Source organism: Ranitomeya imitator, chromosome 4 (assembly GCF_032444005.1).
Source record: "Ranitomeya imitator isolate aRanImi1 chromosome 4, aRanImi1.pri, whole genome shotgun sequence".
NCBI classification, from domain to species: domain Eukaryota; kingdom Metazoa; phylum Chordata; class Amphibia; order Anura; family Dendrobatidae; genus Ranitomeya; species Ranitomeya imitator.
This window is the reverse complement of record NC_091285.1, coordinates 338,419,495-339,572,927: the sequence shown is the minus strand read 5'-3', so window position 1 is coordinate 339,572,927 and position 1,153,433 is coordinate 338,419,495. Positions and strand designations below refer to the sequence as shown.

Here is a 1,153,433-nt window from a genome sequence, read left to right as displayed (position 1 = left end):
AAATAAACGCAAGTTATATCGAATAAATTTTACCACTACCATGAAGTACAATATGTCCAGAGAAAACAGTGTCAGAATCGCCAAGATCCGTTAAAGCGTTCCAGAGTTATAACCTCATAAAGGGACAGTGGTCAGAATTGTAAAAATTGGCCCGGTCATTAACGTGCAAACCACCCTCGGGGCTTAAGGGGTTAAGCTGTTAGAGAACAGTAACCACTCCAAAGATGTTACAATTCAGTGACCGGTTAAGAAAGTATGCGACAGTGATGAATTTACATTGAGGGTTGTGCAACCTGGAAGTTTGGGCTCTACTTTGCTAGAAAGTCAAGCCCCTTTGGAGGGCATTAAATCTACTACTGGAAAGTTTTGTCGCTGGATAATATTTGGAAAATCACAAATCTGTGGCATCCGGTTGTTTTATTAAAGAGACAGGCACTTGAAAATATATTTCAATACTTAAAGGGGTTTCATGTTTTTGTAAAACCTTTGACCAGTGTCAGTTTATGTGGTAACAACTCTGGAATGCTTCAACGGATCCCACTGATTCTGAGAATTATTTGTGACACATTTTACTTCATGAGAGTGGTAAAATTTGTTCAATATGACTTGCGTTTATTTCTGAAAAAAAATCAGAAATTTGGCAAAAAGTTAGAAAATGTTGCAATTTTTAACCAATTTTAATACTCTTAAACCAGAAAGTTATGTCACACAAAATACCGTATATACTCGAGTATAAGCCGACTCGAGTATAAGCCGACCCCCTAATTTTGCCACAAAAAACTGGCAAAACTTAATGACTCCTATAAGCCTAGGGTGGGAAATGCAACAGCTATCGGTAAATGTAAAAAGTAAAAATAGATACCAATAAAAGTAAAATTAATTGAGACATCAGTAGGTTAAGTGTTTTTGAATATCCATTTTGAATCAGGAGCCCCATATAATGCTCCATAAAGTTTGTGATGGCCCCATAAGATGCTCCATATTAAAATATGCCCCATATAATCCTGCATAAAGGTTAATAATGGCCCCATAAGATGCTCCATAGACACATTTGCATAATATAATGCTGCACATATGTTGATTATGGTCCCATAAGATGCTGATGTTGATTTGCAAGAAAGTGCTCCTCAACCCAGCACAAGCAGTGAATTGACAACTGGAACATTGGCCCACATGGCTGAGTATGCTTTGCGTATCCTAAAAAGGGACCCCCACATTATCAAAATGATGACCGATGACGATTACTGGTTGGCCTGCCTCCTGGATCCATGATATAAAGGAAAATTACAAAATATCATGCCATATGAGAACCTTGAGCAAATATTGGCTATCAAACAAGCAACTCTTGTAGAACGTTTGGCTCACGCATTCACAGCACACAGTGGCGGTGATGGTTCTCACACGAGCCGTAGGGGGCAACATGGCAGAGGTGTTAGAGGTGCACAAATCCAAAGTGGCGTTGGACAGAGAGGTTTTATGACCAGTTTGTGGAGTGATTTCGCAATGACCACTGACACGACAGGTACTGCTGCATCGATTCAAAGTGACAGGAGACAGCATTTGTCCAGTATGGTTACAAACTACTTTTCCTCCCTTATCGATGTTCTCCCTCACAGGTCATTCCCCTTTGAATACTGGGCATCTAAAATAGACACCTGGCCAGAATTGGCAGAATATGCATTACAAGAGCTCGCTTGCCCTGCTGTTAGTGTGCTATCAGAAAGAGTGTTCAGTGCTGCTGGTTCAATACTGACCGAAAAAAGGAGTCGTCTGGCTACCAAAAATGTTGATGATCTAACCTCCCTAAATGGGCTGACTCCCCCACAGGGCCGTGGTCACCACCTGGCGCAAGCACCCGTGCAAGCGCCATTTGCCTGGACAGGTGGGTGTGCTCACTCTTGGGCGACGGCACTAGCACAGGGTCCCTCATAGTACAATGAAGTGTCTCTGACGGTGGTGGTGCACAACCAACGTCAGACACACCGTCGTAATATGAGGGGCCCTGTGCCAGTACCGCCGCCCACAAGAGAGTGTTCCCCCCAACTCGAACAGTGCTCTACCACTTGCAATACTTACCTCTCCCTTCTCCAGCACTGTGTAGTCTGTGCTGTTGAAATCCTTCAGTGGCACTGCCAATACAAATTTGTTGAAATGATAGATGATAGTTAAAATATACAGGGGCCCTGGCCTACATTTAGACCAGTTAATACTTTGCGCCTACTACCACTGTCTGCTACTCAGCAGAGGAGCCCACCCCTGTACCTAGCTATGCCACCTGTTTAGTTCTGTTACAAATTTTGAACTGCATTTAGCCTACTTTAGTGTTTGGGCCTACTAACTGTGTCTGCCACTCATTACAATTGTCCTCTGCTGAACAAAGCAATGCCGCACGTTTAGTCCTGTTACCAATTTTGAACTGCATTTAGCCTACTTTGGTATTTGGGCCTACTAACTGTGTCTGTCACTCATTACAATTGTCCTCCGCTGAACAAAGCAATGCCGCACGTTTAGTCCTGTTGCCAATTTTGAACTGCAGTTAGCCTACTTTAGTATTTGGGCCTACTAACTGTGTCTGCCACTCATTACAGTTGTCCTTCACTGAACAAAGCAATGCCGCCTGTTTAGTCCTGTTACCAATTTTGAACTACATTTAGCCTACTTTAGTATTTGGGCCTACTAACTGTGTCTGCCACTCATTACAGTTGTCCTCCAATGAACAAAGCAATGCCGCCCGTTTAGTCCTGTTACCAATTTTGAACTGCATTTAGCCTACTTTATTATTTTGGCCTGCCAGTGGGAGGCGCCAACCACCATCAAATACACCGCCGTACTATTAGGGGCTCTGTACCAGTGCCAACGAGTGGGCCCCCCAGCTTGCTCTGGATCACAGCACTTGCAAAGTTGAAAAACTTACCTCTCCCTGCTCCACCGCCGTGACGTATTCCGCGTTTCCTGGGCCCACGAAAATCTTGAGCCAGCCCTACCCCCCCACAACTTTAGTCAAATGACCCCCAGTTTTCAATGCCTAACTATTATTATAAAGTAAATTAAGATTGACAAGCTTAAGTAATAAGAATTAATGTTTTTGGCATTAAAATGGGCACTGTAGGTGTTTTCCTGTCCTCCACTCACTGCCAACTTTGATTCCCCATTAACTTGCATTGGGTTTCGTGTTTCATTCGGCCCCCGACTTTTCGCAATAATCGGCCGATTTCACCCGACCCGACTTTTGAAAAAGTCGGGTTTCGCGAAAACCGACTCGATCCGAAAAAGTAAAAGTCGCTCAACTCTAGTGATCACAGTGTAAGCAGGGGACAGTGATGTGAGCTGTCCTCATTTCAGCATCCGGCTCCGGGAACAGCACGACCAGTACCGCTGATTCCCAGTCGCCGGTACGTGTCACACTGATGACATAGGGATGTCATCCGTGTGTCATCGGTGTGCACATGTGTTGGACATTTTGCTGCATGTGGTGCTACCGGAAACACTGATGTCTGAAAGAGCCATTAGTGAACTCGGTCTTTACCAATCTTTGGTTGACTTTTTCCTATTTGTTTTGGAAAAAAGCTCAGGAATCCAAACATGAATCCAAATGTGCAATCTTCGTACCGAACTTGAGATTGGCAAACGTTTTCCGAACAACTTGGCTCATCTCTAATTATCAGTTTATTCATAAATTTCCAGGGTGAATATCAAATGATTGGACTGAAGCAGAATTCTAAACAGCAGATTCTCTAGAATTAATGTTGAACACAAGAATGCAATAAAACTATCATGTCGTGAGAGCTAAATGGTCAACTTTACATATTATAACTTATTCTGTTATAAACTTTGCAGTAAAGCAGTAATTTCCAGCAGTGGGACAAAGACATACAAATGTTTTGGTACTGGAGGTCCTGAGTATAAAATAAGAATCCGTGTTGGTATCATTTTATGTGTTCTCTCAAGATACTTTTTTTTTATTAGGGCATAATAAACTGTGGATACAAAACTCCAGTGGCATTTACCCCTTTAACCCCAATGGTGGTTTGCACGTTAATGACCGGGCCAATTTTTACAATGCTGACCCTGACCCTTTATGAGGTTATAACTCTGGAACGCTTCAACTGATCCTGATGATTCTGACAATGTTTTCTCCTGACATATTGTACTTCATGATAGTGGTAAAATTTCTTTGATATTACCCGCGTTTTTTTTTTGTGAAAAAAAACGGAAATTTGGTGAAAATTTTGAAAATTTCGCAATTTTCCAACTTTGATTTTTTTTATGTCCTTATATCACAGAGATATGACACAAAAATACTTAATAAGTAACATTTTCCACATGTCTACTTTACATCAGCACAATTTTGGAACCAAAATGTTTTTGTTAGGGAGTTATAAGGGTTAAAAGTTGACCAGCAAATTTCTCATTTTTACAACACCATTTTTTTAAGGGACCACATCACATTTGAAGTCACTTTGAGGGGTCTATATGATAGAAAATACCCAAGTATTACACCAGTCTAAAAACTGCACATCTCAAGGTACTCAAAACCACATTCACGAAGATTATTAACCCTTCAGGTGTTTCACAGGAATTTTTGAAATGTTTAACAAAAAATGAACATTTAACTTTTTTTTACAAAACATTTAGTTGAGCTCCAATTTGTTTTATTTTTCTAAGGGTAACAGGAGAAACTCGATCAAAAAAGTTGTTGTACAATTTGTCCTGAGCACGCTGATACCCCATATGTGGGGGTAAACTACTGTTTGGGTGCATGGCAGAGCTCGGAAGGGAAGGAGCGCCATTTGACTTTTCAATGCAAGATTGACTGGAATTGAGATGGGACACCATGTTGCATTTGGAGAGCCCCTGATGTGCCTAAACATTGTAACCCGCCACAAGTGACACAATTTTGGAAAGTAGACCTCCTAAGGAACTTATCTGGATGTCTGGTGAGCACTTTGAAACACCAAGTGCTTCACAGAAGTTTATAATGTAGAACCGTGAAAATAAAAAATCACATTTTTTTAACAAAAGTCATCTTTTCGCCACCAATTTTTTATTTTCCAAAAAGTAACAGAAGAAATTGGACCCAAAAGTTGTTGTAAAATTTCTCCTGAGTACGCTGATACTCCATATGTGGGGGTAAACCACTGTTTGTGCGCAAGGCAGAGCTCAGAAGGGAAGGAGCACCGTTTGACTTTTCAATGCAAAATTGACTGGAGTAGAGATGGGGCGCAATGTCGCGTTGGGAGAGCCCCTGATGTGCCTAATCCCCTCCACAAGTAACACCATTTTGGAAAGAAGACTCCCTAAGGAACTTATCTGGATGTGCTGTGAAAACTTTGAACCTCTAAGTGTTTCACTACAGTTTATAATGCAGAGGCGTGAAAATAAAAATGATTTTTTTTCCACAAAAATTGTATTTCAGCCCCAGTTTTGTATTTTTCCAAGGGTAACAGGAGAAATTGGACCCCAAAAGTTGTTGTCCAATTTGTCCCGAGTACGCTGATACCTCATATGTGGGAGGAACCACCGTTTGGGCGCATGGCAGAGCTCAGAAGGGAAGGAGCGCCATTTGGAATGCAGACTTAGAGGGATTGGTCAGCAGGCGTCACGTTGCATTTGCAAAACCCATGATGTACCTAAACAGTATAAACCCCCACAAGTGACCCCATATTGGAAACTAGACCCCCAAGGAACTTATCTAGATGTGTTGTGAGAACTTTGAACGCCCAAGTGTTTCACTATAGTTTATAACGCAGATCCGTGAAAACAAAAAAAATATTTTTTCCACAAAAATTATTTGTTAGCCCCCGGTTTTGTATTTTCCCCAGGGTAACAGGAGAAATTAGACCGCAAAAGTTGTTGTCCAATTTGTCCTGAGTACACTGATATCCCATATGTTGGGGTAAACCCCTGTTTGGGCGCACGGGAGAGCTCGGAAAGGGAAGGAGCACTGTTTTACTTTTTCAAAACAGAATTGGCTGGAGTTGAGATTGGATGCCATGTCGCGTTTGGAGAGCCCCTGATGTGCCTAAACGGTGGAAACCCCCCAATTCTAACTGAAACCCTAACCCAAACACAACCCTAACTCTAATCTCAACCATAACCCTAACCACTTCCCTAACCCTAATCCCAACCCTAATCGAACCGTAAATGTAATCCAAACCCTAACTTTAGCCCCAACCCTAACCCTAAATTTAGTCCCAACCCTAAACCTAACTTTATCCCCAACTCTAACCCTAACCCCAACCCTAACCCCAACATTAACTTTAGCTCCAACCCTAACCCTAACTTTAGCCCCAACCCTAACCCTAATTTTAACCCCAACCCTAATCCTAACCTTAACCCCAGCCCTAACCCTAACCCCAACCCTAACCCAAACCTGAACTTTAGCCCCAACCCTAACCCTAAGTTTAGCCCCAACCCTAACCCTAACCCTAATTATAATGGGAAAATGGAAATAAATACATTTTTTAAAATTGTATTATTTTCCCCTAATTAAGGGGGCAATGAAGGGGGGTTTGATTTATTTTTATATCGGGTTTTTTAGCAGATTTTTTATGATTGGCAGCACTAAAAGACACTTTTTATTGCAAAACATAGTTTTTGCATCTCCACATTTTGAGAGCTATAATTTTTCCATATTTTGGTCCACAGAGTCATGTGAGCTTTTCTTTTTTGCGGGACGAGTTGACATTTTTATTTGTAACACGTGACATTTTATGATCGCCTTTTATTCCGATTTTTGTGAGGCAGAATGACCAAACCCAGCTATTCATGAATTTCTTTTTTGAGGGGGTGCTTATACCATTCCACGTTTGGTAAAATTGATAAAGCAGCTATATTCTTTGGGTCAGAACGATTACAGCAATACCTCATTTATATTTGTTTTATGTTTTGGCGCTTTTATACAATAAAAACTATTTTATATAAAAAATAATTATTTTTGCATCGTTTTATTCTGAGGACTATAACTTTTTTATCTTTTCGTTGATGATGCTGCATGGTGGCTTGTTTTTTGTGGGACAAGATGAAATTTTCAGCGATTTGATGGTTATTTATATCCGTCTTTTTGATCGCATGTTATTCCACTTTTTGTTTGGCGGTATAATAATAAAGCGTCGTATTTTGCCTCGTTTTTTTCACAGTGTTCATAGGTCGGGCTGTTATGGATGCGGCGATACTAAATATGTGTACTTTTATTGTTTTTTTATTTAGGTAAATAAATGTATTTATTGGAGAAATATATATATATATATATATATTTTTTTTTTTTTTTCCTTTATTTAGGAATTTTTTTTTGTTTGCACATGTAAATATATTTTTTTTACTTTTTTACATTGCCCCGGAGGGACATCACAGTAAAGTGACAGATCACTGCTCTAACACTTTGCAGTGCACTGTGTCAGATCAGCGATCACACAGGCACTGAAGGAGACTTGCCAGTGCCTGCTCTGTGCAGGTGCTTGAAAGCCACCTCTCTGCAGGACCAGGAAGGCCCCTGGCAGCCATTTTGGATCTGGGCCTGCAGAGAGGAGGAGGTAGGAGACCCTCGGAGCAAAGCAATCACATTGCATTGCTCCGAGGGTCTCAAAGAAGCACGCAGGGAGCCCCATCCCTGCGCAATGCTTCCCTGTGCCGCCGGAGTGCTGCAATCATCTTTGATCGTGGTGTGTCGCGGTGTTAATGTGCCAGGAGCGGTCCTTGACCCAATCAGCTGCGCTCCCCCCGTGAGCGTGGCTGATCGGTGATGATGTACTATCCCATTGGTGGTTGGTGGTCATACGGGCCCATACCACCTCGACGGGATAGTACGTCAGATGTCAGAAAGGGGTTAAGGGAAAATTCAATTCCTGAGCTGAGATAAAATAAATAAACAAATAAATAAAAAGACAATACAAGAGTAAGCTGTATTTAAAATAAAAATGTCATAGGGTGAAAAAAGCACAAAATATGTCACAAACATAGTGATTGGGTCATATCATTAGTACAGTATTTGGACACATAAATTTAAACAAAAATACAATTTTTAGAAGGTCCAAAGAATTTTTCTGAAAAAGTGGGTTGAAAGTTTTTTTTTAATTTTTTGTAATTTGAAAGTTGGTGTAAATCAAAGTTGGGGGAAACCTGACATTTTCATTTTTGATCTATAACTCATTTCAATAGCATTCTCACTGTGAATAAACCTAGTGCCCTTTGATACTAATGTATTGTTCTCATAGTGCTTCAAATCTGATACCCATAGTTTGTTGACAACTTTAAAGAACTTAACATTTCCTAATCGCAAGTATTAGGCTATTCAAAAATAGCCCAAAATAAATCAGTAATAATGTCATAAAAGCCTAATCTAAATGTTGTGTGTTAATCTAGTTTTTGTTGCATTTACATTTTTAAACTCTTTTTTTGTTAGTGTGGGCAGATGTTATTTTGAAGTCTATACTGAAATATGAAATGTAATATGTAGCTAATGTATTTTGGTTTGTAGTATATTAAGAACATGTTTGGGGTCATTTGTTTTGCTTTTTTTCCAAACTCAGCATACAATTAAAAATGTGCAATTGTGGCAATTCCTTTATATTCCTTGCTGATCAGGTTAATTTATTTTATATGTTGTTACATCAGTATTTTAAGGAGGCAGCAAAACTATTTTTCTAAATTTTGTATTTTTTTTATTTTTATGGGAAAAATATGGTGGTGATTCAAATTTTTATGTTTCAAATTTTATTTTATTTATTAATTACATTTTTTACTTACTTTTTAGTCTCTTTAGTGACCTTTATTTTATGCTCTTTTGATCACTTCTAATATGTACTGCAATACAATAGTCGGCTTTCAGGGGATTACCATCGTAGCAAGCACAGGAGCCTTCAGCAGGGCCCTAACTGAGAAAGTATCTCACAATCATGTCGTGGAAATTTGTTTGGGTACGTAAAACAGCACATCACCTGGACCACATGCATTTAAGTAGCACTCCCTTGTATTTTTTCTATTAAATGTGTGTATACGTGCATGTAATGCAGTGTGAATATATTAACATACTCACGTACAGGTCCCCTCTTTCTAGTGTCCAGCACTGTTCTTCTCCTCTTCTGAGTGACATCACCCCTTTGCAGACTCTCCAGGTCTCTCTGCGCTCTACCTGACGCAGAAGTGACTTTTACAATGTAAGTCTATGAGGTATCAGAACAAGGCTCAATAATATTACATTTTAAAAGAAACTTCCAGCTCATGCAGTTAGCATGGAGTGAGCTGGACAGCATTAAGTGCAGTGACGTCACTCAGAAGCAGAGCAAAATGCAGAATGGCGCTGGATACTGGAGAGCAGAGCATTAGGTGAGTATATTAACACACTCACACTACATTACATACCCATATACACACATCTTCCCCTCATGCGTCAAACATGCCTCGACCACATCCATCCTCAAAAAGCCCTCACTTGACCCATCCTCTCTGTCTTGCTATCACCCCATATCACTTGTCCACTACGCATAAAAACTACAGGAACAATGTGTCCATTTTGAACTGTCCTCCAACCTCTCCTCCAACTCCCTCTTTGACCGCTTATAATCTGGCTTCCGACTGCATCATTCCACAGAAACTCCCCTAACTAAAGTCACCAATGACCTACTAATCACCAAATCCATGCGACGTTAGTTTGTCCTCCTCCTCCTGGACCTGTCCTCTGCCTTCGACACAGTGGACCGTTCCCTCTTACTACAGATTTTCTCATGTCTTGGCATCACAGACTTGGCATTATCTTTCATCTTCTCATACATAAAAGACGGGAAGTGCAGACACGGGGATCAGTGAGTGCTCTTGTCCGCTGGCCTGGCTGTCTTTAGAAAGACTGCATGTACCAGAGCTCATACCACTAAACACCTGCTCTCTCTCCCTGTGGGCAGAACACTACTCAGACAACACAGAGTGAGGGTAAAATCGTGTGGTAATACTTTATTGAACCACCAATATACAATAGCATACAGGACATTCCCAGCAAATACCCAACATGGTGCAAATTACAAAGTCTCACCTTTCTGCAGACTCATCAGTATTACAGTTTCTTCCAGTGCCGAATACCCACACCAGTAGCTCCCCGCTTTTGGTGGGCCCCCACAGCGAGGAGGTTACGAAAAGTTTAGGAAGCTAACTAAGAGCAGTTTGTTCTCTGCTAGATTTTAAATTTTAACATGGCTTTAATAGAATTCATCATCTTTTGCGCATCTCAGTCAAGCCAAGCAGCAGACCTCTCCATCAAAGTCAATGGCTGCTCACTCTCCCCAGTCCCACAAGCTTGCTGCTCGGGGTTTACTCTGATCTCTCTTTCAAACTACATACACATGCCCTTTCCACTTCCAAAAACACTGATGCATGCCCTCATCAGCTACTGCCTTGACTATTGCAACCTCTGGCTTTGTGGCCTCCCTTCTAACACTCTCACACCACTCCAATCTATCCTAAACTCTACTGCCTGGCTAATCCACCTATTCCACAGCTTCCCCTCTCAGTTACTACCTTCGCTGGCTCTCCTTTACCCAAAAAGTCCAGTTCAAAACCCTAACCATGGCATACATAGCCATCCATAACCTGTCTCCTCTATACATCTGTGACCTAGTCTCCTGGTACTTACCTGCATGCAACCTCTGATGCTCACAAGATTTCCTTCTCTACACCCCTCTTATCTCCTCTTCCCATAATTGCATACAATATTTATCCCATGCATCCGCCATACTCTGCAACACTCTACTCCAACATATCAAACTCTCGCCTACCGTGGAAACCTTCATAAGGAACCTGAAGACCTACCTGTTTCGACAAGCAAACAACCTGCAGTAACCCTTGTTCCACCTTACTACTGCACGACCAGCTTTACCCTCACCTGCTGTATCCTCACTCATCCCTTGTAGACTGAGATCTTGTGGGCAGGTTACTCTCTCCTCTTGTATCAGTTGGTGACTGCTTTTGTTCAAGATTATTGTAATTGTTTTTTTATTTCCTATACCCCTTTTGACAGGTAAAGCACCATGGAATAAATGGCGCTATTATTTTAAATTATATTAATAATTTAATACAACACATATACATGGAAGTCCTTCTTTAAGTGCTGCTGTCAGTGATTGAGCATTTAAGGGATTACCAACAACAGGCTGAGCTCGTTAGAGGTACATGGTGGCTATGTAACACAACCATCATCACCTGGATATGATGCAGGCTTAGATCCTGAGCTAGCATCCTACACAGGCACCTAATAGAGAATGTACCCGTAAGTCCAATCTCCAGAAGTGGTAAAGAGATATTGAGACGCAATAACCTGCAACTGAAAAGTGACACTACATTATTGATTTATAGTGATCCTACCTAAAGTCATTTGTTTTTCCTCCTTTTGCCTTCTCCACTAAGGTTGCCACTACTTCCCTACTTCTTCGTAGACAGCCACTGCATACCATCTCTCAACTGTCCGACAGCACAAGAAAGGCACAGTTTAGATTTATCGCTGCACTCCCCATGCAACAGTGGCAGCACTCTTGAATGTAAGAGTAACTTAACACAGAACTGAGGAGTGGAGGCAGAGGGAGGTAAACAGGAGATTGGTGATTTTACATAAGAAATGTATACTTCCTTTCCATTCCCAGGGTGTAGTGTTGATTTAAACTAAAAGGATAGCCAATTAGGGGTTCCCTCTATAAAGGCAACAAAAAAAAAGAAATTAGTGGTAGAGAACCGTCATACATTACAGAGAATTCAAGATGAGTACCATTTTTAACCCAATTACACCAGCTAACTGGAATAGTTCCATTTACATATGACCCTCTCCGGTGTTGCTATAGAAGCTGCACTAATCAGCTAGCATGTTCAATATGTTCACCTATTTAAAAGTACTTGGATGATCAATGTGCTTTTGAGGTGAGATGACAGGTGCATAAATGGTGGATAATGACCACTCTCGACCAAATATTTGTAGCATCGGTGACTGTGAGCCTAATATACCATCTAATTGCTGTAAAACTGGAAGAAGTGTCCATATTGTTAATTACAATTAGTAGGACTCCATTAACATTAGTAATGACATATTGTATATTTTATGAGAGCTGCCATTCTGGGATAACTCACAACAATAGGTTTTACAGAGATTGTTAATATCAGATTTCACATTTTGCTCCAGTGATCCTCTACATCGCTGCTAGAATATTGCAACACTGGTAAAGAACAGTCAATTTGAAGTTACATGATGCAATAATGAACTTGAAAAAAGAATAGGATTTCTTTACTTGCCTCTGGCTGTGGAAGTTAATAGTAAAAACAGAAAAGCTACTTGCTGTGCACAATACATATGTAACTTTGTGAAACAAGGAATAAAACATACTGTAAAAAGCATTGCTGAAGCTCTCTGCATGAAATAATAGCTTTTGTGTGCAGGTGGAATCTGAGGCATAGGTGGATAATTGCGATTAACATGAGGCCATGCCTGAAATGTATTCATTCAGGGATGTAAAGATTCAGTTACAAGACTGCAGGCTCAAAGACCATAGCCAGATCCTTGAAGTTTGCTCATCTTTTAAAAACAATTGATTCTCTAACCACTGGAAAATGGAATCAAATCGGCTCTTTTGCATTATTATTACTTTTCAGTCTACATACGGTAGGAAAATCCTCAAATATTCTTTGTAATGACCTAAATCTCAACTGCCATGCATAAAACTTCAGGGAACTTCTCTGTATTTACATACATATATGTAATTATTAGTGATGAGAGCATACATTCGGCACTATTCGTTACTCGCACGAATAGTACGGTATTCGGGCTATTCAATACTCAGCAAGTAATTTAGTATTTGCCTCCATATATTGCAGTAACCTCCCCAGCATGTTAAGCTTGCCAATCACATTAATTCCGATGCCATATTTGGTGTGGCATTACTGTGATTGGCTAGCTTTACAGCGTCATAGGGGATATTTAACCCCTTTCTAACATTATGTACAACTAATCCCACACATATATCGGTGGGAAGAAAGAAGAGATCCCAAAATATTGTGTAAAAGCGTCAAAACATGAAAAAAATATAAATGAGGTATCATTGTAATCGTATTGACGAAAAGAATAAAACTGCCTTATCAATGTTACCACACACGGTACGGCATAAACACCAAACCCCCCAAAAATACCTGAATTGCTGTTTTTTTGTTCATTCTGCCTTACAAAAATTAGAATAGAAAGGGATCAAACAAGTCATGTGCCCAAAAATTGTACCAATAAAAACGTCAACTCATCCCACAAAAAACAAGCCATGACCTGACTCTGTGGACCAAAACATGGAAAAATTATAGCTCTCAAAGTGTGGTGATGCAAAAACATTTTTTTGCAATAAAAATTGTCTTTTAGTATATGACAACAGCCGAACATAAAAACCCGATATAAATCTGGTATGTCTGTAATCGTACCTACCCGAAGAATAAAGTCGCCTAATCACTTATACCACACAAGGAGCGGCGTAAAAAATAAATAAATAAAACCAATTCTTCACCTGCTGTTGATTTTTTTCATTCTGCCTCCCAAAGATCGCAGTAAGGCTCGGTGCTCATTTATCCTGCGCTCTACGCTGAACGCTTACATCAGGGTAATACGTGATTCAGACGGAACTTCGGGTGGAAGATTCTGCCACAGTTTTTTGCACTTCTGAAAAGAAGGACACCACTGAACAGAGTCCAGACGGAGTCCAGAGTAACTCTGCTGCCTCATTATAGTGAATGGATCCATCAGGGGTTTCATCTATCACATCACTCAGAGATTTAGATGGTCAGCGTAGAGCGCCAGATAAATGTGATCCCAAACATTATGTAAAATGTTTCCAATAAAGCTCCAACTTAATAAAAAAAAATGTCCCCACTCAGGTCTGTCATCTGTTAACGGAAATATAGGGTGCTTCCACGTTACTGGTAGCACAAAGTTTCTGGAAAAGCCAAATTCAGTAAATTCTCATCTCCCAAATCCAAATGCCCGTTCCCTTCAGAGCCCCACAGTGTACCCAAACCATATACAGCGTCCACGTTTGGAATTTCTGAAGCTTAGAGAGCTCGCCTAACTTACGGGTGCATGCTTTCAGATTCACAAGCTGGGCATAACATACTGATGACTACAATTTACTGGTGACTGCAATGTACTGTTGACTACCGTGTACTGGTTACTACAACAGCAGTTTGCAATTTTCACTCGGCAACATTCATTGCTGCTTGTTTGTGGAAAATACTCATGGAGTCAAAATCATCGCTACACCTGTAGATAAAGTCTCCAAGAGGTTTAGTTTCTAAAATGGGGTCACTTGAACGAGGTTTCTGCTCTTCTAACAATTATGGGCTTTGTATATGATGTTCGCAAACGATTCTAGTAAAATCTAATCTCCAGGAGGCAAATAGCGCAAAGGTTCCTCCCGAGTCTCTCCGTATGGCTAAGTAGTACTATACAGCAATATATGAGGTATTGCCATGTTCAGTTGAAATTGTGTGACAAATTGTGGTGCCATTTTTACCCATTTCTTGTGTGAAAATGTAAAATCTGGGGCTAAAACAAAATTTTGGTGGTAAAAATGTAGTTGTTTTTCCTTCACTGCCAAATAGTATCAAATGCTTTGGAAAAATCAAGATATACCACGTCCAATGACTCATCTTGGTCCAGTCTATAGTTTACCTCTTCATAAAAACTGATCAGATTGGTTTTACAGGAGCGATTCTTCATAAACCCATGCTGATATGGAGTTAAACAGTTTTTCTCATTGAGATAATCCAGAATAACATCCCTCTCAGAAACCCTTCAAATATTTCTCCAACAATAGAGGTTAGACTTACTGGCCTATAATTTCCAGGTTCACTTTTAGAGCCCTTTTTGAATATTGGCACCACATTTGCTATGCGCCAGTCCTGTGGAACAGACCCCATCGCTATAGAGTCCGTAAATATAAGAAATAATGGTTTCTCTATTACATTACTTAAAGTACCGTCACACTAAGCGACGCTACAGCGATACCGACAACGATCCGGATCGCTGCAGCGTCGCTGTTTGGTCGCTGGAGAGCTGTCACAAAGACCGCTCTCCAGCGACCAACGATGCCGGTAACCAGGGTAAACATCGGGTTACTAAGCGCAGGGCCGCGCTTAGTAACCCGATGTTTACCCTGGTTACCATTGTTAAAGTAAAAAAAACAACCACTACATACTTACCTACCGCTGTCTGTCCCCGGCGCTGTGCTTCTCTGCTCTGGCTGTGAGCGCCGGGCAGCCGGAAAGCAGAGCGGTGACGTCACCGCTCTGCTTTCCGGCCGCTGTGCTCACAGTCAGTGCAGGAAAGCACAGCGCCGGGGACAGACAGCGGTAGGTAAGTATGTAGTGGTTGTTTTTTATACTTTAACGATGGTAACCAGGGTAAACATCGGGTTACTAAGCGCGGCCCTGCGCTTAGTAACCCGATGTTTACCCTGGTTACCAGCGAAGACATCACTGAATCGGCGTCACACACGCCAATTCAGCGATGTCAGCGGGAGATCCAGCGACGAAACAAAGTTCTGGACTTTCTTCCCCGACCAGCGATATCACAGCACGGAGGCACAAGGTCCAATTCATTATAGAACCAATATATAACTTAAATAACTAAAATAAAAGACACAGACAAATTCATTGGATAAAATAGGCCGCGATATTTAGTAAGGGTTACCAATAACAACTACTTTAATAACCAATTAAAATCAAATGCTTAAATCCATTAAGAATTCATAAATAAATAAATAATAATCAAATAATTTATATGACCTTTAAAAAGAACCAAGTCCACCCAGCATTAGCTGGGCGACTATTCCTTCTAACAAATATCGCGACGGGAATTTTTACATTTATTAGGGAGGGAGGGAGGGGCCCTTTTCTTTCTTGCTGCGCACTGACTGACTGGATTGCGCAGAAGAAGGGCCTTATATACCTCTGATTTTCCCGCTCTTTTCAGTCCTGAGCCAATCAAATCAGCTCAAACCAACTGCCCCTTCTTCTCGCATTTTCTCCTGGCAGTTGCTGGTGACCTGTAAAGGACTTCAAAGCTCGGTAAGTACTATTCACATCATAGCCCTAATAAAGAAGAGGGGGGAGTGGGAGAGACCAATAAGGAGGAACAAACGGGGGGGGGGGGGGAAACGGAGTACCAGAAATAGACAGTAATGAATGGGCCTGTGCCCCCGTGTATCCCCCTAGCTAAGCGCTTTGGGGAGCCTTTTCAGGGGCCTGATCGCTGCTGCGTGTCACACTGGACGATATCGCTAGCCAGGACGCTGCAACGTCATGGATCGCTAGCGATATCGTCTAGTGTGACGGTACCTTATGTTCTCTTAGTACTCGTGGGTGTATGCCATCCGGACCCAGAGACTTATCTCTTTTAATCTTATTTAGCCAGTTTCACACCTGTTCTTGGGTTAGATTGGTGACCCTTAATATAGGGTTTTCTTTGTCATTCGGCATTTCACCTAGCATTTCATTTTCCACCATGAATAACATGGAGAAGAAGGTGATTAATATATTAGCTTTTTCCTCGTCATCTGCAGCAATTCTTTCCTCACATTTTTTTTATAGTGTCTATTTAGGATATTCTTACAAATTTCCCATTCATTATCTGTTTTCTTATTTCTTATTTTCCCAGTCAGCCAGATTAAGGACATCTCTAAGGTGTCCAAACTTTGCCTTCCTAAAGTTCAGTGTTTTTGTGACTCCCTGACAAGTCCCCCTAGTGAAAGACAGGTGAAACTGTACAATACTGTGGTCGCTATTTCCTAGATGCCCGACCACCTGCAGATTTGTTATTCTGTCAGGTCTATTAGATAGTATTAGGTCTAAAAGTGCTGCTCCTCTGGTTGGATTCTGCACCAATTGTGAAAGAATTTTGCTCGGTTATTAGCAGAAACCAGTTACCTTTATGGGTTTCGCAGGTCTCTGTTTCTCAGTTAATATCTGAGTAGCTAAAGTCCTCCATAACAAGGACCTCATTATAATAATAATAATAATATTCTTTATCTTTATATAGCGCTAACATATTCTGCAGCGCTTTACAGTTTGCACACATCATTGCTGTCCCCAATGGGGCTCACAATCTAAATTCCCTATCAGTATGTCTTTGGAATGTGGGAGGAAACCGGAGTGCCCGGAGGAAACCTCTGCAAACACGGTGAGAACATACAAACTCATTGCATATGTTGTCCTTGGTGGGACTTAAACCCAGGACTCCAGCGCTGCAAGGCTGCAGTGTTAACCACTGAGCCACCGCTGGAGCTTTGAATATCTGCCTTATTGGTAGACTTTACATGATTTCTGCTAGATGTGGGAGTTTGTACCAGACCCCAATGAGAATTTTATTATTTTTCCCTCCAAGTATTTTGACCCAAATGGACTAAACATCCTCATTCCCTTCACTAATATCCTCCCTAAAAGTGGACTTTAGACAAGACTTTACATAGAGACAAACCCCTCCTCCTCTCCAATTTTTATGATCCTTTCTAAACAGACTGTAACCCTGTAAGTTAACTGCCCAGTGATAGATTTCATCTAACCATGTCTCGGTTATTCCCAATATGTCATAATTACCTATAGATATTTTTGTTTCTAGTTCTTCCATCTTATTTGTCAGGCTTCTGGCGTTTGCAAGCATGCAGTTTAGAGGATTTTGTTTTGTTCCAATCTCCTCGCTGTGGATTGTTTTAGAAATTTTCTTACCTCCCTTCCGAGTATGTTTTCCTGGGTAAGCACCTCATATCCTTCAGCAGTATATTTTCTGGCTTCATTTTCATGTCTAACATTTTTCTTCCCATCCCCTCTTCTTGTAGTTTAACGCCCTCCTGATGAGTGTAGCGAATGTGTGTTTCCTAAGCAGCACTGCTAGTCCGGTTCACTATGTATTGATTTAGGCCTTCGCCGGATTTTTTTGGAGAGTCTGAAAACTATACATTTTTGGAAAGGTTATAGTATAAGCAATACGAAAAACAATGTTTCCATTTGCCCCGAGTCCCACGTGACCGCCATATTGGATTTGACAAAATGGCTGACGTAAAACCAATTTTCGTTAATATCTCAGCTTATAAATAACATAAAAATAAAATTTGACAGCTAAACATACATTTTAGGGCTAAGAAATGCAATATTACTAGTTGCAGATGTGTTTTAGATATTTACTACAGCAGTTTTTTATAATTAATTAGTATTGACATAATAATACATAATGACAGGAATCACATGTTTTTTTTTTTCTTTTATTACAGGAGTTGAACATGACAGACAAACCACAAGCTACTGAAGTCACTTGTGAAGGTGAGGCACCTATCAACTGGAAGCTATGTATGCTCTGTCAGTCTTCCAATGGCAATGAGAAGTTGGTGCAAAATCCTCGGATACAGTCTTACCAGCGCGTTTTGGACATAGTAGCAGAGAGGGCAAGTTTACAAGATGGCAACTATGTTGATATCCATCGACGGATTAGCAACAGGAAAGACACAATCGCTACTAGTGTTGAGCATTCCGATACCGCAAGTATCGGGTATCGGCCGATATTTGCGGTATCGGAATTCCGATACTGAATTCCGATACTTCCCGCGTATCGGATACCGGAATCGGAAGTTCCCAGAATTCAAATTGAACGCAGCAGCCAATGAGGAATGAATGAAAGTGTGGGCACATCCTGTTTAGCATGGTGGGCATGTAAGTACTGGCAAGGCTTGGATTGGCTGCTGAAATGATGTCACTCTGCACTATAAAAAAGCGCTGCCGCCATTTTGCGCTCACTCTGCTGTGATTTCAGTTAGGGACAGGACGCTGTGTTCTAACTGAGGGCCAGTTGAGCTAGCTAATTGCTTTATTTTCCTTTCCAAAGGCTAATTTAGCAAAACGCTGTGTGTTCTTCACTGTTCACCTTGCTCTTGCCTTGCAGCGCTGTTTTAACAGCGTTCTGCAAGGTCTCTGTGTGTGTGTGTGTGTGTGTGCAGCTCACTCTGTAGTCTGTGTGCAGCCATATACCCGGTTGTATTCAGCTCAGGGGGGGTTCACACTGCCTCACACAGTTGTTCTTTTTTGCTCTTAGTGCAGCCTGCTGCACATTTTTTCTCAAATTTCCTATTAGTGTTTTTCCACCAGTCTCCAGCTCTATTGTGGAAAAACACTACATAGGATAACCTAGAGGGGGGTTTTTGGGCCTTGCAGCGCCGTTTACGGCTGTCTGCACGGTCTCCGTGTGAGCCCAGCTCGCCCTGTAGTCTGTGTGCAGCCATAGCCGGTTGGATTCAGCTCAGGGTTCGTTACTGGCTCATACCTTGAGAAAAATTTTCCTTTTTTTCAAATAGTGCAGCCTGTTTAAAATTTGAAAAAAAAAATTCCTATTAGTGTCTTTCCACTCGTATCCAGCTAAATAGTGGAAAAACACTATATAGGATAACCTAGAGGAGGGTTTTTTGGCCTTGCAGCGCCGTTTACGGCTGTCTGCACGGTCTCCGTGTGAGCCCAGCTCGCCCTGTAGTCTGTGTGCAGCCATAGCCGGTTGGATTCAGCTCAGGGTTCGTTACTGGCTCATACCTTGAGAAAAATTTTCCTTTTTTTCAAATAGTGCAGCCTGTTTAAAATTTGAAAAAAAAAAAAATTCCTATTAGTGTCTTTCCACCAGTCTCCAGCTCAATTGTGGAAAAACACTACATAGGATAACCTAGAGGTTTTTTTGGGGGCCTTGCAGCGCCGTTTACGGCTGTCTGCACGGTCTCTGTGTGAGCGCAGCTCGCCCTGTAGTCTGTGTGCAGCCATAGCCGGTTGGATTCAGCTCAGGGTGCGTTACTGCCTCATACCTTGAAAAACAATTTCCTTTTTTTCAAATAGTGCAGCCAGTTTAAAATTTGAAAAAAAAAATTCCTATTAGTGTCTTTCCACTTGTATCCAGCTAAATAGTGGAAAAACACTATATAGGATAACCTAGAGGAGGGTTTCTTGGCCTTGCAGCGCCGTTTACGGCTGTCTGCACGGTCTCCGTGTGATTTAAACTAGCTCTGTAGCCCGATCTGCACCAAAAAAAAGGTTAAGTTCACCAAACACAACTTACACTTGTGTAGGCCACATTTGAAAAATAATAAAGTTTAGTCCACAATTTACAACATTAGTGTTTCTTACACCTGTTAGGAGGAGCATTACAGGAATAAGCACACTAAGGCCTTAGTACTTTTCTGCTTATCTTTATCTGTCAACCAAGATGAAGAGGGCAGGGAGTAAGGCACGTGGGCGTGGGCGCGGAGCAGGGAGAGGAGCAGGGAGAGGACGTGGTGATTCTGTGCCTGCTGCGGGCGCCGGTGACTCGTCGTCACTCAGTTTCAGCAGGGAACAGTCCTTCATGCGCAGCTTTGTCGGAGAGCGCCGTGCACCGCTGCTGCGTGAAGACCAAATTGAAGCCGTTGTCGGGTGGATGGCAGCTAACGCCTCGGCATCGACTTCAGTTAGTGCCACATCCTCTCAGGCACAGAGCACTGGAGAGCAGCCATCTGTCTCTTCACCACCTGCCAAATTGGCCAGGCAGTCAGAGAGCCCAGGACAGGAGCCGTCTCTACTTCTGTTCTCTGAATCTCTTGGCTTGGAAACAGGGGGCCAGCCAAGCAGCATTGGAGAAATGGAAGAAGAGGCAGTGTGCAGTGATGCCCAACACCTTTTTCTCTCTGACTCTGAAGAGGCAGGTGGGCCAGTGCCTCCGGTGACCACAGCGCAGTACGCATCTGATGATGAAACTCAGGTGCCGCTTTCTCGTGCGTACTGTGCTGCTGAGACTACCCAGGAGGAGCAGTTGGTGGCAGAGGGTAGTGGAGATGATGAGGTCCTTGACCCATCGTGGCGTGAGGAACAGGAAGGTGGTGGGAGCAGCTCAGAGGAAGAGCTTCCTCTTACGGGCCAAAGAGGGAGAGGGAGGGGGAAGACTGCGGAGCCTGTAGCCTCCACTTTGGCACCCGTTAGGAGCCTGTCTCTTTCCAAAGCCAAAAAGGGCGCTCCCAAGACTTGCAGTGCCTGGTCCTTTTTTGACACAGTTGCAGATGACATTTGTTTTGTCAAATGCAAGCTGTGTCATCATAAAGTAAAAAGAGGGAAAAATGTCAGCAACCTCAATACCACAAATATGTGGAAACATGTGCGGACCAGGCACGCGGTGGAGTTACAGAAACACACTGAAGATGTAGGCCAACCAACAGCGGCAGCTACCACCTCTTCAGCTCGTGTTGCCTCTTCCTCCAGCTCACGCACAGCTGGTTTGGCTTCCTCCCAGAGACCTAGTGTAATTCCACCCACAGCACCACCTTCCCAGTCATCCTCACACTCCGAGTCTACTCTACAGCCATCGGTAGTCCAGGCATGGGAGAAAAGGCGGGCATTCTCGGCCAACCACCCCCGAGCACAGGCTCTGAATGCAGGCATTGCCAAACTGTTGTCCCTGGAAATGCTCTCGTTCAGGCTGGTGGAGACTGACAGCTTCCGTGACTTGATGGCATTGGCAGTCCCACAGTACAAGGTGCCCAGCCGCTTTTACTTCAGCAGGCAGGCTGTCCCTGCCCTGCACAGGCATGTTGAGGCAAACATAAAACATGCGCTACTGAACGCCGTCAGTAGCAAGGTCCACCTCACCACCGATGCGTGGACCAGTCAGCATGGACAGGGGCGATATGTTTCCCTCACTGCCCATTGGGTTAATGTTGTTGAGCCAGGTACAGATCGTGCGAGTGGCGCAGGACGTGTCCTGCCCACTCCAAGGATTGCAGGAATCCAGTCTGTACGCATCGACTCCTCCTCTTACACCAGTTCCTCTGATTCCTCTCTGCAAGATCCGTCACAGTCCACCCCCACATGGACCCGTGAACGTTTACCTATGACCGACATGAGCACAGTCGTGGCCAAACGTCAGCAGGCCGTCTTGAAACTAGTTTCATTGGGGCATCAAAGCCACACAGCGCAGGAGCTCTGGAATGCCATAAAGCAGGAGAGCGATGTGTGGTTACTGCCAGCGAATCTCCAGCCAGGCATGGTAGTGTGTGACAATGGCCGAAATCTGGTGGCAGCTTTGGCCCTTGGCAACCTCACTCACATCCCATGTCTGGCACATGTGCTCAATTTGGTTGTGCAGAGTTTTCTGAGGGACTATCCGGATCTTGATGCCCTGCTGCACAAGGTCCGCCTAGAGTGTGCTCACTTGCGGCGTTCCAGCTTGGCCAGATCCCGCATTGCTGCTCTGCAGCGCCGATTCCGCCTTCCGGAACACCGCATCATATGTGACCTACCTACCCGGTGGAATTCCACGTTACATATGTTGGAGCGGTTGTGTGAGCAGCAGCAAGCAGTTATGGAGTACCAGCTGCATCAGGCGCAAAGAAGTCGCAGTCAGCGCCGATCAGACTTCACAACCACAGAGTGGGCCACTATGAAGGACGTCTGCCAGGTTTTGCGTCCTTTTGATTATTCCACGCGGATGGCAAGTGCAGATGATGCACTAGTCAGCATGACTGTCCCCCTTATCTGCCTGCTTCAGCAAACTTTGCAAGGGTTAAGGGATGATGTGGTGGAAGAGGTGGAGGATGAGGAGTCACCTTTTCCATCAGCTTCTGGAGAGTCAGCGCCACGTGGTTCCTCACAAAGGGGTACGCAGGGGCCAATTTGTGAGGAGGATGAGGAGGAGTCAATGGAGGAGGAAGAGCTCCGTCCAGAGGAGGGAGCGACACAATTGTCCAGTGGTCAGTGTGTACAGCGAGGGTGGGGTGATGACGAGCGGGCAGAGATCATGTCTCAAGCAGGGGACAGCGTTTCTGGGCCGGTTGGCACTCTGCAGCACATGGTGGATTTCATGCTGCAGTGCCTGAGAAACGACCGCCGCATCGACCACATTCTCAACATGCCTGATTATTGGGTGTTCACCCTCCTCGATCCTCGCTACCGGGACAACGTCCAAAACCTCATCCCTGCGTTGACCCGGGAGCGTAAATTGCGGGAGTACCACGACACACTGGTGAATTCCATCATCTTCTCCTGTCCAACTGAGAGGAGTGCTGCTAGTGCTTTACAAAGCAGCTCAGTGCGTCGAGGCAGTGGGGGAGGCTCTGCCCAAAGAGGGAGCAGAAGCAGTGCCTCTGCCCAAGGCAAGCCCAGTATGGCACAACTCTGGCACACTTTTGTGTGCCCGCCCCAAATGTCTACACCATCACCGGCGGCTCCAGTCAGCAGGAGGCAACGGTTCCGTCAGATGGTGACAGACTACATGGCTTGCCCTCTTACTGTACTCCCAGACGGCTCTTCCCCGTTCAAGTTTTGGGTCTCTAAGCTGGATACATGGCCAGAGCTAAGCCAGTATGCATTGGAGGTGCTGGCTTGCCCTGCGGCTAGTGTCTTATCGGAACGTGTCTTTAGTGCCGCAGGTGGTGTACTAACAGACCGTCGCATGCGACTATCCTCCGATAACGTTGACCGGCTTACTTTCCTGAAAATGAACCAGGCCTGGATCTCGCAGGAATTTGCCACTCCTCTGCCTGATTAAGTAATTGGGTGTCATCCAGGTCTCCTGCTGTGTTCATCTTTCTACCACCTGAACTGCTATTCCTGGGCTCCAACACCGCCAGTTGCGGCTCAGAAGTGCAGGCTGCACAGTAAAAACATACGACCCAGTGTTATTGGGTTTCAGTAACGTCAGCTGATCCCCAGCTGTGTAGCCGGCAATGTGTCCTGCGACCGCCACGCTGGCACAACAACCTAAATGTAAGGGAACCTCTCCCCCCCCCCCCCCGTCGTTTGTTACTGAAAGAGCCATCTTGTGCAGCAGTAATGCTGCGCAAGGAAAAGGTAGCTCTTTTTTTTTAGCTCTTTGCACACGCAGAACTTAACACTTATAAAATGTGTTCACTGATACCGTTATACCGTCCCGGAGCTGGGACTTTCCTTCGTAATGTGACGCAGCACAGCCGTCATTCCTACCCCCTTGGTGCCATGCGCTGCCTCCTCAGCGTTGTTTTAAGCTGTCACGGAGCCTGCGCTGTTCTGTTATCCCTTGGGCATGCCCTATTTGCGCTGCCTGTCTTCTGACATAATTTGGTGTCAGGCTGGCTGCGCCTGTGCGGCCGCGGTGCCCGAGATCCCGCCTCGCAGTGTCTTCTGATTGAGTCACACTGCGGGCCTGGGATCCATGGGCATGCGCAGTGCATATCTTCCCCTCGGGCTCTCGCTCATTTCCCTCCGCCTTCTTTAGACTGTGCGCCGTCAGCTGATCCCTAGCATGCCACGGCCGTGACACCGCACAGTCTGAAGAAGAGGGAAGGAGGGGAGTGAGAGTCGAGGTTATGCACTGTGCATGCCCATGGTTCCAAGGCCCGCAGTGGGATTACGTTAGATGAGACTGCGAGGTGGGATCTGGAGCAGCGTGGACGCACAGGCACTGACAGCCTGACACCAAATTATGTCAGAAGACAGGCAGCGCTAATTGGGCATGGCCAAGGGCTAACAGAACAGCGCAGGCTCCGTGGCAGCTTAAAACAACGCTGAGGAGGCAGCGCACGGCATCAAGGGGATAGGAATGACAGCTGTGCTGTGTCCCATTACGAAGGAAATTCGCACCTCCGGAACGGTTTAACGGTATAAAGGGACACATTTTTAGTGTTTACTTCGGTGTTTGCAAGGAGCATAATTAAAAGAGCAACCTTTTCCTTTTGCATCCTTAGTGCTGCACAACATGGCTCTTTCAGCTACAAACGTCTTGGGGGGGGGGGTTAAAGGTTTCCTTTCAACTTGCTCCAATCAGGCTTCGGCCTACACTCTGTTCCTCTGCTCCTCCTGCTGTCCCTGGGCTCTAACACCGCCAGTTGGTGCCTGGAAGTGCTGTGTGCACAGTCAACAGTCGCTCCTCTGTTATTGGGGTTCAGTAACGTCAGCTGATCCCCAGCTGTGTGTGCGGCAATACCTCCAATCTGCTCCTCCTGCTGTCCCTGGGCTCTAACACCGCCAGTTGGTGCCTGGAAGTGCTGTGTGCACAGTCAACAGTCGCTCCTCTGTTATTGGGGTTCAGTAACGTCAGCTGATCCCCAGCTGTGTGTGCGGCAATACCTCCAATCTGCTCCTCCTGCTGTCCCTGGGCTCTAACACCGCCAGTTGGTGCCTGGAAGTGCTGTGTGCACAGTCAACAGTCGCTCCTCTGTTATTGGGGTTCAGTAACGTCAGCTGATCCCCAGCTGTGTATCCGGCAACGTGTCATGCGACCGCCACGCTGGCACAACTAAAATGTAAGGGGACCTGTCCCCGCCCCCCCTAGGCGTTTGTTACTGAAAGAGCCACCATGTGCAGCACTAATACTGCACAAGGGAAAGGTCGCTCTTGAAATTATGCTCCTTGCAAACGCTGAACTACACACTCATGTAATGTGTCCCCTCACACCGTCCAACCGTCCCGGAGGTGGGACTTTCCTTTGTAATGTGACGCAGCACAGCCGTCATTGCTACCCCCTTGGCACCGTGCGCTGCCTCCTTAGCGTTGTTTGATTCCGTCATGGACCCTGCGCTGTTATGTTATCCCTTGGCCATGCACAGTTTGCGCTGCCCGTCCTCTGACATCATTTGTTGTCGTCCTGGCTGCGCCTGTGCGTCCACGCTGCCCGAAATCACACCTCGCAGTGTCGTCTAATGTGATCCCACAGTGGGCCTGGTATCCATGGCCATGCGCAGTGCATATACTAGCCTCTCACTCCCCTTCTTCACGCTTCTTCAGACTAGGCGGCGTCAGCTGATCCCTAATAGCATGCCACGGCCGTGACGCCGCACAGTCTGAAGAAGCAGGAAGGAGGTGAGTGAGAGGCGATGATATGCACTGCGCATGCCCATGGATCCCTGGCCCGCAGTGGGACTACATTAGATGACACTGCAAGGTTGGATCTCGGGCAGCTTGGACGCACAGGCACTGCCAGCCTGACACCTACATGATGTCAGAAGACGGGCACCGCTAACTGTGCATGGCCAAGGGATAACATTACAGTGCGGGCTCCGTGACAGAACCAAACAACGTTGAGGAGGTGGTGCCCGGCACCAAGGGGGTTGGAATGACGGCTGTGCTGTGTCACATTACAAAGGAAAGTCCCACTTCCGGGATGGTTTGACGGTGTGAGGGGACACATTATATGAGTGTGTACTTCAGCGTTTGCAAGGAGCATAATTTTCGGAGCCACCATTTTCCATGTGCAGTATTACTGCTGTACAAGATGGCTCTTTCAGCAACAAATGCCTGGGGGGGGGGGGTTAAAGGTTCCCTTTCAACTTGCTCCACTGCAGGCTTCGGCCTACACTCTGCTCCTCTTTGATTCCCTGGGTTTCAACACTGTCAGTTGCCACCTGGAAGTGTTGTCTACACAGAAAAAAACACTAGGTGATGTGTCAGTGGGGTTCAGCACCGCCAGCTGTTCCCCTGCTGTGTAGTCGGCAACGTGTCCAGCACAAGCCACGCTGGCACAACAGAACAAAAGCTGCCACCAGTGCAGGCTTCGGCCTACACTCTGCTCCTCTCCTCCTCCTGCTGACCCTGGGCTCAAACACCGCTAGTTTTTGCCCGGAAGTGCTAGCTGCACAGAGAAAAACACCAGCCAATGTGTTAGTGGGGTTCAGCAACGCCAGCTGTTCCCCTGCTGTGTAGCCGGCAACGTGACCTGCAAACGCCATGCAGGCACAGGAACTGAAATTAAAAGGGAACCTGGCCCCACCCCCCCAGGTGTTTCTATGTATAACAGCCACCTAGTACAGCAGTACTGCTGCATTTGTACAAGGTGGCTGACTTTTTCTCCTTGCCCACGTGGAACTCAACACGTACAAAATGTGTCTCATTGAGACCATTCCACTGTCCCTGAGGTGTGACTTTCCTTTGTAATGATACGCAGCACCCCCCTTGGTAGCGTTTCCCGTCTTTTGTCATCATGGTTAGCTGGCTGCGCCTGTGCATCCGCCCTGCTAGAAACAACGCCCCTCGTTGTCATATTTATTTTGTCAGCGAGGGTGTGGTTTATGGGCACGAGCAGTGCATATGTTCGCCTGTCTTAACTCATCTCCTTCCGCCTTCTTCAGACTGTGCGGCCTCCTGGCCGTGGTAGGCGATAAGGGATCAGCTGAGGCCGCCCAGTCTGGAGCAGGTATAAGGACATGTGTAAGCGGCAAACCTATTTACTGCACAAGGCCACGAATCCCAGCCACGCAGTGTGATTTTTTGAAAACACACTGTGGGTCTGGGATTCATGTCCATCGCTAACCGCAACGGCCGACATGAAATGAGGTCAGAAGACAGGAAGCGCTCACAGCGCATGGCCAAGGGATCACAATAGCGCAGACTCCTGTACAGCAAATAACAACGCTCAGGAATCTGCGCCCAGTACCTAGGTGCAAATTTTGACACCTGTGCTGCGTCTCGTTAAAAAGACAAGTCACGCCTCCACAACTGTTTGACAGTATAATGGGCTAAATAGTGTACGTGTTTTAGTCAGCGTGTGCAAGGAGCAAAACAAATAGAGCAACCTTTTACTTGTGCAGCATTAATGCTGCACAAGGTGTGGCTCTTGTACCTTGCAACACCTGAGGGGGGGGTTAAAGGTAACCTTTGAAATTGGTTCAACTAGGCTTCGGCCTACACTCTGCTCCTCTACTCCTCCTGCTGACCCTGGGCTCAAACACCGCTAGTTTTTGCCCGGAAATGCTAGCTGCACAGAGAAAAACACCAGCCAATGTGTTAGTGGGGTTCAGCACCGCCAGCTGTTCCCCTGCTGTGTAGTCGGCAACGTGTCCAGCACAAGCCACGCTGGCACAACAGAACAAAAGCTGCCACCAGTGCAGGCTTCGGCCTACACTTTGCTCCTCTCCTCCTCCTGCTGACCCTGGGCTCAAACAACGCCAGTTTCTGCCCGGACATGCTAGCTGCACAGAGAAAAACACCAGCCAATGTGTTAGTGGGGTTCAGCACCGCCTGCTGTTCCCCCGCTGTGTAGCCGGCATCGTGTCCAGCACAAGCCACGCTGGCACAACCGACCAAAAGCTGCCACCAGTGCAGGCTTCGGCCTACACTTTGCTCCTCTCCTCCTCCTCCTGCTGACCCTGGGCTCTAACACCGCTAGTTTTTGCCCGGACATGCAATCTGCACAGAGAAAAACACCAGTCAATGTGTCAGTGGGGTTCAGCAACGCCAGCTGTTCCCCTGCTGTGTAGCTTGCAACGTGACCTGCAAACGCCACGCAGGCACATGAACTGAAATTGAAGGGAGCCTGCCCCCCACCCACAGGTGTTTCTATGTATATCAGCCACCTTGTACAGCAGTACTGCTGCATTTGTACAAGGTGGCTGACTTTTTCTCCTTGCCCACGTGGAACTCAACACGTACAAAATGTGTCTCATTAGAGACCATTACAATGTCCCTGAGGTGTGACTTTCCTTTGTAATGACACGCAGCACCACCCTTGTTAGCGCTGCCCGTCTTTTGACATCATTGGTTAGCTGGCTGCGCCTGTGCATCTCCCCTGCTCGAAACAACGGCCCTCGGTGTCTTATTTTTTTGGACAGCGAGGGTGTGATTGATGGGCATGTGCAGTGCATATGTTTGCCTGTGTTCACTCATCTCCTTCCGCCTTCTTCAGACTGGGTGTCCTCATGGCCGCGGCAGGCGATAAGGGATCAGATGAGGCCGCCCAGTCTGAAGCAGGTGTAAGGACATGTGTGAGCGGCAAACATATTTAGTGCACCAGGGCACGAATCCCAGCACCGCAGTGTGATTTTTTAAAAACACACTGTGGGTCTGGGATTCATGTCCATCGCTAACCGCAACGGCCGACATGAAATGAGGTCAGAAGACAGGAAGCGCTCACAGCGCATGGCCAAGGGATCACAATAGCGCAGACTCCTGTACAGCAAATAACAACGCTCAGGAATCTGCGCCCAGTACCTAGGTGCAAATTTTGACACCTGTGCTGCGTCTCGTTAAAAAGACAAGTCACGCCTCCACAACTGTTTGACAGTATAATGGGCTAAATAGTGTACGTGTTTTAGTCAGCGTGTGCAAGGAGCAAAACAAATAGAGCAACCTTTTACTTGTGCAGCATTAATGATGCACAAGGTGTGGCTCTTGTACCTTGCAACACCTGAGGGGGGGATTAAAGGTAACCTTTGAAATTGGTTCAACTAGGCTTCGGCCTACACTCTGCTCCTCTACTCCTCCTGCTGACCCTGGGCTCAAACACCGCTAGTTTTTGCCCGGAAATGCTAGCTGCACAGAGAAAAACACCAGCCAATGTGTTAGTGGGGTTCAGCACCGCCAGCTGTTCCCCTGCTGTGTAGTCGGCAACGTGTCCAGCACAAGCCACGCTGGCACAACAGAACAAAAGCTGCCACCAGTGCAGGCTTCGGCCTACACTTTGCTCCTCTCCTCCTCCTGCTGACCCTGGGCTCAAACAACGCCAGTTTCTGCCCGGACATGCTAGCTGCACAGAGAAAAACACCAGCCAATGTGTTAGTGGGGTTCAGCACCGCCAGCTGTTCCCCCGCTGTGTAGCCGGCATCGTGTCCAGCACAAGCCACGCTGGCACAACCGACCAAAAGCTGCCACCAGTGCAGGCTTCGTCCTACACTTTGCTCCTCTCCTCCTCCTCCTGCTGACCCTGGGCTCTAACACCGCTAGTTTTTGCCCGGACATGCAATCTGCACAGAGAAAAACACCAGTCAATGTGTCAGTGGGGTTCAGCAACGCCAGCTGTTCCCCTGCTGTGTAGCTTGCAACGTGACCTGCAAACGCCACGCAGGCACATGAACTGAAATTGAAGGGAGCCTGCCCCCCACCCCCCCGGGTGTTTCTATGTATAACAGCCACCTTGTACAGCAGTACTGCTGCATTTGTACAAGGTGGCTGACTTTTTCTCCTTGCACACGTGGAACTCAACAAGTACAAAATGTGTCTCATTACAGACCATTACAATGTCCCTGAGGTGTGACTTTCCTTTTTAATGACACGCAGCACCCCCATTGTTAGCGCTGCCCGTCTCCTGACATCATTGGTTGGCTGGCTGTGCCTGTGCGTCCCCCCTGCCCGACACAACGCCCCCCGTTGTCTCATATATTTTGACTGCGAGGGTGTGATTGATGGGCACGAGCAGTGCATATGTTCCCCTGTTTTCACTCCCCTCCTTCCGCCTTCTTCTGACTGTGCGGCCTCATGGCCGCGGCATGCGATAAGGGATCAGCTGAGGCCGCCCAGTCTGAAGCAGGTGTAAGGACATGTGTGAGCGGCGAACATATTTACTGCACAAGGCCACGAATCCCAGCACCGCAGTGTGACTTTAGGAAAAGCCACTGTGGGTCTGGGATTTATGGCCATCGTTAACCGCACTGGCCAACATGAAATGAGGTCATGAGACGGCCTGCACTAACAGGGTATTGCCAAGGGATAACACAAGAGCGCAGTTTCCTGTACTGCAAATAACAACGGTAAGGAATCTGCGCACAGCACCTAGGTGTAAATTTGTACACCTGTGCTGCGTCTCCTTAAAAAGACTAGTAGTCACGCCTCCACTACTGTTTGACAGTATAATGGGCTAAATAGTGTACGTGTTTAATTCAGCGTGTGCAAGGAGCAAAATTAAATAGAGCAACCTTTGACTTGTGCATCATTAATGCTGTTCAAGGTGTGGCTCTTGTACCTTGCAACACCTGAGGGGGGGGTTAAAGGTAACCTTTGAAATTGGTTCAACTAGGCTTCGGCCTACACTCTGCTCCTCTACTCCTCCTGCTGACCCTGGGCTCAAACACCGCTAGTTTTTGCCCGGAAATGCTAGCTGCACAGAGAAAAACACCAGCCAATGTGTTAGTGGGGTTCAGCACCGCCAGCTGTTCCCCTGCTGTGTAGTCGGCAACGTGTCCAGCACAAGCCACGCTGGCACAACAGAACAAAAGCTGCCACCAGTGCAGGCTTCGGCCTACACTTTGCTCCTCTCCTCCTCCTGCTGACCCTGGGCTCAAACAACGCCAGTTTCTGCCCGGACATGCTAGCTGCACAGAGAAAAACACCAGCCAATGTGTTAGTGGGGTTCAGCACCGCCAGCTGTTCCCCTGCTGTGCAGCTTGCAACGTGACCTGCAAACGCCACGCAGGCACATGAACTGAAATTGAAGGGAGCCTGGCCCCCACCCCCAGGTGTTTCTATGTATAACAGCCACCTTGTACAGCAGTACTGCTGCATTTGTACAAGGTGGCTGATGTTTTCTCCTTGCCCACGTGGAACTCAACACGTACAAAATGTGTCTCTTTGAGACCATTCCACTGTCCCTGAGGTGTGACTTTCCTTTCTAATGATACGCAGCACCCCCCTTGGTAGCGCTTCCCGTCTTCTGACATCATTGGTTGGCTACTTGCGCCTGTTCGTCCGCCCTGCCTGAATAAAATGCTCCTCGTTGTCTTAATTATTTTGACTGCGAGGGTGTGATTGATGGGCACGAGCAGTGCATATCTTCGCCTGTCTTAACTCATCTCCTTCCGCCTTCTTCAGACTGTGCAGCCTCATGGCCGCGGCATGCGAGAAGGGATCAGCAGAGGCCGCCCAGTCTGAAGCAGGTGTAAGGACGTGTGTGAGCGGCCAATATATTTACTGCTCAAGGCCACGAATCCCAGCACCGCAGTGTGGCTTTATGAAAAGACACTGTGGGTCTGGGATTTATGGCCATCGTTAACCGCACCGGCCAACATGAAATGAGGTCATAAGATGGGCAGCGCTAACAGGGCATTGCCAAGGGATAACACAAGAGCGCAGACTCCTGTACAGCAAATAACAACGCTCAGGAAGCTGCGCCAAGCACCAAGGCGTTATTTTGGACACCTGTGCTGCGTCTCATCAAAAAACCAAGTCACGCATCCACTACAGTTTGACTGTAGAATGGGGTAAATTGTGTATGTCTTTCATTCAGCGTGTGCAAGTAGACAAATTAATAGAGCAACCTTTCACTTGTGCAGCATTATTACTGCACAAGGTGTGTCTCTTGTACTTTGTAACACCTGAGGGGGGGGTTAAAGGTTTCCTTTGAAATTGGTTCAACTAGGCTTCGGCCTACACTCTGCTCCTCTCCTCCTCCTCCTGCTTCAACACGGGCTCTAACATCGCTAGTTTTTGCCCGCAAGTGCTAGCTGCACAGATAAAAACACACGCCATTGTGTTAGTGGGGTTCAGCAACGCCAGCTGTTCCCCCAGTGTGTAGCCGGCAAAGTGTCCTGCAAACGCAACGCAGACACAAAGCTGCCTCCAGTGCAGGCTTCGGCCTACACTCATCTCCCCCTGCTTACCCTTTGCTCCAACACCGCTAGTTGGGGCTCTAGGAAGACAATCTTTAATAGGCAAGGCAACGCATCCGGGTTCCAGCACCGCCAGCTGGTTCTCGGCAGTGTTCTTGTCACAGGTACTCCCTCGTGCCAAGCCTGGTTTCAGCACCGTCAGCTGTTTCCGGGTTGTGTCAACTTCACTGAGACGCCTATGCTTGCCCCGTCGTGGGGCGGTCGAGTTAGCCAACTCCAGGGTGCCTCCAGTTTAGGAGCTTCCTATGTGGGCTGCGTGAACTGGTAGTCAAGGCTGGTTCTGTAGTGCCAGTAGGCCCAGCTCCCCCTGTAGGACTGTTGGGGTTCGGTAACTGCGGCTGCCTCGCGGCCTAGCTGTTCTCTCCTCTCCTGTGGGCCTTGGGGTCCACCACCTGGTTCCAGCACCGTCAGCTGGTTCCGGGCCGAGCCTTTGGCTTAGGTGCCTCCTCCTGGGTATCCGAGTTCCGCCAACGCCAGGCGGTCCTTGGTAGTGCTTTTAAGCGCGGGCACCTACAGCTTAGCAACCGGGTTCCAGCACCGTCAGCTGGTCCTCGGTCGTGCCATTGGCTCTTGCACACTGGGGCAACGCATCCGGGTTCCAGCACCGCCAGCTGGTTCTCGGCAGTGTTCTTGTCACAGGTACTCCCTCGTGCCAAGCCTGGTTTCAGCACCGTCAGCTGTTTCCGGGTTGTGTCAACTTCACTGAGACGCCTATGCTTGCCCCGTCGTGGGGCGGTCGAGTTAGCCAACTCCAGGGTGCCTCCAGTTTAGGAGCTTCCTATGTGGGCTGCGTGAACTGGTAGTCAAGGCTGGTTCTGTAGTGCCAGTAGGCCCAGCTCCCCCTGTAGGACTGTTGGGGTTCGGTAACTGCGGCTGCCTCGCGGCCTAGCTGTTCTCTCCTCTCCTGTGGGCCTTCGGGTCCACCACCTGGTTCCAGCACCGTCAGCTGGTTCCGGGCCGAGCCTTTGGCTTAGGTGCCTCCTCCTGGGTATCCGAGTTCCGCCAACGCCAGGCGGTCCTTGGTAGTGCTTTTGAGCGCGGGCACCTACAGCTTAGTAACCGGGTTCCAGCACCGTCAGCTGGTCCTCGGTCGTGCCATTGGCTCTTGCACACTGGGGCAACGCATCCGGGTTCCAGCACCGCCAGCTGGTTCTCGGCAGTGTTCTTGTCACAGGTACTCCCTCGTGCCAAGCCTGGTTTCAGCACCGTCAGCTGTTTCCGGGTTGTGTCAACTTCACTGAGACGCCTATGCTTGCCCCGTCGTGGGGCGGTCGAGTTAGCCAACTCCAGGGTGCCTCCAGTTTAGGAGCTTCCTATGTGGGCTGCGTGAACTGGTAGTCAAGGCTGGTTCTGTAGTGCCAGTAGGCCCAGCTCCCCCTGTAGGACTGTTGGGGTTCGGTAACTGCGGCTGCCTCGCGGCCTAGCTGTTCTCTCCTCTCCTGTGGGCCTTCGGGTCCACCACCTGGTTCCAGCACCGTCAGCTGGTTCTCGGCAGTGTCTTTTGCTCTTGTACCTTCTGCTCCCCATCCTGGTTCCAGTACCGTCAGCTGGTTCCGGGCAGAGCCTTTGGCTTAGGTGCCTCCTTCTGGGTATCCAAGTTCCACCAATGTCAGGTGGTCCTTGGTAGTGCTTTCAGGCACGGGTACCTCCTGCTTAGTAACCGGGTTCCAGTAACGTCAGCTGGTCCTTGGTAGTTCCATTGGCTCTTGGACATTCGGCTACCCATCCGGGTTCCAGTACCGTCAGCTGGTTCTCGGCAGTGTCTTTTGCTCTTGTACCTTCTGCTCCCCATCCTGGTTCCAGTAACGTCATCTGGTTCCGGGCAGAGCCTTTGGCTTAGGTGCCTCCTTCTGGGTATCCGAGTTCCGCCAACGTCAGGCGGTCCTTGGTAGTGCTTTTTAGCACGGGTACCTCCTGCTTAGTAACCGGGTTCCAGTAACGTCAGCTGGTCCTCGGTAGTTCCATAGGCTCTTGAACCTTCGGGTAGCCATCCGAGTTCCAGTTCCATCAGCTGGTTCTTGGCATTTTCTCAGCCTTCTTGTACCTTCTGCTACATTTCCAAGTTGAAGACCCTAACGTCGACAACCCGGAAGACCACCCCGATGACGACGACCCGGAAGACCACCCCGATGACGACGACGACGACGACGGCGGAGACGACGACGGCTGAGACGACGACGGCGGAGATGACGACACTGGAGACGAAGACCCTGGAGACGACAACATGGAAGACCGAGAAGCAGAAGAACAAGAGGCTGCAGAACAAAGAGCAGAAGAACATTAAGCATAAGACTTAATATCAGAGCAAAAGATATTATCTAAATTATATGCAGAAGAAGACTAAGCAGTGTATGGGGGTGAGTCCGTTCCTCCTCGTGGTGCCCCTGGATAAAGCCTGATGCTGCAGGCCAAACTGAACGCGGACAAATGTAACTTTTGTGACTGGCAGAACGGAAGGTGTAATCTTCCAACTTTTATAGATAACAACTACGGGAATGCCTGTCACAAATGAGAATATGATGAAGAAGTAGAATAGGAAGAATAATAACAGTGGAATAAAAAGAATATGTAGAATAGGAAGAATAATAATAGTTGAAGAAAATGAATATGAAGAATGTAATAAAAAAAAAAAATAGGTAGAAGATGAAGAAGAAGATGAATAAGGTGAAGAAGTTGATGTCAAGGATGCTGATGATGATGAAGATGAAAGTGTGGGAAAAGAAAAAAAAAAAAAGAAAAAAAAGAAGGGGAAGGGCGTGGAATAGTGAAACATCAATATCTGACAAAATAAAAAAAATTTACATACTCAATATCTTTTTCAATCCGAACGTCTTTAAAAAAAAAAAAAAACATGCTATTCTATTTGATTGGACTAATCCTCATTGCCTTTAATGTCTCCGCCACCTCCCCCATACATCCTACATTATTCTTAGTTGTTTTCCTTCAGGTAGAATGAACCTACAAGGAAAGAAAGGGTTTATTTTAATTCCGATATTTTGGTCCCATTGACTTGCATTGGGATCGGGTATCGGTATCGGCGATATCCGATATTTTTTGAATATCGGCCGATCCAAACCGATACCGATACTTTCCGATATCGGAAGGTATCGCTCAACACTAATCGCTACACATCAGGCAGTCTACCATCGAAGTTGTTACACAAATGCAATTAACAACGACCAAATACAACGAGCCCGGGACCGTTATGCACATGCATTAGCTACTGGTAGCCACATTACCAAGAAACGAGGATTAAAAAGAGGACGTGCTGAAATGGACGAATCAGGTTCATTAACATCTGACTCTTCATCACCATTCACGAGGTCACATACATGGCCACTGGATAAGGAAAAATGTTTCTTTTGTCAGAACGATGAGAATGAGAAGCTTTATAATGTGAGGACAGTCAACGCAGGGAAATCGTTGAAACAAGCTATTGAAACATCAGATAATTTAACACTGAAAACAAGACTGAACACATGCATTGCACCAGGGGATGCACATTCTATTGACGTCCGGTACCACAAAAGCTGTTGGACAAAGCATGTTTTTCATGGACAACGAGAACGTAGTACCAACAGAACAGACCACAAAGAACCCTTATTACAACGTGCAAGTCTGCTAGAGTTGATAAACCTAGTGGATATTCAAACACAGAACCAATCATATCTATCTATACAAGATATCGAAACCACTTATTTGAATATGCTTGGTATAGAAGGCGTGGAAAATCACAAACCTACATTCACTAGAAAGTGGCTCAAAGAAATTATCCTGAATGCAGATGAGACAGGTCAAAAGTTGTATGAAGACTATGTGTTGGCGCGAATCAATGGGGATGTTAGCCTATGGGCACCAGTAAAGAAGGAGAACAACAGGATGTTCATGTCGGCAAACAAGAAAACCACAGTAAAACTCCGAGACAAGACTGTTGATCTTAAGGAGACCAAGGACTTGTATGGAAGAATGATGGTTTTGGCAAGGTCCAACAGAGACATAAACCAGAAAGTGGCCATTGGGAACTACGAATTCACTCTGACCCCAAGAGCCTTTTTTGCTCCAGATGGTACAATGTTACCATGCCATGACAAATCGAAACTGATCAGTCTCCTTAACAAGTTGGTTATAGTAGAAACTCCACAGAAAGATCTGCAGCCAGAAGATAGGATGGACACAAGATCAGATGATCCAAGTCGCAAGATAGCCCTGGTAGATGGAATGGTTCTTCTGCAAAAGATGGCCAAGAAACCGGCAACACTAGTGACAGTCAAAGATCTCAGTTACTGCTTCAATGACAGGCTTATGTCTCTCACAGAAAATTACGATGAAATAATCCTTGTGTTTGATACGTATAGGGAAAATTCTCTCAAGGATGCTACCAGGGATAAAAGAAGAAAAGGAAAGGCACCAATTCAGTACCAGGTCAGAGATGAAACAAACATTAATCATATTCCAATGAACAGGTTCCTTTCACATGACAAGACAAAGGCTGACCTGACCAACTATCTTGCTGCAAAAACTGGTCATCACTTGTTCTTCAGGGTGTACCAGGAGCAACAAAAACTTAGTTTTCGACGACAACAATCACGAAGAAGCAGACACACTGTTGATCTACCAAGCTGTCTTGGCAACACAACGAAACCCACCGGATGCAAGGATGGTTTTCTTCTCCCCTGATACCGATGTACTGGTGTTGGTCATAGCTAACTATGACCTCATGCTGAAGAATACATCGATTTCAATGGTCTCTGGGATGATCGAGATAGAGCCAATAAGGAGAGTCATAGGGGCAGACAGAGCAAAGGCTTTGACAGCCTTCCATGCATTCACTGGTGCTGACACAACTGGAAGGTTCTCTCGAATTGGCAAAGCAATCTGGCTGCAAGCTTACATGAACGCAACACCAGATGTAATCAGTTCTCTGCAGATGCTTTCGACTGAAAAAGAAGTGAGCAAAACTATGTTGTCAACTCTTGCTACCTTCGTATGTTTTGCTTACTCTCCAAAAGGCATTTTTATTAAGAATATTCCTGAACTGCGATGGCATCTATTTTGCAAGCATATGGCAGAAAGTGACAGGTTACATCCTACACTCGGAGCTCTAAAACAACATGTCCTCAGAGTCCATATCCAAGCCAGAGTGTGGGGACAAGCTAACATTGCTTTGCAGGATTCTCAGCTGGATCCCGAGAAGAATGGCTATCACAAAGGGTTGGATGGACAGTTGAAACCAACCATGACAGATGTTCTTCCAGCTCCAAAAGCAATAATCGAGATGATTAGTTGTCAATGCAAACATGACTGTTCTTCTTCAAGGTGTTCGTGCCGAAAAAATAACTTATCCTGTACCGATCTTTGTCAGTGTGACAGCGAGTGTATGAATGACGAGGACACTCAGACCAAATATGAAACTGATGATGACAGTGATGGTGGCGATATGTAAAGACACTCTGGTTGTTCAAAAGTTAAAAACATTAACTCTCTGCTTTTCGAGTTCGAAAATTTGTTCAAATATAAACCGATACAATTTGTAGTCGTATATAGAGTATTTATTTGGATACCACTGCATTTCTTAGTACTCAAAATGTATGTTTAGCTGTCAAAATTTAAGTTTTACATTACTTACAAGCTGAGATATTAACAAAAATCGATGTAAATCAGCCATTTTGTAAAATCCAAGATGGCGGCCACTTAGGACTCGGGGCAAATGGAAACATTGTTTTTCTTATTGCTTATACCATAGCCTTTCCAAAAATGTACATATTTGAAACTCTCCAGAAAATTCCGGCGAAATTACATAGTGAACTGGGCTATGCATCCTGTTAGTGCATTTGACTGGAGGCCTGGGCAATTAAACATCTCTGCTCTGCTTATACTTCTCTCAATGTTTTGTAGGATTTTTAAGTCTTTTTTTCTGCTGGACTTGTAAGCATGAGGACCTGTGACGTGGGTTACGAGCTTACATATTTTGGCCAAAGTATCAACTAATACCTCACATATTTTTGTATGTGTTTTTTGCACTTTATTTTTCAGGATGCAGTTGGGCCCATTTGGCTCTGTGAACTGTGGTGTCTGTTCACATGGGATGCATTCTGGATAGCACTGGACAGCCCGCCTAATCTAATAGTAGGGGCATGACCAATAGGCTGTAAGTCGGATCCTCTGCATCGCCTTTGTGTGAACAGCACCACAGACAGCCAAACCCTTTTTTTTGTGCATTAATATGCCAAGTGTTAGTGCTAGCGGAACGCACCAAATAATAAAGAGGTAGATATGAGGTGCGTTCGCAGCCCGGGTTCCACCGTGCAGAGATGGTACCTGCTGCCGAGTAATGGCGGATAGACACTTGTTAACACGTGGGTTAGACTTTACCCCGTGTGAATAGTAGCAAACTCTGTTGCTTCACAGAGCCGCCAAAATACGCTGTGCCCTGGTAACAGACACAGGGTGCAGCTGCAAACACTAGTGGGATCCCTATGAATCACCCCCACTAATCTGGTGATTGGACTCGCTCTGACCCTCGGTGGCTTTTGAGCCCGTGTCTGATGATGCCCCGAGTCAGCTGCAGAGTCCAAGCGGGAATTCCCACCCTACACTGACAGGCTGTCAGGAAAGAGCACTGATTGTGCACAGTGCCGTATAAGCGGGCACTGCAAAAGGCACTGTAACGTGTGCTAGGTGTGCAGGTAGCACTGTCAGGCGCTAGATAGCTTCCTCCATTTGCGAGCAGTCACCAACACTAAGAATGGGAATGATTAAAGAGCTTTCATCCATCGACAGTCATTTATCTACACACACACGTTATCAAGTTTATACTAGTGCATGGCCATGCGGCCATGCAAACTTTTATAGAGGGACCTTCCTAGTTGTCCAGTAGGAGCTGCTACAGGACCTGAGCATGTGACCCCTGACCTCCAATGACAGGTCTTCCCTTGGGCATGCTCAGTAGAGGAAAAGCAAGACAGGAGCATCTGCTCACCACTGAACAGTGCTGGTTACAATGGCTGAGCCTGGAAAGGCATCAGTAACCAAGCGCAAAGTATCTGATTGAGCCAGACGCTGGGACCGACATCTCTGCTGAGCAGGCTCCACTGCGGCTGGAGAAGAATGGGAGACCGCAGCGGAGGTGGTTCGATATTCCCCCTATGCAGCAGTGCGAACTCGACAACTAACACCAAGCAACCACCCCCTCCATGGATTGGCATGTTGTGAATGGTTGTCTCATCAGCTTTTTTTGCACCTGTGCTAGGTGGGTCCACTGCATGCTGTTAGTGCATTTGTCTGGTGGCCTGGGCAGGTAAACATCTCTGCTTTGCTTTTACCTTTCTCAATGTTTTGTAAGATTTTTAAGTCCTTTTTTGCTGCTTAGGATTAGAGTCAGGACTCATAAGCGTGAGGACCCATGACGTGGGTTACGAGATTACATATTTTGGCCAAAGTATCAACTAATACCTCACATATTTTTGTATGTTTTTTGCACTTTATTTTTCAGGATGCAGTTGGGCCCACTTGGCTCTGTGAACTGTGGTGTCTGCTCACATGGGATGCATTGTGGATAGCACTGGACAGCCCGCCTAATCTACTAGTAAGGGTGTGACCAATAGGTTGTAAGCCGGATGTTCTGCATTGCCTTTGTGCGAACAGCGCCACAGACAGACAACCCCTTTTTTTGCATTAATATGCCAAGCAAGCACCTCCTCCATGGATTGGCAGGTAGTGAGTGGTTGTCTCATCGGCTTTTTTTGCACCTGTGCTAGGTGGATCCACTGCATCCTGTTAGTGCATTTGTCCGGAGGCCTGGGCAGGTAAACCTCTCTGCTCTGCTTATACTTTTCTGAATGTCTGTTTCCCAGGTTTGTTGAGGTGTAGTCCGTCTCTGGCGAGGAGTCCGTCGTACAGGTAATTCACACCGTGGTCCAGGAATCTGAATCCTTATTGTCTTCACCATCGTCTTAGCCAGTTGTTCGCATCAAGGATCATGTTCCATCTCCTGGTGACATGCCCATCTACTGGAAGGATAGAAGAAAAAAACTGCCTGTGCATCCAGTTACTTTACTTTCTTCCCCAACTCTTCAAAGTCCATGCAGATTGTCGGTAGGTCCTTCCTTGCCATGTCATTGGTGCCAACATGTATCAGAAGAAATGGGTGGATTTCCTTGGAACCTTGTGAGCTTTGGTATTCTATCAGTCACATCTGACTGGGTGGTGTGAGTGAGGGGATTGTGACCCCACTGTGCCACAAACCAGACTACCCTGTAAGGGGCGTGACTAAGCAGTTACCTTGGTGTTCGCTGAAGCCTCTGATGGTGAGGTCAGACTTGTGTGGCAGATAGCTGCCAGGTACCACTCCAGGGTGGTGTCTGGTTGTGGCAACTGATCCTACTGAGGGACTGAACACTATTGACAGGTGGGAGCAGGTATGGACGAGCATGTCTGGTACTCTGGTGGGCATGGCTGGTACTCTGGCAGGCAGGCGGGCATGGTTGGCCCTCTGGCAGGCAGGTGGGCACTCTGGCATGCAAGTGGGCATGGCTGGCACTCTGGCAGGCAGGTGGACACAGCTGACACTCTTGGCAGGCAGGCAGGCATTGCTAGCTGGACTGGAACTGGTTCAGGTAGGATGGGAACATAGGCAGGTATGTGTGGGATAAGGGAACAGGTAGGGAACAAATCAGACTAGAGGCATAAAGGAACAGGGAAGAACTAGACAGGAGAGACAAGGACACACAGGGTGCAGAATGGGAGCAGAGTAAAGCTGCACGATGCGGAAAATAGGACAAAGCCATAGGAGGCAAGATGGGAATGGAGCAGAACCACAGGAGGCTGAGCAGAGCAGAACCGCAGGAGGTGAAGCAAAGAGCAGAGCTAAAAGAGGAAAACCAAAGAGCAGAACTGCAGGAGGCGGAGCAAAGAGCAGAATTGCAGGAGGTGGAGCAAAGAGCAGAAGCGCAGGAGGCGGAGCAAAGAGCAGAATTGCAGGCGGTAGAGCAAAGAGCAGAAGCACAGGAGGTGGAGCAAAGAGCAGAGCTGAAGGAGGTGGAGCAAAGACCAGAACCACAGGAGGCAGAGCAAAGAGCAGAGCCGAAGGAGGGAGGGCAAAGAGTAGAATGGCAGGAGGTGGAGCAAAGAGCAGGGCAACATGAGGCGGAGCAAAGAGGAGAAGGAGTGAACACGAGGAAACACACAGCGGAATAGAAAAGGCTACAGACAGGGATGCAAACGGACACAGGTATAGGACTAGGTTCAGACAGGGTCAGGAACGGGACAAGGCATAGAAACAAGGACTCAGACCAGGGTATGAAGCCCCCCTGGGTGGCTGAAACAAAACACACAGGACAAAAGTACAGGCCAGGGTACGAATCCCCTCTGGGTGGCTGACACAAGAGAAAAAGCAAGACAGGACCTGGCACCTCAGGAGCAAGACACTAACTGAGGAAGTAAGTTGCTCAGGCATCCCCCAGGGGTGTTAATGCCTTAAGTACCTGATGCCTCTTGGCAATTGGCAGGGGACACCTTAGGAAAGTGCACACAGTAGATATAAGAAACAGGAAGTTCCAGGGCCGCCGCCCTAAGCATACAGCCAGGAAGTATGCAGCAAGGAAGGACATGAGGCCCAGAGCATGGAGGCAGCAGATGACAGAACTCACAGCATGGCTTGGAGTGATGAGTAAGAGGGGAGATGGGAAGCCATGCAGCGATGCCAGCAGGGATGTTAAAACACCCTTGATCTTTGCACCTGGGAGGCAGCATACTTCTCTTGCAGTTATGCCAAGTCTGCAGATGTCTGCTCCTGTGCCTCTCAGTAGTGAGTCTTCCACCACTACCACTTGTCTTTGCTTCTTGGCTGTACTTTTTGTTTTCACTGCTGGGAGTTGCTGTGTGCCTTTTTCTTCTTTGCTGGTAGTGCCTCATCCTTAGGTGTTCCATCTTTGCACTCCACAAGTCCTTGGTATCGATTTCTCAGTTATGTGGTTCGTGATGTCTCTATGGTCTTCTTGCTTCTTTTGGTGACATGCATCCACTTTTCTGCTTTTGGAGGTTCTCTGACACTTTCTTTCCCTTCTGTGACCAGTAGAGATGCTTCTGTTCTGTCTAGAAAGTCTTCATTTTCTATGATGAGTTTCAAAGTTGCAATTCTTTTTTCCAGACCCCACACATTTTCTTCTAAAAGGGTCAGTAGTCTACACTTCTGGCAGGTGAGGTTGGATTCTTCTTCAGGTCAATCTGTGAACATGTAGCACATGTTGCAGCTCACCATGTAGGTTGTCACATCTGCCATGTTGCTCCTAGATCCTGCTGACTTGCTGTATGTCTTCCTTCTTGTGTAATCTACTGTGTGTAACCTTCTTATGTAATCTGCTGTGTTTTTTCCTTCTTGGGTAATCTACTCCATCAGCCAAGATTTCTTGCAATAATATCCTAGAGCCAAAAATCCATGCGACGTAAGGCTTTTCCCTGAAGGCACCTGGAATATGCAAATTGTCCTCCTCAAGATTCAATCCCTGGTTTGGCAATGTTTTCCAAGCAGCTGGTCCCGGCTGTAACCAACGATTTTCTTGCTGAGGGAGACTGTGCGCTTTTCCGAGAAGGCACCTGGAAAATGCAAATTGTCCTCCTCAAGCTTCAATCCCTGGTAATTTATTCTTTCTTCACCGCTCAGTGGTATAAAATTCTGTGAGGCATATGTGGTGTCACTGCACCCCTATATGAAATCATTGAACAGAGTGGTTTGTAAAATACAGTCATGGCCAAAAGTATTAACACCCCTGCAATTCTGTCAGATAATACTCAGTTTCTTCCTGAAAATGATTGCAATCACAAATTCTTTGGCATTATTATCTTCATTTAATTTGTCTTAAATGAAAAAAACACAAAAAGAATTTTCCTAAAGCCAAATTGGATATAATTCCACACCAAACATAAAAAGGGGGTAGACAAAAGTATTGGCACCGTTCGAAAAATCATGTGATGCTTCCCTAATTTGTGTAATTAACAGCACCTGTAACTTACCTGTGGCACCAACAGGTGTTGGCAATAACTAAATCACACTTGCAGCCAGTTGACATGGATTAAAGTTGACTCAACCGCTGTCCTGTGTCCTTGTGTGTACCACATTGAGCATGGAGAAAAGAAAGAAGACCAAAGAACTGTCTGAGGACTTGAGAAACCAAATTGTGAGGAAGCATGAGCAATCTCAAGGCTACAAGTCCATCTCCAAAGACCTGAATGTTCCTGTGTCTACCGTGCGCAGTGTCATCATGAAGTTTAAAGCCCATGGCACTGTGGCTAACCTCCCTAGATGTGGATGGAAAAGAAAAATTGACAAGAGATTTCAATGCAAGATTGTGCGGATGTTGGATAAAGAACCTAGACTAACATCCAAACAAGTTCAAGCTGCCCTGCAGTCCGAGGATACAACAGTGTCAACCCGTACTATCCGTCGGCGTCTGAATGAAAAGGGACTGTATGGTAGAAGACCCAGGAAGACCCCACTTCTTACCCCGAGACATAAAAAAGCCTAACCTGAAAAAGCCTAAAACGTTTGGAAGAATGTTCTCTGGTCAGATGAGATAAAAGTAGAGCTTTTTGGGCAAAGGCATCAACATTGAGTTTACAGGAGAAAAAAAGAGGCATTCAAAGAAAAGAACATGGTCCCTACATTCAAACATGGCAGAAGTTCCCTGATGTTTTGGGGTTGCTTTGCTGCCTCTGGCACTGGACTGCTTGACCATGTGCATGGCATTATGAAGTCTGAAGACTACCAACAAATTTTGCAGCATAATGTAGGGCCCATTGTGAGAAAGCTGGGTCTCTCTCAGAGGTCATGGGTCTTCCAGGAGGACAATGACCCAAAACACACTTCAAAAAGCACTAGAAAATGGTTTGAGAGAAAGCACTGGAGACTTCTAAGGTGGCCAGCAATGAGTTCAGACCTGAATCCCATAAAACACTTGTGGAGAGATGTAAAAATGGCAGTTTGGAGAAGGTACCCTTCAAATATCAGGGACCTGGAGCAGTTTGCCAAAGAAGAATGGTCTAAAATTCCAGCAGAGCATTGTAAGAAACTCATCGATGGTTACCGGAAGCGGTTGGTTGCAGTTATTTTGGCTAAAGGTTGTGCAACCAAGTATTAGGCTGAGGGTGCCAATACTTTTGTCTGGCCCATTTTTGGAGTTTTGTGTGAAATGATCAATGTTTTGCTTTTTGCTTCATTCTCTTTTGTGTTTTTTTCATTTAAGACAAATTAAATGAAGATAATAATACCAAAGAATTTGTGATTGCAATCATTTTCAGGAAGAAAATGAGTATTATCTGACAGAATTGCAGGGGTGTTAATACTTTTGGCCATGACTGTAAGTTCACACCACATCTCAAGGGCTCTGCCAATGTGTATTGGCACCCTCAATCCATTCCAGCAAAATCTGAACTACATTATGGCACCTCTTCCCTTCTGAGCTTTGCATTGTGCTTCAAAAGTAGTATTCCCCCACATATGAGGTATCAACTTACTCAGGAAAAATTGCACAACAAATTGTATGGTGCAATTTTTTCTGTTATCCTTATGAAAATGCAATAATTGGGGCCAAAATAACATTTTGTGGAGAAAATTAGTAACATACATAGTTAGTAAGGCCGAAAAAAGACATTTGTCCATCCAGTTCAGCCTATATTCCGTCATAATAAATCCCCAGATCTACGTCCTTAAAATTAGATTTTTTTTATTTTCATGGATCAACATTATAAACTTCTGTGAAGCACCTGTGGGTTCAAGGTGCTCATCACAAATCAAAACACATTCCATGTGGGGACTAGTTTAAAAAATGGGGCCACTTGTAGGAGGTTTTCACTGTTTAGGCACATCAGGGGCTCTCCTGTTGTGAATTCTGTTGTCAAGCTCCCTCCTGTGGTCATGAATGGTACTTCGGCTGGTTCTGTCCATGGGCTTCCTCTGGTGGTTGTGAGTGGAGCTGCGGCTTCTGAGTTTCCTTCTACAGGTGACGAGGTTAATTCGTTAGCTGGCTGCTCTATTTAACTCCACATAGATCATTGCTCCATGCCACCTGTCAATGTTCCAGTATTGGTCTAGCTCTCTCCTGGATCGTTCTTGTGACCTGTCTTCCCAGCTGAAGCTAAGTTGCTGCTTGTTTTTCTCTGGTTTGCTGTTTTTCTGTCCAGCTTGCTATTTTGATTTTTGTCTTGCTTGCTGGAAGCTCTGGGACGCAGATGGAGCGCCTCCGCACCGTGAGTCGGTGCGAAGGGTCTTTTTGCGCCCTCTGCGTGGTGTTTTTGTAGGGTTTTGTGCTGACCGCAAAGTTACCTTTCCTATCCTCTGTCTGTTCAGTAAGTCGGGCCTCACTGTGCTAAATCTATTTCATCTCTGTGTTTGTAATTTTCATCTTTACTCACAGTCATTATATGTGGGGGGCTGCCTTTTCCTTTGGGGAATTTCTCTGAGGCAAGGTAGGCTTTATTTTTCTATCTCTAGGGCTAGCTAGTTTCTTAGGCTGTGTCGAGTTGCAAAGGGAGCGTTAGGAGCAATCCACGGCTATTTCTAGCGTGTGTGATAGGATTAGGGATTGCGGTCAGCAGAGTTCCCACGTCTCAGAGCTCATCCTATATTATTAGTAACTATTTGGTCATTCCGTGTGCTCTTACCCACTAGGTCCATTATTGTCCTTACCACCAGGTCATAACAGTACAGGTGGCCAAAAGTATTAATGCATCTCAATAGAGGGATAAGAGAACTTCTGAGACCATTTTTTTTTCTTTGCACTGTGTTTTGTTTCTCTTTTCCCCTAGACCTTTGGGTGATTCAGGACACAGGTGTAGGTATGGACATTCAAGGTCTGTCCTCTTGTGTGGATCATCTCACTGCAAGGGTACAAAACATTCAAGATTTTGTGGTTCAGAATCCTATGTTAGAGCCTAGAATTCCTATTCCTGACTTATTTTCTGGGGATAGATCTAGGTTCTTGAATTTCAAAAATAATTGTAAACTGTTTCTAGCTTTGAAACCCCGCTCCTCTGGTGACCCCGCTCAACAAGTAAAAATCATTATTTCTTTGTTGCGTGGTGACCCTCAAGACTGGGCATTTTCCCTTGCACCAGGAGATCCTGCATTGCGTGATGTTGATGCGTTTTTTCTGGCGCTTGGATTGCTTTATGATGAACCAAATTCAGTGGATCAGGCAGAAAAAATCTTGCTGGCTTTGTGTCAGGGTCAGGATGAAGCAGAGGTGTACTGTCAGAAGTTTAGAAAGTGGTCTGTGCTTACTCAGTGGAATGAATGTGCCCTGGCAGCAATTTTCAGAAAGGGTCTTTCTGAAGCCCTTAAGGATGTCATGGTGGGATTTCCCACGCCTGCTGGTCTGAATGAGTCTATGTCTTTGGCCATTCAGATCGATCGGCGCATGCGTGAGCGCAAAGCTGTGCACCATCTGGCGGTGTTCTCTGAGCATAGGCCTGAGCCTATGCAGTGTGATAGAACTTTGACCAGAGCTGAAAGGCAAGAACACAGACGTCGGAATGGGCTGTGTTTTTACTGTGGTGAATCCACTCATGCTATCTCCGATTGTCCTAAGCGCACTAAGCGGTTTGCTAGGTCTGCTACCATTGGTACGGTACAGTCGAAATTTCTTTTGTCCATTACTCTGATTTGCTCTTTGTCATCCTATTCTGTTATGGCATTTGTGGATTCAGGCGCTGCCCTGAATTTGATGGACTTGGAGTATGCTAGGCGCTGTGGTTTTTTCTTGGAGCCCTTGCAGTATCTTATTCCATTGAGAGGAATTGATGCTACACCTTTGGCCAAGAATAAGCCTCAGTACTGGACCCAATTGACCATGTGCATGGCTCCTGCACATCAGGAGGATATTCGCTTTTTGGTGTTGCATAATCTGCATGATGTGGTCGTTTTGAGGTTGCCATGGCTACAGGTCCATAATCCAGTATTGGATTGGAAATCTATGTCTGTGTCCAGCTGGGGTTGTCAGGGGGTACATGGTGATGTTCCATTTTTGTCTATTTCGTCATCCACCCCTTCTGAAGTCCCGGAGTTTTTGTCGGATTACCGGGATGTATTTGATGAGCCCAAATCCAGTGCCCTACCTCCTCATAGGGATTGCGATTGTGCTATCAATTTGATTCCTGGTAGTAAGTTTCCTAAGGGCCGACTGTTCAATTTATCTGTGCCAGAGCATGCCGCTATGCGGAGTTATGTAAAGGAATCCTTGGAGAAGGGTCATATTCGCCCGTCGTCGTCACCATTGGGAGCAGGATTCTTTTTTGTGGCCAAGAAGGATGGTTCTTTGAGACCTTGTATTGATTACCGCCTTCTTAATAAGATCACAGTCAAATTTCAGTACCCTTTGCCGCTGCTGTCGGATTTATTTGCTCGGATTAAGGGGGCTAGTTGGTTCACCAAGATAGATCTTCGTGGTGCGTATAATCTTGTGCGTATTAAACAAGGCGATGAATGGAAAACAGCATTTAATACGCCCGAGGGCCATTTTGAGTACCTGGTTATGCCATTCGGGCTTTCAAATGCTCCATCAGTATTTCAGTCCTTTATGCATGACATCTTCCGAGAGTACCTGGATAAATTCCTGATTGTATATTTGGATGATATTTTGGTCTTCTCGGATGATTGGGAGTCTCACGTGAAGCAGGTCAGAATGGTGTTCCAGGTCCTTCGTGCGAATTCTTTGTTTGTGAAGGGGTCAAAGTGTCTCTTTGGAGTTCAGAAGGTTTCATTTTTGGGTTTCATTTTTTCCCCTTCTACTATCGAGATGGACCCTGTTAAAGTCCAGGCCATTTATGATTGGACTCAGCCGACATCTGTGAAGAGTCTGCAAAAGTTCCTGGGCTTTGCTAATTTTTATCGTCGCTTCATCAGTAATTTTTCTAGTGTTGCTAAACCGTTGACTGATTTGACCAAGAAGGGTGCTGATGTGGTCAATTGGTCTTCTGCGGCTGTGGAAGCTTTTCAGGAGTTAAAGCGTCGTTTTTCTTCTGCCCCTGTGTTGTGCCAGCCAGATGTTACGCTTCCGTTTCAGGTCGAGGTTGATGCTTCTGAGAATGGAGCAGGGGCTGTTTTGTCGCAAAATAGTTCTGATGGCTCGGTGATGAAACCATGTGCCTTCTTTTCTAGAAAGTTTTCGCCTGCTGAGCGCAATTATGATGTTGGCAATCGAGAGTTGTTGGCCATGAAGTGGGCATTCGAGGAGTGGCGTCATTGGCTTGAAGGAGCCAAGCATCGCGTGGTGGTCTTGACGGATCACAAGAATTTGACTTATCTCGAGTCTGCCAAACAGTTGAATCCTAGACAGGCTCGTTGGTCGCTATTTTTCTCCCGTTTTGATTTTGTGGTTTCGTACCTTCCAGGCTCTATAAATGTGAAGGCTGATGCCCTGTCAAGGAGTTTTGTGCCCGACTCTCCGGGTGTTCCTGAGCCGGCGGGTATTCTCAAAGAGGGGGTAATTTTGTCTGCCATCTCCCCTGATTTGCGGCGGGTGCTGCAAAAATTTCAGGCTGATAGACCTGACCGTTGCCCAGCGGAGAAACTGTTTGTCCCTGATAAATGGACTAGTAGAGTTATCTCTGAGGTTCATTGTTCGGTGTTGGCTGGTCATCCTGGAATCTTTGGTACCAGAGATTTGGTGGCTAGATCCTTTTGGTGGCCGTCTTTGTCACGGGATGTGCGTTCTTTTGTGCAGTCCTGTGGGACTTGTGCTCGGGCTAAGCCCTGCTGTTCTCGTGCCAGTGGGTTGCTTTTGCCCTTGCCAGTCCCGAAGAGACCCTGGACGCATATCTCTATGGATTTTATTTCGGATCTCCCTGTCTCTCAAAAGATGTCGGTCATTTGGGTGGTTTGTGATTGCTTCTCTAAGATGGTCCATTTGGTACCCTTGTCTAAATTGCCTTCCTCCTCTGATGTGGTGCCATTGTTTTTCCAGCATGTAGTTCGTTTACATGGCATTCCGGAGAACATCGTTTCGGACAGAGGTTCCCAGTAGGTTTCGAGGTTTTGGCGAGCCTTTTGTGCTAGGATGGGCATTGATTTGTCTTTTTCCTCGGCTTTCCATCCTTAGACAAATGGCCAAACCGAACGATCTAATCAGACTTTGGAAACATATCTGAGATGCTTTGTTTCTGCTGATCAGGATGATTGGGTGTCCTTTTTGCCTTTGGCTGAGTTTGCCCTTAAAAATCGGGCCAGCTCGGCTACTTTGGTTTCGCCGTTTTTCTGCAATTCTGGTTTCCATCCTCGTTTCTCTTCAGGGCAGGTTGAGTCTTCGGACTGTTCTGGTGTAGATACTGTGGTGGATAGGTTGCAGCAGATTTGGACTCATGTGGTGGACAATTTGACATTGTCCCAGGAGAAGGCTCAACGTTTCGCTAACCGCCGGCGCTGTGTGGGGCCCCGACTTCGTGTTGGGGATTTGGTTTGGTTGTCGTCTCGTTATGTTCCTATGAAGGTTTCCTCTCCTAAGTTTAAGCCTCGTTTCATTGGTCCGTATAAGATTTCTGAGGTTCTCAATCCTGTGTCGTTTCGTTTGACCCTTCCAGCGTCTTTTGCCATCCATAATGTATTCCATAGGTCATTGTTGCGGAGATACGTGGCGCCTGTGGTTCCATCCGTTGATCCTCCTGCCCCGGTGTTGGTTGAGGGGCAGTTGGAGTATGTGGTGGAGAAGATTTTGGATTCTCGTATTTCGAGACGGAAACTCCAGTACCTGGTCAAGTGGAAGGGTTATGGTCAGGAAGATAATTCCTGGGTCTTTGCCTCCGATGTTCATGCTGCCGATCTGGTTCGTGCCTTTCATTTGGCTCGTCCTGGTCGGCCTGGGGGCTCTGGTGAGGGTTCGGTGACCCCTCCTCAAGGGGGGGGTACTGTTGTGAATTCTGTTGTCAAGCTCCCTCCTGTGGTCATGAATGGTACTTCGGCTGGTTCTGTCCATGGGCTTCCTCTGGTGGTTGTGAGTGGAGCTGCGGCTTCTGAGTTTCCTTCTACAGGTGACGAGGTTAATTCGTTAGCTGGCTGCTCTATTTAACTCCACTTAGATCATTGCTCCATGCCACCTGTCAATGTTCCAGTATTGGTCTAGCTCTCTCCTGGATCGTTCTTGTGACCTGTCTTCCCAGCTGAAGCTAAGTTGCTGCTTGTTTTTCTCTGGTTTGCGGTTTTTCTGTCCAGCTTGCTATTTTGATTTTTGTCTTGCTTGCTGGAAGCTCTGGAACGCAGAGGGAGCGCCTCTGCACCGTGAGTCGGTGCGGAGGGTCTTTTTGCGCCCTCTGCGTGGTGTTTTTGTAGGGTTTTGTGCTGACCGCAAAGTTACCTTTCCTATCCTCTGTCTGTTCAGTAAGTTGGGCCTCACTGTGCTAAATCTATTTCATCTCTGTGTTTGTAATTTTCATCTTTACTCACAGTCATTATATGTGGGGGGCTGCCTTTTCCTTTGGGGAATTTCTCTGAGGCAAGGTAGGATTTATTTTTCTATCTCTAGGGCTAGCTAGTTTCTTAGGCTGTGTCGAGTTGCATAGGGAGCGTTAGGAGCAATCCACGGCTATTTCTAGTGTGTGTGATAGGATTAGGGATTGCGGTCAGCAGAGTTCCCACGTCTCAGAGCTCGTCCTATATTATTAGTAACTATTTGGTCATTCCGTGTGCTCTTACCCACTAGGTCCATTACTGTCCTTACCACCAGGTCATAACACTCTCCAAATTGGACATGATGTCCGCTAATGATTCCAGGAAATTTTACATTCAAAAAGTCACATGACGCTCCATCCCTTCTGAGCCATGCCGTGCACCGAAACAGTAGTTTTCTCCCTCATATGGGGTATTGGTGTACTCAGGAGAAATTTCATTACAAATTGTATGGAGCAATTTCTCCTGTTACCCTTACGAAAATGCAAAATTTGTTGCTAAAATAACATTTTTGTAAGGAAAATGTAATTTTGTTATTTTCACAGCTCAACGTTATAAACTTCTGTGAAGCACCTAGGGGTTCCAGGTGCTCACCATGCATCTATCTTCTAGTCTAGTTTTCCAAATGGAGTCAGTTCTGGATGGTTTCCACTGTTTAGGTACATCAGGGGCTCTCCAAATGGGACATGATGTCCGCTAATGATTCCATAAAATTTTTCATTCTAAAAGTCAAATGATGCTCCTTTCCTTCCAAGCCCTGCCGTGCACCCAAACAGTAATTTTCTCCCTCATATTGGGTATCAATATACTCAAGAGAAGTTGCACAACAAATTGTATGGTGCAATTTCTCCTGCAACCCTTATGAAAATGCAATATTTTGTGCTAAAAACATATTTGAGGGAAAAAACATTTTTTTCCATTTTTACAGCTCCACGTTATAAACTTCTGTGAAGCACCTGAGGGTTCAATGTGCTCAAAACACATCTAGATCTGTTTCCTGAGGGATCTAGTTTCCAAAATGGCGTCAACTGTGGGGGATTTTCACTGTTTAGACACATCAGGGGCTCTCCAAATGAGACATAGCGTCCGCCAATTGTTCTAGCCAATTTTGCATTCAAAAAGTAAAATTGCGCTACTCCCCTTCCGAGCTCTGCCGTGCACCCACACAGTGGTTTTCTCCCTCATATGGGATATTGGTATGCTCAGGAGAAATTACACAATACAACAAATTTTGGTGTACATTTTTTCCTGTTACCAATGTCAAAATAAAAAAATTTGGATCTGAAGTAATTTTTTGGGGTAAAAAAGCTAAGTGTTTAATTTTTTATTCACATTCCAAAAAATTCCTTTGAAGCACCTGAAAGGTTAACAAACTTGATGAGTGTGGTGTTGAGCACCTTGAGGGGTGCAGTTTTTAGAATGGTGTCAATTTTAATTATTTTTTGTTATATAGACCCCTCAAAGTGACTTCAAATGTGAGGTGCTCCCTAAAAATATAGTGTTGTAAATTTTATTGTAAAAATGAGAAATCACTGGTCAACTTTTAACCCTTATAATTTCCTAACAAAAAAATTTTGATTCCAAATTTGTGCTGATGTAAAGTGAACATGTGTGAAATGTTACTTATTAAGCATTTTTTGTGACATATGTGTCACAGAGTTACCGCGACAGAGCAGTTCCAGAAGACTGCAGCATCTGATGGCTCCTGCAGGACAGGGGTTAATTGGACATGTGGAAATCCCTGCATTCAGCTGTGCTCAGGTATCCACTCAGGCCTTCTGGCCAGATCCTTGTGTGAGATAGCACTTGGTAGATAGACCTGGAGAGGAGCTGGTGTTTGGAGAGCTGGATGAGTTTTTTGTGCGACAGTTGCTTGGTTTGTATGCTTGGAAATTTCTCATCCTTACCTGCCTTACTTTCTTTCCCCGTCCTTCACACCCTGGTGAATACCTCTGTTATTTGTGAGAGTATATTTTGTGTGAGTGGAATTTTCTTTTACCCTTGTCTTTATTCCTCTGTCTGTCGGGTTGGTGTACTACGGTACACAGTAGCACCTCTCTTCTCCGGGTTGGGGAGGGGGACAGATGTAGGGTTGCAGCTAGGAGATAGGGAAAGGACCGAGGCCCCGACATCATCACCATCTGAGGTATCCCAGGGAACATGGTGTGTTAGGGCACCCCCTAGTGCTAGGGCAAGAAAAGGTGCCCCTGGTCCCAGTTTACTCGTCAGTCCAATCGTAACAATATGCATGTCTGTGATTTAATGGCATGAAAATTCAAAGTTGGAAAATTGTGAAATTTAATACATTTTTGCCAAATTTCCATTTTTACACAAATAATTTGCAAGTCATATCAAATAAATGTTACCACTATCATGAAGTACAACATGTCTCCAAAAACATTCTGAGAATCACCGAGATCCATTGGAGCTTTCCAGAATTATTACCACACAAATTTACAGTGGTCAGAATTGTAAAAATTGGCCTGGTCATTAATGTGCAATCCTCTTTCGCGGATAAAAAGGTTAATCTCTACCGGCGCAATCTTGCGCACATTACAGCTGGAAACAGCATAGTGTGAGTGTAGTGTGAGCATAGGGAGAGTGAAAGCAGCATATAGGGAGAGTTTGTGAATACAAAAATCTCTTTTAAGAGCTACTAATACTGAAGATTAGTCCTCAGGTGGAGATAGCGTAGGGAGAGATTTAATAAGAGAGAGAGGGAAATGCAGGCACCTGGGTGTTACTATTGCAAGTACCTACTGCAGATCTCTGCTAATTTGCATTGTGTTGTATAGTGTAGGATGAGACTGTGGGATTATGGAGAGATAGCCAGGGTTTCATCTGTTAGCAAAATATACAAAGCAGCTCTTTTTAGAGCCAAATATTATTACTCAGTACCAGCACATCCTAACAAATGTTTTTGGAGCTATACAATATTCCCATTTACCAGCATATACTAAACCGATTTTTTCTTGCTACATTTGTGGCCAAAAGTATTGGCACCCCTGCAATTCTGTCAGATAATACTCAGTTTCTTCCTGAAAATGATTGCAAACACAAATTCTATGGTACTATTATCTTCATTTAATTTGTCTTAAATGAAAAAACACAAAAATAATTGTCCTAAAGCCAAATTGGATATAATTCCACACCAAACATAAAAAAGGGGTGGACAAAAGTATTGGCACTGTTTGAAAATTCATGTTATGGTTCTCTAATTTGTGTAATTAACAGCACCTGTAACTTACCTGTGGCACCTAACAGGTGTTGGCAATAACTAAATCACACTTGCAGCCAGTTGACATGGATTAAAGTTGACTCAACCTCTGTCCTGTGTCCTTGTGTGTACCACATTGAGCATGGAGAAAAGAAAGATGACCAAAGAACTGTCTGAGGACTTGAGAGACCAAATTGTGAGGAAGCATGAGCAATCTCAAGGCTACAAGTCCATCTCCAAAGACCTGAATGTTCCTGTGTCTACCGTGCACAGTGTCATCAAGAAGTTTAAAGCCCATGGCACTGTGGCTAACCTCCCTAGATGTGGATGGAAAAAAAATTGACAAGTGATTTCAACGCAAGATTGTGCGGATGTTGGATAAAGAACCTCAACTAGCATCCAAACAAGTTCAAGCTGCCCTGCAGTCCGAGGGTACAGCAGTGTCAACCCATACTATCTGTCGGCGTCTGAATGAAAAGGGACTGTATGGTAGAAGACCCAGGAAGACCCCACTTCTTACCCCGAGACATAAAAAAGCCAGGCTGGAGTTTGCGAAAACTTACCTGAAAAAGCCTAAAATGTTTTGGAAGAATGTTCTCTGGTCAGATGAAACAAAAGAAGAGCTTTTTGGGCAAAGGCATCAACATAGAGTTTATAGGAGAAAAAAAGAGGCATTCAAAGAAAAGAACACGGTCCCTACAGTCAAACATGGCAGAGGTTCCCTGATGTTTTGGTGTTGCTTTGCTGCCTCTGGCACTGGACTGCTTGACCATGTGCATGGCATTATGAAGTCTGAAGACTACCAACAAATTTTGCAGCATAATGTAGGGCCCAGTGTGAGAAAGCTGGGTCTCCCTCAGAGGTCATTAGTCTTCCAGCAGGACAATGACCCAAAACACACTTCAAAAAACACTAGAAAATGGTTTGAGAGAAAGCACTGGAGACTTCTAAGGTGGCCAGCAATGAGTCCAGACCTGAATTCCATAGAACACCTGTGGAGAGGTCTAAAAATGGCAGTTTGGAGAAGGTACCCTTCAAATATCAGGGACCTGGAGCAGTTTGCCAAAGAAGAATGGTCTAAAATTCCAGCAGAGCATTGTAAGAAACTCATTGATGGTTACCGGAAGCAGTTGGTTGCAGTTATTTTGGCTAAAGGTTGTGCAACCAAGTATTAGGGCTCTTTTCCATTTGCAAGAAATACGTTGGTGTCTCGCATGTGAAAACCAAGCTCTGGCGCACTTGGGAACGGAGCGTGCAGCTCCATGTGTTGCTATGCGGCCGCACGCTCTGCTCTGGAGTGCTGGTGCCAGAGGTTGGTTTTCACATGCGAGACAGGGACGTGTTTCTCGCAAATGGAAAAGAGCCCTTAGGCTGAGGGTGCAAATACTTTTGTCTGGCCCATTTTATGAGTTTTGTGTGAAATGATTAATGCTTTGCTTTTTGCTTCATTCTCTTTTGTGTTTTTTTCATTTAAGACAAATTAAATGAAGATAATAATACCAAAGAATTTGTGTTTGCAATCATTTTCAGAAAGAAACTGAGTATTATCTGACAGAATTGCAGGGGGTGTCAATACTTTTGGCCAAAACTGTAAATCTTATGCCTCAGTGCCAGCATATACTGAACATCTTTTTAAAAGCTAATTGCTACATAACATTAATTGCCTATAACTGAAATAGCTAATATTTATCTAGCAATTGTGCGACTGGCGCAAAACCTGTCACTATTTACCAGTAATTTCCCTGAGTCTGATGTTGGCGTGTGTCATAATGGCAATATAGAAAAATAAAAATTTTCTATTGGATAAATACACCGTATTCCAAATTATTATGCAAATTGGATTTAAGTGTCAAAAAGATTTTAAAATTTTGTTTTTCAAATAAACTCATAAATGGTATTGTGTCTCAGGGCTCAATGGATCACTAAAATCAATCTTAAACACATGTGATAATTAGTTTTCCAGGTGATTCTATTTAAAGGAAAACTACTTAAAAATTATGTTCCACATTATTAAGCAGGCCACAGTTTTCAAGTGACATGGGAAAGAAAAAGGGTCTCTCTGCTGCCGAAAAGCATCAAATAGTGTAATGCCTTGGTCAAGGGATGAAAACATTAGATATTTCCCAAAAAGTTAAGTGTGATCATCGATGATTTGTGGCTGATTCTGAGCACAGACATGTTCGTGCTGATAAAGGCAGAATGAGGAAGGTTTCTGCCAGGCAAGTTCAACAGATTAAGAGAGCAGCTGCTAAAAAGCCATTACAAACCAGCAAACAAATATTTGATGCTGCTGGTGCCTCTGGAGTCCCTCGAACTTCAAGGTGTGGTGCATAAACCTACTATTTGGCCACCCCTAAACAGTGTTCACAAGCAGAAATGGTTGCAGTGGGCCCAGACATACATGAAAACCAATTTTCAAACAGTCTTGTTTACTGATGAGTGTCGAGCAACCCTGGATAGTCCAGATGGATGGGGTAGTTGATGGTGTTAGGAGTCGAGTTCCCGCCGCTGCACAGGGGGAATCTCCAACCATGTCAGCTGCAGTCTCTCATTCTGCATGAGCCGCAGTGGAGCCAGCTCAGCGGAGACGTCAATCCCAGCGTCTCGCTCAGTCTGATTCTGTGCAAAGGGTTACTGCTGCCTTTCCTGGCTCAGCCATTGTAGCCTGTACTGATCAGCGGCGAGCAGACGTGTCTGGGACAAAGTCCTGCTTTTCCCCTTCTGAGCATGCCCAAAGGATGACCTCTCAGTGGAGGTCTGGGGTCACATGCTCAGGTACTGCAGTAGCTCCTATTGGTCTTCTAAGAAGGTCCTGAAGTTGTTCAGTTACTGTGGCAGTTCTCATTGGTTCTCTAGGAAGGTCCTGAACTTGCTGCAGCTATAAAAGGTTTGCATGGCTGCACGGCCATGTGCTAGAATACACTTTTCTATGTGTGTGTGTTGTGAGTGAAAGAAGCTCTTTAATCATCCCATCCCTTGTATTTGAATGCTCGCGTAAGGAGGATGATTGTAATCTAGCACCCGACTTGTTACCAACACTGGTACACAAACTGCGTCTATTACTGTGACCGCCAGTGCGGCACCGTGCGCTATCACTGCGCTTTCCAAACCCAGGTCTGAGTGGTTAGTGGCGTCCGCCAGTGCGGCACCGCATGCACTCTCATGCTACTTAATTATTATTTCTGTTACGTGCAGTACTGTGGCCCTGTGACGCAACAGAATTCGCTTCTATAACACAGGGTGAAGCTAACCCATGTGTGTATCCTCATTGTACCACCATATAGTCCATCATTGCTTAGCAGCAGGTTTAATCTCTGCATTGTGAACCCCGGGCTGCGAGTGCACCTTATTCCTTTTCTCTAATTATTTGGTGCGTTCCGCTAGCCCTAACATTATACAAGCACCAGTGTTAGGGGTCGAGTTCCCGCCTCTGCACAGGGGGAATCTCGGGCCATCTCCACTGCGGTCTCCCATTCTTCTCCTGTCACAGTGGAGCCTGCTCAGTGGAGACGTCAGTCCCAGCGTCTTGCTCAGTCTGACTCTGTACAAAGAGTTACTGCTGCTTTTCCTGCTTCTGCCATTGAAGCCAGTGCTGGGCAGCGGCGAGCAGACGCTTCTAAGACTAAGTCCTGCTTTTCTCGTTCTGAGCATGCCCAGTGGAGATCGAGGGTCACATGTTCAGATACTGCAGCTAAATCCATTGGTCCTTCAGGAAGGTCCTGTAGGTGCTTAGGCTCTGTGGCAGCCTCTCATTGGTCCTTCTAGGAAGGTCATGTACTTGCTGCAACTATTTAAAGCTCGCATGGCCACACGGCCATGCGCTAGTATCTTTCTAAGTTATGTGCTTTGCGCCAGTGTGGTCATGTAAGATTGTGTTCAGGAACCCGGCTGAAATAAGCCCCTAGAATGCTGGCACCTCCGGCGAAGAGATTGTGTTTGTGTGTATTCAGGGACCTGGCTGAAATAAGCCCCTAGAATGCTGGCACCTCCGGCGAGGAGTTTTGTGCGCATGCATGACCATTGGCTGCTCTTACAGTAGTTGGGTAGTTAGCCTGTGCCTCTGTGAAGTCTAACAGGGCGCAGGGCTTTGCTTTCATGGCTACTCTGTGAAATAACAGAGCTAGTTCATACCGCCATATAGTGTCACCGTTTGCTAGCAGCAGGTTCTCCTGCACAGTGGACCCCAGGCTGCAAACGCATCTATAACAATAAAACATCTATATTTACTCGATGCGTTCCGCTAGCCCTAACAGAATACTAGCGCCTGAGTCTGGCGTACATTCAGCAATCCTTGTGGTATATCCAGCAGCTGGAGGGTAGTTTGGTGGCTCTCGAGAGCACAACCTCAGCTGTGGATGTTACCGCAGTTGCTGTACAGGCTGCTAGCGTGGCTGCAGCAACCTTGTCCACTGCCACCCTTGTTCCAACATTATCTTGCCTCCCGCTGCCAGAAAAATGTTCTGGAGATAGTAAATCTTGTAGGGGATTCATGAGTCAGTGCACTATTTACCTGGAGCTCCTGGCTGCACGTTTTCCCACAGAGCGGGCAAAGGTGGGATTTATTGTATCTCTCTTGTCGGACAGGGCGCTGGAATGGGCTACACCGCTGTGAGAGCGTGGCGATCATGTGGTGCAGAGTGCTCTGTTGTTCCTGAGCACTCTGAAACAGGTCTTTTTAGGACCTCAAGTCACCCATGACATGGCGCTCCAACTGTTGGCATTGACACAGGGTTTGTCCTTGGTCAGCCATTTTGCCGTCCACTTCTGTACCCTAGCATCTGAGCTGGAGTGGTCGGATAAAGCCCTTATCCCCATATTTTGGAGGGGGCTGGTTGACCACGTGAAGGATGCTTTGGCCACTAGGTTGATTCCTGCCACACTGGAGGAGTTAAAAGCTGTCTCCACTCGTATTGACCTCCATTTTAACGAGCGGTGGTTACAGCGAGCCCAGTGTAGGCAGAGGTTTCGGCTGGCTCCCACCTTCGCCAAACCTCTGGAATCCCCGGTCCTGGTCCCTGAATCACATGAGGCCATGGAAGTGTCACAAGTGGGATCTAAGTCCTGGACCTCTTGTGCACTCAAGGTCTGTCATGTTTGCCAGCAGTCAGGGCATCTTGCCACCAGATATCCCCAGCGGTCGAGGAAACGTCAGCGTCAAGTGGTAGTAGGTGGAGGTACACTAGACCTAGACGTCAACTTTTGCCTCCAAATTGTCCTTTAAGGGGACAATTACTATAGGCACATCCTCCCACTCGGTAGAGCTCTGCGTGGATTCTGGAGCAGAGGGCAATTTTATGTCTTATGCCTTCGCCCAACGTCACGCAATACCCCTGGTAATGCTAGCTCAGCCAGTAACAGTACGAGTGGTGAATGGGTCAACACTGCCCTCACAGATAACACACCAGACCATCCCTTTTACTCTGTCCATGTCGCCATCTCATCAGGAGATTATATCTCTGCTCGTCATTCCTGAGGGCATTGATGAGGTCCTGTTGGGGATACCTTGGCTAGGGTACCACTCATATCGAGTGGTCCTCAGGCAGAATTCTGGGATGGGGTGAATCTTGTGGGGGTAGGTGTCAGAGGGAGTGCGTTCAGGTTGCTACTACAGAGGTACCCGCAGATCTATCCTCTCTCCCCAAGCAATATTTTTTTTTTTTTAAATTCGTTTATTGACAATAAAATAAATTGTTACAAACATATTTGCATCCAAGGTTATCAAGCATAGTATGCAATACATATAAACTGCGTATGATTAAACATGTAATAAAATGCAATCTTCGTTTATAGCCAATGTTATCTTGTGATTATTATTATGCTTGTTTTCCAATAGTAACATATGGGTCATTTAGGTAAATAGAACATAAAGAAAACCATAACTCTTGAGTTACAACTGTATCTATTCTAACCTCTAATACGCCGCATTACCTCGTGCCTGTCCCCCTGTGTGACATCTCCCGTCCCCAACAAGTCTATAGAGTAAGATGGGAAGCATTCCATCTACCCCAAATTTTTTCAAATTTGCCCGGGCAGCCTCTATTTTGATATAGCGTGCGTTCATATGGAATTATCGAGTTAATCAGGTCAATCCAAGTTCTTATAGATGGTTCTGAACTCCCCATCCACCGCAGTGCCAGTACCTTCCGCGCCATAAAGAGCGTCTCACGTAAGAAAATGCCAGTATAATGATCCCAAGTCTCCTCCTCCCATATTCCCAATAAACAAACTAGTGGTTCATGGGGGACTGGAATTAACAACAAAGTTGTCAATAGCGATGTCACCCCCTTCCAGAATTGAAAAATGACGGGACAACTCCATATCATGTGAATAAAATCTGCATCAGGTGAATAGCAACGCATACATTCTGACGTTTGAAGCCGACCCATTTTAAAAAGCCGTTTCGGGGTTAGATACGACTGGTGTATTATATAAAGCTGAGTCATCCTGTTGTTAACCGAGGGGGATACTTTAATTGAGGATTCCAGGACGTTGTCCCATTCCTCTTCTTGTATATCAGCAAGAAGTCCCCCCCCACTTCCCTTTAACAGATTCAATGGTAAGTGTTGCTCCCGCGGATAACTTGTAGGTGTATAGAGAGGAGATGAGACCCTGTAGACCCTGTGACTTAAGAATTCCTATCAAGGGTAGAGAGGATATAACTCGAACTGCGCCTGCCTGTCTCATATATGACTGAATGGCTGACCTGAGCTGTAAATATCGAAAAAATTGGGATCTCGGTATATCGTACTTGGTTTGCAATTGCTCAAATGACACAAAAGTTCCCCCATCATATAGATCACCTATTGATGAGACACCATGCCCAATCCAAAAACCAGCGGATGGGTGGTCCAATAAAGTTGGGAAATAGCCATTGCCCCACAGGGGCATCTCCGCAATAATATCTATGAATCCAACCGTTTTTTTAACTTGCCTCCAGACCGATCGCGCTAGGCGTAGTAATGGTATCATACGAGGGATACCAACTTTCTCCAATTCTAAAAAATTCAATGGACATTCAATTTGTGCCGCATGAAGCAAATGACTTTCAGAGTTAGGAAGGCAATTATTGGGCATCCATTTATTAAGGGTTCCAGTCTGACCTGCCAAATAATATAGATAGAAGTCTGGTAGCGCCGCCCCAGCTCCCTGTTTTGGTCTCTGCAGCGTAGCTAGCTTAAGTTTGGGCCTAGATTTCCCCCATATAAAAACTGTAATTTGAGAGTTCAAACTTGCAAAGAAGGATTTAGGGATTATCACAGCACTGTGTTGGAGACAGTAGCTAAGTTTGGGAAGCAATATCATTTTAATTAAATTGATCCGGCCGGCCACAGACAACGGAAGTTTACTCCACGCTGCAAATTTACATTTAACTATTTCTAGCAATGGGAATATATTAAGTTGTAGGTCAGACCTACTATTCTGAGAAATATGTATACCCAAATATTTAAAGCTATGTACAATGGAGAGGGAAGAATGAGTCCCAAGGCCGGGCATCGAGGTGTGAGAAAGAGGCATCAACGCGGATTTATCCCAGTTTATGTATAGGCCTGAGTGTCTACTAAATTTATCTATAGTAGCTATTACCCGTGGTAACGTTTCCTCTGCCCTATCCATAAATATCACCATATCATCAGCGTAGAGTCCGACGGTATCCACCCGGTCAGCTATATTTATACCCTTAATGTCAGTGGAGGACCTTATACGTATCGCCAAAGCCTCTATTGCTAGGGCAAAGAGGGCCGGGGAGAGAGGGCACCCCTGGCGGGTCCCTCTATGTAGTGAAAAAGATTTAGAGACAGAGCCATTAACAATGATGCAGGCCCTGGGTTTCATATATAAAAGACCCACCCATTTCAAAAAGCCGTCACCAAAACCATATTTTTTTAAACATGCTGACAGAAAGGGCCATTCCAGAGAGTCAAAAGCTTTAGCCGCATCTAGCGATGCCAGTGCCCAGGTGTTATCTGGTACCAATGAGCTATATTGGACTACTGACTGGACCCGCCTGATATTGATGGAGGTATTTTTTCCTGGCATAAAACCCGTTTGGTCTGGGTGTATTAGGTCTAATATGATCGAGTTCAGTCTTGTAGCTAGGATTTTAGTAAAAACTTTATAATCTACATTTACCAATGATATGGGCCTACAAGATCCACATTCCAATGGGTCCTTCCCCTCCTTTCTGAGCACAATAATGTTTGCCTCATAAAATGTGTCAGGCATAGAACCCCTCTCCCGCATCCCCTGGAACACTCTCAACAAGATTGGCGCCAGTGTGTCACGATATTTCCTATACAATTCAGTGGGAAACCCATTTGGGCCAAGGGCTTTCCCAGAGGCCATATCCATCAAAGCTTGTTCAACTTCCTCCAATGTAATCTCCGCATCCATAAAGGCTCGTTGAACTGAGGTCAGTACAGGAAACATTATGTCGGATAAATAATCTAGGTTTTCCCGAGTATCAAAGTCGCACTCAGATGTATATAATGATTTATAGTAATCATGGAAACAGCGAAGTATCTCCTCAGTTGAGGACACTAATGATCCGTCTGATGTTCGAATTTGCAGTATAGTGTTGGATATATTATGTTGGTGTACCAAAAAGGCCAGAAATTTGCTAGCCTGATTTCCCAGTTCAAAATAGGATTGACGGGTAAAAAATAATTTACGTTTAGATTTAGTATCTACGTGTTGAGCATATAGCCTCTGGGAAGTTAGCCACTCTAGTCTATTACCATTAGTCGGGTCAGCTATATAAGCAGACTCTGAATCTTTTAATCGTTGCTCCATCTCGTCATCCTCCCTCGATGTCACCCTCTTTATATAAGATATCGTAGAAGATAGGCATCCCCTTAGATATGCCTTAAGAGTATCCCAGAATAGGTTAATGTATTGGGGTTCTGGGTGGGACGAAATAAAGCATTTCAGCTGGTCGACAGTCCTGTCACTGGAGTCTATCAACTTAAGCCAAAATGGATTTAATTTCCAAGCTATACCTCTATTCGATTGGCTAAATTTAAGTGTAAGAATGACCGGACTATGATCAGATATTCCCCTATTACCATGTTCAATACTGTCTACCCATGCTGCCAACCGAATATATAGTCTAGACGTGAAAGAGATCGTCTGGTAGATGAGTGACAGGTATAGCTTTTTACTCCGGGATGGCGCATCCTCCACAAGTCTAACCAGCCACTACCCTCCATGAATAAAGCTAGTTGGGACGGGACATGAGACAAGGTCTCCCCCGTCACATTATCGCCCAATCTCAATCTATCGAGGCGGGTGTCCATAACCAGATTAAAGTCGCCCATACAGATGACGCTTGCGTCTGGAAAGCTCAAGGCAAAGTTCATTGCCATCCGAAGTATTGATAGATTAGCCGGGGGAGGGTTATATATACATAGTAAGACGTATTAACGAGAGTTAATAAATGCGTGTACAAAGACAAACCGGCCCTCAGCTCCCATCTGACCTCTCTGTGAATTAACAATGAGACTCCTCTCGCGTAACTGGTGTGAAATGCATGTATGGACCATTGCACCCATGGCTTCTGCACACATCGGGCCGTGTCTCTAGTTAGGTGTGTCTCCACCAACGCTACAATATGTGGATGATAGCGCTTGATTTGTGAGAACACCTTAATTTTCTTCCGGGGAGATTTAATACCTCGCACATTCCAAGTCATGTATATTATTTCAGAGCCCATACTCACTCATCAAAATATGATACATAACGTTATCCGAGCAAATCTTAGGGATAGTACACAAAGGTTGAGAGGTCCATTGGCGGCGATTTCTATCTACGGAACAAATAAAATGAACATAGAGAAAAAAACATAACAAGAACCAAACATTATAGGAGCGTAGTCCCATTTTCCTATTATCCGGTGGAGAAAAAACGGGGATACCCTCGCTAAATTAAATTAAGCGTTCGGTATTGTTGGTAGGTTAAGTACCCACATACAGAGCTCCATTCATGGTTATCCACCCAAGTATTCTAGGAGTTCTTTGCATTGGACGTCTTGTGGACCCGTAGCCATTCAACCGCTTCTTCCGGATCAGTGAAGAAGACAGACGAACCTTCGTGAACAATTCGCAGGCGAGCGGGATATATCATGGAGTATATAACATGACGATCTCTGAGTTGCTTTTTAATTTCCAGAAACCGCGCTCGTTGTTTCTGAAGTTCCATGGAGAAATCCGGAAAAATTGAAATCGTGGCATTGTGGAACTTGATAGGACTCTTTTGTCGTGCCAAACGTAAAATGGCGTCTCTATCTTTACAATTGAGGATGCGGGCCAAGAAAGGTCTTGGAGGGGCTCCAGGTGGGAGAGGCTTCGTGGGGACCCGATGGGCCCTTTCCACTGAGAAAGTTGATGAGAATTCACCTTCCAGAGTAGTCTTAAGCCAGTCCTCAAGGAATTCCTCGGGTCGTTGACCCTCCGAGCGCTCTGGTAGACCAATAATACGGATATTATTTCGACGCAGTCTGTTCTCCAGATCATCCGCTTTTTGTTTCCAGTCGTTTATGGAACCAGCCACTCTTGTTAATTTAGCCTCCATGGGCGTGATGGTATCTTCAATTTGCGATACTCTCGTTTCCACCTCCGCGATATGTCCTCCCATATTCTGCATATCCAGTCTCAGGCGGCCCACCTCAGTGTGCACGTCTTCTATCTTTTCGGTAAGAGAGGATCTAGTTAAGGAGATAGCTTGCATTAGCTGCTCAGAGGCCTGTTTGAGAGTTAATTACTCTTGTTCCCCCTCTTCATTACTATCAGAAGGACGACCTTTACGTTGACTTTGCGAGGGGTTATTTCTGAGATTTCGCCCACCATCCGAGGGCTCCTCTCTAGCATATTTTCTAAGTTTATCGGCCGTTCCCGATACTTTTGCGTGCTGCATGACTGTCAGGAGTGAGAGACAGCAAAGTGATTGGAGATATAGACTGCCAAATTCCAGCCACAGGAAAATAGCAGAGCCGACAAAGATTATATGTATAGACTTATGAGGCTACTTGCGGTATATGGGCTGCTTGTAATAATGGAGGCAACAGCATCCAGATCCCAGGAGAGTTTTATGCCCCAGGAGGGGAATGGGGGAAGAGTCCGTAGCAGAGGCACAGGCAGCGAGGGGGGAGGGGAGCCAAACCCTCCAAATCACAAACGCTGGTGGGGTAGGTGCCTTTTAAATAGGGGAATGCGGGGCCCAATTTCTCAGGGCACTCACCGCTTATCCCCTTAATGTTTTACAGGGTATATGTTCACCCCCTGACAGCGCAGCAAATGTAACTCCTAGCGCCACGGCCCTTAATGGCTGACCGGGCGCTTATAGAAAGAAAGCCGCTCACGCCGGCACCACCAGCCACAGTCCCCCGGCTCCTGGTGTATCAGCGCAAGTACCTCCAACTCCTGGGAACAGTCCGGGAATCCAGGGAGGGAAGCCCCGACCCCAATGCAAGCCGGCGCTGCTCCACGTCCCGCCGGAGCACACGCTGGTAAGATGGCCACCGCTTCTCTCTGTTCTCACCACCTCCGCAGGCCCCGTCGGCTTTTGGCTCTCTTCCAAGTCTCGGTATCCCTCACATCTCAGTCCCGCGCCTTCCAGAGTCCAAGAAGGGCCACAGGTCGCACTCAGCCCACTCTTTAAAAGGGTTTAGGTGTCAGGATAATAGCAGGATAGTGGGAGCTCTCCGGGAGTACGTCTGCTTTCTTCAGCTACATAGCCACGCCCCCCTCCCCAAGCAATATTGGTCCTATGCGGACGTGTTCTCCAAAAAGGCGGCGGAGAGCCTTCCGCCCCATCGCCCGTATGACTGTCCTATTGATCTCTTGCCTGGTGCTGAGCTTCACCGGGGTTGAGTCTATCCATTATCTCTCCCGGAGACAGAGGCAATGTTTCAGTACATTCAAGAGAATCTGGCAGGAGGGTTCTTCAGGAAGTCAGTGTCACCTGCTTGGGCAGGGTTCTTTTTCGTGCAGAAGAAGAATGGGGAATTACGTCCATGCATAGATTATAGGGGTCTTAACGCCATCACCATTAAGAATAAGTATCCTTTGCCCCTGATATCTGAGCTTTTTGATAGGCTTTGGGGAGCAAGGGTATTTACTAAATTAGATCTGCAGGGTGCTTACAACCTGATTCGCATCCGTGAGGGGGACAAATGGAAGACAGCTTTTAACACCAGGGATGGGCACTATGAATATCTGGTGATGCCCTTCGGGCTCTGTAATGCCCCAGCCGTTTTCCAAGACTTTGTGAATGACATCTTCTGGGATATGCTCTTCACCTCGGTCATAGTCTATCTGGATGATATTCTCATCTACTCTCCAGATATTGACTCTCACTGGAGAGATGTTTGAAAAGTCTTCGACCTCCTATGGGCAAACTCCCTCTATGCCAAGTTGGAGAAGTGTGTGTTCGAGCAGGAGTCCTTACCTTTCCTGGGCTATATCATCTCCGCCCAGGGATTGGCTATGAATCCTGCCAAACTACAGGCTGTGATGGACTGGCAGGAACCCCATTCTCTTAAAGCGGTGCAGCGCTTTATGGGGTTCATTAACTACTATCGCCAGTTCATTCCACACTTCTCAACTTTGGTAGCTCCCTTGGTTGCCAAGAAGGGAGCAAATCCCAAATTGTGGTCTGAGGAGGTCTCCAAGGCCTTTATCTCCATTAAGTCACACTTCGTCAGCGCTCCAATCCTACATCGCCCTGATGTAGATAAGCCATTTATAATGGAGGTGGATGCCTCATCTGTTGCTGCTGGAGCAGTCCTTTTCCAAAAGGATGCTCAAGTTCAGAAGCATCCTTGCTTCTTCTTCTCTTAGACCTTCTCACCAGCAGAGAGGAATTATTCCATCGGGGATAGGGAGTTACTAGCCATGAAGTTGGCTTTCTTGGAGTGGAGACATCTCTTGGAGGGAGCTCGTTTTCCCTTCCGAGTCTTCACAGATCACAAGAATATTTGTCGTCTGCTCAGTATTGAGTTGAATCTCTCCTCGGCTTATCATCTCGAGACGAATGGGTTGGTTGAGAGGGCCAATCAGACTCTAGTCACATATTTACGACATTTTGTTTCTGCCAGGCAGGATGACTTGGCATCCTTCTTACCGTGGGCAGAGTTTGCCCTTAACAACGCTGTAGCTGACTCCACCGGTCAGACTCCTTTCCTCCTTAATTACGGCCAGCATCCATGGGTTCCTGTGCCTATGCCTGTGTCTTCTGCTGACTCCAGGGTGGCAGACTGGGCAGTGGAGGCACGGGATATTTGGGACTGCACTCAGGATGCCATCCGGGCCTCTAAGGAGAGAATGAGGTCCTCTGCCGATGCACATCGGCGCCCTGCCCTGACCTTTGCTCCTGGCGACTTAGTGTGGCTCTCCGCTCGTAACATCAGGCTGTGTGTTGAGTCCACTAAGTTTGCACCTCGCTACTTGGGTCCCTTCAAGGTCCTCGAACAGGTTCATCCTGTGGTCTACCGTCTAGCCCTTCCTCCACGCCTTGGTATCACCGACACCTTTCATGTGTCCCTCCTTAAACCCGTATACATGTCCTGGTTTTCTGAGTCATCTGCCGGGACATCGGGTTCATCTACGGACGATTAGGAGGTGAACGCTATTTTGGGGTGCAAGGTGGTACGTGGCAAAAAATTTTATTTGGTGGACTGGAAGGGTTACGGTCCTGAGGATAGGTCCTGGGACCCTGATGAGCACATTCAGGCTCCGCAGCTCATTGCCACCTTCGAGCGTAGCGAGGCAGAAGGGGGGCCCTAGGAGGGGGGTAATGTTAGGGGTCGAGTTCCCGCCTCTGCACAGGGGGAATCTCAGGCCATCTCTGCTGCAGTCTCCCATTCTTCTCCTGCCGCAGTGGAGCCTGCTCAGCGGAGACGTCAGTCCCAGTGTCTTGCTCAGTCTGACTCTGTACAAAGAGTTACTGCTGCTTTTCCTGCTTCTGCCATTGAAGCCAGTGCTGGGCAGCGGCAAGCAGACTCTTCTAGGACCAAATCCTGCTTTTCTCATTCTGAGCATGCCCAGAGTAAGATCTCTCAGTGGAGATCGAGGGTCACATGTTCAGATACTGCAGCGAAATCCATTGGTCCTTCAGGAAGGTCCTGTAGGTGCTCAGGCTCTGTGGCACCCTCTCATTGGTCCTTCTAGGAAGGTCATGTACTTGCTGCAACTATTTAAAGCTCGCATGGCCACACGGCATGCGCTAGTATCTTTCTAAGTTATGTGCTTTGCGCCAGTGTGGTCATGTAAGATTGTGTTCAGGAACCCGGCTGAAATAAGCCCCTAGAATGCTGGCACCTTCGGCGAGGAGATTGTGTTTGTGTGTATTCAGGGACCAAGCCCCTAGAATGCTGGCACCTCCGGCGAGGAGTTTTGTGTGCATGCATGACCACTGACTGCTCTTAGTTGGGTAGTTAGCCTGTGCCTCTGAGAACAGGACGCAGGGCTTTGCTTTCACGGCTACTCTGTGAAATAACAGAACTAGTTCATACCGCCATATAGTGCCGCTGTTTGCTAGCAGCAGGTTCTCCTGCACGGTGGACCCCGGGCTGCGAATGCATCTATATCAATAAAACATCTATATTTACTTGATGCGTTCCGCTAGCCCTAACAGCCAGGGTCTGGCTAAGTAATGGCGGACGAACAGCGATTGTAAGGGTACATCCAGCTGCAGGAGGGCAGGTTGGCGGCTCTCGAACGTGCAACCTCAGTGGTGGATGTTACCACAATAGCTGTTCAGGCTGCTAGCTGTTCAGGCCTCCAGCGTGGCTGCGGCAGCTTTACCCACTGCCATTCTCTGTATCTCACCTCCCGCTGCCAGAGAAATACTCTGGTGACAGTAAATCCTGTAGTGGTTTCGTGAACCAGTGCGATATACACCTTGAGCTCCTGGATGCACGTTTTCCCACAGAGCGGGCAAAGGTGGGATTCATAATTTCTCTGCTGTCGGACAAGCATTGGAGTGGGCTATGCCCCGGTGGGAGCGCGGAGATCATGTGGTGCAGAGTGCTCCTTGGTTTTTAAGCACTCTGAAACAGGTCTTTTTAGGACCCCAAATCACCCATGATACGGCTCTCCAACTGCTGGCATTGACTCGGGGTTCATCCATGGTCAGCCATTTTGCCGTCCACTTCCGGACTCCTCTGATATGAATATACCGTGTCCGTGACATTTGTTGGAGCAGCTTAGTATACATATTTTGCGAAAAACGTATCAACCAAATACCCTGTTTTTTACATCTTTTTACTAGCACTTGCGGATTACTGTGATTTTCTTGAAACTGAGGGTTTTTGGTTCTACTATGCTCTTTTGTGTCTTCAAGTTTCTTAGTGGTGTGTGAGCATGTTCCTACAGACTTGTTCACTGTGCGAGTAGCCCATGTGTTCCTGTCTCCATAATTGTTCTCTTGTGTCTACAAGACTGGGGAGTTACCCACCACTCCTCTTGGGCTATCTGCACAAAAGCTGTTCCACTCAGCATGTCCACATGGACTTTACCTCTCTGAACCCTGTTCACACAGGTAATATACAGATGATCAGGTTTTTAAATACATCAAATAGGGATTGCATACATCAGTTAGGACTGCTCTGATATGGGTATACCGTGACGTTTGATGGAGCAGCTTAGTATACATTTTTTGCAAAGAATGTATCAACCAAATACCCTGTTTTTTACATCTTTTTACTAGCATTTGCGGATTACTGTGATTTTTTGAAACTGAGTGTTTTTGGTTCTACTATGCTCTTTTCTTCTCACATATCACACATTAACATTTCCCATCCCCAGATCACATACATAGCTGGCAGCTTTTGTTTTGGCCAAAAGATTTTTTAAGCCGCCACCATAACACGGTAGACACTTTTTGGCCGGGCCCTACTCTACTGTAACCTATTGAATATTTGTTAAAATATGCAATACAATTTAGGTATATTTTTATTTATTTTTCAATTTTTAAAATGACCAATAATATCACATACAAGGAACAAATACCACAACACCATGACCAGATGACATATTACCACCACAGTGATCGAATAATATCACATACAAGGAACAAATACTGCAACACAATGTCCAGACCACATATTACCACCACATAGTGACTGAATACTACAATTCTGATAAGTAATTAAAAAAAAAGCACCATACTATCTCCATAAGTGCCATTATACACAGAGATCTGTACTTGGTATGCAGTGTCTGTGTACAGATAATATAGTGATCACTAGTGAAATTATACACAGGAGCTCTGTATATAGTATACAGTGTATAGTGTTAGTGTATAGGTAACACACTGACTCACCAGTGACGTCTCTAGGTGAAGTCCTTCATCTTTCATCCAGCACAGACAGCCATCATTTCATCCAGCCAGGGCTCGTCTCTGCAGGAAATAACACAGTTATCTCGAGCTCCGCTTGTAGAATACATTACTTAATTTTTCACAACTTCTACATTACACCACATGAAGAAAAAGAGGCAACATAGTATCACTCTATACAGTAACAGGACCGCCCCCTCATTTAAAACAGTATACTCAAAAAATAAAATAAATACATCACTGCAGTAATAATATCCCTAATTTAGCCCCTATGGTAATAATATTCCCCATCCTGGCCACCGTGTGTCTCATTCCTGGCGTCAGCCATATGTTCTCCCATCCTGCCCTCATGAGTATCCATTCTGCCCCATATGCTCTCCCCATCCTGCCCCATATGATCACCCCATGTGATCTCTCCATCCAGCCCCATCTGTCTCCATCATATCCATCCTGCCCCATGATCCTGCACGATCTGTCTCCAATTCTGCCCCCAGTGTCTCCAATCATGCCCATGTCTCCATTCTGCCCCCTATGTCTCCAACCATGTCCAACCCCCGTGTCTGCAATCCTGCTACTTGTCTCCAATTATGCCCCCTGTGTCTCCATTCTGCCCCATCTGTCTTCAATCCTCCCCATCTGTCTCCAGTCATGCCCCCATGTCTTTCATCCTGCCCCGTGTCTCCAATCATGCCCTGTATCTCCATTCTGCCCCTTGTCTCGCATTCTGCCCCAATGTCCAGCATTCTGCCCCAATGTCCAGCATTCTGCCCCAATGTCCAGCATTCTGCCCCTGTCACTGTGTCCAGCATTCTGCCCCTGTCACTGTGTCCAGCATTCTGCCCCTGTCACTGTGTCCAGCATTCTGCCCCTGTCACTGTGTCCAGCATTCTTCCACTGTCACTGTGTCCAGCATTCTGCCCCTGTCACTGTGTCCAGCATTCTGCCCCTGTCACTGTGTCCAGCATTCTGCCCCTGTCACTGTGTCCAGCATTCTGCCCCTGTCACTGTGTCCAGCATTCTTCCACTGTCACTGTGTCCAGCATTCTGCCCCTGTCACTGTGTCCAGCATTCTGCCCCTGTCACTGTGTCCAGCATTCTGCCCCTGTCACTGTGTCCAGCATTCTGCCCCACTGTGTCCAGCATTCTGCCCCAATGTCCAGCATTCTGCCCCCGGGTCTCACAGTCTGCCCCTGTGTCCAGCATACTGCCCCTGTCACTGTGTCCAGCATTCTGCCCCTGTCACTGTGTACAGCATTCTGCCCCACTGTGTGTCCAGCATTCTGCCCCACTGTGTGTCCAGCATTCTGCCCCTCTGTGTGTCCAGCATTCTGCCCCACTCTGTGTCCAGCATTCTGCCCCACTCTGTGTCCAGCATTCTGCCCCACTGTGTGTCCAGCATTCTGCCCCACTGTGTGTCCAGCATTCTTCCCCACTGTGTGTCCAGCATTCTGCCCCACTGTGTGTCCAGCATTCTTCCCCACTGTGTGCCCAGCATTCTGCCCCACTGTGTGCCCAGCATTCTGCCCCACTGTGTGTCCAGCATTCTGCCCCACTGTGTGCCCAGCATTCTGCCCCACTGTGTGTCCAGCATTCTGCCCCACTGTGTGTCCAGCATTCTGCCCCACTGTGTGTCCAGCATTCTGCCCCACTGTGTGCCCAGCATTCTGCCCCACTGTGTGCCCAGCATTCTGCCCCACTGTGTGTCCAGCATTCTGCCCCACTGTGTGCCCAGCATTCTGCCCCTCTGTGTGTCCAGCATTCTGCCCCTCTGTGTGCCCAGCATTCTGCCCCTCTGTGTGCCCAGCATTCTGCCCCACTGTGTGTCCAGCATTCTGCCCCTCTGTGTGTCCAGCATTCTGCCCCACTGTGTGCCCAGCATTCTGCCCCTCTGTGTGTCCAGCATTCTGCCCCTCTGTGTGCCCAGCATTCTGCCCCTCTGTGTGCCCAGCATTCTGCCCCACTGTGTATCCAGCATTCTGCCCCTCTGTGTGTCCAGCATTCTGCCCGTGTGTCCAGCATTCTGCCCCTGTCACTGTGTCCAGCATTCCGCCCCTGTCACTGTGTCCAGCATTCTGCCACTGTCACTGTGTCCAGCATTCTGCCACTGTCACTGTGTCCAGCATTCTGCCCCTGTCACTGTGTCCAGCATTCTGCCCCTGTCACTGTGTCCAGCATTCTGCCCCACTGTGTCCAGCATTCTGCCCCAATGTCCAGCATTCTGCCCCCGGGTCTCACAGTCTGCCCCTGTGTTCAGCATACTGCCCCTGTCACTGTGTCCAGCATTCTGCCCCTGTCACTGTGTCCAGCATTCTGCCCCACTGTGTGTCCAGCATTCTGCCCCACTGTGTGTCCAGCATTCTGCCCCACTGTGTGTCCAGCATTCTGCCCCACTGTGTGCCCAGCATTCTGCCCCACTGTGTGCCCAGCATTCTGCCCCACTGTGTGTCCAGCATTCTGCCCCACTGTGTGCCCAGCATTCTGCCCCTCTGTGTGTCCAGCATTCTGCCCCTCTGTGTGCCCAGCATTCTGCCCCTCTGTGTGCCCAGCATTCTGCCCCACTGTGTGTCCAGCATTCTGCCCCTCTGTGTGTCCAGCATTCTGCCCCACTGTGTGTCCAGCATTCTGCCCCTCTGTGTGTCCAGCATTCTGCCCCTCTGTTTGCCCAGCATTCTGCCCCACTGTGTCGAGCATTCTGCCCCTCTGTGTGTCCAACATTCTGCCCCACTGTGTGTCCAGCATTCTGCCCCACTGTGTCTCCAGAATTCTGCCCCACTGTGTGTCCAGCATTCTGCCCCTCTGTGTGTCCAGCATTCTGCCCCACTGTGTGTCCAGCATTCTGCCCCACTGTGTGCCCAGCATTCTGCCCCACTGTGTCCAGAATTCTGCCCCTCTGTGTGTCCAGCATTCTGCCCCACTGTGTGTCCAGCATTCTGCCGCACTGTGTGCCCAGCATTCTGCCCCACTGTGTGTCCAGCATTCTGCCCCACTGTGTGTCCAGCATTCTGCCCCACTGTGTGTCCAGCATTCTGCCCCACTGTGTGTCCAGCATTCTGCCCCACTGTGTGTCCAGCATTCTGCCCCTCTGTGTGTCCAGCATTCTGCCCCCCTATGTGCCCAGCATTCTGCCCCTCTGTGTGTCCAGTATTCTGCCCCACTCTGTGTCCAGCATTCTGCCCCACTCTGTGTTCAGCATTCTGCCCCACTGTGTGTCCAGCATTCTGCCCCACTCTGTGTCCAGCAATCTGCCCCTCTGTGTGTCCAGCATTCTGCCCCACTCTGTGTCCAGCATTCTGCCCCACTCTGTGTCCAGCATTCTGCCCCACTGTGTGTCCAGCATTCTGCCCCACTCTGTGTCCAGCATTCTGCCCCTCTGTGTGTCCAGCATTCTGCAACACTCTGTGTCCAACATTCTGCCCCACTGTGTGTCCAGCATTCTGCCCCACTGTGTCTCCAGCATTCTGCCCCACTGTGTGTCCAGCATTCTGCCCCTCTGTGTGTCCAGCATTCTGCCCCACTGTGTGTCCAGCATTCTGCCCCACTGTGTGCCCAGCATTCTGCCCCACTGTGTCCAGCATTCTGCCCCTCTGTGTGTCCAGCATTCTGCCGCACTGTGTGCCCAGCATTCTGCCCCACTGTGTGTCCAGCATTCTGCCCCACTGTGTGTCCAGCATTCTGCCCCACTGTGTGTCCAGCATTCTGCCCCACTGTGTGTCCAGCATTCTGCCCCACTGTGTGTCCAGCATTCTGCCCCACTCTGTGTCCAGCATTCTGCCCCCCTCTGTGTCCAGCATTCTGCCCCACTCTGTGTCCAGCATTCTGCCCCACTGTGTGTCCAGCATTCTGCCCCACTGTGTGTCCAGCATTCTGCCCCTCTGTGTGTCCAGCATTCTGCCCCCCCTATGTGCCCAGCATTCTGCCCCTCTGTGTGTCCAGCATTCTGCCCCACTCTGTGTCCAGCATTCTGCCCCCCTCTGTGTCCAGCATTCTGCCCCACTCTGTGTCCAGCATTCTGCCCCACTGTGTGTCCAGCATTCTGCCCCACTCTGTGTCCAGCATTCTGCCCCTCTGTGTGTCCAGCATTCTGCCCCACTCTGTGTCCAGCATTCTGCCCCACTCTGTGTCCAGCATTCTGCCCCACTGTGTGTCCAGCATTCTGCCCCACTCTGTGTCCAGCATTCTGCCCCTCTGTGTGTCCAGCATTCTGCCCCACTCTGTGTCCAGCATTCTGCCCCACTGTGTGCCCAGCATTCTGCCCCACTGTGTGTCCAGCATTCTGCCCCTCTGTGTGTCCAGCATTCTGCCCCTCTGTGTGTCCAGCATTCTGCCCCTCTGTGTGTCCAGCATTCTGCCCCTCTGTTTGCCCAGCATTCTGCCCCACTGTGTCGAGCATTCTGCCCCTCTGTGTGTCCAACATTCTGCCCCACTGTGTGTCCAGCATTCTGCCCCTCTGCGTGTCCAGCATTCTGCCCCCCCTATGTGCCCAGCATTCTGCCCCTCTGTGTGTCCAGCATTCTGCCCCACTCTGTGTCCAGCATTCTGCCCCCCTCTGTGTCCAGCATTCTGCCCCACTCTGTGTCCAGCATTCTGCCCCACTGTGTGTCCAGCATTCTGCCCCACTCTGTGTCCAGCATTCTGCCCCTCTGTGTGTCCAGCATTCTGCCCCACTCTGTGTCCAGCATTCTGCCCCACTCTGTGTCCAGCATTCTGCCCCACTGTGTGTCCAGCATTCTGCCCCACTGTGTGCCCAGCATTCTGCCCCTCTGTGTGTCCAGCATTCTGCCCCTCTGTGTGCCCAGCATTCTGCCCCTCTGTGTGCCCAGCATTCTGCCCCACTGTGTGTCCAGCATTCTGCCCCTCTGTGTGTCCAGCATTCTGCCCCTCTGTGTGTCCAGCATTCTGCCCCTCTGTGTGTCCAGCATTCTGCCCCTCTGTTTGCCCAGCATTCTGCCCCACTGTGTCGAGCATTCTGCCCCTCTGTGTGTCCAACATTCTGCCCCACTGTGTGTCCAGCATTCTGCCCCACTGTGTCTCCAGAATTCTGCCCCACTGTGTGTCCAGCATTCTGCCCCTCTGTGTGTCCAGCATTCTGCCCCACTGTGTGTCCAGCATTCTGCCCCACTGTGTGCCCAGCATTCTGCCCCACTGTGTCCAGAATTCTGCCCCTCTGTGTGTCCAGCATTCTGCCCCACTGTGTGTCCAGCATTCTGCCGCACTGTGTGCCCAGCATTCTGCCCCACTGTGTGTCCAGCATTTTGCCCCACTGTGTGTCCAGCATTCTGCCCCTCTGTGTGTCCAGCATTCTGCCCCTCTGTGTGTCCAGCATTCTGCCCCTCTGTGTGTCCAGCATTCTGCCCCTCTGTTTGCCCAGCATTCTGCCCCACTGTGTCGAGCATTCTGCCCCTCTGTGTGTCCAACATTCTGCCCCACTGTGTGTCCAGCATTCTGCCCCTCTGTGTGTCCAGCATTCTGCCCCCCCTATGTGCCCAGCATTCTGCCCCTCTGTGTGTCCAGCATTCTGCCCCACTCTGTGTCCAGCATTCTGCCCCCCTCTGTGTCCAGCATTCTGCCCCACTCTGTGTCCAGCATTCTGCCCCACTGTGTGTCCAGCATTCTGCCCCACTCTGTGTCCAGCATTCTGCCCCTCTGTGTGTCCAGCATTCTGCCCCACTCTGTGTCCAGCATTCTGCCCCACTCTGTGTCCAGCATTCTGCCCCACTGTGTGTCCAGCATTCTGCCCCACTGTGTGCCCAGCATTCTGCCCCTCTGTGTGTCCAGCATTCTGCCCCTCTGTGTGCCCAGCATTCTGCCCCTCTGTGTGCCCAGCATTCTGCCCCACTGTGTGTCCAGCATTCTGCCCCTCTGTGTGTCCAGCATTCTGCCCCTCTGTGTGTCCAGCATTCTGCCCCTCTGTGTGTCCAGCATTCTGCCCCTCTGTTTGCCCAGCATTCTGCCCCACTGTGTCGAGCATTCTGCCCCTCTGTGTGTCCAACATTCTGCCCCACTGTGTGTCCAGCATTCTGCCCCACTGTGTCTCCAGAATTCTGCCCCACTGTGTGTCCAGCATTCTGCCCCTCTGTGTGTCCAGCATTCTGCCCCACTGTGTGTCCAGCATTCTGCCCCACTGTGTGCCCAGCATTCTGCCCCACTGTGTCCAGAATTCTGCCCCTCTGTGTGTCCAGCATTCTGCCCCACTGTGTGTCCAGCATTCTGCCGCACTGTGTGCCCAGCATTCTGCCCCACTGTGTGTCCAGCATTCTGCCCCACTGTGTGTCCAGCATTCTGCCCCACTGTGTGTCCAGCATTCTGCCCCACTGTGTGTCCAGCATTCTGCCCCACTGTGTGTCCAGCATTCTGCCCCTCTGTGTGTCCAGCATTCTGCCCCCTATGTGCCCAGCATTCTGCCCCTCTGTGTGTCCAGTATTCTGCCCCACTCTGTGTCCAGCATTCTGCCCCACTCTGTGTTCAGCATTCTGCCCCACTGTGTGTCCAGCATTCTGCCCCACTCTGTGTCCAGCAATCTGCCCCTCTGTGTGTCCAGCATTCTGCCCCACTCTGTGTCCAGCATTCTGCCCCACTCTGTGTCCAGCATTCTGCCCCACTGTGTGTCCAGCATTCTGCCCCACTCTGTGTCCAGCATTCTGCCCCTCTGTGTGTCCAGCATTCTGCAACACTCTGTGTCCAACATTCTGCCCCACTGTGTGTCCAGCATTCTGCCCCACTGTGTCTCCAGCATTCTGCCCCACTGTGTGTCCAGCATTCTGCCCCTCTGTGTGTCCAGCATTCTGCCCCACTGTGTGTCCAGCATTCTGCCCCACTGTGTGCCCAGCATTCTGCCCCACTGTGTCCAGCATTCTGCCCCTCTGTGTGTCCAGCATTCTGCCGCACTGTGTGCCCAGCATTCTGCCCCACTGTGTGTCCAGCATTCTGCCCCACTGTGTGTCCAGCATTCTGCCCCACTGTGTGTCCAGCATTCTGCCCCACTGTGTGTCCAGCATTCTGCCCCACTGTGTGTCCAGCATTCTGCCCCACTGTGTGTCCAGCATTCTGCCCCACTCTGTGTCCAGCATTCTGCCCCCCTCTGTGTCCAGCATTCTGCCCCACTCTGTGTCCAGCATTCTGCCCCACTGTGTGTCCAGCATTCTGCCCCACTGTGTGTCCAGCATTCTGCCCCTCTGTGTGTCCAGCATTCTGCCCCCCCTATGTGCCCAGCATTCTGCCCCTCTGTGTGTCCAGCATTCTGCCCCACTCTGTGTCCAGCATTCTGCCCCCCTCTGTGTCCAGCATTCTGCCCCACTCTGTGTCCAGCATTCTGCCCCACTGTGTGTCCAGCATTCTGCCCCACTCTGTGTCCAGCATTCTGCCCCTCTGTGTGTCCAGCATTCTGCCCCACTCTGTGTCCAGCATTCTGCCCCACTCTGTGTCCAGCATTCTGCCCCACTGTGTGTCCAGCATTCTGCCCCACTCTGTGTCCAGCATTCTGCCCCTCTGTGTGTCCAGCATTCTGCCCCACTCTGTGTCCAGCATTCTGCCCCACTCTGTGTCCAGCATTCTGCCCCACTGTGTGTCCAGCATTCTGCCCCTCTGTGTGTCCAGCATTCTGCCCCCTATGTGCCCAGGATTCTGCCCCTCTGTGTGTCCAGCATTCTGCCCCACTCTGTGTCCAGCATTCTGCCCCACTGTGTGTCCAGCATTATGCCCCTCTGTGTGTCCAGCATTCTGCCCCACTGTGTGCCCAGCATTCTGCCCCTCTGTGTGCCCAGCATTCTGCCCCACTGTGTGTCCAGCATTCTGCCCCACTGTGTGTCCAGCATTCTGCCCCACTGTGTCCAGCATTCTGTCCCTGTGTGTCCAGCGTCCTGCCCCCCCCGGGCCCCCTAGATCGCCGCTCTCAAAGAAAAAAAACAAACACGAGTTCTTACCTGGCCATGCTCCTGTGCCAGGTGAAGATCCCTGCAGGCTCCACAGAGACGCACTAGCCGAGCCCGGCGGCTGACAATGACGTCAGACGCCGGCGACGCCGGCGAGTGCGCACTGCGGCCCTATTCAGCTGCCAGCCTCAGACTGGCTGGCGGCTGTTAACTATTGACGTGCGGGCGCGGGCCCGCACGTCAATAGTGTGCCGCAGCGCCTGCAGGGGGGGCCCGGTGAGCAGATGAGACGGGGCTCGATGCGGGCCCCCTCTGCTCACTGGGGCCCATACGCCAGTCACGGCTGTAATGCCCTAATGGCGGCCCTGCAGCCACCATCTTTACCTGACCTCAACTCTATAGAGAACATTTGGTGTATCATCAAGCAAAGGGTGGGAGTCAGTTCACATCAAAACAGCAGCTCTGGGAGGCTATTCTGACTTCATGCAAAGAAATACAAGCAGAAACTCTCCAAAAACTCACACGTTCAATGGAGGCAAGAATTGTGAAGGTGATATCAAAGAAGGGTTCCTATGTTAACATGTAACTAGGCCTGTTAGGAGGTTTTGGAGTTAAATAGCTTTTTTGTTCACTGAATGTGACCTCCTCATGCAGCAAATTCCACAAATGATCATTTTCAGTTCTTTAAAACATATCAAATGTGTAGAAATTCTACTGTGCCTAATAATTTTGATCAGTGCATTTTGCGTTTTTATTCATTTTGGAGATTATACCGTTATCATTGGGAGGTTTCTTCAATAAAATTCGATGTATACTCTAATGGGTGATGACTTTTATTAGACTGACTGTCATTTGCACTGACAATTTAGGAAAATCCGAGAAAAATATAATTTGCATAATAATTTGGAACATGGTGTAAATAGCTTACATTATCTAGCAGTTGTGCAAGTGGCTCATAGCCTGCAGAGTTACGCAAATGTCACTATTTACCAGTATTTTTTCTTTGTCTGCTGTTGGCGTATGTCAAAAAGGTGATATAGAAAAATAATTTTCTATTGGTTAAACAAATAGTGTCTATTTATCTAGAAGTTGTGCATCCTGCGCAAAACCTGCAGTGATACGCAAATGTCACTATTCACCAATTTCAATATTTTTCCTAACTCTGCTATTGGCGTGTGTCGATATAAAAAAATGTTGGTTAAATAAATAGGGTATATTTATCAAGCAGTTGTATGACTGGCGCAAAGCCTGCAGAGAAAAACAAACATCACTATTTACCAGTAATTTCCCTGAGTCTGCTGTTGCTGTGTGTCATAAATGCAATATAAAAAATAATAGTTTTCTATTGGTTAAATACATATCATATATTTACAGTTAGGTCCATATATATTTGGACAGAGACAACATTTTTTCTAATTTTGGTTATAGACATTACCTCAATTAATTTTAAACAAAACAATTCTGATGCAGTTGAAGTTCAGACATTCAGCTTTCATTTGAGGGTATCCACATTAAAATCGGATGAAGGGTTTAGGAGTTTCAGCTCCTTAACATGTGCCACCCTGTTTTTAAAGGGTCCAAAAGTAATTGGACATTTGACTTCAAGGCTATTTAATGGACAGGTGTGGGCAATCCCTTCGTTATGCCATTCTCAATAAAGCAGATAAAAGGCCTGGAGTTGATTTGAGGTGTGGTGCTTGCATTTGGAAGGTTTTGCTGTGAAGTAAACATGCGGTCAAAGGAGCTCTCCATGCAGGTGAAACAAGCCATCCCTAAGCTGCGAAAACAGAAAAAACAGAAAAAACCCATCCGAGAAATTGCTACAATATTAGGAGTGGCAAAAACTACAGTTTGGTACATCCTGAGAAAGAAAGAAGCGCTGGTGAACTAATCAATGCAAAAAGACCTGGGCGCCCACGGAAGTCAACAGTGGTGGATGATCGCAGAATAATCTCCATGGTGAAGAGAAACCCCTTCACAACAGCCAACCAAGTGAACAACACTCTCCAGGAGGTCGGCGTATCAATATCCAAATCTACCATAAAGAGAAGACTGCATGAAAGTAAATACAGAGGGTTCACTGCACGGTGCAAGCCACTCATAAGCATCAAGAATAAAAAGGCTAGACTGGACTTTGCTAAAAAACATCTAAAAAAGCCAGCACAGTTCTGGAATAACATTCTTTGGACAGATGAAACCAAGATCAACCTCTACCAGAATGATGGAAAGAGAAAAGTATGGCGAAGGCGTGGTACAGCTCATCTGTAAAATACGGCGGAGGCAGTGTGATGGCTTGGGCATGCATGGCTGCCAGTGGCACTAGGTAACTAGTGTTTATAGATGATGTGACACAGGACAGAAGCAGCCGAATGAATTTTGAGGTATTCAGAGACATACTGTGTGCTCAGATCCAGCCAAATGCAGCCAAACTGATTGGTCGTCGTTCCATACTACAGATGGACAATGACCCAAAACATAAAGCCAAAGCAACCCAGGAGTTTATTAAAGCAAAGAAGAGGAATATTCCTGAATGGCCAAGTCAGTCACCTGATTTCAACCCAATTTAGCATGCATTTCACTTGTTAAAGACTAAACTTCAGACAGAAAGGCCCACAAACAAACAGCAACTGAAAACCACAGCAGTGAAGGCCTGGCAGAGCATCAAAAATGAGGAAACACAGCGTCTGGTGATGTCCATGAGTTCAAGACTTCAGGCAGTCATTGCCAACAAAGGGTTTTCAACCAAGTACTAAAAATGAACATTTTATTTAAAATATTGAATATGTCCAATTACTTTTGGTCCCTTTAAAAACAGGGTGACACATGTTAAGGAGCTGAAACTCCTAAACCCTTCATCCAATTTTAATGTGGATACCCTCAAATGAAAGCTGAAAGTCTGAACTTCAACTGCATCTGAATTGTTTTGTTTAAAATTCATTGTGGTAATGTCTGTAACCAAAATTAGAAAAATGTTGTCTCTGTCCAAATATATATGGACCTATCTGTATCTAGTAGTTGTGTGACTTGTGCAAAGCCTGCAGAGATACATAAGCGTCACTATTTACCAGTGCTAATAATTTTTCTTACTCTTGTGTTGGCGTGTGTCATAAAAGCGATATAAAGAAATAATAATTTTCTATTGGTTAAATAAATAGTGTATATTTGTCTAGCAGTTGTGCGACTGGCACAAAGCCTACAGAGATACACAAATGTCACCATTTACCAGTAATTTCTCTGAGTCTGCTGCTGGCGTGTGTCATAAAGGCAATATTAAAACAAATTCTATTGGTTAAATAAATAATGTATATTTATCTAGCAGTTGTGTCACTGGCACAAAGCCTGCAAAGATGCGCAAATGTCAGTATTTACCAATAATTTTCATGAGTCTGCTGTTGCCGTGTGTAATAAAGCTGATAGCTTAAAAAAATTACCCACACATTGCTAGATACAGGGAATATGTACATGACACCTCTGTGAGGGTAATTGTAAAAAATAAAGCTAGGAATTTTTTTTTTCATAATGCATTCAATATGAGAAAGGATGATGAAAGGATGACGTTAAGGAATGGATATGTGGATGTGGTGGTGCCCCCAAGGCCGGGTGACATATCAGAAGGTGACGTTATCTCATTTTAGCATCCTGTCAAAATTCAGTCTGTGCACTACACCAATGTCGTACCCTGAAAGAGTGCGAGGATCTTGTGGGTTGGATGGCAGACAAAGGCTACAGTGTGTTGACAAGCAACACCACCAAGTCTTCCACACAGTCCAGTCACAGTAGCCAAGAGGCTGGGCCTCACAGTCCTCAACCTGGTTCTCATTCCTCCCACCATCAAGAGGCCCAGAAGACAACTCTTGCCAATCCGAAGAACTGTTTACATTCCCTTGTAATTATTCTGCACTGTCACAGTGCACCATTAAATAGGGTCATGAAGAGGTGGAGTGAAGGAGTGCACAAACATTTGAGCACCTACGGCCAGAAGAAAGTCACGTTCGGGAAGGTCAATTCAGGTCTGAAGAGGTGGAGGATAAACAGATGCCACCAGGTCAGCCTAAAATTGCAACTCAGGATGAGGATTAGATTGATGAATTGGAAGACAATGTGGTTGAAGATGAGGCCACTGATCCAATTTGGCACGATGGCACGCATAACGAGCACAGCATAGCAGTGCAGAGAGGGATGGATCCATAGCACAAAAACAGGCAAGAAGAGGTAATGGTTTGACCAGAGGGAAAAGACGTCAACTGTTCCACTGAGCCCCATCACTCAGCTAGATAACAGACCAAGGGTGTGTAGTTCACTTGTATGTCAGTTTTTTTCTGAAAGTCCTTCAGACAAAACAACTATGATTTACCTCAACTGCCATACCAAGCTGAGAAAAGGCAAGAACACTACCAAACTGAGCACCACAAGCATGCAGAAGCACATATCAGCCAAGCACCTCAGTAGGGGTGTGCAACGCCTGGATACAAAATCTGTGTCTGAGGGTGAAACCACTTCCTCTTCCCCTGAGTTATGGCCCTCCCAATCTACAGTCCATGAAGCAGGTGATGATGCCTTCTGTCCACAAGGTGTAGTTACACAGACAAAACAGTCAGCAACCATTTCCAGTTCATTGCCCCAGCGCAGCGTTCAGGTGTCTCTGCCCCAGACTTTTCACATGAAGCAGATGTATCCACCCACCCACAGGCCCAAACGCTAAATACCCACATTGTCAGATTGCTAGCCCTGGAAATGTTGCCATTTCAGCTTGTGGGAACTGAGTCTTTACGCAACCTCTTGGCCATGGCAGCCCCACAGTACTCGATTCCCAGGCGCCACTGTTTTTCCCGGTGTGCTGTCCCTGTGTTACATAAGCATGTGTTACACAATATTAGCTGTGCTCTGGCCAAAGCAGTCACAGGGAAGGTCCACCTAACCACAGACACGTGGACAAGTTCTTGTGGGCAGGGAAGATACATTTCACTGATGGGACACTGGATGAATTTGGTGGAGTCTGGGACAGGGCCAGAGGCTGGGACATCACCCATCTTACCCACATCAAGAATGGCGGGCCCAACTTCCATCAGGGTTTCAGTCTCTTCATATTCCTGTTCTTACCTCTCCTCCTCATCCTCACCTGATGTAGCCTCTCCATCATGCCCCAGCTGGGAGCTCTTTAGCGCTGCCTTGGCAAAGCACAGCACACTTGTCTGAAGCTCATCATTTTTGATGATAAAGCTCACAATGCACCAGAACTGTTGAAAGGGAAAAAATACAGACCAATCAATGGCTCTCCGCTGAAACTCCAACCAGGTCTGGTTGTGTGCGATAATCGGCCTAACTTGGTAATGGCTTTAAAGCTCGGCAAGCTGGTATATGTTCTAAGCATGGCCCACATGCTGAACTTAGTTGTGCAGCAGTTTTTAAAAACATACCCTGACTTGCTGGACCTACTTGTCAAAGTAAGCCTTGTCAGTGCTCATTTCCAAAAGTCATCTCAGTCTTTCACGGGTCTGACTGTGCTGCAGCAGTGCTTTAAAATACATCTTCACCGACTGATTTGTGGCCTGCCCACACACTAGAATTCGGCCTTTGATATGTTGGCAAGGTTTATTGAGCAGCAGAGGGCAGTGTCTAAAATCCATCTATTCAATGCCCATCAGAGTAACATTCAGCCCCCACAAGTAACAACTGTTGAGTGGGTGTGAATTGCTGACATATGTGAGTTTCTTCAAAACTTTGAGTACCAAGATGTGGTTCGGATAATGACGCTATTATCAGCGTAACCATCCCGCTGCTCTGTCTATTAAAACATTCTCTGCAGAATCTCAAAGAGGATTCTTTGAATGCTGAGAAGTTGGCTATGGAGCAAGATTTTACAGTAGCTGATACCACACAGCCCAGGCTCGCACAATTTTCTCAGGCAACATTGGCTGATGACGAGAAACAGAAGGAGGATGAGGAGGAACAGGAGTTTTTGGTCTGTGCTACAGAGAGAATTCTCAATTCCAGCTTCATGCCTGTCCAGCATGGATGGCCTGAAGAGGAGAAGGAGCTTTGTTAGGAGAGGATGGTTAGTGTTCAACCTGGTGGGGGACACTGAACGTTTGACTCTTTGTACTCTTCCACGCATGTCACAATTCATGTCCAGATGGCTTTCCCAAGACCCTCGCGTGAAAGACATTTTGTCCACCATGAAATGCTAGCAGTGCACTTTCTTCACCCACAGTACAAGGAGAAGTTTTGGCTCATGTCGGGGACAGATGTTTCATTTTCACTGCATGCATGCCATTGTGCATGAGGGCCATTGTTGAAGACTTGCTGAAAAGATTACCCTCAGACAATGCTGCTGGCAGAGGTACCGGCTAGGGTTGAGCGACTTTTCTTTTTATAGGATCGGGTCGGATTTCACGAAACCCGACTTTTTCAAAAGTCGGGTCGAGTGAAATTGGCCGATCCTATAGAAAAGTCGGGGTCGGGGTCGGCCGAAACACGAAACCCAATGCAGTGCATTGGGTTTCTAATGGTTCCCGGGGTCTGAAGGAGAGGAAACTCTCACGCCCATGTGACCGCTCACGCGACCAATCACAAGCCGCGACGTCATCGAAGGCCCTTCAGGCGCTCATTCTTAGGAAGGAAGGCTGCCGGTGAGAACCAGGGCGCGTCCGAGGGTGAGTATAGCAATATTTTTTTTTATTCTTTATTTTACACTTAAATATGAATTCCGATACCGATTCCCGATATCTTAAACATATCGGGAATCGGTATCGGAATTCCGATTCCAGATCAGAAGATCGCCGACCTCATGGCCGACCCCACACAGGGGTCGGGTCGGGTTTCATGAAACCCGACTTTGCCAAAAGTCGGCGACTTCTGAATCTGGCTGACCCGTTTCACTCAACCCTAGTACCGGCTCTTTTCACCCACCCACAAGGATTAAAGGGGGGGACACGCACCCCAGGTGCAACTCAGGGGGGTAATGTCCACCAACTATACCATTTTCATGAAACCGTCACATCAGCAAGGGCTATGTGCAGATGTAACTATGACGAAGAGGGAGAAGTTGACCAAGATGGTGAAGGAGTACTTAAGTGATTTCTGATTCGTCAGTACCCTTTAACTATTGGTTGTCCAAGCTGCACACTTGGCCCATTGGAGGTGCTGTCATGCCCTGCCACAAGTGTGTTGTCTGAGCAGGTTTTTAGCTCTGCCGATGCAATCATAAAGGAGAGACGGACATGCCTGCCAATGGAAAATGCAGACAAGCTGACTCTTCCAAAATTGAACAAGTGCAGGATTTCCTTCGACTTTGTAAGCCCTACGGATGACAGCTACCCAACTTAAATGCAGCCCAAATTTTTTTTGGAAGTTGTCTTAACGTCCATCCATCACCATTCAAACCCATTTTGTTCTGGAAATCACATCCTACATCTCCTGCTTTTGCAAAAAGCATTTAATGGTCAAATATATACATTACCCACGTGGGTAATGTTTTTACATTTTTGGAAACCTTTGTACATTATGCAATGATGAAACTTGTACTCCCTATCTCTAGCTATTCTAATAACTGCAAAATGTATTGTGATGTCCTTATCACAGGATCTTTCAGCATGTACAGTGGGGCAAAAAAGTATTTAGTCAGTCAGCAATAGTGCAAGTTCCACCACTTAAAAAGATGAGAGGCGTCTGTAATTTACATCATAGGTAGACCTCAACTATGGGAGACAAACTGAGAAAAAAAAATCCAGAAAATCACATTGTCTGTTTTTTTAACATTTTATTTGCATATTATGGTGGAAAATAAGTATTTGGTCAGAATCAAACAATAAAAATTTCTGGCTCTCACAGACCTGTAACTTCTTCTTTAAGAGTCTCCTCTTTCCTCCACTCATTACCTGTAGTAATGGCACCTGTTTAAACTTGTTATCAGTATAAAAAGACACCTGTGCACACCCTCAAACAGTCTGACTCCAAACTCCACTATGGTGAAGACCAAAGAGCTGTCAAAGGACACCAGAAACAAAATTGTAGCCCTGCACCAGGCTGGGAAGACTGAATCTGCAATAGCCAACCAGCTTGGAGTGAAGAAATCAACAGTGGGAGCAATAATTAGAAAATAGAAGACATACAAGACCACTTATAATCTCCCTCAATCTGGGGCTCCACGCAAAATCCCACCCCATGGGGTCAGAATGATCACAAGAACGGTGAGCAAAAATCCCAGAACCACGCGGGGGGACCTAGTGAATGAACTGCAGAGAGCTGGGACCAATGTAACAAGGCCTACCATAAGTTTCACACTACGCCACCATGGACTCAGATCCTGCAGTGCCAGACGTGTCCCAATGCTTAAGCCAGTACATGTCCGGGCCCATCTGAAGTTTGCTAGAGAGCATTTGGATGATCCAGAGGAGTTTTGGGAGAATGTCCTATGGTCTGATGAAACCAAACTGGAACTGTTTGGTAGAAACACAACTTGTCCTGTTTGGAGGAAAAAGAATACTGAGTTGCATCCATCAAACACCATACCTACTGTAAAGCATGGTGGTGGAAACATCATGCTTTGGGGCTGTTTCTCTGCAAAGGGGCCAGGACGACTGATCCGGGTACATGAAAGAATGAATGAGGCCATGTATCGTGAGATTTTGAGTGCAAACCTCCTTCCATCAGCAAGGGCATTGAAGATGAGACGTGGCTGGGTCTTCCAACATGACAATGATCCAAAGCACACCGCCAGGGCAACGAAGGAGTGGCTTCGTAAGAAGCATTTCAAGGTCCTGGAGTGGCCTAGCCAGTCTCCAGATCTCAACCCTATAGAAAACCTTTGGAGGGAGTTGAAAGTCCGTGTTGCCAAGCGAAAAGCCAAAAACATCACTGCTCTAGAGGAGATCTGCATGGAGGAATGGGCCAACATACCAACAACAGTGTGTGGCAACCTTGTGAAGACTTACAGAAAACGTTTGACCTCTGTCATTGCCAACAAAGGATATATTACAAAGTATTGAGATTAAATTTTGTTTCTGACCAAATACTTATTTTCCACCATAATATGCAAATAAAATGATAAAAAAAACACAATGTGATTTTCTGGATTTTTTTTCTCAGTTTGTCTCCCATAGTTGAGGTCTACCTATGATGTAAATTACAGACGCCTCTCATCTTTTTAAGTGGTGGAACTTGCACTATTGCTGACTGACTAAATACTTTTTTGCCCCACTGTATGATACAGACCCCTTGGGTAATTTTTGGAAACTTTTGTACATTGTACAATGGTGAAACTTGTACTACCAATCTCTAACTATTCTAATAACCACTTGGGTCATTTTTGGAAACCTTTGTACATTGTGCAATAGTCAAATTTTTACTCTCAATCTCTATGTATTCTATTATTATAATTTTTTTTTATTTCGTTGACCTTTTCACAGTCTCTTTGTGCATGTATGTGGAAGCCTGATGTTGAATTTTGGGTCTTCACTTGGATATTGTGGAACATCAATTTATCATATGCTCCATATACTTTGGTTGTTTTCAGTCTTACACAGAATAATAATATGAGTAATGAATGTATATATATATACTTCTAGTTTGAAAATATTAACCACACATCAATTTATAAAGGGAAATTTGACATAATTTCTCTGTTAGCATACACCATATATTGCTGACATACAGTACTCAGCACCTAGTAGGTGGGGGGAACACCTGGGTTTAAAATCTGTGTCTGAGGGTGAAACCACTGGTCTTTCCCCTGTGTTACATCTTTTCCAATCTGCTGTCCAAGAAGAGGCGCTGATGACTCATGCCCACAACCTGCAGTTGCACAGACACAGCATTTAGCAACCACGTACAGTTTGTTGTCCCAGTGGAGCATTCAGTTGTCCTTTGTCAGCATATATGTCTCTTCCCAAATTGTTACTTAGATAGGGCATACATATTTGTTAGCTCTTTACATTGTCTGGTGCTGGACAAATACTATTCCTTTCTTTTCCAGGCTCCTAAATGAGACTTGTGTCTCTTTATTAAACTGTCGCTTCCCATACATTTTCTAAATTTTGGTTGAAAAAAATGGTGGTGGGGTATTCACCAGTTTTTGTACATGTTAAGCAGGTTGGAGAGACTGGGTTAATACGCTTCACAGACCTATTCAGTCTTACACATATTGGTACATGGTCATTGCCACCCTAGGCCTTTACCTGAGCTCCATAGCACTGCCTGTCACCTGAGTAATACACTCCACAGACCTGATAACTCTCTGGGACATATCCTGTAATTACTCCATTGTTGTTCAAAACCATGCAAAATATAAATTCTGCCTGGTTGGGTAGTTTCCAGAAGAAGTGTTTAAGCTTCTGCAGATTGGTCAATGGCACTCCTGTCTTTTGCTCTTGTCGAGGATGCTTCAAAGTAAAATGTGGCTTGCACATGTTCCTGACCTGGGTTTCAGGCCTGACAGACTGACCACAATACAGGTCCTCATTTGCATACAGTGTATACAGAATTTAATTCCAATGCTTATGATGTCTGGTAGAATCCAATTTACTGACATTGAGCATACAGCTCTCCCAACTCCTGTATTATATTCACATTACAGCGGCTTCACCCACTATGACAGTGGCTCCATTAGGATCCGGTGGCTAAAATGAACTGTGGAGCTCACAAAACTCTAGTTTCATGGCACCTGCTGGCCCTTTGAATATGTTGAGCGAGGGCCGCATAATGACATGGTGGTGGCCATGGTGGTGGTCACGGGCATGTTTTAGCTTACATTGAAACGTGATGTGGAATATGTATCCCACTATCTAGTTAATATTTTTGAATGAATAAGGGACCTCCCAAATGTAGGAGTGAGAGACCTCTCTAATGTATGATGCAGGGCTTCCTGAGAGCCCTTCACAAACTCAGGTTTCAAGGCATCTGCTGGCCCTCTGAAAATGTCAAGTGAGGGCCACATAATGACATGGCAGTGGACGTGGTGGTGACGGACAAAGCCCAAAATTCAAATGGGTATGATATAGCTGGCATTGTAAAGTGCTGGGGAATACGTATTCCACAATCTAGCTAACAATTTGGAATGAGGGAGGGATCTCTCAAATGTAGGAGTGAGAGTCCTCACAAATGTAAAAGGAAAAACTAAAGCCAAAACGCTTTGTGTGAACATATGATAAAGGGGAGATATACATTTTTTTATTTGACATTATTTACATTTAATTATGAAGGAAAACATGTATCTTAGCATTTTTCCCTTTAAAAAAAATTATGCTTTTTTTTAGGCCTTCTTATAAATCTGTAAAACCGGCACAATAGTCTGATAACTAGTGTTGACCGATACCGGCAAAAACGTGACCGCTCACCGCTCACGTGACTGCGACGTCATCGAAGGTCCTTCACTCTCTGCAATTCTCAGGAACGGAGGCAGACTCTCACAGCGGTGACAGCCAGGGTTCGTCGGAAGGGTGAGTATATCCATATTTATTATTTTTATTCTTTATTTTTTACATTAATATGGATCCCAGGGCCTGAAGGAGAGTTTCCTCTCCTCCAGACCCTGGGAACCATACGCACCGCACATGCCGATTCCGATTTCCGATATCACAAAAATATCGGAACTCGGTATCGGAATTCCGATACAGCAAATATCGTCCGATACCCGATACTTGCAGTATCGGAATGCTCAACACTACTGATAACATTATTCACAAATTCCATATGTGAGTCAAAAATGCATGCAGGCATCTTCTCCATGCTGTTCCTTTTTAGTTTAAGCACTTTCCCATCCATTTCAGCATTTTTCTCAGGCCCCCAGACCTGTTTGTTGGGTCCAGCAGAAAAATATTCGGCTTTCCTCTTGACTTGCAATGGATTCAGTATTCGGTATGAATACACAGATATTAGAAATTATTCCTGCCGATTTTCCCAAATCAGAATATTTCACTATTCACTCATCACTAGTATTTACTTATATATATCTGAAAGGCCTCACTTGAATTTGCAAGTTAAATTAATATTGTGAATTCATTTTTAAAGCTGAATCCAAAAGTAGATCTTATAACCAGAAAATACTTGGATATAGTAGAAACTTGTAAGCATCCCTTTTATTTTGAATCCATTTTTGAAACACAAAAGCAAAATACAGATCTCATATACATATGCGATTGAACCAATACAATTGAGGGCAGGAAATTCATGAATTTATATTTGTACTAGATAGTGGCCCGATTCTAACGCATCGGGCATTCTAGAATATGTATGTATGTATGTACGTCGTGCTTAGCACAGCCACATAGTATATAACACAGCCACGTAGTATATAACACAGACAGCCATGTAGTATATAGCACAGCCACGTACTATATAACACAGCCCACACAGTATATAACACTGCCCATGTAGTATATAGCAGCCAGGCAGTATATAACACAGCCCACGTAATACATAGCACAGCCCACATAGTATATAGCACAGCCCATGTAGTATATTACACAGGCCATGCAGTATATAACACAGCCCACGCAGTAGATAACACAGCCCACATAGTATATAGCAATGTGGGCCAATAACCCTGTTAGAAAAAAAAATTAAAATAAAAAATAGTTATATACTCACCCTCCAAGACCGCTAAGTCATCTGGGTAATTTTGCAATGCATCACTGGGAATGGAAGCTGGCGGCAGGATTGCGTGCATCGATGGACGGCGGAAGGTGAAAATAGCACAATTTTTAAATTATTTTTAACATGGGTGCAAGAAAATCGCATCATCGCATTGCAAACGCATTACACATGCAATAACCATACAGAGAACACTTGTGTGACTCTTGGCAGGGAGACTCAGACCGATTTTCCATACATTTAGTGTGACTCCAGCCTTAGTGTTTTTATTTTAATGGAGGCAAATCTGGATGTCGGACCTATATCTACGTGCAATACTCTGTATTTTTTCAGGAATTGGAGGTAAATGTGAGAAGACTTTGACTGTTTTCTTTTAGTCTGCTATAAAGATCAAATGTACTTTCCATTAACTGGTGTTATACAAGGACAAACAGGAAAAAGTTTGAAAAAAAACAAAAATTCACTTCCTTGTGATTTTGCTCCGAGCCACTTTTGCATCACTCATTCTTGTGGAGGAGTTTGAATCAATGCATATTGTTTAGCTAGCTATACTGAGTCATCCTTCAACAGCTGGCTCCCTACAAACTCATTCATCACAAACCCATTCACAACCCATGGCATTTACAAGCTGATGCAACGATGGCATCCGCCTGTCCACAATGTCTATATCTTGGTTGCTTCATTAAAATTATTAGCAGAAAAATGTGTTTATACAGCAAAATAATCTATAGTTCTCTTTCTTTCGTATTCTGCTATTATTTTCAATCTACAAACTTGTTAAATTATACAGAAATAAAGCACTGTGCTGTGAAAAAGGCTATATATATATATATATACATACATATATATTATAGGGATTGTACTCGCTCGGATGCATAGGAGGAAACAGGAGGCACATTCTCTTCAGCGTTCATGTAGGTTTATTCACTCCATAAACCATTTAAGTCAGCAACAGTCTTACATCAGATGGAAAAGTCCTCAGTGTCCATAGTAGAGTTCCGCTCTCTCTCAGACCTGTAGGCACACAGGCTGTGCTATGTCCAGCACGTAGGCTCTCCAGCCTGAAGATGGTCTCTGTGTGCTGTTCAGGACATCTGTCCCCACATGGAACCGTCCAACACACAGGCCACTCTGCAGTGTCCAGCCAGGACACATGGAAGTCTGTCCACCCTGACAGACTCCCAAACACACTCTCACCATGTGCTACACACACACACCTCTTTACATAGGTGTAACCACACCCAGGAACCCATCACATGATTAGACATGTGGTTCTGACATCACCACAGGTCCTGAAACTATCATAGATAGGCACGGTTATGCCCCTTACTCAGGGGTGAGGTATATGGGTAGCCAGACCCTCCCATCTCTCATAGCTACCCGTAACCCGGACCCAAATATATTAAACAATTCCTTATTGCTTTATGTGTATTAAAGAAAACACTCCGGGTTACATCACAGCGACAAGCGTTCTCTGTGATACATACCTCCCGTCGACTATACAACCTTTAGCCATGCTACATACCTCCCCCCTCTGCCTAAAGCCGTGGGGCTTGGCACTTGTCCTGAACCAACTAGAGACCCCTCTCAGTCATCCTTGACAGTCAAACCGTCTCTCCAAGTCAGAGCCTGTTATTGAACCCTTTCGTCGGCATTCGTCATTCCTTTCCGTCACATCCATTGATAATGATGACCCCTTGTCATCTCGTCTGCTACAGGATCTCCCGCTTAGGTCACTGAGCCCTGAACTAACTGAGGAGTCACTACTTCTAGCTCTTCACTTTACCTCTATATCCTCTGTTAACTTCTGCTTGAGGACTTCCAGTCTTTGAGAACCTCTTTGCCTCTCTAGACCACGAGTTGAAGGTGGTGGCAACCTGTTTGTCAATCCTTGCAGCTCTATATTGATCTGCTCCCTCTCACGTCTTAGCTGCTCTATCTGTTTCAGGTATGCCACACGATACGCCAGGAGCATTTGGATATTCCCAAGGCTCTCCATGGATCCGACGACAAGGAATGGAACCATCCCATCTTCACCCACGACCTGGGCTTCATCATCAGCCGGAATGCTCACTCTCATAACACCGGACCTATTCACCATCTCTTGCATCACCTTGCCAAATCTTCCAATGACTTTCCCCACCAGACCTCTGGGCACTTGCACGACATCTTCTACAATACCCAACCGACTTTGAGCTTCTCTTGCTAGCTCCAGACGTCAAGCGGCTTCCTTATTCTTCAACATGATCATTTGTTTTGTGCGGAGGCATTGTAGATGCATCTCTCTCAGGAGAGCCACCCGCTTCACTGTGACTTCCTTAGTTGACAGTATGACCAGTTGATGGGTCTCAGGTGCCCAGTGCACCCTACATGCGTCGACCACCTTTTTAAATACTTCATGCACCTCCTCACTGGCACACGCTTCTTGCATGTCTTTGGGTACGTCTATTACGCACTTGAAGATCGAAGTCTCACCTTCTTGGTCATATCGTTGGACCTCCTCGTCCTCAGCGTCTGTGCAGTTTTTCAAGACCTCGATGTCCTTTGTTCGGCCATCTGCGGGGCACTTCCCTTGCTGGATTTCTTCCTCCGTGGAGGCCCCTTCTTTGGTCAGCCTCTCCAGCTTATTCTCATTCACCACGATCAAATCGGGAGAGCGCAACAGTCCGATTTCCCGGTCATCTGTGGATTTCTGGAGAACTTTATCTTGCTCTTCTACCAAGCAGCGATGCTCATCCTCTCTCTGGAGAAGCTCCTGCTGATTCTTCTCTTGGGCCTCTCTGAGCACCTCCATATCTTTTAATATGGCCCTATTCATGGCCTGATACGCTGATAGGTGACCTCTGAGTTCAACGACCTCCTTCTCTAGGTCACCCACTTTGTGCTCAATTGCTTGCCTCAGGACCTTTTCTTGTTCAATAGTTTCTTTAAGCAGCTCTATGTTATGGTCCTGCTCTCTTTTGGCCAGCACATGTCGTACCACCAGTTCTTTAATTAAATTTTCAAACGGGGGCTCTTGTCCACCTGCACTCTGCCTCTTCAGAGTTCCACCTGTTTCCGCAACCACCTCTATGGTCTCTCCTGGGCTTTCTGTCTGTTTACTGTTCGGTACATCTGGACTCTTGGTAACTTCAGAGTTCTCCATCTCTTCAGCATCAAGTACTTCATCATACTGAGCCAGTTCAGTCTTTCCGGGCATTGCAGACGTGGGTCTACTACAGATCTGTTCTAACCCCAGCCCGACACTAACTACCTCAGTGCTAGGGTTTGTCAGAGATAAAGTGACCTCCTCATCAAGGACAATAATGTTATCTGCACCTGACCCTGTCTCTTCCTCATCATCTTTCTTCTCAGAGAGTGTAACTTGTCCCGCCTTTTTGCGTCCCCCGCGATGTGATGAAGATCTGTGGTTTTTACTCGGCTCCTCCTTACTGCACTCCTTTCCATTTGTGCTCGAGTCACAGTCTGAATAGGAGTCACCCCCTCTCACTCTGTCATCCTGGAACAGCAATTCCACATTTAAACACGTGTCAGACCCACACTTTCTTCCAGTCACCCGGAACTCTGGACTGTTGACCTTAGGTGTCGCTATCTCCTTTTCACACATCACACAATCCGGAATCACTACAGCCGCCTGTTGTGGTGGTGCGACATGTGCTCCTTGGATTGTTGCCCGCATTCTCCACCAATTGTAGGGATTGTACTCGCTCGGATGCATAGGAGGAAACAGGAGGCACATTCTCTTCAGCGTTCATGTAGGTTTATTCACTCCATAAACCATTTAAGTCAGCAACACAAGGGTAAACAGTCTTACATCAGACGGAAAAGTCCTCAGTGTCCATAGTAGAGCTCCACTCTCTCTCAGACCTGTAGGCACACAGGCTGTGCTATGTCCAGCATGTAGGCTCTCCAGCCTGAAGATGGTCTCTGTGTGCTGTTCAGGACGTCTGTCCCCACGTCGACAGTCCAACACACAGGCCACTCTGCAGTGTCCAGCCAGGACACATGGAAGTCTGTCCACCCTGAAAGACTCCCAAACACACTCTCACCATGTGCTACACACACACCTCTTTACATAGGTGTAACCACACCCAGGAACCCATCACATGATTAGACATGTGGTTCTGACATCACCACAGGTCCTGAAACTAACATAGATAGGCACGGTTATGCCCCTTACTCAGGGGTGAGGTATGTGGGTAGCCAGACCCTCCCATCTCTCATAGCTACCCGTAACCCGGACCCAAATATATTAAACAATTCCTTATTGCTTTATGTGTATTAAAGAAAACACTCCGGGTTACATCACAGCGACAAGCGTTCTCTGTGATACATACCTCCCATCGACTATACAACCTTTAGCCATGCTACATAGTAACATAGTTAGTAAGGCCGAAAAAAGACATTTGTCCATCCAGTTCAGCCTATATTCCATCATAATAAATCCCCAGATCTACGTCCTTCTACAGAAACTAATTGTATGATACAATATTGTTCTGCTCCAGGAAGACATCCAGGCCTCTCTTGAACCCCTCGACTGAGTTCGCCATCACCACCTCCTCAGGCAAGCAATTCCAGATTCTCACTGCCCTAACAGTACAATATATATATATATATATATATATATATAAAGGTTCTCAACACCACACTGTGATGAAACATTGCATTTTTTGCCATAGTTTTGGAAAGTCTTGGCACAAACAGTAGAACTTTTGAGACATTGATACATTTTGCCATGGCCTATATACTATAAAAAAAATGCAACATGACTGCACCATGTGAATGCAGCCTAATAGCCCATGCACAACAATTCTATGGCTGAGATTTGTCTAGAGCTGAAATATTGTTCCAAGAGAGGGATATTTGCAGCTACTATATGTCTGTATGCCTGTTGGTTATATGGAGGCATATGGTCTTTTTGTCAGACACTGGAGAAATATGACAGAAAGATCTGGTGGCATACTCCATGTGATACCAAACATATACTGTGTAAGAAATCTGTACAGGTTTGTGCTTTAGTATAAAATCCATGCACATAGCTTCGCTCATTTTGCACTACAACTGGTTGCAGCTTTGTCTGCTAAATGTGTTAGATAACTTTATTCCTTAGATACATACATCAATTATTAAAAACCTCTATGTCTGTTAGATTCTCTCTCAGGGAAAGGGTATTATTGTCTCAGTTAAACATGCTTACACAGCATGAACTCCTGGGTTTGCAGAATTATTTATTTTATTTATTTTTACACTATTCATTGCACTGTAATAAGCCTATGTACTGTATACGGTGCCTCAACTGTACCAAACACTTTCAAACAAAATGCATGGGCAGCTCGCATCATGCGTAATTTTCTCGGCCGTATTATAAGTGCGTAGGAAATCGCAGCATTCTGCGTTTGTCACCGTATTACGTCCGAAAAACGCCAATGCAAGTCTATGGGTGCGAGAAAAATACGGATTACACACGGACCATACATGTGACTTGCAAAAAATACGCAAGATTTCTCCAGGTGACAGGAATCCTCCATTATCAGGAAGCTTTGACATGCTAATTAGCTTTGAAAGCGATTCACACATCCCGGAAGAACGCCTCCACGGAGTCCAGTATGTCAACATACATAAATGTACAGTTGCTGCTAGTTCTGGTCCAAGAGAGGCCAGAACTGTGGGATCAGAGGGATGCCCATTATGCTGATCGGGCCCGAAAAGAGGTGGCTTGGAGGAGGATATGTGTCCAGATGTTCCATGGCTTTGAGGACAAACCATGTGAGGGCCAGCAACTAGAGTTAAGCGACTTTTACTTTTTCAGATCAAAAGTCGGGTCGGGTGAAATCGGCCGATTATTGCGAAAAGTCGGGGGCCGACTGAAACACGAAACCCAATGCAAGTCAATGGGGAATCAAAGTCGGCAGTGAGTGGAGGACAGGAAAACACCTACACTGCCCCTTTTAAAGCCAAAAACATCAATTCTTATTACTTAAGCTTGTCAATGTTAATTTACTTTATAATAATAGTTAGACATTGAAAACTGGGGGTCATTTGGCTAAAGTTGTGGGGGGGTAGGGCTGGCTCAAGATTTTCGTGGGCCCAGGAAACGCAGAATACGGCGGTGGAGCAGGGAGAGCTACTGGTAGCGGCACCCTCTTCCCCCAATGGCTGCCAATCTGGCTCAACAACTGGGTCATCTATCACCTCCTCTTCAATGTCATGTGCACCTTCCTCTGTGTCACCGTATAAGGTGCTATAGCGTTTGGGACGGGGCACCATAGTCTCAGCAGGGTCAGATTCTGGCTCAGTACACTGTGAGGGCAATGTAGTGATCTGAGTCAATGGAACAGCATAATAATCTAGCTGTGGCTGTGCATCAGTGCACTCCATGTCCAAATCATCTTGTAATGGGCAGTTAACAATTTCCCTTTCAAACCCAGGCACGGTATGTGTAAAGAGCTCCATGGAGTAACCTGTAGTGTCGCCTGACACATCCTTCACTTTTTTGTTTGGGTGAAGGACACAAGGAAACGTCTTGTTCCTGACCGGGAGCATCCACTGACGACTCGCTGCTTTTATATTTGGAACTTTCTGAAGAGGAGGTGAAAGAGCTAGAGGCTGAGTCAGCAAGGAAAGCCAAAACTTTTTCCTGCTGCTCGGCTTTAAAAGCTGTTTTCCTACTCCCAGATAAGGGAGCCTTTGAGACCTTGTGTAGCCAGACGATAACGATGGCTCAAAACCTCCAGCCTTAGGTACTACTGTGCTTTTGTCACTACCACCAGATGCATCACCACCACCATCAGTACCAGCTGGCAACCACCGCTCACGGGCTCTTCCACCAGACTTCCTCATTTTTTGGAATATCTAACCAAAATAACTGTTATATGGTACTGTTAAACAAGGTGGAAGGTGTATATTATCTTGTTGTGAATTTAAATCTCTCTTTTTTTTGGGAGACTGAACCAAAACTCAAGCCCAGTGTATAAAACAACACAATGTAGGTGGCAGAAAGTGGCTGGCTGACATACGACAAACTAACAGGACTGCAGTATATCCACTTTGTGAGAATTTGAATCTCACTTTTTTTGGGAGACTGCACCAAAACTCAGGCCCCGTGTATATAGTAACGCAATCTAAGTGGCAGAAAGTGGCTGGCTGACATACAACAAACTAACAGGACTGCAGTATATCCACTTTGTGAGAATTTGAATCTCACTTTTTTGGGGGGAGACTGAACCAAAATTCAGGCCCAGTATATATAACAATGCTATCTAAGTGGCAGAAAGTGGCTGGCTGACATACGACAAACTAACAGGACTGCAGTATATCCACTTTGTGAGAATTTGAATCTCCCTTTTTTGGGGGGAGACTGAACCACATCTCAGGCCCAGTGCACAAAACAACACAATGTAAGTGGCAGAAAGTGGCTGGAAGATATATGAAAAAATACAAGGACTTTTAGTACAATTTCAATCTCCCTATAATGATCTCAGGACAAGTATGGCAGCAAAAAAAAGGACTGCTGCACACAAAAGTGTGGACAAATAAACGAGAGAACTGTGCAGAAAAGACTAACAGGATTTTTGCTTTTAGAAAAGCAGTTGGTTTGCACAGCGGCGTGCAAACAGCAATGCAGCTATCAGGGGGCCTTATAAGGCAGCCTAATAAGCTACAGAGCTGATGCATAAAAATATAGCCTGCACTGTCCATGCAAAAAAATGGTGGTGTTTGACAATGGAAATCGCTACAGCACAAGCGGTTTGGGGGTTAATCTTCCCTCCCTAACTATATTCCTTCTTCTGATGAAGCTGCAGCAACCTCTCCCTATGCTAAGATTGGCAGAAGTAAGATGGTGGCCGGCGTGCACGCCCCTTTATAGCCCCTGTGACACCTCAGAAAGCAAGCCAATCACTGTCAAGCCCTTCTCTAAGATGTTGGGGACCGAGACCTTTGTCATCACGCTGCCCACACTCTGCGTCCTCCTTCATTGGCTGAAAAATGGCGCTGAAAGCATCATACGAAACGTGACTTTTGTGCGCAGATCGCTGACCTCATGGCCGATCCCACACTAGGATCGGGTCGGGTTTCATGAAACCCAACTTTGCCGAAAGTCGGCGATTTTTGAATTTGTCCGATCCGTTTCGCTCAACCCTACCAGCAACAAATTAGTAAGTACTATCCTAGTATTAATATTATTGAGCAAACTAACACGTGTTACCATTAGACCATACAATCATAATATGTGAAGGATTTTTAAGAATGTGTAGAATATTTCTGATGTTAAAATTTAACATTATCTGGCCACATGACAGTGAAAAATATATGTTAAATCTTTTAAATCAAAATTTCAATGTCATAATTAATAATTGTGTTACGTTGGAGTGGATGATGTCATGAGACGCTGGCGCAGCATCAGTGATCAGTACTGGCGGGAATGTCAGCAGCGGGACAGGAGTGGTGATGCAGCACCAACTAAACGGAAATATATTTATTATGGTCGCCTGTCTTTTCTGGCACCCATTCTGGATCTCAGACCGTAAGTACATGCATCACACCACATTTTACATATGCTGTTAGGGTCATATATACAGTACAATTTTTTTTTACCCAATAAAAAACAGCACTTAGTCCAACCTCACTGAGAGGGAAACATGCACTGATTCCAAGGCCCCTAACAACCCAGTCGGGGGAGGTGAAGAGGCGACTGGCCCAGCTTCTGCGCCTTCCAGCTGCATCCCACCACCACCACCATCACCACCAGCACCAGCAGTTGCATCAGGAAGACAGGAGGAACAGCAACAGGAGTACCAGGCAACAGCTCTACCGTGCCTCTGAAGACCTCACCACAGCCTGCCGTCATACCCTGCCGTGGCCGGCACAATCAGTATCTGAGCCACCTCCTCCCCAAGTGCCTATACCACAGACAAATCCCCCACCAACCCAACATTGGCCTACACAGGCCCAAATGCCAACCTACAATACACCATCCCAATATGGCCACTTGATCAGACCCTCTGTTGGAGGCTGGTCCCACCATGGGTATGGTCGATATTGCCATATTGGGGGTTATGAAACACGTGGGCACCCAAATACCCAGGTGCATCCACAACACTATCCCTCATATCACTTCTTTCCTCACCAACAGGATCCTGGCCACATCACCCATCCTGCTGCTGAATATGTCCACACACAGGGTGAGGTCCACATTGAGCCTCAAACACAGCAACAACCTCAAGCTGGCCTCCCGCCATCCCCACCACCAACCTACCATAATTTATAATTTTTTGTTTATCATTTTGTTTGTTCATGCAAAGTTATTTATATTTTTGTCATTTTGTTTTTAAAAAATGGGTAAAATTTTTCTTGCCTATATTTGATTGGGCACAAAAGCCATATGCAACTAATATGGCTTATTGTTTTCAAAAGTTATTTTTTGACATTATAAACAATTGAAACAATATGAATAGTGTCTGCTTTTTAATGCTGCTATTGATCAGCTTAAGAATTAAAGGGAACCTGTCACCCCCAAAATCGAAGGTGATCTAAGCCCATCGGCATCAGGGGCTTATCTACAGCTTTCTGTAATGCTGTAGATAAGCCCCCAATGTATCCTGAAAGATGAGAAAAAGAGGTTAGATTATACTCACCTGGGCGGGCGGTCCGGTCCAGGGCCTCCAATCTTCATAGGATGATGTCCTCTTGTCTTCACGTTGCGGCTCCGGCTCTGGCGTACTTTGTCTGCCCTGTTGAGGGCAGAGCAAAGTACTGCAGTGCACAGGCGCCGGGCCTCTCTGACCTTTCCCGGCACCTGCGCACTGCAGTGCACATCCTGCACTTTGAGTCCAGAGGGCGGACGATGGGGAGGTATTATATGTGGAATAGGCATCACAACATTTCCCAACACAACATCAGCATCATTAGATAATGAGCAATCATGCACATTTACATTTACATTCTGGAGAAGTTATGTTGGATCACACATGTTTTTATTACCTCATTTACATTAGCTTCACTCAGCTGAATGGCTGACTGGATGACACGCCATTTGGCACAAAGAATGCCAAAGGCCCACTCCACCAGTCGGCGTGCGCAGGATAGGTGCAAGTTACAGATTCGGCGCCGGTGGTCCAGGTAATTGAAAATCCTAATCTGAAACAAAGACATAAGGCACAGGTTCCATATTGGAGCCTAGAAGCTGAAGTGGTGGTGGTAGGTCCAACTGATTATTGCTCAGCCGCCGACCCATAATGGATGAATTGAATACTCTGGAGTAGGGTTGAGCGACTCTTAGTTTTTCAGGGTCGAGTCGGGTTTCACGAAACCCGACTTTCTCAAAAGTCGGGTCGAGTGAAATCGGCCAATCCTATTGAAAAGTCGGGGTCGGGGATCAGCCGAAACTTGAAACCCAATGTAAGTCTATGGGTTTTTTTTTTTTTTTTTTAACATTTCCTTCAGGGCGATATAGCAGAAAATCTGGTAATTCAATTACCGGCTTTTCATTTCTCCTGCCAAAACCCAACATGATATGAGACATGATAAATCCTACAAACCTCAGAGTATAAGAACACCCATAAGTAAAAATTGTAACACCTTTATTTAATCTCATACTTATACAAGGTTACATAAAATGACAAACTCAACATACAGCGTACACATATAGTTCATGTACGGCGGACAGGATTCGCTGTATATAACACCCTAGGTCCAGACAATGCATAAACCGAAAGCAATCAGGAACGTATCAGTCTTAAAGTTTCCTCTCTTGTCTCTCATTAAAGTGCATGGTGCATGCTGCACGTGCCCGGTAACGCTACATAAGATTATATTAGTAACTTCCAACTCACTGTAAATATGTAAACGGTGTTCTGCCTGTCTTACCCTCACTGCTTGGTGCCAGCGTCCGTCCGGCGGCCCCGACGCGCGTTTCGCGTTGGCTTCCTCGGGGGGTCGTGATCGGGGTCGGGGATAAGCCGAAACTTGAAACCCAATGTAAGTCTATGGGTTTTTTTTTTTTTTTTTAACATTTCCTTCAGGGCGATATAGCAGAAAATCCGGTAATTCAATTACCGGCTTTTCATTTCTCCTGCCAAAACCCAACATGATATGAGACATGGTTTACATACAGTAAGCCATGTCATATCCCCCTTTTTTTTGCTTATTCCACACTACTAATGTTAGTAGTGTGTATATGCAAAATTTTGGCGCTCTAGCTCTTAAATTTAAGGGTTAAATCGCGAAAAAAATTGGCGTGGGCTCCCACACAATTTTCTCCGCCAGAGTAGTAAAGCCAGTGACTGAGGGCAGATATTAATAGCCTGTAGAGGTTCCACGGTTTTTGCCCCCCCCCCCCCCCCTGGCTAAAAACATCTGCCCCCAGCCACCCCAGAAAAGGCACATCTGTAAGATGCGCCTATTCTGGCACTTGGCCACTCTCTTCCTATTCCCGTGTAGTGGTGGGATATGGGGTAATGAAGGGTTAATGCCACCTTGCTATTGTAAGGTGACATTAAGCCAGATTAATAATGGAGAGGCGTCAATTCTGACACCTATCCATTATTAATCCAATTGTATGAAAGAGTTAAAAATAAACACACACACAATATTAAAAAGTATTTTAATGAAATAAACACACCGTTTGCTTTAATATTTTATTGTACGCTCAATCCACTCGCTGAAGACCCTCGCTCTGTAACAAATAAAAAATAATAAACCAACAATATGCATACCTTCCGTAGATCTGTAACGTCCCACGTTGTAAATCCATCTGAAGGGGTTAAAATATTTTACAGCCAGGAGCTCTGCTAATGCAGTGCTGCTCATGGCTGTAAACGCCAGCGAATGAAGGTAATGTAGGTCAATGACCTGTAGTTACCTTCATTCGCGGTGATGCGCCCCCTGCTGGATGTCCCTGGAGCATGGGAAAAGTTCCCAGGCTCGAGTCATATAAGTACATCCAGCAGGGGGCGCATCACCGCGAATGAAGGTAACTATAGGTCATTGACCTACATTACCTTCATTCGCTGGGGTTTACAGCCACAAGCAGCGCTGCATTAGCAGAGCTCCTGGCTGTAAAATATTTTAACCCCTTCAGATGGATTTACAACGTGGGACGTTACAGATCCTCGGAAGGTATGTATATTGTTGGTTTATTATTTTTTATTTGTTACAGAGCGAGGGTCTTCAGCGAGTGGATTGAGCGTACAATAAAATATTACAACAAACGGTGTGTTTATTTCATTAAAATACTTTTTAATATTGTGTGTGTGCTTTTTTTAACTCTTTCATACAATTGGATTAATAATGGATAGGTGTCAGAATTGACGCCTCTCCATTATTAATCTGGCTTAATGTCACCTTACAATAGCAAGGTGGCCTTAACCCTTCATTACCCCATATCCCACCGCTACACGGGAATGGGAAGAGAGTGGCCAAGTGCCAGAATAGGCGCATCTTACAGATGTGCCTTTTCTGGGGTGGCTGGGGGCAGGTGTTTTTAACCAGGGGGGGCCCAATAACTGTGGACCCTCTCCAGGCTATTAATATCTGCCCTCAGTCACTGGCTTTACTACTCTGGCGGAGAAAATTGCACGGGAGCCCACGCCAATTTTTTCCACGATTTAACCCTTAAATTTAAGAGCTAGAGCGCTGAAATTTTGCACATACACACTACTAACATTAGTAGTGTGGAATATGCAAAAAAAGGGGGATATGACATGGTTTACTGTATGTAAACCATGTCTCAAATCATGTCAGGTTTTGGCAGGAGAAATGAAAAGCCGGTAATTGAATTACCGACTTTCCTGCTATATCGCGCTAAAGTTAATATATATATATATATATATATATATATATATATGTGTCTGAATGACATATATATATATATAGATATATATATATATCTATATATATATAAATGTGGCACCCCTAGGGGTATTTGGGGTATTCCCACAATCAGTGGGAAGCCGTACCCTACACAGTTTTACCAACAAGAATGGATAATCCTAAAATGTGTCTCATTAGCAAAAACGGAGGCTTAACATCTGTACTAGTGTCAAGAGACAATCTTAAATTGTGTCCGGAAGCAATGAAAGAGCCAGAAGTTGTCCAGCCAGAACCAGAAGTTATTCAACCCATACTGGTCCAACCAGTAAAGGAAAAAGAAGAGAAAATGTATCACACCTGTATAGGAGACTTTCCCAAAACCCTACTAACATACCATGGTGCAGTAGTGGTTCCCATGGTGGCCTTTTACCCAACACCGAACCCAATACCAGAAGTCCCAAGACAGGAAGAGGCTGACCCTGTACTACAGGAGGTTCCAGGCCAGGAAGAACAGATTCCTGATCAGAGTAATCTCATTCACGGTGGACTTGCCAACTCCATAGTCATGGAATTATCTTTAGCAGAGCGGGCAGATACTACATCCGCAGTAGACAGTAGTACACCACATGAAGAGATACCGCTATTACGTAGATCACAGCGTAGTACCCAGGGCCAACTACCGGCCAGGTATGCAGATTACCAACTATAAAGCTCATAATGTGAATTGTATATATGTTATGCCATATATAGTTAAACAGAAAATGTAGTATAGTCATTGTTATCAGTCTGCAACGTTTAAGCCCAGTACCTACAGAGACTTGTCTGTATGAACTTCTTGCATATTCTTGAACTTGTTATCAGCCCGGAGGCACTAAATCAAAGCTCCGGAAAGACTGCTTTTTGAACTTTGCTTTTTGCTCTTTTTGAACTTTCTTTAGACTTTCTATTGAGTACCTTCAAGGGTAGAACTGTATTAATGGACGCTATTTGAAGTGACTTTTTACAGAACTCTATTTTTGTTTCCTTGAGTGGTTTTTGTAACTTTTCATTTTTAAGACTCTGTACATATTAATTGTTATTTCAAAATGTTATCGTCCCACAGTCCCGGAGTACTGTTCTTAACTAAGGGGGAATGTGGCACCCCTAGGGGTATTTGCCACAAAAATAGTTACTGACACTAAACACAAATATTAAGATAGCAAAACTGCACTACCACCTCCGGCCAGAAGGGGGAGCTCCAGAGACTCCCCTTCTGGCCGGAGGTGGTAGTGCAGTTTTCTCTTCTTTTTCCTTTACTGGTTGGACCAGTATGGGTTGAATAACTTCTGGTTCTGGCTGGACAACTTCTGGCTCTTTCAATGCTTCCGGACACAATTTAAGATTGTCTCTTGACACTAGTACAGATGTTAAGCCTCCGTTTTTGCTAATGAGACACATTTTAGGATTATCCATTCTTGTTGGTAAAACTGTGTAGGGTACGGCTTCCCACTGATTGTCTAGTTTATTGGTTCGACGATTTCTCTTGAGCACTTGGTCACCCGGTCTTAATGGGGTCGCTAGAGCATTCTGGTTGAAAGTTCGCTCTTGTCTTTCTCTAGTTTGCTGAAGGCTTCTTTCCACACTCTCTTGCACTTGGCGATACTGCTTTTGCCGTATGATATCCCAATTGGAGTCTTGAACTTCTGCGTCTGGTTTCAGAATTCCCATTTCTAGATCGATTGGTAATTGGTCGGGTCTTGCACGCATAAGGTAAGCTGGGGTGCAGTTGGTGGAGCTTACCGGGACATGATTATATAGATCTACCAAGTCAGGCAATTTCTCTGGCCATTGATTCCTTTCTGTCTCAGGTAAAGTCTTTAGTAGGTCTATTATAATATGGTTCATCTTCTCGCATAAGCCGTTTGTTTGCGGATGATAGGCCGTCGTCCGGATCTTTTTGCAACCATACATATTACAGAATTCTCTGAACATCTCTGATTCAAAGGCTGTACCTTGGTCGGTGAGAACCTGTTCCGGATATCCATGGGGTCTACAAAAGTACGTTTGGAACGCTTTGGCTGCTGTTTTTGCTGTCAGATCTTTTACGGGTACTACTACCAAGACGCGTGAATAATGGTCCACGATGGTCAAGGCATAGACATAGCCGGACCGGCTTGGTGTCAACTTCACGTGGTCCATGGCTACAAGTTCAAGTGGTTGTTTGGTGATTATGGGCTGCAGTGGTGCTCTTTGGTTCTTTTGATCGTTTCTTCTGAGGTTGCACGGGCCACAATTTCTGCACCACTGTTCGATTGATTTTCTCATCCCGACCCAATAAAATCTTTCTCTTAGAAGTACTTCTAACTTTTTCCAACCGAAGTGACCAGCACCATTATGGTAAGCTTCGAGGACCATCTTGACATCTTGTTTAGGCACGATAATCTGCCAAACCAATTCATGTGTTTTCGGATTGGTGTACCTTCTACAGAGCTTCCCTTGATACAGGAACATTTTGCCTCTCTCTTTCCAGAGTTGATGCGTCTCTTCTGGGGCATCCTCATCGGGATATGCACTTTGCTCAGTCAGCAGTTCCTTCACCAACTTCACAGCCGGATTGCTGTCTTGTGTGTCAGCCCATCTATGGTGTGCTAACGGATTAAAATTCACCTCTTGTTGTTTCTGATAGGTACTTGACTGATGATGTTTTGCCTTGGGATGATGGAAGGCTGGTAGTTCAATTTCTTCAAGCTCCCCCGTTTCTTCTTCTACATCTCTCAAGTGTGGCATCCGGGATAGGGCATCGGCATTTCCATTCTTGCGACCTGCTCGATACTTGATCTTGAAGTTGTAATTAGATAACCGGGCTATCCATCGCTGTTCTAACGCACCTAATTTGGCTGTGTCCAGGTGGGTCAACGGATTGTTGTCAGTATAGACAATAAATTCTGCAGCAGCCAGATAGTGTTTGAAACGTTCAGTCACAGCCCAAACTACTGCCAGTAGTTCCAATTTGAAGGAGCTATAATTTTCTGGATTTCTTTCAGTAGGCCGGAGCTTTATACTTGCAAAGGCGATGACTTTCTCCCGACCTTCTTGCTTTTGTGACAGCACCGCTCCTAGTCCCACATTACTGGCATCGATGTAGAGGATGAAAGGTTGATGGTAATCTGGGTATGCCAGAACCTCTTCTCCGATTAGTGCCTTCTTTAGTTGTTCAAAGGAGTCTTCCCTTTCATCGTTCCACTGAAAAGGAGGGTTTCGGTTTGAAGGTTTCTTCGTCTGCCCTACCAAGGCGTCTTGCAAGGGTGCTGCCAATTTGGTAAATCCTTTTATAAATCTGCGATAGTAACCCACCAATCCCAGGAATTGCCTCACTTCTTTTGCGCTGGTAGGTCTTGGCCAATCCCTTATGGCGCTTATTTTCTCGGGATCCGGTGCTACTCCCTCCGAACTCACGATGTGTCCCAGGTACTGTACCTTTGGCTTGAGAAGGTGACATTTGGATGGCTTGATTTTCATGCCATACCTGGATAAGGCTTCGAACACTTCTGCCAGGTCTATTAAGTGTTGTTCGTAAGTCTTTGAGTAGACGATCACATCATCTAGGTACAGGAGGACGGTCTCGAAGTTCTTGTGTCCGAGGCAGCATTCCATCAGCCGCTGGAAGGTACCGGATGCGTTGCAGAGTCCGAATGGCATGCGATTAAATTCACTTAGACCCATTGGTGTGGTGAATGCTGTCTTTTCCTTATCTCTCTCAGCCACAGGGACTTGCCAATACCCGCTTGTTAAGTCTAAGGTGGAAAAATAATTAGCAGATTTCAAAGCAGTCAAGGACTCTTCTATCCTAGGCAAGGGGTAGGCGTCTTTATGGGTGATGTTATTAATCCGCCGGTAGTCTACGCACATTCTCATGGTTCCGTCCTTTTTTTTGACAAGCACTAGAGGGGCCGCCCAGGGGCTACAGCTGTCTCTTATTACCCCGGCCTGTTTCATTTCCCTCAGCATATCTTTTGCACATTGATAGTGAGCGGGCGGTATGGGTCTATATCTTTCTTTTATTGGGGGATGGTCACCTGTGGGGATTGTGTGTTCTACCCCTTCTATCCGTCCGAAGTCCAATGGGTGTTTACTGAAGACTTGTTCATATTCCGTCACTAGCCTATACACCCCTTGTTTTTGATGGGTAGGTGTTGAATTTATGCCCACGTGTAGCTGTTGGCACCAATCCTCCATTTCTCCATCTGAGCCATTGCCTTCCACCTGACAGGTTGGTTCTAAGGGCTCAATGGTTGTGATGGCATTGTTGTCAACAGTATATAGCTTTGCCATTGTAGCATACCTTGGCAAAGTGACCTCTTCCTCTCCACAGTTCAAAAGTCGTACCGGCACTCGTCCCCGGTGTACCTCGACTATCCCTCGTGCTGTGAGTATAGTGGGCCTGCTGTCGGTGTACACTGGTTCTATTAAGGCTTGATAATCTCGTCCCTTAGTACCAATGGCTGCTCTACACCATACCAGCATTTCTGTTTTTGGTGGGATTACAATAGACGTTGGATCACTTACCCTCACACTGCCGATTTCTCCACCTGCAACTTCTACCTGTTGCCTTAACATCAATACTTTTATTTCCCTTTGGAGAACTCTCTGCTGGCAGGATTGGGCAGTTTCAGCAATTTGCTGTAAGACAGAAATGACTTCGGAAAAGCAGTTCTCTAACACATTCATTCCTATCAATACAGTTGGTTCACAGTTCCGCCGGTCAACATCAACAACAATTATACCCTGTTTCTTCAATTCTACTTTACCAATCTTTATGGTCATCTCCCTGAATCCTAGTTTCGGTACCAACTTACCATTACTGGCCCATATATCTAGTTCAACATCAGAGGGCCCTTTATCAATATCTGCATCAGCCCAGTACCTCTTATAAAGGATATACGGTATAGATGAAATCTGGGAACCTGTGTCCAGCAAAGCGTAGAGGGGCATTCCGTCCAGCACGATAGGGATAATGGGTCGTCCTCCGATGTACCTGTCGTGCCAGGGTGTTGGGCCTTGAAAGTTCATTCCTGCGAAGCGGCCCGCATTCCCAGGGGATTCCCGTTTAAATCACAATCTCGTGCAAAGTGGCCTGGCTGCTGGCAACGGCGGCAAATGGGCTGTCCATCCGGTTGGTAGCGGTCGCGGGGTCGTCCTCTCCATGTCGGGTATTTCCGGGGTCTCATCCATGGAACATCCTCTCTACGGTTTGCCAACTCCATCTTGGGTCCTCTCATCTCCTGCATGGTTTTAGCCATTGAAGCAACAACATCAGTTAAAGAGTCAAGCTTTTGTTGAAAAGCCTCATTAGTACTGGGCCCCAGGGGCTTAGCAATGGCCCCGGACATAGCTGATGTCACTGGTACTCCATGTTGTTGAGGAGCCTCTGCCATGAGTTGCGCAGGCTCCTGATCCAGAGGTGCCTCTGCCAGCTGGAGACGTATAACGCTCTCCTTTAATTGAGCAAATGTCAATTCAGGGTTCTTAAAAACAAGCATGCTCACATGCCCCCGGTGAGAAGGGGTGTAGAGTCCCTCAATAAATTGATCTCTTAGCAGTTTATCCGCTCCGGTATTAAAAATGGGTTCAGCCAGTGTAAGTGATTTAAGGGCTTCCTGCAGGTTTAAGGCAAAGTCTCTCACGCCCTCATTAACTTTTTGTTTGCAATTAAAGAATCGTACTTTAGCTTTGCTGCTGGCAGTGGTTTCAAATGTAGCTTTTAATCCAGCAAATATGCGTTCAACAGTGCCTTTTAGATCAGCTGCCCATGCTGTGACTTCTCGCTTAGCATGGCCACTTAACTGCATCATCAGGAGACTAACACGCTGAACTTCACCCACGGGGAACATGTCAAAATGAGCCAGCATCTTTTCTCTGAAATCGTCAAGGGTATTAGGCTCACCTTCATACATTGGAAGCCATGGGCCACCCGGGGTATATGGCATCAGCACCGGTATGATGGGCGCCACTCCTTGCACCGCTGCGCTACCGGACTTTCTATCGACACTCTGTCTTTCAGCTGCATTAGCGTCGCCGGATGCTGCGGCGTCTCCGTGCTGCGACATACTGTGCCCCCTTAGTTAATCCGGACCCTTCCGGTCCTCCGCTTCCGTCGGGATAGTGTAGATTCGTTCCGCTGTGCAGCAGGATCGATTTTCCCCTTGCTCTGATGTCAGAGCGCTCAGCTTGGTGCCGCCCACAATGACACGCCCCCTGCTGCTCCTGCCGGCCGCGCGCTCTGTAATGGCGGATTCTGAAGTTTTTCAGTTAGACTGGGGCTCAGGTGATGGCGTAGCTCAATTAACAGTCTCGTGCCTAACGGTTATGAGGTCTAGCCAGCCCGTATACCGGGTATTGTGTGCCGTGATTGGAGCCCAAAACTGTGAAAACTTGGATGAAAAATCTTGAAAATTGACTTTATTAAAGAAAAATCCTTTCCCCATTGAAAACTATTGAAAGTGACTTTTCCCCATTGGTTATAATGGAGTAAAGATGGCCGCCATCCCCTGAGGTAATCACTTCATAACCGTTAGGCACGAGACTGTTAATTGAGCTACGCCATCACCTGAGCCCCAGTCTAACTGAAAAACTTCAGAATCCGCCATTACAGAGCGCGGTGGGTGGGAGCAGCAGGGGGCGTGTCATTGTGGGCGGCACCAAGCTGAGCGCTCTGACATCAGAGCAAGGGGAAAATCGATCCTGCTGCACAGCGGAACGAATCTACACTATCCCGACGGAAGCGGAGGACCGGAAGGGTCCGGATTAACTAAGGGGGCACAGTATGTCGCAGCACGGAGACGCCGCAGCACCCGGCGACGCTAATGCAGCTGAAAGACAGAGTGTCGATAGAGAGTCCGGTAGCGCAGCGGTGCAAGGAGTGGCGCCCATCATGCCGGTGCTGATGCCATATACCCCGGGTGGCCCATGGCTTCCAATGTATGAAGGTGAGCCTAATACCCTTGACGATTTCAGAGAAAAGATGCTGGCCCATTTTGACATGTTCCCCGTGGGTGAAGTTCAGCGTGTTAGTCTCCTGATGATGCAGTTAAGTGGCCATGCTAAGCGAGAAGTCACAGCATGGGCAGCTGATCTAAAAGGCACTGTTGAATGCATATTTGCTGGATTAAAAGCTACATTTGAAACCACTGCCAGCAGCAAAGCTAAAGTATGATTCTTTAATTACAAACAAAAAGTTAATAAGGGCGTGAGAGACTTTGCCTTAAACCTGCAGGAAGCCCTTAAATCACTTACACTGGCTGAACCCATTTTTAACACCGGAGCGGATAAACTGCTAAGAGATCAATTTATTGAGGGACTCTACACCCCTTCTCACCGGGGGCATGTGAGCATGCTTGTTTTTAAGAACCCTGAATTGACATTTGCCCAATTAAAGGAGAGCGTTATACATCTCCAGCTGGCAGAGGCACCTCGGGATCAGGAGCCTGCGCAACTCATGGCAGAGGCTCCTCAACAACATGGAGTACCAGTGACATCAGCTAGGTCCGGGGCCATTGCTAAGCCCCTGGGGCCCAGTACTAATGAGGCTCTTCAACAAAAGCTTGACTCTTTAACTGATGTTGTTGCTTCAATGGCTAAAACCATGCAGGAGATGAGAGGACCCAAGATGGAGTTGTCAAACCGTAGAGAAGGTGTTCCATGGATGAGACCCCGGAGATACCCGACATGGAGAGGACGACCCCGCGACCGCTACCAACCGGATGGACAGCCCATTTGCCGCCGTTGCCAGCAGCCAGGCCAGTTTGCACGAGTTTGTGATTTAAACGGGAATCCCCTGGGAATGCGGGCCGCTTCGCAGGAATGAACTTTCAAGGCCCAACACCCTGGCACGACAGGTACATCGGACGACGACCCATTATCCCTATCGTGCTGGACGGAATGCCCCTCAACGCTTTGCTGGACACAGGTTCCCAGATTTCATCTATACCGTATATCCTTTATAAGAGGTACTGGGCTGATGAAGATATTGATAAAGGGCCCTCTGATGTTGAACTAGATATATGGGCCAGTAATGGTAAGTTGGTACCGAAACTAGGATTCAGGGAGATGACCATAAAGATTGGTAAAGTAGAATTGAAGAAACAGGGTATAATTGTTGTTGATGTTGACCGGCGGAACTGTGAACCAACTGTATTGATAGGAATGAATGTGTTAGAGAACTGCTTTTCCGAAGTCATTTCTGTCTTACAGCAAATTGCTGAAACTGCCCAATCCTGCCAGCAGAGAGTTCTCCAGAGGGAAATAAAAGTATTGATGTTAAGGCAACAGGTAGAAGTTGCAGGTGGAGAAATCGGCAGTGTGAGGGTAAGTGATTCAACGTCTATTGTAATCCCACCAAAAACAGAAATGCTGGTATGGTGTAGAGCAGCCATTGGTACTAAGGGACGAGAATATCAAGCCTTAAAAGAACCAGTGTACACCGACAGCAGGCCCACTATACTCACAGCATGAGGGATAGTCGAGGTACACCGGGGACGAGTGCCGGTACGACTTTTGAACTGTGGAGAGGAAGAGGTCACTTTGCCAAGGTATGCTACAATGGCAAAGCTATATACTGTTGACAACAATGCCATCACAGCCATTGAGCCCTTAGAACCAACCTGTCAGGTGGAAGGCAATGGCTCAGATGGAGAAATGGAGGATTGGTGCCAACAGCTACACGTGGGCATAAATTCAACACCTACCCATCAGAAACAAGGGGTGTATAGGCTAGTGACGGAATATGAACAAGTCTTCAGTAAACACCCATTGGACTTCGGACAGATAGAAGGGGTAGAACACACAATCCCCACAGGTGACCATCCCCCAATAAAAGAAAGATATAGACCCATACCGCCCGCTCACTATCAATGTGCAAAAGATATGCTGAGGGAAATGAAACAGGCCGGGGTAATAAGAGACAGCTGTAGCCCCTGGGCGGCCCCTCTAGTGATTGTCAAAAAAAAAGATGGAACTATGAGAATGTGCGTAGACTACCGGCAGATTAATAACATCACCCATAAAGATGCCTACCCTTTGCCTAGGATAGAAGAGTCCTTGACTGCTTTGAAATCTGCTAATTATTTTTCCACCTTAGACTTAACAAGCGGGTATTGGCAAGTCCCTGTGGCTGAGAGAGATAAGGAAAAGACGGCATTCACCACACCAATGGGTCTAAGTGAATTTAATCGCATGCCGTTTGGACTCTGCAATGCATCCGGTACCTTCCAGCGGCTGATGGAATGCTGCCTCGGACACAAGAACTTCGAGACCGTCCTCCTGTACCTAGATGATGTGATCGTCTACTCAAAGACTTACGAACAACACTTAAAAGACTTGGCAGAAGTGTTCGAAGCCTTATCCAGGTATGGCATGAAAATCAAGCCATCCAAATGTCACCTTCTCAAGCCAAAGGTACAGTACCTGGGACACATCGTGAGTTCGGAGGGAGTAGCACCGGATCCTGAGAAAATAACCGCCATAAGGGATTGGCCGAGACCTACCAGCGCAAAAGAAGTGAGGCAATTCCTGGGATTGGTGGGTTACTATCGCAGATTTATAAAAGGATTTACCAAGTTGGCAGCACCCTTGCAAGACGCCTTGGTAGGGCAGACGAAGAAACCTTCAAACCGAAACCCTCCTTTTCAGTGGAACGACGAAAGGGAAGACTCCTTTGAACAACTAAAGAAGGCACTAACCGGAGAAGAGGTTCTGGCATACCCAGATTACCATCAACCTTTCATCCTCTACACCGATGCCAGTAATGTGGGACTAGGAGCGGTGCTGTCACAAAAGCAAGAAGGTCGGGAGAAAGTCATCGCCTTTGCAAGTAGAAAGCTCCGGCCTACTGAAAGAAATCCAGAAAATTATAGCTCCTTCAAATTGGAACTACTGGCAGTAGTTTGGGCTGTGACGGAACGTTTCAAACACTATCTGGCCGCTGCAGAATTTATTGTCTATACTGACAACAATCCATTGACCCACCTGGACACAGCCAAACTAGGTGCGTTAGAACAGCGATGGATAGCCCGGTTATCTAATTACAACTTCAAGATCAAGTATCGAGCAGGTCGCAAGAATGGAAATGCCGATGCCCTATCCCGGATGCCACACTTGAGAGATGTAGAAGAAGAAAAGGGGGAGCTCGAAGAAATTGAACTACCAGCCTTCTATCATCCCAAGGCAAAACATCATCAGTCAAGTACCTATCAGAAACAACAAGAGGTGAATTTTAATCCGTTAGCACACCATAGATGGGCTGACACCCAAGACAGCAATCCGGCTGTGAAGTTGGTGAAGGAACTGTTAACTGAGCAAAGTGTATATCCCGATGAGGATGCCCCAGAAGAGACGCATCAACTCTGGAAAGAGAGAGGCAAAATGTTCCTGTATCAAGGGAAGCTCTGTAGAAGGTACACCAATCCGAAAACACATGAATTGGTTTGGCAGATTATCGTGCCTAAACAAGATGTCAAGATGGTCCTCGAAGCTTACCATAATGGTGCTGGTCACTTTGGTTGGAAAAAGTTAGAAGTACTTCTAAGAGAAAGATTTTATTGGGTCGGGATGAGAAAATCAATCGAACAGTGGTGCAGAAATTGTGGCCCGTGCAACCTCAGAAGAAACGATCAAAAGAACCAAAGAGCACCACTGCAGCCGATAATCACCAAACAACCACTTGAACTTGTAGCCATAGACCACGTGAAGTTAATACCAAGCCGGTCCGGCTATGTCTATGCCTTGACCATCGTGGACCATTATTCACGCTTCTTGGTAGTAGTACCCGTAAAAGATCTGACAGCAAAAACAGCAGCCAAAGCGTTCCAAACGTACTTTTGTAGACCCCATGGATATCCGGAACAGGTTCTCACCGACCAAGGTACAGCCTTTGAATCAGAGATCTTCAGAGAATTCTGTAATATGTATGGTTGCAAAAAGATCAGGACGACGGCCTATCATCCACAAACAAACGGCTTATGCGAGAAGATGAACCATATTGTAATAGACCTACTAAAGACTTTACCTGAGACAGAAAGGAATCAATGGCCAGAGAAATTGCCTGACTTGGTGGATCTGTATAATCATGTCCCGGTGAGCTCCACCAACTGCACCCCAGCTTATCTTATGCGTGCAAGACCCGGCCAATTACCAATCGATCTAGAAATGGGAATTCTGAAACCAGACGCAGAAGTTCAAGACTCCAATTGGGATATCATACGGCAAAAGCAGTATCGCCAAGTGCAAGAGAGTGTGGAAAGAAGCCTTCAGCAAACTAGAGAAAGACAAGAGCGAACTTTCAACCAGAATGCTCTAGCGACCCCATTAAGACCGGGTGACCAAGTGCTCAAGAGAAATCGTCGAACCAATAAACTGGACAATCAGTGGGAAGCCGTACCCTACACAGTTTTACCAACAAGAGTGGATAATCCTAAAATGTGTCTCATTAGCAAAAACGGAGGCTTAACATCTGTACTAGTGTCAAGAGACAATCTTAAATTATGTCCGGAAGCATTGAAAGAGCCAGACGTTGTCCAGCCAGAACCAGAAGTTATTCAACCCATACAGGTTCAACCAGTAAAGGAAAAAGAAGAGGAAGTGTATCACACCTGTATAGGAGACTTTCCCAAAATCCTACTAACATACCATGGTGCAGTAGTGGTTCCCATGGTGGCCTTTTATCCAACACCGAACCCAATACCAGAAGTCCCAAGACAGGAAGAGGCTTACCCCGTACTACAGGAGGTTCCAGGCCAGGAAGAACAGATTCCTGAAAAGAGTAATCCCATTCATGGTGGACTTGCCAACTCCATAGTTATGGAATTATCTTTAGCAGAGCGGGCAGATACTACATCCGCAGTAGACAGTAGTACTCCACATGAAGAGATACCGCTATTACGTAGATCACAGCGTAGTACCCAGGGTCAATTACCGGCCAGGTATGCAGATTACCAACTATAAAGCTCATAATGTGAATTGTATATATGTTATGCCGTATATAGTTAAACAGAAAATGTAGTATAGTCATTGTTATCAGTCTGCAACGTTTAAGCCCAGTACCTACAGAGACTTGTCTGTATGAACTTCTTGCATATTCTTGAACTTTTTATCAGCCCGGAGGCACTAAATCAAAGCTCCGGAAAGACTGCTTTTTGAACTTTGCTTTTTGCTCTTTTTGAACTTTCTTTAGACTTTATATTGACAACTCTGTTGGAAAAATGGAACTAAATTCTTGGACACAAAGTGCAGTGCCTTTCCTAGTACCTTCAAGGATAGAACTGTATTAATGGACGCTATTTGGAGTGACTTTTTACAGAACTCTATTTTTGTTTCCTTGAGTGGTTTTTGTAACTTTTCATTTTTAAGACTCTGTACATATTAATTGTTATTTCAAAATGTTATCGTCCCACAGTCCCGGAGTACTGTTCTTAACTAAGGGGGAATGTGGCACCCCTAGGGGTATTTGCCACAAAAATAGTTACTGACAGTAAATACAAATACTAAAATAGCAAGACTGCACTACCACCTCCGGCCAGAAGGGGGAGCTCCAGAGACTCCCCTTAATCCATTCTGGTCTGAGAGAAGAAATGGCAGTTGGGCTAAGGAGCTGATAGTGAGAGGTCATACAGCTGAATTTCTAACAGCCCTATGACGGTTTCCAGGCCCAAATCACCGGCCTGAGGAGAAGAGGGACAGAGAAAAGGGACATTGTGAGAACCGGGTAGCATTAATCACTACCCAGAACAGGCGCAAAGACGGATACCGGATCCGTGGCTGTATTCATTATATATAATACAGCAACCGGAAAAACGTGAGGTGATATCAGCTTCACTAGGGCCGGACGCAGCAACAGACACAGAGTTCAGCGGTACTCCCGGAGGGGGTAAGCCGATAAAAGGACTCGGGTTGCCCGTCGAACCAGGACCCAGAGGGGACAGATTGGGCCGGCAGCCAGTTCACATACAGCAGCAGGGCCACACAGAAATTGCGCACAATAAGAGGCGAAGACCCCGCGGCAGGGTCAAAGTAACTCAGAGTTCCCATACAGACTCCGGTGACAGGACTGGTTGTAAATCCTTTTATGTTAAAGTAAACTGGTTAAACGTTTCAGTGCCTCAGTCTTTCATTTGGACAATAGCCATCTATCCAGGATCGGGATCATCGCCACTGGGAGAACCTGCTGCTGATCAAGTAAGTGCCTGTCCCCTCACGATACCCCTTACACTGTGCATTGCCTGAGGCCACAGCACCGGGTCAAGCCACCCGTGACATCCCCCTCAAGAGACAGACCCCATTGGTCCGGTGCTGGGTATCCCAGTCTCTTGGGCATCACATATATAACGAAACCCGACTTTTAATTAGAGATCGCCGACCGCCGACCCGATCCCAGAGTGGGATCGGGTCGGGTTTCACAAACCCCGACTTTGCTAAAAGTCGGCGACTTTTGAAAAGTGCCGATCTGTTTCGCTCAACCCTACTCTGGAGTCTCCAGTTCATCCATAGGTCCCAATATCTACAATTATAAACCTGTAGTGACTGTCGACCAGGGTCAACAACACTACAGAAAAATATTACTTTTAATTATAGAATTGGGATCCTGAGTTTGGCGGCTTAAGCACACGGATGTGCTTCCTATACAGGGATTCAATACAATTTGGAAACTGGCAGGTCTCCTCAAAACCATGTGCTATCTGCACCCAGTCTTCCATTTTTGACTCAGGCATGACCATTTGATGAAGTCGTGACCAGATTTTGGAACAGGTAGAGCAGACTATGCCTGATATTGTTGATTTTCTGATTAAAAATTCATAATGCAGTGCCGCATATGAAAGACCAGTTGTGAGGAAGCTAAAAGTAAAATGAAAAATAAAACAATTAGATACCATTTTACATCTAAAAAGAATTTAACATTAATCTAAGTTTGAGTCTATTCATAACAAGCCATTCCATAACATTTCAAAAACCTGACCTGCACATCCAAAGGTCAAGCGTAGGACCTCGTATAAGAGAGATGCCGTAAAGTGGCTACGAGGTACACATAAATATGGCCATTTTTATGCGCTAAAAGCTCTCATTTTTCATATTTCTAGTGCAGTAATGCAGTTCAAATTTCGTGTTTTCAAGTTTGCATGTTTTGGCGCTGCAGTGTGCTGCCCTTTTTACTTAACTATATACGAGTTGGCGACTCTGGGTTCAGCACCTGTTCACACTCAGTCTGTGTTTGGATGTGCAGGTCAGGTTTTTGAAATGTATTCTTTAGCCTTCTGATCGTGCACTCCCCGCCTCCTAGCCACAGGTGTTTTAATTATAGTAGGTCCAATACCCCTCCACAGAAAGAGAGAATTTGAGTCCAAGAAGAGGTTTCACATGTACCCATTCAGATGGAGACGTTTATTCTCGGTGAGGTAGGTCAAGCGTAGGACCTCGTATAAGAGAGATGCCGTAAAGTGGCTACGAGGTACACATAAAAATGGCCATTTTTATGCGCTAAAAGCTCTCATTTTTCATATTTCTAGTGCAGTAATGCAGTTCAAATTTCGTGTTTTCAAGTTTGCATGTTTTGGCGCTGCAGTGTGCTGCCCTTTTTACTTAACTGTATACGAGTTGGCGACTCTGGGTTCAGCACCTGTTCACACTCAGTCTGTGTTTGGATGTGCAGGTCAGGTTTTTGAAATGTATTCTTTAGCCTTCTGATCGTGCACTCCCCGCCTCCTAGCCACAGGTGTTTTAATTATAGTAGGGTCAATACCCCTCCACAGAAAGAGAGAATTTGAGTCCAAGAAGAGGTTTCACATGTACCCATTCAGATGGAGACGTTTATTCTCGGTGAGGTAGGTCAAGCGTAGGACCTCGTATAAGAGAGATGCCGTAAAGTGGCTACGAGGTACACATAAATATGGCCATTTTTATGCGCTAAAAGCTCTCATTTTTCATATTTCTAGTGCAGTAATGCAGTTCAAATTTCGTGTTTTCAAGTTTGCATGTTTTGGCGCTGCAGTGTGCTGCCCTTTTTACTTAACTATATACGAGTTGGCAACTCTGGGTTCAGCACCTGTTCACACTCAGTCTGTGTTTGGATGTGCAGGTCAGGTTTTTGAAATGTATTCTTTAGCCTTCTGATCGTGCACTCCCCGCCTCCTAGCCACAGGTGTTTTAATTATAGTAGGTCCAATACCCCTCCACAGAAAGAGAGAATTTGAGTCCAAGAAGAGGTTTCACATGTACCCATTCAGATGGAGACGTTTATTCTCGGTGAGGTAGGTCAAGCGTAGGACCTCGTATAAGAGAGATGCCGTAAAGTGGCTCCAAGGTACACATAAATATGGCCATTTTTATGCGCTAAAAGCTCTCATTTTTCATATTTCTAGTGCAGTAATGCAGTTCAAATTTCGTGTTTTCAAGTTTGCATGTTTTGGCGCTGCAGTGTGCTGCCCTTTTTACTTAACTATATACGAGTTGGCGACTCTGGGTTCAGCACCTGATCACACTCAGTCTGTGTTTGGATGTGCAGGTCAGGTTTTTGAAATGCATTCTTTAGCCTTCTGATCGTGCACTCCCCGCCTCCTAGCCACAGGTGTTTTAATTATAGTAGGTCCAATACCCCTCCACAGAAAGAGAGAATTTGAGTCCAAGAAGAGGTTTCACATGTACCCATTCAGATGGAGACGTTTATTCTCGGTGAGGTAGGTCAAGCGTAGGACCTCGTATAAGAGAGATGCCGTAAAGTGGCTACGAGGTACACATAAATATGGCCATTTTTATGCGCTAAAAGCTCTTATTTTCATATTTCTAGTGCAGTAATGCAGTTCAAATTTCGTGTTTTCAAGTTTGCATGTTTTGGCGCTGCAGTGTGCTGCCCTTTTTACTTAACTATATACGAGTTGGCGACTCTGGGTTCAGCACCTGTTCACACTCAGTCTGTGTTTGGATGTGCAGGTCAGGTTTTTGAAATGCATTCTTTAGCCTTCTGATCGTGCACTCCCCGCCTCCTAGCCACAGGTGTTTTAATTATAGTAGGTCCAATACCCCTCCACAGAAAGAGAGAATTTGAGTCCAAGAAGAGGTTTCACATGTACCCATTCAGATGGAGACGTTTATTCTCGGTGAGGTAGGTCAAGCGTAGGACCTCGTATAAGAGAGATGCCGTAAAGTGGCTACGAGGTACACATAAATATGGCCATTTTTATGCGCTAAAAGCTCTCATTTTTCATATTTCTAGTGCAGTAATGCAGTTCAAATTTCGTGTTTTCAAGTTTGCATGTTTTGGCGCTGCAGTGTGCTGCCCTTTTTACTTAACTATATACGAGTTGGCGACTCTGGGTTCAGCACCTGTTCACACTCAGTCTGTGTTTGGATGTGCAGGTCAGGTTTTTGAAATGTATTCTTTAGCCTTCTGATCGTGCACTCCCCGCCTCCTAGCCACAGGTGTTTTAATTATAGTAGGTCCAATACCCCTCCACAGAAAGAGAGAATTTGAGTCCAAGAAGAGGTTTCACATGTACCCATTCAGATGGAGACGTTTATTCTCGGTGAGGTAGGTCAAGCGTAGGACCTCGTATAAGAGAGATGCCGTAAAGTGGCTACGAGGTACACATAAATATGGCCATTTTTATGCGCTAAAAGCTCTCATTTTTCATATTTCTAGTGCAGTAATGCAGTTCAAATTTCGTGTTTTCAAGTTTGCATGTTTTGGCGCTGCAGTGTGCTGCCCTTTTTGCTTAAGCCATTCCATAACAACATTAAAATAATAACATTGGCTATGTGATTTTTAAAAGAGCAAAACATTATGATTAATGACAGGTTGTATTTTTATTTTTTGAAAAACTATAAAAAGGTATTATGTAAGTAAACCAATAATAAATGTCTAAACATCATCAACATAGAGGAGGAGGAACACATACTGTAACGTAAGGGTAAGGCGCTCCTCTGCAGAAATACACTTGCGCATCCTGGTGTCCTTAAAGGTGATCCCAGGGCGCATTTTATCCAACAAATCCTCAAAGGTGGCAAAGCTCATGCGACAATATTGGTAAAACTTGTCAGGATGTGTCTGCAAAGATGCATAGAGATGGTGGAAATGGCCTTTAGTGAGGCGTTGCCTCAAAAGCGGATGGACCCACATTCGTCTCCTCCTCCTCGGATCCACAATCACTGGGTATGGCTGCTCAAAGCGTCATGACAAAAACCCAGTTGTAAAGCACCCGCTGAGTTCGGGTAAAATGAAGTCTGTCTGATATGTTTCCCACTAATAAGAAATAAACCAACAAAAGCTTGACCAGAAACTGCCCAGATTGGAGTGTAACATCTGTTGCTGATCACCAGAACACCGCAGAAGAAATGCTAGCAAGGGCTTCCAGTATCCATTGTTTCAGATGCTGGGGTCATCTGAAGGCAATTGTCTATGCCGTGAAGATACGAGATGTGCAGCATCTGAAGCAATGGATACTGGAAGTCTGTGCTAGCATTTCTTCTACGGTGTTGCTATCAGTGTGTGAAGAGTGGGAGAAGAGGGTTGGATTGACAATCCAACATAATGGGCAGCACTTTGAACACATTTTATAAGTGGTCATAAACTTGTAAATAACTCATGAAAGAATAAAGTTATGTTAAAACCAAGCACACCATTGTTTGTCTTGTGAAATTCTCAATAAGTTTCATGTGTCCCATGACCCTCTTCCCAATGGAAAAAATAAAGTTGGATCCAAAATGGCTGATTTCAAAATGGCCGCCATGATCACCACCCATCTTGCAAAGTTTCCCCCCTCCCATATACTAATGTGCCACAAACAAGAAGTTGATATCACCAACCATTCCCATTTTATTTAGGTGTATCCATATAAATGACCCACCACGTATTATATTTTTTCTGTGAATGTTCCACTCTTGATTTTGGTTTATAAATGCTGAGGTAAAAAAATCACAAAATACTCAATGTGTGCACATGACCTTAATGTTGGATTTCCTCAGAATCCAGTCCTATTTACCTTCTTTTTTTCTCTCCACACAGCCATGACATCTATCTACAGATGACATGCAATTATGCACATCTTCTCTTGATATCACCACAGCACTACTAAAAAATACTACAGCACTCATGTTGCCTGCACCTCAAAACATTGCCAAAATCAGACCTTTTCTTATCTTTGAAACTACAAAACTATTGTTGTCATTCTCATCTTGACTACTGCAACTCACTAATTTATATTCCTCTCACTAAAGTTTATGATTAAACTATCCCCTCTCCAGTCCTCCTAAATGCAGCAGTCAGTTGGATATCTGTCCAACTGCTTCACTGATGCCACTACTCTGTGCCAGCCATTGCACTTGTTGCCCATCCATGATAGAATACAAAATACACTTGCTACATGTTCCCACCAAGTTTTCCACAGTGCTTTATTGTACTACATCTCCTCCCTCATCTCTGCTTACTAATTAATTCTAATTATCTAAGGAGATAATATCATCTATCTCTAAAGGTACCGTCACACTAAGCAACGCTGCAGCGATACCGACAACGATGTCGATCGCTGCAGCGTCGCTGTTTGGTCGCTGGAGAGCTGTCACACAGACAGCTCTCCAGCGACCAACGATCCCGAGGTCCCCGGGTAACCAGGGTAAATATCGGGTTACTAAGCGCAGGGTTGCGCTTGGTAACCCGATGTTTACCCTGGTTACCATTGTAAATGTAAAAAAACAAACACTAAATACTTACATTCCCGGTGTCTGGTCATGTCCCTCGCCGTCAGCTTCCCGCACTGACTGAGCGCCGGCCGTAAAGTACAGCAGTGACGTCACCGCTGTGCTGTACTTTACGGCTGTCCGGCGCTCACCAGTCAGTGCGGGAAGCTGAAGGCGAGGGACATGACCAGACACCGGGAATGTAAGTATGTAGTGTTTTTTTTTTTTTACGTTTACAACGGTAACCAGGGTAAACATCGGGTTACTAAGCGCGGCCCTGCGCTTAGTAACCCGATATTTACCCTGGTTACCAGTGAAGACATCGCTGAATCGGCGTCATACACGCCGATTCAGCGATGTCAGCGGGTGATCCAGCGACAAAATAAAGTGCTGGACTTTCCCCAGCGACCAACGATCTCCCAGCAGGGGCCTGATCGTTGGTCGCTGTCACACATAACGATTTTGTTAACGATATCGTTGCTACGTCACAAAAAGCAACGATATCGTTAACGATATCATTATGTGTGACGGTACCTTAAGACTTTTCTTGTGCAGGACAAATTCTCTGTTATGCAATACACAAGAGAATCTAATTAACTCCCAGTGTCCACAGTTTTAAGCTTTCCTGTAAAATGTCTCTCTTTAGGTTGGCCTACCACATCAACTCATTAATCTAACTGTTCTCTGTCCTCTCTTTCTTAAGGCCATGTTCACACAGTGCGTTTTTTACTGCGGAACCGCAGCGGTATTGCCGCTGCGGTTCCGCAGCTGTTTTCCATGCAGGGTACATAACAATGTAACCCTATGGAAAACAGTCACTGATGTGCACATGATCCGGAATTTCGTGTAAAAAGCCGCGCAGAATAGCTGCGGGAAAAAAGAAGGAGCATGTCAATTCTTTTTCCTGAACCGCAGCGGTTCTGCACCCATAGACCTCCATTGTGAGGTCAAAATCGCAGTAAAACCCGCAGATCAAAAATATATCTGCGGGTTTTATTGCGATTTGATGTGCAGAACCGCTGCAGCAGGAAGTGCGGGGGAGCGGGCGGAAGTGCGTGGGCGGAGTGTGGCTGCCCCCCCGTGCTCCGATCCCGCCCCCCGTGCTCCGATGCCCCCCCCCCGTGCTCCGATGCCCCCCCCCAGTGCTCCGATGCCCCCCCCGTGCCCTAATCTCCCCCCCTTATACTTACCCGGCGTCCCGGTGTCCGTCCGGCCGTCTTCTCCCTGGGCGCCGCCATCTTGCAAAATGGCGGGCGCATGCGCAGTGCGCCCGCCGAATCTGCCGGCCGGCAGATTCGCTCCAAAGTGCATTTTGATCACTGAGATATAACCTATCTCAGTGATCAAAATAAAAAAAATAGTAAATGACACCCCCCCCCACTTTGTCACCCCCATTGGTAGGGACAATAAAAAAATTAAGAATTTTTTTTTTTTTTTTTCACTAAGGTTAGAACAGGGGTAGGGGTAGGGTTAGGGTTAGGGGTAGGGTTAGGGTTAGGGGTAGGGTTAGGGGTAGGGTTAGGGGTAGGGTTAGGGGTAGGGTTAGGGGTAGGGTTAGGGTTAGGGTTAGGGGTAGGGTTAGGGTTAGGGGTAGGGTTAGGGGTAGGGTTAGGGGTAGGGTTAGGGTTAGGGTTAGGGGTAGGGTTAGGGTTAGGGGTAGGGTTAGGGGTAGGGTTAGGGTTAGGGGTAGGGTTAGGGGTAGGGTTAGGGGTAGGGTTAGGGTTAGGGTTAGGGGTAGGGTTAGGGGTAGGGTTAGGGGTAGGGTTAGGGGTAGGGTTAGGGTTAGGGTTAGGGGTAGGGTTAGGGTTAGGGGTAGGGTTAGGGGTAGGGTTAGGGTTAGGGGTAGGGTTAGGGGTAGGGTTAGGGGTAGGGTTAGGGTTAGGGGTAGGGTTAGGGTTAGGGGTAGGGTTAGGGTTAGGGTTAGGGGTAGGGTTAGGGGTAGGGTTAGGGTATTTTCAGCCATTTTAGCCCTAAAAAGCTTCCCAAGAAACACACAGTCTCTGCATAGAAAACTGCATAAAAAAGGATCAAAAAATGCCTCAAAAAACGCATCAAAAAACGCATCAAAAACGCATCAAAAACGGACCAAAAAAAGGACCTGCGTTTTCTGCCAAGAGCTGCAGTTTTTAAAAAAACTGTCCTGAAAAAAAAAGGATGGAAATCCTGAACGTGTGAACATACCCTAACTTTTCTTAGTCCTTTCTATCATCTTTACCCACATACTCTTTGCACTCAATTATATTTTTTTTAAAATAGACAGACTGGCCGTTAACCAGTTCACAGAGTTACCAACTGTCCAGAAATTACAGAACAGTGTGTAAAAATAGTGCACTTTTTCCTCTGTCCGCAATAAAAATTGATGCGAACTGTAAAATTAAGTAAGCTGTAATTATCATAATTTTACAGTTCGCAGTGAACGCAGATAGTGTCTTAATATTATGGACTGTAGACATGTCTGAAAATCATAATGATTTAATATAGTTTTGCAATGTGTCTGTAAATATGGTTGTCTGTCTTCTATTTCTTATAAGCTGTCTAGAAAAAAATCAAAATGAAGATGTCAATTTTTTTGTAGCTTTAAAGGGAACCTGTCACCCCCAAAATCGAAGGTGAGGTAAGCCCACCGGCATCAGTGGCTTATCTACAGCATACTGTAATGCTGTAGATAAGCCCCCAATATAACCTGAAAGATGAGAAAAAGAGCTTAGATTATACTCACCCAGGGGCGGTCCCGCTGTGTTCCGGTCTGATGGGCATCGTGGTCCGGTCCGGGGCCTCCCATCTTCATACGATGACGTCCTCTTCTTGTCTTCACGCTGCGGCTCCGGCGCAGGCGTACTACTGAGGGCAGAGCAAAGTACTGCAGTGTGCAGGCGCAAGGTCAGAGAGGTCCAGCGCCTGTGCACCGCAGTACTTTGCTCTGCCCTCAACAGGGCAGACAAAGTACACTTGTGCTGGAGCCACAGCGTGAAGACAAGAAGAGGACATCATCCTATGAATATGGGAGGTCCCGGACCGGACCGCGATGCCCATCGGATCGGATCGCCCGCCCAGGTGAGTATAATCTATCTTCTTTTTCTCATCTTTCAGGATACATTGGGGGCTTATCTACAGCATTACAGAATGCTATAGATAAGCCCCTGATGCCGGTGGGTTAGCTCACCTTCGATTTTGGGGGTGACAGATTCCCTTCAAATGAATATGATTATGAATTGCAAAGTTGGCTAAACAATAAAATACGAGCACTTTTTTAGCTTTTGTGTCACCCCTATTTACTTATACAGTAGATTGTAGGCCCACATTTCTCTTGTCTGAATTGTGAAAGCATGCGTTTTATCTGTAATGTCTGATTGCTTGTACACATAATACCGGAATAGTAAAGTGTTGCGGAATATGTTGGCATTATATAAAGATAATAATAATAGCAACAATAATAAAAGCAATGCTAATAATAAAATCAAAAATAATAATATTATTGTTATTATTTTAAATGCCATGAAAGAGTTAAAAAATGTGGTGTTTCTAAAAAAGACAACCTTATATATTTATTGTTGTGGCAAAATAAAGTAAATAATAAGTCATACTATTACTGGCATGTCTGTTATTACTAATAGAAGTAATACATATTTTAATAATAAAATGAAGAAATATGTTGTAAATGCTCCTTTAAGTTTAGCAAGCTATTAGTGAAATCCTTTACTTACACCGATAAAGGCATACTATTGATAAACACCTTTGTTTGTCGTGGCTTCTCTACAGGATTGATGCCAGCCTTACATGCTAGCATCAGCAGAACAGGTTGTCCCTGACTAATTTCATCACTAACCTTAACTGTCAGGCAATATCTATAATAGCTAATTAATCATGACATGTCAATGTGGCCTGATGCTCCAGATTACAGCCTAACTGGTCTGTGAATACAAAATATGTGTTTCGGGTTTCTTCTTCAGTATATTAAGGACACTTAAAATAAATGCATAATTAATTTCCAGCAAAGCAAACCTTAACAAATTAGCTGAACAGGAAAATAAATAAAGGTATAGGTTATGCGCATCTTCCAAACGCATTTAATGTTGCAGAGGACAAACTTTGGAAAGTTGAAATGTAGTTAAAAGTCAGTAAAGTGTTCATTCCCTCCGGTTATCTACTGACACATTTCAGTTAAACAGATTCCTTGTGTCATTTTCTTTATATTTTTACAAGTGACTTCCATCTCCGTTTTTACCCAGAGCATATCAGCGAGCTGTTCATGAAGCCAACCTTTGGTGGCACTAGAGATTTAGAATTTGCTGAGCAGAAGTGGTTGTTACTGGAAAGGCAAACAGTCAAATGTGCAATGATTTAGTGTTTTTTTTTCCAGAAACTAAATAATCTTGTATGTGTTTTGATATACAAGGACATAGAATGAAAGCACAAGAGAAACCAAACAGCAATGGCATGCATGTTTGCTCTTCAGCCATGAAATGACAAGTTCTCATATTCTGCCTGCAATAACGAAACACACACTTTGCCATAAGTGAACAAATACTCTACTCTCCCATCTTGTGTTCAGCTCATGTCAATGTTAATAGATCTGTTAATAATGCCTTTATTATTGACATAAGATTAAATCCTTTCTCTTGACTCCTAACAATGATTAAGATAGCATAACTCAAAACACGTGTTTGTTCTACTTTTACTTATGTTTTATGATGCCATCATGAATATAATTTTTAAACTTTTGAAATAAACATAGACTTTTAAAGGGAGTCTGTCACCTCCTGGGACACCTTTCACCTATTACTATGGGCATACAGGTAATAGAAATGTTAATCTAGCCTTACCTGTATGCCTCATAGTTGCTGTCTAGATGTGGAGAAATAAACTTTTATTTCATTATGTTATTGATTTCCTCCAGGCTCTGGGGTGTGTGCAGTGACTGGAAGAAATCCCTGCCTCAGCTCTTTATACTATCACCCCCTCCCATGCACATCACACTGATCTGTCATGTGCAGTTGTGGCTCCGGAATCCCGCCCATGCGCCCTGCACTCACTCGACAATCTGCACCTTTTCCTTCTTTCTGTGGTCAGTGTATTCAGCGTTCTTGTGCTCAGGCTCGCGAGCCTGGAAGAAATCATAAACACAATGAAGTAAAAGTCTATTTCTCCACATCTAGACAGCAACTATGAGACATACAGGTAAGACTAGATTAATATTTCTGTTAACTGTATGCCCAAAGTAACAACTGAAATGACAGATTCCCTTTATAGGAGTTTTTTTAATGCTGGACTTGAATCATCTTCCAACATATACTCTATGATCTTGTGTGTTGTGAATTCTGTTGTCGGGCTCCCTCCTGTGGTCATGAATGGTACTTCGGCTGGTTCTGTCCATGGACTTCCTCTGGTGGGTGTTTCTGAGTTTCCTTCCACAGGTGACGAGGTTAATTCGTTAGCTGGCTGCTCTATTTAACTCCACTTAGATCTTTGCTCCATGCCACCTGTCAAAGTTCCAGTATTGGTCTAGTTCACTCCTGGATCGTTCTTGTGACCTGTCCTCCCAGCCGAAGCTAAGTTCCTGTTTGTTTTTCTTTAGTTTGCTATTTTTCTGTCCAGCTTGCTATTTTTATTGCTGTCTTGCTTGCTGGAAGCTCTGGGACGCAGAGGGAGCGCCTCTGCACCGTGAGTCGGTGCGGAGGGTCTTTTTGCGCCCTCTGCGTGGTCTTTTTGTAGGTTTTTGTGCTGACCGCAAAGCAACCTTTCCTATCCTCGGTCTGTTCAGTAAGTCGGGCCTCACTTTGCTAAATCTATTTAATCTCTGTGTTTGTATTTTCAGCTTTACTCACAGTCATTATATGTGGGGGGCTGCCTATTCCTTTGGGGAATTTTTCTGAGGCAAGGTAGGCTTTATTTTTCTATCTTTAGGGCTAGCTAGTTCCTTAGGCTGTGCCGAGTTGCATAGGGAGCGTTAGGAGCAATCCACGGCTATTTCTAGTGTGTGTGATAGGATTAGGGATTGCGGTCAGCAGAGTTCCCACGTCCCAGAGCTCGTCCTTATTATCAGTAACTATCAGGTCATTCTGTGTGCTCTTAACCACCAGGTCCATTATTGTCCTGACCACCAGGTCATAACACTTGTGATCAGCTCATGTCAAAGTTAATAAGTCTGGTAATAATACATTTATTTTGGACAATGAAAGATGACATTTCTCAAAACATTAGTTATACATAAAAAAGAATGGAAATCTTTTTTTCCATTATGTCTCTGAATATAATGCAGTTATGTTATTATTACTATTACCTTTGATGCCTTTAGCGGTATACCTTTTGTAGTCCAAAGGCCACACTGTCAATCTTCAGGGCTGCAAATAAATTTGAATGGCTATTACCTCTTGAGACAGTTAAGGCATATTAAAAGCATATGCCCTAAATAAATCATAGGTGTCGGTTCCATTTCAATAACTTGCAAGTTTTGAGAGGATAGAGAAATATGTATTTCTCTGTTGCCGTAACTGTGAGCCATTACAGACATGTATTTCCGTGGTTCTGTGGTTAGGGGCAACATAGAGGCCCTCAGAGGGCTGTCTACTCACAGTTGTGCACCTATGCTTAAGTTAGATTAGACGGATATCTAAATGTTAAATTATCTAGATGTCAGTTCCACATTTACCCTATACCTGCTAACCCATGTGGAATGTTCAGGGGTCTCCTGAATTTATGGGAGGCTTCCCTGAATCTTGGAGAAGGCAAGTCCCACACACAACTGTTAAGGTACCGTCACACTCACCAACTTTGCAACAAGAACGACAACGATCTGTGACGTTGCAGCGTCCTGGATAGCGATCTCGTTGTGTTTGACACGCAGCAGCGATCTGGATCCCGCTGTTATATCGCTGGTCGCAGCTAGAAGTCCAGAACTTTATTTGGTGGCTAGATCGGCATGTATCGTCATGTTTGACATCAAAAGCAACGACGCCAGCAACGATTTTACATGGAGCGAGAACGATAAGTGAGTCACCGTTACGTCACTGGATCGCTCCTGCATCGTTCTGGAGTTGCTGTGTTTGACGTCTCTACAGCGACCTAAACAGCGATGTTGCAGCGATCTAGTTTAGGTCGGATCTATAGCACTGCAGCAACGCTGAGTGTGATGGTACCTTTAGTCTAAAGCTTCATCCAGTTATTTTACACACAAGGAAAACATTTTCATCAGTTTGCCAGATCTGATTTTCATTCATTTCTAGTCCAGGCATCAGTTTTTACCATCAGTGCAGCATCCGTTTTTTCTTTTAAGCAAGAAAAAAAAGTCTCTAAGTGTCTTGTACCTAATAAACAGTAAAAAAAACCTGACAGCACTCGGCTGACAAAACCTAACATAGAAGCAAAGTGAACACATACCCAGCAATGAGTAAGTAAAAAGCAATAGTGCATGTTAATAATGCACGGTACTTAGTAAACGCCATTGTGTGCACTTAGTGCAAGAACTTCAAGCAAAACTCGAAAGAAATAAACTGAAGTATAAGTTGGTATACATGCATGTTTTTGCACTCAGTGAATGCAGGAGCATGGCCTTCCTTTCTTTGAGCTGGGCGTTACGTTTATATGGCTTCCCATGTTTTGGTGTCCACAGGCGCCTATCCTGCTTGGCGCTTAATACACTAAGGTCACTTTTGACACATAGTAAGGTTTTAATACTAGAGGTTAGGGTCGTCCTCACTGGGTGCACCTTTGCGCTGGTGGGATGGCTTTTACACTTTTTTGATAAAAGCAATGTTTACTAAGTACCCTGTCTTATTTATATGCATGATTGGCTTTACTTATTTACAGCAGGGTATGTGTTCATTTTGTTTACATACAGGTCCTTCTCAAAAAATTAGCATATAGTGTTAAATTTCATTATTTACCATAATGTAATGATTACAATTAAACTTTCATATATTATAGATTCATTATCCACCAACTGAAATTTGTCAGGTCTTTTATTGTTTTAATACTGATGATTTTGGCATACAACTCCTGATAACCCAAAAAACCTGTCTCAATAAATTAGCATATTTCACCCATCCAATCAAATAAAAGTGTTTTTTAATAACAAACAAAAAAACCAACAAATAATAATGTTCAGTTATGCACTCAATACTTGGTCGGGAATCCTTTGGCAGAAATGACTGCTTCAATGCGGCGTGGCATGGAGGCAATCAGCCTGTGACACTGCTGAGATGTTATGGAGGCCCAGGATGCTTCAATAGCAGCCTTAAGCTCATCCAGAGTGTTGGGTCTTGCGTCTCTCAACTTTCTCTTCACAATATCCCACAGGTTCTCTATGGGGTTCAGGTCAGGAGAGTTGGCAGGCCAATTGAGCACAGTAATACCATGGTCAGTAAACAATTTACCAGTGGTTTTGGCACTGTGAGCAGGTGCCAGGTCGTGCTGAAAAATGAAATCTTCATCTCCATAAAGCATTTCAGCCGATGGAAGCATGAAGTGCTCCAAAATCTCCTGATAGCTAGCTGCATTGACCCTGCCCTTGATGAAACACAGTGGACCAACACCAGCAGCTGACATGGCACCCCACACCATCACTGACTGTGGGTACTTGACACTGGACTTCAGGCATTTTGGCATTTCCTTCTCCCCAGTCTTCCTCCAGACTCTGGCACCTTGATTTCCGAATGACATGCAAAATTTGCTTTCATCAGAAAAAAGTACTTGGGACCACTTAGCAACAGTCCAGTGCTGCTTCTCTGTAGCTCAAAAGTGGCTTTACCTGGGGAATGCGGCACCTGTAGCCCATTTCCTGCACACGCCTGTGCACGGTGGCTCTGGATGTTTCCACACCAGACTCAGTCCACTGCTTCCTCAGGTTCCCCAAGGTCTGGAATCGGTCCTTCTCCACAATCTTCCTCAGGGTCCGGTCTCCTCTTCTCGTTGTACAGCGTTTTCTGCCACATTGTTTCCTTCCAACAGACTTACCATTGAGGTGCCTTGATACAGCACTCTGGGAACAGCCTATTTGTTGAGAAATTTCTTTCTGGGTCTTACCCTCTTGCTTGAGGGTGTCAATGATGGCCTTCTTGACATCTGTCAGGTCGCTAGTCTTACCCATGATGGGGGTTTTGAGTAATGAACCAGGCAGGGAGTTTATAAAAGCCTCAGGTATCTTTTGCATGTGTTTAGAGTTAATTAGTTGATTCAGAAGATTAGGGTAATAGGTCGTTTAGAGAACCTTTTCTTGATATGCTAATTTATTGAGACAGGTTTTTTGGGTTATCAGGAGTTGTATGCCAAAATCATCAGTATTAAAACAATAAAAGACCTGTCAAATTTCAGTTGGTGGATAATGAATCTATAATATATGAAAGTTTAATTGTAATCATTACATTATGGTAAATAATGAAATTTAACACTATATGCTAATTTTTTGAGAAGGACCTGTATTAGGTTTTGTCTGCTTAATGGCCAGTGTGAACATGCCCCTACATATTGCATGTATACCAACTTATACTCCAGTTAATTTATTTCAGTTTTAATACTCCATGTACTATTTTTGCAAGTACTCATTGAGTTTGATCTCAGACTTTGATGTAAAATGATCATGTCTCCATTTTGTTCATAATGTATTTTTTATGAACATGTTCTGTCCATGAAAAACACGGATAGAACATGTGTGTTAAACACAGACAGCTGAATAAGGCCTAAAGCTGCATTCATACAAATAAGATGGCTGTCAGGCAAATTCACTCTTGGCTGGGACCGCTCTCATGAGATACCCCATAAATATGCGCTCTCTGTGAAGCAAATACTGTATGCCAAGCTGAGAGCAGATCACATACAAAACGCGCGTCGGGTGTGGTGGACCCCTGGTCTTTGGTCTCTTCATGACTGATTCTATCATATATATACGAGTATTATACTTTCTTTTGTTGTTCATTGCCTACTACACATGTAATCCCCTATAGATGGCTTATTTGCAGTAGTTCACTGCTATGGTCATACAATTTATTAAGTATATACAGGTCCTTCTCAAAAAATTAGCATATAGTGTTAAATTTCATTATTTACCATAATGTAATGATTACAATTAAACTTTCATATATTATAGATTCATTATCCACCAACTGAAATTTGTCAGGTCTTTTATTGTTTTAATACTGATGATTTTGGCATACAACTCCTGATAACCCAAAAAAACTGTCTCAATAAATTAGCATATTTCACCCATCCAATCAAATAAAAGTGTTTTTTAATAACAAACAAAAAAACCAACAAATAATAATGTTCAGTTATGCACTCAATACTTGGTCGGGAATCCTTTGGCAGAAATGACTGCTTCAATGCGGCGTGGCATGGAGGCAATCAGCCTGTGACACTGCTGAGATGTTATGGAGGCCCAGGATGCTTCAATAGCGGCCTTAAGCTCATCCAGAGTGTTGGGTCTTGCGTCTCTCAACTTTTTCTTCACAATATCCCACAGATTCTCTATGGGGTTCAGGTCAGGAGAGTTGGCAGGCCAATTGAGCACAGTAATACCATGGTCAGTAAACCATTTACCAGTGGTTTTGGCACTGTGAGCAGGTGCCAGGTTGTGCTGAAAAATGAAATCTTCATCTCCATAAAGCATTTCAGCCGATGGAAGCATGAAGTGCTCCAAAATCTCCTGATAGCTAGCTGCATTGACCCTGCCCTTGATGAAACACAGTGGGCCAACACCAGCAGCTGACATGGCACCCCACACCATCACTGACTGTGGGTACTTGACACTGGACTTCAGGCATTTTGGCATTTCCTTCTCCCCAGTCTTCCTCCAGACTCTGGCACCTTGATTTCCGAATGACATGCAAAATTTGCTTTCATCAGAAAAAAGTACTTGGGACCACTTAGCAACAGTCCAGTGCTGCTTCTCTGTAGCTCAAAAGTGGCTTTACCTGGGGAATGCGGCACCTGTAGCCCATTTCCTGCACACGCCTGTGCACGGTGGCTCTGGATGTTTCCACACCAGACTCAGTCCACTGCTTCCTCAGGTTCCCCAAGGTCTGGAATCGGTCCTTCTCCACAATCTTCCTCAGGGTCCGGTCTCCTCTTCTCGTTGTACAGCGTTTTCTGCCACATTGTTTCCTTCCAACAGACTTACCATTGAGGTGCCTTGATACAGCACTCTGGGAACAGCCTATTTGTTGAGAAATTTCTTTCTGGGTCTTACCCTCTTGCTTGAGGGTGTCAATGATGGCCTTCTTGACATCTGTCAGGTCGCTAGTCTTACCCATGATGGGGGTTTTGAGTAATGAACCAGGCAGGGAGTTTATAAAAGCCTCAGGTATCTTTTGCATGTGTTTAGAGTTAATTAGTTGATTCAGAAGATTAAGGTAATAGGTCGTTTAGAGAACCTTTTCTTGATATGCTAATTTATTGAGACAGGTTTTTTGGGTTATCAGGAGTTGTATGCCAAAATCATCAGTATTAAAACAATAAAAGACCTGACAAATTTCAGTTGGTGGATAATGAATCTATAACATATGAAAGTTTAATTGTAATCATTACATTATGGTAAATAATGAAATTTAACACTATATGCTAATTTTTTGAGAAGGACCTGTATATGAATTGTGTATGTACAACTATATACAGTTTTATTTAATTATATTCCCAGGTTTTATTGATTTATCAGTTTCTATAACAAATTTTGTCTTTCTATCTATTTTCACATTTTTATACCAGGTGTCCCCCTTTTTTGTTACCTCTGTTGTGTCATTATTATCATATCTCATATTTTGTTTTATTTTTATATATTCCAAATAAATGGGATGCTTTTAATATATTTTTTCAAAATTTGGGTTATTGTTGATATGATGCATATAATCCTTACTCTAAGGATTGTGTTAAATGTCATTCTCACACATATTAAAAATCAGCAGCGTAATTCAAAATGTACCTGTCATTATGTAACTTTTTTATATATTATAGGTTCTGCAAAGTGTTGTTGATCGTTGGGGGATCCGGGTCTTCAGACCCCCACTGCTCAGTCCAAACACTGCTCTAAAGTACAAAGCTCCTACATGAGCTGCGAATACAAAGCATTGGACTGGCTCAATAGTAAGTCCATAGGTCCATATACAGCTTGCGATATTGAATGTAGGGACCCATATACTTATGATTGACCCCATCCACTGCTTTGTGAGCAAACTTCATGCAGGAGGTGCACATTTCAGAGTAATCGGTAGGACGCTCAGGACCTGGATCCCAACCGATCAGCAAAACTATGCAGCACTTGCTATAAACACTTACAAAATGGTAGCTAAACTTTAACGAGCATTTGACTATTTTAAATTGGTTTGTTTACATTTTTTACTTTTAAATTTTTAGGCTGAAACATAAAAAAATTTGATAAGAACAAACCTGCATTAATGTTAATTTATGTTGTGAATTTTTATACTGGACTTCACTGACACATAAGTAGAGTAGGTAGATGGGGGGATGGGGTATATATTCAAGATGAGGGGACGATTAGTTACGTCACACAGATGACATTATGCCAACCTTGACAAATGCAGCGCCGGGGACGCTGGAAGGTGAAAGATTCGCTGGCCTCCCAACTAGCTGCCAGGTACCACTTATCTGGATGCTCCATCTCTGGTATACCTCTTTGTGACAGTTCAGGATTAATCACTAATAATGGTGTCTGGAAAGCTGGCTGATCTCCACTATGATCACTAACTGATGTAAATAAAAATAAAAATTACTGCAACATGGCGCTCGCAAAACATAAATCCTATCATTCATTTTTGTCATTTATTTTGCATGTATGTGTGTGGGGATAACTGTCAATCAAAATCATTGCACAAGAGAGATTGAAACTTGGCTGACTTCAAGGTGGGGGCAGTTAGGAGACACAAGAAGAAAGTCAGCTAATGAGACCTACTGACAACTCTCTTATATAAACACAATTTCATTTATACAAACCATGGAATACAACAGCACTGTACATGCCAAGATATATGCAAACACTCAATAGTCTTGTTTGGAATGTTTGATTAAAATTAGGTTTAGGCTCCCATCAGATCAGACAAAGGTACGCCTTGTTGTGGGCATACATGAATTGGCCAATTTATGTATTAAGTACCCTTATTTTATGAGCATATTCTATATTGTAGTAAAGCAGTGTAATTCTTATGTATTTAAAGGGAACCTGTCACCCCCAAAATCGATGGTGAGGTAAGCTCACCGTCATCAGGGGCTTAACTACAGCATTCTGTAAGGCTGTAGATAAGCCACCGATGTAACCTGAAAGAGGAGAAAAAGAGGTTAGATTATACTCACCCAGCAGAGACAAAGAAGCTGATCAGCGTTGATGGGAAGATGGATGAAGCTAAATACAGAGCAATCCTGGAGGAAAACCTGTTAGAGGCTGCAAAAGTCTTGAGACTGGGGTACCTGTTTATCTTCAAGTCGGACAACAACCCTATTCATACAGCAATAGCTACAATGGAATGGTTCAGATCATAGAATTTTCAGGTGTTTCAATGGCCCAGTCATAGTCCTGACCTAAATCCCATTGATAAACTGTTAAAAGACATATTCTAAGGAAGGTATTTATCTTTATGGTCACATTTGTCTTCCTGCCATGTAGTTCTGTATCCAACAATTTGCAAACCTTTCAAAGTGCTTCATTAAAGAAGTCACTTTTGCAATTCATTAGTATCACATGGACAGGATAGCACTTTGCCACTTATTTGTATATGTGTTGTGTATTCCCTTGCTGTGTGATTTCTATACATTTTAAATGAATCCTGTATTATGTGCAAATGTTCACAGTGACAAGGAATGTGTTACAGGGCTTTCACTTTACAGTAATCCATCTATGTGTTGTCATAAGGGATTGTGCCATTAAAGCATTATCATCACATTTCCAACAAATGCATCAATAAAAAATGGTTCCTGATCACAAAGTAATCTATGAGGATGTTGTACAGTGATTTTTTGCACAAAGTCTAAAAGTGCCCAGCCGCATGTAATAATTAATGACAAGCCTCTTTAAGTATCCGACTGGCCTGAACAAATTTCACCATTTAACCCAATGCATGGAAACCATGGCCAGCAGGTGTAATTAACGGTGGCTGACAAATGAATTTGATCAAGTGTCATTCCAACTTTGGCCATTTTCCCATGCGTTGTGGTGTAAGAGGGGGGATATATGCTAACTAGATAACAAGGCTTCAGTAAATAGTCTAGTGAGTGTATATATGTCTGTGTAAATATAGGTGTGCATAATGCCCGCTCTGTCTGCAACAAGCTCCACGTGATCCACGATCTCTTTACTTCCTGCAACCTTTCCTTCCTGGCCCTCACTGAGACCTGGCTGATGCCCCCTGACATGGCCTCCCCTGCTGTACTGAGTTACGGTGGCCTCCACTTTACCCACACTCCTTGCTCTGGCAACAGACATGGTGGGGAAGTGGGTTTCCTTCTTTCCAAAAACTGTTACTTCAACCCTATCCAACCCCTACCCTCCCTTATCCTCCCTTCTTTCGAGGTTCACTTTGTCCGCATCTACTCTCCCTGTAATCTCCAAATGGCTGTCATATACCGACCACCGGGCTCAGCCACTGCTTTTATTGACCAATTCTCCACCTGGCTTCTTCACTTTCTCTCTGCTGACATCCCCACCATCATAATGCGTGACTTTAATATCCCTACTGACACCCACCAGCCAGCAGCCTCCAAGCTCCTGGCCCTTACTTCATCCTTTGGACTTACTCAGTGGTCCTCCACAGCCTCCAACACAGATGGACAAACACTAGACCTCATCTTCACCAGCCTCTGTTCCTTATCTATTCTCACAACCTCTCCCTTCCCCCTATCTGACCACCATCTATTCACCTTCTCATCCTTGTCCTCCTCACCCACCCCCTATGTCCAGCCACTACCACATCCTCACAGAAACCTTGCACACCTAGACATTCACAGACTCTCTCATACCCCTGTCCTCCATATCTTCACTCCACGACATGGACAGCGCCACCGCTTTCTATAACTCCACCCTCACATCAGCCATAGACTCAGTAGCCCCTCTCATGCATGGCAAAGTGCGACAAATCAATAGGCAACCTTAGCATAACAACCTCACCAAAAAACTCCGACAAGCATCCAGGGTCGCGGAGCAGTGTTGGAAAAAAATATGCCTGACAGACGACTTCACTGCTTTCAAACAAGCTACACTTGTCATCAAACTAGCGCTCACTTCAGCTAAACAGACCTATTTCACTAACCTTGTATTTTCACTATCCTACAACCCAAAACAACTGTTCAGCACATTTAACTCTCTCCTCTGCCCACCACTGCCACCTCCAACTCCCTTCATCTCTTTTGAGGACTTTGCCACCTGCTTCAAAATATTGACCAAACAAAGCAAACCTTTAGTGTTCCACCACCCAACCACTCCATATGCCAGACCTCTGCCCTTCCCTAATAACTTCTCTCTCCAACATCACTGAAGGAGAACTTACTCGCCTGCTTTCACCACCTGTGCGCTTGACCCCATCCCTTCCCACCTGCTCCCCAACCTCACTAACATACTCATTCCAGCCCTAACCCATCTGTTCAGCCTATCGCTATCTTCTGATACCTTCCCCTCTGCCTTCAAACATGCCACCATCACACCCATCCTCAAAAAAGCTAACCTTGACTCAACTGCTATGCCCAGCTATCGCCCCATATCACTGCTCCTGTTTGCTTTCAAACTCCTTGAGCAGCATGTCCATGCTCAACTTTCCTTCCACCTCTCATCTAACTCTCTCCTTGACAACCTCCAATCTGGCTTTCGCCCCCTCCAATCCACCGAAACTGCCCTGACAAAAATTACTAATGACTTACTCATGGCCAAAGCTAACAGACAGTTCTCCATCCTCCTCCTTCTCGACCTGTCCTCTGCTTTCGACACAGTCGACCACTGCCTACTACTACAGATTCTTTCTTCCCTTGGCATCAAAGGCCTTGCCCTGTCCTGGATTGCCTCATACCTTTATGACCGCACATTTAGCCTTTCCCACTCCCACACTACCTCCTCACCTCGCCCTCTCTTTGCTGGAGTCCCTCAAGGCTCTGTCCTGGGGCCCCTACTTTTTTCCAACTATACCCTTGGCCTAGGACAACTCATAATGTCCCATGACTTCCAGTACCACCTATATGCGGATGACACTCAGATTTACCTCTCTGGCTCAGATGTCGCCTCTCTGCTGTCCAGAATCCCGGAGTGTCTGTCAGCCATATCCTCCTTCTTCAACTCTCACAAAACCAAACTCATCATCTTTCCCCCACCTTGCGTATCCCCCCTACCTGATCTATCTATTATGGTGAACAGCATCACGCTCTCTCCCGCACCTGAAATGCGCTGACCTGTCCTTCAAACCGCGACTCTGCCCTGTCCTTCAAACCGCACGTCCAAACTCTTGCCTCCAACTCAAAAATATTGCCACAATCCATCCCTTCCTCAGCCCACAATCTACTAAAACTCTTGTGCATGCCCTCATCATCTCCTGCCTCGATTACTGCAACACCCTCCTCTGTGGCCTCCCTGGTATGACCTGGTGGTCAGGACAATAATGGACCTGGTGGTTAAGAGCACACGGAATGACCTGATAGTTACTGATAATATAGGACGAGCTCTGGGACGTGGGAACTCTGCTGACCGCAATCCCTAATCCTATCAACCACACTAGAAATAGCCGTGGATTGCTCCTAACGCTCCCTATGCAACTCGGCGCAGCCTAAGGAACTAGCTAGCCCTGAAGATAGAAAAATAAAGCCTACCTTGCCTCAGAGAAAGTCCCCAAAGGAAAAGGCAGCCCCCCACATATAATGACTGTGAGTAAAGATGAAAATACAAACACAGAGATGAAATAGATTAAGCAAAGTGAGGCCCGACTTACTGAATAGACTGAGGATAGGAAAGGTAGCTTTGCGGTCAGCACAAAAACCTACAAAAAGACCACGCAGAGGGTGCAAAAAGACCCTCCGCACCGACTCATGGTGTGGAGCGCTCCCTCTGCGTCCCAGAGCTTCCAGCAAGCAAGACAACAATCAAAATAGCAAGCTGGACAGAAAAATAGCAAACCAGAGAAAAACAAGCAGTCACTTAGCTTCTGCTGGGAAGACAGGTCACAAGAACGATCCAGGAGTGAACTAGACCAATACTGGAACATTGACAGGTGGCATGGAGCAAAGATCTAAGTGGAGTTAAATAGAGCAGCCAGCTAACGAATTAACCTCGTCACCTGAGGAAGGAAACCCAGACACACCCACAGCCACCAGAGAATATCCATGGACAGAACCAGCCGAAGTACCATTCATGACCACAGGAGGGAGCCCGACAACAGAATTCACAACAGTACCCCCCCTTGAGGAGGGGTCACCGAACCCTCACCAGAGCCCCCAGGCCGACCAGGACGAGCCAAATAAAAGGCACGAACCAGATCGGCAGCATGAACATCAGAAGCAAAAACCCAGGAATTATCTTCCTGACCATAACCCTTCCACTTGACTAGGTACTGGAGTTTCCGTCTCGAAATACAAGAATCCAAAATCTTCTCCACCACATACTCCAACTCTCCCTCAACCAACAACGGGGCAGGAGGATCAACGGATGGAACCACAGGCGCCACGTATCTCCGCAACAACGACCTATGGAACACATTATGGATGGCTAAAAAAGCAGGAAGGGCCAAACGAAATGACACAGGATTGATTACCTCACAAATCTTATACGGACCAATGAAACGAGGCTTAAACTTAGGAGAGGAAACCTTCATAGGAACATAACGAGACGACAACCAAACCAAATCCCCAACACGAAGTCGGGGACCCACACAACGCCGGTGGTTAGCGAAACGTTGAGCCTTCTCCTAGGACAATGTCAAATTGTCCACCACATGAGTCCAAATCTGCTGCAACCTATCCACCACAGTATCTACACCGGGACAGTCCGAAGACTCAACCTGCCCTGCAGAGAAACGCGGATGGAAACCAGAATTGCAGAAAACGGCGAAACCAAAGTAGCCGAGCTGGCCCAATTACAAAGGGCGAACTCAGCCAACGGCAAAAAGGACACCCAATCATCCTGGTCAGCAGAAACAAAGCATCTCAGATATGTTTCCAAAGTTTGATTAGTTCGTTCGGTTTGGCCATTTGTCTGAGGATGGAAAGCCGAGGAAAAAGACAAATCAATGCCCATCCTAGCACAAAAAGATTGCCAAAACCTTGAAACAAACTGGGAACCTCTGTCAGAAACGATGTTCTCCGGGATACCATGTAAACGAACCACATGCTGGAAAAATAATGGCACCAAATCAGAGGAGGAAGGTAATTTAGACAAAGGTACCAAATGGACCATCTTAGAAAAGCGATCACAAACCACCCAAATGACCGACATCTTTTGAGAGACGGGGAGATCCGAAATAAAATCCATAGAAATATGCGTCCAGGGCTTCTTCGGGACCGGCAAGGGCAAAAGCAACCCACTGGCACGAGAACAGCAGGGCTTAGCCCGAGCACAAGTCCCACAGGACTGCACAACAGAACGCACATCCCGTGACAAAGACGGCCACCAAAAGGATCTAGCCACCAAATCTCTGGTACCAAAGATTCCAGGATGCCCAGCCAACACTGAACAATGAATCTCAGAGATAACTCTACTAGTCCATCTATCAGGGACAAACAGTTTCTCTGCTGGGCAACGGTCAGGTCTATCAGCCTGAAATTTTTGCAGCACCCGCCACAAATCAGGGGAGATGGCAGACAAAATTACCCCCTCTTTGAGAATACCCGCCGGCTCAGGAACACCCGGAGAGTCAGGCACAAAACTCCTTGACAGGGCATCAGCCTTCACATTCTTAGAGCCCGGAAGGTACGAAACCACAAAATCAAAACGGGAGAAAAATAACGACCATTGAGCCTGTCTCGGATTCAACCGTTTGGCAGACTCAAGATAAGTCAGATTCTTGTGATCTGTCAAGACCACCACGCGATGCTTGGCTCCTTCAAGCCAATGACGCCACTCCTCGAATGCCCACTTCATGGCCAACAACTCTCGATTACCAACATCATAATTGCGCTCAGCAGGCGAAAACTTTCTAGAAAAGAAAGCACATGGCATCATCACCGAGCCATCAGAACTTCTTTGCGACAAAACAGCCCCTGCTCCAATCTCAGAAGCATCAACCTCAACCTGAAATGGGAGCGAAACATCTGGCTGGCACAACACAGGGGCAGAAGAAAAACGACGCTTCAACTCCTGAAAAGCCTCTACAGCTGCAGAAGACCAATTGACCACATCAGCACCCTTCTTGGTCAAATCAGTCAACGGTTTAGCAACACTAGAAAAATTAGCGATGAAGCGCCGATAAAAATTAGCAAAGCCCAGGAACTTTTGCAGGCTCTTCACAGATGTCGGCTGAGTCCAATCGTAAATGGCTTGGACTTTAACAGGGTCCATCTCGATAGTAGAAGGGGAAAAAATGAAACCTTCTGAACTCCAAAGAGACACTTTGACCCCTTCACAAACAAGGAATTCGCACGAATGACCTGGAACACCATTCTGACCTGCTTCACATGAGACTCCCAATCATCCGAAAAGACCAAAATATCATCCAAATACACAATCAGGAATTTATCCAGGTACTCTCGGAAGATGTCATGCATAAAGGACTGAAATACTGATGGAGCATTGGAAAGCCCGAATGGCATAACCAGGTACTCAAAATGGCCCTCGGGCGTATTAAATGCTGTTTTCCATTCATCGCCTTGTTTAATACGCACAAGATTATACGCCCCTCAAAGATCTATCTTGGTGAACCAACTAGCCCCTTTAATACGAGCAAACAAATCAGACAGCAACGGCAAAGGATACTGAAATTTGACTGTAATTTTATTGAGAAGGCGGTAATCAATACAAGGTCTCAAAGAACCATCCTTCTTGGCCACAAAAAAGAACCCTGCTCCTAACGGTGATGACGACGGGCGAATATGGCCTTTCTCCAAGGATTCCTTTATATAACTCCACATAGCGGCGTGTTCTGGCACAGATAAATTGAACAATCGGCCCTTAGGAAACTTACTACCAGGAATCAAATTAATTGCACAATCGCAATCCCTATGAGGAGGTAGGGCACTGGCTTTGGGCTCATCAAATACATCCCGATAATCCGACAAAAACTCTGGAACTTCAGAAGGAGTGGAAGACGAAATAGACAAAAATGGAACATCACCATGTACCCCCTGGCAACCCCAGCTGGACACAGACATAGATTTCCAGTCCAATACTGGATTATGAACCTGTAGCCATGGCAACCCCAAAACGACCACATCATGCAGATTATGCAACACCAGAAAGCGGATATCCTCCTGATGTGCAGGAGCCATGCACATGGTCAATTGGGTCCAGTACTGAGGCTTATTCTTGGCCAAAGGCGTAGCATCAATTCCTCTCAATGGAATAGGATACTGCAAGGGCTCCAAGGAAAAACCACAGCGCCTAGCATACTCCAAGTCCATCAAATTCAGGGCAGCGCCTGAATCCACAAATGCCATAACAGAATAGGATGACAAAGAACAAACCAGAGTAACGGACAATAGAAATTTAGACTGTACCGTAGCAATGGTGTCAGACCAAGCGAACCGCTTAGTGCGCTTAGGACAATCGGAGATAGCATTAGTGGAATCACCACAGTAAAAACATAGCCCATTCTGACGTCTGTGTTCTTGCCGTTCAGCTCTGGTCAAAGTCCTATCACATTGCATAGGCTCAGGCCCATGCTCAGATAGTACCGCCAAATGGTGCACAGCTTTACGCTCACGCAAGCGTCGATCGATCTGAATGGCCAAAGACATAGACTCATTCAGACCAGCAGGCATGGGAAATCCCACCATGACATCCTTAAGGGCTTCAGAGAGACCCTTTCTGAAGATTGCTGCCAGGGCACATTCATTCCACTGAGTGAGCACAGACCACTTTCTAAACTTCTGACAATATATCTCCGCTTCATCCTGACCCTGACACAGAGCTAGCAAGATTTTCTCTGCCTGATCCACTGAATTAGGTTCGTCATAAAGCAATCCAAGCGCCAGGAAAAACGCATCAACATCACGCAATGCCGGATCTCCTGGCGCAAGGGAAAATGCCCAGTCTTGAGGGTCACCACGTAACAAAGAAATAATGATCTTTACTTGTTGAACAGGGTCACCTGAGGAGCGAGGTTTCAAGGCAAGAAACAATTTACAATTATTTTTGAAATTCAAGAACTTAGATCTATCACCAAAAAACAAATCAGGAATTGGAATCCTAGGCTCTGACATCGGATTCTGAACCACAAAATCTTGAATGTTTTGTACACTTATAGTGAGATTATCCATCAAAGAGGACAGACCTTGAATGTCCATGTTGTTCTGAACCACCCAGATGTAAAGGGGAAAAGAGAGACAAAATACACTGCAAAGAAAAAAAAATGGCCTCAGAACTTCTCTTATCCCTCTATTGAGATGCATTAGTACTTTGGGCCACCTGTACTGTTATGACCTGGTGGTCAGGACAATAATGGACCTGGTGGTTAAGAGCACACAGAATGACCTGATAGTTACTGATAATATAGGACGAGCTCTGGGACGTGGGAACTCTGCTGACCGCAATCCCTAATCCTATCAACCACACTAGAAATAGCCGTGGATTGCTCCTAACGCTCCCTATGCAACTCGGCACAGCCTAAGGAACTAGCTAGCCCTGAAGATAGAAAAATAAAGCCTACCTTGCCTCAGAGAAATTCCCCAAAGGAAAAGGCAGCCCCCCACATATAATGACTGTGAGTAAAGATGAAAATACAAACACAGAGATGAAATAGATTAAGCAAAGTGAGGCCCGACTTACTGAACAGACTGAGGATAGGAAAGGTAGCTTTGCGGTCAGCACAAAAACCAACAAAAAGACCACGCAGAGGGCGCAAAAAAACCCTCCGCACCGACTCACGGTGCAGAGGCGCTCCCTCTGCGTCCCAGAGCTTCCAGCAAGCAAGACAACAATCAAAATAGCAAGCTGGACAGAAAAATAGCAAACCAGAGAATAACAAGCAGTCACTTAGCTTCTGCTGGGAAGACAGGTCACAAGAACGATCCAGGAGTGAACTAGACCAATACTGGAACATTGACAGGTGGCATGGAGCAAAGATCTAAGTAGAGTTAAATAGAGCAGCCAGCTAACGAATTAACCTCGTCACCTGAGGAAGGAAACCCAGACACACCCACAGCCACCAGAGAAAGTCCATGGACAGAACCAGCCGAAGTACCATTCATGACCACAGGAGGGAGCCCGACAACAGAATTCACAACACTTCCCCGCTAACTCCCTTCCACCACTCCAGTCTGTCCTCAACTCTGCTGCTCAGGTAATCCACCTCTCTCCTTGCTACTCTCCTGCTTCTCCCCTCTGCAAATCCCTCCACTGGCTCCCAATTCCCCAAAGAATCCAGTTCAAACTTCTAACACTGATCTACAAAGCCATCCACAACCTATCCCCTCCTTATATCTCTGAACTAATCTCCCACTATCTTCCCTCACGTAATCTTTGATCCTCCCAAGACTTCCTACTCTTCTCCACACTTATTTGTTCCTGACACAACCGCCTCCAAGATTTCTCTCGAATATCCCCCATCCTCTGGAATTTCACGCCTCAACACATCCGATTATTCTCCACCCTTGGATCCTTCAGATGGAACCTGAAAACCCATCTCTTCAGAAAAGCCTACAGCCTGCAATAACCATTCTGCTGCCTCACTAACCATTTGAGCTGCCGCCTCACCAAACACTCGAGCTGCCGCCTCACCAAACAGTCAAGCTGCCACCTCACCAACCACCTGAGCTGACACCTCACCACCACCAGAGCTGCCGTCTCACCACCACCAGTGCTGCAGCACCCCCGACCTCCTGTTTCTTCCCCATTATCCCGTAGAATGTAAGTCCGCAATGACAGGGTCCTCTCCCCTCTGTACGAGTCTGTCATTGTAAATTTGTTTACTGTTAACGATATCTATAACCCTGTATGCACCCTTTTTTTTCATGTACAACACCATGGAATTAGTGGTGCTATATAAATAATAATAATAGTAATAATAATGTGCATGTAGTGTATATGTGTGTGTAGTGTATGTGTGCATCTCTGTATAACTGTGTCCATGTGTGTCTCTAGCTTGTATTTGTGTGTACCCATGTGTGTTTATTATGTATGTATGTGTATGTGGGGTGTGTGTGTGCAGGTAATTACTTTACACATATTTGAATTTTTTTTTTACCAAAATTGCATTGGTCATTTTTCAGCTACTAAAATAAGATTGCAGTATTCTTGTGTACCATTTTTAGGTTGTTTCATCTTATGCTTACTGCAATTAATAAGAAATTTGCAACAGGGGATTTTAGCATCATACAATTTCCTTGGCTAAAAGACCTCCTGATTTCATCAAAGGTCAGAGTACATTAGATATTTCAATCCATTCAGAAGACAGTATTGTTGGGCTTTATGCAATAATTTACCCCCTTAGTGATGGAACCAATTTTGACCTTAATGACCAGGCCAAATTTTTGTAATCTGACCATTGCCACTTTATGTGGTAATACCTCTGGAATGCTTCACTGTATACCAGTGATACAGAGATTGTTTTTCATGACATATTGTACTTTATGTTAGTAGTAAATTTAGGTTAATATTTATTATGCTTACTTATGAAAATATTAGAATTTTCAACTTACAATTTTAATATCCTTAAACCAGTTAGTTATGCTGTGGGAAATAATTAAGCCCTTCGCCCCAAAGCCTGTTCTCATCTTCCTGACAGGCCAATTTTTACAATTCTGAACACTGTCACTTTATGAGATCACTAGATGGCAGCCCGATTCTAAAGAATCGGGAGTCTAGAATCCATATATACTTTATTTATTCAAATGTAAGAATAATACAATTAATAAATAATAGTAAGAAAGAACAAAAAATGGCTGCACTTACCAGCTCTTGACAATTCTTGTTATTTAAGAAATTGCTGGGCAATAATGGACAATGTCCTTATGTGGCAAATAATAGAGCAATATACCCAATGTGGCAAAGAAGAGGTTAATAAACGGCAGTCTCTCAGTATAACAGTCAGTGAATAATAGGCAGTATATGGAGAAAACACCAAACAAAAGTTCAAAATTGGTGTGAAAATGTCACTGAACCACTTCACAACTAAATATATATAGTTTTGGTAAATGGTATTATCATTTTTTTGACGAAATTCGGCAGGAGCTTGAAGAGCAACGTCACTGGGCCCGCCTCCACGCAGTAGAAACTTGCTGTGAGGTAAAAATTCAAAAATCACACCAAAATGGCGGGTGGAGTGTGTCACAGTACGGCACGTTTCTGATTGGTCGCTCGCAGCAGGCGGCAACCAATCAGACACTGGACACTGATGACGTCACTCATCTCCGGACATTAGCTCCGGACATTAGCTCCGGACATTAGCTCCGGACAGGAAGTTGGCACAAATTGCAGAAAGTAGTATTCTAGGCAATTATATATTAGATAACTCTAGAATGCTTCAATGGATCTTACGAATTCTGGGGCCTTTTTCTTATGACACATTGTACTTCATGACAGTAGTAAAATTTATTTGATATTACTTGCGTCTATTTGTGAAAACAAAAACAGAATTTTGGCAAAATTCTAAAAACTGCACCCCTCAAGGTCCTCAAAACCACATTCAAGAAGTGTATTAACCTTTCAGGTGCTTCCCAGAATTTTTTGGAATGTGGAAGCAAAAAACAAACATTTACTTTTCTTTCACAAAAAAAATTACTTTAGACCTTACGTTCGCAAGGGTAACAGTAAAAAATGATCCATAAAATTTGTTGAGCAATTTCTCCAGAGCATGCCGATACCCCACATTTGGTGAAAATCTACTGTTTGGGCACACGGCAAAACCTGGAAGGAAAGGAGCGCCATTTACTTTTTGAATGTAAAATATGCTGGAATAATTAGCGGATGCCATGTTGCGTTTGGAGAGCCCCTGATGTGCCTAAACAGTGGAAACCCCCACAAGTGACACCATTTTGGAAACTAGACCACTTAGGGAATTTATCTAGATGTGTATTGAGCACCTTGAACCCACAGGTGCTTCACAGAAGGTTATAACGTTAAGCCGTGAAAATAAAAAAATCACATTTCCCGAAAAAATATTTTTTAGCTCCAAATTTTGTATTTTCACAAGGGTAACAGGAGAAAATAGACAACCAAAATTGGTTGTGCAGTTTCTCCTGACTTGACTGATAGCCCATATGTCATCAAAAACTACTTTTGAGGAACAGTTCCAAGCTCAGAAGGGAAGAAATGCCATATTACAGTGCAGATTTTGCTGCACTTTTTTGAGGGTGCCATGTCACATTGGCAAAGCCCTTGAGGTGCCAACACAGCAGCAGCCACCATATGTGACCCCGTTTTACAAACTAAATCTCTCAATTAATTAATCTAGGTGTACAGTGAATATATTGACACCGCAGGTGTGCCATAGACTTTTATAACATTGAGCAGTGAAGATAAAATAATTTAAATTTTTACCACCAAGACTGTGTGTTAGCCCTAAGTTTTACATTTTCATACTGGGAAATGGGTAAAATGGCACCAAAATGTGTCTCTCAATTTCTACTAAACGTGGCAATACCCCATATGTGGCTTTATATGGAATCCGCAAACTATTCTAGGAAAATCTGTGTTCCAGAATGCAAATAGCATTCGTCCCTCCCGAGTCTCTCCGCATGGCTAAGAAGTACTGTACAGCCCCACTTTTCAGTTTTGGAATTTCCACAAAAATTTAAAATAGCCAATACGTTTCGTTCAACTTCACAATTGTGTTCCACTTGTTGATTCTTCACCAAAAATTTACATTTGGTATCTTTATGTTTGAACCATGATATGTGGGAAAAGGTTGAAAAGTGCCAGGGGGCCGAATACTTTCGCAAGGCACTGTACTTAATGGGTTAATTGGCTTCGATTGGTTCCAAAATCATTCGGGGCTAATGCCGCAGGGTGTCAGCTGTCACATACAGCTGTCACCCATGGGGTTTAAACTTACTGGAGGAGTGCTATTCACTTATTCCTCACCGCCATTAAGAAGCGGCGCTGAGGAATAAGGCCCCTTAATCACTGCTGCTAAAAGGCGTATTGGCAATTAGTAAGGGGTTAATGAGCCAGTTACAGATGTACTGTCTATGTGTACTTACATGTACATGGCTTAATCTGTGAGATAAGCATATGAAACTGGCTGGATCATCTAGGGATCCCCAAAGATGGGACACGTCTAGGTTGGAATAAAAGATTAAGAGAAATGGTATGCACTTTCATTTTTTGACTGAATTGCTTTGTCTTGTGTCTCCATCTCTGTGATATTTGCAGGTCTTTATTATGACTACTAATACAAGAGATATATTCAGTGAACAATTCCTGGAATAAAAGTATTGCTGAGCATATGATCTTATTAGTGGAGGTAAATGGTGCCAAGGTAGTATTTTCTCATCACTTATGCCCTATTGTAAGGAATTCATTTAATGTAGATGCTTTTCTCATCATGCACTATGGTTTCAATAATGTTTGAATATTAAGCAGTTGAAATTTAATGACTGTAATTTCAATGTGAATCGTGCTTAGTATGCAACAAAGATTTAAATACCTTATGTCTGTCAGACACATGTAAGTAGACAGCTATAATCTTCCCCTAGACAAAATGCTATACCACTGCTTAGTATTTAGTATTATTACTTTGGCGCACAGAGGCTTTTTATTTTAAGAATGAAAAGAGTTCTTATGGTCAGAATGGCAGAGGTACATGTGCACCATCACTTGCTTGCTTCAAAGATGAATATGAGCAATTGGCTCCATCTTTGTAACTTGCTTTCCTGATGAACCCTGCTTATCCTTGGAGGGAAAACACCTTGAGATTTCAAGTACTTGGGGGTATGATACATAGCAAAAGAACACGATTGAGTGCAAACATTTGCGTATATTGTACATGTAAGTAGCTGTTTTTGGGTATGCACCAGTTCAGACTAGCTTTTGATGTGGCAGTCAGTTTTCTGTTATTTGGATGCTAGCTTTCTGACTGAGCACTCCACCCTTCACCATGTGGTGATTTTAATTACAGCTGGTTCCTGCCAACCCATAAATGTAGGCTTTACTAAGAGAGGTGTCTACATTCACCCATGCATTCAGACATTAGCCTTAGAGAGGTGTTCACACTGGTCAGGGAACCATGAGACTCATGAGGCCACTTTGACGTTGGTTGATGGGCAGAAATTATTTGGCCAAATTTTGTGCAAAGCGGTCTCATGTATTTTTCATGTATTTTCCTAATATTCAAAAGCAATTTTTGCTGATCACATTTCATATATTTCACATTGACATACTTTAACACGATTGAGTGCAACCATTTTTGTATATTGTACATAAGAAAAGTAAGTTCATGAATCCCCTTTTATTTTGATGGTATACTTTATGCATTAGCTAGTAGAGCATAGTTAGGGACTACTTAAGGGACAGTCATCACTGAGTGGTTGCCAACCCCCAAGGTTGTAATATCTATATTGCCCCTATTAACATCAATTGTTGTTTTGTTTTTTTCCCTGTATTCTAGGCCCAATATATTACCTTCTGATCATTTTTTGTATGCCTTACTTTTGAGTTATGTTCTGCCTCACAGGATATGAAAAAGCAGAACTTATCAATTCGTAACAGTAATTCTTTATTTAAGTTTAAACAGACATCAGAGTCAAGCTGGATTTATCAAGGAACATGGAGGACAACAGCAGTCTTCCAAGGCGTTTATGTGTCCTAGTCACTAGTCCTACTTACTTTTGAGTATGTTTTTGCATAATTAAATAAAATTCACAACTTTTCATAAAAGAGGCTATTTACATCTAAAATAAAACAATAATAACCCTATAATATAATTATAATTTTTCTTTGTCTATCTGTAAGATATCCAACTACATGATAATAAGAAAGATTTTCCCTGTGGATATAGGAGATCCAGAATAGTAAATTAGATATAGGGATCAATAAATGAACCCAGATTCAGCAAAAAAAAAATAAGAATGTGAATAATCCTCCTAGTCCAATCTTACTTTATTGAATGAGTACTCTGTGGGGGAATGTGGGCATGTACTAGCAAATAGAGATGAGCGAATATTTCAATATTCGGTTAGGATTATTGTCACCGTGTTTGCAATTTTTGATGAACGTAGCCAATTGCCATTGGAGTCAATGGGAGTAGAGATGAGCGAATATGTTTAGAAACGGTTGTCAAACATAAATTCGGCACAAATATGGGAAATTCGGATTTGGCGATTGTTTTCCAAGCATATTCTCATCATCTCTACTATCGAACCAAGGGGGACCAAGAAAGTGAATAAATCACCTGATAGAAAGTCCTGAGGTCATTCTCACCATAATGTGATCATATTCGATGGAATACAGAACGCTGATTTAATCTTGGTAGATTTTAGTCCATATACATTGAAGGGTCATTAATTTAGTCATAAATCAAGTATTCTTTTATCATTTATACACAATGTCTTGTTCTTTTTCTTATAACAAGGTAGCTAGGAAGCGATAATACTTATTGCACACCTAAATAACAGCAACTCAAAAAGGACATCGGCACCCTTTCTAAGCAAACAGCCTATTGTGTTTAGAGATCTGAAATTCAAACGTGAACAAAACAGGATATGACTAGATTTTTAAATTACAGCAGTACACAACAAAAGTGGACTAAAAACCTTTCTTTTAGTAACTTTACAAAGGTACACCAAAAATAATTCTAGCACTAAAAGAGAAAATAACAGCCAACCGAAACAGATAGAACAAAGACTTTCACAAAAATGCCAGACAGGTTTGTAGAAGCAGAAGATATTTTGTAGTACTCTAAAACCACAGAAAAATAAGATAACAATTCAAAAATGTATTCCAATCCATAAAAACTTTATTGTGTGCACCTCAAGCCTGCAGGAAGGCCTTAATTGTAGCATAACAAACAACCTTTGAGAAGACACAAATAACTGACTCAATAAGAGGGGCCTGTGTCACCTGCCCATGTAGAAATCACACAGCTGTTATTGGCTACATTACAGGTATTGCATTAAAGCAAACACGATAGTTAACATATAGATAGTTATATTACTATATAAACATGAAATCTGTACAGCAATATAATCATCCTCTTCCATTTATATCCATATGTAGTCCCTTAGTAATCACAAATATGACTTAAAACTAATCTGAGATATACGTGAATAGCAGGCAGAGCCTGCTGGCTATAGGGACATGTTCAGAAGTTAGCAACATTTAGGTGATAAAAAATAACATTTTTCTTCTTTGTCATGCCATTTTGCATTAATTCCTGAGATGTACCTGAAGGGTTAATAAACTACTTGACACCAGTTTTGAATATGTCGAGAGATGCTGTTTTCAAAATGTTATCGCTTTGTTTTTTTTTCTCCAATATATAGGTCCCCAAAATTCACTTCAAAGCTGAATATGTCCCTAAAATAGTATTTTAAATTTCCTTGAAAAAAATGAAAAATTACTGCTACAATTTTAAATCTTTTAATATCCTAACAAAATAAAAGAACAATCTACAAATGATGCTGATGTAAAGTAAGCATTTATTAAACATTGTTTGTTAACTATTCCGTGTGGTATGACTGGATTAAAAGGATAGTCATTCAAACTTTTAAAATTGTTACATTTTAGAAATTTTTGTCAAATGTATGATATTTTTATAAATAAATACCAAAAACATTGACCTAAATGTACCATCATCATAAAATCATAAAATCATAAAATATAATGTGTTACAAAAGAAACACAGAGATATGTTGACACATTCTAGAGTTTTTGCCACATAACATGAAGCGTCAGATTTGAAAAATTTGGCCTGGTCACTCAGGGTTAATTGAAAAAAAAAGAATTCGACTATAAGTTGGCATGCATACAAAATATAGGGACATGTTTCCACTGGTCATTAAGCAGACAAAACCCAACACAGAAACAAAATGAACATATACAGGTACTCTTATGTCCTAAAGCTCCGGACTCTATCCTTCAGGGCTCATCGAGGCTCATCAGCAGGCTTGATACAAAAACAAGGTGTCAGGCCAATATGTTCAGCATACTGTACTTTCATAACCATTTTTAATAGCATAGTGTAGGCAGTATCAGACCGTGTAGGTACACCTTTAGGGTATTATAGTACCTGTGTTATTCATTCAGAATTATCATAATATTATATCAACTTTCCGTCCACAACAAGATACATTGCTGTGTGGTGTTTTAAGAAAGTGTTGTTGTTTTTTGCCTTTATATGTTGTTAGTTCATGGTTTTAATGCATACATAATAATTTGCAATATTTTTTAGGATATTTCATATGTTAGCATTAAAATTCCAGCAAGGACTTTGTATTATATGTTCCCCCTGTGTTTGTGTAGGTTTCCTCTGGGTGCCCCGGTTTCATCCCACACGCCAAAGACATACTGATAGTGAGTGTAATCCCTATCTGTACGTATTTTTGTGCCATGAGATAACAATTTTACTGACAACATATTGGGGTAAATACAATGTTTTTTTCATCACCTCTTATTGCATTTACTGATAAGTTGCGGCAACCCAAAAAACATAATACTTGTGTTTCTATTTTTTCCTGAATACACCAATTACTGATCAGATAAATTAATTTCATATATTGATAAATCAGACTTTTTTTTATGAAAGGAGCAATACCAAATATTTATTTTTTTCAGTTGTTTTATTTTTAATGGAGCAAAATAGGGGTTTGAACTTTGACGTTTTTTTATTTTAGTCATATTTTTAAAAGCTTTTTTTTGTCTAATTACTTGTGCTAAATGCGGGCTTTTACAAGAGAATCATAACACACAAATGGTTCATCAGCAGACTTTGACTGTCTTGGCATCTAATCGACGCCTGACGATCATGTCATGTGAGGGTGGAATTACATGCCCCGTGCATTGAAATTGATTGGGTTTCCTTTCACCAAATGTTTCATGTTTAATTGAACACACAATGTGATAGTGGCTGCAGAGCAGAATAAAATATTTCTTTCTCTTAAATTTTATCTTTCGGTCGAGGAGATATTAACAACTAAAGTATTTGCCAACTAATTTGTTGACTTTTTTAAGTCCAAGGTGGGGGTTATCAGACAGTTTTCACTGAGAGTGTGTACTTCTTCTCAGTGTATGACACTGTCCAACCATAAACAGGTAGCAACACTTGAATAAAAGAACAACATACCCCCACCATAGCAGACACCCTGATCTCACGGTTTATCCTGCATGATTAGAAAGCACTTTAACTAATATCTTTCAGGTAAGGTCCATGGGGGGCAGCACAGCTGAGTTTAGCTGTGTCACATTACAATTCCTGCTATCAGCTCACCTAATTACTGAGTGTGAAAGCAATCACACTTATGTCTGCTGTGCTCACATATCTTGTAATTCTTATGACTGCCAAAGTACATTAATACAGGTAACATGCAAACCAGTAAGACAAATACCTGAACCTGACATGTACCTGTTCAGACTAGGAAAAGCCCTTCTCTGACCCTGGTCTGTCCCTGTTTGACCACGGAGGTTGGCACCCTAAGATAATGCAATGGTGCTCAACTCAGCGACGGCTTACCCTGAATGTCCTTAGCAGCTCCTAGGATCAATAGAATAGTAGTGAATTAATCCAACAAAGTCTATCACCAGCACGAAACACCATTAGGGAAAGGTATTTACATCTGCACCCAAAAGGCGATTGGACAGACAAAGAAAATGAAAAATACCTGTTACTCCAAACCAACAAAAATATACATAACAGAACTAAGACACTCCAGAAAATGTGAACCTGCTGTGGCTCAGCAAAAAGAGAACTGACCACGGAACTCAGACTCAAGGGTTTGAATCCAGAGGTATGACAATACTCACTCTGCAGTAATATCAGAGCATGGTGTCATCATAACTCAGGAACAGCCCATAACAAGCTGCTCAGTCTTGTATTGGATTTAAAGACAGCCATAACCTCAATGCTGAGTGAATACAAGTTGTGACACAGAAGTGTCATAACTGACACAATCAGGAGACCTAGTAGAAGGGTTTGTAATGTGACTAAATTAAGCTTTGCTGCCCCTCCCCACATTAACACATGCAGGAGGTTAGACCAGGAAAACATAGTCTCACACACTGAGAAATGTGTTCCAAACTATGATAGGGGCCTGTTCTTCTTTCCTTTGATTGATTTTGCTGGCTTATGATTGGTCAGCATCATACAGAGAGATAAGGCTGGTTTCACATTTGTGTTTTTTGCCGCTGCGTTTTAGCCCAAAAAAACGCATGCGTTTTTTTTCCTATACTTAACATTAAAAACGCATGCGTTTTTTAGCATGTGTTTTTCCGCATTTTGCCGCCGCATGCGTCTTTTCTATGCATGCGTTGTGTTGCAGAAATGCCACATGTAGTAATTTCTAGCAGCGTTTTTTTGCCGCAAAAAAAACGCATGCTTTTTTGCTGCAAAAAAACCTATTGCTGTCTATGTAAACGCATGTGTTTTTAAGAATACACTGATAAGCCAACCCCAAACTCTAACCCTAACCCTCACCCTAAGGGATCCTAACCCTAACCCTAAGAGTTAGGGTTAGGATCCCTTAGGGTTAGAGTGAGGGTTAGGGATAGGGTTAGGGTTAGGATCCCTTAGGGTTAGGGTTAGGATCCCTTAGGGTTAGGGTTAGGATCCCATAGGGTTAGGGTTAGGGATAGGGTTAGGGTTAGGGATAGGGTTAGGGTTAGGATCCCTAGGGTTACTAGGGATCCTAACCCTAACCCTAACCTTAACCCTAGCTATTTCTGTTTAAAGTGGGTTTTCTTGTTGATTTTGATGATTGGCAGCTGTCACACACTTCTCATCATGTGTTTTAAAAACGCAAATGCAGGAAAAACGCATTTAAACGCGTCAAAACGCCGCATTTGTATTAAAACATGCAAAAACGCATGCGTCTAAAAAACGCGGCGTTTTAACGCGTTTACATGCGTTTTTTTCACCACATGCGTTTGCGTTTAAAACATAGTAACATAGTAACATAGTTAGTAAGGCCGAAAAAAGACATTTGTCCATCCAGTTCAGCCTATATTCCATTATAATAAATACCCAGATCTACGTCCTTCTACAAAAACGCTGCGTTTTTGAACGCAAATGTGAAACCAGCCTAAAATACACACACCTCAGTGAAAACGCCAACCCACTTGGACTTAAAAAAGTGAAGTCATTAGGTGCTAAATTGCTAATTAACATTGAGTGCTAATATCTCCGCAACGTAGAGACAAATACAAAAAAAATGTTTTATTTCAGTTTGCAGCCACTATTACATCCTGAGGCTCTCTGAGGTGTTCCAGTGTCTGGCAGCAGTTACTATCATAGACGAGATTTGTCATCATCTTAAGTTCACAACAAAATTCTTAACCAATTTTCTTTCTTCTTTCGGTGCCCAGACGCCTCTTATTATAGCTTTGATCTGACATTATACATTATCCGTTAATGCATTTAATATAACCTAACTCTTTCCTTCCCGAGGTTTAACTGATGAGAATTACTAATACTTCTTCCTGTCTAGCCCCATGCCTACACGTGTAGCAAAGCATGTCAATTTGATAATAGTAAATCAATGTACGGGTATGTATAAAGCAAACACAAAGGACGCAACGTTTAAACCTGCGTTATGTGTAATTATTTCCCGTGAAATGAGGTAGAACATGTAACACAATCAATACGATTATCACCTTTTCACAATAATCTCTTTTCTATTGTAATGTTACCTTATTTAAGTAGAAAACAGAATCTAGCCCAAGATTTGGTTATTTTACATATAAATGTGCTGATGTGTAAGACAAAGAGAGGCGATGAAGGGAAAGCAATTCCTTGTTGAATATACCCACAGCAGGGTATTTCACAGCTACAGTACACTCTATTTAAATTGTTCTTCTTCCTGCTGCTTAATTTAAACCTCCAGTTTTCTTGATGCAATGTGTTTGTTTCTGCTATTAGTGTTGCTTTTAACATCTTCACAGTTATTGTACTTAGGGGTGTAAATGATTGCATACATATGTAGTTGCTGCTTCCTTAGCTCTCCTCCTAGAGTTCTTTTGTCAGTTCCTGGGTGATAATGACAGCTGTGACACATCAGCCTGTGGTGACATTTGTTTCTTGTTACATGTATGAAATATGATATTGGACAATATCTGACTCAGGGGATCATGTAATGAACGAAGAACAATAAATGTCTGACATTCCTTTTTACAATAAATGAGACCTGGAAACAATTGCTTTAATCTTACTTTTTTATGTACCGCTAGAAAATTGCTCAAGTCATTACCGTCATGACAACTTTTCTTTTTATTTGCAATCCGTCTATCCTCAAAGAAAAATATCTAAGATCTGTCATTGAGATCTGTCATGTACATGCTATCATATAAGACAACCGTGTGACCCCCTACATTAAAAGACCCATCAATTTTTCAGTGATAGCTATTGTTAGACTGTGGACACGAAAGAGAACTCAAAACAACAGCATGTTCCAAGTGGAGAGTGACATATGGGTGGACATCACATGAGTCATATAGTTCCAACACCTCAAGTGTATGCATTTAACTTTGGCCAAGAATAGCTGACTTTATAGAGTGAGTAATTTATCTTCTGGAAGATGTGTTATATTTGACAAAAAGGTTTTCACTGCAGGCAGGGCTCAGAAATAAAGAGCATGCTTCACAATCGCCAATGGAAGATTAAAGTCATTTCAATGTAACACAATGCACAGCGGAATTTTTTAAAGGGGTCATCTGTCAACTCAAGCCTGCATACATAAGGTAATTTATACTAAATACCCTAAATGGTGCACTAAAATTCAGCATGTAGGTTGTGAAGAAATGTGTATTTTAAGTAATGTAGCAGAACTACCAATCATTTAACCTATTTGTAGCAGCCTTGGAAATTGAAAGAGCTCATGATGCACAGAATAGCTAAAAGATGAAATATGTACACTATACCAATCAGCTTAAACTATAAAAGGGATATGCTAATGTTGTGTAGGTGGCACTCATCTTGCCAAGTCTGTAGTGACCAATTGATCAATTGATGCCAAAAGACATCCAAAGATGTCCTGTGTTATCTGATACCTATACTTTAGCAGGACTTACCTAGCTGCCTTCACCAGCTTGTCTTCTCCTCACAGTGAAGAAGACAAGTTCCACTTGTGAATTGTGCAATGATTGGTGTTAGGGCTAGCGGAACGCACCAAATAATTAGATAGATACAATAAGGTGCGTTCGCAGCCCGGGGTCCACCGTGCAGAGATGGAACCTGCTGCTGAGTAATGACGGACAATATGGTGGTACAAAATGGATTCACACACGGGTTAACTTCACCCTGTATGAAGAAAGCAAACCCTGTTGCATCACAGGGCCGCGGTACCGCACAAAAGAGCGCAAGCAAGGAGTCACAGAACTGAATCCCAAGACTCTGGATTAGAGTTTAACTAGACCTCTTGTGCTTGACACCGCAACTGGAGTGTCAGAGAGAATAAAATAACTATTTAGATGCACGAGAGAGCGTGCGGTGCCGCTCTGGTGGACACCACTAACCACCCAGGCTTGGGTAGGGAAAGTGCTGTGAAAGCGCACGACGCCGCACTGGTAGTCACAGCAATTTGACGCTGTTTTGTGTGTCACGTGCTGATAGCTAAGTTCGGCGCTAGATAGCAATCATCCACCTTAGGCGAGCAGTCATACACAAGGGAGGGAATAATTAATGAACGACTTTCACACGTCAACACACATGTTTACAAGTGTACACTAGCGCATGACCAAGCGGCCATGCAAACCTTTTATAGTGGCAGTGCTACAAGGCCTTCCAGATGGACCAATAGGAGCCGCAACAGGACCTGAGCATGTGACAATGGGAGGTCATCTCATGGGCATGCTCAGTATGTGAAAAGCAGGACTTAGTCCCAGAAAGACCTGTTCGCTGCTGGCCACAAGGACAGAGCCTGAAAGGGCAGTAGTAATCAGTCGTCCAATATCAGCTTGAGCTAGACACTGTGACCGATGTTTCTGCTGAGCAGAATCCACTGCGGCTGGAGAAGAATGGGAGACCACAAAGGAGATGGTTCGAGAGTACCCCTGTGCAGAGGCGGGAACTCGACACCTAACATATTGGTACACAGTAGAGTCTAATAAGTGAGAGTGGACGTGAATTCCACACACAATTCACCAATATGTGGATTTTTTATAAAATGCTTACCGGTGGAATCAACAACATGGGAGATGTTGGCCGCCATTTTTCTGGACCATAAATGGGTATTAAAAGGTTAAATGCCATTACCTGAATGCCAACTGAATCCTTGGGCATCCTTAAGCTAGATTGGAACTTCCAGCTCTGATGAGAACTGGGATGGCTCTGCGAATGTAAGGTTATGGTGCACGTTGTGATGTCATGACTAGTGATGAGCAAATGTGCTCCGCTAACATGTTGTGTGGGCATGCTCGGGTGTTATCCAAGTATCTTGGCAATTCCCGCATGTGTTTCAGCTGTCTACAGTCACAAAACATGCAGTCGTAGGAATTCCAATATATTATCCGAGCATGCTCAGATACTCTTAACTCCCAAGCATGCTCAGATAACATGATATCTGAGCATGTTCGCTCATCACTAGTCATGACATTTTGTGCGAAGATACAGAACTCTCCCAGACCTGATCAGAGCTGGAAGTACCAGCTGGGGATTTTAGTGCGTATGACATTGATAAGGTACAAGAATCGGGTAAGTGTCTGTGAAAGGCGGTATGGTGAGTATAAGGAATTTTTAATTTTTTATTATGTTCTTGGGCCTTTACAAAGCATAACATTCATTTATTGTTTATTGACAGTTCTCTCCCTATGGGTGTGCATATAGGTGATCAGCCTAATCTTTGTCATCTAGGACATATAGTCATTTGCTGGCCTTTTAAAGTAAGTTTTCTACATAACTCTGCAGCTCCTCAAGTGAAGAGTGGAAGGGCAATGCATACTGAAGAAAACATCATTAGATGAGTATATTAATATACTGACAATACAGTACATACACATATAAACAGGTATAGTGAAAATGTTAATGGAAGGACTTCTTTAAGTGGCAGCTCTAAGTCTATTCCGAAGACCACTACAGTTGTCACTCAGAGTTTAGATATTTTATGCCATTCATTCTACATCTTCATAAAGGAAATATGTCCGTACGATCAACCCTCCTAAGCTGTTTATATGGCCATACAGATCAGAGACAGTTCAATATAATTATACCTTGATATCTGATATCCGATGTCTTATTTCAGAGATTTCATGTTTTTCTTACATGCAACTGAGCTGTTCAGGACTGTGGTCAGTATACTGATTTACATGAGAATCTGCCCCCAGAATATATTTTTTTTAATAAAATGGAGCATTATCAATGTAAAACATGTAACTAAAACAATAAATTAAAACTGAACTTTGTCTTCTTACAAACACATTAGGTTCTGCAGCTCTCACAGCTCTGCTGTATTGCAACACTGACTGGCTGTGAGATGAAACTGAAGGACTGAGAGGACACCTGAAAATGTGTAAGTTATAATCACATCTAGCTCTGCAGTGAGATTAGGAAATCAGAGAGCAGCCATTACTACGGATGAGCGGACCCATGGATGTTCGGGTTCGTCGGGTTACACCGACCTATAGTCCAAAGTCATGCAGGGAAAATAGACTTCCTATTTCTACATATGGCTTAGAAGGATTCAACTAGTATGTTTTTAATCATGTGATGTCACAGACCTAATGGAAAAGAGAAAACTTAACTGGGCATGAGGGCAAAATGAGCAATTGTAAGCTCATAGTGCTATATAATTGGATGATTGCAATATATTATGAGGACACACATTTTGATGTGAGTGTGTCTCATGACTATTTCCTCACAATAAACAGCCCAAGAAAGGTCAGTGCCGCTCCTTCATCCTCCATCCTGTAAAAGGAGAAAGGATAGACTTGATTGGGTGATGAGATGCTCGAATTGTTTATGTAGTAATCATTTATCCATTTAATATCTTATTCTTCACTGAAGTACTTAGTAGGTATGGTAGATTAACATTAAATAGAAACTTAGTTACGTTCTTCACGCTGCAACCAAGCGATTGTCTTCCACTGTGCAGAAATACAAAGAAGGAATCTAAATTCACTCAAGTATTAAACATTTTGGCTGAACTTTATTCAATTATGGACACAACCGATGAACATGTGTGGAGCAGCAGAATATTGTACAGTCAGTGATTCTGAGCTCTGCTGTAATTTTTCCGTGAGCACAGGAGGTGGGAATGTATAGGTAGAAGATAGATCAATATGTTCAATAGCAGGAAACAAATGTACTTGCACCCTGCGTGATACAGTATGTAGGTTTAACAAGTGCTCCCTGCCATCTGGCAAGGACAGGCTAATGCTGTAGATGCAGTTATTCTGCCTCACATAGCTTTCAGTGTTCCTCATTACTACAGCACCGGCTTCAGTGGACAGCTCCGTCAGTAAGGGAATTACTACACCCTGTTACACCTCCAATCCACTACACATCAGGCCTGGCGCAGTCATGCGTGTAGGAACTGCTAGAGCTCCGCATTTTCCCAACTGAATGTCTCACACCAACACAATACAAGTGACAGCCTGCTCCTATAATTGCAAAATGAATTTGTTGTGCCCCTGAAGGCTCAATAAAACAGGAAGTCTCTGGCTTTTTATTTAAAGTGTGCTATGGTTTAGTAAGCTGCAAGGAGATTTTCTGACACATACCTGTAGCAAGGACTATTCGCATAGAGGTGAATTTCCATCATGCACTGCGTGTTATATCAGAGTTAAACTCCGATTCCAGATCCAATTCACCTAGCTAATAATGTGACAGGTCACAAGGTGGGCTGATATATTGCATTGAGGAGAAGCAATGGACAAATTAGTTGTAAGATTTGCTCAAATCTATATAATGTGCAATAAGAAGTGGAATCAAAATGGCATTCCAGCTTAGTTTCTAATTACTGTATATGCTATAGCACCTTGCTTCACATTCCAAGCTACTTTTAATGTTATGTCTTTACATGTAAAAAAGTTGTCCATTTTATAAAACAGAAAAAAAGTTCTCTTATATAAAAAACACTTGCTTAGTTTGACATTACGTGAGAACCTCCGCTTCAAATAAACCTTTGATGTGGAGGTAACAGAGAACATTATCTAATGATCCTTAACACTAATTTATGGGCTGAATGTGGTTGAGTATCTGGTATTCTATATTAGGAGAAGAGTCTATTCTATAATTAGGCTAAGCTCACCGACTATGGATGAAGTCAGCAGCTATGACCATAAAAGTCTGCAATAATATTCTAATACATCTGTAGGTGATGTTCAAATCATGACTTTGTATGCACATTTCTGGTCACTCAAAGTGTTATTCTCTGCAGTACAAGATATCCTGAAGATGAGTGATTAGTGATGATCAAGCACTGAAATGCTGGAGTGCTCGGTACTTGAATTAAGCACATCAGATGCTCAGACGTGCTCTACTCGAGTGGTGAGAATAATGGACATGAATGTGAAACTCAAACATTTATCTGGAGGAAGTTCTCCCTGTCTTTCTCTCTCCAGAGTTCTACAGCTCACAAACAGTCCAGTTGACATAGGAGTCCCTGCGATCCCAGCAAGGAGAATACCCCACTTCAGTACGATGCCCAGTTCAGATGATTGAACTGAGCTTCTTACAGGGATCTAAGCACTCGAGCACCACATGATACTTGGCACTGCTCGATACTCCATCGAGCATCCCAGTGCTCAATACAGCAGATCTGAGCACGCTAACCCATCACTACAAGTGATGTCTGGCTGATTGATGGGATACTTGACAAGCAGAATGGAGTTGGGCACTGTTTATAGACCTGCTGCAGAAGGCCAAGTACAACACTACATTAAAGGGAATCTGTCACCAGGCTTGTCCCATATGAGATAAGCTTCACAAAAAGGGAACCGCCAAATGTATATAAAAAGTACAAACTTTATTGAATATATAAAAGGAATAAAACAGGGCAGTAGTCACCAGTGCAGCAGCAAAGGTGGGACTCACTCGGGGGCAACTATAATGTTAGCGGCATACATGATAATATACAAACAAGGGATAAACACAAAAATAATAGTGATACTAACAATAGGTATACACCAAATAACTGTGCATATAACACATGTATAAATATGTGCAAAATAGATAAAATGCTGATAAGCAATCTTAATTCATATAGGCACAAGTGAAGTGCACTAAACCATTAGGATGTGCACCATAAATGCATAATAATAAATAGAGGTATAGTTACCATGTACGAGCACCCGAGGACCCACCACACCCGATGCGCGTTTTGTCCACCGCTGGACAAAGCATTTAATTGCGAAACGCGCATCGGGTGTGGTGGGTCCTCGGGTGCTCGTACATGGTAACTATACCTCTATTTATTATTATGCATTTATGGTGCACATCCTAATGGTTTAGTGCACTTCACTTGTGCCTATATGAATTAAGATTGCTTATCAGCATTTTATCTATTTTGCACATATTTATACATGTGTTATATGCACAGTTATTTGGTGTATACCTATTGTTAGTATCACTATTATTTTTGTGTTTATCCCTTGTTTGTATATTATCATGTATGCTGCTAACATTGTAGTTGCCCCCGAGTGAGTCCCACCTTTGCTGCTGCACTGGTGACTACTGCCCTGTTTTATTCCTTTTATATATATTCAATAAAGTTTGTACTTTTTATATACATTTGGCGGTTCCCTTTTTGTGAAGGTTTTTTTGCTTTGGTTTTCTCTTATTGGTTCCTTCATGGTCCAGTCTGGGATATTATTTGGTGTCTCCCATATGAGATAAGACCAATACCTTTCAGCCCTCATATACATCATTCTAATATGTTGCATATTTGCCCTTGATTCAGAATGCTAAAAAAAACCCATCTTTTATTACACTCACCTATGGGGCGATTGGGTCCGATGGGCATCACTGGTCTTGATCCAGTGCCTCCCTTCTCCTTGTGATACCATCCTCCTTCTGTGCTTCATGTGGATGACATGTCCTACGTCATCTACATGAAGCACAGGATCATAATGTTTTCCTTCATTTCCATTGTTCCACTCAATCTGATAATAGGTAGGCATGATGAGACGCCAGTGCATGACTGGAAATACTGTTACAAGCGATTTGAAAAAGAGACACTTCACTATTTGACACTAGGATAGCATTTAAATAATATATTACAAAGAGTCATATACAGTACTTGCCTTATTTTCACCGAGCAAATCCTTGCCCAAATATTTATAGATCTGACACAATGCAGAAAACTAAAAAAAAATGCTCCAGAATGATTTTATAGTTTTGAGCAGATAAAATGATTGTTTAAATGTATAACATGTATTAATAGAACAGAAGATCATGATACTTCTCTTCCTCCTGCGCCAGTACATGACTAGTGAAATGTCAGACTCAGTTCAATAGCTAAACCATTCCCATTCCTTATCAATGCTTAACCATATTGTAGAAGGAAGCTGTCTTAGATGCTCCAATGAGTGAACCAGCCTGACCCCCTCAAGAACGTTGCTGATCCGACGCAGGGGAGGAAACTGCCAATCCGAGTCACAACAAACCATATACAGTAGTTCAGACCGGTAACAAAACACTTTTATTTAACCCCTTTAGTACGCCAAATTCACTTTGGCATTTATGCTTTTTTTGTTGCTTTTTGATAGTGTTTTGTACTTTTTTTTACTGTTTACGCCATATTCATCTTTTCATTTGCATTTTCTTTAAAGTCTCCATTTCTTTGTTTGTTTGCGTTTTAGTTCACCATTGTGCGCAGGCTTTAGAATTTCCAGATATTTTTGCCTGATTTGTAGCTTGTGATTTTTTTTGAAAAGTTACAAATTTTGTTGCAAATGCACTTTAAACACCCCGTGTAGTAATTTTATGTATGCCTGAAATTTTGGCAGAAACTTATTAGAGGTACATATGACTTTCTGAGCTATAAGTCGCAAAATGAGTTATAAACTAAACATAAATATTTTATACAACATTAATATTTTGAGTGCACCATTATGATGAATTTGGCACCAAAAACATCAGTAACTACCACAAGACAAAAGATGAAAAAAAAGAAAAGATTTGTGTTACCTAAAACAGACAAACAGATATGTAAGGAGAACTATTGGGTCTTTACAAGATACGAAAGTGCAGTAAGAAATAGTAACAAATCGCATACTAGGTTAGATTAGTCATCTACAATATTGTGATGGATGATGAATTCCAATTAATTTTTAAAGAGGTTTTTGACTAAAACACTTTTATGACACAAGTACTAGTAAAACAAGCACCATTGATTTGATGTCAGTCATGTCATAAATGGTGTTCTGGGGTTTCTGCAACTCGGATTCATTTCAAGAGGAAGTGACTACACATGCACAGCCACCTCTCCCCTTACTGCCAGGATTGATGAGCGTTGTAACAGCGAGACCACCACTAATCACATTGTATGACATGTCTAATTGGCAAGTCCCAAAAGTGTTTTTTTACTCCTATTGATGTAGAGGGTAAAATCTACAGAAAAATCTCCACCTTACACATGTGGATGGATATTGCCATGGATTTGCATTGGATGTACAGTAAAATCCACAGTCAGATGTTAAGTGGATTTTTCTGTCACTTCTGAAAATACACTAAATTTGAGAAAAACTATACAGAACTATTTCTCATGTTAGTCTTTGCGCTGTGTCTTCTACATATATTGATATATGATAAAGCCGTAGACTTATCTGATTTGTATATGTGTGTTTGTGTATTCACATATGTGTTTGTATATATGTGTATGTAGGCATTTTTGTGTGTTTGCATGTGTGTTTATATGCATGCGTTTTATGTTTGTTTGTGAATTTATGTATGTGAATTTATATATAACTATGTGTTTGTATATCTGTGTGTGTTTGCGTGTACAGTATATATATTTATAAGTGTGTATTTGTGTTTGTATGCATGTATGTGCTTGAACGTAAGGGTGCAAAAGTTTTAAGCAGGTGTCTAAAAAATACTGCAGAGCAAGAATGCTTCAAAAAAGTGATTTCATTTTAATTTCTAAAAAAAATTTACTAAGTAAATAAACAAAATAGAAATTTAAACCAATGTGGTGTGAACTCCCTTTTCCTTCAGAACAGTATTATTTTTTCTGGGTACACTTACACAGAGTCAATGAATTTGTAGGATTATAGTCAACTAGATTGTGGCCCGATTCTAATGCATCGGGTATTCTAGAATATGCATGTCCCCATAGTATATGGACAATGATGATTCCAGAATTCGCGGCAGACTGTGCCCGTCGCTGATTGGTCGAGGCAACCTTTATGACATCATCGTCGCCATGGCAACCATTATGATATCATCGTCGCTGTGCCCATCGCTGATTGGTCGAGGCAACCTTTATGACATCATTGTCGCCATGGCAACCATTATCACATCACTGTCGCTATGCCCGTTGCTGATTGGTCGAGGCCTGGCGGCCTCGACCAATCAGAGACACGGGATGTCTACGTCCTTTATGACATCATCGTCGCTGTGCCGGTCACTGATTGGTTGAGGCCGCCAGGCCTCAATCAGAGAGGCCGGATTTCCAGGACAGACAGACAGACAGAAAGACAGACAGACGGAAAAACCCTTAGACATATTATATACTAGATTGTGGCCCGATTCTAACGCATCGGGTATTCTAAAATATGCATGTCCCCGTAGTATATGGACAATGATGATTCCAGAATTCGCGGCATGTGCCCATCGCTGATTGGTCGAGGCAACCTTTATGACATCATCGTCGCCATGGCAACCATTATGACTAGAGTTGAGCGACCTTGACCTTTTTAGAGTCGAGCCGGGTTTTGCGAAACCCGACTATGTCCAAAGTCAGGTCGAGTGAAATCGGCCGATTATGACGTAAAGTCGGGATCGACCGAAACACGAAACCCAATGCAAGTCAATGGGGCAGCATAGTCGGCAGTGAGTGGGGGCCAGGAAAACACCTAGAGTGGCCATTTTAATGTCAAAACCATCCATTCTTCTTAATGAAGCTTGTCAAGCGTAATTTACCTTATAATAATTGGAAGGCATTTGAAATTGGGGGTCATTTGGCTAAAGTTGTGGGGGGTAGGGCTGGTTCAAGTAATTAGTGGGCCCAGGAAATCTGGACCACGTCACGGCAGTGGAGCAGGGAGAGGTAAGTATTTCAACTTTGCAAGTGCTGTGAACCTGAGCAAGCAGGGGGGGCCCACTCGTTGGCATTGGCACTGGCACAGGGCCCCTCAAAGTACAGCGGTGTGTTTGCACGGCGGGGGCGCCTCCCACCGGCAGCAACACTTTTGCGTACTATGAGAGGCCCTGTGCCAGTGACGTCGCCAACTAGTATTCCTCCCCCCACCTGATGAAGGAACCTGCACTTTCATCTGCACCTTCCTCTTTGTCCCCGTGTAAGGTGGTATGGTATGCGGGAAGAGCAACCTGACTTTCAGCAGGGTCACAATGTTGTTGTGTAGCGTGCACGGGGAATGTTGCGTTATGGGTCAATGTACCAGCAGACTCATCTATCACTGGCTGGGCAATGGGCACGATGAAGTGGAAACACAGATATAGGCCCAAAGAAGAAAGTGGGCTAAATGCAGTTCAAAATTGGTAACACAGGAATAACCAGGGGGCATTGCAGTGGAGGACAACTGGAATGAGAGGCTGACACAGAGAGTAGGGCCAAATCAGTAAGTAGTCGAAATGCAGTTCAAAATTGGCAACCGTAGTAAACAGGCGGCACAGCTTTGTTCAGTGGAGGAGAACAGCAAGGAGTGGCAGACACCGATAGTAGGCCCCAAACCAACTAGTACGCCAAATGCAGTTGTTCCATTTAACCACAATTTAATGAGAGCCTGAAGATAGAAGCTCAGGAAAGGCAACCTGGGGAACACCTTGGAGTGTAACACACCATCTCTCTCCACCCCATACCCATTTTGTATGGCCTAATGCAGTGTACTTTTCTACAACTACTAAACGAGAGTCGGAAGACCGAAGCAATGGCAAGGAAACCTGGGGAACACCTTAGAGTGTAACACACCCTCTCTCTACACCCCATACCCAATTTGAAGGCCTAATGCAGTGTAGTTTCCAAGAACTACTAAACGAGAGCCGGAAGATCGAAGCTCAGGAAAGGCAACCTGGGGAACACCTTGGAGTGTAACACACCCTCTCGCTACACCCCATACCCAATTTGAAGGCCTAATGCAGCGTAGTTTCCAACAACTACTAAACGAGAGCCGGAAGATCGAAGCTCAGGAAAGGCAACCTGGGGAACACCTTGGAGTGTAACAAACCCTCTCTCTACACCCCATACCCAATTTGTAGGCCTAATGCAGCGTAGTTTCCGACAACTACTAAACGAGAGCATGAAGATCGAAGCTCAGGAAAGGCAACCTGGGGAACACCTTGGAGTGTAACACACCCTCTCTCTACACCCCATACCCAATTTGTAGGCCTAATGCAGCGTAGTTTCCGACAACTACTAAACGAGAGCCGGAATATCGAAGCTCAGGAAAGGCAACCTGGGGAACACCTTGGAGTGTAACACACCCTCTCTCTACGCCCCATACCCAATTTGTAGGCCTAATGCAGCGTAGTTTCCGACAACTACTAAACGAGAGCCGGAATATCGAAGCTCAGGAAAGGCAACCTGGGGAACACCTTGGAGTGTAACACACCCTCTCTCTACACCCCATACCCAATTTGAAGGCCTAATGCAGTGTAGTTTCCAAGAACTACTAAACGAGAGCCGGAAGATCGAAGCTCAGGAAAGGCAACCTGGGGAACACCTTGGAGTGTAACACACCCTCTCGCTACACCCCATACCCAATTTGAAGGCCTAATGCAGCGTAGTTTCCAACAACTACTAAACGAGAGCCGGAAGATCGAAGCTCAGGAAAGGCAACCTGGGGAACACCTTGGAGTGGAACACACCATCTCTCTACACCCCATACCCAATTTGAAGGCCTAATGCAGAGTAGTTTCCAAGAACTACTAAACGAGAGCCGGAAGATCGAAGCTCAGGAAAGGCAACCTGGGGAACACCTTGGAGTGTAACACAACGTCTCTCTACACGACGGAAGGGCTGATTCTTAGGAAGGAAGGCTGTTGGAAATAAGCATTGCGCGTCCGAGGGTGATTATATTCTTATTAGGTATATACTCACCCTCGGACGCGCCCTGCTTCTTTATTTGGAATGAATGTTTATTTGCAATGTGGTGTTGACTTTCTCTATTATTTTGGTAATTAATGATTTTATTATTTTCATTATTTTGCATCTTCTCGGCAATAATATAAAGAAGACGCGACAGGACAACACTCGGTGGATGCCATATGTGTGTTTTCAATTTAAAAAAACTTTCAGTTAACTACTTGCAGGAGAAAGTAATTGTAGCTGGTGGCCATTTTTAGTACTGTACCAGATTAGAGTTGTGTGTTTGTTTTTAATGTTAAAATGTCTGCATTTGATATCTCACCAGTATTTTCTTTTTTATAAGCAAAATACTTATTTTTATATTTTCTGATGTTGGTTCCAGGGGTACACGGCCAGCAGTGCCCTGGTCAGTGTAGTAGTAGTTGAAAGAATGGACCGCAGACAGGCATCGAAGGCCTAAAATAATAACACATGGCTGTAGGCAATTTTAAATTGGTTCCAGGGGTACACGGACAGCAGTGGTGTGGTCAGTGGAGGCCTAGTGGAAGGAGTGACCGCAGACAGGCATCGAAGGCCTAAAATAATAACACATGGCTGTAGGCAATTTTAAATTGGTTCCAGGGGTACACGGGCAGCAGTGACCTGGTCAGTGTAGTAGTAGTTGAAAGAATGGACCGCAGACAGGCATCGAAGGCCTAAAATAAAAAAATTGGGCTGGCTGTAGGCAATTTTAAATTGGTTCCAGGGGTACACGGGCAGCAGTGGTGTGGTCAGTGGAGGCCTAGTGGAAGGAGTGACCGCAGACAGGCATCGAAGGCCTAAAATAATAACACATGGCTGTAGGCAATTTTAAATTGGTTCCAGGGGTACACGGGCAGCAGTGACCTGGTCAGTGTAGTAGTAGTTGAAAAAATGGACCGCAGACAGGCATCGAATGCCTAAAATAATAACACATGGCTGTAGGCAATTTTAAATTGGTTACAGGGGTACACGGACAGCAGTGACCTGGTCAGTGTAGTAGTAGTTGAAAGAATGGACCGCAGACAGGCATCGAAGGCCTAAAATAAAAAAATTGGGCTGGCTGTAGGCAATTTTAAATTGGTTCCAGGGGTACACGGACAGCAGTGGTGTGGTCAGTGGAGGCCTAGTGGAAGGAGTGACCGCAGACAGGCATCGAAGGCCTAAAATAATAACACATGGCTGTAGGCAATTTTAAATTGGTTCCAGGGGTACACGGACAGCAGTGGTGTGGTCAGTGGAGGCCTAGTGGAAGGAGTGACCGCAGACAGGCATCGAAGGCCTAAAATAATAACACATGGCTGTAGGCAATTTTAAATTGGTTCCAGGGGTACACGGACAGCAGTGACCTGGTCAGTGTAGTAGTAGTTGAAAGAATGGACCGCAGACAGGCATCGAAGGCCTAAAATAAAAAAATTGGGCTGGCTGTAGGCAATTTTAAATTGGTTCCAGGGGTACACGGGCAGCAGTGGTGTGGTCAGTGGAGGCCTAGTGGAAGGAGTGACCGCAGACAGGCATCGAAGGCCTAAAATAATAACACATGGCTGTAGGCAATTTTAAATTGGTTCCAGGGGTACACGGACAGCAGTGGTGTGGTCAGTGGAGGCCTAGTGGAAGGAGTGACCGCAGACAGGCATCGAAGGCCTAAAATAATAACACATGGCTGTAGGCAATTTTAAATTGGTTCCAGGGGTACACGGACAGCAGTGACCTGGTCAGTGTAGTAGTAGTTGAAAGAATGGACCGCAGACAGGCATCGAAGGCCTAAAATAAAAAAATTGGGCTGGCTGTAGGCAATTTTAAATTGGTTCCAGGGGTACACGGACAGCAGTGGTGTGGTCAGTGGAGGCCTAGTGGAAGGAGTGACCGCAGACAGGCATCGAAGGCCTAAAATAATAACACATGGCTGTAGGCAATTTTAAATTGGTTCCAGGGGTACACGGACAGCAGTGGTGTGGTCAGTGGAGGCCTAGTGGAAGGAGTGACCGCAGACAGGCATCGAAGGCCTAAAATAATAACACATGGCTGTAGGCAATTTTAAATTGGTTCCAGGGGTACACGGACAGCAGTGACCTGGTCAGTGTAGTAGTAGTTGAAAGAATGGACCGCAGACAGGCATCGAAGGCCTAAAATAAAAAAATTGGGCTGGCTGTAGGCAATTTTAAATTGGTTCCAGGGGTACACGGGCAGCAGTGGTGTGGTCAGTGGAGGCCTAGTGGAAGGAGTGACCGCAGACAGGCATCGAAGGCCTAAAATAATAACACATGGCTGTAGGCAATTTTAAATTGGTTCCAGGGGTACACGGGCAGCAGTGACCTGGTCAGTGTAGTAGTAGTTGAAAAAATGGACCGCAGACAGGCATCGAATGCCTAAAATAATAACACATGGCTGTAGGCAATTTTAAATTGGTTACAGGGGTACACGGACAGCAGTGACCTGGTCAGTGTAGTAGTAGTTGAAAGAATGGACCGCAGACAGGCATCGAAGGCCTAAAATAAAAAAATTGGGCTGGCTGTAGGCAATTTTAAATTGGTTCCAGGGGTACACGGACAGCAGTGGTGTGGTCAGTGGAGGCCTAGTGGAAGGAGTGACCGCAGACAGGCATCGAAGGCCTAAAATAATAACACATGGCTGTAGGCAATTTTAAATTGGTTCCAGGGGTACACGGACAGCAGTGACCTGGTCAGTGTAGTAGTAGTTGAAAGAATGGACCGCAGACAGGCATCGAAGGCCTAAAATAAAAAAATTGGGCTGGCTGTAGGCAATTTTAAATTGGTTCCAGGGGTACACGGGCAGCAGTGACCTGGTCAGTGTAGTAGTAGTTGAAAGAATGGACCGCAGACAGGCTTAGAAGGCCTAACATAACAAACTTGGGCTGGCTGTAGGCACTTTTAAATTGGTTCCAGGGGTACACGGGCAGCAGTGGTCTGGTCAGTGGAAGTCTAGTGGAAGGAGTGACCGCAGACAGGCTTCCAAGGCCTAACATAACAAACTTGGGCTGGCTGTAGGCACTTTTAAATTGGTTCCAGGGGTACACGGGCAGCAGTGGTCTGGTCAGTGGAAGTCTAGTGGAAGGAGTGACCGCAGACAGGCTTCCAAGGCCTAACATAACAAACTTGGGCTGGCTGTAGGCACTTTTAAATTGGTTCCAGGGGTACACGGGCAGCAGTGGTCTGGTCAGTGGAAGTCTAGTGGAAGGAGTGACCGCAGACAGGCTTCGAAGGCCTAACATAACAAAATTGGGCTGGCTGTAGGCACTTTAAATTGGTTCCAGGGGTACATGGGCAGCAGTGTATGGTCAGTGGAAGTCTAGTGGAAGGAGTGACGGCAGACAGTCTTCGAAGGCCTAACATAACAAAATTGGGCTGACTGTAGGCACTTTTAAATTGGTTCCAGGGTAACACGGCCAGCAGTGGCCTGGTCAGTGTAGTAGTTGTAGAAAGAAGGGACCGCAGACAGGCTTCGAAGGCCTAACATAACAAAAATGTCAAAACAATGGTATTGTCAGTGCCAGGCATTGAAGGATGTCAGCGGCTAGACTACACATTGGTGAAGCTGTGAGAGATAATTTTGCTAGTGGTAGAGCACTGTTTGAGCTGGGGGGGGGAACTGTCTTGTGGCCAGCGGTACAGGCACAGGGCCCCTCATATTACAACAGTGTGTCTGACGTTGGGTGCGCACCACCACCGCCAGAGACACTTTATTGTACTATGAGGGACCCAGTGGCAGTGCCGTCGACCAAAAGCGGCCACACCCACCTCTTCAGACAAACAGCACTCTCAAGGGTCCAAGCGCAAAGTGGCGATAGCACGGCCCCGTGTGGGGAGTTTGGCCATTTCGTGAGGTGGAAACATGTCGTATGCTGGACAATCAGGTGAAGAAAATTACGAGATTGGAAAAGTCATTCAGAATAGTCCACAGGCAAGACCTTTTCATAGGAAAGCTAGGTGTCAGCCGGGCAGGGTGGGGCAAAAGATTTTGAAATCCAGTTGTGGTTAATTTTAATGAAGGTTAGATCATCTACATTTTGGGTAGCCAGACGAGTCCTTTTTTCTGTTAGTATTGAACCTGCAGCACTGAATACTCTTTCTGATAGGACACTAGCTGCCGGGCAAGCAAGCTCCTGCAATGCATATTCTGCCAATTCTGGCCAGGTGTCTAATTTGGATGCCCAGTAATCAAATGGGAATGACGGTTGAGGGAGAACGTCGATAAGGGATGAAAAATAGTTTGTAACCATACTGGACAAATGTTGTCTCCTGTCACTTTGAATTGATGCTGCAGTACCTGTCCTGTCTGCGGTCATAGAAAAATCACTCCACAACCTGGTCAGAAAACCCCTCTGTCCAACGCCACTTCTGATTTCTGCCCCTCTAACACCTCTGGTCTGCTGGCCCCTGGAGCTCGTGTGAGAACGATCACGGGCGCTGTGTGCAGGGAATGCCAGAAGCAAACGGTCAACAAGAGTTGATTGTTTTGTTGCTAATATTAGTTCCAAGTTCTCATGTGGCATAATATTTTGCAATTTGCCTTTATAGCGAGGATCAAGGAGGCAGGCCAACCAGTAATCGTCATCGTTCATCATTTTTGTAATGCGTGTGTCCCTTTTGAGGATACGCAAGGCATAATCCGCCATGTGGGCCAAAGTTCCCGTTGTCAAATCTGCGGTTGTGCTTGGTTGAGGGGCAGTTGCAGGCAAATCTACGTCACTTGTGTCCCTCAAAAAACCAGAACCCGGCCTTGCCACGCCACCAATTTCCCGTGCCCCCGGGAAAGCTTCCTCATTAAAAATATACTCATCCCCATCATCCTCCTCATCCTCCACCTCCTCTTCGCCCGGTACCTCGTCATGTACACTGCCCTGACCAGACAATCGCTGACTGTCATCAAGGCTTTCCTCTTCCTCTGGTGCAGACGCCTGATCCTTTATGTGCGTCAAACTTTGCATCAGCAGACGCATTAGGGGGATGCTCATGCTTATTATGGCGTTGTCTGCACTAACCAGCCGTGTGCATTCCTCAAAACACTGAAGGACTTGACACATGTCTTGAATCTTCGACCACTGCACACCTGACAACTCCATGTCTGCCATCCTACTGCCTGCCCGTGTATGTGTATCCTCCCACAAAAACATAACAGCCCGCCTCTGTTCGCACAGTCTCTGAAGCATGTGCAGTGTTGAGTTCCACCTTGTTGCAACGTCTATGATTAGGCGATGCTGGGGAAGGTTCAAAGAACGCTGATAGGTCTGCATACGGCTGGAGTGTACAGGCGAACGGCGGATATGTGCGCAAAGTCCACGCACTTTGAGGAGCAGGTCGGATAACCCCGGATAACTTTTCAGGAAGCACTGCACCACCAGGTTTAAGGTGTGAGCCAGGCAAGGAATGTGTTTCAGTTGGGAAAGGGAGATGGCAGCCATGAAATTCCTTCCGTTATCACTCACTACCTTGCCTGCCTCAAGATCTACAGTGCCCAGCCACGACTGCGTTTCTTGCTGCAAGAACTCGGACAGAACTTCCGCGGTGTGTCTATTGTCGCCCAAACACTTCATAACCAATACAGCCTGCTGACGTATGCCAGTAGCTGCCCCATAATGGGAGACCTGGTGTGCAACAGTGGCAGGTGCGGATGGAGTGTTTGTGCGACTGCGGTCTGTGGACGAGCTCTTGCTTCTGCAGGAGGACGAGGAGGAGGAGGAGGAGGGGGTGCGAACGGCTACAGACAACTGTTTACTAGACCGTGGGCTAGGCAGAACTGTCCCAAACTTGCTGTCCCCTGTGGACCCTGAATCCACCACATTTACCCAGTGTGCCGTGATGGACACGTAACGTCCCTGGCCATGCCTACTGGTCCATGCATCTGTTGTCAGGTGCACCTTTGTGCTCACAGATTGCCTGAGTGCATGGACGATGCGCTCTTTAACATGCTGGTGGAGGGCTGGGATGGCTTTTCTGGAAAAAAAGTGTCGACTGGGTAGCTCGTAGCGTGGTACAGCGTAGTCCATCAGGTCTTTGAAAGCTTCGCTTTCAACTAACCGGTAGGGCATCATCTCTAACGAGATTAGTCTAGCTATGTGGGCGTTCAAACCCTGTGTACGCGGATGCGAGGCTAAGTATTTCCTTTTTCTAACCATAGTCTCATGTAGGGTGAGCTGGACTGGAGAGCTGGAGATCGTGGAACTAGCGGGGGTGCCGGTGGACATGGCAGACTGAGAGACGGTGGGAGATGGTATTGTTGCCGCCGGTGCCCTAGATGCAGTGTTTCCTACTACGAAACTGGTGATTCCCTGACCCTGACTGCTTTGGCCTGGCAAAGATACCTGCACAGATACAGCAGGTGGTGCGCTAAATGGTGGTCCTACACTGCCGGAAGGGATGTTGCGTTGATGACTAGCTTCATTGGCCGAGGGTGCAACAACCTTAAGGGACGTTTGGTAGTTAGTCCAAGCTTTCAAATGCATGGTGGTTAAATGTCTATGCATGCAACTAGTATTGAGACTTTTCAGATTCTGACCTCTGCTTAAGGAAGTAGAACATTTTTGACAGATGACTTTGCGCTGATCAATTGGATGTTGTTTAAAAAAATGCCAGACTGCACTCTTTCTAGCATCGGATACCTTTTCAGGCATTGCAGACTGAGCTTTAACCGGATGGCCACGCTGTCCTCCACCAGGTTTTGGCTTTGCCACGCGTTTTGGGCAAGATACGGGCCCGGCAGATGGAACCTGTGGCGATGTTGATGCCTGCTGCGGCCCCTCCTCCTCCTCTGCTTCAGAACTGCTGCCGCCTGCACCCTGTTCCCCCAATGGCTGCCAATCGGGGTCAAGAACTGGGTCATCTAATAACTCTTCTTGTACCTCCTGCGCAACTTCGTCTGTGTCACCGTGTCGTTCGGTGGTATAGCGTTCGTGATGGGGCAACATAGTCTCATCAGGGTCTGATTCTTGATCAGCACCCTGCGAGGGCAATGTTGTGGTCTGAGTCAAAGGACCAGCATAGTAGTCTGGCTGTGGCTGTGCGTCAGTGCACTCCATGTCAGATTCAATTTGTAATGGGCATGGACTGTTAACTGCTTCACTTTCTAAGCCAGGGACGGTATGTGTAAAGAGCTCCATGGAGTAACCCGTTGTGTCGCCTGCTGCATTCTTCTCTGTTGTTGTTTTTGCTGAAGAGGACAAGGAAGTGACTTGTCCCTGACCGTGAACATCCACTAACGACGCGCTGCTTTTACTTTTACCAGTTTCACGAGATGAGGCAAAAGAGCTAGAGGCTGAGTCAGCAAGATAAGCCAAAACTTGCTCTTGCTGCTCCGGCTTTAAAAGCGGTTTTCCTAATCCCAGAAAAGGGAGCGTTCGAGGCCTTGTGTAGCCGGACGACGAACCTGGCTCCACAGCTCCAGACTTAGGTGCAATATTTTTTCCCCCACGACCACCTGATGCTCCACCACTACCACTACCCTCATTACCAGCTGACAATGAACGCCCCCGGCCACGACCTCTTCCACTAGACTTCCTCATTGTTTTAAAAACGTAACCAAACTAACGTTATTTGTTGCAGTCACACAACTTACACGGTGAGCTATAACTTCAGTATGATTTAGCTACCCCTTTACAGGTTGGTGAGACCACAGCGAAAATCAGGCCCAATGTTACACACTCTTTTTTTGGTGGCTGCAAATTAGAGAGATGCCCCACACGCAGGACTGTCACTGAAGCACAAATGTTAATATTAATGTCACACTATTATTTTTTTTTTATTTTTATTTTTTTCAGGAACACTTTAGAATCAGGAGTGGCACACAAGCCCAGAGGCCAATATTTTTCTACCAATGATTGATGGAGTTATTTTCTCTGGTAGATTTTGGAACCCAAATCAAGGAAAAAAAATGTAGGCTTTCTATGGACCACAATTGGAGAGAGAGAGAGAGAGAGATGGCACACCCAGGAGTCAAGACTGGCACACAAGCAGAAAGGCCAATATTAATCTCCCACTGTTTTTTTTTTTTTTTTTCAGGGAGACTTTAGAAAAAAAAATAATAAAAAAAATATGATTTTATCAGGAAGAATTTAGAAACCAAATAAAATAAAATGATTTTTTCAGGGAGAATTTATAAAACAAATAAAAACAAAAATAGGCGTTCTATGGCCCACTGACTGAGAGATGACGCACACAGGAGTCAGGAGTGGCACACAAACCCAGAGGCCAATATTTTTCTACCAATGATTGATGTAGTTATTTTCTCTGGTAGATTTTAGAACCCAAATCAAGGAAAAAAAATATAGGCTTTCTATGGACCACAATTGGAGAGAGAGAGAGAGAGAGAGAGAGAGAGAGAGAGATGGCACACCCAGGAGTCAAGACTGGCACACAAGCAGAAAGGCCAATATTAATCTCCCACTGTTTTTTTTGGTTGTTTTTTTTTTTTTTTTTTTCAGGGAGACTTTAGAAAAAAAAATAATAAAAAAAATATGATTTTATCAGGAAGAATTTAGAAACCAAATAAAATAAAATGATTTTTTCAGGGAGAATTTATAAAACAAATAAAACAAAAAATAGGCGTTCTATGGCCCACTGACTGAGAGATGACGCACCCAGGAGTCAAGACTGGCACACAAGCAGAAAGGCCAATATTAATCTCCCACTGTTTTTTTTGGTTGTTTTTTTTTTTTTTTTTTCAGGGAGACTTTAGAAAAAAAAATAATAAAAAAAATATGATTTTATCAGGAAGAATTTAGAAACCAAATAAAATAAAATGATTTTTTCAGGGAGAATTTATAAAACAAATAAAACCAAAAATAGGCGTTCTATGGCCCACTGACTGAGAGATGACGCACCCAGGAGTCAAGACTGGCACCCAAGCAGAAAGGCCAATATTAATCTCCCACTGTTTTTTTTTTTTTTTTTCAGGGAGACTTTAGAAAAAAAAATAATAAAAAAAATATGATTTTATCAGGAAGAATTTAGAAACCAAATAAAATAAAATGATTTTTTCAGGGAGAATTTAGAAAACAAATAAAACCAAAAATAGGCGTTCTATGGCCCACTGACTGAGAGATGACGCACACAGGAGTCAGGAGTGGCACACAAACCCAGAGGCCAATATTTTTCTACCAATGATTGATGTAGTTATTTTCTCTGGTAGATTTTAGAACCCAAATCAAGGAAAAAAAATATAGGCTTTCTATGGACCACAATTGGAGAGAGAGAGAGAGAGAGAGAGAGAGAGAGAGATGGCACACCCAGGAGTCAAGACTGGCACACAAGCAGAAAGGCCAATATTAATCTCCCACTGTTTTTTTGGTTGTTTTTTTTTTTTTTTTTTCAGGGAGACTTTAGAAATAAAAATAATAAAAAAAATATGATTTTATCAGGAAGAATTTAGAAACCAAATAAAATAAAATGATTTTTTCAGGGAGAATTTAGAAAACAAATAAAACCAAAAATATGCGTTCTATGGCCCACTGACTGAGAGAGAGAGAGAGATGGAACGCTTAGTACTGGCACACAAGCCCAAAGGGCAATATTAATCTCCCTTTTTTTTTCCAGGGAGAATTTCTGAAACCCAAAAAAAAAATAAAATAGGCTTTCTATGGCCCACTATTTGTGAGAGAGATGGGACGCTCAGGACTGGCACAGATGGCACGCTCAGGACTGGCACAGAAGCCCAGAGGCCAATATTAATCTCCCTTTTTTTCTGGGAGAATTTATAAAACCAAAAAAATATTTAAATAGGCTTTCTATGGCCCACTATTTGTGAGAGAGATGGCACGCTCAGGACTGGCACAGATGGCACGCTCACAACTGGCACACAAGCCCAGAGGCCAATATTAATCTCCCTTTTTTCAGGGAGAATTTCTAAAACCCAAAAAAAAAATAAAATAGGCTTTCTATGGCCCACTATTTGTGAGAGAGATGGGACGCTCAGGACTGGCACAGATGGCACGCTCAGGACTGGCACAGAAGCCCAGAGGCCAATATTAATCTCCCTTTTTTTCTGGGAGAATTTATAAAACCAAAAAAATATTTAAATAGGCTTTCTATGGCCCACTATTTGTGAGAGAGATGGCACGCTCAGGACTGGCACAGATGGCACGCTCACAACTGGCACACAAGCCCAGAGGCCAATATTAATCTCCCTTTTTTCAGGGAAAATTGATAAAACAAAAAAAAAAATTAAATAGGCTTTCTATGGCCCACTATTTGTGAGAGAGATGGCACGCTCAGGGCTGGCTGGCACAGATGGCACGCTCAGGACTGGCACACAAGCCCAGAGGCCAATATTAATCTCCCTTTTTTTCTGGGAGAATTTATAAAACCAAAAAAATATTTAAATAGGCTTTCTATGGCCCACTATTTGTGAGAGAGATGGCACGCTCAGGACTGGCACAGATGGCACGCTCACAACTGGCACACAAGCCCAGAGGCCAATATTAATCTCCCTTTTTTCAGGGAAAATTTATAAAACAAAAAAAAAAATTAAATAGGCTTTCTATGGCCCACTATTTGTGAGAGAGATGGCACGCTCAGGGCTGGCACAGATGGCATGCTCAGGACTGGCACACAAGCCCAGAGGCCAATATTAATCTCCCTTTTTTTCAGGGAGAATTTATAAAACCAAAAAAAAAAATAAATAGGCTTTCTATGGCCCACTATTTGTGAGAGAGATGGCACACTCAGGACTGGCACACAAGCCCAAAGGCCAATATTAATCTCCCACTGTATTTTTATCAGGGAGAATTTATACACCCCACAAAAAAAAATACAGAAAAATGAAAAGGCTTTCTATGGCCCACTATGTGAGAGAGATGGCACACACAGGGATGGCACTCTAGCAGAAATGCCAAATTGCCAATCTTAATCTCCCACCAAAAAAAAAAAAAAAAAAAAACAGGGAATGTCCTACAATTACTATCTCCCTGCCTGCAGTAATCTCAGCCAGGTATGGCAGGCAGCTACTATCTCCCTGCCTGCAGTAATCTCAGCCAGGTATGGCAGGCAGCAATAAGGAGTGGACTGATGCACAAATGAAATAAAAAGTGTGGACAAACAAAAAAGATAGCTGTGCAGAAAGGAAGGAACAAGAGGATTTGTGCTTTGAAAAAAGCAGTTGGTTTGCACAGCGGCGTACACACAGCAATGCAGCTATCAGGGAGCCTTCTAGGGCAGCCCAATGAGCTACAGCGATGAGGGGAAAAAAAAAAAAAAAAAAACTTCCACTGTCCCTGCACACCGAGGGTGGTGTTGGACAGTGCAAATCGCTGCAGCACAAGCGGTTTTGTGGTTAATGGACCCTGCCTAACGCTATCCCTGCTTCTGACAAAGCGGCAGCAACCTCTCCCTAAGCTCAGATCAGCAGCAGTAAGATGGCGGTCGGCGGGAACGCCTCTTTATAGCCCCTGTGACGTCGCAGACAGCAAGCCAATCACTGCAATGCCCTTCTCTAAGATGGTGGGGACCAGGACCTATGTCATCACGCTGCCCACACTCTGCGTTTACCTTCATTGGCTGAGAAATGGCGCTTTTCGCGTCATTGAAACGCGACTTTGGCGCGAAAGTCGCGTACCGCATGGCCGACCCCGCACAGGGGTCGGATCGGGTTTCATGAAACCCCGACTTAGCCAAAAGTCGGTGACTTTTGAAAATGTTCGACCCGTTTCGCTCAACCCTAATTATGACATCATCGTCGCTGTGCCCGTTGCTGATTGGTCGAGGCCTGGCGGCCTCGACCAGACGCGGGATGTCTACGTCCTTTATGATATCATCGTCGCTGTGCCCGTCGCTGATTGGGATCAGAGACGCGGGATTTCCAGGACAGACAGACAGACAAAAAGACAGACGGAAAAACCCTTAGACAATTATATATATAGATGAGTGAACAAATGTATTGATCATTTTCATACCTGTGATAAAAATACATTACTTGAAGCAGAAAGAGCTGTGTAAAAGGCTTAAAACTGTTTGAGGATCAGCGGTTGAGGTGGTGAAGGATAGTTTCATGTCACAGGTCATACACCATGGCAAGAATGAGCACCACAGCAAGACACAAGTTAGTTATACTGCATCATCAAGCTTTCTCCCATGCAAAGTTTTCAAGGCAAATAAGGATATCAAGATGTGGTGTTCAAGATTTTTTGAAAAAGTTCAATAAGCAAAGCCGTTTACAGGATCCAACAAGAAATAGATAATTTAAGCAATGGATGCTTCTCATACATTAAAACTTAACCTTTACTAAGTTTATAGTTAAAAGATGACTAAATGTAATCATATTTACAGAACATAGTGTCAAAGTGCAACGTGCAAAGTGAAAAAAAGCAACCAAAAAACCTTACTTAAACGAAACATGCAGGGTACTAAAGAACCCGCCACTACCACTGAGTACAAATCCGGAAGAAAACTATATGGGGTTGATATTGATAATAATAGTACTAGCTATTACAACCCTTAATCTTGAATTCTTCCTGAGATAGAGGACCCTATCGTATCAGGGTATATGCGGGCACTATAATGTAACCCTATCTTCTTTATGACAGACACTTTATGTATTTCAAGTCCGAATTTATCATGGAGCTGTAACCATATAGACAATAGTACATCAGTGGTGTGTATATACCATACGCTAGTACTATTATTATCAATATCAACCCCATATAGTTTTCTTCCGGATTTGTACTCAGTGGTAGTGGCGGGTTCTTTGGTACCCTGCATGTTTCGTTTAAGTAAGGTTTTTTGGTTGTTTTTTTTCACTTTGCACGTAGCACTTTGACACTATGTTCTGTAAATATGATTACATTTAGTCATCTTTTAACTATAAACTTAGTAGTAAAGGTTAAGATTTAATGTATGAGAGGCATCCATTGCTTAATTATTTTTTGAAAAAGCACAAAAAAATGGGCAATGTTTTGGACTATATGTTTGACCAAGGACATTTTGTACAGCAGATAATGTTTATTTTAACCCCTTTACCCCCAAGGGTGGTTTGCACGTTTATGACCGGGCCAATTTTTACAATTCTGACCACTGTCCCTTTATGAGGTTATAACTCTGGAACGCTTCAACGGATCCCAGTGATTCTGACAATATTTTCTTGAGACATATTGTACTTCATGATAGTCGTAAAATTTCTTTGATATTACCTGCATTTATTTGTGAAAAAAATGGAAATTTGGCGAAAATTTGGAAAATTTCGCAATTTTCCAAATTTGAATTTTTATGCAATTAAATCACAGAGATATGTCACACAAAATATTTAATAAGTAACATTTTCCCCATGTCTACTTTACATCAGCACAATTTTGGAACCCAAATCTTTTTTTGTTAGGGAGTTATAAGGGTTAAAAGTTGACCAGCAATTTCTCATTTTTACAACACCATTTTTTTTAGGGACCACATCTCATTTGAAGTCATTTTGAGGGGTCTATATGATAGAAAATACCCAAGTGTGACACCATTCTAAAAACTGCACCCCTCAAGGTGCTCAAAACCATATTCAAGAAGTTTATTAACCCTTCTGGTGCTTCACAGGAATTTTTGGAATGTTTAAATAAAAATAAACATTTAACTTTTTTTCACAAAAAATTTACTTCAGCTCCATTTTGTTTTATTTTACCAAGGGTAACAGGAGAAAATGGACTTCAAAAGTTGTTTTACAATTTGTCCTGAGTACACTGATACCCCATATGTGGGGGTAAACCACGGTTTGGGCGCATGACAGAGCTCGGAAGCGAACAAGCGCCATTTGACTTTTCAATGCAAAATTGACTGGAATCGAGATGGGACGCCATGTTGAGTTTGGAGAGCCCCTGATGTGCCTAAACATTGAAACCCCCCACAAGTGACACCATTTTGGAAAGTAGACCCCCTAAGGAACTTATCTAGAGGTGTGGTGAGCACTTTGACCCACCAAGTGCTTCACAGAAGTTTATAATGCAGAACCGTAAAAATAAAAAATCAGATTTTTTCACAAAAATTATATTTTCACCCCAATTTTTTTATTTTCCCAAGGGTAAGAGAAGAAATTGGACCCCAAAAGTTATTGAACAATTTGTCCTGAGTACGCTGATACCCCATATGTGGGGGTAAACCACTGTTTGGGCGCATGGGAGAGCTCGGAAGGGAAGGAGCGCCAATTGACTTTTCAATGCAAAATTGACAGGAATTGAGATGGGACGCCATGTTGCGTTTGGAGAGCTGTTATGAAAGACAATTCAGTACTACAATGGACATAGCGGTCAGAGCACATACAGTGATCTGACAATAACCCAAAATCATAGAACGAGCTCTGAGACGTGGGAACTCTGCAGACCGCAATCCCTAATCCTAACCAAACAACACTAGAGGCAGCCGTGGATTGCGCCTAACTCTGCCTATGCAACTCGGCACAGCCTGAGAAACTAACTAGCCTGAAGATAGAAAATAAGCCTACCTTGCCTCAGAGAAATACCCCAAAGGAAAAGGCAGCCCCCCCACATATAATGACTGTGAGTAAAGATGAAAAGACAAACGCAGAGATGAAAAAGATTCAGCAAAGTGAGGCCCGACTTTCTTAACAGATCGAGGATAGAAAAGGTAACTTTGCGGTCTACACAAAACCCTAAAGAAAACCACGCAAAGGGGGCAAAAAGACCCTCCGTACCGAACTAACGGCACGGAGGTACACCCTTTGCGTCCCAGAGCTTCCAGCAACAAATTAGACAAGCTGGACAGAAAAAATAGCAAACAAATAGCAAGAAGAACTTAGCTATGCAGAGCAGCAGGCCACAGGAATGATCCAGGGAAAAGCAAGTCCAACACTGGAACATTGACAGGAAGCCAGGATCAAAGCATTAGGTGGTGTTAAGTAGAGAAGCACCTAACGACCTCACCAGATCACCTGAGGGAGGAAACTCAGAAGCCGCAGTACCATTTCCCTCCACCAACAGAAGCTCACAGAGAGAATCAGCCGAAGTACCACTTGTGACCACAGGAGGGAGCTCTGCCACAGAATTCACAACAGTACCCCCCCCTTGAGGAGGGGTCGCCGAACCCTCACCAAAGCCCCCAGGCCGACCAGGATGAGCCACATGAAAGGCACGAACAAGATCGGGAGCATGGACATCAGAGGCAAAAACCCAGGAATTATCTTCCTGAGCATAACCCTTCCATTTAACCAGATACTGGAGTTTCCGTCTAGAAACACGAGAATCCAAAATCTTCTCCACAATATACTCCAATTCCCCCTCCACCAAAACCGGGGCAGGAGGATCAACAGATGGAACCATAGGTGCCACGTATCTCCGCAACAATGACCTATGGAATACGTTATGTATGGAAAAAGAATCTGGAAGGGTCAGACGAAAAGACACAGGATTAAGAACCTCAGAAATCCTATACGGACCAATGAAACGAGGTTTAAACTTAGGAGAGGAAACCTTCATAGGAATATGACGAGAAGATAACCAAACCAGATCCCCAACACGAAGTCGGGGACCCACACGGCGTCTGCGATTAGCGAAACGTTGAGCCTTCTCCTGGGACAAGGTCAAATTGTCCACTACATGAGTCCAAATCTGCTGCAACCTGTCCACCACAGCATCCACACCAGGACAGTCCGAAGACTCAACCTGTCCTGAAGAGAAACAAGGATGGAACCCAGAATTGCAGAAAAATGGCGAAACCAAGGCAGCCGAGCTGGCCCGATTATTAAGGGCGAACTCAGCCAAAGGCAAAAAGGACACCCAGTCATCCTGATCGGCAGAAACAAAGCATCTCAGATATGTTTCCAAGGTCTGATTGGTTCGTTCGGTCTGGCCATTAGTCTGAGGATGGAAAGCCGAGGAAAAAGACAAGTCAATGCCCATCCTACCACAAAAGGCTCGCCAAAACCTTGAAACAAACTGGGAACCTCTGTCAGAAACGATATTCTCTGGAATGCCATGTAAACGAACCACATGCTGGAAGAACAATGGCACCAAATCAGAGTAGGAAGGTAATTTAGACAAGGGTACCAGATGGACCATCTTAGAAAAGCGATCACAGACCACCCAAATGACTGACATCTTTTGAGAAACGGGAAGATCAGAAATAAAATCCATAGAGATATGTGTCCAAGGCCTCTTCGGGACCGGCAAGGGCAAAAGCAACCCACTGGCACGAGAACAGCAGGGCTTAGCCCGAGCACAAATCCCACAGGACTGCACAAAAACACGCACATCCCGCGACAGAGACAGCCACCAAAAGGATCTAGCCACCAACTCTCTGGTACCAAAGATTCCAGGATGACCAGCCAACACCGAACAATGAACCTCAGAGATAACTTTATTGGTCCACCTATCAGGGACAAACAGTCTCTCCGCTGGACAACGATCAGGTTTATTAGCCTGAAATTTTTGCAGCACCCGCCGCAAATCAGGGGAGATGGCAGACACAATTACTCCTTCCTTGAGGATACCCGCCGGCTCAGACAAACCCGGAGAGTCGGGCACAAAACTCCTAGACAGAGCATCCGCCTTCACATTTTTAGAGCCCGGAAGGTACGAAATCACAAAGTCAAAACGGGCAAAAAACAGCGACCAACGAGCCTGTCTAGGATTCAACTGCTTAGCAGACTCAAGATAAGTCAAGTTCTTATGATCAGTCAATACCACCACGCGATGATTAGCTCCTTCAAGCCAATGACGCCACTCCTCAAATGCCCACTTCATGGCCAGCAACTCTCGGTTGCCCACATCATAATTTCGCTCAGCAGGCGAAAACTTTCTGGAAAAAAAAGCGCATGGTTTCATCACTGAGCAATCAGAACCTCTCTGCGACAAAACAGCCCCTGCTCCAATCTCAGAAGCATCAACCTCGACCTGGAACGGAAGAGAAACATCTGGTTGACACAACACAGGGGCAGAAGAAAAACGACGCTTCAAGTCTTGAAAAGCTTCCACAGCAGCAGAAGACCAATTGACCAAATCAGCACCCTTCTTGGTCAAATCGGTCAATGGTTTGGCAATACTAGAAAAATTGCAGATGAAGCGACGATAAAAATTAGCAAAGCTCAGGAACTTTTGCAGACTTTTCAGAGATGTCGGCTGAGTCCAATCATGGATGGCTTGGACCTTAACAGGATCCATCTCGATAGTAGAAGGGGAAAAGATGAACCCCAAAAATGAAACCTTCTGCACACCAAAGAGACACTTTGATCCCTTCACAAACAAAGAATTAGCACGCAGGACCTGAAAAACTGTTCTGACCTGCTTCACATGAGACTCCCAATCCTCCGAGAAGATCAAAATGTCATCCAAGTACACAATCAGGAATTTATCCAGGTACTCTCGGAAGATGTCATGCATAAAGGACTGAAACACTGATGGAGCATTGGCAAGTCCGAATGGCATCACTAGATACTCAAAATGACCCTCGGGCGTATTAAATGCAGTTTTCCATTCATCTCCTCGCCTGATTCACACCAGATTATACGCACCACGAAGATCTATCTTGGTGAACCAACTAGCCCCCTTAATCCGAGCAAACAAATCAGATAACAATGGCAAGGGGTACTGAAATTTAACCGTGATCTTATTTAGAAGGTGGTAATCTATACAAGGTCTCAGCGAACCATCCTTCTTGGCTACAAAAAAGAACCCTGCTCCTAATGGTGACGATGACGGGCGAATATGCCCCTTCTCCAGGGATTCCTTCACATAACTGCGCATAGCGGCGTGATCAGGCACGGATAAATTAAACAGTCGAACTTTTGGGAATTTACTACCAGGAATCAAATTGATAGCACAATCACAATCCCTATGCGGAGGTAGGGCATCGGACTTGGGCTCATCAAATACATCCCGGTAATCAGACAAGAACTCTGGAACCTCAGAAGGGGTGGATGACGAAATTGACAGAAATGGAACATCACCATGTACCCCCTGACAACCCCAGCTGGACACCGACATGGATTTCCAATCTAATACTGGATTATGGGCTTGTAGCCATGGCAACCCCAACACGACCACATCATGCAGATTATGCAACACCAGAAAGCGAATAACCTCCTGATGTGCAGGAGCCATGCACATGGTTAGCTGGATCCAGTATTGAGGCTTATTCTTGGCCAAAGGTGTGGCATCAATTCCTCTCAATGGAATAGGACACTGCAAGGGCTCTAAGAGAAACCCACAACGCTTAGCATACTCCAAGTCCATCAAATTCAGGGCAGCGCCTGAATCCACAAATGCCATGACAGAATACGATGACAAAGAGCAGATCAAGGTAACGGACAGAAGAAATTTTGACTGTACCGTACCAATGGTGGCAGACCTAGCGAACCGCTTAGTGCGCTTAGGACAATCAGAGATAGCATGAGTGGAATCACCACAGTAGAAACACAGCCCATTCAGACGTCTGTGTTCTTGCCGTTTAACTCTTGTCAAAGTCCTATCGCACTGCATAGGCTCAGGTTTAAGCTCAGGTAATACCGCCAAATGGTGCACAGATTTACGCTCACGCAAGCGTCGACCGATCTGAATGGCCAAAGACATAGACTCATTCAAACCAGCAGGCATAGGAAATCCCACCATGACATCCTTAAGGGCTTCAGAGAGACCCTTTCTGAACATAGCTGCCAGCGCAGATTCATTCCTTTGAGTGAGCACGGACCACTTTCTAAATTTCTGACAATATACCTCTATCTCATCCTGACCCTGACAAAGAGCCAGCAAATTTTTCTCTGCCTGATCCACTGAATTAGGTTCATCGTACAGCAATCCGAGCGCCAGGAAAAACGCATCGATATTACTCAATGCAGGATTTCCTGGCGCAAGAGAAAATGCCCAGTCCTGAGGGTCGCCGCACAAAAAAGAAATAACAATCAAAACCTGTTGAACTGGATCACCAGAGGAGCGAGGTTTCAAGGCCAGAAATAATTTACAATTATTTTTGAAACTCAGAAACTTAGTTCTATCTCCAAAAAACAAATCAGGAATAGGAATTCTTGGTTCCAACATAGCTTTCTGATCAATAGTGTCTTGAATCTTTTGTACTCTTGCCGAGAGCTGATCCACAAATGAAGACAGACTTCTAATGTCCATCGCTACACCTGTGTACTGAACCACCCAAATGTCTAGGGAAAAAAAAAGGCAAAACACAGTGCAAAGAAAAAAAAAATGGTCTCAGAACTTCTTTTTTCCCTCTATTGAGAATCATTAGTACTTTGGGCTTCCTGTACTGTTATGAAAGACAATTCAGTACTACAATGGACATAACGGTCAGAGCACATACAGTGATCTGACAATAACCCAAAATCATAGAACGAGCTCTGAGACGTGGGAACTCTGCAGACCGCAATCCCTAATCCTAACCAAACAACACTAGAGGCAGCCGTGGATTGCGCCTAACTCTGCCTATGCAACTCGGCACAGCCTGAGAAACTAACTAGCCTGAAGATAGAAAATAAGCCTACCTTGCCTCAGAGAAATACCCCAAAGGAAAAGGCAGCCCCCCACATATAATGACTGTGAGTAAAGATGAAAAGACAAACGCAGAGATGAAATAGATTCAGCAAAGTGAGGCCCGACTTTCTTAACAGATCGAGGATAGAAAAGGTAACTTTGTGGTCTACACAAAACCCTAAAGAAAACCACGCAAAGGGGGCAAAAAGACCCTCCGTACCGAACTAACGGCACGGAGGTACACCCTTTGCATCCCAGAGCTTCCAGCAACAAATTAGACAAGCTGGACAGAAAAAATAGCAAACAAATAGCAAGAAGAACTTAGCTATGCAGAGCAGCAGGCCACAGGAATGATCCAGGGAAAAGCAAGTCCAACACTGGAACATTGACAGGAAGCCAGGATCAAAGCATTAGGTGGAGTTAAGTAGAGAAGCACCTAACGACCTCACCAGATCACCTGAGGGAGGAAACTCAGAAGCCGCAGTACCATTTTCCTCCACCAACAGAAGCTCACAGAGAGAATCAGCCGTAGTACCACTTGTGACCACAGGAGGGAGCTCTGCCACAGAATTCACAACAGAGAGCCACTGATGTACCTAAACATTGAAACCCCCCACAACTGACACCATTTTGGAAAGTAGACCGCCTATGCAACTTATTTAGAGGTGTGGTGAGTACTTTGACCCACCAAGTGCTTCACAGAAGTTTATAATGCAGAACCGTAAAAATAAAAATCATATTTTTTCACAAAAATTATCTTTTGCCCCCAATTTGTTCTTTTCCCAAGGGTAAGAGAAGAAATTGGACACCAAAAGTTGTTGTACAATTTGTCCTGAGTATGCTGATACCCCATATGTGGGGGTAGACCACTGTTTGGGCGCACGGGAGAGCGCAGAAGGGAAGGAGTGCCGTTTGACTTTTCAATGCAAAATTAACAGGAATTGAGGTGGGACACCATGTTGCGTTTGGAGAGCCACTGATGTGCCTAAACATTGAAACCCCCCACAAGTGACACCATTTTGGAAACTAGACCCCCTAAGGAACTTATCTAGATGTGTGGTGAGCGCTTTGACCCACCAAGGGCTTCAGAGAAGTTTATAATGCAGAGCCGTAAAAATAAAACAACATTTTTTTCCCACAAAAATTATTTGTTAGCCCCCAGTTTTGTATTTTTCTGAGGGTAACAGGAGAAATTGGACCCCAAAAGTTGTTGTCCAATTTGTCCTGAATGCGTTGATAGGGGGGGGACCACCGTTTGGACGCATGGGAGGGCTCAGAAGGGAAGGAGCTCCATTTGGAATGCAGACCTAGATGGAATGGTCTGCAGGAATCACATTGCGTTTGCAGAGCCCCTAATGTACCTAAACAGTAGAAACTCCCACAAGTGACCCCATATTGGAATCTAGACCCCCAAGGAACTTATCTAGATGTGTTGTGAGAGCTTTGAACCCCCAAGTGTTTCACTACAGTTTGTAACGCAGAGCCATGAAAAAAAAAAAACTTTCCCCAAAAAAATATTTTTTAGCTCCCAGTTTTGTATTTTCCCGAGGGTAAGAGGAGAAATTCGACCCCAAATGTTGTTGTCCAATTTGTCCTGAGTACGCTGATACCCCATATGTGGGGGGATCCACCGTATGGGTGCATGGGAGGGTTCGGAAGGAAAGTAGTGCCATTTGGAATGCAGACTTAGATGGAATGGTCTGCAGGCGTCACATTGCGTTTACAGAGCCCCTAATGTACCTAAACAGTAGAAACCCCCACAAGTGACCCCATATTGGAAACTAGACCCCCCAAGGAGCTTATCTAGATGTGTTGCGAGAACTTTGAGCCCCCAAGTGTTTCACTACAGTTTATAACGCAGAGCCGTGAAATTAAAAAATCTTTTTTTTCCCACAAAAATTAATTTTTAGCCCCCAGTTTTGTATTTTCCCAAGGGTAACAGGAGAAATTGGACCCCAAAAGTTGTTGTCCAATTTGTCCTGAGCATGCTGATACCCCATATGTTGGGGTAAACCCCTGTTTGGGCACACGGGAGAGCTCGGAAGGGAAGGAGCACTGTTTTACTTTTTCAATGCAGAATTGGCTGGAATTAAGATCAGACGCCATGTCGCATTTGGAGAGCCCCTGATGTGCCTAAACATTGGAAACCCCCCAATTATAACTGAAACCCTAATCTAAACACACCCCTAACCCTAATCCCAACAGTAACCCTAACCACACCTCTAACCCTGACACACCCCTAACCCTAATCCCAACCCTATTCCCAACCATAAATGTAATCTAAACCCTAACCGTAACTTTAGCCCCAACCCTAACCCTAACTTTAGCCCCAGCCCTAACTGTAGCCTTAACCGTAGCCCCAACCCTAACCCTAGCTCTAACCCTAGCCCTAACCCTAACTGTAGCCCTAACCCTAGCCCTAGCCCTAACCCTAACCCTAGCCCTAGCCCTAACCCTAGCCCTAACCCTAACCCTAGCCCTAACCCTAGCCCTAATGGGAAAATGGAAATAAATATTTTTTTTAATTTTTCCCTAACTAAGGGGGTGATCAAGGGGGGTTTGATTTACTTTTATAGCGGGTTTTTCAGCGGATTTTTATGATTGGCAGCCGTCACACACTGAAAGACGCTTTTTATTGCAAAAAATATTTTTTGCGTTACCACATTTTGAGAGCTATAATTTTTCCATATTTTGGTCAACAGAGTCATGTGAGGTCTTGTTTTTTGCAGGACGAGTTGACGTTTTTATTGGTAACATTTTCGGGCATGTGATATTTTTTTATCGCTTTTTATTCCGATTTTTGTGAGGCAGAATGACCAAAAACCAGCTATTCATGAATTTCTTTTGGGGGAGGTGTTTATACCGTTCCGCGTTTGGTAAAATGGATAAAGCAGTTTTATTCTTCGGGTCAGTTCGATTACAGCGATACCTCATTTATATCTTTTTTTATGTTTTGGCGCTTTTTTACAATAAAAACTATTTTATAGAAAAAATAATTATTTTTGCATCGCTTTATTCTCAGAACTATAACTTTTTTATTTTTTTGCTGATGATGCAGTATTGCGGCTCATTTTTTGCGGGACAAGATGACGTTTTCAGCAGTACCATGGTTATTTATATCTGTCTTTTTGATCACGTGTTATTCCACTTTTTGTTCAGCGGTATGATAATAAAGCGTTGTTTTTTGCCTCGTTTTTTTTTTTTTTCTTATGGTGTTTACTGAAGGGGTTAACTAGTGGGCCAGTTTTGTAGGTCGGGCCGTTACGGATGTGGCGATACTAAATATGTGTACTTTTATTGTTTATTTTTTATTTAGATAAAGAAATGTATTTATGGGAATAATACTTTTTTTTCTTTAGGATTTTTTTTTGTTTTTTACACATTTGGAAATTTTTTTCTGACTTTTTTACTTTGTCCCGGGGAGGACATCACAGATCACTGATCTGACAGATTGCCCAGCACTCTGTCAGATCAGCGATCTGCCTTACAGAACTGCAGGCTTACCAAGCGCCTGCTCTGAGCAGGCACTTGGTAAGCCACCTCCCTCCCTGCAGGACCCGGATGCCGTGGCCATCTTGGATCCAGGCCTGCTACAGGGAGGGAGATAAGGAGACCCTTGCAGCAACGCGATCACATTGTGTTGCTGCGGGGGTCTCAGGGAAGCCTGCAGGGAGCCCCCTCCCTGCACAATGCTTCCCTGTACCGCCAGCACACCGCGATCATGTTTGATCGTGGTGTCGGGGGTTATTGTCCCGGGGGCGGTCCGTGACCGCTCATGGCACATAATGCCGGATGTCAGCTGCGATAGGCAGCTGACAGCCGGCTGCGATTGGCCGTGCTCCCCCTGTGAGCGCGGCCGATAGCGTATGACATACTATCCTGTCGGTGGTAATACGGGCCCACCCCACCTCGACGGGATAGTACATCTAATGTCAGAAAGGGGTTAATTCAATGTCCAATAGTGCCATCAGCTCAGAACTGCCAGCAACCAGTGGAACATAGTTTTTGCCATCTACTGTTCTGAGAAGTCTGGAAGTAGTCTTCATGGAAGGATTACTGCCAAAATGTCATACCTTCAAAATGGAAATCAAGTCAAGCAATTCTACTATGCATAAAATTAAAACAACTGGGGTGCAGAAATATGGCAGCAGGTGCTCTGGGTTAATGGGTCAAAACTTGATGCACTTGGCTGCAGTTTGATGGTTGATGGGCTGAAGAGCGGTACAATAATGAGTGCTCCTCAAGAACAGTAAAGTATGATGGAGGTTCAATGCTAGTTCCTAGCTACATTTCTATAAATGGAGTTGAGGATTTGGTCAAGATTGTCTTCAATGCTGAGAAATACATTCAGACACTACTTATCCATCATGCATCAGGGATGCATGTGATTGGCTCCAAATTTATTCTGCAGCAGGACAACAACCCCAAACATACAGCCAAATTCATTAGTTTTTCAAAATTTCACATGTACATAATATAGCATTTAACCAATGTTCTATGGCAATAATGCAGTGTCAATTTTCTAGATATACCATTTTAAACAATTCAGAGTGCAGCTTTATATTTTCTTATCACCCAAAGAACACTGTCCCCAGTGTCAAGCATGGAGGTGGAAACATTATGTTTTGGGGGTGTTTCTCTGCTAAAGGCACAGGACTACTTCACTGCATCAATGGGAGAATGGATGGCGCTATGTACTGTAAAATCCTGAGCGATAACCTCCTTCTGTCACGGCTGGGTCTTCCAGCAAGGCAATGACCCAAAACATACAGCCAAGGCAACAAAGGAGTGACTCAAAAAGAAGCACATTAAGGTCATGAAGTGGCCTAGCCAGTCTCCAGACTTTAATCCCATAGAAAACTTATGGAGGGAGTTGCAGCTCTGAGTTGCCAAACAACAGCCTCAAAATCTTAATGATTTAGAGATAATCTGAAAAGAGGAGTGGATGAAATTTCCTCCTGACAATTGGGCAAACCTCATTATCAACTACTAAAAATGTCTGCCTGCTGTGCTTGCCAACAATGGTTTTGCTTTGTTTGCCAGAGGGATCAAACACTTATTTCTCACTGCAAAATGCAAATAAATTGATATAATTTATACAATGTGATTTTCTGGATTTTATTTTTGATATTCTATCTCTCAATGTTATAATTAACCTACCCTTAAAATTATAGACTGTTCATGTCTTTGTCAGTGGGCAAACTTACAAAATCAGCGAGGGTTCAAATACTTGCTTCCCCCACGGTATCTCCCCTCACATACAGCGCCAGTGACCATGTCACAATAAGGCATGTCGGTGTGTTTAATGGTATGTATATACAGTATGTGTGTGTTACAGTTGGTAAAATTAGTATTTGATATACTGCCGATTTTGCAAGTTTTCCCACCTACAAAGAATGGAGAGGTCTGTAATTTTTATTGTAGGTACTCTTTAACTGTGTGAAAAAAAAATCTTAAAGAAAATCCAGAAAATCACATTGTATCATTTGTTCATAATTTATTTGCATTTTATTGCTTGAAATAAGTGTTTGATACAATAGAAAATAGAACTTAATATTGACACAGAAACCTTTTGCAATTACCAAGGTCAAACATTTCCTGCAGCTCTTGACCAAGTTTACACACACTGCAGCAGAGATTTTGTCCCTCTCCTCCATACAGATCTTCTCCAGATCTTTCAGGTTTCTAGACTGTCACTGGGCAACATAAAGTTTCAGCTCCATCCAAAGATTTTATATTGGGTTCAGGTACGGAGACGGGCTAGGCCACTCCAGGACCTTGAAATGCTTCAGACAAAGCCAATTCTTAGCTACGCTGGCTATGTGTTTGAGTCATTCTCATGCTGGAAGACCCAGCCACGACCCATCTTCAATGCTCTTTCTGAGGTTAGGAGGTTATTGGCCAAAATCATGCAATACATGACACCGTTCATCCTCCCTTCAATACGGTGCAGTCATCCTTTTCACTTTACAGCAATACACCACCAAAGTAAGATATTTCCCCCACCATGCTTCACGATTGGAACGGTGTTCTAAGAGTTGCATTCATCCTTCTTCCTCCTCCAAACTCGGTGAGTGAAGTTGATACCAAAAAAAATGTTGTAGTCTCATCTGACCACATGACCTTCTCCTGTGCCTCCCCTGGATCATGCAGATGATCATTGGTGAGCTTCAAACAGGCCTGGACATGTGCTGAGGAAGTGCGTTACTAACAGTAATGTTTGAGACTGTAGTCTCAGTTTTCTACATGTCAATGACCAGATCGTTCCATGTAGTTCTGAGCTGATTTCTGACTATTCTCAGAATCATCCTTGCCCTACGAAGCGAGATCTTGCATGGTGTCCCATACTGAGGAAAATTGACAGTCGTCTTGTGTTTCTTCCATTTTCTAAAAATTGTGCCAACAATTTTTGCCTTATCACTCACCAAGCTACTTGCCTATTGTCCCGTAGGGCAGGTCTACAATTTTGTCCCTGGTGTCCTTAGACAGCTCTTTGGTCTTGGCCATGATGGAGAGGTTGAGTGTGATTCATTGAGTGTGTAGACAGTTGTCTTTTATACAGTTAATGCATTCAAACAGGTGCAATTAATACAGGTAATGAGTGCAGAATAGGAGAGCTTCTTAAAGAAAAACTAACAGGTTTGTGAGAGCCAGAATTATTGCTGATTGGTATATGATCAAATACTTATTTCATGCAATAAAATGCAATTATTTAAAAATCACACAATGTGATTTTCTGTTGTTTTTTTTTATTTTTAGATTCTGTCTCTCATAGTTGATGTGTACCAATAATAACAATACAGAGCTCTCCATTCTTTGTACGTGGGAAAACTTGCAAAATTGGCAGTGTATCAAATATTTATTTTCCCCTCTGTATGTATATGTGTGTATGTACTGTATATGTGTGCATATAGGTATGTACAGTGGGTGTGGAAAGTATTCAGACCCCTTTAAATGTTTCACTCTTTGCTTCATTGCAGCCATTTGGTTAATTCAAAAGAGTTAATGTTTTTTTCATTAATGTACACTCTGCACCCTATCTTGACTGAAAAAAAACAGAAATGCAGCAATTTTTGCAAATTTGTGAAAAAAGAAAAACTGAAATATCAGTCATAAATATTAAGACCCTTTGCTCAGTATTGAGTAAAACACCCTTTTGAGCTAGTACAGCCATGAGTCTCCTTGGGAATGATGCAACAAGTTTTTCACACCTGGATTTGGCGATACTCTGCCATTCATCCTTGCAGATTCTCTCCAGTTCCATCAGGTTGGATGGTGAACGTTGGTGGACAGTCATTTTCAGGTCCCTCCAAAGATACTCAATTGGGTTTAGGTCAGGGCCTGGCTGAGAAAGTCAAGAATGGTCACAAAGTTGTTCTGAAGCCACTCCTTTGTTATTTTAGCTGTGTGCTTAGGGTCATTGTCTTATTGGAAGGTGAACCTTTGGTCAAGTCTGAGGTTCAGAGCACTCTGGAAGAGGTTTTCATCCAGGATATCTCTGTACTTGGCTTCATTCATATTTCCTTCAATGACAAACAGTTGTCCTGTCTCTGCAGCTGAAAAACACCCCCACAGCATGATGCTGCCACCACGTTTCCTTGTTGGGATTGTATTGGGCAGGTGATGAGCAGTGCCTGGTCTTCTCCACACATACCTCTTAGAATTATTACCAGAAAGGTATATCTTTGTCTCATCAGACCAGATAATCTTATTTATCATAGTCTTTGAGTCCTTCATGTGTTTTTTAGCATACTCTATGTGGTCTTTGATATGTCTTGCACTGAGGAGAGGCTTCCGTCTGACCACTCTGCCATAAAGGTCCGACTGGTGGAGGACTGCAGTGATAGCTGAACTTTCTCCCATCTCCCTACTGCATCTCTGGAGCTCAGCTACAGTGATCTTTGGGTTTTTCTTTACCTCTCTCACAAGGCAGTTCTCCCAAGATTGCTCAGTTTGGCTGGATGGCCAGGTCTAGGAAGACTTCTGGTGGTCCCAAACTTCTTATACAGGTATTTAAGGATTATGGAGGCCACTGTGCTCTCAGGAACCTTGAGTACTGCAGAAATTCTGTTGTAACCTTGGCCAGATCTGTGCCTTGCCACAATTCTGTCTCTGAGCTCCTTGGCCAGTTTATGTGACCTCATGATTCTCATTTGGCCTGACATGCACTGTGAGCTGTGAGGTCTTATATAGACAGGTCTGTGCCTTTCCAAATAAAGTTCTAGCAGTTCAGTTAAACACAGCTGGACTCCAATGAAGTAGAACCATCTCAAGGAGGATCAGTAGGAAATGGACAGCATGTGACTTAAATATGAGTGTCTGAGCAAAGGATCTGAATACTTATGACCATGTGATATTTCAGCTTTTCTTTTTTAATAAATATGCAAAAATGTCTACATTTCTGTTTTTTCATTCAAGATGGGGTGCAGAGTATACATTAATGAGAAAAAAATTACCTTTTTTGAATTTACCAAATGGCTGCAATGAAACAAAGAGTGAAAAATGTAAAGTGGTCTGAATACTTTCCGTACCCACTGTGTGTATATACTGTAAGTATATGTGTGATATATAATGTACCATATTTTTTGGACTATAAGACACACCGGACTATAAGACACACCTAAGTTTTAGAGGTGGAAAATATGGAAAAAATATTTGATGCAAAAAAATGTGGTAAAATATTTAATAACATAAATAACATACTATTATATGTGGTGGTGTTATGTATATAATAGTACGTTATTATGTTGGAAGCTACGGGTAGAAGATGGTGCTGCGGGACCAGTGTGGTGTGAGTGGAGGGTAAGTATAAGAATGGGGGCACAGGGTCTATATTTAACCCCTTTCTACCATTGGACGTACTATTCTGTCCATGTGAGTGGGCCCTACTTCCCAAGGACGGAATAGTACGTCCAGCGATCTATCACTTTACTGTGGTGTCCCCCCCAGGGCAAAGTAAAAAAGTAAAAAAAAAAAAAAAAATTACATGTGGAAAAAAAAAAAATTCCTAAATAAGTACGGTAATAATAAAATAAAAATATTGTTCCAATAAATACATTCCTTAATATCCGTAATGACCCGGCCTATAAAACTGTCCCACTAGTTAACCCCTTCAGTGAATACCGTAAAAAAAAAATGAGGCAAAAAAGAACGCTTTATTATCATACCGCCGAACAAAAAGTGGAATAACATGTGTGATGCTGTGACCCCTGTGACTGCTAGGGGGCGCTGTGAGTGCTCCTTGGGATGTGAATGGAGGCATATCTATTGTGATAATCATGGTGAAACAGTGACTGGCTGTGTTGTGAATGGCAGATATGTGTCGCAGTGAGAGTCTGCGTGGTATGTTTGATGCAATGTTGTTCTGGGACCTGTAGTCCCTCAAGAGTGTGTATATATATGGTGTAGTTGTAAGGGAGACTTACTAGGCTAGTTGTGTGAGATGGGTGGGACAAACTAGCCACACATCCACACTCCCATCCAGGGGATTGGTTAAGGGTATATAATCTGACCAGGGTGTGGGTCACATGTTCCTGTGTGGTTCCAGTGGAAGGTCCTGGAGAGCCTGTGTGTTGGGAGGACCTGGGAGTAGGACCAGATCCCTGAATAGCACACTGAACCACCTGTGTTGGATTTCCTGGAAGTAGGAGTCCTGAAGAGCACGTGGTAGGGCTTTGGACCTGGTGGCTTGGGGTGTTGGACAGAGGTCCTGAATAGCACCTGGACAGGTCACATGCTGGTGTGTTGGATTTCCTGGGAGTAGGAGTCCTGAAGAGCACATGGTGGGACTTTTGACTTCCTAGTGGCCTGGGGTGTTGGTCTGACATCCTGATTAGCATCTGGACAGGTCATATGCCTGGGGTATTGGACTGACGCCCTGAATAGCACCTGGACAGGTTATATGCCTGGGATGCTGGACGAGGTCCTGAATAGTACCTGGACAGGTCATATGCCTGGGGTGTTGGACGAGGTCCTGAATAGCACCTGGACAGGTCACATGTGCGGTTCATGTGAGGAGGAGATGCCAGTGTGTTGGATTTCCTGGGAGAAGGAATCCTGAATAGCACACTGGGCAACCTGTGTTGAAAGACCTGGGAGGAGGCTTCCTGAAGAGCACATGCTGGGGTGTTGGGAGGTTCTGGGAGTAGGACCGGATCCCTGAATAACGCACAGTGACTGTGGTTCTGGATGGTCTACGTTGGAGAAGCTACCGTCCTTCGGTGGCTCTGGACTGACTGATGTGTGCCGGCCAGGCAAGTTGGTGAACCCTGTAAGGCAGCTTTCCCAGAGGAGTCGACTGACAAGGAGTCAGCAGGTGGAGCAGGAGCTCCCATAAGGTACCATTGACTGTTGGTGCTTGTGATGTTCCATAAACTGTGTGGTCTCCCACGGTGACTGAACGGAGTGAGGTTCGGCATGTTTAGAGACCGCGACTTAGTGTCATATGCGCTGTATGTGAATTGGGACATTGGTGAAGTGTACGGCGTACAGACACCCATGGTAACTGGGCGAAGTGAGAGGTCCAGCATGTTTAGTGTCTGGGAAACAAAGCCGTAAATGAAGTGTTGAAGATAAAGCTGCAAGTTAATATCACCAGTTGGTGCCTGTTGTGTTATGAAATGTAAATGTGCACTGTGCATAACCCGGTTTATGACCCTTTAATAAACCGAATGGACTGTTTTTGTGTTCAAAAATCGTGCCTGACTACGTCAATCTCGTGCCAAGTGAGTGTTCCCCAATACACTTAGTAAGAGCAATCTTACACATGCGATCAAATAGACAGATATAAATAACCATGGTACCGCTGAAAACGTCATCTTGTCCCGCAAAAAACAAGCCACCATACAGCATCATCAGTGAAAAAATAAGAAAGTTATAGTCCTCAGAATAAAGCGATGCAAAAATAATTATTTTTTCTATAAAATAGTTTTTATCGCATAAAAGCGCCAAAACATAAAAAAAAACAAATGAAGTATCGCTGTAATCATACTGACCCAAAGAATAAAACTGCTTCATTCATTTTACCAAAGGCGGAACGGTATAAACGCCCCCCTGAAAAGAAATTCATGAATAGCTGGTTTTTGGTCATTCTGCCTCACAAAAATCGAAATAAAAAGCAATCAAAAAATGTCACGTTCCTGAAAATGTTACCAATAAAAACGTCAACTCGTCCCGCAAAAAACCTGACCTCATATGCCTCTGTGCACCAAAATATGGAAAAATTATAGCTCTCAAAATGTGGTAACGCAAAAAATGTTTTTTTGCAATAATAAGCGTCTTTTAATGTGTGACGACTGCCAATCATAAAAATCCGCTAGAAATAGTAAATCAAACCCCCCCTTCATCACCCCCTTAGTTAGGGAAAAATTAAAAAATTAAAAAATGTATTTATTTCCTTTTTCCCATTAGGGTTAGGGCTAGAGTTAGGGCTAGGATTAGGGCTAGGGTTAGGGTTGGGGTTAGGGCTAGGTTTAGGGCTAGGGTTAGGGCAAGGGTTAGGGCTAGGGTAAGGGCTAGGATTAGGGCTAGGGTTAGGGCAGGGGTTAGGGTTGGGGCTACAGTTAGGGTTGGGGCTAAAGTTAGGGTTAGGGTTGGGGCTAAAGTTAGGGTTAGGGTTGGGGCTAAAGTTAGAGTTAGGGAATAGGGTTGGGATTAGGGTTAGGGGTGTGTCAGGGTTAGGGGTGTGGTTAGGGTTACAGTTGAGATTAGGGTTAGGGGTGTGTTTAGATTAGGGTTTCAGTTATAATTTGGGGGTTTCCACTGTTTAGGCACATCAGGGGCTCTCCAAACGCGACATGGCGTTCAATCTCAATTCCAGCCAATTCTGCGTTGAAAAAGTAAAACAGTGCTCCTTCCATTCCGAGCTCTCCCGTGCGCCCAAACAGGGGTTTACCCCAACATATGGGGCATCAGCGTACTCAGGACACATTGGACAACAACTTTTGGGGTCCAATGTCTCCTGTTACCCTTGGGAAAACACAAAACTGGGGGCTAGAAAATAATTTTTGTGGAAAAAAAAGGATTTTTTATTTTCACGGCTCTGCGTTATAAACTGTAGTGAAACACTTGGGGGATCAATGTTCTCACAACACATCTAGATAAGTTCCTTGGGGGTCTAGTTTCCAATAAGGGGTCACTTGTGGGGGGTTTCTACTGTTTAGTTACATGAGGGGCTCTGCAATTGCAACGTGACACCTGCAGACCAATCCATCTATGTCTGCATTCCAAATGGCACTCCCTCCCTTCCAAGCTCTGCCATGCACCCAAACGGTGGTTCCCCCCCACATATTGGGTTTTAGCCAACTCCAACACACCCCTAACCCTAATCCCAACCGTAACCCTAAGCACACCCCTAACCCTTACACACCCCTAACCCAAATCCCAACCGTAAAAGTAATCCAAACCCTATCCCTAACTTTAGCGCACCCCTAACTTTAGCCCCTTTAATAAAATTATGCTAACGTTCTATGGAGACCAATGACGTGGGTCAGAATAACCACAAACACGGTATATCATAGTTCAGTGTGTACATATATATATATATATATATATATATTAGAAAGGTGAACTTCAGATGACTGATGGAAACTGTGGCTCTACATATAAGCAAGTATTAAACAGTTTCAAGAATATGTAGTTGTTAGTAGTACAAGCCAAGGATGCGAGTACTAGTCCAGCAATGCAGAATCCAGAGGTCAGAGCCTGAGCTGGCTCATAGCAGGGGACAGACCGTAGCAGAGGTGGGTGCAGGGCAGGTGTACAGCAACAGAGTCTTTCCGGTGGTACGTAGAACCAGAAGCAAGCAGGGTATCCCAAGCAATAGAAGAAACAAGCAGGTTGCAAGTCCTTGAGCTTGGCAGCAAGTGAGGTACAAGATACACAAGCAAGGTATAGTGTGCAGAGTTCCTTTATATATCCAGCAGACAGGAAACAAGGAGTATCAGACAGGAAACAAGATGGCCCCATGAACCAGCCACTCCATTTTGGGTAAGGGCAGAATCCAACAGAACTAAGGGCAAGAACAGACAAAAACAGGTACACAGTCCCAGTCCTTATAGCCCCAACCCTAACCCTAACTTTAGCCCTAACCTTAACTTTAGCCCCAACCCTAACTTTAGCCCCAATCCTAACCCTAATGGGAAAATGGAAATAAATACATTTTTTTTTAATTTTATTATTTTTCCCTAACTAAGGGGGTGATGAATGGGGTTTTTATTTACAATTTATAGTGGGGTTTTTTTTAGCGGATTTTTATGATTGGCAGCTGTCACACACTAAAAGATGCTTTTTATTGCAAAAAAATTGGTTTTGAGTCTCCACATTTTAAGAGCTATAATTTTTTCCATATTTTGGTCCACAGAGTCATGTGAGGTCTTGTTTTTTTGCGGGACAAATTGATGTTTTTATTTGTACCATTTTCGGGCATGTGACATTTTTTGATCGCTTTTATTCCGATTTTTGTGGGGCAGAATGACCAAAATCCAGCAATTCATGAATTTCTTTTTTTGGGGGGGGGGGTTTATACCGTTCCATGTTTGGTAAAATTGATAAAGCAGTCATGTGACTGTCATGTGACCGCGACGTCATCACACCCTGGGCCTGGAAGCTGGCGAACAGGCGACAGAACTACAAGGGGCCTTCGGATCCGAAGGTGAGTATGTTTATTTTTTATTTTTTAGCCTGTGACATACGTGGCTGGGCAATATACTACGTAGCTGAGCAATATACTACGTGGCTCTGTGCTGTATACTACGTCGCTGTGCAATATACTACTTGGCTCTGTGCTGTATACTATGTCACTGGGCAATATACTACGTGGCTGGGCAATATACTACGTCACTGGGCAATATACTACGTAACTGGACAATATACTACGCGACTGGGCAATATGCTCTGTGCTGTATACTACGTCGCTGGGCAATATACTAGGTGGCTGGACAATATACTACATGGCTCTGTGCTGTATACTACGTCACTGGGCAATATACTACGTGGCTCTGTGCTGTACATCACTGGGCAATATACTATGTAACTGGGCAATATACTACGTGGCTGGGCAATATGCTCTGTGCTGTATACTACGTGGCTGGGCAATATACTACGTGGCTGGGCAATATACTACGTGGGCTGTGCAATATACTACGTGACTGGGCAATATACTACGCGGGCTGTGCAATATACTACGTGGCTGGGCAATATACTACGTAGCTGGGCAATATAGTACATGACTGGGCAATATACTACGTGGCTCTGTGCTGTATACTACGTCGCTGGGCAATATACTACATGGCTGGGCAATATACTACGTGGACATGCATATTCTAGAATACCCGATGCGTTAGAATCGGGCCACCATCTAGTACTTACATATTCTAGAATACCCGATGCATTATAATTGGGCCACCATCTAGTGTATGTATAAATACGTATATATATATATATATATATATGTGTATATTTGTGCATGTGTATGTACCGTATATACTCGAGTATAAGCCGAGATTTTCAGCCCAAATTTTTGGGCTGAAAGTGCCCCTCTCGGCTTATATTCGAGTCACGGTAGCGGTGGGGTCGGCGGGTGAGGGGGTGAGGGCGCTGAGGTATACTTACCTAGTCCCAGCGATCCTCGCGCTGTCCCTGCCTTCCTCCCCGTCTTCTGTGCTGCAGCTTCTTCCCCTCTTCAGCGGTCACGTGGGACCGCTCATTACAGAAATGAATAGGCGGCTCCACCTCCCATAGGGGTGGAGCCGCCTATTCATTTCTCTAATCAGCGGTGCCGGTGACCGCTGACAGGAAGAGGCTGCAGCACAGAAGACGGGGAGGAAGGCAGGGACAGCGCGAGGATCGTTGGGACTAGGTGAGTATGTTATATTCACCTGTCCACGTTCCAGCCGCCGGGCGCCGCTCCATCTTCCCGGCGCCTCCATCTTCCCGGCGTCTGCGCTCTGACCGTTCAGGTCAGAGGGCGTGATGACGCATATAGTGTGCGCGGCGCCCTCTGCCTGATCAGTCAGAGCGGGGAGACGCCGGAACGAGACGCTGGGAGCTGCAATCAAGAGAGGTGAGTATGTGTTTTTTTTTTTTATTGCAGCAGCAGCGGCCATGGCACAGATTTATGTGCAGCATCTATGGGGCACAATGAACGCTGCAGAGCACTATATGGGGCATCTGTGCAGCATCTATGGGGCACAATGAACGCTGCAGAGCACTATATGGGGCATCTGTGCAGCATCTATGGGGCACAATGAACGCTGCAGAGCACTGTATGGGGCATCTGTGCAGCATCTATGGGGCACAATGAACGCTGCAGAGCACTGTATGGGGCATCTGTGCAGCATCTATGGGGCACAATGAACGCTGCAGAGCACTGTATGGGGCATCTGTGCAGCATCTATGGGGCACAATGAACACTGTAGAGCACTATATGGGGCATCTGTGCAGCATCTATGGGGCACAATGAACGCAGCAGAGCACTATATGGGGCATCTGTGCAGCATCTATGGGGCACAATGAACGCTGCAGAGCACTATATGGGGCATCTGTGCAGCATCTATGGGGCACAATGAACGCTGCAGAGCACTATATGGGGCATCTGTGCAGCATCTATGGGGCACAATGAACGCTGCAGAGTACTGTATGGGGCATCTGTGCAGCATCTATGGGGCACAATGAACGCTGCAGAGCACTATATGGGGCATCTGTGCAGCATCTATGGGGCACAATGAACGCTGCAGAGCACTATATGGGGCATCTGTGCAGCATCTATGGGGCAATATGAACGGTGCAGAGCACTATGGGGCATCTGTGCAGCATCTATGGGGCAATATGAACGGTGCAGAGCACTGTATGGGGCACGGATATTGGGCAAAAATGAACAGTGCAGAGCATATATGGGGCACAGATATGGGGCAATATGAACGGTGCAGAGCACTATATGGCACAGCTATGGGGAAATAATGATCTATTTTTATTTTTGAAATTCACCGGTAAATGCTGCATTTCCAGCCTAGGCTTATACTCGAGTCAATAAGTTTTCCCAGTTTTTTGTGGCAAATTTAGGGGGGTCGGCTTATACTCGGGTCGGCTTATACTCGAGTATATACGGTATATATGTGTATATCTACTATATAATTGTCTAAGGGTCACTTCCGTCTGTCTGTCTGTCACGGATATTCATTGGTCGCGGCCTCTGCCTGTCATGGAAATCCAAGTTGCTGATTGGTCGTTGCAGAACGCCCACAACCATTGCCACGAACAATCAACGACGGGCACAGTCCGGCGGCAAAATGGACGCTCCTCCCTCCCCGCAGTCTGTGCCCACTCCATACTTCCCTCCAGACAGCTCTCACACAGGGTTAATGGCAGCGTTAATGGACCGCGCTCTGCCGCGGTGTAACTCACTCCATTATCGCAGCTATTAACCCTGTGTGACCAACTTTTTACTATTGATGCTGCTGTCCTCGGCAGTGCAAGCGGCAGGTTCCGGTGCTAAGGATGCTATGCGAGAAGGACGTTCCATGACGTCACGGTAATGTGACCGCGACGTCATCACAGGTCCTGCACTCATACCAACCCTGGGACCGTAAGCTGCCGCGTGCACCGCACACAGGTGCCAGGACTTCAAGGGGCCTTCAGAAGGTGAGTATATGTTTCTTTTTTATTTTATGTCTATTTTAACCACACATATAGTGCCCACATTGCTATATACTACGTGGGCTGTGATATATACTGCGTGGGCTGCGTTATATACTACATGGCTGCTATGTACTACGTGGGCAGTGTTATATACTATGTGGGCAATGTTATATATTGCGTGGGCTGCGTTATATACCGTATATACTCGAGTATAAGCCGAGATTTTCAGCCCAAATCTTTGGGCTGAAAGTGCCCCTCTTGGCTTATACTCGAGTCACGGTCGGCGGTGGGGTCGGCGGGTGAGGGGGAGAAAGGTCTGAGGCATACTTATCTGCTCCCGGTGCTCCTGGCGCTCCCCCTGCCCGTCCCACAGTCTACAGTGCTGCAGCTCTTCCCCTGTTCAGCGGTCACGTGGGACCGCTCAATAAACTTATGAATATGGACTCCACTCCCATAGGGGTGGAGCCGCATATTCATTTCTCTAATGAGCGGTAACGGTGACCGCTGATAGAGGAAGAGGCTGCAGCACTGGGAGACCAGCTGTCCAGGAGAAGGAGCGGGACGCCGGGAGCAGGTAAGTATTACATATTCACCTGTCCACGTTCCACATGCCGGGCGCCGCTCCATCTTCCCATCCTCTGGCTCAGACTGTGCAGGTCAGAGGGTGCGATGACGCATAGTGTGCGCGCTGCCTGCTCCCTGAACAGTCAGTGCGGAGAGACGCCGGGACGGGACGCTGAGGAGCTGCAAGCAAGAGAGGTGAGTATGGCAATTTTTTTTTTTATTGCAGCAGCTGCAGCATTATATATACTGGTAGCAAAGTTTTATATGGCACATCTATGGGGCAATAATGAACGGTGCAGAGCACTATATGGCAGAGCTTTCTATGGCACATCTATGGGGCAATAATGAACGGTACAGAGCACTATATGGAAGAGCTTTCTATGGCACATCTATGGGTGTTGTGAATTCTGTTGTCGGGCTCCCTCCTGTGGTCATGAATGGTACTTCGACTGGTTCTGTCCATGGACTTCCTCTGGTGGGTGTTTCTGAGTTTCACAGGTGACGAGGTTAATTCGTTAGCTGCTGCTCTATTTAACTCCACTTAGATCTTTGCTCCATGCCACCTGTCAATGTTCCAGTATTGGTCTGTTCACTCCTGGATCATTCTTGTGACCTGTCTTCCCATCAGAAGCTAAGTTCCAGCTTGTATTTCTTTGGTTTGCTATTTTTCTGTCCAGCTTGCTATTTAATTTGTTGTCTTGCTTGCTGGAAGCTCTGGGACGCAGAGGGAGCGCCTCCGCACCGTGAGTCGGTGCGGAGGGTCTTTTTGCGCCCTCTGCGTGGTCTTTTTTTAGGTTTTTGTGCTGACCGCAAAGTAACCTTTCCTATCCTCGGTCTGTTCAGTAAGTCGGGCCTCACTTTGCTAAATCTATTTCATCTCTGTTTGTATTTTCATCTTTACTCACAGTCATTATATGTGGGTGGCTGCCTTTTCCTTTGGGGAATTTCTCTGAGGCAAGGTAGGCTTTATTTTTCTATCTTCAGGGCTAGCTAGTTTCTTAGGCTGTGCCGAGTTGCATAGGGAGCGTTAGGCGCAATCCACGGCTATTTCTAGTGTGTTTGATAAGATTAGGGATTGCGGTCAGCAGAGTTCCCAAAGATTTTTTTTTTTTTTTTTTGATGAGACAAATGAAAGGCACGAACCAGATCGGCAGCATGAACATGAGAGGCAAAAACCCAGGAATTATCTTCCTGACCATAACCCCTCCACTTGACCAGGTACTGGAGTTTCCGTCTCGAAACACGAGAATCCAAAATCTTCTCCACCACATACTCCAACTCCCCCTCAACTAACACTGGGGCAGGAGGATCAACGGATGGAACCACAGGCGCCACGTATCTCCGCAATAACGACCTATGGAACACATTATGGATGGCAAAAGAAGCAGGAAGGGCCAAACGAAATGACACAGGATTGATAACCTCAGAAATCTTATACGGACCAATGAAACGAGGCTTAAACTTAGGAGAGGAAACCTTCATAGGAACATAATAAGACGACAACCAAACCAAATCACCAACACGAAGTCGGGGACCCACACAGCGCCGGCGGTTAGCGAAACGTTGAGCCTTCTCCTGGGACAATGTCAAATTGTCCACCACATGAGTCCAAATCTGCTGCAACCTATCCACCACAGTATCTACACCAGGACAGTCTGAAGACTCAACCTGCCCTGAAGAGAAACGAGGATGGAAACCAGAATTGCAGAAAAACGGCGAAACCAAAGTAGCTGAGCTGGCCCGATTATTAAGGGCGAACTCAGCCAACGGCAAAAAGGACACCCAATCATCCTGATCAGCAGAAACAAAGCATCTCAGATATGTTTCCAAAGTTTGATTAGTTCGTTCGGTTTGGCCATTTGTCTGAGGATGGAGAGCCAAGGAAAAAGACAAATCAATGCCCATCCTAGCACAAAAGGATCGCCAAAACCTTGAAACAAACTGGGAACCTCTGTCAGAAACGATGTTCTCCGGGATACCATGTAAACGAACCACATGCTGGAAAAATAATGGCACCAAATCAGAGGAGGAAGGCAATTTAGACAAAGGTACCAAATGGACCATCTTAGAAAAGCGATCACAAACCACCCAAATGACCGACGTCTTTTGAGAGACGGGGAGATCCGAAATAAAATCCATAGAAATATGCGTCCAGGGCCTCTTCGGGGCCGGCAAGGGCAAAAGCAACCCACTGGCACGAGAATAGCAGGGCTTAGCCCGAGCACAAGTCCCACAGGACTGCACAAAAGAACGCACATCCCGCGACAAAGACGGCCACCAGAAGGATCTAGCCACCAAATCTCTGGTACCAAAGATTCCAGGATGCCCAGCCAACACTCAACAATGAATCTCAGAGATAACTCTACTAGTCCATCTATCAGGGACAAACAGTTTCTCCGCTGGGCAACGGTCAGGTGTATCAGCCTGAAATTTTTGCAGCACCCGCCGCAAATCAGGGGAGATGGCAGACAAAATTACCCCCTCTTTGAGAATACCCGCCGGCTCAGGAACACCCGGAGAGTCAGGCACAAAACTCCTTGACAGGGCATCAGCCTTCACCTTCTTAGAGCCCGGAAGGTACGAAACCACAAAATCAAAACGGGAGAAAAATAATGACCATCGAGCCTGTCTCGGATTCAACCGTTTGGCAGACTCAAGATAAGTCAAATTCTTGTGATCTGTCAAGACCACCACGCGATGCTTGGCTCCTTCCAGCCAATGACGCCACTCCTCGAATGCCCACTTCTTGGCCAACAATTCACGATTACCAACATCATAGTTACGCTCAGCAGGCGAAAACTTTCTAGAAAAGAAAGCACATGGCTTCATCACCGAGCCCTCAGAACTTCTTTGCGACAAAACAGCCCCTGCTCCAATCTCAGAAGCATAAACCTCAACCTGAAACGGAAGCAAAACATCTGGCTGGCACAACACAGGGGCAGAAGAAAAACGACGCTTCAACTCCTGAAAAGCGTCTACAGCCGCAGAAGACCAATTGACCACATCAGCACCCTTCTTGGTCAAATCAGTCAACGGTTTAGCAACAGTAGAAAAATTAGCGATGAAGCACAGATAAAATTTAGCAAAGCCCAGGAACTTTTGCAGGCTCTTCACAGATGTCGGCTGAGTCCAATCGTAAATGGCCTGGACTTTAACAGGATCCATCTCGATAGTAGAAGGGAAAAAAATGAACCCCAAAAATGAAACCTTCTGAACTCCAAAGAGACACTTTGACCCCTTCACAAACAAGGAATTCTTGTTGACCTGCTTCACATGAGACTCCCAATCATCCGAAAAGACCAAAATATCATCCAAATACACAATCAGGAATTTATCCAGGTACTCTCGGAAGATGTCATGCATAAAGGACTGAAATACTGATGGAGCATTGGAAAGCCCGAATGGCATAACCAGGTACTCAAAACGGCCCTCGGGCGTATTAAATGCTGTTTTCCATTCATCGCCTTGTTTAATACGCACAAGATTATACGCCCCTCGAAGATCTATCTTGGTGAACCAACTAGCCCCTTTAATACGAGCAAACAAATCAGACAGCAACGGCAAAGGATACTGAAATTTGACTGTAATTTTATTAAGAAGGCGGTAATCAATACAAGGTCTCAAAGAACCATCCTTCTTGGCCACAAAAAAGAACCCTGCTCCTAACGGTGATGACGACGGGCGAATATGGCCTTTCTCCAAGGATTCCTTTATATAACTCCGCATAGCGGCGTGTTCTGGCACAGATAAATTTAACAATCGGCCCTTAGGAAACTTACTTCCAGGAATCAAATTAATTGCACAATCGCAATCCCTATGAGGAGGTAGAGCACTGGCTTTGGGCTCATCAAATACATCCCGATAATCCGACAAAAACTCTGGAACTTCAGAAGGAGTGGAAGACGAAATAGACAAAAATGGAACATCACCATGTACCCCCTGGCAACCCCAGCTGGACACAGACATAGATTTCCAGTCCAATACTGGATTATGAACCTGTAGCCATGGCAACCCCAAAACGACCACATCATGCAGATTATGCAACACCAGAAAGCGGATATCCTCCTGATGTGCAGGAGCTATGCACATGGTCAATTGGGTCCAATACTGAGGCTTATTCTTGGCCAAAGGCGTAGCATCAATTCCTCTCAATGGAATAGGATACTGCAAGGGCTCCAAGAAAAAACCACAGCACCTAGCATACTCCAAGTCCATCAAATTTAGGGCAGCGCCTGAATCCACAAATGCCATAACAGAATAGGATGACAAAGAGCAAATCAGAGTAACGGACAAAAGAAATTTAGACTGTACCGTGCCAATGGTGGCAGACCTAGCGAACCGCTTAGTGCGCGTAGGACAATCAGAGATAGCATGAGTGGAATCACCACAGTAAAAACATAGCCCATTCCGACGTCTGTGTTCTTGCCGTTCAGCTCTGGTCAAAGTCCTATCACATTGCATAGGCTCAGGCCCATGCTCAGATAGTACCGCCAAATGGTGCACAGCTTTACGCTCACGCAAGCGTCGATCGATCTGAATGGCCAAGGACATAGACTCATTCAGACCAGCAGGCATGGGAAACCCCACCATGACATACTTAAGGGCTTCAGAGAGACCCTTTCTGAAGATTGCTGCCAGGGCACATTCATTCCACTGAGTGAGCACAGACCACTTTCTAAACTTCTGACAATATATCTCCGCTTCATCCTGACCCAGACACAAAGCCAGCAAGATTTTCTCTGCCTGATCCACTGAATTAGGTTCGTCATAAAGCAATCCAAGCGCCAGGAAAAACGCATCAACATCACGCAATGCCGGATCTCCTGGCACAAGGGAAAATGCCCAGTCTTGAGGGTCACCGCGTAACAAAGAAATAATGATCTTTACTTGTTGAACAGGGTCACCTGAGGAGCGAGGTTTCAAGGCAAGAAACAATTTACAATTATTTTTGAAATTCAAGAACTTAGATCTATCACCAAAAAACAAATCAGGAATTGGAATCCTAGGCTCTGACATCGGATTCTGAACCACAAAATCTTGAATGTTTTGTATCCTTGTAGTGAGATTATCCATCCAAGAGGACAGACCTTGAATGTCCATGTTTACACCAGTGTCCTGAACCACCCAGAGGTAAAGGGGAAAATAGAGACAAAACACACTGCAAAGAAAAAAAAATGGTCTCAGAACTTCTCTTATCCCTCTATTGAGATGCATTAGTACTTTGGGCCACCTGTACTGCTATGACCTGGTGGTCAGGACAATAATGGACCTGGTGGTTAAGAGCACACGGAATGACCTGATAGTTACTGATAATAAGAACGAGCTCTGGGACGTGGGAACTCTGCTGACCGCAATCCCTAAACCTATCAAACACACTAGAAATAGCCGTGGATTGCGCCTAACGCTCCCTATGCAACTTGGCACAGCTTAAGAAACTAGCTAGCCCTGAAGATAGAAAAATAAAGCCTACCTTGCCTCAGAGAAATTCCCCAAAGGAAAAGGCAGCCCCCCACATATAATGACTGTGAGTAAAGATGAAAATACAAACAAAGAGATGAAATAGATTTAGCAAAGTGAGGCCCGACTTACTGAACAGACCGAGGATAGGAAAGGTTACTTTGCGGTCAGCACAAAAACCTACAAAAAGACCACGCAGAGGGCGCAAAAAGACCCTCCGCACCGACTCACGGTGCGGAGGCGCTCCCTCTGCGTCCCAGGGCTTCCAGCAAGCAAGACAACAAATTAAATAGCAAGCTGGACAGAAAAATAGCAAACCAAAGAAATACAAGCTGGAACTTAGCTTCTGATGGGAAGACAGGTCACAAGAACGATTCAGGAGTGAACAGACCAATACTGGAACATTGACAGGTGGCATGGAGCAAAGATCTAAGTGGAGTTAAATAGAGCAGCAGCTAACGAATTGACCTTGTCACCTGTGAAACTCAGAAACACCCACCAGAGGAAGTCCATGGACAGAACCAGCCGAAGTACCATTCATGACCACAGGAGGGAGCCCGACAACAGAATTCACAACATATGGGGCAATAATGAATGGTGCAGAGCACTATATGGCACAGGTTTATATAGAGCATCTATGGGGCAATAATGAACAATATGGAGCATTATATGTGGCACAGCTTTATATGGAGCATCTATGGGGCAATAATGAACAGTATGGAGCATTATATATGGCACAGCTTTATATGGAGCATCTATGGGGCAATAATGAACAGTATGGAGCATTATATGTGGCACAGCTTTATACAGAGGATCTATGGGGCAATAATGAACGGTATGCAGCATTATATGTAGCACAGCTTTATATGGAGCATCTTATGGGGCAATAATGAACGGTATGGAGCATCTATTTTTATTTTTGAAATTCACCGGTAGCTGCTGCATTTCCTACCCTAGGCTTATACTCGAGTCAATAAGTTTTCCCTGTTTTTTGTGGCAAAATTAGGGGGTTGGCTTATACTCAAGTATATACGGTACTACATGGCTGCTATATACTGAGTGGCCAGTGTTATATACTATGTGGGCAATGTTATATACTGTGTGGGCTGCATTATATACTACATGGCTGCTATATACTACGTGGGCAGTGTTATATACTGTGTGGGCTGCATTATATACTACATGGCTGCTATATACTACATGTGAAGTTACATTCTATGTGGGCAGTGTTATATACTGTGTGGGCTGCGTTATATACTGCATGGCTGCTATATACTATGTGGGCAGTGTTATATACTTTGTGGGCTGCGTTATATACTACATGGCTGCTATATACTACGTGGGCAGTGTTATAAACTATGTGGGCAGTGTTATATACTGTGTGGGCTGCGTTATATACTACATGGCTGCTATATACTACATGGCCAGTGTTATATACTATGTGGGCAATGTTATATACTGCGTGGGCTGTTATATACTGTTTGGGCTGTGTTATATACTGTGTGGCCACTGTTATATACTGTGTGGCCTGTATTAACGCATTAGGTATTCAAGAATATGTCGTGGCCTGTGCTATATACTATGTGGCTGCTATATCTACTATATAATTGTCTAAAAGTCACTTCCGTCTTTCTGTCTGTCTGTCACGGATATTCACTGGTCACGGTCTCTGTCTGTCATGGAAATCCAAGTCGCTGATTGGTCGTGGTAAAACAGCCACGACCAATCAGCGACGGGCACAGTCCGGCGGCAACATGACCGCTCCTTCCTCCCCGCAGTCAGTGCCCGCTCCGTACTCCCCTCCAGTCAGCGCTCACACAGGGTGAATGGCAGCGTTGACCACGGTGTAACACACTCGGTTAATGCTGCTATTAACCCTGTGTGACCAGCTTTTTACTATTCATGCTGCCTATGCAGCATCAATAGTAAAAAGATCTAGTGTTAAAAATAATAAAAAAAATAAAAAAATTGTTACATACTCACCGTCCGTCGGCCCCCCGGATCAGGAACCGCGGCCTTTCCCGCTCCTCGCGACACCCCGGTGACAGCTCCATGATTTGCGGTGTCGCGAGATGATGACGCAGCGGTCTCGCGAGACCGCTACGTCATCTCGTGAGACCGCAATGCACTCTTCAGACCGGAGCGCATGAGGAGCGTCGGTAACCGCTTTGATCCGGGGGCCAACGGAGGGTGAGTATATAACTATTTTAATTCTTTTTTTTTAACAGGGTTATGGTGCCCACATTGCTATATACTGCGTGGGCTGTGCAATATATTACGTGGGCTGGGCAATATACTACGTGGGCTTGGCAATATACTACATGGGCTGTGCTATATACTGCGTGGGCTGTGCTATATACTACGTGTGCTGTGCTATATACTACGTGGGCTGTGCTATATACTACGTGGCTGGGCTATATACTACATGGCTGTGCTATATACTACGTGGGCTGTGTTACATACTACGTGGGCTGTGCAATATACGCTGTGCAATGTACTGCGTGGGCTGTGCAATGTACTTCGTGGGCTGTGCAATATAGTACACAGGCTGTGCAATGTAGTATGTGGGCTGTGCAATATACTACGCGGGCTTTGCAATGTACTAAGTGGGCTGTGCAATATACTGCGTGGGCTGTGCTATACACTATGTGGCCTGTGTTATACACTACGTGGCCTGTGTTATATACTGCGTGCGTGGTACTGCGCGGGCTGTGCAATATACTACGCGGGCTGTGCAATATACTCCGTGGGCTGTGCAATATACTCCGTGGGCTGTGCTATATACTCCGTGGGCTGTTATGTACTCTGTGGGCTGTGTTATATACTGTGTGGGCTGCGTTATATACTACATGGCTGCTATATACTACATGGCCAGTGTTATATACTATGTGGGCAATGTTATATACTGCGTGGGCTGTTATATACTGTTTGGGCTGTGTTATATACTGTGTGGCCACTGTTATATACTGTGTGGCCTGTATTAACGCATTAGGTATTCAAGAATATGTCGTGGCCTGTGCTATATACTATGTGGCTGCTATATCTACTATATAATTGTCTAAAAGTCACTTCCGTCTTTCTGTCTGTCTGTCACGGATATTCACTGGTCACGGTCTCTGTCTGTCATGGAAATCCAAGTCGCTGATTGGTCGTGGTAAAACAGCCACGACCAATCAGCGACGGGCACAGTCCGGCGGCAACATGACCGCTCCTTCCTCCCCGCAGTCAGTGCCCGCTCCGTACTCCCCTCCAGTCAGCGCTCACACAGGGTGAATGGCAGCGTTGACCACGGTGTAACACACTCGGTTAATGCTGCTATTAACCCTGTGTGACCAGCTTTTTACTATTCATGCTGCCTATGCAGCATCAATAGTAAAAAGATCTAGTGTTAAAAATAATAAAAAAAATAAAAAAATTGTTACATACTCACCGTCCGTCGGCCCCCCGGATCAGGAACCGCGGCCTTTCCCGCTCCTCGCGACACCCCGGTGACAGCTCCATGATTTGCGGTGTCGCGAGATGATGACGCAGCGGTCTCGCGAGACCGCTACGTCATCTCGTGAGACCGCAATGCACTCTTCAGACCGGAGCGCATGAGGAGCGTCGGTAACCGCTTTGATCCGGGGGCCAACGGAGGGTGAGTATATAACTATTTTAATTCTTTTTTTTTAACAGGGTTATGGTGCCCACATTGCTATATACTGCGTGGGCTGTGCAATATATTACGTGGGCTGGGCAATATACTACGTGGGCTTGGCAATATACTACATGGGCTGTGCTATATACTGCGTGGGCTGTGCTATATACTACGTGAGCTGTGCTATATACTACGTGGGCTGTGCTATATACTACGTGGCTGGGCTATATACTACATGGCTGTGCTATATACTACGTGGGCTGTGCTATATACTACGTGGGCTGTGCAATATACGCTGTGCAATGTACTGCGTGGGCTGTGCAATGTACTTCGTGGGCTGTGCAATATAGTACACAGGCTGTGCAATGTAGTATGTGGGCTGTGCAATATACTACGCGGGCTTTGCAATGTACTAAGTGGGCTGTGCAATATACTGCGTGGGCTGTGCTATACACTATGTGGCCTGTGTTATACACTACGTGGCCTGTGTTATATACTGCGTGCGTGGTACTGCGCGGGCTGTGCAATATACTACGCGGGCTGTGCAATATACTCCGTGGGCTGTGCAATATACTCTGTGGGCTGTGCTATATACTCCGTGGGCTGTTATGTACTCTGTGGGCTGTGTTATATACTGTGTGCGTGGTACTGCGCCGGCTGTGCAATATACTCCGTGGGTTGTGCTATATACTCCGTGGGCTGTGTTATATACTCCGTGGGCTTTGCTATATACTCTGTGGGCTTTGCTATATACTCTGTGGGCTGTGCTATATACTACGTGGCTGTGCGCAGTCCGGCCGCGAATTGGCGCGTGATTTGAACCACGCTTCGCTAATTGGTTGCGGCTGGCCGAATCCTGTGTATCCAATGTATTATTCTAAAATCTTCATAAATAAACTACATACATATTCTAGAATACCCGATGCGTTAGAATCGGGCCACCATCTAGTTATTTATAAATGTATATATATGTGTGTATATACAGTATGTGTGTGTATATATAGGTGTGTGTACGTGTCCCACTTCCCAGCTCAGGCAGTGAGGGGCAGGGGCAGCAGTGTCACGCAGCCATAGGAAACTTCGCCTGAGTCTGTGGCACAAGGAGCCATGAAAGCCTCCGCTTCTCCTCGCGTGTCCACGACAACCCGAGAGTATGTGAGCTAATAAGGCGCCAGACACACAGCCCACCTCAGCAGCCCACACTGTGGGAGCCGGGACCGTCCATTGCTCAGGCCGCATCATTAGCCGCCGGCAGCCATGCAGCAGTGCGCGGTCTGCAGCGTGCAGGGGTGCTAGTGGGTGCCAGGCTGTGGGCACTGCCGCTGTGGGCACAGGTGGTGGAATCCCCCTCGTCCCCTTCTGTGGGAGGGGGTGACAGGTCACAGCTCGGGGGGCAGGGGGGCCCACCGTGACGTCACGGTCTCGGCACAGGGAAAGTTGCGCTGAGCTCTGCCACTGGGTAAATAGCGGGCACTGGCACAATAAATAATCCACCTCTCTTACCATCCAGCCCAGTACCCGCCGGGGGAGGGAGAGAGGGAGGAAGGGAGGGCAGCGGCATCATCACACATTCCTCCCAGAGAACAGGAGGGAGAAGCAGCGCAGCCTCCGCAATCAGCAGCTGCAGCGCGGACCGTGCCCGTCTCCGGCTCTGCCCGTCTCCGGCTCTGCCCTTCCCTCACCACTGGATCCTTGCATCGGAATGAGCCGCCGCCAGGAGTAGCAGCAGTGCCCGGTGCCAGGGCGGACGCAGCCTCTGCAGAGCAACAGCTACTACGGGACAAGTTGGCGCACACTGCCCGCCGGGCAGCCGACCCGAGCGGCGGGAGATGGGCAGGAATTGAGGGGCTGATTGATGGCTCCCACCTATTGCGCAACCGTGCCCAGTCTCCTGGCCAACTCCGAGGAACAGAAAGCTGATTCATGGATGCTGGGGGGCTCCGTGCTGCCCGCCCTGGGGCACAGCCTGGTGCCTGAGCCCTGCCTGCTGTGAGCTGGGGAGTCACTGTGTCACTTTGTGGGGGTCCTCCTGTGACTTGGGCAGCGACATGCAGCTCCTGAAGGCTCTATGGGCACTAGCAGGGGCGGCCATCTGCTGTTTGCTTCTCTTCCTCATCCACTCGCAGTTCCTGAAAGAAGGTAAATGCGCTTCCTTGCTCCACGGTGGGCACTGTCTGCGCCGGTGGAAGGAAAGGCACCAAGAATCCTGTTGAGTAATTGGCTTGTTTGGAATCTAGATCAATAGGTGCCCGATCCCCTTTTATTCAGCAAGTTCTCAATAGATGGCACCAAAGTTCTATGGAAAGGGCAGCAGAGTGCACGGGGGAGGCAGCGGAGGCTGCGGCTCAGGCCCGGATCTCACTGCTCCACTGCCCCCACACGCAGATTGGGTGGTCACTAGAGGTCAATGGAGCTCACTCATCTGCCCCTTCCACATGTATTAGTCCTGATTGTGTAGGCTGGCATGGGAGTAGAGTGTGCCCTAACCTGCACCTTACACCCTCGGGCACCTGCAGAACTTATCTGTCCTCGCTGCCCCTTCTTGTCTATGCAGATGCTGGTTTCTGATGTCGCATTCTGTCTGAATAAAGCCTGAATTCATTGTCCTCACCCCCTGACCTGTGGGCTTCGCGATGCCCTTCTGTCTGTGGTGCCAGCCCGGTTCACTTGTGGTGCAACATGGCTTTTCTGTAAAGATTGTTGTCACTGAGGGTTGACAAAGCTCACATCTGTTGCTATAGCAGTATTTATTAGCTGGAGGATTGATGGAAGTGTGGATCTTCTGGTATGTTCTCAGGAAATGACTATTGTCTGTGAGGAGAGCCACTGACCTGCCCATGGCATGGGCACCATCTGCTGACAATGAGAGCCAGTGACTGTGTGTGGCTTCTCCAGGCTGCTCATATGTCGCCTATATCCATCCTAGTAATGTATTATACAAGGTATCAGATCTCTATTGCTCTTGTGTTTTGCATCTCTGTGTCTTAATGAAGCACCGTTTTTTTTATAAATGTCAAGGAGAACTTGCCAGGGGGATGTTTCCTGTGGTGCAGAAATTTTGATCCTTGAATAACAAGAATATGGAAAGTTCATGAGAAGAGTCCTCCTAATTGATCACACATCATTCTTATTCTTGCTTGCGTCTCTGTTTTTTGAAAGCGCGGTTTAGAGGACGTTTTTTCCCTTTCCCTCGCAGCTTTAATGAGAAATGTACAGTGGACTTTATGATGTGTTTAATGATTGCAGTCGTGGCTTCGCACATCGTGCATATGAAATGATTTCCCCTTCACACTAGCTCTGTAGCCAAACTCTTCCTATGAGCCTCGATCAGGACTCACTGAATTATTGGCCACCAAATGGACCATCTTGCGGAATCTGCATGGGCTTGATTTACGCAATGTGGTCCCCATGCAGCCATAGATGCCTTAAACAACCATCGTGAGGATAGTGCTTGGTTAGACAGCATATTGTCGGGGTAAAACCATACGCACTTGAACAATTCATTGGTTTTGTCCTTGTTAAAGATGGTCGTACGTCTAACACTCCGACCATTACGACACTGATTGCACTTACAGAAGGATAATATCAACGTTAATAAACTGTATGAATATCGCAGATTCCGATGAATAAAGATATCGTCTTCCTGCACTTTACTCCGACTATTCATGCCTCTCTGAATTGGATTAATGGTTTATATAAAGATAATGAGTTCTTTTTAACGAGCACTTCTTATGTAACCATTTCCTGTCCTTGAGTTGACTCGAAGAGAGGCCTGTATCGGTATTGGCGATCTTAGCTTTGATATGTGCGGGGGAGACAATCGGCACTTGTTCTGCCATGAGTGGGAAAGAGCTCTTTAAATGGCTAGATCCATGAATATGGTTTTTTTTTTTTTTCAGGAAGTAAAGAATGGGTGACACATGGTGCCATTTTTCCACACTTAGGCTTTTGTTTAAAAATACAGGTCGTCCTGTGGCTAATCCGTTCCCTGATGTCCAATCCGTCTCTCAATGTTTCGGAAAGATGAATAGAACTGTGAACCGAGGGAAAGGGCATTGTAATTTATAATTGCAGTCCCATGCCTGTCTGGGCATTAACCAAGGCTCTATTACATATTTAGTCTTCGCGTGAAGGTTAAGTAAACAAATAAATGGGTAATATAGCAATCATATTTACATAGAATTCTCATCTGTTTGCTAAGTATGAATATACTAACACTGAGTCCATTAGTGCATTGTTTTACGCTCCTCCTAGGAAATAATGGAAGTGACATGATTCTGTAATAATGCAGCTTTTGTTGGCGAGGATGATAGATACCTACAGCAGCTCCGTTTCCTGGCATTTATGTATCTCTCCACAATAGAATGCTACTGAAGATGTGCACCCAGCAACAACAGAAAAAATCTGTGCAGCCTAACATTAAAAAAAAAAAGTACCGTAGTCGTCTTTTTTTTCAGCACCGCGTTATATCCCTAAAACTAAGGCTGTCCCGGAAAAAAAAAACGAGGGCGATTGCTGCTATATGGAGACGTATTTTAGCAATGCAGCATAAAATTAGAGTAATTACACATGCTACCTGATAGAGAGTTGCTAATACTGTCACCAAAATGGATGTCAATTGCCTAGATAGTGCTGGCATCAAAATGAATGTGGATAGCCTGGATACTATCGACATCGAAATGGATGTGAGGAGCCTGGATTTTAGAATGCTTTCACATTTTCAGGGAATTGACTGTTTGGACAGCTCACCTCAAGGATGGGCAAACTGATTAAGGCTTTTGGATCCGTTTTCAGTAGATAAGAACTTTCATAGACAAAGAAGAAAAATTAGTGGAGGCGAATTTTAGGAGCATTGTTAACTTGACTCCTGGGATTTGTCCAGCCCTGATCTATTCATTCTTATAGTCCATGGGAAATAACTGTGATTTCAAAGTCTCATTAACACTAGAAACAATATCATTATTGTTAGACATGATACATACAACTCACTGGCATATTATCACTGATGTATAATGTTAATTGTCCATTCCTACGTCTACTATCAATGTGTGGATATCCTGGCATCACTGGTTGCTCTATTAATTGTAGTGACTGTTTGGTGTTATTGCGTCACCTCCTCTTTTTATTATTTTACTGTCATTTTCCTGCAGAAAATGCATAAATATAAAAAGGACAAACTTTTTTTTTAACACTTTTTTTGGTCACAATATAAGGAACTGCTTACAAGTGCCTTGGAGGCTCGTTTAGATTTGATGGATACCGGAATGGAAAACCTACAGGTTTAGTGGAAACCATCAGGTGCTGTTGGTGAGACAGGTCCGCATCTGCTTCCATTCAGTAATTCTGCTCTTATGACAGAACAGGAAAACAATTCAGATCACAGACGAAAGCAAAACCTACCCCAGGGTCTCAGGGCTCCAAAAGGAACAGTACCACCATGATGAGCCATACATAAAGTAGTACACAGCCTACAAATCTAGTGCTGTTAGTCAACGTTGCTACGTCAATAATACACATACAGCTCTGGCAAAAATTAAGAGACCACTGCAAAATGATCGGTTTGTCTGGTTTTTCTCTTTATAGGTATATTTTTGAGTAAAATGTAAATTGTTCTTTAAGTCCATAAACTTCTGACAACAGGTCTCCAAAGTTCCAAGCAACAATTTATTTTATTTTTTTCTGAAAAGGAGAAATGGTCAAAATTTTAAAAAAGCCAGTTCAGACCTCAAATAATGCAAATAAATCAAGTTTATAATCATTTAGAAGCACCAATACTAATGTTTAACCCAGGAAGAGTTCAGAAATCAATATTTTGTGGAATAACCATCATTTTTAATCACAGCTTTCATGCGTCTTGGCATACTTTCCTCCAGTCTTTCACACTGCTGGTGCAAAAACGTAAGCAGTTCTTCTTTGTTTGATGGCTTGTGACTTTCCATCATCCTCTTGATTACATTCCAGAGGTTTTCACTGGGGTTCAGGTCTGGAGATTGGGCTGTCCATAACAGGGTCTTGATGTGGTGGTCTCTTAATTTTTCCCAGAGCTGTATATACCTATACTCCAAAAACTAGCATGTAAGGACGGTTCTTTTGCTAGGATTTCCACATTCTGTGTGTCCATTCAACCATTTAATGTATGTAAGATAAGTAATATCTTGTGCTGTAAGCAGATTTTCAAAACATATTTTTATATTCTATTCTTTTGCCAGCAGAGTTCTGAAAATTCTTACTAGCTGTGTTGTTGTGGTAAAGATATTTGCTTATGGATAAACCTTCTCGTGTTTGATGGTATCATTGATCTGGCTTTATTTAGGAAGATATGTTCTTGCGCTTGTTCTTTTGTGATTTGTTCATTTATCCTCCTCCTGCAATCACAACCTCATTAGTTAGTTTGTTGCTGTTGACTAGGGTCTAATGAGAGGGCATAGCCCTTGTTTAGTATCTGATGAGATTACATGACAGGTGTTTGATGTTCACATGCTACAAGGAAACAATTCTGTATTTACTCCAACCACCATTACCATAATTGGCCATATGAATGGCTTTCTCCAGACTCTTACAATTCTTCAAGATTTTAAATCACATCTCAGATTGTACCATAAAGGATCAGAAAAGGTATGAGTGCTGAGATGCAGATAATGATACTACTGTCATCTAGGTTTAATGCCATTTTGCACAGTCAAACAACATCTTTTGCGATGGTTTCTATTCACAGAAGTGCACATTAAAACTCTATTCACGATTTGTGCTCATTGTGTTACATTAGTATGAGAAGACATACTGTATGCACCTCAATGTCCAATGACTTTGTAAACTAGCTGAAAAAAGAGAGCAAAAGTGGATTTATTCTCTGAAACTAAAAGTTCTTCCACTAATCAGAAATAATAGACAAACTAATGGTAAAAGAAAGAACAAACTATTGCCAATGGCTAAAGAAAGATATACAGTAACGTGCAAACGTATACATTGCAAGAAACCAACTCCTTTTAGAAAAGCAGATGAATGTTCTATAAATCCAGTCTTATCCATCACTGTAAGATTAGTGCCTGTAGCTAGTTTAGAAGAGGAACAACAAGTTGCAGATTATTAAACACAAAACTTTAAGATTGAGGTCCCAGTGAAAAAACTCCTTTGAGCCTCCATCTTTTAACCTGTGATGATATCACCTTTTATAAAAGAAATATCCATATAATATGATATGTCTGTATAGCGTAGTTATAGGACGACACTTCTATATTCTCCAGAATAAACATGGCCACACACTATAGACAGATTTTTCCCGAAAGCTTGTTTTCCCAATAGTGGTTAGGTTTTGTCATGAGGAAGAGGTCCTGTGTGACTTCGAAACGCGTTGACTTTGAAAATCTATTTAAATAAAAAAGTGTTGTAAGGAAAATCTCCATATCGGCAGTCTTCATCAGTAGTGTAGGTACAGACTCATTATACCTTCTGGATCTACTATAATTACATGATGACATTTATGGATTCTCCAGAATACGGATGGCCACACACTTTAGACAGATGTTGCCCGAACGCTTGTTTTCCCAATAGTGGCTAGGTTTTGTCATGAGGAAGAGGTCCTGTGTGACTTCGAAACGCGTTAACTTTGAGAATCTATTTAAATAAAAAAAGTGTTGTAAGGAAAATCTCCATATCGGCAGTCTTCATCAGTAGTGTAGGTACAGACTCATTATACCTTCTGGATCTACTATAATTACATGATGACATTTATGGATTCTCCAGAATATGGATGGCCACACACTTTAGACAGATGTTGCCCGAACGCTTGTTTTCCCAATAGTGGTTCCTTTGACCCACAGTTATACACAAAGGAACCTCTGGAGGCTTCTTATGTCTTGTGAGAACAAAAAGGTCTGGCATGTTGAAATCCAACATGCCTTACCCTTCTTTCACCTAACAAGTTCAGATGACTTTCGATTAATATGTCTTAAAGATCACTTATCACTGGATTTTTTAAGCCACCTCCAATTTCTGCTGTTCCACTGAATCTGGAACATTTTTTCTTTCTGTTGACCCCTACTATCAGCACATTGTGACTACATGATTAAGCATAAAAAGTTCTAACTGGATTATAATACCTCAACTGTGATAAGTATTTCTTTTTTGGTATAATGGGGTCATACATTAGAATATTTAGTAATTCTTGAAGAAGTTTGTATGTTCTCCCCGTGTTTTTGTGGGTTTCCTCCGGATACTCCAGTTTCCTCCCCAACTCCAAACACCTACTGATATGGAATGTAGATTGTGAGCCCCAATGGGAAGGTGCTGATAATATCTGTAAAGCGCTGTGGAATTAATGGCACTATGTAGGTGAGTAAAATAAACGATTGCCCTTGTTTTGGAGCTTTACGTTCCAGAATAGCGTTAGATCTTGTATGATAATATAACTTTGCTTTATACTGCACATGGGTATTTATCAGCTATATATATATTTAATGAAAGTGCACATTTCCGGAAGCATCAGTAAGTAACCTACAACTCGCTATAGGCTATGTAGAGGTCGAATTAGGTCACTCCATTGTTTTCACAATGGTTGCTAATTAAATTTTGCTTTGTGAAGAAGTTATTCAAGGTCTTCTAAGAATAGATCAAGATTCTAGTAGTTAGTATTGATCAAAGACCTAGCAAGACCAATAAGTAAGCTGACCTGACTTTTTCCAGTAATGCTTTTAGATTGGGAGCAGGGGTCTGATTTATAAAACGATGGCGCCTATATAGAGATGACGTCTAACGGGACATTAGGTCATAGCTTCAATGCTTCTAAGCCAGTTTGGAAATTATTACCAATAAACTGATTCCTTGTTATTGGCTGTTTTTCTGCTTACCCTATCTTTAGTAAAGCATCCAATTACTTTTTCGAGTACTTTATGCATATTTTACCAATATAGCAATTACAGGGCATTCCAAAGTTTATATTTCAATTAATACAAGAGTATTTTAAATTTATTATGCAAAAATATGTAAGTGTAATGGACAGTTACCACCATGAAAATTGTCCTTCTACAGCCTAAAAGAAGCAAAACCACATATCTAAATTGGAAAACAAGTCTACAGTTTGGAAGCAATTTCTTCTATGCACAGTGATATTGGGGATGTAGATAGAATCTGCAGATTATGCCTGGAACTACGAAAGGTTAAACTGGTCATCAGATGGGTGAAAAGTAGTGATGGACGAGTGTACTCGTTGCTTGGGTTTTCCCGAGCACGCTAGGGTGACCTCCGAGTATTTAGGATTGCGCGGAGATTTGGTTTTCATCCCGACAGCTGAATGATTTACAGCTACTAGCCAGGCTGAGTACATGTGGGGATTCCCTAACAACCAGGCAACCCCCACATGTACTCAGGCTGGCTAGTAGCTGTAAATCACTCAGCTGCCATGATGAAAACTAAATCTCTGAGCAGTCATAAATACTCGGAGGTCACCCAAGCATGCTCGGGAAAACCTGAGCAACGAGTACACTCGCTCATCACTAGTGAAAAGCCTATTCATAGTATTTGCAATGTAAAAATACTGAGCTTATTAATATACTTAATCATATCTACTCCAAACATCATAACTCAGATAGTCTGTCCTGGTGCAAGAGACGTCACTTCTGCTTTCTCCCTCCTTGTACTTCGCTATACAGGGACACAAAAGAGACACAAATATCTGTGCATTACATGACCATCTTTCATCTGTTTGATTGTTTGATCACTGAAGTTTAGTTTTTCATAGAGGCATTTTCAAAGTTAAAGGGGTACTGCCATCTCCAAGATCCTATCCCAATATGTAGTAGGTGTAATAATAAAATTAGCAAATATCTCCAACTAGAAATGTAGTATAGTTCTTCTTATTTTCTTTGTCTCTTTCCTCATGTGCAGGCATTGCAGGACCTTAGCTATCCATGGTTACTACCACTCCCATAGTGACAGTTAGCTAGTTGCTAGTGGTCGTATACTTGGAGGTATTTGCTAGTATTATTATTATACCTACTACTTATTGGGATAGTATCTTGGAGGTGGGAATACCCCTTTAGAGCGAATGACAGACTGATGATATTGAACAAACTGTTAGTGGGAAAATTTCTTAAAAGGATAGTCCATTAGTTGGGAGGGACATAGTGATTAAGAAGGGGTTGTCCCAGTTGTGGATTATCTTTTTGTAATAATGGATGCCAATGACAGACCTATCCAAATGTATTACTTTATGACTGGATATGCTTACGCCGAACACCCCACTGATCTGCAGATAATTAAATGAATAAAATGTATAAAAAGAAAGTTTATGCACTCTTTAAATGGATGCAAACTTTATGCAACTGCAAACCAACGGTATATTTTTGTTTAAATGTGAAAGAAGGATCCAAACAGCTAAAGGGTACGAGCACACGTTGCGGATTTGCCCGCGGATCCAGAGCGGATTGGCCCTGCGGATTCACAGCAGTTTTCCATCAGGTTTACAGTTCCATGTAAACCTATGGAAAACCAAATCCGCTGTGCCCATGCTCTGGAAAAAACAAAGCGGAAACGCTGCGTTGTATTTTCCGCAGCATGGCAATTGTTTGTGCCGATTCCGCAGCGTTTTACACATGCTCCTCAACAGGAATCTGCAGGTGTAAACCTGCAGGTGAAATCCCCACAAAAAACGCACAAAATCCACAGTGCCTATTGCCTGCGGATTTTACAAAAACGGTGCGGAAAAATCCGCACACGAATCTGCAACGTGTGCAAATAGCCAAAGAGTTCCTCTCCTTTTCAGCATTTTTGTTTTTAAGGTATGCATCTAAATTTGAGCACAAATGTGGTGAGAAATTAGCTGTTGTTAACTTTTCATTCATTGTGCTACTTACAAATTGCCCTAGTGATTCTGTAGTAAAAGTAGCACAAGCAAGGCAATCTCCATCTGCTTGATACTGCATAATGAAGTGAAGCTCATGATCATCTCTTAAAAAGAAGACTCTATCCTCTATTAGCCTGGGAAATGAGGTATAGAAATTATTTTGGCACTTTTAACTTTGCAAATGTTCCATTATACACATCCAAATGATGTAAATTCATCTTATAGAACACACTGTATTGCTCACAATATTCTGTCCATTTCAAACTGCATCTAATTTCCTAATGAATGTGAAAACGTAGATGTGTTATATAAGGAATGAAGAGAAGGATGTGCTGTATACCTGGACTGTATATATGACGTTAGTTAACATTGTTAAAAAATGCCATATTTTGCATGTATATACAGTGGGGGAAATAAGTATTTGATCCCTTGGTGATTTTGTAAGTTTGTCCAATGACAAAGACATGAACAGTCTAACATTTTAAGGGTAGGTTAATTTTAACATTGAGAGATAGAATATCAAAAATAAAATCCAGAAACTCAAATAGTATAAATTATATGCATTTATTTGCATTTTGCAGTGAAAAATAAGTATTTGATCCTTCTGGCAAACAAGACTTAATATTTGGTGGCAAAACCATTGTTGGCAAGCACCGCAGTCAGCTTCATCTCCCTACATACGTTTTCTATGAAATTAAGGTCTGGAGACTGGCTAGGCCACGCCATGACATTAATGTGCTTCTTTTTGATCCACTCCTTTGTCGCCTTGGCTGTATGTTTTGGGTCATTGTCTTGTTGGAAGACTAGCCACGATCCATTTTGAATGTCTTGGCGGAGGGAAGGAGGTTATCATTCAGGGTTTCACCGGACATTGCTTCATCCTTTCTCCAATTGATGCGATGAAGTAGTCCTGTGCCCATAGCAGAGAAACACACCCACAACATAATGTTTCCACTTCCATGCTTGACAGAGGGGACGATGTTCTTTGGGTCATAGGCATCATTTCTCTGCCTCCAAACACGGAAAGTTGAGTTAATGCCAAAGACCTCAATTTTTGTCTCATCTGACCACAGCACATTCTAATCACTCACAGAATCATCCAGATGTTGATTGGCAAACTTTAGATGGGCCTGCACATGTGCCTTCTTGAGCAGGGGGACCTTGTGGGCACTGCAGGATTTTAAACCTTTACGGTGTAATGTGATACCAATGGTTTTCTTGGTGACTGTGGTCGCAGCTGCCTTGAGATTATTAACAAGTTTCCCTCGTGTAGTTTTAGGCTGATCTCTCACCTTCCTCATGATCAAGGATACCCCACGAGGTGAGATTTTGCATGGTGCCCTAGGTTGATGTCGATTGACAGTCATTTTGTATTTCTTCCATTTTCTTACTATTGCACCAACAGTTGTCTCCTTCTCACCCAACGTCTGACTTATGGTTTTGCAGCCCATTCCACCTTTGTGCAGGTCTATGATCTTGTCTCTGACATCCTTATAAAGCTCTTTGGCCTTGCCCATGTGATAGAGGTTAGAGTCTGACTGATTGAGTCTGTGGACAGGAGTGGGCAGCACGGTGGCTCAGTGGTTAGCACTGCAGACTTACAGTGTTGGGGTCCTGGGTTCAAATCCCACCAAGCGACAACATCTGCAAAGAGTTTCTATGTTCCCCTCATGTTTGTGTGAGTTCCTCCAGTTGCCTCCCATGATCCAAAAACATACTGATAGGGAACTTAGATTGTGAGCCCCTTTTGGGACCGCACCAATAATGTCTGTAAAGAGCTGTGGAATTAATAGCGCTATATAAATGAGTAAAATAAAGGTGACTAAGTAAGACAGCTGTCTTTAATGCAGGTAACGAGTTGATTAGGAGCCTCTAACTGGTCTGTAGGAGCCAGAACTCTTAATGGTTGGTAGGGGATCAAACACTTATTTCACACTGCAAAATGCAAATAAATTTATATAATTTATACAACGTGAGTTTCTGGATTTTATTTTTGATATTCTATCTCTCAATTTTAAAATTAACTTACCCTGAAAATTATAAACTGCTCATGTCTTTGTCAGCAGGCAAACTTACAAAATCAGCAAGGGACCAAATATTTATTTCCCCTACTGTATATATATGTATATCTTTGACATGACCACCCAAATTGAATTTGGTCTGGGGTATGATCTTTTAAAGAAGATGGCCAGTATACATAATATACAATGAGGATAAAAATGTGTCACAGGAAATTGAGGACGGTTTTCTTCTCAAACAAGTCCTCTTTTAGTAAAGTCTTACACATGTATGTGTAGAAGAAGAAGAACGCAGTCAGAAAGCCATATAAATCAGACTGAGATCGGACCTGAGCATGACAGCTTCATATATTTATGTGTAGCTGTCATGCTCAGATCGGGAAAGCCACAGCCAGTCCGAGCATTGCATTCCGATCTCTGTCAGAATTTTTACGTCGGTTTGACTACGTTTTCATATAGCACCATTAATTCTACAACACTTTATAGATATAATCATCACTATCTAAATTCCCTATCAGTATGTCTTTGTCAGTGCAGGAGGAAACCAGAAAACCATGAAAAACACAAGGCGAACATACAACCTACTTGCAGATGTTGTCCTTGGAATTTGGATATCAGCACTTCGGCACTGCAAGGTTACAAAGCTATCCATGATATATATATATATATATATATATGTATATATATATATATATATATTTATATATATACTGTATATATTTAGTGGGCAGTTCAGATGCTGTGCAGCGCTGGGATTCTTGGTTTAAGACCCACCGAGGACCATATCTGCAAGTTGTTTGTATCTTCTCCCTGTGTTTTTTGTGTGTTATATATATTTACAGTGTATTACATGCGCTTCTATGTAATGATCAGAATATCTATCTATCTATCTATCTATCTATCTATCTATCTATCTATATATATATATATATATACTAGATGGTGGCCCGATTCTAATGCATCGGGTATTCTAGAATATGCATGTCCACGTAGTATATTGCACAGCCCACGTATATTGGTCAGCCACGTAGTATATTGCCCAACCATGTAGTATATTGCCCAGCCACGTAGTATATTGCCCAGCCATGTAGTATATTGCACAGCCACGTAGTATATTGCCCAACCATGTAGTATATTGCCCAGCCACGTAGTATATTGCCCAGCCACGTAGTATATTGCACAGCCACGTAGTATATTGCCCAGCTACGTAGTATATTGCTCAGCGACGCCAGCCACATAGTATATTGCCCAGTGATGTAGTATATTGCCCAGCCATGTAGTATATTGCCCAGTCACGTAGTAGTATATTGCCCAGCCACGTAGTATATTGCCCAGTGACGTAGTATATTGCCCAGCCATGTAGTATATTGCCCAGTCATGTAGTAGTATATTGCCCAGCCACGTAGTATATTGCCCTGTGACGTATTATATTGCCCAGCCGCGTAGTATATTGCCCAGTGACGTAGTATATTGCCCAGCCATGTAGTATATTGCCCAGTCATGTAGTAGTATATTGCCCAGCCACGTAGTATATTGCCCTGTGACGTATTATATTGCCCAGCCACGTAGTATATTGCCCAGTGACGTAGTATATTGCCCAGCCATGTAGTATATTGCCCAGTCATGTAGTAGTATATTGCCCAGCCACGTAGTATATTGCCCTGTGACGTATTATATTGCCCAGCCGCGTAGTATATTGCCCAGCCACGTAATATATTGCCCAGTCACGTAGTATATTGCCCAGTGACGTAGTATATTGCCCAGCCACATAGTATATTACCCAGCCACATAGTATATTGGCCAGCCATGTAGTATATTGCCCAGCCACATAGTACACAGCACAGAGCCACGTAGTATAAAGCACAGACACGTAGTATACTGCCCAGTCATGTAGTATATTGGCCAGTCACGTAGTATATTGCCCAGCCACGTATGTAACAGGTTAAAAAATAAAAAAATAAACATATACTCACCCTCCAAAGGCCCCTTGTAGTCATGTCGCCTGTGTGCGGTGCACGCGGCAGCTTCCGGTCCCAGGGCTGGTATGAGCGCAGGATCTGTGATGACGTCGCAGTGGTAGTTGCTCATAGCAAGTGAGCATCTGCTACACACAGGCGATCTGATCATCACCTGTGTGTAGCAAAAGCGATCAAAGTACTGCAGCTTCTAGTCTCCCACAGAGACTATTAAAGCATACAAAAAGTAAAAAAAGTATATATATAAATAAAATGTATATACAAGTTCAAATCACCCCCTTCCCCCCATTCAAAATAATAAAAAAAAAAATTCACATACACATATCTGGTATCGCAACGTTCAGAATTGCCCGATCTATCAATATAAAAATTGAATTAACCCGATCGCTCAACGGCGTAATAAGAAAAAAGATCAAAACGCCAGAATTATGTTTTTTTTAGTCGGTGCTACGTTGCAATCAACTGCAATAATGGAAGATCAAAAGATCATATCTACACCAAAATGGTATAATCAAAATCGTCAGCTTGGCACGCAAAAATTAAGCCTTCACCCAGCCTAAGATCAGGAAAAATATAAAATGGCGCCTTTTTTTGTTTTTTTAACCAAATTATGGATTTTATTTTACCACTTAAATAAAAAAAGAACCTAGACATGTTTGGTGTCCATCTGCTTCTAATGACCTAGAGAATCATAATGGCAGGTCAGTTTTAGCATTGAGTGAACATGGTAAAAAAAACATAAACAAAAACAACTGTGGAATTGCACTTTTGTTTGCAATTTCACCGCACTTGGAATGTGTTTTTCGTTTTCCAGAATAGGATATGTTAAAAACCAATGGTGTCATTCAAAAGTACAACTCGTGCCACATAAAACAAGCCCTCACATGGCCATATTGACCGTAAAGTAAAAGTTCTGGCTCTGGGAAGAAGGGGAGCTAAAAACGGAAATTTAAAAACGGAAATACCCCTGGTCGTTAAGGGGTTAATATCTCTACGTGTCCCACCAGTCCCTGTTATATCCACTTACAGTGAGCTATAATACAGTCCACAGGGACATAATGCAGGTTCCCATTGCTACACAGTACGTAGAAGCTGTCACTCTTGACCATGGCGCCTGCGTTAGAACCTGCTTGTTATATACTTATTAGATGTTACGCTATAGAGTAAGACCCACGAATCAACAATTCAAAGGTTTTCCTTTTGTATAAATATTTGAATCCCATTGCAGAGAAATGATCTGGATGCATTCCAAATTGTCACATGTAAGAGATGGGTTTCTGGTACCTTTGAGAAATAAATGCACATATTTGAGCCAGATTTGCATCTCGTATGTTGGGCACTGAAAAGTCTTGAGGGTATTTTGAAATGCTTTGCTTGTTCACCACTGTATTTCACATCAAGAGGAGACAGAGGCAGACAGCTCTTAATGATGAAGGACGTCCCTCAAAGTAGAAATCGCTTTCCTCTCCACTTTTCTTAGGTTAATTTAGGTTAGCCTTGATGACCTGAAGATGAGGGTTGCAGTTTTTTTTTCTTGGAGAAAAATAGAATGTAAATGTATAAACTCATTTAAGATTGTGGAGCTGTATTTCATTTCATTGTTCACTGGAGCTGATCCAAATCTCTCTGTATGGAAGGCTGCCATTTACCACTGTTACTGCTCATACGGATATATTTATATAGAAGAGCCTTCACGCCAAAGATATCACAAGGAAAAGTCAATGTTGGTTTGGACTTAAATAGGCATTACTCATAGGAAGACATACTTCCATTGTTACAAGCACATAAGATTTATTCATATTTTTGTGATAGAAAGTTACACAGTCATTTTGAAATATGTTCGTGTATCACATGTTTATACTCTAAATCTATATTTGCAAATACATCTCACACTACATCTCTGTGTATATATACATTTTGTGGTCTACATGAGGATTTCAGGGGTGAGATCAAGACTTTTCAAAGTTTAGGATGAATTCAATAATTTCTTTCAAGCTTAGTAAGCATTACTCTTTTAGGAGTGTCTGATTTGCCCAAAAGAGGGGAGAGTGAAGCGGCCGCTGATTGGCTGCAGGGGTCATGTGACATAACAAAGGAGAGCCACTGTTGACAAACCTGGAACGGCACTCACATTGGAGATGTCTATAGCTGTTATCTACTATATAATTGTCTAAGGGGTACTTCCGTCTTTCTGTCAGCAACTTCCATCACGGAAATCCCGCGTCGCTGATTGGTCTCGCCAGCTGCCTGTCCTGGCTGCTGCGACCAATCTGCGACGGGCACAGTCCGGCCGAGAATTAGTCCCTCCCTACTCCCCGGCAGTCAGTGCCCGGCGCCCGCATACTCCCCTCCAGTCAGCGCTCACACAGGGTTAATGACAGCATTAACAGACCGTGTTATGCCACGGGTAACGCACTCCGTTAACGCTACTATTAACCCTGTGTGTCCCCATCTTTTTACTATTGATACTGCCTATGCAGCATTAATAGTAAAAAAGATCTAATGTTAAAAATAAAATAAAAAAATAAAAAAACCTGCTATTCTCACCTTCCATAGTCCGCCCAGGCGCACGAGGCTACCGCCAGCTTCTGTTCCCAGAGATGCATTGCGAAATTACCCAGAAGACTTAGCGGTCTCACAAGACCGCTAAGTCATCTAGGTAATTTCGCAATGCATCCTGGGAACGGAAGATGGTGGCAGCCGCTCGCGCATTGGCACAGCTTCGCTGGATCCCGGCGGGTGAGTATATAACTTTATTATTTTAATCATTTTTTTTAACAGGGTTATGGTGCCTACACTGCTATATACTATGTGGGCTGTGTTATATACCGCGTGGCTGCTATATACTACATGGCCAGAGTTAGATACTATGTGGGCTGTGTTATATACTGCATGGGCTGTGCTATATATTACGTGGCCAGTGTTATATACTGCATGGGCTGTGTTATATAATATGTGGCCACTGTTATATACTGCGTGGCCTGTATTAACGCATTGGGTATTCTACAATATGTATGTATGTATATAGCAGCCACATAGTATATAGCACATGCCACGTAGTATTTGTCTGCTATATACTACATGGCTCCTATATAGTACGTGGTCCGTGCTATATACTATGTGGCTGCTATATACATACTGTAGCATGGCTAAAGGGTGTGTAGTGGACGGGAGGTATGTGTCACATAAGTGCCTTGTTGCTGTAATGTAGCCCGGAGTATTTCTTTGTTGTACATAACCATGTATATATATGTGTTTCAGGACCTGTGGTGATGTCAGACCACATGGCTAATCATGTGATGGGTTACTGGGTGTGGTTAGCTCTATATAAGACAGGCTAATGCTTAACACAGCAGATATGTGAGGAGGTGAAACCCTCCTGAGTGTGTTAAGGCTTCAGGACTGAGCCTGATGGACTGGACACTTTGTTTTCTTTTCCTGAGCTAAAGGCTATTTGTTTGCTGTTATTTTGCCATGTGGTTTATGAAGTAATAAACCCTGTGAACTTTTAAAGGAACGTGCCTCCTGAGTGTCAGCCGTCGCACCTGAGTGAGTGAAATCCCTACAACACATACATATTCTAGAATACCCGATGCGTTAGACTCGGGCCACCATCTAGTTATTTTATAAGAGGGAGCATAAAGATTGAGAAGGGGTTAGAATAGTGGGCAACGCCTTTAATACAATTTTAAACAGTAGCTGTCACTTTTATTTAAAGGACATTACCTTTGCAAAAATACTTTAACTTGTTGAGGTCCCATCAATCACGCAAAACACAATTTAGATAATAATAATAATCTTTATTTATATAGCGCCAACATATTCCGCAGCGCTTTACAGTTTAACAGTTTCAAACACAAAAGTCATAAGTAACAACGTTAACAATACAATAATTAAAGCAAAATAAGACGACCCTGCTCGTGAGAGCTTACCTGCTCGTGAGAGCTTACATTCTATGTCTTCTGTAGTACATGCCTGCGCAAGATTGCCTTGCGCAGGCGTGTACTACTGAGGACATAGAATGAACTTCAATCCAATATTGCGGCCAGCATGCAGCCAGCGGGTAAGGAAAGAGTGAATCAAACACCCGAACACTCCGCCCATATGACCGAAAACCGGTCCCGCCAAATTCAGGTGACAGAGTCCCTTTAAATAGTATAAAAGTCATAATGTAAAAATGATATGTTATCAGGAAATGTAACTCTTGTATTATGTGCAGTGAAATAAATATATCTGTGTTGAGTAGTATACAACAACGATCATATAAATTAGGCTTAGTAACGGAGTCTGCACTGAGATGCATTTTCAAATGACTATTTTAAAACTAACATGCAGGGCTACTTACAATGGGTAGAAAGAGTTTACATACAATAAGTAGGTCGCTGTGATTGCTGGTCTTTGTACTCATTTATTTGCTTTAAATAGTACTGAGTTCATATATAACGTGTAATATCTCCCTTCTTCCCTGAGTATATGATTTATAAATTGAGTAATCACTCTATTATTCCGTGGTTAACAACTTAAGAGAGTCTATTATAGACTACTGAGTATAAGGGATTATTATCTTCATGGATTAATTCATTTCTTAAGGATCAAAGTATTTATATCTTGCCTCTCTATTGGATATTTCAAGGATATCCTTTGTTCTCATGTATGTAAGCCTCTTTATTATTTTTGTATTCTTTATTTGCTCTCACTAGAGAACGAGTCATTTTTTTTTAGTGCTTAGTTAATGTGATTTGTTTGGGTGATTTCCATGTATGAAAAATTGTATGTAACCTGTCAGGGTATATTCACACAAGACAAAAAATTGTGATGCTGTTTTTTTTGTTTGCATATAAAAATAAAATATCAATGATTGGAAGTATATAATTTAGGTGGTTGGTTTTTAGTGCGGATATTTCACGTACGAGAGATTTCCATAGGATGTGTGGTCATTTATATTATTGTTCGATTCAATCTTTTAGGCATATCAGTTGTTGCCAGCGTTTTCGCAGGCGGCTTATCTGCTGCCAAATAGGTTTTCATAATGATATACTGATGGATTGCAGCCATAGTGTACATCTGATAAAATGCTAATGTTTATTGATTTTAAAAGTTTCATTTTCTTCTTTTAGTCTCCCGTGCTGGTGACTTTTGCTTTAGATACGGCACCTAAGTACTAGTATCACTGACTGTGGCTCACTTATAATTTAAGAAAAGACCACGAGAAGTGTTAGCTTCAATCATTCAAGTGACATAGCTGCCTTAGAATGTCCAGTAGAATAAATAATTGTACCAAAAACCTGTTGCAAAACATGGATCCATTAAGTGATTATAATGATTCAACATTTTCTATTACATGCAAAATAGATGCAGATAAACATTGGAAATGAACATTCATAACGCAGCAGCAGTTCATGTAATATTTATATCCCGTTAACAAATGTATTTAAAAATATCTCCAATACTTTGAAAAAGTGAATCTCCAGCTTAATAAAACCTTAACAAATCATAAGGGCAGTTCAAAAAAGAATTTGTCATCAGACAATGCAAATCATTTTTTTTTTTACATATCATTAGAGATGAGCGGAACCAAACTTTAAAGGTGCTGAACTCAAACTTCTCCCACCTTAATGTTCTGAGTTTGGGGGGAGAAAGAGAATTTTCAGATCCAAAGTTTGGGTCTCCATTGACACGGGGATACCTCAACAGAGAAAGGCCAGAAGATTGCAGCGTCTAGTTTCACAAATTCCTGCACTGATTAGAACTGCTTCACCATTTTATCAAGCAGTGCAGGTTTTTCCTTGCTGGTAGTGCAAGGCTTATTCAGTTCACTTGATCATCTGTTCAGTGTTGGCTACTCACCTCTGTTATATAGGTTCACCACTTGCCCTTGGGAATTGCCAGTGATAGTTCTTACTGCCTGGTTAGGAGTTGGAGGTGAAGTTGGTGTTTGGAGTAGGCATTTGGAGAGTTATTCAGGAGATTGTTGAGTGAAGTTTGTGCATACATCCTCATCCTCCTATTTGGTTTCACTTTCCTATACCTCCCCTGTTTTCCACTCTGATGATAATTTTTTTGTATGATTGTAGTTTTCATTTATCCCTATTCATCTTCCATTGTTTATCTAGTTAATGTTATCCTATACACTTCAGTCTCACATCTCCCTGGGTGGGGGAGGGAACAGATAAGGGTTAATATAGGAGAATAGCAAGGCACGTGACCCAGCCATCTCAACCTTCAGGAGTAATCCGGAGGACAGGGATAGACTAGACCTCCCCTAACTAGAGGGATTGGGTATAGGCCCACAGTCCCTAGTCACTACGTCATACTCATATATTTCAGTGGGGTTCTGGTTCATGTTCAAGTTTGAGTATAGTTCTGGTACCCAGGCATAAAGTTCGGTCGAGTACCAGAACCGAACATCCACAAGTCCGCTCATCCCAACATATCATGATTTAAATAAAAAAAAAAAAAAAATATATATATATATATATATATATATATATTACAATTGTTACACTAGCCACTGAGGCTGTTATAGTTTCCTGTAAACTTCCAAATACTGTAAATGTCTCCTATATACTTCCTGCCCTTTCAGGAAGAGTCTTCAGCAGGCTTCCTACCAGCAGAGGCAGGATTAAAATGACAGTTAACGCCTCAATATACAGCTGATAACACAGAATCCTCCAATCACAGTAGGTGATGTCACAGTCTAATTACCTGCTTCAGGGTGTGACTAATGTGGCTAATACACATGTGCATTTCCTTAAAAAGCAGAAATTTAGAGTCTAAAAATGCCTCAGTGTAAAAATTACAAGATGACTAATTTTTATGTTTACTAAAGATTGCGATATGAAAAAAGCATTGTCAAAATGTTTTAAAAAATGCATTCAACCCAAAAAAAAACAATTGGTCATTTTCTAACCTTTCCTTTAAAGCTGTGGAACCTTGTGCAAGAATGTTTCATACAGAACATAAGTAAAAGCTAGGAGCAAAAAAATAAAATGAAGGTAGATAGATAAGAACATAGATATGAACAAGTGAATATAGCAGCACTGTAAGTGCCAAGATGTGAACAAACATCGAATATATGAAATTTTGACTGCACCGCTGCTATATAGAATACATTTATAAACATGTAGGTACCTTCTACATATATTCAATATTTGCATATTATAGTCAGAGTGCAGCTGTAGTTTCTTGGTTATATTGCATAGTCGTAACTAGTCGGGTTTTTGCTTTTATTGTCCAAAGGGCGACTTTTAATAAGCTGCCATTTGATTGGTTGGTTGTAGGAAACTCCTCTGTGTCCTTTCACTGGTTTTGATAAATAGTACATTTTTTTCAGCAGTCTTTCTTTACTGCACACAATATTTTTTTTTTACTGTTTTCCTCAATCTGGTTCATTAGCTTGAAGTATTCATCTGTAACTTCAAAGGTTTTAATCCTGATCCATGTGACAAAAAGTGTACCGTCGGACAAAGGGAGCAAAAAAAGAAGCGCAAACTGGGCCATTTTCTGCTGCTGCTTGATGGTAACGTAGAATAAACTCCTTGCCAACTAGGTCAGCCAAATGTCGGATTCCTCTGGCAGAAATGATTGCAAGTTTCTATTCTGTGACATTTTACAAAGAAGACAAAATACATGTTTCCTATAAAGAACACATTTTACCCAGCACAACATTTTTGATTGAGATGAATTATCAGATGCCCAAAAAAATCTATAAATAATTTCGATGGCAGACATTAAAAAACTCAAGTGAAAAATGAATAAAAATAGACATATTTTGAAACTCTATTGTCAGGTCCCTTACCTAACCCAATAGCTGTACTCGAGATATAAGGTGCATTTAGCATCCCTTGTTATTTCATGCTAATAATGTGCCGGAGGAGGTGTTTCACACTCAAACAATGTCATCTTTAGAAGAAGCCTCTTACTTTGGAATTGCAGCTAAATACTTTCTGTAGATGCCATAATGATTTGCGTTTTCTAGCTCTCTGATTAACTTTGATTGCTGCTATTAAGAATTGTGATTATCTGCGGTATTTAGCATATATTGGCACCTGCTCCTTCACATGTAAATGGATTTGTTTCATCGATGCTGGAAATCTCATGATTAGTGTTTATTAACACAGCAATACTAGGTGAGTAGTTCAGGCAAATTTCACATATTGGACGGCATGCTAGTTTGTTTGAAGGTAGAAAAGTAATTAAAGGAACGAACAGTTGTTATGAAAAGGTTACTGTGGCAGAAGTATTCAGTTTACGTAGTATTGCGATTGTACATTACTGATACATGACTTACAGGGCTGTTATAAAAGAACAACTTCCATTCCAAATATTTCTATACCGCTGTATAGTAAATTATAGACTACCGTATATTTACCATACTGTGCTTCCATTGGTCCATTTTTTCTTAACCCTGCTGTTGTCTTCGGTCAAAAACGACCGACCTTGAACTTCAATATTCTTTAAAAAATATTCAAGATGCGGCTCTGAAACCAAGCCGACCGACCCATCCTGTTAAGGACTGGCGGAACGCACCAAGTATAGATGATATGAAACTAGGTGCGTTCGCAGTCCGAGGTCCACCGTGCAGGTAAAAACCCTGCTGCTAGTAAGACGGACTATATGGCGGTACTAAAAGTATACACGCACGGGTTAACTTCACCCTGCGTGAAGGAAGCGATCCTGTTGAGTCACAGGACCGCGGTACCGCACATAGAGCGCGAGCAAGAAGTCAGCGAACACAACCCCAACACAGGATTGAAGTCCGATTAGACCACTTGCTGGCACAACACCGCAACTGGGTGTGTAAGGAAACTATTAAAATAGTATATAAAGGCATGAGAGTGCATGCAGTGCCGCACTGACGGACGCCACTAACCACCCAGGCTTGGGTAAGGAAAGCGCAGAGGAAGCGCACGGCGCCGTACGGGCGTCACAGCAACTAGACGCTGTTATGTGTGTAACGTGCTGTTGGATAAGTCGGGCGCTAGATTGCAAACATACACCTTCCGCGAACAGCCATCCAATAGGGAGGGTATTTTAAAGAGCGACTTTCACACACAACACACACACACACACATATTATCAAGACAATACTAGCGCATGGCCGTGCGGTCATGCGCAGTTTATATAGTTGCAGCACAGGAAGCAGCTCCAAAAGTTTTGCCCTTTCAGGACCTGCCAAGAGGACCAATGGGATGTGCTGCAGTACCTGAGCATGTGACCCACGATCTCCAACGGGAGATCTTGCCCTGGGCATGCTCAGTGTGTGCAAATAAGGACTTAGTCCCAGAGAAGCCCGCTCGCCGCAGATCAGTGCAGGGAACAACAGGAGAGCCAGAAAAGGCAGTAGTAACCCTCTGCACAGAATCAGTCCCAGCGAGACGCTGGGAGCGACGCCTCCGCTGAGCAGACCCCACTGCGGCTGATGCAGAATGGGAGACCGCAGCAGACACGGATCGAGATTCCCCCTGTGCAGCAGAGGAAACTCGACTCCTAACACATCCTCATTTAAGTCAATCAACCACAAGTTTCAGAACCGCATCTAAAACACCCCCAAAAATACCAAAGTTCAAAATAGGTCTCCCCAGACCGAAGACAACAGCAGGGTTAAGACTGCAAACTGCCCACCCAAAAAGTGGTGAGGTTTATTATAGAATTGCAAACAATGCATTTCTATGAAGTTTTGGGGTGACCATGGCTACTTTCACACTTCCGTCTTTTAGAATCAGTCACAATCCGTCAAAGTGTGGAAAAGACGGATCCTGTGCAGATTGTAAAAAACGGATGCACTGGATCCTGTTTTTTGACAGATCCGTCGATGCAGCAGCTGCAGGAAAAATGGGTTACATTAAAGGAATAGAAATCATTCCAGGCATGCTCAGTGTAAAAAAACGGAATCTGTTGCTGGATTCCGTCATTTGATGAACAGCAACGGATCCTGCACCCATAGGCTTCCATTCTAGCCAACGACGGACGCCGCAGGATCCATCGCTGTACTTTTTTTGACGCAGACAAAAAACGTTACGTTGAATGTTTTTTTCCAGATGACGGTCCGCCAAAACACGATGGATCTGTCGCACGACGTGTGACCATCCGTCGCGATCCATCGCTGATACAAGCCTATGGGAAAAAAATGGATCTTGTGGGCACATTTGCAGGCTCGTTTTTTTTCCCAAAACGATGCATTGCAACGGATCTGAAAAGAAGGAAGTGTGAACGTAACCTTAGCATGTCAATACCTGTATGTTACTTTATTTTGCTATTAGTAGTTTTATAATACATAATTCCCTTTTTTTCGTTTGTAGGGTATAACCAGTAGAAAAGGGAGTAATTAATCCTGTTTCATGAAGCACTAATGGGATCACATTGGGAGCACTGCATTTGTTAGAGTGGATCTGTCATCATATTTTATATTAAAACCTACACAGATTAGTAAATAGTTCATTTAGTCCTGATAAAGATGTTGTAATTACTTTTAAAATCCAGCTAAGAGTGGCTGTGTAATTTTTTTTATCAAAGTTTACTTCAATTTCCATCCAATTAGTCTGATTGACAAATCCTCGGTGTCTCTCCAGCTGCTGAATTCTCACACTGCTCAGAACAAGCTACAAACGTCAGCCATGCTAGGTGAGCAGACACTATATACTGGGACTAATAAACCAGTGCATTTTTGTTTCTGGATTTATAGAAATCTAATATCAAGATTATTAAGGCATTCTGACACATTGTCAAAGTAAAGTAAAAGTATCATCAGGTCTAAGAGATCTATGTAATAATGGATACAGTTTATATTGTCAATTCTGGTGACAAAACCACTCTTTAGGTTCAGGTGATTTTGCACAAAAAAAAAATCAACAAAAAAAGAAAAGGTACAAAGATGGGTTACACAAATGGTGGAAGTTCAAAGTATAAAACTTACTGTAGGTGAGAGTTGAAGAACTGTATTTGTATAGCTTAGAAATATAGTGGGAAAATACAGACATGATTAAAATATGTGAATGGTTTAAAGGGAATCTGTCAACAGATTTTTGCTCTGTAAACTGAGAGCAACTGAGAGCACCATGATGTAGGGTCTGAGAACCTGAGTCCAGCATTGTGTTACTTACTAGGCTGTGATTTGCAGTTTCAACACAATCATAGTTTTATCATTAGATTATCATTACAGGACTAGGTGACTCATGCCTCCTAGTCCAACCACGTCCATCACACTGATTGGTAGCTTTCTGTCAATATACAGTGTACACAGAAAGCTGACAATCTTTTGTGTGGGTGGGATTACGCAGCTCAGCATTCTAAGCTCTGTTATATATACAAAAACAATATAATAAAAATGTGAAATTTTGTTAGCAATATTAAAATATTTAAATTATTTAAAAAAAGCCATTACCAGGTGAAACGTGCGTTGGAGGAAACAGGAAATTATTGGGTATGGACTTTATAATGTTATATTTCTTTTACCCTATCATCGCCTATGCCTTCTTGATTTTTGAATGCATGTTTGCCAGTATATATTGGCTATATGTAATGTTTTTTTTTGATAAATATATCAGTCCATGATTGTGTCCATGTACCCACTCCAATTACTGCACTGGGGTTTTTCATATTCTGTTGTTTGGTTGTCCCCTTTTATATGCTATATATGTATTTTAATATTATTAATAACATTTCACATTTTTATGATATTGTTTTTGTATTGTTGTTTTTTCACCCTATATTTGGAGAAGGTCACAATAGTATTATAGGGTGATATCCCATGTATTAATCAGTTGTGAGTCAAGTTTGATTTGGTGTTGTATCTGTTATATATACATCAGAGAGCACAGTCATTGCACTAAAACTGCTGCACCCTGTAAACTAAGTGATACATCACTGCAGTCAGGGTCTTTGTCCCTGCAATATGCTGCTGTCCGATCACTTAGCAAAAAACGACTGACAGATTTGTTTTGAATAAAGTTCAGAGGAACATGTTTTCATAGTGCAAGGAACTAAACACAAGAAATTGGGGCAACCTGAAATGAGTTCCGGACAAGATCAGAAGTAACGACAGAAAATATAAATAGATGCTTCGGAAAAACATGAAGCAAATTTTGTTGGAAATTCAACAGTAAGTGAAGTTGCACAACTGAGGGACAGAACAGATAAACCTTGTGGTCTCTTTTTGCCATGAGAATTCTTTTATTAACCCATCGTGAAAAAAGGACTTTTTATTACACATTGTGGCCTAGGGAATGAAAATTTGGTGCCTCAAAGGCAACGTGTGCTTGCATAGGTATTGCCTTCGACTCAGTAATAAGGATCAGAGGGGGCTTCATGTGCTTACAGTGTATTACATGATGAAAGTGAAGCAGGAAGGCTGAGAAGTAACTCTCCAGAGTGCCCACGTGTGTGTGAAGCAATGCGAAATCTGCGCCACGGCTTAGGAACAATTGGAAGAGTCTTTAATCTTGTCCATGGCATGAACCCATCATTATAAGATCTAAATGTTTATCTCCTCCGTAAATCATTTCAATCAAGTTGAATAAATTGTGTTGTACGTCTTACAAATTGTAAGTTATTCTAATTATATTATAACCGAACAACATTATCGTTATACTGTTACAAAGCAATGTTAACAAAACTTCAGGATTCTTATAAAAAAAATATTAATTAGAAACAAATGGTTCTTCTTTTCCTTTCCTCTTCTTCTTTTCTTTTCTTCTTCTTTAGTCCTTATTCTCACAAATGTTCAAAAAGTAGGCAAATAAAAAATACATACATTTTAATATAATTCCAGAGGTAGAGCCTTTACTTCCATAGCAGCTGTAACACCTCCATTTTCTTGTTGAAAGTGAAGCTAAAAGACATATCATTCAATTAACAAAAGAAAATGTGGCTGTCAAATTATTCACTGTAAATAGAGTGAAAACATATTTTACACTGTATTTGATATCAATGCAAATGCATTAAACCTGTGAATACTGGTAGAGGCAATAGAATTGTTCCTGCCTTACTAATGTTAAGATCACCACCAGAATTTATATATATTTGTACACACATACGTACAGTGGCATGTAAAAGATTGGGCACCCCTTGTCAAATTTACTGTTATCGTGAAGTGTGAAACAAGTTACAGATGAAATGATTTCTAAAAGGCCTAAAGTTAGAGACTCATTTCCTTTGTATTTTAGGCAAAAAAAAATATTTTCATATTTTGCATTTTGAAAATTACAAAAATGGGCCAATGCATGCATTTTACATGCCACTGAGTTGGAAATTTTGAACCACTCTTCTTTTTTTTTTTGTACAAAGCATCTTCTTTTGCAAAATGCTCCAGATCTCTCATCTTAGAAGGATGCCTTCTCCCAAGAGCAATTTTAAGATTTCTCCACAGTTATTCTATCAGATTTAGATCTGGACGCTTTGCTGGCCACTTCCGAACTCTTAATGCTTTGTTTCCTTCCATTTCTAAGTGCTTCTTGAAGAATTTTTGGAGTCTTGGCTTTGTTGGAAGACCCATGACCAAAGACACAAACTCAGCTTTCTGGCCACTAAATTGAAACCCAAAATCTTTTGGCAATCTTCAGATTCCATGATGCCTTGTACACAGTCAAGGCACACAGTGCTAGAAGCAGTAGTATATCCCTAAAAAATATTTGAACCTCCACCATATTTGACTGTAGTTATTGTGTTATTTTCTGTGTAGGCCTCTTTCCATTTTTGTAAAACACTAGAATGATGTGCTTTACTAAGAAACTCTATCTCTGTCTTATTTGTCTACAAGATGCTTTCCCATAATTATTTTGGCCTACATACTTTTTTGCAAACTGCAGTCTAGCTTTTTTTTATGTCTCTGGTTCAGCAGTGGGGTCCTCTTGGGTCGCCTGCTGTAGTTTTTCATTTCATTCAAATGTAGACGGATAGTTTGCTCTGACACTGATGCCCCCTGAGCCTGCAGGAGATCTTGAATTTCTTTGGAACTTAATTGGGGCTGCTTATCCACCATCCAGATTATCTTGCGCTGCAATCTTTCATCAATTTTTTGCTGCTGTCCAGGGAGATTAGCTATAGTGCCTTGAGTTGTAAAGTTCTTGATTATGTGGACTAAAGGACATCAATATCTCTGGAGATGGACTTTTAACCTTGAGATTGTTGATATTTTTTTTAAAAAATGTGGTTCTTAAGTCTTAAGACAGTTCTCTTCTCCTCTTTCTATTTTTTATGCTTAGTGTTGCACACCTAGCCACACAATGCAAAGATTGAGTCAATGTATCCCTTTTTATGTTATCAGGGGTGATTTTTATATTGCCCACACCTGTTACTTGCCACACGTGAGTTTGATCGAGCATCACATGCTTGAAACAAAGTTGTTTACCTGCAATTTTGGAAATGTGCCAACAATTTTGTCCATCCCAGGAAATTATGTCCAATTTGCCTTTTTTCATGTTACTTTTGTGTTCTTGCAAAGCACATGAAGAAAATAAACATAAATAAACAATAAAACGTGTAATTGCAATAATTTTCTGTTTGAAATACTTTATTTTCTGGTACATACATGCTAGCCACCTTAGGGAGAGACCCAAGTTGGGCTAAATGTAGCGGGACGCTACATTTCCCGCCCGTCCCGCTACATTTAGCCCAACTTGGGTCTCTCCCTAAGGTGGCTAGCATGTATGTATCGCTTGCTCACCGAGCCCCACTCCATACAGCCAACCAATTCCAGCCCTGTGCTGATGAGGGCCTAAAGCCCGAAACACGTGTCCACAGGTAGGAATTGGTTGGCTGTGTAAATTTAGAAACTAATCCGCAGCATTGCACGCTTGGCGATTCCAAGCGCTGTGGATTAGACAGGGGTGGAAAGAGATGATTTGCATAGCTCCGCCTACTGCAAAGGATTCTGGGTAAACCTGCTATTCTTTGTATTATGCTGCTTGCAAGTACTTTCCGTTTCAGGAAAGCATCCACTATTTATTTTCTGGAACACTTTTAAGGGTGCCAGCACTTTTGGCCATTACTTTATATCTATTAGTTATTTGACTTGAATAAATTGTAAGCTGAGCCATTGCTTCTGTTGTTGGACTTGTTAAAGCTGTAGAACCACAAGTACATATCACATTCACAGTATAGATCAGAAAAAAGAACCATTTTTGTCATTTCTGTGCTGCTAAATAAAGGATCCTGTGAGCAGTTATGGCATTTTCCAGTGAAGATGGCATTTCATCACACAGTATAGAGTCAACTTGTTTTCAAAATGTAGCAATATGCAGGTATATCTATCGGAGTCACTTCAGGGTCTTTTGTATTAATCTGTCTCCCAAGAAGGTCAGGTTTATTGTACTTACAGATGTTAACCCGACCACCAGTGCCCTACTCTAGTAACATAGTGCACCATGTTGTTCTACAATATTTGCTGTTGTAAGATGTACTCAAGTGGCAATGTGTATCATTAAGGACATAGCTTGATTCGGCTGTTATTTTTACACTTTCTACAGTGGTCCTATTTTTTACTGTTTCTTTCAGGTGTATATTTAATATAATTATCCAGCACTGTGGAAGCTAGTAATGCTACAATATTGATAAAAATAATAATGCCTTTCTGCATTTATGCAAGCTGCAAAAACTTTATTCAAAGAGTTTATTCAAAGAGTAGTGTAAATGTATCTGTAGGTTTGAAGAAAGGAAGCATAATGCTTTTCTTGGCATTTTTAATCACAGAGTTACAGTTACTCTTCTAGAAAAATAGGAATATGCTTCTGAATTACATATAATGTTATCCGGAATTGAAACAAATTCCATGTCAAGTACAATATTCGACTTCTTGAGATTCCTAAAAGTGACAGTTGACCCAGTGCTTCTAAAGGCCCCGTCACACTTAGCGACGCTAAAGCGATCCCGACAACGATACGACCTGTCAGGGATCGTTGCTGCGTCGCTATGTGGTCGCTGGTGAGATGTCAAACAGTGAGATCTCCCCAACGACGCAGCAGCGATGCGGCGACCTGTAGCGACCTGTACAACGATGTCACATGGCAGCTATTTCATGATGATTAACAGACCTCAATGAGGGACGTCCTGTCATGAGGTCGTTGGTAAGGTGTCAAACACAGCGATGTATGCTACCCAGCGGGACCTCAACGATCAAAAAATGGCCCAGGCCATTCCGACACGACCAGCGATCTCACAGCAGGGGCCTGGTCGCTGCTACGTGTCACACATAGCGAGATCGCTACAGAGATCGCTGTTGCGTCACAAAACTTGTGACTCAGCAGCGATCTCGCTAGCGATCTCGCTTTGTGTGACGGGGGCTTAATGTTCTTTCATTTGTTCAACAATAGATGATAAAAACATCATGCAGACAATTCATAGCGAGGGTAAAATAGAATCTTTCACTCGGATGCATTGAAGTTGACTTAATGCATATATGGAAATCCATATCACAAATTATTGATGAAGACCTGGGATGGACTGAAACATCTGTGATTTGGACTTCCATATGTGCACTAAAAGAAGTGAGTGCCAGGATTCTATTTTATATACTGCCATTTCTCTACGAGCACCACTATGGAAATCATCGTGCCGACCCACTTTTTCTTTCTACTGAAATACATACAGAGTGAGATTTATACATACTGTACACCATTCTCTTCCCCGGAGCATAGTGCATATCATTTAACAAAGCATCCAATCTACTGAAGAATATTAGCTATAAATTAGCGGATCAGTCAAAATTCAAATTTGTCTGTTTTCAGGATTTTTCCTAGGAAATTTTGTACAGTCCTTGCAGCATCTTATGATCCCAACCGCAAGTGCTGAAATCCCTGGGCCTCTCACACTGAGCTGAGACTTTAGATGTTGATGAGGCGAGGAGTGTTCTACGCAAGAGCGTGAAATGTCACCATGCCACAACTTCACAATATACACAGTGACGTGTGCACATGCAAAGCATCACTGTGATCGTTGAGGATTAGAAGATGCAATGAGGACTGGATGGGTGACGATGAGGAGTGGAGGGGCCATAGATGTGAGCAGTAAGGTGATTCACAGAAAAATGACACAAATAAAGCCTTACCAACACCATGTTACAATACCAATGCACTACAGGCTGCAACAAACCCCGTAATAAAGGCAGGGTGCAAAATACTGATGAAACAGCCACCCACAAGTCTCTCATGGGGGTCTGCTGCATTCCACTCTAGTACATTTCTATTGTAACCTTTTGTTGGTAAGTAAGGCTGCTTTTTTTCTTTGAGGAGCAGTAAGGTGAGTATAATTATTTTTTTCCAATCTTTTTATGGCCCCCTATAGTTTAAAAAATGCTGGCTAGCAGTCACCGATTTTCTGAGTCCTCACTGGATCAATTTTTGGTGAATCTACATTTTCTGTAGAATTTAATTCTACTCAATTTTTTTTGGACATCTCTGGTATTGGCTGTAAAGGATATCAACACCTTAAGGTGGAGTTTTTGTTTTTCCATTTAGATGCCTGTATTCTTGGGTAAAAAGTATTTTTTTCTGTATGTTTTATGAAAAGATTTGAACCATTTGGCTTCCTGTATGTGTACAGCAAAGACATAACACTCTAAAAACATATTCTTTATCAATATAATTTTTTTTAAAAAAAGGACTCAATCACCTGGATGTAAGAAAATACTAAGTAATACAAATATAATAAACAGTGATGTAGCAGAATGGGGAATTTAGGGACTAATTATCCCTTTACGGTTCCCCTCCTGTCATCGGAGGTTGGCACCATATAAATACGATATGGCACCCCCACTCAATGAAGACTATCCCTCTTTGACCCGGTCAAGTAATCCTATACATAATATCCCTCTTTTACCCTGTCAAGTAACCCTATACAGTACATAATATACAAAGAGCGTATGTTCCTGATGATGAACAGCACACAAAGTGATATATCATCTAAATGAGCTCTAATAGAGCCAATATGGCCTGAATAGAAAAGTACTTTGCTTGAGGAGCTGCCAGGTTATAGATGCAGAGTCCCCATATTTCTGGTGTGTATCCCCCTCTTCTGGTAATCAAGGGGTTTATCAGGGGAATCCCACAGTGGGGGGAGAAAAAAGAGTGAGGGATTGGTGCTTATGGTCCCCAGACCATAAGTAGAATGAGGGTGTCTTCAGAAATGTATTGAAGGGAAAGAACTACATAGTGATGAGCACACCTAGATATTCATAAAACATATAAAGTTTATTGGGAAAAATAAACAACATCTAAAAACATTTAAAGCCACATAGTAATAGAATAAAAAACCCTTGAGGTATACAATAACCAAGTATAAGCTCCAAAGTAACAGCAATAACATACAATAGGTGAAATATGTCTCAATATTAGATCCATAGCAACTCGGAGATGCTGTGGCTATAATATGCGTCCTCCGTCCAGATGCGTCCTCCCTTCCCACTGTCTCCCGGCCAGTCTACTTCCAGGGCCGCTCATTAACTGCTGGCAGTATTCACTGCACTTGGCAGTCTTCAGCTTTTTCTGGCAGTGTTCGTCTGGTGAGGTCTGTTGTTTTTTTTTACAGCCCAAACTGGACCCGAACTGTAACACGGGTTTCCCATGGAAACCTGTGTTTGGGACCGTGTGACCAAACACTGTGTTCAGTACGGTCCCGAACTTTACAGTTCAGGTTCGCCCATCCGTAACAGTGGTGGCTCTGCCTGTGTGTGATGGGTTTCTTCTTTCCTCCTTCCTGCCATGACAGCAGCTGGTGCACAGATCCAATGCAGGGTCCGGAGAGTTTCTGGGCTTTATGTCCTAATCAGCACATTGGCGGCGGTGAGCACCGCAAACAGAGTGAAACTCAGGAGAGAGGCCATCACTGCTGCCAGAGAGGATGGTGCCGCTTGCTGCTGCAGCTTTTTTCTCCTCTTCCCTGCCTGAACTGTCGGTAGATGCAAGATCCTGGGCAGCTAAAGGACCTGTGATGATGTCATGACCATGTGACCAGTCACATGCTTGGGAGGAGGAGTCAGAGGCAGGGTTGTTCTGGTGCTGGAGTAGATGTGTCAGTTCGTGTCACAGAACAGGGTCTTATATCACATCACTGGGGAAGTATAGTAACCCTGTATATATGGTATCAGAGGGTCCGACTGTTGTCGAGTGTCCCTAGACCACAGGATCTTTCCCTGTGGCTATGCGAGTGGGAGTGGCTCTGTTAGTGGGCATGGCTTGATATATACACACACACACATACATACACTCAGCTTTATATATATAGACTAGATGGTGGCCCGATTCTAACGTATTGGGTATTCTAGAATATGTATGTATGTATATAGCCGCCACATAGTATATAGCACAGGCCACGTAGTATGTAGGAGCCATGTAGTATGTAGCAGACAAATACGATGTGGCCTGTGCTATATACTATGTGGCTGCTATATACAAACATACATATCCCTGTTAAAAAAAATAATTAAAATAAAAAATAGTTATATACTCACCTGCCGGGATTCAATCCAGCGAGGCTCTGGCGCAGGCGATGAGCGCGCGGCTGCTGCCATCTTCCGTTCCCAGGATGCATTGCAAAATTACCCACTTGACTTAGCAGTCTCACGAGACCGCTAAGTCTTTTGGGTAATTTTGCAATGCATCTCTGGGAACGGAAGATGGCGGCAGCCTTGTGCGGCTCTGCGATCTACGGAGGGTGAGAATAGCAGGTTTTTTGTTTTTTTATTATTTTTAACATTACATTTTTTTTACTATTGAAACTGCATAGGCAGCATCAATAGTAAAAAGTTGGGGACACACAGGGTTAATAGCAGCGATAACAGAGTGCGGTACCCGCGGCATAACGCGGTCCGTTACCACTGGAATTAACCCTGTGTTAGCGGTGACCGGAGGGGAGTATGCGGGCGCCGAGCACTGACTGGGGAGTACTGAGGGACTAATCGGACTGTGCCCGTCGCTGATTGGTCGCGGCAGCCATGACAGGCAGCCATGACAGGCAGCTGGTGAGACCAATCAGCGACGCCGGATTTCCATTACGGAAGTTGAGGACAGAAAGACGGAAGTACCCCTTAGACAATTATATATATAGATGATTGCAGAGACAGTACATTTTTTCCCTGGAGTATCCTTTTAATTTTATAGAGATTGTCCAATACCCTAAAATCATATTTTGCATTTATCCTTTAAAGTTAATTATTTTTCTCAATTATAGTGATGAAAAATTCCCATAAGTTCTGTAGATATGGCAAATCTATTGCAGATAATAATAACCAAGAATTTGTGTTTGCAATCATTTTCAGGAAGAAACTGAGTATTATCTGACAGAATTGCAGGGGTTTCAATACTTTTGGCCACAACTGTATGTACAGATATTTAAGTGATGTTTTTAAAACTAGTTTAATGTCGGAAAACACCTTTAATATATATATGTAAACCTTAAGCTTGCAAATTGAGACAGTTTATTGAATTGGAACTAACAGATCAGCCTTTTGTACATTTACCCTTGTGTGGTACTATAGTTTAGCTGTGAGTTTGAAATTAATTAAACACAGATGAATAGAACCTGATTAATGAATCAAATTGTTATGTAGTGCAGATGGATTCTTTTTAGCTATCAAGAAACCCACAATAGAATTTCTTTCTCCTTCGAATCTATTTATAAGTCATTCCTGGTTGCATCCATCTCATATTTACCTGCTAACACCTGATAATTATACATAGCTCGCTGCAAGCCTCACAATTAATCACATTCTGCGGAGCATGGGACCGTTAATCATCTAGCAGATTAAGTCAGTCAACACTATTGAGATCATTGACTCTTGTAACAAAAAATGCATGTTTTTTTTTCCTGGTAAGGAATAAGTAATATGTCCTTCACCATCTCAAGTACCTCAATAACAAACGCCATTGTGACTTTCAAAATTCAAATTTGGAAGTGTACATAGATAATTTGTTATTAAACTCTAGCTTTCAGCATAATCTTCAAGAACTGACTTAATTTGTTGCCTAATATTTCTTACCCATGAGAGTTAACATTATCACAAGATTATCATTTTACCTGTCAGTTGTATGGCTAACCAGTATATCTTTAACACATTTACCCTTTCCATTCAATTTTTTTTTCATTTCTGCTATACAACCACCCTGGGGGGGGGGGGGCATACACATTAGACTAATGTCTAACATCATCTGATGTGTATGGGGGGCTACAGACTGTTTTTCTGACAAATTATGTCATCTGAGATAAGGAACGAGCATGTTTAATTTCCGACTGCCAATTCATTTGTTATTGGCAAGATAAACCACTGCCAGAGGAGTCTGGCAACTGCTTTTTGCTCTTTAATACAGGACACAGGACAGTTAAGGAGAGCAAAGAAGTAAAGAGAGATGGCTGCCAATCGAAGGATTGTTTTAGCCATCATGTATATGGATAGCTTTTTGAAGTCAATACCATGAGAGGATCATAAAGGGTGAGAAAGTTTATTTAAAAGACTAGATGGTGGCCCGAATCTAATGCATCGGGTATTCTAGAATATGTATGTATGAATGTACGTCGCGCTTAGCACAGTCACGTAGTATATAGCACAGCCACAAAGTATATAACATGACCACGTAGTATATAACACAGCCACATAGTATATAACAGACAGCCACGTAGTATATAGCACAGCCACATAGTTTATAACACAGCCACGTAATATATCACACAGACAGCCACATAGTATATAGCACAGCCACGTAGTGTAGACAGCCACGTAGTATATAGCACAGCCATGTAGTATATAGCAGCCACGTAGTATATAACACAGCCCTCGTACTATATAGCACAGCCCACGTAATATATAGCACAGCCCACGCAGTATATAACACAGGCCATGTAGTATATAACACTGCCCACGTAGTATATAGCAGCCAGGCAGTATATAACACAGCCCACATAATATATAGCACAGCTCACGAAGTATATAACACAGGCCATGCAGTATATAACAGCCCACGTAGTATATAACAGGCCACCTAGTATATAACACAGGCCATGCAGTATATAACACCCGACGCAGTATATAACAGCCCACGCAGTATATAACACAGCCCACATAGTATATAGCAGTGTGGGCACCATATCCCTATTAAAAAAAATAAATAAAAAATTGTTATATACTCACCGTCTGGCATCCACCAAAGCTGTTCCGATGCGCACAATGCTGCCGCAAGCTTCCGTTCGCGACCAACCAGCAACGCAGGATTTCCATTACGGAAGTTAGTGACAGACAGACAGACAAACAGACGGAAGTACCCCTTAGACAATTATATAGATACTACTCCACCTTTTTTATCCTTTTCTGATTAGCTTCAAATACTGTTAACATGACAAGGGATAAACCACTCTCATAGATATTGCCTTTAAAGGGAACCTGTCACCCCGTTTTTGAAAGATGAGATATAAATAGTGTGAAATAGGGGCAGAGCTGGGCTTTACATTAGTGTCCTTTTGGTGCCTTTATTCCCCCGGGATGCTGCTGAAATACCTTTGTGAAGTGTCCGTTTTGTCCTGTCAGTCAAGTTGGTCAGGTCGAATGGGCGTTGTAAAATAGCGGTTCCTCCCCCACCTCATGCAATTCCCTGCGAAGTTTAGTTCCGCCGTTGGCGTTATGTTTAGCGCTTGCGCAGTGAATTTGCCTCCGGCAATCTGTGGGCAAAGCATAATTGACATCATTGCGCATGCGCGGGCCTTCACTTTAGCCGGGGTGCCCCGGAAGTTGTCATATCGGCAAAGTGTTATTCTGGATGCCGTATCTCATCCCACACTGCGAGCGTAAGTTTTGTGCCAAGATCGCTCGCCTGCCTTACGCTCGCAGTGTGGGATGAGATACGGCATCCAGAATAACACTTTGCCGATATGACAACTTCCGGGGCACCCCGGCTAAAGTGAAGGCCCGCGCATGCGCAATGATGTCAATTATGCTTTGCCCACAGATGGGCAAAACATAATGCGCAGGCGCCGGAGGCAAATTCACTGCGCAGGCGCTAAGAAAAAGCGCGATCTGTGCTATTCACAGATCGCGTTTACGAAAGACAAGCCGAGAATCAGGGGGAGGAACCGCTATTTTACAACGCCCATTCGACCTGACCAACTTGACTGACAGGACAAAACGGACACTTCACAAAGGTATTTCAGCAGCATCCCGGGGGAATAAAGGCACCAAAAGGACACTAATGTAAAGCCCAGCTCTGCCCCTATTTCACACTATTTATATCTCATCTTTCAAAAACGGGGTGACAGGTTCCCTTTAAGCTGGGAAGAAGTTATAAGTAATGTGTTATTGGAAATGACATATTGTTTAAAGCAGATTTTGTGTTAATGTATTTTTTTTAAAGGAAAAATTTTAATCTTGCAATTTTCAGATTGGCCACTGTGGCTTTTTTAACCCCTTCATGACATACAGCTTTAGCAAAAATTAAGAGACCACCACATCAAAACCCTGTTTACATGTTATATTCTGCTGTTAGTCTTTGACAGTGGCATTTAATTCGGCACATCAGCGCACCTGTCATATTATCTGTGGGCTCGGATGGGTTGGCATGACAGCCGAGGGTCTGCAGGAGACCCCGTTGTTGTCATTGTCAGTCTGCTATGAGCGTCGCACCATGGCCAGTGTTCAAAGTAGATGAGCATTTCTGTTACACATAGCAGGGCTGGAGCCCTACTATGTGTGGCACAAGCAATCAGAAGATCACAGCTTCCCGTCTCCTAAGGAAACTATTGAAGCAAATAAAAAAGTAGAAACATATTTAAAAAAAAATATTTAACTTTCATATTTATAAAAATGGAAAGTTCAAATCATCCCTTTTTTCCCCATTCAAAATAAAACAAATAAAATGATCAAAAATACACATATTTGGTATCACTGAGTTCTTAAACGCCCGATCTTTCAAAATATAAAAATAATTAATCAGATCAGTAAACGTCGTAACGAGAAAAATACATAGAATCGCCAAAAGCCATCAAAATATCATATCTACCCTAAAATTGTATGTATGAAAATGTCAGATTGCAAAAAAATAATCACCTAGCCTCAGATCCCAAAAAATGGAGATGCTACGGGTCTTGGAAAAATGGCACAATTTTTTTTAACAAACTTTGGATTTTTTTTCACCACTTAAGTATAAAAAAGACCCTTTGTTTGGTGTCTGCGTACTCGTATTGACCTGGGGAATCATAACGAGAGCTCAGTTTTACAATTTAGTGAACATGGCAAAAAAAAAACCTGTGGATTTTTTTTTATAATTTTACCGCACTTAGAATGTTTCTTGTTTTCCAGTAGACTCTATTGTGAAATCAATGGTTCCATTCAAAAGTTCAACTAGTCCCACAAACAAACAAGCCCTCACATGGCCTTATTGATGGAAAATTAAAAAAAAGTTATGGCTTTGTAAAAAAATGGGAGCAAAAAACAAAACCCCAAAAATGGAAAATAGCCTGGGGTGGAGGGGTTAAGACGCTAAGTTACTATTGAGTCATGAAGTTTACATGCACATTAGCTGCACTGAACATACCAAATTACTATATTTGTTTATGGGAAAGATCGTGATATAGAAAAAACCATTGCCATAATAGTAGAAAATTCATATGGCACAAAAATGTCATTTACGGAATAAGCTATTTTTTTACAACACTATCACTTTAAAGGGGATTGTCTGTTAATCTGAGTATATTGCTGACATCTACCTGGTTCGAGTGGAACCTTGGAGTGGATCAAACATACAGTATATGATAGACATAAAAATATTTGTAATGACACTGCATCTTGTATAGACCCGGAGATTCAGTCTGCAATACATTAGAAAATAGAAATAGCAAGACTTTGTTCGCCCTTGCTTCATTCTAAGGCTGGGTTCCCATTGCGTTATGGGACCGCGTTAAACGGACAGAGTTGCACGGCGAAATTAACAACGTGCAACGCGGCCGTTAACGCGCCCATTCACGCTAATGGGAACGCGCTTCACTAGCGCGTGCCATGTTCGGCACGTGCTAGCGACGCGCCGGTGATTCCTAGCGCGCCGCGGACGCTGCTTGCAGCGTCCGAGGCGCGCCCGCGGTCCGTTCCCCGCTCTCGCAGATCGGGGATCTGCGAGATCGGGGACGTTACCGCGACCCCGACCGCAGCCCCATAGAAAACATTGCGTTAGCGCAATCCGCTAGCGCTAGCGCTAAACGGATTGCACTAACGCAATGTGACCCTAGCCTTATAGGTTTTTCATGTTGCCTAACAGGCAGAATGGGGCATTGGGATTTATAATTCTGCTTGACAGAAATTATGGCAACCTGACAGAATCAAGTTGATGGCATCCATCAAGATCACGGACTCGATAAAAACAGCACACATGTTGGCAGTGGAAACATAGCATTAAAAAAAGCTTGGGATTTTAACTAGACAGAAGAGAATAACTAAAACAATACACAATAAATTCATAACGTGGCCATATGAATTATAAGGGTATGTTCACAAGTGGCATTTTTCAGTTTGTTTTCTACAAACAAATTCTTTGCTCTTGGCGGTAAACATGCTGCAAATACAATGCAGGACATAGCTGTTTTTTTGCTCCATTTTTCAGGTGGGCAACATATGTGATTTGTCTACTGTACATGGTAATAAAGTAAATTTTATTCAGCAAAAATTACAAAAATGTAGCGCAAATTTTATACTGCTTTTTTTCAGTCTTTCAACTGGTAAACGCTGTAAAAACGCTGCAAAATAGCTTAACAATTTGACATGTTGCAGATTTTTAAAACCCTGAAATGCTCAAATACTGTCATAAAAAACATGTACATGAGATTTCTGAAATCTAATTGTTTTTCCTGATACTGTAAAATGCAACTTCTTTGCCGCTCGAAAAACGCACAGAAAATAAAACACTGCAAAATTGCCACTCGTGAACATACCCTAAAGCTTGAAAATGTGTCCATATGTATTTATTGGGCATTTTAGAATAATGTAGGAATAACACCTTGGAAAACATGCAAGTGGGTATTTTTAATTCCTATCCTTAAAGAGTAAAATGGGGTCTTGTTGACTCTCATCCAATTTTTAAATGTCATCTACTTTGTGCTTTGAATCTTACAAAATATGTTACATAAAACCAAAGTGAATAAAAAAAATTAAATAATTTCTTTTACTATCAAATTCCAAAGATTTTAGAAGAAAAACAGCCTCCAACTACCGTTAAATTACATTTTGTGCAAATTAAAATGCATGGAGCTTGATATCTTTGATAAAACATAATAAGTGTCAAGATGATGGAGAGAATATCTAAGTTTGCTAATAGATTTTTTTCTTCAATTTGTTATAGGACAGCAGTTATCCGACAGTGTTCTTTGAGACAAGCCACGCTTTCACTTAGTGGCATTCCTGAAGAAATCCATTTTTACCTATCTTTTTTTTTTCCATTCGTAACAGGGTATTCATTAGCTTGCAAAATGTATCTTCAAAGCTTATTTGATGTTAAAGCAGCCCAACGAGAAAAAAATAATAATAGTATGGGAACTGATTCTGAGTACCTATATCATAATGCTGCTGAATAAAGCAGAATGCTGATTATATGACAGTCACATCTAGGGCTCAGAAATTCTGCTGCGATGAGTTACCTTTTATTTCATTTTCTGTTTAAATACACATGATCAGATGTATAATAATCTTCTTGCATTATTGATTTGTTTTAGTATCTGCAATTCGGAGCTTTCTCCCATACAATATTGATTTTCACTGCTTATTCCCAGGGGCAAACCTCTCAAGGATACTAATAAAGATCTCTTAAAGCAAAGATTTCACGTGTTTCAAAGTAAATGCACGCAGTGCTTCTTGTAAGAAAGTGTCCTAAGTGCTCTAATGACGCAGGATGTACTTTCAGCGTCAATGATTTTTGTCAAACATTTTTGGTGGATGATGACCCTTGTAAGAGAAATGAAGTGTATGGCAATGGTAGAGCTTATAAAAAAGTCAGATGTAATCAGCTGAATGACTCCTGTTCAAGTATGACATATTCTTCCAGATTTTCATGGCGCCTAAGCTAACTGTTGCACTGAAAAATACAGTACAAGAGCACCCAAATGAGACATTTAGTAAGTAAAGGGATCCTGTCAGCAGGATTGTGCACAGTAACCTACAGACAGTGTCAGGTCGGCGCCGTTATACTGATCACAATGATACCTTGGTTGATGGAATCCATCATGTAGTTGTTTCTTAATCTTTATTTTCCGTTTTGAGGTCGTGCCCTAAGGCAGGGTTGGTCTATGTGGTGCTGTGATTAGGTATTCATAATGCAGAATGCTGATTGGTCACTGATCCCTTACCTGGTTACTGAGCACAATCCTGCTGACAGGTTCCCTTTAAGGATCATTTTTGAAACTCAAACGTAAGAGATCCTCTCAACAAAGTCTAGTCATTGAACAAATTCGAAAGTGTTCTATACTCTAATTATACCTGACACAGGAATATTTAACTCCTTACTCTCTGGCCACAGGACTTTAGAAAGCTGAGCAAGCTACATTATTTCCATATCTCCTGTAGGAGTGCAAGAGAGTTAAAGGGCTTTATTCTCATTATATTTAAAGAGTGAAAGTGCAAAGTCCTTGTATGAACAAGCAACTTTGCTATTTTCTTGCTCTAAAAAATCCTTGACATTCTCAAGAGCAGAGCTATTCTTGATTTTATGGTTTACTGCTCATTGTCTATATTACTGACCACCACTGCAATCTTATAGTAGTGGCTAGTCTCCTAGCACAATACTTACAAGCTCTCTCCTATTGAGGTGGTAATACTACTTTGCCAGATCACTGGATTATCTGATGCTGCGGAGGGAATGCTTCCGGCACTCGCAGCACGAGAGAACGCATGGTGCTGGACAGTGGCACAGCAATACCAATAGTCTGAATTGTCCGTCAATTAGGCGAACACCACCCACCTACAACAAGCAAGAAGCCGAGAGTCAGGGAGCAGTGCACGCCTAAACTGTAGTCAAATAGATTTTGGAGCACATTTAGATACAATGTCTATGGAATTCCACTTTCTTGTGACTAATGCAGAGTGTTAGATATTATATTGTAAAAAAAAAGTGTACAGTTAGCTACATTTTTAAAAATACTGTTTATTATGTAATTTTCCTAGGTCATATGTTAGATTGTAAAAAATAATCGGAAAGTATTGCAATTTTCACTCTGGCCACTGGGTCTCGCAATAGAATGTTCTGTTCTATAGAGATCACGTCATAGCGGTCATCTTATTATCACTATAGGCAAGATTTCACAGTTTGGTAATACCTTTTTATAACTCTGCAGGCAGATAACAGAGGTTTGACTACTGAAAACATTTCATAGAAAGAACTTCCCTCCTTTCCCTTTGACATTAGTCACTGCACACATCACGGAGAATGGCTAGGGAACATTCTCATTCACAAAAGCAAACATCTCATATAGTCCTCCTGACAAACCAAACCTGAATGTGGTGAACAGCAGCTCGGGTAAGATGCCTGCCCCTATGATCAGCTACAGAAATAAAATAAGAGAAATCTATCATCAGAAAATACAACTCATAATTAGCTACGTCAATATAGGTGATCCATTACAATACAAATACAAATATCAAATACACTACAAATACAAATATAATACAAATATCTCGCTGAGGATCTGTTTATACCAAGGAAGGTGACGGGCACAAGGGGGCATTCTTTGCGTCTGGAGGAGAGAAGGTTTTTCCACCAACATAGAAGAGGATTCTTTACTGTTAGGGCAGTGAGAATCTGGAATTGCTTGCCTGAGGAGGTGGTGATGGCGAACTCAGTCGAGGGGTTCAAGAGAGGCCTGGATGTCTTCCTGGAGCAGAACAATATTGTATCATACAATTATTAGGTTCTGTAGAAGGACGTAGATCTGGGTATTTATTATGATGGAACATAGGCTGAACTGGATGGACAAATGTCTTTTTTCGGCCTTACTAACTATGTTACTATGTTACTATGTTACTTTATCGGGGCTATGCTCATTTTTTAACCAGAAGTGTACATGGTTGTGCACAACTGGAGTTATATGAAAAGGAAAAGTGCTGCTTTGCTATTTCCATAACTCCCACAAAACATAATGGTGAGATTACCTCTCCAATATATTCACCAGGGAATGTAGAAACAATAAATCGGCTAACAAGGAGCACGGACTCTGATCCCTCAATGAATGACGATCCCAGTGATGATATTATCCCCACCCCACCTAAAATATATACCGCCAGAATTTTATAGTTTGTTTTTCATGATCTGAAGTTTGATTTTCCGAGTGATTTCTGCTATTCTCTGTAGTTTTGTATGTAGGATGTTTAGTGATGTAACTTCTTGTGCATTTAAGAATCAATTAAGATATTTTTTCATAGTTCATTTCTAAGGCCAGAAATCTAATATATTCAGCTGAATGTGTGTGTATGTGTGTATGTCCAGGATTGGCATCTGCACCGTCGCAGCTAGAGCCACAAAATTTTGCACACTCACATGTCTGGACCCCGAGAGCGTCATAGGCTATGTTGTGAGGCGAAATTTTAACCCTGCGCGTTCCAATTCACCAATTTTGCCCCTATCTACATAATGGGAAAAAAGTGAAAGGAAAAGTGTTGGAGGCAAATTGACAGCTACCAGATGTGAACAAGGGAGACTTAAAGAATGAGAGCGATGGCGCCAAAGAGTATATACCGTACAGTTGCTAAGGTGGGGCCCCGACATGGGATACTCACCACACACAGGGATATGAACACACACACAAAATGCGCCACACACTACCACGTGCTTGAACACATATCACCCTCAGCACACATTTCACCACAAATACACCAGTCTCGCCACATAAAAGTCAAAACACAAAAGTCACCACTCAAAACTCGCCACGCACAAAATTCGCCACATTCAAAACTATGCTCATGCAAAACTCGCCACACGTGCAAAATTCACCTCATGGAAAACTCGCCACAGGCAATACTTGCACACTCGGAAAAATTGCCACATGCTCAAAAGTTGGAACACATGCAAAAGTTGCCTCACACAAAACTTGCACATACTCAAATCATACCACAAATGCACCATATAGGAAATACAGCAGCTGTCAGCCACATGACCTGTCTGTTATGTGTATGCGTGAGCTAATATATACTTCCAGGGGGAGGGCTTCCTGTTGGCTGGGGATTTACCAGGCTGCCAATTTAGTTTACAAATACTGAAGTAAAAATACTGACCAAGTAACGTGTGAACGAGGTCTAATACAGGAGGACATGACACACAGGTATATACTATATACAGGAGGAGATGACATACAGGTATATACTATATACAGGAGGAGATGACACACACATATATACTATATACAGGGGAGATGACAGGTATATACTATATACAGGAGGAGATGACATACAGGTACATACTATATATACAGGGGAGATTACACACAGCTATATACTATATACAGGGGAGATGACATACAGGTATATAATATATACAATAGATGACACACATGTATATACTATATACAGGGGAGTTGACATACAGGTATATAATATATACAGGAGGAGATGACATACAGGTACATACTATATATACAGGGGAGATTACACACAGCTATATACTATATACAGGGGAGATGACATACAGGTATATAATATATACAATAGATGACACACATGTATATACTATATACAGGAGGAGATGACTTGCAGGTATATACTATATACAGGAGGAAATGACATACAGGCATATACTATATACAGGAGATGACATACAGGTATATACTATATATAGGAGGAGATGATATACAGGTATATACTATATACATAAGAGATGACATACAGGTATATACTATATACAGGAGGAGATGACACATAGGTACAGTATTTTCCGGCATATAAGATGACTTTTTAACCCCTAAAAATTGTCCCAATAGTCGCAGGTCATCTTATACGCCGGGTACGGGTGCACGGAGCGATCCTGGATGGTTCCCAGGGTCTGAAGGAGAGGCGACTCTCCTTTAGGCCCTGGAATCCGTATTCATGTAAAAAATAAAGAATAAAAATAAAAAATATGGATATACTCACCCCTCCGATGGACCCTGGCTCTCAGCGCTGCAAACGTCTGCCTCCGTTCCTAAGAATGCAGTGAGTGAAGGACCTTTGATGACGTCATGGTCACGTGAGCGGTCTCATGAGCTGTTGCGTGACCGCGACGTCATCGAAAGTCCTTCACGCCGTATAAGATAACTGGGCGTATAAGATGACCCGGTCTTATACGGCGGGTATATCCCAAATTCCATATTTTATATGGAAAAGTTGGGGGTCATCTTATATGCCCAGTCATCTTATACACCAGAAAATACGGTACATACAATATACAGGAGGAGATGACATACAGCAGTTACATACTATATACAGGGAGATGACATACAGGTATACACTATATACAGTGGAGATGACATACAGGTATATAATATATACAGGAGGAGATGACATACAGGTACATACTATATACAGGGGAGATGAAACCCAGGTATATACTATATACAGGAGGAGATGACATACAGGTACATACTATATACAGGGGAGATGACACAGGTATATACTATATACAGGAGCAGATCACACACAGGTATATACTATATACAGGAGGAGATGACTTACAGGTATATACTATACTAGATTGTGGCCCAATTCTAACGCATCGGGTATTCTAGAATATGCATGTCCCCGTAGTATATGGACAGTGATGATTCCAGAATTTGCGGCAGACTGCCCATCGCTGATTGGTCGAGGCAACCTTTCTGACATCATCGTCGCCATGGCAACCATTATGACATCTACATCGATACTGTGCCCGTCGCTGATTATTCGATGCGAATTCGCAGCAGACTGTGCCCATCGCTGATTGGTCGAGGCAACCTTTATGACATCATCGTCACCATGCTGTGCCCGTCGCTGACTGGTCGAGGCCTGGTGGCCTCGACCAATCAGAGACGCGGGATTTCCAGGACAGACAGACAGACAGACAGACAGAAAAACCCTTAGACAATTATATATATAGATACAGGAGGAGATGACATACACGTATATACTCCATACAGGAGGAGATGACACAGGTATATACTATATACAGGAGGAGATGACATACAGGTATATACTATATAAAAGAGGAGATGACATAAGTATATACAGAAGAGATGACATACAGGTATATACTATATTCAGGAGGAGATTACACATAGGTATATACAATATACAAGAGGAGATGACATACAGGTATATACTATATTCAGGGGAGATGACATCAAGGTGTATACTATATATAAGGGAGATGACAAACATGCATATACTGAGGGGAAATGAGACGTGTGAGGTGAACATGAGAGGTGGGCGGTGAAAATGAAAACGTGTGAGTGCAAAATGAGAGGAGTGAGGGAAAATAGCGGAGTGATCAGAATATGACAGATGTGAGGTCGAAATGACAAGTGTTAAGGGGAATGAGTGGAGTGAGGGGGAAAGAGAGGTGTGAGGGAGAAAATGAGAGATGTGAGGGAAAATGAAAGATGTGAGGGGAAAAATGAAAGATGTGAGGGGGAAAATGAGAGGCGTGATGTGAAAATGAGAGAAGTGAGGTGCTAAATGAGAGGCCTGATGGGAAAATAAGAGAAGTGAGGTGCTGTAACTAACCACAGATATTTACTATGCCCAGGCAATGCCGGGCTCTTCAGCTAGTATGTAATATATAATGAACACCAAAGCCCTAGGCGCACTACTACAATAACAGAGAATACAAATATATGGGGTGCAAGTGAGTGATAAACCAAAATGAACAAAAGGGAAGAAAAAAGCATTACTCCAAATATCCACACCTCATACATAAGACAAAATACTAGAACATGTTAGAAAAAACAAGATTTTTATTGGCACACCACACAAATGAAAACATAATTAAAAACCGCAAAAAGGCACCCTGTCCATACACAATATTGCAGAAATTCCAGATATTGTATACACAATAAATGCAATCTAATGTGACCAAATGAATTCCAGCCCATGCATCTGTGAATAATTGGACCTATACAGAGCAAGCCAAAAGGATCGTCATCAGGCTAGAAAAAAGTCCCAGACAATCACAGTTGTAAAACATAGGATAATATAACCAGGCAAAGCCTAGGTCCATATAATAACCCCTATTTGGCTCATGGGATAAATGTGCTCCCAAGCTCGCTAACTAATCAAAAGAATCCCAAGCAAACCATAAATATGGTACACAAATGCGGAAATATGTAAGGAAAAGCCCCAGAAAATGCTGAGGCTAAATTACCCAGTACAGGATAGTCACCAAGCTGAGGAACACAGGCCGGCAAGAGGAAGCACAGGGGCCAATGCAGCCCCACGCGTATCGCCCTCACTGATAGGGCTTCATCAGGGGAGATCAGGATAACCATGCGCCTAGTTCTAGATTCATGAAACTCGGCCGTACATGTGTTTTTTGAACACTGCTACATTTATGAATAATAATTGCTTATGATTATGTTAGTCAAGCATATATGCTGTACACACTCAGAGCTGAAACATACAGTAGCAACGCTACAATAAACAGTAAATACAAGAAATGGGATCATCTCATAGTCCCTTGGGTTGTTGCACCCATTTGACAGTAAGGTGACTACAGTCTCATTGGATAAGTTTCAGTGTAATGTTTGAATAGCTTTTTTAGTTGGTGCAAAGCATTGTTCTGCCAGAAAGTTAAAACTGTTTCCTTGCTGGTAACTTTTTTGACTCCTACAGCAGTCAATGCTATTCACTGTGCCACTAAGTTATGAAAGGAAAGACTTGCTGCTAAATAAAAAAGAGAAAATAACTAGGCAGCTCAGTTCAGAAATTAAAAGACAGCCCGTTAGGTAAAATCGGAGTATTATTGACTGCCCTGCTCTTAAGCCGCAGCAAGGAGGCTGATATTCTGGGTTGCTCCTTGGGCTTTCAACTGTAGAATCAATAGTATTATGAATTGTAATTTCATACCTGCTTCAAAAGTAAATTTCAGGAAGGCCAAATCGTCCAGCCACTCTCATTATGCTTTGTCTGTCGCATATCTAAATGTGTGATTACATGCTGGTCACCTTTCATAAATTTATCAGTCAAAAACATGAATCTTGCGATAAACCACTTGTTCAAGATCTTTGCCACGAGATACTGAGATATTTAATTCTCTCAGGAGATAATGAAATGGATACTAAGTATCAAAGATCACAAAGGTAATGGAGCTGTGGAAAGTCGTTGTACATGGAAAGTCATTTGGAATTATTTAGCAATAACACCAGTTACATTGTATGTTGGCCTTCACTGTAATTTTCTAGGATCAAATAGTGTCATTAAAAATAAGGTAAACTATTTAAAGGACACATTAAGTCAAATACGTCTGTATTCTGCCCATATTATTGTTTATATGCCTATACAGTCTTATGGGAGCATTGCTAATACCATTTGTGTATCCAAACTTTACATAAGCTGTAAAGGTATTAACTTTCTGTCTAAATATAAATGGATCCATAATATTAAGATAATTTCTAAAATATCTATTTTCCAGTTGAAAGAGTCTCTATACATCCATCGGAAGTGGGTTTTAATTTCAATAAATTGTAAATATTTTATTTACGATTTTATCAAACACCCCATAAAAAGCACCTATACATGTTGTCTCAGATTTCTGTCACTGACAAGATGTTCCACGTTTGTTAACACTTTCTCAATTACGCCATCAAGAAAAATCTGAAAATGTGTCAAACTCGAAACACCTTTCAGTAGAGTCACAGTGCTGAGAAGGAAAGGTATATGGGATAATGACAAGATTTGTAAAAATAGATCCCGAATGTAGTAGTGATAACATTAGCGAAGAAATTAGGTGCAAAAATGTCAGAATGTAAAAATAAGAAACAGTTTGGGAATTGGAGTGATTTAGCTTTTCTGATAACTAAGGGAGAGTGTGAAATTGCACCCATGTCACTTTAAATCATTTACTCTAAGCAAAAGACTATATAAAGAAGATTTTATGTTGTGGCACTCATGAAAAAAGAGGTCCCAACTCTATATATTCCTTCTTTGCTATTAGGTGTTATCTAGAGGAAGGTTCCCAAGGTTTGTGAAGTTAGTAAAGAAAGAAATACCATGTCCTTTTTACTGGTTGGAAAATCCTTGCAACATATCCAGGGCATCATGATATTCGTCATGGGATGTGTTATGGACCTGGTGGTTAGGAGCACCCGGAACGACCTGATGGTTCAACTCACACAGGACAAGCTCTGGGAAGTGGGAACTCTGCTGACCGCAACCCCTAATCCTATCACACAACTAGAAATAGCCGTGGAGCGTACCTAACACTGCCTAGACGCCTCTTTACAGCCTAAGAGCTAACTAGCCCTAAAGATAGAAAATAAAGCCTACCTTGCCTCAGAGAAATTCCCCAAAGGAAAAGGCAGCCCCCACATATATTGACTGTGAGTTAAGATGAAAGTCACAAACACAGAAATGAAACAGGTTTCAGCAAAGGGAGGCCAGACTTACTAAACAGACTGAGGATAGGAAAGGTATCTTTGCGGTCAGCACAAAAACTACAAAAAGACCACGCAGAGTGTGCAAAAAGACCTCCGCACCGACTCACGGTGCGGAGGTGCAACTCTGCATCCCAGAGCTTCCAGCTAGCAAGGCAAAGTCATGATAGCAAGCTGGACAAGGAAACAATGAACAAATAAATAACTAGCAGGGACTTAGCTTCTGCTGGAGTAGACAGGTCACAGAAGGATCCAAGAGCAACTGAACCAATACAAGAACATTGACAGCTGGCATGGAGTAACGATCTTAGTGGAGTTAAATAGAGCAGCCAGCCAAAGAATGAACTACGTCACCTGTGGAAAGAACCTCAGAAGCAGCAGCTCCACTAACAGCCACCAGAGGGAGTCCATGGACAGAACTCGCCGAAGTACCATTCATGACCACAGGAGGGAGTTCGATCACAGAATTCACAACAGGGATGCCCTCTTTTTTGTCTAACTTTCTAAGTTCCTCACTGTAACCTGACCCTGCTCCATCTTCATTTACCTCTGCCACCAGACGCCACGTCACTCTTTAGGAGGCACTTGTGATGAAGGCATTAGTGGCCAGCAAGTAATAAAAATGCCTTCTAAATTGTTGGGTGGCTTGTGTGCCACCCAATCACCTTAACTTTTCCTGCTGGGTGACTCAAAGGTTTGTCCCGATGTTTCTAGTATACTATATTGAATTCTGATACTGACCCTTCCAGTTACCTCAACTTTGATTCTAAATATTCCCCTGGTTTTAGCTTGTTTAATTTTGCTTGGCTTGATGTCTTGGTACCTGATCCTGGCTATATGGCTGGGGTCACACTTACGATGAATGCAGATGAGTGCTATGCGATTAAACATCACATAGCACTCGGACCAGTATTCGTATATGGGGAAGCTCACATCAATGTTTTTTTCTCAGCCATTTTCAACTTGCAAGTGAAATCGCAGCATGCTTCGATAGTCACCGACACTCGGCCGTATCTCGGCTCACTCGCATCCATATAAGCCTATGGGTGTGAGTGAGACAACGCACATAACTTGAATATCATCCGAGTGCTGTGTGATATACTCTGACCCCGGCAATGGAGGAGATGGAGAAATTCATTTCTCCTTCGCAGCTGTGCTCCGATCCTCTCTGTGCCAGAGGCTCAGAGCACAGACGCATGACACTCGGATCCCACTCACAGCAGAGCAGGAGCTGAGGGTCATTAGCATATTGCATCTGATTCTCTTGCATTGGATACCATAAGCTAGTTTGACCCAGGCCATTCTGTGACTTCACTACATCTTCTGATTTTATCCCTGTTCCTGTCACTCCATTTATTTCCCCAACTAGTATGAATACTCATGTCCTCCATGGTAGCAAACCTGTGGCCCTGTTGTAAGTCTAAATATCTGTATAGATGTTAGCGGGTAAAAGCTTGCTAGACAGTAATGTTGTTGAGACTGTGGTGCGATTTGTCAAATTGTGTATACCAGGTGTAAAATACTTTTTAAAAATCACAAATTTTTTATACAATGTGAGTTTATGCATATATTCTGTAACTTCTAGCATTTATGCAATAGTTTTGCACAGCTTTGCAAATATTTTTGGAGCTGGGGTTGAACAGGTAACTGGTGTAAGACTTGTGGTGAAGCACATAGAGGCGCTAGCCACATTTCATTAAAGGTTAAAGGGAACCTGTCATCAAGGTTGTGCACAGTAACCTACAGACATTGTCAGGTCAGTGCCGTTATACTGACTAAAATGATACCTTGGTTGATGAAATCCGTCTTGTGGTTATTGATTAATCTTTATTTTTAGTTTTTAGTTAATGATATGCTCCGGGGCAGCCTATGGTGGGCTTCATGTGGTGCTCTGATTATGTATTCACCACTATGGCTTCTGATAGGTCAGTGATCCCTCAGTGACCTGCCCCCTATATTACATATCGAATATTGTATGGAGAAAAAAATCACCTTCAGCATAGCATCTATCGGCGATCTGATAGATGCTACTTCGCATTTTGCTAGAGCAAGAAAACATTGTTCACTCACAGATGGCACCACTGGCTCCTTCGCAGTAGCATCTATCATAATAATCAGTATGTAAAATAGGGGGCAGGTCACTGAGGGATCAGTAACTTGTCATAAGCCATCAAAACTGAAAATAAAGATTAAAGAATAACTACAAGACAGATTTCACCAACCAAGGTATCATTTTAATCAGTGTAACGGGGCCAACCTGACAGGTTCCCTTTAAGAGTTGTTTGCTAATGAATCAGGTAATTGTCACGCCATTACACCCCCTCATCAAGACTGGAATGAACAATGTCGATTTTGGTGAATCAATTCTATGTGATTGCAAAAACTAACACTATAACTATACACTAAAATCCTCTCCATTCTTAACATCAGGGATTTTTACCACCTCAGAGTGACTGGTTTTCTAGGAAAGGAGACTGTGCTTGCAAGCTGTTTGCTATGCTATCACTTGATCTGGTCAGTCTTAGTGTTCCTGGAGAAAGCACAGTTCAGATGCAGGCAGGAAGCCCGAAGCCAGAGAAGTGGTCTGCTCCATAAAAGAGAAGATCACACCCATTTAATGAAAAAGTAATGGTTACTTACATAGAAGAAAATAAGTCTAAATGATCCCTTGCTGATTTTGTACGTTTGCCCACTTACAAAGACATGAACAGTCTATAACTTTAAGGGTAGGTTAATTTTAACATTGAAAGATAGAATATCAAAACTAAAATCCAGAAAATCACATTGTATAAATAATATAAATGTATTTGCATTTTGCAGTGAGAAATAAGTTTTATCCCTCTGGCAAACAAGACTTAATACTTGGTGGCAAAACCCTTGTTGGCAAGTACAGTAGTCAGACTTTTTTTTGTAGTTGATAATGAGGTTTGTGCACATATCAGGAGGAACTTTGGTTCACTCTTTGCAGATCATCTCTAAATCATTAAGATATTGAGGCTGTCGCTTGGCAACTCAGAGCTTCAACTCCCTCCATAAGTTTTCTATGGAAATATGGTCTGAAGTCTAGCTAGGTCACTCCATGACCTTAATGTGCTTTTATTTGAGCCACTCCTTTGTTTCCTTGGATGTATGTTTTGGGTCATTGTCTTGCTGGAAGACCCAGCCACGACCCATTTTTAATGTCCTATATGTGTGACTGCATATTTTTTTAGATAGGTACCTACGCAATTATGTGACTGTTTTCAATTTATCCCAAAGGGATTACGCACATGGGTAGTTTGGAGATAGTGGATGATCTGCTCTGCTAGTGTGTATCCAATCAAGGAGTCAGAACCAGGCAAACGTATAGGTAGTGCAGTTTATTCTCTACGCGGTTTCAAGTTTTCCAACTAATTTAGAAGAACCACAAACATCACCAGCTAGCTCCAAACTACCCTCAATACTTTGTTGGCTATGCCAACCAAAGGAGCTCTAGGAGCTGGAGCTCTGTCCGATACTGTCCAAGTCTTACGTCTTAGGCCTCTTTCACACTTCAGTCTTTCGGCGTCAGTCAAAAAACGCCATTTTCGTGAAATGGCGGATCCGCCATTTTTTTTTGGCGGATCCGCTATTTTCCCATTGACTTGCATTAGAGACGGATTGTGGCGGATGGCCGTCCGTTCCATCCGCCATGCGACGGATCCGTCGATATTTGGCGGACGTTGTCTAGACATTGACGGACTTTGTAACGTTTTTTGGCGCCGCCGAAAAGGCGGACCGCGGCGGATCCGTCGTGTCCGCCTTTTTTTAGAATGGGCGCCTATGGGCGTCGGATCCGTCGCGATCCGCTTTTTGGCGGATCCGTCGCCTCAATCCGCTTTTTTTGATTGAGCATGCTCCAAAAAGTGGATACTTTGCCCAGACAACCCAAAAACTATATAAGGACAGGTCATTCCCAAATGTACCAGCCAGCAAGACAGACCCTTCAATGCAAGAGAGACCCAGCCAGACCCTGCCAGCAAGACCTTGCCAGCCAGCCAGAGAGGCCCTGCCAGCCAGAGAGGCCCTGCCAGCCAGAGACACACTGCCAGACCCTGCAAGCAAGACCTTGCCAGCCAGGCCCTGCCAGCCAGCCAGAGAGGCCCTGCCAGCCAGCCAGAGAGGCCGTGCCAGCCAGACCCTGCCTGAGACAGCCATGTGAGTACTGACATCCAGCGTGCATGTGTGTGTGTGTGTGTGTGTGTGTGTGTGTGCATTTGTGTATGACGTACTGAGTACAGCAAGAGCTTTTAAAACCTGAATCCAACCTGAGGCCTGCCGTCGTCCTGCAACAGCCAGTGCCCTGCTACAGTCCAGATCCACCCCGAGGCCTGCCACTGTGAATATATCAAGCTCCAGCTGGAGGACTGATGGCCGTGTGTGTGTGTATTTTTGTACTGCTGTGTGCTTTTGTATGTATGTGTTCATGTGCCTGCACCTTATTATGCCTTCTTCAATATTACGCCTGTTCATGTGTTATGCTTGCATTATGACTCTGCTTGCAGGTATGTTTGTGTGCATCTTGTTGGTTGCATGTGCATTTGTCAATGCCATATTGGTTAATGTTGATTTTTGATGTATTTACTAAAGGTACCGTCACACGCTGCAGCGATACCGACAACGATCTGGATCGCTGCAGCGTCGCTGTTTGGTTGCTGGAGAGCTGTCACACAGACCGCTCTCCAGCGACCAACGATGCCGGTAACCAGAGTAAACATCGGGTTACTAACTGCAGAGCCGCGCTTAGTAACCCGATGTTTACCCTGGTTACCAGTGTAAAAGTAAAAAAAAAAAGGTAAATTCCGCTGTCTGTCCCCGTGCTGTGCTTCTCTGCATTGTGAGCGCCAGCCAGCCGTAAAGCAGAGCACAGCGGTGACGTCACCACTCTGCTTTCCGGCCGCTGTGCTTACACAGGGCAGAGAAGCAGAGTGCCGAGGGACAGACAGAAGGTGGCTGTGTGTGCGTGCGTGTGCCTGCCTGCCCTGTTTATATGTTTTTCATACTATGCTGGTATTTTGAATAGCTGTGGTGTAAAATTTGTTTTGTGTGTGTGTATAAATGATGTGTGATGTGTTCTGCATCTTTGTTGTTTTCCATAATGTACTTGTATTTCAAATAAAGAGCAGTGTAGCTCCTACTGTACCCTAAAAAAAAGAAAATTTTAAAAAATATAGTAATAAAAATTTCACAAAACTGTCAGTAGTCTCATTTCAAGATAAATGTAATATTGGGTAAACATGCAGTAAAGGTTATATATACAAATGTGTAATGCAAATCTTTGCTATAGAATATGTTATCTGGTTTTAGAAAATACAAACTGTAGGGTAATCATAATTAACAATTTTGGGGATTGGTATTTTAATTTCGAATGAGGAACATTTTTTATAAGGTTAAACTTTGTTTAGGTGGGTTTTACCAGCATGCGCATTGCGCATATCAAGTTCTAAGTAGTTTTGGTGTTGTTTTAAAGGGATTTTTTGGGGTTTTTTTTTGTGGGGAAACAGGAGGTAGAGGGTTTGGCAGCTTGTGCATCAAGTTTGACGGTAGAATTTTTTTTTCTTTTGTGGTGGGGGAAATCAAAAATAAGTTGGCACTGTAGGTACTGTAGTAGGTACTGACCCAAGACGTACACAAGCAGGCTCCCCATTTTTTTTTAAAAGTTGTAAGTGTAAAGTCCTGAAAGCTGCATCTATCCTTTTGTATAGTAGCTTAGAACTCTCTTTATGCTTGCAGATTCTAGGGACCAAGAGGACCCAAGCAAGGGACCGACCGACCCAAGCTATAGGCAAGCCCCAAGTTTTGGAAACAGATGTAAGTGTAAAGTCCTGAAAGCTGCATCTATCTATCTATCCTTTTGTTTAGTAGCTTAGAACTCCCTTTATGCTTACAGATTCTAGGGACCAAGAGGACCCAAGCAAGGGACCGACCAACCCAAGATAGACGCAAGATCATAATGTCTTCTTCTGAGAGCCCCCCAGCACATCATCAGCAAACTGAGGTGTTAATTTTTTTTCTTCATAAATTTTTTATTTTGGTGCAAGAATGGCAATTGTATTTTAAGCCTTTATGTGTTTATTCTGTATTCACAGGAATATGAAGCAGAGGGGCTAACAGAAGGAGACGGACAGGGTGGAGAAATACAAGGAGCGGGAGCGCATAGTGTAAGTTTTGAACAGACCGATCCTCACATACAATGCACTACACCCAACACAAACATTCAGCACAGCACACACAATACATATGCCTCGATCAAAGAACATTATTAATTTTATTTTTTTTTTTAAATTAGTCTTCACAATCCGGGGCTCGACGTAGAGTTCCTCAAAGCACCTCCCATAGTCGTCGGAATGATAATCGCGGCGGTCGCCGAAGAGTAAGTTCCTTTTTGGTTTGGTGTTTAGTAAAATGTAAAATTCATGTGTTGTAATCTTTCCCTTTTTATTCTTATCTTTTTGTTAGGCTTCACAGCGTGCTCCCGAACAAGATGATGAAGAGGAGGGCATCGATGTGAACACCCTCATCGAAGCAGTACAAAGTCGGGAGCCGCTGTGGAACATGTCGGACCGCCGCCATGCTGACCAGTTAATCACCCGACGGCTATGGGAGGAAGTGTGCAGTGCTGTTATGGATAACTGGGAGGAACTCGATGCTGGGGCCCAGGATCTAGCGCGTAAGTATTCACACTTCATAACCTTATGTTAGGCATGATTTAATGTGGTGTATAGTAACCAATTTTTGCTTTCTCTTTCCAGGTAACAGGATTATCGTGCGGTGGCGGTCACTCAGGGATCGCTTCAAGAGGGAGTTTAATAAGGAGATGCAGGCCCCGAGTGGATCTAGAGGACGCAGGAGCAGATACAAACATGCCAGAGCCCTGTCGTTCCTCCGGTCGACGCTGCTGAGCAGAAGGTAAATATTCAACACCACATATTTTCAGTCAAACTGTAAAAATGTGTAACCTTCAATTTTTTTTGCAGCAAGGGCAATTGTAATATCCAGATACTAATTTTTTTTTTCTTCTTTAACAGCACTTTCTGCAGCACTCGGGAGCCTGCATCAGAGTTGCACCCCTCTGGAGCGATCCCTCAAGAGTCCGCCACCGGGGACCACGTCGACCCCTCTGTTTCTGCACCTTCCCTTTCGTTTGATCCCTCAGCCTCATCCACCAGCGCTGGAGCAGCAGGGCGGACTTCGTCACTTGAAGCTGCAGGTGATGAGTTAGAGTTCCCTTTACCCCACCCCTCTGCCACTGCCGCAACATCTAGACCAACTTTGTGGTCAGGACGGCAGCGCCAGAGAGGTCAGGAAAGGAGCTATGCGCCTGACTTTTTGCAGCTGAATGCATCCTTTCACAGTGCCATCAAGCTTTTGAGTGAGCAAACGTCTGCTGGGTACAATATGCTTAACAAAAGCATACTTGAACTCAGCAGTCGTCTTGATAGGATGCAATCAGATGCAAATCAGTCACCAAGGCACTGTTTTTTTCAGTCAGTCCTCAGGCACATGGAAAATCTAACTCCTGACCTGCAGATGCATGTGATGCAAGGCTGCCACACTGCTCTAGCGCAGGCGATGTCCCATGCCCCTCCACCTACCCTTCATGTGTCAACACCTTTCCCCTCTCAATCCACCGTCTATCCTCCCGTCCGTCCTCCTCCTGTCCGTCCTCCTCCCGTCCATTCTACTCCTTCGTCATTTGTTCCTTCCCCCCTTAGTCTTTCCCAGTTTTTACCGTCCCCCTTCCATTCTTCCCCTTTAACTTCTCCGTTCCCAATCCCACCAACACCTTCATACCTCCCACACACCACATCTGCACCTCAACTCTCTACACAACCTCATGTTTTCACCACCCATTCTACTTCTGTTCCTCCCCGTGATGTCCTGTCCCCCACTCTCGACGTGGTCCGCCCTGTCAGCCCCTCCGCTACTATCTCCACCCCAAACTATGAGAATCTGTAAATAAATAAACAGTTTTTTGGTTTAAAAACAATTTTATTGTCTTTCTCTTTTTTTTTTTGTAAAGTTTTTAAATCACCAAGGTTATGGCAATAGTAACAATAACAGTGTTTAAAGGGTACCGTTGCAAAACATACAATGCTGCATTAAAGTACAAAGATTTTGTAAGCAAACAAAAAATGGTATTTTTACAAGTGTAAAAAGAAAAAATTTTTTACACCATTTCATACTGCCAGTCAACTGATCCTGCAGGAGACATGAAGTAGTCTGCAAAACTGTCCCGCATTCTGGAGACTGCTACTGGACTGCGAAAAGTGGTGTTTTGGTAATCCCGAAAGGTGCTTACAGAAAAATTATCCTCCAGGGAAACTTGTTCTTTTGATAAAACAAAATTGTGCAGGACAACGCACGCTTTGACCACATCATCGACAGTTTCAGTCTGCAGTTTAATTGCAGTTAGCAGGACTCTCCATTTGGCAGTTAAGATGCCAAAAGCACATTCCACAACTCTTCGTGCTCTGGTTAAGCGGTAATTGTAAATTTTTTTCCTCTGGGTCAGTCCACTACTTCCAAAGGGTTTCAGCAAGTGTGGGGAAAGCTGGAAGGCATCATCTCCAACACAAACAAATGGTAATGGTGGACTAGTGGTTCCAGGGAGAGGTCTAGGGGGCGGAAAATCAAATGTCTCTCCATATAAACGGCGCCCCATTGGTGAATTTTTAAAGATTTGTGAATCATTTGCGCGTCCATACGCACCGATATCAACAGCGATGAACTTGCATTGTGCGTCGGCTATGGCCATCAACACAATAGAGAAGTACTTCTTATAGTTATAAAACTGTGATCCAGAGCCTGAAGGTTTGACGATCCGTATGTGCTTTCCATCAACTGCTCCAACACAATTTGGAAACTGGCAAATTTGCTGAAAATTTTGGGCGATCTCCAGCCACCTCTCCTGTGATGGCTCTGGGATGTATTCCGCTTGTAGGCACTCCCACAATGCCCGGCAGGTATCTCTGATGATCCCCGAGATGGTGGATATCCCAAGTCGATACTGAAAATGGAGGGATGAGAACGACTCTCCAGTTGCAAGGAATCTGTTAACAAAACGAAAAGACAATAATTATTAAAAAAATTCAAAAAACAACATTACAGTTATAAGTCTGATGAATGAGAATCATTTAAAAAAAAAAAATTACTTACCGAATAGTCACCATGAGACGCTCTGCTGGTGATATTGAGAATCGCATCTGGGTGTCTCGTCTACGTATACAGTCTTCCACATAGCCCAATAAAAACTCGAAATTTTCAGCTCTCATCCTCACATAATTGAAGAACTTTTGAGGGTTTTCCCTTAGTTCCATGTAAAGCGTGGAATAAACACCACGGGTCATACGTTGTGCTGTGATGGGATGGATCCACAGCCTTCTCTTCCGCCGCTGCCGTAGGATGCGCAGTCTTTGTTCCTCCCTCTCTCGAACGCTGACTGCCAACTGATTTGCCTCAAAAGTAAAATCCGCATAGATCTTTGCAATGTTCGCCAGGACTCCTTCCATTTCTGCCACTTTCTCTACAACCTTTCAAAGATGTGGTGTAAATACACGCTATATATAGTTTTGCAGTAGTATCCAGTAGCCAATCACATTGAAATCCTCCCCTTTTAAAAAACGGATCCGTCAAAAAACGGTTACAACGGATGTAAAAACGGTCGCAACGGTTCTAACGGATCCGTTTTTTAAACGGATCGGGGCAGCTGATCCGTCAAAAAAACGGATCCGTTAGAACCGTTTTTCAACCAAATTTGACGGATCCGTCGATCCGCCACGATGTCGGACCTAACTGACGCCACACAACTGAAGTGTGAAAGAAGCCTTACACAACCCCACCAGGTGAGCAGTCTAGTCTAGCAGTTGTCTTGTCATGCCCTTAAGACCTGACAGTGTTCCTGATGATTTTTATACAGAATGCATAATAAATAATAGTGATATTATGTTATTAGTCATCTGAATATTAAATTGCCTCTACTGTCCAATCTTTCTGGGTGAGTGAGAATTGCAGTCACTATTAAATCAAAAATAATGATTTACTCAGTTTTTCAGTATTAACTGATGTGATAAACTGGATTTTTAGCAATTATATGATTAAAAAAATGCTGTCATATGACTCCAATCCTTACAAGTCACACAGGAGTTAATTTGAAACGAGTCCATATCTGAACAAATATGGTGAAGGTGTGAATGTTTTATTATCACAATACTTGTAGTAGGCTTAGAGACATGGAGCAATTATCATTACAGGTTTGAAGATTCTGCCTTTCACTGTAAGATTAAACAGTGGGAGAGCATCATAACTACTTTGATATAATATGCCTTTCCTTTAAGAAGTGATAAATAGAGAAAGAATAAGAAGAATTACACATATGCTGAGGTTCCTTCACTTGCCTGACTTTTTTATTAGGTGGCTTAGTTTAAAGAGACGAATATTTTCATGGCTTTAAAAACAGTTAATAATATTATTGGACTTGGATATTCAGACATGTTACATTTTTTATAACCATGTAATTACAGCATATGCTGGAATTGATGACCATTAACTTCAAGGCATTTTTATACTCTAACAATAACTGGAAGTGAAATCCCATGTAATTTGTCTCAGTTTGTTTCATTCATTTCAGCAATAATATGGATTCTGCTTTCACATTTTGTTTAATAGATATCAAAATAAAGGATCTGTTCTAGTAATTTCACAGATAAAGCAGAAATATAAATATGCAAAGCATTTCAAATCACAATTGCTCCAAGGAAGTAAGATATTTGTGAAAACAGAACAAATGCATACTTATTAAAGGGATTTTCTGCTATGGAAAATCATCATTTTTAAGGATCACAGAGTGTCCGTTGTTGAAACACCCATTAATCAGCTGTAATCTGAGGAACTAGAAGCTAATGTTTTATTTTCCTAAAGCGCCACCATAGGGTAAATGAAGTATTGTCCTTTTTTCTTTATACTTAAAAGGTTGCCTTTATATTTCACAGACAGCAATGTCCTCCTTAGATATTGATGATCTTTCTAGCTGCTCTGCCTTTGGAAAAATAGATGATCCAGGATGGGTTTTGTCAATATTATCTCAGAATACTCTAATAGGATGTTTACATGGGGATTATCTAACCCAGTCATTCAAATTGTATTGCAAATATTAAATATCTTCTATTAAAAGTTTTTTAACAGGACTTGTCACTTGCCAAATATATACATACCGTATATACTCGAGTATAAGCCAAGATTTTCAGCCCATTTTATTGGGCTGAAAGTCCCCCTCTCGGCTTATACTCGAGTCATACCCGGGGGTCAGCAGGTGAGGGGGAGCGGGGGCTGTCTAGTTATACTCACCTGCTCTGGCGCGGTTTCTGCAGTCCCGGCTTCTCCTGGCGCTGTATATTCTTCCTGTACTGAGCGGTCACATGGTACCGCTCATTACAGCAATGAATATGCGGCTCCACCTCCCATACAGGTGGAGCCGCATATTCATTGCTCTAATGAGCGGTAACTGTGACCGCTCCATACAGGAAGAATATGCAGTGGCGGGAGAAGCAGGGACCGCGCCAGGAGCAGGTAAGTATACGGGGAGGGGTTCGCTGCGCAATATTTACCACTCCTCTTTCCCTTGCGGCTCCGGCTCCAGCGTCCTCTGGCTGTGACGCTCAGGTCAGAGGGCGTGGTGATGTAGTCAGTGCGCACCCTCTGCTGAGCATCAGTGCTGGAGACGGAGACGCACGAGGAGCAGGTAAATATTGAAAGCGCCGGCGTCCTGAGCGAAGAGAGGTGAGCATGTGACTTTTTTTTATTGCAGCAGCATTATATATGGCAAAGCTTTATATGGAGCATCTATGGGGCCATAATTAACGGTGCAGAGCATTATAAATGGGCCACAGCTTTATATGGAGCATCTATGGGGCCATAATGAACGGTGCAGAGCAATATATATGAGGCACAGCTTTATATGGAGCATCTATGGGGCCATAATGAACGGTGCAGAGCATTATATATGGGGCACAGCTTTATATGGAGCATCTATGGGGCCATAATGAACGGTGCAGAGCATTATATATGGCACAGCTTTATAAGGAGCATCTATGGGGCCATAATGAATGGTGCAGAGCATTATATATGTGGCACAGCTTTATATGGAGCATCTATGGGGCCATAATAAACTGTGCAGAGCAATATATATGGCACAGCTTTATATGGAGCATCTATGAGGCCATAATGAACTGTGCAGAGCAATATATATGGCACAGCTTTATGTGGAGCATCTCTGGGGCCATAATGAATGGTGCAGAGCAATATATATGGCACAGCTTTATATGGAGCATCTATGGGGCCATAATGAATGGTGCAGAGCAATATATATGGCACAGCTTTATATGGAGCATCTATGAGGCCATAATGAACTGTGCAGAGCAATATATATGGCACAGCTTTATGTGGAGCATCTATGGGGCCATAATGAATGGTGCAGAGCAATATATATGGCACAGCTTTATATGGAGCATCTATGAGGCCATAATGAACTGTGCAGAGCAATATATATGGCACAGCTTTATAAGGAGCATCTATGGGGCCATAATGAACTGTGCAGAGCATTATATGTGGCACTGCTTTATATGGAGCATCTATGGGGCCATAATGAACTGTGCAGAGCAATATATATGGCACAGCTTTATAAGGAGCATGTATGGGGCCATAATGAACTGTGCAGAGCATTATATGTGGCACAGCTTTATATGGAGCATCTATGGGGCCATAATGAATGGTGCAGAGCAATATATATGGCACAGCTTTATATGGAGCATCTATGAGGCCATAATGAACTGTGCAGAGCAATATATATGGCACAGCTTTATAAGGAGCATCTATGAGGCCATAATGAACTGTGCAGAGCAATATATATGGCACAGCTTTATAAGGAGCATCTATGGGGCCATAATGAACTGTGCAGAGCATTATATGTGGCACTGCTTTATATGGAGCATCTATGGGGCCATAATGAACTGTGCAGAGCAATATATATGGCACAGCTTTATATGGAGCATCTATGGGGCCAAAATGAACGGTGCAGAACATTATATATGGGGCACAGCTTTATACGGAGCATCTATGGGGCCATAATGAACGGTGCAGAGCATTATATGTGGCACAGCTTTATGTGGAGCATCTATGGGGCCATAATGAACGGTGCAGAGCATTATATATGTGGCACAGCTTTATATGGAGCATCTATGGGGCCATAATGAACGGTATGGAGCATTATATATGGCACAGCTTTATATGGAGCATCTATGGGGCCATAATGAATGGTGCAGAGCATTATATGTGGCACAGCTTTATACAAAGCATCTATGGGGCCATAATGAACAGTGCAGAGCATTATATATGGCACAGCTTTATATGGAACATCTATGGGGCCATAATGAACGGTGCAGAGCATTATATATGGCACAGCTTTATATGGAGCATCTATGGGGCCATAATGAACGGTGCAGAGCATTATATATGGCACAGCTTTTTATGGAGCATCTATGGGGCCATGATGAATGGTGCAGAGCATTATATATGGCACAGCTTTATATGGATCATCTATGGGGCCATAATGAACGGTGCAGAGCATTATATGTGGCGCAGCTTTATAAGGAGCATCTATGGGGCCATAATGAACGGAGCAGAACATTATATATGACACAGCTTTATATGGAGCATCTATGGGGCCATAATGAACGGTGCAGAGTATTATATGGGGCACAGCTTTATATGGAGCGTCTATGGGGCCATAATGAACGGTGCAGAGCATTATATGTGGCGCAGCTTTATAAGGAGCATCTATGGGGCCATAATGAATGGAGCAGAACATTATATATGACACAGCTTTATATGGAGCATCTATGGGGCCATAATGAACGGTGCAGAGTATTATATGGGGCACAGCTTTATAAGGAGCATCTATGCGGCCATACTGAACGGTGCAGGGCATTATATATGGCACAGCTTTATATTGAGCATCTATGGGGCCATAATGAACGATATGGAGCATCTATTTTTATTTTTGAAATTCACCAGTAGCTGCTGCATTTACTACCCTAGGCTTATACTCGAGTCAATAAGTTTTCCCAGTTTTTTGTAGCAAAATTAGGGGGTCGGCTTATACTCGAGTATATACGGTATATATATATACACATATATATACACATATATATACACACACACACATATATATATATATGTATATATATATATATATATACATACAGTACAGACCAAAAGTTTGAACACAGCTTCTCATTTACATTTTTTTCTGTATTTTCATGACTATGAAAATTGTAAATTCACACTGAAGGCATCAAAACTATGAATTGACACATGTGTCAAGTGTATGTCCTCTTTAATGTCAGAAATATACAGTAAACGAGTATAACTATTTCAATATCATTTTTAGTTATGGTATGCTCATTATTTGCACATAACACTTCTTCCGCTTCACCATATTCAAGCTTCTAAATGTTTTGACTTCCTATTGACTTCCTATTGACATCTCTTTTTTTCAAAGGTAAATGAAAACAAACAGTACAGACCAAAAGTTTAGACACACCTTCTCATTTAAAGATTTTTCTGTATTTCCAATTTACAATTTTCATAGTCATGAAAATACAGAAAAATCTTTAAATGAGAAGGTGTGTCTGAACTTTTGGTCTGCACTGTAGGTATATTGTCAATATACTTATATTTTTATTACGGATTCATTTTTGGGTAATCAGTTTCCTATGTTCTTGATAGAAACTGCTGGTGTCCAGCTGAAGCACATGGCTGCAATGCATAGATGATGACTAATTCCCTGTTGTAAATATTACTACAATCATAACCTAAATTAACAAGCACAATAACTAAATTAACTAGCTATTCCTCTTTCCAAAGATTTGCTTACAAAATTCTAATATTTTTTAAAGCTTTTGGAAGGCATCCAAACTGTAATAGCACAGATTTGGAGACTGTCAACTGGAAAAAGAGTCTGTGAATCTAAAGGCGTTCATAAGGCTTCAGTTCTATTGGCTGCCTCATTTTAACAGCTCTTTAAACTTTATAGAGTGATTATTTACATTTATGCCTTTGTAGTCCTGGGACACATGCGTACGTTTATAGGACATTTCACTGAAATGAAATAGGATTGGTTGTATTCTTGTGACACAGCAAGAATAACGTAGGAATACGTAAGGAAATAGTACAGACAGGGATGTTTTTAGGTCACATATTTTTATTGCTTTTTTTCCTGTTTGTGATGCACCATATTAAATGATATATTTAGAGTATGCATGATTGATAATTTAACAGCAAGATGGCTTGTCATTTGTCATCAGTAACATGAGTGATACAAATCACTTACAAAGATTAAGTTATCCCATCAATGATGTGGATTAAAATTGATATTTGGCTATTTTTAGCAAACTTGTAGATGAAACAATCAAAGTTAATCCAAAAGTAATTGTCATAAAAAATTAGTTATTTTTAATAGTGCAGAAAATATTAGGATGTATGATTATTAATGGGCAGTATATTCAGTATACCTAACAATTAAATATATTCATCGGTCCAAATTAATACAATTATAAATCACAAGTGGTGAGTGAGAGACAGGATCTGTGAAAACTTTAATTTTGGCAATTCAGCTGTTTGAAGAGATATTCTGGTAATATGTTATATATCCACAGGATAGGTGTTAACTCCAAGATCGTTACTCAATTGTTGATACCACCATCAATCCCAAAGCGGAACATGCCCATTTCTGCTCTGTTCTCTACTGATGGAGACAGCCAATTACTCATCACTGTGATAATAAAAAAAGAATATACTTTCTGATGTAATTTTAGAACCCTACCTCCATGACCACTAAGATCTTAAAGGGAACATTTCATGTAAAAATGCTATGAACCTGTTGGCATAGGTTAATAGTGTTCTAAAGCCCTGCAGCTCAAAGGAAGTGAACTTTATTCCTTCCCATTGCCAAAGGGTTTTCAGTCATAGTTGTGAGCTGGCGCAGCTTTAGTCACAGGTCAGTGCATTGATAGGCGGCTGTAATGCTGTCAGTCAGTGCCGGGGTGTGGTTAAAGCTTCCTTTCACTTTATTGAGCGGTAAGAGAAGCCGCTTTGACCAACCCCTTCATAATGCTATCAACCTGCAGGCATGGGTTAATTTGCAGGTTGATCTTCAATGTTGTGTTTTAAAGCCCGGCTGCTCAGAGGAAATTAACTTTATTCCAGTTGCCGAAGGGCTTTCAGTCATAGGGGTGGGCTGGCACAGCTATAGTCAGAGTTCAGTGCATTGAGAGGCAGCTGTTTCCACAGCCCGACTCTGGCTCTAATGCTGTCAGTCAGTGCCTCGGTGTGGTTAAAGCTGCCTTTCACTGTATATTTCGGCTCAACCCTATGACCAAATGTCTAACGCTATCGGGCAGATTGATCCCATATCTCTTGGTTAACAGCATTTTTTTTCCATGACAGGTTTCTTTGAAGGTTAGTGTCCTAGGAAATACAGGTGTATAATTTTACACTAGATAATAAACTGACATATATACATATGTCTGTGCATTATAGTTAAAAAGTGTAAAAGTACAAATCTTCAAACAATTTTACAGTCATTTTATTTTTTTACAGCCTTTAGTGAACTACTTAAAAAAAACTGTATAGTATCCCATGCAATATGGCTCCTTAAATGCCAAATTCAGAACAAGTGGTAATAGACATTTTTTTCCTTCTGTAACAGCGCTACTTTGCATACTTTTTTCCAGGGAATATTACCTGTACAAATTATCCTAAATTGATCTTTGCAAGATCCAATTCCCCTCAACATCTAAGGCTACTTTCACACTAGCGTTTTCTGCAATCCGTCACAATGCATCGTTTTGCAGAAAAAAGTGCTTGCAGGATGCGTTTTTTCCCATAGACTTGCATTGACGACGCATTTGCGACGGATTGCCACACGTTGCATCCGTCGAGCGACGGATGCGTCGTGCTTTTACGGACCATCGGGAGAAAAAAACGCTACATGTAACGTTTTTTTCTCCTGTCGGACCGCTTTTTCCGACCGCGCATGCGCGGCCGGAACTCCGCCCCCACCTCCCCGCACCTTACAATGGGGCAGCGGATGCGCCGGAGAAATGCATCCGCTGCACCCGTTGTGCAATGCAGCAAACGCTAGCGTCGGAATCTCTCCTTGACGCATTGCGACGGGGAGATTCCGACGCTAGTGTGAAAGAAGCCTAAGTGCTTCGTTGAAGATATATGTTTGAAAATAAATGTAGAAATGGGCCCACCTATTGTAAAAATAAATCTCTTTTTAGAAAGGACATTGTCAATGAAAAGCAGGGCAACAAGGAGGCAATGGTAGAAACACATTCTGTATTCTTTGTATATTTATCTGTTTCTATACCATCTAAGAGGAAAATATAAAATAATACATTACTGACTCTTATTCTTTAAATGGCAACTGATTACTACGAGGACAAAATAAAATCAGAAAAGATAATTCTAAAGAGTATTTTCAATATTTTACAAATAATATTGGGAATATCAGTCACTGACCAACAAATGATGCGGACATGTTTTTGCTGGGTTTAAAAAACTTTTAAATTATTTACATCAAGTCTTGTACCATTGCTTCTCTGAGGGCTGAAAGAGAATAAGATGTTGGCTAAAGACCTCCATCTGAAGCTCTCCCTTAGAGTATACCGCTTTTAGCTTGCCATTGGATGAATCAGGAAGATTACATTGAACCTGAGCTAGAAATAGTATAGCAATTTTGAAGAAATTAAATGAGTTCAAAGCCAAAACACATCCTGCCGCTGGCTACGAGGAAAGAGGAAAATGTATCTAGCGTTGTGCAAAGATTGGCACACAGAAGAAGACAATGGGCTGTCATCAGAACAGCAATACAGTTTTCCCATGCATTGTATACCCACAGACTACACATGAAATAACTAAACTGATGTGTGTCTCTTTTGTTCAGTACATTCCCTTTATGAAATTTGGTGATCAGTGTAATGTTCAGATAACTTCCACTCGTAAAATATGAAGATATGCTGACAGATAATGGTTAAGAATACACTATTGTCTGTCAATTAATCTTAAGTTAACGATTTTGAATTGCTAAAAAGATTTAATTGAAATGGAGACATAAAAAGCACATACTTTTGACAGCATTATAGATCCTCTTCACCGTAATAGAAAAAAATGTTTTCCATTGTAACATGAGTTGGTGGTAAAATGCAATTTCTTTCTATAAAGGGAGCTGGACACACAATTTGTAGCATAAATATGAAGGGTAGGTACAGTAAACTTGTAACCAGCAGTCATGACTCATGAGTCCCGATGGAAAGCTAGATGTATAATTTTGGTGCAAAAGAGTCTTTACATTGTTTTGGAAATGAGCCTAATGAAAAGATGCCAGAAGACCAACTACAGGTAGGGTCTAGTAATGTGATGGGGGCAGCACAAGGTAATGATGATGCTTGGTGGGTATTTGTGGAGGCTTAACCATTAAAGGTTGAACACCATTGCATCTTGTGAAATTGCTTGATATTTGGTGTGAGATCTTGTTATTTATGTTATGAGATTACATTGACTCGTCTCCATTCTTGGTATTTGTTTTAGGTCACAATTTAAGTGCTGCTTTATTGCCTATGTCTGGCATTTTTACTGGGAATTTTTAGACATTACTGACCTTTGCTGTGTTCGTGTATGTATTTTGATTTTTGAATTAAGTCATTTTATACTAATTCAGTTGTACATTATTATTATTATCATGGAGTTTTAAACCTGTTTCTAGGCTCTAGCGTTTAATTATGAATTTGCTTTCAGCTGTTCATACATAGTCACTATTTTACCACATACAGAAGTGGAAAGCACCCACAATACCACAGGAGCATTGATGCTGAAATACCTTGAATTGACTGAGCTGTGATGCATAACTTGTGGACACAAACATGGAGTGCTCAATGTATGTCCATGATACAATCACAGGTTTATACATCTGTATTGAATTCTTCTAAGCACATATTGTGTTTCTTATGTTGGTTTAGTTTGTGATTACTAATCTGGTTATAATGCGTTATGCACTTTAATTATCCATTAAAAATGTGCAATATGACACATTTATTCTAGTGATGATTAACAAGGTCAGAATTGATACTACATCAACATAAATTCAGTAATTCGATGACCCCTCCAAGAGATGTGCCGACCCTTACCTTGAATTTAGTTATAGATTTTTCATGAAAAAAATTTTGTTGCAGTATTGTGGAATATTAGCATAACAATTATTTTCAAAACCATGAGCTGCAATTCACTCATTAGCCACGCAGAGACATCTCTTAACACAGTGCCACAAAATCAAGTTTATCTTTCAAAGCTAGTAATCTCTCACCAAGGTCAAGAGCAGAGGTAAGGAATGATACTTCTTACTACTTCATTATTACTATGTTATTTGTTAGACCAGTTGAAAAAATACACATGCCTGCAAGTTCAACGAGAAATCTGAAAACCTTAATTAACCCTGGTTGACCTTGAGAAAGCATGATCCAATTTACCTTAACACAGGAAAAATTCTTTACTCACCCTCGAGACAATCTTCGTAGATCGATATTTAGCTAGGTTTTTTAATATAAATTTAATAACCCTTTATATTACATTGTAAATAACCATTTTCACAATTGGAAGGTGATCAATTTAGATGGACTTTAGATTTGTTTTTTGCAGGTAATTGTAAATTGAACAGCTGTCCACTATGATTACTATATGGGCTATTTAGTGTAAAAAGTTGTAGGTTTGATCAGGAATTATATTGCCCAGATTACTCTCTAAAAATATTTATTTGTAGTTTTGACTTTTCCAATTTATGTTATGTATGACGTTTAAGAAAATTGCAGCACCACAGCGAAGAGTATTGCCTGTTAATTGGACATTATAGAAATACAGGAGGTCCCAGTTACAGAACCCTCCACAATGTGTCAGAATTGCATATATCTGGGAACAATCAGCAGATGAAAAATCAAGTCCCTGAATGCTTTACCCCCCAAAAATTGAGAGAAATGAGCTACTGAAAGCTCAGTATTTCAAAACTGTGTCGATAGCAACAAGTAGATGGTGAATCTATCCTATCCATAGTTTACATAATTTGCATGGCCGTTTAATTCTATATTTTCCCTGCCTGGCTATACATTGCTTCCACTTGTGACTATACAGTAGTTCTTATAGAGTAGGAGAAGCTGAGAAGAATGATATTTAAATGTGTTGGAAAACATTCAATATAACTTGTATTTTATTCATTAAAGTCTTTTGTGTTTGTATACATATGAGTAGGGATGAGCGGACCCATGGAAGTATGGGTTCAGGTACGCGACTCAAACGTTATTTCAAAGTTTGGTTCCTGTACCAGAACTGTGCCCGAACTTGAACCAGAACCCGGACTCCATTGAAAACAATGTGGACCCAAACTTTTGAGCTGGAAACAAATGTTCTCTCTCACTTTGAACTCTGAACATTACAACAAACTTTCGGGAGAAGTCCGTGTTCATCATTTAGCACCATACACTAACTGTCTGGTGCGAACCCCGAACTTAAAGGCTCGGGTTCCCTCATCTCTAAATATGAGTCCATTGGGCAATCTTTCTAGTGATTGTCAGATGCACAATCATACAGGGAAGACCGTCCCCTGGGCTCGAACAATAGAAAGGAACAGCATCAAGTCCAGGTGATGAAAACGAAAAAAGCCTTTATTCCGCCATGATACAACCTTTCAACCACAATTGGTCTTTATCGAAATTTGCTTAATGACCCAATTTGACATAAAGTGTCCAATTGGGTCATTGGACTTGGAACGTGCATCTTGGGACTGACATGCTGTTGGCTGATTTTTCTTTGTCCGTCCTCTGGATTCAGTCATGTTAACACCAGGGATTTCAATGAATAAAATGCACGTTTTGCAGAAACTTTTCCCACCTTCTGATAAGCTCCTCCTGTTCTATAACATCCTGCCTGCACGTCAGATACTATTTTCAACATGACAGGCTCTCTTTCAGATAAGTTTTCTTCATGATGCAACTCCTTCAATATATTACGGTATATATTCTTTAATACTTTACACTATCTTATGTCTTTATGTATTGTCAGTTTGTTTAATTGTTATCATTTCATTTAGAAAAAAGTTGAATTGAATTAGATTTACCTGTAGGGAATATGATTATTGGAAAAGTTGACACACTACATAAACGTTTCTTGTGTTATGCATAGTTTTAACCCCTTAGCGACCGCCGATACGCCTTTTAACGGCGGCCGCTAAGGGTACTTAAACCACAGCGCCGTTAATTAACGGCGCTGTGGAAAAAGTGAATAGCGCCCCCCAGAGTTGGATTTTCTCTGGGGTCTCGGCTGCCGAGGGTAGCCGAGACCCCAGAGAACATGATTCGGGGGTTTTTTTACCCACCCCGCATTTGCGATCGCCGGTAATTAACCATTTACCGGCGATCGCAAAAAAAAAAAAAGTGATCTCTTTTTAATTTCTCTGTCCTCCGATGTGATCGCACATCGGAGGGCAGAGAAAAGGGATCCCAGGTGGCCCCCCCAATACTCACCTATCTCCCCCGATGCTCCTCGTGTCTCCCGGTGGGCGCCGCCATCTTCAAAATGGCGGGCGCATGCGCAGTGCGCCCGTCGGCCAGCCTCGCGAGAATCTTTGGGGTCTCGGCTGCCGGGGGTAGCCGAGACCCCAAAGAGCATGATCGGGGTCGGTTTTACCAACCCCTGTTTTGCGATCGCCGGTAATTAACTGTTTACCGGCAACCGCAAAAAAAAAAAAAAAAAATTAAAGTGTAATTCTCTGCCCTCTGATGTGATTGCACATCAGAGGACAGAGAAATAGGGGGATTTGGAGACCCTAGCATACTCACCTGTGTCCCTGGATCCTCTTGCTGCTCCTCCTGGCCGCTGGCAGAAGAGAATGGCGGGCGCATGCGCAGTGCGCCCGCCATCTGTCTCCATCTGCCGGCCGGCAGGAGAACAGCAGTTGGGACTAAAATTAGGGTTAGGATTAGGGGTAGGGTTAGGGCTAGGGTTAGGGGTAGGGTTAGGGGTTGGGTTAGGGGTAGGGGTAGGGTTAGGGGTAGGGTTAGGGGTAGGGTTAGGGGTAGGGTTAGGGCTAGGGTTAGGGGTAGGGTTAGGGGTAGGGTTAGGGGTAGGGTTAGCGGTAGGGTTAGGGTTAGGGGTAGGGTTAGGGGTAGGGTTAGGGGTAGGGCTAGGGTTAGGGCTAGGGTTAGGGTTAGGGCTAGGGTTGGGGCTAAATTTAGGGTTAGGGCTAAATTTAGGGTTAGGGTTGGGGCTAAATTTAGGGTTAGGCTTTTTTCACACTTACGTCGGTACGAGGCCGTCGCAATGCGTCGGCCCAACATACCGACGCACGTTGTGAATATTGTGCACAACGTGGGCAGCAGCTGTAGTTTTTCAACGCATCCGCTGCCCAATCTATGTCCTGGGGAGGAGAGGGTGGAGTTACGGCCACGCATGCGCGGTCAGAAATGGCGGATGCGACGTACAAAAAAACGTTTTATTGAACGTTTTTTTGTGCCGATGGTCCTCCAAAACACAACTGATCCAGTGCACGACGGACGCGACGTGTGGCCATCCGTCACGATCCGTCAGCAATGCAAGTCTATGGGCAAAAAACGCATCCTGTGGAAAAATATATATATATTTTTTTTTATGACTCTGCATTATAAACTTCTGTGAAGCACTTGGGCATTCAAAGTTCTCACCACACATCTATATAAGTTCCTTGGGGGGTCTAGTTTCCAAAACGAGGTCACTTGGGGGTTACTACTGTTTAGGTACATCAGGGGCTCTGCAAACGCAACATAACGCCCACAGACCATTCTATCTAAGTCTGCATTCCAAAATGGCGCTCCTTCCCTTCCGAGCTCTGCCGTGCGCCCAAACAGTGGTTTACCACCACATATGGGGCATCAGCATACTCAGGATAAATTGGACAACAACTTTAGTGGTCCAATTTCTCCTGTTACCCTTGTGAAAATAAGAACTTGGGGGCTACAATATCTTTTTTGTGAAAATTTTTTTTTTTTTTTATTTTCACGACTCTGCATTCTAAACTTCTGTGAAGCACTTGGGCATTCAAAGTTCTCACCACACATCTAGATAAGTTCCTTGGGGGGTCTAGTTTCCAAAATGGGGTCACTTGTGGGGGGTTACTACAGTTTAGGTACATCAGGGGCTCTGCAATCGCAACATAATGCCCACAGACCATTCTATCAAAGTCTGCATTCCAAAAAGGCGCTCCTTCCCTTCCGAGCTCTGCCGTGCGCCCAGTGGTTTACCCCCACATATGGCGCATCAGCGTACTCGGGATAAATTGGACAACAACTATTGCAGTCCAATTTCTCCTGTTACCCTTGTGAAAATAAAAACTTGGGGGCTACAATATCTTTTTTGTGGAAAAAAAAAATATTTTTTATTTTCACGACTTTGCATTCTAAACTTCTGTGAAGCACTTGGGCATTCAAAGTTCTCACCACACATCTACATAAGTTCCTTGGGGGGTCTAGTTTCCAAAATGGGGTCACTTGTGAAGGGTTTCTACTGGTTAAGTACATCAGGGGCTCTGCAAACGCAACATAATACCCGCAGACCATTCTATCAAAGTCTGCATTCCAAAACGGCGCTCCTTCCTTCCGAGCTCTGCCGTGCGCCCAAACAGTGGTTTACCCCCACATATGGGGTACCAGCATACTCAGGACAAATTGGACAACAACTTTTGGGGTCCAATTTCTCTTGTTACCCTTGTGAAAATAAAAACTTGGGGGCTAAAAAATCTTTTTTGTGGAAAAAAAAATATTTTTTATTTTCACGACTCTGCATTATAAACGTCTGTGAAGCACTTGGGCATTCAAGGTTCTCACCACACATCTAGAAAAGTTCCATGGGGGGTCTAGTTTCCAAAATGGGGTCACTTGTGGGGGATTTCTACTGTTTAGGCACATCAGGGGCTCTCCAAACGCGACATGGCGTCCAATCTCAATTCCAGCCAATTCTACATTGAAAAAGTAAAACGGCACTCCTTCTCTTCCAAGCTCTGCGGTGCGCCCTAACAGTGGTTTACCCCCACATATTGGGTATCAGCGTACTCAGGAGAAATTGCACAACAACTTTTGTGGTCTAATTTCTCCTGTTACCCTTGTGAAAATAAAAATTTGTGGGCAAAAAGATCATTTTTGTAGAAAAAAATGCGATTTTTTTTTTTCACGGCTCTACATTATAAACTTCTGTGAAGCACATGGGGGTTCAAAGTGCTCACCACACATCTAGATATGTTCCTTAAGGGGTCTAGTTTCCAAAATGGGGTCACTTGTGGGGGGTTTCCACTGTTTAGGCACATCAGAGGCTCTCCAAACGCGACATGGCGTCCAATCTCAATTCCAGCCAATTCTACATTGAAAAAGTAAAACGGCGCTCCTTCACTTCCAAGCTCTGCGGTGCGCCCAAACAGTGGTTTACCCCCACATATGGGGTATCGACGTATTCAGGAGAAATCGCACAACAACTTTTGTGGTCTAATTTCTCCTGTTACCCTTGTGAAAATAAGAATTTGTGGGCGAAAAGATCATTTTTGTGTAAACAAAAGCGATTTTTTATTTTCATGGCTCTACGTTATAAACTTCTGTGAAGCACTTGGGGGTTCAAAGTGCTCACCACACATCTAGATAAGTTCCTTAAGGGGTCTAGTTTCCAAAATGGTGTCACTTGTGGGGAGTTTCCACTGTTTAGGCACATCAGGGGCTCTCTAAACGTGACATGGCGTCCGATCTCAATTCCAGCCAATTCTGCATTGAAAAAGTCAAACGGCGCTCCTTCACTTCTAAGTTCTGCGGTGCGCCCAAAAAGTGGTTTACCCCCACATATGGGGTATTGGCGTATTCAGGAGAAATTGCATAACAAAATTTATGGTTACATTTCTGTTTTTACACTTGTGAAAATAAAAAAAATGGTTCTGAATTAAGATGTTTGCAAAAAAAAATTAAATGTTAATTTTTTCCTTCCACATTGTTTCAGTTCCTGTGAAGCACGTAAAGGGTTAATAAACTTCTTGAATGTGGTTTTGAGAACCTTGAGGGGTGTAGTTTTTAGAATGGTGTCACACTTCATTATTTTCTATCATATAGACCCCTCAAAATGACTTCAAATGTGATGTGGTCCCTAAAAAAAAATGGTGTTGTAAAAATGAGAAATTGCTGGTCAACTTTTAACCCTTATAACTCCCTAACAAAAAAAAATTTTGTTTCCAAAATTGTGCTGATGTAAAGTAGACATGTGGGAAATGTTATTTATTAACTATTTTTCGTGACATATCTCTCTGATTTAAGGGCATAAAAATACAAAGTTTGAAAATTGCAAAATTTTAAAATTTTTTGCCATATTTCCGTTTTTTTCATAAATAATCGCAAGTAATATCGAAGAAACGTTACCACTAACATGAAGTACAATATGTCACGAAAAAAAACAATCTCAGAATCAGCGGGATCTGTTGAAGCGTTCCAGAGTTATAACCTCATAAAGTGACAGTGGTCAGAATTGCAAAAATTGGCCTGGTCATTAAGTACCAAATTGGCTCTGTCACTAAGGGGTTAATCAAGTTATCAAGGTAAATATATCAGGGTTCATTTTCAATATATTTTAAGTACATTTCCATATCATACTCTTTTCATTATCTGATGTATGAAAAGTCAGTAATCAATGTCTGCCACATGGTAAATGAATGATCTAAGTAAGTATCATGGGCCGATATGTTTGCATAACTCTTAGAACAACTGCAACATATCCCGTAACAAAACACAAGGTCATATTAACATTGCCACTTGCTATCCACACAGTTTTGAAATATTGAGCTTTCAGGAGCTCATTTCTCATAATTTTCTTTGTAAAGCATTCAGGGACTTGATTTTTCATCTGCTGATAATGCATTACTGAAAGAAAAACCCAAATATTAAATCCTGCAGAGACTAAACATATTTTATGACTCTATAGCTATTGCAATCAATGTGTGCTTTATTATGATATATTTCTATATATTATACAAATGTTAAAGGGTACACATTTTATATAAGCTTTAAAAGTGTTGCTGCTTAAAAAAATTATAGCTCTCAATTTAAGAATATTACTTTCACATTAGCTTTCAGCTCTGCATAGTTGAAGGAACTTAATGAGGGTGAATTCAGCAGGCACCTCCATTGATATTTATTTAAAATGACTTACTTTATTAATCTGAAGTTAAAAATCAGTCCACATTGTTGAAACTGGACATTCTGAAATAAATGTCACCCACACATGCTTACAGTATATATCAGGTATTAATGTGATAGGATATGGGATAACCTGTTGATTGTTGGGTGTCCTACCATCAGGTCACTAGGGATTCAGAGAACTTGTCTCTCCCAAGCTCCAACTGAATCATCTGCAGAGCTCATCCAAGTGCATCTCCACTCCATTCAGTCTCTATGGAAATGCTGGAGATAACTAAAATATCCTACTTTCTTGGTATTCACATTTATTACCCAGAATTTGCTTGTATTTTATCTATATCCTCCTTATCTTTATACTTTCTAAAAGTCAACATAGAAAGAACTGAGTACATCTGCCTCTTTTTAACCTTTGAATTTGCCCTATGCTCCAAACATAATATCTAAGCCTCAATGTTAGGTATTGGGATTCTCTTGCTCTGCGGGATAGATCCCAAGCATTGCCTGGTGCCATGGTCTCCCATTCAGCTCCGGCCGACGCAGGTGCTGCACAGCACAGACGTCGGTCCCAGCATCTTGCTCAGGCTTGTGGTATTCACTTGGTTACTGCTGGCTCTCCAGCCAAGTCTATAGGAACCAGTGATGTTCTGGTGCAGTCCTGCACTCCGGACTCTAAGTCCAGAGATCACCATACTCAGCATGTCCGTGATGTGGTGTCTTCTCATTGGTGGTCAGATGGTTGTTGCATTGGTGAGGTGGCAGCGATTGGATTGGCCCGCGAGCGACGCCTTGGCCGACTGGATATGAGTGCTTGGGGTGGAGACTTATGTATAAAATACCCCCAGTCATGCATGTGGGCGTGCTAGTATCACATTTGTGTGTTTGTGAGTGGATAGTATACCACTCTGTTTTCTTGTGTTGCTTTTTACCTTGAGAATTCTTATGTTGGCAGGTAGAGTTGAGACTTGGTAGCTTCCCCTTGGCTTAGCAGCTGTTTCCTATATGTGTGCAGTTAGCACAGTTGAGTTACAAAGCAAGTCCAACCCTCAGGCTACACCTCTCAGGGAAAGAGTCAGTTCTTGCACCTAGCATCACATGAGCTCTTCCTTTGCAGAAAGAGCGCAATCCACGTGCTTCCATCCTTGTGACGTTTTATAGGGTTTATGTTGTGAATTCTGTGGCTGAATTCACTCCTGTGGTCACAAGTGGTACTGCAGCTTCTGAGCTTCCTCCCTCAGGTGTTCTGGTGAGCTCGTTAACTGCTTCATTACTTAACTCCGCCTGATGCTGCTATCCTTGCTCCTTGTCAATGTTTCAGTGTTGGATCTGAGCTTCTCCTGATTGTTCCTGTGACCTGCTGCTCTGTATAGCTAAGTGCTTTTGCTTTTTTGTTGCTTTTTTTTCTGTCCAGCTTGTCTTTTGTTTTGCTGGAAGCTCTGAGACGCAAAGGGTGTACCGCCGTGCCGTTAGTTCGGCACGGTGGGTTTTTTTTGCCCCCTTTGCGTGGTTTTGCTTTAGGGTTTTTTGTAGACTGCAAAGTTCGCTTTACTGTCCTCGCTCTGTCTTAGAATATCGGGCCCCACTTTGCTGAATCTATTTCATCCCTACGTTTTGTCTTTTCATCTTACTCACAGTCATTATATGTGGGGGGCTGCCTTTTCCTTTGGGGAATTTCTCTGGGGCAAGTCAGGCCTATTTTTCTATCTTCAGGCTAGCTAGTTTCTTAGGCTGTGCCGAGTTGCCTAGGTAGTTGTTAGGCGCAATCCACAGCCGCGTTTAGTTGTGTTTAGGATAGGATCAGGTGTGCAGTCTACAGAGTTTCCACGTCTCAGAGCTCGTTCTTGTATTTTTGGGTATTTGTCAGATCACTGTGTGCGCTCTGATCGCTAAGCACACTGTGTTTCTGGATTGCCTTCATAACACCTGTCATTAGCAAACATAACAGGTTTAGCACTTTGCGCTCTATATGTAGTACCTCACGGTGAAGTAACTGAGCTTGGTACTTAGTGTTCTTAATACACTGTGTGGCGTAAACTCAATGTGTCTAGGGTTAATGCTCGCTGCCATGTTCTGTCATTGTTCACTAGCAGCAGTTTTCCATCTCTGCACGATGGACCCCGGGTTGCGATTGCACTTTATTATTTATTTTTATTTAGCACAATCCGCCAACCCTAACACTCAGTCTCTGAAAGATTTCATAAATCTGCCTTGAGTCAGCAAAAATGTAAATGCCAGTACCCGCTCTCAACATCTCCCACACTACTCTAACATCTCTCTCTGCAGCCTTTAGTCCAGCAGTCCTACATTACTTCAATCTGCCTTCATCCTCTTCATCCCTTGATCCTCTTTTGCGTCTTCCCTCTTCCAATCCATTCACTGACTATCCATTGCCCACAATATCCAGTTCAAAATGTGAACCATGACAGGCAAGGCTACCCAGAACCTCCTCCCAATACATTTCTGCATTAATCTTCAATTAACTCCCCACACACCTCAGTGGTTAGCAATGTTGTTTTGCAGTTCTGGAGTCCTGGATTCAATTCCACCAAGGAAAAGATCTCCAAGGAGTTTATATGTTCTCTCCGTGTTTGCGTTGGTTTCCTCTTACACTCAAAAGACATACAGATAGGGAATTTAGACTGTGAGCCTCAATGGGGACGAGATGCTGATGTTTGTAAAGTGCTGTTTAATTAAAGGGAACCTGTCACCCCGTTTTTTGAGATTGAGATATAAATACTGTTAAATAGGGCCTGCGCTGTGCGTTACTATAGTGTATGTAGTGTACCCTGATTCCCCACCTATGCTGAGAAATACATTACCAAAGTCGCCGTTTTCGCCTGTCAATCAGGCTGGTCAGGTCGGGTGGGCGTGTTCACAGCGCTGTTTCTTCCTCAGCTTTACGTTGGTGGCGTAGTGGTGTGCGCATGTTGAAGTGACTAATCCACTGTGGGCACGTGAACAAGCAGCGCGCGATCTGCGCTGTCATCCCTTTCATCGGTGGGGGCGGCCATCTTCCTGGGACAAGAGATCGCGGCGGCCATTTTCCCAAAGCCGAGTTTGCATCTCGGCTTTGGGAAAATGGCCGCCGCGATCTCTTCTGCGCACGCGCGGCATCCCGCGGCCATTTTCCTGAAGCCCCGTGCAGCAGAGCACGCTATCTGCGAACGCGCGGCCCCAGGAAGATAGCCGCCCCCACCGATGAAAGGGATGACAGCGCAGATCGCGCGCTGTGTCTTCACGTGCGCGCAGGGAATTCAGAACTTGGACATGCGCACACCACTACGCCACCAACGTAAAGCTGAGGAAGAAACAGCGCTGTGAACACGCCCACCCGACCTGACCAGCCTGATTGACAGGCGAAAACGGCGACTTTGGTAATGTATTTCTCAGCATAGGTGGGGAATCAGGGTACACTACATACACTATAGTAACGCACAGCACAGGCCCTATTTAACAGTATTTATATCTCAATCTCAAAAAACGGGGTGACAGGTTCCCTTTAATGGTGCTATATAAAGGAAGAAAATAAATGAAGATATATTTTTCCACCTCAATAGATCACTTTTTTTGCTTCTCTTTGCTGTTCATACAACCATATTCAAGATTGGAATCCTTCACACACTGGAACTCTTAACCACAACTGGTCAGACTTCCCCGCCATCATAATAGCTTAGAAATAGAAAAGCTTACAACCAATACTGATGCTGGTGCTACTTCAGTATGATGTGAGCATACCATGCTCGCCAGCTATGTCCTTTGTAAATTATAAGATGCTGTGGGCATGTTCCCTTTTCCCTCCAGCAGTCTGTCACTCATTTAGTTCATGTTTATTGTTCTTGTTATTGATCTACCAGTTCTTTGAATGTTAAAACCTTGCCCACATGACTGATTGACAGCTGTCTATGTATGTGTACACTGCATAGACAGAAAGCTGCTAAACACTGATGGGATTGGGGTTATATGGATCTCACGATTATGGAAGTCTACATGGCAGCAGGTTAAATAAGTCCTCTAATGATAAACTCCTAATGATAAAACAATGATTTTCTTAAAACTACAGCAAGCAGCTTAGTAAACAACAGATTGATGGAATCAGAGTTTTTGACCCTAGATCATGCTGCTCTCAGATTAAATGGCAAAAATCCATTTATTCTAGTTCAAATGGACATTTATGCAAATTTTTGTTAAGCGTTTAGAATTTAATTCTAATTTATGTTCCCGTTAAATGGCATATAAAGGTTACTATACATATGTACAATATCTAAATCCATCAATATGATATAGTTTAACATTTTTTGCAGAATACATTTCTTTTGATAGTTATGAAGACATTCCAGTATGTATTTTGTATAGCTACCTAATGTTAGTTTTATATTCCATTCTTTGTAACAGTTTTCCGCAGCTACGCCTGATTACCACTAATGTTGACTCTTTGCTCTAATGCCTCCTACATAAGACACTTTACTTCACCTGCAGGATATCGTGAGAACATTTTCAAGAGCAGGATTGTTGGTAAATCACTAGAGGTTTTCATTTTTTTGTACATTTAGGGATCGACGCTATTAAATTTCATACCAGAACGCTGCAGAGACGCTCCGCTTATCCCGTGGGTTGTTCATTATTCAGAAGAAGCTACGGTAATTTCTAAACATTAAAAAATGTTATCTCAACTCCTGTCCAACCTGACTTCAGGTGTGCTCTGTATACGTGAGTCATTTTCTGAAACCATTAGTGTTTCTCTGTACCGAATGGGTTTGTGCGAGGAGAGCAATTAAACATGGTAAAAATACCATTCTGAGCTCACGACATGCATCATTTATCGGTTCAGTCAATTTAAATCAGTAGGCAACAGTTTATTTTAATGTATCAGCGTATATGTATAATTGAAAATAAAAACCCTGATTATTATAGACTCTTGTTTCTTGATCTGCTTGGATTTTTTCATTTTGCTTACAGTCTTGATTGTATTAACCCCAAAGGACAGTATATTATTCCATGTGTGTACTATAACTTCAGTTTCTAGCAGATTTCAACACACAACTCGGTTTGTCATGCGGAGATGAGGCACAGTATCTTTTGTTCTTGTTAGACCAATTGCATCTTTCTAGAATTGATGCCCGGGAATTCTTAGAATCTTTGGCTTACACATTATTATGTGCTTCCCTCACAATCAATCTCATAATACACATACACGAAACAATTCTCTGATGTAGGGCACTACGGCTAGTATCCCTCAAGCACCCTTAAATCCAATTACCGTATACTTTTACTATTCTATTCAATTATCTCTGTGTAAACATCTCTGGTGACCCTGTCCACCAAACCAGACACAAAATAACCACAAAATAATATTTCCATTTTTATCCTTTAATGATCACATTTACAGTACTGACCAAAACATTAATATTTTCCAGCATTATGTGTAAAACATGATCTATCAGCTTGGTAATTCATAGAAGCATTTCATGTTTTGTGTTTCTGATATAATAATGCATTTTGTATTTATTCTTGTACTCACTTCTTTTGTAGATACTATATTATGACACTGTGTACACTACACTCACCTGACCATCATGTCATTTCATACTTGTGAGTAAGCATATAGACGAAACTGCTTTAGCTGTGTACTGAATAGATTCCTATTGCTTATATGGCACCAACAAAATCAGTGTCAATGTACAGAAGTTTCAATAATGCATATCAGTCTATGTCCCAAATAGGACTCATAATCAAATTTTCCTCATCCCAAACACACATTAGGGCCAAATTCATAGCAAGCCAATGGAGGTTGGATTTTAGAGAGTAGTAGAAACCAGAAGAGCTGGAGAAGACTCATGCAAACTCCTTTGGTTGGATTTGAACTCGGGACTTCAGTGATAAAAACTGAGCCATCATGGTGAGCAAAGAAAGTAGTTGCCCCACAATAAATATTTTTCATCTCTCTACGAGATCAGTGAAAAGTGTTAGGTCACTTAAAGCCAAACTGCTAATATCCCCCATAATCATCACTGTAGGTCACTGCTACAGGAGTCACAAGTCCCTGTTTTTACTGAAGGACAAGTTGTAAGTATAAAGAAACACAGTAAATTTCATGTTTCACAAAGAATAAAAGTAGCTATGCCTCAAAGGGTATAATTCATGCTTATTCCACTTGACCGGCACGACCCGTAAGGCATGCAAATGAGCGATAAACATTTTGTGGTAAATACACTAAAGCAAAAGAACAAAAATTATTTGCTCCAGTTCCAGTTATTAAACAAACCTAAGCGACCAGACAACTACATAATTGAGAATTCTCTCACGGGCTCACCTCATCTGATACCAGTTCCGAGCAGTCTGGTAGTGATGAGCGATCGGGCTCAGTTAAGGTGTTATCCAAGCACGCTTGTGTCCTAATGATTGTGTCACCGCGGCTGCTGTTTGACAGCCGTGGCACTTGCAGGGAATGCTTATGAAACAGGCAATTCTTGGATGGGATGCAGCTGTCGAATATCTGTGAGACATGCAGCCGCGGGGACTCGAGCATTTTTTTGAACACACTGAAAATACTCGATTAGGACATGAGCGTGCTCCGATAACACTTTATCCAAGAACGCTCACTCATCACGAGTCTGTGGCCATCGAGCTGACTATGATGTATGCTACTGTATACAAATAGTAGCGATGTGAGGGGGAATGAGCAGGAATCTCGCCGCTGCCAGGTCACTAAATGTTTTAAAGTTATCTGGTTTTGCGTATATAGTAGGACATTGCTGTAAGCAAAATATTACATCATTATTTGCAGTTAGAGTTGATGGAAACCTTAAAAAGCCAAATTGCAGTTCTGCATTTTTTCTACTTGTATACCCATTTATTGCGTCATGAAATGGCTTTGTGCCTTTAGGTTAAATGACTTTTCAAGCAAGAGTATCTGCAATATCTTCATCCATGTGTAAATATAGAATAAATGGTGTGTTTTTTTTCCCCTAAACCACCACTAAATTTATTTTCACAGTTTCAGAATGTGTTTTCATCATGATGTTCCACTCCAGCTAGAATTCCATTCCCCGTCACTGCCTTGTGTGTGAAAGGAAGTGACAATTCACGCTCACAGTAGCAGTTCCTTTTTCAGCCCCCAAGCAGTATATAAATTATTCCTCTTTCCCCATTCTCACATGGGTAGATCATATGTCATACCATAATAACATGACATTTGTACAAAATAATGGTTTTAGATAAATTTGTGAGTATCTCTCTGATCCTCTAATGATCCTACTATTTTAGATGGTATTTCTATATACGCTTCAGTTCTATATGTTTGTATTTAAGGAATTAATTAGAAAATTCCTGTGCGAATGAAGCAGATCATTCTTTGTAATATGTCAAGAAGTGGCATACCTATTCAAGAACATATGGCTCATGTAATATCGCCACATGGGAAAAGCAAATGTCACTGATTTCCTATCAGAATACCAGAAGTTTACTGACATGTTGCGTTGAGTCTTTTTATTTCATGATGAGATTTCTGACATATTAAAGTGATTGCTTGTCAGGTATTTAGCAGCAGACAGTGGTTAATAAGTGATATCATGAATATTTTCACACTATTTTAGAAAATCATGTGCACCACATAAAAAATGGTCAAAAGAAACATGTTAATGATGGGTTGGTTCTTCTTAAAATATCGCAATAGCAGACCAATCACTGTTATTCTGGATCTTCCACATTTAATTGTTATCCTTTTAAATAACAGCTAACTTTCAAAGTTGAGTTAAGCATGGAAACATTGCCATCCAATAGAACAGTGAAATATCTATTTTATTTCACAATTGAAAAATGTAATTGGAAAAATATAGGGAACAATTTCTCTAAAAATTAGATATATCCTTTCAATGGGAAAAAATGTGATTTTTACATAGTGACCTTGATTGCTGATCAAAGATGTTGTAAATAATCATCTGAAGTAGACAGCAGAGTCGGAGTATCTTATGCTCCAAAGACCATGCCAGGTATTACATAGACAGCTCATTAAATTTTAGTGGGAAATGTGCAATACTTCTCTTCCCCTGTAATCACGCTGCAGAGAATTAAATATTTACTTCTAAGTTCCCCCACAGATTAGAAAATGACTGACAATGGGATAGTCAAAATGAAAAGAAGAGACAATGTGAAGGCGATAATCTCTCGACTGTACCACTACTCAAAAAATTGCTCTCTCTGCAACAGATTTTATTAAAGTTCTAAGCTAATTAGGCGTATATGATGCATAAAAGATGGAAGACAATAAGATCCTACTACAGATGCTGAAGGAAAATAAAAGTGAGAAGGAGCCCTAAGGCTTCAAGATACCAGAAAGGTGAGCAGTAAAAGGAGTATATATATTTTTTTATTTTTTAACCTTTTCATGGCTGTTTATGGATCTGCAAAATGTAAGCCAGCGGCCTCCATTTTGCCGAACCTGCATTGAAGCAAATTGCAAAAAATGATGTAATGTTCAATTAGAATATATCCGCCCATTTCTAGTCTATGTGAACAAAGTGCACGATGCTCGATGTTATGATGTAACGATCAGTATTCATCCATTTCATTCACTATTCTCATTCTGTATAAATACTTGTCTGACATTGTTTTCTAGTCATGCGTTACAATCGCACCCTTCATTGCTTAAACGATTATCAGCTCATGTAAACCTTTTGATCTCTGGACTTTGGTTATTGTTTTCTTAAGGCTATATTGGCGTCTTTTGAATCATATATTAGAAGATTGTCATGCACTTGGTCGTGTTTTGAGGTACGGATGGAATGAGGTTCGTGACTCCTTGACCAAGGTAAGAGAGATTCCCGCACACTCTTTATTTCAGTGATGCAAGGTTTTTATTCATTCATGGAAGCAAATACTGTATAGACAATGTTGCTGTGAAATGTGCAGCGAAGTTAAGGCGTTTCAACCCAGCCAGGGCCTGTATCATAGTGTCATTTGGTTGTTGTGACAAGAGGAATATTTCTCAAGCAGGAAAGGCTTTAAATGGTATCGGCAATAAGGTGCCATGCTGTCGTGGCTTCACGTGGTACTTCCGCACCTATGTGGCTGTTTGGCGCAGGAGTGCCACTTGAAGCCATTACAAGCCAAATGACATTGTGATAAAGACCCTGGCGGGGTCAAAATGTCTTAGCATTGTCGCACATTCCACAGCAACATTCTGATATATATCTGCTTTCATAAATGAATAGAAACATTGCAACGCTGAAATGAACAGGGCGGTGAGTCTCTCTTGCCTCTTTTGGATCATAATCATGATACCTATTTTCCTTGTTTACTTCTGATGATCGGCAGCATTAAAAGGGTTTTTAATTAATAGATCTTGGAATAAGAATGAGTTCCATAATTGATTATGTTAAAAAATGTTCCTGTGCTGAGATAATCTTATAGATGTGCCCCTGCTGTGTACTGTGTAATGGCTGTGTCTGACTGTGCAGGGACATGGTCTGATCATACCACAGCTCTTGGGCAGAGGAGAATGCCAAAGAGAATATGCAGACATTATTGCATTAAAGCTGATTCTTTTTGTGAGTCAAGATAATTCACTGCCTGATTTTTAACAATGTTTTGCCTCAAAGAATCATCTGCGATCCCATGCTGTCCTGTCTGTATACTCTTTAGCTTCCTCCCCCGGCCAGGAGCTGTGGTATGATCAGACCATGTTCCTTCCTGCACAGTCAGACACGGCCATTACATAGCACACAGCAGGGGCACAGTTATAAGATCTCAGCACAGGAACATTTTATTTAAACACATCCAAACTTATTTTTATTCAAAGATCTATTGATTAAAATGTCAATTAAAATTAACTGTGTTCATGGGAAAACAAAACTTTAAATTATCATAGTCGTTTAATACCCTGTTTACACATGCAGGCTGCTCTTCACATGTGCACTGAACAATGCATAATAGATCAATGGGTGCCACTGTTTACACAGGATGATGTGCCTCCTAGAACGATGGTCTTTTGTGCAGTCCAAAAGATAATTTCACTCAATGAATATTATTGCTTATTTGTCAAGTGATTAGCTACCTGATCGATAATCGTGAAAAGAGTGTTTCTAGGAACTCACATTCATGATAACTTGATAATTGTGCAGTGTTAATGAAACTCAAAGGGATCATGTCAGATGATATATGCTGCCCAAACCATGGGGAGCATGTATCAGCCACTAGCTGTATTATTGCAGCCACGTATGTTTGTCTCTGAAACACTGCGGCGTTTCGGTCAAAAACATACATTTAATATCTGCCAGGGACCGTGCTGTGCTATTGACTACATGTACAAACGGGTTCCTAGCGGTTCTCCCCTTCCGCTGACAGTGACTGACAAGTCACTGCCTATGTGCACACAAACTTCCAAGGCTGTGATCATACATGTTTTGGCAGCATGAATTGGCTGATAGGTGATTGACTCTACAATCTGAGATATTCGCCCTTAGAAATTACTTTTTTTAGGGCATTAGAAAGAAGAACTGCTATTGGTGCAGGCAGTTTTTAATCTTCAGTACCTTATATCCTTTGTGATTAAAAGATCCATAAAGGCAACTATGTTATAATTAATTTTATATGCAAATGTAAGACGAGATTGTCAGGTCACCCTCTTGTAAACTAGTTAAACTCTTCTTTCGAGCCAGACAGTAGTATATCAATAACAATATTACATTTTCATGAGGCCTGCATGTTTATTTTACTGGTTCATTTTTCCATCGTGTCCGAAAAATACAACATGATCCTTCCTGCCAAGGCAGAGATTAGCATATGTTGGAGCACATGGCCACCCCACTGGACTAGAGCTGTATTACATTTTCACATCAAGGCTAGCAAGTGACATCTTTAGTTCTACCATTATTTGCTCCAAATTAAGTATCTCTGAATGATCCCTCATAAAAGGGAGGAAGACTGGTGACAGAGCCACGAGAACTGCAGTATGCCCACAGATAAGGATATGTTCTCATAACCAGCTCGTTCCTTTCGATAGGAACTGTTTCATGCTTCATTTTCCCTGTGGTGTCTCTGCTTGAGATTGAACACTTGCTTCTTGGGTCCCTCACAGATTATCGCTGAATAGCAGGACACAATATGTCATCTTATTGGTTTTCAAAATATGCAATCCTTTGTACCTGCAGGAGTTAAACTTATGCCACAAGTTTCCGCCTATGACTTTTTCCAATCTCCGCATTGAAATATACAGTACATGAAATAACGTTTCTAGAGCTTTGGAAAAATTGAAATATCGATGCAGCAAAATGCTCCACTGTGCAAACTATGAGTGTGCTAAGCCTAGTTCTAGTTTTGACATGATATGCATTTTTCTTCTAAACATTTTGTTGTTTGCATGCTTATAATAAATTAATTTAACCTTTAGCAAAAGTCGGTGAGATCTGTTTGAAGCCTACATTAAGATTAGATAATGTTTAATTATTCTGGGACAAGGTTTATTTTCAGCAGCTCATGCTGTGTTCAGTAACTTATGGTTGTAAATCATACTGGAGCTTAAAATATGTAATGATATTGCAGAGCAAAGGCAATGATTTATGGATTATGGTATAGCACTCTATCAGGATCGCATAGAGTACGGCAAGGAGTACATGGAAATAAGCAGACAAATAGATGTTCTGTAATTCACAGCCATTTTCTTTCATTTATCCTTTCGCTAATGCTTTGAAAATAAGAAGACTTAAAATTATTTTAACTAAATCTTGGCATTTTCTTGGCACTTATCATAAAGGAAAGCAAAGGTTAAAAGGCAACTTTTAATTATATAAATAAACCTCATTTCCCACAGTAGTTCTTTTAAATGGGGCATTTAATTGCATAACTTGTCTACGGAGCTGGTTATAAATGTCTCATCACCTGTTGTACTGTTCCCCACAATGGATAAATGTCATTTATGGGAACAAACTATTTGATGCCCAACCTGCTATTGGAAAAACATTCTTTTATGATATCACTACTAAATAAAAAAAATATAGATATGTAGATTTTAGCCACGAAGATGTTTACGATTTACAGAAACACGTTCCCCACAGCTTTATTTCTTCAAGGTCATATTTAGACTGCTGAAAAAGCATCGAGCATATTTGGTTGTGTTACTGCAGCGGGATCCTGGTTTGATGCACAATAGTAATTTTACATTTTATATTCTGATCACTGGGTCAGGGAGCTGGGCTGTGCTTAAGGTTTTCCAAACAGTCTTGTTTGGCGACCTCAGACAAACCATTGAAACCCCATTAATATGCCCAAAATGTTCATTTTGATTGTTTAATACCATGGATTAGACCTACATTCAATAATTGATTTCTTCACTGTAATTACTTGCTTCATTTAACACAAATTTTATTGCAAATACTTCTATGTCCAAAAATGACAAAAGTATTCTAGGAGTGACCCCTTTATTGACTAACCAGAAAAATGATGTTTGCAAGCTTTCAGAGCACAGAGAAGCCAGACTAGCCAATAAAGGTATAACTCCTAGAATACTTTAGTCATTTTTGGGCATAAAAGCATTTACATGGGTTTTTCTGGCTAACACGGTGTCACAATATGATTATTTTTGTACATCATCCAAATTTTATTAAGTGACCCTGGAAAGTACTGTGGATTCTACTTTTATTCTTATTTGACTCTATTAAAATCTTCACCAGCACGCCTATATTTGTGATGGATATAGATGTCCCCTCTTCGCTAGGCGCTGTCATGTCCTGATCCACCATGCTGTTGATTTTGTTGTACTGCTCCTATCGAGAATATGAGAACTCATTAATGTACAAGTAATCAAAGTTTTAGTGGTTTATGGGGTTTCTGTACAATTTAAGAGAGACAACAGTCATGTTAGAGGAACTGCAGGCCACTAAATAAGGAAGAATTTGCCGCTTCCCCCTCATAAAATAAATTCCAAAGTTTTATGTATGCACATGTGCAACTAAAAATATTAAAACTATAATGACAGGTATGTTTTAAGTCCTAGAGCACATTTACATTGGCCAACCTGTGACCCTTAAGCATCAGCCAGCCAACTGCTTAGAAGCCGGTCTACGGTCATTTTTAACCAGGATGACCACACTTTTATGCACACAGATTGATCTTGCCGCTGTTTTTTTGTGCACAGGTTATCATTTGCACTGGATAGTGTGCTACTTAAGAATGATACTTTTCAAGTAAGCATAAAAATTTTTCACCTGATGATCAAGCATTTTGCTCACCCTGCTCACCCTGCGGGTGAATGGCAGCCTGTGTATACTGGCCAGTTACCAGAAATAAGTATTTCCAATTATCGGCCAGTGTAAAAGCTTCTCTACCTGTACTTGCCCTAACAGCACCTCTACTCCTGCACTTTAACAGGCATACTAGATCTAGTTAGCAGAGCAGTCTTCCTCCTGATGTTCAGTAAGGTAAGAAAGGAAAAAAAATCTCAAGCTCAGTAGAGTCATAAAAAGGCTCTGTTACAGGAACGTGGGACTCAAAGGCCTTACTAATAACCTCTATGTCCAGTGACAATAGGGCCAGTAGGGAATCTGAATGTGCTCTCTCTGCCGATATATACCTAGTTTAATGGAAAAGATCAATCACTTGACTTTTTTTCCTTATTACCTCTTTCTTCAGATACTGGATAATAATATACGATATATTTGCTAGTAAGCAATAGTAGCACAGTTATCATATTGCTAGTTTCTATAAAAATTATTAGGACCCGTCACCTTTTGAATACTTTTTATGCAAAATCTTTTATACAAAGACATACAGTGAATTCAGTGATTTTAGTATTGTGTGAGTGTGCTGCACAGCATATGCTTTCCTGCTTATTTCTTCTCATTTCTGAATGTCATTCTGATTCACCACTTTTAACAACATGATACATAACAATCAGGATAACTGTGGCCTGCATCTAGCAAATTCATTTCTAGCTCTTTATTATTGTTGAACATTGCTATCGAAGCTCGATGGAATGAATTTGCTATTAATATTCATCATTTATCCACCATACATTAGTATTCCTGTAAGGACATACAGCTGAAACATACATGCAGAGCAAAAAAATAACTTGGATTTTGCCACTTTTTTAACATGGCAGCATTTTGAAATAAAATATCCCTTCATAATCATTTACAATTTATTGCGTGACATAAGGGCACATCGGTGCATCATTTGCCCCCACATGGGTTGAGGCAAGCAATGTAGCTACTGACGTAAGCTGTTTTGTTTTTTAGTAACTCAACACAACTTTTCAATTTGCAGAAATGCTCTAACTCTCTAATTAATATTTGTCATGTGCCCTTATTGTAATAGAAAATTTGTAAGCACCAGAAAGTGTGTTAAGGGAGTAGATAAATATGGAGTTCAGCCAAAGCAGCATTCTTTTCAATGGAATTTTGCCACCAAATTCACCTTTTAGCCTCTAAATGTTGATCATTCTGTCAGCAGCATATTATAAGGCAGAAGAAGCTGTAGTTTTGTAGTAAATAATTCAGTATATTTTGTAATTTATTGATATAAATCTGAGATAATTCTAGGCTTAGGAGTGACAAGGTAGTCTACAAGCAAAATTACCCCCCATGATGTCCTTTGGGTGGCTCATCTGGGACGTCAAAAGGGTGAGACCATACCATTTTACTAATACGCCCTGGTTTTATTGAGCACCTTTTTGTATTTTGTTCATATAGCACTTGTGGCTAGTGAGCAATTCTCATTTTTTGCATGATACATATTAAAAGTCAGGTTTTTTTCTAATTACCGTATTTTTCGGATTATAAAATGCTCCAGATTATAAGACGCACCCCAAATTTTGAGGAAAAAAAAAGAATGTTTTTAACAAAATAATGGCGCTTCTTATAATCCATTGCTTACTGGGGGTGGTGGCTGCGGTCAAGCGGGGTCCGAGGGTCGCGGCTAGAGGCGTAGGATGGGATGAGGGGTGTTCCATTCTGTGGCGCGCCGCAGCGGCTTCCCAGTAACAAACACTGTTACGTTACAGCTTTTTTCAACACCTGCCTAAAATTTCTTTACAGTGATACATATGCCCAGAGGCTGCTCCCTGTTGTCAGCTGCAATCTGTGATGGAATCCAGGCAACTGTTTATTACTCTAAAGAGTCACCACAGTTCTCACTGAAATTGGTAATCTGTCCATGTCAAATAGTAAAAAAAAAACACGTGCTGGGTCCTCCAAGTAGAAAGATGCACTTTGATCCAGGTACCTGCTGTGGCATTAGCTGCGGGTGTTTCCAGTGCTAGGGGGGTGTCTGACACTGCTGGCGGTGCCCGGCAGTTCCACGGGGTTTCTGGTGCTGGGGGGTGTCGGGTGCTTGGTGGTGCTCATGCTGGTCTCTGGTGTAGCCCCCTGGCAGTTCCATGGGTTTCCACATGGTGGACTCCGGGAAAATGGCCACCGGGGGCTGTGCATGCGCAGATGGAGATCTCTTCACCAAGATCTCTGGGGATGAGATCTCAGCACTGAAATCTCATCTCCTGAGATCTCGGTGGCCATTTTTCCCAGAGTCGACTGCACAGGAGGAAACCCATGGAACTGCCTGGGCTGGAACAGAGACCAACATGAGCATCACCGGGCAGCACTGCCCGACACCCCCGCAGCGCCGAACACCACCCGCAGCGCCGGACACCACCCGCAGTGCTGGACACCCCCGTGGCACCACCAGCTGCGCCAGACACTCCCTCATCCAGCATGCAGCAACGCTACTGGGTAAGTTATATCCCCATTTCCCCCCCAAGTTTGGGGGAAAAGATGTGCATCTTATAATCCGAAAAATAAGGTAATATCCATTCTGGCTCCAAATATTATTGTACATTACCACCATCATTTATTATATAGGTAGAGTTGTAGCTGAGTTTTATATATTGCAGACCTGTATGATGTATTTACTAATATATATCTATATCAATCTATATATATATATCTATATATATCTATATATATACATACAAATATATGTATATATATATATATATATATATATATATATACATATAAACCGTTAAAAATTGGAACAGCACAATGCTCACCGGTGGGTGCCTGGCCTCCTGGGCAGAATGGTCCACTCATCCGCCCACATAAATACAAAAATCAGCAAATGAAGGCAGCACTCCAAATCCTCATGCAGGTAAAAATGTGACTTTTATTGAACCCACATCTCTGTGCAACGTTTCGGCTCACACTGAGCCTTTTTCAAGCAGTGTCATTAACAATGGTGCTTTTATAGGCATAATCTACATACATTTGCATATTTCATTGGTCATTAGGCATAAATACATGTATACATACATAGATCAACAATTGTGTAAAAAAATCTCATATGTGCAATCCATATCTCATAAAGTGCATAGTGCCAAAGTGCTAATAGATTCCAACATCTTCACTATTATTTTGATCATTTCATACATATTTCTTTTCAATAGGCATCTCTCTCATAGTATATCTTATGTTTGTTTATATTCCTTACCCCACCATACATCGGTCAAAACCACATGGAGGACACTACATCTACCATTCTCGGCGTCCTCTCTCCTCTACTGCGCATGTCACTGCGTCATTTCTCTGTGTCATGGGCTGCCGGCCAATCCCAGCCCTTCCCCAGTCAGTTTCTCTTGACTATATATAGAATAGAATATATAGTTGGAGATACATCTCACAACTGAAATAGATGTACCGCAGCATAGGGAGTAAAAAACTGATAGTGGCTGGGCGCCTGGCGTTGAGAGACGCATCTTGCCACATTCAAGATGGCGTCCCGGTGCTGACGAGCGGCGAGTGCGCATGCGTCAAGAGAAACTGACTGGGGAATGGCTGGGATTGGCCGGCAGCCCATGACACAGAGAAATGATGCAGTGACATGCGCAGTAGAGGAGAGAGAACGCCGAGAATGGTAGATGTAGCGTCCTCCATGTGGTTTTGACCGATGTATGGTGGGGTAAGGAATATAAACAAACATAAGATATACTATGAGAGAGATGCCTATTGAAAAGAAATATGTATGAAATGATCAAAATAATAGTGAAGATGTTGGAATCTATTAGCACTTTGGCACTATGCACTTTATGAGATATGGATTGCACATATGAGATTTTTTTACACAATTGTTGATCTATGTATGTATACATGTATTTATGCCTAATGACCAATGAAATATGCAAATGTATGTAGATTATGCCTATAAAAGCACCATTGTTAATGACACTCACTGCTTGAAAAAGGCTCAGTGTGAGCCGAAACGTCGCACAGAGATGTGGGTTCAATAAAAGTCACATTTTTACCTGCATGAGGATTTGGAGTGCTGCCTTCATTTGCTGATTTATATATATATATATATATATATATATATATATATATATATATATATATATATATATATATATATATATATATATATATATATATATATATATATACAGCTCTGGCAAAAATTAAGAGACCACTGCAAAATTTCCAGTTTTTCAGATTTTTCTCTTTATATGTATATATTTGAGTAAAATGTAAATTGTTCTTTTATTCTATAAACTTCTGACAACATGTCTCTGAAGTTCCATGCAATAAATTTTGTATATATTTTCTGAAAATGAGAAATGGTCAAAATAACAAAAAAAATGAAATGCTTGCAGACCTCAAATAATGCAAAAAACAAAACAAAAAACAAGTACATAATCATTAAGAATCAACAATACTCATGTTTTAACTCAGGGAGCGTTCAGAAATCAATATTTTGTGAAATAACCATGATTTTTAATCACAGCTTCCATGCGTCTTGGCATGCTTTCCACCAGTCTTTCACACTGATTTTGGGTGACTTTATGCCACTCCTGGTACAAATATTTAAGCAGTTCTTTGTTTGATGGCTTGTGACTATCCATCATCCTCTTGATTACATTCCAGAGGTTTTCAATGGGGTTCAGGTCTGGAGATTGGGCTGCCCATGACAGTAATTTGATGTGACGGTCCTTCATCCACACCTTGATTGAGCTACCTGTGTGGCATAGCACATTGTCCTGCTGGAACAAGCAGTCCTCAAAGTTGGGGAACAATGACTGAGCAGAAGGAAACAAATGTTTTTCCAGAATAACCTTGTATTCTGCTTGATTCATACGTCCTTCGCAAAGATTAACCTGCCCAATTCCAGGATGGCTGAAGAATCACTAGATCAATACCTGGTCATCTAATGGTTAGACAAAGACATGGAGAGACATATAAGCCACAGTGTCTTGCACCCACTCTGAAATTTGGTGGAAGATTGGTGATGATCTGGGGATCGCACATTACATACTATCCTGTCCATGGGCACACGGGCCCCAGGGCACATGGACAGAATGGTATGTCTAATGTCAGAAAGGGGTTAATACAGTCACACCACGCTACATGCATATATACACATATTTAATTTAAAAAAATATTCGGTGGGAGTGCTGCTTTAATTGGAAGTACCAGTAATTTAGTTCATATAGTACATATACAGTTTTTAGTACATATAGTTCTTTATTAATAAGATTTTATATGTAAGGATTGCTGTATTATAGCTCAGTGTGCATGAGGTATACTTAGCACCAAACAGTATATTGGGTCCTGTCAGGGCATGCAAAAATACCTGTTCAAACTAAAATACCAGGAAAAGGTATTCCTGAATTGTCTTGTGGGTTCCAATCCAATTTTGACACTAAAAACAGCCAGTCCCTGTGTTACAAACTAGATAGGTTCTGTAGGTTTTTTCTTAACTTGAATATCTGTGTAAGTTGTAATAGGGCTGGAATAAAAAAAAAATATATACTCACCTCACTGCTGATGGTTCTCACCTCCATGCTACTTGTCACCTGCAGCCTGGTCCTTTTCATTCAACTGTCGAGCTCCACATTGCCGGCCTCCTAACTATAGGACTTCCTGTGGCCTCCATGTCTCGGAAGTTACTGTGCTTTATAAGGTCATGAGGTCAGCTTCACGCACTTATAGCCAAAAGTCTTGAAGATGCAGCATTCGACAATGGAAAGAAGAGGACCAGATGGCGAGTAGCAGAGTGGCTGGAGAGTTATTAGTTTTTGTTTTAAACAATACTCACCTCTCTGACTACCCTGCTGCTCGCAGTCCCTTCCTCTCCTTCCAGTCATCGAGCACACCGCATCTCATGTCGCTTAACTCTAGGCCAGGACCTCCGGCTCATCCAGACCATAGCTCACTAAAGTTGTGATGATGACTTGGCCTTATATGCACAGTGAGACCTGAGCTGCAGCACACAATGGCGGAAAAAAGAGGATTAGTTGGTGTATGTAGAGGTCTGCAGTGAGGTGAGTATTAGGCCTTTTTTTTAAATTATCTGGCGATTGTAACTAGAGGTCATATGTAAGTCGACTGTTCATATGTTGGGACTGCCTGCATTTCTAAATTACAATACTTATAAAGAATAGAGCTGTAACATTATGGTTTAGATAGTCTTTATACATTGTTAATACCGCCTGGAATGCAGCATGAAATATATTTTGTATTGCTTAATAACATTGGGAATATACTGATAAAATAGCTTTTTCTAAAACTAAAAAAATCAAGACTTTACTAGGACCGAAATCCTGTAGTAAATGCAAATGTTATTAAACTCTGATGAATAAGCCAGGGATAAACTGCATCTGGCTTGTTGCAGTCAGATTCTTCTAATATCGTTGTGCTGAAATATGCTACTTAGAAGATTAACATTTGAAAAATAGAACATTATTTGTATTGATCATACAAACGAAACAATGCCTTTTATAATATTAAAAACTCACATTTGACAATGGAAATCAGACATAGAGCTGGTAGCTGGGAAAGGCAAATCTGTGCAAATGCAAGTGCAGACTCAACGTGGCACAGCAAATCCCGCAATAATGAGCCTTTCAAACTGTAGACGTGACAGCATAAGCCATTTTCTTATGATTGCAGTACAAAGGAGCTTTGAAGGAAGCTATTTAAAGAAGCTGCTCATGCTATTAAAACTGAAAATTCCACTTTTTAAGGTTCTTCTTTATTGAATAGCTTTGTCTTTTGAAAAAAAAAATGTATGCCTGCCATGCATAATTTCAATTGTTGGAAAGGTAAACCCTGATTTTTAATATTCCTTTCATAAAGCCCCCTGGTGGACACATTGTGTACAACGTGAATACATTAATAAATATATAGATTTAGGCTCGTAGATTTTAATCAATCAGCTCCTCCTCTTTGTAGGTCTTCTGGTTTTCAAGCAGTTCATAGACGTATATTGATTTCAATGTGATGTTTCATATCATCTGCAGACAGGAAGAAGCCCCCTTAGCAGAAACCTATTTTGGGAGGATCTTTTTTAATTTAACTAAAAAGAGCAAAGCTACTTCGATAGAAGAACTGTAAAAAGTAGCACTACTCTTTATGATGACACCGATGAACATTTGATTTCTCTTAGCACCGAGATCTTTGGAACTTGTTACAGAGGTTTTGGCTTTATGAGGTTAACAAGTAATCCTTGTTTATTTTTTTTTCATAAATCAATAGTTCAATTAAAAATAAAGAAACTTTATATTGTATCTCCCGAGACAGGTAAATTTATTACTCACAATAAAATCTTCACGGCTGGGGGTGCTCAAATACTGAGTGTGGCAAGCCTGACGATGGCCGTTTCGCGCCTGACAGGTGCTTCTATGGGTCAGGGGGTGCTGAAATACTGAGTGTGGCAAGCCTGATGATGGCCGTTTTGTGCCCGACAGGTGCTTCTACGGGTCAGACTGACCCATAGAAGCACCTGTCAGGCGCGAAATGGCCGTCATCAGGCTTGCCACACTCAGTATTTGAGCACCCCCGGCCGTTAAGGTTTTATTGTGAGTAATAAATTTACCTGTCTCGGAAGATCGGTGAGTGCTGCCTCTTTTCTCTTCTGTTTTGGATTACTTCATTTGTCTATTCGGCTATAGCACCCGGAATCTGAGGACTACACCTCCACTGCAGGTGAGCAGTGCCAGCTAATTGACAGAGGCATTGGTGCAGTCTAAAAGCTTTGTTGTTTCATTCCATTTTATATTGTATCTTATCAGAGAAATCTGCTTCTTTATCCTCAGGGTCTGATCTTATACTCTCAAAATTCTCAATTCACAGTTAAAATCTGTTTTCAAAGAATACACATTTACCCCATTACTGAGAGAGGAGATGACAGATGGTGTGCATAAATTCCTATGGAGAACTGTAATAGGACAATGGGCAGTCGCATGACTGTGTCGGCCTCCAGCTCCTCCCTCCATAGAATTTTAATAGCACCAACTGTGTTCTCCTATCTCTGTAATATGTAAATCTGTCTCACTAAATCCAGATTTTACCCATTAATTAAGACCTAAAGGTCAGCCCAGAGGGAAAGAAGTAGATTTCACTAATAAGACAAGTATCTTACTTTCATGTGTATTATTGATTTTAGAAATGCAGATTAAAATTACAATTACTTTTTAAGAATATATTCAGGCTTCCTTATTATACTATTCTATTATTCGTTTGTCATATTTCAGTACAGATTTCAGCATCTATTATATAAAGCTCACAGTAGCACTCTATAAATAAGTCACATAATTAACAGATCCAAGCTGCTTCCTTGGCTTTAAAACACTTCATTTTTGGTCAAAACAGCATATAACATATGTTATTTAAATATCGCAGTCATGACTTAAGTGAAAATGATTGAATATTTATGGGTTGGAATTTTTTATGCTATTTTTTAGCCATTCGTTGTATTTTTCAGTTTTAATTGTATTTAAAGAAGTTATCCATGCATCTGATATTGATGCAGGTAATTGGTATTTAATTGGTGGGCGACAAACACCATATACGCCCACGAATCAGCTTTTATTAACCCTTGAGGCTGTATGTAAACATTAAATAGGACCCTTATTCCAGAGAAAATTAGCTATTCTGGAGTACTCTGCAGTACACTACACATCGAGTTGAATTGTGCTGTACGGTTCTATTAAATGTTCACATCCCAGAGAGTTATTAACAACTAATGGGTAGGGTTGTCGAGTGTCGGAATCTCAGCTGATCTGATACTGATGACCTATCCTTAAGATAGATCATCAGTGTCATATGGCTGGAGAACCCCTTTAAGTTCAGCTTAGTTTACTTGTGTTCTCTTGTTGCATTTTGTAAAAAAAAAAAAGGTATTTCGATACTATAAAGTGATGCCATTCTGCTAACATATACTGGTTTCTGGGACCTCCACCAATTCTGAGAATAAAGAAAGTCAGAGTCCTTGTGTAGTTATGTATTATTGTTTTTTGCTCAACGATAAGAAAGTGCAGTGAGCTGAAATGGCTAGATTCAATGAACAGGGCCTCCTACAGTTCACTACACAGTCAAGTGGCTGAGAGTGCAACTGTGCAGGGACTACTTAAAATAGAAACTAAACCATAATTCCATCCTCTTTGTTATGAAGAGTAGTAGTGATTGCACATCCTAGGAGTACTATACGTAAACCAAAATTGAGTAGTGCTTCTTCTGTGTTGTGACCAAAGGTCTTTGTCCAGCCGTAGGTCTTGTTGTCTGGTGACATTATAAGGATCTGTGGTGCTGTTGTTTTGGGTTGTTGATCTTTATGACATATTTTGGCCTAGTGACATCCCAAAAATCTTTATGATGTCTTTTGGTCTAGTGACAGCTCAAAGATCTCTGGTGCTATTGGTTTGGGTTCTTGAACCTTATGATGTATTTTGGTCTAGTGTTATCTCAAGGATATGTGGTTTTGTTGGTTTAGGTTGTTTATCCTTATGTCCTTTGGTCTAATCACATCGTAAGGAATTGTGGTGCTGTTGATTTGGATTGTTGATCCTTTTCATGTATTTTAGTCTAGTGACATCATAAAGATTTGTTGTTCTGTTGGATTTGGTTGTTGATCCTGATCATGTCCTTTGGTCTAGTGACGTCTCGAGGATCTGTGATACTGTTGGTTTGGGTTATTTATCCTTATGATGTTTTTAAGCCTACTGACATCTCAAGAGTCTGTGGTGCTGTTTGTTTGGACTGTTGATTATTATTATTATGTCTTTTGATCTAATGACATTTCAAGGATCTGTGGTGCTGTTAGTTTGGGTTGTTGATTCTCATGTCTTTTCGTCTACTGACATTATAAGGATCTCTTTTGCTGTTGGTTTGGGTTCTTGATGTTTATGATGTGTTTTGGTCTAGTGGCATCAATAAGAATCTTTGATGCTGTTGGGTTGTTGGGTTATGTGATCAATGTGCGTTCTAGGAGCCTAATGTTTATGTTTGAAAAATGATGTTTAGCAGTAATAGTTTAGCAAATATTGTTGTGTTTAATTCCATGTATTCTTTCTATTTTTAGAGAGTAGTATATCCTATAATTATGCCATCACTTTAAATGATAACAACATGCCTTTAACCCCTTTACCCCCAAGGGTGGTTTGCACGTCAATGACCAGGCCAATTTTTACAATTCTGACCACTGTCCCTTTATGAGGTTATAACTCCGAAACGCTTCAACGGATCCTGGTGATTCTGACATAGTTTTCTCGTGACATATTGTACTTCATGATATTGGTAAAATTTCTTTGATAGTACCTGCGTTTATTTGTGAAAAAAACGGAAATTTGGCAAAAATTTTGAAAATTTCGCAATTTTCAAACTTTGAATTTTTATGCAATTAAATCACAGAGATATGTCACACAAAATACTTAATAAGTAACATTTCCCACATGTCTCCTTTACATCAGCATAATTTTGGAACCAATTTTTTTTTTTGTTAGGGAGTTATAAGGGTTAAAAGTTGACCAGCAATTTCTCATTTTCACAACACCATTTTTTTTTAGGGACCACGTCTCATTTGAAGTCATTTTGAGGGGTCTATATGATAGAAAATGCCCAAGTGTGACACCATTCTAAAAACTGCACCCCTCAAGGTGCTCAAAACCACATTCAAGAAGTTTATTAACCCTTCAGGTGTTTAATAGGAATTTTTGGAATGTTTAAATAAAAATGAACATTTAACTTTTTTACACAAAAAATTTACTTCAGCTCCAATTTGTTTTATTTTACCAAGGGTAACAGGAGAAATTGGACCGAAAAAGTTGTTGTCCAATTTGTCCTAAGTACGCTGATACCCGATATGTGGCAGTAAACCACTGTTTGGGCGCATGGGAGAGCTCGGAAGGGAAGGAGCGCTATTTGACTTTTCAATGCAAAATTGACAGGAATTGAGATGGGACGCCATGTTGCGTTTGGAGAGCCACTGATGTGCCTAAACATTGAAACCCCCCACAAGTGACACCATTTTGGAAAGTAGACCCCCTAAGTAACTTATCTAGAGGTGTGGTGAGCACTTTGACCCACCAAGTGCTTCACAGAAGTTTATAATGCAGAACCGTAAAAATAAAAAATCATATTTTTTCACAAAAATTATATTTTTGCCCCCAATTTTTTATTTTTCCAAGGGTAAGAGAAGAAATTGGACCTCAAAAGTTGTTGTCCAATTTGTCCCGAGTACGCTGATACCCCATATGTGGCAGTAAACCACTGTTTGGGCGCATGGGAGAGCTCGGAAGGGAAGGAGCGCCTTTTGACTTTTCAATGCAAAAATGACAGGAATTGAGATGGGACGCCATGTTGCGTTTGGAGAGCCACTGATGTGCCTAAACATTGAAACCCCCCACAAGTGACACCATTTTGGAAAGTAGACCCCCTAAGGAACTTATCTGGATGTGTGGTGAGCACTTTGACCCACCAAGGGCTTCACAGAAGTTTATAATGCAGAGCCATAAAAATAAAACAAAATTTTTTTCCCACAAACATTATTTTTTAGCCCCCAGTTTTGTATTTTCCCTAGGGTAACAGGAGAAATTGGACCCCAAAAGTTGTTGTCCAATTTGTCCTGAGTACGCTGATACCCCATATGTGGGGGGGAACCACCGTTTGGGCGCATGGGAGGGCTCGGAAGGGAAGGAGCGCCATTTGGAATGCAGACTTAGATGGAATGGTCTGCAGGCGTCACATTGCGTTTGCAGAGCCCCTAATGTACCTAAACAGTAGAAACCCCCCACAAGTGACACCATTTTGGAAAGTAGACCCCCTAAGGAACTCATCTTGATGTGTTGTGAGAGCTTTGAACCCCCAAGTATTTCACTACAGTTTATAACGCAGAGCCATGCAAATAAAAAATATTTTTTTTTCCACAAAAATTATATTTTAGCCCCCAGTTTTGTATTTTTCCAAGGTTAGCAGGAGAAATTGGACCCTAAATGTTGTTGTCCAATTTGTCCTGAGTACGCTGATACCCGATATGTGGGGGGGAACCACCGTTTGGGCGCATGGGAGGGCTCGGAAGGGAAGGAGCATCATTTGGAATGCAGACTTAGATGGATTGGTCTGCAGGCGTCACATTGCGTTTGCAGAGCCCCTAATGTACCTAAACAGTAGAAACCCCCCACAAGTGACCCCATATTGGAAACTAGACCCCTCAATGAACTTATCTAGATGTGTTGTGAGAACTTTGAACCACCAAGTGTTTCACTACAGTTAATAACGCAGAGCCGTGAAAATAAAAAATCTTTTTGTTTTCCCACAAAAATTATTTTTAGCCCCCAGTTTTGTATTTTCCCAAGGGTAACAGGAGAAATTGGTCCACAAAAGTTGTTGTCCAATTTGTCCTGAGTACGCTGATACCCCATATGTTGGGGTAAACCCCTGTTTGGGCACACAGGAGAGCTCGGAAGGGAAGGAGCACTGTTTTACTTTTTCAACGCAGAATTGGCTGGAATTGAGATCGGACGCCATGTCGTGTTTGGAGAGCCCCTGATGTGCCGAAACAGTGGAAACCCCCCAATTATAACTGAAACCCTAATCTAAACACACCCCTAACCCTAATTCCAACGGTAACCCTAACCACACCTCTAACCCTGACACACCCCTAACCCTAATCCCAACCCTATTCCCAACTGTAAATGTAATCTAAACCCTAACCCTAACTTTAGCCCCAACCCTAACTGTAGCCCCAACCCTAACCCTAACCCTAGCCCTAACCCTAGCCCTAACCCTAGCCCTAACCCTAACCCTAACCCTAGCCCTAACCCTAGCCCTAACCCTAGCCCTAACCCTAACCCTAGCCCTAACCCTAGCCCTAACCCTAGCCCTAGCCCTAACCCTAGCCCTAACCCTAGCCCTAACCCTAGCCCTAACCCTAGCCCTAACCCTAGCCCTAATGGGAAAATGGAAATAAATACATTTTTTTTTATTTTTCCCTAACTAAGGGGGTGATGAAGGGGGGTTTGATTTACTTTTATAGCGAGTTTTTTAGCGGATTTTTATGATTGGCAGCCGTCACACACTGAAAGACCCTTTTTATTGCAAAAAATATTTTTTGCAATACCACATTTTGAGAGCTATAATTTTTCCATATTTTGGTCCACAGAGTCATGTGAGGTCTTGTTTTTTGCGGGACGAGTTGACGTTTTTATTGAAAACATTTTTGGGCACGTGACATTTTTGATCGCTTTTTATTCCGATTTTTGTGAGGAAGAATGACCAAAAGCCAGCTATTCATGAATTTCTATTGGGGGAGGCGTTTATACCGTTCCGCGTTTGGTAAAATTGATAAATCAGTTTTATTCTTCGGGTCAGTACGATTACAGCGATACCTCATTTATATCATTTTTTTATGGTTTGGCGCTTTTATACGATAAAAACTATTTTACAGAAAAAATAATTATTTTTGCATCGCTTTATTCTCAGGACTATAACTTTTTTATTTTTTTGCTGATGATGCTGTATGGTGGCTCTTTTTTTGCGGGACAATATGACGCTTTCAGCGGTACCATGGTTATTTATATCTGTCCTTTTGATCGCGTGTTATTCCACTTTTTGTTCGGCGGTATGATAATAAAGCGTTGTTTTTTGCCTCGTTTTTTTTTTTTTCTTACGGTGTTTACTGAAGGGGTTAACTAGTGGGACAGTTTTATAGGTCGGGTTGTTACGGACGCGGCGATACTAAATATGTGTACTTTTATTGTTTTTTTTTTTATTTAGATGAAGAAATGTATTTATGGGAATAATATATATTTTTTTTTTCATTATTTTGGAATATTTTTTTTATTTTTTTTACACATTTGGAAAAATTTTTTTTTACTTTTTTACTTTGTCCCAGGGGGGGACATCACAGATCAGTGATCTGACAGTTTGCACAGCACTCTGTCAGATCACTGATCTGACATGCAGCGCTGCAGGCTTCACAGTGCCTGCTCTGAGCAGGCTCTGTGAAGCCACCTCCCTCCCTGCAGGACCCGGATCCGCGGCCATCTTGGATCCGGGGCTGGAGGGAGCAGGGAGGGAGGTGAGACCCTCGCAGCAACGCGATCACATCGCGTTGCTCCGGGGGTCTCAGGGAAGCCCGCAGGGAGCCCCCTCCCTGCGCGGTGCTTCCCTGCACCGCCGGCACATCGCGATCATCTTTGATCGCGGTGTGCCAGGGGTTAATGTGCCGGGGGCGGTCCGTGACCGCTCCTGGCACATAGTGCCGGATGTCAGCTGCGATAAGCAGCTGACACCCGGCCGCGATCGGCCGCGCTCCCCCCGTGAGCGCGGCCGATCGGCTATGACGTACTATCCCGTCCAGGGTCAGATAAGCCCAGGGCACCTCGACGGGATAGTACGTCTAAGGTCACAGAGGGGTTAAAACAAATTTCCTTTACAATACCATGAAATCACAGAGATGTTTATGTGTGTTGTGAGTGATAGGGTTGGCGGACTGCACTAAATATAATTAGTAATAAAGTGCAATCGCAACCCGGGGTCCACCTTGCAGAGATGAATAGCTGCTGCTATAGGACAATGACGGAACACACGGCGAGCGAATACTTATACACACAGAGATAACGCCACTCAGTGTGAACAGAAGGTTGAGTTCCAAGCTCTGCTATGCTACAGAGGGGAACAGCAAAACGAGTACTGAGTGCTGTGTCCAGTTAAACGTCATTGAGCAAGCACAAGGACTGACCTCGCACTGCAACAGAACCGTGTCACACAAAAACAAAAAAGCAGATCTGCATCTGAACTGTGTCACTTGCACACAGAAATGAATGAGGTGCTCTGCAACTGAACTGTGTCACTCGCACACAGAAACAAAACAGATGCTCTGAGTTTAATACCCTGACTAGGGTTTTGCTTGCTCTGGAACTCTACTGTTCTAACTGCAGCTATGTAGGAACCAGAAGCCAATCCAATGGCTAATTGCCACCACTGATGCTAGCTGCCTGCCTACGTGTACAGTCCCAAAGTAAGACAGACACACAACACATGCATACAGAGTGGTAGAGTATCCACAGGCAATAATCACACATAAATGATACTGGCACAACGGTGTGCGCCCCAGAGAGCCTTTTATATGCTAGGCTCATGTCCAGTCGGACAGGACCTTGCCTTGGGCCAATCCGGAGCTGCCACATTACCAGAGCAGCTGACGTCCATCCACAAATAGGAAGACTCCACATCACAGACATGCCATGCTCAGTAAGGTGATTTCTGAACATAGACTCCAGAACATCAGGTCGCTGCTGCTTATGGCTGGTTACTATAGACTTTGCTGGAGATCTAGCAGTAACCAAGCGAACACTATAAGCCTGAGCAAGATGCTGAGACCGACGTCTATGCTTAGCAGCGGCCGAATCTCAATGGGAGACTGCTGAGGCAGATAAGGCTTGGGATCTATCCCATACAACAGGAGAATCCCGAAGCCTAACAATGAGTGCTTACAGAAACACAAATGTCATTTTAGCTTAGGTACAAATGTACCACATTTTCTTCCTGTTCATTCCATCTTCTTTTCACAGAGCCAGAAAATATTGATTAATTTATTTTCTTTAGAATTGGCCATTATTAGTGTGTATGTGTTTCTGTGTTTAATGTTTAATCACAATCAAGGGACACTTTAAATTACAATAGTCAATATCCATGGAAAACAATGGGTAGAGGAGCCGAATATCAAAAAGTATAATCATCATATTACATGAATATTATTTTAATGGCTTGTCTCAAGTTGTTAAATAGGTAAAATTGCAAAGTGCTTGTAAAAACAAGCATAATTTTATAGTATACAGCTTGTTGCCTATCTGAAGTCTTAGAAAGAATAGATGCTTAGGTAGGGAGCTTGTGCCTCTTTCAGGCTTTATGCTCTAGAGCAGAGGTCCCCAACTCCAGTCCTCAAGGCCCACCAACAGGTCATGTTTTCAGGATTTCCTTTGCATTGCACAGGTGATGCAATTATTACCTGGGCAAAACTAAGGAAATCCTGAAAACATGACATGTTGGTGGGCCTTGAGGACTGGAGTTGGGGACCTCTGCTCTAGAGCCTTCATACGCCACTGTAAAGCTGGCTGAATCGCTCTGAAGCTGGATGCATCCGACCAACCTCATTGCTCCTGCACTATGCCCATACAGCAGAGGCAAAACTCTCTCCACTAATAGCCTGTGAAAAGCACTCAATTCAGGCCAGTGGTGCAACCGTGCCACTAGTCCAAACTGTCATTTTTGAGGAGTGCACCGCCCGTTGTAAAACTGTTTAAAACTGGGGGCCAGGAGCCATGTCCTCCTGAAAATAGAATAGTACAACAACCTTATATGATGGCAGTTTTATATTTAAATTTCATATCCTAGTCTGTTTAAAGGGTTGTTTCCATAATATTAACCCTTTTCTGCCATTGGACGGAATAGTACGTCCGATGGCAGATCCCCTGCTTTGATGCAGGCTCAGGCGGTGAGCCCACATCAAAGCGGGGACATGTCAGCTGTTTTGTACAGCTGACATGTGCCCACAACATTGGTGGGTGGAATCATGATCTATCCTCCACTATTAACTAGTTAAATGCTGCTGTCAAACGCTGACAGCGGCATTTAACAAGTGCTTCCAGCCATCCGTCCGGAAATGTGCACACCGGTGACCCGTCACGTGATCGGAGGTCATCGGTGCATTGGCATAACAACCATGCCAGATTGCTGTGAGTGCCACTCTGTGGTCGGCGCTCATAGCAATGCAGTAATTCTCCTACATAGGAGCGATCTTAGCATCGCTCCTATGTAGCAGAGCCGATCAGGCTATGACAGCTTCTAGCCTCCCGTCAAGGCTATTGAGGCATGGCAAAAGTGGAAAAAAAAAAAGTTATAAAAAATGAGACTCCTATTAAACCATCAGGAAGGTGCTGGAGTGCTACTGCTATAAAAGGTTCGCATGGCCGCTCAACCATGCGCTAGTGTAAACTGATTTACTTGTGTGTGTGTAGATGAATGCCTGTTGATGGATGAAAGCTCCAGATCATTCCCATCCCTAGTGTTGTTGCCTTCTCGCGAATGATTGAAGCTACCTAGTGCCAGACAGTGCTACTCTGCACATCCAGCACACAATTCAGGATTTCTCAGCAGCAACCGCCAGTGCGGCGCCGTGCACTTAGTGCGCTTTCTGGGCCCTGGTTAGGGTGGTAAGTGGCGTCCGCCAGAGCGGCGTTGTACGCTCTCTTGTGCGATAAATTATTATTATTAGTTCAGTTCTACCCCTGACACCACAGTAACGGTGTCAAGTGTAAGAGGTCTAAGAGAAACTCTTTCCCCGTGTCTTGGGACAGAGTTCTGTGACCCTTTACTTGCGCTCTCTGTGCAGTATCGCAGCCCTGTGACGCAACAGGGTTTGCTTCCTTCATACAGGGTGAAGCTAACCCGTGTGTATATTCACATTATACCATCTAGTCCGCCATTACCGAGCAGCTGGTGTCGTTTCTGCACGGTGGACCCTGGACTGCGAATGCACCCCATATCCTCTCTAAATATTAATTGGTGCATTCCGCCAGTCCTAACACGTGTAGTTTAAAAAGATATTTACCTGAAGATTACCTCTAAGGCTGCAGGTTTTATTTGCTGACTGGTTCCCTCTAAGTTATCCCCTATTTGTTAGAAAAGGAATCATTTACTGGTTGTTGGGGGTCCGACAATGGAACCATGAGCAATCCTGAGATTGAGCATAAGGGAACCTGGGAACCTGGTTCTGCAGAGCCCTGAGTTGAATGGAGCAGAGGTGTGTATGTTTATGAGACTGGCAGTAAAAGCCAGTAGGGGATAGCGTAATATTTTTGGAATAACCCATTACTGACCAGCTGTGTAGTTTTTCATTACGTTCAGTGGTTCAAGCCAAAGTTCTTAAGAATTGCTACTGTCAATGTACAATACTTGTACATATTATTTTCCTTGGAAGGAATGATTTGCATAGTTAAGAAGGTCACTTTCACTGTATTTCTTCTAGCTGAATGGATTGGATGCAATTTATAGCTGTTGCAATGTAAACTTTATATACGGTGTTTTCTCTCTTCCTATCTTGCATCTCGTGGTTGTCGTTCCATACCTGAGCAGTGATGTTATGATGCATTTTTGTTCTACCGAATGATGCAATTGTGTGCCTTCAGCTAATACTCTTCCTGGCAAGACATCATCTGCAGAACTGTGATATGCCAGATAGCCATTCACATCATGTCAAACGATGTCAGAATGCGAGCTACATCTATATCTGAAGACGGTGAAAGGAAAGTGTTGTTAGTCATATTTTACGTGCTATCAAGTGCTGTTTCTTTATTCAGTAGAAAATGACGTGTATTTTTTCTATTATTTTTATCTGACTTAAAAGACTGCCATTTGTGTCCCCGTTTTCATCAGTTTTCTCATGCAGGATAAATACATTAATTTGTGTATTTTTAGAACAGTGACTAACTGGGGAATTATTTTTTCTTTAAGAAGCAAGCAAGGTACATTTTTAGAAATCAATAGCTAGTGTTGGATAAAGTACTTGGCTGTTTGTTCTATTTGTGTTTATTCGATGCTAAGGGCTTACCGCTTACAGTCATGTCAATGATGTGTAGTAAATGAGCCTGCCTCTTCGAAGAGCAGCATTGTAGTTTTGCCAGCTCTTTTCCCAAACTTAATGTTTAGACATTCCCGATAAGAAGTATGTATCATTAGTTGGGCATAGATGGATGTATTGCGTGTTGTAATCTTGAAGAAGGGACTGTTATTAGTCAACGATTCTGATATCAGAAATCAGTGCTCTGTGCCTAGATATGCATAGCAAATTATAGCCAGAAGGAAAATGGATACAGCAGAAGCGCGGCCGAGCTAATTTTAGTTGTGCTTCTTACAAAAATTCAGCTGAAGAAAACAAGTGGCATTTAGTCATCTCGACTAATAGTTAGAAATGTTTAACAAAATTGTAGCGTGGTTGTTCTTATTCTGTCAGATGGAATTTTTTTCCAGTTATATTTAAACTGGTTTCTAAAAGATAATGTTCTCTTGCTGTTCTTTCTCTTACATTTCCTAAAAAAATTGCAGAAATCATGATTGTTCTATATTGGCACTCCCTTCTTTGAGATGAGCAAGAAGAGGGAAAAGAATTCTGTAGTTATAAGTACAGAGATAAGACTAAAAGGTTATCCTGCCAAATTGATAGAGGAAACATATCTTTGTACCATGTTAGCCCGTAGATAGAAAAATATTAAGATTTGAGAGTCCTCAGTGGTTGATACCTTTTAATTGGCTAATTGAACAGATGGCAATAAATAGCAAGCATTCGAGACTACTCAGGTCTTTTCTTCAAGAATAGATACTATGCCTGATGAAGGGACCTGAGGAGTCTCAAAAGCTTGCTTCTTGTTACAATTTTTTCAGTTAGCCATTAACCTCTTTCTGCCATTGGATGAACTATCCCGTCCATTTGACCTGGGACTTAATTCCCATGGACGAGATAGTACATCATAGGCGATCAGCCGCGCTCACCGGGGGAGCGCGGCCGATTGCGACCGGGTGTCAGTTGATTATCACAGCTAACATCCGGCACTATGTGCCAGGAATGGTCACAGACCTCTCCCGGCACATTAACCCCCGGAACACTACGATCAAACATGAGTGCAGCGTTCTGGTGGCATATGGAAGCATCACGCAAGGAGGGGGCTCCCTGAGTGCTAACCTGAGACCCTCGGAACAACGCAATGTGATTGCGTTGCTCCGAGGGTCTCCTCCGTTCTCCCTGCAGGCCCCGCATTTAAGATGGTGGGTCCTTCCGGGTCCTGCAGGGAGGTGGCTTTTGAGCGCCTGCTGAGAGCAGGATCCAGCAAGCATCCTGCACTGCCTGTCAGATCGCTGATCTGACACAGTGCACTGAAAAGTGTCAGATCAGTAATCTGACACTACACAGTGATGTCCCATGCTGGGAAAATGTAAAATGTTTAAAAAAATATTACAGTGTGTAAAAATAAAGAAAAAAATATTCCTAAATATAGAAAAAAAAATATTGTTCCAATAAATACATTTCTTTATGTAAATAACAATACAATAAAAGTACACATATTTAGTATTGCCACGTCCGTAACGAGCCAACCTATAAAACTGTCCCTTTAGTTAACCCCTTCAGTGAACATAAAAAAACAAGGCAAAAAACAATGCTTTATCATCATACTGCTGAACAAAAAGTGGAATAACACGCGATCAAAAAACTTATATAATTAAACATGGCACCGCTGAAAACTTCATCTTGTCCTACAAAAAATGAGCCACGATACAGCATCATCAGCGAAAAAAAAAAATGTATGGCCATCAGAATAAAGCGATGCAAAAATAATTATTTTTTATTTAAAATAGTTTGTATTGCATAAAAGCGCCAAAAGATTAAAAAAAATATAAATGAGATATCGCTGTAATCGTACTGACCAGAAGAATAAAACTGCTTTATCAATTTTACTAAGCGCGGAACGGTATAAACGCCCCCCAAAAGGAATTCATGAATTGCTGGGTTTTGTTCATTCTGCCTCACAAAAATCAGAACAAAAAGCGATCAAAAAATGTAACATACCCAAAAATGGTACCAATGGAAACGTCAACTCGTCCTGCAAAAAAGAAGACCTCACATGACTCTGTGGACCAAAATATGGAAAAATTATAGCTCTCAAAATGTGGTGACGCAAAAACTGTTTATTGCAATAAAAAGCATCTTTTAGTGTGTGACAGCTGCCAAATATAAAAACCCGCTATAAAACCCTCTATAAATAGTAAATCAAACCCCCCTTATCACTGCCTTAGTTAGGGAAAAACTATAAAATAAAAAAAATGTATTTCTATTTTCCCATTAGGGTTAGGGCTAAAGTTAGGGTTGGGGCTACAGTTATGGTTAGGGCTGGAGCTGAAGTTAGGGTTAGCTTTGGGTCTAGGGTTATGGTTGGGATTGGGGTTAGGTGTGTGTTGGAGTTAGGGGTGTGGTTAGGGTTATGATTAAAGTTAGGGGTGTGTTGGGGTTAAGGGTGTGGTTAAGGTTGGGATTAGGGTTAGGGGCATGTTCAGGCTAGGGGTGTGGTTAGGGTTATGCTTAGAGTTTGTATTAGGGTTAGGGGTGTGTTCGGGTTAGGGTTGGAGTTAGAATTGGGGTATTTCCACTGTTTAGGCACATCAGGGGCTCTCCAAACGAGACATGGCGTCCGATCTCAATTCCAGCCAATTGTGTGTTGAAAAAGTAAAACAGTGCTCCCTCCCTTCTGAGCCATCCCGTACGCCCAAACGGGTTTACCCCAACAAAATGGGTATCAGCTTACTCAGAACAAATTGGACAACAACTTTTGGTATCCAATTTATCCTGTTACCCTTGGGAAAATACAAAACTAGGGGCTAAAATATCATTTTTGTGGAAAATAAGATTTTTTATTTTCATGGCTCTGCGTTATAAACTGTAGTGAAACACTTTGGGGTTCAAAGTTCTCTCAACAGATCTAGATAAGTTCCTTGGGGGTCTAGTTTCAAATATGGGGTCAATTGTGGGGGATTTTTACTGTTTGGGTACATCAGGGGCTCTGCAAATGCAGCGTGATGCCTGCAGACCATTCCATCTAAGTCTGCATTCCAAACGGAGCTCCTTCCCTTCCGAGCTCTGCCATACGCCCAGTGGTTCCCACCCACATATTGGGTATCAACGTACTCAGGACAAATTGGAAAGCAACTTTTGTGGTTACCTGTTACCCTTGGAAAAATACAAAACTGGGGGCTAAAATATCATTTTTGTGGAAATAAAAAGATTTTTTATTTTCATGGATCTGCGTTATAATCTGTAGTGAAACACTTGGGGGTTAAAAGTTCTCACAACACATCTAAATAAGTTCCTTAGGGGTCTAATTTGCAAAATGGTGTCACTTGTGGGGGGTTTCTACTATTAAGGCTCATCAGGGGCTCTCCAAACGCGACATGGCGTCCTATCTCAATTCGAGTCAATTTTGCATTGAAAAGTCAAACGGCGCTCCTTCACTTCTGAGCTCTGCCATGCGCCCAAACAGTGGTTCCCCCACATATTGGGTATCTGCGTACTCAGAACAAATTGTGCAACAACTTTTGGGGTCCAATTTCTCCCGTTATCCTTGGTAAAATAAAACAAATTGGATCTGAATTTAATTTTTTGTGAAAAAAAGTTAAATGTTCATTTTTTTAAACATTCCAAAAATTCCTGTGAAACACCTTAACTTATTCAACTTATTGAATGTGGTTTTGAGCACCTTGAGGGGTGCAGTTTTTAGAATGGTGTCACACTTGGGTATTTTCTATCATATAGACCCCTCAAAGTGACTTCAAATATGATGTGGTCCCATATAAAAATGGTGTTGTAAAAATGAGAAATTGCTGGTCAAATTTTAACCCTTATAACTCCCTAACCAAAAAATATTTTGGTTCCAAAATTGTGCTGATGTAGAGTAGACATGTGGGAAATGTTACTTTTTCAGTATTTTGCGTGACATATCTTTAAGGGCATGAAAATTCAAAGTTGGAAAATTGCAAATTTTTCTAAATTTTCGCCAAATTTCCACTATTTTCAAAAATAAACGCAAGTAATATCGAGGAAATTTTACCACTAACATGAAGTAAATTATTTCTCGAGAAAACATTTTCAGAATCACTGGGATCCATGCAAACATTCTAGAGTTATAACCTCATAAAGGGATAGTGGTCAGAATTGTAAAAATTGGCCGGGTCATTAACATGCAAACCACCCTAGGGGGTTAAGGGGTTAAAAAGTATAAACCACTGAGGATATTTTTCTATTTTGCTAAAAACATTTGTCAGCTATTCAGGATAGGTGATAAATCTATGATCGTTGAGATTTCTGGAGTCGCAAGGGTTCTGCTGTACTCAATGTCACCCATATAAATGGAATAGTAGTGCCAACGCAAGGATTGTTAAAGTGTTGATATTGGCTTTTAGGATTGCTACATCCAATAGGTTCCAGTCCTCTTCCTCTAAAAAGAGGCTGTTTGCATACTTCTATTGCTATTTGTTATGGTCATGCATATGCACTACATCTCAACAGGAGTCATTGTGATCCTCATTCTTAGAATTTGTAGATATTCCAACAGAATTCCACCAATACTACATTTCTTGCCATTCTTATCTAATATATAATTGCCTAGAATAATACTTCCTGCAATTTGTGCCAACTTCCTGTCCGGAGCTAATGTCCGGAGCTAATGTCCGGAGCTAATGTCCGGAGATAAGTGACGTCAACAGTGTCCAGTGTCTGATTGGTTGCCGCCTGCTGCGAGCGACCAATCAGAAACGTGCCGTACTGTGACACACTCCGCCCACCATTTTGGTGTGATTTTTGAATTTTTACCTCACAGCAAGTTTCTACTGCGTGGAGGCGGGCCCAGTGACGTTGCTCTTCAAGCTCCTGCCGAATTTCGTCAAAAAAATGATAATACCATTTACCAAAACTATATATATTTAGTTGTGAAGTGGTTCAGTGACATTTTCACACCAATTTTGAACTTTTGTTTGGTGTTTTCTCCATATACTGCCTATTATTCACTGACTGTTATACTGAGAGACTGCCGTTTATTAACCTCTTCTTTGCCACATTGGGTATATTGCTCTATTATTTGCCACATAAGGACATTGTCCATTATTGCCCAGCAATTTCTTAAATAACAAGAATTGTCAAGAGCTGGTAAGTGCAGCCATTTTTTGTTCTTTCTTACTATTATTTATTAATTGTATTATTCTTACATTTGAATAAAGTATATATGGATTCTAGACTCCCGATTCTTTAGAATCGGGCTGCCATCTAGTAAATAATAAAATGGTGAAATCTAGTCAGTACTACACTGTTAGTTTCAACTAATATTATTACTATTGTAATTAGTTATTTATTATTAGTATGGTTATTGTTTCTTTTTCACATTTTCTACTACACTTATGAGCATTGCAAACAAGTATGACTCATCGTTGCACTGACTTTTCGTAGATGCCTGTACAGTTTGTGTACGTGTACACCAGATCAATGTTTGTGATTTCAAAGCTAAACTTATGAAAAAAGCCCTTAAACAGGTGAGCTGTGGTGTGTTCCATTCAATATATTTGGTTAATGGAAGCAGTGGATGCAAAGCATAGACATTTTAGAGGACATATGTGAAGGGCTGTGCATGAGCACTCAATAGAATACCTATAACTCCCTGAGGAAGCATATGTGAAACTCGAGATAGTGGGACTAAAGTCGTCTAACTAAAATCATTTGGGTTATTAATCATTCCATTTTTAAATATATTCCCCTTACTTTTGTACCACGATTATGCAATTATATTACACTAAGTTGGATTTCTATATACGATTTAGGATTCAGTCTATTTTTTTTATTGAATGGCTTCTTGTTTATTATATGCACCACTATTTTTATCCACTTTGTTCCTATTTATATATACTGCCATCGTATTACCGTACTGGAAGGAACACATTTTTTTTATTATAGTATAAATTATATCATGGTATCTTACATGGTATTTATATAATTACCTGAACAATTTGATTCCTATTCAATTGTTTTTCCTCTGTTGGATCAAAATAGTACTTATGTGAATTCCTTATTAGAAGGAGTCGGTTCCATCTTATTCTATATTGGATGCAAACAGTTTTTTCTCTAATTCATTATTGGAAGGAGTTGGTGCTATTAATAACTTCAGTAAGAAGTAAGACATACATTCATATTTGTAGGGAGTTGGTTTAAATTATATTTTTCAATGGTTATAGATTTTCATTTCTCATTGGAAGTAGGTGATTATAACATTTTTTACCATTGAGTATATATAGTTATTCTCCTTATCTCTTACGTGAAGGAGAAGGCTTTACATAATTTTTCCATCAACGACTTGTGATGTGCCACAATATCTATATGTCTCATACAGTTTATAGTCTTCTGCTAATAGTACATCATTTGCATATTTGCCTTCATGACATGTCCATAATTTCTGTGCTCCTCTCCCATTTTTTTCAAGTGTTTTTAATGAATTTTGTGTATTTTGCTTCTAAACATGTCAGTGTTGTTTCTTGTGTATTTATTAATAATTATATCCCTTATTCAATTATGAGGATGATCATTTTTAATGAGGATTTATACATGGATTTAATTAGTTTGAGTTCCTATGCTGAGTTATAGTACTACATTTTTTTCTTTTTTTATATATATTTAATAGGTTATTTCTCTCATTTGTAGATTATGTATGTTTTTGCACAAGCCATAATAGCACAAAACTTTGTGGACTTTTAACCATTTTTCGATTTCCTCGTCACTTTCGTATATACAACCCCTGGCAAAAATTATGGAATCACTGGCCTTGGAGGATGTTCATTCAGTTGTTTAATTTTGTAGAGAAAAAAAACAATCACAGACATGGCACAAAACTAAAGTAATTTCAAATGGCAACTTTCTGGCTTTAAGAAGCACTAAAAGAAATCAAGAACAAAAAATGTGGTAGTCAGTAATGGTTACTTTTTTAAACAAGCATAAGGGAAAAAATTATGGAATCACTCAATTCTGAGGAAAAAATTATGGAATCATGAAAAACATACAAACAAAAAAAAAACTCCAAAACATCACTAGTATTTTGTTGCACCACCTCTGGCTTTTATAACAGCTTGCAGTCTCTGAGGCATGGACTTAATGAGTGTCAAACAGTACTCTTCATCAATCTGGCTCCAACTTTCTCTGATTGCTGTTGACAGATCAGCTGTTAGGGCTAGCGGAACGCACCAAATAATTAGAGAGAAGGTATGTAGTGCGATCACAGCCCGGGGTCCACCGTGCAGAGATGGAACCTGCTGCTGAGTAATGACGGACTATATGGCAGTACAATGTGGATACACACATGGGTTAACTTCACCCTGTATGAAGCGAACCCTGTTGCGTCACAGGGCCGTGGTACCGCACAAAGAGCGCAAGTAAGGATTCACAGAACTGTATCCCAGGACACAGGATTAGAGTTCATGTAGATCTCTAGCGCTCGACACCACAACTGGGGTATCAGAGTAACTGAAAAGGTAACTTATATGCACAAGAGTGCGTGCTGTGCTACTCTGGCGGACGCCACTAACCACCCAGACTCGGGTCAGGAAAGCGCTCTAATAGCGCACGGCACCGCATTGGCGGTCACAGCAATTAGACTCTGTTTCGTGTGTTTTTGTGCTGATAACTCATCTGGGCGCTAGATAGCAGACATCCACCTTACGTGAGCAGTCATACACAAGGGAAGGGATGATTAAAGAATAACTTACACTCATCAACACACACACGTTCTCGAATCTACACTAGCGCATGGCCGAGCAGCCATGCAAACCTTTTATAGCGGCAGTGCTACAAGAACTTCCAGATGGACCAATAGTAGCCGCAACAGGACCTGAGCATGTGACCCCCGACCTCCTATGGGAGGTCGTCCCGTGGGCATGCTCAGTATGGGAAAAGCAGAACTTAGTCCCAGAAAGACCTGCTCGCTGCTGATCAGTGCTGACTACAAAGGGAGAGCCTGTAAGATCAGTAGTAACCAGTCGCCCAGTATCAGCCTGTGATAGACGCTGGGACCGACGTCTCCGCTGAGCAGGTTTCACTGCAGCTGGAGAAGAATGGGAGACCACAGCGGAGATGGTTCGAGATTCCTCTTGTGCAGAGGTGGGAACTCGACACCTAACATCAGCTTTGCTGGTCGGAGCCTTGTCATAGACCATTTTCTTCAACTTCCACCAAAGATTTTCAATTGGATTGAGATCTGGACTATTTGCAGGCCAAGATATTGACCTTTTGTGTCTTTTTTGAAGGAATGTTTTCACAATTTTTTCTCTATGGCAGGATGCATTATCTTGAAAAATGATTTCATCATCCCCAAAATCCTCTCATTTGATCGGATAAGAAGTGTGTCAAAAATATCAACATAAACTTGTTCATTAATTGAAGATGTAATGAGAGCCATCTCCCAAGTGCCTTTATGCGACATGCAGCCCCATATCATCAATGACTGTGGAAATTTGCATGTTCTCTTCAGGCAGTCATCTTTATAAATCTCATTGGATCGGCACCAAACAAAAGTTCCAGCATCATCACCTTGCCCAATGCAGATTTGTGATTCATCACCGAATATGACTTTCATCTAGTCAACCACAGTCCACGATTGTTTTTCCTTAGCCCATTGTAATGTTATTTTTTTTCTGTTTAGGTGTTAATGATGGCTTTGATTTAGCTTTTCTGTTTGTAAATCCCATTTCCTTCAGGTGGTTTCTTACAGTTCGGTCACTGACGTTGACTCCAGTTTCCACCCTTTCGTTCCTCATTTGTTTTGTTGTGCATTTCCTGTTTTGGAGACATATTGCTTGAAGTTTCCAGACTTGATGCTTTAATGTCTCCGTTGGTCTACCAGTATGTTTGCCTTTAGCAACCTTCCCATGTTTTTTGTATTTGGTCCAGATTTTCGACACAGCTAACTGTGAACAACTAACATCTTTTGCAACATTGAGTGATGATTTACATTATTTTAAGAGTTCGATAATCTTCAATTGACATCTCTCATGTTGGAGCCATGATTCATGTCAGTCCACTTGGTGCAACAGCTCTCCAAGGTGTGATTACTCCTTTATAGATGCAGACTAAGGAGCAGATCTAATTTGATGCAGGTGTTATTTTTGGGTGTGAAAATTTGCAGGGTGATTCCATAATTTTTTCCTCAGAATTGAGTGATTCCATAATTTTCCCCCTATGCTTGGTTAAAAAAGTAACCATTACTGACTACCAAATTTTTTTGATCTTGATTTCTTTTAGTGTTTCTTAAAGCCGGAAAGTTGCCATTTGATATTACTTTAGTTTTGTGCCATCTGCTTTTTTCTACAAAATTAAACAACTGAAAGAACATCCTCCAAGGCCGGTGATTCCATAATTTTTGCCAGGGGTTGTAGTTGACTCCGAAACCTGACAAATTAATTATTTGGAGTACATTTCCTTTGTGGTAAGATTTTTATGTGAAATACCTCATTATATATTTTTTTCACTTCTCTTATTGTGATCTATAAAGAGCAAAGCAAATTTAGCAATTTTCACACGGGTCTAAGTTTAGACTCATACTTACTACTTTGTATAGGATGGCACATGGATATAATCAGAAACAGACTGGCTCTGATCTTATTGACTTGAATATAACTTTTGTTCTGCTCATGCTTTGATCTGGTCAAAGGTCATTGTGAAGGGAGGGTGAGAAGGTGACCTGTGACCACCTCTTACTGTGAATGGTGGCTCTTGTGTTATCTAGTATACATAGAGGTGATAACTTTCATTGTAATCCTGTTATTGATAACAATGAGACTGCTGTAAAAGTTTCCTGTAGAGAACATGGAGTATGAGTCTAATATTATGCCTGGTGAACAGTATCATTGCTGGATTTATGATTTTTTTTTAATATAGGGATTTGAAAAATGAAAAAAAAATAAAACACTATCAACAATTTATAAAAAAATACATTTCACATAAAGCCAGATTTATACAAGTTATTTTCTGTTGACACATTCCCTTTAAGTAAATGTACCTTTTCCAGATACATATTACAATTTATTTTAAAATATAAAAAGATAATTACAATATCTGCAAATGTTTCTTTTATTTTCTATCATTAGAAACTGTGTTCTTTTTCCCAAACAAGCAAGCAAGCAAGCCAGCCAACAAAACATGACTAATTAGCTGGCTGCCGGTATAAATAAGTCATTTGTAAGAATTGTGGGCAAAACACACAAAATTCAATCCACTGTTTTTCCACAATTCATCTCCAATATGCAATTAAAATTAGTTACGAATGAGAAGGATTTGATCTTATTATTTATCATTTTACTAAATATAACACAGATACTTAGAATTTATGATTTTCAATTTAAAGGACATATCTCGTAGTTACTCCTTCTTGCTTTTAGGATTAAAGTGATCATAATGTTTGCATGATAGATATATTTGTATCCTTTATATTTCTCTTTGCTGCACTCCAGAGGCGTGCTAGCATGATTTTGTGATTCTCACAAAATTAGAATATCATAAAAAACTTAATTTATTTCAATTCTTCACTACAAAAAGTGAAACTTATATGTTATATAAGAGTCATTACACACAGAGTGATCTATTTAAAGTGTTTATTTCTGTTGATGTTGATGATTATGGCTTACAGCCAAAGAAAACCCAAAGTCTTTATCTCAGTAAATTAGAACATTTTATAACACCAGCTTGAAAATGATTTTAAAATATAAAATGTTGGCCTACTGAAGTGTATATTTCAGTAAATGCAGTCAATACTTGGTCAGGGTTCCTTTTACACCAATTACTTTATCAATGTGGTGTGGCATGAAGGCGATCAGCCTGTGGCACTGCTGAGGTGTTATGGAAACCCAGGTTGCTTTGATAGCAGCCTTCAGCTATCTGCATTGTTGGGTCTGGTGTCTCTCATTTTCCTCTTGATTTTCTATGGAGCTAAGGTCAGGCGAGTTTGCTGGCCAATCAAGCACAGTGATACTGTTGTTTTTAAACCAGGTATTAGTACAATTGGCAGTGTGGACAAGTGTCAAGTCCTGCTGGAGAATGAAATTTCCATCTCCAAAAAGCATGTCAGCAGAGGGAAGCATGAAGTGCTCTAAAATTTCCTGCTAGATGTCTGCGGTAACTTTGGTCTTGATAAATCACAGTGGACCTATTGGTCATGAGTGGCTTGACACAAGGAATGTGACACTTGTAGCCCATGTCCTGGATACATCTGTGTGTGGTGGCTCTTGAAGCAATGACCCCAGCAGCAGTCCCCTCCTTTTGAATCTCCCCCAAATTTGTGAATGGCCTTTTCTTAACAATCCTTTCATGGCTGCAGTTATCATGGTTGCTTGTGCACCTTTTTCTACCACACTTTTTTCTTCCACTCAGCTTTCCATTGCTATGCTTGAATATAGCACTCTGTGAACAGTCAGCTACTTCAGCAATGACATTTTGTGGCTTATCCTCCTTGTGGAGTGTGTCAATGACTGCCTTCTGGACATCTATCAAGTCAGCAGTCTTCCCATGATTGTGGAGCCAGCTGAAACAGACTGAGGGACCTTTTTAAATGCTTAGGAAGCCTTTGCAGGTGTTTTTGTTAATTATTCTAATTTACTGAGATAATGACTTTTGGGTTTTCATTGGCTGTAAGCCATAATCATCAACATTGACAAAAATAAACACTTGAAATAGATCACTCTGCTCGTATTGTCTCTATATAATATATGAGTTTCACTTTTTTGTGTTGAAGAACTGAAATGAATTAATTTTTTGATGATATTCTATTTTAGTGAGAACTACCTGTATGCTGCATGCGTATATTCGGGGTCTCCCAGTGGTCAGGATGTGAACTGCAGGATTTTTATAACATTTCACAATATTGTATTAGATTGTTTTGAGAAAAATTGGAGTACTTAACCAAATTCTAAAAAGGTAGGAGTGAACATAGGTAGCTGTATATGAACAGAACGGTGATCCAATTTAACCTCTGTTCATGAGTATGCTTAAAGGGAATATGGCATCGGAAAATGACCTCTTGATTAAATTAGGATTCAGTATTAAATGTTTTTTTTTTGTTAATTAAATATATATATATATATATATATATATATATATATATATGTTCAAATAACCCCCACCACACCATTCAAATAAAACAATAAAAACTCGCACTTGGAATTTGTTTCCCGTTTTCCAGTACACAATCTTTTAAAACCATTGGTGTTTTTCAAAATTACAACACTTCCCACACAAAACAAGCCCTCACATTGCCATATAGACAGAAAAATAAAAAAGTTATGGCTCTGGGAAGAAGGGGAGCAAAAAACGAAAATGCAAAAATGAAAATACCTCCGGTCATGAAGGGATTAATACAGGATTGTTTAGGTCTTAATGGTGGTATCCCAACCTTTACGGAAAAACCACAGAGCATGCCATAAAAGCACAATGTCTCTAAAATGGGGCTCCTTTGGGCATAAATGTAAGAAGAGAGGTGTTGGTAGCACTTTCTCTTTTTTATGGAAGTAATAAATATAACCGAGCGTATTTGCGTGATTGTTTTCATTACCCTAATAAATGTGAATGGAGAGAGATGTGCATGTGCCACCTCTTTATTTATGGAGGTGCTAACAACACCGTTATCAATATTTTATTAGGTTATAACTTAAATGTGGCAATTATCATTAAAGAGCCAAGCCTTTTTTTGTTTTATTTTTGCATTCCAAGATCCATAACCTTCCTCTTTTTGCATTTTTCGTGAGACTAGTTGTACTATTTAGTGGCAACACATTGGTGTATTTTTTATTTATTTTTCTCACTTATATTGAGCCGTTAATTCCACAGCGCTTTACAGACATTAGCAGCACTGTCCCTGATGGGGCTCACAATCTAAATTCCCTATCATTATGGAGTGTGTGAGGCAACTGGAGGAAACTCACACAAACATGAGGAGAACATAGAAACTCCTTGCAGATGTTGGCACTTGGTTTGATTTGAACCCAGGACCCTAGCGCTGCAAGGCTACAGTGCTAACCACTGAGCCACCATGTGCATGCCTTCTTGCACACAGTAGATTAAAAAAATCGAAACAGAGAAATAGCGAATGACTAACACCAGTAAGTTAATGTCATGTTCCTCAAAGTGAAGTAATGGCTAATCAGTTATAGTGTACATTAATACTGTGAGGAGTGTAATGTTCTTGACATTTTCTTATTTTTCCACTCTCGCTCTATGTAATAAATGTGGACTAGCATCTTTTATCTGCGTCTATACTTCTGCTTCAGCTTCTGTGTTTCTAACCAAATGCATTTTCATTTTATCTGTGCACTCGCTCATTTTCTTACAGTTTAGGGAGCTAACAAGTTATTCTGCATTAGACATTTTATTTTTTTGAAGTTAAATCAGACGACAGCAATTTTAAGAAAGATGAATGAGAATTTGGTACAGAATGAGTTCCTTTTGATGAAATTAGTTATTGCAAACGTCCGTGTTATAATTTCTTGCACTAGAATGCTGAATATGAACTTTTAATAAAATTTCTTTAAGCATACGGTAAATTTAGCCTTGTGATGTGTTTAGGAATACATTAACATCGACATGGCATGCAAATGAAGAAATCGTTCGGATTAATTTTGATATATATACAGATAAAATGCAAAAATGAATGCAATGCCCAGAGGTTATGACCAAAATCTTTTGTATGCACACCCGAAAAAAATGGAGGTAGAGATATTTATATACTATATGGACTAAAGTATTGAAACATCCATTCATTACACCTATAGGAGCTTTTATGTCATCCCATTATATTCGACAGGCATTATTGTCATTTTTGCAAATTCAACTTTATGAAATCAGACACTACTATTAGAGTTGGAGACCTGGCTTGCAATCATTGGCTTTAATGTGGATCAATAGACGTGGTTCCAAGATGCTTCCAATTTTTTTAATATCAATCATGGCTGACCATGGAATATTTTAGAGGCGGTAAATTTTACCAACTGACTTGATACAATGGTGTCATCTATTACAGTACCATGCTCAAATTCAGTTAGCTCTTTAGAACGAGCCATTCTTTCACAAATGTTTGTAAAGATAGACTGAATGGCTTGGGACTCAAATTTATCTACCTGTGGCAATGGGACTGAGCGAATAACCTAATTTAAATGATAAAGATGCTGTTAGGGTTGGCAGATTGCACTATATAAATATAATAATTTAGCTTTAGCGCAATCGCATCTCAGGTCCACTGTGCAGAGATGTTAAACTGCTGCTAATGTGAACAATGATGGAACACACAGTGAGTGATTGCTTGTACACACTGAGTTAAATGCCACTCAGTGTAAACAGCACATAAACAACTCGCAGACAGAAACAAAACAGATGCTCTGCAATTGAGCTGTGTCAATTGCGCACAAAAAAGGGAACAGATGCTCTGCAACTGAGCTGTGTCACTCACAGAAACAAAAGAGATGCTCTGCAACTGAGCTTTGTCACACACACAGGAAAAAAAGATGCTCTGCAACTGAGCTGTGTCAATCGCACACAAAAAGGAACAGATGCTCTGCAACTGAGCTGTATCACTCACACACAGGAACAAAAGAGCAGTGTCACTCGCATACAGAAACAAAAGAGATGCTCTGCAACTGAGCTGTGTCACTTGCACACAGAAGTGAAAGATGTTCTGCAACTGAGCTGTGTCACTTGCATACAGGAGCAGAACAGATGCTTTGCAACTGAGCTGTGTAACACACACAGGAATGGAACAGATGCTTTGCAACTGAACTGTGTCACTCGCACACAGAAATGGAACAGATGCTCTGTAAAATACCCTAACTAGGGTTGTGCTTGCTCTGGAACTCTACTGTGCTAACTGCACACATGTAGGAGTCAGATTCTAATCCAATATCTAATTCCCCACACTGACACTAGCTGCCTGCATGTACAGTCCCAAGGCTAGACAGACACACAACACATGCAGACAGAGTGGTAGAGTATCCACTGGCAACAGCCACTCATAAATTATACTAGCCAATTAGAGTGCGCCTCTGAGAGCCTTTTATACAAAATACTCATGTCCAGACGGACAGGACCTTGTCCGTGGACCAATCCGGGGCTGCCACATAACCAGAGCAGCTGACATCCATCTACCAATGAGAAGATGCCATCTCACGGTCATGCTCAGTAAGGTGATTTCTGGACTTAGGCTCCAGAGCAAAAGACTGAACCTGTGCAACACTGGTTACTATAGGTTTATGCTGTGCAGCAATCTGAGCGTCCGGACCTGAATGGGAAACCACAGAGGCAGATAAGGCTTGGGATTTATCCCATAGAGTGGGAGAATCCTGACACCTAACAGATGCTTGTCTCAATATTTAATTTCAGATATGCATTGTGTAAATTGTATGTATATATATTCTGGATTTTTTGCATAACTCCCTATGTGTTTCTTTAAAAGTTTGTTAGTCTAATTAAAGATTTCTCCAGGCAGATTTTTCGACATGGTAACACTATCTGTATGCTATCTAAAATGTGTTCAATGTGAAAAGATGTAAACATTTTATTCCTCACATTTTATTTTGCACTTTGGACAAGATTTCCTGTCAATTATCACGTAACATAACACTTACGATGTACTTTTCTTGTTTTGCTGTTACTAACAAAATCTAGAACTTGATGTATTTACATTTCCAGTATTTAGTAATTATATATCGAACAGCCAAAAATTAAATCCACCTGCTTAGTCTTGTATAGGTCTCCCTTATGTTATATCCATTGTGACCTCTGAAGGCATGGACTCAAAAAAAACCTGAACGTGTATGTGTTAGCTAAGATGTTAGATATTGATCCTCTAAGGATGATGGCTCTAATTTATTAAGGTGTGTTCGCCAGAATTCTGGCATAAACACCTTACAAAGTTGCAACTCGGGAGTTGCTCAAAAATGTTGTGACTTTTGGTATTTACACACCATTTAGCTGCTGTACACCTATATCATCAGAGCATGGGCGGAATATGGCTGTGTCGGGCATTGCTACATCTGACCATCAAATTCATGAATAATTATACCATTTAGTAGCATATCTGTTAGGAGTCGAGTTTCCTCTGCTGCACAGGGGGAATCTCGATCCGTCTCCGCTGCGGTCTCCCATTCTCCTCCAGCCGCAGTGGAGTCTGCTCAGCAGGGACGTCGATCCCAGCGTCTCGCTCAGTCTGACTCTGTGCGAAGAGTTGCTGCTGCTTCTCCAGTCTCTGCCATTAAAGTCAGTGCTGGTCAGCAGCGAGCGGACTTCTCTGGGACTAAGTCCTTGTCTGCACGTACTGAGCATGCCAGGGTAAGATCTCCCGTTGGAGATCGAGGGTCATGTGCTCAGGCTCTGCAGCACATTCCATTGGTCCTCTTGGCAGGTCTTGGAAGGGCAAAAGTGCTGTAGCCACTTCCTGTGCTGCAACTATATAAACTGCGCATGACCGCACGGCCATGCGCTAGTACTCTCTCATAACGTTATATGTGTGTGTGTAGATGAATGTATGTCGATGGATGAAAGCTCCTAAATATCCCTCCCTAGAGTTGTTGTCTGCTCGCGGATGTTGGTAGCTATCTAGCGCCCGACTAATCATCTGCACGATACACACATTACAGCGTCCTCTTGCTGTGTCTGCCCGTACGGCGCCGTGCGCTTGCCTTGCGCTTTCCATACCCAAGCCAGTGTGGTTGGTGGCGTCCGTCTGTGCGGCATTGCTCGCACTCCTGTGCATTTATATATTTAAACTTAGTTTCCTTACACACCCAGTTGTGGTGTAGTGCCAGCGAGGGTCTAATCGGACTTCAATCCCAGTTGGGGTTAAGTACGCTGACTACTCGCTCGCGCTTTAGGTGCGGTACCGCGATCCTGTGACGCAACAGGATTGCTCCCTTCACGCTGGGTGAGGTTGAACCCACGTGTATATACTTTAGTGTACCGCCATATAGTCTGTATTTACTAGCAGTAGGTTTTCACCTGCACGGTGGACCCCGGACTGCGAACGCATCTATTTCACCTTTCTTGGTGCGTTCCGCCAGTCCTAACAATATCTTACTCTGGAAATGTACTCCAGTTTTTGACAACAGTACATGTCCGACATCTTCCTAATGAATTAGGAGTATCACACTCCAGGAAGCTTGTTCATTAAGACTCGCGTGTGCAATGCAAGTCTTAATGAATCAGCATTTATCAATTTTTATTTTATAAGTCACTCCCCAATACATACTGCATTCCTTATAGTACCAGAAGTATAAACATTTTATACTTACCTAAAGCAGCATATTGTGCATATCATGGTCCACAAGGACTGAAATGCTGAAATTTCTTACTGATAAAATCCACAGATTACAGTAGTGAAACAAATCTCATCATGCTACAGAAATTGATCTGTCATGTGAATTCAGGATAGCAGAGGTGAAATTTATGGTGAATATGCATCAATATCCAAAATGGCTTCCATGCAGAATTTCTTTGAATTCACTGCATTAGCAGTGGTTATTGGCTAAATAAAAATTTAGTTTAATAAATGGCAATGTTATATAGATAGCACGATTGTCATATAATATAAATAGTTGAGGTTATGTTCATTTTTGAAAATTGCCCAGTTTTCAATGTTAAAAGGGGACTTAACCCAGGTAATAAGTGGACAGTTTTTGCTCCCATTTTATTCCCGCTGTTCCCCTGAATATTCCTTTTCGTTTTTGCTTACTTTTTTTTTATCTGCCATACAATTACCTTGGTCTTGGCCTTTTTATTTAGTGTTTATTAGTGTTGAGCGATACCTTCCGATATTTGAAAGTATCGGTATCGGATTGTATCGGCCGATATCTGAAAAATATCGGATATCGCCGATACCGATACCCGATACCAATACAAGTCAATGGGACACAAATATCGGAATGTATCCTGGAATGGTTCCCAGGGTCTGAAGGAGAGGAAACTCTCCTTCAGGCCCTGGGATCCATATTCATGTAAAAAATAAAGAATAAAAATAAAAAATATGGATATACTCACCCCTCCGAAGAACCCTGGACCTTAGCGGTGTAACCGGCAGCCTCCGTTCCTAAGAATGAGCGGGTGAAGGACCTTCGATGACGTCGCGGCTTGTGATTGGTCATGTGACCGCTCATGTGACCGCTCACGCGACCAATCACAAGCCACGACGTCATCGCAGGTCCTTCACTCGCTCATTCTTAGGAACGGAGACTGCCGGTTGCAGCGGTTACAACCAAGGCGCGTCCAAGGGTGAGTATATTCATATTTTTTATTTTTATTCTTTATTTTACACATAAATATTCATCCCGATCACGATTCCCGATATCGTAAAAATATCGGCCGATACCCGATACTTGTGGTATCGGAATGCTCAACACTAGTGTTTATTTTATGGTCTTTACAAGGGGGCATTGCTCATAGAGTAATAGCGCAAAGCAGCCTAAAGACATGCCCCCGAGATTCCTGTGAGCTGTGCCTCTTTGATAAAGATTAAAAAACTATCCTTGGAACTGTGTAGGAGATTTAAAAAAAAAAGAAGATGGCAAAAATGGCAATGATGTAATCACTTTTTCAGTAAACTAATTACTTTCAATATTGTGAACTAATTTGTTTTTTCTGGTCTCTCTCATTTTTAAGCTTTGCTTAGGTCAGTAAGGTTATTCAGACCTTCCCTGTAATGTCTTCCGGCCTGTTCCTGAGGAAAAGGTTCCATAGCTCATGGCTATTACTATTGTTATACTGCCTTTTAAATACCTGAGCGGTGTATTTATAGATGAGCTAATAAAAGAAATGCTAGCAGGAAAGGTCAGGTACTAATGCGTAAATGATTTAACACAGGCGAGTATTTCTTTCCTCGTACATAAAATATAGATGAGCATTGCAGTGCTCAGTGATACTTTTTTGTTTAGACTACAGTATTTTAGAAGAAATCGCTTTCTTCATCAGATCTAAAGAAACACAGATCCCGCAATTCCGAGTGACAGCTTGCTGACATTTACGTTGGCTTTTCTACCAGGAAGTAAGTGTGGTTTTACAGGATTTGAATATATATTGGTATTAGAACAACTCACACTTTGTGCACTATAAATCCACATTTATGTTGTAGGAAATCTTTTATCAAATGTGAACCTTGTAGTACAACTATTCACTAAGTATAAACACATGTCAGAAGAATATGTTATTGGGGTCATATGATAAAAAAAACCTATTGCTTTTTGATAGAGATTCCTAAAACTGTATAAACCTGCCATACACAGACCAGACATTATGCATTGCTTACAACTACTACAAAATGTTAGATTTTTTTTAACACGGGCTTGAATGTCATTTGTAAGTTTTAAAAAGCTGTACTCTTTTTAGATAGACAGGTTGCAGTATATTAGCTGTGATATTATTTCCACGAGCTTCTTTGACAGACGTCACACTGAATAATATGTAGGCCAACCGAAGAAGTCATCCTCGTTCATCCAATGATAATGAATTTGGCTAGTAGTAAATCAAGTAGTAGATTAATTATGCTTTCTTCATCTTTAATTCTCACACATGGGTATAAGAATTCCCGGGTTATTACCACTGGAGTTTTGTCAAATGGCAACAGATGGTCCATTCTTATTTTGAGATCAGATGTGAGTTGATCCTTGAAGGAGAAGGAGTGGGGATTCTTAGCTGAGGCAAGACCCCACGCCCATCTAGGACTGTGGAAGCGAACGGGGCGAGACTTGAGCTGAGGACATATCTCGTCGTTCGTGAGATTGTTTTGGGATCCCTTGGACTAATTGTGGACTATTGCTTTGTTACCTGGCACAAGGATTATCGGGAGGTGCCCCCGAATATGTTCCGTTGAACTAATTGTGGACTCTGTAGATCTACCTGCATGTGTTGTTCCAGCGTTCTTGATAATAAATCTGTTGAATCATCCCTCGGCCTGTTGTCCCTTCTTGCTCTGCCGTACACCCCGTCACAATGGTACATTGGAGGACTGAAGACACCTAGTGACGGTACCTAGCCAATTGACAAGAATTATAGTAGTTTGAAGACTGGAGAACAAAAAACCTCTAAAAACAAAATCTTTTATTTGTTATATTAAATATATTAAAAACACAAACAATTGTATATACAATAAATGAAAACCATCAAAGGCAGAAAAATATGTGGTCAGAGAGTGGGGGAATTGAGACAGTAGGCACTGCGGGAGAGCTAGCCCTATACGGTGTCCCTTTCTGACCGTGAAGCTTGGCACGCTATAAATACAATATGGTGCCCCCACGCTACATGGAGTGTTCCTAAAAGACCTTCAGTTTTGACTGGTAATGCTGTTTGACCCTATAAAGATACCCCATATCAGTGCTAGGAGATGGTTAAAATTATAATTACACACAGGTGGCCAAGATCCAAAAGGGGTCTTCATATGTATGTGTACAGACTTTGCAGTGTATTCGAGGTGCAAAAATCAATAGTAACTTTCATGATAGTACATGGAAATACTGCAGGAGGCCGCAAATTATTCTAATGTATAAATGAAGTCTGCAGAAGAAACACCAAGGGCAAAATAATACCAATAGATGATGTAACATGCAAAGTCCATGTATAATGTAAACGCACATCCTTGTGGTACAGAAATAACATAGACTGAAATGTACATAACTTAATAGTTGCTGCATTGTGATTCCATTGTGATTGTGATGCTCTATCTGTGCTAGCAGTGACGGACCCAGAAATGTTGCAGCCCGTGTCCGAGGGTCCATCACAGAATGACAGCACATCGCTGCGATGCACCCGATAATAGGGGTTAATGGCAGCGTTAACGGACTGCGTTGCACCGCGTTATGCCGCGGTGTAACGCAGTCCATCTAACAGACTTCCATAACGCAATGTGAACCTAGCCTTAGAGTCTAAGAAGATGAGATACACCAGTCGGTCAATTACTGAGCTCAACTACATCAATATCTGTGGATGAATGTGATCCAGACTGGGGTTTTGTCAGTATTGAATTTACTCAGACGCTGTCGTATTTCTCCTTGTGTTAAATTAGTTTCATTGGGTGGTAAACTTTGATTTCTACCTTACTGAAATAAATCTGGCACAGGCAGTTCATAGATGAAGACAGATGAAAAGTACATGTTTAATATCTCAGCCCACATTGCTATGATCATCTTTTTTTCTATTTGGCATTAATAATATTTCTAACTTTTTGGTCGACTTATTTAATGTTGTTGGTGATTTTTTTTCTGTAGATAACTTTGATAGCTTGATTTTTTTTTTATTTCCTTTTGAGATTCAAATCTTTTTTGGTTGTGATTAGTGAGGAGCGTTATCCGAGTATATTGGGCGTGCTCAGATAATGTGGTCAAGTCCCTGCAGTTGCATGTTTTGCTTCTTTTAAACAACTGCAAAACATGTAGCTACAGGGACTCAAACATATCATATGAGCAAGCCTGAGATACTTGGATAACAACCGAGCATGCTCAGATAATATATATATATACACGTAATCTGAGAGCGTTTGCTCATCACTAGTTGTGATATAATGGTGAAAACTAGGCTCAGTTACTGATCATGATTTACATTAATTTATTAGGTATGCAAATATGTTATTAGACCTTTGGTAAGGTGTACATTAAAAATTAAATATCTAAGACTTGGAGTTCCATAAAATGCCTAAGGATTTTATCTGGGAAGAATGTATTTTAATCCACATAGAATATGAACCACTTATTTACATAGCCAGATAATGACATGGTAATGCAATTCTAGCATCATTTTCATGAATTTGCATTTTTCATGGCCCATTCTTGGCCTACTTTTTGTCGATATTAATGTGAGAAAGTAGTTTTAAATAGATGCTGAATGTTTTACTTATAAATGCTCTACTTAAATGAGCAGAGAGTTGCTTATAAACTATGCTTCAAGAATTTAACATAAAAATGCATGGATTTGGTCTAAAAACACACTGAACATCATATATTTCTACTTTCAACCAAAAAACAGTAAAAATGTAAATATCAAAATATTCAGAAATGGTAAAAGCCAGTTTGTTATTAACAGTAAAATTTGTGCAAATAAAATGAAATAAATATATTCGATAAAGATTAAAATTGCACAATTACCTGCGCTACATAATGTTATGAATAGAGAAAAGTATTTTCTTTTTCATTCATTTTTTTTAATATGGATTGTATCCTTTCCATCAATGAGAAGTTCTAACACTATTTTTATTAGTATCTTCTGATATATTATGGTGACATTCTTGTTAGAAAAAAGGCTAAAACTGCCTTGCGTAAAGTGGTTGTCCTGTTTCACTGTGCGCTGAGGAGTCTCCGGTGTCGGCACCGGGAACTGTGATCATATAACCGCAAGTATGTGCTACATTTCAACCAGACTGTTCCTAGCCTCACTAAATACACTTTCATTGAGTGAGGCTGTGCCCATCTAGTCAGAATGTGTCTGGAAGTATGCATAATGCATTCATGCACTCACATGACTGCAGTTCCCAGTGCCGCAACCAGAGAATCCTCGCAGTGTTCGAGATGTAAGGATTTACAAATCTGCAGTCACATAGGTGACTGCAAACTTGTAACTTGAGAAAAGGCAACCTCCTTACAGTATTTCCACTTTCTGGCTCCCCTTAGAGAGGCTGTGTCAGCCAATCTCCAAGAAAAGCCAAACTAAAAGTGTAAATTTATGTAATTTTTTTCAATTACAGTGCATATCAACACCCATACTGCCACTGATCAAAACTTTTGACGTCACTAGTTATCCATTAAAGGGTTGACTCTTGCCATGCTATCTAAATAGCAAACAACGCATGTGCACTATACTATTCAGCTATTACATACTTTTAAATGTTAAATTTGTATATGGCAAATAATGCCATTAATTGATTGATACAATAACCTTACACCAGATAATTATAATACTATAGTGCATTTATTAGACACTCTAAACACCTAATATATTTTATGTGTGGATATGTTGATTCTGTATTACATTTTTCAGGTTTCTCTGGCCAACAAATAAACATGTATCCCTAGCTACACACTATGCTAACTAATGTGTTAATTAATTAGTTGTCAGGCAAATAGTCTTGTAATTAATAATGAAGCACAGCTTACCAGCAGTCATGAAATGTTATGATTAAGCAGAGGTAGGCGGGGGTAGGGGCAAAGTTATTTTTTAATTACTGAAATGGGTTACTATAAGAGATAACCCTGAGTATTCTGATTAAAGATTCACTGCTGTTTCCCCTGTGACATTTTAAATGCATTAATTATTCCAAGTGCATCCCATATATTGGTATGAATGTACTGTACCTTTTCATTTTCTCTTGCTATTTTCCATGAATTGCTATGTGTGCTTTGATCCGTATGTCATAAATTGAGTACTGCTTATAAACTGTGGAATCATGAATAGTCCCCAGAGATATGACATTTGTTTAAACGTGTGAATTGGAAGGCATATAACTGTATATGACATTAAGTTAGTGTCATTAATTTGTATTACACTTCATTAGCTGCAAACATGGTTTAATTTTCACTGTTTAAGACAAATGTATTCTACATTAATAAGGCCTGGAACAAAGATTCATTTGTGATCAGTCTTATAATGAGATTTGCTATACTAACAGATACTATTTAAACATGTTTTACACCTTTATGATCCTAAAGAGAAACATACCACCTTCTAGAAAACCTCATGAAGTGAAATACGAAGAAGAGTAATCCTTTCTCAAATATATCTCATTACTAAATTTGAGCATTTCCTTACTAATTTAGTGATAAAAGACTTGGCCCTCTAAAGGTACTGTCACACTAGACGATATCGCTAGCGATCCGTGACGTTGCAGCGTCCTCGCTAGCGATATCGTCCAGTGTGACAGGCAGCAGCGATCAGGCCCCTGCTGGGAGATCGCTGGTCGGGGAAGAAAGTCCAGAACTTTATTTCGTCGCTGGACTCCCCGCAGACATCGCTGGATCGGCGTGTGTGACACCGATTCAGCGATGTCTTTGCTGGTAACCAGGGTAAACATCGGGTAACTAAGCGCAGGGCCGCGCTTAGTAACCCGATGTTTACCCTGGTTACCATCCTAAAAGTAAAAAAACAAACACTACATACTTACCTACAGCCGTCTGTCCTCCAGCGCTGTGCTCTGCTCTCCTCCTGCTCTGGCTGTGAGCGTCGGTCAGCTGGAAAGCAGAGCGGTGACGTCACCGCTCTGCTTTCTGGCTGCCCGGAGCTCACAGCCAGACCAGAGAAGCAGAGCGCCGAGGACAGACGGCTGTAGGTAAGTATGTAGCGTTTGTTTTTTTACTTTTTAGGATGGTAACCAGGGTAAAGATCGGGTTACTAAGCGCGGCCCTGCGCTTAGTTACCCGATGTTTACCCTGGTTACCGGGGACCTCGGGATCGTTGGTCGCTGGAGAGCTGTCTATGTGACAGCTCTCCAGCGACCAAACAGCGACGCTGCAGCGATCCGGATCGTTGTCGGTATCGCTGCAGCGTCGCTATGTGTGACGGTACCTTAAGAGAAGAAGAAAAAGTTGACTCAAGTTGGACTCTCCTCTGTCTCACTATTTTGACACTTATGTGAGACTTCCTAATTCTGTGCTGGAACTAGAAAATACCATTTTTGGTGGGAGTCTAGAAGAGTGCAGCATGTAAGCACACAAGAGTGTTTTATTTCATATGATACTGTATATGACAATATTCACTGTGATCTACATTTCTAACCGCTGATTGAATTGGAAGAAAATTTTTGTCTGATTTGCATTTCATTGGTCATTGGGTTGCTTTCATGAAAAGGTTCACCTTATAAGTGAATTGTTTCTTCTATGATATTTATTGAGCTTATTCATCCCTGAGTTTATTGATTCACAACAGTCGTGTCCAGTGTCCATATGAGTGGAACCTGGAAGCTAGACGAAAGACCAGCAAAATTCTTATATTATGGCATCCTGAATGCTGTGTGTAAGTAGCCAGGTTTAGCACGTCATGATCTCTGCATCAAATCACACAGATGATGTTGCGCCAGCCCTGACGAATCAAATGCCACACCAGGGATGCCGAAAGGTAAGAGATTTGTGGTTCTTCCATTTAACTGCCAGGTACCACTGACCTGAATGTTGGGCCTGAGTCTTGAGAATCAATCCTTTATATTTGAATCTCTATGTTTTATCTAATAAAACTCCACGAAACATAGAAAAGCTGTAATACATTCATGTTCACGAGCCTTACTTTATATACTGTATATATTTTTTCCATTCTCCATATCTTTTTTTGCTGATCTCCAGCTTTACCTTTCTATTTTGCCAGTTCATATTATTTCCACACAAACGATTATAGGATATTCTAGCATGCGGCCGTGCAATCCTTTTATATCCTTTTATAGCCACAGCCTTCTGAGACCTTGCTTATGGCCCAATCCGATCTGCTTGAGGACCTGAGCATGTGAACTCTGACCACCAATGAGCGGTTGTCTCACAAGCATGCTCAGATGGAGAAAAGCAGGACTTAGTCCCAGGAGCGTCTGGTCGCCGCTGAATAATGCTGGTTGCTATAGCTGAACATGGGATGGCAGCAGTAAGCAAACGCACAGCATTAGACTGAGCAAGACCCTGGGACCAACGTCTCTGCTGTGCAGGATCCTCTGTGGCTGAAGAAGAATGGGAGACTGCAGATGACATGGCTCAAGATTCCCCCTGTGCAGCGGCGGCATCTTGATGCCTAACATCCATCTTTTGAATGAATAAGATGTCAAAAGCAATCTACAATGGGGAAATACTGAAGTTCTTGTGGTTTATGGCAGACCAAATTATTATTATCACAGGATACAGGTACAAACAGTGTGCAAAAACAGTTCTATGTATTTTTGCCAAATTGGATTTTGCTAAATCAGCTTCATCCAGGGCATGTCTAAATAATGAATTCTATTTCCAATTGTAGTTGATTTGTAGCAGAACCCACCAATCCACATATCAACATATATAGCATAAAATCAACACTAAATGTAGCACCCATATTAAAATATCCCTTTCTATCGCTCAACAAATAAGTGCCGTTCAAATGAAAAAATGAAACCAATAAAAAGTTAATCACATCCATTCACATTATTGAAACATTAACATTGCAAAAAAAAATTACTTCTTTAACTAACTTAATAGCCTTTTCAAACTACACAAAAAGAACAACTAATTTATGAAACACTCCATAAACCACATGCTCAAGAAGATCCAATCAACTCTCAAGCTGGCATTTTCAGACATTAAAAATAATCAAATAGGAGAAGACAATTAATGTTAAAAAGCTTTCCCAACCTCTGTCATGAGACATCATCCCAATAGAAAATAATTGTTTACAGCAAAACCTTAAGGGGCATTTACACTGAAAGATAATCATGTACCATCATTGTTAAAAATGCTCCTTTCTCGGTTATCTTGATGTGTAAGCAGGCTGTCAATCAACTGATGAATGAGAAAAATGCACCTCCATTGGGTGAAATGATCTATTTTGTGCCGCAAAAGATAATTGTTCTTCACTTTGCATCCTCCTGTGTAAACAGGACTCACTGACGAAACTATGACAGTCTATGCGGTATAAGTTCAGAGTAAGAAGCAGCAGCGTCAGTGTTTTGGATGGGAAGCATCTAGCACAGGGGAAGAGGCAGTGGTGTCACCCAATGGCACCAAACAAGGATCCAGGCATTTAGCCGACCGCGTCAGTTGCTTAGATGACTTGTGTTTGATCATGCTGATAAGATTCTTAAAAAAATTTTTTAAAGCTTTTGTTCACTTTTATTGATCACAGAAGTGTTCTCAGACCACGTAACACTCTATATCTGAGAAATGGAAGCCTGCAACATTTTTAAAAACAGTAAAACATATATAGATTTGTCACCTGCGCTGTTGAGTAATGCTCCTATAATTGTGCTCTAAAGGCATATACAGGAGCAACACTCTGTGTGCAAAAGAAGCCTTTTAACCATATACTCATGCACTTACTGGTTGTCGAAGTAAAAGTGGCTTTGGATATCAGGATATGTTAGTCCTCATAGATCAGTGTAACCGGGCGGCTCTGTACTGCAGGACCGTGAAGCTGGGGAGTGAAGGTTTCAGCTTGCTTCAACCAGAGAGGCCCGACTTGCCAGGTACCAGGAGTAGGCAGGAACCGCCAACTTCTAACGTGCCCCGGCCGGAAGCGACGCCGAAGCAGTGGCGGAGTGTGGAAGGGGCGTGACGGGTAATGTGACGTCACACAGCTAGCGGGCGGGCACATTTAGGGATTAACCAATCCAATGAGTTTTGAAGGATCCTTCGTCAGGGCTGGAGCTCCCCATGAAGCCCTAACCTTATATAGCGGTTGTCCACCAACCCCTTCAGTAAAAGCCTGCCTAGATAACCTGAATAGTGGGACTTATAGATGGTATATTAGTTTGAATGCATAGTACCAAATGCATTAAATAACAGTGAAAAACCTCAGTTGGAGCGCATAGAGCTGTATAGGGAATATTGGAGAAGGGGCATACATGAATTAAGGGCTGCGTGGTCAAATAATAAAATAACTGGTGCCATGATTGCGTATGCAATAAATAGGAATTATTGCCCATGGATTTAATAGGGCATGGATAGAAAAAAGAAAAAAGGTGATGATTAGGGAGATATGGATTAAATAGATTAAAACTAATTTTTTTTATTATTATTATAGTAAACTACCGTATATACTTGAGTATAAGCCAACCCGAGTATATGCCGACCCCCCTAATTTTGCCACAAAAAACTGGGAAAACTTATTGACTTGAGTATAAGCCTAGGGTAGAAAATGCAGCAGCTACCGGTAAATGTCAAAAATAAAAATAGATCCCAATAAAAGTAAAATTAATTGAGACCTCAGTAGGTTAAGTGTTTTTGAATATCCATATTTAATCAGGAGTCCCATATAATGCTTCATATAGTTCATGATGGGCCCCATAAGATGCTCCATACAAAATACGCTCCATATTAAAATATGCTCCATATAATGCTGCACAAAGATTAATAATGGCCCCATAAGTGCTCCATAGAAACATTTGCCCCATACAATGCTGCATAAAGGTTGATGGACCCATAAGATGCTCCATACATTATGGCCCAATAAGATGCTTCAAATATTATGCCCCATAAGATGCTCCACACATTATGCCCCATGAGATACTCCACACATTATGCCCCATAAGATGCTCCATACATTATGCCACATAAGATGCTCCATACATTATTCCCCATAAGATGCTCCATACATTATTCCCCATAAGATGCTCCACACATTATGCCCCATAAGATGCTCCACACATTATGCCCCATAAGATGCTCCACACATTATTTCCCATAAGATGCTCCATACATTATGGCCTCATATGATGCTCCATACATTGTGGCCCCATACGATGCTCCATACATTGTGGCCCCATACGAAGCTTCATACATTGTGGCCCCATATGATGCTCCATACATTGTGGCACCATAAGATGCTCCATACATTGTGGCCCTATAAGATGCTCCAAACATTGTAGCCCCATAAGATGCTCCAAACATTGTGACCCCATAAGATGCTCCATACATTGTGGCCCCGTGCGATGCTCCATACATTATGCCCCATAAGATGCTCCATACATTGTGGCCCCATAAGATGCTCCATACTTTGTGGCCCCATACGATGCTCCACACATTTGCCCCATATGCTGTTGCTGCGATTAAAATTTTAAAAAATCACATACTCACCTCTCTTCGCTCAGGCCCCCGACACTTGCGATAGTCACCTTCCTCATTCCACGCGCCGCTCTGTCTTCCATCCTCTACATTGACCATTCAGACTAGACTAGAGGGCAGCGTGCACACTAATCCCGTCATCGTGCCCTCTGACCTGAACAGTAAGTGCAGAGGATGGAAGACAGCGGCGCGCAGCAGTGTTAAAAGGAAGGTGACTATCGCACAATGCTCTCCTCCCTGATATACTCACCTGCTCCAGGCGCGGTCCCTGGCAGCGTCTCACGGTCAGATGGTCTCCGGGAGCCGGCGGTATCTTCTTGTGTTCAGCAGTCACGTACCACTCATTACAGTAATGAATATGCGTCCATATTCATTACTTTAATGAGTGGTACCATGGGACCTCTGAACACAGGAAGATGCCGCTGACTCCCGAAGACCATGGGACATTAAGGGACAGCGCCAGGAGCAGGTGAGTGTCACCGCGCCCTCCCCCTCCCCTGCCGACCCCCCGCTGAGAATGACGAGTATAAGCCGAGAGGGTCACTTTCAGCCCAAAAAAGTGGGCTGAAAATCTTGGCTTATACTTGAGTATATACGGTAAAATAGATGCATATCAAAAAAGTCAGGTTGCGTATACCTGATCCATGTTAAGATAAATATAAATATAGACATAAAATCATATAATTTTAATTCAGATAAATAGTGAGATTGCAATAGATTATCACAATAAGACTAAAACTTTAAACTATAGTATGGGATCCCTGCTAAATCCATAACCCAAAGGTCGCTCATGAATGAATGACTGGATTAGTATGGGTTTATTTAAGGGTAAAAGGCAAATACCATTATTGAATTAAAAAATTACAAAGCATACAACGCTATTTCATGATTAAGTCCTTTGGGGGCCAGGCTATCCAACATGAAGATCCATTTTAATTCTGCCCTGGACATTGATCTTAGAAAGTCCCCACCCCTAGGGTTTTGCTGGACTATTTAGATTCCGCAAAAAAGGACATCTGCATATGATTGATTATGCTTTTCTAAAATATGGCGGGATAAGGGGTGTCCTTTGAAACCCTTCTGAATGTTGTCCAAGTGTTCTTTTATTCTGACCCTTAGGGGCCTCTTGGTTCAGCCCACGTATATTTTATTACAAGGAGACTTAAGTATATAGATTACCCCTGTCATTTCACAGGATATGCTATTTTTAATGTGAAACTTTCTAGTGCTACTTGAATCCGTAAACGTGGTTTGAACCAATTTCTTGAGGGATGTACATTTGCAGCATGAACATTTACCACATGACCTGAATCCCAATTTATGGGGGTCCACTGTTTTTACGGGTACCCCTGTCCTTGAGAAATCTGGTTTTGTTGTTAGCGCTAGGAGAAGGCCAGATTTTGTGCCTTAGTATAGACAAATCTGGGATTATTGGGCAGTAGGTCCGAATGTTTTTGTCACTTTGCAGGATTGGCCAATGTTTCTTAACTATATTTATAATTTTTTTGTGCCCTGAATGAATTTGTGTGACTATAGGTAAATTTTTTTATTTATTGTTGGTTATCAGGGGGATTGTTAGTCATTTTTGCTTTGTGTATCAGGCTTTCTCTCGGTATGTGGCCTACTAGCTGTCTAGCCATATTGAGGGTTTGTACCTTATAACCCTTCGCTTCAAATTGTTTGGTGATTCTCGAATCCAAGTTGTTAGTTAACACATTGTGCCACTTCACAGCGTGCCACTTCACAAAGGCTCTTGGAGAGTCTGTCATACTTCTATATTAATTTGTGCCATAAATGAAACATAATGACTGATCAAATAGTCATATGCATAATTTCCTTTTCATTAAAATTATTCAAATATGCTAACATGCCACCAAACTTTCTTACAGGCCTTGCACCACATTTTTTGTGCTTTAGATAGCATTTTTCAACGATCTCAACCTATGGCTGAATGCAGGGGTCCCAACTTGACTTTTTATTTTTTCAGTACACCTTATCTAAAAATCACGGACAGATACATTTTTTTACAGACACATTGGAAAATCATAACTAATCATTAAGATAATAAGGATCAAGTTTCTTCAGTTTCAAAAAAAATCACAGACACTTTTTACATTTATTTTACAGACGGAAAAATTGTCGTATCCTTAACCCCTTAATCCCATATGACGTACTATCCCATCGAGGAGAGCTGGGACTTAATTACCAGTGACGAGATAGTATGTCATAGTGGATCAGCTGCGCTAATGGGTGAGCTGACTATCGCAACTGACATCCGGCACTATGTGCCAGGAGCGGTCACGGACCGCTCCTGGCACAATAACCCTCAGCACACTGCAATCAAAGATGATCGCAGTGTTCCGGCGGTTCAGGTATGCATCACGCATAAGCTCCCTGTGTGCTTCCCTGAGACCCTTGGAGCAATGCGGGTCTCCTAGCTCCTCCTCCCTGCAGGCCCCGGATCCAATATGGCCACGGGGGTGCTTCCAGGCCCTGCAGGGAGGTGGCTTACAAATGTCTGCTCAGATCTGATCTGACACAGTGCACTGCAGTGTCAGATCAGCGAAAAAATATTCACATATGTAAAAAGAAAAATTCCTAAATAAAGAACAAAAAATATCGTTCCCATAAATACATTTCTTTATCTAAAAAAACAATAAAAGTACACATATTTAGTATCACCGCGTCCGTAACGACCTGACCTATAAAACTATCCTGCTAGTTAATACCTTCAGTAAACACCGTAAAAAAAAAAAACGAGGCAAAAAAACAGCGCTTTATTATCATACCGCCAAACAAAAAGTGGAATAACACGCGATCAAAAATACGGATATAAATAACCATGGTACCGCTGAAAACGTCATCTTGTCCCTCAAAAAACAAGCAGCCATTTAGCATCATCAGCGAAAAAATTAAAAAGTTATAGTCCTCAGAATAAAGCAATGCAAAAATAATTATTTTTGCTATGAAATAGTTTTTATCATATAAAAGCACCAAAACACAAAAATGATATAAATGAGGTATTGCTGTAATTGTACTGACCCGAATAATACGAGGGGCGATCCAAAAGTAATGATAATCAATAATAAACACAATGAATATAGTCAAAAAATAAATTTATTTTTCTACATAGTCTCCTAACAAGTCTATACATTTAGTCCATCTCTTTTCTAAACTTAGAATTCCCTTCGAAAAAAATTCTTGATCTTGACCCTCAAAAAAATCCCCAATAGCGGTTATCACGTCGCTATTGTCGTCAAATTTCTTGCCCCGGAGGTGTTCCTTGAGCCGAGGAAAGAGAAAGAAGTCACTGGGGGATAGATCTGGTGAATAGGGGGGGAGTTCCACCAGTTCAAAGCCCGCTTCTTGAATGGTAGCCATGGCAACAGCAGCTTTGTGAGCCGGCGCGTTATCTTGGTGAAACAGCACTCCAGCCCGCAGTTTGCCGCACCTTTTCTCCTTGATAGCCTCCCGCAATCTTCTTATTTGTTCTGCGTAGTAGGAGCCCGTAATAGTGGCTCCCTTCTCCAAATAGTCCACCATAATAATTCCTTCATCGTCCCAAAAAACGGACGTCATAACCTTCCCTGCTGAGCTTGACACTTTGAATTTCTTCGGCGTCGGTTCGTCGGCTCGTTTCCATGTCATCGATTGTTGTTTAGTTTCAGGATCAAAGTGGTGGATCCAGGTCTCGTCCATGGTCAAAAAACGTGACAAAAAATTTTCCTTGTCTGCTTGGAACTTTTCGAGATTTGCTATTGAAATGTCAACTCGTTTCTTCTTTTGCTCGTCGGTTAACATTTTTGGCACCCAACGCGCGGAGACCTTTCTCATATGCAATTCTTTTGCAAGGATTCTTTGAATACTGCCATATGAGATCCCTGTGACCTCAGCTACATGCCTGATAGTCACTCTTCGATCTGCCAATACAACTTCAACTTTTTTCACGTTTTCATTGAGGGACGTGGATGGGCGTCCTTCACGATGTTCATTTTCCGTCGATGTTCTTCCCAGCTTAAATTCCTTTCCCAGCGTGCAACTGTGGAATATGGAGGAGAAGAGTCCCCCAATGTTTCCACCAAGTCGCTGTGTATGTCTTTGGTAGTCATTTTTTTTCAAGCAGAGGTATTTGATGACAGCTCTGAGCTCGTTTTTTTCCATTTTGATTTCCATTTTTCACTCCTCGGCAGTTCATATTCAAATGAATGTAGCTCCCGGGAATCGTGGTCTATTTAAGTGATTTTTTTTCCTGGACTAGTGGGTACCTAAGAGAGAAGAAAACATTTTATTTTAATTTCTGTGTGCAATAGAAATAACCGATTATCATTACTTTTGGATCGCCCCTCGTAAAGCTGCTTTATCCATTTTACCAAACGTGGAATGGTATAAACGCCCCCTGTCCCCCAAAGAAATTCATGAATAGCTGTTTTTTGGTCATTCTATCTCACAAAAATCAGAAAAAAAGCTATCAAAATTGTCACATTACCAATAAAAACATCAACTCGTCCCGCAAAAAACAAGATGTCACATGACTCTGTGGACCAAAATATGGAAAAATTACAGCTCTCAAAATGTGGTAACGCAAAAAAATAGTTTTTGCAATAAAAAGCATCTTTTAGTGTGTGACAGCTGCAATCATAAAAATCCGCTAAAAAACCTGCTATAAAAGTAAATAAAACCCCCCTTCATCACCTTCATCATTAATGATCTGGTAGAAGGTTTACACAGTAAAATATCGATATTTGCAGATGATACAAAACTATGTAAAGCAGTTAATACAAGAGAAGATAGTATTCTGCTACAGATGGATCTGGATAAGTTGGAAACTTGGGCTGAAAGGTGGCAGATGAGGTTTAACAATGATAAATGTAAGGTTATACACATGGGAAGAGGGAATCAATATCACCATTACACACTGAACGGGAAACCACTGGGTAAATCTGACAGGGAGAAGGACTTGGGGATCCTAGTTAATGATAAACTTACCTGGAGCAGCCAGTGCCAGGCAGCAGCTGCCAAGGCAAATAGGATCATGGGGTGCATTAAAAGAGGTCTGGATACACATGATGAGAGCATTATACTGCCTCTGTACAAATCCCTAGTTAGACCGCACATGGAGTACTGTGTCCAGTTTTGGGCACCGGTGCTCAGGAAGGATATAATGGAACTAGAGAGAGTACAAAGGAGGGCAACAAAATTAATAAAGGGGATGGGAGAACTACAATACCCAGATAGATTAGCGAAATTAGGATTATTTAGTCTAGAAAAAAGACGACTGAGGGGCGATCTAATAACCATGTATAAGTATATAAGGGGACAATACAAATATCTCGCTGAGGATCTGTTTATACCAAGGAAGGTGACGGGCACAAGGGGGCATTCTTTGCGTCTGGAGGAGAGAAGGTTTTTCCACCAACATAGAAGAGGATTCTTTACTGTTAGGGCAGTGAGAATCTGGAATTGCTTGCCTGAGGAGGTGGTGATGGCGAACTCAGTCGAGGGGTTCAAGAGAGGCCTGGATGTCTTTCTGGAGCAGAACAATATTGTATCATACAATTATTAGGTTCTGTAGAAGGACGTAGATCTGGGGATTTATTATGATGGAATATAGGCTGAACTGGATGGACAAATGTCTTTTTTCGGCCTTACTAACTATGTTACTATGTTACTATGTTACTATGTTACCCCCTTAGTTAGGGTAAAATAATAAAATTTAAAAAATGCATTTATTTCCATTTTCCCATTAGGGTTAGGGTTGGGGCTATGGTTAGGGCTAGGGTTGGGGCTAGGGTTAGGGTTGGGGCTAGGGTTAGAGTTAGGGTTGGGGCTAGGGTTAGGGTTGGGGCTAGGATTAGGGTTGGGAATAGGGTTGGGGTTAGGGTTGGGGCTAGGGTTATGGTTGGGGCTAGGGTTAGGGTTGGGGTTAGGGCTACAGTTAGGGTTGGGGCTAAAGTTAGAGTTGGGGCTAAAGTTAGGGTTAGGGTTGGGGCTAAAGTTAGAGTTAGGGTTTGGATTACATTTACGGTTGGGACTAGGGTCGGGTTTAGGTGTGTGGTTAGGGTTATGTTGGGATTAGGGTTAGGGGTGTGTTGGAATTAGGGGTGTTGTTAAGGTTTGAATTAGGGTTAGGGGTGTAATGGAGGTAGGGGTGTGGTTGGGATTAGGGGTGTGGTTGGGATTAGGGTTAGGGGCACGTTCGGGTTAGGGGTGTGGCTAGGGTTATGGTTAGAGTTGGGATTAGGGTTAGGGGTGTGTTTGGGTTAGGGTTTCAGTTAGAATTGGGGGTTTCTACTGTTTAGGCACATGAAGGGCTCTCCAAACGCGACATGACGTCCGATCTCAATTCCAGCCAATTCTGCATTGAAAAAGTAAAACAGTGCTCCTTCCCTTTTGAGCTCTCCTGTGCACCCAAACAGGGGTTTACCCCAATACATGGGGCATCAGCATACTCAGGATAAATTGGACAACTTTTGGGGTCCAATTTCTCTTGTTATCCTTAAAAAAATAAAATTTGGGGGGCTAAAAAACATTTTTGTGGGAAAAAAATTATTTTTTATTTTCACGGCTCTGCGTTATGAACTGTAGTAAAACACTTGGGAGTTCAAAGTTCTCACAACACATCTAGATAAGATCCTTGGGGGTCTAGCTTCCAATATGGAGTCACTTGTGAGGGTTTTCTACTGTTTAGGTACATTAGGAGCTCTGCAAACGCAATGTGACACCTGCAGACCATTCCATCTACGTCTGCATTCCAAATGGTGCTCCATCCCTTCCGAGCTCTGCCATGCGCCCAAACGGTGGTTCTCACCCATATGGGGTATCAGCGTATTCAGTACAAATTGGACAACAACTTTTTGGGTCCAATTTCTCCTTTTACCCTTGGGAAAATATAAAACTGGGGGCTAAAAAATAATTTTTGTGAAAAAATTTTTTTATTTTCACGGCTCTGCGTTATAAACTGTAGGGGTTCAAAGCTCTCACAACACATCTAGATAAGCTCTTTAGGGGGTCTACTTTCAAAATTTGTGTCACTTGTGGGGGGTTTCAATGTTTAGGCACATCAGGGGCTCTCCAAATGCGACATGGTGTCCCATCTCAATTCCAGTCAATTTTGCATTGAAAAGTCAAACGGCGCTCCTTCCCTTCTGAGCTCTGCCATGCACCCAAACAGTGGTTTACCCCCATATATGGGGTATCAGCGTACTCAGGACAAATTTCAGAACAACTTGTGGGGTCCAATTTCTTCTCTTACCTTTGGGAAAATAAACAAATTGCGCAAAAAGATAATTTTTGTGAAAAAATATGATTTTTTATTTTTACGGCTCTGCATTATAATAATAATAATCTTTATTTTTATATAGCGCCAACATATTCCGCAGCGCTTTACAGTTTTGCACACATTATCATCACTGTCCCAGATGGGGCTGACAATCTAAATTCCCTTTCAGTATGTCTTTGGAATGTGGGAGGAAACCGGAGTACCCGGAGGAAACCCACGCAAGCACGGGGAGAACATACAAACTCCTTGCAGATGTCCTGGTTGGGATTGGAACCCAGGACCCCAGCGCTGCAAGGCTGCAGTGCTAACCACTGCGCCACCGTGCTGCCCGATAAACTTCTTTGCAGCACTTGGTGGGTCAAAGTGCTCACCACACATCTAGATAAGTTCCTTAGGGGTCTACTTTCCAAAATGGTGTCACTTGTGGGGGGTTTCAATATTTAGGCACATTACTGGCTCTCCAAACGCAACATGGCATCCCATCTCAATTCCAGTCAATTTTGCATTGAAAAGTCAAACGGCGCTCCTTCCCTTCTGAGCTCTGCCATGCCCCCAAACAGTGGTTTACCCCCAAATATAGGGTATCGGCGTACTCAGGACAAATTGCAGAACAACTTCTGGTGTCTAATTTTTTCTCATACCCTTGGGAAAATAAAAAATGTGGGGCGAAAAGATCATTTTTGTGAAAAAAATATGATTTTTTATTTTTACGGCTCTGCATTATAGACTTCTTTGAAGCACTTGGTGGGTCAATTTGCTCACCACACATCTAGATAATTTCCGTAGGGGGTCTACTTTCCAAAATGGTGTTAGTTGTGGGGGGTTTCAATGTTTAGGCACATCAGGGGCTCTCCAAACGCAACATGGTGTCCCATCTCAATTCCAGTAAATTTTGCATTGAAAAGTCAAACGGCGCTCCTTCCATTCTGAGCTCTGCCCTGCACCCAAACAGTGGTTTACACCCACATATGGGGTATCGGAATACTCAGGACAAATTGCACAACTTTTGCTGTCCGTTTTCTCCTATTAACCTTGGTAAAATAAAACAAATTGGAGCTGAATTAAATTTTTTGTGAAAAAAAGTTAAATGTTCATTTTTTTTAAACATTCCAAAAATTCCTGTGAAAAACCTGAAGGGTTAATAAACTTCTTGAATGTGGTTTTGAGCACCTTGAGGGGTGCAGTTCTTAGAATGGCCCTCACAAAAACCTGGATTCAGGATTCTGACATGGTCTCTCCTGCTGCCATTTCCCATGGTGGCTTACAATTCTCATATTCCCCGAGACCCACAAACAGACATGGTAGTGGAGTCGGCATACTTCTCTCCCCACAATGCACCTTCCAGGTCATCCCCCCAGCTCCATCACTCTTATTCCCTTCTTTTGAGGTCCACACCATCAGGCACTTTCGTCCCCTCTCCCTCAGAATAGCGGTCAAATACCAACCCCCAAGCTCACAACCCCATTCCTGGACTATTTCTCTGCCTGGCTGCCGCACTTCATGTCCTCAGAACTATTAACCCTTATCTTGGGAGACTTCAACATCCCCATAAACAGCCCCACTTCCACATCTGCATCCCAGCTTCTATCACTAACCACTTCTCTAGGCCTCCCACAGCTCTCAACCTCTGAGACACACAAGGACGGTAACACCCTTGACCTGGTCTTCGCCCGCCTCTGCTCAATCTCCTACCTAGATAACTCAGGCTCCTCTCTTCTTCTCGTCCGACTACATGCACCACCGACCCCATTGCCTCACACCTCCTCCAGTCTCTCCAGCCGTGACAACTCACCTAACTACAATCTTTAATCTCTCCCTCTCCTCTAGCATTTTCCCCGCCTCCTTCAAACACTCTAGCATTACTCCATTACTAAAGAAACCCACTCTTGACCCATCCTGCCCAAATAACTACAGACCAGTCTCCAATTTCCCCTTCATTTCTAAACTCTCGGAGCGCCTGATATACTCCCGCCTTACCCGTTACCTCTCCACTCACTCCCTCCTAGACCCTTCACAGTCCAGTTTCCACCCCCTACATTCAACAGAAACTGCACTCATCAAAGTTAAAAATGACCTTCTGACAGCAAAATGTAATGGTGACCACTCTCTGCTCATTCTTCTCGAACTTTCTGCAGCTTTCAACACTGTTGACCACCCTCTCCTACTCTCTAGGCTCCAGTCACTTGGCATTAGGGACACTGCTCTCTCCTGGTTCTCTTGTTACCTTTCTGACCACTCCTTCAGTGTTCTGTTCTCTGGCTCCACTTCCTCTCCTCTTCCTCTCACTGTCGGGGTACCTCAGGGCTCAGTCCTTGGCCCCCTTCTCTTCTCCCTCTACACGGCCCCAATTGGACAGACCATAAGCAGATTTGGCTTTCAGTATCCTTTTTATGCTGATGACACACAACTATACACGTCATCCCCTGACCTTACCCCAGTTGTACTACAGAACGCCACTGACTGTCTGCAGTCTCCAACATTATGTCCGCTCTCTATCTGAAACTCAACCTCTCCAAAACTGAACTTCTTCTGCTCCCGCCATCTACTAACCTCCCTAAATCTGACATTTCCCTCTCTGTGGGTGGCAACATAATAACACCCCGGCAGCAGGCGCGCTGTCTGGGTGTTATGTTTGACTCCGATCTCTCCTTCACCTCCCATATACGATCTCTTGCCCGCTCATGCCGCTTACACCTAAAGAACATCTCTAGAATACGCCCTTTTCTCACCATGGAAACAACAAAAATCCTCACTGTCGCCCTGATCCACTCCCGTTTGGACTACTGTAATGCTCTATTCATTGGCCTCCCACACGTGACTTTCCCCTCTCCAGTCCATCCTTAATGCAGCAGCCAGGGTTGTCCATCTGGCTAATTGTTACTCGGACGCATCCGCTCTTCGCCAGTCATTACACTGGCTGCCCATTCATTACAGGATACAATTCAAAGTACTTGTTCTCACCCACAAAGCTCTCCACAGTGTGACACCCCATTACATCTCCCCCCTCATTTCTGTCTGTCGGCCTAACCAACCGCTGCGCTGTGCAAATGACTTTCGACTAACTACTGTGCTAATCTGTACCTCCCACTCCTGACTCCAAGACTTCTCCCGTACTGCACCAATCCTCTGGAATGCTCTACCCCAAGATATTAGGACCATCCACAATTTGCATAGTTTTAGGCTCTCGCTCAAAACACATTTGTTCAGAGCGGCCTACCTTGGTCACTAATCAAACTCATTTTATGTTTGTGTGTGTGTGTAGCCCATTCACTATCCCCATCTATCCCCCACCCTCAGAAGATGGCTGGACCATCATTGTAAATACATCATTGTAAATACACACCTGTGCTTTGTATCTCCCCCACCTCATTGTAGATTGTAAGCTCTCACGAGCAGGGTCGTTTTATTTCGCTTTAATTATTGTATTGTTAATATTGTTACTTATGTCTGTTGTGTTTGATACTGTTAAACTGTAAAGCGCTGCGGAATATGTTGGCGCTATATAAATAAAGATTATAATTATTATTAATGGTGTCACACTTGATTATTTTCTATCATATAGACCCCTCAAAATGACTTCAAATGTGATGTGGTCCCTAAAAAAAATGGTGTTGTAAAAATGAGAAATTGCTGGTCACCTTTTAACCCTTATAACTCCCTAACAAAAAAAAATGTTGGTACCGAAATTGTGCTGATGTAAAGTAAACATGTGGCAAATGTTACTTATTAAGTATTTTGTGTGACATATCTCTGATTTAAGGGCATAAAAATTCAAACTTAGAAAATTGCGAAATTTTCAAAATATTTGCCAAATTTCATTTTTTTCATGAATAAACGCAGGTAATATCAAAGCAATTTTACCACTATCATGAAGTACAATATGTCACGAGAAAACATTGTCAGAATCATCAGGATCCGTTTAAGCATTCCAGAGTTATAACCTCATAAATGGTCAGTGGTCAAAATTGTAAAAATTGGCCCGGTCATTAACGTGCAAACCACCATTGGGGCTTAAGGGGTTAAAGACCATCTTGGACTCTCTAGATGGTTAGCAACCCAGTTGAGATGTGGGTTAGGAAAAGGAGGCTCTCCATGCATGTGTTGTGACTTTCACACAACCGCGACACATGCAGCTGCGGTGCCGAACAGCTGATTGTCGGGGGAGCATTCCAGGTATCTGGGTTCCTGATGCAGCTATTTGGTAAGCGCTGTAGCTATTCGAGTGCTTATCCGAAGCTATTCGATAAACACTAATTGCCATGTTGTGGCCATAAAGTGCAACAAGGGAGGAAAACTAATAAACTTAGACTAGATAGTCTAAATATGTATCAAACCCATCACCTAGCATAAACCACTTTTATAAATTTGATGTATTTTAAGACTGTCTAGTTTTCTTTTGCACTGTCTAAAAGATAGGCAGCTTTCGAGACTCCGCTCCAATGTTTAATGTTGCTTCTCACTAAATAATTATTCTCCTCTGAATTAGGACTTTTTATAACGATGTTATGAAAACTAGTACTTGTTGGATCAAATTTAGAAAGCTATCCAACAATATGGACAGACATTTGCTGGCAGGACTCATAAGTGAAACCAAAATATAAGGATCTTTGTTAATGTTGTTAAATATTTTCTCAGTTTGTTTTTGCATAAACTGAAAAAAATTAATACAAAATAAAATCATACAAAATATGTCTGGATTAACCATAAACCAATGTGAGTTTTACAGTTTTAATAGATGTAGACGTTCTTGCAGACATTTCCCTGGATTCTTCGGTACAATATGGTAATCTTCAATACCCCCTGACTCCTATTATCCCAAGCCCTGCCTTATAACCTCAGGATAATTGGGGAATGCAGTAGTTGGAAACTCTTTAACCACTTGACTGATTTTTTTTTTTACATTTTTATTAATAGAATTGGATCATTTACGTAGACAGTCTCATGTTTAAAGGAAACCTCAGAGAAATACAGATACAATGAGTTTTGCTTGTGTGAGGCTTGAGCTGAGTGTACAACACAGGGGCTATACATTTCTTACTGAGTCCTTGTGAAATGCACCATCTCCTCAATCCCTGGGGCAATTTTTGAGTATCAGTATTATTTTAGTAAATTACCTATACATGTTTTAGCACAGAGGTCTACAATGTCCAGTTGGTATATGGGAATGTGCAGATGTATCTGGGACAAATTACTGTAAAACTAGTACAGTATATATAGTAGTTCAACATCATCTCTAAATACAGTAAATTGTTTATTGAGATTCCTGGACAAGCCCTTTAAAAGAATTATTTAACCAAATATTACAGTACAAACTATACAATATTAAAAAGATCACTTAGCCCTGCTGAGACTGATGTACTTTCTTGGAAAAGCCATGTTATAAACAGGACCCTGTCAGGTCCATCGTCTGCCCCCACCTACTACAATAAATGAATGCATGCAGATTTCTTTATTTCGTTAGGATATTTAGCCTCTTCGCGACATATGACGTAGAGTTACGTCATATGCTGTGCCAGTAATTTTTGCGGCTTGAGAACTCACATATTTACCAGCAGAAGATAGCTGAATTACTCAGCCATCATCTACTTCTAACATCTAAAGGTGAAGCAGAGCTCTGCCTGAGGATTTTAACCTGTTAAATGCCACTGTCAATCTCTCACAGTGGCATTTAACACATGCTGGCAGGGTGGTGCATGACATAATCGTGGGGAGCTGGTGAAATATGGTGACAGATAAACTGGGCATTGAGGCGGTTATCCTTACTGACCATTCTCAGAATTCATTTTGTGACCTGATTGTTAGGACACCTTTCACTTTTAATGATAACTTATTATTGGCTTATTACTCAGTTAGGCACCAATAGTCTCTAAGTTACATATTATTAAGAAATTATGACATATATACCTTTACTTATGGTTAAGTTGTAGGAAAAAAAGGCAACCACCTCACACTGCAATCAACAATGGTGCCAATTACACATATAATGAATTGATACCAATAGAATGATACGGATTATCTTAGGATAAACTGACACATAGGCATTGGAATTACGTAGAAACAAGCAGAGCGAGCCGATATAAGAACACCAACATCCAAATGATACTAAAGATAATGGTGTACCATATAAAGGATAAAACTGATTTTCATTGTCAAATCTATATTTTTTGTTATGTGGATGTAATTGACACATTTGTAGAATATCACTCTATATTTTCTTAATTGGAAACATTAAGGTTACATTCAGGTCTTTGTAATCATTTTGCAGCAACCATCATCTTTGTATATTAAAGGGAATCTGTCACCATATTGGAGTTAATAATATGGGCATCAGACTCACTAGTCCTCTTGAAATTCTCTTGCTGATAAAACAATGACTTTCTAAAAATTACAGCAAGCAGCCCAATATGTGACACATCACGGAATCAGGGTCTCTGTCTACATTATATTGCTCTCAGATTAGATGGCACAAACATTTAAATAATAAATATTTGTTGACACAATGAACCAATTAGGTATTATTCAAGTTAAATGAACATAAATTTTTGCGCAGGCGTGTACTACGGAGGACAGAGAAAGAACTTCAATCCAATATTGAGGCCAGCATGCAGCCAGCGGGTAAGGAAAGGGTGAATCAAACACCTGAAAACTCCGCCCATATGGCTGAAAACCGCTCCCGCCAAATTCAGGTGACAGGTTCCCGTTAAAGATAATTTCCATATAATGTATTAGCCTTTCCCACATTACAAGGTAAATTAACGTCCCGTGCAGAGGTGTGAATATGTGGAGGGGTTTAAGATATCAGCTCTCTCCACACATGTTTGATGCTAGCTATATTACATGGCAGGCACTTGTATCTAACAGCTGTAGTTGGAGTTGTTAACCATTTAGATAACAGTGTAAATCTATAACAGTGGTATTTAAATGGAACATGCACCAGTGCTCATACATATTGAGTTTTTTTGGGACCCCGTTACGTGATTGGAGGAGACTGATGGGATACCATGGCTGCCATCTTGATACTCCTATGATGCTCAGCTATGCAAGACCAGGATTTTCAATATATACTGCAGTACTGTGGTATTCCTATATATGGTACAAGTTAATAAATGATGACACATTTAAGTCCCTAAAGGGACTTAACAATAATGAAAATTTAATTATTTTTTTCAACACTTAAATAGAAAAAAAGATTCATAAAAGTTTGGTATCACCGTAATTGCACTGACCCCAGCAATCCTATTTCCAGATCATTTTCACCTCGCAATGAAAGTTGTAAAACAGAAACGATGCCTTTTTTCACTGTTTCATTCCATTTGAATTTTTTCCCCATTTATCAGCACATAAAATAAATAAATGGTGCTTTTAAAAACGTAAGCAGGTCCCACAAAAAACAGCAAGTCCTCATGCGGCTACAGTTTGTCGAAGAATAAAAAAGTGATAGCTCTTGGAAGAGGGAATAAAAAAAGAAATGGAAAAAAATGAAAATTCCTAGTTCATTAAAAGATTAATCTTGCTTTTGTGCAGTATTCTTACCTACATCATATGCTTAAATATCTGATTGCACTCGGACCAATGTTACTCAGTGAGGCAGTGCAGATCTGTGTATTTGTTCTCAGCTGTTTTCAGGATGAGAAAAATATTACAGCATGCTGTGATTTAACTCCGAAATCTGATGGGTGTGAAAAAAAATCGGATGCAATATGGATCATCAGTTTGGCATACGATTTTTATGGATACTTTACAGTTCTGTAGCATAAGAGACTGTAAATGTTCATGTAAAAAATGAATAGTTGTAGGGTAAATAAACGGTTAGCACATGGATGACAAGCGAGAAAAATTTGTCCCACTCTCCTGGGGATTAATAATTTTCAACCTGGATGATGCCAAGATGCAACAGTCCAGGCTGATAATCACTGGTGAATGAGCTGCTGCGAGTGCAGATTCAGTGAGCAGCACACTGAGACTGCATTCCCAGTTGGGCTCAACTGCGGTGACCTCAGCACCATGAGAAAAAGTCACTGCAGTGAACTCACTGAGCTGAACTGTAGAGACCTCAGTAACTTTTTCTCATGATACTAAGGTCACTGTAGTTCAACCTGGCTGGGAACTCAAACACAGTGACCTGCGGTAATCTTGATGCAGTCACCGCTGCTCACTGATGCTGCACTTGTAGCAGCTCATTCACCAATGGTTCTCAGCCTGAATGGTCACATCTTGGTATTGTCCAGATTGAAATTATTATTACCCAGACATGGATTATAACATGGGAAAGAACATTGGACCGGTGAGGGATATTGTTAATTTTTATTTTCTTTTATTACAGCAAACGAGTGATTCAATGGAATTGGCATTAGTTGAATTGAACTGTGTGTTAGGACTGGTGGAACGCACCGAGTAACTAGTGAGATGATATTTGGTGCGTTCGCAGCCCGGGGTCCACCGTGCAGGAGAGAACCTGCTGCTGGCAAATGGTGGCATTATATGGCGGTGGAAGCGAACTCTGTTACGTCACAGGGCCGCCGTACCACACAAAGAGCGCAAGGAAGGAGTCACAGAACTCAATCCCAAGACTCAGAAATAGATTTCTACTAGACCACTTACGCTCGACACCGCTACTGGGTGTCAGACTATAACTAATAATAGTAAATTTAAGCACAAGAGTGCGAGCAGTGCCGTACTGGCGGACGCCAACAACCACCCAGACTTGGGTTAGAGAAGCGCTCTAATAGCGCATGGCACCGCTCTGGTGGTCACAGCAATAGACGCTGTATCGTATGTATAATACTGATAGCTTAGTCGGGCACTAGACAGCAGACATCCACCTTATGCAAGCAGTCATACACAAGGGAGGGGATGTTTAAAGAATGACTTGCACTCATCAACACACACACGTTTTCAAATGTACACTAGCACATGGCCGTGCGGTCATGCAAACCTTTTATAGCTGCAGCAAGTACAGGACCTTCCCAGAAGGACCAATGGGAGGCCGACACAGAAGTTGAGCACCTTAAGGACCTTCCTAGAGAACCAATGGGATTTGCTGCAGTATCTGAGCATGTGACTCTTGATCTCCAATGAGAGATCTTACCCTGGGCATGCTCAGAAGGGGAAAAGTAGAACTTAGTCTCAAAAACATCTGCTCGTCGCTGCCCAGTACTGGCTACAATGGCAGAAGCTGGAAAGGCAGCAGTAACCCTTTGCACAGAGTTACTGAGCAAGACGATGGGACCGATGTCTCCGCTGAGCAGACTCCACTGCAGCAGGAGAAGAATAATGGGAGACCGCAGCAGAGATGGCCTGAGATTCCCCTTGTACAGAAACAGGAACTCGACCGCTAACATTGTGTTTGTTATTTTTAAATAAAAATTGATTTTTTTTGTTTGATTTCAAACAAAAGACTTTATACTTGTGTCTTTATTTACAATACAACTATAGGATTAGTAATGGATAGGTGTTTTATAGACACCTCTCCATTACTAACCCATGGGCTTGATGTCACCAGACAATACAAAGGTTACATTAACCCCACAAATAAGAACCCCACTTACCACTGCTACAGGGCAAGCGGGAAGAGTCGGACAAAGCACCGGAATTGGCACATGTAATAGATGTGCCTTTTCTGGGCAGCTGTGGGCTGCTATATTTAGTCTGGGGGGTCAATATCCATGGCCCCTTACCAACCTGAGAATACCAGCCCCAAGCTGTCTGCTTTAACAATGCTGGGTAACAAAAATTGGGGGACTCCACTTCATTTTTTTTATTATTTATTTAAATAATTAAAACAAAACAGCATGGTGAGCTCTCTATTCTTGATAACCAGCCTTGGTGAGGCTGACATCTGAGGGTTGCAGCCCCCAGCTGTGAGTTTAGCCTGGCTGGTTATCAAAAATACAGGGGAACCCACACCATCTTTTTATTTTATTTATAGCGCAGGCGGTGACTGATGAATACTCAGATCAGCCGACGCCTGCTCTCACTGTTATTAGTGGCAGCAGGTGTAGGTAAATGGGAATAATAGTCCCATCAGCCGCTGCGTGCTGTCAATGTTATCACTTGAATATAAGTCTCATCATTCTCCCCTGCTCGCATTGATCGCTGGCAGAGCAGAAGAGAATGATGAGAACCATCTTCAGCACACGGTGCCGCGGAACAGTGCCGTTTTGTGGCTTGTGCTGCTGTTAAAAAACGGATATGTTAGCGTATTTTGCCCATGGGCACATAGTCCGTGGAAACACACAGATCCATTCATTTGAATGGGTCTACATGTGTAAAGGTCTATGTGTGTAAGTGTCTCCGGTACGTGTGAAGACTGTCACTACATGTACCAGACACACATCTTTTGCCTGCCTTCATTTCCGAGTGCAAAATATCCTAATTAGTTTACAGATTGATTTCATTTCCAGAGTTACTGTGGTTTAACCCTGCTGCATGCTACATTCTTATTTGGTAAGAAAGGAAATATTTAAACAGTGCAGCAATACTGCGAATTTCAAGCAGCGATCCATCTGCACTAATGTTTTTGCACAGCACAGCTTGATAGTTTTATTACATATGTAGTCCCATTTAAAATAAGTAACCTCATGCTGCAGAACTTACTATTTCTATTTTCCATGGGGCAGGCTGAGATTGAAATGTAATTTGCAGAAAAATGATGCATTCTTGCCCTTTGATTGAATGGTTTATATTGTTTCTAAAACACATCAATGAAATTGTGCTTTCTTATATGAAGAGATATATTCAATATTTTTATATTCATGTAACTGAACTCTATTCCAGCCTGATAACTACTATAGCACAGGTACGAGGAACAAGTCTTTGTATGAAGCGCAGACTGTAAGAGCATGTTGCTCGAAATTACTGATGGTTCAGTTAGTTGCCTAATCAGTCTTAACTGACAGCCTGCAAGATAAAAATCACTTCTCTCTTAGCATAGTGACATTTGGTATTTGTCTGCCATCTTGTTTCTTCCGGCAATTTACAGTTTATATAAAAATATCCAACTCATATGTTTCACTACAATTTTTATTTTCTGTTTAGTACACAGCAAGGAAAAGCATATGTATTCCTTACATATATTATTGGAACATATTAATATCAATATCATGGTTGCCAATGTTTTCTACTTATTACCAGGGGCACTTCCCTGCTTAGTTGGCATATCTAGCCTCTCATGCATGATAATGTCTCACAAATCGCCCATCAGAAAAAGATCACTGAATTTAATTACAATTGTTTTTCTTTTTTCGTTCAGAAGATAGTACAGGGTGAGAAACATGAAACAATTATAAGCATTGAAAATACTATAAATCAAAACTTTTTACCTAATGTTGGGTGGTTTATGCTAAGTAAGACAACTTCACATGTTCAGTATTTGGTCAGTATTTTTACATAGCTACATAGGACATAGGTTGAAAAAATATATAAGTCCATCAAGTACAACCTTTCTCCACCAATTGTTTTTTTTACCTCATTATTTGTAAGCCAAAACGAGGAGAGAAGCAATCAGAGGAAAAGTATAATAGAAACATATGCACCACTTTTGCATTTTTCACCAACTCCTGGTTTTGGATTACAAATACCAATGTAAAATACTGATCAAATACTGAGCATGTGAATGTGGCCTAAGACCTCATGCACACATACTGGTGATTCCTATACTGGAAAAACAGTACTGGTGTGATCCGTGTCCATGTGCCATCCATGTGCTGTCCGTGTCCGTGTATCTGTGTGCTGTTGGTGTGCCATGTATGGAGTGAAATGCAGCAAAGAAATTAAAGAGTTTTATGTATTAAAGATGTTCAAAGAAAGAGATCGATAGCGATGAGGAACATGATAGATGATAGATAGAAATATGTCAATATGATTTCTAATCAGTGCTTTGCCTGCTTATTTTTCTGTACATGAATTTATTTTTTAAATAAATAAAATGGTGTGGGGTCCCTCTTCATTTACATATCCAGCTGAGGGAAAGCCGATGGCTGGGAAGCCGATATTACTATTCTGGGAAGGGGCCAATAACCATATAAGTCTCCAAGTTGTTAATATCAGCTCAAAGCTGTTTGCTTAGTCAAAAAATGGCATGATGTTTCCCCTATATGTAATAACCAGCAATGGCTAAACAGTCAACTGTGGACTGAAATTGAAAGCCTAAGAAGGGGCCATGGATATTGGTCCCCTCCCAGACTAAGAACATCAGCCATATACAGTATTAGATGCACCAATTCAGGTGATTAGCCTCCGCTCTTCCCACTTGCCCTGGTGCATTGGCAAGTGGGGTAATAGTTGTGGGGTTCATGTCAGCTGATTTATGGCTGCTGACATAAAGAACAGGAGTTAGTAAAGGAGAAGCTTCTATAAGACACCCCCAATACTAATCTCATAGAAAAATTTAATAAAGACACATAATTAAGTCCTTTAATTGAAATAAACACACAAGGCCCGTTTTTAAATGAAACTACCCGAACCTCTTTTACCGATTTATTTAACAAGAATAATAATAAAAAAGCAAAGCTATATTCACCTTTCCAACAATAATTCATTAATGCCCATGTTCCCCGATGATCCAGATGATGCGACCTATCACCACGCCGGCCGGAACACATTGAGCTGAATGGGAGAAGGCAGTGAGGTCATTACGGTTACCGCCTGTCACAGGCAGAGCATCTCGCACTTAGCTCAATGTTTTCTGGCTTGCTTGGTGAGAGGTCGCATCAATGATGTGACCACTCACCAAACCATCCGGATCATCGTGGGACATGGACATTAAAAGGATTAATTGGCAGAAATGTGAGCATAATTTTCCTTTTTTATTCTTGCTAAATAAATGGGTAAAAGAGGGTCTTTGTATTTTTATTTCAAATAAGGGACTTTGAATGTTTATTTCAATGAAAGGACTTTACTTTGTGTCTTTATTAGTGTTGAGCATTCCGATACCGCAAGTATCGGGTATCGGCCGATACTTGTGGTATCGGAATTCCGATACCGAGATCCGATACTTTTGGGGTATCGGGTATCGGTATCGGATCCATAGTGAGGTGTAAAATAAAGAATTAAAATAAAAAATATTGATATATTCACCTCTCCGGCGGCCCCTGGACATCACCGAGGGTAACCGGCAGGCTTCTTTGTTTAAAAAGCGCGTTTAGGACCCGAGAATGACGTCGCGGCTTATGATTGGTCGCGTGCCACCCATGTGACCGCCACGCGACCAATCAGAAGCCGCGACGTCATTCTCAGGCACTAAACTCCTCATTCTAGGAATTTAGGACCTGAGGAATGATGTCGCGGCTTCTGATTGGTCGCGTGGCGGTCATATGGTCGGCACGCGACCAATCAGAAGCTGCGACGTCATTCTCAGGTCCTAAACGCGCTCATTTTAAACAAAGAAGCCTGCCGGTTACCCGCGGTGATGTCCAGGGGCCGCCGGAGAGGTGAATATATCAATATTTTTTATTTTAATTCTTTATTTTACACCTCACTATGGATCCCAGGGCCTGAAGGAGAGTTTCCTCTCCTTCAGACCCTGGGAACCATCAGGATACATTCGGATACTTGATGTCCCATTGACTTGTATTGGTATCGGATATCGGTATCGGCGATATCCGATACTTTTCGGGTATCGGCCGATACTATCCGATACCGATACTTTCAAGTATCGGACGGTATCGCTCAACACTAGTCTTTATTAAATATGACTGTGTCATTTATAATGAGAGTGTCTTATAGAGAACTCCCCATTATTAACCCCTGGGCTTGATGACAGCAGCCATAAAACAACTGACATCAACCCGACAACTATTACTGACATACTGACATAAACGGACACATGAAGAAGGCCTAAGTCTGTGTGCCCACAATTAATTTTTGGTGAGATTTTAAAGTTTCAACTTTTTTCTGCGTAAAAAAATGCAGTGTATTACAGTTCCATCAAAGTGGATGGGATTTTAAGAAATCCCATAACTACTGTGCTTCTTTTTAACGCAGCATAAACTGACCTGCAGTGCATGTTTCAAATCCGCAGCATGTCAATTTCTCTTGCAGGTAATCTGAGTTTTATGTGCAGTTTTTCCCCAAGAGAATTGAATTAGAAGCGAAAAATATGCAGGTAAAAAATGCACATGCAATTTTAGTGCCCTTCCATGTCAGAAACACATTAAAAATGCGTGTATTCAGCACACAACTGTATCAATAAAGTTTTGTCAAAAGTCAAATACTCTGAAATATCAAAGGCAAAGCAGCTTTTTTTAAAACATGACGTACCAAAAAAAGTCAAAAACTGCAGCGTCAAAAGCGTGATAAAGCACGTAAAAGTGAACACACAAAAATGCAATGAAAAACCATAAGTAACCTAATTTGCTTAATAGGTGCAGAAAATCTGCAACATCAGAAGCTCCCAGTGGGAACATAGCCTTAGAGCTTAGGCAGAAATGCACTAAACGTGTTTGTGTTTTTTACTGGTAGATTTTTTTGCATCTAATACCAGAATATAGGAAAGGTCTGCACATAAAACTCAGTGTACCTGCAAGAGAAATTGATGTTGCAGATTTGAAACACGCACTGCAGGTCAGTAAAAAAGGAGAATGTGCATGAGATTTCTATAAATCCCATACGCTCTGCTGGAACTGTAAGATGCTGAATTTTTGACACAACAAAAATATGCAGCGTTAAAACCTCATTGTGGGCACACAGACTAAGGGTATATGCACATGTCAAGTATTTAAAAATGTGTGTCTTTGCAAGAAAAAAACACTGACTATTATATGCTCATCTTTTGCAGCACTTTTCATGCGTTTTTAATGCATTTTTTTGCCATAAGTTTGAATGGGTGAAAAATGCTGCAAAAACACAGATAAATTTGACATGCTGCATATTTAAAACTGTTTCAAATCTGCAAGGAAAAAATAAGCAACATGATTTTTAGAAGTATCATTCACTTTGCTGATAAAGTAAAACATTGTGTGCTGGCTAAAATGCATTTTTTCCAGTGTTGATTGCGTGGTATACGTGGCATTGTAACTTTGCTCTGTATTTTAGTACAATTACAGCACTGGCACATTTATATTGTGTTATTTTTTAGTACTTTTGAACAATAAAAATGTAAAAGACTTCAAAGGTGTGCAAAGATGGCAAACCGGTACTATTCAGCTAACACTACCTCATGTCATCAATGTACAGGGGGTAGCGGGAAGTACTTCCTGAAAGTGCTGTATATACAAAGCGGGTGTTAGGCTGGTTTCACACATCAGTGGCTCCTGTATGTGAGGTGACAGTTTCCTCACATACCGGAGCCACTGACACACGTAGACACATTAAAATCAATGCATCTGTGCAGATGTCATTGATTTTTTGCGGACCGTGTCTCCGTGTGCCAAACACGGAGACATGTCAGTGTTCGTGGGAGCGCACGGATTACACAGACCCATCAAAGTCAATGGGTCCGTGTAAAACACATACCGCACACGGACGTTGTTTGTGTGCAGTCCGTGTGCAGTGCAAGAGACAGCGCTACAGTAAGCGCTCTCCCCCCACTGGTGCTGAAGCCGCCATTCATATCTTCCCTGCAGCAGCGTTTGCGGTAGAAAAGATATGAATAATCGTGTTTAAAATAAAGATCTATATGGCCATCCCCCTCCCACCCCCTGTGCGCCCGCCCGCTGTTCTTAAAATACTCACCTGGCTCCCTTGCTGGCTGGCGCTGCTTCCTGTCCTGGCCGCACCTTCTACTGTATGAGCGGTCACGTGGGGCCGCTCATTTACAGTCATGAATATGCGGCTCCACCCCTATGGGTGACCGCTCATACAGTAGAAGGTGCGGCCAGGACAGGGAGCAGCGCCAGCCAGCGAGGGAGCCAGGTGAGTATTTTAAGAACAGCGGGCGGGCGCACGGGGGGTGGGAGGCGGGTGGGCACATAGATCTTTATTTTAAACATGATTATTCATATCTTCTCTACAGCAAACACTGCTGCAGGGAAGATATGAATGGCAGCTTCAGCACCAGATGCAGGGGACAGCGCTAAACTTTAGCACTGTTTCCCGCACGGTGCGTGTGGTACCCAGTGGGCACACGGGCGGCACACGTGTGCCACACATGTGCCACACTGATGTGCCACAGAAACGCACCGGCACATGGACATGGATAATTCCGGTACCGATTTTTCCGGTACCGGAATTATCTGGACGTGTGATACTGCCCTTAGGAAGATGATGGCTCTGCTTTCATTGCAAATCATAGATTTATATGGCCATTGATTAGTTCCAAATTTGCAATTTGACAACCTATATTTACTACATAATATTATTTTAGTCTTGTATGTTTATGCAGTAAATTGTGTATGTGAGAGATGAGCTGCTGCTTTTGCCTTTGCTAGTCATCTTAGTGAATGGATGCAAGAATGTGACACCCTGCCATTTGAAAACATTGTGGAGACTTTAAGCCAGCCTAAGACCATATAGCAAGCTTTAGTGCTAGACTTAACCCTTTTATCCACAAGGGTGGTTTGCACGTTAATGACCTGGCCAAATTTTACAATTCTAACCACTGTGATTTTATGAGGTAATAACGCTGGAACGCTTCAACAGATCTCAGTGATTTTGAGATTTTTTTGTGACATATTGTACTTCATGATAGTGGTAAAATTTCTTTGGTATGACTTGCATTTATTTGTGAAAAAAAACAGAAATTTGGTGAAAATTTGGAAAATTTAGCAATTTTCCAGCTTTGAATTTTCATACCTTTAAATCACAGAGATATGTCACACAAAATACTTAATAAGTAACATTTCCCACATGTCTACTTTACATCAGCACAAATTTGGAAAATTTGGAACCAATATTTTTTTTTTATTAGGAAGTTATAAGGGTTCAAATTTTACCAGCGTATTTTCATTTTTCCAACAAAATTTACAAAACCATATTTTTTAGGGACCACATCACATTTGAGGAATCTATATGACAGAAGATACCCAAAAATGAAACCACTCTAAAAACTGAACTCCTCAAGATGCTCAAAGCCACATTCAATATGTTTATTAACCCTTCAGGTGCTTTACAGGAATTTTTTGAAAGAATAATTTACATTTAACTTTTTTCACAAAAAATTGACTTTTTATTTTGAAGAGATTAACAGGAAGAAATGGACCCCAATATTTGTTGTGTAATTTCTCCTGAGCATGCTGAAGCCCCATATGAGAAATAAAATTACTGTTTGGGCATATCGCCGAGCTCAGAAGACAAGGAGCACCATTTGACTTTTTGAATACAAAATTTACTGGCACAATTGGCAGACACCAAAGTGAATATCCCCAACTTGTGACACCATTTTTTAAGCTAGACCCCTCAGGGAACTGATCTAGATGGGCGGAAAACATATTACATCATTCATCACGTGATTCACAGAAATTTATAACGTTGAACTTTAAAAATAAAAAAAATCTAATTTTCACTACAAATATGTTTTTAGCACAAAATATTGCATTTTCATAAGGGTAACAGGAGAAATTGCACCATACAATTGCACCATGCAATTTGTTGTGAAATTTCTCCTGAGTATGCCAATAGCCCTTATAAGGCCGGCGTCACACTGGCGTATTGCATCTGATGTGAGATCATCGGATGCGATATGCTAATGACACTCGGCTCCTGCTCGCAGCAGATCAGGAGCCGAGTGTCATGCGTCTGTGCTCCGATACTCTCACACAGGGAGGATCGGAGCACAGCTATGGAGGAGGCGGAGAAATGAATTTCTCCATCTCCTCCATTGCTGAGGTCCGCTTATAACGCACATCACTCGGATTATATCCGAGTGATATGCACTGTCTCACTCGCACCCATAGGATTATATGGGTGAGAGTGAGCCGTGAGTTTTCCTTGGTCCGAGACAATCGCAGCATACTGTAATTGTCTCGGACTGAGGAAAACGGCCGGCAAAAAGTCGGCTGCTGGGAGCTGCCCCATAGCTTAACATTGGTCCAAGTGCATTGCGATTTTTAATTGCATTGCACTCATCCGTTTAAGTCGCCAGTGAGACCTCAGCCTAAGGGAGAAAACCACTGTTTGGGAGCATGGCAGAGCTCAGAAGAGAAAAAACAATATTTGACTTTTTGAATGTAACATTTCTTGGAATCATTAGCGATCGTCATGTCCCATTTAGAGAGCCCCTGGTGTGCTAAGACAGTGGAAACCCCCCACAAGTGACCCAATTTTGGAAACTAGACCCCTCAAGGAATGTATTTAGATCTGTGGTGTGCAACTTGAACCCCCAGGTGCTTTACAGAAGTTTATAACGTTGAGCTGAGAAAATAATAAAATCAAATTTTTCTCACAAAAATGTTGTTTTAGCCCCAAATTTTTAATTTTTCTAAGGGCTAATAGGACATTTTTTTTTACATCAAACTGAGGTTTATTTTTTGTGCACCAATACCCTACATGTAACCGGAAATATTTTTCACGCACAGTGCAAAGCTCAGAAGGCAAGGAGCGCCAGATTTTACTGTTATGGTTTGTGGGTGTTAAGACTGGCGGAACGCACCAAATAATAATATTAGAGAATATGAGGTGCGTTCGCAGTCCGGGGTCCACCGTGCAGAGATGACACCTGCAGCTGAGTAATGGCGGATGGACGCTTGATCACATGTGGGTTAGACCTCACCCAGTGTGAATGGAAATGAACTCTGTTGCTTCACAGAGTCGCCGCTAATATGCTGCGCCCTGTTAGCAGTCACAGGGTGCAGCTGAAAGACACTATTAGATCCCTATGAATCACCCCCACTAAACTGGCGTTTGGGCTCGCTCTGACCCTCAATGGCTTTTGAGCCCGCACCTGAGGACGCCCTGAGTCAGATGCCAAGTGGGAATTCCCACCCTACACTGACCGGCTGTCAGGAGAGCACATTGATTGCGCATGGTGCCGTACAGGTGGGCACAGCAAATAGATGCTGAAACGTGTGTTAAGTGTGCAGGTATCACTGTCGGGCGCTAGGTAGCTTCCACCATTCGCGAGCAGTCATCAACACAAGGAATGGGAATTATTAAGGAGCTTTCATCCATCGACAGACATTCATCTACACACACACGTTATCAAGTTTATACTAGCGCATGGCCGTGTGGCGATGTGAACCTTTTATAGCTGTAGCTCTCAAGGACCTTCCTAATGGTCCAATAGGAGCTGCTACAGGACCTGAGCGTGTGACCCCCAACCTCCAATGAGAGGTCATCCTGTGGGCATTGTCAGTATGGGAAAAGCAGGGCTTAGTCTCTGAAACGCCTTCTCAATGCTGATCAGTACTGGCTACAAATGCAGAGCCTGGAAAGGCAGCAGTTACCAAGTGCACAGTATCAGCTTGAGCCAGACGCTGGGACTGACATCTCCACTGAGCAGGCTCCACTGCAGCTGGAGGAGAATGGGAGACTGCAGCAGACATGGTTCGAGGTTCCCCTTGTGCAGCGGCGGGTACTCGACTCCTAACAGTTGGTGCCATGACTCACTGCGAGAGCCCATGAGGTGACAACAGCAGAACCCCCATAAGTGTCAATATTTTACAAACCACCTCTCAGTGAATTCATCTAGGGGTACTGTGATCATATTGACACCATGGGTGTGTCACAGAATTTTATACCATTGTACAGTGAAGAAAAAATAACTACATTTTTACTGCCAAAATTTTGTTTTAGTTCCAGATTTTACATTTTCACACAAGAAGTGAGTAAAAATGGCATCAAAATTTGTCCCACGATTTCTACTGAACGTGGCAATGCCCCATTTGTGGCTGTACAGTACTAATTAGCCATACGGAGAGACTCGGGAGGAACAGAGTGCTATTTGCCTCTTGGAGCTCATATTTTACTAGAGCAGTTTATGGACTCCTTATACAGAGCCCCTCATTGCTAGGAGAGCAGAATCCATCCTCAAGTGACCCCATTTCTAAAGGTGTAGTGACGATTTTGACTCCATGAGTATTTTCCAGAAACAAGTAGCAATAAATGTTGCCGAGTGAAAATTGCAAACTGCTGTTGTAGTGACCAGTATGCTGTAGTGACCAGTATATTGCAGTCATCAGTACATCATGCCCAATCCATGCTTCTGGAAGCATGCACCCGTAAGTTAGGCAGGCTCTCATTGCTTCTAAAATGCCAAACATGGATGCAATGTGTGGTTTAGTTACACTGTGGGGCTCAGAAAGGAGGTGGGCCTTTGGATTTGGGAGTGCAGAATTTGCTGAATTTCTTTTGGGGGGCGAGGAGCCATTTTGCTTTTCCAGAGCCTTTGTGCTACCAGTTACGTCGATGCCCTCTCTATTTCCATTAACAGATGACAGACGTGAGTGAGGACTTGCTCTTTTGTGGATTGAGTTGAAGCTTTTATTGGGAACATTTTACATAATGTTTGGGATCAGATTTATCCAGCACTCTACGCAGAGCACTTACTTTGGGGTTTCCATCTAAATCTCTGAGTTACATGATTCAATTTAAACCCCCAAGGGATCCGTTCACTATACTGAGGCAGCAGAGTTACTCTGGAATTTGTCTGGCCTCTGTTCAGCAGTGTCCTTCTTTTCAGAAGTGCACAAAACTGCGTCCAACGGCAATTTTATGTAATCCTAAAAGACGGACACCACAGATCACAGGTCAGATGGCGCACACATTGCCTCCATCTGCCTCATTATAAGGAATCTTCTGCCGGGGGTTCGGTATAATTCATATATTTCAACGGTTTAAATGGAAACCCTGGTGAAACTGTTCAGCGTAGACCACAGTCTAAATGTGCCTTATTGTGATCATTGGGAGGCAGCATGTGAAGAATTGGTTTTATTTATTTTTATGCCATTCCTGATGTTGTATTAGTGATTAGGCAACTTTATTTTTGGGTCGGTGCAATTACAGCGATACTAGGTTTATGTTTTGGTGCTTTTATACACTAAAAACTATTTTAGAGAAAAATAATTATTTTTGCATCACTTTATTCTGAGAGCTAGAACTTTTTTGTTTTTCCGCTGATACAGTTGTATTGTGGCTTGTTTTTTGTGGGACAAGATGATATTTTCAGTGGTATGATGTTTATTTATATCCGTCTTTTTGATCTCGTTTTATTTCACTTTTTTGTTCAGCAGTATGATGATGAAGCATTGTTTTTTGCCTTGTTTTTTTATTTTACTTTTTCATGGTGTTCACTAAAGGGGTTACTTAGCAGGACAGTTTTATAGGTCGGGTCGTTGCGGACGTGGCAATACCAAATATGAATACATTTATTATTTTTTTTCATTCAAATAATTATTTAGAGATACAATATCTTGATTTTTTATTATTTTGTATTTTTTAAAAATATGTTTACAATTATTATTATTATTATGTTTTAAAACTTTTTTACTTTGTCCCACTGTTGATTGCTTCTACAGCATGGTTATGCAGCAGCTTCCCCATGCTGTAGAAACTGTCAGCTCTGCACTGACAGAGAAACTTGCTCATCATGCACTGGGCATGATCAGCAAGTTTCCTAGGTCTGGTGACCCTGATGTCATTATGATGATATTGGGTCACCATGGCAACAATCGGGATCCTGCATCATGCCGCAGGATCTCCGATCCAAAGGCAGAGTGGCTGTCAGCCCTCTATCGGCACTCGGAATGTTACGATTGTGTTCAATCGCAGCATTTTGGAGGTTAAGGTGCTGGGAGCGGTCTGTGACTGCTCCTGGCACTTAGTGCCAGGTGTCAGCTGTTAGAATCAGCTGACATCCAGTGGCAATTGCCAGCACACCACCTGTGTGCATGGGCGATAACATGTACAATATAAGTGACTAGCACACTCCAAAGTGTTGTGATGCAAAAGTGGGGGTTTATTATATACAGTAATCACAAACGTTTCGGTCGATACTGGACCTTCATCAGTGTGCTACAAAGAAAATTATATACAAAACAAGAACAATAAATGTGTTGTACATAACAAAAGCAAAAATAAAAAACAAAGAGAACAGAAGCATATACATCACGGAGACCAGAGTCATAGAATTGGGGAGAAAAAACAACGACCATGGAGTACACTCAACATATACAGGTTCATGTATATATATATATATATATATATATATATATATTTTTTTTTAGATAGTATGCTGCAAGATCAAACATTTAAGATATTAGCACAACAAGGACATATGTCCGAGAAGGAGTGTGAGAGGACTACTGTGTGGAACACAAGAGGTGGAGGATGGGGTGATATGCCGAGGGGAGGAGGACTGGTGTGCGGTGTAAACATACCTAGATACACTTGTATGCTTGTATGGCCCCAGATAAATTGGTTACTTTAATTTTCATCTAAAGTGGGAGAGGTGAGGTTATTACCTATACATAGGTGGTGCCATAAAAATGTGCGGAGCTTAAAAGGGATACATACCAATCAAAAGATTCCGGTTAGAAAAATACCGGGAAAGATAGCACAAGGCTGTCTGTGGACAAAGAGCATAGTGAATATGGGAGTATAATGGAAATCCCAATGCTTATGTGTCATATATGAATAAACGGTACTTAGGAGGGGTACATACCAAATGGCGGTAAGCCAAAGGAATATATAGCGATGAGGCACCAAAGAGCCGTCTGTAGGAGGAGGGTAAGTAATAAATAATTAATTAAGGGGCTACTATGGAACAAGCAAATTGCATGACCGCCATCAGTAAAAGAGTGTCACTGAAGGAAGACTTACCAGTGCGCCGGGACACTATGGACGTATGCGGTATCCACCGCTAGTAAGGTGTGGGGTTGGAGCGCCTAGGTCTCCTTTTATATTGTGGGACAGAACGCAATGTGTGCGCTGTACAGGCCGGCATGTGAACCGGAAGGGGCGGGGTGGTGACAACGCAGGTGTCAGCTGACCGCAGAGGGCGGTGATGTGAGCGTTCCACAGACGAAAACAGAGATGGAGGTGCGTTCCAGCTGGGAGAAGCAGTGAATCGCTGTGCAGAGATGTGGTGGCCGCAAGGTGTCACAAAACAGCAGCGGAGGAGTAGAATCAGAGCAGGCGGTTCTGTAGGAGAAAGCAATCAATTACTATCTTTTACAAAAACACATTGCAGTAAGACATTAACATGGTTCCATATGCGGAACATAATGGGCCCACATTTTAATACAGGTATTAGTGCAAACCGAGAAGGTATCTAGAAATATCTGGTCATGTGACGGACCTTAGGATATAGCGCAATTGTTCACAATAAATCTCTATGAGGTATAGGGTTAAGGAAGGCCCCTTTTGGGTACAAAATAGCCCAAAATGTATCATAACGTAGTGATCACAGGATACGAAGGTGCACTTTAAATATAAAACCTGATAAAAGGACATCATATGAGGTCACAAATGGTTGAGGTATTCTTGTCCAGGAAAATAAAGCTGCAAGTTATAGATAATATGAAAACATAAATACAAAGCCATAGTAACACATCCATGGTCTGAATTGTATTTTAGATGGCCCGATAGTAGACCATATGTCAAATAAAGGACATCAGTTCGTAATCCTTATTTAGTCCTTTAGGGCTTAGAGTGTTAAGCTCGTGTATCCAGTATGCCTCCCTGCGCTTTAGCATGGAGATACGGTCCCCCCCGCGACAAGGTGGTGTGACCTGTTCGATTATTTGGAATTTAAGTTGGGACAAATTGTGGCCTTTCTCAATGAAATGTGACGGTAAAGGAAGCAGGAGGTTTTTGCACCGAATGGTGGACTTGTGTTTACATATACGTGATTTCACTGATTGGGTAGTCTCACCCACATATAACAGGGCGATAACATGGGCGTAATTGTTCATCCATGGTTATGTAGTCCCAGGTCACATGGACAAATTATTACGCCTGATGTCTGAAAGGGGTTAAAATAGCAACATGATAAAATGACAGCATCCTTGCACAAACAGTATTAAAATAACCAATGTATGTGATGAGTTTATGTAAATGTAAATCACAATCATTTGATGATTTTGCAGCTAATTGCCCAAAGTTATTTTAGTTATCACTTTTGCTATTATTTAGCATTCCACGCATCTTTCGTACTGCATGAATCTTTCTGGTCCAAAATGATTTCTATATTCAAAATATTCCGTGTTAATTTGTGTTTTAGCTTGATGCCAGTTGCCAGGCAACATTGTATTAGCAGGGAAATATCACAAATAGCAACTTATATACTGTACACCCCCTCTTATAATGCAAAAGAAATGGATCTTCTAAGAGACAAACCAGCCAGGAATTAGCAGTATATGCAAATTATCTTACCTGTGTGCCTGCATGTCATCATTGTAATTAATATAGAGATGTGTCTTATATTCCAATAATTATGTAATATTAAAGTAGATGTTGAAGAATCATACTACTAAGGCACATTTGTCAAGCGCCTTTATTTCTGTAAAGCTTTTGTGTGTATATTCTTTTCTCTGATTCTAAACATTATGATTGCAGTCAGCATACAGCAGTCATCTGTATTCTGTTATTGTGCTCATATTTTACTCACCAGAACACAGCAGAATCTCCATATATCGTGACTTTCTCAAAGTTACAAGGAGCTACTACTGGAATGTAATAAGCTAACCTTAATCAACAAAACAAGGAGAAAATATTTGACATCAAAGGGTTTCTTTGGGAATAGAAACAAATAAATAACTAAACGAGATGTCATTATGAATAAAATCGTAAATATCTTTAATTAGCAAATCAAGCTTATTTTTTCTAAGGAGACAACGACTATTGAATTAAAATGACCATAGTCCTGTTACACTGATAGACACTTGTCCTTGAATGTTAATAGTCCAAGTGCCTGTAAGCATGTGCAGTAGGAAGCTGTGCTGCTATAACCTGGACATAAACCATACCATGTACTGTCAGCTATCTCCAGGTCACAACAGCCGTTCCAAATTCAGAAAGACAAGGGAGATAGTAGTGTTAGAAGCTTCTATTTACCTCAATGCCCTTAGTATCTGCAATATAACATCAGGCACTGTGAACAGCCTCTTTTTCCTTCAACAACCCTGCTATCTTTAGTATTGGATCAGAGAAAAGAGGGAGACACAAAAGCACAAATAGGGTCTTATCAAACGTTACACAAAGTTGCCCACCAAGAGAACTACTCACCTGGTGAGATAGAAGGAAGGACATATATTAATGGCGGCTGCTGCAGATCCACAGGTCAGTGCAGGACCTGATTGAAGCACACACTTAGGTAGGAGAAAAAAGGATCATCCCCGCGCTGCCGCAAGAAGAATTCCAAAAATTGTAGAGGTTTCAGCGTGGTTTATTCTACACATTTCAGGGTTCAGGTGACCCCTTCATCAGGACATACCACAAATATTGTACAATATTTGTGGTATGTCCTGATGAAGGGGTCACCAGGACCCTGAAATGCGTAGAATAAACCACGTTGAAACCTCTACAATTTTTTGAATTCTTCTTGCGGCAGCGCGGGGATGATCTTTTTTTCTCATACCTAAGTGTGTAGTATTAGATCAGAGAGACAATGTGGAAAGCAGTGTAAGCAGTCTCTTCTTACCGTAGCACCACTGGTATCTCCAGCATTAGAACAGAAAGACAAGGTGGACAGCAATGAGAGAAGACTCTTCTTACCTCAGCACCACTGACATCTCCAGTATTGGATCAGAATGACAAGGTAGAAACCAGTGTAAGCATTCTCTTTTTACCTCAGCACCACTGGTATCTGCAGCATTAGATGAGAAAGACATGGTAGAAAAGAGGGTGAGCAGCCACTTCTAACCTCAGCATCCCTGATATCTCCAGTACTAAATCAAAAGATATGGTGGATATCAGTAGGAGCAGTTTTTTCTAACTTCATCAACCCTGGTATTAACAGTATCAGATCAGAAAGACAGGGTGGACAGCAGTATGAGCAGTCTCTTCTTACCTCTCTAATATTAAATTATGAAGATTGTGAATCTCTAATATTAGATAAAAACAGTGTGGACAGCCATGTGAGCAGCTTCCTCTTACCTCAGCACCCCTTGTATCACCAGTATTATATCAGAAAGACAGGGTGGAAAGCAGTGTGAGCAATCTCTTCTTAATTCAGCACCCTTAGGGTATGTGCACACGTCAGGATTTCTTGCAGAAATTTTCCTGACAAAAACCGGACATTTCTGCCAGAAATCCACATGCATTTTTTGTGCGTTTTTTCCCAAATGCATAGAATTGCGGGAAAAACGCAGAAAATCCGCAAAAATAATGAACATGCTCATTTTTTTACCGCGGTGCATTTTTTTCACGGAAAAAAAAACGCATCCATGTGCACAAAACATGCGGAATGCATTCTTAATGATAGAATGCATAATGTATGCATTTTTAATGAGTTTTTATAGCGTTTTTAGCGCGAAAAAACACAAAACAAAACACGAAAAAACCTGAGCGTGTGCACATAGCCTTAGTATCTTCAGTATTAAATTGGAAAGACAGAGGGGAAAACATTGTAAGCAGCTTCTTATCTCAAAATCTCTGATCTCTTAAGCATTAGATCACTAAGACGTGGAGTGCCGCAGTGTGAGCAACCTCTTCTTGCACTTCAAGTATGTCCAGTATTAGATAAAAAAAAGACAGGTTGGACAGCAGTATGAGCAGTGTATTCTTACTTTAACACCTCTGGTATCTACAATATTAGATCAGAAAGATAGGGTAGACTCTTACCTTAGTAGCACTTGATGCTTTAATTAATTGATTTAGAAATGTATTTATAATTATATTTCCTTTAGTTACTTTTTTATTCCCAGAGAGTCCCATTAAAGTATAGTGCTACAAACAACATTACCTACTAACTGAAAATATGGAACATTACAGTATATACTTCAATCACAGAACTAACATGTATCCCTTATTGGTAAGCATGAAAACTCAGTAGTTTGTTAGAGCAGTGCATCTCAAACTGTGAGTTTGGTCTTATCAGTGAGGTTTCGGCTACTTCCTTGACTTAAAGCTAAGAAGGCAGTTTACATAGTAGTTATCAAATGCTGCACAAACCTTTTACGGCTGTAGCAATCACTCTGGTTTAGCAACTTATTATGTATTTATTACAATTTTCCTTAGAGCGTTCAGGAGAAAAATAAGGTAGAATTGAAAAATTAGTTTAGTTATGAACTTTCAATACCAATGGTGAAGTCTTGACAGCATCTTGGATCTTTCTGATGGCATCTAGTAAAAAAAGTGTGAAAAGCCTTCTGTTAGAGTGCTCAATGTCTAAATAATCAGTCAAATACACAAAGGTAAAAATATGCCATGTCGTCAATGGTCTAAATTTGTTAGGATTGTGAACATATGCTTTCCCTGAATCCATCAAATTGTAGAGGTATGTCATCATTCCCCAAAATTAGACTTTTTTTTCATTTTTCCATACAGTTAAGCAATAATGTGAAAAGTTTCAGCTTATCGCAAGACTTTTTCAAGCTTGAAAGAAATTTCTATTACATTTCATTTATATCTTCAGTTGGTTGAAAAGTTGTGAAATGCAAAGTTCACTTGCATTTAGATAACTTGTAATTGTAAACTAAGGAAATCTATATTTTATTCCTTTTACCTCTGATTTTCTTCAATATTTGCATTGTATGTATGAAAGCACCTACATAGGTCATATCTAATAGAGAATAAATGTTGTACCATTTGTGTGTGATTAGAGTTTATATTTCTAATTAACTCATCATTTTAGGTGAATTTTCAGAATAAGGTATCATTTGTGTGTACATGAGGAGTCACACTATTTCTAGCCGTTATATAACATGTATTCTGCATTTTCCACTCTGTAGGTTCTATATGTAATTATGTAAACAACAAAAAAGAAAGACAGGGGGGCGGCACCACTGTCAACATGAAGCTGCATACCACTGATAACAACAGGTATGGCTTAAAAGCCGATATGATGGGACGCTATGTTCCAGGATCTCGGGTGCTATATCCAGAAAAAACAAATCCGTCCACTTGTACAATAGAAAAGGAAAAGCACTCACTGATCTGAAAAATCCTTAGCTTTATTGAGTCTTCATTAAAAAGAGTCCATGGCCGGGAGAGTGAGGAAAGGAGTTGGTGCGAGCAGGTCAGAACGATGGCCGTTTCGCACTATGCCAGCGCTTCTACGGGTCCACCAGACTCAATGTAGACTCAATAAAGCTAAGGATTTTTCAGATCGGTGAGTGCTTTTCTTTTTTCTATTGTACAAGTGGTCTATTTGTAATTGTACAACACACCGGAGACTTTAGCAGCTAGATTTCAGTATGTTATACTGAAAGTACAGAGTAAGTTTAAACTTCGCTTTTAGAGTAAACCACATAAAATGAGCATTTATACATGCAAATTATAAAAGGACAAAATCAGACAAATGTAATTAAACCAAAAGAAATTGCAAAATAAGGTGTAAGTGATACATGAATAAACAAACAAGTCTCCAAGCAAAAAATGTAAATTAATATAAACACAATGAAGTATGAAGACAATAACAATCAAAACAAAATCTGTCTGTGAAAACTGAACAGTCAAGGGAGGTATAGACATAATGACAGCAAAAAGACTGATCGGTGGTATTAAATAAATTAGAGAGGAAATCATAGTTTGCTTTCCTTACTCATCTGCCTAGGGTTGTTTCTAAACACAAGGTAACTTTTTTTCTGTCTTCTTCTGTGGGTATAATGTACCATAATTTATTTTTCAAGATGTGACTGCACCAATTTCTTTACCCTGATATTCTAGAATTTATTACCTAGTAATATAAGATCAAAAGGGAAAGTTATTTAATTTTAGATTATTGTTTGCACAATTTGGTTAAACTTAGCCTATGTAGTTACAGAGACAGAATTGTGCTTTTTATAATCATATTGTACAGTCTGATAACATTTGCACAGAGCTTTATTGTCATTGTTCCTATCAATATTTGAGATATAAAAATTATCTGAATTCAAAGTGGACAGATACATAAAAATTGTGGCTACTTATTCTTACTGTCAGCAATACATTCAAAACCGCTGCTGTAAAGCAATGATCCAGTTTGTAAATACATTGTATAGTTTATATTACGAACTATAGCATATAAAATCCCCCAAGTTTAAAATTATTCTTTACTATCAATAATTAAAAGAGAACCAGAATATTGTCATAAACAAAAAAGTGATAAGTAGCCCAAAAGGTCACAACTATAGACTACCATTACTCAGTAAAGGGTATGAGGGGTAGGAGAGACAAGAGGAAGGACAGTACTTCCCCTTGGTGCTAAATCCCAAAGGTAACCCTTTCTATTCATGGCACCCTATAGAAGCATACAAGAAATTATGCCTTTGCTGACCATCATTTTAGCCTGGAAGACCCTAAGGAGCCCTATACATGAGTAATAAGCCCTTTTTATAGATAAACTATTAATTATAAGGAGGTCATAAGCAAAATATACAAAAAGAACAATATAAATCATAATTCTATATGCACTAATTCAAATGTTTTTTGCACAGATGTGCAGAATTTTTGCTTTCTTGGCCTTTTTTCAGAGAATATGAATGATAACACAAAAACTTTTCCTCCACTCATTGTTAGTGGTTGGGTGAAGCCTTTTATTGTTAAACTAGATTGTGGCCCGATTCTAACGCATCGGGTATTCTAGAATATGCATGTCCCCGTAGTATATGAACAATGATGATTCCAGAATTCGCGGCAGACTGTGCCCGTCGCTGATTGGTCGAGGCAACCTTTATGACATCATCGTCGCCATGGCAACCATTATGACATCTACGTCGATACTGTGCCCGTCTCTGATTGGTCGAGGCGAATTCGCGGCAGACTGTGCCCGTCGCTGATTGGTCGAGGCAACCTTTATGACATCATCGTCGCCATGCTGTGCCCGTCGCTGATTGGTCGAGGCCGCCAGACGCGGGATTTCCAGGACAGACAGACAGACAGACAGAAAAACCCTTAGACAATTATATATATATAGATTACTGTGTTTTCTGTTTTTAAATCATAATGACAACCCAAAACATCCAAATTACCCTAGTCAAAAGTTCACAGACCCTGGTGATTTTGGCCTGATAACATGCACAGAAGTTGACACAAATAGGTTTGAATGACTACTAAAGGTAACATCCTCACCTGTGACCTGTTTACATGTAATCAGCATGTGTGCATAAAAGCTGAGTGAGTTTCTGGGATCCAGACAGACTCTTGCATCTTTCATCCAGCCACTGACGTTTCTGGATTGTGAGTCCTTTTATTATTCTTCTGGTTAGACGTTTTTCAATTATTTGAGAATTTAGACAATTTTTGGAGCTCCATTCTGGAATATTTCTCAGGTCTCTTGTATACGGGGTCCTTTCCGTCTTTCCCCATACCACTCTTAGCCATACTTCTCGCATATCCATTGTCAGTATTGTTATCCTATTTTGGACTTACGTTCTTGGAAGAGCACCATTGTCATACACAGGACAGCTGAATTGATTTGCTCCTTTTCGGCTACAAGCCAATAATCAGCAAACTATCATTCAATCCTGATTATTGGCTCATTTCGAGGTTCTTTTAAACTTGATTCAGATTCTTATCTGAGACACTATATTGGTAGCAGAGAAGGGACCAGGTAGCTAGGCAGAAGTCAAATCATTACATGCCCAAGGTTATATTGATAAGATTTGAGTAATAATCCATTTAGGCAGACTGTATGAGAGAGTTTTTAGTTCAACATTTATCCTATGTAATCTGCTCACAGAAAATTATATATGTATATATATATATATATATATATATATATATATATATATATACTGTATATATAGTATATAAAACACCTTTTGAAATTGCAGCCTACCTCATTGCTAGGTGCCTTTGCACATGACCGATTAGTATGTGGACCTCATTAAGCTATGTTTGAGAAGGGCAATATAACTTTGTGCTACTTATATTAGGGCTGCAAAGGGTAATGCAACTAAGGTCGATCCCACACTAGGATTACCGGATTAGCAGGATCGATGTAGGACTAGTAGGATTACGGCTCCATGAATCCCACTACACTATTACAGCATAACGTACAATACTTTTCCACTGACAAATGCAGTGTTGGTATATTAATATGAGAAGAAACCCTTTAGGACCTGAACAATAAAATTTGCGTTGTTCTGTTATTACTGTGTTATCAAAACCATTTAATAAGACTTTCACCACATTATTTCATTATTTTTCGCATCCTATTTTGATGCTAATTTAATTTGATGTTATGATATAATATCAAACAACACATGTATAAATCATCTCCCAAGGTAACTATAACCCGTAGCTCTTTGTGCATTAATTTGTTAAAACAAATGCTCTAGATTTAATGGAGATCGCAGTTTCCTAATTATTTTTCACTACATATCTCCCCTGAATGGATCTATCCTATGCACGTCTAAACGAGGAATGACAAATGTTAATGCAGGGCAGATAACTTGTACAGCACTTATATTAAATACAACATTGGTTGTATTCACAAAACTAATAGCAAACTTTCACATGCAGGACTGCAAAAATATCCGTCCGTATGTAAGCAAAAGCTATCGTACATCCTTGCACCTCAGCCACTAATTCTCATCATGACACCTGTCTCTGGATAGTGAGAAATTTTTGTGTGTCCTAGTTGCTTAGCAACAACTTCCTGCATTAACATTATTTCCTTTGTAGTCAGTTGATTGGCTGGCTAGTTTCCGCAGTGTCTGTACAGTTGTAATACTCTGCTTCTCATATTAAACAATGCATAGCAGAGAAAAAATGGCAAATAAATTCACTGGTGACTACGTTTCTCTTTCCATATCAGCTCTGCAACTTAAGGTGCATTTACACTGAACGATTGTTGTGAGCTAGGATTCTTAGGAACTCTCCTTTCCTAATAATCTTTCAGTGCAAACAGGCTGCCGATCACCAGTTAAATGAGCAAAACTTTTGTTAATCAGGTGAAATGATCTTTTGTGCAGTGATAACCCCTTCACGACATGCGCTGTACTAGTATGGCGCATGTCATGTCCTTCCCCTTGATGTGGACTCTGGCACTCAGCCCACATCTTTCTCAGCATATGTCAGCTGTTTTGAACAGCGGACATAAGCCTCTAACAGCCACGGGTGGAATCATGATCCACTCGCGGCTGTCAACTGCTGACATCGGCATTTAATGTGATGGCACCGGAAGCGTGTCACTAATCCTGCCCATCGGTGATCTTGTCACATGATCACGGCTCACCCATCAGTCGGCATGACATCCAGAGGTCTCCAGCAGACCTCTATGGTTGTCATTGCCAGATTGCTATGAACACCACCCAGTGGTCGGCGCTCATAGCAAGTAAGCATTTCTTCTACATAAAGGTAACCTCATCTTCACCTGCGTGTAGCAGAGACGCTCGGATTATTGCAGCTTGTAGTCTTCCATAGAGACTACTGAAGCACGCAAAAAGTAAAAAAAAAGTTTTAAAAAAATTAAAAAATGAAAAAAGATAAAAGTTCAAATCACCCCCCATTTGCCCCATTCAAAATAAAAAAAAATTAAAAAAAATAAAACACATATTTGGTATTGCTCGATCTATCAAGCTATAAAAAGAATTAATCCGATTGGTAAACAGTATGGCAAAAAAATGTAAAAATGCCAGAATTCCATTTTTTTGGTCGCCACAATATTGTATTAAAATGCAAATTGGTATCATTAAAAACATCAGCTTGGCATGCAAAAAAAAAGCCCTCACCTGGCTCCACATCATGAAAAATGGAGACGCTACCAGTCTTGGAAATTGGCACAATTTTTTTCTGTAATAAACTTTGGATGTTTTTTCACCATTTAAATAAAAAGTAACTTATACATGTTTGGTATCTACGATCTTGTACTGACCTGTAGAATAATAATTGAAGGTCAGTTTTAGCATTTGGTGAACATGGTAAAAAAAAAATCCCAAAAAAAGTTGTGGCATTGCACTTTTTTTTGCAATTTCACTACATTTGGAATTTTTTTTTCCCATTTTCGAGTACCCACAAAAGCACAAACCCCCTGAAGAAGCGATATCAACACGAAATACGCATCGTGGTACAAAGCCGCAGTCTTGGCAGGAGTCATCACAAAATGTATAATTAATCCTTTGATTTTTTTTCTAACAATTCTACTGTATAAACGGATACCAGAATGATACTATGACCGGACTTTATAGGTTTTTATAGCAGCATGATTGATTTTGACTACTTATTAAGTTCACTTGAAATCAGGATTACAGATTGCCTAATTTGAATTTTTACTCTACCATGTGGCTATTTTCCTAATCATGTTGATACTATAATATACTGGTATTTTGTTTAATTACTATATGATCCTGGCCATAGCCTCTGGCCACTACTTACTTGTCACTTTTTTGCATCTGAAACTTTGTGTAACCATATATACAAAAAGATTTTAATTAAATTGTGTGTATTGCATTCTTAAAAAAAATGTACAAATAAAATTATGTATTGTAATATACAATGACTCAGATCCTCCTTTTGTAGAAAGTTTAGCATTAGGCCGGTGTCAAACACAACATATAAAAAAGAATGGCACAAATATTGATCCATGTGCAGTGCGAGGATGTGATTTTTTGCTCCAAAAAATATCTGTGTGTCATCCGTATGGCATCCGTATGACATCTGTATGCCGGGATTTTATCGCCGGACTGCAAAAAGGACATATAATGGATTAATGGGCTCAAATATTCTTGAAAACATATATACAGTCTATATATATATATATGTCAGTGAGACACCTATATACAAAGTATTCAGCCCCCTGGAACTTTTCAACCCTTTCCCACATATCATGCTTCAAACATACCAAATATAAATTTTTGGTGAAGAATCAACAACCAGTGGAACACAATTGTGAAGTTGAACGAAATGTATTAGTTATTTTAATTTTTTGGGAAATTCAAAAACAGAAAAGTGGGGCGTACAATATTATTTGGCCCCTTTAACTTAATACTTTGTTGCGCCATATTTTGCTGCGATTACAGCTGCAAGTTGCTTGGGGTATGTCTCTATCAGTTTTGCACATCGAAAGACAGAAATTCTTGTCCATTCTTCCTTGGCAAACAGCTTGAGCTCAGTGAGGTTTGATGGAGATCGTTTGTGAACAGCAGTTTTCAGATACTCGATTGGATTGAGGTCTGGACTTTGACTTGGCCATTCTAACACCTGGATACATTTATTTGTGAACCATTCCATTGGAGATTTTGCTTTATGTTTGGGATCATTGTCATGTTAGAAGACAAATCTCCATCCCAGTCTCAGGTCTTTTGCAGACTCCAACAGGTTTTCTTCAAGAATGGTCCTGTATTTGGCTCCATCCATCTTCCCATCAATTTTAACCATCTTCCCTGTCCCTGCTGAAGAAAAGCAGGCCCAAACCATGATGCTACCACCACCATGTTTTACAGTGGGGATGGTGTGTTCAGGGTGATGAGCTGTGTTACCTTTACACCAAACATATCATTTGGCATTGTTGCAAAAAAGTTAGATTTTGGTATCATCTGACCAGAGCACCTTCTTCCACATGTTTGGTGTGTTTCCCAGGTGGCTTATTGCAAACTTTAAATGACACTTTTTATGGATAGCTTTGAGAAACGGCTTTCTTCTTGCCACTCTTCCATAAAGGCCTGATTTGTTTAGTGTATGACTGATTATTGTCCTATGGACAGACTGTCCCACCTCATCTGTAGATCACTGCATCCAGAGTGATCATGGGCCTCTTGGCTGCATCTTTGATCAGTCTTCTGCTTGTTAGAGATGAAAGTTTAGAGGGACGGCCGTGTCTTGGCAGATTTGCAGTGGTATGATACTCCTTCCATTTCAATATGATTGCTTGCACAGTGCTCCTTGGGATGTTTAAAGTTTTGAAAATAATTTTGCATCCATATCCAGCTTTAAACTTCTCCACAACAGTATCGCGGACCTGCTTGTTGTGTTCCTTGGTCTTCATGATGCTCTCTGTGCTTTAAACAGAACCCTGAGAATATCATAAAGCAGGTGCATTTATACGAAGACTTGATTACACACAGGTGGATTATAATAATAATCATTAGGCATTTAGGAAAACATTTAATCATTCAGAAATCCACATGAGTGTGCTGCACTGAAAGTAAATGGGCCAAATAATATTGCACGCCCCACTTTTCAGTTTTTGAATTTCCACAAAAATTTTAAATAATCAATAAATTTCATTCAACTTCACAATTTCTTGATTTTCACCAAAAATTTACATTTGGTATCTTTATGTTTGAAGCATGATTTGTGGGAAAAGATTGAAAAGTTCCAGGGGGCCGAATACTTTTGCAAGGGACTGTATATACTGTGTGTATATATATATATATATATATATATATATATATATAAATATATATATATAGTTAATACAGAGCTAGATAGCAGAAAATCTGGTAATTCTGGTAAATTGTTGGCGTTTGCTAAATCCTTACCGAATCCGACAGGATATGAGACATGGTTTAAAATACAGTAAACCATTTCATATTTGTTAGATTTTTATATATCCCTCACTAATAATGTTAGAAATGTTTGTGTGTAAAATTTGGGAGCTGTAGGTGGTAAATTAAAGGGTTAATTCATGGAAAAAACTGGTGTGGGCTCCCGCACAATTTTCTCCGCCACAGAGGGAAAGCCAGTGACTGAGGGCAGATATTAATAGCCTAAAGAGGAGCCATTGTTATTGGCCCTCCCCTGGCTAAACACATCTGCCCCAAGCCACCCCAGAAAAGGTGCATCTGTAAGATGCGCCTATTCTGGCACTTAGCCTCTCTCTTCCCACTGCCCTGTGGCATTGGCATATGGGGTAATAAGGGGTTAATGTCACCTTGCTATTGTGAGGTAACATTAAGCCTTGTTAATAATGGAGAGGTGTCATCTCCTGGGACTGATCAATACAGATGAGCATATTCTACTCAAATATACAAAAATAATCTGTATTTTTGAGAATTAAATTCTTTGCAAACTTGCTTTGTTTGGATTTAGCAAAATAGCAGCCAAATGAAAGTCTGAACCAAGGAAAAACAACTTATACTCACCTTACCATTAACTTGTTCAGCCACTCAAATTCTCACTGTACGCTGTCCTGTCCTCAGAGCTACCTCTTCTTTCTGCCATCCTGAGCCGCATCTCATGGCCTGTTCACTTCCGTCTGGGTCTTACGACTGTGACCAGGTTTTGGGAGTCATTGCCCATCACATGTCATAACATGCATTGACCTCTGAGGCCTGTTTGTATCTGGCAATCCTGACCTGATGTAAACAGGTTGAAAATGTGACAGTGGAAAGATGAGGACTTGAAGGTGATAATACCTGCTCACTGCTTGCTATCTGGTCCTCAGGGCCTCTTCTTCCTGCCATTGTAGCCCTAGTCTGCTGCCTATAAGCTGGGACTTTCGGATTTCCGGCTGTGGCTCACAGTGAACCCCGGAGCATAATAAAGGACATTCCATTTACAGAGAATAACTTTGCTGTTGCTTGAATTTCCTGAAAATATTAGCAAGGTTTGGCAAATTCTAATTTTCTCAGATTCACTCATCTCTACGTATCATTAATATATTATACAGGGTGGAGCGCGGTAATTTGCTGATTTGGGAATGAAATAAAAAAATTATGATCATTAGAAAAATTTATTTTATATTTTAATTATACTGAACAGTAATGGAATTTTTAAATTACATGGTTTTAAATAGTGTATCTGGCAAATGTCGACCTTCGCTATCCACACACTGCTGCATACGTTTTCTGAAGTTTTCATGAACTCTAACAAGCATGTCCACTGGTATTCTGCCAATTTCAGCTTCAATATTGTTCCTTAGGTCTTCCAAGGTGTTGGTACGGTTGATATACACCTTAGACTTCAGGTAACCCCAAAGGAAAAAATCGCATGGGGCTAAATCTGGTGAGCGTGCTGGCCAGTTCACATCTCCCCTCAAAGAGATAAGCTGTCCAGGAAACATTTGCCTCAAACAATTCATGGTAACCCTTGCTGTGTGTGCAGTGGCACCATCCTGTTGGAACCATGTATCCTCTAGTTCCATTGCCTCAAGAGCCGGCTGAAAATAATCCTGTATCATAGACAAGTACCGTTCGGAGTTCACAGTTATGGCACGACCATTATCCTGAAAAAAGTAAGGACCAATGATGCCTACTCGTGATATGGCGCACCACACAGTGACGCGGTCCGAATGCAGAGGTCTCTCGTGAACTTCTCTGGGGTTTGTTTCACTCCAGTAACGCATATTTTGTTTGTTTACACACCCACTGAGGTGAAAATGTGCCTCATCAGAAAAAAACACAATTGCGTCACGGGGTATCGTTGCTAACATGTCTTCACAAGAGGTCCGCCGTGTCAAATAGTCCCATGCTGACAAATGTTGGACCACGCACATTTTATACGGGTGAAAATTCAGTTCATCATGAAGAATCCGGTGGAGAGAACGTCTTGAAATGCCAAGAGCAAATGATTGCTTCCGAGCAGAGCGTTTCGGAGATTGCAGTACTGCTGCTCTAACTCTCTCGATGTTTTGTGGTGTTGTAATCCTTCTCTCAGGTCCCCTTCGTACACATGACACATTCCCTGCTGTTCTGAATGCATTCACCCAATTTACAATTGATTGCCGTCCAGGAACACGTCCGCGTGGAAGAACAGCGAATTGTAAACGAAAAGCACGCTGCACTGCAATGATCGAGTGGGCATTTGAAAAATACGCTTCAACACAAAATGACCTCTCCTCACGTGTTCACTGCATGATGGCAACTGAAATGCAGAGGAATACAAATCTCCCATCAGCCACTGTAAGCCACACCCACTCTCCCCTCTCTTCGACCGACAGTGCCGCCACAGCATGCAGTGCAAAAAAGCAAATTACCGCGCTCCACCCTGTATTACAGTGTTGAAATTCTCAGTTTTTATCATTTAAAAGACAAATCTACTTTCTTGATACAATCGAACCCCCTGAAATATGTTTCACTGTATCCAGTGAGCTACAGTGATCAACAAACGTTAGAAAAGTGTACTGATTATTCTTAGTTTAGCTCTTTCATTGTAGTCCTAGTGCAGTAAATCAATGTCTGCATTCATTGCATATTTATAGTTTCTTAAATAATAAGTTTGGATGATTTTGTTCCAAAATCTGCAATTCAATCAAACTGCCGCTCAACACAATATTTTCCTTGTCTAGAATGCACAGTGCATATATTTATTGTAGAATTCATAAATTTATAGAATATTTTCATATCACATTGAAAAGTGAAATTATGATTATTTGTGTTCTAGTAGTGGCATGTCTGACATATTCTGAATTATTTTAGACCATGAAAAGATGCCTTTGGGATACTATTAACTTTTCACGTGCTCCCAAGTGAGGCGAGCAGCCGTGTTTCTTGAGATATACAGTCCTGAGAAATAGTGCTATAAATTATAAAATGTAATCAATTGGTTTTGAGCTTTGTCAACAACTGCTGTAAAAATGCCTTAGTTTTACAATTAAATAGTGAAATGTTACTGGATATGGCAAATTATGTTTTATCATCTCAAGGGTTTTGCTATAATGATGTTGCCAAATATGATCCATGTTGCGAAGTGTCTTTGGTATGTAAATTATTTTCAGAACTACTCTTTGACATGCAAGTTTATTGACGGATCAATGATAAATTTACAGAAAGTTAAGAAAGCTCACCTTATGAAATTATATTGTAAGTAGTTTCTTTTGTAGAAAGGACTAGAGCTACAGAATAAACAATTAGATACCTTAGACTCCCTTTAAAAGGCACATAATATCCATTAATACATGTAAAGCCTAGACTACAAAGAAGAGAGGAATAAGTAAAACTCCTTCAAGGCTGTTAAGATCTTCAGCTGTGTACATCTAAATACTCTACTTCATAGCTCGGAAAGGTCAATCCTCAAGGGCAAGCAATCGATGATATTTTGATAGTTTTTAATCTTATGTTTTACATTATAGGGCTGAAATTACTTGGGGTGAAATCTTCGATTTTCAGTTAACCTCATAAGTTAGAATTCGTAGTAAAACTTGCTTGATACCTACAATTTGTAATATGCTGAGAACACTTATCTGATGATTCTAAAACAGAAATTGTCTGTACAGTCACTATACCACCTGTAAGGAAGGTCAAAATGTTCTGCATGCTATAGGTATATGTGTATGTGGTGGTGCCACATTTGTATTGTCCCTCTTAGCCAGGCAGAAGCAATGAGAAGGCTCATATGTTAACTGTAAATCAGAAAATGCTTTAATAGTTCAAAGGGGTGAATAAGTAGCCACAACTGAGTCCAATCAGAGTATGTGATTGCCCGAAAGGACCCTTTATAAATATAGAGCTTCTCACATTTCAGCTTCCTAGTCAGCACTAATTTAGTGGATGAACATGTATATATTACCTTAGGGTAGTTCAGCTATTTTATAGATACAGCTAGAGTTGTGGAACAATCAAAACACATTGGAAAAATATTGAAGATTGTAAACTTTGTGCACTGATGTTTCACTATATGATAATACACAATATCTTCTTATATAACATCACACATTATCCTAGAGTTAATAAGCAATGTATCACTTTTTTCCCATTAAGGTGCAATACAGTGGATTTGTGTTTCCTTGGAACTAATTTGTATTACATTAGAATGCATTTCTTTATATAGACTGCACTGGCAATAAATAACCTTCTTAATATTCCTGGATACTATGGTGAATAGTATGAGATTGTATTTTCCCAATTGAATTGCACTAGCACTTTTCCTAATTGAATTGCACTAGCACTTTTCATTGTTCGTCTTGGTCCCTTCTGCTACATGGTACAACAGGACAAGAAGGGATAGCTGTCGTGAGCAGGGGCACAATTTGTGCAGGTCTAGGGTGCCAACATCTGTGGAAAGGTAGGAATGGAGTGAGAGAGTAGACAAGGATAGACACTTAGGCTTTTATCTGGAATTGATGTTTGTCTTTTATGTTTATCTTTTTATATTAACGAAATAAAGGTTGCATTTAAAAAAATAAATAAAGTGCAACATTTGCTGTGAATTGGTTTTGATCTAGTTTGTACTTAAATACTACAGTCTCGCTGTGAGTTTTTTGACTGATAAACCTATTTTAATTGGAGCAGAGCGGCAATAAGCAAATAAATTGATATCAAGGGTGATGAGCTGCACAGTCAATGTAGAATAATGATTGCTAAATAAGTACAGGAAAACTGATCCTTGTTTCACACTGTTTTATCGCTGACAGTAGATGGGGCTTCAGGTAATAAAACCTCCTGCCTCAGAATTGGAAAATGTATAACTTCCTAGAGAACTGAAAGATTTACATTCAAGAACAAACAAAAATCTTAATTGTGCTTGCTACATTATTTTGATATGTATACAAACGTAAACTTTTTCGATAAAGCTTTATTGATAGACTCAACAGTACATTGATACAAAAAACCTTTAACATACAAATGTAAGAAGAGACAATCCCTCTGAATCAAACAGCGGCATTTTATCTAAAAGATAACTAGAATAATTATTTCATCTGCAGTGCATCTTATTACCTGCTGTAATTCGCTTCTGTTACCTAATTGAGCTGCATATTCTCAATTATTCCATATGGTGTCTGGTTTGTATGCTAATAATAAAAACAACAATTACAATAATTATACATTTGTGTATATTATTCCCTATTACAGCATGAACTTGTATGTCTTTTAGATGACAGACATATTTATTCCTACTGACACATCACCTGGCACCTGTAGTTTACCAATTCAGTAGAAAGTCTAGATGATTAGCTATGTTATTTACTGTTCAGTATAAGCATTTTACTTAACTATTTTGACTTTGTATGTTTATAAAGTAGTTATCCATCCTCATTTAAGTCACACAGATCTCACCACTGCCACCAGTATGTGAAGAGAACGCAACTCTGCTGCCTACAATTGTCAGAACAATTGCGCAATCGGCTGAAAAGTGGTAGACCAGATGGTGGCAGCTTACACTACTGGTTATTGGGGAACAGTGAGCGTATGGTGTATACACCTCCGATTCCAACTTATGGAATACATATACAGTACAGACCAAAGTTTGGACACACCTTCTCATTTAAAGATTTTTCTGTATTTTCAAGACTATGAAAATTGTACATTCACACTGAAGGTATCAAAATTATGAATTAATACATGTGGAATTATATACTTAACAAAAAAGTGTGAAAAAACTGAAATTATGTCTTATATTCTAGGTTCTTCAAAGTAGCCACCTTTTGCTTTGATGACTGCTTTGCACACTCTTGGCATTCTCTTGATGAGCTTCAGGAGGTAGTCTCCGGGAACGGTTTTCACCTCACAGGTGTGCCCTGTCAGGTTTAATAAGTGGGATTTCTTGCCTTATAAATGGAGTTGGGACCATCAGTTGTGTTGTGCAGAAGTCTGGTGCATACACAGCTGATAGTCCTACTGAATAGACTGTTAGAATTTGTATTATGGCAAGAAAAAAGCAGCTAAGAAAAGAAAAATGAGTGGCCATCATTACTTTCTTTACTTCATTTCTTAATGAAGGTCAGTCAGTCCGAAAAATTGGGACAACTTTGAAAGTGTCCCCAAGTGCAGTGGCAAAAACCATCAAGCGCTACAAAGAAACTGGCTCACCAGCCTCAGAAATCACAGGTTAACAGCAGCTCAGATTAGAGACTAGGTCAATGCCACACAGAGTTCTAGCAGCAGACACATCTCTACAACAGCTGTCAAGAGGAGACTTTGTGCAGCAGGCCTTCATGGTAAAATAGCTGCTAGGAAACCACTGCTAAGGACAGGCAACAAGCAGAAGAGACTTGTTTTGGCTAAGAACACAAGGAATGGACATTAGGCTAGGTTCACTTTGCGTTAGTGCAATCCGTTTAGCGCATATGCTAACGGAATGTGCTAACGCAATGTCCAAAAAGTGATTGCGTTTGGCGATCCCACTAGCGCAGATACCTGATCTGCGCTAGCGAAGAACGGACCCTGAATGCTGCAAGCAGTGTTCGAGGTCCATCCGAAAATAACGTGACATCGCTGACGCATGCCAAAAAAGGCATATGTTAGCGATGCGTTAGTGATGCTTTAGTACATTGCGCTCAATGGGAGCACTAACGGATACATTACATAGCGTTAATTGCAACAATTGCGCCATGTAACGGATTCCGTTAGCGGACACCCACTAACGCAATGTGAACCCAGCCTAAGGGCTATTTGACCAAGAAGGAGAGTGATGGGGTGCTACGCCAGATGACCTGGCCTCCACAGTCACCAGACCTGAACCCAATCAAGATGGTTTGGGGTGAGCTGGACCGCAGAGTAAAGGCAAAAGGGCCAACAAGTGCTAAGCATCTCTGGGAACTCCTTCAAGATTATTGGAAGACCATTCCCAGTGACTACCTCTTGAAGCTCATAAAGAGAATGCCATCAAAAGCAGTCATCAAAACAAAAGCTGGCTACTTTAAAGAACCTAGAATATAAGACATAATTTCATTTGTTTTACACTTTTTTGTTAAATATATAATTTCACATGTGTTAATTTATAGGTTTGATGCCTTCAGTGTGAATGTACCATTTTCATAGTCATGAAGATACAGAAAAATCTTTAAATGAGAAGGTGTGTCCAAACTTTTTGACTGTACTGTTTATACCCCTCGAACGGTCACTGCCAGCTCCACAATAACTGAAGAAGTACAAGCTGTCACCACCAATCATTTATACAGGCTGATTGGACACCCATTACAGATAGCATCTGGCTTCAGGGGTGCAGTTTACAGAGCAAGAGGAATTGCGCTATTACATTTTAAATATTTAATCCAGAAAGATAAGCAGTGCTTATGAAAAATATACAAGATGATACAAAATGGAAACAATATAATACAGTATATGCAATTACATAAAATAGAAAGGAATAATGAAAGAAAACAATTAAACCTGGTCACAGAAATGGCTTAAAGCTTAGCGGAGAGAAGCATTTTGGGAACATGGACAAAACCCACAAAAAACTGTGTCTTCTAAGGACTGACAATTGACTCAGCCCCAAATACTGCATTTTATTAGCTCAGGATTATGCTCACATGCTTCCCTTGGATGAGCTTATATTGGGAGGATTGTGGAATATGCCGGACCTGTTAGAATTTCATGAGATCCCCAACTTACAGGATATCTTTGTCCCTGAAGGTTCCAGGTGGTAGATATTGACTTCATATTTTTTTATCATGATTTTACCTTTACATAGAGATCAAACATGACCTGGTTCATGTGCAATATCTATTGGAGTGTTATGAAGTCGGAGGGGATCTAGTGGCCCCATGGCGTTGTAAGTCAATGTGCCACGTCCATTTCTTCACTACAATGCCGAAAATGTTTATACCATAATTATTGGATTGAAGCAAAAATTCATATCTGGACAATCGAGACACGAAGTCCGGAACACTCAGAAAAATCCTTTTAACTCAGGATTCTTCTTCCTTAGAACAAAGGCATTACCTGCATTTTTCCTCCTCAAAGCTTTCTCTATATTTCCCAGCTGATATCCTGTTTAATTACCTGGACACTGGAGGGAATCTCTGCTTCAAAGGAGCTGGAGGTGTCAGATCTCTTTCTATAACTTTCCCTATTATAATTATTCCCAGATCTTCAATGTGAAGGGGGAAAACATTCCCTCTATAGAGATCTCTTATGGATTCTTAATTTTTCTCTATGACATTGTCTAAGATATAAATTTGGTTCAGGCCAAACATGGTCATATGCTAAGCATAAAGAGAGGACTTTATGCATATAGTGTATGTTGTAGATGTGTATGTTGATTAGAATCTTCATTCAACTGGATACTTAAGACTTCCTTTGCAAGCAATTTATTCAGCATTTTTGAACTTGTAAAAAATGCCATAAATATAAATATTGCTTATAGCTTTTCATACAAGAAATGTTTTTGTTTTATTTTTTATTTCTTTTAGAACATGAATTTTTAGAAGACCTATATAAAATTCTATGAAAAAAGTCATAAAACACCACAAAAATTACAATGTGAATCCACCCTGGTCATTGACCCAGACATACATAAAGTATTGCTAGCTAAAACATATTTAAACAAAAGCATCTATCTTAAAAGGACTATGTCATCAGATAATTAACTATTGTTTTAATCAAACTTTTGTGTAAGTTGTATAGTCTTTTACATTTTAGAATTTTTTCCCTATGTCACAGCCTGTATTAAAAATACAAAATTTGAAATTCTGCAATGTTCACAGAAAGTCACATGTGCATTAGAAGTAATAGACTGATTCAGGCCCAATCCTTTACATTTAAGCATCTAATCAGTGTGCTCAAATGTGATTATGGAGGGGGGAGCAGGGTCAGCTGTGGCATCACGTATGAATGGTGCATCCTGTGTTAGCTGTTCATGGAGATGTTGCCTGACTTTGCAATTCTGCTCTGATAATAAACTTTCCCGAAAAGACATCAGTCTAAAAATTACAAGATTGCTATTTTTTTAATACAGAATATGAAAATGAGAAAAAAACATTACCAAACATTTAAAAAACATGTAACACATAAACCTGATGTAAACAATAGATCATCTGCCGAGAATACATTCTCTTTGAGATTGTTGCTTTTCAGCCATCTGCTAAAACTTGTCCATTTGTTAGATAAATTCTTCATTACATGTTGTCAGTGTGGAATTAGTTGCAAAGACGCAACTAGTAGACATTGAATGACAAGGCTCAATAGAGTCTATACTTTATGTTCAAATGGATCTTGTCATGTGAACTTTTCTAACTTTGTTGAAAGATTGAGAGGACCTGCTGGAAGTGGGAGGCATAAAAGATAAAGTAATTGTCAAGCAATGACACAAGAGGGTTTTTAGTGGATGCAGAGGTACCCTCTGGCATATTAATGTTCATAGCTGATTAAAAATGTGACAGACAGTTGAACATACAGGGGCACAGCTCTAAGGAGTGCAGGCATAGCAGTCACACCTAGACTGTGTTGCTTGTGTGATCACAAGAAAAATGTTCTATTTTTTTTCTTACTACATAGATGTTGCTATGGTTAAAGCCATTTTCTGTTATTTTGGGTATGTTTAATTATGCTAAGCTTAGTTTACCCCGGACCTTCCTTTGACTTTGTTGTCATCAGTGATTGCTGTCTTGTACAATAGCTCCAAATGAATCCAAGGACCTCATCTGAACGGAAGTGGTATATCCTTATATGTATTTTTATCAGGACACTCCAATACTAAAGACCTATATACACATTAGGTTAACGTCGGCTGAACCCACTGATAACGGCAGACTCAGCTGAATGTCCAATGTATATAGGGAACTCTTGCCTGATAGATGATATCAAGGGAGAAAGGGTCTGGCATGTCAGATGTTCGACTGCCTATCCGTTTGTTCTCCGCAACATAAGCCACTGCCAGAGGAGTCTGGCAGCGGCTCTCATAAAGTGGACAAGAGCGTCAGCTGTGTTGAGAGCTACAGTGTGTGGGAGAGTCAGCAGAGATAGATCTCTAATGAATTATCATCAAAATCGTTGATAAGTCAATGGGTATTTCCTGCATAACTGTGTAGGCTTTAGGCTTGTTCTTCACTATAATGTTGGCTATAGTATATGCCCAATATATACGTTAGTTGCTTATCATCTGAAGTGTTTGTTTATTTTTTCCAATAATGTTGACTATAGTAAGTGCCCGATATATATACACTGCAGACTATATATATATCTATATATATAGATATATTTATAGATATATAGATATATATATATAAAGTACAGACCAAAAGTTTGGACACACCTTCTCATTTAAAGATTTTTCCGTATTTTCATGACTATGAAAGTTGTACATTCGCACTGAAGGCATCAAAACTATGAATTAACACATGTGGAATTATATACTTAACAAAAAAGTCTGAAACAACTGAAAATATGTCTTATATTTTAGGTTTTTCAAAGTAGCCACCTTTTGCTTTGATGACTGCTTTGCACACTCTTGGCATTCTCTTGATGAGCTTCAAGAGATAGTCTCCGGGAATGGTTTTCACTTCACAGGTGTGCCCTGTCAGGTTTAATAAGTGGGATTTCTTGCCTTATAAATGGGGTTGGGACCATCAGTTGTGTTGTGCAGAAGTCTGGTGGATACATAGCTGATAGTCCTACTGAATAGACTGTTAGAATTTGTATTATGGCAAGAAAAAGCAGCTAAGTAAAGAAAAATGAGTGGCCATCATTACTTTAAAAAATGAACGTCAGTCAGTCAGAAAAATTGGGAAAACTTTGAAAGTGTCCCCAAGTGCAGTGGCAAAAACCAAGCGCTACAAAGAAACTGGCTCACATGAGGACTGCCCCAGGAAAGGAAGACCAAGAGTCACCTCTGCTTCTGAGAATAAGTTTATCTGAGTCACCAGCCTCAGAAATCGCAGGTTAACAGCAGCTCAGATTAGAGACCAGGTCAATGCCACACAGAGTTCTAGCAGCAGACACATCTCTACAACAGCTGTTTAGAGGAGACTTTGTGAAGCAGACTTTCATGGTAAAATAGCTGCTAGGAAACCACTGCTAAGGATAGGCAACAAGCAGATGAGACTTGTTTGGGCTAAAGAACACAAGGCATGGACATTAGACCAGTGGAAATCTGTGCTTTGGTCTGATGAGTCCAAATTTGAGATTTTTGGTTCCAACCACCGTGTCTTTGTGTGACGCAGAAAAGGTGAACAGATGGACTCTCCATGTCTGGTTCCCACTGTGAAGCATGGAGGAGGAGGTGTGATGGTGTGGTGTTTTGCTGGTGACACTGTTGGGGATTTATTCAAAATTGAAGGCATACTGAACCAGCATGGCTACCACAGCTTCTTGCAGCGGCATGCTATTCCATCCAGTTTGCATTTAGTTGGACCATCATTTATTTTTCAACAGGACAATGACCCCAAACACACCTCCAGGCTGTGCAAGAGCTATTTGACCAAGAAGGAGAGTGATGGGGTGCTACGCCAGATGACTTGGCCTCCACAGTCACCAGACCTCAACCCAATCGAGATGGTTTGGGGTGAGCTGGACCGCAGAGTGAAGGCAAAAAGGCCCACAAGTGCTAAGCATCTCAGGGAACTCCTTCAAGATTGTTGAAATACCATTCCCTGTGACTACGTCTTCAAGCTCATCAAGAGAATGCCAAGAGTGTGCAAAGCAGTCATCAAAGCAAAAGGTGGCTACTATGAAGAACCTAGAATATAAGACATATTTTCAGTTGTTTCACACTTTTTTGTTAGGTATATAATTTCACATGTGTTAATTCATAGTTTTGATGCCTTCAGTGTGAATGTACAATTTTCATAGTCATGAAAATACAGAAAAATCTTTAAATGAGAATTATATATATATAATTGTCTAAGGGTTTTTCCGTCTGTCTGTCTGTGTCCTGGAAATCCCGCGTCTCTGATTGGTCGAGGCCATTAGGCCTCGACCAATCAGCGACGGGCACAGTATCGACATAGAAATCCCGCGTCTCTGATTGGTCGAGGCCGCCAGGCCTCGACCAATCAGCGACGGGCACAGCGACAATGATGTCATAAAGGACGTAGAAATCCCACGTTTCTGATTCAGCGACGGGCACCGTATCGACGTACATGTCATAATGGTTGCAATTTAGACGATGATGTCATAAAGGATGCCTCGACCAATCAGCGACGGGCACAGTCTGCCGCGAATTCTGGAATCATTATTGTCCATATACTACGGGGACATGCATATTCTAGAATACCCGATGCGTTTGCTAGGTGTCGAGTTCCCGCTTCTGCACAAGGGGAATCTTGAGCCATCTCCGCTGCGGTCTCCCATTCTTATCCAGCCGCAGTGGAGTCTGCTCAGCAGAGACGTCGGTCCCAGCGTCTTGCTCAGTCTCACTCTGTACAAAGAGTTACTGCTGCTTTTCCTGCTTCTGCCATTGAAGTCAGTGTTGGGCAGCGGCGAGCAGATGCTTTTGGGGCTAAGTCCTGCTTTTCTCTTTCTGAGCATGCCCAGGGCAAGATCTCCCATTGGAGATCGAGGGTCACATGCTCAGGTACTGCAGCACATCCCATTGGTCCTCCAGGAAGGTCCTGAAAGGGCAAAACTTTGGTAGCAGCTTCCCATTGGTCCTTTATTGGAAGGTCCTGAACGTGCTGCAACTATATAAGCTGCGCATGACCGCACGGCCATGCGCTAGTGTACATTTGTAAATGTGTGTGTGTTGTGAGTGAAAGTCGCTCTTTAAATAACCCTCCCTATTGGATGACTGTTCGCGGAAGGTGTATGTTTGCTATCTAGCGCCATCAGCATGTAAACACAATACAGCGTCTTATTGCTGTGACCGCCAGTGCGGCGCCTTGTGCTTTCACAGTGTTTTCCTGACCCAAGCCTGGGTGGTTAGTGGCGTTCGCCAGTGCGGCACTGCATGCACTCTCGTGCTTCTATTGCTGTCACTCTGACACCTCAGTAGCGGTGTCGAGCGCATGAGGTCTATGTACTCAAATCCTGTGTCTTGGGATTGAGTTCTGAGACTCGTTGCTTGCGCTCTTGGTGCGGTACCACGGCCCTGTGACGTAACAGGGTTCGCTTCCTTCACACAGGGTGAGGTTAGCCCATGTGTGTATTCACTTTGTACCGCCATATAGTCCGTCATTACTTGGCAGCAGGTTCCATCTCTGCGCGGTGGACCCCGGGCTGCGAATGCACCATACTCTATCTGTCTTATTATTTGGTGCGTTCCGCTAGCCCTAACAGCGTTAGAATCGGGCCACAATCTAGTATATATATATGTACACTTCTGATAATTTACATATATAAATTTATACACTTCAGATGAGCAATTAATGTACTGTAAGTATATTCTGTTTTAGAGCACTGTGTATTCTGTATGTGTTGTGTAAGCAGCAGAGTAAAAGTTTTTGCTCTTCACATTTTTTATCTACCGGATACCTATGGCCTGTGTGCAATATAAAGCATCAACAGGGGATTTACTTACTTACTGAAGTCAGTTTACATTATCTACAAACAGATGTTACCTGCATATATGTGGATAATGTGGTTAAATATCTATAACGAGAACATTAAGTTCATAAAATATATGGCCCATTAAGCTAGATTAACAAGTCTCCACAGAAAACTCCACTGCCCTTTCCATTAGTGAAAGGTTCATAGTTTTCTACTTGCTTTTCTAGTTTGCTCCAATTCTTTTAGACTATTTATATTCTTGATATGTTTGTTTTATTTCACTATAGATATTCACAGCTCTCCAGACATATTAATACGCTCCAGAGCTGCCAGATGAATATGTATCACTTTGCAGGGATAAGGCCTCAGTGATTTGATTTGAAGAGAACTTATGAAACAATTACATCTGTGTTAAAATGGAACCTATATTGCTTGGCTTGTAAGAAAGCAGTAAAGGAATATAAATAGTAATAAAACAGAAGAGTGCGAATCCTGGTGGAAATTGAGTTTTATAAACAATGAACTATTATCTGATTATTTATTTGTTACCGCAGTATTTTATGTGCAATTACAAAAAAGCAATTATATTTCTTGTGAAATCATAAACCTTCTATTTTCCATTAATGAGAATGATGGCCCTTTTGAAATCTGAATTCAATTAATTGTGCATCAGCCCTTTTTTTAGTAATTTTGTTTATTGCTGACATAACAGACAGTAGTATGCTCAGATTATTTCCATAGACACATAGTAGCGATATATAAATTTTACTATATATAATATCTTTCAGATTCCAGAATTTTGGATATTTGTTTTGCTGAATGGATTATTTCTCTCCAGTCGCTACCTTCAGAGAAACTCATTTGCAGCTCATACAAATTTATAATATGGGAAGTATCATTGCTGCCTGAGAAAAACCACAGATTACTGGCAGAGATAAATGGTGCTACATGCACCAGAATCTGGCATACTTTGTACCAAAAGCTGCAGGCCTTACATCACATTTAAAGAGATTGTCCACTACTTTAATATGGATGACATATCTTTAGAATCAATATATGATCTGTGGAGATACACTCTCTTGGCACCCCTCCAGTCAGCTGCTCTCGGTATTGGCAGCTGCCGGAACTACTCAGTTATGGTGCGGCACAGTGCAGCTGTATTGTGGCCACTGCCAAATAGGGCATGGCATCTCATTGGCGATCATACCGGGTTGCACCCCCCACTGATCAGACATTGAGGATCGATCCTAATGATAGGTCATCAATGATAAATTAGAAAATGTGAACAAAATTGTGACTGAAATCTGACACAAATAAAGCCAACTTATTGATATATAAATGCCTACAAAGGAAAAAAATCCAGACTTTTTGATATTATAAATGTATCCTATTCATGTGTTCATGGGTGATATCTTAAAGAGGTTGTGCACTACTCGGACAACCCCAATTACTATATGCCCCCATGTAAAGTAAAAACACTTTCCCACTATTCTGGCACCATTCTAGTGATGCTGGCAACAGATCTCCCAGGGCTTGCGTGACGTTGTTATGTCACGTCAGGCCTGCAGCCAAGCAGCAGCCGCTTCACTCTCACTTCCTTTGGACAAAACTGACATCCATAGTAAATGAGAAAGTGGGAGCAGCTCTCACTTCTTCCGGTTGTCAGTTTCATTAGAAGGAAGTCAGAGTGAAGCAGCCCATTAGTGGTCGCTGATTGGCTGCAAAGCTCACATGACATAGCAAACTCACAGAAGACCCGTCAAAGTCGTTGTTGAATGGCATCGGCTCGGGAGGTGAGGATATAATGTTTTTTTCTCTATGTGGGAGAATATCACATTTGAGAAGGAGTTGTTCCAGTGGTTGAAAGAATGAAATGACATTTTTAAATCAGGTTTTTGTGATAGCCTTTTTATATTTTGGTAATTTTGTTTTTACATTACAATCTGCACAAAAAAAAATTTAATAAATAAATTCACGGAGGTTTCGTAATCATTCCAGGCAGGGTTACAATGACAAGTAACACCTTTATACACATCACATTAGGTAATTTCACAGCTTTACTAAAATAACAGGAAGTGTGGGTCTTAAAAAGCCATAGTGGCAAATGCCAAAACCAATATATGGATTTTCCTTAAGAGAAAGAGGAGAGAAAGGAGCGCTATTGTGAGCGAAGTAAATAGAAAATATAAAACCAATTGTAGAAAATGTTCTCACCCGGCAAAGTTGTGTTGTAGGCACAACTCCACAACTAAAGTGGATTCCAGTTGGTGCAGCCAAACTGGTATACTATCGGAAAATCCTCCATGGAAAGTCCCAGTAGAGCCAGATAAAATGTAAAAAAAAAAACAGAAAATAGGCAAATTGATCCAATGAGTGTAAATAGAATAAAAGTTCTATAAAAATTAAAAAAAACTTATTTAAGAAAAACTACGTGTATCAGCTGCAAAAAAATGGTCACATAGTAAGTTCTTAATCATTTATCATTTAATATATATTTTTATAATTATTTACTATAAATATATTCTTTATATTTACAGTATGCTTTTTTCTTTCTTTTTTCTCTCTCTGCCCTACTGCAATTATATATCTGTATTATCTATATTTACATTTAAATACCTTTTCATCTTGAGAATCATGAAGCTGTTTTTGCAATGTATTACACGTCTTTTATAAATGTTACTTGATAATGCTGCCCACTCCTTGTGAATTTTTTTTTTATATTTTTATAGAACTTTTAGTCTGTTTCCATGTAATGGCCAGTGCTAAACTAACAACATTTCTCATTTTTAACACAGTTTGTGGTTTTGAAAAAAAAAACTGCCAAAAATGTTTTAAAAAACACTTCTCTTAAAAAAAAAAAACATAATTTTAAAAATAGGCCATTTTCTGATTGCTTATTTATTTTAAAGGTTTACACAAAATAAGGAAAAGATGGTCAACTGATGCAGGTAACACAGTTTCCATGGTCAACACATATGAAAATCAAATCTATACAGCAGGGATAAAATACCAAGTAGTTATGTCATTTACCATTTACAATATTGTATAACACCATATGATAGACAGAATATGGCAGGTGGAAAGTAATGGAACAAGTTAGATATCTCACACGTTCAAGGAATGGTGCCAGACACAACCTATGTATACATATTAACATGGGCTAACCAAACCATATTTTGTAATCTAAGTTTATACTGTCTAGAATTTTGACTGCTTCTGTAAATTTTCATCACTGAAAAAATAAATTAGTATTTTGATTATTATATACTTCATAATAATTATTTAGATATAGAATCAAATAATATGAGAAAAAAGTTCAGTATTAAGTTCTGAATTTGTACTTCCAACTTTGTCCGAATGCCAAGGTTTAATCAGTAGATTGGGTCAAGAGAGAATCAGTAATCAACCTGAACTTTCTTAACTTTCCTTCATTGCCACCATCCTTCCCACCCCACATTGATGTCATGCTCAAGGAAATAGACTTGGACATGAGACAGGTACTTCAGGAGTTGCCTTCTAAATGTTGAAACTCCATGTACTAATCACTGGCTGGCAAAACAGGGTAAATTGTTCCCAGTAATACCATCAATTATATGAGTTTAAGGAACTATGCTTCATATTCATCTACCAATATGTCCTTTAAAATCGCAGAAGATATGGAACTTCACTTTCTCCTATGCTTCCCATATGATGGCAGCAGATGGTAAAAGAGGAGACACTGAGTTTGGATATATGTGGGTATCAACTGTTTTAGTCTGTATTTTGATGTAAAAAGTAGTTTAATTGCTGGCAGGACTCATGCCAAAATTCTGAGGGTTCTAAAATTTTAAGGATTTGTTTCACTGTTTGGATTCCAAGTGTAAAATATATTCCCCATAGCCCTATTGAACCAAGCCTACCGTACGGATCAGTGATAAGTACATTTGATTTAGTAGGAATCCAGTTATTACAACATGCAACAAGCTCTGTAAACTCCATGGCGTCCCAGGAGTAGCAGTTCTGTAACCACTAGGTATTGGCATATTTTCACAGAGCAATATTCTTCTAGGGTAATATCCATATCAATGTGCAAGCTTTTACTAGTTATGGTACCAGATGTGCTGGAAAAAATAAGAGTAATATTGTAAAACCAGGAGCCTACCCAATAAGGCTAGGGTCACATTGCGTTTTACTGTGAGAGCTAACGGACAGCGTTGCACGGCGAAATTAACGCCGTGCAACGCGCCCGTTAGCGCTCCCATTGCCCGCAATGTAACAGCGCATTGCTAGCGCGTGTCATTTTCGGCACGCGCTAGCGATGTGCCGGTCTTTTGTAGCGCGCCTCGGACGCTGCTTGCAGCGTCCACGGCACGCCCGAGGTCCGTTCCCCGCTCTCGCAGATAATGCGACCCCGAAATGTGGCCCCTAAAAAACATTGCGTTAGCGCAATCGGCTAGTGCTAGAGCTAAACGGATTGCCCTAACGCAATGTGACCCTAGCCTAACTGTTTTTCTAAATATCTTGCATTAGCCATTATGCTTTAAGTAGTTAAAAGGAAAAAAAAAAAACAGGTTTTGGTACCGTGTAGTACCAAACTGTAGTCTGTACTGTCTCTTTTATGCTTCCAGTGCTGGTTAATTGGCATGTTCAGTACTGAAGGTCAAGGCCATTTTTTATGGCAAAAAGCTGTAATATGATTTAGAAAAATGATCAAATTTGAGATTCCTGCACTATTGTTATTTTATGTATAACTCGAGCTATGCTATAACAAGAATAGAATTGGACATGTTGAATTCCAACAGCCATATTGTCTTTAACATTTGCAGTTTGGGGGGGAATTAGGATGCTACTCTACATTGATTGTTGATTGTTCCAAACTCAGTGGGTTATGCTGACAAAATCAAATGCATTTTTGCTTGCACAACTAAACAACTTGTACTTTATGCCAGTAACATAATAAAAAATGAGATTGAAATTATTTAAGCCGTGCAATTCTCTCTTCACCACCTATGACACACGTCTGTGTTTGTGAGTCCAAAAGCAGTATATGAAAATCATTTGTTTATAATGAAATTCCGACAGTATCACTATCTGTAAGTGCAGTGAAAAATGTTTGGACTCCAAGCAACTTGACAATTAAAGATGTATCACATCTGTTTAATCCTTCAGCGCTGAAGGGAGATGCTGCATATTGCCAAGCAATAAACTATAGCCCGGCAGCACTGAAAGGCTTAATAAAAGAATGCACTTCCTTTACTGACGATGTGCCCGCTATGGCTGCCATAGTCATACTGAGTCATGTTGGATCTTTAGAAAGCCAGGCCTATAGGTTTGGATGTCTGTTTCCCTTTACGACAAAACTTTTAAGAATAGCACCATTAAAGTTCCTCTTTTGACTTTGCTCAGAATGTAAATCTTTTACTTCTAAGAGTGCCCATAGCCAACTTTTTCACAATAAAAGACTTCAGAGTGTTTCATTTCATTCTTGCCCTTCAAACACTCCATTGGGATTTGTGACCTGACCGAAATGCTGTAGTTGTGGTACTTGTTAAGGTTCAAACATAGCGGGTCAGACTGAGTTTTCAGCTTTTTTCTTTTCAGTATATCTGATGTTTAATTCTACATTAAATTCAATAACCTTAACTGTGTCAACATCCCTGCACATTCTGCTCTCCACATTACTGTTAAATGTCTTTAAGGCAGCAATAAGCTAATGGAATCCTCCACCAGAGAAGGCAATGCATTAATACATTTTATTACCTGGTTTTATAACACGTTGAAAAACATACATTTTGTAAAAGTGGTATTAGAAATCTACTTCAATACATTTTATAGCTCTGGCCGCAATTTTAACCCACTTCTGCAATACAATTAAATGTCGGACAGGGATATCTAGAAAAAGTAAAAACTACGACAATTCCAAGCAGCCAAAATAGGCTACAGATCAAAAGAATCCACCAGTTCTAACTACTTGTGTCTGAGTCACCTAGTCTTAGCTTCCGATCTTGAAATGGTTGAGTGGGTGTAAATCAAATGCATAGGCTGTACATTACCTAAGACGTCTCAACGTGGATGAATGAATGACAAACACATGTAAAATCATGGTTAAGCCATCACATTAAGCACAGAAGATGTGAAATACTGTACACTAATGTTAGAGATTTATTTTGTTGCTCACGTACATTAGGAGCTAGCTAGGAGTAGATGAATTATGTATATTGAGAAAGCACAATATTCAATTGTTTTTTTTTTCAGAAACTGTATATTGAAGGTTTATAGGGAGCCAAGCTAATTCAAAATATACTGTACACTTTATGTATTACTCATAGTTGTACTCAATATTTGTAAAACCTCAAAAGTATTTAATTGACCATTGATCTATATTGTTAGATTGCGTATAGCGGTATTGTTTCTAAGTATGAATGTCGTTGGTTGCAACAAATATTTACACTTGATAACCTCATAACAACTCCTTATATCTGTGATTAGGTGGAGACAGAGATAACGGTATCCCAAAGACATTCTGATCGGGAATTTAGATTGTAAGCTCCAATAGGGACAGTGATGATGATGATGATGATGATGTCTGTAAAATGCTGTGGATGATGGTGCAATATAATTAAGCAAAATAAATTTCAAAATAAACAGCTAAAGACTGGCTGGAAAATGTAACATGTCCTCTCCTTGGACCCCCTTGTGCAGAAAGTGTCCCGTATGGATGGGTATATGTTCTATATTTTATTACCTATAGATCTTAAAGATTGTTCTCCTGCTAGGAGTTATGTCTGGTTAGATGTTTACCAATGGAACATATTTGAGAAGATTGATCAATGTTATGTATTTTTTTGACAATGTAAAGTTAAAGTAGACAGTTTTAAAATGGGTCAGTTTATCACAGTGGCTCATGCTGATTGATAAATATGGCATTTCCTAAGACTAGTTAGTGTAAGTTTATGCCACCCTTTAGTTGACTTATTTTGTTACAGAAGCATGCATCTAAATTCTGTATCATTTTTTGGTGCACTATATTACTTCAAAACCAAAGAAATGAGCCATAGCATTATTATAGCATTAACATAGAGTATTTAGTCAACACTATTTTGAAAAAAAAAGCTTAAAAGCCATCCCACCACGACAAGGTGTATCCTATCTGTAGTTTTAAAACCTTACCCTGTGTTAGTCAACCTCAACATAGATAAGGGCAAAGCAGGAAAGAGTTTGACTGTTCAGACACCTGCCCTTGGGAAGCTATATAGATGAAATGCCTAGCTAAAAAGGGGGGGCTGTTTGTTCCAAGTACAAGAAACTATAGCAAAACCAAAGAAATTAGCCAGAGCATAGGTTGTTTTATGCATAATGTGTAAAAGCATGTTCACACTGTGGCCATTTCACAGACAAAACCCAAGAAAACAAGTTGTGGCTCCTCTTTTTTGAGCTAAGTATTTCATCTATATAGCTTCCCATGGGCAGGTGTCTGAACAGTCAGGCCTGGGTCCTGCTCTGCCTTTATCTTTTTTAAAGTTGCTGGCACAAGGTAAGGCTTTAATGCTAGAGATAGTATACGACTGTCATGAAAGACAGTTCGCGCCCAAAATTTTGCCAGAATTCTGGTGCCTTTACTGTAGTTTGCTAAATCTACACCATTGTCTTTGTTTTTCATGCACTAACAACCAGGAGTACTTATATTATGATTAGTCTATTAATGAGCAATATGCTAGGCTAAACTGAACTGGCTTCCATATAACTCACATTACGGAATACAGCACCGAATTATGGATAATATTCGTACTTAAAAATATTGTTAGATTAATAATACTCTGAAACTAAAAGCCAACTCTCTTTCCGAAACAATCTAATATGGTGCTCGTTTTATATTTATACTTGTATGAACATAAAGTATTAGGTTATGTTTTTGGCCATGCCTCTATTTGCTTTATACTAGCCATACCTGTCTTTCTTTTCTATAGTTTTTTCAGTTTTGTGCAAAGTAATAGATCTTGCAGATCAAATCTGCTACATGTATACTGATTGGAAGAACTGGCTTTACATGCTCAGTTATTACCCATCAATGCATATATAATGCTCAGATTTGTCAGAAAACCTTTAGTTTCCATTTAGAATCAACATTTTCTATGGGATGCTATGCTACAAAATACTCCCGCAAACATGACCATTGATTGCAAACAAGGTTTATTTTGAACGCTCAAAAAAGTAACTTTCCTTACAAAATCATTCAAGGCAATGTTGCAAAAATGAGTACACCCAAAAATTATAATTAACAATTCAACCACATGTAAGTCTAATTGGTAATTAAAATATGGTGTCCAGCAGATAGATGACTATAAAAAGCATTACTTAGCAAAGAAAAACCCCTTCCCATTTCATGCTGTAAGCAATGGCACCACATGGAAGAGAAATGTCACCAGATCTGACAAGGAAAACACATTTTCTACACAATGAAGGTGAAGTCTAGAAGAAGATCAGCAAAGCCTAGTCAGTACAGAGCAAGAATCTATGGATATGGTTTACTGGAATAATAACTTCCATAGGGACTATCAAGGGAAGGTTTACTTTATAAGTAAAGTATTACTTTATGTTCATTTTATAAGTCAGGACTCTATAACAAAACTGAGTGCAGCCAAAAATTTAACTAAGATGGAACTGCATGTAGTGAATATTATGATTTATTCATTTTAGACATTTAAACCTTAAAGAATAAAAAATATATATTCTGCATTGTTTGTGGCATTATGTAGAACTTATAATGAAGAAAATAGAAATATATCTATTCACAAATGTACTATTTGTATGCAGAAATGAAATGTTTATTGTCTATAACATATACTATGCATCCACAGACACATTTGGTATTTTTATATTCCAAGGAATCTATTATATGTTTATTTACTGGTAGCCGTAAATGATTCTTTGATTCTATTTGGTTCATATTTTCTATTCTTGGGTGGAATCTCTGTCTGATAGTCTCCTTCATTCTTCATTACAGCTGTAAGTATAATAATAGGTATTAGTTGAGATGCTATTTTCACAGGTACACCACATTGCTTACTGATGACCACTACCTGCTAGAAAACAATTGTGATGCTTTTTACCCACGCTACACTAGATTAGTCTAGGGACTAGCCCCCTCACAATCATTTAGTGCCGTATATTATAATTGACAGGCTTATCACCACACACAAACATATAAAATGACTCTGTGCCTTATAGACATTATTATTAATCCTTCTTTTTCTTATAGAGTATCAGCGGGAAGGTAGATAACATTCTGTGGAAATATATGGAAATAGTTCAATTCCAGAGGACAAACTGTCAAAGGCATTCCTTTTTTCATCGAGCAGAGCAAGTTGTATGTTTTCCCCAAGGGACATTGGCTAAAGCTTCACTACCTTCCCTTGATAGTCCCTATGGAAGTTATTATTCCAGTAAACCATATCCATAGATTCTTGCTCTGTACTGACGAGGCCCAAGAGACCAAAGGATTTTTCTCCATACATAGGTGTTTGTGGAAAGGCTTTACCTAACTCAGGTTCTAAGGCCCTTTTCTATACAAAAGGCGTTCACGTATGGGTTACACAAGTAAAATGGCTTTTTAGAGATAGTTCTGTTCCCTTGCATACTTTTAACTCGAAATTAACATGTAAAAGATCCAAGTTTTAGTTGAGCTTTATATCAGTGTGCAGTAAGAAGCCCCCCTCTTAGTTGTTATCCTCTTAATATATTGCCGTCATCATATTACATAGTGCTGTGTACTTACAATTGCTCATTCTGCCCTTCAACCCATTTAATTCTCTTTTCTCTGCTCTATGTCTCTTTTCCCTGCATTTATCTTTCCCCTCTTCAACTCCCAACCCAGCTGCTCCCTCATCCACCCTGCCTGGGACTTTTGCAGTGATGACTCATGCAGGGTAAATTGACCTCCCGTTTCTACATAGAGCTTAAAAGGATTCAGCTAGTCATTATTAATCATGTGCTGTCATAAACATAATAGAAATGAGAAGAATTAGCTGGGTAGAAGGGAAAAAATTAGCAATTGTAAGTACAAAGTGGTATATAATATGAGGATTGCAATATATTATAAGGATAAAAATTTTGAATGGAGGAGGGCTTCTTTAAAGCCTACTGACTTTTAGACTTGGCTAGTTTAGCACTGTGCCCACCATATATAGGAAACCTATAATGGAATTTAACATCAAATTTTCTTGCATTGTTCTTTACTTCTTTCCCATGCTGAAAGGGTCATACCAGGAATCTGAGCTCACAGCACATAGTTTTGTTTTATGATTGCCTCATGGTAATTTCCTTGTCTTATATCCAGAAAATAGAGCCACTAATCGTGATGAATTGCTTTTTTATAATTCTCCATATATTCTTCTGTCAGCTTCTAGAATTGCATTAAAAAGATGGTTTATTTAAAGACGTTAAGTCCTTTTCTTTGTAACATGTTGCTGTTACAGGCCTCATATGTAAATGGAGAATGTGGCTAAGAGCATTTCGCTCTTTAACTATCTTTAGCACTCGAGTCATTACTTAGAGGAGGACTTTTTCTTTTCTCTATTACACAAATGATGCGACAAACATGGTGGTGGCATCTGTTTCATTCAGGCATCCTCTTATATTTTTAGAGCAAATAAAACATGACAGTCAGGTTCTTCAAGTCAGAATTTTCCTAATGCTGTGTGATAATGTCTTAATTATGCTGTTTGATTCAGGGCATGCCAAGCAAGCATTACACTCAATGCTGCGGTACAACAGAAATTGAAATTTTTCCATCTACGGTTCTGTAAATGGTCAGGTAGAAATCTTGCATCTAAGTGGTAATGGTTAGCCACATATACAAGGCTCTCGAAGCTTTTCTACATTTATTAATGTCAATCAGAATGAGAAATGTATGCGAAAGAGCCAATATTTCCAGGGTGTAGGAGAGAAAGAAATGTTATTAATGTGGTTATTCCGCTGAATAACTATTGCAAAGACAATGGATTCTGTTTATTATATTTAATATATACATGGAAGTTGGTAACAAATGTAATAAATAGTAGTAATTCCGGCATTCGTTGGTAAATGAAAAACAATGGTATTTATTTCAAAATTAATAAAATCGATATTAAATAAATCTAATGAATAATATGCTATAAGAAATTCAGACTGCATTAACAATTCCCAGTGATGATCAGATTTAAGTGAATCTGATAAAAATCCAGCATACTCCTGATCTGCAGGCCCTCAGCACTTTCACTTTGGGGAATCGCAACACTAATCCTACAAATACTATTCAGTTGTATCGCTATTGAATCCTGAAGATCAATTCTAGAATCTCCAGTGACCAATTCAGAATGTATTTTTTAGTAACCGTGGTTATTTAAACATTAAAGGTAATATATGGTTTTAGAGATGAGGGATGTCTATGTGCATGCATGTTAAAAAAAAATGCAGGACTGTTACACACGTTAGATAGCTTTTTGGAAAACACCTATTTTTATTGACCCCCACACATACCCCAATAAACTTGCTCTATTGGCTCATGCATGTGTTTTTAATAGATCGATAAAGAAAGTTACTGTTTGTGAAATCAGCTCAGGCATGTTGACTGGCTGACCTTGTAATACACAGTGGAGTCCCAACTCTCCCCTGACACTAGACGCCACAAGACTTGGGACTCCACCATATACAGTACAGAGCAAAAGTTTGGACACACCATCTCATTTAAAGATTTTTCTGTATTTTCATGACTATGAAAATTGTAAATTCACACTGAAGGCATCAAAACTGAATTAACACATATGGAATTATATACTTACCGTATATACTCGAGTATAAGCCGACCCGAGTATAAGCCGACCCCCCTAATTTTGCCACAAAAAACTGGGAAAACTTATTGACTCGAGTATAAGCCTAGGGTGGAAATGCAGCATTTACCGGTGAATTTCAAAAATAAAAATAGATCATTATTTCCCCATAGCTGTGCCATATAGTGCTCTGCACCGTTCATATTTCCCCATAGGTGTGAACCATATAGTGCTCTGCACCGTTCATTGTGCCCCCTAGCTGTGCCATAGACGGTGCTCTGCACCGTTCATTGTGCCCCATAGATGTGCCATGTACGGTGCTCTGCACCGTTCACTGTGCCCCATAGCTGTGCCATATACGGTGCTCTGCACCGTTAACTGTGCCCCATAGCTGTGCTGTGCCATATACGGTGCTCTGCACCGTTCACTGTGCCCCATAGCTGTGCCATATACGGTGCTCTGCACCGTTCACTGTGCCCCATAGCTGTGCTGTGCCATATACGGTGCTCTGCACCGTTCACTGTGCCCCATACATAGCTGTGCTGTGCCATATACGGTGCTCTGCACCGTTCACTGTGCCCCATACATAGCTGTGCTGTGCCATATACGGTGCTCTGCACCGTTCACTGTGCCCCATAGCTGTGCTGTGCCATATACGGTGCTCTGCACCGTTCACTGTGCCCCATAGCTGTGCTGTGCCATATACGGTGCTCTGCACCGTTCACTGTGCCCCATAGCTGTGCTGTGCCATATACGGTGCTCTGCACCGTTCACTGTGCCCCATAGCTGTGCTGTGCCATATACGGTGCTCTGCACCGTTCACTGTGCCCCATAGCTGTGCTGTGCCATATACGGTGCTCTGCACCGTTCACTGTGCCCCATAGCTGTGCTGTGCCATATACGGTGCTCTGCACCGTTCACTGTGCCCCATAGCTGTGCTGTGCCATATACGGTGCTCTGCACCGTTCACTGTGCCCCATAGCTGTGCTGTGCCATATACGGTGCTCTGCACCGTTCACTGTGCCCCATAGATGTTCCACATAAATTTGTGCCGCTGCTGCTGCTGCAATAAAGAAAAAAAAACACATACTCACCTCCCTTGATTGCAGCTCCCGGCGTCTCGTTCCGGCGCCTCCATCTTCCCGGCGTCTCTGCTCTGACTGATCAGGCAGAGGGCGCCGCGCACACTATATGCGTCATCGCGCCCCCTGCCTGAACAGTCAGAGAGCAGAGACGCCGGGAAGATGGAGGCGCCGGCCGGGAAGATGGATCGGCGCCCGGCGGCTGGAACGAGGACAGGTGAATATAACATACTCACCTAGTCCTGGCGATCCTCGCGCTGTCCCCTCCTGTCTTCGGTGCCGCAGTTTCTTCCTCTATCAGCGGTCACCGGCACCGCTGATTAGAGAAATGAATAAGCGACTCCGCCCCTATGGGAGGTGGAGCCGCTTATTCATTTCTGTAATGAGCGGTCCCACGTGACCGCTGAAGAGAGGAAGAAACTGCAGCGCCGAAGCCCGTGGGACGGCAGGGACAGCGCGAGGATCGCTGGGACTAGGTAAGTATACCTCAGCGCCCTCAGCCCCTCACCTGCCGACCCCACCGCTACCGTGACTCGAGTATAAGCCGAGGGGGGCACTTTCAGCCCAAAAATTTGGGCTGAAAATCTCGGCTTATACTCGAGTATATACGGTAACTTATTTCCCTCTCCGTGGGTGGCACCATAATAACACCCCGGCAGCAGGCACACTGTCTGGGTGTTATGTTTGACTCAGATCTTTCCTTCACCTCCCATATACAATCTCTTGCCCGCCTGTGCCGCTTACACCTAACAAACATCTCTAGAATCCGCCCTTTTCTCACCATGGAAACAACAAAAACCCTCACTGTCGCCCTGATCCACTCCCGCCTGGACTACTGTAATGCTCTACTAATTGGCCTCCCCCTTTCTCGACCTTCCCCTCTCCAGTCTATCCTCAATGCAGCAGCCAGGGTCGTCCATCTGGCTAGTCATTACTCAGATGCATCCGCTCTTTGCCAGTCGTTACACTGGCTGCCCATTCATAACAGAATACAATTCAAAGTACTTGTTCTCACCCACAAAGCTCTCCACAGTGCGGCACCCCCATACATCTCCTCCCTCATTTCAGTCTATCGTCCTAGCTGACCGCTGCGCTCTGCAAATGACTTTCGACTAAACTCCGCACTAATCCGTACCTCCCACTCCCGACTCCAAGACTTCTCCCGCGCTGCGCCAATCCTCTGGAATGCTCTACCCCAAGATATTAGGACCATCCACAATTTGCATAGTTTTAGGCGCTCGCTCAAAACACATTTGTTCAGAGTGGCCTATCACATTCAGTAATCAAAGTCATATTATGTTTGTGTGTGTGTAGCCCATTCACTATCTCCATCTATCCCCCACCCCAGGAAGATGGCTGAACCATCATTGTAAATACACCATTGTAAATACACACCTGTACTTTGTATCTCCCCCACCTCATTGTAGATTGTAAGCTTTCACGAGCAGGGTCGTTTTATTTCGCTTTAATTATTGTATTTTTAGCGTTGTTACTTATGACTGTTGTGCTTGAAACTGTTAAACTGTAAAGCGCTGCGGAATATGTTGGCGCTATATTAATAAAGATTATTATTATTATTATTGTTATTAACAAAAAAGTGTGAAACAACTGAAAATATATCTTATCTTCTAGGTTCTTCAAAGTAGCCACCTTTTGCTTTGATGACTACTTTACATACTCTTGGAATTCTCTTGATGAGCTTCAAGAGGTGGTCATCGGAAATGGTGTTCCAACAATCTTGAAGGAGTTCCCAGAGATGCTTAGCACTTGTTGGCCCTTTTGCCTTCACGCTGCAGTCCTGCTCACTCCAAACCATCTCGATTGGGTTCAGGTCTGGTGACTGTGGAGGCCAGGTCATCTGGCGTAGCACCCCATCACTCTCTTTCTTGGTCAAATAGCCCTTACACAGAATGGAGATGTGTTTGGTGTCATTGTCCTGTTGAAAAAAAAATGATGGTCCAACTAAACGCAAACCGGATGGAATAGCATGCCGCTGCAAGATGCTGTGGTAGCCATGCTGGTTCAGTAGGCCTTCAATTTTGAATAAATCCCCAACAGTGTCACCAGCAAAACACCCCCACACCATCACACCTCCTCCTCCATGCTTCACGGTGGGAACCGGGCTTGTAGAGTCCATCTGTTCACCTTTTCTGCGTCACACAAAGACACGGTGGTTGGAACCAAAAATCTGAAATTTGGACTCATCAGACCAAAGCACAAATTTCCACTGGTCTAATGTCCATTCCTTGTGTTCTTTAGCCCAAACAAGTCTCTTCTGTTTGTTGCCTGTCCTTAGCAGTGGTTTCTTAGCAGCTATTTTACCATGAAGGCCTGCTGCACAAAGTCTCCTCTTAACAGTTGTAGAGATGTTTCTGCTGCTAGAACTCTGTGTGGCATTGACCTGGTCTCTAATCTGAGCTGCTGTTAACCTGCGATATCTGAGGCTGGTGACTCGGATAAATGTATCCTCAGAAGCAGAGGTGACTCTTGGTCTTCATTTCCTGGGGTGGTCCTCATGTGAGCCAGTTTGTTTGTAGCGCTTGATGGTTTTGCACTTGTGGACACTTTCAAAGTTTTCCCAATTTTTCGAATTTTACATAACACAACTGATGGTCCCAACCCCATTTATAAGGCAAGAAATCCCACTTGTTAAACCTAACAGGGCACACCTGTGAAGTGAAAACCATTTCCGGTGACTACCTCTTGAAGCTCATCAAGAGAATGCCAAAAGTGTGTAAAGCAGTCATCAAAGCAAAAGGTGGCTACTTTGAAGGACCTAGAATATAAGACATATTTTCAGTTCTTTCACACTTTTTTGTTAAGTATATAATTCCAGATGTGTTCATTCATAGTTTTGATGCCTTCAGTGTGAATGTACAATTTTCATAGTCATGAAAATACAGAAAAATCTTTAAATGAGAAGGTGTGTCCAAACTTTTGTTCTGTACTGTATATCAGATAGTCTATAGGTACCTTTGAAATATTTGGGTTTTGCCCACATTGCTCTGAATTGTATGGACACTATAAAGAGGAAGGGTTTGAAATATCAAAACTGGACCTTCCTACAGATGATACCGCTCAATCAGTTGCATTTGTAATTGCCACACCTTTTCCCCAGTCTGAAATTTTGTACATTTTTTCAATATATACTGCACCATAGCAATCAGTAGTGCCTATAGTCCTTATATACTAAGGCTGCTTGACTATTAATTTGGTTTAGTCATTTTTTGTGTTTAGGATTTTATGAAGAATTATGCTCCTATACATTTTAAGACATTTGTTAGGTAACTGAATCACTCACTAGGAGTGCCGTGTATTCCTTCCCTGAATACGATGCATTGTACTGATGACTTGCATTGCACACCCATGTGATGATGTGGGGACTAAAGAACAAAATACCCAGGAGGAGAAAGAGCACAGAAGACAAAAGAGCTGACTAGAGGACTGGTGATGGAGGAACATGCATGAATAGTTCAAATTCATATTGCATTATTTTCGTGCAAATAAGATTTTACCCCTTAATTCAGTAAATTAGCCTTATGGCTTACGTACATGACCAATTATATTGGATGAGTGCTATCCATGGTTTCAAATTGGAAACATATTCAATTTTGTTCTGAGTGTGGGATGAAGAGAAAATGGACATGTGAATCGAATTTCAACTGATTCTCTCAACTCAAATGAAAATACCATGCCTGCTTCTATGAATAATCTGCATTGTAAGCAAAAGCTTTGGCTAAAATGGCAATATACTGCTTGTTAGTATTAAAATTAACTGCAAAAAAATTACAAATATTTTGAAAGTACAAAATTTAATTACTTTGAAATACAATTTTCAGTATTTACTTTCCAAGAATTGTTGACAAGCTGAATATATTTGACAGATCTCCTGAAAGTCATGCCATTGCATGGTCTTTCAGCCAACATTATTAGAAGACCATTTTCACCAATATTGGCTTGTGTGTCAAGTCTTCATGAAATAAAAACTGATCATCTATAAAAGATAAAATTGGGATGTCAATGCTGATTTGTCGCTTTAGATGTTTTAATAAGTCTCAAATGTAACTGCATTTTGTGTTCCAATAGCTGAATTCAGTGGTGCGCACAGGCAAATTGCAATGATCTAATGAATCTTCTGTGCAAGTTGAAGTAGTTTATCACCGTATTGAATTGCTTAGATGGAGATTTGAAAAGACATCTGCAGTGTTGTGCTATCTGGAAATAAATTGGTAATCTTAATGCATTGTATCTTTCTGACAGCTCCGATTATCTGGAGGTAGAGTTTATGGATGACTTGTCTTGCCATGTCAATTAGCGAGGTGATATTTTACACAGCAGTACTTGCTTAAACAACTAATTATCAAAAAATAAGCCACCTAGATCTACTAAAATCTCAAAAGCGACATTGATAACCTCTGTACAAACACAATCTACCACTTGATAAAGACTAATAGATCGACATAGATAGATAATAGATAGATAATAGAAAGGTAGATAATACATAGACAATAGATAGATAATAGATCTATAGATATATAGATAATAGAGAGATAGATAGATAGATAATAGATAGATAATGCATAGATAGATAATAGATAAATAGATAACAGATCGACAGATCAATAGATCGATAGATATGTGATAATGTGATAGATAGGCACAGATAGATAGATTCATAGACTATATGTTAGGGGTCGAGTTCCTGCCTCTGCACAGTGGGAATCTCGGTCCATCTCCGCTGCGGTCTCCCATTCTTCTCCTGCCGCAGTGGAGCCTGCTCAGCGGAGACGTCGATCCCAGCGTCTCGCTCAGTCTGACTCTGTGCTAAGAGTTACTGCTGAGTTTCCTGCTTCTCCCATTGAAGTCAGTGCTGGGCAGCGGCGAGCGGACGCTTCTGGGGCTAAGTCCTGCTTTTCACATTCTGAGCATGCCCAGAGTAAGATCTCTCAGTGGAGATCGATGGTCACATGATCAGATACTGCAGCTAAGGTCCTTGTAGCTGCTAGGACTAAATCCTGTTTTGCACACTGAGCATGCCCAGGGCGAGATCTCTCAGTGGAGATCTAGGGTCACATGCTCAGGTGCTGCAGCACTCCATTGGTCCTTCTTTGAAAGGTCCTAAACATGCTGTAACTATTTAAGGCTCGCATGGCCGCACGGCCATGCACTAGTATCAATTCATATATGTGCTTTGCGCCAGTGTGGTTATGTATGAGTGTGTTCAGGGACCCGGCTGAAATAAGCCCCTAGAATACCGGCACCTCCGGTGAGGAGATTGTATGAGAGTGTTCAGGGACCCGGCTGAAATAAGCCCCTAGAATACCAGCTTCTCCGGTGAGGAGATTGCATGTAGCATAACCACTGACTGCTATCAGCTTGGCAGTAAGCTTGTGCTCCTGTGAGGCTAACAGGGCGCAGTGCTTCCCTTTCACGGCTACTCTGTGGAGTAACAGAGCTAGTCTATACCGCCTAACAGTGCCGCCATTCGCTAGCAGCAGGTTCCCCTGCACGGTGGACCCCGGGCTGCGAACGCACCATTTATAATAAAACATCTCTATTTTCTCGGTGCGTTCCGCTAGCCCTAACAGTATACTAGCGCCAGGGTCTGGCTAGTAAATGGTGGATGGTCAGCGTTTACAGCGGTACATCCAGCAGCTGGAGGGTAGGTTGGCGGCTCTCGAGCGCACAACCTCAGCTGTGGATGTTACCGCAGTCGCTGTTCAGGCTGCAAGTGTAGCTGCAGCCAGTTTGTCCTCTGCCACCCCTGCTCCGACTTTATCCCGTCTCCCGCTTCCAGACAAGTTTGCTGGTGACAGTAAACAATGTCGGGGATTCGTGAGTCAGTGCTCCATACATCTTGAGCTTCTGGCTGCACGTTTTCCTACGGAAAGGGCGAAAGTGGGATTTATTTTATCCCTTTTATCGGGCAGGGCGTTGGAGTGGGCAACGCCGCTATGGGAGCGCAATGATCGTGTGGTACAGAGTGCTCCTCTCTTCTTGGACGCTCTGAAACAGGTCTTTTTGGGACCTCGTGTTACCCACGATACCGCGCTCCAATTGTTGGCAACAACCCAGGGTTCGTCCATGGTCAGCCAGTTCGCCGTCCAATTCCGGACTCTGGTCTCGGAGCTGGAGTGGCCGGATAAAGTCCTTATTCCGGTGTTCTGGAGAGGACTAGCAGACCATGTGAAGGATGCCTTGGCCACCAGGGAGATTCCCGCCACACTGGAGGAGCTTATTTCTATATCTACCCGCATCGACCTCCGTTTTAACGAGCGGAGGTTGGAGCGGGCCCAGTGTAGGCAGAGGTATCGGCTGGCTCCCACCTTTGCCAGATCTCTAGAATCTTCCGTTCAGGCGTCCGACTCCCATGAGGCCATGGAGGTCTCTCGAGAGGGACCTAAGTCTCGGACCACTCGAGTACCCGTGGTTTGCAGAAATTGCCAACAAGAGGGACATTATGCCAATAAATGTCCACGGCGGTTGGGTAAACAATCGCGTCTAGTAACCCTTGGAGGAGGTTCTCTAGACACCGACTTTTTCCTCCAAGCTGTCCTTCAAGGGGACAATCATATTAGGTTCTCACTCTCTAACAGTCGAGCTTTGTGTGGACTCCGGAGCTGAGGGGAATTTCATGTCCTCGGCTTTTGCTCTGCGCCATGCAATACCTCTGGTGATGCTCGCCAAACCAGTGACTGTTAGAGTAGTGAACGGGTCAACACTTCCATCTCAGATCACACACCAGACTGTCCCTTTCACGTTAGCTATGTCCCCATCCCACCAGGAGATAGTTTCCCTTCTTGTCCTTCCCGAGGGAATGGATGAGATTCTGCTGGGAATACCCTGGCTCCGTTTCCACTCCCCACATATAGAGTGGTCCTCTGGGAGGATATTGGGTTGGAGTGAATCCTGTAAGGGCAGATGTGTGAAAGAGTGCGTTCAGGTTTCCACCACTGAGATACCCGCAGATCTCTCTTCTCTCCCCAAATACTATTGGTCCTATGCAGACGTCTTCTCCAAAAAGGCTGCGGAGACCCTTCCACCTCACCGCCCCTATGACTGTCCTATAGATCTCTTGCCTGGAGCAGAACCTCCTCGGGGACGTGTCTATCCCCTCTCTCTTCCGGAAACGGAGGCCATGTCCCAATACATCCAGGAGAATTTGGCAAGTGGGTTCATTAGGAAGTCAGTGTCACCAGCAGGGGCAGGGTTCTTCTTCGTGCAGAAGAAGAATGGAGAATTACGTCCTTGCATAGACTACAGGGGTCTTAATGCCATCACCCTTAAAAATAAGTATCCGCTGCCCCTGATTTCTGAGCTTTTTGATAGGCTAAGGGGAGCTAAGGTATTTACCAAATTGGATCTGTGGGGTGCTTATAACCTGATTCGCATCCGTGAGGGGGACGAATGGAAGACAGCGTTTAACACCAGAGATGGGCACTATGAGTATCTGGTGATGCCCTTCGGGCTCTGTAATGCCCCAGCCGTTTTCCAAGATTTTGTCAACGACATCTTCCGGGATATGCTTTCCACCTCGGTCGTAGTCTATCTGGATGATATTCTCATCTTCTCTCCAGATATTGACTCCCACCGGAGAGATGTTGGCAGAGTCTTTGACCTCTTACGGGCAAATTCTCTCTACGCAAAGTTGGAGAAGTGTATGTTTGAGCAGGAGTCTTTACCTTTCCTGGGCTATATCATCTCCGCCCAGGGATTGGCTATGGATCCTGCCAAACTACAGGCTGTGATGGACTGGCAAGAACCCCATTCTCTTAAAGCGGTGCAGCGCTTTATGGGGTTCATTAATTATTACCGCCAGTTCATTCCCCACTTCTCAACTTTGGTAGCTCCATTGGTAGCCCTCACCAAGAAGGGAGCAAATCCCAAATTGTGGTCTGAAGAGGTCTCCAGGGCCTTTTCTTCTATTAAGTCCCGTTTTGCTAGCACTCCCATCCTACATCGTCCCGATGTTGATAAGCCATTCATTATGGAGGTGGATGCCTCTTCCGTTGGTGCAGGAGCAGTCCTCTTCCAAAAGGATGCTCAAGGTCGGAAGCATCCGTTCTTCTTCTTCTCCAAGACCTTCACACCTGCGGAGAGGAATTATTCCATTGGGGACAGGGAGTTGCTAGCGATGAAGCTGGCTTTTTCGGAGTGGAGACATCTCTTGGAGGGGGCTCATTTTCCCTTTCAGGTCTTCACGGACCACAAAAATTTGTTATACCTGCAAACAGCCCAGCGGCTAAATTCTCGCCAGGCCAGATGGTCCTTGTTCTTCTCCCGGTTCCACTTCACCCTTCATTATCTCGCTGGGGAGAAGAACATGCGTGCAGACGCTCTCTCTCGCTCTGTTGTGTCATCTGAGGAGGAGGAGGGGGAGCCTCGGCTTATTGTCCATTCAGAGAGCCTGAGAACCGTAGCGCCGGTTTCGCTTGAGTCTGTGCCTCCGGGCAAGACTTTTGTGCCCATTAATTTGCGACCGGAGGTTCTCTCTTGGGCTCATTCGTCCAGGGTGGGTGGACACTTTGGGACAAAGAGGACATCTGAGCTACTGGCGAGGACTTACTGGTGGCCACATATGGTCCGGGATGTTAGAGATTATATTCAAGCGTGTGTCTCCTGCGCCAAAAATAAATCTCCTCGTCAAAGGCCAGCTGGGTTACTCTATCCCTTGCCGGTGGCAGATAGGCCCTGGGAGATGGTCGGGATGGACTTTGTTGTGGGTTTACCCAAGTCTCGCGGCTGTACCATCATTTGGGTCATCACCGATCATTTCTCAAAAATGGTGCATTTGGTGCCGCTACCACGGTTACCTTCTGCACGGGCCTTGGCAGCGTTGTTCATAAAACACATCTTCCGCCTACATGGTATGCCAGACAAAATTGTCAGTGACCGGGGTCCCCAGTTTGCGTCTTGGTTCTGGAGAGAGCTTTGTCATCTTCTCAGCATTGAGTTGAATCTCTCTTCCGCATATCATCCCGAGACGAATGGGTTGGTAGAGAGGGCCAACCAGACCTTGGTCACATACCTGCAACATTTTGTTTCAGCCAGGCAGGATGACTGGGCATCCTTGCTATCGTGGGCAGAGTTTGCACTGAACAATGCTGTAGCTGACTCCACTGGACAAACCCCATTCCTCCTCAACTATGGTCAGCATCCGCGGGTACCTGTGCCTATGCCCGTGTCTTCTGCCGACTTCAGGGTGGCAGACTGGGCTGTGGAGGCACGGGATATTTGGGACCGCACTCAGGATGCCATTCGGGCCTCCAAGGAGAGAATGAGGTCCTCCGCCGATGCACATCGGCGCCCCGCTCCGACCTTTGCTCCTGGCGACTTGGTGTGCCTCTCCGCCCGTAAAATCAGGCTGCGAGTGGAGTCCTCAAAGTTTGCTCCTCGCTACTTGGGTCCATTCAAGGTCCTCGAACAGGTTAATCCTGTGGTCTACCGTCTGGCCCTTCCTCCACGCCTTGGTATCACCGACACCTTTCATGTGTCCCTCCTTAAGCCCGTATACATGTCCAGGTTTTCTGAGTCATCTGCCGGGACATCGGGTTCGTCTACGGACGATTTCGAGGTGAACGCTATTTTGGGGTACAAGGTGGTGCGTGGCAAAAAATTTTATTTGGTGGACTGGAAGGGTAACGGTCCTGAAGATAGGTCCTGGGAGCCTGCTGAGCACATTCGGGCTCCGCAGCTCATTGCTGCCTTTGAACGTAGCGAGGCCCAAGGAGAGGGGGCATGTTAGGGGTCGAGTTCCTGCCTCTGCACAGGGGGAATCTCGGTCCATCTCCGCTGCGGTCTCCCATTCTTCTCCTGCCGCAGTGGAGCCTGCTCAGCGGAGACGTCGATCCCAGCGTCTCGCTCAGTCTGACACTGTGCTAAGAGTTACTGCTGCGTTTCCTGCTTCTCCCATTGAAGTCAGTGCTGGGCAGCGGCGAGCGGACGCTTCTGGGGCTAAGTCCTGCTTTTCACATTCTGAGCATGCCCAGAGTAAGATCTCTCAGTGGAGATCGAGGGTCACATGATCAGATACTGCAGCTAAGGTCCTTGTAGCTGCTAGGACTAAATCCTGTTTTGCACACTGAGCATGCCCAGGGCGAGATCTCTCAGTGGAGATCTAGGGTCACATGCTCAGGTGCTGCAGCACTCCATTGGTCCTTCTTTGAAAGGTCCTAAACATGCTGTAACTATTTAAGGCTCGCATGGCCGCACGGCTATGCGCTAGTATCAATTCATATATGTGCTTTGCGCCAGTGTGGTTATGTATGAGTGTGTTCAGGGACCCGGCTGAAATAAGCCCCTAAAATACCGGCACCTCCGGTGAGGAGATTGTATGAGAGTGTTCAGGGACCCGGCTGAAATAAGCCCCTAGAATACCAGCTTCTCCGGTGAGGAGATTGCATGTAGCATAACCACTGACTGCTATCAGCTTGGCAGTAAGCTTGTGCTCCTGTGAGGCTAACAGGGCGCAGTGCTTCCCTTTCACGGCTACTCTGTGGAGTAACAGAGCTAGTCTATACCGCCTAACAGTGCCGCCATTCGCTAGCAGCAGGTTCCCCTGCACGGTGGACCCCGGGCTGCGAACGCACCATTTATAATAAAACATCTCTATTTTCTCGGTGCGTTCCGCTAGCCCTAACACTATATGCAAATAAACTGAAACAGCGAGAGCAAAAAAAAGTCTTACCATAAAACTTGACTGCAGTTTTACATACTGCAGGAGTACATTAAATTAAAATGAGTTTTATAAGTGAGATGAAAAGCACCTTTCAATTTCTCCTCTCTGACCTTTTTGTAAAGGGAACAAATAAAAAAAATCTCAGAATATTTTTGGTGCCAGATTTGTCACTGCTAAATAGTAAGTTCTGATATTGCTTTTTAGCATCAGCTAGGACTTCTTTTCAGTCAATCTTATAGCAGCTATATTTCTTACATATACAGCATATGATTTCAATCTATCTATTTCAAGAGATTAAAGGGACTCTGTGTTAGGTGTTGAGTTCCTGCCGCTGCACAGGGGGAATCTCGAACTATGTCCACTGTGGTCTCCCATTCTCCTCCAGCTGCAGTTGAACATGTAGCCAGCACTGTTCAGCAGCGAGCAGGTGTTTTAGGGACTAAGTCCTGCTTTTCCCACACTGAGCATGCCCACTGGGCGACCTCCCATTGGAAGTCAGGGGTCACATGCTCAGGTCCTGTTTCGGCTTCTATTGGACCATCAGGAAGGTCCTGGAGCGCTACTGTTATAAAAGGTTTGCATGGCCACTCGTCCATGTGCTAGTTTAAACCTTGACAATGTGTGTGTAGATGAATGACTGTTGATGGATGAAAGCTCCTTAATCATTCCCATTCCTCATGTTGTTGACTGCTCACGAAAGGTGGAAACTATCTAGCACCCGACAGTGTTTGTTATCTGCACACTAAGCACATGTTGCACGAGGTTCAGAGCCAATTCAATCACCAGATTAGTGGGGGTGATTCTTAGGGATCCCACTAGTGTCTTGAAGCTGCACCATGTGACTGCTAACAGGGTGCAGCATATTGTGCTACACTGTGAAGCAACAGAGCTCACTACCATTTCACATGGGGTGAAGTCTAACCCATGTGTGAGCTAAGTGTCCATCCGCCATTACACAGCAGCAGGTACCATCTCTGCACATTGGACCCTGGGCTGCGAACGCACCTCGTATCAATTTCTTTATTTGGTGCGTTCTGCTAGCCCTAACATTCTGTCACCCCAAAAATCATATCTGAGCTAAGCCCACCAGCATCAGGGGCTTATCTACAGCATTCTGTAATGCTGTAGATAAGCCCCTGATGTAACCTGAAAGATGAGAAATAAAGGTTAGATTATACTCACCCAGTGGCGGTCCCGGTGTGATCTGGGTCCATCGCTTCCTATCTTCATTTAATGATGTCCTCTTGTGTTCTTGCAGCGGCCCCCTGTTGAGGGCAGAGCAAAGTACTGCAGTGCACAGGCGCCAGGCCTCTCTGACCTTTCTCGGTGCCTGCGCACTGCAATACTTTGCTCTGCCCATAACATGGCAGATAAAGTTCGCCTGCACTGGAGCTGCTTCAAGAAGACAAGAAGAGGAGTTAATTGAATGAAGATAGGAGGCACTGGACCTGGATCGCTAGGCCCATCGGACTGGACCATACCGGGACCGCCCCTGGGTGAGTATAATATACCCTTTATTTCTCATCTTTCAGGTTATATCGGGGGCTTACTTACAGCATTACAGAATGCTGTGGCTAAGCCCCTGATGCCGGTGGGCTTAGCTCAGATTTGATTTTGGGGGTGACAGAGTCCCTTTAAAGGCAGCACACTATTCAAAGTGAAAAAAATCCTGTTCAATGGCCCATCATGGCAATGTTTTGGTTCTAAAGTGAGAACTTTTCCCAAGCATGCTTGAGAAAGGTTCTCACTTTAGAACCGAAGTGTTGACATGATGGGCCATTGAACATAATTTTTTTTCATATTGAATGGTGTGCTACTTCCAATCTCTTGAAGTACGATTGAAGGTTTCGAAGACTACATGTTAGTGCTGCTCTTGTGTTTATTTCTCTCTCTATCCCTGGCTGCACTCACGTCTGCACAGATGATGATGTTTATGAATCTTCAGTCTTCATGAACCCACACTTCCAATTTTTTTCAAACTTTAATATAAAACTACAGCTAAAACTTAATGATTATACAAATCAAAGTGTTTCTGCAATGGGCATGTATAAATTTGGGCAAAAGAAACATGATGTGCTGAATGAGTAAGCTGATATGTCCTTGGCATTCCCAGTTTATTTTGTTTACTCTTAGCAAATGCTGTAGCTTTATGAAGTCTAAAATAATATTTTAAAGAAGAACTCCCATCAAAGTTTTTATCCTCTTAATATATTGCAGTCATCATATTATCTCACTGAGTACTTACAATTGCTCATTTTGCCTTTCTACCCTGCTAATTCTTCTCTTTTCTCTGCTCTATGTAGATACAAGAAGCCTCTTGTCCCTGCATTTATCATTCTTCTCTTCAACTCCTGACCTAGCTGCACCCTTCTCCCACCTGCCAGAGACTTTTGCAGTGACTTATGACTCATATAGGGAAAATTGACCTCCTGTTTTTCCATAGAGCTTAGAAAGATACAGCTAGTCAGTTTTTAATTACATGATGCCATAAACCTAATGAAAAACAGAAGAATTATCTAGGTAGAAGGGAAAATGAGCAATTGTAAGTACACAGTGCTATATAATATGATGACTGCAATATATTAAGAGGGTAAAATCTTGTTTAAGAGTGCTTTTTTAAAGACCATGACAATTCAAGATAAACCCCATGCTGTTCGTTTCATATGTAGGATATCTACACATCAGTCAATGAGTTTGCTATCTTACTAATTATTTTTTGTCTTCTCTATTTGTCTTCTCTGGTATACTAGCTCCCCTTTTCATGTGTGCATGTGCTGCTTATACATATCTACTGAGTCAGATGTTCCTCTTTCATATTCTACACTTTTTTTACCCAAGCACTTTAAGTGTTAACACAACATTGAGAATTATCACTCGATTGATCCCTTGAGCAGAGCTCCAAAATGTCCATTCGCAATAGAGGCACGCGTTCGCCATTGCTGAATTTTTTGTCTATGCGACTGCCAGAGATAGCTGAGTTCAATAAACTATGTTGTCCTCCAGTTTTTAATGCACAAAGAACGGAGAGGTGGCACGCATTCTTCCATTTCAGAACAATGTTCATGGCATCTTTAGGGATCCCAGCAGTCAGACAGACTCCCACCAATCAGCAAGTTATCACTTATTCTTTGGATAAAATATATATTTTATTTTGAGAATATTGTTGTAAGTGATTTATTCAGTTCTGTTCCATGTATATATAAGTTTAGGACAAATAAAACATGTTCCATATTGAATGTCAATGATCTACACGTACAACTCTGGGTGATTTATATTTATTGTGTTTTTCTCATTAATTGTTGATTGTAGTGCAATGTAGCTATTCTCCTAAACATAATCTTTATGTCATGCTTAGATTGGTAGTGTCTATTACTTATTCTGTGAATGCAAGTCTCTTAACCTTAGCGTTCTAGTATGCTGAGTTACGTGCTATCTTGGAAGACTTTAGAACATGTTTGCTATGGCATATCTGCTCTTTTGTTAAATGTTATAACTTCTGCTTCAGTGATTCTATTCTTGTCTGTAGTTCGGTGCCTTACCCGCAGCCTGTACTGTATTTTATCAGTATCTTTATATCAATGTTCCCACAATGTAACACTGTAGTGCTCAGAATTGCTCAATTTGCACTGTATGTAATCTTACTTTCCCCTCAACTATTTCAATGTCTCTTCCCACAACGCATTCTTCAGGATGCCATAGAAATGATATCTTTGTTGTAAATTTAAGTCTATAAAAACCTCACTTTAATGGCATCCATTTTCCAGGTTCGGTAAAGGAACATATATACTTTAGTAAATAACTATGTCATTATTGTAGCCTACTGCATTTCTTCCAGTGTGAATTCGTGAAGCCTGAGACAATATTATTTTCTCTATAGACTGTATGTGATCGTACGATATGACATGTATATGTCCTGAAATTTAGGTAAGAACATCTGGACAAATTCCCGTTTGCAATTAGCAAATTCTAGATTGTCAATCTTTGCATAACTGTACATGCAACTAATAATAACTTTTAACTTTTCTATTTTAAAAAAAAGGTAGATCCAGATTCAGTTCTTCCACCAATCCAAATGGGATTCCCATTAGGGAGATTCTATGGAGAATAGATTTTGAGGTTGACTGTAGTTAGGTTTCTGAGCTCTGCTAGGTCTACTGCAGAGAAAACTATGCATCAAAATGAGCGGATACTGACCAGCAATAGACACATTGCTGTAACCGGGATCAAAGCCCCTACATCATGCTGCTCTTATATTGCATAGCAAATCCCTATTGACAGTGAGTGTTTACCAGTCTGCCCAGTGCTCTGGCTCCCATCACTAAACTCTACACCCTTAAATCCCACCTTTTTGAAGTTAACTGAATGCACCAGTAGCTCACTTACAGATTTTTCTTTGGATGAGCAATGACCTTAATAATGTATGACACAGGTACAGTGTTTGGAACATACGGAGCAGGCTAAGGGCCAAGAATGAATTCTTCAGCCATCAGTTAACATCATAAAGTAGGTTTAGTGATAAAGTACAATTAGCGGGCATTATTCTCCTACTGGACACAAACTGATTTACATTTAATGATAAAGTCATTTTTCTCTGCTTTTCTGAAGCTAGACGCAAAAACTGCATAAATAAGAATGTTCTGAAATATCCAAAATGTCAGGGTGTAATTTTAGACATTGGCCTTTTCACACAGCATGGTATTTATCTGAGGTATAATTTGGGAGGGTCTCCTGATGTAGACCTCTGAAGAATGCCTAAACATACATGCTGTGGATTAATTTACCATTATCTTAGGTCTGGAGCCTGATTATATGCAACTATTCTGGTGGCTCTAATCTAAAGATGCATCCAAAATGAAAGATGGTCATGAATGAGAGTTCCCAAAAATGTTTGAATCACAATTACCTTGCAATGGAAACAGGCTTCCAATCGGTCTAAATACTCGCTCATTGGGGTCAATGATTTTTAAGCAGGATTTAAATTCATAGTTCTCGGCGGCGCATTATCCTGTATAATCAGAGCTCATGCTGCCAAGGTCAATCTCAGCCCATGCAAACTAAACAATCACTTACACATCATTCAGTGCTCATAATTTAGCACAGTCTGCCTGTGTAAACAGGTTTTTAAATAACTGATTATCGGTATATATTTATTGCTCGGCGATTATTTTGTGCCTCTGGTTGGTCCATGTAAGTGGATCCTTAGTCTGTTTTGTGTGTGAATAACTTTTGCCAACAGATACTGTAAATTATTACAACCAGATTTTTGCAATATAATTTGTCATGAGGTCATTTGTATGTAACCTTTGTTGGGTTATGGAATATTGTTAATGGTTTTTCCATGCTTTATTTGGACTCTTTTTGGATATAGTGTAGTGTCCGCACTCTATATATTACGTACTGTATATTGTACATGTTGCTCCTTCCTATATGCAGTTTTGAGCTACTCATACTTGCTTTGCAAACTGGTCATTAAGATTGAGACTTCTCTTTCCAACAACCTATGTTTAGTCAATGACCCATACATAGGTTTTCATAAATTAGACTGCATCTAACAGCATCAGGTGGGAAACTGTTGTTCTTTGTACTTCCCTACCACGAAGTTCTACAAGTTTGATAGCATTATTTCTGAATATTATTTAATTGATGTTGATGTTGGTTCTCCTATGTTGCTCCCCATTGTTTGTGTCACTGTCTTTTCTTATACCACAGATCGGATTATAAATAAGTAGTCAAAATAGCATTACTGTTGGTTTGAGATAAGGATGCCTCTTACATTTCTATCATTGTTCAGATGTTTCCGCTAATAATGATTTTAATGTTTGCTGACTGTTGACAAAACATTTGTTCCCCTAGATGCTTGTTTTGAATGCCAACTTAATATTACAGAATTTCTATTTTAATAATAAAAAAATATTTTAAAGAGTAGGCAACTTCCTCTTTAGTGTAAAAAATGTGTTAGGTACATAATTTTTATGGGATTTACAAATATACTAAAACTATAGGTTCTTCTCCTTTGTGAAGCACGCCTCTCCAGTAGGTATGAGCAGACTCATAGAAGTTCAAGTTCCGGTATGCAACCTGAACTTTATTCCAAAGTCCTATTCGGGTACCAGAACTGTACCTGAACTTGAACCAGAACCAGAATCCCATTGAAAGCACTTTCCTGGAACACCGAATATTGCAATGACTTGCAGAGAAAGTCTATGTACAGTATTTAGTACTGGACACTAATTGTCGTGTATGAACACCAAACTTTTAAGTTCGGGTTTGCTCATCTTTAGGCTATTTGCACACGTTCATGAATTTTCGCATTTTTTTCACTATAAAATGCGATAAAACCATGAAAAACACATACATTAAGCATCCTATTATTAGAATGCACTCCGCATTTTTTGTGTACATGCTGCGTTTTTTTTCCACGGCAGAATCGCCCACCATGCGGGAAGTAAGCGGATCATGTGCGGTTGCTACCCAGGGTTGAGGAGAGAAGACTTTCCTCCAGGCCCTGAGAACCATATAATTGTTAAAAAAAAGAATTAACATAAAAAATCGTGCTATTCTCACCTTCCGGCAATCCCAGCAGTCTTCCCGCTCCTCGCGATGCTCGGGTTCCCAAGGATGCTTTGCGGCAATGACCTGTGATGGCGTGGGTCTCGCAAGACCGCACGTCATCTGGGGTCATTGCCGCTAGGCATTATTGGGAACGCGAGCATCGTTAGGAGTGGGAAGGCTGCCGGGGACGCCGGAAGGTGAGAATATCACGATTTTTTATTTTTTAAATTATTTTTAATGTTAGATCTTTTTACTATTGATGCTGCATAGGCAGCATCAATAGTAAAAAGTTGGTCACACTTGTCGAACACTATGTTTGACAAGTGTGACCAACCTGTCAATCCGTTTTCCAAGCAATGCTACTGATCACTTGAAAAACACTAGCATTCTGCAAGCTAATTATGCTCGTAAAATGCTAGTGTTTAGTAGAAAAATGCATGCCAATTCCGCATGCGTTTTTCCTGCAGCAGGGAGTTCCAGAATTGCCGCAACAAATTCCACGGCAATTCCGGACATGTGCACATAGCCTTACTCTCCAGTGCTGAAATTGACTGATAATTGTGACATCTGTCCAGCCTTCTGTAATTGAAAAACACTTTACAGGGAAAAACAAGTTTTTATTTGCCTGATGGACATGTCTGATCACTTGCCTCTCCACCAGTAGCCATTTTGTGGACAGAGAGCTGTTCTGTCTGTGAAGAAGGCTGTATCAGCAAGTGCAAAAAATAACCTGTAATATTTATATACTAGTAAGTGGCACAAAATCATGTCCGCAACATATGTGTTAAAATTAATGTTGAGTGATACCTTCCGATATTTCAAAGTATCGGTATCGGATTGTATCGGCCGATATCCGAAAAATATCAGATATCACCGATACCAATACCCGATACCAATACAAGTCAATGGGACACAAATATCGGAAGTGATCCTGGAATGGTTCCCAGGGTCTGAAGGAGAGGAAACTCTCCTTCAGGCCCTGGGATCCATATTCATGTAAAAAATAAAGAATAAAAATAAAAAATATGGATATACACACCCCTCCGGCGGACCCTGGACCTTAGCGGTGTAACCGGCAGCCTCCGTTCCTAAGAATGCAGGGTGAAGGACCTTCGATGACGTCGCAGCTTGTGATTGTTCGCGTGACCGCTCATGTGACCGCTCACGCGACCAATCACAAGCCGCGGCGTCATCGCAGGTCCTTCACTCGCTCATTCTTAGGAACGGAGGCTGCCGGTTGCAGCAGTTACAACCAGGGCACGTCCTAGGGTGAGTATATTCATATTTTTTATTTTTATTCTTATTTTGCACATAAATATTCATCCCGATCCCGATTCCCGATATCGCAAAAATATCGGAGCTCGGTATCGGAATTCCAATACCGCAAATATCGGCCGATACCCGATACTTGCGGTATCGGAATGCTCAACTAGTTAAAATGAAGATAAAGTGACCTATCCCAATGATGTTCCAGGGTAAAAAATGTCCTGCTTCACTGACAAAAGAGTTGTCACTGTTTAGGCCAGACCTGTAGTTTTGTAGCGCTCATCATTTGAATTAGTAATATTTTTTTAAATATCTCTTGTTTTAAAAGGTTATTCCAATCTTTAACACTTTTACACCAAATCCAGTTTCACCTGCGGCCAAATTGTTGAAATCTGACTGAATTTTTCAAATTTGTCACTTTATGTGGTAAAAACTTTGGAATGCTTCAAATGCTTCAACATATCTCAGTAATTCAATAAATGTCTTTTGTGACACATTGTACTTTATGTTAGTGGTATATGTAGGTTGATGTTATTTACATTTAATTGTAAAAAAAAAATAGAAAATTTAGTAAACATTTTCAAAAATATGCAGTTTTCAAACTTGGAATTTTTATGCCCTAAAAACAGATTTTCATATTACACAAAAAAAGTTAAAAATGAATTAAAATGTCCCGATCTTTTCCCAACTTCACTACCTGTTTTTTCCCACTTCCTTTTTGATGATGCTTTGTTTGAAAATCCCAATGCATATTCAAATGATATTTCATGAAGGGGGACAGACTGCGATCACTGCCACAGCCCCTGCCTCTTCCCTAACATGAACCATCATCAATTACACTCCTTTCAGGGACTGGGCTAGTCCCTGCATGACAACGTGCTCTTTATTTCTGGCTTCTTAGATCAGCAGTAATGAGGTGGCAACAGAGGGCGTTGTCAAAATATTCGGAGAGACCAGTGACATCACTTGCGGGAGCTTACCCATATTTACCATATGTCTCAGTGTGCACCTATGGCAGTTTTAGGATTTCATCTACATATAGTCTTGGGGCATTTAGCTATTATCACTGCTGTTTTTATCAGTCATTGTTGATATCCTTATCTGAACCAATTCTACTTTAGCTTCTCCTTACTACCCATTTGTATAATTATTTCTTTTTACGCTCAATCTACTTTTATAGAGAAAAGAAACAAATTAATTTACAATTATAAAATTGGAAAATTGCAAACATTTTTAAAGATTATCAACAAACTATTTGTCAGCAAAACTTAGAAACAGTATGTTAGGGGTCGAGTTCCCGCCTCTGCACAGGGGGAATCTCGGGCCATCTCCGCTGCGGTCTCCCATTCCTCTCCTGCTGCAGTTGTGCCTGCTCAGCGGAGACGTCAGTCCAAGCGTCTTGCTCAGTCCCACTCTGTACAAAGAGTTACTGCTGCCTTTCCTGCTTCTGCCATTGAAGTCAGTGCTGGGCAGCGGCGAGCAGACGCTTCTGCGACTAAGTCCTGCTTTTCTCATTCTGAGCATGCCCTGAGTAAGATCTCTCAGTGGAGATCGAGGGTCACATGGTAGGAAGGTCCTATTGCTGCTAGGACTAACTCCTGCTTTTCACACACTGAGCATGCCCAGGGTAAGATCTCTCAGTGGAGATCTAGGTTCACATGCTCAGTTATGGCAGTCTCTCATTGGTCCTTCTAGGAAGGTCTTTTTCTTGCTGCAGCTATATAAGGCTCGCATGGCCGCACGGCCATGCGCTAGTATCGATGCATGACATGAGTTTTGCGCCACTGTGGTCATGCTTGTGTGTATTCAGGGACCCGGCTGAAATAAGCCACTAGAATACCGGCACCTCCGGTGAGGAGATTGTGTGTTTGGTTACAGGGCCCCGGCTGAAATAAGCCACTAGAATACCGGCTCCACCGGTGAGGAGATTGTATGTTTGCCTCCTGGACTGCGTGACCACAAGCTGCTATCTGCTCAGCAGTTACTGTGTATTCCTGTGGAGTTTAACAGGACACAGTCCTTTCCTTATAGCGACTCTGTGAAGCAACAGAGTTCGCTTCTACCGCCATATCGTGCCGCTGTTTGCCAGCAGCAGGTTCTATTCCTGCACGGTGGACCCCGGGCTGCGAACGCACCAAATAACATCTCTATATTTACTCGGTGCGTTCCGCCAGCCCTAACAGTATACTAGCGCCAGGATCTGGCTGGTAAATGGCGGACGATCAGCGTTTACAGCGGTACATCCAGCAGCTGGAGGGTAGGTTGACGGCTCTCGAGCGCACAACCTCAGCTGTGGATGTTACCGCAGTCGCTGTTCAGGCTGCAAGTGTAGCTGCAGCCAGTTTGTCCTCTGCCACCCCTGCTCCGACTATATCCCGTCTCCCGCTTCCAGACAAATTTGCTGGTGACAGTAAGCTATGTCGGGGATTCGTGAGTCAGTGCTCCATACATCTTGAGCTTCTGGCTACACGTTTTCCTATGGAACGGGCGAAAGTGGGATTTATTTTATCCCTTTGGTCGGGCAGGGTGTTGGAGTGGGCAACGCCGCTATGGGAGCGCAATGATCGTGTGGCGCAGAGTGCTCCTCTCTTCCTGGACGCTCTTAAACAGGTCTTTTTGGGACCTCGTGTCACCCACGATACCGCGCTCCAATTGTTGGCAACAACACAGGGTTCGTCCATGGTCAGCCAGTTCGCCGTCCAATTCCGGACTCTGGTCTCTGAGCTGGAATGGCCGGATAAAGTCCTTATTCCGGTGTTCTGGAGAGGACTGGCAGACCATGTGAAGGACGCCTTGGCCACCAGGGAGATTCCCGCCACACTGGAGGAGCTTATTTCTATATCTACCCGCATCGACCTCCGTTTTAACGAGCGGAAGTTGGAGCGGGCCCAGTGTAGGCAGAGGTTTCGGCTGGCTCCCACCTTCGCCAGACCTCTGGAATCTTCCGTTCAGGCGTCTGACTCCCATGAGGCCATGGAGGTTTCTCGAGCGGGACCTAAGTCTCGGACCGCTCGAGTACCCGTGGTTTGCAGAAATTGCCAACAAGAAGGACATTATGCCAATAAATGTCCACGGCGGTCGAGTAAACGATCGCGTCTAGTAACCCTTGGAGGAGGTTCACTAGACACAGCGGCATTTTCCTCCAAGCTATCCTTCAAAGGGACAATCATATTATGCTCTTACTCTCTAACAGTCGAGCTTTGTGTGGATTCTGGAGCTGAGGGGAATTTCATCTCCTCAGCTTTTGCTCTGCGCCATGCAATACCTCTGGTGATGCTCGCCAAAACGGTGACTGTTAGAGTAGTGAATGGGTCAACACTTCCATCTCAGATAACACACCAGACTGTCCCTTTCACGTTAGCTATGTCCCCATCCCACCAGGAGATAATTTCCCTTCTTGTCCTTCCCGAGGGAATGGATGAGATTCTGCTGGGAATACCCTGGCTCCGTTTCCACTCCCCATATATTGGAGTGATTCATGTAAGGGCAGATGTTTGAGAGAGTGCGTTCAGGTTTCTACCACCAAATTACCTGCAGATCTTTCTTCCCTTCCCAAATGCTATTGGTCCTATGCAGACGTCTTCTCCAAAAAGGCTGCGGAGACCCTTCCACCTCACCGCCCCTATGACTGTCCTATTGATCTCTTGCCTGGAGCAGAACCTCCTCGGGGACGGGTCTATCCCCTCTCCCTCCCGGAGACAGAGGCTATGTCCCAATACATCCAGTCAGTACTACCCTCATCCACAAAGCACTCCATGGCTCAGCACCACCCTACATCTCCTCCCTGGTATCAGTCTACCACCCTACCCGTGCCCTCCGCTCCGCTAATGACCTCAGGTTAGCATCCTCAATAATCAGAACCTCCCACTCCCGTCTCCAAGACTTTACACGTGCTGCGCCGATTCTTTGGAATGCACTACCTAGGTTAATACGATTAATCCCCAATCCCCACAGTTTTAAGCGTGCCCTAAAAACTCATTTGTTCAGACTGGCCTACCGCCTCAATGCATTAACCTAACGATCCCTGTGTGGCCTATTTATAATAAAAAAAAAAAGGTTCCTCGCATCATGTTCTCATACACTTTATGCAGTATTAGCCCTCTGTGTCTGTACTGCTACATACTTAGGCAGGTAACTGGTTCATGCAGCTTTACATGAACACCTGAGCCTTACACTATAGCTGGCCCGAATAACTAAAGCAATTGTTACCATCCACCTCTCGTGTCTCCCCTTTTCCCCATAGTTTGTAAGCTTGCGAGCAGGGCCCTCACTCCTCCTGGTATCTGTCTTGAACTGTATTTCTGTTATGCTGTAATGTTTATTGTCTGTACAAGTCCCCTCTATAATTTGTAAAGCGCTGCGGAATATGTTGGCGCTATATAAATAAAATTATTATATTATTATTATTATTATAATTTGGCAAGAGGGTTCATTAGGAAGTCAGTGTCACCTGCAGGGGCAGGGTTCTTCGTGCAGAAGAAGAACGGAGAATTACGTCCTTGCATAGATTACAGGGGTCTTAACGCCATCACCGTTAAGAATAAGTACCCATTGCCCCTGATTTCTGAGCTCTTTGATAGGCTACGGGGAGCAAGGGTATTTACCAAATTAGATTTGCGGGGTGCTTATAACCTGATTCGCATCCGTGAGGGGGATGAATGGAAGACGGCGTTTAATACCAGGGATGGGCACTATGAGTATCTGGTGATGCCCTTCGGGCTCTGTAATGCCCCAGCCGTCTTCCAAGACTTTGTCAATGACATCTTCCGGGATATGCTCTCCACCTCGGTCGTAGTCTATCTGGATTATATTCTCATCTTCTCTCCAGATATTGACTCCCACCGGAGAGATGTTGGCAGAGTCTTCGACCTCTTACGGTCAAATTCCCTCTATGCAAAGTTGGAGAAGTGTATGTTTGAGCAGGAGTCTTTACCTTTCCTGGGCTATATCATTTCCACCCAGGGATTGGCTATGGATCCTGCCAAACTACAGGCTGTGATGGACTGGCAAGAACCCCATTCTCTTAAAGTGGTGCAGCGCTTTATGGGGTTCATTAATTATTACCGCCAGTTCATTCCACACTTCTCAACTTTGGTAGCTCCCTTGGTAGCCCTCACCAAGAAGGGAGCAAATCCCAAATTGTGGTCTGAAGAGGTCTCCAAGGCCTTCTCTTCTATTAAGTCTCATTTTGCTAGCGCTCCCATCCTACATCGTCCCGATGTGGATAAGCCGTTTATAATGGAGGTGGATGCCTCATCCGTTGGTGCAGGAGCAGTCCTCTTCCAAAAGGATGCTCAAGGTCGGAAGCATCCTTGCTTCTTCTACTCCAAGACCTTCACACCAGCGGAGATGAATTATTCCATCGGGGACAGGGAGTTGCTAGCGATGAAGTTGGCTTTCTCGGAGTGGAGACATCTCTTGGAGGGGGCTCCTTTCCCTTTCAAGTCTTCACGGACGACAAAAATTTGTTATATTTGCAAACAGCCCAGCGGCTAAATTCTCGCCATTCCAGATGGTCCTTGTTCTTCTCCCGGTTCCACTTCACCCTCCATTATCTCGCTGGGGAGAAGAACATTCGTGCTGATGCCATCTCTCGCTCTGTTGTGTCATCCGAGGAAGAGGGGGAGCCTCAGCTTATTGCCCCTTCTGAGAGCCTGAGAACCGTAGCTCCGGTTTCGCTAGAGTCTGTGCCTCCGGGCAAGACTTTTATACCCATTAATTTGCGACCGGAGGTTCTCTCTTGGGCTCATTCGTCCAGGGTGGGACAAAAAGGACATCTGAGCTGCTGGCGAGGTCGTACTGGTGGCCACATATGGTTCGTGATGTCAGAGATTACATTCAGGCATGTGTCTCCTGTGCCAAAAATAAATCTCCTCGACAACAGCCAGCAGGGTTACTCTATCCCTTGCCGGTGGCAGACAGGCCCTGGGAGATGGTCGGGATGGACTTTGTGGTGGGTTTGCCCAAGTCTCGTGGCTGTACCATCATTTGGGTTGTCACCGATGATTTTTCTAAAATGGTGCATTTGGTCCCGCTTCCATGGTTCCTTCTGCACGGGCCTTGGCAGCGTTGTTCATAAAACACATCTTCCGCCTACACGGTATGCCGGACAAAATTGTCAGTGACCGGGGTCCCCAGTTTGCGTCTCGGTTCTGGAGAGAGCTTTGTCGTCTTCTCAGCGTTGAGTTAAATCTCTCTTCCGCATATCATCCCGAGACGAACGGGTTGGTAGAGAGGGCTAACCAGACCTTGGTCACATATCTGCGACATTTTGTCTCAGCCAGGCAGGATGACTGGGCATCCTTGCTATCATGGGCAGAGTTTGCGCTGAACAACGCCGTGGCCGACTCCACTGGACAAACCCCATTTCTCCTTAACTATGGTCAGCATCCGCGGGTACCTGTGCCTATGCCCGTGTCTTCCGCCAACTCCAGGGTGGCAGACTGGGCTGTGGAAGCACGGGATATTTGGGACCGCACTCAGGATGCCATTCGGGCCTCCAAGGAGAGAATGAGATCCTCCGCCGATGCACATCGGCGCCCCGCTCCGACCTTTGCTCCTGGCGACTTGGTGTGGCTCTCCGCCCGTAACATCAGGCTGCGAGTGGAGTCCTCTAAGTTTGCACCTCGCTACTTGGGTCCTTTTAAGGTCCTCGAACAGGTTAATCCTGTGGTCTATCGTTTAGCCCTTCCGCCACGCCTGGGTATCACCGACACCTTTCATGTGTCCCTCTTGAAACCCGTATACATGTCCCGGTTTTCCGAGTCATCTGCTGGGACATCGGGTTCGTCTACGGACGATTACGAGGTGAATGCTATTTTGGGGTGCAAGGTGGTACGTGGTAAAAAGTTTTATTTGGTGGACTGGAAGGGTTATGGTCCTGAGGACAGGTCCTGGGAGCCTGCTGAGCACATTCAGGCTCCGCAGCTCATTGCTGCCTTTGAGCATAGCAAGGTCCAAGGAGGGGGGGGCCCTAGGAGGGGGGGTAATGTTAGGGGTCGAGTTCCTGCCTCTGCACAGGGGGAATCTCGGGCCATCTCCACTGCGGTCTCCCATTCCTCTCCTGCCGCAGTTGTGCCTGCTCAGTGGAGACGTCAGTCCAAGCGTCTTGCTCAGTCCCACTCTGTACAAAGAGTTACTGCTGCCTTTCCTGCTTCTGCCATTGAAGTCAGTGCTGGGCAGCGGCGAGCAGACGCTTCTGCGACTAAGTCCTGCTTTTCTCATTCTGAGCATGCCCTGAGTAAGATCTCTCAGTGGAGATCGAGGGTCACATGGTAGGAAGGTCCTATTGCTGCTAGGACTAGCTCCTGCTTTTCACACACTGAGCATGCCCAGGGTAAGATCTCTCAGTGGAGATCTAGGGTCACATGCTCAGTTATGGAAGTCTCTCATTGGTCCTTCTAGGAAGGTCTTTTTCTTGCTGCAGCTATATAAGGCTCGCATGGCCGCACGGCCATGCGCTAGTATCAATGCATGACATGAGTTTTGCGCCACTGTGGTCACTCTTGTGTGTATTCAGGGACCCGGCTGAAATAAGCCACTAGAATACCGGCACCTCCAGTGAGGAGATTGTGTGTTTGGTTACAGGGCCCCGGCTGAAATAAGCCAATAGAATACCGGCTCCACCGGTGAGGAGATTGTATGTTTGCCTCCTGGACTGCGTGACCACAAGCTGCTATCTGCTCAGCAGTTACTGTGTATTCCTGTGGAGTTTAACAGGACACAGTCCTTTCCTTATAGCGACTCTGTGAAGCAACAGAGTTCACTTCTACCGCCATATCGTGCCGCTGTTTGCCAGCAGCAGGTTCTATTCCTGCACGGTGGACCCCGGGCTGCGAACGCACCAAATAACATCTCTATATTTACTCGGTGCGTTCCGCCAGCCCTAACACAGTAGCTATTGATGTTATAAAGGTGAACATTTGAGAACAATTACACCAAAATGAAATATAACAGTCAAATTGACCACTGAAGCTTATGAAAAAACACTAATAAAAGAGGACTTCAATGAAAGTCCCCTATGAAAGGAGAAGAGGAGAAATACCAGAAGGGAAAAAGGGGAAGCTGGGAAGGAAAAGGGAGAGGGCAAGAGCTTTTGGGTCTCAAGGAATGATTCAATGCAAAGCTAAGAGCACCAATCTAGATCTCCTCCAGTAAGCTATTCCATCAGTACAAACTATGAAAACATGATGAGTCCTTAAACAAAATTCAACCATTCCATATATTTCTAAATTTGTCTAAAGCCCTAGTATTATCAGCAGCAATTGTTAGGGCTAGCAGAACGCACCAAATAATTAAATAGATAGAATAAGGTGCGTTCACAGCCCGGGGTCCACTGTGCAGAGATGGAACCTGTTGCTAAGTAATGACGGACTATATGGCAGTACAATGAGGATACACACATGGGTTAACTTCACCCTCTATGAAGAAAGCGAACCCTGTTACGTCACAGGGTCACGGTACCGTACAGAGAGTGCAAGCAAGGAATCACAGAACTCTATCCCAGGACACAGGATTAGAGTTTGTGTAGACCTCTTGCGATCGACACCACAATTGGGGTATCAGAGTAACTAATATGCACAGAAGTGCATGCTGTGCCACACTAGTGGATGCCACTAACCACCCAGACTTGGGTGAGGTAAGCGCTCTAATAGCACACGGCGCTGCACTGGCAGTCACAGCAGTTAGACGCTGTTTACGTATGGCTTTGTACTAATAGCTTAGCCGGGCGCTAGATAGCAGACATCCACCTTTCATGAGCAGTCTTACACAATGGAGGGATCTTTAAAGAATGACTTGCACTCATCAACACACACATGTTTTCAAATGTATACTGGCGCATGGCTGTGTGGCCATGCGAACCTTTTATAGCTGCAAGTACAGGACCTTCCCAGAAGGACCAATGGGAGTCTGCCACAGAAGAAGAACACCTTCAGGACCTTCCTAGAGGACCAATGGGATTTGCCGCAGTATCTAAGCATGTGACCCCCGACCTCCAAAGGGAGGTCGTCCCGTGGGCATGCTCAGAAAGGGAAAAGCTGGACTTAGTCCCAGAAAGACCTGCTCGCTGCTGAACATTGCTTGCTACAAGTACAGAGCCTGGAAGGGCAGTAGTAATCAGTCATCCAGTATCAGCCCAAGCTAGATGCTGGGACCAATGTCTCCACTGAGCAGACTCCACTGCAGCTGGAGAAGAATGGGAGACCGCAGTGGAGATGGTTCGAGATTCCCCCTGTGCAGAGGCGGGAACTCGACACCTAAGTCCATCCATTCTGCACATATTAGCCATGTCATTTAATTTGTTTTTGTCCCTTATATGCATCCCTTATTTTTTAAATCCCCTATTGATGCTTTATCTTGTACATAGGCAATAGGTATCCGGTAGATAAAAAATGTGAAGAGCAAAAACTTTTTATTCTGCTGCTTACACAACACATACAGAATACACAGTGCTGTAAAACAGAATATACTTACGGTACATTAATTGCTCATCTGAAGTGTATATATTTATATATGTAAATTATCAGAAATGTGTATATATATATATATATATATATATATATATACAGTACAGACCAATAGTTTGGACACACCTTCTCATTTCAAGATTTTTCTGTATTTTTATGACTATGAAAATTGTACATTCACACTGAAGGCTGTTGTGATAGACAATTCAGTAACACAATGTACATAGCGATCAGAGCACATACAGTGATCTGACAATAACCCAAAAATAATAGAACGAGCTCTGAGACGTGGAAACTCTGTAAACCGCAATTCCTGATCCTCTCCAAACACAACTAGAGGCAGCTGTGGATTGCGCCTAACGCTCCCTATGCAACTCGGCACAGCCTGAGAAACTAACTAGCCTGAAGATAGAAAAATAAGCCTACCTTGCCTCAGAGAAATACCCCAAAGGAAAAGGCAGCCCCCCACATATAATGACTGTGAGTAAGATGAAAAGACAAACGTAGGGATGAAATAGATTCAGCAAAGTGAGGCCCGATATTCTAGACAGAACGAGGATAGGAAAGATAACTTTGCGGTCTACACAAAACCCTAAAGAAAACCACGCAAAGGGGACAAAAAGACCCTCCGTACCGAACTAACGGCACGGAGGTACACCCTTTGCGTCCCAGAGCTTCCAGCCAAACAAATAGACAAGCTGGACAGAAAAAATAGCAACAAATAGCAAAGAAGCACTTAGCTATGTAGAGCAGCAGGCCACAGGAATGATCCAGAGAAACACAAGTCCAACACTGGAACATTGACAGGAAGCATGGATCAAAGCATCAGGTGGAGTTAAGTAGAGAAGCAGCTAACGACCTCACCAGATCACGTGAGGGAGGAAACTCAGAAGCTGCAGTACCACTTTCCTCCACAAACGGAAGCTCCCAAAGAGAATCAGCCGAAGTACCACTTGTGACCACAGGAGTGAACTCTGCCACAGAATTCACAACAGAAGGCATCAAAACTATGAATTAACACATGCGGAATTATATACGTAACAAAAAAGTGTGAAACAACTGAAATTATGTCTTATATTCTAGGTTCTTCAAAGTAGCCACCTTTTGCTTTGATGACTGCTTTGCACACTCTTGGCATTCTCTTGATGAGCTTCAAGAGGTAGTCACCGGAAATGGTTTTCACTTCACAGGTGTGCCCTGTCAGGTTTAATAAGTGGGATTTCTTGCCTTATAAATGGGGTTGGGACCATCAGTTGTGTTGAGCAGAAGTCTGGTGGATACACAGCTGATAGTCCTACTGAATAGACTGTTAGAATTTGTATTATGGCAAGTAAAAAGCAGCTAAGTAAAGAAAAATGAGCGGCCATCATTACTTTAAGAAATGAAGGTCAGTCAGTCCAAAAATTTGGGAAAACTTTGAAAGTGTCCCCAAGTGCAGTTGCAAAAACCATTAAGCGCTACAAAGAAACTGTTTCTTTGTGTGCAAACTTCCTGAAGAAGAAGCCATGAGCTTCGAAACGCGTTGAATAAACCACCCGAACACCTTACAATTATATCTGGATCCATTATTTGTCGCAGCAGCGCGGATTTAATCCACATTTCATCTATTCTAATGATCCTGTTGAAAGATGACACCTTCTGGAAATTGTGGCACTGCATACAATTCCAACATTTCAAAATACTTGTTTGTCATCACTGACCGCTACGTTAAAAAAATGGGCCTATCACCTTATCATGCATCAGGCCACACCACATGGTCACTTAAGGGGTGTTACATTCCTTATAAACGCGCTGATATTCACGTAGCACTTTGGTCACAGATTCAAATTTATATAGCCACAGAACACACTGAACTTCCCTCTGTACCGTCCACATCTCGACTGGCATGGAAAACCACACAACTGGCATAAGCATGTGGTTGCATGATGTCACAGATTTGACAGTGTATTAATCAGAGTTTAGTTTATTAGGGGTTAATCTGACTGAGGGCTCAGCAACAGCTTAAATGAGTTTGTGTTGTTTGATTGGTTCTTGCTATCCTCATGAACAGGTCTGATATGATTGGGCCAGAGAAAGGGCGCCAAAATGTAAACTATAAATAGATCCTGTGACTGGTCAAAAGTGCACCATGACTTTACGGACACACTATATATATATAATTTTTTTGGTGTCTGTGTTTATTACTTCACATGATTGTAGGGTACAAATATTAAGTGTTACATTTTACTACTCAAAAAATGTTGTTTCGGCCCCAAATTTCTCATTTTCATAAGAATAAAAGGAAAAAATAGATGACACAGCTTGTGGTCCAATTTCTCCTGAGTACGCTAATGCCCATTATGATTTCAGAAAATACTGTTAGGTTGGAGAAGGGTCTCTGTTTGACTTTTGGAGCACAAGTTTTACTAGAATAGATTGCGGATGCCAAGTCACATTAGAAGAGCCCCTGAGGTGTAAATACAATAGAAACCCTCTAAAGGTGACCTCATTTTTTAAACCACACCTCTCAATGAACTAATCTAAGGGTGAGATGATTGTTTTTAAGCCTACAGGAGATTAACAGAATTGTAGAATTTTGAGCTGTGGAAATGAAGAAATACATTTTTTCCCCCAAATTTTGTTTTAGCTCCAAGTTTGTAATGTTCACAAGGGCTATTAAGAGAAAATTGACCACATTGTTTGTTGCACAATTTTCTCTGAGTAACCCAATACTCCATGTGGTCAAAAATGACTTTTCAGGCACAGTGCTGTGCAGATTTTGTTGGAATGGTTTGCATGTCTCATGTCACATTGACAGAGCCCCTGAGGTGCCAGAATTCCAGAATCTTCCATAGTGACCCCATTTTACAAAACACACCTCTTAATAAATTCAACTTGGGTTGCAGTGTGCATATTGACACCACAGATATTTCACAGAATTTGATGCCATTAAGTCTGTAAAGAAAAAAACAATTACATTTTTAGCATTAAAATGTTTATTTTTTACCTAGATTTTACATTTTCACAAAAAGAAATATATAAAAATAGCCCAAACTTTGTCACACAATTTCTCAAGAGCATGGCAATACCCCATTATGTGCTGTACAGTACTGCTTGGCCCACACGGCAGTACGCTGGGAGGAAAGAAGCACTATTTGACTGTTGGAATGCAGATTTTCCTAGAGTAGTTTGCAGACTCCATTTGCAGAGCTCCTAAGTACTAGTACATCAGAATCACCCTTCATATTACCTCATTTTTGAAACCCCTCTTGGAACACATCTGCCGCTACAGTGATGATTTTGACTCTATGGATGTTTTTGAAAAGCAAGTATGCCATGGACATTGCAGAGTGAAAATTGCAAGTATGCAAGACTGGTGCCCAATACATTAGTGCTCAATACATTGTGCCCAGCTCGTGTTTCTGAAAGTACACACCCTGTATATTAAGTGACCTCTCCTTGCTTAAGTAATGCCACTCTGTGGGGATCAGAAGGGAGAAAGTGTTTGGATTTGAGAGTGCAGATTTCAGTGGATTTCTTTTGTGGGGTGCCATTTCACTTGTGTGCTACAAATAATGTGGAAAGATGATAAACCTGAGTTGGGGAATTTTCTTTTGTGGGTTGAGTTGAAGTTTTTATTGGTAGAATTTTGGGATCTACTTTTAACGCTTGGAGGAAATTTATCATGCGTTCTACGCTGAGCACTTTTATCAGGGTTTCCATTTCAATCTCCAAAATACATGATTTAGATGGAACTTCCAACATTTCCATTCACTCTGAAGTTCATCTGGCCTCTGTCAGAGATGTCCGTCTTTTCAGCGGTGCACAAAACTGGTCGGCCGCACTTTTCTGCATGCCTAAAATAATGGACACTGTCAGATCATAGGCCAGTTGGCGTCCAGAGTTCCTCCATCTGCCTCATCATAGGGAATGGAGTTTTGTCTGAAACACCTTTTTCAGACATTTAAATGGACACCCCAATGTTACTGCTCAGAATAGAGTGCAGGATACATGTGAACTGAGTATTATTCTGATCTCTTGGAGGCAGAATGAGCAAAGTCAACAGCAGATCAAGATTTGCTTTTATTTATTTCTTATACCATTCACCATTCGGTATAAGTAATAAAACAGTTGTGTTCTTCTTTTACAGTGATTACAGTGATTCCAGATTTACAGTATATCCGTGTTTTTTTGTTTTGATACTATCACACACTAATAATTCTTTAAAATATAAAACAAGTTTTTAGCATCTTCATTTTTTTAAGCTATCTTTTTTCTAATTCTCTGCAGAGTCACATAAGGGCTTGTTTATGGAAGCATAAGTTGAAGTTTTTATTGGTACCATTTTGAGGTACATAACATTTTTGATTGTGGGAAGCAGAATGAACAAAAAAGTCATTCAAGAATTTTTTTTTGGGGGGGTTTCTTATTACGCCATTTACTGCATGTTAAAAGTAGAAAAGACAGTTTTATTTTTTTGGGTCATTTCGATTACAGTGATAGCACATTTATATAGGTTTTTTATGTTATTTTACATTTTTATTTTGTCCCTCTATGAGACTTCAACTTTTATTTGCAGGAAGTATTTACAAAATATGACATGCCAGTACATCATCTGACAGGTGGGGGTTAAGCAAGTTTAGATACTATAAGTTAAAACAAGCGATCAGCAAGTCGGTAAACTGAGGAGCGATTGATGTATAGCCTGCAAATGCTCTCTCTAAAATTGAGCAAAAATTATGGTATGTTTGGAGCATATTCATATCTTATCGCATAGTAGTACTAATAATTTACTGGAGCAGATAGCAGAAGGATGTGTAAATGTGTATGGTGGTAATGAAAACAAAACAGGCACACCAAAGGTCCATGGTAATAACAGGTTCTGTTGCTTCAGTCCAACATTAACCTGCAATGATGGGACTTCGTACTGGCATATCATCATTGCTTAACTAAGGTGAGGGGATAAATGAGCCTTAGGGGATTGTGAAACCCAGACTTCTCTGATGTTCTTATATATCTTCCATTAGATATACTTATAAAGGCTATCAGCTGTTCTTTGCTGCTTTCTTTTTCAAGACTTGGACAGCAGGTGGAAAGGGTCAGGTTCATTGAAAAAGAACAGTCGGAGACAGTGCATGCTGCTCAGCATACTTCTCAGCCTCTTGACTCTTCCCAGCTTTCATTTATTTCAACAATTTGCTTTGTTTTAAAAAGTCTGGATTTCATTAACATTGATAACAAAATGACCTTGCTTTGAAATATTGTAAAACACTGAGAGATTTGTCTAAGAATCTTTGTAGTTAATGTAATTTGGTCAGTATATGACATTATCATGAAAAATCCAACTTACAGACAAATTTTAGTTTAAATGTTTGTCTTTGTCTTGCTTTGATGTGGCCATATAGAAAAGGCAGAGAAGTTTTGACATTACTAGAAATGATTGCAAAGATTCACAAGATGTCTGTAGTCAGTGACTATAGAAAAGAGCCCTGCAAGCTACTAACTGTTGGAATCTCTGATTGTAGTCAGGAAACTAGAAATGAGTGGATCAAATCAAACTTGCCTGTGCCCATTTTTTCCCCTGGAAATTTAATTTGTGGACAATTTATTCTCCTCAAATTTATTGTCTCATATTTGCTCTTTGTTCTCTGCATCGAGACCAAAGAGCATAATAAAAGTAATATGTAAAAAAAAAATCGTTATACCCTCCAGTCATTTCACCGGTTCCTCCGCAACTCGCTGCAACCTGTTTGGTCCTCACTGGATCTTGTTGGTGGCACTGAGCAGAGGAGTATTAGAATAGAGGAGCACAGAGTTGAGAATGATATATTTTTAAACCTTTTATGACCCATATTGTCTCAGAAAAATCGCAGCCAGTGGTCGGGAATTTCCAAAAAAAATCCTCATTTTGACCAATGCGGATTTTTGTACTCATGCAGAATATAATTCTGGTCAAATTAATTAGCTCATCTCTACTGGAAACAATATCATTGTTACTGCACAACACACACATAGATCAGAATGAGCACGGCTGATATGAGTTGGTATACAGAGGTTGGTGGCCACAAACTAACGATGTGACTGAGGGACCAAGGTAATACAAATCATTTTGTTCAACTCTACACTTACACCTTATAATTTTTAAAGTATTTTTTCAATGTAGACTAAAAATCATTATTTTGTCAAAATAATTTTTTTTTTACCGAGTGCAACAATGGACATTTCTAGTATGTTGACATACAAGACATGGGGAATTCTATGTTAACAGCAGTTGATTTATTATATACTTCTCATTTAGTTACATATGGATGGGAATAGTTGTTCTTTGAATTTTTACTTTTTTGGTTTAGAAGTCTGTAACGTGTAGACTTAATGGTTGCATAAATGGAGATATGAAGTAATCCTGGAATAGTGTAGTAAGGATAATAATATGATGAGCAGGTATATTTATAATGAATACTAAACACATGATAATAGTCAATACATACAAATAATGTATGTCTCTTATCTTTCTGATAATGTCAAAGTAATAAAGGTAAGATCTTTTACGTACACATTTGTTTTACCTTACCACCCTTACCTTTCTGAAAATTTGGTTGCCAAAACTCTTGACTTATTGTGCATCATAATCACCAAGTAGCCACACTTAGACAAATATGTTATAGATATCTTAGGGCAAAGTATCACAAAGTTATAGGATATTGAAAGAATACAACTTTAGTTAATACAAAAAACATAAACCATAAATAATGATGCATCATTGTACGACTAATCATAACTTACTAATTTAGAAGTATCTTGCTTTTATGGAATCCAGTTGAAGGGGTTGTGCCCCTCACAACTGAGTTTAGGTTCACAGTCTAAAAGATATAGGGCAGTATGGTGGCTCATTGGTTGGTACTGTAGCAGCGATGGGGTCTGGGGTTCAAAATCCACCAAGGTCAACATCTAGGAGGAGTTTGTTTGTTCTCCCATGTTTGCTTGGGTTTGCTCCCAAACTCTAAAGATATACTGATAGGGGATTTAGATTGTAAGTTTAAAATGGGGACAGCAATGATAAAAGTGTAAAGTGCTGTGCAAATTAATAGTGCTATATCAGCAAGTAAGAAAAATAAATATATTGTGGATGCAGTATAATGTCACATTGTTGTTGTGGGACCATATAGAAAGTGATACAGCATTTACAGATCTGATGAGTAAAAACTTGACATTTATTTAAAAAATGCATAAAAATTGAGTGGATTTTAAACATGAAAAACATACAAGACATTTTTGAACCCCTACAGGGCTTTAAAGGTAATCTATCTGCAGGATCAACCCTTGTAAACCAACTATATCCCCTTCATGACCTTGGGATTTTCCGTTTTTCCGTGTTTGTTTTTCGCTCCCCTTCTTCCCTGAGCCATAACTTTTTTATTTTTCTGTCAATATGGCCATATGAGGGCTTGATATTTTGAATTTGATGTCTTATTATAGAGAAATTCATGTTTTTCTTAAATGTAACTGATACACTCTTTAACATTGCAGTTGTAAAACCAAGAAAGAAAATTCTTAAAATTATGGAAATCGCATGATCAATAGATATGTTAATGATGTGTAAATGATGGTAAAAATTGATACAAAATTTTCAAGACATCTTGCTATTTTAAGTACTGAATTTGAGCACTGCATGCAAAAATGCACATACTTACACAACGTGGTATGATAGCAATGCAGCTATTAATGGTTGTCTTAGGAATGTTCTCTCACACTGAAAGCACATGCTCATACAACTCATCAAGATCTGTTGTTAACAGCTCAATTTACCTTCTGTGACCAATAATGTCCCAGATGTGCTTGATAGGAGACAATTCCGGAGACGCAACAGTCCTTTCCAGCACATTTAGGCCAAGCAGGCTGATCACATTTGCATGATTAACATGCAGCCTTGAATTGTCATGTTGACAAATGACTTCAGGGACAATTTGGAGAAATGATCAAACCACTTGTTCCACAATTGATCCATAGTGCATCGCAAGTGAAATTGGAAGTCACATGCTAAGTTTAAGTCATCAAGCAGTATCTACACAACTATCAGATGATATTTACATGACATTGAGCTATGAGGTGTTCCATTGACCTCATGCAACCACTCTCAAAGGCTATCATAGTGCAAAGCAACATGGCAATGAAAGGTGAAGTAGATGTCTATCCTCTTTGGCAGAGAGTCCTGCTTTTGTCTTGAATGTAAGATCACGTGAGACAAGCAATGAAGTGGCCTAGACAAGGAAACATCACAATAGTGCTTCTGCAGGGATGGCAGACGGACCCTTCTAATCTTCATTACAGATACAGTAATAGCTCTACATTAAATTGATTTGATTGTGGAGCCAGTGGTACAGCCATTTTTCTAAGTTTTCACAGGACCAATATTTCAACATTATAACGCTGAGCCACATGTTGCTCTTGCTACCATGAGCTGCCGACATGACCTTAACATACTACAATGGCTTTTAGTGTCTCCAGACTTTTCTCACATTAAGCACATTTCTCGAACAACACCTCTTCTATGTTATTTTACACTGTCATTGTAACCTGAATAACTTAACATATATATTTGTGTATGTGTGCATGTGTGTGTATATATATATTTACATATGTGTACATGTATATAAATATATATATATATATATATATATATATATGTATACAGCACAGACCAAAAGTTTGGACACACCTTCTCATTTAAAGATTTTTCTGTATTTCATGACTATGAAAATTGTACATTCAAACTGAAGGCATCAAAACTATGAATTAACACATGTGGAATTATATACTTAACAAAAAAGTGTGAAACAACTGAAATTATGTCTTATATTCTAGGTTCTTCAAAGTAGCCACCTTTTACTTTGATAACTGCTTTGCACACTCTTGGCATTCTCTTGATGATCTTCAAGAGTTAGTCACAGGGAATGGTCTAACAGCAATCTTGAAGGAGTTCCCAGAGATGTTTAGCACTTGTTGGCCCTTTTGCCTTCACTCTGTGGTCCAGCTCACCCCAAACCATCTCGATTGGGTTCAGGTCTGGTTACTGTGGAGGCCAGGTCATCTGGCGTAGCACCCCATCACTCTCCTTCTTGGTCAAATAGTCCTCACACAGCCTGGAGGTGTGTTTGGGGTCATTGTCCTGTTGATGGTCCAACTAAACACAAACCAGATAGAATAGTATGCCGCTGCAAGATGCTGTGGTAGCCATGCTGGTTCAGTATGCCTTCAATTTTGAATAAATCCCCGACAGTGTCACCAGCAAAGCACCCTCACAGCATCACACTTTCTCCTCCATGCTTCACGGTTGGAACCAGGCATGTAGAGTCCATCCGTTCACCTTTTCTGCTTCGCACAAAGACACGGTGGTTGGAACCAAACATCTCAAATTTGGACTCATCAGACCACAGCACAGCTTTCCACTGGTCTAATGTCCATTCCTTATTTTCTTTAGCCCAAACAAGTCTCTTCTGCTTGTTGCCTGTCCTTAGCAGTGGTTTCCTAGCAGATATTTTACCATGAAGGCCTGCTGCACAAAGTCTCATCTTACAGTTGTTGTAGAGATGTGTCTGATGATAGGACTCTGTGTGGCATTGACCTGGTCTCTGATCTGAGCTGCTGTTAACCTGCGATTTCTGAGGCTGGTGTCTCAGATAAACTTATCCTCAGAAGCAGAAGTGACTCTTGGTCTTCCTTTCCTGGGGCGGTCCTCGTGTGAGCCAATTTCTTTGTAGCGCTTGATGGTTTTTGCCACAGCACTTGGGGATACTTTCAAAGTTTGCCCAATTTTTCGAACTGACTGACTGTTAGGGTTGGCAGAACGCACCTAGTATATATATGTATAACAAGGTGCATTCGCAACCCGGGGTCCACTGTGCAGGAGAGGAACCTGCTGCTGGCAAATGGCGGTGCTATATGGCGGTATAAGCGAACTCTGTTAACGCCACAGAGTCGCTAGAAATAACTGCTGAGCTGGAGGCAGTCAGTGGTCACGCACCCAGAAAAGCATACAAACAGTCCTCACTGGAGGAGCCGGTATTCTAGGGGCTTATTTCAGCTGGGTCCCTGAATACATTCACACAATACTCCTCACCGGAGGTGCCGGTATTCTAGGGGCTTATTTCAGCTGGGTCCCTGAACACACACATACAGGTGCAACCACAATTAACAAGCTCATGAAATGAGGTGATATTAGCGCATGGCCGTGCGGCCATGCGAAACTTATATAGCTGCAGCATGTACAGGTCCTTCCAAAAAGGACCAATGGAAGGCTGCCACAGAACTTGATCAGGTGCAGGGCCTTCCTGGAGGACCAATGGAAGTCGCTGCAGTACCTGAGCATGTGACCCTAGACCTCCACTGAGAGATCTTACCCTGGGCATGCTCAGTGCAGTGTGTGCAAAGCAGGACTTAGTCTCAGAAAAGCCTGCTCGCTGCAGACCAGTGCTGGGTACTATAGCAGAGCCTGAAAAGGCAGCAGTAACCCTTTGCACAGTATCAGGCTGAGTGAGATGCTGGGACCGACGTCTCCGCTGAGCAGGCTCCACTGCGGCTGATGCAGAATGGGAGACCGCAGCAGACACGGCTCGAGATTCCCCCTGTGCAGAGGTGAGAACTCGACTCCTAACACTGACCTTCATTTCTTAAAGTAATGATGGCCACTCGTTTTTCTTAACTGCATTTTTCTTGCCATTATACAAATTCTAACAGTCTATTCTTTAGGACTATTAGCTGTGTATCCACCAGTCTTCTGCACAACACAACTGATGGTCCCAACCTCATTTATAAGGCAAGAAATCCCACTTATTAAACCTGACAGGGCACACCTGTGAAGTGAAAACCATTCCCGGTAATTACCTCTTGAAGCTCATCAAGAGAATGCCAAGAGTGTGCAAAGTAGTCATCAAAGCAAAAGATGGCTACTTTGAAGAACCTAGAATATAAAACACAATTTCAGTTGTTTCACACTTTTTTGTGAAGTATATAATTCCACATGTGTTAATTCATAGTTTTGATGCCTTCAGTGTGAATGTACAATTTTCATAGTCATAAAAATACAGAAAAATCTTTAAATGAGTAGGTGTGTCCAAACTTTTGGTCTGTGCTGTATATATAGGGCATTAACACACTATATGTCTATATGATTGTAGCTGTGTTAATAATTTAGAATAGTAGCTTTACACTGTGTATTTAGGTGATAGATCCCTTTTAATCCGCCACTGCATGTTAAGTGAACTGTAAACATCAGGCCATACCTTTTTAATGGTTTTTGTTTGATGTACTATGTCTATCATGGTGGTGATTATTTGTATTTTTCTGTATAAATCAATGCTTCTTGTAAATAGTGTTTAGCAGATTTGCACATGTTATTTATGAGATAATCCTTGAGTGTGGCTACATGCCATAATTAGGCATAAATTGAAATAGATTGGGCTATATATTAGAAGTGTTTCGATATTCTGCAGTAAAGTAGATAAACCCAAAGCAAGGTGAGCTGTTATTGTAGTCAAAAAGCAAAGTTAGTTTGTGAAAGTTTAGTATCATTTATTTAGCTGACATTCTATTATAGATACCATTATCGGGTAATAATAAATATTACTGGATATTCATATTTTGTCCAGAATGGTAATTACTTCCTGTAAATGCGCACTAAAATCTACTGCAGTAAATGAAAGCATACTCTGTGCTTATTAAAGTCAATTTCCTCTAGGGTTCTCGGTGTTCTGTCTGTTGAATATCTTGCTTTGTGTTTTATGTAAATCAAGCACAAAGGTAATATATTAACTCAACATATTATACATTATTGCCCTCAAGTTTTTATGCTACAAAGCTTCTGGGACCTTTTATTCACAGTGGCCACTAGTATTCATCTGTGAAATACAGTGCAAATTAACTTGCTACAGTCCTGTCAAAAAGAGCAGAAGATGTGCTAAATAAGGATATTGTTCAGAGGGCGCTCACAGACAAGTAACAGCGGCGCTGCTGTAAAAATGAATACTGTATGCATTTGCTAATTAATAATTATTCAATCAAGTCTCTGATTGGCTGTAGATAGTTAACCCATTAATTCCCATATTTCAACACATTTAATGGGTTGTCCACTAATTAGACAATCCCTTCTGAATCACTATGTTTCCCATTCAGTAAAATAATAAACCTTATACTCACCGCCGATGCTGGCACCCTACTAGTGGTTTTGATCCCGCCTCACATTTTTATGTTGCGCGATCCCTGCGGCCAGCCAGCACAGGGTGCACTTCCCTCTCTAACTAATGTAATTGACATCTAGAGGAAGCGGAAGTTTTGAAAATTTGGATACTATAGCCCAATATATTTTCAGCTAAATGCTGTGCCAGCGATGAACATACAAATGTTTGTTGTCTAGTTTTTAGGTATCACCACTATCAATAACTTTGCTATACATGACGTTAAGGATTTACTGGTAATGTCCAGTTTTAAATTTGAGTTAAGTGATTTGAAACAAATTTTTGCAAAAAAAAATAATTCCTACGTTGATTCTATTTTTCCACTAGCTATCGTATCTATGATATTATCAATAGTGCAATTTATAAATATTAATATATAATGAATAATAAAATATGAAGAAAAAAAGAAGATTTTAAAATAAAATAAAATGTCAAAAACCTTTCTTTAATGGCCTATATTTAGAGAAAATAAGAATATTAATTCTATATATGTTTATTAACTTCTGTCTATTCTGTATGCATATCTATCTTCAAAAAGGAGAAAATAATTGTTGTGCTTAAGTCTGATTCCTTCATATACATAAAAAGGCAATCACAGCCACACCCACATACAGCCCACGACTCCACCCTTGCTCCAGAATCAGTTGTGGTAGAATGTCCAATTATCTTCTGCTAATAAAAAAAAAATATGTTTACCATGGTCCTCATCTTACTATAGATGACGTCCTTGTCTTTAGGATAAGGTCCTCAAGTTAAAAGGTTTAATGGTAGGCTCAAGCCCCATTTGAGCCAGAGACTAGATATCCATATCATATCAAGAACAGTGGTTTGTAATCCAAACACCACAGGGGATGTGTACAGATGTACTGTACCTTCCAAGAGCCCAGAGACATGACATCAAACTTAAGAGCAATGATTAAGAATTCAATCACCACAGGAGTTATGTACCTTCTAAGAGGCTGTAAATATAGTGTATATTTCACATGTACCTATACTCTTTATTACCAGAACAAAGAGCAATTTTACACAGGACACGCAACTACCTTCTTGCCTCACATGTTTTATGACTCCTCTCACAGCTCATGGTTTGTCTCTTTGACGTAGGCCTTTGGTGTTATCCAGAGTTCATTGACCCAATTGTGAGTTCAATGTTCTTATGATACATACATTATCCATGTTGACTTCCAACATGCTATATAATCCTAATTTTTTGACTATTTGATTCACTCAATGCAGCTAAATAGTGGGGGGACCAACTACCATTTTGCTGGACTTTTTTGTGCACAGAAGAGATTAAAAATAATAAAATTGTATACTTACCTTGCCCCTCACCTGCCGTTCTGTCGAAGCTCGCTGTCTGAACTCTGCTTAGTCCCTTTCATCTGACTGCTAGTACTGCTGCATGTCCCAGGATGACAGGGCAGCATATGCATCATTTTTTAACCCTCTCCTAGCCTTCTGTTTTTATACCTTTTGGATGTTTAATGGCAGTCGGGGCACTTTCGATCCGCAATTAATAAATACAATTCAAATCAAAGTTCCCAGCCATTTTCTAGTGAATGTCCCAAAATTGAATTTCTGGATATTTCCTCATCTCTCAGAGTGGAAAAATTACCTCTCAATCCAGGGCAGTATTTCCCAAACACCATCCTCACAGCCCACAACACGTTATATTTTTAGGATTTCCTTGGTATTGAACGGGTGATGGAATTACTATTAAGGTATCATTAACCGCTACAGGTTCTCTCACCTGTGTAATATTAAGGAAATCCTTAAGTCATGAAGAGCCGGGGGGCCGTGAGGACGGGGTTTGGGATGCACTGATCTAGAGGATCTGTCTATGATATACTGTACATAGGCAGCTCATTGATTTAATAAGCATGATTCATGGATATTCAGGAAAATATAACAACTTTTAGGAGGAGAATAACACTGAAATTGAACTAATTACATGTTAGTAAGTATGGATTTACATCTGTGTTTAAAACTTCAGTAAGAGGCTCTGACGAAAGTTCCTCCATTTCAACATTTTTTTCTTTATTAAAATGAAAAAACCTTAATGGAAATCAAACTGACTTCATTAAACCCATCGAGTTTCGTCTGGTGCAATTTGTATCCTTCATGGAATGTATAACTTATCTTGCTGTGATTACTTGTTTGAACCAATTCTAAAGTCTACAAAATCAGGCAATGTTAAAGAAATTAAAGTGGGCAATCCCTTTTAATGGTGTTAACATTCTAGCGCAGATTATATTTGATTTTGTGGTCATTTGTAACCTTCAAACAAATGTGATTTTTCTTAAAACAGACAACACCACTGTCACCTGGCTAGCTAGCTAGTTTAAAGATATACTGCTCAATCCAGCTTGAGCTAAACTCGCAGAATTGATTTTCAGTTTTTACGTAAAAGATGTACATACAGTGGGTACGGAAAGTATTTATACCCCTTTACATTTTTCACTCTTTGTTTCATTGCAGCCATTTGGCAAATTCAAAAAAGTTCATTTTTTTCTCATTAATGTACACTCTGCACCCTATCTTAACTGAAAAAAAAACAAATATAGTAATTTTTGTAAATTTATTAAAAAAGAAAAATTTAAATATCACATGGTCATAAGTATTCAGACCATTTGCTCAGTATTGAGTAGAAGCACTGTTGTGAATTCTGTGGTCAAGCTCCCTCCTGTGGTCATGAGTGGTACTTCGGCTGGTTGTGTCCTTGAGCTTCCTTTGGTGGATGTGAGTGGGGCTGCGGCTTCTGAGTTTCCTTCCTCAGGTAACGAGGTTAAGTCGTTAGGTGCTGCTCTATTTAACTCCACCTAGTTCTTTGTTCCTGGCATCCAGTCAATGTTCCAGTATTGGTCTTGCTCTCTCCTGGATCGTTCTTGTGGCCTGTCTGCCCTGCATAAGCTAAGTTTTGCTGGTGTTACTTTTGTTTGCTATTTTTCCTGTCCAGCTTGCTATATTGGTTTTTCTTGCTTGCTGGAAGCTCTGAGACGCAGAGGGAGCACCTCCGTACCGTTAGTCGGTGCGGAGGGTCTTTTTGCGCCCTCTGCGTGGTTGTTTGTAGGTTTTTGTGCTGACCGCAAAGCTATCTTTCCTATCCTCGGTCTATTCAGTAAGTCGGGCCTCACTTTGCTAAAATCTATTTCATCTCTGTGTTTGTATTTTCATCTTTACTCACAGTCATTATATGTGGGGGGCTGCCTTTTCCTTTGGGGAATTTCTCTGAGGCAAGGTAGGCTTATTTCTCTATCTTCAGGGCTAGCTAGTTTATCAGGCTGTGCCCGAGGCGCCTAGGTCTGGTCAGGAGCGCTCCACGGCTACCTCTAGTGTGGTATGATAGGATTAGGGATTGCGGTCAGCAGAGTTCCCACGTCTCAGAGCTCATCCTATGTTAATAGTAACTATCAGGTCACTTTGTGTGCTCTTAACCACTAGGTCCATTGTGGTTCTGAATCACCAGTTCATAACAAAGCACCCTTTTGAGCTAGTACACCCATGAGTCACACCTGGATTTGGGGATCCTCTGCCATTCTTCCTTGCAAATCCTCTCTAGTACTGTCAGGTTGGATGGTGAATGTTGGTGGACAGCCATTTTCAGGTCTCTCTTTAGAGATGCTCAATTGGGTTGCTTGCTGGGCCAGTCAAGAATGGTCACAGAGTTGTTCTGAGGCCACTCATTTGTCATTTTAACTGTGTACTTAGGGTCATAGTCTTGTTGGAAGGTGAACCTTTGTCCAAGTCTGAGGTCCAGAGCACTCTGGAAGAGATTTCCATCCAGGATATCTCTGTACTTGGCCGCATTCATGTTTACTTCAATGACAACCAGCTGTCCTGTCTCTACAGCTGAAAAACACCCCCACGGCATTATGCTGCCACCACCATGTTTCACAGTTGGGATTGTATTGGGCAGGTGATGAGCGGTGCCTGGTTTTCTCCACACAAACCACTTATAATTATCATCAAAAATGTCTATCTTCATCTTATCATACCAGAAAATCTTATTTCTCATAGTCTGGGAGTCCTTCATGTGTTTTTAGCAAGCTCTATGCAGTTTTTCATATGTCTTGCACTGAGGAGAGGTTTCCGTCAGGCCACTCTGCCATAAAGGCCCAACTGGTGGAGGGCTGCAGTTATAGTTGACTTTGTGGAACTTTCTCCCATCTCCCTACTGCATCTCTGGAGCTCAGCCACAGTGATCTTGGGGTTCTTCTTTACCTTTCTCATCAAGGCCCTTCTCCCACAATTGCTCAGTTTGGCTGGATGGTCAGATCTAGGAAGACTTCTGGCAGTCCCAAACTTCTTCCATTTAAGGATTATGGAGGCCACTGTGCTCTTAAGAACCTTGAGTACAGCAGAAATTCTGTTGTAAACTTGGCCAGATCTGTGCTTTGCCACAATTCTGTCTCTGAGCTCCTTGGCCAGTTCTTTTGACCTCATGATTCTCATTTGTTCTGACATGCATTGTGAGCTGTGAGGTCTTATATAGACAGCTGTGTGCCTTTCCATATCAAGTCCAATCAGTATAATTAAACACAACTGGACTCCATTGAAGGAGTAGAACAATCACAAGGAAATGGACAGAATGTGACTGAAATATGAGTGTCTGAGCAAAGGGTCTGAATACTTATGATCATGTGATATTTCATTTTTTTCTTTTTTATTAAATTTGGGGTGCAGAGTTTACATTAATGTGAAAATAATGAACTGTTTTGAATTTACCAAATGGCTGCAATAAAACAAAGAGTGAAAAATTTGAAGTGGTCTGAATAGTTTCCGTACCCACTGCAGTTTCTCATTCTGCTTTTTGTTCAAGATTCCCTAAAATGTTTTCATCTATTCAATATACAAATGATTCCACCAGATTTCCAGCATTTCTGCCCATATCCCTATGACTTTATATGTCAGTATGCCATCTGTAATTATCTAGGGGAAGAAAATATTTAGGAAATCTGAACATATATACTGTTGCAAACACACTCCACGATTTCCAAATTTCTATTGAAATAAAAGGAGAAAATGAATGTACTGTTCTTTACATGTTACTTTTTTAGAGATAAGTAAAAAATATTGTGATTAGTGCTGTTCAAAGTTCTATTTTATAATTTAAAAAATACTACAAGTCATTATGCATATGCCTATATATTCACAGAGCATATTTGTGCAGAATCTGTAAACATTGGATTTCTCTATTACTTAGACGCCCTTCTTCTTAACATGAAGTTACTTTAAAATTAATAAATATTTTGTCTTGAGTGAAACAATCCATTTGTAATATGTAGTAACTAAGACTAATTATTGTCAGGTGATATAAAACATAAAATGGAAGTAATTAGTGGAGGCAATTATGGAAAGTTACTGCAAAATATATCTTGCCTGAAGATTTTACTGATTACATTTATTCTTCTGTGTACTATTATGGCTACAATTTTATTTTTTATTTTTTTTACTCTGTGATCATAACTTCAAAGTTTAGTTAGGGTCACAGAACAGGAGCGAAGTCTGCAGAAATTATTAATTAAAATGATCATTACTGTACTCCAATCTACAGATGAAGGTAACAATATATCAAGCTGGGCAGAAAACATTTTATGTACCTCAAAAGTCTCTTTAAAGTTCTTTCTTGCATTTTTACAGCTAGTTATTATATGATTTGGTTCATTTATAATATGGAAATATTATACTATTGATATCCATAATCATAATGTTCATCTTCAATTCCTTTAACTTGAATAATCTCTACCATATAGTCAAAATGTTTTACTTTTTTATTCTCTTTTTTTTACTACATTGCCCTCTGTTAGAACCCCTTCAAATATCTCTTCCTGGCTGTAAAGTTGCTAACTCTTTCTGTTGTTAGCTTCTTGAGGTCTGGGAACTTCAGGATCCTACAGAATCTAGACTGGGAATTACATCAATAAAAGATACCAGTTTAGTATTGCTTTGTGTGCCTTGACATTCATTCTATAGGTTTAAATTACCTTTAAATTCATTGTATTTGAAGAATACACACAGCAATGCTTTCATATAGAATGGATTACACTACTAACGGAATATTTTATTAGTAGTATGTGTGTAGTGCAAAATCTAAGCTTATAAAGACCTACCAGTAGCATCTCACATCTCTTATTTCAACCTTCCTACTTTTTTCAATAAAGACAGTATGAATAATGTTCCCATTTCCGAAACAGAAGCAGTAATAAATTAGACAAATTATGATTAGTTCCTTAGAGACATCGAAATGTAATATGCAACATACAGAAACCAAATGTTGCAATATGAATTTTAAAGCTGCTGTACATTAGATGCTGTTACACAGCAGTGCACATTAAGTTCCATTGGTTTTCTTGTGTTTTCTAATTAGATCATTTTAATTATTTAATATATACAACCAACTGCTCACTTCAGGAAAGCAGCTAGGGTAACAACAATCAATTTAATTTAGCCTTATGGTACGCATTTTTTTATTTTAATTTTATACATTTACACATTTAATTGGGAGATTTATCCACTTTAACAACTAAGTAATCATGTTTCCTGTTAATAAAATGGTGTTTATTAAAACCAAAGTTATTTATGCATTATTTGAAGCAAGATAGGCATTCCATATGCAGTAAGAAAAACGAAAAGAACTGTACGTTCCGAGTTAGCAATGGCAGTATTTATTATTGGTACCACAGGAATGCTAGATAGATGGCTAGATATAGATAGGTAATAGATTGATAGATTGATAGATAGGCAGGTGACTGATAGATAGTGGTATACTAGATGTATATGCAAAGTATTTGTACTGTTGAGCCTATAAATAATGAGTTAATCGCTTTAGGAGAGGTGCAGAAAAAACAGTCATTTTCAAACCCTGGGACAACAAGAGGCCCTAAACATCTCTTTGCCGCATAGGAAGGCTTCAGTGTTGCAAAAAATGCAAAAGATTTGAATGGGTTGCATGAAATCACTCCATACCACATCAAGAGGTAAATGACGACAATGATATCTTGGCGCCACATACCTAGCTACCAGGATATGCACAACATTGTGCTTGTGTCATATTATATTGAGCAGTGTCAGCTAACTCCTTTAAATCATACTATAAAGAAAACCTGTCAGCATGATTTTGTAATGTAAATCTGTAATACTAATTATATTGGTACCTTTGGTTAAGAAATCCACTTTGTTGTTCTTCTTTAATCACTATTTGATGTTTTCAACTAATTACAGTTGTGTTCAAAAGTTTATATATCCCGGCAGAATTTTTGCTTTATTGGCCTTTTTTTCAGAGAATATGAATGATAACACCAAAACGTTTTCTCCACTCATGGTTAGAGGTTGGACGAAGGCATTTATTGTCAAATTAATGTGTTTTCTCTTTTTAAACCATAATGACAACCCAAAACACCCAAATGACCCCGATCAAATTACATACCCCATTTCTTAATACCATGTATTGCCCCCTCTAACATCAATGACAGCTTGAAGTCTATTGTGGTAGTTGTGGATGAGGTTCTTTATTTTCTCAGATGATAAAGCTGCCCACTCTTAGCAAAAATCCTCCAGTTCCTGTAAATTCCTGGGTTGTCTAGCATGAACTGCGCGCTTGAGATCTCCCCAGAGTGGCTCAATGATATTGAAGTCAGGAAACTGAGATGGCCACTCCAGAACCTTCACTTTGTTCTGCTGTAGCGAATGCCTGGTCAACATGGCCTTGTGTTTTGGATCGTTGTCATGTTAGAACTTGAAGCTGATGATTGCACATTTGCCTCCAGTATTTGCTGATAACATGCTGCATTCATCTTTCCTTCAATTTTGATCAAGTTTCCTGTGTCTTTGTAGCTCACACATCCCAAAAATATCAGCAATCCACCTCTATGCTTTACAATAGATATGCTGTTCCTTTCATCATAGGTCTTTTTGACCTCTCTCCAAATGTAACATTTATGGTTGTGGCCAAAAAAGTTAAATTTTATTCTCATTATTCCAAATTAACTTGTTCTAGTTTGGAGGCTTGTCTCTGTGCTGTTTTGCGTATTGTAGGAGAGATACTTTGTGGCATTTGCGCAGTAATGGCATTCTTATGGCGACTCGACCATGTCGTCCATTTTTCTTCAAGTGCCTCCTTATTGTGCATCTTGAAACAGCCACACAGCTAGTTTTCAGAGAGTCCAGTATTTCAGCTGATGTTATTTGTGATTTTTTCTTTGCATTCCTAACAATATTCCTGGCAGTTGTGGACGAAATATTTGTTGGTGTACCTGACCGTAGTATTACTTTTACAGAGACCCTGATTTTCCATTTGATAACAGTTTAAATGCTGCTGACTTTCATTATCAATTCCTTGGATATATTTTTGTATCCCTTTCCTGTTTTATACAGTTCAACTACCTTTTTCTGTAGATCCATTGACAATTCTTTTTGCTTTCTTCATGACTCACAATCCAGAAACGTCAGTGACTGGATGAAATATGCAAGAGTCTGTCTGGATCCCAGAAACTCACTCAGCTTTTATGCACACACACTGATTATAAGCAAACAGGTCACAGGTGAGGATGTTACCTTTAGTAGCCATTCAAACTGATATGTGTCAATTTCTGTGCATGTTATCAGGCCAAAATCACCAGGGTATGTAAACTTTTGATCAGAATCATTTGGATGTTTTGGGTTGTCATGATTTAAAAAGAAAAGCACAGTAGTTTGACAATAAATGGCTTCACCCAACCACTAACCATGAGTGGAGAAAATGTTTTGGTGTTATCATTCATATTCTCTAAAAAAAAGGCCAAGAAAGCAAAAAATTTGAGTCCAACTGTAGATTTGAATGCACAGGACTGTACACTGGTCTGCTCCTCCCTGTCTGTGGTTTCCCAGTCTTCCGCCTGCCTCGGGTCTGTGAATGAAGGTAACTGCTGAGATTTCAAACAGGAGGCATGTCATTCACAGATTGGAGGCAGGCACAGGGGCCATGAATCTTGGATAGGAAGGAGAAGACCCCATGTACAGTTAGGCCCCTGTGCACTTAACTCTTATCATCAGAAGACTTCTACTAGTGATCAACGAACAACAAAGTGGAGTCATGTCTTTACTTTACATTATGTAATCGTGCTGACAGTTTCTCTTTATAGCCAATAAATGTTGGATCTATGTCCAAGTTATATAACTTTAAATGCAAAAGAGATTGCTAGTATTTATTCTGAAGTTGCTCTGTAACTGGCAGGAAGGAGTTAGTTTTATATCTTTATATTTTACCATTTATGACAGCTCTTTTGGCAGATTATTGAATATTTTAAATATGTGTCCTTGCAGTGATGCATTCCTTCTAGAGATGGTAGACTGGCTTGCCTGCCGTTATCCTCAGTGCTTCTTTTGATTAGCTGGACTGGTGCAATGTTATCATTGTGCTGTAATAGACTCATAATGCTGCTCCGACCTGAAAAAATCAGAAATTACATCAAATAACGAGCAATTCACCTGCCTCCTTTACAGTGGTCATGGAATATTATCCTGGCTGCTGGGTCAGGCTCTTGTGTTTCGATTTTCCCATCTTTTCACAACTTCTCCTTACTATGGTGATCCCCTCAGACAGCTGAATTGTGAAAACTAGATTTATAGAATTGGAGTGAGTTGGCACAGAATGTGCTGTAGACTCTGCTCAAGTAGAACACACCATATTTACACACTGAATGGGAAACCACTGGGTAAATCAGACAGGGAGAAGGACTTGGTGATCCTAGTTAATGATAAACTTACCTGGAGCCACCAGTGCCAGGCAGCAGCTGCCAAGGCAAACAGGATCATGGGGTGCATTAAAAGAGGTCTGGATACACATGATGAGAGCATTATACTGCCTCTGTACAAATCCCTAGTTAGACCGCACATGGAGTACTGTGTCCAGTTTTGGGCACTGGTGCTCAGGAAGGATATAATGGAACTAGAGAGAGTACAAAGGAGGGCAACAAAATTAATAAAGGGGATGGGAGAACTACAATACCCAGATAGATTAGCAAAATTAGGATTATTTAGTCTAGAAAAAAGACGACTGAGGGGCGATCTAATAACCATGTATAAGTATATAAGGGGACAATACAAATATCTCGCTGAGGATCTGTTTATACCAAGGAAGGTGACGGGCAAAAGGGGGCATTCTTTGCGTCTGGAGGAGAGAAGGTTTTTCCACCAACATAGAAGAGGATTCTTTACTGTTAGGGCAGTGAGAATCTGGAATTGCTTGCCTGAGGAGGTGGTGATGGTGAACTCAGTCGAGGGGTTCAAGAGAGGCCTGGATGTCTTCCTGGAGCAGAACAATATTGTATCATACAATTAGGTTCTGTAGAAGGACGTAGATCTGGGGATTTATTATGATGGAATATAGGCTGAACTGGATGGACAAATGTCTTTTTTCGGCCTTACTATGTTACTATGTTAGTATGTTACTATATTTCATGTATGGTATGGTATTTCATCACTAGGTTTTTGCTATGTAATCCAGGAGCAGCATGATGTAGGAAAAGAGACCTCAATTCCAGTGATGTATCACTTCTTTTACTGGGGGCAGCAGTTGTAATACAATCAGAATTTTTAGATATAGTATGTAGTAAAAGGATAAGAAAAACCGGCACTAAACTAACTTACCTACCTCCACACGAGCTAAGCATTCAGCTTACGGACAAATTGCTTCTTGCACCACAGACTCACAAGTGCATGTGAACACCCCTGCAGATGAGCTCATTCAGATATGCAGGATAGAAGATGAAGGTTGCCACTCTATGGACACTGATCAGTGAGAAAAAACTTCTTTAGTAGTTGTATAAAAAAAAGTCTATGTAATATGTAGCAGAACTCAAAAAGTGAATCCTGCATATCTATTTGTACATTGTCTATTAACAGTAGACTGCTAATCAGTGCCTAGGGCAGAGTTGTACCACCTGGCACATGAGCTGTGGTCTGGCAGTGATGATCTCCTCCTGATGATGAAAAACTCATTGTATTGAAACAACAGCACACAGTTTAATAAGAAACACATCACTGAAATCAGTGTCTCAGGCCCTACTTAATGCTGCCTCAAATAAATAGCAAAAACCTGCTGACAGACCCTTTAATAAGTTGGCTTGATCAGAGTTCAGAAGACCATGCAATATTTGCCAAAGCTGTGATCCTAGCTTTTTATGTACACAGCTGTGAAGACCTCTTTTGTTCTCAATATGTCCCTCTCTTGATTGTGTCTTCAATTGGTAATTGTATTGTATATTATTAAATAAACTGATACTCTGGAATAGATTTTAGTTGTAATTGCCACATTTTTAACACTACTGATGCTCTCTGTTGATTCTTAAAGGGACTCTGAGAAAGGGATCAACCTTCCTAAGCCGTTTATATGGGCATTCAGGTCACTGGAAGCTGAGTACAATGATACCTTGTTTTCTGCAATTTGAGGTCTTAATCCAGAGAAATCCATGTTTTTCTTACATCTAAATGAGCTGTTCAAGGCTATGGGCCGGACACTAATCTGAATGAGAATCTGCCTACAGAGAATATTTTATATAAAAGTAGGCATTGCCATTGCAAGACTTGTAACTAAAACAGGACAGTAGAACTGAAGATTGTCTCATAACAAGCACATTTCCTGCAGCCCTCACAGATCTACTGTGGTTCAACAATATTACAACCATATCTGTCTGTGAGATGGAGGCTGAAGATGTGTCAGTTATAATCACAACTCTGCAGGGAGATCAGGGGAGCAGAGAGCGGCCAATATTCATCACACTGGTAACACTACCCTTCATTTACAATAACCTCTGGAGGCAGATTCTCATGCAGATCAATGTCCATAGCCTGGAATAGCTCATTTATTTATAATAAAAATGTAAATTTCTATTGAATAACAATTCTATTGATCACAGATAGCAAGGTATCATTTTATTCAGCTTCCAATGACCTACATGCCCATACAGATAGCTTAGGAGGGTTGATCCTACTGACAGATTCCAATCAAAGTGAAGTTAAAACCTTATAAAAATCTGAATATATTAAATTTACAGATAATGTAAAATATACAGATTTGCTTCAGTATGCATTTTTTTCTTTAGTTTTACTGGGGGTTAAAAAGGTAGCAGTAGCATCAGAGCTTGGGACAATGAGGAGTCCTTAAGGACCCTCCTGTTAGGAGTCGAGTTTCCTCTGCTGCACAGGGGGAATCTCGATCCGTCTCCGCTGCGGTCTCCCATTCCCCTCCAGCCGCAGTGGAGTCTGCTCAGCAGGGACGTCGATCCCAGCGTCTCGCTCAGTCTGACTCTGTGAGAAGAGTTATTGCTGCTTCTCCAGCTTCTGCCTTTGAAGCCTATTCTGGTCAGCAGCGAGCGGACTTCTCTGGGACTAAGTCCTTATCTGCACACACTGAGCATGCCCAGGGCAAGATCTCCCGTTGGAGATCGAGGGTCATGTGCTCAGGCTCTGCGGCACATTCCATTGGTCCTCTTGGCAGGTCCTAGAAGGGCAAAAGTTCTGTAGCCATTTCCTGTGCTGCAGCTATATAAACTGCGCATGACCGCACGGCCATGCGCTAGTATTGTCTTACAATTGATATGTGTGTATGTGTGAGTGCAAGTCGTTCTTGGTTACCCCTTCCCTATTGAATGTCTGTTCGCGGAAGGTGTACGGCTGCTATCTAGCGCCCGACTTAGCCTACTACACTAAACACACATCACAGCGTCCTGTAGCTGTGCCTGCCAGTACGGCGCCGTGCGCCTGCCTTGCGCTTTCCATACCCAAGTCTGGGTGGTTAGTGGCGTCCGTTAGTGCGGCATCGCTCGCGCACTTGTGCGCTTATATTTCTGAAGGTTCTCTACACACCCAGTTGCGGTGTTGTGCCAGCAAGGGCCTAATCGGGCTTCAATCCCTTCTGGGGTTAAGTCCGCTGGCCACTTGCTCGCTCTCTAGTGCGGTATTGCGGTCCTGTGAATTAACAGGATCGCTTTCCTCACGCTGGGTGAGGTTTAACCCACGCGTGTTTACTTTAGTGTACCGCTATAGAGTCTGCAAATTGCTAGCAGCAGGTTCTCACCTGCACGGTGGACCCCGGACTGCGAACGCATCTTCGTCACCTGTCTTGGTGCGTTCCGCCAGTCCTAACATAATACTAGCGCCAGGGTCTGGCTAGTAAATGGCAGACGGTCAGCGTCTACAGCAGTACATCCAGCAGCTGGAGGGTAGGTTGGCGGCTCTCGAGCGCACAACCTCAGCTGTGGACGTTACTGCTGTCGCTGTTCAGGCTGCAAGTGCAGCTGCAGCCAGTTTGTCCGCTGCCACCCCTGCTCCGACCTTATCCCGTCTCCCGCTTCCAGACAAGTTTGCTGGTGACAGTAAGCCATGTCGGGGATTCGTGAGCCAGTGCTCCATACATCTCGAGCTGCTGGCTGCACGTTTTCCTACGGAACGGGCGAAAGTGGGATTCATTATATCTCTCTTGTCGGGCAGGGCGTTGGAGTGGGCAACGCCGCTTTGGGAACGTGGTGATCGTGTGGTGCAGAGTGCTCCTATCTTCCTGGACGCTCTGAGGCAGGTCTTTCTGGGACCTCGTGTCACCCACGATACCGCGCTCCAATTGTTGGCAATTACTCAGGCTTCGTCCATGGTCAGCCAGTTTGCCATCCTATTCCGGACTCTAGCTTCTGAGCTGGAATGGCCGGATAAAGTCCTTATTCCGGTGTTCTGGAAAGGACTGGCAGATCATGTGAAGGACGCCTTGGCCACCAGGGAGATTCCCGCCACACTGGAGGAGCTTATTACTATAGCTACCCGCATCGATCTCCGTTTTAACGAGCGGAGGTTGGAGCGGACCCAGTGTAGGCAGAGGTTTCGGCTGGCTCCCATCTTTGCCAAACCTCTAGAATCTCCTGTTATGGCGTCCGACTCCCATGAGGCCATGGAGGTTTCTCGAGCGGGATCTAGGTCTCAGACCGCTCGAGTACCTGTGCTATGTAAAAATTGCCAGCAACCGGGACATTTCGCTAATAAATGTCCACGGCGGTCGGGAAAACGATCGCGTCTAGTGTCCATTGGAGGAGGTTCACTGGACACCGCGGCATTTTCCTCAAAATTGTCCTTTAAAGGGACAATCCTGTTAGGCATATCCACTCTTACAGTAGAGCTTTGTGTGGATTCAGGAGCAGAGGGAAATTTTATGTCTTCTGCTTTTGCTCAGCGCCACGCAATACCTCTGGCTATGCTAGCCAAACCAGTAACCGTGAGAGTGGTGAATGGGTCGACACTTCCATTACAGATCACACATCAGACTGTCCCTTTCACGTTAGCCATGTCCCCATCCCACCAGGAGACTATTTCCCTTCTTGTCCTTCCCTAGGGAATGGATGAGATTCTGCTGGGAATGCCCTGGCTTCGTTTCCACTCCCCACATATTGAGTGGACCTCTGGGAGGATATTGGGTTGGAGTGAATCCTGTAAGGGCAGATGTGTGAAAGAGTGCGTTCAGGTTTCCACCACTGAGATACCCGCAGATCTCTCTACTCTCCCCAAACACTATTGGTCTTATGCAGACGTCTTTTCCAAAAAAGCCGCGGAGACCCTTCCGCCTCACCGTCCCTATGACTGTCCTATAGATCTCTTGCCTGGAGCAGAACCTCCTCGGGGACGTGTCTATCCCCTCTCTCTCCCGGAAACGGAGGCTATGTCCCAATACATCCAGGAGAATTTGGCAAGAGGATTTATTAGGAAGTCAGTGTCACCAGCTGGGGCAGGGTTCTTCTTCGTACAGAAGAAGAATGGAGAGTTGCGTCCTTGCATAGACTACAGGGGTCTTAACGCCATCACCGTTAAAAATAAGTACCCGCTGCCCCTGATTTCTGAGCTTTTTGATAGGCTACGGGGAGCTAAAGTATTTACCAAATTAGACCTGCGGGGAGCTTATAACCTGATTCGCATTCGTGAGGGGGACGAATGGAAGACGGCGTTTAACACCAGAGATGGGCATTATGAGTATCTGGTGATGCCCTTCGGGCTCTGTAATGCCCCAGCCGTTTTCCAAGACTTTGTCAACGACATCTTCCGGGATATGCTTTCCACCTCGGTCGTAGTCTATCTGGATGATATTCTCATCTTCTCTCCAGATATTGACTCCCACCGGAGAGATGTTGGCAGAGTCTTCGACCTCTTACGGGCAAACTCTCTTTACGCAAAGTTGGAGAAGTGTGTGTTTGAGCAGGAGTCTTTACCTTTCTTGGGCTATATCATCTCTGCCCAAGGATTGGCTATGGATCCTGCCAAACTACAGGCTGTGATGGACTGGCAAGAACCCCATTCACTTAAAGCGGTGCAGCGCTTTATGGGGTTCATTAATTATTACCGCCAGTTCTTCCCCCATTTCTCAACTTTGGTAGCTCCCTTGGTAGCCCTCACCAAGAAGGGAGCAAATCCCAAAGTGTGGTCTGAAGAGGTCTCCAGGGCCTTTTCTTCTACTAAGTCTCATTTTGCTAGCGCTCCCATCCTACATCGTCCCGATGTCGATAAGCCGTTTATAATGGAGGTGGATGCCTCTTCCGTTGGTGCTGGAGCAGTCCTCTTCCAGAAGGATGCTCAAGGTCGGAAGCATCCGTGCTTTTTCTTCTCCAAGACCTTCACACCAGCGGAGAGGAATTATTCCATCGGGGACAGGGAGTTGCTAGCGATGAAATTGGCTTTCTCTGAGTGGAGACATCTCTTGGAGGGGGCTCGTTTTCCCTTTCAAGTATTTACAGACCATAAAAATTTGCTATATTTGCAAACAGCCCAGAGGCTAAATTCTCGCCAGGCCAGATGGTCCTTATTCTTCTCCCGATTCCACTTCACCCTCCATTATGTCGCTGGGGAGAAGAACATTCGAGCTGATGCTCTTTCTCGCTCTGTTGTGTCATCTGAGGAGGAGGAAGGAGAGCCTCGGCTTATTGTTCCTTCTGAGAGCTTGAGAACCGTGGCTCCGGTGTCGCTTGAGTCTGTGCCTCCAGGCAAGACTTTTGTGCCCATAAATTTGCGACCGGAGGTTCTCTCTTGGGCTCATTCCTCCAGGGTGGGTGGACACTTTGGGACTAAAAGGACATCTGAGCTGCTGGCGAGGACGTACTGGTGGCCGCATATGCTGCGAGATGTCAGGGATTACGTTCTGGCGTGTGTCTCATGCGCCAAAAATAAGTCTCCTCGACAACGGCCGTCTGGGTTACTCTATCCCTTGCCGGTGGCAGACAGGCCCTTGGAGATGGTCGGGATGGACTTTGTAGTGGGTTTGCCCAAGTCTCGCGGCTGTACCGTCATTTGGGTAATTACCGATCATTTCTCGAAAATGGTGCACTTGGTGCCGCTCCCACGGTTACCTTCTGCACGGGCCTTGGCAGCGTTGTTCATAAGACACATCTTCCGCCTACACGGCATGCCAGACAAAATTGTCAGTGACCGGGGTCCCCAGTTTGCGTCTCGGTTCTGGAGAGAGCTTTGTCGTCTTCTCAGCATTGAGTTAAATCTCTCTTCCGCATATCATCCCGAGACGAATGGGTTGGTAGAGAGGGCCAATCAGACTCTGGTCACATATCTGCGACATTTTGTTTCTGCCAGGCAGGATGACTGGGCATCTTTATTACCATGGGCAGAGTTCGCCCTTAATAACGCTGTAGCCGATTCCACCGGTCAGACTCCTTTCCTCCTTAATTACGGCCAGCATCCGCGGGTTCCTGTGCCTATGCCCGTGTCCTCTGCTGACTCCAGGGTGGCAGACTGGGCAGTGGAGGCACGGGACATTTGGGACCGCACTCAGGATGCCATTCGGGCCTCGAAGGAGAGAATGAGGTCCTCCGCCGATGCACATCGGCGCCCTGCCCCGGCCTTTGCTCCTGGCGACTTGGTGTGGCTCTCCGCCCGTAACATCAGGCTGCGAGTTGAGTCCACTAAGTTTGCTCCTCGCTACTTGGGCCCATTCAAGGTCCTCGAGCAGGTTAATCCCGTGGTCTACCGCCTGGCTCTTCCTCCACGCTTGGGTATCACCGACACCTTTCATGTGTCCCTCTTGAAACCCGTATACATGTCCCGGTTTTCCGAGTCATCTGCCGGGACATCGGGTTCGTCTACGGACGATTACGAGGTGAACGCTATTTTAGGGTGCAAGGTGGTACGCGGCAAAAAGTTTTATTTGGTGGATTGGAAGGGTTATGGTCCAGAGGACAGGTCTTGGGAGCCTGCTGAAAACATTCGGGCCCCACAGCTCATTGCTGCCTTCGAGCGTAGCGAGGCCCAAGGAGGGGGGGGCCCTAGGAGGGGGGGTAATGTTAGGAGTCGAGTTTCCTCTGCTGCACAGGGGGAATCTCGATCCGTCTCCGCTGCGGTCTCCCATTCCCCTCCAGCCGCAGTGGAGTCTGCTCAGCAGGGACGTCGATCCCAGCGTCTCGCTCAGTCTGACTCTGTGAGAAGAGTTATTGCTGCTTCTCCAGCTTCTGCCTTTGAAGCCTATTCTGGTCAGCAGCGAGCGGACTTCTCTGGGACTAAGTCCTTATCTGCACACACTGAGCATGCCCAGGGCAAGATCTCCCGTTGGAGATCGAGGGTCATGTGCTCAGGCTCTGCGGCACATTCCATTGGTCCTCTTGGCAGGTCCTAGAAGGGCAAAAGTTCTGTAGCCATTTCCTGTGCTGCAGCTATATAAACTGCGCATGACCGCACGGCCATGCGCTAGTATTGTCTTACAATTGATATGTGTGTATGTGTGAGTGCAAGTCGTTCTTGGTTACCCCTTCCCTATTGAATGTCTGTTCGCGGAAGGTGTACGGCTGCTATCTAGCGCCCGACTTAGCCTACTACACTAAACACACATCACAGCGTCCTGTAGCTGTGCCTGCCAGTACGGCGCCGTGCGCCTGCCTTGCGCTTTCCATACCCAAGTCTGGGTGGTTAGTGGCGTCCGTTAGTGCGGCATCGCTCGCGCACTTGTGCGCTTATATTTCTGAAGGTTCTCTACACACCCAGTTGCGGTGTTGTGCCAGCAAGGGCCTAATCGGGCTTCAATCCCTTCTGGGGTTAAGTCCGCTGGCCACTTGCTCGCTCTCTAGTGCGGTATTGCGGTCCTGTGAATTAACAGGATCGCTTTCCTCACGCTGGGTGAGGTTTAACCCACGCGTGTTTACTTTAGTGTACCGCTATAGAGTCTGCAAATTGCTAGCAGCAGGTTCTCACCTGCACGGTGGACCCCGGACTGCGAACGCATCTTCGTCACCTGTCTTGGTGCGTTCCGCCAGTCCTAACACCTCCTCCACATTAGAAGGCCCCATTGCGTAAATTAGGAGAGGCCTTTTTATAGATCTTTGCTATTTTTTATTTTTCTGCTCAATAACATAGGTTATCAGGGAAAAGTCCTTTAAGGCTTATTCAATATAAGGGAAAAGCAAAGTCTATATACTGACTGCAGGTCACATAGATGGTACCACTATAAATAATATATATAACAAAGCATAAGTGGAAAAAATAAAACGTAACTTTTATTGTAACTAAAGCCACACAAAAACTAAACCAAACACCAAAGTGAATAAAAACTGGGGCACAGTCTCAACCATATGGTATGGTGACCACAGAGACTAGTTATCCCCAAATAGGACTAAATGATTACCTCTATAAAATGTTAGAGAAATCAAATTGGACTAGGTTATGACCTATAAAGGAGCTAGAGTCGGAATTACATCCACAACACTCAGCGTCAAACCTAGTTGCATGAACAGACAATAAAAATACCAACGATAGTAGCATGTGGTATGAGCAGTGCTACTGGTGGCTATATACAGTTAGGGCCAGAAATATTTGGACAGTGACACAAGTTTTGTTATTTTAGCTGTTTACAAAAACATGTTCAGAAATACAATTATATATATAATATGGGCTGAAAGTGCACACTCCCAGCTGCAATATGATAGTTTCCACATCCAAATCGGAGAAAGGGTTTAGGAATCATAGCTCTGTAATGCATAGCGTCCTCTTTTTCAAGGGACCAAAAGTAATTGGACAATGGACTCTAAATGCTGCAATTAACTCTGAAGGCGTCTCCCTCGTTAACCTGTAATCAATGAAGTAGTTAAAAGGTCAGGGGTGGATTCCAGGTGTGTGGTTTTGCATTTGGAAGCTGTTGCTGTGAGCAGACAACATGCGGTCAAAGGAACTCTCAATTGAGGTGAAGCAGAACATCCTGAGGCTGAAAAAAAAAGAAAAAATCCATCAGAGAGATAGCAGACATGCTTGGAGTAGCAAAATCAACAGTTGGGTACATTCTGAGAAAAAAGGAATTGACTGGTGAGCTTGGGAACTCAAAAAGGCCTGGGCGTCCACGGATGACAACAGTGGTGGATGATCGCCGCATACTTAATTTGGTGAAGAAGAACCCGTTCATAACATCAACTGAAGTCCAGAACACTCTCAGTGAAGTAGGTGTATCTGTCTCTAAGTCAACAGTAAAGAGAAGACTCCATGACAGTAAATACAAAGGGTTCACATCTAGATGCAAACCATTCATCAATACCAAAAATAGACAGGCCAGAGTTAAATTTGCAGAAAAACACCTCAAGAAGCCAGCTCAGTTCTGGAAAAGTATTCTATGGACAGATGAGACAAAGATCAACCTGTACCAGAATGATGGGAAGAAAAAAGTTTGGAGAAGAAAGGGAACGGCACATGATCCAAGGCACACCACATCCTCTGTAAAACATGGTGGAGGCAACGTGATGGCATGGGCATGCATGGCTTTCAATGGCACTGGGTCACTTGTGTTTATTGATGACATAAGAGCAGACAAGAGTAACCGGATGAATTCTGAAGTGTACCGGGATATACTTTCAGCCCAGATTCAGCCAAATGCTGCAAAGTTGATTGGACGGCGCTTCATAGTACAGATGGACAATGACCCCAAGCATACATCCAAAGCTACCCAGGAGTTCATGAGTGCCAAAAAGTGGAACATTCTGCAATGGCCAAGTCAATCTCCAGATCTAAACCCAATTGAGCATGCATTTCACTTGCTCAAATCCAGACTTAAGACGGAAAGACCCACAAACAAGCAAGACCTGAAGGTTGCGGCTGTAAAGGCCTGGCAAAGCATTAAGAAGGAGGAAACCCAGCGTTTGGTGATGTCCATGGGTTCCAGACTTAAGGCAGTGATTGCCTCCAAAGGATTTGCAACAAAATATTGAAAATAAAAATATTTTGTTTGGGTTATGTTTATTTGTCCAATTACTTTTGACCTCCTAAAATGTGGAGTGTTTGTAAAGAAATGTGTACAATTCCTACATTTTCTATCAGATATTTTTGTTCAACCCTTCAAATTAAACGTTACAATCTGCACTTGAATTCTGTTGTAGAGGTTTCATTTCAAATCCAATGTGGTGGCATGCAGAGCCCAAATCGCGAAAATTGTGTCACTGTCCAAATATTTCTGGCCCTAAATGTAAATAATGTAAAAGGAACAATCTCACCGGTTCCAAAATGTGGGCACAGCAGCACCGGATAGTCTCTGGTCAGAGGATGATCCGGAAAAAAGAAGAGACGACAGTCCCTATGTCAGTCCCTATGGGGCTATCAGTAGGCTATCCCCAAAGCTCCTGCCCTTACAAGGGCAGTCCACAGCTACCCCTGTATAAACATGCCCTGCACTCTCCCTGTATAGTCCGTCCCGATGCGTTTCATCCAAGCCAATTCTTCAGGGGACTTGCTTGTGCATGGAGATAGAGTGCCTATATGCTAAAAAGGAGGGATGCAAAGTCCTGCCACCCTCTGTGCTGTCTTGCAGTTCATCAGGTGACATGATCTTTTTGTGTGAACAAAAGATCATTGTTTCTGGCACACATGCTCTTCTGAAAATAAGACACTCCCGAGAACAATGGTAGCATACGCACAAAAGACGATCAACTACAGATTAATCAGTGCCTATCTGAAGCAGAGTCTATTGAACAACTGCTGATAGGTAAAGATTTACCAATTTGTGGTTTTTAACATCTTAACATTGTCTAATACAAACAGTATTTGAGTCTATTATTCCCTATATTCCCTATCTTTTGATTTAATCATGTAAAAGTCAAGCCACATATAAACTACGAACCTCGGCTAAACACTGAGTCACCTAGTTTTCACGCAGCCTTGCAGCGCTGGAGTCCTGGGTTCAAATCCCACCAAGGATATCTGCAAGGAGTTTGTATGTTCTCCCCTTCTTTGCGTAGGTTTCCTCCCTCACTCCAAAGGAAATCTAGATTGTGAGCCCCAATGGGGACTGTGCCGATAATGTCTTTAAAGTGTTGTGGAAATAATGGTGCCATATAAGTGAGCAAAATACAAAAATAAATAAAAACTGGAAGATGAACCAGGTACTTTCTATATGAGACTGAAGAAATGGTTGGAGGAATGAGGGAGTCGATTTCCATTAATTTTTTTTTATGAATGAGAACAATGCACTAAATAACAAATTCAAGTCTGATAGCTGTTACTTGAGTACTGAAATGTGAGTAAATTGGACTTTTTCAGGGTCAATAGCATTTTCCATAAATCTGTGACAGTGGGTATCACACTAAGACAAGTAATCCTTCCTTTCTCTAAATAAAATCAAGGGTTGAAAAATTTGAAATATTTGAGCTTGTTTTTTAGGCATTTCAGAGAGCTAACCTATTTTTATATTTCCATTAATCTTGTTTTACAGTCAATTGTTATTAGTCATATAGGTTGCAATCATTGGGTTAAATATAATGTATTCACAAATTTTTATAATTTCTTTTGGTAGGGAAGTAGAAAAAACAGTAATTTTGCTCTTAAATATTATTTGTTTATTTTGTTGTTGTTGTTCAATTAGAGCCAAAAATGTCAAGGGGGATTTTTTAAAATAAAATATTACTACATTTAATTGACTTTAAGGCAGCAATATTTTAATCATTTCTATAATGCCAATTATTAGACCACTAGTGCAAACTGTAGGAAAACAAGGAGCACAGATAGGGTTTTATCCCACATTATACAACGTGCACTTTTGAGCAAAAACTGCTCACCTGGTGGTGTAGAGACAAGGCTTGTATGTCAGCTGCCGCAGATCCAGGGGTCAGCTAGAGACCTAATTAAACCGATTATCAAGGAAGATAGTGGATTATATCCGCGCTGCCAGACAATGCAGAATGCAAAATATGGTTAAAGGATGAAGGTGATTTATTCTACGCGATTCGAAGTGATCATGACTTCTTCTTCAGGAAATACCACAAAGACAGTCTTTGTGGTATTTCCTGAAGAAGTCATGATGACTTTGAAACGCGTAGAATAAACCATCATCCTTAACCATATTTTGCATTTTGAATTGTCAGGCAGCGTGGATATAATCCACTATCTTCCTTGATAATCACAATTATTAGACCATAAGATAACAACAGCCAGAACATCAGAACTGTACAGTAGATTGTGCTGCCATTTTTTTTCTTATAAGATGTTGCATCATCCGAGTAATGTGGGAAAACAATTTTGAGCACAACTTTGATAGACTCCATATAAAATTACAATTTTAAAGATGTTTAGGAAAGAAGATGTGATAGCTCTTTCAGATGATCGGCAGCCTGTTTAGACTTCATGATTATTGTTAATGAGCAAGCGATCCTAGGAAATGACATTTATGATAATTGAGCAGTGCAAATTGACATTATGGCTGAGAAATAAATGATTCCTGGTGCTATTTTTCCATGTATGTATTGTAATAATTCATTGAGTTGAAATAATGTGTTATTATGGAAAAACACAAATAACTCGTAGTGCGTCAGTTCAAGCTCTGCTAGTGGTGTTGTATGAATTGTTACTAAAGAACCCGATATAAATCTATCATATTTGCCATCAGTAAGAATGTGTATTGTTGGATAATTGGCAGGACCCAGAGAGGACATTCATTAATTAGCTCATATTGCATCTTTTTTACAAGTTTGAGTGGGAAAAGTGCAAGTTACATCCCCTGAGATGGCTGTTTTGGGGGTTCCTAGACAACGCTAATTAGTGTTCACTATTTTTTATACCTAAAGATCACCTGAAAGATATTCTAATTTGCACAAATTGTTGAGGTGACAGGACAGTATGAAATGCTACGTGAACATGCGCTAGAACTTCACCTTGAAGTAATGATCAGTAGCTTTGTTGCAAGTTATATTGAGCCCTATTCATCCGCACCAGTTGACTGTGTCTGGAGTAGTTCCCACAGAATACATGCAATCTCTGTGATGTATCAATAGCAGCACAAGCATTGGCATGTGTTTTTAATCAAATTACATTGATTCGCAATTGAGGCTTCTTTGAATAATCGCTGGAGCGTCATGAATGATTGCTTTAAACCATCTTAGCAGAGAATCAGATTACAATTCTATTGTATGAAAATTGAAATATTACTTCTTGAAGACTATCTCATCTGAGCTACAATACTTGCTGTGTATTTCTTTGGCTCAGATGGTAATGACAATGCACATCTTAATTAACATATCCATTCTTTGTTTTATTGAAGAAGGATTTCTGTTGTTAAGAATAATTGGTTTGGAGAAATTCTTAATAAGTAGCGGTGTTTACTACATAGACGGGGCTTATGAAAAATATGTTGTCATTAGGTTTGATAGTCTTGGATATATTACTGCTGCACTCATATTTATTTAACAATATGCAGCTAATAAAACTTTTATGCTTTAGAGTTTCCTTGTAGAGTAAAAATGGAAAGGGTTTATGATTTTAAAAATAGCTTTGCGTATTATATGAGACAAAGTAGAAACGTCATAAAAAGCATCAATATACAAGTATAATCAAAAACTGTAAGCACTATGATAAAAAGGGAACATTAAAACTGGAAAACTGATTAGATTTACATATATATTTACATCAAATACATATGCCTGCTTCCTTTGTATCAAAAAGACATAAAAGACTTGCGTAATTTAGATTATAAGAATTCCTTACTGCATCTCATCTTTATTAACATCTTGATCTATCAACCAGATTAAGCCATGCAATTTTAGTGGAATTGCAAAATTGGTTAAAGGGAATCTGTCAGCAAGTGTTTGCGATATAATCTGAGGACTGCATGATTTAAGGGGTTTACAGTGTGAAGTCTGTTTTATGTCTCCTTTTATTTTAATACATATATTTTTTTTTTTTAGTTATAATGCTCTTTTTTTGTATGTAGGATTTATATGTACACAGAAAGCTGTAATGTGAGCTGGGGCAGCTTTCTCAGCTCTGCTTCATGCTGTACCCAGTAAATTAAGTGATAAATTGGAATCAGGGTATATTTTCCTACATTTTGCTGGTCTCAGATAAGGTAGCAAAAAGGGAACCTGTCTATAAATATAAATTAAAGGAACAGCTATTTATCTGAAGCTGGACCAAGGGAACCCAGTGGACGTAGTGTATATGGACTTTTCAAAAGCTTTTGATACGGTGCCACACAAAAGGTTGATACATAAAATGAGAATAATGGGGATAGGGGAAAATATGTGTAAGTGGGTTAAGAGCTGGCTCAGGGATAGGAAGCAAAGGGTGGTTATTAATGGAACACACTCGGACTGGGTCGCGGTTAGCAGTTAGGTACCACAGGGGTCAGTATTGGGCCCTCTTCTTTTTAACATATTTATTAATGATCAAGTAGGGGACATAAAGAGTAGAATTTCAATATTTGCAGATGACACTAAACTCTGCAGGATAATCAATACAGAGGAAGACAGTTTTATATTACAGGATGATTTATGCAAATTAGAAGCTTGGGCTGATAAATAGCAAATGAGCTTTAATGGGGATAAATGTAAAGTCATGCACTTGGGTAGAAGTAATAAGATGTATAATTATGTGCTTAATTCTAAAACTCTGGGCAAAACCATCAATGAAAAAGACCTGGGTGTATGGGTGGATGACAAACTCACATATAGTGGCCAGTGTCAGGCAGCTGCTACAAAGGCAAATAAAATAATGGGATGCATTAAAAGAGGCATAGATGCTCATGAGGAGAACATAATTTTACCTCTATACAAGTCACTAGTTCGACCACACTTAGAATACTGTGTATAGTTCTGGTCTCCGGTGTATAAGAAAGACATAGCTGAACTGGAGCGGGTGCAGAGAAGAGCGACCAAGGTTATTAGAGGACTGGGGGGTCTGCAATACCAAGATAGGTTATTACACTTGGGGCTATTTAGTTTGGAAAAACGAAGGCTAAGGGGTGATCTTATGTTAATGTATAAATATATGAGGGGACAGTACAAAGACCTTTCTGATGATCTTTTTAATCATAGACCTGAGACAGGGACAAGGGGGCATGCTCTATATCTGGAGGAAAGAAGGTTTATGCATAATAACAGATGCAAATTCTTTACTGTAAGAGCAGTGAGACTATGGAACTCTCTGCTGTATGTTGTTGTAATGAGTGATTCGTTACTTAAATTTAAGAGGGGACTGGATGCCTTTCTTGAAAAGTATAATGTTACAGGTTATATATACTAGATTCCTTGATAGGGTGTTGATCCAGGGAACTAGTCTGATTGCCGTATGTGGAGTCGGGAAGGAATTTTTTTCCCCAGTGTGGAGCTTACTCTTTGCCACATGGGTTTTTTTTTTGCCTTCCTCTGGATCAACATGTTAGGGCATGTTAGGTTAGGCTATGGGTTGAACTAGATGGACTTAAAGTCTTCCTTCAACCTTAATAACTATGTTACTATGATGGTAATCTGCAGTATAAATAATGTTCTAAACATATTCCGGGTCAACGTGGTTATTTGGCTTCTGAAAGAAAATTAAATTATGTTATCCCTGCAGTCATTTGTTTCCAATTATCCAAGCAACACTTGGTGCAGTGAACAGTCATGGATCTCTTCACCATGAGAGCACTTTAGTCATACCCATTGATCTGTAAGTGACAGAGTGTCCATAGTTGGATGACAGTCAAGAATCAGTTGGTATGATTATAGCATTCCCCCTGTGTACAGACCACTGAATGTTTACGACTCCGGCACCGCCCACTTGACAGGAAGCGCAGTTGCAGAGAAACTATAACTGCATTTTCTTCCTGAGGCCAAGCACCCAAGTTCCCTTTAATTTTGAATGTCAACTTTGCAAGTTCCCAAAGACTAGATATGAAAAAAATAAAAGGGAATATTACATGTGGTGAGGATCTAAGTTGAACTTTTCTAAACGTGACAGCTGCCCAGCAAAAGAGTTCAACCAACTGCATCCAACTAGCACAATTCTCTCAATAAAATTACATGGGCGTTTTGAAAAAAGCTGTCCAATTTCACTTGGCCATTTTTTTGACTCCTATAACAGTTATTAGAGAAATCTGTGCATGTGATTCCACTTCTGCAATCACAGATACACAGTAATATTCTCAGACATTCATTTAGTTTACTAGAAAGACTGTAAATGGCTAGAAAGTCTCCATTGAGCTCCAGCCTTATAGGAAAGTTGAGGAGCACTTGGCTACTGATGTTGCGTGGTAGCCATCAACTGTAATTGTTAGTCACTGAGAGGAATTTTTTTAGGACTTATATTTTTGAAAGTCACATCTGTTTTGTACCTGAGCTGTGTCTAGTGTGTTTACTGGAAGAAACACAGAATGTTGGCCTTCAAGACAACCTCTTCATTTGCGTAGCAGATGCATTCAAATTAATAATTATGCTTTGCTTTGTTTTTCTCTCTTATTTTATTCAATACATATATCACCCTATCCTAAATTCAATTTATTTTGCTTGTTTTTTTATTTTTATTTTTTTTTACTTTTTGAAGTAGTTAACAATTTACTGAATATTAAAAAAATTATAATTTTTTTCACTTATTCTTTAGGTGAGCCATTAACTTGATTTAATATAACTATCAAAACTAGGAAGTCAGTTTCTCATCTTGTATAGTTAGTCAAATATTTTAAAAGTTGCTTCATTACTGACATTGATTACCCAGTTCAGTATAAATTACTAACCTGAAATTGATCCTGTCATTTTGAAAATAAATATCTATAGGATAACCCATTAGTAGCCATTCTACATCTTCATTGCAGGTATATTTGATGTTAGGGGATTTTAGGAGGATTCTGGTACTTTAGTTACAGTAGGTTTAGTTATGAGAGGTTACTACCTGGGTAATCTGTTGATTTGCTTTAGGACATACCAGAATGGCTGTCAAACAGTTATATCTTTTTTAAAGCATTTTTTTTTAGTTTTAATTCTAGCTTGTAATTTTGAAATTTTCTGAATATGTGTTCCTTAGGGCTTTGCTCTTCTCTATATTTGTGCTCATATAGTATGTGTTAGGGGTCGAGTTCCTGCCTCTGCACAGGGGGAGTTTCGAACCATCTCCACTGCAGTCTATCATTCTCCAGCTGCAGTAGAGCCTGCTCAGCAGAGACGTCGGTCTCAGTGTCTGGCTCAGCCTGATACTGTGCAGTTGGTTACTGCTGCTTTTCCAGGCTCAGCCATTGTAGAAAGTACTGGTCAGCAGCGAGCAGACGTCTCTGGGACTAAGTCCTGCTTTTCCCCTTCTGAGCAGCCCAAGGTAAGACCTCTCATTGGAGGTCAGGGGTCACATGCTCAGATACTGCAGCAGCTCCCATTGGTCATCTAGGAAGGTCCTGAAGTTGCTCAGGTACTGTGGCAGCTCCCATTGGTCCTCTAGGAAGGTCCTGAAGTTGCTGCAGCTTTAAAAGGTTTGCATGGCCGCACAGCCATGTGCTAGGATCAGCTTATGTCATGAGCTTTTGCTATTCAGTGGTCTTGTCTGCTTGTGGTCAGGGTCTGGCTGAAATAAGCCACTAGAATACCGGCACCTCCGGTGAGGAGTTTTGTGTGGTGAATTCAGGGCTGGCGTGAATCCATTAGAATTCTGGCTCCACCAGAGAGGAGGTGTTTGTGTGCTTGCTACTCCCTGACCACTGATTGCTTTTGCTCTGTTAGGCAGCTGTGTTCACCTGTGATGCTAACAGGGCACAGCATTTTCCCTTCTGTGAAGTAACAGTTGCTTATACCGCCATATTGTGCCACCATTTGCTAGCAGCAAGTTCGTCTCCTGCACGGTGGACCCTGGGCTGCGAACACACCAATAATTATATCTAAATGTACTTGGTGCGTTCCGCCAGCTTTAACAGTATGAACATGTACAGAAGTCTTAGCACTTGTGATAAACCTGCAATATTATCTAGTTACTTTAGTGTAAATCAGAAGTATTTCCAAGAGTTTGAATTATTTCAAGTGAACTGCATCCCACAACTTTGATTACAGGTCAAGGACTTTATTTCAACAAGGACTATAATATTTTCTGGCAGCCCACAAGTCTTTTTGTTCCAGTCTATGGATACAGAGATTTGAATCTTTCTGAGTACTACTCTGAAAACAATTTGAAATGTTATTTTACAATATCCAGCTGTCAGAACTGTACAACATGCAGATTCCTGACATAGAAAACCTTTTTGAGGTTTGAAATCTGAGGAGTGACTAAATTAATAACCTAAAAAATCACAGAATGAAGGAGAACTTTCCTGCCAAGTATTATCTATCTGTAATTAGGTTAAAATAACACTTTCCAATCATTTCAAATATTATCATGAAATAAATAATGGAGAAATCATGAATATCACTGAACTTTTCAATTTGTTTAGGTCCTTTGTTAATTTCTACACCATATGACTACCAGCAACGATAACACTAAAACCACTAAACTATGAAGCAGATAGTTTTGATTATTCAATTGCTATAGCACTTTTTTTTATTTTACCACTGGAGTGGTTCTTCAAACTTAAGTCCCATCTGTTATCACTGCCACTACAGTAGGTCTCAGGCAGTTTGTTATCTGCCAGTTGCTCCAGTGTTTCATGAAGCGTGCCAGAGGACACAACTCAATACAAGTTTATGAGTGTCTCATTCTGGCTTTCATAAACTTGCATTGAGAGCTTGTGACTTAGCTTCTGACTTCCAGCCATTCAGAAGCTGTGGTCACAAGATGGAGCTGCCGGACCAGAGCGAAACTGAAGAAAGGGGAAGAGGCCGGAGGGTGAGTATAAGACAGGAGGCAGGGACTTTAGGTGTAATGCACCACTCCAAAGCTCAAAAAAAGTAAAATACTGGAGTGGTATTTTAAAGGTAGAGCTGTACAAGACAGATAAAGTTAAAAACAGGAAACTGGGCAAGTGTATGAAAACTGTAAAATCTCACAAGTACTGCTGTTTTTGGAGATGCTGTGACCAAATCCACTCTCCATTAAATTTGGACCCTTATCAATTAGCTCAAATTGTTAAGGGTCCAATTTTAATGAATAGCCAACTGGGTCAAAGCATCTCTAAAACAACAGTACTTGTGAGCTTTTACAGGATTACAGTGGTTAGTATCTACCCTACTGGTCCAAGAAATGATAATATGTGAACTTGCAACATAGCTATGGATACCAATGGCTCCTTGATGTGTGTTTCAAGCACATGTTAGCACTTCTGGTATGATCCCACAAAACAACTACTATGGCACAAGTTTCAGAAGAATTTAATTCTGGTATGATGACAGGGTTTCGGAACATAGTTGGGTGAGTATGGGTCATAGACCAGTCATAGTGCTCATGGAAATTCCTTTCTAGGACCAAAGTTGCAATAATTAGCAAGTGGACATTAAAACTGGACCTTTGAGCAATGGAAGACGGTGGCCTTGTCTGATGAATCACAGAGCTGGAAGAAATTATCTCAAGTTTATGTAGCTGAGATAAAGTGATTCAACAGCAAGTTACTTTATTGAAAACAATGCTTTTCTTTTTTTATTTAATTTTCTCCACTTCAATACCAGTCAATTTTGCATTTGATTTAACTCCTTAGTAACGTGGCCAAATTTTTTAAATCTTACCAGTGTCACTTTATGTGGTAATAACTCTGGAACGCTTCAACAAATTCAAATGATTATGAAACTGCTTTTTCGTGACACATTATACTTTATGATAATGGTAAATTTGGATTGATAAGTTTTTTGTTTATTTTTTAAAAATATCAGAAACTTGACAAAAACGTAAAAAAATAGCAATTTTCAAATTTGGAATGATTATCCCTGTAATTCACATAGTCATACCATAGCAAACCATTAATAAATAATATTTCCCACATGTCTGCTTTACATCGGCACCATTTGTAATATATTATTTTATTTTGTTAGCATTTTAAGAGGTTTAAAAATGTAGCAGTAATTTTTCATAGAAATTTACAAAATTATTTTTTTTAAGGACCTCTCCAGGTTTGAAGTGACTTTAGGGGTCCTATATATTGGAAAACCCCCAAAAGTGATACCATTTTAAAACAGCACCCCCTGACATATTGAAAACTGCAGTGAGATAGTTTATTAATCCTTCAGGTGCTTTTCAGGAATTAAAACAAAGTGGTATGATTGGAATGGAAAGTTGTTTTTTACCACCTAAATGTCACTACTGAACAGGCCACTGGTACCGGCAAACTCTAAGCCTATTTGCTTGTGAATTGCCATGGTAAACATGAGGACCACACAATCATGATCTCAGGGTGCCGATTGGGTTAAAGAGGAAGCCCCCACACTCTGTTAATCATTTATATGATGTATTCACTATTGACAGCAGCATCTAAGGTGTTAAACCGATATGGTCGTGCCAACACTGATCGTGGCTGATGCAGCAAGTTGTCAGCTATAGTGTACAGTCGGCAGCTGCTGGATTGTCACCTGTATGGGGATGCTATTCTCTTATATCTCAGGTCAGTTAAAAGACGTATTGACTGTCATTATTTCTAAAAGCAGTATACATCTCTTATTGTAGTTTACTGCATTATTTTAAATATTTATATATATATACAAAGACAATATAAACATGTACAATACATCAAAACATCACAATAGATATTCTATGAGAGTTGTATATAGGAAAGAAATACAATTTTTGTTGACTCACTTCTGCAGATAAAGTAATGAATCAAATTAAGAAATTGTCCAACTCTTCCATAACATGCACTGCCTTTTCATACAATTGACATTACATCTGTCTCCACTGGTTATTTCCACACAAGTCTTTCATATACTGGCCCTTTGAGGCCATTGTTATAAACAGGTTCATACTCCTCAAGGATATTTGAACATATGTTCTTTTGTGGCTGTGTTTATTGTAATTTGTCAGAACATCTGAGCCATAAATAATTTCTACAGTAACTTACTATATTCTAAACATATTAAAACAATTGAATAAAAAAAAAAAACAGTTTCAAGTGTGTTATGTTTTCATATTTTTGCAAAAAAAAGTATTCGGTATTTTGTGTAATTTACTGATTACAGGTTTCTTTTGTTCTCTGTACCATGAGGGTATTAATTTTACATTAATTTATTCACATACTTCTTGTATTATACTACAATGTTATTAGAAATGTTAAAAACAATTTACTGGGTTTGAGATTCCTGATGAAAAAGGGTCACGACACATATGTAATAAGAAATAGTAAAGATTTAAAAAAAAAATGTATTTATACATAAAGACTGTAAAATTGAATTGTCAGCTTTAAAAATTGAAGCAGTATGGCTTGTATTTTGAAAAATCGTTGGAAAATAACATTTTTCAAAAAATCACTTGTCTTTAAACTTTTAGCACAAAATGATTTTGCTTTATGACAACACTGGGTATTGCACGTGTTGATAGGGGCTCAGGAGCTGCTCTCCCTCCACTTGTAGTAGATGCTAGCTGTGTTACGTAGCCAGTATCTGTCTTTAACAGCAGCTGCCAGAGCTGAGCTCAGATCCCTGAGGTTAACCATTTAGATGCTGCTGTCAGTCTCTAGAGTGGTTGCCAGGGTGTGTGCGCGACATGATTGTGGGGCACTGATGAATTACCATGGCAGCTTGGGGTCTACTGAAGATCCTTGTCATTACCATATTGTTTCCATTTTGATGCTAAGCCACAGGCTAAGCTTCATAGGAAACCATGATTTATAAACTACACACTGCAATGTTTTGAAATTGTAGTCTACAGTATAATCAAGGTGATCATCACAGATTCAATTGTCCCAAGTGGACTAAAAAATAGATACATATTTGGTATTCCTGAATCAAATATATAAAAATATAAAATTAATTTACTAATATTTATGCACCACAAAAAAAAGGAATTGTGGCATTTCAGTTACCTCACCACTATATAAAAAAGAAAAGAAATGAGAAGCAATCAAAATATCATATGTACCTAGAATTGGTATCAGTAAAACTGTCAGCTTGCTATTCAAAACAGTAAGCTTTTAGACAGCTCTATTTCCAGAATAAAAGTGTTACGGATCTTAGAAAATGACGACACAAACCAATCTTTTTTTTTACAAAACTTCTCAAGTTTGATATCACCCTAATCATAGTGACATGGAGAATCGAGTTTTCAGGTGCTTTTTACCATACAATGAATAAAATTAAAAACAAAATGTAAAACTATGGAGTTTGCATTTTTTTTCGCAACGTCGATTTTTATCTATTTTCATTGTATGGTAAAATGCATGGTGTCATTCAAAGCTACTGCTGTTCCTGTCAAAAACATTCTTAATATTATGGCTATGTTGACAGAAAAGAAAAAAGTTATGGTTATTGAAAGAAAGTTAAAGTGCATAAGTAATGAAATGAAAATCGGATGCGACGGTTAGGGTCTAAAAGTGATACTTAAGAAACAATGTACTGTACGTTTTATATATATATATATATATATATATATACATATATATATATATATATATATATCTCATTATATACAGTATATTAGTGATGAATGTATTTGTTTGAATGGAATTGAGTCCTCCTTTCTTAAAATTTATATTCACCAGAATTTTTTTTTTGCATTTTGCGCTACGTAATTTAGCAAAATAGTAGCTAGCTGTGGCAACAATTTTGCTAAACCATAGAAGGCCATGGTTAAAATGGTTAAAAAATGCTACTCACATTACCCCTTACTTGTCCCGCAGCCGCCACAGTCTGCTGTCTGTCTTTTGAACCTCTTTTTTTCAACTTCCTCTGTCGCGCGCATTCTCTTAGTCGTCTTCACTTCAGGCCAATACTTCTAACATGACTAGGCATCTGCTATCCTTGTAGAATATGACCCTGAAGCATAATACGGAATATTAAACATACATGTAATACCTTTGCTATGAATACAATTTCCCTATGAAATCTTTGTGATTTGTCAAATTCGAATCTCAGCAGATCAATCTCATCTCCTGTAAGTATCACATTTTTGTAGAGATAAGACGCAAAGATTTCATAGTTGCCTGAATTAACATATTAGACAAACATTTTTTCAACACAGTGGATTTTTCTACAATAGATATTGATGGCATAACCACAGGTTGCACAAAGAGAAAATGAAGTTATATTCTCCCTACAAATGCTTGTCTCCCTACAGATGCTGTACATGTACTCTTTACTTTCTGGTACCACCCCTAAAATCGGATATCAGAGGTTTTGGGAAGAATATCATTTCAAAAACCAGCAGAAAAAAGGCAGAGATGTTTACCTGCCCAGGCCTCCAGACAAATGCACTAACAGGATGCAGTGGACCCATTTAACACAGGTGCAAAAATGCCGATGAAAACAACCACTCACAGCCTGCCAATCCATGGAGGGAGTGGTTGTTGGGCATATTACTGCACAAAAAAGGTCTGCATCGCCGGTATGTGAACAGTGCCACATGCAGACCTTTTTGTGCATAAATATGCATTTTTTCTGCTGCTTTTTAAATTTTTTGCAGGATGTTCAAGTCCTCTTTTTGATGCTTGGTGACAGAATTAGTGATAGGACTTGCAAGCGTGAGGACCCTTGATGTGGGTTGCAAGCTTGCATATTTTGACCATAAAATCAACTAATATCTCACATATTTTTGTATCTGTTTTTTGCACTATATTTTTCACGGTGCAGTTGGGCCCATTTGGCTCTTTAAACTGTGGTGTCTGTTCACATGGGATGCATTTTGGATAGCACTGGGCAGCCCGCCTAATCTAATAGTATGCGGTGTCACCAATAGGCTGTAAGCCAGATGCTCTGCATCGCCTGTGTGTGATCAGCGCCGCATAGAGACCTTTTTTGAATTAATATGGCAAACAACCACCCCGCATGGATTGGCAGGCTGTGAGTGGTTGCCTCATCGGCATTTTTGCACCTGTGTTAAAAATGGGTCCTCTGCATCCTGTTAGTGCATTTGTGTGGAGGTCTGGGCATGTAAACATCTCTGCCTTTTTTCTGCTGCTCTTTCAATTTTTTGGAGGATTTTAAAGTCCTCTTCTTGCTGCTTGGTGAAAGAATATCACTTCATTAGAAATTCTGAAACAATATTTTTTTCTGTAGCCAAACATCCAGTCACCACATAGCCATATATGTTTAAAGGGATTCTTTCAGCACAAAATGACTGTTGAAACTAAGTGTAGGCACTCAGTGCTACATGTTGGACAAATCATTTATATACACCTTCCCACCTTTTTTATTTCCATCTATCTTTCCACTTCTCTGATTCTTTGAAGCCAGAGCTGTCAATCAAAGAAGAAGGGGTTGAGATTGAGGGAAAACAAGCAGGTGGGAAGGTGTATTTAAATGATTGGTCTCACCGCAATGCACGGGGCAGATGAATTATTTTGAACAGTTATTCTGTGCTGACAGAGTCCCTTTAAAATGGTATTTGCTTGCAGAGTAGCACTGTGACTGCAGGGAAGTACTTTTTTGTCATAAGTTCCATATCAAAAAACCCTAGAAAGTAGTCATAGCATTGATTTATTTAAATGTAACTTTATTTAATTTTACAGTTGAAAGCATGAAGTTATTCCAATACTTCGTTCAATAAAACTTGAAGTTTATATGAATTTTATCTGAGCAAAAAAATAAATGTCATTGATTCTCAGAGGCTTGGTTTTTGCCTGTAGGTCTACAGCTTCTATGCACCTATCATTGGCATCCACCAGCATGGTGAGGTGATCTGCTGCAATTTCTAGCAAGCACGCCTTTCTGTCCAGAAAATAAACAGCAGTAAGTTACGTAAGGCTGTTTGTTCTAGAAAAAAAGAAGCATAGTTTAGGGTTAAAATAAACATCATGAGACAATAGGTTAATATATAGATTTTATCGACTATGTAATTGGTTTAGCTGTCTGTGCATACATCAGAACTTCATAATATGTTTGTGTGAACAACATGTACATGCAGTCATGAGAACCAGTACAAGGGCGTAGAAGAAAGAAGGTTGAAATGTTTATCATACAGCTGTGCCAAAAGTAAAAGCTGAATGAATGAGATGGAGATTAAAGCCAGTAGTCTAAGCCTGTATTCAATCATTGCAGTCACTTTGTTTGCGCGCTGAATGCTGATGAAGTGTCATGAATGGTCCCATGTACTTCCCTTCCAGTATATTTCAGGCAATAGTGATTATTGCTTGTACTCCACTAACACTTGGGATAAATGGATTAGTAAGTAAAAATGTCTTTGTATATCTCTGGGAGTTACAACAATGTGAGTAATCAATTGAGCAATATCATGTATTTATAGACTTTAAATGTTTTTTATATTTTAATATATGCCAATGACTATGGGATCAGTAAACACTGACATTGTAACTCTTCTTGTCTTGGTAGGGCTTGAGGCTGCTCTCACACATCCAAGTTGGCTTAAGGCTGGTTTCACACATTCAAGTTTTGCAGTATTGCCTTGGGTCTCCTAATCGGAGCTCTACAGCCTCATGGGCAATATGTGATTTTGACATGTGAAACTAACCTTACTTACAGTATATTATTAAAGTGTGTGCATTGTTAACTTTTTGATTGGAGTGTATACAGGGAAACCACCCTCTTGTTATAAATTGGCATCTAGATCTAAAGTCCAGACTAAAAAACTTATATATTTAATATTATTGACATGTTGCAAAAATATTCCACAAAGCTTTCAAGTCTAAATTCTTATGGAGAAAATTTAACTTGTCTTATAAAAACTCTGTTATGATGTTCTCAGTATGTTTCCACTTAAGGTAACTCAGTACATTACATACGTTATATGCTTATTTAATATGTGGCTATTTTGTTGATGTTTGTTCATTTTTGTTGTCTATTGCATCACATTCTACTAAATTAAAAGTTTGTGGTCAAGTCCCATGGAAACCAACTGTACACTATGTAAGATAAAAGCATGGCAGGGTAATTACAGCATGTAGAAAAAGCAAGTCAGCTGCAAACTTGCATATTTGTATATGGTCTAAAGCAATTTAATCACAGGAGAATACCCATTTAAGGTTACATTCACAGTTTTCTTGATTAAGTCCATTTGGTTTTACATAGAGCTACTTTTGATGACAAAACAGTGTTCAACATGAATGGCTATACACTAAAAATACAATGTTAAATGTCATAACTTTTTTCTTTACCTATGTACAATAAATATAATTTATTTCATATAAAGAGGGTGGGGTAGGAAGGGTTATTGTTACTTTTCACATCAGGAAAAAAAATTCTCTTTTTTGAATTATTATGTCATCTACATCTTCCTCTGATGTTTGCGTTTTTGAATTAATCACCATTTTCCAAGACTTTTAATTTTCAGGATATGGGGTTGTATGAGGGCTTATATTTTGTGCCCTGAGCAGTTGTTTTTACTGATACTTTTTTCAGCAGACACGATGTTTTGATCACCTCTTACTACATTTTATTGCAAGGTTGTGGCAGCCAAAAAAACGTAATGGTGGCATTTTAATTTCTTTCTCATTACGTAATTTACCAAATAGATTAATTTATTTTATATTTTTATGGATCAGGCTTTTATGAATGCAGCAATATTTTTAATAAGACAAAACTTTTAAACTATATTTTTAAAAACGTAATTTTTACTTTTTACATGTATTTAATAGTTCCATTAGGGGACTTGAAGCTGTAATTGTCTAATCACTTGTGATTTTCATATGCACAACTATGTATAGAGAAAATGATGATCTATGAATTCCAGCTAAACACTGGCTTTTAACAGGAGGTTCGTAATGATAGGCACAAGGGTCTGCAGCAGACCCCGATGGGCTCGTGGAATGATGAACACTGCCTGCCAGTGTGTATTAAATTCCACTGTCAGAGGTACACAGCAGGATTTTGCAGGTTAATTGATGCGGGCGGAGTTCCGCTCCTTTCTAGAGGCACATGAACAATTATGTGGTGGGAAACATGTGGGCTCTGCGTGCGAGCCCTCATCAAAATCAGGGACCCAGCATATGACATGTCTGTATTGAACTTTAGGAAGGCAAAGTTTGAACAGCTTAGAGATGCCCTTAATCTGGTAGACTGGGACAATATCCTCAGAAATGAGAATACAGATAATAAATGGGAAATGTTTAAGAACATCCTAAATAGGCAGTGTAAGCGGTTTATACCTTGTGGGAATAAAAGGACTAGAAATAGGAAAAACCCAATGTGGCTAAACAAAGAAGTAAGACAGGCAATTAACAGTAAAAAGAAAGCATTTGCACTACTAAAGCAGGATGGCACCATTGAAGCTCTAAAAAACTATAGGGAGAAAAATACTTTATCTAAAAAACTAATTAAAGCTGCCAAAAAGGAAACAGAGAAGCACATTGCTAAGGAGAGTAAAACTAATCCCAAACTGTTCTTCAACTATATCAATAGTAAAAGAATAAAAACTGAAAATGTAGGCCCCTTAAAAAATAGTGAGGAAAGAATGGTTGTAGATGACGAGGAAAAAGCTAACATATTAAACACCTTCTTCTCCACGGTATTCACGGTGGAAAATGAAATGCTAGGTGAAATCCCAAGAAACAATGAAAACCCTATATTAAGAGTCACCAATCTAACCCAAGAAGAGGTGCGAAACCGGCTAAATAAGATTAAAATAGATAAATCTCCGGGTCCGGATGGCATACACCCACGAGTACTAAGAGAACTAAGTAATGTAATAGATAAACCATTATTTCTTATTTTTAGTGACTCTATAGCGACAGGGTCTGTTCCGCAGGACTGGTGCATAGCAAATGTGGTGCCAATATTCAAAAAGGGCTCTAAAAGTGAACCTGGAAATTATAGGCCAGTAAGTCTAACCTCTATTGTTGGTAAAATATTTGAAGGGTTTCTGAGGGATGTTATTCTGGATTATCTCAATGAGAATAACTGTTTAACTCCATATCAGCATGGGTTTATGAGAAATCGCTCCTGTCAAACCAATCTAATCAGTTTTTATGAAGAGGTAAGCTATAGACTGGACCACGGTGAGTCATTGGACGTGGTATATCTCGATTTTTCCAAAGCGTTTGATACCGTGCCGCACAAGAGGTTGGTACACAAAATGAGAATGCTTGGTCTGGGGGAAAATGTGTGTAAATGGGTTAGTAACTGGCTTAGTGATAGAAAGCAGAGGGTGGTTATAAATGGTATAGTCTCTAACTGGGTCGCTGTGACCAGTGGGGTACCGCAGGGGTCAGTATTGGGACCTGTTCTCTTCAACATATTTATTAATGATCTGGTAGAAGGTTTACACAGTAAAATATCGATATTTGCAGATGATACAAAACTATGTAAAGCAGTTAATACAAGAGAAGATAGTATTCTGCTACAGATGGATCTGGATAAGTTGGAAACTTGGGCTGAAAGGTGGCAGATGAGGTTTAACAATGATAAATGTAAGGTTATACACATGGGAAGAGGGAATCAATATCGCCATTACACACTGAACGGGAAACCACTGGGTAAATCTGACAGGGAGAAGGACTTGGGGATCCTAGTTAATGATAAACTTACCTGGAGCAGCCAGTGCCAGGCAGCAGCTGCCAAGGCAAACAGGATCATGGGGTGCATTAAAAGAGGTCTGGATACACATGATGAGAGCATTATACTGCCTCTGTACAAATCCCTAGTTAGACCGCACATGGAGTACTGTGTCCAGTTTTGGGCACCGGTGCTCAGGAAGGATATAATGGAACTAGAGAGAGTACAAAGGAGGGCAACAAAATTAATAAAGGGGATGGGAGAACTACAATACCCAGATAGATTAGCGAAATTAGGATTATTTAGTCTAGAAAAAAGACGACTGAGGGGCGATCTAATAACCATGTATAAGTATATAAGGGGACAATACAAATATCTCGCTGAGGATCTGTTTATACCAAGGAAGGTGACGGGCACAAGGGGGCATTCTTTGCGTCTGGAGGAGAGAAGGTTTTTCCACCAACATAGAAGAGGATTCTTTACTGTTAGGGCAGTGAGAATCTGGAATTGCTTGCCTGAGGAGGTGGTGATGGCGAACTCAGTCGAGGGGTTCAAGAGAGGCCTGGATGTCTTCCTGGAGCAGAACAATATTGTATCATACAATTATTAGGTTCTGTAGAAGGACGTAGATCTGGGGATTTATTATGATGGAATATAGGCTGAACTGGATGGACAAATGTCTTTTTTCGGCCTTACTAACTATGTTACTATGTTACTATGTATGTCGGTATGAGGTTGATTATTTAATAAATTCATTATATATTTTTTGTTATTATGTTTTTGCTCCATTTTTTTTTCTTTTGGGTAAAATTGAGTATTTACTGGTTTCTGTCCCATTGGATTTTTTTGGTTTCATTAATTTCATAAAGGGGGTTTGTCATATTATCCCTTATTCTATGTAGTTTTAATAAGCTAGAATTTATTTTTCAACTATGTAGGTTTTCTTGAGATAAGGAATATGGAAGCCTGTATCAAAAGCATAAACTGGCTTTCAAGGTGGTCATTTACTTTAAAGGCAATTTATTGCAAAAGCAACTTAACCTATTTTTATCATGGAAGTAAATGAAGTGCCATTTAAAGATAATACTGTAGATGAATGTATGGCTAGAAAGACCACTTGATGATCCAGATATGATAAAGGTTTATAAAGGTTTAGCTAAAGTCTTAGCAAAACTTGAACAGAAGTTGAATGTTCATAATCGGTTTTACCAACATAGGATATTGCCACTTAAATTATGCCTAAAATGCTCAGCATAAGCTTCCTATTGTCATGAATAAGGCATATTAAGCTAGTGAGAGAGCGAGAGAGCTAGTCTAGGACTAATCATTCAATATGTTGAATGAAAAATCCTTGAAACTCACTATTTCATCTGCTAAGTGTGGAGACCCCTATAGAATAAATAGTTGTTTGGTCCTATTAAAATTTGGAGGTTTGGATAATTTTTATCGAATATGTATGTGCACTTTAAACATTTTGAAAGAAATGCACATTTAATAATTCGTGATGAATGAGTATACACGTTGCTCGAGATTTTCCGAGCATGCTCGCTTGGTCTCCAAATATTTTGGCGTGCTTGGAGATTTAGTTTATGTTGACACAGCTGCATGAATTGCGGCTGCTAGACAGCTTGAATAAATGTGGGGGTTGTCTGTTAGGGAATTCCCACATGTATTCAAGCTGTCTAGCAGCTGCGAATCATGCAGCTGCTCCGACATAAACTAAATCTCCGAGCATGCCAAAATACTCGTAGACCACCCGAGCATGCTCAGGAAGTCTCGAGTAACGAGTATTTTCACTAGTCACTTTAATAATCCTATGATTTAACATGAAAACTGTAGTAAACAAAAATGAATTTAGCATATTTATTTTGTTAGATACCAATTTCTAAGATATGTAACACTTAAAATACTTTGCCAAGCAATTCTACATGTTACTTACAGCACACACAAAGAAATAATTTTAAATACCGAGAAACAATATCCAGACAAATGATGTAAGTATCTGAAAATGCTGGTCTAATCAAGTCACTGTCAGGCAGCACTGTGAGCCACAAAGGGCAGAAAATCTCTCTAATTGATCTTCTATTATACAATCTCATTTTCGGCTAGTGTTATTTTATTTTGACTTCCTGACATGATTTATGGGGATCAATCCGGTGCTTGACAATCAGTAACAATGTTCTAATTATTGATTCTCTCTCCGGGGGGTATATCATCTCCTTCTCTTTAGACAGCAAGACAAATGAGTTTAAACCACAGGACATATTCTATAGATAACTACCTAATAGGCAGCAGAAAAATAGAATATATTTACATTTTTCTTTTCCATTAAATTTTTATTTTGTTATCCAAAATGTTTGAGTAGGTAATTTGCCATAAACACATGGATACATTTGCCAGTTTGTCAGATGAAAATTACATTTGTTTTACTAAAATTTTTTAATTTCTTGAAAAAAATAATTTGTATTTATAGAAATAAGGATATTTCTATACTCATGTACTACAAATGGGTACATTTTAGAATGATATTTTCTTTGGCACCATGAGCTACAATGCCATGTATGCTCTGTTCTGGGTGTCGAGAATTGCAAAGTTTCTCACTTTTACAAATATTTCACAGATTTTTCAGTTTCCTATGCATTTTATTTTTTAATCAAGTATATAAAAACAATCAAAATATTTAAATTAAAGCCCCTTTTGAGTATATCTAAAATGTTTTTAATAGCTTATATTCCTGTGCCAAGTTGCACGTTCCCAAAGTTGCACGCCTACTATAAGAAGAACATATCTGGCTGATCGCCGGTGAGAAAAATCTAGGAATGGACAAAAAGTGCACATTATCTAGACACAAGTGTAAACTAGATGCAGTAATTGCTCACCTAGTTGAGTTGTGAAAAACAACTCTTATGAAAGCTCAGTGCATACAACTGCTGCTGCTCTACCATCTGGAGGCTCCAAATTAGGTATCAAACAATTGTCTGAAAGGCAGGTAGTGCTGATCTGTCAGAAGATAAATTAATCCAGGATTCTTGATGTTTTAAAAAAATATGTGGCTTATTCTCAACATGTTTCGAAGTCAGGTCTGACTTCTTCATGAATCCCTCAGAAAAGAATTGACTTCAAAATTGAGAATAAACTACATATCTTTCAAAGCATCAAGAATTCTGAATTTCTTTATCTTTTGGCAACGCAACACTACCTGCCGACCAGACAAATGTTTGATCTCTCGATAACAATTTTCAATTGAGTGTTATCAAAGCACAGTGATTCTTATAGTTTCTCTGTGATACACACATGGGTCCAAAGTTCATTAAGATTTTTGCCTTTAGTGACCAAAACAATGTTTATCAAAGACATTTTGACCCTTCTGGTCTTCTCAATAGTGTCGCTGGATGGCACTACTGGACCTTTCTAAACATAGTTGCTGCTTTTTCTGATGAGTAAAGAAGTGAAACCTTTGGTACCACAAATCATGTTGTGTCTGGACACACCAAGCCATCACACTTTCTATTCTTTCATCAAGTGAATATACTGTAAATTAACCAGGAGGGTTGAAACATCATTGATAAATTTTGTTTTAATTTTTAATGGCATACATTTTCTTCAACCGGGTCACCATCTGTGCATTACAATAAATGAGTATTTAACACATTGCATCATATATCTCTTCAAAAATTAGGGGCACACACCCCATTCCACTTACAAACCCAATAGTACTGCTGAGTCACTGTAAGCCACTTTAACATCTTTCCGTGAGACAAGAAATGTAAAATGGTTACCCACTCAGGGAATGCTAACACAAACATATATGTGTGTGTGTGTATACATACACATACACTACTCAGAAACAGGGATATTTGGCTTTCAGGTGAAAATTCAGGATACACTTTAAATGCACTCTAACCTTTTCAGGTGAACTTAATGTGACCTTCTCTAAACCTTTGAATGCACATGTCGAACTGTTCAATGTTTCAGTACTTTTTGCACAACTTGCTGTTCTCTAACAAGGAACTTAATGACAATACAGTATTCACAATAGGTGTTTGATTCATGAATCTCCCAGTACATTTCAGGGTTCAATTAGAATTGGTATTTAAACAGTCCTCCACATCATGCTTTTTACATTTTGACATTATGAGACCAAGATGACATCTAATTGATCAGCAGTACCTTGCCTCTGTGAGGCTTCCAGCAGGATGTTCTCAGACGGAAGAGGCTAATGACCTTAGAGTGCCAGAGAGTGTCATCAGCAGGTTGCAACAAAGATAAAGAGAGACTGGAAAAGTCACATAAAGTTCAGACTGACGTGGACGTCCTTTGGCCACATCCCACACCGACGACCTCTTCATTGTGAACAATGTACTTAATACTTAACTGTTGTATATCCATGGTGGGGGTCATTCTAGATGCTATCTGGTGAAAGATGTTATAGCATATAGATGTAGCCAGGCCCACCGTCTTTGATCATCTATCCACTCCTGATGTGCTAGCCAACTGCTAATTCATCCCAAAACAGCTCCTACAATCCCTTTCATCTGATCCTCTACTCAGCCCTATACATTTAGTTGCATTCTAAAGGGTGTACGCATGTGGGGTCTGGCATGCGTCCCCCTGCAGCAAAGTACACCTGCAGCTAAGTATTTTGATGCTGCAGTTAATTCAGCGGCAGTTAGTCACGGCAGGAGTCAGGACCCCACTCTATGTATCTGTCTCTTTTGGGTATGTCTGCCGAATAAGAACTTATTACTTGGACCTAGCTTTTCTTTTAACCCATCTTACTCCTTACAGTGTTTACTCCACTAATCCTCACTCTCCTTCGCTATCCCCAAACCCCAGCACCCTCTAACCAAATAATCAACTCTCTTTTCCTCTTACCTCCCCACCTGACCTCCTCTGCTGACCTGCTCCTCTACCTCAGATATCTCATAACAAAAGGTACAACAAGCCTGCCACTCTCATTTTCCCACCTGCTCTCCCTCTCTCTGCTTCTCACTGCTGGCGACATATCTCCCAATCCTGAACCCCCACAGCTAATACTTCCCATTAATTCCCCCTCCTACCTCTCCCTATCTAATATGAGCTACTGCAATCTCTCCAAAGTAAAACCCGTGCCCTTGATGCCCACCCCCATGCTCCCTCTCTCTGGAGCACTGTGAAATGCCTGCTACATCTGCAATAAGCTTCATATGATCCATGAACTCTTTCTCGCAATCTTGTCTTCCTTGGCCTCACAAAAACATGGCTGACACCCTCTGACACCGCCTCCCTTGCTGCGCTGTGTTATGGCGGCCTACATTTCACCAACACTCCTCGCCCTCGCAACAGACATGTTGGAGGGATGGGTCTTCTCCTTTCTTCTAACTGAACCTTTAAATCAATCCCACCTCTTCCCTCCCTTATCCTCCCCTCTTTTGAAGTCCACTCTCTCTGCATCTTCTCTCTCCAACCTCCAAGTGGCCATCATATACCGATATCCGGGCCTGGCCACTGCCTTTTTTTGGCCAATTCTCTATCTGGCTTCCTAACTTTCTTTCCACTGACAACCCCACCATCATCATGGGTGACTTCAACATCCCTACTGATACCCTCCAGTCAACAGCCTCCAAACTCCTGTCCCTTACTTCATCTTTTGGACTTGTTCAGTGGTCCTCCACAGCTATCCACACAGATGGACACACATTAGACCTGGTCTTCACCCACCTTTGCTCTCTCTTTGATCTAACTTCACCACCTCCCCTCTCCCTCTATGTGACCACCATCTACTTACTTTCTCATCCCTGTCCTCACTTGTTACCCATGTCCAGCAACATGTGCACCCCGGCAGAAACCCCCACACTTAGACAGCCACAAGGTCTCTCACTCAATTCTACCACTGGCATATATATCCTCACTCTACAACACAGACAGTGCCACTGCTTTCTACAATGCCACTCTCCCATCAGCTATCTCTACGGTCGCCCCTCTTGTTCATGGCAGAGTGCGACATATCAACAGATAACCCTGGCACAATAACACCACTTAAAAGCTCCAGCAATTTCCAGGATTGCAGAGCAGCATTGGAAGAAAACAAATTTGCAAGATGATTTCACTCCATTCAAACAGGCAACACTCGCTTTCAAATCTTCCCTCACCTCTGCTAAACAGGCCCACTTCACAACCCTCATATCTTCCCTATCCTACAAACCCCAAACAGTTATTCAAAACTTTTAGCTCCCTCCTCCAGCCACCACTGCCCCCTCCAACCTCCCTCATCTCTACTGAGGACTTTGCCACACACTTCAAAAATAAGATTGACCAAGCAAGGCAAGTCTTCATTGTTCAACCTCCGCAACCCCTTTGTATACCAGACCAATGCACAAACCCCATAACCTCCCTCTCCAACGACACTGAAGGGGAGCTTAATTGTCTCCTCTCCAAATCACACCTCACCACCTGTGCACTCGACCCCATCCTACCTCCTTCCCAACCTCACCACCACTCTTATGCCATACCTAAACCACCTCTTCAACCTATCACTAAATTCTGGTACCTTCCCTTCTGCTTTCAAATATGCCACAATCGCACCTATCCTTTAAAAGCCAACCCTCGACCCAACTGCTATGTCCAGCTATCGTGCAATATCGCTGCTCCCATTCTCTTACAAACTCCTGGAGCAGCATGTCCATGCTGAGCTTTCCTCCCACCTCTTATCTAACTTGCTCTTTGACAATCTACAATCTGGTTTCTGCCCCATGACTCCACTGAGACAAAATTACTAGCGACCTAATAGCCCTGACCAAAATTACTAGCGACCTACTTACAGCCAAAGCTAATGGACAATTCTCTTTACTCCTCCTTCTAGACCTGTCCTCTGCTTTTGACACAGTTGACCACTGCCTCCTACTACAGATCCTCTTCTCCTTTGGCATCAAAGATCTCGCCCTATACTGGATCTCCTCATAACTTTCCAACCGCACATTCAGCATCTCTCACTCCTATACTACCTCTTCATCCCACCCTCTCTCTGTTGGAGTCCCCCAAGGCTCTATTCTAGGACCCCTACTCTTCTCAATCTATACACTTGGCCTGGGGCAACTCATAAAGTCCCATGGATTCCAGTACCACCTTTATGCTAATGACACCCAAATCTACCTCTCTGGCCCAGACGTCACCTCTCTGCTTTCCAGAATCTCGGAGTGTCTATCAGCCATATCCTCCTTCCTTTCCTCTCACTTCCTCAAAGTTAATGTGGACAAATCTGAATTCATCACCTTTTCTCCATCTCACAGATCTTCCCTACCTCACCTATCTATTACAATTAATGACATCACACTTTCCCTGTACATGAAGTCTGCTGCCTCGGAGTAATTCTTGACTCTGCCCTGTCCTTCAAACCACACATCAAAACTCTTTCCACCTCCTGTCGTCTCCAGCTCAAAAATATCTTCAGAATCCACCCTTTCCTCAACCTCTCCCGCCTCTACTACTGCAACATCCTTTTCTGTGTCCTCCCTGCTAGCACCCTCGCACCTCTCCAGTCCATCCTTAACTCTGCTGCCCGACTAATTCCTCTCTCTCCTCGCTACTCCTCTGCTTCTCCCCTCTGCAAATCTATTCACTGGCTCCCATTTCCTCAGAGTATCCAGTTCAAATTACTAATACTAACCTACAAGGCCATCTCTAACCTGTCTCCTCCATATATCTCTGAACTAATCTCCCAATATCTTCCTTCACATAATCTCCGGTCCTCCCAAGACCTCCTTCTCTCCTCTACACTTATTCCTTCCTCACCCAATTGCCTCCAAGACTTCTCCCAAATATCCCCCATCTTCTGGAATTTTTTGCCCCAACATGTCCGATTATCAACCACATTCAAATCCTTTACAAGGAACCTGAAAACCCACCTCTTCAGGAAAGCTTACAGCCTGCAGTAACCCTGCTGCCTCCTCACCACTACTGGATCTACTTCCTCACCAACACTGCAGGTGCTGTAACCCCCCAACCTACTGTCTCCTTCCCCACCATCCTGTAGAATGTAAGTCCGCAAGGGCAGGGTCCTCTCCCCTCTGTATCAGTCTGTGATTGTTAGTTTGTTTACTGTAAGTGATATCTGTAATTTGTGTAATCTGAAACCCCTTCTCATGTACAGCACCATGGAATCAATGGTGCTATGTAAATAAATAATAATAATAATAATAATAAATAATGCCCTTTGTAACCAGATGATAAATGAGACACCTCCAGGCACATATAAGGGATGTGAGAGGCACCCAAGTGTCACATCAGACCATTGGAAACCATTTAAATCAGTGTGGTCTACTGCTTGACATCCTGCAAGGGTACCTGACCACAACACCAGGCACAGGTGTCATTATCTAGTTGAAGGACCAGTGGGCCTCAGTGCTGTTCATGGATGAATGTTGATTCACACTGAGCAGGAATAGCTGCCAATGATGTTAGAGAATTTGAGAGCGATATGCATCAGCCACTGTTGTCACCAGACAAGCCTTTGGTGGTGGTGGTGGTGTCACAGTGTGGGCAGGTGTGAATAGTCAGCACAGAACTAACTGCTACACACTTTAGTGACAAGCCGCAACTACTAATTGAATAACGTCATTAATCTAGTCATTGTACCTCTGCACAAACAACAAAGGCCTAATTAATTATATATGTACATCAATGCTTCAGCTCATCATGGTCACATCATTAGGGAATGGCTGCTGGAGCCTGAGTTACCTCAAATGAAGTGCCCAACACTTTCTCCAGACCTGAAAACCTATGGGATCAGCTGAGTCACCATGTACAGGCTCTTAACTCTGTACCTCAGAACCTCAATGACCTCAGTCCCACATTTCAAAAGGAGTGGGATGCCCTGTCTCAGCAGATGATAACTCAACTTGTCAGTAGCATGAGACATCATTGTCATGCTGAAATTGATGCTAAAGGCCACATGACAAGTAATTTAGACAGTGACACTTTTTTGGGGTATACCTACGACTGTTGTTTGCTTTTGTTTCAATAAATGATTTGAGATGAGGAAATCACCATTGCATACTTCTACTTAAATGCTCTACTTTCAAAATAAAATATCCCTGTAGCATAAATGTTGCCCAAAAGCCAAATATCCCTAACTTATTGTGAGCAGTGTATGTATATTTATGTACTATACAATATTATATTTTATCTTTTATATATCAGTTAAGCTTCTTTTGAGGTATATCTTTCTGGTAAAGCAAACATTTCTAATAGAGATCGCCCAACTGGTTTTGTAGGTAACATTGAGGCTGGGAAACCATGTCATTGTACCATAAGGCCACCAGCTAGCTCTATTTTTAATAGTATTACTTTTGGATACAAAGCTTTAGATGTTTTCTGGATGAATGTCCCCCAAATTTCTAAATAACTTAATACCAATTTGGCTGAGCAACTTCCGAGTCTTTCTCTACCATTAATGTGCCATTAAGCAAATTTGCAACTCAGGACTCTAGGAAAGCCGGGCCCCAACCCTATGGGAACTGTAAACGTAACTAAGTTGGCTTTCACCTAGCTTTCCCCCATAGTGATGCAAGTTAAAAACAGCTACATTGAATTTTTAACAAGTTGGCAGAAGCTGATTCATATTTTCTAGTGGTTTTTGTACTTTATTTTATGAAGAAATAAGATTTATTCGAAACAAGTATGGGAAAAGCCGCTATACAGCTTCCGTGAGATCAGAAGAACAATCGCTCTTCTCTCTCCTCTCCGGATGATGGTATTTTTCATGACTGTTTCTTCATTTCCAGCTGATAATATATAATAGTAAGCACACACCTGCGTTGTTGTACATCTTAAGAGCCCTTAATTCATGATTTGTTGTATTTTCTTAGGTTTTATATGACAATAGTGAAATTAGAGTGGACTGCATACATCTCAGTATTTTTTAAGCACGTGGGTAACATCAAGGCTCAGCAGGAGAGACAATCTCCGCAAAGTAGCAATGCACAACACACTTTAAGAGCGTGCTTGAGTAATGCCAATTATGTAACTGGATTGTCCTAGACTTGTACACTAAAATGTTTACATACAGGATGTTTTATAGCTAGTGCTCTTGACCATTATTTTTCTGTATCCCTTGCAGTTAGACTCTTAAATGAGGAATTAGATCTTTCCTGCATAATTATGCATGGAAATAAATAAGCTTTCTAGAGCAATGACACAAGGAAAGTGACAACTATTCGTGATTAAATGAAAAAGCCAATGTATGCAAATGTTCTCCTTACACCACGATCTTCAGCCGTCAGTCAAGAATCCCAGGGGGCTGTTTGGATGTAAACATAATGAAATCTTTTCCATGTTATTATGCATGACCCTGATGATTGCTTTGAAGCCTAACACGTCTTGGGGGACATTTACCGAACTTTCACCTTTAACGCATGCTAATTAAAAAATGTCATTGCATCTGTCATCCTATTGTAAATTTGCATGTGGTGTCATTTACCTTTAAACAAATTGTATTTCTTTCCTGTCTTTTGATGTGTACATCTGTCTATACCACATGTCAATCGAATTTGCTGGTTTCACAGATGATAGAATGTGGTGTTTGTAGACAGGAATGGACGGGATGTATGTTCCGATAAGCTCTACCTGCGAGCGTTGATGGTATTGGGTGTATACCTGTATCAGTTTATCCAAGGCTTTACACTGAGTATTTAAATAGCATAGGATGTGATTGAAAGGACAGGTGTAAATAGGGATTTCTCTGATATGTTTAATGTCACACTGCTCTTTTCAATGCCATGGCTCTGTAGCTGCAAATCCATTCAATGGGAAATGCTGTCATTCAAGATGTGTCACCTGAACATCCTCTCTGCTGCATAAAGCAAAGTCCAATGATAAAGGAAATGTTTGCTTAGAGTTCATTCTCTAATCGAAGACAAGTAAATAAAGCAAAATTACCTTTCCTCTAACATACATCAGAGTGGAAATATATGATCCTTTTTTTTCCAGTCCAACTGGCGTGCAAATAAATAGGTTATTCATTGGGGAATGGTTATCTTTTTTGGCTTTCTAGATAAGATTAGTGGTTATCAAAATCACTAATATATGTCCAAATAACCTAAAGAAAAAGGCAGATAACCCTCCATGTGACATTAGTGAGGAAAATAGGATAAATCATCACTAATAGTGATGAGCGAATATACTCGTTACTCGAGATTTCTCGAGCATGCTTGGGGGTCCTCCGAGTATTTTTTAGTGCTCGGAGATTTAGTTTTTCTTGCCAGAGCTGAATGATTTACATCTGTTAGCCAACTTGATTACATGTGGGGATTCCCTAGCAACCAGGCAACCCCCACATGTACTTATGCTGGCTAACAGATGTAAATCATTCAGCTGAGGCAAGAAAAACTAAAACTCAGAGCACTAAAAAAATACTCGGAGAAATCTCAAGTAACGAGTGTATTCGCTCATTACTAATCAGTAACCATTTTGTTAAAATCAATCAGTCGAGCAAAGATTCCCATTTATTGATTAATATCTTTGGCAGAAATGATTGCAGAAATATGGCAGCTTGCAGTTACTAATCTCTAAAGCACTGTATATCCTAAAAAGCAACAGATTTTGTAACCAGCGTCATTATATTGATCACCATTTACACAGGATGATGTGCTAATCAGAGTGATGACATTTAAAGAATCATACCTATCAAAGTTGTTATCGTCTTAATATATTGCAGTCATCATATTATATAGCACCGTCTACTTACAATTGCTCATTTTGCCTTTCTACCCAGTTAATTCTTCTCTTTTCCATTAGGTCTATGACACATGATTAAAAACTGACTAGCAGAATTCTTCTAAGCTCTATGTAGAAACAGGAAGTCTCTTTTTCCTGCATGAGTCATCCCCCTCTTCAACTCCTGATCCAGCTGCTCTGCTAATCCCCCCCTTCCAGGGAGTTTGCAGTGACTAGAATTGTAGTTCTAGTGCTGATTCATACACGCAAAACAGATTTCTTGTTTGTACATAGAGCTTAAAAGGATTCAGCTGGTCAGTTTTTAGTCATGAGATGTAATAGACATATAGGAAAAGAGAAGGACTACCTGGATAGAAGAGCAAAATAAGCAATGTTAAGTACACAGTGCTATAATATGATGATTGCTATTAAAAAATTAATAGGAGTGCTTCTTTAAGCCAGTTCAACATTATTTCATCCAGGGAGTGAGCCAGGCTATTGCTCATTCATTGGGTGATTGGCAGCCTGTTTATACTACCCGAGTATTGGGCAACATTTCTAAGGAAGCTGTTTCATAATAATCATATAGAGCTAATCCTCCTTAAATCTCTCATATTAGCAATCTTGTGAGTTTGTTAATGATTCTGTCTTATTAATATATAAAGTATAAATCTATATAAGGTAGAAGAATAAAGGTATTTTCCTTCATACTAAACTCTCCCAGGTTATTATGTGATTATTCCATTGGGATATCTATTGTTTTCAGCTAATTTACCTTAAGAATAAAACACAATAATTGAGCTGCATAATGCATTTAACACCTCTTTTCTATACTCCAGAACCAGGCTTTAGCTCTATCCAACATTGGTATAAATAAGACAATAAAACTGATGTGATTTCATTCTCCTTACAGCTCTGTGTAATACGTCAGCATGTCTAAAAATATGTCCATGAAAAGTATGCACGTATCGTGCGTAAACCATAAAAAATGTATTCAGCTCAGTAGACACAAAACTGTCTGTTTTCTGTCTGACAGATGTGAAAATACCTAAGACCTTTACAATATAATTCCACATAAAGTTTTATCAATTTGATTAATTGAAAGTGATTGCCATTTAGGCAATGTAAACTGCAATCAATTTAAGACCAATAAATAGGTCAACATAATGTTTTGTTGAATTACTGAACCCATGACCTTTCCTAAATTAATCAGGTAATGATTTCCAGTCTGCAAGTCGACTAAATCTCCCAGGTTCTTGGGAACCACTGACTGTTTGCCTTTAGCAATTTGTGCACAAAAGCAGAAAAACCTAGGGTCCAGGTGAGAAAACTACATATGTTTTTTTTCCCTTGACATTCATAAAGATTACTAATTCATGATACCTAACATGCCCTCCTAAAGCAATATATCTCATGCACTGACTAAACTAGCAATCAAATGCTACAGTAAACAGCAATGGAAGTGTACAAAGTACAGTGTGTGTGTATCTATAGGTATATCTTAAGAAAAATAAAAATGTAAATGCTGAGTTATATTCAATGCTCAAAAAAATAAAGGGAACACTTAAACAACAGAATATGACTCCAATTAAATCAAACTTCTGTGAAATCAAACTGTTCGCTTAGGAAGCAACACTGTTTGTCAGTCAATTTCACATGCTGTTGTGCAACTGGAATAGACAACAGATGGAAATTATTGGCAATTATCAAGACACACTCAATAAAGCAGTGATTCTGCAGGTGGGGACCACAGACCACATCTCAGTGCCAATGCTTTCTGGCTGATGTTTTGGTCACTTTTGAATGTTGGTTGTGCTTTTACACTCATGGTAGCATGAGACCGAGTCTACAACCCACACAAGTGGCTCAGGTAGTGCAGCTCATCCAGTATGGCACATCAATGCGAGCTGTGGCAAGAAAGTTTGCTGTGTCTGTCAGCGTAGTGTCCAGAGACTGGAGGCGCTACCAGGAGACAGTCCAGTACACCAGGAGACATGGAGGGGGCCGTAGGAGGGCAACAACCCAGCAGCAGGACCACTATCTCAGCCTTTGTGCAAGGAGGAACAGGAGGAGCACTGCCAGAGCCCTGCAAAATGACCTCCAGCAGGCCACAAATGTGCATGTGTCTGCACAGATGGTTAGAAACCGACTCCATGAGGATCGTCTGAGTGCCCGATGTCCACAGATGGGGGGTTGTGTTCACAGCCCAACGCCATGCAGGACGCTTGGCATTTGCCACAGAACACCAAGATTGGCAAATTTGCCACTGGCGCCCTGTGCTCTTCACAGATGAAAGCAGGTTCACACTGAGCTGATGTGACACATGTGACAGAGTCTGGAGACGCTGTGGAGAGCAATCTCCTGCCTGCCGCATACTTCAGCATGACCAGTTTGGCAGTGAGTCAGTAATAGTGAGGAAAGGAATTTCTTAATGAGAGCCGCACAGACTACCATCTGCTCACCAGAGGTAGCCTGACTGCCATTAGATACCGAGATGAGATCCTCAGACCCCTTGTGAGACCATATGTTGGTGCGGTTGGCCCTGGGTTCCTCCTAATACAGGACAATGCCAGACCTCATATGGCTGGAGTGTGTCAGCAGTTCCTTCAAGATTATGGCATTGAAGCTATGGACTGGCCCGCCCATTCCCCAGACATGAATCTGATGGAACACATCTGGGACATCATGTCTCGCACCATCCACCAACGTCACATTGCACCACAGACTGTCCAGGAGTTGGCGGATGCTTTAGTCCAGGTCTGGGAGGAGATCCCTCAGGAGACCATCTGCTGCCTCATCAGGAGCATGCCCAGGCATTGTAGGGAGGTCATACAGGCACGTGGGGGCCACACACACTACTGAACATCATTTCCTTGTCTTAAGGCGTTTCCCCTGAAGTTGGATCAGCCTGTAACTTAATTTTCCACTTTGATTTTGAGCATCATTCCAACTCCAGACCTCTGTGCAATATTAGTTGTGATTTACGTTGATCAATTTTAGGTTTTATTATTCTCAACACATTCCACTATGCAATGAATAAAGATTTACAACAGTGATATTTCATTTAGTGATATCTAGGATGTGGGATTTTAAATTTCCCTTTATTTTTTTGAGCAGTGTATATATTACACTGAGGTTGCTTTAAGCGGTGAAAAAGATTTTACTGGGACTGAACAATTATATTTGTGTGGCCGTTCCAGACTCTCTGCCAATAAAGCGTATTGAGGAAGGAGAATTAGTTGGGTTGAGGTGATCGTTCATGTGTATGTGAGATATGAGTGGGACATTAGGAGGAATGTCTGACTGCTGAATACAAGCATTTGCCGGGCAACTATTGGGGGAGGAATCACTCCTAAGTTGTTTCTTGAGCAGATTAAACTTATGCAGTTTCCTTAAGTACTTGTTGCCTAAAGGAGCAGATGCTTTCTTTTTTTGCTAAAGTTCTGGTAAGATGGTTTGTCTTGCTAAAACACAATAATGGTCTGCCAGTGTATTTTCTGAGTCTTCGCTGTTATTACTGTATTAGCATATAGTGATAGCAGGTCAGGTGTATAAGCACAGGGCTCTGTAAAATGAAAACCATGATTAGAAAGACTTCTCTAAAAACTGCCAATGCTGTATTCTAGCAGACTGTGATTTTACAGGACTGATAAGCACCCTGTCAGGAGTTGAGAGGGAGGGTAAGAGAAGTGAGCAGCTAACTGAAGTTTAGAAGTCAATGGACTGGTGAGTAGTTACTGGGATGTTAGAAGTTAGCTCCTCTGCTGGAATGTAGCTACTGCACATACTCTAGTGGCTGAGCTCCTTGCAACCAAGTTGTACACTATGTAAGATAAAAGCTCATACAGCAGGCGAAAGAATGCAAAAAAACAAAGTAAGTCAATTGCAGCTTTACTTATTTTCATGCTGTCATATTATCTAAAGCAATTTAATAATATGAGAATACCCATTTATCAATGGCTTACATGCAACAAGAGTTTTGTCATGCTTTTTTGGAAACCTCATTTGAAACTACATATAATTGGAATAATTAATGAATAGAACATTTAGAGTTTGTACCCTCACAATTTGAAATCATGGCAGCTAGTTCAGGCAAAATGTACTATTTTATTATATTTGTGGAATGTTCATTTTAAAATGTTGTAATCGAGAAATACTGAGCAAATTAACAGTTTGGATACTCTCATTTAATTGTATGGTGAATGTGTTTTTTATATTATGTGGCATTTTTTTTATGGGGCTGAGTTCTGAAGATTGTATGTGACCAGAATGGAAAGTCAAGTGAACTTGGAAACTTCTTATCCATCCATTGGTGCATGAAGGTACATTCTGGTGGTGCCTGTTTTTGAGTCCCACAGTGGTCTAGATTTATAATTGTTGTTATTAGCTATCTTTAAAGCAAACCTGTCAGCAGGATTTTGATAAGTAAACTACAGACATTGTCATGTTGCCGCATGTTATGCTGATTAAAATGATACCTGGGGTGAAGAAATACATCTTGTAGTTCTTGTGTAATTTGTGTTAGAAGTTTTCAGTTAATGATATACCCGTGCTCAGGGGTTAGACTGTTGGCAGAGTCTTATCTTCCTGCTTTAATTCAGAGAAACCAAGGAAAGACCTGCCCACAGGCCGCCCCGAAGCACAAACACGTTCCTCATTATAGAGGAACATGTTAGGACAGTGAGAACAATGAGGAAAGCATATGTCCCAAAATAGCAAGTAACAATCTCCAGTAGCCATAGCGAACTCCTATTCAGCACAGCATCTCCAAGGAGCAAGGGAGCAAAGCTTTCACTCGCAAGACAGAGAAGTTCTGGCCAGGTGTTATAGGGAAAGGTAATGACCAGATCAGAAGCAGCTGAATATTGAGCTGCAAGTTTCTTGCCAGCAAAGAAAGGGGAGTTAACCTCTTCAGCACCAAAGGACACCAAATCAATTTAATATGGGACACAAACACAAAATGGAAGATCTTCAATTCACAATATGTTGTCATCTTCTAACCACAGATCTCCCAGGAGGACGTGACACACTCATGACAATTTCACCCCTTACCTGACTTTTTTACAACATACAGCAATTCCTTTGTGAACATTTGAGCAGATTTTCACATTAGTCCTAATAAAACTGGTATTTTACTGTAATATTTGTAGACCTCTATAGATTTATGAGAGCAATATATTAAGTCCACAGTCCAGAAATATTGCAATCGCACAGCCGCTACACGCAAGACCCTTTCTACTTCAGGGATATTGAATGCCACACCGTGTAAGCCTTTAGTCACAATAGAAAAAAATCGCTAAACAAGCTCCACCTGGGTGCTGCTTCATGAAAAAAACAATTTGTATAAAAGTATCCAGAGTAAGAGAAGTAACAGCGCACTCACCGGTGTTGAGCAAAAAAGGAGGGTGGTGAACACATGCGGATGACAGCTGTTTCGTGCTACAAGCACTTCAACAGATCCAGTTGACTGGATCTGTTGAAGTGCTTGCAGCACAAAACAGCTGTCATCCGCATGTGTTCACCACCCTCCCTGCACCGCATGATTGCATGTGAATAAATCACTTTTTGCTCAACACCGGTGAGTGCGCTGTTACTTCTCTTAAGGTACCGTCACACTAGACGATATCGCTAGCGATCCGTGACGTTGCAGCGTCCTCGCTAGCGATATCGTCCAGTGTGACAGGCAGCAGCGATCAGGCCCCTGCTGGGAGATTGCTGGTCGGGGAAGAAAGTCCAGAACTTTATTTCGTCGCTGGACTCCCCGCAGACATCGCTGAATCGGCGTGTGTGACACCGATTCAGCGATGTCTTTGCTGGTAACCAGGGTAAACATCGGGTAACTAAGCGCAGGGCCGCGCTTAGTAACCCGATGTTTACCCTGGTTACCATCCTAAAAGTAAAAAAAACAAACACTACATACTTACCTACAGCCGTCTGTCCTCCAGCGCTGTGCTCTGCTCTCCTCCTGTACTGGCTGTGAGCGTCGGTCAGCCGGAAAGCAGAGCGGTGACGTCACCGCTCTGCTTTCTGGCTGCCCGGCGCTCACAGCCAGACCAGAGAAGCAGAGCGCCGAGGACAGACAGCGGTAGGTAAGTATGTAGCGTTTGTTTTTTTACTTTTTAGGATGGTAACTAGGGTAAACATCGGGTTACTAAGCGCGGCCCTGCGCTTAGTTACCCGATGTTTACCCTGGTTACCGGGGACCTCGGGATCGTTGGTCGCTGGAGAGCGGTCTGTGTGACAGCTCTCCAGCGACCAAACAGCGACGCTGCAGCGATCCGGATCGTTGTCGGTATCGCTGCAGCGTCGCTATGTGTGACCGTACCTTTACTCTGGATACTTTTAGAGCAATATATTACTTTACTTGAGTAAAGACTATAGCTACTGGGAGTGCCATTGTTAATGAGCCACAATGGAATTAACTTAATAACTTTACTGTATTCACAACTTACGTGACTATAGAAAAGTGTAATATATTAATACATAGGCAATTTGTGTGTATTATACAGAGCAAAAACGGGCTAAATGTAATTATGTGTTATGACTGCTTTGGAACATTGTGTAAAGACATTTAAACTATAATTTGACAGAACAAGCATGAATAATACTATGTGGAGATAAGATATCCTTATTAGATACAGATTATGTGTCTCTCTGTGCAGCCTAGGTCAGTGATAGAGTACTGTCTTGTAACTACCAATTGCATTATATAATATCTGGTGCTTGCTGTGACTTTAAATTAGAAGGTAAAATAAGTTACATAATGTCATTGTGACCAAGCCATGGAACTCCCAGTGACCCTATTCTTCTGTCTAAGTAATTGAGGGAATGTACTGTATTTGCACCATAAAGCAAGTAAACTTTTAAGGAGCTTCTGGAGAGTTCACTGGATAAGTAGTTACAGGAGATTTCTCATAAACAGGTAAAATTGCAAATTACTTGTAAAAACAAGCAACTCTGCAATTTACCCCTTACTAAAAGTCTTATCCGCGCTCAAGAATGGAGGGATTTTTTTATTTTATACTAGCCACCTTTGCAGTCTATCAGAGGTGGCCAGATTCATAGGCAAAATGCGTGCAGTTACTCAATGTGCAACAGAATTTTCAAAGCACTGCTCTTAAATTGGTCAGATTGCTCAATCTGGCCAGTTTTAAAGCCCCTATTTTCTTATGAAGCTTTTGAGGTAAGGCTATCTCTGTTAGCCATATTAGATAAAAACAGTTCAGACTTTCAGCACAGCCATGCTTCTAGCCTGAATTGACAGAAGTAGAGATGAGCAAACCAAAGTTGACATTCTTGCTGGATCGATATTGTCTGGTGCTAAACGCTGAACACAGACTTTCCCCGGAAGTCCGTTGCAATTTTCGGAGTTCCGGGGAATTTTGTTGCGAAGAGAGAGAGAGAGCTGCTTCCATCTCAGAAGTCCAGGTCCTCATTTGTTTTCAATGGAGTTTGGGTTCTTGTTTAAGTTTGCTTATAGTTCTAGCCCCCAAACCGAATTTTGGAATAACTATTTAGTCGGGTACCAGAACTTGAACTTCCACAGGTCTACTTCTCCCTGGTCAGTAACCTTTTAGTAGCATGTGATGGGTAATCTTTGTTAAGTTTTTGATCTGGATACATTGGAAAATATATCAGTAAACTGGCTTGAATATAGATGTCGGTCCATCAAGATAAAAGATAATTCTTTCTCCACACATTCTCTATTCTAAGGTTATGTTCCCATTCAGCATTTTTGCAGCATTTTTATGTACAAAAGCTGTTTTTACACTAATAGCAAAACCTATGAAATTTCAAAAAACTTATACAAATTTTTTATTTTCTTTCTGTTACTGAATTTGAGCAAGAACTGCAGAATCTTTTTAATCTGCAGCATGTCAATGATTTCAGCGTTTTTACAGTGTTTCATCATCCATAGAAAGCAATGAGAAAAATGAAAAAACACTGCAAAAATTTAGTGGTGAAGAAGCTAACTATATTAAACATAATCTGCAGACAAAGTTTACGTGTAATTCACACTCATAAAAGTTGCCCCCAAAAATAACCAAAAAAGCCCCCAAAATAACCAAAAAGCCAGGAAAATGCTGAATAAAAATGCCACAAAACAAGTGTTTTGAAAGCAGCATTTTTCCTGCCAAGAAAGCAAGTTTTGGCTGCAGAAAAAAGCAGCAGCTGTATGTGAATATTGCCTAACAGTAAAGAACCTTTTCCTATTTCCTTTCCATTATAGTTGAAATCTAGAGCACTTCATAGTGAGTTTATATTCCATTCTCAGGTGCCCAGACAGCCCAGGAGATGCACCAAATTTAAAAAGAGGTATATGTTTAGCATTCTCTACTCCAATGAACTGTTGGTTGAGTCTTTATAAATTCTACCCATTGTATTAAGATTCTTTTAAACTATGGAAGAGAATTATAATCAATTAACTGTTTAAAGTCAATGGGTCCGATTCATCAAGACTGGCATTTACTATTCCGATCTTAATGAGGGTGGCATGCTAGACTCAAACACTCCTGATTTATGAATCAGAAGCATTGGTTGAGCAACATACACCTGTATGTGAGTCAATTTAGTCATACCTTTCTTTTTCTATCATCATAGGATTTATTTTCTGTTGGACGATTTGCAATTTTTACTCATCAGCCGGCACCTGAGCTGTAAATAAATAACTTAAAAGAAAAAAACAGTGTGGGTTCCTTCATATTTTTGATAACCAGCCAGGCAAAACTCACAACTGGTGGCTGCAACCCTCAGCTGTCAGCTTTAGCAAGGCTGGTTATAAAGAATAGAGGGGCCCTATGGATATTGGCCCCTCCAGCCTACAAATAGCAGCCCTCAGCTGCCCAGAAGGGTGCATCTTGGCCCAGCTCTTCCCACTTGCCCTGCAGCGGTAGCAAGTGGGGTTCATATTTGTGGGGTTGATGTAATCTTTGTATTGACAGGTGACATCAAGCCGATGGCTTAATAATGGAGAGGCGTTTATATGACACCTATCCATTATTAATGCTATAATTATATTGTAAATAAAGACACAGCCAGAGTGAAGTCTTTTTTTTTCAAAATAAAACAAAACACACTTTTACTTTTTTATTTAAAAACTGCACTTCGAATTCACCGCAGTGAAATTCTCCAGTGAACTGCAGTGAACTCGCCTCTACACCGTAAGTTTCTCACGGTGCTAGTGGGGATTTCAGCAAGGTCACCGCAGTTCAGGGACCTGGCTAGGAATGCATCCTCAGTGACCGGCAGTAACCTCAATTACATCACTGCTGGTCACTGAGGCTGCTCTCGCAGCAGCTCATTCACCAGTGGTTCTCAGCCTGGATGCTTGCATCTTGGCACTGTCCTGGTTGAAAACTGTTTATCCCTCAGACATGGATTATGGCATGGGACAGAACGATGGACAGGTGAGGGATAGTGTTGTTTTTTTTTGTTTTGTTGTTTTTTTTACAGAAGATTAGGGATTCAATGGAATTAGCCATTAGATGAGTATAATTGTGTTTGTTATTTTTAAATAAAAAAGTAAAAGTGTGTTTTGTTTTATTTCAAATGAAAGACTTTATTCTGACTTTGTATGTACCATACAAATATAGGATTAGTAAAGGATAGGTGTCTTATAGAAGTCACTCCATTACTAATCTGTGGGCTTGATGTCACCTGACAATACAAAGGACACATCAACCCCATAAATAGGAACTCCTCTTGCTACCGCTGCAGGGAAAGTGGGAAGAGCCATGCAAAGCACCAGAATTAGTGAAAATCGAATAGACGCGCCTATTCTGGGTATCTGTGGGCTGCTATTTTTAGGCTGGGGTCCATGTCAGTGGCCTCTTACCAACCTGAGAATACCAGGCCCCAGCTGTCTGCTTCAGCTTGGCTGGTTGTCAAAAATGGGGGGACCCCATGCCTTTTTTAAAATTATTTATTTAAATAATTAAAAAAACAGCTTGGGGACCCCTCTATTATTGATAACTAGCCTTGCTGAAGCTGGCAACAGAGGGTTGCAGTTCCCAGCTGCGAATTTTGCCTGGCTGGTTATCAAAAATACAGGGAAACCTACGCCTTTTTTAAATTATTTATTTAGAGCGCAGATGCCAGCTGATGAATTCTCTCATCAGCCGCTCCTGCTCTCACTGTTATTAGTGGCAGCAGGAGTCGGCTGATGGGAGCATTAGTCCCATCAGCTGACACCAGTGACCAAAATACAACTTCATACCTCCCATCATAGATGCGTGCTCAATCTGTCTATTGACAGGAACTGCAGCTGTCTGATCGGCAGTGATGATTTCACAGCCAATCAGAAGTGGTGTTTGCTGTGCTGCCATGCGCATGACAGCTTGGAAAACACTAGATATTCAAGACCCTCATTCAAGTGAATGGGATCTGGGTTCAGGTCCAGGTACTGTTCTGGTACCTGAACCTGAACTTTTTATAACTGTTTGGCTGAACCTGCCACGTGCTCGGATAAGGTGTTATCCCAGCATGCTCGTGAGCTAACTGATTCTCTTTGGCATGCTTGAAAATTGTGTCTAAGTGCCAGTGGCTGCATGGCTTGCGGCTGTTAGACATCTGCAACACATGCATAGATTGCCTGTTTGTTATGTAATCCCTGCATATGTTGTGGCTGTCTAACAGCGGCAAGACATGCAGCCGCAGGGACATAAAAACATATTTTTCTAGCATGCTGAAGACATTCTGCTAGCACACGAGCATGCTCGGATAACACCTTGTCTTAGGACATGTGCTCATCACTTTTAAGAGGCAGTTATTGGAGCTAGCTCTGGTCACTGCTGTTGTTAAAGGAAAATGCTGTCTGTGTAGTTTAGCCGGCAACTTTTGTGTATCAACCGCAAGGGGTTAAATTTTTATGAATTGTGCATTATGACTGACCATGCTTCCATCTCTGTCCTGCTGTTATTGTTTCATTCATTAGGTGTCATTTACAGGTGTATTTTTGGATTATTAATAGTGATCAGTAAGCAGTGAGCAGTAAACTGCACAGGTGCTCAGTTCTCGAATTGAGCAGGTCAGAATTCTTGGATGCTCAATTCGAGTGTAGAATATAATGAACATCAATGAAGAAGTTAAGCATTTTTTTGGTGGACTTTTACTCGATGGGAGAGAGAGGAGAGAGAGAGAATTCCTGGCTTCAGTGCTGTGTGGCTCATGGACCTGAGCACTCGAGCACTATGCGATACTCGCCATGGCATGGTACTTGATTGAGCATCCAAGTGCTCAATCGAGTAAATAGCAGTGGCGACTGCACGCATGCTCGCCCATCACTAATAGTTATTTGTCAATATTATTTCTTTGTGTGTATTGCTTTATGATTCTGAGATTTGTAAAAGATGTAAGGTGCCAAATGACTAATTTGAAGTTATTTGAAAGCAAATTTTTGTAGTCTTACATTTCTAGTCAAAATGTGTTTTTATCAGTCAGCCTTCAGTGATATTATGACTTTGCAAATGTTCTGTGTGATAAGCTGCTTTAGTCACATACCAAGATGAATGCACACTGAGTGCTAAATTATAATTGCACCTATCACAATCAAAATATATTTTTTAGCAAACTCTATAAAATTGTTCTATGTTTTGCACAGAATTGAAAATGTTAGTGGTGGGTGCTTAACTGTTTGCGTAATAAGAGTCGATTTCTGTTCTTTTCCTTGATTTTAAACTGCCTGACTTTTAGCTTTAGTTTCAGTATTTACTTAATGACAATGCAGCAAAGTAGTATTTGCCTATTGTGTTATCTAAAACTCTCTAAATTGTTTCTCACTTAATACATATACCGTAAATATTTTTTTTCACTCAAGTTTAGTGAAATGATTTGGACTTTCAGGATTTTTTCACAAATTGTTCAAACTGAGGGCTCAACAAATTCCTAAAAATTTGACACTAATTTGATTCACTCATCTAGAGTATTTACAATATTTATATACAAAGTTACACATTTATCTTTCACTAGTATGGTTCTCCTACCAACATTGATATTTTCAAAGACAATATCAAGCCTAGGAATTCTACTGTTTGAGTGGAGAATTGAAATGGCACCTTACAACAAAAAACAATGTCACATAGAAAGGAGTGGATCAGGCAAAATTCAAATTTGCCTGTTCGTTCATTTTTTTATGGGAATTTCAATTTGCGAAAACGTTATTCTCTGAAAATCTAATGTCCCTTAGTTACGCTCTGGGATCCTCTGCACCTCACCGCCACTTGTCCAGTAATTGTCCCATCTATTGATCACTGATGGCTACGCTAAAATGGTGAGCGGTGTGGTGAGTATTAAGGTTTTTTTTTTAACATTTTGATGGCATTTTTACAGTTTAGGAAAATAGTGTCTAGCGGTCGCCTTTTTGCTTAATCCATGCTGAATTTCATACAATAAAGCCCTGCATTATGTCAAATGCAGATTTTTGTAAAAGCAAAATTCTATTCCCCTTGAATTTATTTGCCATATCTGCTGCTATCATGCAAATTAATTATACCGTACAGTGAAATCACAATGTACTATGATTAACACAGTGGATTTCACCATATGGATGGCATAGCTTGAAATCTGCACTGAGAATCTGAAGAAACAATGGGAACCTGCTAAGGGAATTGATCCTCATAATGTATTTGGAGTGTTTTACAATGTTTTTAATTAAGCCTTTATTACTCCTATGTGTTACAGCAGAGTATGTAAAAACAATGTTTAGTCCCAGCACTTGTGTACCCACACTGCTGTTTACTGATATCACATCCACAGCGGTATAATTAACATACCAGAATATGCATGGAGAACTGGGAGGAGGATAAGATGTTCCTATTCTCTTCCTAAGGCCAGCGTCACACTTGCGAGTGCAATGCGAGAAACTCGTGTGAGACTTGCAAGTGTGACCCCGGCCTAACTGCCCACACTGGTTTACCACTGGAGGTTAACTGAAGGGATGAGTGATGGCATTCCAAGACCAGTCCATGTACACGACTGCCTGGATTAATAATTGTCTTTCCTTTGGAGTGTAATGAGAAGATTTGGGTTTCATAATAATTTTGCCCAGTGGATTCTTTTGATGCAAAGTATATATACCCAAGTGCCAGGGTGGAGGGGTCATTGTTGTTTCCTCTCACATTCCAAAAACATACTGCTAGGGGAATATAGATTGTGAACCCTATTGGGGACAACAATGATATGGTCTGTAAAGCGCTGCAGAATATGATAATACTATGTATGGAAAGCATAATTAATGTTTTGAAAAAGTTATTGCATACTAAGAGAGCACTGAAACATATTGCAATGTAGGATCATTTCAATCTACGGTAGTTAATCACTTATTTAAGGAGGGAAAACTTCTCACATGGGATAATTTACAGCAAAATGACAATTTAAATTAGAGGGGTCTCTTAAGGTATTGCCAAATGTATCACTCTTGATGAAAAACAGATAGGGCTATTTTTGTAGTGAATTATCATCCAAAACCTAAGTATTTAGCAAATATACAAGTCGGGAAGAAATCTTTGCCGCATATTTATAAAAGTTTTAGTAATGTTTTACACTGAAAAATTCACTTTATGGGTCAGAAAAGGGCATAAGTAAGTATAGTTAAGTTGGAGAGTGGCCATTGGGAGAATGAATATAAAAATATATAGCCTCTGTCCTTTAAATGAAAATCATAAATTAATACAGTTTGATATATTTCACAATATATTATACTACTATAGGCTTATTTAAAATGAAAATAAAGGAAAAGGATAATTGTCCACAGAGCTATCTCCCCAGAGTAAATTTTGCCGATCTAATTTGGGAATGTACTGTACATGCCTTATATAGTATTGGGAAGACATTTTCAAAGGAATGAAAGTGATGACTTAGGTGATAATTGGAAATACAACTGTAACCAAATTGACCAGTAGCATAGAGTGGAACTACAATGAATTTAGGAAGATACTTCTCATAGGACCTCTTTTGGAGCTAGGCTACTAGCTGATTGCAATATAATTGTGATGAAAAAGGTCACCCACGATAACAGAATGAATAAATTTAATTATTAAAATAAAGGAATATGAGAAAACTTGATATATATGTATATACTAGATGGTGGCCCGATTCTAATGCATCGGGTATTCTAGAATATGTATTTATGTATGTATATAGCAGCCACATAGTATATAGCACAGGCCACGTAGTATATAGGAGCCATGTAGTATATAGCAGACAAATACTAAGTGGCCTGTGCTATATACTATGTGGCTGCTATATACAAACATATTGTAGAATGCCCGATGCGTTAATACAGGCCACGCAATATATAACACAGCCATGTACTATATAACACAGCCCATGCAGTATATAGCAGCCACGCAGTATATAACACAGGTGACGTAGTATATAACACAGGCCATGCAGTATATAACACTGGCCACATAATATATAGCACAGCCCACGCAGTATATAGCAGCCACGCAGTAAATAACACTGCCCATGCAGTATATAACAGTAGCCACGTAGTATGTAACACAGCCATGTACTATATAACACAGCCCATGCAGTATATAGCAGCCATGCAGTATATAACACAGGTGACGTAGTATATAACACAGGCCATGCAGTATATAACAGTGGCCACATAATATATAGCACAGTCCACGCAGTATATAGCAAAGCCCATGGAGTATGTCACACAGCCCACATAGTATATAACACTGCCTATGTAGCATATAGCAGCCACGCGGTATCTAACACAGCCCACATAGTATACAGCAGTGTGGGCACCATTTCCCTGTTAAAAAAATAATTAAAATAAAAAATAGTCATATACTCACCCCTGGGATCCAGCGAAGCTCTACTCACCCCTGGGATCCAGCGAAGCTCTGGCGATACGCGCTGCTGCCGCCGTCTTCCGTTCCAAGGATGCATTGCGAAATTACACAGATGACTTAGCGGTCTCGCGAGACCGCTAAGTTTCTGGGTAATTTCGCAATGCATCGCCGGGAACGGAAGATGGCGGCAGGCGTGTGCAGCTCGATGGACTACGGAGGCTGAGAATAACAGGTTTTTTTTTTTTTTATTTTTAACATTACATTTTTTTACTATTGATGCCGCATAGGCAGCATCAATAGAAAAAAGTTGGGGACGCACAGGGTTAATAGCAGTGATTTTCTTCCGGACTGTGCCCATCGCTGATTGGTCGTGGCTGTTTTGACGCGACCAATCAGCGACTTGGATTTCCATGACAGACAGAGGCCGCGACCAATGAATATCTGTGACAGAAAGACAGACAAACAGACGGAAGTGACCCTTAGACAATTATATAGTATATATATATATATATATGTATATATATATAAATATATATATACATATATATATATATATATATATATATATATATAACAACTGGAGTTGTGGGGGAATATATGCAGCAAATGAAATAGTTGCAGGGCTTTGGATTTTAGGTAAATGAGTTTTATTATTCTTATTAACCCCTTAAGAACCAGGGGTATTTCCATTTTTTTGTCTCCGTTTTTTGCTCCTCTTCTTCCCAGAGCCATAAGTTTTTTTATTTTTCTGTCAATCTGGCTATGTAACACTTATTTTTGTAAGAGTTGAACTTTTGAATGACATGATTGCTTTTACCAAACAAAGTACTGGAAAATGGGGAAAAAATGTAAAGTGCAGTGAAATTGCAAAAAAAAGTGCAATTCTACAATTTTTTCTTTTTTACCATTTACCATTTTTTCGCTAAATACTAAAACTGTCCTGCCATTATGATTCTCCATTTCATTATGAGTGAAAAACAAATCCAAAATTGGTAAAAAAAAAAGTTGCCATTTTCTGAGACCGGTAGCGTCTCCATTTTTTGGGATCTGGGGCCGGGTGAAGGCTTATTTGTGTGCCAAGCTGTTTTTTTTATACCATTTTGGTGTAGATATGATCTTTGATGTTTTGATAACTCATTATTGCATTTTAATGCAATGTTGCGGTGACTAAAAAACGTAATTCTATTGTTTTGATTATTTTCATGTTACGACGTTTACTGCTCGGACTGCTAGGACGATTCTGAATGCGGTGATACCCAATATGTGTGCTTTTCATTTTTACTTTATTGTTTTATTTTGAATGGGGCAAATGGGGGGCTGATTTAAACTTTTATATTTTATTATTTTTTAAATATTTAAAAAATTTTTTTTTTTACTTGCTTCAATAGTCTCCATGGGAGACCAGTAGCTGCGATCAGCTGTAATGTAGCAGAAATGCTCATTTGCTAGTGCCAATCGCTGGGCGGCATTCATTGCAATCCGGCTATGATTACCACAGGGGTCTATTGCAGACCCTAAATTGTCATGCCAACCCATCGGCGACACGCGGTCATGTGACATGGGCACCGATGGGCATGGTTTGCAACCCGCTTCTGGAGATTGACAGCTGCTGTGATTGTTAGGGGCACATGTATATCTCACAGAATTTCAAATAAAGTGTCCTATTTTCAACTGCTCACCAACATATGACTCTATTAAAGGTACAGTAAATGACACCAATAAAACTTAACATTTACTAAATTTAATAATAAAACAGTACAACATACACGACCTAAAAACACGTATGGCTGCTAACAAGGATACAAGGTGCACCAATTCCCTATAGGGCCAACTATCTGTACCCTACCTTGCAGCAGAGTTTGGCACCTATAGAACCTACGCATTGGCACCTCCGCTCAACGTAGACTAGCCCCAACTGTCCCTAGAAGACCCTGTCGTGTGGAAAATAGTGTACCACTCAGCAGACCATACAGACAGACAAATCAATACAAACAAATGTCACTGGACTAACATTATGCAAGAGAAATGCTAGATGGAAAATACTTTTTGCACATATATTAGAGGTACATCTATTGTGCAGTACAAAGGCTGTGCAACAAGTGTATATGTTGAACACTCGTATACTATATTGCACATTAAAGCCTAGGGGCACATGACAGCTGATCAGATGACATCATCTGAGCCCGCGCCAAACAATGGGAGGTACCCAATGACGGACACTGCACATCATTGGGTGTTAACAGGATAAACATAAACAGATCAGCTAAGATTTAAATTCTGCAAATCACATGAATTTACAGGTAAATGTGTTTTGCAGCAGAGTTATTCAATGCAAATTAAATGTTCCTTACTGTCATGGTAAACAAATGATTTAAAAAAATAATTATCCTGATCTTTCCCACAATCCCCATATCCCACCTGTTCAGTCCTACATGTCTCTTCTTTTATCCTCCATTGCATTAATTCTATTTGCTTTACTCCAGGCTCTAGATTCTGGTGACTCTAGGCCTGAGATGTTACTGCAGGTTGTTCCATCACTTGGTTGATGTATGTTGTAATGTTGTGATGTCATGACATGCTCTGCAATGCCACTGTGAGCAGAAATGTTAGAGAACTAGTCATGCTGAAAGGCTGGGTCTGGACTGAAGGTTCCAGAGGATGCGCATGATGAGAAAAAAGAAAAAGACGGTGAGAAAGACCAATTAGTCAACTGCAGGGGTGGTGGGACAAGTGAGCTTAGCCTGGTCTTTTACGCCTCAGCTGCCCGCCATTTATCTGAATTTGTGCTGAGCAAAATTCCAAATATTCATATTCTGGAGAATGCGAATATTGATAACATTTGAGGATAATTTAATTAAACTTGAATACATTTATTCATTCCTAATTATTATATTCTTAGTATTACCATTACATTTTTTCCTTCATGAAGACATGGCGGAGGGCTTTGTGGTATCAGGGGACTGAGCGTTTTTTTTTTTGGAAAAGTTAATAGTTTTTTTTAAAGATTATTTACAAATCTTACATATAAAACAAAGAAAAAGATGAAACCATTGAATGAGAACTAAGAAATGTTAAACTTGTTTCAGGATCAGCTGCTTCTCAACCAGTGCACATATAGATTTTCAACTAGCATATGAGTAGCCACACAATTTCTGGCCATGGTCTCAGGAATCTGTGTTGAGTTTGAGGACTGGCAGATGCCCCCTCGACCCTCTATCGCACCGGAACATATGCCCATATGTGAGCAGTTTAAATATAGAACATGTGAAATATTTTATTCAAAATCTGAATTTATTTTTTGACATCTTCTACTGAGATCCATGTCTATAACAAAATCAAATTGTAAGAATTTGAACTTATGATTCTTTTGTTAATACATATAAGATATATTTAATGTTTCCACATTCACAGCACTTTACCATTCAGCATGGCTCGGCATTTTCTACACATAACCCCAAATGGCTTTATTAGTTTCAGTATCCTCCTTTTTCTGTATATTTTAGAAAAGGTCACAAAAGCACAAAGACCCAGGGGCATAGTCTAACAGCTTTGTTTCCTAAGCTAAAAAATCCCTATTGTTATCTTGTATTGTCACCTGAAGCCTCTGTTCTGGGGACCTTATGGCATACAGGATATGTCTTTCTATAGAATAACATTGTGCAATTGGTCGCGTTGACAGCTCATGATTTATGTCCTATATCCTTGTAATCTTTATATCTTTGTTTTTACACAGAATTTCTTTTAGTCTTATGCTTTAACATCTACGTTTTAATAATGAAAGGAAAAAAATAGATTATAACCTTTATTCTGTTGGACAAATAGTAGACGGGAATCTATGATGTTTGGAAGAATCATTAAGAACTGTTTTTCCATCTTTTGCTGTCCTAAATACTTTACATAGTCTTTGATTTGATCTATAAAAATTGATTGGCTGTGAATACTAAAAAACCTTTAAATGACTGGAAAATACATATATAATAATCTGAGGTCTCCTAGTCCTATACTTAACCCCATTTCGATGTTTTTAATAAAAACACAGTCTTATGAAGGCTCAACTGATCCGGCTAGGGGTAATTAAATGGTAACTGGTAGTAACCAACATTTGTATTCGGATGGTGTGTGCAGGTCTTGCATTGAAGTAATACGACAAGGAAGTGTACAGAAATAACAGCTTTTCTACCATATGCACTGACTGTGTAAGGTAGAACGTTATGTTTACATTTCTGGACTGTGCAGATTTTTCTTTAGTATTAAAAAAAATATGGCATGCCCATTTCATAAGCCAGGAAGCACACTTTCTCTGACACACAAGCCTTGGTTTCATGATTTTTCTACGCAACCAAAATTAGGACCAAGGGTTATTAAACTGCCCTCCTTGTTTGCAATGTGTAAATAATAATAAAAAATTGTGTTATTGAGGCGCTTCTTGTTACTGCATTGTCTGAAATTCATCAATTCAGTTACAATCAATAGACTGGTACAGCATCAAACTACTTGAGCATTAGTACAACAGAATCAGATTAGGCCTCTTTCTAATCCTCTTGGAATTAACTGTGCACTTTGACCTCTGTTACTAGACTGTAAAATCCTTTTATCGCCCTATTTGGCCGACCCTCACCTTTAACACTAGCTGTGGTAGTCCCCTCATTGGCTGCACTAGAACATGTGATATAACAGCTGCAAAGCATTATGTGTAAGCTTACATGGCTGCTCCTTTTGTCATTAACCTTCTTTCAGGCTGCACAGCTGGCGTCGGGAATTTGGAATTTTTGCAATCTTTACTAATAGGGATGAGCAAACCCGTGGAAGTTCAGTTTCTGGTATCTGACTCGAACTTTAGTTGAAAGTTCAATTGAGGTACCAGAACTGTACCCAAACTTGAACCTGAACTGGAAAAATTCTTTCTCCTCCTGGACTTCCCCCAGAACGCTGAACATTAAAATGGACTTCCAGAAGAAGTCCGTGATAGGAGTTGAGCACCACACCGGACTTTTAAGTTCAGGTTCGCTCATGTCTACTTGCTAATCAAATCACAAAATGTTAGTATACAGTGAAGAAGGGGAAATATCTAAGGAATGATGAAGGGCAGAAGAAAAAAGTAACAACATCAGATTCTGGAGAACATTTATACTCCAGGTAAAAAACGTTACATATTTATGAAAAATATCAGGTCGTATTTAAATGGGTCTTACTTAATTAAAAGAAAATTGGGAAAAGGAAATAAACGATATACAAAAAAACAGAATAGCCAATACTTGATGATGCCCTGTTTTTCTAACTCTGCCTGTCTCTGACTACTACCCTGCAGTAATTACATGCCATCAATTTATATGACCATTGCAGCACATTATGGCCAGTGATTGGCATTAGCAGTCATGTGGGTAAAACCAGAGTGTTAATGATGGAGCAAAAGATATGACAATGATTGGCTCTTTAGTTTTTTTTCAATTTACTGCCTTTAGCTAAGCTTTTGTTAAATTCAAAACATTCTTATAAGGCCTTATATTAAAGCTTTCCCCACTTAGAAGTGTTAATGTAACAGTTTTATTTTCATTTACTTTTTTGCAGTTATTTAGAAAAACATACAGTATTAATGACTACAAAGGATTGCCCCCACCAAAAGCAGTGTGCTTAGCTGGGTATTCGAATAGCTACATTTCATTTAAGCTTCCATTTATCATCTTGTGTTTTCTTTTTCCTCTTTGTTGCTGTAAAATGTTACATCTGAGACAGCAATGCAGATCTTGTTTTCTATTCTCAGGCTGGATAAGCAGTTATATGCCAAGAGTTCATATTGCAATTTTATCCTTATGACTGAGGCCAAGTGAATGCCAACTGAATTGCCATTTCGTAGCTCGGATAATGGTTAGTTTTTAATGCTTTGCTGCCATGAGCTGTCTCCTGAGAGTATGAACCAATAGTAGCATGTGTTATATTATTTGTGCACAATTACATAATAAACAATTGTGTTGGCCTGCTATTTTTCAAAAGCTAAGTCACTTGCCATTAGCAATGAAAAGCAATTTAAGGTTCATTATTTCACACTAGATCCATTATGGTAATATGCTGTAATATTTTTCTTTACAATAGGTGGGGTAATGGGAGGGCAAAACTAATAGCTTGGAGATAATAAACCATGGTTTTTTTTGTGGCATCTAAATAAAATAGGCAAACCTTGCCAGTGCATACAATAATAACAAGAATCTCATCATACAATAGAAAAATGATATGTCGTCCCAGAAATTATTGAGGATAAAAAAAATATTTTAAGGGCATTTTTGTAATACCTAGGTGTCTCCTTTAAGAATGGATGCGTACTTGTGGCATCCCTTCTAATTTATATTTTGTAGCCTAAATTAAATTCTGTGCAGAACGTACGTCAAGGGACTCTTTGAAAGAACCAAGCATAGATACAGTAAAATATCAATAACAATTTTAAAGAGTTTCTTATATAGTTGTAAGGTGGCTTCTTATCACGACTTTACTACATTTAGGTTCATCGTATACAGACAATCAAATCGACCAGCCCAACGATGAAATTCATTAGAGCTCTTTAAAATACAAACCGTAAGGCTCGTCTGCAGATCAATGCTCCTTAGCGCAAGGTCTGGTAAATAAACAGGAGAAAAACGTCATAGAGATTGATCTCATTCATATGATTTTTTTTTGCTCTGGAATGAAACTAATGCAACAGTACCTCGTTAACGCACATGTGACCATTCACACAATTAAGGTGACCATATCGGACATTCCCATGCCTAGGATAGGAATATGTAAAAGGGTTGGTTATTTCAGTATTTTTTTTTGCATTACAAACATATTAGTTATATTTTCTTAAAGGGAAACAGTCAGCAGTATTTCACCTCTCAAGCTATTTACTTGCAGATGTATTGCTTGCAAAGACAAGTACAACCATATGCAAATGAGGATGCAGTGCTTTCAGCGTGTGAAAATGCTTTTCATGCCTCTGTCACTCCAGCTCTATTCTCCTTCCAGGTTTTCCTTCTCCTTCTTGAAGTGACACAGCAAGTGAGTTGTCAGTCAAGCAAGAGAAGGCAACTCTGAGTGGAGAACAGAGACTTGGGAAGAGCTTCCAGGTGTTCAAAGCACTTCAGCTTCATTTGCATATTGATTCACATGCAGACATGTTGATATATGTAAACAAATAAATATATACACACATATATATATATATATATATATATATATATATATATATATATATATATATGTCCTGATAAATAGATAAATAGTTTGGTAGGTGAAATTCTGCTGACAGATTCCCTTTAACTGTCTCTTCTTTCTGTACTACACTAAAAAAACTGCTTTAACACGCAAAATACTGTAAATAAAACTAAGCTAAATAGAACTGGAAAAAAAACTATATATTGTGTCATGCAAAGTTTAACTTTATTTCTAAAATCGCATTAGTGGCAGCAATCTGCTGCTTCATGGTGACAGTCCACTGACATAAGACATTGGGAGAAACATCTGTGAAATTGATTTTTTTACTACCTATAGACACATATTTCTTACTTAAATTAGTGTAATAGGGGCTAAAAATCATTTTTGCTATTGGCTTTCGTTAAAAATATGGCACCATTGCCTTCTATAGCCGCTGTGTCGCATTGTCCATTATCGGCTGCAGAATGAGCTACCTGGTAATCTGTCAGTCAGTTTGCTATGACAGGCAGGCAGGGAATTTGTAACTATTTTATCTGTCTTTTTACTGAGCTCCTCTCAGCTGATTTCTGACCATAGATCATATCAAATTTGTGCTGGGAAAAAAAGAGGCTGTAAAAGCCAAATTGTGACTTTTTTTTTAATGAAACCCAATTGCAAAAGTGATTTTTAGCCACATGTACAGAAAGTAGGAGTGCCTGGCAACTTTTATGACCTCTCTTCCATTGAAAATAAAACTTCAAAAAAGTACATTCTAGTAGCTTTGTCAGCCATGTGATAATTCAGTCAACAGTTATCTAATGTCTACAACCTACATATGAATACAGAGTATTCATGAAAACCACTCACACATTATAAAATTCAATGCTATTTTATTAGACAAAAATATAAACATTTTTTTTAATATGAACCATACAATAAATGATTAATAAATGAAGTTTGAGGATTTAGAAAAGAAGATAAATTGAGTGTAGATAAAGGAGTAGGCGAGTCAGGTCTGGCCACGGGTATACTGATAGTTGTTGTACAATGCCAAAAGGATAATACTGGCCAGGCTCCCAATAAATATATAGTCAAAATAAATGTTATTAACACTGGCCAGTCCATTTAGGCAAAATTAAATAAGTTCACTGCTTACTCATGATGAGATCAACAGACCTTGATCTCCCCAACGCGCGTTTCGCACTAATGCTTCCTCAAGGGGAGAAAGAAACATGTATTAAGTAGTAATCCACCTCCTATAAAATGAATATTAATGGGGAGGTCAATAGTGACATGCCTCTAGACAGTATAACAATGATTATATGTTGTTTAATATTCATATGAATATAGTTATCTAAGATATCTATAGCCAATTTAAATTAATTGTATGAAAAGGTCGACTTTCACAATTTAGCAAATTGTAGCAAACTGTTACAGTTACATATCACACTTAAGAAATGACTACCAGAGATGATCAAATTCTTAAATTTGATTTAATAAACCTTCCATTGCTTTGATGAAACTGCTAGAAACAGCTCCTGAGGTAGACTGCGTAACGGCTTCAGAGCCCTTACAGTAAAGAAAGCCTCTAGTTTAGGGGGATTTTACATGGAACAGCTTTTAATTATATATTTTGCATATTGGCATGAAACACAATTTGACAGATTAATATTAAACTGTAAAAGAGAAGCAGCTCAGCAGTGCTAAAATCATCGTATACATAGCACATTCAAACTGGGGAAATACAATAGAAAAATAATCAACATTATGATATAATAGTAACATTTGTGCCCTAGTATTAATCATATAGACAATATTAGCTTTAGGACTGCACTAAACCTTTATTTTACGGTACTTGCTCTATCCAGGGACTACTTATTGAAGAGCTGTCCTTGTTTCTGCAGACCGTATGTGCAGTTAAAGGTATTTTTTTATCTGTCATGTAAAAAGAGGCTCTGTAGGGTTAATTATTTCCTGTATCCAGTCATTTTCCACTATTTTTTTAAAGAAAAAATGGAGCGCTTTGTTACTTTTTGTCATATATTTCCTCATCAAAGTTTCAGATTTGTTTCACATTGTTGCTGCGTTGTGTTTTTAGCAGGCCGATGTATTTTTTGTGTTCACGAAACCCTATTCTGCTGCGCTATTCTTTCTTTCCCGATATCAAAACCCCAATGGATTCCAAATTACAATAACGCCAGTCTACATTTGTTGACATTTATTATCAAAATGGATTTATAATACCTTTCATAGCTTTTAATTTGTGATCATATCCAACATATGTGTCAAATATGTCAACGTGTACCCTTTTCTCAACGACGCCAATTTCTTTTGATAGGAATTCAATATAATATTGCAACATTCAAGTAAAATCCTCAACAAGCTGCAATTTTACATCACAGCCACTGGCAGTGACATTATTTTGCTGATGTGGCCACTTTAACCCCCTCCCAGCGTATGATGTATTGGTACGTCGTATCTAGGGACCCTGTCTTTGAAGCAGGAGTAGTAGCTGAGCCTGCATTTATGCCAGCAGATGATGACTTTGTATCTGAGCCATCATCTGTCTCTTAGCAGTGAGTGGAGATGAGCTCTGACTGCTGCTAACTCCTTAAATGCCACAGTCAATCTATGATTGCATCTTATAAAGCATCTGACCATTCCACACACCCATTTTCCCAACCCTACCTCCCCTTTCATGGCTTTATTTTTGGGTGCTGATGGGGTGCCATGGCAGCCAGGAGTCTACTGAAGAGCAGCGAATCTACCATGACTGTGAAGACCAGCACGTGGATATTTCCTAAATACTTCATTATTATATTATTGCAGTACATAGCATAAGCAATTGAACACTTGCAGATTCAAATCCCCTAAGGGCAACATCAATAACAGTGAAAAGTAAAGCAAAATACATCAAAATATATAAAAAAATAAACAAAGTATGAAAATTCAGATCACTATTCTTTTCCTCCATTAAAAATCAGGATAAACCTATTAGGTTTCTCCACGTCTTTAAAAGTAAATGTATAGAAATATAAAATCAGTTAATCCAATTAATAAATGGCATAGCGAGAAAAGAAACCACTTCAGAATTGCTGTTTTTCAATGTACTGCAACACAAAAAAATGCAATGCAAGAAGTGATCAAAACGTCTTATGTGTTGCAAAATGATATCAGTAAAAAACATCAATTCAGGGTACCAAAAGTGTGCCATTGCTCCATTTAAAAGAAATTAAAATGTTACGGGTCTCAAAATACAGTTTGTGAGTGACAAAAGATTTTCTTTTACATTTCTAAGCTATATTTTCACCACTGAAATAAAAAAAAGTTATATAGGCTTGGTTTCATCAAAATCATACTGAACTAGTGAATCATATTTTTACCGCGCATTGATTGCAATAAAAACAAAACATCAAAAACTATTGTAGAATTGCATTTTTTCTGCAATTTAACCGCCCATTGGAATTTTTTTTCCTGTTTTCCAAAACATTGCATAGTAAAATGGATCGTGTCATTCAAAAGTACAGTATAACTTGTCCAGCAAAAAAATAGCAAGTTTTCAAATACCATTGTGGGCAAAGAAATGACAAAGTAATGGCTCTTTGATGAAGGTTAGTTAAAAAAAAAAAAAAAAAAAAAAGCAAAAATTGCCTGGTGAGGAAAGGGTTAATGCTTGGCAAACTTTATTTTGATTTATATTTTAGAATAAAATACATATGCTTAATGTGATTCATTTTTTTTCACTTAACATTAGTGTTATATTTAAATCGCCATAAGGCTGGGGTCAGACGGCTGAATGTTCTCCCATGCAAGAGAATCGGAACGAATATGCTAATGACTGGGTTGAGCGAAACGGGTCGGCCATTTTCAGAAGTCGCCGACCTTTGGCAAAGTCGGGTTTCATGAAACCCGACCCGATCCCTGTGTGGGGTCGGCCATGAGGTCGGAGATTTTCGTGCAAAAGTCGCGTTTCATTCCGATACCGCAAGTATCGGATATCGGCCGATATTTGTGGTATCAGAATCCATATTTATGTGTAAAATATAGAATAAAAGTAAAAAATAGGGATATACTCACCCTCGGACGCGCCCTGGTACTAACCGCTGTAACCGGCAGCTTCCATTCCTAAGAATGAGCACGTGAAGGACCTTCGATGACGTTGCGGCTTGTGATTGGTCGCGTGAGCAGTCACATGAGCGGTCACGCGACCAATCACAAGCCGCGACATCATCGAAGGTCCATCACGCGCTCATTCTTAGGAAGGAAGGCTGCCGGTTAGTACCAGGGCGCGTCCGAGGGTGAGTATATCCCTATTTTTTATTTTTATTCTTTATTTTACACATAAATATGGATCCCAGGGCCTGAAGGAGAGTTTCCTCTCCTTCAGGCCCTGGAAACCATTAGTATCCCATTGCACTGCATTGGGTTTCGTGTTTCGGCCGACCCCGACCCCGACTTTTTAATATGATCGGCCGATCTCACTCGACCCGACTTTTGAGAAAGTCAGGTTTTGTGAAATCCGACCCGACCCTAAATAAAACAAAAGTCGCTCAACCCTACTAATGACACTTTTTTAGAGTTTGATCCTAGTGTCATTGTAGTGTGATCTTACCTTATTTTACATGAGAGAATCGCAGCACAGGTGCGGAAAAGATGGAGAACTTAATTTCTCTATCTTCTCAATTGTCTGTGTCCACATATATTGGACTGCAATCAATTGACATCTCAGTGCAGTCCAATGTTTTGCACATACCCATAGACTTTTAAAGGTGTACATGATCCAATTAGCTGAGCCACTTGAAGCATGCTTCAATTTTTTCTCATGAGAATTGGCATGAGAAAAAAAAATGTCCTATAGTGTAACTGTTACGACTCTGTTATCGGGTGTCCTGAGACCAAGGGCTCCTTCCCTGTGCCTAACACTAGGGGCACCCTAGCTCGCCCTGCTCCCTGGATTACTTCTGATGGTGCAGATGCAGGTGCCACATACCTTGCTTTAGCTCCTGAATCCCCCCTCAGTCTGTACTCTTCCCCCACTCAGGAAAGAGTGGAGTAATACTGTACCATAATGCACCAGTCACACTAACAAGGTAATGCGAACAGGGATAACTAAAAATACCAAACATACAAATATGCTCACACAAATGACACCAGGGAGTGGAGGATTGGGTTAAACCAAAGTAGGAGAAGAAAGGGAATTAATACATACCCAAAATCTAGCAACAGTTACAGATAAATCCTCCAAACGCCTTTCCAATAATAACTACCAACCACCTCCAACCATGCAGCATAAGCTAGCTCTGACAATGAGTGCTAGCCAGGACCCCGATTACAGTACATGGCAGTGGCTAACAGGGCACAGCTGAAAGTTTAATCTCATCGGAACTCTCAACTGAGCAGATTAACCCCTGCACTGCCAAAATAAATTTACACCATTTAATAAGAAGGTGAAGTTCTTCTAAATCAGTGCAGGAGTTGGAGAAATCAGACGCTGCGGTCTCCTGGTTCCTCTCTGTCATGGTAAATCAGTGACAATAACATTAGGCTTAGTGCTCTCTGATAAAACATGGGATAGCACTTAGATGTGTTATACGCTAGTGTGAGCGAGCCTTAAATGTTGACTCTGCAGTAAAATTGTCATGAGTCTCAGTTTAGCATCATAAAAAGCATTGTACAGTATGTATAAAATGCTTTGCAAAGAGTAAACCATTGTGTTAATCACACTGTAACCATGAGAACACGAAGAATTATAGGAATTGAGCTGTTATATTGGTAGTCTGTGGACATCACATTTCAAGAAGGAATTATTACTTACAATATTATTTTGCCAAACATAAAAAAAGTGTTTTTTTCGCAATTTGAATTACTTTTTAAGAAAATTATACTGAAAGGAGATAATTGAGTCTAGCGGAGGAAGTAGCTAGGACAATGCAAATCAAAAAGACAAAACAAATGTTTGTAATCAGTTATAAACCTCACTTCTTTACCCAATCTGATTAAGGGCATGCTATTGCTAAAGCAATGTGTAGAATGCCTCCGCACTTCCAATTCCTTATTGTTGTGACAGTAATTTTAGTATGATAGTAGCAGGACAAAGAAATAGATTGTGTCATTTACATATTATACTGTACATACTGTAATTTTGTGTGTCTATGCAGCTAGATGGGATTTCTTTACAATTTTAAAAGTTTGTATTAACTTTTCCCCTGCAAAATTAAAATGGCAAAAAAAAAATAAGTAAAGCTGGAATCCATGCATGTAAAATAAAATTGGTTTGATAATAATGATAAATTGTCTTGCAAGTTTGTAAGTGTTATTATTGTATGGTAACACACTATTATGGTTTTATTTCCATATTACTCCATGTTCTACTTGGAAGTAGAGAATAATATTAATGTTTTATTGGGGATTCTATGTACAGCTTTTTAAGGGTATGTGCACACGTCAGGATTTCTTGCAGAAATTTTCCTGACAAAAACCAGACATTTCTGCCAGAAATCCGCATGCGTTTTTACCGCGATTTTGACGCGTTTTTGGTGCGTTTTTGTGCGTTTTTTTCCAAATGCATAGAATTGCGGGAAAAACGCAGAAAATCCACAAAAATAATGAACATGCTCATTATTTTTACCGCGATGCGTTTTTTTCGCGGAAAAAAACGCATCCATGTGCACAAAACATGCAGAATGCATTCTAAATGATAGAATGCATAATGTATGCGTTTTTAACGAGTTTTTATAGCGTGAAAAAACGCGAAAAAAACGCGAAAAAACCTGAACGTGTGCACATGGCTTTATATCCCATTGTTCATTAATGATACATTTTGAAGCGTAATTATGTAAGGATATTAAAGCGTGCTTTACCCTGGCAAAGTGTTTCATGTTTGCCCTACATTTGTCTCCTGATGTCTGATCTGCTGAGACTTGCATTTTGGTCCTCCTGAATTCAAAATGGCCACTGTAGATGCATGTTAAGTCTGGACCAAGCCTCCTTAGCACAGGCAAGGCAGGGAAGGTGAAGATCAGGCTCTCAACTGCTCCCAATGATATTGTGGTGGCCATACTGGATGTAGAATGACCAGAATACAAGCGTTAGTGGTGGGGCCTGAAGGAGGCAAACAGAGGGCACCAAAAATGGTGACTACACATATTGAATTTCAATGCCAGGCCATAGGGTCACTTTAAGCTCTGTAATAGTATAATAAGCTAGTGTATTTCCTAAATTTAACAATCCGATTTCAGCACTAAATTATAGTTGAAAACCCTTTACTTATGGGACCACTAAATTATCTGACTATAAGATTTGCTCGGTGCTCAGATGTCCAGATATTGGAAGTCTCATAATCCTGGAATTTGCACGGGTGTGTGTTGGGAACAGTTTAGTTATCTTTCAGTTGTGATAGGACTTGTCCACGACTTTAAAGTACGGACTTGAAGCCATGTTTGTCTTGCAGTGCATAGTATCTTGACACCTAAACCCAACCAGTAAACTGGGAAAGGTCATTGTTATACAGTGTTTTCAAATGTTGTTTCTCTTTAGTTCTCTTTTATTAAAGTTTAATGTTTTAATCAGGAAAATCATATCAATTGTGCTTGGCTAAAGAGTATGGAACATAAGTAGTGTTGAGCGATACCGTCCGATACTTGAAAGTATCGGTATCGGATAGTATCGGCCGATACCCGAAAAATATCGGATATCGCCGATACCGATATCTGATACCAATACAAGTCAATGGGACACCAAGTATCGGAAGGTATTCTGATGGTTCCCAGGGTCTGAAGGAGAGGAAACTCTCCTTCAGGCCCTGGGATCCATAGGGATGTGTAAAATAAAGAATTAAAATAAAAAATATTGATATATTCACCTCTCCGGCGGCCCCTGGACATCACGCTGGTAACCGGCAGGCTTCTTTGTTTAAAATGAGCGCCTTTAGGACCTGCAAATGACGTCGCGGCTTCTGATTGGTCGCGTGCTGCCCATGTGACCGCCACTCGACCAATCAGAAGCCGCGACGTCATTCGCAGGTCCTTAATTCCTAGAATTAGGAGTTTAGTGAATGAGAATGACGTCACAGCTTCTGATTGGTCGCGTGGCGGTCACATGAGCGGCACGCGACCAATCAGAAGCCGCGACGTCATTCCTCAGGTCCTAAAGGCGCTCATTTTAAACAAAGAAGCCTGCCGGTTACCAGCGTGATGTCCAGGGACCGCCAGAGAGGTGAAAATATCAATATTTTTTATTTTAATTCTTTATTTTACACATCCCTATGGAACCGATACCGATACCCGATACCACAAAAGTATCGGATCTCGGTATCGGAATTCCGATACCGCAAGTATCGGCCGATACCCGATACTTGCGGTATCGGAATGCTCAACACTAAACATAAGACATTGATCCCACTGAGATCAAAGGAGGTCAGAGGTCAGTTAACAATAGAAGCCGAGCAACAATGTGAAAACTTAAGGTTTGATGGATACTGCGCTATTTTCATTATCATTTGCTGTGTTAGAGTGAACAATTATGTGGAGCTGTGGCAGTAACAGGTTTCAGTACCACAATTAGCTTGTATATTTTGTTTTCTTTCTGATTGTTCTGATTGCATTTCAGAAATTATAAATAAACATATTAGTAAAAACCTGGTAATTAAAATACCTCTTTTTTAAGTCTTTTATGGGAAACAATGTCCTACACCCTGGATTTATTTCATGATTCAACAACATGATCAATGGTAGCAAGTTCTATTTATTAACCCCTTTATGACATCAGATGTACTATCCCGTCGAGGTGGGGATAGTACCGACGGGATAGTACGTCATACGCGATCGGCCGCGCTCACGGGGGGAGCGCGGCCGATCGCGGCTGGGTGTTAGCTGCCTATCGCAGCTGACATCCGGCACTATGTGCCAGGAGCGGTCACTGACTGCTCCCGGCACATTAACCCTCAGCACACCGCGATCAGACATGATCGCAATGTGCCGGCGGTACAGGGAAGCATCGCGCAGGGAGGGGGCTCCCTGCGGGCTTCCCTGAGCCCCCCGCAGCAACGCGATGTGATCGCGTTGCTGCAAGGGTCTCCTCACCTCCCTCCCTGCTCCAGGCCCGGATCCAAGATGGCCACGGCATCCGGGTCCTGCAGGGAGGGAGGTGGCTTACCAAGTGCCTGCTCAGAGCAGGCGCTTGGTAAGCCTGCACTGCTCTGAGACAGATTGGTGATCTGACAGAGTGCTGTGCAAACTGTCTGATCACCAATCTGTGATGTCATCCCCCAGGACAAAGTAAAAAAGTTTAAAAAAAAATTTTCAAATATGTAAAAAAAAATAAAAAAAAATATTCCTAAATAATGAAAAAATATATATATATTATTCCCATAAATACATTTCTTTATCTAAATAAATAAATAAAAAAAAAACAATAAAAGTACACCTATTTAGTATCGCCGCGTCTGTAACGGCCCAACCTATAAAACTGTCCCACTAGTTAACCCCTTCAGTAAACACCGTAAGAAAAAAAAATCGAGGCAAAAAACAACGCTTTATTATCATACCACCTAACAAAAAGTGGAATAACACGCGATCAAAAAGACAGATATAAATAACCATGGTACCGCTGAAAACGGCATCTTGTCCCGCAAAAAACGAGCCAACATACAGCATCATCAGCAAAAAAATAAAAAAGTTATAGTCCTGAGAATAAAGCGATGCAAAAATAATTATTTTTTCTATAAAATAGTTTTTATCGTATAAAAGCGCCAAAACATAAAAAAATATATAAATGAGGTGTCGCTGTAATCGTACTGACCCGAAGAATAAAACTGCTTTATCAATTTTACCAAACGCAGAACGGTATAAACGCCTCCCCCAAAAGAATTTCATGAATAGCTGGTTTTTGGTCATTCTGCCTCACAAAAATCGGAATAAAAAGCGATCAAAAAATGTTACGTGCCTTAAAATGTTACCAATAAAAACGTCAACTCGTCCCGCAAAAAACAAGACCTCAAATGACTCTGTGGACCAAAATATGGAAAAATTATAGCTCTCAAAATGTGGTAACGCAAAAAATATTTTTTTGCAATAAAAAGCGTCTTTTAGTGTGTGACGGCTGCCAATCATAAAAATCCGCTAAAAAACCCGCTATAAAAGTAAATCAAACCCCCCTTCATCACCCCCTTAGTTAGGGAAAGATTAAAAAAATGTATTTATTTCCATTTTCCCATTAGGGCTAGGGTTAGGGTTAGGGCTAGGGTTAGGGCTAGGGTTAGGGTTAGGGCTAGGGTTAGGGTTAGGGCTAGGGTTAGGACTAGGGCTAGGGTTAGGGCTAGGGTTAGGTTTAGGGCTACAGTTAGGGTTGGGGTTAAATTTAGGGTTATGGTTGGGGCTAAAGTTACGGTTAGGGTTTAGATTACATATACAGTTGGGAATAGGGTTGGGATTAGCGTTAGGGGTGTGTCAGGGTTAGAGGTGTGGTTAGGGTTACTGTTGGGATTAGGGTTAGGGGTGTGTTTGGATTAGGGTTTCAGTTATAATTGGGGGGTTTCCACTGTTTAGGCACATCAGGGGCTATTCAAACGCGACATGGCGTCTGATCTCAATTCCAGCCAATTCTGCGTTGAAATAGTAAAACAGTGATTCTTCCCTTCTGAGCTCTCCCGTGTGCCCAAACAGGGGTTTACCCCAACATATGCAGTATCAGCGTACTCAGGACAAATACAACTTTTGGGGTCCAATTTCTCCTGTTACCCTTGGGAAAATACAAAACTGGGGGCTAAAAAATAATTTTTGTGGGAAAAAAAAGATTTTTTATTTTCACGGCTCTGTGTTATAAACTGTAGTGAAACACTTGGGGGTTCAAAGTTCTCACAACACATCTAGATAAGTTCCCTGGGGGTCTAGTTCCCAATATTGGGTCACTTGTGGGGGGTTTCTACTGTTTAGGTGCATTAGGGGCTCTGCAAACGCAATGTGATGCCTGCAGACCATTCCATCTAAGTCTGCATTCCAAATGGAACTCCTTCCCTTCCGAGCCCTCCCATGCGCCCAAACGGTGGTTCCCCCCCACATATGGGGTATCAGCGTACTCAGGACAAATTGGACAACAACTTTTGGGGTCGAATTTCTCCTCTTACCCTCGGGAAAATACAAAACTGGGGGCTAAAATATAATTTTTGGGGGAAAGTTTTTTTTTTAATTTTCACGGCTCTGCGTTACAAACTGTAGTGAAACACTTGGGGGTTCAAAGCTCTCACAACACATGTAGATAAGTTCCCTGGGGGTCTAGTTTCCAAAATGGTGTCACTTGTGGGGGGTTTCTACTGTTTAGGTACATTAGGGGCTCTGCAAACACAATGTGACACCTGCAGACCATTCCATCTAAGTCTGCATTCCAAATGAACCTCCTTCCCTTCCGAGCCCTCCCATGCGCCCAAACAGTGGTTCCCCCCACATATGGGGTATCAGCGCACTCAGGACAAATTGGACAACAAATTTTAGGGTCCACTTTCTCCTGTTACCCAAGGGAAAATACAAAACTGGGGGCTAAAAAATAATTTTTGTGTGAAAAAATTTTTGTTTTATTTTTACGGCTCTGCATTATAAACTTCTGTGAAGCCCTTGGTGGGTGATAGTGCTCACCACAATCTAGATAAGTTCCTTAGGGGGTCTACTTTCCAAAATGGTGTCACTTGGGGGTTTCAATGTTTAGGCACATCAGTGGATCTTCAAACGCAACATGGCGTCCCATCTAAATTCCTGTCAATTTTGCATTGAAAAGTCAAAAGGCGCTCCTTCCTTTCCGAGCTCTCCCATGCACCCAAACAGTGGTTTACCCCCACATATGGGGTATCAGCGTACTCAGGACAAATTGTACAACAACTTTTGGAGTCCAATTTCTTCTCTTACCCTTGGGAAAATAAAAAATTGGGGGCAAAAAATAATTTTTGTGAAAAAATATGATTTTTTATTTTTACGGTTCTGCATTATAAACTTCTGTGAAGCACTTTGTTAGGAGTCGAGTTTCCTCTGCGGCACAGGGGGAATCTCGATCCGTGTCTACTCCGGTCTCCCATTCTGTTTCGCCGGCAGGGGGCTCTGCTCAGCAGACGCGTCGCTCCCAGCGTCTTGCTGGGACTGATTCTGTGCAGGGAGTTACTGCTGCCTTTCCTGGCTCTCCTGTTGTACTCTGCACTGATCTGCGGCGAGCTGGCTTCTCTGGGACTAAGTCCTTATTTGCACACACTGAGCATGCCCAGGGCAAGATCTCCCATTGGAGATCAAGGGTCACATGCTCAGGTACTGCAGCACATTCTATTGGTCCTCCTGGAAGGTCTTGGAAGGGCAAAACTTCAGTAGCAGCTTCCTGTGCTGCACCTATATAAACTGCGCATGACTGCACGGCCATGCGCTAGTATTGTCTTGTTATAATGTGTGTGTGTAGATGGATGTATGTCGAAGGATGAAAGCTCCTAAGTATCCCTCCCTAGTGTTGTTGACTGTTCGCGGATGATGGTAGCTATCTAGCGCCCGACTTGCCATCTACACGTAACACACATCTCAGCGTCCTTTGGCTGTGTCCGCCAGTACGGCGCCGTGCGCTTCCTCTGCGCTTTCCTTACCCAAGCCTGGGTGGATAGTGGCGTCCGTCAGTGCGGCACCGCACGCACTCTTGTGCCTTAAGTTTCTATTTATAAGTTTCCTTTCACATCCAGTTGTAGTGTTGTGCCAGCAAGAGTCTAATCGGACTTCAATCCCGGATTGGGGTTGTGTTCGCTGACTCCTTGCTCGCATTCTATGTGCGGTACTGCGGTCCTGTGACGTAACAGAATCGCTTCTTTCACGCAGGGTGCAGTTAACCCATGTGTGTATACCTAGTACCGCCATATTGTCCGTCTTGCTAGCTGCAGGGTCTTTTACCTGCACGGTGGACCTCGGACTGCGAACGCACGTAGATTCTTACCATCTATACTTGGTGCGTTCCGCCAGTCCTTAACATAATACTAGCGCCAAGGTCTGGCTAGTATGGCGGACATTCAGCAATCTTTGCGGTATATCCAGCAGATGGAGGGTAGGTTGAAGGTTCTCGAGAACTCAACCTCAGCTGTGGATGTTACCGCAGTTGCTGTAAAGGCTGCTGGCGTGGCGGCAGCAACCTTGTCCACTGCCACCCCTGTTCCGACATTATCCCGCCTCCCGTTGCCAGAAAAATTTTCTGGAGATTGCAAAACTTGTAGGGGATTCGTGAGTCAGTGCTCTATCCACCTCGAGCTCCTGGCTGCACGTTTTCCTACAGAGCGGGCTAAGGTGGGATTTATTGTCTCGCTGTTGTCGGACAGGGCGTTGGAGTGGGCTACGCCGCTGTGGGAGCGTGATGATCATGTGGTGCAGAGTGCTCCATTGTTTCTGGGCACGCTGAAAAAGGTCTTTCTAGGACCTCAACTCACCCATGATACAGCGCTCCAACTACTGGCATTAACTCAGGGTGAGTCCTTGGTCAGCCATTTTTCCGTCCGATTCCGTACTTTAGCTTCCGAGCTGGAGTGGTCGGATAAAGCCCTTATCCCCATATTCTGGAGGGGCCTGGCTGACCATGTTAAGGATGCTCTGGCCACTAGGGAGATTCCTGCCACACTGGAGAAGTTAATATCTATTTCTACTCGTATAGACCTCCGTTTTAACGAGCGGAGGTTGGAACGAGCCCAGTGTAGGCAGAGGTTTCGGCTGGCTCCTACCTTCGTCAAACCTTTGGAATCTCCAGTCCAGGCATCTGAGTCACATGAGGCCTTGGAGGTGACACGAGCGGGATCCAAGTCTCAGTCCGCTCGTGCACATAAGGTCCGTCATGTTTGCCAGCAGTCAGGACGTCTTGCCTCCAAGAGTCCTCAGCGGTCGGGGAAACGTCAGCGTCTAGTGGCAGTTGGAGGAGGTACACTAGACACGGCGACGTTTGCCTCAAAGTTGTCCTTCAAGGGGACAATTACCATAGGCCCATCCACTCTTACGGTCGAGCTATGCTTGGATTCTGGGGCAGAGGGTAACTTTATGTCCTCCGCCTTTGCCCAGCGTCACGCAATACCCTTGGTGATGCTCACCCAGCCAGTGACCGTTCGAGTGGTAAATGGGTCAACACTACCTTCACAGATTACCCACCAAACCATTCCTTTCATGCTATCTGTGTCTCCATCACATCAGGAGATAATCTCCCTATTAGTCATTCCTGAGGGAATTGTTGAGGTCCTGTTGGGGATGCCATGGCTTCGCTACCATTCTCCTCATATTGAGTGGTCCTCTGGGAGAATTTTGGGATGGAGTAAATCCTGTGAGGGTAGATGTCAGAGGGAGTGCGTTCAGGTTGCTACTACACAGGTACCCGCAGATCTTTCCTCTCTCCCCAAGCACTATTGGTCCCATGCAGACGTGTTCTCCAAAAGAGCTGCGGAGACCCTTCCGCCTCACCGCCCCTATGACTGTCCTATTGACCTCTTGCCTGGTGCTGAGCCTCCCCGGGGTCGAGTCTACCCGTTATCTCTCCCGGAGACAGAGGCAATGTCCCAGTATATTCAGGAGAATCTGGCAAGAGGATTCATTAGGAAGTCAGTGTCACCGGCAGGGGCTGGGTTCTTCTTCGTACAGAAGAAGACTGGAGACTTACGTCCATGCATAGACTACAGGGGTCTTAACGCCATTACCGTTAAGAACAAGTACCCATTACCCCTGATATCTGAGCTCTTTGATAGGCTATGGGGAGCAAAGGTATTTACAAAGTTAGATCTGCGGGGTGCTTACAACCTGATTCGCATCCGTGAGGGGGATGAATGGAAGACGGCTTTTAACACCAGGGATGGTCACTATGAATATCTAGTGATGCCCTTTGGGCTCTGTAATGCCCCAGCCGTTTTCCAAGACTTTGTGAACGACATCTTTCGGGATATGCTCACCACCTCGGTCGTAGTCTATCTGGATGACATTCTCATCTACTCTCCAGATATAGACTCCCATCGGAGAGATGTTCGCAAAGTCTTCGACCTCTTACGGGCAAACTCCCTCTACGCTAAGTTGGAGAAGTGTGTGTTTGAGCAGGAGTCCTTGCCTTTCCTTGGTTATATCATTTCTGCCCAGGGTTTGGCTATGGATCCTGCCAAGCTACAGGCGGTAATGGACTGGCAGGAACCCCATTCTCTTAAAGCGGTGCAGCGCTTTATGGGGTTGATTAATTACTATCGCCAGTTTATTCCACACTTCTCAACTTTGGTAGCTCCCTTGGTCGCCCTCACCAAGAAGGGAGCAAATCCCAAGTTGTGGTCAGAGGAGGTCTCCAAGGCCTTTCTCTCGATTAAGTCACACTTCGCTAGCGCTCCCATCCTACATCGCCCCGATGTAGATAAACCATTCATCTTGGAGGTGGATGCCTCATCCGTTGGTGCTGGAGCAGTCCTTTTCCAAAAGGATGCTCAAGGTCGGAAGCATCCTTGCTTCTTCTTCTCCAAAACTTTCACACCAGCGGAGAGGAATTATTCCATCGGGGACAGGGAGTTGCTAGCCATGAAGTTGGCTTTTTCAGAGTGGAGACACCTCTTGGAGGGAGCTCGCTTTCCCTTCCAAGTCTTCACTGACCACAAGAACTTGGTGTATATACAGACGGCCCAGCGGCTAAATTCTCGCCAGGCTAGATGGTCCCTGTTTTTCTCCCGGTTCCATTTTACCCTCCATTTTCTCTCCGGGGAGAAGAACGTTCGTGCCGACGCTCTCTCCCGCTCCGTAGTGTCATCTGAGGAGGAGGAGGAGGAGCCTCGGCTTATTGTCCCGCCTGAGAGCCTGAGAACTGTAGCTCCGGTTTCGCTGGAGTCTGTGCCCCCGGGCAAGACTTTTGTGCCAGCTAACTTGCGACCGGAGGTTCTCTCTTGGGCTCACTCCTCCAGAGTGGGTGGGCATTTTGGGACCAAGAGGACATCCGAGCTTTTGGCGAGAACATATTGGTGGCCGCATATGGTCCGAGATGTCAAGGACTATATTCAGGCGTGCTTTTCTTGCGCCCAGAATCGGTCTCCTCGGCAACGGCCTGCTGGGTTGCTTTACCCTCTACCGGTGGCAGACAGGCCCTGGGAGATGGTCGGAATGGACTTTGTGGTGGGCTTACCCAAGTCGCGTGGCTGCTCCATTATTTGGGTTGTCACCGACCATTTCTCTAAGATGGTACATTTGGTACCGCTTCCTTGGTTACCCTCAGCACGGGCCTTGGCGGTGTTGTTCATGAAGCATGTTTTCCGATTGCATGGTATGCCTGATAAGATTGTCAGCGATCGGGGTCCCCAGTTCGCGTCTCGGTTTTGGAGAGAGTTCTGCCGTTTGCTCAGCATAGAGTTAAACCTCTCCTCTGCATATCATCCCGAGACGAATGGGTTGGTGGAGAGAACCAACCAGACTCTGGTGACATATTTGCGACATTTCGTCTCCGCTAGGCAGGATGACTGGGCATCTTTGCTACCTTGGGCGGAATTTGCCTTGAACAACGCCGTAGCCGATTCCACTGGCCAAACTCCTTTTCTCCTTAATTACGGCCAGCATCCGCGTGTTCCTGTGCCCATGCCCGTGTCATCCACCGATTCTAGGGTGGCAGACTGGGCGGTGGAGGCACGGGACATCTGGGACTGCACACAGGATGCCATTCGGGCCTCCAAGGAGAGAATGGGGGTTTCGGCTGATACACACCGGCGTCCCGCTCCGGTCTTTGCTCCCGGCGACTTAGTGTGGCTCTCCGCCTGTAACATCAGGCTGCGAGTTGAGTCCACTAAGTTTGCTCCTCGCTACATTGGCCCGTTTAAGGTTCTGGAACAGGTCAACCCTGTGGTTTACCGTTTGGCTATTCCTCCACGCCTTGGTATCACCGATACCTTTCACGTTTCCCTCTTAAAGCCCATTCGTTTGTCTCGCTTTTCTGAGTTATCTGCTGGGACATCGGGTTCATCCACGGATGAGTTTGAGGTGAATGCTATTGTGGGAAGCAAGGTGGTACGTGGCAAAAAATTTTATTTGGTGGATTGGAAGGGTCATGGTCCAGAGGATAGAACCTGGGAGCCTGTGGAGCACATTCGGGCTCCGCTGCTTATTGCGGCTTTTGAGCGTAGTGAGGCTCAAGGAGGGGGGGGCCCTAGGAGGGGGGGTAATGTTAGGAGTCGAGTTTCCTCTGCGGCACAGGGGGAATCTTGATCCGTGTCTACTCCGGTCTCCCATTCTGTTTCGCCCGCAGGGGGCTCTGCTCAGCAGAGGCGTCGCTCCCAGCGTCTTGCTGGGACTGATTCTGTGCAGGGAGTTACTGCTGCCTTTCCTGGCTCTCCTGTTGTACTCTGCACTGATCTGCGGTGAGCTGGCTTCTCTGGGACTAAGTCCTTATTTGCACACACTGAGCATGCCCAGGGCAAGATCTCCCATTGGAGATCAAGGGTCACATGCTCAGGTACTGCAGCACATTCTATTGGTCCTCCTGGAAGGTCTTGGAAGGGCAAAACTTCAGTAGCAGCTTCCTGTGCTGCACCTATATAAACTGCGCATGACTGCACGGCCATGCGCTAGTATTGTCTTGTTATAATGTGTGTGTGTAGATGGATGTATGTCGAAGGATGAAAGCTCCTAAGTATCCCTCCCTAGTGTTGTTGACTGTTCGCGGATGATGGTAGCTATCTAGCGCCCGACTTGCCATCTCACATCTCAGCGTCCTTTGGCTGTGTCCGCCAGTACGGCGCCGTGCGCTTCCTCTGCGCTTTCCTTACCCAAGCCTGGGTGGACAGTGGCGTCCGTCAGTGCGGCACCGCACGCACTCTCGTGCCTTAAGTTTCTATTTATAAGTTTCCTTTCACACCCAGTTGTGGTGTTGTGCCAGCAAGAGTCTAATCGGACTTCAATCCCGGATTGGGGTTGTGTTCGCTGACTCCTTGCTCGCATTCTATGTGCGGTACTGCGGTCCTGTGACGTAACAGAATCGCTTCTTTCACGCAGGGTGCAGTTAACCCATGTGTGTACCTAGTACCGCCATATTGTCCGTCTTGCTAGCTGCAGGGTCTTTTACCTGCACGGTGGACCTCGGACTGCGAACGCACGTAGATTCTTACCATCTATACTTGGTGCGTTCCGCCAGTCCTTAACACACTTGGTGGGTCAAAGTGCTCACCACACCTCTAGATAAGCTCCTTAGGGGGTCTACTTTCTAAAATGGTGTCACTTGTGGGGGGTTTCAATGTTCAGGCATATCAGTGGCTCTCCAAACGCAACATGGCGTCCCATCTCAATTCCTGTCAATTTTGCATTGAAAAGTCAAACGGCGCTCCTTCCCTTCCGAGCTCTCCCATGCGCCCAAACAGTGGTTTACCCCCACATATCGTGTATCAGCGTACTCAGGACAAATTGTACAACAAAGATTGGGGTCCATTTTCTCCTGTTACCCTTGGTAAAATAAAACAAATTGGAGCTGAAATAAATTTTTTGTGAAAAAAGTTAAATGTTCATTTTTATTTAAACATTCCAAAAATTCCTGTAAAACACCTGAAGGGTTAATAAACTTCTTGAATGTGGTTTTGAGCACCTTGAGGGGTGCAGTTTTTAGAATGGTGTCACACTTGAGCATTTTCTATCATATAGACCCCTCAAAATGACTTCAAATGAGATGTGGTCCCTAAAAAAATGGTGTTGTAAAAATGAGAAATTGCTGGTCAACTTTTAACCCTTATAACTCCCTAACAAACAAAAAAATTAGGTTCCAAAATTGTGCTGATGTAAAGTAGACATGTGGGAAATGTTACTTATTAAGTATTTTGTGTGACAAATTTCTGTGATTTAATTGCATAAAAGTTCAAAGTTGGAAAATTGCGAAATTTTCATAATTTTCGCCAAATTTCCGTTTTTTTCACAAATAAACGCAGGTACTATCAAAAATTTTTTACCATTGTCATTAAGTACAATATGTCTTGAGAAAACAATGTCAGAATCACTGGGATCCGTTGAAGTGTTCCAGAGTTAGAACCTCATAAAGGGACAGTGGTCAGAATTGTAAAAATTGGCCCGGTCATTAACGTGCAAACCACCCTTGGGCGTAAAGGGGTTAATTTCCAGAAAACGTATAGACAGGTCACATACCTTATCTTCCTAGGCATCAAAAAGTACAGATAAACTCTTTTCCCTTTCTGCCCATTATATGCTAATTACAATTCAAAGATCTATATACACAGGTGCTTCTCACTCTTATTAGAATATCATCAAAAACTAATTACTTTCAGTTCTTAAATACAAAAAGGAAACTCATATATTATATAGAGTCATTACAAACAGAGTGATCTATTTCAAGTGTTAATTTCTGTTAATGTTGATGATTATGGATTACAGCCAATGAAAACCCCAAAGTCATTATCTCAGTAAATTAGAGTAATTAACAAAGAACACCTGCAATGGCTTCCTAAGCATTTAAAACAGCCCCTTAGGGTTAAGTGTCGAGTTCCTGCCACTGCACAGAGGGAATCTTGAACCATGTCCTCTGCGGTCTCCCATTCTTCCTCAGCCGCAGAAGAGCCTGCTCAACAGATACATCGGTCCCAGCATCTTACGATTCGATACGATACGATATGATACACTTTATTGATCCCGTGGGAAATTATGGTATCACAGCAGCACAACTTACATCATAAAAATCATAAAATGAATTACTTAGTTGACATGACAGTTTGTTGACAGAAGAACATTATACATTAGAATAGGACATACACAGCGGGTGAACTGAAAAGTAGAAGAAATAAGTAGACAATCACCTTTATGATTTAACCCTAATGTTATTGTTGTACATCCCCATAGCAGTTGGCAAAAATGATTTCCTAAATTTTTCCTTCTTACACCTCAGAAGTATTAGCCGGTTACTGAAGGTGCTCTTCTGTTTCATGAATAGCTTATATAGTGGATGTGCATTATTGTTCATAATCGACATACAGTTTCTCAGAGTTCTTCTCTCCACTACCTCCTCAAGAGAGTCCAGATTGCAGCCGACAGCAGAGCTTGCCTTTTTGATAAGCTTATTCAGCTTATTAGCATCAGAGGCCCGCACACTATTACCCCAGCACATGATTGCAAAAAAGATGGCACTTGCCACCACCGACTGGTAGAACATTTCTAACATTTTGCTGCACACATTAAAAGACCTCAGTTTCCTTAGGAAATACAATCTGCTCATCCCCTTCTTGTAGACAGTCTCTGAGTGGCATCTCTAGTCCAGTTTGCTATCCAAATGCACCCCCAAATATTTGTAACTCTCCACCTGCTCTACCTCCTGACCAGCAATAGTGATCGGTAAGCATTCCAACTTACTCCTGCTATAGTTGGCCACCAACTTCTTGGTTTTCTTAACATTTAGTTGTAGATAGTTACCATTGCACCAATCCACGAAATTCGACACCACCCTTCTATATTCCTCATCCCCCGATCTCCCCTAATACATCCCACAACCACGGAGTCATACGAAAATTTCCAAAGGTGGCAAAGATCAGATTTAAACTGAAAGTCTGATGTATACAGTGTGCAAGCACCGTTCCCTGGGGGGGCACCTACACTGCTCAGTAAGCTGCTTGACACAACTGCTCCTATCTGTACAAACTGTGGCGATCTGATAGGTAGTCAGTTATCCAATTTCTCATCCCCACCTCCACCTTCATGTCAGTCATCTTTTTGTGTAGTAAAGGTGGCTGCAGGGAATTAAATGCACACGAGAAATCAAAGAACATCGCTTGCACCGTGGTTCCGTCAATCTCCAGAAATGAATGTACACTATGTAACAGAGAAAGAATAGCATCGTCCACCCCCAATCTATGTCGGTAAGCAAACTGAAGGGGATCGATAAAAGCGTTAACCCTCGGTCTTAAGTGAGCAAGAACTAATCTTTCCAAGGCCTTCATAGCTTGAGATGTTAAGGCTACAGGACGATAGTCATTTAGGGTTGCAGGAGAAGAAGTCTTGGGTACTGGCACCAGACAGGAAGTTTTCCATAACACTGGTACCCTCTGTGTTTGTAGACTTCCATTAAATAGGAGTGTAAAGATCGTACACCGCTGGTCTGCACAACTTTAAGGACACGTGAGCTGAGTCCATCTGGTCCTGCAGCTTTACCAATGTTAAGTGACTTAAACTGCCTCCTCACATCATTTTCGGATACTCTAAAATTAGTCTGCTCAACTAGTTTGCTCAAGCTGATGCTGTGCATCTGGTTACTGCTGCTTTCCCAGGTCCAGCTATTGTAGCCAGCATTAGTCAGCGGCGAGAAGAAGCTCCTGGGACTAAGTCCTGCTTTTTGCCTACTGAGCATGCCCATGGGGCGACCACTCATTGGAGGTCAGAGGTCACATGCCCAGGTCCTCAAGCAGCTCCAATTGGACTACTAGCAAGGTCCCAGAAGGCTGCAACTATAAAAGGTGTGCATGACTGCTTGGCTATGCACTAATATAACCTCAAATCGTGGTGTGTATGGATGCATGTATGTTCTGATGAAAGCTCCTAATTGAACCCTTTCCCTAGTGTTGTTGTCTGATTGTGGGTGATTGGTGCTGACAAGCACCAGTTAGTGCCATCCAGCACTGTCCACGTTTCTACAGCGTCAAATAAGCAGCATTCGCCAGTGCGACGCTGTGCACAGCTAGTGCATTTTCCTACTTAGGGCAGTTAGTGGCATTCACCAGAGCAGTGCTTTGCGCACTCAGTGTGCTAAATCTTTTATTTATTTTCTTCTGGCACTGCAGGTGCGGCGCCAAGCGCTAGTGGGTCTAGAGGGACTCTAACCCCGTGTCTTTGGGGCAGAGTCCTGTGATTAAACACTAGCGTTCACTCTGCGGAGTTGAGGCTCTGTTACAAAACAGGGTCCGTCTCCATACATACAGGTTGATGTTAAACCATGTATGTTCTTTTTATAGTGCTATATACTGTCCGCCATTACTGAGCAGCAGGTGACATCTCTGCACGGTGGACCGCGTTCTGCAAATGCACCTTATAGCCTCCTTTATATTTTTTGGTGCGTTGCGCCAGCCCTAACACTTAGTCTGTTTCAGTATGCTCCACAATCATGGGGAAGACTGCTTACTTGACAGATGTAAAGAAAGCAGTCATTGACACACTGCACAGGAGGGTAAGCCACAAAAGGTCATTGCTAAAGAAGCTGGCTGTTCACAGAGTGTAGTCTCAAAGCATATTAATTAAAGTTGAGTGGACGGAAACGTGTAGAAAAAAAAAGAAAAAGGTGCACAAGCAGCCGGGATAACTGCAGCCTTGAAAAGATTGTTAAGAAAAGGCCATTTGAAATTTTTTCACAAGGAGTGGACTGCTGCTGAAGTCATTGCTTTAAGAGTCACCACACACAGACGTATCCAGGACATGGGCCACAAGTGTTGCATTCCATGTGTCAAGTCACTCACTGTGACCAATAAACAATGCCAGAAGCATCTTACCTGAGCGAAGGAGAAAAAGAACAGGACTGTTGCTCAGTGGTCCAAGGCGTTGTTTTCAGATAAAAGTTAATTTTGCATTTTATTTGTAAATCAAAGTCCAAAACTCTGCAAGAAGAGTGGAGGGGCACACAATCCAAGCTGCTTCAGGTCTTGTGTGAAGTTTCCACAATCAGTGATGTTTTGGGGAGCAATTTCAGCTGCTGATGTAAGTCCACTGTGTTTTATCAAGACTAGTGTTGAGCATTCCGATACCGCAAGTATCGGGTATCGGCCGATACTTGCGGTATCGGAATTCCGATACCGAGATCCAATACTTTTGTGGTATCGGGTATCGGTATCGGATACATAGAGATGTGTAAAATAAAGAATTAAAATAAAAAATATTGATATATTTACCTCTCCGGCGGCCCCTGGACTCAGCGCGGGTAACCGGCAGGCTTCGTTGTTCAAAATCAGCGCATTTAGGACCTGAGAATCACGTCCCGGCTTCTGATTGGTCGCGGGCCGCCCATGTGACCGCCACGCGACCAATCACAAGCCGCGACGTCACCGCAAGCTATTAACGCGCTCATTTTTAAAAATGAGCGCGTTAATGGCTTTCAAAGACGTAGCGGCTTGTGATTGGTCGCGTGGCCGCGACCAATCACAAGCCGCGACGTCACCGCAAGCTATTAACGCGCTCATTTTAAAAAATGAGCGCGTTAATGACTTTCAAAGACGTAGCGGCTTGTGATTGGTCGCCGCCACGCGACCAATCACAAGCCGCGACGTCACCGCAAGCTATTAACGCGCTCATTTTTAAAAATCAGCGCGTTAATGGCTTTCAAAGACGTCGCGGCTTGTGATTGGTCGCGTGGCGGTCACATGGGCGGCCCGCGACCAATCAGAAGCCGGGACGTGATTCTCAGGTCCTAAAAGCGCTGATTTTGAACAAAGAAGCCTGCCGGTTACCCGCGCTGAGTTCAGGGGCCGCCGGAGAGGTAAATATATCAATATTTTTTATTTTAATTCTTTATTTTACACATCCCTATGGATCCCAGGGCCTGAAGGAGAGTTTCCTCTCCTTCAGACCCTGGGAACCATGAGAATAACTTCCGATACTTGATGTCCCATTGACTTGTATTGGTATCGGATATCGGTATCGGCGATATCCGATATTTTTCGGGTATCGGCCGATACTATCCGATACCGATACTTTCAAGTATCGGACGGTATCGCTCAACACTAATCAAGACCAAAGTCAGCACAGCCATCTACTAGGAAATTTTAGAGTACTTCATGCTTCCTTCAAGCTTTTTAAAGATGGAAAATTAATTCTCCAGCAGGACTTGGCACCTCTCCACACTGCCAAAAGTACCAATACCTGGTTTAAAAACAACATTATCACTGTGCTTGATTGGCCAGCAAACTCACCTGATCTTAAACCCATATAGAGGGTTTTGTCAAGAGGAAGATGAGAGACACCAGACTCAACAATGCACATGAGCTGAAGGCTGCTATAAAAGCAACCTAGGCTTCCATAACACCTCAGTAGTGCAACAGGTTGATTGCCTCTGTGCCACGCCGCATTGATGCAGTAATTGATTCAAAAGGAGCCCCAACCAAGTATTGAGTGCATTCAGTGGACATACATTTCAGTAGGACAACATTTCAGATTTTAAAATCATTTTTCAAACTGGTGTTGTAAAGTACTCTAATTTACTGAGATAATGACTTTTGGGTTTTCATTGACTGTAAACCATAATGATCAACGTAAACAGAAATAAAGACTTGAAATAGAGCAATCTGTTTATATATATATAATATATGAGTTTCACTTTTTGTATTGAAGAGCTGAAATAAATAAACTTTTTGATGATATTCTAATTTTGTGAAAAGGACATGTGTAAAAAATAAATATATATATATATATATATACATATATATATATAATTCTCTCTCTCTCTATATATATATATATATATATATATACATACAGTTTAACACAGTTGACAATATTGTAGTGTTTAACCCTTTATAGACCAGGGGTATTTCCATTTTTGCATTTTATTTACTTTTCCTTTTCTTCCCACAGCCGTAACTTTTTTTATTTTTCCAACAATATGGCCATGTGAGCGCTTATTTCTTGTGGGACGAGTTGTACTTTTGAATGGCACCATTGATTTTACCATATCATGTACTGGAAAATGGGAAAAAATTCCAAATGTTGTGAAATTGCAAAAAAAGTGCAATTCCACAATTGTTTTTTGGATTTTTTTTACCATGTTCATTAAATGCTAAAGCTGACCTAACAATATGATTCACCAGGTCATTACGAGTTCACGGACACCAAACATGTCTAGATCCTTTTTCATTTAAGTGGTTTAATACAATTTGTAAAAACAAAACAAAAAATGTTGCCATTTTCTGAGACCTGTAGCATCTCCCTTTTTCAGGATCTGGGGCTGGGTGAGGTCTTATTTTTTACATTTTTATTGATACAATTTTGGTGTAGATACGATCTTTTGATCGCCCGTTATTACATTTTATTGCAATGTTGCAGCGACCAAAAATATGTAATTCTGGCGGGGTTTTTTTCGTGATGCCCTTTACCGATTGGATTAATTCTTTTTATATATTGATAGATCGGGCAATTCTGAACGTGGCAATACCAAATATTTGTATAATAGATTTTTTTGTAAATGTTTTATTTTCTATGGGGCAAATGTGGTGTGATTTGAACTTTTATATTTTTTTACATTTTTAAAAAACATTTTTTGTTACTTTTTACTAGCTCCAATAGTCCCCATGGGAGACTAGAAGCTGCGATTATCTGATAGCTTGTGCTACATAGAGCAGGGCTGCAGCAGATATGCTCACTTGCTATGAGCGCTGACCGTGGGTAAATTGTGATCCCACCCATGGCTGTTAGGGGCACATGTCAGCTGATCAGATCAGCTGTCATGTGCTGGAAAAGGTGTGGGTTCTGGCGATAAGGCGTCCAATGATGAACTCTGCCTGTCATTGGACGTTAAGGGGTTAAGCACTAAATATTCATATGCACATTAATGCAACAGATATCTTGCAGTGATACAAAGTCTAATTAAAATAGTTGATCTACAGTAGGCTAAAGGAAAAATTTAAGAGAATGACAGATTTGCTGATTAGATTGGAAAGAGCCATGTGATGAACAAAGCTTTTGATGGTAAGTATTCATTATTGCACACTGGGAACTTCAAACATATTTGCCTAGTTCTCAATAATAAACCTCATAATTCTTTACTTAAAGAAATTAGTGTGATGGTTTTTAAGACAGGTAAATCAAGTGGATTTAATAAGAGCCTCTTGGTGCAGAAGGGATGGGTGAAAATGAAAGGCTAATAGTGGAGCTCTTCTGTTCCAAATATCAAATCCACAATGTTTTTGTTCGAAACTTTCATACTTTTTATGTAATTATAGTGTAATTGTTGTCAAATAATCAGGAAGGTTGTCTGCCGGAAATAGAAAACCTTTTTAGTATGCATAATCAAATTGATAACCCCAAAGCCATATCAGCATTCTATGGCAACCAGAAAGGATCCCTGCACACCACATCCTAACTGTCAGAATCCACAGTGGATCTTCTGACTAGTGTGTTTGACATGAAGACATGAAAGAGTCCTACCACAGCAATAATGTCATGTCGGGGCTACTAGTCAAAGGAATCACAATGAATTCCAACATGTATTAGATGGTTCGCAGGCGTCCTGTACAGTGACAGTGGAATACTAACTTGACCACTGAACCTGGCCCTTCAGTTCAATTCACCTATCTCTTGCCTTTAGGATGCACATTAGTGATGAGCGAGCATGCTCGGGTAAGGTGTTAACCAAGCATGCTCATGTCCCAATCGAATAGTTTCAGCATGCTCGAAAAATATGCTCGAGTGGCCATGGCCGCATGTCTCACTGCTGTTCGACAGTGGCAACACATGCAGGGATTGCCTGTTTGTTAGGCAATTGCTGCATGTGTTGAGGCTGTCGAACAGCTGCGAGACATGCAGCCACGGCAACTCAAGCATATTTGTCAAGCACGCCAAAACGACTTAATTAGGACATGAGCATGCTTGGTTAACACCTTATCTGAGCATAATTGCTCATCACTGATGGACATGTAACAAGAACAAGTGGTGTTCGAAAAATGATCTATTTATTGCCTATCATACAATATTGTTTGCAATGTATACACCATTTTATTATAGGGCTAATCTTCTTAGACCTAACATTTTTTTAGACTGACTTCTTCAAACTTAAAATACATTGTTGCCTGACCTAAGATAAACCTAACAACTATTAGCAGACTGGCTTCTCCAAACCTTCCATCCATTTTGAACTGTCATTAAAATAAAATAGCTTTGTTATCTTCAGTAGTGATGGGCGAACTCCCGATGATCGCTCGGGATCGGCGGGTTCGCTCGAGTTTTTTTGTAAAGTTCGAGTTTTGGGCCAGAGATGATGCGAACTTGTGTCCGAACCCCGAACTTGGACTTTACAGATATGGGATGGGGTGGGGGGGCTGTAAAAGAAAGAATAAAATTAATAAACATTATAATTATATTTACCTGTCCAGCGACACGTTCTCCCATCCCACTGTCTCCCGGTCATCTGCTTCTGGGGCCGCTCATTACCTTTCAGTCTTTGGCTTTTTTTGGCAGCGTTCACGCGGTGCTCGTGCAGGAGATGGGATGGGAGGATGTGTCGCTGGACAGGTAAGTATAATATTTATAATGTTTATTATTAATTTTATTCTTCCTTTTACAGGCCCTGGACCCGAACTGTACCTGAACTATAATACGGGTTTACCATGGAAACCCATGTTCGGGACCTTGTGGTATGGGTCCATAACTTTACAGTTTGGGTTCGCCCATCCTTAATCTTCAGTTCTTCTCTTCTGTAATGATGGGCGGACCCGTATCTGTTCAGGTCCATTGAGTTAGGCTCAATTTTGATACACGAGTTCAGCTCGTGTATCAAAATGGCATCCAAACTCGAATCTGAACATGAATGTGGTATCTGAACATCAGTTGTTTCCCACGCTGTCATCTATGTCAAAGCACAAGAAACACTGGCTCTGATCTTCAGTAATTCCATCATGGCAGGCCAGAGCACTGTGGTTCCCACACTGTCACACAGATGACAGCGTGTGAGCCAGCAGATGTGAAAAAGTCAATCAGCCAAGCTAAAGCAGACAGTTGGGGGCTAATATTCTCATACTTGGAAGAAGCCATGGGTTTTGGCCCTCCCCAGCCTAAAAATAGCAGCCCACAGCTGCCCCAGAAAAGGCATATCTAATAAATGCCCAAATTCTAGTCCTTTTTTTCCAGTCTTATCCTACTTGTCCTGATGTAGTGACAAGTGGGATTATATTTTTGGGTTCAAATTCACCTATGACTATTCCTCTACAAAATGCAAGTTTCCTTAGCTAACATAAGAAAGAACTTTCTTGGGACTGTGTGCTTGTTAAATATTTTTGTCTGACATCCCAAGGAAAAAAAAAGCAAAACAATATATAATTGGATTAAATTCTTTAAACAACTGAGTAAATATAGTTGGCTTACATGTACAGTATATAATGAGCGAGATAGAGGACATTCCTGTAAAAGTTTCTTGTCATTTACTTTTAAGGTGTGTTTATCTTTTCAGAACCCGTTGAATGTTGAGCAATTACATTTTCAAACCATATCTAGATTGTCTTAAAATCAAACACAAATTCGGCATTTGTCTCTGTTATAAATAGCTTGTTGCAGAAAACAAAATATGATTTGCAAATGCACATGTTGATTTGATGAAACAATTATGTCCTTTCTCAGGAAAACTAGCATGTTGTCATTTTTCTCTACTGGAGCAGAAACAAACCTGAATTTGAATCAGTCATTTCTTCCTCTCTTTTTATCTCTCACATTCATCTTTCGCACAAAGAACCATTTCTTTTCCTACCTACATACCAATTATTATAACAAGCTCAGCTTTTGTCTTCTTTCCATTTTCCCTCTAGAGAAACATAATAGACAAAGTAACTCTCTGTGGCTTTTTGTACCATATTCAATTTGGTAAAGAGTCAGTTTTTGATTTTTTAATTTATGGTAGTACATAGGGCTAAGACCTTTATACATTGCAATAATTGTGTGACTACATAACATAAATACTACGCACAGCCGTCACCAACATTAGTTTTAGAAAAATAATGATATTGTGCAGGTTGCTCATTTTGCATATTAAAATGTATTTATATAAAGCGTAGCTTTTCATTTTGGACTGTTGATGCTGACCTAAACGAGGCAGAATCGCGAGTGTGTTTCTAAGCCATAATAGCAGCAGAAACTCAACAAAAACTCTGCGGAAAAGTCTTTTAAGGTATAATGATTATTATGTTTCAAAATCACTTTGTAATCTTTTCGAGGAAGTAGCTAGAAGGGCGGGTGTGGTGCTCTTAGGTTTTATGAGGTCAATGAGCCACTCTGTCTTGGCAAGATGTTTAGAAACAAGGCTAAGGACAGCAAAGTGAATCTTCACCCTGTGTTAGGAAAAGCTTAGCTACAGTATGACTTTTGTCTGTTATACACAAGGGAGAACTGTCATGCAAACCCATTAATATGTGTAAATCTACATTCAAGAACAGCAGAAACATTTTTTTGGGGGGAAACATCCTAATTACTGTGGTTAAAAGCAGTTTTTTTATATTAGAGTAAGGGGCAGAGTAAGATGTTTTTATATTACTCAGCCCCTTATTCTAAGTTTAGTTTCAATGACCTTACAGAAGTGACACAGCTGAATTTGTCATGAGATCTTTCATTTTTTTTATCATAATAGTTCTTTGATTTAACATAAGATTTGATCAACATGTGATTAATATTTGAGGTCCAGGGAAATCCACTAATATCAGACATGTTGATTTCTTTTGTATTTTATGGAATTGTTTAGCATAAAGGTTAGGTTGCACAGCAACAAATTTCAAACCCCTATTTAACTGATGAAGGATCAGTGTATTAAAAAGTAATAGTAAGCCATTGGATGTATTTTTTTTGCAACGTATTGTATTTTTGTAGACATTTGTATACTTACATGCAAATTTGCATATAACTTCCAATGCTTCATTAGAAAGTTACATTTCAATAAAGTACAAAATATTCAGTGCATGCTGGAATAATTAATCTCCATTCTCATCATTGTGAATGTAGTCCTTTTCATCAAAACCAAGCCAGTATTATGGGGTGTTAGTGGAAGGAAAACCAAAGTGGAGAAAGAAAGAAACCCCTTAAAAAATAACTTTTATTAACATTTACAAAAATAGCAAAAAATCTTGTACAATAAAAAATGACTCCTTTTTATTGTATAAGAAGAATTTAGACATTTTCAACAAGGTGTAGCCAGCTCCGTTGTAGCCAAGTAAGCAGAAATTTAATGAAGCTGGCTATACCTCTTTGAAAAGGACTTAATTCAAAATGGTGAGAATAGTGATGGGTTATTCTTGTACGTACTGAAGATTGAATATGTTATGGAAATTGATTTTTATAACAGAGCATTTCAAGTAATTTCTTTTGTTCCATTTGTGTATTTGCACAAAGGGATATGCGATATTCAGAGGGCTGTGCTTCGAGACTTTAAATCCCTAAGATGAACAATCATATACAGTATATTACAGGTTTTTATATCGAAAGAGTTGAAATGTACTGACATGTGGACAGTTTTATATGAATAAATGTCTTTAACAGAACTTTCAAGTTAATTAAGGGATGTAACTTGACGCTCATTGGCCTTTCTGTTTTATGGTACCAACTATAGGACATGTAGAAAACTAGTTTCAGAAAAACCTTTAGCCCCCTTCTCCAAGGCACCAGGGCTTTTGTCTTTCTACTAACTCTGCACTACTATACCTCTTATTATACATTTGCTTTTCTAGATTATTTTTAAGCAAACTTTTTAGTTACTTATTTTTGTCTCAGAAAACTCAAACTCACTCTATTCTACACTAAAAGTTGCCGAGTCACGTATATGCTTCAGCACCTGTATATGAATATGTGAATGTTAGATACAATCTAAAGTTCAATGTATTTAAATGTGTGCAAATGCATTCAAAACATACAGATATATTGATGAACTGAAATCTGGAAATAGAGACAAGTTCTGAGTCATATACTTCTTGATACATGAATTGATTTATGTGCATGTGCCTTCTCTAAAGACTCATTTCAGATAATGTAGGAAGCCATAGATATTCTACATAAACATTGCCATCCTAGCATACATGGTGCAAAGTATAAAAGTAGAACTGTGCCATTAGTTGGATAACAGTTGTAAGATTAACTGAGTGATGGTGTCTTATGACACCGATACAACATATTTGAGAGGAAAAAACGCAGTAGTGATTCATTGCGTTACTAACCCTGAAAAGCATCTTTGATTTTCATGTACTCCAGCAGAGACAGCTGCCCTTTTCATTGCTGATCTTGCTTAATTCGGTACACTTACCATGCTCTGTACAGCATAGATAAATTTTCTGGAACAAGCCTTTTATAGATATAACTCAAATTAATTTCTTTGTATCTGCTGTAATAATTTAAATTTCCCAGAATTCTTAATGTATGTAAGAGAGAATTTGGAACTGCTTCCATTATAGTGAGCTGAATGAGTGATGAAGTTTTGTTCCCTGTCCAACATTTGGATTACCATGTTGTACCTTCAAGGTTATTTCTAGGTGCAAACATTGTAATTAATTGTACCTTCCATTACCACCACGGAGCAGACAGAATATTGTATATTACTTATGCAATTTATGGATGAATTTAAAAAAATACATAATAGCATAAAAAATACTTTACTCATATCAACATTTTATGTTTATATTTTTACATTTCTATGAAACACCTTTTCAAACATTTATAAAAATGTGTACACTAGATTTTACTAATTTTAAATACTATAGTTTTTTTTTTCTTTTGGGGCCAACATAACTTAAGTCTTTTACTTGTGTATCTAAGAATATATCACAATGTTTTTTAATGTACAGGGTGGGTCATTTATATGGACACACATAAATAAAATGGGAATGGTTGGTGATATCAACTTCCTGTTTGTTGCACATTAGTATATGGGAGGGGAAAAACTTTTCAAGATGTGTGGTGACCATGGCGGCTAGCCTGAAGTCAGTGATTTTGGATCCAATTTTTTTTCATAATGGCCACCATGGTCACCACCCATGTTTAAAAGTTTTCCCCTCCCATATACTAATGTGCCACAAACAGGGAGTTGATATCACCATTTACCAACCATTCCCATTTTATTTAGGTGTATTCATATAAATGGCCCACCCTGTATATCCTTCCTGATCACCGGTGCCCAAAACTGGACACAGTACTCCATGTGCGGTCTAACTAGGGATTTGTACAGAGGCAGTATAATGCTCTCATCATGTGTATCCAGACCTCTTTTAATGCACCCCATGATCCTGTTTGCCTTGGCAGCTGCTGCCTGGCACTGGCTGCTCCAGGTAAGTTTATCATTAACTAGGATCCCCAAGTCCTTCTCCCTGTCAGATTTACCCAGTGGTTTCCCATTCAGTGTGTAATGGTGATATTGATTCCTTCTTCCCATGTGTATAACCTTACATTTATCATTGTTAAACCTCATCTGCCACCTTTCAGCCCAAGTTTCCAACTTATCCAAATCCATCTGTAGCAGAATACTATCTTCTCTTGTATTAACTGCTTTACATAGTTTTGTATCATCTGCAAATATCGATATTTTACTGTGTAAACCTTCTACCAGATCATTAATGAATATGTTGAAGAGAACAGGTCCCAATACTGACCCCTGCGGTACCCCACTGGTCACAGCGACCCAGTTAGAGACTATACCATTTATAACCACCCTCTGCTTTCTATCACTAAGCCAGTTACTAACCCATTTACACACATTTTCCCCCAGACCAAGCATTCTCATTTTGTGTACCAATTGTGATTGAGATTGTGATCTCAATCAGCAACCTTGTTATTTTTAATATCTTTGAGCTGCCATTATTGTACAGGGTTGAACAGACAATCTCTTTGTTATTTTGTGTTGCTAAACTGAATTCTGCCTCCAAAGAACGCAAGAGCAAAGTAAATGTGGTCATACACGTTAGGCTATTTGATGTTCAGCCAACTTATGTTCAATCTATATAAGAAAAACAAAAATGATTGTGCATGCTGAATTTCAATATGTCCAATTGTATGTTTTCAAAGGAAATAAGTCTAAGATGGGTGAAAGGGACTCATTCTCATGGGTGAGTTCCATAGGAGCTTGAATATATGAGTTATTTGGCTCATTCTTCAAGCCATTTATTGCACTACTTGTTTTTTTCTTAATTCTACATGTTGTATTTCATACCTTCATGTGTATTCTCAGACAGTGTTTTACTAGCTCATAATTCACCTGCTGGTTGTGATTGATTTGTTGTTTATAAAGGAGTTTCTGTATAAGAAAAAGTAGGGAGCTGATAAAGCTTTTATAATCTATAAGTTTGCCATATTGCTTGTTCTGTACTAGCTTTGCTAAAATCATGCTTTGTAATTCCAGCAAAATTAAATAGAACGTGAAAAAACGATATTAACCAGCAGATATAGAGTTATTTTATTATTATTATTATTATTTATTGTCATAGCGCCATTTATTCCATGGCGCTTTACATGTAAGGAGGGGTATACATAATAAAAACAAGTACAATAATCTTACACCATACAAGTCATAACTGGTACAGGAGGAGAGAGGACCCTGCCCGCAAAGGCTCACAATCTACAAGGGATGGGTGAGGATACAGTAGGCGAGGGTAGAGCTGGTCGTGCAGCGGTTTGGTCGATCGGTGGTTACTGCAGGTTATAGGCTTGTCGGAAGAGGTAGGTCTTCAGGCTCTTTTTGAAGGTTTCGATGGTAGGTGAAAGTCTGATGTGTTGTGGTAGAGGTTCCAGAGTAGAGTTGATACGCGAGAGAAATCTTGTATACGATTGTGGGAAGAGGAGATAAGAGGGGAATAGAGAAGGAGGTCTTGTGAGGATCGGAGGTTGCGTGTAGGTAAATATCGGGAGATGAGGTCACAGATGTATGGAGGAGACAGGTTGTGGATGGCTTTGTATGTCATGGTTAGGGTTTTGTACTGGAGTCTCTGGGCAATGGGGAGCCAGTGAAGGGATTGACAGAGGGGAGAATCTGGGGAATAGCGGGGGGATAGGTGGATTAGTCGGGCAGCAGAGTTTAGAATAGATTGGAGGGGTGCGAGAGTGTTCGAGGGGAGGCCACAGAGCAGGAGGTTGCAGTAGTCAAGGCAAGAGATGATGAGGGCATGGACTAGGGATTTTGCAGATTCTTGGTTGAGGAATGAATCTACAGGTTAATAGCACTTTGAGCCTACTAAGGCACCCGCACTTAGAGCCCCCACTGCCAGGAGAAAATAAACATTACTCCCCACCAGTAGGCTTGCTCTTTCAGCCATAGAGGCACTGCTGGAACGGGTTCAGTCACCGCTTTGTGTATAGAGACCCTTATTCACATTGAGGTCATTTTGACATATGGAAAGATTTTAATCCTAGATGTCATGATCGTCCCGAATGGGTACACCTTGATGCTGGTGGGATGGCTTTTGCACTTTTTTTAATCAAAAACAGTGTTTACTAAGTACATATAAAGAACGCAAGTTAGTGTTCGATACGTCTCTTGCTTCCTTGCCCTGTCTATGCAACCTTTGCAATTCTTTGCAACCTATGCAAGTCTTTGCCTGATGAAGAGACCTGTGGAGTCTCAAAAGCTTGCAATTTGTTACCATCTTTTCAGTTAGCCATTAAAAGGTATCAACCACTGAGGACTCTAAATATTTTTCTATCTACTGGCTAACACGGTACCAAGATATATATCTTTCCTGTATGCAACCTTTGTAATCTTTGTAAATTTTTTATGGACTTAAAATAAAGAAAGAACCATTTTACTAGACGGTGGTACAACAACTTTTTCCCCTTGTGTTTACTAAGTACCCTCTGTGTTATTTATATGCACTATTGCTTTTTACTTACTTATAGCAGGGAATGTGTTAATTTGTTTTTGTCTTAGGTTGTGTGTTTTTAATAACCAGTGTGAACATGCTCCTACACATTGCATGTATACCAACTAACATTCTAATTAATTTTTTTTCAGTTTTGCTATACGTTTTTGCATGTAATGCACACAAGAAGAAGGCCTCTCTTTGAGCTGAAAAATAATGTTTGTGTATAGAGAGCGGAGGCTGCAACCGCCCCCCCGTCAATGACTGACAGCCAGCCCCAATGCAGAGTCTTCTGACAGTCAGTGCTAGGGGTGCAGTTACAGCCACTGCTCTCTAAGACAGAGCCATGACAAAACCCGTGTCGCACCTGTGCCAGAGTACCAGACACTTTCAGGGGTAATAAAATTAATTTCCTCCCGGCAGCGGATCGCAAGGGCATTGGGCAGGTTCAGAATGCTATCAGCCTGCAGATTAACCTAATATCTGCAGGTTAATAGCGTTTTTTCATGTGACAGGTGCCCTTTAATGTAGGCAAGCCTACAGATATCCTTAAAATTTCCTGTAAGGCCCTGTGTGGAGTGGTTCTGATTGGAAACCAGAAATCTTTTGGGAGTCAGATAAAATGATAATTCATAATTGCTAATTGATTATGTGTTTTGACTGCTGCTCAATGTGTAAAATTCCTTAGTTTCCACAAGCGCCTTATGACTATATGCCAGAATTTTTTACTTCTAAGCTGCACATTTTGGGCAAAAAGTCAAACTTCTCCCTGATTGTGGGGACTGCATGTGCTCAATATCTTTTTAAAAAGTGTCTTTATCAATTTTTATTCTAAATAAATTTCCATCTATTCAAATCAATTTTGAAGACGGGGTCTTTGCTATCACTGACAGATTGGTTTGAAGAATTTTCAAAATGTCAGTTGGACGTTGAATCTTGGTTAAGTAAATTGAAATCAACTATTGTAACTGTAAATTCTATGGATACAACCAACTAACACGGGCTAATATAGACTGCCGTGTCTTTATCGGCTGAGTATGCGGTGTTGTTCAAGTTTTACAGGCTACTAAGTTCTGTGACCCCTTTCAGATGTAGGAACATATGTTTGAGAGGAAGCATTTACATAAATCTGAGAAAATGGTGAAATATTTTTAATACAAATGATTTCATGGAAGAAATATAATTTTGCAAAGCACATTGGCATGAAATGACTTAAAAGCTTTCAGTGAATGAGGGAACCGCTATATTTTTATTGCAACAAGCATGGCAAATTCTTTTATGTTTTATCTCAGTGTTACTGTAGTTATCTATTAGCCTTTGTTTGACAATCTACTATAGCAAAATTATTAGGCAGCAACTGCTTTTCAGCGTGCAATTTGGCCTTCTGATTTCTCCATTTTTCAAAGCCGTGCATCAGCCAGTGAGTGATTATCCTTTTCTTGTTGTGAAGATTATAATTTTCTGCATGTCTGGTGTAGCTAGTAAGGATAAAAGGATGTTTTCAAATCCATTTAAATGGAAAAAAAAATCACAGGAAAGTCGATTGTATGGAAATAAACAATGAGAAGATACATCTTAGCTTTTTTCTCACAACTATGAATGGATGACTAAAAAATGTCTTTTGTGCCACTGTGAATTAGCAAGAGGGGATTTTTTTTAATGGTGATTCCTTCATCATTAAATAGTCTTAAGGCTGGGAAAGTAGACTGTCTTTGTCAGTCACTTAAGTCATGTACATAAATGGGAATTTTTATGAAGCTTGAGGAGACTTTTAGCATTTAATTTTTATTTGCACTGTTAATGAGGTGTTTCCATCCTAAAGCTCTTATTTAAAGAATGATGGTAATTGTTTTGCCATCCTTGCAGGGTGTTTAAGGAAAGCTTTCCAGACAAGACACAAAGAAAACAATTATCAGTGGTAATAAGAGGTCCATCTCGTATTCCAAAGACATCTTGCAAATGTCATGCTTTAAAACTCTTTTTTACAGCAGTTCCTTATGGTAGAACATTAAGGCCTTTGTTTAATTAGCACAGTATGACCTTCCGATTGTTCAAGGAGCTTAAAACAGTTAGCAACAGTGATGTCAAGTTCAATGGATATTGGACTAGGGTGGCTAAATATCATTCATGTAAATCAATTTATACTCACTGTCCATTAAATTTGTGTTTTACTGTATCAGACTGTTTGGTTCATGAACCTAACAATGAATTGGGATGTAATACACTTTATTCTGCTGCTGTAAGCTGATAGTGAAGATACTTAGATTTAGAAGATAGATATACAGATAGATTGATAATGATAGAAAGATAATGATAGACATGGGATAGATAGATAGATAGATAGATAGATAGATAGATAGATAGATAGATAGATAGTGAAGGTATAAGTGCCAGTTCACAGCATGAAACCTAACAATCTATGATACATAAAAAGCAAAGAAATTGGGCAGAACTCAATAGCATATTTAATGCAAAAACTATTGTATTTCTTGACCCATGTTAACAGCTGGCTGCTCACATGGACCAACAAATATGCCATGGTATTGTACGGAATTTTCTCTTGAGTGCTACCCAATTTCTTTGCTTTTTGGATAGATAAATAGGTAGATAGAAAAATGGATAGATAGATATGGGATAGATTTAGTGTTAGGGCTAGCGGAACGCACCAAGTAAATATAGATGTTCATTATTATTGATGCGTTCGCAGCCCGGGGTCCACCGTGCAGGAGAACCTCCTGCTAGTAAATGGTGACACTATTTGGCAGTATAGACTAGCTCTGTTACTTCACAGAGTAGCCATGAAAGGAAAGCACTGCATCCTGTTAGACTTCACAGGAACACAGGCTAACTGCCCAACAGAGAGCAGTCAGTGGTCATGCACACAAAACTCGTCGCTGGAGGTGCCAGCATTCTAGGGGCTTATTTTAGCCAGGTCCCTGAATACACTCAAGCACATAATCTCCTCACCGGAGGTGCTGGTATTCTAGGGGCTTATTTCAGCCGGGTCCCTGAATACAATCTCACATGACCACACTGGCGCAAAGCACATAACTCAGAAAGATACTAGCGCATGGCCGTGCGGTCATGCACACTTTATATACAGCAACTACAGGACCTTCCAAAAAAGGACCAATGGGAAACTGCCACAGAACTTGAGCAACTACAGGACCTTCCTAGAGTACCAATGGGTATAGCTGCAGTACCTGAGCATGTGACCCTTGATCTCCAATGAGATCTTACCCTGGGCATGCTCAGAAGGGGAAAAGTAGGACTTAGTCCCAAAGACATCTGCTCGCTGCTGACCAGTACTGGCTACAATGACAGAAGCTGGAAGAACAGCACTAACCCTTTGCACAGTGTCAGACTGAGCATGATGCTGGGACTGACGCCTCCGCTGAGCAGGCTCCACTGCGGCAGAAGAAGAATGGGAGACCGCAGCGGGGATTGCTCGAGATTCCCCTGGTGCAGAGGCAGGAACTCGACCCCTAACAATTAGTTTGTCAAAAACAACTCATACACATTAGATAAAAGTGTTTCAAATACATCCATTTGACTTTCCCCCATTTGATGATGTCAGGAGTCATAAGAATTGGTCATTTAATATTTAATTTCCCAATTGTTTTGTTTTCAGGGGAGATATGCTGCTGACAGAGTTGTTTATCAGCAGCTTTCCCCTCACTGAGGAATGAACACATGAATAATCACTTAAGTATTTATGTATTTGGGGGTGTCATTCGTCTGACAGTTATTTCATATGTATGGCCAGCTCAAAAGAATTACTTCAATTAAAATTTTTATCCTCTTTATATATTGCAACCATCATATTATATGGCACTGTGTACGTACACTGATGAGCAAAAGGATAACAATGTTTTGAACTTGTGACTTTAAGCCTCACCATTCATTAATGCTACGTGAGACTACCATCATCTTATAGACAATCATCTTGGCTCTGTTATACATAAATTTGAGTTGCAACTTTTTAGCATATGATTAGGTATGCAGATTCTTGTCATGTTACTGCTTGGTTACTGTTTTGCTCCTGTTGGTGGAAAAATCTTTTTCTTGTTACTACAAATTACAACCTGTTCTCGCAATCCGTAATAGCTTGGTTGATACCCAAGCGAAAGGTTACTGGTTTGAATTGAGCAGTAGCCATGAAGACATTTTCCCATGAACAGCATTATCCATCTCTTTGTTGCCGGTTTCTCGATCCTATTGCTCTTCAGTGTACATTTGCTCATTTTGCCTTTCTACTCAGCTAATTTGTATCTTTTCGATTAGGTCTATGACATTACATGATTAAAAATTGACTAGATGAATCCTTCAAAGCCATATGTAGAAATAGAAAGTCTCTTTTCCCTGCATGACTCATCAGTTACTGTAAAAGTCACTGGCCAGGAGAGGGGGGAGCAGCTGGGTCATGGGTTGAAAAGGAGAATGATAAATGTAGGGAAAAGAGAAGCGTTAATTAGGTGGAAGGGCAAAATGAGCAATTGTAAATACACAGTGCTATATAATATGATGACTGCAATATATTAAGAGGATAAATAATTTGATGGGAGTACTTCTTTAAGGCATTGCTTTTCCATCTGGAAGGTTAGGCTCCCTTCAGTTGGGCATGAGACTGTTGTGAAAGTAGGATTATGATAAGAGCACGGTACTGCTAAACATGTACATAAATATAAAAAAGGCAGATGTGGGCTCTTCCTCTACCTTAAAACCTATAAAATCATAAAATTCAAGAACAGTAAATATGTAATAATGTTATTTAATTTTGTACCATTTTTTTCCATTTTTATAATACATTATATCAGCGGCAAGCTATAATGGTGCTAATTCTATTTTCACTCAATTTTCAAGATTAAATCCAATCAGCTTTTTCTTCTGAAGCAAGTATGTCGTTATGCATATGCAAAACTGGTCATATAATTTAATTACTTTTCTATCTAAATGAAAGATTCTTGTTTCAATTTGGATATTCATTCTATTTTCTTTTCATCAAAACATTACATTTGCATGGTAGATACTTATCAAACCAGACTTTATAAAGTATAGCAAAAGCAGAAGGAAATTGACACTGTTAAGTGCTATTACAGTATCAATACCGGAAAGAAAATATGAGTATTATATTTTATCAACTGATATAGAAGTGTTTCATAAAGTAATAATATTGATAACTTCTACCTGTACAATATTAACATATATTACAGATAATATTTTTATTCATTACTTAAAATATAGTAGTTTAGCTATTGTGTTTTTTTATGGAATTGTCAGAATATTTTCTTACCACCTATAGACAAGCAGGCATATTTTAACAAAAAAACTTCAATGTAAGCTAAAATCTCAATAAGTTTTGAGACAGGAGATCTCCTAAAAGTATTGTATAAAATGTCCTTTATTGTATAGGACTAATGTGGGAAATATTTCTCATTTGTTTGCTTTTCTTTTGTGACAAGACAAACTCTAGTGGTAGCTAAGGTGAAAGTTTTATATTTATGTTGAGAAACAAAAACTGGTTAAAATGAAGCAGAGGTAAGTAGCAAGAGAAAAGTAATCCTGCAAAGACTTTATTAAATGTCAAAAGAGTTTAAAAAGAACTCAACAATGTCCCCATAACAAATATTAATAATATTCAACAAATATTCTAGAGTGTAAAAAAATTACAGAAAAGGGGCTTAGATAGAGGTCACATTAAATAGAAGACATACCCTAAGAAGAGGTAGTGCACAGATAGTAACAGCCTACAACCCATGGGAATTAAATAAACACTACATGGCAAAATCGCTGCATCTCACTAATACAGAAAGCAGTAACAACATGTAAAAAGGGCAGAGCATGTTTCAAGTGTTTCAAGTGGGGTACCACAAGGCTCCATCCTGGCCCCAGTATTGTTTAATATTTTTTATAAATGATATAGATAAGGGAACTGAAGGTAAAATAATCAAATTCACAGACAATGAAAAGCTAAAGGTACCTTTACACTGAACAACTTAACAATGATATCGCTAGCGATCCGTGATGTTGCAGCGTCCTGGATAGCTGTTGTGAATTCTGTGGCTGAATTCACTCCTGTGGTCACAAGTGGTACTGCAGCTTCTGAGCTTCCTCCCTCAGGTGTTCTGGTGAGCTCGTTGACTGCTTCATTACTTAACTCCGCCTGATGCTGCTATCCTTGCTCCTTGTCAATGTTTCAGTGTTGGATCTGAGCTTCTCCTGATTGTTCCTGTGACCTGCTGCTCTGTATAGCTAAGTGCTTTTTGCTTTTTTGTTGCTTTTTTTCTGTCCAGCTTGTCTTTTGTTTTGCTGGAAGCTCTGAGACGCAAAGGGTGTACCGCCGTGCCGTTAGTTCGGCACGGTGGGTTTTTTTTGCCCCCTTTGCGTGGTTTTGCTTTAGGGTTTTTGGTAGACTGCAAAGTTCGCTTTACTGTCCTCGCTCTGTCCTAGAATATCGGGCCCCACTTTGCTGAATCTATTTCATCCCTACGTTTTGTCTTTTCATCTTACTCACAGTCATTATATGTGGGGGGCTGCCTTTTCCTTTGGGGAATTTCTCTGGGGCAAGTCAGGCCTATTTTTCTATCTTCAGGCTAGCTAGTTTCTTAGGCTGTGCCGAGTTGCCTAGGTAGTTGTTAGGCGCAATCCACAGCCGCTTTTAGTTGTGTTTAGGATAGGATCAGGTGTGCAGTCTACAGAGTTTCCACGTCTCAGAGCTCGTTCTTGTATTTTTGGGTATTTGTCAGATCACTGTGTGCGCTCTGATCGCTAAGCACACTGTGTTTCTGGATTGCCTTTATAACACCTGTCATTAGCAAACATAACAGTACAAGGAGCCAAACTAATGATTCTCAATAGAGGGAAAGAAAAAGGTCTGACATCATTTTTTTTTTTTTTTTTCTGCTCTGTGTTCACTTTTTTTTTTCGCCTAGACATTTGGGTGATTCTGGACACAGGTGTGGACATGGATATTCAGGGTCTGTGCTCTTCAATGGATAATCTCGTTATAAATGTACAAAAAATTCAAGATACTATTGATCAGAAATCTATGTTAGAACCAAGAATTCCTATTCCTGATTTGTTTTTTGGAGATAGAACTAAGTTTCTAAGTTTCAAAAATAATTGTAAGCTATTTCTGGCCTTGAAACCTCATTCTTCTGGTAATCCTATTCAACAGGTTTTGATTATTATTTCTTTTTTGCGCGGCGACCCTCAAGACTGGGCATTTTCTCTTGCGCCAGGAGACCCTGCATTGAGTAGTGTCGATGCGTTTTTCCTGGCGCTCGGATTGCTGTACGATGAGCCTAATTCAGTGGATCAGGCTGAGAAAAATTTGCTGGCTTTGTGCCAGGGTCAGGATGATATAGAAGTATATTGTCAGAAATTTAGGAAATGGTCAGTACTCACTCAGTGGAATGAATCTGCGCTGGCAGCTTTGTTCAGAAAGGGTCTCTCTGAGGCTCTTAAGGATGTCATGGTGGGATTTCCTATGTCTGCTGGTTTGAATGAGTCTTTGTCTTTGGCCATTCAGATCGGTCGACGCTTGCGCGAGCGTAAATCTGTGCACCATTTGGCGGTACTGCCTGAGGTTAAACCTGAGCCTATGCAGTGCGATAGGACTATGACTAGAGTTGAACGGCAGGAATACAGACGTCTGAATGGTCTGTGTTTCTACTGTGGTGATTCCACTCATGCTATTTCTGATTGTCCTAAGCGCACTAAGCGGTCCGCTAGGTCTGCCGTCATTGGTACTGTACAGTCCAAATTCCTTCTGTCCATTACCTTGATATGCTCTTTGTCGTCGTTTTCTGTCATGGCGTTTGTGGATTCGGGCGCTGCCCTGAATCTGATGGATTTGGAGTATGCTAAACGTTGTGGGTTTTTCTTGGAGCCTTTGCGGTGTCCTATTCCATTGAGAGGAATTGATGCTACACCTTTGGCCAAGAATAAACCTCAATACTGGGCCCAGCTGACCATGTGCATGGCTCCTGCACATCATGAAGTTATTCGCTTTCTGGTGTTGCATAATCTGCATGATGTGGTCGTGTTGGGGTTGCCATGGCTACAAACCCATAATCCAGTATTGGATTGGAATTCCATGTCGGTATCCAGCTGGGGTTGTCAGGGGGTACATGGTGATGTTCCATTTTTGTCGATTTTGTCATCCACCCCTTCTGAGGTCCCAGAGTTCTTGTCTGATTATCAGGATGTATTTGAAGAGCCCAAGTCCGATGCTCTACCTCCGCATAGGGATTGTGATTGTGCTATCAATTTGATTCCTGGTAGTAAATTCCCTAAAGGTCGATTATTTAATTTATCCGTGCCCGAACACGCCGCTATGCGCAGTTATGTGAAGGAATCCCTGGAGAAGGGACATATTCGCCCATCGTCATCACCACTGGGAGCAGGGTTCTTCTTTGTAGCCAAGAAGGATGGTTCGCTGAGACCGTGTATTGATTACCGCCTTCTTAATAAGATCACTGTTAAATTTCAGTATCCCTTGCCATTGTTATCTGACTTGTCTGCTCGGATTAAGGGGGCTAGTTGGTTCACTAAGATAGATCTTCGTGGTGCGTATAATCTGGTGAGAATCAGGCAAGGAGATGAATGGAAAACTGCATTCAATACGCCCGAGGGTCATTTTGAGTATCTAGTGATGCCGTTCGGACTTGCCAATGCTCCATCTGTGTTTCAGTCTTTTATGCATGACATCTTCCGTGAGTATCTGGATAAATTCCTGATTGTTTACTTGGATGACATTTTGATCTTCTCAGATGATTGGGAGTCTCATGTGAAGCAGGTCAGAATGGTTTTTCAGGTCCTGCGTGCTAACTCTTTGTTTGTGAAGGGATCAAAGTGTCTCTTCGGTGTGCAGAAAGTTTCATTTTTGGGGTTCATCTTTACCCCTTCTACTATCGAGATGGATCCAGTTAAGGTCCAAGCCATCCAGGATTGGATTCAGCCGACATCTCTGAAAAGTCTGCAAAAGTTCCTGGGCTTTGCTAATTTTTATCGTCGCTTCATCTGTAATTTTTCTAGCATTGCCAAACCATTGACCGATTTGACCAAGAAGGGTGCTGATTTGGTTAATTGGTCTTCTGCTGCTGTGGAAGCTTTTCAGGAGTTGAAGCGTCGTTTTTGTTCTGCCCCTGTGTTGTGTCAGCCAGATGTTTCTCTTCCGTTCCAGGTCGAGGTTGATGCTTCTGAGATTGGAACAGGGGCGGTTTTGTCACAGAGAGGTTCTGATTGCTCAGTGATGAAACCATGTGCTTTCTTTTCCAGGAAGTTTTCGCCCGCTGAGCGTAATTATGATGTGGGCAATCGAGAGTTGCTGGCCATGAAGTGGGCATTCGAGGAGTGGCGTCATTGGCTTGAAGGAGCTAAGCATCGCGTGGTGGTATTGACTGATCATAAGAACTTGACTTATCTCGAGTCTGCCAAGCACTTGAATCCTAGACAGGCCTGTTGGTCGTTATTTTTTGCCCGCTTCGACTTTGTGATTTCGTACCTTCCGGGCTCTAAAAATGTGAAGGCGGATGCTCTGTCTAGGAGTTTTGTGCCCGACTCTCCGGGTTTATCTGAGCCAGCGGGTATCCTCAAGGAAGGAGTCATTGTGTCTGCCATCTCCCCTGATTTGCGGCAGGTGCTGCAAAAATTTCAGGCGAATAAACCTGATCGTTGTCCAGCAGAGAAACTGTTCGTCCCTGATAGGTGGACTAATAAACTTATCTCTGAACTTCATTGTTCGGTGTTGGCTGGTCATCCTGGAATCTTTGGTACCAGAGAGTTAGTGGCTAGATCCTTCTGGTGGCCATCTCTGTCACGGGATGTACGTACTTTTGTGCAGTCCTGTGGGATTTGTGCTAGGGCTAAGCCCTGCTGTTCACGTGCCAGTGGGTTGCTTTTGCCCTTGCCGGTCCCAAAGAGGCCTTGGACACATATTTCGATGGATTTCATTTCTGACCTTCCCGTTTCTCAAAAGATGTCAGTCATTTGGGTGGTCTGTGATCGCTTTTCTAAAATGGTCCATCTGGTGCCCTTGGCTAAATTGCCTTCCTCCTCTGATTTGGTACCTTTGTTCTTTCAGCATGTGGTTCGGTTGCATGGCATTCCTGAGAATATTGTTTCTGACAGAGGTTCCCAGTTTGTTTCAAGGTTCTGGCGAGCCTTTTGTGGTAGGATGGGCATTGACCTATCCTTTTCCTCGGCTTTCCATCCTCAGACTAATGGCCAGACCGAACGAACCAATCAGACCTTGGAAACATATCTGAGATGTTTTGTTTCTGCAGACCAGGATGATTGGGTGTCCTTTTTGCCGTTGGCTGAGTTCGCCCTTAATAATCGGGCCAGCTCGGCTACCTTGGTTTCTCCTTTTTTTTGCAATTCTGGGTTCCATCCTCGTTTCTCTTCAGGACAGGTTGAGTCTTCGGACTGTCCTGGTGTGGATTCTGTGGTGGATAGGTTGCAGCAGATCTGGACTCAGGTAGTGGACAATTTGATCTTGTCCCAGGAGAAAGCTCAACTTTTCGCTAATCGCAGACGCCGTGTGGGTCCCCGACTTCGTGTTGGGGATCTGGTTTGGTTATCTTCTCGTCATATTCCTATGAAGGTTTCCTCTCCTAAATTTAAACCTCGTTTTATTGGTCCGTATAGGATTTCTGAGGTTCTCAATCCTGTGTCTTTTCGTTTGACCCTCCCAGACTCCTTTTCCATACATAATGTATTCCATAGGTCGTTGTTGCGGAGATACGTGGCACCTATGGTTCCATCTGTTGAGCCTCCTGCCCCGGTTTTGGTGGAGGGGGAATTGGAGTATATTGTGGAGAAGATTTTGGATTCTCGTGTTTCTAGACGGAAACTCCAGTATCTGGTTAAATGGAAGGGTTATGCTCAGGAAGATAATTCCTGGGTTTTTGCCTCTGATGTTCATGCTTCCGATCTTGTTCGTGCCTTTCATGCGGCTCATCCTGGTCGGCCTGGGGGCTCTGGTGAGGGTTCGGTGACCCCTCCTCAAGGGGGGGGTACTGTTGTGAATTCTGTGGCTGAATTCACTCCTGTGGTCACAAGTGGTACTGCAGCTTCTGAGCTTCCTCCCTCAGGTGTTCTGGTGAGCTCGTTGACTGCTTCATTACTTAACTCCGCCTGATGCTGCTATCCTTGCTCCTTGTCAATGTTTCAGTGTTGGATCTGAGCTTCTCCTGATTGTTCCTGTGACCTGCTGCTCTGTATAGCTAAGTGCTTTTTGCTTTTTTGTTGCTTTTTTTCTGTCCCGCTTGTCTTTTGTTTTGCTGGAAGCTCTGAGACGCAAAGGGTGTACCGCCGTGCCGTTAGTTCGGCACGGTGGGTTTTTTTTGCCCCTTTTGCGTGGTTTTGCTTTAGGGTTTTTGGTAGACTGCAAAGTTCGCTTTACTGTCCTCGCTCTGTCCTAGAATATCGGGCCCCACTTTGCTGAATCTATTTCATCCCTACGTTTTGTCTTTTCATCTTACTCACAGTCATTATATGTGGGGGGCTGCCTTTTCCTTTGGGGAATTTGTCTGGGGCAAGTCAGGCCTATTTTTCTATCTTCAGGCTAGCTAGTTTCTTAGGCTGTGCCGAGTTGCCTAGGTAGTTGTTAGGCGCAATCCACAGCCGCTTTTAGTTGTGTTTAGGATAGGATCAGGTGTGCAGTCTACAGAGTTTCCACGTCTAAGAGCTCGTTCTTGTATTTTTGGGTATTTGTCAGATCACTGTGTGCGCTCTGATCGCTAAGCACACTGTGTTTCTGGATTGCCTTCATAACACCTGTCATTAGCAAACATAACAGATAGCGATATCGTTGTGTTTGACACGCAGCAGCGATCTGGATCTTGCTGTGACATCGTTGGTCGGAGCAGAAAGGCCAGAAGTTTATTTTGTCGCTGGATCTCCCTCAGACATCACTGAATTGGCGTGTGTGACGCCGATCCAGCGATGTCTTCACTGGTAACCAGGGTAAACATCGGGTTACTAAGCGCAGGGCCGCGCTTAGTAACCCAATGTTTACCCTGGTTACCATTGTAAATGTAAAAAAAACAAACAGTACATACTTACATTCCGGTGTCTGTCCCCTCGCCGTCAGCTTCCCGCACTGACTGTGAGCGCCGGCCGGCCGTAAAGCACAGCGGTGATGTCACCGCTCTGCTTTACGGCCGGCGCTGACACAGTGCGGGAAGCTGAGGCCGGGGGACAGACACCGGAATGTAAGTATGTAGTGTTTTTTTTTTTTTACATTTACAATGGTAACCAGGGTAAACATCGGGTTACTAAGCATGGCCCTGCGCTTAGTAACCCGATGTTTACCCTGGTTACCAGGGGACTTCGGCATCGTTGGTCGCTGGAGAGCTGTCTGTGTGACAGCTCTCCAGCGACCACACAACGACGAAACAGCGACGCTGCAGCGATCGGCATCGTTGTCTACATCGCTGCAGCGTCGCTTAATGTGACGGTACCTTAAGAGGGATAGCTGACACTAGACAGAGAAGACAAAGAAGGGATTTAGAAGGATCTAAATAAGCTTCAACAATGAGCAGCGACTAATGGAATGATATTTAACACGGAGAAATGCAAGATTATGCATCTGGGCAAGAAAAATGAAAATTATATCTATAGAATAGAGGGAATAGAACTAAGCAGCAGCATGTGTGAAAAATACTTGGATATACTAATAGATCACAGACTGCACATGAGTCAACAGTGTGATGCAGAAGCAAAAAAGGCAAACACAGTTCTAGGATTTATTAAGAGAAGCATAGAGTCTAGACCACATGAAATAATTATCCCCCTCTACTCCTCCTTGGTCAGGCCTCATCTGGGATACTGTGTCTAGTTCTGGGCACCACATTTTAAAAAAGACAATGAAAAACTTGAACAAGTTCAGAGAAGACCTACCAGGATGGATGTCATAGTGTAGATGGATCATCCTTATTCTCATGTAAGGGCTTTTGTTTTGCCCTTACTTATTTTTGCATCTTTCCATATTACTACTAACATGTAGCAATTTGGCCATGATGTATATGTTTCCTTCCCGAGGGGTGTAGCTTTTTACTGTCTGGGCACTACCTCTTCTTAAAGTATGTCCTCAATTTAATCTGTTCTTTAGCTAAGCTCTTTTTCTATCATTTTTTTGCTCTCTAGAATTTTTGTTGAATATGACTAATATTTGTAATGGGGATGCTATTGTGCCTTTTTAACCTCTTTTGACCTTTAATAAAGTTTTGTATTTTTTTCTCTTGCTGCTTAATTTTGTTGTCTTAGGGCTAGTTCTATTGAAACTAATCTACTTGCTCTTTTAGATAAAGCAAAATGAAGGATGATTGGATTAGTTACATGTACAAATTACACCGCTGTCCCCCCAATGATGTCTAGGCCTCTTGTGTATCCCCTTATCAATATCTCAATTTGCCTAAATCCTGCAGATCATTTACACCCATGACAACATCTCTTTCTAGTGCTGTGGTCTCGTTAAAATGTTTCTAGTGGGTTGTGTTGATTCAAATAATGTAGTAAGAGAAAAATATATGGGCAGTCTGATTTCAAATCCAACTATCGTTTTTTTTCTCCATTGATATAAGCTGCCAACAGTGAAATAAAGCAGCGGCGTTCTATCATCACTTTCTTCAGAGCAGAAAAAACAAATGAATAAGCTTAGCATTCTTGCATATGGGGAAGTAGGGAGAGTTAAAAGTTAGCCAAGCAAACATTCACCCAACATCTCTCTAAGTGTAGCACCAAGCAGTACAATAGCTGGCCATAGAGGAGATGAGCAGTACAGCCCATTCCAAAAGTTTTCTATGGCACCCTGGCTCTTTTAGTTATGTCCCTGTGATGTATCATGGTATGTGTGTCTAGTTAGAAAATATTACATATGATAGAACAATGGTATTAAAAACTATTTTAAAAAAATTGGACTATGAACTTTAAGTTATGCTGGGTGCTGAAAATGATCAACACATTCTTGGCTGAGACACATTTTTGTTATGTCACGTTTTGCGATCTGACAGAAACATGTTTCTGATCCTTATTGCTAGCTGCAGTGACTGTAATGTGTGTATATACATGTATATTGAGATGAGTACATGCATATGTGTGAATACACACATCATCTTTATGACAGTACTGCATCTTCCTGAAATCAGAACAGAAAGTATTGTCAGCAGAAAATCTCAGTAGGGCATCCTCTCAACATAATAATAAATATCTTTTATTTTTATATAGCAGTGCTTTACAGTTTTGCACACCTTATCGTCGCTGTCTACAATGAGGCTCACAATCTAATTCCCTATCAGTATCCCTGTAAAAAACACACAAACGGGTGAATTCCAATTTTGCCTAATGCGCTCATCTCTAATCAGCAGCTTTCACTATAAACTGTAAAATTCTGATAATTATCTGTACAATTTCTTAGAGATTCAAAATAAATCAAAGATATATCAATTTTTTTTAAGAACATGAAAAAAGTGTCCCTTTTTCCGGACTGTCCAGTAATTTGTGTATGGCTGGCAACCCCGACAAATATTAGGGCCCTATTGATGTATAAACTAAGCTTTGTCTCATAAATCAAAACATGGCTTATTTCCCAATGTTAGATAACTTCAGTTTCCATTTCAGTGCATTTTGCTGTTTTTTTCTTTCAGTTTCTGTAGGAAACTCCTTCAATGACTAGTCATTGAAGGTGAGTGGATTATTCTGCAGAGGATTGAGTTTTAGTTGAATTACCTGAAATTTGTGGTTTCTAACAATTTCAAACACTGTAAGATTCAATTTGCAGTTTGCCAAGAAAAAAAATACTACTGAAGCATAAGATAACAGGCTAACATAATTTTGTGTTGCCGCGAGGACCTTCCCACCATAATGTTCTGCAGCTATGACATCCTACATGTTATCATACCTTGTACACTAGTCATCAGTACATGAGCCATAGTAGATCACTGGCTCCAAAGTGAAGCACAGTTTGTGTGGCAGAGTTGTTTTCCATCTCCATAGTCCCTGAGCAAGTCACTACCTCCTAATAAGTGTAAGCTCATATGGTTAAGGGAGTCCTATCTTTTATTTCTTTCTTTCTCTTTCTTTCTTTTTCTATATCTCTCTCTCTCCTGTAGAATATAACTTCTTACAGTCAGCAGTTTTCTCTCACCTGTAAAGTGTAGGCTCTTATCGTCCATGGGGTCCTCTCTATCTCTTGTAAAGTGTAGGCTCTTATTGTCCCTGAGGTCCTCTCTATCTCTTGTAAAGTGTAGGCTCTTATTGTCCACTAGATTGTGGCCCGATTCTAACGCATCGGGTATTCTAGAATATGCATGTTCCCGTAGTATATGGACAATGATGATTCCAGAATTCGCGGCAGACTGTGCCCGTCGCTGATTGGTCGAGGCAACCTTTATGACATCATTGTCGCCATGGCAACCATTATGACATCTATGTCGATACTGTGCCCGTCGCTGAATCAGAAACGTGGGATTTCTACGTCCTTTATGACATCATCGTCGCTGTGAGCGTCGCTGATTGGTCGAGGCCTCGCAGCTTCGACCAATCAGAGATGCGGGATGTCTACGTCCTTTATGACATCATCATCGCTGTGCCCATCGCTAATTGGTCGAGGCCTGGCGGCCTCGACCAATCAGAGACGCGGGATTTCCAGGACAGACAGACAGACGGAAAAACCCTTAGACAATTATATATATAGATGGGGTCCTCTCTATCTCTTGTAAAGTGTCGGCTCATATGGTCTGCAGGTCCTCTCTATCTCTTGTAAAGTGTCGGCTCATATGATCTGCAGGTCCTCTCTATCTCTTGTAAAGTGTAAGCTCTCATGCTCAGCTGGGCCCTCTTGCTCGCTTGCCAGTAAATTATAAGCTTTTATGGTCAGTGAAATCCACTCTTTCTTGCCTGTGAAGTGTAAGCTCTTATGGTTATTGGGGTCCGGTCTTTCAATCCCGTAGTGTTGAAAATCTTATGATCAGCAGGATCTCTCTTTCTCTCTGTGTCCTGTAGAGTGTAACCTCTTATGGTAAGGAAGGTTTTCTCTCTCACTCTCTCCTCTCCACATTGTGTAATTACAAGTTTTCCAGTACTAAATATCACATTAAGTTTTTCACAACAAATCAAATTTTGGGGGAAAATTCTGCAACTCTGGTCAAATTTGAATTTCAAAAGATCTGTTCATCCCTACCAGCTAGCACCATCCAATCTCCACATAAATTGAGAGTAAATCCATCAATTTCAGTGGGACTTTTGCTTCTGGTCGAAAACCTAACTAGTATCAAGTTCAGACAAAAATAGTTAAACTGAATTTCTATGGCACAATCGCAGATGTGAAATGACCAGTGATCGGCTTAAGGCAAGTTGTAGAGACAATAGCTGACAGTGTTATAAACATATTGTGAACCAATATCTCATTCATATTTCTGTATTTCACATACGTGTTCTATCCGTGCTTTTCACGTACATTGTACATTGTTCTAGCCATGATTTTCACATATAGAGCACATACCTATTATTGTCTATGGAGCTACTTACATATCCGGGTCTATTTTGGACTGTGTGTCTGTTCAAAAATGACAGAGAAGTCATTTTTTTTATCATCATCTTTAAGGGAATGAAAGTATCAAAACCAGCCTATGGGTCCATGAAAATCACACAGCATCACTGTGCAGTCGTGCAAAGTATAGGATAAGTTTTGTAATTTATTTACCCACATGTGACTGTCACTAATTTAACAATAATATTAAAAACTGACATGCTGACTAAACACTAATTTCATTTGGATCCAAAACACTGATGATAAAAACGGACACACTGACTAAACATTGATGAAACTCCAATGCAAAACACTGGTAATGTTCGTTACATTTTTTTGCATATGTGAAAAATCACGGACATCTGAATGAGGCCTTAGGCTAGGTTTAATTCAGAAAAACATTTTATTTTTCATCTTTAAGTCATCCGTATGCATTTTTATTCATCAGCAGTTAAAAAAATTCCAAGGCCAAATGCAGTTTCCTATGTTAAGATTAGCATTTTACCCATGAAAATCGATGCAATATTGTTGTTCTGTGTTAGGGCTGGTGAAACGCACCAAATAATATAAAGGTAGTAACAAGGTGTGTTCGCAGGCCGGGGTCCACCGTGCAGAGATTTACCTGCTGCTCGGTAATGGCAGACACTATATTGCAGTATAAAAGACAAACACACACGGGTTAACATCAGCTGGTATGTACAAAAGCAGACTCAGTTGCTTAACAGAGCCGCAATACTGCAGAATGTAAATGCCGTACCCTGTTAAGCCTCACAGAGCTCGGCAGAGTGATAGCTAGTGTATAGTCACAGGACTCAGCCCCTAGGACCTGAGGTAAGCGTCCTTCTAGACCCACAAGCACATAGCATTGCAACTGCGATGCCTGCAGAAACTATAATAAATATAGCGCACTGAGTGCGTGCAGTGTCGCGCTGGCGAACGCCACTAACCGCCATAACTAGAAAAGGAAAACGCACTAACTGCGCACGTTGTCGCACTGGCGAACGCTACTAAAAGATGCTGGTATATCGTGCTAAGTGCTGGAATGCACTAACTGGCACTATGTCAGCTCCAATCACCCACACTAAGATAACAACACTAGGGAAGGGGATCATTAGGAGCTTTCACCAGTAACATACATACATCCACACACACCACAAGCTCAGGTTATACTAGCAAATGGTCGAGCGGCGATGCAAACCTCTTATAGTCGCAGCCTTCTGGGACCTTGCCAGTGGTCCAATCAGAGCATCTTGAGGACCTGGGCATGTGACCTCCGACCTCCAATGAGAGATCGTCTCACGGGCATGCCCATTAGGCAAAAAGCTGGACTTAGTACCAGGAGCATCTACTCGCCGCTGACTAATGCTGGTTACAATAACTGGACCTGGGATGGCAGCAGTAACCAGACGGACAGCATCAGCTTGAGCAAGATGCTGTGACCAATGTCTCTGCTGAGCAGAATTCTCTGCGGCTGAGGAAGAATGGAAGACCACAGAGGACATGGTTCAAAAATCACCCTGTGCAGTGGCGGGAACTTGACACCTAACAGTTCTGTAGGGAATCTTTTTTTTTCTGTGCATCCATAGATTTGAATAGGCGAGTCTCATCAGACTTACAAAAGAAATTAGCGCACACTGACATTATTTTCATGCAGACATTTGGTCTACGTGGAGAAACTGTGATGTGAACAGCCCAACTGAATAACATTGGTTCTAGTGCTTATCGTGTGAAGAGACATTTTTTTCCATGAAAAGCACTCAGACCAAAAATACTGTTATATGAACGTGTCTTATAGAAACAGAATCATATCCATGGGCACATAATGCATATGTACTTTGGTGTATGTATGTATGAGTTCATCTACAAAGCTCTATTTGCATTCCCTCTGTATAAATTTGTGATTATCAGATCTCAGCAGTGGATTATATTAACAATTTTACTGGGATCCAATGCACTTTCTACCAAATGAAAAATACCATATATGGAAACACATTCATGTAGTGGTATGTTTACACAGAACCAAAGATTAATTCCATACCTATGAATATTTTTAGGTTTTATTATGCAACAAATGCATGGTTTCTTGGTAAACCCTATACAGATCAATTGGACAGTTGCAAATCTGCTGTGTTTGAATGTGAAATTAAGCAAACACTAAATCCATTGGATTAGCCAAAAATTTACAGAGAGGAAATAGAATAATAATGATATTTATTGAATAATAGTGGCAAAAAGATTACAAAAAGAATTAGTTAAAAAGACAATGTGCGCGTGTTCAGGACAAAAATATATATAAAAAAGCCATATCAGAAAAGGCAGACCCTGCATATCAGAAAAGGCAGACCCTGCATATAAAGCACATGATAATAACCACAAGTAAAAAAGAATTTTAATAAAAGTGTAGAAAAGTGCAAAGAATCAGAATTGTACAAATAAATCAGTATAAAACTTTAAAATAAATCACACAAAACGTGCATGTGCCATATATGATCAAATGATTATGCAAGATAAATAAGACGGCTAAATAAGATAGATGAGCAACCAAGGGTAACAAACTTTTAATAAAAGTGTGCTTTTAAGGGTTGCCAGGTCCTGTAGCAAAGAGGGGTGCGCGTGGCTACAGGACCTGGCATATGCACTTTTTGTGTGATTTAACTTTTTTTGTTGCTTTAAAGGGACTCTGTCACCCCCTCCAGCTGTTAGAAACTAAAAGAGCCACCTTGTGCAGCAGTAATGCTGCATTCTGACAAGGTGGCTCTTTTAGTTATTGGTGCAGTCAAAGCAGAAATAAAGCGTTTTATAATTTTGCAAAAATACCTATCTTTAGCCCTGGAGGCAGGTCTTAACCCCCCTGCTGCACACGCCACACTTCCATCACTCAAAGATTCTTTGGTGCCGGGCGCCGCCCCCTCCGCACGGTTTTCCAATCAAATCCGGCGCCTGCGCTGTTTTGTTCTGCCTGGGGCAGGCGCAGTGAGCCTCTGACCTCAGATGCAGCCTCGCAGACTGCGCCTGTGCGGCCACCCACCTTGTGAATCCCAGCCCCACAGTGTGTTATGCATTATTCACAGTGCGGGGCTGGGATTCACAAGCAGGGCGGCCGCACAGGCGCAGTCTGCGAGACTGCATCTGAGGTCATACGGGCAGCGCTCACTGCGCCTGCCCCTGCCCCTGTCAGAACTAAACAGCGCAGGCGCCGGATTTGATTGGAAAACAGCGCGGAGGGGGGCAGTGCCGAAGAAGCTTTGAGTGACGGAAGTGTGGCATGTGCAGCAGGGGGGTTAAGACCTGCCTCCAGGGCTAAAGACAGGTATTTTTGCAAGATTATAAAATGCTTAATTTCTGCTTTGACTGCACCTATAACTAAAAGAGCCACCTTGTCAGAATGCTGCATTACTGCTGCACAAGGTGGCGCTTTTAATTACTAACGGCTGGAGGGAGTGAAGGAGTCCCTTTAAACTAATCTGTGTTGGAATGTAGCCTAAAGGTACCGTCACACATAGCGACACTGCAGCGATACCGACAACGATCCGGATCGCTGCAGCGTCGCTGTTTGGTCGCTGGAGAGCTGTCACACAGACAGCTCTCCAGCGACCAACGATCCCGAGGTCCCCGGTAACCAGGGTAAACATCGGGTAACTAAGCGCAGGGCCGCGCTTAGTAACCCGATGTTTACCCTGGTTACCATCCTAAAAAGTAAAAAAAAACAAACACTACATACTTACCTACCGTTGTCTGTCCTCGGCGCTCTGCTTCTCTGGTCTGGCTGTGAGCGCCGGGCAGCCAGAAAGCAGAGCGGTGACGTCACCGCTCTGCTTTCCGGCTGACCGACGCTCACAGCCAGAGCAGGAGGAGAGCAGAGCACAGCGCTGGAGGACAGACGGCTGTAGGTAAGTATGTAGTGTTTGTTTTTTTACTTTTAGGATGGTAACCAGGGTAAACATCGGGTTACTAAGCGCGGCCCTGCGCTTAGTTACCCGATGTTTACCCTGGTTACCAGCAAAGACATCGCTGAATCGGTGTCACACACGCCGATTCAGCGATGTCTACGGGGAGTCCAGCGACGAAATAAAGTTCTGGACTTTCTTCCCCGACCAGCGATCTCCCAGCAGGGGCCTGATCGCTGCTGCCTGTCACACTGGACGATATCGCTAGCGAGGACGCTGCAACGTCACGGATCGCTAGCGATATCGTCTAGTGTGACAGTACCTTAAATGTGCCCTGCATGAGTCAATAGAGCTTTCCTGTACATATATATATATATATATAGTGCCGGCAAAAAAAATCTTTACACTTGAGCAGCAAAAAAAAAATCCCATGATTTCTCTTTCATTTTAAGATTCTTTCGACCCATTGTGGGAGATAATAAAAAACTGAGGGAGATAATAAAAGACTGCCTATTAGCAAAACTGGCTGAGCTGCACATAACAACCAATCAGAGTGCAGCTTTCGCTTTACCAATGAAGTGAAAACTGAGCGGTAATTGGTTGATATTTGCAACAAAGCCAGCTTTAATATTAGACAGTTTTTTATTATCTCCCCCATTGTGTACACTTTTAAAAAGTGAAATTATGATGTGGATTTTATATGTAAAGTTTTTTTTTGCTGCGCAAGTGTAAAGATTTTTTTTGCCGGCACTGTATATATATATACTAGCTGAAGAGCCCGGCGTTGCCTGGGCATAGTAAATATCTGTGGTTAGTTATAGCACCTCACTTCTCTTATTTTCCCATCACGCCTCTCATTTTCCCCCTCACATCTCTCATTTTCCCCCTCACATCTCTCATTTTCCCCCTCACTCCTATTATTTTCCCCCTCACTCCTCTCATTCCCCCCTAACACTTGTAATTTCGACCTCACATCTGTCATTTTCCGATCACTCCACTATTTTCCCTCACTCCTCTCATTTTGCACTCACACCTTTTCATTTTCACCTAACACCCCTCATTTTCACCTCACACCTCTCATTTACCCCTCAGTATATACATGTTTGTCATCTCCCTTATATATAGTATACACCTGTATGTCATCTCCTGTATATAGTATATACCTGTATGTCATCTCCCCTGTAAATAGTATATACCTGCTGTATGTCATCTCCTCCTGTGTATTGTATATACCTATGTGTCATCTCCTCATGTATATAGTATATACCTGTATGTCATCTCTTCTGTATATACTATATACCTGTATGTCATCTCCTCCTATATATAGTATATACCTGTATGTCATCTCCTGTATATAGCATATACCTGTATGTCATCTCCCCTGTATATAGTAAATACCTGCTGTATGTCATCTTCTCCTCTATATACCTATGTGTCATCTCCTCTTTTATATAGTATATACCTAGTATATACTTTTATATAGTATATACCTGTATGTCATCTCCTCCTGTATATAGTATACACGTAAGTCATCTCCTCCTGTATATAGTATATACCTGTGTGTCATCTGCTCCTGTATATAGTGTATACCTGTGTGTGTCATCTCCCCTGTGTATAGTATATACCTGTGTGTCATCTGCTCTTGTATATAGTATATATCTGTGTGTCATCTCCTCCTGTATATAGTATATACCTGTATGTCATCTCCTCCTGTATATAGTATATACCTGTGTCATCTCCCCTGTATATAGTATATATGTGTGTATCATCTCCCATGTATATAGTATATACCTGTGTGTCATCTCCTCCTGTATATAGTATATATCTGTGTGTCATCTCCTCCTGTATTAGACCTCATTCACACGTTATTTGCTCAGTATTTTTACCTCAGTATTTGTAAGCTAAATTGGCAGCCTGATCCCCCTGGCAGTATATATTAGCTCACACATACACATAATAGACAGGTCATGTGACTGACAGCTGCCGCATTTCCTATATGGTACAGTTGTTGATCTTGTAGTTTGTCTGCTTATTAATCATATTTTTATTTTTGAAGGATAATACCAGACTTGTGTGTGTGTGTTTTAGGGCGAGTTTCATGTGTCCAGTTGTGTGTGTTGAGTTGCATGTGGCTACATGCATGTAGCAACTTTTGTGAGATGAGTTTTGTGTGGCGACATGCGTGTAGCAACTTTTTGTGTCGCATTGCATGTGACAGGTTAGTGAAGCAAGTTGTGTGCAGCAAGTTTTGCGCATGTCGAGTTTTGCGCGTGGCGAGTTTTATGTGTGGTGCGTTTTGAGTATGTGCAAGTTTTGTGTGGGGCAACTTTTGCATGTGTTGCAACTTTTGTGCATGTGGCAATTTTTCTGCGTGTGGTGAGTTTTCCATGAGGTGAGTTTTGCATGTGTGGCAAGTTTTGCATGAGCCTAGTTTTGCACGTGGAGTGTTTTGCGCGTGGCGAGATTTAAGCGGTGACTTTTGTGTTTCGACTTTTATGTGGCTAAGTTGGTGTATGTGTGGTGAAATGTGTGCTGAGGGTGGTATATGTGTTCAAGCACGTGGTAGTGTGTGGCGCATTTTGTGTGTGTGTTCATATCCCCCTGTGGTGAGTATCCCATGTCGGGGCCCCACCTTAGCACCTGTACGGTATATACTCTTTGGCGCCATCGCTCTCACTCTTCAAGTCCCCCTTGTTCACATCTGGCAGCTGTCAATTTGCCTCCAACACTTTTCTTTTCACTTTTCCCCATAATGTAGATAGGGGCAAAATTGTTTGGTGTATTGGAACGCGCACGGTTAAAATTTCACCTCACAACATAGCCTATGACGCTCTCAGGGTCCAGACGTGTGACTGTGCAAAATTTTGTGGCTGTAGCTGCGACGGTGCAGATGCCAATCCCGGACATACACACACACACATACATACACACACACATTCAGGTTTATATAATATATATATATATATATATATTAGATATATGTACATATATATACACACAGTATAATTTCAGTTGTTTCACACTTTTTTGTTAAGTATATAATTTCACATGTGTTAATTCATAGTTTTGATGCCTTCAGTGTGAATGTACGATTTTCATAGTCATGAAAATACAGAAAAATTTTTAAATGAGTGTGTCCAAACTTTTTGTCTGTACTGTATATATATATATATATATATATACTGTTGAAACCAGAAGTTTGCATGTGCTATATAAATAGACACTTGTGCATGTTCTTCTCAATATCTGACATGAAATCAGAATAAACTTTTCCTGTTTTAGGTCAGTTAGGATTATGAAAATTATTAAAATTTACCAGATGCCAGAATAATGAGAGAGAGAATGTTTTAAGGTTTTTTATTGCTTATTGCAAAGTCAAAAGTTTACATACATTTCATTAGTATTTGGTACCATTGCCCTTAAACTTAATGACTTGGGTCAAAGCTTTGGGATATCATTCCACAAGCTTCTCACAATAGTTGGTCGGAATTTGGGCTTCTTCATTCTCATGGTGCCATTTATTTTGTGAAGTGCACCAGTCCTTGCTGCAGCAAAATATCCCCACAACATGATGCTGCCACCCCTGTGTTTCACAGTTGGGATGGTGTTCTTAGGCTTCCAGGCTTCTCCCTTTTTCCTTCAAATATAACAATGGTCATTATGCCCAAAAAGTTCAATTTTAGCTCCATCAAACCACAGGACATGTCTACAAAAATTAAGGTCTTTGATCCCGTGTGCATTTTACAAACATGAATTTGGCTTTTTTATGTTTCTTTTGGAGTAATGGCTTCTTCCTGATAGAGTGGCCTTTCAGCCCATGTTGATACAGTACTTGTTTCAATGGGGATACTGACACAATCCTACCAGCTTCTGCCATCATCTTCACAAGATCTTTTTCTTTTGTCCTTTGGTTGATATTCACATGTTGGACCAAAGCATGTTCATCCCTGAGACACAAAACACGTCTCCTTACTGAGAGGTTTGATGGCTGGACATTGCCATCTTGTTTGTACTTGCGTATAATTGTTTGTACAGATGAACGAGGCACCTTCAGGTATTTTAAAATTGTACCCAAGGATGAGCCAGACACGTGCAAGTCCACAATTCTCTTCCTGATATCTTGGCTAATTTCTTGAGACTTTCCCATGATGCTACACAAAGAATCCGTGTGTTTCAGGTGTGCATTAAAGTACATCCACAGGTGGGTTTCTAATTAACTCAGATGTTGCCAAAAACCAGAATTAGAAGCTTCCAAACACATGACATCATCGTATGGGCAGTCCAGAATTGTTTAAACGCATAGTAATCTTAGTTTGTGTAAACTTTTGACTTTGCAGTATTAAAACTGCCTTAAAACATTCTCTCCCTCATTATTCTGGCATTTGGCAAATATGCAAATATTAATAATTATGGTAATCATACTTGACCTAAAATGGGAAAGGTTTATTCTGATTTCATTTCAGGTATTGAGGAAAACACGCATATGTGATATATATGTATATATATATATATATATATATATACCTATAGCTCATCATATATTACTAGGGGGACCCCAAAATTAATGAAAATTGCTATTTGGAGCATTGATGACAGAAATGAAATGTGTCATGTTTACGATTGTGCTTATTATTCATATAAAAAAGTAAAAACAATCCTCTTTATTTCTATAAACTGAATGAACAGAATTAGGTTAACAGTTTTTTCCATTTACAAGCTCTGAGTCTGAAGAAAGTTTAGAAAACAGTTGTATTACATCTCCAGCGGATGTTAAAAATTATAGCAGTTGCCTCATTAACAACAGTTTTTCACCTTCATTAGATGCTGCATAATTTATACATTTCACACCTGGGAAGATAATAATTCACAATTACAATGGCATTTGAAGATATATGCAGAACATGCTAATGAGGTTATTCAGGCAGAATGAACAGTACTCATAGGGCTTGTAAACTACATTCTGTATATAAGATTTTATAAATAAACAAATATATTTACCGTATTATAAAAGTAGCCTAAGATGAGGAAGGCTCAGGATTGTGTTTGGAGCCAAAACGCCATGTATAAGCACTTATTGGAGAATAAGAATACTCAGTTTTTCACTTGAATAATGTTGGTGTGTTACCTCTTTTTCCTTGGATTACACTTTTAGACATTGGGGTAATTGCTCTGGGTCTTGCACCTATTTTATTTTTACCACTACCACTTTAGTCGTTTGTATGTATATGTATGGTGGAAATCTGGAAATCACAGGATGGATAGACATAGTACTGAAATGTAAATGATGAAAAAATGGAAACAAAGTATTGAAAACATCTCAATTTGTTTAGTATTGAGTATGCGCAAAAAGTGCAGAAACATATGCACTTACACACCTTACTATGCTATCGAAAAGGTTATTAATGGCTTTTGAGGCTTGTCAGTGACATCCAGTACAGAATGAATCAATCCCATCCCAGGAGCCATTTTTCAACATGACAATGCCACTGTGAGCAGCCTCCATGGCCTAAACCTATTACCGTGGCCTGCACTATCCCCAAACTTGTCTCTCATTGAGCACATTTGGGAGATCATGGGTCGGCAATTAAAAAAGACAGCTGCCAGCAGTGGATCTAGATGATTTGCATGCCCAAGTGCATTCAGCATTACAAAACATTCCTCAAACTCATTATTGGCATATCATTAACATGTCTATTGATCCTGTGATTTTTTGTGGTCCTGTGATTATCACACTAGTTTTTCTTCTTGATGTTGGAAGTTCAATTCTGACGAGTGTATATACTATATGTGTATATACCGTATCTATATATATAATTGTCTAAGGGTTTTTCCGTCTGTCTGTCTTTCTGTCTGTCTGTCTGTCTGTCTGTCCTGGAAATCCCACCTCTCTGATTGGTCGGGCACAGTATCGACGTAGAAATCCCGCGTCTCTGATTGGTCGAGGCCTGGCGGCCTCGACCAATCAGCGACGGGCACAGTGACGATGATGTCATAAAGGACGTAGAAATCCCGCGTCTGATTGGTCGAGGCCAGGAATGGCCTCGACCAATCAGCAACGGGCACAGCGACGATGATGTCATAAAGGACGTAGAAATCACACGTTTCTGATTCAGCAACGGGCACAGTCTGCTGCGAATTCTGGAATCATCATTGTCCTCCACTGCTGTCAAGTGCCGCCATTGTGTAGGGTGCGTGCCTGCGTCTCCCTGTATGTAGAATGGGTCGTAAACGAAAATATGCCAATGAGGATGACAGAAAAGCAGAAGCAGCAGCAAGAAAATGACAACATCGGGAACAGGAGACATCACAACAAACTGACGCCAGACAAGCCCAGGATGTGGAATCTCACAGACAACGTCGCCAACAGGAGACACCACAAGAAACTGACGCCAGACAAGCCCAGGATGCGGAATCTCACAGACAACGTCGCCAACAGGAGACACCACAAGAAACTGACGCTAGACAAGCCCAGGATGCGGAATCTCACAGACAACATTGCCAACAGGAGACACCACAAGAAACTGACGCCAGACAAGCCCAGGATGCGGAATCTCACAGACAACGTCGCCAACAGGAGACACCACAAGAAACTGACGCCAGACAAGCCCAGGATGTGGAATCTCACAGACAACGTCGCCAACAGGAGACACCACAAGAAACTGCCGCCAGACAAGCCCAGGATGTGGAATCTCACAGACAACGTCGCCAACAGGAGACACCACAAGAAACAGCCGCCAGACAAGCCCAGGATACGGAATCTCACAGACAACATCGCCAACAGGAGACACCACAAGAAACTGCCGCCAGACAAGCCCAGGATACGGAATCTCACAGACAATGTCGCCAACAGGAGACACCACAAGAAACTGCCGCCAGACAAGCCCAGGATGTGGAATCTCACAGACAACATCGCCAACAGGAGACACCACAAGAAACTGCCGCCAGACAAGCCCAGGATACGGAATCTCACAGACACCGTCGTCAACCGGAGACACCACAACAAACTGTTGTGCAACAGGAACAACATGATCGCCAAATTCATAAAAAACGAATGCTCTACCAACTAAGGCACGACCAGGACAATATTCAAAAACTTGCACATTATGTAACAGACAATGAAAGTACAATTCATGAACACTACTGTGGGAATATGAATGCAGTTTGCTCTAAATGCGACTCTCTGAATTTCATTGATGAAAAACCATCTGACAATCAGTTTACTCAATGCTGTCAAAAGGAAAAGTTATGCTACCGAGACCTCACTACTCAGATCTGTTTGAGCAGTTAATGAAAGGAATGCATCAACATAGTAGAAATTTTATGGAAAATATCAGAAGCATCAACAGTTCTCATGCGTTTGCTTCATTCGGTGCCAACAATGCACCGCCCCCTGGATTCGGACCTTATTGTTTTAACCCCTTAGCGACCGCCGAAACGCCTTTTAACGGCGGCCGCTAAGGGTACTTAAACCACAGCGCCGTTAATTAACGGTGCTGTGGAAAAAGTCAATAGTGCCCCCCACAGGCCGATTTTCTCCGGGGTCTCGGCTGCCGGGGGTAGCCGAGACCCCAGAGAACATGATTCGGGGGGTTTTTTACCCACCCCGCATTTGCGATCGCCGGTAATTAACCGTTTACCGGCGATCGCAAAAAAAAAAAAAAAAAAAGCGATCTCTTTTTAATTTCTCTGTCCTCCGATGTGATCGCACATCGGAGGACAGAGAAAAGGGGTCCCAGGTGGCCCCCCAATACTCACCTAGCTCCCCCAATGCTCCTCGTGTCTCCTGGTGGGTGCCGGCACCGGGAGAATCTTTGGGGTCTCGGCTGCCGGGGGTAGCCGAGACCCCAAAGAGCATGATCGGGGTCGGTTTTACCGACCCCTGTTTTGCGATCGCCGGTAATTAACTGTTTACCGGCGACCGCAAAAAAAAAAAAAGTAAAGTGTAATTCTCTGTCCTCTGATGTGATCGCACATCAGAGGACAGAGAAATAGGGGGATTTGGGGACCCTAGCATACTCACCTAGGTCCCTGGATCCTCTTGCTGCTCCTCCTGGCCGCCGGCAGAAGAAAATGGCGGGCGCATGCCCAGTGCGCCCGCCATCTGTCTCCATCTGCCGGCCGGCAGGAGAACAGCAGTTGGGGCTAAAATTAGGGTTAGAGGTAGGGTTAGGGTTAGGGGTAGGGTTAGGGGTTATGTTAGGGTTAGGGTTAGGGTTAGGGGTAGGGTTAGGGTTAGGGTTAGGGGTAGGGTTAGGGTTAGGGTTAGGGGTAGGGGTAGGGTTAGGGGTAGGGGTAGGGTTAGGGTTAGGTTAGGGTTAGGGGTAGGGTTAGGGTTAGGGGTAGGGTTAGGTTAGGGGTAGGGTTAGGGGTAGGGTTAGGGGTAGGGTTAGGTTAGGGGTAGGGTTAGGTTAGAGTTAGGGGTAGGGTTAGGGGTAGGGTTAGGGGTAGGGTTAGGTTAGGGGTAGGGGTAGGGTTAGGGGTAGGGTTAGGGTTAGGGCTAGGGTTGGGGCTAAATATAGGGTTTGGGTTGGGGCTAAATTTAGGGTTAGGGTTGGGGCTAAATTTAGGGTTAGGCTTCTTTCACACTTACGTCGGTACGGGGCCGTCGCAATGCGTCGGCCCGACATACCGACGCACATTGTGAAAATTGTGCACAACGTGGGCAGCAGCTGTAGTTTTTCAACGCATCCGCTGCCCAATCTATGTCCTGGGGAGGAGGGGGCGGAGTTACAGCCACGCATGCGCAGTCAGAAATGGCGGATGCGATGTACAAAAAACGTTTCATTGAACTTTTTTTGTGCCGACGCTCCGCCAAAACACAACTGATCCAGTGCACGACGGACGCGACGTGTGGCCATCCGTCACGATCCGTCGGCAATACAAGTCTATGGGCAAAAAACGCATCCTGCGGGCACATTTGCAGGATCCGTTTCTTGTCCAAAACGACGGATTGCGACGGAATGCCAAACGACGCAAGTGTGAAAGTTGCCTCAGGGCTAGGGTTAGGGTTGGGGCTAAAGTTAGGGCTAGGGTTGGGGCTAAAGTTAGGGTTAGAGCTGGGATTAGAGTTAGGGTTTCGATAAGGGTTGGTATTAGGGTTAGGGTTGGCATTAGGGTTACGCTTGGGATTAGGGTTAGGTTTGGGATTAGGGTTAAGGTTAGGGTTGTGATTAGGGGTGTATTAGGATTAGGGTTAGGTTTGAGGTTAGGGTTGAGATTAGGATTAGGGGTGTGTTGGATTTAGGGTTTTGATTAGGGTTATGGTTAGGGTTGACATTAGGGTTGTTTTGGGGTAAGGGTTGTGATTATGGTTAGGCTTAGTGATTAGGATTATGGATCAGGTTGGGATTAGGGTTAGGGGTGTGTTGGGGTTAGGGTTGGAGCTAGAATTGGGGGGTTTCCACTGTTTAGGTACATCAGGGGGTCTCCAAACACGACAGCCAATTTTGCGCTCAAAAAGTCAAATGGTGCTCCCTCCCTTCTGAGCTCTGCCGTGCGCCCAAACAGTGGGTTACCCCCACATATGGGGCATCAGCGTACTCGGGATAAATTGGACAACAACTTCTGGGGTCCAATTTCTCTTGTTACCCTTGTGAAAATAAAAACTTGGGGGCTACAATATCTTTTTTGTGAAAAAAAAAATATTTTTTATTTTCACGACTCTGCATTCTAAACTTCTGTGAAGCACTTGGGTATTCAAAGTTCTCACCACACATCTAGATAAGTTCCTTGGGGGATCTAGTTTCCAAAATGGGGTCACTTGTGGGGGGTTACTACAGTTTAAGTATATCAGGGGCTCTGCAATCGCAACATAATGCCCACAGACCATTCTATCAAAGTCTGCATTCCAAAAAGGCGCTCCTTCCCTTCCGAGCTCTGCTGTGCGCCCAAACAGTGGTTTACCCCCACATATGGCGCATCAGCGTACTCGGGATAAATTGCACAACAACTATTGCAGTCCAATTTCTCCTGTTACCCTTGTGAAAATAAAAACTTGGGGGCTACAAAATCTTTTTTGTGGAAAAAAAAATATTTTTTATTTTCACGACTCTGCATTCTAAACTTCTGTGAAGCACTTGGGCATTCAAAGTTCTCACCACACATCTAGATAATTTCCTTGGGGGGTCTAGTTTCCAAAATGGGGTCACTTGTGGAGGGTTTCTACTGGTTAGGTACATCAGGGGCTCTGCAAACGCAACATAATACCCGCAGACCATTCTATCAAAGTCTGCATTCCAAAACGGCGCTCCTTCCTTCCGAGCTCTGCCGTGCGCCCAAACAGTGGTTTACCCCCACCTATGGGGTACCAGCATACTCAGGACAAATTGGACAACAACTTTTGGGGTCCAATTTCTCTTGTTACCCTTGTGAAAATAAAAACTTGGGGCCTACAATATCTTTTTTGTGGAAAAAAAAATATTTTTTATTTTCACGGCTCTGCATTATAAACGTCTGTGAAGCACTTGGGCATTCAAGGTTCTCACCACACATCTAGATAAGTTCCATGGGGTGTCTGGTTTCCAAAATGGGGTCACTTGTGGGGGATTTCTACTGTTTAGGCACATCAGGGGCTCTCCAAACGCGACATGGCGTCCGATCTCAATTCCAGCCAATTCTACATTGAAAAAGTAAAACGGCACTCTTTCTCTTCCAACTCTGCGGTGCGCCCAAACAGTGGTTTACCCCCACATATTGGGTATCGACGTTCCCAGGAGAAATTGCACAACAACTTTAGTGGTCTAATTTCTCCTGTTACCCTTGTGAAAATAAAAATTTGTGGGCAAAAAGATCATTTTTGTAGAAAAAATGCAATTTTTTTTTTCACGGCTCTACGTTATAAACTTCTGTGAAGCACATGGGGGTTCAAAGTGCTCGCCACACATCAAGATAAGTTCCTTAAGGGGTCTAGTTTCCAAAATGGTGTCACTTGTGGGGGGTTTCCACTGTTTAGGCACATCAGGGGCTCTCCAAACGCGACATGGCGTCCAATCTCAATTCCAGCCAATTCTACATTGAAAAAGTAAAACGGCATTCCTTCTCTTCCAAGCTCTGCGGTGCGCCCTAACAGTGGTTTACCCCCACATATTGGGTATCAGCGTACTCAGGAGAAATTGCACAACAACCTTTGTGGTCTAATTTCTCCTGTTACCCTTGTGAAAATAAAAATTTGTGGGCAAAAAGATCATTTTTGTAGAAAAAATGCGATTTTTTTTTTCACGGCTCTACATTATAAACTTCTGTGAAGCACATGGGGGTTCAAAGTGCTCACCACACATCTAGATATGCTCCTTAAGGGGTCTAGTTTCCAAAATGGGGTCACTTGTGGGGGGTTTCCACTGTTTAGGCACATCAGAGGCTCTCCAAACACGACATGGCGTCCAATCTCAATTCCAGCCAATTCTACATTGAAAAAGTAAAACGGCGCTCCTTCACTTCCAAGCTCTGCAGTGCACCCAAACAGTGGTTTACCCTCACATATGGGGTATCGCCATATTCAGGAGAAATCGCACAACAACTTTTGTGGTCTAATTTCTCCTGTTACCCTTGTGAAAATAAGAATTTGTGGGCGAAAAGATCATTTTTGTGTAAACAAAAGCGATTTTTTATTTTCACGGCTCTACGTTATAAACTTTTGTGAAGCACTTGGGGGTTCAAAGTGCTCACCACACATCTAGATAAGTTCCATAAGGGGTCTAGTTTCCAAAATAGTGTCACTTGTGGGGAGTTTCCACTGTTTAGGCACATCAGGGGCTCTCTAAACGTGACATGGCGTCCTATCTCAATTCCAGCCAATTCTGCATTGAAAAAGTCAAACGGCGCTCCTTCACTTCTAAGTTCTGCGGTGCGCCCAAAAAGTGGTTTACCCCCACATATGGGGTATTGGCGTATTCAGGAGAAATTGCGTAACAAAATTTATGGTTACATTTCTGTTTTTACACTTGAGAAAATAAAAAAAATGGTTCTGAATTAAGAGGTTTGCAAAAAAAAGTTAAATATTCATTTTTTCCTTCCACATTGTTTCAGTTCCTGTGAAGCACGTAAAGGGTTAATAAACTTCTTGAATGTGGTTTTGAGAACCTTGAGGGGTGTAGTTTTTAGAATGGTGTCACACTTCATTATTTTCTATCATATAGACCCCTCAAAATGACTTCAAATGTGATGTGGTCCCTAAAAAAAAATGGTGTTGTAAAAATGAGAAATTGCTGGTCAACTTTTAACCCTTATAACTCCCTAACAAAAAAAAATTTTGTTTCCAAAATTGTGCTGATGTAAAGTAGACATGTGGGAAATGTTATTTATTAACTATTTTTTGTGACATATCTCTCTGATTTAAGGGCATAAAAATACAAAATTTGAAAATTGCAAAATTTTAAAAATTTTCGCCATATTTCCGTTTTTTTCATAAATAATCGCAAGTAATATCGAAGAAATGTTACCACTAACATGAAGTACAATATGTCACGAAAAAACAATCTCAGAATCAGCGGGATCCGTTGAAGCGTTCCAGAGTTATAACCTCATAAAGTGACAGTGGTCAGAATTGCAAAAATTGGCGTGGTCATTAAGTACCAAATTGGCTCTGTCACTAAGGGGTTAAAATTCACGATCTACCATCGCACTGGAACACTTCACCCAGAAATAGGACAACCACCAAAATTTGCACAATTATACATCATTGATACAAATGAGGCTACAGAACAAAGGATGAACCTAAAAGAAAACGAAAAGTGTGATGCTGAACTGATGAACCAAATTGCTGTACATTTACAAAAAATAAGCCCATTTGCTGCCGCATATCGCATGCTAAAAGACGTTCAAGCTGAGGAGGAACAGAGGGCTATACAAAATGGTACTGAAATGCCTTCTATTGTCATGGCCATTAAACAAGAATGTAAACAGGATCCCCGACTTTACAACAAACCACGTGTAAGTGAGGTCGCAGTTGTTTTTCAAAATGATGATGGAGAACCTCCTTTTCAAAGGGATATATTAGTCCATCTTAAGCCAGACGAAAACAACCCTTTGGTTCCTAAGACACAACGAATTAGCATTTTGCACAGCAACCTTGATGCTCTTCTGTATCTGCTATTCTTTCCAAGAGGTGAACAAGGGTGGCATGAAAACCTAAACCAACAAGGAACTTCAAGAAGAATTACACAGCTGCAATACTACAGTTTTCGTCTGTCTGTCCGAAATTACTTCAATCCTATTTTAAACGGTGGGAAACTGACACAACAGTACTTAGTTGACGCATATGTTAAAATTGAAGCTAATCGTCTAAATTTCATAAGAATGAACCAAAAACAACTTAAAGTTGAAGACTACTGCGTTCTTCAAAAACATTTGCAAAAACAATCAATTGAAAAGGGAATTCCAATTGGAAAAACAGTAATCCTCCCGATAGTGTCAATGTCCTTCTTTTGTCCGATGATTTATTTAAATACAGTTACAGTTCATGTAATGTGGTTTATATATTTTGATGATCTGTTTCATAATTTCATTCAATTGTGTTAAGTTCTATGACGTAGATGTCATAATGGTTGCCATGGCGACAATGTCATAAAGGTTGCCTCAACCAATCAGCGACGGGCACAGCCTGCCGCGAATTCTGGAATCATCATTGTCCATATACTACGGGGACATACATATTCTAGAATACCCGATGCGTTAGAATTGGGCCACAATCTAGTCTATATATATAATTGTCTAAGGGTTTTTCTGTCTGTCTGTCCTGGAAATCCCACGTCCCTGATTGGTCAAGGCCGCCAGGCCTCGACCAATCAGCGACGGGCACAGCATGGCGACGATGATGTCATAAAGGTTGCCTCGACCAATCAGCGACGGGCACAGTCTGCCGCGAATTCGCCTCGACTAATCAGCGATGGGCACAGTATCGACGTAGATGTCATAATGGTTGCCATGGCGACAGTGATGTCATTAAGGTTGCCTAGACCAATCAGCGACGGGCACAGTCTGCTGCAAATTCTGGAATCATCATTGTCCATATACTACGGGGACATGCATATTCTAGAATACCCGATGCGTTAGAATCGGGCCACAATCTAGTATATATATATAAAATATATATATATATATATATATATATGTACATATGTGTGTGTACCTATACATACACATACACATCTTGGCAATAAAGCCTATTAAAGCATAAGCAGCAGATCTTGATGATTTGCATTGCAAAGTGCATTCAGCCAAAGTAAAACATTCCTCAGACAGCCATTAAGAACCTAATTGATAGCATAACAAGAAGTGTAAGTGCATATTTTTCTATAATTATGTGCATGGCGCTCATACTTAACACTGTATAAGTTGAAATATTTTCAAAATTTAGTTTCCTTTTTTTATCTTTTACATATCATTAACAGGTATACTTTTGACTTTTGGTGTTGCAGATTCAATATTGAGGATTGTATCTATATAGCTATCTGTATATATATAGACATTTATTCATATTCATATGTAAGTTTGTGGGCTTTGGTCTTGTGACTTCATATGTTCTACTCTTACTTTTAGGAGCATATCTATGTTTTATCTGTGTTCGAAACTGCATCAAAGTAGCTCTGACCTGGTTGACCCAACTCTCGTTCTGTAGGCCAATAACAATTTTCTTGACAGCATCACTTTGCTTGGTTTTGACATGTCCAGCTCTGAGAAAAATAATATGTCATCTCAGTTTGATTACATCCTCCAGCTTATTTCCCATTTGTAGCGAAGTGGCTTTTGCTGGATGGGGCCTCACTCTGTTTACCTATAATTGATTGCTTACAGACCCTTCTCTGACATTGGTACCTGTTGCTGGCTCTTTTTCAGGTCAACTGGCTGCAGGTACGTGTGAGGTTGTTACATACGACAGAGATAGCAGTCAGCCACGAAGAACCATAGCCCGACAAACTGCTCGCTGTGCATGTAGAAAAGGACAGATTGCCGGCACAACAAGAGCAAGACCAGCCTGCGTAGATGGTAGGCACGTTTTATTATTTTGTTACATTATTCTGATTATTGTATTGCGTGTATATTTGCATTGGCTGTTTTGCAGCATGGTATACATGCAGGACACTCTCTGATACACGTATGCAGTTCCAACATGTTTATGTTTCTCAGCGGTGTGTATCAAAGCATTGTTTTATAGCCGTACGGCCGAGGATAAAGATGTAAAAGAGTGAGCCAGACATTTAATGAAGCATTCTAATATTCTTTGAATTTTGAATAACTGGACTCAAAACATTTTTGAATAATGCAATAAAAATGTAGCTTATGAGATGTACCCACTGCTACCCGATTAGAAGCTTAAAAAATGCATTTTGCTCCAATTCAGATTCAGAGATTTAATGCCACCCTTAGGCTAATGTGACTTCTTCTGCGTGCAAGCTAATGTTGTTGGAAAAAAAGCACTTCCAGCATTGTTAGAATATTATTATTATTTTTTTATTTCTAGTATTTTGTCTCATTAAAATTATCACTGCATATGACTCACTGCCAAATAGTAGCAGCCTGGAGCCTCCTCACATACTTATCCTAAGAAGAAATTGTTTGTCTTTAGAAAAAAAAATAGCAATTTTGTTTGCCATAAACAAGTAATAATTGTCCTGCAGGTATTGTCATTTTATTGGAAGGTTCATTTTTTATACCTGTAAACAGCAATCCTCCGGAGGAAACTAAACAGACGTTCTGAGTCTGTCACGGATGAAGTCTGGTTTTTGGCTCTATCGTTTTTGGCCACATTAAATTGCACCTACAGTTCCCATTGGTTTCTAAGTAGAAAGCAGCATAGAACATTCAGGGCGTTCTTGTATTATACTTAGGTCATTGTGCTTGTTTCCTTAGTGCACAGCTCTTCTATTAAACCACACACAAGCCATTATCAAAACTACAGGCCAATCTTTAGACTTTCTTCAATCAAAACGAAAAATATAGAAGTAAATATAGTAAAGGGATCACTCTATAAAGTAGAAATGGAGCTCCATACTCGTTTCTCATATTATAGGAATCTGTTCTACCTAATTTATGCTGCTAATCTAAGTCATATTGGAAGTGTCAAACTTCGAACAATAAATAAGACATACAATTGCTGCTCAGGAGAGAAAATAAATGCACCACATTAGTTAAAAAAAATTGTAGATTCAATTTGGACAGGTTCACTCAAATTCAACCAGCAGATAAAATTCAACCTGAATTAACACGGTCCAACTCAAAACAGTCCTTTATGAGCACCTAACATTAAGAAGGGAAAAAAGAAACTATTCTTGGACAAGAACATCCCAAAATATAATATTTTTTTGAGTAATGCAAAAAATATCAGATACAAATTAAAGTCAATTAAAAACATGTATAAAACCAAATATTGTGACACAATGAGAAGAACAGCTCAAAGCTCAAAGACAATCTGTCACAGGAGTTATCAACAAATATCCAAGGTAAACCACAATGGGGGAAAAAAATTTGATACACTGCCAATTTTCCAAGTTTTTCCATCTACAAAAAATGGAAAGGTCTGTAATTTTTATCGTAGGTACACTTCAACTGTGAGAGTTGAGATTCTTAAAAAATCTAGAAAATCACATTGTATAATTTTTACATAATTAATTTTTAATTTATTGCATGAAATAAGTATTTGATACAATAGAAATGCAGAGCTTAATATTTGGCATAGAAACCTTTGTTTGAAATTACAGAGATCAGACGTTTCCTGTAGTTCTTGACCAAGTTTCAACATACTGCAGCAGGGATTTTGGCTCACTCCTCCATACAGAGCTTTCGGGTTTCGAGGCTGTCACTAGGCAACATTGAGTTTAAGCTCCCTCCAAAGATTTTCTATTGAGTTCAGGTCTGAAGACTGACTAGGCCACTCCAGGACCTTGAAATGCTTCTTACTACGCCACTCCATAGTGGCCCTGGCTGTGTATTTTGGGTCATTTTCATGCTGGAAGACCAAGCCACATCCCATCTGTAATGCTCTTACTGAAGGAAGGACTTTTTGACCAAAATCTCATGATACATGACCCTATCTATCCTCCCTTCAATATGGTGCAATTGTTCTGTCCCCTATGCAAAAAAAGCACCCCCTAAATATAATGTTTTCCTAACCATGCTTACTGTTTGGGACAATGTACTTGAGGTTGTACTCATCCTCTTCATCCTCCAAACATGGCGAGTGGAGTTCATACCAAAAAGTTCTGACCCTATGACCATCTCCCATACCTCCGCTGGATCATCCAGATGGTAATTGATGAACTTGAAATGGGCCTGGACATGTGCTGGCTTGAGCAGGAAGACTTTGCGTGCACTGCAAGATTTTAATCCATGACATCTTAGCGTGTTATTAACAGTAATGTTGGAGACTTTTAAGGTCATTGACCAGGTCCTCCTGTTTAGTTACAGTATAGTCTGATTCCTGACCTTTTTCAGAATTATTTTTACCCTAAGAGGTGAGATCTTACATGGAGCCCCAGACCAAGGAAGATTGATTGTCACCTTCCATTTTCTAATAGTTGTGCCAAAAGTTGTTGCCTTTTCACCATGCTGCTTGCCTATCATTCCAGCCTTGTGCAGGTCTACAATTTTGTCTCGGTGTTCTTAGACAGGTATTGGCCATGGTGGAGAGGTTGGAGTGCGACTGAGTGAGTGTGTGGACAGTTGTGTTTTATACAGGTAATGAGTCCAGACAGGTGCAATTAATTCAGGTAATGAGTGCAGTTTAGGAGGGCTTCTTAAAATAAATTAACAGGTCTGTGAGAGCCAGGATTCTTGTTGGTTGATAGGTGATCAATTACTTATGTCATGCAATAAACTACAATTTAACAATTTAAAAATTATATAATGTGATTCGTTTTTTTTAGATACTGTCTCTCACAGTTGAAGTGTACATAAAATCGACAATGTATCAAATACCTATTTTCCAAACAGTATATATATATATATATATATATATATATATATATATATATATATATATTTATTTTTCTTATATTTTTTGCATTTGTTGGTCACATATATATCAACAATATTAGGAAAAATAGTGCACTATCAAATATTACATGATCAGTGAAGACATTGGATAAACACTAGTGATGAGCGAGTATACTCAGGTGATCTCAGAGTATCTGTTAGTGTTCGGAGATTTCGTTTTTGTTGATTCAGCTGCTTGATTTACAGCTATTAGCCAGCCTAAGTACATGTGGGGGTTGCCTGGTTGCTAGGGAATCTGTCAGGTAAAGACCTTCGGTAACCACTACCCCAGCTACAGAGGACGCACAAAGGGAAATGCAGAGAAGTCTTACCCACAGGAACAAGGGGTTGAGGGTCTCGTGTCTATCGTAGGTATCAGCAGCCAGGAGTCGAGACCCAAGGAGAGTGGAGGTGCTCTGGAATACTTTGCACCAACAAGACCTGCGGTCACGTGACCACACTTCAGAGAAGGGGCAGAACAACTGCAAAGCCCCACTGGGAGCCGACAGCAGAACAGGAAATAAAAAGTGAAGAGGAGGAAACAGTTGTCAGGTCAGCAAACCAACAATGTCATACACTGAGAGGGCGGTGAGGTACATCAGGAATAGTCAGATGGAGGTCTGGACACAGCCAAAGGTCATACACAAAGAGGGTGGTGAAGTACAGCAGGGACAACCAAAGGAGAATGACCCCACAATGAGGCTATAAAAACCCTCCCAAGATCCCAAAGAAAGGCCATCCACATTAACTCTTAAACCACCAAACCTGCAAAACCTGCGAACCATGACAGAATCCCCACATGTAATCAAGCTGTCTAGTCGCAAATCATCTAGCTGCGGCAAGGAAAACTAAATTTTCGAACACTAACAAATACTCGGAGATCACCCGAGCATGCTCGGGAAAACCCGAGCAGCAAGTATATTCGATCATCACTAATAAACACCAGTCCAGGGGAGAGAATAAGGAAGCTAAATGATTTGAAGCATCTTTTCTTCACTTGTATCGCTGAAATGCAACTTCCTCAGGGATTGCTGACCTTACTGCCTTTTATGCTCATTTTCCTTCACCACCACAGCTCTGATATTCTACACTGGTCTTGGTTTTTTCTGTGCTCTGTTGCTCCATTTCAGTGATGAGGCCAATCTGAAGCTTGTGATTAACCTTCCGTGGTCATATAGTGGCAACGCACATCATGGCAAATGCATTAGTTTGGGATCAGTACCAAAGTGGAGCAATAGGTCACAGAAGGAGAGTAAACTGGTGCAGAGAACTGGAGCTGCAGGGGTGGAGGCAGCAGAAAAAGTAAGGAAAGGTTAATTTTTTTTTTCTAATTTATTTTAGCCCTTTTACAATCTTCAAGAATATCCAGAAAAATTGGGGCTGTCTGGACATCATTTTTACAAGTTCTAGAGAATCTGAATTTTCTAAATTTGTAACAAATTTGATTTGTTATGAATAAATCAACTCATCCAAACCACGTGGAAAAAAATCTTTGAGACCCACATTGTAAGATCTGCATAATGAACTGGTACAAAGAACTTGATTAACACCTGAAAGTACTAGTTCCTAAACACAATAGAGCAAAGTTGGCAGAACCCTCCTGATTCTTGACCATGTTGCTTTCAATAACCTATCCTTCTGTTCTCAGAGCAGGAAAGCCTTGTCCTCTGCCCAGTGGAAACACATGCATGCCCGGTCAATCCAAGCATGCATGTTTATAGGAGAGTCAGGAGAAATAGTCGACAGCTGAACAAGAGTTTATAAGACAGGGATCTAAGGTGTATGAACAATTTTAGTTGTGTTTCTTGTAACCTTGTAAAGTCTTTGGCTTATTTTCAATGAATACAAATAGCTTAGTTATTCTGTATCCAGCCAAAGCTGCCATGCACCAGTCTATGGTAGATTGTTCAGAACATAAAGCAACAGTACCTGTTTTCATAAATGATATAGAGAGGATTTTATTCTTGTGTCAGATGCAGATTGTATGACATGGTGGATTATACTGTTACAATTAAACTCTCTGCACAGTCACTATACAGAAGCAACCGAGTTACATAACACAACAGGGTTACGACCCCTCTGTTAGTTCAGACAGTAACAGCTGTGATTTACAATCCTTCCACACCAATCATCATCTTCATAATCATTCATGCAAACAGAAGACTCTACCACACAATTTTTATTTTTTCTAGAAAAGGAATCTTTCCTGTTTTCATTGTCACTGTCCAGACAAGAATCTTCTTAATATTCCCTAGGATAGACTAATTTTTAATATTGTGCCAGTCTCTTTTTTTCCCACATGAAATTTCACATGTACCTTTTCTACAGTATGTACATAAGGGCAGAAATATATTAAACTTGAAAATATTTCCCATAACAAATTAGGTTCCTGCTTATGTAACTGCCAGTAACATAGCAGGTGGGAAGGGGTGCAGGGCAGTTGCAAAATTCTTAAGGACACAGAGGCTCAATTCGCTAAGGTATTTATGCTCGAATTCTGCTCTGAAACACTAGTTTTGGCCAAGTCTGACAAAGTAGATGGAGCTTGGGTGGGATGGGGGTAGGATAATTAATTAATAGTTTTGGTGAACCTTACACCAGAACATGTTGCTTCAGTGTCTAAATGGAGTAAAATTTCAGGCAAGGTTCACGGAGGCGCACCTGCAGTTTTAAGATGCACCACATTAGGTGCATCAGATACCACCATGCCACCACTGGCAATACCAGTTTTAATGAATCAGGGTGAACATTTCAAAAGCATAAAAAAAGAAAGTCTATCTTCTCTTTAACTTTTGAGCTCCTAAGAAGGAGCCTGCTTAGTGTTGAAACTACCGGGAAAGTGCACATACCTCGACTTTTGGCTAGATGCCCAGGATCTCTGGGAGAGCTTTGAACTGTATGGACATCATTATGATGCCACAATAGTTGGATTCTGTGGTAGAGCAGGGAACCACCAATCTCCATCCTATAGGTCGCAGACAGCTCCAGAGACATCCCATTCCATACTTTTCAATGGGTCTTTACAACTTTCTAAAGGGGCACGTAAGGGTCATTAAGGCCTTAATGCAACTGCTTTAACTGTTACCCCCTACAGCTAGATCTATTACATTAAAGCCAAATTACACACCGTTCAGCTTTCAGAGTATAGAAACCAGATTTACATGGAGTAATTTTTAATACAATTCTTTTACCCAAAACAAGTGTATACATGAAAATGAGGTAAGTCAAAGTATTTTATCTTTCCTTACGTTACTCATAGTTGCACCAAAATGATCATGTGTGAACCATACACCTAAAATGGAGTAATAAATAAATACATAAATTGAGAGAATTAAACTGTGAATAAATAGATTAAAAAGTTTATAGTGTACACATTGTATGTGACATACAAGTTGAAAATTATCTATGCAAATATATACAAACACAGTTCTAAGAACGATGCTTCTACAAGGGTCAAGAATGGGATGTCAGTAAGATACAACTGGAAATTGTGCGGTAAATGCTGTTAGTGCTTAATGCCGTATGTAGGAAAGAATTGTGGCTAAATGGAATTCACCTTCTGACAGCAGCAATTTTTTTTATTATATGGCTTTGAGAGAGGTTGTAACCATTTCATTGCATGCCTTTATTCTATATATATATATATATATATATATATATACATATATGTATATATATATATATATATATATATATATATATATATATATATATATATAGATAGATAGATATGGGTTTACTTCTTAGGTACTTGGCAATAGAATTACATTAACCAATTAATGACCAGGGGTATTTCAGTTTTTGAATTTCTGTTTTTGCTCCCCTTCTTACCAGAGCCATAACTTCTTTATTTTTCAGTCAATATGGCCATGTAAGGGCTAGTTTTTCTTCAAAACAAGTTGTACTTTTGAGCGATCCAATTGGTTTTCACATATCCTGTACTGGAGAATGGGGAAAAAAATCTAAGTTAGGTGAATTTGCCAAAAAAGTGCAATTCCACAGTTGATTTTTATTTACATTTTTACCATGTTCACTAAATGATTAAACTGACCTGCCATTATGATTCTCCAGGTCATTATGAGTTCATAGACACCAAACATGTACAGGTTATTTTTTTATTTAAGTGGTGAAAAAAATGCCAAAATTTGTAAAAAAAAAAAAAAAAAGATACCTTTTTATCGAGACCTGTGGCGTCTCCATTTTTTTCATGATCTGGGGCTGGGTGAGTGCTTATTTTTTGCGCACCAAACTGATGTTTTTATTTATACTGTTTTGGTGTAGATATAATCTTTTGATCACCCATTATTGCATTTTATTGCAATTTAGTGCCCATCAAAAAATGTAATTCTGGCGTTTTGAATTATTTCCTTTTTAAGCCGTTAAGCAATCGGGTTAATTATTTTTTTATACTGATAGATCGGGCAATTTTGAATGCGGCGATACCAAATATGCGTATATTTGATTTTTTTTTTGTAAGGTTTTATTTTGAAAGGGGAGACAGGAGGGTGATTTGAACTTTTATATTTTTTTTAAAACATCTTTTTTTTAACTTTTTGCATGGTTCAATAGTCTCGATGGGAGACTACAAGCTGCAATACTCTGATCACCTCTGTTACACACAGGCGGTGATCATATCGCCTGTGCATAGCCAAAATGCTCACTTGCTCTGAGCACCGACCGGCGCTCATAATGATCTGGCAATGACATCCATAGAGGTCTGCTGCAGACCTCTGGTTGTCATGCCGACCCATCAGTGACCCGCAATCATATGACGGGGTCACAGATGGGTGGGATTAGTGACGTGCTTCCGGTAAGCGCAAGGTATATGCTGCTGTCAAAGATTGACAGTGGCATTTAACTGGTGAAGAACTGTGAGTGGATCGTGATTACACCCACAGCCGTTGCCAACACATGTCAGCTGTATCGATCACCTGCCATGTGCCTGGAAAGGTGCGGGCTCAGCACCGGAGCCCGTACCATACAGGGAGAGTCCGTCATTAGCGTACTATTAAGCCCAATGTCGGAAAGGGGTTAATAATACTTGACTCTGTATTCTAGCACATACATCTCCATACAGCTGAGATCTTCCAGACCATTACTGGTAGGCAAAATCAATCAATAGATTGGTCAGTAAAATACATAATTCTGTCCCTAAAATTTGGCATGTAAATTCAGATGTGTGTTTGCGGGAGAATAAACTAGCTAAGGAGTAAAGCATCAGCTTAGAGTATTTTGTAGATCTTATATTATCTCTATGTATGCGTTGTACATGAATCTGTTTATTCACTCACAATTAGAAAATATGAGCCCCTGGAGTCACTTTGCTAATTTACTCTGTACGCTAAGGACTCAATTCTACTATTTTCTGCTGTGACCTATTGGGTGAATAATATATGCTTTATTGATTACTGCTGTCACATCTGAAGGAAGGCCGAGCACAATGGCTATGCTAGGAACTAATGGGAAACATTCAGCAAGTTCAGCGAAATCAGACAGCAGGTAAATCGCATTGATATGTCCGTTCTCACTTCCCTAAGCCACATACAGAGTGCAGGGATTTCTTCCTAGGATTTAATAGAAATGTGAGGGGAATTGTATCACTTTAGCAATGCTCAATAAATGCTTGTGTCGTCTACTCATTATGTGCAAGGGAAATGTTAGGGTCAAATATTGATTTATTCAAAGAAAACCACTATTCCAAACCTGTTTGGCCTCTACAAACGTTATTTTGCTGTGTATCTATTTTTGTAGCTGCAATTGACTCACAGCCAAAGTAGTTTATTCAGGACAGATTTATGGTGATAGAGTAAGAAGAGTATACATCAATACACTGAGGAATGGCCAGCCCCTATACAGGAGTGCGTGGTACAAAGGGATCAATTGTCCAAAAAATGTAGAGTGCAAACATTTCTAATTAAACCTGTTAAAGAACAACCATTCTAATAATAATTAAAACATGATGAGGCCATAATTCTAATCAATAAACTTGAACTTATAGTGACTCTTGACCCGAGAAAATAAAAAAAGCCACTGCACATTCCTAATGTATTGTCCTCCCTATTAACCCCATTTCAGAGTCCCTTTATCAGTGATAAAAATGGTTGCCTGTATCGAACATTTAGAAAAGTTAGTTACTTGCATGTCATACATCTCCATTGTCAGTGCCAATTGTATGGTTATTTTACAGTAGGAATCGGAGATGATGGAGTTGATCCTTAGCAAATCGAATATATTACATATTTCCCCAAAATTATGTATTCTAGAGAATCCAAAATGTTTTACATTTTATTAACATGGCTCTAGTTGTGTTGCTGTCTTCTTTAAAGAGAACTCCCAGCACCAAGAATATGTTATGCTATATATATATTATGTATAATAGGTTCCATGTGAAATGCATCAGTCCACAGGCTGCATCCCTGGGCAGAGGGGACAAGATATTCTCCTTCTGACCTCCCCCACCTTTGTAATTCCCACAGTAAATACCAGCAGGTTCCAGCCCCCTGCGGCTATAGTAATGTATGTCTGGCCTGTTTTTTCTATTGGCCTGCCCTGTGTATCTGTGATATATATTCTGTGTTTCTAAATAAAGTGTGTTCTTTTAGACTGGAAATACCTGGAGTAGCAGTCAGCTTTTATATGCTACCATGTAATCAAGAAATTCTAGCCAGCGTCCTTCATTCAGAATCCAGCAAAAGCAGAGTGGACCTCCTGAAACACGGGGGGTGCTGAAAGTGGTACTACAGCACAATAGACCCCGTTACACTGGTGGCAGCGGTGGGACGTGATACCCCTTCTACAGGAGGAAAGGAATGAATGGAAGACAACTACCAGAAGTTAAAGAGGACTACACTAAAAGATCTGGTGGAAGCCCGAGGGTTAATCGCCAGCAACAAAACAAAAGCAGATTTGATAGCAGCCATCATGGAACACGACAGTGCGGCGCCCCCCAATGTGAACATGGAGGAGACTGAATTCCAGAGGGAGGTAAAGAACAGACTGGCGTTCTATGGCCCAAACCCTGCAGTAGAGATCATACGAGAGGTGATGGCTGATGTGCGTACTGATCTGAAGGAAAAGATGGCAGAGCGGACCAGAATAGAGCTAGCCAAGATGGAGATGGCAGAGCGGGCCAAAGTGGAGCTGGCCAAGATGGAGATGGCAGAGCGGAGAGAGGAGAGTCAGCGAGCAAGGGGAGCTCTGGCCTCCGCCCAGGTACCTTCAACAGTAAGCCACAAAAAGATCCAGTATAATGCCTTCCGACAGTTGGGGGAGGCAGAGGAAGACTGATGGCTTTCTGCAGGACTTTGAGCGGCAGTGTGCCCTTCATCAAGTGAAGCCGGAGGAACGGGTTCAAATTCTGGCCAGCAAGCTGACAGGCCGGGCAGCGGATGCCTATCGCACGGTACCTGATGGGGACTGTATGGACTGTGAGCGGATCAAAGAAGTGATCTTGGCCCGGTATGCGCTGACACCAGAGGCATACCGCCAAAAGTTCCGCGGACTTATAAAACGAGTAACCGATACCCACGCTGAATGGGCCTGTAAATTACGGTGGTCACTGCTACAGTGGGTACAAGGGAGCCAACCAACCAACTGTGGAAGCTGTGCGGCGTAAAGTCCATTAGAAGCGCCCCGTACCACCCGCAAACCAATGGGTTGTGTGAATGCTTTAACGGGACATTAAAACAACTCATTGGGACTTTTACCAGGACCTACAGGGACTGGGAGAAATTCTTGCCTCACCTCCTGTTTGCCTATCAAGAGGTGCCCCAAGAATCGACGGGGTTCTCCCCATTCGAACTGGTATACGGGAGACGGGTAAGGGGACCCCTAGACTTAGTGCTAGAACACTGGGAAGGGGAGGGCATCATAGAAGGGGTTCCTATTGTACCCTATGTGCTGGAATTCTGGGACCGCCTACAGGAGCTGACCCAGGCTGTACGTGGGAACATGCAGGTGGCCCAGCGGCGCCAGCGCGTATGGTACGATTGGAGGGCCAGAGAGCACACCTTGGAAATAGGGCAGAAGGTCCTGGTGTTAGAGCCCACTAGGCAGAACAAGTTCCAAGCTGCATGGCAGGGGCCCTACCAGGTAGTGGGGAAAATAGCCGACACCACCTATAATGTCGCCGATTGTGACGACCCCAGGGTTATCCGCATGTTCCACGTGAATATGCTGAAGCCCTATCGGGAGCGCCCTGAAGAGGTAGTGGCCATCTGTGCACCTGAAGCAGAGGATTTAGCCGGACTTTTCTTGCCTGATGTCTTAAGGGAGAGGACTCAGTCTAAAACATGGGACCAGGTACACTGGGGTGAAGACTTAGGTCCCCGGGAGAGACAGCAGGCGGAGGAGTTGTTAAGGCAGCGACAGAGGATGTTTTCGGGGAAACCCGGGTACACTCACCTGGCACAACACAAGGTTGAGACCCAGGATCAGACCCCCCTGCGACAACCCCCCTTCCGCATCCCTGAGTCTGTACGAGAAGGGATGCGACAAGAGATACAAGAGATGTTGCGTTTAGGGGTCATTGAAGAGTCAGATAGTCCCTGGGCATCCCCCGTAGTGTTAGTGCCCAAGAAGGATGGAACTACACGGTTTTGTGTAGACTATCGTAAGCTCAATGAGAAAACAGTGACGGATGCGTATCCCATGCCGCGTGTGGATGAGTTGTTAAACCGGCTGGCGGGGGCAAAGTGTTTGACCACCATCGATCTATGCAAAGGCTACTGGCAGATTCCCCTTAGTCCTGATGCTATTCCCAAGTCGGCATTTGTCACCCCGTTTGGCTTATTCCAGGTTCGAGTTATGCCATTCGGGATGAAGACTGCCCCGGCGACCTTTCAGAGGCTGACTGACCGGCTTCTGGATGGTCTCCAGGACTATGCGTGTGCCTACCTGGATGACATCGCCATCTACAGCGCTACATGGGAAGAGCATATAAATCACCTAGAGACAGTATTAGACAGGATCCACAAGGCCGGAATCACCCTGAACCCAAAGAAGTGTCACGTGGGCAAAGCAGAGGTTCAGTATTTAGGGCATTGGGTGGGAAGTGGGAAACAGAGACCAGAACAAGCCAAGATTGAGGCCATAGCCAGATGGCCCACCCCACACACTAAAACCCAGGTCATGGCGTTTCTAGGGACAGCGGGGTATTACAGGAAATTCGTTCCCAATTACAGCAGCGTGGCCAAGCCCCTCACTGATCTGACCCGCAAGAACCAACCCCGCCAGGTAACCTGGACCCCAGAGTGTGAGGAAGCCTTCCGCCAGCTAAAGGACGCCCTCACCAATACCCCTGTATTGGCCGCACCCGATCCAACTAAACGTTTCCTTGTTCACACAGACGCTTCTATGTTTGGTGTTGTGAATTCTGTGGCAGAGCTCCCTCCTGTGGTCACAAGTGGTACTTCGGCTGATTCTCTCTGTAAGCTTCCGTTGGTGGAGGGAAGTGGTACTGCGGCTTCTGAGTTTCCTCCCTCAGGTGATGTTGTGAGGTCGTTAGGTGCTGCTCTACTTAACTCCACCTAGTGCTTTGATCCTGGCTTCCTGTCAATGTTCCAGTATTGGACTTGTTTTCCTCCTGGATCGTTCCTGTGGCCTGCTGCTCTGCATAGCTAAGTTTGCATTTGCTATTTTGTTTGCTTTTCTTCTGTCCAGCTTATCTATTTGTTTGCTAGAAGCTCTGGGACACAGAGGGTGTACCTCCGTGCCGTTAGTTCGGTACGGAGGGTCTTTTTGCCCCCTTTGCGTGGTTTTTAGGGTTTTGTGTTGACCGCAAAGTTACCTTTCCTATCCTCGCTCTGTTCAGAAACTCGGGCCTCACTTTGCTAAATCTATTTCATCTCTATGTTTGTCTTTTCATCTTACTCACAGTCATTATATGTGGGGGGCTGCCTTTTCCTTTGGGGTATTTCTCTGAGGCAAGGTAGGCTTATTTTCTATCTTCAGGCTAGCTAGTTTCTCAGGCTGTGCCGAGTTGCATAGGTAGCGTTAGGCGCAATTCACGGCTGCCTCTAGTGTTGTTGGATAGGATTAGGGATTGCGGTCAACAGAGTTCCCACGTCTCAGAGCTCGTTCTATGTTTTTGGATTATTGTCAGATCACTGTATGTGCTCTGACCTCTATGTTCACTGTGGTACTGAGTTGCCTAATCATAACAGTTTGGATTGGGGGCAGTACTAAGCCAAGTCGGGCTCGACGGCCAAGAACACCCGGTAACTTACCTGAGTCGGAAACTACTGCCCCGTGAAGTAAGCTATGCGGCCATCGAGAAGGAGTGTCTGGCAATAGTATGGGCACTCAAAAAGTTACAACCATATTTGTATGGATGACAGTTTGCCCTCCTAACGGACCATAATCCCCTAGTCTGGCTTAATCAGGTCTCCGGAGACAACGCCAGATTACTGCGGTGGAGTTTAGCCCTACAACCTCTGGACTTTACCATCCACTAACAGAACCGGCAAACAAAACGGTAATGCTGATGGACTAAGTCGACAAACGGAACTTGTACCAACCCCATAAACTTCGGTCATCCCCAAACCGATCCGTTAAGGATCAGACTGTGTATGCCGATCGCGTCGCTGAAAAGGGGAGCCGTGTTACAGAACCCCAGCACCAAGAATATGTTATGCTATATATATATTATGTATAATAGGTTCCATGTGAAATGCATCAGTCCACAGGCTGCATCCCTGGGCAGAGGGGACAAGATATTCTCCTTCTGACCTCCCCACCTTTGTAATTCCCACAGTAAATACCAGCAGGCTCCGGCCCCCTGCGGCTATTGTAATGTATGTCTGGCCTGTTTTTTCTATTGGCCTGCCCTGTGTATCTGTGAAATATAGTCTGTGTGTTGTAAATAAAGTGTGTTCTTTTAGACTGGAAATACCTGGAGTAGCAGTCAGCTTTTATATGCTCCCATGTAATCAAGAAATTCTAGCCAGCGTCCTTCATTCAGAACCCAGCAAAAGCAGAGTGGACCTCCTGAAACACGGGGGGTGCTGAAAGAGGTACTACAGCACAATAGACCCCGTTACACTTGCATGTCAAACATCTCCACTGTCAGTGCCAATTGTATGGTTATTTTACAGTAGGAATCGGAGATGAAGGAGTTGATCCTTAGCAAATCGAATATATTACATATTTACCCAAAATTATGTATTCTAGAGAATCCAAAATGTTTTACATTTTATTAACATGACTCTAGTTGTGTTGCTGTTTTCTTTAAAGGCAGATGGGAAGGGGTTAGAATAGTAAGGTACATTATATTCGCCTGTCCTTTCCCTCTCCCTAGGGCATATCGGCTGTTGCAGCTATGCAGTGCTCCATGTCAGTCTTCGGTTCTTCCAGAGCTCCCAACCGATGCTGAGGCCAGTGGTAACATGCATCACCCTTCTCCCACAGGACCACGTGACGCCAATCACTTACCTTAGGGAATAAGCAAAGACTGGCAAAAAGGAACTGGGAGCTGTGTAGGCCCCATAAGGACTGCTGAGGGTCTAGGAATGATAACTATATTGTATTTTCCTATTTTTAAACCTTCTGTTTATTAAGAGAACTATGAGCACAATTTTTTTTTTCACAGCAATCAAGAACATTTTTATTTCGACTGATTTAATTCAGACTGAATTGATCAAATCTTCCCAAAACTTTTTTTTGGGTCAAAAATTGGGGTTTTCTTTTAATTTTGAATACTATACCGACAAAGTGTGTGTACTTTTCTTCCCAAAGCATTCATATGGTGGCTCATATCTAATAACCATATACATATGAATACTCTAGTTAACTATACAAAATGTATTTGTAAAAAAATGACATTTGTAAATATCCCCACAGAGCACCATTATTTCTGTCCTACATATGGCTTCTTATATTCATTCAGTAAATCAATAATTATTATTTGTTACTTTCATTCACATATTTTTAGATCTTCCAGGACTTCTTGCTTCTATCAATTATTATCCACAGAATGATTTGTAAAAATAATACAATGTATCTGCTGAATGCTGATAGAATTCTTAAAAGCATATGTTCAAGAACAATTTATTAAACTTGATTGCTGATTCAATGAATAATAAGCCCATACGTCTTCTTCAGTTTATTAATAGCAAGGCATTACTGCCAAGAGAAAATTTACATAAATGGAACTTTCTGCAATAACATTAAGTGACAACTTCAACTCTTAATTGCAAATTATTTAATACCACCTGCTGAGACGTTTGGCTTTATCTGCGTTATTTGTTTATATTTTCACCATTTCTGAGTGCATTAACCCACTATAAGGAATCTTTGAGAAATTACAAAGTCTTGGACTTTTATGCATGTAGCTAATGCATATAACTGAAAAGGTCAGTTTTTTCACCTACTGATTTTAATATATTTGAACTAGTTTCTGACCTCGGACGGGATAGTACGTCCGAGGTCAGATCCCCTGCTTTGATGCAGGGCTCCGCGGTGAGCCCGCATCAAAGCCGGGACATGTCAGCTGTTTTGAACAGCTGACATGTGCCCGTAATGTAAAGAAAAGGTAGGGCTGACAGCACTCACACAAAAGGGCGCTCGTTCCTTGTCCAGGGAACCAACCTGGATATTTCAAATAGTCCAAAAGAAGATGAACAGCGCTCCAGCCGGGTGTCGTATTATCAAAAGAAATCTTTATTGATCCATGAAGAAGCAACGTTTCGACCAGTATCCTGGTCTTTTTCAAGCATGTGCCCGTAATAGGCGCGGGCAGAATCGCGACCTGCCCGCACCTATTAACTAGTTAAATGCCGCTGTCAAACGCAGACAGCGGCATTAACTACCGCTTCCGGCCGGGCGGCCGGAAATGACGTCATCGCCGACCCCCGTCACATGATCGGGGGTCGGCGATGCGTCAGGATGGTAACCATAGAGGTCCCAGAGACCTCTATGGTTACTGATCACCAGTGGCTGTGAGCGCCACCCTGTGGTTGGTGCTCACAGCACACCTCCATTTCTGCTACATAGCAGCGATCAGCAGATCGCTGCTATGTAGCAGAGGCGATCGTGCTGTGCCTGCTTCTAGCCTCCCATGGCAAAAGTTTAAAAAAAAGTTAAAAAAAATGTGAAAAAAATAAAAAAAATATAAAAGTTTAAATCGCCCCCCTTTCGCCCCAATCAAAATAAATCAATAAAAAAAAATCAAATCTACACATATTTGGTATCGCCGCGCTCAGAATCGCCCGATCTATCAATTAAAAAAAAGCATTAACCTGATCGCTAAACGGCGTAGCGAGAAAAAAATTAGAAACGCCAGAATTACGTTTTTTATGTCGCTGCGACATTGCATTAAAATGCAATAACGGGCGATCAAAAGAACATATCTGCCCCAAAATGCTATCATTAAAAGCGACATCTCGGCACGCAAAAAATAAGCTATCAACCGACCCCAGATCACGAAAAATGGAGACGCTACGAGTATCGGAAAATGGCGCAATTTTTATTTTTCTTTTTTTTGCAAAGTTTGGAATTTTTTTTCACCACTTAGATAAAAAATAACCTAGTCATGTTAGGTGTCTATGAACTCGTACTGACCTGGAGAATCATAATGGCAGGACAGTTTTAGCATTTAGTGAACCTAGCAAAAAAGCCAAACAAAAAACAAGTGTGGGATTGCACTTTTTTTGCAATTTCACTGCACTTGGAATTTTTTTCCCGTTTTCTAGTACACGACATGCTAAAACCAATGATATTGTTCAAAAGTACAACTCGTCCCGCAAAAAATAAACCCTCACATGGCCAAATTGACATAAAAATAAAAAAGTTATGGCTCTGGGAAGGAGGGGAGTGAAAAACGAACACGGAAAAACGAAAAATCCCAAGGTCATGAAGGGGTTAATTCAGGATTTAGTTAAAATAATTGACACTTTTCTACACATTTTGCACATGCTCTTCAGATGACTTATTCGTTGGCCGTGCCACTGCACAAGTATAGTACAGCATTGGTAACTACTTTGGCATTATTATTATTATTATTATTATTATTATTATTATTATTATTTATTGTTATAGCGCCATTTATTCCATGGCGCTTTACATGTGAGGAGGGGTATACATAATAAAAATAAGTACAATAATCTTAAACAATACAAGTCATAACTGGTACAGGAGGAATGAGGACCCTGCCCACGAAGGCTCACAATCTACAAGGGATGGGTGAGAATACAGTAGGTGAGGGTAGAGCTGGTCATGCAGCGGTATAGTCGATCGGTGGTTACTGCAGGTTGTAGGCTTGTCTGAAGAGGTGGGTCTTCAGGTTCTTTTTGAAGGTTCCGATGGTAGGCGAGAGTCTGATGTGTTGTGGTAGAGGGTTCCAGAGTAGGGGTGATACGCGCGAGAAATCTTGTATACGATTGTGAGAAAAGGAGATAAGAGGGGAGTAGAGAAGGAGATCTTGTGAGGATCGGAGGTTGCGGGTAGGTAAGTATCGGGAGACGAGGTCACAGATGTATGGAGGACACAGGTTGTGGATGGCTTTGTATGTCATGGTAAGGGTTTTGTAGTGGAGTCTCTGGGCAATGGGGAGCCAGTGAAGGGATTGACAGAGGGGAGAGGCCGGGGAATAGCGGGGGGACAGGTGGATTAGTCGGGCAGCAGAGTTTAAAATAGATTGGAGGGGTGCGAGAGTGTTAGAGGGGAGGCCACAGAGCAGGAGGTTGCAGTAGTCAAGGTGAGAGATGATGAGGGCATGGACTAGGGTTTTTGCAGATTCATGGTTGAGGAATGAACGGATACGTGAAATATTTTTGAGTTGAAAGCGGCAGGAAGTGGAAAGGGCTTGGATATGTGGTTTGAAGGAGAGATCAGCGTCAAGGATTACCCCGAGGCAGCGAGCTTGTGGGACTGGGGAGAGTGGGCAGCCATTTACTGTAATGGATAGGTTCGTTGGGGGGGTCGCGTGAGATGGGGGAAAGATGATGAATTCTGTTTTGTCCATGTTAAGTTTTAGAAATCTAGTGGAAAAGAAGGATGAAATAGCAGACAGACATTGAGGGATTCTGGTTAGAAGGGAGGTGATATCTGGTCCAGAGATGTAGATCTGTGTGTCGTCAGCGTAGAGGTGATACTGAAAGCCATGAGATTCTATGAGCTGTCCCAGGCCAAAGGTGTAAATGGAGAAAAGCAAGGGCCCAAGAACTGAACCTTGTGGGACTCCGACAGATAAGGGGCGAGGTGAGGAGGTGGTGTGTGAGTGGGAGACGCTGAATGTCCTGTCTGTTAGGTATGATGAGATCCAGGATAGGGCCAAGTCTGCGATGCCAAGGGATGAGAGGGTTTGTAATAATAGGGAATGGTCCACTGTGTCAAAGGCAGCCAACAGGTTGAGGAGGAGGAGGATAGAGTAGTGTCACTTGCTCTTGGCGGTTAAGAGGTCATTGGTGACTTTAGTTAGGGCAGTTTCGGTGGAATGGTGTGACCGGAAGCCAGATTGTAGGCGGTCAAAGAGGGAGCAAGAAGAGAGATGGAAGGACAGTTCAAGGTAAATGTGTTGTTCCAGTAGTTTGGAGGCATAGGGGAGAAGTGATATAGGGTGATAGCTAGATACAGAGGATGGGTCAAGAGAGGGCTTTTTGAGGATAGGTGTGATGGAGGCATGTTTAAAGCTTGAGGGGAAAACACCAGTTGTTAGTGATAGGTTGAAGAGATGGGTTAGGGTTGGGATGAAGACTGTGGTGAGGTTTGGGATGAGGTGGGATGGGAGTGGGTCAAGTGCACAGGTGGTGAGATGCGATCTTGAGAGTAGAGTGGAGAGTCGATCTTCTGTAATGGTGGAGAAGTTGGTTTTGGAGGTGGAGGGCTGGGAAATCGGGAGGAAGGGCTCTGGGGGTTGTTGACCAAAACTGTCTCTAATGCTATCAATCTTCTGCTTGAAAAATGAGGCAAAGTCTTCAGCATCTTCAGGCATCTAAGGCATTTACCTTCAATACATTGTATGATATACAGGCTGTGTTTGCAGCACCAAATTGCCTACTACTGACTCTATTTAGGCTTAAAGGGGTTGTCCACTACTTGAACAACCCCTTCTCAATCCCTCTGTTTGCCTTCAGTAAAATAATAACACCTATACTCATCTCCAGTGTACGCGCTATTCCCGTTGCTTCTGTGTTGGTCCTTTCGGGCTCATGTAACATTGCTTTGTCACATGCTCCTTGTGGCCAATCAGAGGTTTCTTCAGCTTTCACTTACTCCGAATGTATGTTATTTGTCCAAAGGCAGGGAAAAGTCAAATGTCCGCTGAATAACCATAGGGATCGTGTGATATAACAATATCATGTGATCCCCGGAAGAGCCAGTGCTGACACCGCTGGAATGCCACCAGCACCGGACATAAACATAAGTGTTATTATTTTACTGGGGGCAAAGTGAAACTTGCTATGACATGCATTGACCCCTCACAGGACCAAGTGAAGCTAATCACTGGCCTTAGTGCTGGAACGGAGCACGGAAGGAGCAAAGACTGGCGAAGAGGAACTGGGAGCTGTGTAGGCCCCATAAGGACAGCTGACGGTCTAGGACTACCTCATTACCTCTCCACACATTGGCTAAAAATTGTCATTGGAACCGTTTGATATATCACTTGTACAACCCTTTTCTTCTCCCATGAGATAAGCTTTGAGGAGTTGGCTGGTGTCAGCTTACTCCCCTTTTCATATTGAAAGCAAATGCATGCTAGTCATGTGTTTTAGGGAATTGGGAAAGATAGCTGTCGCTGGAAGACTATTACATAAGGTATAGGCATCTTTAGATTAAATATTGTTATTGCATTATAGAGAGCCATAAGCAAAACCGGATGTATATAACAGTGATAGAGGAGTAAAAATTATTGTCTTCATCTTTAACCTCTAACCATTTTAAATTTCCATTTTGTTTAGGTATTTTTTTTTAGTTCATTTAGTTTTAGAGATGTTTTTAACACTGTGGAAATGTAAATAATGTAAATGTAAAAAATACATATATATATATATATATATATATATATATATACCGTATATATATATAATATTGTAGAGGATTGTACTCACTCAGCTGCTTGAGGTAGGCACTGGAGACGGTATTGCTACAACGTCCAGGCAAGTTTATTTAAATTGTTTAAAGTACATAAACTGCTCCAGATGGCAAAATAAAAACACAGCCTTTTTCAGCACAAAGAGAAAATATAAAGTAAAAAGTCCATACAGCACATGTAGCGGGTCCGCCCACTCAGGACAGTGTCAGGTTCTCTAAGCCTTAGCATGGCTAAGAGAACAGTAAAGTTCGGCATCTGTACCGAACACCTACTGTTCAGGCACGGACACCGAACATGGACTTCTCCGGGAAGTCTGTGGTACTGTTCGGGTTCGGCTGCCTGAACACCGGGTGTTTCTCATGCTGTCATGTGCATGACAGCATGACAAACACCACTTCTGATCGGTGGTAAATCATCCCCGCCGGTCAGAGAGCCGCGGTTCCCATGTTGTCAAAAGTTACAGCGTGAGTGCTCAGCTGTAATCAGAGATATAAAATTTACCTCTGGTCACTGTTGTCAGCTGATAAGAAAACTGCTCCCATCATCTGACACCTGCTGCTGCTAATTACAGCAAGAGCATGAGCGGCAGATGGGAGTATTCATAAGCCACTCCTGCGCTGTAAATAAATAATTTAAAAAAAAAATGGCGTGGGTTACCCTGTATTTTTGTTAACTAGCCAGGCAAATCTCACAGCTGGGGGCTGCAACCCTCAGCTGTCAGCTTCAGCAAGGCTAGTTATCTAGAATAGAAGTGTCCTCACGCTGTATTTTTTAATTATTTAAATAAATAATAAAAAAAAAATGGTGTGGGCTCCCCCCATTTTTGACAACCAGCCTTGCTAAAGCAGAGAGCAGGGGGCTGGTATTCTCAGGCTGGTAAAGTGTCATAGATAATGGCCCCCCAGCCTAAAAATAGCAGCCCGCAGCTACCCAAAAAAGCACGAATTCTGGCTCTTTTCCCGGCTCTTCCCACTTGCCCTGTAGCGGTGTCAAGTGGGGTTAATATTTGTGGGATATATTCAGCTTGTGGTGTAATCCCAATAATTGTATGTATAGGCATAAAGGATTAAAATATAACTTTTACTAAATGCTCTAAAATCAATAATCACAAAAAAGTGCATGGTGGATAACACAGACAAACATGCAACATACGTGGATTGCACTACAGATCCATACTAGAAACCAATTACCGCGTATGTATAGATTCCTGGTCTTTAGTGGAAATATTGCATAATGAGTACCTTAATACTTGTATTACTTCTGTTATATACCACTCCAAATACCAAATGTGGTTAACAAATCCAGCGCAATATCCACCAAAGTTCCACACACCTCACGTTCTAGGTATGAGAGATCACGTCTCAGAAAACCTAGTGGGAATGATTACTTCTTTACAACGGACTTCTGACCTAAATCCGTATCAGACCACTATAGGATTTTAACCCCAGTGCAACAACAAAGCTCATATCATAAATTCTCAAGCTAGGGGTTAATCAATGGATTCTTAGCTGCAGACAATATACAATATTCTATCCCCCAAGAACATTGACTTTCCATTGCTTAATACTTCCAAGAATCCATCACTGTGACTGGCACATATAAAGAACGGTCTCACCCACCTGGAACCATACTACATCACGATGTCCTGTTCCAATAATGGCGATGGACCTTTTCCCCTCCTTTGGTCCCGACGCATTTCGTTTACTCTCTCATCAGGGGATACCATTGGGGTTATCTTATAGCTGCCGTCCAGCCGACGCTGACATCCATGCGCGTGGTGGGTAATGTGCAAGTCGGCCTTTCTTAAAATGCGTCTTGTATCCAGACTTCCGGTCTTAATGACAAGCATCAGATCATCAGCACAGTCCTGGCTGTCATGGCAACACATTAGTGCCCCCTTGATCAAGTGACAGAGTCACCGATGGGTGAGATGAATGATGCACTTCCGGCTGGTGTGTTACATTCCGCTGTCAGTGATAGCAGAGTTTAACTGGTTTACAGCCATGGGTGGAGTACTGCTCCATCCGTGGCTGTTAAAGGTACATGATGACTGATTAAATCAGCATGCCCACATCTTGAAAATGACAATGATCATTGTCACTTCTTTAGTATAATTGGTTGCTCATACATATACCTAACTATAATTCTATAAAATCCCTGACTTTGAACAAGTGTACCTTGAAGAAGTGATGTTTTTTAAGACAAAGGGATGTCACACCAAATATTAACCCCTTCATGACCCAGCCTATTTTGACCTTAAAGACCTTGCCGTTTCTTGCAATTCTGACCAGTGTCCCTTTATGAGGTAATAACTCAGGAACGCTTCAACGGATCCTAGCGGTTCTGAGATTGTTTTTTCGTGACATATTGGGCTTCATGTAAGTGGTAAATTTAGGTCAATAAATTCTGCGTTTATTTGTGATAAAAACGGAAATTTGGGGAAAATTTTGAAAATTTCGCAATTTTCACATTTTGAATTTTTATTCTGTTAAACCAGAGAGTTATGTGACACAAAGTAGTAAATAAATAACATTTACCACATGTTTACTTTACATCAGCACAATTTTGGAAACCAAATTTTTTTTTGCTAGGAAGTTATAAGGGTTAAAATTTGACCAGCGATTTCTCATTTTTACAACGAAATTTACAAAACCATTTTTTTTTAGGGACCACCTCACATTTGAAGTCAGTTTGAGGGGTCTATATGGCTAAAAATACCCAAAAGTGACACCATTCTAAAAACTGCACCCCTCAAGGTACTCAAAACCACATTCCAGAAGTTTATTAACCCTTCAGGTGCTTCACAGCAGCAGAAGCAACATGGAAGGAAAAAATGAACATTTAACTTTTTAGTCACAAAAATTATCTTTTAGCAACAATTTTTTTATTTTCCCAATAGTAAAAGGAGAAACTGAACCACGAAAGTTGTTTTCCAATTTATCCTGAGTACGCTGATACCTCATATGTGGGGGTAAACCACTGTTTGGGCGCACGGCAGGGCTTGGAAGGAAAGGAGCGCCATTTGACTTTTTGAATCAAAAATTGGCTCCACTCTTTAGCGGACACCATGTCACGTTTGGAGAGCCCCCGTGTGCCTAAAAATTGGAGCTCCCCCACAAGTAACCCCATTTAGGAAACTAGACGCCCCAAGGAACTTATCTAGATGCATAGTGAGCACTTTGAACCCCCAGGTGCTTCACAAATTGATCCGTAAAAATGAAAAAGTACTTTTTTTTTCACAAAAAAATTCTTTTAGCCTCAATTTTTTCATTTTCACATGGGCAACAGGATAAAATGGATCCTAAAATTTGTTGGGCAATTTCTCCTGAGTACACTGATACCTCATATGTGGGGGTAAACCACTGTTTGGGCACATGGTAAAGCTCGGAAGGGAAGGAGCGCCATTTGACTTTTTGAATGAAAAATTATCTCCATCGTTAGCGGACACCATGTCGCGTTTGGAGAGCTCCTGTGTGCCTAAACATTGGCGCTCCCCAACAAGTAGCCCCATTTTGGAAACTAGACGCCCCAAGGAACTTATCTAGATGCATAGTGAGCACTTTAAACCCTCAGGTGCTTCACAAATTGATCTGTAAATATGAAAAAGTACTTTTTTTTCACAAAAAAATTATTTTTGCCTCAATTTTTTCATTTTCACATGGGCAATAGGATAAAATGGATCATAAAATTTGTTGGGCAATTTCTCCCGAGTACGCCGATACCTCATATGTGGGGGTAAACCACTGTTTGGGCACTCGGCAGGGCTCGGAAGGGAAGGCGCGCCATTTGACTTTTTGAATGGAAAATTAGCTCCAACTGTTAGCGGACACCATGTCGCGTTTGGAGAGCCCCTGTGTGCCTAAACATTGGAGCTCCCCCACAAGTGACCCCATTTTGGAAACTAGACCCCCCAAGGAACTTATCTAGATGAATATTGAGCACTTTAAACCCCCAGGTGCTTCACAGAAGTTTATAACGCACAGCCATGAAAATAAAAAATAATTTTTCTTTCCTCAAAAATGATTTTTTAGCCTGGAATTTCCTATTTTGCCAAGGGTAATAGGAGAAATTGTTGTTGTCCAGTTTGTCCTGAGTACGCCGATACCCCATATGTGGGGGTAAACCACTGTTTGGGCGCACGGCAGGGCTCGGAAGGGAAGGCACGCCATTTGGCTTTTTAAATGGAAAAGTAGCTCCAATCATTAGCTGACACCATGTCACGTTTGGAGAGCCCCTGTGTGCCTAAACATTAGAGATCCCCCAGAAATGACCCCATTTTGGAAACTAGTCCACCAAAGGAACTAATCTAGATGTGTGGTGAGGACTTTGAACCCCCAAGTGCTTCACAGAAGTTTATAACGCAGAGCCATGAAAATAAGAAAAAAAATGATCTTTTAGCCGGCAATTTTTTATTTTCCCAAGGGTAACAGGAGAATTTTGACCCCAAAAGTTGTTGTCCAGTTTCTCCTGAGTACGCTGATACCCCATATGTGGGGGTAAACCACTGTTTGGGCACATGCCGGGGCTCGGAAGTGAAGTAGTGACGTTTTGAAATGCAGACTTTGATGGAATGCTCTGTGGGCTTCACGTTGCGTTTGCAGAGCCCCTGATGTGGCTTAACAGTAGAAACCCCCCACAAGTTTATAACGCACAGCCATGAAAATAAAAAATAATTTTTCTTTCCTCAAAAATGATTTTTTTAGCCTGGAATTTCCTATTTTGCCAAGGGTAATAGGAGAAATTGGACCCCAAATGTTGTTGTCCAGTTTGTCCTGAGTACGCCGATACCCCATATGTGGGGGTAAACCACTGTTTGGGCGCACGGCAGGGCTCGGAAGGGAAGGCACGCCATTTGGCTATTTAAATGGAAAAGTAGCTCCAATCATTAGCTGACACCATGTCACGTTTGGAGAGCCCCTGTGTGCCTAAACATTAGAGATCCCCCAGAAATGACCCCATTTTGGAAACTAGTCCACCAAAGGAACTAATCTAGATGTGTAGTGAGGACTTTGAACCCCCAAGTGCTTCACAAAAGTTTATAACGCAGAGCCATGAAAATAAAAAAAAAAAAGATCTTTTAGCCTGCAATTTTTTATTTTCCCAAGGGTAACAGGAGAAATTTGACCCCAAAAGTTGTTGTCCAGTTTCTCCTGAGTACGCTGATACCCCATATGTGGGGGTAAACCACTGTTTGGGCACATGCCGGGGCTCGGAAGTGAAGTAGTGACGTTTTGAAATGCAGACTTTGATGGAATGCTCTGTGGGCTTCACGTTGCGTTTGCAGAGCCCCTGATGGGGCTTAACAGTAGAAACCCCCCACAAGTGACCCCATTTTGGAAACTAGACCCCGAAAGGAACTTATCTAGATGTGTGGTGAGCACTTTGAACCCCCAAGTGCTTCACAGAAGTTTATAATGCAGAGCCGTGGAAATAATAAATACGTTTTCTTTCCTCAAAAATAATTATTTAGCCCAGAATTTTTTAATTTTCCCAAGGGTAACAGGAGAAATTTGACCCCAATATTTGTTGTCCAGTTTCTCCTGAGTACGGTGATACCCCATATGTGGGGGTAAACTACTGTTTGGGCACATGCCGGGGCTCGGAATTGAAGTAGTGACGTTTTGAAATGCAGACTTTGATGGAATGCTCTGCGGGCGTCACGTTGCATTTGCAGAGCCCCTGATGTGGCTAAACAGTAGAAACCCCCCACAAGTGACCCCATTTTAGAAACTAGACCCCCCAAGGAACTTATCTAGATATGTGGTGAGCACTTTGAACCCCCAAGTGCTTCAAAGACGTTTACAACGCAGAGCCGTGAAAATAAAAAATCATTTTTCTTTCCTCAAAAATGATGTTTTAGCAAGCATTTTTTTATTTTCACAAGGGTAACAGGAGAAATTGGACCCCAGTATTTGTTGCGCAGTTTATCCTGAGTATGCTGGTACCCCATATGTGGGGGTAAACCACTGTTTGGGCACACGTCAGGGCTCGGAATTGAGGGAGCACCATTTGACTTTTTTAATACGAGATTGGCTGGAATCAATGGTGGCGCCATGTTGCGTTTGGAGACCCCTGATGTGCCTAAACAGTGGAAACCCCTCAATTCTAACTCCAACACTAATCCCCCACACCCCTAACCCTAATCCCAACTGTAGCCATAACCCTAATCCCAACCCTAACCGCAACACACCCCTAACCACAACCCTAACCCCAACACACCCCTAACCCTAACCACAATCCTAATTCCAACCCTAACCCTAAGGATATGTGCCCACGTTGCGGATTCGTGTGAGATTTTTCAGCATCATTTTTGAAAAATCCGCGGGTAAAAGGCACTGCGTTTTACCTGCAGATTTTCCGCGGATTTCCAGTGTTTTTTGTGTGGATTTCACCTGCGGATTCCTATTGAGGAACAGGTGTAAAACGCCGCGGAATCCGCACAAAGAATTGACATGCTGCGGAAAATACAACGCAGCGTTTCCGCGCGGTATTTTCCGCACCATGGGCACAGCGGATTTGGTTTCCATATGTTTACATGGTACTGTAAACCTGATGGAACACTGCTGCGAATCCGCAGCCAAATCCGCACCGTGTGCACATAGCCTAATTCTAAGGGTATGTGCACACGCTGCGGAAAACACTGCGGATCCGCAGCAGCTTCCCATGAGTTTACAGTCCAATGTAAACCTATGGGAAACAAAAATCGCTGTACACATGCTGCGGAAAAACTGCACGGAAACGCAGCGGTTTACATTCCGCAGCATGTCACTTCTTTGTGCGGATTCCGCAGCGGTTTTACAACTGCTCCAATAGAAAATCGCAGTTGTAAAACCGCAGTGAAATGCGCAGAAAAACCGTGGTAAATCTGCGATAAATCCACAGCGGTTTAGCACTGCGGATTTATCAAATCCTCTGCGGAAAAATCCGCAGAGGACCAGAATACGTGTGCACATTCCTAACCCTAACCCTAACCCTAACCCTACCCCTAACCCTACCCCTACCCCTAACCCTAACCCTAACCCTACCCCTAACCCTAACCCTAGTTCTTACCCCAACATCAGTGGAACAAAAAAGAAAATTCTTTATTTTTTTTATTGTCCCTACCTATGGGGGTGACAAAGGGGGGGGGGGTCATTTACTATTTTTTTTATTTTGATCACTGAGATAGGTTATATCTCAGTGATCAAAACTCACTTTGGAACGAATCTGCCGGCCGGCAGATTCAGCGGGCGCACTGCACATGCGCCCGCCATTTTGGAAGATGGCGGCGCCCAGCAAAGAAGACGGACGGATCCCGGGAGGCTAGGTAAGTATAAGGGGGGAGATCAGGGCACGGGGGGGGGCGTCGGAGCACGGGGGGGTGGATCGGAACACGGGGGGTGGATTGGAGCACGGGGGTGGATCGGAACACGGGGTGGGGGATTGGAGCACGGGGTGGGGGATCGCTGTGCGGGGGGGGTGGATCGGAGCACGGGGGGGGATCGCTGTGCGGGGGGGATCGGAGTGCGGGGGGGTTTGACTAGAGCACGGGGGGTGTGATTGGAGCACGGGGGGAGCGGACAGGAGGACGGGGGAGCGGAGCACAGGACGGAGGGGAGCGGACCACAGATCGGGGGGCTGAGGGGCGATCGGTGGGGTGGGGTGGGTGCACATAAGTGTTTCCAGCCATGGCCGATGATATTGCAGCATCGGCCATGGCTGGATTGTAATATTTCACCAGTTTTTTAGGTGAAATATTACAAATCGCTCTGATTGGCAGTTTCACTTTCAACAGCCAATCAGAGCGATCGTAGCCACAGGGGGGTGAAGCCACCCCCCCTGGGCTAAACTACCACTCCCCCTGTCCCTTCAGGCCGGGTGAAATTGGAGTTAACCCTTTCACCCGATCTGCAGGGACGCGATCTTTCTGTGACACAGCATATGCGTCACAGGTCGGATTGGCACCGACTTTCATGACGCATACGCTGTGTCACAGGTCGGGAAGGGGTTAATTTGATTTATATTTCAAGAGTGAGAAAACGGGGGTAGATCACCTGCGCTAGTGTGGGTGCCTCTGCTGGCACTAGAAGCTATACACGGGAACACCCAGCAGATAGGAGCTAACAATAGTTAGAATGGTGCACTTACTTCATACTGGGAAGATGATGTGGGCGTAGAACTTCCTAGAGCTGAGTGCCTGGCTCCGTACTGCAAGATCAGGGGATAGTGGTAGCGCCTGGATCCGCGCGAGCCTGAACAGCAGGGTGAACGCTGGAACCAGGAAAGAACCGCCAACTTCTAGCGTGCCCCGGCCGGAAGCAACGCCGAAGCGGTGGCGGAGTGTGGGGGGGCGTGGCGAGTAGCGTGACGTCACAGCTAATGGGCGGGCGCGTATGAGGATTATCCAATCCAACGCGTTTCGAAGGAAGTGATTTATATTTCTCTTTTGTTCACTCACTTCGTATTTTTTTAATTGATTATAATTAAACTACTAACATTTCTATTTTATTAACAATTCTTTTTATACAGCATTTTTTCCTCATCTGCCTAAATTTTTGCAAAGTACTTCATTTTTATAGAACTTAGTTACTAGTGTCTCTGACAAATAAAAACCCTGATTCCTTTTCAATGCATTTCTAGGAACAGATTGATTTATCTGCTATTTCCTTTATAAAAATTCTATTGAAAAGCCATGGTGATGCCACCGAAGTTAAGTCTCATCTCCTTGAAGCTCCAGATAATTATAAGATGCAGTAACTCTTCTTGTTGCAGTTGTTGTTATTTTTTCCCTTTCTTTGTTCTCCTTTTGTATTTCATGGTATGCTTATTCTACTGGCTGCTGCTGGGTAGAGATATCGATTTTATTTTCATTATAAAAATAATCATCGCATGTACTTGACCTTTAATGGAAGTGATTAATGTAAAACATCATTAAAAGTTTAACTTTATGTCAGAGAATGGTAAATAGTATATACCCAATTTAATCACAACAGATACATGCCCAGTATGGCTCACATGATAGGCTATACATTGTTTATGGTTACTTAATGGATAGATAGATAGATAGATAGATAGATAGATAGATAGATAGATAGATAGATAGATCATAAATGACTATTGTAAAAATCAGCAGTATTGGTATATGCAAAAAATAAAAATGAAATGCAAGAAATGTTACAAATAAGGCTCATAAATACAAAAAATTGTGATATATATATATATATATATATATATATATATACTGTATATATACATATATATACTGAATTCTTTCTTGTGTTATTGGTTCTTTCCTACAGCTCTTGCTTGTTTTCTGGCCATTCTCAATTTGGTGCCTACAGATTTTCAAGCAGATGTCTACAGATCATACTCTATATCAATGTACAGTTACACCAATAATTCTCAAAATTTAATTCGTATATGATGTGTTTATTCACATTTAAAGGGGCTTTCCAATTTCAGCAAACTACACCCAAACACTTGCAGGCATGTAAAATTGCAAAGCCAGATGGCACTCACTCTCTGCCACTCCAGTGTCATCCATCTGCTGCTGCTTCAGTTTCGGTGTTTTGGCTGCAGTGGTGACATTGCATCAAGAACACATCAGTAGCTAATCATCAGCTCTGCTGATGTAGACCGCATGAGCCCCTGAACTGATTGGCTACATCACTGATGTGGGTTGTCAACTTGACATCACCGCTGTATTCAAACTACAGAGATTAAAGCAGCATCAGAGAGATAGTGGTGACGGGCGAGTACTATTTGGTTTTGTTATTTTATATGACTATATGCATTTGGAGTCCACATTGCTGTAATTGAAAAACTTCTTTGCGGTAATTTGAATCCACATTTTCTTATATGTAAATGCATAAGGACACAAAGAAAGTTTGCCCCAAGTTGAGGCAGCCACACTTGCTTATTTTACATAGATCACAATCTTCTCAACAGTAAAGTAACAAGAGTATCACAACATGGTTTCCTTGTTGAATTCTCTTGTTTTCATCAAGTTTGGAGCAAAAAGTTCTAAGTAAAGTTGAAGACAGTTCACCAGCAGCATATGATCTTTTTTCACAAAGTATTGGGTGTGTACAACTCTTTGCTATGCAATGGATCATTACATTTTCTGCTTGTATAATGGTAAACGTTCACTAATGAACAGCCAGAGATAAGAGAGCTACTACTGCCATGGAATTAGGCAGCCATTGTCGACCAGCAAAGATCAGACTCATTGCTCCTATCACCATGCATTAGACAACTGAAGATAAAGTGTCCATCTGACAATAGGACTTGGGTTAACAAGGGCCATATATTGGGTCACCATTGAGTCAGTGAGGGTGAGGCATGCTATAGATATTAGGGTGTGTATGTTAAATATACTGCTGACTACAAAGGAATAGAAACTTCTTCTATTCATTGAGAACTACTCATTGAATTAACCAAAGATCATGACGAGCTAAAGGGTGAAGATTCTACCAATAAGGGTTCATACACATGATTGATTATATTGGATAAGTGTTATCCACAGTTTTCATGGATAACATTCATACCTATGATATTTTATGGTGCTACGCACATGGACAATTTGTTCCTGGGACCAATTGACTTGTAGAAAAAAACATTGACATGTTGGAATCTGATCCAAGTGTTGTATCAAAATCAGCAAAGGAAGACTATGGGTCCATGGAAAACATTGGACCACACTCAGATCACATCTAAGTGCACTCTGATTTTCATGGACTTAAAGAATGGAGAAAGTGGAGAAACATTTTTTTTCTCTCTACCTCTGAGAAAAACTGGTACTACTCTGATCCAACTCTGATCAGGTTCTCATCTGAATAATCCTACCGTTTTTCTCGGATGGAGAGATAATGGTCATGTGCACCTACTCTAAGAAAAAGATCAATATACCACCAAAAAAATGGGCACAGTGTACAAATGCCAAGAAAAGTATTAGCATTGCCAGACTTATGTGTCTCTCAGAGTTCTCAGAGGTGAGACGAAACTGTGATTGTAAAAAAATGTAATGAAACAGTACTGTAGGTAAAGTAAAAGGTTTTGGCACTAATGTTTGTGCACTACAATAGGACAGCTATATTTATTAATCAATGTTCTAATTGGATCGTTTCTTTTTCTCTTTATAATTTCATTTGGCTCCTTGAAATTTCTTCTTACCATTGGATAATGAAGCTATTTTTCTTATGACAGTGCAGAAAAAGCCCTATAGCACATTTTGCACTTTACCAGTGATATATGCATGCAGAATTGGAATTATTTAAGTGTGTGTACATATGGGGTCCCCATTTTATTCATATTGATGATGAACCATGTTGCAACATATATGAAATATTATTTGTGTTTATAATATATATTGAGTTCCATTATTACTCTGTTTACACTGGATCAGAGACAGTAGCTGCAAAATAAATGGTATATATATATGGTCCTTGATAGCTCTCTAATTACACTGGGCCATAATGACTCCATGTTGCTTGACGTAACCAGCTAATTACACTACAGTAAAGGTTTTTACTGTGAAGCAAACGTTTGGCTAGGTGGTTCACTGCATACATTCTGGATACAAGAGGTACAGTATAATTTGCAAATGCTTGAGGGTATTGCACATATGCAATGATCATCAGTCACTCTGATTAGTGACATTCTGAATAGTGAAGATGTATTCAAGCTACATTTTGATAAGAGGCTGAATTAACGTCTGGGAATGATCTTTTCGATAACCGTAAGTAGTGATCTATTTGCTGCCAATATCTCCAGTAGAAATTACATGAAATGACTTTCATTATTGTATCATATTGTAATCTGTCTTTTAGATATGTGCAACAACAGATCTGCTAATTGCATTTTAATCTCAATCATTTACATATAGCCTAAAGCTAAACCCAACGTATGCATCTTACTACTGTGGATATAATATGCGCTTGACCTACTGACTTTAGACAAAATGACCCTATCTTCTGTACGTCACACTGGTCAAGTTGTATTTGGTTGCACGCAATAAGTGGTACTATTTTTTATCTTCTATTTACCATTGTGGTCACTTTACTGTTTTGTTTTGGTTTATAAAGGTGTGTCATAAAAGTTTTGAAAAGTCACAAAATTGTTGCGAAATGGGGAGTTGCAAAAATATTTTGCCAATTTGGCGTTTTCATGTCAGTTTGAATCATGTCAACTGCAATGAGCGAAGCTGGCTAGAAGCCAGGGGAGAAAAGATGTAGCCATACTTGCCCATCAAATTCATCAAAAGGGATGGTGTTTTGTACTTCATAAATGTTACTCCAGTTCCTGTTTGGAGTAGTATTTCTGGAACACAACTTGCAAGACTGAATTAATTAAGCGGTGTTCACCTCTTAATGAATTTGGTGCCTTCTGTTCGAGTAAAACTGGTATAGAATGAGTGTGCCAGTCTTGATGAATTGGCCTCATAGGATCCAATTTATTATTGCATTTCCTTGTGATTACCTCTCAATTGGTGACTGTTTGATTTGCAACAAGTTTACCAAACAATTTGCGCTGTTTTTCAAGTGGTCTTTTATTGTTTAGTTCTTTTTCTGATTTTTATATCATTGTGACTTTTACAGATTCATGAAATGTTTTTTTTTCTTAAATCACAACATTTGGTGCAACTTTACCCTAGTCTCTCCACTCCCTTTTTGGAGTGATTTTATATACACCAGCTTTTTTGGCACATATATATATATATATATATATATATATATATATATATATATATATATATATATATTGCTTAACATTTTACCTATCCTACTAAAAAGCAACAAATACAGCCATTTTTATGAATTTAACGGAAAGTCACATAAACGTCAGAAAATAAAAGTAACTTAGAAAATACAGATGATGACTCTGCTCCATATCAGCTATGAAAATTACATGAGACTATAATATGCTTTTATTACTTTTAGTGAAAGTTCTGGCTTTCACATGGGCAGCTGACCCCTGCCTCTTACATAATTAGTCTATTTTAGCTTTTCAGCATTGAGAAAAATTGTGTCACCTGACCCCGTTTTTTGACCCTTGTATGTCATATGAATCCATCCCCTTGTAGAGTTATAACACAGCATTGAATAGCATATTATCATAATGTATGTATTGCAATTTTAGAACATTCAGAAAAAATGAAAAAAAAAGTAAAGATATTTATTATGGTTTTATATTAAATACAACTTCTTTAGTAACAAAAAAACTTTACATCTGCAAGAAAGCAAACATAATGAAAGGAATATTGTCTACAGCACTGGTGCACACACTGTATGACCTATATAACAATGGTTTGATGCCGTGACTTTCCCAAAGATTGAAGATATATTTTAAATAAATGCATGTCAAGGATGCTGAGGAGTTGATAGGATCTATTGTTATCGGAATGTCCAAGACCTTTTTCTAATGAGCTGATTCTGCTCAGCAAATTCAAGAATAAGGTTATATACGTCTTTAGTGTGAAAATGGGTGTCACACAAGTGGTTATTGTATGACAAACACCTTCTGCCTTGTTTCTGAGCTTCGCTGCCTCAAAAGACATGAAAGACCAAGGACCAGATGGCTTTATACAATGAACAAGGACTCAGGAGAGGAGAACCATAATGTTGTGAGGATGAAACATCTGGCATGCAGCCGGAAGATGATTAGACAGGTGAAGCATAGTGCAAACTGTATAAAAGAGAAAAGATAGAAAATGGTAGAAAGCTAACTGGCATGTGGAATTTTATTAAATCTTAAAAAAAAGATATTTATTATATCACAAGCATTTTGTAAAGTTATCCTGGCAGTAGATTTGTTTCATACTGGACGAGTGTTTTATAAATCTATAATTTCAATGAGAACCATTACATAGGAAGTTTAAATCGGACCAAAAAATTGGAAGATCCGTTAATGTTTCCAAGTTGAATAAAATGGTGGTGGAATAATAATAACGATTAACTATTTGATTCTCAGTCGATAGACTATCTATATTCTGCTTGACTGAACTACATATAGTCATGACTGAAAAGTTGACACCCCTGAAATTGTTCCGGAAATATTTCTCCCAGAAAAGTATTGCAATTACACATGTAAAAATTAGTTAAATTGGACATCATTCACACAAAACTCCAAAAAATGGGCCAAAGAAAATTGTTGGGACCTTTACAAAAAATCATGGGTAAACAACTTTGTTCCAAGCTTGTGATACTCATTAGAATTCACCTGTGGCAAGCAACAATTGTGGCCATATGAAAATCACACCTGAAGCAAGATAAAAGGGGAGTAGTTGACTTAATCATTGCATTATATGTCTGTGTGTGCCACACTAAGCTGGAGAACAGAAAGAAAAGAAGAAAACTGTCTGAGGATTGAGAACCAAATTGTTGAATAATATGAACAATCTAAAGGTTACAAGTCCTTCTCTAGTGATCTTACTGTTCCTTTGTCCATGGTGCGCAGCATAATCATGAAGTTTACAACCCATGGCACTGTAGCTGATCTCTGTGGATGTGGATGGCAGAGAAAAATTGATGAAAGGTTGCAATGCAGGATAGTTTGATTGGTGGAAAAGCAGCCCCAATAAAGTTCCAAAGAAATTCAAGCTGTCCTGCAGACCCACGGTGCATCAGTTTCAGTGTGATCTATCTGTCAACACTTGAATGAAATGAAAGACTGTAGCAGGAGATCCAGGAAAACCCCACTGCTGACAAAAAGACATAACAAGCTAGACTGCAGTTTTCTAAAATCTATGTAAGCAAAAATCCTGCTGGTAACGCATATTGTGAACAGATGATAACAAGAGTCTGTTTATCAAAAAGAATACAGTACCTACAGTCAAATATTGTGGAGGTTCAAAGATGTTTTGGGGTTGTTTTGCTGCCTATTAGACTAAGTGCCTTGATTGTGTGCAAGGCACTATGAAAACTAAAGATTATCAAGTGATTTAAGGTCACAATATAGTGCCCAGTTTCAGAAAGCGGTGTTTGCTTTCCAGGTCATTGGTCTTCCAGCAGCATAATCACCCCAAACATATTTCAAGAAGCACCAGAAATGGATAGAAACAGAGCACTTGCGATTTCTGAAATGGCAAGCTAAGAGTCAGGATCTAAATTCCATTGAACACATTCACACTGAAGGCATCAAAACTATGAATTAACACATGTGGAATTATATACTTAACAAAAAAGTGTCAAACAACTGAAAATATGTCTTATATTCTAGGTTCTTCAAAGTAGCCACCATTTGCTTTGATGACTGCTTTGCACACTCTTGGCATTCTCTTGATCAGCTTCAAGAGGTAGTCACAGGAAATGGTTTTCACTTCACAGGTGTGTTCTGCAACATTTAATAAGTGGGATTTCTTGCCTTATAAATGGAGTTGGGACCATCAGTTCTGTTGTGCAGAAGTCTGGTGGATACACAGCTGATAGTCCTACTGAATAGACTGCTAGAATTTGTATTATGGCAAGAAAAAAGCAGCTAAATTAAGAAAAACGAGTGGCCATCATTACTTTAAGAAATGAAGGTCAGTCAGTCCGAAAAATTGGGAAAACTTTGAAAGTGTCCCCAACTTTAGTGGCAAAAACCATCAAGTGCTACAAACAAACTGGCTCACATGAGTACCACCCCAGGAAAGGAAGACCAAGCATCAACTCTGCTTCCGAGGATACGTTTATCCGAGTCACAAGCCTCAGAAATCACAGGTTAACAGCCATTCAGATTAGAGACCAGGTCAATGCCACACAGAGTTCTAGCAGCAGACACATCTCTACAACAACTGTTAAGAGGAGACTTTGTGCATCAGGCCTTCATGGTAAAATAGCTCTTAGAAAACCACTGCTAAGGACAGGCAACAAGCAGAAGATACTTGTTTGGGCTAAAGAACACAAGGATAGGACATTAGACCAGTGTAAATCTGTGCTTTGATCTGATGAGTCCAAATTTGAAATCTTTGGTTCCAACCACCGTGTCTTTGTGCGATGCAGAAAAGGTGAACGGATGAACTCTACATGCCTGGTTCCCACCGTGAAGCATGGAGGAGGAGGTGTGATGGTGTGGAGGTGCTTTGCTGGTGACACTGTTGGGGATTTATTCAAAATTGAAGGTGTACTGAACCAGCATACACACCACAGCATCTTGCAGTGGCATGCTATTCCATTCGGTTTGCATTTAGTTGGACCATCATTTATCTTTCAACAGGACAATGACCCCCAAACACACCTCCAGGCTGTGTAAGGGCTATTTGACCAAGAAGGAGAGTGATGGGGTGCTGCGCTAGAAGACCTGGCCTCCATAGTCACCAGACCTGAACCCGATCGAGATGGTTTGGGGTGAGCTGGACCTCAGAGTGAAGGCAAAAGGGTCCACAAGTGCTAAGCATCTCTGGGAATTCCTTCAAGATTGTTAGAAGACCATATCCCGGTGACTACCTCTTGAAGTTCATCATGAGAATGCCAAGAGTGTGCAAAGCAGTCATCAAAGCAAAAGGTGGTTGGCTACTTTGAAGAACCTAGAATATAAGACATAATTTCAGTTGTTTCACACTTCTTTGTTTAGTATATAATTCAACGTGTTAATTCATAGTTTTGATGCCTTCATTGTGAATTTACAATTTTCATAGTCATGAAAATACAGAAAAATCTTTAAACGAGAAGCTGTGTCCAAACTTTTGGTCTGTACTGTATATATATATCTGTACAGTACATACATACATACAGTACATATAAATATCATATAGAGTCACATGTAAAAGCTTTTGCACCCCTGGTCAAAATTACTGTATGTGAACAGTAAAGCAGAATGAACTGATGTCTAAACAGGCTAAAGTTTTGTGCTCAGATAACTTTAACCAAGGTTTCAGACCTCAATTAGCCTGTTAAGGCTATGGCTTATTCAATGTCATCATTAGGAAAGGTCAGGTGATACTAATTTCCCAGCTTTATAAAAACCCAGCCTCCACTAACCTTGTGTCTAAAAACTGCAGCCATGGGTTCTTCTAAGCAGCTGCCTAGCACATAGAAAATGAAAACGGTGGAGGCCCACAAAGCATTAGAAGGCTATGAGAAGATAACAAAGCATTTTCAAGTTTCCCTTTCCTCAGTTCAAAATGTAGTTAAGAAATGGCAGTTAACAGGAACTGTGTAACTCAAGATAAGGTTTGGAAGGCTAAGCAAAATTTCAGTGAGAACTGTTATAGGATTGCTAGAGAAGCAAATCATAACCCCCACTTGAATTCAAAAGACCTTCAGAAAGATTTAGCAGACTCTGGAGTTGTGGTACAATGTTCTTCTGTTCAGGGACATCTGAACAAATACAGTGCCTTGCGAAAGTATTTGGCCCCCTGGAACTTTTCAACCTTTTCCCACAGATCATGCTTCAAACATAAAGATACCAAATGTAATTTTTTGGTAAAGAATCAACAACAAGTGGAACACAATTGTGAAGTTGAATGAAATTTATTGGTTATTTTACATTTTTGTGGAAATTCAAAAACTGAAAAGTGGGGAGTGCAATATTATTCGGCCCCTTTAACTTAATACTTTGTTGCTCCAACTTTTGCTGTGATTACAGCTGCAAGTCGCTTGGGGTATGTCTCCATCAGTTTTATACATCAAGAGACTGAAATTCTTGCCCATTCTTCCTTGGCAAACAGCTCGAGCTCAGCGAGGTTTGATGGAGATCGTTTATGAACAGCAGTTTTAAGCTCTTTCCACAGATTCTTGATTGGATTGAGGTCTGGACTTTGACTTGGCTATTCTAACACCTGGATACGTTTATTTGTGAACCATTCCATTGTAGATTTAGCTTTATGTTTGGGATCATTGTCTTGGAAGAAAAATCTCCATCCCAGTCTCAGGTCTTTCGCAGACTCCAACAGATTTTCTTTAAGAATTCTCTTGTATTTGGCTCCATCCATCTTCTCATCAATTTTAACCATCTTCCCTGTCCCTGCTGAAGAAAATCAGGCCCAAATCATGATGCTGCCACCATCAGATTTGACAGTGGGGATGGTGTGTTCAGGTTTATGAGCTGTGTTGCCTTTGCCCCAAACATATTTTTTGGCATTGTTGCCAAAAAGTTCGATTTTGGTTTCATCTGACCAGAGAACCTTCTTCCACATGTTTAGTGTGTCTCCCAGGTGACTTGTTGCAAAGTTTAAACATTTTTTATTGATATCTTTGAGAAATGGCTTTCTTCTTGCCACTCTTCCATGAAGGCCAGATTTGTGCAGTGTATGACTGATTGTTGTCCTATGGACAGACTGTCCTACCTCAGCTGTAGATCTCTGCAGTTCATTTAGAGTGATCATGGGCCTCTTGGCTGCATCTCTGATCAGTGTTCTCCTTGTTTGAGATGAAAGTTTAGAGGGACGGCCGGGTCTTGGTAGATTTGCAGTTGTATGACACTCCTTCCATTTCAATATGATCGCTTGCACTTTGCTCCTTGGGATGTTTAAAGTTTTGGAAATCATTTTGTATCCAAATCCAGCTTTAAACTTCTCCACAACAGTATCACAGACCTGGCTGTTGTGTTCCTTGGTCTTCATGATGCTCTCTGTGCTTCAAACAGAACCTTGAGACTATCACAGACCAGGTGCATTTATACGGAGACTTGATTACACACAGGTGGATTATATTTATCATCAATAGGCATTTAGGACAACATTGGATCATTCAGAGATCCACAATGAACTTCTGGAGTGAGTTTGCTGTACTGAAAGTAAAGGGGCCGAATAATATTGCACGCCCCACTTTTCAGTTTTTGAATTTTCACAAAAATTTAAAATAACCAATAAATTTTGTTCAACTTCACAATTGTGTTCCATTTGTTGTTGATTCTTCACCTAAAATGTACATTTGGTATCTTTATGTTTGAAGCATATGTGGGAAAAGGTTGAAAAGTTCCAGGGGGCCGAATACTTTCGCAAGGCACTGTATGTCCTTCATGGAAGAGACATCAGAAGAAAACCTCTCCTGCATCCTCACCATCCAATTCAGCATCGGAGGTATGCTAAAGAACATTTAAGCAACCTGATGCATTGTGAAAACAAGTATTGTGGACCGATGAGGTTAAAATTGAACTCTTTGGCCAAACTGATCAAAGGAACTGTATGTGTGGAGAAAAAAGAACATAGAGTTTCAGTAAAAGAACACCTCATCAACCATTAAGCGTTTGGTAGATCAATCATCCTTTGGGGTTGTGTTGCAGCCAGTGACAGGGAGAACACTTCAAGGGTAGAGGGAAGAATGGATTCAATGAAATTTCAACAAATTCTTCATGCAAACTTAACACCATCTGTAAACAAGCTGAAGTTGAGAAGAGGATGGCTTCTACAAATGGGTAGTGATTCTAAACACACGTCAAAATCCCTAACAGACTACATCCAATGGCGTAAGCTGATGGTTTTATAATGACCCTCAAAGTTTCCTTGATCTGAATGACATTGAAAATCTGTGGCTAAACCTCAAAATAGCAGTGAATGCAAGATGACCCAGGAATTTCACAGAACTGGAAGAATATTTTAAGTACTGATGGATGAAAATCCATCAAACAAGAATTAAAACACTCTTAGCTGGCTACAAATCGTGTTTACTAATTGAGATACTTGCACAAGGGTGCTACTGCTACTAGATACTAACCAGGATGAACAAACTTTTGCATTGTCCAATTTTCCTTTTTGTAATTTTTTGAAATGTAAAACATGGCAATTTTTTTGGTCTAAAATACAAAGGAAATGTGTCATCTTTATTGGTGGGCAAACCCTGGATGTCAGCAGGTTCAGACAAACTGTTAAAACAAGTTTCGTTCCAGAACAGTACCCTAACCCAGACCCCATTCAGATAAACATCCATTGTTTGACTCATGGTGATCTGCATGGCAGTGCTAGAAACACTGCCTCTGATCTGATAGATATGCCCTTTCAGGGACAGCTGCAGGCTGCTATTTTTAGGCTTGGGTGCCAATATCCATGGCCCCTTACCAACCTGAGAACACCAGACTCCAGATGTCTGCTTTAGCTTGGTGGGTTGTCAAAAATGGGTGGGACACCAGGCCATATTTTTTAATTATTTATTTAACTACAGTGAGAGAAATAAGTGTTTGATCCCTTGCTGATTTTGTAAGTTTGCCCACTGACAAAGACATGATGAGTCTATAATTTTAAGGGTAGGTTAATTTTAACATTGAGAGATGGAATATCAAAAATAAAATCCAGAAAAACACATTGTATAAAGTATATACATTTATTTGCATTTTGCAATGAGAAATAAGTATTTGATCCCCTACCAACCAGTAAGAGTTCTGGCTCATGCAGACCAGTTAGACACTCCTAATCAACTCGTTACCTATATTAAAGACAGCTGTCTTACATAGTCACCTTTATAAAAGACTCCTGTCCACAGACTCAATCAGTCAGATTATAACCTCTTCAACATGGGCAAGACCAAAGAGCTTTATAAGGATGCCAAGGACAAGATCATAGACCTGCACAAGCTGGAATGGGCTACAAAATCATAACTAAGATGCTGGGTGAGAAGGAGACAACTGTTGGTGCAATAGTAAGAAAATGGAAGAAATACAAAATGACTGTCAGTCGACATCGATTTGGGGCACCATGCAAAATCTCTCCTCGTTGGGTATCCTTGATCATGAGGAAAGTGAGAGATCATTCTAAAACTGCATGGGGTGAACTTGTTAATCTTCCCCATTTTTGTGGAGCCTACTGAAACAGATTAAGGGACCTTTTTAAAAGCTTAGGAAGCATTTGCAATTTTTTTTGTTATTTATTCTCATTTACTGAGTTAATGACTTTTCAAATGGGTTTTCATTGGCTGTAAGCCATAATCATCAACATTAACAGAAATAAACACTTGAAATAGATCACTCTGTAATGACTCTATATAATATATGAGTTTAATTTTTTGTTGTGAAGAACTGAAATAAATTAATTTTTTGATAATTATATAATTTTGTGTGAAGCTTCTGTATATACTACAAAATAATTTAGTTTCCCAAATTAAAAGTATGATAGTGAACTGAGATATGAGCTACTTATGTTACTTCAGCAGTAGCGTTTTGTCTCACTGTCAATTTTTTTTTAAATGCTTTATGCCAATGTGTACAGTATGCCTGCTGCTGGGTATCTATGCTGACTTCTAAGATTAATGTCTCTAACAAGTGGGCAAGTTCTAATACCAATTCTCCATAACACTAAAATAAAGAGATGTCCATATTTATTGCTAGCAGTAATCCGCTGTCACTTGTATGCTTAAATATCTGCTTTTTGACCTAACGCTCTTCACAGATGGGTTCTTAGTTCCAGAATCAAGCAAAAACTTAGAAATCTCACATTTTATCATATTCTCTTAATGCTTAATTCTCCAAAGCTCTGGTAATAGTTTACCAGATAATGCTTACTTGCATGGAATCTGGTTTGTGTGATGAATGATGGCAGCATAGCTTCACTTCAAGTAGACAGCTTTTTTCATATTTCAAAATGGGGAGTCTACATAGCAAACTGTCTTTTGGACACCCGATGGCATTTATGTATCTTTTGGTTGTGTAGCTGCTGTGACTTTTGCACCACTAAGTGTCCATGCTTACTATAACTCAGTATCTGATAATGCAATATTAAAACATTTTGTGCAAATTTCTCCAGTATAAGCAACATTTGGCACATGCTGAGTCTAGAAATATGAAAGCTAAATTCACTGTGAGCCAATTATGCAATTCACATTCTTATCAAACTCTGATCAGAGTTTGATCAGAGTGTGACTATAGTGCGATCCAATTTTTTCTTGTTGTGAAGATCGAATAAAAAATACTTTCTCCATCTTTTTCTTTCTGTCAGTCGGTGAAAATCACACTGCAAGCGGATGTCATCCCAGTGTAGTCTGATGGTTTCCATGATAATCAGATTTTACGAGTGCAATCTAAAGTATTGCCAAATTACACTCGGACCGAAAATACAGTCGTCTACATGAGACTTTAAATTGAGTAATTTAGATACAAGGCTAAGGTGGACTTTAAAAATGAAAATTGCATTCCGCATGGGATGATTTTTTAATCTGTTTCTTGACAATTTATTAGCAGTGTGATATAGTATTGCCAGAATTATTTGATAATAAGATTTGGGCACTAGCGCATTATGAGAGTGTTTTGTACCAAGTGACTTTTCTGCCTCGAAATTCTTGAAAAACTTGGAAAACAGAACTTTTTTTTGTAAGAAACAGCCATTTCTAAAACTTGAAGTTAATTGTTAAGTTCATACACATCCAGAAATGTTCTATTGCTCCAGGCTATTTTAGGGAACAAAAATACTCAGTAGCAATTTTAATATGGAAAGACTACCCTAAGTACAGCTGTGTAGTAAGTTAATTGCTTCTGTATATATTATTCATTGATTTATAATTGCACAACTGAATCTTACTGTGATAAGCTTATACAACTGGGAGCATGCATTATCCCAAAGGTCTCGTACATTAGGATGAAGTCCCAGTTCCCGCCATTTTGCATAATCTATGGTTATTTTTAATAAAATGCTATTTCATTGCCATTGTAAAGATTATACCAGGTCAAACTTTGCTGAATTTCTTAGCTGTGTTATTTTTCCACTCTATGACTTTGTGCAACAACCTTACAATTCTATCTATCTATCTATCTATCATCTATCTATCTATCTATCTATCTATCTATTTATCTATCTATCATCTATCTATATATCTAGTAAAAAAGGGGAACAGCACAAAATACTTATCTTCAGGTGCAAGGCCTCCAGACAATCCATCCACCGATCATTCAGACTTCATAAAATTTAAAAAAAAGAGGCAGCACTCCATTATTACCGTATTTTTCCGACCATAAGACGCACTTTTTTCCTCCAAATTTGGGAGGAAAGTGTGGGTGCGTCTTATGGTAAGGATGTAGCATGTGGGGAGGGGGGCAGCAGTGAGTGGGATCGCACTGTTAGGCCACTTCAGGATGTCCCCGCTGCCCAGAATCAGTGCTGGGGAAACCATGTGGTCCGGATGATTAAGTGCAGTGTATATTCATTAGCGGCTCCCCGCCCACCTATCAGCTGAGCGGTGAGCAGGGAGCAGCAAATGAATACTGCACTTAAGCAGGGACACACATGGCTTCTCCAGCGCTGATTCCTGCAGCAGCTGGGGAGGTCTGTGTGTCCGGGGGAGGAGGAGGCGGCAGCAGCAGGGGCCAGAGGAGAGAGGAGATTGCTGCATACCTGCCTGCCATGCTTGGACGCCAAGTGCTGTGCACAAACAGGACCTGTTTGATGTCAGGAGTGGGCGGGCTGGAGCATCACATGGCAGCTCAGAGGCCTCCCTCTTCTTGACATCACAGGTCCTTCAGGCTCTCCAACTAGAATCTGCAGCTTCCTCATAACCTGTGCTGTGGAAAGGAAAGGAGGGAAGGCTCTGTGTGCAGTCATGGGATGCTTTTACCTCACCACAGTGTGGCTGGCTGCCACATTTAAGAGGTTAGTCTTTACAAAACACAATAAAGCACTCTGCCACTCCTTTGGTGAACTATAACTCCCAGCATGTCATAGGATCTGCAGGACATGCTGGGAGTTATAGTTCTCCCATGGGATTTTAAAGCAGTACTCCAGTGTTATTTTGCAGTGCTGGAGTGGTGCTTTAAATATAAGCCCTGTGCCAACATTCTTGTACTCACCCTCCAGCATCTTCATATAGTACTGTACAGACACCACACTGGTCCCGCAGCTTCCAACATAATAACATACTATTATATATAATAACACCACATATAATAGTATGTTATTTATGTTATTAAATATTTTACCACATTTTTTTGCTTCAAATTCTTTTTTTCCCTATTTTCCACCTGTAAAACCTGGGTGTGCCTTATAGTCCGGTGCATCTTATAGTCCGAAAAATACGGTATTTCTCAAAGCTTGAGAAAGGCTCATTTCGAGCTGAAACGTTGGCCAGACATGTGGGTAAATTAAACCCCTGCACATTTTATATTGGAATAATGGAGTGCTGCCTCTTTTTTTGAAATTCTATCTATCTATCGATCTATCTATTATCTACCTATCTATCTATCTATCTATCTATCTATCTACCTATTTATCTATCTATTTGTCAGGCAACCCCCCACATGTTTTCTGGCTGTGTAACAGCAGCGAAACATGCATCCACAGGGACTTGAACATGTCAATCGAGCACCTGCAATACCCGAGCACCCTTGGAAAACTTGAGTAACGAGCATTTACTGTTGTGAATTCCGTTCTGGAGCTCCCTCCTGTGGTTGCTAATGGTATTTTTGTGAGTTCTGCCCTTGGGCTCCCTCTGGTGGTTTCGAGTGGAACTGCTGCTCCTTTAGGTAGCTGTAGCAGCTGCCTTCACTAATCGCCTTGCCTGGGTTTGTTATTTAAACCTGCTCTGGGCTTTAGTCCATGCCTGCTGTCAATGTTCTTGGTTGGATTTGGTTCTCTCCTTGGAATTCTCATATGGCCAGTCCTTGTCTGCAAAAGATAAGTTTTTGCTAGTTTTTGTTTGTCCATTTGTTTGGACTCTATTGCTTTGCAAATATGTCTTTTTTTGTCCAGCTTGTCACTATGTGTTATTCAGGCTAGCTGGAAGCTCTGGGAAAGCAGATTTGCCCCTCCACACCATGAGTTGGTGTGGAGTTCATTTTTGTAAACTCTGCGTGGAGTTTGTAGTTTTTATACTGACCGCACAGTATCATTTTCTCTCTGTCTATCTAGTTTAGTATTGGCCTCCTTTGCTGAATTCTGATTTCATTTCTGTGTACATCATTTCCCTCTCCATTCACAGTCAATATTTGTGGGGGGCTATCTTTCCTTTTGGGGGTTTTCTCTGAGGCAAGATAGCTTTCTATTTCCTTCTTTAGGGGTAGTTATTTCTTAGGCTGTGAAGAGGTGTCTAGGGAGAGTCAGGAACATCCCACGGCTATTTCTAGTGTTGTTGTTAGGATTAGGGACTGCAGTCAGTAGAGATACCACCTTCTCAGAGCTCGCTCCATGTTGCGTTTTAGCCACCAGGTCATATCAGTGTGGCCTCTTAACCACCAGGTCATAACAGTACAGCAGGCCAGAAATGAATTAAATGCATCTCAAAAGAAGGAAAAGAAAGTTCTGAACCATTTTTTTTCTATCCTCTGTTCTGTCTTTTTTTTCCTCTTGATATCTGGGTGGTGCTGGATATATGCTCTGGTATGGAGGTTCAGAGTTTGTTTTCTCGTGTGGATCAACTTGCTGCAAAAGTCCAGAGTATCCAAGATTATATTGTCCAGACTCCGGCTCTAGAGCCTAGAATTGCTACTCCTGATTTGTTTTTTGGGGACAGATCTAAGTTTTTGAACTTTAAAAATAGCTGCAAATTGTTTTTTGCTTTGAAACCCCGTTCTTCTGGTGATCCCATTCAGCAAGTAAAAATCATCATATCCTTACTGCGTGGTGATCCTCAAGACTGGGCTTTTGCTCTTGAAACAGGGGATCCGGCATTGTTGAGTGTGGATGCATTTTTTCAAGCGCTCGGATTGTTGTATGACGAACCTAACTCAGTAGAGCATGCTGAGAAAACACTGTTGGCCCTGTGTCAGGGTCAAGAAGCGGCAGAGTTATACTGCCAGAAATTTAGAAAATGGTCTGTGCTCACTAAGTGGAATGAAGAGGCTCTGGCTGCTATTTTCAGAAAAGGTCTTTCTGAAACCCTTAAAGATGTTATGGTGGGCTTTCCTACGCCTACCGGTTTGAGCGAATCTATGTCTCTAGCCATTCAGATTGATCGGTGCTTGCGTGAGCGCAAGGTGGTGCACCATATGGCAGTGTCCTCTGAGCAAAGTCCTGACTCTATACAATGTGAAAGGATTTTGACTAGAGCAGAAAGACAGAAATTCAGACGTCAGAATGGCCTGTGTTTTTACTGTGGTGATTCAGCTCATGCTATTTCTGATTGCCCTAAGCGTACTAGGAGGGTTCCTGGGTCTGTTACCATTAGTACTGTACAGCCTAAATTTCTCTTGTCTGTTACCCTGATTTGCTCATTGTCGTCCTTTTCTGTTATGGCATTTGTGGATTCTGGCGCTGCCCTGAACTTAATGGACTTAGAATTAGCCAAGCGCTGTGGTTTTTCCTTGGAGCCTTTGCAGAGTCCTATTCCCTTAAGGGGGATTGATGCTACGCCATTGGCCAAGAATAAACCTCAGTATTGGACTCAGTTAACCATGTACATGGCTGCAGCACATCAGGAAAATATTCGCTTTTTGGTGTTGCATAATTTGCATGATGTTGTTGTGCTGGGTTTTCCATGGTTACAGGTACATAACCCAGTGCTGGATTGGAGATCTATGTCTGTAACTGGTTGGGGTTGTCAGGGGATACATAGTGATATTCCTTTGATGTCCATTTCCTCGTCCCCTTCTTCTGAAGTTCCTGAGTTTTTGTCGGATTTCCAGGATGTATTTGATGAGCCCAAGTCCAGTTCCCTTCCTCCTCATAGGGACTGCGATTGTGCCATTAATTTGATTCCTGGCTGTAAGTTCCCTAAGGGCCGACTTTTCAATCTGTCTGTGCCAGAGCATGCCGCTATGCGGAGTTATTTAAAGGAGTCCTTGGAGAAGGGGCATATTCGCCCGTCTTCGTCACCGTTGGGAGCGGGATTTTTTTTGTTGCCAAGAAGGATGGCTCCTTGAGACCCTGTATAGATTATCGCCTTCTCAATAAGATCACTGTCAAATTCCAGTACCCTTTACCTTTACTTTCTGATTTGTTTGCTCGGATTAAGGGTGCCAGTTGGTTTACTAAAATTGACCTTCGAGGGGCGTATAATCTCGTGCGTATTAAACAAGGTGATGAATGGAAAACAGCATTTAATACGCCCGAAGGCCATTTTGAATATCTTGTGATGCCATTCAGGCTCTTTAATGCTCCATCGGTATTTCAGTCCTTTATGCATGATATCTACCGGAATTATCTGGATAAATTCATGATTGTGTATTTGGATGATATTTTGGTTTTCTCCGATGATTGGGAGTCTCATGTAAAGCAGGTTAGGATGGTATTTCAGGTCCTTTGTGCTAATGCGTTGTTTGTGAAGGGGTCTAAGTGCCTCTTTGGAGTTCAGAAGGTTTCTTTTTTGGGTTTCATTTTTTCACCCTCGGCTATTGAAATGGACCCTGTTAAAGTCCAGGCCATTCATGATTGGACTCAACCTACATCTGTAAAGAGCCTTCAGAAATTTTTGGGCATTGCCAATTTTTATCGCCGCTTTATTGCTAATTTTTCTAGTGTGGTGAAGCCTCTGACCAATTTGACGAGGAAGGGCGCTAATGTGGTGAATTGGTCCTCTGCGGCTGTTGAGGCCTTTCAGGAGCTTAAACGTCGTTTTACTTCTGCCCCTGTGTTGCATCAGCCAGATGTTTCTCTCCCTTTTCAGGTTGAGGTTGATGCTTCTGAGATTGGGGCAGGGGCCGTTTTGTCTCAGAGAAATTCTGATGGCTCTTTGATGAAACCGTGTGCTTTCTTCTCCAGAAAGTTTTCGCCTGCTGAGCGTAATTATGATGTCGGCAATCGGGAGTTGTTGGCTATGAAGTGGGCATTTGAGGGGTGGCGACATTGGCTTGAGGGAGCCAAGCATCGCGTGGTGGTCTTGACTGATCACAAGAATCTGATTTACCTCGAGTCTGCTAAGCGGTTGAATCCTAGACAGGCTCGGTGGTCTCTGTTTTTCTCACGTTTTGATTTTGTGGTCTCGTATATTCCGGGTTCTAAGAATGTGAAGGCTGATGCCCTTTCTAGGAGTTTTTTGCCTGATTCTCCGGGAGTTCTTGAGCCGCCTGGGATCCTCAAGGAGGGGGTGATTCTTTCTGCCATCTCCCCTGATTTGCGGCGGGTACTTCAGGAGTTTCAGGCTGATAAACCTGACCGCTGTCCTGTGGAGAAATTGTTTGCTCCTGATAGATGGACTAGTAGGGTAATTTCTGAGGTTCATTGTTCAGTGTTGGCTGGTCACCCTGGGATTTTCGGTACCAGAGATTTGGTGGCTAGGTCCTTTTGGTGGCCTTCTTTGTCGCGGGATGTGCGTTCGTTTGTGCAGTCCGGTGGGACCTGTGCTCGGGCTAAGCCTTGCTGTTCCCGTGCCAGCGGGTTGCTTTTGCCTTTGCCTATTCCTGAGAGGCCCTGGATGCATATTTCCATGCATTTTATTTCTGATCTTCCTGTCTCTCAGAAGATGTCTGTCATCTGGGTGGTTTGTGACCGGTTTTCTAAGATGGTCCATTTGGTGCTGTTGCCTAAGTTGCATTCCTCCTCTGATTTGGTTCCATTATTTTTTCAGCATGTGGTTCGTTTGCATGGTATTCCGGAGAATATTGTGTCTGACAGAGGTTCCCAGTTCGTTTCTAGGTTTTGGCGGTCCTTTCGTGCTAGAATGGGCATTGATTTGTCTTTTTCTTCAGCATTCCATCCTCAGACAAATGGCCAAACGGAGCGAACCAATCAGACCTTGGAAAGCTATTTGAGATGCTTCGTGTCTGCTGATCAGGATGATTGGGTGACCTTTTTGCCGTTGGCCGAGTTTGCCCTTAATAATCGGGCTAGTTCTGCTACCTTGGTTTCGCCTTTCTTTTGTAACTTTGGTTTTGATGCTCGTTTTTCTTCAGGGCAGCTTGAGCCTTCTGACTGTCCTGGTGTGGATTCCGTGGTGGACAGGTTGCAGCAGATTTGGACTCATGTGGTGGACAATTTGACGTTGTCTCAGAAAAGGGCTCAACGTTTTGCTAACCGTCGTCGGTGTGTTGGTCCCCGGCTTCGTGTTGATGATTTGGTCTGGTTGTCTTCTCGTCATGTTCCTATGAAGGTTTCTTCCCCTAAGTTCAAGCCTCGCTTTATTGGGCCTTATAAGATTTCTGAAATTATCAATCCAGTGTCTTTTCGTTTGGCCCTTCCAGCTTCCTTTTCCATTCATAATGTGTTCCATAGATCCTTGTTGTGGAGATATGTGGTACCTATGGTTTCCTCCGTTGATCCTCCTGCTCCGGTGTTGGTTGAGGGGGAATTGGAATATGTGGTGGAGAAGATTTTGGATTCTCGTTTTTCGAGGTGGAAGCTTCAGTATCTGGTCAAGTGGAAGGGTTATGGCCAGGAAGATAATTCTTGGGTTGTCGCCTCCAATGTTCATGCTGCCGATTTGGTTCTTGCTTTCCATTTGGCTCGTCCTGATCGGCCTGGGAGCTCTGGTGAGGGTTCGGTGACCCCTCCTCAAGGGGGGGGGGGGGTACTGTTGTGAATTTCGTTCTGGAGCTCCCTCCTGTGGTTGCTAATGGTATTTTTGTGAGTTCTGCCCTTGGGCTCCCTCTGGTGGTTTCGAGTGGAACTGCTGCTCCTTTAGGTAGCTGTAGCAGCTGCCTTCACTAATCGCCTTGCCTGGGTTTGTTATTTAAACCTGCTCTGGGCTTTAGTCCATGCCTGCTGTCAATGTTCTTGGTTGGATTTGGTTCTCTCCTTGGAATTCTCATATGGCCAGTCCTTGTCTGCAAAAGATAAGTTTTTGCTAGTTTTTGTTTGTCCATTTGTTTGGACTCTATTGCTTTGCAAATATGTCTCTTTTTGTCCAGCTTGTCACTATGTGTTATTCAGGCTAGCTGGAAGCTCTGGGAAAGCAGATTTGCCCCTCCACACCGTGAGTCGGTGTGGAGTTCATTTTTGTAAACTCTGCGTGGATTTTGTAGTTTTTATACTGACCGCACAGTATCCTTTTCTCTCTGTCTATCTAGTTTAGTATTGGCCTCCTTTGCTGAATTCTGATTTCATTTCTGTGTACGTCATTTCCCTCTCCATTCACAGTCAATATTTGTGGGGGGCTATCTTTCCTTTTGGGGGTTATCTCTGAGGCAAGATAGTTTTCTATTTCCTTCTTTAGGGGTAGTTATTTCTTAGGCTGTGAAGAGGTGTCTAGGGAGAGTCAGGAACATCCCACGGCTATTTCTAGTGTTGTTGTTAGGATTAGGGACTGCGGTCAGTAGAGATACCACCTTCTCAGAGCTCGCTCCATGTTGCGTTTTAGCCACCAGGTCATATCAGTGTGGCCTCTTAACCACCAGGTCATAACAATTTACGCTCATCACTTATTACTAGCTATTGCTATTTTTTACTACTCTCCTTTAGAGTTCTGCCATTACGTTGAATCGAATGGGTATGTACATACATTGAGTATTGCAGCAGATTTATCTGCACCAGGAAGACAGAAAAAAGCTGACTAAAATATGTACATTGTTTATGCGTTTTTCTTGTGTCTTTTATGAATAGATGAAAAATTCTGCAAAAATGCCACGTTGCAAATTTGTAAAAACACTTTGATGGTTTAAATCTGCAAGGAAGAAAAAAGCAGAATGTCCATGAGATTGCAGAAATCTCATTCACTTTGCTAATACCATATAATATTGCGATTTTTCCATGACAAAAATGCACAAAGAAAGTGGCAAAATCGCACAGGGAGCAAGCCCTGTAAATGAGGATACTGATTTGGTAATATGAGGTTTGCAGCCTGTTCATCTTTTAAGCACATCGCTACTTTCTTACCTATCTACCTAGAAAATATAATAAAAGCAGGAAGCACTCCAAAAAAATAGAAACAAGCAAATTTTTTGTAACCCATACGGCAACGTTTCGGTTACAGTTAACCCTTTCCAAGCTTGAGAAAGGATCCCTGTAACCGAATCGTTGTCATGCTTAATGTGTTAAGTAAAGTTCACTTTTTTCTAGTTTTTGGAGTGCTGACTGGTTTCATTATTTTTTTCTCTGTATTTTGCACCTGGATAGTTGTTGCAGGCCTTGAATACACTATTGTTTAGTTGTTTGCTGCTCCATTGATTTATCTATCTAAAAAACTGGGCGCCACCTATAGATATTAAACAGAAAGTTCATATATATTAAGCTTATATATATATTAATTTTATAGGAAATATTTTTGCTTCAGTTTCCAGCCATTCAATATTTTTTCCCTGGCAAAGTCACAGCACATAGATAAGGAGGCAGGAAGGGTGCAGATAGGTTTTAAGAACTTCTGTGAATAAATGATTGTTCCTTTGAATAGTATATCAATAATTAATGTTCATTTCACATTAAACTTTTACTGGGAAACCTTGAAATGCTTGCTGCCTAATAAGTCACTGCAGTACAGTGATAGAAAAATAAAGCAACATGTAGAAATGAAAGGTAGAAGACCTCTGGATGATTTGTAAATTTAAAACTTCCAAGGATAAGGAGAAGTAAAAATTATAATGAAATGGCTGTACAGCCAAAAGGATGCATCCATCGCACGTGTACAAACTTGTAGGTTTATGGTGTGATGAAGAATAACAGAGTTACGCCCAGCATGGCTGCCAGTGTTTTCCCCATCTACATTTATGTTGTTCTTTTATCATAGCGACTCCTTGTTGGGAAGAAAGAAAACTTTTGCCAAACTGTGAAAAACAGAGATTTTGAAGTATATTTAATAAAGATTTAATAAAGATTGTCATTATCACATAATAATTATTTTAACAGGTTGTTTTTATTTTCATTCATTAGTTTTTGCAAGCTCAGAGCAAGGTTTTATTTTACAGCGCAAAAAGAAAAGTTATGTTCATATTTGCAGTGTTGTTTCCATTGCTAGCGCACAATAAGCTCTATCTGGATTCCAGGAGTCCATTTTATGGCATATGTTTTTCCTGGCAAATATGATGGAAATACTGATGTAGCTCCACTAAATTGGACACTGTATTCAGTTATGTCGGGTAAGGCACTGTGTCACCTGGATTTATCCACATCATCTGAATAGTGACACTTACATGGATACCGATTGTTTTAATACTCATTTTATACTGGACTGATTACATTATCCTTTATTTGTATTAGGTGGTGAGCGCTCTTCCATTTCCACCCAATGTTGTCAATGTTGTAGTACAGTGGTTTTTTTTTCAGTTTTACCCACATAAATTTGCATAAAAATTACAAATGTGTGCTTCCTTTACACCGTATTTGCCAGATCAGCTCCTGTTTAAATGAAAAAAGCTGACCTGCAGTACACGATAGTGGCCACTAAACAATGTAGGGAGATGTGGTGTTCTGCTCTGTACACTGTATGCATTTGAGTTGCCCCCCAGGGCAGTGGGGTACTCGGTACCAGGTCCATTACTTAAAGGGACATGTCACGGCAGCGGTGACCCGGTCCGTGGCCCTGGGCACCTATGTTAAAGGGATAGTCTTTAAAGGGATTTGTAAAATAATAAATGTTCGTGACGCCACCTGTGGTATTCGGTCAGTGATGACCAACGCTGCTTAAAGGGGTCCTCTGGGGTGATGTTATGGTAGCCAGATGGTATAACTTCCCACAAGTGAAGTAGGTCCCCAGGGTATCCCGGTGAATAGATGGAAGATGGTGAGTGGTGCAGTAAAGAAGGAAGGGCACAGTTGTGTAGTATTTTTACCTGGTTTACTGATGGTAGCAGGCAGCCACAGTCTCGGGCACCAGATCACAGGTACAGGCAGGGCCCAGCCAGCTTGGAAGCGAGTTCAGAGTCTAGCTTTATCAGGTGTTGTTATAGTCCCTTACTGCCTATGGCTTTGTATCAAGGTCCTCTCAGTTCTCTCTGTCCTTTGTGTAAGTGGGACATAAACCCGTACGACAGGTGACACGAGCCTTTTAACAGAGTCTCTATCACAACCCGGGCTCTATCTGTCACTGTGTCTCCTGGGTGTTAGGGTGAACAGGTAATATATAATCCAGCTGTCCTGTCGTTTTCTGCTATGTGTCTTAGAGTCCCACAAAAGCCTCGGTCTTCCGGCTACCTGTGTCTGCACAAAATCAGGGATGTAGCCCAGTCTCAGCTATTCTCCCCCCTGTTGTCACAGTCCTGTGCTTCGCTCTCTGGCACATTAGCTAAGGGCTGTTCTTCCTTCTGTATCTCGCTATCTAGGAGCTACAGCACCTGTCCCTCTGCCTCAGACTGCTCCAGTCCGCTGTCCAGCACCAACTGTCTAAATCTTCCCAACTGCCTAGCAACTAACTCTTCCTCCCAACCAAAGAGAGAGCAGCTCCCCTTATTTTGGGTGTAGATCCCCCCCTTCTGGCTTGTAGTCAGAATGGTGTTGTATGTGCTAGTCACCTGTTAAAAGGAATCTTCCATCGCTTCCAAGGGTGACATCAATCTCCCCATGAGGAAAGCAATGCCACTGTGACAACCAGGACCCTGGGGCGTCACACATTCACCTACTGCTGGAGCTGGTAATAGCTGATAAGTGCAATTGCCCGGTGATGTAATATTAATTCCAAAAGACAGGTCATTAGTAATATAGTAGTGAGCAATCCCTCTAAGAAATTTCACTCTCATCATATTTTATCAATGTGCTTATTTCTGCCTGTCTTCTTATTTGCTCTACCTTCTACATCCACAGTTGTGTGATGGATGATTCTGTTAAACTCCAGAATACTGGGGTCAACAGCTTGGCCATGGTCAGTAAAAGAGTGAGAATATTGTGATTACATGGGAGTGGTTCTGCAGATTAGGATTAGAAATTTAATGGTAGTCTTTATTTAACCCCTTAACTCTCAGAGGTATTTTCATTTTTGCATTTTCATTTTCTTCTCCTCTTCTTCCCAGAGCCATATCTAAATGCTAAAACTGACCTGCCATTATGATTCTCCAGGTTATTACAAGTTTATAGACACCAAACATGTCTAGATACTTTTTGTCTAAGTGGGGAAAAAAATTTCAACATTTATTAAATAAAAAATAAAGTAATGCACCATTTTCCATTAACCCGTAGCATCTCCATTTTTTGTGATCCGGGGTTGGGTGAGGGGTTATTTTTTGCAATCCGAGCTGATGTTTTTAATGATCCTATTTTGGTGTAGATGCAATCTTTTGATTGCCTATTATTTTCTTTGTAATGCAATGTTGCCGCAACTAATAAAACATATTTCTAGCCATTTCTCTTTTCTCGCAATGCTGTTTAGCGATCGGGTTAATTCTTTTTTTACATTGATAGATTCTGAACGTGGCAATATCAATTATGGGTATGCTTGATTTTTTTATTGTTTTATTTTGAATGGGGACAATGGGGGTGATTTGAACTTTTACATATTTTTAATTTTTTTATATATATTTTTAAAAACATTTTTTTACTTGTGGCATGCTTCAATAGTCTCCACGGAAGACTAGGAGCTGCCATAATCCAATTGGCTCTGCAACATACAGGAGATGATCAGAATAGCTCACTTTCTATAAGCGCCGACCACCGGCGGTGCTCATAGCAATCCAGCAGTGACACCCATATAGGTCTGCTCGAGACCTCTGGTTGTCATGCCAACCCATCGGCGACTCGCGGTCATGTGACACAGGCGCAGATGAGCATGATTTCCAGCAAACTGGCCCTGAAGCGCTTTTTAAATGCCACTGTCAGGGATTGACAGCAGCATTTAACTAGTTAACAGCCACATGTGGATTCCACCTGCGATTCCACCTGCTGCTGTTAGGCTACTTTCACACATCAGTTTTTTGCCATCAGTCACAATCCGTCGTATTTTGAAAAAAAAAACAGATCTGTCGCAGATTGTGAAAAACTGATGCGACGGATCCGTTTTTTTATGGATCTTACTAGGGGGGCTGGCTAAAGGATCCTAAAAAAATCAGAGCATGCTCAGTTAAAAAAAATGGATTCCGTCACCGGATTCCATCATTTGACGGATCCAGCACCCATTGACTTCCATTCTAACAAACGACGGACGGCGACAGATCCATCGCTGTCCGTTTTGTTGATGGAGACAAAAAACGTTACTTTGTCTGATGTCTCTGGCCACCGGACAGACAATTTTTGACGAATCTGGTGAATGGTGGATGAAACGTGAGGCCATCTGTCACTAATACAAGTCTATGAGAAAAAAAATGGATCCAGTGGCATCAGACACTGGATCCGTTTTTTTTCAAAATTCGACGGATTGCGACTGATCGCAAGAAACTGATGTGTGAAAGAAGCCTTAGAGGCACTTGTTAGCTGGTCAAAACAGCTAACATGTGCCTGAAAAGATGTGGGCTCAAAGCCGGAGCCCACATCAAATGGAGGGAGTCCGACATCGGCGTACTATTAATTAATGTAATTACTGATGTTTCAGACTGTATTCAAGTGTAATATTTAAGAATAAGGCTTATCTCTCACACTGGTTGTAAAACTGCATTTTACTGTATATGTTCATAGTTTATATTCTTACCTTAGAAAGGTATTAGGGGAAATACTTTTCTCTGTTCTCTGTCCCCTTTATAATTTCCCTTTCACATGCTGTGTTCTTCTGCAAACAAACACATTTATGGTCATTATTGTTATCTCTCTGTGTACAACGTTCATTCTTTAACCAGCTACAGATGTAAGTTGGCATATGAGGTCTGTGATTCCTGCTGTGAAAATATATAAAAATGCCACTATTAACAAAACGACAGCATTGCTACACATTGTATGTATTTTTTCTATAAAAGTACTGGATAACAAAAAACAAATAACTTAGGGATTGAAGTGAAGATTACAGACTAATTGTGTAACGTGCCAGCTCCAAGGATAACTGCTCTAAGATCAGATTTATTTTCATATAGTAACATAGTAACATAGTTAGTAAGGCCGAAAAAAGACATTTGTCCATCCAGTTCAGCCTATATTCCATCATAATAAATACCCAGATCTACGTCCTTCTACAGAACCTAATAATTGTATGATACAATATTGTTCTGCTCCAGGAAGACATCCAGGCCTCTCTTGAACCCCTCGACTGAGTTCGCCATCACCACCTCTTCAGGCAAGCAATTCCAGATTCTCACTGCCCTAACAGTAAAGAATCCTCTTCTATGTTGGTGGAAAAACCTTCTCTCCTCCAGACGCAAAGAATGCCCCCTTGTGCCCGTCACCTTCCTTGGTATAAACAGATCCTCAGCGAGATATTTGTATTGTCCCCTTAAATACTTATACATGGTTATTAGATCGCCCCTCAGTCGTCTTTTTTCTAGACTAAATAATCCTAATTTCGCTAATCTATCTGGGTATTGTAGTTCTCCCATCCCCTTTATTAATTTTGTTGCCCTCCTTTGTACTCTCTCTAGTTCCATTATATCCATCCTGAGCACCGGTGCCCAAAACTGGACACAGTACTCCATGTGCGGTCTAACTAGGGATTTGTACAGAGGCAGTATAATGCTCTCATCATGTGTATCCAGACCTCTTTTAATGCACCCCATGATCCTGTTTGCCTTGGCAGCTGCTGCCTGGCACTGGCTGCTCCAGGTAAGTTTATCATTAACTAGGATCCCCAAGTCCTTCTCCCTGTCAGATTTACCCAGTGGTTTCCCGTTCAGTGTGTAATGGTGATATTGATTCCCTCTTCCCATGTGTATAACCTTACATTTATCATTGTTAAACCTCATCTGCCACCTTTCAGCCCAAGTTTCCAACTTATCCAGATCCATCTGTAGCAGAATACTATCTTCTCTTGTATTAACTGCTTTACATAGTTTTGTATCATCTGCAAATATCGATATTTTACTGTGTAAACCTTCTACCAGATCATTAATGAATATGTTGAAGAGAACAGGTCCCAATACTGACCCCTGCGGTACCCCACTGGTCACAGCGACCCAGTTAGAGACTATACCATTTATAACCACCCTCTGCTTTCTATCACTAAGCCAGTTTCTAACCCATTTACACACATTTTCCCCCAGACCAAGCATTCTCATTTTGTGTACCAACCTCTTGTGCGGCACGGTATCAAACGCTTTGGAAAAATCGAGATATACCACGTCCAATGACTCACCGTGGTCCAGTCTATAGCTTACCTCTTCATAAAAACTGATTAGATTGGTTTGACAGGAGCGATTTCTCATAAACCCATGCTGATATGGAGTTAAACAGTTATTCTCATTGAGATAATCCAGAATAACATCCCTCAGAAACCCTTCAAATATTTTACCAACAATAGAGGTTAGACTTACTGGCCTATAATTTCCAGGTTCACTTTTAGAGCCCTTTTTGAATATTGGCACCACATTTGCTGTGCGCCAGTCCTGCGGAACAGACCCTGTCGCTATAGAGTCACTAAAAATAAGAAATAATGGTTTATCTATTACATTACTTAGTTCTCTTAGTACTCGTGGGTGTATGCCATCCGGACCCGGAGATTTATCTATTTTAATCTTATTTAGCCGGTTTCGCACCTCTTCTTGGGTTAGATTGGTGACCCTTAATATAGGGTTTTCATTGTTTCTTGGGATTTCACCTAGCATTTCATTTTCCACCGTGAATACCGTGGAGAAGAAGGTGTTTAATATGTTAGCTTTTTCCTCGTCATCTACAACCATTCTTTCCTCACTATTTTTTAAGGGGCCTACATTTTCAGTTTTTATTCTTTTACTATTGATATAGTTGAAGAACAGTTTGGGATTAGTTTTACTCTCCTTAGCAATGTGCTTCTCTGTTTCCTTTTTGGCAGCTTTAATTAGTTTTTTAGATAAAGTATTTTTCTCCCTATAGTTTTTTAGAGCTTCAATGGTGCCATCCTGCTTTAGTAGTGCAAATGCTTTCTTTTTACTGTTAATTGCCTGTCTTACTTCTTTGTTTAGCCACATTGGGTTTTTCCTATTTCTAGTCCTTTTATTCCCACAAGGTATAAGGTATATATATTGTATATCATGTTGGTAAACATTTTTTTTTTTATAAAGATATGTCACATAGGTGAAATTAGAGGAGATTTTCACTATTTAAATGTAGCTACTATTTCATACGTATGGACAATAACATACAACAGCAGTTAATGTAGTAGCTTACATTTGCCTGTGCATAATCCTGCTTTCATGTGATATATTGTATTGTAATTAATGAAGACAAGCTTATTAATTTCCTTAAATTCTCGGTTTGAGCTCATTGAGATTCGATTATCGGTTCGCAAAATTTGTGTATCCTGAAAAAAAAACGTTTTCACAAAAGTGTTAAAAAAACCCTCTAAACTCTTCTCCTCTGTCACTTCTGGTTCTCCTTTCAGATCTTTGTTCAAACCTTCCTCCAGCATTAACATGTTATCCTTTATGAATGATGTAGTCAATCCCATAGAATGTAAGTCCGCAAGGACAGGGTCCTCTCCCCTCTGTACCAGTCCGTCACTGTAAACCTGTTTACTGTAAACGATATCTATAACTCTGACTGTAACCCCTTTATCATGTACAGTACCATGGAATTAATGGTGCTATAGAAATAAATAATAATAATAATAATAATTATAATAATAATCACTGGCTGCAACCGTCACATTGAATGAGTAGTTATTGCAGAAGGTTGGATTTTACAAGACCAGCAATGGTTAGGTGAGAGAGCCAAGAAAGTGCCAGTTGAAGAGAATTAGTATTTTTTTTACAAGCTCTGCTGTTTAAGGGAAAAAAAAGCTGCAGCAAAATTTTGGCAATTTCACAACATCCGAACACGCCCCCGTGAGCTAGTGCAGTGTATGTGTTGTGAATTCTGTGGCAGAGCTCCCTCCTGTGGTCACAAGTGGTACTTCGGCTGATTCTCCCTGTGAGCTTCCATTGGTGGAGGAAAGTGGTACTGCGGCTTCTGAGTTTCCTTCCTCAGGTGATGTGGTGAAGTCGTTAGGTGCTGCTCTATTTGACTCCACCTAGTGCTTTGATCCTGGCCTCCAGTCAATGTTCCAGTATTGGACCTGTTTCCTCCTGGATCTTTCCTGTGGCCTGCTGCTCTGCATAGCTAAGTTCCACTTTTGCTATTTTGATTGCTGTTTTTTCTGTCCAGCTTGTCTATTTGTTTTTTCCTGCTTGCTGGAAGCTCTGGGACGCAGAGGGTGTACCTCCGTGCCGTTAGTTCGGTACGGAGGGTCTTTTTGCCCCCTTTGCGTGGTTTTTGTAGGGTTTTGTGTTGACCGCAAAGTTACCTTTCCTATCCTCGCTCTGTTCAGAAAGTTGGGCCTCACTTTGCTAAATCTATTTCATCTCTACGTTTGTCTTTTCATCTTAACTCACAGTCATTATATGTGGGGGCTGCCTTTTCCTTTGGGGTATTTCTCTGAGGCAAGGTAGGCTTATTTTCTATCTTCAGGCTAGCTAGTTTCTCAGGCCGTGCCGAGTTGCATAGGGAGCGTTAGGCGCAATCCACGGCTGCCTTTAGTGTGGTTGGAGAGGATTAGGGATTGCGGTCAACAGAGTTCCCACGTCTCAGAGCTCGTTCTTGTTTTTTGGGTTATTGCCAGGTCACTGTATGTGCGCTGATCTCTATGTCCATTGTGGTACTGAATTACCTTTCATAACATGTATGCCACACCCGAGTAGTAGGGTCAGGAGGCACTATTAGGCCCAGACGTAGGTGCCGACTGGTGGAATGGCTTTTCTGTGTTGCACAGTTTGGGGTGTCACGGTGCTCATACCTGGTTCCTGACATGTTCATTGTTCACATCTAGAGGATTTAGAGGAAGGAAGAAGGCATACTAGACCTTGGTATGAGTTCAAACTGTTTACTGTATAACACATCAATGAATCACTTCTTCTTCAGCATTTAGCCACAACACTGGATTTCCATACATGTCCCAGTTGGATGGCAATGGAACTGATACTCTGATATGGCAAATCAATATATGAGGTATGGCCTTGCTGCGATGGGCTCTGTAGCTTTAGGGTCTTTTGGGTTATACTGTCAGTCTCTTGGGCTACTTACTATAACCAGCAGGATGCTGAGTGCCACTCGCCAGTGTCCAGACTTGTTTGGGTTCTGTATTTAGATTCTCTGCATAAGGCAGGAAGGTGACTTTATATTGCTTCTGTTGTCGGTTCTTAGTTGTCAGAGCTCTGAAAAGACAGGCTGGCAAGGTACTCAATCCTAGAAGCCCTTCTACCCTACTCCTCACCTCTAGTCAGGCCTGATCCTCTCCAACTGCCAACAACCTCTGCTCACCATTGTGACCAGAATTAGAGAATGTTGATCAAACATCCTCCGACACAGTCTGTTGCTGACCGATACACCTCCACCTGCTGATTTTCAGTGGTATTACAGAGCAAAAATTTGCATTTAGTCTGACAGAATGACACCAGGCAAAACATCAAATCATCAATTATTCCACAGGCTCCTATGAATGCATTAATGTTTGTAATGGCCCCTTCAGGGTCATTACACTGGTGAGTGACATTACTTTCTAATTCATATCATACATTTACTGTACATATATCTAACACATTTGTCAAATTGTATTGTACTGACAAGACTCACTAAATACACATCAGGCCATTCATTTTTTTTCCTTCTCTTTTCCTGCTCCTTCCTCTTTGTTGTCCTCTCTCACACCATTTTTTAAAATCTTAACTCTAGTTATAACCCATCCTCTGCATTGCCCATGCCAAGTCTAACATCATAGTCTATGATCTATTGGTAAAGTTGGTAATCTTCAAGTTCTGTTCACCTGTTCACACTGATGTTTTTACTAAACAGAACTTTCTGTTCTGTTTTATTCAGTGATTGCCTTTAGACTTACTCAACTTTCAATCTCCGATGATAAATATGCTGGGTAAGATTGACAGCTGCCGTATTGGAAAGATAGTAGCAGAATAGATGTATAGAAAGTGTTGTGAAGATAGGCAGTAAAGAGTAAATATTGTAAAGGGTAGTAAAGGATATCCTTAGAGATCTTTCTGGTATATTACTTCCCTGTATTTACAAAGTCATGATTTATGGAGGAGAAAAAAGACCATCACTCACTGCTTGTATTGAGTTTGTGCAATGTATGATTGAAATAATGCGTCTGTGGGACGATAAGACAGAGAAGGTTGTTGAGCTTCACTTTCTCCAGTAATTCAAAAGTGATGGCCAGAAAGAGTTAGAATAAGGATGCACTCATCACTCTGGCTAAAAAGGCTCCAAGCCTTAAATCTGTCTTATTACAGTGCTGTGCAGTTAAATACAAAGTATTGTTTTCTTCTATAAGAAACATATAAATGTAAGTAATTGTTATGATTTATAGTGAATGATAATTATTAAGTGTAATTGCAGATTACTAAGTGTAAGAGTACCGTCTCACAGTGGCACTTTTGTCGCTACGACGGTACGATCCGTGACGTTCCAGCGATATCCATACGATATCGCTGTGTCTGACACGCAGCAGCGATCAGGGACCCTGCTGAGAATCGTACGTCGTAGCAGATCATTTGGAACTTTCTTTCGCCGTTGGACCTCCCGCTGTCATCGCTGGATCGGTGTGTGTGACACCGATCCAGCAATGCGTTCGCTTGTAACCAGGGTAAACATCGGGTTACTAAGCGCAGGGCTGCGCTTAGTAACCCGATGTTTATCCTGGTCACCATCGTAAATGTAAAAAAAAAAAAAACACTACATACTTGCATTCCGGTGTCCGTCAGGTCCCTTGCCATCTGCTTCCCGCACTGACTGACTGCCGGCCGTAAAGTGAAAGCAGAGCACAGCGCGCTGTGCTGTGCTTTCACTTTACGTCCGGCAGTCAGTCAGTGCTGGAAGCAGACGGCAAGGGACAGACACCTGAATGTAAGTATGTAGTGTTTGTTTTTTTTTACGCTGGTAACCAGGGTAAACATCGGGTTACTAAGCGCGGCCCTGCGCTTAGTAACCCGATGTTTACCCTGGTTACCCGGGGACCTCGGCATCGTTGGTCGCTGGAGAGCTGTCTGTGTGACAGCTCTCCAGCGACCACACAACGACTTACCAACGATCACGGCCAGGTCGTATCGCTGGTCGTGATCGTTGGTAAATTGTATAGTGTAACGGTACCCGAACTCCTTACGGTGCCATTACCTTCTCTTCAATATTTCCAGCTGTGGTAATAGTTACAATTGCTTACATATCTGTGACTTCTGCTAGCATTTCTGTTCTTCTTTATACATTGATGTAAGCAGTACATGTTACATGTATTGCTAGATGTACAATTCATATAAAGTTTAGGCCATGTTCACATCCTGCTGATTGGCTATGCTAGCTGGACACACTTGCAAGTGCTCTTGGTGTAAAAGTTAATCAGTGACCTTCACAGATTTCATAAAGTGTAAAATTTGTGAGAATCAACTTGTATGATTTGGTACATCGACCATGTAAGTAATCTGTGACTGTTGGACTGGAACTCTGAGAACCATCTATTACCTGACCTGATATTCCATGTGCATAATACTGCAACTACACATCTCAGTGCCAATGCTTTCTGCCAGATGTTTTGGTCACTTTTGAATGTTGGCTGTGTGTTCACACTCGTGGTAACATGAGACGGACTCTACAACCCACACAAGTGGCTCAAGTAGTGCAGCTAATGCAGGATGTCACATCAATGCGAGCTGTGGCAAGGTTTGCTGTGTCTGTCAGCGTAGCGTCCAGAGGCGGGAGGCGCTACCAGGAGACAGGCCAGTACACCAGGAGATGTGGAGGGGGCCATAGGAGGGTTACAACCAAGCAGCAAGACCTCAGTCTTTGTGCAAGGAGGAACAGGATGAGCACTGCCAGAACCCTGCAAAATGACCTCCAGTAGGCCACAAATGTGCATGTGTCTGCACAAACAGTTAGGAACCGACTCCATGAGGATGGTCTGAGTGCCCAACGTCCACAGATGGGGGTTGTGCTCACAGCCCAACACCATGCAGGATGCTTGGAATTTGCCACAGAACTCCAGGATTGGCAAATTTGTTGGAGCCCTGTGTTCTTCTCAGATGAAAGCAGGTTCACACTGAGCACATGTGACAGACGTGACAGAGTCTGAAGACACCGTGGAGAACGATCTGCTGCCTTCAACATCCTTCAGCATGAGTGGTTTAGCAGTGGGTCAGTAATGGTGTGGGGTGGCATTTCTTTGGAGGGCCGCACAGCCCTCCATGTGCTCTCCAGAGGTAGCCTGACTGCCAATAGTTACCGAGATGAGATCCTCAGACCCCTTATGAGACCATATGCTGGTGCAGTTGGCCCTGGGTTCCTCCTAATGCAGGACAATGCCAGACTTTATGAGGCTATAGTGTGTCAGCAGTTCCTGCAAGATGAAGGCATTGAAGCTATGTACTGGCCCGCCCATTCCCCAGACCTGAATCCAATTGAACACATCTGGGACATCATGTCACATCACGTTGCACCACAGACTGTCCAGGAGTTGGTGCATGTTTTAGTCCAGGTCTGGGAGGAGATCCCTCAGGAGACCATCCACTGCCTCATCAGGAGCATGCCCATGTGTTGCAAGGAGGTCATACAGGCACATGGAGGCCACACACACTACTGAGTATCATTTCCTTGTCTTGAGGCATTTCCACTGAAGTTGTATCAGCCTGTAACTTCACTTTCCACTTTGATTTTGAGCATCATTCCAACTCCAGAACTCCGTGGGATATTAGTTGTGATTTACGTTAATAATTTTTAGGTTTTATTGTTCTCAACACATTCCACTATGTAATGAATGAAGATTTACAACTGGAATATTTTATTCAATGATATCTAGGATATGGGATTTTAGTGTTCCCTTTATCATTTTAGTGATATTTAGTCATGGGTATAGATAGCAAGCTCTAGCCTATGTTAGGAAGCCGTTTACTTGGCACCGTGCACATTATTATCCCATTTCAAATATCTTACTTTCAAACATATAGGTAATTATGCAATAGTCTATTGAGAAGCGATCATTCTTTTTATAGGCGCACAAGTGTTTTAAGCCTTTATGAGGATTGGATTTCATCAAATTGTATAAAGTGCATCACCTTACTATGTCTGGGAAATTTATTATTCATATGTTGGCCGCTATTTAGTGTTCATTCCATGGCAGATTGATCCCTACTTTCTATTGAATTCAGCACCTTTTTTCCTATTATTTTCATTGTCATATTTGGAGTTTTTTTTTTGCTATACTATTACTACTGGGCATGGTCTTTGTTGTCCTTTCTCATTCTCTGGTCCTCTACCTCAGGCCTGGAAGTTTGAGAGTTCTGCGAAGGATCTTGGCTTTTCCAAGCATTGCACTTTTCTGGACAGAGAGCACAGATGTTCCTCCTGGGATCTGCTGAAGCCAGTCTTCCAACTAAGGGGTCACTGCTCCAAGTGCTCCTATCACCGCTATATATATATATATATATATATATATACAGTATATATATATATATATATATATATATGGTGCCTATTGTATTTGTGTAGTAAATGCCTCCAAAGCACAGGAGCTTAACTTGTCATGTCAGGCTCCTTCCTTGTGCACTCATGGAAAATTCAGACAAGTAAATATTAAAAGATCAATCCCAAAACCTTGTAGAATTGATTAAGAGAGAAAAAGGACCTCCAGCCAGGCATATTGTGTGTGTTGAATCTAGTATATGCAAAACTACAGAAGTTTTCTTTAGACCTTGTAATAGCAAGCCCGATACAAGATAAATAGAGATGATATTTTTTATCACCAGGTGATCTGAAGTTGAAATATTTTGTATATAGATTATAAAATGTGTATACCACATAATGATATATTGGGACACAGCAGTGTGCCCTTTAAGAAATTTTTCCTGCTGAGTTCTTCATCACAAAGTCTGGAACTGATATAAATATCAAGATTTATAAGATTAACAAAATTCCAACAAGAAAACAACATTTTATTGGTATTTCTTTTCTAAGAAAGTTTTGCATATTTCTTATATTATCTATTAATGCATTTTCCAATGCTGGAGAGGACAAGTTACCTTGTACACAATATCCTCTTCACAGAGTGCAGTATTTTCGCCAGTGTCAAAATAATTCTACTGGTCCGAACTCAAGAGCACACCACTTAGATGCATGCAGGAAGCTGGAAGGCTGGGAATTATCTGCTTCTGGCGCTCCTTCCCTTCTGAGCCCTGTCATGCGCCCTGACAGTGGTCGGAAGGGAAGGAGCGCCATTTGACTTTTAGAATGGAAAATTAGCTACAATCATTAGCAGACACAATGTCGCATATGGAGAGCCCCTGTGTGCCTAAACATTGGCGTTCCCCCACAAGTGACCCCTAGGGAACTAATCTAGATGTGTGGTGAGCACTTTGAACCCCCAAGTGCTTCACAGAAGTTTATAACGCAGAGCCGTGAAAATAAAAAATCATATTTTTTTCTCAAAAAATGATTTTTTTAAACCGCATTTTTTTATTTTCACAAGGGTAACAGGAGAAATTGGACCCCAAAAGTTGTTGTCCAGTTTGTCCTAAGTACTCTGATACCCCATATGTGGGGGCAACCACGGTTTGGGCACACGTCGGGGCTCGGAAGGAAAGTAGTGATGTTTTGAAATGCAGACTTTGATGGAATGGTCTGTGGGCGTCAAGTTAAATTTGCAGAGCCCCTGATGTGCCTAAACTGTAGAAACCCCCACAAGTGACCCCATTTTGGAAACTAGACCCCCCAAGGAACTTATTTAGATGTGTTGTGAGTACTTTGAACCACCAAATGCTTCACAGATGTTTATAACGCAGAGCCATGAAAATAAGAAATAATTTTTTTTTCTCAAAAAATTATTTTTTTAGCCCGCATTTTTTTGTTTTAACAAGGGGAACAGCAGAAATTGGACTTCAAAAGTTGTTGACCAGTTTGTCCTGAGTATGCTGATACCCCAAATGTGGGGGGACCACTGTTTGGGCACACGTCAGGGCTCAGAAGGGAAGTAGTGACGTTTTGAAATGCAGACTTGATGGAATGGTCTGCGGTCGTCATGTTACGTTTGCAGAGCCCCTGATGTGCCTAAACAATAGAAACCCCCAAAAGTGATCTCGGGATGTGATCACAGTGCCGAGATTTCAATCTGAGCATGCGCCACCCCCTGCGGCCATTTTCCAAGAGGCCACCGCATTCCAGCAATGGCTATGCGGGGGCCTCCAGACTTTTCAGAAAATGCCGGCGGAGCCCCCCCCGCACCACAGAGCACCATAGAGCACCACAGAGCACAAACACCTCACCATAGAGCACGACTGCCTCACCATACTGGGAAGGGAGGCTGCATCGCCCTGCAGCGTCGGACCAGGACCGCTGCCACAGTATTTTGTAAGTATATTCCAACTATAAGACGCACCCCCATTTTCCACAAAAAATTTTGGGAAAAAATATGGTATATTCTTCTTGCACATTGGCTCGCTGTTGTCTACACAAAGCTTTGATGTGCTATTTGTAGAAAAAAATTGTGGGTTATATATATTCCAGACATACAGTAAGTGCACTGTCATACAAAGTGCACTATTTTTCTAAATTAACACTTTAGACTTATATGCACGAAAGCTATAACCCAATTGATAAATCTATAGAGACCATTTGTAATAAGAACAAATCCAACAGTTATTACAGTGGCAACATCAATTATTTCTGTAGTGATCCTGATCACCCTCTGCTAACATAGCAGACTAGATATTCCAAAGTCTAGTTATGTGTACAGCTATGTGACATCATCTGCTGCCTAGGATTAACTTACCTTTACAGGTTTTCAAGGAGATTCTGTAGAAGGCAACGACTGAAGCATTAACTTTAATGGATTAATCAAGATGAGAGAGAAGGAGAGAATGATCTGCTCAAATGTTCATTGATTCATCTCCAAAACACTTTAAAATGAGAATTCTATGTAAAGCCCAGGCAATGCAAGTATATCAGAACGTTAAACCCAAATCTAATCCATTCTAAAAAGGGGGAAAACAGTACAGCTCGATTAGTGTCTCAGACCCTATTTTCAAACCAATTTGATGTTCCTTCAAGCAATAGAAAGTCACTGCGCTAAGGGCAGATGTTATCAAATCCTCTACAATTGCTTCCAGATTAGTACTTAGAACTAAGTAGATTCATTACATCATTAACATATCAATATCAAACGTACATACAATGCTGAAAATAATTGACATTCGGTGTCATTGTCTCTCTGACTCTGCTTGCAGCTTCATGAACTGCTGAAACTGAACCTCTGCCTTGTTTATTCATTATCCAATAAAAAATAGTGAATAGAAAATGCATTTAGAATTAAGTAGCGTTACCTATTCACTAATGTACTATTTTAATAGCTCCTATAAAATATTGTTTTCTACACTGCACCTATATCTCGTAGGACTGGAAAAACATATCACAATCTATGCCAATCACTCGCTCGCCCACATGAGAATTGATTCTCTTATGGGGAAGAATTACCGTATTTTTCCGACCATAAGACGCACTTTTTTTCCTCCAAATTTGGGAGGAAAGTGTGGGTGCGTCTTATGGTACGGATGTAGCATGTGGGGAGGGGGGCAGCAGTGAGTGGGATCGCACTGTTAGGCCACTTCAGGATGTCCCAGCTGCCCAGAATCAATGCTGGGGAAACCATGTGGTCCGGATGATTAAGTGCAGTGAATATTCATTAGCGGCTCCCCGCCCACCTATCAGCTGAGTGGGGAGTCGGGAGCAGCAAATGAATACTGCACTTAAGCAGGGACACACATGGCTTCTCCAGCGCTGATTCCTGCAGCAGCTGGGGAGGTCTGTGTGTCCGGGGGAGGAGGAGGCAGCAGCAGCAGGGGCCAGAGGAGAGAGGAGATCGCTGCATACCTGCCTGCCATGCCTGGACGCCAAGTGCTGTGCACAAACAGGACCTGTTTGATGTCAGGAGTGGGCGGGCTGGAGCATCACATGGCAGCTCAGAGCCCTCCCTCATCTTGACATCATCACAGGTCCTTCAGGCTCTCCACTAAAATCTGCAGCTTCCTCATAACCTGTGCTGTGGAAAGGAAAGGAGGGAAGGCTCTGTGTGCAGTCATGGGATGTTTTTACCTCATCACAGTGTGGCTGGCTGCCACATTTAAGAGGTTAGTCTTTACAAAACACAATAAAGCACTCTGCCACTCCTTTGGTGAACTATAACTCCCAGCATGTGATAGGATCTGCAGGACATGCTGGGAATTATAGTTCTCCCATGGGATTTTAAATCATGTTATCACACCCACAAGGGCATTATAACATGGAAAGAGAGCTGACTAGTCTGGGGAACTAGCGCCCCATTGATTAGTCAAAGCCATTATTAGAATAGGAAATGGGCACATTATAAATGCTTTTTTAAAGCATTTATTTAACTGAATTACTTTCTACAGGGCTGGATAGGCAGGGAGGTTAATCATACATAGGTGAATGTTGCTAGGTTGGGGTTCATGGGGAATCTAACAGGTTCTTTTTAACTAATTCAGTATTTCATTTGGTTCATTAATAGGGATTAAGCCCCCCACTAGGGTTGAGCGAAACGGATCGTTCATTTTCAAAAGTCGCTGACTTTTGGCAAAGTCGGGTTTCATGAAACCCGACCCGATCCCTGTGTGGGGTCGGCCATGCAGTACGCGACTTTCGCGCCAAAGTCGCGTTTCGTATGACGCGCTTGGCGCCATTTTTTTCAGCCAATGAAGGGGCGTGGGCAGAGTGATGACATAGGTCTTAGGGGCGTGGACGCTTGTGCGCTGTAGCGATTTGCACTGTGTAACACCAGCTTTTCAGTTGAGGGACGGGAGAGAGAGAGAGAGAGAGAGAGAGAGAGAGAGAGAAAAAAAAAAATTCCCATTGGCTTTGCCTTGGGTTTCGTGTTTCGGTCGATCCTCGACTTTTCGCCATAATCGGCCGATTTCACTCGACTCGACTTTTGAGATAGTCGGGTTTCGCGAAACCCGGCTCGACCCTAAAAAAGTCAAGGTCGCTCAACCCTACCCCCCACACATTAGACTAATGTCAGCTGAAGCCACTTAGATAGACGGATTTGGCCAACACACTCGTGTATGGGAGTCCTGGATACATTATTATCGATGAAGGTATCAATCTGTTTTTTTAACTGTATTTTTTTCTCCCATGTACAAGACTACCAGACCATCTGGCTGCGGTTCTCTCATAGAGAATACAGGAGTTCTCCGCCTAACAAGTGCACCTATGTACCGGAGATCCAGCTGAGATGGCTGCCGGCCTAACAATCGGCCAAAGCATCGCTCAGCTGACAACCATCTTATAAGTATGGATAGCTTTCAGCTCATGTAGGTTTTGTTGTTAGATCCTATAATATAAAACTCTTGCCTATCTGTATAAATGTGGGAGATTTCACTTTAATAATGAGGCTGCTTTACACTTAAAGAAATTCTAGGCACAATGGTATAAAGGGACATATGAATGAGTTCATATTAACTGAAGTCTTGTGCAAATGACTGGAACAATGTGATAGAGCAGCAGAGCAACAGCATCTGATTACACGAGACCTCTGCTTTATAATGACAGTTATTATCACTCTGATATAATAAATGATATTAACATTTATTAATGTGAAGAGAGCAGGAGCTCTAACACTGTCAGCGTTAGCCTCAGACACAATCCTCATTTCCAGTGATGTGCTGCAATCTTTGCATATATATTGGAAAGAGCTCCACATGCATTAACATGTGCAGATGAGTTTTATTTCTTATCTTCATTATGTCAGCTGCACTTTTTTGGGATATCTATCTATCCATCTATCTAATATCTATCTCATATGTCTCTCTATCTACTTATAAAAAAGTCTAGACTATGAAAAACTCTATAGTCACTCTAAGTGACTGCACACTCTGGAATCCTTACAGCTTGTGCTGTCAAGGGTCTCCGGTATTGCTGACAAGGTTAGGCAGTCATGTGACCTCAAGTATGTGATTTGCAAGCTTCTGGCCACATGGCCATATCATGGATATGCATGTTCCAACAGCTGTGCCTATAGACCACAAGACAAATGTTAAGGGTAGACAGGTGACTAATACATATATGTGGGTTGGCCTACCATAAATGCCTAAATCAAATGTCTTACTCTGGGGTGGAGTCAAAGAACTTAACCAGATGAACCATTATCCAAACATTATTTTTTTATTTACTTCCTCACCTACCGATCCCCAGACAAACCATCAAAGACGAACAGTGCATGACCAGCATACTATTGTTGCAGCCAATAAATTCTTGCACCAAATACTCATAAAACCAGAACATAATATGAAGTGACCAGATCTGTACTTCCTATTTTGGTCATATGGACTTAATCCTTGGTTGCAGTCGTGAACTATGCATTACTGATGTGGACAGTGATTGACTGCAGTGATCACATCCATTTCCACTCTAAAATAGGAGGCATGGACCCAGGCGGTGCTTCCCTCTTTGAAAAAGCCTATGCAAAATGTGTGTCAGGGGGTTATCCGGGGTCCCAGGCAGTTGGTTACTCTCATCATGGGTAACAAATCTTCCTATCTAAGGCACCTTATATGTCTTTTCTCTCGTGTTTCCTTCCCGTGTGGGTGACACTTTGTCAGTATGGAAAATTTACTATTAACTGTGCAGTTTGATTGTATGGTGGTTTATACTATATGATTATATGAATCAAGCCTGTGATTAATATATGGGGCTTACACCATACTTCACTGCATATAGGATTGGTGCTGTTTGTTAATACCATGGTGACACTATGAATATTTATTTTTTTGCCTGGGACTTATGTGCTTTTTACTAGGGTCTCTTTTTTCCTTGTATGTATTTTGTATTTAATAATTTCTTTGTGATATTTGGAATTTATTTTTGTAATAAAATATTTTGGTATTGATTTTACTATATTGTATGGAACTCCATTCTTCGTTGATTTCTAAATTGTATTGGGAGTATACTTTACTGTCTTATCATTTACATGGGTGAAATTAGATGTTCACTAGAATTTAGGCATCAGCCATATGGGACTCATGTTATCTCTGTGAGTTTTCATGTGGTACTTCCAAGGAGTAGTGGAACATGACTACACTTTAGTCTTTAATTTTACAGTAAGCCAGGCTTATGTAAAAATAAGTGGTGGAAAACCCCTTTAAATTTAATTAGGTATATTAAAGGGACTCTGTCACCTGAATTTGGAGGGAACATTTTTCAGCCATAGGGGCGTGGTTTTCGGGTGTTTGATTCACCCTTTCCTTACACGCTGGCTGCATGCTGGCTGCAGTACTGGATTGAAGTTCATTCTCTGTCCTCCGTAGTACATGCCTGCACAAGGGAATCTTGCCTTGCGCAGGCGTGTACTATGGAGGACAGAGAATGAACTTCAATACAATATTGCAGCCAGCATGCAGCCAACGGGTAAGGAAAGGGTGAATCAAACACCCGAAAACCCCGCCCCTACGGCTGAAAATTATTCCCTCCAAATTCAGGTGACAGAGTCCCTTTAAGTCATACTTGCAAACATAGTTTAGATCCAGTATTGTAAGTAATTACTGTTAGAAAGGCGGCATTTATATATTTTTTTCTTCAGTCACGGTGAATAAAAGCTTTTTTATCCACCCCTTACTACAGTAAATAGTGTTTTCTGCTCTATTGTTTGACAGGGTTAGCTGCTAACTAGACATCACTGCGGGGACCAATTGATTTGTTTTTACTTGCACAAATACATAAAATATATTTTTTTAAGATCATGTGTATTCATTGTACCACACTCATGGTCCTCCATTCATAGTTATGCTATATATTACATATTTTTACTATTTTATTGATGCAAACACTTTGACTTTTTAGATTAGTAACATAAATACTTGATTAGTGCAATGTACACCTTCTTAGCCAATTGCCCCTTTTTCTCTATCAGTGAATTATCTATAGGGTATCAGTCAGTTATTTCTATATATGTAAGCTCTTTTAGTTGTACTTTTGACCAAATAAAAACTATACAAAACAGCAGATATAATTGGTTACTACAGGTGTTACTTGCAGTGAATAGCTAAAAAAAAGCCCCAATTTATCTTTGTCTTTGCACCTTTTTTGTCTATTTTTGCGTGTTGTCTCCACTTTCCAGGAAACTGTTCATGTAGGCATGCTCGGACCTGACACCCATAATGTGGTGGTGCACCATCTTGGGTGTCAGGTCTGAGCATTCCTACATTAACAGTTTCCTGGAAAGTGGATTGGTTGTCGTGGGCCAGTTGAATGGCCACCAAGTTCTCCCGATCTGACGGCCTTAGACTTTTATCTTTGGGGTAATCTGAAGGCAATTGTCTATGCTGTGAAAATATGAAATTTGCAGCATCTGATACAACAGATAGTGGAAGCCTGTGCTAGCATTTCTTTTGTGGTGTTGCTATCAGTGTGTCAAGAATGGGAGAAGAGGGTTGCATTGACAATCCAACACAATGGGCAGCACTTTGAACACATTTTATTTGTGGTCATAGACTTGTAAATATCTCATGAAAGAATAAAGTAGCTGTAAAACCAAACACACTATTGTTTTCCTTGTGAAATTCTCAATAAGTCTGATGTGTCACATGACCCTCTTCCCATTGACAAAAATAAAGTTGGATCCAAAATGGCTACCATGGTCACCACCTATCTTGAAAAGTTTTTCCCCTCCTATATACTAATGTGCCACAAACAGGAAGTTGATACCACCAACCATTCCCATTTTATTTAGGTGGATCCATATACATGGCCCACCCTGTATATACAGTATATGTATATATATATATATATGTATATATATATATATAACCTGAAAGATAAGAAAAATAAGTTTTATTATACTCACCCAGGGAGCGGCCGGGTGCGTTCCGCAGGTGCGGATCCGGCTCCTCCCATCTTCTTGTGAGGCCACCCTCTTGTTGCTTCATCGGTCCCTGGCATCACGCTCATGCGCAGGCATACTTATCTGCCCTGTGGAGGGCAGAAGAAAGTACTGCAGTGTGCAGGCACTGGGAAAGGTAAGAGAGGCCCAGCGCCTGTGTACTGCAGTACTTTACTTATTTTTCTTATCTTTCAGGTTGGACCGGGGGCTTATCTGCAGCATTATTGAATGCTGTAGATAAGCTCTGAAAGGCAGTGGCCATATCTTATATCGGCCAAAACTGCTAACAGGTTCCCTTTAACATTTTTGAACCTATAGCATGAAAGTAAGGCTAATAATATAACTTTCTTTGCGCAATGTTCAGTTTTTTTTCTCAAATTATTTGATTAAAAAATGAATACACCCAACATAAAAAACAACTACATCTAGTATTTTGTATGACCTCTGTGATTTTTAAGGACGGCATCAGGTATTCTATGCATGGTGTGAGCAAGTTGGTGACATATTGTAACATCAAACTTTTTTTTTTTCAAGAATGACTCTTAAAGAGCCTGTTTGCTGGATGGAGAGTGATGCTTAACTTGTCTCTTCAGAATTCCCCATTGGTATTTTGGTTGGGTTCAGATTAGGAGATTAACTTGGCCTTTTTGATCTCATTTACCCTGTTGCTCTTAAAAAATGCAACATTTATGCGTTTTGAATCGTTGTCTTGTAGAGTCTCCTCTTTGAATATAGAGGAGTGCATCTGTGAATTTATGATGCCATCAATAATATGTAGCTCCCCAACGCCAGAAGCACTCATGCAGCCCACATAAGAACATTGCCACCACCATGTTTCACTGTAGGCACTACGCAGATGTCCGTGATTACAGATAAAACACATATCTGTTAACCCCTTAATGACCAGGAATAAGTACCCTTAACTACCGCCATTAAAAGGATACAGGATAGAAAATGGCGAGTGCATAGCAGTGCACCCACCGACACCCGGCAACAATAGCAGATTTTTCCTATTGGTTCATTTTGATGACTGTGATAAACCCTATCACAGTGATCAAAATAAAAAAAAAATAGTAACTCAAACCCCCTTTATCACCCTCTTAATTAGGTAAAAATAATAAAATAAAAAAATGTATTTTTCCATTAGAGTTAGGGTTAAGGCTAAGGTTAGGGATGGGGTTAGAGCTAGAGTTAGGGTTGGGGTTAGAGCTAGGGTTAGGGTTGGGCTAGGGTTAGGGTTGGGGCTAGAGCTACAGCTAGGGTTAGGGTTGGGGCTAGGGTTAGCATTGGTTCTAGGGTTAGGATTGGGGTTAGGGCTGTGCTGGGGTTAGGATGGTGTTGGGGTTGGAGTTGTGTTGGGGTTATGGCTGTGGTGTTGGGGTTAGAGTGGTGTTGGGGTTAAGTTTGTGGTTAGGGTTATGGTTAGGGTTAAGATTAGGGTTTGGGGTTACATAGTTACATAGTTATTAAGGTTGAAGGAAGACTATATGTCCATCTAGTTCAACCCATAGCCTAACCTAACATGCCCTAACATGTTGATCCAGAGGAAGGCAAAAAAACCCCATGTGCAAAGAGTAAGCTCCACATTGGGGAAAAAAATTCCTTCCCGACTCCACATACGGCAATCAGACTAGTTCCCTGGATCAACGCCCTATCAAGGAATCTAGTGTATATACCCTGTAACATTATACTTTTCCAGAAAGGTATCCAGTCCCCTCTTAAATTTAAGTAATGAATCACTCATTACAACATCACACGGCAGAGAGTTCCATAGTCTCACTGCTCTTACAGTAAAGAATCCGTGTCTGTTATTATGCTTAAACCTTTTTTCCTCCAACCGCAGAGGATGCCCCCTTGTCCCTGTTTCAGGTCTATGATTAAAAAGATCATCAGAAAGGTCTTTGTACTGTCCCCTCATATATTTATACATTAAAATGAGATCACCCCTTAGTCTTCGTTTTTCCAAACTAAATAGCCCCAAGTGTAATAACCTATCTTGGTATTGCAGACCCCCTAGTCCTCTAATAACCTTGGTCGCTCTTCTCTGCACCCGCTCCAGTTCAGCTATGTCTTTCTTATACACCGGAGACCAGAACTGTGCACAGTATTCTAAGTGTGGTCGAACTAGTAACTTGTATAGAGGTAAAATTATATTCTCCTCATGAGCATCTATGCCTCTTTTAATGCATCCCATTATTTTATTTGCCTTTGTAGCAGCTGCCTGACACTGGCCACTGAATTTAAGTTTGTCATCCACCCATACACCCAGGTCTTTTTCATTGACGGTTTTGCCCAGAGTTTTAGAATTAAGCACATAATTATACATCTTATTACTTCTACCCAAGTGCATGACCTTACATTTATCCCCATTAAAGCTCATTTGCCATTTATCAGCCCAAGCTTCTAGTTTACATAAATCATCCTGTAATATAAAATTGTCCTCCTCTGTATTGATTACCCTGCAGAGTTTAGTGTCATCTGCAAATATTGAAATTCTACTCTGAATGCCCCCTACAAGGTCATTAATAAATATGTTAAAAAGAAGAGGGCCCAATACTGACCCCTGTGGTACCCCACTGCTAACCGCTACCCAGTCCGAGTGTGCTCCATTAATAACCACCCTTTGTTTCCTATCCCTGAGCCAGCTCTCAACCCAATTGCACATATTTTCCCCTATCCCCATTATTCTCATTTTATGTATCAACCTTTTGTGTGGCACCGTATCAAAAGCTTTTGAAAAGTCCATATACACTACGTCCACTGGGTTCCCTTGGTCCAATCCGGAACTTACCTCTTCATAGAAACTGATCAAATTAGTCTGACATGAACGGTCCCTAGTAAACCCGTGCTGATACTGGGTCATGAGGTTATTCCTCTTCAGATACTCCAGTATAGCGTCCCTTAGAATGCCCTCCAGGATTTTACCCACAGTAGAGGTTAAGCTTACTGGCCTATAGTTTCCGAGTTCAGTTTTTGTTCCCTTTTTGAATATTGGCACCACATTTGCTATACGCCAGTCCTGTGGCACAGACCCTGTTATTATGGAGTCTTTAAAGATAAAAAATAATGGTCTATCAATGACTGTACTTAATTCCTGCAGTACTCGAGGGTGTATCCCATCCGGGCCCGGAGATTTGTCAATTTTAGTGATTTTTAGACGCCGCCGCACTTCCTGCTGGGTTAAGCAGATGACATTTAATTGGGAATTTTTATCACTAGACATTTTGTCTGCCATGGGATTTTCTTGTGTAAATACTGATGAAAAAAAGTCATTTAGCATATTGGCTTTTTCCTCATCCTCATCCACCATCTCACCCAGACTATTTTTAAGGGGGCCAACACTATCATTTTTTAGTTTCTTACTATTTATGTAGTTAAAGAATATTTTAGGATTATTTTTACTCTCTCTGGCAATGAGTCTCTCTGTCTCAATCTTTGCTGCCTTGATTTGCTTTTTACAGAATTTATTTAATTTTCTGTATTTATTTAATGCCTCCTCACTACCTACTTCCTTTAATTCTCTAAATGCTTTCTTTTTGTCCCTTATTGCGCCCCTTACAGCTCTATTTAGCCATATTGGTTTCCTCCTATTTCTAATATGTTTATTCCCATACGGTATATACTGTGCACAGGTCCTATCCAGGATGCTAATAAACGTATCCCATTTTCTCTGTGTATTTTTGTGTCTCAGGATATCGTCCCAGTTAATTGCACCAAGATCCTCTCTCATCCGTTGGAAATTTGCCCTCCTGAAGTTTAGTGTCCTTGTAACCCCTCTACTACACATCTTTTTAAAGGATACATGAAAACTTATTATTTTGTGATCGCTATTTCCCAAGTAACCCCCAACCCTTATATTTGATATGCGGTCTGGCCTGTTGGTTAATATTAGGTCTAGCAGTGCCCCCCTTCTTGTTGGGTCCTGAACCAGTTGTGAAAGGTAATTGTCTCTCATAATTGTCAAAAACCGATTACCTTTGCTGGAACTGCAGGTTTCTGTTCCCCAATCTATTTCAGGGTAGTTGAAGTCCCCCATAATAATGACTTCTCCTTGAGTCGCAGCTTCATCTATTTGCTTTACGAGGATATTCTCCATTGCTTCCATTATTTTTGGAGATTTATAACAAACCCCTATCAGTAATTTATTATTTTTTCCCCCTCCCCTTATCTCCACCCACAGGGATTCTACATTTTCATTAAATTCACCTATATTATCGCGCAGGATGGGTTTTAAGGACGATTTTACATATAGACACACCCCTCCCCCTCACTTATCTGTACGGTCATTTCTGAACAGGCTATAGCCCTGCAAGTTAACAGCCCAGTCATGGCTCTCATCCAGCCACGTTTCAGATATCCCCACCATGTCATAATTATGCTCCAACAACATTAGTTCTAATTCGTCCATTTTGTTGGCGAGGCTTCTGGCATTAGTATACATGCACTTTATGTTCCTCTCTGTACTTCTATTTCTTAAATTATTAACTGTTCTGACCCCACCCCCCATGCCACCGCCACCCCCAACTTCCTTATTTGTGCCCAGGACTCTGTCTGCACTATCTTCCCCTCCTATAAAATGAATACCCTCCCCCCCAATTCCTAGTTTAAACACTCCTCCAACCTTCTAGCCATTCTCTCCCCCAGCACAGCTGCACCCTCCCCATTGAGGTGCAGCCCGTCCCTAGCGTAGAGCCTGTAGCCAACTGAGAAGTCGGCCCAGTTCTGCAGGAACCCAAACCCCTCTTTCCTACACCAATTCTTGAGCCACTTATTAACCTCCCTAATCTCCCGTTGCCTCTCTGGCGTGGCACGTGGTACCGGCAGTATTTCGGAAAATACCACGTTGGAGGTCCTTGCTTTCAGCTTGCAGCCTAATTCCCTGAAATCATCTTTAAGGACCTTCCACCTACCTCTAACTTTGTCATTAGTGCCAATGTGCACCATGACCGCTGGGTCCTCACCAGCCCCTCCCAATAATCTGTCCACCCGATCAGCGATGTGTCGGACTCGAGCGCCAGGTAGGCAGCACACCGTTCGACGATCCCTGTCTTTGTGACAGATTGCCCTATCTGTTCCCCTAATAATTGAGTCGCCCACTACCAGCACCTGTCTGGCCTGCCCTGCTCTCCTATTTCCCTCCTTACTGGAGCAGTCACTCCTCCGGCTTTCAGAGGACATGCCTGGCTGCAGCAGTGCTACCCCTGTACTGGCACCCCCTTCATCTGCCAACTTAGCAAACTTATTGGGGTGTTCCAGATCAGGACTAGCCTCCCTGGCACTCTTCCCTCTACCCCGCTTCCTAACTGTCACCCAGCTTGCTACTTCATTGTCCTGCAGCTCCATCCCACCATCCCCCCCCTCATCTGTCCCATTGAGCGTCTGCTCCGTGAGCAGAAGACTCCTCTCCATGTTGTCTATGGATCTCAGTGTTGCCAGCTGCACATTTAGAGTCAGAATCTGGGTTTCCAAATGCACAACGTGCTCACATCTCGCACAGCAGTATGCACCCTCGATCGGCTGCTCAAGGACTGCATACATGTGGCAAGATGTGCACTGGATGGCATTAACAATCGTGGAGCACATTTCCTAATGGGGATTGCACCAGACAGAACAGTTCAATAAAAAAAAATATAAATAAATACAAAGTATTAATAAAAATCAGACAGCAATTCAGTAATTCCTCCCCTGAAAACTCCCTGACTCCAAAGTCACTGAATCACAAGTCACACTTACCGCCGTCCACACTTACACTCAGGCCACACTCAGCTCGCTCACACTCGCTCTGCTGAAGATTTATAGAGATTTTTTTTTTTTCCTAGTTCCCCTCAACAGCAATCAACCTTGCTGTTCAAATGCACTTCCAAAAAGGACTTGAGCCCCAAACAGCTGCCCCTTATAAACCCTTAACTATGAGCCCCCACCCTAAGTTAACCCTTATGAATATACCTACCCCCAATTCAGCAACTCACACCAATTCACACAGGTATTTGTTAAAGGCTTTCCAAATACCTCTTCACTGAATCACAAGTCACACTTACCGCCGTCCACACTTACGCTCTGGTCACACTCAGCTCGCTCACACTCGCTCTGCTGAAGATTTATAGAGATTTTTTTTTTTTTTTCCTAGTTCCCCTCAACAGCAATCAACCTTGCTGTTCAAATGCACTTCCAAAAAGGGGTGTTTTGGAGTTAGGGCTGTGTTAGGGTTGGAGTTAGAATTGGAGGGTTTACACTGTTTAGGTATATCAGGGGGTCTCCAAACGCAACATGGCACCCGCCATTGATTCCAGACTATTTTGCATTAAAAAAGTCAAACAGTGCTCCCTCCATTCTGAGCCCTGCCATGCGCCCAAACAGTGGCTTTCCCCCACATTCAGGTTATCGACATACTCAGAAGAAATTGCACAACTAATTTTTGTGGTCCATTTTCTCCTGATACCTTTATGTAAACAAAAAAGTTTAGTTCCAAAGTAAATTTTTTGTGAAAAAAGTTAAATGTTCATTTTTTTCCTTCCACATTGCCTTAGTTCTGGTGAAGCACCTGAAGGGTTAATAAACTTCTCAAATGTGTTTTTTTAGCACCTTAAGGGGTGCAGTTTATAGAATGATGTCACTTTTGGGTATTTTCTGTTATATTGACCTCCCAAACTCACTTCAAATGTAAGGTGGTCCCTACCAAAATGGTTTTGTAAATTTTGTTGGAAAAATGAGAAATCGCTGGTCAACTTTTAACCCTTATAACATCCTAACAAAAAAAATATATATCTCCAAAATTGTGCTGATTTAAAGTAGACATGTGGGAAATGTTACTTATTAACTATATTGTGCAATATGACTCTGATTTAAGGGTTAAGAAATTAAAAGTTTGAAAATTGTGAAATTTTCAAAATTTTTGCCAAATTTCCATTTTTTAAATAAATAAACACAAGTCATATTGAATAAATTTTTTATTACTAGCATGAAGTACAATATGTCACGAAAGAAACATTCTCAGAATCAGTGGGATCTGTTGAAGCGTTCCAGAGCTATATCCTCATAAACTGACAGTGGTTAGAATTGTAAAAATTGGCTTGGTCATTATGTACAAACTTGGCTCTGTCTCTAAGGGGTTAAAGTCTCTGGTGCTATTCATGTCCTTGTTTTTTGAAGATTGCATATCCTCCAAAGATTCACATAGACATGTTTTAGTTCATGAAACAAAATTACCTATACAAATTTGTAGGTTCTTTTCAATCATGGACATCACATGGTTGGCTTCTGTGTGCTATCAGTGTGCTGTCAGTGACTAGCATTGTAATAGACAGGAGAAGGTTGGAAATTTATATATTTTTTCATACATGAAAATCACTAATAAAACACATTGGAGGTAGAAAAACTGACCAAGCACTGATGAAAATTGCATCTAAAACACAATAAAAAAGCAAAGTGAAAAATGCCGAATGTCTGAGTGAGATTATATTCTGACTTTCCATTTTTATTTAAAACTGAAATATCTGCATTAATAACCCTTAGTAACTGGGTCAGAGACCTAACTAACTTATTGAACGATCAACCCAGAACAGAAGGAGACAATTCATCTGCACCTGTTTCATTTTGAAGCTTTAATATTTCAGTCCGCTGTACTTTGCTGAGCATGCTTGTAGGTTGCAGGCCATGTAAATAATGAAATGCACTGTGCTTGGCATAAAAGTTTTTTTTTTTCATTAAGAATTTTCTTTGTTTAGGGCATCACTGCTTCTGTCCGTGAAAAAAGCTAGAAATACACATCGTCGTTTTTGGAAGTGGATAACCAAATAATGCAGTTGTTTGGCTTGCAAATACTTTCTCTGTAGAATACCAATTGTAGACTTAAACACTAGCGCTTTTTTACATCTCAGATTGAAAATAAATTGGTCATCTGTGTACTTAAATTATTTCTGGAACATTGGATTAGGTTCACGGAATTACAGGAGCATATTGCACAATACCCAATATGAACTACACAATGACGTTGCTGGAAAAACTCAAACTACATGTTAGGAGTATGAATACAAAATGTGCCAAGTGCTGCCTTTATTCTAGCAAAACCAAACATCTATTTTGAGATTGTAGAACAAATAGTGACTTACCAAGGAAAGTGCAATCTGAGCGTCCTTGGCCAATTAAGAGCCTTTTAACTTCTGTGCATGCCCAAAATACATTTTGATAAATGTACTTTTCCTCTAGAAATAGATTAATGGGACATGAGGGAGATAAGAGTACAATGCTACAATTGTGATTGATCATCAACACCCCTTTACCTATTACCCTAGAGTTTACTTTGGGAGAATAAAGCAAATTTTTATCTCTTATTTTATGTGGGTACTGAATAAATAATTATAATCAGAAGAACATTATTATTATTATTATTATTATTATTTATTTAGATAGCACCATTAATTCCATGTGCTGTACTTGAGAAAGGGGTTACATACAGAGTTATAGATATCGTTTACAGAAAACAAATTTACAATGACAGACTGGTACAGAGGGGAGAAGACCCTGTCCTTTCGGACTTACGATGATTATGATGATGATGATGATGATGAATTAAAGCCAATTACCTTTAATTTAACTCTAGTTTGTTGCTCCAGAAGACCTCTGTGATATCCAATGTTAATGGTTGCATATATTGGTCCTTTCGGACGTCTAAATAATAAAATAAAAACAACAAAGTAGAAGTTTGTGTTGATGATTAGTTTCAGTGAATAATAGTGGAGAGTTAGGGCATATGTTTTATTAAGTTATTGTGATTCATTTTTTACAGAATGTTTTACTTTTTTTTTTTAAGAAAACAAGAGTTATTCTCTGTAATATAATTGTGCTAGTGGATAAGTGAAGCATACCATATTATGAGTAGTTAGATTATTTAAAATGTTGTTTTTTTAAAAAAAACAATAGTACACATGAATAATAAGAAACTTTGTTACATATCTTGAAAGAGAAATCTACTTCATTCTCCTCCTGGACTGATCTTTCATTCTCAGAATTCTCAATTCATGGGTAAAAATCCGTCTTTAGTGAATGCAGACCTTCCCATTTCTGATAGGTAATGATAGTGCTTTTAAAAAATTTTTTGAGAACTGTAATTGCTATTTCAGGAGAATTTGCAGCAGAATATCTGTGTCTGCCGCTAACTCCTCCCCTCTAATAGATTTTTATAGCTTTTAAGGTTGAAGGTAGACAAAAGTACATCGAGTTCACCTATAGCTTAACATGTTTATCCAGGTGAAAGCAAAAAACCCCAGGAAGCAGATGCTAATTACCCTAATTTATTTTAAAAATTCCTTCCCGACTCCACATAAGGCAATCAGACTATCTCCTTGGGTCAATGTCTTAACAGAAAATTTAGTACCTATAAACTGTAATATTATATTTTTCAAGAAAGGCATCCAGGCCATTTTCATTTTTTTAAGTGAATTGACCATTACAACATTATGTGGCAGAGAGTTCCATAGTCTAACTGCTCTTACAGTAAAGACTTCGACTGCATCTGTGATTATGATTAAACATCCTATCTTCTAGATGTAGAGGATGCCCTCTTGTCACAATCGCAGGTCTAGGTGTAAAAAGATCATTTCAAGATCTCTGCACAAAGAATTTTAAAAGAACCAATATACATCATGTATCATGTCCTTATTAATGAGAAGCTCTGTCTTCAATGACTACAGATAATATAGATTTTAACCATAAAGCGATATTGAAAGATCAATCCAGGAAGAAAAACAAGCACATTTCTCTGATAAGATACATTACAATGTTGCTTGTTTTCGCATGTACTATTGATTTATGAAATAGAGATTAAAACAATGGATAAAGAATTTAACCCCTTTACCCCCAAGGGTGGTTTGCACGTTAATGACCAGGCCAATTTTTACAATTCTGACCACTGTCCCTTTATGAGGTTATAACTCCGAAACGCTTCAACGGATCCTGGTGATTCTGACATTGTTTTCTCGTGACATATTGTACTTCATGATAGTGGTAAAATTTCTTTGATAGTACCTGCGTTTATTTGTGAAAAAAACGGAAATTTGGCGAAAATTTTGAAAATTTCGCAATTTTCAAACTTTGAATTTTTATGCAATTAAATCACAGAGATATGTCACACAAAATACTTAATAAGTAACATTTCCCACATGTCTCCTTTACATCAGCATAATTTTGGAACCAATTTTTTTTTTTTGTTAGGGAGTTATAAGGGTTAAAAGTTGACCAGCAATTTCTCATTTTTACAACACCATTTTTTTTTAGGGACCACGTCTCATTTGAAGTCATTTTGAGGGGTCTATATGATAGAAAATGCCCAAGTGTGACACCATTCTAAAAACTGCACCCCTCAAGGTGCTCAAAACCACATTCAAGAAGTTTATTAACCCTTCAGGTGTTTAATAGGAATTTTTGGAATGTTTAAATAAAAATGAACATTTAACTTTTTTACACAAAAAATTTACTTCAGCTCCAATTTGTTTTATTTTACCAAGGGTAACAGGAGAAATTGGACCCAAAAAGTTGTTGTCCAATTTGTCCTGAGTACGCTGATACCCCATATGTGGCAGTAAACCACTGTTTGGGCGCATGGGAGAGCTCGGAAGGGAAGGAGCGCTATTTGACTTTTCAATGCAAAATTGACAGGAATTGAGATGGGACGCCATGTTGCGTTTGGAGAGCCACTGATGTGCCTAAACATTGAAACCCCCCACAAGTGACACCATTTTGGAAAGTAGACCCCCTAAGGAACTTATCTGGATGTGTGGTGAGCACTTTGACCCACCAAGTGCTTCACAGAAGTTTATAATGCAGAACCGTAAAAATAAAAAATCATATTTTTTCACAAAAATTATATTTTTGCCCCCAATTTTTTATTTTTCCAAGGGTAAGAGAAGAAATTGGACCTCAAAAGTTGTTGTCCAATTTGTCCTGAGTACGCTGATACCCCATATGTGGCAGTAAACCACTGTTTGGGCGCATGGGAGAGCTCGGAAGGGAAGGAGCGCAGTTTGACTTTTCAATGCAAAATTGACAGAAATTGAGATGGGACGCCATGTTGCGTTTGGAGAGCCACTGATGTGCCTAAACATTGAAACCCCCCACAAGTGACACCATTTTGGAAAGTAGACCCCCTAAGGAACTTATCTAGAGGTGTGGTGAGCACTTTGACCCACCAAGTGCTTCACAGAAGTTTATAATGCAGAACCGTAAAAATAAAAAATCATATTTTTTCACAAAAATTATATTTTTGCCCCCAATTTTTTATTTTTCCAAGGGTAAGAGAAGAAATTGGACCTCAAAAGTTGTTGTCCAATTTGTCCTGAGTACGCTGATACCCCATATGTGGCAGTAAACCACTGTTTGGGCGCATGGGAGAGCTCGGAAGGGAAGGAGCGCAGTTTGACTTTTCAATGCAAAATTGACAGAAATTGAGATGGGACGCCATGTTGCGTTTGGAGAGCCACTGATGTGCCTAAACATTGAAACCCCCACAAGTGACACCATTTTGGAAAGTAAACCCCCTAAGGAACTTATCTGGATGTGTGGTGAGCACTTTGACCCACCAAGGGCTTCACAGAAGTTTATAATGCAGAGCCATAAAAATAAAACAAAATTTTTTTCCCACAAAAATTATTTTTTAGCCCCCAGTTTTGTATTTTCCCTAGGGTAACAGGAGAAATTGGACCACAAAAGTTGTTGTCCAATTTGTCCTGAGTACGCTGATACCCCATATGTGGGGGGGAACCACCGTTTGGGCGCATGGGAGGGTTCGGAAGGGAAGGAGCGCCATTTGGAATGCAGACTTAGATGGAATGGTCTGCAGGCGTCACATTGCGTTTGCAGAGCCCCTAATGTACCTAAACAGTAGAAACCCCCCACAAGTGACACCATTTTGGAAAGTAGACCCCCTAAGGAACTCATCTTGATGTGTTGTGAGAGCTTTGAACCCCCAAGTATTTCACTACAGTTTATAACGCAGAGCCATGCAAATAAAAAATATTTTTTTTTCCACAAAAATTATATTTTAGCCCCCAGTTTTGTATTTTTCCAAGGTTAGCAGGAGAAATTGGACCCTAAATGTTGTTGTCCAATTTGTCCTGAGTACGCTGATACCCGATATGTGGGGGGGAACCACCGTTTGGGCGCATGGGAGGGCTCGGAAGGGAAGGAGCATCATTTGGAATGCAGACTTAGATGGATTGGTCTGCAGGCGTCACATTGCGTTTGCAGAGCCCCTAATGTACCTAAACAGTAGAAACCCCCCACAAGTGACCCCATATTGGAAACTAGACCCCTCAATGAACTTATCTAGATGTGTTGTGAGAACTTTGAACCCCCAAGTGTTTCACTACAGTTTATAACGCAGAGCCGTGAAAATAAAAAATCTTTTTGTTTTCCCACAAAAATTATTTTTTAGCCCCCAGTTTTGTATTTTCCCAAGGGTAACAGGAGAAATTGGTCCACAAAAGTTGTTGTCCAATTTGTCCTGAGTACGCTGATACCCCATATGTTGGGGTAAACCCCTGTTTGGGCACACAGGAGAGCTCGGAAGGGAAGGAGCACTGTTTTACTTTTTCAACGCAGAATTGGCTGGAATTGAGATCGGACGCCATGTCGTGTTTGGAGAGCCCCTGATGTGCCGAAACAGTGGAAACCCCCCAATTATAACTGAAACCCTAATCTAAACACACCCCTAACCCTAATTCCAACGGTAACCCTAACCACACCTCTAACCCTGACACACCCCTAACCCTAATCCCAACCCTATTCCCAACTGTAAATGTAATCTAAACCCTAACCCTAACTTTAGCCCCAACCCTAACTGTAGCCCCAACCCTAACCCTAACCCTAATCCTAGCCCTAACCCTAGCCCTAACCCTAGCCCTAACCCTAGCCCTAACCCTAGCCCTAACCCTAGCCCTAACCCTAGCCCTAGCCCTAACCCTAGCCCTAACCCTAGCCCTAACCCTAGCCCTAACCCTAGCCCTAACCCTAACCCTAGCCCTAGCCCTAACCCTAGCCCTAACCCTAACCCTAACCCTAGCCCTAACCCTAGCCCTAACCCTAGCCCTAACCCTAGCCCTAGCCCTAACCCTAGCCCTAACCCTAGCCCTAATGGGAAAATGGAAATAAATACATTTTTTTTTATTTTTCCCTAACTAAGGGGGTGATGAAGGGGGGTTTGATTTACTTTTATAGCGAGTTTTTTAGCGGATTTTTATGATTGGCAGCCGTCACACACTGAAAGACCCTTTTTATTGCAAAAAATATTTTTTGCAATACCACATTTTGAGAGCTATAATTTTTCCATATTTTGGTCCACAGAGTCATGTGAGGTCTTGTTTTTTGCGGGACGAGTTGACGTTTTTATTGAAAACATTTTTGGGCACGTGACATTTTTTTATCGCTTTTTATTCCGATTTTTGTGAGGAAGAATGACCAAAAGCCAGCTATTCATGAATTTCTATTGGGGGAGGCGTTTATACCGTTCCGCGTTTGGTAAAATTGATAAATCAGTTTTATTCTTCGGGTCAGTACGATTACAGCGATACCTCATTTATATCATTTTTTTATGGTTTGGTGCTTTTATACGATAAAAACTATTTTACAGAAAAAATAATTATTTTTGCATCGCTTTATTCTCAGGACTATAACTTTTTTATTTTTTTGCTGATGATGCTGTATGGCGGCTCTTTTTTTGCGGGACAATATGACGCTTTCAGCGGTACCATGGTTATTTATATCTGTCCTTTTGATCGCGTGTTATTCCACTTTTTGTTCGGCGGTATGATAATAAAGCGTTGTTTTTTGCCTCGTTTTTTTTTTTTTTTCTTACGGTGTTTACTGAAGGGGTTAACTAGTGGGCCAGTTTTATAGGTCGGGCCGTTACGGACGCGGCGATACTAAATATGTGTACTTTTATTGGGTTTTTTTTTTTATTTAGATGAAGAAATGTATTTATGGGAATAATATTTTTTTTTTTTTTTCATTATTTTGGAATATTTTTTTTTATTTTTTTTACACATTTGGAAAATTTTTTTTTTACTTTTTTACTTTGTCCCAGGGGGGGACATCACAGATCAGTGATCTGACAGTTTGCACAGCACTCTGTCAGATCACTGATCTGATAGGAGTGCAGGCTGCTTCACAGTGCCTGCTCTGAGCAGGCTCTATGAAGCCACCTCCCTCCCTGCAGGACCCGGATCCGCGGCCATCTTGGATCCGGGGCTCGAGCAGGGAGGGAGGTGAGGAGACCCTCGCAGCAACGCGATCACATCGCGTTGCTGCGGGGGGCTCAGGGAAGCCCGCAGGGAGCCCCCTCCCTGTGCGGTGCTTCCCTGCACCGCCGGCACATCGCGATCATCTTTGATCGCGGTGTGCCAGGGGTTAATGTGCCGGGGGCGGTCCGTGACCGCTCCTGGCACATAGTGCCGGATGTCAGCTGCGATAAGCAGCTGACACCCGGCCGCGATCGGCCGCGCTCCCCCCGTGAGCGCGGCCGATCGGCTATGACGTACTATCCCGTCCAGGGTCAGATAAGCCCAGGGCACCTCGACGGGATAGTACGTCTAAGGTCACAGAGGGGTTAAAGAATGGGTTATCCTCACCTGAGAGGAACAATTTCATGTATGGCGATGTGTTCAGATGAGGAGACCTGCGGTCAGTCCAGAGATTTTTGCTTTTACTTGCACAGCAAAACATGGATGTAAAATAGGCCTTACATAATATTTGGAACAATTCAGTGATGAATTTCTTACCAAAGATTTGGATAGGAGATAGAGGTTACCGTATAGGATACCATATGCAGTCCTACTTCACTTAAATTATCTTAGATAGTTGATAATTGGAAAAAATATTACTATACATTTTTTATTTAAAAAAAAACACATTTATAGATTATAGAGAATTTGAATTTTTGAGAGTTCAAATTGCCATTTGCCATTTTGCTGGGTTTATATGTGTCAGGAAAGATTTAAAAACAAGTTAGCATATGCACCTTGCCCCTCACCTTTCCCTGATTATCTGGCTTCCCACAGTCTTTCCTTTAGATTCTTAAATCATCCACTCAGCTGCAGGTCTCCTCTTCACCATTCACGTGGTAGTCCTGTATTCTAAAGTTCAGTTCTGGTAAAAGAACTGTACCCATACAATATCCAGAACCCAAGCCTCATTGAATTCAAGGAAGACCCAAACTTTTGAGCTGGAAAATTCTCTTTTTCTCTCTTTTCCCTATACTCTGAACATTGCAACTGACATCTGGGAGAAGACTGCATTTGGAATTTGGCACCAGACACTAACTGTCCAGTACGAACCCCAAATTTCTGGTTTGATCATCTCCACACCTAAGAGCTAACAAAGATCAAAATTTAGGGAAGTACCACAGATTGTGTTATCTGAAAGTCATATCCAGGTTCGATGAAATAGCATGTCTATATTGCTTAGTAAATATATGAAAAACTTTTCCACTTTGCTGCTTTGTGTATCTGTTAAGCAGATGCTGTCACTCATTTTGTACATAAGTCCTTTTGGACTATTGTTGCTTAAAACTTAGCTAACCATTTAAGCCAAAGGTGCAAAGATCCAGTCCTTAAGGGCCACCAGCAGTTCATGTTTTCAGGATTTCCTTAGTATTGCGCAGGTGATAATTTATTCACCTACATGGGTATTGATTCTAACACCTTGTACAATGCTAAGGAAATTCTGAAAATATACACTTTTGGTGGCCCTTAAGGACTGAAATTCTGCACCCTTGAAATTAACTTTTATTCACTTTTTTCCAATTTTAGGTCTGACAAATTGGACAAAAGTATTGTATATTTTCCAAAAACTCTGGAATTTAATCTACTGCAGCATTGTTCTTCAAGCATTGCAGTCATGGGTGTACTGTGAAAAAGGATCAATTTGACGTTACTTTTTATTCCTAGATTTTTCATCTAGTTCCCATATTTACTGTTTCTTGTAGTAAAACATGTTGACATATTAAATTTATCCTGTTGTCCTTCTAAATGTTAATTTGCATCCTGCTCATTTTCAGATCACTCAATCGTTTGTGACCTTTGTATAAACTTCATGTGGATGGGTACTGTAAAGTCTTTCAATCACTGTTGTCAATCTATTCAGTGGTAGCAGAATAGATGTTAATTATAATCATAATCAATACCATGTCATCGTTGGAAGTCAATTTTCTTGGGAGTCCTGAATGCTGTTTTTCTTAATACATTCATAGTATTGATGTACTCTGATGAGATAAACTAATGAAAAAAAATAGAGGAGTTGGCTTCATAAATTCATTTGATGTATCAATTTAAGTAGGAGTTCTCAAATCTTTGCTCAACAGTTAATTCTGAACAAAATTGAAAAAATCACCTCATTATTTTTTAAGTTTATTTAGTATATGTGTAGCCATTTACAATTCTCACTAGGCATTTCAAAGTTCAAAAAATCAGAGCTTGTAGTTTCACAGTAAAATATTGCTTTTATGGAAAATGATGTGATTTTATCGAAATTCAATATGATTAACTTAATAGGATTTTATTTGATATTTTAATGTCTAATGATACAGTGGGGCAAAAAAGTATTTAGTCAGTCAGCAATAGTGCAAGTTCCACCACTTAAAAAGATGAGAGGCGTCTGTAATTTACATCATAGGTAGACCTCAACTATGGGAGACAAACTGAGAAAAAAAAATCCATAAAATCACATTGTCTGTTTTTTTAACATTTTATTTGCATATTATGGTGGAAAATAAGTATTTGGTCAGAAACAAAATATCATCTCAATACTTTGTAATATATCCTTTGTTGGCAATGACAGAGGTCAAACGTTTTCTGTAAGTCTTCACAAGGTTGCCACACACTGTTGTTGGTATGTTGGTCCATTCCTCCATGCAGATCTCCTCTAGAGCAGTGATGTTTTTGGCTTTTCGCTTGGCAACACGGATTTTCAACTCCCTCCAAAGGTTTTCTATAGGGTTGAGATCTGGAGACTGGCTAGGCCACTCCAGGACCTTGAAATGCTTCTTACGAAGCCACTCCTTCGTTGCCCTGGCGGTGTGCTTTGGATCATTGTCATGTTGAAAGACCCAGCCACGTTTCATCTTCAATGCCCTTGCTGATGGAAGGAGGTTTGCACTCAAAATCTCACGATACATGGCCCCATTCATTCTTTCATGTACCCGGATCAGTCGTCCTGGCCCCTTTGCAGAGAAACAGCCCCAAAGCATGATGTTTCCACCACCATGCTTTACAGTAGGTATGGTGTTTGATGGATGCAACTCAGTATTCTTTTTCATCCAAACACGACAAGTTGTGTTTCTACCAAACAGTTCCAGTTTGGTTTCATCAGACCATAGGACATTCTCCCAAAACTCCTCTGGATCATCCAAATGCTCTCTAGCAAACTTCAGACGGGCCCGGACATGTACTGGCTTAAGCAGTGGGACACGTCTGGCACTGCAGGATCTGAGTCCATGGTGGCGTAGTGTGTTACTTACGGTAGGCCTTGTTACATTGGTCCCAGCTCTCTGCAGTTCATTCACTAGGTCCCCCCGCGTGGTTCTGGGATTTTTGCTCACCGTTCTTGTGATCATTCTGACCCCACGGGGTGGGATTTTGCGTGGAGCCCCAGATCGAGGGAGATTATCAGTGGTCTTGTATGTCTTCCATTTTCTAATTATTGCTCCCACTGTTGATTTCTTCACTCCAAGCTGGTTGGCTATTGCAGATTCAGTCTTCCCAGCCTGGTGCAGGGCTACAATTTTGTTTCTGGTGTCCTTTGACAGCTCTTTGGTCTTCACCATAGTGGAGTTTGGAGTCAGACTGTTTGAGGGTGTGCACAGGTGTCTTTTTATACTGATAACAAGTTTAAACAGGTGCCATTACTACAGGTAATGAGTGGAGGAAAGAGGAGACTCTTAAAGAAGAAGTTACAGGTCTGTGAGAGCCAGAAATCTTGATTGTTTGTTTCTGACCAAATACTTATTTTCCACCATAATATGCAAATAAAATGTTAAAAAAACAGACAATGTGATTTTATGGATTTTTTTTTCTCAGTTTGTCTCCCATAGTTGAGGTCTACCTATGATGTAAATTACAGACGCCTCTCATCTTTTTAAGTGGTGGAACTTGCACTATTGCTGACTGACTAAATACTTTTTTGCCCCACTGTATATATAATAAGAGAACAAGGCTAGGACTATATTGAGACTTGTTGAGTAGCGTTGAGCATTCTGATACCGCAAGTATCGGGTATCGGCCGATACTTGCGGTATCGGAATTCCGATACCGAGATCCGATATTTTTGTGGTATCGGGTATCGGTATCGGAGGTGTAAAATAAAGAATTAAAATAAAAAATATTGTTATATTCACCTCTCTGGCGGCCCCTGGAACATCACCGCGAGTCACCAGCGTCCGGCAGGCTTGTTTGTTCAAAATGAGCACATTTAGGACCGGCGGAATGACGTCGCAGCTTCTGATTGGTCGCGTGCCGCCCATGTGACCGCCGCGCAACCAATCAGAAGCCGCGACGTCATTCCTCAGATAAATTCCTAGAATGAGTGCCTTTAGGACCTGTGGAATGACGTCGCGGCTTCTGATTGGTCGCGTGGCAGTCACATGGGCGGCACGCGACCAATCAGAAGCCGCGACGTCATTCCGCAGGTCCTAAAGGCGCTCATTTTGAACAAAGAAGCCTGCCGGACGCCGGTTCCTCGCGGTGATGTTCCAGGGGCTGCCGGAGAGGTGAATATAACAATATTTTTTATTTTAATTCTTTATTTTACACCTCACTATGGATCCCAGGGCCTGAAGGAGAGTTTCCTCTCCTTCAGACCCTGGGATCCATCAGGATACCTTCCGATACTTGGTGTCCCATTGACTTGTATTGGTATCGGATATTGGTATCGGCGATATCCGATACTTTTCGGGTATCGGCCGATGCTATCCGATACCGATACTTTCAAGTATCGGACGGTATCGCTCAACACTATTGTTGAGTGATCATTGATTGAATGCAAGCTACATTTCAGTCCAAGGCAATAGATTAATTTGTGTGCAATCTTGTGGACTGCAGCTGCCATTCAATAGTTAAGGTGAATTTGTGCAATGCATGAAAACTTCACATAACTTAGGGACTAACTCCACCTAAACTTTTTCTCTATCTCTCTATCTTATGTCACTTAACTTAGTGATCAAGAAATAAGAGTGATTGTGATCACACTTATATACTGATTGAATTAAAAACTATACATATTGTTTTTTTCTGGAGAAACAGAATTAACATATAATCAATATGTGTTGTTAAAATTTAGTATTTTAGATGTTGTTCACTACTTGGACAACTTCTTTCTCATTACTTATGTTTGTCCTCATTAAAATAGAAACACTTTCATTCATCTCCAATGCCTGTGCCGTTCCAATAGTGTCGGCACATGCGTCTCCAGGGCTCAAGTGAGTTTGTGACTTCACATGAGCACTATGTCCAATCAGTGCCAGCATCACTGTCCCTGCCTTTGCATTCATTGATTGTCAACAGGAAGCCAGGGCAACAGCTGCTCTCTAACTTCCTCTTGATGTTCGATTTTTCCAAAGGTGGGGATAGTGGCATAAGTGCTGATTGATTGCTCATATGTCATAACAGCTGTACGAGAGCAATCGGAACATGAGTGTCAACACCATTAGAACAGCACAGTTTCTAACACAGGAGGTGAGTATAGGTATTTTTATTTTAACCGGGTTATACACGAGGTATGAAAAGTGGCTGTTCTAGTAGTGGACAACCCCTTTAAAATTGTCGTTAAAATTATTATTAGCATTTCTAAAAATCTGAATAGAAATTTTGTGTCTGGGCTTTGGGTAGTTTCAGGCTGTGGTCAGATTGTTGTGCCCTAGGGCAAACCTGTCATCAGGATTTTGCAAAGAAAACTATAGACACTGTCAGGTTGGGAGTGTTAAACTGATTAAAATGACACTGGACACTTGAGATGAGTATATTAGGCAAAATTTGAATTTACCTGTTTGCACAGATTTTCCCAGGAAATTAGATTTGCAGAAAAGTTATTCTTTATGACTAGAATGTCCCTTATTATGCTTTGGGGTTTCTCTAGAGCCTGGATCATAATGAATGCAAGATATAAAAAATAAGAAAAATGCTTAAACACACCTTACTGCCCACTGCCCTGGCCCCTCTGCTCCTCACTGTGATGCTAGTCACTTCTCATGACCAAGCTGTGAGTCAGAATAGTCAAAGAGTCCAAGGTCATAAACGAAGGAAGAGCCAAAAGTTTGCTCAGAATACCAGAAGGATAAGGGATCAGAGCAGAAAGGGTGAAACAGATGGATGGTCAGAACAAATTCTAAGGTCAGGCAACAAAAAAAAGATCACGCATACAGAGCTCAAGGCACAGGGAGTACAAACCTCACCAGCTGAATGTAGGTCTGGCAGAGGTCTGGGAGAATCAGCTCAGCTGAGTAGCTGGCAACCTCCTGGGATAATGAACAGCTGACACCTCCCAGTCTCAGATTGGATAGTTGAGCTGCCAATCAACACACTGACAGCTCAGCACGCCCCTATGTCAGATAGGATGGCTGAGCTGTGAATCAATCAAACTACTGACAGCTTCAGCATGCTCTTGTATCAGATTGGACTGCTGAGATGTCAGTAACTGCATCCCAGACAAACTGAGGGGTGGAACTGTGACACTCAACATTACCAGTCTGGTCCAATGTGCATCTTATTACCACCATGAAGCACAGAATTCCTGGGCTCTTCACACTAGGCTGTGACTTCCAACATTGATGATACCCTGGATGTTTATGCTTATGCTAACTACACTTAAAGTCACAATGTCATAATGTCCTAACATATTCTATGACTCATCAGAGTCAGAAGTCAAAGCCCATCATGCAGAGAGGCCTTGGAGATTAAGCGCACAATGGCAGTGATAAGAAAATGCACCAAAGACCAGACAGTAGGTAGTAAGGTGACTATTTTTTTTGTTTTTACATTTTGATGGTTCTTTACAGTTAAATAAAATAGCAGCCAGTGCCATTATGCTGAATCTAAGCAGAAGCGAATTAAAAAAAAAACACATTTTGGTCTTTTTTGTAATATTTTAGTATAATTCAATTCCACTGTAATATATGTTAGGGCTAGCAGAACGCACTAAATAATTAGATAGATAGAATAAGGTGTGTTTGCAGCCCGGGGTCCACCGTGCAGAGATGGAACCTGCTGCTGAGTAATGACGGACTATATGGCGGTACAAAATGGATTCACGCACGGGTTAACTTCACCCTGTATGAAGAAAGTGAACCCTGTTGCATCACAGGGCCGTGGTACCGCACTAAAGAGCGCAAGCAAGGAGTCACAGAACTCAATCCCAAGACTCTGGATTAGAGTTCATCTAGACCTCCTTTGCTCGACACCGCAACTGGGGTGTCAGAGTGAATGAAATAATTATAATTATTTAGATGCACGATAGTGTGTGGGGTGCTGCTCTGGTGGTTGCCGCTAACCTCCCTGGCTTGGGTAAGGAAAGCGTTGTGATAGCGCACAGTGCCGCACTGGCAGTCACAGCAATCTGACGCTGTTTTGTGTGTCACGTGCTGATAGCTAAGTCGAGCGCTAGATAGCAATCATCTATCTTACGTGAGCAGTCATACACAAGGGAGGGGATAATCAATGAATGACTTTTACACATCAACACACACACGTTTACAAGTGTACACTAGCGCATGGCCGAGCGGACATGCGAACCTTCTATAGCGTCAGTGCTACAAGACCTTCCAGATGGTCCAATAGGAGCCGCAACAGGACCTGAGCATGTGACCCTCGACCTCCAATGGGAGGGCGTCCCGAGGGCATGCTCAGTATGAGAAAAGCAGGACCTAGTCCCAGAAAGATCTGCTCGCTGCTGATCAGTGCTGGCTACAAAGGCAGAGCCTGGAAGGACAGCAGTAACCAGTCGCCCAGTATCAGCCTGAGATAGATGCTGGGACTATGCTGAGTAGGTTCCACTGCGGCTGGAGAAGAAAGGGAGACTGCAGCAGAGATGGTTTGAGATTTCCCCTGTGCAGAGGTGGGAGCTCGGCACCTAACAATATATTTGTTCATCTCTATGTGGGATATTACAGATTATAAATATGCTCATCTTATAAGGATTCTTTGCTGACGCGTTCATGTACAGAAGATCAATGAATCAAGAAACATAAGCAATAATAATTTTTTGAGGAATGTGCTTCATTGTACAGGAGATTGTCCATATATATAGCTTATTATTTTAATATGTACTGATTCTAGGCATACTGATAACAAACAAGTGGAGGAATATGTTTTACCATACAGATTTGTATACATACTTTGATGGTGAAGAGCAATATCGTTTGTTAAAACTTGTAAATAGAGAACTATTGTGAGCAAAATGAATAACATGTTTTCCAAAATTTGTTTGAACAGAGGGGACATGTTAAATCGGCTTTAATTTTAAATATTCAAGGATTTTAGTGTCAAATGTAAGACACATTATATAAGACATACAGAAAAAAGAAATATTACAATGACAAAGATTAAACTGTAAAAAAATGCAAAAGCACAATAGGGTGTTATCCATGTTATAACATTGATAATTACATGTAGAACTGCTCACCTTATGAGGTTGTATGAGACACAAAACTTAGCTATTCAGAAAACCAGATTTATGCATGATTGAAGAAGGCATCAGTGGACTCTAAAATGCAGTGACAATAAACCTACAATTTTATCATACCACTAATTGTGTTAAATTACAGAGAGTGCAGAAACACTTACAGTCCTGCTATCTAAATTATTAAACTGTAATAGAGTATATTGTCTGTGAGCACAATAAGGGCTAATTAAAATTTGAAGTTACCTTTCCAGCAAAAAAACAAGGAAAACTTGTCCAAGTTATAAGGAGATTTAGCGAAGTGGAGATAAAACTCTTTGTTAACATCACCATTATCAATGTCCCCATGCTCTAAAGCAGTGTTTCCCAAATTCCAGTCCTCACAACCCTCAACAAGTCATGTTTTCTGGATTCCCAGAGTGTTGCAGAGGTGAGAGAATTCCCGATGCCTCGATGATACCTCTATCACCTGTGCAATACTAAGGAAATCCTAAAAATATGACATGTTTTAGGCCATGAAGACAGGAGTTTGGGGGACACTGCACTAGAGTTCAGCAATCAATAGAAAGTCATTTTCAACAAAATGACTACATAGCAAAAGCTTAAAAATAGCGCTGTACAATTAATTTTTGCCTAGATTATGAGCCATATAAAAATAATATATCAGTGGTGAACCTTCACTTTAACGCCTTTCCACAGACTGAAATAAATGAGCACCATAAGTAAGAGGTAATTGCCAGTTTGACTTTCAAATATGTCAGAGTGATTGCAAAAGAGAGCAGCCATATTTGATGGCCGCATTCCTGTACTAACAGCGAGGGTCAAAGCAAACAAAGTTAAAATAATGAAGGTAGGAAAATATTTTCCTACAAGATCCTTCTTCGTCTACCTTGAAATTTGAAAATGTTAGAAACATAAATATTTACCAAGGAGTTTACCTTTAAACTCCAGAAAAATGTGGCCTCTCAGCCTCATGGAAGGTGGTGCATGTCTAAAAATCCATTAGTTCTCCTAAAATATAAACAGAGGCATTAGTGGACTTCTAGAAGTTTGAGTTGATCCATTGGTGTCTCTCAGCACCTGCCTGAATATATTTAGATTGTGTTCATAAACTTTATGGGAAAACATATTGAGACACATAGAGATTATATGTTCAGGTGTTTTAATGACATTCCAATCTTAAAACCATAGACAATAATATGAAGTTGATTTCCCCTTCACAGCTAAAATAATTTCCCACTCTTATAGGAAAGTTTTCTACAATATTTTGGAGTGTGTCTGTGAGAATATTTCCCCATTCCTCAGGAAAATAATTTGTGAGGTCACACAGTGATGTTAGGTATGAAAATCTGGATCACAGTCTCTGTTCTAGTTCCCTAAAGTGTTTCATGAGGTTGAGGTTAAGGAACTGTTGGGACCAGTCAAGTTCTTTCAATCCAATCTCACTCAACCATCTTTTTACGGACCTTGCTTTTTGAACCTGGGCTTAGTCATGCTAGCACAGAAAGGAGGCTTCCCCAAATTACAAAGTTGGAAACATGGAATTGCCCACAATGTCTTGGTTTGCTGAAGCATTACATTTTGGCTTATGCCAAAACCTGGAAAACAACCCCTTGGCATTATCCTCTGTTAGGGCTGGCAGAACGCACCAAATAATATAAAGGGAGATATGAGGTGCGTTCGAAGCCCAGGGTCCACCGTGCAGAGATGGAACCTGCTGCTGTGTAATGGCGGATGAACGCTTGCTCACACGTGGGTTAGACTTCACCCAGTGTGAATGGAAGCGAACTCTGTTGCTTCACAGAGTCACTGAAAGAATGCTGTACCCTGTTAGCAGTCACAGGGTGCAGCTGGTAGATACTAGTGGGATCCCTATGATTCACCTCTGCTAAACTGGTGATTGGTCTCGCTCTGACCCTCGGTGGCTTTTAAGCCAGCGCCTGAGGACGCCCTGAGTCAGATGCTGAGTCCAAGCAGGAATTTCCACCTTACACTGACCAGTTGTTAGGACACAACTAAACTGGGTGCGTACAGTGCCGCTCTGGCGGATGCCACTAACCACCCTAACTAGAGCAAGGAAAGTGCACTAGTTGCGCATGGCAGCGCACTGGCTCTTGCTGCTAATTGATGCAGTAAACTTGTGCTTGGTCCTCGATGGCACAATCTGGCGCTAGGTAGCTCATTCACCTAAGAACTTTCAGGAACACTAGGAATGGGTATGATTAAGGAGCTTTCGCCAGATTCAGTCACACATCCACACACTCACGATTTCAGTTTTATACTGAAATGATAATGTGTGCAAAACTGTAAAGCGCTGCGGAATATGTTAGCGCTATATAAAAATAAAAAAATAAAGATTATTATTATTATTATTATTATATACTAGTGCATGGCCTAGCGGCCATGCAAACCTTTTATAGCTGTAGCCTTTTGGGTCCAATTGGAGCTGCTACAGGACCTGAGTATGTGACCCCCAACCTCCAATGAGAGGTCATCCCATGGGCATGCTCAGTTGAATAAAAGCAGGACTTAGTCCCTGGAATGTCTGCTCGCCACTTATCAGTGCTGGTTACAAAGGCTGAGCCTGGAAAGGCAGCAGTAACCAAACGTACAGTATCTGCTTGAGCCAGATGCTTGGATCGACATCTCTGCTGAGCGGTGTGCAGCGGTGGGAACTTTGCACCTAACATCCTCCTTCACCAAACTTTACAGTTGGTACTATGCAGTCAAACAGGTAATGTTCTACTAGCATTTTGCTAAACTCATCCATCAGACTGCCAGATTGAGTGATTTGTCACTCCCGAGAACATGTTTCCATAGCTCCAGAGTCCAGTGGCAACATGTTTTACATCACTTCATCTGACACTTGGCATTGTGCTTTGTGATGAAAGGCCTGTATTCGGCTACTTGGCCACAGAAATCCATGAAGCTTCCGATGTACAGTTTTTGTGCTGATGGTAATGCCAGAGGAGATATGAAACTCTGCAGCTATAGATTCAGTAAAAGATGGTGAATTTAATCTACTATATGCCAATGCATTCAGCTGCTTTGTAGCTTTGCGTGGTCTCCAGTTTGCTGTGGTTGCTAAATGCTTGGGCTATTCAATAATACCGCTGACAGCTGATACTGGAATATTTAATAGAGAATAAATTTCATAAACTGACTTGTTACAATATTGGCATCTTATAATAGTACATCGCTCAATCTCGGTGAGCTCTTCAGAATTAGCCATTGTTTCATAAATGTTGGTAAATGCAGACTATGTGCTGGATTTGATAAACCTGTGGTATTGGGACTGAAAGAAAAATCTTATTTCAATTATAAAGATATCTGTAGCCAATCCTTTTCTTAATATGGTGTGTATTCAGTCTGCAGGACTCTGTATTCAAAATGTAAATATGATTTATACAACTTTATCTACTGTATAAAAATCACTCATGTCACCTTCCAATGCGCATCTTAGCACAAATATATATATTTTTTCAATGCACCAACCTAGAAATAGTGTAACTGTAACACAAACTAGCCGAACAGAAATAATGATGGTAAAGTGTCCCCGGGGTCCTTGCATCACGCCTATGTGGTTTTTTTTTAACTGAACATTCCTGTTTATTTTCTGAAAGTCGTATACTGAGTATTTGTTTTGACAAACTGCATTTGTTTTTGGCTTGATCCTTAACTTATCCATATTAATGCAATTATATATAGCAAAATGCAGTATGATTATTTCGTAAGTGGGAAAGATGCCTTGAAAATATACTTTCTGCTTCCTAACGAGTTATGCCAAAGCTTGTTAATGGATTTAGCATCATATTAGTAGTGATTGCTGTATAGAATATCCTGGAACTATAGAAGAACAGCAATCCACTAATGCATTCCTTCATATTCGGAATAGATTCTATATCACTACGTATCATACAGCTATGTATTCTGCAATTCAATGAGAAAAAGATGTGCTTTTTTTGCATTAATTTTGTATAGTGAGGTTTTGAAAGCAACATATTCAGCTGAGTGCATAGAATATGTCTATTGCTATGCCATCATTTTAATGCTACTTATTTTCTAGAACAATGATAGTAGTTATTGTTTGTAATGTTAAGGTAAGCAATAATTAGTAAATGTAATGAATGTGGAGCATTTATCCAAGGGAACTTTTGCTTTAAGCACAAGTGTAGTGTATAGCGATAAACAATTAAGAATATGCCAAAAAATGCTTGGTAAGCTGAATAGCTAAAAATGCCACCAGAGACCTAAGGTATTAAAAAGCTATACTTATTTATTCCAGCTTAGGAGGACTTGTCATCTTCTTTTTGTGTGCAGCCATCAAGCACTGAAGGATTGATTCTCCAAGAAATAGCCACTCAGCATCTTTATATTTGTAGCCATATAATGATCGCCATTAAACAAACTGTCTGTGCTAAAATCTAGGTTTAGAGGTATGAAGATAGTACAATTAGAGGTAGAGGATAAACGAGTCACATAGTTGCAATGGTCGTACTCCACTTTAAGACTTCTTAACTTTGTTTTATGCTTTAAATCTATATTCTAGACCAATGTTCCCGATCAGTGGCTTGGGAACCAGCCCAGCACTTGGTAGCTTCAGATATTATCATGCACTAGGAGATCATATCATCACTACAATATGGTAGTAGCGTCAAAAGCATATTATCTGCAACACTTTTATAGCAATTATTAGTCTTGCATATCTTTAACCCCTTCACGACATATGATGTACATTTACGTCATGTGTCATGTCTCTGACTTTGATGCAGGCTGAGAGATGAGCCCATATCTTTAATGGCAGAAAATGGCTGACTTAATCAGCCATCATGTGCCTTTAACCTGTTAAATGCTGCTGTGCATTTTTGTTGGCAAGATTTAACATATGCCAGCGGGGAGGCGCATCATTCCATGCGCCCATCAGCATGCCCATGGTGTGACTGGGTTGCCATGAGAGCTGAGGGTCTGCTGAAGATTTCCCACATTCTCCTGGGAAAGCCAGCCTGTGAGGTGATCAAAGCATTGTATCTACTTCAAAACGGTATCAGCAAAACCAACAAGTCAAGGTACAAAAAAACAAGTCCTGAAAAATTTAAATTGACACCGGTCTCCAAAAATGGCAATGCAAGCAAAATTTTTTTTGAAGAATTTCTGAATTATTTTTCAGCACTTAAATTTAAAAAAATAATGCATGTTTGATATTTGCTTAATAATACTGACCTGGAGAATCATATTGGCATGTCAGTTTTACCATATAGAGAACATAGTTAATAATAAAATTAAAAATTGGGAAATTGTACTTTTTTTTGTAATTTGAATGTACTTGAATTTTTTTTCCTGCTTTCCATTGCATCACTTGATAAAATGAATGGTATCATTAAAAAAGACAACTTGTTCACAAAAAAAGTCCTTATTCGGTTATGTGGACTGAAAAATAAAAGTTTTAATCTACCCCCATTTTTGCAGATGCTGGAATGTCATCTCATTTCATGCTGTTCTCATTATTCAGAAGTCGGTCTGGAGCCTCTGTGCACTGCACACTAATTTAAAGTATTTCCCTAATCTGGAAAGCTGATGTTAGTGCTTTTTTTATTAATTCTACCTGGCTACTTAAAAAAATTGGTTTCAACCAATATGTTTAATAACCTATTCCCTAAATATTTTGTACTTTTAAAAATTGATCACATATACTCTTGGTATTTCAGTTTTGGGCTTCTTCATACCAACAGCTCTTTGATCGCCTTCATTTGGACTTAAAGCACCACTCCATCATTTTTTTAATTGCAGTGCTGGATTGGTGCTACTAAACTAAGTTCCCTGCCTTTGGTCTTCTACTTATCACCTATCGGCTTCATCAGCACTGTTCTTTGGTCTCCACAGCAGTTTTCGACCTGCCAGATGGCTTCACCAAGCAACTTGGAGCGAGGCTCTCTGTTGTGAATTCTGTGGCTGAATTCACTCCTGTGGTCACAAGTGGTATTGCAGCCTCTGGGCTTCCTCCCTCAGGTGTTTTGGTGAGCTCATTGGCTGCCTTGCTATTTAACTCCACCTGAGTCTGTCTTCCTTGCTCCTTGTCAATGTTCCAGTGTTGGTTCTGAGCTACTGCATCTTTCCTGTGGCCTGCTGCTCTGCTAGATAAGTGTTACTTTGTTTTTGTTTCCGTTTTTTCTGTCCAGCTGTGCTTTTCTCTTTTGCTGGAAGCTCTGAGACGCAAAGGGTGCACCGCCGTGCCGTTAGTTCGGCACGGTGGGTCTTTTTGCCTCCCTTTGCGTGGTTCTGCTTTAGGGTTTTTTGTAGACTGCATAGTTCTCTTTGCTATCCTCGCTCTGTCTAGAATATCGGGCCTCACTTTGCTGAATCTATTTCATTCCTACGTTTTGTCTTTTCATCTTGCTAACAGCCATTATATGTGGGGGGCTGCCTATTCCTTTGGGGTATTTCTCTGAGGCAAGTCAGGCTTGTATTTCTATCTTCAGGCTAGTCAGCTCCTCAGGCAGTGCCGAGTTGCATAGGTAGTGTTAGGCGCAATCCACTGCTGCTTTTAGTTGTGTGAGGATAGGTTCAGGTATTGCAGTCTGCAGAGTTTCCACGTCTCAGAGCTTGTTCTATTGTTTTTGGGTTATTGCCATATCACTGTATGTGCGCTGATTACTGCACACTGTGTTGCCTGATAGCACAGCATAACAGTACAAGGAGCCCAAACCAATGATTCTCAATAGAGGGAAAAAAGAAGTCCTGACATCATTTTTTTTTTCCTCAGCTCTGTCTTCAGTTTTTTTTTTTTTTTTTCCCCTAGACATTAGAGTGCTTCAGGACACAGCTGTGGACATGGATATTCAGGCTCTGTGCTCCTCAATGGATAATCTCGTTATAAATGTACAAAAAATTCAAGATACAATTGATCAGAAATCTATGCTAGAACCAAGAATTCCTATTCCTGATTTGTTTTTTGGTGACAGAACTAAGTTCCTGAGCTTCAAAAATAATTGTAAGCTATTTCTGGCCTTGAAACCTCATTCTTCTGGTAATCCTATTCAACAGGTTTTGATTATTATTTCTTTTTTGCGCGGCGACCCTCAGGACTGGGCATTTTCTCTTGCGCCAGGAGATCCTGCATTGAGTGGTGTCGATGCGTTTTTCCTGGCGCTCGGATTGCTGTACGATGAGCCTAATTCAGTGGATCAGGCTGAGAAAAATTTGCTGGCTTTGTGCCAGGGTCAGGATGATATAGAAGTATATTGTCAGAAATTTAGGAAATGGTCAGTACTCACTCAGTGGAATGAATCTGCGCTGGCAGCTTTGTTCAGAAAGGGTCTCTCTGAAGCTCTTAAGGATGTCATGGTGGGATTTCCTATGCCTGCTGGTTTGAATGAGTCTATGTCCTTGGCCATTCAGATCGGTCGTCGCTTGCGCGAGCGTAAATCTGTGCACCATCTGGCGGTATTGTCTGAGAGTAAACCTGAGCCTATGCAGTGCGACAGGACTATGACTAAAGTTGAACGGCAAGAACACAGACGTCTGAACAGGCTGTGTTTCTACTGTGGTGATTCCACTCATGCTATTTCTGATTGTCCTAAGCGCACTAAGCGGTTCGATAGCTCTGCCGTCATTGGTACTGTACAGTCCAAATTCCTTCTGTCCATTACCTTGATATGCTCTTTGTCATCGTATTCTGTCATGGCGTTTGTGGATTCAGGCGCTGCCCTGAATCTGATGGATTTGGATTATGCTAAACGTTGTGGATTTTTCTTGGAGCCTTTGCGGTGTCCTATTCCGTTGAGAGGAATTGATGCTACACCTTTGGCCAAGAATAAACCTCAATACTGGGCCCAGCTGACCATGTGCATGGCTCCTGCACATCAGGAAGTTATTCGCTTTCTGGTACTGCATAATCTGCATGATGTGGTCGTGTTGGGATTGCCATGGCTACAAACCCATAATCCAGTATTAGATTGGAACTCTATGTCGGTAACCAGCTGGGGTTGTCAGGGAGTACATGGTGATGTTCCATTTTTGTCTATTTCGTCATCCATTCCTTCTGACATCCCAGAGTTCTTGTCTGACTTTCAGGATGTATTTGAAGAGCCCAAGTCTGATGCCCTACCTCCGCATAGGAATTGTGATTGTGCTATCAATTTGATTCCTGGTAGTAAATTCCCTAAGGGTCGTTTATTTAATTTGTCCGTGCCTGAACACACCGCTATGCGCAGTTATGTGAAAGAATCCCTGGAGAAGGGACATATTCGCCCATCGTCATCACCACTGGGAGCAGGGTTCTTCTTTGTAGCCAAGAAGGATGGTTCGCTAAGACCGTGTATTGATTACCGCCTTCTTAATAAGATCACTGTTAAGTTTCAGTATCCCTTGCCATTGATATCTGACTTGTTTGCTCGGATTAAGGGGGCTAGTTGGTTCACTAAGATTGATCTTCGTGGTGCGTATAATCTGGTGAGAATCAGGCAGGGAGATGAATGGAAAACGGCATTTAATACGCCCGAGGGTCATTTTGAGTATCTGGTGATGCCGTTCGGACTTGCCAATGCTCCATCTGTGTTTCAGTCTTTTATGCATCACATTTTCCGTGAGTATCTGGATAAATTCCTGATTGTTTACTTGGATGACATTTTGATCTTCTCTGATGATTGGGAGTCTCATGTGAAGCAAGTCAGAATGGTTTTCCAGGTACTGCGTGCTAATTCCTTGTTCGTGAAGGGATCAAAGTGTCTCTTCGGTGTGCAGAAAGTTTCATTTTTGGGGTTCATCTTTTCCCCTTCTACTATCGAGATGGATCCGGTTAAGGTCCAGGCCATCCAGGATTGGACTCAGCCGACATCTCTGAAAAGTCTGCAGAAATTCCTGGGCTTTGCTAATTTTTATCGTCGCTTCATCTGTAATTTTTCTAGCATTGCCAGACCATTGACCGATTTGACCAAGAAGGGTGCTGATTTGGTCAATTGGTCTTCTGCTGCCGTGGAAGCTTTTCAGGAGTTGAAGCGTCGTTTTTGCTGTGCCCCTGTGTTGTGTCAACCAGATGTTTCTCTTCCGTTCCAGGTCGAGGTTGATGCTTCTGAGATTGGAGCAGGGGCGGTTTTGTCACAGAGAGGTTCTGGTTGCTCAGTGTTGAAACCATGTGCTTTCTTTTCCAGGAAATTTTCTGCTGCTGAGCCTAATTATGATGTGGGCAACCGAGAGTTGCTGGCCATGAAGTGGGCATTCGAGGAGTGGCGTCATTGGCTTGAGGGAGCTAAGCATCGCGTGGTGGTATTGACTGATCATAAGAATCTTACTTATCTCGAGTCTGCCAAGCGCTTGAATCCTAGACAGGCCCGTTGGTCGTTATTTTTTGCTCGTTTTGATTTTGTGATTTCGTACCTTCCGGGCTCTAAAAATGTGAAGGCGGATGCTCTGTCTAGGAGTTTTGTGCCCGACTCTCCGGGGTTATCTGAGCCGGTGAGTATCCTCAAGGAAGGAGTCATTGTGTCTGCCATCTCTCCTGATTTGCGGAGAGTGTTGCAGAAATTTCAGGCTAATAAACCTGATCGTTGTCCGGCCGAGAAACTGTTCGTCCCTGATAGGTGGACTAGTAAAGTTATCTCTGAACTTCATTGTTCGGTGCTGGCTGGTCATCCAGGAATCTTTGGTACCAGAGAGTTAGTGGCTAGATCCTTCTGGTGGCCATCTCTGTCACGGGATGTGCGTGCTTTTGTGCAGTCCTCTGGGATTTGTGCTAGGGCTAAGCCCTGCTGTTCACGTGCCAGTGGGTTGCTTTTGCCCTTGCCGGTCCCGAAGAGGCCTTGGACACATATTTCGATGGATTTCATTTCTGACCTTCCCGTTTCTCAAAAGATGTCGGTCATTTGGGTGGTCTGTGATCGCTTTTCTAAAATGGTCCATCTGGTGCCCTTGGTTAAATTGCCTTCCTCCTCTGATTTGGTGCCTTTGTTCTTCCAGCATGTGGTTCGTTTGCATGGCATTCCTGAGAATATTGTTTCTGACAGAGGTTCCCAGTTTGTCTCGAGGTTCTGGCGAGCCTTTTGTGGTAGGATGGGCATTGACCTATCTTTTTCCTCGGCCTTCCATCCTCAGACTAATGGGCAGACCGAACGAACCAATCAGACCTTGGAAACATATCTGAGATGTTTTGTTTCTGCTGACCAGGATGATTGGGTGTCATTTTTGCCGTTGGCTGAGTTCGCCCTTAATAATCGGGCCAGCTCGGCTACCTTGGTCTCTCCATTTTTCTGCAATTCTGGGTTCCATCCTCGTTTCTCTTCAGGACAGGTTGAGTCTTCGGACTGTCCTGGTGTGGATTCTGTGGTGGACAGGTTGCAGCAGATCTGGACTCATTTGGACAATTTGACCTTGTCCCAGGAGAAGGCTCAGCTTTTCGCTAATCGTAGACGCCGTGTGGGTCCCCGACTTCGTGTTGGGGATCTGGTTTGGTTATCTTCTCGTCATATTCCTATGAAGGTTTCCTCTCCTAAATTTAAACCTCGTTTTATTGGTCCGTATAGGATTTCTGAGATTCTCAATCCGGTGTCTTTTCGTCTGACCCTCCCAGACTCCTTTTCCATACATAATGTATTCCATAGGTCGTTGTTGCGGAGATACGTGGCACCTATGGTTCCATCTGTGGAGCCTCCTGCCCCTGTTTTGGTGGAGGGGGAATTGGAGTATATTGTGGAGAAAATTTTGGATTCTCGTGTCTCTAGACGGAAACTCCAGTATCTGGTCAAATGGAAGGGTTATGCTCAGGAGGATAGTTCCTGGGTTTTTGCCTCTGATGTCCATGCCCCAGATCTTGTTCGTGCCTTTCATGTGGCTCATCCTGGTCGGCCTGGGGGTTCTGGTGAGGGTTCAGTGACCCCTCCTCAAGGGGGGGGTACTGTTGTGAATTCTGTGGCTGAATTCACTCCTGTGGTCACAAGTGGTATTGCAGCCTCTGGGCTTCCTCCCTCAGGTGTTTTGGTGAGCTCGTTGGCTGCCTTGCTATTTAACTCCACCTGAGTCTGTCTTCCTTGCTCCTTGTCAATGTTCCAGTGTTGGTTCTGAGCTACTGCATCTTTCCTGTGGCCTGCTGCTCTGCTAGATAAGTGTTACTTTGTTTTTGTTTCCGTTTTTTCTGTCCAGCTGTGCTTTTCTCTTTTGCTGGAAGCTCTGAGACGCAAAGGGTGCACCGCCGTGCCGTTAGTTCGGCACGGTGGGTCTTTTTGCCTCCCTTTGCGTGGTTCTGCTTTAGGGTTTTTTGTAGACTGCATAGTTCTCTTTGCTATCCTCGCTCTGTCTAGAATATCAGGCCTCACTTTGCTGAATCTATTTCATTCCTACGTTTTGTCTTTTCATCTTGCTAACAGTCATTATATGTGGGGGGCTGCCTATTCCTTTGGGGTATTTCTCTGAGGCAAGTCAGGCTTGTATTTCTATCTTCAGGCTAGTCAGCTCCTCAGACAGTGCCGAGTTGCATAGGTAGTGTTAGGCGCAATCCACTGCTGCTTTTAGTTGTGTGAGGATAGGTTCAGGTATTGCAGTCTGCAGAGTTTCCACGTCTCAGAGCTTGTTCTATTGTTTTTGGGTTATTGCCATATCACTGTATGTGCGCTGATTACTGCACACTGTGTTGCCTGATAGCACAGCATAACAGCTCTCCTAGAGTTAGATTGAGAGTTTGTGAGCTTGTAACCGTTACTTTTGAGTTCCGGTCAGTCAGAAGTTGTGGTCACAAGATGGTGCCGTGAACCTGGAGTAAAGCCTGGAAGAGCTGAAGACAACAGCTGATGAGTTTAAACATAGTGTCAGGGAACTTAGTTTAGTGGCACCACTTCAGCTCTAAAATATCAAAAATGCTGGAGTGGTGCTTTAAGTATCTTCTTTCTATCATGCAGTATTGTTTGCCATTGTGAATCTCCATTCACATTAATTGTGTGTGTTTTCTATATCTATTTCAGTGCAAGTTGTTGCTACAACACATTGTAGGAGTAGGATAGCTCCGGAGTTGAGTGGAAGTTCGGGTTCTGGTACACGGCAAGAGATGAGCGAACTCAAACTTAAAAGTTTTGGGTTCCTATTGGACAGTTAGTGTCTTCTCCCGGAAGTTTGTTGCAATGCTCGGAGTTCCGAGAGAAAAAAGAGAGACAGAGTGGACTGCAGTGTATTTTTACATAATTATTATATTATGGGAAATGTTTTTAGTGGTTTTTTTATGTTTTGATATATCACTACATATTTCAATAAATTGAATTATGGTTATTTCTAATAGATTGAGTGTGCACAGGCTTCAATTAATATGATTCTTTTTCTTCTTCATCATATATAATTATTTTGCTACATTGTTTGCAGCACCCCTGTATACAGATTGTATTTTTTTTCTGGTTCCCGTGCTTCTTTTTTCTTTAGGAAGTCCTCCTAGTATGTCATTAATGTTTGATGCGTCACCATATTACATTACCGTGTAGTCTCATCATTGGGACCCTCTTGATCTTGAGCAGATACAGCACCACTCTCATTTCTATGCCATTACTGGTATCATAATTAAATCCCATTTATTTGTTAAGCCATCAGTATCACAGAGGACTGAAACCCATTATTATATGTGTGTGGTATTTTTTGGACAATGTGTCATTGAGCTGTTGGGGTATATTCAAGTGTGCCACATTTGTTGAAGATATGTCTGTGATTGTCCTATTCATCTACATGTGGCTCAAAGAAATCAATTTTCTTGATTCCAAAATACCCCTGTTCAGATAAATTAATCTGTTTTTCAGTGCAGAAATATCTATAACAAATCTACCACTTGTGAATATAGCTTTAGGGTCTGATTTGTATTAAAAATCCAATTCCTATTATTTTACTACTTTATTGTGCTCTTCGGAGGTAAAAACACAAGACTGCATTATATATTAGTGCGGCTGGAAACACTTGGATGATATCCTTAAAGAGTTAATGTATTAGGTGCAAGTAGAGATGGCAGAACCAATTTGTCAGGCCGAAAATTCACAGGGAATTGGAGCAAATGACATTTACAACATTATTTTAGAATAATATTTTTAAGATCGTAATTTTCTCAGAGTCATGAGATTAAAGGGCTTGCACAATGCTGCCATCCACTGAAACACTTAGTCACGTAGGCAGTAGAGTGTGTCGGAATCCCTGCCTATCTTCCTCATTTCAATGACTCAAAAATGAATCCGGAATGCCAAACAGGTAACACATGAATGATGATCTGCAGAGAGAATGATGATTGACAGGTTATGTTTTTATAGTTTCATTTTCTAAAATAGTTGAATGCCCCGTGACCATTTCTACAAGTTAATATCTATTGCATTAACCCTTTAAAGGCACCTTTTGTATATTTGCAACAGATGATTACAGTATGTGCTCTGGACAGGCTGATCTGTGTACTCAACTCTTACCTTTCTTTGTAAAGATCTTTTTTTTGTTGATTGGCTTAACAGATAATGTGCGGATGTTTGTTTTATGGATTTTGTTTGACTGCCTCTTGGTTGTGAGGAAAACCTGTCCCCTGGTTATTAATAAGGTATTGGCCAGAGGTGAGAGCTGCAGTGAAGAGCAGTGTTTCCTTTGGTGGAGAACATCAGATATGCAACTTTAACCAGTCTCTTTTTTTTCTAGCAGGACACGTAGAAAATAGTTTATCATCAGAGACACTCAGAAATTAGTAATCAAAAATTCTTCATCATCTTCATCTTCATTATCGTCTTCTTCATCTTCTTCTTCATCTTTTTTCTTCTTCTTCCCTCATTACTACAGTTATTGATTGACCTTTCTAATTTTCTTCTTCACACCTTCTTAACTTAAATATCCAAAAAAACAAGAACTTTGTGATGTGTGGAGTTTGTGTCTTTTTAAAATTTCTTTACAATTTCCAAGTATTTCTGACCAACCATTACTAAAGAACTGTGTTTAAAATTCTCAACTAGATCATGTTAATATTCTGCTGCTTATATAGAAATTAGTCCACCACTAGAAATAAAAGGGGTCGGACACTACTATGTCAGATATAAAAGTCAATATATACAAGTCTGTGCATTAAAAAAGTGGTGCTCTGTGTAAATTAGAGTGATACAATAAAATTCTTCCTCTATGAATTCAGAAAGAGTCTGGGAATGTGAACAGCTGTTAGCTACTACTGTACCTTTGTCTCCCATGTACAGTGTTTCCTAATCAAACCTTATGTAAATAAATGGAAATCTGGCATAAAGATTTATGTGGCAATTGCTGCAAATAAACAGGTGCTTCTCACAAAATTAGAATATCATCAAAAAGTTAATTTATTTCAGTTCTTCAATGCAAAAAATGAAACTCATACATATTAGATAGAGTCATTACAAACAGAGTGATCTATTTCAAGTGGTTATTTCTGTTAATGTTGATGATTATGGCTTACAACCAATGAAAACCCAGAAGTCATTATCTCAGTAAATTAGAATACTTTATAACATCAGATTCAAAAATGATTTTAAAATCTGAAATGTTGGCCTACTGAAATGTATGTTCAGTGAATGCACTCAATACTTGATCGGAGCTCCTTTTGCATCAATGTGGTGTGTCATGGAGACGATCAGACTGTGGCACTTCTGAGGTGTTATGGAAGCCCAGGTTGCTTTGATAGCAGCCTTCAGCTCGTCTGCACTGTTGGGTCTGGTGTCTTTCATCTTCCTCTTGACAATACCCCATAGATTTTCTATGGGGTTAAAGTCAAGTAAGTTTTCTGGCCAATCAAGCACAGTGATACTGTTGTTTTTAAACAAGGCATTGGTCAGTGTGAGAAGGTGCCAAGTTCTGCTTGAGAATGAAATTTCCATCTCCAAAAAGCTTGTCGGCAGAGGGAAGGATGAAGTACTCTAAAATTTCCTGGTAGAAGGTTGCCCTGACTTTAGTCTTGATAAAACACAGAGGACCTACACCAGCAGATGACATGGCTCCCCAAACCATCACTGATTGTGGAAACTTCACACTAGACCTCAAACACCTTGGATTCTGTGCATCTCCACTCTTCCTCCAGACTCTGGGACCTTGATTTCTGCTAAATTTACTTTCATCTGAAAACAACACCTTGGACCACTGAGCAACAGTCCAGTTCTTTTTCTCCTTGGCTCAGGTAAGACGCTTGTGGCGTTGTCTATTGGTCATGAGTGGCTTGACACAAGGAATGCGACACTTGTAGCCCATGTTCTGGATAGATCTATATGTGGTGGCTCTTGAAGCAATAACTCCAGCAGCAGTCCACTCCTTGAGAATATCCCCAAAATTTTTGAATGACCTTTTCTTAACAATCTTTTCAAGGCTGCATGCTGTGGCTCTTGAAGCAATAACTCCAGCAGTAGTCCACTCCTTGAGAATATCCCCCAAATTTTTCAATTGCCTTTTCTTAACAATCTTTTCAAGGCTGCGGTAATCCCGATTGCTTGCTCACCTTTTTCTACCACACTTGTTCCATCCACTCATCTTTCCATTAATATGCTTGGATACAGCACTGTGTGAAGAGCCAGCTTTTTTAGCAATGACCTTTTGAGGCTTATCCTCCTAGTGGAATATATCAATGATGGCCTTCTGGACATCTGTTAAGTCAGCAGTCTTCCCCTTGATTGTGGAGCCTACTGAAACAGACTAAGAAACCTTTTTTTAAATGCTTAGGAAGCCTTTGCAGATGTTTTTTGTTAATTATTCTAATTTAATAAGATAATGACTTTTGGGTTTTCATTGGCTGTAAGCCATAATCATCAACATTAACAGAAATAACCACTTGAAATAGATCGCTCTGTTTGTAATGACTCTACATAATATATGAGTTTCACTTTTTGTATTGAAGAACTGAAATAAATCAACTTTTTGATGAGATTCTAATTTTGTAAGCTGCACTTATATTTCTCCTCATGAAGAACTCTATAGAAATTAATTGTGTAGGAGGAGGGACAGAACTTAAAGGGTTTGTCTCAGCTTCATAAATGGTTCAAAGAGCATTTCAAAAAAAAAAATGAGTAGCTGCAATTTGCTTCTTACTAAAATGCATCTCTGATTAGAACAGAGATATATTTTTAATTTTATAATTTACTCATTGTTGCTGATGTTATTGACCACTGCTGCAGTCTAGGAGAGGTGGTAGAATAGAATAAAATAGATGGATTACATACAGTATATACACATAGAATAGATAGATATATATATGTCAGTTACATGTACAATTAGTGCAGTGTGTGTGCAGCTTACTGTACTTGCATTTAATTATTAAAAGATTAATTTTCTGTAAAAGAATGGCATAGGAGCCCGCATAGATTTCTTTACCAGCAGAGGGAAAGCCAATGGCTGGGGGCAGATGTCTATAGCCTGGGAATGGAGTAATAACCATGGAGCTTCCCACGCTATTAATATCAGCTCACAGCTGTATACTTTGCCTTTACTGGATATTAAAATGGGTGACCCCCCAAAAAAATGACGTAGAGTTCCCCTATAATTAATAAACAGCAAAGTCTAGTTAGACAGCTGCAGGCTGATATTAATAGCCTAGGAAGAGGCTATGGATACTGCCCCCCCAGCTAAAAACATCAACTCTCAGCCACCCCAGAAAAGGTGCATTTATAAGTTGTGCCAATTCTGGCACTTAGCCTTGCTCTTCCCACTTGTCCTGTAGCAGTGGCAAGTGGGGTGATAGTTGGGATGTTGATGTCAGCTTTTTATTGACAGGTGACATCAACCCCAGAGTTTAGCAATGAAGAGGCGTCAATAAGAAGCCCCCCATTACTAACCCCATAGTCATATTAGCGCGAGGACTGATAGAAATGTTCGCTGAAGACGATTCTTATCATTCTCCGCTGCTCTGCTGGTGATCAGCATGACCAGGGGAGAATGATGAGAATTGTACTCAAGTGAGAACAATGACAGCAGGTGGCAACGTTTGGGACTATTACTCCCATCAACCTATACCTGCTACTGCTAATAAGAGTGACAGCAGGAATGGCTGATGGGAGTATTCCTCACCTGCCCCTTGCTCTATAAATACAGAAATAAAGGAAATATATGGCATGGGTTCCACTGTATTTTCTATAACCTGCCAGGCAAAACTGACAGCTGGGGGCTGCAACCCTCAGATGTCAGTGTTAGCAAGGCTGGTTATCAATAGAGGGATTCCCAAGCCATATTTGTTTTTAATTATATAAATAAATAATAAAATGTGCAACAAAAATTGTGTTGTTGCACATTAGCACATAGCTGGAATATATTCAGATTATGCATGCACAGAGTGAGCCCTAAAACAGTGTTCAATCATATTGTAGGAGAAAATGTCCCTTCTCCTTACAGCTCGCTGGGCAGATCACTCTAATCAGCATTTACAGAGCTGCCATGTACTCCCTAGTCCAGCACTGCCTCACACTTAGGCTTTGTGCCCACATGCAGAAAGTATGCAGAATTTTCCTGATAAAATCCGGACTCCCTTCACAGGAAATCCGCTTGCGTTTTTTTAGCATTTTGATGGCGTTTTTTGCGTGTATTTCTTGCATTTTTTGCACGTTTTTTGTGGATTTTTAGCGTTTTTTTTTACAATAGTCGAAATACAATTCTATTGTGGGAAAACCGCGGATTTTCCGCAAAATTAATGAACATGCTGCATTTTTTTCTGCAATGCTTTCCCGCTGCAGAAAAAAACACAGCATGGGCACAAAAATTGCGGAATGCATTTAAATAATGGGATGCTTAATGTAAGCATTTTTTAGCGCTTTCGCAGCATAAAACCAGTGCAAAAACGCTAAAAAAAGGCTAAAAATCCGGAATGTGGGCACATAGCCTTACACACAACACATCGACAGTAGGAGAAAGGCTTACAATGTAGGTGCTGGAATTGCTTCAAGCACTTGTACTTTAAAAGCAGAGTAAACAAAGGAGGGCCTGCTGGAAACTGGGTGTAAAGTCAGTTGTGATGTTACGTCCAGTCTCTGAACAGAAAAATTATAAACAGGGTGTGACCAGCTCCTCCAGAATCAGAAGTGAGACTATGCTATGTTTGGTATCTAGACAACAGGGCAGAATATTGACATGGAGTATATTACAAACCGTCAGCATTCTGCAGTCTTGATCCAAACACAAATAATAGAGAAAGCCCAGACAATCCCTTTAAAGCACCAGTCCAGCTTTTTTTTAATTTCAGAGCTGGAGTGGTGCCATTAATATAAGTTACTTGACTCTAGTATTATACTTATCAGCTGCTGTCTTTAGCTCTTCCCGGTTTTGCTCCAGTCCCAAACCACCATCTTGTGACCTCAACTCCTGTCTGAGAAGTCAGAGGTAATGATCAGAAGCTCTCAATATAAGTCTATTAGAACCTTATTCTGGCTCTCAAAGACTTACATTGTGTTATGACTTTTGGCCCACCAAGCAAATACAGCAGTGACCAACCGGAGCAGCAACGATAATAGATGAAAACAGCAGCTAGTAATTATAAGACTAAGGGCAGAGAACTTAGATTAGTGGCACCACTCCAGCTGTAAAACAAAAAAATGCTGAGGTGGTGCTTTAGGTTACTAATATCCCTTTTATATCTCATTGACACGCTGCCGCAATGCAGGTATGTACAGACTCCACGAGGGAGAGTGGGTGAGAGAAAAAGAGGTCACACGTGCCGCACCGCAGCCCAGTGCACGCTGCACTACGCCACCAGATGGCGACAGAGAATGGTCAAAATGAGCCAAGTCAGTAACGGTCGGTAAGTGTATAGTTTAAAGGGGAAAACAGAACTCATGGTCGAAACTACAAGCTGAGGGTCATAACCAGCCAGGAGCAAAGGGATCAGAGACAGAGAACGGAATCAGAGTAAGCCAAAAGGTCAAAAAGCCAGAGTTTTAGCCAAGTCACAAACGGAGGGGATGCACACCTGAGTCACACTAGGTCAGATTCAGGAGACAGGTCAGGTACAAGTATGGGAGGTCAGAGGCAAAAGGAACACTGGGGTTTCACAGGTTAGCAGTCCCAGCAAGCCCAAAACTATCACTGACACAAGCTGCCAGCAGGAGCACCAAGAGATAGCCACTCCCAAATTAAAGAGAGGCAGAAAAAGTTAACTCCACCATGACTAGGCCGGAGTAGGATAAACAAAGCAAACTCCGACCCGGATCATGACGCACATGTTGTAGATTTATTCTCCCAATTTGTCTTTCCAATTCAATGGCAGATCAGATTGCAATACAAGAAGCATGAGAAGAATTCCCTACAGAAATATTAGAAAAATTTGTAATCCCTCATTGATACAGCCATTGGGGTCCTCTTTTGACCATTTAGCTTACACAGACACTGATCTACCATATGTGACACGTGAAAGGGGTCATAGTTTTGCATTTTTTAGATTATTGGAATAACTTCACTGCTATGTTTCAGTTACAATATTTAATTTAGTGTGTCCCAATTTTCCCCTCTACCAGAATAAATTTCTGATATGATTAAAATTGTTAAACAGTTATCATTTTTTCACCGTAAACCTGGCAGAATGCAGGATGAACGTGCTTTTGTCTAGGCTATTATAACCAAGCAGCAGCAATAATGTGGATTACTATGTAATTAACTTAATCCAAAAGTAATATTTTGTAGAGGAATGGAAACATGTATTGTACATATTATGAGGAGTGTGTATTATACAGAACCAAATAGCTCAGCAAACTAGAATAAAACAAATCAATCTTCTTCTTCAATTGTTTTAGTATATTACTGGTTGGAACATCAATTTAATATTTTTTTTTTTACTTCTACATTGTTATATACATATATGAGATCATATAGCTTAAGACAAGAAAGCAAGAAGAAGATGAAAGCGCCTTAAAGCTTTCTTAAGTACTGTATGTTGCAAAGTCTTAAATGGGTAGTGTGTGCATTTATTAAGCAGTCAGCACACATATATGCTATGCCCCATTAACCAAATTCTAATGATCTGTTAGAAAAGCTATTTTTGTACACCTTTATTAGTCAACACTGAGTTACCACAGGGAAAATAATGACCATTCCTGTGTCAGTTAATGGAGTGTTCACTGATTTAATCCTGCCTAGTGAATCTCTATGTGTTGTAACGCTCTTCTTCACGAACTTGTGGTTTTATATTTATATGATAAGATAATTTATTCTATGAAAACAAGGAAAAATGACATGGATGGCACATACAGTAATTTCCAAAATGATCCATTTCTGCTAAGCCTAATTTTTCAAAAATAAACATATAATTCTTAGTACATATTATCATGCGCGTTTTCATTTCTTTTTATTCTCACTTTATCATTATAGCGTTTTAGGTCATAAATGGACAAAATCACGTACTGTAATAATATGAAAGCAAATGGCTGTGTCAGTGAATGCACAACTTTATTCCTTTAATTTAATAACTTGAAATTGGCATACGCAGTTTGTGGGATTGCTGGATACTCTTATTTATTATTAAGGAACTGTAGTTTTGCTGTTTCAACGATGGTAATGCTTGAGCCTCTACTAATATAAAGTGAAAAAAAATAGCTCCCAGATATGAAATACACAAAGCTGCTAAATTACACATTTTAAATGCTTCTAATGGTAATCCATGATTAGGATAAATATACAGTATATTATTAAAGTTATATTCTGGATCCATGCTGCAATAACCATGTAGCCTGCATATTGGTGACTTTGAGGTCATGCAACAAATAAGCTTTAAACTTAAAGGGTCTCTGTCAGCACAGAATGACTGTTCAAACCAATTAAAGGTACGTGTGCACAATGGTGTGGCCAATCATATTAACAAGCCCTCCCATCAAAATTATTATCCCTTAATATATTACAATCATCATAATTTATAGCACTGCAATATTACAATTGCTCATTTTTCCTTTCTACCTAGTTATTTCTTCTCTTTTCCATTAGATCTATGACATCACATGATTAAAAACTGACTAGCTGAATCCTTCTAAACTCTAGGTAGAAGCATGAAGTCTATTTTGCCTGCATGAGTCATCACTGCAAATGTTGCTGGCAGGGGGAAGAGAGAGCAGCTGGGTCAGCAGTTGAAGAGGGAAATGATGTTGGGACAAGAGACTTCCTGTTTATACATAGAGCACATAAAAGAGTAGAAGTATCTGGGTAGAAAGGCAAAATGAGCAATTGTAGGTACACAGCACTAAAATGATGATTGCAATATATTGAGAGGATAACAACTTTGATGGAAGTGCTTCATTAAGTACACCTCCCCGCCTGCTTGTTTTCCCTCTATCTCTGCCCCTTTGATTGACAACTCTGGATTTATAGAACTAGGGAAGGTTGGAGATAAATGGAAAACAAGTGGGCTGGGAAGGTGCACGTAATTATTTGGCCACAACAAGGGTGTACTTACTTTGAACATGATTTCTATGTTGACAGAGTCCACTTAAGATATTTTATATCATGCACATGTAATCAAAGCGCCATTGTAGGGGTACCATCAAATTCACCAATGCACTTGCACAAGGAAAGATAGAGGCTTAGTTTGTTTTCTTGTTCATGTAGAATTCACCTTTATATTGGAGCTGAAATATGCTTATGTGATTAAGAAAAAGTGTTTTAGTGAAATCTTGTGCTCCAGGTACTGACCATTGTTGTTAGCGGGAGAAGACGGAGAAGCTTCGGTCTTATGCTACATGATGCATGACATTTGAGCATGTAACTCAGTGACAGATCCAGCTTTGCTTTATTTCTCGACGGTAATAATCTTATGAGATACATCACTTTACCACTTTTCAAAAATAGCCAAATTTTTTAATCCTGCTTAATGCCTTTTATTCTCTATCCTTCTGTGGTAATGGTCATCTTTCAGATGTATAACTCTAAAACACTATTCACACTACTGTTATTTATTTGTCGGATGACAGAGATATTTTTGTATCTTATGTACACTATGTCATGCAGAGACAAAACGAAAGATGAAACTTTAGTTTTTTTTACTCAATCTGCCAGCTCCCACCCAAATTGAAACCATTACTCCTCTTTCAGCTAATATCTACCCTAAAGACCACTTAGATTAATTGTTAATGATTGTGATGGTCATAGGATAAAGCAATGTATCATGTTCTCTATGCGCACCTCTTCTATTTCAGCAACGGAGGGCAGCCTGATGGTAAACATATTTGTCCCTCATCCATCTACCTGTTAATTTCATGTATAAAGTGTTTAAAGAAGGTTACCGGTGTTAGGATGGTAATTTCATGAAATTAGATTCCTAAGCTTGCTAATATATACGAGAACTTGGATTTAAATAGTTTTTTCCACTTTGAAAATTGATGAATCCGTATAAATCTGATATTTAATTTAAATTCTATTATCATTGAAATTAAGTCATGTCCGCTCCAGGTTTCTTGAGAGTACAGTGTGTATGCACGTTGAAATGGTTTAATATTTTTGACAGATGTGGAGTTTGTCATTTTCACACTACAATGAAGAAAAGTGTGAACATGCCCTCAGAGCCTCAGAGAAGATCAATTTTGACATAATCTCTTAAAGAGTATTTGATGAGATACCTAATCTGTGTGTTACTCTGTCCGTTATTCTACTTATTTATCTGTCATTTATCTCTATATCTGTTTATTTGGTTTCTATACTTTGAACATGTAATAAAATATATAATTCTTTTTGTGTAATTGGTCTACTTTTCGGTTTGCAACCATTGCCCTTGTGCCTTCCTAGTAAAGTGCCATGTTTCTGTGATCTGGTGCTCTTCTTCTTCATGGTTTTACAGGGTAGAGTGGGAGGATCGATACTTGAGAATGCTATCCCCGGCTTCTGTCTACAGCAGTTAAGAACCTGATTTTTAATTATTGACTGTTTAGTACTTGAAATTGCTATACCTCTATTTTATAATACCTCCATATTGACCACACTTCCATGTTTCCAATTTTAAGTGGTGTTTTGGAACCAAATTTGGAATCAAACTTTAGGAAAAATATGACAGTATCTAACATCTATCATTTGCCTAAATTCTCATTAGCTGTAATAAATTGCCAATAGTATTGGAAATCTAAGGCTGTGTGCCCACGTTGAGTTTTGGTACTGTGTATTATTGCTGTGTCAAAAATGTAGCATCTTACAGTTCCAGCAAAGTGGATGGGATCTGTAGAAATCTCAGGCCCACTGTGTTTACTCAGAGTAAACTGATCAATGCGCATTTCAAGTCCGAAATATGTCAACTTCTCTTGTGGGCATGCTTAGTTTTATCTGCAGATTTTTCCAATAGACTTGTATCAGATATGGAAAAAACACAATACACATGTAATCCACACATGACAATATCAACAAAGTTTTGTCAAAGCAAAATAACAGGAAGTGTAAAAAAGGTGTCATAATAATAATAGCAAATAGCTCCAATTAGAAATGTAGTGTAGGTCTTCTGTGGCTCACCATTATTGCTTTGCAGCACTGGGGTCAAATCCCACCAAGGACAACATCTGCAAAGAGTTTGCTTGGGTTTCCTCCAGGTTCTCTGGTTTCCTCCTACAATCCAAAGACATACTGATAGGGAATCTAGATTGCGAGCCCCAATGGGAACAGTGTTGATAATGTACGTAAATAGCTGTGGAATTAATGGCTGTATAAGTAATGCATAAAATCCACTGTTTTGACCACTAACAGCTAACAGTCACTATATTAGTGGACATAGCCAAGCTACTGCAATATCCTTCACATGAGGTAAGCGCCATAGCGAATCTGAAGAACTATACTACATTTCTAATGGGAGGTGTTTGCTATTATTTTTATACCTACTAAATATTGGGACAGGATCTTGGATTTTGGAATATCCCATTAACAGTGGGAGAACATGTAATACTTATATTTTAGCAAGTGCCACTAAATCATGTCCACAACACATTTGGTTATATTAAAGATAAAGTCAGCAAAATCAACATATCCTTTAAGCTTTTTGGAAAATGTCTTTATTTCTGGTATACACATTCACTAGTTCCAATTGTTGTGGCTTTTAGGTTACAGGAATTGTGGATTGTTAATAAGATAAGCCATCAATGCCAAAATGTGCGACAAACAGGTTAGTGCTCCATCCCTAAAATGGATGTGGGACCTGTATTTATCAGACATATCTTATCAATATTTCATAAGTATCCCAGATTGATATAGCCCTTTAATTAACCAGACTGTCTGTTTTGGGGAAAAAGTATATTGAGAAATAGTGTAGGCTAATTCGACTAGTGCCTACAAAATACTGTAAGTGTTCAATTGTTTGGGGGGAAAGGTCAGCCACAATTTATCTTTCTTAGTTCAGAATATTGTTACATGAAGACAGGGAAGAGCAGAAATGATTCAAGAGCATTGCCACTAAGAGCAGTAAATTACAGATATGTGGACTTCTGGAGTTATTTACTATTTATATCTTAATCTTATTACCGAGCTTATTGCCCTCATCCTTCTCAATTTTAACTAGATGAAAGGAAAATTGTGATTTTTGTAGGTTTCATTAGATCAAATTATCAGGATTGTCAATTTTAGTCCTTGCGTTACATTTTGGAGCTTCTCGGTCTGCTGTATTTGAAATGCATTACTTGAAAGCCAAAATAGAATGAAAATCCAGTCCAAAAAAAAAGATGTGTCCCAAGATGAACACACATACATTTTTTAACTGTATTTTCTCCATCGTACTCAGTTTTGTGTTGATTCCATTTTCTATACTATGTGGAACATATAGGAATATATGAATCATTTTATAAATTAATAGTAATAATATCTATCTGGAATAATTTCGGGACAATTTTTTTCTATCCGTGATAATGATCATGTGATATTACTACTGTCTGTTGTTAATGATGAACTGTGGCTAAAAAGTTGGAGTCAAACACTTATGGTTTCTTTAATTAAAGTGTAACTGTCATTTCACAAGCCTTTATTTCATCGTTATGGAGCCCAGCAAACTAAACAGTTTAATTCTGTGAATTTTTGAGGTTCCTCTCTGCCTCCTTAGTAACAGTTTGTTTGGAAGGAGCTCTCTACTCTGATGCTTGCCAGCACTCTTGTCTCATACTGGCTTTTACTCTTCAACATTGAATTTTCAACATCAAGAAGGCAAAGTCATGGAGTTATGAAACTCACAGGACCGATATGAAGTTATCGATATGCAAATGGTGAAAAAATGGGGAAAAAAATCTTGATTTATTCATTATCGAGTATGAGGCCAATGCACAGAAATACATTCACTTATACATCTGGACTGCTATCAGTGAGGTTATTAATGGTTGTCTGAAGAATATTTTGCTTTGCTAAATGCACCTGGGCACAAAAATCATCATTATCCACTGCTGGCAGCATCCTTAGCAATTGCCAACAATAACATCCCTGAAGTACTCGATGGGAGACAAGTCCAGAGATGTTGCAGGTCATTGTAGCTTGTATAGGCTATGCAGGATGCTCATAGTAACACGAGCAGCATGCCCTTGGCATTGTCATATTGAAGACTAAATCTTGGGACACTTCAGAGAAATGTGTTTTCTGTGACTTATGCAATCTTCTGCAATGTGCAAAATGATGATGGAAAATAAAATCACTTATTTATTAAATTCGGACATAAAGATTTCAGGACATTTAACTCAAATTTGGTTTGCATTGTTTTGATTTGATTATCTCTAGTTAACACATTGTATTAGAAAGCAGTTTAACCTCCTCGCTCCACAGCCAATTTTCATTTTTGCATTTTAGTTTTTTCTTCTCTTTCATCAAATAACCATAACTTTTTTTGATTTTGTATATATTTATTTTTTACGTTTCTTCATTGATAACTGGAAAAAAGATTTTAATTTTTGTACTTTTTTTTTAATATTTTTGCAGTATTTGTTTTTAAATCTTTTTACTTTATTTGTTGGGGACTTGAACTTGAGATCATTTGATTGCTTGTTCTTTATATATTAGCATCACTATATATCACAGAAAAGGTCACATGACAGGCACTGAGGCCTTCAAACAGCTCCTGGCTATCATTGCAACCCGTCAGCTCCCTGCGATTGCATTGCGGGGAGGCCGATTGGCACCTAAACTAATGTTGGGGCAGTTACAGATGCTGTTAATGGTTACTAGTGGCATTTAAGAGGTTAAAAGCAGCAATCAAATAACTGCTGTTAGAGGCAGATGCCAGTTATACAATGTATCTGGAATCTGCCCTCTATGGAGCAGGTTCTGCTTCTGCCACCCTCAATGGTGTAATAATACATCATTGAGCGTGAAGGACTTTAATAGATCGTCTTTTCTTAATCCTCTTAAGATCCTCTGCGTTAAATAGATTTTTATTTACCAAAAATCTGAATGACAGTTACAGGTTTATGAACTTAATAAACAAAAAGTCTCCTGCCCTATTGGTAGCTATAGGCTTGAATGTGTTTAGGAAGCCATTGTAGTTTCCAAAAAATGTATTACAACAAAAATATCTACCGTACGTCCCCAGATTCCACAAGCAAAGACCCCTGAGCTGGCTACAGCTTCACTGACATTATGTGCTCAAGGGTAGGACTGTACTGTGCACATGTGGAGAGCAAGCTAATATCTAAAATATAAGGTCTGCCAGTGAAATACAGTGAAATACAGTTTACAGAATTATTATGTGCAGCATTTACACCAGATACAGCAGATAGTGCAATAAACTGCTGTGCTTGATTACATAAATCTCTTGTGGTTTACATTGTTCATTTGGATCTGTGTTCATGCATGCTGAGTACATTCTCTTCAATTAAGCATATTTATGATGTTTGGCAGGGATGTGATAAATCAATTTAATTGCACTAAAGTATGGTCATGCTAAAATAAATAAAAACAGAATAAATATTCATAATAACAATTCACCCATACAATAATTCACTGAATCTGTCTCTCTGTCTCTATCTATCTATCTATCTATCTATCTATCTATCTATCTATCTATCTATCTATTATCTTTCTATCTATCTATCTATCTATCTATCTATCTATCTATCTATCTATCTATTTATCTAGAACAAAGCAGCACCAAAAGAAGACAAAGGGTGAAAAAAATCCTTCCAGTTATGTACCAAACCTCATAGTATTGTCCAAAAAAATGAAGGCAGCACTCCAATAGAAAAAATAAAAGTGATTTATTGGCCCAAGTGGGAGGTTTCAGTCCAGGATGCGGCGAAAGGTCAGGATGTTGAGAAAGGTCCACATCCTGGACTGAAACGTCCCACTTGGGCCAATAAATCACTTTTATTTTTTCTATTGGAGTGCTGCCTTCATTTTTTTGGACAATATCTATTTATCTATCTATTATCTATCTATGGTTCTATCTATCTATTATCTTTCTATCTCTCTCTATCTATCTATAGATCTATCTATCTATCATCTATCTATCTATCTATCTATCTATTTATCTATTTATCTATCTAATATCTATTATCTATCTATCTATCTTTATCAATCCATTATCTATTTATCTCTCTATCTATCTATCTCTTACCTATCTATCTATCTATAGATCTATCTATCTATTATCTATCTATCTATCTATCTATCTATCTATCTATAGATCTATCTATCTATCTATCATCTATCTATCTATCTATCTATCTATCTATCTATCTATCTATCTATCTATTATCTATCTATAGATCTATCTATCTATCATCTATCAATCTATCTATTTATCTATTTATCTATCTAATATCTATTATCTATCTATCTATCTATCTATCTATCTATCTTTATCAATCCATTATCTATTTATCTCTCTATCTATCTATCTCTTACCTATCTATCTATCTATCTAGCTATTATCTATCTATAGATCTATCTATCATCTATCTATCTATCTATCTATCTATCGATCGATTTATCTATCTATCTATCTATCTATTTATCTCTCTATCTATCGCTTACCTATCTATCTATCTATCTATCTATCTATCTAGCTATTATCTATCTATAGATCTATCTATCATCTATCTATCCATCTATCTATCTATCTATCCCATATCTATCTATCTATCTATCTTTATCAATCCATTATCTATTTCTCTATCTATCTATCTCTTACCTATCTATCTATCTATCTATCTATCTATCTATCTATCTATCTATCTATCTAGCTATTATCTATCTATAGATCTATCTATCATCTATCTATCTATCTATCTATTATCTATCTATAGATCTATATATCATCTATCTATCTATCTATCAATCGATTTATCTATCGATTTATCTATCTATCTATCTATCTATCTATCTATCTATCTATCTATCTATCTATTTATCTCTCTATCTATCTCTTACCTATCTATCTATCTAGCTATTATCTATCTATAGATCTATCTATCATCTATCTATCTATCTATCCATCTATCTATCTCTCTATATATAGATCTATCTATCTATCTATAGATCTATCTATTATCTATCTATCTATCTATCTATCTATCTATCTATCTATCTATCTTTATCAATCCATTATCTATTTATCTATCTATCTATCTATCTATCTCTTTATAAATGACAATTTTCAACGACGTGATGCAATGTTGATTGCTGTGTGTACAGTAAATCACAGTAACAAGTTTTTTTTCTTTTTTAACTATGTGGATAGGAGAAAGATATTGGCAATCACGGTCATTTGTGGTTGAATCAGAACAAGGTGAAAAGCTCTTATGAGGCCAATAAAACATGACCGTAGTGTGGCGGACATGGTTCATTTTTACTCTTTATGGGAAATGAAGTCCCTTTCTGGCTGTTAGTAGTTGAGCGTCACATGCAGCACATACTGTGTACAGTATAACTTGGAGACCACTGACATGTGAAGGAATATTATTGATTATCTTAGACAATGAAGACTGTCAAGGGTTTTGCGATCTATTAGACAGAGCGAGAAATGTCAGTTCTTGAAGTTAGTGTGCTGGAAGAAGGAGCCAAGTATAAACCAGCAATGCTGTAAACCAGTAAACCACCAACCAGTGTCTTATTCCACAGAGGAGCCACTGTATCATACATGTCTGAAAATGTTTATGTATGGATTTGAAATCAAAATTGAATGCAACTTTGTATATAAGGAGCTAGGGATCTGAAGATCATGTTTTCTTCTACATTTCATGCAATTTAGCCAGGAAAGCAATGGCCCTATGATGCAATATTTGCAGGAGCCCAGCTGTTGGAGGCAGAATAATGATCTGGCCAATGTTCTGCTGGGAAACTTTGGGAATTCCTACTGATGTTACTTTAGAACATTCCACTAAACATTGTTGCAGTTGTTTAGTTTGAATTGCAGTGATGTCACTGAGAAGAGGAGACGAACAGTGCTGGATCCTCGAGAAGGTGGCGGTAGGCGAGTATATAAACACATGCACACTATATTACATACACATATACATATTCACTTATACACATACACATAAACACATTCTTTAAGTAATCTACTGCTTATGACATTCTGAATGAGTGATGTGGGCAAACTACATTACAGCGAGGTAATAGCTGAAAAATCAATTTGTTACAAATTTCTTAAAAAATTCAGATCTTTATGAATTGAAAATTTTTGAGATTCGCTTTATGGCTTCAGAGGGATTAAGGTGAAACACACTCTCCTGACTTTGACACATACCTGACTCCTCATGCCACTGCGGCTCTCCAATCCTCCACATGGGTCTTTTTTTATTATTATTATTATTATTATTATGGTTATTATTATTATTTATTTATATAGCACCATTAATTCCATAATGTTGTAAATGAGAAAGTGGTTACGTGCAGAGTTATAGATATCATTTACAGTAAACCAATTTACAATGACAGACTGATGCAGAGGGGAGAGGACCCTGTCTTTGCGGTCTTACATTCTACGGGATAATGGGAAGAGACAGAAGGTCGGGGTGCGACAGCTCGGGTGGTGGTGAGGCAACAGCTCGGGTGGTGGTGAGGCGGCAGCTCGGGTGGTGGTGAGGCTGCAGAATGGTTGTTGAAGGCTGTAGGCTTTCTTGAAGAGATGGGTTTTTAGGTTCCGTCTGAAGGATCCGAGGTTGGTGAATAATCGGACGTGTTGAGGCATGGAATTCCAGAGGATGTTCCAGCATTGATACCCATGTGGTCACTTTGGGGGCAAAGCTTCATTTACAACAATGACCACATGGGACTCAGTACAGGTAGAACAGAACACCCGCTGTGGTGATGTAAGGAGAGAGATGAAGACCTAGAGTGGTTGAGCATAATTTATTTTTTTATCATTTCACACCTCCCATCTTCCTTTGTTTTCCTTGGTGGTCTGGAGAGAACTTAGGGTGTGTCAATCAAGACACCTTTTATTCAAACCAATTTTATTGAAACTGAAATAGTTTACTGGTCACAATGAGAGAATCTATACAAAATCTATATTCTATACAAAAAGAATTTCAGAAGATTTGCTCATTTCGACAGAGGTGTAACGTATAACTCCTTATTCTTATTGCAAACTGTGCAGCAGGGCTTTCAACTGTGATCCATCATTTATAGAGTCGGTCTTCTCATATAAGGAAGATTGACCTTTTGGATCTTCTAAGGCTTCAGTGGCCAGGTATAATAGCAGACATTTCACCCTTGTATTTATGTACTTTGTGCTACTATTAACAGGTGCATCAAAATTCCCTACAATGATTGATGCTTTATTTGATGCCAGGAAAAAGTCTGATGTACGAAATTGGAAATTTCTGTCAATGAATGTTCTACACCGGCAACTAGAGGTATTCCTCCATGATGCCTTCCTTTCTCATACTTAGCTTTTATTATTTGTAATCAAACTCTAGTAATCAATAGTTCTCCATTAGAATGCATGCATCGGGTGACTATTAAGTCAAGAAAAGGATGGGCACCTCAGAATCCATGTAGATATAAAGCACAGTTAAATACTGAATTCTTCTTTTCATTGATCTGCTCATATTGCTGCAATAAGATAAGGAAGAAGATGAAACATAGCATATCACATATAAAAGTTAAGGATGGTGCATTGCTTTTATTCCAAGTATGAAAGTAGAAAATGCATTTGCATCATTTCCATTCACGCCATTTTCACTATTTAGCCGGTGAACGGAAAAAAAAAGCAGGTCCCTATGGCTCATCGTAATTTCTTTTATCGAAGCTGTTGATTTTTGCTTGGATGTTTTGGACCTCGGTGTTCGTTGCTGTATGAAGCATCCATCAGTTTGTTTTAATGTTCACAACAGCAACTGTCCAGCAGTGATTTGATGATTGACAGTAATGATAACGGCCTCTGCAGTGTATCCTCTGCTATGTTCAAATAAGCGTTCACTTGTAAAAACAATAAAAAATCTTAGTTCAAAATGAACGTATGTACGCAGCCAAACAGGTAGAGCTTCGCAAGATGGAGAAGAAAAAAACAAAACACTATAATAGTATATGTGTCAGGCTGATAAAATAACCCAATCAGCCTGCAAAAAAAAGAAGTTATTTTTATGGTTTGGAGAAATAGAGGAAAATATCAAATGCAGTCAAGTGAGAGCAAAAAAAATGCAGAATCAACTATTTACTAATGATACTATTCACTTTCTCTGAGCCTTAGTTTATGGCCTGGGGTTCTGTTAGTTATTATAAGATCCATTACTTTTTGTTTTGTCTTCTCTTCTGCCAGGGTCTTTCAGGATCCTTGGGACCATTACAATGTCTATCGCCTGATCCCCACTTTGCCATCGGCTCCATTTGTTTAATGCAATTGTGCTTCAGATGATAGCTTACAGAAGTGGATATCGCTTTAGATAGCAAAAGTAGCAATAATGTTTATTATGACGGTGTAGTTTTATGCATTTCCATGGTCATGTTGAACCTTGGATGACAGTTTTCTGTAGAAATGATGACTATTCTCTATTTATGATGTAAATCTCATAAGACGGATATAGCCATTAACTGTTAATAAAGGAGAACAATACAAAGCTCAAACATCAGAAAGCTGATAGATAGCAACAGGATCTGGAAACCTAGTGAACTCGTATCCTCAGGAATACTCGAGATAGATACTAAGAATACTCTGATGTCACTTCAGTTTACTGTACTTGTGACAAGCGCTCACTGCACTTATCTCTAACTTAGTTATATGAAAACAAGCACAAAAACTTAGCATATTTATTCTTTGTCTTCCTCTTATAGTATCTATCCGTTCTATTACTGTCATGTATGTGAAACAGCAGGATAAAGATCATGAGTTCTGTCTGCGTGCTTCTTCAAGATTAAATATCAAGCTGCATTGGGTATATATCCCATAAAGCTGTCTACAATGTATTGGCCTTTTACAACTCATTTTTTATTTCTTCCAACCTACCTTACTTTTTCTACCCAGGTAATAACAAAATCTATAGCTCTCATCCTTCCTAATAATACCCTCTCACTCCTGTCACTAACACTTATACAGTCCCAAATCCATATTCTGATATGTTCTTCATTAGACTTAAGTCATAAAAGTCAAAAGAGGTTATTCATTAATCAAGGATTTCAAGCTATAACATTGTCGCAAAATGCTTGTTTTCACTCCAGTTATAAACAGCTATGTCAAAAAAGGCAGAGCTGGAGGAGAGGGGCAGGATTTTCTATGCCAGAACTGCTACTCCAGCCCCTGAGTGGAATAGGATTTCTGACAAGTTATAAGGAGTAGAGTTGAGCGACCTTGACCTTTTTAGAGTCGAGCCGGGTTTCGCGAAACCCGACTATCTCAAAAGTCGGGTCGAGTGAAATCGGCCGATTATGACGTAAAGTCGGGATCGACCGAAACACGAAACCCAATGCAAGTCAATGGGGCAGCATAGTCGGCAGTGAGTGGGGGCCAGGAAAACACCTAGAGTGCCCATTTTAATGTCAAAACCATCCATTCTTCTTAATGAAGCTTGTCAAGCGTAATTTACCTTATAATAATTGGAAGGCATTTGAAATTGGGGGTCATTTGGCTAAAGTTGTGGTGGGTAGGGCTGGTTCAAGTAATTAGTGGGCCCAGGAAATCTGGACCACGTCACGGCAGTGGAGCAGGGAGAGGTAAGTATTTCAACTTTGCAAGTGCTGTGAACCTGAGCAAGCAGGGGGGGCCCACTCGTTGGCATTGGCACTGGCACAGGGCCCCTCAAAGTACAGCGGTGTGTTTGCACGGCGGGGGCGCCTCCCACCGGCAGCAACACTTTTGCGTACTATGAGAGGCCCTGTGCCAGTGACGTCGCCAACTAGTATTCCTCCCCCCACCTGATGAAGGAACCTGCACTTTCATCTGCACCTTCCTCTTTGTCCCCGTGTAAGGTGGTATGGTATGCGGGAAGAGCAACCTGACTTTCAGCAGGGTCACAATGTTGTTGTGTAGCGTGCACGGGGAATGTTGCGTTATGGGTCAATGTACCAGCAGACTCATCTATCACTGGCTGGGCAATGGGCAGGATGAGGAGGAAACACAGATATAGGCCCAAAGAATAAAGTTGGCTAAATGCAGTTCAAAATTGGTAACACAGGAATAACCAGGGGGCATTGCAGTGGAGGACAACTGGAATGAGAGGCTGACACAGAGAGTAGGCCCAAATCAGTAAGTAGTCGAAATGCAGTTCAAAATTGGCAACCGTAGTAAACAGGCGGCACAGCTTTGTTCAGTGGAGGAGAACAGCAAGGAGTGGCAGACACCGATAGTAGGCCCCAACCCAACTAGTAGGCCAAATGCAGTCTAACATTAACAACTACTTAACGAGCGCCTGAAAACGGAATTTCAGAACAGGAAACCAGGAGAACAGCAAGGAGCGGCAGACACTGTTAGTAGGCCCCAAACCAACTAGTACGCCAAATGCAGTTGTTCCATTTAACCACAATTTAACGAGAGCCTGAAGATAGAAGCTCAGGAAAGGCAACCTGGAGAACACCTTGGAGTGGAACACACCATCTCTCTCCACCCCGTACCCATTTTGTAGGCCTAATGCAGTGTAGTTTTCTACAACTACTAAACGAGAGTCGGAAGACCGAAGCAATGGCAAGGAAACCTGGGGAACACCTTGGAGTGTAACACACCATCTCTCTCCACCCGATACCCATTTTGTAGACCTAATGCAGTGTAGTTTTCTACAACTACTAAACGAGAGTCGGAAGATCGAAGCAATGGCGAGGAAACCTGGAGAACACCTTGGAGTGTAACACACCATCTCTCTCCACCCCATAGCCAATTTGGAGGCCTAATGCAGTGTAGTTTCCAACAACTACTAAACGAGAGCATTAAGATCGAAGCTCTGGAAAGGCAACCTGGAGAACACCTTGGAGTTTAACACACCATCTCTCTCCACCCGATACCCATTTTGTAGGCCTAATGCAGTGTAGTTTTCTACAACTACTAAACGAGTGTCGGAAGACCGAAGCAATGGCAAGGAAACCTGGGGAACGCCTTGGAGTGTAACACACCATCTCTCTCCACCCGATACCCATTTTGTAGGCCTAATGCAGTGTAGTTTTCTACAACTACTAAACGAGAGTCGGAAGACCGAAGCAATGGCAAGGAAACCTGGGGAACACCTTGGAGTGTAACACACCATCTATCTCCACCCGATACCAATTTTGTAGGCCTAATGCAGTGTAGTTTTCTACAACTACTAAACGAGAGTCGGAAGATCGAAGCAATGGCGAGGAAACCTGGAGAACACCTTGGAGTGTAACACACCATCTCTCTCCACCCCATAGCCAATTTGGAGGCCTAATGCAGTGTAGTTTCCAACAACTACTAAACGAGAGCATTAAGATCGAAGCTCTGGAAAGGCAACCTGGAGAACACCTTGGAGTTTAACACACCATCTCTCTCCACCCGATACCCATTTTGTAGGCCTAATGCAGTGTAGTTTTCTACAACTACTGAACGAGAGTCGGAAGACCGAAGCAATGGCAAGGAAACCTGGGGAACACCTTGGAGTGTAACACACCATCTCTCTCCACCCGATACCCATTTTGTAGGCCTAATGCAGTGTAGTTTTCTACAACTACTAAACGAGAGTCGGAAGACCGAAGCAATGGCAAGGAAACCTGGGGAACACCTTGGAGTGTAACACACCATCTATCTCCACCCGACACCCATTTTGTAGGCCTAATGCAGTGTAGTTTTCTACAACTACTAAACGAGAGTCGGAAGACCGAAGCAATGGCAAGGAAACCTGGGGAACACCTTGGAGTGTAACACACCATCTCTCTCCACCCGATACCCATTTTGTAGGCCTAATGCAGTGTAGTTTTCTACAACTACTAAACGAGAGTCTGAAGACCGAAGCAATGGCAAGGAAACCTGGGGAACACCTTGGAGTGTAACACACCATCTCTCTCCACCCGATACCCATTTTGTAGGCCTAATGCAGTGTAGTTTTCTACAACTACTAAACGAGAGTCGGAAGACCGAAGCAATGGCAAGGAAACCTGGGGAACACCTTGGAGTGTAACACACCATCTCTCTCCACCCCATACCCAATTTGTAGGCCTAATGCAGCCTACTTTCCGACAACTACTAAACGAGAGCATGAAGATCGAAGCTCAGGAAAGGCAACCTGGGGAACACCTTGGAGTGTAACACACCCTCTCTCTACACCACGGAAGGGCTGATTCTTAGGAAGGAAGGCTGTCGGAAAGAAGCAGGGCGCGTCCGAGGGTGATTATATTCTTATTAGGTATATACTCACCCTCGAACGCGCCCTGCTTCTTTATTTGTAATGAATGTTTATTTGCAATGTGGTTTTGACTTACTCTATTTTTTTGGTAAATAATGATTTTATTATTTTCATTGTTTTGCATCTTCTTGGCAATAATATAAAGAAGACGCAACAGGACAACACTAGGTGGATGCCATATCTGTGTTTTAAATTGAAAAAAACTTTCAGTTAACTACTTGCAGGAGAAAGTTATTGTAGCTGATGGCCATTTTTAGTACTGTACCAGTTTTTTGTTGTATGTGTTTGTTTTTAATGTTAAAATGTCTGCATTTGATATCTCTCCAGTATTTTCTTTTTTATAAGCAAAATACTTATTTTTATATTTTCTGATGTTGGTTCAAGGGGTACACGGGCAGCAGTAGACAGGTCAGTGGAGGCCTAGTGGAAGGAGGGACCGCAGACAGGCTTCGAAGGCCTAACATAATAAATTGGGCTGGCTGTAGGCAATTTAAAATTGGTTCCAGGGGAACACGGGCAGCAGTGGCCTGGTCTGTGTAGTAGTAGTGGAAAGAACGGGCCGCAGACAGGCTTCGAAGGCCTAACATAACAAAAATTGGGATGTAGGCAATTTACAATTGGTTCCAGGGGAACACGGACAGCAGTAGACAGGGCAGTGGAGGCCTAGTGGAAGGAGGGACCGCAGACAGGCTTCGAAGGCCTAACATAACAAAAATTGGGATGTAGGCAATTTACAATTGGTTCCAGGGGAACACGGGCAGCAGTAGACAGGTCAGTGGAGGCCTAGTGGAAGGAGGGACCGCAGACAGGCTTCGAAGCCCTAAGATAATAAATTGGGCTTGCTGTCGGCAATTTTAAATTGGTTCCAGGGGAACACGGGCAGCAGTGGCCTGGTCAGTGTAGTAGTAGTGGAAAGAACGGGCCGCAGACAGGCTTCGAAGGCCTAACATAACAAAAATTGTGATGTAGGCAATTTAAAATTGGTTCCAGGGGAACACGGGCAGCAGTAGACAGGTCAGTGGAGGCCTAGTGGAAGGAGTGACCGCAGACAGGCTTCGAAGGCCTAACATAAGAAAAATGTCAATACAATGGTATTGACAGTGCCAGGCATTGAAGGATGTCAGCGCATAGACTAAACATTGGTGGAGCTGTGAGAGAAAATTTTGCAAGTGGTAGAGCACTGTTTGAGCTGGGGGGGACTGTCTTGTGGCCGGCGGTACAGGCCCATGGCCCCTCATATTACAACGGTGTGTCTGACGTTGGGTGCGCACCACCACCGCCAGACACTTTATTGTACTATGAGGGACCTAGTGGCAGTGCCATTGACCAAAAGCGGGCACACCCACCTCCTCAGACAAACAGTACTCTCACGGGTGCTGGCGCCAAGTGGCGATACCATGGCCCCGTGTGGGGACTTTGGCCATTTAGGGAGGTGTTAACATGTCGGATGCTGGACAATCAGGTGCTGCAAATTACGAGATTGGAAAAGTCGTTCAGAATAGTCCACAGGCAAGACCTTTACATAGGAAAGCTAGGTGTCAGCCGGGCAAGGTGGGGCAAAAGATTTCGAAATCCAGTTGTGGTTCATTTTAATGAAGGTTAGATCATCTACATTTTGGGTAGCCAGACGAGTCCTTTTTTCTGTTAGTATTGAACCTGCAGCACTGAATACTCTTTCTGATAGGACACTAGCTGCCGGGCAAGCAAGCTCCTGCAATGCATATTCTGCCATTTCTGGCCAGGTGTCTAATTTTGATGCCCAGTAATCAAATGGGAATGACGGTTGAGGGAGAACGTCGATAAGGGATGAAAAATAGTTAGTAACCATACTGGACAAATGTTGTCTCCTGTCACTTTGAATTGATGCTGCAGTACCTGTCCTGTCTGCGGTCATAGCAAAATCACTCCACAACCTGGTCAGAAAACCCCTCTGGCCAACGCCACTTCTGATTTCTGCCCCTCTAACACCTCTGGTCTGCTGGCCCCTGCAGCTCGTGTTAGAACGATCACGGGCGCTGTGTGCAGGGAATGCCAGAAGCAAACGGTCAACAAGAGTTGATTGTTTGGTTGCTAATATTAGTTCCAAGTTCTCATGTGGCATTATATTTTGCAATTTGCCTTTATAGCGAGGATCAAGGAGGCAGGCCAACCAGTAATCGTCATCGTTCATCATTTTTGTTATGCGTGTGTCCCTTTTGAGGATACGTAAGGCATAATCCACCATGTGGTCCAAAGTTCCAGTTCTCAAATCTGTGGTTGTGCTTGGTTGAGGGGCAGTTTCAGGCAAATCCACGTCACTTGTGTCCCTCCAAAAACCAGAACCCCGCCTTGCCGCGCCAACAATTTCCACTGGCCCCGGAAAAGCTTCCTCATTAAAAATATAATCATCCCTATCATCCTCCTCGTCCTCCTCCTCCTGTTCGCCCGCTACCTCGTCCTGTACACTGCCCTGGCCAGACAATGGCTGACTGTCATCAAGGCTTTCCTCTTCCTCAGCTGCAGACGCCTGATCCTTTATGTGCGTCAAACTTTGCATCAGCAGACGCATTAGGGGGATGCTCATGCTTATTATGGCGTTGTCTGCACTAACCAGCCGTGTGCATTCCTCAAAACACTGAAGGACTTGACACATGTCTTGAATCTTCGACCACTGCACACCTGACAACTCCATGTCTGCCATCCTACTGCCTGCCCGTGTATGTGTATCCTCCCACAAAAACATAACAGCCCGCCTCTGTTCACACAGTCTCTGAAGCATGTGCAGTGTTGAGTTCCACCTTGTTGCAACGTCTATGATTAGGCGATGCTGGGGAAGGTTCAAAGAACGCTGATAGGTCTGCATACGGCTGGAGTGTACGGGCGAACGGCGGATATGTGAGCAAAGTACACGCACTTTGAGGAGCAGGTCGGATAACCCCGGATAACTTTTCAGGAAGCACTGCACCACCAGGTTTAAGGTGTGAGCCAGGCAAGGAATGTGTTTCAGTTGGGAAAGGGAGATGGCAGCCATGAAATTCCTTCCGTTATCACTCACTACCTTGCCTGCCTCAAGATCTACAGTGCCCAGCCACGACTGCGTTTCTTTCTGCAAGAACTCGGACAGAACTTCAGCGGTGTGTCTGTTGTCGCCCAAACACTTCATAGCCAATACAGCCTGCTGACGTTTGCCAGTAGCTGCCCCATAATGGGAGACCTGGTGTGCAACAGTGGCAGCTGCGGATGGAGTGGTTGTGCGACTGCGGTCTGTGGACGAGGTCTCGCTTCTGCAGGAGGACGAGGAGGAGGAGGAGGGGGTGCGAACGGCTACAGCCAACTGTTTCCTAGACCGTGGGCTAGGCAGAACTGTCCCAAACTTGCTGTCCCCTGTGGACCCTGCATCCACCACATTTACCCAGTGTGCCGTGATGGACACGTAACGTCCCTGGCCATGCCTACTGGTCCATGCATCTGTTGTCAGGTGCACCTTTGTGCTCACAGATTGCCTGAGTGCATGGACGATGCGCTCTTTAACATGCTGGTGGAGGGCTGGGATGGCTTTTCTGGAAAAAAAGTGTCGACTGGGTAGCTCGTAGCGTGGTACAGCGCAATCCATCAGGGCTTTGAAAGCTTCGCTTTCAACTAACCGGTAGGGCATCATCTCTAACGAGATTAGTCTAGCTATGTGGGCGTTCAAACCCTGTGTACGCGGATGCGAGGCTAAGTACTTCCTTTTTCTAACCATAGTCTCATGTAGGGTGAGCTGGACTGGAGAGCTGGAGATCGTGGAACTAGCGGGGGTGCCGGTGGACATGGCAGACTGAGAGACGGTGGGAGATGGTATTGTTGCCGCCGGTGCCCTAGATGCAGTGTTTCCTACTACGAAACTGGTGATTCCCTGACCCTGACTGCTTTGGCCTGGCAAAGAAACCTGCACAGATACTGCAGGTGGTGCAGAAAATGGTGGCCCTACACTGCCGGAAGGGATGTTGCGTTGATGACTAGCTTCATTGGCCGAGGGTGCTACAACCTTAAGGGACGTTTGGTAGTTAGTCCAAGCTTGCAAATGCATGGTGGTTAAATGTCTATGCATGCAACTTGTATTGAGACTTTTCAGATTCTGCCCTCTGCTTAAGGTAGTTGAACATTTTTGACAGATGACTTTGCGCTGATCAATTGGATGTTGTTTAAAAAATGCCAGACTGCACTCTTTCTAGCATCGGATACGTTTTCAGGCATTGCAGACTGAGCTTTAACCGGATGGCCACGCTGTCCTCCAACAGGTTTTGACTTTGCCACGCGTTTTGGGCAAGATACGGGCCCGGCAGATGGAACCTGTTGCGATGTTGATGCCTGCTGCGGCCCCTCCTCCTCCGCTTCAGAACTGCTGCCGCCTGCACCCTGTTCCCCCAATGGCTGCCAATCGGGGTCAAGAACTGGGTCATCTATTACCTCTTCTTGTAGCTCGTGTGCAACTTCGTCTGTGTCACCGTGTCGGTCGGTGGTATAGCGTTCGTGATGGGGCAACATAGTCTCATCAGGGTCTGATTCTTGATCAGCACCCTGCGAGGGCAATGTTGTGGTCTGAGTCAAAGGACCAGCATAGTAGTCTGGCTGTGGCTGTGCATCAGTGCACTCCATGTCAGATTCAACTTGTAATGGGCATGGACTGTTAACTGCTTCACTTTCTAAGCCAGGGACGGTATGTGTAAAGAGCTCCATGGAGTAACCCGTTGTGTCGCCTGCTGCATTCTTCTCTGTTGTTGTTTTTGCTGAAGAGGACAAGGAAGCGACTTGTCCCTGACCGTGAACATCCACTAACGACGCGCTGCTTTTACTTTTACCAGTTTCACGAGAGGAGGCAAAAGAGCTAGAGGCTGAGTCAGCAAGATAAGCCAAAACTTGCTCTTGCTGCTCCGGCTTTAAAAGCGGTTTTCCTACTCCCAGAAAAGGGAGCGTTCGAGGCCTTGTGTAGCCAGACGACGAACCTGGCTCCACAGCTCCAGACCTAGGTGCAATATTTTTTTTCCCACGACCACCTGATGCTCCACCACTACCACTACCCTCATTACCAGCTGACAATGAACGCCCCCGGCCACAACCTCTTCCACCAGACTTCCTCATTGTTTTAAAAACGTTACCAAACTAACGGTATTTGTTGCTGTCACACAACTTACACGGTGAGCTATAACTTCAGTATGATTTAGCTACCCCTTTACAGGTGGGTGAGACCACAACGAAAATCAGGCACAATGTTACACACTCTGTTGTTGGTGGCAACAAATGAGAGAGATGCCACACACACAGGACTGTCACTGAAGCGCAAATGTAAATATTAATCTCCCACTGATTTGTTTGTTTTTTTTTAAAAGGGAGACTTTAGAAAAAAAATAATAATAAAAAAAAATGATTTTTTAAGGAAAAATTTATAAACCAAATAAAATGAAATGATTGTTTCAGGGAGAATTTAGAAAACAAATAAAAAAAAATAGGCTTTCTATGGCCCACTGAGTGAGAGAGGACGCACACCGGAGTCAGGAGTGGCACACAAGCCCAGAGGCCAATATTTATCTCCCACTGATTGATTTAGTGATTTTTTCAGGTAGATTTTGGAACCCAAATCAAGCAAAAAAATAAATAGGCTTTCTATGGCCCACAATTGGAGAGAGAGAGAGAGATGGCACACCCAGGAGTCAAGACTGGCACACAAGCAGAAAGGGCAATATTAATCTCCCACTGATTTGATTTTTTTTTTTTTCAGGGAGACTTTAGAAAAAAAAAATACAAAAAAATGAATTTTTTAGGAAGAATTTAGAAACCAAATAAAATGAAATGATTGTTTCAGGGAGAATTTAGAAAACAAATTAAAAAAAAAATAGGCTTTCTATGGCCCACTGAGTGAGAGAGGACGCACACAGGAGTCAGGAGTGGCACACAAGCCCAGAGGTCAATATTTATCTCCCACTGATTGATTTAGTGATTTTTTCAGGTAGATTTTGGAACCCAAATCAAGCAAAAAAATTAATAGGCTTTCTATGGCCCACAATTGGAGAGAGAGAGATGGCACACCCAGGAGTCAAGACTGGCACACAAGCAGAAAGGGCAATATTAATCTCCCACTGATTTGATTTTTTTTTTTTTCAGGGAGACTTTAGAAAAAAAAATACAAAAAAAATGATTTTTTCAGGAATAATTTAGTAACCAAATAAAATAAAATGATTTTTTCAGGGAGAATTTAGAAAACAAATAAAACAAAAAATAGGCTTTCTAGGGCCCACTGAGTGAGAGAGGACGCACACAGGAGTCAGGAGTGGCACACAAGCCCAGAGGCCAATATTTATCTCCCACTGATTGATTTAGTGATTTTTTCAGGTAGATTTTGGAACCCAAATCAAGCAAAAAAATAAATAGGCTTTCTATGGCCCACAATTGGAGAGAGAGAGAGAGATGGTACACCCAGGAGTCAAGACTGGCACACAAGCAGAAAGGGCAATATTAATCTCCCACTGATTTGATTTTTTTTTTTTTTCAGGGAGACTTTAGAAAAAAAAATACAAAAAAATGAATTTTTTAGGAAGAAATTAGAAACAAAATAAAATAAAATGATTGTTTCAGGGAGAATTTAGAAAACAAATTAAAAAAAAATAGGCTTTGTAGGGCCCACTGAGTGAGAGAGGACGCACACAGGAGTCAGGAGTGGCACACAAGCCCAGAGGCCAATATTTATCTCCCACTGATTGATTTAGTGATTTTTTCAGGTAGATTTTGGAACCCAAATCAAGCAAAAAAATTAATAGGCTTTCTATGGCCCACAATTGGAGAGAGAGAGATGGCACACCCAGGAGTCAAGACTGGCACACAAGCAGAAAGGGCAATATTAATCTCCCACTGATTTGATTTTTTTTTTTTCAGGGAGACTTTAGAAAAAAAAAAAATACAAAAAAAATGATTTTTTCAGGAATAATTTAGAAACCAAATAAAATAAAATGATTGTTTCAGGGAGAATTTAGAAAACAAAAAAAAAATAGGCTTTGTAGGGCCCACTGAGTGAGAGAGGACGCACACAGGAGTCAGGAGTGGCACACAAGCCCAGAGGCCAATATTTATCTCCCACTGATTGATTTAGTGATTTTTTCAGGTAGATTTTGGAACCCAAATCAAGCAAAAAAATTAATAGGCTTTCTATGGCCCACAATTGGAGAGAGAGAGATGGCACACCCAGGAGTCAAGACTGGCACACAAGCAGAAAGGGCAATATTAATCTCCCACTGATTTGATTTTTTTTTTTTTTCAGGGAGACTTTAGAAAAAAAAAATACAAAAAAATGAATTTTTCAGGAAGAAATTAGAAACAAAATAAAATAAAATGATTGTTTCAGGGAGAATTTAGAAAACAAATAAAAAAAAAATAGGCTTTGTAGGGCCCACTGAGTGAGAGAGGACGCACACAGGAGTCAGGAGTGGCACACAAGCCCAGAGGCCAATATTTATCTCCCACTGATTGATTTAGTGATTTTTTCAGGTAGATTTTGGAACCCAAATCAAGCAAAAAAATTAATAGGCTTTCTATGGCCCACAATTGGAGAGAAAGAGATGGCACACCCAGGAGTCAAGACTGGCACACAAGCAGAAAGGGCAATATTAATCTCCCACTGATTTGATTTTTTTTTTTTTTCAGGGAGACTTTAGAAAAAAAAATACAAAAAAAATAATTTTTTCAGGAATAATTTAGAAACCAAATAAAATAAAATGATTTTTTCAGGGAGAATTTAGAAAACAAATAAAACAAAAAATAGGCTTTCTAGGGCCCACTGAGTGAGAGATGACACACACAGGAGTCAGGAGTGGCACACAAGCCCAGAGGCCAATATTTATCTCCCACTGATTGATTTAGTGATTTTTTCAGGTAGATTTTGGAACCCAAATCAAGCAAAAAAATAAATAGGCTTTCTATGGCCCACAATTGGAGAGAGAGAGATGGCACACCCAGGAGTCAAGACTGGCACACAAGCAGAAAGGGCAATATTAATCTCCCACTGATTTGATTTTTTTTTTTTTTTTCAGGGAGACTTTAGAAAAAAAAAATACAAAAAAAATGATTTTTTCAGGAATAATTTAGAAACCAAATAAAATAAAATGATTTTTTCAGGGAGAATTTAGAAAACAAAAAAAAAATAGGCTTTGTAGGGCCCACTGAGTGAGAGAGGACGCACACAGGAGTCAGGAGTGGCACACAAGCCCAGAGGCCAATATTTATCTCCCACTGATTGATTTATTGATTTTTTCAGGTAGAATTTAGAACCCAAATCAACCAAAAATAATAAATAGGCTTTCTATGGCCCACTATTTGTGAGAGAGATGGCACGCTCAGGACTGGCACACAAGCCCAGAGGCCAATATTAATCTCCCACTTTTTTTTTTTTTCCAGGGAAAATTTATGAACCCAATAAAAAAAATAATAAATAGGCTTTCTATGGCCCACTATCTGAGAGAGAGAGATGGCACGCTTAGGACTGACACACAAGCCCAAAGGCCAATATTAATCTCCCACTGATTGATTTATTGATTTTTTCAGGTAGAATTTAGAACCCAAATCAACCAAAAAAATAAATAGGCTTTCTATGGCCCACTATTTGTGAGAGAGATGGCACGCTCAGGACTGGCACACAAGCCCAGAGGCCAATATTAATCTCCCACTTTTTTTTTTTTTTCCAGGGAAAATTTATAAACCCAATAAAAAAAATAATAAATAGGCTTTCTATGGCCCACTATCTGAGAGAGAGAGATGGCACGCTTAGGACTGGCACACAAGCCCAAAGGCCAATATTAATCTCCCACTGATTGATTTATTGATTTTTTCAGGTAGAATTTAGAACCCAAATCAAGCAAAAAAATTAATAGGCTTTCTATGGCCCACTGAGTGAGAGATGGCACACACAGGAGTCAGGAGTGGCACACAAGCCCTGAGGCCAATATTTTTCTCCCACTGATTGATGTTGTGATTTTTTCAGGTAGATTTTGGAACCCAAATCAAGCAAAAAAATAAATAGGCTTTCTATGGCCCACTGAGTGAGAGATGGCACACACAGGAGTAAGGAGTGGCACACAAGCCCTGAGGCCAATATTTTTCTCCCACTGATTGATGTAGTGATTTTTTCAGGTAGATTTTAGAACCCAAATCAAGCAAAAAAATAAATAGGCTTTCTATGGCCCACTGAGTGAGAGATGACACAGACAGGGATGGCACTCTAGCAAAACTGCCAATCTTAATCTCCCACAAAAAAAAAAAGGAACTGTCCTTCAATTACTATCTCCCTGCAGTAATCTCAGCCAGGTATGGCAGGCAGCAATAAGGAGTGGACTGATGCACAAATTAAATAAAAAGTGTGGACAAACAAACAAGATAGCTGTGCAGAAAGGAAGGAACAAGAGGATTTGTGCTTTGAAAAAAGCAGTTGGTTTGCACAGCGGCGTACACACAGCAATGCAGCTATCAGGGAGCCTTCTAGGGCAGCCCAATGAGCTACAGCGCTGAGGAAAAAAAAAAAATTTTGCTTCCACTGTCCCTGCACACCGAAGGTGGTGTTGGGCTGTGGAAATCGCTACAGCACAAGCGGTTTGGTGGTTAATGGACCCTGCCTAATGCTATCCCTGCTTCTGACGAAGCGGCAGCAACCTCTCCCTAAGCTCAGATCAGCAGCAGTAACATGGCGGTCGGCGGGAACGCCCCTTTATAGCCCCTGTGACGCCGCGGACAGCAAGCCAATCACTGCAATGCCCTTCTCTAAGATGGTGGGGACCAGGACCTATGTCATCACGCTGCCCACACTCTGCGTTTACCTTCATTGGCTGAGAAATGGCGCTTTTCGCGTCATTGAAACGCGACTTTGGCGCGAAAGTCGCGTACCGCATGGCCGACCCCGCACAGGGGTCGGATCGGGTTTCATGAAACCCGACTTTGCCAAAAGTTGGCGGCTTTTGAAAATGAATGACCCGTTTCGCTCAACCCTAATAAGGAGGCATATACCTGTTATGGCTGCAAATGCACTTAGGTAGAGTACAAATCAGGAGGAAAAATACCTGAACTTGACAGATGTCTTTTCGGACTGGTAAAAGCCCTAATCTGACCCAGATCTGTACCTACCTGACTGAGGTTGGCACCCTAAAATAACTCAATGGCGCCCCCACTCAATGACACCTTCCCCTGGCTACTCCTAACAGTCCCCAGTATAGCTATGCCTATGTAACAATGCACTAGGGAAAATAGGTTATACTCTAAAAACTCCAACTGACCCTTTCAGTTCCTGTGCAGTCTAGATATCCTGACTCTCCAGTCCCTCGGGTGCAAAGATAGACCTAAAGACAGATATGGCAACTCTGGGCTAAACTGCCTAAAAGAATGAAGAGCTGCTTCATGTTCCTCCTAAAGAATGGGAGGGAGGAGCAGAGTGTGAATTACCTACAAGTAGAAAAGTGTGCTGAACAAAGGAAAGATCAAAGAGTGAATAAAGTAAATAGCGAAATACCAAACAAAGAATAAAACAAGTACTATTAACAAATATACTTCCCACTTCCTAATCATAAAGAGAAGACAGGTGCAAAGTATAGTAAAGAAACAGCAAAGCGAAAACCCTTAGCTGGAATCTCACAGATTTGCTCGAAGCATCAATAGAATGTCATAGCATCTAAATAAATCTATCACCAGCTCAAAACGCTAACAGGAGAACAGAATATGAAGCTGCACCCAAAAGGTGATAGGCAGACAAATTAAAAGACCTGTGTTAAGCTAAGCAGACTGCAGCTGGAAATACAGAACTAAAAAACCAAAGAAAAGTCTTGTCTACTGTGGCTTGGCAGAAAGAGAAGCCGACCACAGATCAAAACTCAAGGGATTGAATCATGGATCATGGCAATACTACTGAAAGATGCACTAATTTTCTTAAAAGAAAAATGTCAGCGGTTTGTTGCTATGTATCCTGAGTGTTTTATCAGCCGGTGATTATTACTAGAGGATAACTGGCCTCATACCTCCTTGCCCAACCATGCCCACAGCACTGATTATCAGCTCTATATCAGTAGACAATCTGCACGCAAAGCTGATAATCTATGGTGTGGCTGAGGTTATATAGGGCTTAACCTCTGAACTCTGTAAACTAAAGGTACCCTCACACTCAGCAACTTTGCAACGAGAACGACAACAATCCGTGACGTTGCAGCGTCCTGGATAGCGATCTCGTTGTGTTTGACACGCAGCAGCGATCTGGATCCCGCTGTGCCATCGCTGGTCGGAGCTAGACGTCCAGAACTTTATTTGGTCGTCAGGTCGACGTGTATCGTCATGTTTGACATCAAAAGCAACGATGCCGATGGAGCTAACAACCAGCGAGAACGATAAGTGGGTCGCCGTTACGTCACTGGATCGCTCCTGCATCGTTCTGGAGCTGCTGTGTTTGACGTCTCTACAGCGACCTAAACAGCGACGCTGCAGCGATCTAGTTTAGGTCGGATCGTTGTCTATATCGCTGCAGCGTCGCTAAATGTGACGGTACCTTTAGTGAAACATCGCTGAAATCAGAGTCTCTGTCCTTACCTCAAAGCTATTGACACATTCCCTTTAAATGGCATGTACCGCTCAATGAATTTGACAGGTAGTACTCCAGCAAGCCCTTCATTAAGACTAGACCGCACATTACTAGTCTGAATAAAAACATATCTTTCAGGAATGACCCACAAAACGATGTAGCAAACCATTACATTTACTTTTCACTTTCGTTGAACCTTGGGTCATTTAAGATTTGTACATCATAAGTACTTTCTGCTTTCTTTTACGGTGCAGTACTATACATAGAAGTAGTATATAATAGTAGTTTAGCAAATATTTTGGATCATATATGGAATGAAAATCAAATTTCTGTCCAGCTACTGTATAATCATTTAAGTGGCTGATTCTCTAACTGTACATTATGGAGCTAATATATAATCAGAATCATATTTTACTCAAAAGCATGCCCCTTTATCTTAGCATTAAAGTTACACTTCAAGCTGGTATGGGAAATAATATAGACTTTACAGTAAATCGTAGAATAACTAATAATTACTCCTGGCTGTGTGACTTTTCTGGAAGATTTCAAAGCTGAAGCTGTATCCATAAATAGTGCATAGGACATCAGTGGACAGGACCAGGGGCACTCACATATATATATATATATATATATATATATATATATTCTTTTCTTAATCTGAGGCCACAGATATGTATCTGATCAAAATAATATATAATCCACACTAGACCACTAGATTGGTGTGGACTTTAAAGGAATATCACTGTATCTTCTGAAAAAATCTCTCGAAATGTAGGACTCGCTGAAAAGGGATAATAAAACGTATTCTGACTCACAAGCAGGAGGCACCTTCAGCGTCCTGTTCTTCTTTAGGCAATGGGGCTATGTTTACTAAATGATGATTATCATCTTACCTTAGCTCTCCTCGATCATATATAGAGAGCAGTATGAATGCACACTATGCGCATGGCTATGATCAGCATATTTTACTTCTATAGGGTCATACTAGTATAGGACGTGGTCAGTGGTGCAATACATGCAATAGAATCCAGGTATACGGTATTGGGTCCATGTTTATAAATAGTGGATGAGGGTGCAGTGCACTCATGACTTATAAAAGGACGGATATACTCATCCTAAACCTATATGTACATTAAGGAGCAGTAAAACATGGATGAATTACATTTTCAACAAGGCATGTCCATGTGATTTGGGAAATGCGCATTGATCCTCAGATTTAGCTGTAATATATTACTCGGTATGGCTTTCTCTAATTTCAGGAGATCACCTTAATTTTGCATTTGTTAACAATAATACATCTGTCTTATACTTAGTCTGTGGAATTTTAGAGCATAGTGCACTAAATAGCGGATGTCCTATCTTGTTATTGTGGGACAAATCAATGAGAGTACTGTAATCAGCTCAGTGCATACGTTATGTTTTTATGGGCAGCAGTTTCTCTTCAAATGGGAATGTTACAGTGTCTCCTGATGTGTCGTTATACTGAGAGCTATGAAACGCGTTGAGACAGAAACAAGTTATATATGTGATTGGGATTTATATCACATTAGTGAGACTTTGGGGGGGTTGTTTTGTGTTTATCCGTTCATTTTCCGGTACTCACCAGGATTTGAATTACTTAAGTGTACTTTTGTAGCAAGTCTAGTTCAGGTGATTTAAATGTATTCATTCTTAAAAGTTAAGTTCTATTATCCCTTTTCAGTGAGTCCTCAAACACTTTGAAAACAGTGCACTGCTGAAGAAAGACTTATTTTTTCCGTGGTGCAATCAGAAGGTTTTTATTCTCACCATAACGTAAAAATGTTCTGATTAAACCACGGCATGAAACGTTTCTGACATGTTTTTACCCACCTTTGATCCAGCTATCATGCTGTCATCCAAAATAGCAGTGGCTGAAGAGGCCATCAAAATGTTAAAAAAATAAAAACTGATATTCACCTTATCACTCACCTTTTCAGATCCTCCACGTCACCTATCTGGTCCTTCACACATCATCAGATAGCCTCTACTTGCACTGATATCCCGAGGAGAATTTAGTGCCAGCATACAAAAGGTTATGGCATCATGACACAATAACAAGAGGTTATGATATGAAGATGTGGTTAGGACCAGACAGGTGATGAGAGGAGCAGAGGGGCTTGAGAAGTGAGCAGCGAGGTGAGTATCAGTTTTTTATCTGTTTTACATCTTATATTTATTATGATCAGGGATCAGGTGAGACCTCAGAGCAGGAAAAGGGCATTAAATTCTGCACAGATCAAATTTTCCAGGAAAATGTTTCCAAGCTGTCTAATTCGAATTTTGCCTCATCTGCTGCATTTTTTTTACATTAGTCATAAGAGAAGAGTGATTGAATACTAATTTAATTTTACAAAAATCTGAATTTGACAAAGTCTGGATTTTTTGCAATTCATTTCCACTTGTCGTCATATTTCTGAGCTGTAAGATGCCATCAGAATGTTAAAAAATAAGAAAAAAAATTGTATACTCACCTCTTTGGCCCCTCTCCATTACCCCTGTCATTTCTAATTCCCATAGTCCTATTTTAGACAGGCTAGAGTCACTTCAAATACATATGATTCACATATTCCTTTGTGAAAGAAGTATATCCCAAAGGAAAAAACAAAGTGAGGAGAAAGAAATATAATTATAAAACGAATAATGTTTATTTTCAATAGTTAAAAATTTTTATAATCACAAAATATAAATAAAAAATACACAGGGGGGGTATATTTACACCAGACAAAATCTGGGGAGGCGGACCTGCTCGGTGCTGGCACAGTAAATAATAAGCCACAAGTATCACATATATGATGGTAGTAATGGTGACACCAATATTAATAAAGGCTAAATAGCTCTGCACTGCACAGCGATAATAGATAATTCATTGCAATCATTGATAACTAACATGTAGCCACTTTCCAGAGTATTCTCCCAAGGAGCTGGCACAAAAGGAAAAATGTATACAGTAGTGCAATAGATTATGCTAACAAACTGAAGGGACAAGTTCATATAGGCGGCCAGAGAGAGGGAGAGGTACCTATTAATGGATGGCAAGTGGGCCTATGCTAATGGTTACAGAGTCAATTACCTCAGTGTGGATGAAAACGCAGTGAAGTGCCTGATACCACCAGCAGGAGACAGGTGCAGATCCCCGGCGCCCAACAAGCGCTGTTTCGCCGTAGCTTCTTCGTTTTTTCCTTTGGGATATACTTCTACCCTGTCATTTCTAGTAGCCATGTCTGTCCAAAACAGGTTAGGCTTTATCAGAATACTGGTGTACGGAGTTGAGGACCCTCATGCTCTAAATCAGCAGGTTACTATTAAATCGTATTTGTGTTCTAGGAACGCAGATACAATTGGATGCAGGTAAGTCTCGTTTACAGGTAACCTATAGTGATGAACGAGTATACTCGTTGCTCGGGTTTTCCCGAACACGCTCGGGTGACCTCCGTGCATTTGTTAGTGTTCAGAGATTTAGTTTTCATCACGGCAGCTGAATGATTTACAGCTACTAGCCAGGCGGAGTACATGTGGGGGTTGCCTGGTTGCTAGGGAATCCCCACATGTAAATCATGCTGCTGAGGCAATGAAAACGTAATCTCTGAGCAGCCATAAATACTCGGAGATCACCAGAGTGTGCTCAGGAAAACCCGAGCAACGAATACACTCGCTCATCACTAGTAACCTTCCCAATTTCCCAACACATAATATGATTAAACCAAAGGAAACCAACTGGATCCCACTTCTAGTCTTGTCCCAGTAGTTGAGTACACATCTAAATGATGGAAATGCCATGGAAAAATATTTACAAGACATATTCTTAATTTCTTCTTTTTTAATAAAATGTTTAAGTACTGCTTTGCTTAAGCGGTCTTAATATTACGTGCCATGCCAAACAATCTAAAGCCAAAACACACAAATTTCAAGATTTTTAATGCAATGCTCTGTAAAGCTTTATTAGCTGCCAGATTAGTAATAATTGCGCTGCCTTGTAACTGCCAACTTACTGTATAAGATAGCCCTATTTTTGTACACATCATATTCTAGATTTCATTTTGTAGATCCAAAAATGTAATATATATTTTTATAATGCTAATTGTGCATTTGACGGTGGTAATTAATGCATTAATTGTGCTCGTGTCTTACCTCTGTGATGCATTTATTTTGACAGCAGGCTCTCTTTTCCTTGTACAGCGTGACGTTCTTCTCAAAGGGAGTTTCAACAGTCAGAATTTTTTGCTGAGTTCTGAAAACTAGATGACCTATAAATGTGTTTTTTTCTATCGCATTTCTGTGTAAGATTACATGGGGAATTGAATATATTAATATAAATAGTGACTAAGTCTGTGCTAAATTTATGTCCAACTATAGCTTCGAAACCAGAATGTATAAATATATACAGAGTCCGAGATAGAGAGAATAAGTCCGAAAAAACGATGGATGTGATGAATACGTAGGACAGCATTAGCAGACTGTCTATAAATATGTTAGGAGACTGATTAAATAGCCATTCCCAATTGTAAGGTCATTAACTGAACAGATCAGTGTGGCAATCGGAACATCCATATTCCCAACCATTTGCCACTGCTTGTGTCACCAGAATACAGACTGTTGATGGGGAGTGGGGAGTAAATGGTAAATGGAAATCCCTTTAGTAATACTACTGCTGTTATCATTCTTCCCAAGTTAACTGTTTCATCCATTTTCCTTCCTTTATTATATTAATATATTTATATAACTTATAACTTTATACATTATATTTATACTGCAAGCTGCCAAGCTAATATATTTATATCTATAACTATATAAATCTATATTTATATAGATATACATTTACATATATATTTTATATATGTATAGATATATATATATATAGATATATATATATATATATATATATATATATATATATATATATATATATATAATATGGTCAGTAAAGATCTCTTCCTGCTGTCGCTGAAAAATAATGACAAGTGACTTGAAAGATTGGTGCAGTAGAAAAAGCTTGGAAGACAGTCTCTTGGACTAAATTTACAGCTCACACCATTCTGCTGAGTAAGGTGAATTAGAAACATTGGTGAAGACCCAGGCAGTCACATTTTAGTACTGTGGCTTAATTTACACCCTCTGACATCCATGCTGCCAGAGTACCGAGAACGCTGCGGGCAATCAGAATCTTCTTCTTTCTTATCAGTATGAATGTGTCCTCTCTAAGAGCAACCAGTAAGTGTGGGAAAGATATGTGAAATGTGTAGTATTACAGGCTAACTCCAGTCAAATGTTAAAGTTTATTCTTGAGCATATATTAAGAGGACTCCTGAAGATTGGCATCACCAATATAGCCGAGTTTTCAGATTGTTAGAAAATGGCGTCTGTTATACAGATTCATGTTTCATCATATCGTATTAAGTCTTATATGCAGAAACATGATACCTGATAGAAAATTCATACATCACGCAAACATCAGCAAGGTATAATTTTACAGATATATGATAGGGAATGAAATCCACCACAATGTTCTCTACATGTAAGTCCTTCAAGTAAGGATAGGTGCACACGATCAGTAACCACTGCGGGTTGGATGCTGCGTACTTGTGCGGCGTCCGGATGTTACAGCATAGTGGATGGGATATCAAGAAATCCCAATGTCTACTATGCGACCACAGACGCCCGCGGCTCACCCGTGGAGACGGACATGTGGAGCGTCTCTCCAGTCCGCAGCATGTCTATTTCTCTTGTGCTGATATGTCATATGTCGGCTTCCTGACTTTTTGCAAGCTTGCATCTTTCCCAGCACATCACAGTTTATTTAATCAGCCATCGTGTGCCTTTAACAGTGGGTGGAGAGGAGCTCTGCCTGCCGCTACTAACCTTTTAAACCCAGGAAGGGGGGGGAGCTTTATTCCATGTGTCCATCACATGATTGTGAAGCGCCGATGCGTTGCCATGACAGTCGGGGATCTGCTGGCTTTGGCTGGATTTCATAGGAGATCATGATTGTCACTATACATAGCAGTGCTGAAGCACTGCTATGTGTAGTACCAGCGATCAGACGATCGCAACTTTAACTTGCCTAAGAAGACTCATAAATACAGTAAAATAAGTGCAAAAGATATTTTTTTAAAACATGAAAAAATAAAAAAAAAACACAAAAGTTCAAATCACCCCTATTTGCCCCACTAAAAATAATACAATAAAAAATACACATATTTGGTATCGCTGCGTTTGTAAAACTCCGCTCTATCACAATCTAATATATAATTGCCTAGAATACTACTTCCTGCAATTTGTGCCAACTTCCGTGGCTTTGTCCGGAGCTAATGTCCGAAGCTAATGTCCGGAGCTAATGTCCGGAGATAAGTGACGTCAACAGTGTCCAGTGTCTGATTGGTTGCCGCCTGCTGCAAGCGACCAATCAGAAACGTGCCGTACTGTGACACACTCCGCCCGCCATTTTGGTGTGATTTTTGAATTTTTACCTCACAGCAAGTTTCTACTGCGTGGAGGCGGGCCCAGTGACGTTGCTCTTCAAGCTCCTGCCGAATTTCGTCAAAAAAATGATAATACCATTTACCAAAACTATATATATTTAGTTGTGAAGTGGTTCAGTGACATTTTCACACCAATTTTGAACTTTTGTTTGGTGTTTTCTCCATATACTGCCTATTATTTTTGTTCTTTCTTACTATTATTTATTAATTGTATTATTCTTACATTTGAATAAATAAAGTATATATGGATTCTAGACTCCCGATTCTTTAGAATCGGGCTGCCATCTAGTATAAAATAAATTACCGTAATCCAATCAGAAAATGGCGTAATGAGAAAAAGAATCAACATGTCAGACCTGTGTTATCTTTGTCGACACAACATTGCAATAAAAAATTGTATATACCCCAAAATGCTATGAGCAAAATATAAGTCCTCACACAGTCCTATAGCCAGAAAAATGAAAATACTATGGGTCTAGGAAAATAGTGACACAAACAAAATATATTTTATTACAATTTTGTTTCACCACTTAAATACAGTGAAGGAAATAATTATTTGATTTCTTGCTGGTTTTGTACATTTGCCCACTGACAAAGACATGAACAGTCTATAATTTTAAGGGTAGTTGAATAAAATCCAGAAAATCACATTGCATAAATTATATACATTTATTTGCTTTTTGCAATGAAAAATAAGTGTTTGATAGGAAGGCATTTTTCTGATGTAACATTTCACTATGTGTTGTTATGATGTAACTTGCCCATATTGTATGGCAAGGTGCACAGAAGATCTATTATGTACGCGCCATTCCTATACACTAATGTTTGGGCCATTTTGCTGCCCTTTATTGTAGATCAGAGTGCGTGCACAACGCAATGCTAATTGTAATTTATCTGATGGGAGTTCACTTTCTGACATTTTCCTCACTCACTGTAATACAGAAAATAGGAAATGAATAATAACATAAATCTGATTTTACACTTGTATAGTTATGTTATATTCATTTTACATATCCATGCATCATTTTATTAAGTTGCTGGCATTCTGCTGAGTCTGCCATAGTCCAACCTAATTGATGCATGCTTCCTTTAGCAGCATTTCACAGCATATGTATTTTGCATTAATGATACATGTAAATGATTGGGTTAATGTGCCAAAAGGACCATATACTGCAGGCTCCTGAAATAATGACTTAATTATTTATGTAATTGAAATGTCTTGGTGTTTTTTTAAAGACAGAGTGCTTTATCATGAAAATAGCTTGACATTCCTTTTTATCATCTATTTGTCATTGTGTGCTAATTGAATAACCCTGTACATTAGGAAATACTATTTTCCAAGAGTTAAGGCTACTTAACACTAAGCGAGGTCGCTAGCGAGATCGCTGCTGAGTCACAAGTTTTGTGACGCAACAGCGACCTCAGTAGCGATCTCGCTATGTGTGACACGTAGCAGCGACCAGGCCCCTGCTGTGAGATCGCTGGTCGTGTCGGAATGGCCTGGACCATTTTTTGATCGTTGAGGTCCCGCTGGGTAGCACACATCGCTGTGTTTGACACCTTACCAACGACCTCGTTGACGACTCAGACACCGACACATAGGCGTGCATTTGCGTTGCCTTTTCCCCACCCCTCCGCTCCGATTGGTGGTCACTACTGCGTTCTGATTGGCGGTCATGCCTTCAACAGAAGGCGACATAGTAGCGCTTCCATCCTTTGTTCCTGACCGCGTGGTGGTTTGCAGATCGTTGTAGAGTTCTCCGGCCTGCGACTCCTCTTCGATGTATCTATTCTTCAACGGTTCTTCTGACACCTATATTTTGTGCACGGTAGGTATCGTTTGGGGTCTCAAATGCGTTTTCATTTTTCCTTAATCTGCAAACCACCAATCGGAACTGAATGGGCGCGGAAAAGGCAACGCAAATGCACGCCTGTGTGACTATAACGTCACACAGGACGTTCCTCATCGAGGTCTGAATCGTCATAATAGCTGCCATGTGACAGGGTCACAACGACCAACGACATTGTTGTACAGGTCGCTACAGGTCGCCGCATCGCTGCTGCGTCGTTGGAAAGATCTCACTGTTTGACATCTCACCAGCGACCACATAGCGACGCAGCAACGATCCCTGACAGGTCGTATCGTTGTCAGGATCATTTTAGCGTCGCTAAGTGTGACGGGGCCTTAATTGTGCCACTTTGCAGGCCTTATTTGATTGAGTGTTTACTTAGGCCATGTTATATGATTAATTAAACGGAATCTGTCATCAGATTTTTGCTCCCCCATCTGAAAAGTAGCATGATGTAGGGGCAAGATGCTTATTCCAACATATATTACTTATGGGTCTGCTTGTTGCAAGTTTGATAAAAATCGCTGATTTATATGCTACAGATAACCAGTGCTCTGAATGCAGAGCTCTTTATAGCCCCGCCCACACCACTGATTGGCAGCTCTCTCTTTGTATCCTGTGCATAAGCAGAAAGTGGCCAATTAGGGGTGGGATTATAAAGGGCTCATGAATATGAAGGACTACATGGCAACAGTTTAATTAGTCCTATTGTGATAATCTGCTGATTAAACAGGGATTTTATGCAAATTGCAACAAGCAACCCAGTAAGTGACACAACGCTCATATTAGGTAGCATAAACCTGTTGACAGATTCCCTTTAAATGCAGAGAGACCCACGGCCAGGTTTTTGGGGTCCTGTCCTTCATCAGTACTGAGCAGTGTCCTGTTTAGCGGAATGAGTTACATTAGATACATCTCATGGGGTTACTGGCTCCCATTGAACAGAAGAGATAATATGCATCTTCTTCCATGGAGAATCGCCTGTAAATAAGTCTATGAACACATTTCCATCTCTTCAATGAAAACCAATCCCCACCCCCATCACACCCCAAATGTTAATTAATGAAAAATAAACATAATGCTATTTCTTTTGTGAGTTAAATGTAGCTGTGTTATAAAGGGAGTTCTCCTTTTATTATCTTTCAGGGAGACATTATAGAATCAGAGGTTATTGCTGCTGCAATTCCTTTTCTGTGATATATTTGCTTAATTTCCAGTCTTGCACAATACGGTAGACTATATTGCGCTCTACAAACCCAAGAATGTGTCTGTGGTCTGTGGAATAATGCAGCATGTGGATGTACATTATGTATATATATATATATATATATATATATATATACAGTGCTCAAAAAAATAAAGGGATCACTAAAATCCCACATTCTAGATATCACTGAATGACATATTCCAGTTGTAAATCTTTATTCATTACTCAGTGGAATGTGTTGAGATTGAGAACCATAAAACCTAAAAAATATCAACATAAATCACAACTAATATCCAACTGAGGTCTGGATTTGGAATAATGCTCAAAATCAAAGTGGAAAATGAAGTTACAGGCTGATGCAACTTCAGTGGAAATGCCTCAAGAAAAGGAAATGATGCTCAGTAGTGTGTGTGGCCTCCACATGACTGTATGACCTCCGTGCTGTTAGGTGTCGAGTTACCGCCTCTGCACAGGGGAAATCTCAAACCATCTCTGCTGCGGTCTCCAATTCTTCTCCAGCCACAGTGGAGCCTGCTCAGAGGAGACATCAGTTCCAGCATCTAGCTCAGGATGATACTGGACGACTGGTTACTATTGCCTTTCCAGGTTCTGCTTTTGTAGCCAGCAATGATCAGCAGCGAGCAGGTCTTTCTGGGACTAAGTCCTTCTTTTCCTATACTGATCATGCCCATGGGACGACCTCCCATTGGAGGTCGGGGGTCGCATGCTCAGGTCCTGTTGCGGCTCCTATTGGTCCATCTGGAAGGTCTTGTAACACTGCTATTAGAGCGCTTTCCCTGTCCCAAGTCTGTATGGTTAGTGGCATCCGTCAGAGCGGCACTGCACGCACTCTTGTGCATTTAAGTTATTTTTGCAGTTACTCTGACATCCCAGTTGCGGTGTCGAGTGCAAGAGGTCTAAACGACCTCTAATCCTGTGTCTTGGGATTGAGTTCTGAGACTCCTTGCTTGCGCTGTTGGTGTGGTACCGTGGCCCTGTAACAGGGCTAACTTCATTTCACACAGAGTGAAGTTAACCCGTGTGTGTATCCACATTGTACCGCCATTTAATCCGTCATTACTCAGCAGCAGGTTCCATTTCAGCACGGTGGACCCCGGGCTGCGAACGCACCTTATACCATCTCTCTAATTACAGTTAGGTCCATATATATTTGGACAGAGACAACATTTTTCTCATTTTGGTTATAGACATTACCACAATGAATTTTAAACAAAACAATTCAGATGCAGTTGAAGTTCAGACTTTCAGCTTTCATTTGACATTAAAATTGGATGAAGGGTTTAGGAGTTTCAGCTCCTTAACATGTGCCACCCTGTTTTTAAAGGGAGCAAAAGTAATTGGACAATTGACTCCAAGGCTATTTGATGGACAGGTGTGGGCAATCCCTTCGTTATGTCATTCTCAATTAAGCAGATAAAAGGCCTGGAGTTGATTTGAGGTGTGGTGCTTGCATTTGTAAGGTTTTGCTGTGAAGTAAACATGCGGTCAAAGGAGCTCTCCATGCAGGAGAAACAAGCCATCCTTAAGCTGCAAAAACAGAAAAAACCCATCCGAGAAATTGCTACAATGTTAGGAGTGGCAAAATCTACAGTTTGGTACATGCTGAGAAAGAAAGAAAGCACTGGTGAACTCATCAGTGCAAAAAGACCTGGGCGCCCACTTAAGACAACAGTGGTGGATGATCGCAGAATAATCTCCATGGTGAAGAGAAACCCCTTCACAACAGCCAACCAAGTGAACAACACTCTCCAGGAGGTCGGCGCATCAATATCCAAATCTACCATAAAGAGAAGACTGCATAAAAGTAAATACAGAGGGTTCACTGCATGATGCAAGCCACTCACAAGCATCAAGAATTAAAAGGCTAGACTGGACTTTGCTGAAAAACATCTAAAAAGCCAGCACAGTTCTGGAAGAACATTCTTTGGACAGATGAAACCAAGATCAACCTCTACCAGAATGATGGAAAGAGAAAAGTATGGCGAAGGCGTGGTACGGCTCATGATTCAAAGCATACCACATCATCTATAAAACACAGTGGAGGCAGTTTGATGGCTTGGGCATTCATGGCTGCCAGTGGCACTGGGTGACTAGTGTTTATTGATGATGTGACACAGGGCAGAAGCAACCGAATGAATTCTGAGGTATTCAGAGACATACTGTTAGGAGTCAAGTTTCCTCTGCTGCACAGGGGGAATCTCGATCCGTCTCCGCTGCGGTCTCCCATTCTCCTCCAGCCGCAGTGGAGCCTGCTCAGCAGGGACGTCGATCCCAGCGTCTCGCTCAGTCTGACTCTGTGAGAAGAGTTACTGCTGCTTCTCCAGCTTCTGCCTGTAAAGCCTATACTGGTCAGCAGCGAGTGGACTTCTCTGGGACTAAGTCCTTGTCTGCGCACACTGAGCGTGCCCAGGGCAAGATCTCCCGTTGGAGATCGAGGGTCATGTGCTCAGACTCTGCAGCGCATTCTATTGGTCCTCTTGGCAGGTCTTGGAAGGGCAAAGTTTCTGTGGCCGCTTCCTGTCCTGCAACTATATAAACTGCGCATGACCGCACGGCCATGCGCTAGTGTACAATTTAATACGTGTGTTTGTTGTGAGTGCAAGTCGTTCTTTAAATACCCCTACCCTATTGTATGATTGTTCGCGTATGGAGTATGGCTGCTATCTAGCGCCCGACTTATCACTCAATGTGTCACACACGTGTCAGCGTCTACTGCTGTGACCGCCAGTGTGGTGCCACGCGCCAGTGTGCGCTTCCTGACCCACGTCTGGGTGCTTAGTGGTGCCTGCCAGCACGGCACAGTTCGCACTTCGGTGCCTTAATTATATAATTCCTTTCACACCCAGTAGCGGTGTAGTGCCAGCAAGGGTCTAATCGGACTACAATCCCTGTTGGGGTCTAGTTCGCTGACCACTTGCTCGCGCTCTATGTGCGGTACCGCGGTCCTGTGATGCAACAGGATCGCTCTCTTCACGCTGGGTGAGGTTTTACCCACGCGTGTATACTTTTGAATACCGCCATATTGTCTGTCTTTTCCTAGCAGCAGGTTTCACCTGCACGGTGGACCCCGGACTGCGAACGCATCTATATCATCTCTCTTGGTGCGTTCCGCCAGTCCTAACATTACACTAGCGCCAGGGTCTGGCTAGTGATGACAGACAAACAGCAATCTCTGCGGCATATCCAGCAGCTGGAGGGTAGGTTGGCGGCTCTCGAGAGCGCGACCTCAGCTGTGGATGTTACTGCAGTAGCTGTACAGGCTGCCAGCGTGGCTGCAGCTACTATGTCAATTGCCACCCCTGTTCCAACATTATTTCGCCTCCCGCTGCCAGAAACATTTTCTGGTGATAGCAAGTTTTGTAGGGGATTTGTGAGTCAGTGCTCTATTCACCTCGAGCTCCTGGCTACACGTTTTCCCACAGAGCGGGCTAAGGTGGGATTTATTCTGTCTCTATTGTCGGACAGGGCGTTGGAATGGGCTACGCCGCTGTGGGAGCGTGGCGATCATGTGGTGCAGAGTGCTCCGCTGTTTCTGAGCGCTCTGAAACAGGTCTTTTTAGGACCTCAAGTCACCCATGATACTGCGCTCCAATTGCTGGCATTAACTCAGGGTGAGTCCTTGGTCAGTCATTTTGCCGTCCAATTCCGCACCTTAGCATCTGAGCTGGATTGGTCGGATAAAGCTCTTATCCCCATATTTTGGAGGGGCTTGGCTGACCACGTAAAGGACGCTCTGGCCACTAGGGAGATTCCTGCCACACTGGAGGAGTTAATTACTGTCTCCACTCGAATTGACCTCCGTTTTAACGAGCGGAGGTTAGAGCGAGCCCAGTGTAGGCAGAGGTTTCGGCTGGCTCCTACTTTCGCCAAACCTCTGGAATTTCCGGTCCTGGTTCCGGAGTCACATGAGGGCAGGGAAGTGTCACAAGCAGGATCTAAGTCCCGGACCGCTTGTGCACTCAGGGTCTGTCATGTTTGCCAGCAGTCAGGACATCTAGCCACCAGATGTCCTCAGCGGTCGAGGAAACGTCAGCGTCTAGTGGTAGTAGGTGGAGGTACACTAGACACGGCGACGTTTGCCTCTAAGTTGTCCTTTAAGGGGACAATTACTATTGGCTCATTCTCCCACTCGGTAGAGCTCTGCGTGGATTCTGGGGCGGAGGGCAATTTTATGTCTTCTGCCTTTGCCCAACGTCACGCAATACCCCTGGTTATGCTTGCTCAACCAGTAACGGTGCGAGTGGTGAATGGGTCGACATTGCCCTCACAGATAACACACCAGACCATCCCTTTTACTCTGTCCATGTCGCCATCTCATCAGGAGATAATTTCTCTGCTCGTCATTCCGGAAGGAATTGATGAGGTCCTGTTGGGAATACCTTGGCTACGGTACCACTCTCCTCATATCGAGTGGTCCTCAGGCAGAATTCTGGGTTGGGGTGAATCTTGTGGGGGTAGGTGTCAGAGGGAGTGCGTTCAGGTTGCTACTACTGAGGTACCCGCAGATCTATCCTCTCTCCCCAAGCAGTATTGGTCTTATGCAGACGTGTTCTCCAAAAAGGCGGCGGAGGTCCTTCCGCCTCATCGCTCCTATGACTGTCCTATTGATCTCTTGCCTGGTGCTGAGCCTCCCCGGGGTCGAGTTTATCCGCTGTCTCTCCCGGAGACGGAGGCAATGTCACAGTACATCCAGGAAAATCTGGCAAGAGGATTCATTAGGAAGTCAGTGTCACCTGCTGGAGCAGGGTTCTTCTTCGTGCAGAAGAAGAATGGGGAATTGCGCCCATGCATAGACTACAGGGGTCTTAACGCCATCACCATTAAGAATAAGTATCCTTTGCCCTTGATATCTGAGTTATTCGATAGACTTCAGGGAGCAAGGGTATTTACTAAATTAGATTTGCGGGGTGCTTACAACCTGATTCGCATCCGTGAGGGGGACGAATGGAAGACGGCCTTTAACACCAGGGATGGGCACTATGAATATCTGGTGATGCCCTTCAGGCTCTGTAATGCCCCAGCCGTTTTCCAAGACTTTGTGAACGATATCTTCCGGGATTTGCTTTCCACCTCGGTCGTAGTCTATCTGGATGATATTCTTATCTACTCTCCAGATATTGACTCCCACCGGAGAGATGTTTGCAAAGTCTTCGACCTCCTACGGGCAAACTTCCTCTATGCCAAATTGGAGAAGTGTATGTTTGAGCAGGAGTCTTTACCTTTCCTGGGCTACATCATCTCGGCCCAGGGATTGGCTATGGATCCTGCCAAACTACAGGCAGTGATGGACTGGCAGGAACCCCATTCTCTGAAAGCGGTGCAGCGCTTTATGGGGTTCATAAATTACTATCGTCAGTTCATTCCCCACTTCTCAACCCTGGTAGCTCCCTTGGTATCCCTCACCAAGAAGGGAGCGAATCCTAAATCGTGGTCCGAAGAGGTCTCCAAGGCCTTCACTTCTATTAAGTCCCACTTTGCTAGTGCTCCCATCTTACATCGTCCCGATGTGGATAAGCCATTCCTAATGGAGGTGGATGCCTCTTCCGTTGGTGCAGGAGCAGTCCTCTATCAAAAGGATGCTCAAGGTCGGAAGCATCCATGCTTCTTCTTCTCAAAAACCTTCTCACCAGTGGAGAGAAATTACTCCATCGGGGATAGGGAGTTGCTGGCAATGAAGTTGGCCTTTTCGGAATGGAGACATCTCTTGGAGGGTGCTCGGTTCCCATTCCAAGTCTTCAAGGACCACAAGAATTTGGTCTATTTACAGACAACCCAGCGGCTGAATTCTCGTAAGGCCAGATGGTCCTTGTTTTTCTCCCGGTTCCACTTCACTCTACATTATCTCGCCGGGGAGAAGAACATTCGTGCTGACGCTCTCTCTTGCTCCCTGGTGTCAACTGTGGAGGAGGAGGACGAGCCTCGGCTCATTGTCCCTTCAGAGAGTCTGAGAACCGTAGCTCCGGTTTCGCTTGAGTCTGTGCCTCCGGGCAAGACTTTTGTCCCCATCAATTTGCGTCCGGAGGTTCTCTCGTGGGCTCATTCGTCCAGAGTGGGTGGACACTTTGGGGCAAAGAGGACATCTGAGTTGTTGGCGAGAATGTATTGGTGGCCACATATGGTTCGTGACGTTGGAGACTACGTTCGGGCATGTGTCTCTTGTGCCAAAAATAAGTCTCTCCGTCAACGGCCAGCTGGGTTGTTATACCCTCTGCCGGTGGCAGACAGGCCCTGGGAGATGGTCGAGATGGACTTTGTGGTGGGTTTGCCCAAGTCACGTGGCTGTACTGTCATTTGGGTTATCACCGACCATTTTTCTAAAATGGTGCATTTGGTGCCGCTTCCCCGGCTACCTTCTGCACGGGCCTAGGCAGCATTGTTTGTTAAACACATCTTCCGTCTTCACGGTATGCCAGACAAAATTGTCAGTGACCGGGGTCCCCAGTTTGCGTCTCGGTTCTGGAGAGAGCTTTGTCGCCTTCTCAGTATCGAGTTGAATCTCTCTTCGGCATATCATCCCGAGACGAATGGGTTGGTGGAGAGAGCCAACCAGACCTTGGTCACATATCTGCGACATTTTGTCTCTGCTAAACAAGATGACTGGGCATCTTTGCTACCATGGGCGGAGTTTGCTCTTAACAATGCTGTAGCTGACTCCACTGGACAGACCCCATTCCTCCTTAACTATGGTCAGCATCCGCGGGTACCTGTGTCCATGCCCGTGTCTTCCGCCGATTCCAGGGTGGCAGACTGGGCTGTGGAGGCACGGGACATTTGGGATCGCACTCAGGATGCCATTCGGGCTTCCAAGGAGAGAATGAGGTCCTCCGCCGATGTTCATCGGCGCCCCGCTCCGACCTTTGCTCCTGGCGACTTGGTGTGGCTCTCCGCCCGTAACATCAGGCTGCGAGTTGAGTCCACTAAGTTTGCGCTTCGCTACTTGGGTCCCTTCAAGGTTCTCGAACAGGTTAATCCTGTGGTCTACCGCCTGGCTCTTCCTCCACGCTTGGGTATCACCGACACCTTTCATGTGTCCCTCTTGAAACCCGTATACATGTCCCGGTTTTCCGAGTCATCTGCCGGGACATCGGGTTCGTCTACGGACGATTACGAGGTGAACGCTATTTTGGGGTGTATGGTGGTACGCGGCAAAAAGTTCTATCTGGTGGATTGGAAGGGTTATGGTCCAGAGAACAGGTCATGGGAGCCTGCTGAAAACATTCGGGCCCCACAGCTCATTGCTGCCTTTGAACGTAGCGAGGCCCAAGGAGGGGGGGCCCTAGGAGGGGGGGTAATGTTAGGAGTCGAGTTTCCTCTGCTGCACAGGGGGAATCTCGATCCATCTCCGCTGCGGTCTCCCATTCTCCTCCAACCGCAGTGGAGCCTGCTCAGCAGGGACGTCGATCCCAGCGTCTCGCTCAGTCTGACTCTGTGAGAAGAGTTACTGCTGCTTCTCCAGCTTCTGCCTGTAAAGCCTATACTGGTCAGCAGCGAGTGGACTTCTCTGGGATTAAGTCCTTGTCTGCGCACACTGAGCATGCCCAGGGCAAGATCTCCCGTTGGAGATCGAGGGTCATGTGCTCAGACTCTGCAGCGCATTCTATTGGTCCTCTTGGCAGGTCTTGGAAGGGCAAAGTTTCTGTGGCCGCTTCCTGTCCTGCAACTATATAAACTGCGCATGACCGCACGGCCATGCGCTAGTGTACAATTTAATACGTGTGTTTGTTGTGAGTGCAAGTCGTTCTTTAAATACCCCTACCCTATTGTATGATTGTTCGCGTATGGAGTATGGCTGCTATCTAGCGCCCGACTTATCACTCAACGTGTCACACACGTGTCAGCGTCTACTGCTGTGACCGCCAGTGTGGTGCCACGCGCCAGTGTGCGCTTCCTGACCCACGTCTGGGTGCTTAGTGGTGCCTGCCAGCACGGCACAGTTCGCACTTCGGTGCCTTAATTATATAATTCCTTTCACACCCAGTAGCGGTGTAGTGCCAGCAAGGGTCTAATCGGACTACAATCCCTGTTGGGGTCTAGTTCGCTGACCACTTGCTCGTTCTCTATGTGCGGTACCGCGGTCCTGTGACGCAACAGGATCGCTCTCTTCACGCTGGGTGAGGTTTAACCCACGCGTGTATACTTTTGAATACCGCCATATTGTCTGTCTTTTCCTAGCAGCAGGTTTCACCTGCACGGTGGACCCCGGACTGCGAACGCATCTATATCATCTCTCTTGGTGCGTTCCGCCAGTCCTAACACATACTGTGTGCTCAGATCCAGTCAAATGCAGCCAAACTGATTGGTCGTCGTTTCATACTACAGATGGAAAATGACCCAAAACATAAATCCAAAGTAACCCAGGAGTTTATTAAAGAAAAGAAGTGGAATATTCTTGAATGGCGAAGTCAGTCACCTGATCTCAACCCAATTGAGCATGTATTTCACTTGCTAAAGACTAAACTTCAGACAGAAAGGCCCACAAACAAAGAGCAACTGAAAACCACCGCAGTGAAGGCCTGGCAAAGCATCAAAAAGGAGGAAACACAGCGTCTGGTGATGTCCATGAGATCAAGACTTCAGGCAGTCATTGCCAACAAAGGGTTTTCAACGAAGTACTAAAAATGAATATTTTATTTAAAATTATTGAATCTGTCCAATTACTTTTGGTCCCTTTAAAAACAAGGTGGCACATGTTAAGGAGCTGAAACTCCTAAACCCTTCATCCAATTTTAATGTCTATACCCTCAAATGAAAGCTGAAAGTCTGAACTTCAACTGCATCTGAATTGTTTTGTTTAAAACTCATTGTGGTAATGTCTATAACCAAAATTAGAAAAATGTTGTCTCTGTCCAAATATATATGGACCTAACTGTATTTGGTGCGTTCCGCTAGCCCTAACATTACACTAGTGCCAGGGTTTGGCTAGTAATGACAGACAAACAGCAATCCTTGCGGTACATCCAGCAGCTGGAGGGAAGGTTGGTGGCTAGTGTTGAGCATTCCAATACCGCAAGTATTGGGTATCGGCCGATATTTGCGGTATCGGAATTCCGATACCGAGATCCGATATTTTTGTGATATCGGGTATCGGTATCGAATCAATAGGGATGTGGAAAATAAAGAATTAGAATAAAAAATATTGATATGCTCACCTCTCCGGCGGCCCCTGGACTTCACGCTGCTATCCGGGAGGCTTCTTTGTTTAAAAAGCGCGCCTTTCGGACCGGTGAATGACGTCCCGGCTTCTGATTGGTCGCGTGCCGCCCATATGACCGGCACGCGACCAATCAGAGCCCACGACGTCATTCGCAGGTCCTCAATTCCTAGAATTAGCAGTTTTGTGAATGAGAATGACGTCGCGGCTTCTGATTGGCCGCGTGCCGCCCATGTGACCGGCACGCGGCCAATCAGAAGCCGCGACGTCATTCTCATTCACAAAACTGCTAATTCTAGGAATTGAGGACCTGCGAATGACGTCGCGGCCTCTGATTGGTCGCGTGCCGGTCACATGGGCGGCACGCGACCAATCAGAAGCCGGGACGTCATTCACAGGTCCCAGAGGCGCGCTTTTTAAACAAAGAAGCCTCCCGGATAGCAGCGTGAAGTCCAGGGGCCGCCGGAGAGGTGAGCATATCAATATTTTTTATTTTAATTCTTTATTTTACACATCCCTATGGATCCCAGGGCCTGAAGGAGAGTTTCCTCTCCTTCAGACCCTGGGAACCATGAGAATACCTTCCGATACTTGATGTCCCATTGACTTGTATTGGTATCGGATATCGGTATCAGCGATATCCGATATTTTTCGGGTATCGGCCGATACTATCCGATACCGATACTTTCAAGTATCGGACGGTATCGCTCAACACTATTGGTGGCTCTTGAGCGCATAACCTCAGCTGTGGATGTTACCGCAGTAGCTGTTAAGGCTGCTAACATGGCTGCAGCAACTTTGTCCACTGCCACCCCTGTTCCGACCCTATCTCGCCTCCCGTAGCCAGATATATTTTCTGGTGATAGCAAATCTTGTAGGGGTTTCATGAGCCAGTACTCAATACACCTTGAGCTCCTGGCTGCACGTTTCCCCACAGAGCGGGGAAAGGTGGGATTCATTTTGTCTCTCCTGTCGGACAGGGCATTGGAAGAGGCTACGCCACTGTGGAAGCGTGGCGATCATGTGGTGCAGAGTGCTCCGCTGTTTCTGAGCACTCTGACACAGGTCTTTTTAGGACCTCGAGTCACCCATGATATGGCACTCCAACTGTTGGCATTGACTCAGGGCTCGTCCTTGGTCAGCCATTTCTCCGTCCACTTCCGCACCATAGCATCTGAGCTGGAGTGATCGGATAAAGCCCTTATCCCTGTATTTTGGATGGGGCTGGCTGACCATGTGAAGGACGCTTTGGCCACTAGGGAGATTCCCACCATAATGGAGGATCCAATAGCTATATCCACTCATATTGACCTCCGTTTTAAAGAACGGAGGTAAGAGCGAGCCCAGTGTAGGCAGAGCTTTCGGCTGTCTCCCACCTTCGCCAAACCTTTGGAATCTTCGCACCAGGCATCTGAGTCACATGAGGAAATCCAATAGAAGAGAGAAAAAAATGCAGCAACACTTCAAAATCCAGTGACGAGCAAACCTTAGTCCTTTATTTCAAACGAATTGCATGGACAAGGTAAAGCAGGTACAGGGCAGATGATACAGGCAGAGAAACAGGACGACGGCCGTTTCGCGTTGTGCACGCTTCCACGGGTCCAGTGAGTCACATAAGGCCATGGAAGTGTCATGAGCGGGATCTATGTCCCAGACCACTCGTGCACTCAAGGTGTGTCATGTGTGCTGGCAGTCAGGACATCTTGCCACCAGATGTTCGCAGCGGTTGGGGAAATGTCAGCGTCTAGTGGTAGTAGGTGAAGATACACTAGACATGGCAACGTTTGCCTCCAAATTCTACTTTAAGGGCACAATTACTATAGGCTCATCCACTCATTCGGTAGAGCTTTGCGTGGATTCTGGGGCAGAGGGCAATTTTATGTCTTCTGGCCTCGCCCAATAACACGCAATATCTCTGGTGATGCTTGCTCAACCTATAACCGAATGGTGAATGGGTCGACAGTGTCCTCACAGATAACACACAAGACCATCCCTTTTGCTCTATCCATGTCACCATCTCATCAGGAGATTATATCTCTGATTGCCATTCCTGAGGGAATTGATGAGGTCCTGTTGGGGATATCTTGGCTACAGTACAACTCTCCTCATATTGAGTTGTCCACAGGCAGAATTTTGGGATGGAGTGAATATTGTGGGGGTAGATGTCAGAGGGAATGCGTTCAGGTTGCTACTACTGAGGTATCCACAAATCTTTCCTCTCTCCCCAAGCAATATTGGCCCTATGCAACATGTTCTCCAAAAGGGCTGCGGAGACCCTTCTGCCTCACCGCCCATATGATTCTCCTATTGACCTCTTGCCTGGTTCTGAGCCTCCCCGGGATTGAGTCTATCCGTTATCTCTCCCGGAGACGGAGATAATGTCACAGTACATACAGGAGAATCTGGCAAGAGGATTCATTAGGAAGTCAGTGTCACCTGCAGGTGTTGGGTTCTTCTTCGTGCAGAAGAAAAATGGGGAACTACGTCCATGCATAGACTGCAGGGGTCTTAACTCCATCACCGTTAAGAATAAGTATCCTCTGCCCCTGATATCTGAGCATTTTGATAGGCTTCAGGGAGCAAGGGTATTTACCAAGCTAGATCTGCAGTGTACTTACAACCTGATTTGCATCCGTGAGGAGGACGAATGGAAGACGGTTTTTAACACCAGGGATGGGCACTATCAATATCTAGTGATGCCTTTTGGGCTCTCTAATGCCCCAGCCGTTATCCAAGACTTTGTAAATTATATCTTCTGGGATATGCTCTCCACCTTGGTCGTAGTCTATCTGGATGATATTCTCATCTACTCTCCAGATATTGGCTCCCACCGGAGAGATATTTGCAGAGTCTTCGACCTCTTTTGGGCAAATTCCCTCTACGCCAAGTTGGAGAAATGTGTGTTTGAGCAGGAGTCCTTACCTTTCCTGGGCTATATCATCTCCGCCCAGGGATTGGCTATGCATCCTGCCAAACTACAGGCTGTGATAGACAGGCAAGAACCCCATTCTCTTAAAGCAGTGCAATGCTTTATGGGGTTCATTAACTATTATCGCCAGTTCATTCCTCATTTCTCAACTTTGGTAACTCCCTTGGTAGCCCTCACCAAGAAGGGAGCAAACCCCAAATTGTGGTCTGAGGAGGTCTCCAAGGCCTTCACTTCTATTAAGTCTCATTTTGCTAGCACTCCCATTCTACATCGCCCCCATATTGATAAGCCGTTCATAATGGAGGTGGATGCCTCATCCGTTGGTGCTGGAGCAGTCCTCTCCCAAAAGGATGCTCAAGGTCAGAAGCATCCTTCTTCTTTTCCAAGACCTTCACACCAGCGGAGAGGAATTTTTCCATCGGGGACAGGGAGTTGCTAGCCATGAAGTTAGCTTTCTCAGAGTGGAGACACCTTCTGGAGGGGGCTCGCTTTCCCTTCCAAGTTTTCACTGACCACAAATATTTGGTGTACTTACAGACAGCCCAATGGCTAAATTCTCGCCTGGCCAGATGGTCCCTGTTCTTCTCCCAGTTCAATTTCACCCTCCATTTTCTTTCTAGGGGAAAAGAACATTTGTGCCGACGCTCTCTCTCGCTCCGTTGTGTCATCTGAGTAGGAGGAAGAGGAGCCTTGGCTTATTGTCCCTTCTCAGAGCCTTAGAAGCGTGGCTCTGGTTTCGCTAGAGTTTGTGCCCCCGGGCAAGACGTTTGTACCATCACTTTTGCGACCAGAGGTTCTCTCTTGGGCTCACTCGTCCAGGGTGGGTGGACATTTTGGGACCAAGAGGATGTCTGAGCTTCTGGTGAGGACGTACTGGTGGCCGCATATGGCCCATAAGTCGGAGACTGTATTCGGGTGTGTGTCTACTGCGCCAAGAATAAGTCTCCTCGACAACGGCCAGCTGGGTTACTTTATCCAATGCCGGTGGCAGACAGGCCCTGGGAGATGGTCGGGATGGATTTTGTGGTGGGCTTACCCAAGTCCCCGGGCCTTGGCAGTGTTGTATATAAAACCCTTTTTCGCCTACACAGTATGCAAGGCAAAATTGTCAGTGACCTGGGTCCGCAGTTTGCGTTTCCATTCTGGAGAGAGCTTTGTCATCTGCTCAGCATCGAGTTGAATCTCTCTTCAGCATACCATCTCAAGATGAATGAGTTGGTATAGAGGGCCAACCAGACGTTGGTCACATATCTGCCACATTTTGTTTCTGCCAGGCAGGATGACTGGACATCCTTGCTACTGTGGGCAGAGTTTGCGCTGAACAACGCGGTAGCTGACTCCACTGGGCAGACCCCATTCCTCCTTAACTACGGTCAGCATCCACGAGTTTCTGTGCCTATGCCCATGTCTTCTGCCAACTTCAGGGTGACAGACTGGTCTGTGGAGGCACGGGACATTTGGGACCGCACTCAGGATGCCATCTGGGCCTCCAAGGAGAGATGAGGTCCTCCACCAATGCACATCGGTGCCCCGCTCCTAATTTTGCTCCTGGCGATTTAGTGTGGCTCTCCGACTGTAACATCAGGCTGCGAGTTGAGTCAACTAAATTTGCACCTCGCTACTTGGGTCCCTTCAATGTCCTGGAACAGGTAAACCCTGTGGTCTACCATCTGGCCCTTCCTCCACACCTAGGTATCACCGACACCTTTCATGTGTCCCTCTTAAAGCCCGTACACATGTCCCGGTTTTCCAAGTCATCTGCCAGGACATCGGGTTCATCTACGGACGATTACGAGATGAATGCTATCTTGGGGTGTATGGTGGTACGTGGTAAAAAAATCTATTTGGTGGATTGGAAGGGTTATGGCCTAGAGGACATGTCCTGGGAGCCTGCTGAGTACATTCAAGCTCCACAGCTCATTGCTGACTTCAAGCGTAGCGAGGTCCAAGGAAGGGGACCCTAGGGGGAGTAATGTTAGGTGTCAAGTTCCCACCTCTGCACAGGGGGAATCTTGAACCATCTCCACTGCGGTCTCCCATTTTTCTCCAGCCACAGTGGAGCCTGCTCAGCGGAGACGTAGGTCCCAGCATCTAGGTCAGGCTGATACTGAATGACTGGTAACTTCTGCCCTTCCAGGCTCTGCTTTTGTAGCCAGCAATGATCAGCAGTGAGCAGGTCTTTCTGGGACTTTGTCCTGCTTTTCCCATACTGAGTATACCAACAGGGCGACCTCCCATTGGAGGTCGGGGGTCACATACTCAGGTCCTGTTGTGGCTCCAATTGGTCCATCTGGAAGGTCTTGTAGCACTGCTGCTATAAAAGGTTTGCATGGCCTCTCGGCCATGCGCTAGTGTACTCTTGAAATCGTGTATGTGTTGATGAGTGAAAGTCGTTCATTAATTATCCCCTCCCTTGTGTATGATTGCTCGAGTAAGGTGGATGTCTGCTATCTAACGCCCGTCTGAGCTATCAGCAATAAACACATGAAACAACGTCAAATTGCTGTGACCGCCAGTGCAGCGCCGTGTGCTATTAGAGCGCTTTCCTATCCCAAGTATGGGTGATTAGTGGCATCCGCCAGAGCAGCACTGCACGCACTCTTGTGCATTAGAGTTATTTTTGCAGTTACTCTGAGACCTCAGTTGCAGTGTCGAGCATAAGAGGTCTAGACGAACTCTAATCCTGTGTCTTGGGATTGAGTCCTGAGACTCCTTGCTTGTGCTCTTGATGCAGTACCACAGCCCTGTGATGCAACAGGGTTCGCTTCCTTCACACAGGGTGAAGTTAACCCATGTGTGTATTCACATTGTACCGCCATATAGTTCGTCATTACTTAGCAGCAAGTTCCATCCCTGCACGGTGGACCCCAGGCAGCGAACGCACCTTATACCATCTCTCTAGTTATTTGGTGCCTTCTGCTAGCCCTAACAAGTGCAATGCCTGTTCATGCTCCTGATGAGGAAGAGATGGTCTACTGAGGGATCTCCTCCCAGATCTGGACTAAAGCATCCGCCAACTCCTGGACAGTCTGTGGTGCAACGTGACGTTGGTGGATGCTGCGAGACATGATGTCCCAGATGTGTGCAATCGGATTCAGGTCTGGGGAACGGGCTGGCAAGTCCATAGCTTCAATGCCTTCATCTGGCAGGAACTGCTGACACACTCCAGGCACTTGAGGTCTGGCATTGTCCTGCATTAGGAGGAACTCAACCGCACCATAATATGGTCTCACAAAAGGTCTGAGTATCTCATGTCGGTACCTAATGGCAGTCAGGCTACCACTGGTGAGCACATGGAGGGCTGTGCGGCCCTCTAAAGAAATGCCACCTCACACTATTACTGACCCACCGCCAAACCGGTTATGCTGATGGATGTTGCAAGCAGATCACTCTCCACAGCGTCTCCAGACTCTGTCACGTCTGTCACATGTGCTCAGTGTGAACCTGCTTTCATCTGTGAAGAGCACAGGGCGCCAGTGGCGAATTTGCCAATCCAGGTGTTCTGTGGCAAATGCCAAGCATCCTGCACGGTGTTGGGCTGTGAGCACAACCCCCATCTGTGGACATCGAGCACTCAGACCATCCTCATTGAGACGGATTCTAACCTGCTGGAGGTCATTTCACAGGGCTCTGACAGTGCTCTTCTGTTCCTCCTTGCACAAAGGCTGAGGTAGCGGTCCTGCAGCTAAGTTGTCCTTTTTTCGGCCCCCTCCATGTCTCCTGGTGTACTGGCCTGTCTCCTGGTAGCGTCACCAACCTTTGGACACTACGCTGACAGACACAGCAAACTTTCTTGCCAGAGCTCACATTGATGTGCCATTATGGATGAGCTGCACTACCTTAACCACTTTTGTGGGTTTTAGAGTCCGTTTCCTGCTACCATGTGTGTGAAAGCACAACCAACATTCGAAAGTGAACAAAACATCAGCCAGAAAGCATTGGTACTGAGATGTGGTTTGTGGCCCCCACCTGCAGAACCACTCCTTTATTGAGTGTGTCTTGATAATTGCCAAAAATTTCCATCTGTTGTCTATTCCATTTGCACAACTGCATGTGAAATTAATTGGCAAACAGTGTTGCTTCCTAAGTGGACAGTTTGATTTCACTGAAGTTTAACTTACTTGAGTTATATTCTGTTGTTCAAGTGTTCCTTTTATTTTTTTGAGCAGTGTGTGTATGTGTGTGTGTATATATATATATATATATATATATACATGTATATATATATATATATATATATATATCCCAGAGTAGAATATCTTTAGCATTGTACAATTAGTCTATTTTCACCTTTATTTTTGTACATACCGATGTATGATATATTCTGCTGTAGAATGCTGTCTTTCATCTCTCTGTGTTACAGTGTAAATCTATTTCCCTATTTCCATCATTGCAGATATTTTTAGGATTTATTCTAAATATGATCTCACTTACATTTTAAAACAATGATAATAATATATCAGAATCTTTACATTCTTCTCCTTATACTACATTGCAATTCATGAACCAAAATACTGTTCTTTTGTTGCTAAGCAACAAACATGTTGCTAAGCAGTATGCAGAAATTCAAATTGCATAACCAAATGAAGTAATTTTAACATATAACTGCATGCAAGAGATGGAAAATGCAAAAAAGATATGAGAACTGATGAGTGATTGAATTTTTCATTTTCTAATTATGGATTTTTCATAAATTAGAGTATATAAGTATTTGACTGACAGGTTCATTATGTTATCCATTTATTGCTATTGTTTTCCCCCCTTCATTTTTATACATCATTTACATGTAAGATATTTTAACATTTAGCATCAATCTAGATGCCTGTCTGCTTTTCTGGCTATGATACAAAAAGAAAAAAATAGCTTTAGCGCAAAAATGTGTAGAAAGCAAGACGCTAGATGTTTACCAGTGAAATTTATTTCTTGATACAAGATGTATATATTTTTACAATCAACTTTTAACAATATTAAGCATTAAACCTTTTTTTTCTCTAAAATAAAAATCAGAGCTCTAATCTGTTTTTGTCAGATTAAGAAACAACAACCTGGTCACAAAATACATAAGAAACAAAAATGGGGCAGATCAGGACACAGGCTGGACTGTCAGACCTGGATCCTGCTCTTTTCCCAACTACATTGAGATCGGCTGACACATGGTAAAGTTTTAATACTAGAGACAGTATAGGACTATTCCGGTTGGGTACACCTTACCGGGGTGGGATGGCTTTTATGCATTTTTTAAGTCAAAATAGTGTTACCCAATGTAATTTACAAGTACTATTACTTATTTGCTTATTACAGAGAATTTGGTCATTTCGTTTTTTCTTAGGTTTTGTCTGTTAAATGGCCACAGTGTGATCGTGCTCCTTCACACTACACTCAAACCAACTTGTCTTGGCTCATTTTTTGGGTTTTGATAAAATACATAACATTACTATTTTCAACTTAAATCCTAAAAAAATAGCTGTATGTGTTAGGGGTCGAGTTCCTGCCTCTACACAGGAGGAATCTCGGGCCATCTCCGCTGCGGTCTCCCATTCTTCTCCTGCCGCAGTGGAGCCTGCTCAGCATAGACGTCGATCCCAGCGTCTCGCTCAGTCTGACTCTGTGCTAAGAGTTACTGCTGCATTTCCTGCTTCTGCCATTGAAGTCAGTGCTGGGCAGCGGCGAGCAGATGCTTCTGGGACTAAGTCCTGCTTTTCACGTTCTGAGCATGCCCAGAGTAAGATCTCTCAGTGGAGATCGAGGGTCACATGATCAGATACTGCAGCCAGGTCATTGGTCCTTCTTGTAAGGTCCTTGTAGGTGCTAGGACTAAGTTCTGCTTTGCACTCTGAGCATGCCCAGGGCAAGATCTCTCAGTGGAGATCTGGGTTCACATGCTCAGGTACTGCAGCAACTACATTGGTCCTTCTTTGAAAGGTCCTAAACATGCTGCAACTATTTAAAGGGACACTGTCACCTGAATTTGGAGGGAACAATCTTCAGCCATGGAGGCGGGGTTTTGGGGTTTTTGATTCACCCTTTCCCCGCTGGCTGCATGCTGGCTGCAATATTGGATTGAAGTTCATTCTCTGTCTTCCATAGTACACGCCTGCGCAAGGAAAGATTGCACCTTGTGCAGGCATATACTACGGAGGACAGAGAATGAACTTCAATCCAATATTGCAGCCAGCATGCAGCCAGCGGGTAAGGAAAGGGTGAATCAAAAACCCCCAAACCCCGCCTCCATGGCTGAAGATTGTTCCCTCCAAATTCAGGTGACAGTGTCCCTTTAAGGCTCGCATGGCCACACGGCCATGCGCTAGTATCAATTCTAATATGTGCTTTGCGCCAGTGTGGTGATGCATGTATATGTTCAGGGACCCGGCTGAAATAAGCCCCTAGAATGCTGGCACCTCCGGCGAGGAGATTGTGTGAATGTGATTCAGGGACCCGGCTGAAATAAGCCCCTAGAATACCGGCTTCTCCGGTGAGGAGATTGCGTGTGTGCATAACCACTGACTGCTATCAGTTTGGCAGTAAACTTGTGCTCCTGTGAGGCTAACAGGGCGCAGTGCTTTCCTCTCGCGGCTGCTCTGTGAGGTAACAGAGCTAGTCTATACCAACAAACAGTGCCACCATTCACTAGCAGCAGGTTCCTCCTGCATGGTGGACCCCTGTCTGCGAACGCACCATCTATATACAGTGGGGCAAAAAAGTATTTAGTCAGTCAGCAATAGTGCAAGTTCCACCACTTAAAAAGATGAGAGGCGTCTGTAATTTACATCATAGGTAGACCTCAACTATGGGAGACATAGTAACATAGTAACATAGTAACATAGTTAGTAAGGCCGAAAAAAGACATTTGTCCATCCAGTTCAGCCTATATTCCATCATAATAAATCCCCAGATCTACGTCCTTCTACAGAACCTAATAATTGTATGATACAATATTTTTCTGCTCCAGGAAGACATCCAGGCCTCTCTTGAACCCCTCGACTGAGTTCGCCATCACCACCTCCTCAGGCAAGCAATTCCAGATTCTCACTGCCCTAACAGTAAAGAATCCTCTTCTATGTTGGTGGAAAAACCTTCTCTCCTCCAGACGCAAAGAATGCCCCCTTGTGCCCGTCACCTTCCTTGGTATAAACAGATCCTCAGCGAGATATTTGTATTGTCCCCTTATATACTTATACATGGTTATTAGATCGCCCCTCAGTCGTCTTTTTTCTAGACTAAATAATCCTAATTTCGCTAATCTATCTGGGTATTGTAGTTCTCCCATCCCCTTTATTAATTTTGTTGCCCTCCTTTGTACTCTCTCTAGTTCCATTATATCCTTCCTGAGCACCGGTGCCCAAAACTGGACACAGTACTCCATGTGCGGTCTAACTAGGGATTTGTACAGAGGCAGTATAATGCTCTCATCATGTGTATCCAGACCTCTTTTAATGCACCCCATGATCCTGTTTGCCTTGGCAGCTGCTGCCTGGCACTGGCTGCTCCAGGTAAGTTTATCATTAACTAGGATCCCCAAGTCCTTCTCCCTGTCAGATTTACCCAGTGGTTTCCCGTTCAGTGTGTAATGGTGATATTGATTCCCTCTTCCCATGTGTATAACCTTACATTTATCATTGTTAAACCTCATCTGCCACCTTTCAGCCCAAGTTTCCAACTTATCCAGATCCATCTGTAGCAGAATACTATCTTCTCTTGTATTAACTGCTTTACATAGTTTTGTATCATCTGCAAATATCGATATTTTACTGTGTAAACCTTCTACCAGATCATTAATGAATATGTTGAAGAGAACAGGTCCCAATACTGACCCCTGCGGTACCCCACTGGTCACAGCGACCCAGTTAGAGACTATACCATTTATAACCACCCTCTGCTTTCTATCACTAAGCCAGTTACTAACCCATTTACACACATTTTCCCCCAGACCAAGCATTCTCATTTTGTGTACCAACCTCTTGTGCGGCACGGTATCAAACGCTTTGGAAAAATCGAGATATACCACGTCCAATGACTCACCGTGGTCCAGCCTATAGCTTACCTCTTCATAAAAACTGATTAGATTGGTTTGACAGGAGCGATTTCTCATAAACCCATGCTGATATGGAGTTAAACAGTTATTCTCATTGAGATAATCCAGAATAACATCCCTCAGAAACCCTTCAAATATTTTACCAACAATAGAGGTTAGACTTACTGGCCTATAATTTCCAGGTTCACTTTTAGAGCCCTTTTTGAATATTGGCACCACATTTGCTATGCGCCAGTCCTGCAGAACAGACCCTGTCGCTATAGAGTCACTAAAAATAAGAAATAATGGTTTATCTATTACATTACTTAGTTCTCTTAGTACTCGTGGGTGTATGCCATCCGGACCCGGAGACAAACTGAGCAAAAAAAATCCAGAAAATCACATTGTCTGTTTTTTTAACATTTTATTTGCATATTATGGTGGAAAATAAGTATTTGGTCAGAAACAAACAATCAAGATTTCTGGCTCTCACAGACCTATAACTTCTTCTTTAAGAGTCTCCTCTTTCCTCCACTCATTACCTGTAGTAATGGCACCTGTTTAAACTTGTTATCAGTATAAAAAGACACCTGTGCACACCCTCAAACAGTCTGACTCCAAACTCCACTATGGTGAAGACCAAAGTGCTGTTAATAGGACACCAGAAACAAAATTGTAGCCCTGCACCAGGCTGGGAAGACTGAATCTGCAATAGCCAACCAGCTTGAAGTGAAGAAATCAACAGTGGGAGCAATAATTAGAAAATTGAAGACATACAAGACCACTGATAATCTCCCTCGATCTGGGGCTCCACGCAAAATCCCACCCCGTGGGGTCAGAATGATCACAAGAACGGTGAGCAAAAATCCCAGAACCACGCGGGGGGACCTAGTGAATGAACTGCAGAGAGCTGGGACCAATGTAACAAGGCCTACCATAAGTAACACACTACGCCACCATGGACTCAGATCCTGCAGTGCCAGACGTGTCCCACTGCTTAAGCCAGTGCATGTCCGGGCCCGTCTGAAGTTTGCTAGAGAGCATTTGGATGATCCAGAGGAGTTTTGGGAGAATGTCCTATGGTCTGATGAAACCAAACTGGAACTGTTTGGTAGAAACACAACTTGTCGTGTTTGGAGGAAAAAGAATACTGGGTTGCATCCATCAAACACCATGCCTACTGTAAAGCATGGTGGTGGAAACATCATGCTTTGGGGCTGTTTCTCTGCAAAGGGGCCAGGACGACTGATCCGGGTACATGAAAGAATGAATGGGGCCATGTATCGTGAGATTTTGAGTGCAAACCTCCTTCCATCAGCAAGGGCATTGAAGATGAAACGTGGCTGGGTCTTTCAACATGACAATGATACAAAGCACACCGCCAGGGCAACGAAGGAGTGGCTTCGTAAGAAGCATTTCAAGGTCCTGGAGTGGCCTAGCCAGTCTCCAGATCTCAACCCTATAGAAAACTTTTGGAGGGAGTTGAAAGTCCGTGTTGCCAAGCGAAAAGCCAAAAACATCACTGCTCTAGAGGAGATCTGCATGGAGGAATGGGCCAACATACCAACAACAGTGTGTGGCAACCTTGTGAAGACTTACAGAAAACGTTTGACCACAGTCATTGCCAACAAAGGATATATTACAAAGTATTGAGATGAAATTTTGTTTCTGACCAAATACTTATTTTCCACCATAATATGCAAATAAAATGTTAAAAAAACAGACAATGTGATTTTCTGGATTTTTTTTTCTCAGTTTGCCTCCCATAGTTGAGGTCTACCTATAATGTAAATTACAGACGCCTCTCATCTTTTTAAGTGGTGGATCTTGCACTATTGCTGACTGACTAAATACTTTTTTGCCCCACTGTATATAATTGTCTAAGGGTTTTTCCGTCTATCTGTCTGTCTGTCTGTCCTGGAAATACCGCGTCTTTGATTGGTCGAGGCCACTAGGCCTCGACCAATCAGCGACTGGCACAGTATCGACGTAGAAATCCCGTGTCTCTGATTGTTCGAGGCCGCCAGGCCTCGACCAATCAGCAACGGGCACAGCGACAATGATGTCATAATGGTTGCCATGGCGATGATGATGTCATAAAGGTTGCCTCGACCAATCAGCGACGGGCACAGTCTGGCGCGAATTCTGGAATCATCATTGTCCATATACTACGGGGACATGCATATTCTAGAATACCCGATGCATTGGAATCGAGCCACAATCTAGTCTATATATATAATTGTCTAAGGGTTTTTCTGTGTCTGTCTGTCTGTCCTGGAAATCCCGCGTCTCTGATTGGTCGAGGCCGCCAGACGGTCACAGCATGGCGACGATGATGTCATAATGGTTGCCTCGACCAATCAGCGACGGGCACAGTATCGACGTAGATGTCATAATGGTTGCCATGGCGACGATGATGTCATAAAGGTTGCCTCGACCAATCAGCGACGGGCACAGTATCGACATAGATGTCATAATGGTTGCCATGGCGACGATGATGTCATAAAGGTTGCCTCGACCAATCAGCGACGGGCACAGTCTGCCGCAAATTCTGGAATCATCATTGTCCATATCCTTCGGGGACATGCATATTCTAGAATATGCGTTAGAATCGGGCCACAATCTAGTTTATAATAAACATCTATTTTTACTCAGTGCGTTCTGCTAGCCCTAACAGTATGTGTTCACTGTATAGTTAGCAAACATGGTACATTGTTTATGTGTCCACCCGTCATCATCCTATCTTTAGGCAATCTGAATCATCACATCTTTAGCCTTGCCTTTACCTCAGAGATTGAAATACAAGATAAGATCATTATCATTCTGAACTGTAGTCTCTTTCCATGTGAGTTCCCGTTGCTTAGAAAGTTATAATTAAAGAATTAGAAGAGTTTACCTCTAATGGACCTCATGCAGTTTCTAGCTTCATATACATATCCTTCTTTTTTTCTCACCAGCCAACAATCCAGTTTACGTGATGGTCCATTAGACTCATTAGAAACTGGAGGAATTGCTTATTTACACATCATTTTGGTCAGGTCAGATATGAGCCCAGTAAATGGAAATGACGAGTTGCACACCGTATGCTGCTCTTTCCCATTTTATCCATGCATCACTTAGTAAATGATCATTTGACTTGTTCTGTGCAGGTCTTAACTATCTTAGCCGCTCTTCACACAACAGTTGTCAGGTCAAGGGTTCACGCCAACGTGCGAGAAATACAACATTTTTAACAACAAAAGTAACAACAATTAGTTCAGCCTTTTAGTCAACGCTTTGTGCCATAACCCAGCTTGACATTGGAGAGGCTACAGTTTGTTTCCTAGAATGTTTTCTGAGTGACTTATTTCTGTGCCCATGAGATATTTATTCCTCTTCACTGCCTGTTAAATATTTATATGCAAGAGCAGTTGTTCACTTTTGGCTACTTCTCCATGTAACAGCTTCCAGGCTGTTAACCTTATCTTACTACATTTAAGGATTTCTTCATTTTTTTATTTTTGTAAAATGTGAAGATAAAGTACTTGCCTGTATCATTACACGCTGTTTATTGTAGTAATGGCCTACGATGAAGATTTTCTTCTGAAAACTAATATGGATTCAATGTTTCCCACATTAGAAAAAAATCCACTGCAGTAGAAATTGATCGATGTGTCTTAGCCATACAAGTCAAACAATATATAGTATAATGGACATATCTTATTATAAGAATTTATTTCATCTATATGCACCATATATGTTGCAGAGAGTATATACATTTATATCTATTTTTTGAGCTCCCAGTCTAATTTCCTTCACAGTAGGGATTTATATATAGAGTCAAATCAATCTATCGGTATGTTCTGTAGTATGAGAAAAAAATACCTATGGAAACCAACATAGGCATGAGGAGAGCATATTTAATTACGTTTTTTTGCTGCTATATGCACATGGTTTTCACTTTTTCATTGATATTTCTTTAAAGGGGTTTTCTGGCATTAGGCTACTAGTCTACAGTCATTTTATGTGACTGCAGACTTGTGAATCCTCGTCACATCACACACACTAAATGCTGTGAAGATTCTCCAGTGCTGTGAGCGGTGGGCACGTGAACACAAGTATGTGGTTTGCATGCATGCAGTCACATGCTAACTACATGGGCACAGCCTGGCTCAATGCAAGTGTATTTGAGAGACCAGACAAGTCTAGTTGGAATGTGACCAGAAGCATGCAAATTCGATGTTGAATACAATGACCATAGCCACATGGAATGACTGCAGACTTGTTGTCTAAAACAAAACCTCAGATACAGATACCATTGCCATAGAACACAGTCCCGTCTGGAGTACGCAGGACTGATGGGGTAAATACCCTGAGATACTTCTTCGAATATAAAAGACCAAAAGAAATGAAGTATAATAACTCAGAAAAAAATTACCATATAAAGATTGTATGTTTATTGGTGCTAAATCAGCAACACTAAAAAATATATATCGGAAACAAAATATCCAGATATATAATAATAACACAATACAGAGACATTCGAATATTGAGAAATGGGTGCAATAAAAACAATGTTGCACCATAGATAAAGGAAAAACAATGGGGGGGGATTTTTTAGGGGGTCATGAGTATCTAATAATACGCAGTAGTCGCTGCCTACAGGGGAGGATAAAGTGCACAGTGCTAAAGAAATCCCCTGGCAGCTATATCAAATGGGAGCATAACGTCTAGTACCGGGCAAGTAGCCCATAGCTCAGCAACACCCACAACAATCAGAATATACAAAGACTAATCCCCTATCCCCATCTTACCCTTGTCCTTCTCCATGGTAAACAACACGCGCCCCTTCGCGCGTTACGCCCACAGCTTTGTCGGGGGGCCCACATAGTCATAGTCTTTGTATACTCTCCCCTCCAGTCCACCAAATAAAATTTTTTGCCACGTACCACCTTGCACCCCAAAATAGTGTTCACCTCATAATCGTCCGTAGACGAACCTGATGTCCCAGCAGATGACTCGGAAAACCGGGACATATACACGGGTTTCAAGAGGGACACATGAAAGGTGTCGGTGATACCCAGGCGTGGCGGAAGGACCAAACGATAGACCACAAGATTAACCTGCTCGAGGACCTTGAACGGACCCAAGTAGCGAGGAGCAAATTTAGTGGACTCAACTCGCAGCCTGATGTTACGGGCGGAGAGCCACACCAAGTCGCCAGGAGCAAAGGTCGGAGCGGGGTGCCAATGAGCATCGGCGGAGGACCTCATTCTCTCCTTAGAGGCCCGATTGGCATCCTGAGTGCGGTCCCAAATATCCCGTGCCTCCACAGCCCAGTCTGCCACCCTGGAGTCGGCGGAAGACACGGGCATAGGCACAGGTACCCGTGGATGCTGACCATAGTTGAGGAGGAATGGGGTTTGTCCAGTGGAGTCGGCTATGGCGTTGTTCAGTGCAAACTCTGCCCATGATAGCAAGGATGCCCAGTCATCCTGCCTGGCTGAAACAAAATGTTGCAGGTATGTGACCAAGGTCTGGTTGGCCCTCTCCACCAACCCATTCGTCTCGGGATGGTAAGCGGAAGAGAGATTCAACTCTATACTGAGAAGACGACAAAGCTCTCTCCAAAACCGAGACGCAAACTGGGGACCCCGGTCACTGACAATTTTGTCAGGCATACCATGTAGGCGGAAGATGTGTTTAATGAACAACGCTGCTAAGGCCCGTGCAGAAGGTATCCGTGGTAGCAGCACCAAATGCACCATTTTTGAGAAATGATCGGTGATGACCCAAATGATGGTACAGCCGTGAGACTTGGGTAAACCCATGACAAAGTCCATCCCGACCATCTCCCAGGGCCTATCTGCCACCGGCAAGGGATAGAGCAACCCAGCTGGCCTTTGACGCAGAGATTTATTTTTGGCGCAGGAGACACACGCCAGAATATAATCCCTGACATCCCGGACCATATGCGGCCACCAGTACGTCCTCGCCAGTAGCTCAGATGTCCTCTTTATCCCAAAGTGTCCACCCACCCTGGACGAATGAGCCCAAGAGAGAACCTCCGGTCGCAAATAATGGGCACAAAAGTCTTGCCCGGAGGCACAGACTCTAGCGAAACTGGCGCTACGGTTCTCAGGCTCTCGGAAGGGACAATAAGCCGAGGCTCCTCTTCCTCCTCCTCAGTTGACATAAGGGAGCGAGAGAGAGCGTCAGCACGGATATTCTTCTCCCCGGCGAGATAATGAAGGGAAAAGTGGAACCGGGAGAAGAACAGGGACCATCTGGCCTGGCGAGAATTTAGCCGCTGGGCTGTTTGCAAATAGACCAAATTTTTGTGGTCCGTGTAAACTTGGGAGGGAAACCGCGCACCTTCCAGAAGGTGTCTCCACTCCGAAAAGGCCAACTTCATTGCTAGCAACTCCCTGTCCCCGATGGAGTAGTTTCTCTCTGCTGGCGTGAAGGTCTTAGAGAAGAAGAAGCATGGATGCTTCCGACCTTGAGCATCCTTTTGATAGAGGACTGCTCCAGCACCAACGGATGAGGCATCCACCTCCATTAGGAATGACTTATCCACATCGGGACAATGTAAGATGGGAGCGCTAGCAAAGTGGGACTTAATAGAAGTGAAGGCCTTGGAGACCTCTTCTGACCACAATTTGGGATTCGCTCCCTTCTTGGTGAGGGCCACCAAGGGAGCTACCAGAGTTGAGAAGCAGGGAATGAACTGGCGGTAATAGTTTATGAACCCCATAAAGCGCTGCACCGCTTTAAGAGAATGGGGCTCTTGCCAGTCCATCACAGCCTGTAGTTTGGCAGGATCCATAGCCAATCCCTGGGCGGAGATGATATAGCCCAGGAAAGGTAAGGACTCCTGCTCAAACACACACTTCTCCAACTTTGCATAAAGAGAGTTTGCCCGTAGGAGGTCGAAGACTCTGCCAACATCTCTCCGGGGGGAGTCAATATGTGGAGAAAAGATGAGGATATCATCCAGATAGACTACAACCGAGGTGGAAAGCATATCCCGGAAGATGTCGTTGACAAAGTCTTGGAAAATGGCAGGTGCATTACAGAGCCCGAAGGGCATCACCAGATACTCATAGTGCCCATCTCTGGTGTTAAATGCCGTTTTCCATTCGTCCCCCTCACGGATGCGAATCAGGTTATAATCACCCCGCAGATCTAGTTTAGTAAACACTCTAGCTCCCCGAAGCCTATCGAAAAGCTCAGATATCAAAGGCAAAGGGTACTTGTTCTTAACTATGATAGCATTAAGACCCCTGTAGTCTATGCATGGACGTAGTTCTCCATTCTTCTTCTGCACGAAAAAGAACCCTGCCCCAGCAGGTGACACTGACTTCCTGATGAACCCTCTTGCCAGATTCTCTTGAATGTACTGAGACATTGCCTCCGTTTCCGGGAGAGATAATGGATAGACTCGACCCCGGGGAGGCTCAGCACCAGGCAAGAGATCAATAGGACAGTCATAGGGGCGATGGGGCGGAAGAGTCTCCGCTGCCTTTTTGCAGAACACGTCTGCATAAGACCAATATTGCTTGGGGAGAGAGGAAAGATCTGCGGGTACCTCTGTAGAAGCAACCTGAATGCACTCTCGATGACACCTGTTCCACAAGATTCACCCCATCCCTGAATTCTGCCTGAGGACCACTCGATGTGAGGAGAGTGGTACCGTAACCAAGGTATCCCCAAGAGAACCTCATCAATTCCCTCAAGAATGACGTGTAGAGATATAATCTCCTGATGAGATGGTGACATGGACAGAGTAAAAGGGATAGTTTGATGTGCAATCTGTGCGGGCAGTGTCGACCCATTCACCACTCGTACCGTTACTCGTTGAGATAGCATGACCAGAGGAATTGTGTGACGTTGGGCGAAGGCAGAAGACATAAAATTGCCCTCCGCCCCAGAATCCACGCAGAGTTCTACCGAGTGAGAGGATGAGCCCAATGTTATTGTCCCCTTAAAGGACAATTTGGAGGCAATCGTCGCCGTGTCTAGTGCACCTCCACCAACTACCACTAGACGCTGACGTTTCCTCGACCGCTGGAGACATCTGCGTTGAGAAACATGTGATGATGTCTCCGCGGCTTTTCTACATGCATTTGCATATTTTCCATAAGATGGGGGCAGTGTTCTTAATGGCTGTAGTAAACTGCGCGCTATGCAATAAAGCAGAACAGGGTGATACGCTCTCATCTGTGCTTACCCATGATGTTGCTAAGTCAGGACACGTGTCCACACCGCCACCATATAGCACTACTATATATTTTTGTTTGGATTTAAGGGTTATTTTTCGCGGCACTTCAGCACCTTTTACCGATGAACAATAATAACATCTGTAGTCAGGACACAACTGTCTGTATTTTGATTACCTGATTCTAGTCTGTTTATATGTTGTATTTACTACTTTAATAAATTTATATTTTTTGATTACTTTTGGACTGTGCTCCATTTTTCTTTTGTTTTAATGATGCAGCAGCGGTATACAAGTACAGCAATATTAATTATACACAGCCTATATGCCTGCTCTAATCTAAGCTCTCCCTCCTAGATCAACTCTCCCTGAACTGCTTCCAGATACTAGTGTACACTAGTGATACTAGTGATGGATTACATTGTGCCACGGGGTCTTACATAAGACCCGATGATGTGATGTGGCCGCTCAATCACAATAATGCCAGTAGCCAACATGTTTACGGCGACATTATCATGTATGGCAGGCAATATCTGCATGTTTATTGGCTATCTAACAGCCGCAAAACATGCAAGGCTGGGATTCGAGCAAGGTGCTCGAGCATCCGCGATACTCAATCGAGTAATGAGCATATCCGAGAACCCCGGTGCTCGACAGAGTATCAAGCAGTGGCGAGCACACTCGCTCATCGCTAGTGATCTACCATCAATGTTTGCCCTTATCTTGAGCTCTCTTGACACATATCAGGCATTATCGTTGGTGTTCCTTATACATTTGTAGCATCATACATAAAAAGGAACGATTTGGTAATAAAGGAAAAACAGAAATACTAATGTTAATATTAGAGAATAACACATTAATACATTTTACTTTCAGTAATCAATCCTCTTTTAACAAAAACTAAAATGAATATATATTTTCATAATTTACAGACTATGATATCAGTCTGATTGTTCAAAGACCCTGGGCTAGAGCAAGTAGACTGTACAGTATCTATTTTAATATGGATTATGTGCTCTGAGTTCCTCATGCACAGAACAAGTCATTTTTGCCCTGGGAGAATGTTGCAATTTATCAGATATGCGCCATTTTGTGAGAGATTGCATATCTCTGTGAACTTATTATAATGTTTAAATGAGATGTGTAATGTATTCATCTAAAGTTGTAAATGGAGTTATGGTAATCCATCCTGCACTAATATGCTAAGAAGATTCCTAAAGCATTTCATTGTTTGGGTTCATTAGTAGCACAGAGAATAGATGGCATTTACAAAAATACGCTGCCTAAGCTTGTGTTAAGTCGCACAAAAGGACATCCTATTAAAAAAAAAGTGCTTTATTTATCCGACAGCGACATAGATAGTGTTTTTTTTTTAAATCTGTAAAAGTGTAAAGGTGATAAAAACAAAAAAATAGTAATATATGCATGTTACCATTAGAATTCAGTGGGATGAATTAACAATTGTCCTGTACACAACTTATATATTTATTCTTTCAAATGAATGGTTAAATACCAGTTACGTTCTGCTACACCAATGCACAGGAAAACCCAGCAATAATTATGCCTATTAGACCTATAATCAAGAACATTTTAAGCATAGTCAATGGCAGTTTCAAATCCCTTAAAGAGAATCTGTCAGCAGGTTTTTTCTCTTTAGGGCAGAGACAGACTGCCGTATAACTCGTGCAAGGATGGCATCACACTGCACGGACTGGCCTGGCACCTCTCCTGACCTGAGCAAGACAGTATGATGGATTACTATGCAGTGGTAAAGCTCAGGTCAGGAGAGCCAACAGCCAGTACAAGGTTTACGATGCAATTCTTGCATGAGAAATACGGCAGTCTGTCTCTGCCCTTAATCTGAGACCAACATGTTGGAGGGACAGACAACCTGATACCAGTGATGTGTCTCCTACTAGCCTGCTTGTTGTAATTTCAACGATATCACTGTTTTATCAGTTGGAGATTATCACTACAGGAATAGATGCCTCATGCCGTTTAATCCTCTTTCTCTGTGTCTCCCCACCCCACCACTAAATAGCAGCTTTCTGCCTATGCAGAGTTTACACAGAAAGCTGTCAATCAGCTTTGTGGGCAGGGTTGTACAGAATTTAGGATTCAAAGAACTGATTCCCTTTAAGCTTTGAAATCTTCAGGTGGACTGGAGACCAATAAATTGTGATCCAAAAGGTTTCTATTCAGATACACCATAAAATGACCATACAGTGAAAGAGAAGGCCAAAAAAGCTTATATAAATTACTGTAAATAATCTGGATACAGTAAGCAGTAAGTAGTTGGATGCACACTTTAATAGATATAACGTAAATTATTATTTTTTGTCACTATTGTTTGTGTGAATTTGCTAATAACTCAGCACAATTATTCTTAATACTATTATTATTAATGTTCTAAAAATTATTACTAATGCTATTGTTGTATAATTTTTTCAGGAACAAATGAAAAATATGTACTAATGAGTTATCCTGAGAAAGAAATGCAAGGGCACAAACACAAAAATGATTGGGAGATCTATGTGGCATATATTCATAATCTGGAATCGGTTGTTTGGGATTATACTGTACTTCCCAGTAACAATTTTATCTAGGAGCACGCCTAATTCAAAGATGCCAGCAATGTCAGTATGAGAACAAGAGATTGTAAAACAGTCACTGTCCAAGGTCCTGGCAGTTCACATACAAATCCCAAAAAAAGAAGATATCAGTATTGTATAAGGACCTAATATGTATATACAAAAGTATGAATAAATACTTTACAGTTGGACTATATTTGCTTTGTTCTTGTTTTGGATATGCCCATGAGTCAATAGTATTGACCCACCGGGTTCTACTTGTTGCCATGCACTACTCATTCATAAAGCTTCATTCTCATTGCTACAGTCTCTAAATACAGTAACTCATCGTATGTATATATAACATTCTTTGTACAAAAAGTTTGGGAAAAAAAGACCAGAATATATTTTAGGGCAAAGAAACCGTTAGGAATCAGTTTTTTTATTTTTTTGAGTTTTTTCAGATGCATCAAAAAAGTACTCATGAAAAGTGAATCCCTTTAAGGCTAGTTTCAGTATTGGTTCAAAGTTACCAAAAGTTTTCCTATTTTATTGCATAAGTTTTTGCTTCCTTTTATTTTTTCCCAACAAAATGGACAAGTTAGACTAAATACTGGAAGCTGAGTCCTCGATTGTTTTGCTACTTCTGAAGAATAAAGCACAAATAGCATCAGAAGAATTACTTTGTGTAAATTAGCTTTGAAATGTGAACAAAAGAATACAATTAATGCTTTTTAGAACTAAAATCTTAAAGCATGTTCTAGAAGCAAACTACAAAGAACAAGTGGCCACTCAAAGTGCGATTATTTATTCCTGCTGTAAGGTTTTGGCATTATTAATATTCATAGGAGTGATAAGTCAGTACGACGAAAGTGACATTTGTGAAATCCAGGTCAAGTAAAAATATCTGAAAACACAGTACAACTGGATATCCTAATTTACAAAAGGTTAATTAAGTGGATTGTGTGGTTTAGGACATTTTTCTATAGCAGTTCAGGTGTTAAGCCCCACATGGTAGTTAATGAAGATTTCATTTTAAGAAGATCTTAATTATATGGAATAGTTGTAAAGATATATGATAATCATGCAATGCCAATCAATGGACTCCTGGGACAGGCAGGGACATAATATTTCCTTAGTGTGGCCAAATCCGAAATAAGCAGATCAGTTCTGGGCATGAGTTAATGGAAAGGATGCCCTGGAGTTCTAAAAAGTAAACTGAATGGAAGATCTCAGTTACATAAAAAAAATTAAAAGAACAAAATGAACATCCATTACAAAAATGATAATAAAAAGCTGTTTCATGTGGAATCATCTCACCACCATCCCATGTGTCAGTGCTTATGGACTGATAGTTTTCTAAGAGTCATCTCCAAGAGAGCAACCAAGGCGTGACAGGCCAGAAAACTGTTGTAAATAGGAGGGACATCTGAAACGTAGTCAAGGCTCAGGTCAAGGAGATGGAAAATAGATATAATGCAGAAAAACTAAAGGAAAAATCAGCTCAATATCCTAGATTCTAATGAAAAAAAAAATAAAAAAAATGAAAAAGCACATCCACTGTATAAAAAAGTTAGAATCATTTCATCATCCATCATCAGCCAACTACATTTCATCTCTCCCTATGGAGCCATTCTTTATCTCTCTAGCTACCCATTGCCGTTTTTTGGATGCTATGTAGTGGGAGGGCAAATTGCTTCCTTATGTGACATAACCTTTATAATCTGTTGAGCTCAACCACCAGTAGGAAAGAAAGAAAATACTTCAAGGCCCAAATGCAAATGAGCTTTCATTTATTTTATGAAAGGTGTAGATAATTTCTTAATAGGTTGTATAGATGTTTTATGAATACAGGAAATCTTTAGGTTAATTTTACCTAAAAAAATTCCTTTCAATATCATGGCATAGCTCAGAGCAGTTAGTATTCTTCATTTTTAATTAAAGTTTTATGGAGCATAAAGACTTGAACTCAGCAGTACTAAAAATTGCCTTATTCTGCTTTGCATAGCATTTAGGCAATGAATTTTTCAGCTATTGTTTGCCTCAACCAGTTCTTGTTAAGACATTTTACATTCAGTACTTCCTCACCTTTGCTCGTTTGGATAACGATTGAACCTATTTTCATTTCCTGCCATTGGGAAACGTAATCCACAAGTTTCCTGTAATTCAATTGTCCAAAATTATGATCTTTTGTAAAAAAAAAATTAAAAAAGGTCAATCAATATTATCTATTCAGCTTTGAATGATAAAAGAGGTATATTGCTGTAACTTTTTATTCATGGAAGTCTGGATTATTTTTGTATCTTATTTGTTCTCTGACAGTTAAGGGTTTTCAAGAAATCGCTCTGATAAATACTGAATGTTCCATTTTTTGTAAGCAGAATAATCCAGATAATTAAAAAGTGTTGTGATAGTAGCATTCAATTGTAAGAAGGGTCACATCGATGGAGTTGAGCTTTCCGAATACTGACTCATAGTAGGTATATAATTTACAATGGTTTTAATGGAATTTTCATTTAGTTTTGACAGAGAGATAACGTGTGTATTAAAAGGGCTGCCTCATCATTTAAAGGGAGTTGTAATGCACTTGGAAAAACAAGTAACGTTGCAACTGCCGATCTTCTCAGTTGTAAAGGGTGGGGGATTTTCAATAGTACCATTTACTGCTCATTGCATTGGTGATATCTATTGGAGGGGGCCAGTCTCTAGGCAAGACATGCATTGCCTTGAAGCTTGTAATTATTGCTGTGAAGGTGGCCTGATCCATGGATGTACCCAGCTTCAGTTCTTCTGCCATTTGATGCTGCAAAGGCAAAACTGCTTCTGAAAAGTGCACTTCTGATATCAGGGGAACAACAATACTGCTACTACAAATTGTTATCAATCAGAAGTGCCCCAATCCACTCATGAAGATTACATAAGACACCCCTCTTTCAAGGCGGTGCCAGAATTCAGCAGCCAGTGAGTTCCTTCATAAATGGGTAATTCACATGCCATTTATGCTTTATTGGAATCATATAAGTGTTTAACATTTTCTATCCCTTTTATTGCATTTATGAGAATTCTATAGCCATGGATTAATAGAACATTCAAAGAGAACTCAAAGCTAAATTATGTGCAGTATGTTGCTCTATAGTATGAAACTTCAGAATATTGTTCATTTTGTGTTGAAACTTATCTGGGTCAAACTATTTGCATGTGTGTGTGTTTGTGTATGTTGGGTGCATGAGTGTTTGTGTCTGTGTGCATGCCTTCGGAAAGGTTGGGTGGGGATATAACCAAAAGGGTAATACATGCTTTAACCCCTTTCTGCCATAGGAGGGAATAGTACGTCCGATGGCAGATCCCCTGCATTGATGCATGCTCCGGCGGTAAGCCCGCATCAAAGTCGGGACATGTCAGCTGTTTTGAACAGCTGACATGTGCCTGCAATAGGCGCAGGTGGAATCGCAATCCACCCGCACCTATTAACTAGTTAAATGCTGCTGTCAAACACTGGCAGCGGCATTTAACAAGCGCTTCCGGCCATCCGGCCAGAAATGTGTGCACCGCTGACTCCGTCACGTGATTGGGGGTCATCGGTACATTGGCATTACAACCAGAGGTCTCCTGAAGACCTCTATGGTTGTTGATGCCAGATTGCTCTGAGTGCCACTCTGTGGTCGGCGCTCATAGCAATGCAGTAATTCTGCTACATAGGAGCGATCTGAGTATTGCTCCTATGTAGCAGAGCCGATCAGGCTATGACAGCTTCTAGCCTCCCATCAAGGCTATTGAGGCATGGCAAAAGTGAAAAAAAAATTATAAAAAATGTGAAAAAAATATAAAAGTTTAAATCACCCTCTTTTGCCCCACTCAAAATTAAACAATAAAAACAACCAATATACACATATTTGGTATTGCGGTGTTCAGAATTGTCCGATCTATCAATAAAAATATAATTAACCTGATAGCTAAACGGTGTAGCGAGAAAAAAAATGCCAGAATTAAGTTTTTTTGTCACCGCGACATTGCATTAAAATGTAATAACGGGCGATCAAAAGAACGCATCTGCACTGAAATGGAATCATTAAAAATGTCAGCTTGGCACTCAAAAAATAAGCCCTCACCTGACCCAAGATACCGAAAAATGGACATATTATGGGTCTCGGAAAATTGCGCTTTTTTTTCAGCAAAGTTTGGAATTTTTTTCACCATTTAGATAAAAAATAACCTAGACATGTTTGGTGTTTATGAACTCGTAATGATCTGGAGAATCATAATGGCAGGTCAGTTTTAACATTTAGTGAACCTAGCAAAAAAGCCAAACAAAAAACTAGTGTGGGATTGCACTTTTTTGCAATTTCACCGCACTTGGATTCTTTTTTTCCACTTTCTAGTACATGACATGGTAAAACTAATGGTGTCGTTCAAAAGTACAACTCATTTTGCAAAAAATAAGCCCTCACATGGCCATATTGACGGAAAAATAAAAAAGTTATGGCTCTTGGAAGGAGGGGAGTGAAAAATGAAAATGCAAAGCCGAAAAAAGCTCCGGGGTTAAGGGGTTAATTATTATCAATATTGATACCTTAAATAAATGATGGATTCAATTAATTCAATATGCATTCAATAAATACTCTGGAGTTAGGGAACTGAGTGCTGGGATGTGGCTGCAAGTTCCTTAAGGCAAAACAGTTCCTCTACTTTGTTGGTCCAACATTATCTAACGGAGCTTCAATAAGCTATATGCCGTGACTATGTGTAATCTTCTTCTTATAAGCTCAGCTGCTTTTTCATCCCTCAGACAGCTAAAATTTCTCTCCTTACCCCTGTTTTTGTTCTCCCTGTCAGCAAGAGTATTAGAAGCCTTCCGTTCCCATTTATGTTTCTAAGAAGGAGATATTGTTGATTGAATCAATCTTGCACAGTATGAAATATGATCTGGTGTCAGTAACTAAATGGTTACATGCCCATCACAAATCTTTGGACAGAACAGAACTATTTCCCATATTTAAAACCTAAGTGTTGTACAATATTGACATAATTGAAAACTTCAGAACGAGAAAGGTAACCTTAAATGTTGACCTTAAATTTTGACCTTAAATGTTGAAAAAAGTGACTTTAAATGTTGAAGTTTGATTGTACATTGAAAAAAGGTCTTGTTGCAGTAAAATAAGAAAATATTTAATAAAAAACTAAAACGGTATATAAATATTGGTTATTATATGGATTTGAAGGACAGATTTGAAACCAAGATAACTAAGACATTTCTTTTATGTATTAAATTTGTCAGCATAATTAATAATGAAATCTGTTGTCTAATTATGGAGTAACAGATAAAACAAATATGTGTTACCAACATAGTTGCATTAAGAAGTCAAATACATTCTTAACTTATATACACAACATTTTGCAGGAAGTCTGGGAAACTACAGCTCATTTAAATAAAGGGCAGTAGATTAATGGAATTGCTTCCAGGAAAGGTGAAAGGCTAATACAATAAGAAAAAAAAAACAAAATGCTTGGGTTAGGCATTAGACTGTTTTGAATATTCAGAGGAGTGAAGGGTCAGGCTGCAAACTGACTGTGAAGTTATGAAGTCGGTATGAAAAAAGAGCAATAGGTGAGACATATAATACTTCTCCAAGGAAAAATCTTTCACACAATGTGGAATTTGAAATTACTTTATTTTTCTTTCTTACTAGCACTTACTACGATTTTAGTGTTGTGAAAGCTCTGTAAGTGAGAAGCACTTGGCAAACCTCTATATTAATAATTTCCAGCCTCTCTAGTATGCATTCAATATGTAACCCCAAAATATTTGGTAATTTTGAGACAATAGGCTTATAAGAAACATGTAACAATCATAGTAACATAGTAACATAGTTAGTAAGGCCGAAAAAAGACATTTGTCCATCCAGTTCAGCCTATATTCCATCATAATAAATACCCAGATCTACGTCCTTCTACAGAACCTAATAATTGTATGATACAATATTGTTCTGCTCCAGGAAGACATCCAGGCCTCTCTTGAACCCCTCGACTGAGTTCGCCATCACCACCTCCTCAGGCAAGCAATTCCAGATTCTCACTGCCCTAACAGTAAAGAATCCTCTTCTGTGTTGGTGGAAAAACCTTCTCTCCTCCAGACGCAAAGAATGCCCCCTTGTGCCCGTCACCTTCCTTGGTATAAACAGATCCTCAGCGAGATATTTGTATTGTCCCCTTATATACTTATACATGGTTATTAGATCGCCCCTCAGTCGTCTTTTTTCTAGACTAAATAATCCTAATTTCGCTAATCTATCTGGGTATTGTAGTTCTCCCATCCCCTTTATTAATTTTGTTGCCCTCCTTTGTACTCTCTCTAGTTCCATTATATCCTTCCTGAGCACCGGTGCCCAAAACTGGACACAGTACTCCATGTGCGGTCTAACTAGGGATTTGTACAGAGGCAGTATAATGCTCTCATCATGTGTATCCAGACCTCTTTTAATGCACCCCATGATCCTGTTTGCCTTGGCAGCTGCTGCCTGGCACTGGCTGCTCCAGGTAAGTTTATCATTAACTAGGATCCCCAAGTCCTTCTCCCTGTCAGATTTACCCAGTGGTTTCCCGTTCAGTGTGTAATGGTGATATTGATTCCCTCTTCCCATGTGTATAACCTTACATTTATCATTGTTAAACCTCATCTGCCACCTTTCAGCCCAAGTTTCCAACTTATCCAGATCCATCTGTAGCAGAATACTATCTTCTCTTGTATTAACTGCTTTACATAGTTTTGTATCATCTGCAAATATCGATATTTTACTGTGTAAACCTTCTACCAGATCATTAATGAATATGTTGAAGAGAACAGGTCCCAATACTGACCCCTGCGGTACCCCACTGGTCACAGCGACCCAGTTAGAGACTATACCATTTATAACCACCCTCTGCTTTCTATCACTAAGCCAGTTACTAACCCATTTACACACATTTTCCCCCAGACCAAGCATTCTCATTTTGTGTACCAACCTCTTGTGCGGCACGGTATCAAACGCTTTGGAAAAATCGAGATATACCACGTCCAATGACTCACCGTGGTCCAGCCTATAGCTTACCTCTTCATAAAAACTGATTAGATTGGTTTGACAGGAGCGATTTCTCATAAACCCATGCTGATATGGAGTTAAACAGTTATTCTCATTGAGATAATCCAGAATAACATCCCTCAGAAACCCTTCAAATATTTTACCAACAATAGAGGTTAGACTTACTGGCCTATAATTTCCAGGTTCACTTTTAGAGCCCTTTTTGAATATTGGCACCACATTTGCTATGCGCCAGTCCTGCAGAACAGACCCTGTCGCTATAGAGTCACTAAAAATAAGAAATAATGGTTTATCTATTATATTACTTAGTTCTCTTAGTACTCGTGGGTGTATGCCATCCGGACCCGGAGATTTATCTATTTTAATCTTATTTAGCCGGTTTCGCACCTCTTCTTGGGTTAGATTGGTGACCCTTAATATAGGGTTTTCATTGTTTCTTGGGATTTCACCTAGCATTTCATTTTCCACCGTGAATACCGTGGAGAAGAAGGTGTTTAATATGTTAGCTTTTTCCTCGTCATCTACAACCATTCTTTCCTCACTATTTTTTAAGGGGCCTACATTTTCAGTTTTTATTCTTTTACTATTGATATAGTTGAAGAACAGTTTGGGATTAGTTTTACTCTCCTTAGCAATGTGCTTCTCTGTTTCCTTTTTGGCAGCTTTAATTAGTTTTTTAGATAAAGTATTTTTCTCCCTATAGTTTTTTAGAGCTTCAATGGTGCCATCCTGCTTTAGTAGTGCAAATGCTTTCTTTTTACTGTTAATTGCCTGTCTTACTTCTTTGTTTAGCCACATTGGGTTTTTCCTATTTCTAGTCCTTTTATTCCCACAAGGTATAAACCGCTTACACTGCCTATTTAGGATGTTCTTAAACATTTCCCATTTATTATCTGTATTCTCATTTCTGAGGATATTGTCCCAGTCTACCAGATTAAGGGCATCTCTAAGCTGGTCAAACTTTGCCTTCCTAAAGTTCAATGTTTTTGTGACTCCCTGACAAGTCCCCCTAGTGAAAGACAGGTGAAACTGCACAATATTGTGGTCGCTATTTCCTAAATGCCCAACCACCTGCAGATTTGTTATTCTGTCAGGTCTATTAGATAGTATTAGGTCTAAAAGTGCTGCTCCTCTGGTTGGATTCTGCACCAATTGTGAAAGATAATTTTTCTTGGTTATTAGCAGAAACCTGTTGCCTTTATGGGTTTCACAGGTTTCTGTTTCCCAGTTAATATCCGGGTAGTTAAAGTCCCCCATAACCAGGACCTCATTATGGGTTGCAGCTTCATCTATCTGCTTTAGAAGTAGACTTTCCATGCTTTCTGTTATATTTGGGGGTTTGTAACAGACCCCAATGAGAATTTTGTTACCATTTTTCCCTCCATGAATTTCAACCCATATGGACTCGACATCCTCATTCCCTTCGCTAATATCCTCCCTTAAAGTGGACTTTAGACAAGACTTTACATAGAGACAAACCCCTCCTCCTCTACGATTTTTACGATCCTTTCTAAACAGACTGTAACCCTGTAAGTTAACTGCCCAGTCATAGCTTTCATCTAACCATGTCTCGGTTATTCCCACTATGTCAAAGTTACCTGTAGATATTTCTGCTTCTAGTTCTTCCATCTTGTTTGTCAGGCTTCTGGCGTTTGCGAGCATGCAGTTTAGAGGATTTTGTTTTGTTCCAATCTCCTCACTGTGGATTGTTTTAGAAATGTTCTTACCTCCCTTCTGAATATGTTTTCCTGGGTCGTCTTTGTTCGAGTCTAATGTTTTTCTTCCCGTCCCCTCTTCTTCTAGTTTAACGCCCTCCTGATGAGTGTAGCGAGTCTTCTGGCGAATGTGTGTTTCCCAGGTTTGTTGAGGTGTAGTCCGTCTCTGGCGAGGAGTCCATCATACCAGTAATTCACACCGTGGTCCAGGAATCCAAATCCTTGTTGTCTGCACCATCGTCTTAGCCAGTTGTTTGCATCAAGGATCCTGTTCCATCTCCTGGTGCCATGCCCGTCTACTGGAAGGATAGAAGAAAAAACTACCTGTGCATCCAGTTCCTTTACTTTCTTCCCCAACTCTTCAAAGTCCTTGCAGATTGTCGGTAGGTCCTTCCTTGCCGTGTCATTGGTGCCAACATGTATCAGAAGAAATGGGTGGACGTCCTTGGAGCTGAAGAGCTTTGGTATCCTATCGGTCACATCCTTGATCATCGCACCTGGAAGGCAGCATACTTCTCTTGCAGTTATGTCCGGTCTGCAGATGGTTGCTTCTGTGCCTCTCAGTAGTGAGTCTCCCACCACCACCACTCTTCGTTGCTTCTTGGCTGTACTTTTTGCTGTCACTTGTTGCTGTGTGCCCTTTTCTTTTTTGCTTGCTGGTATTGCTTCATTCTTAGGTGTGCCATCTTCATCCTCTACAAAGATTTGATATCGGTTCTTCAGTTGTGTGGTTGGTGATTTCTCCATGGTCTTCTTGCTTCTTTTGGTCACATGCTTCCACTCATCTGCTTTTGGAGGTTCTCTGACACTTTTTTCACCTTCTGTGACCAGTAGAGATGCTTCTGTTCTGTCTAGAAAGTCTTCATTCTCTTTGATGAGTTTCAAAGTTGCTATTCTTTCTTCCAGACCCCGCACCTTTTCTTCTAAAAGGGCCACTAGTCTACACTTCTGACAGGTGAAATTGGATTCTTCTTCTGGTCGATCTGTGAACATGTAGCACATGCTGCAGCTCACCATGTAGGTTGTCACATCTGCCATGTTGCTCCTAGATCCTGCTGACTTGCTGTGTGTTTTCCAATGTTACTATATTTTTTATACTGCACATGGTAGTTTATTAAAGAAAAGTAGAGGTGAATAAATTAGAGAACATGTGACATTAAAATGTGTTTTTCTAATTACTTTGAAATTATTATATACACACATGGTCAAAATTGTTGGTACCCCTCGTTTAGTGACTGAAAAACTCTACAATAGTCAGAGAAATAACTTGAATCTGACAAAAGAAAAAATAAATAAATGATCTATGAAAATGAACAAATGAAATTCAGACATTGCTTTTCAACCATGCTTCCACAGAATTTAAAAGAATAAAACTCATGAAATAGGCCTGGAAAGAAATGTTGAAAAAGTGACATTTTCAATGTAATTTATGAAGGAAGCAAGAAAGAGGGACTTAGATGCACTCTGTATTAGACATAAAGGAGGGCCTCATACAAATTCTATTCAAATAATCATGTTATGGTACTCCTAGACTCATAAAGGTTATGCACTAAGTTCAAAGCCTGCCAAAAATTATAAGCAGGGTCATTCATATACCCTTCAAGGCACCAACTTTAGTATTTCATTCAAATATTGTGAACAAAGTATAGCTGTGGTACACACACACTCATAAAAGGTCTACACTAAGTGCAAAGCCTTCCAAAAAATACAAGCAGGGTCATCCATGCACCATTCAAAGCACCAACTGGAGTTCCACATAAGAAATAAAGCAAGTGTAGTTGTGTTCCACACTCACAAAGTCTTTGCACATAGTGCAAAGCCAGGAAAAAATAAGAAGAGTCATCCAGTCATCCATAGACCCTTGAAGGCAGGAACTGGAGGGCCTTTTTCAAATATTTAATTGTAATTGATGTACTCCTACCCTCATAAAGACTTTGTGCAAAGTGGAAAGCTAGGGAAAACTTAGGGGAAAATAGTAGGGTCATCCAGTCACCCTTGAAGGCAACAATTCGCAGGCTTCATTCAAATATTGAAGATATGTGCTGCTGTCATCTGGTGGTGTGTAAAAGTCAGGGCTAATCCATGGTTTGTTCATTGTTATCAGAGTGAGCCTGTCAGCATTTTCTGTTGACAGCCAAAAGCACCTGTCTGTTATGACCCCCAAGTGGCACTAAAAACCTGCTCAGACAAGATGCAGGTCAGCACAACACTTTCAAGGCACAGGGGAACAGCTCATGTCAGATATCCAGTTTGAAAACCAATAGTTAAAGGTCAGAGAGAAATTAGGAAGTACGCTGGTTGGTCAGGAATTACTTGACCATCTTTAAAAACTGTTCTCTCCTTGTCAAAAATACCTGATCATCAGTGCTTGGATGCTAGGAGGGTATCATGAAATTGGCCCAGGCCCTTAACAGTGTACTCCTGCATCTGCTTTATCTGGTGTGTGTCCCTCGCCTCTCCTCCTTGGTTGGGCAAGGAAGCTTGCAGCCTGACGCCAGCATTGTCTGATGGGAATTTTTTCAACAAATTTACCACAATGGCCTTCTAGTACAGCACCATTTTATTAAACCTCTCCACCTCAGATAGAAGAGATGGAAGGTTCTCCATGTAGCTTGGGTCTAGCTGGGTGAACAAACAGTACTCTTTTTTTGTCCAAGATGAATAAAAAACAAAGGTCGCAGTAAAGGCAGCGGTGCATAAAGTCGGTTATATGTGCCAAGCTCCCTACAGCCAACACTTCACTGTCTCCACCATGATGGCTAGTCTACATCATGTCCTCCTCATGCCCCTCAACAGCCCAGCCACATAGAGATGGGACGAAGTTTGTGATGGTGCTATCCACTGCTGTTTTAATTACCAGCTCCTGTCTCTCCTCCTCAGTCTCAACCTCCTCATTGTTACCCAATCAATGCTGAGCAGATGAGATGAGACTGAGCTGCGCAGTATCTCCCTGTCTCATGTCTTCCTCCCTCTCCACCTGGTACACATGCAAAGTTTTAACTTTAATTGTAAGCAGCAACTGCTTAGGTAGGCACAGAAGTGGGACCCTTGCTCTGATTATGGCGTCATTGCTGTTCACCGTTTTTGTGCAGTCCTCAAAGTCTTGGAGAACTGCACAAATGTTAGAGACCCACGCACACTCTTCAGTTGTTTTATGAAACAAGAGGGGATTATAGGGAGAGAAATGGGAAGCGCAGACTTCTGAGTGTAGTAGTTAGTTTCCCAAGGTGTGTACTCAGTGTGAATCCACTCACCTTTTTAGTGTCTTGATATACTGTGTATAGATCCAATCCATGGATCACTCCATTCCTCTTTCCACTCAGTTTGCTGCAAAAGATCTGGGAACTGATGAGCGCACTGAACAGTGCTTTCATAGGCGATAACACTTTGTGAATGTTTTTCCCAGCAATATGCGCTCCTGAAGGATGATGATGGAACTCGATATTCTGGTTCAAGAATGATTTTTATTTCAAACTAAAATACTTTTAGTTTGAAATAAAAATCATCCTTGAATCAGAATATCGCGTTCCATCATCATCCTTCAGGAGCGCATATTGCTGGGAAAAACATTCACAAAGTCTTCAGTTGTTTTGTGAGTTGGTTGCCCAAAATACCAATGAGTATGTTGGAATTGGAATTTGACTACTGGCACAACATCTGCTCACAAAGCCTTGCCAGCATGTGCAGTGTGGAGTTCCAACTGCCAGTATGGTGGCAGCTGTAGCCGGATTGTTGAAATAGGCACTGACAGAGCGTACCTTGACTAGAAGCTCTGATAAATATAGGTAAGTTTTCAGAAAATTTTGAACTTCCAAGTTGAGCACATGGGCCAAACATCGTACATGTGTGAGCTTGCCAAGAGTCACAGCCACCACCAGGTTACGGTCATTATCACACAAGACCATGCCATGATGGAGGTTCTGCAGCGAAAGCCACAGATTTGTCTTGGCTGTTATTCATTTAAATAACTCTGCCACGGTGTGCATTTTTTTCTCCTTAACATATTAGCTTCAGCAGAGCCTATTGCCACTTTGCTGAGGCAGTGCTGCAAAGCTTCCGGCTGATGAGAATGATGTGATCTGAGATACCAAATCAGAAATGGAGAATGAAGAGGAGTAGGAGGTGGTGCATGAACTGGTGTAGGAGGTGAGGAAACCCTGATAGAAGTAGGGCCAGTAATCCTTAGTGTCAACATTTGCTGAGCCTGGGTGGGACTCGGCCCCAGCATCCACATTGTTCACCCAGTGTGCCATCATCGAAATGTAGCATCTCTGGCCACAATCACTTGTGCACATGTCGTTAAGTGTACAATCTCAGTAACTGCATTGGTATAGGTACAGGTAACGTTCTTGGACATGTGCTAGTACAAGACAGGGACACCACACCAGGAGAAATAGGGAGCAATTACCGAGGGATGACTGTCGCCATGAGTTGATGGAGAGCCTCCATGTCTCCAAGCCTAAACAGCAACATTTCCAAAGCAAGCAGCCTGGAAATGTGCCCATTTAGAGTTTAGGCCTGTGGGTGGGTGGCTGGGAACTTTATTTTTCATTCCAAGGCCTGGGATAGAGACAGCTGAATGCTGTGGTGGAACAAGGTTTTGGAAGTTCCTGATGATGGTGCCTCAGAATGTGCAAGAACAGGTGCAGGGCAGGAGACATCTGTACCAGTGTCATAGACAGGGAATTGGAAAGCACCTAGCACAGGGGAAAATGCAGTGATGTCACACTCTGGCAACAATAGTGGACCTAGGCTTTGGGCCCACCATGTCTTGTGCTTAGATAACATTTGCCTGATCAAGCTGGTGATGGTTATTCTCTTAGTTGTCAGGCCACTTCTGTTCTTGGCATAGCACAGGTTGCAAATGACCATTTTCAGAGCTCTCTTTAAAAAAGTCCCAGACTGGGGAACACCAAACTCTGACTGAAAAATTCACGAGTGTCGGTGCTCTGCTTAACAGTTGCCTTTGTTCTCCCTATGCTCACTCCACTGTCTCTTCCTGCCTGTTTTGGTGCTGCCGATCCCTCACTCTCAGCTCTGCTGGCCTTTCTCTGCATGCCATCTTCCCAGGTTGGGTTGGTGATGTAACCACTAGCCATGTTAAACTCTGAGGATGACTAACTGAATCCAGAAAAAAATTTGAATTTTTTTTCTTTTAAGTTTTATATAGCATCATATTGTAACAGTAACCACTTTAAAATCTATGGATGACTAGTTCAATCCAGAAAATGGTTTTGACGTTTTTTATTTGAGTTTTACATACCAACGTAATTCAACAGTAATCACGTTAAACTCTATGGATGATGCAGGGTCCTGACAAAGAATAAATGTTTTAACACCATAGGTTCAAGCACTCCCCCAGCTTGCAAAAGTTATTCATTTACTTTACTCTTTTTAATGTGTTTCTCTGTATTTAGATTTTTACATGTATGAGCAATGGTTTTAAGTGCTATACTCAATTATATTTATGATTGTTTCTTGTGTTTTATGATGTATATATGTGTTTGAATATGTGTTTAAGTCTGATTCCCCACCCACTGGGTGTGGCGTACTGGTTGAAAGGAGGCGTCTCCATGTGCCTTCTTTTGCTATAAATACAAGACCCTGTATGTGTATAGACTGTATTGAGGAAGTGGTGTAATCATCACGAAACGCGTAGAAATAAAGTCGATTCTCTAATACATCTACATGGACTTTTCTGGTACATTATCCTGACAAGCGAGCAGCGCAGTCTGATGCCCCATTCTCTTCACCTAGCAAAGAATCATCAAATCAGAGCACTCAAGTGATATCCTAGTATCACTGAGCACATTCTCTCATTCCTAGCCATGATCTTCTGGCTCCTCTCTGTTCCGGTATCTCCATGATCATTACCCCGTTTATAGAAGACTGGCAGCTGTTAATAGATCCTCCTTAGACAGGCTTAGTACAACCCACTCCATTTGCTAAAACCCAGGGGTTGTACTGGCCTTCACCCTTTAACCACTGTGCATGGTGCTGGACTTACACAGTGACTACATAGTCAAATGCTTCCAAGCTGGTGGCAAGGGTCACCATGTTGGGTTTATACCAAGAAGTCACATTAGAAACAAAATCGGAAAGCAAGCGTGTAATCAAATTACATGCCAAGGTCAGAAATTGGGATAAACCATGGTGCTATAACAAGAGCGAGGAATAGGGCTATAGACTAGGTAAGCAAAACTTATTGACAGGGAGTGAAAGTCAGATATTCAGGGGTTTAAATAACAGTCCTCTAGGGCTCTCAGGAAGGAGAAATGATAACCCAAATTGAATTAACCAATAACATTGCACTGGAGTGAAGCACAAACACAGGAGACAGGAACTAAAAAAAAGTGTTTTAATTTCAATATATTAAGCTTCCCTTGGTCTATAATATAATGCCAGACTATTGGAAAGTATTTTCCTGGTGTAAAGTTCCTTTTAATTTCTGTAACAGGCTTCACTTGCCTGTGAATCATTCCTATGTGTGTAGCTCTTAGTGCACAAGAGCTGCCAATCCCATATTATAATTAAACAATTTCAATAGGAGAGCCATTATGCTTCAGTCCCTCTGCATGGAAAATGAGCATTTACATTCTAGCTCTGAGAATGCAACACATTTGTGTAGGGGCTTTCAGCTGAGAGACCCCCTATGATCAGCTGAAGTCCAAGCAATCTAACTGGGCATACTTAACACATTTTTCCATAAATTTATGAATTGATTATTTTTTTTGTTCAAATAAAAAAGTTCTCTCAACTTCAACATGTATTAGTTAGATTAAGACACAATCCTTTAAAATGAAAAGAAAGATTTACTTAGTATTTACAAAAAAGAAAATATTAGACCATCTGAAAAACTATGTATCTTGGACACTATGGTGCATTAAAAATATGGAGACAAATAACATAGCTGTGTCTTATGTGTTTCTTCTGTACAAGTACAAATTTAGCATCCATTTAGCTTTTTGTAACCAAGGAGATGTTCGCAGAAATAGAAGATAAATGACATATAGCAAATTTCTATATTCAAGAAAGAACAAAACCTTAACAGGAGCTTCATGAAAGTCGCCTCACACCTGTTGTCTCTACAGATGATAAATCTTGTTTTATGTAGGAGGAAATATAATTATTGTGTTTCTTCTTTTCTGTATATTGATAATTTACAAGTAATATTTGCATTGTTTATGTAGCTTGCCATACACCCAATTATCTTATGGCTGTTGTAGAGGCATGGTATTTATATCCAACTAGATGGTGGCCCGATTTTAATGCATCGGGTATTCTAGAAATGCATGTCCACGTAGTGTTAGGGTTGGCAGAACGCACCAAATATATTGTTTATTAAATGGAATTGGTGCGTTCGCAACCCGGGATCCACCGTGCAGGAAAGTACCTGCTGCTAAATAATGGCGGCTCTATATGGCGGTATATGCCAACTCTGTTAGCTTCACAGAGTAACCGCGAGAGGTAAGCTCTGTGCCCTGTTAGACTTTCACAGAGGCACAGGCCAACTACCCAGATGTGAGCAGTGAGTGGTCATGCATGCATACACAATCTCCTCGCCGGAGGAGCCAGCATTCTAGGGGCTTATTTCAGCCGGGTCCCTGAACACACTTATACACAATCTCCTCGCCGGAGGTGCCGGCATTCTAGGGGCTTATTTCAGCCGGGTCCCTGAACACATACAAACTCATGACCACATTGGCGCAAAGCATATAACAAAAGACGATACTAGCGCATGGCCGTGCGGTCATGCGCAGTTTATATAGTTGCAGCACAGGAAGCTGCTACCGAAGTTTTGCCCTTTCAGGACCTTCCTGGAGGACCAATGGGATGCGCTGCAGTACCTGAACATGTGACTGAACATGTGACCCTCGACCTCCAATGGGAAACCTTGCCCTGGGCATGCTCAGTGTGTGCAAATAAGGACTTAGTCCCAGAGAGACCCGCTCGCCGCAGATCAGTGCAGGGTACCATAGAAAAGCCAGTGGTGACCCTATGCACAGAATCAGCCTCAGCGAGACGCTGGGAGCGATGTCTCCGCTGAGCAGACCCCACTGCGGCCGATGCTGAATGGGAGACCGCAGCAGAAACGGATCGAGATCCCCCCTGTCCAGCAGAGGAAACTCGACTCCCAACATTACCCCCCCCTCCTAGGGCCCCCCCATCCCTGAGCCTCACTACGCTCAAAAGCTGCAATAAGCAGCGGAGCCCGAATGTGCTCCACAGGCTCCCAGGTTCTATCCTCTGGGCCGTGACCCTTCCAGTCCACCAGATAAAATTTCTTGCCACGTACCACCTTGCACCCCACAAAAGCATTCACCTCAAACTCATCCGTGGATGAACCCGATGTCCCAGCAGATGACTCAGAAAACCGGGACAAATGAACGGGCTTTAGGAGGGAAACGTGAAAAGTATCGGTGATACCAAGGCGTGGAGGAATAGCCAAACGGTAGACCACAGGGTTGACCTGTTCCAGAACCTTAAACGGGCCAATGTAGCGAGGAGCAAACTTAGTGGACTCAACTCGCAGCCTGATGTTATGGGCGGAGAGCCACACTAAGTCGCCAGGAGCAAAGACCGGAGCGGGGCGCCGGTGTGTATCAGCCGAAACCCTCATTCTCTCCTTGGAGGCCCGGATGGCATCCTGTGTGCGGTCCCAGATGTCACGTGCCTCCACCGCCCAGTCTGCCACCCTAGAATCGGTGGATGACACGGGCATGGGCACAGGGACACGCGGATGCTGGCCGAAATTAAGGAGAAAAGGAGTTTGACCAGTGGAATTGGCTACGGCGTTGTTCAAGGCAAATTCCGCCCAAGGTAGCAAAGATGCCCAGTCATCCTGCCTAGCAGAGACGAAATGTCGCAAATATGTCACCAGAGTCTGGTTGGTTCTCTCCACCAACCCATTCGTCTCGGGATGGTATGCAGAGGAGAGGTTTAACTCTATGCTGAGTAAATGGCAGAGCTCTCTCCAAAACCAAGACGCGAACTGGGGACCCCGATCGCTGACAATCTTATCAGGCATACCATGCAATCGGAAAACGTGCTTAATGAACAACACCGCCAAGGCCCGTGCTGAGGGTAACCGAGGAAGCGGCACCAAATGCACCATCTTAGAGAAATGGTCGGTGACAACCCAAATAATGGAGCAGCCACGCGACTTGGGTAGGCCCACCACAAAGTCCATCCCGACCATCTCCCAGGGCCTGTCTGCCACCGGTAGCGGGTAAAGCAACCCAGCAGGCCGTTGCCGAGGAGACCGATTCTGGGCGCAAGAAACGCACGCCTGAATATAGTCCCTGACATCTCGGGCCATATGAGGCCACCAGTATGTTCTCGCCAAAAGCTCAGATGTCCTCTTGGTCCCAAAATGCCCACCCACTCTGGAGGAGTGAGCCCAAGAGAGAACCTCCGGTCGCAAGTTAGCTGGTACGACAGTCTTGCCCGGGGGCACAGACACTACCGAAACTGGAGCTACAGTTCTCAGGCTCTCAGAAGGGACAATAAGCCGAGGCTCCTCCTCCTCCGATGACACTACGGAGCGGGAGAGAGCGTCAGCACGAACGTTCTTCTCCCCGGAGAGGAAATGGAGAGTAAAATGGAACTGGGAGAAGAACAGGGACCATCTAGCCTGGCGAGAATTCAGCCACTGGGCCGTTTGTAGACATACCAAGTTCTTGTGGTCAGTGAAGACTTGGAAGGGAAAGCGAGCTCCCTCCAAGAGATGTCTCCACTCTGAAAAAGCCAACTTCATGGCTAGCAACTCCCTGTCCCCGATGGAATAATTCCTCTCCACTGGTGTGAAGGTCTTGGAGAAGAAGAAGCAAGGATGCTTTCAACCTTGAGCATCCTTTTGGAAAAGGACTGCTCCAGCACCAACGGATGAGGCATCCACCTCCAAGATAAATGGTTTATCAACATCGGGGCGATGTAGGATGGGAGCGCTAGCGAAGTGTGACTTGATCGAGAGAAAGGCTTTGGAGACCTCCTCTGACCACAACTTGGGATTTGCTCCCTTTTTGGTGAGGGCAACCAAGGGAGCTACCAAAGTTGAGAAGTGTGGAATGAACTGGTGATAGTAATTAATGAACCCCATAAAGCGTTGCACCGCTTTAAGAGAATGGGGTTCCTGCCAGTCCATTACAGCCTGTAGCTTGGCAGGATCCATAGCCAAACCCTGGGCAGAGATGATATAACCAAGGAAAGGCAAGGACTCCTGCTCAAACACACACTTCTCCAACTTGGCGTAGAGGGAGTTTGCCCGTAAGAGGTCGAAGACTTTGCGAACATCTCTCCGATGGGAGTCAATATCTGGAGAGAAGATGAGAATATCATCCAGATAGACTACGACCGAGGTGGTGAGCATATCTCGGAAGATGTCGTTCACAAAGTCTTGGAAAACGGCTGGGGCATTACAGAGCCCGAAGGGCATCACCAGATATTCATAGTGCCCATCCCTGGTGTTAAAAGCCGTCTTCCATTCATTCCCCTCACGGATGCGAATCAGGTTGTAAGCACCCCGCAGATCTAACTTCGTAAATACCCTCGCTCCCCGTAGCCTATCAAACAGCTCAGATATCAGGGGCAATGGGTACTTGTTCTTAATGGTGATGGCGTTAAGACCCCTGTAGTCTATGCATGGACGTAAGTCTCCAGTCTTCTTCTGTACGAAGAAGAACCCAGCCCCTGCCGGTGACACTGACTTCCTAATGAATCCTCTTGCCAGATTCTCTTGGATGTACTGAGACATTGCCTCCGTCTCCGGGAGAGATAACGGATAGACTCGACCCCGGGGAGGCTCAGCACCAGGCAAGAGGTCAATAGGACAGTCATAGGGGCGGTGAGGCGGAAGGGTCTCCGCAGCTCTTTTGGAGAACACGTCTGCATAGGGCCAATAGTGCTTGGGGAGAGAGGAAAGATCTGCGGGTACCTGTGTAGTAGCAACCTGAACGCACTCCCTCTGACATCTACCCTCGCAGGATTTACTCCATCCCAAAATTCTCCCAGAGGACCACTCAATATGAGGAGAATGGTAGCGAAGCCATGGTATCCCCAACAGGACCTCATCAATTCCCTCAGGAATGACTAATAGGGAGATTATCTCCTGATGTGATGGAGACACAGAAAGCGTGAAAGGAATGGTTTGGTGGGTAATCTGTGAGGGTAGTGTTGACCCATTTACCACTCGAACAGTTACAGGCTTGGCGAGCATCACCAAGGGTATTGCGTGACGCTGGGCAAAAGAGGAAGACATAAAATTACCCTCTGCCCCAGAATCCACGCATAGCTCGACCATAAGAGTGGATGGGCCTATGGTAATTGTCCCCTTGAAGGACAACTTTGAGGCAAACGTCGCCATGTCTAGTGTACCTCCTCCAACTGCCACTAGACGCTGACGTTTCCCCGATCGCTGAGGACTCTTGGAGGCAAGATGTCCTGACTGCCGGCAAACATGACGGACCTTATGTGCATGAGCGGACTGAGACTTGGATCCCACTCGTGTCACCTCTAAGGCCTCATGTGACTCGGGCACCTGGACTGGAGATTCCAAAGGTTTGGCGAAGGTGGGAGCCAGCCGAAACCTCTGCCTACACTGGGCTCGCTCCAACCTTCGCTCGTGAAAACGAAGGTCTATGCGAGTAGATATTGCTATGAGCTCCTCCAGTGTGGCGGGAATCTCCCTAGTGGCCAAAGCGTCCTTCACATGGTCAGCCAGCCCCCTCCAAAATACGGGAATGAGGGTTTTATCTGGCCATTCCAACTCAGACGCTAATGTCCGGAAGAGAACAGCAAAATGGCTGACCATGGTTGAACCCTGAGTCAAAGCCAGCAGTTGGAGCGCTGTATCATGGGTGACTTGAGGTCCTAAAAAGACCTGTTTCAGAGAGTCCAGAAACCGAGGAACACTCCACACCACATGATCGTTGCGCTCCCACAGCGGCGTAGCCCACTCCAACGCTCTGTCCGACAAGAGGGAGATTATGAATCCCACCTTTGCCCGCTCAGTAGGGAAACGTGCAGCCAGGAGCTCGAGGTGTATACCACATTGGCTCACGAAACCCCTACAGGACTTACTGTCCCCAGAGTATCTCTCAGGCAAAGGAAGGTGAGATAGGGTCGGAACAGAGGTGGCAGTGGGTAAAGCTGCTGCAGCCACGCTAGCAGCCTGAACAGCTATTGCGGTAACATCCACCGCCGAGGTTGCACGCTCAAGAGACGCCAACCGGCCCTCCAGCAGCTGGATGTGCCCCTGCAATCGCTGTTCATCCGCCATTACTTAGTGAGATCCTGGAGCTAGTATACTGTTAGGGTTGGCGGAACGCACCAAATATATTGTTTATTAAATGGAATTGGTGTGTTCGCAACCCGGGATCCACCGTGCAGGAAAGTACCTGCTGCTAAATAATGGCGGCTCTATATGGCGGTATATGCCAACTCTGTTAGCTTCACAGAGTAACAGCGAGAGGTAAGCTCTGTGCCCTGTTAGACTTTCACAGAGGCACAGGCCAACTACCCAGATGTGAGCAGTGAGTGGTCATGCATGCATACACAATCTCCTCGCCGGAGGAGCCAGCATTCTAGGGGCTTATTTCAGCCGGGTCCCTGAACACACTTATACACAATCTCCTCGCCGGAGGTGCCGGCATTCTAGGGGCTTATTTCAGCCGGGTCCCTGAACACATACAAACTCATGACCACATTGGTGCAAAGCATATAACAAAAGACGATACTAGCGCATGGCCGTGTGGTCATGCGCAGTTTATATAGTTGCAGCACAGGAAGCTGCTACCGAAGTTTTGCCCGTTCAGGACCTTCCTGGAGGACCAATGGGATGCGCTGCAGTACCTGAACATGTGACCGAACATGTGACCCTCGACCTCCAATGGGAGACCTTGCCCTGGGCATGCTCAGTGTGTGCAAATAAGGACTTAGTCCCAGAGAGACCCGCTCGCCGCAGATCAGTGCAGGGTACCATAGGAAAGCCAGAAAAGGCAGTGGTGACCCTATGCACAGAATCAGCCTCAGCGAGATGCTGGGAGTGACGTCTCCGCTGAGCAGACCCCACTGTGGCCGATGCTGAATGGGAGACCGCAGCAGACACGGATCGAGATTCCCCCTGTGCAGCAGAGGAAACTCGACTTCCAACACGTAGCATATTGCACAGCCCACGTAGTACATTGCCCAGCCACATAGTATATTGCCCAGCCACGTAGTATATTGCCCAGCCACGTAGTACATTGCCCAGTCACGTAGTATATTGCCCAGCCAAGTAGTATATTGCCCAGCCACGTAGTATATTGCCCAGCCAAGTAGTACATTACCCAGTGACGTAGTATATTGCCCAGCCACGTAGTATATTGCCCAGCCACGTAGTATATTGCCCAGTCACATACTATATTGCCCAGCTACGTAGTATATTGCCCAGTGACGTAGTATATTGCCCAGCCACGTAGTATATTGCAAAGTGACGTAGTATACAGCACAGAGCCACATAGTATACAGCACAGACACGTAGTATACTGCCCGGTCACATAGTATATTGCACAGCCACGTAGTATATTGCCTAGCCACGTATGTGACAGGTTAAAAAAGACTTAAAATAAAAAAGTAAACATATACTCACCTTCCGAGGGCCCCTGGCGCTTGTGTGCGGTGCACGTGGCAGCTTCCGGTCCCAGGGTTGGTATAAGCGCAGGACCTGTGATGACGTCATGGTCACATGACCGTGTCGTCATGGCAGGTCCTTCTCACATAGCATCTTTGGCACCAGAACCTGCTGCTTGCACTGCCGAGGACAGGACGCACGTCAGAGGGTGAGAATAACTTTTTTTTATTATTATAATTTGTAACATTAGATAGTTTTACTATTGATGCTGCATACGCAGCATCAATAGTAAAAACTTGGTCACATAGGGTTAATAGCGGCAGTAACAGAGTGAGTTACCCGCGGCATAACGCGGTCCGTGAGCATTAACCCTGTGTGAGCGGTGACTGGAGGGGAGTATGGAGCAGGCACTGACTGCGGTGAGTATGGAGCGGGTGCCGGGCACTGACTGCAGGGGAGTAGGGAGGGACTAATCGGACTGTGGCCGTCGCTGATTGGTCACGGCAGCCATGACAGGCAGCTGGCAAGACCAATCAGTGTCTTGCATTTCCATGGCAGACAGAGGCCGCAACCAATGAATATCCGAGCCAGACAGAAAGACAAAAGGACAGACGGAAGTGACCCTTAGACAATTATATAGTAGATGCTTGCTTTTTTCTAGTTTATGCTTTGTCATGTTTTCTGCATAAATTGATTTTAACATTTCGAAGGTGATAACTATTTTCATTTTTCTTTAATTGACATTCTATACATCCTGGAGTGTTACATATTATGCAGAATACTGGAGACTAAACATGTAATTTATGTAAAATGACACTAGGCGATCAGATCTTTAACTGACTAGCAGTAACAAGTAGTCCTCTTGTGTTCATCAAAGCATTTCTCATAGATTTCTTAATAATTGATACTTCATAACTGGTAATGTACACCCTTATATAGCTTCCTTTCTCATTTCATAACTTGCACTTAACAGAAGGATAGTACCTTATCAAACTACTCCTTGAACATGTCTGAAAAGAAGATAAAGGATCTCGCCTAGATAAAGTGATCCTGTTCTCTTTATGTGTGAAATTTATCTCTTTTGTTCCTTTTTTACATCATAGAGTTTTATTGCAATATTCCATACTGCCCTGACTAGAGTTGATTTAGTATAACATCACTCATAGTCATGGTTGACAGGACGCCAACTTAAAATAACACTATGCCTTTAATTAGCTGGGTTATTTTAGCACTTGTATAATGAGATTTTATCAGGTTCAATTTACAGGGATATTTAATTTTGGCTGCAGGTTTGTCTTGTCAGCAAGTGGTCATTAATTATTATATAAAGCATCAAAAATGGAAAATGTAGATATCTGAAAAGATATAGAAAGATAGTTTCAAACTTCCTTATAACACGAAGCGATAACTTATTAGACCATTGATTGCTGCTAGTGGTAATTAAGACCCACATAGCAGCACACATGGCGCACACCTTCTGTAATAGAGCCCCGTGGGGACTCTTTGTGACACTTCATAGTATGCATGTCATTATACTGGTTGCTTATTTGTACTTGTAAATGCTGTATTTTGTATATCGTTACCTTATAGCTTGCGAGCAGGGCCCTCATTCCTCCTGGTATCTGTTTTGAACTGTATTTCTGTTATGCTGTAATGCCTATTGTCTGTACAAGTCCCCTCTATAATTTGTAAAGCGCTGCGGAATATGTTGGCGCTATATAAATAAAAATTATTATTATATTATTATTATATTATAGATATTAGGCTACTTTTTTCAATAATTAAAATCAGTACTTTAAAAAAATAAAATAAATAAATAATAAAATAAATTTAAAAAAAATGAAAATGCATATGTCAAACTTTCCTAAGTATATTACTATGTAATACATGTGAAACAGAGTAATCTGAATACAAACTATTCAACCTTGGCTAAGAACTACTTTACATAATATATTATAAAAGTGCATTGTAAGCAACATACTAATATCATAGCAATTCAACAGTAAAGAAAAACAGTATTCCTGGCAGCAGAATATAGATTTTAGCTAATGGATGTAAATACTTTTATGACCAAAAAGCATTCTAGGAGTGATAACTTTATTGGCTAACCAGAAGAATTACATTTGAAAGGTTTCAGAGCACAGAGGCTCCTTCTTCAGGCAGGAAAAGCAGAAAAAACTTCCCCACTATTAACATAAATATTGAGCCCTTCAAACGTTAATATAGCATTAATAGAGAAAAACTGAAGCATCAGTCAATCAAGGTATATAAAAATACAACAATCTTTAATATAAAAATAATACATAGTATCAACACAAAAAAGTAATTAAAAATAGGACTATACAGGTGTACTTGGAAACAGTCAGCATAGACCAACTACAGCAGAAATTCCATGACACACATTACTGAAGTAACAATATCAGTTCATTTATAGTAACATTAGATGTGTCCATGAAATAGCCCATTGCGATGGACACTATCACACAGTGTTATAAAGTGGCTGCAGTGCATGTAGGACCATAGGTAAATCATAAAGTAGCACGGTCCGAATCTAGAGGGATAGCCCTACAACAACAGTGAGCTCTAACCACATTACAAAAATACAAGTATCAAGAAAATCATAATCTAAATAATTTTAAAGGCAGACTCTCCCGTCAGCACAGCCATAGCCTACGTCTTAGATACCTGTGTCCATGGCAAATGGATATTTTTTACTGCTGTGATCGCACAGGTTTTTATTATTTTTGTAATGGTGGCAATAAAAACTACAGTTGGTCACACAAAAAAATAAACAAATGATTTAATATTTCATAGCGTATATTTATTGCATATTTGCACTGCTCTTCAGAATAAAACAAACACTATTTTTGCAGCAAGGTAAACAGCATTATATTTAAAATGCAAAAAAAAAAAACAACGGTGGCAAAATTGCTGTTTTATTTATGTTCATCCCAACAAAGTGTTAATAAAAGGTTGTTAATAAGTTATATGTACACCAAAATGTTTCAATTGACAAATACAACTAATTCCTTTAAATACCAAACCTTCGTATAACTACGTGGCTGAAAAAAAAAAATTATAGTTCCAGTAATGTGATAAAAAAGTAAATAGAGAAAAGAAAAGGTTTTGTCATAAAGGCAAAAAGTGAATGTGATGCGTTCTTACTGCTCCCTGCCTGCTGTCCAGTACTCCATGCCTCTGTCACACCACATCTCTGCTCTGTAGTTTACTACGCATGCTGCAGGGCCTGCTTTCATCTGGAAGTCCAGGACAGTGGACAGCAAGCCAGAGATGTGACATGACAGAGTCACGAAGGACCAGATTGCAAGCAGATTGCAGTCAGAGAAGCAGGTGAGTATCATTATTTTTAAAATTTTTACATGCTACTTTTATTATGTTTCCTGTTCTGGAGAGACTCTAGATTATACTAAAGAGGTTTTCCAGTCCAAACAAATAAGTCTGCAGTCACTCCGTGTGACTGCAGACTTATGAATCCCCCCCAGCGCACGCACTGTGTGCTGCGGGGATTCACTGGTTTCAGACCAGGGAGCGAAAAGGAATAAATGTGTTATACATAACCCCAGCCAGTAGGAGTAGCCTTGCTCCATGCACTTCAATTGAGCGAGGCTGCACTCTGTCTTGTGACCAGAGGGGGCGTCGCTCCATTCAAGTGCATGGAGAGCAAGGCCACGCCCACTGCCCGTGGTTATGTATAACTCATACATACCCGCCGATTCCAGGTCTGAAATGGGCGAATCTCCGTAGTGCACAGTGAGTGCATTGGGGAGATTCATATGTCTGAAGTCGCACAGAGTGACTGCAGACTTATCAGTTTTGACCGGACAACCCCTTTAAGGACATTAAATTTGCCAACAATAATTTCCACTGTGTATCAAATTTCTCAGTAAAATCCGTGCGAGCAGGCAAATTCAAAGTTTTCCAGATCCACTTGGCTCTGCTTCTGACTGTTTTCAGTACACAGGCTGTTATAAGAGACATAAATACTACTGACATTTCCAAAAAGCTTGTCAGCAGAAGGAAGCGTGAAGTGCTCTAAAATTTCCTGGTAGACAGCTGCGCTGACTTTGGTTTTGATAAAACACAGTTGACCTACACCATCACTGATTGTGGAAACTTCACACAAGACCTCAAGCAGCTTGCATTGTGTGCCCCTCCACTCTTCCTCCAGACTCTGGAATCTTGATTTCCAAATTAAATGCAAAATTTACTTTCATCTGAAAACACCTTGGACCACTGAGCAACAGTCCAGTTCTTTTTCTCCTTGGCCCAGGTAAGACGCTTCTGGTGTTGTCTACTGGTCTTGAGAGGCTTGACACAAGGAATGCGACACTTGTAGCCCATGTCCTGGCTATGTCTGCGTGTGGTGGCTCTTGAAGCATTGACTCCAGCAGCAGACTGTGGTTATCTCGGTTGCTTGTGCACCTTTTCCTACAACACTTTTTCCTTCCACTCAACTTTCCATTAATATGCATGGATACAGCACTCTGTGAACAGCCAGCTTCTTTAGCAATGACTGTTTGTGGCATATGCTCCTTGTGGAGTGTCAGTGACGGCCTTCTGGACATCTGTCAAGTCGGCAGTCTTCCCCATGATTATGGAGCTACTGAAACAGACTAAGGGAACTTTTTAAATGCTTAGGACGCCTTTGCAGATTTTTTTTGCTAATCTAATTTACTGAGATAAAGACTTTTGGGTTTACATTGGATGTAAGCCATAATCTTCAACATTGACAGAAATAGATCACTCTCTTTGTAATGACTCAATATAATATATCAGTTTCACTTTTTGCATTGAAGAACTGAAATAAATTAACTTTTTGATGATATTCTAATTCAGTGAGAAGCCCCTGTATATACTGCTGACTGTTTTCAGTACACAAGCTTTTTTTTATAAGAGACATATATATGCCTGACTGTCCCCGCAGTATTTTCACATCTCCATTTCTCCCTCATTCTTTTTTTACCTGCTGGCAAAAACAACAATTTCACTGTTAACAGTATATCACAGCATTAATTAGACCATTATTGTTTTGATCCGATTGTAATTTTTCATATAATATAAATGTGTTTTCTTGTATTGTGTATATAGTAATTACTTTAACAAAACAAAATGAGCTTGTTAGTAATATAAAATATAAAACCTATATCAATATAAGAACATGTAAGGGTAACCTATAGTGATAGCTTCAAACTTCAGCGAAAGTGTCCTTGAGGTCTTGTCGGTAATCAAAGTGATGCCTGCATATGTTAGTGGGAAAAAGGCAGAACATACATCATTAACCCTCATCATCCATCTAACCACAAAGACTGTTTAAGCATACAAAAAGTGTTCAGCCTCCCTCATTGTTTCCAAGAGCAATTTTTATTAAGCACCATCACAGGGCATCCACAAGCCAGTGAAATTCATTTTGCTGTCAAACAGCATGTGTAAGTGAAGTTGCATTTTCTTCCAAAGATTACTGCAAATTGATATAAATTAAGGTCTGGTTTCTGTGAAGGGGGAAGTTAATCGAAGCAGGATTAAAGCTATGGGTTGCTTTCATTCTGTGGAGGTGCTTCACTGATTTGTTAAATAATGGATTATTTGATGTACTGTACTGGGACTTATGTAGGTCACTTTCAGATGAAAGCGCTTTATACATAACAAGAAAGGGAAAATATTGATACATTACTTAGTCTGGGTGATTATACACCCTGGTCTGTTTAGATATCCATATATATCAAAAATACGTTATTATTTTTAGGCTAGAATATTTTTTCAAGTTTTGAGCAATTTGAAATTGTAAATGATATTCAAATTACATGTAGATGCTATATTGACCATGGAAATAAATGTCATTTATTTTTAAAGTTTTGAACTAGTTTCCTGTTTTCAGTGTTTGCCTGACTTCTTCAGACTTCCCTACTCTTGTAATCTTCACAGTTTATACTACACTAGCTGAAGAGCCTGGCGTTGCCTGGGCATAGTAAATATCTGTGGCTAGTTATAGCACCTCACTTCTCTTAGTTTTCCATCACACCTCTCATTTTACCAATCACATCTCTCATTTTCTCCCTCACACATCTCATTTTCTCCCTCACTCCTCTCATTCCCCCCTAACACTTGTCATTTCGACCTCACATCTGTCATTTTCTGATCACTCCACTATTTTCCCTCACTCCTCTCATTTTGCACTCACACCTTTTCATTTTCACCTCACACCTCTCATTTTCACCTCAGTATATACATGTTTGTCATCTCCCTTATATATAGTATACACCTGTATGTCATCTCCTGTATATAGTATATACCTGTATGTCATCTCCCCTGTATATAGAATATACCTGCTGTGTGTCATCTCCCCTGTATATAGTATATACCTGTATGTCATCTCCTCCTATATATAGTATATACCTGTATGTCATCTTCATTATATAGTATATACCTGTATGTCATCTCCTCTTGTATATAGTATATACCTGTGTGTCCTCTCCCCTGTATATAGTATATATCTGTGTGTCATCTCCTGTATATAGTATATACCTGTATGTCATCTTCTATATATAGCATATACCTGTATGTCATCTCCTGTATATAGTATATACCTGTAGGTCATCTGCTCCTGTATATAGTATATACCTGTGTGTCATCTCCTCCTGTATATAGTATATACCTGTAGGTCATCTCCTGTATATAGTACAGTTAGGGCCAGAAATATTTGGACAGCGACACAAGTTTTGTTATTTTAGCTGTTTACAAAAACATGTTCAGAAATACAATTATATATATAATATGGGCTGAAAGTGCACACTCCCAGCTGCAATATGATAGTTTCCACATCCAAATCGGAGAAAGGGTTTAGGAATCATAGCTCTGTAATGCATAGCGTCCTCTTTTTCAAGGGACCAAAAGTAATTGGACAATGGACTCTAAGGGCTGCAATTAACTCTGAAGGCGTCTCCCTCGTTAACCTGTAATCCATGAAGTAGTTAAAAGGTCAGGGGTGGATTCCAGGTGTGTGGTTTTGCATTTGGAAGCTGTTGCTGTGAGCAGACAACATGCGGTCAAAGGAACTCTCAATTGAGGTGAAGCAGAACATCCTGAGGCTGAAAAAAAAGAAAAAATCCATCAGAGAGATAGCAGACATGCTTGGAGTAGCAAAATCATCAGTTGGGTACATTCTGAGAAAAAAGGAATTGACTGGTGAGCTTGGGAACTCAAAAAGGCCTGGGCGTCCACGGATGACAACAGTGGTGGATGATCGCCACATACTTAATTTGGTGAAGAACCCGTTCAAAACATCAACTGAAGTCCAGAACACTCTCAGTGAAGTAGGTGTATCTGTCTCTAAGTCAACAGTAAAGAGAAGACTCCATGACAGTAAATACAAAGGGTTCACATCTAGATGCAAACCATTCATCAATACCAAAAATAGACAGGCCAGAGTTAAATTTGCAGAAAAACACCTCAAGAAGCCAGCTCAGTTCTGGAAAAGTATTCTATGGACATATGAGACAAAGATCAACCTGTACCAGAATGATGGGAAGAAAAAAGTTTGGAGAAGAAAGGGAATGGCACATGATCCAAGGCACACCACATCCTCTGTAAAACATGGTGGAGGCAACGTGATGGCATGGGCATGCATGGCTTTCAATGGCACTGGGTCACTTGTGTTTATTGATGACATAAGAGCAGACAAGAGTAGCCGGATGAATTCTGAAGTGTACCGGGATATACTTTCAGCCCAGATTCAGCCAAATGCTGCAAAGTTGATTGGACGGCGCTTCATAGTACAGATGGACAATGACCCCAAGCGTACATCCAAAGCTACCCAGGAGTTCATGAGTGCCAAAAAGTGGAACATTCTGCAATGGCCAAGTCAATCTCCAGATCTAAACCCAATTGAGCATGCATTTCACTTGCTCAAATCCAGACTTAAGACGGAAAGACCCACAGACAAGCAAGACCTGAAGGCTGCGGCTGTAAAGGCCTGGCAAAGCATTAAGAAGGAGGAAACCCAGCGTTTGGTGATGTCCATGGGTTCCAGACTTAAGGCAGTGATTGCCTCCAAATGATTTGCAACAAAATATTGAAAACAAAAATATTTTGTTTGGGTTATGTTTATTTGTCCAATTACTTTTGACCTCCTAAAATGTGGAGTGTTTGTAAAGAAATGTGTACAATTCCTACATTTTCTATCAGATATTTTTGTTCAACCCTTCAAATTAAACGTTACAATCTGCACTTGAATTCTGTTGTAGAGGTTTCATTTCAAATCCAATGTGGTGGCATGCAGAGCCCAACTCGTGAAAATTGTGTCACTGTCCAATTATTTCTGGCCCTAGCTGTATGTACCTGTATGTCATCTCCTCCTCCATATAGTATATACCTGTGTGTCATCTCTCCTGTATATAGTATATATCTGTGTGTCATCTCCCCTGTATATAGTATATACCTGTGTGTCATCTCCTCCTGTATTAGACCTCGTTCACACGTTATTTGCTCAGTATTTTTACCTCAGTATTTGTAAGCTAAATTGGCAGCCTGATAAATCCCCAGCCAACAGGAAGCCCTCCCCCTGGCAGTATATATTAGCTCACACATACACATAATAGACAGGTCATGTGACTGACAGCTGCCGTATTTCCTATATGGTACATTTGTTGCTGTTGTAGTTTGTCTGCTTATTAATCAGATTTTTATTTTTGAAGGATAATACCAGACTTGTGTGTGTTTTAGGGCGAGTTTCGTTTGTCAAGTTGTGTGTGTTGAGTTGCGTGTGGTGACATGCATGTAGCGACTTTTGTGAGATGAGTTTTGTGTGGCAACATGCGTGTAGCAACTTTTTGTGTGTCGAGTTGCATGTGACAGGTTAGTGTAGCAAGTTGTGTGCAGCAAGTTTTGCGCATGGCGAGTTTTGCGTGTGGCGAGTTTTATGTGTGGTGCCTTTTGAGTATGTTCAAGTTTTGTGTGAGGCAACTTTTGCATGTGTTGCAATTTTTGTGCATGTGGCAATTTTTCTGCGTGTGCAAGTTTTGCGTGTGGCGAGTTTTCCATGAGGTGAGTTTTGCACTTGTGGCGAGTTTTGCGTGAGCCTAGTTTTTGCATGTGGCGAGTTTTGCGCGTGGCGAGTTTTGAGCGGCGACTTTTGGGTTTCGACTTTTATGTGGCGACGTTGGTGTATGTGTGGTGAAGTGTGTGCTGAGGGTGGTATATGTGTTCAAGCACGTGGTAGTGTGTGGTGCATTTTGTGTGTGTGTTCATATCCCGGTGTGTGGTGAGTATCCCATGTCGGGGCCCCACCTTAGCAACTGTACGGTATATTCTCTTTGGCGCCATCGCTCTCATTCTTTATGTCCCCCTTGTTCACATCTGGCAGCTGTCAATTTGCCTCCAACACTTTTACTTTCACTTTTCCCCATTATGTAGATAGGGGCAAAATTGTTTGGTGAATTGGAAAGTGCAGGGTTAAAATTTCACCTCACAACATAGCCTATGACGCTCCCAGGGTCCAGACGTGTGACTGTGCAAAATTTTGTGGCTGTAGCTGCGACGCCTCCAACACTTTTCCTTTCACTTTTTCCCCATTAAGTAGATAGAGTCAAAATTGTTTAGTGAATTGGAACGCGCGGGGTTAAAATTTCGCCTCACAACATAGCCTATGACGCTCTCGGGGTCCGGACGTGTGACTGTGCAAAATTTTATGGCTGTAGCTGCGACGGTGCAGATGCCAATCCCGGACATACATACATACATACACACACACATTCAGCTTTATATATTAGACTAGCTGAAGAGCCCGGCGTTGCCTGGGCATAGTAAATATCTGTGGTTAGTTATAGCATATCACTTCTCTTATTTTCCCATCACATCTTTAATTTTCCCCCTCACATCTCTCATTTTCTCCCTCACACCTCTCATTTTCTCCCTCACTCCTCTCATTCCCGCCTAACACTTGTCATTTCGACCTCACATCTGTCATTTTCCGATCACTACACTATTTTCCCTCACTCCTCTCATTTTGCACTCACACCTTTTCATTTTCACCTCACACCTCTCATTTTCACCTCAGTATATACATGTTTGTCATCTCCCTTATATATAGTATACACCTGTATGTCATCTCCTGTATATAGTATATACCTGTATGTCATCTCCCCTGTATATAGTATATACCTGCTGTGTGTCATCTCCCCTGTATAAAGTATATACCTATATGTCATCTCCTCCTATATATAGTATATACCTGTATGTCATCTCCTCCTATATATAGTATATACCTGTATGTCATCTCCTTCTATATATAGTATATACCTGTATGTCATCTCCTCCTGTATATAGTATATACCTGTGTGTCATCTCCCCTGTATATAGTATATATCTGTGTGTCATCTCCTCCTGTATATAGTATATACCTGTATGTCATCTTCTATATATAGCATATACCTGTATGTCATCTCCTCCTGTATATAGTATATACCTGTAGGTAATCTGCTCCTGTATATAGTATATACCTGTGTGTCATCTCCTCCTGTATATAGTATATACCTGTATGTCATCTCCTCCTGTATATAGTATGTACCTGTATGTCATCTCCTTTATATAGTATATACCTGTGTGTCATCTCTCCTGTATATAGTATATATCTGTGTGTCATCTCCCCTGTATACAGTATATACCTGTGTGATCTCCTGTATTAGACCTCGTTAACACGTTATTTGCTCAGTATTTTTACCTCAGTATTTGTAAGATAAATTGGCAGCCTGATAAATCCCCAGCCAACAGGAAGCCCTCCCCCTGGCAGTATATATTAGCTCACACATACACATAATAGACAGGTCATGTGACTGACAGCTGCCGTATTTCCTATATGGTACATTTGTTGCTCTTGTAGTGTGTCTGCTTATTAATCAGATTTTTATTTTTGAAGGTTAATACCAGACTTGTGTGTGTTTTAGGGCGAGTTTCGTTTGTCAAGTTGTGTGTGTTGAGTTGTGTGTGGCGACATGCATGTAGCGACTTTTGTGAGATGAGTTTTGTGTAGCAACATGCGTGTAGCAACTTTTTGTGTGTCGAGTTGCATGTGACAGGTTAGTGTAGCAAGTTGTGTGCAGCAAGTTTTGGGCATGGCGAGTTTTGCGCGTGGTGAGTTTTATGTCTGGTGCCTTTTGAGTATGTGCAAGTTTTGTGTGAGGCAACTTTTGCATGTGTTGCAAATTTTGTGCATGCGGCAATTTTTCCGCACGTGCAAGTTTTGCGTGTGGCGAGTTTTCCATGAGGTGAGTTTTGCACTTGTGGCGAGTTTTGCGTGAGCCTAGTTTTTGCATGTGGCGAGTTTTGCGCGTGGTGAGTTTTGAGCGGCGACTTTTGTGTTTCGACTTTTATGTGGCGTGGTTGGTGTATGTGTGGTGAAATGTGTGCTGAGGGTGGTATATGTGTTCAAGCACGTGGTAGTGTGTGGCGCATTTTGTGTGTGTGCTCATATCCCCATGTGCGGTGAGTATCTCATGTCGGGGCCCCACCTTAGCAACTGATCGGTATATACTCTTTGGCGCCATCGCTCTCATTCTTTAAGTCCCCCTTGTTCACATCTGGCAGCTGTCAATTTGCCTCCTACACTTTTCCTTTCACTTTTCCCCATTATGTAGATAGGGGAAAAATAGTTTGGTGAATTGGAAAGCGCGAGTTAAAATTTCACCTCACAACATAGCCCATGATGCTCTCAGGGTCCAGACGTGTGACTGTGCAAAATTTTGTGGCTGTAGCTGCGACGCCTCTAACACTTTTCATTTCACTTTTTCCCCATTATGTAGATAGGGGCAAAATTGTTTGGTGAATTGGAAAGCATGGGGTTAAAATTTCACCTCACAACGTAGCCTATGACGCTCTCAGGGTCCAGATGTGTGACTGTGCAAAATGTTGTGGCTGTAGCTGCGACGCCTCCAACACTTTTCCTTTCACTTTTTCCCCATTATGTAGATAGGGGCAAAATTGTTTAGTGAATTGGAACGCGCAGGGTTAAAATTTCGCCTCACAACATAGCCTATGACGCTCTCGGGGTCCAGACGTGTGACTGTGCAAAATTTTGTGGCTGTAGCTGCGACGGTGCAGATGCCAATCCCGGACATACATACATACATACACACACACATTCAGCTTTATATATTAGACTAGCTGAAGAGCCCGGCGTTGCCTGGGCATAGTAAATATCTGTGGTTAGTTATAGCATGTCACTTCTCTTATTTTCCCATCACGCCTCTCATTTTCCCAATCACATCTTTAATTTTCCCCCTCACATCTCTCATTTTCTCCCTCACACCTCTCATTTTCTCCCTCACTCCTCCCATTCCCGCCTAACACTTGTCATTTCGACCTCACATCTGTCATTTTCCGATCACTACACTATTTTCCCTCACTCCTCTCATTTTGCACTCACACCTTTTCATTTTCACCTCACACCTCTCATTTTCACCTCAGTATATACATGTTTGTCATCTCCCTTATATATAGTATACACCTGTATGTCATCTCCTGTATATAGTATATACCTGTATGTCATCTCCCCTGTATATAGTATATACCTGCTGTGTGTCATCTCCCCTGTATATAGTATATACCTGTATGTCATCTCCTCCTATATACAGTATATACCTGTATGTCATCTCCTCCTATATATAGTATATACCTGTATGTCATCTCCTCCTATATATAGTATATACAGTGGGGCAAAAAAGTATTTAGTCAGTCAGCAATAGTGCAAGTTCCACCACTTAAAATGATGAGAGGCGTCTGTAATTTACATCATAGGTAGACCTCAACTATGGGAGACAAACTGAGAAAAAAAAATCCAGAAAATCACATTGTCTGTTTTTCTAACATTTTATTTGCATATTATGGTGGAAAATAAGTATTTGGTCAGAAACAAAATTTCATCTCAATACTTTGTAATATATCCTTTGTTGGCAATGACAGAGGTCAAACGTTTTCTGTAAGTCTTCACAAGGTTGCCACACACTGTTGTTGGTATGTTGACCCATTCCTCCATGCAGATCTCCTCTAGAGCAGTGATGTTTTTGGCTTTTCACTTGGCAACACGGACTTTCAACTCCCTCCAAAGGTTTTCTATAGGGTTGAGATCTGGAGACTGGCTAGGCCACTCCAGGACCTTGAAATGCTTCTTACGAAGCCACTCCTTCGTTGCCGTGGCAGTGTGCTTTGGATTATTGTCATGTTGAAAGACCCAGCCACGTTTCATCTTCAATGCCCTTGCTGATGGAAGGAGGTTTGCACTCAAAATCTCACGATACATGGCCCCATTCATTCTTTCATGTACCCGGATCAGTCGTCCTGGCCCTTTTGCAGAGAAACAGCCCCAAAGCATGATGTTTCCACCACCATGCTTTACAGTAGGTATGGTGTTTGATGGATGCAACTCAGTATTCTTTTTCCTCCAAACACGACAAGTTGTGTTTCTACCAAACAGTTCCAGTTTGGTTTCATCAGACCATAGGACATTCTCCCAAAACTCCCCTGGATCATCCAAATGCTCTCTAGCAAACTTCAGATGGGCCCGGACATGTACTGGCTTAAGCAGTGGGACACGTCTGGCACTGCAGGATCTGAGTCCATGGTGGCGTAGTGTGTTACTTATGGTAGGCCTTGTTACATTGGTCCCAGCTCTCTGCAGTTCATTCACTAGGTCCCCCCGCGTGGTTCTGGGATTTTTGCTCACCGTTCTTGTGACCATTCTGACCCCACGGGGTGGGATTTTGCGTGGAGCCCCAGATCGAGGGAGATTATCAGTGGTCTTGTATGTCTTCCATTTTCTAATTATTGCTCCCACTGTTGATTTCTTCACTCCAAGCTGGTTAGCTATTGCAGATTCAGTCTTCCCAGCCTGGTGCAGGGCTACAATTTTGTTTCTGGTGTCCTTTGACAGCTCTTTGGTCTTCACCATAGTGGAGTTTGGAGTCAGACTGTTTGAGGGTGTGCACAGGTGTCTTTTTATACTGATAACAAGTTTAAACAGGTGCCATTACTACAGGTAATGAGTGGAGGAAAGAGAAGACTCTTAAAGAAGAAGTTACAGGTCTGTGAGAGCCAGAAATCTTGATTGTTTGTTTCTGACCAAATACTTATTTTCCACCATAATATGCAAATAAAATGTTAAAAAAACAGACAATGTGATTTTCTGGATTTTTTTTCTCAGTTTGTCTCCCATAGTTGAGGTCTACCTATGATGTAAATTACAGACGCCTCTCATCTTTTTAAGTGGTGGAACTTGCACTATTGCTGACTGACTAAATACTTTTTTGCCCCACTGTACCTGTATGTCATCTCCTTCTATATATAGTATATACCTGTATGTCATCTCCTCCTGTATATAGTATATACCTGTGTGTCATCTCCCCTGTATATAGTATATATCTGTGTGTCATCTCCTCCTGTATATAGTATATACCTGTATGTCATCTTCTATATATAGCATATACCTGCGTGTCATCTCCTCCTGTATATAGTATATACCTGTAGGTAATCTGCTCCTGTATATAGTATATACCTGTGTGTCATCTCCTCCTGTATATAGTATATACCTGTATGTCATCTCCTCCTGTATATAGTATATATCTGTGTGTCATCTCCCCTGTATATAGTATATACCTGTGTGATCTCCTGTATTAGACCTCGTTAACACGTTATTTGCTCAGTATTTTTACATCAGTATTTGTAAGGTAAATTGGCAGCCTGATAAATCCCCAGCCAACAGGAAGCCCTCCCCCTGGCAGTATATATTAGCTCACACATACACATAATAGACAGGTCATGTGACTGACAGCTGCCGTATTTCCTATATGGTACATTTGTTGCTCTTGTAGTGTGTCTGCTTATTAATCAGATTTTTATTTTTGAAGGTTGATACCAGACTTGTGTGTGTTTTAGGGCGAGTTTCGTTTGTCAAGTTGTGTGTGTTGAGTTGTGTGTGGTGACATGCATGTAGCGACTTTTGTGAGATGAGTTTTGTGTAGCAACATGTGTGTAGCAACTTTTTGTGTGTCGAGTTGCATGTGACAGATTAGTGTAGCAAGTTGTGTGCAGCAAGTTTTGCGCATGGCGAGTTTTGCGCGTGGTGAGTTTTATGTCTGGTGCCTTTTGAGTATGTGCAAGTTTTGTGTGAGGCAACTTTTGCATGTGTTGCAAATTTTGTGCATGCGGCAATTTTTCCGCATGTGCAAGTTTTGCGTGTGGCGAGTTTTCCATGAGGTGAGTTTTGCACTTGTGGCGAGTTTTGCGTGAGCCTAGTTTTTGCATGTGGCGAGTTTTGCGCGTGGTGAGTTTTGAGCGGCGACTTTTGTGTTTCGACTTTTATGTGGCGAGGTTGGTGTATGTGTGGTGAAATGTGTGCTGAGGGTGGTATATGTGTTCAAGCACGTGGTAGTGTGTGGCGCATTTTGTGTGCGTGCTCATATCCCCATGTGTGGTGAGTACCTCATGTCGGGGCCCCACCTTAGCAACTGTACGGTATATACTCTTTGGCGCCATCGCTCTCATTCTTTAAGTCCTTCTTGTTCACATCTGGCAGCTGTCAATTTGCCTCCAACACTTTTCCTTTCACTTTTCCCCATTATGTAGATAGGGGAAAAATAGTTTGGTGAATTGGAAAGCGCGAGTTAAAATTTCACCTCACAACATAGCTCATGATGCTCTCAGGGTCCAGACATGTGACTGTGCAAAATTTTGTGGCTGTAGCTGCGACGCCTCTAACACTTTTCATTTCACTTTTTCCCCATTATGTAGATAGGGGCAAAATTGTTTGGTGAATTGGAAAGCACGGGGTTAAAATTTCACCTCACAACGTAGCCTATGACGCTCTCAGGGTCCAGACGTGTGACTGTGCAAAATTTTGTTTCTGTAGCTGCGACGCCTCCAACACTTTTCCTTTCACTTTTTTCCCCATTATGTAGATAGGGGCAAAATTGTTTGGTGAATTGGAACGCGCGGGGTTAAAATTTCGCCTCACAATATAGCCTATGACGCTCTCAGGGTCCAGACGTGTGACTGTGCAAAAGTTTGTGGCTGTAGCTGCGACGGTGCAGATGCCAATCTTGGACATACACACATACACACACACACACGCATACACACATTCAGCTTTATGTAGTAGATTTTATAAACGCCTAGAAATGGGAGAAATGTAAGTTTAGAGTAGGTATGTAAACATACATAAATAGCGGTGAGCCCACATCAAAGCCAGGACATGTCAGCAGTTTAACATTTAACTAGCGCATCCGGCCATCTGGTGGTCAGCGATGCGTTGGCATGACAACCAGAGGTCTATTGAAGATCTCTATGGTTGTTAATGCCAGATTGCTGTGAGCGCTACCCTGTGGTTGGCGCTCATAGCAATGCAAAAATTCTGCTACATAGGAGTGATCTGAGCTTCGCTCCTATGTAGCAGATCCGATCGAGTTGTGCCAACTTCTAGCCTCCCATGGAGGCTATTGAAGCATGGCAAAAGTAAAAAAAAATGTTTTAAAAAATATGAAAAAAAATAAAAAATATATAAAAGTTTAAATCACCCCCTTTCTCCCCATTCAAAATAAAACAATAAAAAAATCAAACATACATATATTTGGTATCGCCTCGTTCAGAATCGCCCGATCTATCAATAAAAAAGTATTAACCTGATCTCTAAACGGCATAGTGAGAAAAAAATTAGAAATACCAGAATTACGCTTTTTTGTCACCACGACATTGCATTAAAATGCCATAACGGGTGATCAAAAGAATATAGCTGCACCAAAATGGTATCATTAAAAACATCAGCTCGGCACGCAGAAAATAAGCCCTCACCCGACCCCAGATCATGAAAAATGGAGACCCTATGGGTATCTGAAAATGACGCAATTATTATTTATTTTTAGCAAAGTTTGGAATTTTTTTCACCACTTAGATAAAAAATAACCTAGACATGTTTGGTGTCTATAAACTCGTAATGATCTGGAGAGTCAGTTTTAGCATTTAGTCAATCTAGAAAAAAAGTCAAACAAAAAACAGTGTGGGATTGCACTTTTTTAGCAATTTCACCGCTCTTGGAATTTTTTCCCCCATTTTATAGTACATGACATGGTAAAACCAATGATGTCGTTCAAAAGTACAACTTGTCTCACAAAACATAAGCCCTCACATGGCCATGTTGATGGAAAAATTGATGGGAAGGAGGGGTGCGAAAAACAAAAATGAAAAAGCAAAAATACACCGGGTCATGAAGGGATTAAAGTACCACTCAAGTAAGGTTTTTATATTTAACCCCCCGGAGTGATATCACTAATATACACTCACTGCCTGTAGTAAAATACTTAATAGATGCCGTCTTCTGCTCTTCTCCATGTTGCTACAGTCCCAAATCCTTATTTTCAGACCGCAGCTCCTAACCAGGAGTCACAGTTAGCATTCCCTACCTCTCAATGTAGGTCTTTGGGAGTCTCGTTCTGTCTGTCATAGATGTTCACTGAGAAGTAACTTCTGGTAGACCCAACAAACACCTTGAGTTATCTGGATAGTCATAGCTAGCAGAGGAGTACCGAAATAGCTGAAGACAGTGACATGTAAGTATTTTTCCACCAGTAAGGAAGATACAATATTAATAGTTATTTTTTTACAAATAAGAAACAATAAGTCATCACACACAAAAAACAAATACAACTATTCATGTCTATACGAGTTTGTGTCTACAAACTTGACATAATTGTAAAGCAGTAAAACATTGAAATTACTATCTAATCACCAGGGATTTCCATTTTAGATACTTCATAAATCACCTTGCTGCTAATTGTGTCTTAAAGGAACATTTTATTTGTACTTCCTGTGTGATTTTTTTCTTTTATTATCCACAATGAATAATTAAGTTGGGTTCATAATAATCAATAATATCTTCTCAGCACAGATTTCAAAGATGCAGGAGTACAACTATATGGCTGTAATCTAATATATACTACTATAATAGCTAGAAACCCTGAGATAATGATTGTGGACTTCCAAGAGATGAAAGAAAGTATATTGAATGTTGGTGCCGGAAAAGCTGGATAAAGCATTGCTGCTGTAGGATGCTATGTGGTTTCTGGCAACACTTAAGAGAACATTTTGTGTGCTAGTCTCTTGGCTTTGCAGGTCCAGAGAATGGTTTGATATTCAGCCTTTTTTTCTCTGTACAAGGATCTAGCTTTCATGCAAAGTCTCATGTAATATGTCCAGAGAGTAGCTGCTGCCTGGTTGAGCGAGTTGGTAGTAACGTAATTCATCAGTCAATTAAAAAAACAGAGAGACTGCACCTAGGGAAAAATTAACAGGCAGAGATGTGGTCAGAAGAAATGCCAGGGTCAAAACCAGGGTGGTCTAATCAAAGACACAGTCAACAGGAAGCATGAAGTTATGGCAGTCCAGAGTCCAGTAGCAATCCAGTTAACATACAAATAGATAATACACTGGGTAAGTTACCAGAAATATCAATGGGCAGCATGTCAGAGTGAGTATAGAGTGCGATGCTCTGCTGTTGGCCACCAAACACCACCCTGCCATTAATTTGCTGATTGGTCCCAGCTATTGGATCGTCAGCAACTAAATGCAAAAAGAGCTAGGCATTATTCATTTTGACTAGCTGAAGAACATTTATAAGACTGGCAGACCGGACGTGACGCACACTGCAACTGACTACAGAGGAAGACAATAGTAATAGGTTCAGACCAGTTTGTAATAATTATTGTATTTGTACTGCTATTACTTCAGTAACTGGTAACACCAATACATCTCCTACTATGGAGGGAGGCAATTACCCTACCATTTTTTTCAAAATTAAGGGAAAGAAAGTATTCTAAAATATTTCCCCCTGGTCTGTTCTGGTAGGTAATAAAAAATTATTCTATAAAACAGAGCAGAGCAGGAGGATAAGTTATATTAAATTTAAGGTGTCTTTGAGAAATAAAAAAGGGAGTTGAGTTCCAGCTCCTTAAAATAATTCTTTTATTGATGCTGTGATGTTATATTGTTATATACATGCATACCTCATGATCTGGCAATAGGAGCTGTAAATTTTCATCTAACCAAATTCAGTGACTACTCTGAGGATTTGATACAGTACCTTTTGTCGGTAATACATTTTTTGCTAACCAATAATTTTTTTATATTCAATAAGGAATATTATTTACAAAGGGCGGGGGTAGCCATGGGTGCTAAGTTCTCACCCTCCCTCGCAAATTTGGTAATGGCCTTTTGGGAGATGGAATTTATTTTTTCTGTGGCCAACCCATTTTTGGAGGATGTGGTGTGGTATGGCAGATACATAGACGACACCCTCATTTTATGGGGGGGGGGGCTGTGTGTCTGCCATACCACACTTCATCAATTATCTCAATTCCAATGAATACAATATTAGATTCACATACAAGCATAGTTTGACTAGGTATCATAAACCATTAATAGGTAACACCATCTTGCATGCTCAAAGCAGTCATTGTAAACACACTATCAAATCGATCCCAGTAGGTGAGCTCGCAAGAATTAAACAAAATTGTAGTCTAGAAACATATCTAAAGGCTGAATTTGGGCAAGTAACCAACAAATTAAGAGATAGAAAATATCCTCAATGGACAATAAATTGGGCCAGGGGAATTGTGGACAGAAAAAACAGAAAAGAACTAGTAATGTCTAACAAGAAAAATAATAGTAACTCAGAAATGGAAAAAAAAACATATATATGTTTTCAGTATAGCCCACAATTTATTAAAATCAGAAATATTATTCAGAAATACCTGTCCATTCTATATGAGGATCAACAACTCTGTGACATACTGGATTCAGGGATAAATGTAGTCTCAAGAAGAGCACCAACAATTGGAAACAAAATAGCCCCTAGCATGTTTTCCACTGAAGGGAACAAATGTACTAAAACCTGGTTAAATTATTTGGGTTTTTTTACATGTGGAACGAATAATTGTATGACTTGTCAACATGCTGGTGTCTCAAAAAGTTTTTACAATGCGAATGGAACAGTAAAATTTGACATAAAACAATATATTAATTGTAATTCCACCAACATTGTATACAAAATTGACTGCAAAAAATGTAATCTATCATATGTGGGATGCACGGCCAGAAAGCTAAAAACACGAATAAGAGAACACTTATATAATATAAAAAATAATCAAAATACAAATAGAAATATATCAGCAGCAGCGAAGCACTTTATTATGCATCATGCCCGTAGTGTTGTGAATTCTGTGGCAGAGCTCCCTCCTGTGGTCACAAGTGGTACTTCGGCTGATTCTCTCTGTGAGCTTCTGTTGGTGGAGGGAAGTGGTACTGCGGCTTCTGAGTTTCCTCCTTCAGGTGATCTGGTGAGGTCGTTAGGTGCTTCTCTACTTAACTCCACCTAATGCTTTGATCCTGGCTTTCTGTCAATGTTCCAGTGTTGGACTTGCTTTTCCCTGGATCATTCCTGTGGCCTGCTGCTCTGCATAGCTAAGTTCTTCTTTGCTATTTGTTTGCTATTTTTTCTGTCCAGCTTGTCTAATTTGTTGCTGGAAGCTCTGGGACGCAAAGGGTGTACCTCCGTGCCGTTAGTTCGGTACGCAGGGTCTTTTTGCCCCCTTTGCGTGGTTTTCTTTAGGGTTTTGTGTAGACCGCAAAGTTGCCTTTTCTATCCTCGCTCTGTTAAGAAAGTCGGGCCTCACTTTGCTGAATCTATTTCATCTCTACGTTTGTCTTTTCATCTTAACTCACAGTCATTATATGTGGGGGGCTGCCTTTTCCTTTGGGGTATTTCTCTGAGGCAAGGTAGGCTTATTTTCTATCTTCAGGCTAGTTAGTTTCTCAGGCTGTGCCGAGTTGCATAGGCAGAGTTAGGCGCAATCCACGGCTGCCTCTAGTGTTGTTTGGAGAGGATTAGGGATTGCGGTCTGCAGAGTTCCCACGTCTCAGAGCTCGTTCTATGATTTTGGGTTATTGTCAGATCACTGTATGTGCTCTGACCGCTATGTCCATTGTGGTACTGAATTGCCTTTCATAACAGTACAGGAAGCCAAAAGTACTAATGATTCTCAATAGAGGGAAAAAAGAAGTTCTGAGACCATTTTTTTTTCTTTGCACTGTGTTTTGCCTTTTTTTTCCCCTAGACATTTGGGTGGTTCAGTACACAGGTGTAGCGATGGACATTAGAAGTCTGTCTTCATTTGTGGATCAGCTCTCGGCAAGAGTACAAAAGATTTAAGACACTATTGATCAGAAGTCTATGTTAGAACCAAGAATTCCTATTCCTGATTTGTTTTTTGGAGATAGAACTAAGTTTCTGAGTTTCAAAAATAATTGTAAATTATTTCTGGCCTTGAAACCTCGCTCCTCTGGTGATCCAGTTCAACAGGTTTTGATTGTTATTTCTTTTTTGCGCGGCGACCCTCAGGACTGGGCATTTTCTCTTGCGCCAGGAGATCCTGCATTGAGTAATATCGATGCGTTTTTCCTGGCGCTCGGATTGCTGTACGATGAACCTAATTCAGTGGATCAGGCAGAGAAATATTTGCTGGCTCTCTGTCAGGGTCAGGATGAGATAGAGGTATATTGTCAGAAATTTAGAAAGTGGTTCGTGCTCACTCAATGGAATGAATCTGCACTGGCAGCTATGTTCAGAAAGGGTCTCTCTGAAGCCCTTAAGGATGTCATGGTGGGATTTCCTATGCCTGCTGGTCTGAATGAGTCTATGTCTTTGGCCATTCAGATCGGTCGACGCTTGCGTGAGCGTAAATCTGTGCACCATTTGGCGGTATTACCTGAGCTTAAACCTGAGCCTATGCAGTGCGATAAGACTTTGACCAGAGTTGAACGGCAAGAACACAGACGTCTGAATGGGCTGTGTTTCTACTGTGGTGATTCCACTCATGCTATCTCTGATTGTCCTAAGCGCACTAAGCGGTTCCCTAGGTCTGCCACCATTGGTACGGTACAGTCAAAATTTCTTCTGTCCATTACCTTGATCTGTTCTTTGTCATCGTTTTCTGTCATGGCATTTGTAGATTCAGGCGCTGCCCTGAATTTGATGGACTTGGAGTATGCTAAGCGTTGTGGGTTTCTCTTAGAGCCCTTGCAGTGTCCTATTCCATTGAGAGGAATTGATGCCACGCCTTTGGCCAAGAATAAGCCTCAATACTGGACCCAGCTGACCATGTGCATGGCTCCTGCACATCAGGAGGTTATTCGCTTTCTGGTGTTGCATAATCTGCATGATGTGGTCGTGTTGGGGTTGCCATGGCTACAAGTCCATAATCCAGTATTAGATTGGAAATCCATGTCGGTGTCCAGCTGGGGTTGTCAGGGGGTACATGGTGATGTTCCATTTCTGTCAATTTCGTCATCCACCCCTTCTGAGGTTCCAGAGTTCTTGTCTGATTACCGGGATGTATTTGATGAGCCCAAGTCCGATGCCCTACCTCCGCATAGGGATTGTGATTGTGCTATCAATTTGATTCCTGGTAGTAAATTCCCAAAAGGTCGACTGTTTAATTTATCCGTGCCTGAGCACGCCGCTATGCGCAGTTATGTGAAGGAATCCCTGGAGAAGGGGCATATTCGCCCGTCATCGTCACCATTAGGAGCAGGGTTCTTTTTTGTAGCCAAGAAGGATGGTTCGCTGAGACCTTGTATAGATTACCGCCTTCTAAATAAGATCACAGTTAAATTTCAGTACCCCTTGCCATTGTTATCTGATTTGTTTGCTCGGATTAAGGGGGCTAGTTGGTTCACCAAGATAGATCTTCGTGGTGCGTATAATCTGGTGCGAATCAGGCGAGGAGATGAATGGAAAACTGCATTTATTACGCCCGAGGGTCATTTTGAGTATCTAGTGATGCCATTCGGACTTGCCAATGCTCCATCAGTGTTTCAGTCCTTTATGCATGACATCTTCCGAGAGTACCTGGATAAATTCCTGATTGTGTACTTCGATGACATTTTGATCTTCTCGGATGATTGGGAGTCTCATGTGAAGCAGGTCAGAACAGTTTTTCAGGTCCTGCGTGCTAATTCTTTGTTTGTGAAGGGATCAAAGTGTCTCTTTGGTGTGCAGAAGGTTTCATTTTTGGGGTTCATCTTTTCCCCTTCTACTATCGAGATGGATCCTGTTAAGGTCCAAGCCATCCATGATTGGACTCAGCCGACATCTCTGAAAAGTCTGCAAAAGTTCCTGGGCTTTGCTAATTTTTATCGTCGCTTCATCTGCAATTTTTCTAGTATTGCCAAACCATTGACCGATTTGACTAAGAAGGGTGCTGATTTGGGCAATTGGTCTTCTGCTGCTGTGGAAGCTTTTCAAGAGTTGAAGCGTTGTTTTTCTTCTGCCCCTGTGTTGTGTCAACCACATGTTTCTCTTCCGTTCCAGGTCGAGGTTGATGCTTCTGAGATTGGAGCAGGGACTGTTTTGTCGCAGAGAGGTTCTGATTGCTCAGTGATGAAACCATGCGCTTTTTTTTCCAGGAAGTTTTCGCCTGCTGAGCGAAATTATGATGTGGGCAACCGAGAGTTGCTGGCCATGAAGTGGGCATTCGAGGAGTGGCGTCATTGGCTTGAAGGAGCTAAGCATCGCGTGGTGGTATTGACTGATCATAAGAACTTGACTTATCTTGAGTCTGCTAAGCAGTTGAATCCTAGACAGGCTCGTTGGTCGCTGTTTTTTGCCCGTTTTAACTTTGTGATTTCGTACCTTCCGGGCTCTAAAAATGTGAAGGCAGATGCTCTGTCTAGGAGTTTTGTGCCCGACTCACCGGGTTTGTCTGAGCCGGCGGGTATCCTCAAGGAAGGAGTAATTGTGTCTGCCATCTCCCCTGATTTGCGGCGGGTGCTGCAAAAATTTCAGGCTAATAAACCTGATCGTTGTCCAGCGGAGAGACTGTTTGTCCCTGATAGGTGGACCAATAAAGTTATCTCTGAGGTTCATTGTTCGGTGTTCGCTGGTCATCCTGGAATCTTTGGTACCAGAGAGTTAGTGGCTAGATCCTTTTGGTGGCCGTCTCTGTCACGGGATGTGCGTGCTTTTGTGCAGTCCTGTGGGATTTCTGCTCGGGCTAAGCCCTGCTGTTCTCGTGCCAGTGGGTTGCTTTTGCCCTTGCCGGTCCCGAAGAGGTCTTGGACACATATCTCTATGGATTTTATTTCTGATCTTCCCGTTTCTCAAAAGATGTCAGTCATTTGGGTGGTCTGTGATCACTTTTCTAAGATGGTCCATCTGGTACCCTTGTCTAAATTGCCTTCCTCCTCTGATTTGGTGCCATTGTTCTTCCAGCATGTGGTTCGTTTACATGGCATTCCAGAGAATATCGTTTCTGACAGAGGTTCCCAGTTTGTTTCAAGGTTTTGGCGAGCGTTTTGTGGTAGGATGGGCATTGACTTGTCTTTTTCCTCGGCTTTCCATCCTCAGACTAATGGCCAGACCGAACGAACCAATCAGACCTTGGAAACATATCTGAGATGCTTTGTTTCTGCCGATCAGGATGACTGGGTGTTCTTTTTGCCTTTGGCTGAGTTCGCCCTTAATAATCGGTCCAGCTCGGCTACCTTGGTTTTGCCATTTTTCTGCAATTCTGGGTTGCATCCTCGTTTCTCTTCAGGACAGGTTGAGTCTTCGGACTGTCCTGGTGTGGATACTGTGGTGGACAGGTTGCAGCAGATTTGGACTCATGTAGTGGACAATTTGACCTTGTCCCAGGAGAAGGCTCAACGTTTCGCTAATCGCAGACGCCGTGTGGGTCCCCGACTTCGTGTTGGGGATCTGGTTTGGTTATCTTCTCGTCATATTCCTATGAAGGTTTCCTCTCCTAAGTTTAAACCTCGTTTCATTGGTCCGTATAGGATTTCTGAGGTTCTTAATCCTGTGTCTTTTCGTCTGACCCTTCCAGATTCTTTTTCCATACATAACGTATTCCATAGGTCATTGTTGCGGAGATACATGGCACCTATGGTTCCATCTGTTGATCCTCCTGCCCCGGTTTTGGTGGAGGGGGAATTGGAGTATATTGTGGAGAAGATTTTGGATTCTCATGTTTCTAGACGGAAACTCCAGTATCTGGTTAAATGGAAGGGTTATGCTCAGGAAGATAATTCCTGGGTTTTTGCCTCTGATGTCCATGCTCCCGATCTTGTTCGTGCCTTTCATGTGGCTCATCCTGGTCGGCCTGGGGGCTCTGGTGAGGGTTCGGTGACCCCTCCTCAAGGGGGGGTACTGTTGTGAATTCTGTGGCAGAGCTCCCTCCTGTGGTCACAAGTGGTACTTCGGCTGATTCTCTCTGTGAGCTCCTGTTGGTGGAGGGAAGTGGTACTGCGGCTTCTGAGTTTCCTCCTTCAGGTGATCTGGTGAGGTCGTTAGGTGCTTCTCTACTTAACTCCACCTAATGCTTTGATCCTGGCTTCCTGTCAATGTTCCAGTGTTGGACTTGCTTTTCCCTGGATCATTCCTGTGGCCTGCTGCTCTGCATAGCTAAGTTCTTCTTTGCTATTTGTTTGCTATTTTTTCTGTCCAGCTTGTCTAATTTGTTGCTGGAAGCTCTGGGACGCAAAGGGTGTACCTCCGTGCCGTTAGTTCGGTACGGAGGGTCTTTTTGCCCCCTTTGCGTGGTTTTCTTTAGGGTTTTGTGTAGACCGCAAAGTTGCCTTTTCTATCCTCGCTCTGTTAAGAAAGTCGGGCCTCACTTTGCTGAATCTATTTCATCTCTACGTTTGTCTTTTCATCTTAACTCACAGTCATTATATGTGGGGGGCTGCCTTTTCCTTTGGGGTATTTCTCTGAGGCAAGGTAGGCTTATTTTCTATCTTCAGGCTAGTTAGTTTCTCAGGCTGTGCCGAGTTGCATAGGCAGAGTTAGGCGCAATCCACGGCTGCCTCTAGTGTTGTTTGGAGAGGATTAGGGATTGCGGTCTGCAGAGTTCCCACGTCTCAGAGCTCGTTCTATGATTTTGGGTTATTGTCAGATCACTCTATGTGCTCTGACCGCTATGTCCATTGTGGTACTGAATTGCCTTTCATAACACCGTAGTACTATGCACCTCCAGGTCCAGGAGATAGAACATGTTAATGCATCACCGTGGAGACATCAGGCGGCGTCTACTAACAAGAGAAGCATTTTGGATTTTTCATTTAAATACACGTTTCCCCACAGGATTAAATAAGCGTAATGAATTAATGCTGCATTATTGTTAATTATGAGATGAACTCTTAAGTATTGTTTATATGTTTGCACTGATTTTATTGAAGGACCTGTCTAAAGGTCATGTGACCAGTAGATGGGATGTGATTGGATAATGTTTCCTATAACTAAGGTGATCAGTTAGATCACAGTATGGCTTTGACAAAGATCGTTTGATCGAAACTCGTTGCCGTGTCTCTGCTATCCATCGGCACATACTGGAGAGAGAATGTACACCTTGTACAATATGTTTTTAAAGGCAACAATAAAAGAATTATTTTAAGGAGCCGGAACTCAACCCCCCTTTTTTTTTCTATGGAATACTACGCTTGTCGGCAGCGGAGTTCCGAGCACCTGTGGTGAAGACTGGTGAGCTGGCTTATGTTTTATTTTTTGTCTTTGAGAAATAACTATTAATGACATAGGTTAGAGAACTGTCATACACTTATGTGTATAAAACTAACACAACTTCAGGAAAAAATGGATGATCATGAGGATCTGAAAGGAATATCAAATTATAATACAATTATCTAATATATAATTGCCTAGAATACTACTTCCTGCAATTTGTGCCAACTTCCGTGGCTTTGTCCGGAGCTAATGTCCGGAGCTAATGTCCGGAGCTAATGTCCGGAGCTAATGTCCGGAGATAAGTGACGTCAACAGTGTCCAGTGTCTGATTGGTTGCCGCCTGCTGCGAGCGACCAATCAGAAACGTGCCGTACTGTGACACACTCCGCCCGCCATTTTGGTGTGATTTTTGAATTTTTACCTCACAGCAAGTTTCTACTGCGTGGAGGCGGGCCCAGTGACGTTGCTCTTCAAGCTCCTGCTGAATTTCGTCAAAAAAATGATAATACCATTTACCAAAACTATATATATTTAGTTGTGAAGTGGTTCAGTGACATTTTCACACCAATTTTGAACTTTTGTTTGGTGTTTTCTCCATATACTGTCTATTATTTTTGTTCTTTCTTACTATTATTTATTAATTGTATTATTCTTACATTTGAATAAATAAAGTATATATGGATTCTAGACTCCCGATTCTTTAGAATCGGGCTGCCATCTAGTAATTATATAATCTAGCTTGATGCTGATTTATTTATGAGCTGAGCTACTTCTTGTTGATGTCTTCATGAGTTGAGCTACTTCTTGTTGAAGTCTTCATGAGCTGAGCTACTTCTTGTTGGTATCTTCATGAGCTGAGCTACTTCTTTTTGAAGTCTTCATGAGCTGAGCTACTTCTTGTTGATGTCATCATGAGCTGAGCTACTTCTTTTTGAAGTCTTCATGAGCTGAGCTACTTCTTGTTGATGTCTTCATGAGCTGAGATACTTCTTGTTGGTGTCTTCATGAGCTGAGCTACTTCTTTTTGAAGTCTTCATGAGCTGAGCTACTTCTTGCTCAAGTCTGCATGAGCTGAGCTACTTTTGAAGATGTGTTCATAAGCTGAGCTACTTCTTGTTGATGTCTTCATGAGCTGAGCTACTTCTTGATGAAGTCTTCATGAGCTGAGCTACTTCTTGATGATGTGTTCATGAGCTGAGCTACTTCTTGTTGATGTGTTTATGAGCTGAGCTACTTCTTGATGATGTGTTCATGAGCTGAGCTGCTTCTTGATGATGTGTTCATGAGCTGAGCTACTTCTTGATGATGTGTTCATGAGCTGAGCTTCTTGTTCATGTCTTCATGAGCTGAGCTACTTCTTGTTGACGTCTTCATTAGCAGAGCTACTTGTTGATGTTTTCATGAGCTGAGCTACTTCTTTGAGTTTATATGTAGCGTAGGGTATAAATGGAATGAGACATAAATAGATAAACCATCAACAGCTAATCTACTTACTGAAAGTTTCTATGTGCAACAAAAACTTTTACAGTAAAAATAAAGAACAAACAGGAAATGTTTGAAAACAACAAAAATTGTAATAGAGAAATAGTATATTTTCAAACTTTATGGGCTTTTGTAGTCACCGAAGACTGAAGTGCTCATACAAGATTCATTCTAAGCATCAATGTGCACATATTTTACCCTTCTCTAGAGGTCACATGTCTCAGACTGCAAAGTTACTTTAGCATTTTTTTTCACTTTTGATTATATACTTTTCTGCTAGCTGAAACAATTTAGCTGAGTTCACGTTTATGTCATTGCTATTTTACCTTCGTAATCTTTTCTGTCAGTATTCATCATCAAACATTGCACTATAAGGTAAGTTTTAACCTCACCACCTCCCATCATATATTTTTATTTCAGTATTGATATTTAGTAAACTGGCATAGGCCACATTCTGTCAGGACTGACAGTGTCATTTGCTGTTATGCAGTAAGAGGACAAATTGGTTCTAAAAAAAATAGAATTCAGCAAATTTCATTCTACTGCAGCATAAGTCTGTGTGTACACACGTTTGTACACTGGGAGTTAGTGAGCTCTTAGTTTATTAATGCCATATATTATTTCTCTAGACTTTTTTTGGTTGAAGCTCTCACGCCTCCCTATTCTTTGTGAGACGTGTCCTGCATTACATTATCAATGTCTTGAAATAAATAGGCATTGTGTAATACCTAATATCCATTCTGATGGAACTGCAGGAAAGTTGAATACTTTACTATACTGATAATGTGTGCAACCTGTAAAGCGCTGCGGAATATGTTAGCGCTATATAAAAATAAAGATTATTATTATTATACTTACTGCCCAGTCTCCCAATTGCAACTGAGTACTTGAAGCCCAGAAGTGGGGCAATTTATGATCAACTTATTGTCGTGTAACCCTTCCAACATATTTGGATTGTATGACAGCTCCAATAAATATTAGAGAAAAGCTGGGCAAACGCACTAAGGCACCGGCTGTATGAGGTGTAAAGGGTACTTCATCTCTATAAACCTAATTCATATTCTTCAGGAATAATGCACTAGAGTGTAAATTGTTCCTCTTCCATTGTGTTTGTTACCTGTGCATGTATTTATCTTAATGTATGCATTAGGGAAAGCGTGTATGTTTGCTCTCTTGGATACTTGGGTCGTTTCATGTCTTTATAGTCAATTTGTCACTAAGGTTTTGCTTTGTAATCTGAGAGCAGCAGGTGTAGGGTCTGAGACCCTGATGATTCCAGTGATGCGTCACTTATTTGCTGTCACTTTGAGACAATTACTGTTTTCTGTTCAGCAGTTCTAGCTGAGCTCTGTACAATCCTGGCCCCACCACTGATTGTCAGCTTTCTGTGTGTACTGCACATCAACAAAAAGCTGCTAATCAGTGGTGGGAACAGGGTATACACAGAGTAGTCCTGCAGTGCATGACTTTGGATCAGCAAACATCTGTTAGATCATTACGTTGTGGCAAAACATGCAGATGAGATAATGGTAGCCTACTATTCAAAAGAGTCATTGCTGATATCACAGGTATTAGAAGTATCACAGTGGTCACTAGACCAGGGTACTGTGAATTTTTTGCTCTAGAATATACAGTATTTTGCGGACTATAAAATCCACTTTTTCCCCAAAAATTTTTGAAGGAAAGTGGGAGCTGCTTCTGGATGTACCTATAGTCTATCTGTGGCTGTGGCCCGGTAGCAGATGAGTGGGTCACAAGAGGTATTAAAGAACATGAATATTCACTGCCTCCAATGCACATAGCTTCTCCCACCTCTATGCAATAGGTGGGCAGGTCTATCTAGGTGGGCAGGACTATGGGACTGAGAAGCAGTGAATATTCATTTTCTTTAATAGCAGTAATACGTGTGTCCCCTATTAAGGAAAATTAATCCTCAATCCCATAGTCAGCGGCGAGGAGAGAAGTGAATATTCCAGCTGCTGATATCAGCGTGTGGGGGCACATTGCAGTGACATCATAAGCTGCTTACACACTGAAGTCCGCTGCTGGCATCAGAACTTGATGCAACGCTGCGAGGGAGCAGAAAGAAGGTGAGCAGAATTGTTTATTTTTTGTTTGTTCAGCGTGGTAGTGTTAGGTCTCGAGTTCCCGCTTCTGCATGGGGGGAATCTCGAGCCATCTCCGCTGCGGTCTCCCATTCTTATCCAGCCGCAGCGGAGTCTGCTCAGCAGGGACGTCGGTCCCAGCGTCATGCTCAGTCTCATTCTGTGCAGAGAGTTACTGCTGCTTCTTCAGCTTCTGCCATTAAAGCCAGTGCTGCTCAGCAGCGAGCGGACTTCTCTGGGACTAAGTCCTTGTCTGCACACACTGAGCATGCCCAGGGCAAGATCTCCCATTGGAGATCGAGGGTCATGTGCTCAGGCCCTGCAGCACATTCCATTGGTCCTCTTGGCAGGTCTTGGAAGGGCAAAGTTTCTGTGGCCACTTCCTGTGCTGCAACTATATAAACTGCGCATGACCGCACGGCCATGCGCTAGTGTACATTTGCATATGTGTATTTGTTGTGAGTGCAAGTCGTCCTTGGATACCCCTTCAATATTGAATGCCTGTTTGCGGAAGGTGTATGGTTGCTATCTAGCGCCCGACTTATCCTACAGCACGAATCACACATTACAGCGTCCAGTTGCTGTGACCGCCAGTACGGTGCCGTGCACTTCCTCTGTGCTTTCCTTACCCAAGCTTGGGTGGTTAGTGGCGTTCGTCAGTGCGGCACCGCATGCACTCTTGTGCCCTAATATAGTTATTTAGCTTCCTTACACACCCAGTTGCGGTGTTGTGCCAGCAAGGGTCTAATCGGACTTCAATCCTAGTTGGGGTTGAGTTCGCTGACTACTTGCTCGCGCTCTATGTGCGGTACCACGATCCTGTGACGCAACAGGATCGCTTCCTTCACGCTGGGTGAAGTTTAACCCACGTGTGTATACTTATGAGTACCGCCATATAGTCCGTCATTACTTGGCAGCAGGTTCCATCTCTGCACGGTGGACCCCGGGCTGCGAACGCACCATACTCTATCTGTCTTAGTATTTGGTGCGTTCCGCTAGCCCTAACATTACACTAGCGCCAGGGTCTGGCTAGTAATGACGGACAAACAGCAATCCTTGCGTTATATCCAGCAGCTGGAGGGTAGGTTGGCGGCTCTTGAGAGCGCAACCTCAGCTGTGGATGTTACCGCAGTTGCTGTACAGGCTGCTAGCGTGGCTGCAGCAACCCTGTCCATTGCCACCCCTGCTCCGACATTTTCTCGCCTCCCGCTGCCAGAAAAATTTTCTGGTGATAGCAAATTTTGTAGGGGATTTGTGAGTCAGTGCTCTATTCACCTCGAGCTACTGGCTGCACGTTTTTCCACAGAGCGGGCTAAGGTGGGATTTATAAAGTCTCTCTTGTCGGACAGGGCGTTGGAATGGGCTACGCCGCTGTGGGAACGTGGCGATCATGTGGTGCAGACTGCTCCGCTGTTTCTGAGCACTCTGAAACAGGTCTTTTTAGGACCTCAAGTCACTCATGATACTGCGCTCCAACTGCTGGCATTAACTCAGGGTGAGTCCTTGGTCAGTCATTTTGCCGTCCAATTCCGCACTTTAGCTTCTGAGCTGGATTGGTCGGATAAAGCTCTTATCCCCATATTTTAGAGGGGCCTGGCTGACCACGTTAAGGATGCTCTGGCCACTAGGGAGATTCCTGCCACACTGGAGGAGTTAATAACTGTCTCCACTCGAATTGACCTCCGTTTTAACGAGCGGAGGTTAGAGCGAGCCCAGTGTAGGCAGAGGTTTCGGCTGGCTCCTACCTTGGCCAAACCTCTGGAATCTCCGGTCCTGGTTCCTGAGTCACATGAGGCCAGGGAAGTGTCACAAGTGGGATCTAAGTCCCGGACCGCTTGTGCACTCAAGGTCTGTCATGTTTGCCAGCAGTCAGGACATCTAGCCACCAGATGTTCTAAGCGGTCGAGGATACGTCAGCGTCTAGTGGTAGCAGATGGAGGTACACTAGACACGGCGACGTTTGCCTCTAAATTGTCCTTTAAGGGGACAATTACTATAGGCTCATTCTCCCACTCGGTAGAGCTCTGCGTGGATTCTGGGGCGGAGGGCAATTTTATGTCTTCTGCCTTCGCCCAACGTCACGCAATACCCCTGGTTATGCTAGCTCAACCAGTAACGGTACGAATGGTGAATGGGTCGACACTGCCCTCACAGATAACACACCAGACCATCCCTTTTACTCTGTCCATGTCGCCATCTCATCAGGAGATTATATCTCTGCTCGTCATTCCTGAGGGAATTGATGAGGTCCTGTTGGGAATACCTTGGCTACGGTACCACTCTCCTCATATCGAGTGGTCCTATGGCAGAATCCTGGGATGGGGCGAATCTTGTGGGGGTAGGTGTCAGAGGGAGTGCGTTCAGGTTGCTACTACAGAGGTACCCGCAGATCTTTCCTCTCTCCCCAAGCAGTATTGGTCTTATGCAGACGTGTTCTCCAAAAAGGCGGCGGAGATCCTTCCGCCCCATCGCCCCTATGACTGTCCTATTGATCTCTTGCCTGGTGCTGAGCCTCCCCGGGGTCGGGTCTATCCGCTATCTCTCCTGGAGACGGAGGCAATGTCACAGTACATCCAGGAAAATCTGGCAAGAGGATTCATTAGGAAGTCAGTGTCACCTGCTGGGGCAGGGTTCTTCTTCGTGCAGAAGAAGAATGGGGAATTGCGTCCATGCATAGACTACAGGGGTCTTAATGCCATCACCGTAAAAAATAAGTATCCTTTGCCCTTGATATCTGAGCTCTTCGATAGGCTTCGGGGAGCAAGGGTATTTACTAAACTAGATCTGCGGGGTGCTTACAACCTGATTCGCATCCGTGAGGGGGACGAATGGAAGACGGCTTTTAACACCAGGGATGGGCACTATGAATATCTGGTGATGCCCTTCGGGCTCTGTAATGCCCCAGCCGTTTTCCAAGACTTTGTGAACGATATCTTCCAGGATATGCTTTCCACCTCGGTCGTAGTCTATCTGGATGATATTCTCATCTACTCTCCAGATATTGACTCCCACCGGAGAGATGTTTGCAAAGTCTTCGACCTCCTATGGGCAAACTCCCTCTATGCCAAGTTGGAGAAGTGTATGTTTGAGCAGGAGTCCTTACCTTTCCTAGGCTACATCATCTCTGCCCAGGGATTGGCTATGGATCCTGCCAAACTACAGGCTGTGATGGACTGGCAGGAACCCCATTCTCTTAAAGCGGTGCAGCGCTTTATGGGGTTCATTAATTATTATCGCCAGTTTATTCCGCACTTCTCAACTTTGGTAGCTCCCTTAGTTGCCCTCACCAAGAAGGGGGCGAATCCCAAATTGTGGTCTGAGGAGGTCTCCAAGGCCTTTAACTCTATAAAGTCACACTTCGCTAGCGCTCCCATCCTACATCGCCCCGATGTTGATAAGCCATTTATCATGGAGGTGGATGCCTCTTCTGTTGGTGCTGGAGCAGTCCTCTTCCAATAGGATGCTCAAGGTCGGAAGCATCCTTGCTTCTTTTTCTCCAAGACCTTCTCACCAGCAGAGAGGAATTATTCCATTGGGGACAGGGAGTTGCTAGCCATGAAGTTGGCTTTCTCGGAGTGGAGACATCTCTTGGAGGGAGCACGTTTTCCCTTCCAAGTCTTCACAGACCATAAAAATTTGGTGTACCTGCAGACAGCCCAGCGGTTGAATTCTCGCCAGGCCAGATGGTCCTTATTCTTCTCCCGGTTTCATTTCACCCTCCATTTTCTTTCTGGGGAGAAGAACATTCGGGCCGACGCTCTCTCTCGCTCCGTTGTGTCATCTGCGGAGGAGGAGGAGGAGCCTCGGCTTATTGTCCCCACCGAGAGCTTGAGAACTGTGGCCCCGGTTTCGCTAGAGTCTGTGCCTCCGGACAAGACTTTTGTACCATCCAGTTTGCGACCGGAGGTTCTCTCTTGGGCACACTCGTCCAGGGTGGGTGGACATTTTGGTACCAAAAGGACATCTGAGTTACTGGCGAGGACATACTGGTGGCCGCATATGGCTCGTGATGTCGCAGAGTATGTTCGGGCGTGTGTCTCTTGCGCCAAGAACAAGACTCCTCGGCAACGGCCAGCTGGTTTGCTTTATCCTCTGCCGGTGGCGGACAGGCCCTGGGAGATGGTCGGGATGGACTTTGTGGTGGGCTTACCCAAGTCTCGTAACTGCACCATTATCTGGGTGATCACCGACCATTTTTCCAAAATGGTGCACTTGGTGCCTCTTCCACGGCTACCTTCTGCACGGGCGTTGGCTGTCTTGTTCGTCAAGCATAGCTTTCGCCTACACGGTATGCCAGGCAAAATTGTTAGTGACCGGGCTCCCCAGTTTGCGTCTCGATTCTGGAGAGAGCTTTGTCGTCTACTCAGTATTGAGTTGAATCTCTCTTCGGCATATCATCCCGAGACGAATGGGTTGGTAGAGAGGGCCAACCAGACCTTGGTCACATATTTACGACATTTTCTTTCTGCCAGGCAGGATGACTGGGCATCCTTGCTACCGTGGGCAGAGTTTGCACTTAACAATGCCATAGCCGACTCCACCGGTCAGACTCCATTCCTCCTAAATTACGGCCAGCATCTGCGTGTTCCTGTGCCCATGCCTGTGCCTTCTGCTGACTTCAGGGTGGCAGACTGGGCTGTGGAGGCACGGGACATTTGGGACCGCACGCAGGATGCCATTCGGGCCTCCAAGGAGAGAATGAGGTCCTCCGCCGATGTTCATCGGGGCCCCGCTCCGACCTTTGCTCCTGGCGACTTGGTGTGGCTCTCCGCCCGTAACATCAGGCTGCAAGTTGAGTCCACTAAGTTTGCTCCTCGCTACTTGGGTCCCTTCAAGGTTCTCGAACAGGTTAATCCTGTGGTCTACCGTTTGGCTCTTCCTCCACGCTTGGGTATCACCGACACCTTTCATGTGTCCCTCTTGAAACCCGTATACATGTCCCGGTTTTCCGAGTCATCTGCCGGGACATCGGGTTCGTCTACGGACGATTACGAGGTGAACGCTATTTTGGGGTGCAAGGTGGTACGCGGCAAAAAGTTCTATCTGGTGGATTGGAAGGGTTATGACCCAGAGGACAGGTCATGGGAGCCTGCTGAAAACATTCGGGCCCCACAGCTCATTGCTGCCTTCGAGCGTAGCGAGGCCCAAGGAGGGGGAGGGGCCTAGGAGGGGGGTAATGTTAGGTCTCGAGTTCCCGCTTCTGCACGGGGGGAATCTCGAGCCATCTCCGCTGCGGTCTCCCATTCTTATCCAGCCGCAGTGGAGTCTGCTCAGCAGGGACGTTGGTCCCAGCGTCTTGCTCAGTCTCATTCTGTGCAGAGAGTTACTGCTGCTTCTTCAGCTTCTGCCATTAAAGCCAGTGCTGGTCAGCAGCGAGCAGACTTCTCTGGGACTAAGTCCTTGTCTGCACACACTGAGCATGCCCAGGGCAAGATCTCCCGTTGGAGATCGAGGGTCATGTGCTCAGGCCCTGCAGCACATTCCATTGGTCCTCTTGGCAGGTCTTGGAAGGGCAAAGTTTCTGTGGCCACTTCCTGTGCTGCAACTATATAAACTGCGCATGACCGCACGGCCATGCGCTAGTGTACATTTGCATATGTGTGTTTGTTGTGAGTGCAAGTCGTCCTTGGATACCCCTTCCCTATTGAATGCCTGTTCGCGGAAGGTGTATGGTTGCTATCTAGCACCCGACTTATCCTACAGCACGAATCACACATTACAGCGTCCAGTTGCTGTGACCGCCAGTACGGTGCCGTGCACTTCCTCTGTGCTTTCCTTACCCAAGCTTGGGTGGTTAGTGGCGTTCGTCAGTGCGGCACCGCATGCACTCTTGTGCCCTAATATAGTTATTTAGCTTCCTTACACACCCAGTTGCGGTGTTGTGCCAGCAAGGGTCTAATCGGACTTCAATCCTAGTTGGGGTTGAGTTCGCTGACTACTTGCTCGCGCTCTATGTGCGGTATCGCGATCCTGTGACGCAACAGGAATGCTTCCTTCACGCTGGGTGAAGTTTAACCCACGTGTGTATACTTATGAGTACCGCCATATAGTCCGTCATAACTTGGCAGCAGGTTCCATATCTGCACGGTGGACCCCGGGCTGCGAACGCACCATACTCTATCTGTCTTAGTATTTGGTGCGTTCCGCTAGCCCTAACAGGTAGGGTCATAAATATCAGGAAGGGCGCCATGTATACAATTATGGGGTAGTCATGTATACCAGGATGAGTGACCATGTACACAGGATGGGGGGTCAAGAATACCTGGATGGGGGCCATATATACCAGGAAGGGGGGGCCATGTATACCAGCATGGGGGGTCATGTATACCAGGATGGGGGGCCATGTATATTAGGATGGGGGACAATGTACACCAGGATGGAGGGCTATATATACCAGGATAAGGGGCCTTCTATACCAGGATTGGGACCATGTATATCTGGATGGGGGCCATGTATACCAGGTTGGAGGATGGGGGTCATATATACAGTACCTGGGTGGGGTTCATATATAGCAAAAAAACACATATGGTAAAGCAGAATCCTAGAAAAACACAAAAAGACTTAAAGAAACAAGGATCCCTAAAATATTACTTTTATCGCCTACCGCAGAAATTTAGTGTGCCAACCTCCACTGCCAAGTAGGGCTAAGCATAGTGACCTTCTACGTTTTAACAGGCACATATCTTGTTTTAACAAATAATACTGTTTTGTATTATTTGTTAAAACAAGATATGTGCCTGTTAAACCGCAGAAGGTCACTATGCTTAGCCCTACTTGGCAGTGGAGGTTGGCACACTAAATTTCTGCGGTAGGCGATCCCACTCATCGACCGCTCACCCTTAAAGTCCCTGAAAATACCTGCAATGCAGGAAACCTGGTGAGCCCTATATATAGTCCCTATAAACATACCTGCTTGGCAGTGGAGGTAGACACACAAATTTTCAGCGGTAGGTGCCCCCACTCATCGACGGCTAACCGTAGAGTCTCTAACAATCCCTACAATGAAGATAAAAAATAGATAAGGGATCACATATACCTGGATGATGATGATATATATATATATATATATACTAGCTATTGAACCCGTTCTACGCCCGGGTGACAAGCATTTATATTGGTATATGGTCTCCATCCTGGTATGTGCTGCTCCATCCTGCGCCTCCATTCTGACATGTGCTGCACCCTTCCTGCGTCCCCATCCTGTCATGTGCTGCTCCCATCCTGCGCCCCCATTCTGACATGTGCTGCTCCCATCCTGTGCCCCCGTTCTGTCATGTGCTGCCCTATTCTGTCATGTGCTGCTCCCATCCTGAGCCCTGTTCTGTCATTTGCTGCTCCCATCCTGCGCCACCGTTCATTAATTTGCTGCTCCCATCCATATGCCCCATACGCTGCTCCATAAAGGTTTATGGCCCCCATAAAATGCTCCATAGTATATGCCCCGTACACTGCTCCATAAAGGTTGATGGCCCCCATAAGATGCTCCATAGTATATGACCCCGTACACTGCTCCATAAAGGTTTATGGCCCCCATAAGATGCTCCATAGTATATCGCCCCGTACACTGCTCCATAAAGGTTGATGGCCCCCATAAGATGCTCCATAGTATATGCCCCCGTACGCTGTTCCATAAAGGTTTATGGCCCCCATAAGATTCTCCATGGTATATGCCCCCGTACACTGCTCCATTATGGTTTATGGCCCCCATAAGATGCTCCATAGTATATGCCCTGTACACTGCTCCATTATGGTTTATGGCCCCCATAAGATGCTCCATAGTGTATGCCCCGTACGCTGTTCCATAAAGGTTTATGGCCCCCATAAGATGCTCCATGGTATATGCCCCCATACACTGCTCCATTATGGTTTATGACCCCCATAAGATGATCCATAGTGTATGCCCCGTACGCTGTTCCATAAAGGTTTATGGCCCCCATAAGATGCTCCATGGTATATGCCCCCATACACTGCTCCATTATGGTTTATGGCCCCCATAAGATGCTCCATAGTGTATGCCCCATACGCTGTTCCATAAAGGTTTATGGCCACCATAAGATGCTCCATACTATATGCCCCCGTACACTGCTTCATTATGGTTTATGGCCCCATAAGATGCTCCATTATGGTTTATGGCCCCATAAGATGCTCCATTGTATATGCCCTGTATGCTGCTGCAATATATAAAAAAAATACCATACTCACCTATGGTCGCTGGGCGCCGAGTGCTGGGGGGCCTGAGCAGGTGGAGACACCGGCGCGACGTCATCGAAGGTCCTTCACTCTCAGCATTCTCAGGAACAGAGGCAGATATCCAAATTTTTTATTTTTATTCTTTATTTTTTACATGAATATGGATCCCAGGGCCTGAAGGAGAGTTTCCTCTCCTTCAGACCCTGGGAACCATCCAGGATACCTTCCGATACTTGTGTCCCATTGACTTGTATTGGTATCGGGTTTCGGTATCGGCGATATCTGATATTTTTTGGATATCGGCCGATACGATCCGATACCGATACTTTCAAATATCGGAAGGTATCGCTCAACACTAATGATAACTAATGATGATAGTTATTTGTAGTCTGGCTCTTTTATATACATGCTATAGCAAGTTATTCTAGTAACTTAAAGTTATTCATTGGTGACATCTTTTTGAAAATGTCTGGACTTATGACAGTTGAGTAAATAATTATACTGAGCAGATTTTTTTCTGTTTTAATTGCACCCTCGTTAATCCTCCAGGAAATTTACAAAGAAATTATAAGCTCGGTGCTACCTATCCCCGTGTCAGTAAGATGTACCCTCACGGTATGATCCTGTATTAAAAGCTGAATGACAGATTTGCCAGGGAAACATTACTTAGACATGGCAAAGTTAACACCTAGGTAAAGTTAACACAAGGAAGACTTAAAGGGGTTGTTAGTCTAAAGCTACAAGTCTGCAGTTACTCTGTGTACACTGTGCATTGTGAGGATTCTGCGGTGCCCAGCATGGGTGGTCATGTGACTTCAAATATATGATATGCATACTTGCAGCCACATTCCGACTATATGTACACGTCCTCATTGCAAGTGTATTGTGTGAGGCCAGAAACAGCCTAGTTGGAATGTGACCGGGAATATGAAAATCGCCTACTTGGGATGACTGCCGGCTCCTGGTGCTTCACCAGAGAATCCTCTCAGTCACAAGTCTGCAGTGACATATACTTCCAGCCACATTCCAACAAGACTTGTCTGGCCTCGCTCAATGCAGTTGAGTTTAGCAAGGCCGCACCCATCTAGTTGGCAGGTGACTGTATGTATGCAAATCACATACTTGTAGTAATGTGCTCAATGCTCCCAGCGCAAGACAATCCTCACAGCTCAATGTGAGGATTCACAAGTCTGCAGTAACATTGAGTGACAGCAGACTAGTAGCTTTAAACTGCACAACCTCTATAAGAGAAAGAATGCTACATAATTCTTAGGAGTAAGGAGAAAGAATGCTCTGAATTCTTCATTTCATGGGTAATGCATGTAGTTACTAAAATAGGCAACTCGAGAAAGTTGACAGATCCTATTTAAGGAGTAATTACAGGATAGTTTAGTGTTATAACAACTGCTAAAAACATCATCGTACATTATATGCATTGAGTTCTCATACATATTTTCACACTAGTAAATTGAATTATACACTGCAAATAGTGAACTACAACACAAAATTTAGCAGAACATCTGTAAACCTGACTGAATGTACGATAGTCTGTGTAACCACAAACCCAGTATTAACCCATAAAGTTCTGTTGATAAAAATATACAATGAAGAATAAACGTCCAGCATTCGTAAGTGCACTCCCATTAATGTTGTACATTTAATGGACATTTCCAGAATCTGGGTCATTGTATGATGTGATCTCTTCAATTTGTATGAAAGTACATTGAGATGATTGAAACATAAAAAAATACATATTTCTTCATTATGTAAAAATAAAAAATAACTTGAAGGTAATTTTCCTAAACTCATTTTAATTTCGTAAGATAATAAGTTTATGCAGTGAATAAACATCACATAATGGGCAATCAGGCAGAATAACATTGGAGTCATGCATATGTATCACACTGGCACCTTTTAATAAAATGCTCATCGGGTCACTTGTAAGCACGGTTAAATGGGTAATTATTTCTAAATTGACCTGGTATATTTTGAAATATATTAAAGTCATTTGACATTTAATGATAGCCCAATACTGAAAATGTGAAATAAATTACTACATGGTATATATAAAATATTCTTAAATATGCATTATATTGGAGGGTCGTCTTTGGTATTGTACCTTCCTTTCTCAAAGCCCTTCCTACAACATGTAACTAGACCCATACTACCCAAACCATGGGCACAATGAATCACACTCGGACTGCCTGATTGCATCTATGGAAGAAAACATAGTTTGAAGAGACGGCTGTGGAATCTAGAGAGACCTGACAAGTATGACGCTGTCTCCCGCTCCCGCTCCCTTCTCACCTCACTGCAGTCACTTGACAGGTCTCTCCTAAGTGTCTACATTGTGACATACCTGAAACGATAACTCATAGAAAATATAAGCATACTAAGTGCAATTTAACAAGTCAAGGTAATGTATAAACATGCTAGTATCAAAAAAACGGACTCAACGGGACAATTCTTCACCAGATGCATACATAAGGATAAAAAACAAGTCCTAGCGATAGTCCAAAATAATGAAAAAGACATCAAATTTTATTAGTAGAAAAAACATTAACAGGGCAAAAGGGAGATGGAACACATATACACGTGAAAAGCTGTAAGCAAAGGGGCGCGCAATATAGGAACACTCACAATAGTATATATCATATCTCCCTTTTGCCCTGTAAATGTTTTTCTCTGTTAACAAAATTTTAGATATTTTTTAATTATCATGGACTATTTACCGTCGTTTTTTATCCTTCTATATTGTGAGATACCTGTCAATCAATTGGATCTGTGTGGGGAGAAGCCAGCCATGGGGCGGCCCCAAACTAGTCAAGTCACTGTCCGTATAGTCACTGGCAGGCTCTTTAAACTATGTTTTCTCTGAAGCGCCAGAGCGTTTCAGGGAAAGAATTAAATGGCTACAAATGTGCAGCAAGACTCTATAATCTATAAGCTGACTACAATGCTACCTTGATATCTGCGATCTAATGTCTCATTCCAGGGAAATCCATGTTTATCTTATATATAAATGGGCTGTTAAAATCTATGGGCCAGACACAAATATCCCTGAGAATCTGCCTCCGAAAGGGGGCGTTCACAGTGTGAGATTTGTATCAGCTTGCTCTCTTGATCTACATGCCCTCCCCTTTTCATTAAAAATAGATTCCCTTTAAGATGTATTAGATTTTATTGGTATTGTGATCTTAATTTTAACAGATACATGTAAATGTATGAATGTGTTATAGAATTGATCAGTGCTCATTAGACATACATTTGGCTCTGTAAATGGAATTTAATGGGGTATTACAGAAACCAAAACAAGTTGTCTCCTATTCGCAGAATAAGGGATAATTTGATGACCACTGGGGTTCCAATTTCTGGGCCTCAGCCATCCCAAAATTGAAGCTCTGGAACCACGAGAAGAGGGCTGTGCAGCCCATTCTGAATGAAAAAGAAGTGTGCATGTTTGGCCTCTGCTTCATTCATTGTTCCTAAGAAAGAGCTCAGTTATTCTTGGCAGTCCAATAGACAATGAATGGAGAGGAAACCAAGCATGTGCACCTATGTTCCATCCAGGACAGGGCAGCAGAGCCACATTTTAAGGCTTCCAAAGCCCTGAGTCAGAAGGTCAGAAGTTAGACTCCCAGAAATCACGTTTTTGTTTTTTTTTTTGGGTGGGGGAAATAACCCTTTAAATCCACATAATTCTGCAATAACCCCGTTAAATTCACCAGTCAATAAAATGATAATTAATAAAAAAAAATAGATCCCTAAATAAACACCCCAAAGTGTAGACACATTCATTTTTTATTGTCCTTCATGTGTTTAGAATGATGTCTTCTTTCCAGGATTTAAGTATGACTACAGATAGGCAGAAGTGTGTCTCAAAACACATATGAGATATTGCAGGATTTTCACGAAAACTCAATGTGCCAATATTTAGAACTGCTACGCAATTTCAGATGAAATGAGACATTCATCGCACCTTGATCTTTAAAATGAATATGATATATTTGAAGATTGTGTTGAGGCTTGTACCTATTTTCTTTTTAATTATAATTTTAAATGGAAGATTAGGTTTTGCAAGAAGGAAACATGACTGGTAAAATAAATTATTTTTTGAACAGTACGGTAAGTTGAAATGTAAAATGCTTTTGGGAGCTTGTTAACATTAGAGTAAAACTATTTTCTTATGAACCACACATTTGTTTCCTCATTAATATTCTTATATTATGCATAAAGGTGATTAGCATATGTCTTTGTAGAATTGAGTGCTGGATACGGTTAACTAGTGATATCCAGTGTGGTTATGTATGGCTATAGTATAGGTCATTACATGGTAACCAACAAGTCACATAGTGCCCTGAAAAGATTCTGGATACTTCATTGTTTTAACTGTATATGACATTCTTCATTCTACATATGTTGTAATTTACTAAAGATGATGTCCTTGCCTGCCATATACTTAATGTATTATTGAATGTACTTACCGTAGTTTAATGACATATTGTAGCGTGAAATGTTCATTTCCATGTTGACTGTTTTGCTCACTTTTAAGAGGATATATTTTAAATGTTTTTTCCACTATAGACTTTTTTTTGCATATCACTTAAACTAAAATAGGATTTTTTTTAATCACGGCATCACAATGAGGATAGCCTTAAATTGTCTACAGGGCTATATGCAGCTATCTCCACTAGCTCCACATATTTGAGCTGCACCACGTATGCATACCCACTGCACCATTAAATATTCTCCTCACTGTGGTTAAGCAGTGAGGAGGAGCATTTCCATGTACTGTGCTTTATTTTCCGATCAAGAGAACTGAAAGTCCAGTACACAGTAACAGCCTCTAAGCAACGTATAGTGCTGCTGTGTTCTGCTCCTTCTTTGCTTTGCTTGTGCCTCTACAGGTGCAGTTTTCATCTGATGTATGGGGGAGTTGGGTATCAAACCCTCATTGATCTAATTTTGATGACCCATCCTTTAACTCAGTTAGTTCAGTCTTAGACAACCCCTTTAATGCCCTTACACACTGTAGACTACAATCTCCACAGATTTGTCTGACTTGCTAATGTTTATGGGGGCACCAACTGATCTTTGGGGGAGATGTCAATTTCGTACGTCCAGATTTGTTCGGCTGATTACATTGTTGTCCTCGAGAAAAGTCACCAGCAATGACGTTTGTTAGCAGCTTTCTCATATGAAACACAGGAGCACTCAGCCGAGTGAGCATTGCTGAGTGTGGGAGAGATGACTGTGATGGCTGTCAGACGAACGAGAGGCCAATGGACCATGGGGCCAACAGTCATTTAAAGTGTGTGGTCAGCTTAAGGTTTTCCTATTGTTTAATTTCAATGCGTTTTATTTTTATCAGCATAATGATTTTACAACAAATTCCCTCATAAGGGGGATCAATAGACTTCTATATAAATCAAGAAATGGAAATATTTATAAACCAATATAAACATAACATCAGTAGACAGATTACGACAAGACAAGTACAAGGGGAGACGTACACGGGGAAATTCGGGGCAGGGAATAAGGTTTTGTGCTATTTTTCATAACCAAGTACACTACAGTCACAAGACAAGACAACGATTTTCAAAACTATAAATTCCTCCTCCTCCTCCCCACCTCCCACCGAAAGCTCCCAAGTCCCCACGCTCCAATCCCCCAACCATCAAAAGGAAAAAAAAAGAAAAAATTCCTTCTCTCTCCCCCTCTTCCCCCCCCCCCCATCTCCGCTCAAGTTGTTGTTTCAATGAAGTATCAAATAGATAATGACAGGGTCTGGTCTAGGTTCAAGTTCATGTTGAGGTCCATCCATGGCCTCCAGACCTGGTAAAAGGTGTCCCACAAATCTTCTCTTGTTGCGTGGATACGTTCATACAGTAAGAATAAATTCACCTTGTCTCTGACTGTTTGCATAGAGAGGGAGGGGGACCTCCAATTGGTAGCTATATGAAGCTTAGCAGCCATGCATAGTTGGTTAGTCAATCTGTGGAACCGATTGGTGAAGCCCGGGCATTTGGTGCCCAAGAGAAAGGTAGCCGGGCTAGGCTGCACCGACCTCTCATACATTTGCTCAATCAGCAACCCAACCTCCCGCCACAGTGCCTTGACAACTGGACATTCCCACCAAATGTGCTTCATGTCACCCACAGCGTTACACCCCCTAAAGCATCTATCCGATACACCAGGGTATATGGCATGTAGTCTACTCGGGACCTGGTATGTCCTGTGTAAGAGTCTGATGGACGTTTCTGCCAGGGAGGCTTGATGGCTACCCCTAGAAAGAGTGTCACAGCATCGTCTCCACTCCTCCATAGTTAGCTGAATACCCAGATCCTCCTCCCATTGGGTCATGTATTTTAATTTGTCAGCCCCATGTGTAACGTTTAGAGATGAATACAGCAGAGAGATAGTTCCTCTACCCAATGGGTCGTCCAAACACCTCTGTTCAAAGCCAGTCATTTGGAATGGAGTCTTGTGCTGTAAAAGTCGTTCTGCAAAGTGAAAGACCTGGCAAATACGTAGGGTCTCCCTGGCGGGCGGATTGTGCTTCTGGAGGAATTCTTGTCTGGTTAGGAGTATGTTGAAGGGTGAACAGAGCTGTTTTAAAGTGGAAATACCGTTAGCTATCCACCAAGCATATGGGCGAGGATCAATTCCAGGCTCAAACATGGGGTTGTGGAAAAGAGGGGTCAACGGGGAAGCCACAGACTGGAGGCCAAACTTGAACCTTTCTTTCCTCCAGAAGATCAGGGAGTGCGCCGCAAATGGCGCTGTATTGTGCAAGTTTTTTGGGAGATTTTGTGTGGTCCACATAAGGCTAAATAGGGAAAATGGGTGTAGGAATGATGATTCCAATCCAACCCATCTGGGTGCGCGGCTGGAGGCACAGGCATTGGTCAGCTGGGCTATTTGGGCGGACTTGTAGTACAAGGTAAAGTTGGGTAGAGAAAGCCCTCCTAGCTTTCTGTGTATGAACATAGTTTTTTGTCGAATTCTGGGTTTTTTTCCTTGCCAAATAAATTTTGAGATCAAAGAGTGGATCTCATGAAGCGTCTTATGGGGTAACGGAATGGGGAGGGAGCGGAAGAGGTACAGGAATCTAGGCAGGGAGACCATCTTGATTACGTGCAGCCTGCCCAGCCATGATAGTTTCATAGTAGCCCATTTGGTGAGGTCTGCTCGAAGATTCTTTATTAGGGGGAGGTAATTCCACTTAAATAGAGTTGATCGGTGTGAGGTAAGGTTTACTCCAAGATATGTTATGTAGTGTTCGTTCTTCGTAAACTTAAATTGAGAGATTATGTTTGCTTGTAAATTTTTGGGGGTATTGAGGAACAAAGCTTCGGACTTATCAACATTGATTTTGAGACCTGAGAACTTCTCAAATGTATGGAGGACCGAAAACAAATTTGGGAGGGTGGTGAGTGGGCTGGAGAGAGTCAGCAGCAGATTGTCTGCGAACAAGCTAGCTTTATATTGTGTGTCAAATCCCATAGGGCCAAGTATGTCCGGGTTGAGTCGTATAGTTTCAGCCAGTGGTTCCATGGCCATGGCAAATAAAGCTGGCGAGAGTGGGCAGCCTTGTCTTGTCCCTCTTTGGATGATAATAGGGGTGGGTCGGGTGGACGGGAGCTTTAGGTATGCTGCTGGACTGTCATATAGTAGTTGTAGACACGAAATGAGGTTATGGGGAATACCAAATCTTGACAAAACTTCAAATAGGTAGGGCCACGAGACTGAATCAAAGGCTTTCTCTATATCTAAAGCTAGTAAAAGTAGGGCTTGTTTACGATGGTTCGCTGCGTGTATAATATTCAAGTTCCTTCTGATGTTGTCAGGGCCCTGCCTATTGGGTATAAATCCCACCTGGTCGCGATGAATGAGGGCAGGTAGTAGTTTGTTAAGTCTGGAGGTGATGATGGACGTAAAAATTTTGAGGTCAGCATTTAATAGTGATATAGGTCTATAATTTTTGGGAAGGAGGTGATCTTCTTGGGTTTGGGGATTACTGTCACGTGGGCGAAATAGAATTCTGGGGGCATTTGGGAACCACTCAGTAGGGCATTGCAGTAGTTCATAATGTGGGGGGTGAGGATATCCTTGAATTTTTTGTAGTAGAGTGCTGTGAGGCCGTCAGGCCCTGGGGCCTTATTCTTTTTGAGATTTTTAATTGTGTTGGTTATTTCGTCTGCCGATATAGGTGATTGGAGTAAGTCTACTGCAGGGTTATTGATTTTAGGTATTTTTAGGGTGTCTAGGAAGGATGATAAAAGTTGTGGTGATGGAGGCTGTGGGGAGGAGTATAACCTTTGGTAGTAGTCCCGAAATGTGTCGTAAACAACATCTGGATGCGACAAAACCCGTCCCCTGGAGTCCCTAATGGAGGCAACATTGTTTAGGAGTTCTTTACATCTGAGCCTACGAGCCATCATGCCAGTCGGTTTGTTTCCTATTGTTTGTTTGAAACTTAATTTGTTTCCTTCTCTGAGATCAAATGTTGTATGCGATAAATGGATGAGACACTAATTCTTAAGGCACCAATGCAGTATTTTTTTTTATTTCACTGTTGGAGTAGTGCTTTAAATGTAATTTCCCTGTTTTTGGTCTCATACTCACATGCCGTAGCTTTCCAGCGAAAAGGGACCTGCCAACAGCTCCAGTTTTTCATGGATAGTGCTGAAGTCACTTTTCAATACATCTCTGTAAGAGCCTTGATGGAGCTCTTACAGACTTGCATTGAGCTCTTGTGATGTAACTTCTGACTTCTGGCCAGTCAGAAGTTAAGGACACAAGATGGCGCCATGGGACCGGAGAGGCATCGGTTAACCCCTTTCTGCCATCGTACGGAATAGTACGTCCGATGGCACAAACTCCGCTTTCATGTGAGCTCCGACGGTGAGCCCGCATTACAACAGGGACATGTCAGCTGTTTTGAATCACCCGATTTATCAATTAAAAAAAGGATTAACCTGATCGCTAAACGGCGTAGCTAGAAAAAAAGTGAAACCGCCAGAATTGCATTTTTTTGGTCGCCGCGACATTGCATTAAAATGCAATAATTGATGATCACAAGAAAAAGAATGTATCTGCACCAATTATGGTATCATTAAAAATGTTAGCTCGGCATGCAAAAAATAAGCCTTCACCCAACCTGAGATCATAAAAAATGGAAACGGATATCAGACAATTGCACAATTTTTTTTTTATTAGCAAAGTTTGAATTTTTTTTCACCACTTAGATAAAAAAGAACCTTGACAAGTTTGGTGTCTGTGAACTCGTAATGACCTGGAGAATCATAGTGGTGGGGCAGTTTTTAGCATTTAGTGACTCTAGCAAAAGAAAAAAACAAACAAAAAACAAGTGTGGGATTGCACTTTTTGCACTTGGAGTTTTTTTCCCATTTTCTAGTACGTGACATGGTAAAACAAATTGTGTTGTTCAAAAGTACAGCTCGTTCTGCAAAAAATAAGCCCTCACATGGCCATATTGACGGAAAAATAAAAAAGTTATGGCACTGGGAAGGAGGGGCGCGAAAAATGAAAATGCAAAACCGAAAAAAGCCCTGGTCATTAAGGGGTTAAAGTTGAAGCCCATGGAAGGTGACTATCAGAACGTGGGCCAGGGGTGTTATATTTAAAGTGCCACTGCAGCACTGGAAAGAAATAAAAAACACTGGATTGGTGCTTGAAAAGGGCTTTTTCACTCCCTCTTATCTTCCTAAAAATTACGATTACGGTCGTCTCTGTATGACGACCCCAGATCCGGTATTCCCCATGATTTAAGTGGGGATTTTACACATCAAAAATAAGTTTCAGTGGTCAAATATCTCCTCTGCCAACAGACAAGGACAGCAGGATGGAGCAGTCGCAAGACATTGGTAGGTGAGCATATTGTTTTTTTTTAACCATGCTGGGTCCTTCTTAAGAAACAAAAGCATTGAACAACTTATTTAACTGGAAATGAATGAGTATAATCATTTCCTTCTAAGCCATAACAACAAGGCAGAACGTTTAATATTCCTTGTGACGATTTTGCCGCCCGACAGAAGGTGTTAACATTTTCCACAGCTCACAAATCAGCAATGACACATTAGATGAACTGAATATTTATGTTTTCACAGGATTGTGTGCGCAAATTTTGACTTTAGTAATAAGTTTCTCTTTTTGATGACTGAAAACATTTCGCCCCGTATGACAGATGCCAATAAAATGTCATTAGCAATCTGCTTTGAATTTCCTAAACCAAAATTTGACTCATATTACCTCTCGCATGTTGTAGCTACTATTTACCAAGTGGCCTATAATGAAGAATATAAATGTGTTCTCTGTGTGAGCTGTAAGTGGGCGATGTTTACTTGAAAATGTTCCATGTACTTGACAATGTTGCCGTAACCAACTTCATTGTCCCATATAATACAACGAAATGTGAGGAAGGAAAGGCACTTACATAATTATTGTGCAGCACCTAATATTTGTCACAAACACAAAAACCAAGATGATGTTTGTCACCGTTAACAATATAACCCTACTTAATCCTAACGAGCGGCCATGCATATTCATATTGCCTCAATTCTGTAAAGTCACCTTTCACGTAACAGAATAACATTCCTGTCTTTACTTTCCGATTGAAATAGTGCCGCATTAGCTTAGGTGCTAACAAAAAACACTCACTTTCCAACAGAGCGATTCTGGCTGGTTATTTAAGGAGATCTTTCGATAAAACGTAATACTGACAGTTACAAACAAAAATATTTACTAGTAAAGAAAAAGAATGAAAAATCGGTAACAAACTCAAGCAAATCATGTCAGAGGCTTGAAGGGGAATTTATGGTTAAAAGGTTTAAAAATATAAGGCTATCAATTTTTACATCCAATTTACATTCTTAAATATAAAGAGAATTTAAAGAGAAACATTTGAAAGTATGAGAGCAGAAAAGTTTTTGTCCTGGATCAAAATTTCCAAAATAATGTCAGCAAACATCCGCTTCCATCCAATGTCGAGGGACAACCGGTAACAATGACACTTGGAGCCCACATGTAATTTCCTGACCATCATTCCCAAATTTACAAATTCCCAAATGTACATGTTTATAATAGTATACGGGGTAGTTTGTTACATAAGTGATGGGAAGCTGTCTCTAAACATAAAGAATCAAGTGCTCATTTGTGGAGGCCAGGGGCTTACTCCTGCATGCAGGCCCACCGGGGGATTCACCTGCTGGTCTGTGGGCCAGTCAGAGCCTTCTTCCAGCCTCCAATATAAAGTTCTATCAATAAAAAGCTTAGTTAATAATATTAGTGGGGCCAGTGTCTTTCATTTTTTTCCATTACTTGTTTATCATTGCAACCTACAACAAGTTATAATATTATTATTATTATTATTATTATTATTTCATTCTAATACTTTAATATGTATTCAAATGGAAGTCTAAACTGTGTATGATACTGCTGCTACTTTTGAGTACATCTATGTAGGCATGAATTGATGGAAAATAATCTGCCACATATTTGTTGTTAATCTGCGGCAAAATCCGCAACAAATTTGCAGCAACATCAGCTTATTATACATACCATACATCCTGATTTGGTGCAAATTTTGCTGTACAGTAGATTCGCTCTGCTTTATGCATAGAAAAGAGCAAAATCCACGGTAAAAGTCACACACCGTAGGTTTAATAAATACAATTACGTTTATGTGCAGGATAGGCGCAGATATTTTATGTAGAATGTATGAAATATGGTTACATTTCATCTGTTTTCTTGGTATTATAATAAATTATGATTTTTTCACCCAGAAAATCAGTATGGAAAAGCTGTAGTCTTTTTGGGGGGAAACATATGCAAAATCAGAAATGCACTCATTCTAATTAATGGTAATAGCTGAGTCATCCACTGTGCACATTATTATCAGGAAAACCATAGACTAGATATTTTAAATAAATCCTCCGATCAATTCATATTGCTACTTAGGACAGTGCAGGAAATTTGCTTGATGGAGAAACCTTTCTGCTTCACCAAGCATTCTGCATGCTTTATTCCAAGTGTCTGCGTGAATGACCTTTGTGATCTTCATAATAATGATCACTTTTCAAAGTCTGTCTGAATATCATCAGTCAGGAGTCCATGAACCAGACAGGGAAAGCGTCCTTCTAAATGTTCTCTTCAAGTGTTTCTAGCCTTCTGCTTGATAACATAAGCTACTGATGCATTAACTATTCACATGACCTGGTTTTGGTAAAGGTTCATTAAGTCTTTTGCATATTGAAAACATTGAAATGTCTTATAAATAATGCTTATGTATTTCTATATTTCCTATAAATTATATAGCTCCAACATGTTCCACAATGCTACACACGGATAGTAATTACTCATTACAATTACCACTGTATATGCTTCCTTTCTTAGGAACCAGTTTCTTGCTGTGTATATACTGTACATTTCTATGTGCTATTTATTCTTTTGTGCATTAAAAGGGTTATCGAGGGGTCAGAGAAAGTAAATTAGCAGCAGGAAAATGATGTAAAATAATAATAATAAAAACATACATTACTTTCCCGTAAAGTCCACATTGCTCCACTACCAACGTTTGGGTAGTCCTTTCTGGTCATTGATTATTTTGTTGGGGATTCCCAGTATGCAATGGTTAGAACTAGAGAGCGGCAAATCTTTTCAGAATTCGAATCAGCTTTATTCGCTTTGTTCTCGGGATTCCTGTGGGTCCTGGGGATTGACAAGTCCTACCTTTGTGACATCACATCATAAGACTGGAATAGCCCTTTAAGTTTTCATTTATTTAGGATCTGAGAAAATGTAAGTACCTCTAATATTCCTTGCATGATATTTATTTTACATAGACTACAAGCGGCGTCGGATTTTTGCCTTCTTCATTTAGATATCAAGTTTGCTTCAGAGCATATACTTCATGCTAATAATTATATTTAATATGAGTCACATTGTCTGTTAACACTGGTTTGTCAGACCAGATTTCCAAACATTAAAATGGATGGGGTTTAGAAGGATCAAATAGGGAAACAGCATATGAAATCATCATAATAGCTAGTCAGAAACAAATATTAGCAGGTGTGGACTGTGAATAAATACATATTAATGCGCATCATTTGCATTGTATTAAACATACATAAAATGACCTTATTTCTAAAATGGATTTGTAGCACGAGAACGGGAAGCTGCAATAAGAAATTGCTTTTTTAATCTTAATAGATTTTGCATTAAAAATGCTGTGATAAATGAAACAATTATTTGGTTAGGAATTTGCTAGACTGAATAGATGGTGTTTTGGGGGGTTCAAATAAAATGTATTATTGAATATGTGCATGATTTAATTACTTTTGAAATATATTCCAGGAGTTATAAACGTACCGTAATGGTTGGCGCAAAATGCAGCAAATTAATAGATGAAGCAATTACGGTATTTAGAACTGCGGCTTTGTTGCACTGTGTCATGAGTAAAAATGTTGTTTCCTGCGGACTCAATTGGTCCCAGCGTGTCTCTGTTCTTGGAATAGGGAAATTAGAATGTTGTCCCAGTGGGCACAGAACTGATGTGATGCATTGAATAAAGTCAGGTATAAAATATTGATTATTTGTCATAGTTAATAGGCATTGACTGTTGGCAATGGTTCTTGTGGTAGAGAAACTTTATACAAGGTCATATACTGTATAAGATGGTTATAAGGAATTCGACTAATGGATGCTAAGAACACTACAGCTCTTATAGTAAGATTTAATATCTGTATACTGTGCTCGGAATCCACATAGACTAGAGATTTTGGAGGGGCTCGTTTGTGCCATGTAGGTTATCCGACTGCCGCCTTTAGGCATCATTGACCATCATCAAGCTGGTTGGTGGTCATTTCATGGTGCACATAAGATATCAGGTATTCAGCAGCACATGTCCTGTTACAAACATCTGGCCTAAAAGTCATTTTACCCATCAAACTAGCATTTTGATTGTTTGTGGGGTGATGACTGACCGGCATGAACCCACTGATATCGGCCTAGACAAATGCTCTTGTGTGTGGGGGAATAGGAAGAGATGGCCACCGGGCCATCATATTTAATCACTGGTGGTCTGACCCCTGCCAAACAACGAGATTAAGGGTCCTTTTGTTGCTCACTCAAGCAAAGTGGATCTCCTATATTGGCACTTGCGCCAGTCATATTGAGTTAGAAAGAATTAGGAATGGGACTGAGCTGATTCTGCTGATTCTTGTGATGCGTTAATGTCCATCTTGACAGCTCCTTTTTTCTCATGATTGACAAAATACGAACACCATAAAAAATGCTTTTTTGTAGATTATGTAGGGGAGAGCTTGCAGCAGCAAGTGTGAGTTTCTATGTTTTGATTTTCTCCAGTACATAAATTGCTGCTGCTTGTAGAGACAGCCATTTGTGTAATGCAGGATGTTAGGGCCTTTGTTGGAAATCCAATTTCCTAATATACATGAAACAGTAAACCTTCATCTATATTACTATAGGTTAATAAAAGCAACCCATGAAACAGGATGCACTCTTTAAATATTTGGCATAATATGGAAGCTCCAATTTATGGCATTGTACAGCCATTCTGTACTTTTTCCCAATAGACATAAAGGGAGTCTCTTGCCAAGTTTTTGCTATGTAATTTGAGAACATCATAAAGTAGGAGGCTCTATTTCCAATGATGTGTCACTTACTGTGCTGTGCTTTGCTGTTGCAATACAATCAGTGTTTTATCAGCAGGAGATTATGACTACAAGACAACTGGCCTTGTGCCTCCTAGTCCAGTCATGCCCCCAGCACTGATTAATAATAGACAATGTGCACAGAAAGCTGGGGTGTGGGCCGGGTTATACACAGCTCAACATCTGAGCTCTGCTAGATCGACAGCAGAGAAAACTGTGACTATCATTACTGCTGCACTCAGCAAAATAAGCGATACATTACTGGAGTAGGTGTCTTTGTCCCTACCTCATGCTGCTATCAGATTACAGAGCAAAACTATACTGACAGATTACCTTTAAAACATGTAAAACAAAAAAATAGAAATGAGCAGTGATGTACGAGGGGCGATCCAAAAGTAATGATAATCAATACCAAACACAATGAATATAGTCAAAAAATAAATTTATTTTTCTACATAGTCTCCTAACAAGTCTATACATTTAGTCCACCTCTTTTCTAAACTTAGAATTCCCTTCGAAAAAAATTCTTGATCTTGACCCTCAAAAAAATCCCCAACAGCGGTTATCACGTCGCTATTGTCGTCAAATTTCTTGCCCCGGAGGTGTTCCTTGAGCCGAGGAAAGTGAAAGAAGTCACTGGGGGCTAGATCTGGTGAATAGGGGGGGGTGTTCCACCAGTTCAAAGCCCGCTTCTTGAATGGTAGCCATGGCAACAGCAGCTTTGTGAGCCGGCGCGTTATCTTGGTGAAACAGCACTCCAGTCCGCAGTTTGCCGCGCCTTTTCTCCTTGATAGTCTTCCGCAATCTTCTTATTTGTTCTGCGTAGTAGGAGCCTGTAATAGTGGCTCCCTTCTCCAAATAGTCCACCATAATAATTCCTTCAGCGTCCCAAAAAACGGACGCCATAACCTTCCCTGCTGAGCTTGACACTTTGAATTTCTTCGGCGTTGGTTCGTCGGCTCGTTTCCATGTCATCGATTGTTGTTTAGTTTCGGGATCAAAGTGGTGGATACAGGTCTCGTCCATGGTCAAAAAACGTGACAAAAAATTTTCCTTGTCTGCTTGGAACTTTTTGAGATTTGCTATTGAAATGTCAACTTGTTTCTTCGTTTGCTCGTCGGTTAACATTTTTGGCACCCAACGCGCGGAGACCTTTCTCACATGCAATTCTTTTGCAAGGATTCTTTGAATACTGCCATATGAGATCCCTGGGACCTCAGCTACATGCCTGATAGCCACTCCTCAATCTGCCAATACAACTTCTTCAACTTTTTTCACGTTTTCTTCATTGAGGGACATGGATGGGCGTCCTTCACGATGTTCATTTTCTGTCGATGTTCTTCCCAGCTTAAATTCCTTGGCCCAGTGTGCAACTGTGGAATATGGAGAAGAGTCCCCCAATGTTTCCACCAAGTCGCTGTGTATGTCTTTGGTAGACATTTTTTTCAAGCAGAGGTATTTGATGACAGCTCTGAGCTCGTTTTTTTCCATTTTGATGTTCACTCCTCGGCAGTTCATATTCAAATGAATGTAGCTCCCGGGAATCGTGGTCTATTTAAGTAATTTTTTTTCCTGGACTAGTGGGTACCTAAGAGAGAAGAAAACATTTTATTTTAATTTCTGTGTGCAATAGAAATAACCGATTATCATTACTTTTGGATCTCCCCTCGTACATATTGTGGTATATAGCATGACTTATCCCATGCTTACACCCAAATTTCATTCCACAATTCACATCTTACAACACTTAATTCTCCCAGTTTGCTTGTTAGGAAAGCCATTTTCACCTCATACAGAGGTTTGTTTCTAGAACAGGGGCCTTTAACTTGGTACTTACAATTTTACAACTGCATTTTTAGTATTTTTGTTATGCCGCATATCCATTTTTATTTATAAGAGGAGCCAAAAGTAAGGTTACACATTCTTTTCAAGCATATCGGTCTTATCTCTTATGATGAAGATAGAAAAAAATGTTTACTGTAGACAAATAAAATGCTTCAGAAGCCTTCCTCGCAGTGAGCTTTCTAACAATATTCCAGGTATTGCGAGTTTATGTGACATAATACCAGCCCCCTCCATGCTTCAGCATTAGGGATCGGATATTATCAGTAGGTGTTATTTTTTTTTCAAGTTGGTAATTATTCAAGTCTGATATTTGGTCAGAAGGTCATTGCAAAGTCCTAAGTGGTTCCATGATGAGCACATTCCTTGTCGGCCAAAAGGCACCAAAACCTGAAAACTTCATGTTAACCTGTCTATTTTCTATAATAACTTGTTGCGATGCATAGTGGTAAGTGACTGGGCACCGACTACATGTTTGCCTCACTGGTGAACCCCAGGAAAGGTGAGAACAATACAGCTAAGCTGCAGCCAGGAGAGAAATTCAAAGTAATCATCTGAGACTTTTGTTTATTTTTTTTCACTGGGGCAAAGAATTTCCAAGTAGTTTCTAACTACCTGCCTATTCTGCCCGGTATCTTCCGACCTAGGCAGTGACTCTCCTGCTTCATTTTACCTCATGTCAATAGAGATGTACCTTCTTGTCTGCTCCGTCAACATGGTGTCACTGCCACAGTTAGACAGCAGGCAGCAGGTTGTAAATAAGCATGACCAACAACTATGCCCTCTTGACAGAGCAGAAGAAAAGAAGCTGCTCTGTCAAAGTGATGTCAACAGAGACATCAGAATTACCCACAGGAGTAATCCGTGACCACTCTAAGCCAGGAGAGATCATCGCCAGGTAAAATAGGCAGGTATCTATCTGCCTGTAGTTTAATAGATACTGTACATAGGAAAAGTAACAATCCATTGAAGGCCCATTTATACTGCATGATTATCATGAGTGAGCCTTCTCAGCAGCCCATCCTCCTGTGTACAATGGACTTTATCTTTTAACTAACTACTAATGAAGTACGTCTAGCTGTTTACTCTTGGTTGTGGTATCAGTTATTGTATGTAGGATGTACAGTACTGTTGCATACCCTTTGACAATACAATTTTTCCATTACTGGTGAAATGGTCTGTTTACACTGTACAATATGCAGTGTTAAACAACCATCAACCAAAACATACTAATTTTTTGGCTGTTTTTGTTTTTGATTTTTGTGTTCTCTCCCCTATTTTCTCGTCATGTGTTTTGCACTTTGGCTTTTAGCCGATATTTATTGTTAATGAGCTTTGTATAATAAAAATCTGTTTTTGATATTGCAAATAAATGACTTGGGCTCTATTTTTACATTTATATTTGTACCCATGAGAGAATACTCCTGGTTCTCTGTAGGTTCAATATATTAGTTTGGAGTCGCAGTAGCGCTCTCATTTTTTGGTCCCGTATTTAGGACCATAAATTACCAATGTGTTTCCAGTATGTCAGTTACTGTTAACCTAAAACATACTAATAGTAGCCTGTTTTTACAGGCCGATCTGGGTTCAAGCATGCACTGAACGTTCTGTAATAGATCTAAAAGTGCATTTAGGCCTCTTTCACACATCCGTTTTTTAGAATCAGTTACAATCCGTCAAAGCCTTGAAAAGACAGATCCTGTATCATTTGTAAAAAACGGATGCACTGGATCCGTTTTTTTTTTTGATGGATCCGATGAAGTAGTTACAGCTGGAATTTTAAGAAACATAATTCTGGAATAGAGAGAGAGAGAGAGAAAGAGAGAGAGAGATTTTCCCCAGAAAGGAAATCCTTCTGCGCATGCTCAATTAAAAAAAACTTAATCAGTCACTGTATTCCGTTTTATGACGGTCAGCGACGAATCCTGCGTCCATTGGCTTCCATTTTAGCCAACGATGGACAGCACTGGATCCGTCGCTGGGCGATTTCACGACATACACAAAAAAACATTTCTATGTGCGTTGTCTCCGCCCGACGGACACAGAATTTACGACGGATAAAACGGGAGGCCATCTGTCACAATCCATCGCTAATACAAGTCTGTGAGAAAAAAACGGATCCAGCAGCAACATTTGCTTGATATGTTTTTTTTCACAAAATGACGGATTTGGATGGAAACAAAAAGACTGAAGTGTGAAAGAGGCCTTAGGCTGCAATTGTTCTCGGCAGCAGATACCTGTTTATATAGGATAATGTGCTGCCAAGAACAAGATCAACTGACCTAACAAACAAGCATTTTGCTCATTTTTCGGGTGAAGGGCAGCCTGTTTGATCTGCACAATAGATATTGGCCTCATTGGGAAGTTATAGCATCAGTTAAACATTGGGGCAGATTTATATCAAGCTAAATGTGCGAGAATTGTTTCATGTTTTGTATCAAAATAAGACAGTTTATATGACTTTTTTGGACTAGGGGTTGAGACCTCAGTTAAAATGGGCATGGCTTATAGAAGAAGGGGCCATAGCCTAATGGCTAACACTATGCATCAAAAATGCAGTGTTCATTTCTTTTCCAAAAAAGCCAACTAAGGGTATGTTCACATGCGCTTAGGCAACACATCATTGACTCTATTGAGGCTTCCTTCTGAAGCCCTGAAAATTGGGATTGGGGCAAAGGCCCTTGCAAGGCCGCACACTCTAATGAGGCAGATGGAGTCCACATGTCTGAAATGTGCACACAGACTTACAATTAGGCAGAATTATCAGCAAGGGGCACTATGATAAATCTTGCATATTTTAAAACTGTCTACTCTAAGTTTTCACTGTCTTATAATTAGACAGTATTGATAAATCTGCTTAACTGTTGTTATGGGGAAAAATGTTGCTATAGTCTTACGACAGGATACTTTCTGCGATATTCTTATTAGTTGTCATATACTGGGTTACTTTCTATGTAAGCAAACACTGTGTAGTTTGGACTGATTTTCATTTTTTATGATACGAAAATAAGGTGAAATGTTATAGGCACAAGGGACATATAAGGTGCTGAGCAGTTTTACCATTTTATTTTAGTGGTAAAATTCTATGAAAGTTTGATCCATGAACTTATCCCTGCCCCCCACTGTGCATATTTTAAAGTGAAGCATGAAGGATATATGAATTCTCAGCGGGATAAAGCACTTTGAATCATGCTCTTCAAGACACAAAATAAAGACCCCCTACTAGTCGGCACAGTGCAGAATAAGTATTCATCACCTCCCCTATGGATTTTCAGGCCCATAAAATTATGAAATTAATGTGTTTTTCAAATGAGGTACTCATATGTTAAAATCATTGTCAAAAGTATGTCACTTTGCCTAGTGTGTGGTAGTTGTATATCTTTTAAGTTAAGGTTCACTTGATGTTATAATCTAGATTTCTAATATACTGCATAGTACTGTGCCAACGTTTTAGGCAAAATATTTTGCAAAGTGAGAATGTTTTCAAATATATATATATATATATATATATATATATATATATATATATATGCTAAGCTAACAGCTTATTTTAATCAATTAACAAAATGCAGAGTGTGTAAAAAAAAAGCTCTAAATCAAATCAATTTTTGGAATGCTGGGGGTAATGCTTGTGGACCCCACATACACCTGATCTCAACATGATCAAGTCTGCGTGGAGACAGAAGGATTTGCAGACGCCTGCATCCACAGAAGATCTGTAATAGTTCTCCAAGATGTTTGAAACAACCATGTGCTGAGTTCCTTCAAAAACTGCATGCTAGTGTACCTAGAAAAGAATTGATGTTATTTTGAAGGCAAAGAGCAGTCATATTAAACATTGATTCATTGATTCGATTGAGATATCTCGTTTGTTCATTCACAGCTATATATATATTAGATGTATTATATATTTATATATACTGTATATATCTACTATATAAAGCTGAATGTGTGTGTGTGTGTGTGTGTATGTCCGGGATTGGCATCTGCACCGTCGCAGCTACAGCCACAAAATTTTGCACAGTCACACGTCTGGACCCTGAGAGCGTCATAGGCTACGTTGTGAGGTGAAATTTTAACCCCGCGCTTTCCAATTCACCAAACAATTTTGCCCCTATCTACATAATGGGGAAAAAGTGAAATGAAAAGTGTTGGAGGCGTCGCAGCTACAGCCACAAAATTTTGCACAGTCACACATCTGGACCCCGAGAATGTCATAGGCTATATTATGAGGTGAAATTTTAACCCCGCGCGTTCCAATTCACCAAACAATTTTGCCCCTATCTACATAATAGGGAAAAAAGTGAAAGGAAAAGTGTTGGAAGCGTCGCAGCTACAGCAACAAAATGTTGCACAGTCACACGTCTGGACCCTGAGAGCATCATAGGCTATGTTGTGAGGTGAAATTTTAACTCTGCGCTTTCCAATTCACCAAACTATTTTTCCCCTATCTACATAATGGGGAAAAGTGAAAGGAAAAGTGTTGGAGGCAAATTGACAGCTGCCAGATGTGAACAAGGGGGACTTAAAGAGTGAGAGCGATGGCGCCAAAGAGTATATACCGTACAGTTGCTAAGGTGCGACCCCGACATGGGATACTCACCACACACGGTGATATGAACACACACACAAAATGCACCACACACTACCACGTGCTTGAACACATATACCACCCTCAGCACACATTTCACCACACATACACCAACCTCGCCACATAAAAGTCGAAACACAAAAGTCGCCGCTCAAAACTCACCACGCGCAAAACTCGCCACATGCAAAAAATAGGCTCACGCAAAACTCACCTCATGGAAAACTCGCCACACGCAAAACTTGCACCCACGGAAAAATTGCCACATGCACAAAATTTGCAACACGTGCAAAAGTTGCCTCACACAAAACTTGCACATACTCAAAAGGCACCAGACATAAAACTCGCCACGCGCAAAACTCGCCATGCGCAAAACTTGCTGCACACAACTTGCTACACTAACCTGTCACATGCAACTCGACACACAAAAAGTTGCTACACGCATGTTGCCACACAAAACTCATCTCACAAAAGTCGCTACATGCATGTCGCCACACACAACTCAACACACACAACTTGACAAACGAAACTCGCCCTAAAACACACACAAGTCTGGTATTAGCCTTCAAAAATAAAAATCTGATTAATAAGCAGACAAACTACAAGAGCAACAAATGTACCATATAGGAAATACGGCAGCTGTCAGTCACATGACCTGTCTATTATGTGTATGTGTGAGCTAATATATACTGCCAGGGGGAGGGCTTCCTGTTGGCTGGGGATTTATCAGGCTGCCAATTTACCTTACAAATACTGATGTAAAAATACTGAGCAAATAACGTGTTAACGAGGTCTAATACAGGAGATCACACAGGTATATACTATATACAGGGGAGATGACACACAGATATATACTATATACAGGAGGAGATGACATACAGGTATATACTATATACAGGAGGAGATGACACACAGGTATATACTATATACAGGAGCAGATTACCTACAGGTATATACTATATACAGGAGGAGATGACATACAGGTATATGCTATATATAGAAGATGACATACAGGTATATACTATATACAGGAGGAGATGACACACAGATATATACTATATACAGGGGAGATGACACACAGGTATATACTATATACAGGAGGAGATGACATACAGGTATATACTATATATAGAAGGAGATGACATTCAGGTATCTACTATATATAGGAGCAGATGACATACAGGTATATACTATATATAGGAGGAGATGACATACAGGTATATACTATATATAGGAGGAGATGATATACAGGTATATACTATATACAGGAGATGACATACAGGTGTATACTATATATAAGGGAGATGACAAACATGTATATACTGAGGTGAAAATGAGAGGTGTGAGGTGAAAATGAAAAGGTGTGAGTGCAAAATGAGAGGAGTGACGGAAAATAGTGTAGTGATCGGAAAATGACAGATGTGAGGTCGAAATGACAAGTGTTAGGCGGGAATGAGAGGAGTGAGGGAGAAAATGAGAGGTGTGAGGGAGAAAATGAGAGATGTGAGGGGGAAAATTAAAGATGTGATTGGGAAAATGAGAGGCGTGATGGGAAAATAAGAGAAGTGACGTGCTATAACTAACCACAGATATTTACTATGCCCAGGCAACGCCGGGCTCTTCAGCTAGTCTCATATATAAAGCTGAATGTATGTATGTATGTATGTGTGTATGTCCGGGATTGGCATCTGCACCGTCGCAGCTACAGCCACAAAATTTTGCACAGTCACACGTCTGGACCCCGAGAGCGTCATAGGCTATGTTGTGAGGCAAAATTTTAACCCCGCGCGTTCCAATTCACCAAACAATTTTGCCCCTATCTACATAATGGGGAAAAGTGAAAGGAAAAGTGTTGGAGCCAAATCGACAGCTGCCAGATGTGAACAATGGGGACTTAAAGAGTGAGAGCGATGTTGCCAAAGAGTATATACCGTACAGTTGCTAAGGTGGAGCCCCGACATGGGATACTCACCACACAAGGGGATATGAACATACACACAAATTGCGCCACACACTACCACGTGCTTGAACACATTTCACCCTCAGCACACATTTCACCACACATACACCAACCTCACCACATAAAAGTCGAAACACAAAAGTCGCCGCTCAAAACTCGCCACATGCAAAACTAGGCTCACGCAAAACTCACCACACGTGCAATACTCACCTCATGGAAAACTCACCACACGCAAAACTTGCACACACGGAAAAATTGCTACATGCACAAAAGTTGCAACACATGCAAAAGTTGCCTCACACAAAACTTGCACATACTCAAAACGAACCACACATAGAACTCGCCACGTGCAAAACTCGCCATGCGCAAAACTTGCTGCACACAACTTGCTGCACACTACTTGCTACATGCATGTCGCCACACAAAACTCATCTCACAAAAGTCGCTACATGCATGTCGCCACACACAACTCAACACACACAACTTGACACATGAAACTCACCCTAAAACACACACAAGTCTGGTATTATCCTTCAAAAATTAAAATCTGATTAATAAGCAGACAAACTACAAGAGCAACAACTGTACTATATAGGAAATACGGCAGCTGTCAGTCACATGACTTGTCTATTATGTGTATGTGTGAGCTAATATATACTGCCAGGGGGGAGGGCTTCCTGTTGGCTGGAGATTTATCAGGCTGCCAATTTAGCTTACAAATACTGAGGTAAAAATACTGAGCAAATAATGTGTGAATGAGGTCTAATACAGGAGGAGATGACACACAGATATATACTATATACAGGAGGAGATGACACACAGGTATATACTATATACAGGGGAGATGACACACACATATATGCTATATACAGGGGAGATGACACACAGGTATATACTATATACAGGAGGAGATGACATACAGGTATATACCATATACAGGAGTAGATGACCCACACATATATACTATATACAGGGGAGATGACACACAGGTATATACTATACACAGGAGGAGATGACACACTGGTATATACTGTATACAGGGGAGATGACACACAGGTTTATACTATATACAGGGGAGATGACACACAGGTATATACTATATACAGGAGGAGATGACACACAGGTATATACTATATACAGGAGGAGATGACATATGGGTACATACTATATACAGGAGGAGATGACATACAGGTACATACTATATACAGGGGAGATGGCACACAGATATATACTATATACAGGAGGAGATGACACATAGGTATATACTATATACAGAGGAGATGACACACGTATATACTTTATAGAGGAGGAGATGACACAGATATATACTATATACAGGAGCAGATGACACACATGTATATACTATATACAGGAGGAGATGACACACAGGTATATAATATATACAGGAGGAGATGACATACAGGTATATACTATATACAGGAGATGACACATAGGTATATACAATATACAGGAGGAGATGACATACAGCAGGTATATATTATTTACAGGGGAGATGACATACAGGTATATACTATATACAGGAGATGACATACAGGTGTATACTATATATAAGGGAGATGACAAACGTGTATATACTGAGGTGAAAATGAGAGGTGTGAGGTGAAAATGAAAAGGTGTGAGTGCAAAATGAGAGGAGTAAGGGAAAATAGTGGAGCGATTGGAAAATGACAGATGTGAGGTCAAAATGACAAGTGTTAGGGGGGAATGAGAGGAGTGAGGGGGAAAATAAGAGGAGTGAGGGGGAAAATGAGAGGTGTAAGGGAGAAAATGAGAGATGTGAGGAGAAAATGAGAGATGTGAGGGGAAAATGAGAGGCGTGATGGGAAAATAAGAGAAGTGAGGTGCTATAACTAACCACAGATATTTACTATGCCCAGGCAATGTCGGGCTCTTCAGCTAGTATATATATATATATATATATATATATATATACATATATATATATAAAGAGAAAAATTTGAAACAGCATCTGATATTACCTCAAGTGTAGTGCAAAGCTTTCCCAACCAATGATCAAATGGCTTTCAAAATAGAGATAAAAAAAGGAAAACAGCACAAAAAATGAAAAAAATGTTGCCCAAACAGCGTGGCAACATTTCGGATGTGATATTTTTTCCTAAGTCTTGAGCCTTTTTTTCAGTTTTTTGTGCTGTTTTCCTTTTTCTCTCTCTCTCTCTCTATATATATATATACATATATATATATATATATATATATATATATATATATACTGTATATACCATGCAGACCAAAAGTTTGGACACACCTTCTCATTTAAAGATTTTTCTGTATTTTCATGACTATGGAAATTGTAACTTCACACTGAGGGCATCAAAACTATGAATTAACACATGTGGAATTATATACTTAACAAAAAAGTGTGAAACAACTGAAATTATGTCTAGGTTCTTCAAAGTAGCCACCTTTTGCTTTGATGACTGCTTTGCACACTCTTGGCATTCTCTTGATGTGCTTCAAGAGGTAGTCACCAGGAACGGTCTTCCAACAGCCTTTAAGGAGTTCCCAGAGATGCTTAGCACTTGTTGGCCCTTTTGCCTTCACTCTGTGGTCCAGCTCACCCCAAACCATCTCGATTGGGTTCAGGTCTGGTGACTGTGGAGGTCAAGTAATCTGGCGTAGCACCCCATCTCTCACCTTCTTGGTCAAATAGCCCTTACACAGCCTGGAGGTGTGTTTGGGGTCATTGTCCTGTTGAAAAATAAATGATGGTCCAACTAAATGCAAACCAGATGGAATAGCATGTAAATCACAACTAATATCCCATGGAGGTCTGGAGTTGGAATGTTGCTCAAAATCAAAGTGGAAAGTGAAGTTACAGGCTGAACCAACTTCAGTGGAAATGCCTCAAGATAAGGAAATGATGCTCAGTAGTGTGTGTGGCCTCCACGTGCCTGAATGATCTCCCTACAACACCTGGGCAGATGGTCTCCTGAGGGATCTCCTCCCAGACCTGGACTCAAGCATCCACCAACTCCTGGGCAGTCTGTGGGGCAATGTGACTTTGGTGAATAGTGTGAGATATGATGTCCCAGATGTGTTCAATCGGATTTAGGTCTGGGGAATGGGCTGGCCAGTCCATAGCTTCAAAGCCTTCATCTTGCAAGAACTGGTAACACACTTCAGCCGAATGAGGTCTGGCATTGTCCTGCATTAGGAGGAACCCAGGGCCAACCACACCAGCATATGGTCTCACAAGGGGTCTGAGGATCTCATCTCGGTACCTAATGTCAGTCAGGCTACCTCTGGGGAGCACATGGAGGGCTCCCCAGAGGAGCCCAGCATGTGAAATTGATTGTCAAACAGTGTTGCTTCCTAAATATGCTTCCTATTTACAGTAAATACACTGCTCAAAAAAATAAAGGAAGCACTAAAATCCCAAGTCCTAGATATCACTGAATCAGAAATTCCATTTGCAAATTTTTATTCATTGCATAGTGGGATGCGTTGAGAGCAAAAAAATATAAAAATGATCAATGTAAATCAAAATTAATAGCCCATGGAGATCTGGATATCGATTGTTGGCCTTTAGCACATTGCACTTTATGAGTATATGGATACAGGCAATATGCGGTGGATTGAGGCACACTGTTTAAATTTTAATTCTTAGTAATATTTAATTGATTTTGTTGTCATTCATTCTTTTGGGGACTATTTATGTGGATACCTGGGTACCGATAACATCTTATGTATTAACTGTGTATGTCCTGTTTTGCGTACATATTTATTGTTTTTAGATGGTTGCCATGTATAATTTGGAATAAAGATATTTCTGTGATATAAAACCTGTGTGTGGCTTCTCTGGCAATGAATAGGGTGGTTGGTTCTTTTTTCAACTGTGAGAGGCATAATCTTAAAAAACTGCAAGCAATCACACTGTATGATTTTTAAATCATTAATTTGCATTTTATTGCATGAAATAAGTATTTGATTCAATAGAAAAGCAGTACTTAATATTTGATACAGAAACATTTGCAATTTCAGAAGTCAGAAATTTCCTGTAATTCTTGACCAAGTTTGCACACACTGCAGCAGTGATTTTGGCCCACTCCTCTGTCACGGCGCCATCTGCTGCCACTCCTGCTGCCGCGCCTGTCGCTCTCTCTGTGCGCCGACATACTTACCCATCCCAGCGCGCTCCAGCGGTGTGCGCACAACTTCCGGTCTCTTCTCCTGACTCGCTGCCGGTCCCTGGCTCTTGTCAGGTGCGCGCCTCTCACTGCGCACACGCACTTCCTCTCTCTGGTCTAAAGAAGCTCCGTTCTTCACTCTATGATTCTGGAGGATCTTGACCCGGAAGTTCTGCAGCACTCTATTTAAGGTAACTCCTTCCTCTGCTCCATGCCTGATTGTCATTTGTCCTCATTTGACCCAGGTCCCTCTGTACCTTGCTCTGTCCTGTGCGTCCACCATACCTTGCTCTGTCCTGTGCATCCATGACACCCTGCCTGTCCTGTGTTCCCACCATACCCACCTGTCCTGTGTTTCTGCCATACCATGCCTGTCCTGTGTTTCCGCCATATCCAGTCTGTCCTGGGCATCCGCCATATCCTGCCTATTCTTAGTCTCAGTCATTGCCAGTCAGTCCTGTGTCTCCGTTATAGCCAGTTCTGCATCTTTTCTGCTCCTACTTCCTGTCCCCGGGTATCAGCTTCTGCGGCAATAGTCTCCCTCAGGCCTGCCACTAACACTCCCTGTATTGGGGGTGGTCCACCAGGCCAGCTCACCCTTGGGAGGTTCGTTGTCATGGTTCTGCGGGTTCACTTTGGAAGTTCCAAAAGATCTGACATCCTCCATGCAGATCTTCTCCAGATCATTCAGGTTTCAGGGTTGTCGCTAAGCCACATTGAAGAATTTCAGCTCCCTCCAAAGATTTTCTATTGGGTTCCCATCTGGAGACTGGCTAAGCCACTCTAGGACCTTGAAATGCTTTTTATGGATCCACTCCTTAGTTGCTCTAGCAGTGTGTTTCAGGTCATTGTCATGCTGGAAGATCCAGCCATGACCCATCTTCAATGCTCTTACTGAGGGAAATCTTACAATACTTGACCCCATCCATCCTTTCTTCAATACAGTGCAGTCATCATGCCCCCTTTGTAGAAAAGTACTCCCAATGTATGATATTTCCCCCTCCATGCCTCACAGTTATGATGGTGTTTTTGGGGTTGTACTCATCCATCTTCTTCCTCCAAACATGGCGAGTGGAGTTGATACCAAAAGTTCTAGTTTGGTCTCATCTGACCTCATGACCTCCACCCATGCCTCCTCTAGATCATACTTATGGTCATTGGCAAACTTCAAATGGGCATAGACATGTGCTGCAGTGAGCAGAGGGACCTTGCATGTCCTGCAGGATTTTAATCCATGATGGCGTAGTGTGTTACTAACGATAATGTTTGAGTCCCAGCTTTCTTCCGGTATTGACCAAGTGCTCCTATGTAATTCTGGCCTCATTCCTGTCCTTTCTCAGAATCATCCTTACCCCACAAGGCGAGAACTTACATGGAGCCCCAGACCAAGGAAGAGTGACAGTCATCTTGTGCCAATAGTTATTGATTTCTCACCAAGTGACTTGCCTATTGTCCTGTAGCCCATCCCAGCCCCGTGCATGTCTACAGTTTTGTCCCTGCTCTCCTTAGACAGCTCTTTGGTCTTGGCCATGGTGGAAGGTTGGAATGTGATTGATTGAGTGTGTGTAGAGATGTCTTTCAAACAGGTAACAAGTTCAGACACGTGCAATTAATACAGGTAATAAATGCAGTGTAAGAGGGCTTTTTAAAGAGAAACCTGTCGGTGAGATCCAGAATTCTTGCTGGTTTGTCGATGATCAAATACTTATTTCATGCAATAGAAAAATTTAATTATTTCTAAATTCTACAATGTGATTTTCTGTTTTTTTGTTTTAAAGATCTGTCTCTCACAGTTGAATTGTATTTAAAATAAAAATTACAGACCTCTCCGTTCTTTGTAGGTGGGAAAACGTGCAAAATCTCATAGTTGTGGTCTACCTATCATGTCAATTACAGGCCTCTCTCATCTTTTTAAGTGAAAGAACTTGCACAATTGGTGGCTGACTAAATACTTTTTTTCCCACTGTGTATATGTATATATATATTACATATATATATACAGTATATATATATATATACATATATATATATATATATTCACATCTATGTTTAAACTAGAGGTGACCTCTACATTCTCAGCCAGTGGACTACAGCACTCTCAGTGACGAGGTCATCTTTCAAGGGGGGAGATAAATTTTGTATCAATAGAGCGACTACTGATATGTCACATTTGATTTATATAACACTTGGCATTGTGTGTGAATGTAATATATCAAGATTATTAGATTATAGATAATTTAAAAAAGGCTGAAAGGACATTTAGAAAATTTACTATAAGTATAGTTATGAGCCGCACCATTGCTTGTGATGACAGCGCTGTAGGTGAAATCTAGAATGACATAGAAAGAGTGGGAAGTTTTCCTAAGAAAATGAAATATGACATTAAAGGCCCTTCTACAATCATGGCCAACCATTATTTTAATGCTGCTTTATTGGCAGTAAACATTATGCTAATACAACTGTCTAATAAAAGGAGGAAAAACTGTTAAAAGTATCAAAAATTGTTTGGAAGTTGTATGGAGATAAATTACCATAAAAATTGCTATCATAAACCTATCACCTAACTGGGAAAAAGTTTTGGGATTTCTTGAAATATGTGTATAGATGGCAGATTTGTTGAAATATGCACACCGTTTTATGTTACTAACAGCCCAGTAAGTTGTTTCAGTCTCCCCAGTTAAAGCCTACAGAGTGTGGAAAATAACCTAGTATTTCATTCCAAATGATATTTATTAGTCACATCGGGCCACTTTGTTATTGAATGTTGTCTTTGCATGAGTAGTGTTAAATGTGAGTGTTAAATAGTGTTAAACAAAAATTTGTGCTGTAATATAAGACGTGTAATATAATCCATTGTATATCGATGGACATACATGTCCTAAGTATGGAGCCATGCATCCTTCGCGTGCTGCATTACTGCCTACATTGGGTGCTGTTTGGACATATTCTCTCATAGAAGAAATGCTTTGGAGGGAGAATTACATACATGCAGTAAGGCATCTGGAGAATGGAACATGTCACCATTTTTTCAAATTTTTGTTTAATTAAAAAGAAAATGCCTTGTTATCGCCATAAGAAATCAAAGGTGTCTTGAGGTGCAGTAGAGGTCTCATGCATTTTGATGACTGCCTTATTATGGTGGTCCGTCATGGTCATGTGTATGAGTTTTAACTGTCAGAGAAATGTTTTGGTGCTGTCTCATGGAAACCGCTATATTTATTAGTACAGGCATGGCAATGAGAACTCTTCAGTAATTTATAACGTCAATAAATGTTACCATCAATAGTGAGTATACAGTCAACTAACACTTATTTCATTATGGAAGGATCAATAAAGAATTGGCAAAGTATACATCATTTTTTCTGCTTTTGTTGCAATTCTATTCCTTTTCTTTGTTCTTATTCCACAGACTGTGCTTGATAATTCTCAGATCTTATCCAAATAATAAGACTTGAGTCGCAAAGAGGTCAAATGCTTCATTTATGCAGATTGGAGCTTCATTTGGACCATTTGTTCTTTCCTGCCCGGTACATCTAAAAATATTGCTTTTCGGGATTTATTTTAACACTTTTTAATTTTGAAACAAAGACAACCTTGTAATATAAATAGCAGGTTGTAGCGTTTTGTTCTCCGTTCCGTACAATGTGTCATTTGGCTAATCTGTGCATGTAACAAGCTTAGCTCAGTGATACGTGTAATAATCTGTCGGCTTAACGTTTTATTTTACAGCTTTCTTGAATTGTACACTACAAAACACGTACATCAGGTTTCTCTTGAAAGTTTTGAGGCAGGAAAGGGTTTGGAAGAACATCGTGGTAAACATTCCCTGTAGGCAGGCGCAAGCGTCTTTTGAAGAATGTACTATGACTTGTGGTTGGATAGTACTCTATATGTGTGAGGCAGCAAGACGTGGCCGTTAGGTGGTCCCTACAAAGAATTCTGCAGCCAAAGAGTAAGCTCTCGGTGTGCTGATTTGCATGCACATGGCAAGATTTCATCGCGTCTCCCGCGTTCAGCACTGTGGGATATTGAGCCTGCTTGAACAAACTATAAAAGTCTGCGTACAGTGCCATGAATATATGGAAACAATTTTCTTTTTTTGGAATGCTGGGTGTTTCCATTGCAGTACAAAATGAATGTGAGGAAGATTTGCTTGCAGTAACATACAGACTATGGAAGAAAAATTAAACCCAAGCTGTGGTTCTTAAAATTTGTGAATAGATACTTTATATGTCAGCGTGACAGGTCACCAAACAATGTAATGATACAATAAAAACATAAAAGATAACATAAGAACTCTGAGTGCAAAATGATATAAAGTAATGTTTCTTTGTTGTCTCGTAAAGTAAATGAATCCTTGGGGCTCAAGGGCTATCACGGCATAATTACTGCTCTCAATTTGCTGCTTGCAAAAGACATCGATTCATTTGTGTTGCTTTAGAATTCCCTATAGAGGTAGTGTAGTATAGCCGAAGTAATATATATTTAAACTGGAAAGAATTATATTTTTAATTCCATCCTTAAAAAGCCCACCGTCGCTTTCCGGGGTTTAATATTCACCATTCTGCTGTCGCCAGTAAAACGCAATCTCCTTAGTTTCTTTTTCTTAGATATCAAAAATAGGATTTGTTAAAGGTTTTTCTGTGTGTTTTAATCAGTCATATCTTACTAGGAGGATAAGTCTGGACAAATTTATGGCTGCCGGACAAGGTTTATCTCACTTTTTTCTTGTCAAAAAATATGCTGCCTCCCACTTGGGAGATTAACCATGGCTTTGGCAGTTGGTGACTGTATGAATGAATGATCAGCAAATGCAGTGTTCAGAGCTATCCAAACACATATTTTGATAACACCAGTTCGAGTAGAAAGCAAGATGGTCAAAGGGCTCCAGTGAAATTTGTCACCATATGGAGCATTACTTGGCTTCAAAACTGCTAATATTAAGTCAGAAGTGAAATAAAATGTGTATGAAGTGTATAAATTCTTAGAAATACTATCGCACATTGGTAACACAATATACAAGATAATAATTGCATTTAAAATCAGTGTTTGGAAATGTGTAATAATCTAAAACATCTCTTTTACCTACAGATGTTTGGGTTACAGAATATTATTTTTGCAATGACATATATTATGGGATTTAGATCTACAGAACCGAATGTGAAACTAGGCACAAGTGATATGTACCTATAAGCATTGGTGAGAAGTCAGGGTGCCTGCCGCACAGGGTGAGGGATAGATTGTGCACTTTGGGAGTTGAGAGCTGTATTCCTCATTCTATACATATATACATCTATAGGGACTCGAAAGACAGCGAAGACCCGTGACGTGGGTTGTGAGCTTGCTCATTTTGGACAAAATATTGACCAATACCTCATATTTATATTATATTTTTTGCCACATTTTATACATTTTTACAGGCTGCAGCCAGGTCCATGTTGACCTTGTAGAGTAGGGGCTAGCACCTAGGTGAGTGTTGGGCAGACCGCCTGATCTAATAGTATGAGCGTGTAATAGGTTGTCGGCTGGGCACTGTGCTATACATGTGTGTGACTTGCGCCCTATTGCAAGCCTCATTTTAATACTAAACTGTTAGGAGTCGAGTTTCCTCTGCTGCACAGGGGGAATCTCGATCCGTCTCCGCTGCGGTCTCCCATTCTCCTTCAGCCGCAGTGGAGCCTGCTCAGCAGGGACGTCGATCCCAGCGTCTCGCTCAGTCTGACTCTGTGAGAAGAGTTACTGCTGCTTCTCCAGCTTCTGCCTGTAAAGCCTATACTGGTCAGCAGCGAGTGGACTTCTCTGGGACTAAGTCCTTGTCTGCGCACACTGAGCATGCCCAGGGCAAGATCTCCTGTTGGAGATCGAGGGTCATGTGCTCAGACTCTGCAGCGCATTCTATTGGTCCTCTTGGCAGGTCTTGGAAGGGCAAAGTTTCTGTGGCCGCTTCCTGTCCTGCAACTATATAAACTGCGCATGACCACACGGCCATGCGCTAGTGTACAATTTAATACGTGTGTTTGTTGTGAGTGCAAGTCGTTCTTTAAATACCCCTACCCTATTGTATGATTGTTCGCGTATGGAGTATGGCTGCTATCTAGCGCCCGACTTATCACTCAACGTGTCACACACGTGTCAGCGTCTACTGCTGTGACCGCCAGTGCGGTGCCACGCGCCAGTGTGCACTTCCTGACCCACGTCTGGGTGCTTAGTGGTGCCTGCCAGCACGGCACAGTTCGCACTTCGGTGCCTTTATTATATAATTCCTTTCACACCCAGTAGCGGTGTAGTGCCAGCAAGGGTCTAATCGGACTACAATCCCTGTTGGGGTTTAGTTCGCTGACCACTTGCTCGCGCTCTATGTGCGGTACCGCGGTCCTGTGACGCAACAGGATCGCTTTCTTCATGCTGGGTGAGGTTTAACCCACGCGTGTATACTTTTGAATACCGCCATATTGTCTGTCATTTCCTAGCAGCAGGTTTCACCTGCACGGTGGACCCCGGACTGCGAACGCATCTATATCATCTCTCTTGGTGCGTTCCGCCAGTCCTAACATTACACTAGCGCCAGGGTCTGGCTAGTGATGACAGACAAACAGCAATCTCTGCGGCATATCCAGCAGCTGGAGGGTAGGTTGGCGGCTCTCGAGAGCGCGACCTCAGCTGTGGATGTTACTGCAGTAGCTGTACAGGCTGCCAGCGTGGCTGCAGCTACTATGTCCATTGCCACCCCTGTTCCGACATTATCTCGCCACCTGCTGCCAGAAAAATTTTCTGGTGATAGCAAGTTTTGTAGGGGATTTGTGAGTCAGTGCTCTATTCACCTCGAGCTCCTGGCTACACGTTTTCCCACAGAGCGGGCTAAGGTGGGATTTATTCTGTCTCTATTGTCGGACAGGGCGTTGGAATGGGCTACGCCGCTGTGGGAGCGTGGCGATCATGTGGTGCAGAGTGCTCCGCTATTTCTTAGCGCTCTGAAACAGGTCTTTTTAGGACCTCAAGTCACCCATGATACTGCGCTCCAATTGCTGGCATTAACTCAGGGTGAGTCCTTGGTCAGTCATTTTGCCGTCCAATTCCGCACCTTAGCATCTGAGCTGGATTGGTCGGATAAAGCTCTTATCCCCATATTTTGGAGGGGCTTGGCTGACCACGTAAAGGACGCTCTGGCCACTAGGGAGATTCCTGCCACACTGGAGGAGTTAATAACTGTCTCCACTCGAATTGACCTCCGTTTTAACGAGCGGAGGTTAGAGCGAGCCCAGTGTAGGCAGAGGTTTCTGCTGGCTCCTACTTTCGCCAAACCTCTGGAATTTCCGGTCCTCGTTCCTGAGTCACATGAGGCCAGGGAAGTGTCACAAGCAGGATCTAAGTCCCGGACTGCTTGTGCACTCAGGGTCTGTCATGTTTGCCAGCAGTCAGGACATCTAGCCACCAGATGTCCTCAGCGGTCGAGGAAACGTCTGCGTCTAGTGGTAGTAGGTGGAGGTACACTAGACACGGCGACGTTTGCCTCTAAGTTGTCCTTTAAGGGGACAATTACTATTGGCTCATTCTCCCACTCGGTAGAGCTCTGCGTGGATTCTGGGGCGGAGGGCAATTTTATGTCTTCTGCCTTTGCCCAACGTCACGCAATACCCATGGTTATGCTTGCTCAACCAGTAACGGTGCGAGTGGTGAATGGGTCGACATTGCCCTCACAGATAACACACCAGACCATCCCTTTTACTCTGTCCATGTCGCCATCTCATCAGGAGATAATTTCTCTGCTCGTCATTCCGGAAGGAATTGATGAGGTCCTGTTGGGAATACCTTGGCTACGGTACCACTCTCCTCATATCGAGTGGTACTCAGGCAGAATTCTGGGTTGGGGTGAATCTTGTGGGGGTAGGTGTCAGAGGGAGTGCGTTCAGGTTGCTACTACTGAGGTACCCGCAGATCTATCCTCTCTCCCCAAGCAGTATTGGTCTTATGCAGACGTGTTCTCCAAAAAGGCGGCGGAGGTCCTTCCGCCTCATCGCCCCTATGACTGTCCTATTGATCTCTTGCCTGGTGCTGAGCCTCCCCGGGGTCGAGTTTATCCGCTATCTCTCCCGGAGACGGAGGCAATGTCACAGTACATCCAGGAAAATGTGGCAAGAGGATTCATTAGGAAGTCAGTGTCACCTGCTGGGGCAGGGTTCTTCTTCGTGCAGAAGAAGAATGGGGAATTGCGCCCATGCATAGACTACAGGGGTCTTAACGCCATCACCGTTAAGAATAAGTATCCTTTGCCCTTGATATCTGAGTTATTCGATAGACTTCGGGGAGCAAGGGTATTTACTAAATTAGATTTGCGGGGTGCTTACAACCTGATTCGCATCCGTGAGGGGGACGAATGGAAGACGGCCTTTAACACCAGGGATGGGCACTATGAATATCTGGTGATGCCCTTCGGGCTCTGTAATGCCCCAGCCGTTTTCCAAGACTTTGTGAACGATATCTTCCGGGATATGCTTTCCACCTCGGTCGTAGTCTATCTGGATGATATTCTTATCTACTCTCCAGATATTGACTCCCACCGGAGAGATGTTTGCAAAGTCTTCGACCTCCTACGGGCAAACTCCCTCTATGCCAAATTGGAGAAGTGTATGTTTGAGCAGGAGTCTTTACCTTTCCTGGGCTACATCATCTCGGCCCAGGGATTGGCTATGGATCCTGCCAAACTACAGGCAGTGATGGACTGGCAGGAACCCCATTCTCTGAAAGCGGTGCAGCGCTTTATGGGGTTCATAAATTACTATCGTCAGTTCATCCCCCACTTCTCAACCCTGGTAGCTCCCTTGGTATCCCTCACCAAGAAGGGAGCGAATCCGAAATCGTGGTCCGAAGAGGTCTCCAAGGCCTTCACTTCTATTAAGTCCCACTTTGCTAGCGCTCCCATCTTACATCGTCCCGATGTGGATAAGCCATTCCTAATGGAGGTGGATGCCTCTTCCGTTGGTGCAGGAGCAGTCCTCTATCAAAAGGATGCTCAAGGTCGGAAGCATCCATGCTTCTTCTTCTCAAAAACCTTCTCACCAGCAGAGAGAAATTACTCCATCGGGGATAGGGAGTTGCTGGCAATGAAGTTGGCCTTTTCGGAATGGAGACATCTCTTGGAGGGTGCTCGGTTCCCATTCCAAGTCTTCACGGACCACAAGAATTTGGTCTATTTACAGACAGCCCAGCGGCTGAATTCTCGTCAGGCCAGATGGTCCTTGTTTTTCTCCCGATTCCACTTCACTCTACATTATCTCGCCGGGGAGAAGAACATTCGTGTTGACGCTCTCTCTCGCTCCTTGGTGTCAACTGTGGAGGAGGAGGACGAGCCTCGGTTCATTGTCCCTTCAGAGAGTCTGAGAACCGTAGCTCCGGTTTCGCTTGAGTCTGTGCCTCCGGGCAAGACTTTTGTCCCCATCAATTTGCGTCCGGAGGTTCTCTCGTGGGCTCATTCGTCCAGAGTGGGTGGACACTTTGGGGCAAAGAGGACATCTGAGTTGTTGGCGAGAATGTATTGGTGGCCACATATGGTTCGTGACGTTGGAGACTACGTTTGGGCATGTGTCTCTTGTGCCTAAAATAAGTCTCTCCGTCAACGGCCAGCTGGGTTGTTATACCCTCTGCCGGTGGCAGACAGGCCCTGGGAGATGGTCGGGATGGACTTTGTGGTGGGTTTGCCCAAGTCACGTGGCTGTACTGTCATTTGGGTTATCACCGACCATTTTTCTAAAATGGTGCATTTGGTGCCGCATCCCCGGCTACCTTCTGCACGGGCCTTGGCAGCATTGTTTGTTAAACACATCTTCCGTCTTCACGGTATGCCAGACAAAATTGTCAGTGACCGGGGTCCCCAGTTTGCGTCTCGGTTCTGGAGAGAGCTTTGTCGCCTTCTCAGTATCGAGTTGAATCTATCTTCGGCATATCATCCCGAGACGAATGGGTTGGTGGAGAGAGCCAACCAGACCTTGGTCACATATCTGCGACATTTTGTCTCTGCTAAACAAGATGACTGGGCATCTTTGCTACCGTGGGCAGAGTTTGCTCTTAACAATGCTGTAGCTGACTCCACTGGACAGACCCCATTCCTCCTTAACTATGGTCAGCATCCGCGGGTACCTGTGCCCATGCCCGTGTCTTCCGCCGATTCCAGGGTGGCAGACTGGGCTGTGGAGGCACGGGACATTTGGGATCGCACTCAGGATGCCATTCGGGCTTCCAAGGAGAGCATGAGGTCGTCCGCCGATGTTCATCGGCGCCCCGCTCCGACCTTTGCTCCTGGCGACTTGGTGTGGCTCTCCGTCCGTAACATCAGGCTGCGAGTTGAGTCCACTAAGTTTGCGCCTCGCTACTTGGGTCCCTTCAAGGTTCTCGAACAGGTTAATCCTGTGGTCTACCGCCTGGCTCTTCCTCCACGCTTGGGTATCACCGACACCTAAAATGTGTCCCTCTTGAAACCCGTATACATGTCCCGGTTTTCCGAGTCATCTGCCGGGACATCGGGTTCGTCTACGGACGATTACGAGGTGAACGCTATTTTGGGGTGTAAGGTGGTACGCGGCAAAAAGTTCTATCTGGTGGATTGGAAGGGTTATGGTCCAGAGAACATGTCATGGGAGCCTGCTGAAAACATTCGGGCCCCACAGCTCATTGCTGCCTTCGAACGTAGCGAGGCCCAAGGAGGGGGGGGCCCTGGGAGGGGGGGTAATGTTAGGAGTCGAGTTTCCTCTGCTGCACAGGGGGAATCTCGATCCGTCTCCGCTGCGGTCTCCCACTCTCCTTCAGCCGCAGTGGAGCCTGCTCAGCAGGGACGTCGATCCCAGCGTCTCGCTCAGTCTGACTCTGTGAGAAGAGTTACTGCTGCTTCTCCAGCTTCTGCCTGTAAAGCCTATACTGGTCAGCAGCGAGTGGACTTCTCTGGGACTAAGTCCTTGTCTGCGCACACTGAGCATGCCAAGGGCAAGATCTCCCGTTGGAGATCGAGGGTCATGTGCTCAGACTCTGCAGCGTATTCTATTGGTCCTCTTGGCAGGTCTTGGAAGGGCAAAGTTTCTGTGGCCGCTTCCTGTCCTGCAACTATATAAACTGCGCATGACCGCACGGCCATGCGCTAGTGTACAATTTAATACGTGTGTTTGTTGTGAGTGCAAGTCGTTCTTTAAATACCCCTACCCTATTGTATGATTGTTTGCGTATGGAGTATGGCTGCTATCTAGCGCCCGACTTATCACTCAACGTGTCACACACGTGTCAGCGTCTACTGCTGTGACCACCAGTGCGGTGCCACGCGCCAGTGTGCGCTTCCTGACCCACGTCTGGGTGCTTAGTGGTGCCTGCCAGCACGGCACAGTTCGCACTTCGGTGCCTTTATTATATAATTCCTTTCACACCCAGTAGCGGTGTAGTGCCAGCAAAGGTCTAATCGGACTACAATCCCTGTTGGGGTTTAGTTCGCTGACCACTTGCTCGCGCTCTATGTGCGGTACCGCGGTCCTGTGACGCAACAGGATCGCTTTCTTCATGCTGGGTGAGGTTTAACCCACGCGTGTATACTTTTGAATACCGCCATATTGTCTGTCATTTCCTAGCAGCAGGTTTCACCTGCACGGTGGACCCCGGACTGCGAACGCATCTATATCATCTCTCTTGGTGCGTTCCGCCAGTCCTAACACTAAACAATCTCCCCCCTTACAGAACTGGTTGTTATAGCAGTATTTTGCACCTGTGGTACCTCAACCTTTATGAAAGGGGCCTGCTGCATCCTGTTTATGCATTAATTTCTGTAACCTTGGCGGGTAAATACCATTGCATTTTTGTTATGGTAATAAACACTTGCTTGGGGATGTTTTTTAAAGATTATTTGGCTATACTTTGACATTTTTCCAAATTCAAACTAGATGCAAGGAGCAGTAAAGAGAAGACTCGGTGCCTGATGCACAGGGTCAGGAACAGATTGTGCACTTTCGGAGTTAAGAGCTGTAGTACGTCTTTTATATTTATATACATTGGTATAGTTATGTTTCCAGATAATATCTATCAAGGTTGAAGTTCTGGGTCAATAATATGAAGTGTGGCTTCTGTTGTGTGTTTATTAATAGGTGAGATTAACCCCTTCCCGACCTTTGACGCCACGTAGGCGTCATGAAAGTCGGTGCCATTCCGACCCATGACGCCTATGCGGCGTCATGGAAAGATCGCGTCCCTGCAGATCGGGTGAAAGGGTTAACTCCCATTTCACCCGATCTGCAGGGACAGGGGGAGTGGTAGTTTAGCCCAGGGGGGGTGGCTTCACCCCCTCGTGGCTACGATCGCTCTGATTGGCTGTTGAAAGTGAAACTGCCAATCAGAGCGATTTGTAATATTTCACCCATTATAACGGGTGAAATATTACAATCCAGCCATGGCCGATGCTGCAATATCATCGGCCATGGCTGGAAATACTAGTGTGCCCCCACCCCACCCCTCCGATCGCCCCCCCAGCCCTCCGATCTGGCCGGTACACTGCTCCGGCTCCCCTCCGTCCAGTGCTCCGCTCCCCCCCGTGCTCTTGTCCGCTCCCCCCGTGCTCCAATCACCCCCCCGTGCTCCAATCACCCCCCCTGCACTCCGATCCACCCCCCCGGTGCTCCGTTCCACCCCCCCGTGCTCCATTCCAGCCCCCCCGTGCTCCGTTCCACGCCCCCCGTGCTCCGTTCCACCCCTCCCGCACTCCGATTCCCCCCCCGTGCTCCGATCCCCCCCCCCCCGTGGTCCCCCCCTACCCCATCATACTTACCGATCCAGCCGGGGTCCCGTCCGTCTTCTCCCTGGGCGCCGCCATCTTCCAAAATGGCGGGCGCATGCGCAGTGCGCCCGCCGAATCTGCCGGCCGGCAGATTCGTTCCAAAGTGCATTTTGATCACTGAGATATAATCTATCTCAGTGATCAAAATAAAAAAAATAATAAATGACCCCCCCCCTTTGTCACCCCCATAGGTAGGGACAATAAAAAAATAAATAAATTTTTTTTTTTCCACTAATGTTAGAATAGGGTTAGGGTTAGGGTTAGGGGTAGGGTTAGGGGTAGGGTTAGGGGTAGGGTTAGGGGTAGGGTTAGGGGTAGGGTTAGGGCTAGGGTTAGGGTTAGGGCTAGGGGTAGGGTTAGGGTTAGGGCTAGGGGTAGGGGTAGGGTTAGGGTTAGGGCTAGGGTTAGGGTTTCGGTATGTGCACACGTATTCTGGTCCTCTGCGGATTTTTCCGCTGCGGATTTGATAAATCCGCAGTGCTAAACCGCTGCGGATTTATGGCGGATTTACCGCGGTTTTTCTGCGCATTTCACTGCGGTTTTACAACTGTGATTTTCTATTTGAGCAGTTGTAAAACCGCTGCGGAATCCGCACAAAGAAGTGACATGCTGCGGAATGTAAACCGCTGCGTTTCCGTGCAGTTTTTCCGCAGCATGGGCACAGCGATTTTTGTTTCCCGTAGGTTTACATTGAACTGTAAACTCATGGGAAACTGCTGCGGATCCGCAGCGTTTTCCGCAGCGTGTGCACATACCTTTAGAATTAGGCTATGTGCACACGGTGCGGATTTGGCTGCGGATTCGCAGCAGTGTTCCATCAGGTTTACAGTACCATGTAAACATATGGAAACCAAATCCGCTGTGCCCATGGTGCAGAAAATACCACGCGGAAACGCTGCGTTGTATTTTCCGCAGCATGTCAATTCTTTGTGCGGATTCCGCAGCGTTTTACACCTGTTCCTCAATAGGAATCCGCAGGTGAAATCCGCACAAAAAACACTGGAAATCCGCGGAAAATCCGCAGGTAAAACGCAGTGCCTTTTACCCGCAGATTTTTCAAAAATGGTGCGAAAATATCTCACACGAATCCGCAACGTGGGCACATAGCCTTAGGGTTAGGGTTGGAATTAGGGTTGTGGTTATGGTTAGGGGTGTGTTGGGGTTAGGGTTGTGGTTAGGGGTGTGTTGCGGTTAGGGTTGTGTTTAGGGTTATGGCTACAGTTGGGATTAGGGTTAGGGGTGTGTTGGGGTTAGTGTTGGAGGTAGAATTGAGGGGTTACCACTGTTTAGGCACATCAGGGGTCTCCAAACGCAACATGGCGCCACCATTGATTCCAGCCAATCTCGTATTCAAAAAGTCAAATGGTGCTCCCTCACTTCCGAGCCCTGACGTGTGCCCAAACAGTGGTTTACCCCCACATATGGGGTACCAGCATACTCAGGACAAACTGCGCAACAATTACTGGGGTCCAATTTCTCCTGTTACCCTTGTGAATCAAAAAAAATGCTTGCTAAAACATAATTTTTGAGGAAAGAAAAATGATTTTTTATTTTCACGGCTCTGCGTTGTAAACGTCTGTGAAGCACTTGGGGGTTCAAAGTGCTCACCACATATCTAGATAAGTTCCTTGGGGGGTCTAATTTCTAAAATGGGGTCACTTGTGGGGGTTTCTACTGTTTAGGCACACAGGGGCTCTGCAAACGCAACGTGACACCCGCAGACCATTCCATCAAAGTCTGCATTTCAAAAGTCACTACTTCCCTTCTGAGCCCCGACGTGTGCCCAAACAGTGGTTTACCCCCACTCATGGGGTATCAGCGTACTCAGGAGAAACTGGACAACAAATATTGGGGTCAAATTTCTCCTGTTACCCTTGGGAAAATTAAAAAATTCTGGGCTAAATAATTATTTTTGAGGAAAGAAAACGTATTTATTATTTTCACGGCTCTGCATTATAAACTTCTATGAAGCGCTTGGGGGTTCAAAGTGCTCACCACACATCTAGATAAGTTCCTTTCGGGGTCTAGTTTCCAAAATGCGGTCACTTGTGGGGGGTTTCTACTGGTAAGCCACATCAGGGGCTCTGCAAACGCAACGTGACGCCCACAGAGCATTCCATCAAAGTCTGCATTTCAAAACGTCACTACTTCACTTCCGAGCCTCGGTATGTGCCCAAACAGTGGTTTACCCCCACATATGGGGTATCAGCGTACTCAGGAGAAACTGTACAACAACTTTTGGGGTCCAGTTTCTTCTGTAACCCTTGGGAAAATAAAAAATTCTGGGCTAAATAATTATTTTTGAGGAAAGAAAACGTATTTATTATTTTCACGGCTCTGCATTATAAACTTCTATGAAGCACTTGGGGGTTCAAAGTGCTCACCACACATCTAGATAAGTTCCTTTGGGGGTCTAGTTTCCAAAATGGGGTCACTTGTGGGGGGTTTCTACTGTTAAGCCACATCAGGGGCTCTGCAAACGCAACGTGACGCCCACAGAGCATTCCATCAAAGTCTGCATTTCAAAACGTCACTACTTCACTTCCGAGCCCCGGCATGTGCCCAAACAGTGATTTACCCCCACATATGGGGTATCAGCGTACTCAGGAGAAACTGGACAACATCTTTTGGGGTCAAATTTCTCCTGTTACCCTTGGGAAAATAAAAAATTGCAGGCTAAAAGATCATTTTTGAGAAAATAATTTTTTTTTTTTTTTCATGGCTCTGCGTTATAAACTTCTGTGAAGCACTTGGGGGTTCAAAGTCCTCACCACACATCTAGATTAGTTCCTTTGGGGGTCTAGTTTCCAAAATGGTGTCATTTCTGGGGGATCTCCAATGTTTAGGCACACAGGGGCTCTCCAAACGTGACATGGTGTCCGCTAATGATTGGAGCTAATTTTCCATTTAAAAAGCCAAATGGCGTGCCATCCCTTCCGAGCCCTGCCGTGCGCCCAAACAGTGGTTTACCCCCACATATTGGGTATCTGCGTACTCAGGACAAACAGGACAACAATATTTGGGGTCCAATTTCTCCTATTATCCTTGGCAAAATAGGAAATTCCAGGCTAAAAAATCATTTTTGAGGAAAGAAAAATTATTTTTTATTTTCATGGCTCTGCGTTATAAACTTCTGTGAAGCACCTGGGGGTTTAAAGTGCTCAATATGCATCTAGATAAGTTCCTTGGGGGGTCTAGTTTCCAAAATGGGGTCACTTGTGGGGGAGCTCCAATGTTTAGGCACACAGGGGCTCTCCAAACGCGACATGGTGTCCGCTAACAATTGGAGCTAATTTTCCATTCAAAAAGTCAAATGGCGCGCCTTCCCTTCCGAGCCCTGCCGAGTGCCCAAACAGTGGTTTACCCCCACATATGAGGTATCGACGTACTCGGGAGAAATTGCCCAACAAATTTTATGATCCATTTTACCCTACTGCCCATGTGAAAATGAAAAAATTGAGGCGAAAAGAATTTTTTTGTGAAAAAAAAGTACTTTTTCATTTTTACAGCTCAATTTGTGAAGCACCTGAGGGTTTAAAGTGCTCACTAGGCATCTAAATAAGTTCCTTGGGGGGTCTAGTTTCCAAAATGGGGTCACTTGTGGGGGAGCGCCAATGTTTAGGCACACAGGAGCTCTCCAAACGCGACATGGTGTCCGCTAACGATGGAAATAATTTTTCATTCAAAAAGTCAAATGGCGCTCCTTCCCTTCCGAGCCTTACCATGTGCCCAAACAGTGGTTTACCCCCACATGTGAGGTATTGGTGTACTCAGGAGAAATTGCCCAACACATTTTAGGATCCATTTTATCCTGTTGCCCATGTGAAAATGAAAAAATTGAGGCTAAAAGAATTTTTTTGTGAAAAAAAAGTACTTTTTCATTTTTACGGATTAATTTGTGAAGCACCTGGGGGTTCAAAGTGCTCACTATGCATCTAGATAAGTTCCTTGGGGCGTCTAGTTTCCAAAATGGGGTCACTTGTGGGGAGCTCCAATTTTTAGGCACATGGGGGCTCTCCAAACGTGACATGGTGTCCGCTAAAGAGTGGAGCCAATTTTTGATTCAAAAAGTCAAATGGCGCTCCTTCCCTTCCAAGCCCTGCCGTGCGCCCAAACAGTGGTTTACCCCCACATATGAGGTATCAGCGTACTCAGGACAAATTGGACAACAACTTTCGTGGTTCAGTTTCTCCTTTTACCATTGGGAAAATAAAAAAATTGTTGCTAAAAGATAATTTTTGTGACTAAAAAGTTAAATGTTCATTTTTTCCTTCCATGTTGCTTCTGCTGCTGTGAAGCACCTGAAGGGTTAATAAACTTCTTGAATGTGGTTTTGAGTACCTTGAGGGGTGCAGTTTTTAGAATGGTGTCACTTTTGGGTATTTTCAGCCATATAGACCCCTCAAACTGACTTCAAATGTGAGGTGGTCCCTAAAAAAAATGGTTTTGTAAATTTCGATGTAAAAATGACAAATCGCTGGTCAAATTTTAACCCTTATAACTTCCTAACAAAAAAAAATTTTGTTTCCAAAATTGTGCTGATGTAAAGTAAACATGTGGGAAATGTTATTTATTAACTATTTTGTGTCACATATCTCTCTGGTTTAACAGAATAAAAATTCAAAATGTGAAAATTGCAAAATTTTCAAAATTTTCGCCAAATTTCCGTTTTTATCACAAATAAACGCAGAATTTATTGACCTAAATTTACCACTAACATGAAGCCCAATATGTCACGAAAAAACAATCTCAGAACCGCTAGGATCCGTTGAAGCGTTCCTGAGTTATTACCTCATAAAGGGACACTGGTCAGAATTGCAAAAAACGGCAAGGTCTTTAAGGTCAAAATAGGCTGGGTCATGAAGGGGTTAAAGGCGGGAGATCTGTAGTGCCTACAGACTTCAGAGACACGAAATCACCTCTAGCAGGGATCATCAGTAGAATCTCATTTTTTCTGCAGACACATAATATTATACATAGGATTTATCAAGATGATATTGCACATCCTATTTTTTAGTGGGAAACAATAATAGTGGGACAAGGGTCGTAACACAGTGAAAAATAAATACCTTTCTAGGGGATTGGATATGGAACAAAAAAATCTATAACTCTGTAGAGAATCTCATCAAGGTCATTGATTGCAAAGACCCTTTAGGTAGAATGTTGTGGCAGAATACCGGGAACTGAAAGGGTTTAAAGCACCCTCTAGAACTCTTACATTCTGGAAATTAATTGTGGTATGAGGAGCGGTATCAGTTACAATATGGTTATCGCTGGCTCCCAGTAACTGTACAGTCAATGGTGAAAGGTGTCACCCACAGATAACATCAGTCCACATTATATAACATTAGTCAAAGCCTAAAAACGCAATTATTGAAGTAATTAATTCCATGTTGAAAAGGATTATCTCTGGAAGAATATCCTTCTCTATACTGAAACTGATCTGGGGAATGATGGATCACAGAGAATTTAGCTTCTGACACCCCTAGTAAGCAACTGGTATCGCCAGATATTTCACTAATTGCCAGTGAAATGACTGTCCATTGCTTAGTTGTTCTCAATACTAGTTCATGTTTGGCAGTTCTTGGCTCTGGACTTTTTCTATGACGTTCAAATGCCTATTTAGCATAAAAAATAAGGCTACAGCTATAAAAATATCACTGTCACTGAGATAATTTCTGTATGTAGTTTTCTAAATAACAATAATACAGCCCCGGTCACTATGTGTAGTCATCAGTATTTTCACTGATTACTGTATTTGTCATGTGAGAGCCATAAAGAGGTTGTCAACTCCTGTAATATTGATTATATAACTTTAGGATAGGTTGTCAATATCAGATTTTTGAAGTCTGACACCCGGTACCCTCCCCAGTGGGTTGTTATCAATTCTAGTCAGATGTCAACATTGACTGGCGATGAATAGTAAAGTTGAAATGGAGCTGAGCTGCAGCCACTAATCAGTATATGGAGCTGTGCTGTTCCCTTCTAACATGGTTTACATCTGGTCACTGCCATAGCTGACAACAGTTGATATACAGGGGTGCTTAGCATTAGACCTCCACCAACCTGATATATATGACCTATACTAAGGGTTCACCCTTGATTTCACAGTAATGGATAACCCCTTCAACATAATGTTGCTTGTGCATTCCATTGAAATGAAGGAAATGTATATTTGTACTGATCGTGGGACTTCTCCACCTTAGTCAAGCCCCGATATTAAGCTGATGCTATATTTACCCTTTCATGAAACATTCATGTAATAAAATGAGGATCTGTAATTTAGCATTATCATGTCACAATATTTTTCATTTGTTAATTGTTATTTAACTAGGACAAGTCGTTGACCTAGTTTTCATTGAACTAGTTATCGTAAAGGACGATGATAATATGGACATGCAAAATCTCAGAGGCACAAAATATTTATCCATGTGCTTTTATCTCCTTTTCTTTTTACAGCGCGTATTATAAGAACGAAACAGTGGTGTGAAATGCTTCCATGTTTAGAAGGAGAAGGTTGTGATTTATTAATCAATAAGTCAGGTTGGACTTGTACGCAACCAGGTGGACGAATAAAGACAACTACAGTAAGTAGAAAGTGTGTAATATATGTGTTTAAATAATACATCAGTTATGTATATAAAATAAGAATGGCTCTTTCATTTACCTTCTTTAACCTACATGGCCTTTCTTTATATATGTATATGGACCTTATGTTTTTGAACATTTTTTAATTGAAAAAACAAGTATCCATTAGAAGCTATATAGAATGTGATTTGTATATTTTCAATAAATACATGTTATAGAAGAGATAGGCGGCCGAAAACTTGAACGAGAATTGCATCACAATGCTCGGACTGGCCGGCAGCTCTCCCTACCCGTGTGAGATAGCATGTATTTTTATGTAGCTGTTACACTCGGGTTAGGAGAGCCGACGGCCAGTCCGAGCGTTGCAATGCAATTCTAGTCCGAGTTGTGGCCGTCTGACTCTTACATAACCAGAATAATCACACTAGATGAAATGAAAATGAAAGAATTTAATTAATAATTGGGGTATATATATGTTATAATAAATTCAATTAAGCAAACATTTAGGAACACAAAGCATGCGCATATCAGTGAATTAAATGATTCCGCACTAAAAGTAATCAGGCTAAACTATTGTCATAATCCAAAAATTTTGAAATTAAAACTAGAGATTAGCCGATCTGACAAAATTAAAATTTGATAAACTGCGTGGATTTTCCTGGAAATTTGAATTATAAATTGAATTACCCTCTCCAGACCTCAAAGCATAATGATCGTAAGATGAACAAAACAAACAAAAAAATTGCCTCACCCCTCTGGATTGTCCACTCTTCACCATCCTCCATCTGGTGCATCTTCTTATCACTGGTGTGAGCACTGGATCCCCAAGCTTCATCATAGCCAAAACTCCTATTCTAGTCCTGGCCTGGCGTTATGAGACACAAGGATAAGAAGATGCACAGAGGACCAGATGGGGACACTGCAGAGCATAGGGGCTAGAGAGGCGAATGGTAAGGGGAGCATTTTTTTAACCTCTTGATGTCTATTTCATGTTCAACAACATATTAGCCGGTCAAGCACCACTTTGATAAGTCTGTGGGGAAGCAAATTAAAAAAAGTCTGCACTTTGGTTAATGTGGATTTTTGCAGTATTTGAGTAGAATTTAATTCCATTCAAATATCTTTGCTCATTTTTAATTAAAACCCATTCTTCCAGAATTAAAGTGATATTCATTCGCTCACGGTGTGAGTCTTTTAAGTCTACTTATTTACGTATTTTTGCTTTTTCATCCCCTTGTTGCCCCTACAGATGTTTTAGTTTTGATGTACTCTATAGTATAGGATTAGTAGTTTTTTCCTTGTTATAAGTTAAGAATATATCTACAAATTCTACTGTTTCAAATGCTTTCACGGCAAAAAGAAATTTTTGGCATACATTTAACCCCTTTCTGACCTTGGATGGGATAGTACGTCCGAGGTCAGATCCCCCGCTTTGATGCAGGGCTCCGGCCGTGGCTCGCATCAAAGTCGGGACATGTCAGCTGTTTTGTACAGCTGACATGTGCCTGCAATAGCGGCGGGGAAATCGCAATTCACCTGCCGCTATTAACTGGTTAAATGCCGCTGTCAAACGCTGACAGCGGCATTTAACTACCGTTTCCGGCCATCCGGCCGGAAATTAGCACATCGCTGACCCCCGTCACATGATCAGGGTTCAGCGATGCATCAGAATGGTAACCATAGAGGTCCTTGAGACCCCTATGATTACTGATCCCAGCTAGCTGTGAGCGCCACCCTGTGGTCGGCGCTCATAGCACACCTGCAATTCAGCTACATAGCAGCGATCTGATGATCGCTGCTATGTAGCTGAGCTGATCGAATTGCGCCAGCTTCTAGCCTCCCATGGGGGCTATTGAAGCATGGCAAAAGTAAAAAAAAAGTGAAAAAAATAAAAAAAATATAAAAGTTTAAATCACCCCCCTTTCGCCCCATTCAAAATAAATCAATAAAAAAAAAATCAAACCTACACATACAGTGGGGCAAAAAAGTATTTAGTCAGTCAGCAATAGTGCAAGTTCCACCACTTAAAAAGATGAGAGGCGTCTGTAATTTACATCATAGGTAGACCTCAACTATGGGAGACAAACTGAGAAAAAAAAATCCAGAAAATCACATTGTCTATTTTTTTAACATTTTATTTGCATATTATGGTGGAAAATAAGTATTTGGTCAGAAACAAACAATCAAGATTGCTGGCTCTCACAGACCTGTAACTTCTTCTTTAAGAGTCTCCTCTTTCCTCCACTCATTACCTGTAGTAATGGCACCTGTTTAAACTTGTTATCAGTATAAAAAGACACCTGTGCACACCCTCAAACAGTCTGACTCCAAACTCCACTATGGTGAAGACCAAAGAGCTGTCAAAGGACTCCAGAAACAAAATTGTAGCCCTGCACCAGGCTGGGAAGACTGAATCTGCAATAGCCAACCAGTTTGGAGTGAAGAAATCAACAGTGGGAGCAATAATTAGAAAATGGAAGACATACAAGACCATTGATAATCTCCCTCGATCTGGGGCTCCACGCAAAATCCCACCCCGTGGGGTCAGAATGATCAGAAGAACGGTGAGCAAAAATCCCAGAACCACGCGGGGGGACCTAGTGAATGAACTGCAGAGAGCTGGGACCAATTTAACAAGGCCTACCATAAGTAACACACTACGCCACCATGGACTCAGATCCTGCAGTGCCAGACGTGTCCCACTGCTTAAGCCAGTACATGTCCGGGCCCGTCTGAAGTTTGCTAGAGAGCATTTGGATGATCCAGAGGAGTTTTGGGAGAATGTCCTATGGTCTGATGAAACCAAACTGGAACTGTTTGGTAGAAACACAACTTGTCGTGTTTGGAGGAAAAAGAATACTGAGTTGCATCCATCAAACACCATACCTACTGTAAAGCATGGTGGTGGAAACATCATGCTTTGGGGCTGTTTCTCTGCAAAGGGGCCAGGACGACTGATCCGGGTACATGAAAGAATGAATGGGGCCATGTATCGTGAGATTTTGAGTGCAAACCTCCTTCCATCAGCAAGGGCATTGAAGATGAAACGTGGCTGGGTCTTTCAACATGACAATGATCCAAAGCACACTGCCAGGGCAACGAAGGAGTGGCTTCGTAAGAAGCATTTCAAGGTCCTGGAGTGGCCTAGCCAGTCTCCAGATCTCAACCCTATAGAAAACCTTTGGAGGGAGTTGAAAGTCCGTGTTGCCAAGCGAAAAGCCAAAAACATCACTGCTCTAGAGGAGATCTGCATGGAGGAATGGGCCAACATACCAACAACAGTGTGCGGCAACCTTGTGAAGACTTACAGAAAACGTTTGACCTCTGTCATTGCCAACAAAGGATATATTACAAAGTATTGAGATGAAATTTTGTTTCTGACCAAATACTTATTTTCCACCATAATATGCAAATAAAATGTTAAAAAAACAGACAATGTGATTTTCTGGATTTTTTTTTCTCAGTTTGTCTCCCATAGTTGAGGTCTACCTATGATGTAAATTACAGACGCCTCTCATCTTTTTAAGTGGTGGAACTTACACTATTGCTGACTGACTAAATACTTTTTTGCCCCACTGTATTTGGTATCGCTGCATTCAGAATCGCCCAATCTATCAATAAAAAAAGGATTAACCTGATCTCTAACCGGTGTAGCGAGTAAAAAAATTGAAACGCCAGAATTAAGTTTTTTTGGTCGCCGCAACATTGCATTAAAATGCAGTAACGGGCGATCAAAAGAATGTATCTGCACCAAAATGGTATCATTAAAAATGCCAGCTCGGCACGCAAAAAATAAGCCCTCAACCGACCCCAGATCATGAAAAATGGAAACGCTACGGGTATCGGAAAATGGCGCAATATTTTTTTTTTAGCTAAAATTTTTAATTTTTCTCACCACTTAGATAAAAGAGAACCTAGACATGTTTGGTGTCTATGAACTCGCAATGACCTGGAGAATCATAATAGCAGGTCAGTTTTAGCATTTAGTGAACCTAGCAAAAAAGCCAAACAAAAAACAAGTGTGGGATTGCACTTTTTTTTGCAATTTCAATGCACTTATCATTTTTTTCCCGTTTTCTAGTACACGAAATGCTAAAACCAATGATGTTGTTAAAAAGTACAACTTGTTTTGCAAAAAATAAAGCCCTGAAATAGCCATATTGACGGAAAAATAAAAAAGTTATGGCTCTGGGAAGAAGGGGAGCGAGAAACGAATACGGAAAAATGGAAAATCCCAAGGTCATGAAGGGGTTAACTAGTTTATATCTACACTGAAAAGAAGAACCACATACAGAGCATGCCGCCATAAAATGCATATTGTAAGGTAAGACCTTGAGGGCACAACGTCTAAGTTGTACAGAGCTGAAATAGGATACCTATGGACTTTTCTGGGTTCCTGCCATGCCTCCATATGTTTACGCATCTTTACACATCAAAAGACACAAAAAATGAGGCATATATCTAATATATCCAACATATTACTCAACATGGATCACCATATGGTGGAATTCGAAGTCCCCATGGATCAGCACAATGAAGTCTAACAGTTGCGTGTTTCTGAAGTGTACATATGAGTATCACAAGTCATTTATGTTGCACAAGTGATTTACAGTCATAGGCTTTCTATTATATCTGCACTTCTGCTCCGTGTGTGGAAGGACCTGTGAGCTCCTGCTTCAGGAGCTGCATGTTTTTCAGCTGTCTTTCCAGCGATCAGTGGAAGCGGAGGCCTCATTTTTCTGCATCAGTTGATTGGTTTTGGTCATTATCTTTACAAATAAAACTAGATTAATTAACATTTTTTTTAGAAAGTAGGGAATCATTCATAATTTCAGTATTACTTGCTTAAGGGGCATAGTCAGCACTAAAACATGTATAACAAAATATCTACCATCTCAATATTCCCGTCATGTGGTTTTATGATCAATCATTTGCTATCCGTATCTCAATTAAGACAGATTAAATGAACCTTAGAAATCTAATCCTATTTGTTGCATTACCAAATGTTCTATACCGTTGAGAAAATAAATTAATTTTACTATCAAACTGTATATATTTTGTCAATGATCCGTTTCTGCCTAATTGTTATTTAATGAATTCTTTCTTTTAGATTATGTGATTTTGCTGAATTGAACTTAAAAGAACATTCATGCTCCAGTTCCTTGGTAGCTAACCTCACTAAACCTCTGTAATTTTATTGCTAAATTAGCTGAAGTGGGAAATTAAAGAGTATCAGAAACCTAAAAAGAGAACTCGCAGTGGATAAAAGGTGTAATCACTCTGACACAGATTTCCATGCTTAGCTAGTAAAATAAACCAAAGATCCACTCTCAACCAGGGAAGAGCATTTCTTAATAGACTTTATTTACAGATAAAGCAACAAAACACTCCTCTCTATTAGCACAATTACATGCTATCTGAGCTAGAAATTAAATGAGGTTTTCCTGGAGATTAAACTGTTTTTGTACTGCATTCAGTGTAACGCTGATGAAACAAAAAAGTTCTTACTGTGCAATTTTACATTCCTTTAGTAAGTGAACAATGGTATAACCTCCCCACAGTCGCCCACGGCAACCGATTTCGATGCCCCAGCTGCGATCCGCAGTGTACCATTTCGCCTTTGAGTTGTGAGTTTTTGACTATAAAGACATTTGCGTTGAACATTGCTGGGTCACTTCCTCATTACCACCACACTACAATATATATATATATATATATATATATATATATCTGAGCTTGTAAACAATGGTACTTTTAGAAACGTCGTTGCTCCAGTATTAAGAGTAGCTATGATGCTAGTGTGAAATGTGTCTTGAAGCAGCTGTGTTTGGGTTGTATTTAGGCTCTCCTTCACCTGCGGCTTCTTTTTCAAAGTTGTGCCCCTATCCTACGTCTAAATACCTTGCAGTAAATACCCCAGTTCAGAAGTGGCTTTTTGGCACTTTTCTTGCAGCCAGCATCCAGCACAAATGCCCCAGTTTTCCACTGCTAACTCTACCCCAGCACTGTCCTATCACCAAGGATGAAGTTTTTTGTTCAGTTTTTACATTTTATTTTTATTCCTGGTGGTCATTTGACAGGAGTCACATTGCGCTTTGTACATCATCGTTTGCTCCAAAATACAAGATCATTTTAACACATGTACTGAAAATATTCTAAAATAATTGTACAGCAATGTTACCACCAGCTAGAGCATGAGCATTTACTGTTATCACTGCAATCATACAGAAGAAGATAGTGGCTCACGCTAATTTTCCTAAGTATCCTCTTCTTGCTACTAACATTGAAATGCTTGTCTACAAGTGTTTTCAATGACGTCTCCTGTAGCAGTCCTTTCTACACGAAACCTTTAGTTCTATGTTTAGAAGATGAGCAAACCATTGTGTAATCCTGACCTTGTTCATGGCCAATCTGTTCACAAATCTGTGAGGTTGCATTGCTAGATTACTGCCAATTCAGTAATGGTATGAGCGAGGTGTTATGTGTGCTTAGCCTTCCTTCACTGAACACAACTGTTCTAACATGATTTTTCCAATCTTTACCAGACCATTTAGGCTTATATAACTATACTACATGTAATTGACCTATAGCACTTAACCTCCAACTATAATACTCGAATTTGTCACATTTACCAGCTATCCTATGCATGGGCTTTACACACCACGTGGGCAATGCCTTTTGACAAATCTAGGTACAGACTAGCAACATTGTAGTATTCAAATTCCCAGGAGTGATACTGCTAAAACACAGTATTGTATATGAAATAATTTGCAGACACCACAAGCAGAATTTGTAGATGATTTAACGGGAACCTGATGGCTGATACATGCTGCCCGATTTACAGGCAACATGTGTCAGGCATTGGCTGTATGAGTTCAACACTGAGGCATTTCAGAGAAAAATCATACTTTAAAAGCTGAATCTAGCAGCATGTATCCTCTGCCAGGTTGCAAATAAAGGCAAAGTACAACTGTCTTTGAACTGAAATGTATACACCAACATTTTATATTAATATATGTTCACTGTGAAGGCCATTCTTCATCTGCATTCCGTGTTATAAGTTGACACGGAGTCAGTGGCGAATCAAGACCCATGGTCTACCCAACACCCAAGGTATCATGTGATGTGTTGCATGATGTTTTTGGGAAGTCATGTGATGGATCAAGTGATGAATACACAGGTGATCTGGTGCACATCTGCAGATGTAAGGAGACAGAGACAGCGCTGCACCAAATTCTTTCCCTTATATACAGCGCTATACAAAACAATAGAGGATACTATATGATAAGGGATGGCGCTGTACACAACAAGAGCAAATGGTGTAGAATAATGGCACTATGAAGGTACACATATGGAAAAAAGAAGTAAAGAAACATGTATTAAATAAATCAGAATATGTATTAAACCTTGAATTCCTCAAAGAACTCCCCTTTTACAGTTATGACACCTTGACCCTTCCCTCTCCCCTTAACATTCTCTCAAGCAAATTCATCAGATGTTCACCTAGAATGGCATTCCAACAGTCTTGAAGGCGTTTCCAGAGGAGCTGAGCATTTGTTGGCTGCTTAGTCTTCAGTCTGTGGTCCAATTCATCCCTAACCATCTCAAATGTGTTGAGGTCAAGTGATTGTGGAAGGTATGTCATCTGACGCAACATTTCACCCTTCTCCTTTTTGGTCACATGGTCATTAAATAATCTGGAGGTGTGTTTTGGGTCATTGTCCTGTGGCAACACAAATAATGGTCCCACTATAAACAAACTCGATGGGATGATATTTTTTTTAACAGTTATGTTGGAGATATGCTGTACTTTTGTGGCAGATAATAATACAAGTATTAGAGGTTCTCCTCATTATTCAATGACTGCATAACAGTCATGTTCTAATAAAGGCAAATAAATTTAATATTTATTTAAATATTTAAAAAATAGAGTAGAGACCCCTCTATTTTTTTAAATTCATTTATCACACAGGCTCTGGCTGGTGAATGCTCTCATCATCGAATATCTGCTCTTGCTGCTATCAGCAAGAGTAGGTAAACCTTAATGAGAGTAGTACTTTCATCAGCCAATGCCTGTTACAGCTAGAACTGCTGACTCACACGCTGCCATCTGGATGATAGCATGGGAAAAGCAGTGCTCTGACTGGTTGTAATGAACTTACTGCTGACAAGAGTTGGTGTTTCTCGCACTGTCACACAGGAGACAGCGTGGGAAACACCCGACGTTCAGGCTTCCATCCCTGAACAATAACATCAACTTCCTGGAGAAGTCCTTGCTCCGAGCACGGACACTAGGTGTTCGGTACGGACCCCAAACTTTACCGTTCCTTTTCACCAATCACTAATCCTGGGATATTATATGGATTAATTGTAGTGCCTTGTAGAAATGGAAATAATTCTGCGTGTATAAAGCTGCCAATGAAAGGTCATTATTAAAATGACATTCAATCTTATTTAGAAAAAAAAAGAAAAATAACTAGAAATATGTTAAGCAGTATTTCTACAATATTTTGGATTGTGTCCCAACATCTGCTCCTTCCTTTGCCTCCTGTCATGCTTGATTATTCATACTCGCAACATATGTTAAAAGTAGCTGCTTTTCTTATCGATCAAGAAATGAGTAGATTTTCTGCAAAACAGCACCACAAACTTCTGCAATCTGGAATATTATGTGTTTTTTGTCAAATAAATACCGCATATTTGTAGATTTATTAAAGTATAAGAACCTTGGATATCCTCTAGTGCTAACCCTGAACATACCCTTACAGTGACAGAAGCATTATCATAATATATCTAAGAAAAATAACAAACAAGCATGAAGTCAGTAAATCTGTCTTCTTACCGGAAATAATCTATGCGTTAGTCATGTTGTTTCCTAATTTAAATTATTTTTTTTTTCTGTTGCCAAGGCCATTCAACAGAACAGAGAAGTGAGAAAAGTCTTAAAATATTGTTATGTCAACAAGCAGAGCCAAGTGTTATTAATACACAAGTATTCGCCGCTGCTTGGTTAATGGTAATCTATCAACCAGTGGCGAGCAACCGGTGGCTCAATGGTGGAAATTAGTGTCTGGATTCTCAGCGTGTGGAAACTAGCTTCACTCTCCCGTCTGTGTACTGTGCGGTATCCATCTTTTGGGCACGCTCTGCTGCCCTGCATATATTTATTGCTTTATACAGGCCTTGCTTCATGTCACACAGAGCAGAACAAGTGCAGTGGGCGGCAGACGATATCCGTGTAGCTGTACAGTAAAATGTGTCATCTCCACAATATAGATGCCAGATGTTGGCATTTTACTCATCAAGCCCTTTTCTTTTTGGTGGAGCATGATCCATAATATAAAAGGGGTTTTTCTTTTCCCAATTTATACATTTAAAACAAATTGATGATTCCTAATTGTTAATTTGTAACAATCTGAAAACTCAGCCCTGCCCTATATTACAAGGCCTCATTCAGACGTCCATGTTGCATGCGCGTGCTGTATCCATTTCTTTTCACGGATACAACACTTACCCATTGTAATCTATGGTGATGTTCACGTCTGTGTTTTTCACAGACTCTGTGTCCATGCAAAACACACGTTGACATGTCAATTTTATTTAGAGCAGCATAAATTAAAATGGCTTATACAAGTGTATAGGTCCATGTAAAAATACATACAGCCATATGTAGAAGCTATGTAAGTTATTAGTTTCTTTATCCTTCCCTGAAAAGCACTGATGGCACACTGATGGTAAAAACAGACATATGGATGACAGAATGATGGTAAAAACGGTCACACGGATGACACACTGATGGTAAAAACTGACACATGGATGACAGAACGATGGTACAAATGGACACACAGACCAAACACTCATGGTAAAAATGGACACACGGATGACACACTGATGGTAAAAACTGACACATGGATGACAGAACGATGGTACAAATGGACGCACAGACCAAACACTGATGGTAAAAATGGACACACGGATGACACACTGATGGTAAAAATGGACACACGGATGACACACTGATGGTAAAAATGGACACACGGATGACACACTGATGGTAAAAATGGACACACGGATGACACACTGATGGTAAAAATGGACACACGGATGACACACTGATGGTAAAAATGGACACACGGATGACACACTGATGGTAAAAATGGACACACGGATGACACACTGATGGTAAAAATGGACACACGGATGACACACTGATGGTAAAAATGGACACACGGATGACACACTGATGGTAAAAATGGACACACGGATGACACACTGATGGTAAAAACAGACACATGGATGACAGAACGATGGTACAAATGGACACACAGACCAAACACTGATGGTAAAAATGGACACACGGATGACACACTGATGGTAAAAATGGACACACGGATGACACACTGATGGTAAAAATGGACACACGGATGACACACTGATGGTAAAAATGGACACACGGATGACACACTGATGGTAAAAACAAACAAGCAGTTCAATCAACAATGAGACACTGATGGTAAAAACAGACACATGGCTGACACATTGATGACATACTGAGGCACTACCCTGATAACACGGTAACATTTTTTCACACACATATCTAAACACTGATATTTGAATGGGGCCCTAAGATATAGAGCCCTTTTTTTCCATCTGTCTGGTGCAAACTGTGAATATATTAAATTGAATGCAATGTGTAATAGGGGGGCGGTCTCAAAAATACAAATATCACCACTTCATTGAACACATAGGGAACAGCAAAGCCAACAGGAATAGAGCGAATGCATAATGTTTCTGTAAGCAAGGTAATTGCTCATCATGAATTACAATAGTGCACCTGTTAACACCTACACAAACATACATCCTATATGGATAAATATGGGATACACAGCCAAAATAATATGAAAACTATAAGTTCTTCTATCTAGTGACATAGATTTGCATATAGAAACAGGATATAAAATAGGAACCGCTCAGCGTTAGGTGCACAAGGCTAAGCATGAACAAACAGGCAGACCAAGTGGTTGAGAAATGTGCACACTTGCCATTTTTTTTGGCTATTGCTCCGCATGGGGTAATGGAATCCCTTTGAATGATTATATTCTTGGTTTTTGATATATGAACATAGGGTTTAATTTGATTAATCGCTCTACAGAGTGCGATATAAGTACCTTGGTTTGTTTTTTGGGGATTTCTAACCCCCATTGTGTGTGGTATGGGAACTTGTTTTGATATATCTTCCTTGACTCTTGGGAAATGCGCAATATAAATGTATTATCAAAAGGGATACTGCACAGTGATTGCTTATGGTGAGTATACTAGGATACCATTCATTTTTGCACCTATTTACATTGTGAGACCTGTTTAAGGTGCATTGAGAATGCAATGTCTAAAGAATATTGCACACTGATGATCTATGATGCATATTCTTGGGTATCACTGACTTTTGCACTAGTTTATCTACTATATAATTTTCTAAGGGTCACTTCCATCTTTCTGTCTGTCTGTCTGTTCTTCTGTCGGTCACGGATATTCATTGGTTGTGGCCTCTGTCTGTCATGGAATCCAAGTCGCTGATTGGTCTCGCCAGCTGCCTGTCATGGCTGCCGCGACCAATCAGCGATGGCCACAGTCCGATTAGTCCCTCCCCTGCAGTCAGCGCCCGGCGCCCACTCCATACTCCCTGCAGTCACCGCTCACACAGGGTTAACGCCAGCGGTAACGGACCGCATTATGCTGCGGGTAACTCACTCCATTACCACTGCTATTAACCCTGTGTGACCAAGTTTTTACTATTGATGCTGCCTATGCAGAGTCAATAGTAAAAACATCTAATGTTAAAAATAATTTAAAAAATTAAAAAATCATTATATACTCACCTTTCGCGATGCTCCGGTGACCGCTCCATGCAAGCGGCAGGTTCCGGTGCCGTGTATGGGAGAAGGACCCGCCATGACATCACGGTCATGTGACAGCGACATCATCACAAGTCCTTCTCGTGCAGGCGCGCAGGGCCTGTGATGATGTAGTGGTCACATGACCGTGACGTCATGGCAGGTCCTTCTCGATCAGGCGCGCAAGGCCTGTGATGACATTGTGGTCATGTGACCGTGACGTCATCACAGGTCCTGCGCGCCTGCGCGAGAAGGACCTGCCATGACATCATGGTCATGTGACCAAACTACAAATGGCCCTCGGAAGGAGAGAATATATTTATTTTTTATTTTTTAACCTGTGACATACGTGGCTGGGCAATATACTACGTAGCTGGGCAATATACTACATGACTGGCCAATACACTACGTGGCTCTGTGCTGTATACTACGTGGCTCTGTGCTGTATACTACGTTGCTGTGCAATATACTACGTGGCTCTGTGCTGTATACTATGTCACTAGGCAATATACTATGTCTCTGGGCAATATACTACGTCACTGGGCAATATACTACGTTGCTGGGCAATATACTACGTAACTGGGCAATATATTACGTGCCTGGGCAATATACTACGTGGCTGGGCAATATACTACGTCACTGGGCAATATACTACGTGGCTGGGCAATATTCTACATGTCTGGGCAACATACTACGTGACTGGGCAATATACTACGTGACTGGGCAATATACTATGTGACTGGGCAATATACTACGTCACTGGACAATATACTACGTGGTTGGGCAATATACTATGTGGCTGGGCAATATACTATGTGAGCTGTGCAATATACTACGTGGCTGGCTGGGCAATATACTACGTGGCTGGGCAATATACTACATGACTGGGCAATATACTACATGGCTGGGCAATATACTACGTGGCTGGGCAATATACTACGTGACTGGGCAATATACGTGGCCGGGCAATATTCTATGTGACTGGGCAATATACTACGTGGCTGGGCAATATACTACGTGGCTGGGCAATATACTACGTGGGCTGTGCTATATACTACGTGGACATGCATATTCTAGAATACCCGATGCGTTAGAATCGGGCCACCATCTAGTATATGATAATTGGCCATATATACAATTATGATATCTGCCTACTCCCTAACTTTTTATGATTTATGATTTTGGTGTTTGCCTTTGGGCTTCAATATACCCCCCTCTCTGATTTATTGCATGTACCATATGGTATATCAGAAGCAGGATACCATGTATGTCTGATTATATCACATATGGTACAATACTGTTATTTCTTTGCACCCTACTTTGGATAGGGGTTTCCAGCGAAAGGGAGGGAAAGTCGACGTGGAGCGGGGGGCACCAATACGCAGGTTATAGGGTGCCAACCTCCGCTGGTAGGAAGGGAAATCATAGTAACCTATTAGGGTGAAATATTCCTCTTCTTTATGTGCCCATTTATGAGCAGACCCATATCATGATATGGGGTATTGATTGTATAAAAAAATTGTGAAAAATAATTCTATTAGGATTTATTAAATTTATGTTTTATATGATTTGAGCACTATTCGGTGAAACTCCAGATCAAGTGGTAACAAACACACTATGGGCATGCCTAATCAAGAAATCTCTACAACCAGGTCTAAAGAGGGATCCATAAGTTAGCAAAGTGGTAAATATAGCAAGAAATAATAAACATACAAATACATTACCAACAGGATCTGAATGTTCCTTCTTCAGTGGTGCGGGACTCCAACACTCATTTTGGTCCAAGCCTTTGTCTAACAAATTGTGTTTATTACTATTTTCTATACATTTGATATCATTATGTCCATACGACTTTCTCATGGTACTTGTTTAGCATTTTTGAATATAAATTTCCATACGTATAAAATTTGCACTTACATTGTAGTGTTTCCACTGCTTGGTCTTCTGCTGAGCAATTACTATGTTTTTAACCTGTTTGATTATTTGGATATATGTCTTTTAATAAATACATGTACTGTATATTTTTCTAATAAACATAATATGTAGAAAATAAAGAAAAAACGTTTTCCTCATCTCAATGCTCACCTATCCGGCCTGCCGCTACTCACTACCACCCGTCCAACCCTAGCTGAGTCTTCTGGTGCCTTGCAGCTTGCATTGTAAACTTTGCTCCTATCAAAATGAGTTGAAATTCCAGATGTCATGGCTCCTAGGACAGTACTTTGCAAGCGTGGAAAATCCATGGCTCACACGTCACATCATGACTCTGTTGACCTCCCGCCAGTTGGGTGGCAGTAAATAGTACAGGAGCTGGAGAGGTGAATGGTGAAGTGAACATAACATTTTTTTTTACGTGAACGTTTCACCAGGTTTGGCCGATAAGAGATATGGCCATCACCATTCAGGGCTGATATACAGTATTCTATAATGCTATATATCTGCCCCCAACCCAACCTGTAAGAGAAGAAAGAAAACTTTTATTATACTCACTTGCAGGGTGGTCCGGTCTGATGGCCATTACTGGTCTTGGTCCAGTGCCTTCCATCTTCTTACGATCCCCGTTCTCCTGCTTGCTTCGTGTGGATGATACGTCTCTTCATCATCCACACAGTCTCCTCAGCACAGCACTCCTGCTCAGGCATACTTCTCTGCCATGTCGAGGGCAGAGTAAAGTACTGCAGTGTGCATGCACCGGGGCTTTTTGACCTTTCCCAACACCAGCGCACAGCAGTACTTTGCTCTACCTTCAACAGAGCAGAGAAGTACGCCTGCGCAGGAGCACTGTGTCGAAGAGACACGTCATTCACACAAACCAAGCAGAACGGTGGTATCGCAAGAAGATGGGAGGTGCTGGATCAAGACCAGCGATGCAAATCGGACCGCCCCACAGGTGAGTATAATAAAAGTTATTTTTCTTCTCTTACAAGTTTGGTTGGGGGCAGATATACAGCATCATCAGTCCTGAAAGGTGATGGCCATATCTCTTATCAGCCAAACCTGGTGACAGGCTCCCTCTAACCGTTTGATGACACATTAAGGGTCAGAAAAACAGGCACTATTTTGCCGAATTAAAAGCATTTTACAATTATTTTGGAGAATGTGGATTTTTGCAAAATTCAAGTAGAATTCAATCCCACTCAAATGTATTCACTTATCTCTGCAACAAATATATTGCATTATTGATCTTTACACTGCTGCCTGAAAAATTAACCTATTCCCAAAATATGGAAAGGCATTTCTGTATTTGCACATGCTAAAAATGACATTAATAAATATTTTAGCCTAGGCATCGTCAATAGGTGACAACATTTGATTTGCTGGATTTGCTCAAATTTGGCAAGAAAATTCAATAACTGTCATATTTATTTGGCACAAAACTACTTTTCCATGGACTTGGTAGCCTACTCATTGCCTGAAGTCCGGTCATAGAGTGAGCAGCAGGCCAGAGATGGAATTCGATGGAGATAGCGGTGGAGGTGGGCCCGAGGGGTGAGTGAGGTGAGTATGAGTTTTATTTTTCCTTTATATCTTACATTTATTATGCTGTGGGGTCTAGTGAGACCCCAGAACTTAGTATAGATCATCCAATTTGAAGAGGATAACTTCGCTACAAATCAAATTTGCAGGTAAAATCTGCACAATTTTGCTCATCTGTAACAAATATACTTACCAACTAGAAGTAAAAGCACTCATAGTCTTGCTTTGTTTTCTAACTGGTCCCTTAATTGTGAAGTATCAGACATGATTGTTTTAGTACGTTAGGTATACTATACAGGTGTTAGGAAGAAAACCTTGTTTTCATTTCCATTATATTTGGAGGACAAATATAATGTGTTTTGCAGTTTTATTCAAGATGTACAGACAAGTGCAAGGTCTGTAAATAAAGTTCTATTTCGTAGCGTAGCACCGTCATGTCTCCCTATAACACATTAGGTTTGTACGGGCACTTGACATCTTTTCTTTGAATGCTTTTTAAAACAAAAGTCTGACCTGAAAAAATATATTTTGAGGTAAGAAAGGAACTAAGGACATTTGATGCTGTTTTGTACGAGACGTGCACCCACACACTTCATTGCATCATGCTTTTCACTCGATTCAAGTAAAATTTGTGATTACTTACATATTTATTAAGGTGATGGAGAGAAATAACACATATTATAATATATTAGAAGTGTGAAAAAATGTTACATTTTTCAACACATTTTCAAATGCTAGTTAGCCAACCTATACACATACATAAACAATTACCTTGGATTTTAAAATTCTTTTACATCCTTAGTTATATATTTTTTTCAAGTGGATATCATGAAGACAAACAACATTTTTAATTAAGCCTGTTCATTCTTTGTACAGTATATACATGGTAAATTGATTTTGATCCATGAAGTTTCACATTGACAGTGGGATAGGTCACCAGATCTTTTCCCAACTCATAGCACTTTGACACCCGATGTTCGTTGGCATGTGATGTGTTGACACCCTCTTGGTACTTTTGAGCTGGACTTTGACACATGATCTCTGCAGTTGGCATGTCATGTGTTGCCACCCTCTTGGGATTTTCAGCTAGAGTTAGACACATGATTTCCACAGTGGGTATGTCATGTGCTGGCACCATCCTGGCACTTTGAGCGGTACTTAGACACACGATGATCGCAGTTGGTATGTCATGTGTTGGCACTATCCTGGCACCTTGAGCTGGACTTAGACACACGTTGATCGCAGTTGGTATGTCATGTGTTGGTACTATCCTGGCACCTTGAGCTGGACTTAGACACTCGTTGATCGCAGTTGGTATGTCTTGTGTTGGCACCCTCCTGCCAGTTTGAGCTGGACTTAGACACACAACGTCCGCAGTTGGTATGTCATGTGCTGGCACCATCCTGGCACTTTGAGCGGTACTTAGACACACAATGATCGCAGTTGGCATGTTATGTGTTGGCACTATCCTGGCACTTTGAGCTGGACTTAGACACATGATGTCTGCAGTTGGTATGTCTTGTGTTGGCACCCTCCTGTCAGTTTGAGCTGGACTTAGACACACGATGTCCGCAGTTGGTATGTCATGTGTTGGTACCATCCTTGCACTTTGAGCTGGACTTAGACACACGTTGATCGCAGGTGGTATGTCTTGTGTTGGCACTCTCCTGGCAGTTTAAGCTGGACGTATACACAAAATGTTCACCATTGGTATGTCATGTGTTGGCACCCTCCTGGCATTTTGAGCTGGACTTAGACACATGTTGATTGCAGTTGGTATGTCATGTGTTGGCACCCTCCTGGCAGTTTGAACTGGACTTAGACACATGATGTCCGCAGTTGGTATGCCATGTGTTGGTAATCTCCTGGCATTTTGAGCTGAACTTATACAAACAATGTTCACAGTTGGTATGTCATTTTTTGCACCCTCCTGGCACTTTGAGTCGGCTATTGGAAGGGAGGCTTGTTACATTCCACAAATGTCAAAATTCCATCTCAATTTTATCCTGTTTCCTGAAAATGTTAACTTAATTTATAGAGGAAATATGCACTTTAATGCTATGTTCATATGCAGTATTTTTTTGCAAATGCTGCTGTTTACAGTACCTGTGAAAGCTATGAGAGCTCAGCAATCTCAAGGACAGGCTTCTTTTTTTTCCTGACAAAATTTGAACATAGGAACAATTTTGATATCTGCACTATGTCAATTCTTAGTATCACCAAACAAAGACCAAACCAAAAAATGATCAATTATCCCATGTGATTAAAGTGCAAACATATTTTATTTAACATAACCAAAGTACAAGGACATTCGAGGAAGAATAAAACATGCCCAAGTGAAGAATAGGATGCAGGTAAATCACAAAATCTGAATCTAAATATACTACTGCAATTGTAGTCAGAGTGTTAGCAACAATTATTGCGCTATCCCCTATGGCCTACTAGCATCCATAACAGACATAGCCCATATTAGTCCAAAATGCACATTATATAGAAAAGGCACAATAAATTACCTGGTGCACAGAGTTTGCCTGGAACCAATGGCAGTGCTCCGTCCCTGACGTGGGTTTTGGCCAGGAAGCCTTTGGCAATTCTTTAAGATTTTTTTCTGCAATTTCCCACCCATAGAAAGCAAGGAGAAAGTGAAAAAATGCAACAGTGTTTTTTGTGGTATATCTCACTGCATTTTCCCAACATTTTTGAAGGTTTTTTGGTGAATAAAATTAATTTTATTAAACATGTACTGTAGAAAAGGCATACATGTAAACCTCACTGAAAAAAACACTAAAAAAATGATTCATTAATGATGGAAAAACATGCATTTTGAAAACAGCATTTTAATTGCCAAGAGAGTTAAAAATAATAAAAAAAATGTGTGAACAAACAGAATATTGTGGATATGTTCACACAGTAAACTTTTGGTTAGTTTTTGATGTTGTAGATTTTCTGCACCATTTCTGTACCCATTATGTAAATTAGGTTACTTGCATTTTTATTGTGATTTGAGTGTGTTTTTATTGCGTTTTTGATGCTGCATTTTTTGTCTTTTGTTGGTGTGTCATGTATTACATAAAGCTGCTTTGTTTTTCATATTCTTTGGTATTTGACTTTCACAAAACTTTAATGATATTGCCATGTGTGAAGTACATGCTATTTTTATGTGTTTCTGCAGCTGAAATGCATCAAAAACAAAAAGCCGGTTTCTAGCAGCGGATTTTCCACAGCTAATGAAAGTCTATGGAAAAATCCGTAAATAAAATCAAAATACTTGCAGAAGAAACTGGCTTGTTGTGGATTTAAAACATGACCGCAGGTCAGTTTATGCTGAATAAAGAAGATATTTCTATAGATTCCTGTTGTGAATTCTGCTCTTGGGTTCCCTGCAGTGGTTGTTCGTGGGAATGCAGCTGTTTCTGACTCGCAGTCCTGGCCAGGTGTATCGAATAATTACAATTCTGACTGGGATATTTAGGTGTGCAGGATCCTTTAGCCCTTGCCAGTTGTCAATGTTTCTCTGGAAGTGTTGGATCTCAGCCTGGCCTCTCCTGCTTATCTGCCAGTTCAGCAAAGATAAGTGTTTGTTTCTTTTCCTGTGGCACACATGCAGTGTGCTTATTTTCAGTACTATTCGTTTGTTTTTCTTTTGTCCAGATTAGACTGTGTCTGTGTTTTCTCAGTCTGATTGGTTTCACTGGAGTTGCAGATATACGCTCCTACATCTTTAGTTAGATGTAGGAAGTTTCTTGTATATTCTGCTGTGGATTTTTTGAAGGGTTTTAATACTGACCGCACAGCCGCTCTGTCCTATCCTGTCCTATCTAGCTAGAGTGGCCTCCTGTGCTAAATCCTGTTTTTTCTGCCTGTGTATGTTTTTTCCTCTCCGACTCACTGCCAATATTTGTGGGGGGGCTGTCTATCCTTTGGGGATTTTCTCTGAGGCAAGACAGTATTCCGATTTCCATCTTTAGGGGAATTTAGTCCTCCGGCTGTGACGAGGTGTCTAGGATTGTTAGGTACACTCCACGGCTACTTCTAGTTGCGGTGTTGAGTTCAGGTTTGCGGTCAGTATAGTGGCCACTTTTTCCAGTGAAAGTTCTCATGCAGCTTCAAGGTCACCGGATCATAACAGTACAACTGGCCAACAATGAGTTAAATGCATCTCAGAAGAAGGGAAGGAAGCTCTTGAGCCATTTTTTTTTCTCCAGTCTGTTTTGTGTTCTCTTCCCTCTTAATATCTGGGTGGCTGAGGAGCCTGGTGCAAGCATGAATGTTCAGGAATTAGATTCTCGTGTAGACCAGCTTGCTGCTAGGGTGCAAGGTATTTCTGAGTATATTGTTCAGACTCCTGCTTTAGAACCGAAGATTCCTACTCCTGATTTGTTTTCTGGTGACAGGTCTAAATTTTTGAGTTTTAAAAACAACTGTAAACTGTTTTTTGACCTGAGACCTCGATCCTCTGGTGATTCCATTCAGCAGGTAAAAATCGTAATCTCCCTGCTGCGTGGCGACCCGCAGGATTGGGCGTTTTCCCTGGAATCTGGCTTTGCTTAATATTGACTCCTTCTTTCAGGATTTAGGACTATTACAGGTCCTTCTCAAAAAATTAGCATATAGTGTTAAATTTCATTATTTACCATAATGTAATGATTACAATTAAACTTTCATATATTATAGATTCATTATCCACCAACTGAAATTTGTCAGGTCTTTTATTGTTTTAATACTGATGATTTTGGCATACAACTCCTGATAACCCAAAAAACCTGTCTCAATAAATTAGCATATTTCACCCATCCAATCAAATAAAAGTGTTTTTTAATAACAAACAAAAAAACCAACAAATAATAATGTTCAGTTATGCACTCAATACTTGGTCGGGAATCCTTTGGCAGAAATGACTGCTTCAATGCGGCGTGGCATGGAGGCAATCAGCCTGTGACACTGCTGAGATGTTATGGAGGCCCAGGATGCTTCAATAGCGGCCTTAAGCTCATCCAGAGTGTTGGGTCTTGCGTCTCTCAACTTTCTCTTCACATTATCCCACAGATTCTCTATGGGGTTCAGGTCAGGAGAGTTGGCAGGCCAATTGAGCACAGTAATACCATGGTCAGTAAACCATTTACCAGTGGTTTTGGCACTGTGAGCAGGTGCCAGGTCGTGCTGAAAAATGAAATCTTCATCTCCATAAAGCATTTCAGCCGACGGAAGCATGAAGTGCTCCAAAATCTCCTGATAGCTAGCTGCATTGACCCTGCCCTTGATGAAACACAGTGGACCAACACCAGCAGCTGACATGGCACCCCACACCATCACTGACTGTGGGTACTTGACACTGGACTTCAGGCATTTTGGCATTTCCTTCTCCCCAGTCTTCCTCCAGACTCTGGCACCTTGATTTCCGAATGACATGCAAAATTTGCTTTCATCAGAAAAAAGTACTTGGGACCACTTAGCAATAGTCCAGTGCTGCTTCTCTGTAGCCCAGGTCAGGCGCCTCTGCCGCTGTTTATGGTTCAAAAGTGGCTTTACCTGGGGAATGCGGCACCTGTAGCCCATTTCCTGCACACGCCTGTGCACGGTGGCTCTGGATGTTTCCACACCAGACTCAGTCCACTGCTTCCTCAGGTTCCCCAAGGTCTGGAATCGGTCCTTCTCCACAATCTTCCTCAGGGTCCGGTCTCCTCTTCTCGTTGTACAGCGTTTTCTGCCACATTGTTTCCTTCCAACAGACTTACCATTGAGGTGCCTTGATACAGCACTCTGGGAACAGCCTATTTGTTGAGAAATTTCTTTCTGGGTCTTACCCTCTTGCTTGAGGGTGTCAATGATGGCCTTCTTGACATCTGTCAGGTCGCTAGTCTTACCAATGATGGGGGTTTTGAGTAATGAACCAGGCAGGGAGTTTATAAAAGCCTCAGGTATCTTTTGCATGTGTTTAGAGTTAATTAGTTGATTCAGAAGATTAGGGTAATAGGTCGTTTAGAGAACCGTTTCTTGATATGCTAATTTATTGAGACAGGTTTTTTGGGTTATCAGGAGTTGTATGCCAAAATCATCAGTATTAAAACAATAAAAGACCTGACAAATTTCAGTTGGTGGATAATGAATCTATAATATATGAAAGTTTAATTGTAATCATTACATTATGGTAAATAATGAAATTTAACACTATATGCTAATTTTTTGAGAAGGACCTGTATATGATGAACCTAATTCTGTGGATCAAGCTGAGAAGACCTTGTTGGCCCTGTCTCAGGGTCAAGAGGCGGCAGAATTGTATTGTCAGAAATTCAGAAAATGGTCTGTATTGACTAAATGGAATAATGATGCTTTGGCGGCAATTTTCAGAAGGGGGCTGTTAGGGGTCGAGTTCCCGCTTCTGCACAGGGGGAATCTCGAGCCACCTCCGCTGCGGTCTCCCATTCATGTCCAGCCGCAGTGGAGTCTGCTCAGCAAAGACGTCGGTCCCAGCGTCTTGCTCATTCTCACTCTGTTCTGAGAGTTACTGCTGCTTCTCCAGTCTCTGCCATTAAAGTCAGTGCTGGTCAGCAGCGAGCGGACTTCTCTGGGACTAAGTCCTTGTCTGCACGTACTGAGCATGTCCAGGGTAAGATCTCCCGTTGGAGATCGAGGGTCATGTGCTCAGGCTCTGCAGCACATTCCATTGGTCCTTTTGGCAGGTCTTGGAAGGGCAAAGGTACTGTAGCCACTTCCTGTGCTGCTGCTATATAAACTGCGCATGACCGCACGGCCATGCGCTAGTATTGTCTTACAATTGTATACGTGTGTTTGTTGTGAGTGCAAGTCGTTCATTAAATACCCCTACCCTATTGTATGACTGTTCGCGTATGGAGTATGGCTGCTATCTAGCGCCCGACTAATCACTCAACGTGTCACACACGAATCAGCGTCTATTGCTGTGACCGCCAGTGCGGCGCCACGCGCCAGTAGTGCGCTTCCTGACCCACGTCTGGGTGCTTAGTGGTGCCTGCCAGCACGGCACAGTTCGCACTTCGGTGCTCTAATTATAAGAGTTGCCTAACACACCCTGTTGCGGTGTTGTGTCAGCAAGTGGTCTAATCGGACTTCAATCCTGTGTCTTGGGGTTGTGTTCGCTGACTCCTTGCTTGCACTCTTTAGTGCGGTATTGCGGACCTGTGGTTTTACCGGGTTCGCTTCCACCACCATATTACGCTGCCATTTACTAGCAGCAGGTTTTTACCTGCACGGTGGACCCCGGACTGCGAACGCATCTATTACATCTTTCTTGGTGCATTCCGCCAGTCCTAACAGAATACTAGCGCCAGGGTCTGGATAGTAAATGGCAGACGATCAGCGTTTACAGCGGTACATCCAGCAGCTGGAGGGAAGGTTGGCGGCTCTAGAGCGTTCAACCTCAGCTGTGGATGTCACTGCTGTCGCTGTTCAGGCTGCAAGTGTAGCCGCAGCCAGTTTGTCCGCTGCCACCTCTGCCCCGACTTTATCCCGTCTCCCACTTCCTGACAAGTTTGCTGGTCACAGTAAACAATGTCGCGGATTCGTAAGCCAGTGCTCCATACACCTTGAGCTCCTGGCGGCGCATTTCCCTACGGAACGGGCGAAAGTGGGATTTATTTTATCTCTCTTGTCGGGCAGGGCGTTGGAGTGGGCAACGCCACTTTGGGAGCGTGATGACCGTGTGGTACAGAGTGCTCCGCTCTTTCTGGACGCTCTCAAGCAGGTCTTTTTGGGACCCCGTATTACACACGATACCGCGCTCCAGTTATTGACAATCACTCAGGGTTCGTCCGTGGTCAATCAGTTTGCCATCCAGTTCCGGACTCTAGCCTCGGAGTTAGAGTGGTCGGATAAAGTTCTAATTCCGGTGTTCTGGAGGGGACTGGCAGACCACGTGAAGGACGCCTTAGCCACCAGGGAGATACCCGCCACACTGGAGGAGCTTATTTCTCTATCTACCCGCATCGACCTCCGTTTTCACGAACGAAGGTTAGAGCAGACCCAGTGTAGGCAGAGGTTTAAACTGGCTCCCACCTTCGCCAGACCTCTTGAATCTTCCGTTTTGGCGTCCGACTCCCATGAGCCCATGGAGGTTTCTCGAGCGGGACCTAAGTCTCAGGCCGCTAGAGTACCCATGGTTTGTAAAAATTGTCACCAACGAGGACATTACACTAATAAATGTCCACGGCGGTCGGGAAAACGATCGCGTCTAGTAACCTTAGGGGGAGGTTCACTAGACACAGCGGCTTTTTCCTCCAAACTGTCCTTTAAAGGGACAATCCTGTTTGACTCATCCACTCTACCAGTCGAGCTTTGTGTGGATTCAGGAGCAGAGGGAAATTTCATGTCCTCTGCTTTTGCTCTGCACCACGCTGTACCACTTGTTATGCTCGCCAAACCTGTAACTGTTAGAGTTGTGAATGGGTCGACACTTCCACAACAAATCACACACAAGACTGTTCCATTCTCGTTGTCCATGTCCCCTTCCCACCAGGAGATTATTTCCCTTCTAGTCCTACCCGAGGGAATGGATGAGATTTTACTGGGAATACCCTGGCTCCGTTACCACTCCCCACATATTGAGTGGTCCTCTGGGAGAATATTGGGTTGGAGTAAGTCTTGTATGGGCAGGTGTGTGAGTGAGTGTGTACAGGTCTCTACTACCGAGGTACCCGCACACCTTTCATCTCTTCCAAGGTACTATTGGTGCTATGCAGATGTATTCTCTAAAAAGGCAGCAGAGACTCTACCGCCTCATCGCCCCTATGACTGTCCTATTGACCTCTTGCCTGGAGCTGAACCTCCTCGGGGAAGGGTATATCCCCTCTCTCTCCCTGAGACGGAGGCTATGTCTCAATACATCCAGGAGAATTTGGCAAGAGGATTCATTAGGAAGTCAGTGTCTCCTGCAGGGTCGGGATTCTTCTTCGTACAGAAGAAGAACGGGGAATTATGTCCTTGCATCGATTACAGGGGTCTCAATGCTATCACCATTAAAAATAAGTACCCGTTGCCCCTGATATCGGAGCTCTTTGACAGGCTAAGGGGAGCAAAGATATTCACCAAACTAGATCTGCGGGGTGCCTACAACTTGATTCGCATCCGTGAGGGGGACGAATGGAAAACGGCTTTCAATACCAGGGATGGGCACTATGAGTACCTGGTGATGCCCTTCGGGCTCTGTAATGCCCCAGCCGTTTTTCAGGACTTTGTCAACGATATCTTCCGGGATATGCTTTCCACCTCGGTTGTAGTCTATCTGGATGATATTCTCATCTTCTCTCCAGATATTGACTCCCACCGGAGAGATGTTGACAGAGTCTTCGAACTCTTACGGGCGAATTCCTTATATGCAAAGTTGGAGAAGTGTGTGTTTGAACAGGAGTCCTTGCCTTTCCTGGGCTATATCATCTCGGCCCAGGGATTGGCTATGGATCCTGCCAAACTACAAGCAATGATGGACTGGCAGGAACCCCATTCTCTTAAAGCGGTGCAGCGCTTTATGGGGTTCATAAATTACTATCGCCAGTTCATTCCCCACTTCTCAACTTTGGTAGCTCCCTTGGTATCCCTCACCAAGAAGGGAGCGAATCCCAAATCGTGGTCCGAAGGGGTCTCCAAGGCCTTCTCTTCTATAAAGTCCCATTTTGCCAGTGCTCCTATCTTACATCGTCCCGATGTGGGTAAGCCATTCCTTTTGGAAGTGGATGCCTCATCCGTTGGTGCTGGAGCAGTCCTCTATCAAAAGGATGCTCAGGGTCGGAAGCACCCATGCTTCTTTTTCTCAAAGACCTTCACACCAGCGGAGAGAAATTACTCCATCGGGGATAGAGAGTTGCTGGCAATGAAGTTGGCCTTTTCGGAGTGGAGACATCTCTTGGAGGGTGCTCGGTTCCCATTCCAAGTTTTCACGGATCACAAGAATTTGGTCTATTTACAAACAGCCCAGCGGCTGAATTCTCGTCAGGCCAGATGGTCCTTGTTTTTCTCCCGGTTCCACTTTACCCTACATTATCTCGCCGGGGAGAAGAACATTCGTGCTGACGCTCTCTCTCGCTCCTTCGTGTCAGCTGAGGAGGAGGAGGACGAGCCTCGGCTCATTGTCCCTTCGGAGAGTCTGAGAACTGTAGCTCTGGTTTCGCTGGAGTCTGTGCCCCTGGGCAAGACTTTTGTTCCCATCAATTTGCGTCCGGAGGTTCTCGCTTGGGCTCATTCATCCAGAGTGGGTGGACACTTTGGGGCAAAAAGGACATCTGAGCAACTGGCGAGGACGTACTGGTGGCCACATATGGTTTGTGACATCGGAGACTACGTTCAGGCATGTGTATCTTGTGCCAAGAATAAGTCTTCCCGACAACAGCCAGCTGGTTTGTTATACCCTCTGCCGGTGGCAGACAGGCCCTGGGAGATGATCGGGATGGATTTTGTTGTGGGTCTGCCCAAGTCTCGTGGCTGTACCATTATTTGGGTAATCACCGACCATTTTTCTAAAATGGTGCATTTGGTGCCGCTTCCCCGGTTACCTTCTGCACGGGCCTTGGCAGCGTTGTTTGTCAAACACATCTTTCGTCTTCACGGTATGCCAGACAAAATTGTCAGTGACCGAGGTCCCCAGTTTGCGTCTCGGTTCTGGAGAGAGCTTTGTCGTCTTCTCAGTATCGAGTTGAATCTCTCTTCGGCTTATCATCCCGAGACGAATGGGTTGGTAGAGAGAGCCAACCAGACCTTGGTCACATATCTGCGACATTTTGTTTCGGCTAAGCAGGATGATAGGGCATCTTTGCTACCGTGGGCGGCGTTTGCTCTTAACAATGCCGTCGCTGATTCCACTGGACAGACTCCATTCCTCCTTAACTATGGTCAGCATCCGCGGGTACCTGTGCCCATGCCCGTGTCTTCCGCCGATTCCAGGGTGGCAGACTGGGCTGTGGAGGCATGGGACATTTGGGATCGCACTCAGGATGCCATTCAGGCTTCCAAGGAGAGAATGAGGTCCTCCGCCGACGCACATCGGCGCCCCGCTCCAACCTTTGCTCCTGGCGACTTAGTGTGGCTCTCCGCACGTAACATCAGGCTGCGAGTTGAGTCTACCAAGTTTGCACCTCGCTACTTAGGTCCTTTTAAGGTCCTCGAACAGGTTAATCCTGTGGTTTACCGTCTGGCCCTTCCTCCACGCCTAGGTATCACCGACACCTTTCACGTGTCCCTCCTTAAGCCCGTCTACATGTCCCGGTTTTCTGAGTCATCTACTGGGACGTCGGGTTCGTCTACGGACGATTACGAGGTGAACGCTATCTTGGGGTACAAGGTGGTTCGTGGCAAAAATTTTTATTTGGTGGATTGGATGGGTTACGGTCCTGAGGATAGATCCTGGGAGCCTGCTGAGCACATTCGGGCTCCGCAGCTCATTGCTGCCTTCGAACGTAGCGAGGCCCAAGGAGGGGGGGCCCTAGGAGGGGGGGTAATGTTAGGGGTTGAGTTCCCGCTTCTGCACAGGGGAAATCTCGAGCCACCTCCGCTGCGGTCTCCCATTCATGTCCAGCCGCAGTGGAGTCTGCTCAGCAAAGACGTCGGTCCCAGCATCTTGCTCATTCTCACTCTGTTCTGAGAGTTACTGCTGCTTCTCCAGTCTCTGCCATTAAAGTCAGTGCTGGTCAGCAGCGAGCGGACTTCTTTGGGACTAAGTCCTTGTCTGCACGTACTGAGCATGTCCAGGGTAAGATCTCCCGTTGGAGATCGAGGGTCATGTGCTCAGGCTCTGCAGCACATTCCATTGGACCTTTTGGCAGGTCTTGGAAGGGCAAAGGTACTGTAGCCACTTCCTGTGCTGCTGCTATATAAACTGCGCATGACCGCACGGCCATGCGCTAGTATTGTCTTACAATTGTATACGTGTGTTTGTTGTGAGTGCAAGTCGTTCATTAAATACCCCTACCCTATTGTATGACTGTTCGCGTATGGAGTATGGCTGCTATCTAGCGCCCGACTAATCACTCAACGTGTCACACACGAATCAGCGTCTATTGCTGTGACCGCCAGTGCGGCGCCACGCGCCAGTAGTGCGCTTCCTGACCCACGTCTGGGTGCTTAGTGGTGCCTGCCAGCACGGCACAGTTCGCACTTCGGTGCTCTAATTATAAGAGTTGCCTAACACACCCTGTTGTGGTGTTGTGTCAGCAAGTGGTCTAATCGGACTTCAATCCTGTGTCTTGGGGTTGTGTTCGCTGACTCCTTGCTTGCACTCTTTAGTGCGGTATTGCGGACCTGTGGTTTTACCGGGTTCGCTTCCACCGCCATATTACGCTGCCATTTACTAGCAGCAGGTTTTTACCTGCACGGTGGACCCCGGACTGCGAACGCATCTATTACATCTTTCTTGGTGCGTTCCGCCAGTCCTAACAGGGGCTTTCTGAATCCATTAAAGATGTTATGGTGGGGCTTCCCACACCTTCCGGTCTGAGTGATTCTATGGCTCTGGCCATTGAGATTGACCGACGCCTGCCGGAGCGCAGAACTGTGCGCGCTGTGGCATTATCCTCAGAGCAAATTTCTGAGCCTATGCAATGTGATAGAATTCTGTCTAGAACGGAACGACAAGGTTTCAGGCGTCAAAATAGGTTGTGTTATTATTGTGGCGACGCTTCTCATGTCATTTCTGTCTGCCCTAAGCGGACAAAGAGGATCGCCAGTTCAATTACCATTGGTACTGTACAATCTAAATTTCTGTTATCTGTGTCCTTGATCTGCTCATTGTCATCATTTTCTGTCATTGCATTTGTGGATTCAGGCACCGCCTTAAATTTAATGGATTTTGAGTTTGCCAAGCGTTGTGGCTTTCCCTTGCAGCCTTTGCAGAACCCTATTCCTTTGAGGGGCATTGATGCTACACCCTTGGCTAGAAATAAGCCCCAGTTTTGGACTCAGGTAACCATGCGCATGGCGCCAGCCCATCAGGAAGATTGTCAATTTCTGGTGTTGCATAACTTGCATGATGTTATCGTGCTGGGTTTTCCATGGTTGCAGGTACATAATCCTGTGTTGGACTGGAAGTCCATGTCTGTGACTAGTTGGGGTTGTCAGGGGGTTCATAATGATGTTCCTTTGATGTCAATCTCCTCTTCCTCACCTTCTGAGATTCCAGAATTTTTGTCTGATTTTCAGGATGTATTCGATGAGCCCAAGTCCAGTTCCCTTCCACCGCACAGGGACTGTGATTGTGCTATTGACTTGATTCCAGGCTGTAAATTTCCTAAGGGTCGACTTTTTAATCTATCTGTGCCTGAACATACCACCATGCGGAGCTATATTAAGGAGTCTTTGGAGAAAGGGCATATTCGGCCATCTTCTTCACCATTGGGAGCGGGGTTCTTTTTTGTTGCTAAAAAAGATGGTTCCTTGAGACCCTGTATAGATTATCGCCTCTTGAATAAAATCACGGTCAAGTTTCAATACCCGTTACCTTTGCTTTCCGATTTGTTTGCTAGGATTAAGGGAGCTAGTTGGTTTACCAAGATTGACCTTCGAGGGGCATATAATCTTGTTCGTATTAAGCAGGGTGATGAATGGAAAACTGCGTTTAGCACACCCGAAGGCCATTTTGAATACCTTGTGATGCCATTCGGACTCTCTAATGCTCCATCTGTTTTTCAGTCGTTCATGCATGATATCTTCCGGACTTATCTTGATAAATTCTTGATTGTATATTTAGACGATATTTTGATTTTTTCCGATGATTGGGAGTCTCATGTGCAACAGGTCAGGATGGTATTTCAGATCCTTCATGACAATGCCCTGTTTGTGAAAGGGTCTAAGTGTCTCTTTGGGGTGCAGAAAGTCTCTTTCTTGGGCTTCATTTTTTCTCCTTCGTCTATAGAGATGGATCCGGTTAAGGTTCAGGCCATTCATGATTGGATTCAGCCCACATCCGTGAAGAGCCTTCAGAAATTTTTGGGTTTTGCAAATTTTTATCGCCGTTTCATTGCTAATTTTTCCAGCATGGTTAAACCCTTGACCGATTTGATGAAGAAGGGCGCTGATGTGGCGAATTGGTCCTCTGCGGCTGTCTCTGCCTTTCAGGAGCTTAAACGTCAATTTACTTCTGCTCCAGTCTTGCGCCAACCGGATGTTTCTCTTCCGTTTCAGGTTGAGGTTGACGCTTCTGAGATTGGGGCAGGGGCCGTTTTGTCTCAGAGGGATCCTGTTGGTTCCTTAATGAAACCGTGTGCCTTCTTTTCCCGTAAGTTTTTGCCTGCTGAACGCAATTATGATGTCAGCAATCGGGAGTTGTTGGCTATGAAGTGGGCGTTTGAGGAGTGGCGACATTGGCTTGAGGGAGCTAAGCACCGTATTGTGGTCTTGACCGATCATAAGAATTTGATTTACCTCGAGTCTGCTAAACGGCTGAATCCTAGACAGGCTCGATGGTCCTTGTTTTTTTCCCATTTTGATTTTGTGGTCTCGTACCTTCCGGGTTCTAAGAATATTAAGGCTGATGCCCTCTCTAGGAGTTTTTTGCCTGATTCTCCTGAGGTCTTAGAGCCGGTCGGTATTCTGAAAGAGGGGGTGGTCCTTTCTGCCATTTCCCCTGATTTACGACGGGTTCTTCAGGAATTTCAGGTGGACAAACCTGACCGCTGTCCTGTGGGGAAATTGTTTGTTCTTGACAGATGGACTAGTAGAGTGATTTCTGAGGTTCACTGTTCTGTGTTGGCCGGTCATCCTGGCATTTTTGGTACCAGAGATTTGGTTGGTAGATCCTTTTGGTGGCCTTCATTGTCTTGTGATGTGCAGTCTTTTGTGCAGTCCTGTGGGACTTGTGTGCGGGCCAAGCCTTGTTGCTCCCGTGCTAGTGGGTTGCTTTTGCCATTGCCAGTTCCTGAGAGGCCCTGGACGCATATTTCGATGGATTTTATTTCTGATCTTCCGGTCTCCCAGAAGATGTCTGTTATCTGGGTTGTTTGTGACCGGTTCTCTAAGATGGTTCATTTGGTGCCCTTACCTAAATTGCCTTCCTCTTCTGATTTGGTTCCGTTGTTCTTTCAGCATGTAGTTCGTTTGCATGGTATTCCGGAGAATATTGTTTCCGACAGAGGTTCCCAGTTTGTTTCTAGGTTTTGGCGGGCCTTTTGTGCTAGGCTGGGCATTGATTTGTCTTTTTCTTCTGCATTTCATCCTCAGACAAATGGCCAGACCGAGCGTACTAATCAGACCTTGGAGACTTATTTGAGATGCTTTGTGTCTGCTGATCAGGATGATTGGGTGGCCTTCTTGCCATTGGCCGAGTTTGCCCTTAATAATCGGGCTAGTTCTGCTACCTTGGTTTCGCCTTTCTTTTGTAATTTTGGTTTTCATCCTCGTTTTTCTTCAGGGCAGGTTGAGCCTTCTGACTGTCCTGGTGTGGATTCTGTGGTGGACAGGTTGCAGCGGATTTGGGCTCATGTGGTGGACAAGTTTGTGTTGTCTCAAGAGGAGGCTCAACGTTTTGCTAATCGTCGTCGGTGTGTTGGTTCCCGGCTTCGGGTTGGGGATCTGGTCTGGTTGTCTTCCCGTCATGTTCCTATGAAGGTTTCTTCTCCAAAGTTTAAACCTCGGTTTATTGGTCCTTATAGGATTTCTGAGATTATTAATCCGGTGTCTTTTCGACTGGCGCTTCCGGCCTCTTTTGCTATCCATAATGTCTTCCATAGATCTTTGTTGCGGAAATATGTGGAGCCCATTGTTCCCTCTGCTGATCCTCCGGCCCTGTGTTGGTTGATGGGGAGTTGGAATATGTTGTTGAGAAGATTTTGGATTCCCGTTTTTCGAGGCGGAAGCTTCAGTACCTGGTCAAATGGAAGGGTTATGGCCAGGAGGATAATTCTTGGGTTTTTGCCTCTGATGTCCATGCTGCTGATTTTGTCCGTGCCTTTCATCTGGCTCGTCCTGATCGTCCTGGGGGCCCTGGTGAGGGTTCGGTGACCCCTCCTCATGGGGGGGTACTGTTGTGAATTCTGCTCTTGGGTTCCCTCCAGTGGTTGTTGGTGGGAATGCAGTTGTTTCTGACTCGCAGTCCTGGCCAGGTGTATCGGATAATTACAATTCTGACTGGGATATTTAGGTGTGCAGGATCCTTTAGCCTTGCCAGTTGTCAATGTTTCTCTGGAAGTGTTGGATCTCAGCCTGGCCTCTCCTGCTTATCTGCCAGTTCAGCAAAGATAAGTGTTTGTTTCTTTTCCTGTGGCACACATGCAGTGTGCTTATTTTCAGTACTATTCGTTTGTTTTTCTTTTGTCCAGATTAGACAGTGTCTGTGTTTTCTCAGTCTGATTGGTTTCACTGGAGTTGCAGATATACGCTCCTACATCTTTACTTAGATGTAGGAAGTTTTTAGTATATTCTGCTGTGGATTTTTTGAAGGGTTTTAATACTGACCGCACAGCCGCTCTGTCCTATCCTGTCCTAGCTAGCTAGAGTGGCCTCCTGTGCTAAATCCTGTTTTTTCTGCCTGTGTATGTTTTTTCCTCTCCGACTCACCGCCAATATTTGTGGGGGGCTGTCTATCCTTTGGGGATTTTCACTGAGGCAAGACAGTATTCCGATTTCCATCTTTAGGGGAATTTAGTCCTCCGGCTGTGACGAGGTGTCTAGGATTGTTAGGTACACTCCACGGCTACTTCTAGTTGCGATGTTGAGTTCAGGTTTGCGGTCAGTATAGTGGCCACTTTCTCCAGTGAAAGTTCTCATGCAGCTCCAAGGTCACCGGATCATAACAGATTCCATCTACTCTGCTGGAACTGTAAGATGCTGAGACTTTGACTCAGCGACAGTACACAACAACAGAAACTCACCAAGAACTCATCACGGGCACGCAGCTTAAGAAATTGTAAACTTAGTCAAAGTCCAACTTAACTACTTAAAGGGAATGTATTACATTTTTTATATTTTTTTGATTAATAATTATATAGACATTTATTTTTAAAACAATATCAAATTTACAGCATTATTTGTATTTTTCTTTATCTATGGGGCTGCCATTTGTATTTCTTGGTGCGTAAGTGTCAGAGCACAACCCTTACACAGCACACATATAGCAGCTCCAGGCCAATGGAGAGTATAGTAGGACATTGACCCCATATGCTATTCTGTAGCTAGATCAGCTGTGAACTGTGCGTGACCAGGGCATGTGTAACTTCCATGTGCAAAGTGCAGTAACCAGTAACAAGTCCCAGGACGAGAGAGGGTGAGGGATTACTGCACTCTGCACAATTAGTGAAAAAAAAACATGTAAAATAAAATAAATTTTAATCAATCCCCTTCTAAACAAATTAAAATAATAAAACAAAATTGGCATTTCCACATCCATAAAAGTTTGCTCTATCAAAATACAAAACATATTAACACCTACAGTTAAAGCCATAAACAGAAAAAATATCAAAATGTCAGAGTTGTGTTTTTTTGGGTCACCGCACCAACATGAAGAAAGGAAATAAAGCAGACTACACTGTAAGCAAACCACCTATTCCCCCCGAAGAATAAATAAAGGAATTGTGCTACATGTTTTTTTTTGCACTTTGGGCAGTGGCATCACTAAAGTTGTTCCCTCAGCTAGCAGGAAGAACCAGCACTGCTCGCAGACCTTGGTGACACTGCATGTCTGTATCTTATTCAGTCACCAACAAAATGGCTCTACACTGTGATCTTAAGCGCTACACTCCCTCCTTCTTTTCAAACACCCAGAAGGGGAGGGTAAGAATGATGTCAGACATGTGTAAGCAACTCCTGACAACTATTACTGCAGTCATAATGGCAGCTAGAAGTAAGCAGTAAACTTGGTTTTCATGCTCCCCCCTAATGTTTAAAAGTTAAAAATATAAATGCATCTTTTAATCATTTTGGTATTAACATAACATTTCTTTTAATAAAAACATTAATACCTAGACATTTTTAATTGCCTGCATTTTTGCTGATATGATACCTTTAAATTTTACACCAAAATAAACTTATAGCATAAGTTAAAATATTTAGGGTACTCTTATAAGAATTCATTATTTTATGAAATCTGAAATAACAATCTAACAATCTTCCATAATGGAGAACACTGTCTCTCCAGTGCCACCTATGGGTAAGTCAAAATCTAACACTTTAACTCTTTGAGGACCAATGGACATATTTGACCCATAGTTTAAAATTGACCTCATTGTAATTGAATGAACTTAGAGTCCTTAGAGGGTTAAAGTATACCTATCAGTGCTCTGTTGCTGCCCTTTTAATTTACGCAGTAGCTAACGGTCCAAAATTGTGTTAAAAATAGCTTATTTAAAAAAGTTGAAAACTGGTCTTAAATATCTACTAAAGAGCAGAACTCTTCAGCGAGAGTTAGGTCCCATCTTTATGAATGAGGGATTCGGGCAGGCTGAACGGCATCCCACAACCATCAACATCCACACCAGCCTTTGGTGCGTGTTTTTACGAGATATCTTGCTATAATAATGTTACTAAGCATTAAATGTCTTAATGATGCATGCAATGCTCCTGTAGTCACAAGTATGAGATCTCACAATTTGACTCTGTAGGCTGCCGTGGAAGGCTGTCTGGTGGTGCTCAGCATTCCACAACCTAGAAGTCAAATCCTTTAGAAGGTACTTAAACAAGTACTCCCATCAAAGTTTTTATCTTAATATATTGCAGTCATCATATTATATAGCACTGTGTAATTACAATTGCTCATTTTGCCTTTCTAGCCAGGTAATTCATCATTTTTCTCTGCTCTGTGTATAAACATGTAGTCTCTTTTCCCCACATAAATTAGTCCCCTTATTCAGTGACTCAAGAACCATGTAGGGAAAATTGAACTTCTGTTTTTACCTAGAGCTGAGAAGGATCAAGTAGTCAGTTATTAATCATGTGATGTCATAGACCTAAAAGAAAACAAGCATTAACCGGGTAGAAAGGCAAAATGAGCAATTGTAAATAGACAGTGCTATGTAGTATGATGATTGTAATATATTATGAGGATAAGAACTTTGACGGGAGGAGTGCTTCATTAAGTCCAGTTTTCTTTTTTTAATTAATTATATCAAAAAGGAGTTGTAGTGTGGGTATAGGTAGATAGGTTCACTTTAACCCCTTTCTGCCAGCTGATTGAATAGTATGTCAGCTGGTAGAACCCCCGCTTTGAGGTGGGCTCCGGTGGTAAGCCCACCTCAAAGCCGCAACATGTCAGCTGTTTTGTACAGCTGTCATGTGCATGCAATGAGCGCGAGCAGAATCACGATCCGCCAGCGCCCAGTAACTAGTTAAATGCCGCTGTCAAGCATTGACAGCGGCATTTAACTAGCGCTCCCAGTCATGTGGCCGGAAGTGCTCGCACCGCTGACCCCGTCACATGATCGGGGGTCATCGGTGCATTGCCATAACAACCAGAGGTCTCCTTGAGACTTCTATGGTTGTTGATGGCCGATTGCTTTGAGCGCCACCCTGTGGTCGGCGTTCAAAGCAACCCTGCATTTCTGCTACATAAAGGTGATCTGTGCTTCACTTCCATGTAGCAGAGGCGATCGAGTTGTGCATACTTCTAGCCTCCTATGGAGGCTATTGAAGCATGGCAAAATTTAAAAAAAAAGTGTTTAAAAATATATAAAAAATAAAAAATATATAAAAGTTCAAATCACCCACCTTTCGCCCCAATCAAAATAAAGCAATAAAAAAATCAAACCTACACATATTTGGTATCGCTGTGTTCAGAATCACCTGATTAATCAATAAAAACAAAGGATTAACCTGATTGCTGAGTGGCGTAGCGAAAAAAAAAATCAAAACGCCAAAATTATGTTTTTTTGGTCGCCGCAACATTGCATTAAAATGCAATAACGGGCGATCAAAAATACGTATCTGCACCAATATGGTATTATTAAAGCCGTTAGCTCAGCATGCAAAAAATAAGCTCTCACCCAACTCAAGATCACAAAAATTGGAGACGCTAAATTGAGCAATTTTTATTTTTTTTTAGCAAAAGTTTGAATTTTTTTTTTACCACTTAGATAAAAGAGAACCTAGACATGTTTGGTGTCTATGAACTTGTAATGACCTGGAGAATCACAATGGCAGGTCACTGTTAGTATTTAGTGAACCTAGCAAAAAAGCCAAACAAAAAACAAGTGTGGGATTGCACTTTTTTTGCAATTTCATCGCACTTGGAATTGTCTTCCCGTTTTCTGTTACATGACATGGTAAAACCAATGGTGTCATTCAAAAGTACAACTTGTCCTGCAAAAAATAAGCCCTCACATGACTATATTGAAGGAAAAATAAAAAGTTATGGCTCTGGAAATAAGGGGAGCAAACAACGAAAACGTAAAAACGAAAAAAGCTCCGGGGTAAAGGGTTTAAATACTCCTGGAACACAGAGACTACAGAGGACACATTTGTTTTGTTTCTATGGTAGAATTGTCCAACCTGATTTGTAGAACAGGAGTCATAGATTCTTCTTTTTACTAATTAGTGAGGGTCATTGCGACCCCTGCACGAGGTAGCTTTTATGGCATATGCTGTTGATAAATGTTTATAACAGGAATATCCCATTAATTATGAAGTCAGGTCACGAATACTGAATAACCAAACACAGAGATTTATTACTGGGCACATTGCAAATTCTAAATTGCAAATATTTCTTTGACATGCAACCATATATACTGTATATATATTACAGAACTCTTTCTCTGAGTTACACACTGTCATGCATTCCATTCAGCTGCACCTCTAGAGGCACAAACAGCAGACCAGATGGGATCTCTGTGGGGAACTGGCAGATCATACAGATTTTTTAGGTGGGGTTAAAACTACAAAGTGAAGAATAAATTTTAATCCAAAATCTCTATTTATGCTACTTGGAACCTATGAAATCACTGTTTATTACATTATGTATGAAAATTGGCTTAGAAATTACCAACTTAACACATGATTACTGCATTATCCTCATAATCACGAATAGGTTGCAGCTGAGGCTTTTATGTGCCACAATTACCTTACTCTTCTTGCTATGTGATCCAGATATATCTGAAAATCATTTATAGGATAATTTGACATATTTAGTAATTTTAGATTTTAATGTTGAACATGAATTTTCATATTCTTTCTGAAGGTTACACCTGTGAAATAATAATAATAATTTTATTTATATAGGGCCAACATATTCCGCAGTGCTTTACAAATTATAGAGGGGACTTGTACAGACAATAGACATTACAGCATAACAGAATTCACAGTTCAAAATAGATACCAAGAGGAATGAGGGCCCTGCTCGCAAGCTTACAAACTATGAGGAAAAGGGGAGACACGAGAGGTGGATGGTAACAATTGCTTTAGTTATTCAGACCAGCCATAGTGTAAGGCTCGGGTGTTCATGAAAAGCTGCATGAACCAGTTAACTGCCTAAGTATGTAGCAGTACAGACACAGAGGGCTATTAACTGCATAAAGTGTATGAGAACATGTCGCGAGGAACCTGATTCTGTTTTTTTTTTTTTAATGGGCCACACAGGGATCGTTAGGTTAATGTGTTGCTGTGGTAGGCCAATCTGAACAAATGAGTTTTTAGGGCACGCTTAAAACTGTGTGGATTGGGGATTAATCATATTAACCTAGGTAGTGCATTCCAAAGAATCGGCGCAGCACGTGTAAAGTCTTGGAGACGGGATTGGGAGGTTCTGATTATTGAGGATGCTAACCTGAGGTCATTAGTGGATCGGAGGGCACGGGTAGGGTGGTAGACTGAGACCAGGGAGGAGTTGTAGGGTGGTGATGAGCCATGGAGTGCTTTGTGGATGAGGGTAGTAGTTTTGTACTGGATTCTTGAGTGGATGGGTAACCAGTGTAATGACTGGCACAAGGTAGAGGCATCGGTGTAACGGTTGGTGAGGAATATGATCCTGGCAGCAGCATTCAGGACAGATTGGAGTGGGGAAAGTTTTGTAAGAGGGAGGCCGATTAGTAGAGAGTTACAATAGTCCAGACGAGAATGAATAAGTGAAACAGTAAGAGTTTTTGCAGAGTCAAAAGTAAGAAAAGGGCGAATTCTAGAAATGATTTTGAGATGCAGATAAGAAGAGCGAGCCAGTGTTCGGATGTGGGGGGTGAATGAAAGCTCGGAATCAAGTATGACCCCAAGGCAGTGGGCATGTTGCTTTGGAGTAATGGTGGACCCGCACACGGAGATGGCAAGATGAAGATGAAAGATTCAATCTGATGGTTGGATATTCATGTAGGTGTCTAAGGAGTTTTGGTCTTAGGGGTAAGGTTTCTCCTTGTGGAGAGTGACATACCAGCTCTGGCTTGTCAAGGTAAGGAGGCGTATTAACAGTGCAATGCTCCTCTGGGAAATTTAATATGCAAATTGCCTCTTCAGAGAAAAAGAGGACTTGAATTCTATATTTCCACCTGTTGGAAGTAGCGATCCTACAAGTTACAATCAACCCTTTAATGAGTCTTGCAATATGACTTAGAATAAAAGCCAAACCAGTATCTCAATTCGCAGACACGGTGTTTCAGGCTGTTGACCCTCGTCAGTGCAAAGTATGAGAACGGATTTGGCTAGGTGAGAGGCTCTTGGCTGGGGTCTAAGGGGTAAGATTTCTCCTTGTGGAGAGTGACATACCAGCTCTGGCTTGTCAAGGTAAGGAGGCGTATTTGCCGTGCAATGCTCCTCTGGGATTTTTGCCAATTGCTGCAATATCTGGAGAATTGAGATCTCAATAGAACAATTCCAATGAGAGTAATTGCACTCAATGCCCCGAAAGTGCTACACAGGGAGGCTGAAAAGAAGAACTTTATTGAATGAAATTTTAATTTTGACACCGAAATTAATTATTGATTCAAACTGATACCTTGCCATATATTTTCTTTATAATACAGCATTTCCCCCACCGATAGAAGTTCAGCAGTTCCTTGGCCAGCATTGAACCCCTACTTCCCTTTGCAAAGAAAGCAGGAGATAAGCTGAATTTCACATATGCACAATAATACCAAATTTCTGGTAATGGGGGAGTGTGATGAGATCTCAAATAAGCACTGCTCTGAGAATCATGTATGTTAGAAAGTTAATAACTTTTTGATAAGAAACTTATTTATGTCCTTTTATGCACCAGCAAAGAACTGTTAAGAAGACATACTTGTTCATTCATTTTTGTGGGGGTCACACACGTCTTCTCCTGTAGAGATAGCCCATTGATTTTCCAAGGATACAGATGTAAAACCAAAATCATTGGCTGGCATATCTGTCAGTGTAACTGCAACGTGTAGGTGCACATTTACACTACGGCCATTAACAAACTAAACCTAGAATAAAAACATTAATTACATACCCTGTAGTAAGTTAATAAATAATAGTAATACATGTAAAATACATAGGGTACTTAGTTGACACCATTTTGACCAAAAGAGCATAAAAGCCATCCCACCATGACAAGATTTACACCCAATCAGGATGACCCCTAACTCTAGTAACTCACCTCACTAGGTGCCAATAGGCCTCCACATAGACAAGACAGAGCAGGACCTAGACCTGACCATTTAATACTTGCCCATAAAACGCTAAAAACGCAAAATATAAACCCCAAACAGGAGTAGTCTATATCCCAAATCTATCAAATACAAGAAACTAATGAAAAACTAAAATCATGGACTGCAATACCTGTCGGCATAAGTAAATGTGTGGTTACACATTCACACCGTGGCCATGAACAGACAAAACATGACTAAAAACAATAAAATAGATAAAAACATAAAAGCAATGAATAGATATTCTGCAGTAAATAAATAACATAGGGCATTTAGTTGGCACCATTTTCATCAAAAGAGTACAAAAGCCATTTCACTGCGGCTAGGTGTACCCAATCGAGACGGACCCTAACTCTGCAATTCAGATATAGCAGAAGGCAAATAAACGCCCAACTTGTTATATATAGTTATTACATGCGTAGCTCGTGCCACCTTTATGGAGGGCACACTGCACAGATGGCTTATGTGTGCTATGCTACTGCCGTTGCGCCAGCACGTCTTTCTGTGACGGTAATTTGATAGGGGTTAAAGATGCCCAGCTTTTGAAGAGTAGCTGCGTCCTATTGAATGCTATATACTTAAAAGCCTATTGACAGGGGTTAAAAATGGCGATTAGGTGAACTGTATGAATGGAAGTAGTGTTTTCAATCTTCTGTGCTATGACAACCAAGCTAAGCAGCGGTGGTTTTGTATTTTCTTTATATAGCCCAGATTGTGGGAGATTTGTATGGGTTTTGTTACTTGTGCAGCAGAAGGAAATAAACATCTTGCTTGGGCCGCCACTTGCTTACTGCGGTATAAGACAGCTTTTTCCTCCGTTCATTTTATCTGACATCAGAGGCTATAAAAAAAAGGCTCGTGCACATATCTTGTTTTTTACAGCACAACTCTTCATGGCATTGTCCCTCGGAGCTGCATACATGAAAGCTGCAAATTTCTCTTCGTATTGTACCATGATGCAGCCATATAAATCACGGCTGCACTTCCCTTATTCTTCATTTACTTGCAGCTTTGGATGTTTGTAAATTAATAATTAAGGCTACTTTCACACTAGCGTCGGAATCTCCCCGTCGCAATGCGTCGGGCAGAGATTCCGACGCTAGCATTTAACGCACTGCACAACAGAGGCAGCGGATGCATTTCTCCGGCACATCCGCTGCCCCATTGTGAGGTGCGGGGAGGTGGGGGCGGAGTTCCGGCCGCGCATGCGCGGTCGGAAAAAGCGGTCCGTCAGGAGCAAAAAACGTTACATGTAGCGTTTTTTGCTCCCGACGGTCCGCCAAAGCACGACGCATCCATCGCACGACGGATACGACATGTGGCAATCCGTCGCAAATGCGTCGTCAATACAAGTCTATGGGGAAAAAACGCATCCTGCAAGCACTTTTGCAGAATGCGTTTTTTTCTGCAAAACGACGCATTGTGATGGATTGCAGTTAACGCTAGTGTGAAAGTAGCCTAACACGTACAGCAGACCAATTAATAAGTGACATAAAAGGACAATTCCTGCAGCATCTCTCTTTCTGACTGCTGAGTTTTACATGCATTGCTGCTTAAAGAATATTTTAACTCATAAATCAATAGTGCACATGAAAATAAGCGACTATGTCATATATCTTATTAGAAAAATCTGCTTCTTTCTCTGTCAGAATTGATCAGCCATTATCAAAATTCTCAATTCTTAGGTAATGATAATGACTGATCAATTTTGGCAGAGAAAGAAGTGAATTTTTCTGATAAAGTATATCACAAAGTAGCTTATTTTCATGTGTACTATTGATTTATGAAATAAAGATGAAAATGATGGTTACACTTTAATTATAAAGCGCGGCCAAGAAGATTAAAAACTATAATCCCAATAATTATCTTTTCACTACAGTATCTCTTCATTAACATGAAGCAAACGTTCGGCATGTGCCATGTAATCCAATCAAATAATAACATGGAGGGTTTTCTTCAAGCTTCATATCCAGAAATGTGTTTCAGGTTGTTTTTTTCATTTATTTGATGTCTTGAAAAATAGCTGATAACTTTAACTAATCACTGTCTATTATAAAGGTTACGTGTCGTAGAAAAGGCTTACAAGGGTTGCTTGGACACCTCCATCTTTAATAGAGTCCATCACCAGATTTTCACTCCCCCACCTGACAGGAGCATGGTGTAGAACCAGAGTCGTTAATTCCAGTAATGTATCATTTACTGGCCTGCTTGATGTGATTTTCATAAAATCTTTTAATCTGCCACAGATTTAGCAGTTCTCTGAATGTTGAGCTCTGTATAACCCCGCCCCCACTCCTGATTGGCAGCTTTCTGCCCATGTACAGTGTATGTAGAAAGCTCCCAATCATTGGTGGTGGGGGGTGTGCTACATTGGTTGGGAATATATTTCATTACCTGGCATCAGGTGTACTAGTCCTCTAGTCATAATCCCCTGCTAATAAATCAGTAATTTTATCAAATCTACACCTAACAGCCCAGTAAGTGACACATCACAAGAATCAGGGTCTCTCTATATATATTTTGCTGCTGTCAGATTTTGTAGCAAAAACTTAGAAATTCTTTTATTTTAAGTACTTTATCCCTCAGTGTAAAATGAAAACCATATATTCATCTCCTGCATCAAAGCCATTCCAATGATGTTGGCACTTGATCTCGTGGCGCTTGTATGACATTGTTATGCCACGTAAAAGCTGCCGCTAATCAGTGACGCATATGGGCAACATTGCTAAAACTTACCTTGGAAGAAATTTGCACATGCGAACACTGTAGATCATTAGCAGCCACTGATTGTCTGCAGCATTCACAGACTAAATGGCATCGGTTCTCAAGGTGAGTATATGTCTTTTTTTCTTAACGCTAAGGAATATATTGCAAAGGGGTCGTCCAAGTAGGACACAGTCCTTTTAAAGGGAAACCACTACTATTGCTCCATAAATGCAATTCATTCAGGAACCTTTTGTGGCACTTGTGCACAAATTATTTGGTCAGAACTTATGTACAGACACATATGGTCCCTAATGCTCTTTTTTCTGCTTTTTTCGTGACAAAACAGCAACTTTACAAATCATACTGCACATTGAAAAAAACTCCACATAGAAAAAAAATCACAAATAAAATGGAAATGGGACAACTATAAATGCAGCACTTTTTGGTTAACTAAAGAAAAGAACAAATGAGATTATTACAGGTCTTTATGTGGAAGTGTGAATGAGCCCTTTGAGAAAACCTAAGATTAAGCTTCACTCTGGGTCCATACAATTTTGAAAAACAAGAACCTTCCATTCCCCAATTATTTTCGGTCTGGTTGACAATAGTATTAAAAGGGTTAAATTATTTTCTGAAGTTTACTGTTTTTATATCTATTCAATTATTGATTGAAAAGAGGATTACATATGTAAAAGTAAAGATTTACAAGAAATATAAACGTAAAGCCTGCACATATGGCAATCTCTGTAAAAGATTACAGTAACTGTTGACAGCTAATCTCAGAACATTCTGATATGAGGGTGGGATTTTTTTTTGCAAGAAATATATATTCCAAAGTATTATAGTATTATGTAAGCAATCAGGTGATTTCTGCTGATAAAATAAATAAAAAATGCAATTCAGTTTGATCAAGTCCACTAAAAAAAGTTTTTCTTCCCAAAAATATTATAATTAAAAATGTTTTCATTGATTTGTTTTTTTAAAGGTCACAAAAAAAATGTTAATTTTTACTGCTGAAATATTTGTTTTTAAACGCATGATAAATAACTAAAAATGCAGTAAAAATAGTGGAATTTAAATTTTATTGTTTACCATCCAAAGAATTATAAAATGGAGCAATACATTATATCTACTCCCAAACAGCAATGATAAAAAAGCTTTTAACTGTCCCTCAAAAAAACAAGCCCTAATACAGCAACATTGACAGAAAAAAAAAATGTTATGGCTGTTGAGATAAAGCTGTGCAAAAATAACCATTTTCCACTAAATTCTGCAAAAGTACTAAAATATAAAAACCCTTTAATTGTTTGGTATTGCTGTATTCATACCATTTTGACATTTTTTGTTTGTTTTTGTATTAAAATGCAAAAGAAAATAAGTGTTTTTTCTGTGATTTCACCCCTCTCCATAAAAAAGTTATAAAAGTTAACAACTAACATATATACACTATATCCAAAAGTTATGCCATTAAAAAATCTAGCTAGTCAGACAAAAAAACAAGCCCTTATGCAGCTTCATTGATGGAAAAAAAATTGGATCTAAGAATGCAAAGTTAAAGAAATGAAAACATAGTCAGGCCTTTAAAAAGGACCTTGACACAGATGTAATAGTATCTGAGGAAAGGAATAAACCATTTTTAAATAATTTTGCCTAGTGGAGGCGATATTAGCAATGAAAATATTTGGCACCCAAATAACTTTTTTTAAAGTCCAGGTAGGTATTATCAGACAGTTTTCCCTGGGGACGTATACTTCTCCTTGTATAATGTGATGAATCATAAGCAGTCAACAACTCTCAAAGGAAAGAAGAAGATGACTCCTGTTGTGAATTCTGCTTTTGGGCTCCCTCCGGTGGTTGTAGGTGGTAATGCAGTTGTCCCTGGCCTGCAGTCCTGGACAGGTGTATCTGCTGATTGCAATTCTGACTGGGGTATTTAGGTTTGCAGGACTCATTAGTTCTTTCCAGTTGTCAATGTTTCTTGGGAAGTGTTGGATCTCTGTCTGGCTTCTCCTGCTTAGCTGCCAATTCAGCAAAGATAAGTGTCTGTTTCTTTTTCTATGGCACACAAGCTGTGTGCTTGTTTTTTGATTGTATTCCTGCTCTGAGTGTAGGAGTCTCTGGAGTTGCAGATATACGTTCCACGTCTTTAGTTAGATGGAGGAAATTTTTGTATAATCTGCTGTGGATATTTTTGGAAGGGTTTTAATACTGAACGCACAGGACTGTTCTATCCTTTCCTATTTTAGCTAGAGTGGCCTCATGTGATAAATCCTGTTTTCTACCTCTGTTTGTCTTTCCTCTCCTACTCACAGCCAATATTTGTGGGGGGCTGCCTATCCTTTGGGGTTCTGCACTGAGGCAAGGTAGTATTCCTATTTCCATCTATAGGGGTATCTAGTCCTCTGGCTGTGACGAGGTGTCTAGGGTTTGTTAGGTACACCCCACGGCTACTTCTAGTTGCGGTGTTAAGATCAGGATTTGTGGTCAGTATAGTTACCACCTACTCCAGTGAAAGTTTTCATGCTGCTCCAAGGTCACCGGATCATAACAGACTCCACCATAGCTTAGATCAGATCTCTAATTGTGTTGGATGTAATGATACAGCCTCCTGGTCTAACCTCTTCCATAAGTCAGTGTGGAGGGAGGGGCAGTGTAGCTGAGTTTAGCTGTGCCTGATTACAAATCATTTTCTCTCATAATCATGGAGATATTAAAGTAACTATAATTATGCCTGCTGTGTTAAGGCAATATGTAGTGGCTATGCAGTGAGATGAGACTGACATTTACATCTCACTCAAGTCTTGCCTACCTGTTGTGTACTAATCCTTTGTGAGATAAAAAGAGATAGTGCTCTGGTCTTCTTTCAAAGCAATTAAAAGTTCATCACAATAGATAAAAATGGGATCCTGACATTTTGAGCTTTCATCTCCAGATGATACAGCAGAGGTGACAGTATTAGGAGACTAGTAGAGCTGAAAGAACGGTTTTGTAATGTGGTACAGCTAAACTCAGCAGCACTGCTCCTTCCCACACTGACTCATTCAGGAGGTTAGACCAGGAAATCAGGCTGAATTGTTATATCTTACACACTGAGAAATCTGCTCTAATCTATTCAGAGGGTATGGTCTTCTTTTTTGTGTCTTGCTGAATGCTTATGATTGGTCAGCAGCATTGGTCAGCAAAGGGAGAAAAACATGTACATGCCCAAAGGGAAAACTGCCTGGCCCCAGTTGCACTTAAAAAAGTTAACTCATTAGGTGCCAAATACTTACATTGCTAATATCTCTGCAACACACGGGCAACATTTAAAAAAAAACCAACTTTTAATTTGTTCTGTGGCCACTATTACATCCTGTGTCCATTTCAACATGAGAAATTTGGTGAAAAGTCCTCTTTAAAGAGGATCTATTGCTTATGATAAAAACACGAAAGTGACAAAAGATGAAACTATGATTTTTTTTCATATACGTATATTGTATGTCATTAACCACTCAGATTGATTTTTTTTTAAGTCTCATCATAGTTGTGCACTAGTTGATTCCATTTTTTTCACTGAAGAAGTGTGCTTGCTTCCAAACCAATAAATTGACCCATGAAAGGTCACATGTTTATAATCAAATGTATCACTGCAAAACAAATCTGTAAGGCATGGATTAAAAATGAAAGCTAACCGGAAGGCTTCTGATTTGCATCTGCATCTCACGGAACCCCATAGACTTTAATTGATCAAGTCTGATCTTCAAAATTAGATCAACATAGAACATGAGTCACATAGATTTCATTATCAGATCCATCATTTCAACAGGAGTGTGAATACATCCATTCTACTCTACGGGTCCGCGTACTGTCCAATAAAATATCGGACAACTCTCAGACATGTTAAATGGAAGTGTGAATGCAGACTTACAGGGACACAGGTTTTACTTTCATTCAGAATGAGTACATTTGATGCATAATTTTTCTGTTTTAGATACCAACTGTGGGGGAGGTGAAATTATACTTTACAGCATTTGAATAGAAAAACGGAGCTTTGTTCTTAGATCTGTCAAGATTCAGGGTAAACAGATTGATTGGTCTCCTTTGTTTGTTTTTTTTATATATTTTTTCTTTAGTACTGGTCCATAGCATATTATGGGAGAATCACCTATTATTCTAATAAATAATAAACTGTACTTTGTAAATTAATTCACCAGTACATCCAAAATCACAAGCAAAAATTAACTTCCCCTCCACTGCCAGGATACATTACAGACAGAATATTGTCATTTCTGTGATGTTTGCCTCTTAAGAGCTTGAACAATACAGTCCCAAGTCATTGTCCTCTGCATTCGTAGCTGGCCCACATGCAAATGTTCAAGAAAGCAATTCACGGATTGAAGTAAACAAATGCTATATAAGAAATAACCCTGTAAAAGTAACTTAGTTTTAATGGCAAATATGCTGCAATCAAATCCTACTTTTGTTTCTTTCTATATCAAAGTACAATGCTATTTACAGCTCTGAGAGACAGAATCTAAAAAGAAAAAAACTGAAAATCACAATGCATGATTTTTAGATAATTAAATTGCATTTTATTGCATGAAATAAGTATTTGATCACCTACCAACCATCCAGAATTCATGCTCTCACAGACCTGTTAGTTTTTCTGTAAGAAACCCTTCTACTCTTTTCTCATTACTTGTATTAATTGCACCTATTTTTACCTGTATAAAAGACACCTGTCCACATACTTAATCATTCACATTCCAAACTCTCCACCATGGTCAACAGCAAAGAGCTGTCTAAGGACACCAGGGACAAATTGTAGATCTGCACAAGGCAGGGATGGGCTACAGGACAATAGGCAAGCAGCTTGGTGAGAAGGCAACAACTGTTGGTATAATTATTAGAAAACGGAAGAAACACAAGATGACTCTCAATCTTCCTCAGTCTACAGATCCGTGCAAGATCTCACCTCATAGGCGTAAGGATGATTCTGAGAAAAGTGAGGAATCAGCCTGGAACTACATGGGAGGACCTGGTCAATGATATGAAGAGAGCTGGGACTACAGTCTCAAACATTACCATTAGTAAGACACTACGCAGTAATGTATTAAAATCCTGCAGGGAATGCAAAGTCCCCCTGCTCACGACATCACTTGTCCACATCTGTTTGAAGTTCACCAATGACCTTATGGATGAACCAGAGGAGGCATGGGAGACGGTCATGTGGACAGATGAGACCAAACTAGAACCTTTTGGTATTAACTTCACTCTCCGCGTTTGGAGGAAGAAGAAGGATGAGTACAGCCCCAAGAACACCATCACAGCTGTGAAGCATGTTGGGGAAAACATCATACTTTGGGGGTGGTTTTCCACAAACAGGACAGGACGACTGCACTGTATTGAGGGTAGATGAGGTCATGTATCATGCGATTTTGTTGAAAACCTCCTTCCCACAGTAAGAGCACTGAAGATGGGAAATGGTTGGATATTCCAGAATGACTATGACCTGAAACACACGGCCAAGTGAACAAAGGAGTGGCTCTGTAAGAAGCATTTCAAGGTCTTGGAGTGACCTAAGCAGTTTCCAGACCTGAACCCAAAAGAAAAGCTTTGGAGGGAACGGAAACTCAATGCTGCCCAGCAACAGCCTCAAAACCTGAAAGATTTGGATTAGATCTGTATGAAAGAGTGGAGCAAAATGCCTGCTTCTATTCTTTCAAATACTTATTTTATGCAATAAAATGCAAATTAATTATGTAAAAATCATACAATGTGATTTTCAGGATTTTTTTTTAAGATTCAGTCTCTTGCAGTTGAGGTGTACCTACGTTTATCTGCAGGTTAATGACGTTCTTAAGCTGTTCTGCCAACATACTGAAAGTGCAGCAACTGGGAGGAATTCAATTTTATTCCTCATGGCAGCCACTAGCTTTCAGTCATAAAAGCGTGGCCAGAGTGACTTTAGTCAGTGCTCAGTAGGTAGTGAGAGGCAGCTGTCACCTTGCCCCAGCACTGATCTGGCTGTCAGTCAGTGCCCTGACATGGTTACAGCGGCAACCCACTTTATACTGACTTCTATTACTGATATCCTGACTTTCAATACAGCGGCTGCACAGCTTTATCAATGTTATAAACCTGTAGAGTAACCTTATATTTGCAGGTTAATAGTGTTTAGCGACATGACAGGTTCCCTTTAATTTTTTATTTTTATAGATACGACGTTTACAAATGAGGAAATACTACTAATACTACTACTAATAATAATACTTATTATTATTATTATGGCCAGATTTAGTACTTTTTTGCTGGATTTGCCCAAATTTAATTCACATAATTAGAATTCTCTAAGATCTTCAAATTCTGGGAAATTCTGAAAAATGTCATTGCATTAGAATCGGTTCGCTCATCCATAATACTGTAGTTAGGCATGGATAATCAACAATGGATAATAATAATTATGTCATAATACTGTACAAATAGAAGGGACACAGTGATGTCACAGTACAAGGATTGTTACCATGGTATTGTTATATTACATTTATTATACTGTATATAGTGAAAAAAACTGGAAGATAATGCACCCAGATACAGCACAGGGATTCCACAAATGCAACACCTTCCATGGATAAATGCACTATCCCATTGTTGGAGCCTCACTAAAATGTGATTTTGCATTTCGTTACATTTAACAGTTATGAAAGTACAGCTGTGCATGAGCATCAGTCATTCTGTGGTTGCTAAAACTTAAAAAAAAAGCTACAAAATGTTTTATTCTTTTGGTTTAGTTATAAATTATCAAGGACAAGTAAAAGTAATGGTGTTCATTACACTTGATTTCTAAATAATGTTTTATTGTGTGCTATGAATGACAGCCTATAATCCTGTTATGAATAAATTTAAAGTGGTGTGTGCCATTGGTCTATTAAGTGTTTTCTCAAGTGAAGAAGAACTTTTACTATTAGAGCAATTATATTGTTAACAGAAATGAGTGGATCAGGCAAAATCCGAACTCACCTCATGGAGAAGTCGTATTCGGCAAATTGAATGCCCCTTTTTGTGCCCTGGGATCTCTCCAGGCCACAGACCATAATAAACGTAGTATGTAAAAAATAATAAAAATCTTTTTACTCATTTCACCACTCCCATTTCTGGCACCTGAACGCCTCACCTCCACCCGTCCGGTTCTCATCGCATCTTCGGATTACAGTCGCTAATGGCGAAATTCCCAGGTCACGGTCACTATGTCGAGGCTTCTGGATTTGCCAGGTATGAGGGTTCTGCCCATGCACCCGCAAAGGTCACTGCGCACACGGTAATGTTATGCCTTTCAGAGAAGTGAGGATGTTTTTTATTTATTTTTTACATTTTGATGGCTTTTATGTTTCAGAAAAAAATGGTGAGCAGTGGCTGAATCTGCGCAGAAGTGAATTCCCCCCAAAAATCTGCATTGTGGCAAATGCAGATATTTGTTCAATTCGAGTAGAATTCAATTCCACTTGAATTTATTTTCTCATCTCAAATTGCTACATCTGTTAAGCATGATATCCACTCTTTTTTCATGAAAAAATAATGGGAAGGTGGTAATTACACCTTATTTATAGTGGTGACATAGCGACTCAATGTCACCAGTGAAATGAGGCTGTGCATGCAAAAGATACAGTTTAATTAATGTCCATTCTTAAAAAAAAAAGCAAATGTGCAATTAAAGTGCTGAAAGTAGTGGAGCCACTTTCTAGATTCCCTTTAATGGCTGTACATTGGCACATAATTTAAGGATTTAATTGAGCCAAAAATCCTTCTCCAAATAACACAATTAAGTTGCACTGTAAAAGTGTTTATCACATTAGTATTTCCTGTCCATCCTTGCTATTTGTGACCATGTTCTGGTTGTCACATGAAGTCGGTTAATAATTGTTGAATTTATTGAGGATTTCAATAACACTCAATAATAGTGGACTCAGTACGTAACTAGCTCAACACAAAAGCTCAAATCCATTAGCGGCAACAAACACAAACTACATTTTTGGCAGGAATGTTGGACAAGTAGCAACAGGAAACTTTGCCAAGGACTGTTTATAGTAATTATAGTACATTAGCCTCTTATTTCTTTTATTGAACATTTAATAAATATATATACACCTCTAATAACTGAAATAATTGCAGTATTGGATACCTTTCATTTAGTGTCACTACATTGTTAATAATTATTTCTTAAAAATCTGAATAGATGAAAGGGTAGAGCTGGTTGTGTGGCAGTTCAGTAGGTTGAGGATCACTGCAGGCTGTAGGCTTGTCGGAAGAGGTGAGTCTTCAGGTTTTTCTGAAGGTTTCTATTGTAGGCGAGAGTCTGATGTGTTGGGGTAGAGAGTTCCAGAGTATGGGGGAATCACAGGAGAAGTCTTGGATGCGGTTGTGGGAAGAAGAGATGAGAGTAGAGAAGGAGATCTTGAGAGGATCGGAGGTTGCATGTAGGTAAGTACCGGGAGACAATGTCACAGATGTGTGGAGGAAACAGGTTGTGGATGGCTTTGTTTGTCATTGTAAGGGTTTTGAATTGGAGTCTCTGGAAGATAGGAAGCCAGTGAAGGGCTTGGCATAGGGGAGAGTCCTGACATTGCATCTGCACTATGTAATAAGCCACACTAGGGGTAGTTGTACTTGTGATATTGACTCACACTTTCATAGATTTTTTTTTTAAACAATAAATTTTTATTGAAAGTTTTCGGTTTACATTTACGCGATAATCAAGATAATCAAAAAAAAATCAGGATAAGTCTTTACATACAATCTGAACAATAGTGCATGTGGTTAACTGACATGCAATCATACAACCTAACCAAAGTAAGGGAAAGGGGGAGTGGGGGAGGGGAGCCCGAGTAAAGAGGTGTATAACGTCTAAAGGGTTTGGTAGGTTATTCTGAATCCGACTGAATGTAGTTAGTTGGGTATAGTACCGGTGTGGCAAAAGGGGTATGGTTGGTGTATTCCGCCCAGGGGAGCCATATTTTCTCGAATTTTCCCACTTTGTCCATTAGTATAGCCGACAATTTCTCGTTGATCATGTACCAGGTGAGGCGTGTTTTGACCGCGGAAAAGTCTAAGTTTGGTTTTTTCCATGCCAAAGCAATGATTTGTTTCGCTGCTAAAAATATAAATGAGATAAGGGATCGGGTATGATTAGGGATGTTGGGGATGTGCTTGTTAAGTAGTGCCTCCCATGGGTTTTTTTTAAGGTTAATGTTCGCTATGGAAAAAACCAAATGGTATATCCTAATCCAGAACCTTCTGACAATCGGGCAAAGCCACCATATATGGAACATGTCTCCTGTTGAATTGCAACCTCTGAAGCAATTTGGGGAGTGGTTAGCCACAGCTTTAGCTACTCTAGCGGGGGTCAGATACCATCGGGTTAACACTTTGTAGTTGGTTTCTAACATGAGTGTGTTTAACATTCCTCCAGTAGATGAGGACCAAATTTGGGACCATTCCGAGTTTGTCAGGGTAGATCCGATGTCCGACTCCCAACGAACGGTATATTTCAAACAATGCCTATGGGAAGGGGCATTAATGTATGAGTAGAGGAGAGAAATAATCCCCGAGGCATGTGGGTTTTGACGACACTTTTGTTCAAAAGGGGTCATGGAGTAAGGAGGGGTAGAATTTTTTAATAAGGAGTTGGCAAAGTTTTTTAATTGTAAGTATCGAAAGATTTCTCCGGAGGGGAAGTGGTACTTTTCCTGTAGAGCCGCGAATGGGATTATCCCATCAATATTGAACAGCTGGTGAATAGGGTTGAGCGAAACGGGTCGAACATTTTCAAAAGTCGCCGACTTTTGGCTAAGTCGGGGTTTCATGAAACCCGATCCGACCCCTGTGCGGGGTCGGCCATGCGGTACGCGACTTTCGCGCCAAAGTCGCGTTTCAATGACGCGAAAAGCGCCATTTCTCAGCCAATGAAGGTAAACGCAGAGTGTGGGCAGCGTGATGACATAGGTCCTGGTCCCCACCATCTTAGAGAAGGGCATTGCAGTGATTGGCTTGCTGTCTGCGACGTCACAGGGGCTATAAAGAGGCGTTCCCGCCGACCGCCATCTTACTGCTGCTGATCTGAGCTTAGGGAGAGGTTGCTGCCGCTTTGTCAGAAGCAGGGATAGCGTTAGGCAGGGTCCATTAACCACAAAACCGCTTGTGCTGCAGCGATTTGCACTGTCCAACACCACCCTCGGTGTGCAGGGACAGTGGAAGTTTTTTTTTTTTTTTTTTTCCCCTCAGCGCTGTAGCTCATTGGGCTGCCCTAGAAGGCTCCCTGATAGCTGCATTGCTGTGTGTACGCCGCTGTGCAAACCAACTGCTTTTTTCAAAGCACAAATCCTCTTGTTCCTTCCTTTCTGCACAGCTATCTTTTTTGTTTGTCCACACTTTTTATTTCATTTGTGCATCAGTCCACTCCTTATTGCTGCCTGCCATACCTGGCTGAGATTACTGCAGGCAGGGAGATAGTAGCTGCCTGCCATACCTGGCTGAGATTACTGCAGGCAGGGAGATAGTAATTGTAGGACATTCCCTGTTTTTTTTTTTTTTTTTTTTTTGGTGGGAGATTAAGATTGGCAATTTGGCATTTCTGCTAGAGTGCCATCCCTGTGTGTGCCATCTCTCTCACATAGTGGGCCATAGAAAGCCTTTTCATTTTTCTGTATTTTTTTTTGTGGGGTGTATAAATTCTCCCTGATAAAAATACAGTGGGAGATTAATATTGGCCTTTGGGCTTGTGTGCCAGTCCTGAGTGTGCCATCTCTCTCACAAATAGTGGGCCATAGAAAGCCTATTTTATTTTTTTTTGGGTTTTATAAATTCTCCCTGAAAAAAAGGGAGATTAATATTGGCCTCTGGGCTTGTGTGCCAGTCCTGAGCGTGCCATGTGTGCCAGCCCTGAGCGTGCCATCTCTCTCACAAATAGTGGGCCATAGAAAGCCTATTTATTTTTTTTTTTGGTTTTATAAATTCTCCCTGAAAAAAAGGGAGATTAATATTGGCCTCTGGGCTTGTGTGCCAGTCCTGAGCGTGCCATCTGTGCCAGCCCTGAGCGTGCCATCTCTCTCACAAATAGTGGGCCATAGAAAGCCTATTTATTTTTTTTTTTGGTTTTATAAATTCTCCCTGAAAAAAAGGGAGATTAATATTGGCCTCTGGGCTTGTGTGCCAGTCCTGAGCGTGCCATCTGTGCCAGCCCTGAGCGTGCCATCTCTCTCACAAATAGTGGGCCATAGAAAGCCTATTTAATTTTTTTTTTTGTTTTATAAATTTTCCCTGAAAAAAGGGAGATTAATATTGGCCTCTGGGCTTGTGTGCCAGTTGTGAGCGTGCCATCTGTGCCAGTCCTGAGCGTGCCATCTCTCTCACAAATAGTGGGCCATAGAAAGCCTATTTAATTTTTTTTTTGGTTTTATAAATTTTCCCTGAAAAAAGGGAGATTAATATTGGCCTCTGGGCTTGTGTGCCAGTTGTGAGCGTGCCATCTGTGCCAGTCCTGAGCGTGCCATCTCTCTCACAAATAGTGGGCCATAGAAAGCCTATTTAAATATTTTTTTGGTTTTATAAATTCTCCCAGAAAAAAAGGGAGATTAATATTGGCCTCTGGGCTTCTGTGCCAGTCCTGAGCGTGCCATCTGTGCCAATCCTGAGCGTCCCATCTCTCTCACAAATAGTGGGCCATAGAAAGCCTATTTTTTTTTTTTTTTGGGTTTTAGAAATTCTCCCTGGAAAAAAAAAGGGAGATTAATATTGCCCTTTGGGCTTGTGTGCCAGTACTAAGCGTTCCATCTCTCTCTCTCTCTCAGTCAGTGGGCCATAGAACGCCTATTTTTGGTTTTATTTGTTTTCTAAATTCTCCCTGAAAAAATCATTTTATTTTATTTGGTTTCTAAATTCTTCCTGATAAAATCATATTTTTTTTATTATTTTTTTTTCTAAAGTCTCCCTGAAAAAAAAAAAAAAAAACAGTGGGAGATTAATATTGGCCTTTCTGCTTGTGTGCCAGTCTTGACTCCTGGGTGCGTCATCTCTCAGTCAGTGGGCCATAGAACGCCTATTTTTGGTTTTATTTGTTTTCTAAATTCTCCCTGAAAAAATCATTTTATTTTATTTGGTTTCTAAATTCTTCCTGATAAAATCATATTTTTTTTATTATTTTTTTTTCTAAAGTCTCCCTGAAAAAAAAAAAAAAAAAACAACCAAAAAAAACAGTGGGAGATTAATATTGGCCTTTCTGCTTGTGTGCCAGTCTTGACTCCTGGGTGTGCCATCTCTCTCTCTCTCTCTCTCTCTCTCTCTCTCCAATTGTGGTCCATAGAAAGCCTATATTTTTTTTCCTTGATTTGGGTTCTAAAATCTACCAGAGAAAATAACTACATCAATCATTGGTAGAAAAATATTGGCCTCTGGGTTTGTGTGCCACTCCTGACTTCTGTGTGCGTCATCTCTCAGTCAGTGGGCCATAGAACGCCTATTTTTGTTTTTATTTGTTTTATAAATTCTCCCTGAAAAAATCATTTTATTTTATTTGGTTTCTAAATTCTTCCTGATAAAATCATATTTTTTTTATTATTTTTTTTTCTAAAGTCTCCCTGAAAAAAAAAAAAAAAAAACAAACAAAAAAAACAGTGGGAGATTAATATTGGCCTTTCTGCTTGTGTGCCAGTCTTGACTCCTGGGTGTGCCATCTCTCTCTCTCTCTCTCTCTCTCCAATTGTGGTCCATAGAAAGCCTATATTTTTTTTCCTTGATTTGGGTTCCAAAATCTACCAGAGAAAATAACTACATCAATCATTGGTAGAAAAATATTGGCCTCTGGGCTTGTGTGCCACTCCTGACTCCTGTGTGCGTCATCTCTCAGTCAGTGGGCCATAGAACGCCTATTTTTGGTTTTATTTGTTTTCTAAATTCTCCCTGAAAAAATCATTTTATTTTATTTGGTTTCTAAATTCTTCCTGATAAAATCATATTTTTTTTATTATTTTTTTTTCTAAAGTCTCCCTGAAAAAAAAAAAAAAAAAAACAACCAAAAAAAACAGTGGGAGATTAATATTGGCCTTTCTGCTTGTGTGCCAGTCTTGACTCCTGGGTGTGCCATCTCTCTCTCTCTCTCTCTCTCTCTCTCTCTCTCCAATTGTGGTCCATAGAAAGCCTATATTTTTTTTCCTTGATTTGGGTTCTAAAATCTACCAGAGAAAATAACTACATCAATCATTGGTAGAAAAATATTGGCCTCTGGGTTTGTGTGCCACTCCTGACTCCTGTGTGCGTCATCTCTCAGTCAGTGGGCCATAGAACGCCTATTTTTGTTTTTATTTGTTTTATAAATTCTCCCTGAAAAAATCATTTTATTTTATTTGGTTTCTAAATTCTTCCTGATAAAATCATATTTTTTTTATTATTTTTTTTTCTAAAGTCTCCCTGAAAAAAAAAAAAAACAAAAAAAAAAAACAAAACCCCCCAAAAAATGGGAGATTAATATTGGCCTTTCTGCTTGTGTGCCAGTCTTGACTCCTGGGTGTGCCATCTCTCTCTCTCTCTCTCTCTCTCTCCAATTGTGGTCCATAGAAAGCCTACATTTTTTTTCCTTGATTTGGGTTCCAAAATCTACCAGAGAAAATAACTCCATCAATCATTGGTAGAAAAATATTGGCCTCTGGGCTTGTGTGCCACTCCTGATTCCTGTGTGCGTCATCTCTCACTCAGTGGCCCATAGAAAGCATATAGTTTGTTACATTTGTTTTCTAAATTCTCCCTGCAAAAATCTATTTTTTTTTTTTGGGGGGGTTTCTAAAGTGTTCCTGAAAAAAATAAAAATAAAAAAAAAATAATAGTGTGACATTAATATTAACATTTGTGCTTCAGTGACAGTCCTGCGTGTGGGGCATCTCTCTAATTTGCAGCCACCAAAAAAAGAGTGTGTAACATTGGGCCTGATTTTCGCTGTGGTCTCACCAACCTGTAAAGGGGTAGCTAAATCATACTGAAGTTATAGCTCACCGTGTAAGTTGTGTGACTGCAACAAATAACGTTAGTTTGGTTACGTTTTTAAAACAATGAGGAAGTCTAGTGGAAGAGGTCGTGGCCGGGGGCGTTCATTGTCAGCTGGTAATGAGGGTAGTGGTAGTGGTGGAGCATCAGGTGGTCGTGGGGAAAAAAATATTGCACCTAAGTCTGGAGCTGTGGAGCCAGGTTCGTCGTCCGGCTACACAAGGCCTCGAACGCTCCCTTTTCTGGGATTAGGAAAACCGCTTTTAAAGCCGGAGCAGCAAGAGCAAGTTTTGGCTTATCTTGCTGACTCAGCCTCTAGCTCTTTTGCCTCATCTCGTGAAACTGGTAAAAGTAAAAGCAGCGCGTCGTTAGTGGATGTTCACGGTCAGGGACAAGTCACTTCCTTGTCCTCTTCAGCAAAAACAACAACAGAGAAGAATGCAGCAGGCGACACAACGGGTTACTCCATGGAGCTCTTTACACATACCGTCCCTGGCTTAGAAAGTGAAGCAGTTAACAGTCCATGCCCATTACAAATTGAATCTGACATGGAGTGCACTGACGCACAGCCACAGCCAGACTACTATGCTGGTCCTTTGACTCAGACCACAACATTGCCCTCGCAGGGTGCTGATCAAGAATCAGACCCTGATGAGACTATGTTGCCCCATCACGAACGCTATACCACCGAACGACACGGTGACACAGACGAAGTTGCGCAGGAGGTACAAGAAGAGTTATTAGATGACCCAGTTCTTGACCCCGATTGGCAGCCATTGGGGGAACAGGGTGCAGGCGGCAGCAGTTCTGAAGCAGAGGAGGAGGAGGGGCCGCAGCAGGCATCAACATCGCCACAGGTTCCATCTGCCGGGCCCGTATCTTGCCCAAAACGCGTGGCAAAGCCAAAACCTGGTGGAGGACAGCGTGGCCATCCGGTTAAAGCTCAGTCTGCAATGCCTGAAAAGGTATCCGATGCTAGAAAGAGTGCAGTCTGGCATTTTTTTAAACAACATCCAATTGATCAGCGCAAAGTCATCTGTCAAAAATGTTCTACTTCCTTAAGCAGAGGTCAGAATCTGAAAAGTCTCAATACTAGTTGCATGCATAGACATTTAACCACCATGCATTTGAAAGCTTGGACTAACTACCAAACGTCCCTTAAGGTTGTTGCACCCTCGGCCAATGAAGCTAGTCATCAACGCAACATCCCTTCCGGCAGTGTAGGACCACCATTTAGCGCACCACCTGCTGTATCTGTGCAGGTATCTTTGCCAGGCCAAAGCAGTCAGGGTCAGGGAATCACCAGTTTCGTAGTAGGAAACACTGCATCTAGGGCACCGGCGGCAACAATACCATCTCCCACCGTCTCTCAGTCTGCCATGTCCACCGGCACCCCCGCTAGTTCCACGATCTCCAGCTCTCCAGTCCAGCTCACCCTACATGAGACTATGGTTAGAAAAAGGAAGTACTTATCCTCGCATCCGCGTACACAGGGTTTGAACGCCCACATAGCTAGACTAATCTCGTTAGAGATGATGCCCTACCGGTTAGTTGAAAGCGAAGCTTTCAAAGACCTGATGGACTACGCTGTACCACGCTACGAGCTACCCAGTCGACACTTTTTTTCCAGAAAAGCCATCCCAGCCCTCCACCAGCATGTTAAAGAGCGCATCGTCCATGCACTCAGGCAATCTGTGAGCACAAAGGTGCACCTGACAACAGATGCATGGACCAGTAGGCATGGCCAGGGACGTTACGTGTCCATCACGGCACACTGGGTAAATGTGGTGGATTCAGGGTCCACAGGGGACAGCAAGTTTGGGACAGTTCTGCCTAGCCCACGGTCTAGTAAACAGTTGTCTGTAGCCGTTCGCACCCCCTCCTCCTCCTCCTCCTCCTCGTCCTCCTGCAGAAGCAAGAGCTCGTCCACAGACCGCAGTCGCACAAACACTCCATCCGCACCTGCCACTGTTGCACACCAGGTCTCCCATTATGGGGCAGCTACTGGCATACGTCAGCAGGCTGTATTGGCTATGAAGTGTTTGGGCGACAATAGACACACCGCGGAAGTTCTGTCCGAGTTCTTGCAGCAAGAAACGCAGTCGTGGCTGGGCACTGTAGATCTTGAGGCAGGCAAGGTAGTGAGTGATAACGGAAGGAATTTCATGGCTGCCATCTCCCTTTCCCAACTGAAACACATTCCTTGCCTGGCTCACACCTTAAACCTGGTGGTGCAGTGCTTCCTGAAAAGTTATCCGGGGTTATCCGACCTGCTCCTCAAAGTGCGTGGACTTTGCGCACATATCCGCCGTTCGCCTGTACACTCCAGCCGTATGCAGACCTATCAGCGTTCTTTGAACCTTCCCCAGCATCGCCTAATCATAGACGTTGCAACAAGGTGGAACTCAACACTGCACATGCTTCAGAGACTGTGCGAACAGAGGCGGGCTGTTATGTTTTTGTGGGAGGATACACATACACGGGCAGGCAGTAGGATGGCAGACATGGAGTTGTCAGGTGTGCAGTGGTCGAAGATTCAAGACATGTGTCAAGTCCTTCAGTGTTTTGAGGAATGCACACGGCTGGTTAGTGCAGACAACGCCATAATAAGCATGAGCATCCCCCTAATGCGTCTGCTGATGCAAAGTTTGACGCACATAAAGGATCAGGCGTCTGCACCAGAGGAAGAGGAAAGCCTTGATGACAGTCAGCGATTGTCTGGTCAGGGCAGTGTACATGACGAGGTACCGGGCGAAGAGGAGGTGGAGGATGAGGAGGATGATGGGGATGAGTATATTTTTAATGAGGAAGCTTTCCCGGGGGCACGGGAAATTGGTGGCGTGGCAAGGCCGGGTTCTGGTTTTTTGAGGGACACAAGTGACGTAGATTTGCCTGCAACTGCCCCTCAACCAAGCACAACCGCAGATTTGACAACGGGAACTTTGGCCCACATGGCGGATTATGCCTTGCGTATCCTCAAAAGGGACACACGCATTACAAAAATGATGAACGATGACGATTACTGGTTGGCCTGCCTCCTTGATCCTCGCTATAAAGGCAAATTGCAAAATATAATGCCACATGAGAACTTGGAACTAATATTAGCAACAAAACAATCAACTCTTGTTGACCGTTTGCTTCTGGCATTCCCTGCACACAGCGCCCGTGATCGTTCTCACACGAGCTCCAGGGGCCAGCAGACCAGAGGTGTTAGAGGGGCAGAAATCAGAAGTGGCGTTGGCCAGAGGGGTTTTCTGACCAGGTTGTGGAGTGATTTTTCTATGACCGCAGACAGGACAGGTACTGCAGCATCAATTCAAAGTGACAGGAGACAACATTTGTCCAGTATGGTTACAAACTATTTTTCATCCCTTATCGACATTCTCCCTCAACCGTCATTCCCATTTGATTACTGGGCATCCAAATTAGACACCTGGCCAGAATTGGCAGAATATGCATTGCAGGAGCTTGCTTGCCCGGCAGCTAGTGTCCTATCAGAAAGAGTATTCAGTGCTGCAGGTTCAATACTAACAGAAAAAAGGACTCGTCTGGCTACCCAAAATGTAGATGATCTAACCTTCATTAAAATGAACCACAACTGGATTTCAAAATCTTTTGCCCCACCCTGCCCGGCTGACACCTAGCTTTCCTATGAAAAGGTCTTGCCTGTGGACTATTCTGAATGACTTTTCCAATCTCGTAATTTTCTTCACCTGATTGTCCAGCATACGACATGTTTCCACCTCACGAAATGGCCAAACTCCCCACACGGGGCCGTGCTATCGCCACTTTGCGCTTGGACCCTTGAGAGTGCTGTTTGTCTGAAGAGGTGGGTGTGGCCGCTTTTGGTCGACGGCACTGCCACTGGGTCCCTCATAGTACAATAAAGTGTCTCTGGCGGTGGTGGTGCGCACCCAACGTCAGACACACCGTTGTAATATGAGGGGCCCTGTGCCTGTACCGCCGGCCACAAGACAGTTCCCCCCCCAGCTCAAACAGTGCTCTACCACTAGCAAAATTATCTCTCACAGCTTCACCAATGTGTAGTCTAGGCGCTGACATCCTTCAATGCCTGGCACTGACAATACCATTGTTTTGACATTTTTGTTATGTTAGGCCTTCGAAGCCTGTCTGCGGTCCCTTCTTTCTACAACTACTACACTGACCAGGCCACTGCTGGCCGTGTTACCCTGGAACCAATTTAAAAGTGCCTACAGTCAGCCCAATTTTGTTATGTTAGGCCTTCGAAGACTGTCTGCCGTCACTCCTTCCACTAGACTTCCACTGACCATACACTGCTGCCCATGTACCCCTGGAACCAATTTAAAGTGCCTACAGCCAGCCCAATTTTGTTATGTTAGGCCTTCGAAGCCTGTCTGCGGTCACTCCTTCCACTAGACTTCCACTGACCAGACCACTGCTGCCCGTGTACCCCTGCAACCAATTTAAAAGTGCCTACAGCCAGCCCAAGTTTGTTATGTTAGGCCTTGGAAGCCTGTCTGCGGTCACTCCTTCCACTAGACTTCCACTGACCAGACCACTGCTGCCCGTGTACCCCTGGAACCAATTTAAAAGTGCCTACAGCCAGCCCAAGTTTGTTATGTTAGGCCTTCGAAGCCTGTCTGCGGTCACTCCTTCCACTAGACTTCCACTGACCAGACCACTGCTGCCCGTGTACCCCTGGAACCAATTTAAAAGTGCCTACAGCCAGCCCAAGTTTGTTATGTTAGGCCTTCGAAGCCCGTCTGCGGTCACTCCTTCCACTAGACTTCCACTGACCAGACCACTGCTGCCCGTGTACCCCTGGAACCAATTTAAAAGTGCCTACAGCCAGCCCAAGTTTGTTATGTTAGGCCTTCGAAGCCTGTCTGCGGTCACTCCTTCCACTAGACTTCCACTGACCAGACCACTGCTGCCCGTGTACCCCTGCAACCAATTTAAAAGTGCCTACAGCCAGCCCAAGTTTGTTATGTTAGGCCTTCGAAGCCTGTCTGCGGTCACTCCTTCCACTAGACTTCCACTGACCAGACCACTGCTGCCCGTGTACCCCTGGAACCAATTTAAAAGTGCCTACAGCCAGCCCAAGTTTGTTATGTTAGGCCTTCGAAGCCTGTCTGCGGTCACTCCTTCCACTAGACTTCCACTGACCAGACCACTGCTGCCCGTGTACCCCTGGAACCAATTTAAAAGTGCCTACAGCCAGCCCAAGTTTGTTATGTTAGGCCTTCGAAGCCTGTCTGCGGTCACTCCTTCCACTAGACTTCCACTGACCAGACCACTGCTGCCCGTGTACCCCTGCAACCAATTTAAAAGTGCCTACAGCCAGCCCAAGTTTGTTATGTTAGGCCTTGGAAGCCTGTCTGCGGTCACTCCTTCCACTAGACTTCCACTGACCAGACCACTGCTGCCCGTGTACCCCTGGAACCAATTTAAAAGTGCCTACAGCCAGCCCAAGTTTGTTATGTTAGGCCTGCGAAGCCTGTCTGCGGTCACTCCTTCCACTAGACTTCCACTGACCAGACCACTGCTGCCCGTGTACCCCTGGAACCAATTTAAAAGTGCCTACAGCCAGCCCAAGTTTGTTATGTTAGGCCTTCGAAGCCTGTCTGCGGTCACTCCTTCCACTAGACTTCCACTGACCAGACCACTGCTGCCCGTGTACCCCTGCAACCAATTTAAAAGTGCCTACAGCCAGCCCAAGTTTGTTATGTTAGGCCTTCGAAGCCTGTCTGCGGTCACTCCTTCCACTAGACTTCCACTGACCAGACCACTGCTGCCCGTGTACCCCTGCAACCAATTTAAAAGTGCCTACAGCCAGCCCAAGTTTGTTATGTTAGGCCTTGGAAGCCTGTCTGCGGTCACTCCTTCCACTAGACTTCCACTGACCAGACCACTGCTGCCCGTGTACCCCTGGAACCAATTTAAAAGTGCCTACAGCCAGCCCAAGTTTGTTATGTTAGGCCTTCGAAGCCTGTCTGCGGTCACTCCTTCCACTAGACTTCCACTGACCAGACCACTGCTGCCCGTGTACCCCTGGAACCAATTTAAAAGTGCCTACAGCCAGCCCAAGTTTGTTATGTTAGGCCTTCGAAGCCTGTCTGCGGTCACTCCTTCCACTAGACTTCCACTGACCAGACCACTGCTGCCCGTGTACCCCTGGAACCAATTTAAAAGTGCCTACAGCCAGCCCAAGTTTGTTATGTTAGGCCTTGGAAGCCTGTCTGCGGTCACTCCTTCCACTAGACTTCCACTGACCAGACCACTGCTGCCCGTGTACCCCTGGAACCAATTTAAAAGTGCCTACAGCCAGCCCAAGTTTGTTATGTTAGGCCTTCGAAGCCTGTCTGCGGTCACTCCTTCCACTAGACTTCCACAGACCAGACCACTGCTGCCCGTGTACCCCTGGAACCAATTTAAAAGTGCCTACAGCCAGCCCAAGTTTGTTATGTTAGGCCTTCGAAGCCTGTCTGCGGTCACTCCTTCCACTAGACTTCCACAGACCAGACCACTGCTGCCCGTGTACCCCTGGAACCAATTTAAAAGTGCCTACAGCCAGCCCAAGTTTGTTATGTTAGGCCTTGGAAGCCTGTCTGCGGTCACTCCTTCCACTAGACTTCCACTGACCAGACCACTGCTGCCCATGTACCCCTGGAACAAATTTAAAAGTGCCTACAGCCAGCCCAAGTTTGTTATGTTAGGCCTTCGAAGCCTGTCTGCGTCCCGTTCTTTCAACTACAACTACACTGACCAGGCCACTGATGGCCGTGTTCCCCTGGAACCAATTTTAACTTGCCTACAGCCAGCCCAATGTTAGGCCTTTGATGCCTGTCTGCCGTCACTCCTTCCACTAGGCCTCCACTGACCTGTCTATTGCTGCCCGTGTACCCCTTGAACCAACATCATTAAATATAAAAAAAATTAATTTGATTATAAAAAATAAGATCGTGTTGAGATCTCAAATGCAGACATTTTAACAATCAAAACAAACACACAACAAATATCTGGAACTGTACTACAAAGGTCCAACAGCTACAATTTCTTTCTCCTGCAAGAAGTTAACTGAAAGTTTTTTGGAGTTGTTAACACAGATATGGCATCCACCGAGTGTTGTCCTGTCGCGTCTCCTTTAAATTATTTCCAATAAGATGTTAAACTATTAATTTAATAAAATCAATAATTAAAAAAATAATTGAGTAAGTCAAAAGCACATTGCAAATAAACATTAATTACAAATCAAGAAGCATGGCGCGTCCGAGGGTGAGTAGATACCGAATAAGAATATAATCACCCTCGGACGCGCAATGCTTATTTACAACAGCCTTCCTTCCTAAGAATCAGCCCTTCCGTGGTGTAGAGAGAGGTTGTGTTACACTCCAAGGTGTTCCCCAGGTTGCCTTTCCTGAGCTTCGATCTTCCGGCTCTCGTTTAGTAGCTGTTGGAAACTACGCTGCATTAGGCCTACTAATTGTGTATGGGTGAAACAGTGGCGCATCTGCGGTCCCTCCTTCCACTAGGCCTCCACTGACCTGTCTACTGCGGCCCGTGTACCCCTTGAACCAACCTAATAAAATATTTAAAAAATTAATTTGATTATAAAAAATAAGATCGTGTTGAGATCTCAAATGCAGACATTTTAACAATCAAAACAAACACACAACAAATATCTGGAACTGTACTACAAAGGTCCAACAGCTACAATTTCTTTCTCCTGCAAGAAGTTAACTGAAAGTTTTTTGGAGTTGTTAACACAGATATGGCATCCACCGAGTGTTGTCCTGTCGCGTCTCCTTTAAATTATTTCCAATAAGATGTTAAACTATTAATTTAATAAAATCAATAATTAAAAAAATAATTGAGTAAGTCAAAAGCACATTGCAAATAAACATTAATTACAAATCAAGAAGCATGGCGCGTCCGAGGGTGAGTAGATACCGAATAAGAATATAATCACCCTCGGACGCGCAATGCTTATTTACAACAGCCTTCCTTCCTAAGAATCAGCCCTTTCGTGGTGTAGAGAGAGGTTGTGTTACACTCCAAGGTGTTCCCCGGGTTGCCTTTCATGAGCTTCGATCTTCCGGCTCTCGTTTAGTAGTTGGTGGAAAAGTACACAGCATTAGGCCTACAAAATGGGTATGGGGTGGAGAGAGATGGTGTGTTACACTCCAAGGTGTTCCCCAGGTTGCCTTTCCTGAGCTTCGATCTTCATGCTCTCGTTTAGTAGGTGTCGGAAAGTAGGCTGCATTAGGCCTACAAATTGGGTATGGGGTGGAGAGAGATGGTGTGTTACACTCCAAGGTGTTCCCCAGGTTTCCTTGCCATTGCTTCGGTCTTCCGACTCTCGTTTAGTAGTTGTAGAAAAGTACACAGCATTAGGCCTACAAAATGGGTATGGGGTGGAGAGAGATGGTGTGTTACACTCCAAGGTGTTCCCCAGGTTGCCTTTCCTGAGCTTCTATCTTCAGGCTCTCATTAAATTGTGGTTAAATGGAACAACTGCATTTGGCGTACTAGTTGGTTTGGGGCCTACTATCGGTGTCTGCCACTCCTTGCTGTTCTCCTCCACTGAACAAAGCTGTGCCGCCTGTTTACTACGGTTGCCAATTTTGAACTGCATTTCGACTACTTACTGATTTGGCCCTACTCTCTGTGTCAGCCTCTCATTCCAGTTGTCCTCCACTGCAATGCCCCCTGGTTATTCCTGTGTTACCAATTTTGAACTGCATTTAGCCAACTTTATTCTTTGGGCCTATATCTGTGTTTCCTCCTCATCCTGCCCATTGCCCAGCCAGTGATAGATGAGTCTGCTGGTACATTGACCCATAACGCAACATTCCCCGTGCACGCTACACAACAACATTGTGACCCTGCTGAAAGTCAGGTTGCTCTTCCCGCATACCATACCACCTTACACGGGGACAAAGAGGAAGGTGCAGATGAAAGTGCAGGTTCCTTCATCAGGTGGGGGGAGGAATACTAGTTGGCGACGTCACTGGCACAGGGCCTCTCATAGTACGCAAAAGTGTTGCTGCCGGTGGGAGGCGCCCCCGCCGTGCAAACACACCGCTGTACTTTGAGGGGCCCTGTGCCAGTGCCAATGCCAACGAGTGGGCCCCCCCTGCTTGCTCAGGTTCACAGCACTTGCAAAGTTGAAATACTTACCTCTCCCTGCTCCACTGCCGTGACGTGGTCCAGATTTCCTGGGCCCACTAATTACTTGAACCAGCCCTACCCCCCACAACTTTAGCCAAATGACCCCCAATTTCAAATGCCTTCCAATTATTATAAGGTAAATTACGCTTGACAAGCTTCATTAAGAAGAATGGATGGTTTTGACATTAAAATGGGCACTCTAGGTGTTTTCCTGGCCCCCACTCACTGCCGACTATGCTGCCCCATTGACTTGCATTGGGTTTCGTGTTTCGGTCGATCCCGACTTTACGTCATAATCGGCCGATTTCACTCGACCCGACTTTGGACATAGTCGGGTTTCGCAAAACCCGGCTCGACTCTAAAAAGGTCAAGGTCGCTCAACTCTACTGGTGAACCCTGGTTATGCCGGCTTCGACCCATCTATAAAAACTTTTGATAGATCCCACGCCTGGGGGGAATAGGGTATTACCCCAAATGGGAGCGAGGGGTAAAAAGGGTGAGATCAGTTGTGAGGAATATTTTAAAGTGTCCCAGATTGTAAGAGAATGCTTTATAATGGGGTTCGAGATATGTTTGCGTTGAGTTGGGAGGATCCATAGTACTGTGTCTAGAGTACTGGGTTGCATTTCGAATGCTTCCAGGGATAGCCATAATGGGGGTTCGTTATAAGCATGGTATAAAGTCAGTTGGCCTAATTGAGCTGCGCGGTAATATTTCAAGAGGTTGGGGACTCCCAAACCCCCCTTTAGGCGATGGCGGTATAAAGTAGCCTTGTTAACTCTCGGGATGCCTCCTCTCCATACGAAGGTGTCTATAGATCTTTGGGCCGTTTTAAGGAAGTGTGAGGGGATAGGTATAGGCAGAACGCGAAATAGATAGAGCAATTTAGGGAGGATTGTCATTTTTAGCGCACATACTCGGCCCAACCAAGAGAGATGTAGTTTCTCCCATGATTGGAGCAGAAGGCAAAGTTTCCGGAGCATAGGAGGATAATTAGCCGCATAAAGGGAGTCTAGGTTAGCTGTTAGTTTAATCCCCAAATAGTCCAAATGGTCAGTGGCCCATTGGAACGGAAAGTTGTGCTGAAGTAGTGATACAGTAGGTCGCAAAAGGGATATGTTCATAGCGTAGGATTTGCTGGTGTTTAAGTGGAGGCCGGATATAGTTTCGCAGCTTTCTAGGGTATGTAAGAGGGCCGGCAAGGATGTCTTAGGGGACGACAAAAGCAAATGCATGTCGTCAGCAAATAAAAGAAGTTTATGAGAAACTGACGCCACTTCCACTCCCTGAACTTCAGAATTAAGGCGCATATGAATAGCTAAAGGTTCAAGCGCCAAAAGAAACAACAGGGGTGAAAGGGGACATCCCTGCCTGGTTCCCCTACTAATAGGGAAATACGTGGAGGAAAAGCCATTATAACGTACGTAGGCCGAAGGGGAGCTATAGAGAGCGTAAATCCAAGAGAGAAAGTGGTCGGGAAACTTCCATCTCCGCAGCACCGCAAACAAATATGGCCATGAGATAGAGTCAAAGGCTTTCTTGAAGTCTAATGACAGTAGCATACTTGGTATGTCACGGTGTTTGCAGAGGTGCAACAGATGGGAGACCCTCCGTATATTGTCTGAAGCTTGTCTCCGAGGGACAAAACCCACTTGATCTTTGTGGATTAGGGTACCCAGGCCAGAGTTCAGTCTTTGGGATAATATTTTGGCTAAAATTTTGAGATCTATGTTGATAAGGGATATTGGTCTATAATTAGACCAGTGTAGGTGGTCTGTGTTGGGTTTAGGTATCATAGATATTGCAGCAATTAGAGAGGCTGCACCTGGCTTATTGCCTTCTCTCAAAGAGTTAAAGTAATTAGTGAGGTGGGGGATCAGAATTGGAGCATATTTCTTGTAGTAGAGGGCCGTAAAACCATCGGGGCCTGGTTTTTTATTGGTTTTCAAGTGTTGAATGGCTAGTTCGATTTCACTTGGTGTTACGGCTTGGTTGAGGAGTTCAATCAAATCGGAGCTAAGAGCTGGAAGGGGAATAGAGTCTAAAAATGTCTCTATCGTTTCTGAATTCGAGGTAATTGGGGCCTTGTACAGCTGCCTAAGTTTTTGTTGGAAAAAGTGGGAAATTTGTTGTGGATTAGATGTGATACCAGCAGGTGTGCGTATTCGAATAGGGGGCCTGGGTAAGGGTAGGCATTTTAAGCGTCGAGCTAAATTAGAGTTATTTTTATTATTGAGAGCGTAGAAGCGTTGCTGTGACCATCGTAGCATGGAGAAGGTCGCGATACGTAGTTGGTGAAGGAGTGCTTTTCATCTGAGACTCTAAGGCTGACACCCTGCCCTCCAGTTCAGCTATCCTCGCGTTCCTGTCTTTTTTCTTGCGGGAGGCCTCTTGAATGCAGAGACCTCTAAGCACTGCTTTATGTGCTTCCCAAAGGGAGATTGGCGATGTAGCTGAATGTTGATTCAAGGAGAAATAATCATCAATGTGATTTTTCAGCCTTTGAGAAATATCGGGATAAGAGAGCAGTGAGTCATTCAGAGTCCAGTTGAATGAACGGGGCCGTGGGTGGAGCGTCGAGCATGTGAGGAGATTTGGGGAGTGATCCGACCAGGATGTAGAAAGAATGGATATATTAGAGATGTTTGGGAGGAAGGATAGGTTAGCGAATATGTGGTCGATTCTAGTGTGCACTAAGTGGCGTGCGGAGAAGTACGTGTAGTCTCTATTGGAGGGGTGGATCTCCCTCCATAAGTCCACCCAGTGGTGTTGGGCGAGAATCTTATTAAGAGCGGTTGAATCCGCAGAAGGGTAAGGCTGCGGGGGATTAGAGGAATGGGGACTTGAGGATTTATCGAGGCTAGCTTTCAGTATGCAATTGGAGTCTCCACATAGTATTGTGGTGCCTTGGGCATGTTTGGAGACTAATTCCAATAACTGGGAAAAGAAGGCAGCTTGGTGGGAGTTGGGAGCATAATAGGAGACTAAAGTGACCAGTTCATCTGATATCGAACCTGTCACCATGATATAGCGTCCTTCCTTATCAGCCACTGACGACTTAAAAACGAAGGGGACAGATTTTTTAAAACAGACCGCGACTCCTTTGGTTTTATTTGGGGCGTTCGCCATGTAGAAAAGTGGATACGAAGTGGACATAAATTTGGGGTAGGAGCTGGTTGAGAAGTGCATCTCTTGGAGGCAAACCACATCTGCCTGTTGGGATCTATAATAACGAAAGGCCTTAGTGCGTTTGTGAGGGGAATTTAGGCCCCTCACATTGTGTGATAGGATCGTTAATGGCATGATAGATGGTTGTTGAATTTGCTTATGTTGGCAGTAAGTTTTGGGACGTTGGCGGAGTTAGAGAAATTATTGTTAGGTGGACCAAATTGGTAGAGTGTACTCGGGCGAGTAGTAGGGATGGAAGGGAGGGCAGGTTGAACAATAACTATGATTAGGAAAGGGTAGGAAGAACTCGTTGGGAAGGGGGGGTGGGACTGTTGTTGGCTAAGCACAGTGCGAAGCATCAGTGTACAAGGACACTGTGGGGTCATGAGGGTCCGCTAGGGGGCACAATGAAACATATTTAAATGTCGTGAAGAACGGGAGTGAGAACGAGATAGTGGGTTAAGTTAAACTGGAAATTCAATTTCACAGGCTAGGAGTGGGCTTTTCATAGTGCCGGGGGAATTAGGGATAGAGGGCGTAGTGCGAGACCTGAAAATAACCATTATATTAAACATAGTTAATTAACGCCTTAATATGGTCTAGTGAAATATTTGAAACCTGGCTGCCCATTTAAAAGGCCTGACAGAATTCTACAACTTAACACGCTATAAAGAGGAGAAAAGAGAGAAAAAAAAAAAAAACACTATGAAAACTCGTGTAATAAACATAGTCACTTGTCTGAAGTGAAGAGCAAGTCAAATGGCGTTGTCAGTCTGGAAGTTCGGTTGAAGCGAAATCTGTAACGGCTTCTGTAGGGTAGGTAGTGGAGCTGTACGCTCCAAGAACGCCTGTAACAATAAACTGAAAAAGAACACATATGAACTACTTGTTCCATTGAACATTATAAAGTATAGGCTAGCGTGTTGTATCCGGGACTACGCTATGAGGTTGTCCTGAAGAGAAGCCTATGGAGTAGTATAGGCACGAACTAAAGTTAGTGGATATCCAGCACGTCATGGGGGAGCCGGAGGATCACGTGGTCTGGGACGGAGGGTCGCAGGTTGGGGCCTCGAGGAAGAAGGTGGGGGGGATGATGGGAGGTCCATGAGTTGTAGTTTAGACAAGCAATGGCTCGCTCCTTCAGGGGAGAGAACTGTATGGACCATATCGAGATGAGAGAAGATCAGTTTAAATGGGAAGCCCCAGCGGTACTTGATGTTGTTGGAGCGTAGGACCTCCAGGTATGGTTTCATAGCACGTCTTTTGGCGATGGTAGTAGGGGCCAAGTCGGAGAACAGTTCATATGAGTGGCCTTGGAATACCAGCGGTGACGAATTTCTTGCTGCCTGTAAGAGCTGTTCCTTGGTTTTGTAATGATGTAATTTAAGGATGATATCCCTTGGTGGACCTTCCGGTTTGCGTTTGCTCAGGGCTCTATGAATTCGGTCCATTTCTAGGCACTCTATAGGGATTCCTGGTATTAGTTCTTGAAAGAGAGCCGTCGCCGTGGACTGGAGATCGGTGATTGTTTCGGGTATGCCCCTGATTCTGATGTTGCACCTGCGGGCTCGATTTTCGAAATCCTCCAGTCTGTTGTTAAGGGTGTGAATTTCGTCGTGTAGCATCTCGATGTCTTTCTCGTGAGTAGCAAGGGTTGTGTGGGTAGCGTCCATTTTGTCCTCCAGGTCAGAGGTACGGGAACCGAGTTCTCTGATCTCCTTGGTTAAATCCTTGGTCAATTTTTCTGACATTTTGAGTAATTCTGAGTGTAAAATTGATTGAAACTGTGATAGTAAGGCAGATTGATCTGAGGTTGAGGTATTAGGGGTCTTGGTTGTTAAAGCTGGAATCATTTCAGAGTCCGCACCCTCAGGTATAGACGAGTTAGAGGATTCTGACTGGGAGAAGGGGCCAGAAGACATATCGCCATCCAGATCTGTTAAAGCGGCAAATCTGTTGCTGGGTTGTTTTGAGCTAGCTCTGCGTGCTTTAGGCATGAGGGCGAGTTGAGTAGGAAAGGGCCTCCGTGGTGCTTATCCCGTTCAAGGAAAGAGGGTCAGTAGGAGGGCATATTGCAGAGCGACCCCTAGCGGATATAGGGGGGGCACTTTAAGGCATTACAAAAGTCTTAAGGTGTATTATAAGCTGGGCTTATTTGGGGTGGAGACGTGGCGGAGGATTGTCAGAGATAAATACCAACTGCGATGGGAGGGTTGGTATGATGGTATATAGCCGAGAGGAGGATTTTTTAAGTAATCCTCATAATGTGCACGGAATTAGAGCTCAACATGGACACTAGGTATCAGTGAAGACGGTTGGTGACCAGCTGAGTCTTTTTTGTGTATTATAGAATGTATCACCAGTTCTTAGATTGAGCACTAGGTGTCACCAAACGTCTTTCTTCTAGGGCACCCTCTTTATCCCACTGTATATGACACTTTAGTGGAATGCAGACAGAATTAGCCTAGCGTGCCAGAGTATACTTGTATAGCTCAATGTAGCTATGGAGCCTGCAGGCTCAGCAAACACACTTTCATAGATTTGATGTAGTATTGGGACTCCATGTACAATGAAAGCATTGTCTCTAATAGAGTTATATTGGTAGTGAAATATTTTCCCATGGGTGTTTAAAAGTAAGTTATTATTGCTTGCATGCGAAACATAAATTATGGAGAAGCCAAGAGGGTATAATGGATTTTATACAGTACCATCTGTCTATTAAGTATATTATTGATCACTGGAATTCTGTAACTTATTTTGCAATTTTAGTTTATTTACAATATATACTTGAAGGTCCCACAAGTTGGAGTGGGAGTGGCAGCGGCGGAGCAGCGAGTCACAGGAGGCCGGCTGCTGCAACTGACACCTGTGCTTGCTGCTAACGAGAAATGAATAATCACTGCTATCCATTTCCATGGGCATGGAGAGCAGTGAATATTCATTTCTCTTTAACAGAGGGCACAGTAGTCGCAGCCACCGGTGTGGAATGCAGTGAATCTTCATTCCCTGTAGCGGGAACACATGAACGCACGGCAGCTGTAGGAAGCTGGCAGCTGCAGCTAACACTGTTTCTGCTATTAAACAGCAATGAATATTCACTGCTCTCCAGGCCCCTAGTACCAGTGTGGAGAGCAGTGAGTATTCTGGCAGATGTCCTCTGCTTTTAAGCAGTGTGTGGCATCACTGCCATGCACAGCCTACAAGCATAAATCCGCTGCTTGCATCAGAACAAGACACTGTGAGGAAGGGCAGGGAAGGTAAGTAAAATGGTTTATTTTTTTAAATGTTTTCTGTTGGGGGCCATGCATGCCAGGATAGGGATGGGGGCATTCATATAAGGATGGGGATGAGGAGGCCATGCATACCAGGATGGGAATGAGGGGACTATGCATGCAAGGGTAGGGATGAGGGGGCCATTTATTCCAGGATAGGGATAAGGGGGCCATGCCTACAAAGATAAGGATAAGGGGACCATGCCTACCTGGATGAGGATGAGAGGACTATGCATACAGGAATAGGGATGAGGAGGCCGTCCATTTCAGGATAGAGATGAGGGGGCCATGCATACCAGACTTATAATCGAGTCAATAAGTTTTCCCAGTTTTTTTGTGGTAAAATGAGGTGCCTTGGCTTATTTTGGGGTCGGCTTATGCTAAAGTATATAGGGTATATTTTCATAATGTTTTGTGTATAATTAATAAAGAAAAATGTTTTGGGATACTTAATGAGAAAGAGACATTTCTACATATCTGATTATCATTAGGAACTTTGTTAAAAGAGTCCACTATTGAGGTGTTACGGGGTGTGTTTTAAACTGCAGTACATCACTTGTATGAGTGGTCTGTGCCTGGATTATTATCAAAGGAAACACAGCAGCAGCAGTTATTCTGATCATTGGAATAAATGTTGGACCTTCTTTGTTAAAAAGAGAATTGTTTAAGACCAAGATGACCCCTTTAAGTGATACTAATAGTATAAATAGCAGTTTCTTTTCTCTTTTGATGAATATAAGAAACCATGTGATTGACAACCTTCAGTGAACCGTTATTACACTCTATTCAGAATGATAAAATGTCCTGACCAGAATCTTAATCTGTATTTTGTGAAGTTTATATTATATATTGGCAAAATAGACGAGCCTTAAACAACCGAGGCATGCTTAGAACAAAGTTCTAAAAACAATATTAAAATAGTAAATTTCCTTTTTATGTTGCTAGAGCCATAAAATAATTCAAGTATGTCAAATACAGTCCTGCAAATCGATTCCAAAAATAATGATAAAATGTTTCAATACAGATCCAGCATACTGTCTCATATTGGAGGTTTTAAACCCAGTTTCCAGACTATTTCATATTGAAAAGCATTAACTTTAATTACGTTTCAATCTATATAATTATATTACATTGAATTATAAGAAATCAAATTAAATTTTACAACATGTCCTTGCTGGATACAAAATTCCATTTTTAGAAGCAAAAATAATAAGACTTTTAGCAAATCAAGATTAAAGTATAACTCCGCCCAACAGCTGAAACGTGAATTTTCATTGAACTTCTACAGATTAATAACAGTTCACAGCTTCTGATTTAGTTGATGACACTGCCCTGACAGTTTTTTTCTTCATTCTGCCTCTAATATTATAGTAAGGCATAGTTGTCCATTCTGTTGCCTAGTGTATTTCCATTTGATAACTTTGAGAACTCTCTGCTGTCATTTACAGCTGTCAAATATACACTTCCCACTGTTATTCTCTGGGGTCTTCAATTCCTTTATTGCTTTGTATCTAACATTTACTTGTAGGCCTCATCTCTTCTAATATTTCAACAAGATGCACTTCTGTCTGATGCAATGTGAAATAAAATATTAAGATATCCTAGAATGACACTTTGCAATAAGCTGGACCTAGATAATACTGAAGCAAGGGCATACTAATATGCTCTATCAGATCGTACAGAAAAATGATAGTATTCGGAGGTATACGGGAAACACTCAAATGTTTATTTTTAGACCAATTTTGTTTTATTTACTATACTGAATGTGGAATATTACCTGTGAAGATCTGCTTTATAAATTATATTTTCTAACTCCTATTCCAGAAGAAGAAAATATGGGCACAGGCAGAATATTTATGGAAAGAAAACTTAAGTGCACTACAAATACTAAGGGGATCACTGACCACACACTGTGGAAGACTAATGAGAATTAAACAAGAAGAAAAGTGTGTATGTAATGGTCAAGATCACCCAACCATAATAAAATCAAATACAAAATAAATTATTTCTTAATGAAAAAACACAACTGAATAACACATTCATTAAAAACAATTAAAAAAGCAAAAAATGGCTGTACAGATAACAACTAATGGTTCGTATAGGGAGCAATCAATGACCTCCTCCAACGTGCTAGCTGCAGGCCAAATAAATGTAGACTTAAGCAAACAATGCCTCATTATAATTTACTTTCCTCCCCTGAGGAAGCTTATAGGTGGCGAAACTCGTGGGGCCCTCCTCCTTACCATCATGCTGGCAGCAGGTTATAATATTGCGCTATTGCCACAATGATGCTTTTTTTTTGCCCCAAACTGGTTTTGCCTTCCACTGCTTCGGTGAGTTCATCTGTTTTTCATGTCTTTATTCATTTACGCATCCTGAACTTTTCCTTTTCTTCCGTCTATGTTTCCTTTTTTTTGTCTTGATTTCCCACGTTCATTTGCAGAACGTTCTTGTGCTGTGGTTAATACTCTTACCCGTCTTCATCTTGTGAAGTTTGTATAATAGCTTCCTGCAGTACTATCTAGGCATATTCATGTGGGCAAATTGTGACACTGTAATCTTTTGAGCATCATTTAAAATTAAAATCTGCATTTTGCTCTCTTTACAGTTTGTAAAGGCTACCAGTACGTGTTAATATTATTCTAAAATTATGATGAGGTATTGCTTGCTTACATCTTCATTTATTTAGCCTGCAGCTAGCACTTTGGAGGAGGCCATTGATTGGTCCCTATACGGACCTTTAGTGGTTATCTGTACAGCCATTTTTTTTATTTTTAAATTGTTTTTATGTATGTGTTGTTTAGTTGTATTTTTTCATTAATATATAATTTATCTTGTATTTGATTACATTTGAGTGATCTTGACCATTACATACACACCTCTCTTCTTGTTTAGTTCTCATCAGACATAATATTTATAGCTCACATTAGGAAATAATATCCTTCATAATCATGTATACCAATATGTATTCCAGGAACATACTGTAGATGCATATCCGATTATATCCATTTTACACAAATGTGAAGGAAATAATTATTTGATCCCTTACTGATTTTGTAAGCTTGCCCACTGACAAAGATATGAACAGTCTATATTTTTAAGGGTAGGTTTATTTTAACATTGAGAGATAGAATATCAAAAATAAAATCCAGAACATCACATTGTATAAGTTATATAAATTTATTTGCATTTTCCAGTGAGAAATAAGTATTTGATCCCTCTGGCAAACAAGACCTAATACTCGGTGGCAAAACCCTTGTTGGCAAGCACAGCAGTCAGACTTTTTTGTAGTTGATGATGAGGTTTGCGCACATGTCAGGAGGAATTTTGGTCCACTCCTCTTTGAAGATCATCTCTAAATCATTAAGATTTTGAGGCTATCGCTTGGCAACTCGGCACTTCAACTGCCTCCATAAGTTTTGTATGGAATTAAGGTCTGGAGACTACCTTGGCCACTCCATGACCTTAATGTGCTTCTTTTTGAGCCACTCCTTTGTTGCCTTGGCTGTATGTTTTGGTTCATTGTTTTGCTGGAAGACTCAAACGCGACCCATTTTTAATGTCATGTGGAGGGAATGAGGTTGTCACTAAGAATTTTACGGTACATGGCTCCATCTATTCTCCCATTGATGTGAAGTGGTCCTGTGCCCTTAGTAGAGAAACACCCCCAAAACATAATGTTTCCACCTCTATGCTTGACAGTGGGGATGGTGTTCTTTGTGTCATATTCAGCATTTCTCTTCCTCCAAAACGGCAAGTTGTGTTACTACCAAAGACCTAAATTTTTGTCTCATCTGACCACAGCAGCTCCTCCCAATCACTCACAGAATCATCCAGGTGTTCATTGGCAAACTTAAGATGGGCCTTCACTTGTGCTTTCTTGAGCAGGGGGACCTTGCGGGCACTGCAGGATTTTAAAGCTTTACGGCATAATGTGCTACCAATGTTTTTCTTTGTGACTGTGGTCCCAGCTGGCTTGAGATCATTAACAAGTTCCCACCTTGCAGTTTTAGGCTGATCTCTCACCTTCCTCATGATCAAGGATACCCCACAAAGAGAGATTTTGCACGGTACCCCAGATTGATGTCAATTTACAGTCATTTTGTATTTCTTCCATTTTCTTACTATTGCGCCAAGAGTTGTCTCCTTCTCACCCAGCGTCTTACTTATGGTTTTGTAGCCCATTCCAGCTTTGTGCAGATCTATGTCCCTGGCATCCTTATAAAGCTCTTTGGTCTTACCCATGTTGTAGAGGATAGAGTCTGACTGATTAATTGAGTCTGTGGACAGGAGTCTTTTATAAAGGTGACTATCTAAGTCATCTGTCTTTAATGCAGGTAATGAGTTGATTAGGAGCGTCTAACTGGTCTGTAAGAGCCAGAACTCTTAATGGTTGGTAGGGGATCAAATACTTATTTCTCACTGCAAAATACAAATACATTAATATCATTTATACAATGTGATTTTCTATATTTCATTTTTCAATGTTAAAATTATAGACTGTTCATGTCTTTGTCAGTGGGCAAACTTACAAAAGCAGTGAGGGATCAAATACTTATTTCCTTCACTGTTTATATATATATATATATATATATATATATATATATATATATATATATATATATATATATAGTCTATCCAAGTATTATTTATACATTACATATTTTCAAAATATTTCATTTGGTGACATGGCCAATGTTTTGGTGGTAGTTAAGTTCTGTCCAGATGCAAGCCAGCTTGTCCTCATATATGGACTCTAGTGTTTCAGTGATGCATTGTCTCCAGTCGATTCCCTAATGTTGCACAGGCCTCGATGATCACCAGACCTCAGATATATTAAAACTTCTTTCTATGGGCCCACTTCAAGGACTCAGTGTATCGCAAATCCCTCTCTCCACCTCTCTCACCATCCACAGTATTTGAACGACCTAAGACAATAAATCTTTAAAACAGTGGAGTCCTTATCTAGGGATATGATGGCATGTGTCCTGACCAAACTAGACTACCACCTAGATATCTGATGTGTCACTAATAAAAGTCAATTTGAACATTTGCAGCCTCCGGAAAAAAAACTTGGAAAGATCGTGTGTCCTTCAATGTTAATAAATTTGAATTTTTTTCCCTCAGCTATTTAAGCCAAGGCTGTATTTTCCACCATCTTTTTTAATCACACTGTTTAATTCAATATCATGGTAAAGTGTTAACTTCCTCCCATCTCTGCTGCTGGTAGGTCTGCTTTTTCTGCCCCTGTGATCTTTTTCAATTTTCAAGATCCTCCTCAGTTTCCAAAACATCTAACCCGCATGAAATAATGTATGCACTGTTAGAAACTTGCACAACTTTGAGTTGAGTATTTAATGAAGAAAAATATATCTGTATTTCTGTAAATCACCAATAAAAATAACGAAAGTCAACCACATATTAGTTCAGAAGCAGGTTACCAGCAACAAAAAAAAAAGCGAAAAAAAAACTATAGAGACAGTTTAGTGTGATAAGTGTTTGGATTATCCAGATAACAGAAGGCTTTTCACCAGGGGGCTCAATGTCCACAGAAAACAGCACTTCAATGTAACAAGTGGCAATCCTTTGAAGTTAGCTATGCCACAGGCTTTAGTATTGTAACTGTCAGTATTGCCATTGTGTTATATTCTCATTTTTTATGTCTTTTTATTTTAGTCAGTATGATAAGCTATTGATTAGTTTTCATTCTAAAAGTATAGGAACCTTACAGTCACAGAAAATATACATAAAAAGGCATAGAAGCATATAAATAAAAGATCAGAACTAAACAACACATTGAAATGAATATTTATATTGAAAGATAGGCAAACTAGATGGTAAATATGGGAAAGATTGTGATCAACTTGCAAATGTTTATTTTAGATGCCATTTTGCACTGGAGTCTCGCACAGTTTATTCTGTGACAGACTTTTTAGTAATTTTGTAATTGTTCATGGTGACATTAAGCATGCCCTGATTAAGACTTGACATTTCACCAAAGTGGAATATTTTCCCATATGTATATCAGTATGCTAATTAAGAAATTGAGATGATTACAAGGGTTAGTGTAGTTTTCTATCTTGAAACCTCATTACAAAAAATTAATAATTTGGTTAGTAATTGTTAACTTGGGACCAGTGACCTATTCTGGATATTGTAGCACAGTTGTGAAAATCTTGTGTTTTATGGCAAGATTTAAGTTCTGTTTATATGTCTTTGCCCTTTTAGCAAATATAATGATGGTGACCTCAGAACATTTTGACATCAAATCAATTGCAAACGACACCAATTATAATTTTCTATCTCGCCCAGCACTCATGGTTGACATCTCTTTTGGTGAAAGGTTGAAATTGAGAATGTTTTAGTTTCATTGTCTCAATGGCATTTCAAATGACTCAATTTGATTGTGATTATTAAATCACTGAAGCATTATAAAATAACTTTTGAGTAATTTGAAGGTAATTTTTTTCTGCAGGAAGCTGCCTGAAAGGCCCGAAGCAGTAATTTACAGACTGACTCCTAGGCATCAAGAATGGAAATAACATTTGCAAACATTTGAGAAAATTATCTATATATCCCATTTTTAGAGGATCAATTCAAGATCAATTCAATAGTACTATCGTTTCTATACACATCTTTGAATTTTGTAATTTCAAAATAAGGGTGTTTCTGGTTTGGGGGTGACATGGAGTGATTGTACTATATTTGGTTATTCTTCCTTTTTGACGTGTTATATCTCTTAATTACAATTACAATCTGGATGTTGTTTCAGAAGAAATAATTAATATTGAGGAAAATAAAAATGTAGCATCAAGTGAACATTTGATGCACGCCATGGCCTTTACAATACAAAGTACTGGTATAATCATTTGTTTTCTGTTGCCGTAAATCTGTTTATAGTGACTGTCAATGGCTTTTGGAGTTTGATTTCAGATACTGAAAATGAAAAATAAAAGCTAACATCCGACCATTATATTTTCTTGCTTAATGTGGGGCTGCAGAGTGACATGTGTTTGTGATTTGCTGTCTCAGGACAAATTAATAGCTGAGATTTGGTTGAAAAAATATGGTCAGATGGGTTGCATGCAAGTCGAATTGACAAGACCTTCATTGAAGTCTCTTGGAATAAAATTCAAATGTGGCTTGCCACTTGTGGTCAAAGATCTATCTATATTGATTTTATTTTTTTTACATTTGTATTGCTGTAATAGTTAGTCGTCACAGTGTGACCCCATTGTCAATCAGAATCAGTGAATGCTATATTGCCTTGCAAAATTCATGTTGTTGTGTAGCACAGGCCTATTTTGTTCGATAATTGGCACATTGATACCTGAAGATAAGAAATTGGCAAAGATGTACTGCAAATGCTTGTTCATCCACTGATGTTATTGGAAAGTTGCAATACTGTTAGATATATCTTTGGACAGCCCAGTGGCTCAGTGGTTAACACTGTTGCTTTGCAGTGCTGGGGTCCTGAGTTCCAATCACATCAAAGCCAATATCTGTAAGGAGTTTTTATGTTCTTCCCTTGTTTGTATGGGTTTCCTCTGTGTGCTCCGGTTTCTTCCCACAATCCAAAGACATACTGTTAGGGAATTTAGAGTGTGAGCCCAATGAGCCCAATGATGAGGATGTCTGTAAACTACTGGGCAATTAATGGTGCTATGTAAGTAAGTATAATAAATACAGAAAATGTGTATGTTTTGAAGACAAAGCTGCTTTTGGGATTTTCATGGACTACATGACCATTTCCATGTTTGACAGATATGATCCATTTTAATTTATAAGAGTATCACAAAGAATTAGCTCTTTCTCTCTGAAGAAACAATTGCATATTTCCCAGAGGAGTATTGTGGCTTAAAAGTCTCCTCATCTTGGCATGACTAACATGTCACTCTCCATAAGGAGAAATGGTTTAGCTGACAAAATTAAAGTATTACCTGCAAAAAAGTAAATGTTTGAGATACCTACCTGCTTAGCAACTCACGTCTCTTACAAGTTCTGATTTTTAGAAATGTTCTCAATATAATTACTCTACATTGGAACATCTCTACTAAAGATGAGTGGATAAATAAATTCAGGATTGTTTGAGTAAATTTTGTTTAAATCCATGGTTTCACGCAAATTCAAACATTTGGAGATTCAATTCACAGTTCAACATTACATACAGTTATATGAAAAAGTTTGGGCACCCCTATTAATCTTAAGCTTAATGTTTTATAAAAATAGTTTTTTTTTGCAACAGCTATTTCAGTTTCATATATGTAATAACTGTTGGACACAGTAATGTTTCTGCCTTGAAATGAGGTTTATTGTACTAACAGAAAATGTGCAATCTGCATTCAAACAAAATTTGACAGGTACATAAGTATGGGCACCCTTATCATTTTCTTGTTTTAAATACTCCTACCTACTTTTTACTGACTTACTAAAGCACTTTTTTTGGTTTTCTAACCTAATTGAGCTTTGAACTTCATAGCCAGGTGTATGCAATCATGAGAAAAGCTACTTAAAGTGGCCACTTGCAAGTTGTTCTCCTGTTTGAATCTCCTCTGAAGAGTGGCATCATGGGCTCCTCAAAACAACTGTCTAATGATCTGAAAACAAAGATTATTCAACATAGTTGTTCAGGGGAAGGATACAAAAAGCTGTCTCAGAGATTTAACCTGTCAATTTCCACAGTGAGGAACATAGTAAGGAAATGGAAGAACACAGGTACAGTTCTTGTTATGTCCAGAAGTGGCAGGCCAAGTAAAACATCAGAAAGGCAGAGAAGAAGAATGGTGAGATCAGTCAAGGACAATCCTCAGACCACCTCCAGAGAGCTGCAGCATCAACTTGCTGCAGTGATGCGAAAGAAGCCGTTTCTGCAAGCACGCCACAAACAGAGTTGGCTGAGGTATGCAAAAGCACATTTGGAGAAGCCAATTTCTTTTTGGAAAAAGGTCCTGTGGACTGATGAAACCAAGATTGAGTTGTTTGGTCATACAAAAAGGCGTTATCATGGCGGCCAAAAAAAACAGTATTCCAAGAAAAACACTTGCTACCCACAGTAAAATTTGGTGGAGGTTCCATCATGCTTTGGGGCTGTGTGGCCAATGCCGGCACTGGGAATCTTGTTAAAGTGGAGGGACTCATGGATTCCTCTCAGTATCAACAGATTCTTGACAATAATGTTCATGAATCAGTGACAAAGTTGAAGTTACGCAGGGGATGGATCTTTCAGCAAGACAATGATCCAAAACACCGCTCCAAATCTACTCAGGCATTCATGCAGAGGAACAATTACACTGTTCTGGAATGGCCATCCCAGTCCCCAGACCTGAACATCATTGAACATCTGTGGGATCATTTGAAGAGGGCTGTCCTTGCTCGACAACCATCAAACTTAACTGAACTGGAATTGTTTTGTAAAGAGGAATGGTCAAAAATACCTTCATCCATGATCCAGGAACTCATTAAAAGCTACAGGAAGCGGCTAGAGGCTGTTATTTTTGCAAAAGGAGGATCTACTAAATATTAATGTCACTTTTCTGGTGGGGTGCCCATACTTATGCACCTGTCAAATTTTGTTTGAATGCAGATTGCACATTTTCTGTTAGTACAATAAACCTCATTTCAAGGCAGAAACATTACTGTGTCCAACAGTTATTAGATATATGAAACTGAAATAGCTGTTGCAAAAAAAACAATTTTTATAAAACATTAAGCTTAACATTAATAGGGGTGCCCAATCTTTTTCATATAACTGTAGTTACATAGATAGAAAAAAACTAATGTCCATCAAGTTCAACTATTCTCCACCAATTATAAATTCTTAAACTTTTTAATCTTGCTGGCACCATTTCCTGTTTACCTTCCCACCATTACTACAGCCCTAAGACTCCCTAGCATGTTTTGATGTTTGCACCCTAGTGGCCAAACCTTAACAAAGGTCTTATGGAGGGATCCACCATCCTCCATTCACATAATAAATCACAGCACAGACCTACAAGGGAACCCAGGAGGTGAAATTGCCAAGAGACTGTTCTACTGCTGCAAGGACTTTTGCTAGTTTTCATATCAATGAAAATCTCTGACTGCTGTTCACGAGGGGATTATGAGGAGCAAATAGTTTGTTACTCTTCACAAGGAGAAACAACACCTCTTGGATCCTTATTATCCCGATGGAAATTGACTCTCACAGGTTCTGAAATTAATATTTATTGAACTATTCCTATCATTGATCTTTTCCTTTTACCTTTACACCATTGGTCTTTACAAGTATATCTCTATTATGATCTATAGCATTAAAATCCGTAATATAATTCATCCTAGTTGACCTATTATTGACATCTTAGTACTGTGTAATTGGAGTTACCGTAAGATAGGGAATTCTTTACACTACACAGTTATGACACTAAACAGGCTGAATGCTTTATTATCTCTACCTTTTTCTGATTAAAGAGGATATTTGATCTTATTGTTACATTTTACTATTGGCTATGATTGTAAAAGCAAAGCAATATTGCAGGGATCAAAAAAGAAGAAAAACATACCATGCAGTGAACTATTAAAAATATGGCTTTATTCAAGGAAATGCCAATGATTATACAATCATAAAAATTAAAACCAGAAAAAAAACCACATCCGCGTAGCAACAGGATTACAGAGTTGTACAAGCAACAGAGCCCCCACAATATCAGGATAAAAATAAAATTAAATATAAATAGACTGTATATCACACAGTTTTACATGAGAAAATTAGAAAAAGACAGGAATAAAAAATATATATAAAAATATATTTTAAAATATATCAAAAAAAGGAAAGAAAAAATATTTTTATATATGTGTAAAAATATATATTATGTGCAAAAATACAACAAAGTGGTGCAGAAAATTTGAAAAAATAATTACTTGATTGCAAAGTCTCATATACTGTGATATACATTAAAAATATATACTGTTGCACAAAATAAAAAAACAGCAAAATAGTGAAACAAAGAAACGGGGGTAAATAGAACCGAGGGTAATAGAACCCACTAATAAATCCCCTCAAAGCTATACTAAGGTGCATGAATGAATAAAGTGCTGTAGTGCTACCACACCGCCCAAGTCACCTTGGATCTATTCCTGCTAATTCCAACCATATAAGCACCCTAATGGCGCCTCTATGGATATGCACAATATAAGGTGCAGCTATACAGTCGCAATTATAAAGTATCTCTACCTGGGGGGTCTCTCCTGTGCCAACGCGTGCCCAAAATTGCGACTGTATAGCTGCACCTTATATTGTGCATATCCATAGAGGCGCCATTAGGGTGCACTACAGCACTTTATTCATTCATGCACCTTAGTATAGCTTTGAGGGGATTTATTAGTGGGTTCTATTACCCTCGGTTCTATTTACCCCCGTTTCTTTGTTTCACTATTTTGCTGTTTTTTTATTTTGTGCAACAGTATATATTTTTAATGTATATCACAGTATATGAGACTTTGCAATCAAGTAATTATTTTTTCTAATTTTCTGCACCACTTTGTTGTATTTTTGCACATAATATATATTTTTACACATATATAAAAATATTTTTTTCTTTCCTTTTTTTGATATATTTTAAAATATATTTTTATATATATTTTTTATTCCTGTCTTTTTCTAATTTTCTCATGTAAAACTGTGTGATATACAGTCTATTTATATTTAATTTTATTTTTATCCTGATATTGTGGGGGCTCTGTTGCTTGTACAACTCTGTAATCCTGTTGCTACGCGGATGTGGTTTTTTTTCTAGTTTTAATTTTTATGATTGTATAATCATTGGCATTTCCTTGAATAAAGCCATATTTTTAATAGTTCACTGCATGGTATGTTTTTCTTCTTTTTTGATCCCTGCAATATTGCTTTGCTTTTACTTTCTTGAGCAGTGGTTTCCATTGCAATTGTGCACAGTGCACCCTGGTGGTTGATTTTATATATTCTTATATATATCACTTTTTTAGGGGTGATAGTGTATTGGTGAATTTTATATATACCAAGTGTGGGCATACTGTGTTATTTACCTATTGGCTATGATTACAGAGTAAACTTTGTGGCAAACAGGCTCTACCCAACGTTTCCTTTTTAAATATTCATTTCACTTTCAACTGAACTCTCATGCTTAGACAGTTCCAGTTATTATCTTTTAGTACATGAAAGTATTAATCTTTAAGAAACATACATTTCTATGGTATATTAAGTCCACTTCTCTCTCTTATGCACTTTAATCTTTATTATTCACAGATTTGTGTATGCTTAAAATATAATGACGGTGGGTTGCACCCTAATCTAGGGAGTAATTCCTTTGTAGGAAGTCTGCCATCTGCTTTGAGATGCACACTGTTGGTCAGCGTATTACTCTTTACTCCACTTTTCTTCCAAAATAGATGCTTTAGGGGATTTTCCAATACATGGACAACCCTTTCTTAAATACTAAATACTAAATTACAAAATGTAAAGTAAAAATGCAATACACTCACCTCCCATACCAGCACCCTTCCTGCAATGTTGGCGCCTGGTTTACCAAGGCTAGTTTAACCTTGTTAAACCACTTGAGTTCTGCAGCAATTCAACAGCCATTACTGTAGCTGATGTGTCTCACTTCATTTGCATGGACATCTGAATTAATTGAAAACACAGCAGCCAACTATAGATTTCTGATCATTTCTGATAATTCTTAGCATTATAATGTCTTTGAAGACCTGGTGCTGACATCACTAGAATGTTCCAGGGAAGTGAGTAACTGTTTTTATTTTACATAAGGAAATATCAAATGTAAGAAGAGGTTATCCTGGCAGTGGACAATCCCTATAATTTAACCAATTTTCTTGCTACCAGATAGGGGAAAACTTTGCAAAATATTCAATTTCCTGCTTTTTACTCCATTTTGCCTGTCAAATTTAACCCTCCTTAATACCCCCATTTTTTTCTTTCATCTCTCAACCACCCTAAATGGCTTCAATTAAGTTTGGCTCAATTAATAACAGATACCACAGTATTCCATAAAAGTGATCTCCAGTGCAGAGTGCATGATTTGATTTTACACGAAATACACCAACGCTGGTCATACACCTTCCTTGAAAAATGGATGCTTCATCCATTGGATTCACAATGTCAACCCACATGTCTGATCTGAAGGAGTTTCTATAGCTGTAACTAGGTCTCTGGGTTCACAAATTAACAGTCAAAGTAAATTTGTTTGTTCTAAAGGTAGCAAACACAACTTGTATGATTACATTATGGTATATTTCTATTCAAGGCCAAATTTCTCCATAATGCACTTTCCTAATATTTCTCTTTGAATTTGCAGAAATTATCTAGATTGTGGGTTGGGATTTTAACGTCCCCCAATCCCTCAATAGCAAACACCTTTGAGAATGGAGCATCATCTGCTCGAGAAAACTTTGAAGCATTGAAATACATCTTTAGTGGTATTTTAAATCAAAATTTATGAGGTATTGAGTAGGCAGTATTTCCACTCACCCGGTTTCGTGCCATCTACACCTCAGTCTCTGACATTTGTTTTTGCTGTGGACCATTGTTTGGTGGGAATGCAGTAAGAGCACACCTTTCTTGCTAAAACCCTACCAACAAAGACAAATAATCTGTGTTTTTACCTAACATTTGCATGCCATATCACTGGCACTCCACATAGATACCTGCTTTCTCTAAGTGGCCTCAGTTAATTTCACATCTTTGCCATACGAAAGTCTGCAGAATTTAATGTTGATGATAAATTGCTAAAATTCGGGAAATGACTATTTTCAAAGAAAAATAAGTTTTTACGTTCTAAGTTTCAGATACTATGTGTCCATTAATTGCTCCATATTTGACTGAACTCTTAGTGAACCCTCCCCAACTAAGAGTCCTCTCCCCACCTTTTGCCCTCTGCTTTTTTGTCTCTTTTTATTCTTTATCTTCTCTTCTTCTTTGCCTCCTTTCATGTTACATTTACTCCCTACTCTGTATTTTCAACTGTTACCACACTCAACTCTCTTACTACAGTAATTTCATAATTGCTGGGTATAATAGTGAGGACATTAGTTAGTTAGTGTTACATAGGCTCATATTAATGATGCCCTGCCTGACCTATGTAATATTTAATGTTATACATAATTACTTTGCAAACTAAACATTCCATGACACCTTGTATATTTACTATGTAGTTAAATGAACTTATATATCCACTGTTTAAATAAACAAAGATTATTATTTAGACTAGATGTTAGTATATGATCAAGAATAGATGAAAGGTAAATCACTTATTATACCATATACTGATGTGAAACTTATTTTTTTGCATTTGTTTTTCTAATGAATCAGGAGATAGATTATAGCTTGGTGGCTCAGTGGTTAGCACTGCAGTCTTGCAGCCCTGGGGTCCTGGGTTCAAACCCCATCAAGAAGATCTGCAAGGAGTTTGTATATTCTCCCTGTGTTTGCATGGCTTTCCTCTGGGTTCTCCGGTTTGCTCCCAAACTCCAAAGACATACTGATAGGGAATGTAGATTGTGAACCCCAACGGGGACAGTGATGATAATATCTGTAAAGGGCTGCGGAATAAGATAGCGCTATATCAGCAAAAGCATCATAAATAAATAATAATAAATAGCTCCACCATTTCTTGGTGTAATGACCTTGGGAAGACCTTGGTGAAAGACCTTGAACTCTTGGCTACCTGTTTGCTGTGCTGTAAGAAAAATGTAGGGACTAGTGTTGAGCATTCCGATACCGCAAGTATCGGGTATCGGCCGATACTTGCGGTATCGGAATTCCGATACCGAGATCCGATATTTTTGTGATATCGGGTATCGGTATCGGAAGTGTAAAATAAAGAATTAAAATAAAAAATATTGTTATATTCACCTCTCCGGCGGCCCCTGGACATCAGCGGGAGGATCCGGCGTCCGGCACGGCTTCTTTCTTCAAAATGCGCGCCTTCAGGACCTGTGGAATGACGTCCCGGCTTCTGATTGGTCGCGTGCCGCCCATGTGACCACCACGCGACCAATCAGAAGCCGCGACGTCATTCCTCAGCTAAAGTCCTAGAATGAGCGCCTTCTAGGACCTGAGGAATGACGTCGCGGCTTCTGATTGGTCGCGTGGCGGTCACATGGGCGGCACGCGACCAATCAGAAGCCGGGACGTCATTCCACAGGTCCTGAAGGCGCGCATTTTGAAGAAAGAAGCCGTGCCGGACGCCGGATCCTCCCGCTGATGTCCAGGGGCCGCCGGAGAGGTGAATATAACAATATTTTTTATTTTAATTCTTTATTTTACACTTTAATATGGATCCCAGGGCCTGAAGGAGAGTTTCCTCTCCTTCAGACCCTGGGATCCATGAGGATACCTTCCGATACTTGATGTCCCATTGACTTGTATTGGTATCGGATATCGGTATCGGCGATATCCGATATTTTTCGGGTATCGGCCGATACTATCCGATACCGATACTTTCAAGTATCGGACGGTATCGCTCAACACTAGTAGGGACCCAAGTGTGAGAAATTGCAAAATTATTTAGTGTTGGAAATAATTTATTTTATTTAATCTGATCTTTTCAAAGTAAAACATACATTGTTATTATTAGTAGTAGTATTAGTAGTAGCAGTAATACACTAGGATCTTACAAATACAAAATTCTATTGGTGTTTGAGTGTGACATTCCCTCCAAGCATCTAGAGCAGTCCATCAATGATAATACCCTACTACAAAAATTGGATCAGGGGAACACATTCTATAATACATTAATAATGTGTTATAGAAGAATATGATTACTGATTAAGAACCATTAATAAAAGTATTTGTTACTATGGCCAGTGCCAACATGCAAGTCAATTTCTTCGGAAAGTCTGTAAGATCCTTAGCAAATGAAATGTGCTTAAGCTGAGATTATCGTGTATAATGCTATTTACAGGGAAAAGGCAAAGTAGCAATCTAATTAACTGCTTAGTTTCTAACATGCATGAATATCCGCTTACTGCTCTTAAAATTATTATCTCCATTGCATCCTCTTAAATAGAAATATTTGGCATTTACAGCAATAATAGTTACATAACTCGTGGAAGTAATAAAAAGAACAAAAATGTACTTTGAGATATCTTCACATTTACAAGCAAATTTCAGCGAAGGAGAACTGCATAAATTGGAAAACTAGCAGCAGTATAAACATGTCAGCAAAAGCGATCGTTATTACAAATAGATATAAATTTCGAGTTTTGTGATTACAACGTAATATGGTTTTGTAGCATTTAGTTTACGTTGTAAATACCTGTAAGTGAATTATATTTTATTGTTATTTATTTTACAATGAGGGCATAAGCAATAAATCTTTGCTGACAGTTGGATTAATGTTTCTATGAAAGCTAGGCTTTGTTTCAGTTTGTGGAAAACTGGTGTTCACACGTATTATGAAGAAATGATCTACATGAAATTGGACCGTCGGTCCCGGTCCTTGTTCACATTAGGTTCATGACTTTTGGACAACTATTAGATTGGCAAAGTTATGCCAAGGAATTCTGATTGACTTTTAAAAATAATGAATATATGCACAGCAATGTCAAAATGACTTGTTCTGCTCGAAGCAAAACAATAGGTGGGTCATCTGTGCTGCTGATGGAGAACGGATAGAATAGTCCAGGATATAAAGTAGACTTAAAGCTATTTTATTATCAATGCGTTTGAAAGTCTTCAGACTTCTTCACCAGGATATAACCAAATACAAAGGCTGTGCCAAGTATGGGGAACCATAGTAGTATGCAATACGCTGTTGTCTTTTTTCACAGATCGACTGACATAATATTTGGTCAGCAAAGAAACACAGATATGTGAACAGCCCAACAGACTAAAATATGTATTTGCTCTATCTGAGAAAAACGCAAAGGATGGTGAAAACCGGGTGTGTGATTGAGGGTTAAGGGTTGCAGGGCTGATTTAGTAATATAAGGATTTTGTTTTTGCATGAAGACCCACATCTAATACTGTGTCACATTTTGTAAATAATATCTACTGTGTATGATTGATTTATGAGCCATATGCTGGGAAAAATATACTCCTTTTGCTTTGTGCTTTATTTGGGTCTTGTTATTGGCAAATATACTATTCAGCCCCAGTTTTTTTTTTAAAAGATGCAAATTTGCATCTTCAAGGCTGGCGAATTTACTAAGTAATTCACTAATGATAATGAAAACAGTGCAGGACTTGAACTATGGAAAGCAATACAAGTCCTGATTGATAAAAAATCTATATAAAAACATACATATTATTAGACAAAAGAAACTAACGTGAGCTAAACGCACCCCATGTTCCAAAATCCCTAACAATGCAACAGCTAAATTCAATGCATCAGATTGTGAATAAACGTACTAGTAGTCCATAAAATAGAAAGAAATTCCTACTTAGATCCCCAATCCAATATCACTAGCAATATAATATGTAGATTAAATTCAGTTTCTAAATGTCTATGATACAGGAAACAAATGCTCCCTCAACTAAGGACAAAAGGAAGTAAGAACCATGGGCCCGGTTTCACCATTTGCAGCTTTTTTTTAAGTGACTTTACTTTTTTCGTCTTGTGCTGTTTGTTGATGTTTTTTGCACTAAATTCTTCAAAATGGCACACATGGTTCATGACGTTTGGACAAAAAAGTACTTCTTATTTTTGTTGTGGGCCCGTTTTGCAGCTTTAAAGTGCCAAATGTTGCACATTTCAGTCTACAGTCATGCACTTCTTCCAAACTTTTGATAACACTGATTTTCATTTGAACATGAAAATACAGCTATTAATAAAACTTTCATGACAAAATCTTCATTTTTAATCAAATGAGTTGTTGAAAAAATGAATACACCCCATATCAAAAACTACTATGTCTAATATTTTGTATGACCTTCATGATTTAAGGACAGCACCAAGTTTTCTAGGCAAGGAATGGACAAGTTGGTGACACATTACAACATCTATTTTTTTCCAATCTTCACTAATGACCTGTTTTATAGTCTGGATGTTGGATGGAGAGTGATGCTCAACTTGTCTCTTCAGAATTCTCCATATGTGTTTTGGTTGGGTTCAGATGAGGAGACATACTCAGCCAATGAATCACTTTCACCCTCTTCCCCATAAATGAACAGATGTGTGTTTTGGATCATTGTCATGGTGCTGTCCTTAATAATCATGGCGTTTATACAAAAATGAAGATGTAGTCGTTTTTTATGCGGGGTGTATTCATTTTTGCATCAACTCATTTGATTCATGAATGTTAGATTTATTGACCTTACTTTCATGATATGAGTAAAAAATGTTCTTTGAAACTCAGTGTTGTCAAAATTTTGGAAATTATTTTTGTGTTCAGTGAGATATTGATTAAAATCTTACTTTTCAAATGAGGGTGTACTATTTTATGCTCTGTATTTATTGTAAAATGCAAAAAAAAATGCCACAATACCTTTATGTCTGTTTTGGAAATCGTCTGAATATTAATATACCATGGGAGAGAAGCAGGACAAAGGCGCAGGTGTATGACCTAGAGTTGATGAAGCTGCACACACCAGGGATTACGGGTGCCACTTCCAAAGAAAAAGAATCTGTATGTCCATAGAAAAGAAAATGGATTGGCACATACTGGCCCGTGCAACAAAATCCTTTATGGTGGCATCATCATACCAACAGCAGGCAGATAAAACAGTGGAGCAAACGACGATCGTTTCACGCTTACATTACGCTTCAACAGGTCATCTATGTTGCACGGGACGGTATGTGCCAATCCACTTTCTTTTCTATGGATGTCTGAGTATTAATAATTACAAGAGCTATGAATATTAAGTACAAATGTAACTAAATCAGAAATGGTTTAAAATATGAGGCAGTGATAAATGGGCAGGGTTTTTTTCCTGTTACTAATCCTATAGCTACTTTCCTGTTTGATATAGGCTCAACGGATTTCAATTTACAGCTAATGGAAATGCAATATACTTAATGGTTAATTCCCCTTAAAGGGGTTGTCTAGTCTAAAGCTACAAGTATGAAGTCACTCTATCTCAATTTTGGAATTGTCAAATGAATAGCACTGCATTCTGGGAGGATTGTCTGGCGCCGGTGCCGTGAGCAGGTGGTCACGTGACCGCCAGTATGCAATATATATAATCTCGGACACATTCAATCCACACTGTTTTCAGCCTTTCTAATCACATTTGGAAGGTGGCCGAGACTATGCATATCGTATACTTGGGCTCACATGACCGGCCACAACTGGAGCCTGCACTGGAGAATCCTCATGACGTACAGTCCATGCAATATGAGGATTCACAAGTGTGCAGTCACATACAGGGGCTACAGTCCTGTAGCTTTAGACCGGACAACCCATATAAGACCCATTTATAAATGCAAAACCATTTCTAAGACTTCACTAAATATTATGCTACAATGAATACTTTAGCTCGGCTACAACTGTCATGCACTGGAGCAATTATTATTGCATTTGTTCGGGTTCTGCTCAATAGGTATTGCCTTGTATTTTTATTGCTATTTATATTATTACTACCACTGCAAAATTATTAAATTCTGTAAAGTGTAGCAAAATAACAATAATATGCTATATAAAAAAGCAATAATAAAAAGGATCTTGTGTTCCCTTCCAAATGACCAGTCAATTTTTTTTTTCATGAAAACAACTTGCTAAAGTGTGACAAAATGTTTTGTTTGACTAAACTTGCTTGAACAGTTGTGTTCATAATGTAGACAGAGAGTACAGCCTTGGCAGTTGTCCCAGATAACGGCATACTCGGTAGTCTATGAGGCATTGCCCCTTGGGGACGGAGGGGCTGAATCACAGCATTTAATTCTTAATGACTGTTCTGCTTGGTCAAGAGGATACCAAGGCAGGAGTGTTCTTTATTTATTACTTACTGCTGTATCACTTGGAAACTAGCCCTTTTAATTTAGTCATCATTCACTATGCAATGCATTTAATCTGTTACTTGCAGCATTCTATGAAATGCACTCAAAGACAATAATACTAACTAGGAACTAAAAAAAAGACCAATATATGCCTATGAATAATTAATAACATCTTCTTCTTGTAATTAGCTATTCTAAATATTTACTAAGTTTACAGTCCTAGAAAGTTAAATATTTAACTATAGTTGTTTTTCCTCTTAACCAAAGTGTTTGTTGGAAATGTGCACAGCTTAAGACATAAGGACATAGTATTTTAATGTTGTAAGGAAGTATTGATTATATATGCAAACATAATAAATGTCATCGTGTTTTTGAGATTATAAAAGCATTTAGCATTGTGAGAAAAGTCTGCAGTCGCTCCATGTGGCTGCAGACGTATGAACTGTGACAGCATTTGGTGCTGCCATTGCTGCGATTCCCCGGTGGTTCCGGTGTGAATGGTCAGTCACGCACTTGTGGTCGGATGTCGTCAAGACTCATTTACGTTACTCAATGGAAGTGAATTGAGAAAAGTGTCATGATTCCAGTTGGCACTTGATCACAAGTATGCTGATCACTTTATGCTGTCATGTGACCACCCACTTGCATTGGGAATACTGGGGAATAGTAACAGTGTGTGCACAAATCAGCAGTCTGCGGTCACATTTTCTAACTGCAACCTTTTTTCCAAAGGCTGGATAATGCTTTTAATTGCACCCAGCTCCCAACTTTTACAATGGATTCTGTTGGAATGCTTATTGTTGTATATATTGCATTAAGTACTATTTTCTACGGTTTAAAAGTGTGTGAGTTTCTGTCTCCACCAATAGTGTTATAATGCCAGTAAAGCACTGTTGATAAAAACAAACAAACTGGGATATTCCTGTTCACTGTGTATATAACTGGAGCACAGTATTACTTTCACTTTGCAAGCTGACAGAAAAGATGCTAAGATCCTAAGCTATACGAACTGCCAGTTGTAAGCTGTGTTATCTTTGTTGCTGAGTAAATATGTACTCCCTTTTGAATGGCTGGGCAGTAAAGAGGTTAATGAGCTGCCAACAGATTCAATAATTCAACAGAATGTAAACACATACTCCATCTTCATTAGTATTTAACTGCATTTGAAGGGGATATGTCAGTAGGATTTCACCCTCTAAACTATTTATATGTGCACAATGATTTTTAAAATTGACATGTAAATGAGGCTGAGGAGCTATTGTTGGTCTGAAGCCTCTGTCACTCCAGCTCTATTCGCCGCCTCCTGCTTGACTAACAGATTTTATTCTAAATGACCTCAGGCAAAGGAAGCAAATGAGTCATCAGTAAAGCAGGAGGAGGCAGTGCTGGGTGGTTAATAGATGACAAAGGTTTCAAATCTACAATGACTCTTCAGCCTCAATTACATATCAGTTTCAAACTCTCAATAGCAAGAACAGAGTAGCAGCGTAAAGATATTGTTGGACTTATCTTTGAAAGAGTTAAATGCACAAAAAAACTGTTTTGGGGAACAAATGTAGTAAATATAGGCAAGTAACCTAATTTAAATAATAGGTGCAGAAATGGTGCAAAATTTTTGGAATATCTAGATCTCAACAAAAGCTTATCGTGTGAATGAACATATACACACTTCCCACGGCATCAGCAGTGATGACAAGGATCACTGCAGACAGTAAAACTATCTCTGCACTCAAAAGCCTATCAGGAACATTGTCAGAAAGCTTGTAGTGTGGATAATCAAGTTATGCAAGTTCATATGAAAAGCTGGTCTGCCATGATGGTATGTGCCATGGTCAGGCCCTCACTTAGCCTTATTCATGATGTGGTAAGGCGGACTATAAGGGATCCACATCACTTTACAGCTCAACCTCACACTGGCCCCTCAATCAGGCTACAGATTGAAAACAGAATGTACACCCAACCAGTCCACACACCCTATCAATATTGCCACTACTTACCAAAAGGAAGATAAGTCCTAATGTCTTGCACCTAATGTACTCACAGCCCACAAGCCATACACAGGTCACATGAAAAAAATTACCACTTAGTCTTTATGGATACACATAGGTTCTTTATGGCAACAAGGCAAAGCTATTAAAGTTTTTGACTTTAGTACACTAAGGTTCCAGTGCTCAATATGCATATAATAAAATAGGAAAATAACAGACATACATTAAAGGTGCAAAAACAGTTATAAAAATAAAAGACGAAAAACAGGAAAGTTATACACTTAGTAATCCACTGTAAGAAAGTCAGTTTCTGCTCTCAGGAACTTGGTGTCATGATATGTTATGACCCAACAGGAGGTCGAACAGCGGACGGTACAACTCACACTCAACGGAATGAAAATGGGTAGAGGAAGGCCCTACCAATAGGAAATGAGGGATGGACACCTCCTGAGTTCCAACTTGAGCCTGTCCCTGCACTCCTCTAATGCCCTAAGTGGGTACTTCCCGTGCCGCAATCAAGAACCTCATCCCTCACTGTAACCTCGCACTGCCCTGTCTAGTGCACTGGCCGGCAATGGCATTAGCCTCACCACTGCAGATGGTACAACACGGGACAGTGACAAACACGAGACAGACAAGGTAAAAACACCAAGCTTAGCTTAACAATTTTCTCTGCTGCAAAGCACCGCACAGTAGAAGAAAGGCAACCAGACCACAAACTCCACTAATCCAGCTGATTCACGACTGCGGCCAGAGAGCTTCTTACTCCAGGCTTGGTCAACATAGATTGCTCTATCACCGACAGTCAGCTGATACATCAGGTGACTATTTAAAGGATGGTGCGAGTAGTCACCACCTACATCAGCTGACCTAGCTACTCTGCAAATGCAGTACACTGCCAGCAAGGGAAACTGACATTAACCCCTGCTGATCTGACAGGAAAGAAGCTACATTTAAATCATAGTGGAACAAGAGCTCCCATGCATCCAAAAATGGATCTTGACACATGGGTTAGAATGTGCACAAGTCCAATTGGCTTGGGTCCCCAATTTATATGAACATAAGGGAGATAATCCATTTTTATATACTGTCCATCCTTGGAGATGGTGTAGAACATTACTCTCCTTCCTAAACCCACCCAGGAGAGGGTTCTTTATTACACTTGCACATTGCCCTCTATCCCCATCAACTTTGGTATCTGATATATTAGAAATATGATATGAATCTTGCCTGAAATATGCTACAATCACAGGATGTACAGGATGTCGATCATGTGAGGTAGCGCCCATATGCTCCCACTAGATTACATTTACTTAGAAAATATGGTGTGTGAGGTGCCTGAAGTGGAAAACGTATTTTTACAAGCAGAAGTCAGTAAAAGATATGGGGACTCAGACAAGACATATTTTTTACAATACATATAAACTACATATAAATTACAGGGGCCTATCTTCACTACAGTATACTCAGTCCATGATCCATGACTGCTGTTAGGAGGACACATTATTGTCTGACAGAATGTTTTTTTAAATATCCCAATTAGAAAATGTAAAGTTATGAAATGTAGAGCAGGATTTGAAAGAGCAGTATAGTTTTATTTTCTATGCATTTTAATATGTTTAGCTCAGGGTAAATATTAGAATTTTTTTCTATTTACTAAAGATTTTGTGCTTTCAGTAAAATGTCTAGGAAGTCCACTAAAGAAAAAGAGTACATAGTTTTGAAGGGTTTTTTTCAACCAATGTGACAATCAGTCTCAAATCTTGCTTGACATTTCACGCTTTGCTCTCAGAAATATGTCACACTTTATTACATACGTCTCTTGGGTTCATTTGCTAACATTTGCACTATACCATAGAACTAATAGGCGTTTAGCTTTATTCTTTCATGAAAAAGTCTAATATAAGCAATGTCTAGTAATATTACAAAAATTTGATGTCAAACCAATTACTAAATTGAGAAAGAACCAAATATCAACATTTAAGAAGAATCTATTATCCATGTGTTTAATAATGTGAGACCCCTGATATCAATAACAGAAAGGTAAATTTTTTTTACATCTCCGGAACAAGATTGAAGCATTTTTTTACCAGTGATTATCCCGTGATCTTTTTCAGGGCTGTTTTTGGTAATTTTGAATGGAAATTAATTTTGTCCTGTGTGTTCATGACCTCTGCATCAGATGAGGGGTCTGTTACTTACACAAGCAATTTTTTGCTATTTTTGACTTTTACAGCAACTTTTTTCAACAAATATTCAATAAACACCTATGCATGAGTACCATCAGATATGAACCACAAAGTTTCTTTTCATCAATAACTGGGGAATTATTATATTTAAATGTCTTTGATGGATTTATGCTTTAAAGCGAACCTGTCAGTAGGATCAACCCTCCTAAGCCGATCTTATGGGCATGCAGGTGATCGGAAGCTGAATACAATGATAGAGGTGGTCCGATATCTTATTCCTGAGACGTACATGCATTGCATAATATGTTAATGAGCTGTTAAGATCTATGGACAGGACATAAATTTCCCCAATACTCTGCCTTCAGAGCATATTTTAATTGAAAGGAGACATTACCAGCATGAGACAAGTAGATCAAGAAAGAAGTAGGAGATAGATGTTCTGTGAAAAAGGAGTAGTTCCACATGTGATATTTCTTCAAGTAGCTTTTATTAATGCATTTCATGGTGTCTTGAACCCTTTTTCAACACTGAACTACGTAGATCAGGAGAACAGATTGTCAGTCCTTACTGGTAACGCGTCCTTTTCATTGAAAATAAGCTCCAGAGGAAGATTCTCTGGGAGTTCTGTTTCCAGCACCTAGATCTCATTTACATATTAAGAAAAATGTGGATTTCTCCGGAATAAGACGTTGTATTGCACTTATCAAAGTATCATTTTACTTTGCTTTCTCTGATCTGCTTACACACTATGGATGGTTTAAGAGGATTGATCCTACTGACAGAATCCCTTTAAAGAGTTTCAGGTACAGATGTAGTGTTTCTTAAACTAACACACAAAGATATCACAATGTAGAAAGTTATCACAACACAACAAGGGGCATTGAACTTGTATAGCTAGGTGGTGAATTAAGCTGCATTTAGGTTAAGTTTCCACAGTGAGTTTTTGGTGAGTTTTGATGCTGCATATTTTCACCAAGCAAAAAAATGCAGTGTTCTACAGTTCCAGCAAGGTGGACTGACATTATAGAAATCTAATTCCAACTGTGCTTTTTTTACACTAAGTAAAAACTGACCTGCAATGTATGTGTTTGAAATCCGCATCACGTCAACTTCTTTTGCAGAACCACTGAGTTATATGAGAGATTATCCCAATAGAATTGCATTACAACCCCTGGCAAAAATTATGGAATCACCGGCCTTGGGGGATGTTCATTCAGTTGTTTAATTTTGTAGAAAAAAAGCCGATCACAGACATGGTACAAAACTAGTCATTTCAAATGGCAACTTTCTGGCTTTAAGAAACACTAAAAGAAATCAAGAACAAAAAATGTGGTAGTCAGTAATGGTTACTTTTTTTTAACCAAACATAGGGGAAAACACTCCTACACCTAACTAGTATTTTGTTGCACCACCTCTGGCTTTTATAACAGCTTGCAGTCTCTGAGGAATGGACTTAATGAGTGTCACACAGGACTCTTCATCAATCTGGCTCCAACTTTCTCTGATTACTGTTGCCAGATCAGCTTTGCAGGTTGGAGCCTTGTCATGGACCATTTTCTTCAACTTTCACCAAAGATTTTCAATTGGATTGAGATCCAGACTATTTGCAGGCCATGACACAGACCTTATGTGTCTTTTTTCAAGGAATGTTTGCACAGTTCTTGCTCTATGGCAGGATGCATTATCTTCTTGAAAAATGATTGCATCATTCCCAAACATCATTTCAATTGATGGGATAATAAAAGTGTCCAAAATATCAGCATAAACTTGTGCATTTATTGAAAATGTAATGACAGCCATCTCCCCAGTGCCTTTACCTGACATGCAGCCCCATATCATCAATGACTGTGGAAATTTGCATGTTCTCTTCAGAAAGTCTTCTTTATAAACCTCATTGGAATGGCACCAAACAAAAGTTCCAGCATCATCACCTTAACCAATGCAGATTCGCGATTCATCACTGAATATGACTTTCATTCAGTCATCCACAGTCCACGATTGCTTTTTCTTAGCCCATTGTAACCTTGTTTTTTTCGGTTTAGGTGTTAATGATGGCTTTTGTTTAGCTTTTCTGTATGTAAATCCCATTTCCTTTAGGCGGTTTCTTACAGTTCGGTCACAGACGTTGACTCCAGTTTCCACCCATTCATTCCTCATTTATTTTGTTGTGCATTTCCTGTTTAGGAGACATATTGCTTTAAGTTTCCGGTCTTGACGCTTTGATGTCTTCCTTGATCTACCAGTATGTTTGCCTTTAACAACCTTCCCATGTTGTTTGCATTTGGTCCAGATTTTAAACACAGCTGACTGTGAACAACCAACATCTTTTGCAACATTGCATGATGATTTACCCTCTTTTAAGAGTTTGATAATCCTCTCCTTTGTTTCAATTGACAGTCTACTTGGTGCAACAGCTCTCCAAGGTGTGATCACTCCTTTTTAGATGCAGACTAATGAGCAGATCTAATTTGATGCAGTTGTTATTTTTGGGTATGAAAATTTACAGGGTGATTCTGTAATTTTTTCCTCAGAATTGAGTGATTTCATAATTTTTCCCCTATGCTTGGTTAAAAAAGTAACCATTACTGACTACCACATTTTTTGTTCTTGATTTCTTTTAGTGTTTCTTAAAGCCAGAAAGTTGCCATTTGAAATGACTTTAGTTTTGTGCCATGTCTGTGATCTGCTTTTTTTCTACAAAATTAAACAACTAAATGAGCATCCTCTAAGGCAGGTGATTCGATAATTTTTGCCAGGGGTTTTAGATGCATAAAATACAAAGTTAAAAGATACATGTAAACCACAAGTCACTGTGTCAATAAAGTTTTGTGAAAGCCAAATGCAAGAAGGTATAAAAAAACAATGTAACTTTACTTAAAACATGACATACCAAAAAGAGACAACAACGCAATAAAAACACATGTAAAAAATTCACGCAAATCCACAAAGAAAGTAAGTACCGTAATATAGTTTACCTAGTATGTGCATAATTGCAAAAAAATTGCAGCAATTACTCAACAAATACTCATTTAGTGAATGTGGACATAAAGTTAAATTTTAACTTGACCGAGTGTTCCTTAGGACCCTTGTTCACGATAATTTATCAGTGTAAGGCTATATTCACACATTGTGCTTTTGATGATTTTTCATTAATCTGATGCACAAGCTTGTTTTTTTTGCCTAAGTGAATTGTAAAACTGCTGCGCTTTTGAAAACTGTAGCATCTCACCTCCTTCAGCTCTTTTGGACCTTTTTTCACTTATAGAAAGCAATGAGTAAGTGCAAAACTCAGCAAACAAGGCAGAAAATCCTGTGTTTTCTCTGCAACTTTTTAACTTCAATGTGCTCATAATTTATTGCAGTTTGCATGTGTAAAAAGGCTATTAAATGGCCGCCGTTCACAATTATTTGCACTATCCTGCATCAGGATATTTTTCTGCATCTTTATATCTTCATCACTTTAAGGCCATATTTCCACATGCAAAAAACACTGCTTTTTACTGCCCTGATTATTTCATTCTTGCTGCAGTTTTCCATTTTTTTTTTAAATATATTAAAGTGGCAGGTATCTGATGGACACTCTCACCGCAGCTACCACACCACTTACTATTTAACATTAACAGAAAATATGATGTGCTGTAAAGCTAATGAAATACCTATTTTTGCTGAACCAGAAACTAAAACATCCCTCCATATGTGATAACTTGGGGCATAAATTGAATTTAAAATAACTGTGATGAGTCTGTGGCAATATCCGCATGAGACACACTACAAACACTAAAAATATGCACAGCATAAATTGACATACCCCATATTCAACCCCTTCCTGACATGGCCATTTTCTATTATTAGAAAAACCACAAAGGATGACCTAGGTCTAGTATCAATTAGTAGAGCCAACAATTACAAATGAAGAGCTAAAAACAATATTCTTTAACATTATTAATTAAAATATCAAACAATAGAAACCACATATATAGAAAACAATGACAGGGAACCTGTTGATTGGGTCAAATAATAATACTATTCCCATAGATATAATTGAAACCTATTAGGAAAATGGGCTAGGGAAGATAGAGGTGCCTTTCCCCAATAAAGTCCCTTCCTTGCAGAGGCGGTTGGCACCCTGGGATACGAAATGGCACCCCCGCTCAACGTAGACTGACCCTGAAAAGCCCTAAAAGGTATCCCTACCAAAAAAGCCACCACCAAACACACCACAGAAAAATGAAAATGTGCTGTTGCTGCAATATAGTGTCAATCTGTATCGTTATTACGCCCCAATAAGCTCTATAGAATGTAAAATATAATACTTATTATTATTGTCTGTGATATTAAAGAGGACTAATATGAACAAGATATTTCAATCTTAATGTCCAAAACCACATATGCAGTACTATTGGTGTCATAGCTCCTAACCGTCCCTCATTGTGCGGGATTGTCCCGGATTTGATTCTTTGCCCCGCTGTCCAGCGCAGGACGCTCTCATCCCGGGAGACAGCAGGAGAACTCCGTCACACCCCCTTTTGTTAGGCCACGCCCCTTCCCCATGTTCCTGAGTCTCCCAGCGTCACTGTTCAGAGAGGGAGAGAGAGGGGACTCACTTCTAGTTTGAGGTACGTAACAGCCGAACACAGCCTGGGTGCCGGCGGAAATGTAAGCAGCAGACCAGTGTGAGTGGACTGGAGCTGCTAATTATAATGCCTGGCTAGTGTAATGGTGCTTGGAATGAGTGGGGCTGAGCAGGGAGGGATGGACACACTCACAGCCTCCTCTGTTTGCCCCGGCTGCTCAGTGCTCACTGCTGTGTTATCTGCAGATCAGTGTGAGTGAGTAGTTGATGTCACAGATGGATCACTCACTGACATGTCTGTCAGTGCATTTGAGGAGGAGCAGCTGCAGCTCCCTGGGAGAGGGTGAAGACACGATGCTATTGTGGTTGCTATTTCCCCACGCATAAAAAGGGCTAAGCCAAAGCCCCTGTGACAGTCTGACACTGTAATGTAGCAGAGCCGTGTGTGTACAAGGTGTATGGATCGGAGCAGCGTGTGAAAGGTGTATGGAGCAGAGTCATGTGTGTAAGACGTGTACGGAGCCGTGTGTACGAGGTGTACGGAGCGGAGCAGCGTGTGTACAAGGTGTGCGAAGCAGAGCCATGTGTGTACAAGGTATGCGGAGAGGAGCAGCGTGTGCAATGTGTATGGAGCAGAGCCGTGTGTGTATGAGGTGTACGGAGCGGAGCAGTGTGTGTACGAGGTGTGCGAAGCAGAGCCATGTGTGTACAAGGTATACGGAGTGGAGCAGAGTGTGCAATGTGTATGGAGCGGAGCCGTGTGTGTATGAGGTGTACAGAGCAGAGCCATGTGTGTACGAGGTGTACGGAGCGGAGCAGCATGTGGAAGGTGTATGGAGCACAGTCGTGTGTGTACGAGGTGTATGGAGCGGAGCCATGTGTGTACAAAGTGTATGGAGTGGAGCCATGTGTGTGCAAGATGTATGGAGAGGAGCCGTATGTGTATGAAGTGTACGGAGCGGAGCCGTGTGTGTACGAGGTGTATGGAGTGGAGCCTTGTGTGTGTGAGGTGTACGGAGCGGAGCCATGTGTGTATGAGGTGTGCGGAGCAGAGCCATGTGTGTACAAGGTATACGGAGTGGAGCAGTGTGTGTGCAATGTGTATGGAGCGGAGCCGTGTGTGTATGAGGTGTACGGAGCGGAGCCGTGTGTGTACGAGGTGTACAGAGCGGAGCCGTGTGTGTGAAATGTGTACAGAGCGGAGCAGCGGGTACAATGTGTATGGAGCGGAGCCGTGTGTGTGCGAGGTGTACGGAGCGGAGCAGCATGTGCAAGGTGTATGGAGCGCAGTTGTGTGTGTACGAGGTTTATGGAGCGGAGCCATGTGTGTACGAGGTGTACGGAGTGGAGCCGTGTGTGTATGAGATGTATGGAGAGGAGCCGTGTGTGTATGAGGTGTATAAAGCGGAGCCGTGTGTGTATAAGGTGTATGGAGCAGAGCCGTGTGTGTACAAAGTGTATGGAGTGGAGCCGTGTGTGTACAAGGTTTATGGGGAGGAACCGTGTGTGTATGAGGTGTACGTAGCGGAGCCATGTGTGTACGGAGCGGAGCCGCATGTGCAAGGTGTATGGAGCGGAGTCGTGTGTGTACAAGGTGTATGGAGCGCAGTCGCATGTGTACGAGGTGTACGGAGCGGACGCTGGCTGTGTCGGATCAGAGCAGATATTGCTCCTCGCTCTGACACTGACTGGCACAGGAGACACGGAGGTCTTTATCAGTGGCGTATCACATCTGCAGCGACGTGAGAAGTCAGCGGCGCAGCTGGATGACACCATTCAGCGCCGTGGGAGTGGAAGCTGCCGGCTGCTGTGAGGGAGTGCGGTGAAAGGTGTCTGTGTGTAGTGATGGAGAAGGCAATGATGGGGGTGGGGTAACCATGTGTGGCCATTATACTGCACCCAGCATTGTGTGGAGCCATTATACTATACAAAGCATCATGTGGCGCCATAATACTGTATGGACTATCATGTGGGGCAAGTATACTGTACGCAGCATCATGTGGGGCCATTATACAGTATGGAGCATACTGTGGCCAATGGCCATTGTACAGTATGGAGCGTCATGTGTGGCCATTGTACAGTATGGAACGTCATGTGTGGCCATTGTACAGTATGGAGCATCGTGTGTGGCCATTGTACACTATGGAGCGTCGTGTGTGGCCGTTGTACAGTATGGAGCGTCGTGTGTGGCCATTGTACAGTATGGAGCGTCGTGTGTGGCCACTGTACAGTACGGAACGTCATGTGTGGCCATTGTACAGTATGGAGCATTGTGTGTGGCCATTGTACACTATGGAGCGTCGTGTGTGGCCATTGTACACTATGGAGCATCGTGTGTGGCCATTGTACACTATGGAGCATCGTGTGTGGCCATTGTACACTATGGAGCATCGTGTGTGGCCATTGTACGCTATGGAGCGTCGTGTGTGGCCATTTTACAGTATGGAACGTAGTGTGTGGCCATTGTACAGTATAGAGCATCATGTGTGGCCATTATACAGTATGGAGCTTCATGTGTGGCCATATTTTTTTGTTTATAATTATTGTTTACGAAACATTGTGATCAGAAGTGCTAAATGGGTGTGGTTGGGGCGTGGTTAGTTGTGAAATGGGTGTGGTCAAAGGTGTGGCCTAAAATTTGCCGCGGCGCGCGTGTATGAGGTGTACGGAGCGGAGCCATGTGTGTACGGAGCGTAGCCGCATGTGCAAGGTGTATGGAGTGGAGTCGTGTGTGTACGAGGTGTATGGAGTGGAGTCGCATGTGTACGAGGAGTACGGAGCGGACGCTGGCTGTGTCGGATCGGAGCAGATATTGCTCCTCGCTCTGACACTGACTGGCACAGGAGACACGGAGGTCTTTATCAGTGGCGTATCACAGCTGCAGCGACGTGAGCAGTCAGCGGCGCAGCTGGATGACACCATTCAGCGCCGTGGGAGTGGAAGCTGCCGGCTGCTGCGAGGGAGTGCGGTGAAAGGTGTCTGTGTGTAGTGATGGAGAAGGCAATGATGGGGGTGGGGTAACCATGTGTGGCCATTATACTGCACCCAGCATTGTGTGGAGCCATTATGCTATACAAAGCATCATGTGGCGCCATAATACTGTATGGACTATCAGGTGGGGCAAGTACACTGTACGCAGCATCATGTGGGGCCATTATACAGTATGGAGCATACTGTGGCCAACGGCCATTGTACAGTATGGAGCGTCATGTGTGGCCATTGTACAGTATGGAACGTCATGTGTGGCCATTGTACAGTATGGAGCATCGTGTGTGGCCATTGTACACTATGGAGCATCGTGTGTGGCCGTTGTACAGTATGGAGCATCGTGTGTGGCCATTGTACAGTATGGAGCGTCGTGTGTGGCCACTGTACAGTACGGAGCGTCGTGTGTGGCCATTGTACAGTATGGAGCATCGTGTGTGGCCATTGTACACTATGGAGCATCGTGTGTGGCCATTGTACACTATGGAGCATCGTGTGTGGCCATTGTACACTATGGAGCATCGTGTGTGGCCATTGTACACTATGGAGCATCGTGTGTGGCCATTGTACGCTATGGAGCGTCGTGTGTGGCCATTTTACAGTATGGAGCGTAGTGTGTGGCCATTGTACAGTATAGAGCGTCATGTGTGGCCATTATACAGTATGGAGCGTCATGTGTGGCCATATTTTTTTGTTTATAATTATTGTTTACGAAACATTGTGATCAGAAGTGCTAAATGGGTGTGGTTGGGGCGTGGTTAGTTGTGAAATGGGTGTGGTCAAAGGTGTGGCCTAAAATTTGCCGCGGCGCGCGTGTATGAGTTGTACGGAGCGGAGCCATGTGTGTACGGAGCGTAGCCGCATGTGCAAGGTGTATGGAGTGGAGTCGTGTGTGTACGAGGTGTATGGAGTGGAGTCGCATGTGTACGAGGAGTACGGAGCGGATGCTGGCTGTGTCGAGTCGGAGCAGATATTGCTCCTCGCTCTGACACTGACTGGCACAGGAGACACGGAGGTCTTTATCAGTGGCGTATCACAGCTGCAGCGACGTGAGCAGTCAGCGGCGCAGCTGGATGACACCATTCAGTGCCGTGGGAGTGTAAGCTGCCGGCTGCTGCGAGGGAGTGCGGTGAAAGGTGTCTGTGTGTAGTGATGGAGAAGGCAATGATGGGGGTGGGGTAACCATGTGTGGCCATTATAGTGCACCCAGCATTGTGTGGAGCCATTATACTGTACAAAGCATCATGTGGCACCATAATACTGTTTGGACCATCATGTGGGGCAAGTATACTGTACGCAGCATCATGTGGGGTCATTATACAGTATGGAGAATACTGTGGCCAATGGCCATTGTACAGTATGGAGCGTCATGTGTGGCCATTGTACAGTATGGAGCGTCATGTGTGGCCATTGTACAGTATGGAGCGTCATGTGTGGCAATTGTACAGTATGGAGCATCGTGTGTGGCCATTGTACACTATGGAGCATCATGTGTGGCCATTGTACACACTATGGAGCGTCGTGTGTGGCCATTGTACACTATTGAGCGTCGTGTGTGGCCATTGTACACTATGGAGCGTCGTGTGTGGCCATTATACACTATGAAGCGTCGTGTGTGGCCATTGTACAGTATGGAGCATCGTGTGTGGCCATTGTACAGTATGGAGCGTCATGTGTGGCCACTGTACAGTATGGAGCGTCGTGTGTGGCCATTATACAGTATGGAGCGTCGTGTGTGGCCATTATACAGTATGGAGCGTCATGTGTGGCCATTGTACACTATGGAGCATCGTGTGTGGCCATTGTACACTATGGAGCGTCGTGTGTGGCAATTGTACACTATGGAGCGTCGTGTGTGGCCATTGTACACTATGGAGCGTCGTGTGTGGCCATTTTACAGTATGGAGCGTAGTGTGTGGCCATTGTACAGTATAGAGCGTCATGTGTGGCCATTATACAGTATGGAGCATCATGTGTGGCCATATTTTTTTGTTTATAATTATTGTTTATGAAACATTGTGATCAGAAGTGCTAAATGGGTGTGGTTGGGGCGTGGCTAGTTGTGAAATGGGTGTGGTCAGAGGTGTGGCCTATAATTTGCCACAGCGCGCGTAGCTGACTTTGTCCCTCTTTCCCTTCTTTGAAAGTTGGGAAGTATGTTGGTGTCCTCTACTAGAAAAATTCATAGATAGAAGGCATCATCGCCAGACAGTCAGTCACACATCTACACACACATTATCCACTATACAATAGCGCATGGCCTAGGGGCCATGCAAACGTTTTAAAGCAGCAGTGCTACGGGACCTTCCAGATGGCCCAATAGGAGCCGCAACAGGACCAGAGCATGTGACCCCCGACCTCAATTGGGAGGTCGTCCCGTGGGCATGCTCTGTATGGCAAAAGCTGGAATTAGTCCCAGAAAGACATGCTCACTGCTGATCAGTGCTGGCTACAAAGGCAGAGCCTGGAAGGACAGAAGTAACCAGTCGCACAGTATCAGCTTGAGCCAGACCCTGGGACCGACATCTCTGCTGAGCAGGCTCCACTGCGGCTGGAGTAGAATGGGAGACCGCAGTGGAGATGGTTTGAGATTCCCCCTCTGTGAGAGGCGGGAACTCGACACCTAACACATATATCAATGGAAAAATGAAGCAGTTATGACTTTTGTAAAAAAGAGAAGGAGAACATGAAAGTGCAAAGAACTGTAATTAGGCAGGGCAATGGGTCAATAGAATCTTTTAGTAGCACACCTCATTTTTGGTCTATAACGTCTACTGACCATATCTCTGCTTGTAAATTTTTTATTTCCAATTTTTACTATACAATTACTTTTTTTAGTTCTTTATAAATTGTGTAAGTCACCTATTGTGTGAGTTAGCACTTTAATGAAATGTGAAAAACAGATTCCATGTAGAAAAAAAATGGGATTTATCCCCTAAGCACTTGCTAAGATTCACTCATCCTATTCCCCCCTATTCACTCTCAACCATTGTTCATCCCCAAACACCACACACCCAATTCTTCATTGAGAGTGGTATTTTAAAATGAAAAATATAATAAAAAAATTCCTCATTTATGTAATACTCAGAACACAGTTGTGTAGCCATACTTTGCATTTAGAGGGATCTATCAGGTCATTTTTGTGTAATATACTAATAGAATACTGATATGGGGCTTGGGTATCCCTTTCAGGATATGTAGCTTTTATTTCTGTACATGGTCCCAGCCGGCATCACTGATTGGATGCAGTCAGACTTCTAATTTACTTGCCCGAGGATCGCATCACAGTCCTCTGACTCGCCGTTTGCTCTCTTGACCTGAGCGTGACAACAGGTATTTCTGTGCAACTGTCACTCTCAGGTCAGTAGAGAACACGGCCAGTCCGAGCATTGTGGTGTTATCCTTGGGCATACGGCAGTCTGACTGAATCAGTGACAACAGTGCAGAGGGGTGGGTGAGATTATGAGCTGTGGAAGGGGTGAATATTCATTTTCCATTTACATATGCTTGACTTGCCGACCCGTGACTATAAATTTGTCCATGGCGTACAGCAACACAATGGGGCTATGTAGAGAAATAAAAGTTACATATCCTGAAAGGTCGGCCCAAGCCCTATTTCAGCATACTGTTAGAATACTACACAAAAATGACAGATTCCCTTTAAAATCTTTTCTTCTCAGTCTGAGGTTTGTAAATAGTGACTTATAATATGGTGCTGTGAGCAATGGGCACATTTTTTGTAATGAAATATTGTTTGCCACAGTACTGCATGCAGTGATATGAACTGTAATCGATCTGTAAAGTGAATCTAGTCCATTCATTGTTGTTCAAACCACAGAAGGAAAACAGAAATGATGTATTTGCTACATGCCGATACATTTGTACAGTAAGCAAAGCTCTGCATTTTTATATTGTAGTTTCGAGGGTGACGTAGCTTAAATGCAGCACAGACAATTCCCTTATTTTATTTTCCAGCGTTATACATTACACGAACTACGAAATGGAAGAATTGTGTATGAAAAGATTTTAGCAAGCATTTTGTAAAAAGGATTGCATGTGGTATTCCAGACAGAGTACAACATGTACAACCTGCTCTGAACATCTTGTTGGCATCAGGATAATTGATTTTGGTCCGTGCCCTTATCTGCTGTTAGGACGAACAGTGATTTAAAAGAAAGGAAAAGATCAACGCTAAAGAATTGAGCTTGCATAATAGCGCGGTGTTCGGCGCTTCTCATGCTGCTCATGTAAACAGCACAAGAACGCGGACATAAGCACCAATGATCCTGATGGGTTTGTGATTTTCAGAGAGCCTCGTTCCCGCTGCGTCCTGCTCAGTAGCCACCACTCTGCAGGCATTGGCTTGCATGGGCTCATTAAATGATTGTTTGAATTAATCCCAGGAAGGAGACATATACTCTACCAGTGCTATACCTGCAGGATCTACAGTACCAAGTGCTAATACACCACGTGAGCCCAGTTATTATGTTTACATGTTCTTTGATCCCATTAAATGGAAGGTGAGCCCTACAAACCTTGGTGTGGCAACTCATCAAATGCTACAATTGGCATAATTGTGCCAGTCTGCAAATTCTGTAGACAGTCATATCATAATTAGCTCATATGAGAACTTTCAGAAGAGTAACTTGAATGATGGGCTCTAGGCAAATACAGATATTAAAAGATCTGTATAAGAAAACACATTTATTTGACCATCTATTAGTTTTTATTGTTATTGACTTCATACTGTAAATTCTGCATGTATGTGAAAACAACAGGTACAACATATCATGTTCAATAACTCTTACTCATTCTAATATTCTTCTTTGTATTCTTTAACTTAATTGTGGCCATCATTTAACAATTTTCAGATCTATGGTATATAATGGAATACCATGACACCTGTCTGTTTTTGTATCGTGTAACATACCTGCAGTACATATGGTATTTTTGTTATGGGTGCAGTACATTTAAACTCTCTATAATGGTCTACCGATTTGAAATATAAAGAAGGCATGCAGGACAACAAAATACAAACAGGAATGGGTACCTTATTGACACATATTAATGCGATGTTTCAGCTCCAGAAAAAAATAATGGTCAACCTTTCTCATCCACTGTTTTTTTCAGCAGCCATTGCATCACATTTGAGATAGGCACATAAAGTGCCCATCATTTTTTGTACTTCATTTAATGTGCTACACGCCTACTTTACATTTCATATCGTGAAACAAAGGTCAGTGTCTAAAGACTTGCGCCCAATATTATCTTTTCTTTCTTTTTTCTTTCCTCCTTTCTTTCTTTTTTTATATCTATGTTTTTAGTCATATTGTATATAAAGGTCTAATGTATAATACTGTATGATAAAAGGCTATCTGTTTTGAAATGTCATTTTTGTTTCCATTTTTCTCCAATTCTGTTTCCTGACAATGGATGAGAACAATCTTATTTACAAACCTACACTGATCCAATAATTTTACAGTCTATGCAGTGCTTGGCAAGATAATCTGGACTCTAGGATATATATACAGTATATACAGTATATACCCATTACCTGATAACAGCAGTGGATACATGTACTTTATTTTTTCTACTAACACCACCATATACCACAGTATTGTACATGGATAGTAATCACACTCGTCTGAGCTGAGAGTCTAAATATAATTTCATGGTATCAGACAGTATAAAGTTTAATTAAGAAAAGCCAATAATTGGCAAACTGAATATTTGCCCTTGTAGACATGATCGTGATCACCCGAAGATCAAGCAAAATTCTCAATTGTAGAGTAACTAGACTGATTATGTCAGCATAAAAATCCTTATCGGCAGTACATCACATTGTGTAAATAGGGGATGTGCAGCTGATAACCTGATGCTGTAAAACAGAGCTGGGAAATCTTTTTTTCTGCCAAGGGCCATTTGGACATTTATACTATCCTTCGGGGGCTGTACAAACTCCACCCACAAAGTACATACTGACTCTAGCACTGGTTTCAGGATGTAATCTTTCATTGCATGCCCTTCAGTGTTCAGTAGTTGACACTGCGTGTGTGTGCTCACACTGGAAGAAGAAATTAATGAGCTTGTTGTAATCAAAATACAGCTCCCTGCACAAGAATGCTGTCCCTGAGAATCTGCTCAGGGGCCTGATAAAAGGTCATCAAGAGCCATAAATGGCCCTGGGGCCTGAGGTTTCCCACCCCTGCTGTATGGGCACAGAATAATTGTGTTGACAGGTGACTTATATATAATCGATCTTTAAAAATCGGCTTTTCTGAATGGACCTCAAGGACTCACACTTATTTCACATCAGACCATTTTTCATCCGTATGTGGGATCAATATTTCATCTATTTTTGATCTGTGTGTCAGTTTTCGGATCCAAGTACCATCCATTTTCTCATATGCAAAAAAAATGACAGAGGTTTCTTAGCAGGCAGTGAAAAATGGACAGCGCACGGATACTATCGATTAATCCTATTTCCTTGAATGGGTCAGTTTTGTCTGCAAAACAGACCTGAGTAGGACATGTCTGGATTTTTATATGTGAACCATTGCTATTCAAAACAATAAAACTAACAAGAATAACTTCAAAGAATATGTGTCAGTCAGGAGTGGACACAGACAGAAGAGGGCCCTTGTGCGAGAACATAATACACAAATCTACCTGCTTGGGAGGTGGTATTGAGCCTCCTTACTTCTTGGACCTCTATGCAGCTGCACAGGTTGCAACAATGCTATGTCCGCTGGTGATGTCAGTGAAAAAAAAAGAAAAAAAAAACAGAGGACAAAAACTGATGTCTGAATAAGTCTTTAGGAAGCATTTCATTGGAAGGCTGTCAATCGAACTATATGCTTCATAAGTGAGGGACTATTTGTATCCAAAAAACTTTTGAAAAACTTCAATTTTGGAAATGAAGTGTAAAGAAATATTAATAAATAAAACTCTCTAGTGACATCTATTTCAGATAGCTACCCTATAAGTCAATGTTCATGTCTGGTGACTGGGCTGGCCAGTCCTTGAGCACCTTGATCTTTTTTGCCTGGAGGAACTTTGCTGTAGAGATGGATGTATGAGATGGAGCACCATCCTGCTGCAGAGTTTGACCCCTTTTATGATTTGGAATATAAGAGGTAGCTAATACTTCTTGATATTTTAGGCTATTGATATTGCCTTCCACCTTGCAAATGTTTTGCACACTCCCATACTGAATGTAACCCCAGACCATGATCTTTCCACCACCAAATTTAACTGTTTTCTGGGTGTATTTTTGATCCATACAAGCTCTAGTAGGTCTCCTGCAGTATTTGCAGTGATTGTGGTGTAATTCTATTGAATTTTCATCAGATAAATCCACCTTCTGCCACTTTTCCAGCATCCATCTGTATAGCAGGCTGTGGAACTTAGCAAATGCCAAACGTTTTTTTATTTGTCTTTTGTTTAGAGCTGGCTTCTGGGCACTGATTCGACCGTAAAGGCCATTTCGAGACAGAATCCTACAAACTGTTCTAGTTCACACAAGGACTTGAGGTGACCAGGCCTGTTGGAGCTCTGCTGCAGTGGAAAAGGGGCTTGCTTTGGATTTTCTAACCAACAAACGTTCCTCCTGAGCAGTTGTCTTGCGGGGTCTGCCGGACCTGGGCTTGTCAAACACATCTCCAGTCTCTTCAAATCTTTTTTTAATTCTTTGTACTTGACCCTGAGACACATTAAAGGCGCCAGCCACCTCTGCAGTGGATCTGGTCGTCAGCCTCTTGATAATCCAGGCTTTGGTTGCAGGGTGGATTTTTGGCATGTTGTCAGAGCTCAAGTTGCAGTTCAAGTGATGGTCTGTTGTGCTGGGTTTCTTTTTATACACACATACTAATTAACTGATCATTTACTGAGCACAGGTGAGGATGTAAACTAGGATTGGGTGCATTATATGACCAGGCGACAAAACTTTTGTCTTGCCAAAATCTGAACATTCTGTGTACATTAACCGATCAATATTTCTGCATTGATACCAATTTATTTTCTTAACGTAAACCACATTTCGGAGGGTTTCAGCTTATAAAACAATAATTTATACAACCAATGGATGAATTTAACGTCAGGTTATAAGCTTTTATTTACATAACATGGATAAGCAACATAACTTCTGTCAGGGAGTGGAAGACCTCACAGCTCACAGTGCATGTCGGACCAAATGAGAATCATGAAGTCAAAGGAGCTGGCCAAGAATCTTAGAGACAGAATTGTGGCAAGGCACAGATCTGGCCAGGGTTAAATCAGAATTTCTGCAGTACTCAAGGTTCCAAAGAGCACAGTGGCCTCCATAATCCATAAATGGAAGAAGTTTAGAACCACCAGAAGTCATTTGAGACCTGGCCGTCCATCCAAGCTGAGCAACTGTGGGAGAAGAGCCTTGGGGAAAGAGGTAAAGAAGAACCCCAAGATCACTGTGACTGAGCTCCAGAGATGCAGTAGGGAGATGGGAGAAAGTTCAACAAAGTCAACTATCACTGCAACCCTCCACCAGTCGGGCCTTTATGGCAGAGTGGCTTGACAGAAGCCTCTTCTCAGTGCAATACATATGAAAGCCCTCATAGAGTTTGCTAAAACACACATGAAGGACTCCCAGACTATGTGAAATAAAATTCTCTGGTCTGATAAGATGAAGATAGATCTTTTTGGTAATAATTCAAAATGGTATGTGTGGAGAAAACAAGACACTGCTCATCACCTGCCCAATACAATCCCAACAGTGAAACATGATGGTGGCAGCATCATTCTATTGGAGTGTTTTTCAGCTGCGGGGACAGGACAACTGGTTGTCATTGAAGGAAACATGAATGCAGCCAAGTACAGAGATATCCTGGATGAAAACCTCTTCCAGAGTGCTCTGGACCTCAGACATCGCCGAAGGTTCACTTCTAACAAGACAATGACCCTAAGCACACAGCTAAAATAACAAAGGAGTGGCTTCAGAACAACTCTGTGACCATTCTTGACTGGCCCAGCCAGAGCCCTGATGTAAACCCAATTGAGCATTTCTGGAGAGACGTGAAAATGACTGTCCACCAACATTCACCATCCATCCTGACAGAACTGGAGAGGATCTGCAAGAGAAAATGGCAGAGGATCTCCAAATCCAAGTGTGAAATGCTTGTTGCATCATTCCCAAGAAGACTCATGTCTGTACTAGCTCAAAAGTGTTCTTCTACTTAATACTGAGCAAAGGGTCTGAATACTTATGACCATGTGATATTTCAGTTTTTCTTTTTTAATTTCTTCTTTCTTAACAAAGAGTGAAAAATTTAAAGGGGTATGAAAACTTTCCATACCCACTGTATGTGTATTTGTGTTCATGGGGGTATAGTTGGTGGAGCTAGCAGTTCAGTGAGTTAAGGCTAAAACAAGTCTGAGTGGGTTGTTTACAACTATGGTGGTGCACTCTCATCATGGTAGGTAAGGAGGATTCTCAGTAGATCAGTAGATTACCATGCTGTTACTGAAAAAATCATTATACAAAGCCAAAGTTGGTATTCCCACTAAACAGTGACCATATAGTGGTACAAACCAGTTCTGAAGAGCATATGAAGAGATTACAATGCAGATATAGAGAGTGAAATACAGCTGACGTTCTTTTTGATGGGGTTGTTAACTTTTCCTGTCTTTTCCACATGGACCATAACGCCATAACAACTTATTCCAGCCATGACTCCTCTAAAGAGTTTACAACATAGGCACATTTAACTTCTCTTATTTCCAGCAACATACCCATCTATTCCCAACCTGCAAAATATCCTCATCCTGTCTTCCCAATGCTGAGCCACTGCTGCCATATTTGGTATAGGGGTTAGCACAGCAGCCTTGCAGCTGGGGGTCCTGGGATCAAACCTCACCAAGGACAACATCTGCAAAGATTTTGGATGTTCTCTCTGTGTTTGCGTGGGTTTCCTCCGGGTTCTCCGGTTTCCTCCCACATTCCAAAGACATACTGATAGGGAATTTAGATTGTGAGCCCCAACGGGGACAGCGATGATAATGTGTGCAAAATGTAAAGCGCTGCGGAATATGTTAGCGCTATATAAAAATAAAGATTATTATTATTATTTATCCCCAATACTGGACCTGCTGTTTTGTCCCAAAACAGTGTTCCTCTTAATGCCCTGCCATACAATGCCCATTAATGTGCCCTTGCATAGTAAAATGCCTCCAGCATGCCCTCTAGATGATAGAATTGCCCTCTTGAATTTTTTATTGCTCTTTGTGAATGTCCTAGAAATTGATGAAGCCCACATTTTCCCATATATTGTAATAAATCTTAACATATAAAAAGGAACTAAACTATGAACCTGTTGTTTTTTCTTTTCAAATTTGGCAGGCACATTAATTTCCATGCAGATCAATAGGGTTCTGGGTAGGGTTGAGCGAAACGGGTCGGCCATTTTCAGAAGTCGCCGACTTTTGGCAAAGTCGGGTTTCATGAAACCCGACCCGACCCCTGTGTGGGGTCGGCCATGAGGTCGGCGATCTTCTAAATCTGGTATCGGAATTCCGATACCGAGTTCCGATATGTTTGCAATATCGGAAATCGGTTTCGGAATCCATATTTAAGTGTAAAATAAAGAATTAAAATAAAAAATATTGCTATACTCACCCTCTGACGCGCCCTGGTACTAACCGGCAGCCTTGCTTCCTTAGAATCAGCGCGTGAATGACCTTAGATGACGTCGCGGCTTGTGATTGGTCGCGCGACCGCCCGTGTGACCACTCGCGCGACCAATCACAAGCCGCGACGTCACCGAAGGTCCTTCAAGCGCTGATTCTTAGGAAGGAAGGCTGCTGGAAAGAAGCAGGGCGCGTCCGAGGGTGAGTATATACCTAATAGGAATATATACCTAATAGGAATATACTCACCCTCGGACGCGCCCTGCTTCTTTCCGGCAGCCTTCCTTCCTAAGAATCAGCGCTTGAAGGACCTTCGGTGACGTCGCGGCTTGTGATTGGTCGCGCGAGCGGTCACACGGGCGGTCGCACGACCAATCACAAGCCGCGACGTCATCTAAGGTCATTCACGCGCTGTGTTATGTTTGCTAATGACAGGTGTTATGAAGGCAATCCAGAAACACAGTGTGCTTAGCGATCAGAGCGCACACAGTGATCTGACAAATACCCAAAAATACAAGAACGAGCTCTGAGACGTGGAAACTCTGTAGACTGCACACCTGATCCTATCCTAAACACAACTAAAAGCGGCTGTGGATTGCGCCTAACAACTACCTAGGCAACTCGGCACAGCCTAAGAAACTAGCTAGCCTGAAGATAGAAAAATAGGCCTGACTTGCCCCAGAGAAATTCCCCAAAGGAAAAGGCAGCCCCCCACATATAATGACTGTGAGTAAGATGAAAAGACAAAACGTAGGGATGAAATAGATTCAGCAAAGTGGGGCCCGATATTCTAGGACAGAGCGAGGACAGTAAAGCAAACTTTGCAGTCTACAAAAAACCCTAAAGCAAAACCACGCAAAGGGGGCAAAAAAAACCCACCGTGCCGAACTAACGGCACGGCGGTACACCCTTTGCGTCTCAGAGCTTCCAGCAAAACAAAAGACAAGCTGGACAGAAAAAAAGCAACAAAAAAGCACTTAGCTATACAGAGCAGCAGGTCACAGGAACAATCAGGAGACGCTCAGATCCAACACTGAAACATTGACAAGGAGCAAGGATAGCAGCATCAGGCGGAGTTAAGTAATGAAGCAGTTAACGAGCTCACCAGAACACCTGAGGGAGGAAGCTCAGAAGCTGCAGTACCACTTGTGACCACAGGAGTGAATTCAGCCACAGAATTCACAACAGTACCCCCCCCTTGAGGAGGGGTCACCGAACCCTCACCAGAGCCCCCAGGCCGACCAGGATGAGCCGCATGAAAGGCACGAACAAGATCGGAAGCATGAACATCAGAGGCAAAAACCCAGGAATTATCTTCCTGAGCATAACCCTTCCATTTAACCAGATACTGGAGTTTCCGTCTAGAAACACGAGAATCCAAAATCTTCTCCACAATATACTCCAATTCCCCCTCCACCAAAACCGGGGCAGGAGGCTCAACAGATGGAACCATAGGTGCCACGTATCTCCGCAACAACGACCTATGGAATATATTATGTATGGAAAAGGAGTCTGGGAGGGTCAAACGAAAAGACACAGGATTGAGAACCTCAGAAATCCTATACGGACCAATAAAACGAGGTTTAAATTTAGAAGAGGAAACCTTCATAGGAATATGACGAGAAGATAACCAAACCAGATCCCCAACACGAAGTCGGGGACCCACACGGCGTCTGCGATTAGCGAAAAGTTGAGCTTTCTCCTGGGACAAGATCAAATTGTCCACTACCTGAGTCCAGATCTGCTGCAACCTATCCACCACAGAATCCACACCAGGACAGTCCGAAGACTCAACCTGTCCTGAAGAAAAATGAGGATGGAACCCAGAATTGCAAAAAAATGGAGAAACCAAGATAGCCGAGCTGGCCCGATTATTAAGGGCGAACTCAGCCAACGGCAAAAAGGACACCCAATCATCCTGGTCTGCAGAAACAAAACATCTCAGATATGTTTCCAAGGTCTGATTGGTTCGTTTAGTCTGGCCATTAGTCTGAGGATGGAAAGCCGAGGAAAAGGATAGGTCAATGCCCATCCTACCACAAAAGGCTTGCCAAAACCTTGAAACAAACTGGGAACCTCTGTCAGAAACAATATTCTCAGGAATGCCATGCAACCGAACCACATGCTGAAAGAACAAAGGTACCAAATCAGAGGAGGAAGGCAATTTAGCCAAGGGCACCAGATGGACCATTTTAGAAAAGCGATCACAGACCACCCAAATGACTGACATCTTTTGAGAAACGGGAAGGTCAGAAATGAAATCCATCGAAATATGTGTCCAAGGCCTCTTTGGGACCGGCAAGGGCAAAAGCAACCCACTGGCACGAGAACAGCATTGCTTAGCCCTAGCACAAATCCCACAGGACTGCACAAAAGTGCGTACATCCCGTGACAGAGATGGCCACCAGAAGGATCTAGCCACTAACTCTCTGGTACCAAAGATTCCAGGATGACCAGCCAACACCGAACAATGAAGTTCAGAGATAAGTTTATTAGTCCACCTATCAGGGACGAACAGTTTCTCTGCTGGACAACGATCAGGTTTATTCGCCTGAAATTTTTGCAGCACCCGCCGCAAATCAGGGGAGATGGCAGACACAATGACTCCTTCCTTGAGGATACCCGCTGGCTCAGATAAACCCGGAGAGTCGGGCATGAAACTCCTAGACAGAGCATCCGCCTTCACATTTTTAGAGCCCGGAAGGTACGAAATCACAAAGTCGAAGCGGGCAAAAAATAACGACCAACGGGCCTGTCTAGGATTCAAGCGCTTGGCAGACTCGAGATAAGTCAAGTTCTTATGATCAGTCAATACCACCACACGATGCTTAGCTCCTTCAAGCCAATGACGCCACTCCTCGAATGCCCACTTCATGGCCAGCAACTCTCGATTGCCCACATCATAATTACGCTCAGCGGGCGAAAACTTCCTGGAAAAGAAAGCACATGGTTTCATCACTGAGCAATCAGAACCTCTCTGTGACAAAACCGCCCCTGCTCCAATCTCAGAAGCATCAACCTCGACCTGGAACGGAAGAGAAACATCTGGCTGACACAACACAGGGGCAGAACAAAAACGACGCTTCAACTCCTGAAAAGCTTCCACAGCAGCAGAAGACCAATTAACCAAATCAGCACCCTTCTTGGTCAAATCGGTCAATGGTTTGGCAATGCTAGAAAAATTACAGATGAAGCGACGATAAAAATTAGCAAAGCCCAGGAACTTTTGCAGACTTTTCAGAGATGTCGGCTGAATCCAATCCTGGATGGCTTGGACCTTAACTGGATCCATCTCGATAGTAGAAGGGGTAAAGATGAACCCCAAAAATGAAACTTTCTGCACACCGAAGAGACACTTTGATCCCTTCACAAACAAAGAGTTAGCACGCAGGACCTGAAAAACCATTCTGACCTGCTTCACATGAGACTCCCAATCATCTGAGAAGATCAAAATGTCATCCAAGTAAACAATCAGGAATTTATCCAGATACTCACGGAAGATGTCATGCATAAAAGACTGAAACACAGATGGAGCATTGGCAAGTCCGAACGGCATCACTAGATACTCAAAATGACCCTCGGGCGTATTGAATGCAGTTTTCCATTCATCTCCTTGCCTGATTCTCACCAGATTATACGCACCACGAAGATCTATCTTAGTGAACCAACTAGCCCCCTTAATCCGAGCAAACAAGTCAGATAACAATGGCAAGGGATACTGAAATTTAACAGTGATCTTATTAAGAAGGCGGTAATCAATACACGGTCTCAGCGAACCATCCTTCTTGGCTACAAAGAAGAACCCTGCTCCCAGTGGTGATGACGATGGGCGAATATGTCCCTTCTCCAGGGATTCCTTCACATAACTGCGCATAGCGGCGTGTTCGGGCACGGATAAATTAAATAATCGACCTTTAGGGAATTTACTACCAGGAATCAAATTGATAGCACAATCACAATCCCTATGCGGAGGTAGAGCATCGGACTTGGGCTCTTCAAATACATCCTGATAATCAGACAAGAACTCTGGGACCTCAGAAGGGGTGGATGACGAAATCGACAAAAATGGAACATCACCATGTACCCCCTGACAACCCCAGCTGGATACCGACATGGAATTCCAATCCAATACTGGATTATGGGTTTGTAGCCATGGCAACCCCAACACGACCACATCATGCAGATTATGCAACACCAGAAAGCGAATAACTTCCTGATGTGCAGGAGCCATGCACATGGTCAGCTGGGCCCAGTATTGAGGTTTATTCTTGGCCAAAGGTGTAGCATCAATTCCTCTCAATGGAATAGGACACCGCAAAGGCTCCAAGAAAAACCCACAACGTTTAGCATAATCCAAATCCATCAGATTCAGGGCAGCGCCCGAATCCACAAATGCCATGACAGAAAACGACGACAAAGAGCATATCAAGGTAATGGACAGAAGGAATTTGGACTGTACAGTACCAATGACGGCAGACCTAGCGGACCGCTTAGTGCGCTTAGGACAATCAGAAATAGCATGAGTGGAATCACCACAGTAGAAACACAGACCATTCAGACGTCTGTATTCCTGCCGTTCAACTCTAGTCATAGTCATATCGCACTGCATAGGCTCAGGTTTAACCTCAGGCAGTACCGCCAAATGGTGCACAGATTTACGCTCGCGCAAGCGTCGACCGATCTGAATGGCCAAAGACAAAGACTCATTCAAACCAGCAGGCATAGGAAATCCCACCATGACATCCTTAAGAGCCTCAGAGAGACCCTTTCTGAACAAAGCTGCCAGCGCAGATTCATTCCACTGAGTGAGTACTGACCATTTCCTAAATTTCTGACAATATACTTCTATATCATCCTGACCCTGGCACAAAGCCAGCAAATTTTTCTCAGCCTGATCCACTAAATTAGGCTCATCGTACAGCAATCCGAGCGCCAGGAAAAACGCATCGACACTACTCAATGCAGGGTCTCCTGGCACAAGAGAAAATGCCCAGTCTTGAGGGTCGCCGCGCAAAAAAGAAATAATAATCAAAACCTGTTGAATAGGATTACCAGAAGAATGAGGTTTCAAGGCCAGAAATAGCTTACAATTATTTTTGAAACTTAGAAACTTAGTTCTATCTCCAAAAAACAAATCAGGAATAGGAATTCTTGGTTCTAACATAGATTTCTGATCAATAGTATCTTGAATTTTTTGTACATTTATAACGAGATTATCCATTGAAGAGCACAGACCCTGAATATCCATGTCCACCCCTGTGTCCAGAATCACCCAAATGTCTAGGGGAAAAAAAAAAAGTGAACACAGAGCAGAAAAAAAAAAAACGATGTCAGAACTTTTTCTTTCCCTCTATTGAGAATCATTAGTTAGGCTCCTTGTACTGTTATGTTTGCTAATGACAGGTGTTATGAAGGCAATCCAGAAACACAGTGTGCTTAGCGATCAGAGCGCACACAGTGATCTGACAAATACCCAAAAATACAAGAACGAGCTCTGAGACGTGGAAACTCTGTAGACTGCACACCTGATCCTATCCTAAACACAACTAAAAGCGGCTGTGGCTAACAACTACCTAGGCAACTCGGCACAGCCTAAGAAACTAGCTAGCCTGAAGATAGAAAAATAGGCCTGACTTGCCCCAGAGAAATTCCCCAAAGGAAAAGGCAGCCCCCCACATATAATGACTGTGAGTAAGATGAAAAGACAAAACGTAGGGATGAAATAGATTCAGCAAAGTGGGGCCCGATATTCTAGGACAGAGCGAGGACAGTAAAGCAAACTTTGCAGTCTACAAAAAACCCTAAAGCAAAACCACGCAAAGGGGGCAAAAAAAACCCACCGTGCCGAACTAACGGCACGGCGGTACACCCTTTGCGTCTCAGAGCTTCCAGCAAAACAAAAGACAAGCTGGACAGAAAAAAAGCAACAAAAAAGCAAAAAGCACTTAGCTATACAGAGCAGCAGGTCACAGGAACAATCAGGAGACGCTCAGATCCAACACTGAAACATTGACAAGGAGCAAGGATAGCAGCATCAGGCGGAGTTAAGTAATGAAGCAGTTAACGAGCTCACCAGAACACCTGAGGGAGGAAGCTCAGAAGCTGCAGTACCACTTGTGACCACAGGAGTGAATTCAGCCACAGAATTCACAACAGCGCTGATTCTAAGGAAGCAAGGCTGCCGGTTAGTACCAGGGCGCGTCAGAGGGTGAGTATAGCAATATTTTTTATTTTAATTCTTTATTTTACACTTAAATATGGATCCCAGGGCCTGAAGGAGAGTTTCCGCTCCTTCGGACCCTGGGAACCATTGGAAATCCAATGCACTGCATTGGGTTTTGAGTTTCGGCCGACCCCGACTTTTTTATAGGATCGGCCGATTTCACTCGACTCGACTTTTGAAAAAGTCGGGTTTCGTGAAACGCAACCCGATCCTATAAAAGTAAAAGTCGCTCAACCCTAGTTCTGGGTCCTGATTGCTCAATAGACTGAACAGTGCACAGCTCAGCCAAAGGAAATGCACAGCTTCTGTCTCAGTGTGCACACAGAGTGTGGTACAAATTCAATGAAATGCATGGTTGCCTATATAGTCAGACTCGGACATGTGCGTGCCCCTGATGTTCTGTAAACCTCAGCCCTAATGTGGCCTGCAGAACTGAAAGTTGTAAAGCAGGGAGACCCTGACTCCTTGTTTTACTGCATGGTTTCACTGTATCAGCATGCTGTGCACACCAATACAATTAGGAGCAGTGATCGCCCAATCCTTCCTCCCAGGTGCTTTGATGGACAGCCTGCTTTGCTCCATATTTTCCACGTGTGTGAAGAACAAGCTGTCAACCAAAGTGTTTGGGATTTATAACAGCCAGGGTGTGATAACTTACTGTGTAGTGAGCGGTAACAGCTTCTTGTGCTGCCCTGAAGACCAGAAGTGAGCAGATTCTGGGAGAATCTGACTTCATTTTCTCCATATTGCAGAATTTCTCCATATTGCAGAATTTAAATGCTAATTACCGTCAGCTTATTACTGCACCTGCAGCTAAATTGCATTTCTGTAGTTGAAAGGTTAAATTTAAGTATAAAAATATACAAATTAAGATAAGCCAAATAATAAAAATGTTCTTGATGTGAAGCTTAAGACTTTGCAGAAACTGTAAATATTTTTAATTTCTTTAAGTTAAAATACATTTTTTGTGCAATATTTTTTGCACTTTGATACATTCTACAACAAACACTTAATGTATACCTGGGCAGTGGACATGTCTACTTTGATACAGTACATTCATGAAAACATGTAGATTGGGAGAAAGTATATCTAGAAATTGAGCTTCTGTAATCTATACTTTAGCCAGCAGATGTCTCTTTTGTCTATGTTTGAGATCTGAATCATTGTGAATGCACAGCAAATCGCTTTTAGAGAAATGCAAGTCGTTTTGGAAATAACCCAGAAACATTTTAGATGTCCTCCATCTATGTTGCCTCTTTTTCCATAGACATTTTTCAACCAGTCACTTTTTATTGATTTCACGTCACACCAAAATTCTTATCAAATATTTTTCAGGAAGGTTCAAGTACTTAAGAGCAAGAAAATCTATACAACATTTTCTTAAAAAATGATGTCTGATTGCACGTCAAGGATATCTGTTCTTTAAGGCGTATTTTTTTATCAGGTAAAATTAAGTCCTTTATCTAACTCAAGATAGTTTATTACAAAATGATACAGATACACAAAACATTTAATATAACATTATGATGTAAGATTGCTTCTTATGAAAGCAATTAATGAAAAAAGAACAAACAAAAAAAACCAAAGTTTTCCATGGTTAAAAAAGTGTTTTCCAATTTTAGTGCAAAAAGAAGGTCCAACTATTAAATAGGAATATAACAAGCAGCTTTGACCATTAAATGTGTAATTATTGAACACCATTTTTTTCTCATTTATATGTAGTCTCTAGTCATGAAAACCAGTGTTTACTGCTTAAAGGGACTCTGTCACCTGAATTTGGAGGGAACAATCTTCAGCCATAGGGGCGGGGTTTTCGGGTGTTTGATTCACCCTTTCCTTACCCGCTGGCTGCATGCTGGCTGCAATATTGGATTGAAGTTCATTCTCTGTCCTCCGTAGTACATGCCTGCACAAGGCAATCTTGGGTCAATCAAACACCCGAAAACCCCGCCCCTATGGCTGAAGATTATTCCCTCCAAATTCAGGTGACAGAGTCCCTTTAAGGCTGGGTGCCCAAAAACACAATGGAATCCGTATGCCAGCTAAGGAAATGAGAATCCTAAAATGCTGTGCACATGATCAGTAATTTTCTTTTCAGGATTTGCTGTGCTATTAAATCCACAGCATGTCAATTCTTTGAGCGTTTTGCCACATTTTTCACCCATTGACTTAAATTGAATCAGTCAAGTCCACAATAAAAACAAAGGTATAAAAATGTTTGTGCATTCGCTGTGGATTTGCTACAGACTTGCTGAGTTTTTGCTTATGTTTTTATAGACTTCATATCGGGTGTTTCCCACAATATCATCTCTGTGATAGCACGAGAAACACCGATGCGGAAGCTCTGATTGGTGATATTGTTACCCCCAGTAAGATTGTAACCACCAGTCAGAGCGCTGTGGGGTCAAGCTCTCATATGTCAGCGTGACCACTCAAATGTGACCCATGGTAAAACGGTTACCGCAGGTCACAGGCGTTGGATAATGAGAGACAACTTCTCCCATCAGCTGACACATGATTTCACTGATAAAAGCGAGAGCAGGCAGCGGCTCATGCGCGCAGTCATCAGCCAGTGCCTGTGCTCAAAGTAAAAAAAAAGTTAAAACAAAAAAGTAAATATTGCAACCAAAATAAAAAATACATATACTCACCTTATACCTAAACGCATGAATCCCTTGTCTCCAGTAAAAAAAAACAAAAAAACACCATATACCTTAACACTTAATCCTCGATGCCCATGTCACCTGGAAAAGAGAAAAAATAATAAACCACAATATCCCTCACCTATCTGCCATAATCCACACTGCCCCATAATGATTTGGATCACTTGTAGAGCATTAGTGACTGCTTTGAAAGTCATCAGGACATTATGGATTATTATATTCTCAGCAGACAGGTAAGGAATATTGTTGTTTATTATTTTAATTAATTTACAGGAGACATTGGCTTCAGTGGACTGGGCAATGATGTGAGCATGGTTTAATTTACATTCATTAAAGAAATCTGTGTCATTATTTCAAATAAAGGACTATATTCTGGGTGTGCTTTTTATGCAATATGACTATGGGGTTAGTAATGGGGAGCATCTTATAGATGCCTCTTCATTGCTAGCCTCTGGACTTGATGTCACCTGACAATACAAAGGTGGCATCAAACCCTCCCAGCTATCACCCCACTTACCACCTCACCAAGGCAAGTGGAAAGAGTGAGGCTAAGTGCCAGAATTGGAGCATCTTATGGATGCACCATTTCTGGGGCGGATGAGAGCTGATGCTTTTAGTCTGGCAGGGTGCCAATATTCATGGTCTCCTCCTAGGCTATTGATATCAGCCCACAGCTGTCTACCTATCTTTTGCTGGTTAGTAATTATAGGGGGACCCTACATAATTTTTTATTAGGGGTCCTCCATTATAATAACCACTAAAGGCTAAGTATACTGCTCTGAGCTCATATTAATAGCCTGGGAAGCTCTATGGCAGTGTTCCCCAACTCCGGTCCTCAAGAGCCACCAACAGGTCATGTTTTCAGGATTTCCTTAGTATTGCACAGGTGGTGGAATTATTGCCTGTGCAGGTGATGCAATTATCACCTGTGCAATACTAAAGAAATCCTGAAAACATGACCTGTTGGTGACTCTTGAGGACCGGAGTTGGGGAACACTGCTCTATGGGTATTATCACCTTCGCAGGCTATAAACAACTGCCCCAGCTGTCCGCTTTCCCTCTGCTGGTTAATAAAATACAATAATCTACACAACACAAACACTGTACTGTACTCATTATATATGTGACTGACATCTTTACCTTTATCCATTCTATGTGTATTTATCTATTCTATATATTCTATTTTGTTTAGTCATGTTGTGATTTTGCGAGACACAGCAAATGAAATGTTGGGTTTTCAAGCACATGGGTGTTTAACCCCTTTACCCCCAAGGGTGGTTTGCACGTCAATGACCAGGCCAATTTTTACAATTCTGACCACTGTCCGTTTATGAGGTTATAACTCTGGAACGCTTCAACGGATCCTGGTGATTCTGACATTGTTTTCTTGTGACATACTGTACTTCATGATAGTGGTAAAATTTGTTTGATAATACCTGCGTTTATTTGTGAAAAAAATGGAAATTTGGCCAAAATTTTGAAAATTTCGCAATTTTCCAACTTTGAATTTTTATGCAATTAAATCACAGAGATATGTCACACAAAATACTTAATAAGTAACATTTCCCACATGTCTACTTTACATCAGCACAATTTTGTAACCAAAATTTTTTTTGTTAGGGAGTTATAAGGGTTAAAGGTTGACCAGCAATTTCTGATTTTTACAACACCATTTTTTTTAGGGACCACATCTCATTTGAAGTCATTTTGAGGGGTCAATATGATAGAAAATACCCAAGTGTGACACCATTCTAAAATCTGCACCCCTCAAGGTGCTCAAAACCACATTCAAGAAGTTTATTAACCCTTCAGGTGTTTCACAGGAATTTTTGGAATGTTTAAATAAAAATGAACATTTAACTTTTTTTCACAAAAAATTTACTTCAGCTCCAATTTGTTTTATTTTACCAAGGGTAACAGGAGAAAATGGACCCCAAGCTTTGTTGTACAATTTGTCCTGAGCACGTTGTTACCCCATATGTGGGGGTAAACCACTGTTTGGGTGCATGACAGAGCTCAGAAGCGAAGGAGGGCAATTTGACTTTTCAATGCAAAATTGACAGGAATTGAGATGGGACGCCATGTTGCGTTTGGAGAGCCACTGATGTGCCTTAATATTGAAACCCCCCACAAGTGACAACATTTTGGAAAGTAGACCCCCTAAGGAATTTATCTAGAGGTGTGGTGAGCACTTTGACCCTCCAAGTGCTTCACAGAAGTTTATAATGCAGAACCGTAAAAATAAAACATCATATTTTTTCACAAAAATTATCTTTTCGCCCCCAATTTTTTATTTTCCGAAGGGTAAGAGAAGAAATTGGACCCCGAAGTTGTTGTACAATTTGTCCTGAGTACGCCGATACCCCATATGTGGGGGTAAACCACTGTTTGGGCACATGGTAGAGCTCGGAAGGGAAGGAGCGCCGTTTGACGTTTCAATGCAAAATTGACAGGAATTGAGATGGGACGCCATGTTGCATTTGGAGAGCCACTGATGTGCCTAAACATTGAAACCCTCCAAAAGTGACACCATTTTGGAAAGTAGATCCCCTAAGGAACTTATCTGAATGTGTGGTAAGCACTTTGACCCACCAAGGGCTTCACAGAAGTTTATAAAGCAGAGCCATAAAAATAAAACAATATTTTTTTCCCAAAAAAATTAGTTTTTAGCCCCCAGTTTTGTATTTTCCCTAGGGTAACAGGAGAAATTGAAGGAGCGCCATTTGGAATGCAGACTTGGATGGAATGGTCTGCAGGCGTCACATTGCGTTTGCAGAGCCCCTAATGTACCTAAACAGTAGAAACCCCCCACAAGTGACACCATTTTGGAAAGTAGACCCCCTAAGGAACTCATCTAGATGTGTTGTGAGAGCTTTGAACCCCCAAGTATTTAACTACATTTTATAATGCAGAGCCGTGCACATAAAAAATTTTTTTTTTCCCACAAAAATTATATTTTAGCCCCCAGTTTTGTATTTTTCCAAGGGTAACAGGAGAAATTGGACCCCAAAAGTTGTTGTCCAATTTGTCCTGAGTACGCTGATACCGAATATGTGGGGGGAACCACCGTTTGGGCGCATGGGAGGGCTCGGAAGGGAAGGAGCATCATTTGGAATGCAGACTTAGATGGATTGGTCTGCAGGCATCACATTGCGTTTGCAGAGCCCCTAATGTACCTAAATAGTAGAAGCCCCCACAAGTGACCCCACATTGGAAACTAGACCCCTCAAGGAACTTATCTAGATGTGTTGTGAGAACTTTGAACCCCCAAGTATTTCACTACAGTTTATAACGCAGAGCAGTGAAAATAATAAATCCTTTTTTTTTCCCACAAAAATTATTTTTTAGCCCCCAGTTTTGTATTTTCCCAAGGGTAACAGGAGAAATTGGACCCCAAAATTTGTTGTCCAATTTGTCCTGAGTACGCTGATACCTGATATGTTGGGGTAAACCCCTGTTTGGGCACACAGGAGAGCTCGGAAGGGAAGGGGCACTGTTTTACTTTTTCAACGCAGAATTGGCTGGAATTGAGATCAGACGCCATGTCGCGTTTGGAGAGCCCCTGATGTGCCTAAACAGTGGAAACCCCCCAATTATAACTGAAGCCCTAATGCAAACACACCCCTAACCCTAATCCCAACGGTAACCCTAACCACACCTCTAACCAAGACACACCCCTAACCCTAATCCCAACGCTATTCCCAGCCGTAAATGTAATCCAAACCCTAACCCTAACTTTAGCCCGAACCCTAACCCTAACTTTAGCCCCAACCCTAACTGTAGCCTTAACCCTAACCCTAGCCCTAACCCTAACCCTATCCCTAGCCCTAACCCTAGCCCTAACCCTAGCCCTAACCCTAGCCCTAACCCTAGCCCTAGCCTTAACACTAGCCCTAACCCTAGCCCTAACCTTAGCCCTAACCCTAGCCCTAACCCTAGCCCTAGCCCTAACCCTAGCCCTAACCCTAGCCCTAACCCTAACCCTAGCCCTAATGGGAAAATGGCAATACATTTTTTTTCCCTAATTAAGGGGGTGATGAAGGGGGTTTGATTTACTTTTATAGCCGTTTTTTTAGCGGATTTTTATGATTGGCAGCCGTCACACACTGAAAGACGCTTCTTATTGCAAAAAATATTTTTGCGTTACCACATTTTAAGAGCTATAATTTTTCCATATTTGAGTCCACAGAGTCATGTGAGGTCTTGTTTTTTGCGGGATGAGTTTTTTCAGGCACGTGACATTTTTTGATCGCTTTTTATTCCGATTTTTGTGAGGCAGAATGACCGAAAACCAGCTATTCATGAATTTATTTTGGGGGAGGCGTTTATACCGTTCCGCGTTTGGTAAAATGGATAAAGCAGTTTTATTCTTCGGGTCAGTACGATTTCAGCGATATCTCATTTGTATTATTTTTTCATGTTTTGGTGCTTTTATACGATAAAAACTATTTTATAGAAAAAATAATTATTTTGGCATCGCTTTATTCTGAGGACTATAACTTTTTTATTTTTTTGGTGATCATGCTGTATTGCAGCTCGTTTTTTGCGGGACAAGATGACATTTTCAGCGGTACCATGGTTATTTATATCTGTCTTTTTGATCGCGTGTTATTCCACTTTTTGTTCAGCGGTATGATAATAAAGCGTTGTTTTTTGGCTCGTTTTTTTTTTTTTTCTTACGGTGTTTACTGAAGGGGTTATCTAGTGATATAGTTTTATAGGTGGGGTCGTTATGGACGCGGCGATACTAAATATGTGTACTTTTATTGTTTTTTTATTATTTAGATAAAGAAATGTATTTATGAGAATAATATTATTTTTTTTCATTATTTATTATTTTTATTTTTTTTTACACATTTGGAAATTTTTTTTTTTACTTTTTTACTTTGTCCCAGGGGGGACATCACAGATCGGTGATCTGACAGTTTGCATAGCACTCTGTCAGATCACCGATCTGACTTAGAGCAGTGCAGGCTTCACAGTGCCCGCTCTGAGCAGGTTCTGTGAAGGCACCTCCCTCCCTGCAGGACCCGGATGCTGCGGCCATCTTGGATCCAGGGCCTGCAGCGAAGGAAGGAGGTAGGAGACCCTCACAGCATTGCGATCACATCGCGTTGCTGCGGGGGTCTCAGGGAAGCCCGCAGGGAGCCCCCTCCCTGCGGATGCTTCCCTATGCCTCCGGCACACTGCGATAATGTTTGATCGCGTTGTGCCGGGGGTTAATATGCCGGGGGCGGTCCGTGACTGCTCCTGGCACATAGTGCCGGATGTCAGCTGCGAAAGGCAGCTGACACCCAGCCGCGATCGGCCGCGCTATCCCAGTGAGCACGGCCAATCGCTATGACGTACTATCCCGTCGAGGGTCAGATAGGCCCAGGGCACCTCGACGGGATAGTACGTCTAAGGTCAGAGAGAGGTTAAAAACTGAATGCACTTGCATGGTCCATATGCAGTCTGTTTTTCTCGCACCCATTGACTTGCATTGGCAAAAAGGATAATTGCAGCATGCTGCGATTTGTTATCTCAGTCCGAATTTAGATGAGAAAAAAATTGCAGATGAGCAGGAACTCATAGATTAACATTGATCACAGTGCAATTCAATTTTTTTAATTTAATTACACTTGTTCGTCGTTCATGCAGATTATTATGAGCCCTCATAACCCCACGCGCGTCACCACTGCCAGGTATTGCAGTGTGCCCCGAATTCTGTCATTTTCTACTTGGTTACAGCCTATGTAGGTTCATTCTATGAACTCTCCTACATATCAGGGTATGAGAAACTAGGAACAAAAAGAGGGCTATAGGGTCTTAACTGATAACACAGCAAGGTGCAGGAGGAAAGAATCTGCTCACCTGATCAAGTTGCACTTAAGCAACATGTTCAGCATATATCAGCTGCTGCAAGACATAGGTCCATAAGGATAGAGTAGCACGAAATACAGGTATAGTTTTAATGGATGCGCTGCTGATGAATATTGACAGATAATTGTTATACTTTTAAAAGCTTTATTGAACAGGTTTCAGGTCAATGCATTTTGAAGTCAGCACAGGACCTCTTCATCAGGACAAAACCTATCTACCTAGGTTTTGTCCTGATGAAGAGGTCTTGTGCTGACTTCAAAACGCATTGACCTGAAACTAGTTCAATAAAGCTTTAAAAGTATACCAATTATTTGTCAATATTCATCAGCAGCGCATCCATTGACCCTATAACTGGATTTTGAGCAACTGTCCTACATAGGCTGGTGATAATGTAGGACATCGCCTTAACCCTTAGATTACCGTCTCACCTGGGTTAATTTAAATTATTAAAGAATGTGTCTGTTTTTTTCAAATAAAGTGCTTTATTCTCCGTGTGTTTTTATTTAACTCTTTGCTTACAGATTTAATAATGACTGTGTCTGGAGGATCCATTTTTATTACTAAACTTAGGGCTTGGTGTCAGCGACAGCAGCTGATACCAACCACTTATCCAATTACCTTGACGCGACAGTACCAGGGCATCAGAAAGAGTCTGGGCTAAGTGCCAGAAATGGTTCTTCAAAAATGAAATGCCATTTCTGGAACAGCTCAGGGATGGTATTTTTACCCTGAGACCGGGCTAAAACACATAAGAATCTTTATTTATCTCCAAAAAGTATTCACTAATGTGCAAAAACGAATGCAAAAGCGCACCAAAAACTGCATGTTTTTTCCATTGCGTTTTTGCTGACAACAAATTCCTAGAGATGCAAAATGTTAAATAAACAGCAGAAAAGGCAGTGATGTTTACCTGCCCAGGCCTCCAGACAAATGCACTATCAGGGTGCAGTGGACCCATGTAGTTAAGATGGCAGTAACACAAATGTAAAAATACCAATGAGACAACCACCTCAACCTGCCAATCCATGGAAGGGGTGGTTGTTTGGTATATTAATGCACAATAAAAGTTTGTATGTGATGCTGTTCACACACAAGTAATGCGTACCATCTGGCTTACAGCCTATTAGTGACGCCCATACTATTATATCAGGCAGGCTACCCACTGCTATCCAAATGCATCTCATGTGAACAAACACCAAGCTTTACAGGACAAAATTAGACCAACTGTACCCTGAAAAATAAAGTGCAAAAAAAACACATAAATATGTTAGGTATTAGTCGATATTTTGGCCAAGATATGCAAGCTTGCAACCCACGTTAAGGGTCCTCACGCTTGTGTAACACCACAGGTTCCTGTTTGTTACAGTGGCATTGCTTTCCTCATGAGGAGAGCGATGTCATGCTTGGAAATGAGGAAGGATCCCTTTATCAGGTATTCAGCACGTACAACACTGTTCTGACTCCAGGTCAGAAGAGGGAGCTCTGAACACAGTTTCAGTGGAGCTTCCCTAGATATAGATATAGTCTGGTCTGGAGGAGGAGTTAGGTAGTTTGTGAGAGGAGAGTGAGGAGTGAGGAAGGAGTTCTGGGGCCGTGCAGCCATGTGGGGTGCTGAAGCTCCTGGGAAGAGCAAAGAGGAAAGCAGAGCAGTCTGTAAAGAGACTGAGAAGGGAAGTCGAGCAAAGGAGAGTGAAGAGCTGGAGAGAGAAGTTGCGACTGAGCTTCCTCCACGCTGAGCACAGATACCGGTAGCCAGAAGACCGAGGTTGTGGGGGTAGCTTCATGCCCCACGTCAGAAACCGGTGGACGGCTGGACTTTAAGTCACCTGCCCACCATTGACACCCGAGGACACAGTAGCAGATAGAGCCCGGGTCATGATTGAGATCCTGTAAAAAGGCTCGAGTTACCTGTCATACAGGTAGTGTCCTACCAACAAGGGGGACAGAGAGAATGTGAGGAACTTGTGTGAGACCTAAGGCAGCAAGGGACTACAACACCACACTAGAACGAAGGCCTTTAACCCCACCTGGCTAAGGGGATTCCAGACTCGCTTCCAAGCTGGCCAGACCATACCAGCACCTGTGATCCATTAGCCTGGACTGTGGCTGACTGAATTCTACAGTAATGAGGTAAAGAGACTGCAACTTGTGTCCTCTCTTTCTTTCTAACCATCTACCATCTTTATCTACTACACCGGGAGCCCTGGGGGACCCAGTTTCACCTGTGGGAAGCCATACCATCCCTGCTGCCATAACATCACCTCAGCGGCCCCCTTTAAGCAGCATCGGTCATCCCTGACCAAATACCACCAGTGGCGTCACAAACTTTTATTACTTTGCAAACCCTTTTAAAGACTGTCCCTTTTACTTGGGCGCCCAGGTCCATTGACCGGGTCGCTGCCACCGTGACTACCCCTTTAATGATGACCGGACCCGATACCGAGTAACCCCTAGGCCCCGGCGGGCACTCCACTTGCGAGTCCTATCACTAAATTACAGCAAAAAAAAAGGACTTACAAATCCTCCAAAAATAAAAAAAGCAGAAAAAAGGCAGAGTTGTTTACCTGCCCAGGCTTCCAGACAAATACACTATCAGGATGCAGTGGATGCATATAGTTAAGATGGCGGTAACACAGGTGCAAAACTACTGATGAGACAACCACCCTCAACCTGCCAATCCATGGAAGGAGTGGTTGTTTGGTATATTAATGCACAGTAATGCAAAATGTTGCACACATTTCTGCAATCAAATACTCTTCGTGTGCACATAGCCTAAATGTCACCCCATGAAAGTTCCCTGTCAGCAAATAATGGAGTCACATTGACTTTAATGAGAATGCATCCTAAGAAAATGACCTACCGTACTTTTAAATCAGGTTTTTATGCTGAAAGTATTTTCTAAAAAAATGGGAAAATCTTTTTTATATCACAATTTGTGATTTATTTGTGAATAAAATATGATAAATCTTGCCATTTTCAAATTGGCTATTCTAGGCTAATACTAATTGTTCAGGAAAAAAACATGTAAATTAGAAGCAATAGACTAAGGGTGTTTTCACATTGCATTCAGGCACCAGGTTATTTGCTCCATCGGGCTTTGCATCCAAACCCCTGCAAAATGTGATTCACACATATGAGCTGAAGAGGCCATAGACTGTAATGATGTGCATTATTTTTGGGAGTGGAGGTAGACATTCAGACCTAGTAGACTGCTCACTGGAACCTTAAGTGTTTTAGAAATTCTTCTGAAATCAATACCATCATTATGTTTGCCAACAATAAACTCACTAGTTTTGCCCATCAAAAGATGTTTCTTGTTTGGCACCTTGGTAATGAGTCACCTTTTTACAGGCCATCAGTTGAACCAGCTGATGCTATTTTTCACTAAATCACAGAATTGCTTTCTTACTACTGACAAAATTCATTTGATGTCATGCCTTTCCATGGCTTTTTGCACCTCTCTTTCTGCATGTGTTCAATATTTTTTCCCTGTGTCATTTCTCATTATTACACATAATTTAATTTATGGACATCTATGGTTTAATTTATTTTCCTGTGTGAATTGGATGGGTTGTTACATCTGGTGAGAAATTCTTGTCAATGGCACCTTTGTTGCCTAGATGTGTTACTACCATCTCCAGTATTTAGAGATGTAATTACCAACTCAGTAGCCGTCTTAATCTCTTCATCCCTTGACCTGATAGTGAAGAAGAAAAATGCAGCATATGCAGTAATTATAACAAGAGAGTGAGAGAGTGAAAGGATAAAGACATAAATACAGTGGCTTGGGAAAGTATTCAAGTCCTTGGTTTTTTGCCTAATTTGTTACATTACAATGTGTGTTTAAGTATTTTTTCTAATCCAATTTGTATGTGATGCAGCATTAAATAGTCTAAGTTGGTGAAGAAAAGTGAGAAAAATACAGGCATTAGTGATGAGCGAGCAGTCAACAGCTCAGATGCTCGGTACTCTTATTGAGCACTTAAGAATGCTCGAGTGCTCGATTCGAGTACTGAGCAAAATGTAAGTCTATGAAAAAGGTGAGTTGAGACTTTTACTCAACGGTGGAGGGGAAGTGAGACACATTCCAGTCCGGCAGCTCAGGGACCTGGGCACGTGAGCATTATATAATACTTGGCACTGCTCGATACTCAATTGAGCACCCAAATGCTTGATCAAGTATCGAGCAGTGGTGAGCATGCTTGCCCATCATTATAGGCAATAGTTAAATTTATGGGATCAAAGAGCTAAAAATTGACATGTTCATACGCATTCACCTCTTTTGCAATGAAGTCCCTAAAATTTCTGGTGCAACCATTTACCTTCATAAGTCGTATGCTTAGTGAAAGGAAGTCCACCTATGGGAAATTTAAGTGTCACATGGTCTGTCACTATATACACTTTACCTTTTATGAAAGGGTGCAGAGACTGAAACACCGTTAAACAATAAGCACTACTAACCAAACAACACCATGAAGACCAAGGAGATCTCCAAACAAGTCAGGGGCAAAGTTTTTGAAAAGTACAAGTCAGGGTTCGCTTAAAGAAAATATCACAATCTCTGATGATCCCCTGGAACAAAATCAAATCCATCATCATCAAGTGTAAAGAACATAGTATAACAGCAAACCTGTCAAGAGAGGGCCACCAACCAAAACTCTCAGACCGGTCAAGGATGGCATTAATCAGAGAGGAGGCACAGAGACCAAAGGTAATCCTGAAGGAGCTGCAGAGTTCCCATGCAAAGACTGAAGTATCTGTGCATACTGCCACAATAAGCTGTGCACTCCATATAGGTGGCCTTTATGGAAGAGGGAACAGAAAAAAGCCTTCACTTACACAAAAATTGTAAGGCTAGTTTTGTGTTTGCCAAAAGATTTGTAGGAGACTCACCATATGTATGGAAGAAGGTGGTCTGGTCAGATAAGACCAAAATTGAACTTTTTGGTCACCAAGGTAAACGCGTTAACTGGTGCCAAACCAACACAGATCATCACCCCAAGAACAGCATCTCCCCAGTGAAACATAGTTGTGGCAGCATCATGCTGTTGGGATGTTATTCGGCAGCAGGGACAGGGAAAATGGTCTTAGTCAAAGGGAAGATGGTTAGTGTGAAATGCAGGGATATTCTTGAGCAAAACCTGTTTCAGTCTGTCAGTGATTTAAGACTTGGATGGAGATTCACCTTCCAACAAGACAATGACCCAAAGCATACCACTAAAGTAACACTCAAGTGGTTTAAGGGGGAATGTTAAAATGTTCTAAATTGGCCTAGTCAAAACCCAGACCTTTTTCCAGTTGAAAATCTTTGGTCAGACTTAAATATTGATGTTTACCAGAGGAAACTCTTTTACTTGAAGGAGATGGAACAGTTTTGCCTTGAGGAATGGACAAGAATCCCAGTAGCAAGGTTTGGCAAGCTCATTTATCCCAAGCGACTTGTAGCTGTAATTGCCGCAAAAGGAGGCTCTACAAAGTACTGATTTTAGGGGGGTGAATAGTTATGAACACTGAAATTTTCAGTTACTTTGTCTTATTTGTTGTTTTCTTCACACAAAAAAAAGAAAAACAAATGTATACAGTTGTAGGCATGTTCTTTACATGAACTGATGAAAACCCTAAAAAAATAAATTAAATTCTAGGTTGTGAGGTAGCAAACCATGAAAAATGCCAAGGGGGTTAATACTTTCTCAAGCTACTGCAGCTAGAAAGATATGAAATTGGACAGCTTTGATTGTTTAGGTTTTCTAATATAGTAAGTACCAATAGAGTAATTATTGTATAAAATGTTCCTAGTACTTTTGTCTGCTTCACTCTAGATTGTTTACAGCCAGATTTGGATATTCTCTGGTAACTCCGTGATATTTAATCTGAATATTTCCTTAGAGAATAATTATCACTGGCTAGGGTCAGAATTTATCACATAATTATTTCTTGAAACCATGTGAGTGTATAAAGGGTGTCACTGCACAATCTACACCACTGCGGAATCCTATGCAAAATTAGGAAGATATGAGACCCGAACCATAAATTGCTTAGGGACTTTATAATGAGTGAATCATTTAATCAATTGATAGTGAACAAAGTGAAGAATTGTAATTACATTTTACTGGATGCTGAAAGCTTCTTAGTGACAGTTAGCTAGAATAATTAGATTTTTTTCATTTGTTCTTTAATAATAATAATCTTTATTTTTATATAGCGCTAACATATTCCGCAGCGCTTTACAGTTTGCACACATTATCATCGCTGTCCCCGATGGGGCTCACAATCTAGAATCCCTATCAGTATGTCTTTGGAATGTGGGAGGAAACAGGAGTACCCGGAGGAAACCCACGCAAACACGGAGAGAACATACAAACTCTTTGCAGATGTTGTCCTGGGTGGGATTAGAACCCAGGACCCCAGCGCTGCAAGGCTGCTGTGCTAACCACTGCGCCATTCATTTACAATCTTTATGTTGCATTTGATATTGTATTTTTACTACTTAATAATAAGGAAAAAAGTGTGTCTGTAAGGGGTTTGATATTATAACATGGTTTGAGACTTGTAGAAAATATATCTACATTTATTAAAGCTATTTAACTTAAAATGGTCAATACCTTGCATCTATGAAAAATGTCACGCTTGCAAGGGACTCATTAACAAAAACAAAAAAACAGTAAATTACTTTTACAGTCAAACCGATTATTTGTGAATTAACCCATTAGATATAAAATGTATTGTTGATTGATTTCACATTCAGCTTGTCATCTGCTGGGCTCACAATTATTGCATGTCAGTGCTTTTTTCACCATTGCATCCTCCTATACGCCAAGACTGTTTCAAAAGGGAACACTCAACTATATCCAAAGAGACAATTTGTTGAAGACTGCAGTTTTGAGGGTATGACAATATCATTTTGGAAAGAACATATTATGTATATCCCGTAGAAGCGCCAGCGAGGCGCTAAACGGCCGTAGTACGTCAGACCTTTTGTTTTTGCTCAAAACTCCCGTCACCTGCACAGCCACACTTTATGATGTTGACCATGTAAAGTAATAAAGGACTTTTCCTCTAAGGAATGGGTGAGTGCTGCCATTTCTTTTTTTCTTCTCTCTCAATTTGATATTGCATGTATTCTCTGGCCGCGTGTATCGTACACAGTATTATACAGGTGTATTGACATACTTAAAAAGCTTCAAATTGGTGCCCCATCTCTTTTTGGAAACATTATGTTTACATATGCACATATATTCACATTTAATTTTGTTAATTGATGAAAAAACAAAAAAAATTGTTTTCCTAATTTGCGTCAGTTTTCCACACCTGCCTAAAGCATTTGCTAAGCGAACCTTTGCATTTTTTTAAAGTTGCAAAGTAAGAATGCTTTCATGCATAGAAGTGTTAATGTTTTATTTTTATCAATTAACAAATTGCAAAGTGCATGAACACAAGAGAAATCTAAATCAAATGCATATTTGCTTTGATCACCCTGTAACTTCAAAACAGCAGCAATTCAATTAGGTACATTTATAAATGATATCTAATGATTTGTCACGTATATTAGTAACAAACTACATCAAACAAGGGAAAGTGATCATCATTTTTATACATGGGTTTTAACGTGGCCATTACCTGAAATAGAAACAAGTGTGAAGTGTAAGAAGGCTTAAAACTGGGTGAAAAACAGCCAAACTCTAATAAAAAGGTAAAACTTAGTGAGGAACAGCTATAAAAGTGAGTTTTTAGAAGACAATGTTATATAATAGCTCATTCATCATGACACTTAGGATAGCAACAGAAAACAAGGTAACTGTACTGCATCACCAAAGTCTCACCGAGGCAGAGCACTCAATGCAGATACAAGTTTCAAAATGAACTGCTCTTTTGAAAAAGCACCAAGAAATGGATAACCCTGATGCCTAGGTCTGCCAAGTAAACTTATAGAAGTATATGAGTGAGTCATCATGCTTACTTTTAAAGTCGGTCAGCAGCAGCATCAGCTCAGAACCGGCAGTAGCCTTTGGGACCAAGGTACACTGATCTATTGTATGGAGATGTCTTGTAAAAAGTAATCTTTATTAAAGAACTATGATCAAAAAGCCATACTTTTGACATGTAGAGATGGAAAAATGGCAGCCCATGCTCTGGCCCGATGAGACAACTGTTATGAACAGGTAATTCAGAACCACAATGGACCTTGAAGTTCAGAGCACACAAAGTGACCTGACATTTACCAAAAACATAGGACGAGCTCTGAGACGTGGAAACTCTGCTGACCGCAATCCCTAATCCTATCACACCACACTAGAGGTAGCCGTGGATTGCGCCTAACGCTCCCTATGCAACTCGGCACAGCCTGAGAAACTAACTAGCCCTGAAGATAGAAAAATAAGCCTACCTTGCCTCAGAGAAATTCCCCAAAGGAAAAGGCAGCCCCCCACATATAATGACTGTGAGTAAAGATGAAATACAAACACAGAGATGAAATAGATTTAGCAAAGTGAGGCCCGACTTACTGAATAGACCGAGGATAGGAAAGATAGCGTTGCGGTCAACACAAAAACCTACAAACAACCACGCAGAGGGGCAAAAAGACCCTCCGCACCGACTAACGGTACGGAGGTGCTCCCTCTGCGTCTCAGAGCTTCCAGCAAGCAAGAAAAACCAATATAGCAAGCTGGACAGAAAAAATAGCAACAAAAGTAACACAAGCAGAACTTAGCTTATGCAGGAAAGACAGGCCACAGGAATGATCCAGGAGGAAGCAAGACCAATACTAGAACATTGACTGCAGGCCAGGATCAAAGCACCAGGTGGAGTTAAATAGAGCAGCACCTAACGACTTAACCTCATCACCTGAGGAAGGAAACTCAGAAGCCGCAGTACCACTCTCATCCACCAAAGGAAGCTCATAGACAGAACCAGCCGAAGTACCACTCACGGCCACAGGAGGGAGCTTGGCCACAGAATTCACAACAGTACCCCCCCCTTGAGGAGGGGTCACCGAACCCTCACCAGAGCCCCCAGGCCGACCAGGATAAGCCACATGAAAGGCACGAACCAGATCGGCAGCATGGACATCAGAGGCAAAGACCCAGGAATTATCTTCCTGACCATAACCTTTCCACTTAACCAGATACTGGAGTTTCCGTCTCGAAACACGAGAATCCAAAATCTTCTCCACTATATACTCCAATTCCCCTTCAACCAAAACTGGAGCAGGAGGATCAATAGATGGAACCACAGGTGCCACGTATCTCCGCAACAATGACCTATGGAACACGTTATGGATGGAAAAAGAAGCCGGAAGAGTCAAACGAAAAGACACAGGATTAAGAACCTCAGAAATCCTATATGGACCAATGAAACGAGGCTTAAATTTAGGAGAGGAAACCTTCATAGGAATATAACAAGATGACAACCAAACCAAATCTTCAACACGAAGTCGGGGACCCACACAGCGCCTGCGGTTAGCGAAACGTTGAGCCTTCTCCTGGGACAAAGTCAAATTGTCCACTACATGAGTCCAAATCTGCTGCAACCTATCCACCACAGTATCCACACCAGGACAGTCCGAAGACTCAACCTGCCCTGAAGAGAAACGAGGGTGGAACCCAGAATTGCAGAAAAACGGCGAAACCAAAGTAGCTGAGCTGGCCCGATTATTAAGGGCGAACTCGGCCAAAGGCAAAAAAGACACCCAATCATCCTGATCAGCAGAAACAAAACATCTCAGATATGTTTCCAAGGTCTGATTGGTTCGTTCAGTCTGGCCATTTGTCTGAGGATGGAAAGCCGAGGAAAAAGACAAATCAATGCCCATCCTAGCACAAAAGGCTCGCCAAAACCTCGAAACAAACTGGGAACCTCTGTCAGAAACGATATTCTCTGGAATGCCATGTAAACGAACCACATGCTGGAAAAACAATGGCACCAAATCAGAGGAGGAAGGCAATTTAGACAAGGGCACCAAATGGACCATCTTAGAGAAGCGATCACAAACCACCCAAATGACCGACATTCTTTGAGAGACGGGGAGATCCGAAATAAAATCCATAGAGATATGTGTCCAAGGCCTCTTCGGGACCGGCAAGGGCAAAAGCAACCCACTGGCACGAGAACAGTAGGGCTTAGCCCGAGCACAAATCCCACAGGACTGCACAAAAGAACGCACATCCCGCGACAGAGACGGCCACCAAAAGGATCTAGCCACCAAATCTCTGGTACCAAAGATTCCAGGATGACCAGCCAACACCGAACAATGAACCTCAGAGATAACTTTATTCGTCCACCTATCATGGACAAACAGTTTCTCCGCTGGGCAACGGTCAGGTCTATTAGCCTGAAATTTTTGCAGCACCCGCCGCAAATCAGGGGAGATGGCAGACAAAATTACCCCCTCTTTGAGAATACCCGCCGGCTCAGGCAAACCCGGAGAATCGGGCACAAAACTCCTAGACAGGGCATCTGCCTTCACAATTTTAGAGCCCGGAAGGTACGAAACCACAAAGTCAAAACGGGAGAAAAACAGCGACCAACGAGCCTGTCTAGGATTCAACCGTTTGGCAGACTCGAGATAAGTCAAGTTTTTGTGATCCGTCAAGACCACCACGCGATGCTTAGCTCCTTCAAGCCAATGACGCCACTCCTCGAATACCCACTTCATGGCTAGCAACTCTCGATTGCCAACATCATAATTTCGCTCAGCAGGCGAAAATTTCCTGGAAAAGAAGGCGCATGGTTTCATCACCGAGCAATCAGAACTTCTCTGCGACAAAACAGCCCCTGCTCCAATTTCAGAAGCATCAACCTCGACCTGGAACGGAAGCGAAACATCTGGTTGGCACAACACAGGGGCAGAAGAAAAACAACGCTTCAACTCCTGAAAAGCTTCCACAGCAGCAGAAGACCAATTGACCACATCAGCACCCTTCTTGGTTAAATCAGTCAACGGTTTAGCAATACTAGAGAAATTATTGATGAAGCGACGATAAAAATTAGCAAAGCCCAGGAACTTCTGCAGACTCTTCAGGGATGTTGGCTGAGTCCAATCATAAATGGCCTGAACTTTAACAGGGTCCATCTCGATAGTAGAAGGAGAAAAAATGAACCGCAAAAATGAAACCTTCTGAACACCAAAGAGACACTTTGACCCCTTCACAAACAAAGAATTAGCACGCAGGACCTGGAACACCATTCTGACCTGCTTCACATGAGACTCCCAATCATCCGAGAAGACCAAAATATCATCCAAGTATACAATCAGGAATTTATCCAGGTACTCTCGGAAGATGTCATGCATAAAGGACTGAAACACTGATGGAGCATTAGAAAGCCCGAATGGCATAACCAGGTACTCAAAATGGCCTTCGGGCATATTAAATGCTGTTTTCCATTCATCGCCCCGTTTAATACGCACAAGATTATACGCACCACGAAAATCTATCTTGGTGAACCAACTAGCCCCCTTAATCCGAGCAAACAAATCAGACAGCAGCGGCAAGGGGTACTGAAATTTGACCGTAATTTTATTTAGAAGGCGGTAATCAATACAAGGTCTCAGCGAACCATCCTTCTTGGCCACAAAAAAGAACCCCGCTCCCAAGGGCGACGAAGACGGGCGAATATGACCCTTCTCCAAAGACTCCTTCACGTAACTCCGCATAGCGGCGTGCTCAGGTACAGATAAATTAAACAGTCGACCCTTAGGAAACTTACTACCAGGAATCAAATCGATAGCACAATCACAATCCCTATGCGGAGGTAGGGCATTGGACTTGGGCTCATCGAATACATCCCGGTAATCAGACAAGAACTCTGGGACCTCAGAAGGGGTGGATGATGAGATAGACAGAAATGGAACATCACCATGTACCCCCTGACAACCCCAGCTGGACACAGACATTGATTTCCAATCTAATACTGGGTTATGGACTTGTAACCATGGCAACCCCAACACGACCACATCATGCAGATTATGCAACACCAGAAAGCGAATATCCTCCTGGTGCGCAGGAGCCATGCACATGGTCAGCTGGGTCAAATACTGAGGCTTATTCTTGGCCAAAGGTGTAGCATCAATTCCTCTCAATGGAATAAGACACTGCAAGGGCTCCAAGACAAATCCACAGCGCCTACATAGTAACATAGTAACATAGTTAGTAAGGCCGAAAAAAGACATTTGTCCATCCAGTTCAGCCTATATTCCATCATAATAAATACCCAGATCTACGTCCTTCTACAGAACCTAATAATTGTATGATACAATATTGTTCTGCTCCAGGAAGACATCCAGGCCTCTCTTGAACCCCTCGACTGAGTTCGCCATCACCACCTCCTCAGGCAAGCAATTCCAGATTCTCACTGCCCTAACAGTAAAGAATCCTCTTCTATGTTGGTGGAAAAACCTTCTCTCCTCCAGACGCAAAGAATGCCCCCTTGTGCCCGTCACCTTCCTTGGTATAAACAGATCCTCAGCGAGATATTTGTATTGTCCCCTTATATACTTATACATGGTTATTAGATCGCCCCTCAGTCGTCTTTTTTCTAGACTAAATAATCCTAATTTCGCTAATCTATCTGGGTATTGTAGTTCTCCCATCCCCTTTATTAATTTTGTTGCCCTCCTTTGTACTCTCTCTAGTTCCATTATATCCTTCCTGAGCACCGGTGCCCAAAACTGGACACAGTACTCCATGTGCGGTCTAACTAGGGATTTGTACAGAGGCAGTATAATGCTCTCATCATGTGTATCCAGACCTCTTTTAATGCACCCCATGATCCTGTTTGCCTTGGCAGCTGCTGCCTGGCACTGGCTGCTCCAGGTAAGTTTATCATTAACTAGGATCCCCAAGTCCTTCTCCCTGTCAGATTTACCCAGTGGTTTCCCGTTCAGTGTGTAATGGTGATATTGATTCCCTCTTCCCATGTGTATAACCTTACATTTATCATTGTTAAACCTCATCTGCCACCTTTCAGCCCAAGTTTCCAACTTATCCAGATCCATCTGTAGCAGAATACTATCTTCTCTTGTATTAACTGCTTTACATAGTTTTGTATCATCTGCAAATATCGATATTTTACTGTGTAAACCTTCTACCAGATCATTAATGAATATGTTGAAGAGAACAGGTCCCAATACTGACCCCTGCGGTACCCCACTGGCCACAGCGACCCAGTTAGAGACTATACCATTTATAACCACCCTCTGCTTTCTATCACTAAGCCAGTTACTAACCCATTTACACACATTTTCCCCCAGACCAAGCATTCTCATTTTGTGTACCAACCTCTTGTGCGGCACGGTATCAAACGCTTTGGAAAAATCGAGATATACCACGTCCAATGACTCACCGTGGTCCAGTCTATAGCTTACCTCTTCATAAAAACTGATTAGATTGGTTTGACAGGAGCGATTTCTCATAAACCCATGCTGATATGGAGTTAAACAGTTATTCTCATTGAGATAATCCAGAATAACATCCCTCAGAAACCCTTCAAATATTTTACCAACAATAGAGGTTAGACTTACTGGCCTATAATTTCCAGGTTCACTTTTAGAGCCCTTTTTGAATATTGGCACCACATTTGCTATGCGCCAGTCCTGCGGAACAGACCCTGTCGCTATAGAGTCACTAAAAATAAGAAATAATGGTTTATCTATTACATTACTTAGTTCTCTTAGTACTCGTGGGTGTATGCCATCCGGACCCGGAGATTTATCTATTTTAATCTTATTTAGCCGGTTTCGCACCTCTTCTTGGGTTAGATTGGTGACCCTTAATATAGGGTTTTCATTGTTTCTTGGGATTTCACCTAGCATTTCATTTTCCACCGTGAATACCGTGGAGAAGAAGGTGTTTAATATGTTAGCTTTTTCCTCGTCATCTACAACCATTCTTTCCTCACTATTTTTTAAGGGGCCTACATTTTCAGTTTTTATTCTTTTACTATTGATATAGTTGAAGAACAGTTTGGGATTAGTGTTACTCTCCTTAGCAATGTGCTTCTCTGTTTCCTTTTTGGCAGCTTTAATTAGTTTTTTAGATAAAGTATTTTTCTCCCTATAGTTTTTTAGAGCTTCAATGGTGCCATCCTGCTTTAGTAGTGCAAATGCTTTCTTTTTACTGTTAATTGCCTGTCTTACTTCTTTGTTTAGCCACATTGGGTTTTTCCTATTTCTAGTCCTTTTATTCCCACAAGGTATAAACCGCTTACACTGCCTATTTAGGATGTTCTTAAACATTTCCCATTTATTATCTGTATTCTCATTTCTGAGGATATTGTCCCAGTCTACCAGATTGAGCCTAGCAAACTCCAAGTCCATCAAATTCAGGGCAGCGCCTGAATTCACAAATGCCATGACAGAATAGGAAGACAAAGAGCAGATCAAAGTAACGGACAAAAGAAATTTAGACTGTACCGTACCAATGGTGGCGGACCTAGCGAACCGCTTAGTGCGCTTAGGACAATCAGAGATAGCATGAGTGGAATCACCACAGTAGAAACACAGCCCATTCTGACGTCTGTGTTCTTGCCTTTCAGCTCTGGTCAAAGTCCTATCGCACTGCATAGGATCAGGTTTATGCTCAGATAATACCGCCAAATGGTGCACAGATTTACGCTCACGCAAGCGTCGACCGATCTGAATGGCCAAAGACATAGACTCATTTAGACAAGCAGGCATAGGAAATCCCACCTTGACATGCTTAAGGGCTTCAGAGAGACCCTTTCTGAAAATAGCTGCCAGCGCACATTCATTCCATTGAGTGAGCCCGGACCACTTTCTAAACTTCTGACAATAAATCTCTATCTCATCCTGACCCTGACACAGAGCCAGCAATTTTTCTTTGCCTGATCCACTGAATTAGGTTCGTCGTACAGCAATCCGAGCGCCAGAAAAAACGCATCAATATTACATAATGCAGGATCTCCTGGCGCAAGGGAAAATGCCCAGTCTTGAGGGTCGCCACGTAATAAAGAAATAAAGATCTTAACTTTTTGAACTGGGTCACCAGAGGAGCGGGGTTTCAAAGCCAGAAATAGTTTACAATTATTTTTAAAATTCAAAAACTTAGCTCTATCTCCAGAAAATAACTCAGGAATAGGAATTTTAGGTTCTAACATAGGATTCTGAACCACTAAATCTTGAATGTTCTGTACTCTTATAGTGAGATTATCCATCAAAGAGGACAGACCCTGAATGTCCATGTCCACACCTGTGTTCTGAACCACCCTGATGTAAAGGGGAAAAGAAAGACAGAACACAGTGCAAAGAAAAAAAAATGGTCTCAGAACTTCTCTTTTCCCTCTATTGAGAAGCATTAGTACTTTGGGCCTCCAGTACTGTTATGAACAGGTAATTCAGAACCACAATGGATCTTGAAGTTCAGAGCACACAAAGTGACCTGACATTTACCAAAACCATAGGACGAGCTCTGAGACGTGGAAACTCTGCTGACCGCAATCCCTAATCCTATCACACCACACTAGAGGTAGCCGTGGATTGCGCCTAACGCTCCCTATGCAACTCGGCACAGCCTGAGAAACTAACTAGCCCTGAAGATAGAAAAATAAGCCTACCTTGCATCAGAGAAATTCCCCAAAGGAAAAGGCAGCCCCCCACATATAATGACTGTGAGTAAAGATGAAATACAAACACAGAGATGAAATAGATTTAGCAAAGTGAGGCCCGACTTACTGAATAGACCGAGGATAGGAAAGATAGCTTTGCGGTCAACACAAAAACCTACAAACAACCACGCAGAGGGGCAAAAAGACCCTCCGCACCGACTAACGGTACGGAGGTGCTCCCTCTGCGTCTCAGAGCTTCCAGCAAGCAAGAAAAACCAATATAGCAAGCTGGACAGAAAAAATAGCAACAAAAGTAACACAAGCAGAACTTAGCTTATGCAGGAAAGACAGGCCACAGGAACGATCCAGGAGGAAGCAAGACCAATACTAGAACATTGACTGGAGGCCAGGATCAAAGCACCAGGTGGAGTTAAATAGAGCAGCACCTAACGACTTAACCTCATCACCTGAGGAAGGAAACTCAGAAGCCGCAGTACCACTCTCATCCACCAAAGGAAGCTCATAGACAGAACCAGCCGAAGTACCACTCACAACCACAGGAGGGAGCTTGGCCACAGAATTCACAACAGACAACTGCAGAAGGCAGTTTGTTTTCTGAAGGGCTTTTGGGTGGTACTACAGTGATTGACTGTAGTCAATAGTTAAAGTGAAGCATGGTGGAGGTTCATTGCAATTTTGAGGATGTATTTCAGAAAATGAAGTTAGGGATTTGTTTAGGATTAATGGTGTTCTCAATTCTGAGAACTACAGTTAGAAATTTGTCATCAACATCATGCAATACCATCTGAAAGGCATATGATTGCCTCTCAATTTATTCTGCAGCAAGACAACGACCCAAAACATACAGTCAGTGTCAGTGGAGAACTATCATCAGCATAAAAAAGAGCAATGGTAGTGATGATATGAGCCCTTCAGAGTCCTCATCCCAATATCATCAAGTCTATATGGGACTACTTGTAGGGACAGAAGAATTTGAACAAGCCTATATCCCCAGAAGATCTGTGGTTAGTTCTCCAGTTAGTTGTTTGGTGCAACCTCCCTGACGAATTCCTGCAAAATCTGTGCATAAGTGGGAAGAATTCATGATATATTAACCCCTTTACCCCCAAGGGTGGTTTGCACGTCAATGACGAGGCCAATTTTTACAATTCTGACCACTGTCCCTTTATGAGGTTATAACTCTGGAACGCTTCAACGGATCCTGGTGATTCTGACACTGTTTTCTCGTGACATATTGTACTTCATGATAGTGGTAAAATTTATTTGATAGTACCTGCGTTTATTTGTGAAAAAAACGGAAATTTGGCAAAAATTATGAAAATTTCGCAATTTTCAAACATTGAATTTTTATGCAATTAAATCACAGAGATAGGTCACACAAAATACTTAATAAGTAACATTTCCCATATGTCTACTTTACATCAGCATAATTTTGGAACCAAATTTTTTTTTGTTAGGGAGTTATAAGGGTTAAAAGTTGACCAGCAATTTCTCATTTTTACAACACCATTTCTTTTTTAGGGACCACATCTCATTTGAAGTCATTTTGAGGGGTCTAAATGATAGAAAATACCCAAGTGTGACACCATTCTAAAAACTGCACCCCTCAAGGTGCTCAAAACCACATTCAAGAAGTTTATTAACCCTTCAGGTGTTTAATAGGAATTTTTGGAATGTTTAAATAAAAATGAACATTTAACTTTTTTTCACAAAAAATTTACTTCAGCTCCAATTTGTTTTATGTTACCAAGGGTAACAGTAGAAAATGGACCCAAAAAGTTGTTGTCCAATTTGTCCTGAGTACGCTGATACCCCATATGTGACAGTAAACCACTGTTTGAGCGCATGGGAGAGCTCGGAAGGGATGGAGCGCCGTTTGACTTTTCAATGCAAAATTGACAGGAATTGAGATGGGACGCCATGTTGCGTTTGGAGAACCACTGATGTGCCTAAACATTGAAACCCCCCACAAGTGACACCATTTTGGAAAGTAGACCCCCTAAGGAACTTATCTAGAGGTGTGGTGAGCACTTTGACCCACCAAGTGCTTCACAGAAGTTTATAATGCAGAACCGTAAAAATAAAAAATCATATTTTTTCACAAAAATTATATTTTTGCCCCCAATTTTTTATTTTTCCAAGGGTAAGAGAAGAAATTGGACCTCAAAAGTTGTTGTGCAATTTGTCCTGAGTACGCTGATACCCCATATGTGGCAGTAAACCACTGTTTGGGCGCATGGGAGAGCTCGGAAGGGAAGGAGCGCCGTTTGACTTTTCAATGCAAAATTGACAGGAATTGAGATGGGACGCCATGTTGCGTTTGGAGAGCCACTGATGTGCCTAAACATTGAAACCCCCCACAAGTGACACCATTTTGGAAAGTAGACCCCCTAAGGAACTTATCTAGAGGTGTGGTGAGCACTTTGACCCACCAAGTGCTTCACAGAAGTTTATAATGCAGAACCGTAAAAATAAAAAATCATATTTTTTCACAAAAATTATATTTTTGCCCCCAATTTTTTATTTTTCCAAAGGTTAGAGAAGAAATTGGACCTTAAAACTTGTTGTACAATTTGTCCTGAGTACGCTGATACCCCATATGTGGGTGTAAACCACTGTTTGGGCACATGGTAGAGCTCGGAAGGGAAGGAGCACCGTTTGACTTTTCATGCCAAAATTGACAGGAATTGAGATGGGACGCCATGTTGCATTTGGAGAGCCACTGATATGCCTAAACATTGAAACCCCCCACAAGTGACACCATTTTGGAAAGTAGACCCCCTAAGGAACTTATCTGGATGTGTGGTGAGCACTTTGACCCACCAAGGGCTTCACAGAAGTTTATAATGCAGAGCCATAAAAATAAAACAAAAGTTTTTTCCCACAAAAATTATTTTTTAGCCCCCAGTTTTGTATATTCCCTAGGGTAACAGGAGAAATTGGACCCCAAAAGTTGTTGTCCAATTTGTCCTGAGTACGCTGATACCCCATATGTGGCGGGGGAACCACCATTTGGGCGCATGGGAGGGCTCGGAAGGGAAGGAGCGCCATTTGGAATGCAGACTTAGATGGAATGGTCAGCAGGCGTCACATTGCGTTTGCAGAGCCCCTAATGTACCTAAACAGTAGAAACCCCCCACAAGTGACACCATTTTGGAAAGTAGACCCCCTAATGAACTCATCTAGATGTGTTCTGAGAGCTTTGAACCCCCAAGTATTTCACTACAGTTTATAACGCAGAGCCGTGCAAATAAAAAATATTTTTTTTCCACAAAAATTATATTTTAGCCCCCAGTTTTGTATTTTTCCAAGGGTAGCAGGAGAAATTGGACCCTAAATGTTGTTGTCCAATTTGTCCTGAGTGCGCTGATACCCGATATGTGGGGGGAACCACCGTTTGGGCGCATGGGAGGGCTCGGAAGGGAAGGAGCATCATTTGGAATGCAGACTTAGATGGATTGGTCTGCAGGCGTCACATTGCGTTTGCAGAGCCCGTAATGTACATAAACAGTAGAAACCCCCCACAAGTGACCCCATATTGGAAACTAGACCCCTCAATGAACTTATCTAGATGTGTTGTGAGAACTTTGAACCCCCAAGTGTTTCACTACAGTTTATAACGCAGAGCCGTGAAAATAAAAAATCTTTTTTTTTTCCCACAAAAATTATTTTTTAGCCCCCAGTTTTGTATATTCCCTAGGGTAACAGGAGAAATTGGACCCCAAAAGTTGTTGTCCTATTTGTCCTGAGTACGCTGATACCGCATATGTTGGGGTAAACCCCTGTTTGGGCACACGAGAGAGCTCGGAAGGGAAGGAGCACTGTTTTACTTTTTCAACGCAGAATTGGCTGGAATTGAGATCGGATGCCATGTCGTGTTTGGAGAGCCCCTGATGTACCTAAATAGTGGAAACCCCCCAATTATAACTGAAACCCTAATCCAAACACACCCCTAACCCTAATTCCAACGGTAACCCTAACCACACCTCTAACCCTGACACACCCCTAACCCTAATCCCAACCCTATTCCCAACTGTAAATGTAATCTAAACCCTAACCCTAACTTTAGCCCCAACCCTAACTGTAGCCCCAACCCTAACCCTAACCCTAGCCCTAGCCCTAACCATAACCCTAGCCCTAACCCTAACCATAACCCTAGCCCTAACCCTAACCCTAGCCCTAGCCCTAACCCTAGCCCTATTCCCAACTGTAAATGTAATCTAAACCCTAACTTTAGCCCCAACCCTAACTGTAGCCCCAACCCTAACCCTAGCCCTAACCCTAGCCCTAACCCTAGCCCTAGCCCTAACCCTAGCCCTAACCCTAACCCTAGCCCTAATCCTAGCCCTAACTCTAGCCCTAACCCTAGCCCTAACCCTAGCCCTAACCCTAACCCTAGCCCTAACCCTAGCCCTAACCCTAGCCCTAATCCTAACCCTAGCCCTAACCTTAGCCCTAATGGGAAAATGGAAATAAATACATTTTTTTTATTTTTCCATAACTAAGGGGGTGATGAAGGGGGGTTTGATTTACTTTTATAGCGGGTTTTTTAGCGGATTTTTATGATTGGCAGCCGTCACACACTGAAAGACGCTTTTTATTGCAAAAAATATTTTTTGCGTTACCACATTTTGAGAGCTATAATTTTTCCATATTTTGGTCCACTGAGTCATGTGAGGTCTTGTTTTTTGCGGGACGAGTTGACGTTTTTATTGGTAACATTTTCGGGCACGTGACATTTTTTGATCGCTTTTTATTCCGATTTTTGTGAGGAAGAATGACCAAAAACCAGCTATTCATGAATTTCTTTTGGGGGAGTCGTTTATACCGTTCCGCGTTTGGTAAAATTGATAAAGCAGTTTTATTCTTCGGGTCAGTACGATTACAGCGACACCTCATTTATATCATTTTTTTATGTTTTGGCGCTTTTATACGATAAAAACTATTTTACAGAAAAAATAATTATTTTTGCATCGCTTTATTCTGAGGACTATAACTTTTTTATTTTTTTGCTGATTATGCTGTTTTGCAGCTCGTTTCTTGCGGGACAAGATGACGCTTTCATCGGTACCATGGTTATGTATATCTGTCTTTTTGATCGCGTGTTATTCCACTTTTTGTTCGGCGGTATGATAATAAAGCGTTGTTTTTTGCCTCGTTTTTTTTTTTATTCTTACGGTGTTTACTGAAGGGGTTAACTAGTGGGCCAGTTTTATAGGTCGGGTCGTTACGGACGCGGCGATACTAAATATGTGCACTTTTATTGTTTTTTTTTATTTAGATGAAGAAATGTATTTATGGGAATAATATTTTTTTTTTTTTCATTATTTAGGAATATTTTTTTTTTTTTACACATTTGGAAATTTTTTTTTTTTACTTTTTTACTTTGTCCCAGGGGGGGACATCACAGATCAGTGATCTGATAGTTTGCACAGCAGGCTCTGTGAAGCCACCTCCCTCCCTGCAGGACCCGGATCCGCGGCCATCTTGGATCCGGGCCTGGAGCAGGGAGGGAGGTGAGGAGACCCTCGCAGCAACGCGATCACATTGCGTTGCTGCGGGGGGCTCAGGGAAGCCCGCAGGGAGCCCCCTCCCTGCGCGGTGCTTCCCTGTACCGCCAGCACATCGCGAACATCTTTGATCGCGGTGTGCCGGGGGTTAATGTGCCGGGGGCGGTCCGTGACCGCTCCTGGCACATAGTGCCGGATGTCAGCTGCGATAGGCAGCTGACACCCGGCCGCGATCGGCGGCGCTCCCCCCGTGAGCGCTGCCGATCGCTATGACGTACTATCCCGTCCAGGGTCAGATAAGCCCAGGGCACCTCGACGGGATAGTACGTCTAAGGTCACAGAGGTGTTAAAGGCAAATAGTGATCACACCAGATATTGAATTGATTTAGACTTCTCTTATACTTTAAGTTTTGTTCATTGATAGAAACAAGCTATTAACATTTCTATTTTTGAAAGCATTGTTATTTTCATTGTTTGCTGAGTGAGTAGTTAAGGGTTTGAGTGATTCAATTAAATTTGTTTGCATTGGGAATATGTAATTCATTCATCATGCATATCTTGTAATTCACTTTGTAATTCATTTAGCTTTTTTTTCAAATGCTGCAACATTCACAACAAAGAAAGGGTTATTCAGCAGAGAATACTGTTTGGTAAACACAGTGCCTTAAGGACATTTGTCCTTATCACAGAATCTCTATAAAATTTGGCATCTTTCAACACAAATGTCAGTTTTTGATCAAGGAATCTGTAGAGTGGAACAGTATTATTAATGTAGGTCAGATCTGAGAAGCACTGCCAGAGCTGTAGAAAGAACTTAAACTATACAAACAACGTCTGCTTAATCTCATTGGCGGCATATACTGAAAAAGATATTTCATAACTAGCAATAGTTTAAGGAATACAAACAAAATAGATATTAGATGATAGATATTGTAGATAGAACGAAAGATCCTACAAAAACATAAAAATATCCAACCCCTCCAGATAGACGAAATTAAGAGTGATCACATGCATGTTGCGATGACTGCATAATATATAAAGAAAAGAATACAGCTGCACTCTGCAAACAATGAGATGTATGCAAATATTCAATAGATACAATTTGGAATGCATTACTGCCCTATAGAATATGCTTATAAAATGAAAGTACCTAGCACACAAATTGGCCAATTCATGAAAGCCCCACTAGCCTTGAAAAGGCAAACCTTTCTTTAATGAGACCCTGAAACTAATATTCATCAAATAGTCTTCTCCTGGGCTAAAAGTCTATAAATTTAAAAGGCAGGTGGCATGCAGCAATAATGAAAAACAGCATTAGTTAAACGGAAGGAGCTCTCACATGATCACATAGTGTTGGGCCAATGGGAGCCATTGTGCGTATGCATCGGTGACCTCTCGCAAATGCAGTTGTCAAAGACTGATAGCAGGATATAAATGGTTAACATCAGCAATTGGAGCTTAGCTTTGGCTGATGTTGTTAGAGATAGATGCCTGCTATGTAACAGTCAACATATACTGTATGTGGAGACAGCTCACCTCCTAAGCCCCCTTAACACTTATGGACCACTGAGAATTAACAGATAGAGTCCATGGGTAGTGGTAAAAATAGACATGTGTAGATCTTGGCAACCAATTGTGAACTTACAGTGTTACCACTTGGAGTGAAAGATAACTCTATTTTTCAACACCAGTTTTTAAGGACAAACAGATACATAAATGATATGTTATTCTTATTTACACTCACAGATTGTTTTAAATTCTTGATCTAAGGGTCTATAGTGCTTTCATTTCGCAACTTTTCTCCTCATAATGTTTCAAATTAACTTGTTATGTCAGAAAACGCTATTAACCTACAGATATGGGGTTAATCTGTAGGTTAATAGTCTTCTAAAGCATGGCTGCTGAAAAGTAATGAACTTTATTCCTCCTGGCAGCCTCAGGCTTTCAGTCATAGAGGCATGGCCGGCAAGGCTGGAATCACGAGCGAGTCACAGTGAGCGGCAGCTGCAACCACACCCCAACACTGACTGACAGCTGTCTCAGTACTGATGCACAGCTGTGGGCCGTCAGTCAGTGTTGGCAGCTGGGCTTTCGGTGAGGCTGCCATATGGCTTTAGAAAGACATTATCCAGAAGATTAACCCTATAAATGCTAGAAAACAGCATTTTTTACATGATAGTTTCCCTTTACTTGAATCTTACAAAGGTTTCAAACAATTTTGAGTACATGCAGTTCAGGTTGAAATGTGGCTCTATCGTGTAAAGCCTCTAATATGTTTACCCATCTCATATTGCATTAAATTACAATTATATTTTTAGTACAGACGAAGATGTAATGGGGATCCTTGGTTATGCAGTCATACTGCATATGACTGCATGGTAAAACTTTATGGCGAAACCAATTCTCCAATTTCTTTTTTAAAAAATGCTAAATTACAAAAGATAAGGATCAGGAATAGGACCAAAAGCAGGTTCTGTGTCCTCATTGAAGAAGGTTGTCTAGGTTTGTGTAACTTGGGCTGAGCACAGGATAGGCTCATTCTTTGTAATAAAATCTTAACTTGTTCTCTAATTTGCTCCCCAGTGACAAATCTCAGCAGGGTATGCAATTTTTAGAATTTTCCTTGCATCGTACATTTCAGGAGGACAGAATATCAAAGTCTTTTCATCTTTTCCATTTAAAAGCCTCTGCCTTGAGTTCAGTTTGGTTTTATAATACCCAGGAGCACACATTTACGTTTTGTTACAGTTAAAGATTCAGTAGTTGACTTAGCTTGTTAATTTATTTAGAACACTTATACAGGTGTACAGCAAATAGCATTCTGGGAAGCAGACACTATTTCTGTCTGGCATACCCCATGAATCATCCCGAGTATAAAATATGGTAACGTCCTTGTCTATTGGCAGCTTTATTGTTGGATACATACATGCCAAAATAAATCATCAAGTGAATTTTCATTTTGCTTTTACGTATTGATACTTTAAGAAATATATGTACAACTGTACAAAAAAATATCATATTCAAAAAATAGATTCAAGCAATTTCTCTTCCAGTGATAAAAGTCCTCCATACAGGAGCTATAAAGAAGTCTGAATAGTGAAATAAAACTAGTGCCTGGTATTCATCTATATAATTATTATTCCCTCAGTATTGTATTATTTTTTAATGATGCATGCTTCATTTTAGCTGACTTGTGAGGTTCATCAGTTACTTTGAAAGACATGCTGCAAAATATGAATGCCAGTTTCAGCATTGCGTCCTGTCAATCATCTGCCAGCCTACAAATGTTCCTATCTGTTCTGGTCTTTAATTAGAATGTAGATTTAAACTTCTTAGTTGTCTAGTAAAACATGAAAATCGCTGTTACTTTGAAATCAACGATAAGCTGTTCATTTGCACACCTTGTTTAATTTCAACAATATCTTCATATTTCCAATGAGCTCTTTAGTTCAAAATCAACTACTTGATTAAAAATGTCAGATACATATACCGTACATGTAATGCACTTAGTATTAGGACTGTGTGTGTTTCATAAATAAAAAGGCGATGCTTTGTACTGTTAATAAATAAAATTTTTTTAAAGAATTTTTTTATTTTATTTTTCAAGTCGCTTACAATATGAAAAAATACAGATTTTTTTTGCTCAGGCTACTGAAACTCATAATAGACTTAGTCTTCCTGTTCTATAGAGAGAATCAACCTATTCATTACAAGCAGAATTGCAACAAAGATAGCATCTGTATAAAGATAACACGTGATCATACTATTCACAGTAGATGATGTGTACAGCTTGCCTCCAACCCCTCCCTGCACAATGACCTCTGTATAAATCACAAAGCATGCCTACAAAACTGTCCCAGTAAAGTCAATGAATATCTACCATCCTTTGTTTATAGGTCTTAGCCGAGGTGGACACTTACAGCCTGGGGCCCCTGTGTGAAAAAATGTATTTGGGCCCCCGTCCTTTTATGGCAACCAAGCTATATATATATATATATATATATATATATATATATATATATATATATATATATATATATATATATATAAACTCAAAAAAAAGGAAAAGCAGCAAAAAATAATTGAAAAAAAATGGACTTTAATGCCTGAACGGCGTGGCAACGTTTCGGATGTGTTATCCTTTGTCAAGCAATGAATACAAGAGTGAGACCACATTTTATATCCAACACATACATATCTCATTAGAAAATCATTAAATATAAAGTCAATAGTACTAAACAGTGTTATTGTGCATCATCAGTGTAACAGTGCAATTGTGCAAGTTACTCAGCCCATCAAACCACAGCTATTGACGGGTATTATGAATAACATACTGCGTGAAAATAATTAAAAATAGCTTAATGGCCAATTGTTATTAAAAACAAATCAGGTGTCCTTACTAACGATATTATAATCCAAATACACTTACATACACAGCTCAGTAATGGCAGCCATGATCACGGCGTTCCCAAGTGCCTACTGCACATGTCCGTAACATCACAGTCAGGGACCCACAATGCTCTGCCCTGCAGCTGCTCAGAGCCTTCCGAGGACCATGGCGCCATGTTAGCTAGGGGCGGCTTTGCCCACACGGAGGACGGAACCACATAACTATTGCAATAGCAATATAAAAAATACAGCAGCGATCCTAGTAACCCCGAACTCTGCATTACTCAGGAATTACTGTACAGAATATGAATAATAAAGAATATATAATATATAAAATATATATGAAAAAAAAAAAAATTATGTACAAAATTAAACTGCTCCATACACGGTCATATGTATAAGAATAGTCTTCTCTACTCGGGAACATACTCGATGTGCCGCCGTATTTAAAGGGACCCAGACATAAGTCTGTAATACGTCACCAAGGTCCAGGAAGCCCCCCTTATTAAAGTGGGGCATCCTGACCCTGAGTAAGGAAACGGAGACCTTTGGGGGCGGGTTGTTAGGGCTAGCGGAACGCACCAAATAATGAGACAGATAGAGTATGGTGCGTTCGCAGCCCGGGGTCCACTGTGCAGAGATGGAACCTGCTGCCAAGTAATGACGGACTATATGGCGGTACTCATAAGTATACACACGTGGGTTAGACTTCACCCAGCATGAAGGAAGCGATCCTGTTGCGTCACAGGATCGCGGTACCGCACATAGAGCGCGAGCAAGTAGTCAGCTAACTCAACCCCAACTAGGATTGAAGTCCGATTAGACCCTTGCTGGCACAACACCGCAACTGGGTGTGTAAGGAAGCTAAATAGCAATATTAGGGCACAAGAGTGCATGCGGTGCCGCACTGACGAACGCCACTAACCACCCAGGCTTGGGTAAGGAAAGCACAGAGGAAGTGCACGGCGCCGTACTGGCGGTCACAGCAACTGGACGCTGTAATGTGTGATTTGTGCTGTAGGATAAGTCGGGCGCTAGATAGCAACCATACACCTTCCGCGAACAGTCATTCAATAGGGAAGGGGTATCCAAGGACGACTTGCACTCACAACAAACACACGTATGCAAATGTACACTAGCGCATGGCCGTGCGGTCATGCGCAGTTTATATAGTTGCAGCACAGGAAGTGGCCACAGAAACTTTGCCCTTCCAAGACCTGCCAAGAGGACCAATGGAATGTGCTGCAGAGCCTGAGCACATGACCCTCGATCTCCAACGGGAGATCTTGCCCTGGGCATGCTCAGTGTGTGCAGACAAGGACTTAGTCCCAGAGAAGTCCGCTCGCTGCTGACCAGCACTGGCTTTAATGGCAGAAGCTGAAGAAGCAGCAGAAGCTGAAGAAGCAGCAGTAACTCTCTGTACAGAGTGAGACTGAGCAAGACGCTGGGACCGACGACCCTGCTGAGCAGACTCCACTGCGGCTGGATAAGAATGGGAGACCGCAGCGGAGATGGCTCGAGATTCCCCCTGTGCAGAAGCGGGAACTCTAGACCTAACATTACCCCCCCTCCTAGGCCCCCCTCCTCCTTGGGCCTCGCTACGCTCGAAGGCAGCAATGAGCTGTGGGGCCCGAATGTTTTCAACAGGCTCCCAGGACCTGTCCTCTGGGTCATAACCCTTCCAATCCACCAGATAGAACTTTTTGCCGCACACCACCTTGCACCCCAAAATAGCGTTCACCTCGTAATCGTCCATAGACGAACCCGATGTCCCGACAGATGACTCGGAAAACCAGGACATGTATACGGGTTTCAAGAGGGACACATGAAAGGTGTCGGTGATACCCAAGCGTGGAGGAAGAGCCAAACGGTAGACCACAGGATTAACCCGTTCGAGAACCTTGAAGGGACCCAAGTAGCGGGGAGCAAACTTAGTGGACTCAACTCGCAGCCTGATGTTACGGGCGGAGAGCCACACCAAGTCGCCAGGAGCAAAGGTCGGAGCGGGGCGCCGATGAACATCGGCGGAGGACCTCATTCTCTCCTTGGAGGCCCGAACGGCATCCTGCGTGCGGTCCCAAATGTCCCGTGCCTCCACAGCCCAGTCTGCCACCCTGGAGTCAGCAGAAGACACAGGCATGGGCACAGGAACACGCGGATGCTGGCCGTAATTTAGGAGGAATGGAGTCTGACCGGTGGAGTCGGCTACGGCATTGTTAAGTGCAAATTCTGCCCACGGTAGCAAGGATGCCCAGTCATCCTGCCTGGCAGAAACAAAATGTCGTAAATATGTGACCAAGGTCTGGTTGGCCCTCTCTACCAACCCATTCGTCTCGGGATGATATGCCGAAGAGAGATTCAACTCAATACTGAGCAGATGACAAAGCTCTCTCCAGAATCGAGACGCAAACTGGGGACCCCGGTCACTAACAATTTTGTCTGGCATACCGTGTAGGCGAAAGATATGCTTGACGAACAAGACAGCCAACGCCCGTGCAGAAGGTAGCCGTGGAAGAGGCACCAAGTGCACCATTTTGGAAAAATGGTCGGTGATCACCCAGATAATGGTGCAGTTACGAGACTTGGGTAAGCCCACCACAAAGTCCATCCCGACCATCTCCCAGGGCCTGTCCGCCACCGGCAGAGGATAAAGCAAACCAGCTGGCCGTTGTCGAGGAGTCTTGTTCTTGGCGCAAGAGACACACGCCCGAACATACTCTGTGACATCACGAGCCATATGCGGCCACCAGTATGTCCTCGCCAGTAACTCAGATGTCCTTTTGGTACCAAAATGTCCACCCACCCTGGACGAGTGTGCCCAAGAGAGAACCTCCGGTCGCAAACTGGATGGTACAAAAGTCTTGCCCGGGGGCACAGACTCTAGCGAAACCGGGGCCACAGTTCTCAAGCTCTCGGTTGGGACAATAAGCCGAGGCTCCTCCTCCTCCTCCGCAGATGACACAACGGAGCGAGAGAGAGCGTCGGCCCGAATGTTCTTCTCCCCAGAAAGAAAATGGAGGGTGAAATGAAACCGGGAGAAGAATAAGGACCATCTGGCCTGGCGAGAATTCAACCGCTGGGCTGTCTGCAGGTACACCAAATTTTTATGGTCTGTGAAGACTTGGAAGGGAAAACGTGCTCCCTCCAAGAGATGTCTCCACTCCGAGAAAGCCAACTTCATGGCTAGCAACTCCCTGTCCCTGATGGAATAATTCCTCTCTGCTGGTGAGAAGGTCTTGGAGAAAAAGAAGCAAGTATGCTTCCGACCTTGAGCATCCTTTTGGAAGAGGACTGCTCCAGCACCAACAGAAGAGGCATCCACCTCCATGCTAAATGGCTTATCAACATCGGGGCGATGTAGGATGGGAGCGCTAGCGAAGTGTGACTTTATAGAGTTAAAGGCCTTGGAGACCTCCTCAGACCACAATTTGGGATTCGACCCCTTCTTGGTGAGGGCAACCAAGGGAGCTACCAAAGTTGAGACATGCGGAATGAACTGGCGATAATAATTAATGAACCCCATAAAGCGCTGCACCACTTTAAGAGAATGGGGTTCCTGCCAGTCCATCACAGCCTGTAGTTAGGCAGGATCCATAGCCAATCCCTGGGCAGAGATGATGTAGCCTAGGAAAGGTAAGGACTCCTGCTCAAACATGCACTTCTCCAACTTGGCATAGAGGGAGTTTGCCAGTAGGAGGTCGAAGACTTTGCAAACATCTCTCCAGTGGTAGTCAATATCTGGAGAGTAGATGAGAATATCATCGAGATAGACTACGACCGAGGTGGAAAGCATATCCCGGAAGATATCGTTCACAAAGTCTTGGAAAACGGCTGGGGCATTACAGAGCCCGAAGGGCATCACCAGATATTCATAGTGCCCATCCCTGGTGTTAAAAGCCGTCTTCCATTCGTCCCCCTCACGGATGCGAATCAGGTTGTAAGCACCCCGCAGATCTAGTTTAGTAAATACCCTTGCTCCCCGAAGCCTATCGAAGAGCTCGGATATCAAGGGCAAAGGATACTTATTTTTAACGGTGATGGCGTTAAGACCCCTGTAGTCTATGCATGGACGTAGTTCCCCATTCTTCTTCTGCACGAAGAAGAACCCTGCCCCAGCAGGTGACACTGACTTCCTAATGAATCCTCTTGCCAGATTTTCCTGGATGTACTGTGACATGGCCTCCGTCTCCGGGAGAGATAGCGGATAGACTCGACGCCGGGGAGGCTCAGCACCAGGCAAGAGATCAATAGGACAGTCATAGGGGCGATGGGGCGGAAGGATCTCCGCCGCCTTTTTGGAGAACATGTCTGCATAAGACCAATACTGCTTGGGGAGAGAGGAAAGATCTGCGGGTACCTCTGTAGTAGCAACCTGAACGCACTCCCTCTGACACCTACCCCCACAAGATTCGCCCCATCCCAGGATTCTGCCAGAGGACCACTCGATATGAGGAGAGTGGTACCATAGCCAAGGTATTCCCAACAGGACCTCATCAATTCCCTCAGGAATGATGAGCAGAGATATAATCTCCTGATGAGATGGCGACATGGACAGAGTAAAAGGGATGGTCTGGTGTGTTATCTGTGAGGGCAGTGTCGACCCATTCACCACTCGTACCGTTACTGGTTGAGCTAGCATAACCAGGGGTATTGCGTGACGTTGGGCGAAGGCAGAAGACATAAAATTGCCCTCCGCCCCAGAATCCACGCAGAGCTCTACCGAGTGGGAGAATGAGCCTATAGTAATTGTCCCCTTAAAGGATAATTTAGAGGCTAACGTCGCCGTGTCTAGTGTACCTCCACCTACTACCACTAGACGCTGACGTTTCCTCGACTGCTGAAAACATCTGGTGGCTAGATGTCCAGACTGCTGGCAAACATGACAGACCTTGAGTGCACAAGCGGTCCGGGACTTAGATCCCGCTTGTGACACTTCCCTGGCCTCATGTGACTCAGTAACCAGGACCAGAGATTCCAGAGGTTTGGCGAAGGTAGGAGCCAGCCAAAACCTCTGCCTACACTGGGCTCGCTCTAACCTCCGCTCGTTAAAACGGAGGTAAATTTGAGTGGAGACGGTTATTAACTCCTCCAGTGTGGCAGGAATCTCCCTAGTGGCCAGAGCGTCCTTAACGTGGTCAGCCAGGCCCCTCCAAAATATGGGGATAAGAGCTTTATCCGACCAATCCAGCTCAGAAGCTAAAGTGCGGAATTGGACGGCAAAATGACTGACCAAGGACTCACCCTGAGTTAATGCCAGCAGTTGGAGCGCAGTATCATGGGTGACTTGAGGTCCTAAAAAGACCTGATTCAGAGTGCTCAGAAACAGCGGAGCACTCTGCACCACATGATCGCCACGCTCCCACAGCGGCGTAGCCTACTCCAACGCCCTGTCCGACAAGAGAGACACTATAAATCCCACCTTAGCCCGCTCTGTGGGAAAACATGCAGCCAGGAGCTTGAGGTGAATAGAGCACTGACTCACAAATCCCCTACAAAATTTGCTATCACCAGAAATTTTTTCTGGCAGCGGGAGGCGAGAAAATGTCGGAGCAGGAGTGGCAATGGACAGGGTTGCTGCAGCCACGCTAGCAGCCTGTACAGCAACTGCGGCAACATCCACAGCTGAGGTTGCGCTCTCAATAGCCGCCAACCTACCCTCCAGCTGCTGGATATACCGCAAGGATTGCTGTTTGTCCGTCAATACTAGCCAGACCCTGGCGCTAGTGTAATGTTAGGGCTAGCGGAACGCACCAAATAATGAGACAGATAGAGTATGATGCGTTCGCAGCCCGGGGTCCACTGTGCAGAGATGGAACCTGCTGCCAAGTAATGACGGACTATATGGCGGTACTCATAAGTATACACACGTGGGTTAGACTTCACCCAGCGTGAAGGAAGCGATCCTGTTGCGTCACAGGATCGTGGTACCGCACATAGAGCGCGAGCAAGTATTCAGCGAACTCAACCCCAACTAGGATTGAAATCCGATTAGACCCTTGCTGGCACAACACCGCAACTGGGTGTGTAAGGAAGCTAAATAGCAATATTAGGGCACAAGAGTGCATGCGGTGCCGCACTGACGAACGCCACTAACCACCCAGGCTTGGGTAAGGAAAGCACAGAGGAAGTGCACGGCGCCGTACTGGCGGTCACAGCAACTGGACGCTGTAATGTGTGATTTGTGCTGTAGGATAAGTCGGGCGCTAGATAGCAACCATACACCTTCCGCGAACAGTCATTCAATAGGGAAGGGGTATCCAAGGACGACTTGCACTCACAACAAACACACGTATGCAAATGTACACTAGCGCATGGCCGTGCGGTCATGCGCAGTTTATATAGTTGCAGCACAGGAAGTGGCCACAGAAACTTTGCCCTTCCAAGACCTGCCAAGAGGACCAATGGAATGTGCTGCAGAGCCTGAGCACATGACCCTCGATCTCCAACGGGAGATCTTGCCCTGGGCATGCTCAGTGTGTGCAGACAAGGACTTAGTCCCAGAGAAGTCCGCTCGCTGCTGACCAGCACTGGCTTTAATGGCAGAAGCTGAAGAAGCAGCAGTAACTCTCTGTACAGAGTGAGACTGAGCAAGACGCTGGGACCGGCGTCCCTGCTGAGCAGACTCCACTGCGGCTGGATAAGAATGGGAGACCGCAGCGGAGATGGCTTGAGATTCCCCCTGTGCAGAAGCGGGAACTCAAGACCTAACACGGGTACCCCCCGTGTTTCTCCAAACCCCTACAGTATGACACACATGACCCAATCTTTGGCTACATCTTCAACATCCCTAGAGAAACATAAAATACCAAATGACCAAAGCAGGGGAGTTTCCTATGTTTATAGATTCAAGCTTTTATTCTCTGTAATTATATATCCCAAAAAAAAAAAAATATCAGAGATGCAGAGATCAAGGAAAAAGGAAAGCAAAATAATTCACATTATAGAGTAATCAGTACGGATCCATCGTCCATTGTTCAAAGTCGTAGCCACCATATAGTATCTTGGTATGTAAGATAGGACACCTGAAAAAGGACAAATAACTCCATAAGTTTCTTTTAAAACATAAAAAATATATATAAAATATACACTTAGGAGAGAATATAACCACTATCACATTTATATAATTGAATTAAGTTTGAAATCCACATTAAGACCATAAGGTTTTAAAGTATTGAGTTTTTTTATCCATTCCAACTCTTTCTTTTTAAGTAACCGTATACGGTCACCTCCCCTTCTCTGAACCGATACCATATCAATAATACGGAAGCGCAGTTGTTTTTCAGTATGACATTTCTCCGTGAAATGTTTAGACACTGGTAGATCCAAACGTTTCTTCCTTATGGTATGTCGGTGTTGATTGATTCTAGTCTTGAAATCACACGTAGTTTCACCGACATACCATAAGGAGCAAGGACACTGAAGTAAATATACAACAAACTCTGAGTCGCATGTCAAATAATGCTGTATCCTATATTCCTCATTCGTGATGGGATAAAAGAAATTAGACCCCTTGAGCATCAAATTACAGTTAATACAGGACAAGCATGGAAAACAACCTTTCCTACTGTTGCCTGTAAGTGTGGCCTGACCCTGTTTTTTGAATGACCCTATATCGGACTTCACCAGAGTAGACGCAATAGTTCGACTACGTTTATATGAGAAAATTGGTGGTTTAGAGAACTCCTTCACTTCGGGAGAACATTTATATAGCATTCCCCAATGTTTGCATATAATGTCAGCAATTTTGCCACTCTCCTCACAATACGACGTTACAAAAGGAATACGATCAAATTCTTTCAATTTAGGTTTTTTCTGTAGTAATTCTTTTCTCGGTAATATATCAACCTTATTCTTCTGTATTTGCAACAATTTTTTTGGATAACCTCTTTCAGAGAATTTCCTACATGTCCCTTCCATAGATTTTTTTAAAGAATCTTCATTACTTTCAATTCTTTTGACCCGAAAAAGCTGACTGTACGGGATTGACTCTTTAGTTTTTCTGGGGTGTTGACTATTGAAAAGCAATAAATCATTTTTATCTGTGGCTTTAGTAAACAATTGAGTAGTAAATTTACCATTCTCAATTTGAACATTAACATCCAAAAATTGTATGTTAGTACATGAGTGTACAAGGGTGAATTTAATTGTTTCATCAATTGTATTCAGGTAGTCATGAAATTTAAGTAAGGACTCTATTGTACCCATCCATACGAGGAAGACATCGTCTATGTATCTCCACCACGCGGCCACTTGGCCAAAGTGGTGGGACACATAGACGAAGTCCTCCTCAATGACACTCATAACTATATTTGCATACGCGGGCGCCATGTTCGCGCCCATGGCGGTCCCGCATAATTGCAAATAAAAAGTGTCTCCAAATAAAAAATAGTTTCTAGTCAACACTAGTTCCAACAGCTGTATTGCAAAACCCCTGGCCTCGCTAGAATAGTGGGTAGTTAGTAACTTTTTATTCACTGCGGCGAGCCCCCGAGCGTGGTCAATCGAGGTATATAGCGAAGTGACATCGAACGATGCCAAAACCACTTCGCCAAACACCTCAATCCCACTTATTTTTTCTAAAAAATCAGTGGTGTCTCTAACAAATGATTCCGCGCAACCAGCAATTGGGTTAAGGATTTTATCCAGAAAAATCCCAATATTTGAAAAAATAGAGCCGCATCCTGACACGATTGGTCTACCCGGGGGGTGCACGAGAGATTTGTAGATCTTTGGTAGCGTGTACAGTGGGGCAAAAAAGTATTTAGTCAGTCAGCAATAGTGCAAGTTCCACCACTTAAAAAGATGAGAGGCGTCTGTAATTTACATCATAGGTAGACCTCAACTATGGGAGACAAACTGAGAAAAAAAAATCCAGAAAATCACATTGTCTGTTTTTTTATCATTTTTTTGCATATTATGGTGGAAAATAAGTATTTGGTCAGAAACAAAGTTTCATCTCAATACTTTGTAATATATCTTTTGTTGGCAATGACAGAGGTCAAACGTTTTCTGTAAGTCTTCACAAGGTTGCCACACACTGTTGTTGGTATGTTGGCCCATTCCTCCATGCAGATCTCCTCTAGAGCAGTGATGTTTTTGGCTTTTCGCTTGGCAACATGGACTTTCAACTCCCTCCAAAGGTTTTCTATAGGGTTGAGATCTGGAGACTGGCTAGGCCACTCCAGGACCTTGAAATGCTTCTTACGAAGCCACTCCTTCGTTGCCCTGGCGGTGTGCTTTGGATCATTGTCATGTTGAAAGACCCAGCCATGTTTCATCTTCAATGCCCTTGCTGATGGAAGGAGGTTTGCACTCAAAATCTCACGATACATGGCCCCATTCATTCTTTCATGTACCGGATCAGTCGTCCTGGCCCCTTTGCAGAGAAACAGCCCCAAAGCATGATGTTTCCACCACCATGCTTTACAGTAGGTATGGTGTTTGATGGATGCAACTCAGTATTCTTTTTCCTCCAAACACGACAAGTTGTGTTTCTACCAAACAGTTCCAGTTTGGTTTCATCAGACCATAGGACATTCTCCCAAAACTCCTCTGGATCATCCAAATGCTCTCTAGCAAACTTCAGACGGGCCCGGACATGTACTGGCTTAAGCAGTGGGACACGTCTGGCACTGCAGGATCTGAGTCCATGGTGGCGCAGTGTGTTACTTATGGTAGGCCTTGTTACATTGGTCCCAGCTCTCTGCAGTTCATTCACTAGGTCCCCCCACGTGGTTCTGGGATTTTTGCTCACCGTTCTTGTGATCATTCTGACCCCACGGGGTGGGATTTTGCATGGAGCCCCAGATCGAGGGAGATTATCAGTGGTCTTGTATGTCTTCCATTTTCTAATTATTGCTCCCACTGTTGATTTTTTCACTCCAAGCTGGTTGGCTATTGCAGATTCAGTCTTCCCAGCCTGGTGCAGGGCTACAATTTTGTTTCTGGTGTCCTTTGACAGCTCTTTGGTCTTCACCATAGTGGAGTTTGGAGTCAGACTGTTTGAGGGTGTGCACAGGTGTCTTTTTATACTGATAACAAGTTTAAACAGGTGCCATTACTACAGGTAATGAGTGGAGGAAAGAGGAGACTCTTAAAGAAGAAGTTACAGGTCTGTGAGAGCCAGAAATCTTGATTGTTTGTTTCTGACCAAATACTTATTTTCCACCATAATATGCAAATAAAATGTTAAAAAAACAGACAATGTGATTTTCTGGATTTTTTTTTCTCAGTTTGTCTCCCATAGTTGAGGTCTACCTATGATGTAAATTACAGACGCCTCTCATCATTTTAAGTGGTGGAACTTGCACTATTGCTGACTGACTAAATACTTTTTTGCCCCACTGTATATTACCGGTGTCACTGGAAATTTAATGGTCAGAAAATCATATAATTCCTGGTCAATAATTTGTTTATGTACAGCATTCTCTAAGATTGTCTGTTAGGAGTCGAGTTTCCTCTGCTGCACAGGGGGAATCTCGATCCGTCTCCGCTGCGGTCTCCCATTCTTCTCCAGCTGCAGTGGAGTCTGCTCAGCAGGGACGTCGATCCCAGCGTCTCGCTCAGTCTGACTCTGTGCGAAGAGTTACTGCTGCTTTTCCTGCTTCTGCCATTGAAGCCAGTGCTGGGCAGCGGCGAGTGGACGTTTCTGGATCTAAGTCCTGCTTTTCTCTGTCTGAGCATGCCCAGGGCAGGATCTCCCGTTGGAGATCGAGGGTCACATGCTCAGGTACTGCAGCACATCCCATTGGTCCTTTTGGCAGGTCCTGAAAGGGCAAAACTTCTGTAGCTGTTTCCTGTGCTGCAGCTATATAAACTGCGCATGACCGCACGGCCATGCGCTAGTATTGTCTTGTAAATATGTGTGTGTGTTGTGAGTGAAAGTCGCTCTTTAAATAACCCTCCCTATTGAATGTCTGTTCGCGGAAGGTGTATGTTTGCTATCTAGCGCCCGACTTATCCAACAGCGCGAAACACACATTACAGCTACCAGTTGCTGTGTCCGCCAGTACGGCGCTGTGCGCTTGCTCTGCGCTTTCCTGACCCAAGCCTGGGTGGTTAGTGGCGTCCGTCAGTGCGGCACCGCACGCACTCTTGTGCCTTAATATTATTATTTATGTTCCTCTAACACACCCAGTTGCGGTGTTGTGCCAGCAAGTGTCTAATCGGACTTCAATCCTGTGTAGGGGTTGAGTCCGCTGACTTCTTGCTCGCGCTTTATGTGCGGTACTGCGGTCCTGTGACGCAACAGGATCGCTTCCTTCATGCAGGGTGAAGTTAACCCATGTGTGTATACTTAGTACCGCCATATAGTCCGTCTTACTAGCAGCAGGGTCTTTTACCTGCACGGTGGACCTCGGACTGCGAACGCACCTAATACCATAACATCTGATTCTTGGTGCGTTCCGCCAGTCCCTAACAGAATACTAGCGCCAAGGTCTGGCTAGCAATGATGGACGATCAGCGTTCACAGCGGTACATCCAACAGCTGGAGGGTAGGTTGGCGGCTCTAGAGCGTGCAACCTCAGCTGTGGACGTTACTGCTGTCACTGTTCAGGCTGCAAGTGCAGTTGCAGCCAGTTTGTCCGCTGCCACCCCTGCTCCGACCTTATCCCATCTCCCGCTTCCAGACAAGTTTGCTGGTGACAGTAAGCTATGTCGGGGATTCGTGAGCCAGTGCTCCATACATCTCGAGCTGCTGGCTGCACATTTTCCTACGGAACGGGTGAGGGTGGGATTCATCTTGTCTCTTTTGTCGGGCAGGGCGTTGGAGTGGGCAACACCACTTTGGGAACGTGGTGATCGTGTGGTACAGAGTGCTCCTATCTTCCTGGACGCTCTGAGGCAGGTCTTTTTGGGACCCCGTGTCACCCACGATACCGCGCTCCAATTGTTGGCAATTACTCAGGCTTCGTCCATGGTCAGCCAGTTCGCCATCCTATTCCGGACTCTAGCTTCTGAGCTGGAATGGCCGGATAAAGTCCTTATTCCGGTGTTCTGGAAAGGACTGGCAGATCATGTAAAGGACGCCTTGGCCACCAGGGAGATTCCCACCACACTGGAGGAGCTTATTACTATAGCTACCCGCATCGATCTCCGTTTTAACAAGCGGAGGTTGGAGCGGACCCAGTGTAGGCAGAGGTTTCGGCTGGCTCCCACCTTTGCCAAACCTCTAGAATCTCCTGTTATGGCGTCTGACTCCCATGAGGCCATGGAGGTTTCTCGAATGGGACCTAGGTCTCAGACCGCTCGAGTACCTGTGGTGTGTAAAAATTGCCAGCAACCGGGACATTACGCTAATAAATGTCCACGGCGGTCGGGAAAACGATCGCGTCTAGTGACCATTGGAGGAGGTTCACTGGACACAGCGGCATTTTCCTCCAAATTGTCCTTTAAAGGGACAATCCTGTTAGGCACATCCACTCTTACAGTAGAGCTTTGTGTGGATTCAGGAGCAGAAGGAAATTTTATGTCTTCTGCTTCTGCTCTGCGCCACGCAGTACCTCTGGTTATGCTTGCCAAACCAGTAACCGTTAGAGTGGTGAATGGGTCGACACTTCCGCTACAGATCACACATCAGACTGTCCCTTTCACGTTAGCCATGTCCCCATCCCACCAGGAGATTATTTCCCTTCTTGTCCTTCCCGCGGGAATGGATGAGATTCTGCTGGGAATACCCTGGCTCCGTTTCCACTCCCCACATATTGAGTGGACCTCTGGGAGGATATTGGGTTGGAGTGAATCCTGTAAGGGCAGATGTGTGAAAGAGTGCGTTCAGGTTTCCACCACTGAGATGCCCGCAGATCTCTCTACTCTCCCCAAATACTATTGGTCTTATGCAGACGTCTTCTCCAAAATGGCCGCGGAGACCCTTCCGCCTCACCGTCACTATGACTGTCCTATAGATCTCTTGCCTGGAGCAGAACCTCCTCTGGGACGTGTCTATCCCCTCTCTCTCCCGGAAACGGAGGCTATGTCCCAGTACATCCAGGAGAATTTGGCAAGAGGGTTTATTAGGAAGTCAGTGTCACCAGCAGGGGCAGGGTTCTTCTTCGTACAGAAGAAGAATGGAGAGTTGCGTCCTTGCATAGACTACAGGGGTCTTAACGCCATCACCGTTAAGAATAAGTACCCGCTGCCCCTGATTTCTGAGCTTTTTGATAGGCTACGGGGAGCTAAGGTATTTACCAAATTAGACCTGCGGGGAGCTTATAACCTGATTCGCATCCGTGAGGGGGACGAATGGAAGACGGCGTTTAACACCAGAGATGGTCACTATGAGTATCTGGTGATGCCCTTCGGGCTCTGTAATGCCCCAGCCGTTTTCCAAGACTTTGTCAACGACATCTTCCGGGATATGCTTTCCACCTCGGTCGTAGTCTATCTGGATGATATTCTCATCTTCTCTCCAGATATTGACTCCCACCGGGCAGCACGGTGGCGCAGTGGTTAGCACAGCAGCCTTGCAGCGCTGGGGTCCCACCTTGGACAACATCTGCAAAGAGTTTGTATGTTCTCTCCGTGTTTGCGTGGGTTTACTCCGGGCACTCCGGTTTCCTCTCACATTCCAAAGACATACTGATAGGGAATTTAGATTGTGAGCCCCATCTGGGACAGCGATGATAATGTGTGCAAACTGTAAAGCGCTGCGGAATATGTTAGCGCTATATAAAAATAAAGATTATTATTTATTATTATTATTAGAGATGTTGGCAGAGTCTTCGACCTCTTACGGGCAAACTCTCTTTACGCAAAGTTGGAGAAGTGTGTGTTTGAGCAGGAGTTTTTACCTTTCCTGGGCTATATCATCTCTGCCCAGGGATTGGCTATGGATCCTGCCAAACTACAGGCTGTGATGGACTGGCAAGAACCCCATTCACTTAAAGCGGTGCAGCGCTTTATGGGGTTCATTAATTATTACCGCCAGTTAATTCCCCATTTCTCAACTTTGGTAGCTCCCTTGGTAGCCCTCACCAAGAAGGGAGCAAATCCCAAAGTGTGGTCTGAAGAGGTCTCCAAGGCCTTTTCTTCTACTAAGTCTCATTTTGCTAGCGCTCCCATCCTACATCGTCCCGATGTCGATAAGCCATTTATAATGGAGGTGGATGCCTCTTCCGTTGGTGCTGGAGCAGTCCTCTTCCAAAAGGATGCTCTAGGTCGGAAGCATCCGTGCTTCTTCTTCTCCAAGACCTTCACACCAGCGGAGAGGAATTATTCCATCGGGGACAGGGAGTTGCTAGCGATGAAATTGGCTTTCTCAGAGTGGAGACATCTCTTGGAGGGGGCTCGTTTTCCCTTTCAAGTTTTTACAGACCACAAAAATTTGCTCTATTTGCAAACAGCCCAGCGGTTAAATTCTCACCAGGCCAGATGGTCCTTATTCTTCTCCCGATTCCACTTCACCCTCCATTATCTCGCTGGGGAGAAGAATATTCGAGCTGATGCTCTTTCTCGCTCTGTTGTGTCATCTGAGGAGGAGGAAGGAGAGCCTCGGCTTATTGTTCCTTCTGAGAGCTTGAGAACCGTGGCTCCGGTGTCGCTTGAGTCTGTGCCTCCGGGCAAGACTTTTGTGCCCATGAATTTGCGACCGGAGGTTCTCTCTTGGGCTCATTCCTCCAGGGTGGGTGGACACTTTGGGACAAAAAGGACATCTGAGCTGCTGGCGAGGACGTACTGGTGGCCGCATATGCTCTGAGATGTCAGAGATCACGTTCTGGTGTGTGTCTCATGCGCCAAAAATAAGTCTCCTCGACAACGGCCGTCTGGGTTACTCTATCCCTTGCCGGTGGCAGACAGGCCCTGAAAGATGGTCGGGATGGACTTTGTAGTGGGTTTGCCCAAGTCTCGCGGCTGTACCATCATTTGGGTTATTACCGATCATTTCTCGAAAATGGTGCATTTGGTGCCGCTCCCACGGTTACCTTCTGCACGTGCCTTGGCAGCCTTGTTCATAAGACACATCTTCCGCCTACACGGCATGCCAGACAAAATTGTCAGTGACCGGGGTCCCCAGTTTGCGTCTCGGTTCTGGAGAGAGCTTTGTCGTCTTCGCAGCATTGAGTTAAATCTCTCTTCCGCATATCATCCCGAGACGAATGGGTTGGTAGAGAGGGCCAATCAGACTCTGGTCACATATCTACGACATTTTGTTTCTGCCAGGCAGGATGACTGGGCATCTTTATTACCATGGGCAGAGTTCGCCCTTAATAATGCTGTAGCCGACTCCACCGGTCAGACTCCTTTCCTCCTTAAATACGGCCAGCATCCGCGGATTCCTGTGCCTATGCCCGTGTCCTCTGCTGACTCCAGGGTGGCAAACTGGGCAGTGGAGGCACGGGACATTTGGGACCGCACTCAGGATGCTATTCGGGCCTCGAAGGAGAGAATGAGGTCCTCCGCCGATGCACATCGGCGCCCTGCCCCGACCTTTGCTCCTGGCGATTTAGTGTCGCTCTCCGCCCGTAACATCAGGCTGAGAGTTGAGTCCACTAAATTTGCTCCTCGCTACTTGGGCCCATTCAAGGTCCTCGAGCAGGTTAATCCTGTGGTCTATCGTTTGGCCCTTCCGCCACGCCTGGGTATCACCGACACCTTTCATGTGTCCCTCTTGAAACCCGTGTATATGTCCCGGTTTTCCGAGTCATCTGCTGGGACATCGGGTTCGTCTACGGACGATTATGAGGTGAACGCTATTTTGGGGTTCAAGGTGGTACGTGGCAAAAAATTTTATTTGGTGGACTGGAAGGGTTATGGCCCCGAGGACAGGTCCTGGGAGCCTGTTGAGCACATTCAGGCCCCGCAGCTCATTGCTGCCTTCGAACGTAGCGAGGCCCAAGGAGGGGGGGCCCTAGGAGGGGGGGTAATGTTAGGAGTTGAGTTTTCTCTGCTGCACAGGGGGAATCTCGATCCGTCTCCGCTGCAGTCTCCCATTCTTCTCCAGCCGCAGTGGAGTCTGCTCAGCAGGGACGTCGATCCCAGCGTCTCGCTCAGTCTGACTCTGTGCGAAGAGTTACTGCGGCTTTTCCTGCTTCTACCATTGAAGCCAGTGCTGGGCAGCGGCGAGTGGACGTTTCTGGATCTAAGTCCTGCTTTTCTCTGTCTGAGCATGCCCAGGGCAGGATCTCCCGTTGGAGATCGAGGGTCACATGCTCAGGTACTGCAGCACATCCCATTGGTCCTTTTGGCAGGTCCTGAAAGGGCAAAACTTCTGTAGCTGTTTCCTGTGCTGCAGCTATATAAACTGCGCATGACCGCACGGCCATGCGCTAGTATTGTCTTGTAAATATGTGTGTGTGTTGTGAGTGAAAGTCGCTCTTTAAATAACCCTCCCTATTGAATGTCTGTTCGCAGAAGGTGTATGTTTGCTATCTAGCGCCCGACTTATCCAACAGCGCGAAACACACATTACAGCTACCAGTTGCTGTGTCCGCCAGTACGGCGCTGTGCGCTTGCTCTGCGCTTTTCTGACCCAAGCCTGGGTAGTTAGTGGCGTCCGTCAGTGCGGCACCGCACGCACTCTTGTGCCTTAATATTATTATTTATGTTCCTCTGACACACCCAGTTGCGGTGTTGTGCCAGCAAGTGTCTAATCGGACTTCAATCCTGTGTAGGGGTTGAGTCCGCTGACTTCTTGCTCGCGCTTTATGTGCGGTACTGCGGTCCTGTGACGCAACAGGATCGCTTCCTTCACGCAGGGTGAAGTTAACCCATGTGTGTATACTTAGTACCGCCATATAGTCTGTCTTACTAGCAGCAGGGTCTTTTACCTGCACGGTGGACCTCGGACTGCGAACGCACCTAATACCATAACATCTGATTCTTGGTGCGTTCCGCCAGTCCCTAACATTGTCTTGATTTCTCTTGCTATATCAAACTTAGGATCATGAGACAATCTCTCGTACACCCCCGGGTCCTCCAATTGTCCCTTAATTTCCTCAATATATTCAGTTCTATCTAAGACAACCACTGCACCTCCCTTATCCGCCTTTTTTATAATTATTTCTTGATTTTGTGATAGCTCACGTAAGGCTTCCATTTCCCCCACTGTCATATTAGGATGCTCGAATCTTTTTGAACACCCATTTTTCAACTTCTCAATATTATCGCTCACAGCAGATATAAATGCTTCTATAACTGGAGAATTAACTAAAGGAATAAAGTTACTCTTTTTCCTAAGGGATACCTGTTTTAAATTAAATTCCCTAACAGACACCTTTTCTATACCTGGATTATGACAAAACCAATCCCTTAGCTTAATCAACCTAAAGAAGTTCTGCAAGTCAAGGCTTAATTGGAACCAGTTCACATGGGTACTAAGTCCAAATGATAAACCCTTATTCAGGGCCGATACCTGGCATTCAGTAAGAGTTTTTTTAGAAATATTCACAATTAAACCTGATCCTTGCTCCTCGTTGCCACTTGTTTTTCCGCTGGTGATTTGTGTTTCTCTTTTTTCTCTTTTTTGCTGTCTCCGGTGTTTTTTTCCTCCCCCTTTACTGTGTTCAGCTTTTCTTTTAGGGAATCCAAACCTGAAAGAGTCATGGTTAAATTGCAAAAAATTACTGTCATATGTGCAAACAAAGTAATTTTTTTGGGAAAAAAACTTTTTTCCTCCAGTTTCCAGAGGTCTCTCTCTGCCAATTATAAATATTTCCTTCCCTATAGTCTTCCATATCGCGATTCCATTTCCTCCGTTTCACCTCTTCCAACTCAAGGCGCAACTTATCAAATTTAGTTTTCAGCAACTCTCTGAAACTAGTCCATTCATCTTCTCTCAGAAGGCTCTTAATCTCAGATTCCAGCACTGGTATATCCAAATCAACTTTTTTTAATTCTTGTTGTAGGTATTCGATATTTAAAAGGATAATGTCCAAACCATACTTATTTGAAATCATACTAAATCTTGCACAGAAGAGTGAGTCATTAGTCATTAAGTTGGGGCGGATATTAGACCGAAGGCCTCTTGGAATTTTTTTAGCTTTATAGTATTCACTCAAAGTACTGAGATGTAATTGCAATGTTGTGGATTTCTTTAAAGTATTTTCATATTTCAATTTAAGATCATGTAATGAGGGTGTACTAAGAAAGGTGGCATTTGTTTCCACCTCTCTAATAATTCTCTCCCCATCCTCACTAGTATATGCAAAAACGCCAGTTTCAGGCACATTTTGTTCCATAGTCCACGTAATGGAATGCAAAAAAGCAAAAACAGCAAAAAAACACAAAAAGACAAAAAAAAAACAAATCACACACAGTAACAGAATCCAGCAATGGAAGATGCAAATTTCCACAGAAAAAATATGAAGTGAAAAAATTGGAACAGCATCAAATAATTTGATTTGATGCTGTTCCAATTTTTTCACTTTATATATATATATATATATATATATATATATATATATATATATATACTGTATATATATGTATATATATATATATATATATATATATATATATATCACTTAGTCTCCTCTCATAATGTATGTATATTGCCATCCCTTATTACACAGTGCCCTCTTTCCTAATGCACAGCACCATGCCTTACATTTTGGATCCACTTTACTTTTGTTATTTATAGCACACTGTTCTTAATTACATACCATCCTCTCTTGCCAGATATAAAATAAAATTACTGCTGATTGAGCATGTGAAATCTTCTTTTCTTATGGAGGCAGCTGATGGACTAGTGTTCTGGTTAGATGCTGCTCCATCAGCAGTCATGTTAACTCTAACAAGAGAGGACTATGTAATAAAGATAGTGTACTGTGATTAACAAAATAATGAGAATATGCTGTGTAAGGGACAGTGCTATGTTTAACAAGACAAATAGCTATGTAATAATAAGACAGCACAGCACATAACAGAGGATGCTGCGTAAAAATGGACCGCCCCATATACTACTAGAGGATGATGCATAATAAAGGAGGCCCTTTCTGAAATAATATCTCCCAAACTGGCCTCCTTTTTGGTATACTGTCCCCATCCTGGTATAATGTCCCCCATCCTGGTCCCCTTCCTGGCATAATAGGCCCTATCTTGGTCCACTTTCTGCTATAATGTGACCTATCCTTGGCCCTTTCCATGTATAATATGCCCAATCCTGGTCTCCTTCCTGGCAAAATGTGCCCCAATCTGGTATGTATGCCCCGCATTCTGGTATAATGTGCCCCACTCAAGTACTTATTTCCCCATTACTGATATATATGTCCCCCATTCTGGTACAACATTCCCCGTCCTGGAAAATATTTCCTCTAATTTGTTGTAATGTATCTCACCCTGCTATAATGTCCGCCATCCTGGTAGAAATGTCCCCCATCCAAGTATACATAACCCCTGTCTAGATATAAATGTTCCTCATTCTGGTATACATGTCCCCCATCCTGGTATATATGTCCCCCATCCTAGTATAATGTGCCTCAAACAGGTATTTATATGGGACCCATCCTGCTATAGTATGCCCCATTCTGGTATAATGTGCCCCATCCTGGTATATACAGTGGGGCAAAAAAGTATTTAGTCAGTCAGCAATAGTGCATGTTCCACCACTTAAAAAGATGAGAGGCGTCTGTAATTTACATCATAGGTAGACCTCAACTATGGGAGACAAACTTAGAAAAAAAAATCCAGAAAATCACATTGTCTGTTTTTTTAACATTTTATTTGCATATTATGGTGGAAAATAAGTATTTGGTCAGAAACAAAATTTCATCTCAATACTTTGTAATATATCCTTTGTTGGCAATGACAGAGGTCAAACGTTTTCTGTAAGTCTTCACAAGGTTGCCACACACTGTTGTTGGTATGTTGGCCCATTCCTCCATGCAGATCTCCTCTAGAGCAGTGATGTTTTTGGCTTTTCGCTTGGCAACACGGACTTTCAACTCCCTCCAAAGGTTTTCTATAGGGTTGAGATCTGGAGACTGGCTAGGCCACTCCAGGACCTTGAAATGCTTCTTACAAAGCCACTCCTTCGTTGCCCTGGCGGTGTGCTTTGGATCATTGTCATGTTGAAAGACCCAGCCATGTTTCATCTTCAATGCCCTTGCTTATGGAAGGAGGTTTGCACTCAAAATCTCATGATACATGGCCCCATTCATTCTTTCATGTACCCGGATCAGTCGTCCTGGCCCCTTTGCAGAGAAACAGCCCCAAAGCATGATGTTTCCACCACCATGCTTTACAGTAGGTATGGTGTTTGATGGATGCAACTCAGTATTCTTTTACCTCCTAACACGACAAGTTGTGTTTCTACCAAACAGTTCCAGTTTGGTTTCATCAGACCATAGGACATTCTCCCAAAACTCCTCTGGATCATCCAAATGCTCTCTAGCAAACTTCAGACGGGCCCGGACATGTACTGGCTTAAGCAGTGGGACACGTCTGGCACTGCAGGATCTGAGTCCATGGTGGCGTAGTGTGTTACTTATGGTAGGCCTTGTTACATTGGTCCCAGCTCTCTGCAGTTCATTCACTAGGTCCCCCCGCGTGGTTCTGGGATTTTTGCTCACCGTTCTTGTGATCATTCTGACCCCACGGGGTGGGATTTTGCATGGAGCCCCAGATCGAGGGAGATTATCAGTGGTCTTGTATGTCTTCCATTTTCTAATTATTGCTCCCACTGTTGATTTCTTCACTCCAAGCTGGTTGGCTATTGCAGATTCAGTTTTCCCAGCCTGGTGCAGGGCTACAATTTTGTTTCTGGTGTCCTTTGACAGCTCTTTGGTCTTCACCATAGTGGAGTTTGGAGTCAGACTGTTTGAGGGTGTGCACAGGTGTCTTTTTATACTGATTACAAGTTTAAACAGGTGCCATTACTACAGGTAATGAGTGGAGGAAAGAGGAGACTCTTAAAGAAGAAGTTACAGGTCTGTGAGAGCCTGAAATCTTGATTGTTTATTTCTGACCAAATACTTATTTTCCACCATAATATGCAAACAAAATGTTAAAAAAAACAGACAATGTGATTTTCTGGATTTTTTTTTCTCAGTTTGTCTCCCATAGTTGAGGTCTACCTATGATGTAAATTACAGACGCCTCTCATCTTTTTAAGTGGTGGAACTTGCACTATTGCTGACTGACTAAATACTTTTTTGCCCCACTGTATGTCCTCGATCCCATCCAGGTATACATATTTCCCATCCAGGTATACATGTCCCCCATCCTGGTATATTATTCCACATCCAAGTATATATGTCCCCCATCCTGGTATAATGTGCCCCATCCAGGTATAGTATATATGACCCAGCGTGGTATAATGTGTCCCCCTTCTTGGTAATTTTGCCCTATTCAGGCATATATAGGCCCCATCTTGCTATAATATGCTCCATCCAGGTATATATGTGTCACATCCTGGTATAATTTTCTCCATTCTTGTATACATGTCCCCATCCTGGTATAATGTGCCCCATCCAGTGATCTACAGCTCTGGCAAAAATTAAGGGACAACTGCAAAATTTTCTGTTTCTTTGATTTTCTCTTTATATGTATATTTTTTAGTTAAATGTTCATTGTTGTTTTATTTTATAAACTACTGACACCATGTCTCCGAAATTCAAAGCTAAAAATTTGTATTTATTTGCAGCAAATGAGAAATCGTCAAAATAATAAAAAAGAAACAGTGCTTTCAGACGTCAAATAATGCAAAGAAAACAAGTTATTATTCATTTAGAAACAACAATACTAATGTTTTAACTCAGGAAGAGTTCAGAAATCAATATTTGGTGGAACAACCATGATTTTTAATCACAGCTTTCATGCGTCTTGGCATGCTTTTCACCAGTCTGTCACACTGCTTTTGGGTGACTTTATGCCACTCCTGTCACAAAAATGTAAGCAGCTCTTCTTTGATGGCTTGTGACTATCCATCTTCCTCTTGATTACATTCCAGGGGTTTTCAATGGGGTTCAGGTCTGGAGATTGGGCTAGCCATGACAGGGTCTTGATGGGGTGCTCCTTCATCCACACTTTGATTGACCTAGCTGTGTGGCATAGGGCATTGTCCTGCTGGAAAAAAACAGTCCACAGAGTTGGGGAACATTGCCTGAGCAGAATGAAACAAATGCTTTTCAAGGATAACCTTGTATGCAGCTTGATTCATTCGCAAAGATTAACCTGCCCAATTCCAGCCTTGCTGAATCATCCCCAGATCATCACCTATTCTCCACCAAATTTCACAGTGTGTGCAAGACACTGTGGCTTGTACGCCTCTCCAGATCTCCGTCTAACCATTAGATGACCAGGTGTTGGGCAAAGCTGAAAATTAGACTCATCAGAGAAGATTATCTAACTCCAGTCCTCTATGGTCCAATCCTTATGGTCTTTGGCAAACGTCAGCCTGGCTCTCCTTTGCTTCTCATTGATGAAAGGCTTTTTTCTAGCTTTACATGATTTGAGGCCTGCCTCTAGGAGACTGTTATAAACTGTTCTTGCCATGCACTTCACCCCAGCTGTCATTTATCATTCCTTTTGTAGGTCACTTGATGTCATCCTGCGGTTGCTGAGTAACATTCGAATAAGATAACGGTCATCCCAGTCGGTAGAGAGTTACTTTCGCCCTCGGCTGGTCTGTAGCTTTGTTGTCCCCAATGTCTGCTGCTTGACCTTGTTGTAATGGACTGCCGTCTTTGAAATTTTAAGGATGGAGGCAACATGACGCTCTCTGTATCCCTCTGCTAGTAAAGCCAGAATTGAGCCCTTCTTTTCCTCACTCAAGACATTTATTTTCAACTCCTTTGGCATGGTTAAAAGTTTTTTTTTCATTCAAATTACTTTTGGGCTATTTCTAGCACTTGTTTTGCCACCCAGCTTGTCCTATTGCAAGAGGATTGTGAAGACCACAGCATTGCTTTTTATGCTTTCCCTCGTTAACTAAGATTTTATTCAGGTGATCGCCGAATCAGAAGCACATTAAGTAGAATGAGGTGTACTTTGGTTAGAATTCAACTGACACTGGAATGGAATGGCTGTCAGACATGTAGAGATGGTGATTTTTAGAAAACCATGCAGTGGTCTCTTAATTTTATCCCCATCCTACTATAATGTGCCCAATCCAGGTATACATGTGCCCCATCTTGGTGTAGTGTGAACCATCTAAGTAAATATGTTATATTTGTCCCCCATCCTGCTATAATGTTCCCTGTTTTGTAATGCATTAAAACTAAACCATACTACTCACCTTCCTTCATGCTCCCATGACACATGGGATCCTCTTCTACAGCCGATGCGGGAGCTGGCAGCTGAATTCTGTGTCCCCATCATGGAGCATGATGTCACTGCCATACATTCCCAGTAATGGGCATGCAAATGTTAGCTGTTGACCTCTGACTGTCCGGGGGCATGTATTGCAGAACAAGGGGCTGGCAGATTCCCTGTGCCGCAGTACAGTACATTTCAGTGGAATGTACGTCTGAAGATACACATGCAGCTGAGAAAGTCACTGATGCCTGCAGGCTGTCCTCCATCTCTGGGCCCCATTGCAGCTGCTCCAGGGCTATGTCTGCCCCTAGGTATTAGGTCCAGAAATTTTTAGACAGCTACACAAGTATTGGCTTTTTAGCTGTTTACCAAAACATAATCAAGACACAGTTATCAAATAAATATGAGCTTAAAGTGCAGTCTCTCAGCTTTAATTTGCAGATTTTCACATTCTAATTGGATTGAGAGTTTAGGAATTGCATCTCTAAAATATATAGCTACCTCTGTTTAAGGGGACCAAATGTAATTGGACAAGTTTCTCAATAGCTCTTTATTGCTCTGCATAGGTTATTCCCTCATTAATGCATAATCAATTATGCAGGTTAATGGTCTGGACCTGATTCAGGTGTGGCATTTACATTTGGAAGCTGTTGCTGTGAACCTACAACATGCTGTCAAAAGAGCTATCACTGGAAGAGAAACAGACAGTCATTAGGCTGAAGAAAATGAAGAAATTCATCAGAGAGATAGCAGAAATGTTAGCAGTAGCCCAATAAATAATTATGCAAAAAAAGAGTGCACAGAAGCGTCCACAGAAGACAACAGTCTTCCCATGGTGAAGAAAAACCCCTTTCATAATATCCATCCAAGTGAAGAACACTGTCCAGGAAGGAGGTGTTTCAGTCTCTAAGTCTATCATAAAGAGAAGACATAATGTAAGCATATACTTAGGGTTTACCGCAAGGCACAAACCTTTAATAAGACTTCAAAATAGAAAGGCCAGATTAGATGTTGACAGAAAACATCTGAAGAAGCCAGCCCAGTTCTGGAAAAGCATTCTTTGAACAGATGAAGCAAATATTAACCTGTAAGAATGATGGGATGAAGAATATATGAAGAAGGTTTATAACAGCTCATGATTCAAAGCACACTACACCCTCTGTAAAACATGGTTGACACAGGGTGATGGTATAAACATGCATGCCTTTCAATGTTTTTGGGTCACTAGTGTTTATTCATGATGTGACTGAAGGCAGAAGAAGCTGGATGAATTATGAAGTGTACAAGGCTATACTTTCTTCTAATATTCAACCAAATGCAGCAAGATTGATTGGACAGCGCTTCGTAGTACAGATGGACAATGGACCAAAATATACTGCGAAAGCAACCCAGGAGTTTTTTAAGGCAAAGAAGTGAAATATTCTCCAATGGCAGCGTTAATCATCAGATCTCAACCGCATCAAGCATGCATTTCACATGTATAATGCACAACTTAAGACAGATAAATGCACAATCAACAACTGAAGTCAGCTGCAGCTGCAGTAAAGTCCTGACAAAGCATCACAAAGGGGAAATCCAGCATTACTTTTGAGCCCTTAAAATGAGTAGGCTTTGTAGAAAAATGGTTCCAATTCCTAAACGTTTCACAAGATATTTTGTTCAAATCTTTTAATTAAAACTACAAAGTCTAGACTTTATTTACATCTCAGTTGTTTTATTTTAAATAACAATTAATGGCAGGCAGAGTCCAAATCACAAAGATTGGTTCACTGTCTAAACATTTTTGGACCTAACTACACTGCTCCAAAAATATAAAGGGAACACTTAAGCAGCACAATGTAACTCCAAGTCAATCACACTTCTCTGAAATCAACCTGTCCAGTAGAAATAATAGGCAATTAGCAAGAATACCCCTATAAAGGAGTGGTTCTGCAGGTCACCACAGACCATTTCACTGTTCCTATCCTTTTTGATAGTTTTTTGGGGTCCCTTTTGCATTTCATCATTGCTCTCACTCCCAGAGGTACTGTACAATAGCATGAGGCAGTGTCTACAACCCACAGAAGCTGCCCAGGTAGTGCAGCTCATCCAGAATGGCACATCAACGTGAGCCATGGCAAGAAGGGTAGCTGTCTGTCCAGAGCATGGAGCAGACACAAGGCAACAGGAGGAGCAGTGCCAGAGTCCTGCAAAATTACCTCCAGCAGGCATCCATGTGTCTGTTCAAACTGTCAGAAACAGACTCCATAAGGGTGGTTTGAGGGTCCAATGTCCACAAGTGAGTGTTGTGCTTACAATCTAACACTGTGCAGGGAGATTGGCATTTGTCAGAGGACACCAAGATTGGCAGATTCGACATTGGCAAACTGTGCTCTTCATAGATGAGAGCAAGTTCACACTGAGCACATGTGACAGATGTGACAGAGTCTGGATAATATGCTGTCGGCAACTTCCTCCAGCATGCTTGCTTTGGCAGTGGGTCAGTAATGGTGTGGGAGGCATTTCTTTGGAGGGCTGCATAGGTCTCCATGTGCAAGCCAGAGACACCCTGACCACAAATAGGTACCGGGAAGAGATCCTCAGACCTATTGTGTGACCATATGTAGGTGCACTGGGCCCTGGGTTTCTTCTGATACAAGACAATACTAGCTTTGCACATAGATTTCCCTCTGCTCCTAGCTTCCACATGGTATGTTCATCCACCCAGCTCTGCTGCGGTCTGTCTATGAAGTGCACATAGTACATCACCCAGCTTTGCACATAGATTTCCCTCTGCTCCTAGCTTCCACATGGTATGTTCATCCACCCAGCTCTGCTGCGGTCTGTCTATGAAGTGCACATAGTACATCACCCAGCTTTACACATAGATTTCCCTCTGCTCCTTGCTTCCACATGGTACTGTATGTTCATCCACCCAGCTCTGCTGCTGTCTGTCTATGAAGTGCACATAGTACATCACCCAGCTTTGCACATAGATTTCCCTCTGCTCCTAGCTTCCACATGGTATGTTCATCCACCAGCTCTGCTGCTGTCTGTCTATGAAGTGCACATAGTACATCACCCAGCTTTGCACATAGACTTCCCTCTGCTCCTTGCTTCCACATGGTATGTTCATCCACCCAGCTCTGCTGCTGTCTGTCTATGAAGTGCACATAGTACATCACCCAGCTTTGCACATAGATTTCCCTCTGCTCCTAGCTTCCACATGGTATGTTCATCCACCCAGCTCTGCTGCTGTCTGTCTATGAAGTGCACATAGTACATCACCCAGCTTTGCACAAAGATTTCCCTCTGCTCCTAGCTTCCACATGGTATGCCTTTCAGCTAACTCCAGCTTACCCTGTGATATTTATGACCTTGTTTACTCAGGCCTGATTGTATGCATTTGGTCCACTCTTAATTCTCTGACCAAGATGAGCAGAGACCACTCCTAGAAGTGTGTCCTTAAAAGTGTGGATTACAGTAGAATTAAAACCTGAATTGAACCTGAAGGGAACTGAAGGTAACTGGCCAGTCACTCTAAACAATGTTTCTGTTTGTTTTCACTTTCACCCCTATAATCCTTCACTTTCTGCTACCTCACCCAATCCCCACACCAAGTAAGGAACTGTTCATCTCCTCTTCAATCCTCCCCATCCACCTCACTTCCTCCTCAGAACTGTTCCTTAACATACAATCTTCTGTCTCCAAACACAGACAGCCCCCTCATGCTCTCTCCTGCTCCCACCTGCTAACACTTTCTCTGCTCCTTCTCAGTGCTGGTGATATCTCTCCAAATCCTGGTCCTCCTCACCATATTCCCACAGTCATTTCTACCTCCCATCCACGATCTATCACAAACTTCCATAACCTCTCTAACCTTATACCCATTCGCCCAGCCCCCGCTTCCCCAGTCCCACTAACAGGAGCTCTGTGGAATGCTCGCTCTGTTTGCAACAAGCTTTCCTACATCCATGATCTTTTTGTTACTACCAAACTTTCCTTCCTCGCCATCACCGAAACCTGGCTCACCCCTTCTGACACAGCCTCCCCTGCTGCACTCTCTTACGGTGGCTTCCACCTTTCTCACAAACCCCACCCCAGCAGCAAACATGGCGGAGGACCTGGTTTTCTCCTGTTAGATAACTGCTCCTTCACCCCAATCCCACTGCCACCCTCTGTTACCCTCCCTTCTTTAAGGTGCACTCTGTGCGATCTACTCCCCCTCCAACCTCCAACTGGCTGTCATTTACCACCCCCCAGGGCCAGCCACCACCTTCTTTGACCACTTCACCACCTGGCTACATCATTTCCTTTCTGCGGACATCCCCACTTTCATCATGGGCGACTTCAACATCCCCATTGACACTTCCCTCTCAGCTGCCACTAAACTTCTAACTCTCACTTCCTCCTTCAGCCTCACTCAATGGTCTTCTGCAGCCACTCACAAAGATGGTCACACACTGGACCTCATCTTCACCCGCCTCTGCTCTCTATCTAACCTCTCTAACTCACTTCTTCCACTCTCTGACCACAACCTTCTCACATTCTCATCTCTCTCCACTCCATGTCTACAATCCCCACCCCACAAACTTTCACACCCTCGCAGAAATCTTAAACATCTTGACCTACATTCATTCTCTGAATCCCTCCTCCCTCTCACAGACATAAGTTCCATACACAATGCGGATGACGCTGCCGCTCTATATAACACCACAATAGCTGTAGCTTTGGAATCTGCTGCCCCACCTACACATACCAAAGCTCGCAAAATCAACAGACAGCCCTTGCATACCAGCCTGACCAAATAACTGAGGTGAGCTTCCAGGGCTGCTGAGCGCAGATGGAAAAGATCGCACTCTAACGAGCACTTTATCGCATTCAAACAGTCCCTCACTACTTTCAAGACCACACTCGCCACAGGTAAACAAACCTACTTCTCATCTCTCATATCCTCTCTGTCTCACAACCCTAAACAGTTATTCAACACCTTCAATTCTCTCCTCCGTCCCCCAGCACCTCCTCCCTCCCCACTTATCTCCACTAAAGACTTTGCCTCATTTTTCAAGCAGAAGATTGATAGCATCAGAGACAGTTTTGGTCAACAACCCACAGAGCCCTTCCTCCTGACTTCCCAGCCCTCCACCTCCAAAACCAACTTCTCCACCATTACAGAAGATCAACTCTCCACTCTACTCTCAAGATCGCATCTCACCACCTGTGCACTTGACCCGCTCCCATCCCACCTCATCCCAAACCTCACCACAGTCTTCATCCCAACCCTAACCCATCTCTTCAACCTATCACTAACAACTGGTGTTTTCCCCTCAAGCTTTAAACATGCCTCCATCACACCTATCCTCAAAAAGCCCTCTCTTGACCCATCCTCTGTATCTAGCTATCGCCCTATATCACTTCTCCCTTATGCCTCCAAACTACTGGAACAACACGTTTACCTTAAACTGTCCTCCCATCTCTCTTCTTGCTCCCTCTTTGACCGGAAAAAGCAATAGTGTGCAAAAAACACACCATATATATACCCCCTGGCTCAAGACAGAATCAGCTGTGGAGGATATCCACTAATAAAACATAACTTTTAATATTAAATGCTAAAACCTGCACATCCAACAGGACACAAACGAAAAAAACATACAAAGTGCTCAGGTGAACCAGTGCTCAATAAAAAAGAATGGTTGGATCTCACCCAAGCTGCCGGACACTGTATACTTCCGTACGACACAGTAGAGATCCAATTAGATGAGGAGGGGCAGGGCTGAAGTAGTATGTCTACCCTGTAACCCCTCTGTAACTCCTGTCCTGACAAGGACAGGCCCCAAATGGACCTTGCTCTAAGGGACCAGCCCACCCAATATGTGTAAAGGCAGAGTCCCAAAACCTCTTGAAACGTAGAATCTTCCTCCCTACGCGTTTCAACTCCGGTCATGGAGAATCATCAGGGGAGTCATATGGAAAAAAGTGCCAACGGGCACAGAGATGTAAGTCCGTCTAAACTGTGGGGCCTGCAGTGGCTAGGTAACCCACGCTGGAGATGACCGTCTGTGTCCACAGTCTCTGGTAGAGTACAACCCACCTCTGTGAAGCCTCTCTATATACCCAAAGCCCCTCCCCCTAGTACCTGATATACTGGGATATGGGAAAACCCGGAACGGATCAAACTGCCTAATAAACCATGTGCACTGTATGCCCCAAAAAGCTATAGATCTAGTTGGGGCATTCCAAGGGGGCATAAAAAAAATAAAAAAAAGCCATATGCGGCTGCATGGTTACCAGTTTATAAATAGGGGGCACCGGAGTTACGGCGCCATCTCATGTGCGCTGATGTGTTTAGCCAGGCGTACATAGTCGGGGGCATAATTGATGTCAGTAAACCTCCACTATCATAAGCGGCCATATGGCACAAGCACTCACCATGTCCACATGGTTACTGGATTATACATAATATCACATAGTGAGCGCATGCACCGGAAGTTGTGGCGCCATCCTGTGCGCATCACATCCTATCAAGCGCCCAACAGCATGTAACGCTGGGTGCGCTCCAACAGTGGAACGCAAGCCGACTCACTCGGCGTGGTAAGTGCAGGAACCGGAAGTTGCGGCGCCATCTTGTACGCGTCACATCCTGTACGGCGCCCACAACATGTAACGCTGGGTGCGCTCCAGCAGTGGAACGCAAGCCGACTCACTCGGCGTGGTAAGTGCAGGTACCAGAAGTTGCGGCGCCATCTTGTACGCGTCACATCCTGTACGGCGCCCACATGTTGCCATGGTGAATGCGTTTCAAGGGTGAAACGCAAGCCGTCTCCGTCCACGACCACAGTGAAGCACCGGCCCTTGTAAGTTGCACAGAAGGGAGGGGGGGAAGCGTCACAATAACCGAATCAACTCATGATATCAACAAATAAGATTCTATGCGGTACCCACATCCATGCATAATCACAAGCAAACTGGCAGAAATGAATTATAAACCCAAACAAGGGGGAGGGGGTAAGAGGCTAACATAAATGGGCGAAGATCAATTAAACAAAATTCCATAAAACAATTAGCGTGAAACGTGGATAAAAATGGATGCACAGAAGCAAAAAACAGAAGCTCATACTAGACATAGAGGTGTCAGTAATTGAAGTCATAGTGACACCCATTATAACCTAGATGGCTATATAGAAAGTAGCAGTGGCTAGTTTCCAAACAGATCCCGATGGATCATAATATATCTTGCTTTCTTTGGCATGGTAACTGGAGAAGACCCGTCAAACAGACAAATAACAAATTACATAAAATAATAAGATGGGAAAGGGGAAGGGGAGAGAGGGAGGGAACGGACAGAGAGTAATGGAGAGAAAGACTAGGCAAGGAGAACACCACTAATAAGGTAAATAAAGCCTAAAGGAAACAGCTATAATTAAGTTGTTCGTTCAAACCATAGGGTTGGCATGTATCCAGAAGAAAGATCCATCTCGCTTCTCTCTGAAGAAGTATTTTATCCAGGTCACCCCCCCTGGACGGAGGATGCACCTTATCAATCCCCATAAAACGCAAGACCTTGGGGTCACCCCCATGTTTATATGTTTATGGGGGTGTTTATATACATGGGGGTGACCCCAAGGTCTTGCGTTTTATGGGGATTGATAAGGTGCATCCTCCGTCCAGGGGGGGTGACCTGGATAAAATACTTCTTCAGAGAGAAGCGAGATGGATCTTTCTTCTGGATACATGCCAACCCTATGGTTTGAACGAACAACTTAATTATAGCTGTTTCCTTTAGGCTTTATTTACCTTATTAGTGGTGTTCTCCTTGCCTAGTCTTTCTCTCCATTGCTCTCTGTCCGTTCCCTCCCTCTCTCCCCTTCCCCTTTCCCATCTTATTATTTTATGTAATTTGTTATTTGTCTGTTTGACGGGTCTTCTCCAGTTACCATGCCAAAGAAAGCAAGATATATTATGATCCATCGGGATCTGTTTGGAAACTAGCCACTGCTACTTTCTATATAGCCATCTAGGTTATAATGGGTGTCACTATGACTTCAATTACTGACACCTCTATGTCTAGTATGAGCTTCTGTTTTTTGCTTCTGTGCATCCATTTTTATCCACGTTTCACGCTAATTGTTTTATGGAATTTTGTTTAATTGATCTTCGCCCATTTATGTTAGCCTCTTACCCCCTCCCCCTTGTTTGGGTTTATAATTCATTTCTGCCAGTTTGCTTGTGATTATGCATGGATGTGGGTACCGCATAGAATCTTATTTGTTGATATCATGAGTTGATTCGGTTATTGTGACGCTTCCCCCCCTCCCTTCTGTGCAACTTACAAGGGCCGGTGCTTCACTGTGGTCGTGGACGGAGACGGCTTGCGTTTCACCCTTGAAACGCATTCACCATGGCAACATGTGGGCGCCGTACAGGATGTGACGCGTACAAGATGGCGCCGCAACTTCTGGTACCTGCACTTACCACGCCGAGTGAGTCGGCTTGCGTTCCACTGCTGGAGCGCACCCAGCGTTACATGTTGTGGGCGCCGTACAGGATGTGACGCGTACAAGATGGCGCCGCAACTTCCGGTTCCTGCACTTACCACGCCGAGTGAGTCGGCTTGCGTTCCACTGTTGGAGCGCACCCAGCGTTACATGCTGTTGGGCGCTTGATAGGATGTGATGCGCACAGGATGGCGCCACAACTTCTGGTGCATGCGCTCACTATGTGATATTATGTATAATCCAGTAACCATGTGGACATGGTGAGTGCTTGTGCCATATGGCCGCTTATGATAGTGGAGGTTTACTGACATCAATTATGCCCCCGACTATGTACGCCTGGCTAAACACATCAGCGCACATGAGATGGCGCCGTAACTCCGGTGCCCCCTATTTATAAACTGGTAACCATGCAGCCGCATATGGCTTTTTTTTTTTTTTATGCCCCCTTGGAATGCCCCAACTAGATCTATAGCTTTTTGGGGCATACAGTGCACATGGTTTATTAGGCAGTTTGATCCGTTCCGGGTTTTCCCATATCCCAGTATATCAGGTACTAGGGGGAGGGGCTTTGGGTATATAGAGAGGCTTCACAGAGGTGGGTTGTACTCTACCAGAGACTGTGGACACAGACGGTCATCTCCAGCGTGGGTTACCTAGCCACTGCAGGCCCCACAATTTAGACGGACTTACATCTCTGTGCCCGTTGGCACTTTTTTCCATATGACTCCCCTGATGATTCTCCATGACCGGAGTTGAAACGCGTAGGGAGGAAGATTCTACGTTTCAAGAGGTTTTGGGACTCTGCCTTTACACATATTGGGTGGGCTGGTCCCTTAGAGCAAGGTCCATTTGGGGCCTGTCCTTGTCAGGACAGGAGTTACAGAGGGGTTACAGGGTAGACATACTACTTCAGCCCTGCCCCTCCTCATCTAATTGGATCTCTACTGTGTCGTACGGAAGTATACAGTGTCCGGCAGCTTGGGTGAGATCCAACCATTATTTTTTATTGAGCACTGGTTCACCTGAGCACTTTGTATGTTTTTTTCGTTTGTGTCCTGTTGGATGTGCAGGTTTTAGCATTTAATATTAAAAGTTATGTTTTATTAGTGGATATCCTCCACAGCTGATTCTCCCTCTTTGACCGCTTACAATCTGGCTTCCGGTCACACCATTCCACTGAAACTGCCCTAACTAAGGTCACCAATGACCTCTTAACCGCCAAGAGCAAGCGACACTACTCTGTCCTCCTCCTCGACCTGACAGCTGCCTTTGACACAGTGGACCATTCCCTATTATTACAGACCCTCTCATCCCTTGGCATCACAGACTTGGCCCTATCCTGGATCTCATCATACCTAACAGACCGGACATTCAGCATCTCCCACTCACACACCACCTCCTCACCTCGCCCCCTATCTGTCGGAGTCCCACAAGGTTCAGTCCTTGGGCCCCTGCTCTTCTCCATTTACACCTTTGGCCTGGGACAGCTCATAGAATCTCATGGCTTTCAGTATCATCTCTATGCTGATGACACACAGATCTACATCTCTGGACCAGATATCACCTCCCTACTAACCAGAATCCCTCAATGTCTGTCCACTATTTCATCCTTCTTCTCTGCTAGATTTCTGAAACTTAACATGGACAAAACAGAATTCATCATCTCACGCGACCCCCCCAACGAACCTATTCATTACAGTAAATGGCTGCCCACTCTCCCCAGTCCCACAAGCTCGCTGCCTCGGGGTAATCCTTGACGCTGATCTCTCCTTCAAACCACATATCCAAGCCCTTTCCACTTCCTGCCGACTTCAACTCAAAAATATTTCATGAATCCATTCATTCCTCAACCATGAATCTGCAAAAACCCTAGCCCATGCCCTCATCATCTCTCGCCTTGACTACTGCAACCTCCTGCTCTGTGGCCTCCCCTCTAACACTCTCGCACCCCTCCAATCTATTCTAAACTCTGTTGCCCGACTAATCCACCTGTCCCCCCGATATTCCCCGGCCTCTCCCCTCTGTCAATCCCTTCACTGGCTCCCCATTGCCTAGAGACTCCACTACAAAACCCTAACCATGACATACAAAGCCATCCACAACCTGTCTCCTCCATACATCTGTGACCTTGTCTCCCGGTACTTACCTACACGCAACCTCCGATCCTCACAAGATCTCCTTCTCTACTCCCCTCTTATCTCCTCTTCCCACAATCGTATACAAGATTTCTCTCGCGTATCACCCCTACTCTGGAACCCTCTACCACAACACATCAGACTCTCGCCTACCATTGAAACCTTCAAAAAGAACCTGAAGACCCACCTTTTCCGACAAGCCTACAATCTGCAGTAACCACCGATCGACCAAACCACTGCATGACCAGCTCTATCCTCACCTACTGTATTCTCACCCATCCCTTGTAGATTGTGAGCCTTTGCGGGCAGGGTCCTCACTCCTCCTGTACCAGTTATGACTTGTATTGTTTAAGATTATTGTACTTGTTTTTATTATGTATACCCCTCCTCACATGTAAAGCGCCATGGAATAAATGGCGCTATAACAATAAATAATAATAATAATAATACTAGGCCTCATGTGGCTGAAGTGTGTCAGCAGTTCCTGCATGATGAAGGCATTGATGCTAAGGACTGGCCTTCCCCAGACTTGAAACCAATCAAGAACATTTGACACTTCAAGCCTTGTTCCATACACCAATGCATCGTTGCACCATAGACTGTCCAAGAGTTGACTAATTTTTAATCCAGGTCTGGGAGGAGATCCCTCAGGAGAGCATTAGGAGCATGCCTAGGCATTGGAGGTAGGTCATGCAGGCACGTGGAAGCCAGGTACACTACTGAGTGTCATTTCCTGCTCTCGGGGCATTTTGACTGAAGTTGGATCAGCCTGTAATTTGATTTTCCACTTGTGGAATGTTTTGACTATCTAGTTTTAATTAGTTACACATAAGATGATACTGTTATGCTGGTATCATGGCACATCTGCTCACATTGCATGAGGCAGCTACTCATTTACTTTGCGCACAAATACTTGACACATCAAACAAATTTATGTGGTGTGCCTAGCATACATTTGAAAAATGCAAGATCCTTACATTATTTTTACTGCTGGGTTGACTTGCATCATTTTGCTTCAGTACAGTTGAGTCTTTTTTTATATATATAAAAGTAGAAAAAAATTACAGCCAAAACTGCAACTGAAACCGTTGGTTCCAAATGTGGCTCTTTGTTATTGTTAATAATGTTTTTACACTAGGGCAGCTTTTTTTCATTGAAACCAGAAAAAAATACAGATTTTTTTATGTTATTATTACTATTATTATCAGTAGTTACAGAAGTGCAATGTTCATGTACACAGATCTTTCACCTCTTATTTTGTGGGAAAAAAAACAACTATATATTTACACACTGCGAATGACATAGTTCCTTAGAATTTATACCACACAGGTTTTAAAAAGATGTCTTTCACACAGTTTCTAAACCATATTTAATCTTTTCAAGTGGTCCCGTATGATCTTGAAAGCTTGTGAACAATATCTATGTACAATGCTTTTCCTGTCCTAACAAATGTAATCTCTCTCAATGTCACTGTCTGCCTGCTATTTCATTGCCATTTTTGTGCAGTCATGAAACCTGTCAGTCATAGGCCTCCTTATTTATTTTGTCTCTATCTTACCAAGAGAGCGCCTCTGTTTTCTTATTTCAGGGCGAAGATGGACAGAGGTAATATATTCTGGAAAGAATAAGAAAATCAGATTTTTCAAATGCAAAATAAAATGTGTGATTTTTTGTTTTGCAATTACACTTGTACGTTATATTATCCATTTCATATATTAAAAATATTAATATAATAGTAATATATTGATTTAAAAACATGCAGAGCTAAAACATAGATCCAAATACATATTTAAAATGTGAGAGATATCTATTCAATGCATTGCTCTTATTGATCTGTAATATATCAAGACAATAATATACTATATTCTTTAATATACATGTAATTTCTAATGATATTACAAGAAAACAATAAATTTGCCCCCATAATTCTAATACACCTTGTGATTAAATTTTAGAGAGTAAGGGGCCTATTCATCAAATAGTTTGTTCTAGAAATCTGATGTAAATCAATTTGAAATATCTCAATTTTTTGCATAGCTTCTTTATGTGAACTCTGTTAACTTGAAGAAAAATGAGTGGAGCCCAGCAGGAGGGGCATAACCAAGCGCGACTCGGCAAATTCATTTCACAGAAGTGATGTAGATTAAGACAGAAGAAATATACTCCATTCTTTGCCTTAAGTTTATCATTGGAGTACATTTCTGATGCATTTGTACAGCAGATGAAAGATGTGACAATTTCATTAAGAGCCACGCAATTTTATTGTATTATACTCCAGTTAACAGTCTGGATAAATTGACCCATATGTCATTCTACTGCACTTTATCATCAATATTCTTTCATTTTAATTATTAAACATAACATAATTAAATGTCAATTCATCACTTTACAAAAAGACACCTAAATTGTGGAAATTGACAACTAGATTCAGCAGTAGCACAATTATTACCTGAGATCAGTTGAGAGAAAAAGTTTTGTCTAAGATTATTTGAAAATAGCAGCAGGTGAGTGGTAAAAAAAAAACCTTTCCTACATAATGTATATAGTTTACCAAAAGGTCAATTGCATAATTTAGCCTAATAGTTGTAGTTCGTGAGGCTAAAGTTTTATATTTGCTCAATAAAATTTCTGCTGGTTTAAGAAAAATGTCACACACAAAAAAACACCATCTCTATCATAAGGTATGTTCATAGAAGCATCTTCTTGTAGAGGTGCAGTGGATGCAAAAGTGTAGAATTGAGGATGCAATTAATTAAAAATACAAAGGAATATTCTACAGTCTACAAAAGAACTGCAGGTTAGACCAATTTATTTTCCAGCAAGTTTCCAAAAACATATCCGAGAATCACTTATAACTATAAGTAGACAAGTGAAAGTCCATACATGAGTTGAATTTTTCAAAACTGAAGGTCTTCACTTCAAAGGCATAGATTTAACCTTGGTAATTTGTATATGCTTCTTCTTATGGTTTAAAAGTTGATTTGTTCTAACAAAAATAAAATATTCATGGCCGAAAACATGTTATCAAACATCTCAATCAAAGTATACAGTTACTCAACATAAGGTATATAGGTTTTATGTTTCATGTTTATTATTCCATATTGAGATGTGATTGATACCTACATCTTTAGCCTTAAAACTAACTTACAGTGGGGCAAAAAAGTATTTAGTCAGTCAGCAATAGTGCAAGTTCCACCACTTAAAAAGATGAGAGGCGTCTGTAATTTACATCATAGGTAGACCTCAACTATGGGAGACAAACTGAGAAAAAAAAATCCAGAAAATCACATTGTCTGTTTTTTTATCATTTTATTTGCATATTATGGTGGAAAATAAGTATTTGGTCAGAAACAAACTATCAAGATTTCTGGCTCTCACAGACCTGTAACTTCTTCTTTAAGAGTCTCCTCTTTCCTCCACTCATTACCTGTAGTAATGGCACCTGTTTAAACTTGTTATCAGTATAAAAAGACACCTGTGCACACCCTCAAACAGTCTGACTCCAAACTCCACTATGGTGAAGACCAAAGAGCTGTCAAAGGACACCAGAAACAAAATTGTAGCACTGCACCAGGCTGGGAAGACTGAATCTGCAATAGCCAACCAGCTTGGAGTGAAGAAATCAACAGTGGGAGCAATAATTAGAAAATGGAAGACATACAAGACCGCTGATAATCTCCCTCGATCTGGGGCTCCACGCAAAATCCCACCCCGTGGGGTCAGAATGATCAAAAATCCCAGAACCACACGGGGGGACCTAGTGAATGAACTGCAGAGCGCTGGGACCAATGTAACAAGGCCTACCATAAGTAACACACTACGCCACCATGGACTCAGATCTTGCAGTGCCAGACGTGTCCCACTGCTTAAGCCAGTACATGTCCGGGCCCGTCTGAAGTTTGCTAGAGAGCATTTGGATGATCCAGAGGAGTTTTGGGAGAATGTCCTATGGTCTGATGAAACCAAACTGGAACTGTTTGGTAGAAACACAACTTCTCATGTTTGGAGGAAAAAGAATACTGAGTTGCATCCATCAAACACCATACCTACTGTAAAGCATGGTGGTGGAAACATCATGCTTTGGGGCTGTTTCTCTGCAAAGGGGCCAGGACGACTGATCCGGGTATATGAAAGAATGAATGGGGCCATGTATCGTGAGATTTTGAGTGCAAACCTCCTTCCATCAGCAAGGGCATTGAAGATGAAACGTGGCTGGGTCTTTCAACATGACAATGATCCAAAGCACACCGCCAGGGCAACGAAGGAGTGGCTTCGTAAGAAGCATTTCAAGGTTCTGGAGTGGCCTAGCCAGTCTCCAGATCTCAACCCTATAGAAAACCTTTGGAGGGAGTTGAAAGTCCGTGTTGCCAAGCGAAAAGCCAAAAACATCACTGCTCTAGAGGAGATCTGCATGGAGGAATGGGCCAACATACCAACAACAGTGTGTGGCAACCTTGTGAAGACTTACAGAAAACGTTTGACCTCTGTCATTGCCAACAAAGGATATATTACAAAGTATTGAGATGAAATTTTGTTTCTGACCAAATACTTATTTTCCACCATAATATGCAAATAAAATGATAAAAAAAACAGACAATGTGATTTTCTGGATTTTTTTTTCTCAGTTTGTCTCCCATAGTTGAGGTCTACCTATGATGTAAATTACAGACGCCTCTCATCTTTTTAAGTGGTGGAACTTGCACTATTGCTGACTGACTAAATACTTTTTTGCCCCACTGTATATTATTAGTAGAGATGACCAAATCTGCCTAGTTTTGAATTTGGAAAATCATCAGTAAAAATTGGTTCATATCAAAGTTAATAGATGTGAATCAAATGTTTCTTTTATGCTCTGGAGTCTCTCTGGACCCTAGAACATAAAATACATAGAATATAAAACGAAAACAGTTCATAGCTTACCATTCACCTTTCCTGCTGATAACCCACCTTCTAGTCCTCTGAGAATATTTTTTCGGATCTCCCTAAGGGGTCAATCATCTTCAGTCTGCTTCACTCTGGGTTGTGGTTTATATCCAACTAGCCTGTTGATGTCCTTGTCACCCAAGTCCAGGTCCTGAGGATGGGAGATTGGTGAGGGGAATAATAAAGATGAGCAAATAAATCTGTGGATTGAGGCAAATTAAATGAAATTCCCTTATTCATGCCAATTCAATAATTGAGAGTCGATTCACAAAAAAATACTTGCCTGCCACCATTTCTTTTACTGTTGAAGGATACGAGTGCAGGCAGAAATCATTTTGTAATGCCACACAGACTTACCCATAATGCAATTCAGGTATGGCATCTTATGGATTATCATGCCTTGCACACTAGTGGTCAATACCTGGGCCTTCCCAAATCAGCAGTTCTCAGGTGATGACAATTTGTAGAGCAGAGTCCATCACAGAGTTACAAGGTAAGTCTATATCTTCTGTAGAGTGTAAGCTGTTATTATCAGCATGGTTCTTTCTCTCTCCTGTAGAGTATAAGCTCTTAAGAGCAGTTATTAGCACTTATTTGCTTTCTGTCCTTTGTAGTGTGTAAGTTCTTATGGTCAGAGGGGTCCTCCCTCTGTCGCTAGTAACGCATAAGCTCTTATGGCCAGTAAGTTTTCTTTCTCCTCTCCCTTTGCAATTGCAAGGTTTCGATTATTGAGATTCACGCAAATTTATTCACCATATATCAAAGTTTCCTGGAAAATTTGGCGAAGCTGGCAAATTAAAATTTCAAAAGATCCTCTCATCTCAAGTGAATACTATATTTTTTTTAATCTTTTGCTTTCCCTTCATGGCTCAGCAAACTGGCGGTCAGTCGGATACAATTTTGGTGAATTCATGTGTAGCAAATTGGAAAAAATCCATATTCTAAAGAATACAAATTTTTTTGTAAATGAGAATTGTAAAAGCTAATTCACTTCTTAATTCCACTCAAGTAAATTCGCTCGTCTCTAATCAATAATCTTTGCTGCTAAGATATTAAAATCTAATCAGTGACTTGTATTTTTGTACAACTTATCCACAGTTGTCCCACTTCAAACTGGCAATCATGTCAGCTGAGATCAAAGGCTAGCAGCTAGAATCAACTTTCTATTCCGTTATGCTAGTAACTTAAAAGAAGCTCAAGCACGCTGTCAATCAACTTCATAATAAAGAGTGTTCAAGCCATCATCGCTAACTTAAAATTGTAATTATCCTGTGCAAGTGTTCAATTTTATGATTCTTTTTGTGAAAACATACACAAGCACAATGTGAGAATACCTATGCAGGCAAAATAAACAAACATGGACATGCTATGAAAACCATAGCAGTTATTACATATTGCATTGTGTTGATATTTAGTCACATGACACCATAGCAATTTATTTATTGACATTTTTTCTAGAAAGTTCACATGGTAAAAATGTAGGAGCATTATTTGCAAAAATCAGGTAGGGCCACTAATCTATTGCTATGCTAGATATTTTGGACTGTTTTTAGGTCTATCTCAAAATTAGTTAATTTACTATATTAAAAGTGGAAGCATTATTAATAGTCAATTTATGCATTTGTTACTTATTCTTAACCCTTTATGTATTATGATTGTGTTGATTTATTCATGCTTATGATTCATGTAATTCTTTGTTTTGATTAAGATTTTTATTGCAGTGCTTATAATCATTATATAGTATTTCTGTTTCAGCATGATCCACAGTCTGATGATTGAATAGGTACTTTTCTACATCTGAATAGTTTACTGCTTAGTAAAACCAGTACAATATGACCCACGTTTGTTATTTCTCTTATTTTAGGCAATATAATAGAAGGACCTTATCTTCATGTCATTTTCTGAGTAGTTTTTATGCCTTTGGAATGAGCATTGTTTAGTTCATTATAGTTTCCTTTGAGATCTGAGCATACTTACTAAAGGTTACAATTACCAGAGAACAATAGAGACTTGAAAGTAAAATATTGACTTACAGTGTGTGTTTATTGATCTACAGGTCTCCTGACAAATGCAACAACCATACCCTGAAAAAAGGAGTTCAGGCTCGTGAAAGCTATGTACTTTAGACAAATTCACTGCTGTGGATCCTCATCTTGTATGTCATCAACTCTGTCTGTTTCCCGGTATCTCATAAAAGACGGCCTGATTTCTCTACATTATGAGCTAAACTTTGACCTTCCACGTAAAGGATCACTGGCAACAAGAACGCTGTATGTTGATATGAGATATGCTTGGGCATTAGCAATACAGATCACGGTTAACATTTCATTTACGATATGTGTACACCACTACTAGACTTGATGATACCAACTCCTCTGAAACTGAATATTCTACCATTTTGAAGAGTATTCTTCCCCTTTTCAGCCTTAGAAAGAAGACTGTTTTGTCTACAAGAGGACTAATGTGCAAAAGAGAGTGACTCCTCATGCCCTGGACTGTCCGAATTGCTTTTATTTTCTTATATGTTGGATATAAATACAATAGACCAAAGAGTAAAGCCTATGTTAAAAAGGACACCAACCTAATATCATCAAGCATATTGGGGTTAAATGTAAAGGTTAAACATGAATGCTTCTTATGATTTATCAAAAGGACATGTTTTCAGCCTTTCCAACTCTGGAGTTTTACTATATAGGGGACATCAGTATGGACAACTGCAGCAAAATGGATGCAGAAATAGCTCTTCACGAGAACATCTAAAGAACCTAATGGAGCATGGAGAAAACAGTAACAGCCTATGTTTTAAAACACATTTCACAAAACAGAAACTGTCTTAATGATATCTTTATTCCTCTGTACTTAGAATGACATTCCCATACTAAACTCATTTTCAGTTTTAACCAGTAAAATATGCCTCTTCTACAATTCCATTTTGATAGTTGAAATTGGATAAAACGGTATTTGCAAAAGAGCATGTTTGGTCACCCGTGGCCTAATTCAGTACACCATTTAGCACCAGAAAGAAAATTAAAGAGAAAAAGTGACACTTGTTTGAAAGAGATCATTAAATGTATTTTGAAAAGCCTAAAGTTATATATTTAACAGTTTTTATATGTTGTATATTTGTAGAAAATCCTATTTAACAATTAACGTGGTAACTCTGCAATGGAAAAAATGTCAGAGTTCTGTTGTGTTTATTACTTCAGTTGTCTCTGAAGTCACCAGTGTAGTTTTGCTTTCTTCCATTGGGACGTTTTGGATGTAAAGCATGAGCAGAGAGGACTCTGTAGAAAAAGCAAAGAATAATGTTTATATAATATAAATGCATTCAACCATTGCACTGTTGGAAGGCATTTTTTTTTGGTCTGCGTACTGGTAAAAGTAGTCAAAACATATCTACATTCCTTTTTCAAGTTACTTTCAGCCCTTCTTAAGGATACACCTATTCTACAGTTTATCGGGATATGTATGAAGAGTACATATAGGCCTATTGTTTATGCAGATGCTAATGATATTTATCATTGTAGACCATATCTATGTGTACCTTAATAGATATCACCCATATCTTGTACAAGATTACCTCATCGTTAGAAATCTATTTTTATTCTTCAGTTTCATGAAGCAAGCAATTAAAATTTAAGTTGTGTGAAATTTAGCATACAATATAGACCCATAGCTTTGGTTGTATTTTCATAGCTAGTGTGTTAAAAATTAGTGTACTGTCTTCCGGGCAAATATTTTTTGTTTTTTTGTTTTTAGCTATTTACCTTACTTATGTTACAATTGTCTCAACAGAAGCATTGCATACTGCCACATTTAACTCTTTACTCTTTACGTTTGTCTAGCTCTAGCATACTAAACTACCTGCAACATTAAATTGCAGGCTAAAATCCGAAAAATCAAAAATGATCTTGGACGAAATAGAAATGGTAGTACGGCACCTTTAGGCTTTGGACGGATTAAAGGTTTCCAATGATTTTATTGTAGGGCTGCTGTTTCAAATGTTTAAGTTATCATGAGATTAAATATATTTTGGCATAATCATTTTTTGTTCCCTTTCGTTTGACTAATATGAGTTATCTTGGGTGTTTACCCAGTGTTTTTTTGACAGACACCATTTCATAGTATTAAGTAAAATAACCTGCAATAAATGGTGTTCTCAGATTAAATTCTTCTTACCATGTTTCCAACTCTTTGCGTTAACTCCTTCACCTCACAGAGTTAGTCATCATCACCACTGGTAAAAGTAATACTTATTTAGAAGCAAGCTCACCTATTTGAATTCATATCCCTCAAGTGATGGTATGAGGCTGATAAAAAAAAGTCACGGAAATAACTTTTCTGCTGAGTTCTAATGGAAATTCTGCAAGTATGAAAGCACTTCTCACAACAGAGAACCAACTTTTATTAAGTAATGAAAAGATGAAAGTCTGTGCTCTCAGAGTCCCATTCCTTCTGCACTACAAGCAATGTTACCCTTTAATAAAGTTCAGTTTACGTTGTAACTCAACTACAGCGTATGGCTACAAGGATTGCAGTTCGTTTCTACATCTTTATCAACTGTGGGATATCAATTTCTAAAAAAAATAGTGTGTGAATACTTTGTATAACTCATGCGACATCCAAATTACATCAGAGTGTGACAACGTACACACTAAGTAAAGTTCTTTGAAATTAATTTTGTAGCTGATGTTGTGTCTTTTTTTTGTAGACTTTAAACTCAGGGATGAAGGGGTTAATGTACATACAATGGAGCAAGTAGTTATATTTTATGCACTCAAAACAGCTGAAGGTGTTCCATTTTTATTGCTTTAAAGTGTTTGCTGTTGTATTGGTATAGCTAAATTATAAAGAAAAAAAAAATAAAGATAAGTCTTTTTATGGAGCCTTTTGTTCACTAAAACACCATGCGGGTAGTGCCATTTATGCAGAGAAGTTTTATTTTTTTATGAGGATGTACATTATCTTTTACAATGGCGTTTGTTTTACAAAGTGAACTGCCACATGGAACTACTACATTAACAGAATTATGCACAGTTATAATTTTTTGAGACATAACCTTTTAACACCAACTTGTTTTTAGGTCCAAAATTCGATGCTGATTAATTTCATCATCATATATCTCATATGAGGTATGAGCTCATTTTTACTTTTAAAAAGATCCATATCCTCTGATTTTCTTCAAAGTGCCGTAGAGATGAAATTCTGCAAGGTTGCAACTTTCACTAGGGTGAGCACAGCTAAAACTGTATAAATGTGCATGTAGTCAGTTATCCCTAATCATGATTGCAAGAACTAGTTATTATTTCATTTATGTATTTGGCTATTTGCAGCTTTTAAACCTAAAAATTGAGCCTTATTCTTTATTGAAGAAATAATAAATATATAGTTTGCAGGACCGTGGTCCGAACTGGTAGCTTTTGCCAAAAGAGCAGAAATTTGCAAACGTCTTCATACTTGCCGCCATGTCCAAAACCTTGTCTTATTAACAGGCCTTGCGCGAGATCATTGTTATATCACAACACACATTTGATGAAAAGGAACCGAGGATGCTAATCAGAAGAGGTGCTGGGAATGCCAGCAGATAGAAAGAGGTTCCCAGGGACCTGGTGAGGTTTCCACGGACTACCAGCTTTTTAGATCAATTCTAATTATGGAATGCCTTAGAATAAAACTGTTGCCCTCTTTATTAAAAAAAAATCAAAATGGTGTTAAAACGCAGCTGTTTAGTTTTTACTTTTCTTGCGGATAAAAAAAAATGTGTTCATGTAATGAAATGATTATATTGATTTTAAAGGTATCGGAATCTTCAAAAAGGTGAAACGTGTTGACCTACCAGGATTCAAAGACTAAGTTTATGTTTATTGATTATTCTTTGTTACATTATCTGTTGATTCCTGAATGATAATGAGTGTACTTAGCTAATTCACTAAGTCAGCAATCTATGATAAATTGTGTACAGAAATTGGGATTCGAGTCAACCGGAAAAATGTACGGTAAGTAATAAGGTAAGTGAAAATATTATAGTAATCATCAAAAAGAAAAGCTAAAAATTGTTTATTTTTTATTACTATTACATTAAAATAGTTAAAAACTAATTTGTCAGTGAAAAACTGTTATTCAAATAAAATCACAAAGTCTTTTCCTTGATCTATCTGTGAGACACTACTTTGCAATCTGTCATTCAAATATTAGGTTGAGGAGACGTGGCAGAGCTGGGACAAAGTATTTTGGTGCCATCGGTAACTAAGGTAACAGGACCCCTAATGCACATCCCCCTTCCCCTCTGATGGGCTTGGTAGCAAACTCTGATGACCTTTTTCACTAGAATTGTTACCTTTTCCACAAAAAAAAGTTATCAAAAGTTAAAAAAGTGGTGTACTTTAGGGACGTGACTTAACAGGGAGCAATTTCACAGTTAAATACAGAATCAATAATTTTTTGCTGACCTTTTACACACTAAAGGGGAAAAATTTGCAATGATCATCCCCAAAGTCTTATTTTTTAAATGTAGAACCCAAGCATTTGGCAAATACCCTAATGGAAAATAAACAGACCCTCATTATAAATAAAGTGATGCGTCTGATGGTTTTTGTGTTTGTAAGTCTAAGTTCACATTAGCGTTGCGCCGCTGTTGCGTCGGCGACGCAGCGGCGACGCAGCGGCGACGCGCCCCTATGTTTAACATAGGGGACGCGTGCGTCTTTTTGGTTGCGTTTTTCGCCACGTGCGTCGTTTCCGACGCTGGCGTCGGACGCACGAAAACGCTACAAGTTGCATTTTCTGTGCGTCCGATTTTGGTCAAAAACGACGCACGCGTCGCAAAACGCGCGCGTTTTTGCGCGCGTTTGCGCGCGTTTTTCGATGCGTCGCGCGTTGCGTCGCCGACGCAGGGCGGCGCAACGCTAGTGTGAACGTACCCTAAGCTTGCACAAAACTGATGATGGTTCTGGTGATGTATTCCAGTTCTGGTGACATTCATGTCGTGATGGTTGTTTTGGTGCTGTATTCATGCAGTGATGATGATTTTAGTGATATATTCATCATCAGAACCATCATCAGTACATAAATATGAAGCTAACATTATAATCATTACATAATTAGAGCACCAGAGCCATCAATACTACATGAATATTGAATAAAAACATCATCAGTAAATAGATCCATCATCAGAACCACCATCAGTACATGAGTATGTCACCAGAACCACCATCAGTACCTAAATATGTCTCGATAACCACCAATACTGCATGAATGCATCAATAGATCCACCATCTATACATAAATACATCAACAGGCCCACCAACAGTACTAAACAACGTCACCAGAACCACTGTCTGTAAATTACAGTAATCCATCACTAGAATCTCCATCAGTAGAATAATATGTCACCAGAACAACTATAAGTACATGAACACATGACCAGAGCCAAGAGTAATTGAATACAAGAACAAAGCTTAGTACAACAATCACTCATATTGTCAAATAAGCCCCAGAACCAATTATATTGCATAACCTTATAACTCCTAGAATTTTCATAACAATGGTAAGGAGTAGTGTTGAGCATTCCGATACCGCAAGTATCGGGTATCGGCCGATACTTGCGGTATCAGAATTCCGATACCGAGATCCGATATTTTTGTGGTATCGGGTATCGGTATCGGAGGTGTAAAATAAAGAATTAAAATAAAAAATATTGTTATATTCACCTCTCTGGCGGCCCCTGGAACATCACCGCGAGTCACCGGCGTCCGGCAGGCTTCTTTGTTCAAAATGAGCGCCTTTAGGACCTGCGGACTGACGTCGCGGCTTCTGATTGGTCGCGTGCCGCCCATGTGACTGCCACGCGACCAATCAGAAGCTGCAACGTCATTCCTCAGATAAATTCCTAGAATGAGCGCCTTTAGGACCTGTGGAATGACGTCGCGGCTTCTGATTGGTCGCGTGGCGGTCACATGGGCGGCACACAACCAATCAGAAGCCGCGACGTCATTCCGCAGGTCCTAAAGGCGCTCATTTTGAACAAAGAAGCCTGCCGGACGCCGGTTCCTCGCGGTGATGTTCCAGGGGCCGCCGGAGAGGTGAATATAACAATATTTTTTATTTTAATTCTTTATTTTACACCTCACTATGGATCCCAGGGCCTGAAGGAGAGTTTCCTCTCCTTCAGGCCCTGGGATCCATCAGGATACCTTCTGATACTTGGTGTCCCATTGACTTGTATTGGTATCGGATATCGGTATCGGCGATATCCGATACTTTTCGGGTATCGGCCGATACTATCCGATACCGATACTTTCAAGTATCGGACGGTATCGCTCAACACTTGTAAGGAGATACTGGGAGTTTTTATTAACAGCCATAATCAAACTGCAGACCATACAGGAATGATAGTACTAATGAGAATTAGTTAGTATCACAGATAAACATTTACATCCAGGTAATTTATAGATTACATTTTCTCTGGAGTTGTCTCTTTTCATTTCCATCTTGTTTAGATGCTGTTACACCCAAGCGTAGCGCAAGTGGTTTGAGGACCCACTGTGCCACAGGACCTACCCAAGAAGGGACATAACTAAGCAGCTACCTTGGTGTTTACTGTAGCCTCTAATGGTAAGGCTAGGCTTGTGCAGCAGGTACCCACTGTTAGGGCTAGCAGAAAGCACCAAATAATTAGAGAAAAGGAATAAGGTGCGTTCGCAGCCCGGGGTCCACTGTGCAGAGATGGAACCTGCTGCTAAGCAATGATGGACTATATAGTGGTACAATGAGGATACACACACAGGTTAGCTTCACCCTTTGTGAAAGAAGCTAACCCTGTTGCGTCACAGGGCCGCAGTACCGCACGTAACAGAAATAATAATATAGTAGAACGAGAGTGCATGTGGTGCCGCACTGGCGGACGCCACAAACCACCCAGACGTGGGTTTAGAAAGCGCAGTGATAGCGCATGGCGCCACACTGGCGGTCACAGCAATAGACGCTGTTTGTGTACTTGTGTTGGTAAGAAGTCGGGCGCTAGATTACAACTACTCCCCAACACAAAGATAGGGTAATATATCTCCCTACGTGTTTTGTCCCCAATTATGGGGATACATCAGAGGTGTTCAGAATAGGCAATAGGTCAGAGATATAAATTCAAAGACTTAAATGTCCATCAGAAATGAAGACACCAGCAGTGGCTGGATAATCAATAACGAGTGTGACTGTGTGTCACTGCCTTAGTGTTGGTGAGACCAGGGGACTTCAGGAACAGGACTGGTCACACAGGGACCATGAGACTTTGGGTACAGCTCTGGCCACTCTAGGACCAAGGGGCAATGTTCACGCACTGGCTACTCCAGGACTAGGGTACAAGGTTCAGGAACTGACCACTCCAGGACCAGCGGATGAGGTTCAGGCTCTGGCCTCTCATGGACCAGGGAATGTGGCTCAGTAACTGTCCATTTTAGGACCAGGTGACAAAGTTCAGGAACCTGCCACTTCAAGACCAGGGGATAAGGTTCAGGCATTATCCACTCCAGGGCCAGGGGACAAGGTTCAGGCATGGTAGCTCCTGAACCAGGGGACGAGGTTCAGGCTCTGGCAGCTCCTGGACCAGAGAAAAAGGTTCATCCCTGTCCACTCTGGGGCCAGGGGACAAGGTTCAGGCTCTGGCTGTTCCAGGACCAGGGGACTACAGATAGACAACTGGACACTCTGGGACCAGGGAACTACGGATACAAGACTGGCCACACCGTGACCAGGAATAAAGGTTCAGGACACTGGCCACCAGGCCATGAGACCTAACAACTCACGAGTAGTACACCTTACTAACTAATTGAGTCTACTCATTGCTTTGGCGACTCTCTAGTGGAGAGGGAGTCTGTTATACAGCATGCCATTGGTTGGGATCCATCTTGCAAGTGCACTACATTATACTAAATGCCTCTCAGCAACAAGCTGAGAGCATTTAGTATTTACAAACATTGCCTGTTAAGAGAACACACAGGTACTAGATGCGCACACCAGGAAGCAGAAAGAACACGCTGGGAGACCATGCCACGGGGCTGCGGCGGTGACTAAGCCGGCATCCCTGCAAGGAGGGGGAAGGGAACACCATGCAGGAGCATCAGTAATAGATGCTACAGCTGCCATGATTACTTCTCAGATCCACAGCTTTTATCTGTAGTTCTCCCTCTGCTCCGGTCTTTGCAGCATATCCCGACACAGTGCCTTTAAAAAAAAACAGGCAGGCCGCATGCACAGCTTGTCTCTCTGAGCAACTTCCACCACATTCCACATGTGCTGACATCCACATGATCTCCCATTGCATCCAGGTAATCTCAACAGCGGCATAATACAATCCAGCACCATGTAAGCGCTGCTGTGTTGTTTTTTTTTTTCTCCAGGTTCACGCAGAGCAATGCAGGTATCCTGACATATATTTGCCATAATTAATTTGTGCCTTGCCTTCCATATGGACATGTATTGGAGCAACTTAATTGCCCCACACCATTAGTATCTATCCCATCTATGGTTCCCACTATATGGCACTGTATGTATCCTGCTATTCACCATGTTATCTGGGTACACCACCATTTAATAACTCTGTACTTTACTCCTGAATAAGTTTTATACCATGACAGCATCGACCTGAGGAGTTGGCCATCTCAACCTACGAGTTTTAATATCCGAGTTTTAATTTTAACCTCTTCTTATTCCCCTTATCTCCCAGGCCAGTTGAATAATCCAGTTGGAACCAACACTGACCTCATACACGCTTTACCTACTATACCAGGTCTCTATGGACTACTTTTTTCTATGTTCATTGTATCAACAGTATCCTTTTTCACCATAGCACTCAATGTTTTATCTCCGTCTGTATAATTCTATTTTTATACGATTTTGTTTCCTTGACAATAATCCAGCTCTAGCCGCCAGCACACTGGGTACTGCTTGTGCCTCACCACCTTTGGGAGCTTTTTTTGCAACTATTTTCTCTACACTTCAAATGAGACATACTACGTTTTCTTCTGTGTTTTATTTTTTGTTTTTTTACTTTATTTTCTATGGGCTGATATGTGCATAGTTGTTATGATATTTTATTTTATTTTTTTTGTGTGATGATTCACTTATGTATATCTTTTACATTTTTTTTCATACCAGTAAAATTGTTCTGATGAAGGTCCGGATGTGGACCGAAAATGTTCATACTTATTCATATTTTTGTGGATGCACATTAAAGGATCTTCTTCTTTACACCAAAATTCTTCTTGAGTGCCAAGTTTTTTCTGATTTTGGATTCCTGGGCTGGATACCCTACTTGAGCACCTATATTGATTATTAGTACGAGTGCCGTGTTGCTTCTTTTTCTTTTTCCTTAAAAATAACAGTGTCATTAAAATTCCCTCTGAATAAAAATATATATTTTTATTATAGCCTAAATTAGCCTCCTATGGTATATGGCATCCACACTGTCTACCATTATCAGCTATAACTGCCACACTATCAGCCCTTATGAGCCACAGCCTATACCACTGCTGTCTCCACTCTAATTTTCTATTACATATTCTATAACTCCACACTGCGCCCCACCATGCTAACCCATCTCCATATTGTGCCTCCATTTCCCGCTGTTTTCTCTCCATATCTGTTCTTTTCTTCTTTTACACTATGCCCTCACACTGTCCACCAGGCTGTCCTTTTCAAGCTGTAACAACTCCTTACAATGTCCCACTACACAGTATGATAGTCACCACAGCCTCCATATGGTATGATTTCTACAACTCCCAAATATATGGTATGTTTACCACCAATGACCCTCCATATATAGTATGATGTCCACCACAGACCCCCATAAATATTATGAGGTCAAAACAACCCCCATGTATGCTACAATTGCCCCTACAGTACTCCATAAAGTATTATGGCCCTCAAACAACACTCCAAACAGTAGAACAGTATGATATTCACCACAGCCCCTTATCCATTATAGTTACCACAGCCCCAGTTTATTGACCTCCACAGCCCCAGTATGGTCCCCCTTCACAGCCCATCATTTCAAGGCCCAAACGCATATCTTCTCATTTCAATGCCCCCCCACAGCCCCAAATCTCATGGCCCCTGCACTGCCTCTCATTTCATGCCCCCCTGCACAGCCCCTCATATTATTCTCCCCTGCACAGCACCTCAGTTTATTCCCCCATCTGCACAGACCTTCAGTTTATTCCTGCCATCAGCACAGACCCTCAGTTTATTCCCTAATCTTTAGAGTCCCTCAGTTAATTCCTCCCATTATCACAGCCCATCAGGTTATTCCCCATCTGCAAATCTGTCATTTTACTCCCCTCATCAGCACAGCCCCTCCCTTCATGTTATTCCTCCCTCAGCACAGCACCTCCCCTCATTTTCTGCCACCCTGCACAGTAATAGAAGAATGAAAAAAAGCAAAAAAAAGCTCATCCTCATATAATCCTCAGCTCCCATCCACCATCTCCTCTTCTGTGAAGTGCAGCAGTGGACGCTAGATGCCATGATGACGTCACTCCGTCGCGCTGCCCGACATCTCCTGCGTTCATCTTCTCCAACAAATGCATGTAGTAAAGCCGCGGAGACATCATTACGACGCAAGCAATAAATAGCCAGGTCTTTCACCGGGAACGAACAACCACGGGAAGGGCAGCATCCAAAAACCACTTATGCCAAAACATGATATCCATCCACAGACAGCTGTTTCAGGGTATTTGCCCCTCATCAGTGTGGAGTAGGAAACTGGCTATTAGGAGCAGTGCCTAGTAGAAGGACTATAAACATAAGGATGAATGATGTTTTGATCTCCCCGAGGTCATCTGAAGTGTGGAAGAAAGTGATGTTTAGTGATGAGAGCAGCGTCCGAGTACTGTGTTACGGTATGACCCAAAATGTACAGTTAAGACTGTTAAACACCCTGACAGTGTGATGGTGTGGGGTGCTGAATCCATGCCTAAACGACTGCAGATGGTGATAAAATGTAAGGGTGACATGACAAAATACTAATTGTAATAAAATATCCACAATAAAACACTTGAATCCACTTGAATATTAAGATTTTGTGGTTTCATTGAACTTGTAAAGATTTTTTTTGCCGGCACTGTACATAATATAATATACTGTACCCTCTTAATATAAGTTCCCCACAGAATGTGTTCCTTTAATATCATACTGCTGCGCACAATGCCCCCCAAAATATTTCATCTACCAACTGAATCCCGTGAATATACGAGTAGCTCCTCCCAATGTTCCTCATAAATATTAGACCAGCGCACACTGTGTTTCTTTATTATAATTCTACTTTATGTGGTGCCCTGTAAATGTGACAGTGCCAATGAACGATATACCGCCACATACAGATCTTCTTTTTAAACATTTAAGTTTATAAACCATTTTTCTACCACGTAACACTCCTCTAACAGATTGAAACACAAACTTAACATAGCAGCTCTACATTATATGCATTTAAACTTAAAGGGAACCTGTCACCCCCAAAATCGATGGTGAGGTAAGCTCACCGTCATTAGGGGCTTATCTACAGCATTCTGTAATGCTGTAGATAAGCCGCCGATGTTACCTGAAAGAGGAGAAAAAGGTTAGATTATACTCACCCAGGGGCGGTCCTGCTCCGATGGGTGTCTCAGGTCTGGAACAGCGCCTCCCATCTTCATTCCATGACATCCTCTTCTGGTCTTCACGCCGTGGCTCCGGCGCAGGCTCACTTTGTCTCTCCTGTTGAGGTCAGAGCAAAGTACTGCAGTGCGCAAGCACAGGAAAGGTCAGAGAGGCCCGGTGCCTGCGCACTGCAGTACTTTGCTCTGCCCTCAACAGGGCAGACAAAGTACGCCTGCGCCGGAGCCGCAGCGTGAAGACCAGATGGGGATGTCATAGAATGAAGATAGGAGGTGCCGGAGCAGACCTGAGACACCCATTTGACCGGACCGCAGCGGGACCACCCCTGGGTGAGTATAATCTAACCTCTTTTTCTCCTCTTTCAGGTTACATCGGGGGCTTATCTACAGCATTATAGAATGCTGTAGATAAGCCCCTGATGACGGTGGGCTTACCTCACCATCAATTTTTGGGGTGACAGGTTCCCTTTTATACATGGGCAAGATTTTGCAGTCTTATTCACAGTATTGTTTGTCTTTTGAAGGAGGCCTTGTATTATATGGAAAAAAATATTATTATATTTTGTCTGGTTTATGGTACATATAAATTACTGTGTGATGTTTATAAATTAATTTTACACAAATTGTTCCTAAAAGATCGTTAAAGATTTCAAAGGTATTATTTTTTTCTCAAGAGTGTATTTTTTCCACTTGTAACTGGGGAAGCCATAGATAAGTCGCAGATATGGCTGTGCCAGGACCCAGTAACTGCTGTGTCGAACAGATACTGAATGATTCTGTGACTGTCAAGACCAATAGAAGAAGTATTACCTGGGCGTCTAATCAGAACAAGCACTCGTTGACTACTATGCAGCCAACCAAAGAGAAGATATATATATACCTCTCCTATATTCTCCTGAAGGCTAAGCCATAGACCCACCCTGATCTTGCTAGATTGCAATAGCTCAACTTCTGATCCTGTGCAAAATATTTTAATAGTATGGGATTAAAGCCAATTGCCATGTATTGTAAATTTAAGGCACTTGGTCATAATCAGCTTAACAGCATTTTTGATGTTCATAAATATTATGGCTTTTAAGCTGTTATGTGCATCTAACAACCCCGTGTGTGATCCATCAAAGTTTAATACCATTGTCAATCTCGGAGAGTGGCATTTAACAAGCGCTGGCTGGATGTGCGTTACAAGACCACCCATCGGTGCCTCTGTCACATGATCAAAGGGCACTGATGGGTTGTCATGACAGCCAAGGGTCTGCAGAAGAGCCCAGTACCTGTCATTGTAAATCTGCTATGAATGCCGGCCATGGATGGCGTTAATAGGAGATCATGATTTATGCTACACATAGTGGGGATATGTGTAGCACATGCATTCAGATAATCATAGCTTCAAGTTTCCTAAGGGGACTTTTAAAGCCAGTAAAAAAAAAAAAAAAAACTGTTTCAAAATATTTAAAAATAAAATAAAAAAAAGTTAAAATCACCAAATCAACTTTGGCATTGGTGCATTCGGAAATGTCCGCTCAATCAAAATATAAGGTAAATGAATCTGATCGGTAAATGACGTAACGAGAAAAAAAAACAAAAAATTATGTTTTTTTTGCAGCATTGTAATAAAATGCAATAACAGGCGGTCAATACATCTTATCTACCCCAAACTTACCGTATATACTCGAGTATAAGCCGAGATTTTCAGCCCAAATTTTTGGGCTGAAAGTGCCCCTCTTGGCTTATACTCGAGTCAAGGTGGGTGGCAGGGTCGGCGGGTGAGGGGGAGAGGGCGCTGAGGCATACTCACCAAGTCCCAGCGATCCTGGCGCTGTCCCTGCCGTCCCACGGTCTTCGGTGCCGCAGCTCTTCCCCTCTTCAGCGGTCACGTGGGACCGCTCATTAAAGAAATGAATAGGCGGCTCCACCTCCCATAGGGGTGGAGCCGCGTATTCAATTCTCTATCAGCGGTAATGGTGACCGCTGATAGAGAAAGAAGCTTCGGCACCGCAGACCAGCTGTGACAGGCAGAGTGAGCGTCAGGATCGCTGGGACTAGGTAAGTATGTAATATTCACCTGTCCGCGTTCCAGCCGCCGGGTGCCGCTCCATCTTCCCGGCGCCTCCATCTTCCCGGCGTCTGCGCTCTGACTGTTCAGGTCAGAGGGCACGATGACGCATATAGTGTGCGCGGCACCCTCTGCCTGATCAGTCAGAGCGGAGAGACACCGGGACCGGACGCTGGGAGCTGCAAGCAAGAGAGGTGAGTATGTGTTTTTTTTTTTTTTTATTGCAGCAGCAGCGGCGGCGGCACAGATTTATGTGGAGCATCTATGGGACAAAAGGAACGGTGCAGAGCACAGCATGGGGCAGAGCTATGGGACAAAATGAACGGTGCAGAGCACAGTATGGGGCACAGCTATGGGACAAAATGAACGGTGCAGAGCACTATATGGGGCACAGCTATGGCACAAAATGAACGGTGCAGAGCACTATATGGCACAGCTATGTTTTCCCAGTTTTTTGTGGCAAAATTAGGGGGGTCGGCTTATACTCGGGTCGGCAAAATGTAAGACCTCACCCTGCCCCAGATCCTAAAAAATGGAAAAGCTACAGGTCTCAGAAATGGTGACAGTTTATTTTTCTTACAAACCTTGGATTGTTTTTTATTACATAAATAAAAAAGAATCTAAACATAAATGTATTTGGTATCTGCTTATAAGGGTGAAGTTAAACCATTTTTTGTGCACATTTTTAGGTCTCACCCCTGGGAATATTCCCTTTGTTGTGATTATAACATACATAACATTTTGTAAGATTTAAAAATTGTTACTGCTGGCTTAATCATCACAAAAATAAAAATTATTTGTAATAAATGTCTTCCAGCAAACTTAATGAAAATTTTTACAGTAGTTTCACAGTTTCACTTTTTTTTTAACAAAACACACTTTATGTGGTTCAAGATAGTAATGGCGATGCTTCTCCACACACTGGAGAATAAATTGTCTCTGGTTTTCTTGAGAACTCACTGCCTGGCGAATATAATGTACTCATGGGTGCAATAGAGCATTAATAATAATCTAATAATAATCTTTATTTTTATATAGCGCTAACATATTCCGCAGCGCTTTACAGTTTGCACACATTATCCCCGATGGGGCTCACAATCTGGATTCCCTATGTGAGGGAGGAAACCCACGCAAACACAGAGAGAACATACAAACTCTTTGCAGATGTTATCCTGGGTGGGATTAGAACCCAAGACCCCAGTGCTGCAAGGCTGCAGTGCTAACCACTGCGCCACCGTGCTGCCCATAGCATTCAATGGCATCACTCACAATATTCAAACCGGTGACTTTTAAGGATGCATCGATGTACCATGCATTAGTGTGCCAGATGCTATGATTTTGATGAAGAAAATCTTGGTTTATTTCCAGTGCAATGAACAGTTATTTTGTGTTTTACGACACAATGTGGTGAAGCTTCTTGTGTGACACAAGGTCTTTGGCAAGCTGTACTCGAGTTAAGCAGACAACATTGCCTTCAATCTGCAGAGCCAGTACCATTTCAACATTTTCGGCTGTTGCAACCTCAATGTCAAAAAAATCCAGATCCACCATAAACTCACTAAGGTGCCACAGGTGTCTATTGAAAGCTTTTATTGCTAACTCAGCAACAGGAGCATTGATCTTTTGTAAGGTACAAGTCTTAAGCATTGGGATTCTCACACTGCGCAGGATAGATCCCAAGCTTTGCCTTGTGCTGCGGTCTCCCATTCTGGTCCAGCCACTGTGAGTGCTACTTAGCACAGATATCAGTCCTAGCCTTTTGCTCAGGCTCATGCTATTCATTTGGTTTCTGCTAGCTCTCCAGCTAAGTCTATGGTAACCAGCAATATGCAGGTGCAGCCTGATTCTTGGAAGTCTAAGTCCAGAGATCATCCAATGCCTCGGCCATCTGGGCGTGAGTATTTGGGTTGGAGTCTAGTGTATATAAGACTACCAGCGGTGCACGCGGGTGCGCTAGTATCACTTTTGTGTGGTGTATGCAAGTGGATATGCTACCACTCTGTTTGCACATGTCGCTCTATACCCTCTGGGTCCTTGCTTTGGCAGGTAGGCTTAGGACTGGGTAGCTACCCCTTGGCTTAGCATCTGTTTCCTACATGTGTGTGGTTAGCACAGTTAAGTTACACAGCAGGTCAAACCCTCAGGCTACACCTCTCAGGGAAAGCATCAGAGCTTTGCACCTAGCATCACATGAGCTTTTCCTTTGGCTCAGCATCTGCTTTATTCTTGTGTGAGATTGACACAGTTTAGTTGCAGAGCGAGCACAATCCACATGCTTACATCCCTGTGACGTTTAACAGGGTATAGTACTCAGCAGTTTCAGTGCAGTACCTCTTAGTGAAGTAACTGAGCTTGGTACCTTGCAACTTGTTCATACTGTGTGGAGTTAACGCAGTCTGATTGAGGTTAACGCTTGCAGCTTCATTCTGCCATTGTTCATGCTAGCAGCAGTCATCCATCTCTGCACGGTGGTCCCCGGGTTGCGATTGCACTTTATTACTAATTTTTATTTAGTGCAATCCACCCACCCTAACAACGGGTTCTTACAGTAAAGTCAATTCATTTTGTGGCAATGTGGCTAGGATCTGACAGAGGTACCCAGCCTTCAAGCATAAGCGGACAATAAAAGTGCAAAATTGACAGAGACTTTTTAACTCTGTCAAAGTTAAACAAAACTAGTCATGAAACATGAAGATTTTCAGAGCATACAGTCATGGCCAAAAGTATTCACACCCCTGCAATTCTGTCAGATAATACTCAGTTTCTTCCTGAAAATGATTGCAAACACAAATTCTTTGTTATTATTATCTTCATTTAATTTATCTTATATGAAAAAAACACAAAAAGAATTGTCCTAAAGCCAAATTGGATATAATTTCACACCAAACATAAAAAAGGGGTGGACAAAGGTATTGGCACCCTTTGAAAAATCATGTGATGCTTCTCTAATTTGTGTAATTAACAGCACCTGTAACTTACCTGTGGCACCTAACAGGTGTTGGCAATAACTAAATCACACTTGCAGCCAGTTGACATGGATTAAAGTTGACTCAACCTCTGTCCTGTGTCCTTGTGTGTACCACATTGAGCATGGAGAAAAGAAAGAAGACCAAAGAACTGTCTGAGGACTTGAGAAATCAAATTGTGAGGAAGAATGAGCAATCTCAAGGCTACAAGTCCATCGCCAAAGACCTGAATGTTCCTGTGTCTACCATGCGCAGTGTCATCAAGAAGTTTACAGCCCATGGCACTGTGGCTAACCTCCCTAGATGTGGACGGAAAAGAAAAATTGACAAGAGATTTCAATGCAAGATTGTGCGGATGTTGGATAAAGAACCTCGACTAATATCCAAACAAGTTCAAGCTGCCCTGCAATCCGAGGGTACAACAGTGTCAACCCGTACTATCCGTCGGCATCTGAATGAAAAGGGACTGTATGGTAGGAGACCCACTTCTTACCCCGAGACATAAAAAAGCCAGGCTGGAGTTGCCAAAACTTACCTGAAAAAGCCTAAAACATTTTGGAAGAATGTTCTCTGGTCAGATGAGACAAAAGTAGAGCTTTTTGGGCAAAGGCATCAACATAGAGTTTACAGGAGAAAAAAAGAGGCATTCAAAGAAAAGAACACGGTCCCTACAGTCAAACATGGCAGAGGTTCCCTGATGTTTTGGGGTTGCTTTGCTGCCTCTGGCACTGGACTGCTTGACCGTGTGCATGGCATTATGAAGTCTGAAGACTACCAACAAATTTTGCAGCATAATGTAGGGCCCAGTGTGAGAAAGCTGGGTCTCCCTCAGAGGTCATGGGTCTTCCAGCAGGACAATGACCCAAAACACACTTCAAAAAGCACTAGAAAATGGTTTGAGAGAAAGCACTGGAGACTTCTAAGGTGGCCAGCAATGAGTCCAGACCTGAATCCCATAGAACACCTGTGGAGAGATCTAAAAATGGCAGTTTGGAGAAGGCACCCTTCAAATATCAGGGACCTGGAGCAGTTTGCCAAAGAAGAATGGTCTAAAATTCCAGCAGAGCATTGTAAGAAACTCATTGATGGTTACCAGAAGCGGTTGGTCGCAGTTATTTTGGCTAAAGGTTGTGCAACCACATATTAGGCTGAGGGTGCCAATACTCTTGTCTGGCCCATTTTGGAGTTTTGTGTGAAATGATCAATGTTTTTCTTTTTGCTTCATTCTCTTTTGTGCTTTTTCATTTAAGACAAATTAAATGAAGATAATAATACCAAAGAATTTGTGATTGCAATCGTTTTCAGGAAGAAACTGAGTATTATCTGACAGAATTGCAGGGGTGTGAATACTTTTGGCCATGACTGTATATCACTTTGGTCATCCATCGGTCCAGATGGTAGGCACCTGGATTATTGATGTGTATATCTGGATTTGTTGGTGAACTAAAGAACAGGAGGGCCAATGTTATCAGTTCCCTGTAATCATCACTTCGATGACATTATGCTAGCTGGGGGGTGCAAAATTCAACTAGACACTCCTTAAGTAGACTTGGCTCAGTTGAAACTATGTCACCTTCCATTCCTACTGGACTTTGTTGTATCCAGTTGATTCCAAACAGCTGAAAAATCTCTTGAACAACTTTACATTTGAACCTGTGAATGCTGGCCAGAATTTATCAAACACACTTGCAATAATTAGCTCGTGAATGTGTTGTCTACATTGCAAATTCAGTCATTTTTTTCTGCAGTTTTTGTTGCAAGAGGATGCATGCACCAGCCTTTGTACCAGTACTGGTGGTGTTGAATGACTTAAATTTCACTTTATCCAAGAGCTGTCAAATCTGCCTAACCTAGGATACAGTCTAATCTTGTGGTGCTCCTGTTCTGGCAAGTATCTCTTGAACCAACAACAATTTCTCAGTTCCTCCTTCTGAAACTTGTATTGCCAGTTGCTCAGCAGTTTCATTCCGGTTTGTAAACTTTTTCCGTTCCAGTGTAAATTAAGTGGTCCACTTTTATCAAGGAAGCTTTGATAACATTTGCTGCAATCACTCGATACCGACTACGAGCCTGTCTGATAGATTCCCTCTTCAGAGTGAGACTGTCTGGATCCTGGCCAAGAGACTGAGGAGCAGCAGCAACTAGGTAGGTCGATTTTAACCATGATCGACATCAAACAAATCAACAATTTTATCGACAAATATGTTCTCTTTGGATTCTTATGTTTTGGTTCACCATTTAGCATTCTTCTTGAGACTCGTCCATTAACCATACAGACTCTTCCTCAGCTTACTAAACATGTGATATTGTTGCCTTGTTAGGATTCTTGCTTTTCCCTGTTTGCTGCCATTCTGTTCAGTGTAGGAAATAAAAACTAGGAAACACTGGCCGATTCCTTAGAATTAAAATTGGTAATACTACCTGCTGTCCCTCCAATTAACCATATTTCTCTAACACTGCAATGTAAAGATGCCAGTTTTTTCTGAGAAAAGTGTCTATACCTGTGGGAGGCCTAGATGGCAATCTTAAAACCAACATATTTCAAAAGATATAGTTTATATATTGAATAGAATTATATTTGAATTTTACAATTACACTACAATATTACAAGTAGAATTAAATTCTACTCGAATATAGCAAAAAAAATCCCAATTTAGCAATTTTGATTTTTACAGTTTACTTTTGTGTGGATTCAGCTGCTGGTTGCCATTTTACTAAACTGTAAAAAGCCATCAAAAGGTGAAAAAATGCTTATATTCCCAATATCACTCATCTCTACTCCCTCCTCTCATCACTGTCACACGTATGGTCTCCATTAGGGTTGAGTGAAACGGATCGGACAAATTCAAAAATCGCCAACTTTCAGCAAAGTCGGGTTTTGTGAAACCCGACCCGATCCTAGTGTGGGATCGCCATGAGGTCAGCGATCTTCGCGACAAAGTCGCATTTTGTATGACGCTTTCAGCGCCATTTCTCATCCAATGAATGAGGACACAGAGTGTGGGCAGCGTGATGACATAAGTCTCGGTCCCCACCATCTTAGAGAAGGGCATTACAGTGATTGGCTTGCTTTCTGCGGCGTCACAGGGGCTATAAAGGGGCATGCACACCTACCGCCATCTTACTTCTGCCGATCTTAGCATAGGGAGAGGTTGCTGCAGCTTTATCAGAAGAAGGGATATAGTTAAGGAGGGAAGATTAACCCCAAAACTGCTTGTGCTGTAACAATTTCCACTGTCCAACACCACCTTTTCTTTGCAGGGACAGTGGAGTTTATTTTTTTGTGCATCAGCTCTGTAGATTAGGCTGCCCTATAAGGCTCCCTGATAGCTGCATTGCTGTTTGTACGCCGCTGTGCAAACCAACTGCTTTTTTAAAAGCAAAAATCCTGTTGCTTCTTTCTGCACAGTTCTCTTGTTTCTTTGTCCACACTTTTGTGTGCAGCAGTCCTTTTTATTGCTGCCATACTTGTCCTGAGATCATTGTAGGGAGATTGAAATTGTACTAGAGCCCTTGTATTTTTTTATATATCTCCAAGCAACGTTCTGCCACTTACATTGTGTAGTGTAATACACTGGGCCTGAGTTTTGTTGTAGTCTCCCCCAAATAAAAGGGAGATTTAAATTGGCACTAAGTGGATCTACATCACAGTTCTGTTAGTTTGTCGTACATCTTCCAGCCACGTTCTGCCACTTGCATTGTGTAGTGTAATACACTGGGCCTGAGTTTTGTTGCAGTCTCCCCGAAATAAAAGGGAGATTTAAATTGGCACTAAGTGGATCTACGTCACAGTGTTAGTTTGTCGTACATCTTCCAGCCACATTCTGCCACTTACATTGTGTAGTCTAATACACTACGCCTGAGTTTTGTTGCACTCTCCCCCACCAAAGAAAAGGGAGATTTAAATTCTCCACAAGTTTATATACATGTTCTACCTTGTTTCACAGTACCATATAACGGTTGTAATTTTGGTTAGATTTTTCCAAAAATGAGGAAGTCTGGTGGAACAGGCCGTGGCGAGCATTGCCAGCTGATACTGATGGTGGTGGTGGGGAAGCATCTGGTGGAAGTGGGAAAAGCAAAATAGCACCAAAGGCTCGAGGTGTTGAGCCAGCGTCATCGTCTGGTTACACAAGGCCTCGAAGGCTTCCTTATCTGGGAGTAGGAAAACAGGTTTTAAAGCCGGAGCAGCAGGAAAAAGTTTTGGCTTTCCTTGCTGACTCAGCCTCTAGCTCTTTCACTTCCTCTTCAGAAGGTTCGAAATCTAAAAGCAGCGAGTCATCAGTGGATGCTCCCAGTCAGGAACAAGTCCCTTCCTTGTGTCCATCACCCAAACCAAAATTGAAGGATGCGGCAGGCGAAACTACAGTTTACTCCATGGAGCTCTTTACACATATCGTGCCTGGTTTAGAGAGGGAAATTGTTAAAAGCCCATTACAAGATTAATCGGACATGGAGTGCACAGATGCACACAGCTAGATTATTATGCTGTTCCATTGACTCAGATCACTACATTGCCCTCGCAGTGTACTGAGCCAGAATCTGACCCTGATGAGACTATGGTGCCCCGTCATGAACGCTATAGCACCTTACACGGTGACACAGAGGAAGGTGCACATGAAATTGAAGAGGAGGTGATAGATGACCCAGTTGTTGACCCAGATTGGAAGCCATTGGGGAAAGAGGGTGCCACTGCCAGTAGCTCAGAAGCAGAGGAGGATGATCCGCAGCAGCCATTTACATCGCAACAGCTTTCATCTGGCAGGCCCGTATCTGGCCAAAAATGTTTGTCAAATCCAAAAACAGTTTTAGGACACGGTGGCCAGCCAGTGAAAGTAGCACAGCGTGCAATGCCTGAAAAGGTAATCCATAGTAGGAAGAGTGCATTGTGGGCATTTTTTAACCAAGATCCTAATGATCAGTGCAAAGTTATCTGTAAGAAGTGCTCAAAGACCTTTAGCAGAGGGAAGAATCTCCTAAATTTAAATACAACGTGCATGCGTAGACATTTAATCAGCATGCACTTGCAAGCCTGGACTAACTACCAAACACCCAGTACCGTTGGTGCACCTGCTCAGAATGAAGGTAGTCAGCAACGCTACATTGTTTCCCTCACAGTAAGCCCACCGGTTAGGACACCAGCAGCAACAAATGTGGAGGTATTGTCGCAAGGCCAAAGCAGTCAGTGAATCACAAGGTTCTTGGTAGGAAACACTGTAGGTAGGCCAACATCAAGAATACCATCACCAACCTTCTCTCAATCTGCCATGTCCACCACCACCCCCGCTAGTTCTACAATATGCAGCTCTCCAGTCCAGCTCACCCTACAAGAGACTCTCATTAGGAAAAGAAAGTACTCATCCTTTCATCCGCATACACAGGGTTTGAACGCCCATATTGCTAGACAAATCTCGTTAGAGATGATGCCCTACCGGTTGGTTGAAAGTGAAGCTTTCAAAGCCCTGATGGCCTACGCAGTACCACGCTATGATCTACCCAGTCGACACTTCTTTGCGAGAAAAGCCATCCCAACCCTCCACTAGCATGTCAAAGACCACATTGTCCATGCACTGAGGCAATCAGTCAGTCAGTTCTGCCTTGCCCACGGTCTAGGAAACAGTTTGCTGTAGGCGTTCGCCACCCTTTCTCCTCCTCCTCCTCCTCCTCCAGAAGTGAAAGCTCATCCACAAAGCGCAGTCGCGCGACTGCTCCAACCACATCTGCCAGTGTTACACATGAGGTGTTCCATTATGGAACAGCTAGTGGTAAGCGTCAGCAGGCAGTGCTACAAATGAAGTGTTTGGGCAACAACAGACACACCGCAGAAGTACTGGCTGAGTACTTGCAGCAAGAAACTCAGTCATGGCTGGGCAGTGTATATCTTGAGGCAGGCAAGGTAGTCAGTGATAACGGAAGGAATTTTATGGCTGCCATATCCTTTTCAGAACTGAAACACATTCCTTGTCTGGCTCACACCTTGAACCTGGTGGTGCAGTGCTTCCTGAAAAATTATCTGGAGTTACCAACCCTGCTCCTGAAGGTGCGAAGACTTTGCTCACACATCCGCCAGTCGCCCGTACACTCCAACCATATGCAGAACCATCAGCGATCAGCTGAATCTTCCCCAGCACCACCTAATAATCAACGTTGAAACAAGGTGGAACTCCACACTGCACATGCTTCAGAGGCTGTGCGAACAGAGGAGTGCTGTCATTTATTTGTGAGAGGATACACTTACACGGGCAGGCAGTTGGATGGCAGATATGGAGTTGTCTGGTGTGCAGTGGTCGAAGCTTCAAGACCTATGTCAAGTCCTTCAGTGTTTTGAGGAATGCACATGGCTGGTAAGTGCAGGCGATGCCATCATAAGCATGAGCATCCCACTAATGCGTCTGCTGATGCAAGTTTGACGCACATCAAGGAGCAGGCGTCTGCAGCTGAGGAAGAGGGAAGCCTTGATGACAGTCAGCCATTGTCTGGTCAGGGAACTCTCCTGGACGAGGTGGCGGACGAAGAGGAGGAGGATGATGGGGATGAATATTTATGGGAGGAGGATGCTTCTCAGGGGGCAATAGAGACTGATGGCGTTGCAAGGTCAGGTACAGGATTTTTGCGGGCCACAAGTGATGTTGATTTGCAAGAAAGTGCTCCTCAACCCAGCACAAGCAGTGAATTGACACCTGGAACATTGTCCCACATGGCAGACTATGCCTTGCGTATCCTAAAAAGGAACCCCTGCATTATCAAAATGATGACCAATGACTGGTTGGCCTGCCTCCTGGATCCATGATACAAAGGTAAATTACAAAATATCATGCCACGTGAGAACCTGGAGCAAATATTGGCTACCAAACAAGAAACTCTTGTAGACCGTTTGGTTCAGGCATTCCCAGCACACAGAGGCGGTGATGGTTCTCACACGAGCTGTAGGGGGCAACATGGCAAAGGTGTTAGAGGTGCACAAATCCGAAGTGGCGTTGGACAGAGGGGTTTTATGACCAGGCTGTGGAGTGATTTCGCAATGACCGCAGACACGATAGGTACTGCTGCATCAATTCAAAGTGACAGGAGACTGCATTTGTCCAGTATGGTTACCAACTATTTTTCCTCCCTTATCGATCTTCTCCCTCACAGGTCATTCCCCTTTGATTACTGGGCATCTAAACTAGACACCTGGCCTGAATTGGCAGAATATGCTTTACAGGAGCTCGCTTGCCCAGCTGCTAGTGTGCTATCAGAAAGAGTCTTCAGTGATGCTGGTTCAATACTGACTGAAAAAAGGATACGTCTGGCTACCCGAAATGTTGATGATCTAACCTTCATTAAAATGAACCAATCATGGATTTCAAATTATTTTGCCCCACCTTCCCCTGCTGACACGTAGCTTGCCTGAAAAGTGTCTAGCTTTTGGCCTCCTCTTACTGACTGCTCCAATTCCTCCATTTGCAGCTGCTGAATGTCCACCATAGGCCAATTTTATACCTCCCTAAATGGGCTGACTCCCCCCACAGGGCCGTGGTCACCACTTGGCGCAAGCACCCGTGTGAGTGCCGTTTGCCTGGACAGGTGTATGTGCCCACTCTTGGGCGACGGCACTGGCACAGGGTCCCTCGTAGTACAGTGAAGTGTCTCTGATGGTGGTGGTGCACAACCAATGTCAGACACACTGTCGTAATATGAGGGGCCCTGTGCCAGTACCGCCGCCCACAAGAGAGTGTTCCCCCAGCTCGAACAGTGCTCTACCACTTGCAAAACTTACCCATCCCTGCTCCATCACTGTGTAGTCTGTGCTGTTAAATCCTTCAATGGCACTGCCAATACAAATTTGTTGAAATGATAGATGATAGTAAAAATAAACAGGGGCCCTGGCCTCCATTTAGACCAGATAATACTTTGCGCCAACTACCACTGTCTGCTAATCAACAGAGGAGCCCACCCCTGTACCTATCTATGCCAGCAGATTATTTATGAACATTTGTTGGCTGACATTTAGCCCACTTTATTATTTTTGCCTGCTAACTGTGTCAGCCACTTATTGCGGTAAAATATACAGTATAAATCAATGCCACCTGTGTACTCCTGTTACCAATTTCGAACTGCATTTAGCCTACTTACTTATTTGGGCATAGTAACTGTGTCAGCCTCTCATAACAGTTATCCTCCTCCGCTGAACAAAGCAATGCCACCTGTGTACTCCTCTTACCAATTTTGAACTGCATTTAGCGTACTTACTTATTTGGGCCTAGTAACTGTGTCAGCCTCTCATAACAGTTATCCTCCTCCACTGAACAAAGCAATGCCGCCTGTGTACTCCTGTTACCAATTGTGAACTGCATTTAGCCTACTTTTTTATTTTAGGCCTACTAAGTCTGTCTGAGCCACTTATTACAGTTGTCCTCCACTGAACAAAGCAATGATGCCTGTGTACTCCTGTTACCAATTGTGAACTGCATTTAGCCTACTTTTTTATTTTAAGCCTACTAAGTCTGTTTGAGCCACTTTTTACAGTTGTCCTCCACTGAACAAAGCAATGCCACCTATGTACTTCTGTTACCAATTTTGAACTGCATTTAGCCTACTTTTTTATTTTAGGCCTACTAAGTCTGTGTGAGCCTCTCATAACAGTTGTCCTCCTCCGCTGAAAAAAGCTATGCCGCCTGTGTACTCCTCTTACCAATTTTGAACTGCATTTAGCCTACTTTCTTATTTGGGCCTACTAACTGTGTCTGCCCCTCATTACAGTTTTCCTCTGCTGAACAAAGCAATGCCTCCAGTTTAGTCCTGTTACCAATTTTGAACTGCAATTAGCCTACTTTCTTATTTGGGCCTGCTAACTGTGTCTGCCCCTTATTACAGTTGTCCTCCGCTGAAAAAAGCAATGCCGCCAGTTTAGTCCTGTTAGCAATTTTGAACTGCATTTAGCCTACTTACGTTTTGGGGCCTACTAACTGTGTCAGCCTCTCATTACAGTTGTCCTCCGCTGAACAAAGCAATGCCGCCTGTTTAGTCCTGTTACCAATTTTGAACTGGATTTAGCCTACTTTCTTATTTGGGCCTATTTGGGCCACTGCTAGATGAGTCTGCTGGTACATTGACCCAGACCACTACATTCCCCTTGCACTCTACACAGCCAGAATCTGACCCTGCTGAAAGTCAGGTTCCCCTTCCCGCATACTATACCACCTTACACGGGGACAAAGAGGAAGGTGCAGATGAAAGTGCAGGTTCCTTCATCAGGTGGGGGCATACTCAATGGCACTGGCACAGGGCTCCTCATAGTACGCAAAAGTGTCTCTGGCAGTGGGAGGCGCCACCGGCCATCAAACACACCGCCGTACTATGAGGGGCCCTGTGCCAGTGCCAATGAGTGCCCCCCCCCTGCTTGCTCAGGATCACAGCACTTGCAAAGTTGAAATACTTACATCTCCCTGCTCCACCGCCGCGACATATTCCACGTTTCCTGGGCCCATGAAAATCTTGAGCCAGCCCTGCCCCCCACAACTTTAGCCAAATGACCCCCTGTTTTCAATGCCTAACTATTATTATAAAGTAAATTAAGATTGACAAGCTTAAGAAATAAGAATTGATGTTTTTGGCAGTAAAATGGACACTGTAGGTGTTTTCCTGTCCTCCACTCACTGCCGAATTTGATTCCCCATTGACTTGCATTGGGTTTCGTGTTTCGGTTGGCCCCCGACTTTTTGCAATAATCGGCCGATTTCACCCGACCCGACTTTTGAGAAAGTCGGGTTTTGCGAAACCCGAAACGATCCTAAAAAAGTAAAAGTTGCTCAACTCTAGCCTTCATCTTATAATTGCTGCTGCAAGCAATGATTTTTTGTTCATGTTTATGTTAAGCTGAGGCTTCTGGCTTGGATGAGGCATGGGATGGTTCTGCTCTTGCCTACTCAAGATTACAACGCAAGTCATGACATCATGACAATGGGACTATAGGGATACAAGCCAGCACAAGATCACAGCGCAAGTAATGACGTCATGACACTGGGACTTTAGGGATATGAGCTTCCGCAGGACTTTCCTGAACCCCAGCAGAGACCTTAGTCTTGGCCTAGCAAGAAAAGATGTGAAAATGTAGCCCTTGCAATGGCAATCAAAACATGCAATGATGACCAGATGGGTAAAGGTGAGGAATGGAGGATCTGAAAAGATGAGTGGTAAGGTCAGTATTAGGGATGAGTGGACCCATGGATGCTTGGTTTCAACCAAACTATTCTGTCCTCATACACGTTAGCAGGGTGGGCAATGAGACATGTAGCTAAACCCCCTGTCTTCTTTAAGAAAAGAGGCTGTAAATGTGTAACCTTCTTTTATTTATTGCAGATCTGACAGGAAAGGGTGAAACTATAGGATGCAATAACAGGAGCATTTCAGAATATATAACTGCACAGAGCATGAAACACAAATAGTCTGCAATACACAGGTAACATGAGGTAATATAAACCGATGATTACCTACTTAGTTCAACAAATGAAGAAAATGAATGATGTAGTTTCTCCTAAGATGCATGGAGGGGGGCAAGGAGTAGTGTGCCATGCGGCTGGTAGCAAGGATCACCGAGTTTCGGGGTAATATGCATCTGACTGATTTATTTAGCTTTATGATGTTTTATGTATCCTCTCATGCTGTCAGCATTATCTGATTATAGTGAGGACAACTCGTTAGATGACATGTAATTTACTGGTTTCATAGTGCTTATATACTGGAGCAATAGATGCATGGCACTTTGTTGTTTATAGTCCAGCTCATTATAGGGTTTTAGTGCCCAAAATGGTAAAAGCACTTTGGCAATAGGGCTGCAGTTATTCTAGGATACTAAATTATTGATAGCGGTCTGTACTATTTTGGTTGAAATAAATTGCACCAATATATATATATTGCCACCTCTTCTGGTCTATCTAGTAGAGTGTAATTTGCATAGAAAGAGATTATAGTTTGTTTATTTTTTGCACAGTATAGTGCTACTAACAAGTGGGATATTTTGCCCAAAGGTGCAAAATTGTAAGAGCTAATTAAAACTCTCCTATTGAGTTACTAGCTAAACAATATTTGCTTAAACGCTTACCTGTCAGCTTTTCTTATTTATGTGGTTCAGAGGTATTGTTTTAAACGAATTTTATGTGTAATGTGTGTTTCAATAAAGCTATAACTAGGGTTGAGCGAAACGGGTCGGTCATTTTCATAAGTCGCCGTCGGGTTTCATGAAACCCGACCCGATCCCTGTGTGGGGTCGGCCATGCGGTACGCGACTTTCACGCCAAAGTCGCGTTTCAATGACGCAAAAAGCGCAATTTCTCAGCCAATGAAGGTGGACGCAGAATGTGGGCAGCGTGATGACATAGGTCTCAGTCCCCACCATCTTAGAGAAGGGCATTGCAGTGATTGGCTTGCTTTCTGTAGCATCACAGGGGCTATTAAGGGGCGTTCCAGCCGACCGCCATCTTACTGCTGCTGATCTGAGCATAGGGAGAGGTTGCTGCCGCTTCATCAGAAGCAGGGATAGCGTTAGGCAGGGTACATTAACCCCCAAACCGCTTGTGCTGTCGCGATTCCCACTGTCCAACACCACCTTTTGTTTGCAGGGACAGTGGAGGCTAAATTTTTTTTCCTCAGCGCTGTAGCTCATTGGGCTGCCCTAGAAGGCTCCCTGATAGCTGCATTGCTGTTTGTACACCGCTGTGCAAACCAACTGCTTTTTTCAAAGCACAAATCTTGTTGTTCCTTCCTTTCTGCACAGCTATCTTGTTTGTCCACACTTTTGACTTTTTTGTGCAGCAGTCCACTCCTTGTTATTGCTGTCTGCCATACTTTGCTGAGATTACTGCAGGGAGATAGTAATTGTAGGACAGTCCCTTTTTTTTTTTGTTTCGTTATATCTCTTCAAGCCACTTTCTGCCACAGAAAATATACTCTAATACAGTGGCCCAGATTTATTCACTAGTCTCCCTGAAGAAAAAAAAAAAGGGTGCAGATTAAAATTGGCAATTCTGTATCAGTGGCAGTCCCGTGTGTGGCATCTGTGTCTCATTTTCTGGCACAGAAAACATACAGTCTAACAGTGGGCCTGATTTCTTGCCAATTCTCCCGTAAATAAAAAAAAAAATGTGGGAGATTAAGATTGGTATTTCTGCTTCAGTGCCACTCCTGTGTGTGGCATCTGTCTCTAATTTTGTGCCACATTAAACCTAGTGTGTAATACTGGGCCAGATTTCTTTTCAATTCTCCCTGAAAAAATAAAAATAGTGGGAGAGTAAGATTGGTATTTCTGCCTCATTGCCAGTGCTGTGTGTGCCACCTGTCTCAAATTTTGTGCCACATTAATCCTAGTGTGTAATACTGGGCCAGATTTCTTTTAAATTTTCCCTGAAAAAAAATATTGGGAGATTAAGATTGGCATTTCTGCTTCAGTGCCAGTCCTGTGTGTGCCACCTGTCTCAAATTTTGTGCCACATTAAACCTAGTGTGTAATACTGGGCCAGATTTCTTTTAAACTCTCCCTGAAAAAAAATAGTGGGAGATTAAGATTGGCATTTCTGCTTCAGTGCCACTCCTGTGTGTGCCACCTGTCTCAAATTTTGTGCCACATTAAACCTAGTGTGTAATACTGGGCCAGATTTCTTTTAAATTCTCCCTGAAAAAAAATAGTGGGAGATTAAGATTGGCATTTCTGCTTCAGTGCCAGTCCTGTGTGTGCCACCTGTCTCAAATTTTGTGCCACATTAAACCTAGTGTGTAATACTGGGCCAGATTTCTTTTAAATTCTCCCTGAAAAAAAATAGTGGGAGATTAAAATTGGTATGTCTGCTTCAGTGCCACTCCTGTGTGTGCCACCTGTCTCAAATTTTGTGCCACATTAAACCTAGTGTGTAATACTGGGCCAGATTTCTTTTAAATTCTCACTGAAAAAAAATAGTGGTAGATTAAGATTGGCATGTCTGCTTCAGTGCCACTCCTGTGTGTGCCACCTGTCTCAAATTTTGTGCCACATTAAACCTAGTGTGTAATACTGGGCCAGATTTCTTTTAAATTCTCCCTGAAAAAAAAAATAGTGGGAGATTAAGATTGGCATTTCTGCTTCAGTGCCAGTCCTGTGTGTGTCACCTGTCTCAAATGTTGTGCCACGTTAAACCTAGTGTGTCATACTGGGCCAGATTTCTTTTAAATTCTCCCTGAAAAAATAAAAATAGTGGGAGATTAAGATTGGCATTTCTGCCTCATTGCCAGTGCTGTGTGTGCCACCTGTCTCAAATTTTGTGCCACATTAAACCTAGTGTGTAATACTGGACCAGATTTCTTTTAAATTCTCCCTGAAAAAATAAAAATAGTGGGAGATTAAGATTGGCATTTCTGCTTCAGTGCCACTCCTGTGTGTGCCACCTGTCTCAAACTTTGTGCCACATTAAACCTAGTGTGTAATACTGGGTCAGATTTCTTTTAAATTCTCCCTGAAAAAAGAAATTGTGGGAGATTAAGATTGGCAATTCTGCCTCATTGCCAGTGCTGTGTGCGGCATCTGTCTCTAATTTTGTGCCACAGAACATATACTGTATAAGAGTGGGCCACATTTCTTCAATATTCTCCCAGAAAAAATAAAAAGGGGGAGATTTTTATTGGTAGTGTCTGCATCAGCGTCAGTCCTGTTAGTGGCATATCTGTCTGCCACTGAAGCTGTGTACTGTTATACATTGCGCCTGATTTTCCCTGCAGTCTCACCCACCAATAAAGGGATATCTAAATCCAACAGAAGTTTGAGTTCACCTTGTAACTGGTTTTACAGTAACAAATACCATTAGTTTGGTTACGTTTTTCAAACAATGAAGAAGTTTGGTGGAAGAGGTTGTGGCCGTGGGCGGTCATTGCCAGCTGGTAATGATGATAGTGGTGGTGGAGCATCAGGTGGTCGTGGGAAAAGCAATATAGCACCTAAGTCTCGAGTTGATGAGCTAGGTTCGTCGTCTGGCTACACAAGGCCTCGAACGCTCCCTTTTCTGGGAGTAGGAAAACCGCTTTTAAAGCCGGAGCAGCAAGAACAAGTTTTGGCTTTCCTTGCTGACTCAGCCTCTAGCTCTTTCGCCTCCTCTTCTGAAACTGCTAAATGTAAAAGCAGCGCGTCGTTAGTGGATGTTCATGGTCAGGGACAAGTCGCTTCCTTGTCTTCTTCACCAAGAACAACAGCGAAGGATGCGTCAGGCGACACAACGGGTTACTCCATGGAGCTGCCGTGACGTGGTCCAGATTTCCTGGGCCCACTAAATACTTGAACCAGCCCTACCCCCCACAACTTTAGCCAAATGACCCCCAATTTCCAATGCCTTACTATTATTATAAGGTAAATTAAGATTGACAAGCTTCAGTAACAAGAATGGATGTTTTCACCATTAAAATGGGCACTGTAGGTGTTTTCCTGGCCTCCACTCACTGCCGACTATGCTCCCCCATTGACTTGCATTGGGTTTCGTGTTTCGGTCGATCCCCGACTTTTCGCGATAATCGGCCGATTCCACTCGACTCGACTTTTGAGATAGTCGGGTTTCGCGAAACCCGACTCGACCCTAAAAAACTAAAAGTCGCTCAACCCTAACTATAACTTTTTACAAAAAAAGCAAAAACACTTTTTGATTCAGCGTACGGTTTAATAACCGATTTTGTTTGTCAGTATGTTAATATATATGAAATATAGGAAGGATTAATACACACAAAAACACAATGTCTGTAATAATGGAGACATAAAGAAAATGACTAAACTTTGTAGACAGCAATTATATGGCTGGACAGAACACTCCCCGCTTGACATCAGCCAACGTCACTTTTGTTTTTATTGGACAAGAACAGCAGAACGAGTTCCCCTACTGGCCTGAGAAACAATTTGGTCTCGCCTTGTTTTCCTATTTTTACTTCCACCTTACGTACGATTCCATCCTTACTTGGAAATGTCTGGGTAATGAGACCTACTGGCCATTCATTTCTCCAAGACTGACACATCTAGACCGATGTTGGTGAAAGGTGGATCTGTGCTAAATCGGTCATATGGAAGATCCGCCATCTTCGGAATCTGTGACATACTATGAAGTTTCTTGCAAGTAACACAGTTAAGGATGAATCTGTACACACATCTCTTAGCTCCAACTATCCACAGACCAGATGTTCTTAAGGCTCCCTCTGTGAACATACGACCTTGGTGTTTTGTTAACTCGTGATAATGACGAACAAGCAGAGTAGCTATGTGATGTTGTCCAGGAACTATCTCTCTGCAGAAACTATTTTTGCCTCTTTAAGGCTTCCTCCTATTCTTAAGAGACCGTCTCCATTCATGACTGGGTCAAGTTTCCTCAGAACACTATCTTTTGGTATTGGTCTTTGATTGTTACACAGTCGATTTCTTTGGTGTAGTTTTCCTGATGTACAGCTTGGATAATTATATTCTTCGACTGCTCTAGCTATAGAGCTGTGTGGATGTGTTTAGCATGGTGTCATTGGTCCTCAAAGTCTTGAAGTGTAGGTGCTAACTCTGCATGACCGTTCTTACATATCTTCTCCATGAAGGTTAAGAAATGGTCTTTCATCTTTGGTCTAATACAGAAGCTGTGCATGAGGGAGACAAAGTGTTTGTAAACTAGTTCTCTGTTGTTAGGCAAGCGTTGTCTTTGAGGCTTGAAATGTAGAGGTGCAATCCAGTTCTTAGTTTTGTCCTGCACCATTCCTTTTTCCATCATCTCTAGGAACTGTCTATCTTCAAATGACATTGCTGTACGATAAACTCCTTTTGTCTTGCGGAACACCGTACACCCAAGGTGATCTCGGTCGCTATTCTGGATGCAATCATCATAGGCATGACTTGCCGAGATACTTGGTACTGAAGTGCTGTGTGGCAGTTCCTTTATGAAGTAGTGATTTTCACATGGTTGGAGAAGATATGGACGTCTTTTCTTGAGCATACTGGTAAGCATGTTGTTAACCATTGTCGGTTTGTGTGCTTCTCCTAAACAGTCCTCTCCTACAATGACCCACCCAAGGTCGAGTCTCTGGGCATATGGAGCATTATAAGAGTCATTGATATGCTGCCTAACCTTGTGGACCCGTAGAATATCTCTCCCAAGCAGCAAGTCTATTTGAGCCTCTTGGTCAAGGTTAGGAATCAGGTGTTCTATACGGTTCAGATGACGATGATGGGATGCCTCTTCAGGCGTAGGTATCTCTGACCTGTTGTCAGGAATCTGGTTACATTCCAATATGGTTGGTAAGGGCAAACACATTTGGCCATCTATAGACTCTACTACATAGCCTGTTGCTTTTCTACCAGCTGTCTCTACTATACCAGTACAAGTTTTCAAAGAGTAGGGGGCACTGGGTCTTCTAATGTTAAAGCTATCAATGAAGGCAGACTTGGCTTATGACCTGTTACTCTGATCATCTAAAATCGCATATACTTTGATGGCTTTGTCCTTTTCATCTGCTGGGTAGACTCTCACTAGGGAAATTTTAGAGCAGGACATGCCTCCTATGAGATTTCCACAAACTTCTGTACACTTAGAAGTAATTGCTGGAGTGTCAGTATTTGAGTCATTCAGCTTCCCGCTATGCTCTTTGACTTGGGGCAAAGTATCTGATGGTGGTCCAGGGTTGAGAGCTAAGTTATGTTCGGTGCTGTCACAATTGGCACACCTTGCACTAACCTCACAGTCCCTGGCTAAGTGGGATGTTGAAGAGCAGCATATGTAGCAGATGTGGTAGGCCTTCCTTTCTTCCAAAGACTTTTCTCTGAAAACTCTGCACTTAAGTAAGGAATGTGGCTTATTGTGTAAGGGACACTGTCTGCTTGGGTCCTCGGATATATCTTCTCTTTGACGGGAGCTGAACTCTTGGTGAACTGAAACTGTGGAAGAAATGTTAGTTTTGTGGACCTCTACAGTTGTTCTGCGAGGTTTACTAATAGAGTTATTGGCACATGACAGCGTAAAATCAAAGCTACGATCATTTCAAATTTTTGTTTGTTCTGAGACAAAATCTACAAACACATTGAATGGAGGAAATGGTACATTGTAAGTCTGTTTATACCTGGAACCATATGTAACCCACTTGTCTTGCAGGTTATATGGGAGTTTTTGAACTATGGGGTTCACACCTCTAGCAATGTTGAGGTATGTCAACCCCACAAGATCTCCTTTTGCTTTTGCTACACACAACTCCATTAACAAGTCAGTTAATTCTCTGAGCTTTGAATAGTCCTTGTTCGCTATTCTAGGAAAGTCCTCTATTCTTTTAAACAAGGCACTTTTATAACCTCTAAGTGAGCCATAGCATTTATCAAGTCTATTCCAAATTCTTTTGAGGCCGACATCTGGATAATTTACATTAATGTCTCTGATTCTCTTTGCCTGTTCGGCAGACTCACTTCCTAGCCATTTTACCAGGAGATCCACTTCTTCACTACATGATAGACCTATGTCTCTTATGGCATTTTTGAAGGAGGCTCACCAAGCCCTATAGTTCTCAGCGTGATCTCTGAACTTTACAAGTCCCTTAGTGACCAACTCACGTCGAGCAAGGAACTTGGCAAAGTCTATTGTGGCTTGATTGGCGCTGATGCCAGCTGATTAAGTGTTGTCATATTACATGTATGCTGTGCGGTCATACCTGTTAGATGTCTCTGGTTTGGTCCAACTCCTGTAGTACCTTTCTGAAGTGAAGGGAGTTTCTTTAAGTCAGGACAAATTCTGGATCTTCTGTTCTGTAGAAAGATTATTGTAGTCAGTCTCATCCCAATGTGTATTTCTTTGCTTGCGGTATCTTTGGCCCTGAGGAAGTGGCAGATTGCCACGAAACGTGTTCGCACAATAAAGTTTTCAAGAACATTTCCATCGTGTGTGGTCAGCGTGGATACATTGAGAAAACTGGTCTTTGCCTTCCTTGTTTGTCACATTGTTATCCACCTGAGTCTGCAGCGACAACTGTTTCTTCTCACATTCTGCAAGGGGCTGTGACTTTTCACAACCTCTAAAGGTGAGTGCACCTACCATGTATTGTTATCCAAATTATCACTTTTATCGCCCTATGTGTGCTCTCTCTCCTTAATTTCTTGTTTGCGGTAGGGAGACTGATAGTTGGCTTTCTGGGGGTCCGAATTATCTGGTTGGCTTGACTTGTTGACAAAATGCTCTGTCTTCACCTGTGGAACTGGATCGTCATTTGATTTTGAATGCTGATGGATGTACTCTGCAATACGCTGCAATGGATCATGAGTAACTTGCTGTAGGCCTAGCCCACTGCTGCATCTGCTGTGTTCCTCATCAGAATATACGGCAGCTTCTAGGGCTTCTGCTTCTGCTATGGCAGTTGCTGTTTCTTTTGCAATAGCAAGCTTCTGTAATGCCGCTTCAAGGCGCGCTTCATCCAGGCATGCTTGTTGGTGCGCTTTTTCCACATCCAGTGATGCCTACTGGCATGCTTTTTCCACATCCAGGGATGCTTGTTGTAGTTTCAATTCTATCTCTTGCTCAGCAAAGGTGCTTCTTGCTTCTGCCGCTTCAGCTTTAGCGGCAATGGCGGCGGCATTGCTGATGGATGATGTCTTGGAGGAACCAACTCGTAATCTTGTCCTGACAAAGGATGCTCATCCTTGAGACATGATTCAACAGTTAGGGGACCGCTGTGATATCCCTGTGTAAGCTCTGAGTGTATAATGGCGCGCTCCGTATTTTCCAATTATTCGGTCCAACTGTTAGGAGGTTGCTGCAATATCCGTTTGCAATAACCATATGCTTGGAAAATGGCGGGCTCCGTATAATCAGATCTTCTGAGCTTGTTCTCAGCAGTTGTTTCACTATACTGTCCTCATACACGTTAGCAGGATGTGCAATGAGACACGTAGCTAAACCCCTGTAAAATTGTAACCTTCTTTTATTGATTGCAGTTTTGACAGGAAAGGGTGAAACTTTAGGATGCAATAACATGAGCATTTCAGAATATATAACTGCACAGAGCATGAAACACAAATAGTCTGCAATACACAGGTAAAATGAGGTAATATAAACTGATGATTACCTACTTAGTACAACAAACGTATTGATAAACACAGGATTGTAACACATAGATAGTGCTTACCAACTATGCTTAGGGCAAGCTGTTTAAGGAGCATGAAGAAAATGAATGATGTGGTTTCTCCTAACAGGCATTGAGGAACAATGGCTGCTGTTCACAGTGTCATATTAAGACCACAATGCAACAGGAACAATCCCACAATGCCCTAGAAACTTCCCATAACACATTTCAAATTAAACTAGAATCTATGCATTAAACGGCCAGCGGGTGGTGCTGTTACCTTACAATATGAAATATAGGAAGGATTAATACACACAAAAATACAATGTCTGTAATAATGGAGACATAAAGAAAATGACTAAACTTTCCAGACAGCAATTATATGGCTGGACAGAACACAAACTGTAGTTCAAAGTTTGGTTTGGCATATGCACTTGACCCTGAACATGAGCCCAGTACAAGTCAAAGAGGACCCGAACTTCAGTGCTTTAAAGTCACTTTGAGGGGTCTATAAGATATAAAATAAGAAAAAAGCTACATCATTCTAAAAACTGCACCCCTCAAGGTGCTCAAAACCACATTTAAGAAGTTTATTAAACCTTCAGGTGCTTCATAGGAATTTTTGAAATGTTTAAAAATAATTAACATTTAACTTTTTTTCATAAAAAAGTTATTTTAGATCCAATTTCTTTTATTTTACCAAGGGTAACAGGAGAAATTGAACAAAAAAGTCATTGTACAATTTGTCCTGAGTATGCCAATACCGCATATGTGGGGGTAAACTACTGTTTGGGCGCATGGCAGAGCTCAGAAGGGAAGGAGCGCCATTTGACTTTTCAATGCAAAATTTTCTGGAATTGAGATAGGATGCCATGTCATGTTTGAAGAGCCCTTGATGTGCCTAAACAGTGGAAATCCCAACAAGTGACACCATTTTGGAAAGTAGACCCCCTAAGAAACTTATCTAGATGTGTTGTCAGCATTTGGAACCCCCAAAGTGCTTCACAGAAGTTTATAATGTAGAGCCGTAAAAATAAAAAATCATATTTTTTTCACAAAAATGTTGTTGTGCAATTTGTCCTGAGTAAGCTGATACCCCATACTTTTGTAAACCACTGTTTGGGCTCATGGCAGAGCTCTTAAAGGAAGGAGCACCGTTTGACTTTTTCAACGCAGAATTGGCTGGAATTGAGATTGGACACCATGTCGGGTTTGGAGAGCACCTGATGTGCCTAAACAGTTGAAACCCCCACAAGTGACACAATTTGGAAAATAGACCCCCTAAGGAACTTATCTAGATGCATGGTGAGCACTTTGAACCCCCAAGTGCTTCACAGAAGTTTATAATGTAGAGCCGTAAAAATAAAAAAATATATATTTTTTTCACAATAATGATATTTTTGCCACCAATTTTTTATTTTTCCAAGGGTAACAGGAGAAATTAGACCCCAAAAGTTGTTGTGCAATTTCTCCTGATTATGCTGATACCCCATATGTGGGGTAAATCACTGTTTGGGCACATGGCAGAGCTCAAAAGGGAAGGAGCACCATTTGACTTTTTCAACGCTGATATGGTTGGAATTGAGATCAGATGCCATGTCGCGTTTGGAAAGCCCCTGATGTGCGTAAACAGTGGAAACCCCCTACAAGTGACCCCATTTTGGAAAGTAGACCACCTAAGGAACTTTTCTAGATGTGTGGTGTGCACTTTGAACCCCCAATTGTTTCACTAAAGTTTATAATGCAGAGCAGTGAAAATTAAAAAAAGTATTTTTTAGCCCCCAAATGTTTATTTTTCCTACGGTAACAGGAGAAATTGGACCCAAAAGTTGCTGTCCAATTTGTCCTGAGTACATTAATACCCCAGAGAAAATTACTGTTTGGGCACACGTCGGGGCTCGGAAGGGAAGAAGTGGCGTTTTGGAATGCAGACTTTGATGAAATGGTCTAGGGCGTCACGTTGCGTTTGCAGAGCCCCTGATGTACCTAAACAGGAGAAACCCCCCACCCCACAAGTGACCCCATATTGGAAACTAGACCCCCAAGGAACGTATCTAGATGTGTTGTGAGAACCTTGAACCCCCAAGTGTTTCACTAAAGTTTATAATGCAGAGCCGTGAAAATAAAAAATCATTTTTTCCAACAAAAATGATTTTTTAGCCCACAAATTTTTATTTTTCCAAGGGTACCAGGAGAAATTGGACCGCAAAAGTTGTGGTCCAATTTGTCCTAAGTATGCTGATACCCCACATGTGGGGGTCAACCACTGTTTGGGCGCACAGCAAAGCTCGGAAGGGAAGGAGCACTGTTTTACTTTTTCAATGCAGAATTGGATGGAATTGAGATCAGACGTCATGTTCCGTTTGCAGAGCCCCTGATGTGCCTAAACAGTGGAAACCCCCCAATTCCATCTCCAACCCTAACCCCAACACACCCCTAACCCTAGTCCCAACCCTAACCACACCCCTAACACCAACATAACCCTGACCCTAACCACAACCCTAACCACAACCCTAACCCGAACACACCCCTAACTCTAATCCCAACCCACCCCAAACCCCAACACACCCCTAACCCTAATCCCAACCCTAACCATAACCCTAACCACACCTCTAACCCTGACACACCCTTAACCCAATCGCAAACTTAATCCAAACCCTAACCCCAACTCTAGCCCCAACCCTAACTTTAGCAACAACACTAACACTAACTTTAGCCCCAACCCTAACCCTAACTTTAGCCCCAACCCTAACTTTAGCCCCAACCCTAACCCTAACTTTAGCCCCAACCCTAACTTTAGCCCCAACCCTAACCCTAACTCTAATGTGAAAATGGAAATAAATACATTTTTTATTTTATTACTTTTCACAAACTAAGGCGGTGATAATGGAGATTTTTATTTACTGTTTATAGTGGGTTTTACAGCGGGTTTTTATGCTTGCCAGCTGTAACAAGCTAAAAGACGCTTTTTATTGCAAAAACTATTTTTTGCGTTACCACATTTTGAGAGCTATAATTTTTCCATATTTTTGCCCACAGAGTCATGTGAGGTCTTGTTTTTTGCAGGACAAGTTGACGTTTTTATTAGTACCATTTTCGGGCACATGTCATTTTTTCATCGTGTTTTATTCCGATTTTTGTTAGGCAGAATGAACAAAAACAAGAAATTCATGAATATCTTTATGGGGGTTGTTTAGATCTTTCCACATTTGGTAAAATTGATAAATCAGTTTTATTCTTTGGGTCAGTACGATTATAGAAATACCTCATTTATATAAGATATAAAAAAAAATTCTTTATTTAGGTTTTTTTTTTACACATGATAATATTTTTTTTAACTTTTTTATTTTATCCCATGGTGGGACATGATGGGACATCCTCCTACAGGGAGGAGGGCGGAGGAGACGCTCGGAACAACGCGATCACATCGTGTTGCTCCGAGGGTCTCAGGAAAGCATGCAGGGAGTCCCCTATGCCACCGGAATGCTGCGATCATGATTGATTGCAGTGTTCCTGGGGTTAATGTGCCGGGAGCGGTTCGTGACCACATAGTGCCGGATGTCAGCTGTGGTAATGAACTGACACCCGGCCGCGATCGGCCGTGCTCCCCCCGTGAGAGAGGCTGATCGCATATGATGTACTATCCAGTCGGTGGTCATACGGGCCGAGGTCACCTCGATGGGATAGTACGTCTAATGTCAGAAAGGGTATGGAGAAAAATTACTGCACACTCAAAACTGCTATGATGCAAGAAGTTGTATGCCAAATTTATTTAAATGGTTGCCACATAGAAAATAGGAATCCAACGTTTCGACCCTATGCAACGTTTTGTTACCCTATGCTAGTTCGCCCTATTCTAAGTTATCTAGTAGTAATGCTCCTGATCGTGAGTTTCTCGCCATTTCTGGCTGTTTTTTCTTTTTTTTTCTTTTTTTCTCTTTGTATATTTTTTTGTGATTTATTGCATTTCATATTTAGTTCTTCTTTCTTTTTTACGATTTGGTTGTCTGTATTTTTAATTTTTTGTATTATTTTTTGAACATTATTGGTGTTTTTCTATATGGTTTTCCATATATTATTTCTTACCAGTTACACACTTCTAGTAAAATTGATAATGTTGCTATATGACAATCAGTAGATAATACTGTTTCTTTGTTTCCTAGTAACCCCATGAATAAGACCCGGGATGGTCGAAACGCTGGGTTCCTATTTTCTATGTGGCAACCGTTTAAATAAATTTGGCACACACCTTCTCGCATCATACCAGTTTTGAGTGTGCAGTAACTTTTCTCCATACGGTTCATTGGACCACAGGGTCCATTTTACCAGCACCTCCTTGTCTCTGACCTGAGTGCACACTAGAGTTGAGCGACTTATACTTTTTTAGGATCGAGTCGGGTTTTGCGAAACCCGACTTTCTCAAAAGTCGGTTCGGCTGAAATCGGCCGATTATTGCGAAAAGTCGGGGGCCGACTGAAACACGAAACCCAATGCAAGTCAATGGGGAATCAAAGTCAGCAGTGAGTGGAGGACAGGAAAACACCTACAGTGCCCATTTTAATGCCAAAAACATCAATTCGTATTACTGAAGCTTGTCAATCTTAATTACTTTATAATAATAGTTAGGCATTGAAAACAGGGAGTCATTTGGCTAAAGTTGTGGGGGGAAGGGCTGGCTCAAGATTTTCGTGGGCCCAGAAAACGCAGAATACATCACGGCGGTGGAGCTGGGAGAGGTATGTATTTCAACTTTGCAAGTGCTGTGATCCTGAGCAAGCAGGGGGCACTAGTTGGCACTGGCACAGGGCCCCTCATAGTACGACGGTGTGTTTGATGGCGGGAGGCGCCTCCCACTGCCAGAGACACTTTTTGTACTATGAGGGGCCCTGTGCCAGTGCCAACGAGTATGCCCCCCCACCTGATGAAGGAACCCGCACTTTCATCTGCACCTTCCTCTTTGTCCCCGTGTAAGGTGGTATAGTTTGCGGGAAGGGGAACCTGACTTTCAGCAGGGTCAGATTCTGGCTGTGTAAAGTGCAAGGAGAATGTAGTGGTCTGGGTTAGGGTTGAGCGAAACGGGTCGTTCATTTTCAAAAGTCGCCGACTTTTGGCAAAGTCGGGTTTCATGAAACCCGATCCGACCCCTGTGCGGGGTCGGCCATGCGGTACGCGACTTTCGCGCCAAAGTCGCGTTTCAATGACGCAAAAAGCGCCATTTCTCAGCCAATGAAGGTAAACGCAGAGTGTGGGCAGCGTGATGACATAGGTCCTGGTCCCCACCATCTTAGAGAAGGGCATTGCAGTGATTGGCTTGCTGTCCGCGGCGTCACAGGGGCTATAAAGGGGCGTTCCCGCCGACCGCCATGTTACTGCTGCTGATCTGAGCTTAGGGAGAGGTTGCTGCCGCTTCGTCAGAAGCAGGGATAGCGTTAGGCAGGGTCCATTAACCACCAAACCGCTTGTGCTGTAGCGATTTCCACAGCCCAACACCACCTTCGGTGTGCAGGGACAGTGGAAGCTACATTTTGTTTTTTTTTCCTCAGCGCTGTAGCTCATTGGGCTGCCCTAGAAGGCTCCCTGATAGCTGCATTGCTGTGTGTACGCCGCTGTGCAAACCAACTGCTTTTTTCAAAGCACAAATCCTCTTGTTCCTTCCTTTCTGCACAGCTATCTTGTTTGTTTGTCCACACTTTTTATTTAATTTGTGCATCAGTCCACTCCTTATTGCTGCCTGCCATACCTGGCTGAGATTACTGCAGGGAGATAGTAATTGAAGGACAGTTCCTTTTTTTTTTTGTGGGAGATTAAGATTGGCATTTCTGCTAGAGTGCCATCCCTGTCTGTGTCATCTCTCACTCAGTGGGCCATAGAAAGCCTATTTATTTTTTTGCTTGATTTGGGTTCTAAAATCTACCTGAAAAAATCACTACATCAATCAGTGGGAGAAAAATATTGGCCTCAGGGCTTGTGTGCCACTCCTTACTCCTGTGTGTGCCATCTCTCACTCAGTGGGCCATAGAAAGCCTATTTATTTTTTTGCTTGATTTGGGTTCCAAAATCTACCTGAAAAAATCACAACATCAATCAGTGGGAGAAAAATATTGGCCTCAGGGCTTGTGTGCCAGTCCTGACTCCTGTGTGTGCCATCTCTCACTCAGTGGGCCATAGAAAGCCTATTAATTTTTTTGCTTGATTTGGGTTCTAAATTCTACCTGAAAAAATCAATAAATCAATCAGTGGGAGATTAATATTGGCCTTTGGGCTTGTGTGCCAGTCCTAAGCGTGCCATCTCTCTCTCTCAGATAGTGGGCCATAGAAAGCCTATTTATTATTTTTTTTATTGGGTTTATAAATTTTCCCTGGAAAAAAAAAAAAAAAGTGGGAGATTAATATTGGCCTCTGGGCTTGTGTGCCAGTCCTGAGCGTGCCATCTCTCTCACAAATAGTGGGCCATAGAAAGCCTATTTATTTTTTGGGTTGATTTGGGTTCTAAATTCTACCTGAAAAAATCAATAAATCAATCAGTGGGAGATAAATATTGGCCTCTGGGCTTGTGTGCCACTCCTGACTCCTGTGTGCGTCCTCTCTCACTCAGTGGGCCCTACAAAGCCTATTTTTTTTATTTGTTTTCTAAATTCTCCCTGAAACAATCATTTTATTTTATTTGGTTTCTAAATTCTTCCTGAAAAATTCATTTTTTTGTATTTTTTTTTCTAAAGTCTCCCTGAAAAAAAAAAAAAATCAAATCAGTGGGAGATTAATATTGCCCTTTCTGCTTGTGTGCCAGTCTTGACTCCTGGGTGTGCCATCTCTCTCTCTCCAATTGTGGGCCATAGAAAGCCTATTAATTTTTTTGCTTGATTTGGGTTCCAAAATCTACCTGAAAAAATCACTAAATCAATCAGTGGGAGATAAATATTGGCCTCTGGGCTTGTGTGCCACTCCTGACTCCTGTGTGCGTCCTCTCTCACTCAGTGGGCCCTACAAAGCCTATTTTTTTTTTTATTTGTTTTCTAAATTCTCCCTGAAACAATCATTTTATTTTATTTTGTTTCTAAATTCTTCCTGAAAAATTCATTTTTTTGTATTTTTTTTTTCTAAAGTCTCCCTGAAAAAAAAAAAAAAATCAAATCAGTGGGAGATTAATATTGCCCTTTCTGCTTGTGTGCCAGTCTTGACTCCTGGGTGTGCCATCTCTCTCTCTCTCTCCAATTGTGGGCCATAGAAAGCCTATTTATTTTTTTGCTTGATTTGGGTTCCAAAATTTACCTGAAAAAATCACTAAATCAATCAGTGGGAGATAAATATTGGCCTCTGGGCTTGTGTGCCACTCCTGACTCCTGTGTGCGTCATCTCTCACTCAGTGGGCCCTAGAAAGCCTATTTTTTGTTTTATTTGTTTTCTAAATTCTCCCTGAAAAAATCATTTTATTTTATTTGGTTTCTAAATTATTCCTGAAAAAATCATTTTTTTGTATTTTTTTTTCTAAAGTCTCCCTGAAAAAAAAAAAAAAATCAAATCAGTGGGAGATTAATATTGCCCTTTCTGCTTGTGTGCCAGTCTTGACTCCTGGGTGTGCCATCTCTCTCTCTCCAATTGTGGGCCATAGAAAGCCTATTAATTTTTTTGCTTGATTTGGGTTCCAAAATCTACCTGAAAAAATCACTAAATCAATCAGTGGGAGTTAAATATTGGCCTCTGGGCTTGTGTGCCACTCCTGACTCCTGTGTACGTCCTCTCTCACTCAGTGGGCCATAGAAAGCCTATTTTTTTTTTATTTGTTTTCTAAATTCTCCCTGAAACAATCATTTCATTTTATTTGGTTTCTAAATTCTTCCTGAAAATTTCATTTTTTTGTATTTTTTTTTTCTAAAGTCTCCCTGAAAAAAAAAAAAATCAAATCAGTGGGAGATTAATATTGCCCTTTCTGCTTGTGTGCCAGTCTTGACTCCTGGGTGTGCCATCTCTCTCTCTCTCCAATTGTGGGCCATAGAAAGCCTATTTATTTTTTTGCTTGATTTGGGTTCCAAAATCTACCTGAAAAAATCACTAAATCAATCAGTGGGAGATAAATATTGGCCTCTGGGCTTGTGTGCCACTCCTGACTCCTGTGTGCGTCATCTCTCACTCAGTGGGCCCTAGAAAGCCTATTTTTTGTTTTATCTGTTTTCTAAATTCTCCCTGAAAAAATCATTTTATTCTATTTGGTTTCTAAACTATTCCTGAAAAAATCATTTTTTTTGTATTTTTTTTTTCTAAAGTCTCCCTGAAAAAATAAAAAAAAATCAAATCAGTGGGAGATTAATATTGCCCTTTTTGCTTGTGTGCCAGTCTTGACTCCTGGGTGTGCCATCTCTCTCTCTCCAATTGTGGGCCATGGAAAGCCTATTAATTTTTTTGCTTGATTTGGGTTCCAAAATCTACCTGAAAAAATCACTAAATCAATCAGTGGGAGTTAAATATTGGCCTCTGGGCTTGTGTGCCACTCCTGACTCCTGTGTGCGTCCTCTCTCACTCAGTGGGCCATAGAAAGCCTATTTTTTTTTTATTTGTTTTCTAAATTCTCCCTGAAACAATCATTTCATTTTATTTGGTTTCTAAATTCTTCCTGAAAAATTCATTTTTTTGTATTTTTTTTTTCTAAAGTCTCCCTGAAAAAAAAAAAAAAATCAAATCAGTGGGAAATTAATATTGCCCTTTCTGCTTGTGTGCCAGTCTTGACTCCTGGGTGTGCCATCTCTCTCTCTCTCTCCAATTGTGGGCCATAGAAAGCCTATTTATTTTTTTGCTTGATTTGGGTTCCAAAATCTACCTGAAAAAATCACTAAATCAATCAGCGGGAGATAAATATTGGCCTCTGGGCTTGTGTGCCACTCCTGACTCCTGTGTGCATCATCTCTCACTCAGTGGGCCCTAGAAAGCCTATTTTTTGTTTTATTTGTTTTCTAAATTCTCCCTGAAAAAAACATTTTATTTTATTTGGTTTCTAAATTATTCCTGAAAAAATCATTTTTTTTGTATTTTTTTTCTAAAGTCTCCCTGAAAAAATAAAAAAAAATCAAATCAGTGGGAGATTAATATTGCCCTTTTTGCTTGTGTGCCAGTCTTGACTCCTGGGTGTGCCATCTCTCTCTCTCCAATTGTGGGCCATGGAAAGCCTATTAATTTTTTTGCTTGATTTGGGTTCCAAAATCTACCTGAAAAAATCACTAAATCAATCAGTGGGAGTTAAATATTGGCCTCTGGGCTTGTGTGCCACTCCTGACTCCTGTGTGCGTCCTCTCTCACTCAGTGGGCCATAGAAAGCCTATTTTTTTTTAATTTGTTTTCTAAATTCTCCCTGAAACAATCATTTCATTTTATTTGATTTCTAAATTCTTCCTGAAAAATTCATTTTTTTGTATTTTTTTTTTCTAAAGTCTCCCTGAAAAAAAAAAAAAAATCAAATCAGTGGGAAATTAATATTGCCCTTTCTGCTTGTGTGCCAGTCTTGACTCCTGGGTGTGCCATCTCTCTCTCTCTCTCCAATTGTGGGCCATAGAAAGCCTATTTATTTTTTTGCTTGATTTGGGTTCCAAAATCTACCTGAAAAAATCACTAAATCAATCAGCGGGAGATAAATATTGGCCTCTGGGCTTGTGTGCCACTCCTGACTCCTGTGTGCATCATCTCTCACTCAGTGGGCCCTAGAAAGCCTATTTTTTGTTTTATTTGTTTTCTAAATTCTCCCTGAAAAAATCATTTTATTTTATTTGGTTTCTAAATTATTCCTGAAAAAATCATTTTTTTTGTATTTTTTTTTTCTAAAGTCTCCCTGAAAAAATAAAAAAAAATCAAATCAGTGGGAGATTAATATTGCCCTTCTTGCTTGTGTGCCAGTCTTGACTCCTGGGTGTGCCATCTCTCTCTCTCCAATTGTGGGCCATAGAAAGCCTATTAATTTTTTTGCTTGATTTGGGTTCCAAAATCTACCTGAAAAAATCACTAAATCAATCAGTGGGAGATAAATATTGGCCTCTGGGCTTGTGTGCCACTCCTGACTCCTGTGTGCGTCCTCTCTCACTCAGTGGGCCATAGAAAGCCTATTTTTTTTTATTTGTTTTCTAAATTCTCCCTGAAACAATCATTTCATTTTATTTGGTTTCTAAATTCTTCCTGAAAAATTCATTTTTTTGTATTTTTTTTTCTAAAGTCTCCCTGAAAAAAAAAAAAAAAAATCAAATCAGTGGGAGATTAATATTGCCCTTTCTGCTTGTGTGCCAGTCTTGACTCCTGGGTGTGCCATCTCTCTCTCTCTCCAATTGTGGGCCATAGAAAGCCTATTTATTTTTTTGCTTGATTTGGGTTCCAAAATCTACCTGAAAAAATCACTAAATCAATCAGTGGGAGATAAATATTGGCCTCTGGGCTTGTGTGCCACTCCTGACTCCTGTGTGCATCCTCTCTCACTCAGTGGGCCATAGAAAGCCTATTTTTTTTTTATTTGTTTTCTAAATTCTCCCTGAAACAATCATTTCATTTTATTTGGTTTATAAATTCTTCCTTAAAAAATCTTTTTTTTTTATTATTTTTTTTTCTAAAGTCTCCCTTTTAAAAAAAAAAAAAAATCAGTGGGAGATTAATATTTACATTTGCGCTTCAGTGACAGTCCTGCGTGTGTGGCATCTCTCTCATTTGTTGCCACCAACAACTGAGTGTGTAACATTGTGCCTGATTTTCGTTGTGGTCTCACCCACCTGTAAAGGGGTAGCTAAATCATACTGAAGTTATAGCTCACCGTGCAAGTTGTGTGACAGCAACAAATACCGTTAGTTTGGTAACGTTTTTAAAACAATGAGGAAGTCTGGTGGAAGAGGTCGTGGCCGGGGGCGTTCATTGTCAGCTGGTAATGAGGGTAGTGGTAGTGGTGGAGCATCAGGTGGTCGTGGGAAAAAAAATATTGCACCTAAGTCTGGAGCTGTGGAGCCAGGTTCGTTGTCTGGCTACACAAGGCCTCGAACGCTCCCTTTTCTGGGAGTAGGAAAACCGCTTTTAAAGCCGGAGCAGCAAGAGCAAGTTTTGGCTTATCTTGCTGACTCAGCCTCTAGCTCTTTTGCCTCCTCTCATGAAACTGGTAAAAGTAAAAGCAGCGCGTCGTTAGTGGATGTTCACGGTCAGGGACAAGTCGCTTCCTTGTCCTCTTCAGCAAAAACAGCAACAGAGAAGAATGCAGCAGGCGACACAACGGGTTACTCCATGGAGCTCTTTACACATACCGTCCCTGGCTTAGAAAGTGAAGCAGTTAACAGTCCATGCCCATTACAAGTTGAATCTGACATGGAGTGCACTGATGCACAGCCACAGCCAGACTACTATGCTGGTCCTTTGACTCAGACCACAACATTGCCCTCGCAGGGTGCTGATCAAGAATCAGACCCTGATGAGACTATGTTGCCCCATCACGAACGCTATACCACGACCGACACGGTGACACAGACGAAGTTGCACACGAGCTACAAGAAGAGGTAATAGATGACCCAGTTCTTGACCCCGATTGGCAGCCATTGGGGGAACAGGGTGCAGGCGGCAGCAGTTCTGAAGCGGAGGAGGAGGGGCCGCAGCAGGCATCAACATCGCAACAGGTTCCATCTGCCGGGCCCGTATCTTGCCCAAAACGCGTGGCAAAGTCAAAACCTGTTGGAGGACAGCGTGGCCATCCGGTTAAAGCTCAGTCTGCAATGCCTGAAAAGGTATCCGATGCTAGAAAGAGTGCAGTCTGGCATTTTTTTAAACAACATCCAATTGATCAGCGCAAAGTCATCTGTCAAAAATGTTCAACTACCTTAAGCAGAGGGCAGAATCTGAAAAGTCTCAATACAAGTTGCATGCATAGACATTTAACCACCATGCATTTGCAAGCTTGGACTAACTACCAAACGTCCCTTAAGGTTGTAGCACCCTCGGCCAATGAAGCTAGTCATCAACGCAACATCCCTTCCGGCAGTGTAGGGCCACCATTTTCTGCACCACCTGCAGTATCTGTGCAGGTTTCTTTGCCAGGCCAAAGCAGTCAGGGTCAGGGAATCACCAGTTTCGTAGTAGGAAACACTGCATCTAGAGCACCGGCGGCAACAATACCATCTCCCACCGTCTCTCAGTCTGCCATGTCCACCGGCACCCCCGCTAGTTCCACGATCTCCAGCTCTCCAGTCCAGCTCACCCTACATGAGACTATGGTTAGAAAAAGGAAGTACTTTGCCTCGCATCCGCGTACACAGGGTTTGAACGCCCACATAGCTAGACTAATCTCGTTAGAGATGATGCCCTACCGGTTAGTTGAAAGCGAAGCTTTCAAAGCCCTGATGGACTACGCTGTACCACGCTACGAGCTACCCAGTCGACACTTTTTTTCCAGAAAAGCCATCCCAGCCCTCCACCAGCATGTTAAAGAGCGCATCGTCCATGCACTCAGGCAATCTGTGAGCACAAAGGTGCACCTGACAACAGATGCATGGACCAGTAGGCATGGCCAGGGACGTTACGTGTCCATCACGGCACACTGGGTAAATGTGGTGGATGCAGGGTCCACAGGGGACAGCAAGTTTGGGACAGTTCTGCCTAGCCCACGGTCTAGGAAACAGTTGGCTGTAGCCGTTCGCACCCCCTCCTCCTCATCCTCCTGCAGAAGCGAGACCTCGTCCACAGACCGCAGTCGCACAACCACTCCATCCGCAGCTGCCACTGTTGCACACCAGGTCTCCCATTATGGGGCAGCTACTGGCAAATGTCAGCAGGCTGTATTGGCTATGAAGTGTTTGGGCGACAACAGACACACCGCTGAAGTTCTGTCCAAGTTCTTGCAGAAAGAAATGCAGTCGTGGCTGGGCACTGTAGATCTTGAGGCAGGCAAGGTAGTGAGTGATAACGGAAGGAATTTCATAGCTGCCATCTCCCTTTCCCAACTGAAACACATTCCTTGCCTGGCTCACACCTTAAACCTGGTGGTGCAGTGCTTCCTGAAAAGTTATCCGGGGTTATCCGACCTGCTCCTCAAAGTGTGTGGACTTTGCTCACATATCCGCCGTTCGCCCGTACACTCCAGCCGTATGCAGACCTATCAGCGTTCTTTGAACCTTCCCCAGCATCGCCTAATCATAGACGTTGCAACAAGGTGGAACTCAACACTGCATATGCTTCAGAGACTGTGTGAACAGAGGCGGGCTGTTATGTTTTTGTGGGAGGATACACATACACGGGCAGGCAGTAGGATGGCAGACATGGAGTTGTCAGGTGTGCAGTGGTCGAAGATTCAAGACATGTGTCAAGTCCTTCAGTGTTTTGAGGAATGCACACGGCTGGTTAGTGCAGACAACGCCATAATAAGCATGAGCATCCCCCTAATGCGTCTGCTGATGCAAAGTTTGACGCACATAAAGGATCAGGCGTCTGCAGCTGAGGAAGAGGAAAGCCTTGATGACAGTCAGCCATTGTCTGGCCAGGGCAGTGTACAGGACGAGGTAGCGGGCGAACAGGAGGAGGAGGACGAGGAGGATGATGGGGATGATTATATTTTTAATGAGGAAGCTTTTCTGGGGCCAGTGGAAATTGTTGGCGTGGCAAGGCCGGGTTCTGGTTTTTGGAGGGACACAAGTGACGTGGATTTGCCTGAAACTGCCCCTCAACCAAGCACAACCACAGATTTGAGAACTGGAACTTTGGGCCACATGGCGGATTATGCCTTACGTATCCTCAAAAGGGACACACGCATAACAAAAATGATGAACGATGATGATTACTGGTTGGCCTGCCTCCTTGATCCTCGCTATAAAGGCAAATTGCAAAATATAATGCCACATGAGAACTTGGAACTAATATTAGCAACCAAACAATCAACTCTTGTTGACCGTTTGCTTCTGGCATTCCCTGCACACAGCGCCCGTGATCGTTCTAACACGAGCTGCAGGGGCCAGCAGACCAGAGGTGTTAGAGGGGCAGAAATCAGAAGTGGCGTTGGCCAGAGGGGTTTTCTGACCAGGTTGTGGAGTGATTTTGCTATGACCGCAGACAGGACTGGTACTGCAGCATCAATTCAAAGTGACAGGAGACAACATTTGTCCAGTATGGTTACTAACTATTTTTCATCCCTTATCGACGTTCTCCCTCAACCGTCATTCCCATTTGATTACTGGGCATCAAAATTAGACACCTGGCCAGAATTGGCAGAATATGCATTGCAGGAGCTTGCTTGCCCGGCAGCTAGTGTCCTATCAGAAAGAGTATTCAGTGCTGCAGGTTCAATACTAACAGAAAAAAGGACTCGTCTGGCTACCCAAAATGTAGATGATCTAACCTTCATTAAAATGAACCACAACTGGATTTCGAAATCTTTTGCCCCACCTTGCCCGGCTGACACCTAGCTTTCCTATGTAAAGGTCTTGCCTGTGGACTATTCTGAACGACTTTTCCAATCTCGTAATTTGCAGCACCTGATTGTCCAGCATCCGACATGTTAACACCTCCCTAAATGGCCAAAGTCCCCACACGGGGCCGTGGTATCGCCACTTGGCGCCAGCACCCGTGAGAGTACTGTTTGTCTGAGGAGGTGGGTGTGCCCGCTTTTGGTCGACGGCACTGCCACTAGGTCCCTCATAGTACAATAAAGTGTCTGGCGGTGGACACACCGTTGTAATATGAGGGGCCCTGGGCCTGTACCGCCGGCCACAAGACAGTCCCCCCCCCCAGCTCAAACAGTGCTCTACCACTTGCAGAATTTTCTCTCACAGCTCCACCAATGTTTAGTCTATGCGCTGACATCCTTCAATGCCTGGCACTGTCAATACCATTGTATTGACATTTTTCTTATGTTAGGGCTTCGAAGCCTGTCTGCGGTCCCTCCTTCCACTAGACCTCCACTGACCTGTCTACTGCTGCCCGTGTTCCCCTGGAACCAATTTTAAATTGCCTACAGCCCAATTTTTGTTATGTTAGGCCTTCGAAGCCTGTCTGCGGCCCATTCTTTCCACTACTACTACACTGACCTGGCTACTGCCGCCCGTGTTCCCCTGGAACCAATTTAAAATTGCCGACAGCAAGCCCAATTTATTATGTTAGGGCTTTGAAGCCTGTCTGCGGTCCCTCCTTCCACTAGGCCTCCACTGACCTGTCTACTGCTGCCTGTGTTCCCCTGGAACCAATTTTAAATTGCCTACAGCCCAATTTTTGTTATGTTAGGCCTTCGAAGCCTGTCTGCGGCCCGTTCTTTCCACTACTACTACACTGACCTGGCTACTGCCGTCCGTGTTCCCCTGGAACCAATTTAAAATTGCCGACAGCAAGCCCAATTTATTATGTTAGGGCTTCGAAGCCTGTCTGCGGTCCCTCCTTCCACTAGGCCTCCACTGACCTGTCTACTGCTGCCCGTGTTCCCCTGGAACCAATTTTAAATTGCCTACAGCCCTATTTTTGTTATGTTAGGCCTTCGAAGCCTGTCTGCGGCCCATTCTTTCCACTACTACTACACTGACCTGGCTATTGCCGCCCGTGTTCCCCTGGAACCAATTTTAAATTGCCTACAGCCAGCCCAATTTATTATGTTAGGCCTTCGAAGCCTGTCTGCGGTCCCTCCTTCCACTAGGCCTCCACTGACCTGTCTACTGCTGCCCGTGTACCCCTTGAACCAACATCAGAAAATATAAAAATAAGTATTTTGCTTATAAAAAAGAAAATACTGGAGAGATATCAAATGCAGACATTTTAACATTAAAAACAAACACATACAACAAAAATCTGGTACAGTACTAAAAATGGCCACCAGCTACAATAACTTTCTTCTGCAAGTAGTTAACTGAAAGTTTTTTTCAATTTAAAACACAGATATGGCATCCACCGAGTGTTGTCCTGTCGCGTCTTCTTTACATTATTGCCAAGAAGATGCAAAACAATGAAAATAATGAAATCATTATTTACCAAAAAAATAGAGTAAGTCAAAACCACATTGCAAATAAACATTCATTACAAATAAAGAAGCAGGGCGCGTCCGAGGGTGAATATATACCTAATAAGAATATAATCACCCTCGGACGCGCCCTGCTTCTTTCCGACAGCCTTCTGTTAAGGACTGGCGGAACGCACCATGTATAGATGGTACGAAACTAGGTGCGTTCGCAGTCCGAGGTCCACCGTGCAGGTAAAAGACCCTGCAGCTAGCAAGACGGACAATATGGCGGTACACTAAAGGATACACGCGTGGGTTAAACCTCACCCAGCGTGAAGAAAGCGATCCTGTTAATCCACAGGACCGCAGTACCGCACTAGTGCGCGAGCAAGTGGTCAGCGGACTTAACCCCAAAAGGGATTGGAGCCCGATTAGACCCTTGCTGGCGTAACACCGCAACTGGGTGTGTAGAGAACCTTAAGAAGTATAAGTGCACAAGAGTGCGAGCGATGCCGCACTAACGGACGCCACTAACCACCCAGACTCGGGTATGGAAAGCGCAAGGCAGGCGCACGGCGCCGTACTGGCAGGCACAGCTACAGGACGCTGAGATGTGTGTCTAGTGCTGTAGGCTAAGTCGGGCGCTAGGTAGCAGCCATACACCTTCCGCGAACAGACATTCAATAGGGAAGGGGTTTCCAAGGACGACTTGCACTCACAACATACACACATCAACAATTGTTAGACAATACTAGCGCATGGCCGTGCGGTCATGCGCAGTTTATATAGGAGCAGCACAGGAAGTGGCCACAGCACTTTTGCCCTTCTAGGACCTGCCAAGAGGACCAATGGAATGTGCTGCAGAGCCTGAGCACATGACCCTCGATCTCCAACGGGAGACCTTACGCTGGGCATGCTCAGTACATGCAGACAAGGACTTAGTCCCAGAGAAGTCCGCTCGCTGCTGACCAGTACTGACTTTAATGGCAGAGACTGGAGAAGCAGCACTAACTCTCTGAACAGAGTGAGAATGAGCAAGACGCTGGGACCGACGTCCTTGCTGAGCAGGCTCCACTGCGGCTGGACAAGAATGGGAGACCGCAGCGGAAGTGGCTCGAGATTCCCCCAGTGCAGAAGCGGGAACTCGACCCCTAACATTACCCCCCCTCCTAGGGCCCCCCCCTCCTTGGGCCTCGCTACGTTCAAAGGCAGCAATGAGCTGCGGAGCCCGAATGTGCTCCACAGGCTCCCAGGTTCTATCCTCTGGACCATGACCCTTCCAATCCACCAAAAAAAATTTTTTGCCACGTACCACCTTGCTTCCCACAATAGCATTCACCTCAAATTCATCCGTGGATAAACCCGATGTCCCAGCAGATGACTCAGAAAACCGAGACAAACGAACGGGCTTTAAGAGGGAAACGTGAAAGGTATCGGTGATACCAAGGCGTGGAGGAATGGCCAAACGGTAAACCACAGGGTTGACCTGTTCCAGAACTTTAAACGGGCCAATGTAGCGAGGAGCAAACTTAGTGGACTCAACTCGCAGCCTGATGTTACGGGCGGAGAGCCACACTAAGTCGCCGGGAGCAAAGACCGGAGCGGGGCGCCGGTGTGTATCAGCCGAAACCCTCATTCTCTCCTTGGAGGCCCGGATAGCATCCTGTGTGCGGTCCCAGATGTCACGTGCCTCCACCGCCCAGTCTGCCACCCTAGAATCGGTGGAGGACACGGGCATGGGCACAGGGACACGCGGATGCTGGCCGTAATTAAGGAGAAAAGGAGTTTGACCAGTGGAATCGGCTACGGCGTTGTTCAGGGCAAATTCCGCCCAAGGTAGCAAAGATGCCCAGTCATCCTGCCTAGCAGAGACGAAATGTCGCAAATATGTCACCAGAGTCTGGTTGGTTCTCTCCACCAACCCATTCGTCTCGGGATGGTAAGCAGAGGAGAGGTTTAACTCTATGCTGAGTAAACGGCAGAGCTCTCTCCAAAACCGAGATGCGAACTGGGGACCCCGATCGCTGACAATTTTATCAGGCATACCATGCAAACGGAAAACGTGTTTAACGAACAACACCGCCAAGGCCCGTGCTGAGGGTAACCGAGGAAGCGGCACCAAATGCACCATCTTAGAGAAATGGTCAGTGACAACCCAAATAATGGAGCAGCCACGCGACTTGGGTAGACCCACCACAAAGTCCATTCCGACCATCTCCCAGGGCCTGTCTGCCACCGGTAGAGGGTAAAGCAACCCAGCAGGCCGTTGCCGAGGAGACCGATTCTGGGCGCAAGAAACGCACGCCTGAATGTAGTCCCTGACATCTCGGGCCATATGCGGCCACCAGTATGTTCTCGCCAAAAGCTCTGATGTCCTCTTGGTCCCAAAATGCCCCCCCACTCTGGAGGAGTGAGCCCAAGAGAGAACCTCCGGTCGCAAGTTAGCTGGCACGAAAGTCTTGCCCGGGGGCACAGACTCTAGCGAAACCGGAGCTACAGTTCTCAGGCTCTCAGAAGGGACAATAAGCCGAGGCTCCTCCTCCTCCTCCTCAGATGACACTACGGAGCGGGAGAGAGCGTCGGCACGAACGTTCTTCTCCCCGGAGAGAAAATGGAGAGTAAAATGGAACCGGGAGAAGAACAGGGACCATCTAGCCTGGCGAGAATTCAGCCGCTGGGCCGTCTGTATATACACCAAGTTCTTGTGGTCAGTGAAGACTTGGAAGGGAAAGCGAGCTCCCTCCAAGAGGTGTCTCCACTCTGAAAAAGCCAACTTCATAGCTAGCAACTCCCTGTCCCCGATGGAATAATTCCTCTCCGCTGGTGTGAAGGTCTTGGAGAAGAAGAAGCAAGGATGCTTCCGACCTTGAGCATCCTTTTGGAAAAGGACTGCTCCAGCACCAACGGATGAGGCATCCACCTCCAAGATGAATGGTTTATCTACATCGGGGCGATGTAGGATGGGAGCGCTAGCGAAGTGTGACTTAATCGAGAGAAAGGCCTTGGAGACCTCCTCTGACCACAACTTGGGATTTGCTCCCTTCTTGGTGAGGGCGACCAAGGGAGCTACCAAAGTTGAGAAGTGTGGAATGAACTGGCGATAATAATTAATGAACCCCATAAAGCGCTGCACCGCTTTAAGAGAATGGGGTTCCTGCCAGTCCATTACAGCCTGTAGCTTGGCAGGATCCATAGCCAAACCCTGGGCAGAAATGATATATCCAAGGAAAGGCAAGGACTCCTGCTCAAACACACACTTCTCCAACTTAGCGTAGAGGGAGTTTGCCCGTAAGAGGTCGAAGACTTTGCGAACATCTCTCCGATGGGAGTCTATATCTGGAGAGTAGATGAGAATGTCATCCAGATAGACTACGACCGAGGTGGTGAGCATATCCCGAAAGATGTCGTTCACAAAGTCTTGGAAAACGGCTGGGGCATTACAGAGCCCAAAGGGCATCACTAGATATTCATAGTGCCCATCCCTGGTGTTAAAAGCCGTCTTCCATTCATCCCCCTCACGGATGCGAATCAGGTTGTAAGCACCCCGCAGATCTAACTTTGTAAATACCTTTGCTCCCCGTAGCCTATCAAAGAGCTCAGATATCAGGGGTAATGGGTACTTGTTCTTAACGGTAATTGCGTTAAGACCCCTGTAGTCTATGCATGGACGTAAGTCTCCAGTCTTCTTCTGTACGAAGAAGAACCCAGCCCCTGCCGGTGACACTGACTTCCTAATGAATCCTCTTGCCAGATTCTCCTGAATATACTGGGACATTGCCTCCGTCTCCGGGAGAGATAACGGGTAGACTCGACCCCGGGGAGGCTCAGCACCAGGCAAGAGGTCAATAGGACAGTCATAGGGGCGGTGAGGCGGAAGGGTCTCCGCAGCTCTTTTGGAGAACACGTCTGCATGGGACCAATAGTGCTTGGGGAGAGAGGAAAGATCTACGGGTACCTGTGTAGTAGCAACCTGAACGCACTCCCTCTGACATCTACCCTCACAGGATTTACTCCATCCCAAAATTCTCCCAGAGGACCACTCAATATGAGGAGAATGGTAGCGAAGCCATGGCATCCCCAACAGGACCTCATCAATTCCCTCAGGAATGACTAATAGGGAGATTATCTCCTGATGTGATGGAGACACAGATAGGGTGAAAGGAATGGTTTGGTGGGTAATCTGTGAAGGTAGTGTTGACCCATTTACCACTCGAACGGTCACTGGCTGGGAGAGCATCACCAAGGGTATTGCGTGACGCTGGGCAAAGGCGGAGGACATAAAGTTACCCTCTGCCCCAGAGTCCAAGCATAGCTCGACCGTGAGAGTGGATGGGCCTATGGTAATTGTCCCCTTGAAGGACAACTTTGAGGCAAACGTCGCCGTGTCTAGTGTACCTCCTCCAACTGCCACTAGACGCTGACGTTTCCCCGACCGCTGAGGACTCTTGGAGGCAAGACGTCCTGACTGCTGGCGAACATGACGAACCTTATGTGCACGAGCGGACTGAGATTTGGATCCCGCTCGTGTCACCTCCAAGGTCTCATGTGACTCAGATGCCTGGACTGGAGATTTCAAAGGTTTGGCGAAGGTAGGAGCCAGCCGAAACCTCTGCCTACACTGGGCTCGTTCCAACCTCCGCTCGTTAAAACGGAGGTCTATACGAGTAGAAATAGATATTAACTCCTCCAGTGTGGCAGGAATCTCCCTAGTGGCCAGAGCGTCCTTAACATGGTCAGCCAGGCCCCTCCAGAATATGGGGATAAGGGCTTTATCCGACCACTCCAGCTCGGAAGCTAAAGTACGGAATCGGACGGAAAAATGGCTGACCAAGGACTCACCCTGAGTTAATGCCAGTAGTTGGAGCGCTGTATCATGGGTGAGTTGAGGTCCTAGAAAGACCTTTTTCAGCGTGCCCAGAAACAACGGAGCACTCTGCACCACATGATCATCACGCTCCCACAGCGGCGTAGCCCACTCCAACGCCCTGTCCGACAACAGCGAGACAATAAATCCCACCTTAGCCCGCTCTGTAGGAAAACGTGCAGCCAGGAGCTCGAGGTGGATAGAGCACTGACTCACGAATCCCCTACAAGTTTTGCAATCTCCAGAAAATTTTTCTGGCAACGGGAGGCGGGATAATGTCGGAACAGGGGTGGCAGTGGACAAGGTTGCTGCCGCCACGCCAGCAGCCTTTACAGCAACTGCGGTAACATCCACAGCTGAGGTTGAGTTCTCGAGAACCTTCAACCTACCCTCCAACTGCTGGATATACCGCAAAGATTGCTGAATGTCCGCCATACTAGCCAGACCTTGGCGCTAGTATTATGTTAAGGACTGGCGGAACGCACCATGTATAGATGGTACGAAACTAGGTGCGTTCGCAGTCCGAGGTCCACCGTGCAGGTAAAAGACCCTGCAGCTAGCAAGACGGACAATATGGCGGTACACTAAAGGATACACGCGTGGGTTAAACCTCACCCAGCGTGAAGAAAGCGATCCTGTTAATCCACAGGACCGCAGTACCGCACTAGTGCGCGAGCAAGTGGTCAGCGGACTTAACCCCAAAAGGGATTGGAGCCCGATTAGACCCTTGCTGGCGTAACACCGCAACTGGGTGTGTAGAGAACCTTAAGAAGTATAAGTGCACAAGAGTGCGAGCGATGCCGCACTAACGGACGCCACTAACCACCCAGACTCGGGTATGGAAAGCGCAAGGCAGGCGCACGGCGCCGTACTGGCAGGCACAGCTACAGGACGCTGAGATGTGTGTCTAGTGCTGTAGGCTAAGTCGGGCGCTAGGTAGCAGCCATACACCTTCCGCGAACAGACATTCAATAGGGAAGGGGTTTCCAAGGACGACTTGCACTCACAACATACACACATCAACAATTGTTAGACAATACTAGCGCATGGCCGTGCGGTCATGCGCAGTTTATATAGGAGCAGCACAGGAAGTGGCCACAGCACTTTTGCCCTTCTAGGACCTGCCAAGAGGACCAATGGAATGTGCTGCAGAGCCTGAGCACATGACCCTCGATCTCCAACGGGAGACCTTACGCTGGGCATGCTCAGTACATGCAGACAAGGACTTAGTCCCAGAGAAGTCCGCTCGCTGCTGACCAGTACTGACTTTAATGGCAGAGACTGGAGAAGCAGCACTAACTCTCTGAACAGAGTGAGAATGAGCAAGACGCTGGGACCGACGTCCTTGCTGAGCAGGCTCCACTGCGGCTGGACAAGAATGGGAGACCGCAGCGGAAGTGGCTCGAGATTCCCCCAGTGCAGAAGCGGGAACTCGACCCCTAACACCTTCCTTCCTAAGAATCAGCCCTTCCGTGGTGTAGAGAGAGGGTGTGTTACACTCCAAGGTGTTCCCCAGGTTGCCTTTCCTGAGCTTCGATCTTCATGCTCTCGTTTAGTAGTTGTCGGAAAGTAGGCTGCATTAGGCCTACAAATTGGGTATGGGGTGGAGAGAGATGGTGTGTTACACTACAAGGTGTTTCCCAGGTTTCCTTGCCATTGCTTCGGTCTTCAGACTTTCGTTTAGTAGTTGTAGAAAACTACACTGCATTAGGCCTACAAAATGGGTATCGGGTGGAGAGAGATGGTGTGTTACACTCCAAGGTGTTCCCCAGGTTTCCTTGCCATTGCTTCGGTCTTCCGACTCTCGTTTAGTAGTTGTAGAAAACTACACTGCATTAGGCCTACAAAATGGGTATCGGGTGGAGAGAGATGGTGTGTTACACTCCAAGGTGTTCCCCAGGTTTCCTTGCCATTGCTTCGGTCTTCCGACTCTCGTTTAGTAGTTGTAGAAAACTACACTGCATTAGGCCTACAAAATGGGTATCGGGTGGAGAGAGATGGTGTGTTACACTCCAAGGTGTTCCCCAGGTTTCCTTGCCATTGCTTCGGTCTTCCGACTCTCGTTTAGTAGTTGTAGAAAACTACACTGCATTAGGCCTACAAAATGGGTATCGGGTGGAGAAAGATGGTGTGTTACACTCCAAGGTGTTCCCCAGGTTTCCTTGCCATTGCTTCGGTCTTCCGACTTTCGTTTAGTAGTTGTAGAAAACTACACTGCATTAGGCCTACAAAATGGGTATCGGGTGGAGAGAGATGGTGTGTTACACTCCAAGGTGTTCCCCAGGTTTCCTTGCCATTGCTTCGGTCTTCCGACTCTCGTTTAGTAGTTGTAGAAAACTACACTGCATTAGGCCTACAAAATGGGTATCGGGTGGAGAGAGATGGTGTGTTACACTCCAAGGTGTTCCCCAGGTTTCCTTGCCATTGCTTCGGTCTTCAGACTCTCGTTTAGTAGTTGTAGAAAACTACACTGCATTAGGCCTACAAAATGGGTATCGGGTGGAGAGAGATGGTGTGTTACACTCCAAGGTGTTCCCCAGGTTTCCTTGCCATTGCTTCGGTCTTCCGACTCTCGTTTAGTAGTTGTACAAAACTACACTGCATTAGGCCTACAAAATGGGTATCGGGTGGAGAGAGATGGTGTGTTACACTCCAAGGTGTTCCCCAGGTTTCCTTGCCATTGCTTCGGTCTTCAGACTCTCGTTTAGTAGTTGTAGAAAAGTACACTGCATTAGGCCTACAATATGGGTATCGGGTGGAGAGAGATGGTGTGTTACACTCCAAGGTGTTCCCCAGGTTTCCTTGCCATTGCTTCAGTCTTCCGACTCTCGTTTAGTAGTTGTAGAAAACTACACTGCATTAGGCCTACAAAATGGGTATCGGGTGGAGAGAGATGGTGTGTTACACTCCAAGGTGTTCCCCAGGTTTCCTTGCCATTGCTTCGGTCTTCCGACTCTCGTTTAGTAGTTGTAGAAAACTACACTGCATTAGGCCTACAAAATGGGTATCGGGTGGAGAGAGATGGTGTGTTACACTCCAAGGTGTTCCCCAGGTTTCCTTGCCATTGCTTCGGTCTTCCGACTCTCGTTTAGTAGTTGTAGAAAACTACACTGCATTAGGCCTACAAAATGGGTATCGGGTGGAGAGAGATGGTGTGTTACACTCCAAGGTGTTCCCCAGGTTTCCTTGCCATTGCTTCGGTCTTCAGACTCTCGTTTAGTAGTTGTAGAAAACTACACTGCATTAGGCCTACAAAATGGGTATCGGGTGGAGAGAGATGGTGTGTTACACTCCAAGGTGTTCCCCAGGTTTCCTTGCCATTGCTTCGGTCTTCCGACTCTCGTTTAGTAGTTGTACAAAACTACACTGCATTAGGCCTACAAAATGGGTATCGGGTGGAGAGAGATGGTGTGTTACACTCCAAGGTGTTCCCCAGGTTTCCTTGCCATTGCTTCGGTCTTCCGACTCTCGTTTAGTAGTTGTAGAAAACTACACTGCATTAGGCCTACAAAATGGGTATCGGGTGGAGACAGATGGTGTGTTACACTCCAAGGTGTTCCCCAGGTTTCCTTGCCATTGCTTCGGTCTTCAGACTCTCGTTTAGTAGTTGTAGAAAACTACACTGCATTAGGCCTACAAAATGGGTATCGGGTGGAGAGAGATGGTGTGTTACACTCCAAGGTGTTCCCCAGGTTTCCTTGCCTTTTCTTCGGTCTTCCGACTCTCGTTTAGTAGTTGTAGAAAACTACACTGCATTAGGCCTACAAAATGGGTATCGGGTGGACAGAGATGGTGTGTTACACTCCAAGGTGTTCCCCAGGTTTCCTTGCCATTGCTTCGGTCTTCCGACTCTCGTTTAGTAGTTGTAGAAAACTACACTGCATTAGGCCTACAAAATGGGTATCGGGTGGAGAGAGATGGTGTGTTACACTCCAAGGTGTTCCCCAGGTTTCCTTGCCATTGCTTCGGTCTTCCGACTCTCGTTTTGTAGTTGTAGAAAACTACACTGCATTAGGCCTACAAAATGGGTATCGGGTGGAGAGAGATGGTGTGTTACACTCCAAGGTGTTCCCCAGGTTTCCTTGCCATTGCTTCGGTCTTCCAACTCTCGTTTAGTAGTTGTAGAAAAATACACTGCATTAGGCCTACAAAATGGGTATCGGGTGGAGAGAGATGGTGTGTTACACTCCAAGGTGTTAACCAGGTTTCCTTGCCATTGCTTCGGTCTTCAGACTCTCGTTTTGTAGTTGTAGAAAACTACACTGCATTAGGCCTACAAAATGGGTATCGGGTGGAGAGAGATGGTGTGTTACACTCCAAGGTGTTCCCCAGGTTTCCTTGCCATTGCTTCGGTCTTCCGACTCTCGTTTAGTAGTTGTACAAAACTACACTGCATTAGGCCTACAAAATGGGTATCGGGTGGAGAGAGATGGTGTGTTGCACTCCAAGGTGTTCCCCAGATTTCCTTGCCATTGCTTCAGTCTTCCGACTCTCGTTTAGTAGTTGTAGAAAACTACACTGCATTAGGCCTACAAAATGGGTATCGGGTGGAGAGAGATGGTGTGTTACACTCCAAGGTGTTCCCCAGGTTTCCTTGCCATTGCTTCGGTCTTCAGACTCTCGTTTTGTAGTTGTAGAAAACTACACTGCATTAGGCCTACAAAATGGGTATCGGGTGGAGAGAGATGGTGTGTTACACTCCAAGGTGTTCCCCAGGTTTCCTTGCCATTGCTTCGGTCTTCCGACTCTCGTTTAGTAGTTGTAGAAAACTACACTGCATTAGGCCTACAAAATGGGTATCGGGTGGAGAGAGATGGTGTGTTACACTCCAAGGTGTTCCCCAGGTTTCCTTGCCATTGCTTCGGTCTTCAGACTCTCGTTTAGTAGTTGTAGAAAACTACACTGCATTAGGCCTACAAAATGGGTATCGGGTGGAGAGAGATGGTGTGTTACACTCCAAGGTGTTCCCCAGGTTTCCTTGCCATTGCTTCGGTCTTCCGACTCTCGTTTAGTAGTTGTACAAAACTACACTGCATTAGGCCTACAAAATGGGTATCGGGTGGAGAGAGATGGTGTGTTACACTCCAAGGTGTTCCCCAGGTTTCCTTGCCATTGCTTCGGTCTTCAGACTCTCGTTTAGTAGTTGTAGAAAAGTACACTGCATTAGGCCTACAATATGGGTATCGGGTGGAGAGAGATGGTGTGTTACACTCCAAGGTGTTCCCCAGGTTTCCTTGCCATTGCTTCAGTCTTCCGACTCTCGTTTAGTAGTTGTAGAAAACTACACTGCATTAGGCCTACAAAATGGGTATCGGGTGGAGAGAGATGGTGTGTTACACTCCAAGGTGTTCCCCAGGTTTCCTTGCCATTGCTTCGGTCTTCCGACTCTCGTTTAGTAGTTGTAGAAAACTACACTGCATTAGGCCTACAAAATGGGTATCGGGTGGAGAGAGATGGTGTGTTACACTCCAAGGTGTTCCCCAGGTTTCCTTGCCATTGCTTCGGTCTTCCGACTCTCGTTTAGTAGTTGTAGAAAACTACACTGCATTAGGCCTACAAAATGGGTATCGGGTGGAGAGAGATGGTGTGTTACACTCCAAGGTGTTCCCCAGGTTTCCTTGCCATTGCTTCGGTCTTCAGACTCTCGTTTAGTAGTTGTAGAAAACTACACTGCATTAGGCCTACAAAATGGGTATCGGGTGGAGAGAGATGGTGTGTTACACTCCAAGGTGTTCCCAAGGTTTCCTTGCCATTGCTTCGGTCTTCCGACTCTCGTTTAGTAGTTGTACAAAACTACACTGCATTAGGCCTACAAAATGGGTATCGGGTGGAGAGAGATGGTGTGTTACACTCCAAGGTGTTCCCCAGGTTTCCTTGCCATTGCTTCGGTCTTCCGACTCTCGTTTAGTAGTTGTAGAAAACTACACTGCATTAGGCCTACAAAATGGGTATCGGGTGGAGACAGATGGTGTGTTACACTCCAAGGTGTTCCCCAGGTTTCCTTGCCATTGCTTCGGTCTTCAGACTCTCGTTTAGTAGTTGTAGAAAACTACACTGCATTAGGCCTACAAAATGGGTATCGGGTGGAGAGAGATGGTGTGTTACACTCCAAGGTGTTCCCCAGGTTTCCTTGCCTTTTCTTCGGTCTTCCGACTCTCGTTTAGTAGTTGTAGAAAACTACACTGCATTAGGCCTACAAAATGGGTATCGGGTGGACAGAGATGGTGTGTTACACTCCAAGGTGTTCCCCAGGTTTCCTTGCCATTGCTTCGGTCTTCCGACTCTCGTTTAGTAGTTGTAGAAAACTACACTGCATTAGGCCTACAAAATGGGTATCGGGTGGAGAGAGATGGTGTGTTACACTCCAAGGTGTTCCCCAGGTTTCCTTGCCATTGCTTCGGTCTTCCGACTCTCGTTTTGTAGTTGTAGAAAACTACACTGCATTAGGCCTACAAAATGGGTATCGGGTGGAGAGAGATGGTGTGTTACACTCCAAGGTGTTCCCCAGGTTTCCTTGCCATTGCTTCGGTCTTCCAACTCTCGTTTAGTAGTTGTAGAAAAATACACTGCATTAGGCCTACAAAATGGGTATCGGGTGGAGAGAGATGGTGTGTTACACTCCAAGGTGTTAACCAGGTTTCCTTGCCATTGCTTCGGTCTTCAGACTCTCGTTTTGTAGTTGTAGAAAACTACACTGCATTAGGCCTACAAAATGGGTATCGGGTGGAGAGAGATGGTGTGTTACACTCCAAGGTGTTCCCCAGGTTTCCTTGCCATTGCTTCGGTCTTCCGACTCTCGTTTAGTAGTTGTAGAAAACTACACTGCATTAGGCCTACAAAATGGGTATCGGGTGGAGAGAGATGGTGTGTTGCACTCCAAGGTGTTCCCCAGATTTCCTTGCCATTGCTTCAGTCTTCCGACTCTCGTTTAGTAGTTGTAGAAAACTACACTGCATTAGGCCTACAAAATGGGTATCGGGTGGAGAGAGATGGTGTGTTACACTCCAAGGTGTTCCCCAGGTTTCCTTGCCATTGCTTCGGTCTTCAGACTCTCGTTTAGTAGTTGTAGAAAACTACACTGCATTAGGCCTACAAAATGGGTATCGGGTGGAGAGAGATGGTGTGTTACACTCCAAGGTGTTCCCCAGGTTTCCTTGCCATTGCTTCGGTCTTCCGACTCTCGTTTAGTAGTTGTAGAAAACTACACTGCATTAGGCCTACAAAATGGGTATCGGGTGGAGAGAGATGGTGTGTTACACTCCAAGGTGTTCCCCAGGTTTCCTTGCCATTGCTTCAGTCTTCAGACTCTCGTTTAGTAGTTGTAGAAAACTACACTGCATTAGGCCTACAAAATGGGTATCGGGTGGAGAGAGATGGTGTATTACACTCCAAGGTGTTCCCCAGGTTTCCTTGCCATTGCTTCGGTCTTCCGACTCTCGTTTAGTAGTTGTAGAAAACTACACTGCATTAGGCCTACAAAATGGGAATCGGGTGGAGAGAGATGGTGTGTTACACTCCAAGGTGTTCCCCAGGTTTCCTTGCCATTGCTTCGGTCCTCCGACTCTCGTTTAGTAGTTGTAGAAAACTACACTGCATTAGGCCTACAAAATGGGTATCGGGTGGAGAGAGATGGTGTGTTACACTCCAAGGTGTTCCCCAGGTTTCCTTGCCATTGCTTCGGTCTTCAGACTCTCGTTTAGTAGTTGTAGAAAACTACACTGCATTAGGCCTACAAAATGGGTATCGGGTGGAGAGAGATGGTGTGTTACACTCCAAGGTGTTCCCCAGGTTTCCTTGCCATTGCTTCGGTCTTCCGACTCTCGTTTAGTAGTTGTAGAAAACTACACTGCATTAGGCCTACAAAATGGGTATCGGGTGGACAGAGATGGTGTGTTACACTCCAAGGTGTTCCCCAGGTTTCCTTGCCATTGCTTCGGTCTTCCGACTCTCGTTTAGTAGTTGTAGAAAACTACACTGCATTAGGCCTACAAAATGGGTATCGGGTGGAGAGAGATGGTGTGTTACACTCCAAGGTGTTCCCCAGGTTTACTTGCCATTGCTTCGGTCTTCAGACTCTCGTTTAGTAGTTGTAGAAAACTGCACTGCATTAGGCCTACAAAATGGGTATCGGGTGGAGAGAGATGGTGTGTTACACTCCAAGGTGTTCCCCAGGTTTCCTTGCCATTGCTTCGGTCTTCCGACTCTCGTTTAGTAGTTGTACAAAACTACACTGCATTAGGCCTACAAAATGGGTATCGGGTGGAGAGAGATGGTGTGTTACACTCCAAGGTGTTCCCCAGGTTTCCTTGCCATTGCTTCGGTCTTCCGACTCTCGTTTAGTAGTTGTAGAAAACTACACTGCATTAGGCCTACAAAATGGGTATCGGGTGGAGACAGATGGTGTGTTACACTCCAAGGTGTTCCCCAGGTTTCCTTGCCATTGCTTCGGTCTTCAGACTCTCGTTTAGTAGTTGTAGAAAACTACACTGCATTAGGCCTACAAAATGGGTATCGGGTGGAGAGAGATGGTGTGTTACACTCCAAGGTGTTCCCCAGGTTTCCTTGCCATTGCTTCGGTCTTCCGACTCTCGTTTAGTAGTTGTAGAAAACTACACTGCATTAGGCCTACAAAATGGGTATCGGGTGGAGAGAGATGGTGTGTTACACTCCAAGGTGTTCCCCAGGTTTCCTTGCCATTGCTTCGGTCTTCAGACTCTCGTTTAGTAGTTGTAGAAAACTACACTGCATTAGGCCTACAAAATGGGTATCGGGTGGAGAGAGATGGTGTGTTACACTCCAAGGTGTTCCCCAGGTTTCCTTGCCATTGCTTCGGTCTTCAGACTCTCGTTTAGTAGTTGTAGAAAACTACACTGCATTAGGCCTACAAAATGGGTATCGGGTGGAGAGAGATGGTGTGTTACACTCCAAGGTGTTCCCCAGGTTTCCTTGCCATTGCTTCGGTCTTCCGACTCTCGTTTA

General features: G+C 42.3%; 2 protein-coding genes and 1 long non-coding RNA gene across 4 annotated transcripts; 2 read left to right on the top strand and 1 right to left on the bottom strand.

The window, feature by feature from the left end:
• The first annotated feature begins 215,449 nt into the window (after nt 1-215,449).
• On the top strand, nt 215,450-1,090,637 carry TAFA5 (TAFA chemokine like family member 5). The gene is made up of 4 exons (XM_069764979.1): nt 215,450-216,551; nt 603,122-603,271; nt 893,377-893,504; nt 1,088,016-1,090,637. Exons 1-4 carry the CDS (start codon nt 216,461-216,463, stop codon nt 1,088,022-1,088,024), a joined length of 378 nt encoding a protein of 125 aa, XP_069621080.1. The 5' UTR covers nt 215,450-216,460; the 3' UTR covers nt 1,088,025-1,090,637.
• On the top strand, nt 268,846-271,457 carry LOC138676095 (uncharacterized). Of its 2 annotated transcripts, XR_011320745.1 has the most exons (5): nt 268,846-268,960; nt 270,536-270,613; nt 270,693-270,800; nt 270,892-270,963; nt 271,092-271,457. It is a non-coding gene; the product is annotated as an uncharacterized lncRNA (long non-coding RNA). The 2 variants fall into 2 exon arrangements; XR_011320744.1 differs by lacking the exon at nt 268,846-268,960 and having other exon boundaries at nt 270,266-270,613.
• LOC138673803 (uncharacterized) lies at nt 271,481-274,575 on the bottom strand. Its single transcript, XM_069761846.1, has 3 exons — nt 273,962-274,575; nt 273,035-273,855; nt 271,481-271,494 (listed from the first exon to the last, which is right to left on the bottom strand). Exons 1-3 carry the CDS (start codon nt 274,312-274,314, stop codon nt 271,481-271,483), a joined length of 1,188 nt encoding a protein of 395 aa, XP_069617947.1. The 5' UTR covers nt 274,315-274,575.
• Nucleotides 1,090,638-1,153,433: the final 62,796 nt, after the last annotated feature.

Excerpts from the sequence above, each read along its gene's own strand:
- LOC138673803 (XM_069761846.1), bottom strand. The coding sequence starts at position 274,314 with ATGGAAGGAGTCCTGGCGAACATTGCAAAGATCTATGCGGATTTTACT. Across the intron at positions 273,856-273,961 it reads CGTCTCATGGTGACTATTCG|ATTCCTTGCAACTGGAGAGT; the intron begins GTAAGTAATTTT and ends TTTTGTTAACAG.
- TAFA5 (XM_069764979.1), top strand. The coding sequence starts at position 216,461 with ATGCAGCTCCTGAAGGCTCTATGGGCACTAGCAGGGGCGGCCATCTGC. Across the intron at positions 216,552-603,121 it reads CTCGCAGTTCCTGAAAGAAG|GTCAACTGGCTGCAGGTACG; the intron begins GTAAATGCGCTT and ends GCTCTTTTTCAG. Across the intron at positions 603,272-893,376 it reads AAGACCAGCCTGCGTAGATG|CGCGTATTATAAGAACGAAA; the intron begins GTAGGCACGTTT and ends TTCTTTTTACAG.